Source organism: Ovis aries, chromosome 17, assembly GCF_016772045.2.
Source record: "Ovis aries strain OAR_USU_Benz2616 breed Rambouillet chromosome 17, ARS-UI_Ramb_v3.0, whole genome shotgun sequence".
NCBI classification, from domain to species: domain Eukaryota; kingdom Metazoa; phylum Chordata; class Mammalia; order Artiodactyla; family Bovidae; genus Ovis; species Ovis aries.
The window spans coordinates 47,193,062-48,346,494 of record NC_056070.1 but is presented as its reverse complement, the minus strand read 5'-3'; the positions used below and the strand labels follow the sequence as shown (position 1 = coordinate 48,346,494).

The following is a 1,153,433-nucleotide window of genomic DNA, read 5'->3' as shown; positions in this document are numbered from 1 at the left end:
GGAGAAAACTCCTACGAGATGCCAAGTTCTACCTCCTCTCCACCTCATAATTATTTCTATATCATTCAATAATAACACAGTTGTCTTTGTACCCTTTTATATTACCTACCTGGGAAAATCATAAAAGACTTCATCAAAATGAATGCATTAACTATGATTCTGTTTATAGCTTTTCTCATTTTACAAATGGGTAAATGAAAGCCATGAAAGGATAAAGTAATGGTTCCCCAAAGATGTGTCAGAATATCTTACCTCATGCAACAGGTGTATTCCAGGAAAACTGAATAAAAGTGAGTTTCAGCCTAGCAAAGCCTACTGTGGCAGCACTGACTTTAACTAAAAATATCAGAAATGCATTCTCAAGGAAATAAAATCTCACAACAGAGCAAATTCAGTGATTTTACTTAACTTAACAAGCATCTATTGATGTCTGTTTTCTGGTGCCGGACAAGCGAAGGTGAGCACTTCACCCTGATCACAAAACATAATGAGGTCAGTAGAGAAGAGACAGAGAGCATTAGGGGCGGGGAGGTATAGAACAATCCCAGATGAGTCATTGGGGACCTTCATACATGCAGCCATCTGTGAAAAGGAGCCTCTGAAATGGATTAAATGGCGGGCATGAAAAAGAATATTTTTGGTCACCCAAGGTCACTGTTTTATTCAGGGTGGCAATATACCCAGCTAACAGACTGCATTTCCTAGCTGTCTGGGATGGACGATGTGGTCATGCACACAGTAAGATAAAGTCATAAAGGCTGTGTGAAATTCCAGGAGGAGCCCTTAAAATGAAATACAGCATTATATCCTTCCTTCCTGCTGACCTGGAATGTGCATGAGATGGCTGGAGCTCCAGCAAGCATATTACACCTAGAAACTATCTTAAGAATAAAGGCCAGACATTATGATGCTGGAGTAGAAAGAAAAAAGTCTCTGTCCTTGGTGACTATGGAGCCAAGATATAAACTTCAACTTCTAACAACAGGAATACAGATTGAGCTCACAAAGAAATTGAAATGCACCTACAACCACTGTGGTAAACTGGGAAGCTCAGGTCCCATCTGTTAAACAAGGAGGCCCCTTAACTGAGGGCTTAAATGCCCCAGTGCTTCCTTAACCACACCAAAAGAGAAAAAGTGAAAGTGTTAGTGGCTTAGTTGTGTCCCACTCTTTGCAACTCCATGACTGTAGCCCACCAGGTTCTTCCGTCCATGGAATCCTCCAGGTAAGAATACTGGTAGCCAGCCATTCCCTTCTCCAGGAGATCTTCCCCACCCAGGGATGGAACCTGGGTATCCAGCACTGCAGGCAGATTCTTTCCATCTGAGCCAATCAAACCAAAACCTAAGCTGTAAATGCCTCAAGGTTACAGAACTGAAACCTAAGGATAACCAATCACAGAGAGCCAACTAAGCGTTCAGCAACAAGATAAAACTCTACCCGGATGGTCAATACTGAAATCATATTGATTATATTCTTTGCAGCCAAAGGTGGAGAAGCTCTATACAGTCAGCAGAAACAAGACTGGGAGACTTAAACTGAAGAAAGTAGGGAAAACCACTAGACCATTCAGGTATGACCTAAATCAAATCCCTTACAATTATACAGTGGAAGTGACAAATAGACTCAAGTGATTAGATCTGATAGAGTGTCTGAAGAACTACAGACAGAGGTTTGTGACATTGTACAGGAGGCAGTGATCAAGACTGTCCCCACGAAAAAGAAATGCAAAAAGGCAAAATGGTTGTCTGAGGAGGTCTTACAAATAGCTGAGAAAGAAGACACAAAAGGCAAAGAGGAAAAGGAAAGATATACCCATTTGATTTCAGAGTTCCAAAGAATAACAGAGAGAGATAAGAAAGCCTTCCTCAGTGATCAGTGCAAATAGAGGAAAACAACAGAATGGGAAAGACTAGAGATCTCTTCAAGAAAATTAGACATACCAAGATAACTTTTCATGCAAAGATGGGCACAATAAAGGACAGAAATGGTATGGACCTAACAGAAGCAGAAGATATGGCAAGAGAAGAAGAAGAGGTGGCAAGAATACACAGAACTAAACAAAAAAGATCTTTATGACCCAGATAATCATGATGGTGTGATCACTCACCTAGAGCCAGACATCCTGGAATGCGAAGTCAAGTGGGCCTTAGGAAGCATCACTATGAACAAAGCTAGTGGAGGTGAAATAATTCCAGCTGAGCTATTTCAAATCCTAGAAGATGATGCTATGAAAGTGTTGCACTCAATATGCCAGCAAGTTTGGAAAATTCAGCAGTGGCCACAGGACTGGAAAAGGTCAGTTTTCATTCCAATCCCAAAGAAGGGCAATGCCAAAGAATGCTCAAACTACCACATAATTGCACTCATCTCACATGCTAGTAAAGTAATGCTCAAAATTCTCCAAGCCAGGCTTCAACAGTATGTGCGCTGTGAACTTCCAGATGTTCAAGCTAGTTTTAGAAAAGGCAGAGGAACCAGAGATCAAATTGCCAACATCCTCTGGATCATCTGAAAAAGCGAGAGTTCCAGAAAAACATCTCTTTCTGCTTTATTGACTATGCCAAAGCCTTTGACTGTGTGGATCACAATAAACTGTGGAAAATTCTGAAAGAGATGGGAATACCAGACCACCTGACCTGCCTCTTGAGAAATCTGTATGCAGGTCAGGAAGCAACAGTCAGAACTGGACATGAAACAACAGACTGGCTCCAAATCGGGAAAGGAGTACGTCAAGGTTTCATATTGTCATCCTGCTTATTTAACTTCTATGCAGAGTACATCATGAGAAACGCTGGACTGGAAGAAGCACAAGCTGGAATCAAGATTGCCAGGAGAAATATCAATAACCTTGGATATGCAGATGACACTACCCTTTGGCAGAAAGCAAAGAAGAACTAAAGATCCTCTTGATGAAAGTGAAAGAGGAGAGTGAAAAAGTTGGCTTCAAACTCAACATTCAGAAAATCAAGATCATGGCATCTGATCCCATCACTTCATAACAAATAGATGGGGAAACAATGGAAACAGAGACTTTTTTTGAGGGGGCTCCAAAATCACTGCAGATGGTGACTACAGCCATGAAATTAAAAGATGCTTGCTCCTTGGAAAAAAAGTCATGACCAACCTAGACAGCATATTAAAAAGCAGAGACATTATTTTGCCAACAAAGGTCCATCTAGTCAAAGCTATGGTTTTTCCAGTAGTTATGTATGGATGTGAGTGTTGGACTATAAAGAAAGTTGAGTGTTGAAGAATTGATGTTTTTGAACTGTTGTGTTGGAGAAGACTCAGCAGTCTCTTGGACAGTAAGGAGATCCAACCAGTCCATCCTAAAGGCAATCAGTCCTGAATATTCTTTGGAAGAACTCATGCTGAAGCTGAAACTCCAGTACTTTGGCCACCTGATTCGAAGAACTGACTCATTTGAAAAGACCCTGATGCTGGGAAAGATTGAAGGCAGGAGGAGAAAGGGATGACAGAGAATGAGATGGTTATGGCATCACTGACTCAATGGACATGATTTTGAGTAAACTCCAGGAGTTGGTGATGGACAAGGAGGCCTGGTGTGCTGCAGTCCATGGGGTTGCAAATAGTCGGACACAACTAAAGTGAACTGAACTGAACTGAAGTTCCTTACTTTGCTTCTGTCTTTTAGTTATAATAGCCTCTCCCCTGCTCCTGTCTGTGGAGAGCTCCTGGCCACTTCTGGTTCAGTACTGCCTAATGGGAATGAATTTTTGCTTAAACTTAAAATTATGCCTTCAATCAGTTCAGTTCAGTCACTCAGTCGTCTGACTCTGAGACCCCATGAATGACAGCACGCCAGGCCTCCCTGTCCATCACCAACTCCTGGAGTTCACTCAGACTCACATCCATCGAGTCAGTATGCCATCCAGCCATCTCATCCTCTGTCGTCCCCTTCTCCTCCTGCCCCCAATCCCTCCCACCATCAGAGTCTTTTCCAATGAGTCAAATCTTCACATGAGGTGACTAAAGTACTGGAGTTTCAGCTTTAGCATCATTCCTTCCAAAGAACACCCAGGGCTGATCTCCTTCAGAATGGACTGGTTGGATCTCCTTGCAGTCCAAGGGACTCTCAAGAGTCTTCTCCAGCACCACAGTTCAAAATCAATTCTTCGGTGCTCAGCTTTCTTCACAGTCCAACTCTCACATCCTTACATGACCACCGGAAAAACCATGGCCTTGACTAGACAGACCTTTGTTGGCAAAGTAATGTCTCTGCTCTTCAACGTGTTATCTAGGTTGGTCATAACTTTTCTTCCAAGGAATAAGAATCTTTTAATTTCATGGCTGCAGTCACCATCTGCAGTGATTTTGGAGCCCCCCAAAATAAAGTCTGATACTGTTTCCACTGTTTCCCCATCTATTTCCCATGAAGTGATGGGACCAGATGCCATGATCTTCATTTTCTGAATTGAGCCTTAAGCCAACTTTTTCACTCTCCTCTTTCACTTTCGTCAAGAGGCTTTTTAGTTCCTCTTCACTTTCTTCCATAAGGGTGGTGTCATCTGCATATCTGAGGTTATTGATATTTCTCCCGGCAATCTTGATTCCAGCTTGTGTTTCTTCCAGTCCAGTGTTTCTCATGATGTACTCTGCATAGAAGTTAAATAATCAGGGTGACGATATACAGCCTTGATGTACTCCTTTTCCTATTTGGAACCAGTCTGTTGTTCCATGTCCAGTTCTAACTGTTGCTTCTTGACCTGCATACAAATTTCTCAAGAGGCAGGTCAGGTGGTCTGGTATTCCCATCTCTTTCAGAATTTTCCACAGTTTATTGTGATCCACACAGTCAAAGGCCTTGGCATAGTCAAGAAAGCAGAAATAGATGTTTTTCTGGAACTCTCTTGCTTTTTCCATGATCCAGCGGATGTTGGCAATTTGATCTCTGGTTCCTCTGCCTTTTCTAAAACCAGCTTGAACATCTGGAAGTTCATAGTGCACATATTGCTGAAGCCTGGCTTGGAGAATTTTGAGCATTACTTTACTAGCGTGTGAGATGAGTGCAATTGTGCTGCAGTTTGAGCATTCTTTGGCATTGCCTTTCTTTGGGATTGGAATGAAAACTGACCTTTTCCAGTCCTGTGGCCACTGCTGAGTTTTCCAAATTTCCTGGCATATTGAGTGCAGCACTTTCACAGCATCATCTGCCCCAACCAGCAACGCTAAAGAAGCTGAAGTTAAACAGTTCTATGAAGACCTACAAGACATTTTAGAACTAAGACTCCCAAAAGATGTCTTTTTCATTATAGGGGACTGGAATACAAAAGTAGGAAGTCAAGAAACACCTAGAGTAACAGGCAAATTTGGCCTTGGAATGCAGAATGAAGCAGAGCAAAGACTAATAGAGTTTTGCCAAGAAAATGCACTGGTCATAGCAAATACCCTCTTCCAGCAACAAAAGAGAAGACTCCACACATGGCCATCACCAGATGGTCAACACCAAAATCAGATTGATTATATTCTTTGCAGCCAAAAATGGAGAAGCTCTATACGGTCAACAAAAACAAGACCAGGAGCTGTCTGCGGCTCAGATCATGAACTCCTTATTGCCAAATTCAGACTTAAATTATGCCTTAATCTATTTCAATACCTCCAAAGGGGCAACGCTTCTTAGCTCAGGCAACTGTGGGAATGGTGGCTGAATATTGCAAGATGTCCCATTTTCAAAAGATATCAGAAATCCCTTGTGGTGGTACCCATGGGAGTGGACATCAGGTCAACCTGATCCCCTTGGGAGTCCACTTGTGGCCTCCTCTGGTTCCTGTAGGAGGGACTTGGTCATCACTCCTTGTGACAGCCGCTGTGGAAAGGGACTTGCAACCCTTGGTCCCCAGGGGAGCAATGGGCAGCCACCTGGTTCGTGTGTGTGTGTGTGTGTGTGTGTGTGTGTGTGTGTGTGTGTGTGGTGGGGAACCTGCGGCTAACCCTGGTCCCTGTGGGAGGGGACTGTGGCCACCCAGCCCTCCTTGTCTAAGCGGGAAGGGACCTGTCATCATCTCAGGTTACAGGCCACAGGGATGCAGACCTATGGTCACTCTGGGACCACCAGAGGAGCCTCTTTTGGTTCCCATGGAGGGGACCCGCGGACGCCCCGGTGCTGGTCCCATGGGAGGGACCTCCGGACCACCCCCACCCCTCACCTTCCCGGGCACGCGCCCCACTCGCTGCCCCGCTCGCCCCAGACCCCCGGCGCCGGAACCGGCGAGCGCGGGCGCGGCCTGGGGAGCGGCGGGCGGACTGACTCAGCCCTGCCGCCCGCCGCCGGGGTCCGCGTCCCCGCCCCCGCCCCGGGCCGGGCCTCAGCGGGCGGTGGATGGCCGGGCGGCGGCGGCGGCATGCGGCTCCTATTCCTGGCGGTGCTCCGGCGGCACACGGGCAACGCAGTCACCGCCCAGCGCGTCCGGTAGGTGCGGCGGCGCCCGGGGCCTCGGCGAGGGCACCGGGAGGGGACGGGGAGGGGGTCGGCCTGGCTTCCCCGACCGAACCGCTCGCCCAAACGGACCAGCCGGCGGGCGCGGGGCCCGGGGAGAGCGGGAATGCGAGGCGCGCGCTGGCTCTGCTCAGGCGCGGGGGCTCGGGCCCTAGCCTGGCGCTCCGATTCTAATGAGCCCCCGGGGCCGCTCGGCGGGGGATCCCAGTGATACCCGGCATCAGGGTGGCCCCGCGAGGCAGCGCGGCGGAGGCTTCTCGGCGCTCTCCGCGCGCTTCTCGCCGGGGCCGCCTTCAGGGATGCCCTCTATTGATTGTGAGTGCCTTAGATTTGGGGAGACAGCAACGAAACCCCAAGTCGGGGCTTCCAGACGCCACATTTCAGTGGGGACGCTGGAGAAAGAATAAAAGCCTATGGGTCGGTGTATACAGTGATACCTATAGACCCGTATAGGCACAGGCCGGGGGCCGCGTGTGCGCGTGTGCTGTTTCAGGCAGGATGCTCAAGGAGGCCTCCCTGTTGGAGTGACATCTGCGCAGAATCCTGGGTGCCTGGAGCGTTCCTTGAAGCCGGGCGGCCTGGCAGGGTATGGGGGGAGGGCGTGTGGCTAACCAGGATTTCCAGGCAGAAGGCGCAGCAAAAGTACAAACCAGTGTTCCTGCATCCTGCCATCCTGAGTACTTTCCTTTGGACTTCCCTGGTGGTCTAGTGGTTAAGAATCCACCCTGCAATGCTGAGGATGGAGGTTCGATCCCTGGTGGGGAAGCTAAGATTCCACAAGCGCTGTCACATGGTCAACATACCCACCTCTCCCACCCACACACTAAGAAACAAACTAGTCTTCTCTCTTCCTTACCTACCCCTCTCCCTGTATGGTTATCTTCTTAACATTTATCTTTTAATGCAGTTGCAGTTTTCTTGTTTTCTAGATTTACCCCTCTACTTTTTTCTCTTCTCCCTGCTGGAAGGTAAAAGTCCTCAGGGCAAGGAGGGAACTGATTAGTGCCTGAAGCTCAGTTCAGTTCAGTTCAGTCATTCAGTCATGTCTGACTCTTTGCAACCCCATGGACAGCAACACACAAGGCTTCCCTGTCCATCACCAACTCCCAGTTGGTGATGCCATCCAACCATCTCATCCTCTGTCGTCCCCTTCTCCTCCTTCCTTCAATCTTTCCCAGCATCAAGGTCTTTTCCAACGAGTTGGCTCTTCACATCAGGTGGCCAAAGTATTGGAGCTTCAGCATCAGTCCTTCCAATGAATATTCAGGACTGATATACTTTAGAATGGACTGGTTTGATCTCCTTGCTGAAGTTTCATAGCAGCTTTTTTTTTTTTTTTTTTAAGGCAGAGTGACTTGCTTCATATAATTTCTTAATTGACTTCCCCTCTGTGAACCTGCTTCCTCATCATGAGAGTGAGTGATGGGGCCTCACTTACCGCTTCCTGTCCCTGCTTTCTCCTTCGAATATGTTAGTTCTCCTGAAGTGCATCAGTGAGAATGGCCCACCAGATACATCAGTGTTCTGAAGTTTACGGGTTTTCCAACTAGAATTTTCACCATACAGGTTTAAGATAGTGACACTGCCATCACGCGTTTGGAAGGCAGCTGTGCTTCCCGCTATGTGTGTGTGTGTATATATATATATATATATATATATATATATATATATATTTTTTTTTCCCGTGCTGTGCCACATATGGGATCTTACTTCCCCGACTAGGGATAGAACCTGTGCCCCCTGCAGTGAAAGTTTGGAGTCTTAACCCCTAGACCACTGCAGAAGTCCCAGTCATCACTCATTTGGGCACAAGTAGCCAGGAGGCACACAGTGGTCTTCACCTTCATGGAGCACAGTCTGTGAAGGGAAGAGAGATTTGGGGATATTAACCAGAAATAAAGGAGGTGATTGAGGCTGTGGGTTTAGAGAAGAGCTCTCTCAGGAGGTGACATTCAAATAAAGACCTCAGTGACAGAAGGAGGCAGTCTCTTGGGGATCTGGAATGGTGGATGGTCCTAAGATAAGGTAATAGCTCAACACAGGTCCTGGGAACAGAATAGGCTCTTGAGGAACAGAAAGAAAGCCATACTCCCTGGACTGGGAGTGGTGAGGAAAGGAGGTCAGAGAGAGTGGCCAGCCCAGCAGAGCCTGCCCCCATAGTTTATGCTTTGGAAACCAGAGAAAGCATCCATTATTTAACACTCCACTCCTTAACGCTAGCCACATGTGTGTGCAGGCTAAGTCGCTTCAGTCACGACCAATTCTTTGCAGCCCCATGGAGTGTAGCCCACCAGGCTCCTCTGTCCATGGGATTTTCCAGGCAAGGATACTGAAGTGTGTAGCCATGCCCTCCTCCAGGGGATATTCCCGACCTAGGGATCAACCCGCGTCTCTTATGTCTCCTGCATTGGCAGGCGGGTTATTTACCACTAGCAGCACCTGGGAAGCCCCTCAAGGGGCACATATCAAGCCAAATTGCTCAAAGGCCCTCTCCCATCAAAGGGCTTCCAGGGGCACCAGACAGACACTGCCACAGACATTTATCAAGGGTGCAGGGCCCTTCAGTTACTGTGTTCTTTTTTTTTCTTTGTTGTACAGGATGCAAAATATTGTTCTCTGCTTTGGTCTGTCTCTCTCATCAGATCCAGGCTTTGGCCTCCCCTTCACTCACTCAGAAAGATTGCTGGGGATGGGAGTAGAAAAGGGGAAAAGCAGAAGTTGCTGGAAGATATCTTTTGTCTTGTGAAAGCCTGGGTTCCTTGAGGAAATGATGCTGTGTATCCTGAAGGGGAGGGGAAGGTTTCCTTGGCAACAAACTTCCCTGGGAGCCAATTATCAGAAAGCAGTGAGAGCCAGAGGTTCAGATATTCTCTGAGGGAGACTCCTGTGATCCTCCAATGACCCTGGGCCATGGGGAAGGGAGCCCCCCAAATGAATAAGATTGGGGTTCCGAACCATAAGTCTACCCAGGCAGGCTGAGTTAGACAAGACTGGGCTTACAAAAAGGAGAAATGGGTCCGTTCTTGCACACTCAAGCTTGTAGTTGCAAATGAACACCCAATATATAAACAGCGATGCTGACTTGCTGTGGGCACACCCACGTGGGACAGGACAATATACAGGGCACTCTGGGAAGCTATCCTGGGCTAGACTTAGGCTGGTTCAGATCTCCTGCCCTCACTTGCCAGCTTCCCTGCTTAAGATCTCTAAGATCTAGGTCAAGTTACATAATCACATGTCAAACCTGCCACATAGACTTGTTATTAGGGTCAAATGTGAGTGTTTTGAAACAGGGCTTGGTACTTAGTACGCACTCAGTAAACGTGGGCTGGTCATGAGAGTATGTACCTAAGTTGACAAAGCAGGGAAGGGTCAGTATGAAGGGGCTGGTGTCTTGGGATGAGGGGCAAGCAGGTAGGATGTTGGTAAAAGCGTATCCCTTCTGAACCAAATTGTGCAAACCAAGCAGTATAGAATATTCTAGGTCAGTGATTTTTTTTTTTTTTTTTTTGCTGCATCTGGAGTGATGCAGGATCTTAGTTCCCTGACCAGGTATTGAACTGGTGATCCCTGCAGTGGTTAAGCTTGAAGTCTTAACCATTGGACTGCCAGGGCAGTCCCATAGGTCAGTGCTTCTTGATGGGAGCAGAGGCATGAAGGAGGAGGGAGTGATTTTGCCCCCAGAGAACATGGAACAGTACCTAGAGGCATCTTCGGTTGTCACAGCTCCTGGCATCCTGTGAGTAGAGGCCAGGGATGCAGGCTTCAGTTATTCATTTATTTTTGGCTGTGCTGTGTCTTCATTCCTTCGAGGGCTTCTACTCTTTGGTTACAGTGTACCGGCTTCTCATTGCCGAGTTTTCTGATGTTGTGGAGCAGGGGCTTTAGGGTATGTGGGCTTCAGTAGTTGCAGCTCATGGGCTCTAGAGCATAGGCTAGTAGTTGTTCAAGGGTTAGATGCCCCACGGCATGTGGAATCTTCCCAGACCAGGGCTTGAACCCATGTCCCCTGCATTGGCAGGCGGATTCTTATACACTGGACCACCAGGGAAGTCCTGTTTGCAGAATTTTAAATACCCTAATCAAGGCCTACTCTCTGGGATTGTCTCCTAAGCCCTATGAATGTTAGAAACCTGCATCAGAGGTTTGTTCACCAGCATGCAGCGTGTCATAAAGAAGAGAACTGTTTAGGGTACGTGGTTTGCTGCATGGATATGGGGGCCTTTGTGTGGAGGAGAATCAGGGAGCCCTGCCCACCCAGCAGCCCTGCTGTCTGCATCTCCCTTTGGTCAGTGTCCCCACTGTGTCACCTGGCTCAGATAGAAGCCAGGTCCAGCAAGGGGATCCATGTTTCCCTCCTCTCACTTCTAATCCCCTGAGGCTGTCAACAATTTCCAAAAGAACCCCAAAATCCTGAGGATCCTCTGAGCCAGGCGAATGGGTTCAGGTCAGTTCCTCACAGTAAAGGTGGAAATTTAAATTGCACAAATGAAAAAAAAAAGTCATACCATTCTCTTTGGGACAAAGTAACGGGAGATCAGTGTCAAAGGACACCTCCTGTTAGGATAAAATCAATAGCAGGGTCAAGTAGTAGGTCAGAGATCCTCCACCTCTAAACTCAAAGCTATTTACTCTCTGGCCATTTCCAGGGAAGGGTGCTGACCCCTGGTCTAAATCACACCATCAGAGACTTGATAGATTACTACGTCCCATACCTAGAGTTTTGTCTGCAGTGTTGTAGCCACGTGTTCTGGGGAACAAACTCACTCAGAAGGACAACGTAGATAGTGAAGTGCAGTTTATTACACCGGCGGGCCCAAGGCAGTTTACTACTCCTCTTAGCCAAAGACCCTGACCAGTTTTTGTGAAAACTTTATATACCCTAAGTGTACTTGCTCAAACCCACCTCCCCAAATTCCTTGAAACTAGTCTGGACAAGGTAAAAGAGAGATATGATCAAAGTTAACCCATGATTCATGTGTCACAAGACTAGGTAAATAGTGGACATTTATCAATAGGCCTGTGGTCACATCCCGATAAACATAATGGAATTGATCACTTTGTTCTGTTACAGAGATAATGAGCATATTCTTTTAGGCAACGGAGAGTCCAAGTATAAGTCCTGAGGCTCTTTTATCCGTGGTGGGGTCTGGTTTTCCATCGGTATGCCATTTCTACAGACATCGGGCACAAAGTTCAGAGTCCATTGGGAGGGTGACGATGCGTGTAGCGTAATGTTGGCAGCCTGGCCTAAGATGGAGTCCAGCTCTGTCTGTTTCCTCCGTCAGTGTGGCTAAAGGTTTAAGGATGTCAACGACAAATTGGCATTTGCCAAGGGCGCTGCCAGCGACTGAACAAGGGCATTTGCCATCTGCCTCTGTGGAGACTGAACCCTGTGCTGCTTTAGCTGTTGACCTTCAACAACCCCTGAGGGAGTTCAGGGGGGAGTGAGGACTCTGCTCCAGGGAATCTGGTGGAACAGGTCTTTAGATAGTTGGATATTTTCAGGAACAGATTTTATGATCCCAATCCTTTTTGTTTGTTTTGTTTTGTTTCCCAGTTGTATCTGACTCTTTGCAACCCCATGGACTGCAGCACGCCAGGTCTCTCTGTCCCTCACCATCTCCCTAAGTTTGCCCAAGTTCATGCCCATTGCATTGGTAATACCAGCCAGCCATCTCATCCTCTGATGCCCTCTTCTCTTTTGCCCTCAATCTTTTCAAGCATCAGGGACTTGTAATGAGTCATCTGTTCCCATCAGCTGACCAAAACACTGGAGTTTCAGCTTCAGCATCAGTCCCTCCAATGAGTATTTGGGGTTGATTTTCTTTAGGATTGACTGGTTTGATCTCCTTGCTGTCCAAGGGACTCTCAGGAGTCTTCTCCAGCACCACAGTTTGAAGGCATCAATTCTTTGGCACTCTGCCTTTTTTACGGTTCCGCTGTCACAACCGTAAGTGACCACTGGGAAGAGTATAGCCTTGACTATACGGACGTTTGTCAGCAAAGTAATGTCTCTGCTTTTCAGCACACTGCCTAGGTTTGTCATAGCTTTCCTGCCAGGAAGCAAATGTCTTCTGACTTCATGGCTGCAGTCACCATCTGCAGTGATTTTAGAGCCCAAGAAGAGGAAATATGTCACTACTTCCACCTTTTCCACCTTTTCCCCTTCTATTTGTCATGAAGTAATGGGGCTGGATGCCGTGATCTTAGTTTTCTTAATATTTAGTTTTAAGCCGGCCCTTTACTCTCGTCCTTCACTCTCATCAAGAGGCTCTTTAGTTCCTCTTCTCTTTCTGCCATTAAAGTGGTATCATCTGCATATCTGAGGTTGTTGATGTTTCTCACGCTTCTCTCGATTTCAGCTTGTAACTCGCCCAGCCTGGCATTTCTCATGATGTACTCAGCACATAGGTTAAACAAACAGGGTGACAGCCCTATCATACTTCTTTCTCAATCATGCACCAATCAGTAGTCACATACTGAGTTCTGACTGTTGCTTCTTGATCCTCATGTAGGTTTCTCAGGAGACAGGTAAGATGGTTTGGTATTCCCATCTCTTTAAGAGCTTTCTACAGTTTATTATGATTCACACAGTCAAAGGCTTTGGTGTATTCAATGAAACAGAGGTAGATATCTTTCTGGAATTCCTTTGCTTTCTCTGATGATCCAGCAAATGTTGGCAATTTGATCTCTGGTTCCTCTTCAGATCCTCATATGACTAGCAGAAAACCTCCTGTAAAATGAATGCTTAATGGTATTGAGCTCCGCCTTCACCAAAACCTTATATGTTAATCTTTCCCCTCTGCCTCTTTGGAGTAGTCTCTCAGAGCTATCTGAGGTGTTGCCTCTCGGGCTGCAGTCCTCATTTTGCCCCAAATAAAACTTAGCTCGCAACTCTCAAACTGTGCATCTTTTTAGTAGAAAAAAAAAATGCAAGAAAAGAGATGGAAAAGAAGGAACTTCCCTGGCGATCCAGTGGTCAGGGCTCAGCACTTTCACTGCTGAGGGCCCTGGTTCAGTTCCTGGTTGGGGAATTAAGATCCCACAAGCTACTTATTTTGGCAAAAAAAAAAAAAAAAAAGAAGAAGAAGAAGAAGAAGAGACGGAAAACAAGAAAAGGTGGTAAAAGATTGAGGCTTGCTGGGTCCACAGTTCTGGGACTTCCCTGGGGGTTCAGTTAGTTTAGACTCTACACTTCTAATGCAGAGGGCATAGGTTCAATTTAATTTTTAATTTTTTGATGGGGCCAAAAAATTGAAAACAAAAAACCAGAATCACACGGCAGAGTAGGGAGTTCTAAAAGTTAGTGCTTGGACTGACTTTTGGAGTTAGGGCTCTGACACCAGAGTGAGTGCAGTGTCCCTGTGTTGAGAGAGCCAGACTTTGTGCAGGAGTGTGTGGCTGTGTGCTCTCTTTTTCCTCCATCTGAAACACAGTGTGAAGTGATTTTATTTGATGGGAAGTAGTTTAGATAACAGAAGCAAATAGAAGACTTTGTGGAAATGCACTGGAGGGGAAAAAAAAAGGAGGAAAGCAAATATCATCACATCTAGTACAGCCCTGACCCTACTGCCCAGGGACCCTCTGCTGGTATAGGTCTGAATTCTGCTGTAACCACCTGCTGGGGGGTTGGCTCTGCAGAAGAGCTCAGAGATATTGTTCTATGTACCCCTTGACATGGAACCAGGACCCTGTCCCAAGGCTGCAGTATTGTTTCTTGACTGCTCTTCCCTTTTCTCCGCAACCCCTCCCTTCCCTGATGAACAACTGTTTGAACCTGCTCTTTGGAACTCAGGGCAGGTCACCGAGGCTGTATGAAGCCTATTTCTTGTAAAGGTTTCCACACCCAGCAGCCCCACAGGGTCCTGCCCAGTTTCAGAAACTGCAGGTGTACATTAAGTCAGTGGGAAGAGGCTCTTTCATCTTTTCCCCTGATAAAATCATTGTTGCTTATTGTTTTCATTCAGCAAATATTTATTATTGAGCATCTCCAGGGCCACAGTGCTGGGAAGGCTCTGGAACAGAGGAAAACAGGTGAGCCCTGCAGAAGCCAGCAGCTGCTCAGCCAAAGAATTTTTAGCACATCAGCTCAATGCTATGCCCTGTCATTTGAAAGAAGGTTTCAGCATTCTAGCACAAAAGTACAATCACACAGATTCTTTAATTACAATATGATCAATGCTAGGAAGACCTGCCAGGTGGTAAAACTGTGTTCCACCTGCCAATGCAGGAGACACAAGAGATGTGGGTTTGATCCCTGGGTTGATCCCCTGGAATAGGAAGTGGCAACCTGATCCATTATTCTTGCCTGGAAAATTCCACGGGCAGAGGAGCCTGGCAGGCTACAGTCCGTGGGGTTACAAAGAGTTGGACATGACTGAGTGCGCTCACACACACACACACACACACACACACACAAGAGTGTGTTCAAAGGACAGACCTATTTCTAGAGGGTCTGGGAGGCTCCCCAGAGAAATAGCTTTTCCTTTCTCATGCAGTTTTTTTAATTGAGATATAATTCACATGCCATAAAATTCACCCTTTTAAAGCATCCAATTCAGTGGTTTTTAGTATATTCATAAAGTCACACAACCATCACCACTATCTCATTTCAGAACATTTTTAGCCATTTCAAAAGGCACCCCAGACCCATCAGCTGTCATTCCCCCCTCCACCCCCAAGTGCACCTCCCCAAGCTCCAGGCAGCCAATAATCTTTCTGTCCCCGTGGATTTGCCTCTTCTGGACATCTCATATAAATGAAATCATACTCTATATGGTCCTTTCTGAAGACTCTGCAGAATGCATCAGTACTTAATTCTTTTATAGCAGAATAATATATTCCATTTATGGACGTATCACATTTTGCTTGTCCATCCATCAGCTGAAGGACATTTGAGTTGTTTGTACTTACTGGCTACTGTGAATAGGGCTGCTGTGAATGTTTGCATATGAGAAAAAACTTTTATTTATTTATTTTTTATTATTTATTTACTTTGGCCACACTGCACAGCATGTGGAATCTTAGTTCCTCAACCAGGGATGGAACCCACGCCCCATGCATTGGAAGTATGGAACCTTAACCATTGGGTCACCAGAAAAATCCCAAGAGAAATAACTTTTTAAGCTAGAGCTTAAAACCTGTGGGTTAACTGGGTGAAGAGGGAAAAAGGTTGGGAACAGCATTTCTGGCCAAGGGACCCTCCTGTGGGGATGCCCTGAGACAGGAAGCAGCTTGTGGAGTTGAGAAGTGGAGGCATCTGAAGAGTTAGCAAGAGAGGGCAGCTGCCAGGTGAAGGTTCTGGATTGAATGCTAGTAAGACTTCAGAGTGAGGGGCTGCAGTGGTTGACATAGGAACAAAGGGAGAGTAGTTTTGAAAACGACTTGGAAGGACCTGGGATGATGTAGCAGAGGAGAGAGATGATGTAAGGGATGTGAAAATTTGAATATTTCCTGCCATATCAGTAGACAAGGACGTCACAGTCATTGGCGATTGCAGCCGCCACTGATGGTGAGCTGGTGAGCCCTGAGGGAACTCAGGAAGGAAAGAATACCTGCCATCTATTAATAGCAGACATCAGACTGCAGCCTGAGGAATCTCAGGATGTGAAAACCCAGGATACTGGCTCCAGATAGCTGAGGTGCATACCAAAGGAATGCTGTCAGCAAGCCCAGACTCTTGCATCTTCCCAATACATAGAAAAGTCCTCAATTCCTTAACTTGAGATGTCTGGTTTTCTTTTTGTTGTTGTTGCTGTAATTTTCCTTTTCTAAAGCTTTTTATCTTGTATTGGGGTATAGCTGATTAACAAGCAACGCTGTGATAGTTTCAGGTGAACAGTGAAGGGACTCAGCCATACGTACCCATGTATCCATTCTCCCCTAAACTCCCTTCTCATCCAGGCTGCCACATAACATTGAGCAGGTTCCCTGTGCTAGACAATAGGTCCTTGTTGGCTATTCATTTACAATATAACAGTGTGTATAAGTCAATCTCAAACTTTGAAACTATCCTTTCCCTTCATCCATCCTCTTGGCAACCTGTAAGTCTGTTCTCCATGTCTGTGAGCAGGACTCTTGCTTGATCACTAAATTATCCTTTCTTATTTTATTTTCTATTTTTGGGAGTTTGTTTTTCTTTTTAATATTTTTCTTTATTACTTTTTTTGTTTTGAGCAATTGATGGTTGCTTCTATTGTTTCCATGCTCCCTCCCTTCCCTAATTAGTAACTGCTTGAGTCTGTTCTTTGGAACTCAGGGAAGGTCTAGGAAACTAAAGCCTTTTTCTACAAATAAGAAATAGGGGACAGGGAGGGGCTTTGTGACCCTCTGAGGTCAGAGAGTACTGTTGCTGTGGAAAGGATGAAGGACCTTGGGGAAAGATCACCTCTGTGATTAGAGACCCTGATGGTTTATGAGAAGCTAGACAGGATTTTAGATCAAGAATAAGAAAGGCTCTAATCCGATGGTCTATAATAGTAGCAGAGATTTGCAGCCTCATGTCACTGAAAACCCAACCCTAATCGCCTGGACAAGGAAAGGGATTTAGTTGCTAATCCTATAAAAAGTCTGAAGGTAGGGCAGACTGCAGGCATGATATTGCTTTTAAGATGGTGTGGATGGGAGTCAGTTGCTCTCTGCGTCTAGGATCCACTTCTCATTCTTGTCAGGATTTCTTTGCTGGCACCTCCCAACTCTATATCTATTCAGTTCAAGCCCAGCAAGAAACAGAACTCTCCCTGGTGGCTCAGACGGTAAGGCGTCTGTCTGCAGTGCAGGAGACCAGGGTTTGATCCCTGGGTTGGGAAGATCCCCTGGAGAAGGAAATGGCAGCACACTCCAGTATTCTTGCCTGGAAAATCCCATGGACGGTGGAGCCTGGTAGGCTACCATCCATGGGATCTGCAAAGAGTTGGACACAACTGAGCGACTTCACTTTCAGTTTCAGCAAGAAACACAAGTCTGAGTCCCTGAAAGTGCAATCCCAAGTCTCAAAGTGCCTGCCCCAGGCTGGTTGTATACATAGGTGGTGTGCTCTGATTGGATCCTGGAGTTGAGTGCTGCACACTGAAATGAGGGATGCGGATGTTCAAGGAAGAGGGGAAGTGGAAATGGATGTTATCGAAGTGTCGACAAAAAAGATGTGCAACGTGAGAGTTGCGAGCTAAGTTTTATTTGGGGTAAAATGAGGGCTGCAGCCTGGGAGATAGTACCTCTGATAGCTCTGAGAGACTGCTCCAAAGAGGCAAGGGGAAGAAGGAAGGTCAATAGGGGAGTTCAATGCAACTGAGCGCTTACTTTACACAAGGTTTTCTGCTAGTCACGAGAAGCTGATGTCACCATGAAGGGATTTAGTGCTTTCCTAGATATGAAGAGATACAAAGTTTGGGATCATGAAATCAGTTCCTGGAAATATCTAACTATCTAAAGACCTGCCCCCCCAGATTCCCTGGAACACAGAGTGTCTCATTCCACCCTGGATTCCCTCAGCCGGTATTGAAGATCAGTAGCTGCAGCAGCACAGGGTTCAATCTTGCAGAAGCAGATGGCAAACGCCCTTGTTCTTGTTTGGTGGTGGTGGTGGTGGTTTAGTTGCTAAGTCGTGTCCGACTCTTCTGATCCCATAGACTGTAGCCTGTCAGGCTCCTCTGTCCATGGGATTCTCCAGGCAAGAATACTGGAGTGGGTTGCCATTTCCTTCTCCAGGGGAACTTAACTGACCCAGGAATCGAACCTGGGTCTCCTGCATTGCAGGCAGATGATTTACCAACTGAGCTATGTAGAAACTGGCAAATGCTCTTGGCAAGTGCCAATTTGTAGTTGACAGAGGTGACACATTTCAGAGTGAAAGCTTTACTGATACTTATCAGTAAAGGAAAGAGGAAAAGCAGACCTCTGAACTTTTGAAGTTTTAGTTCAGTTCAGTTGAGTCACTCAGTTGTGTCTGACTCTTTCTGACCCCATGGACTGCAGCAAGCTAGGCTTCTCTGCCCATCACCACCCCCCAGAGCTTGCTCCAACTCATGTCCATCGAGTCAGTGATGCCATCCAACCATCTCATCTTCTGTCTTCTCTTATCTTCCTGCCTTCAATCTTTTCCAGCATCAGGGTCTTTTCCAGTGAGTCAGTTCTTCACATCAGATAGCCAAAGTATTAGAGTTTCAGCTTCCAATGAATATTCAGGACTGATTTCCTTTAGGATTGACTGGTTTGATCTCCTTGTAGTCCAAGGGACTCTCAAGAGTCTTCTCCAACACCACAGTTCAAAAGCATCAATTTTTGAAGGTTTAAGGGAAAAATAAATGTTTTAGGTATCTCTTGACTTCCTACTTTTGCATTCTAATCCCCTATGATGCAAAGGACATCTTTTTTTTGGTGTTAATTCTAGAAGGTCTTGTAGGTCTTCATGGAACCGATTAACTTCAGCTTTTTCAGCATTCGTGGTTGGGGCATTGACTTGGATTACTGTATTGTTGAATGGTTTGTTTCGAAACGAACAGAGATTGTTCTGTTATTTTTGACAGTGCACCCAAGTACTGCATTTTGGACTCTTGTTGACTGAAGGCTGCTCCATTTCTTCTAAGGGATTCTTGCCCACAATAGTAGACATAATGGTCATCTGAATTAAATTTGCCCATTTCTATCCATTTTAGTTCACTGATCCTTAAAACGTCGATGTTCACTCTTGCATCTCCTGCTTGATCATGCCCACTTTACCTTGATTTGTGGACCTGACATTCCAGGTTCCTATGCAGTATTGCTCTTTATAGCATCAGACTTTACTTTCATCACCAGACACATCCACAACTGAGTGTCATTCCCACTTTGGCCCAACCACTTCACTCTTTTTAGAGCTGTTCATGATTGCCCTCCACTCTTCCCCAGTAGCATATTGGACACCTTCCAAACTGGGGGGCTCATCTTCTGATGTCATATCCTTTTGCCTTTTCATACTGTCCATGGGGTTCTCTTGGTAAGAATACTGGAGCGATTTGCCATTCCCTCATCCAGTGGACCACATTTTGTCAGAACTCTTCACTGTGACCCATCCACCTTGGGTGGCCCTGCATGGCATGGCTCACAGCTTCATTGTTATGCAACCCCTTTCTCCATGCCAAAGCAGTGATCCATGAAGGGGGTCTAGAGCTGAAGAGGATGTAATCCCATGTGTTTAGACATAAAGTGAGCCACGTGTGTAATTTAAAATATTCTAGTAGTCACTTTAAACAAAGCAGAAACAGATCAAATTAATTTTAATAATACAGGCTTATGAACTCAGTATATCCAAATATCATTTCAACATGTCGTCAATACAAAAAGTATGATTGAGCTGTATTTATTTATCTGGTTGCACCAGGTCTTCATTGTGGCATGCAAGATCCTTAGCTGTGGCATGAGAACTCTTAGTTGTTGCATGCGGGATCTAGTTCTGTGGCCAGGGATCGAACCCAGGCTCCCTGCAGTGGGAGTGCAGTCTTAGCCACTGGACCACCAGGGAAGTCCCTGTATGTATATTTTATACTCAGCACATCTTTTTTCAACTTGCCACATTTCCAGTGCTCAGTTGGCTTAATTATTAGACAAGGTAGGACTCACCCTGCAGATGGGACCTGTCTCTTCCATTTGGTGTAGGACTCCTCACTTCTTGTTGTCTCCCCTTCCCCTCAAGTTCATTTACTTCATCAGTCTGAGCTCAGCAGTCTTTTGGGTTCAGGAGACCTGATCTAGATGCTTTACCTGTTTTGTGACTGTATGTTTGCATTCTTTTTAAAAAAAAAGTGACTTCCTAACAGGAATCTCTTGAGTACAAGAATCACATTAAAAAGTAGATTCACTTTACAGTTTGCAGAACTCACCAAAGGAGATAATATGCAAGGTAACACCATGTCCCACAAATGTGCTGTTATTATCTCACTGCATTTATGGAGAGGCAAGAGGGGCAGTGTTCTCTCCAGTTTATCTTCCTGAGCTAGGGCTCACGGGTTCATGTGGGCATTGCCTTGACAGGTCTTCATCTTGCTGAGCTTCATCATGGTTTCAAGATGAGCATGGTTTCCCTTAACTTATCTGAACTTCCTTTCTTAAAAAAGTTTTTATTTACTTAATTACTTTTGGCTGCATTGGGTCTTTGTTGCTGCACATGGGCTTTCTCTAGTTGCAGTGAGCAGGGGCTACTCTTCATGGCGGTGCACGGGCTTCTCATTGTGGTGGCCTCTCTTGTTGCAGAGCTAGGGGTCTAGGGTGCAGGCTCAGTATTTGTGGCTTGTGGTCTCAGTAGTTGTGGCACACAGGTTTAGTTGTGCCGAGGCATGTGGGATCTTCCTGGACCAGGGATTGAACCCATGTCCCCTGCATTGGCAGGTAGACTGTCAACCACTGGATCACCTGGGAAGTCCCACGTCTCAAAACTTCTTGAAATATTATCAGAGTGTGACATCTTATACGTCAACACAGATGACTTCACTCCACCAGTGATGTGACATTCTTTCCCCTCAGGTGAACCATAGTTGAGCCAGGTTGACATCACGAGACATTAATGTCAACACCAGGTTGACATTAGGTGCAATGTTCTATGAGAATCAATGGGCCCAGCTAGCTGCTCACACTTAAAGGCCCACAAGGTGAGATGGCCTTAAGGAATATTAGATTCCTGTTTCCTATCTTAGGATCATGCAGGGGCTCGTGGCTATGGAATGGGATGCAGTTTGTGTTGTCTGCCCTGTATCAGTTTTTCTTGCCTTTTTTTTTTTTTTAATGGAGACATCATAGTTCATCAAAATCCACATAGGATAAACACACAAATGATTAAGCTCTGTTTGTGCATTCAGTTAAATAGGATGGCTTTCAGCCAGGTAGAAGCAGGTAGAGTCCTACTGAATCTTTGAATCTTGAGTCAGGGATGTGCAAGGAGGTTCAGTCAATTTCTAGAACATGCTAAAGGCTCTTAATTTGTTGGAGATGCTTTTGGTCTCAAAAAAAGCCTTCGTTAAGCCAAAAAAGCCAGAGTTCCTCGGACATAACAGGTGCTCGGGGAATTTATTAGTTGAATCAAGTTATCACTCATGACAAGTGAAAAGTGAAAGTCGCTCAGTCATGTCTGACTCTTTGCGACCCCATGGACTATACAGTCTATGGAATTCTCCAGGCCAGAATACTGGAGTGGGTAGCTGTTTCCTTCTCCAGGGGATCTTCCCAACCCAGGGATCGAACCCAGGTCTTCCACATTACAGGCGGATTCTTTACCAGCTGAGCCACCAGGGAAGCATAAGAATAATGGAGTGGGTAGCCTATCCCTTCTCCAGTGGATCTTCCTGACCCAGGAATTGAACCAGGGTCTCCTGCATTGCAGGCAGATTCTTTACCTGCTGGGCTACTGGGGAAGCCCAGTGATGCTGAAAGGTCAGCCTCTGTGCACAGGTGCCAAATCTGTTGCAGGAAGGGGGATCCCTTCCAGGGCCTGAGAGTGGGCTCTTGTCTAACACGTGACAATGAATTGTTGGAGGAAATACACGTGCTGACAAAGCAAGAGACTTTATTGGGAAGGGGACTTGGATGGAGAGCAGTAGGGTAAGAGAACCCAGGAGAACTGCTCTGCCATGTGATTCACAGTCTGAGTTTTATGGTAATGAGGCTAGTTTCCAGGTTGTCTCTGGCCAATAATTCTGACTCAGCGTCCTTCCTGGTGGCAGTTGCATGGCTCAGCCAAGATAGATTCCAGTGAGAAGGATTCTGGGAGGTTGGTAGGACCTAAGTACTGGTGTCTCCTCTTTCCTTTTGACTTTTCCTGAATTCTTCTGGTTGATGCTAACTTGTTAGTTCTACATTCCTTTCGAGGACCTCCTGTGTAACACAACTCATGCACGTGGTTACTATGGTGCCTGGCCAGGGCAGATGGTTTCAGTCAGCGGTTCCCCTAACAAATCAAATCTCGGAGATAGAGTTTTGAGTGAAGTAGAAAAGAATAGCTTTATTGCTTTCCCAGGTAAAGGGGAGCCCTTGAAACTGTGTGTCCCAACCCTGAACAATTTGGTGAGGATTTTTATAGCAGTGGTCCAAGGGTAGTGTTGCCGATAGGATTAGGGTGTGTGCATGGCCTGTACTCAGCTAATCTCAAACTTTGACCAGAAGCAAACAGTTGCTTCTTGGCTGTTCCTCTCTTGCCTCTTAACCCCTTCCTTCTCTGATTAGCAACTGTTTGTATCTGCCTTTTGGAACTCAGTGGAGATCATGGAGATTGAACAGAAAGGCCCCTGTACCCTGGAGCCCCACAGGGTCTTGCTTGGTTTCAGAAGGAACCAGGGCAAAGCAATTTGAAAGTGTTATTTCCTTAAGATCTTATGGAAAAGCCAGAAAGAACTTTTTGGCCAGCCTGATACAAATCAGCAGGAAACAAGGCTCAAGTCTTGGTCCATAGAGAATTAAGATTAAAAAAAAAAAGACTATTTTTAAATATTTATGAGATCATAAAGCTAGTGTTGAAATGCCATTTGAAAATGTGTTTAATAGACAAAGAACAAGGCATTGTCTATACCCCATCACCCAATCTAGTGTGCCCTGCCCTATAGATTCTGCATCAGCCAGAAATTTCTCAGGTATAAATTTCTTAAGTAGAATTCAAACTGTTTCCCATCCATTTCCCAACACCTTTGTTTTTGGCTTCTCATTTTAGAGTTTTAAAGATGGAATAACAGTCATTTCGCAGTTATGCTCTGAAGCTCGTTGTGTCCTTGTTTTTGCATGATGTGTATTAGGCTGAAGTGAGCAGATAACTAGACAGCCTGCAGACTTCTTTCCTGGTTCTGCTTAATAGTTGCCATCATCATTTCCAAAGGAGTTGAGGGGGTTAGGTGGTGGTGGTCGGGGGTGGGGTTGAGGGGCAGTGACCATGGTCAATCAGCATTAACAACAGAAATGGTAAGGTAAAGATACTCAATACGTTGTAAGAGCAGAAGCCAACTCAAGTCTCCAGGCCTTAGTTTTTCTTTCTTGGCAAGGTGATAGCTGCAGCCTTATGCATTTAATTTACAACATAAACGAGAAAACAGAGAGAGAAAAAATTTATACTTCACGTAGTAGTATCGGTGATGATTCTCACCATATTTCCCAGAGCGGAGGTAGGCTTGAAGATTTGAATCTAACGTATCTTCTGAAGACCCGAGTTCTCCTGAGGCTCCCACTGTGTAAGGAAGTTGGTCATTTTATGATCATTTGGATTGAATGTTCTAGATCCTTGTTCTTCTATGTTTACTCTTATTATTTCATACAATATTGCCCCAAGTGCCACCCAGCTAACTCCTCTGATGTTCAGCTGAAGAATAACCATCTTTATTATCTCTGGAAATAGGGGGGAAATAGCTGTGTTAGGTTTGGGCTTTGTACTCCAGTACCTTCTGGATGATTTAAGAACTTTTCAAGAGTAATTTTAAGTGTCCTTGATTGCCACCAATGTGCTGATTTTGTGTTTTTCTGTTTGTTCTTTTTTGATTTTGTTTTTGGAGTATAGTTGATTTACAGTGTTGTGTTCATTTCAGGTGTACAGCAAAGTGATTCAGCCATAGCTATATATTCTTTTTTCAGATTCTTTTCCCTTACAGATTATTACAAGGTATTGAGTATAGAGTCCCCTGTGCTATAGTAGGTCCTTGTTGGTTTTCATTTCTGTAATAGGAGTTCTAAGTATGATGTGACTCGCTCATATGACTGCAGCCCAGAGGGATGGTGGTAGCGATAGGCTTGGAGCACAATGGAAATAGTGAGGGGACAGCTGCTTTAGGAGCAGAGGCTGTCAAATTTTACTGACGGGAGCTGGTGTTGGGGAATGTTGGGGCCATGTCAGGGGGCTCAGAAGGCATGATGCATTGGACATCCTCCAGATGGAAGGGCAGGACTGGAGCTAAGGATGGCAAGAGTGGGATGCGCTTGGCCTTGCAGGGGAAGTGGGATATGAAGGGTGCTCTGTGCTAGGCTAGGGCGCTTGGACTTGATCCCAGAGACACATCCAGCCATCACTGCTTGCTTTATCCAGTAAGCAAGACAGGTGTATGCCCCATTCTCACAGAGGTGACAATTGAGCTGGCTAGTCTTATAGCCATTTGAGGGTTTTAATCAAGGGAGAAGCCAAGTTGGATTGGCTGTACATTCACATGCTCATACACACACACCTCAAGCAATTACAATAAGTTCCACTTACAAACATTGCAGATTTTTAAAAATGCAGAATGTGCTTTCACATGTCTAACCATATAAGTCAGTCCTGTGTCCTTGCCACATGCCATACGTTGTCACACGTGTGCATTGTCTACAAGTTGGTTATGCTTCTGTGTACTTTACTGTGCACTACTGTATAGAGGCTGGGGAAGGAAATGGCAATCCACTCCAGTATTCCTGCCTGGAGAATCCCATGGATGGTGGGCTACAGTCTGCGGGGTCACAAAGAGTCGGACATGACTGAGCGACTTCACTTCACTTCACTTCTTCACGGTATAGAGGACAGTGTGCAGTATCTTTATATCAAGCCCAGGATATCTGGAAGCGAGCACAAAAGCAGCAGGCATATAACTGTTACTGCTGTACTTTTCAAGATTCTGTACTGTAGGGTTAAAAATGTTTTCTTTATTTTTTTGCGTTTGTTTCCTTTTTATGTATTATTTGTGTGAAAATTATAAACCTATTACAGTACAGTAATATATAGCTGATAGTATTAGCTGGGTACTCAGGCTAACTTTGTTGGACTTCCCAATAAACTGGACTTAGGAACATGCTCTCAGAATGGAACTCATATGTGTGTTAGGGACTTACTATATTAAAAATCATATATGCACCTGGTCAAAGTATCTAGCCATGCAAAAAGGTCTAGCCATGCAAAAAAGCTCTGGTCCCTGGTTCTCTTTAGACAGAATCATTGTTACCTATTTCTTCTAAAGCTTTCTTCAGATAGTCTATGCACACATGCTATATATACACAGGGTTCTTCACTTTGCTGTCTTTTCATTAACAGTGTGTATTGAGTTCATTCTAAATAACGTCACAGTGATCTGCATTTTCGTCATAGAATCAGGGCTTGATGGCCTCATATGCACTGTAGTATAACTGCCCCTCCTGTTGCACACTGAGGACGGCTTAAGTTTTTTTGCTACCTCAGTGCTCACTCTTGGGTGCACGTGTTGCACTCATACCCTAGTGTGCTTTTAGAATCAATTCTGAGAAGGAAAGTTATTTGATCACAGAGTTTGTGCATTGTAAATCTACTAGTGGTTGCTACTTTGCCCACAGAAGAGCTTCTTCCTGTTTCCCCAGTATGAGTTCAGTTCAGTTCAGTCTGTCAGTCATGTCCGACTCTTTGGGACCCCATGAATCGCAGCACGCCAGGCCTCCCTGTCCATCACCAACTCCTGGAGTTTACTCAGACTCACGTCCATCAAGTCAGTGATGCCATCCAGCCATCTCATCCTCTGTCGTCCCCTTCTCCTCCTGCCCCCAATCCCTCCCAGCATCAGAATCTTTTCCAATGAGTCAACTCTTCACATGAGGTAGCCAAAGTACTGGAGTTTAAGCTTTAGCATCATTTCCTCCCAAGAAATCCCAGGGCTGATCTCCTTCAGAATGGACTGGTTGGATCTCCTTGCAGTCCAAGGGACTCCCAAGAGTCTTCTCCAACACCACAGTTCAAAAGCATCAATTCTTCAGCGCTCAGCTTTCTTTACAGTCCAACTCTCACATCCTTACATGACCACTGGAAAAACCATAGCCTTGACTAGACGGACCTTAGTCGGCAAAGTAATGTCTCTGCTTTTGAATATGCTATCTAGGTTGGTCATAACTTTTCTTCCAAGGAGTAAGCGTCTTTTAATTTCATGGCTGCAATCACCATCTGCAGTGATTTTGGAGCCCAGAAAAATAAAGTCTGACACTGTTTCCACTGTTTCCCCATCTATTTCCCATGGAGTGATGGGACCAGATGCCATGATCTTCGTTTTCTGAATGTTGAGCTTTAAGCCAACTTTTTCGCTCTCCTCTTTCACTTTCATCAAGAGGCCTTTTAGTTACTCTTCACTTTCTGCCATAAGGGTGGTGTCATCTGCATATCTGAGGTTATTGATATTTCTCCCAGCAATCTTGATTCCAGCTTGTGCTTCATCCAGCCCAGCATTTCTCATGGTGTACTCTGCATATAAGTTAAATAAGCAGGGTGACAATATACAGCCTTGACGTACTCCTTTTCCTATTTGGAACCAGTCTGTTGTTCCATGTCCAGTTCTAACTGTTGCTTCCTGACCTGCATATAGGTTTCTCAAGAGGCAGGTCAGGTGCTCTGGTATTTCCATCTCTTTCAGAGTTTTCCACAGTTTATTGTGATCCACACAGTCAAAGGCTTTGGCATAGTCAATAAAGCAGAAATAGATGTTTTCCCCCAGTATAGTAGTGTTTATTTCTTGAAGCCTATGGCAGACTTTCCAAATAGTGTACATTGGAAAGATGATCACATTAAAAAGTTGATCACCATTTCGTGTATGGAAAAGCCCAATTGTATTATGAGGGGTATGGACTGTAATTTTATACTGATCTCTATTTGGGTTTACTGAACTTCCCTGGTGGCACAGATGATAAAGAATCTGCCTGCAATGCAGGGGACCCAGGTTTGATCCCTGGGTCGGGAAGATCCCCTGGAGAATGGAATGGCAACCCACTCTAGTATTCTTGCCTGGAGAATCCATGGACAGAGGAGCCTGGTGGGCTACAGTCCATGGGGTCACAAAGAGTCAGACACGACTGAAGCGACTAACATTTACTCTTTCTTTCCTGCTACCCTTGGTCCCAGCCCTGGTCCCAGTCCCAGTTCTGGTATTTGAGGCTGATGGATGCATGTCTTTTAGGTGGATTGCTTCTAGAGGACAATTCAGAAGATATGTATTATTAACTTTTGGTTTAGTGAATCTTTTGATTGATTTAAAGTTTTGACAACAGCAGCAGCCTGTTCCATTTTAATTTTTTGTTTTCCTATCTTTTCTCTCTGTTATTTTTTTGATAAAGGGACCATCTAGAAGCTGCAGGTCATGTGTGTATTCTGAAAGATGCCTTTGACTTTGAAAGTCCATCTGAAATCTCAAGCTTCATCAAGGCAGAGAACTTGGAGGCAGCTGTGGCTCTGCATTTGTATAGAGGAGGCAGACTTTTGCAAGGTAAGCCCTTCTCTTCAGGGTGAAACGCTAGGGGCCACAAAAACCACCAGTGCCTATAACGTCAACTTGAAACATAGATGAAACAGTTTATCCCATTTATCCGGCTCCGAAATGGAAGGAACACAATTATCTTTTCGGTTTGTTCTTAACAGAGTGATTTTCTAAAATGATGTAACTACGCCAGTTGAGATTGGATGTATATTGAAGCTGTTTTTACTACATTAAGAGTCTTATCGTGAATGTTTTTGATGTGTTTTTCTTCACTCAAAATCTAATGTTCAAAAGTTAAAAATGGGACTCCTTCACAAAATGTAGAAGTGAGCACATAGAGAGTTTATTCAATTGATATATTAATGAGGGAACTACTAAGGTGCTAAAGCCAGTTTAAAGAGCATTTGGGGAACTGAGACTTGAGTAGGTAATTTAGTAAAGAATATTAGGATAAGGACTTCTCTGGTGGTCCAGTTGTTAACGCAGGGGACATAGGTTCAATCCCTGGTATGGGAAGTTCCCACATACCTCGGGGCAACTAAGCCTGTATTTCACAACTACTGTGCTCGCATGCTGCAATTACTGAAGCCCTGAAGCACCCTGGAGCCCATGCCTCACGGCAGGAGAGCGACTGCTGTGAGAAGTCTGTGCACCCCAACAAAGAGTAGGCCCCCACTTGCGGCAGCTAGAGAAAAGGCTGCACTTAGCAAGGAAGACCCAGTGAAGCCAAAAATAAATAAATAATAAAATTCTTAAAAAAGGATATTAGGATGGGGTTGGCTGTAGAACTGGTTAATGTCTAGCAGGGCAATCAACTGTAAGCTCGCTGTCTGTACAGCAGCTTCCCACTAGCTGTGTGTTCTATAAGTGTGTGTATATCATTGCTACTCTCCCAGTTAGTCCAACACCCGCCCCCTACCCCGACGTTACCCACCCCATGTCTGCATGTCTGGTCTCTATGTCTGCATCTCTATTCCTGCCGTGAAAATAGGTTCATCTGTACCATTTTTCCAGATTCCACATATGTAAATTGATACAGCCACTGTGGAGAATACTATGGAGGCTCCTAAAAAACTAAAAATAGGGCTATTATATGACACAGCAATCCCATTACTGGGCATATACTCTGAGGAAACCATAATTGAAAAGGCCACATTCACCAGTGTTCACGGAAGCTCTGTTTACAATAGCCCCGACAGGGGAACGACCTAACGGCCGGCAACAGATGAAGGATGAAGACGTGGCACGATGTACAGTGGAGTGTTACTCAGTCGTAAAAAGGGATGAAACTGAGTCATTTGTAGTGATGAGGATGGACCTAGAGTCTGTCATACAAAGTGAAGTAAGTCAGAAAGAGAAAAACAAATATTGCGTATTAACACATACATGTGGAATCTAGAAAAAAAAATCCTGATATTTTTCTTGAGTGCTTGTTAACTTACAGTGGTCTCCCAAAGTTCCGCTGGTGTCCCTCTCTATCTATAATTCCCTACTGGGGAACTCTACAACTACCTATATAACTATCTTAGTCTATTCCTAATTACAACTTCACAGAGTAAGAACTTTTAATTAATAGTAAATACTGAAGTCACACAACAGTCTTAGAAAACTAATCCACAGGGCACCTTTAAACACTGCTTTCTTGAACCTTGAAAGGATGTGCATGCAATCATTCTCTTGGCTTTATCTACAATTTTTGGATAGTTCTTCTTTTCCCTTCCAAGGTTGGCTTGACTTCACCGAGAGCCCAGTGGCTACCGAGGGGAGGCAAGACAGATAATTTTGTTGTTGAGCCACAAGTGGCTTTTTCCAAACATGAATTAAATGACATGGCAGCGGCAGCTTTTCAGGAGATAGTATGTCACTTGAGGCCCCACATTATCTGTAGTAATCATCATACGGGGGTAACACTTCACTCAGCAAAATGTATCAACCTCTGAAATTTTCAGACATTTCATTGCTAAAGGTGAATTCCTGTTTCCCTGCACTAACAGTTCAGTTCAGTTCAGTCGCTCAGTTGTGTCTGACTCTTTGTGACCCCATGAACTGCAGCACTCCAGGCCTCCCTGTCCATCACCAACTCCCAGAGTTCACTCAAACTCATGTCCATCGTGTTGGTGATGCCATCCAGCCATCTCATTCTCTGTCATCCCCTTCTCCTCCTGTCCCAATCCCTCCCAGCATCAGCCTTATTAGTCTTCTAGCTCTGTCTCCTGCTCCTGCACCATAGGAAGTAGGACCGTCTTTTCCCATATAGGTATCACTCAATGGTGCAGCGGTAAAGAATTTGCTTGCCAAAGCGGGAGATGCAGGAGACAAAGGTTCAGTCCCTGATCTGGGAAGATCCCCTGGAGAAGGAAATGGCAACCCACTCCAATATTCTTGCCTGGGAAATCCCATGAACAGCGGAGCCTGGCAGGCTACAGTCTGTGGGGTTGCAAAGAGTCAAAACATGACCGAGCATGCACACATACATGTGGTATATTTAAACACATAACTTAGTGATCTTTCCAAATCAGTGCTTATGCTGACCATTTGTCACTCCCAATCGTCTGCTGAGAAAAAAAAAAAATCCCATGGTTTCCTGAACCTGGCTTCTTAAAGCCACCTGATGTCTGTTCCTTGCTAGATTCAAGCCTAAAGTCTATTCTCAACAAGAAACAAAGGGAAAGATTTGTCAAAACCATGATTTCTCCTTCCTGTGTAATGTATTCACAGATTCTGGGAATTATGGACATCTTTCACACCCATTATTTTAACTGCCACAGACCTTTCTCTGGTCCCCCAACTGTTCATGTCCATCCCATGTGCTAAAGTCTGAACATCCCCCAAAGTCTAAGCCCCTGGCAGAGGGTAAACCATCTCTACATGGGGTGCTTTTCCACGTCTGGCTGTATATATTTTTGGAAAAGGTCACAGCTGTCAATAGTAAGAAAGGCAAGCAATATAAAATGTTATAGAGAGAAAAAGTAAGTTTCTCTACCATCCCAGATTTGTGATCTTCTGGGTTCCTTTTTTTTTTGCCTGCCACACCAAGCAGTTTGTGGGATATTAGTTCCCTGACCAGGGATCGAACCCGTGCCCCTGGCAGTGAAAGCATGAGTCCTAATCACTGGACCATCAGGGAAGTACCCTGGGTTCTTTCCATAGAGGCAATGGCAGCTAGGTTTTTAGGCTTATATTTTCACAGATATTCTTTATACAGAGAAATGTATGTTGATCATTTTACTATACACATTGTGTTCATCAAAATGCTCTTGATTTTTTTTTTTTACTTAAATTCCTTTTTAAAGTTTTCATTTGAATTTTTTACTTACCGCCTTTCTGTACCTCCTGTGTGTTGTCAGAGTGCTTAGTATCTAAAGGCTGTGAAGTGAGAGGCACTTCACCAGAAAGAAAAAAGATAAAATCTGCTCCTTTTCATGACAAAAGACTTCTAAGGTAAATACTAGGAAAGATCACTACCTTTTCGCTGCAATGTTGAATCTCTGTAGCGATGGTTTGTTTGAGAAACCCCAGTATGAACTCAAATTAGATCTGGTCTGTTTAGTGGTTTGCTTTTGCTCTTTTGAAATTTTTATTGACCTTTGGAAGTCCTTCTGGGAAGCCCTATTTGATGAACACATTGTTTAACTTGATCTGTGCATGCTCCATCAGAGAAGGCGATGGCACCCCACTCCAGTACTCTTGCCTGGAAAGACCCATGAACAGAGGAGCCTGGTGGGCTGCAGTCCTTGGGGTTGCGAAGAGTTGGACATGACTGAGCGACTTCACTTTCACTTTTCACTTTCATGCATTGGAGAAGGAAATGGCAACCCACTCCAGTGTTCTTGCCTGGAGAATCCCAGGGACGGGGGAGCCTGGTGGGCTGCCGTCTCTGGGGTCGCACAGAGTCGGACACGACTGAAGCGACTTAACAGCAGCAGTGCCTTTTGAGATTACCAAGGTAGGAAATGTGCCATCAGGTTAGGGATCATCTTTCAGAATAAATATGCTCCTGGTGGGGAGGGAGTGGAATATTTTTGCACTTGACATTCGCAGCATCTCAGATATTTTTGGTTCCCATACATTTGTGCCCTCCGTGATTTATCATACTGCATGTTCCTGGAAGATATAGTCTATGTCTCTTTCCTTTCCTTCCTGGTTCCTCGCCATCATGGTGACTGATATCATGAACAGCAGGCCTACATTTGAAGCCATCTTTTTCCATCATAAACACCAGCAGTTCCAGATGAACCCATTTTCCAGGGACGATACACTTGGCTTTGTTTATTTTAATTTAAATTTTTAATTGGAGGATAATTGGTTTACAGTGTGTGTTAATTTCTGCGGTACAACGTGAATCAGCTGTTTAATATGTGTATAGAGATTCCCTTTCCGCGTTGAGCCTCACTCCCACCTCCCCCATCCCACCCCTCTAGGTCATCACAGAGCAGTAAGCTGAGCTCCCTGCGATCTGCAGCAGGCTCCCACTAGCTGTCTGTTTCACCCCTGGTAGTGTACATATGTCAGTGCTACTCTCTCAGTTCACCCCACCCTCCCCTTCCTGGCTATGTCCACATGTTCATTCTCTACGTCTGTGTCTCAGTTCTTATCTTGCAAATAGAGTCAACAGTCATCACCATATTTCTAGCTTCCAAATATTTGAGTTAATATTGCTGTTGTTTAGTCACTAAGTCATGTCTGACTCTTTCGTGACCCTCATGGATTGTAGCCCATCAAACTGCTCTGTCCATGGGATTTCCCAGGCAATAATACTGGAATAGATTATTATTTCCTCCTCCAGGGATTCTTTCCAAAACAGGGATCAAACCTGCATCTCCTGCATTAGCAGGCAGATACTTTACTACTGAGGCACCAGGGAAACCTCATGCATTGACAGACAATATTTGTTTTTCTTTTGCTGACTGACTTTACTCTGTATGACAGACTCTGAGTTCATCCGCATCACTACAACTGACTCAATTTCATTACTTTTTGTGCCTGAAAATATTCCATTATATATATGTGTGTATCAGTTCAGTTCAGTTCAGTTGCTCAGTCATGTCCGACTCTTTGTGACCCATGAATCGCAGCATGCCAGGCCTCCCTGTCCATCACCAGCTCCTGGAGTTCACTCAGACTCACATCCATCGAGTCAGTGATGCCATCCAGCCATCTCGTCCTCGGTTGTCCCCTTCTCCTCCTGCCCCCAATCCCTCCCAGCATCAGAGACTTTTCCAATGAGTCAACTCTTTGCATGAGGTAGCCAAAGTACTGGAGTTTCAGCTTTAGTATCATTGCTTCCAAAGAAATCCCAGGGTTGATCTCCTTCAGAATGGACTGGTTGGATCTCCTTGCAGTCCAAGGGACTCTCAAGAGTCTTCTCCAACACCACAGTTCAAAAGCATCAATTCTTCAGGCGCTCAGCCTTCTTCACAGTCCAACTCTCACATCCATACATGACTACTGGAAAAACCATAGCCTTGACTAGATGGACCTTAGTTGGCAAAGTAATGTCTCTGCTTTTGAATATGCTATCTAGGTTGGTCATAACTTTTCTTCCAAGGAGTAAGTGTCTTTTAATTTCATGGCTGCAATCACCATCTACAGTGATTTTGGAGCCCCCAAAAATAAAGTCTGACACTGTTTCCACTGTTTCTCCATCTATTTCCCATGGAGTGATGGGACCGGATGCCATGATCTTTGTTTTCTGAATGTTGAGCTTTAAGTCAACTTTTTCACTCTCCTCTTTCACTTTCATCAAGAGGCCTTTTAATTCCTCTTCACTTTCTGCCATAAGGGTGGTGTCATCTGCATATCTGAGGTTATTGATATTTCTCCCAGCAATCTTGATTCCAGCTTGTGCTTCATCCAGCCCAGCATTTCTCATGATGTACTCTGCATATAAGTGAAATAAGCAGGGTGACAATATACAGCCTTGATGTACTCCTTTTCCTATTTGGAACCAGTCTGTTGTTCCATGCCCAGTTCTAACTGTTGCTTCCTGACCTGCATACAGATTTCTCAAGAGGCAGGTTAGATGGTCTGGTATTCCCATCTCAGAATTTTCCACAGTTTATTGTGATCCACACAGTCAAAGGCTTTGGCATAGTCAATAAAGCAGAAATAGATGTTTTTCTGGAACTCTTGCTTTTCCATGATCCAGCGGATGTTGGCAATTTGATCTCTGGTTCCTCTGCCTTTTCTAAAACCAGCTTGAACATCAGGAAGTTCATGGTTCACATATTGCTGAAGCCTGGCTTGGAGAATTTTGAGCATTACTTTACTAGCGTGTGAGATGAGTGCAATTGTGCTGTAGTTTGAGCATTCTTTGGCATTGCCTTTCTTTGGGATTGGAATGAAACTGACCTTTCCAGTCCTGTGGCCACTGCTGAGTTTTCCAAATTTGCTGGCATATTGAGTGCAGCACTTTCACAGCATCAGCTTTCAGGATTTGAAATAGCTCTATTGGAATTCCATCACCTCCACTAGCTTTGTTCATAGTGATGCTTTCTAAGGCCCACTTGTCTTCACATTCCAGGATGTCTGGCTCTAGATGAGTGATCACACCATCGTGATTATCCGGGTCATGAAGATCCTTTTGTACAGTTCTGTGTATTCTTGCCACCTCTTCTTAATATCTTCTGCTTCTGTTAGGTCCATACCATTTCTGTCCTTTATCAAGCCCATCTTGCATGAAATGTTCCCTTGGTATCTCTAATTTTCTTGAAGAGATCTCTAGTCTTTCCCATTCTGTTGTTTCCTCTATTTCTTTGCATTGATCGCTGAAGAAGGCTTTCTTATCTCTTCTTGCTATTCTCTGGAACTCTGCATTCAGATGCTTATATCTTTCCTTTTCTCCTTTGCTTTTCACTTCTCTTCTTTTCACAGCTATTTGTAAGGCTTCCCCAGACAACCATTTTGCTTTTATACATATATATATCACAACTCGGGGCTTCCCTGGTGGCTCAGAGGTTAAAGCATCTGCCTCCAATGCAGGAGACCCGGGTTCGATCCCTGGGTTGGGAAGATCCCCTGGAGAAGGAAATGGCAATCCACTTCAGTATTCTTGCTTGGTGAATCCCATGGACGGAGAAGCCTAGTAGGTTACAGTCCACAGGGTCGCAAAGAGTCGGACATGACTGAGCGACTTCACCTGTATCACAACTTAAAAAAATCAATCAATTTATTGTAATTGGAGGCTAATTACTTTACATTATTGTGGTGGGTTTTGCCATACACTGACATGAATCAGCCACGGGTGTACATGTGTCCCCCCATCCTGAACCTCCCTCTCACCTCCCTCCCCATCCCATCCCTCTGGGTTGTCCCAGTGTACCAGCTTTGAGTGTCCTGTGTCAAACACTGAACTTGGACTGGCCATCTGTTTCACATACGGTAATATACATGTTTCAATGCTATTCTCTGTAATCATCACACCCTCGCCTTCTCCCACAGAGTCCTAAAGTCTGTTCTGTACATCTGTCTCTTTTGTTGTCTTGCACATAAGGACATCATTACCATCTTTCTAAATTCCATATATATGTGTTAATGTACTATATTGGTGTTTTTCTTTCTCACTTACTTCACTTTGTATAATAGGCTCCAGTTTCATCTACCTCAATAGAACTGACTCAACTGCATTCTTTTTAACAGCTGAGTAATATTCCACTGTGTCTATGTGCCACAGCTTTCTATCTGCCGATGCACGTCTAGGTTGCTTCCATGTCCTAGCTATTGTAATCAGTGCAGGGATGAACATTGGGGTACATGGGTCTGTTTCAATTCTGGTTTCCTCAGTGATATCACAACTTCTTTATACGTAGGTTCCTTTCATGTCCTAAGTATTGTAAATAGTGCTGCAGTGAACATTGGGGTACATGTGTCTTTTTGAATTATGATTATACTTGACTTTGATAGATGGAGGCTAACAATATTTTTCACATGTTAAAATTTAAAGTGTATTGACTTAAAATGGCCTTGCCTCACATGAGTAACCCCATGTCATGTTCACAATGGTGATACCTCTTCTATTCAGGGGAGTTAGATGTAATTGAACAAACAGCATGACATAGTCCATATGTTTTGGGAACTTTGGTTTTTTATGTCAATGCTTGGGGGTAATTAGTGAGAGGGTGTTTTAAAGGTAAACTGTGCTTTGTTAAGTATCCTAATTTTGCAGGTAATGGAATTCCTTTTGGAATCATCTTTGGTGGAACTGATTTAAATGAAGATGTTAACCAGGGAGATAAAAACAAAGTGATGGGAAAAGTCCTTGAAGAAGCCAGGTAATAGAATTTCACAGGAGTTAAGCGTTTAACCCTTTTGGATAAAATTCATTAACACAAAATGATGGAGTAAACCAGTAGTTTGGGAGTTTTTATGTCTTACCCTAAAAAACAATTTCTTTCTTTCTTTCATTTTTTCATGCAGCCGGCACATGTTTATTTTACCAGGAATAGTCATTGTAAACAAGTTACTGGTCTTGAGCAATTCTTTGACTACAGTTAATATTGGATGAATGTTCTTAAAATGTTTGTTGTGGTGGAAGAGATAGAATTATTGCTAAGAGTAAGTAAGGGTAAACTCAAGCTTTATTAGCACACAGTTTAGGGTCAACTTTGCATCGGGTTTGCCCAAGTAGAATGTTTTCATTTTTCCAGTTTTATTGAGATATTATTGACATGCAGAACTGTATCGGTTTAAGGTGGTGGTTTCTTGCTGAGTCCTGTCTGACTCTTGTGACCCCATGGACCTTAACCTGCCAGGCTCTTCTGTCCATGGGATTTCCCAAGCAAGAATACTAGAGTGGGTTGTCATTTTCTTCTCCCAAGGATCTTCCCAACCCAGGAACTGAACCCAGCTTTCCTGCATTGCAGGCAACTTCTTTACTGACTGAGCCATCAGGGGTGAATGGCATAATGACTTGATTTGAAATGATTATCACAGCAAATTTAGTGAACACCCATCATCTCCTATAGCTACAAATTTAATTAAGTAGAAAAGAGATTTTTTTTTCCCCCTTGTGGTGAGATTTACTTAAATGCTTAAGATTTACTCTCTTAGTTCCCCAACCAGGGATAGAACCGTTGCCCCTTGCAGTGGGGAGCATGGCGTCCTAACCACTGGACAACCAAGGAAGTTCCTGAAACTTTGTGCCCTTTGACTAATACCTTTCTGGTTCTCCCTCCCCTACCTTCTTTCATCTTACTCATGCTTCCATGAGTTTGCCTGCTTTAGATTCCACATATTGGTGGAGTCACCCAGCCCCCCGCCCTGCCCTGCCCCCCGCCGCCATTTGTCCTTCAATGTCTGGCTTGTTTCTCTGAGCATAAGTATGCCCCAGGTTCATCCATGTTGTTGCAGACGACCGGTTGTCCTCCTTTTTAGAGGCTGAATAGTATTCTAGTGTATGTGCATGCCACATTTTCTTTTATTTTTTAAAAAATTTTATTTATTTAATTTTGGCTGCTCTGGGTCTTCAGAGCACACAGCCTCTCTTGCACACAGCCTTTCTCTAGCTGGGGCAAGTGGAAGCTACTTTCTGTTGCAGTGTGTGGACTCAGTGGTTGGAGTGCATGGGCTTCATTGCTTTGTGGCATGTGGGGTCCTGCCCCACCAGGGATCCAACCCCTGTCCCCTGCATTGGCAGGTGGATTCTTAACTGCAAGACCACCAGGGAAGTCCCATGCCACATTTTATGTAGCCATTTGTCTGTTGATGTGTATTGCTTGCATGTCCCCAGTATGTAGGCAGCCTTGGTGTTTTTGTGGCTCATCTGTCACCCTTCCATGACTGAGGAACTATGGTCAGGGAATCCTGGCCTCTTCATGTCTGTATAATTGTCCCATTTCTGATCCATACCAAGGACAGAACTCCAGGTTCTGTTGTACAGCCTAGTTCAGTTCAATTCACTCGCTCAGTTGTGTCAGACTCTTTGCAACCCCATGGACTGCAACATATCAGGCTTCCCTGTCCATCACCAACTCCCAGAGTTTACTCAAACTCATGTCCATTGAGTCGGTGATGCCATCCAACCAACTCATCCTCTGTTGTCCCCTTCTCCTCCCACCTTCAATCTTTCCCAGCATCAGTGTCTTTTCCAGTGTGTCAGTTCTTCGCATCAGGTGGGCAAAGTCTTGGAGTTTCAGTTTGAGCATCAGTCCTTCCAATGAATATTCAGGACTGATCTTCTTTAGGATGGACTGGTTGGATCTCCTTGCTGTCCAAGGGACTCTCAAGGGTCTTTTCCAACACCGCAGTTCAAAAGCAACAATTCCTTGGTGCTCAGCTTTCTTTATAGTCCAACTCCAACTCTCATATCCATACACGACTACTGGAAAAACCATAGCCTTGACTAGACGGACCTTTGTTGGCAAAGTAATGTCTCTGCTTTTTAACATGCTGTCTAGGTTGGTCATAACTTTTCTTCCAAGGAGTAAGCGTCTTTTAATTTCATGGCTGCAATCACCATCTGCAGTTATTTTGGAGCCCCCAAAAATAAAGTCTGACACTTTCCACTGTTTCCCCATCTATTTGCCATGAAGTAATGGGACCAGATGCCATGATCTTCGTTTTCTGAATGTTGAGTTTTAAGCCAACTTTTTCACTTTCCTCTTTCACTTTCATCAAGAGGCTTTTGAATTCCTCTTCACTTTCTGCCATAAGGATAGTGTCGTCTGCATATCTGAGGTTATTGATATTTCTCCCGGCAATCTTGATTCCAGCTTGTGCTTCATCCAGCCCAGGATTTCTCTTGATGTACTTTGCATAGAAGTTCAATATAGCAGGGTAACAATATACAGCCTTGACGCACTCCTTTCCTGATTTGGAACCAGTTTGTTGTTCCATGTCCAGTTCTAACTGTTGCTTCTTGACCTGCACACAGATTTCTCAGGAGGCAGGTCAGGCTGTCTGATATTCCCCTCTCTTTAAGAGTTTTCCACAGTTTCATGTGATCCACACAGTCAAAGCCTTTGGCATAGTCAACAAAGCAGAAATAGATGTTTTACTGGAACTCTCTTGCTTTTTTCGATGATCCAACGGATGTTGGCAGTTTGATCTCTGGTTCCTCTGCCTTTTCTAAAATGAGCTTGAACATCTGGAAGTTCACGGTTCATGCACTGTTGAAACCTGGCACCAGTGTGTTTTGGTTAAGATAGGTGTCAGTCTTGCTTCTTAAAACTAGGTCACAGTTGGATGTAGTTGCATTGCAGGACCTTGCTTCTTCCTGAAGACTTCCTGGAAACAAATGTGGCAATACAACCTTTTTAACATAAGGAGTACCTTCTGTGTATGTGTTTGTGTTTTACAATAAATATAGGCATGAAAACAGTGCCAGCTCACCTTGAAAGGCGATGTATCATTGTAGGTTTTCTTCTTGTTGTTGTTCTTACACCCTAAAAATTTAATGTCTTTAGATTCCTTCAGTCTGTAATGCATTGCCTTTTAGAAGGAAAATCATTCTTCTTAGGATAAACAGTATGGAATGAATCATCTTATGATATTGTCATTAGCATTATTCATTGTGTTATTATTAAAACACACATTGATTTTTGTTTGGGGGCTATTGATTGAAGTTAGTGGGCAGGGAAGTTGCATGAATCATAGGTTTTTTTGGTCTGACACGATACAGCGCAGTTTTCTGTAAACAAAGTATTGAACTTGTCTTACTTTATGACAGGTGTTTCATTTGAACACTTATATTTTTCCTGTAAGGTATACTTTTCAACTGTAAAATTTTATTTATTGATTGGCCCCACCATGCAACAAGCAAGATCTTAATTGCTAGACCAGTGATCAAACCTGTACCCTCTGCCGTGGAAGCTCAGAGTCCTAAGCACAGGACCACCAGGAAATTCCCTCAACTTTTTTTTAATATTTAAAACTTCTTTTTCCCTGTATGGTATAGTATGTGAACTTATTTTAGCACTCATTTTTTGGCTTCTGAACACTGTGATAAGTATTTGGTAGTTATAAATACCAAAATTAAATAAGGAGTAATTGAAATTTGTGAAAATTGCTTAGTGAAGGCTCATCCAGTTGCCTATTAGAAAAACTTAACCTTGCCAAGCAAGTGACCAGTAGTTTGTATGGAATAAATTGCCTCATAAATATTTCCACGATTATGAAATCTATAGCATATTAGTAGGTTAAACCACACGAAATTACTGTTTTGTAGCTCAAAAATGGTTGAATGGCAGTAATTTCACATGGCTTTTGAGCTACGTAGTGTTACTGAAGATGTTTTTGACAAACAGAATTCTTTGTCAATTTTGAAATGGCAGTATTCAAGCTAAAGTACAAAAGTGGTAGTTTTTATATTTTTCCTTTGTGTTTCTGTTTATGGTTTCCTCAGATAGTATTTCTTTTATTTTTATTTTTTATAGTTGATTTCCAATGTTGTGCTAATTTCTGCTGTAAAGCAAAGTGATTCAGTTATACACATATATATTCTTTTTAAATATTCTTTTCTGTTATAGATTATCACAGCATACTGAATATAGTTCCCTGTACCATACAGCAGGACCTTAGTGTTTATCCATTTTATATATGATGGTTTGTATCTGCTGACCCCAACCTCCAATCCATCCCTCCCCCTGGCAACCATAAGTCTCTTCTCTATGTCCCTGAGTCTGTTTCGGTTTCATAGATAGGTTCATTTCTGTCAAATTTTAGATTCCACATAAAAGTGATAATACATATTTGTCTTTCTCTGTCTGACTGACTTCACTTAGTATGATAATCTCCAGGCCTATCCATGTTGTTGCAAATGACATTATTTCATTCTTTTTTGTGGCCAAGTAATATTCCAATGTATATATGTACCACGTTTTCATTATCCATTCATCTGTTGATGGACATGTAGGTTGTTTCCATGTCTTGCCTATTATAAATAGTTGAAATGAGGAAATGGCAACCCACTCCAGTATTCTTGCCTGGAGAATCCTACGACTAGGGGAGCCTTGCAGGCTATAGTTCATAGAGTTGCACAGAGTCAGACACGACTGAAGTGACTTAGCACATGTTATTTTAAATGTTTTTTTCTTCTGGGGATCTTTGGGCTAAGAACTCTTTTAAAAGGTTATTTGTTAGGTGAGTGTAAAGCCAGGGCTACTGTTTGTATATAAAGGGCCACAATAAAGACTGTGTTATCTGCAGCTCTGAAATAAATGACATGTCCGACAAGTTAATTCCAGTTGACCCTCCTGACTCCTGGACCATTATCCTGTGCACCTTTGATGAAAACCCTCCCAAGAATCTCATCCTTCCCTGTTGTCTTAAATATGCTGTAGCTCCTACTGATGCCTCATCCTGGGTGTCAAATGAGCAGGATGTGATGGTGGGGACCATTACGTAGGTAGGAACAGTCACTGTCAGCCTCCAGGCTATGATACACACACAGTCTGCTCTGCACACCTGGGACATTTTTCATTTATTTTCTCCCTCTCTCCATTCTTTTTTCACCCTCACCTGTTTGGATTTTAGGGCAAATTCCTGTTGGAATTTAGGGCAAAACTGTTCCTTCTCTTGCTTAGTCACTCATTCAGCCAGCAGGTATTTTTGCCTCCTGGGTGCCAGACACTCCAAGGGGCTGGGGCGGTGGATGTGAGCAGAGCAGTGTTCCAGCATATGTGGAGCTGACATTCTCACAGGAAGCGAGAGCGTCAGGCTTGCCGAGTGAGTGGATTTCCCTTCTCACAAAAGCCTGAGGACTGCACTTGTGCATGTATTCATCAATGCTGCTATGAGGTACAATGCACAGTCCTAGTGTCACTGAGCTCGTTCTCTGTTCAATGGCTCTTCTTGGTTCTTGGGATCTTTTCTTTTTGGACAGTGTGAGGCTGTCACTGGCCATGGGGGGTGCCCCATCGTCTTGCAGATGTTCTGGTAGTTGTGTGAGTACTAGTGGAAAATAATAATAGCAGATGTGAAATGAACGAGGGACCAGGAACTGTGGCAGTCAATTTACAGGCAAGATGCTCTTTGTTTGGTTCTTAAGTTTCTCAGCTTCCCTGGCTTGGGAAGATCCCCTGGAGAAGGAAATGGCAACCCACTCCAGTACTCTTGCCTGGAAAATCCCATGGACTGAGGAGCCTGGTAGGGTACAGTCCATGGGGTTGCAAAGAGTCGGACATGACGGAGCGACTTCATTTCACTTCTAAGTTTCTCATTTTTGCAGTTTTCCACCAATGAAAGTTTCTACACTCCTTGTAACTGCTGTTTAGCTCCTTGTCTCTCCTTTTTATCCCCATTTTTTGGAAAAAAGCTGATGGCCTTAGAATACAGTTGATGTTATCATTTCGCTAGTGTTTGGGGAGGGGGGCATAGAGAACATCTCACTGGATTCTCCAATCCCTACTGGACTCAGATGCAAGGTTTAATGTGGTCTGGTCCTCGTTGCTCATGTTTAACATACACAAAGGGAAGGATTCTGTATTTCTCCCTTAAGTAAGGGGCATACGATTGGCTGTGTCTGGGATTGGTTGCTGGTTGTAAAAGTGGGAGGGGAGAAGGGAAGGCTTGGAGAAGACACAGGGGAATACAAGCTCCCCTTTCTGGGTCATGCCACAGGGGAAAAATCACATAATAATGCCTTTCTTTTGTTGACTCTGCTGTGTGTGCAGCTTGCAGGACTTTAGTTTTGCAACCAGGGATCATATCCGGGTCCTGACCACAGAAGCACCAAGTCCTAACCACTCAACTGCCAGGGAATTCCCTATGAATGGTTCTTTGCTCCAACATTCTTTACTGAGCTATTTGTCTAATGATGATTTTCTATTTCTACCACTCCTACATTGGTTAATTGGAATTCTACTACAATAAGAGTTGTCTGTTTGACCCTAGTTACTTCTTCAATTATTTATATGGTTACATCAACATGGACTCATGGCTATTTATTTTATTTTATTGGGTTGGCCAAAAAGTTCGTTTGGGTTTCTTCATGCTATCTTACAGAATAAATTTTTTAAAAATAAATTTATTTATTTTAATTGGAGGCTAATTACTTTAAAATATTGTAGTGGTTTTGCCATACATTGACATGAATCCGCCATGGGTGTACATATGTTCCCCATCCTGAAACGCCCTCCCACCTCCCTCCTCATCCCATCCCTCAGGGTCATCCAAGTGCACCAGCCGCGAGCACCCTGTCTCATGCATCGAACCTGGACTGGCGATCTGTTACATGTTTCAATGCCATTCTCCCAAATCATCCCACCCTCACCCTCTCCCACAGAGTCTAAAAGACTGTTCTATACATCTGTGTCTCTTGCTGTCTCTCATATAGGGTTATCATTACCATCTTTCTAAATTCCATATATATGCATTAGTATACTGTATTGGTGTTTTCCTTTCTGGCTTACTTCACTCTTACAGAATGAATTTTCGGCCAACTCAATATTTGACTCTGTAGCTCATATTACCTTTTTTGCTGCCCAAATCACCCCAGCCACAGCTATCGGAGATATTTTGAGTTGACTTCTGCATCCTTTCAACAAGCTCTCTCTGTATTTTGAACTCTCTTACTTTCTGGCACCATACCTACTTCATTCTGTGGGTACCCAGTCCTGCTTCTGGAAACACGCAATTCTTAATGAGTAGGGGCATTCACATTCTTTGTCCACGAACATTCAATAAATCTTGAGCACATCAGCCTAGTCTTCCTTTAGCGAAGCTAGTGAACCACATATCCTGCCCCTGAATATCAAGAAGTTCCTTGCTTCTCTCATCCATCTTGCTTTCTGTCGTTATCTCTGCTTCTCTGTCCTTCCATAAAGGAACAAGAAAAATAGGAAGCTTTGAGCTTCATTTGTTTATTTCCTGCCTACACAACTTCTTTTTTTGGATGTGAGTGGAGATGAGACCTCATAGCCAACGACCGCGGCTAATAAAGATTGATTGCGCTGTAAATTCTGCTTCTCACCTGTCTGTCACCATTTGTTCCAGAGCGCTGTTTTTCAGTTATGTTGATTAGATTCTGCCCTAATTGTTACCATTCTTTCTGTTCGCTTTCCTAGATTTGCTGTCGCTTTCACGGAGTCAATGAAGGAAACGGCCCAAAGACAGTGGGTAGGTGTTCCTTTCGTGTTTTGATTGGGCAGGACTGGTGAAGTTGCAGGATTGGAGAACAGGAAGGCAGTTTTATTAAAGAGCTAACAAACTTCCTATTGGCACTGCCCGTCCTTGGTGGCCATCATGGTGTATTATATTTCTCATATATTGACTTTTTCTTTTTTTTTTTTTAAATTTGTGTAGGTACTCTTAAACCTTCACTGATTTTTTTTTCTGATGTTCTTCTTGAATAGCAAAAATAGCCCAATACCCAGATCTTTTCATGCTTTGTCAGTTCTCCTTTTGTGGGCTGCTGCTAAGTCGCTTCAGTCGTGTCCGACTCTGTGCGACCCCATAGACGGCAGCCCACCAAGTTCCGCCGTCCCTGGGATTCTCCAGGCAAGAACACTGAAGTGGGTTGCCATTTCCTTCTCCAGTGCATGAAAGTAAAAAGTGAAAGTGAAGTCGCTCAGTCGTGTCCAACTCTTAGAGACCCCATGGACTGCAGCCTACCAAGCTCCTCCGTCCACGGGATTTTCCAGGCAAGAGTACTGGAGTGGGGTGCCATTGCCTTATGGTTTACAAATCACACTGTAAATGTGGCAGCATCCTCGTACACATTGAGAAAATCTGATTGCACGAGTAGTCCCTTAGGTGGCACCTGGAGTTTCCTAGGCTGGACTCTTATTAGAAGAGCAGTAACAAGCAGAGGGCTTTGTCGCTCTGTGAGTTAATGCCCTTATTGACTTTCTAAATTCATTACAACTTAGGGGATGGGTGAGAGGAGCTGGCCGGAGTCTAAATCCTCTGTAGAGCCCTGGTGGAGCCAGTGTATGCAAAACTAGAGAAAAAAGCCAGCTGAAATGCCACTTGCCTTGGGTGGTCCGTAGGCGCGAGGCTATTTTTCTCAGGTGGTGGCCCCCTGCAGTGTGCCTGGGCCACCAGGATTGCTGGCCCCTGGGCTTTGCCAGCCAGTCATTGTGCTGGCACACTTACACCACAGCACTTACACCCTTGTCATCTGGAAGCATTATTCCTGTTGGTGGCATTTGGCTGGCTATGTGCATTCTTTATCTATAGGATTTCAACTCATAAAACCTTATGCTTGGACACGGCTACAGTGCAACAAGGGCAGACACAGTCTTTTGTGGGAATGGTGGTCCTTTACCAAAGCCCAGAGCACCGTGTGTACTTGAAGATACCCTGCAGCCAGAGTGGGGAGTCTTTTTTTTTTTTCTTTTCACCTCAAACTCCCCAGGTGGAGAATCCGAGGGGGCATTTTTCAGGGCAATGTAATGAGTGAAAAACAGCAAGCTTCCTGGCTGCCCGTTTCATGTCTGTATCAGTCTGACTGTTCATCAGCCTTATGGCGGTGATGTACCAGTGGTTCTCAAAGGGGTTTCCCCGGGACTCTCTCAGGATCTCTACAGAGTCAAACCAATTTCCTTCATAGTGCTCAGACTTTATCAGAGGCATGATGAAAGGCAAAAACCTTTTTCACCATGTGGAGAGCACTGCTGAGGAAAACATCATCATGAAGGCAGGGGTACCCATGGATTATTCACCACCACCCACATGTAGTTAAAAAACAAGAGCTAGTTTCGCTTACGGAGAAGGCAATAGCACCCCACTCCAGTACTCTTGCCTGGAAAATCCTATGGACGGAGGGGCCTGGTAGGCTGCAGTCTGTGGCGTCTCGAAGAGTTGGACATGACTGAGAGAATTCCCTTTCACTTTTCACTTTCATGCATTGGAGAAGGAAATGGCAACCCACTCCAGTATTCTTGCCTGGAGAATCCCAGGGATGAGGGAGCCTGGTGGGCTGCCATCTATGGGGTTGCACAGAGTTGGACACGACTGAAGTGACTTAGCAGTTTTGCTTAAGAATGTCCTTGATGAAGCACAAAAATTATTGATTTTCTCAAACATTAACCTTTGAATACATTTTAAAAAATGTTTTGTGTGATGACATGGGAAGTATACATCAGCTGTTTCTGCTGGGTCTCAGTGAAGGATGGGGTTATCTTGAGCAAAAACCCTGGTGGGATGTTGAGGGTATAGACTGAACCAGTTTCTTCTTCATAGGATTTTTTTTTTTTTAATCTGAAAGACTGGTAGACAAATTATGTTTCCTCCGACTTGGGCATCTGGCAGTCATTTAGTCATTTCCTTAAAAATGAGATAATTGAGTGAATTGCTTCCAGAAAAACAACGAGTAGTATTTACTGCCAATGATACCATTTGAATTTTCAAGCAAAAATTAGAATTTGGTAGAAAATCCCAAGGACAGAAGAGCCTGGCGGGCTATAGACCATGGGATGGCAAAGAGTTGAAGGTGACTGAGAGATGGAGCACACACACAGGCTGCCAAGAGGCAGACTGCTTTCCTGTACAGCTTTTCCTGATGACATCAGCGGTCATGTTAACAAATGTGATTTTTTTTTTTTTTCAAATGCTGTTTAATGAAATAGTTCCATGTTAGGAAGACCTGTGTCACCCAGTGAACCAATATTTTTCAAAAGACTAATCGGTGGCACTGCAGAACGATGCATAGATAACGGAACCATCAAAGTGCATGGTAGACCTATGGATTTTAATATATCAGAATGTGATGTCATTTCAGGTTCCGTCTTGCAACTCACATATAAGAAATAACCATTTGTTGAGTTTCGGTGTCATCAGTTCAGTCGCTCAGTCATGTGTGACTCTTTGTGACCCCATGGACTGCAGCACACCAGGCTTCCCTGTCCTTCACCAACTCCCAGAGCTTGCTCAAACTCATGTCCATCGAGTCAGTGATGCCATCCAACCATCTCATCCTCTGTTGTCCCCTTCTCTTCCCGCCTTCAATCTTTCCCAGCATCAGGGTCTTTTCTAATGAGTCAGTCCTTTGCATCAGGTGGCCAGAGTATTGGAGTTTCAGCTTCAGCATCAGTCCTTCCAATGAATATTCAGGACTGATTTCCTTTAGGATTGACTGGTTGGATCTCCTTGTAGTCCAACGGACTCTCAAGAGTCTTCTCCAGTACCACAGTTTAAAAACATCAATTCAGCTTTCTTTATAGTCCAACTCTCACATCCATACATGGCTACTGGAAAAACCACAGCTTTGACTAAACAGACCTTTGTCTGCAAAGTATGTCTCTGCTTTTTAATATGCTGTCTAGGTTGATCATAGCTTTTCCTCCAACAAGCAAGCGTTTGGTGTCATATCCAAGAATAAAACCCATAATGATCTGAAAAGGCTCAGGAAAGGCTCAGATTAAAATACTCCTCTCCAGTTCAACTACCTATCAGCAAGAAGCAGAATTTTCTTTCTATACTTCAGCCTAAACAACATATGGAAACAGATTGAATAGAGTAGTAAATATGAGACTCCAGCTGTCTTCTGCTAAGCCAGACATAAAAGAGAGGTTTTCCTTGTTGAAGCATTTTTCTCCCCCATGAGTTCCCCACCCCCTTCTCTAATTTCTCAATTAAAATTTATTTTTTAATCAGAGAATAATTGCTTTACAATGTTGTATTGGTTCCTGCCATACAACATTGGTTCCTGCTAGTCATAACTGTATGTGTATATACATATATCCCTTCCCTCTTGAGTCTCCCTTCCACCCTACCCTCCCAGCCCTGTAGGTCATCACAGAGTGCCAGGCTGGGCTCCCTTAACTTCTCAATTTAAACGTCACCTTTGTCCGTAAAATCTATGTGTCTCCCAAATTGGTAGAGATCTGTTCACTGCTGTATCAGTTATTTTTTGCTACATAACAAAGCTCATCAAACATAGTGCTTTAAGACAAACATTTATCGTGTTCTTTGTCTTGTCTGGGCATTTCTGGCTGAGGTCAGCTCAGCAAGGCTGGGTGCTCCAGCGTGGCTTAGCTCACATTCTGGAGCCCCTCAACTGGGCTGGCTGGGACACTTGCTGTCTCTCTCTACGTGGTCTATTGCCCTGTATTAAGCTCAGTGGCAGGAGAGTGCAGGCACCAGTGCCTGAGCTGGCTGCACGCTTCTGCCTGTGTGATGTTTGCTCCTGTCCTGCTGGCCAGAGCAAGTCAAGAATGGAGACGTTATCTCCTCCTCATTATAGGATGATCTTCAAGATAGCCTTGAAAAAGCTTGGATTCAAGGAGGTGGTAATCTGTGGTCCATTTTAATAATCCGCCACACTTAGCATTTGTCCCTCACGATTATAACACTTCTTTCCTTTACTTTTCTCTCCGTGTGGCTGTGAGCTCTTTGAGGTCAGGAACCAGATATGATTCACCCTGTTATCCCCAGAGATAGCATAACACCTCCCATTCAATACGTTTTTGTCCAGTTGACTTTGTCAGGAATGGATCTTTCTTTAAAACTTTTTAATACAGAAATGCCCAAGCATGCACAAAAGTAGCATGAATAGTCAGGTAAAAATCTATACACGTACTGTCTACTTACCATTCTCCAATCCTTATTTAATCGACTCTTATTCTCTACTCACAACTCCTACACATACACACATACACACATACACACACACACACTTCTTTTTTCTGGAATATTTTAAAAAATCACAACCACCATGCCATTTTATTGTTTTAACGTTCTAACCCAGCTTTTTTTCCTGAACAACTAATTGCCGTAGTTAGCTTCCAGTTTTTGAGTCTATAAACCCCTTTGGCTGGCCCCGATAAAAGTCCCCTAAGTAGCATTACAATTTGATGAATGTTTTATGTTTCATTATGTTTTTTAAAAAACTTTTTATTTTATATTGGAGTATTGATGATGAACAATGCTGTGATGATTTCAGGTGCACAGCAGAGTGACCATTCCATTTTATCTGTGCGTATATGCCATTTACCTGCAAATATTCCTTGAGTAAAAGCTTTTTTTTTTTTTTTTTTTTAACATAAGCTCCATGTTATAGATCCATTTGTGGGCAGGAAGATCACAGTGTGTAAGGAAGAATAAAAAAGGGCTCAGGGATGTTAACATTTTATGAATAAGTTGGAAGAACTTGAGTCAAGGAGTTTAGATGAGGAAAGGGAGGAGTATGGAGCCTTTGAGTTGCAGACACATTGAATTAGAGACAAAGATGGAACCTGAGGGGTAACTATCTAGCTGTGGTCAGAAAGGAGTGCAACTGGAGATAACAGATATAGGAGTCAGCAGTGTCAAGGTGATACTTGAAGCGTGGAAATGATTATTCTTAGATGGGATTAACTTTTAGACGTGATGATGAGAAAGCAGTGTTAAACGCATAGTTCAGTTACATTTGGGGCCGACTTTGCAGTCCTGGTGATAATAGCCAGCAGTATCCTATATGAAGAGTCATTTCTTGTTTTTTTGGCTGGGCCGAGAGGCTTGCTGGATCTTAGTTCCCCTTCCACTGCAGTGAGCCCTGAGCCACCGCAGTGCAATGAGAGCAGAGTCGTAACCACTGGACAACCAGGGAATTCCTGGAAGGATCATCTTACATTTCAAGATTAAGTTGGCCATTTGCCTGTCACCCAGGAGGTCAGTCACACTCTAAGCCTGGGTTAGCAGTCTTTGTTTTCAGAAAGATACTTTCCCGAATATAATAACAAGGCATTTGAAGAAAAATGAGAGAAGTCAGCAAAACTTGTTTGGTTTTGGATGATGATATCAGAGGCAGTATCATAAAAGCTCATAGCAGAAAGGATGAATTTATTTTTATAGTTTAAAGTGGTGGGGTTAGTTATTAAATTCGAATGTGAACCTGTTTTTTTTTTTTAATACAGCTTTATGGAATTTTTTTTTTTGGTGGATGATTTTTCAATAAAGTTAGCTCAATATCTTTATTTGATTAGTTTTTAAAAATAAAAACTATATAGAAATAATATAAAGGTTAACTGTTCAGCCATATCTTCGGAATTCTTTGAGATGGATTTTTGTGGAAAGACTGTTTGTAGTTATGTGTTCTGAACAGTGATGTAGTTTTTGAATAATTAAGGTTTGTTCTTCATTATTGAACTGCCAGCTCTTGTTTTTAATTCTTTCTTCTTTATTTTGGTGAGCAGGCTTGACTCAGGTATAAATATAGTTAATCCTTTCTAATTATTATCAGACCAGAATCAAGTTCCAATAATCCCGGATTAGAAAGAAAGACTTACAGCCCTTGCTTCTTACTGGTTTTGTGATTTCATTAAAGTCTGTGTAGATAAATACAGTTTTGAGCATAAAAGCTGGCCTAAAACTTATATTTTCTTAAGCTTCATTTGTATAAAAACACATGCACGCTCTTATAAAATTTTAATTTTATTAAAAAAAATCTAATTTTATTAAAAAATTTTTTTTTGCCTCTGCCATGTGGCATGTGGGATCTTAGTTCCCTGGTCAGGAATTGAACCCGTGCGCCCTGCATTGGAAGTGTCCTCGCACCACTTAACCACTGCATCACCAGGGAAGTCCCCATAGGCACTCTCTTGATACCAGCACTATACTAGAAGTTCAATGCAACCGACAAAGGTGAGCCATGGATCTAATTTAAAATTTTCTGGTAGCCACATTTTAAAAAGTAAGTGGAAACAAGAAAAATCAGTTGTAATGGTCTGTTTGACTTAATCCACCTCCTGGAGTTAGCCAACCTGTGAAAGATCAGCCAGCCTGCAAAGACTGCCCTCACTTTTGACATCAAGTTCAGGGGGTCCCCAGAACCAGCCTCAAGTTTGAGAATTTCCTTGCAAGATTCAGAACTCACTGAGTGTTATTATACTCACAGTTGTGGTTTACTGCTGGGAAAGGATACAGACTAAAATCAGCCAAAGGAAGAGACACAGGGGCTGATCCTCCATGGCCTTCTCCCTGGTGGAGCCGAGACTGTGTGCCCTCTGGTTATCCACCAGTGGTCATTTTAACCTCCAGTTATTTTAAAACAGATTTTATTGGTGTATAGTTGCTTTACGATTTTATGTCAGTTTCTGCTGTACAACAAAGTGAATCAGCTGTATGTATACGTATATCCCCTTTTTTTGGATTTCCTTCCCATTTAGGTCACTACAGAGGACAGAGTAGAATTCCCTGAACTATACAGTAGGTTCTGATTAGTTACCTATTTTATACATAGTAGTATATATACAGGACTTCCCTGGTGGCTCAGATGGTAAAGCGTCTGTCTACAATGCAGTAGACCCAGGTTCGATCCCTGGGTTGGGAAGATCCCCTAGAGAAGGAAATGGCAATCCACTCCAGTACTGTTGCCTGGAAAATCCCACGGACAGAGGAGCCTGGTAGGCTACAGTCCATGGGGTCGCAAAGAGTCTGACACAACTGAGCGACTTCATGGTTCATGGTTGGTAACTGAAACCTTTTCTCTCTGCAGAACCAGTGAGTGTGGTTTAATTTGTCTCCATTGAGTTCAAAACCCCACAGGCCTGTGTAAAGTTTAACTGCACTGTTTATGTGCTTTTTTTCTAGTAAGTACTCAGCTAAGAGGACTTTTTCTAAATTCAAATATTTATTTGTTAACTATTTTTACAAAATCGTGAGCTTGAGTCAATATTGCTTGATGCAATTATCATATTCAGAACAACATGTCACATGGGTACTCTTTGCTGAGTTTAGTGCTGAGCTAAGTTTCCTGGCATTGTTACTTTTCAGTGTTTTTTTTTTTTTTTTTTTTAATTTGGAAACTGAGTCACTGCCTCCAGAGCCCTCGTGTATCTACCCTGCCTTGGCACTCCTTAAAGAAAAATAACTTTGTGGAAGCAGTTAGGCGATGCTTAAAGAGTAATTTTCCTTTCATTGTGTACCTATACTCATCAAAGTTCTTTTGGAAGTTAAAATACAGAAAGCCAGACAGATCTCATTGACTGTCATATGCCCGGTTCATGGCACAGGTGAGCTCAAAAGGCCAATGTCCGTGTTAGTCCTGTTCTAATCTGAATGGGCTGCCTCTTGCCTAATCGTTGAAGTTTGTTGTCCTGAGAATTGCTTATTTCTTCTTCTTCCTGCATGGCCTACTGCTTTATATCTGATCATCTTTGAAAAATCACATTGACAGAATCTATACAGACCACATCTTTTATTATGGCTTATACTATAGTGGAAACTTAGGAAACATTTGCTTCCTTTGTTTCATCTTTGGAAACCCTAGTTTGTAATGCTGGCCCTCGCTGCAAATAGGCTGCAAAGGAAGCTCCAGGGACTGGTCATATCCTAGGGAGCTAATCATTTCTAATAACTTCTATTATGATTGGCTTCCCTCAGAGATTTCTTGATAGAACTGCAAGTGTTCTTTGCATTTTTCCCCCCATGTGAGATCCTTGAGAATTGAAAAATTTTAAAGTTTTTCCAAAGAATAGAAAAACTCATCATTTTCAGAGTATAGATTCTGAGTTAACCTTTCCCATAACCTGGGGCACAAACTTTTGGAATGATCTGAAGCATTGCTTCTAACTCAAAAGTTTACTAAGGCACAGAACAGTAGGGGAAACTTGTGAATAAAATCAGCAATGCGTGCATGAATAAATCATCTATGCATACGTGCTAAGTCGCTTCAGGCGTGTCTGACTCTTTGTGACCCTGTGGACTGTAATCCACCAGGCTCCTCTGTCCATGGGATTCTCCAGGCAAGAATACTGGAGTGGGTTGCCATGCCCTCCTCCAGGGGATCTTCCCTACCCAGGGATGGAACCCCATGTCTCTAATGTCCCCTGCATTGACACGCAGATTCTTTACCACTAGCACCACCTGGGAAGTCCCAGATCACCAATGATTCCACTTTATTTGCTCCATAGATTTAACTGTATTTTTTTTAATCTTCCTGGGGATTTTCCTGTTGGCATTCCTATTTCTTGAATCGCTGGACTAGATTACCTATTACACATTCATGCCTTGATTTTTGCCCAGGGATGTTTTAGTTTCATTTTTATTGCCTGTTCCAGATTGGATCCCTGAAATGGGACCCCAATTTAGTTTTCAGATTTCTCCCCCATCTCATTCATGGATTTTTTTCCTTTTCTTGAAAAGTCTTGGCTTGGTTTAGTTGTAAGAATTCTCTGAAAAGGTCATGCCCCCTCCTTTTTTATTTTTAACTCTTTTTTATTTTTTAGCCTTGCCTCTCAGCTTACAGGATCTTAGTTCCCCAACCAGGGATTGAATCCAGGGCCCCATCAGTGAAAAAGCTGAATCCTAACCACTGGACCATCAAGGAATTCCCTGGACATTATTTGCTTTTCTTGCTTAAAAACAATTTTTAAGGGGAAAAAGAAAAAGGAGAAAAGAAGAGACCTTTGTCACCTGAAAAGTGCCCAATTTCTGTGTTTTGTGATATATTTCGAGTTTTACACTTATTAGTCATGATTTCTTTGAACTCACTTATAACTACTTTAAGAGGACTTTTAACAAATCCATCATCAGAAATTGAAAATAATTAATGATTTTTGCCACCTGTAGAGGATGAAACTATGCACAGATTTTTAAAAATAATATTTATTGTGCTTTCCACTTAGCATAAACTTTAATTTCAGGTCATATTAATCAAAGAGTGGGAAATCTTTCTGTCGTTTCCATCTGTCTGGTATTCCATTATAAAAAGGCATAGATGAGTATTTAAGTTTGTTACAAAGTCCCATATACTTATAAGTATTTATCCAAAAGGGCCTTGGCTTTTTATATCTAGTAGTGGGTCAAATTAAGTAATGGTTTCACATAGACATTAAAAATGGAGAAAAAAAATGGAGAATCTTCCTTCTCCATCCTTCCTACACACACACATATACACAGTCTTCTTTTTCATTTTATGCATCGGTGAGCTCATCTTGCAAAGGAAATGATATATATGTAAGGACTTCAACTCATGTTATTTCAAGGCAAGTGAAACAACAATAAATATTGAGCAAAGAACCCTGATTTGTATTTAGAATATTTTAATATAGAGAATGATTTTCAAAATCAATATAAGCCAGTTGGCTTTTGCCAGATAGCTTTTTAGTGATTGAAAATAACTCAGATGCAGATTTCTTTTATATTGTGCCTCTATTTTCTTGATTTGCCTGGGTAAGATCTTCAGATATCATTTATGACATGTTTTAAAAGCTTATGTCAGACTTGAGGGGGTTCAGTAGATTCTGGGGAAATAATCCTCAGAGACATAGGTAAAGATTAGCAGATAGACCCAGATGTTTCTACATAGAGTCAATTTATTCTGTTTATTGAGTTGAAATACCCATTTAATTAATTAATCTTTGTTTGTGCCCAAAAGAGCTTTCTTGAGAGGAGCTTTTGGGGTTTACTTATTTATTTTTAAAAATCCTGCATATCTTTTAAAAAATAAATATTTATTTATTTATTTGGCTGTGTTGGGTCTTACCTGTGGTGTGCAGGCTGAGTTGCCCCACAGCACGTGGTATCTTAGTTCCGTGATCCCTCAGCAGGAATCGAACCCACGTCCCCTGCGTAGGAAGGTGGTCTCTACCCACTGGAACACCAAGGAAGTCCCCAAAGGGGTTTTATGTGTTTCTAATTGCACAGCACAGTTCTAACGAAAACAGTAGCAAGGCTATAAACTCCATGTTGCCGGACTTTCATGAATCGAATTTATATAGAATTATATTGAAGCTGTTTTTGTCAAAAGCATTGTATTACCTTTAAAGTTAAAATGCCATCTGGGTGTATTTTTTTTTTTACCATGCTTCAATATCTTTTCTATAGGCATTTTCTAACCCAATGTTGTAGCCTTTAGGGCTGGTTAAAGAAGAGATGCTCTTAAGCCTGTACTGCATTCCAATACAATTTTCTTCAGTTTTCTAATGAAATTATAATTAAACAAAAAGGAATGTTTTAGGGCTCTGAGCTAAATTCTGACATCAAATGGTTACTATTATCCATTTTTTTTTTCCCATTTAGGTTAACATCTTTTTTAACTAGTAGAGGTTTTTGAAACGTGTGTGTGTGTGTCTGTTGGAGGCTTGCTATTTTAAGGGTTTTTTTTGTTTTAAGGATGCCTCTCTGCTCTATGGTGAATTGAGGAGGATACGCAAGACTTTTAGAGGTCTCAGATGCCTCTGATGGTTAAATGTAACATGTCATGCTAAGGTGAAAAGCGAAACAAGACTGGTCTCCCTGTACCAAGTTCCGATCAGCCGTCATCCTAGCATGGCTGGAAGGTGCCTCTCCCAGAAACTTCCCGTCCAGCAGGGAGAGGGCAGGGTAACTTCTACTTCTCCTCATCAGTTATCTCTCCCTTCTTGGGACTGCCTCACCTTGAATTTGTTTCCTAAAACATAAAACTGATTTGAGGATGAAGGTCAAAGTGGACCAGCAGATCACATGCAGTACATGGGCTCCAGGTCACCTTAAGGAACACTCGGAACACTGCCCCCACCACACACACACATTCAGAGCTCAGCGTGGGGGATGACCTCTGGCATGGCCACTCTTTACCTAGTTTAGTCATTTCATGCATGGAGCTAAGATTTAGGCCTCTTGGCCCAAAAGTGCACCTTTTAAGACTTTTTCACCCAGGTGACCATATCTTTGGCTACTTATGAGAAACACCCATCGGAACCTACTTGACCCTGCCGCCCTTTACAAGCGGATGTCTCACTTGGCTCTTGCAACCTCTGTCTTGGAGGTCTAACCCTGATTTTAAAAATATTTATGTCACTGTTTCAATATGAACTCGAGAAATGGATTCTTTTTCTTTCTAGCAGTTTTGTGAAGTTCCACCAGAAAACATCACCAGGAGTAGTGAGTTTATCTCTGGGGACCCATATCTAGGTTATCATGCAAGTATCGCCTTGTCCCTTGATGTCAAAGAGGCTCTTGGGGAGATGCTTTACAGGGTCCTTGAGACTAGTCCATTCACCTCCTGGAAGAATCTGCCCCCTGATGCCTGTCCTCCCGTTTCTCAACATATTTGGTTCCCTTCCTCCATCTCCATCTTCTCCTCCATCTTTGTCTTCATCTCCTTCTCACTTCCCCCTCCTCCTTCTCACTTCCTCCTCCTCCTTCTCCTCTGCCCCTTCCTCCTTTCTTCTCTAGAGGTGGGGAATGTACTCTCTCTTATTCAAGGACTTGTATCCTCAAACCACATTTCCCCCAAAAAACTTCGACCTTCAGCCTCAGCTCCTGATGGGCACTTGATGGGCTTTGTCCCTGCCATGTTTTCTGTCTGAGCTTCATAACTTTTCGACTAACATGGCAACTATATTACAGATATCTGTAATGTTGCATAATGCTTGATTTAAGGGAGATCTTTGTGCTTCTTAGCGTAGAAATGCTGCATTTTTAAATGGGCTAACACCCATTAAAAATAGAGGTAACTCTTTGCTCTTAAAAAGTAACTAGTCTATGAGCAGCTGTATAGATGATTCTTTCCGATGTTTCCAAGAAGATATTTTTATGACCTTCATTTTATTTCTAAAAAACAATGGAAATGGATTATCAAATTTACTTTTTTTTTTCTTTCTCCCCTTTTCAAAAGCCACATGCTAAGGATAAGATCTATGTCCAGAGTCAAGGTAAGAAATTTAAAATATATATATTTGAAAAAAAAAGTCTTTTATCTTTTAGAGACATGTACTGAAATGGAATAATATGATGTCTGGGATTTACTTGAAAATAGTAAAATGGGTACATTTTTATTATTTTTATCATTAAGATAAAAAGGAGAACCTTATAAAAGAATAATTTAAACTGCAGATCGCAGATCACTTAACAGAGTACAAATACTCTATCAGTGATATGTTTACCAAAGGAAAAGGATGAGATTCTCCATTTATGTTGAGTTGAAATGGGGGCCCTGGAACCCTCTGCCTCCATTCCAACTTTTCCTGCCCTCCTCAGGGTCCTGCCCTGGTTGTGATTCATGACATCCTTTCCTGAGACCCTCAGTTCAGTTCAGTTCAGTTCAGTCGCTCAGTCGTGTCCGACTCTTTGTGACCCATGAATCACAGCATGCCAGGCCTCCCTGTCCATGACCAGCTCCCGGAGTTCACTCAAACTCATGTCCATCGAGTCGGAGATGCCATCCAGCCATCTCATCCTCTGTCATCCCCTTCTCATCCTTTCCCCAATCCCTCCCAGCATCAGTCTTTTCCAATGAGTCAATTCTTCACATGAGGTGGCCAAAGTACTGGAGTTTCAGCTTTAGCATCATTCCTTCCAAAGAACGCCCAGGACTGATCTCTTTTAGAACGGACTGGTTGGATCTCCTTGCAGTCCAAGGGACTCTCAAGAGTCTTCTCCAACACCACAGTTCAAAAGCATCAATTCTTTGGCGCTCAGCCTTCTTCACAGTCCAACTCTCACATCCATACATGACTACTGGAAAAACCATAGCCTTGACTAGATGGACCTTTGTTGGCAAAGTAACATCTCTGCTTTTCAATATGCTATCTATGTTGGTCATAACTTTCCTTCCAAGGAGTAAGCATCTTTTAATTTCATGGCTGCAATCACCATCTGCAGTGATCTTGGAGCCCAAAAAAATAAAGTCTGACACTGTTTCCACTGTTTCCCCATCTATTTCCCATGAAATGATGGGATCAGATGATCTTCGTTTTCTGAATGTTGAGCTTTAAGCCAACTTTTTCACTCTCCACTTTCACTTTCATCAAGAGGCTTTTTTAGTTCCTCTTCACTTTCTGCCATAAGGGTGGTGTCATCTGCATATCTGAGGTTATTGATATTTCTCTTGGCAATCTTGATTCCAGCTTGTGCTTCATCCAGCCCAGTGTTTCTCATGATGTACTCTGCATATAAGTTAAATAAGCAGGGTGACAATATACAGCCTTGATGTCCTCCTTTTCCTATTTGGAACCAGTCTGTTGTTCCATGTCCAGTTCTAACTGTTGCTTCCTGACCTGCATATAAGTTTCTCAACAGGCAGGTCAGGTGGTCTGATATTCCCATCTCTTTCAGAATTTTCCACAGACCTCTCCTAAACACACCTAGTAAAACACTGACCCACACAACAGAAATCAGGGAATCAATAGTTCCAGGAAGAACACAGCTTAATCCAAGCTGAGACTATAACCAATGCTGAGCCCAGGGTCACAAGTTCAGTTCCACATTATACACATCACATTATTGTTATTGTTGTCGTAGTTCGTTCGCTAAGTCCTGGCCGACTCTTTGTGACCCCATGGGCTGCAGCATGCCAGGATTCCCTGTCCTTCATCATCTTCCAGAGTTACACATTTCATTGTCACGGTATAAATGCAGTAGTGGTGTCAGGGATGATTTCAGCAGCAGAATCACTCATCAGATACACTTTTTGTCGGAGCTCCCGTTTAAAAATGATGCGCTGACTCAGTGTGTATAAAAGGAGTGTGTCTGTGTCAGGGCAGGCCTGGAGTTGAAGCTCCCATTCCTCCTCCATGGCCCCTGGTTTATAGCCACAGAAGATGGTGGTGCAGCAGGAAACACACGGGCTTTGATGTACCACGTGGGTTTGGACCCAGCCTCTAACACCTACACACTGAGTCATTTTGGATCCGATTAACCTCAGTGAACCTCGGTTTCCAGCCGGATAAACTGGAGGAATCAACCTGCTTAATGGAGCTTAAGGGTTTCCAGGAGGGCATGGAATATACCCACCCAGACTCTGTGCCAGGGCCAGCATGGGGTGGGCACCCCTTAACTAGCTACTCTTTGTTTAGGCAGTGTGAATGGCCAACTTAGAGGTGTCTTGGAGAGGTGGTTCAACAACATCATTTATACTCCATAAATTTTTAAATCTTTTCTACTCTCAAGATAAATTGTTAAATGTTGCCTCTGGACTTTCAGACATTTTAGTGTTCATTTTTACAGAGCATTTTAAATGAAAATCTGTCTGAAGAAGTGACACAGCTAGCAGGCAGTCATGTATGATTTAGACGGATGAGATGAGGAATTTTAAGTACAGATATAATTTCTGCGTAATTTTTAAAAATATAATTTTATTCATTTATTTTTGGCTGTGCTGGGTCTTCTTTGCCGCGAGGTCTTTTCTCTAGTTGTAGCAAGTGGGGGCTACTCTCTAGTTGCATTGCACGGGGTTCCCATTGTGGTAGCTGCTCTTGTTGCGGAGCACAGGCTCTAGGGCGAGAGGGCTCCGGTAGTTGCAGCCCCCGGGCTCTAGAGCACAGGCTGAGGCTCAACAGTTGTGGCACACGGGCTTAGTTGCTCCACGGTGCATGGGATCTTACTGGACCAGAGATCAAACTCATGTCTCCTGCACTGGCAGACGGATTGTTCAACACTGAACCACCAGGGAAGCCCTGATAATTTCTTTTAGAGTTTAGTTGGTAGTGGTTTGGATACTTGTTACCTAAGTGAATTTTTTTTAGGAACTCAAGCTTTCTGTGATCTGGAGACAGTTTGACCCAGGAATGGGTGGTGGGGTTGAAAGAATGTACCTTTTCTCCTTGGGAGCTGTGGGATCATTTTATTTTATTTTTAATTTATTTTTAATTGTTTTTTTGCCACACCATGCAGCATGCAGGATCTTAGTTCCCCTACCAGGGATCAAACCTGTGCCCCCTGCAGTGGAAGCATGGTGTTCTAACCACTGGACCACCAGGGAAATCCCTCATAGGCTCATTTTAAACCTAAGGGGCTTGGAGAGATTAGTGGGAATTCAATGAAGCCCTCAGAACTTTAATTCTGTGTGAGAGCCGAGTGTGACAGTTTTTAAAATGTCAACACAAGATAACCGTCTATGTTTCAACAACATGAACTTTCCTCTGTCCTCTTTCTTTTGACCCAGGAATTGCAACAGTGCCGAACACCGCCTTTAACTGGAATACTTTTCTTCAGTGTTCAGGTAAGAGATGAGATCTTCCAGTACGACTTTTACACGTGCATCTTGTCAATGCATCAGTTTCTTGCTAGGTTCACGTGGTTTTGAAGAAGGAGCTGTCAGGGTCAAAGAAACTGCGTGAAACAGCGGGAAGGGGCAAGGCACAGTTAGAACAAGCTTTGTTTCTCTCCATCAGTGGTCTCATCCCCATGAACCTGGGGATGCAGGTGGAATGCAAGAGGAAGAATAACACCAGCCTTTCTGATGCTGCTCTTGGGACAACCCCTCAGATGTTTAGCATCATGTGACAGCTGTTCTTATTAAGGATGCTGACCTCCTGTGTTCATTTGATGTATCTTTATTAGCTACACACATAGTAAGTCACCATGATAAAAAATTTTTGAAAAGGATATCATATTGAGAAACAAAATTTTAAACCACTTGAAATCTCAGCACCCAAAAGGAACTGCTATTAGTGTTTTGATTTATCTTTTTAAAAAATTTTATTTAGTTTTCAATTGAAGGATAATTGCTTTACAGAATTTTAGTTTCTGCCAAATATTGATGTATCTTTCTCAACAGTTTTATATATGTATTAATGCTTTTCATAAATTTATGTATAATGCCAATATTGTGCTCTGTGTGCTGTGTACTAAATTGCTTCAATCATGTCTGTCTCTTTGCAACCCTATGAACTGTAGCCCTCCAGGCTTCTTAATCCATGGGATTCTCCAGGCAAGAATACTGGAGTGGGTTGCCATGCCCTCCTCAATATCAATGTTATAGCTGTATTAATGTATTATATATTTAATGCATTAATATATATTAATGTATTAATATCATTATTATATATTATGATGATATTATCATCATATATTAGATATATAAAGATGTGATATTTATTATACATGCATAATTATGTGTGATATCTATATTATTTATATTGATAATATATGACTTATATACAATGTAGATATGGTTTTATATTTTAATGTTTAAATAATACATGTGTACAAATAACCCTATATATAATGATTTTTAAAGACAAAAGTACAGTCAAGCTATGTTTACTGCTCTAACATGCTGTATTCATTGTGTTAATAATAATACGCTCTAACTTACTCTTTCTTAAAAACTTCTGAACTAAAGTAATATTTACATGGAATGAGATATAGACTTCTCATGTAGAATTAGATGATGTCTGACAAATGTATACATACCCTAATCCAGACAGATCATCATTCCACGACTCAAGAAAGTTCCCTCTTGTGCTTTTCCATATTTAATTCCCATCCTTCTATAAAGGATTATTCCAGTTTCAATCACTCTCAGTTAGTTTTGCCTAGTCTTAAACTTCTTCTCAGTGGAATCATACAGTAAATACTGTTCATGTCTGGCATCTTTTTTGCTCAACATAATGTTTTTGAGATTCATCCATCTTGTAGGATGATGTATCTGTAGTTCTTCCTTTTTTATTGTTGAGTCGTATTCCACTGTCCATTGTATGGATCTGTCACAATTTGTTTCTCCATTCTCCTATTGATGGACTTTTGGGCGGGCTTCCCTGATAGCTCAGTTGGTAAAGAATCCGCCTGCAATGCAGGGGACCCTGGTTTGATTCCTAGGTCAGGAAGATCCCCTGGAGAAGGGACAGGCTACCCACTCCAGTATTCTTGGGCTTCCCTTGTGGCTCAGCTGGTAAAGAATCCACCTGCAATGTGGGAAACCTGGGTTTGATCACTGGGTTGGGAAGATCCCTTGGAGAAGGGAAAGTCTACCCACTCCAGTATTCTGGCCTGGAGAATTAAATTAAATTAAATACTAAATTAAATTCTAGTCCATGGGGTTGCAAAGAGTCGGACATAACTGAGTGACTTTCACTTTCTTTCACTTTGGCTTGTTGGTGACCTTTGTTGGGATTTCTCTTGGATAAAGCCTGCAAGTTCAATAGCTTGAGTATAGGGTGGATACATGCTTAACTTTATAAAAGAACAGTCAAACACTTTTTGAAAGTGTTTTATACTTTACACTCTCAAAACTATTTTACACTTCCACAGACACTGGTGAGAGATCTAGTTATGGCACATCCTTGCCAACAATTGGGGTTTTCAGACTATTCAATTGTAGTTATCCTAGGTGATCATGAATTGGTATCTGACTACGGTGTTCGCCATTCATGTGTCTTCTTTGGTGAGATGTCTAGCCAAGACTTTTGCCCAAATTTTTTAGCGTGTTGTCTTTTAATTCTCAATCTGCAGATAGTTTCTTAATTTATTTATTGTTGTTGTTTTGGATGAAAGCTCTCTCTCTATATATATACATATATTTTAAATGTTGACAGATTTGTCTTTTTTTTTTTCAGTTGTGCTGGGTCTTGGTTGCTGTAAGGGGGCTTTCTCTAGTTACGGCAAGCGGAGGCTACTCTAGTTGCAGTGAGCAGGCTTCTCATTGTGGTGGCTCCTCTTGTTGTGGAGCACAGGCTCTAGGTGTGCAGGCTTAGTAGTTGTGGCACACGGCCTTAGTTGCTCTGCAGCTTGTATAATCTTCCCGGACTAGGGGTTGAACCCACGCCCCCTGCATTGACAGGTGATTTCTTAACCATTGGACCACGAGGGAAGCACATGGGTACAAGCTTTCTGTCAGAAAAGATTGTGATACATAGATTGTGAATATTTTCTTTCATTCTCTGGTTTACCTTTTTGTGTTCTTAACCATGTCTTTTGAAGAGCAGAGGTTTTAAATTTTGTTGAAGTCTAGCTCATCAATTTTTTCTTTAATGGTTAGTCTTTTGGAGTCCTATCCAAGAAATCTGCTTACCCTAAGGTCAAAAAAATATTTTCCTTATTTTCTTCTCCAGAAGTCTTAGCTTTTCCATTAGGATTGTAATCCTTCTGAAATTAATTTTTGTGTTATGGTAGGAGGCAGGGATTAAAATTCATTTTTTTCCTATAAATTCCAATATCACTGAAAATGCTTTTCAGTGAATTGCTCTAGTCCCTTCGCTGAGAATCAGATTACTGTATGTGTTCCTTTTATGTACCTGTATGTTGTTGTTAGTCGCTCAGTTGTGTCCAACTCTTTGTGAGCCCATGGACTACAGCCCACCAGGCTCCTCTGTCATTGGAATTCTCCATGCAAAATACTGGAGTGGGTTGCCTTTCTCTTCTCCAGTGTATCTGTATATACCCACTCTGACGTCAGCATCGTGCTGTCTTGTTGCTGTAGATTTATGGCACGTCTAGAAATCAGGCAGTGTTAGGCTATGACTTGTTTCAGAATTGTTTTAGCTCTTCTAGGTTTTTTGCATACCCATATAAAAATTTTAAAATCATCTTGTCAGTTTCTATAAAATCTTGTTGCACTGAATCTACAGATCATTTTAGAAAGATTTGATATCTTAGCAATTCAGTTCAGTCCCTCAGTCGTGTCTGACTCTTTGCGAACCCATGAACCACAGCACGCCAGGCCTCCCTGTCCATCACCAACTCCCGGAGTCCACCCAAACCCATGTCCATTGAGTTGGTGATACCATCCAGCCATCTCATCCTCTGTCGTCCCCTTCTCCTCCGGCCCTCAATTTTTCCCAGCACCAGGGTCTTTTCCAATGAGTCAGCTCTTCGCATCAGGTGGCCAAAGTGTTGGAGTTTCAGCCACAACATCAGTCCTTCCAATGAACACCCAGGACTGATCTCCTTAAGGATGGACTGGTTGGATCTCCTTGCAGTCCAAGGAACTCTCAAGAGTCTTCTCCAACACCACAGTTCAAAAGCATCAATTCTTTGGCACTCAGCTTTCTTTATAGTCCAACTCTCACATCCATACATGACCACTGGAAAAACCATAGCCTTGACTAGATGGACCTTTGTTGGCAAAGTAATGTCTCTGCTTTTTAATATGCTGTCTAGGTTGGTCATAACTTTCCTTCCAAGGAGTAAGTGTCTTTTAGTTTCATGGCTACATTTGCCATCTGCGGTGAATTTGGAGCTCAGAAAAACAAAATCAGCCACTGTTTCCACTGTTTCCCCATCTATCTGCTATGAAGTGGTGGGACTGGATGCCATGATCTTTGTTTTCTGAACGATGAGCTTTAAGCCAACTTTTTCACTCTCCTCTTTCACTTTCATCAGGAGGCTCTTTAGTTCTTCAGTTTCTGCCGTAAGGATGGTGTCATCTGCATATCTGAGGTTATTGATATTTCCCCCGGCAATCTTGATTCCAGCTTGTGCTTCATCCAGCCCAGTGTTTCTCATGATGTACTCTGCATAGAAGTTAAATAAGCAGGGTGACAATATACAGCCTTGACGTACTCCGTTTTCTATTTGGAGTCTGTTGTTCCATGTTCGGTTCTAACTGTTGCTTCCTGACCTGCTTACAGGTTTCTCAAAAGGCAGGTCAGGTGGTCTGGTATGCCCATCTCTTACAGAATTTCCCACAGTTTGTTGTGATCCACACGGTCAAAGGCTTTGGCATAGTCAACAAAGCAGAAATAGATGTTTTTCTGGAACTCTCTTGCTTTTTCCATGATGCAGTGGATGTTGGCAATTTGATCTCTGGTTCCTCTGCCTTTTCTAAAACCAGCTTGAACATCTGGAAGTTCACGGTTCATGTATTGCTGAAGCCTGGCTTGGAGAATTTGTCTTAAAACCTCTGAACATGATATATCTTTCCATTTGCTTGGGTCTTATTTATCTTCATAATGGTTTGTAAAGAAACATAATGGTTTCTTTCATGTCTTTTAAAAATATTTGTAAGGATTTTATTATTTTTGATGTATTATGAAGATTTTTTATTTCAGTTTTGAATTTTAGTTGTTGCTAGTATATAGAGGTACATTTGATTTTTGTACATTGACATTATATCTTGAAATCTTATTATTTATCGATTCTAATTACATCATGTTCTTAATTCCTTTTTTGTATTTAAAATACTATAAATGTATCCTAACAATCCTTTTTGTTGGACATTTAGATTTTTATTATTTATTTATTTATTAAGTAATTTTATTTATTATTTTTATTTTTGGTTGCCCTGGGTCTTTGTTGCTGCACGAGGGCTTTCTCTAGTTGCAGTGAATGGAGGCTACTCTTCATTGTGGTACACGAGCCTCCCATTGCGGCGGTTTCTCTTGCTGCGGAACACAGGCTCTAGGCACACAGCCTTCAGTAGTGTCAGCACTTAGGCCCTAGAGTGTGGGCTCAACAGTTGTGGAGCACGAGCTTTAGCTGTTCCATAGCATATGGAATCTTCTCAGACCAGAGATAGAACCCATGACGCCTGCGTTGGCAGGCAGATTCTTAACTACTGTACCACCAGGGAAGTCCAGGGCATTTAGATTTTTTAAAACCTTTTTGATATGCAGTGATTGCCCGGGTCCAGCCCGGGTGGATCCAGGGAATTCGAAGGTGGGGACGGCTTGGTGTCTTTGGAAATAACTTGTTTAATTACAGATAGAGAGGGATTAGAAGATTAGCAGAGAAAAAGAGGCTGAATAACTTGGTTCACGTGGAATAGCATCCATGCTCCAGATGGGAATTCAGCCAGAAAAACAGGGAGCAAGAAAGAAACGACATGGGGGAATCAGTCTTTCTGGAAACTGATCCGATTTCTTTATTTTTGGGTTTGCTTATATACCTTTTGTTACATATAGGGATGAATACAGAGTCACGCAGGGGTCAGCAGTCCTGACCTTTATCAAAATCAGGTGCTTCACATAAAAAGGTCTTAGGGATTTTATGATCCTTTCTTTCTGATAACCAAAAACTTATTTTTTCCAAGGGTGTTTTTTTCTTAAACCAGGCACCACCCTCCAAATAAAGTTACATTCCTATAGGGTGAGGGTGTAGTGAATTACAATCAAGAAAGGAATTTATTTAACCCAAGGTTAACATGATTAATCTTAAAGGTTAATACTTATTTTTCCTATATGCTTAAAGGTTAATACTTATTTCTCCTATATGATAGTTATATTCATTATAAGGGCAGGGAACATGGAGATTTAGCAGCAAACATCAGCCCAACAAATGAAAATCCTTTCACCAATGTTCCCCTTAAGATCTGTTTAGTCTTAAGATAGTGATAAAGTTACATTTTTAGATAGCAAGGACACAGTGATTTATAACAAAGTACGGTGATCTATTACAAAAGAGAAAATTCATTAACTCAAAAAGTCTAGTATTGCTAACCTTAAAAACTACTATATTTCCTTTTCTATATTCCAAATACATTGATTAATATATTCCCAGGTGCCTAAGGATATGGAGGCCTGGCGGCAATCATTGACTCAAGAAGAAGAAAAATCCCTATACTAATTAAGACTCTCAAAATACTCCAAAACTCTCTGTGATGTTTATGGTTAAGAGATAGTAAACAGTCATGTGCATGTATGGATAATCTTGTCACACAAGCTAGTCTGTCAGCAGAGAGGTTTGACCTGAGACATCTTTGTCCCACCCAGGGGAGGGAATTAGCAGCAATTATTGACACAACAAATGAAAAAACCCTTCACCAATATAATTCCTAACCAACCCACTATACTAATAATTTCCAACTCCCCCGAAGAATTTGCCTTTAGTAAGTCTAAAACATCTCATGCCTCTCAGGTTGGGAGGCTGTAAACAATCACATGTGGCCGGACACACCTATACAGGCAGGCTAAAACACTCTTGTCACACCCAGGAATTTTTATTGCCTTGGAGCTGCAGGTTTACTCCTTCTCCGAGAGAAACGGTTATGGGGGAGAGCCCCCGTAAAGTCAGAGGTGTAGGTGAGAGCATAAAACAGACTCTGGTTTTGGGGTTAGATGCTTGCGAACAGGGGGTTTCTTGAGGCTTGATCACGCCTTTGCGTATGCCAAGCCTCGCTCCTCATGACCTTTGCCATGGGCGGAGTTCCTCACGCTGGCCCCCTGGCAAGTGATGAAAGTGCTAGGATTTTAATCTTCATATGTCTGCCCAAATGTTTTCTTAGGAGCAATTCCTAGAGAAAGAATTGCTGGATTAGATTATGCATTTAACCGGAGCTTTCATACATTTTGTGTGATGGTCCCTTGGAGAGATGCCATCAGGATGCGTGTCCATGAGTGAAGCTCTGAGAGTTCCATTTTCCCTACGTATGGTGCTATTGTGTTTTTTGTGCTTGGTATGATCAAAGGATAATCATGGTATTTAAGCAAAATCTTATGGTACAGGATCTCTAAGTGTAGAACGTTAAGTTGTCCACAGATGAAGCCCATAAGCGTAAGCTGCTTGGGATTATAACTGCCTTACAGGCTTATCAGCCCAGTAATTCTGATCAAGGTGCTAGAATAGCTATCTAACAGTCTGTCTAGAATCTCAGCAAGGACTTCCCTGGTGGTCTAATGGTCAAGAATCCACCCTCCAATGCAGGGGACATGGGTTCAATCCCTGGTCAGGGAACTAAGATCCCACATGACGCAGGGAAACCAAGCCCACTACGCCCATGTGCCACAACTAGAGAAGCCGGTGCATTGCAACCAAGACCCAAGGCAGCCACGAAATTAAAAAAGAAAATATAGAATTATCTCAGGAAATGCAATTTGAAGCCTAGGGATTCATCTCTTTTAACCTGAAATGCTTCTCCTTAAAGACAACAATGCAAGGGTATCTTTAGAGGGAGCTGAAGTTGCAGGTCCTGCTATCAATGTCAGAGAAGAGCATGAAAATGCAAAATCAGTGCCCTACTCGCCGCAAACAGGAAGACACCCCAGGCCTGTTTTTGCTCCAGAAACTTCAAACAGAACCTCCATCACGTACTCCAATCCCTCCCCTTGCATTCCATTCCCTTGAAAAGAAGAAATTTTTAAGCATTTGATGAGAAATAATTTTCCAAGTGTTTTACATCAATCTCGGCTACAATGGCAGAGCTGCTGTCAGCATTACAAATGAACCCATGCAGTCCAATTGCTTTATCATGTCAGGAAGTGTAAGCCGTTATTCAGAACCTGGGGGCCTGTTTTAAATCGCCTGCTGTAAGGTTATTCCATCATCTGTATATCACAGGTCACTGTTGCAGGGTAACTAAGATTCATAATTTCCAAAAGAGGGTGATTTGTCATCCAGTTCTGTAGCCTGATGTTTGCTTGTTTCATCAGTCTTACTGTTGAGTGATTAACGAAACAGCCAGGAGATTTTAAATACTCCTTAGACAACATTCCCTCTGGAGACCTGCTCGGCTGCAGTCCATTCTTAATGTGTGCAATTAGAAGGTGTAAATGTATTCAGAATAGATGGGCTTAGGGGAGCTGTGGTTGTGGCTGCGGGAGCTGACTGTTGGATAATAGCTTAAGGATAAGATGGAGAACTCAGCAGCAACTCTGGGTTTTATGATCAGATGTCTGTTCTCATTTGTATGGTCGTTCATCTTTGTCAGTTCTGCAGTTCAGACTCCAGAGATGGACCATCTTTCTCACCCATCTTCTGTCTTAACGCTGTCCTCTGGAGAATTCGAAATCTGTGATGGTGTTTTGTCACTTCCACCCTGAGACAGTGAAAACAGAAGTTGCAGTGAGCGACTTCTCTGGTGGTCCAATGATAAGGGCACTACACTTCCACTGCAGGGGCCATGGGTTCGATTCCTGGTCGGGGATCTAAGATCCCGTGTGTGCTGCAGTGCTGCCATTAAAAAAAGGTTGTAATGAAGTGATGAAGACTGTTAGTGATCAGTTACTCACCTTCTGGATTCCTATGAATTGTTAACCTTAAAATCAAAGTTTTTTTTTTTTTTTTTTTTTAACTCTTTATTCTATATGGGAGTGTAGCCAATTAACAATGTTGTGATAGTTTCAGATGGACACCTAAAGGACTCAGCCATACATATACATGTATCCATTCTCCCCCAAACTCCCCTCTCATCCAGGCTGACATATAACATTGAGCAGAGTTTCCTGTGCTATATAATAGGTCCTTGTTAGTTATCCATTTTAAATATAGCAGTGTGTACATATCCATCCTAAACTTTCCATCTCTTCCTCCCATTCTTCCCTACTGGCCACCACAGGTTTCTTCACTAAGTCCGTGAATCTGTTTCTGTTTTGTAAATAAGTTCATTTGTGCCATTTCTTTTCAGATTCCTCACATATAGGATACCGAATTTCTCCTTCTCTGACTTACTTCACTCAGTATGGATGGGTTGGGAAGGATCTTAATGAATACTTGGTTTAAATAGGTAGATAGCTAATTAATCCCCAGGGTTTATAGTCACCTTCTTAAACATCTGATGTCAATTTTAGGATACATTCTCCTTTAAGGTACACCTTAGGTTTGCTGAGAATGTTCAGTTATATTTCTAAATCTCCTTTGTTTAAAACATTAAATCAGTTTTATGCCAACCAGATTTCATGTTCAAACAGGTCAACTAGGAACAAATAAAGAATAAAACAGATTAAAGGCACTAAAGGAAGTAAAATGTTAGTTGCTTAGTCGTGTCCAACTCTGCTACCCCCATGGACTGTAGCCTGCCAGGCTCCTCTGTCCATGGGATTCTCCAGGCAAGAATACTGGTGTGGGTTGCCATTCCCTTCTCCAGTGATCTTTCCAACCCAGGGCTTGAAACCAGGTCTCCTGAATTACAGTCGGATTATTTACTGTCTGAGCCACCAGGAAAGCCCCAGAAGGCACCAAGTGGCATTGTTACAATTTTTTCACGTGATAGTCACCATAGCACTTCTGATCCAGAGGTATGTGTTTAGACATCAAGTTAGTGACCTGGTCTTTGAGTTTTCAGGTATGTCTTAAATGTTGTTATGGTTCTATCATCCATGATTTTTGCTTTTATTTTTGTGTATTTGTTTGGCTGCATCTGGTCTTAGATGCAGCATATGGGATCTTTGATCTTAGTTGCACCATGCGGCTTAGTTGTAGCATGTGGGATCTAGTTCTTTGACTAGGGATTGAACCCAGGCCCCTCTGCACTGGGTGTGCAGTCTTAACCACTGGACCACTGGGGAAGTTCTAATTTTTGTTTTTAAATACCAGTAACTAATGCATGTAGAGTAATGGTGCCTTGAAGGTCATCAATCCTGAAACTGTAAAACTTAAACTTGACCTGGCCACACCTTCTTGGGTTTTATTCTCACTCTATTTTTATTTTCGTTGTTTATTTGATTTTCTCTCTCCTTTAAAACTCGGTATTCCTATATGGATACTCTAACATGCCAACTCAGATGGTCATATTTTCCTTCCTCAGCCTCCTCTGAGGAAAACTCACTTGTTTTTCAGATGGAAAATTCCTGTTATTAGATCTCTTTTTGCATTCACAGCCCCCCAAAACAGATTTTTCAACTTAACATTCACTAAGTCTGATCACTCAGCAGAAGTTCTTGAATTTTTTTCTCCCTATAATAACAAGAAAAAAAAAAACAAAACACCCCAACAAAACCAGAGCTGCTGGGATAGAAAGCAGCAAAGAAAGTGACTTTAAGAAGGATTGGGTTTCTGTTCTGGAACAAACTTAGAAGACTTGGAGTGCGGTGTTTAGTCTGTCGCGACCGATATGGTGTCAGACCGTGAAAATGACACATTTTGTTTACAAGATAAAAATACCATTCTCTAGGAAATGGTAATGTCAGAAAGACACGTAAATGGGTGTTTAAAGGATGAGTTCAAACCTTGGTTCATGTGAATCCTGGATCTTAGAGGAAAAGTCAAGAGAAGAAAAATAAGTTTCGTGTTAAAATGAGGAGATGAAATCCACTGAAAAGTTTAGGTGGGTCTGTGCCTGACCTCCAAACCTCTACAGGCCAGTCTGTTTTGTTCTTTTTTAAAATCTGAGAATGGGCATAGTGCATTTCCCCAGGAGAGGCTGAAATGGAATTACTCCAGATTGATGCGCTCCCGAGGTGGGCCTGAGACCTTGGTCGTTTGATCAGGATTTTTGAACTGCATTTCCTGAAAATGATATTGGTATATCTGAAAAATGCACATAAGCTCTCAAACCCAGGTGCTGTCTCTGCATTTAATTTAAAATTTGTTTCTAAAAAATTCCTAAAATAAGACAAAGCATTTGGTTCTTTGTTTGATCCTGTTCTAATGTCCTTTTCTAAATTCCTGTGACATTTAATCTCCAGCCCATGAAGACGTGGGGGGAGAGAAGCAAGGGGATACGGGATTAACTCTGTCTCCTTCTGGAGTCTAGTAGGTCGGGGAGGCAAAGGGCAAGGAGGATCTCAAACTCAGTTTAGTGAGTTGGGTACCAGCACTTTTAAAAAATGAAGTGAAATGGAATAGAAAATATCAGAGTGCCTGGTATGTAATATGTCTAAATTATTCTTTGAGACCATACTGTGTATGTGTATATCTGTGTGTCTGTGTGTGTAAACAGTTATATCTCATGTGTGCAGGGTGGCAGTATAAGTCACAAAACATTCTAAAGATCAATGTTACTGATTATGGATTATTTTCTTACAAGGTTGACTTCCCTAGGGACCCTGGGGTACAGATACATCGAAGATCACTTTTTTTCAGGGGTCTTCCGAACCTGCTTTTCTTAAGAGGTTTAAGGGTTTTCTAAGAGAACATCTGAATCTCAACATTTCAGTTAAGATTTTCTCCAGAGCTAGTTATGCATTATTATTATTAGCTTTTATGATTGTGTCAGAGTGCTCTCAATGTATCTTATTATATTTATTCTAATTATGTTACTAAAAAAAGCACAGAGGAGGGATTTCCCTGGCAGTCCAGTGGTTAAGACTCTATACTTCCAATGAAGGGAAAGCGAGTTCAATCTCTAGTTGGCTAACTAACACCCCACATGCTTTAAGGCATGACCAAAAGATTTAAAAAAAGAGAGAAAAGTCACAGAGGAGATGAACTTGTTTCCATTGAGAATTCGATGAATGAGGGGACTTCTCTGGCAATCTAGTGGTTAGGACTCGGTGCTTCCATGGCAGGGGACACAAATTTAGTCCTGGTTGGAGAGACCCCAGCCATATCCACATACCCATACGATACCCGACCATACCCACATACCCACATACCATGCAGTGTGGTCAACAAAACAAAACAAAACCAGAAGAGTACAACAAAAAGAGAACTGGATGAATGAAATGAAATGTATGAATGAACACGTTCTCCTTGCATGGTTTTATGTCCAGATACATGCATTTGCAAATGATGAAGTTTTAGGTTCACTTGGGTTAATGATATTAATACAGTCTGTTGACCCTGTGATATGGCTGTGTAACAAACCACCTCAGATATGATGACTTAAAATAACCACAATGTATTTTGTTATGATTTTGTGGGTCGGTGGTTTAGACTTGGGGCTTTCCTGGTGGCTAAGATGGTAAAGAATCTGCCTGCAGTGCAAGAGACCTGGGTTTGATCCCTGGGTTGGGAAGATCCCCTGGAGGAGGGCATGGCAACCCACTCCAGTATACTTGTCTGGAAAATCCCATGAATGGAGGAGCCTGGTGGGCTACAATCCAAGGAGTCGCAAAGAGTTGGACACACGACTGAGCATCTTCACTTTCACTTTCTTTTCACTTTCCAATATTCTTGCCTGGAGAATTCTATGGACAGAGGAACCTGGAGGGCCACAGTCCATAGGGTCTCAAAGAGTCAGACATGACTGAAACGACTTAGCACACACGCACAGTTTGGACTTGGCTCATCTCTGCTTCCTTCCTCTGTGTGTATTGGGCTCACTTGTGAGTTAGACTGAGGCCTGAAAGGTCCTGCATGAGTGTCTGAGTCTCTCTCCTCCAAGTATACTCGTAAGGAGGCAGCCCAGCCTGACTACGAGGCAGTGGTGTCCCAGTGGGTGGGGGCTTCCCAGGTGGCTCGGTGGGTAAAACATCTGCCTGCAACACAGGAAATGCAGGTTCAGTTCTTGGGTCGGGAAGATCCCCTGGAGGAGGGCCTGGCAACCTGCTCTAGGATTCTCGCCTGGAGAATACCATGGACAAGAGGAGCCTAGAGGGCTACAGTCTCTAAGGTCACAAATTTGACACAACTGAAGCGACTTAACATGCAGGCTCACGTGTCCCAACGGGTGAGGGCACTGGACACCAGCCTTCAAGACCAAGACTTGGGAATCACTTCCACTTGCTCTGTTATTTTTAAAATGTTATTTCATTTGGCTGCACTGAGTCTTAGTTGCAAAATGTGGGATCTAGTTCCCTGACCAGGGATCAAATCCCGACCTCCTGTGCTGGGAGCTCAGTCTTAGCCACTGGACCACTAGGGAAGTCCCCTCTTGCTGTGTAATTAATGCAAGTCACCAGGTGAGCCCAGTATCTAGGGGTGGGAAAATGGGTTCCACCTTTTGTTGAAAGGGACCACAAAGAATGTGTTTTACTTGTGTGTGTGTGTGTGTGTGTGTGTGCTCAGTTGTGTTCGACTCTGTGGCCCCATGGACTGTTGCCCTAGGAGTCTGGCGGGCTACAGTTCATGGCATTTTCCAGGCAAGAATACTGGAGTGGGTAGCCATTCCCTTCTCCAGAGAATCTTCCTAACCCAGGGATCAAACCCATGTCTCTTAAGTCTTCTGCACTGGCAGGCTGGTTCTTTACCACTAGCACCACCTGGGAAGCCCCAGTCTTACATGATAGCTTTCAAATGGCAAACCAAAACATTTCTCTATCCAGGGGTGTGTATATGTACTAATATATGAACTTAAGAGGACATTCCTATATAAACTATTTTTCTAGTTTCATAAAGAAGACATTCTTCTTCACTGGGATTTCACTGAAATATTTTCTATGACTGATGGCTGACATTTCAGTAATAACTGAGTAAGTTCTCTTTTGCCCCCTCCCCCTGCATTGCAGTGGGAAGTACTTGTATGTTTATTAGGCCAGGCTCAGCTCAGGTTGAGCCATCAGAACTGTTAGTTCATGCAGTGAAATGAAAATTAAGGTTTGGTATGGGCACAGCTGGCAGAAAGTTCAGAACCGAACAGTCTTTGGACCTTTCATTGTCATCAGGTCATGGAGCTGCGTTCTCTCCTTTGAATATACCCTGAACTCTTCTGTTGCAGAGATTAACCAAAGTGCTGACAATCTACACGTGTTTCTCCTGATCTGTGGACTCAGACAAGTGAAAGACCCTCTCTATTTGGTGGATGCATTCTCCGGTATGTGTTCTTGGGTGACCCTTCGCCTGCGGGATTCCACTGGGGTTCCCATCTTCGAAAATCTCTCCTTGGGACTTTGAGATTTCTCTTTTTTTTTTTTTTTGCCCACCAGCAGAACTGTTTCTAGACTGTTGCTTTGGAAACAACCAGAAAAATAATCACACCGTGTAGTCGTTTCAGTTGTTTTTTGCTTTCCTGTAACCTCGGCTTGTTTTGCTGTTGTTGTTTAGTCGCCCAGTCATGTCTGACTTTTTTGCAATCACATGGATTCCTATAGCCCACCAGGCTCCTCTGTCCATGGGATTTCCCAGTCAAGAATACTGGAGTGGGTTCCCATTTCTTTTCTCCAAAGGATCTTCTCAGCTTCTGAGAAAATCATAAAAAATAGCCAATAATTATAAGCCTAAAATAATTTTACCTGGAAATAATTTACACAGGCCAATTTGTTTCATACATTTGGCATTTTGTTGCCCTGCTTGAGTTCGTTTATAGACTCCAGTGGATACTAAAGTCCATATTGAGTTACGATGGCATATGCATCCTCACTACCTAATAAATTAGATATCTGAATAATATGTGATGGTCTAGAAAAAAAATTTTTCCTTTAAACCATAAAATGTCCAGTACTTACATTTCAAATAATTGTAAGTTGACTAATATGGAAGCAAAAATGATATAAAAGAATTTATATTGTAGCACAGTTAATACTGAACTGACTTATGTTTTCAGCTGTGACTTAAAACCATTCTAAAAGTCTTTTTTTTTTCCTTTTTTCTCCCCAAGAATGGCATCAAGAAGAGGCCAACGTTTACATGGTTATTGTTGGTCCTGAAGTAAGTTGATTTGCTGTGAGCCTTGATCTCATTTCTATTTTCCTCCATTCTTTTTAGACATGTTGTAAAATTAGTTGCTTTTCTTACCCATATTTGATTTCTTTCTTAAGCAAATAAAGCCTGTTTGCCTTCTAAAAAATGAACACCAGATCAAGGTTAGAGATGATGGTGCTTTATAAGTCTTTACAATTAAGTTAATGCTACAAAGGGTAAGTAATGGATTCTCTCAGGACTAGAGGCATATAAAGAAAGTTTGTCTAAGTCGGCATATAAGATAGATGTTACATGTGGTCCAGATCATCTTTGAAACTCATTGAAAGTGCTCAACAGACTTGGAGCTGTTTACCCTAGCACTGGGTTAGGTAATTGACATGCAGTTAGAAGCCAAGTAGGGTGGAGAATAAGAATCTATAAGCACGAGAAATAAAGTCTTCACTGGGGGATGTCCTTGGCTGACCGTGGCCATCATCTGGGGAACAGAGGTCAGTGGAAGGGCTTGGGGGTGCTGCCTCTCATCTCCTGGGACTCTGGACACCCCCGCTCCCCTTTGGCAGATCTGGAGGAAGCAGGTGATCTGTTATGGAGTCGATTCTTTTTTTTTCAGTTGTTATCAAGGCTGTGCTTTTTTTGTTGTTTTATTTTACCTTTGGTTAAGCTGATCTTTGTTGAGCTCTTCTTTTCTGCAGGGACTTTCTCTAGTTACTGTGAACAGGGGCTACTCTCTAGTTGTGGTGCGAGGGCTTCTCACTGCGGTGGCTTCCTTTGTGGCAGAGCACAGGCTTAGTTGCCTCGTGAAATGTGGGATCTTAGTTCTCGGACCAGGGATTGAACTCACGTCCCCTGTGTTGGCAGGCGCACTCCCAACCACTGGACCACCAGAGAGGTCCCCGCCTCCGCAGAGTCAATTCCAAGCGCTCAGGACTCAGAGAGTCTGGGTGGCAACATTGGTCATCTCGTGAAAACAAACGTTGATTGGCTGTGTCCAAGCAGTTTAGGAAACAGAACTCTCATCCCGCCAGTTGGGATGTAACCCTGTAGTAAGGATGTCTCGTTTTCTCTTCATGGGGTGTCTGTATCAGGGCTGCGTCTTCTGTTCCCACGAATGGCATCTCCCACTGCCTTTCCCTTCTGCCTAGCAGGCTGAGTCTGGGCATGTTAAGTGCATTCGTGACATCCTTTTTCTATCCTGTCATTTCTCATCTTGTCAGTTTACTAGTTCCCTAGGGACCCATGAGGTATGCAGTGGAAATGGCAGGCTTTTCTCAGTATTCTAAAGACCTCTGGAATACTACATTTACCTGGAGAAAGACCCCCTAGCCTAAAACATACACCAAGAGCTAGAATTTGTGGGGCCGCACTGGTTGCCACATGGAAGATGAATCACCCCACCTTCCATGTTGTTTCTTTGTATAAGAGGCACTCACATATACACACCTGCACACACATACACACATCACACACAGGCTCAGGGCCAGCCTTTAGACGGTTAGCAAGATAATTTCCAATGCACTAATGAATGTTAAGTCACATAGTGGCAAAGCTATTACTATTATTATTATTTTAATTCTCTTATGTCCTTCTGTTTGAGCAGCATGAATGAAAAAGTTTTAATTTGATACTGAGATTCTTGCTAACCAAGAGAGAAGGCTGCAAGCTTAGAGCCGTGGCAGCAGCAGCTATCTTGAAAGAATTTAGTAATGTGGCTTTCCTTTTCACTGCTTTTGTTTTTCTGGTTTGGTTCCATTTATGATGCATGATACTGGTTTTCCAACTCTGAAAATTTCCTTTAAAAATCAGTTGATTAAAAAAATGAATTGATTTCACAAAAGTATTAAATAAACAATAGTAGAGAGGGGGCACAGATGTGATGAATTGCAAAAGTACGCAAATAGCCAGTTTGGGAAACAGTTTTTATGAAGACTCAGTGTGCCTGGGAGATGCAGGTTTGAACCCTGGATCAGGAAGATCCTCTGGAGGAGGAAACGGCAGCCCATTCTGGTATTCTTGCCTGAAAAAAGTCTCCTGGATAGACGAGCCTGGTGGGCTACAGTCCTTGGGGTTGCAAAGAGGTGGACGTGATTGAGCACATGTGTACACGCACGCGCGCACACACAGTGTATCTGGAGGACAATACTCGGTGGAGAAAAATGTTCACAAACAACTCTGGCCTAATGACAACCTGATTTCTCTGTTTGACTTTTTCTGTCACGCTTCCTTTTAAGGAAGCCTGGAGAGAGGTGGCAAACTTCATAGTATAGCACTAAACATGTGCCAGAAACGCTTTTCCAGGAACATAGAGACCGAGGCAGCATTGTAGCTCGTACTAGAGTCAGAGAAGAGGGAGCGGCTAGGGCACATGTTGTTCCCTGCATCTGTTAGCACCTTCCTGTTCAACTCACCTGCCTATGAGACAGGGACGCCATTGGTTTCATAGAGACTTTCTAAGTCATGGTCTCTTAGAAGAGGCACTTCTTTTGTTTTTGCTTTCTTGTGGTCATGTCAGGTTTGACACGGGGCTTTGTTATGGCGCTGGGGCTCTCAAGTTGTAGTACAGGGCCAAGTAGTTGTAATGAGAGGGCTTAGTTGCTCCGAGGCACGTGGGATCTCAACCGGTATCAAACCCACATCCTCTGTATTGGAAGGCAGATTCTTAACCGCTGGACCACCAGGGAAGCCCCAGTTGTTTTTATTTTCTAAACAATTAGGAAGGCTTTTCTATCCCCAGGGGAAAGAACCATATTTTCCCATTTGTTTTTGAAGCATTCAAGCTTCCCTCTAACTTTAGTTGGCCTACTTTTGAAAGAACAGTGATTGTAAAAAATGTGTTTCCTTCCTCCTAATTTCACTGCAAAGAAATTACACTCTCAGGCTCTGGGTTGGGAGGCAGTAGGGGAGGGTGGAGACTGTGGCAAACTGTGGCATGACTGACTGGGAGCATGATTCAGCCACAGCAGGATTTGCATCCAGAGATGCAGGCTCCCTTGTCAACCTTCCAAGAGAAGTCACAGCCCAGAGGCCTTTTTATTCCTTTTGAAAAAAATGTATGTATGCGTGTGTGAAATTTTTAAGTGCTCGCAACTAGCTAGACAAACATTCATATGCGTCCACACTCTTTCTCTCTCTCTTTGCCTTGTCGGTCCTACAAAATGCATCTCTGTATTTTCATTCTTTTTTTAGAAGTTGTATTTATTTATTTATTTAGATCACATGAGTCTTCTTTGCTTCACATGGGCTTTCTCTAGTTGCAGCAAGCAGAGGCTACTCTCTTGTTGCAGAGCGTGGGCCCTAGGCCTGAGGGCTCAGTAGTTGTGACTTGGGGGCTCAGTTGCCTTGCGTCATGTGGAATCCTTCTGAACCAGGGATGGACTCCGTGTCCCCTGCATTGGCCTGTGGATGCTTAACCACTGGACCACCAGGGAAGTCCCTGTATTTCCTTTTTTTGTAACTTCCAGAGGGAGGCAGTGACTTTGACTCATGACTTTGCCTGATGAGAATCAGGAAACAGATGGTGACTTGAGCTGGCCGAGACAAAGAAGGTTTACGGGGACCCTGGGAAAGTCGTGTCTTGGGAAGCTTTAGTGCTGCCACAATTTCTAGTGGAATTTCTCCTTTCCCCTTTTCTCCTCCCCTTTTCCAAGCTCGTCTAATACATCTCTGACATACCTGAGGATGTATTTCTTCCTGAGCCAATGCAGGTCCAGAACAAGTCTCGTAGAATGCCCCAGCCCTGAGGCCCCTGGAGCTCCCTTCTGAAGCTGCATCTTCAGCCACTGACTTAGTTTGTGTGGGTGGAGCCAGGAAAGCAAAGCAGCAAGGGAATAAAAGAGAAAGAGGAGCCTGGAAAGGGAGCTCTTGAGTGAAGGGCTGTGAAGGGTTATGAGCTGAGAGTTACTGGTCCTTAAGTTCATTGCCATGAATTAGTAATAATTCTCAAGCACTTATTCCACAAGGCGCTCCACTATCTGTAATTAAAAACCCTCTAGGAAACGGAGGAAGGCATCTTGGGTTGCAAATTTGCCACTTGGAAAAACCAGTTGTAAGCATCTGGCACTGTGCCAGGGCCCTACTCAGTCTGGAGATTTCCTGGGATCTGCTCACTTCTCCTCCACTGACCAGAGAAACTGGATCTTCCAAATCTAACTCTGCCTCTGGGGATGTGGCTGCCTTCTCAGGCTTGCACAGACCTGAATGCAGAAGTGAGCATTTGGGACCTGATTCCTGTTTCTTTGTCTTGGTCCATATGGGTGGCTATAACCATGTACCGCAGACGAGGTGGCTAAGAAACAACAAATTTATTTCTGATGTTCTGGAGGCTTTGAGTCCAAGGTGAAAGCGCCAGCTGGGTCATTTTCTTCTGAGGGTACTCTTCATCTATTTTTTTCCTTCAGTTTTCGGCTAGACTGGATCTTCATTGCTGCATACAGACTTTCTCTAGTTTCAGCAGGCAGAGGCTACTCTCTAGTTGCAGTGCCCAGGTTTCTCACTGTGGTGGCTTTGCTTGTCGCAGAGTGTTCTCAAGGGAGGGCTCAGTAGTTGTGGTGCATAGGCTTAGCTGTTGAGGCATGTGGAATCTTCCCAGACCAGGGATCGAACCCACGTCCCCTGCCATTGGCAGGCGAATTCTTTACCACTGGACCATCTAGGAAGTCCAGAATGCTCTTCCTTGCTTGCTGAGTCCTCGGAGCTCTCCAGGATCTTTTATCAGAACGCCAGTCCCATTCATGAGGGTTCCTGCATCACTTCCCAAAGATCTACGCTCCCAAATATCATCACCTTGGGGATTAAGATTTCAGTGTGTGAATTTTAAGGGGGACACAAACATTCAGCCCATAGCAATATCCCCACCTTCTAATGGGTCTTTATCAAATCTAAAGAGAGTCAGTAGCCACCATCACAAACACCTTAGTGTTGTCTTAGTAGACAGAATAATTTGAGTTTCTGAAATACTAAGGCAGCACTGAATATGATTAGTCACAAATTCAAACCGCTTGTTTCCTTCTTGGCTCCCTCTTCCCTACAAAAGTTTTCTTTTCTTTTTTTTTGGTTACACTGCCCGATTTGTGAGATCTCAGTTCCTCAACCAGGGATTGAACCTGAACCCCTAACAATGAAAATGCAGACCACCAGTGAGTTCCTCAGAAGATATAAAACCAATATATTGATATGTAGACATACATTTCATATCCTCCAATAATTCAGATAAACTAGTATCTCTTAAGTGTTATATGTTTCTTTGCTTTCTCTCCATAACCAGTGGTATGCTGGTCAGTGTTGAACAACTGGTTCTGTTGGGATGGGCAAGGTGGTAAACCCTATTTTTTTAAAAAATCTTTTTGATGTGGACCATTTTTAAAGTCTTTATTAAACCTGTTGCAGTATTACTTCTGTTTTATGTTCTTTGGGTTTTTTTTTTAAGCTCCCTGACCAGGATTGAACCTACACCCTCTGTATTGGAAAGCGAAGTCTTAACCATTGGACCAACAGGGAAATCCCAAGCCCTATTTTATAAAAGCCCTATTTGCCTATTTCTGTAGAAAGGTTTTCCCATGGCCAGTTTCAAATTACCAGTCAGCAAGGAAAGCCAACTCCAGCACATTTTACATGGTGACCCACCACACACACCAGAAACAAGCTTAATTAAATAATCCTCTTACTTCATGTATTTCACACACTGATATTTCTTTAAAAACCTGTTCCATGCCTCTGCTTTGATATTTCATGTCATTAAAACAGTGCCTATTTTTATTCCAAGATTGATTTCATGATGTGCTCCATGATTCAAAGTTTGGAAAACACTGACTTGGGCCACACTGGATGGTTGTGTGTTTGTGTATGTGTGTGTGTGGCCCCTAGACATACTCCCTCTTGAAAGCCAATGCGTTGGCTGCTTCCTTAACGAGATTCCCTCCCCAGATTGTGGCCTGGCTTCGACATGCTTCTCTTGACCACTCAACTTAAACAAGCTCTTCCCTATTATCCTTACAAGATTTCTAGGCATCTATCAGTTTTCAGTGTCAAGAATTCAATTTAACACCACTTTTGAATACAGAAGTAGGAGGAGACTAAAAGCTTTTTACACTTGACATTGAATCTTTGCTACAATGTTATGGGTTAATACACTGATCTTTTGGAAATGAATTTGAGAAGTGGGTCAGAGGTCAAATCTTGGGACACATTGCAATTCATCTTTTAACCATTATCTCTTAGAGCGGATTAAACACCCAAGTACTACAATTATTTTTGACATCTGATGTGAATACACTCTTCTTCCATTCATTTTTTTTTTTCTTTGTTAACTGCTAAGCTCAATGACTGAATAAACACTTTAAGTCTAAATTGCACCCTTTAGGAGGACTGTAGCCTTTCTGGGTCATGTGCAGGGCTTCTTAGAACAAAATTGCATTGACTCGGTTAGTGAATATGTCTTGAGAAAGAGCTCAGTCTGTTTTTAGCGTGTGCTCACAGTGCATACAGCAGTGATTCCTGCTCTCTTTGTCCGTGTCTCTGCATGCAGCCTGGTCAGGTAGGAGATCCCAGTGAAGAAGCTACACAGCTCAGCCTGTGCCCCTGAGCTGCAGCCTCAGACCAACTTCAGTGCAAGGACATGTATTAGGAGATGATAAGAGCTTCTAAGAGAATTGTTGGGGAGGCTGAAGACCAGGTTTGACTGCATCCATTTCTTAGTCTCTGGGTCTTTCCCTTCAAGGTCCATGGTCTGCTGTGGGTTACCTCTGCCATTTTGTAAGGAGAGGACCAGGCACCTAATTCCACTTCCATCAGACCACACCCAGGGGGCAGAAGTGAGAAGATGCACAGGGGAAGCAGAAGAGGTAAAATGGAAGCCAAATATTCAAAGCAGAAAAGTGATGATCATGGCATATGCAAATTACCAATTTTTTTGTATGAACGATCAGACAAGAACCAAATACTTTTGTAGGTCACTTAATGGATATCAATGTGGCCCTTATGTTTAGTCCCAGAGAATAGAATAGACTTGGCCCCTGCCTGAGTGGACATGAAGTCTGGTTAGGAAGAGAGACGAGGGCAGGTAACTCTAGACTGGATGTATATCTGCCAGGACAGGGGAGCCCATGGGCTGGGCTGCATATAACATTCACGTTTGTTCCTACCATGTTCCATGGTCCAGCTCAGAAGGCAGTTATCACCCTCCTCTTTGGAATATTATTGCTCTCCTTTTTAATCGACACTCATCTCTGTACCAATCATTTATAAAATACTAGAGTGTATGTTCAGAGAAGGCAATGGCACCCCACTCCAGTACTCTTGCCTGGAGAATCCTATGGATGGAGGAGCCTGGTGTGCTGCCATCTATGGGGTTGCACAGAGTTGGACACGATTGAAGTGACGCAGCAGCAGCAGCAGCAGCAGCAGCAGCAGCAGCAGCAGCAGCAGCAGCAGAATGTTGTTCTTCCCAGGTGGCACTAGTGGTAAAGAACCCACCTGCCAATGTAGAAGATGTAAGAGACGCAATTTCGATCCCTGGGTTGGGAAGATACCCCAGAGGAGGGCATGGTAACCCACTCCAGTATTCTCGTCCGGAGAATCCCATGAACAGAGAAGCCTGGAAGGCTACAGCCCACAGGGCCGCAAAGAGTCGGACATGACTGAAGTGATTTAGCACGCACACAGAGAGAGTGTTCTTAGATTGCTTTTTAAAAAATGGTGGTGCTGTGTATGTTACACATCTAAAAAATAAAGTGATCATTCTTAGCAAGAACATTTCAAAAAGTAAGATCCCAGTCCCCTGTTAAATCTACTTAATCCTTCATTACTTCTTACTGCTGGCAAGTTTGTTAACATCTTTAGAACAAGATCAAATCATCCCTGTCAGGCAAAGGGTAGTTCTGCATGGCTGGGTAATAGAGTGATTGCATGCTAGCTGGGTACCCTTCACTGCTCTGGGCCTCAGTTTCTCCATCTGTAAAGTGGGCATGACTCAGAAAACACTACCTGCCTCATAGTTTCCTATGAGGCCAAAATAAGTGAATACTTGGCATAGCACCTGGTTCATTGGCAGCATCATAGGGGCGTTTAATTAAAGAATGAAAGAACTTTCTGTGCTGATGTTTCCTTTGTGTGTTGACAGGCTAAGATTCTGTTTTAGCTGCAGGATGGTTTGAGTTAGACGCTGATTTTCTATTAAAGCTTCTTTGATCTCTCTATCCAACCATTTTGGCAAAGGATTTGGTTTCTGCTTGCAGGGGCGTATGGAGTGGGTGCATTTTATGGTTCTCTTTGATAAGCAATGTGGTAGGAACATTCAGCTTGTGTGTGACAGCTTAATGACTTCCCACGATAATTTCTTATATCTAAGATGATTTTCCTTCAGCCTGGGAGTTGAGACAATGTATTTTGCTAGAAAGTAAATAAGCTTAGAAGGAGGAAATGAGAATTTTCTTTGCTGCTTGCCACGCTCTCGCTTTTTAAAATTTCATAACATGCACTTTCATTAAATAAAAATATCTAGCCTTCTTTTTTTTTTTTCTTTATCTTGTGTTTTGTTCCCCTTGGCTTCACTAAGAGATTTGGAAATGAACTGATGTGGAAGGCAAGCCGAGAAAAGTTTAATGCAGTTTGTACTTTCAACTTGAAAGTTGCTGTTACACCTTTGGCTAAATTTTAGTTAAAGGGTTGTGTTAGTTGCTCAGTCACGTCCAACTCTTTGTGACCCCATGGACCATAGTCTGCCAGGCTCCTCTGTCCATGGAATTCTCTAGGCAAGAATACTGGAATGGGTAGCCATTCTTTTCCCCAGTTAGGTATTTCAGCTGTCTTATTCAATTTTTTTTCCTTGATGAAATCATTTACCCTAATCATGAAAGAAGACACATGTTTAAAAATTAAAAACAAAAGGAATTTATGTTTTTTTCCAATAAATAAGAAAAAAAATTTTGGCCACACCATGGAGCATGTGGGATCTTAGTTTCCTGACTAAGGATTGAACTGGTTGCCCTTGTATTTGAAGTACAGAGTGTTAACCACTGGACCACCAGGGAAGTTCTGAGGAATTTGTAACTAAAAATTATCATAAGTAAAACATATATGTCAGAATTCATGGTGGTAGTTGTTTAGTTGCTAAGTCATGTCTGATTCTTATGATCCCATGGACTGTAGCCTGCCAGGCTCCTCTGTCCATGAGATTCCTCAGACAAGAATACTGGAGTGGATTGCCATTTCCTTCTCCAAGGAATTGAACCTGGGTCTCCTGCATTGCAGTGGGATTCTTTCCGCTGAGCCACCAGGGAAGCCTCATCAAAATTCATAAGCAAGTGTTAGTTTGTTAGTTGCTCAATCGTGCCTGACTCTTTGCGACCCCATGGACTGCAGCCCACCAGGCTCCCCTGTCCATGAGATTTTCCAGGCAAGGATACTGGAGTGTGTTGCCATTTCTTTCTCCAGGGGATCTTCCCAACCCAGGGATTGAACCTGGTCTCCTGCACTGCAGGCAGATTCTTTACTGACTGAGCTAGTCAAAATTCATATGTAATGCCAAAAGAAGGCTTTCATGAAATTGTTTACCTTTTCATGATGAGATATTAGGGTTATAATGTAATTGAATGGCTTAGGATAATTTAAGTGAAAAAAAATCAAAAGTGGGAAACAGAAAGATAGAACCAGTTGGAAATCATTCATTTAGCAAATATTATCCAGCATAGAACTAGCATGACCTTGGGAGGAAAATGAAGAATAAGGAGAAGAATTGGACAAATACCCAACAAGTACCAAAAAAAGTAGGTCCATGTTTTATAGGAGGTGGTAGAAAAGTTTGAGAGGAGACTTTACTTCCTGTTTGGATGATCAGGCAAAGTTTCTCAGAGAGGGAACATTTGCCTGTGCAGTGGGGGATGAATGGATTTTAAGGATTGAGGTTGGCCTTCCTGGTGGAGAAAAAGACATGTAATTAGGAGAGAGGTGAGAGTGGAGAGTAAATGTTACTGAGTCCGAGTTCATACTGCCTGCTGCACGATAGGCCAGTAAATCAAGAAACTAGCTGTTGGGGCAAGAAATAGCAACTTTATTTTGGAAGGCCAGCAGACTGAAAAGATGGTGAACTAGTGTCCTAAAGACCCATCTTCCATACAGATCTGCATCTACAGAGCGCAGCTCTCCATGCTTGGCAAGAGACAAGTGAGGCATCTGGTTGTCTTTTTAGAAGACACCAGTCTGTGGGCGATTCATGCCAAATGTGTCACAGTTATGCCGAAGGACATTGACGCAGCATGTTGCATACACCGAGAATATCCCTAAGACCCTACTAGGACAGAAAGCATTCTTAAAAAAAAAAATCTTCTTGTTTGATAGTTCTAAATGTTACATTTTTCCCCCATGGGGCCAAAAGCTACCTGTGTGATTTTGAGTGGAAAAATAGGGGCCAGAAATCAGGGGTCGCAATTTTTCCATTTCCATTTGTTTGAGAATAGTATTAAAAGCAGAGACATTAACACAGGTCAGAATATTTCAGGAAGCAAGTTTCAGAAGTTGAATTTTATAACAATAAACCTGTTAAAATATTGCCAGCATTTGGATTTTCTTAAAACAAATGTCTTAAAAATTTTTTTTTATTGATATGGGTGTACCCATGGCTCGTAAAAAGCCTCTTGATGAAAGTGAAAGAGGAGAGTGAAAAAGTTGGCTTAAAGCTCAACATTCAGAAAACGAAGATCATGGCATCTGATCCCATCACTTTATGGGAAATAGATGGGGAAGCAGTGGAAACAGTGGCTGATTTTGTTTTTCTGAGCTCCAAAATCACTGAAGATGGTGATTGCAGCTATGAAATTAAAAGACACTTACTCCTTGAAAGGAAAGTTATGACCAACCTAGACAGCATATTCAAAAGCAGAGACATTACTTTAGCAACAAAGGTCCATCTAGTCAAGGCTATGGTTTTTCCAGTGGTCATGTATGGATGTGAGAGTTGGACTGCGAAGAAAGCTGAGCGCCGAAGAATTGATGCTTTTGAACTGTGGTGTTGGAGAAGACTCTTGAGAGTCCCTTGGACAGCAAGGAGATCTAACCATCCATTCTAAAGGAGATCAGTCCTGGGTGTTCTTTGGAAGGAATGATGCTAAAGCTGAAACTCCAGTGCTTTGGACACCTCATGGGGAGAGTTGACTCATTGGAAAAGACTCTGATGCTGGGAGGGATTGAGGGCAGGAGGAGAAGGGGAAGACAGAGGTTGAGATGGCTGGATGGCATCACCGACTCGATGGACGTGAGTTTGAGTGAACTCCGGGAGTTGGTGATGGACAGGGAGGCCTGGAGTGCTGCAGTTCATGGGATTGCAAAGAGTTGGACATGACTGAGCGACTGAACTGAACTAAACTGATGACTGATTCTTGCTGATATAAGACAGAAAACCACAAAATTCTGTAAAGCAATTATCCTCCAATTAAAAAAATAAAGTGGCAAAAAAAATTTTATTGAAATATAGTTGATTTACAAAGTTGTATTTCAGGTGTACAGAACAGTGATTCAGTTTTATATATATATATATATATATATATATATATATATATATATATTCTTTTTTAGGTCCTTTTCCATAATAGATTAAGTGATTCAGGTACACACACACACACACACACACACACACATTTCCCTGGTGGCTCAGACGCTGCACTGCTTGTAGTACAGGGTTTAATCCCTGGATCAGGAAGATGCCATGGAGAATGGAATGGCAACCCACTCCACTATTCTTGCCTGGAGAATTTCATGGACAGAGGAGCCTGGTAGGCTACAATCCATGGGGTTGCAAAGAATTGGACACAATTGAGCAACTAACACACTCACACAAACACACATTAAATATATTCTTTTAAAGGTTCTTTTCCATTATAGATTAAGTATTGTTCCATGTGCTATACAGTAAGACCTATTGTTTATCAGTTTTATATACAGTAGTGTTTGTGTGTTGGGCTTCCCTGATAGCTCAGTTGGTAAAGAATCCGCCTGCAATGCAGGAGACCCCAGTTTGATCCCTGAGTTGGGAAGATCTGCTGGATAAGGGAAAGGCTACCCATTTCAGTATTCTGGCCTAGAGAATTCCAGGGACTATAGAGTCCATGGGGTCGCAAAGACTCAGACATGACTACTCTTAATATATCCCTTTCTCCACGCCTTTCCCCTTTGGTAACCATAAGTTTGTTTTTTGTCAGTGAGTCTATTTCTGTTTTGTGAATAATTTCATTTACATCATTTAAAAAATTCCAAATATAAACAGTATCATATGATATTTAAAACAAGTACGTTTCTTGTTGATGGCAGCTAAATGGTCTTTGCAGTATTTTAATCATATGGTAGGTTCCATCTGTTCAGTACACTTTTGAGTTGCTTTACATACATGTGTCTAGTGGTGTGTGTCTTCTGTACTGTTCCTGCAAGTTTGCTGTTAAAGTATATTAAGCTTTTAAAAAATCTAGGAATAATTTTCATTTGTTATACCCCCAGATTTGCTGTGTCCACCATCAAAGTGATGTCATGACCTCAGGGAAATGAGTGAACTTTGCATTACTGGTTCTTTGGGATACATCTTCGGCATATGAATAGTTTAAAGGATCTGGGCTCTACCACACATACACACACACACAGCATTTCCTTGCCAGAGGAAACCAAAATGAAGTTTTTGGAAAACACAAAATTATTTCAGTATGACAGACTCTAGGGATATCATCATATTCATTAAGTCGACTTGGTTTGTGATTCCTGATACCTACTGGTGAGGTGTGAATGAGAATAGAAATTGAATCTGCCTTCACTTCTAAACTCATCTGCAGTAACAGAAGAGCTGGCAGACACTGTATTTGTAAAATGTGCTTACACCCTCATCTACCTCTATCTCTGAAGACATGTTTAGAACTTTGTCTTACACTTGCCTAAGTTTAAGAATATTTTCTCAGTTATTTTAAAATTGTATTCATTGTTAATAAAACCTGGGGAGAGATGCAGGGGAAAAGCTATCTACTGATTGTTTCATTTTAATAGTTTGCAGTCGGATGAAACAGATGCGATAAACATGCACTGCAGCTTCATCCTAATAGGCTTGTAGGGACCCTATGACAGGTGGAAAGTTACCTGTAAAGATCCTCTTGGTACTTCAGGAAGTAAATTTACCTGAGAAGAGGTCATTGTGCATAAAGAGTACATTAGTTTGGCTTCTGATGGTCAGGAAAAAGGTGTGTTTTCTGTGGATTCTGTGATGACCGTCAAGTGTGCAGGTGTCTTGCTGAGAAGTGTGGCAGTGTCACTGGGAAAGTACGCATCGAGATGAAGTGTATAGATATTTTTGTATTAGTGCTGCCATCTGCAACAGTTACTGTGTTTCAGAAAAAGTTGTAACTACTGAATGTGTTTTAACTGTTTGATCCTCCCAACAGTCCCATGCTGCTATTATCATTCTCTTCTTACGGATGAGGAGCCTGAAGCCCAGAGAGATCCATTAATGTGCACATGGCCATGTGGCTAGAAATTAGTTTGGGAAGGATTTGACCCAGGTGGTCTGTCTCCAGAGCCCTACTCAGTCTGGACATCTACATATGAGTTTTCTTAAAAGCATGTGGAATCCAAAAATGTTGGTATAAGAGACCAGTTTAAGAAACATTGCTATTAATGTTTGCATTAATTTAGCAAACATATTGACTACCAGGGATACAATGGGATGAAACAGGGTGCCTGGGAGCTCCACTAGTAGTCCAGTGGTTGAGAATCTGACTTGCAATGCAAGAGATACTGGTTCAATCCCTGGTCTGGGAACATCTCACATGTCACAGAGCAACTAGTCCCGTGAGCCACAACTACTGAAGCTTGTATGCCTGGAGGCTGTACTCCTCAACAAGAGAAGCCACTTCAATGAGAAGCCCATGCCCCACAACTAGAGAGTAGCCCACATACAGCAAAGGAGACCCACCATAGCCAATAAATAAATCTTAAAAAAAAAAAACATGGCACCCGTCTCATAGGATGTATTTCCTCTAGATATGAAAGAGGAGTGAAGTGCAGACTCAAGAGTATCACATTGTAACTAATTAAAAGGTTGGACTTGGCTTTTAAAAAATGGAAATACAATTTGTATGTCACACTATGCACCGTTTTAAAGTATTTAATACAAAGTTTTGCAGTCATCACCCCTATCTAGTTTGGGGGCATTTTTATCATCTCCCCAAAATCCCAGACCCGTTAGCAGTCACTCCCATTCTCCTCACCTCCCAGTGCCTAGCAACTAACCTACTCTCTTTCTTTATAGATTTGTCTGTTCTGGACGTTTCGTATAAAAAGAGTCACAATTTAGGGCCTTTTGCGTCTGACTTCTTTCACTTAGCATCATGTTTTCAAGGTTCCCCCCTGCTATAGCATAAATCAATACTTCATTCCTTTTTGTTGGCTGAATAATATTTCATTGCATGGACAAGACCCCATTTGTTTTTCCATGTATCAGCCCATGGGCGTGCCTTTGCTTTAACATTGTGTGTCTGGAAAGGCTCCCTGTTAAAAATAAAATGTTAATTCAGTTAGATCTTTTATTTTAGATCTACCAATGGTTCCAACTCCTTCTACCTCAAAGGTTTTATGACAAAATCCACCACTGTAATCAACTAGGCAAGACTTTCATTGAAGTATTATGTTTTTGTCAGATTTTCCCTTGACTGTAAATGACTTCTGTTTTAGGACCTTGAGTTGGGTGGATAATTCTTGACATCCCATACCTGGAGCTTCACCAGGCTCTTAGCTTATAGGCCAAACAGGAAATAGGAATGCAGTTGGCCCTGTGTGTCATCAGGTTCTGTATTCTCAGATTCAGCCAACCATGGACTGAAAGTATTCAGGAAAAAAGATTCCAGAAAGTTCCAAAAAGCAAAACTTCAATTTGCTGTGCATTGGCACCTATTTACATTGCATTTATATCAGTACTGTAAGTAATCCAGAAATGATTTAAAGTATACAGGAGGATGTGTTTCAGTTAGATGTAAATACTATACCATTTTATATAAAGAACTTGAGCATCCACAGCATTTGATATCTGAGGGGCTCCTGGAGCGGTGGATACTGAAGGACAACTGTATGTGTTTGTGTCTTTATATTTTCTCTCAAGTGCTTCTTTTCCTTATTACTTTGCAGTAGCTGGACTCTGGGGTATTCTTTTGTATTGGATTTACTTTTTCCTTTTCTGAGTTGTTACGTCTGGCTCTGTTGCCATGATCTGCAATTCTCTTGAGACTTAGATTCATTTCTGGCTTTTCCTAAAATTCATCTGTGTCAATTTTCAGGTCGATCCAGTCTTCACAAGGGAAGTGAAAGCCAAAGTAAAGAGGTAAGTATTGGAGTTCCCTGGTGGCCCAGCGGTTAAAACTCCAAGCTTCCAATGCAGAGGATTCGGGCTTGATCCCTGGTCAGGGAATGGTAAAGAACGTGCCTGCCAATGCAGGTTCGATTCCTGGGTCGGGAAGATGCCCTGGAGGAGGGCATGGCAACCCACTCCAATGTCCTTGCCTGGAGAATCCCATAGACAGAGGAGCCTGGTGGGCTACAGTCCATGGGGTCACAAAGAGTCGGACATGACTGAAGCAACAGGGAACTGAGGTCCCACATGCTGAGTGACATGATGAAATACATTTTTTAAAAAGAGAGAGAGAGAAGCATAGGGAGTGAACAGGTGTTTTGCAGGAGAGGAAGCCTAGTGACTGATAAATAATCCCTGTTCCCAGCATTCACCGTGTCCCAGGCTCTGTTCCCAGCACTTCATTAATAATTCCTCCTTTAATCTCATGATCCTGAGAGAATCTGGGTGCTATTCCTTTCCCCATTGACAACCCTGGAAGCTGACATGCTGGGAGCATCAGCAGTTCCCTAGGGAGCAGTCGCATGGATGCACGTGTGAAGACATACAACCTCGCCAGGTCAGGAAATGCCCAGGAAACCCACTTTGAGGTTATAATTGTCCCTTACCTCGTGGGTCAAAACCGAAAAAAACCCAAAAAACCAACAACTAAAAATCTGCTGGTGAGGGTGAAAATCACAGCCATTCCTCTGGAAAGCAATTTGCCAGGGTCTTTGCTATCAATTGCGTTTGTCTGCCCGTAACAGAGACCAGGGCTTCCCTGGTGGCTCAGTGGTAAAGAATCCTCCTGCCAGTGCAGGAGATGCGGGTTTGATCCCTGGGCCAGGAAGATCCCCTGGAGGAGGAAATGGCAACCCATTCCAGCATTCTTACCTGGAAAATCCCATGGACAGAGGAGCCTGGTTGGCTACAGTCCACGAGGTCCCAGAACAGTCAGACACGACTTAGCGACTAAACAGCAACCACAGAGACCCAACAATGCTGGCTTACACACCCAGGGGTTTTAACTGCTCACATCAAAAAAATCGGATGTCATTGGTCCAGGACCAAGTAAGACTTCAGAGATGTTGTCTCCTGTCTCTCTTTCCTGTGCTCCCTACCTGTGACTTCCATTTCTAGGATGACTGTAGCTGTAGAACTCACACATCACTTTCCATGTTCTAAGTGGGGAGATGGGGCAGGACAAGAGCCAGAAGGATCCTCTCCTGTGCGGGTCAGCCCCCCTTTATGTGTATATCCTCACCCTCCCAGGATCCCAGCTCCTCCTCCTGGCCACTCCACCACCCTGGAGGACTGGGAAACACTGATTTCACCCCCATATGCAATCAGGTGTCTTTATATTGCTCACAGATACAGAATGCATGTATGTAAAAGTATAACCAGTTATGTGAAATGATAACCTCAACACCGTGAGACTGGAGAGGGTTGGGGGAATGGGGAAGAATGTCCGTACTATCAAGTTAGAAAAATAAAACAAGGCAAAACCTCTGTGACAAAGGTGGTATCACACTCTTGGTTTTACTATTTCTATTTCTCTCTGTTTATGATACATCTATGATTATCTCTTTGAGTATCTTTTCTAATATTTATCTTTATTTATTTATTTGATTGAACTGGGTCTTAGTTGTGGCATGTGGGCTTTAGTTCCCTGACCAGGGATTGAACCCAGACTCCCTGCATTGGGAGCATGGAATCTTAGCCACTGGACCACCAGGGGTACTCACCCTCTTTGAGTATCTTTTAAAAAGCACTGGGACTGTTTATAATAGCCAGGACATGGAAGCAACCTAGATGTCCAACAGCAGATGAATGGATAAGAAAGCTGTGGTACATATACACAATGGAGTATTACTCAGCCATTAAAAAGAATAATACATTTGAATCAGTTCTAATGAGGTGGATGCAACTGGAGCTGATTATACAGAGTGACGTAAGCCAGAAAGAAAAACACCAATACAGTATACTAACACATATATATGGAATTTAGAAAGATGGTAACGATAACCCTGTATGTGAGACAGCAAAAGAGACACAGATGTATAGAACAGACTTTTGGACTCTGTGGGAGAGGGAGAGGGTGGGATGATTTGGGAGAATGGCATTGAAACATGTATAATAATCATGTAAGAAACGAATCGCCAGTCTAGGTTTGATGTAGCATACAGGATGCTTGGGGCTGGTGCACTGGGATGGCCCAGAGAGATAGTATAGGGAGGGAGGTGGGAGGGGGGTTCAGGATTGGGAATTCATGTACACCCGTGGCGGATTCATGTTGATGTATGGCAAAACCAATACAGTATTGTAAAGTAAAATAAAAAATTAAAAAAAAATAAAAATTATAAGTCATATTAAAAAAAAAAAAGCATTGGGAAAAAGTCTGCATTATTAGGAAAGGTTTGTTTTCTAAATCATTCAGAGAAAAATGTCAAGAGCCACATCTCTGACGTCCAGTATCTGAGAATCATGTGTCTTGTTGGTCAGAAGGATTCAGGATGGAAGCAGCTGTGTTCAAAGGCTTCCTCCCTCCCTTATCAGGGACGGAAATAGAATGGATTCTCACTCCAGTATGGTTTTCTGTACTGAACCCTTTATCAATCATGCTTCCCTGGTGATCTAAGCTATTTCTCCAAAATTGTCATCTTTCCTCCCAGCCTCTCCCTGTAAGATTCCCGGCCGTAGATGCTCTCTGCTCCCTGTTGTTTCAGGAGCCCTGGGGTACGACTGATCAGGGAGATGGCTCAGGAAGACCTCCATGCTGTCATGAAGAATTGCTTCGCGCTGGTGAATAGCTCTGTCTCTGAAGGCATGTCAGCCGCAATTCTGGAGGTAATGATCTAACGAGCCCCGAGAGTGGAAATATGAAATTGTCGATCACCCCTTTTCTTAGTTATGGAGGTGATGCATTTGTCAATAAAGCTGTGTGCTTCTTAAAGCTAACAAGCACAGCGGCGTCTCTTTGGGAGTTCTAAAGTAGTTTTGAAGTTCTAGCTGGGATTTAAAAATACTGTTTTCTTTCTCCTTGCCATTTTTCCTTGCCAGTGACAAAATGAAATAAAACTAGGATAGCGTCGCCTCTCTGACTCACCAAGTAGCTTCAGTGGGAAGGTGACGGAGACTATGAAGGGCTGGGACAGGATGTGGATAAAGGTGTGTTTTGTAGGAAGCCTTCTTTTGTCTTGATTTCTTCTCCCTCTTTTCAGTGTGTGCAATGATCCCAGAAGTTAGGGGATAAGAAAGGGATGGGCTTGTGCACAGGGGGTGGGTGTGGTAACAGAGAGGAGTGGTTACAGATGCACAGGAGGGTGGGAATGAGGGTGGACCGAATCTCTCCATCTAGTGCTCAGCTCTGAAAAAATCTCTTCCTGGACTTTCCTGGTTGCCCAGTGGTTAAGACTATACCTTCCACTGCAGGGGACGAGGGTTCGACCCCTGGTTGGGGAACTAAGATTGCACACACCACCGTGCTGCGCAGCCAAAAAGAAAAGAAAAGGAAAATTGCATACTACTGTACTTGGGCTAAATATGCACATCCCAGCACAACCTTGCAGTCCATTGCTGGAGTTTTCTGCATTGAAATAAGCCCCTGCTCTTGAAAACCTGGCAGACTCTAGTTTGACTGTCTCAACTCTTGGGTAGAGGACTTAATCCAACCTTGAAGCCCTTTGCAGTCTCTTCTTAGTGAGCGTTTTCCATAATTGGAAAAAGGATATCTTTTTTTTTTCCTTTTTTTTTTTTTGGTATCTTAAAAAATATTTGTTTGGCTGTGCAGCATGCCATGTGAGATCTTAGTTCTCTGACCAGGGATTGAAACTGTGTTCCCTGCATTGATAAAATGGAGTCTTAACCACTGGACTGCCAGGAAAGTCCCAACCTGGATATCTTTTAAAACTTTTTCTGCTTTTTTTGGCCGTGCCCTGGAACTTCAGGGATCTTAGTTCCCTGACCAGGGATTAAACCCTGGGCCCACAGTAGTGAAAGTGCAGAGTGCCAACCACTGGGCCATCAGGGAATTCCCTTACCCAGGTATCTTAACAGCTTTGTGCTAGTGACTTGAGGTCATCACCAGTGTGCACTTAATACGGAAGGGTTTTTGCTTTCTTTTATTTTGCTGTTGGTTCATGGCATGCTGGGTTCCTTTAAGAGTGATATTAGTAAAGAGGAGATGCCATCTGTCCTGTCATAACCAGCTTTCAGTGCTGAGTTGTCTTCATATCCCTAAATCACAAGCCATTGAAAGTATGGAATTTCCTATAGTTCTTTACACATGCCTTACAGACAATGGATGCCACAGAAGTCCTATGGATTAGCACTTGATAAAACCCCCTGTTCAGTTCAGTTCAGTCATTCAGTAGTGTCCAACTCTTTGAGACCCCTTGCAGTACAGCAAGCCAGGCCTCCCTGTCCATCACCAACTCCCGGAGTTTACTCAAACTCATGTCCATGAGTCAGTGATGCCATCCAACCATCTCACCTTCTGTCACTCCCTTCTCCCCCTGCCTTCAATCATTCCCAGCAGCAGGGCCTTTTCCCTGATATGAGTGAGTCAGTTCGTCCCATCTGGCGGCCAAAGTATTGGAGTTTCAGCTTCAGCATCAGTCCTTCCAATGAATATTCAGGACTGATTTCATTTAGGATTGACTGGTTGGATCTCCTTGCAGTCCAAGGGACTCTCAAGAGTCTGTCTCCTCCAACACCACAGTTCAAAAGCATCAATTCTTCAGTACACAGCTTTCTTTATAGTCCAACTCTCACATCCATACACGACCACTGGAAAAATCAGTTTTGACCAGATGGGCCTTTGTTGGCAAAGTAATGCCTCTGCTTTTTCATATGTTGTCTAGGTTGGGCATGACTTTTCTTCCAAGCAGCAAATGTCTTTTAATTTCATGGCTACACTCACCGTCTGCAGTAATTTTGGAGCCCAAAAAAATAGTCTCTCACTGTTTCCTTATCTGTTTGCCATGAAGTGATGGGACCAGATGCCATGATCTTCGTTTTCTGAATGTTGAGTTTGAAGCCAACTTTTTCACTCCCCTCTTTCACTTTCATCAAGAGGCTCTTTAGTTCTTCACTTTCTGCCATAAGAGTGGTATTATTTGCATATCTGAGGTTATTGATATTTCTCCTGGCAATCTTGATTCCAGCTTGTGCTTCATCCAGTCCAGCATTTTGAATGATGTACTCTGCATATAAGTTAAATAAACAGGGTGACAATATATAACCTTGATGTACTCCTTTCCTGGTTTGGAACCAGTCTGTTGTTCCATGTGCAGTTCTAACTATTGCTTCTTGACCTGCATACAGATTTCTCAGGAGGCAGGTCAGGTGGTCTGGTATTCCCATCTCTTGAAGAGTTTTCCAGTTTATTGTGATCCACACAGTCAAAGGCTTTGGCATAGTCAATAAAGCAGAAGTAGATGTTTTTCTGGCACTCTTTCCCTTTTTTGGATGATCCAATGGATGTTGGTAATTTGGTCTCTGGTTCCTCTGCCTTTTCTAAATCCAGCTTGAACAGCTGGAAGTTCACGATTCATGTACTGTTGAAGCCTGGCTTGGAGAATTTTGAACGTCACTTTGCTGGCATGTGAGATGAATACACTTGCGTGGTAGTTTAAGCATTCTTGCCTTTCTTTGAGATTGGAATGAAAACTCATGTTTTCCAGTCCTGTGGCCGCTGCTGAGCTTTCCAAATTTGCTGGCATATTGAGTGCAGCACTTTCACAGCATCATCTTTTAAGATTTGAAATACCTCAACTGGAATTCCATCACTTCCATTAGCTTTGTTGGTAGTGATGCTTCCTAAGGCCCACTTGACTTCACATTGCAGGATGTCTGGCTCTAGCTGACTGATCACACCATCGTGATTATCTGGGTCACAAAGATCTTTTTTGTATAGTTCTTTTGTGTATTCTTGCCACCTCTTCTTAATATCTTCTGCTTCTGTTAGGTCCATACCATTTCTGTCCTTTATTGAGCCCATCTTTGCATGAAATGTTCCCTTGGTATCTCTAATTTTCTTGAAGAGATCTCTAGTCTTTCCCGTTCTGTTGTTTTCCTCTGTTTCTTTGCACTGATCACTGAGGAAGGCTTTCTTATCTCTCCTTGCTATTCTTTGGAACTCTGCATTCAGAGAGGTATATCTTTCCTTTTCTCCTTTGCCTTTTGCTTCTCTTCTTTTCACAGCTATTTGTAAGACCTCCTCAGACAGCCATTTTGCCTTTTTGCATTTCTTTTTCTTGGGGATGGCCTTGATCACTGCCTCCTGTACAATGTCACGAACCTCCGTCATAGTTCTTTAGGCACTCTGTCAGATCTAATGCCTTGAATCTATTCCCTTCGAATCTAATCCCTTGAATCCCTTAAATCTATTTCTACCCCCTGCAGAAAAGGAAATGTTTGGCCATTGGTCCTCCGAGTCTTTGAATCACGTTTCACGTCTGCATTCTCATAACCCTAGTTTTTTACTTCAGGGTCTACTTAATTAGAGTGATGCTATTATTGTATCATAAGTGTTTGTAACATCCATTTATTCATTTGAACACTAGTTGAATTTACTGACCAAAGGTACAATTTGTCAATTTTGATGTTTCAGAGGTCATGGTAAATAATTAAAGCAGGAAAAAAAAATCATGCTCCATAAACTTAAGAAATGACTGATGTTGTATGCCTAATATTTTCTGCAAATGTGGCATCATTTAAAAAAGCAAACATAAAAAAATAAAATACTGTGGGCTGGGGTAGAAGCTATATACTGACGCCTATAATTCTTGTGTTCGGAAGCTTTTAGAGCACAGAGCCTGGATTTGTGACATGTTCTTCTTTAGCCAGATGTTGAATGCCTCAATATCTCAATCTGAGCTTAATGATTAGCATTAATCTCCATTGTGGTTTAAAATCAGCTTTCAAGTAGTGTTACTGGAGCAGTACATTGTACTCTTCATATTAGCTTTTAAAATGTACGTTCTTAGAGTACCAGTCCTCAAGCCTTGCTGAATCACTCCTTTGTATGTAAATACGCATTTCCTCTCCCCCACCTTCTTAAGAAAGGGTAAAGTGGATTTGGGGAATGATTTTGTAGCCAGCACATACAGCATTTCATTGCAGATGAATTGCTGTCAGATCTCATTTACTTCAAAGGAAAGGCAGCTCTGAGTAATTCTGTCTGCTTTCAGATGCCGACCCTGTGTTCCTTTTGAAAACTCCAAAATAACCTTTGGGATGAGGGTTTTGAATGAAACTGATTTTAGAGAAGCCGTGGAGGGTGGATTTCATTTGAATCAATTCAAAGACCCAAAGTGGTTAATCACAGAATAAGTGCATCTCACTTTGGAGGGAGGGGATCTTTTGACCTTTCAGAATTAGCATTGTTTTGTCATGCATGGGTTCTTGCTAAATCGCTTCAGTTGTGTTCCACTCTTTTCGACCTTGTGGACTGTAACCCACCAGCCTCCCCTGTCAATGGGATTCTTCAGGCAAGAATTCTGGAGTAGGTTGCCATAACCTCCTCCAGAAATTCTTCCCAATCCGAGGATCAGCCCAGTTCTCTTCCGTATTCTCCGTTGGCTGGTGGGTTCTTAACCACTAGTGCCACCTGGGAAGCCCTTGTTTTGTTTCAGAGGCATGTAAAAATCCCATTTGTTAAGACATTTCTTTTAAACGTGAACTGTCACCCACCAGGCTCTTCTGTCCATGGGATTTCCCAGGCAAGAATACTGGTGAGGGTTGTATTTCCTCCTCCAGAGGATCTTCTCGACCCAGGAATAGAACCCATATCTCCTGCATTGGCAGGCTGATTCTTTACCACTGAGCGACTTGGGAAGCCCAATATAGACACCTATATAAGGCACCTTCAAAAGCTCACGTACTGTGTTGATACAGAGCCCGGGTGGCTGTGTTTCCAAAGACTGTGCTGCAGTGCTGAGGATGGTGCTGAGGATCAGCCCTGCTGAGGATGGTGCACCAGAGACAAAGCTTTTAAATTTATTTTTATTTGTTCATTTTTTTGGCCACAACACCCGGCACGTAGAATCTTAGTTCCCCAACTGGGGATCAAACCCACACCCCCTGCAGTGGGAGGTGGAGTCTTAACCGCTGGACCACCAGGAGAAGCCCCAACAAAACTTTTAAAAGTTCAAATGTGAAGCTTCTACCCACTTGCTGGGTGCTCGAAGAGCTCATGGTGGGCAGGAGAAATCCAGTGACTGCAAACTTGACCAAGTGTTTGGCACCTCTTGAGCTCTGATGTTTCCTCTTCTTAGTCCCCAGATGGGGCCCCAGGTACCAGATTTGGGATGATTTCTGCTCCAAGTGCCCCTCCTCAACACTGCCCCTTTCCCAGTATGACCTGCAGGGATTCAGAGGGTAAGCTCGCTCATCTCCAAACACCATCTCCCCAAGACATTCCCAGGCACTGTGTTCATCAGGACCAGCATCACAGCACAGTCATATTCTGAGACTTTGCCTTTTTGAAGAGGTAACTTTACACCTAAAGAAAGTGATTTGAGAATCAACCATCCTTAATGTCACATCTTGGCTGAATGAAAATAGCATTTCCATATGCTTTTTAAATGACATGTTTTTTTTTTCTTTCTCTTTTATTGAAGTATAGTTGATTTACAATATAATATTAGTTTCAAGTGTACAGCAAAGTGATCCTGTTATAGGTATGCATCTATATTCTTTTTATCCAATTCTTTTCTATTACAGGTTACTATAAGATATTGAATATACAGTTGCTTGTGCTATACAGTAAATCCTTGCTGTTTAAGATGAACTTTGTCTCCCCAAAATGATGGTGATGAGTAATGGATTTGAGACCCCTTGTCAGTCGAGAGCAAAGCTTCCACCAGGGCAAGACCACAGTTTTGTGATTCCTGGCCTGTGATCTTTTCCAGAATGCCAGATGGTGCTCACTGGAGGTCAGAACCCAAGGCCCAAACAGTGGGCTCATAAGGTGGCTGTGACCCTAATGTTGAGATGCGGAGTTACTTTCTGCCCGTGCTGCTGAGTGTTCTTATTCCCAAGTGTAATGACAGTTGTTGTTATTGTTCAGTCACTAAGTCATGCCCAACTCTTTGTGACCCCATGTCCTGCAGCATGCCAGGTTTCCCTGTCCTTCACTATCCCCTGGAGTTTGCTCAAACTCATGTGTTGAGTCAGTGATGCCATCCAACCATCTCATCCTCTGCTGCTCTCTTTTCCTCCTGCCCTCAATCTTTCCCAGCATCAGGATCTTTTCCAATGAGTTGGCTCTTCGCATGAGGTAGCCAGAGTATTGGAGCTTCAGCATCAGTCCTTCCAAGGAATATTCTGGGTTGCTTTCCTTTAGGATTGACTGGTTTGATCCCCTTGCAGTCCAAGGGACTTTCAAAAGTCTTCTCCAACACCACAGGTTCAAAAGCATCAATTCTTTGGCGCTCAGCCTTCTTTATGGTCCAGCTCACATCCATACATGACTACTGGAAAAACCATAGCTTTGATTCTAATGACAGTGGAGGGTCCCAATCTTTACCCTACAAGATGAGAAGGGAAATTTATGATGTGGAAACTTTTATCATGATGAGGAACCCCATGCTGGCCTTTGAGACTGGAAAGGTTGTTTAGTGGGTAATCAGGTGATAAATCTTGTTCCTCCTTACGTCTATATCCATGCCAAAGGGATATGTACAGACCTGGTGGCATTTGTATGGCTGGTGCTGAAAGAAAATTACCCATCAAGGAAAGTGAGAATGATGGTAATTAAAAAATGTACACTCCAAGGACTTCCCTGCTGGTCCAGTGGCAAAGTCTCCATGCTCCCAATACAGGGTGCTGAGGTTTGATCCATGTCAGGGAACTAGATTCCACATGCCACAGCTAAGTTCACATGCCACCATGGAGATCCTGTGTGCAGCAACTAAAACCCAGTGCAGCCAAATAGATAGGTAAATATTCTCAAAAAGTGTACTCCAGGCTGCCACTGAAGAAGTGTGAACTGAACATTGGAGAGAGAGAAGGTTTCTTTGTGACATTGCAATAAGACAGGCCATTGCAGTATATAATTTCCCAACATTTGCAAATACAGTCAGTCATTAAGATTCAGTGTGTAGTTGGAAACTCCGGGGTTTGTGTTGGAAAACCACTTTGGGCAAAGTTTTGGGGTGATTTTTGTGTGATGCCAGAGCTCCAGTGAAACCAAGGAGTCCTTCTGTCACAAATTGGCTCATCTCACCACACAGACTCTGACAGTGATCACCCACCTGTCTCCTTTGCTGTTTACATCCTTTCAGGCAATGGATTTGGAAGTCCCGGTGTTGGCGAGGAACATCCCTGGAAACGCCGCAGTGGTGAAGCATGAAGTTACAGGATTGCTGTTTTCAGACCCTCAGGTAAAGGAGAGCGATTTCCCTGCGTTCACCTGTGTGGTCTGAGTCGTTTTCATCTGCCTGTAGTTCAGAGAGTCTGTAATTTGCATCTATGTGATTATCTCTCAGTGTTCCCTTCATACAGTAAGTCCCCTACATACAAACAAGCCCAATTCTGAGAGCACATTCATGAGTCCAGTTTGTTTGTAAATCCAGCAAAATTAGCTTAGGTACCCAACTAACACAATTGGCTATATAGTACTGTACTATGATAGGGTTATAATACTTTTCATACAAATACTACATAAAAAGAAAACAATTAAGAAAACATTTTTAATCTTACAGTACAGGACCTTGAAAAATACAGTAAGACAATTGACATACAGGGGCTGGCAGTGAGTGAACAAGCGAGAAGAGTCACTGACTAGAGGAGAGAGAGGAGGTGGGAGAAGGCAGAGCTGGATTGTCAGCAACAGGAGATGGAGGGCAAGCTGCAACTTCACTCACGCCTGACGCTGATGGCTCAGGTTCCGGTTCCTTGCTGGATTTAATTCTATCGACCCTCTTAAAAAAACAATCCAGTGATGTCTGGGTGGTAGCTCCTTTTTTCTCGTCATAGATGACACAGTAGCACTGGATTGCTTTCTGAACGGCTGCTGCAACCTTCATGTACCATTCTACACTAGGATCCTGTGCCTCAAAACCTGCCAGTGCCTCCTCAAGTAAAGAAAATCCGCGGGCCATTTCCTGCATCATGAATCTCTTCAGTTCTTCAGTTTCTCCTTCTTCCTCTTGTCTCTCTTCATCCTTTCTCTGCCGCTGCTTTCAGGCTTGTTTCTGGGCATCCTGGACTTGAAATAAAGATGCTGGACTCATGTACGCTATACACTGCTTTACTGCTGTGCAGTAAAGTTCACAAAAGTACCGCCGCTTGTAGAGGACACACTCACGTGACAGTGTGTGCCAGTGGTGGTGGTTTAGTCGCCAAGTCTTATCTCGCTCTTGCGACCCCTGTAGCCCACCAGGCTCCCCTGTCCTTGTGGTTTTCCAGGCAAGAATACTGGAGCGGGTTGCCACTCCCTACATGATTGGACTCGTGAATGCGAATTAGCATCTTTGAAAGCTAGCAACTTGAAGGTTTACATGTAGGGGACTTACTGTGAGTATATGAAACACAGGGTCACTTTGTCACTTGGGCAGCCTCCTGGACATGTGACTAAAAGAAACCTAGGGACTTTCCAGAAACATGAGACCTGGGTTCTCTTTCTGATGCTGCTGGTGTTGATTACCATGACCTTGAGCAGGTCACTTCCCCTCTTAGATGCTTGAATTTCTAGTTTCTTCTTTTAAAGTTGATTTTATTGAAGTATAGCTGATTTACAATGTGTTAGTTTCTGCTGTATAGCACAGTGATTCAGGGATATATGTATATACATGTATGCATTCTCTTTCATATTCTTTTCCATCTTGGTTTATCACAGGATATTTAATATAGTTCCCTGTGTTCTACAGTAGGATCTTGTTGTTTATCCATGCTATATATAGTAGTTTGTATCTACTAACCCCAAATTCCCAAATAGATTTCTGGTTTCTGAAGCAGGTGTTCTTCAGGTATAATCCTATGCTTCTGGAATATCCCCTGGTGTTCAGAAGATGCCATATATCTGATCCCTTGCAGTTCTTCAGAACAATGTACCGAAGAGGCAGCATGGTTGTCTTCATACATGTATGGGTCTGATACATGTGTGCATCTGAAATTAAAATAAAGGCCAGTGCAGTTGACAGTGGGCACAGATGATGGGCGCAGTGTCATCCGGGGCACACATGTATGCCAGGACCTTCCAGGATGTGTGATGGGGTTCCAGTCCCAAGGTCTGAAGTTCCAAGGATGTGTCTCCCTTTAAACCCCTGGGACCCTGTGCAGGGCGTGTAGCCTTAACCTGAGTCTCCAAGCTCCGTCCTCTCCTCGGTACAAGTGGAACTAATTATAACAGCACATAGAGGTGTGTCATGGGCTAAAACTCCTGACATACAGGGCTGAGCCGTGGGTACGGCACGCAGCCCAAGGCTCTGGGTACCATTATCAGCAGAAGGAGAGCCCTTGATGCCCTGTAGCTCGTGTCGTTGTTGTTTAGTCAGTAAGTTGTGTCTGACGCTTTATGACCCCTTGGACTGTAGTCCTCCAGAATCTTCTGTCCATGGAATTCTCTAGGCCACAATACTGGAGTGGGTTGCCATTTCCTCCTCCAGCAGACTTCCAGATCCAAGGATCAAACCCACATTTCCTGCATTGCAGGCGGGTTCTTTATCACTGAGCCACCAGGGAAGCCCTTTCCTTTGATTGTAGTTGTTGTTTGAGGAGGGCATGGCAACCCACTTTAGTATTCTTGCCTGGAAAATCCCATGGACAGAGGACGAGGGAGGGGGGTTCAGTATGGGGAACATGTGTATACTTGTGGCAGATTCATGTTGATGTATGGCAAAACCAATACAATAGTGTAAAGTAATTAACCTCCAATTAAAAATAAATAAATTCATATTAAAAAATAAAGAGTCGGACACGACTGAAGCGACTTACCACGCATGCAGTGCACGTTATTTTTTAGTTGCTAAGTCATGTCTGACTCTTTTGCGACCCCATGGACTGTAGCCTGCCAGGCTCCTCTGTCCATGGGATTCTCCAGGCAAGAATACGGGTGCAGGTTGCAATTTCCTTCTCCAGCGGATCTTCCCGACCCAGATACCGAACCTGTGTCTCCTGCATTGCAGTCAGATTCTTTACCACTGAACCACCAGGGAAGCTGAGCCATCGGGGAAGCCCTTTCCTTTGAACAGTAACCCCTAAAAGCCAAAACAATACCAGGAAATGAAGAGTGTTAGTGGTTTCCTGCTGATTCTCTAGACAAAAGCATTTTGCTTTTTACCACGTTCTGCATCTCTCCACATCAGCACCAGCCATGCCGGAGGTCATAGGATATTGTCTCCCCGTGGGCAAAGAGATTTTATTTTTATCTTCCCAAACACACTGTCTATTTATTTTATAGCTCAATTTCAAAAAACTGCAGTTTTATCAGCAAGTGTCTGAATAGCCATCACTTATAAATGGGTGTATCAAGTCCAATGTTAGAACAAGTGCAGTTTGGCTCTCCTGACTTCATTTCATGTTCCTTGTAAGACATTCCTTTTAATATTTGCAAATAACGATCCTGTCGCTGACACATCCAAGTTGTTTCTGCTGGTTACCGGCTTCCTGTGAGTTATCAGACATAGCCCCAAAGCACTGACAAAGTTAAGGCTTGGGCTTGAGTCCAACCCTTTAATGTTACTTTTACAAAGGATGTTAAAAAAAAAAAAAAACTGCTCTATGTTTCATACAGGGGGAGGCTGTGTTTTTTTTTTCCCCCTTTTTAATATCACATTTTGAAACATGTGCGAGACACAGATATCACATGTAGCTTTGTTTCATAGTCGTGATCAGACTTGACCTAGCATGGAGTGGGAGGTGTTGCTTTAAAAACAAATGTGCATTTTCCACAAGTCAGTGGCTGTGGTTGCTGTCATCTCGGTTCAGGAGCTCAGATGAAAGTAACCACTGATTGGTTGTCAGTGTTTGTGAGATTTATTTCGAATGTGTATTCAAATATGTCCTCAAATCTCCATTTCATTTATTAAGAAGGGACTTCCATGCAAGGATGTCAGTCTCATAAAGTTAATATAGATAGATACATACATAGAAACGTAGATCGATACATAGTTACGTAGATACATAGATACACACACACATACATACACACATGTACATTTGCTCTGTCCTGTCCAACTCTTTGCAACCCCATGAACTGTAGCCTGCCAGGCTCCTCTGTCCATGAGATTTTCCAGGCAAAAATACTAAAGTGGGCTGCTATTTCCTGCTCTAGGAGATCTTCCCGACCCAGGGATCAAACTCTTGTCTCTTATGTCTCCTGCATTGGCAGGCGAGTGGATTCTTTACCACTGAGCCACCTGGAAAACCCGCATACATACATATAAAATGCAAAAAGTCATATTTTGAATTTTCAACAAAATGATGATTAAAAATATTCAGCTGTGGTAGGAACAAAATAACCTCTGTTTTTATACACCTCAGCCATGGAAAACCTTAATTTATGTGAAGCTTTCCAAACCTACTAAACATTGATTTTTGTTGTTGTTACCAGGACAATCTCATTCTTTTTCTTTTTAGGAAGAAAAGAGCTGAGCTATTTTATGGAACCATTTTATAGCTTCAGAATTAAAATCCATTTGACATTTAGTGGAAACTGTGAATCCATATTCTTTCTCAAGGACAGACTTTTGAAGTGTGGTCCAAACTAATTTTGCTGGGAGGTTCTGTTTGGTTTTTAGGCAACTGTAAAGAAAATCATAACTTTTGGAATAATGATGATGACAGCAAACATTTATCGTGTGTGTATTTTGTTCCGGCCTCTCTTCTTTTGTGTTCACCATATACTTTTACTAAGAATGTTTAATTTTCAAACTTTGATAGTCAATCAAAAGTTTCAGGTTTGGAAGAAGTGAGGCGTGTCGGAGACATAGCAGCCTCCTTCAGGCTGTGTTTGGACCTTGAGTTTTCTGCTCGAAATATGAGTGATCCTGGACACATTTCTTCTTCCTGGGCTCAGTCCTTGATCTGTAAGATGGAGATAATGATGCTGGCCTTTGGGGAACAGCAGAAAGCACGTGGGGTTGAGTTCTATCCTTGATCTCAGAGGAGAGCTGTGTGGATACAGAGTTAATCATATTCACGGTGCTAACCGCTGGGTGACATCATTGGCTGCCCCCTGGGAGCTATATAGTCTGCAGAGCTCTTAGACTTAAGCATTGGAATTAGGCTCAATACAGCGAGACGTTCTCCTTGTGAGATCTGGCCAGCGTCATGCAAAATATCATTTCTCTTTTTATTCAAAACAAGTTTTTAACTTTTTAATTCGATTTATTTTGATTGATGATTGCTTTACAATATTGATTTGATATCTGTCATACATCAGCATGAATTAGCTATAGGTGTACATATGTCCCGTCCCTCTTGAACCTCCCTCCCACCTCCCACTATTTCCCACCCCTCTCGGTTGTTACAGAGCCCCGGTTTGAGTTCCCTGAGTCATAAAGCAAATTCCACTGGCTAGCTATTTCTCATGTGTCCATGTATATGCTTCTGTGCTATTCTCTCCATTCATCTCACCCTCTCCTTCCTCTCCCCCACCTTGTCCACAAGCCTGTTCTCTATGTCTGCATCTCCATTGCTGCCCTGTGAACAGGTTCAACAGGTTCATCAGTACCATCTTTCTAGATTCCATATATATGCATCAATATATGATATTTGTAAAGCAAATTTTTAACTTTTTAGTCAAACATTTAGGATTCTTGGATATTAAATAAGTGGCGCTGGTGGTAAAGAACCCGCCTGCCAATGGAGGGGACATGAGATGTGGGTTCAGTCCCTGGGTCGGGAAGTTCCCCTGGAGGAGGGCATGGCAACCCACTCCAGTGTTCTCGCCTGGAAAAATCCCATGGACAGAGGAGCCTGGAGGGCTAGAGCCCACGGGGTCGAAAAGAGTCAGACACAACTGAGTGAACTTAGCATGAACACATGATGTATAAGCCCCCAACCAGTCCCTTCAGATGTAAAAGCACAGATGAATGTTCAGTGTTGATCGGATTTCCACTGAAGCCCAAAGGAAACTCAGGGCAAACTCAGTTCAGTTCAGTTCAGTCGCTCAGTCGTGTCTGACTCTTTGAGACTCCACGGACTGCATCAAGCCAGGCCACTGTGTCCACCACCAGCTCCAGGAGTTTACTCAAACTCATGTCCACTGAGTCTGTGATGCTATCCAACCATCTCATCCTTTGTTGTCCACTTCTCCTCCTGCCTTCAGTCTTTCATCAAGGTCTTTTCAAATGAGTCAGTTCTTCACATCAGGTGGCCAAAGTATTAGAGTTTCAGCTTCAACATCAGTCCTTCCAATGAATATTCAGGACTGATTTCCTTTAGGATGGACTGGTTTGATCTCCTTGCAGTCCAAGGGACTCTCAAGAGTCTTCTCCAGTACCACAGTTCAAAAGCATCAATTCTTCAGTGCTCAGGTTTCTTTATAGTCCAACTCTCACATCCATACATGGCTACTGAAAAAACCATAGCTTTGATAAGATGAACATTTGTTGGCAGAATAATGTCTCTGCTTTTCAGTATCCTGTCTAGGTTGGTCATAGCTTTTCTTCCAAGGAGCAAGCATCTTTTAATTTCATGGCTGCAATCACCATCTGCAGTGACTTTGGAGCCCCCCAAAATAAAGTCTGACACTATTTCCACTGTTTCCCCATCTATTTCCCATGAAGTGATGGGACCGGATGCCATGATCTTTGTTTTCTGAATGTTGAGCTTAAAGCCAACTTTTTCACTCTCCTCTTTCACTTTCATCAAGAGGCTCTTTAGTTCCTCTTCACTTTCTGCCATAACGGTGGTGTCATCTGCATATCTGAGGTTATTGATATTTCTCCTGGCAATCTTGATTCCAGCTTGTGCTTCATCCAGCCCAGAGTTTCTCATGATGTACTCTGCATATAAGTTAAATAAGCAGGGTGACAATATACAGCCTTGATGTACTCTTTTCCTTATTTCGAATTAGTCTGTTCCATGTCCAGTTCTGTTGCTTCCTGACCTGCATACAGATTTCTCAAGAGGCAGGTCAGGTGGTCTGGTATTCCCATCTCTTTAAAAATTTTCCAGAGTTTGTTGTGGTCCATACAGTCAAAGGCCAGGGCAAACTATGGGTGAACTAAATTGCAAGTCAATACAACATTTATCTACTTGGATTTGCCCTTTTGGGTGACCATATTGTTCATTGTGCAAAACCAGGATAACTTTGAGAGTGAAGGTGGTGTTATTGTGGTGTTATTATTATTGTGTTTAATCTTTTGGCCGCACTTTGTGGCATGTAGGATCTTATTTCCCTGACCAGGGATTAAACCCATGTCCTCTGCATTGGAAGTGCAGAGCCTTAATCACTGGACTGCCAGTGAAGTCTCAAAGGGGGTGCTATTGATAATTATGTTGAGATGACAGCTTTGAACCTGAACCAAATGACTGTCTGCTTGAAAATCTGGGATCAGGTGCATGGCTGGTATTTGTCCCAGGACCAGGGTGAGTCCAACCACATGTGGGAGTTACAATTTCCTAATAGCCACGTTCAAAGAAAATAAAAAGAAACAGATGAAATTCATATCAATAATACAGTATGTTTTATTTAGCTCCATCTAGCCAAACTTGCATCCTCTCAACGTGTAATCGATAGAAATATTTTTTTAAAGATTTATTTGTGGTCGGTCTGCTTCTTCGTTGTTGCATCTGGCCTTTCTCTAGTTTCAGTGAACAGGGGCTTCTCTTGTTGCAGAGTGCCGGCTCCAGGCATGCGGGCTTCAGCAGTTGTGGTGCACAGGCTTAGTTGCTCTGCACCATGTGGGATCTTCCTGGACCAGGGGTCAAACCCATGTCCCTGCACTGACCAGTGGACTCCCAACCACTCGACCACTAGGGAAGCCCGATATGAATACTGTTTAATGAGTTCTTCACATTTTTTTTTAAGTCTCTGAAATCTTGTGTGTATTTTACACACCAGCTCATCTCCATTTGGAGATTAAATTTGTATTGAACTACTTGGTTTGCATTGAGACTCCATGCCGTTTGCAGTTGGGAAAGTAGATGCACGTATGCGGGCTGTTCCAAATATACTTGAAAAGCTTTGCAATACCTGACTCAAGCACCAGTTTTCAAATTTAAATTTAAGTCCACTCAAGTGAATAATTAAAAATGCAGTTCCTCGGCCGCACTGGCCACACTTCCAGAGCGCAGAGTGGGTGGTGGGGCTGCGTGCCTGGTGGAACTGCTCTCAGGAGAGGGCGTGAGTGATGGGGCAGGTGGTCCCCGCCTGACCTCCTCTGGGTGCTGGGTGCCCTTGGATGGACTTTGCACATTTCTCTTATTATTTCTCACAAGAACCCCACACAGGCGTTACCATGATGCGCCCAGAGGGGGTAAGTGATTTGCCTTAGGAGTTCAGCTGGAGGTGGTGGGGCGGGGACTCAAGCCCGCAGCCTGATGGCAGAGTCTGCTCAGCCGTTCCTGAGAGCCTTTGCGCAGGGCTCCTCCTGTGGCCGCCTCTCCCTCTGCCTGTCTCCTTCTCTGTGTCCATGTCTCTCTTTGTCTTTCACTCGCTCTGTCTCTCCTTTCTCTGTCTGTCTCTCCTTCTGTCTCTGTATGTCCTTGTCTCTCCCTCTGCCTCTGGCTCTCACTCTCTGACTCTCCCGCTTCCGTCTGTGTGTCTCTCTCTTTTTCACTGTCTGTGGGTCTGTGTCTCTGGAGCCCCCTCCACTCTGTGTCTATGTGGGTCTCTCCTCCTCTCTGGGTCCTTGTCTCTCCTTTATCACTGTCTGTTTTTGACTTTGCCTCTGTTTCCGTCTCCCTCTATCTGTGTCTCAGTCTCCCTGCCACACATCTGTATCTCTCTTTCGATCTCTGTCTCCCTCTCCATCTCTCTCTCCCTCCCTCCCTCCCCTTCTCTCGTTTGGGGAGAGAAGGGACACCTTCTCACAGGACCATGCTCTAAAAGGATTCTGCTCATGATTTTGTCCAAGTCCCTGGGGAGAGTGGACGTCTTTCTAAGTTCCAGTCCTCCTTGGCTTCTCCACCTGTGGCTGGTCTGTGGGATCAGAAAGACACAGATGGCAAGGGATGGCCCAGGTGGGCACAGCGCTGAGTGATGCTGCACGGAGCCAGACTTGGCCAGGTGAAGACGAGCGGAGAGCCACCAGGTGGGGCTCAATGCTCAGGAATGGCCAGGCCAGGCGGCGTATCAGGGATGGAGCGCAGGGCTCTTCCTGGCTCTGGTCTAGGCTCTTGCTTCAGGCCATCGGCAAAGTCTGACATTCCCCTAAAACAGGAGGAAGACGGGACAGGTGTTTTTTTTTTTTTTTTTCCCCTCAACTGTAGAGTCTTCATTTGCCTTTCCAGGGCAGGAGAAAGTATCTCGGACTTGACCTTCTGGCCTGACCTCTGCCAATGGCCTGCTTCTGGGCTTCTGGGACCCACCTGCTGTGCAAGTCCACTCTGCTTGTGAACAAGCACATTATAGTTTGGGGGCATTTTTGTTTTTTGAAAATGAGAGGTTTTCGTTACTTCATTAAATACGAATATATTCAATTTCAAGGCTTTGACCATCCCTAGTCACCATGATGTGGAATATGTGTCCCTGTGTAAAAAATACCCATTCAACATGCTTAAGAGGAATAACTGTTCTGCAGTCTATGCAACGTGCAATAGAATTTGATTTAAAAGAGAAAAAACAAGGAACTGGGGACTTCTCTGGTGGTCCAGTGGCTAAGACTCCATGCTCTCAGTGTAGGGGTTTGATCCCCCGTCAGGGAACTAGATCCCACATGCTGCAACTAAGAGTTTGCATGTCAGAACTAAAGATCCAGTGTGCCGCAACTAAGACCTAGCTCAGCCAAAGAAATAAGTATTTTTAAAAAATTGCATTGTAGTTAGGGGGCTTGCAATTAGGAGAGTGGCCTTTGTGACCTGGCCTGACCACACCGAAGGGACCCTCTGTCCCCAGTGAGTGAAGTAAGTCGCTCAGTCTTGTCCAACTCTTTGTGACCCCATGGACTATACAGTCCATGCAATTCTCCAGGCCATAATACTGGAGTGTGTAGCCTTTCCCTTCTCCAGGAGATCTTCCCAACCCAGGGATCGAACCCAAGTCTTCCGCTTTGCAGGCAGCTGAGCCACCAGGGAAGCCCAAGGATACTGGAGTGGGTAGCCTATCCTTTCTTCAGTGGATCTTCCCCACCCAGGAATCGAACTGGGGTCTCCTACATTGCAGGTAGATTCTTTACCAACTGAGCTGTTAGGGAAGCCCATCTGTCCCCAGAGCTGCCAGCCAATGCCCTGTCTGTCACTCTGTGAGTTCCTCTTCCCAGGGGCCTGGTGGACTCTTCTAGTGACTAGATGTTCGGACAGCAAATGCGGTACACAGCTTGCTCTAGCAATCAGCCCTGTAGGTGCCTTTGAAGTTGATCCTGGAGTTCAGATCAAAGAGATGCCGGTGACTTCTTAGCACTTGCAAAATTCAGCCAGGTGGCCTGTTTAGGATCTTTGGGGACTGCAGCCATGAGGGGTGATGCTATAGGAGAAGGAAGGGGGACCCTGGCAGCCGACTCAAGCCCCCTTCCCAGGGGCTTCCGCCTTTGTCTGCGGCAAGTGAGGCAGTGAGTGCACACTAGGAGCCCCGCACCTCTGTTTTGGGCTCTGTATCTGCTTCTGTCTGTCCCTCCGGGGCTCTGTCCCCAGAATACTGCTCAACCGGGACTCTTCGGAGGCATGACTGGGTCTTGTCTGGATGGTTATAACAGCCTCCACCATTCCACCTATGCACTCTCCTCCTGGCCGCCAAAGGGACCTTTATACAGTGCAGATCTTGGGACTTTCAAGGTGGTCCAGTGGTTAAGAATCTGCCTTCCAATGCAGGGGACACAGGTTCCATCCCTGGTCTGGGAATATTCTACATGCCACAGAGCAACTAAGCCCGTGGGCCACAACTACTGAAGCCAGCATGCCTGGAGTCTGTCCTCCGCAACAAGAGAAGCCACCGCAATGAGAAGCCTGCATACCACAGCTAAAGAGTAGCCCCCACTCCCTGCAACTAGAGAAAGACAGTGTGCAGCAATGAAAACCCACAATAGCCAAAACATACAAATAAATCTTAAAAAAAAAACACCTCAGATCCTGTCCGTCCATTCCAGTAGAAAAACCCTGGGTGACTTCCCGTGGTTGCAGAGAACATGCAGCTCCTGTCTCAGTTCCCCAGGCCCCTGTCAGCCCCCTCACTCCCCTGCTCTGATCTCCCTGCCCCTTCCTCCTGCCCGGTTCCACTCATATCCAGGCTCCCAGGAGCATCCTTCCCCCTCAACTTCACTGTCTCTTTCTTGAGAGGCTTTCGGTGGCCCCCGATCTATCACCCCATTCCCCACCCATATACTCTATCCTCGCATCCTGTATTTTTCCTCCATAACCCTCTGCACAGTTCAGACGTGCGCACTTGTCCACAGCCTCACTCCCCCACCCCTACCCCAGACTGGATGCCCCCCAGGGTGTCAGTCATGCTTGTTTTTTCATGCAGCCCCCTCGTGATGGTCCTGGCACAGATGGGTGCCCAGTAACTAGTGGGAGACGTACTTAGCCCAGGGCATTAAAGGGATCATCTTTCTGGTAAACATCTTCGGTTATTTGAGTATGATGGGACTCGATACCGCGTGCTGTCCAGGTGTGATTGAGCTACTGTCTTTCCCTATTTTCTATGCAAAGTAGCCGATGACAGCCTTGGCCCCTGAGCTCTGCCTGGACTTAGAGGTGTCCCTGCTTAGGTGGTCCTTTCCACGTCCTCGCTGAAGTCAGCGATCCTTGAGTGACGTTGTCAATGTCGTGGTCACGGCATCCCCCCAAAGCATGACCAGGATGACTTAATTGCAGATGAACTCGCACATTTCTTCTGGGTTTTGCTCTTTCCCTCTGACATTTGACTGCTGGTAACGTATCCACCAGAACCATCTCCCGAGTCCACCTCTTCTCTCCAGAATCACTGCAGATGGTGACTGCAGCCATGAAATTAAAAGACGCTTACTCCTTGGAAGAAAAGTTATGACCAACCTAGATAGCATATTCAAAAGCAGAGACATTACTTTGCCAACAAAGGTCCATCTAGTCAAGGCTATGGTTTTTCCTGTGGTCATGTATGGATGTGAAAGTTGGACTGTGAAGAAAGCTGAGCACCAAAGAATTGATGCTTTTGAAATGTGGTGTTGGAGAAGACTCTTGAGAGTCCCTTGGACTGCAAGGAGATCCAACCAGTCCATTCTAAAGGAGATCAGCCCTGGGTGTTCTTTTGGAAGGAATGATGCTGAAGCTGAAACTCCAGTACTTTGGCCACCTCACGCGAAGAGTTGACTCATTGGAAAAGACTCTGATGCTGGGAGGGATTGGGGGCAGGAGGAGAAGGGGACGACAGAGGATGAGATGGCTGGATGGCATCACCAGCTCGATGGATGTGAGTTTGAGTGAACTCCGGGAGATGGTGATGGACAGGGAGGGCCTGGCGTGCCATGATTCATGGGGTCGCAAAGAGTTGGACATGACTGAGCGACTGAACTGAATGTGTCTACCAGAACCATCTCCCAAGTCCACCTCTCCTCTCCAAAGCCATTCCTCATTTTCTTCCCTTTCCTTCCTGCCACCCTCCTCTTCCCTGCCTCCAGAGCTGCCAGCATAGCAAGGGCAATGTTCTGCCAGCTCGTATATTTGAGCTGATGCTCTGAGAAGAATCTGGGAAGCAAGAGAGAGAGAGAATGTCCACCATCCTTGCCTTTAGCTTCATCAGTAGGTCCCGAGTCCCGTGGATGCATGTGATAGCTTTATGGACTTACTCCATCCTGCTGTGAAGCAACCTTGGCTCTGAGGCTGCACGGTCCGAGTTTACTTCCCATTTCTGATACTTCCTGCTGTGTTACCTCAGGCAGGTTCCTGGACCTCTCTGTGCCCCCGTGTTTCTGTGAAAGGAGTCGTAGTCATAGCACAGAGTTCGTGCCCTTTTCCTGCAATTCCAAAATCCCAAAAGACACTTGAAAAAACAATTTTATTTTTAGTAAATTGGGTGCCAAAACTCCCTTGGAAGCAAACTCCTATCTGAGCTGATGTGAAGTTATTCATGGCTTTGTTTGTCCTGCTGGGTGGGACTATTCATAGTTTGAGTCAGAAGTTTCATTGTGTTGTTTACGGGGCTCTGTCTTAGACCTGCTGGAGGGTATATGTTAATAAAAGGGTACTTAAGCATCTTATTGGGCTTCACCGATGGCTCAGTAGGTAAAGAAAGTGCCTTCAATGCATTAGGCGCAGAAGACAAGGGTTCAGTCCCTGGGCCAGGAAGATCCCTGGGAGGAGGGCACGGAAACCCACTCCAGTATTCTTGCCTGGAGAATCCCTGTGGGCAGAGGAGCCTGATAGGCTATGATCCATAGGGTCTCAAAGAGTTGGATACGACTGAAGCAACTGGGCACACACACACGTAACCCCAAATCCTGTACGCTGATACATGATCAATGTCGGCTGTTGTCATTGTCAAATTCTGCCTGATTCTGGCCACCATGGAAGCCTTTTGGCCACAGACATCAGGAGTCATCGTTGAGAAGTTAGGGAACAGGCTGGCACCTCACTGAGGTCTTCTGCCTGACTCAACCAGGCACAGACGAGAATTGAAAGGCGGTTCACTTTCTCACCAAGTGGCCCAGGGCACTCATGCATTTGAAAAGATAACGTGCACCCCAGCGTTCATAGCAGCACTATTCACAATGGCCAGGACATAAAAGCAACATGTGTCCATCAACAGATGAATGGATGAAGAAGATATAGGGACATTTATACAATGGAATACTACTCAGCCATAAAAAAGAATGAAACAATGCCATTTGTAGCAACATGGATGGACCTAGAGATCATCAGAATAAGTGAAAAGTAAGTCAGACAAAGACAAATATCATGTGATATTGCTTATATATGGAATCTAAAATATGGCACAAATGAACTTATTTATGAAACAGAAATAGACTCACAGACATAGGAAACAAATTTATGATTATCATAAATTAGTGGTAAAGAACCTGCCTGCCAATGCAGGAGAAATAAGAGATGCGAGTTTGATCCCTGGGTTGGGAAGATCCGCTGGAGGAGGGCATGGCAACCCACTCCTCTATTCTTGCCTGGAGAATCCCATGGACAGAGGAGCTTGGTGGGCTACAGTCTATGGAGTCAAAAAGAGTCGGACACGACTGAAGCTACTTAGAACGCACACAGGCTGGAGGTTTATGCTGAGTAATTCCAATACTATTTGTACGTTCTTATGAGTGGCCTCCACTTTACTTAATGGCAGGAGTCAAGAGAATAGCTAATATATGCAGACAGTTGGGAGTATTATGTAGTTATGTTTACATACCCATCGTTGCGAAATGTGGCATTTAACTAGAGCTTAACACTAGACCAATGAATGGTGTTGCACATAAGAAAAATAGACTTTTATAGATGGATCTTGAAGTGGGATTCTCACAACTGGCAGTTTCCAATAAGATCAATCTATTCTGTGGCCTAATAACTTGTGTAAAATAAGGTAGGCACAGTGGTCCATCTTAGGCCAGAATCACCTGGGGAGGGGCGGAGAACTACTAGAAAACACACATGTATCATGGACCAAATGTTTGTGCCTCCACACACTCACCCTGAAATCCACATGTTGAAATTCTAACCTCTCCTGTGATGGTGTTAGGAGGCAGGGCCTCCAATAGTCCATTAGGACGTGAAGGTGGGGTCCTCATGAATGGAGTTAGAGCCCTAATAAAAAGGACCGTACATGGACTTCCCTGGTGGTCCAGTGGTTAAGAATCTGCCTGCCAATGCACGGGACACAGGTTCAGTCCCTGCTCTGGAAAGATTCCACATGCTGAGCGGCAGCTGAGCCCATGCAATGCAACCACTGAGCCCTTGCTCTCTAGAGCCCACGAGCTGCCACTCCTGAAGCCCTTGTGCCTAGAGCCTGTGCTCAGCAACAAGGGAAGCCACCACAAGGAGAAGCTCTCACACTGCAGCAAAGGATAGCCCTGCTCAGTGCAACTAGAGAAAGCCTGTGTGCAGCAACAAAGACCCGTCGCAGTGGAAAATTAACCGATTTTTTTAAAAGGACCCCACAGAGATCTCTGATTCCTTCTGCCACATGAGATTATAATGAGAAAATGGCCATCTATGAATTAAGAAACAGATCCTTTCAGCCTCCAGAACTGTGTGAAGTAAATGTTTGCTGTTTGTGAGCTGCGCCTGCCCCCCGCCCCCCGCCCTGCCCAGCCTCTGGTATTCTATTGTTGTTGTTGAGTCATGTCCCACTCTTTGAGACCCCATGACTGCAGCATGCCAGGCTTCCCTGTCCTTCACTGTGTCCCAGAGTTTGCTCAAACTCATGTTCATTGAGTCAATGATGCCATCCAATCATCTCATCCTCTGTTGCCCTCTTCTCCTGCCCTCAGTCTTTCCCAGCATCAGCTTCTCTTCCAGTGAGTCAACTCTTTGCATCAGGTGGCCAAAGTATTGGAGCTTCAACTTCAGCATCAGTCCCTCCAACGAATATTCAGGGTTCATTTCTTCTAGTATGGACTGGTTTGATCTCTTTGCTGTCCAAGGGACTCTCAAGAGTCTTCTCAAACACCACAGTTCAAAAGCATCAATTCTTTGGCGCTCAGCCTTCTTTATGGTCTAACTCTCATATCCATACATGACTACTAGAAAAACCATAGCTTTGACTAGATGGACCTAAGTGATGTCTCTGTTCAAACAGACTAAGACAACACTCCTGGACCCCATCCCCAGCCTGTCCAATCAGAATCTTATGGCAAAGTTTGAGAACCAGACGTACAGACAGAACCTTAATTAACTGCAGGATTCCATGCAAGAAAGCCCCGGGGAAAACCACAGTCTTAATGACAGCACATCCATCAGTCTTCAGAAAGCTCCTTGTCAATTTCTCCCATCAGTGAGCTGTATTCAGAGCAGCTGCAGAAGCAGCTTTGCTGCTGCTGCCAAGTCGCTTCAGTCGTGTCCGACTCTGTGCAGCCCCATAGACGGCAGCCCACCAGGCTCCACCGCCCCTGGGATTCTCCAGGCAAGAACACTTGAGTGAGTTGCCATTTCCTTCTCCAATGCATGAAAGTGAAAAGTGAAAGTGAAGTCGCTCAGTCGTGTCTGACTCACAGAAGCAGCTTTGGGGTTGTTTAGTTGAACATACACCCCGAGCCTGAAATGTAGAGTTTTTATGTGATTGACGTTTGCTCTTCCAGTAAGAATAAGTATGTATCACTCACATAAGGTTTTCGGAATACAGTATTCTTTAAAACCAGCCCATGTTCTGTCTGCTAGCTCTCATGTTCTCTCTATGTGGTCATTTGTTTCCTGTTGAGGGGTTTCCCTCTGCCCAAGGCTTTCAGCTGACATGGTTACGTGAAGGCTCCCAACAGAGGTCTAACTATCCATCCTGTGAAATGGACAGCTTCTCATGCCCTGGATCTGGTTGTTGCCTCAGGGCAACAAGGCAGGTTGGAAAGAGTCAGTGATAAAAAAAAATTAATTGAAATATAGTTGATATACAATATTAAATTAGTCTCAAGTATACAATGTGGTGATTCATTATTTTTACACATTATATTCTATTTAAAGTTGCTATAAAATATTGGCTGTATTTCCCGTGCTGTACAATGTACCCTTATAGCTTGTTTATTTTGTAACAGCTTGTACCTGTTAATCCCATACCCCTGTCTCACCTCTCCCCACTTACCTTTCCTCTCTGGTAACCACTGGTTTGGTCTCTGTATTTGTGAGGCTGTTTTGTTATATCCATTCCCTCATTTTATTTTTTTAGATTCTACTCGTAACTTACATATAGTATTTATTGTCCTCTCTCTGACTTATTTCTCAGTGAGAAGTTTTTCCACCAGTTTTTCCACCACTCAGAAAGGAAGAAAACTCTGAAAATGGTCAACAACTAATTGAATAATTATGAAAGCAAAACTCTACTTATTTGCATGATTAAAAAAAATTTTTTTTTGAAACCTATAACCTATGCCAGGGTTTGCACACCACTGGTCCTGGGCTAGATCTAGTCTGCAAACATGCTGTATACTTAAGATTTTAAATTAGCTGTTGATATTTAACCTGGAGTGCCTTTACATAAATATTCAGAATTTCAATTTCTCTTGAAGATAATAGGAAATGTAGAGACAAGCAGAGGCCTCTATTCACCAAGGCAGCTGGGGTTTGACTCTTCCCTGCCAGGGCCTAGGAGGCAGGCACCTGAGTTTCCAACTCTGATTTTAAGAGGTGGGATCCTAATATTTGGTTTCTATTTTCTTTTACTTGTTTTAGTGTTACAGTTACAGTTCAGTGGCTCAATCATGTCCAACTCTTTGGGACCCCAAGGACTGCAGCACGCCAGGCTTCCCTGTCCATCACCAACTCCTGGAGCTTGCCCAAACTCATGTCCACTGAGTCGGTGATGCCATCCAACCATCTCATCCTCTGTCGTCCCCTTCTCCTCCTGCTCTCAATCTTTCCCAGTATCAGGAAACTGATACTGACTCTTTTCTAATGAGTCAGCTCTTTGCATAAGGTGGCCAAAGTATTGGAGTTTCAGCTTCAACATCAGTCCTTCCAATGAATATTTAGGACTGATTTCCTTTAGGATGGACTGGTTTGGTCTCCTTGCAGTCCAAGGGACTCTCAAGAGTCTTCTCCAACACCACAGTTCAAAAGCATCAGTTCTTCGGCACATAGCTTTCTTTATAGTTCAACTCTCACATCCATACATGACTACTGGAAAAAACCACAGCTTTGACAAGATAAACCTTTGTTGGCAAAGTAATTTCTCTGCTTTTTAATATACTGTTTAGGTCAGTCATAGCTTTTCTTCCAAGGAGCAAGTGTCTTTTAATTTCATGGCTGCAGTCACCATCTGCAGTGATTTTGGAGCCCAGGAAAATAAAGTCTGACACTTTCCACTGTTTCCCCATCTATTTCCCATGAAGTGATGGGACCAGATGCCATGATCTTAGTTTTTTAAATGTTGAGTTTTAAGCCAATGTTTTCACTCTTCTCTTTCACTTTCATCAAAAGGCTGATTAGTTCTTCTTCACTATGCACCCTTTAATGCCTCATAACTTATTATCATGAGTAATTTTCAAGAATAGATCATTACATGAGTGATGAACACTCCCCTTCCCAACCAGGATTTGGCAGTCAGATGGTGAGTGTTCTGGCGAGTTCTGCAGGTATGTAGACGCCGTGGGGCTTTGGTTGGGATGATGATGAATTGGCATTTGTACCTGTTTCCTAGACTTTTTTGAAAATTTTTTATTTATTTACTCTTGGCTGCACTGAGTCTTGTTGCTACACTTGGGCTTTCTCTAGCTGTGGCCAACAAGGACTACTCTCTAGCTGTGGTGCACGGGCTTCTCATTTGTCGTGGCTTCTCTTGTTGCGGAGCACAGGCTCTAGCCATGAGGGCTCAGTAGTTGTGGCACACAGACTTAGTTGCTCCACTGCATGTGGGATCCTCCCACACCGGGGATCGAACCTGTGTCCCCTGCATTGGCAGGCAGACTCCTAACCCCTGGACCACCAGGAAAGACCCTGGAAGTTTTGCTACAGCTCTTATAGCATGGTTCTTTGGTCCACTGGATGAGTGTCTGGTTGTGATGCAGGTGGTAGCCAGGATTCTCTGTCAAAGTGGCCTTCTGTCTTCAGGAGGCTATCTCAGGCTTTTTTGTGGGGTGACCTCGGGGTCCCATGATGGCAAGGGTGGGAGCTGTAAGGCCTTTTGAAGCTTTGTTTGGAAGTCAGACAACATTACTTCTGACCTAGTCTGTTAGTAAAAGCAAATTCCAGGACCAGCCTAGATTCAGGAGATGGGGAAATAGATCTCCTCCCCACTTAATGGGAGGAGTGGGCAGGTCCTGCTGCAAAGAGACGTTCATGAAAGGGGTGGAAGGGCTGTGGCCACCATCTTGCACAGAGTGAATGGCAGAGTGTGTCAACATACTTTTCTCATTGTCCGCATGAGTGTGTTCAGAATATTGCCTTACTTGAAATGGGGAGCTGTTTCAGCTCAGAAGAAAAAATTTCAGAGCCTCAGAGAGTGACTCTCAACATTCCAGAGTGCGATTGTCTTTCTTTTCTTTCAGTCCGTGTCCAGGGTTCTATGCCAGCGGCAAAACATTTCTCTCTCCTCACCCGACTCTCTCGTGCTTTATTTCAGTCTGTGCTTTTTTTGTTGTTGTTCAGTCTCACATGCAGAGAGGAATAAACAGTGTGCTTGATCACATCCTGTTCCTAGAAACTCTATCAGTCAGGACTCTGTTGTAAAACGGTCATAGATTCTACAGAAATCATAAGCTGGGCGGGGGGTGAGTTTTAGCCAAAGTCTCTGTATCGGTAAATCAAAGATATGACCAGCATCTTAAAATAATGTACCAAAGCTATAAGCCTCTAGAATAACTTTAATAAGGATGTTGTTATCCTATGAGATGAGAATAAATATGTTATATTTTTATTATAAAAAGAATACCAGTTTACCATAAAGTATATGCATACTGCTTAAAAATAAAATTCTACTCTATTGTAAATATTGCTATTTATATTGCTAGCTATAAAAATCATCCAACATTTAATTAACAATAATTTTGAGGCTATGTGGATGTTCCTTGCAAACAGCAAATCATTATGTATTAATCTCTGTTGTTTTATTGGAATTTACACAAGTTGGTGAATCATAATAATAATGATAGCTAAGTCTGTGCTAGGCTCTGCCCGGAATTCTTTGTATTAGCTCATTAAATCCTCTCAGCATGCTACAAAGCAGGTACTTTTCTTTTTAGTTGTTTAGTTGCTAAGTCGTGTCCAACTTTTTACCATCCCATGGATTGTAGCCCCACCAGGCTCCTCTGTCCATGGAATTCTCCAGGCAAGAATACTGGAGTGAGTAGTCATTCCATTCTCCAGGGGATCTTCCGAACCCAGGGATTGAACCTCCATCTCCTGCACTGGCAGGCGGATTCTTTACCACTGAACCCCCTGGGAAGCCCTAGGTACTGTTATTATTCCCATTTTAAAGATGAAAAAACTGAGGCTCAGGTTACACAATGCATCCAGCATCACTTCTGTGATTGTTTTTCATTAATTTTTATTGGAGTACAGTTGCTTTGCAATGTGTGTTAGTTTCTACTATATAGCAAAGGGAATCAGCTATATGTATACATATATCCCCTCTTTTTTGGATTTCCTTCCCGTTTCGGTCACCACAGGGCATTAAGCAGAGTTCCCTATGCTATACAGTAGGTTCGCATTAGTTACCTGTTTTAACCACAGTATGGTATATATGTCAATCCCAGTCTCCCAGTTCATCCCACCCTCTCCCCCCACTTGGTATCCACACATTTGTCCTCAACATCTGTGACTCTATTCCTGCTTTGCAGATACGTTCATCTGTATAATTTTTCTAGATTCCACATATTCATTATATTATATGATATTTGTTTTTCTCTTTCTGACTTACTTCACTCTGTACGATAGCCTCTGGGTCCATCCACATCTCTGCAAATGGCACAGTTTTGTTCCTTTTTAGGGCTGAGTAATATTCCATTGTATATATGTACCATATCTTCTTTATCCATCTCCTCTTGGACATAAATCACAGCAATAACTTTTTTTGACCTACCTCCTAGAGTAACAACAACAAAAAATTAAACAAATGGGACCAAATTAAACTTAAAGACTTTTGCACAGCAAAGGAAACTATGAGATGAAAAGACAACTCTGAATGGGAGAAAATATTTGCAAACAAGTTAACTGATGGCTCAGATGATAAAGTGTCTGCCTGCAATGCGGGAGACCCGGGTTCAATCCCTGGGTCAGGAAGATCTCCTGGAGAAGGAAATGGCAACCCACTCCAGTGTTCTTGCCTGGAAAATCTCATGAATGGAGGAACCTGGTAGGTTACAGTCCATGGGGTCGCAAAGAGTCGGACATGACTGAGCGACTTCACTTTCACTTTCTTTAACTGACAAGGGATTATTCTCCAAAATATACAAATAGCTCATGTATCTCAGTATCAAAAAAAACAACCAACCCAACCAGAAAATGGTAGGGTGTGAATTTAAATGCAGGCCTCCTGGCTTATGAGCACTGCTTTGACTTATGTGCAAGCATAATAAATAATGCATGTTCCCTTCCTCTCTCTGAATACTCTTTTGCAATCAAAGCAATTCTAATTCTTTCCAATTATGAAGGGTTTTGATTAAACCCTTAACCCTTAAACTCTTTAAACTCTTATTAAAAAGTGGCCACTTTGGGATTTCTCTGGCAGTCTTACTTTATTTTGGGCTTCCTTGGTCGCTCAGGTGGTAGAGAATCTGCCTGCAGTGTGGTCCAGTCACGCAAGGCTGAAAGATAAGCCTCTTTTTATTTTGTTGCTGCTGCTGCTGCTACTGCTGCTAAGTCACTTCAGTTGTGTCTGACTCTGTGCGACCCCATAGACGGCAGCCCACCAGACTCCACCGTCCCTGGGATTCTCCAGGCAAGAATGCTGGAGTGGGTTGCCATTTCCTTCTCCAATGCATGAAAGTGAAAAGTGAAAGTGAAGTCGCTCAGTCCTGTCTGAGTCGTAGTGACCCCATGAACTGCAGCCCACCAGGCTCCTCTGTCCATGGGATTTTCCAGGTAAGAGTACTGGAGTGGGGTGCCGTTGTCGTCTCTGTATTTTGTCACTATACCGCTCTAAGTATGTGGTAACCTTATTGTCATGTAATTTTAAGTGACCCTCAGGCTTCACTTCTCCTATCCCATGCTGGGTCCATATCACCAGAAATGGAATTGATGTATAAAGGAAAAAATATTGCAATATCACGAATCAACCACTTATTAGCTGAATACATTGGGTTTCCCAGGTGGTTAAGTGGTAAAGAATCCACCTGCTAATACAGGAGGTGCAAGAGTCATGGGTTCAATTCCTGGGTCAGGAAGGTCCCCTGGAGTAGAAAATGGCAACCTACTCTAATATTCCTGCTGGGAGAATTCCGTGGACAGAGGAACCTGGTGGGCTATAGTCTATGAGATCTCAAAGAGTCAGACATGGCTGAGCAGCTGAGCACACACAGACACAGAATGCCATACCTCAGTTTTTTTCCTTTTCTTTTAAAATATGCTTAGTGACATTTAATATATACCACAAGATAGAAAATACAGTAAAAAGAAAATTATGTACTTATTCCCCAGTGTGTGCATGCTAAGTCACTTCAAATAAAACATTACTAATGTAAAAAAAAAGAAAAGAAAAGAATCTGCCTGCAACACAGAAGACCTGGGTTCAATCCCTGGGTTGGGAAGATCCCCTGGAGAAGGGCATGGCAACCCACTTCAGTATTCTTGCCTAGAGAATCCCATGGGCAGAGGAGCCTGATGGGCTACAGTCCATGGGGTTGCAAAGAGTCAGACACAACTGAGCAACTAAGTGTGCACTTGGGGACTTCTCTGGCAGTCCACTGGTTAAGACTCTGTGCTTCAAATCCAGGGAGTGCAGATTTGATCCCTAGTCAAGGAGCTAAGATCCCACCTGCTCACATTGAATCCAAAACAAAAAAAAAAAATTTTTAATTATTAAAAGAGGTGGCCACTTTTTATTGCATCAGTGTCTACAAAAAAGTATGGATAAACATAGAGCAATGTAGACTTCCTCACTCTGAAGCTGAGCACCAGAAGCAAAGTCTAGAAACTTGAGGCTGGTTAAATCCCCTCTCCCCTATGGAGTCAGGGGCAGGCAGGGCTTATCTGTCAAGTGCTCACTGCCCCTTGAGAGATGATCAGTGTGGGATTCAGAGAGGTTAACTAGTTTGCCCAAAGCTGCACAGCTAAGTTAATGTGTTTCAAAGAGGATTTGCACCCAGATCTGGGCCAGTAGAAGCCTGACCTTTTCCACTCCATCAGATGATGTCCATGATTTGAAGACATGCTCTGTGCCCAGAAAAGATGAAGGAATATAATGAAAAGCAAAACAAAAACAGAAACAAAATTGGGAAGGGGTTCTATTGTCTATAATATAGGAGCTCAGATCCTGGAGTAAGACCTGACTCCATCTCCCAGGTGAGTACAAAGGAGGGAAGAAATAAATTATGGATCTAAGAGTCACTGTTACTGAACTCGGTTACTGTAAGAAACAGCAAATTTGGGCAATCTAGAAAAGAAAGATGGAGGAAGCATAATTGATGGCTCCAGTATTTTTCCACGATGTTCACTCTTGCGCGTGCGCGCGCGTGTGTGTGTGTGGTTTGTGTATGTAATTTCTTATTCAGTCCCAATGTTTGCACTAACTTGCATGCCTCTGAAGGGCTATTTTTTTTTTTTTTCCCAGAATAAGGGAGGTGGACAAAAGAGGGACCAGGAGCAAAGGCCAACCCGGGCTTTCAGATGTGTTTGCATCCCCCATTTCACCAATTACTTACCTCTCTTTCTCCTCCACCTCCTTCTTTGCAGGAGTTTGTTCAGCTGGCAAAGAGACTGGTGAGCGATCCGGCATTAGAAAAAAAAATCGTGGCCAACGGAAAGGAGTATGTGAGGAAGTATCATTCGTGGCAGGAGGAGAGACAGACCTACAGGCAGCTGGTCAGGACGCTGGAGAGAAGCACTGAGGACTAAGTACTTGCCTGGTGCTGTGAGATGCTCAGCCGTGGGCGGATACCCTCGGACAGAGCTCTGGGCAAGGGGCCTGGCCAGTACAAACCAAGCCCAGTTCATTGGAATCGTAGACCTATCAGTCACAAGACGATTCATCCAAAAACCTCTCTGTGCTTCCAAGTAACATCCCAGATGTGCTTCCGGATCATACCTCCTGGAGATGCAGTCCTCACTGGGGTGGCGGCGTGGTCACTGGTTTTAAGGGGAGTCAGGGAGAGAGCTGGATTAGCTGCTTTAGGACGTTCCTAGGGCCAACAAGGACTTATTTTGTAAGCCCTCACAGGGTAGACACCTCTCTCCTGTCTTCTGATGACCTGTAACCCATCACTGCCTTCTCAAGGAGCAAAAGCAAACATCAGACACATCAGCTGAGAGGGGTCCTGGCAGTGATTTTTAACATGATATAGACCCTGCAGCAAATCTGGGGCTGACAGATGTCTGGCTGCACCCCCAGGCTCTGCAGGTTTGCATCTCTGAACACCGGAAGCAGGGCTGTGTGTAATCAGTCATGTAACTGTAAGATAGCCCGGACCTCTTTAGATAAGCAGCCAGCACCACCCCCACTCCCCCACCCTGTAGGCTCCACCTACCTCCGGTTGAATTGGGGTTGAAAATCAGTTGGCACTAAGGCCTCATCACCCATGTCCTGGAAGACACTGGAACTGACTCTGGGTTCAGTATCAGGGACTCAGCCTTAGAGACCCAGCAGTGAGTGGAGATCAGGTCACCAGCCTCCAGCCCATCTCAGGACCGGCACGTGGTGACCTTATCCAACATGGGGCGAGTTTAACCAAGTGTTCCCATCACTGTAAGGACATTCTGACCACACCAGTGGGGCATCCCCCAAACCCTGGGCTTGTTTTCTTTGGTGGCAGCATTTGCCTCTGTTGGATCCTGAAACCCCCACTTTCCAGTGGACATTCCGTGGTGACTGGGCACGACATGCTCTTTCTTGGGTAAAGTTGGAAGCCACAGGATCCAAAGGAGGAGATGAAGCCAGCTCTGAGTCCATCCGAGGAAATGTTTCCTTAGGGTTTGTTCTGATGCCCGCAGACCCTGGAGGGGGCAGAAAGACCCACGCTATCTTTGCTTCAGACTTCACAACATCTTGGGCTTTTTTCTTTCCAATCATCCTGTTTTTATAAACAGTCAAACCTAAAAGAGGAAGGCTCTGACTGAACACCTTAAACTCTAGTGCTAATGATGTGGAGATGAAAACAGCGTATTAGATTCTGTCCCGTGTCATTTCCAGTTTAATACTACTCTGACAACAGAGTACCTTCCCAAAGGCAGTTTTCTAGTAAACCTACTCCTCATGCTCAGGATTCTCTAACAATACCCATCACCATCCTCCTCCTTTTTTTTTTTTTTGGTGGCATCTGAGGGTCACGAGAGTTGGGGCTCCCCTATGGTCATAGATAAGAGAGGAAGGGAGAAACAGAGTCCTAATTCCTAGTGGACAGATCCATCTGAGTCTGGAATCAGTGATGCCAACCTAAGACAAGGCCAAGTGTTGTCCTGGGTACTGACCAGTGATGCTGCTGCTGATAAAATACTGGTCCTGGTCCACTGGGAGTCTCTGCTCTCATCCTGGTTGAATGATATTGTATGTGCTTGGCTCCACTGAACCTCAGCGTAGTTCTTCCATATCTTTATAGAAACACACACACATGCTTCATGCCCTTTGGGGAAGGGCATGTTTTTAAATGAATAAAGTGTCACCATCTGCTGTACAGCAAGATTCCCTGTGTGTTCCTTTTGTGAGCCTGATTCAACAAGAACCAGACCCACCCCACCCTCCAGTTCCTGCACTTTAAAAGCAGATATTAGTACACTGATGCAACTCATTAAGAAGGGTTTAAAATACAATTGCTATTTTAATACCAAAGTATAGACGTAAAAAGAATGCTTTTCTGTAAATGTTCTAGATGCTCTCAGTTTCATACTCCGTTAACTTTATGTTTAAACATTTTGCGTATAGTTTCCAATTTGCTGATGTACAGGTTTGGATGACTCAACGAGTCAATTTCCAGATAGAACTAAGACACTATAACCTTCACATGTGGAGGGAAATTGCATTTAACGCAGCATGGTGTTCTCTAGCAAAGAGACACTGCTTGTACCTGACTTGCAATTGGTGTGATGGGCTGGCTGGCGCTCACTGCTTCTGCCAGAAGAGCCCTCCGCACCCCTTCAACCACACTTTTGCAATGAAGTTAATAGCTTTGTTTTGATCTGAAAGTTTCACCAGGTATCTTCAGGTTTCCAAAGGCAGACTGTGCAGGCTCTCCACGCCGATGGGAATGGGTGGTCCACACGGTGCCTTGGGCGCCCCGCAGACTGGAATGCGCCGCTAGCTAGTTTCCGTTCTGATGGCTTCCCTCACTGTGGCTCAGATGCTAAAGAGTCCGCCTACAATGCAGGAGACCCGGGTTTGATTCCTGGGTCGGGAAGATCCCCTGAGAAGGCAGTGGCTACTCACTCCTGTATTCTTGCCTGGAGAATACCGTGGACAGAGGAGCACAACAGAGCGACTAACACACTCACACACACTATCAGTTCGGGATGGGATTTGGAAATCCTTTGTACTCTCAACCGGCACGTGGCTTCAAGTGTTCATTGCATTTCTGTGTCATCTTCAGTAACAATACTTGGCAGAGCTGCATAAACTCTTCCCTAGAAGCTTCCTGGTGCTTGACCTTGCACTTCGTTAATTGCAGCCCATTAGGCAACTGAGCAACTTCACTTTCACTTTTCACTTTCATGCATTGGAGAAGGAAATGGCAACCCACTCCAGTGTTCTTGCCTGGAGAACCCCAGGCATGGGAGAACCTGGTGGGCTGCCATCTATGGGGTCACACAGAGTTGGACACGACTGAAGCAACTTAGCAGCAGCAGGAGATGGAGAGAGCCAGCTCTTGTTTTCTTCCTCCTCCACCTCTCCTCTCCCTTTCACGTACATCTCCCCATACCCCACCTTCCCACCTCCCTTCCCCTTTCTGACCCAGTCTCCTCTTGGAAAGTTAGGAGTCTGATGTGGGAATGACACACAGGAAGTCCTCCCCAGCCAAAGCCTGCCCTCACCAGGGAGGCCAGGTAGTAAAAGCAGCAGTTCCCCAGCCTCAGCTTTTATTTTGAATTTTATTTAATTTTTAAAAATAATTTCATTTATCTATTGTTGGCTGTTGCTGCCTGGGCTCTTCTCTAGTTGCAGAGTATGGGCTACTCTAATTGCCGTGTGTGGGCTTCTCACTGTGATGGCTTCTCTTATTGTGGAGTAGAGACTCTAGGGCGTGTGGGCTTCAGCAGCTGTGGCTCCCGGGCTCTAGAGCACAGACTCAATGGTTGCAGTGCATGGGTTTAGTTGCCCCGCAGCATGTGAAATCTTTCCGGAGCAGGGATCGAACCTGTGTCCCCTGCATTGGCAGGCAAATTCTTAACCACTGGACCACCAGAGAAGTCCCCTCTCTCACTTTGAAAACTCCTGATGCTTGGGCTGCCTCTCAGACTGATTACATCAGAGTCTTGGAGGTGGAGGCACCCAGGCCCAAAGTTTTCCTGAACCATCCAATGTGCAGCCACAAGGGACAAGGACTGACTGGAAACATTCACTTGAATATGGACCAGAATTTCAGGAAAAACAAGGACCATTGAAGTAAAGGTTGGTTGTGACTTTGTATTCAAAACTGAATCCCAACATTAAGAACATAGAGTACATTCATCTAATGTTTACTAAGATTTATTTCTGCAGATAGAATTGAAACTCTCAGCACAGTGCCAAGAAATATTTCGCACAAACAAGTAAGCAAAACCCATCCACTGGGACTTCATCAATATTCCTCAGAGCTTCTTTTCTTCATTTGATGTTGTTTTCTTTTGCAGTGTCTGCCCTGTCATCATCCTTAAGTCACTCATTACCTGGTTCCATCCTGCCACAGCCTCCTTTGCCTGGGTTTTAGGTAACTTGCCAGCATCCGTTTCATCCATTTCAGGAAATTCCTGCATCTTCTGCAAGGTTTGCTATTTCACTTTCTAGCTGACTTACATTATGTTGACATTTAAACATGTTGAATGTGGAACCATCATTAAGAGGGACCAACTCTATCCTGGGTAAGGGGAGTGGAAGGGTATCATTTAGAATTAACATTTGGATATGACTGACAGAAAATCCAAAATAATAGTGACTTAAGCAGAAGAGAAATATATTTTTATCTATCAAGTAAAGAGAGTAATTCAGCTCAGATTGTGCTTCCCAGGGTCAGGGACCCTCTATCCTCAGCAGGTGTTCCTTTCTACCCCCATGGTATAAGGTGGCTGCCCAAGCACTGCCATCATACCTGAATTCCAGGCTGCAGGAAGATGGAAAGTGGGAGCAAAGATTTATCTCTTCCCTTTCAGGAAAATTCCTGTTTCTAGTTACATACTGTGCCCACATCCCATTGTAAGGGAAGCTTAGGATGGCAGGCTTTTCTCCCAGCAGCCATGTGCCCAGTTAAAAACCAAGGGTCTATTATTGAGACTTCCCTGGTGGTCCAATGACTAAGACTCTGTGCTCCCAATGTAGGGGGTTCAGGTTTGATCCCTGGTTTGGGAACTAGATCCCACATGCCGCAATTAAGAGTTCACATGCATGCAAACTAGTACAGCCACTATGGAGAACAGTGTGGAGATTCCTTAAAAAATTGCAAATAGAACTACCTTATGACCCAGCAATCCCACTTCTGGGCATACACACCGAGGAAACCAGAATTGAAAGAGACACATGTACCCCAATGTTCATCGCAGCACTGTTTATAATAGCCAGGACATGGAAACAACCTAGATGTCCATCAGCAGATGAATGGATAAGAAAGCTGTGGTACATATACACAATGGAGTATTACTCAGCCGTTAAAAAGAATTCGTTTGAATCAGTTCTGATGAGATGGATGAAACTGGAGCCGATTATACAGAGTGAAGTAAGCCAGAAAGAAAAACACCAATACAGTATACTAACACATATATATGGAATTTAGGAAGATGGCAATGACGACCCTGTATGCAAGACAGGGAAAGAGACACAGATGTGTATAACGGACTTTTGGACTCAGAGGGAGAGGGAGAGGGTGGGATGATTTGGGAGAATGACATTCTAACATGTATACTATCATGTAAGAATTGAATCGCCAGTCTATGTCTGACACAGGATACAGCATGCTTGGGGCTGGTGCATGGGGATGACCCAGAGAGATGTTATGGGGAGGGAGATGGGAGGGGGGTTCATGTTTGGGAACGCATGTAAGAATTAAAGATATTAAAATTAAAAAAATTTAAAAAAAAAAAGAGTTCACATGCTGCAACTAAGACCCAGGGCAGCCAAATAAATAAATAAAGTTTTAAAAAACAAAACAAAACAATGATCTACAATCAAAAGAGAAGGGGTGAACAACCAGAGCAGACTATCCTAGAGCTGTGGGACAGTTTCAAAAAGTATAACATGCATAATGAGAATGCCAGAAGGAAAAGAGAGAAAGAAACAAGAAATATTTGAAACAATAACTTCGCTGGTTCTCCAAGATCAAGGTCAGACACCAAACCACAGATTCAGCAAACTCAGAAATCATCAAGAAAGGTAAATGCCAGAAAAATATACACGTAAGCTTAACACATTCAAACTACAGAAAATCAAAAATAAAGAAAAGAAATACCTTGAAAGAAGTCACAGGGGGAAAAAAACCCCACTTACGTAGAGAGGAAAAATTTGTAAGAATTATATCCGACTTCTATGGAACCATGCAAACAAGATGAGAGTGGAGTGAAATATTTGAAGTTTTTTTAAAAAGAAAGAGGGACTTCCCTGGTGGTCCAGTGGTTAAGAATCCACCTTCCATCTAGAAAGATGGTACTGATTAGCCTATTTGAAAGACAGCAAATGGGCATCCCAAGTGACGCAAGTGGTAAAGAACCCACCTGCCAATGAAGGAGACGTAAAAGACGCAGGTTTGATCCCTGGCTCGGGAAGATCCCCTGGAGGAGGGCATGGCAACCCACGACAGTATTCTTGCCTAGAGAATCCATTGGACAGAGGAGCCTGGCAGGCTGCAGTCCATGGGGTCGCACAAAGTTGGACACAACTCAATCGACTTAGCACAACGGAGATGCAGATATAGAGAACAGACCTATGGACTGGAGTTTGGGGGAGGAAGAAGAGGGTGGGACAGAAGGAGAGACTAACATGGGAACATATACATTACCATATTTTAAATAGATAGCCAGTGGGAATTTGCTGTATGACTCAGGGAGCTCAAAGTAGTGCTCTGTGACAACTTAGAGGGATGGGATAGGGTGGGAACTGGGAGGGAAGTTTACGAGTGAGGGGTCATATGTGTACCTATGGCTGACTCATGCTGATGTATGGGAGAAACCAGTGCAATATTGTAAAGCAATTATCCTTCAATTAAAAATAAATTTTAAAAAATCCATCTTCCAGCGCAGGGGCACACGTTCAATCCCTGGTGGAGGAACAAAGATCCCACATGCCAGGGGGCTAAAGCTCCTGTGCTGCGACTACTGAGCCTGTGCACCGTACTTACAGAGAAACCCACAGGCTGCAATGAAAGATACTGCACTTTGCAGTGAAGATCCTGAGTGCCGTAACTAAGACTCGACACAACCAAATAAATAACTATTAAGCAATAGATAAATAGAGAGAAGGGGAAATGCCTATTTGGAACAGCTTGCAGTACAGTAGCCACTGTGAAAAACTGGTTTTAAATTCTGTAGTGGTTACAGCTGTATGACCTCTTACTAATCACTGAAGACCTTTTAATGCCAAGAAAAGTGTTTTACATAAGGTTTTGATTAAGTTTTGAAGGCCATCCCAACACAGTTCACCTTTTCTTCCCAAGATCTCATTTGTATACAAACCCTCAGCTGGGACCATGTATCGATTATTGCCCTGAGTACAAGGGTTTCCAGCTGAATCTCCTACAATGTTTCTTTGTGTGAGGTGAGACACAGTCCTGGAAGACATAATAAAATAAAATGTATTGACTTTATATGTAATCCCAGTCTTTCCACTTGTTGTTCTCCTGGTTCCCCTAAGTAAGTAAGCATGGCAATGCTCATGTCGGAAGGTCTTGGCAAATAGAAAGTTTCTGAAATGATCCATGAGTCAGTTTGACTGAGACGAAACAAAAATTTGGACTAAAAATAAGATCATGCAGTATTTGTCTTTCTCTGACTTATTTTGCTTAGCCTAATGCCCTCCAAGTCTGTCCATGTTGTTGCCAATGGCGACATTTCACTCTTTGGAGAGTAGTAGCCCGTTGCATATATGTATCACACCTTTATCCATTTGTCTGTAGATGGGCGCTCAGGTGGTTTCCATATCTTTGGTCAGTATTTCTTTCTTTTTTAAAATAAAATAAAAATTTATTTTTTGGCCATGTCACTTGGGGCATGTGGGATCTTAGTTACAGAACCAGGAATCAAAACCATATCCTCTGCACTGGAAGCATGGAGTCTTAACCACTGGACTGCCAGGGAAATCCCCTAAGCCAGTATTTCTTATCGCAGTTGAGAAAGGCACTGCTCTCTGGTATGGATACCATAATGAACACTCCTTATCCTTATCAGAGGGGTCACTTCCTAGTGGACTCAACCATTCACACAGACATGGATGGATTAGTACAAGCAGTCAGCGAGCATGCAGCCAACACTCAGGAAGGGATCAGATCAAAAGTCTGTGAGAATATGATCCATAAGGCAGTTATGCCTCCAAAGTTAGAATGAAAACCCCAGCCAAGGCTCTACAGGTCATTTCCAAGAGAATTGTTTTAGACTGTAAAGGAACTTCTGGTAAAAATGATTACCAAAAAAAATCTGTCAGGGGGAGGGTGTCAATTTAAAAAAATTAAAATGACTTCATCTTTATCTGTGGCCACAATCTATTTTAAAGAGATTATTTTACAATCTACTTCTTTCTTCAAACTCATTAATAGTCCTTAAAAATTCAGGCTGAAAGAAATATCTTCCCTCCAAATTACACAATTCTGCTAAATTACAAAATCTTTTTTCTTAGGAAAAAAAAAATAACTTCATAATGCCATTCTCAGTAGAAGCCTTCAAAGTCTTTCTACAGTCTTTAGAAAGCCCCAGCTATCAGGAGAGTCGTGGTTCATTTAAAGTGGATTTTCTTCTTTAGCATCTAATATAAAAATATGCTAAGTATTTCCTCCAAATCAGAAAGTTAATAACCAGGCATTTGCAAGAAGTCAGAGAATGAGGAACCAAGTAATACTAGGAGACTAGCTTTCTGACTTGGTATTTGGTGCAAATTCCCCCATTTTAGAAACAGCTGGAAAAACAACTCGCAGAGTCTAAAGATCTTTTAGATTTCTTCTTGCTAAGAAGGGTTTCCTGTCTGTGTTACAGAGTCTAGGCTCATATTGCTCACTGTACAAAAGGTCAGTATATCGAGAGAGATGTTGGGGCAAAGGATAGCGACTTCATTTAAAAAAACAGCAGATTGAGAAGATGGTGGACAAGTATCCCAAAGAACCATCTTCTCAGAGTTAGAATTCAGACTTCTTTGATACTAGAAGGGGAGAAGGTGTGGCTGGCTGTTGCAAACTTCTTGGTGTAGGAATCCTTTGTTCTTGCAGCTGTCCTAGTAGGTCAGGTCACCATGTTCTTATAAGAGTCTAACAAGGCAAATATTATTCTCTGTTCTGAAACATTTTATCTCTGTATGGATGGAAGTTTTATACCTTTAAAGGTCAGAGCCTTGAGAAGGGCTCTCCTGTATATTTCAGGCTCTAGGGAACATTCTTTTACAAGAGGTGCAGGGCCAGCATGACTCAGCCCAGGCAAACGAGCCCAAGAGTTGGAGCTAAAGGAATAGATCCAACATGGAGTCAGATTTGCCCTTCTCTGTCGCGTTGTTCCTTTCCTGTCCTATCTCTCCCAGTGTCTAATTCAGACACTATCCAGTGTCTAAATGAGTTTAGAGGCTCAGTGGGCATATAAAAAATGATAATACACAAGGTGATTGAAAAAACATCTGTGTTTATGACTTAAAATGGTGTCATTACTCCAATTTTGTCAGTAATCACAAACATTAATTGGACACTGTGTGCTGGGCGGGGTGCTCAATGCTGATGACCTTGAACTTTCCCGGAGCTCTGTGTTCCTGGAAAGCAGCAATGGTTAAGAAATGCACTCCCCACATTTATGTTCAGGGAAATGGTTTACTGCAAAGGACTTCCCTTTCCCACATGGCTTGCATGAACTCACAGATTGCCTACTCCCCCAGCTTCTCATGCACTTCTCCTTCCTCAGGTCCTGGTCCAGCCTTAGTCAGAGGCAGCAGAGAGCTCATCCATCACAGCCCCCCAACTCCGCCCCCAACAGCCTAGTCTCAGGACACAGACATCTCCCGCACATCCCACTTCCCCATACCGGGCTCTTTCTAAGCCTTGTTTCCTCTTCCTAGATTTAATTTAAAAAATCCACTTTGCAAAATGCAGGAGATGCTTGCAAATCTTATTGTCAGAGAGTCCTCTCTATTGTAAGAAATCCTCACAAATCCACTCCAATAAAATCTCTCTTTGCTAACTCAGGATTTGCTTCTTTTTGACAGTGCCTTAGTTGCGGTGTCTCAATCCTCACACCAACCCCATGACTTAACAGATGAGAAAACCGAAGTTCTGAAACTGGTCCTGAGTCACAGGCATGGAAAGAGATAGAGCCAGAAAGCAGACTCGGGGCTGCTTAGACTGTTTTCTTGCCTCTCTCATTCCCTGCCCCCACCCCTTCTCTCTCTGTCTCACATTCTCTCTCTCATTCTCTCCTTGTCTCTCTCCAACCCTACGTGTGATTGTCTCCTTATCCCATGCACTTAATTGTCAGCTAGACTCTAAGGAATTTAGTTTGCACATGAACTAGATAACTGTTCAACTCAAGTCAAAGGGAATTGGAAAGGATCAGAATATGTGACACCCAAATGTGCCTCTTGGTCATATAGATAATTTTGAACTGAAGTTGGTGCCAAGATGAGTGACTGAAAGTGGCACAGTTGTGTCCGACTCTGTAACCCCATCAGCTACAGCCTGCCAGGCTACTTGGTCCATGGGATTTTTCCAGGCAAGAATACTGGAGTGGGTTGTCATTTCCTTCTCCAGGAGATCTTCCCAACCCAGGAATCAAAACCAGGTCTCCTATTTCGCATGCAGTTTCTTTACCATCTGAGCCATCAGACAAACTTTACCAAATAACATTCATCTTCCATTAGTTTCCCTATCTATTTATTTTCCCACAACTGATTGCCCCTAGAATCTCAAATCCCTTTTCCATTTGAGGCAGGAGGTAGATGCCCGCCTGCCATTCCAGGGTAAAGCAATTGGAGATTCAATCCTTGTGGACTGAAACTCCAAGACAAGAATACCAGAACAATTAAGAGAAGGCTGCCCAGATCACATGTTTCTCATTCTTGAAGTCAGGAGACCTCCCTGACCAACGTGAGCAGAAAGTCTCCTTGGAGGTCAAAGGGGAGTGACGCTAGCTAATGCCAGGCTACCTATAGGCTTTTGCAGTAGAATCCATCTTGGCTAAGAGATGCGTGCACACATATGGGAGGATCTGGAGAGACACCAAAAATGGACTGTGAATCAGGCAAATCAAAATGATCGGTCAAAGGAAGCTAGGAGAAATGCCCTGTATAAGTGATTTAAACATGACTCAGGGACTCTCCCTCTGAGTCTAACACATCCTATACTCTTTTCCTCTTAATGAATACTTTGCTTGCTTCTCTACTTTCCGTCCTTGAGGAAATTCTCTGCAGAGCTGAAAGGCCAGGGCCTTGTCACTTACCACTGGTCTAGTGGCTAGGATCTGGTGCTCTCGCCGTGTGACCCGGCCTCAGTCTCTGGCTGGGAACCTGAGCCCTACTTCAAGCCACTGCAGGCTGAGGCCACCAGAGGTCACTTTGTCTTTTCACGGCTCCAGATATATCTTGCCCATTGTAGAAACTGTATGTGAGTCTCTGCCTCTGTAGGATTTTCACTTCCATGAGCCTTCATATGCATGTGAATAACCTTGTTCCTCCTATTCATCCATCTTTTGTCAGATACGCAGGATTCCGGCCCACGGATCCAGCAGGGTAGAGGGAAGAGCTGTTTTCCCTCATGTAAGTTTTAATATCAATATGTTTATTTTGAATGAATTACATAGTTAGGAGTATTGTTATTTGTTGATCAGTAGAACCGAGATAGAATTTTGATCAATAGGTCTTAAATATGTGTGAAAGCATGCTAAGTTCCTTCAGTCGTGTCTGACTCTTTGCAGCCCTATGGGCTGTTGTCCGTCAGGCTCCTCTGTCTTTGGGATTCTCTAGGCAAGAATACTGGAGTAGGTTGCTGTGCCCTCCTCCAGGGCATCTTCCCAACCCAGGGATTAAACCCACGTCTTTTATGTCTCCTGCATTGGCAGGCACCACTAATGCCATCTGGGAAGCCCAGGTCTTAAATATAATAAGACTTTATTGTTTTTAGAATGTTTTTAGCAGCCTGAAAACAACTGTTCTTGAGATAACCTCATAAACTGTGATATTGCCTTTATTCAAAATTTTTCCTATTTTGTGGTGGCAGAATACTACACCAATATATAAACTAAGCATATATTTTTTGCACGCACCCATACAGGTACACACTTACATTAATTCTTTGTGAAAATTGGACCATTTTGAGCTTATTGCATATGGGACTGGCGGTAGGCATTGTCAGACCAGATTCAGATACAAGAGTCAAATTCTTGGCGTGAGTTGCTAAGAAGACTTTGGAATTTCCAGAGAGAGAAAACAAACCGTCTTGAAAACCAAGGCTTTTGAATTGCAAAGCAGATGTTTTTGAGAGAGACAGAAAGGTTCTGTTGGTTCAAAACAGAAGGTCTAGACAGTTATCAGAAGCAAAGTCCTGAAGGACTCAAGGCATAATGTCTGTGCTTTAATGATCAGATTGGAAAGAAAACAGATGAGGACTCGGGTCACCTGGGCCTTGAAAATTTGAGGTGTAGTAAGGCAACAAATCAGCTGCCATTCAAAAACACTGACTCACTGTTGCCAGGTGGAGGGGGCTCATTGTGCCTTGAGGACCCAAAAGGAAGCACCAGGGTACATCAGGAGGCAGAGGGAGCTGGTGAAGGGGATATGTGCATTAAGCCCACATTTTGGCCAGTCATGAGGAGCAGAAGCCTCCAGTAATGATTGTTTTTTAATTGGACAATAAATTTTTTTAAATATTTATTTTAATTATTTATTTGGCTGCTGCGGGTCTTAGTTGCGGCACACAGTATCTTTAGTTTCGACATGTGGGATGTCTCAACCACTGGACCATCAGGGAGGCCCTGGAACACAGTTGATTTACAATGTTGGGTTAGTTTCAGATGTACAGCAAGGTGATTCAGTGATACATGTATGTATTCTTTTTCAGATTCATTTCCCTTACAGGTTTTTACAAAATACTGAGCGCAGTTCCCTGGGCTATACAGTGCGTCCTTGTTGGATATCTATTTTATATTCAGTAGTGTGTTTATGTTCATCCCAAGCTCCCAATTTATCCCTCCCTACTCTCTATTAATGATTTTAGTGCTTTTCTAGGTATGAGAAGATGTAAAAAAACTGGGCTTATAAAATCTTCTCCTGGACAGGTCTTATTATCTGAAGGCATGTTCTGCCAGTATCTTCTAGAGCACAGAGGGCCCCCTTCTTGACTTCTGCTCTGAATTCCTTTCAGGGTGTGTTGAAGATCAGTGGCTGAGTGGCCAGTCACTTTGTCTTTGTAGAATCAGAGGGTGAGTGACAGCTTTCAGCCATCAGACCTAGGACTTGGAACTCAGGAATACCTCCAATTCAGTGTCTATTCTCCAAGCTAAGTCAGTTCTATGCCCCATTTTTATAGGAAGTTATCACAGTTATAGTTGCCTTGTTGTTGTGTTGTGAAGTCGCTCAGTCATGTCTGACTCTTTGCGACCTCATGGACTCTAGCCTACCAGGCTCCTCCCTCCATGGGATTCTCCAGGCAAGAGTACTGGAGTGGGTTGCCATTTCCTTCTCCAGGGGATCTTCCCAACCCAGGGATCGAACCCAGGTCTCCCGCATTGCAGGCAGATGCTTTAACCTCTGAGCCACCAATAGTTGCCTAGTTCCTTAAATTAAAACTGAGCAGGTCTCTGTGGGGCTCCGGAGTACAGATCTGTGTTCTGCATTTCTCATCTGCATGATATAGGCTTCATTCAGCCTCTTTGACCTTCCCTGAGTTCCAAAGGGTGGATTCAAACAATTGCTAATCAGGGAAGGGAGGGGATAGAGAATCAGAGGAGAAACAATCAAATGGTGGTCCAGCCTTGAGACAGCATCCTGGTTCCTATTCAAAAAATTTGCATAACAATATCTTTTAGTTCTTTTACAGAACTGGGGCTCCCACCTCGGTGGAGGACGGTAACTTCAGGCTGAGCACAAGATTCCTGGAGCACAGCTCTGTTGCCTCACCACCAACCAATCAAAGTCACAAACTCTGCAGCCCTCACCCCAAATGTTGCCTTCTGTTTCTGGGGACCAGTGATGACCATCCTGTTAGGTCTCCTGTTTGGCCCCTGTCTATTTCATCCCTGAGAGACGCCAACAGTTTCAAACTAAATTGCTCTTATTACAAGGGTGAATGCTGGTTTCAGACAAAAAATACCTTGGCTTAGATCTGGTAGAGAGAGACTTCTGCTCTGCTAGGCAGGCCTACACCCATGCACAGCAGGAAGAAGTTACAGAAAAAAAAGAGGCCTCCGCCTCAATTCCCAAGAAGTATCTTGAGTATGAAGTCTCTTAGGGGGAGGTTGTTAGGGGAAGCACACTGACTGAAACCGCCCACCCTGGCCAGGCACCATAGTAACCATTTGCATGAGTTGTTTTACAACAGGAGGTCCTGGTAAGGAACAGGGAACTAATAAGCCACCACCAACTGAAAGAGTGTGGGAAAGGTCAAAAGGAGATACCACATGTCCAACCACCTCTCAGAATCCTTCTCTCTGGCATCCATCTTGGCTGAACAAGGCGTGCACCACCATGGACTCTGAGTCAGAATGATTGGCTAAAGACAACCTGGAAGCTAATCCCATCACCATAAAACCAGAGACTGCAAGCCACAGAGCTGCACTCCTGGGTTCCCTTACCTACTGCTCTCCACCCGGGTGCCCTTTTCCAATAAAATCTCTTGCTTTGTCAGCACATGTGTCTCCTCAGACAATTCATTTCCAAGTGTTAGACAAGAGCCCAGTTTCAGGCCCTGGAAGGGGTCCCCCTTCCTGCAACATTTCATATTTAGTATTGTATATATGTTCATCCCAAGCTCTCAATTTGTCTCTCCCTACTCCCTATTAATGATTTTGGTGCTTTTCTAAGTATGAGAAGATGTAAAAAACTGGGCTTATAAAATCTTCTGAAAAGGTCTAATTTTCTGAAGGCATGTTCTGCTAGTATCTTCCAGAACACAGAGGGCCTCCTTCCTGACTTCCGCTCTGAATCGTTCAGGCTGTGTTGAAGGTCAGTGGCCAGTGACTTTGTCTTTGCAGAATCAGAGGGTGAATGACAGCTTTCAGCCATCAGAGTAAAGTCAGGTCCCTGATACTGGGCCTGCCTGTGCAGGTAATGAGAAAGAATTCCCCAGGTGTCACCTCGGTTTTTTTTGCGACTTTTAAAAAAATTATTCATTTCTTTTTGGATGTGTTGGGTCTCCACTGTTGCGAGTGGCCTTTCTCTAGTTGAGGCAAGTGGGGCTACTCCCTACTTGCAGTGCTTTGGTTTCTCACTACGATGGCTTCTCCTGTTGCGAAGCACGGGCTCTAGGGTGCAAGGGCTCAGGAGCTGTGGCGCACGGGCTTAGTTGCTCTGCAGCATGTGGGATCTTCCCTAATGAGGGGTCGAACCCATGTTCCCTGCATTGGCAGGCAAACTCTTAACACTGGGACACCAGGGAAGTCCCACCCCAACTCTTTAACTCTCTCTGTTGAGCTTTCCTTTCTTACATTTATTTATGATGACCCAGCACATGCAGGTGAATCTGTACTGAGATGGGTGTTTTGCAGTTACCCGCTCTCCATCTTCACAACTCTCTAATAATTGTCCTACTCTTGTGACCTCCAATCCATGGGCATGGGTAATATCACAAATAGAATTTTCAAAGTGTTAAACACATAATTCTATGAATGAGACTATGTCAGGTTTCATTTAACACATTAGTGAGGGAACCAGTGGGAAATCAAAACCAGTTTAAAGGACATGAGGAATTGATGTCTGTGCATCAATAAAATTCTAAAAATTATAAAATAGGATCATGTCAAATGGTAGGTTTAGTGGATCGCTTCTCTAAATAGTTTGCGTTGCACCTTGACAAAAATTATTTTTAATATCTAAATTTGAAACTTGTAGCATATCTGACTCCTAATCTATTATACACCCCCTCCCCCCCTCCCCACACACACACACGAGTCTCTTCCTCAAAACTCTTAACGCTGGCTACGATTAGCTGGTCCAGGAATGAACATTCGATCCAAGATAGGCAATCAATCTTTATCTGAGAATTTTGAGCTGGGAAGAGAGAAAACTGCAACAAATGTTACAGAAAAGAGCAGAATGTGAAATGAGAGAGAGAAAGAGAGTTTTAAAGAATTCAATTACCAGAATTTGGTTTTTCAGGCTGTATTTTTTGTCTTTTGTTTTAAAAGGACACCTCTTGAAAATAAATTCTCTGTTTTGCTTACATTAGTTTGGGTTGAATGGAAATGGCATTCTTGTAACCACCTGAGTGCTGTTGCTGAATGAAGCTGCTTGGATGGCTGCGGAGTCATTAGTACAGGGCACCAAAAGGTCAAACTGAAAAGATCTAAGCTGGGTCCGGCCTTTGCGGCTCCTGGCATTCCTTGGCTTTTAATGCCTCTTTCTTCACAGGACACCCTCTGTTTGTCTGGATGTTATGAGCTGAAGTGTATCAAATTCATATGTTGAAGCCCCAACTCTGAATGTGATTGTATTCAAAGATAAGGCTTTTCTGTGTGTGCTCAGTTGCTTCAATTGTATCCAACTCTCTGCAACCCCATGGACTGCAGCCCACCAAGCTCCTCTCTCCATGGGATTCTCCAGACAAGAATACTGGAGTGGGTTGCCATTTCCTCCTCCAGGGCATCTTCCTGACCGAGGGATTGAACCTGAGTCTCTTGCGCCTCCTGCATCGGCAGGTGGGTTCTTCACCGCTGAGCCACAGGGGAAGTCCTTTCATAGATAAGGCCTCTAGGGAGGGAGTTAAGGATAAATAGAATCATTAGAATGGGTCCGTACTCCAGTAGGACCGGTGTGGAAGATGGAGGGGAGGGGACACAGTAGGGGAGGAGGAGCAGAAGCCAGAGGAAATATCAGAGACATTTTTCTCTCACACGCTCAGAGGAAAGGCCACCTGAGGACACAGCAAGGAAACTGTGTGTAAGCCAGAAGATGGGTCTCCTTAGAGACCAACCCTGGTGGCTGCTTTATCTTAGACTCCCAGGCTGTAGAACCTTGAAAATAAAGGTCCATCGTGTAAGCCACCCCATCTTGTATTTTACCATGGCACTTGAACTGATACACTATGTCTTCTTTTCTCTCTTCTAAAAGGACACTCATTCTTGGATTTCCCCCTCACCTTTATCCATGGTGGTCTCATCTTGAGATCCTCATCTTATTTACATTTGCAGAGATGCTTGGTCCAACAGAATCATGTTCCTAGGTTCTAGGTGAACATACCTCCTGGGAGCCTGATTCAACCTGCTTCACCAGCACATATCATTTTTTAGCCAGTTTAAGACCACTTATATATAATCCAAGGCAGGGCCTCAGTGTTCAGAGAATGTAATGTGCCTGGCAGACTTCTGCATTTATGCAGGGCAGCAGCCTCCTTCACAGACGCATGCAGCCATTATGAATGTGGGTTATTTAGGCAGCAGGCCACAGTGTGGTAGGAGGGCAGCTCTGGCAAGGGTGGAGAGTGGGGCTATTTGACATCAAATCCCATGAGATCAATCAGAGCGCTTGTTAACTGCCTCATGGAATTAGGAGGTGGGTGCGCAGAAGAAAGGAGAACATCAAAGCTCTGGCTAAAGATGTGAGCACTTTAAAAATCATCAAATTCTTGGGTGCTTGCTTATCCTGGAAGTATAATGGGTGCAAACTTTCTTTAGGACTATTTGGTTTTATACATGTGTATAAAAATACTGGAGTGGGTTGCCGTGGCCTCCTCTAGGGGATCTTTCTGACCCAGGGATCAAACCCACATCTCATGTGTCTCCTGAATTGGTAGGCAGATTCTTTATCACTGTGCCACCTGGGAAGCTCCATATATAAACTCAGTTCAGTTCAGTTCAGTCGCTCAGTTGTGTCCGACTCTTTGCGACCCCATGAATCACAGCACGCCAAGCCTCCCTGTCCATCACCAACTCCCAGAGTTCACTCAGATTCTCAAGTCCATTGAGTCGGTGATGCCATCCAGCCATCTCATCCTCTGTTGTCCCCTTCTCCTCCTGCCCCCCATCCCTCCCAGCTTTAGAGTCTTTTCCAGTGAGTCAACTCTTCGCATCAGGTGGCCAAAGTACTGGAGTTTCAGCTTTAGCATCATTCCTTCCAAAGAAATCCCAGGGCTGATCTCCTTCAGAATGGATTGGTTGGATCTCCCTGCAGTCCAAGGGACTCTCAAGAGTCTTCCCCAACACCACAGTTCAAAAGCATCAATTCTTCGGTGCTCAGCTTTCTTCACAGTCCAACTCTCACATCTATACATGACCACTGGAAAAACCATAGCCTTGACTAGACGGACCTTTGTTGGCAAAGTAATGTCTCTGCTTTTCAATAAGCTATCTAGATTTGTCATAACTTTTCTTCCAAGGAGTAAGCGTCTTTTAATTTCATGGCTGCAGTCACCATCTGCAGTGATTTTGGAGCCCAAAAAAATAAAGTCTGACACTGTTTCCACTGTTTCCCCATCTATTTGCCATAAAGTGGTAGGACCAGATGCCATGATCTTCATTTTCTGAATGTTGAGCTTTAAGCCAACTTTTTCACTCTCCACTTTCACTTTCATCAAGAGACTCTTTAGTTCTTCTTTGCTTTCTGCCATAAGGGTGGTGTCATCTGCATATCTGAGGTTATTGATATTTCTCCCGGCAATCTTGATTCCAGCTTGTGCTTCTTCCAGCCCAGCATTTCTCATGATGTATTCTGCATATAAGTTAAAGAAGCAGGGTGACAATATACAGCCTTGACATACTCTTTTTCGTATTTGGAACCAGTCTGTTGTTTCATATCCAGTTTTAACTGACCTGCATATAGGTTTCTCAAGAGGCAGGTCAGGTGGTCTGGTATTCCCATCTCTTTCAGAATTTTCCACAGTTTATTGTGATCCACACAGTCAAAGGCTTTGGCATAGTCAATAAAGCAGAAATAGATATTTTTTTTCCAGAACTCTCTTCCTTTTTCCATGTTCCAGCGGATGTTGGCAAGTTGACCTCTGGTTCCTCTGCCTTTCCTAAAACCAGCTTGAACATCTGGAAGTTCACAGTTCACGTATTGCTGAAGCCTGGCTTGGAGAATTTTGAGCATTACTTTACTAGCATGTGAGATGAGTGCAATTGTGCAGTAGTTTGAGCATTCTTTGGCATTGCGTTTCTTTGGGATTGGAATGAAAACTGACCTTTTCCAGTCCTGTGGCCATTGCTAAGCTTTCCAAATTTGCTGGCATATTGAGTGCAGCACTTTCACAGCATCATCTTTCAGGATTTGAAATAGCTCAACTGGAATTCCATCACCTCCACTAGCTTTGTTCGTAGTGATGCTTTCTAAGGCCCACTTGACTTCACATTCCAGGATGTCTGGCTCTAGGACAGTGATCACACCATCGTAATTATTTTGGTCATGAAGATCTTTTTTGTACAGTTCTTCTGTGTATTCTTGCCACCTCTTCTTAATATCTTCTGCTTCTGTTAGGTCCATACGTTTCTGTCCTTTATCGAGCCTATCTTTGCATGAAATGTTCCCTTGGTATCTCTAATTTTCTTGAAGAGATCTCTAGTCTTTCCCATTCTGTTGTTTTCCTCTATTTCTTTGCCTTGATCACTGAGGAAGGCTTTCTTATCTCCCCTTGCTATTCTTTGGAACTCTGAATTCAGATGCTTATATCTTTCCTTTTCTCCTTTGCTTTTTGCTTCTCTTCTTTTCACAGCTATTTGTAAGGCCTCCTCAGACAGCCATTTTGTGTTAATTACTGCTGCTGCTGCTGCTAAGTCGCTTCAGTTGTGTCCAACTCTGTGTGATCCCATAGACAGCAGCCCACCAGGCTCCCCTGTCCCTGGGATTCTCCAGGCAAGAATACTGGAGTGGGTTGCCATTTCCTTCTCCAGTGCATGAAGGTGAAAAGAGAAAGTGAAGTTGCTCAGTTGAGTCTGACTCTTAGCGACCCCATGGACTGCAGCCTACCAGGCTCCTCCACCCATGGGATTTTCCAGGCAAGAGTACTGGAGTGGGGTGCCATCAATGACCAACAATTCCAACAATGCAAATATCCAGAAATAGCAAATTGGTTGTTGCTGTATAGTTTTAACATGGAATAATGTGCAGCTTTTAGAATTTAAAATATAAATGATATGACTGGACAGGGAAACATAGACTGCCTGGTATGTAAAGTTTGATCTCAGTCTTCTTATAAATCAGAACTTGTAATGGTTCACAGGTGTGTATCTGGGTGATGAAGTTATGGGTAGCATTTATTTTCTTGTGTGTTTTTCTGTGGTCTTTCAGCTTCCCAAAGTGAACATATTTTACTTTCGTAGGTTAAAAATGATTTTTAAAAAATTATTATGAAACAGTAATAATGATTATAAAATAATAAATGAAGAAGGAAAAATAATCACAAAGCCCCCAAATCTCCATCTGTCAATGACTAGTCTCGAGTTCCATTAAATCAAAATACTGATATGAAATGCTACACAGGTTTCTGGAACAAACTAGCTGAGGCCACTACATAAAATGAGAGACATCATTCTCTCTTATTCCTAAATGTCCCACTGGAGCTATCTCTTCGAAAAAGAGTCTTAAATATCTTCATCGAGAACAAAAACCATGCTTTGTTTAAGCATTTTATTGGCTTCTGGCTTAAGACTGTATTTCCGTTTTCTTGGAAGTGGGTAATAAAACTGTAGTGAAGCAGAAGTTGGACATAGACACAGGGCACATTTCAGATACACTGCCATAGGCTTGAAAGTAGAATTGCTTATTTCATCCACAGACTAGCACCTGACTTTTATCTGAGAGGGTTTACGGAGAGATTTGGAGTCTCTTTCTAGTAAACTATGGCATGATGGGTAAAGGATCAATATGACCAGTGTTGAAATTAACCTAATTGAAAGTAATGGTTCTGTGACTGTTGCTGTCAGGCGTGTCAAGTCCACATAGAGCCTACCCGGTGAAATCCTGGCATTTGTACCAAGTGTGCTCCGTGGATTCATCACAGGCATTTGGGATGTTAGCTTCAATTCAAACACAACTTTGAGTACCCGCAAAGGAAAATTCTACCAGTTGCTAAGCCTGCTCCATTTTAGGAGCCACTATATACTTTTCTCATGTGTTAATAATCAAGATAAATTAGAATGTGACCATTTTGTTAAACTTAAGAGACTTGCAGTTCTGAATTTTTGGTTAAAGGTTTTGGCTGATATAGAAATGGCATTTCAAATATATTTTGAATTATAAGAACAGAAACTTTTTTATTTTCCCCCATTTAATTGGAATGATTTCCAAATTTCTATAAATAAGGTAATTGTAAATTTAAAGAATTAAGCATTTATTGGTGAATAATGTATATCTTCTCATTCTGAGAAATATAAGTGGGTCAAGTCAAAATAAATCCTTTAAAGCTTACTATGCTGCCAGTAGTTTCACAGCCATTCTCTTGTATTTATTTTTCAGTTAAGTCAAATAAAAATGATTAAGACTGAAAAAAAAAGTGGTGGCCAGAGTCACCTAAGATTTAAGGGCCAGTCCAGGAGTACTAAATTAACCAAATGTGGGTGATTTCTGAGCTCTCAGAACTCATCTCTCATTACCTCATAACCTCAGTTATTTGAATTTGAAAATCTCCAAAGAAGATGCTTTATTTTTCCTGGTGGAAGTCAGGGGAGGTAAACTACCCTGGAAAAGAAAAAACAAGCCCTCTTTCTATATGAGCAATTTGTAACGCAAGTCCCCTCACACACACGCACACACAAACAGCAACAACAGCAACAAAAAACAACACAGGATTAATACTTCATTATCGCTGGATAAGAAAGTGTCATCTATCTTTGGACCTTCTGGTCCTGCCTCTGGCTGTGTCTTGACTGGTGAGCAGTGAAGCTCAGACAACAAGGCTGCAGTCGGGGAAAGCCTTTTTGGTTAATCTTTCTCCTCCATAACATTTCCATGAAAAAATAAAGAAACAGTTTGTCAAGAGCTTGTCACAAGCCATGGAGGCTTCCATGTGGAAACCAACCATTTAATGCCTCAGTGGCAGCCGCGAATTTTTCATTAAGTTGTCTAGTATAATTTCATCATTCTGGGAAGCATTCCGCTTTCTTCCATTCGTTTGGGTTGGAGAGAAGCCAGTCATTGGAAAGTTGACAGCTCTATCTAGGTGCACGGTCAGGGTGAAATTCTTGAAGCATTCTCTTAAAATTCACTATTTACCACTTTGTTTTTAATTGATATGTGAGTATATCTTTTCATAATTTGTTCTTTCATGATGGACGCTAGGTTATTATCTCCGTGTCTCCAACGACAATCCATTCTGATCTCTTCCAGCTTTGTCTTGAATGGGGTTCACCCATTTACCCATTATCTGTTCACTCCACAAGTAATCTTTGATCATTTGTCATGGATCAGACACTGGTGTAGACTTCGGGGAAGGTGGCCGTGAACCAAGGAGGGAAAGACTCCTGCCGTCACAGTGAGGTATATTCTAGAGCAGGGGTCCCCAACTTCCAAAATCTAATGACTGATGATTGATAGTGAGGTTATGAGGTATGAGATGATCAACTCTGAGGTGGAGTTGATACAATAATAATAGAAATAAAGTGCACAATAAATATAACACACTTTAATCATCCAGGCTTCAGCAATACGTGAACAGTGAAGTTCCAGATGTTCAAGCTGGTTTTAGAAAAGGCAGAGGAACCAGAGATCAAATTGCCAATATCTGCTGGATCATCAAAAAAGCAAGAGAGTTCCAGAAAAACATCTACTTCTGCTTTACTGACTACGCCAAAGCCTTTGACTGTGTGGATCACAAGAAACTGTGGAAGATTCTTTAAGAGATGGGAATACCAGACCACCTGACCTGCCTCTTGAGAAACCTGTATGCAGGTCAAAAAGCAACAGTTAGAACTGGACATGGAACAACCGACTGGTTCCAAATGGGAAAAGAAGTACATCAAGGCTGTATATTGTCACCCTGCTTATTTAACTTATATGCAGAGTACATCATGAGAAACGCTGGGCTGGAGGAAGCACAAGCTGGAATCAAGATTGCTGAGAGAAATATCAATAACCTCAGATATGCAGATGACACCACCCTTAGGGCAGAAAGTGAAGAAGAACTAAAGAGCCTCCAGATGAAAGTGAAAGTGGAGAGTGAAAAAGTTGGCTTAAAGCTCAACATTCAGAAAACTAAGATCATGGCATCTGGTCCCATCACTTCATGGCAAATAGATGGGGAAACAGTGAGAGACTTTATTTTTCTGGGCTCCAATGTCACTGCAGATGGTGATTACAGCCATGAAATTAAGACGCTTACTCCTTGGAAGGAAAGTTATGACCAACCTAGACAGCATATTAAAAAGCAGAGACATTACTTTGCCAACAAATGTCCATCTAGTCAAGGCTATGGTTTTCCCAACGGTCATGTATGGATGTGAGAGTTGGACTATAAAGAAAGCTGAGCGCAGAAGAATTAATGCTTTTTGAACTGCAAGGAAATCCAACCAGTCCATCCTAAAGGAGATCAGTCCTGGGTGTTCATTGGAAGGACTGATGTTGAAGCTGAAGCTCCAATACTTTGGCCACCTGATGCGAAGAGCTGACTCATTGGAAAAGACCCTGATTCTGGGGAAAGATTGAGGGCAGGAGGAGAAGGGGATGACAGAGGATGAGATGGCTGGATGGCATCACTGACTCGAAGGACATGGTTTGGGTGGACTCCAGGAGCTGGTGATGGACAGGGAAGCCTGGTGTGCTGGGGTTCATGGGGTCACAAAGAGTTGGGACACGACTGAGTGACTGAACTGAACTGAACTGAATCGTCCTGAAATCATCTCCCCCAAGTCCGTGGAAAAATTATCTCCCTTGAAGCTGGTCCCTGGTGGCAAAAATGGTTGGGGAGCACTCTAGAGGTCCATGCTCCTCCCATTCCTGGGCATGAATTTCTAGACGTATCGTGGCTTTAGGGAGATGGAAACCAATGTCACATCTATCTCTTTACATGACACATCTTTGATTTGTGTAATCGCCCTTCTACATAAAGGTTATTTATAGTTTGAGCTTAATTGAATCAAGCATTAGCAGATATCTGATGGGATCTGAACAATTTTCAGAGATTACTTGTACTGCAGAATGGCTCAGGTTATTACTGGGGCCCTGGGGAAATAAAATGAGAAGCGGTAACTTTAACATAAGTGTTCCATCAACATTACATGTGCAAATGGGCCCATACACGTGCACACACGCATGTATATCTCTAAGAATCTCCTAGAGAAACATTGCAAATAGCTTCTTCTATAAAGAAGCTATCATTTCTTCACCTGTCTTTGGATTCATTATGAAATGGAAATATATTACATGGACACCAGCTCTTTTGGCTTTTACTTTTTAATATATTTTAAAAATACATTTTTTATTTATTTGTCTACATTGGGTCTTAGTGGCAGCATTCAGGATCTTTAGTTGTGGCGTGTGGAGTCTAGTTCCCTGACCAGGGATCAAATCCAGGCCCCCTGCATTGTGAGCTTAGAGTCTCAGCCAATGGACCATCAGGGAGGTCCCTACTATGTCTTTCAAATGTATGTCTTTAAAACATATGTTTAAAAGTTCCTAGGAATGAAGGCTTTGTGTTTAAATTTTTAACACTTTTTGAGGTAACATTGTTTAAAACACTATTTGTTCACCATGTACTGACTTCGGTATACACTGCAGAGTGCTCACCACCTAAAGCTTAGGTTCCCGGAGTTTCCTGGTGGTCCAGTGTTTAGGACTCTGCACGTTCACTGCAGCCGGCCGGAGTTCAATCCCTGGTAGGGGACCTAACATCCCACAAGAGAGAAACTAAGGAGTTATCCAACAGACCAACAGTTTTTAGTTTTCATCTGTCACAATACAGTTGAGCCCCTGTACCCATTTCACTGCCCCCAACCCCTTACCCTCTGATAACTACTGCTCTCTTCGCTGTATCTGTGTTTGCTTTTGTTTGGTTTGTTCTTTTTCTTTCCTATTTATGTCCCCATATAAGTGAAATCCTAAGGTATTTGTCTTCCTCCATCTGACTTATTTCACTTAGCATAATACGCTCAAGGTCCAGGCTGTTCCAAGAGGTAAGATTTCATCTTTTACTATTCTATTGTGTGTGTGTGTGTGTGTGTGTGTGTGTGTGTATCTCACATCTTCTCTATCTATTCATCTATTAATAGACACGTAGGTTTCTTGCATGGGATTTCCTGGTAGCTCAGCTGGTAAAGAATCCGCCAGCAATGCAGGAGACCTGGGTTTGATCCCTGGGTTGGAAAGAACCCCTGGAGAAGGCAATGGCAACCCACTCCAGTATTCTTGCCTATAAAATCACAGGGACAGGGGAGCCTGGCAGGCTACAGTTCATGGGGTCACAAAGAGTCAGACATGATTGAGCGATTAAGCACAGCACAGCACAGGTTGCTTGCATATCTTCGCAGTTGTAAATATTGTTGTAATAAACATGGGGGCTGTGCTTCCTTGCTCCATCCTCAAGCTCAGTTCAGTTCAGTTCAGTCACTCAGTCGTGTCTGACTCTGCGACCCCATGGACTGCAGCACGCCAGGCCTCCCTGTCCACCACCAACTCTCAGAGTTTACCCAAACTCATGTCCATTGAGCTGCTGATGGCATTGAACCATCTTATCCTCTGTCAACCCCCTTCTCCTCCCGCTATCAATCTTTCCCAGCATCAGGGTCTGTTCAAATGAGTCAGCTCTTTGCATCAGGTGACCAAAGTACTGGAGTTTCAGCTTCAACATCAGTCCTTCCAATGAACACCCAGAAATTATTTCCTTTAGGATAGACTGGTTGGATCTCCATGCAGTACAAGGGACTCTCAAGAGTCTTCTCCAACACCACAGTTCAAAACCATCAATTCTTCAGTGCTCAGCTTTCTTTATAGTCCAACTCTCGCATACATACATGACCACTGGAAAAACCATAGCTTTGACTAGATGGACCTTTGTTGGCAAAGTAATGTCTCTGTTTTTTAATATGCTATCTAGGTTGGTCATACTTTTCTTTTAAGGAGTAAGCATCTTTTAATTTCATGGCTGCAGTCACCATCTGCAGTGATTTTGGAGCCCCCCAAAATAAAGTCTCTCACTGTTTCCATTGTTTCCCCATCTATTTGCCATGAAGTGATGGGACCGGATGCCGTGATCTTTGTCTTCTGAATGTTGAGCTTTAAACCAACTTTTTTACTCTCCACTTTCACTTTCATCTGGAGGCTCTTTAGTTCTTCACTTTCTGCCATAAGGGTTGTGTCATCTGCATATCTGAGGTTATTGATATTTCTCTCGGCAGTCTTGGTTACAGCTTGCGCTTCCTCCAGCCCAGCATTTCTCATGATGTACTCTGCATATAAGTTAAATAAGCAGGGTGACAATATACAGACTTGATGTACTCCTTTCCCAGTTTGGAACCAGTCTGTTGTTCCATATCCAGTTCTAACTGTTGCTTCCTGACCTGCATATAGGTTTCTCAAGAGGCAGGTCAGGTGGTGTGGTATTCCCATCTCTTAAAGAATCTTCCACAGTTTCTTGTGATCCACACAGTCAAAGGCTTTGGCATAGTCAATAAAGCAGAAATAGATATTTTTCTGAAACTCTGTTGCTTTTTCGATGATCCAGCGGATGTTGGGAATTTGATCTCTGGTTCCTCTGCCTTTTCTAAAACCAGCTTGAACATCTGGAAGTTCAGGTTCACATATTGTTGAAGCCCGGCTTGGAGAATTTTGAGCATTACTTTACTAGCATGTGAGATGAGTGCAATTGTGTGGTAGTTTGAGCATTCTTTGGCATTGCCTTTCTTTGGGATTGGAATGAAAACTGACCTTTTCCAGTCCTGTGGCCACTGCTGAGTTTTCCATATTTGCTGGCATATTGAGTGCAGCACTTTCACAGTATCATCTTTTAGGATATGAAATAGCTCAACTGGACTTCATCACCTCCACTAGCTTTGTTCATGGGGATGCATTCTAAGGCCCACTTGACTTCACATTCCAGGATGTCTGGCTCTAGAACAGTGATCACACCATCGTGATTATCTGGGTCTTGGGGTATCTTTTTTGTACAGTTCTTCTATGTATTCCTGCCACCTCTTCTTAATATCTTCTGCTTCTGTTAGGTCCATACCATTTCTGTCCTTTATCGAGCCGATCTTTGCATGAAATGTTCCCTTGGTATCTCTAATTTTCTTGACGAGATCTCTAGTCTTTCCCATTCTATTATTTTACTCTATTTCTTTGCCTTGATCACTGAGGAAGGCTTTCTTATCTCTCCTTGCTATTCTTTGGAACTCTGCATTCAAATGGGTATATCTTTTCTTTTCTCCTTTGCTTTTCACTTCTCTTCTTTTCACAGTTATTTGTAAGGCCTCCTCAGACAGCCATTTTGCTTTTTTGCATTTCTTTTTTTGGGGATGAACTTGCTCCCTGTCTCCTGTACAGTGTCACAAACCTCCATCCATAGTTCATCAGGCACTCTGTCTATCAGATCTAATCCCTTGAATCTATTTGTCACTTCCAATGTATAATCATAAGGAATTTGATAAATAAAATCATACATGAATGGTCTAGTGGTTTTCCCTACTTTCTTCAATGTCAATCTGAATTTGGCAATAAGGAGTTCATGATCTGAGCCACAGTCAGTTCCCAGTCTTGTTTTTGCTGACTGTATAGAGCTTCTCCATCTTTGGCTGCAAAGAATATAATCAATCTGATTTTGGTGTTGAGCATCTAGTGATGTCCATGTGTAGTCTTCTCTTGTGTTGCTGGAAGAGGGTGTTTGCTATGATTAGCGTGTTCTCTTGGCAAAACTCTGTTAGCCTTTGCCCTGCTTCATTCCATACTCCAACACCAAATTTGCCTGTTACTCCAGGTGTTTCTTGACTTCCTGCTTTTGCATTCCAGTTCCCTATAATGAAAAGGACATCATTTTTTGGGTGTTAGTTCTAAAACGTCTTGTAGGTCTTCATAGAACCCTTTGACTTCAGCTTCTTCGGCATTATTGGTCTGGGCATAGACTTGGATTACCGTGATATTGAATGGTTTGCCTTGGAAATGAACAGAGATCATTCTGTCGTTTTTGAGATTGTATCTAAGTACTGCATTTTGGACTCTTTTGCTGACTATGATGGCTACTCCATTTCTTCTAAGGGATTCTTGCCCACAGTAGTAGATATAATGGTCATCTGAGTTAAATTCACCCATTCCAGTCCATTTTAGTTCTCTGATTCCTAAAATGTTGACGTTCACTCTGCCATCTCCTGTTTGATCACTTCCAATTTGCCTTGATTCATGGACCTGACATTCCAGGTTCCTATGCAATATTGCTCTTTACAGCATTGGACCTTGCTTCCATCACCAGTCACATCCACACCTGGGTGTTGTTTTTGCTTTGGCTCCATCTCTTCATTCTTTTTGTCCATCCTCAAATCTCTCGGCATGTCTTCAAATCTTGCTCTGGGCCCTCTGCTCTGTCTTCACATCTCTTGCTATGACCCTCTGTTTCCCTCTGATAAGGATTTCTGATGACACTGAGACTACCTGAATGTCCAGGAGCATCTCCCCATATTAGGATCTTTCACTGAATCACATCTTCAAAGTGTCCTTTGCTCTAAAAGGTAACAAATCTACAAGGTCCATGGGTTAAGATATAGGCATCCTTTTGCTGCTGCTGCTGCTAAGTCGCTTCAGTCATGTCCGACTCTGTGCAGCTCCATAGACGGCAGCCTACCAGGATCCTCCGTCCATGGGATTCTCCAGGTAAGAGTACTGGAGTGGGTTACCATTGCCTTCTCAGGGGCATCCTTTTAGGGGAGGTCTTATTCTGTTAACCGCACTGTCTAAATCAAGAGTTGGGAGGCAGAAACACAGGACTAATTTGGTTAACCCACATTCTTGGCTTCTGGAAATCCATTTATTCTAGGTCCACCCTAAGAATGTGTCATTTTGAAAACTGAATGGCAACGTGATTGGCTAATTTCTACTCAAAGTCATTGTTCAGTCACTAAGTCTGACTCTTTGTAACCCCATGGACTGCAGCACTCCAGGCTTCCCTGTCCTTCACCATCTCCTGCAGTTTGCTCAAACTCATGTCCAATGAATATTTATTAAATCTTACTGATACCTACCAGGGTTCTTGACCTTCTCCAATCAATAGAAACTGATACAAAGCCAGACAAGAAATTCGGGCAAAGTTTCATTGGGGCTCCTGCTATAGCAGAGAGGCATGAGAACAAGTAACAGGTTCCTTTGTTCATTCGCTCCCTGAATGGGTGGCAAGCTTGTTCCTTATATGGGGTGTGTCCAGAAGTCGGATTGGAGCGGTGGCTTAGGTGGTTTGCCCACTTCTCTGGTGGTGTTGAGGGTAGGGGTTACGTTTTTGTTCCCTTCTCTTCAGAAGTGGCAGTTACATTTTTGGTCGTTTTTTATCTTTTGTCCAGAATTTGTCCCAACTATGGGTACATGCAGTTATTTTTAGTCCCTTGGGGTTTCTATTTTGTTGCTCAAGGGGACATTTGTTCAGGTTCAGGCACCGCAGCAAAGGATCCCAGGCCCCAGCCTGCCCCACTACAAGGCACACTTGTGACATCTTGCACTAAGTAGGTTCTTAGTAAGATTTTTGTGGAATTTATGAGTGATAATAGTGGTAGCTTGCACTCACAGTGTTCTTCCTTTGTTTCAGGCCCTGTTCTATTCCATTAATACGTACCTGGACATTCTAGGCAGAAGGTAGTAAAAACTCTCTCTGGAGGGTTACAGTGTTAATATATTACTGACCTTTTATTTTAGTTAAGCCTATTCACTTTTTCCATTATTTTTGCAGAGTGCAATCTATAGAATTAACTCCCAATGGTGTTGGGCTTCTAATTGCAAATTCCTTAGGTGACTATTTCCCTGGGAAGGGGAGCAAAGATTAAAATTGGGCCAGGACAGTGGGAATTTATCAGATGGCAATGAACCATTTTACTTAATAGTTTTTCTGGAAGCCTACTTGTTGTTTTTCCATACTTTGTCTTTTGTTAAATAAAACAATCAGCAATGATTTGAGAGAGGAGCTCAGGAAGAGGAGGTAGGAAGGCTACAAAAATGACCCTAGTGTCTTGTCAGTACACTCATATAGAGTCTTATTTTCTGGACTTCTATGATGGTCCAGTGGTTAAGAATCTGCCTGCCAGTGCAGGGGAAACAGGTTTGATCCCTGGTCTGGGAAGATCCCACATGCCATGGGGCAACAAAGCCTGTGAGCCACAACTACTGAGCCTGAGCACCCTAGAGCCTGTGCTCTGAAACAAGAGAAGCCACCTGAATGAGAAGCCCAATTTTTTAGGCAACTAAAGAAAGCCTGCACACAGCAACAGAGACCCAGCACAGCCAAAAGAAACAAAAGTCTATTTTTGTACTTCTGGGTGGGAAACAGACTGGCCTTTTGACCTGCCTTGGAGAGAAGAATGCAACAGAACCGATGTCTTATGAGTCCTGAGTCTGGACCCAAGAAGTGTTCCGTGCTCTTGATGAAACTTTTCTTAGAAACCTGCAGAACCACTACATAAATAAGCCCAGGCTAGCTGGCTGGAAAATGAGTCTTGGTGGAGCATAGAGAAGTCATTCCAGCTGAGGCCTCCTTAAACCATCCAGACCACAGCTGACCAGACACCCAACCTCAGAAACATGGGCGATTCCAGCCACAGTCAGCCAGCGTGGCTTAGATCAGTGGGACCACAGATTCCTGAGCAATAGTCATAATAATTAACAAATCATTACATGCTTAGTTGCTCAGTCGTGTCTGACTCTTTGCAACCCCATGGACTGTAGCCCACCTGGCTTCTCTGTCCATGGCAATTCTCCAGGCAAGAATACTGGAGTGAGTTGCCATGCTCTTCTCCAGGGGATCTTCCCAATCCAGGGATCGAACCCAGGTAAATCATTATAATACATTATAATTCGTAAGCCATGTCATATTACAGTTAATATTAACAAAACGTGATAATGGAAAATAAGCCATCCATTTTCATTCTAGGTCACTGACATTTGGGGTGTGTGTGTGTGTGTGTGTGTGTGTGTGTGTGTGTTTTATGCAATAATAAACAGCACAGAGTTAACTTCAGTGGCACTTCAAGCTGGATATAAAAGAATCACAGAGACGTCCCTGACAGTCCAGTGGTTAGGATGCCACACTTCCACTGAGGGGGCCCAGGTTCAGTCCCTGGTTGGGGAACTGACATCCTGCATGCCGCACAGCCAAAATAATAAGAATAAAAAAATATACAAGAATCACAACTATGCTGGTCATGTTTGGGTTAACCTTTTCAAGCATCATATTATCGTAGCAAGTTCTAACTCAGAAGTTGTAATGTGATCTATACAGTTATTAAAAACCAAACTGAGTCAATACATTAGCACTGAAACATTTTATAAAGAAATCCTAATTTTGGTCTCTTTCCAGAAAACAAAACATCTATCGATGCTGAGTGTGCCTTCCCCAAATGCAACAACTGATTCTCGACTATTGCTTCTGGGGGATGAAAGCTCGCATCCTCACCACCTGGTTCTGACTCCTCTTGTCAGTTGTAGTGTTTGAAAACCAAACTAGATTGTGTTCAGATGTCAGGATTTCAGCTCCTGACTGATTTCATGCATGTAAGGTCATGCCTTCTGCAGCTAGACTGCTCTGTACTGAACCCTAGACCTGCTGTTTTCTAGCTGTGATAGCAGGTACACTGCTCAAGCCCTTTCTGCCTCAGTTTCCGCATCTGTAAAATGGGGCTATAAAGGTAACCTACTTTCTGGGTTTGTTGTGAGAATCCAATAACTTATGACATGCAAAGTGATTGTCCAGTCCCTGGCACCTTGACAGCACTACGCAAGTGTTTACTATTCTTACCATTACGATCTTTATTAATTCCTATTCCCTGCTATGCTCTATAGCTAGGTGAGGGTTTTTGAAAGTATTTAATTAATTAATTTATTTGGCTGCACTGGGTCTTAGCTGTGGCCCTTAAGATCTCTGATCTTCGTTGCAGTATGCAGGATCTTTAGCTGCATCATGGGGGATCTAGCTCCTGACTAGGAACTGAACTCAGTCCCCATGCATTGGAAGCATGGAGTCTAAATCACTGGACCACCAGGGAAGTCCCACTATGTGAGTTCTAAAACTTCTGCTCGAATTCCCTCTTGCTGATTTATTTCCTATCCTATTCTTCAGGACAGCAGTCTAGAATATAGATTTGGGATACTATAAGATTCCTAAGATACAGATTTTCAATTCTGTGTGAAGTTTTTCCATCAACTCCATGGTAGGAAACCTCCTTAAGGCTACATTGCTTTTAAGAACACTGCATGAGTGTAGCCACTCTGAAGGGCAGTCTGGCAGAAAATATTAAAAGTGAAGATGTGATGCCTTGTGACTAGGAAATTCCTCTTCTTAAAGGCCACTCCAGCTCCCCTCCCGTGCATGGGTAGGCAGGATAGCAATTGTGCAAGAGGAATAAAGTTTCAAATCAACTTAATTAAAAATTAGCAAACAATAAAATGGGCTTTCTTTGTGTATAGAGTTTCATGAATTTCAGATGTATGGATTCATGGAATTAACACCAGGATCAGGATACAGAAAATTCTTTGTGCCTTCCTTTATTTTTACAAGTCAAATAAGTAGTTTTTATTTCAAAATTGAATTTCTTTTCTAGATCTTTGCCTCCTTTATTTTTAATAATTTTTTTAATTGGAGTGTAGTTGATTTACAATGTTTTGTTAGTTTCAGGTGTATAGTAAAGTGAGTCAGTTCTGTATATACATATATCCACTCTTTTTTAGATTCTATTCCCATATGGGTCATTACAGAGTATTGGGTAGAGTTTCCTGTGCTCCACAGTAGGTTCTCATTAGTTATCTATCCTATATATAATAGTATGTATGTGTCAATCCCAATCTTTCAATTTATTTATCCCCCATTTCCCCCCTGGCACCTCCCTTTATAATTACACCCTCCCTCCCCCACCCCTTATCTCTGATGACCACAATATCTTCTCCATAGGCACAGCTTTTTTGAGGCTATCACAGAAATGGAATCATACATACATCATGTAAGCTTCTGAGATTTGGCTATCAATATTTATAATAGTGCCAAACTGAAAACTAACCTAAAAGTATAACAATAGGGGAATGATTTAATAAACAGGACATATATCCTATGAAATACCATACAGCAGTTAAAAAAATTAGGTAGTGCTATATATGCTAACAAGGATAGAATTCCATGACATATCCTATTGGGTAAAAAAATTGCCAATGGATATATTTGACGTATTATCCATTTATGCTAATTTCTTCCCTCATATATAGGTTCAACATAAATGCACAGAGAGGGGCTTCCCTGGTGGTCTAGTGGTTCAGACTCCATGCTCTCAAAGCAGGGCCAAGGATTTAATCCCTGGTTGGGGAACTAAAATCCTGCATGCCTCATAGCTTGATGTTAAAAAAATTGCATAGACAAAGGACTAAAAGGAAGAGCACCAAGTAGATAACAGTGGGATCTTTTCTTTTTTAACCTCCCCAGATGATATTGACGTCCATCCAGTCATTGCACTAGTTCAGTAGTTTGTCTTCTTGACTGTATATTAGCATCATCTGGGGGCTTTTATTTCTTTATTATCATTTTTGGGGGGCATGCTGCAGGGTCTTAGTTCTCTGACCAGAGAGCCAACTTGCACCCCTGCGTTGGAAGCATGGAGTCTCAACCAATGAACCACCCGGGAAGTCGCAATAGTGGGTGTCTCATAAGGCACCCACCTTGTTCTCCACCTTGTTTCCCATCCTTGTCTGTCTCCCTCGCCCCTCACTGCCCTTCTCGCCATCCCCTAGCCCTGGGGCTGGGCTGAATATTTCCAGTTCTGTTACAAGTATTGTGAAAACAGAGTTTCCAACATGGCGTCCAGTGATCCCTGCCATTTCCATCGCTATATAATTCCCCTCCCATGTAGACTAAGCCTGACCTGTGCAACCTCTCAAGGCTCCAGCTGGGGATGAGGGAGATGCTTCTAAGCCCACCCACGTGGCTGCTGATCATCCTCACTGCTTTGCCACATGGACTTCCCATCAGGCTGCCACCAGAGCCGGCAACCCACGAGAGAGTCCTTTTTCCTCTTTCTCTTTAAAGAGAGTCTCTTTGAAGACTGTAGCTTTCCATTCTTCTGACACGGCAGCTACAGCCTTTTTATAACCTTTTTATAATTCATCTCTTCTGCCACATTGTATTAGTTAGAATTGGGTTGATAAGTCCAGATCACATGTAATGGGAGGGGATGGCCCAGGGTGTGAACATCAGAAGCCTAGGGTCACAGATTGGGGCAGGGGAAGCTTTAGAGACTGTGGCTACAACATCTGCAGACACCAACATAAATGACACAAAGCAACTTTCTGAATACATTTCACTTCGATCTTTTAGAAACATTCAAATTATACTGGGATTTAGAAAACAGTACTTTTGTTTTGTTTTTAAAAATCTAACCCCTTCGGGACTTCCACGGCAGTCCAATGGTTAAGACTGTGCTTCCACCTCAGGGGGACACAGATATGATCTCTGGTCAAGGAACTAAGATCCCACATGCTGTGTGGCGTGTCCCCCTCCCCAAATCTAACCCCTTAAATAAGCAACACATTTAAATGGTTCAAAAATAATATCCCCGTTGCCCTTCCTCCTCTTACCCCCAACAGGTCATTATTTTAATTATTTGTGTTTTATTACAGAGCATCTTCATGCAAGCAGAAGCAAATACAAAATACATTCATATTTCCCCCATTTTTTCATATAACTAGTTGTAGTGCTATGCATACTATTATGTAACCTAATTTTTTCCCTCGCTGAAATGTGTCTCCGTCTACATCAGTACACATTTTCCTCTTTCCTTTTCTTTTTCAGATGCACTCTTTTTGATTATATATTCTGTTGCATATAATGCAATTTATCCAACCAGTTCCTTGATGATGGACATGTGGGTTGTTCTCAATTTTTTGCTCTCACCACAAAAATGCAGCAGTGAACAGTCTTATGGACATGTATTCCTGCATTTCATATATATGGGTGGGATATATTCACAGCAGAAGAGTAGATGGGTCAAAGGTATGTGTATTTCTAATTTGATGAACACTGCCAAATTAATCCATATGGAGCTTGTATCAGCTTACGTTTCCACCATCTACGTAGGAGCGTCTGCTCTCCCTCAGCTTTACCAGCACAGCGTGTTGCCAGGCTTTGGGATCTGTGCCAAGCTGCTAGGTTAAAAACATAATATTTCAATCTGCTTCTAGTCTATACTTGTGATGCTATGGAGTCAAGTTGAACCTTTTCCCATATGTTTGAGAGTAATTTTTTTTTCCATGTCTGTTCACAAATGGCATTTTCAAGTCTCTGTATTTTCCCATACCAAAATTTTCAATTAGAATACCTTTGCCTCCCTATAGCTGGGGAGTTCCTTAATCCCACCCTTGAGTTCATGACTCATTAGAACTCCCAGAACTCAGCAAAACTATTATACTCATGTTGTCGTTGTTCAGTTGCTAAATTGTGTCCGACTCTTTGCAGCCCCATGGACTGCAGCACACCAGACTCCTCTATCCTTCACTATCTCGAGTTTGCTTGAACTCATGTCCATCCTGTTGGTGATGCTATCTAACTGTCTCATCCTCTGCTGCCCCCTTCTACTCCTGCCCTCAGTCTTTCCCAACAACAGGGTCTTTTCCAATGGGTCAGCTCTTCGCCTCAGGTAGCCAAAGTATTGGAGCTTCAGCTTTAGCATCACTCCTTCCAGTGTATATTCAGGGTTGATTTCCTTTAGGATTGACTGGTTTGATCTCCTTGCTGTCCAAGGGATATACTCATGATTATGTTTTATTATAGCAAAAGGATACAGAATAGAATTAGCAGGTGGAAGACATATATAGGATGATAATGAGTGAAGAAGTACATTGCGGGTAGCAATGGCACCCCACTCCAGTACTCTTGCCTGGAAAATCCCATGGATGGAGGAGCCTGGTGGGCTGTAGTCCATGGGGTCAAAGAGTTGGACATGACTGACCGACTTCCCTTTCACTTTTCACTTTCATGCATTGGAGAAGGAAATGGCAACCCATTCCAGTGTTCTTGCCTGGAGAATCCCAGGGATGGGGGAGCCTGATGGGCTGCCATCTATGGGGTCACACAGAGTTGGACACAACTGAAGCAACTTAGCAGCAGCAGCAGCAGCAGCAGCAGCTCAGCTTAGAGTGTAGTATTCCAACATGGGCTCTTCCGAGGATTCCTGGAAGACCCAGTTGAATCTGGGAATAGAGTCGGACATGACTTAGCAACTGAACAATAGAATTTGAGTACGAGGAACACTGGGTCAGGAATTTTGTATTAGTCAGGATGGGTTATCTGACATAAACAGTGGCTAACACAGTTTGTTCCTAGTTCATTTAACAGTTTGGAGTATGTGTATAGTAGGCATCTTCCACATGGTGACTCATGAACCCAGATTCTTTCCATCTTGTTGCTCCGCCCTCCACTAAGGCTTCACCATTTAGCTGGCGGATGAGGGAAAGACAGAGATCATACCCACAGGCTTTCTTTGCTCCATGCTTTAATTGGAAGATATCATTTTCTCCCATATTTCTATTGACCACACCTCAGGCATTTGCTTTCTTCCACCACAAGGAGCCCTGAGAAATTTAGTTTAGCTGTGTTCCCAAGTGGAAAGGAAATTAGGGTTTGGTGACCCCTTAGCAGCCTCTGCCAGAGCCCCTGAACTACACAGCTTTATCTCCTTGCTTTCCCCTCACTGTTGGGTAGGATGGCGTTCACCTAGGCTCGCTAGTGTCAGAAGCAGGAGTGTGAGGTCAAGGGGAGGATGATGCAGGAGGCATGAAAGCACTTCAGATGGGGAGGCGGACAGGCAGCCTGGGGGTTCCCTGATGAATTCGCAAACACCAGCTCCAGAGTCTTCCCTGGATCACCTGTAAGTGCCTTCCTTGCCATGCAAACCGTTGGTAAGTATTTTTAGAAGGCCAAAAGTTCCTTTAAGAACCGTAATTATCTCCATTGGAGATGTCAGGAGAGTTTACTGTTAAAGCAGGTGTTGGCTTTCCGCCAGCATGATAAGAAAGTACGCTCTATGCTGTGTTATATCTTTGGGACAGAGTGCTCCTGCAGAGATATTATAAATGGACTGGGGACTCACTTGTCCTTTGGGGGAACCAAAGAGGCATCATTTGTCTTCCGTAGAGTAGGGTAGGGTACGTTATTCTGACCCGCATCGCTCCCACCTCAGGAGGGAAGAAAATCAGTCGACATTCTGTGCAAAGGCTTCCCTCGTTACACCCAGCTCTGATGAGAACCCCTGGGGGTCTTGCTGGTCTGAAGGCAGCACCCAGGCTGGATTCCACAGGAAAAAGAAAAAAAAAACCAAACCTGAGGTTATGCAAGAGAGCTGTCTCAGAAACTGGGGACTCTGTAAAGAGAAATAGAACGTGAGTGTTTGGATCCACCAGGAGAGAAGTCATCTGTTGAAATAAATGGGCTGAGAGAGAGGAGGTTGATTGTGAGGATCAAGAGAGTATGTCTGGGGGAGTCAACCCCCCAGATCTGAGGTCAGGCTCTGCCAATGACAAGCTCTGTGGCAGTGGGCAGGTCCACTGTTACCTCATATATATAAATGGGAACCTGTAAGGTAAGTCCGTGACTGGCCAGCTGAGGCTGATTTTTTTCCAGTAGCAAACAACCCCCAGATCCAGAGACCTACAACCCCTGAGATTCATTTCAGGCTCACATCATATGTCTACCATGACAGAATGTCTCCCATTCACGATGCTTCCAATCTTGTGGCGGAAGAGAAAGAAGAGTGGGGATCAGTCAGTGATGCTTTGTCTGGGAAATCGTGAAAGGCATGTCTATTCACGTCTTATTGCCTAAAGGAGTCAGTGGTGATGCCTGACCGCATAGTTCTCCCATAGAAACTGGACCTTAGGGGAGGAGCAGGAGTGACTGTTTTAAACAACAACCCATGGCACACTGGCTTAGTTGCCCAGCAGCATCTGGAATCTTAGTTCCCAGACCAGGGATTGAACTCATGTTCCCTGCATTGGCAGGTGGATTCTTAACCACTGGACCACCAGGCAAGTCCCCCTCTAGTAAACCTTTTTCTTTAATTTATTTTTGATTGGAGGATAATTGTTTTACAATATTGTGTTGGCTTCTGCCACGCAGCAACGTGAATCATACGTATACATATGCCCCCTCCTTCTTAAACCTTCCCCTCCACCCCTTACCCCATCCCACCCCTCTACATGGTCACAGAGTGCTCCTTATGCTACACATATGTTGGTTTTATTTCTAGTTTTTAAGGAACCTCTGCAGTGGCTGTATTGATGTATTCTGCTTTGTGTCTCTGTGAATTTGAATTCCAGGTACCTTGTATAAGTGGAATGATGCAGTGTTTGCCCTTCATATCATGTATTCTACCAAGCACAGTGTTTTCAAGGTCCACTTATGTTATAGCATTATGTCAAATGTTCATTCCTTTTAAAGGCCAAGTAGCATTCCATTGTAGATAGACACCACATTTTGCTTAACCACCACTCATCTCTAGATGGACACTTGGACTGTCTCTACCTTTTAAATATTGTGAATAATGCTTCCAGGAATGTGGTATACAAATAACCTTGAGTGTCCACTTTTAAGTCTTCAAAATTATTCTTTTTTTTAAAAAAATATTTATTTGGCTGTGTTGCCTCTTAGTTGCAAGCTGAGGGATCTTCAATCTTTGTTGTGTGTATGGGTTCTTTAGTTGCATCATGCAAATAGTTGATGGGATCAAATAGTGGGATCTGGTTTCCTGATCAGGGATTGAACCTTGGTCCCCGGCATTGGAAGCACAGAGTCTTAGCCACTGGACCATCAGGGACGTCCTCTTCAAAATTATTCTTGCTGATTCATTACCATGCTGGAAAACTTCATAGCACACTCTCTTTCTCAGAAAACCAACACACATCTTCATATTTCTCTTACTGAACAAGTGTTGATGAATCTGCTCAATTTAATTGTCTCTACTTTCCTTTGGGGTGCTTCTGAATCATGAGTTTTCAGCAAATCTCTGTCATTATTTCCAGAAATTTATATGTTCATCTGTAACTGTAAGCCATTCTCTTCCTGCTATTTCCCCCTATCTTCAGTAAAAACTTTCCAGGCCCGTGTGCCACCTCTCCAAGTCTTGCTAAATAATGACAGTCAATTTTACTGAATCATGTCAAAAATAATGGATTAAAATCACTCCTCCCTGGGAACACATTTGCATCTGCCAAGGATCTAAATAATCTTAACTTAGGGCAGTGACGAATGTAGGGAGTTTTGGCATCCAGCTACCATGATGGAGGGAAGGGTAATTGGAGTTTGCGGACTTTTCTAGGTTAGGAAGCCCCCTCATCACAACGATTGACCATCAGTCAGGCTGTCAGCTTTGCACCAAGAAAGATGTGCAGTCAGCCTCAAAGTCTGCCCCTGCCCCTAGCCCTGGCTTGCTACTTACATCTGCTTTGCCAGGGAACCCTGTGGATCCTGAGAGAGAAGCTGTTTTTCATGGCCCCTCTCTCCCACCAACAGCCAGGAAATCCATTCAAAGGTCAGTTCTGTTTTTGAGAGATGTGACATTTTTTCAGCCAGCTAATGACAAACTGGGGAATTGAAGTGTGTTGGTCCGTGATGCTCAGATCAGGGGAAGACAGATGGCTTATATTTGAACTTCAGACTTTAGGTGAAAGAGTAGGAATCTGCTTCTGCATGCACACACACACACACACACACACACACACACACACACAGTCTCCCCAACTGGCCTCCATGAATCACAGCTGGTGACACACAAGTGCCGGCTGGTCCTCTCAGGTGAGTGCTTTGCCTTCTTCTAGAGGTTCAAGTTCTCTTTGTACCTTTCATGGAAACCAGCGTATTCCAGAAGCACTGCTTACATTCCTCATCTGTAAGGGGGTGGAGAGGTGAAATGGTAAATACCTCTTACATCTTAGTGAGTCCATCCTGACTCACCCCTCTCCAGCCCATGCTGCACACAGCACTCAGAGGCATGTTGTATTAATACAAGTTGCAAACAGGATGATGGCCCAGCTAAGAGCTTCTCATTGTATTGAGAAGAAAAATCTTACCTCCCGACACAGCCACAGAAAGTAAAAAAGTGTCAATTGCTCAGTCGTGTCCAACTCTTTTTGGCCCCAAGGAGTGTGGCCCACCAGGCTGCCCTGCCCATGGGATTCTTCAGGCAAAAATACTGAAATGGGCAGTCATTCCCTTCTCCAGGAGATCTTCCTTACTCAGGGATCGAACTCAGGTCTCCTGCACTATGCGCAGCTTCTTTATTGGCTGAGCCACCAGGGAAGCCTCTAGGATGGCCCTGCCCCTCCTGTCCTGACACTGCACCTTGACCCCTGCCACCCTCTCTCCTGTGGTAACTCCTCCCCCCATGCTCAGACGGCTGACTCTTACATCACATCCTGTACAGAGACTTCGTTGTTCACCTTCTCCAAAAAGCTGTCTACTTAGGACTTCACTGTATCACCCAGTTTTATTTTTTGCTTTTAAATTTTATTTATCTATTGTTTTTGTCTGTGCCGAGTCATTGTTGCTGTGCGGGCTCTTTTCTGGTTGTATCGAGGGCCACTCTTTTTTGCATGGATCACCCAGTTTTATCTTCTGTATGGCACCTGTCAGTGTCTGAAATGACCTTGTCCATTGATGGCTTTCTTTGCTAACCGTTTGGCCCACCTCCGCCCACTGTGCCGGACCCCACGCTGGTAACGCTACGCCCCAGCAGGGGCGCTCCAGAGAGGCGTGAAAAATGAATGAATCCTTCAGTTGAGTTCAGTTGCTCAGTCGTGTCCAACTCTTTGTGACCCCATGGACTGCAGAATGCCAGGCCTCCTTGTGCATCACCAACACCCGGTGTTTACCAAAACTCATGTCCACTGAGTCCATTGATGGCCATCCAGCCATCTTATCCTCTGTGATTCCCTTCTCCTCATACCTTCAATCTTTCCCAGCATCAGAGTCTTTTCAAATGAGTCACTTCTTCGAATCAGGTGGCCAAAGTATTGGAGCATCAGTCCTTCCAATGAATATTCGGGACTGATTTCCTTTAGGATGGACTGGTTGGATCTCCTTGCAGTCCAAGGGACTCTCAAGAGTCTTTTCCAACACCACAGTTCAAAAGCATCAGTTCTTCAGTGCTCAGCTTTCTTTAATAGTCCAGGTCTCACATCCACACATGACTACTGGAAAAAACACAGCTTTGACTAGACAGACCTTTCTTGGCAAAGTAATGTCTCTGCTTTTTAATATGCTGTCTAGATCAGTCACAACTTTTCTTCCGAGCAGCAAACGTCTTTTAATTTCATGGCTGCAGTCACCAACTGCAGTGATTCTGGAACCCAAAAAAATAAAGTCTGTCACTGTTTCCATTGTTTCCTCATCTATTTGCCATGAAGTGATGGGACCGTTTTCTGTGGAAAATTCTGAAAGTAATGGGAATACCGGACCACCTGACCTGCCTCTTGAGAAATCTGTATGCAGGTCAGGAAGCAACAGTTAGAACTAGACATGGAACAACAGAATGGTTCCAAATAAGAAAAGGAGTATGTCAAGGCTGTATATTGTCACCCTGCTTATTTAACTTCTATGCAGAGTACATCATGAGAAACGCTGGGCTGAAAGAAACACAAGCTGGAATCAACATTGCTGGGAGAAATATCAATAACCTCAGATATGCAGATGACACCACCCTTAGGGCAGAAAGTGAAGAAGAACTAAAGAGCCTCCAGATGAAAGTGAAAGTGGAGAGTGAAAAAGTTGGCTTAAAGCTCAACATTCAGAAAACAAAGATCATGGCATCCGGTCCCATCACTTCATGGGAAATAGATGGAGAAACAGTGGAAACAGTGTCAGACTTTATATTTTGGGGCTTCAAAATCACTGCAAATGGTGACTGCAGCCATGAAATTAAAAGACGCTTACTCCTTGGAAGAAAAGTTATGACCAACCTAGATAGCATATTCAAAAGCAGAGACATTACTTTGCCGACTAAGGTTTGTCTAGTCAAGGCTATGGTTTTTCCAGTAGTCATGTATGGATGTGAGAGTTGGACTGTGAAGAAAGCTGAGTGCTGAAGAATTGATGCTTTTGAACTGTGGTGTTGGAGAAGACTCTTGAGAGTCCCTTGGACTGCAAAGAGATCCAACCAGTCCATTCTGAAGGAGATCAGCCCTGGGATTTCTTTGGAGGGAATGATGCTGAAGCTGAAACTCCAGTACTTTGGCCACCTCATGAGAAGAGTTGGCTCCTTGGAAAAGACTGTGATGCTGGGAGGGATTGGGGGCAGGAGGAGAAGGGGACGACAGGGGATGAGATGGCTGGATGGCATCACTGACTCGATGGATGTGAGTCTGAGTGAACTCCAGGAGTTGGTGATGGACAGGGAGGCCTGGCGTGCTGTGATTCATGGGGTTGCAAAGAGTTGGACACGACTGTGTGACTGAAATGAACTGAACTGAACTGAACTGATGGGACCAGATGCCATGATCTTAGTTTTCTGAATGTTGAGCTTTAAGCCAACTTTTTCACTCTCCACTTTCACTTTCATCAAAAGGCTCTTTAGTTCTTCTTCACTTTCTGCCATAAGGGTGGTGTCATCTGCATATCTGAGGTTATTGATATTTCTCCTGGCAATCTTGATTCCAGCTTATGCTTCACCCAGCCCAGAGTTTCTTATGATGAACTCTGCATATAAGTTAAAGAAGCAGGGTGACAATATACAGCCTTGACATACTTCTTTCCCAATTTGGAACCAGTCTGTTGTTCCATGTCTAATTCTAACTGTTGCTTCCTGACCTGCATACAGATTTCTCAAGAGGCAGGTCAGGTGGTCTGGTATTCCCATCTCTTGAAGAATTTTCCACAGTTTATTGTGGTCCACACAGTCAAAGGCTTTGGCATAGTCAATAAAGCAGAAATAGATGTTTTTCTGAAACTCTGTTGCTTTTTCGATGATCCAGCGGATGTTGGGAACTTGATCTCTGGTTCCTCTGCCTTTTCTAAAACCAGCTTGAACATCTGGAAGTTCACGGTTGACGTACTGTTGAAGCCTGGCTTGGAGAATTTTGAGCATTACTTTACTAGTATGTGAGATGATTGCAACTGTGCAGTAGTTTGAGCGTTCTTTGCCATTGCCTTTCTTTAGGAATCCTTGTAGACCTGTAATCATATTATATATTATCGTACGTCAATTTTAAGTAGTTTATCGGTTTAAATCTCAACATTTAATCAAAAAAAGATTAATGATAAATAAGAGCATGGATATGAATACAAAAAAATGAATAAATGAATGAATGGCTAAGCAGCAATTTCCGATGTTGCCAGAAAACTAAGCGACACAAGGTATGTGAAGCTCTCAGCACCAGGACTGGTTTTGCAGTTGGTGTCGCATTAATGTTATTTATCATTATTACCATCGTGCATGTAAGAATTAAAGATTTTAAAATTTAAAAAATAAAAAACTAAAAAAAAATTTTAAAAAAATAAAAATTATAAATGACAAAAAAAAAAAAAAAAAAAAGAAAAGTTTCACTGGAAGGTAGCACTCACAGCCTGGACTACAGGCTGACTTGTTGTAATCTGGGGGATTTTTTAAAAAAAAATATGTTTATATATTTATTTATTTGGCTGCACTTGTCTTAGCTGCACCGTGCAGGATCTTCAATCTTCATTGCACATGCAGGATCTTTAGTTGTGCCAACTTTTATTTGCTACGTGTGGGAACTAGTTCCCAGACCAGGCATTGAACCCAGGTCCCCTGCATTAGACCACCAGGAAAGTCCCATTGGAATGCTTTTTTAAAATTGAGCCACTCACAAAATGTTGGAGGGTTTACATTAAATCCTGATTTCTACATTCTTTTCCACTCTCTATCATCACCCTCCAAAAATCAGAAAATCCGGTGACACCAGACTTACATCTCTCATGGCAATAATGGCTGGCTGGTGCTGGACGGCACAGGCTGCTTTCCCTGGGGGTGTCTGGCCAGGTTGCCATTGTCTCCACTGTCATTGGGACTGTTCACCTGGCCCCTGGGTGCATCTGAATTTGCAGGATGAATAGGGATCTGATGATCACAGTAGAAACCTGATGATCACAGTAGAAACCTTGATTCCTATGGATCTACTGCTTGGAACCAAGGCCTGGGTTGAGGTGGGGAACCGTAGTAAGCCTAAGCTCCCTCTCCTGACCCTCCAGGGTCACAGATGTCTCCTCGGGCCCCTCATGGCTGTGTGGTGTGGTCCGCAAAGCTGTGATGTTTGGGTTTCCCTCTGCTGGAAGCAAGTCCCCCAGGGTCTCAGATCTGGCTGACTCAGCCCTGGGTGATCCCCCTCTAGCCCTCAGCTCTCTGCATTCATCTTATCAGGGAGAGTGCTTCCTCAATTCCCATAAACTGCAGCCTCCTTCCAGATCTCAGATGTTGGGGAGGTTCACTGCTGATAAGGGGGTAGCATCCCACCATCTAGCTCAGCCTGCAGCAGAAGGGAAGAGACACATGTGGGTCTGCCTGCTGGACAGAATTAACAATCAGATGCTCTGGGAGAGGCCCTGTTGCTCCCAATTATCATCTCTGGGCAGGACCCACCACACATTCAAATGGTTCAAATCAGCAAATAATAAAGAACCCCATCCCTAATGTCTAGCCCCCACCCTCCCTCCCCTCAAGGCTCTGCACACAGCTTGGACAAACTAGCCTCTAACAACCAATAACCAAGTGGCCTTTCTGAATATAGGGGACTTACCAGCCCTGCCATAACTCAGGTAGGGTCTCTTCTGACACAGGAGTGGTCCACGGAGCAAGTAGGATGAAAAAGTGGTCTGGCTGCTGGTGGTTAGGAAGCTTTCCACACTGTCACCCTGGAAATGTATGTTGCTGTAGAACGTTATGCTAGGGTTGCTGGTGCCAGGGGCTGTTTGAAAGTGCCAGAGTTGAACACAGTTCTCCCCATTCCATGAAAAGGGGACGGGGAGAATGGCCTCACACATGCTTGTTCTTTTATTAAGAGCTACTGGCTATAGTTTGTTGGCATAACTAGGATATGTTATGTCTTTCCAGGTATCTCAGGATAAAGCATTGATTGGTAAGATGCTTTCTCTGGAGCAGATAAAACTCTTTCCTGGAACTTCCCAGGTGGTCCAGTGACGAAGAATCTGCCTCGCAATGCAGGAAACACAGGTTCCACCTCTGGTCACGGAATTGTGATCCCATATGCCCCAGAGCAACTAAGCCTGTGCATGGCAACTACTGAGCTTGTCTGCTCTGGAGCCCCTGCATTGCAACTAGAGAATCCTTGCATGGCAGTGAAAGATCCTGCAGGATGCAGCAAAGATCTTCTCTTGAAGTTCACATTGGTCACAGTAAATATTTTATTTTCAACAGACTTTTTATAACATCTTAAGAGTCTCACAGTTACAGAATTTCTCCCTAGTTGATGCTTCCTGATGACAAATCAAGAGGCATTTTAATCTCATCCATAACTTGTCTCCAAGCTGTATTTTCACGAAGATTTGCTTCAGGGAGCCATCCCTACAGAGAACTAATTCCATCTGTGGAGTATGACTCCTTGTTACAACCTCATGGATTGATTTATATCATCGCTAGTAGATTAGGGGACTCATCATTTGGGGTTCATTTGTTACTGAGTTCAAGCTCACTCTGCTTGCCCCATGAGAGACCAGTGAATCTGAGAGACCAGGTGTTGAGGCAAGAACTATGACTTTATTTGGAGAGACAGCTGACCAAGGATACAGCAGACTAATGTCTCAAAATAACCCTCTTGTGGGGGTCTGGATGCCAGGTTCCTTTATGTATCAGAGATAGAGGGAGGTGAGGAAGCAAAGTAAAAAGATCATTAGTCTTGCAAGTACCTCCTAGAATGGCAAGCTTCAGGCAGGGGGATGTATTAATTTCTTCCTTTTTGCCATCTACAGGTGGACAGGATTCTGAAAAAAAGGCTTTAGCTTAAGTGGCTCAGACAGTAAGGAACCTACCTGCAATGCAGGAGACCTGGGTTCAATCCCTGGGTCAGGAAGATCCCCTGGAGGAGGGCGTGGCAGCCCACTCCAGTACTCTTGACTGGAGAATCCCCAAGGACAGAGAAGCCTGGCAGGCTACATTCCATAGGATCGCAAAGAGTTGGACATGACTGCGTGACTAGGCACAGCAAGCACTCAGGCAGAGGGGCAGGATTCTCTGAGACAGGCCATAATGTCTGATTATAATAAATGTGGCCAAAAACACAGGTCTAGCATGAAGAGTCAAAATTGACTCTTTCCTGTTAGAATCCAACATTCTTTTGCTGTAACAGAAAATGATTTTGACTAATTTTTCCCAGGTCAGTTTTTTTTTTTTTTTTTTTTGCTATTGGAGTATGTGTGTGTGCTCAGTTGCTCAGTCATGTTTGACTCTTGTGACCCCAAGGGCTGTAGCCCATGAGGCTTCTCTGTCCATGGGATTTTCCAGGCAAGAATATCAGAGTGGGTTGCCATTTCCTCCTCCAGGGGGTCTTCCCCACCCAGAGATTGCACCTGTGTCTCCTGCATCTCCTGCATTGGGAGGCAGATTCTTTACCACTGAGCCACCGGTGAATAGTTGATTTACAATGTTATGTTAGTTTTAGGTGTACAGCAAAGTGGTTCAGTTATACATACAAGTATACCTATCTTATATGATTTTGACTGATTTAAAGAGAAATAGCCTTCCTTTATTAGAAGGTAATGAGGTATCTTACAAAATAGAAAATTGGGGGGAGGGATAAATTAGGAGTTTAGGATTAACAGGTACACACTACTATAAATAAAATAATCAACAGGGACCTAGTCTGGAGCACAGAGTACTCTACTCAATAGTCTGTGTCGACTGAAAAATCAGTCACAACCTGAAGCAGAGAGCTATTTTATTCAGTGGGAATGTTTAGTACCCAAAGCCCTGGAGACAGCATCTCAGTAGCTCTGAGAAAACTGCTCAGGAGGCAGGAGGGGGAGTCATGCTCTATACTTGCTTGCAACAAAGGGGGGCAGGCAGTCTGAACATCAAAGATTATTGTTAAGTAGTTTTCTTACTACTAGATACCTAGATACCAAGTAAGGAGTTTAACGCTCTTCTGCGTATGGGAAGATGCAAGTGTCTGGGCTCACTGAATTCATTCCTTTCATTTGCACCTCAGCTATCTGGGGCCAAATCCTGTTTTTTTCCCCCTCACATCCCCCAGGGCTCTTCAGCAATCACTGTAGTGGGGTGACAGCATCTGCTGGCTCTCAGGCATTGTGTTTCCTTTTGGGAGCCTCAGCCACATTTGGAGGCTTAAAGTCACTGATGGCTGTTCCATCCTTGTTTATTGATATGATATTCCCTTTCACATCTGTAATAACCTATATGGGAATACAATCTGAAAAAGAATGGACACATGTATATGTATAACTAAATGGCTTTGTTGTATACTTTAAACTAACACAACATTGTAAATCAGCTATACCGCAATCAGTTCAGTTCAGTTCAGTTCAGTTCAGTTGCTTAGTCGTGTCCAACTCTTTGCGACCCAATGGACTGCAGCACACCAGGCTTCCCTGTCCATCGCCAACTACCAGACCCTACTCAAGCTCATTGTCCATTGAGTCGCTGATGCCATCCAACTATCTCATCCTCTGTCGTCCCCTTCTCCTCCCGCCTTCAATCCTTCCCAGCATCAGGGTCTTTTCAAATGAGTTGGTTCTTCACATCAGGTGGCCATCAGGTTCTTCAGCTTCAGCATCTGTTCTTCCAATGAACACCCAGGACTGATTTCCTTTAGGATGGGCTGCTTGGATCTCCTTGCTGTCCAAGGGACTCTCAAGAGTCTTCTTCAATACCACAGTTCAAAAGCATCATTCTTCAGTGCTCAGCTTTCTTTATAGTCCAACTCTCACATCCATACATGACCACTGGAAAAACCATAGCCCTGGCTAGATGGACCTTTGTTGGCAAAGTAATGTCTCTGCTTTTGAATATGCTATCTAGGTTGGTCATAACTTTTCTTCCAAGGAGTAAGCATCTTTTAATTTCATGGCTGCAGTCACCATCTGCAGTGATTTTGGAATCCCCCCAAAATAAAGTCTGTCACTGTTTCCATTGTTTCCCCATCTATTTGCCATGTAATGATAGGACCAGATGTCATGATCTTAGTTGTCTGAATGTTGAGTTTTAAGCCAACTTTTTCACTGTCCTCTTTCACTTTCATCAAGAGGCTTTTTAGTTTTTTTGCTTTCTGCAACAATATTACATAAAAATTAAATTAATAAAAATTTAAGAAGATAATAATAGATTTCTTTGAAATGGAAAATCAGCCTGAAACCTAGACTTAAAATGGACAGGAAAGGACCAAGGGATCAGAACATCAGTATAATGCAGAAACTGGGGGCACCTGGGTGGACATCCTCTGAATAGAGGAGGCCCAGGCAACTTGACTGAGAGCTTCACCAGACTGCATCCAACTGGGCTCAGCCAGTAAAGAATCTGCATGCAATGCAGGAGACCCAGTATCCATCCCTGTGTTGGAAGAGTCCTTGAAGAAGGGAATGACTACCCGCTCCAGTATTTTTGCCTGGAGAATTACATGAAAAGAGGAGGCTGGTGGGTCACAGTCCATGAGGTTGCAAGGAACCAGACACGACTGAGCGACTAACACTTTCTCTTTCCTCTTCCTCAAAGCAAATTTGAGATGCTGTCACCAGAGAAAGAGTGATGCTAAAACTGCAAAGTAACATGTGACCATGATGTCCTGTTGTATCATTGTTTTCACTTTGTAATTTTTTAGATGTAATGCAATGCCTTTCAAAAGGCAATTTTTAAAAATAAAAAATATTGATAATGCCAAGTTTTGCTATCTAAAACTTACTGTTGCAAGTTGATCCACTTCATGCAGGCATTCCCTATTTAGAAAAATGTGTTTTGCAAGCTTCATAGAAACACATTTGAACACATTAAATATCACTGCAGCAATGAACAGGATCTCATATTCCTTCGATCTCCTCCTCTTCTGATTTCTGCATTTTTGTTTATCTATTTATTTGGCTGTGTTGAGGTGCAGTTGTTGCATGCAGCATCTTTTGTTGCAAGCACATGGACTCTCTAGCTGTGGCATGTGGGCTTGGTGGTTGCGAGGGCTTCCCTGGTGGGTCAGAGGTTAAAGTGTCTGCCTCCAATGCAGGAGACCCGGGCTTGATCCCTGGGTTGGGAAGATCCCCTGGAGAAGGAAATGGTAACCCACTCCAGTATTCTCACCTGGAGAATCCCATGGATGGAGAAGCCTGGTAGGCTACAGTCCACGGGATCACAAAGAGTCGGACACGACTGAGCGACTTCACCTTCTTTCACTTGGTTGTTCCGAGGCAAGTGGGGTCTTAGTTCCCCAATCAGAAATCAAATCCACATCCGCTGCATTGCAAGGCAGATTTTTAACCACGGGACCACCAGGGAAGTCCCTCTATATCTATTATATTATGAGCAGACATTGCCAAAGAAAAGGCAATAAATTACTATAAACGACAACATTGATTCTTAGGGAGAAAGGATAGCAAGAATCAGCTCTTTTATGTGACCAAAGAATCTCTTTATTTAATGTTCTTATTAATGTGAACTGAACCTAAAAATGTGAACATCTAGATATATATAAATATTGCTTAATTCGAGTTTTACCTGCATTATATAAACTGCCTATAACTTCTTTTCTTAAGGAATAATTGTGTATGTTTCTTTTCCTCAATTTCTCACTAAACGTCAAATCATTTTGGAATAAATAGTACAGTAAGGTATTATATAAATAGGAAAAAGTTAAACACTACATAGGACATTGTAAGATGCCTTCTTTTACATTTATTTTTTATTGAAGTATAGTTGATGTACAATGTTGTGTTAATTTCCGCTGTAGAGCAAAGTGACTCGGTTACACACCTACATTATACATTCTTTTTAAATAATATCCTCTCCCATTATGGTTTATCCCAGGAGATTGAATATAGTTCCCTGTGCTATACAGAAGGATCTTGCTGTTTATCCATTCTATATATCATAGTTTGCATCTACCCTCAAACTCCCAGTCCATCCTTCTCCCTCCCTGCCCGCTTGGCAACTACAAGTCTGTTCTCTATGTCCATGATTCTATTTCAGGGATAAGTTCATTTGTGCCATATTTTAGATTCCACATATAAGTGAAATACGGTATTTGTCTTTCTCTGACTTATTTCACTTAGCATGATGATCTCTGCTGCTGCTGCTGCTAAGTCGCTTCAGTTGTGTCCGACTCTGTGCGACCCCATAGATGGCAGCCCAACAGGCTCCCCTTTCCCTGGGATTCTCCAGGCAAGAACACTGGAGTGGGTTGCCATTTCCTTCTCCAATGCATGAAAGTGAAAAGTGAAAGTGAAGTCGCTCAGTCTAGTTGCATCCGTATTGCTGCAAATGGCATTATTTCATTCATTTTTAGTACTCCAGTATTTATGTGTAAGACGTCTTTATTCATTCATCTGTCGATGGACATTTAGGTTGTTTCCATGTCTTGACTATTGTGAATAGTGCTGCTGTAAACATTGAGAGTGCATGCATCTTTTTGAATTATGGTCATGTCTGGGTATATGCCCAAGAGTGGGATTGTTGGATTCTACGGTGATTTTATTTTTAGTTTTTTAAGGAGCCTCCATACTGTTCTCCATGGTGGCTGTACCAACTTACATTCCCACCAACAGTGTAGGAGGGTTCCCTTTTTTCTACACCCTCCCCAGCATTGGTCATTTGTAGCCATTTTGATGATGACCATCCTGACCACTGTGAGATGATACCTCACTGGAGTTTTGATTGGCATTGCTCTAGTAATTGGTGATATTGAGCATCTTTTCACTATGCCTTCCTTTTAAAACTGGTCCTGTCGATAGATGCAGTGGCTGTATTCAAAATACTTAATGAGTAGTGCGAATCCTGACCAATCAGAGTGGACGTGGGACAGCCCTGCAGGGGCACAGCAGTGAACACCAGCCCCACTGCAGGCACACAAGTATACTCTTATAGAAGTTTTTCCCTCTCCTGAAAGCTGGAGAAGTCAAAATAAACACACACTGGTTTCTTGTCTGTATCGTCTTCCTTTTCTGTATATTCATCTCTGGGTAATTTTGGAGCCAGTGTGCCTAAAGAGATGAGCATTGGGTTAGGAATTCTGACATTCTGTCATTTCGACTCATCTTCTTAAATCAGTCTTGTTGTTTTACCAGGGGTCTCAGGGTTCCCACTGTGAACCTGGGCCAAGGGACTTTTAAATCCAATTGACCTCAACAAATTTCTTAGAATCCTGTTCACCTAACATCTCTTAGCAACAGTTGATAGTCATTAATTGTAGAAAAGCAACACTTTCTGAATGAGCTGGCCACTCGGATTCTTGATCAGCAAGATAGCCTAGAACTGAAAGATTTCTGTCTCTCACGTGGATAAAAGTTAAAACTGCACACACAGTACTGCCTGTTTAGCATCTCTGCTGTCACAGTTAGCTTCACCTGGAGAAACCTTTCCCTCCAAAAGAGAAAAAAAAGAAAAAGACTAAACAATGCCAAAACAGGGTCTCTCTTCATCTTGAAGAACAACAGCTTAATTGGCTCAGCCATTTAGAAGCCAAATCATTGATATGTTCACTAATGAAATGTTTCATGCTCTTTGGAGCCTTTGAGGGGAAAAAAGAAAAACGTTCACGCTGATCTATAAATCACGTTAAATAATTTCTCTTCCCTTCCAAGGAAACTTTTTTCACTCTCTGTGTGTTATATTATCTGCGTGAAACAGACACTGGCAGAGGGGAAAATGACAGGACACTCTGAGCAAATTTAATGAAGTGGCTCCAAATATTGTATCAAAATAAATGAAGTGAATAATGCAAGAGCTCATTCCTGGGTCTCTTTTCACAACAATAACCATTGTATGAAACACACACCAGAGGGGATTCAGATGGATGGCTGAGTCTGAAGGCGTCACTGTGATGTATTACATACCAGGACACAATAGGCAGCTTCAATTGCTATATTTAATTTCAGTAATTCTTTGAGCCTGGTGATTGGGAAGAGGTAGGAAGGGAGGGGAGAAGGAGAATGACAGCCCTTTCGAGCTGTCTACAAACAGTGTTTGCTTTGGCTTCCATCAAAAAACCTAGATGGGTTCTTGAGTTTTATTATTATTATTATTATTTTTAATTCTATTGAAGTCTAGTTGATTATAATGATGTACAACAAAGTGACTCCATTATACATTTGTTGTTAGTGGTGCTGTTTCATCGCTAGTCGTGTCTGACTCTTTTGCAGCACCATGGACTGTAGCCCACCAGGCTCCTCTGTCCATGGGATTTGATTCCCATCTGATTCCTTCTCCAGGGGATCTTCCCAATCCAGGAATCAGACCTGCACCTCCTGCCTGGCAGGTGGATTCTTTACCACTGAGCCACCGGGAAGCCCCCGGTACATATATATATGTCCTTTTTCATATTCTTTTCAATTCTGACTTATTACAAGATGTTAAATATAGTTCCCTGTGCTGTGCAGCAGAACCTCATTGTTTATCCATCCTATACATGCTAGGTTGCATCTGCTAACCCCTAAACTCCCAGTCCTTCCTTTTCCTCCCAACTTTTGGCAGCTGTAAGTCTATCCTCTCTGTCCGTGACTCTGTTTCTGTTTTGTAGATAAGTTCATTTGTATTGTATTTTAGATTCCACATATAAATGGTATGAATGGTGTTTGTCTTTCTCTGACTTACTTGGCTTAGTATGATAATCTCTAAGTCTATCCATGTTGCTGCATGGGGTCTTCAGTTTTTTTTAAAAAAAACTAAATTTACTTAAATTTATTTTTATTTATCTGTTTTTTGACTGCACCACCCAGCATGTGGGATCTTATTTCCCCAACCAGGGATCAAATCCGTGTCCCTGCAATGTAAGTGTATATTCTTAACCACTAGACTGCCAGGGTTTGGACTCTCTGGATCTCTTGGTGGGACTCCCTCCATTGTCTGAGGGAGCATTGCTTAGAAATTAGTGGCTCCCGCGTCATCTTTTGGTTGTCCAACACTGGTGATTCCCTCAGGGATGCCCTCACTGTGAAAGAATGAGATTCCATCTCTGACAGTGAGGGGGTCCGCACGTGTCCTGGACTTGGCCAACCTCATTCTTTCTCAAGAATTCTGATTCTTGAGTAACGGGTGTAGGGAGTCAGGGAATATGGGCAGCCACACAATATTGTGACACAGAAAGGTCACATATAGAGGTGATCACTATATGTCCTGTAGCTGGGACATAAGCGGCTTTTGTCATCTTTTCTGTGGTCCCCAATAGCTGGTTCTCTTGGTTCCTGCTCATTTCTCAGGTTTTTAATCTCTGCCTCTGGTATCCTTCTAATCATGGGTCACTTTCTGTTGCTTGCAATCAAGAAAACCAACTCTCTCCAACAAGCTTCTTAAAAGAACATGCCGCCCCCCCCTTTTTTTTGTCTCAGGGAGAAAAGAGGTGTGAGATATTTTGAAAACATCCTGAGGCAGAAGATAAGAAGATAATATGCCACAAATTCATTAAACTTGTGCTATGTGTCAGAAGTGGTTCTAAGCAGTTTGTATCTATGAGCTCAATTCTCACTATTATATTTTAAAGAAATTTATTATTCCTCCCATTGTAAAGATTAGAAAATGAAAGCAGAGAGATGATAAATAAATCACTTATGTGAGTCAAAGTAAAAAGTGGAAGGGCCAGAAATTGAAACCAGGGAGTCTGGGTCTAGCTCTTGTTTTTTAAGGATATTCTGTTGCTTCTCTCAAATGATAAAACTGTCCAACTTTTTCAAGATGGATTCCAGCCCAGAGGCCTCTGGGATCACATATTAGCATCACATATTATGGGTTGGTGCCCTTCCCTTTTGATGCCCACAGAGCCTTCCTGCACATGTGCAGTGTCTCCCTTGCCCCAGGGATGGGAAATATGTGAGCTTCTGATCCTTTGCTCAGACAAGGTTTAGCCCATCTCTGTTCCTGCCATGACCATTATTGTACAGTGTCCACAGGAGGCAAAGCTTGGCTGTTTTCCCTGTTTCAGTTGTTACTTCCATTCTGGAGAGCAAACAGCAAGCTGGTTATAAATGCCTGAACTGGAGCCTGTCTATCTCTTATCTCACTATCATAGCACAGTAGGCTAGAAATATTATAGTTTGGATATGATGGAGGTGGTCTTTGCTGCTTCTAGCGATTATCTGGCAGCTGTGTGCCCTCTGTTTATGTCTTGGCTGAATTTGCTGTACCTGGTCCTTCTCAAACCTTTTAGAATTAAGATTCCTCTATTTAAGGGCATCATTATGCAGTTCCATCACAATCTCGCACATGTGTTACTTGTGGTTTTTATACTGTTAGTGGGCAGCATAGCACAAGGCCTAAAATTTTACTCAAAACAGCATGTGAGGTTTAGGAGCTGTGGCTCGCTCAAAGTTGTCTTTGAGGGGACTTTCCTGGCAGTCCAGTCGTTAAGACTCCACACTCCCACTGCAGAGGGTATGGGTTCAATCCTCAGGGAACTATGATCCCACGAGTGCATGCTGCAGACAAATAAAGTATCAGGCAGGTTTTGTATGTGTGTGACTTTGAAATCAGGAAAGATGGTTTTGGGGTAGTTTCAGAGGAGCACAGCTGGGGATATAAGAGGCTTGAAAACCTTTCCTTGGGGCTTTCTGCAGTGCTGGACAGACAGAATGCCACTGCCACTATTTCCCTTGGGGAAAGAGAAGGCTTTATTGATTATCACCCCTCCCAGGCCTCGAGAATCCATTAATAAAGATTTATCTTTTGCATTGACTGCAGAAGTTGTAGCTTGTGTAGGATTTATGCATCAGATTACTCCTTCCCCCTTGTACCCCATGCTTCTGCTTCTGCTCTTCATGGGATTACTTAAGCTTTACCTGGGGACTTCCCAGGTGGTACTAGTGGTAAAGAGTCCACTTGCCATACAGGAAAGCTGGGTTTGATCTCTGGGTCGGAAGATCCCCTGGAGGAGGAAATGGCAACCCAATCCAGCATGATTGCCTGAAAAATCCCATGAACAGAGGAACCTGATGGGCTACAGTCCATAGGGCTGCACAGAGTTGGACATGACTGAAGAGACTTAGCAAGCGTGCAAACTTTACCTAGCTACTTTTTCTCCAGGTACAGCTTTTCTGGCTTGGCCAACCTCCCTCTAATCTTGCAGATTTGGAAATATAATCCAATTACTCTCAATTTCTCCCAATTACGGTCCAAGTCCTGCCTCTGGATAAGCACATATTTTTATTCTTTTTTGTTTTCCATTAAGTTGACAAGCACCGTGCACAGGCCTACTCATCTGCTTCTATTATACCCTGTGGTAATGACCGAGCTGAATGAGTTTTGGGCTTAGCCTTGGTATCTGAAGTGCATTATCACCAACCTAACCCTGTTAACAGATTGAGAAGCTGTAATTAATATGATAACTTTTCACAAGGACATTTCATCTACAGACATAAACCACAAGAAACATGCATCGCTTTCAGTTAAGGTGAACTCAACTGAATTACTGAGAAGTTATGGCCTCACTGGGAGAGCTGAATGCCTTGAAAACAAAAGTAGAAAATGAATTAAAGTGAGTCTTAAGCAGACATACACAGATGTAAGTTGGGATTGTCACCTTGAGTTGCTCTGTGTGTGTGTGTGTATCTACATGCCACATGTATCTATAGAACAGGGATTAAGAATACAGGCTTTGGAGGCAGCCTGTCTAGTTTCATATTGTGGGTCTGCTAATTATGAACTCTATGATCTGGGGTGTGCACCAGTGAACTCAGAATTTGAGCCCAAGCATTCTGGCTCCAAGCCCATACCTTAAGCCACCAGCTCTACTGCTTCTCCAGCAGGGTAATAAATAATAAGTCAAGAAGACAAACCAAGTGTCCTTCCCACATCGCCCTTGGTCTTCTGAGTCTTCTCAAACAAACTTACTAGTTTCTTTTTTTTTTTTTTATTTATTATTGCTTTTAAGTTTTTAATTGAATGTTTCAGGTGTGCTGTGCATGATTTGATATTTGCATAATTATGAAATGATCACTGTGATAAGTCTAGTAACCATCTGTCCTCATACAAAGTTATTACAGTATTGTTGACCATATTCCTTATGCTGTATATCCCCATGACTTATTTAATATATGAATGGAGGTTTGTACTCTTCATCCCCTTCACCTATTTTGTTTCCTACTCTCTCTTCTCTGGCAATCCTCTGTTTGTCCTCTGGTTCTGTGCATCTGATTTTTGTTTGATTTGATTTTAAGAGTCTACATATAAGGGAGACTGTGGTATTTGTCTTTCTCTGACTTATTTTGTTCAGCACAGTACCCTCTAGATTCACCCACATTGCCACAAATGGAAGGATTTTATTCTTTTTTTATGGCTGAGTAGCATTTCATTGCGGAGAAGGTGATGGCACCCCACTCCAGTACTCTTCCCTGGAAAATCCCATGGATGGAGGAGCCTGGTAGGCTGCAGTTCATGGGGTCGCTAAGTCGGACATGACTAAGCAACTTCACTTTCACTTTTCACTTTCACGCATTGGAGAAGGAAATGGCAACCCACTCCAGTGTTCTTGCCTGGAGAATCCCAGGGACGGGGGAGCCTGGTGGGCTGCTGTCTATGAGGTCGCACAGAGTTGGACACGACTGAAGTGACTTAGCAGCAGCAGCAGCAGCAGCAGCAGCAGCAGCATTTCATTGTGTGTGTGTGTGTGTGTGTGTGTGTGTGCGCACGTGTGCATGTATGTGCTGTGCTGTGCTCAGACACTCAGTTGTGTCCAACTCTTTACAACCCCATGGACTTTAGCCTGCCAGGCTCCTCTATCCATGGAGATTCTCCAGACAAGAATACTGGAATGGGTTGCCATGCCATCCTCCAGGGAATTTTTCCAACCCAAGGACTGAACCCAGGTCTCCCACACTGCAGGTGGATTATATCCCACCTAGACCATCAGAGAAGCCCATATATAAGTGTGTGTGTGTGTGTGTGTATATATATATATATATATATATATAAAATCTAAGTCAAAACGTTTTGTGTTTGTTTTTGCATATTGTGTGAGGAATTAGTCTAATTTTATTCTTTTGCATATAGCTGTCCATTTTTCCCAGCACCATTTGTTAAAGAAGTTGTCCTTTTTCCATCGTATATTCTTTCTCCTTTTGACATAGGTTAATTGACCATGTAAGTATGGGTTGAGTTACTGGTTTCTTACGTACTGCTCCAGGAATATAGATTTTAATTAAGGGTGACCTAGTCCTCATAGCTACATGTTTGGCTTAACAACAGAACATAGAGCGTTCATGTCATGTAAAGACACCCTTCATTCCTTTTAGTATGCTTTATTTAAACTCCACTGAATAGAGCTAGCCCTGATGTGAGACAGGGTGTCACTCCTGCTAGAGTGACATCATGCTTGTGAACAGAGGGTGAGCAGCTCAGCCAACACCCAGGTTGGCTTCTCCAAAACCACTCACAATGACAAGACCCCCTGTATGGCTGTGGTGGCCCTGTGGCCAGCATCTTCCTCAGAGACATCTATTTCAGTGATGATGGAAAGGAGTTCCTGGGAGCCTGTGGTGTCTTCATATGTCCAGGGAGATCTTATGGACTCTCTATTACCATGAAACCTATAGGTTCTATGTGGCAAGAGGAAGCCACACTGACTCCACCAATTAAGGAATCATCATGGTCTTACCAAGCTGTATCAGTCAGCTATTGCTGTGTAACATACAAGCACAAAAAAATCCTATTGCTTAAAGTAACAAACATTCTTTAGCTCCTGAGTCTGTGCATTGGCTGAACATTTCTTCTGGCCTTGGCTGGGCTTATTGATATTCCTATGTCAGTTGGTGAGTCAACAGTTAGATTGATTTTGCTGATTTTGGCTGGGCTCTCGGGTGTTTGGAGGTTTGACAAGACAGCTGCATTTCCTCTCCTGCTATATATGATTCATTCCTCAGCAGGCTACCCCCGGCTCATTGATGTGGAGGCAGAAAGTTCCAAGGAGTGAGCAGGAGCAGGGCTCTTGAGACCTAGGTGTGGAAAGGGCACAAGGTCACTTCCACTATACTTTGTGGGCTAAGACAAGTAACAAGACTAGCTCAAATTTTAAGGGTGAAGAAATATACTGGAAATATATTCTACCTCTTTTTTATCTTTTTAAAATCCTAATTGTTTACCTTAATTTTCCCACAAGCTCTGTTTTTTTTTAAAAATTAATTAATTAATTTATTTTTGGCTGTGCTGGGTCTTGATTGCTGCAGTCTTTCTCTAGTTGAGTTAAGCAGAGGTTACTCTCTAGCTGGGTGTGGAGGCTTCTTGTTTCAGTGGCTTCTCTTGCTGTGGAGCGGGGGCTCTAGGATGTGCATGGGCTTCGGCACTTGTGGCACAAAGGCTCAGTAGTTGCAGTGCCCAATAGTCGTGGCACATGAGCCCAATTGCTCTGCAGCATGTAGGATCCACCTGATCAGGGGACCCATTTCCCCTGCATTGGCAGGCAGACTATCCACCACTGAGCCACCAAGAAGGCCCTCTACCTCTTAATAGAGGAAGCTTCAAAGTTACATTGAAAGTGGTGTGCACCTGGGGAAAAGAATTGGAGCCCCTTTTTACAATCAATGCATCACACGACTAGAATATACTGTCCCAGAAGCTTGGAGACACTCACAGGTTGAAAAAAGACCTTGGAAGCCTCTACTGACTGTTAGCAAAAGTTCATGTTCTTGACACACAATGAGGCCAAGCAAACTGAAATGACAGAGTTTGGAACAGAGAAAGGTTTACTGTAGGACCATGCAAGGAGACGGGTGGCTCATGCTGTAAAAAATCCCTAGTTTCCGAAGGGTTTTGACAAAGCGCTTTAAAAATCCAAGTTAGGGGGGTGGGGGTGGGGGGCATGGGATATATAATCAGCTTGTCAACAATTCTATGACTGGTGAAGCAGCAGGGTGGTGTCACAGGGGTTGACATGATCAGTCCTTAGGCTCCAGGAGAGCTGAGGCTATGAGCTCATGAATGTCAACTAGTTAACATCTTCCATTTGGTGAGAGGTTTTCACATCTGCAAAACAATTCAGGAAATGTGCATCAAATACTATTATCTAGGTACTTTGGAGAGGAGCTAAAGCAGAGGATATGGAGGAGGGCCTGTCCCCCCACCTTCAGGAAGGCCGCAAGGGGTCCTGCTTGGTTGCATGACCACTTGGGGCCTGAGAAGGTAGTTATAACCCAGAGAGCCAGAGGTGCCCTTTAGACTCTGCAGCCAGTTCCCTTTTGATTGTTCCCAAGTATTTTGTCACTCCAAAGAGCTGAGCGAGAAATATCCTGGCTCCATCCGTCTTTGTGCAAAAGTTCAGATCCAGCTGTAGGATAACTCCCATGGACAGAGGAGCTTGGTGGGCTATAGCCCATGGGGCTGCAAAAGAGTCGAATATGACTTAGCGACCGAACAAGAAAAGGGGGCCCTTGAAGAGAGAATCCTTCTTTTGCGGGGAGGAGTGTTTGGTAAGGTATCTAAATAACTCCATGCAGTCAGGGGCTTCCCAGATGGCTCAAGAATCCACTCGCCAATGCAGGAGACACAGGTTCAGTCTCTGGGGTTAGGAAGATCCCTTGGTGGAGGAAATGGCAACCGGTTCCAGCATTCTTGCCTGAAAAATCCCATGGACAAAGGAGCCTGGTGGGTTCCTCTGCCCATGGTGGTCACAAAGAGTCGGACACAACTGAACGACTGAGCATGCACACACACTGGCTCCATGCAAAACAGTTCTCCTTGAAACCTGTTCCTAGAGGCTGATTCGTCATCAGAGGCATCAGTGTCTAGCAGCAGTGGTCATTCTTTGCGTCCAACCTCTGCTATCCATCCCCGCCAGCATTCAGCATCAGTCTTCCAGACAACGTTCCATGGAGGGCCTCTCCCCTCAGCCGGGCACACAGAACCAAGGACTGCATTAAACCAGATCTCAGTTGAATGGCTCAGTATTGCAGGGTATTCTGATTCCAGCCCTGCAGGCCAGTGCTATTGTTGAAAGAGAGGATTCTTTGCCCATCTCTGACCTTGGGAACTCACCCAAGGCTTGCTGGTGAATGCCAAATGCTAAGAGGAATGCTATTGATCAGGACTGGAAGGAGGAAGGAAAGCTGAGTCATAAATGCTTATTAATGGCTACAAAAGGGACTGACGCTGGGATTTTTGGCATGATGATAAAAGGGCAGAGAGCAAAGTTAAAGAACTGGAATTAAAAATCTCTGCCTTGGGGGAGCCAGGACTCAGACGAGGTTTACATCAGAATCAACTGGGGAAGCTTTTAAAAATACAAATTCCCGGCCCAGACCCAGCCTTATCAACTCAAAACTTCTTGGGGGAGAGGGCGTAGATTTTTCAAGTCATATTTTGTAAAAGCTCTCCAAGTGGATTTTAGGAACTGCTGACGTGGTCCAATGCTGTGATCCACTCCTCATCACCCTTGAAGGATGAACCCAGTGATATTTACAACCATAGTAAGTCCTGTTTATGAGGCTGACTGTGGCCAGGCAAAGTGCATTATTTCATCACGTTTCCTATCTATCTGTATGTTGTTTAGTCACTAAGTTATGTCCAGCTCTTTGCAACCACATGGACTGTAGCCCATCAGGCTCCTCTGTCCATGGAATCTCTGTCAGGAATTCTTTAGGCAAGAATACTGGAGTGGGTTATCATTTCCTTCTCCAGGGGATCTTTCTGACACAGGGATCAAACCCACATCTCTTGCACTGGCAGGCAGATTATTTACCACTGAGCCACTAGGGAAGCCCCAATCCTATCTATAGGTACAATATAATCATTATCCCCATTTTCCACATAAAATAATTGAGGATTAGAAGAGATGGAGTAAACAAAGGTACACAGAAGGGGAGTGGCAGAAAGTGAAAGTGCTAGTATCTCAGTCATATCCCACTCTCTGCGACCCCATAGACTGTAGCCCACCAAAGAGAATATATATATTGGGCTACCCAAAAAGTTCATTAGGGTTTTCTGCAATACACCTTTTTTTTTTTTTCAGTTGTATATTCATTTATGGCTGCGCTGGTCTCTGTTGCTTCGTGCGGGCTTTCTCTAGATGCGGCTAGTGGGAACCACTCTTCATTGCAATGTGTGGGCTTCTCGTTGCAGTGGCGTCTCTTGTGAATCATGGGCTCTAGGTATGCTGGCTTCAGTAGCTGTAGTTGCAGTAGCCAGGCTTAGTTGCCCCTAGGCATGTGGGAACCTTCCAGACCAGGGATTGAAACCGTGTCCTATGTGTTGGCAGGTGGACTTTTAACCACTGGACCACCAGGGAAGTCCTTTTCCATAAGATCTTACAAGAAAAAAAAAGAGCTTTATGGCTAACCCTACATTTAATATTTATATGTATTTATGCTTATATATATTGGAGAAGGCAATGGGAACCCGCTCCAGTACTCTTGCCTGGAGAATCCAAGGGATGGGAGAGCCTGGTGGGCTGCCGTCTATGGGGTCACACAGAGTCGGACACGACTGAACAACAAAATGCATATATATAAAGTGTGTGTATATGTATACACCCAGATGTGTATACGAATGAGTGTATATATGTATGTATGTGCATAAACATTTCTGTATCTGTATGTGGATATATATGCATGTATAAATGTATGCATCAATGTACATAAAAGTATATGTGTTTATATTGTGTAAATGTACATATATGTGTATATGTCTATATATCATCTTCACACATAGCTAGCTAAGGAAACTGCAATCTGTGTGCCTTCTTCGTATCATGTCTAGGAAATCCCGTGGGATGGTCTTTCAGAGCCTGGGGCAGAGCTTATCCATTGTCCTTAGAATCCATTCTTCCTATATCCCCTTTAGAAAAAGGATCCCCCGCCTCTGAGCCAGGCATAAGGCAGCTCAGGTGGTGACATTTCCCAGCATCCCTTGCAGCCCTGGGTGGACCTGAGACAAGTCCAGGCCAGGGGGATGTGAGTGGAAGGGAGGTGAGCAAAGTTGGGGTCATGTCCTTCTGAAAGGAGATTACTCACTCTCTACTGCGTTTCGTTTCTCCCTTTCCTCCCTGAAGGCTGGAATGAGGACCCTGTGGTGGTCACACAGCACCGGGTGGTTCTTGTCCAGAAGCAGTTTTGCCCACCCCCACCATTGGCACCTGGGAATACCTGGAGACACATTCTCCTATCACACGGCAGAGGGGGTTGCTGCTGACATCTCATGGGTAGGGATGCTGTAAATATCCTGTGATACACAGGAACCCCCCTCTCCCAAATAAAGAATTGTTGTTGTTTAGTCGCTCAGTCACAATGGACTCTGCGACCACATGGATGTAGCCTGCCAGGCTCCTCTGTCCATGGAATTCTCCAGGCAAGAATACTGGAGTGGATTGCCATGCCCACCTCCAGGGGATCTTCCTGACCCAGGGATTGAACTTGCATCTCCTGCATTGGCAGGAAGATTCTTTACCACTGAACCACCAGTCTAAATAAAGAATCATCCAGCATTAAAACATCAACTGTGTGGAAGTTGAGAAAGGTTGTAGTGAATGTCTCTACATAAATATTTTCTTTTTCCTACAAGCTTAGCTTGTACCACGATATGGGACTTTATTGAAGCATAGGGCATCAGAGATCCCCAAATGATTGTGGACCAGATGCCATTCTGGGAGAACAGAGAAGCCCTTTTTATTATGAGGAAGCATAGCAGAAAGACCAGTTTTTAAAGATAAGATGTCTGATGGAAGGCAGGAAACTGACATGCTCATTAATACAAGCAAAATATAATTTCCTGGAAGGCCACTGAGAACTGTCAGAATCACTGGGGAGGCTGGAAACAGGCAGGGAGCAGGAAAGCTTTGGAGACCAGGAGGTAGAAACTACAAAAATGGTCCCTAGCAGGAACAAACTGGATGACTGGGTCCAGATTGGGTAGATGCAATTTCATCTGCTTCTTCTGTCCTTTGGTCGCTTGTTGGAGAGTTAATGGCTCTAGTTAGCATCTACCTGGTTCAGTTCAGTTCAGTTCAGTCGCTCAGTCATGTTAGACTCTTTGCAACCCCAGGAACCTCAGCATACCAGGCCTCCCTGTCCATCACCACCTCCCAGAGCTTACCCAAACTCATGTCCATTGATTCAGTGATGCCATCCAACCATCTCATCCTCTGTACTCCCCTTCTTCTCCTGCCTTTAATCTTTCCCAGCATCAGTGTCTTTTCCAATGAGTCAGCTCTTCGCATCAGGTGGCCAAAGTATTGGAGTTTCAGCTTCAACATCAGTCCTTCCAATAAACACCCAGGATTGATCTCCTTTAGGATGGACTGGTTGGATCTCCTTGCAGTTCAAGGGACTCTCAAGAGTTTTCTCCAACACCACAGTTCAAAAGCATCAATTCTTCGGTGCTCAGCTTTCTTCACAGTCCAACTCTCACATCCATACATGACTACTGGAAAAACCATAGCCTTGACTAGATGGACCATTGTTGGCAAAGTAATGTCTCTGCTTTTTAATATGCTCTCTAGGTTGGTCATAACTTTCTTTCCAAGGAGTAAGCATCTTTTAATTTTATGGCTGCAGTCACCATCTGCAGTGATTTTGGAGCCCCAAATAATAAAGTCTGTCACTGTTTCCACTGTTTCCCCATCTATTTGCCATGAAGTGATGGGACCAGATGCCATGATCTTAGTTTTCTGAATGTTGAGCTTTAAGCCAACTTTTTCACTCTCCTCTTTCACTTTCATCTAGAGGCTCTTTAGTTCTTCTTCATTTTCTGCCATAAGGGTGGTGTCATCTGTATATCTGAAGTTATTGACATTTCTCCTGGCAATCTTGATTCCAGCTTGTGCTTCCTCCAGCCCAGCGTTTCTCATGATGTACTCTGCATATAAGTTAAATAAGCAGGGTGACAATATACAGCCTTGACATACTTCTTTTCCAGTTTGGAAACAGTCTGTTGTTCCATGTCCAGTTCTAACTGTTGCTTCCTGAACTTCATACAGATTTCTCAAGAGGCATGTCAGGAGGTCTGGTATTTCCATCTCTGGAAGAATTTTCCACAGTTTATTGTGATCCACACAGTCAAAAGCTTTGGCATATTTAATAAAGCAGAAATAGATGTTTTTCTGGAATTCTCTTGCTTTTTCGACGATCCAGCAGATGCTGGCAATTTGATCTCTGGTTCCTCTGCTTTTTCTACCTGGTTAGCCAAGCTTAGACTTTGAGCCCATCTGCTGGCTGGGTGCCCAGTAGAGATAGGAGGGCAGTCACTCAAGAACTCTCCAGGTGACCTCTGACCTCTGTGGCAGAAGATCCGCCACCTCCCTATACTGTCTGACCAAGAATGCACACAATGGGACCTCCATGGTGGTTCAAGGGTTACGAATCTGGCTTACAATGCAGGGGACATGGGTTTGATTCCTGGTCAGGGACCTAAGATCATGCATGCTGCTGGGCGGCTAAGCCCTCACACCACAGCTGGAGAGTCTATGTGTTGCAATGAAAGATCCACACGATGCAGTGCAGAGTCTGTATGCCACAACTGAGGCCTGATGCAGCCAAATAAGTAAACTAAAAAAAGATAGTAAGAAAATAACACTAAAAAGAGTCTTAAAGAAAGAATGCCCACAATGGAATAAGGTAATTGCAAAGGAATTTGGAGTCACAGTGAGAAATGGGGTTGAATGCTATTGTAGTCCTAACCAATGATTCATGTTAGGAAGTCAGGAGAGGAGATTCAACCACTGGCTTGGCCACTTCCTAGCCATGTGACTCCAAGAAAATTCCTTTGATTTTTGGGGGGCCTGATCATCAAGGCTAGAATCTCAAACGATCCACATCTTCCAACTTGAAGTATCTCAGATCCACTCAAGCAAGTGCAAAAGATGATTAATAGCTGCTGGTAATAGATGACCCTGCTTGCCAAGATCTATATATTGACACCTACAGCTCAGGCTATTTGTCTGTCCAATTACACATCCAAAAAAAAAGGGAACATTTTAATTGCACATATTGATTTTGTCTCAGAGATTTGAGGGGCATGGAGACGGACTGGGAATTTTCTTCAAAGCCTTCATGTACTTGAAAGCATCTCAGAAGTTGGGAAGAAGCAGAGCAAGGTGTCCTGTGCTGTGAATAAGCCATCTAGCCATAGAGAGGCAGTGAGGGAGTCTCATCATCCCATTCTTGTGCTTAGGGACTTCCCTCACAGCTCAGTTGGTAAAGAATCTGCCTGCAATGCAGGAGACCTGGGTTCAATACTTGGGTCAGGAAGATCCCCTGGAGAAGGAAATGGCAACCCACTCCAGTAGTCTTGCCTGGGGAATCCCATGGACAGAGGAGCCTGGTGGTTTACTGTCCATGGGGTCGCAAAGAGTCGGACACATTTATCCTGCTCTAAATCTCCTGAGTTTGAACCACAGATGCTCATTATTACCTTGGGCTGTGTCTAATTACACAGCCCCGGGAAATGTGGACTTTCTAATGCTTCTAATGACACAGATCTTCCAAATGAGATTGTCTAAGATGAATCTTGGCCCATCCAGTTCTCATTAAAACCCTTTCTTCTTGGCATGGTGATTTGGTTTCTGTTTGCATGGGGGAGGCAATCAAGCCGTAGACTCATTATTTAACTCATGCTTTCTCTTGCTCTCTCCTCTCTCTGTCTCTCTCCCAGCCACAGTTATTTTCAAACACCTTTTTTGAGAACACTGAGTTTTGCATATTCCTTGAGGCTTTTTTAAACTGGGAGGATTGAAATTTTGTTTACTTATCCATGGAGAAAAGTACAATTTGGGAACTTTTCTCATTTGTCGGTACTTGAGTTCTGCCCCAGGGGCCCCTCCAGGCTAGGTGTCGAGCTCTCCTTTGTGGTAAATCGTAGGTGACAGTCATGTCTGGGAGAACAGAGATTCACACCGAGAGCAGCAAGAACTGCCTGGTATAGTGTCAGAGGCAGCCACGGATGCCAGAGCAAGCGATGGCAGGGGACCAGCCAAGGATGACCAGGAAGTTACCCTCTTCAGAACAGAGGGGGCCCAGAATCATCCCAAATAGTGGAAATGGATGTTTCCATTCAGAGCAATGAAGATTTTGAAAAATTTGAAATATCAATGCAATATTAAGCTTAACTTGGTGACTTGATAGATATTCTTGGGTCTATGTTTTCCTAAAGTGGTGGGGAGGGGGGAAAGATAGGGCTAAAAGAAAAGCAAGGATCCCATCTTCTAGGACTTCCATCAATCTACTGGGAAGTTACAAAACTCCCCTTCCACCAGGGCCCAGGTTTCCTGGGCTGCAGCACTCTCCCACTGTTCTAAGGCTGAAAAAACCCTTATCTGTTTTGGTAGATGGATACAAGATTCAAATAGGTGGTTGGCTGCAGACCATCACCTTCTATAACTTCATCTCCTGAAATATCTGGGGCTAAAGTGGTCAAAGGGAGAAAGAATTGGTGCCAGGCTCATGGTCAGGCAAAGAGGATGCTACCTTGCAGGGTCCCCAAGGATACTCATGCCCAGTTTAAGACACTCACCTTCATCAAGGGCTATTGATGTCCTTGTTTTAACAGCTCTTTCTGCATCCACATCAAGAAGAGCTTGCTACTTGGCAAAGATGTCATGGATAGCCTTACAAGGTCACCCCAATCATCGTAATGGGGCAGATGTGGTCTTCTCATGACAGTCTTGCCTGTTACGTCAAACCTTTGCATCATGGAACAGGAAGCACAGGAGGGGGAGTGGAGAGAAAGAAGCCTCCCACACTGTCAGTGGGAATGGAAATTGGTGCAGCTACTATGGAGAACAGTATGGAGTTTCTTTAAAAAACTAAAAATAGAGTTACTTATGATCCAGCACTCCCACTCCAAGGCATGTAACTGGAGAAAATACTAATTTGAAGAGATATGCCCACCCCTATGTGCCCAGCAGCACAATCTACAATAGCCAAGATATGGGGAAAACCTAAATGTCCATGGATAAAGAAGATGGGGTACAATGGTACAATGGAATATTGCTCAGCCATAAAAAAGAATGAAATGATACCATTTGTAGCTACATGGATGAACCTAGAGACGATCATACTAAATGACACCAGATAGAGGAAGCCAAGTATCGTATGATATTGCTTATATGTGGAATCTAAGAAAATGATTACAAATGAACGTATTTATAAAACAGAAATGGCTTCCCTGGTGGCTCAGTGGTAAAGAAACCACCTGCAATGCGGGAGACACGAGTTCAGTTTCTGGGTTGGGAAGATTCCCTGGAGAAGGAAATGGCAACCCACTCCAGTATTTTTGCCTGGGAAATCCCATGGACAGAGGAGCCTGGTGGGCTTACAGTCCATGGGGTCACTAGAGTTGAACACAACTTAGAGACTAAACCACCAACCACCATAAAACAGATATAGACTCACAGACGTAGAAAACAAACATGGTTATCAAAGGGCAAAGTGGGGAGAGAGGGATAAATAAGGAGTTTGGGATTAACGGATACATGCTGTATACATGCGTGTGCCCAGTTTCTCAGTCATGTCCAGCTCTTTGCGACCCTATGGAATAAATTAGATAACCAACAAGGATACACTGTATAGCACAAGATACTCAGTATCTTGTAATAACATAATGAAAAGGAATCTAAAAAGGAACATATATGTATAATATTCACATACACATTGTGTGTTGTGCTTAGTTGCTCAGTCATGTCTGACTCTTTGTAACATCATGGACTATAGCCCACTGGGCTCCTCTGTCCATGAGGATTCTCCAGGCAAGGATGCTGGAGTGGGTTGCCATGCCCTCCTCCAGGGGATCTTCCCAACCCAGGGATGGAACCCAGGTCTCCTGCATAGGAAGGCAGATTCTTTACCACCTGAGCCACCTGGGAAACCCATATATACATACACATATATGTAAAAACCAAATCCTAATTTTAAGAGATACAATTAAAATTTTTTTAACTGAATCACTTTTACTGTCCACATGAAACTATTAAATCAACTATATTTCAATAAAAAATTTTTTTAAATAAAAAAAAACTAAAAATAAGCAGAAAGCATAGATTCCAATCAACTAAATGGGGTCAGCTGAGGTCGGTAGGCAGGAAGTGAGAGTTTCTCTGGCTCCCTTATAAAAAGGGTGGTCCCTCAGACAGCAGCAGTGGCCACTAAGGAAAGCACAGGAATGGGTTCCACAGAGACTCTTCCAGGCAGGACCACTGCTACATTGTCAAAGATTCAGTGGTGCAGGCAAAGAAGTGGCACTCAGCAGGCGACATTCTCTCCATGTTGCAGGTGATACGCTGAGGCTGGCTTGTGTCGGTTCCTGGATACCTTACAGAATCTGATCTTAGCAGCACGAAACGCTTCAAACAGCAGCAAGAGGGAGCTTCCCTGGTGGTTCGGGGAAGACTTTGCACTCCCAGTGTAGGGGGCCTGGGTTCCATCCCTGGTCAGGGGACTAGATCCCACATGCTGCAAATAAGTTCACATACCATACCTAAAGATCTTGCGTTCTGCAACTAAGACCCGGCACAGACAAATACATTTAAACAGACAAACAAACAAACATCCACACAGGAACACAGGAGATTTCAGGCAACCTCAGCTTTCCTCCCAGCAACTGAGGCCACGTGGAGGTCCAAGCCTGGACATCTGCCCACATCCTCCGCTCATAGGAGTGGAAGTTGGACCCAAGCTGCCTCCTTCTGTTTCTTGACCTTAAGCTGCTTGGTGGGTCTGAGAAGCTGGGACAGGAGCTTGGAGGGACGGCTGAGTGGAACTTGCCTTCTCAGAACTGTAGTACCCACGTCCCCATGTATCACTGATACATGTGCGTCAAATATTAGCTTGGGATCAGGGCCACCAGTGGAGCTGGGACAATCAACCAGTACAGAGGCCTTTGGGGAAGGTCGGGCTGCTGAACAACGTTGTCACAGACAGAGCAAAGCAGAGATGCTCCTTTCTCAGCCGCCTAATTAGTTCACACCATCTACAAGACACCGGCAAGAAAGTCCCTGGTCGTTTCCCTCAAGTTGGTAATAAGAAGCCCAATTAGGCCTCGAGAGACCTCGTCCCTCTCAAGATACTATGCTTGTTCTGCTCCTTCAGGCCAAGCCGGCATGAGCATCCAAGTCACGTGGACCCTCAAAGGGGAAAAAGAACCTGGTTTGGCATGAATCCGGTCCCCCTCCCTCTGCACTCCCATCTTTACAGGAAGGTCAGCTCCCCGGAATCCAGCCACTCAATAAGCCAAGAAGCTTCTACCGTACGGCTAATGCATTAATCAGGCGGGAGTAGGTACTGCTGTAAACAAACCAGAACAGCCATCAGTGAAACAGAATAAAGGGCTGTTTCTTGTCCAGAAGGGTCTGGGAGGGTCCGATCCTCTCTAAGGCCATGAACCTCCCAGGTGTCCCTGGGTCCTTGGGGACCTGGGCTCCCTCCGACTGGTGGCACTACATATTAGCGTGTGTCTTCCAAACACCATAGGATGCACTTATATGTGGAATCTAAAAGATGACAGATGAACCTACCTAGGAAACAGAAATAGAATCGTGGCCGCAGACAACAGACTGGTGGTTGCCAAGGGGTGAGGGTGTAGAGGGAAGTATTGGGAGTTCGGGGTGAGCAGATGCCAACTACTATATACAGGATGGATAAACAATAAGGTCCTACTGTAGAGCACAGGGAACTGTATTCAATATCCTGTGATAAACCACCATGGAAAAGAATATACATACAAATGTATATCTGGATTGCTTTGCTGTATAGCAGAAATTAACATTAGAAGTCAACTATATTTTAATAAAGAAAAAGTCCCCAAGTGTCTTCCCAGTCACTGAGGCAGGATAGGGGAATGCACAGTCACTCACCCTGGCTCCTGACTGCCCCTGCTGGGAGTGACCTGTCATCACTGTTCACAGTCGTTGCCAGAACTACTAGTCATGCAAACCCAACTGAACTGCAAGGCTGGTTGGGACATGTATTGAGCAGGTGTCCAAGCATGCCCCAAGGATGTGGGGGGTCTACACAAAGAAGGTAATCCCCTTCCTTTCCTGGGGGATGTGAAAAGGCCAGAGAGAGGTCTATTTGTTTTTTCACTAGACTCTGGAAATTCTGATTGAATGGAGCATGACTGGCAAGATTTTGACTCAAGTGAAGACCTCCACACAGTGAGGCTGATCTGGGAAAGTGGGGGGATATTTTAATGCTTACCATGCTTCACTCGCAGAAGGCTAGGCCTGGATGGCAAGCCAGCAAGGTCTGAATAGAAACAGAGGACAAGAAGTACTGTCTTCTGTTCTCCTCTTGAGAGCAAGAGTTGCATCTAACTATTTTTATTGCCCCCAGAGTGACCAAATCTACAGACTCAGCAGAAGATGCTGGTGTTATATCCAAGTGGAAACACACCTACACTGTATTAAAAAAGCCTCTGGCAGCAGTTTAGTTCCTGGTTCCCACTAGGCGCCTAGCTTAATTTATCAGACTGTGTTTCTGTCATTCATGCTCTGCAAACCATTCATTGTCTCTTGCCCATCCATCCATCCATTTGAACATCCATCCATACATCCAAACATTTGTCTATCCCTTCAAGCACCTAATCATCCATCTAGTCATGTGTTTATTCATCCAAACATCCACTCACTCAACCAACCATCCATCCATCCATCCATTCATTCACCCATCCAAATATCCACTCATCCATCCAAACACCCACCCATCTCTTTTCATCTATCCATCCAAGCATTCATCCATCCACCCAAACATTCATCAGTCCATCCAAGAATCTAATCATCCATCTGTTAATCCATCCATCCATTCAAACATTTGTCCATCTAGTCAAACCTATAGTCGTCCATCTTCCAAGTGCCCATCCATTCAAACAACCACTCGCTCAACCATCCATCAATCCATTCATCCATTCACTCATCATACAAACATCTATCCATCCAAACATCCATCCATTCTTCCAAACATCCATCCATCCAAGTATTCATCCATCTATCCAAACATTTATCTATCCATTCAAGCATCTAATCATCCACCCGTCCATCCATCTGTCCAAGTAAATGTTTACTGATTGCTAACTCTTGCTAGGCATGGCTCTAGTCATGGGTATATAGCAGAAGACAGGTAGGACTAGATCCTTATTCTTCTGGAACGTATCTTCTACGAGGAAACACATATAGCAAACAAAAAAGCAAATACTTGGAAAGGACAAAGCCAGAGTTGTCTAGGAGATACAAGACTGTAAGATGGGATGATAACTTGGGGGGGGGGGACTTAAGCAGAGGGGATGTGAAGCTACTCTCAGGTGGCTGGAGAAAGCCTCACTGAAGAAGCAACCTATGAGCTAAGACCTGAATGGTGATGAGGAGTCCAGCCTGTGACAATCTGGGAGAATAGAGTTCTGGAAAGAAGAGGGAAAGGGGGCATAAGCTCCAAGGTGGGGGTGGGCATGTTTTGCCAGAAAAATAGACAAAAGCGAACCAGTGGGACTAGAGTTAGTGACCAAGTGTGGCTGTGCTGGGAATTGAAGGTGGGGTGATGGCAGCGCTGGTAACAAAGTCCAGATTTCATTCCAGGATTTATGAGCATCTATTGGAGGGTTTTAAGCCGGGGAGTGACCTGATGTGAATTATGTTTTTAAAAGGTCACTCTGTTAATTTTCATTTAGCAAACATTGATCGTCTGCTTAGTAGATTCATTTAAGAGGCATGAAATGGTCTGGAGGTAGGGGAAGCAGAGAAGAGCAAGACAGAAGCTTTTAAAGTTATAAAACAAACATTGGCCATTGTGCTTGAGTCCATTAGCATCATTGGCGGGCTTGATTGAACATCAGGGGAAAATGGTCATGAGACGTTCGAAGTCTGAAAGTCCTGGACAGAGGAGGTGACCCAGAGCCTGATGCCCCCAGGACTCTCTATTGGGTACCCAGCCAAGAGTGACAGATGGGTTTCCACGGTGGATCCACACAGTTTGCTTGTTGCTTGTGAAGGGTGTTTCCTGTCTCCTTCAGCCTGGACCTCAATCTTCTGAGGTTCTGTACATGCGGTTCCAGAGTCTTCCTCAAGGTCCAGAAAGCAAAGCTCATGGGAGTGGATTGAGGGTAGGGAAGCCAGGAAAAGGCAGTGAAAGGAGAAAGGAGGTCCATTGCCTTGCAGGGCAAACATCCATTTTTATCGCAAAAATATCTTGATTTTCCCTTGAAAGTTAGTCCTTTCTCACTTTACTTTTTTTAAACCAAGATTTAATGTACATTTATTCTGTTTATTTAAAGCTAAATTTTATTTATTTATTTTTAAATTTTGGCTGTGCTGGGTCTTTGTTGTAGCATGAGGGTTCTCTAGTTGCAACACTCGGGCTTAGTTGCCCCGAGACATGCAGGATCTCAGTTCCTTGACCAAGGATGGAACCTGCTATGCCTGCATTGGAGGGAAGATTCTTAACTCCTGGACCACCAGGGAAGTTCCTTGTACATTTATTCTCAATGTGTGGAACATATAGTATAAAGGTTTCATACTGAATAAAAGATATTCTTTAAGCCAAAAAGGGAGGAATTCACATCAAGTTTTAATTACCTTGTTTGCAATACAAATATGCAGATTTTATCACTGAAAGAAATCTCACTTGTGTTTCTTCATCAGAAACTTCAACTGAACCTAGAACTTTTCACACTTCAATCAGAAACAAAATAAAACAAAAATACAGGAAATAAAAAAATGTAAGTTGATTGTTGAGACAGCAAGGCACTAATCTCTCCCCCTGGCACTAATCAGGCTCCAGGGTTGGAGGAAGATGCCTGTGATGGAGGCCTGGACATTGCATCTTGCAGGTGACAGATTTGACTTGTGTTCAGCTTGTGACTCCAGCCGGCCAATAGGGATCAATTGAAGGATTTCATCTGAAAGTGTCAGGACACTTACTGTCTTTAACTCAGAATTTCTTTCATGGGAAATTGCCAAGGCTAGAGTTTCCGGAGGCCACCAAATGCAAGAGCTTTTCCTGAGCCTGAAGTCAAATAAGCAAAGACTGGGCCAAGATTAGGCGAGGGGAAGAGATAAAAGCCTGGGTCCAACCGTTCCTGAAGCCAGCTTCACCTCCGCTTGTCCAGTCCTATGCTGCGTGTGCTTAGTCACACACAATTCTTTGAGGCTTCATGGACTGTATGTCGCCTTCGAGGCTTCTCTGCCCAAGGAACTTTTCAGGCAAGAACACTGGAATGGGGTGACATTTCCTTCTCCAGGAGATCTTCCTGACCCAGGAATCAAACCTGCGTCTCCTGCACTGGCAGGCAGAGTCATTACCAGTAGCGCCACCCGGGAAGCCCGTTGTCCAGTCCTAGGGAGCAATAAATTCTGTCCACTGCCCCTATTATTCTTCCTGAAGTTTGGTTAAAAAATAATGTTTAAAATCACTTGCTGCATAGATTTTGTCCAAAGCAAACATCAAAAAAGGACTTCTTCCCTTCTAAGGGGACTACTTCCTCCCTGGAGTGGGTAGAATTGCCTTCCTGAAAAGATATGTTGAAATCCTAACCCTCAGAACTGGGGACTGCAGCCTTATCTGGAAAGACCATCTTTGAAAAGAGCTAAAGGATTACAAAGATTGCTAGTGACCAGCAAAACCCAGAAGCATGAGACAGATTCTTTCACAGCCAAGAACCAATTCGATTAACACCTTGGTTCTGGGCTCCAGAATGGAGAGTAAATACATTCCTGTTGTCTTAAACTCCTAGTTTGTGCTACTTAATGATGGTCACTCCAGGAAAAAAAGTACACCTCTAACAGGACATGTAGCCTTAGTCCTTTCAATTCTCTTATTTACAGGAGGCTAGATACACAGCTCAGCACTTCCCCCCATGTCTTGTGATAGACGCAGCAACTGGAGCCAGATGCAGGCAAAGTGCACCACAGAGAACGTACGAGGCAGGCCTTTGGGGGCCGTGTAGGGGTCGAACTTGCATCTGGACCTCTGGCCATAGCATGCTCTTCGCTCCAAATCCCCTGTCCATCACCCCTCAGGTCATCAATGATGGCTGGGTTTGAGGAGCTGACAGAACATCCTTGTTTCACCCACATTTCTGCCAGAATCTCCATGGCTGCAGCCACAGCAAACAGGGGGAGTGGTCCCCAGTGAGGAGCCGCTGCTGCTGCTAAGTCGCTTTAGTCGTGTCCGACTCTGTGCGACCCCAGAGACGGCAGCCCATCAGGCTCCCCCGTCCCTGGGATTCTCCAGGCAAGAACACTGGAGTGGGTTGCCATTTCCTTCTCCAATGCATGAAAGTGAAAAGTGAAAGTGAAGTTGCTCAGTCATGTCCGACTCTTAGCGACCCCATGGACCGCAGCCTACCAGGCTCCTCTGTCCATGGGATTTTCCAGGTAAGAGTACTGGAGTGGGGTGCCATTGCCTTCTCCGAGTGAGGAGCTAATGACTGCTAATGACTGTGTCTTGGGAAGTGACACATGGGGTAATTAATTCACAGTTCTGAGCTTCCCCAGAGGGAAACAGATAAACTGTTCCCTTGCTCTCCCAGGGTGTCCTTGCACAGCCTCATTTGTAAAGTGAGTGTGAAATTGAGGATGAGGTGAGGCTTTTCAAAATAAGACAGTTTCCTGGAAGCCCAGTGCCCTGGTTGGTCCATGGAGCAGTCAATTGCTCTCAGTCTGCTCATGAGTTTAGCTGCCTTAGACCTCTGGCCAGAGGCCAGTGTTATGACTTTATTTGTGCCCCTCATATTAATGGATTGAAGTCCTAACTGCCCAGTAACTAGACGTGACCTTGTTTGGAAATAGGGTCTTTGTGGATGTAGTTAGTTAAGATGAGTGTCCCTGGAGCAGGGCGGGCTCAACCCCAACTTGCCTGGTGTTCATTTATAAAGGGGAAATTTGGGGACCTCCCTGGCAGTTTAGTGGTTAAGACTCTGCACTTCCAGGTTTGAATCCTGGTCAGGTAACTAAAGGGGATTCCCTGGTGGCTCAGATGGTAAAGAATCTGCTTGCGATGCAGGAGACGGGTTTGATCCCTGGTTGGGAAGATCCCCAGGAGGAGGGCCTGCAACCCACTCCAGTATTCTTGCCTAGAGAATTCCGTGGACAGAGAAACATGGCAGACTACAGCCCACAGTGTGGCAAAAAGTAGGACAGGACTGAGTGACTAGCACTTTCACTTTCAGGGAACTAAGATCCCATGTGCCTCTTGGCCAAAACAAAAAACCCTGATGCCCAAAGAACCCGCAAAGCAGCCCCGAATGCAGACCTTCAGTCCTCTTCCCTATAAGAGAGAAATAAAATACAAATGAAAAATAAAATGAGGAAATTTGGACACGCACACACGCCCATCATATGGAAAACGCTGTGTGAGCATGGAGGGAGAGATGGGGTGAAGCCTCTGCAGGACAAGAGCCACCACCAGGAGGCAGAGAGGGGCTGGATCAGAGCCCCGTAGAGCCTCAGAAAGAACCGACCCTGTGGACACCTGATCTCGGACTTCCGGCCTCAAGACTGTGAGCACATTTCTGTTGTTCAGGTCACCGAGTGTGTGGAACTCTGTTCAGGGAATGGATTGCTCAACTCTGGGGCACTAAACGCTGTAGGAAGCTACGGTGTCCACCAGGGGGCGCGGATGATCCTGGTTTTTGTGGGCTTGGTGTCTAAGTCTACTGGGTCGGAACTCACCACTTGGTGGGATGGGGGGCCCATGGGGGGTGGAAATGAGCAAACAGGTCAGGCTAGGAGAAACTGCGCAGCATCCCTTATTTTATTCGCGCCCCAAGAAACTGTTGAAAAGTCAATTCGGTAAGGTGTTCATATCATTTCTTCCTCCGACTCTGGGCACACAGATCACATTATGAGCTGTGTGAGCTGTGTTTTTTAAACCAGCGGTACCCAGCCTTTTTGGCACTAGGGACCGGTTTCGAGGAAGACATTTCCCATGGAAGGGGTGGGGATGGTTTTGGAATGTGTCAAGCGCATTAACATTTACTGACTTTTCTATTATTATTATGTCAGCTCCATTTAGATAATCAGGCATTAGACCTCTGCGACTGGAAATCCCTTTAGACATCAATCTCTATTGCCCTAGGAGACACCGAGGGTACTCTCTTTAACATAACAATATACTTCTCCTAATTTTGTCTAGAGAACACACAGCTCCCTCTATTTATTTTTGTTTTCAGCACTTCTGGGTAGAGACAGCTGGGGAGAAATATTTCCTTATTAGAAGAAAAATAGTGAAATAGATGGCAAATGAAATTTGCCCTCTGGGTCAGGGAGACAATCTGGGTGTGGAGGGGCCTGCAGGGGTATGGGGGTGTCCTGCCTGGAGGCCACAACAGTAAATTCAGGATGTCCAATTAGGGCCAAGGTGGATTCTAAGACCCATCTCGCCAGAGTCTGAATTTTTGAGAGAAGACAGAAATTCAGATTTTTTTTAAGGTGCAATGGCCAAAGTCTTAAGCATTGACCCAGTCTTTTTCTATACCATAACCTATTTTATTATCCTTCATACAATGTATGATGATCTGAAAATTACATTGTTTGTTGTTAATCTCCTCCACCCCACACTAGAGGTCTTTGAGAGTAGGCATGGGTCTATTTACCACTCATCCTTGGCCTGCAAGGAGATCAAACCAGTCAGTCCTAAAGGAAATCCACCTTGACTATTCATTGGAAGGGCTGATGCTGAAGTTGAAGCTCCAAAACTTTGGCGACCTAATGCGAAGAGCCAACTCATTGGAAAAGACCCTGATGCTGGGAAAGATTGAAGGCAGGAGGAGAAGCGGGGTGACAGAGAATGAGATGGCTGGATGGCATCACCAACTCAATGGACATGAGTTTGAGAAAGCTCTGGGAGATGGTGAAGGACAGGGAAGCCTGGTGTTTGCAGTCCATGGGGTTGCTAAGAGCTGGACATGACTGAGCAACTGAACAACAACTAGCATACAGTAGGTGCTCAATAAACACCAGTTGAATAAGAGAATGATACATCACTTGATATTGCTTGCATGAAGACAAAGATTTCATGCAACTTCTTTTTCTGTGGAATCATCTTGGGACTGCAACTGATTATCAGAGGAATCTGAAAATCAACCTTTAAAAAATTATTTATTTGGCTACATGAGGTCTTAGTTGCAGCACTTGGGATCTTCGCTCTGGCAGGCACACTTCTCTCTAGTTGAGGTGCAAGAGTTCAGTCGTTGTGGCATACAGGCTTAGTGGCCCTGCGACACGTGGGATCTTAGTTTCCCGAGCAGGTACCGACCCCAAATCCCTTGCACTGGAAAGCGGATTCCTAACCATGGGGCCACCAGGAAATTCCCTGAAAAATCAACCTTAAAAAACAAACAACGCAGCCCACAGTCACCGTGGGCATATATATCCTTCAGGAAATTGACCTCTGAACGTACATGAGTGATCCAAAGGGATGACAGAGCCCGTTCGTCCCCTCACTCCAGCCCAAAGGGAAGCTGGGATACACGCTTGCCTGCCGTGGTTCTCACTTACCGCCATCAGTCAGCAGGCTTTTAGCAGAGAATTGCATGTGTGATTGATTTGCAAATCCCTTCAGGTCCTGAAGGAGAGATGCTTAGTACACAACCTACTTTGTCATCGTGTGTCAACATCGCCTCAATGCGGAGAGCAGCATTACACGATGTAAGCGTGTAATTGGATTGTTGCTGGGATCTTTCCATCTGCATTTTCATTTACCCAAAGCCGCAGCTTTGGAGGGTCATTTGCTGAGGATGCCAGCCACCGGGGCGGGGGAGGGGGTGGTGTGAGTGTGTAGAAAGACAAGGGACAGCCATAAGCCGCAGAAGGCAAACTTTATATTTACAGTCGGTAAGTTTATAAATATATATTACATTCTTATAATCTACAATACATTCTGCACGCAGACGGATTGGAGAGGGGGCATTGACAGCGGTATGAAAACAAGGGAAAGGCTGAAAAGAACAGGAGTGGGTTACTGAAAGCAAAGGATTATCATTGAAAAAGGGGTGACCGTTTAGGCACCCAGCCAGACAATGTAAGTCAACTTGGGGACAGGAGCAGGTGGCTGATGGCTCCTGGACTCTCAGTGTTAGGGCAAATGGACAGCACCTTAGTTTTAGGGAGAGTGCTGAGGTTGAGAGGATGAACTGATGGAATTATTCACTTGATCTCAGGAGAATTCAATTATATGCACAGAGAGAGACCGAGACAGAGAGAGAGAGGAAGCAGAGAGATAGGTTCAGAGAGACACAGAGACAGAGAGACAGAGAAAGAGAAATTGACCTTAGAACCCAATGCTCAAATAACCCAGCTCTCTGCTCCATAGGCAGGTACCACGGGTCCCTCTATCCCTCCAAGGTGAAGAAGCAGCAGCCTCGTGTTCCCCCCACATGTGAGTGGGGCCAGATTTCCTGCCTGACCCTCGTCACACACACTGAATCTCAACTCTCCTCACCCTGTACCCACCTATGGGCATGCCCAGATTTATCTCAGCAGCCTTGGGCAGCAGACCAGATGGGACTGTCGAAAGACCCATCACAGACCATCCCTCCCTTCTTTCCAGAAAAGCCAGGAGAATGAGCATCCTTGGGTGCTGAATTCCTTTTGAGCACTGCTGACCCCCAAAGACTAGCCTTTTCAAAGCAAGACACGTGTGAATTTGGCCCCATGGGGCTTCAGTGTAGACTATTACCTGGTGTTTGACACAGAGGCCGCAGTGGAAGAGCCTCAGCAAACAGTGACACGGCTCCCCACTGTCCACGAGTGATCAATGACTTTTGCAAAGGTGGTGATGCAAGGAAGGGTACAAATGTGAACAGAGTAAATTTGCTTAAAAAAAAAAAAAAAACAACCCCGATCCTTTGAACCTGATTGAAACTCTATGCCCAGGATCCCTAGTTTACCGAGAAAGGGATGCTCCGAATGGCTCAGAGGGTTTAGTTTCCTGGGTGTTTGTTCTTGACATCTAGTTACAAAGGTATTGGTCACCTGTTTGCCCTCTTGTTCCCTTTCAACCCCGTGTCAACGATTGCCTTGGTTTGTCAATAACCCTGGGGTTTACCCTGACCCTTTGAGAGATAACTGGAGATCATACTTCCCAAGAGCTGACACTAGGCGGCGCTAGACTCCGCTTCTGCTCAGGCTCACAGCCAGGTGAGTTTCCATGACGCACTTCCTCCCGTCCATCCCGCCCAACCTGAGTCTCCTTTTTCTCCTGTGGTCCGCAACATTGAATATTGCAGCCATGTGGCTTTGGCTGTATCCAAATTGCTTCGATGAAAGAAAGAGAGATAGCAAGAGAGGGACAGTTCTTTCCTGGAGGCTGTTGGAAGCTCAGTGACTCAGAACTCATTTTTCTTCCAAGTTGAAAAAAAATCTCGCCATGCGTGATAAACCTCTTTTCATTGACTGAGACATCGGACCCTGGAATGTGGACATCGATTCCAACTCGGGGCCTCCCTGGGGGGAGCCAGGGTCATTTTCTGGGGCTCTGTGGATAGTGTCAGCCTGATCGTGTCCTTTTTTTTTTTTTGCCACGCCTGGAGGCATGGGGGACCTTAGTTCCCTGACCAGGGATCAAACCCACACCCCCTACAGTGGAAGCGTTGAGTCCTAACCACTGGACCGCCAGGGAAGTCCCCCCTGTCTTTTCATTCCCCGCAATTCGGGTCCCCATTGCCCCAAATCCCCAAGTTAAAGGCCGAAAGGTGAGTGAGAACCAATGTCTGCGAATGCCCAGTTTACACATCTTCACGTAATCCTTCTCTGTAGCCGTGTGACTCTTGGCTTCCCCCAGGGTCCAGATCCTGGCCGACCCAGTTCACGGTATCCTCGCTGCTGGCCGCTAGGGAGTTCACGGCAGGGCATCCATCCTCTGGAGAGAGGGTGGCGAAAGTGGTGAATTTGACTCTTTTCCTTTTTGAGGTAGGGGACGTTGGGGGCTCGCTTTTCTGATCTTTCCCATCCACGAGGGTGGGTCCTGAAGATCTGAACAGCTGTCCGTTGATGCTCTTTTGGGAGTCTGTGCAGAGCAGATACTTACTCTCTTCGAAATCCATGCCTCTGTCGATGGCGGTGATCTGCTCCTCTTGGGAGGAGGCAAAGTGGAGCTGGTTCTCCAGCAGTTCCGTCCGATGGCTCAGGCCGACCCAGTCGTGGGAGTGAGTCATCCCTTCCTGTTCTTCGAAGGGGACCTGTTTGTGCCTGTACTTTAATGCAAAGGTCACACAATTGATGAGGAAGACCAAAATGGCCAAGCAGAAGACTCCCAGCAGGGCATACATTCCAATCTCCAGGTCACTCAGCCCTTTGGAGGACTGGGGGTCATTCTCCTCTGTCTCCCCGTGGCTTCTGGGCAGGTCTACCTGGGCTGGGAAGCTGGTGAGGTCGATGGAGATGGTCTGCAAGTGGCTGCCATCATCCAGAAGGCTTTCCTGGCCCCTGTTCTTCTGGAAGGTGGATCTCTCCGTTGTGGAGCCCCTGCCTTCCATGAGGCCCATGGAGGAGCTGCTGTAGTACTCTCCCTCCTGACTCCCCCATGCCTGCAAGGGCTTTTTGGGTCTTCTGTCACTGATGTTATTATCCAGGGGCCCTCCTGCCCCTGTGTGTCTGCTGTCACTGGTGTTGGGGGTGGCGTCGTTTTGGCCAAACTTGACTTTGATGTTGGCTGTCCCCACAGCCAGCACGCTCTTCCGCTTGGATTTCTGGCACGATTCGCAAATGACCATTTCGACTTTCACCAGGGCCCCCTGTCCTTCAGCTTCAGCGGCGATTATAGGCCACTTGAATTTGGGGTCTTGGTGGATGGAGACCACCTTCTCATCCAGGGATGTGGCCATCAGGGAGAAGTCTTTTGCATCATAAATATCCAAGGGGGTGACGGAGCCATCACTGAATTGGACCCAGCAACTGATGGCTGCTTCCTGTTGAAAAGAATAAGTAAGCTCATCAAAGATGGACACAGAGGGGGCAGGGGAGGATGGAACAAACTGAAAGAGTAGCGTTCACATACACACACTACCATGGGTAACACAGACAGCTGGCGGGAAGCTGAAGCGCAGGGAGCTCAGCTCGGGGCTCTGTGATGACCTAGAGGGACGGGATGCAGTGGAGGGTGGTCCCAGGGGGAGGGAATGTGTGTATACTTATAGCCGATTCATGTAGTTGTACAGCAGAAACTAACACAACATTAGCATTGTAAAGCAATTATACTCCAATTAAAAAATAAGCTTAAAAAAATGGGTCCCAAAGCTCATTGCACACACAGACACTCTGTAGCAAAGAGAATGCTACAAGAACAAAGGGAAACCTGTTACACAGTATAGAAGCAAGAACCTAAAGAAAAACCACAACAGTAAAATGACCACCACGAAATACGACCAGGAATAAACACCTCCTAATAAGATTTGCTTTCTTTCCCGAGGTGTTGAAAGAAAGGCTTTTTTTTTTCCCCCCCTTTGCTGCAAGATCTACTTCTGCGCAATAATAGATTGCACGTCAAAGAAGATTTACTGGCCAGTGGGTCATTCACAAGTGTTACACAATTAAATGAAACATATTTATGACATGACTTTTAAGTTGCTTTAATACCCAGTCTCTGAACATTACTCACAACACAGATGAAAGCCCCTGATCTACACAAGGGCGCCTCAGAGGTGCTGCTGGCTTTAGGCTTTAGTTGTTTTGGGTCCTGCCACATACACATCTAAGGATAGGCTTGTATTGGCTTGCGGATACAGTCCTGGCTTGGAGGTGAGGGGTAATGCCATCCAGGCAGAGAGAGGGGTTAGGGTGAAGATTAAGGTTAGGAAGCTCTCTATTGGGAGAATCTTTGTATTCCCATCCATCCTCCAACCCACCCATTGGGGGAAACTGGGAGACCAAAGAGTAGCCAGGGCCAAGGTTTGTGTATATCTGAATTTCTTTTCTTTTTACTTTGTTGCTTTAGATCTGATTTCCTTGGGACTAGTCTGACCAGGGAGATCATAAGAGGTGAGATAATCTCCATGCCTTCCAGTTCAGTGAAGATGTCATTGGCCTTGACAGCGAACTGGCAGGCCCGTTGCTCCCTCCTTCTTCCTGTCTCCTGGAGAAGCTGCTGCAGCCCAAGCCCAGAGGGGTGCTCAGCCCCAAGAGGCTTAGGCCCCTGCCCACCTGGCCTGGAGAATGGCTGATCAGAGCCATTCATCTCGGCAGCTCTGAGCCCGCCGGCATCTCCCTCTCCAGTTTGAAATAAGAAAGACAGGACTGAAACACTTCGTTGTGGGCAGATGAGTGGGAGCTTGTATGAAACTGGAATGAAGCCTCACTTTGGAGCAACTACAATGGATCGAGTACAAGCAAATGTCTGGGCTCAGCATTTATCTAATGAGATAATGGATGTGAGAGAGACTGCTGAACCCGTTTCGCCAAGTTCTTATAGCTGGGCATCCCTGGTGGCTCAGACCTTGGGGGATATGTCTGCAATGAGGGAGACCTGGGTTTGATCCCTGGGTTGGGAAGATCCCCTGGAGAAGGGAATGGCTACCCACTCCAGTGTTCTTGCCTGAAGAATTCCATGGACAGAGGAGCCTGGCAGGTTATACAGTCCATGGAGTTGCAAAGAATCAGACATGACTGAGCGACTAACACTTTCACAAAAGCCTTGCTAACCTTGTAATAAATCCAGTGTTATTTCAACTTGCTTGAGTGGATTTCTCTTTCTTGAAACCAAGGCATCCCAACCACAATACAGTAAGTGTTCCTGGTGGTATCTGGTCTTTGGAAGTGAGAAGGAAGCCTCTCACATGAGGCTGGTGGCTTCTGCTCCTTCTTCCGCTCAGTCGGTAAATCCTGACCTTGTTAGATATTGGCTTGGACTGGCTGCTAGGTGGAAAACACCACCAGGAGACAGTGCAAAAGCCGCTGGGAATAACCCTGGTTTACAGGGTCAGTTTTTTTTTCAAGCTGTGCTGGGTCTCAGTTGGGGCATGTAACTTCTTAGTTGCAGCATGTGGGATCTAGTTCCCTGATCAGAGGTCAAACCCTGGCCCCCTGCATTGGAAGCACAAAATCTTAGCCACTGGATCACTAGGGAAGTCCTCTACTAGGGTCTTCCGATTGCATGAAATCACAGCAGGAAAGTCAAATGCACACTGGGTTTCTCGACACTGAAATGTCAGAGCCAAGTTGCAGGCAGAGGCCAACCTCCATCCCAACCAAGCACGGAGCAAACCTCAGGGTCACAGGGCTTGCTCTGCATGCGGGGAATGGGTCAGCTCTGTGGCCTTATTCTAACTGTGTCTTATCACTTCCGTAACTCCTCACTGGCCATCATCTGATTAGATCGCCCCAGGAAGACAGAAAGAAGCCTCAGGTTATTTCTCCTTTGCTACCTGGATTTGCATCCTGGCTGGCATTGTGCCATCAGAAGAGGGAGGTTTGCCTTTGGCAAGAATTCGTATCTGTTACTGAGCTCCCCCACTTTCAAGTGCTAGTCCAAAGCCTTGCACACAGAGACCACAGTGAAAGGGCAAGCAATTAGCTAACACCTGATGGAGGAGCGGTCAGTGATGGATACGGGCTGGGGAAACTGCAAGACTCTGTGCTTCCAGGGGAAGGTCTGGCTTAGCCCACCTTCCTGCGCGAACATAGTCACAGGTTCAGTGGGTGCACAAGGGGGCCCACGTCGTAACATACCTGCTGAGCATAGAGCTGCTGGGAAAAGGGCTCTTGATTGACAAGGGAAATTGCCCGAAAACTTCCTACAAGGACTGGAGGCCTTCCAGCATCCCCTTGGGAGGACAGTCTGTCTCATGGGGCACAGAGAATCAGCAGCCTGAGACCACTGTCCTTGAGTGTTTGGTAAACAAGGCTCCCGAGAGTCACAATCCAGGTTCTCTCTAAGAAATAATGTTTCTCCACCTCTGATGAGGGGGAAGATCAGATAACATTTTCAAGTGCCCTGTTTGTTTGGAAACCGTGGCATCAACACACAAACATGCGCTGCACGATACACACAAAATGTGCACAACACACGGGAGACACAACACACACAGTACAGGCATACACATACAGGAAACACACACACACACACATTCTATTAGCACATGCTGTTTTCCAATAAAGAGAAAGAACACCACGTACAACGTAACCAGCAGTTTGTTACTTCTGTTCCGAGCTAAACAATAAATGTGGAAGCAACTCCTCCAATCTCCTTCTGACCCCCCAGATGTGGCCCCATCATAGAGGGGCAGGGACTTCACAGGAGTTTGGACACTTCCTTAGGGTCTGTTCCTGCCCTCGCCTTCACCCCACTGCTCGGGGAGCTCAGCGTGGTGAAGAGCCAGGACCATCGTGATGTGGAGAAACGGCACATGTGATGTCCAGTGGGATGTGGAGCCTACGTCGAGCTCCTCTGGCTCCTGGTGCCTAGAATCCATCACGCATGGCAATCTTGTTGTTCAGCGTCTCCATTTAGGGGGGTAGGAACCCTGAGGCTGAGCAGTCACTCCTTCACAAACCCTTTTCAAGACTAACAAGGACCTACTGTATAGCACAAGGAGCCCTCAGCACTCTGTAGTGACCTGTATGGGGAAAGAATCTAAACTAAAGAAAAGAGTAGATATGTGTATATGGACAGCCGATTGACGCTTCTGTACACCTGAAACTAACACAACATTGCAAATCAACTATAGTCCAATAAAATTAAAAAAATAACAACTGAGGAACACCCAATGTGCAAACCTCACTTGTTGCTTCTGTGGGACACCACCCCCCCCGCAACTGGTGACTCCACCAGATGGGCAACCTCACTTGCTATGTGACCTCAGCTGGTGTGTGACCTTACTTGATGCATGTGTGACCTGCTCAGGGCAGGACCCCACTCAATGAATAAACCCACCAGTGTGTGACCCAACCCCACCATGTGGCTCCAAGACACACAGGATTTCCCCCTGGTGTGTGACCCTCCCAGTCGTGTGGCCTCCCCGATAGGTGACCCCCTCCCCACAGCATGCCATTCCCACTCCCACACCTGTTTGGGCCTTTGCAGAAGTTCTTGAGCCACTGCGGTGGCGAAGATGGCTCTGTTGCTCCCTGGGCTGAGTTGCAGGGAGAGGGACAGTCCCGTCACCAGCTGGACCCCAAGGTCTGTGATTGTCACCTTCTCGTCCAGCACGGTGACCGTCTTCTCGGCCAAGATAGCGTCCGACAGAGGTGACAGGATCTGAAAGGCAGAAATGACATAGCTCTCTGTGGTTTCAGAAAGCCCCCCTTTGGTGTAAAGGATGCTCCATGCGGGGGAGGGAAAGATACAGACTGCAGGAATTTAGATCTTTTTAAAAATTTTTATTTATTTATTTTAATTGGAGGCTAATTACTTTACAATATTGTAGTGGGTTTTGCCATACATAGACATGAATCAGCCATGGGTGGACATGTGTTCCCCATCCTGAACCCCCCTTCCACCTCCCTCCCCATCCTATCCCTCAGGGTTATCCCAGTGCACCAGCCCTGAGCACCCTGCCTCATACATCGAACCTGGACTGGCGATCTATTTCACATATGGCAATATACATGTTTCAATGCCATTCTCTCAAATCATCCCACCCTCGCCCTCTCCCACAGAGTCCAAAAATCTGTTCCTTACATCTGTGTCTCTTTTGCTGTCTCGCATACAGGGTTATCATTACCCTCTTTCTAAATTCCGTATATATGCATTAGTATACTGTATTGGTGTTTTTCTTTCTGACTTACTTCACTCTGTATAATAGGCTCCAGTTTCATCCACTTCATTAGAACTGATTCAAATGCATTCTTTTTAATAGCTGAATAATAAGGAATTTAGATCTTTTGAGCAAAAGTCAGCTGTGAAGATTGCAAGTCCTTGTCTTTGGGGCAGGTATGTTTTGTTTGATGTAGTACTTTAAAATGGGATGAATGGCCATCGTTGAAAAATAGAGGATTTCATATTAATGATAGCTTTCTAGCTTTTCTGGAAAATTGGCAGTATCTCTCGATGCTGGGCTCCCGTTTCCCCTGTGGGAGCCTTTGGAAAGGAACAGCAGCCTCTTCATCACACTCCTCACCACTCCCTATTGCGCGCCTCACATTTAGGTTCCAAATCAGTCATCGTCTTTCATCTGACACCCATCCTGCTTTTCTCGCTGATGGCTCCTTCTCAGCTTTATAGAGAGCATTAGAACATGTGACTCCTAGGTCCCAGTTCAAAGCAATCTATTTTCCTCCTCGATAAAATGATCTCTTTTACTTTCACTTTTTTTTCCAGTGGCAAAAGTACTTTATTAAATTATATCATTTGCAAGTGGTTTCATAAAAATATCTAAGAGGAAAGTTATACAACATTCTCAAAAAAGTATAGGGTTAACAGCAAAATTACATTTTCTTGATCATATAAATAAAAACATTTTGTTTCAATAGGCTGTCTGAATATTTTATAATGTATGCCCAAACTGACAGCTGCAATAAATCTATTTTAATGCAAAGTCCCATGGTTAATTAAGTCATTTGTTAATAACGGGTTCAAAAATGATCTCTTTTAAATTCGAGCCCGTTTCCCAGAGTGATTTAAATTTTCCACAGTCCAATATAGTTTCACTTATAAATCCTTGCTGTGTACAAATATTTTAGAAAACTCACTTTTTGCTTAAGAGAATGATTGCCTCTCCTACAAATGGGGCAGCCACTGAGGAATAATATTTGGTCTCAGGAGGAAAATGACTAGACCCTAGTGGCCCTCCTAGAACCATGTCTTGTGAAAGTGTTTGCTTCAAAACTCCCATTCCACACACTGGTCTATCCCACCCATTCCCAGCAGGAGATGCTCACAAGACCTGTGGAGTCACAATAACTTTGTTCCTTCCTTCCGCACATTTCTGGAATGTGTGGGAGGGTGTGACCTGCTGAATGCAGCTGAGCATCAAGGCAGGATGCAAGGCTTTCAGGTGACAAGGGTCAGTGAGGTAGACTGACAGAGCGAGAAGCTGCTGGCCACGCCCTGAATTCTCATGAGGTTAGTTCATCTCGAGAGCTTTTTAATTTAAAAATTTAATTTTATATTGGGGTAGAATTGATTTACAATGTTGTGTTAGTTTCAGGTGTGCAACAAAGTGATTCAGTTACACACACATATATTTATTCTTTTTCAGATTCTTTTCCCACATAGGTTCTTACAGAGTATTGAGCAGAGGTCCCTGCGCTGTACAGTAGGTCTATACAGTAGGTCTTGCTGATTGTCTATTTTATATATGCCATGTGCATATTTTAACCTCAGGTTCCTAACTTATTCCTCCATCTACCTTTCCCCTTTAATAACCACAAGTTTGTTTTCTATGTCTGTGAGGCTGTTTCTGTTTTATAAATAAGTTCATTTGTATCATTTTTTTTGATGGTACAAATGAACTTAGTATCATATGATATCTGTCTTTCTCTGACTAGCTTACTCCATTTAGTATGCTAACCTTTAGGCCCATCTATGTTATTGCAACTGGCCTGATTTTGTTCTTTTTAATGTCTGAGTAACATTCCAGTATATATATATGTGTGTGTAAGTGTATATATATGTACATCTTCTTTATTCATTCATCTGTTGATGGACACTTAGGTTGCTCCCATATCTTGGCTATTGTAAATAGTGCTGCTATGAACACTGGGGTGCATATATCTTTTCGAATTAGAGTTTTTGTCTTTTCCAGATATATGCCCAGAAGTACAATTGCTGGATTATATATATAGTGGCTCTATTTCTAGAGCTTTTGTCCCAAGGTGGTAATGTCCACTGTGTCTTACAGGCAAGTAATGTCTTGAAGTTTCAGACATGATTCAACTCAAGAAGTCAGGCCAGTGTAGCTCAAATGAAAGGAATATGTGAGGAATTTAAAAACTCTTGTCACGTTATTATACCGTTTATTTTATTTACTTGACAGTTCCTTTCAACTTACTCATTCTGAAAATGGGCATTGTCAAATAGAGTTACCACATGACCCAGGGATAGCATTCTTGGGCAAACATCTAGAGGAAACTCTAATTTGAAAAAATAAATATACCTCTGTGTTCCTTGCTGCACTATTTGCAGTAGCCAGGACATGGAAACAACCTGTCAACTGAGAAATGAGTGGATAAAGGAGACGTGGTACATGTATGCCACGGAATGCTACTTAGTCATAAAAAATAATGGAATAATGCCATTTGCAGCAACACGGACAATCTAGACATTATCAAACTAAGTGAAGTAAGCCAGATATAGAAAGATGAACAACATGATATTCATATGTGGAATCTAAAATATGACACACACATATATACTTACTACTACACACTACTACATATGAAATTGATAAACAGCAGGGACCTACTGTGCAGCACAGGGAACTCTATTCAACATCATAGAATAATCTATAAGGGAAAAGAATCTCAAAAAGAATAGAAACATATGTACGTGTAACTGAATCACTTTGTTGCACACCTGAAACTAACACAATATTGTAAATCAACCGTACTTCAATTGAAAGACTGGATATTAGTCTAAGAGACAAACAACAGAGTTCTCACCTGAGCTGTCTTACCTGAATGGTGGTCATCCCCAGTTCCTGGCCAATCAGGACTTGTCCCCCTTGCAGCTTGGCAACCCGGGGCTCCTCCACCTGCATGAAGTCATTTACCAGCTCCGTGATGTCCACCTGCCAATCAGGGCCCAGCAGGTGGGCCAGCTGCCCCCCGGGCTCAGCAGCTTCCGCCACAAACTGAGTCAAGACCCGCACCATGGCATGCTGGTATTGGAGCGTGCAGCCCCTGTTCCTCTTCTCGTCTTCATCCTCCTCCTCGCTGTCCTGAGCTGGCCTGTCAAAGGGGCGGTTCGGTTTAACAGATGCTGATTTGTTGGGTCAGCGGGGGGCTGGGTGTGAAACATGGCAGGGGCTGCAATGGTGAGTGGGTGTAAGTCCTGCTGGTATGGAGTTCATGGCCTGGGGTGGGCTTTGACAGACATGCAGGGGTGATACTCAGAATATTTGACCACGGCTGGAGCCTGAGGACGGGCTTCCCCAGTGGCTCAGCAGTAAAGAATTCGCCTGCAGTGCAGGAGATGCAGGAGACTCGGTTTTGATCTCTGGGTCGGTAAGATCCCCTGGGGGAGGGCATGGCAACCTGTTCCAGTATTCTTGCCTGGAGAATCCCATGGACAGAAGAGGCTCATGGGCTACAGTCCATGGGGTCACAAAGAGATGCGATGGAGCGCCCACCCACACTTATGGCCTGAGTACAGGCCTCCCTAGTGGCTCGGCTGTAAAGAACCCACCTGCCCATGCAGGAGACACAGATTGGATCCTTGGGTGGGGAAGATCCCCTGGAGAAGGAAATGGCAACACACTCCGGTCTTCTTGCCTGGGAAATCCCATGGACAGAAGAGCCTCACATGGCTACAGTCCGTGGGTCACTAAGAGTTGGACGCGACTTAGCAACTAAACAACAACATGGCCCCAGCACTGACCAGTCAGAATGGACTGGTGTGGTCAACAGAGGTCTAAGTTGTCCCTAAACCCCCCCCTCACCTCCTAGTGTTTATTTTGTGAAATTCCCTTCTCTTTGAGTGTGGGCTGGACCTAATAAATTTCTCCCAAAGTAAGATAAGAGCAGAAGTTACAGGATGTCACTTGCAAAATCAGATTTTAAGATACTCTGTTGTTCGGCTCTCTTTCCTTGGTTCTTCTCTCTTGCTTGCCCTGATGAAGCCAGCTGCCATGCTGTGGGGAGCCCTATGAGGACATCCCACAGCTAGAAACTGAGCAGCCTCTGGCCAACAGCCAGTGTGGAACTGTGGCCCTCAGCTCAATAGCCTGCGAGGAGCTAAGACTGGCCAGCAACCGCATGAGCTCAGTTGCAGGTCCATCCCCACTGAGCCTCATGATGAGGCCACAGCGCTGGCTGACAACTGGATGGCACCCTGAGAGAGACCCAAGCCTTGCCTGGGTTCCTGATGCAGAAGAGCTGTGAGATGACAGGCTGTTCCTTTAAGCCACTTGGTTTTGGGATAAGCCATTATATCATGTCATGGTAGTCAATACAATAAGGCTCTGGATGACCAGTGTAGCCCTATAAACCAGTATACAAGGAAAGTGAGCATTTCACTCAAGGTATTTGCTGACAATAAATGTTGAAAGAACAAGGATGGTGGCCAGGAAGCAGATGTTAGTTGTTCCCTCAACATCTGATGCCTTATGCACTCTCAGCCCTTCCCAGCACCATCACGATCGCCATCAAGCCAGCTGTTGATTCCTTGAAATAGTTCTGTAGCTATATCTGAGCTGAAAAGTTGTGACAGCATCTGGACTGTCCATAATGAGACTTGGTCAGTTCTTTCTTTTTCTTTTTTTTTTTTTTCAGCCAAATGGCATGCGGGATCTTAGTTCCCCAGCCAGGGATTGAACCTGCACCCCCTGCATTGGAAACATGACATCTTAATCACTGGATCATGAGGGAAGTCCCCAATTCCTTGGTGAGTCTCTCCCTGCAACTGCCTGCCCTCAGGAGCATCAGTAACCATGCCGAATTCCATTCTCCCAACTCAACATTAGAAACCCCTGTGGTTAAGAAAAAGACCATGGCTGAAACCATCTTCCAATTGCACATGGAACCCAAACCTCCATTCCTGAAGCCACACCCTCTCCCAGGGGCCACAAGAACTCAAAGGGGTGGACTTTCAAGGGTAAGAATGTGAAAGCTATCCCTCCCAGAAGTACAAATTCTCTCCTCTCTGTTGAGTACCCAGACTCCAGGAATATTTCCTTGTCTAATTCTGCACATGCTTACTTTTGCCTTTCTACAAATCACTTGTATATGATTCTTTGAGCATGGGTCTCTCTGAGATGACAAAATTCTGAGATGAACAAAATTCTCTTTTTATCTGATATCTGCTTATTTGCCTCATGTGGATAGTGCAGACTTGACATTCCATCAAACACCATCAGAGTGATGCACCAGGCACACAGGCAACAAGCTTTGGACTTCATCTCCCCAAGGGAAAGTAATCTCAGAGTTTCTGGGCTGGGGCACAAAGAGACTGCCCAGGTCAGGCAGCATCTGTTCAGACAGGTCTCTAGTGAACCTCTATGGCTTGGGTCCTCCCAGATCAATTTTCCCTTCTCCTGATATTGATCCCTTGGTTTAGGCAGGGTTGACCTTCTTTCTTTAGCTCCTCTGGCTCCAGCCAGAGGAACGTGGCTGGAGCCTAGCTGGCCAGTGTATTCTATCTGCCCCCCTTCTCCTCCTCCATGTCTATAATGATTAGATCAGGCATGGACACACAACCCAAGTAAGAAAGTAGGAAGTATTGGGGAAGAGAGGATGTACTTTTTGCAGAGTTGCAAAGAAGGTAGACTAGAAGTCTGGGACCTCAGGAGCAAAACTTGATAGGGAATGAAGCTGATATAAAGCAAACTGTAGCTGAGAAGGGGATAGACACACACCCTTAGGCTACCCCTGAACCCCTGGAAGGAGACATGCCTGAAGTTAGCTATCCTGTAAATTTCCACCTTTAGCCTAAGTGTACTTGACCTGGGTTTCTGCTCTGGAGCCTGATCAACATACCCACCTCTTGTTGGAGACAATGGGGACTCTCCAGCCCTTGATCTGGTTGAGCTCAGTGTCCGAGATCTCGATCTGCAGGGGCAGCCGGGGCACCCATACCGTCATGTCCAAAGGAGTGCTCAGGTGCTGGAAGGTGAAGTTCACCAACACGCCCACCTTACCCTTCATTTCCTTCCCATTGACAAAGACGTAGTCACATCTGTCAGAAACCTGGAAGAAGAGAGAGAGTGGTGGGGGCCCATGAGTGAGTTTTTATCACATCCCAAAGTGGTAGTGGAGAAGACTCTTGAGAGTCCCTTGGATGGCAAGGAGATCAAACCAGTCAGTCCTCAGGGAAATCAACCCTGAATACTCATTGGAAGGACAGATGCTGAAGCTGAAGCTCCAATACTTTGGCCACCTGATTTGAAAAGCTGACTAACTGGAAAAGACTCTGATGTTCGGAAAGATTGAGGGCAAGAGAAGCGGGCAGCAGAGGATGAGATGGTTGGATGGCATCACTGACTTAATGAACATGAGTTTGAGCAAACTCAGGGAGATAGTGAAGGACAGGGAAGCCTAGTGTGCTGCAGTCAATAGAGTCACAAAGAATCAGACACGACTTAGTGACTGAACAACAGCAACATAGTAACAGCAAGAGAAAGCAGAGGAGAAAACTGAAGTGCCGTAGCTCTTTCGGGGTCCCGATCATGAGAAGTAAGTGGACACTGCTTTTTTTTTTTTTTTTGGCCACACCACATGGCTTGTGGGATCTTAATTCCGGATCAGGGATCGAATCACGCCCTTGGCAGTGGAAGTGCAGAGTCCCAACCATTGGGCTGCCATGGAATTCCCTGGATACTGGTTTTTGCTTACTGATACAGCAGAGGCTATATGACAGATACCATGGGCCCCACCCACCTCTCCTTTGAGCTTTTTGACTAGTTGAGGTCACTCATCCCCACCAGCTGCAGGTGTTCTGCTGATAATTTATGCTGCACCTCCTCTGGGAGACTGCCCTTAGCTGATGGAGCCGTACCTGCAGAGTTACTTGTGTGTCACATACCATCCCATCCCATCGCATCTCTTTGCCCAGTGATGACTTCCTGGTTTGTCTGAAGTTCGTGTTAACACATCCAGGCACATGTTAGCTCATTCCATCCTCAGAACAACCCTGAGATGGGTGTTAGTCCCATATTCCAGATGAGGAAACTGAGAGTAGAGGAGTCTGACCACAGTTCCCTGCTGGGCAGGAGTCAGCCCTGGGGTCTGGTTTTGGAACCCACATTCTCCCCTTGTGCTCGTGTATGGGACGGCTCCTCTCTGCCAACGTTTGAGAGAAGAGCCAAGTTCAAAGCACCTTGTCCCCTCATCTTTGTGTCCCAGCTCTGCAGGGGAGCCCATGCTCGTCCTAAACAAGACTTGGGGCAAAGCTTTGGAGTCGTGCAGTAGGATGAATGATGGCCCTCAAAGATACCAAATCCTAACTTCCAGAACTGGTACATTAGTTTATCTGGCAAAAATGACTTGGCAGGTTTGATGAAGTTAAGGGTCTTGAGATGAGCAGGTAGTCCGAGATTGTCCAGGTGGTCCCTAAATGTAATCTGAGTGTCCTTACAGGAAAGAAGCAGAGAGAGGTTTGAGAACCTCGGGCGGAGGAAGGCTGTGTGTCACCAAAGCAAGATGCTACGTGGCCAGCTTTGTGGATGGAGGAAAGGGTCAAGGAGCCCAAAGAAACCATCTGTAGGAACTTGGGGGGGGTCAGGGAAGTGTTCTCTCCTTTAGAGTCTCGGGGCTCGGGGGGAGTGCAGCCCTGCTGACACCTTGTGAAGCTGATGAAGGGCTTCTTCTCTCAGAACGTGTGGGAGAATACACATGTGTGGTTTTCAGGAAACTTATTTATTTTTGATGTGTGGGATCTTAGTCCCCCAACCAGGGATTGAACCCACGGCCCTTGCAGTGGAAGTGCAGGATCTTAACCACTGAACCACCAGAGAAGTTCCTCTACATGGCTTTTCTTCCCCAAGATTTTTTGATGTGGGCCAGTTAAAAAATCTTTACTGAATTTGCTGCAACATTGCTTCCTTTTTTACCCTTCTGGCCACCAGGCATATGGCATCCCAACTCCCCGACCAGGGGTCGAACCTGTATACCCTGCATGGAAAGCTGACGTCTTAACCCCTGGACCACAGGGAAGTCTCACATGTATAGTTTTAAGTCATCAGATTTGTGGTCATTTGTTCCAGAAGCCACAAGAGATGGACACTGAGAGGGAAAAGAGGACAGAACCAGAGACCATGAGGGTGTCTTCCCTCCTCAGGGCTTGGCTGGTTGAGCTTGGAGCAGGATATGAACTGGAGTGAAGCCCTTGGTTTACTGAGCACCTAATATGTGCCCAGCCCAGCAGGTGACCACCTCCCACGTGTGGTCCCAGTTACTAGTCAGTCACAAGAACCCAGGAAGTGGGGCCATTACTGTCATTTCACAGGCCCAAGAATTAAGTACCCTTTCCTAAGGACACTTCCCAGGTGGTGCTAGCTGTAAAGAATTTGTCTGCTAATGAAGGAGATGCAAGAAACGCAGGTTCGATCCCTGGGTTGATAAGATCCCCTGGAGTAGGAAATGTCAATCCACTCCAGTATCCTTGCGTGGGAAATTCCATGGACAGAGGAGCCTAGTGGGCTCCTCCATGGGGTCACAAAGAGTCAGACATGATGGAGCACACACATAGACACACACACACACACACAAAGGACACATGGCTGGAAAGTGGAAAAGACCAGATTCAACCCAAGTCACCTCCCAGCTGCCTCCTGCTTTGGTACAGGCATCACTCTTGCCTGAATGCTCTGTTGTGGTCTGTCTGTTTTTAAGGATGCAAACCTCCTTCCAGCACTTGAAGGGGCATGAAGAAAGCAAATGCAGAAATGACTAGGTTGTTCAAACATCTTAGAGACATCTTAGAAAGGATTGCTGATGATGGCTCCTTGATCTTCCTGGTGAGGCAACAAGGGGGCCAGGGAGGCCCACGGGGGGGCTCGGCATCCAGGAGATGGTCAGTGACTTGGAGGGAAACGTGGGCCTGGGTCCATTTCTGAGTGGAGCTGGTGGTCCTCCTAAAGGTCTGCCAATAGTGCGAGTACTGAAATCTGATTGGAAAGTGGAATGGAACCAGCCCAGGTAATTTTATTGTAATTTGTCCTCATCACTGACATTTCATCTTCAGGGCTGCCGAGTCTTGAATCTTAGGTATTTTCTTTCTTTAAATATTTTATTCTTTTTGATGCTTTTGTAAGTGGAAATATTTTCTTTGTAAATTTAATTTTGGCTGCACTGGATCTTTGTCATGGTGCTTGGGCTTAGTTGCCCTGAGGCAGGTGGAATCTTCACAGATCCAGGATCAAACTTGTGCGCCTTGCAATGGAAGGTGGATTCTTAACTATGGACCATCTTAGAAGTCTTAGCTTTTCGCTTTTAAGCCTTTCAATTCTGAATGAGGCTGAACTGCCAAGGGAGGCTGAGAAACAGAGAGAATGAGAGACAGAGGGAGCAAGAAAATACTTAGAAGACTTGCTTTCAGAAAAAGAAGCTGGGACTTCCCTGGTGGTCCTCCTGCCAATGCAGGAGACACAGGATCGATCCTGGATCCAGGAAGATCTTGTATGCACTAGAGCAACTAAGCCTGTGTACCACAACTGTTGAGCCGGTGCTCTAAAGTCCGGGCACTGCAACCATTGAGCCTACATGCCACAACTAGAGAAAAGGCCGTGCAGCAACAAAGACCAAGCACAGCCAAAAATAAATGAATGAATAAAAATTTAAACAGGCATTAAAAATAAAACAAGAAAAAGAAGCTGTTTTATGACTTTAATTTTATGGGCCCTTTTGTCAAATCAGGGGTTCTAAGAAAAGGTGCGTGAAGCTCATTGTGGTCAAAAAGCCCTATATCCTCCTGTGGATGAGAGATGCTTGGTGTGTTAGCCAAAGCTGTGAGCACAAAAAATGAAGTCTATGTGTTTTGTTCTTTAAAAAAAACAAAACAAAACAAAACTCAGTGTTTCCCCCCGAAGCAATGAGGAAAGTGGGATTTAGACTGTGATACAAAGGACAAGGAAGGTGAGCAGAGGGAGAGCAGGGTTTGACACTTAGAAGGTCACTCTTAGTAGAGATGAGTGGAGGCAACTGATGCTCGGGACTTGGAACAGGAGTGCTAGGTAAGCTGGGCTGAGCACTGAGATAGAGACGGTGTGTGTGTATGTTTATATCAACTAATAAGGACAGCATCTGCATTTGATAAGAGGTTTGTAAGTTTGATTTAAGAGTAAACTCTAGTTATTAAGTACTTTAAAAAAGAAATCCAGAAGCACTTTTTTTCTCCCCCTGCACAATCAAGTTACAAAGTTCAAAAGTGTTTCTTATGCTTTACCACTCAGTTTTTAGATGACATGTACCCCAATGTGTGAGCTTCCCTGGTGGTTCAGACAGTAAAAAACCTTCCTGCAATGCAGGAGACCCAGGTTCGATCCCTAGGTTGGGAGGATCCCTTGGAGAAGGGAATGGCTACCCACTCCAGTATTCTTGCCTGGGAAATTACATGGACAGAGGAGCCTGGCAGGCTACGGGGTCTATGGGGTCACAAAGAGTTGGACATGACTGAGCGATTAACACACACCTGGGTGTGCACTGCAGCACTGTTTACAACAGCCAGGACATGGAAGCAACCTAGATGTCCATCAACAGGTGAACGGATCAAGGGGATGTGGTGCGTACATGCAATGGTATATCACTCAGCCATGAAAAAGAATGAATTTGAGGCAGTTACAGTGAGGTGGATGAACCTAGAGCCTGTTATATAGAGTGAAGTAAGTCAGAAAGAGAAAAACAGATATAGTATAGTAATACCTTTATATGGAATTTAGAAAAATGATATTGATGAACCTGTGCAGGGAAGAAGTGGAGACAGAGATATAGAAAACGGGCTTGTGGACACAGGACGGGAAGGAGAGAGTGGGATGAACAGAGAAAGTAGCATCGACACATATACACGGTCATGTGTAAAGCAGATAGCTGGTGAGAAGTTGCTGTACAACACAGGGAGCCCAGCCTGGTGCTCTGTGATGACCTAGAGGGGTCGGGGGTGGGGAGGAAGGCTCCAGAGGGAGGAGATATATGTATACTTACGGCTGATTAGCATTGTTGTACAGCAGAAACCAACACAACATTGGAAAGCAATTTTCCTCCAATTAAAAAATAAAAAAGATAGTAACTAGGAAAAAACCTCAGTTTTTAACTTTGTAAACCACATCTGAGAGACTTGGCACTTCTGCATTATCATGTTTAATTTCTTTTTTTTTTTTTTTTTTCTGTGTTGGTTGAGGACAGTAGAAGAAGATTTTCTGGCATTCTTGTTCAGTTGGTTACATTTGTCTAAACTGAATGATTGCCAGTTGCTCAGATAGCAAGTGACCAGGCAGAATTCTTTAAAGTGTTCGAGTTCCTTGAACCTGAGGCTTATTGAATTCTTTAATATTCTGATGGCTAGCATTGACAGATGCACGTTCGGCATGCTTTGGTATTCAGTTCTTTTGGACTTTATTTTTCATTGCAGGTTTATGTGGTAATGTACAGTAAATTTTTTAAACTTGCATCAAGTTTATGAATAAAGAATCAGTAAAAAAGCAAACGGCCCTTCTGGTTTTCCATACCCAGCCCCCGTCCTTGCTCTGGGTGTGGAGGCATCACTAAAGTATTTGCCAACCACACCTGGTTCTTTGGTGACACATTAGGGGAAGGAGCGGGGAAAGGAGCGGGGAGGAAGGAAGCCGGGGAGAGTGAACTTTGGAGCATTCCTCTGGCTGGTGGGGGATGCCTGGTGGTGGTGGGGTCTTCCCACCCATGCTTATCCCCTGGGCAACCTGCGGCCAACCACTGGCGGTACGAACACACCTCAGGACAACGTCTCTAGTACATTTCAAACTCCAGAGCTGGTGTGGGGCAGCAGGGTCTCCCGAACCCTATGCGTGGAAGGCTGAATAATGGTTCCCAAAGATGTCAGATCCTGATCCTTAGAAACTGTAAATGTCACCTTCTATGGAAAAAGGGTGTAATTAAGTCCAGGATTTGGGGAAGAGAGCATCCTGGATTATGGGCCCTGAATGCAATCCCAGAGTCCTTATCTGGGAGAGGGAGAGGAGGCTGGACATGGATGGAACAGCAGCCCGTGTGGAGAGGAGTGGCGGTGTGGCCACAAGCCAAGGAAAGCCGGCTGCGCTGCCATAAGCAGTTGGAGCAACTTCTCCCCCTGGGGCTCCCAGAGAGAGCATGGCTTCAGTCTTTCGGCCTCCAAGACCAAGAGCAAAGGCTGTGTTTTTTAGAGTCCTTTTTTTTTTTTTTAAGAGTTTTATTTATTTGTTTGTTTACTTATTTATTGGCTCCACCGTGAGGCATTTGAGATCTTAGTTCCCTTCAGTTCAGTTCAGTTCAGTCGCTCAGTCATGTCCAATTCTTTGCAATCCCATGGACTGCAGCACGCCAGGCTTCCCTGTCCATCACCAACTCTCAGAGCTTGCTCAAACTCATGTCCATCGAGTCAGTGATGCCATCCAACCATCTCATCCTCTGTCATCCCCTTCGCCTCCTGCCTTCAATCTTTCCCAGCATCAGGGTCTTTTCCAGTGAGTCAGTTCTTTGCATCAGGTGGCCAAAGTATCGCAGTTTCAGCTTCAGCATCAGTCTTTCCAATAATCAAACCCATGCCTCCCACATTGGAAGGCAGAGTCTTAACCACTGGACCACCAGGCAAGTCCCAAGGCGGGGGGAGGGGGTTTAAGACTCCAAGCCTGTGGTCATTTGTGATAGTGGCCACAGGAATCTAATATGCCATCCTGGCCCATCTCTTCCCTTGCCCTGTTCTGCCCTGTCACCCTTCACTCCCTTATTTCTTGCGGGGGGGAAGTTCATCAATGGGTCTCATACACACAGTGCCTCAGCTACAGGGAATCTGATCTAAGACTTGGTGACTGTCAGTGGGGAAGACACCAGTCTGGTTTCCCAAGGGCAGACCTGGCCCCTGACCATTTCTTTGGCGTCTGCTCGGGACAGACGAGCTGAACTGTGTTCTCATAGAAGCCGATGGGGCAGAACTGGTCCTTTTAGCTCGACATCCATCTTTCCCTCCATCTCCTTGGCCACTGAATTCTAGCATTAATTCCTCCTCCCCGAGGAGCTGAACCAGAGAAATAGGATAGTCTAGGTGAGCTGACAAGACCTATTAATTCCCTCTTGTTTAAATACAAATGACTGTACATGTCCAATAATTCATTAACTACCACTTTACAATGCTGCAGGTTTGAAGGAAGGATCCATTAAAACTCTTCAATCCCTCTCATAATACATTTCTAGCCAGCTGCACTGTTCCATGACGGGAAAATGGTTAATATTTCTGACTCTGGGTATGTACAATCTGGCACTTTCATGAATTTAATGCCATTTGCTTCTTTTCTGTTTAAATGCTGTACAAATTTAAATCTTATTTAAATATCACCAACATTTGTGGTGAAACTTATGTTCTTCTGATGTTTTTCTTTTTTTTTTTTTAAGAGTGAGAGCTAACGATATTAAAATTCCATCCCCCCTTCCCTTTAAATTTGGCAAAAAGACACAGTCTGCAGGAGTATTTGTATCCAATTCTCAAGTTAGGCATTACCTTCCTGAAATTAATGTTTATCTTGGACTAAAATGGTACCATTAATAATAGCAGTAACAAGAAAAGCAGTGACTGATATTTACTGAATGTTTTCTGTATGCCAGGCACTGGGTTAAGCATCATTCCATTTAATCCTCATGATAAATCTATTAGGTAAATGCTATTATTCCATGTTTCAGAGGAGAAACAGGTGCTGTGTCCTATGGGCTTCCGGGACATGTAGTGAAGTGACAGTCACTCAGTCATGTCCGACTCTTTGTGACCCCATGGAGTGTAGCCCACCAGGCTCCTCTGTCTATGGGATTCTCCAGGCAAGAATACTGGAGTGGGTGGCCATTTCCTTCTCCAAGGGACGTGTAACACTGGGCTAATTAATGGGAAGAGAATTTCCCAAGCTTGTGACACTGGTTAATTTATTGAGAGATAACTTTACCTCAGCGGTGTCTATAAATGCATAATAGACACTTTTCGGCCAAGAGAAAAGTTCTACATGAACACACTGGAGGAGGAAGAGCCAAGGCAGGGAGTATATGCAGGTCCTGAGGCTGACGCTCAGGTGGATGGAGGTGCCTGGTGTTGTTACTGTTTATTCAATAAGTAGAGTCCGACCCTTTGCAACTGCATGGACTGCAGCATGCCAGGCTTTCCTGTCTTGCACTACCTCCTGGAGTTTGCTCAGATTCATGTCCTTTGAGTCGGTGATGCTATCTAACCATCTCATCCTCTGTCTCCACCCGCCTTCAATCTTTCCCAGCATCAGGGTCTTTTCCAATGAGTCAGTTCTTCACATCAGGTGGCCAAAGTATTGGAGCTTCAGCTTGAGTATCAGTCCTTCCAACGAATATTCAGGGTTGATTTCCTTTAGGATGGACTGGTTTGATCATCTTGATAGCTTGTAGGAAAAGGTTTTCAAAACAACATGAGGGGTGAAGGTTACATGGGTGAACATCGCTTGGGTCATTAGGCAACAGGGTGATGTTTTAGGAATTTCATTCATCAATTTTATGGCTCTAACAGGTCTGGGGTCTATGTGCTGGTGGTTAGCATACAGGCAACTTTTTCCACCTGGTGGGAATTTTAGTAAGGATATGGTTCAAGAAAATGGCTCAAGATAATATCTGTAGCCCTTGAGAAGGAACTAAAGGTCATTGGCTCGCTTTATGGATAAATCATTATTATTCTGTCTTGCTTGACTGCTTTCCTTGGTTTCTACATTTTTCTCACTTCTCTGATTAAATTTGCTCTTTGGAGACTGGGGAAAGACTAGGAGACTAAAGCTTTTCTACAAAGAGGCCAGGGATGTGGTGGAGTCTGCGCCCAGGAAGGTCCTGTAGGGTCCTATTTGGTTCCAAGAGCCCTATTTGGATGGAGCATCTGAGGTTCCTTCCATGTCACCACAATGAACCTCTTCTTGAACAGGGATATTTTCACATTTTTGGAATCATTTACATTAGATCCTATTTTTCTTCCATTAGTAAAACCCTAAATTTAAGTTCCCAAGAAGCTCTGTTATTTTTAACTCAAAACAGAACATTTTTACACAAGGCTACTTTCTCACTTTCCCTCTTTCCTGGGTCAGAAGGAATAACACATTCAGTGAACGTTCTCTTTTCTTTGTTCTTGAAATTGCCCCATGTGGTCTGGGTCACCACTGTTTTCTCACAGTTGCCAATAAGCGCTCTGATAGAAAAGAATTTTCATACCAACCCCCCCAAGCAGCTCTTGGCCTGTGCCAGTCTCGGCACTGTCATCAGCTGGGGATGGATACTTCTTTGTTACAAAGGGCTGTTTTGGGCATGCTAGTATGTTTAGCCGGAGAAGGCGATGGCGCCCCACTCCAGCCTTCTTGCCTGGAGAATCCCAGGGACAGGGGAGCCTGGTGGGCTGCAGTCCATGGGGTCGCTAAGAGTCGGACACAACTGAGTAACTTCACTTTCACCTTTCACTGTCATGCACTGGAGAAGGAAATGGCACCCCACTCCAGTGTTCTTGCCTGGAGAATCCCAGGGATGGGGGAGCCTGGTGGGCTGCCGTCTGTGGGGTTGCACAGAGTCGGACACGACTGAGGCGACTTAGCAGCAGCAGCAGCAACATCATGTTTAGCAGCATCCCTGATCTCCAATAACCACATGCCAGTTATGACAATAATGTCTCCAGTCATTGTCAAATGCCCCCTGGGCTGAAAAGTCACCCTCAGAGAAGACCTGTCATTTTGAGCACTTCTAAATGATTCCTTTGAGCATCACAAGACCCTATGTCACAGATTGTACAATTGTGTACAGAGGGAGGCACTCTTTCAATTAAAAAACATTTACACGTTTCTACACTTTGCTTTTTTAAAACCATGTGATAGCGAATGTCCTTGTGCACACTCCCTGTGCCCCAGTGCATGCTTGGCGTCAGTGCAAACTGAGAAGCTTGCCCTAGGGAACTCCACTAGGTGCTTCTGCTTTTCCCAGCAGTCCTGGGAGGTTGATGTGATGACACTGATTTTTTTCCTGGATAGAGAACTTTGAGACTCAGGGATGCAAGGGAATGTGGTAGATTGTATTTCCAAAGGTGGCCACAATTTCTTGCAGCTCACATGCCCTTCCGCATGGGGCCTCACTGTACCCCACAGAAGAGGTGGAACGCAATTCCTCTCCTTGTGTTTGGACTGGTCTTGGTGACTCTCTGGACTTATAGCATGTGACACAAGTGGTAACCTGTGACTTCTGATGCCAGGTCATGAGAAGCCCTCCACCTGTGGTTCCTGAAACACTTGCCCTTCAGATGCCCCCCCCTCAGAACTCATGTGTCAATATCCCAGGAAGCCTAGGCCAGGTGGAAGGCCACCTGCGGACTCTCCCATCTACAGCTCACACTGGGCTCCCAGCTAACCACCAGTGCCAGTTGCTATCTGCAAGGGAGCTCCACCTTGGATGTTGGCCTGGTTCAACCTTGAGGTGGCTCCATCCAGGAGCCACTGATAGCAGCCACATGAGGTCATGAAAACCGCTCAGCTGTGCCCAGTCAACGCACAGAACTGTGGTCTGTTGTGCAGATAACCAGAACGAGAAAGTATGTGTGGAAACCAAGAAACTGGCCTTGAACCAAGACGTGCCTTCCAATTCTTTGTTCTCAGACCCCAGGACAGCCATCAGCATGGCTCCTGTCCTGGTTGTATCACATGCCTAAGAGAGCCTGCTCTCCTGGCTCTCATGGATAATGTCTCAGGAGCACAGAATCTTTGTTCTGGCTTTCCATCCCCAATGTGCTCAGCACGTTGCTTCACCACATCCCACTGTGTCAGAAATTTCAGATTTCCCCTTATATGAATGCCGTCCGGCGTCTTGGGTTCTTGTCAGCTCTGCCCCACTGCCCCGTCTGCCTCAGAGCTTGGTTCCTCAGCCTGGCCTCACTGCTTACAACTCTTCATTGAGACTTCTGAAGCCAGAAGATCTAACATTGATATGTTCCAGTGTCACGGACTTTGTAGACCAGGACCTGGGGACTAGAGTCGACGAGAAGGATGCAGGGGACCCAGGTCTCGAGTGAAACAAGAGCACTTTATTTGCAGAAACGCATGTTTATATATCGTCATGCACGGCAGCTTTCGGCAGTAAAAAAAAATGAGCAAAAACAAAGCCAAGCAAATAACAGTCTTCAAAGGGCCAGAAAGCATTCCATATCCTGAGTAAGAGGGGTATAACTGAATAGATTACCTTTAAGTAAAAAGGTCACTGAAGGGGGTCACTGAAGGGGGTCACTGAAGGGAGTCGCTGAAGGGTCACTGAAGGGGGTCGCTGAAGGGGGTCAGGGAAGGGAGGTGCTGAAGAGGGTCACTGAAGGGGGTCACTGAAAGGAATCCAAGCAGGTGCCCTTCTCATGATCTCAGTCCTGAGAACTGCCTGCAGCTCTGCTCATTCCTGCTTTCCAGGAACTGATAAGGAATAGAAAGTCCATGGGAAACCGCACACAAAAGAAGAAAATAACATATTGGATCTCTTAAAGCTGAACGTCCCTGGACAGTCCAGGCTCTGCATTAACCACCTTACATACATTCACTTACGTCTTATGATAACCTTCTACATAAACAGAGGAGCAGGAAGGGAGGCCTCATTGCTGAAGAGTTGCAAATTAAGAATACAAAATCTCTGTATACTTATGATTACCAAAGGGAAAAGGGAAGGGAACAGAAAAATTAGGAGCTTGAGGTTAACATATACACACTGGGCCTCCCTGGTGGCTCAGATGGTAAAGAATCCACCTGCAATGCAGGAGACCCGGGTTTGATCCCTTGGTTGGGAAGATCCCCTGGAGAAGGGAATGGTTACCCACTCCAGTATTCTGGCCTGGAGAATCCCAAGGACAGAGGAGCCTGGTATGCTTCAGTCCACAGGATCACTCAGTCGGACATGACTGAGTGACTAACACCATTGAACTTTCGATATACACAGTACTATATATAAAATAGATAACCAACAAGGACTTATTGTATAGCACAGGGAACTATACTCAATATCTTATAATAACCTACTATGGAAAAGAATCTGAAAAGAGTATACACACACATACAAATACACACACATATAAACAAAACTGGATTGCTTTGTTGTATTCCTGAAACTAATATAAGATCGTAAATCAACTATACTTCCATAAAAATTAAAACAAAAAGAATAAAAAATTTCTTTAAAAAAAATTTTATTGAAGTATAGTTTATTTACAATGATTCAGGATTACGGCAAAGTGATTCTGTTTTCTATAATATATATGTATGTGTGTGTGTGTGTGTATATATATATATATATATATATATATATACATATATATATATATTCCTTTTCAGATTCTTTTCCATTATAGGTTAATACAAGATATTGAATATAGTTTCCCATGCTTACAGACTTGTTTATCTGTCTTATATGCAATAGTGTGTATCTGTTAATCCCAAATTCCTACGTGCATACATGCCAAGTCACTTCAGTTGTGTCTGACTTTTTGCGACCCCATGAACTGTGGCCCGCCAGTCCCCTCTGTCCTTGGAATCCTCCAGGCAAGAATACTAGAGTAGGTTGCCATACCCTGCTGCAGGGGATCTTCCCAACCCAGGGATCAAACCCGTGCCTTCTGTGACTCCTGCATTGCAGGTGGATTCTTTACCGCTGAGCCATTGATCCCAAATTCCTAGTTTATTCCTAATTTATCCCTGTCCCTACTTTCACCTTTGGTAACTATAAACTTGTTTTCTGTGTCTGTGGGTCTACTTCTTTTTTTAATAAATAAGTTAATTTGTGTCATTTAATCTGTGCTGGGTCTTGGAAGAGAGCCTGGGTAAGGGAGGGGCCGTCAAGCTTAAGCTGCAGTAGCTTCATGGTAGATCTGCCTCTGGGTAAGAATGATTAAAGTTATGACCAACCTAGAGAACATATTCAAAAGCAGAGACATTACTTTGCCAACAAAGGTCCATCTAGTCAAGGCTATGGTTTTTCCTGTGGTCATGTATGGATGTGAAAGTTGGACTGTGAAGAAATCTGAGCACTGAAGAATTGATGCTTCTGAACTGTGGTGTTGGAGAAGACTCTTGAGAGTCCCTTGGACTGCAAGGAGATCCAACTAGCCCATTCTAAATGAGATCAGTCCTGGGATTTCTTTGGAAGGACTGATGCTAAAGCTGAAACTCTAATACTTTGGCCTCCTCATGCGAAGAGCTGACTCATTGGGAAAGACTCCGATGCTGGGAGGGATGGGGGCAGGAGGAGAAGGGGACAACAGAGGATGAGATGGCTGGATGGTATCACCAACTCGATGGACGTGAGTTGGTGATGGACAGGGAGGCCTGGTGTGCTGCAATTCGTGGGGTCGCAAAGAGTCGGACACGACTGAGTGACTGAACTGAACTGAACTGAAGAATGATTATTATCTCCAGTTTACAGATGAGGAAACTGAGGCATGGATTGTTTATTTGCCTTGAAAATATTTCTGTAAGCTAGAAAATGACAGAGTCAGAACTCTGTCCCTAGAAGACTAACAAGCTGTAGACACTGAGTCACACCCCCTCTAGGCAGTGATCTTCTAAACAGTGTGTAAGTGTGACAACCAGCTTTCTGTGAAATAAAGACAAGCCTTATTTATAGCATGTGATTTCCATGGTATAAGTGCTCCTGCTGCTATGCTATCAACCTAAAGTCACTGGATGCAGACTTGAGAAGAGATGAGCAAGGATGAGTCATGCTAGATTAGCAAGCCGACTCCCATGCACCTCCATCCCCAGCACTCTCAGTTCATGGGGTCCCACCACCCGCTATTGTCTTGCCACCAGCATTGGACTGGCGATCCCTAAAAGAGAGGGCATCACAAGAGGGAGAGAATCAGCGATGCTACCAGACTTCACACTCAGTTTTCCAGATGAGAGAACTGTCCGAAAGAGGAAGCCTTCAGGGCCATGAAGAATCACATACATTTCCCAGTGTTACTCAGCCATTAAATTGTAGATATGAGATCTGACCCAAAGGTTTCCCTGGCCCTGGTGTCCTTGCTCATTTCTTCATCTCATGCTGTTTTTCCCCATTAGTCCCATCAGTGCAGTTCTTCCACCCATTTATCAGGAAAGAGCTGTTCCAGAGAGAACAGCATTTGTACTGACAGTGAGAAATCGGAGGAGAAATGCTGATGGCAACCTAGATCCTTTGGCAACTTTCTGGTTATAAATGAGAACCAGTAAACACAAACAATGCTTACAAAAACACAGAGCAAGAGCTGGTCTTCCGGGCATGTCATTCGTAAACCTCACGCAACCTCACCATGTGCAAGTGATGAAGCCTGTGGATCAATGTCGCTGCCTCATTCCCCATAGAATGGAATGGACATGGGAACAAGCCAGCTTCAGGGCATGGGAGGCCTTGGACGTGAGACGGAGAAGGTGGCAGAAGAAGCTCTTGTCCGACTGATGGAGCTCTTGACTCCATCCTCATCACCAAGGAACACAGAAGAGTAAACCGATGATGTATTTGTGAGTCAAACCAGTGAACTCTCAAGAGCCATGTGTGTGGAAAGACTCTGACCTATCTCCTTCTGGGGTTCGTACAGAAACACATTCATCATTAGTCACACACACACACAGATGAAAATATTAAGAGGGGAAATTGGAAACCTGAAATCTCTAAAGGGACGAATGCTTCTTTTGCTACCAGCTGTTGAGTTTTGTCTCCCTCCCTTGCTAAACCTTTCCTTAAATACCTTTATAAAAACCTTATTCATGTATTCGACTTTGATGGATATTAGCTGTGGCACTCGGGCTCTGGAGCACATGGGCTCAGTAGTTCCAGTGTGGGCTTAGTTGCTCTGCAGCATGTGGGATTGAACTAAGGATTGAACCCATGTCCCCTGCCCTGCAAGGCAGATTCTTAGCCTCTGGAGCCCCAGGGAAGTTCCTAAATACCTTTTAATAGCCCTTGAATGCAAACACTGCAGCCCACTTCTGGAAACCACCGCTCCTTTCTTTTCTTTTGGATCACACAACATCCTCAACATTGAAGGAGCAGCTGTTTGGTCCAAGGGTCCATTTTCTATTTATGGTCTCTGGAACTCTTATGGAACCAAAGCCAGGTCTTGGGAGGACAGAGCCTGTGTCTCATAGCACATTTAGTAATCATAAGACAGAACACACAGCATAGGAGAGACTAGCAGGTGCTGAGTTTTGTTTTGTGAAAACGAGATACAGGACATTGTGAGGATCAGTGCATTAAGAAATGTAATGTTTTGGAAGGTGGTTATTGTCACTGAGCTCAAGCTTGCCCTGCCATGCCCTGTTCCGGGACTCTGTAAAGTCAGCTGTGCTCTCTCATAGGTTTAGTCAATAAGATGATGAGAAGGCAACTTCCAGGCTGGTGGAGGAAGAGCTGGCTCCTTCCTATTTTCTTCCCAGGAGCCTGTCCTATCACCTGTTGGACCTGTGGGCATCACTGTAGCAATGCCTCAGGCCGTAGCAGCTGTGCCTCCCGTGGGGCATCCAGCCCACAGCTCCTTTGACATTTCCAGAATCAGCCTCATCACATCTCTTCAAAGACAAGAGCATTAGCCAGCCAGCATGCCCTCCTCCAAGCTCTGGCTTTAGAAATGAACTTATCTGCAAAACAGAAATAGACAGACAGACATACAGAACATGCCTATGGTTACCAAAGGGGAAAGAGAGGCAGGCATAAATTTGGAGTATGGGTTTAACAGATACACACTACTGTACAGACTGTGGCCTGCCAGGCTCCTCTGTCCATGGAATTTGTAAGAATATTGGAATGGGTTGCCATGCCCTCCTCCAGGGGATCTTCCAGACCCAGGGATCAAACTTGCATCTCTTATGTCTCCTACATTGGCAGGCAGATTCTTTACCACTAGCGGGAAAGTGGGAAGGCCACTGTATATAAAACAGATAGAAGTGGGAGGCTATTTTACATATAAAATTGATAATTAATAAGGACCTATTGTATAGCATAGGTAAGTCTACTCACTACTCTGTAATGACCTATATGGGGAAAGAACCTAAAAGAGACTGACTATTTGCATATGTATAACCTGGGTTTCCCTTGTGGCTCAGCTGGTAAAGAATCCACCTACAATGTGGGACACCTGGGTTCGATCCCTGGGTTGGGCAGATCCCTTGGAGAAGGGAAAGGCTACCTACTCCACTATTCCGGCCTGGAGAATTCCATGGACTATATAGTCCATGGGGTCGCAAACAGTCAGACACAACTGAGCGACTTTGACTTCACTTCATAACTGATGCACATTGCTGCACAGCTGAAACTAAGACAATAGTGTAAAGCAACTATACCCCAATTAGAAAAAAGAAACCACAGCATCTAAAAAGAGTCATAAGGAGTAGGCAAGTCTGCACACAGTCAGGGATGGCTACCTCTCTGACCTCCTATCTGGGTATTAACTAAAAGCTTTCACGGTTGACTAAAATTTTCGAAGGTGTTTTTTGGGGACACTGAGTCCACTATCTCCCCCAGATTGCCGGCTTTCTGATTAAAAGCATCTTTCTTTCTACCAAAATTTGTTTCCCTCAAGTGTTGATTTTTGAGCAGCAAGCAGCCAGACCCGAGTCTGGTAACACACGTAGAGACCTTGTTTCTAGTTCTCATCTTTCTTTTCATTCTTGACACTCCCCGCCTCCTTGACTTAAGCATGGCTGTGAGATTTACTGTGGCCAATAAGGCAGGAATGTGTTTCACTTCTGATCAGAAGCATTTAGGAACCAGTGTACGTTCTCTGAGTCCTTTTCCCTGCCGGGAGTCCCAAGATGCAAGTGCCCCCAGTGGAAGTGGCCTGGGAGGCTGTGCTGTTGCTCCATGAAGGATACCTCCCCTGGGGAGCTGCCAGCTGCTGTCTCTGTGAGCGAGAGGAAAAGTCAACAGTGGAAAGCTGCCGAGGTTCTGGTGCCATTTGTTATCTCAGCATCTTCTAACCTATTCTGACTAATTGCCTATTCATCCTTTGTACCCACCGTGCCCAGAATTGGACCTGGCATATAATAGGTACACAAGACAGAATTGTTGAATGGATAAATAAAAAGAACCACTTTGCAAGAAAGTCTTAACTGCAGCTAAGATAAAGCACACACTTCCTAACACCACAGTTTTCAACCTTATTAGACATAATACCTCCACTGTGCAATGAATATTTTATAACGCCTTCAAAATTCCAAAGTGGAATTCACAGATAATGTAACCCATCCGCAAGATCTTGCTATTAAGATAAATATAATGCCCTAACTGGATATCAAGTAAAATAAAAATTAATTTATAATAGAATGATACATATTTCAACAAGTACCTTCTTAAGTATAACTCACTAGGAAACGTGGTGAAGGCAGATTCTCCCTCTTCTCCCCCTCTCAACTGAGGAATCATAAATGCTACAGCTATGAGGGTGCTGGTACAGAAGGTGGAATGGTGGATGGGGAAATTCTCCCTGGTGGGCACACTCTTGGTAAAGTTACAAGCAAACACAAAATATTCTTTTTTTAAAAAAATTCATTCATTTATTTTTGGCACTGCTGGGTCTTTACTACCGCATGTAGGGCTTCTGCTAGTTGCAGGGAGCAAAGGTTACTCTCTAGCTGTGGTGCTTCTCTTCGCAGTGGCTTCTCTTGTTGCAAAGCATGGGCTGTAGCCAGTATGCGGGCTCCAGTATTTGTGGCACACGAACTCAGCTGCCCCTTGGCGTGTGGGATCCTCCCAGACCAGGGACTGAACCTGTGTCCCCTTATTGGCAGGTGGCTCCTTCACCACTCGACCACTAGGGAAGTCCGAGTATTCTTTTGATTTACCCTGAGTTCGCATTACCGAGAAATTCCCAGTTGTGTGTACTAAGCTACTGTATAGATAATAACAGTTCCTCCCCTCCCCCAATTTGGAGGGACATCTAAAAGTCAAGAAGGTATGGAATAAATTTCTATAGTGTGGAGCTGTCCTGGACATTACGGGACATTAGTACCTCTGATGTTTGCCAACTAACTATTGGTAATCCCTAATCCTTATGAACAATAACAAACTACTTTCACAAACATGCCAAACACCCCTGGAGCTCTATCACAGTCCAGGGCCTCAGACTGAATATTTTAGCCTTGGACCATGCCCAGTCACTGCCCCCTGCTCGGTCCATGTCCGGCACTCCATGACCATGATGGATGTGGCTAGTTCTACTGTCCTGGGCCCAGTGACCAAAAGGAAGATGTAAGTGGATGTAAGGGGAAGAGGACCATCTCTTTGGGGTGCGTTGGCACAGGAGTTAACCACAGTGCATTTTCATTCACCAGGTTCTGGGGGTGTGGGCCAGGTGGAACACTCTGTGTGCCTTATGTTTGGGTGGCAGGAAAAGAAAGAAAAAGAAGCTTCTGGGAACTGCAGAGAAAAAAACACATCTCTCTTCCATGCAAACAGGAACAGGGCAAAGCTTTCCTATTAATAGCCATCCTCTCTCCATCACTCTCATCCTGACCTCCTCCTTTGCGATGTGATTGGCACAAAGCAACCACGAAATAGTCTCTTTACATTCAAGAAGCCAGCTCGGTCCCCTTCTCTGGATATCAGGAAGCGGCTGCTTCTGGCCCCTCTATTGGCAGAGGGTGGCCAGGTGTGACTCAGGTCACTGCTCTGAGTTTTTCTTTGGGAAGGAGAGGAGGGGGTGCTCTTCAAATCAAGGCATCCATGTGAATGACACCCTCCCACCAGAGTTGTGCAGTGCACAACCTATTCAAACATACACTGCAATTCCAGAAGGCAGTTCTTGACTTTATAACACTGGAAAACAATATTAAGTCATCCCATCACTGGTCCTTTTGCCAAATGCATCATGGACTCTTCTCGGTCAATTTCTTTCCCGGTGATGAGTCCTCCCACGCTAAATGTGCTGGGCATCCCCTGCAGTCATTCTGGCAGTTGCAAAGCACAGGGTTTCTGGGGCTTCTGTGTAGGATATGTTTTGGTTAATATTTACAAGCAATTAGAACTGCCCACTCTTGTCCCTGAAACCATACAGACTTTTAATCAGTCAACCTTTATGAAATAATGCCATTTGCAGCAACATGGATGGACCTAGAGATTGTCACACTGAGTGAAATAAGTCAGACAGAGAAGGAGAAATAGCATAAGATAGCCACACATGTGAAATCTAAAAAGAAATGATACAAGTCAACTTATTTACAAAACAGTAATAGACTCACTTTAGAGAACAAACTTATGGTTGGCAGTAGGGGTACAAATGGTGGGAGGGGATAGTTAGGGAGTTTGGGATGGACATGTACACACTGCTGTATTTAAAATGGATAACCAACAAGGACCTACTGTACAGGACAGGGAACTCTGCTCACTGTTATGTGGCAGCCTGGATGGGAGGGGAGTTTGGGGGGAGAATGGATACGTGTATATGTATGGCTGAACCTCTTTGCTGTCCTCCTGAAACTATTACTACATTGTTAACTGGCTATACTCCAATATAAAATAACAGTTTCCTTTTTAAAAGGAAAAAAAAATCGTCCTTTGATGTTTAAAAGAGGTGTGGATGCAGAGCATAACAGACGTTGAGGGGCACGGCTCCAGAAGTAAGGGAATAATCAACAGAAAGTTTATACCCTTGAACCAAGGGACTCTCTACCAGTCACCGAACAGGAAGACTTTCTTAGTTTTACGGATGACTTTTCAGACTTTTAGGGGGAGAAATCCCACTAACATCCCAAAGAGGGCAGCAGTACAGAGAGGCAGAATGGGGGCTCTGCACCCGCTCACAGATCTGGCATCACAAGCAAGTGGCCTCCCCTCTCTGCTCCTCATCTGAGCTGGTATTCACTTCACAGGGATGGAGAGTCCCGTGGTGCCCTCACGGCACTTACAGCAGGTCCAGAACACAGTGAAGAGCATACATTTATGAATACTTAAAACTATGAAAACGCAGGCTGATTCCCAACAAATCCAGAAGCCTCTGGCATCCCCTATGTCTTTACCCCAGGTAAGGCAGCTTTTCCTGAAGTTGAAAATCTAGCTGGAACCCGTGTTGCTGCAGAGTGTATTGATACCTGCCTCGCATGCTTGGCCCTCATGTACCATCTGTGTTGTGCTTAGTCATTCAGTCGTGTCTGACTCTTTACGATCCCATGGTCTGTAGCCACCAGGCTCCTCTGTCCATGGAGATTCTCCAGGCAAGAATACTGGAGCGGGTTGTCATGCCCTCCTCCAGGCGATCTTCCCAACGCAGGGATCACACCTGGATCTCCTGCATTGCAGGCGGATTCTCTACCGTCTAAGCCACCAGGGAAGCCCCACGTACCGTCTCCCATGCAAAAATGCCACAAACTCTCCAGGGGTCCTTCCTGCGACCCTAGGTTTGCCTTAGACTGGGTGGCTTTGAGGATACTTTTTGCGAGTTCATTTTGGCTCTGATTTTGGCAGGTGGGCGTGACTCCGGCTGCTTGTCTCACATCCTGATCTGGTTCTTGGCAGCATTACTGGGTTTGGGAAGATGGCTCAGATCTCAAAGCCTTGGACGGCCTGTTTGAGTGACAGCTGTGATGTCTGCAGGAAGAGGGGAGACCACACTGGTCAGATTAATGGTCCCCCTTCCCCCTGAAGCTGAAGCTCCCCTGCTCCCAGTCAGGTCCAGGGAAAGCCTGAGCTGCTTGCTTCATGCAGACTCTTCCGTCTCCTCTACCATTTGGGGGTAGACCTCTCTAGCCGTCACTCACAACTGTACTATTTCCCAAACTCCAGCAATGCTCAGTCCACCCACAGAATGACTACTAATCACACATCACCTACAGTTTACGGTTTTGATTAAACTGTTGACCTGCTGTTTTCAACCATTTGTTATGACAAATTTTAAACAAAAAAGAATGAAATAATACAGCAAACACTCATACACCCACCACCAAGCTTCTATCATCAACACAATCTGGATGGGCTTTATCACAGATCTATCCACTTGTCAGCCTGTAGTCCATTTCCTTTTATGATTAATTTCAAAAGAAGTTGCAAGCAATCAGTTTTCCCTAAATGCTTCAACCTGCCTGTTAATAACTTGAGTTCAAGAATCATTTTTTTTTTCACTTAAACTTTGTACTATTGTCAGAAATAGAAAACTATCATCAGAGTGCATAAATAGAATTAATTTCTCTTAAATAAGGATAATGGAAATACTGCAGGGCTAGAAGAAACAAGAATTTGTTCAGAACTCTTACATGATGGAAAGGTCTGTGCGAGTTTTTCCTTCTGGGTAAATCCCAAGGCAGTCGAGTATCACTAGGTTCTGGGTCCAGATATTCCAGGCATTTTACATTATACCAGCTCCTTCATTCACTGGCTGTGTGACCTCGGACAAATTACTTAACCTCTCTATGCCTTGGTTTCCTCACCTGTGAAATGGGAGTGGTGAAGGGTTCCAGCTTCATGCACAGTTTGAAGAGTAAATGAGTTAATATACATGCAGTTCTGAGGCTTCTGCATGCAAGACGGCAGACCACGAAACTATTGACCACTGTTTGCCTTAGGGTCTACTCTGATGAGGGTGGCAGAATAGATGCTCAGCAGTGGTGAGGAGTGCCGTTCAGATTTCCCTTCAGTGGGAGTCCACCATCAGGAGTGTCATTTGCTGACTCCATCTGCCTACAGGGCCCTCAACATCTGCTAGCCAGTGTTCAAACACCATAATGGAACAAGGATGACCATTTTGACCCAGTGTCAGTTTTCCAAGTCATCTGCTTAATGGCCTGAGAATTTTGAGATTTGCTGCAGGCAGGCTCCTTTTCCTCTTTCTGTTCCTACCCCTCTCCTTTTATAGGGATCAAACCCTCACTGCATTCTGAAGCTCACTCTGCTAACTTCCACTCCTTCCCCACTTTATCCTTCCCTCTGATTAATCTCTTGCACATCTAGCTCTGCCTGTTTCTAAAGAGGTACACTGATCTTGAGGGTGACCCACATGTTGGGATCTGAAACCTAGAGTCAAGAGAGGAAAAAGGACTCATTGGAAAAGACTTTGATGCTGGGAGGGATTGGGGGCAGGAGAAGAAGGGGATGACCGAGGATGAGATGGGGATGAGATGGCTGGATGGCATCACTGACTCGATGAATGCGAGTCTGAGTGAACTCTGGGACTTGGTGCTGGACAGGGAGGCCTGGCATGCTGCGGTTCATGGGGTTGCAAAGAGTCAGACACGACTGAGCAACTGAACTGAACCGAACTGAACTGATCTTGAGGGTGACGCACATGTTGGGATCTGAAACCTAGTCAAGAGAGGAAAGAGGAACCTCTTCCACCCTTCCAACCTCATTTAGAAAATTCACTATTAGTGATTCATTGCTTTGGCTATAGGGCTTATGTACCCTATTAACCACAGAGAGAGTCACATTTATGTCTTTAGAATTTTTTTCACATCACTTTCTGTGTAGTTGTAAATATAACATATACAAGTGAATATTAAACACACAAATAGGGCTGAATGAATAATTATGATGCAAATTAGTATACTGCCAAGACAAGAAGTAAGTATTTGTATATAAGCACGCTCATAATTTTCTCAGGTGGTGCAGTGGTAAAGAACCCAGCCACCAATGCAGTAGATACAAGAGATGCATTTTAATCCCTGGGTTGGAAAGATCCCCTGGAGAAGTTAATGGCAACCCACTCCAGTATTCTTGCTTGGGAAGTTCCATGGACAGAGAAGCCTGGCGGGCTACAGTCCATGGGGCCACAAAGAGTCAGATATAACGGTGCTTGGACGCACGCATCCTCGATGTTGTAATAACAATGCTCTTCCTTTTAGTCTTATCAGAGGTGTCTGTGTAAGAGGAGAAGAGGGAGGGAAACGCTGACAGAGGAATAGGAGGACCAAGGATGTGCTCCGCCTGCTTCCTGACTCTGCTCAGTATCTCCCTGTTGGCACAGGAAATGTGAGGGCCACGCTGCTCAAGTGGACCTGTGACCTTCTATGTGAATCACACAGGTTCTAGCTGGACTTACACCTTGTGGGCTATGGACACAACACTGGTAGAGCAAGGGGCAGGCTGGTCCTCTGCCCATTGCAATGAAGGGATCCAGGATACACGAAATGAGAAAAGCCAGTGCCCACCCAGAGGCCATCCTGGCTGATAGATCATCAAAAATCTGAACTGGATTCTAGATCATCACTGTCCTCAGTCTCCAGACCACCCCTGCCACCCCTGGGAATCCTGGAGCCTCTCCATGGCAGAGCAAGGAAGGAGTTTCTCTGTCTTGAAACGAGTCTTGGGAGTGAGATAAACTGGGAGATTAGTACTGATACATATACACTATTGATACTATGTATAAAATTCATAACCAATGAGAACCCCCTGTGTAGCACAGGGAACTCTATTCAATGTTCTGTGGTGACCTGAATGGGAAGGAAATCCAAAAAAGAAAGGCTATGTGTATGTGTATATATATATATATATATATATATATATATATATATAGGCAAGCCCTCCCAGTTAAGCCCTCCCATATATATAGCTGATTCACTTTGCTGTATAGCAGGAACTGATACAACATTGTAAAGCAACTATATTTCAACAAAAAAAATTTTAAATGACCAACTGGGTGGTTTATAAACAGCAGACATTTATTTCTGACAGCTCTGGAGATGGAAGTCCAAGATCATGGCCCCATCAGATTTGGTGCCCACTACCTGCTGCATAGGTGATGTCTTCTCTGTGTCTTCATGTGGTGGAATAGGCCAGGGCACTCCCTGGGTCTCTTTCATAAGGGCACTAATCCCAAAGTAAGGGCCCCATCCACCTGACCTAATCACCCCCCCAAAGGCCCCATCTCCTGCCACCATCACATTGGGCACCAGGTTTCAATGTATGAATTCTGGGGAGGACACAGACCCTCAGTCTAGAGTACCACCTATGATAAGAGCCTATTTTTTTTAAAGTATTATTTATTGATTGGTTTATTTTTGGCTGCCCTGGATCTTCATTGCTGGGTGTAGGCCTTCTCTAGTTTCAGAGAGCAGGGGCTTTTCTCTAGTTGTGGTGCATGGGCTTTTCACAGCAGGGGCTTCTCTTGTTGTGAAGCACAGGTTCTAGGTTCATGGGGTTCAGTAGCTGCAGCATGCAGGCTCAGTAGTTGCAACGTGCAGGTTCTACAAATGCAGGCTTTAGCAGTTGCAGAACGTGGGCTCAGTAGTTGTGGTGCCTGCATTTAGTTGCTCCATGGTATGTGAAATCTTCCCGGACCAGGGATTGAACCTGTGTCCCCTGCATTGGCGGGCAGATTCTTATCCACTGCACCACCAGGCAAGTCCCGATAAGGGTTTCTTAGTGTGTCTTTTCCTCCAGACAACCTTTGGTTTGTCTTGCTTTAGTGGAGAAGAGTTCATATCGGCAGGTTCCTCACCTCAAATGGTCATGGACCAAGGTCATGGTTCTGATGGCTGAATTTCCACTAACAGGGTGCTACATAAGATGAGGACTGCCTGAACTTCACTGTTATTTGAAGTCATGTGGACATATACCCAGATAAGGAAAAAATATATAACAAATACAAATCCCTAGGATCTTTTGCAGATCTATGGTAGTGGATTGAATCCTCCCAAATTCCTGTCTACCCAGCAGCTCAGATTGTGACCTTATTTAGAAACAGGGTCCTTGCAGATGGAATTAGTTAAAATGCAGTCAGACTGGATTAGGGTGGATTCTAAAGCCAAGGAGAGTGTCCCTGTAGGAGACAAAAAAGGAGACACAGGAAGGCAGGCCACACGAGGGTGGAGGCAGAGACTGGAGGGATGTGGCTGTGGGTCAGAGAATGCCTGGAGATGCCAGGAGCCGGAAGAGGCAGGAAGCATCCTTCATTGTACACTCTGGAAGGAGCACAGCCCTGCCCACACCTTGAGTTTGGAATTCAGACCTCCAGAATTGTGAGAGAGGGAATGAACTGATCCAGTTAGTGGCGGTTTATTACAGTAGCCTCAGAAAATGAGCAGACTTCCTAGGCAAGCCCTCCCAGTTAAGTCAGTGAATCTGCATTTTGACAGATGCTGTGGCTGATTCTCATTTAGTTGACAGTTGAGAGCTACTGATGGGAGGGTGTTCTGTGCCCAGAGAAGGGATAGTGATATTACCCTCTCGCTCCACAAAGAATGGGCTAATACTAGTAACTTCTTTCACAGATGAAATCCACCCATCTGTTCTGAAAGGCTTGGGCTTTGATTACAACTTCTATGGTGAATAAGAACTGATGATGAATATCTCCCTTCCTCTCAGTCCCTCAACAAAAGCTCAGTTTCCCTGGCTGCTTTGAGCTGGAAGAGTCTTTGCCTAATATCCAGTGATGTTGGACAATAATCCTTACTGGGCTAACATGAATGCCATCTAAAACATGCAATGAAAATGCAGCCTGACGATGCCTCTGTCAGCTCAGTGTTACCTACTTAATGTGTTTACTCACTGCCTCTGTAAGTGATGTTACTGGTGGTACAGGGGCCCTGGACCAGCAGTTCGGGGGTGGAGATGGTGAGGTGGCAGTGCTATGACTAGACATGTCTGCTACCTCTCTGACATCCATCCATTCTTCCCTTGATCCATTTGTCCGCCCCTCCATCTCTCCTTCTATCCATTCATCCCTCCCTCCCTCCATCCATCTCTCCTTCCATTTAATCATCTCTCCATCCCTCCCTTGCTCCATCCCTCCCTCCATCCATTCATCCTTTCCTCCATCCATTTATCTCTCATTCCATCTATTAATCTCTCCAACCTCTTCCCTCTCTCCCTCCCTTAATCCCTCCATCTCTCCCTCTATCCATTCATCATCCCTCCATCCATCCATCTCTCCTTCCATCTAATCATCTCCCATCCCTCCTTCCAACTCCCTCCCTCAGCCTATCCATTCATCCATCCTTCTTTCCTTCTTTACCCTCCTCCCTTCTTCCTTCCTCCCTTTATTATTTAAAAAATCTTGGGACATCCCTGGTGGTCCAGTGGTTAAGGCTCACACTCCCAATGCAGGGGGCCTGGGTCTGATCCTTGGTCAGCAAACTAGATTCCACATGCTGTGACTAAGAGCCTGCACACCACAATTAAGACCCAACACAGTCAAAGAAATCAATTTTAAAAAATCTTTTTAGGAGCTCATTTTCTGTTGAACTTTATTATCTTCAGATAAGCGTACATTCCACGACTGTCTGCTCAGTGACATTTCACAGTGAACAAACTCATAACCTGAACCCGGCTCAAGAACCAGAGCACTATGGTTCACACTGGAAGCCCCTCGCACCTTTCCAGTCCTGCTCCACCCCCACCACTGAAGTAAGGCGAACCCCTTTACTGATATCATAGCTTGGTCTTCCTTGTTTTGAGTCAGGAATAACGAGTCAGCACTGGGTGGACGCCAGGAGCCTGGAGGCACACTGACCTGGCAGGAAGGGTGAGCACTGTCCGCAGGCTTGTGGAAGCCAGAGCCCAGGACAGTCAACGTCACAAGCACCAAGGAGGCACATGAGCACTACCTGGAAGACCTCGTGTCACTTCCTGGCAGGACTGACTGCAGGCTTTGGTGCAGGGGGCCCTGCACACGGCAGGTGAGGCCAGCCACACCTCCCTTTGGTTGGACACACTCTTTTTTATTCCCCTACTTTTTAGTTTCTATTGGAGTATAGCCGATTAACGGGCTTTCCATATGGCGCCAGTGGTAAAGAGCCTGCCTGCCGATGCAGGAGGCTTTAGCGACCCAGATTTGATCCAGTATTCTTACCTGGAGGATCCCTATGGACAGAGAAGCCTGGAGGGCTACAGTCCACAGGGTCCCAAAGAGTCAGACATGACTAAATAGACTTAGCATAGCACAGCACAGGACATAGCCGGTTAACAGTGTGTGACAGTTTCAGATGAACAGCAAAAGGACTCAGCCATACATATCCCTGTATCCATTCTCCCCCAAATTTCCCTCCCATCCAGGCTGCCACATAACATGGGGCAGATGTCCCTGTGCTATACAGTAGGTCCCTGTTGGTTATCCATTTTAAAAATGGCAGTATGGACATGCCGGTCCTGAACTCTCTAACAGCAAAAACCAACCCTTGTCATTTATTACTGAGAAAGGCATTCAGTTCAGTTCAGTTCAGTTCATTTCAGTTCAGTCGCTCAGTCATGTCCGACTCTTTGCAACCTCATGAATTGCAGCACGCCAGGCCTCCCTGTTCATCACCAACTCCCGGAGTTCACTCAGACTCATATCCATCGAGTCAGTGATGTCATCCAGCCATCTCATCCTCTGTCGTCCCCTTCTCCTCCTGCCCCCAATCCCTCCCAGCATCAGAGTCTTTTCCAATGAGTCAACTCTTTGCATGAGGTGGCCAGCATCAGAACACTGCTAATCTAAATTTGCGTGACTGATAGAGAATAATAGTAATAACAGCTAATGTTTAGACAAATGACAGGCTGGGAGAAAATTTTTGCACGCATCTGATAAAGACTGGCATCCAAAATATACAAAGGATTCTTAAAACTTAACAATAAAAAAAAAAATTTTAAATCAGTGAAAGATCTGAACAGATACCTCACCCAAGAAGGTATCCAGATGGCAAATAAGAATATGCAAAGATGCTCCATATGTCATCAGGGAATTGAGAATTAAAACAACAATGAGATGCCGCCACACGCCCATTAGAATGGCTAAAATCCAAAACATTAACAACACCAAATGCTGGCGAGGATGCGGAGCAAAGGAGACTTTCCTTCACTGCTGGTGGGAATGCAAAACGGTACTCAGCCACTTGGAAGGCCATTTGGCAGTGTCTTACAAAAGCTGAGCACATTCTTACAATATGATCCAGCAGTTGTGCTCCTTGGTATTTACCCAAGCGAGCTGAACGACATATGTCCACATGAAAACCTGCGCACAAATGTTTGTAGCAGTTTTATTCATCACTGCCAAAATCTGGAAGAAACTAAGATGTCCTTCACAGCAGGTGAATGGATGAGTACACGATGGTCCATCCAGACAAAGGAGTAATTAGTGCTCAAAAGAAATGAGCTCCCAAGTCATGCAAAGACATGGAGGACACTTAAATGCATGTTGCTAAGTGAAAGAAGCCAAACTGAAAAGGCTGGGTACTGTATGATTCCAACTCTGTGATGCTCTGGGAAAAGCCAAACTGCAGACCATAAAAGGATGAAGCGTGAGGAGGAAGGGAGGAATAAGCAGGCAGAGGACTTTTAGGGCAGTGAAATTATTCTGTATGAGACTGTGAAGGCAGATATGTGTCATCTTGTTATTGTTCAGTTGCTAAGTCATGTTCAACTGTTGGTGAACACATGGAATGTAGCCCACCAGGCTCCTCTGTCCATGAGACCTCACAGGCAAGAATACTAAAGTGGGTTACCATTTCCTTTTCCCAAGGGATCTTCTCAAACCCAGGGATCAAACTAGAGTCTCCTGCATTGGCAGGTGGATTCTTTACCGCTGAGCCATCAGGGAAGCCCACACACGTCACATACATTGGTCAAAATCCACAGAAGCTACAATGTAGACTTCACCAAAAATGAAGTAAAGAAAATGAAATAATGTGATATGCAGCTACATGGACGGACCTGGAGACTATCACCCTAGGTGAAGTAAATCAGATAGAGAAAGACAAATATCACATGAGATCACTTACAGGTGGAATCTAAAATATGATACAAAGGAACTATTTATGAAACACAGACTCACAGGCAGAGAAAACAAACTTATGTTTACTAAAGCGGATGGAGGAGAGATTAATTAGGAGTTCAGGATTAGCAGATACACACTACTGTATAGAAAATAAATCAACAACAAGGTCCTACTGTACAGAACAGGAAGCTATTCACATATTCAATATCCTGTAATAAACTATAGTGGAAAAGAATCTGAAAAAAATGTGTATAAGTATATATAACTTTGCTGTACGCCAGAAACTAACACAATGCTGTAAATCAACTATATTTCAATAAAAAAAGAGTGGAAACTATGGACTTCAGTTATTAATAAAGTATCAAGATTGGTTCAAAAAGTCCCCTAATGTTTATTATAGTATTTTCTATATTGCAGGCACTGTTTTATTGAATCTTCATAACAACTCAGTGAGGTAAGTATTTTTATCATGATTTTTTTTTCATGATTATTTTTTTGAGAGAGGAAACTAAAGCTCTGCATGGCCCATGTCACAGCTGGCAAGAACCTAAGCACTCTTGTTTCCTGGGATCGCACCGTTAGGCTCTCTCCTCTAACAGCCTCGGAACACACCCGAGTTCCCAAAGGACAGTCTGAGCTCGGACTCCACAGCCATGCAAAGAAACACATCTATCCATGAGTACAGGTTTCCCTTCAATGATTTTTTTTTTAATTCATAAAACTTTGTCATGTATTCTAAACATTTCAGATTGGCTTGTCAAGTCTGAATACCTCATCGGAGATTTTCAACTGTTACTTATTTTTCAGTATAAAAATGGAAAGTTGGTACAGGTTCATGGTTTAAAGTCAAATAGAACAGGAAGAAGCATTTGCAGTGAAATAAGCATAAATCCCTCCCCCTCCCAGCTGGAGCTCCCCCTGCTTCCCACCCTGAAAGGAACCATCAGCAGCAGTCTCTTGAGCCTCCTTCCGGAAGAGTCTATGCATGGACAAGCATTTAAGTATATATACTTTTCTCATTTTTCAAAAATATGATGGCCAACATTCTACGTTCTGAGCTTTTCCCTTAAAAATACAGCGTGTGGGTAGTTCTAAGTCCTTCTCAGTCCATTTCAGATTTCTAACATTCAGGAATCTAAGAATCAAAACCATACTTTTGAGTTACCATATATCCCACTCCTGGGCATACATCCAGACAAAACTATAATTCAGAAAGATACATGCAGCCTTATGTTCATAGAAGCACTATTCTCAATAGCTTAAGTTATGGAAATGATCTAAATGTCCATCTACAGATGAATAGATAAAGTTGATACGGTATATAGACACAATACAATACAACTCAGCCATAAAAAAGAATGAAATAGTACCATTTGCAGTAACATGGATAGATCTAGAAATTATCATCCTAAGTGAAGTAAGTCAGGGAAAGACAAAGGTCATATGACATCACTTATATGTGCAAACTAAAATACAATGCAACATGAACTGATCTACAAAACAGAAGCAGAGTCATGGACAAAGAGAATGCACTCGCGGCGGTCGAGGAGGAGCTGGGTAGGGAAGGGATGGACTGGGAGTTTGAGGTTAGCAGATGCAAACTATACATACAGAATGCATAAACAACAAGGTCCTACTGTATAGCACTGAGAACTACATTCAGTATCCTGATAAACCACAATGGAAAAGAACATTCAAAAAAAGAATGTAGATATTAATACATGTATAACTGAGCCACTTGGCTGCACAGCAGAAATTAAACACATCGAAGACGAGTTATACTTCCATCAAAGACTTCATCAAAATCATACTTTTGAAGATGATGGTTAAATGGAAAATGAACACCAACTTTCTTTTAAACATAGGGGAGGGACACTGAAAAGTTGTCATGGTGCAGTTGGAGTACAAGGCAGCCGCAGAGTGGCTTCCCTAGAAACTCTGGGATGTGTGTTCTCAGTCAGCCATGAATACCCATGGTGAACCCCCAGCCATCTCACTCCCCTGGGGGAGGGCCCTGCACCCCTTTCATCACCTGCCCCTTCTATAGCACTGGGTCCCAGTACCCCGACTGCTTTGGTTTCCAGGGATGCAGAGATGCAGGAATGTCAGGCTGCCCAATGGCCCCCTGGAATGGTGTGTGTTCTCTAACACCTTCTATCTTTTTTATTTTTAACTGGAGTATAATCACTTTACTATGCTGTGTTAGTTTCTGCTGTATAACAACGTGAATCAGCTATAAGCATACATATATCCCCTCCTTCTTGAGCCTTCCCCCAACCCATCCCAGCCCTCCAGGTCATCACAGAACACTGAGCTGAGTTCCCTGTGTTATACAGCAGCTTCTCTGATAACTTCTGCATACAATGACCAACCTCAGGGCCTTTGAGAGGACCTGAAATTAAACAGTGCTGCTTGCAATGAATGTCAAAGCAGAGTGGACTTGGGTGCTGCTGTTTGGAGATCAAAAAAGATCTTTGTGAGATGCTCTGGGATCAGACAGGCCATGGAGTATACTCAATGATGTCCTGGCAACTCCAGGCAAGGGTCCATGTCTCACCAGCATCTCTCCTCTGTGGTGAGAGCTCTGATGTGTCATACACCACAGCTCACACACAAGGGTGACGCAGAGAAAGGGACTCAGGGAGAGCACAGGACCTACGTCTCTGCTGCTCAGATGCTCATAAAAGATCCACTTGTCTTTTCTTCTGTCTGCAGAGGCAGCCTCGCTGCTCTTACAAATGAGCTGTCCTAAAAGCAGGCTTCCTGAACTAACACTGTCCCCAGAGAAAAAGAATGCAAGCCATGTCATCCTTGCCATTTTTTTAAACTTTTAATTAATTTTTATTGGAGCATGGTTGATTGACAGTGTTGTGTTAGTTTTGGGTGTACAGCAAAGTGAATCAGTTATACATATATTCCCACTTTCTTAGATTCTTTTCCCATATCGGTCATTATTTCCTGGTGGCTCAGAAGGTAAAGAATCTATCTGCAATGTGGAAGACCCAGGTTTGATCCCTGGGTCAGGGAGATCCCCCGGAGAAGGAAATGGCAACCCACTCCAGTATTCTTGCCTGGAGAATTCCATGGACAGGGGAGTCTGGCAGGCTATGGTCCATGAAGTCACAAAGTCACGACTGAGCAGCTAGCACACACACACACACACACACATACACGCAGGTCATTACAGAATACTGAGTAAATTTCCCTGCTGTACAGTAGGTGCTTATTAGTTATGTATTTTATATATAGCGGAGTGTGTATGTCCATCCCAGATTCCCAATTTATCCCTCCCTCCTTTCCCCCTTGATAACTGTAAGCTTGTTTTCTACTAATGTGACTCTATGTTTTGTAAATAGGTTCATTTTTTTTAGATTCCACATATATTTTTTAAATAACAGCTTTATTGAGACCTTATACTATACAATTCAGTTATTTGAAATGTACAGTTCAGTGGTTTTTAGTCTATTCAGAGTGGCACAATCACTGTTTTAGGCTCTTTTTGTCTTCTTGTTGCCAGAGTGTTTTTGTTTTTTTTTTTTAACTTTACATATTTTTAAATGTATGTATTGAAGTCTAGTTGATGTACGACATTATATGTTACAGGTATACAAGAGAGTGAGTCACCATTTTAAGTTATACTTCATTTATAGTTATTGTAAAACATTGGCTATATTCCCCATGCTGGACAATATACCCTTGTAGCTTATTTTCTGCCTAATAGATTGCACCTCTTCATCTCCTCCACCCATCTCACTCCTCCCCCTTCACTGTTCCCACTGGTAATTACTAGTCTGTCCTCTGTATCTGCAAGTCTGTTCTTTGTTGTTATATTCACTAGTCAGTTGTATTTTTCAGATTCCACATGTAAGAGATTTGATATGGTATTTATCTTTCTCTGTCTGATTTATTTCACTCAGCATAACGCCCTCCATGTCCATCCATGTGGCTGCAAATATGTTGCCCTTGTTTTTAAGCATCTTCCATAAGTTGTTCCATGACAGGAGACTGACCACAGTAATTGAGGGGATGCTGACGGGGGCTATAGGAGAGGCTGAACTTTAAGCAATTGGTAGAATTCCAGTGTGGGAAGACAAGGCTTAAAAAGGGTATCTCTTGACCAGCTTTTATAAGAAGGCATTATGTTACCAACTCTGGAGGTGCCAGAATTAGGGGTCCCTTGGAGTCTGAAAAAGGTTGTTCGAATCAATGAAGTGACGTACTCCTTGATCTGATGTTGGCTACAGCTATGAACAGGGTACAAGGGATTAAAGGAATTCATTTATTCAACCAATGTTTTATGAGCACCTTTTGGAGGCCAGGTACAGTCCTCAACACCAGAGATAAAGTGGTGAATGGTAAGTCAAACTGAAAAAGACAAATATCATATGATATCACTTATACACTAAAAAAAAAAAGCAAAAGGATTTATTGGCAAAACAGAAATAGACTCACAGAGAAAACAAATTTTATGGTGCATATATATATATATGTGTGTATATATATATATATATATATATATATATATATATATATACACACACACACACACACACACACACATATACATATAAAACACTGAATTCACTTTGCCATAAACTGGAAACTAACACAACATTGTATGTTAACTATACTTCAAAAAAAGCAGTGGATGGTAGAGATTAAGTGTTTGATTTGAAGAAGCTTATAGTGGACTTCCCTGGTGGTCCAGTTGTTAAGAATCCACCAGCCAATGCAGGGGACACGGGTTCGATCCCTTGTCTGGGAAGATGTCACGTGTTGCAGGGCTGCTAAGCCCATGCACCATAATTACTGAGCCCACACTCTAGAGCCTGGGAGCCCCAGTTACTGAAGCTTTCGTGCCTTTGAGCCTGTGCTCCACAGTAAGAGAAGCCCCTGCAATGAGAGTAGCCACAGCTTGCTGCTACTTGAGAAAGTCCACACGCAACAGAGAAGACCCAGCACAGTAAAACTTACATAAATACATAAATAATAAAAAGAAGAAACTTGTGGTATCATCGGGGGCAAAGACATGCATTCAGATAATGGTGGGATTTGAGAAAATGAAATAGAACCCCGCTCTTGGCCACAGAAGAATGAGAAAGGTAATAGAGACAGGGAAGGAGGCAATATTTTAACTGAGATCTGAATCCTAAGCCATGGGTCAACCATGAGAGGACCTGAGCAGAGGGTGTTTAGGAAGAGGGAAAAGCAAGTGTAAAAGTCAAACAGAAATGAGCATGAAATCTTGAAGAAATAAACCAAATGCAGAATAGGATGACCGAAGCGGAAGGAAGAGAGGCAATGTGGGTGAGAGGAATTTGGCAGGGCCAGATCATACAAGGCCTGAAAGGTTAAAGTGAGGAAGTTAGATTTTAGTAAAACCACTGCAAAAGGCCCTTAGGATGCTTTCTGCACAGGAGCGATACAGCTGACTTACATGTTTAAAAGCCACTTTGACTACTTGGTGAGGTGTGGATTGTGAGGAGGAAGGGCTGAAGGGAACATCCCTGGGTGATGTTAACATCAGCGGGTGAACGTCTAAGGAGAAATGGGATATTTGCACGGTATCAGGATATTACCCAGAGATTAACTGCAAAGGGAAAGAAGTAACTTCACAGTGGAGAAACCTGGCTGACACTACCTTAGCCACATAATCAAAGTGAACATCGCCGGGAAGAAAGCAGATTGATATCACATCACCTCATTTCTGCGCTGTGTCTGCCAGAAAACAATAACCTCTAATCAGGAGAAAATATCAGACAGACCCATATCGGGAAACACTCTTCAATGTTTCTGACCGGGACTTTTCAAAAATGTCAAGATCATGAAAAATAAGGAAGGATGGACAGATTGTCCAAAGTGCCCACCTGGCCCCAGGAGGATCAGTTTCACCCACATCTTGGACCTCCAAGTCTGACCTGCACACACAGGTAGTTCAAATAAAAGTTGAGTCGTAACTTACTACCTGAATGAGCACGCATCTTACCTGTACAACTTGGTGGACGCCTGCATGTGTACAGACATGCACAGCCTCCCAGCTCCAGATCACCCGCAGCCCTCTCAAAGTCTCCCTCCTCCTCCTCTTCATCACTCCCCGAACAGTTCACAATTAGTTTGGCTTTTCTTCCCAGGGATAAGTTTTGCGTGTTCTAGAACTCCCCAGAGAAGAAACGATGCCGCGTCTCCTCTCTTCTTTCCAGCTTCATTAGCTCACCTTTAAGCTTGTGGGCTGTGTCCATGCTCACTGTTCTCTTTGAGCAGCATGTTGTTATATGAACCCACAGCCGTGTGTTTATCTATCCTCCTAAAGATGGGCGTTTGGCTCATTTCCAGCTTTGGGCAATCACACGCGATGCTACTGCGAACGTTCTCGCACACAACTTTTTTTCTTCTCCTTTTTAATTAAAAAAATTTTTTTTTTATTGAAGTGTAGGTCTACAATGCTGTGTTAGTTTCAGGTATACCGCAAAGTGATTCAGATTCTTTCCCTACATGGGTTACCACAAAATATTACACCATATAGTAGGGCCTTGTCATTTATCTATTTATATATAGTAGTGTGTATGATGCTTTTGGACTGGGGTTCTGAAGAAGACCCTTAAATCCCTTGGATAGCAAGGAGATCAAACCAGTCAATCCTAAAGGAAATCAACCCTGAGTATTTATTGGAAGGACTGATGCTGAAGCTCCAATGCTTTGGCTACCTGATGCGAACAGCCAAGTCACTGGAAAAGATCCTGATGCTGGGAAAGACTGATGGCAGGAGCAGAAGCAGGTGACAGAGGACGAGATGATTGGATGGCACCATCGACTCACTGGACACGAGTTTGAGCAAACTCTGAGAGACAGTAAAGGACAGGGAAGCCTGGTGTGCTGCAGTCCATGGGGTTGCAAACAGCTGGACACGACTTGGTGGCTGAACAACAACAGTGTGTATCTGTTAACCCAAGCTCCTGTTTATCCCTCCCCACAGTCCTTCCCCTTCGGCAACCATAAGTTTGGTTTCTCTTATTGTTTAAATTATTTTTTTAATGGCTGTGCCAGGTCTTCCCTGCAGTGCATGGGCTCCTCGTTGCAGCGACTGCTCTTGCTGTTGAGCACAGGCTCAGTAGTTGTGGCACATGGGCCTAGTTGCCCTGTGGCATATGGAATCTTCCCAGACCAGGGGTCAAACCCGTGTCTCCTGCATTGGCAGGCAGATTCTTAACCACTTTTGGGACATCAGGGAAGTCCTATACGTTTGTTTTCTATGTCTGTGAGTCTGCTTCTGTTCTGTAAAGTTCCTTTGTACCACTTTCTTTTCAATTCCACATTTAAGTGATATCATATTGTATTTGTCCTTTGTGGTCTGACTTATTCAGCCATAAAAATGAAGGAAATAATGCCATTTGCAGCAAGATGGATGGACCTCGAGATGATCACACTAAGTGAAATAAGTGGTATACAACTTTTGATGACACATTCATGCCCTCATTTTTCTTGGGTGGATTTGCTCAGTTCTGGACAGACCTATGTTTCATTCCGCAAACACTTCCCCTTGGCCAATAAACTCAGTTTCTGCTCTGAGAGGAAGTCTGGTGCCCACTATTAATGTAATTACATTTCCCCATCTTGTTACAATGAAGTGGCTGCCGCTGTAACTAATCCCAGGAGGAAGACGAGAGGAGAATGGACTGCTTGCCTTCAGAATGAAGCACATCCGGACAAGCCTGGGAGAGATGGGGAGATGCCTGATGTTTATTAACGATGTTTCATGCTCTTCTGTTGGTTCCCAAAGAGCGATAATACGACCCAGCTCAGAAATAATGGGACATGTTCCTGGAAGTATGCTCATTTCTAGAGGGATTACGTATGTTGATATTAGAAAAATCTAGACCCGCCATTAAGCACTCTTCTGGGACATGATCTCCCAATAGAAATTCTACCAGAGATGTTGAGAGCCGCATCCCATAAACTCATCCCCAAAGTTTAGTAAGAAACTAGCTTAGTGGGTCTGAGTTGTGTCAACTCAGTTCTTTCAGCTCGGGGCTCCTTCATCTCTGTGTGATAAAGAAAGTTGATTTTTTTTTCTTTGATTTCCAATCTAGCACAGACTAACATTTTTGTAAAACACAATGAAAATGTATTTGGAATCTAAGAAGAAATGATATAAATGATCTTACAAAACAGAAACAGACTCACAGACTTAGAGAAGGAATTTATGATTGCTGTGCAGAAGGCTGGGGGGAAGGGATGGACCTGTACACACTGCTGTATTTAAAACGAACAACCAAGAAGGACTGACTGTATGGCACAGGGAACTCTGCTCACTGTTATGTAGCACCCTGTATGGGAGGGGAGTTTGGGGGAGGATGGATACATGTATATGTATGGCTGATACTCTCTGCTGTGCACCTGAAACTCTCCCAACACTGTTAACCAGCTATACTCCAACATAAACAAGAAGTTTTAAAGAATGTGTTTGGAGCATGTGATGATGCTGAGTTGCTATAGCCTTACTGAGGCAAGAGATGTGATGATGTCTTCTTGGCCAGAGAGTTCCTATCAAAACATCATTGTCATGGTGTTCCTTGCCCTTCCCAATCTTCTGCTAATTTACACAGTGTTCAGGGCAGGTGACCTCCTGGAGGACATGCCCTGCCTGCCCAGCTATGCCCGACCCAAGCATACCCCTCTGTGAGGTGACAGGAGCTTGGAGCATTGAGTGCACCATAATTTTCCTTTTCTTTTGTTCAATGCGAAGCAAGAAGTACATGGGCTTTAAAGTTATCCCAGGCCAGACATACAGACAGAATATTGAAATGCACTGATATTAATATCTATAATCGCTCTCTCTATATTTATAGCTATATACTCTTATTCATGGACTTCCCAGGTGGCACTGGTGGTACAGAACCTGCCTGCCGATGCAGGAGACTAAGAGACTAAGGTCAGTCCCTGGGTAGGGAAGATCCCCTGGAGGAGAGCACGGCAACCCACTCCAGTATTCTTGCTTGGAGAATCCCATGGACAGAGGAGCCTGGTGGGCTACAAAGGGTTGCAAAGAGTCGGACACAACTGAAGTGACTTAGCATGCACATTCATATTCATATAAATATCTGTGGTATCTATTTCAGAGGTATTCCAGAGCCTATTAAAAATCTTTGTATTCAGTCATAAAAAAGAAAGAGATAATGCCACTTGCAGCAACATGGGTGGACCTATGGATGGTCATACTAAGTGAAGTTAAGTCAGACAGAGAAAGAAAAGTATTATATGATATCACTCACATGTGGAACCCTAAAAATGATACAAACGAACTTATATACAAAACAGAAACAGAATCACAGACAGAGAAAACTAACTTAAGGTTATCAAAGTGGAGAGGTTGAGAGGGGGACGGAATAAATTAAAGAGTTTGAGATTAACAGATACAAGCCACTATATATAAAATAGATAAACAACAAATAGGGTCCTGCTATATAGCACAGAGACACATAATAACCTATAATGGAAAAGAACATGAAAAAGAAGACATATACATACATATATATATATCTGAATCACTTCACTGTACACCTGAAATTAACACAACAATGTAAATCAACTATGTGCTAAGTCGCTTCAGTCGTGTCTGACTCTTTGTGACCCTCTGGACTGTAGCTCGCCAGGCTCCTCTGTCCATGGGGTTCTCCCTCCCCCATTGATAAGGATACTGGAGTGGGGGGCCATGCTCTCTTCCAGGATCTTCCCCACCCTGGAGTCAAACCCATGTCTGTTGGGTCTCCTACATTGGCAGGCAAGTTCTTTATCATTAATGCCACCTGGGAAGCCCCAACTATACTCCAATAATAATAATAATAATAAATCTTTGGGTGGTTCTGAGACCTTGGGGCCTTGGTTTTTCTCTCCGTTGTTTCCACTTTTCCATTTTCCAGCAAGATCTTGTTTGCAGTTTCTGGCCCCCAGGCCTCTCCTCCAGCAGAAGCATTTGAATAAGGAAGGGACAGACCTCAGAAGCAGCAAGAAACTCTCTGGTGGGTTTTTTCTATCTTAGTTTAATTAGCGTAGATAACATCTCGCGTACAGGAACCCACTCAACGCTGTAAGCCTCTCCTCTGTATCTAAGGGATCTGGCTAATTGAAGAACAAAAATATGCCAGCGCTATCGGGCTGGTGGGTGAATGGTATGGGAATAACTACATCACAATATGTACGCATGTGGCAGGAATTTATATTAGGGAGTGAATTAGCATTCCTTGAATTAACTCAGGGTTCTAGTTTAATACATTTTCAAGACTCTGATAAAATGAGCTAGAACAGAGAGTTTTTCCTCTTAACAGCACTACATTTTTAAACTTAAGAGAGAGCTATTCTCTTTCTTATTAGCATCAGGCAGTTACAAGAGAGGACCGAGTTCTACATGAAAAGATGTGTTATTAGGGCTAACAGATCTGTCCCTGGGATGTGAGATGCCAGGAGTCCTGAGAAAGACGTCGCATCTGATTCTGGGGTGTGGGATGCCCTGTAGTTGTGGATGACGTTGGAGGGAGGCAGTCTGAACTAAGCCGGTGGCCTCAGAGAAACATTCAGAGGAAAAACATTTGGCACCAAGGAATGACAGGCCTGTCCATCCATCATGGAGCCAAGAGGGAGAGGGACTCACAAAACGAATGACATTTGCATTGTATCCTATCATACTCCCTAAAGGTACCGGAGTGGATGCGTACCAGAGCGTGTGTCCTTGATGAAGATTTTCCATATTTCCAATCACTTGCACGCCAAGAGCACTTGTTCTCCACAATTTAGGATTTTTTTTAAAAGAAAGACTAGCTCATGGTGTGAAACAGTGCACAAACGTCTCCTGCCTTCTCATGCCAAATGCCTCACTAATCCCAAATCCAAACAGCCCCAGAGCATCTGAGGCTAATTTCATTATAGCAGCTGAGATTCAACAACTGTCAGATGTGGGGAGACTTGGCCCATGCCGGTGGCTTCCAGCAGGTATGGAAGGTTTCCCAGGAGCCAAATTTTGGTCCTTATGCATACACAGATAACAGCAAATAAGCCAAATGCCCAGGAAAATTGGCCGTTCAAGGGTATGTAAACAGCCCACGCTCCAGGCATCTGCTAAATACTGGGGCTTTTGAAAATGCTTCTATTTTACCCTAGGTGTTTGGCCAGATTGAAAGCAGAAAGCCGCAGAAATGGTCCTTGAGCCAAGGAAGAAGCAGTTAATTCAAACACAGCAAAATAGATTTTTGCCTAATTGGTGCATCTAAGTTTAAAGGTTCATATAGTCAAAGCTATGTTTTTTTTTTTCCAGTCATGTACGGATACGAGATCTGGACCATAAAGAAAGCTGAGTGCCAAAGAATTGATGCTTTCAAACTGTGGTGCTAGAGAAGACTCTTGAGAGTCCCTTGGACAGCAAGGAGATCAAACCAGTCCATCCTAAAGAAAATCAACCCTGAATATTCATTTGAAGGACTGATACTGAAGCTGACATTTCAATACTTTGGACTCCTGAAGGGAAGAGCTGAATCACTGGAAAAGACCCTGCTGCTGGGAAAGATAGAAGGCAGGAGAAGAAGGGGATGACAGAAGATGAGATGGTTGAATGGCATCACCGACTTAAGGGACATGAGTTTGAGCAAGCTCCGGGAGACGATGACAGACAGGGAAACCTGGTGTGCTGCAGTCCATGGGGTTGCAAAGATTCAGACACGACTTAGGGACTGAACAAAAACAACACATTTCTAAATGAAGATGTCTGGCTGATCAAGAAGGGTAAGAATAGCTGGTGTTTTGTACTGGACACCTCCTGTGCTCAGTCTCATATGCTCTTGCCTGCATTTTAACCTCAGTGGTTGCTGCTAGGATCAGCATCCTGCAGGACTAGCCCAAAGGCTTCTCTCTGGTTGCCACCTGGTGCCTGGAGGAATCCATCCAAGGGGTGACCAACCGTTCTGGGTTGCCCATGATGGAAGAGTTTCCTGGGATGTGGGACCTTCAGTGCTCAAGCTGGGGCAGTCCTGGGCAAACCAGCTGGTCACCTCCTTTGGCCTTAGGAAGGCATGTGCATTCTTGAAGTGCAAGGGAGCTAACATCCCTGGTGGGCCCTGGACCAGTGGGGGAAGGAAGCTGGTAGGGAATTACTCCCCTTCCTGGAGTCATGAACACTTGATTCCCAGATGTCTTTTGCATGCCTCCTCTGAGGGCTCTGAGCAGGACGGAGCCTGTGGCCCATAGCTTGTTGTGTTGTTTTAGTTATTAAGTTGTGTCTGACTCGTTGCAACCCTATGGACTGTAGCCCGTCAGGCTCCTATGTCCATGGAATTTCCCAGGCAAGAATACTGGAGTGGGCTGTCATTTCCTCCTCCAGGGGATCTTACTGACCCAGGGACTGAACCCACATCTGCTGCTGATATGAATAAATACATCCTTCACTCTCCCCCAGTCCTCCAAACCTGTTCCTTGGGTTAACTCTCCAAGATGAAGTTCGTAAGCCTGAAGATCAATGGTCTGTTTTGGGGTATGGGGAAACAGTTACTTTCTGAAGTAGTTTTGAGTACTGTGATGCTTGCCATGATGCGCCCCCCACCTCAGACCCCCAACTCCAGGAAGGAAGGAAGGGTGAGTTTACTCAGCTGTCAGTGGTGTGGCTAGAAGATGGTCCTTCACTGTCAGCCCTCAGGGGATGGCTGCAGCTGAAGAAAACCACCCCCCCCCCCCCCGCCCTGCCAAGGTGGCTCTCCTTCCAGGGATGCCTGTACCTAGTGACTGATCAGTGTGGGGGTGTAGAGGTCCAGCCATCTTGCTCTAACTTAGCCCCAGGTCCTCCTGAGGGCCCCTCACTGAGCCCTTCTGGGGGCTGCAATGCACCCAGCTTCTCCCTCCTCCCCACTGTGCTTCTGTCCCCTCTCTTTCACAGGTGTGGATCCCTAAGGAATATCCTGCAGGCTGACCTCCATCTTGGCGTCTTCTCAGGGGAACCCAACCTGCTAAAGCACTTTCTAGAATGTTCTAGACACTTGAGACATAACAGCGAAAAGGTCCTGTCTTCATGGAACTTTATTCTAGGAAGGGATGTGGGCAATAATCAGAGACAGACAGATTTAGGGGCTTTCCTGGTGGTCCAGTGGCTAAGACTTCACACACCCAATGCAGGGGGCCTGGGTTTGATCCCTGGTCAGGGAACTATCCTGTGTGCCATAACTAAGACCTGGTGCTGCCAAGTAGAGAAATAATTTTTTTTTTTTTCAAAGAAAGAAATAGATTCAGAGCACAGTGTCAGAGAGTGAGAGGCTCTACGAAGATCAGTAAAGTCTGATAGGGTGTGGAGAGTGAGGGCTGTTCTAGGCAAGGTGATTAGAAGGATGTTCTGGGGGAGGGGCTATGCTTTAAAGAATCAGTGAGGCAACACTGGCTACAGAAATTAGCAAGAACCTCACACCTGCCGGTTATCCTGGATGCGCACTTGGATGCTGACTAAGACTAAAATGTTCGGGCTGAGCCAGTGTGTTTTTCCACCCATTAGAATCATGTGGATAACTTTAAGAAGGCAAATTCCTGGGTTTCCCGGTGGTTCAGTCATTAAGACTCTGCTTCTACTGCAGGGAATTCAGGTTTGATCCCTACTGGAGAACTAAGATCACACATGCTGTACAGAGCAGCCAGGAAAAAAAAAAAAAAGCCAATTCCCAGGGCCCATACCAAGAGGTTCTGATTCAACTGGACAAGAGCAGGGCCCGGGTATGAGCATCGTAAGGCCCCCGAGTGTTTTTTGTGCATTTGGGCCGATACCAGTCACCTAAACACTCGTTCAGTTGATCTACCTGGAAGAGTGTGACATACAGATAACAAAAATTACTAATGAGAAACTGAAACACAAATTGTGTCTTTCCATGCAATTATATTATGTTTATAGTCATATTCATCACATATGTGCGTGCTCAAGTCGCTTCGGTCATGTCTGACTCTTTGTGACCCCATGGACTGCAGCCCATCAGGCTCCTCTGTCCATGGATTCTCCAGGCAAGAATACTGGAGTGGGTTGCCATTCCCTTCTCCAGGGGATCTTCCTGACCCGGGGATCAAACCCATGTCTCCCACATTGCAGGCGGATTCTTTACCGTCTGAGCCACCAGGGAAATCCATGTATCACATACACGGCCACATAAGTGTGTATGAACTCAGAACACAGCAGAGCGGTATTCCAGATTCCAGTGCATTTTCCAGCTTTTGGGGTCCAAAGATGCCTGCTTTGAAAAGAATCTGGCACCCTAATGTTAGAGATTCTCCTAAAAATTGCAGGAGGTGAGCAGGTGTCAGAATCCAGCACACTCAAAATACGTTTAATGAAAAAGTCATGAAAAGAAATCACCAAGCAACGCTGACAACTTTATGCTTAAATAACAACCAGCTCTATTTTCCTGAATTTTCATGGAGTCCATTAGACCCCAATAACTTGCTCTAATAATTAAATTCCTACTAAGAGCTCTTGGACACTTTCAATGAACTAACTAAAATTAAACGCAAATATTTTCTTAATATTTTCAAACTTTTACAGGAGGACAAACATTGAATTTTTAGCTAGGCTTCACTTGAATGCTTTCTCATTTAGCCACCCCAAATTGTTGAAATCAAGACTGCAAAGATTCATGGGTGTAAAGCAATTATGCTCTGTGTACAAAAGAGTTGAATTCTAAGTTTTATCCTACCCTCACTCTCGTTTTTACTTGCAATGAGTAATTTAAAAATGATTTTTAAGGGAAAGAAAAGCTAGTATAATTCTATTGCTCTTATAGAAATGCTTTCCTTTAAATATGTTTGCTAGGAATCTGTTTGCAAAGTAGTAAGAAAAATACACACACACACATTACTAATATATATATGTATATATATATACATATTTAACTATGTTTGGGTTAGTTGCTCAGTCGTTTCCGACTCTTCGCTACCGCATGGACTGTAGCGCACCAGGCTTCTCTGTCCATGGATTCTCCAGGCAAGAATACTGGAGTGGGTTGCCATTTCCTTCTCCAGAGGATCTTCCCGACTCAGGGATCGAATTCTAGTTTACTGCATCATAGGCAGATTCTTTACTGTTTGAGCTACAGGGAGATCTCTTTATATAATACTATATACACGTACATATAAATTGTATAACATCATATACACATAATATACATATAATAAAATATAAATTATATACTGTGTATATAATTGCATAATGTAATACTAATATTATAATATATTTATATTATCTATATCTTAAGTTCCTAAATTTCTAGCAGTCAGTCTGAAGGGAATAGGAATGTAGTTCTCATACTTACAATTTTAAAATAGTTAAATTATGAGCAATTGTTTCTCTTGTCAATTAAAAGCAACACTTTTCATTTTCATTGATATTTAATAAACAGACAAAAAGAGATTTTTCCCAAGCAAATGTTGAAAGACAGAGTGACCTGGCGTGCTGCAGTCTGTGGGGTCACAAAGAGTCAGCCACGGCTTAGCGACTGAAAAACAGGCCTTGACTCCAAGTCTCAGTAACTTCATGTCCCATATTCCATTCACCCCTCCTCAAGCCTGGTGCTCACCCCTTTCTGCCCCTACAGTGTTCGGTGCCGCTGTGTGTCTTTCTGCCTTCCTAATCTTCCTTGAAGATGCCAGCGGCTATGTGATACCTTTTGGACAACAAGACGCAGGCTGTTAAGTTCTGGAAATGTTTTGCTTCCCTCATATAGCCTGTGCCCCTTTCTGCTTCATTCTTTTTCCTACTTAGAATGTAGACTTGTGGCTGGAGGTGTGGCAACCATCTTGTGACCACGAGGAAACAGACCTGAGCAATAAAACCATCATGCTAAAGACAGTGCTGCAAAAAAAAAGGAGAAAGAGACGGCTCCTTGTTACAATTGCTAAACAGCAGCAACAACTCTGGACTCGAACCTCTGGACTCCTTTTCAGAAGTCCAACCCTAAAAATAGAACTTTGGTTCTTCTGCATGATGCTATTGTCAGATCCTTGTTATTTTAAGCCACATGTGACCCTAATCTGATCCCCAAATACAAATACAGCTTCCTTCTGTTTCAGGAATGCTGGTTTCTAATTTTTTCCCTAAAATTTTTAATTGAATTTGGGGGTCACCAAAGTCCAATAACTACAGAGGGTTTATATACATAATATAGACGAGTTAAGTGTAAACTAAAAAGCTCTCTCCCAGGCAGAAGAATAGCTGTTAAGATTATCCGACTGTTGCCCTGTTAAAAAAAGGGGTCACTGCTGCCAGCTATTTTATTTTCTAAAAAAAGCTATAAATCCCATTTTAAATGCAACTTTTAATCTAACAATCCCAGATTTCAAAATTTCGGCCAATATTAAAAAACTTTAAGGCCAAACACAACGTGTGTATTGGCTGCATGTAACCCAAGGACCTCGAGCCGGCAACCTCTGACTTAGAATATAAAGCTGGCATCGTGACATTTAGTTTAGGATACTGGAGAAGCAAAGAGCCATAAGAAAGCAGGCTGGGACCCTGTGATCTTTGAACCAGTCGTAAAAACCAGCAGCAAAAACATGTTGACAAATAGAATCTTTTCACATTGCCATTGTTCATCACCATCAACACAGAGACTGGATACCATGAAATATTGTGACGGGAAGCCCCTTTTTCAGCTTCTGCTGTGTCTCTAATCGTAGTACCCACACCAATGACCCCCATCTTCATTCTGAAGACAAATGACTGCCCCCAGACTTAAACTTGGATGCTGATTTCTAATGCTGTAAACAGCAGCCCTGACTATTTTAGTAAGAGCACATTAAATCCTCCCCTTGCACAAACACTTTTTTTTTTTTTTTTTTTGGCATTATCAGCTGAAGCTTGCAGGAAGCAGGAAAGATGAGTCCCAGTTCAGTTAGGAAAAGAGAAAGGGGGAAAAAATATCAATTTTCCAAGGTCCTGCAGGAGAGAGTCTGATGCTGCCTGGACTTGCTTGCATGACTTTAATATATATATACATATATATTTTTTTTTAATGGTAATTAATTTTTGTTGGAGTATAGTTGATTTACAATGTTGCGTTAGTTTCTGCTGCAGAGCAAAGTGAATCACTTATGCATACACATGTATCCACTCTTCTTTAGATTTTATCCCCATCTAGATCATTACAGAATATTGAACAGAGTTCCCTCTGCTATAGAGTAGGTCTTTATTAGTTATCTATTTTATATACTTTAGTGTGCATATGTCAATCGCAATCTCCTAATTTATCCCCTCCCTCTTCCTTAGTAAGAGAGTCCCTTGGACAGAAAAGAGATCAAACCAGTCAATCCTAAAGGAACTCAACCCTGAATACTCATTGGAAATATGATGCATGCTGAAGCTGAAGCTCCAGTACTTTGGCCACCTGATGCGAAGAACCCACTCATCGGAAAAGACCCTGAAACTGGGAAGGATTGACGGAAGGAGGAGAAGGGAGCGGCAGAGGATGAGATGGTTAGATAGCATCACCGACTCAATGGACATGAGTTTTAGCAAACTCCTGGAGAGAGTGAAAGGCAGGGAATCTTGGCAGGCTGCTGTTCATGGGGTCGAAAAGAGTTGGACATGATGACAACTTATCAACAACCATAAGTTTGTTTCTACTTCTATGACTCTTTGTGTTTTGTAGATGGGTTCATTTGTACCATTATTTTTTTAGATTCCACATGTAAATGATATCATGATATTTGTCTTTCTCTGTCTGACTTACTTCATTTAGTATGATAATTATGACCTCGCCCACTTTTTTGCTCCCAGAGGAAATTCCCTGGACATTTAATTTGGAACTGTCTTGTGACAGCTGAGTGGCACTCTATTCATTATTTAGCTTTTCTGTTGTTGGACCCTTATCTACTCAAAGAGCTGATCAGTGGCCTGAGGGCTAAGATGGTATCTTCTCACCTTGCTTGGTACCCTCTCCCACACCTAGCATCAAGGTTTCCTCTCAGAATTTCAATTAATGAAGAAGAGAAGTGGGGAGAAAGGAAAACAGGGATGCACCAGGGTGAAGGACAAGCCTTAAAGCTCCAGAACAAGCAGAGCATGGAAAGACACCCCAGGAGTTACATACTAGTCACTCTACAGTAGAGGCTGTGCTAATGGCTGCTAATCACTCGCGCCCCTCCAGTGGCCAGATCCTTGGGGTTAGGGTCCCTTTCCATATTGACTCTGGGCTTCATGTCAAAATGATGATTTTCCAACTTGTTCTGGCCAAAATAGCTTTGGCGAGCACAACACAGAGGCTTGCTAGGTGCCTGGAGAGGAAGCCCTAGTTGGCCAAGCGGAGAAGCCTGGTGCAGGAGAACCAAGGCCACCAGCTGACAGTCTGGCTGATGCTCAGACCTGTGAGGGGGCATCTGGGACCACCCAGCCCTGATTGGGCTGCTGGATGACTCTAGCTACCCATGTGTCCACAGCAGAGGTAAGTCCAATTTGCAGTTATACCTATGTTTATGCAACTTAAGAGACTGAACAACAACAATATATGTAAATATATTTACATGTAAATGATTTGTTGTTTGAAACCACTCTGGCTTTTCCGCAGTAATAGATAATTGATGCACACTCCATTTGCAATGATCTAAAATGGCAACCCACTCCAGTATTCTTGCCTGGAGAATCCCATGGATGGAGGAGCCTGGTGGGCTACAGTCCACGAGAGTGACTTCACTTTCACTTTCTTTCAAGGCAGTGTATGTGTGTGTGTCTGTGTTTATATATCTGTATATATAAATACAGGGCTTTGATGGTGGTTCAAAGGGTAAAGAATCTATCCACAATGCAGGAGACCTGGCTTCAATCTCCCCATGTCGGGAAGATCCCCTGGAAAAGGAAATGGCAACTCACTCCAGTATTCTTGCCTGGAGAATTCCATGGATAGAGGGGCCTGGTAGGTAACAGTCTTAGGGTTGCAGAGTTGGACACGACTGAGCAACTAACATACACACATATAAACACATATAAGAATTTATACGCATGCATTATTTTATATGCATATAGACTGAAACACAAGTGTTCATATGTAAGCACATATAACCAAAATGAAAGTTGTAAAAATAAGACTTGCTTCTGTTACATGCATGACAGTATTTTCTAGGCCTTTCCTTTCCTTTACTCCATTCTTTCATTCCTTCTCTCTTTTTCTCTAATTCTGATCAAAAACCCACTGAATCAATTTTATAACCCACTAATGGCTCATTACTCACACTTGGAATCCCTGACCTGGAGAAGAGCTTTTTAACTTGGACAAGGAGGGAGGGACTTCCGGGATGACCTTGCAGGGTCATTCCTTAAATTTACATGAATATTTTTTAGTGCAAGTGGGCTTCCAGGAGAGAATCCCAGATTTCATCAGATTAAAAGAACCCACCACTGATCTTTAGAGTCACCCTACCTGGTGATGTCATATACAACAGCATTGTCATTAAGGTGATGGTGGTAACTCTGAGTCTCTGTCTCTGACACTGAGCTCTGGGCTCACAGCCAACAGCCCACTGGACATTTCCATCTGATGTCCTTCAGTTCAGGTCAGTCGCTCAGTCGTGTCAGACTCTTTTCAACCCCATGAACTGCAGCATGCCAGGCCTCCCTGTCCATCACCAACTCCTGGAGTTCACTCAGACTCATGTCCATCGAGTCAGTGATGTCATCCAGCCATCTCATCCTCTGTCGTCCCCTTCTCCTCCTGCCCCCAATCCCTCCCAGCATCAGGGTCTTTTACAATGAGTCAACTCTTCACATGAGGTGGCCAAAGTACTGGTTTCAGCTTCAGCATCAGTCCTTCCAATGAACACCCAGGGCTGATCTCCTTTAGGATGGACTGGTTGGATCTCCCTGCAGTCCAAGGGACTCTCAAGAGTCTTCTCCAACACCACAGTTCAAAAGAATCAATTCTTCGGCATTCAGCCTTCTTCACAGTCCAACTCTCACATCCATACATGACCACTGGAAAAACCATAGCCTTGACTAGACAGACCTTTGTTGGCAAAGTAATGTCTCTGCTTTTCAATATGCTATTTGGGTTGGTCATAAATTTCCTACCAAGGAGTAAACGTCTTTTAATTTCATGGCTGCAATCACCATCTGCAGTGATTTTGGAGCCCCCCAGAATAAAGTCTGACACTGTTTCCACTGTTTCCCCATCTATTTGCCATGAAGTGATGGGACCAGATGCCATGATCTTCGTTTTCTGAATGTTGAGCTTTAAGCCAACTTTTCACTCTCTTCTTTCACTTTCATCAAGAGGCTTGATGTCCTTAGGGCACCCCAAATGCATTAAGTTTCCAACATTTTTCAATTTTTTATTGTGCAATTTTTGAAAAGAATGTAATACATTCAATGCTTTTTCTTCTGTTTACGCTATCATCCAGTATAAAATAGTGTCCACTTCACAACATAAAACCATTTCCAGATAATTGTTGACTATATCAAAAGGTAGGTAAGCTAAAACCAACAAATCTGTACAGTTGGGAGACATGATAATAGCCAGGACCCAGCAGAAGCATTTTGAACCCTTCTGCCTCCACACTGTGGGCTGATGGAGTTCATTAGCACAAGCATTTTGAACCCTTCTGCCTCCACACTGTGGGCCGATGGAGTCCATCTACAGCCTTTAGGACTTTTCAGGATGACAGCTGCACATCCTTCACCCCAAACCAGCTCCTCCTGCCATTTTCCAAGCCAGAAGCCTGGAAAGACATTCATTAAAAAAAAAATCACTGAAGTATAGTTGATTTCTCACATCATGAGAAATGCCAGGCTGGATGAGTCACAAGCTGGAATCAAGATAGGCAGGGGAAATATAAAAAACCTCACATATGTGGATGATACCACTCTAATGGCAGAAAGTGAAGAGGAACTAAAGAACCTCTTGATGAGGGTGAAGGAGGAGACTGTAAGAGCTGGCTTAAAACTAAATATTAAAAACACGAAGATGCATTACTTCCAACCCCATTACTTCATGGCAAATAGAAGGGAAAAAGGTGGAAGTAGTGACAGATTTTATCTTCTTGGGCTCTAAAATAACTGTGGATGGTGACTGCAGCCATGAAATCAGGAAATAATTGCTTCTTGGCAGGAAAGTTGTGATAAACCTAGACAGTGTGTTGAAAAGCAGAGACATTACTCTGCTGACAAAGGTCCGTACAGTCAAGGCTATGGTCTTCCCAGCGGTCACATATAGTTGTGAGACCTGAACCATAAAGAAGGCAGAATGCCAAAGAATTGATGTCTTCGAACTGTGGTGCTGCAGAAGACTCCTGAAAGTCTCTTGGACAGCAAGGAAATCAAATCAGTTTATCTTAAGGGAGATCAACCCTGAATATTCATTGGAAGGACTGATGCTGAGGCTGAAGCTCCAGTATTTTGGTCATTTGATACGAACAGCTGACTCATTGGAAAAGTCCCTGATGCTGAAAAGATTGAGGGCTGAAGGAGAAGAGGGCATCAGAGGAGGATGGCTGGCATCACCAATGGAATGAACATGAACTTGGGCAAACTTCAACAGATGGTGAGGGACAGGGAGGTCTGGGATGCTGCAGTCCATGGGGTTGCAGAGAGGGACATGATTTGGCAACTAAACAGCAACAATAGCTGATTAAAATGTTGTGTTCATTTTAGGTGTTCAGTTATGTATACATTCTTTTTCATATTCTTCTCCATTCTCATTTATCACAGAATATTAAATATAGTTCCCTGCGCTACACAGTAGGATCTTGTTTACCCATCCTATATATATATATATATATATATATGAGTTTACATCTGCTAATCCTAAATTCTCAATCCTTCCTTACCACTTAACAACCACAATCTGTTTTCTATGTCTGTGAGTCTCTCAGTTTCATAGATAAGTTCATTTGTGTTGCATTTCAGATTCCACTTATAAGTGATTTTCTATGATATTTGTCTTTCTCTTTCTGACTGACTTCACTTATGACTGATGATAGTCTCTAAGTCCATCTGTTTTGCTGCAAATGGCATTATTTGGCCCTTTTTCTGGCTGAGTAATATTCCACTGTATGTATGCACCAGATTTTCTTTCTCCACTCATCTGTTGATGGCCATTTAGGTGGTTTCTATCCCTTGGCCGTTGTGAAGAGTGCTGCTATGAACATAAACTTGTATATATCTTTCTGAGTTACAGTTTGGTCTGGATATATATGCCCTGGAGTAGGATGGCTGGATCATATGGTAACTCTATTTTTAGGTTTTTTAGGAACCTCTGTCGGAGAAGGCAATGGCAACTCACTCCAGTACTCTTGCCTGGAGAATCCCAGGGACGGCAGAGCCTGGTGGGCTGCCGTCTATGGGGTTGCAGAGTCAGACACGACTGATGCGACGCAGCAGCAGCAGCAGCAGCAGCAGCAGCAGCAGCAGCAGCAGCAGGAACCTCTGTCTGTTTTCTTCAGTGGCTGTACAAATCAACATTTCCACGAACAGCATAAGAGGGTTGGGCAGGTATTCTTGATGTTTCCTCATCACCCACCAAATCACGTAACTCAAACTGTGCAGATTCTACTGACTGTATCTACTAGACATCTCCAAATCCTTTCCTCCCATTTGGCCTTCCTGCAGTTTCACTGGTTCCAATTCTCATTATCTGTTCCCTGGATGGTCACCATCCCTAATGACTTGCTGGCCTATTATTTTGATTGGTTAGATCCATTTTCTACGATGCCCACCAGGGTGGTCTTTGAGAATTACAAATTTTATGCCACCACTCACGTGTATGAAGTGAAGTGAAGCTGCTCAGTTGTGTCTGACTCTTTGCAATCCATGGACTATAGCCTACCAGAGTCCTCCGTCCATGGAATTTTCCAGGCAAGAGTACTGGAGTGGGTTGCCATTTCCTTCTCCAACTCACCTGTGTGGACCTACATTAATCACACTACAGAACAACTAATAACCTTCTTTTGTGTGGGCGAGAGGCACTTCATAGTCTGGCCGCTCCTCACCTGTCCATCTTGTACCACATCCCACCTCTCACTGCAGTTTTCAGCAACATTTCTTGCAAATCGGCAATGCTCTTATCCTATGTAGCCAGCAGGCAAACTTTGACACATCCTCCAGATCTCAGTTAAATGTTACCTTTCCTGGGCATAATAACACAGGCAGTTCTGCTGAGCACAGAATCCTCTTCCAGGGGATTCACATGAATTAGTTCATCTGAGCTACACACAGTCCAACCAGGGAGGTGCTGTTGGAATCCTTATTTTACAGATGGGTAAACTGAGGCTCAGGGGAATCACAAAATGGGCTGAAGTTAACAGAGAGAATGAGAGGGTACAGCTGAGACTCAATCCCAGGCAAGTCTGGCATCTGAGTTCACACTGTGTTCATTAAAAATTGCTTTTCAGTTGGAAATAATGTCAAGCTTATAGGAAAGCTGCAAAAGTAATACAAAGAGGGCTTCCCTGGTGGCTCAGTGGTGAAGAATTCACCTGCCAATGCAGGAGACACCAGTTTGACCCCTGGTCCAGCAAGATCTGACTTGCCGCAGAGCACCTAAGCCCCTGCACCACATCTACTGACCCTGTGCTCTGAGCCTACGGCTTTAGCCATACTTTGGCAACAAAAGAAGCCACCACAATGAGAAGCCCGTGCACCCCACTCTCTGCAACTAAAGAAAAGCCTGAGGAGCAACGAAGACCCAGCACAGCCAAAAATAAATAACTAAAATTAAACAACAAACGATAATACAAAGAGTTTTCTTGACCTACATTCATCTACTGTCAATATTTCACCCATTTGCCATAATGTGTTCTAACCATGAATCCACTATCTATCATCAGGTTATTAATCATCTTCTATTCATCTCTCTATCTATAATCTAACATCTATCCACAATTTCTTTTTGAACAATATGAGAGTGAGTTACATACATCATGGCCTACTGCTCTTAGATACTCAAGTATGAATTTGTCAAGAGCAAGGATATTCCTGAGAAATTCATATTTGAGTATTTAAGAGCAAGGGGCCGTGATAACTACAGTATAGTTATCAAATTCAAGAAACAACCTTTCAGTTAAGTTCATCTGATCTTCCATTCATATCCCAAGAATGTTTTCATAATTATTTTTTCTTCCCAGGACAAGAGCCTGGAGTCTTAGATTGGCATTGCATTAGGTGTCATAGCTTTTCTTTAATTTGGAACATTTCATCATATGATATCACTTAAGTGTGTGTGTGTGTGTGTGTGTGTGTGTGTGTGTGCATGCACACGCTCAGTTGTACTTGACTCTTTGAGATCGCATGGACTGTAGCCTGCCAGGCTCCCCTGTCCCTGGGACTTTCCCAGGGAAAGAATGCCTGGGAGCGATTGCCATTCAGAATTTTAAAAATGATACAAATGAACTTATTTAGAAAACAGACTCAGCAAATGAATTTATGGTTACAGGGAGGGAGGGATAGTGCTCAGGAGGGAGTATGGGATGAACAATGTATACACTGCTATGTTTAAAATAGATAACCAACAAGAATCCACAGGATAGCACAGGGAACTCTGCTCAATATTCTGTAATAACCTAAATGAGAAATGAATTTGAAGAATAGGTTGAAGAACTTGGAACATTTCCTTGACCTTTTGTTCTCTTTCACCAATATTGACATTTTTAAGGAATCTGCCAATTTTTAAAAATAGGATGTTCCCCATCTGGGGCCAGTCTAACAGTTTCCTCATGATTAGATAACTCTATGCCTTTCCATCTGGGATGCTGCCCAGGGGATGCTGTATCCTTCTTGGGAGAATTCCATCCACAGGCATGGGATGTCCATCTGCCCCTCAATAGTGATGTTAATTTTAATCACCTCTGGTCAAGGTGTGGTTTGATTTCTTCACCCCAGAATTCCTACTTTTTTTTCTTCTTGTAACTTATAAGCGTTGTGAGACACCTAAGACTGTGAGAGTGTCCCACTCCATCCAACACCCTCCTACCACCCTAGATATAGCGTGACTGACAATTGTTGTCAGAACTAACTTGAGTGTGATCATTTTGAAATCAAGACTTTCCATTTCTAGCACTGTCTCCACAATTCCTGGCCAGCACCTGCACAGATGCCACGATTCCTTTCATTCTTCCAGATTTAGGCAGCCCAAATTTACATCCCCATGCTACTATGACCGCAATTTACTGCTTTGTGATTGCTTTGTTGACCTAGCCTTTTCTCTATTAAGCCTCTGAGCTGACTGAAGGCAAACACCCCACCTTTTCCTCTTTGCATCTACAGAGCTTTTAAAGAGCTTGTCCTAAAGTAAGCACTCAGAATTTGTTTTTTAAAAAACTATTTTTATTTATTTAGCTGTGCTGAGTCTTAGTTGTGGCGCGTGGGATCTAGTTCACTGTCCAGGGATTGAACCTGGAGCCCCTGCATGGGGAGAGTGTAGTCTTAGCCACTGGACCACCAGGGAAGTTCCAGCATTTGCTTTTGAATGAGATAAAATCTGTAGCCTAGTAGGGTGGACAGACGAATGTCTCCCCTGCACCCCACAAGATGTCCACATCCTAAGCCCTGGAACCAGAGAATATATTGCTTGCACAGGAATGGGAATGTTACAGATGTGATTCAACTAAGGATCTTGAGATGCACAGATTATCTGTTTGGCTACCCCAGACCCCTTCCTGGGACCCTCCCTCTAGACATGCCCAATTTACAGCAACTAAAGGTCCATCCTAAAGGAAATCAATCCTGAATATTCATAGGAAGGACTGATGGTGAAGCTGAAACTCCAACACTTTGGCCACCTGATGCAAAGAACTGACTCATTGGAAAAGACCCTGATGCTGGGAAAGATTGAAGGCAGGAGGAGAATGGGAAGACAGAGGATGAGATGGCTGGAGGGCATCACTGACTCTAAGGATGAGTCTGAGCAAGCTCCAGGAGTTGGTGATGGACAAGGAAGGCTGGCGTGCTGCAGTCCATGGGGTCACAAAGAGTCGGACACGACTGAGCGACTGAATTGAACTGAACTGAAAGGGAAGGCCAGGCTTCTGGCATTGAATCTGCTGTCGCCTGTGCTTGGTTAACAAAGGCACCTTTGTAACATATCTGTATATCATCAATCCACATCCGTATGCCTTTAATTTCATTATTTAGTTACGCTGTGCCTTTTATAATTTCCAGCTTTATCGAGGTATAATATTATAAGATATTAGAAGTGCATATGGTGGTGATTTGATATACATACAAAGGATTCTGCATTCTAGTTAATTAACACATCCGTCACCTCACATATTTATCTTTATTTATTTTTTGTTGTGACCATTTAAGTTTCTACTCTCTTAGCAAATTGCACTGATACAATACCGTGTTCTCACCTGTAGTCACACTGTACATTCAATCCTCACATCTCATTCATCCTATGTACCTTTGAATCAAATTACTTTCGAAGTCAATTTGCTTTATGAATTATATGAAATATTTAAATTGCTACATAGTTAAAAAAATTTTTTTAATATCTTTTTTTTAGCTTTGCCCCTGGCTTGTGAGATCTTATTTCCCTGACCAGGGATCTAACCTGTGCCCCCTGCAGTGGAAGCACAGAGTCTTAATCACTGGACCCCCCAGGGAATTTCCTTAATCAATTCACTTTAAAGCAAACAAGCAGTGCACTCTGGGCTTCTGTAGATGGGCTGGGACTTTTCCTGTGAGATGCTCCAGTCTCTCTGTTACTGGGTGACAGGGTGTTGAAATAGAGCGTTTTCTCATATTCCTGCCAACTTGAAAATACCATCAGCTGAGGTGGTAATGCAGAGCCTCCAACCCATCTCATGTCAATCTGCCTTTTGATCAGTGTCAGGGGAGGGGAAGCAGGGGCAGTTGGGTTGTTAACTCTGCAGTCCTCTTAACCTTCTGTCCAGTAAGGCAGGAGCACCGAGAATGTGCTCGAAAATCCCCCAGGTGGGGCCTGAGATAGGTCTGGGCTCCAGTGGGAAGGCACTGCTGTCGCCAGCACGTTGTCTTGGAATGGCTGCCCTTGTGAGACTCTCCAACCATTGCTGCAAGGGCATTTTTTAAGCAGGAGGTGAAAGAGGTCTCCCAGCCAGAGGGGTTCTGGAGCACCCAAGCGGGGAATCAGGATTCTGGGAGGAAGGCTCTCTCTCTCTTGTGTAACATAGAAGTTATATCCTGGGTGCCTGGAATTTCCTCCTATGACTTTCACTCCCCTTCTACCCCCACCAGCACTGCTCTGAATGACAGGTCTTTTCAAACCATTCCCAGCCTTCTTGGTCAGCTGGTTTCCAAGTAGGTTCAGCCAAGTGGAGACACTGGTGGGTGTGGAGAGGGGTGGGGATACTGGGGGAGATCCAACAATATGATACAGGATTATCACCTATAGTTACATTGTACCTCAAATCCTCACACCTCACTCTGTGTTCAGGACAGCGTCTCTGGTAGGGGCTGGGTGAGTCCATGGTTCTGGAGATATCACCTCATCCATTCATCCTTCCAGACCTACTACTCATGGTGCTTGCTGCCCGCTACTGCTAATGTCTCAATTCTTTCGCGATCTCTGCTTGGACCTTTCATCTATTTGACACCAAGCCCACACCTTAAATTCCCTCTGCAGAGGCTTTTGCCTTGGTTTCTGGTGTCCTGATTGCATGTGGCTTAATGTACCAACTTTGTATCCAGCCTGGTGCCCAGCACGGGGAAAGAAAAAGGATTCAGACACAATGATGTATAGACCAGAGAGATGGCTGTACAACATCCTTGGGAGAGTTGATGATCACCGCAATGGCACCCCACTCCAGTACTCTTGCCTGGAAAATCCCATGGACGGAGGAGCTTGGTAGGTTGCAGTCTGTGGGGTTGCTAGGAATCAGACACGACTGAGTGACTTCCCTTTCACTCTTCACTTTCATGCGTTGGAGAAGGAAATGGCAACCCACTCCAGTGTTCTTGCCTGGAGAATCCCAGGGACAGGGGACCCTGGTGGGCTGCTGTCTCTGGGGTCGCACAGAGTTGGACATGACTGAAGCGACTTAGCAGCAGCAGCAGCAGATCATAGACTTTAAATGTGATGCTGCCCGTAGTATACAGAGTCTGAATATGATGGAATCAGGGATTTCTGCCTACACACATGGAAACAGATGTTCTGAAGCTTTCCTGTTTCCCCCTCTGAAGCTGGAGCTCAGCGTTCAGGTCCCAGTGAAATGCCACAACCTCCTAGGTTCTGAAGGCAAGGTTGGAAGGACAGCTGTGTATACTAATTATTTATTTCTACCTTTGACTTTTCTGTGCTTTCCTTAATGATTCTCAGAAGCTGACTTGGTGAGGAATTTTCACACTTGTAAACAGATATAATAAAGATTGCATCTGAAAAACTAACAGATGCTTTTCAAAACTGCCAAATCAGAAGGAAGGAAGGTGACTTTTCAAAGAACCCCAGGCTTGGCTGGTGATGACCACCACTGCCAGCCAAGATCAGGAGTTTCTGGGAACCTGATCATTTTAGCTGAGAATCAGTGATAGAGATAGAGGTATCAGGTGGAGTTTATTGGGATGACTCTGGGGGTGGGGATGGTGGTCCTGCATCTTCTCCTGTGTGCCCAGGATGATGTTGGCTCTTATTTCAGCTGGGAGTCATTTCACAGACTGGAAAGTGACATAGGAAATGTATTTTGCAGGAGTGGAGCCCATTAAAAGTCAGAAGATGATATATCACAGCTGCCCATTCTAGGCAAGACTTATTCAGAACATTTACTAAGTTTCTGGTTATTCTCTCAGTGTCACAATTTTCTCTGAAAATCATAATTCATCTTATATTTAAAATGCATGACATCTGGGCTTCCTTGGTGGTTCAGTGGTTAAGAATCCATCTTGCAATGCAAGGGACACTGTTTTGACCCCTGGTCCTGGAAGATCCCACATGTTGCAGAGCAACGGAGCCTGAGCGCCACAACTACTAACCCAGTGCTCTAGAGCTCTTGAGCCACAATGACAGCCCACGTGCTGCAGCTACTGAAGCCTGAGAGCCTAGAGCCTGTGCTCCACCATAAGAGAAGCCTCCGTAATGAGAAGCCCACACACTGCAATGAAAAGTAGCCCCTGCTTGTTTCAACTAGAGAAAGTCTGTGCACAGCAACAAAAACCCAGTATGAGCAAAAATAAATGCATCTAAAAAATGCATAATATAGTCACGACAAACAGGGACAGTGTGATAGATTCCTGGGTGGTCCACAGACTGCAGTTTGAGACATTCTGGGGATGCGGTGAGAGACAGTGAGCGAGAGACAGTTCTCCAGTGGGATTACAGTGTAATAGGATAGTAGAGAGACAGGCTGGAACAGCATCCAGAGGACCACATGTATCATTCCCATCTGAGTACTGCTTTCCTTCCCATTTTTAGAAATCGTGGAAAACATGCTTAAGTTTCCCCAATTTTGCAATGTACATTACAGAGCTAGGATGAGATGATATAGAGTGATTCATTAATTCCACAAATATTGACTCTTTAGCATTGATGATAATTCAAAATGTACAGAGTTGCATAAAGGGTGGATTTTGTTTTGGGGTACTGTGTCTTCAACATTTGGCATCCTCAGATCATTTAATCAGTGTTTTGATGCGGAGCACAAATTTATAAATAAGATATAATCTTTTGAGATTTAATAATAATGATACTAATATTACTAAGAATGATCATATTTCTGATGATTACACCTCTGAGTCAATGACAGATAGCTTACACCCTAAGCTTGCTTGCTTTCTTTTGCTCTTTATTTCTTCCCCTTTTTCTTTCCTTCCTTCTTTCTTTCCTCCCTCCTTTCCTTCCATTCTTTCTTTCTCCTGGCTCATCAGAGACAGCAGGTAGAATGAATTAGTTCTAATACTTCTGGATGTCTGAAGTGACCACAGACTCAGAGCATTTGCTGTGGCTTTTAATTGCCAACTGCTTCCTGAGAGTTATGTAATTCCTGCCCCTTTTGCTGCACACCCCTTGAATGGACACATTCCCATTCTATCTTTGATCATGTTTACACTTCTCCAGCATTAGACTTAAGATCAGGTAGCATATTGTCAACCACAAAATAATGAACAGAATATGAAGTCATTTAATATTTCTTTCTCATACACACGAGAAACAGCACACACACTGAGAGATGTTTTGTATGAAACATGCATTTGTAAAATAAAATATTTGCAAGAACACACTGATACAAGTAATTGCTTTTCTGCAGAGAAAGTTGTCTGATAGAGGAACTTACCAACACTGTACTGCACTCTCTCTCCAAGTATATCTGGTATTCAATTTGCACCTGACTTTGAAGCTTTCTTAGAACTAGTGTGCAAGGTACTCGTTTTACTCTACAAGGAAGACATACATCTTTGATGGTGATTATGTAATTTTGATTTCTTTACCTTTAACCATGATGCTAATTTGGTACAAAACACATTATGTTGCTTTTGATATAAAATGATTATTAGAGAAATACTTCTTTTGTGAAATGTCACAAACATTTCCATGGCTTCCTGTTAGTTAAATAAAATCCAATTTTCAGGGAGTCATTATTATTCTTACTGGTTACTCTTTTCTTCTTCATGAAAGCGCATCATATTTTCAGATTCACTGGCCTCAGTACATTCAGATCTACGTTTGGGATTTGCCCACTCTTTATGTTCATATCATAATTCTAGATAAAATATTAATATTACTATTTTAATCACTAAGTTTGATACTTAGTTAACCTGTGTGGAGTCACTGACCTGTTTTTATGATTTGGAGTATAATGACAACACGATAGAAACGATCCACCTTGCAAACTTAACAAATGTCAGTGAAAGCCACAAATTATATAAAAATACATTAGCTGATATTAATTCCAGCCTGATCACTGAACATTCAGTGCAAACAAAACCCCAGACCATCTGGTCTTCGCAATGCCTATACAACTTTAAAGTTGTAACGGTTATTAAGAACATAATGTAGTTTCTTTGATAATCACATTTCATCTTACATTTAAAATTTATGACATCTCTAACTCCATTGCCTTTTCCTCTGCAGCTGTCAATGCACTAGCTAGATGGCTGGATATAATCTACTAGGAGAAGAGGAGTGAAATTTATAGCACAGCGTGCTGGTGGAAGTGTAGTTCAGTTTGGCTGGAAAAATACATTTTGACAGGTGAATGGGGACAAGGTGGGAGAAGGGAGGGAAGCAGAGGCCAGATCGTGACATACTTTGATACCAGAGAGTGATAGGTCAGGTTTATATTTTAGTGGCTTGGCGAGGGTAAAATTGGGGACCCAAGAATGATGTAGGAGGTTGTTGTAGGTATGCAGGTGAGAGGTGATGGTGGCCTGGTTGAGGAGAGTTGTGACAAAGAGGAGAGAAGTACTTCCCTCATGGTCCAGTGGTAAAGAATCTGCCTTGCAATGCAGGGGATGCAGGTTCTATCCCTGGTCAGGGAACTAAAATCCCACATGCCACAGAGCAACTAAGCCTGCACATTGCAACTACTGAGCCTGTGCACTCTGGAGTCCGCTTCACAACTGTAGAGTCTGTGTGTCATAAGCAGAGAGTCCATGCGCCACAAGGAAAGATCCCATGTGCTGCAACTAAGACCCAATGCAGCCAAATAAATAAATAAATAAAAGGAGAGAAGAAGATAGCTTGAAGATATATTAAGGAAGATAAGCCTCAAATCAGTGGTTGACTCCCAGTGATAAAGCACGTGTATGTTTTGCAGGTAGGAGGAGAAAACTGAAGAAGAAGGAGGAATCAGGAATGACTCTCCTGAAACAGAAAATGCAGTTGGATGAGGAGGTTGGGAGTGTGTGTGTGGTTTTGATTCTGGACATTTTGCATTCAAGCAGTCCACGTGACAAGTGAGCAGGTATATGGCCCAGACACTGGAGTTCAAGACAAGCAACTGGGTTGGAATTCATACTTGAGGATCACCAGTTGATGTATGACATTGGAAGTGGGTGGGGACTCTCAGAGTGAGTGACACCATGAGAAATGAAGAGGCAGAGGATGGGACATCAGTCTTTAAGTTGCCAACTGAAGAATGTTGCCTGGCCACCGGCTCTATAGGGTTGAGTCACTTGCCACTGTGGTCACTGACTATCAACACACACTGAAAGGAATTCAGGGTGGAGATCAGAATTAGGGTCCTCTGTGCTCTGGGAAAACTGGCAAAACAGACCTTCTGATAGATATTTTCAGGAGAAATTTTTTGTAAACATGGATTCTTGCATCTTCCCATACATTGAAAAGCACCAAAACCATTAACTAAGACATCTGTTCCTTATGACTAGAAGAAAACTTCTATCGAGATGTATGACTGCTTGTAAGTATCCCCTTCAGTAAAATCACATATATATTGACCTCCTGCCTTATCTCTTCAGACCAGTTTCTCACAGGTATCTGAGAGGCTGTCTCCCTGGCTATAGTCCTCAGTATGATGCTGAATAAACTTGACTCACAGCTTTTACATCACGTATTTTTTTTTTTTTTAAGTTGACAAAGTCTTGGTCAGGAGGATAAGAGCCAAGTGAAGAAACAGGAGAAAAACTGGAAGAATGTGTCATGTAATTTCAGGGAAGATGGTTTTTCAAGGAAGAGAGAGTGGTCAGTTTCACTAAATGTTGTTGGGAGTTCAAGCAGGATGTGGATGGAAAGTGTGTCTTTTTTTAACAGCAACTATTTGGTTCTGTGACCCAGGCAGGAACATTTTTAACCCAGTGACATAATAGATGACAGTGGGTTAGGGGCTGAGATTCAGTAGGGTATATGAGAGGACCTCATGGGTGCAGACAATGCCTACAAGATTCTAAGCTGTGAAAAAGCCCCAAACTGGCCACTAGCTGGAGGATACCCTACCTAGAAGGTCACTCTTTTCCCCCCTTTTAACATGGAAGGAACTTAAACATGTTGATGCCTGGGGAAGAGAGAGAGATGAGAAAGACAAATATCACATGAAACTGCCTATATGTGAAATCTAAAAAAACAGATACAAATGAACTTATGACTCTAATCAGAAATCTTCCAGTAAACAAAAGCCCAGGTTCAGACGGCTTCACAGCTGAATTCTACCAAAAATTTAGAGAAGAGCTAACACCTATCCTACTCAAACTCTTCCAGAAAATTGCAGAGGAAGGTAAACTTCCAAACTCATTCTATAAGGCCACCATCACCCTAGTACCAAAACCTGACAAAGATGCCACAAAAAAAGAAAACTACAATGTCACTGATGAACATAGATGCAAAAATCCTTAACAAAATTCTAGCAATCAGAATCCAACAACATATTAAAAAGATCATACACCATGACCAAGTGGGCTTTATCCCAGGGATGCAAGGATTCTTCAATATCCACAAATCAATCAATGTAATTCACCACATTAACAAATTGAAAAATAAAAGCCATATGATTATCTCAATAGATGGAGAGAAAGCCTTTGACAAAATTCAACATCCATTTATGATAAAAACTCCAGAAAGCAGAAATAGAGGGAACATACCTCAACATAATAAAAGCTATATATGACAAACCCACAGCAAACATTATCCTCAATGGTGAAAAATTGAAAGCATTTCCCCTAAGGTCAGGAACAAGACAAGGGTGCCCACTTTCACCGCTACTATTCAACATAGTTCTGGAAGTTTTGGCCACAGCAATCAGAGCAGAAAAAGAAATAAAAGGAATCCAAATTGGAAAAGAAGAAGTAAAACTCTCACTGTTTGCAGATGACATGATCCTCTACACAGAAAACCCTAAAGACTCCACCAGAAAATTACTAGAGCTAATCAATGAATATAGTAAAGTTGCAGGATATGAAATCAACACACAGAAATCCCTTGCATTCCTATACACTAATACTGAGAAAGTAGAAAAAGAAATTAAGGAAACAATTCCATTCACCATTGCAATGAAAAGAATAAAATACTTAGGAATATATCTACCTAAAGAAACTAAAGACCTATATCTAGAAAACTATAAAACACTGATGAAAGAAATCAAAGAGGACACTAATAGATGGAGAAATATACCATGTTCATGGATCGGAAGAATCAATATAGTGAAAATGAGTATACTACCCAAAGCAATCTACAGATTCAATGCAATACCTATCAAGCTACCAGTGGTATTTTTCATAGAGCTAGAACAAATAATTTCACAATTTGTATGGAAATACAAAAAACCTCAAATAGCCAAAGCAATCTTGAGAAAGAAGAATGGAACTGGAGGAATCAACCTGCCTGACTTCAGACTATACTACAAAGCCACAGTCATCAAGACAGTATGGTACTGGCACAAAGACAGAAATATAGGTCAATGGAACAAAATGGAAAGCCCAGAGATAAACCCACACACCTATGGACACCTTATCTTCGACAAAGGAGGCAAGAATATACAATGGAGTAAAGACAATCTCGTTAACAAGTGGTGCTGGGAAAACTGGTCAACCACTTGAGAAAGAATGAAACTAGAACACTTTCTAACACCATACACAAAAATAAACTCAAAATGGATTAAAGATCTAAACGTAAGACCAGAAACTATAAAACTCCTAGAAGAGAACATAGGCAAAACACTCTCCGATATAAATCACAGCAGGATCCTCTATGACCCACCTCCCAGAATACTGGAAATAAAAGCAAAAATAAACAAATGGGATCTAATTAAAATTAAAAGCTTCTGCACAACAAAGGAAAATATAAGCAAGGTGAAAAGACAGCCTTCTGAATGGGAGAAAATAATAGCAAATGAAGCAACTGACAAACAACTAATCTCAAAAATATACAAGCAACTTATGCAGCTCAATTCCAGAAAAATAAACGACCCAATCAAAAAATGGGCCAAAGAACTAAATAGACATTTCTCCAAAGAAGACATACAGGTGGCTAACAAACACATGAAAAGATGCTCAACATCACTCATTATCAGAGAAATGCAAATCAAAACCACAATGAGGTACCATTTCACACCAGTCAGAATGGCTGCGATCCAAAAGTCTACAAGCAATAAATGCTGGAGAGGGTGTGGAGAAAACGGAACCCTCTTACACTGTCGGTGGGAACACAAACTAGTACAGCCACTATGGAGAACAGTGTGGAGATTCCTTAAAAAACTGGAAATAGAACTGCCTTATGACCCAGCAATCCCACTGCTGGGCATACACACCGAGGAAACCAGAATTGAAAGAGACACGTGTACCCCAATGTTCATCACAGCACTGTTTATAATAGCCAGGACATGGAAGCAACCTAGATGTCCATCAGCAGATGAAAGGATAAGAAAGCTGCGGTACATATACACAATGGAGTATTACTCAGCCATTAAAAAGAATACATTTGAATCAGTTCTAATGAGGTGGATAAAACTGGAGCCAATTACACAGAGTGAAGTGAGCCAGAAAGAAAAACGCCAATACAGTATACTGATGCATATATATGGAATTTAGAAAGATGGTAATGATAACTCTGTATGCAAGACAGCAAAAGAGACCCAGATGCATAGAACAGTCTTTTGGACTCTGTGGGAGAAGGAGAGGGTGGGATGATTTGGGAGAATGGCATTGAAACATGTATACTATCATGTAAGAGGCGAATTGCCAGTCTAGGTTCAATGCAGGACACAGGATGCTTGGGACTGGTGCACTGGGATGACCCAGAGAGATGGTATGGGGAGGGAGGTGGGAGGAGGGCTTCAAGATTGGGAACACGTGTACACCCGTGGTGGATTCATGTTGATGTATGGCAAAACCAATACAGTATTGTAAAGTAAAATGAAGTAAAAATAAAAATTTAAATTAAAAAAAAAAAAGAACCACAAACATAGAAGACAAACTGACGGTTACCAAAGGGAAAAAGGGGAAAGGATAAACTAGGAGTTTGAGATGAACAAATACACACTATCATCATAAAGTAGATAAACAATAAGGTATTACTGTATAGCACAGGGAACTAAATTAAATAATTTGTAAGAACCTGTAAGGGAAAGGGCTTCCCAGGTGGTGCTAGTGGTAAAGAACCCACTTGCCAATGCAGGAGATATAAGAGAATCCAGTTTCATCTCTGGGTCAGGACGATCCCATGGAGAAGGGCAAAAGAACCTATTCTGGTATTCTTGCCTGGAGAATCCCATGGTCAGAGGAGCTTGGTGGGCTATAGTCCATGGGGTTGGACATTACTGAAGTGACTTAGCACACATGCATAAGGGAAAAGAATCTGAAGATTTCATACATATATATGTGCTGTACACTTGAAACTAACACAACATTGCAAATCAGCTATACTTCAGTGAAAGATGCAAGGGGGTGGAATGACTATAGATGCAGGTGGGTGTTTTGATCTGACTCTTTCTGGTTTCTCTGTGGACTAAGTACTGAGTTGTTGCCTGAGAGGGGTGAAGTGGCAGAGCCAGAATAGAAAAGTGTACTGCTGCTGCTGCTGCTAAGTCACTTCAGTCGTGTCCGACTCTGTGTGACCCCATAGACGGCAGCCCACCAGGCTCCCCCATCCCTTGGATTCTCCAGGCAAGAAAAGTGTGGGTCACATGTAAAATATCCACAGTTGTACATGAGGTGATCGTCATCAATTAAAGAGTACATCACAGTTGACTGTGTTTCTGAAGGAATCTACACCTTGCTAGAGCATCAGTTCCTAGTGGGTATTTGCTGGGCATCTGTTGTTTCATTCTGTACCAGCCCCACTGCATCCTCTCTTAGATACAGAACTCCTGTTTCCCTTGGGGAATCACCTTTCTCCCACTCTCAGGCCAGGTGGTTCAAATGGCTCACTTCAAAAGAAGCATGCACCCATGTCTTGCCAGTCAATCAATCCCATTCTGTCTGGTCACATGGATTGGCTCAGAGATGGGCAAATAGCTCAGAATACACAGATCAGACTCAGTTCCAGGGTACTAGTTTGAATTACTGGCGAAAAGAATGTCTCTTTCAATTGTACTGCTGACTGTGTGGATCATGTAACTGAAACTGCTGACATCCATTTTATTTGAGAATGAGGTCAACCTGTGGGCAGCCAGAGTCATGAGATGGGTAGAGACTCATATTGATGAGATTGTTTGAAGTCCTAGTTCAAGCCATACCTGAAAGAAACACCCCTATATTTTCAGTTACACAGGTTAACAATTTCATTGGAAATAAGTTTTCTGATCTTCCAAAAAAAAGGGTCCTGGATACTACAGAAGGATACAGCCTGATAGATTTGGGCATGGAATGGAAAGTTATCCGTGGTAACTAAAGAGAAGAAAGAAACACGACTTGATGACTGACTGAATATGAGAGATGGCAAAATGGGAGTTTTCCAGTATGAATGCCTGAAAGAACAGAGATGCTATTTACAGCAATGCAGATCATGAGTTGAGGGAGATAACAGATTCGGCTTTAGATGAGCTGGTCTGAGATGTGGTTGGATCACTGTAGGCAGACAAGTCCACACTAACACAACTTGGAGAATTCAGGGGATGCAGTGTTTAATGGAAAAATTTGGTTCCTTTCTCTTAGAAATGAGAAGTGAAGCTGCAGGAATGGATCAGTAACCTGAGGGAGAGAAAGAGAGAAGGAATAAGGCTGAAGACAGGACTTTGCGAGGTGTCCAAGTTGCAGGATGAATGGATAGATGCAGTTATAGAGGCAGCTGAGAAATCAGGGGTCCTGGCAAGTGGTAGGATGTGAATGTTGGCAGATATTATGAGAAAAATAAACAATTTACCAACAACACCCAGAAAGATGGAAGATAGATGATGGGGATGGTCTGGGGTGGGGGTATGGCAAAGAAAAGATGTCATTCAATGGTCAAGACAGCAACTGGCTGAAGGAAAAGAATAGGCTGAACTGCTGAGCAGAGGGTGTGTTCTGGGATCAGAGAGGCATGTGTAAAGTTAAGGAGCTGAAAAGTGGCACAGACTAAACAATAAATTCAATATGTATAGAGGTCCTCTGCTGTTTTTTTTTTTTTTAATTCCTCCAGCTTCATTGAGATTTAACTGACTTGCAACATGGTAGAACTTTAAAGTGTAGACTGTGATGATCCAAAAGGGGTTTATGTTGCAGAATGATGACCACAATAAAATGAGTTAACATTTCCATTACCTCATACAGTTGTCATTTCTTTTTGTAGTGAGGACTTTCAAGAACTATGCTCTTGGCAACTTACAAGTATATGATACATTATTGCAACTATAGACCCTTTGCCATACATTAGCTCCCAGGACTTAATCTGCTTATAATTAGAAGCTTGTACCCTTGGTCCCACATCTTCCCATCCATCCTTTGCCCCATAACTCCTGGCAAACACCATTCTACTCTCTGTTTGTATGAGCTCTCTCTCTTTCTCTCTCTCTCTCTTTTTTTTTTTTTTGTAAAGAAAGAGTTTCTATGTAAGTGATTTCATGCAGAACTTGCCTTTATCTGATTTCAAGATTAATTGATGTTGTCTCAAACAGTGGACCTTTTATGACTGAATAATATTCCCTTGGATATATATACTACATTTCTTTATCTGTGCATCCATACATGGGCACTTAGGTTATTTCCACACCTTGGCTGTTGTGAATAGTGAACATGTGGATGCAGCTGCGTCTTCAAGAGAGTGCTTTCCTTTCCTGAACATACGATGGAATGTACATTTATTACTTATGCTTACTACACTGAAAAAAAATCAGAGTGGAAGCATTTAACCGAGTACCTTAGACTTTTGGAAGAGGCTTCCAAATATAAAAATCCAGACCTTTCTGGTGAGCAAAACTTTCTGTGGACATTTAGCATGATAACTGATTTATCTCAAGGCTCTATTTCAGAGGGCTGAGAAAAATTATAATAGATTCTTTTTTTGTTAACAAAATGAAGCACATAATATCTCACTTCTAAACCAATCCTTTATGCATTTCCAGTAATTTTGCAATCTCTTATGTAACTGCTCATGTGTAAGAAGTTAGATCATAATCCTACTCTTCTCTTTCAGCTTCTAGTAAAGCATTACTTCCTAAGAACTTGCTGGTTTTCTGTCGAACTGCTAAGTTCTTCCTATATTTACCTTATTGTTTGGACAATTTCACTTTTTCCCTGACTTTTTATTTTTCACAGCACCAGCAACGCCAAGATTTTTGTTAGGATTTTGTTTAAAAGCTAAAACGTTGAGCAGATTCTGAGAAGAAACATTCTTCTTCCTTCATGTGCCCACAACTAGTTCCTTTTTTTGGGGGGGGGGAATGAGTTTAATGTGTTACCTTTACCTTTAAAAAAATTATTTATTTTTAATTGAAAGATAATTGCTCTACAACATTGCATTGGTTTCTGCCATACATCAACATGAATCAGTCATACAACTAGTTCTGTCTTGTTACATCCTAAAGCCCCATGTCATAAATTTCTCTTTGCTTCTCTCTACAACCTGGATTGATTCTGACATGGTGGGTACATTAACATGCTGGCTGGCTTCTGTTCCAGTTATTTGGCTTGTTGTTGCTTAGTTGATGAGTTGTGTTTGACTCTTTGTGATCTCATGGACTGTCTCTGCCAGGCTCCTCTGTCTATCGGATTTTCCAGGCAAGAATACTGGAGTGGGATACCATTTCCTTTTCCAGGAGATCTTCCTGATCCAGGGATTGAACCCATGTCTCCTGCCTGGCAGGCAAATTCTTTACTGCTGAGCCATCTCGGTACCTTGGCCATTGGGAGTCAGACATGCTACCTTTGCATGGTGAGGTTGTGGTACACCTGGCCATTCTGGACAACGAACTGCTTTAAATACCAGCTCTTCTACATAGGAATCAGCTAATCAATCCCTTGAATCCTCTGTCCTCTTCTTTCTCCTCAGGTCCTGGAATGAAAAACTTATTATCTCCTTTTGAAAATAGTTGTAATAGACAGGAAACATCAAAACACCCTTCATTAAGAAACTGATTAAATAAATCATGATGCATCCATGCCACAGAATGCTACAGACCAATTACAGCAGAATGAGGCAACTCTATGCATGTTGGTATTGTGATTTATAAGAAATCACATTAGAAATATACATTTGGTCTTCTCCATGGTTCCTGGCTCATAGCCCCCCAGACCTTTGAGATTTCCTCAGCTACTAAAACAATGGGAGCATCTTTTGCTATAACATTTGGCCTCTTGTCCTCAGTTCCTGAAAAACTGCTTCAGAACCATGAAGATTAAATGAGTATCTTATTATTCATAACAAGCCCCTGTCAACCTCAACAGGGTTCATGCTAATAAGGCAACTTTTGGAAATCCTTTAAAGATGGGGAAGCTGGTTGCCAGGGGAACCAACCTTGAATAGAAGGTTAGAACTTTCAGTCCCATCCTCTGATTTTCTGGAGAAAATGGGAGAGGGGCTGGAGGCTGAATCAATCATCAACAACCATTGATTTCGTCAATATTGCCTGTGAAATGAGGCTTCCATAAAACCCCAAAAGGATGAGGTTCAGAGACCTTTCAGGCTGAAGTATCACAACATGATTTTATGCCTTCTGCTGGAGCTCAGAATCCCCTAGGTCAGAAGCTCCTTTGTTTGGGACTCCACCATAAATATCTCTTCCTCTGCCTGTTGATTTGTATCCTTTAATACCCTTTGTAATAAACCAGTAATCCAGGGAATAAACTGATTCCCTGAGTTATGTGAGCCATTCTAGCAGAAGAGTTGAACCCAAGGAGTAGGTGCAGGAAACTCTGACTTACAGACAGTTGATCAAAAGCACAGGTAATGACTATGGACTTGCAATTGGTGTCAGAAGTGGGATGGGGGTGTCTTGTATGATTGAGCCTTTAACCTGTGGGATCTTATGTCCCCAGGTAGAGTGTGTCAGAATTGAGTTGAAATGTCGGACACCCAACTTGTGTTGGAGAATTGCTTGCTGGTGGGGAATTCCACCCAACTCCCCCAACACATACACACATTTGAATTGATTCCAGAACTTTTAGTATGCTAATCTGATGTGATCACTGAATTTTAGGGTCGAGTAGAGAAAGTAAGATGCAGGACCCTAGAAATAGTGTGATACACTTTTGTATCAAAAAGGAGGGGGCTAGACATACAGAGGTCTCGCAGCTCACCGAGCATTGGAACTGGATGCTAAGTAGAATGGGTGTCTCAGGTGGATGAGCTGGGCACCTGGGTTCAGGTGTGTCTTTACATCATTTCACTCATGAGATGGCATTAAAGTCCTATACATGAGTTGATGCTAACACATGAGTCCTATAAACAGATAGCCTGGGTACCAATCCCAGCCTCTCCACTTACCACGAGTCACCACACACAAGTTATTTAACTTCACTGAGGCTCAGTTTTTCTATCTCCATAGTAGAGATAATAATACTACTTACTTTATATGGTTGTCACAAAGATTATATGAATTAAGGCATGCTTTTTTAATTGGCTCATATTAAGTGCTATATGAGTGTTAATTATTATATGATCCCTTGCTGGAATGCTTTATCATAGACATGTAAAGCCTCTGTTAAATTATGTGTGAAAATGTGTGAAAATAGATGAAGGCAAAAAAGTAAAACATTTCACACATAGACTTTGACTGGACTCAAAAAGGACCTCTTGTCAAGCCCAAGAAATGAGCGATCTTTTCTCTTCACTGCCTGCCACCTCAGCTCCCAGCTTCACCAAAGATGAAAGCAGAGAGAAGCAAGGCTGCCCAGAGAAAAAGACAGCACTTTTGAAAAGGACTCAATAACTGTGTCCAGATGCAGTCAATGCCAAAGGAGATGGAACCCAGAGGTTCTCAAGTCAGGGCGTTCCAGTTGAAAGGTGACTTGAAAATTCAAATAAACTGGTTGGAGCCTCCATCCCACCTTCTACGGGGAGACCTTCCTGGCCTGAGAAACAAAAAAATATCACACTCTTCCAGTCAGTTCCGTTTTGAGCCCACTTCCTCTTTACCTTTTGGCCATGGTCCTGTGGTTCTTTTGTACATCCTGTCACCCCTGTGGAACAATGCCAGATTCCCTTCCTCCTCCTCCAGAATACCTCCATGAGGTAGCAAACACACCAGACTTTTACTGATCTTTTGGACTAAAAGCGAGGTCTGCTGGGCAGAGGGCAGACTTTTACCCTTTCATCCTGGACATTGGGCCAGCACGTGTAGTTCCAAGTCCAGCCACTGGGGGGTGTTGACTGGCCACCGAGCTCTATTGTTTCTTCCTAGTCCTTTTTCTCGGAGAAGGCAAAGGCACCCCACTCCAGTACTCTTGCCTGGAAAATCCCATGGACAGAGGAGCCTGGAAGGCTGCAGTCCATGGGGTCGCTGAGGGTCGGGCACGACTGAGCGAATTCCCTTTCCCTTTTCACTTTTCTGCATTGGAGAAGGAAATGGCAACCCACTCCAGTGTTCTTGCCTGGAGAATCCCAGGGACGGGCGAGCCTGGTGGGCTGCCGTCTATGGGGTCACACAGAGTCGGACAGGACTGAAGTGACTTAGCAGCAGCAGTCCTTTTTTTCCTCCTCCTTCCAAATGCCAGTCTCCAACCTCCACTTGGTGGCTTCTATGCTTACAGCACTCACTTCATATTCGTCCCCTACTTCTAGACCATACCTTGTCCTTAGGGTTAAAGATGGTGGCAGGGAAAACAGTGCAGGGTGGAGGGGGGCACTGGCTTATTTTCTGCCCTCTAACAGCCTGGAAAATCCCATGGATGGAGGAGCCTGGTGGGTTCCAGTCCATGGGGTCGCTAAGAGTCGGACACGACTGATCGACTTCCCTTTCACTTTTCACTTTCGTGCATTGGAGAAGGAAATGGCAACCCACTCCAGTGTTCTTGCCTGGAGAATCCCAGGGACGGGGGAGCCTGGTGGGCTGCTGTCCATGGGCTCGCACAGAGTCGGACACGACTGAAGCAACTTAGCAGCAGCAGCAGCAACAGCTATTAAAGTGGTTTTTTAAATCTATCAACACTTTCCTGAACACATCTTCTCTGATATAGCTTTGCCTCTTTCTCCATCCCTCTAACAGGCAGAGATGTAGTTGGAGGACCATTGAAATGGTCACGGTCCAAATGAGGCCAGCCTGTCCTATGCAATGAGTAGTAGCCACAGGCCCCCTTGAGGATGACCTACTTTGCTATCAGAATCTCATCATTCTGAAAATGGAGCACTATGAAGCATCTATTGTCCTGGAGAAAGCAGATAGTAAAAATTCTTGTGGGCTTCTGAAGCCGAGCCCTCCTAACACTGTGTTAGGAAGTGCTAGGAAGGAGGCAGATTTTTAAAATCAAGTGAGGGTATTGAATGATCCAAAGAAGGATGTTAACCAGTAAGGATAGCCTGACTTGGTGACTCAGGATTAGGACAAAACCTAGTGGTTTGGGGACTTCCTTGGTGGTCCAGTGGTTAAGAATCTTCCTTGCAATGCAGGGGACCCGGATTTGATCTCTGGTTGGGGAACTAAGATCCTACATGTCACAGGGTAACTGAGCCTGTGTGACTCAACTAGAGAGAAGCCTGACACAGCCAAATAAATAAAGTTTTTAAAAAAGCCTAATGAATGATTTTGTTGCAGAGTATGTAGTCTCACCCTCTGAAGTGTCATGCTTTGAGGATTAACAATTTTACCTTTAGACCAAATTGTGTCTTTCCCCCACCTTAAGTTCCTATGTTGAAGCCCCAACTCCCAATATACTTGGAGATGGGTCCTTTAAGGAGGTGATTAATTTCATGAGGGTGGGATTCTAATTCAATAGGACTGAGGTCCTTAAAAGAGAAGGGGGAGACATCAAGTCCTCCCACCCCACCCCTTTCCTGAATGCACAGAGGGAAAGCCATGTGAAGATAGGGCAAGAAGGTAGCCCTTTGCAATGTAGGAAGAGAGAGGCAGGAAACCAGCAATGATAGCCCCTTCACCTTGGATGTTCTGCCTTCAGAACAATGAGAAAATAAACTCCCGCTGCCTAGTCTCGGATATTTTGTAACAGCAGCTCAAGGAGGGTAAGGCAGGGAACATGTGAAGTGAGTATTGATCTTGGAGTCTGTGCAGCCTTGTCTCAGTCCTGGTTTAACAAGGTCTCCACCCCAACATCAATCACCAGGCGGCTGACTCTGCGGACGCACTACTCGGCAGTGCCGCCAAGTGGCCGCAGGATGCAATGGCAGACGTGAACCCGTCGCGGGGAAACCTCCCCCGTGCTCCCCCTCGCCCATCCTCCTTGTTCTCTGCAAGCCCCTGTAGTTCTTGGACAATGCATGAGTGGGTGGCCATTGAAAGGAAGATTCTAGACATCCTGATAATGAGGCAGGTGTGTGCTTAAGAAGTTAGTTTGTAACCATACAAGAGGTAAATTAATTGTATTTGTGTCCAAATTGGTGAAGCGTTTCATGAGATAACAATGCTAAAGCAGCTGCAGCAGTTATTGTTTTAAATAGCATTTTAATTTCTTCTTCCTACGTCGAAGTAACAGCTTCTATGATTTCAATGAGCTTCGGGATTGTACTTTCGTTTTACTCTCTACCCTTCCTGATACATTCTCTACCCTTCCCATCCCTTGTCTTCCCCCAGGAAGTCAACTTCCATGAATCAGATCAACAGATTTCCTTTTAAAAAATATATATAATTTTATTTATATATTTATTTTTGGCTTTGCTGGGTCTTTGTTGCTGAGTGGGTTTTTCTCTAGTTGCAGTGAGTGGGGGCCACCCTCTAGTCCTGGTACATGGGCTTCTCATTGAGGTGGCTTCTCTTGTTGTGGCGGCTTCACTTGTCGTGGAGCATGGGTTCTCGGCCATGCGGGCTTCAGTAGTTGCAGCTCCTGGGCTCTAGAGCACAGATTGAGTAGCTATGGTGCACAGGCTTAGTTTCTCCACGACATGTGGGATCTCCCCAGATCAGAGACTGAACCCCTGTCTCCTGCATTGGCAGGTGGATTCTTTATCACTGAACCACCAGGGAAGTCCCACCAGATTTCCCTTTTCCACTAGATCCTGGGCTGGGTTTGACCAAAGGAAGACACTGACCGGAAGTCTGACCAGCAGCGGAGAAAGGCTGGATATTTATTCTCCCAGCTCCTCCCTGCTGGCTGCTGATTTGTCCCTGATGCCTTACTTCCTGTATCCATGTGCACAGCTGCTCCTGAGCAGCGTCTCTCCTGCTCTGACTTTGTCTGGGGTTCAGCACCAGCAACCTTTCCCTGGCCCTTTCCCCCAGGAGTTAACAGCTTCTCATTGTTACTATTTCCCGGGTTCTGCATCATGTTTGCCCACGCCTGTGAAAATGCCCTTCATTCAATTCTGTTCAGTTACCTCTGCAAGTCTCCTGCTAACCCTGAATGTTGTTGTTCAAGTCGCTCAGTCTTGTCTGACCCACCGTGACCCCATGGACTATAGCACACCAGGCTTCCCTGTCCTGCACCATCTCCCGGAGCTTGCTCAAAGTCATGTCCACTGAGTCAGTGATGCCATCCAACCATCTCGTCCTCTGTCGTCCCCTTCTCCTCCTGCCTTCAGTCTTTCCCAGCATCAGGACCTTTTCTAATGAGTCAGCTCTTTGCATCACATAGCCAAAGTACTGGAGCTTCATCTTCAGCATCAGTCCTTCCAATGAATATTTAGGACTGATTGCCTTTAGCAATGACGGATTTGATCTCCTTGCAGTCCAAGGGACCCTCAGGAGTCTTCTCCAGCACCACAGTTCAAAAGCATCAATTCTTCAGGGCTCAGCCTTCTTTATGATCCAACTCTCACATCCATACATGACTATAGGAAAAACCATAGCTTTGACTATATGGACCTTTGTAGGCAAAGTAATGTCTCTGCTTTTTAATAAGCTGTCTAAGTTCTTCCAAGGAGCACGCATCTTTTAATTTCATGGCTACAGTCACCATCTGAAGTGATTTTGGAGCCTGAGAAAATAATAAACCCTGAATTGTACAGGATAATTGACTCCTTATTCTACTCTAGTTCAACCATCTTTACTCCTTAATCTTCTTCACCCAAAATCTACTCTGCAGGAAAAAGAAACGTTTAGGTAAATTAACTGGATGGAAAATGACACCACATGGATGGTCTGTTCTTTGTCCAAGCATGCGGTTTCTGTGACACTGCATGGCCTCCTGTGTGACCGAGGACCCTCAATACTGCAACCTTCTCTAGCAAGTTTCCCCATGGCAGCTGGATTGATACGCAAAGTCAATCACTTGTGGGGAAAACCCACGATGCATGCCTCGGTCTGGAAGCTGATGGGGCATCGTTTTAGCTTCCAGCTTTGTGTCCCCAAGAAACACGTTCCCCAGGCAGCTGGTGGTAAGAACTGGATATGATGCTTTCGTTCTGAACCAAGTCGAGCATTGTCCCTGATACCCACAGCTCTGCCCTGTTCTGGTGGCTCCTCCCCCCCCAGATCTGACAGTGCACCCGCTGCAGTGGCTGCAATTAAAAGAGCTGAGAGCATCATTTAAATATTGCTTGGATGTTGGCAAGAACATGGAGCAACTTGAACTCAGACTTGGTGGGTGGGGAGTTTGGCTCTTCCTAATTGTAGGGCTTATGACCCAGATGTTTTACTCATATTTACATGAGAGCAATGAAAACCATGTCCACATAAAGATTTCCATATGGGGCTTCCCTGATGACTTGGTGGTAAACAATCCACCTGCCAGTGCAGGAGACACAGGTTCCATCCCTGGTTCGGGAATCCCATGTGCCTCCGAGCAACTAAGCCCGTGCATCACAACTACTGAGTGCTTTCTCTAGAGTCCAGGAACCACAATCACTGAAGCCCGAACTCCCTAGAGACCATACTCCACAATAAGAGAAGCCACAGCAATGAGAAGCCCAGGCCCCACAGCTAGAGGGTAGCTCCTGCTTGCTGCAACTAGAGAAATGTCCATGTAGCATTTAAGACCCAGCACAGTCAAAAATAAACAAATAAAATTATTCTTAAAAGGATTTACATATGAATGTCCCTCTGTCCATGGGGATTTTCCAGGCAAGAGTACTGGAGTGCATTGCCATGCCCTTCTCCAGGGCATCTTCTCAACCCAGAGATTGAACCCAAGTCTCCCACTTTACTGTCTGAGCCACCAGGGAAGCCCCAAAATTATTTTTAAAAGGATTTACATATGAATGTCCATACCAGTACTCATATGAGCTAAAAACTGGAATCATCAACAGGAAAGACACAAACAGTGGGATATTCAGAGAAGAGAATGGAAAACTATCCAGTCTTTAGAAGGAAAGAATTATTGATTCACATGATAACATGAATAAGCCTCAAAAATATTGCACTAAGTGAAAGAAGTGTTCCATACATGATTCCATATGTGAAATCTATTGAGAAAAATCTCAGAATAGTGGTTGCGTCTGAAGAAGGCAAGGGTTGACTGGAAAGAGGGATAAAGGAATTTTCTTTTTTTCCTAATTGTACTTTCATTGGAGTTTAGTTGATTTATAATGGTGTGTTAGTTTCAAGTGTTCAGCAAAGTGACTCAGTTGTACAAATACAAATATTCACTCTCTTTTGGATTCTTTCTTCACATAGGTTATTCCAGAATATTGAGTAGAGTTCTCGGTGCTATGCAGTAGTTGAAGGAACTTTCTTAAATGGTGGGAATGTTCTGTCTTGACAAGTGTTTTGGGTACAAAGGTATATGCTTTTGTCAAAACCCATCACTTAAGGGAACTTTCCTGGTGTTCCAGTGGTTAAAAATATGCCTACCAATGCAGGGCACATTGGGTTCAATCGCTGGTCCGGGAAGATCCCACATGCCATGGGACAGCTAAGCCCATGAGCCACAACCACTGAGCCTGCATGCTGCAACTACGGAAGCCTGTGGGCCTAAAGCTTTGCAACAAGAGAAGCCACCACAATTAGAGGTCCAAGCACTGTGGTGAAGAGCAGTCCCCACTTCCTGCAACTAGAGAAAGCCCACGTGCAGCAATAAAGCCCCAGTGCAGCCAAAAAAAGTAAAAATAAAATAAAATGACTGTTTCCTTTAAAAAAATCACTTAGTACTGTTAAGATCACTGCATTTCATGCCATAAATTTCATGGAAATAAATTGAAACAAATACTGAACTCCAGTTAATGATAGACATACTTAAGTGTTCAGAGGTGAAATGGACTGATATCTGCAACTAACCTTGAAACATACAAATAAATAGGTCAGTGGTAGTCGGTATGAATAGATAATTAAAAGTATAATAAAGTAAGTATAGCAAAATATTAATTGCAAAAATTCAGTTCAGTTCAGTTCAGTTCAGTCGCTCAGTCATGTCCGACTCTTGGCGACCCCATGAATCGCAGCACGCCAGGCCTCCCTGTCCATCACCGACTCCTGGAGTTCACTCAGACTTGCGTCCATTGAGTCAGTGATGCCATCCAGCCATCTCATCCTCTGTTGTCCCCTTCTCCTCCTGCCCCCAATCCCTCCCAGCATCAAATTCTTTTCCAGTGAGTCAACTCTTTGCATGAGGTGGCCAAAGTACTGGAGTTTCAGCTTCAGAAAATTAGACCTTTCCTAACATGGTTTCTCCAACATTATTCTCTAAATGTACTCCTGTGCTGTATGCTAAGTCGTTTGAGTCATGTTCAACTCTGGGTGACCCCATGGACTATAGCCCTCCAGGCTCTTCTGTCCATGGGATTCTCCAGGCAAGAATACTGGAGTAGGTTGCCATTTCCTAAGAACCCAGGTCTTACAAATTGCAAGCAGATTCTTTACCATCTGAGTCAAAATTACGAACCAATGAAACGTACTCCTACCACCCGCCAAGTGGAAACAGACTGGCATCACAAATGTAGATTTGGCCATGGGCAGAGCAGTGTCACAGCTTTCTACCCCCGCTCTTTATTTTTTTTCTTGGCCTGCAGAATACATGCACGTTAGAAACAAAGCAGTAGAGAAAGTTAAATAATGACACCAAGAACGCCATCCCAGAGAGCCTTAATTCTTCTGGCTAGATGTTCCCTATATTGTTTCTGTTGGTGTGTAAGCACAGGAAAAAAATCATTAAACTGATGCCTGTATGATCATTGGCAGAGGCAGGCACTGCCATGGGATGCATAATTTATGACTTTTTCCTTTAGAAGAATCATCCTACAGGGTCCTGGTAACTTGACAACAGCTAACGTTGCAGAGAGAAGTCAATTCTGATTCCATGTCAAACCTGTTTCTTTGACTTTCTTTCTGTTGCTTTTGTTATAATCACACACAAAGGCCCACCTCAGAGAATCCTGCCCCTCTGCCTGATACTGTTAAGCTAAAGTGCCTTTGTCATAACCCTGTCTACCTGTAGATGGTGGGAAGGAGGAAATCAACACATCCCCCTGCCTGAGGCTTGCCGTTCTAGGAGATATTTGCAAGATTAATGGGCTTTTTAGTTTGTTTTCTCCCCTCCCATCCCCCACCTCTGATCCATAAAAGAACGTGGAATCCAGACCCTGACAAGATGGTTATTTTGAGACTTTAGTCTGCCATCTTCCCGGTCAGTCAACTCTCCGACTAAAGCTGTATCCCTCGCCCGACACCTCGTCTCTCAGACTCGTCAGCCCATTGGGCGGCGAGCAGACCTTGCACTCAGTAACACTGAGACCAATATCTGAAGCCAAATGATGATGTTCTTGACTAAGGACTGAATATTTACTTCCTCCCCAAATTCATATGTTGGAGCCTTATCCCTTAACATGTTGATGTTAGGAGGTAGAGGCTTTAAAAGGTTTAGGTGAGGTCATGAGAGTAGGGCCTCCGTGATGGGACTGGTGGCCTTACAAGTAGAGGAGAGTGAGCAGAGCTTGCCGTCTCTCTCCCCCAAGTGGGGACACAGTATGAAGATCATCTGCTAGCCAGGCAGAGGGCTCTCCACAGGAACTGAACCTCCCAGGCTTTGATCTTGGACTTGCCAGCTTGGAGAGCCTTGAGAAATAAATGTCTGTGGTTTATGCCGCCAGTGTATACTATTTTGTCACAGTAGACAGAACCAACTAAGACGTTCATGACATTATTAATAGCGACCATTCATTTTACAGCTTACTTTGGGCTGGGCACTGATTTATCTTATTCACATGTATTCTTTTTAATTCTTACAGCCACCGTTTGAAAGTACAGTTAGTATGAACATCATTTTAGGAGTGATCAAAATGAGGTTCAGTGAGGTTATGTAAGTAGCTACGTCACACAGTGAATCATTAGGGGACTGGGACTTTACAACTAGTCTTTAGGATTTGAAACCCGGTGTCAGAAACTCAAATGCCTGCAGGGCTGAGGCAGGAAAAGAGAAGAAGTGGGCTTTGTGCAAAGGGGAATGCCAGTTCACTCTTACTTGATTCAGTGTTGGGGTTGAACTGGGGTTGGTGGGGATTGCAGCAAACCAGACCCCCTTGCTCTGCTGCTGTTTGAAGGGCCAGATTGATTTCAGCTCCAGCTGACGTCTGACGGGCGTGTATGTGGACTGGGTGTTGCAGGCTTTTTGGTATCTCAACTGATGCCAAATCTATATTCTGACCCAAAATACCTAAATACTTAAATATCAGAAATGAATTCAGTACTAAAGTGCTGTAAATTATCCAGCGTTACATTAACCTTAAAATACAGTATTAAAATATAGAAGTGTACACGCATGCACGCTAAGTAGCTTCAGTTGTGTCTGATTCTTTGTGACCCTGTGGACTGTAGCCCACCACACTCCTCTGTCCATGGGATTCTCCAGGCAAGAATACTGGAGTGGGTAGCCATTTCCTCCCCCAGGGGATCTTCCTGACCCAGGAATCGAACTCCCATCTCTTACATCTCCTGCATTGGCTGGTGGGTTCTTTACCACTAGTGCTACCTGGGAAGCCCAAAATATAAAAGCAAACAATAACAAAACACTAAAACTTGTTTCTGAGCAGAACAGGGAACTTCTGTTGTAAGACTCTGGCTGTAACTGCTACAAAAATTGCCAGGCATTTCTGGCCCTATGCAGAGGCCCACTTGTGGTGGGTAATGGTGGTCAGTGGCAGAGACACAAGAGACACCGTGCTGTTGCCTGGGATTGCTGGGCAACCACGCTGATGCTGAGATGGATAGCAAGTAGAATATTTCTTAAGCGACCTCAGGAACTCCATATGTTCCTTGGCTAGCAGACTCACTGGGGCCAGTGGTTCTGGCCATTGCACAGTGGGAGGCATGCAGTAAACTCAACATCTTATAAGATCAAGGGCTTGTGCCCCCTGCCAGGAGGGGTGGCAGAGTCACTACCTACTAGGCAGCTCGCTTCCCTGACAAGTCCTATAAATAACTGACATCTAAAACCAGACTGCTGCTGTCTAGGCTGTCTGCTGCTCTACCAGCTGACAAGGTTGCCTCACACCTGCCAGGTAAAAAGCAACTGCGGCAGCAGGAATCGGGGCCCCTCTGCAGGTTCCCCGCAGCCCTTGGTCTCAGCACATCTCTCCATGGAATGAGGGAAGATCGGGAAACTTGCCCTCTCTAGCTGCTGCTTCTTTTTTTTATCTTTTCATTTTATTTATTTATTTTGGCTGTGCTGGGTCTTCCTTGCTGTGTGCGGGCTCTCTCTAGTTGTGGGGAGAGGGGGCTACTCTCCAGCTGCGGTGCGTGTGCTTTTCACTGTGGTGGCTTCTCTTGTTACGGAGCACGGGCTCCAGAGGGTGTAGGCTTCAGCAGCTGTGGCACACGGGCTTAATGGCCCAGCAGCATGTGGGACCTTCCCGGACCAGTGATCGAACCCTCATCCCCCCGCACTGACAGCCAGATTCTTATCCACTGCGCCCCCAGGGAAGTCCCTGTCTTGCTGCTCCTTGATTCATGACTTTCCCCATGAAAGCCCACCTCTGAAATACACAATGTGGAATTTCCACATTGACACTGCGGAATTTGCCTTAACCCATTTTGCACGAGAGTAGCCATAACATAGGTCTACAGGATAATGTGAGCATTTATCCAACATTTAAATAATCGAATTTTGAATTCAGACAGCAGCTGGTCAAACTGGGAGAGCCAGCCCACGTACTGCATTTGGAGTTACTAAGATATGCAAGCTTGGGGAAGAATTACCTTGACCCCAAATACTACAGAGGCTGCAGTGAGCACAAAGGGCTCCTGCACTTCTAGCTGCTTAAGGAAAGCGTGAGGATGGGTGGAAGAAGAACGCTGTCGAAAATAGTCTTTTTCATAGCGATTACCAAAACAATCAAGCTTTTTGCAAAAAGTAAAAATAATAGCCATATTCACGGAGATAAGATGACATATTCAGAGCTAATAGAAGGAAAAGTACCCAGTCATGATGATTCTTGGAAAAACATATTCTCTTTTGAAAAAAGCTAGGGCATTAACAGCGGGAAAATTGCAGCTTTTTCTATGAGATAGCACCATGGTTTCTCAACAGAAAGAAAAGTCTTCAGCACGGGAAACAGTTTTACTAAAGAGTTTTCGGTTTAGGCTTTTCAATTTATCCCCCCTTTTCCTTCCCCCCAGTAACAGCTTTATTAAGGTATTGTTTCCATACCATGAATATAATCCTCTTAAGTGCACAGTTAAGTAATTTCAACTATATTCACAGAATTCTGTAACCATCAGCACTTCCAGTTTTCATCACCCCAAACAGGAAACCCCCAGACCCATTAGCAGTCAATATTCGTGCCAACCCTGGGCAACCAGTAACCTACTTTCTTAAGGATTTGCCTCTTCTAGACCTTTCATACAAATGGAATCCTACAACACGTGGCCTTTTGTGTCTGGCGCCCTTCACTTAACAGAATGCTTTCAAGGTTCAGCTGTGTCGTGACATCCCCAGAGCATCCCAGGGTTCCCCAGCCTTGGCACTATTGACATTTGGGGCTGGATAACTCTTTCTTTTGTGGCGCTGTCCTTTGTACTGTAGGCTGTTGAGTGTCATTCCTGTCTTTCATCCCCCCTAGATCTCAGTAGTGTCTCTTCTCATGGCAACCAAAAACATCCCCAGATACTGCCAAAGGTCCCGCGGTGAGAAGAATTGCTCCTGGTTGAAAACCACTGATCTGATCAAACCTCTTCTCAAAACTTCCCCCGCCCTTGCACTCCCATCACTGTTTAAATAAATGAAATCTGGGAAGTTAACTTAATTCCTGTAATCACACAGTTAGCTAGTGGCCAAGAAAGGGACCAGAATCCTAGCACTTGATAACCTGCTCTATGTCTTTTTAGCATCTACCTTTCAAATTTAACTTGACTAAAATCAGGCTGCTTTCTACCCAAACAGCATTTTTCTAAAGCAGTGGTTTTTAAACTTAATAATGCAACCAAGGGTTTGTTAAAATACAGATTACTGGTCACCACCCTCAGAGTTCTTGATTTGGATGGTCTGGGGTAGGATCTGAGAATTTGCATCTGTGCAATTTCCAGGTAATGTTGACACTGTGAGTCTGGGGATCCTACTCTGAGAATCAGTGGCGGAGAGTAAACTCATCCTACCCTTTATTATGGACAATCACAAACACCACACACAAATATCAATCACAAATATCTTCTCTGGTCAGGCAGGAAACAGAACTATGGGACATGGTGGTGTGAGGATGTTGTGGTTGGAGCTGTAGCAGCCATTATGTGACAATGAATAAAAAACCAAGAGAATCACTGGAAGCCAGGTTGAAGCCCTGATATCAGGGGCTGCTGGCACAGCTGCATCTGGAACTGGCAACCTCTGAACACGTTGTCTTGTAGAATGGATTACCAGTTTGGTTCAGATGCTCAGTCATCTCCGATTCTTTGACACCTCATGGACTGCAGCACGCCAGGCCTCCCTGTCCATCACCAACTCCCAGAGTTCACCCAAACGCACATCCATCGAGTCGCTAATGCCATCCAGCCATCTCATCCTCTGTCGTCCCCTTTTCCTCCTGCCCCCAATCCCTCCCAGCATCAGAGTCTTTTCCAGGGAGTCAACTCTTTGCATGAGGTGGCCACAGTACTGGAGTTTCAGCTTTAGCATCATTCCTTCCAAAGAAATCCCAGGGTTGATCTCCTTTAGAATGGACTGGTTGGATCTCCTTGCAGTCCAAGGGACTCTCAAGTCTTCTCCAACACCACAGTTCAAAAGCATCAATTCTTCGGCACTCAGCTTTCTTCACAGTCCAACTCTCACATCCATACATGACCACTGGAAAAACCATAGCCTTGACTAGACGGACCTATGTTGGCAAAGTAATGTCTCTGCTTTTGAATATGCTATCTAGGTTGGTCATAACTTTCCTCCCAAGGAGTAAGCATCTTTTAATTCGATGGCTGCAATCACCATCTGCAGATTTTTTATTATTTCTGTATTTCCACTATCTAGAAGAAGGTCTGACATTCAGAGGGTATTGAAGATGTACTTGCTTACTGAATGAATGAATTTACTGCTTACCCTCGTCAAGCTTCAGTCATCCATGTAGACCATTTTTCCTTTTGTCATGTATCTAAGCACCATTTCTATTATTACCATTTTGTTTCTATTTTTTGGTTGTACCCTAGGGCTTGTGGGATCTTAATTCCCTGACCAGGGATCAATCCAGACCCCCCTGCAGTGAAAGCATGGTGTCTTACCACTAGAGCACTGGGGAAGTCCCCATTACTATTTTTTTTTTTTACCCTAACCTTCTTCCAAGTAAAATATTTGCGATCCCAGTTTTGACATGTTACTTACAGTTTCTAAGAGATTAAATGAAACACATAAATATTGTGTTTCAAAAGCATCCATCTATGATCTATGTACCACCTAGAATTCTTATACTGGCTATGAGTTGAATCATGTCCACACTTAGGGATACCCTGCTGGACTGCAGCCAGTCCTTAATTGGGTCCAGGGCAGTCTGACTTTTTCATGAATAATCAGGAAGTCTCCAAATCCCTTTCTCACTTAGAGCTGTTCTTGCTAGGTTAGGGGTGTAGCAAAGAGGGGAGATTGTTTCTCGAATGCTCTTAGCGTATGCACTATGAATAAATAAAAGATGATGACATCTGAGGCTGGCAGAGAAGATCCTCGAGGCAGTAACTAATCACCAACAGATGTGAGGTACGAATTACAGTGAAGAGAGCAAGCAAATATGCCCAGGATTTATTGCTATAAAGATGAATAAACCTTGCCTCCTCCAAAAGTCTCTAAAATGGACTGTATTTTAAGAAAAACCACTTGTGAGATGAAGGGCATGATACTTTGTGTCCCTGGACATTTCGCCTACATTGTACCTAAAAAATTGTAAAAAACATCTCATTAGGATGTTCTCTAATGAGACATTATTTCTCAGGCCAGCTCAATAGCCTGTTTCTAGCTGCCTCCTTTCGGTTCAAACCCTGCTTATTTCTCATCAAAGATTCCCAGCCTGGGGGACTCTTCATCCCATGAGTATATGATCTTTTCAACATCAGCAGGGCAGTTTCTGACTCTCACATTGCATTAATGCAATCTTCTTTTGTGATTTATATTTATGCCAGTGTTCAATTCTTCCACTTTCTCCTTCCCACAGCCTCAATTTCCTCTCCAATTCTTTTCATCCTGATAATATCATTTTTGTAGCTAAGTCATAGGCTGTCACTTTGCATTTGTGAATGGAGACAGAGATGTGTGTGATTATTTTTATGCATGTCCGTAATGACTAATGCATTGAGTGAATTCTGGGGGAGGGGCTTTAACTTCCACCTAATGGATTGTCTCCTCCCCACCCACGAAATGCTCAGCTTTTTAACAATCTGCCTGTGTGGAACAGGTGATGAAAATCTGTCATTCTTTTTCAGGGTTTTCAGAGATTGTGAAAAAAGCCAAGCCTATCTTCCAATTGCTTGAATTTCAGAATCATTTTAAGTTGTGGTTCAAAAAAAGAAGGAAATGCACTTCTATTTTAATAAGAATTGGACCAGAATGAGCTTAGCCTGGCTATATAAATACTCCTTCGAAGTCATAATCAGGCCGTCTGAAAAAATGATGATCTGTTTTTCAAGGGAAAGCATCATGGTGGGCTGAGACAACCCCAGCATGTGATATCCAGAGCTAGGTTTCTATGTCACTTCTGACTTGGCCATCAGATACCAAGAATGTCATTTAACATTATGTGTTTCTGCTTCCTCATCTGTCTTACATGTTTCTGTAAATGAGGAGAATAAAGAAAGTATTTGGAAACTTATAAAGTGCTATATAAATGAAATCATGCTAATTAAGCAAGGCTGCTTAACAAAATTGATTATTGTTGCAAATACAATGATGCTTTGTCTACCTAACATTCTGGAATTAGGATCCTTTGCCTTCCAAGTTTGTTCTTTTAAAGATAAATAATTTTATTTATTTTTGACTGTGGTGGGTCTTTGCTGCTGCTGGGGCTTTCTTCTAATTGCAGAGAGTGGGGGCCACTCTCTAGTTGTGGTTCGAGGGCTCCTCATTGAGATGGGTTTTGTTGTTGTGGAGCACGGGGTCTAGGGCGAGAGGGCTTCAGTAGGTGCGTCTCCTGGGCTTAAGAGCACAGTCTCAGTAGTTGTGGTGCATGGGCTGGGTGATCCACCACATTTGGGATCTTCCTGGACCAGGAATTGAACCAATGTCTCCTGTGTCGGCAGGCAGATAAGGCCCCAAGTTTGTTTTTGTCATGCCCAAGAACCTTCTAGGTTTAGCAGAATGAAATCTCCTATAGGGGTGAGGATGTAAGGCAAAATATTTTGCAGAACGTACACCTCCCCTCCCTCCTCATTGCAAACTCCTTTGAGAAGCATTGCATTGGACCCAGAGACTGTCTCAGTAATTTCAACATGGTCCCGCACCCTCCCAGCTCTAGAATTGGTCATCATTTTTCAGTTGAGCGCTGGATCCAATGAGGGGGCTTGGGTCAGGGACCATGCTGTGTGAAACTAGGCATTTTCAGAAGCTACTGCAGGGAGATGCTCATATCCTGAGAACTGTTTGCAGAGGGAGATCATCGGGGAAGAGTAGATTCTGGCTTCCTTCTCCCCACTGCCCCCAGGAAGTTCCTCTGCACCTAGAAGGTGTGAAATCTCCTTATTATTTGATTAAGACTTTTCTTTTGAGGGACTTCCCTGGTGGTCCATGATTAAGACACCAATGCAGGGGGCACAGGTTTGATCCCTGGTCCTAGAACTAACATCCCACAGGCCTCATGGCATGGCAAAAAAAAAAAAAAGAAAATTTTTTTTCTCTCTCTAAGCTCATGTGTGTACTTGAATTTCCATGACAAATTCACACACGATATGGTTCTACTGGGGTCAGATGCAGCTGCCATTTATAACTCCTGAATATTCGTTGGAAGGACTGATGCTAAAGCTGAAGCTCCCTACTCTGGCCACCTGATGTGAAGAACTGACTCATTAGAAAAGACCCTGAGGCTGGGAAAGATTGAGGGCAGGAGGAAAAGGTGGTGGCAGAGATGAGATGGTTAGATAACATCACTGACTCAATGGACATGAGTTTGAGTAAACTCTGGGAGATAGTGAAGGACAGGGAAGCCTGGTATGCTACAGTTCATGGTGTCAGAGAGTCAAACACGACTTAGCAGTTGAACAACAACCTGAACTTCAGAAGATCTTCCCACCACGTGGCAAAAGCCATAGAAGAAATCAGGTCTCCAAGAGAAGTCTAAATATTAATTTAATTTTTAAAAGAAACATTATTTTTTTGGCCACACCAAAAGGCATGCACGATCTTCACTCCCCAACCAGGGACTGCACTTGTGCCCAATGCAGTGGAATCATGGAGTCTTAACCACTGGACTGCCAGGGAAGTCCCGAGACATCTAAATATTAGAAACATCACTTTTTCGTTCTCTGTGCTAGAACCAGGTGAATCCTGGTCTTCTGGAACTCTCCATCCCCTATTCACTTTGCTTGGATGACTTTCTACAACCCTACAGAGAATACATTTCTTGTCATTCAGTTCAGTTCAGTCGCTCAGTCATGTCCGACTCTCTGCGACCCCATGAATCGCAGCACGCCAGGCCTCCCTGTTCATCACCATCTCCCGGCGTTCACTCAGACTCATGTCCATCGAATCCGTGATGCCATCCAGCCATCTCATCCTTGGTCGTCCCTTTCTCCTACTGCCCCCAATCCCTCCCAGCATCAAAGTCTTTTCCAATGAGTCAACTCTTCGCATGAGGTGGCCAAAGTACTGGAGTTTCAGCTTCAGCATCATTCCCTCCAAAGAAATCCCAGGGCTGATCTCCTTAAGAATGGACTGGTTGGATCTTCTTGCAGTCCAAGGGACTCTCAAGAGTCTTCTCCAACACCACAGTTCAAAAGCATCAATTCTTCGGTGCTCAGCTTTCTTCACAGTCCAACTCTCACATCCATACATGACCACAGGAAAAACCATAGCCTTGAATAGATGGACCTTAGTCGGCAAAGTAATGTCCCTGCTTTTGAATATGCTATCTAGGTTGGTCATAACTTTTCTTCCAAGGAGTAAGTGTCTTTTAATTTCATGGCTGCAGTCACCATCTGCGGTGATTTTGGAGCCCAAAAAAATAAAGTCTGACACTGTTTCTACTGCTTCCCCGTCTATTTCCCATGAAGTGATGGGACCAGATGCCATGATCTTCATTTTCTGAATGTTGAGCTTTAAGCCAACTTTTTCACTCTCCTCTTTCACTTTCATCAAGAGGCTTTTTAGCTCCTCTTTACAGGCATTAAAATCCATTTTGAGGCTTTTGCTGGGGCCTCTGAGAAAATGTGAAGATCTCACTGTCAGTAATTAGCTTTGCTGAAGGGCAGACAGTGATGGCAGCCTGGCCCTGCCCGTCACAGGTGTGAGAACCAAATTGAGCAATTAGTGTCTGAGAAATACAGCTACTTTCCTCGACATGTGTCTCGGGCATTGCCCAGTCCCAGCTGTGACCAAGCAAAGTGCTAGGCATGGAGGTGTATTCAGGCTGAGGATAAAAGCTGCCATTTGGGAAACAGTCTGTCAAACACATTGGAAGGGAAATATGCCAATAAAGCCAAGGGTTGCCTTCAATGGCTTTGTCCAAATACCATAGCTTTCTCTCTCTCTTTTAATATGTATTTATTTATTTGGCTGCATTAGGTCTTAGCTGTGGCATGCAGGATCTTTCCTTGTGGTTTGTGTGCTCAGCAGTTACAGCGCATGGGCTTACGTGGCCCACGGCATGTGAGATCTTAGTTCCTGGACCAGGGATCAAACCCATGTCTCTTGCATTGGAAGGTGGATTCTTAAGTGCCAGACCACTAAGGAAGTCCCACTAGAGCCTTCTCTTTAACATGGCACACGGTTTGGAGATTCCTAAGTCCTGAAAATTATCTTTTGGCAAAACCACAACAGGTGATATTTAATTCTCATGAAATGGGGAATTAATAGGATGAAAGAAAAAAAATATCATTAAATACTTACAAGTGGAATCACAAGGAAGGTTTACCCTCCCTTGTACGTTGTCAATGAATTCATTCATCAAAACAAATATTTTATTGAGGCCCGAATGAGTGCTCAATGAGAAATATTCCTACATGGGCTCCATCAGTCAATAAGACAAAAATTCCTGTTCTTGTGGGGCATGTATTCTAATGTGGGTAGAGACAATAAACAATCAATATGATAAATAAGTACACTATGTAGTAGGTTGGAAAATGATGAATGATATGAAAAAATCAACCAGAAGATGGAGAGCCCACATGGTTTTAAATGAGTAGGCATTCTCTGGTGGTCCAGGGGTTAAGAATCCTCCTTCCAATATAAGGGACATGGGTTTGATCCCCGATCAGGGAACTAAGATCTCACGTGCCTTGGGGCAACTAAACCCACACACAACTGCTGAGACTGAGCGCCACAGCTTAGAGAGCCCTCGCACTGCGGCTGTGTCAGCACTGACATACTGAGCTCCTACTGCGTGCTCTGCACTGTTCTAGGCATCCAGAAGATGCTGGAGCCAAGGAAGTCAGGTCTTTGCTTTCATGGATATCACAGGGAAGCTTTTGGCTAGCATAGCACATAGATGGGAAAACAATGGAAACAGTGAGAGACCTTGGGGCTCCAAAATCACTGCAGATGGTGACTGCAGCCATGAAATTAAAAGACGCTTGCTCCTTGGAAGAAAAGCTACAACCAACCTAGACAGCATTTTAAAAAGCAGAGACATTACTTTACCACAAAGATCCATCTAGTCAAAGCTATGGTTTCTCCAGTAGTCATGTATGGATGTGAGAGTTGGACTATAAAGAAAGCTGAGCACTGAAGAATTGATGCTTTTGAAGACTCTTGAGAGTCCCTTGGACTGAAAGGAGATCCAACCAGTCAATCTTAAAGGAAATCAGTCCTGAATATTCATTGGAAGGACAGATCCTGAAGCTGAAACTCCAGTACCTGATGGGAAGAACTGACTCACTAGAAGAGACCCTGATGCTGGGGAAAGATTGAAGGCGGGAGGAGAAGGGGACGACAGAGGATGAGATGGTTGGATGGCATCACTGACACGATGGACATGAGTTTCAGTAGGTTCTGGGAATTGGTGGTGGACAGGGAAGCGTGGTATGCTGTAATCCATAGGGTTGCAAAGAGTTGGACACCACTGAGTGACTGAACTGAAAATGAACTGAAGGTTTGTGAAGGAAATGATGGGAAAGATTAAGTAGAGCAGTGAGACTGCTTAAGATGGGGGTGGTCAGGAAAGGTCTTTGAGAAAGTGGCATTTGAGAGTCAAGTGAAGGGAAGGAGGTAGCCAACCCCAGATGCGGGGTAAGAGCGCCGCAGACAGGAAGCAGAAAGCGCAGAGAGCAGAAGCCCCTTCTGTTGTCTCCTGGCCCATCAAGCACTGCCCTCCAAAAGAAAAGGAAAGCAGACCAGGGTAGTCATAATCTGATAAGGGGAGCATGGTAAGAGTTAGGGTCAGATGACATTGAGCCTTATAAACCATGGAAAGCAGTTTAGATTTTTTTTCCCCCTGGGGGGTATGACAAGATACTGGAGGGCTTCAGCAGAGAGAGGACATGATTTGATGGACTGTATGGGATCATGGAAGGAAATATGGAGACCCATAAGAAGGATGTTGCAATTATCCAGGTAAAGGATGATGGTGCTGGACTCAGGTTGTAGCAGTGCGGATGGGATTTGTGAGCAGACACAGGAAATGCTGCAGGCAGCACATACTCATTATAAACAAACTAAGTTCATTTCTCTTCAAATTTGTTTCTTCTCTTGCTTAGAGGTCAGGTGCTACTCTCCATCCAGAATTGTGGAAGCTGACTGAAATTCTTCCTCCTCCTTCATTTCTGATACCTGATCCATCATCTAAGCTGGCAGACTCCATCTAGATAGAGCCTCTAAAATACGTCCTCTTCTCTGTATCCCTGCTTTATCATGTCTCACCCAGACTATTACAATGACCTCCAGATTGATCTCTCTGCCTCTGATTCCTCACTCTGCTTTGACTGATTCTGCAACATGAGGGAGAGTTTTCTGAAGTGGAAATCTGAAGATGCCATTGCGTTTCTGAAATCTACACAATGGCTCCCATCCCTGCAGGATAAAGACCAAACTTTAGCAGGGTACATGTTTTGCTCTCTAGATGATCCCTTCCCACCTCTCCTGCCTGATTTCTCAGTGAGGTCCTAGCTCTAACTCTAGGTTAACCTGCCGGATGTAGGATCCAGGCTGTTTTCCCCGCTGCTTTGTGAAAAGCCATTTCCTTTGCCCAGGATGCATCTCTTCTAAAGCACACACTGGATGAGACCCTGTTTAATCTCAGCTGATCCAGCTTCAGACTCATTCTTTGATCACCCTCTTCCTCTGGGCAGCTGTGACTGCTCCTCCTGTGCAGACCTGTTACGCTCCATTCATTTTTCTATCATCTCCCATGTAATACTTTAGTGTACTGATTTGAAAAGCTGTTTTTCTTTTAGTGCAGACAGATTCCTCTGTTTCTTACTGCCACCATGTGTTTTATTCATCTCAGTGTCCCTAGTACCTAGCAAAGCTTCTGACACACATCAGCCACGGAACATAGGTGGGGGTAGGCATGAGCGAAGGTATGAAGGATTTCTCTGCCGCCATATGAATGAAATGTGGAGCAAAAGCAACTGACCTTCCTGTTGAATGGTGGGTGCATCCTGCAACCACAAAATAAGCAGGACCAAAACCACCCCCACTTGCCTTGGTGGGATGGTGTATCAATCGGGGTTCTCTAGAGAAACAATGTGTGTCTCCGTGTGTATGTACACATACATTCATATCTACTTCTATGGATATCAGCAGATATCTATATCAGCTCTCTATACCTTGTGTGAATGCTCAGTCCTGTCTGACTCTTTGCGACCCAATGGACTAGCCTTCCAGGCTCCTCTGTCCATGGAATTCTCTAGGCAGGAACACTGGAGTGGGTTGCCGCTTCCTTCTCCTGGGGATCTTCCCGACCAGGGATCAAACCCACGTCTCCTGCTTGGCAGGTGGATTCTTTAGCACTGAGCAGGGAGAAAAGCCCACCAATAAAGCTGTTACCCACCAAAAGAGAGAGAGATATTCTACCCAAGAACCTGGATTTCTAGTTTCTCTTGAAGAGTTACTAGCTCTGGCAGCACTGGGCCAGTGTCTGGTCACAGGGATGATTATTTGGGGGCGGGTGGTGAGAGAGTCAATTCCTAGGCAGGTTGATAAAAAGTCTGGGGGTCCCTGAGGAGAGAGGGGTCTGGGGTTCTCGAGGGGGAGATAGGGGTCTGGAATTCTCCAGGAGGAAAGGACAAAAATTTATTTTTTTTCTTTACATTCCTTAGTCTTGTCACATTAAAACATTTTTTTTTCTTTAAGCCCAGAACTGATGATTAACAACAAACAACTCTGTTGTTTAAACTCTGTACTGAGGATTATATAATGACAATGTATCCTGCTTGAGGACAGTTTCTCCTTCCTGAAAACCTTCTGACTAATCCTGATTTCTTAGAACGTATATTATGGGAGCGGGTCTGGTAGGATCTTTCTATTGTTGAGTTCTAATCCTGTTATCCTAAAATGTAAATTGTGGGAGTGGGTCTGGTAAAATTTTTACAATCTTGAGACATTCTTTTGATTTATTGTAATAACTAAATAAAAAAGTATGTAATTCCCTTCCTTGCTAACTCTAGCAAGGGGAGCGTTCTCCATCCCCCTGCTGATGTCTATGTCAGAAACTTTCTTTGTCCCTTTTCATTGTAATAAAACTTCTGCCACACAAGAGCCTTGAGTGGTCAAGCCTGGTCTCTGGTCCTGAAACTAAATCTTCTTCAGAGATCATGAGTCAGACATCATTCATTGTAAGCTATCAGTGGTGGCTTCCCCCCTTTAGTGGGGACCTTCTGCCCAGTTTTATAGAAAGCCCTCCATGTTTTCCCTCTTAAAAGAAGTTACCTGCTGGTTGCCCTTTATTGTTGAGCTAATGTTGATGTTTTTCTTTTCATAGAGGTAAATTTCCCTGCGGACATGGTTTTATTACAAGAGAGACAACAAAAGCTGCCTTGGGAGAACTGTGCGCACGTGTGCCCTCCACATCCCCGCTCCCCAACCGCTCATGTCACCGTGCTCCCTGCCACCACTGAGTCTGCGGTCCTCGGCAAGGCAGACTCTAACGGAGCCAGGCAACCATGCATCACACCAGCAACAGGGCAAGGAAGATAGAAGGATCTGGACGGGCTCCAAGAAGACTAGGGATGCTCTCCTATCTCATGCCTCTCGCTGTCAGAATTCCTCACGTCCCACAAATAACCAGGACTGAACGCAGAAGCTGGTCTTGTTTCAGGAGTGCCCATCTGCTGTTGCATTTCAGTAGAGGACTGAGCTCTTCCGAGCTCCTCTCCTCTGCGGGCAGTCCTCTGTGTGGGCTGTTCCAAAGCAAAAGAGAAGAGTACCAGCTGATGGGGTTTTGCAGGGCCAAAATGCTTACAGGAATGGGGGGTTCAGGGGCTATGTCAGCCCTGGGCATATTCATGGCATCCCCGTAACATACAGAAGAGATGGATGTTAACATATTGGATGTTAGTCTCTTCACGGCTTTATATGTGAAGTTCAAGACCATCCATCCTCAGGCACAATCCACTTTAAGAATATAACATGTGATCATATCTTTGGGACTTTTTTTTTTTTTTCCTTCTTTTCCCAGTGACTTGTTCTCTTCGGCCCTGTAGTATCTGGTGATCAAGAGAAGGTGCTGAGTTTGACTCAGAGGGGGCTTCATGCCCTGCCCCCCCTTAGCCTACTTCCTCTTTCCTATAAAAATCTCCTTTGGTTGTTTCCTCAGAAATGTTTCATGCATTAAATTTGGTTGAAAAACAGGACAAGCGTTTGGGCAAAGCCAGGAGGTGGGAGTGTGCACTTCTGCTTCAGGTGACCTGAGCTGACCCAAGGCTGAGCCCCACAGGAGAAGAGAGGGGACTAATTTGCTAAACAAAGCGAACAGAACCTGGATGGAAATTATTTCACAGAACCTCAAGTCTAACACCAATGAACGCGAGCTGGGTTGAATCTGGGCTGAACTTGTTTATTTTCTAAAACTACAGAATCATCTTGGAAGTGAACTTGAAGCTGATCAGGTTAAAATTCCCACTTCTACCTCCAGAGAGAGAAGATGCAGGAGCTTGTTGACAATGCCGCAAGGAAAGGACCAGAGGATACACAGAGCATGGAGGAGGGTAGAGGATCACCTACAGAGGAAAAAGCGTTTCTAAGGTTTCAAGGAAAGATGGTTTCTATTAACTGTCAGCACTAGGACAAAGGGTATAGCAGGACAGAAAAAAGAATCGCATTTTCAATCAAAAGAGCATTTAAAACAAACAAAGGAGGACTTCCCTGTTGGTCCAATGGTTAAGAATCCGCCTGCCAATGCAGGGGACATGGGTTTGATCCCTGATCCAGGAAGATCTCACATGCCATGGGACAAGTAGCCCCCTGAGCCAAAGAACTGAGCCCACGTGCTGCAACTACTGAATCCCATGTACCTAGAGCCTGTCCTCTGCAGCAAGGGAAGCCATTGCCACCTATGCCCTGCAACTCGAGAGTAGCCCCTGCTTGCTACAGCCAGGGAAAGCCTGCTCAGCCGCGAAGACCCAGCAAAGCCAAACCTAAATAAATACGTAAACAAAAACAAAGGAACTGATGAAGACAAGTCATCACATTGCAAATTCTCGATGAATTTCTCCACCTAGAAACTCAAGCTTTTCCCCCTAGCCATTTCCAAATATATCAACAACTGGGAATTGAGTATGTACAACATTCTAAGTTTGTTTCTCAAAATCGGTTGGTTTAAGATTTCCCAAAGGAATGCTTATAGTTTCTTTCTATCATTCTATTTATCTAAAAGACAGTGAAAGTTGCTCAGTTGTTTTTGCCACCCCATGGACTATACAGTCCATGGAATTCTCCAGGCCAGAATAATGGAGTGGGTAGCCTTTCCCTTCTCCAGGGGATCTTCCCAAACCAGGGGTCAAACCCAGGTCTCCTGCATTGCAGGCGGATTTTTGACCAGCTGAGCCATCAGAGAAACCCAAGAGTACTGGAGTGGGTTGCCATACCCTCCTCCAGGGGATCTTCCTGACCCAGGAATCTAACCAGGGTATCTTGCACTGCAGGTGGATTCTTTACCAACTGAGCTATTAGGGAAGCCCATCTATCTATCTATCTATCTATCCATCTAATCACATCCACATTGCTGAATTTAAGCAACTTCACTCTGAAGTAGACTACATAGGGGGTTTCCCAGGTGGCTTTAGTGGTAAAGAACCTGCCTGCCAATGCAGGAAACATGAGACACAGATTCGATTACTGGGTCAGGAAGATCCCCTGGAGGAGGGCATGGCAACCTCCTCCAGTATTCTTGCTTGGAGAATCCCAGGGACAGAGGAGCCTGGCAGGCTACAGTTCATGGTTGCAAAGAGTTAGACATGACTGAAGCGACTTAGTAGGCAGCCATGCATAGACTGAAACAATCCAGAGGCCCTGGAAATGTGTTCTGTTTTAATAAAGAGATTTTCCTCTGACAACACCATGAAAAACCTCTCAATGGAGTTGCCACTAGAAATGCTCAGACCTGTGGAGGGTTGCACTAAAAAGTAAAGATTAAGCGTTGAGCCTGACTCCCATCAACAGCAGGGTTCAGAGAGGCTTGAAGTCTGCAAAAGGCCAGACCCTTCTGTAGGGTCTTGAGGAGCTGCTGGGAGCCCCTTGGAGGGGCAGGGAGTAAGTCCAAGGGGTTTCTGCTTGTTCCTCTATTCAGAGTGCAGAAACATCTGCATACCTGAAGTCCAGGTGAGCCAAAGGCCCCTGTCTGGTGTGCCTCTGGTTTAAGTCCTGCTTGTCAAGCCTGATTTGGGCAGTTGTGTTTTGTAGCCACATTCAGGAACCCTCTGGGTGCACCTGCCTGTGGCTCAGCTTCACTTGCTCTACTGGGGCCAGACTCCAACCTTCATTGCTCCTAGGCCTCTGCATATGGTCGTGCTCCACTGGAAGGGGTCCAGGAATCTCCTGTGCAGCAAAGGGGTCTGCTTCCTCCCTGCCCCATCCTTTGTGTGATCACCCACCCCATCCCTCGGCCGGCTGCACTGTTACTGCCTCCCCGCCTCCTGAAAAAGGCCTCTCCCTTCTGTCTCCTCCTTCGTCACAAATTGTCTTCATCTGTGATGAGCATCCTGGTGAAGCCTGGAGTCAGACAGCCTGAGTCCAAGCTTGGGCACATGCCCCTGGTTCCTCATCTATAACACAGGACCTTCCTAACAGGGACAATAGGAAGGCAAAGTGAGTGATGGGTCTAAGTGCTCAGGACAGTGCTGGGACCAGCAAGACCATGAGGGGTTAGTGTGTACTCATCATTACTTGCTAAACTGCAACAGCAATTGCAAATTCATGGTAAAAGGGCAACTTCATTTCTTTACAATTGATTTTGCATGATATTAGTATCCTTTTTTTTTTTTTTTTTGGCTGCACCGTGCAGCATGTGGGAATCTATGTTCTTAGACCAGGGATCAAACCTACCCTCCTTGCACTGGAAGTGTGGAATCTTAACCACTGGATGGCCACGGAAGTCTTAGTATAATATTAGTATCTTATGAACGTTCAGAATTTATTAAAACAATGTTTATCCACAAAAGCACTATTTACATTGGCCAAGACATGGAAGCAGCCTAAATGTCCATCAACAGATGAATGGATAAAGAAGATGTGGTGCATATACACAATGGAATATTGGTGGGTTAGTCACCAAGCAATGTCTGACCCTGTGCGACCCCATGGACTATAGCCCACCAGGCTCCTCTGTCCATAGGATTTTCCAGAGAAGAATACTGGAGTGGTTTGCCATTTCCTTCTCCATAACGGAGTACTGAAGTGAAGTGAAGCCTGGAGAAGGAAATGGCAACCCACTCCAGTACTCTTGTCTAGAAAATCCCATGGACGGAGGAGCCTGGTGCAGGCTACTGGCCATGGGGTCCATAGGATTTTCTGGAGAAGAATACTGGAGGGGGTTGCCATTTCTTTCTCCATAATGGAGTATTAATTAGCCATAAAAAGGAATAAAATAATGCCATTTGAAGCCACATGGGGGGACCTAACGATTATTATACTAAGTGAAGTAAGCCAGACAGAGAAAGACAAATATATGATATCACTTATATGTGAAGTCTAAGATATTATACAAGTGAACTTATTTGCAAAACGGAAATAGACTCACACACATTGAAAACAAACATGGCCACCAAAGTGAGGGTGGGGGATAAATTAGGAGTACAGGATTAACATATACACACTACTGTATAGAAAATAGATAATCAACAAGGCCTCTCTGTATAGCACAGGGAACTATATTCACTATCTTGTAATAAACTAAAATGGAAAAGAATCTGAAAAAAAAATACAAACACACACATGTATATCATGAAAAAAAGAATCACTTAACTGTACCCCTGAAACACTTTAAATCAACTATACTTAAATTTAAATTTTTTAAAAGTGAATAATAAAATTTAGATATATTTTTATGAGTTATAAAAATCTGTGGTAAATCATACCTTTCTAACATGACACGTGTCAATTTTATATAAATAATTAGCTGCCTACAGGCTCTCCTACTTCTTTAGACCTGAGTCGCCTCCACCCAGAGAACTTCTTTGTCAGTACATACCTAGCCTCCCTTGCACTTAGGTAAGACCACGTGACGGTGTTCCAGCCAATGACAGGAGAGCAGAGGCACACCGTGCTTAGGCCTAGCCATCAACCTTTGTGCGTGATTCGCCACGCTCTCCGCAGCTCCACCAGATGGCGCCAGAGGAGCCTCAAGGGGATGGAGAAGCCACAAGATGGAAGGCGCTCTGATCCCTGAATCACCACGTGGAGGATGACAACCAATGCCAAGACTGTAGAAAGGAAAGCAAACTCTGATTGTGTTAGGCTTCTTAAATATGGAGCTTTATTTGCTACAGCAGCAAGCCTTACTGTAACAGATAGAGTTGGAGAAGGGGAGATGGGAGAATACTATTAATAAGTGAGTATTGCGAGCTGGCACACTAAGCGTGGCCGAGAGGAGCTACCCCATGTCCGAGGTCAGGGGCAGCGGCCTAGAGTGCCAGGCTGCAACGGCGCACGAACAGCGGAGAGGAGCTACCCTGCGTCCGAGGTCGGGGTGCCCTGGAGAAGCCACCTTGCGCCTGAGGCCATGGGCAGTGACCCTGAGGAGCCACCCACGCCCGAGGCCAGGGCTGGCGGCCGGGAGGAGCAACCGGAGGAGCAGTGGCTGTGCAGGCACAGGAGGGCCTAGAGGAGCTATCCCACGTTGAAGGTCAGGAAGGGCAGCGATGAGGAGATACCCTTCATCCAAGGTAAGGAGCAGCGGCTGCGATTTGCTGGAGCAGCGGTGAAGAGATACCCCACGCCCAAGGTAAGAGAAACCCAAGTAAGATGGTAGGTGTTGCAAGGGGGCATCAGAGGGCAGACACACTGAAACCATACTCACAGAAAACTAGTCAATCTAATCACACTAAGACCACAGCCTTTTCTAACTGAATGAAATCAAGCCATGCCTGTGGGGCAACCCAAGGGTCATGGTGGCGAGGTCTGACAGAATGTGGTCCACTGGAGAAGGGAATGGCAAGCCACTTCAGTATTCTTGCCTTGAGAACCCCATGAACAGTATGAAAAGGCAAAATGATAGGATACCAAAGAGGAACTCCCCAGGTCATTAGGTGCCCAATATGCTACTGGAGATCAGTGGAGAAACAACTCCAGAAAGAATGAAGGGATGGAGTCAAAGCAAAAACAATATCCAGCTGTGGATGTGACCGGTGATAGAAGCAAGATCCAATGCTGTAAAGAGCAATATTGCATAGGAAGCTGGAATGTCAGGTCCATGAATCAAGGCAAATTGGAAGTGGTCAAACAAGAGATGGCAAGGGTGAACATCAACATTCTAGGAATCAGCGAACTAAAATGGACTGGAATGGGTGAATTTAACTCAGATGACCATTATATTTACTACTGTGGGCATGAATCCCTCAGAAGAAATGGAGTAGCCTTCATGGTCAAGAAAAGAGTCTGAAATGCAGTACTTGGATGCAATCTCAAAAACGACAGAATGATCTCTGTTTGTCTCCAAGGCAAACCATTCAATATCACAGTTATCCAAGTCTATGCCCCAACCAGTAACGCTGAAGAAACTGAAGGTGAATGGTTTTCTGAAGACCTACAAGACGTTTTAGAACTGACACCCCAAAAAGATGTCCTTTTCATTACAGGGGACTGGAATGCAAAAGTAGGAAGTCAAGAAACACCTGGAGTAACAGGAAAATTTGGCCTTGGAGTGCGGAATGAAGCAGGGCAAAGAGAGTTTTGCCAAGAAAATGCATTGGTCATAGCAAACACCCTCTTCCAACAACACAAGAGAAGACTCTACACATGGACATCACCAGATGGTCAACACTGAAATCAGATTGATTATATCATTTGCAGCCAAAGATGGAGAAGCTCTATACAATCAACAAAAACAAGACCAGGAGCTGATTGTGGCTCAGATCATGAACTCCTCATTACCAAATTCCGACTCAAATGGAAGAAAGTAGGGAAATCTGCTAGACCATTCAGGTATGACCTAAATCAAATCCCTTATGATTATACAGTGGAAGTGAGAAATAGATTTAAGGGACTAGATCTGATAGATAGAGTGCCTGATGAACTATGGAATGAGGTTCATGACACTGTACAGGAGACAGGAATCAAGACCATCCCCATGGGAAAGAAATGCAAAAAAGCAAAATGGCTGTCTGGGGAGGCCTTACAAATAGCTGTGAAAAGAAGAGAGGTGAAAAGCAAAGGAGAAAAGGAAAGATATAAGCATCTGAATGCAGAGTTCCAAAGAATAGCAAGAAGAGATAAGAAAGCCTTCCTCAGTGATCAATGCAAAGAAATAGAGGAAAACAATAGAATGGGAAAGACTAGATCTCTTCAAGAAAATTAGAGATACCAACGGAACATTTCATGTACAGACGGGCTCGATAAAGGACAGAAATGGTATGGACCTAACAGAAGCAGAAGATATTAAGAAGAGGTGTCAAGAATACATGGAAGAACTGTACAAAAAAGATCTTCACAACCCAGATAATCATGATGATGTGATCACTAATCTAGAGCCAGACATCTAGGAATGTGAAGTCAAGTGGGCCTCAGAAAGTATCACTACAAACAAAGCTAGTGGAGGTGATGAAATTCCAATGGAGCTGTTTCAAATCCTGAAAGATGATGCTGTTAAAGTGCTGCACTCAATATGCCAGCAAATTTGGAAAACTCAGCACTGGCCACAGGACTGGAAAAGGTCAGTTTTAATTTCAATCCCAAAGAAAGGCAATGCCAAAGAATGCTCAAACTACTGTACAATTGCATTCATCTCACACGCTAGTAAAGTAATGCTCAAAATTCTCCAAGCCAGGCTTCAGCAATACGTGAACTGTGAACTCCCTGATGTTCAAGCTGGTTTTAGAAAAGGCAGAGGAACCGGAGATCAAATTGCCAACATCCACTGGATCATGGAAAAAGCAAGAGAGTTCCAGAAAACATCTATTTCTGCTTGATTGACTATGCCAAAGCCTTTGACTGTGTGGATCACAATAAACTGTGGAAAATTCTGAAAGAGATGGGAATACCAGGCCACCTGACATGCCTCTTGAGAAATCTGTATGCAAGTCAGGAAGCAACAGTTAGAACTAGACATGGAACAACAGACTGGTTCCAAATAGGAAAAGGAGTACATCAAGGCTGTATATTGTCACCCTGCTTATTTAACTTCTATGCAGAGTACATAATGAGAAACGCTGGGCTGGAAGAAACACAAGCTGGAATCAAGATTGCTGGGAGAAATATCAGTCACCTCAGATATGCAGATGACACCACCCTTATGGCAGAAAGCAAAGAAGAACTAAAGAGTCTCCTGATGAAAATGAAAGTGGAGAGCGAAAAAGTTGGCTTAAAGCTCAACATTCAGAAAATGAAGATCATGGCATCTGGTCCCATCACTTCATGGGAAATAGACGGGGAAACAGTAGAAACAGTTTCAGACTTTATTTTTGGGGCTCCAAAATCATTGCAGATGGTGATTGCAGCCATGAAATTAAAAGACGCTTACTCCTTGGAAGAAAAGTTATGACCAACCTAGATAGTATATTCAAAAGCAGAGACATTACTTTGCCGACTAAGGTCCGTCTAGTCAAGGCTATGGTTTTTCCTGTGGTCATGTATGGATGTGAGAGTTGGACTGTGAAGAAGGCTGAGCGCCGAAGAACTGATGCTTTTGAACTGTGGTGTCGGAGAAGACTCTTGGGAGTCCCTTGGACTGCAAGGAGATCCAACCAGTCCATTCTGAAGGAGATCAACCCTGGGATTTCTTTGGAAAGAATGATGCTAAAGCTGAAGCTCCAGTACTTTGGCCACCTCATGCGAAGAGTTGACTCATTAGAAAAGACTCTGATGCTGGGAGGGATTAAGGGCAGGAGGAGAAGGGGACGACCAAGGATGAGATGGCTGGATGGCTTCACGGACTCGATGGATGTGAGTCTGAGTGAACTCCAGGGGATGGTGATGGACAGGGAGGCCTGGTGTGCTGCGATTCATGGGGTCACAAAGAGTCGGGACACGACTGAGCGACTAAACTGAACTGAAGTGTGTAGAGTCAAGGTTCAAGCTTCAAGCTGCAAGAAGATTCAACCAGTCCATCCTAAAGGAAATCAGTCTTGAATATTCATTGGAAGGACTGATGCTGAAGCTGAAACTCCAATACTTTGGCTACCTGATGCGAAGAACTGACTCACCGGAAAAGACCCCGATGCTGGGAAAGATTGAAGGTGGGAAGAGAAGGGGACGACAAATGATGAGATGGTTGGATGGCATCACCAGCTCTGGACATGAATTTGAGCAAGCTCCAGGAGTCGGTGATGGACAGGGTAGCCTGGCGTGCTGCAGTTCATGGGGTCACAAAGACTTGGACACCATGGAGTGACTAAACTGAGCTTCAAGGTCTTAGAAAATGGGGCTGGAGGGATTTAGGCAAGGGTGTCGGGGATGTGGTGGTGGTGATGGAAGGGTGAGCCGGGAGAGACTGGAGTGAAAGTCTCAGATTGTATTACTTAAAAGGTATTTTAAATTTAGCTTAGGTTATAAACCTCCATCATAATCATGAAACTGGAACTTTTAATTTTAAAAATATATATATTTATTTGGCTGCCTTGTGTCTTAGTTGTGGCACATAGGATCTTCAATTTTTGAGGCAGCAAACAGGATCTTTAGTTGTGGCATGTGGGATCTAGTTCCCTGACCAGGAATTGAACCTGGGCTCCCTGCGTTTGGGACTGTGGTCTTAGCCACTGGACCATCAGGGAAATCCCCAGAACCTTTACTTTTTAAAAATACTAATAATGTCAGCTATACAAAGTGGAGGTTTCTTTTTTGTACCACTGAATCCTCACAATTAGAATGATAACCTATAGTTCTGGCATTCTAGGAAGTGACGATGAATCATTGTATGACACCGGGGCCTTACTGGTGTCTTTTCCTATAGAATCATACTTTTAATGAGTACACAACAGAGCCATCTCCCATCTCCATGAAGAGGGTAACCCACGCTTACTGAAGAAGGTAACAGTTTCTCCACTCTAATGCAATCGTATGTCAAAGAGGCATTGTCTGATCCCTTGTGTACCACCTTCACTGTTTGTTATTCTTCCCACGTACCACCTGTATTATCATTTACCAATATATTTCTTTACATCTTCTTTATACTAACAACTTTTTAAATTTAGTCTGGTCCCAAGGAAGAATATCCGTAAAATCACAGTTGGATGTCCCAGACATATGTTAGCCTAGTAAACATTAAAATAAATAGAAACTGCTAATATAGAAAGTGTTCTTCTCACCCTCTAGAAAAATGTTATATATTCTACCTTAGAAAACACTGCATGAAAGGATCCAGGACGTGGATTTTCCTTAAACTGAACAGCTCAGTGTGTGCACCCCAGAGGCCTTCCAGAATCACTATCGTGTCTCTTCCAAGTCTAACCTCAGGGGTGACTTTTCTTTTGGAAATGGCATTCAATTATAGATTGCTATTCAGTGAGAGACTGCTTTCCGGCTCTGAGCCACAGAAAACACATCAGTGCTCACGGTTCAGTTTCTCTGAGCTCAGAATTCTAGCCCTAAATATCAGATGTACCCCACCCAGTGAAGCAAGCACAGCCCCTTGGCTCCTATTTGGGGTCATTGCACACCCTGGTTTGCCCAGGACAAGTCAGCTTTACATCTTTCATCATGAATACCATCTCCCTCCATTCTCAAAAGTGGCCCAATGTAAGAAATATACTAAATTACATTCTACCTATTAGCTGTCCTGATTATACTATTCCTTCAGCATCTGAAATAGCAAACATGGTGTGGCTATACTGTTTGAACTTCACATCTCCTCCTGTCCCCACGAACCTGCTTTTCAGTATTTTGGTGAATGGAAACACTGTTCTCCAATACGCTCAAGTCAGCCAGGGCTGGTCAATGAGGGGATTGGGATTGCAGAATAAAGGGTTGTTTTATTGTGGGAGGATAGTGTTTCTGAGAGGAAAATCTCTCTGGTCCTCAGGCCCCCAGGAGAGAGGAGAGGAAAGTCCTTGAGAGGTTACTGTCCATCAAACCATCATAAGGAAGCCCCCCAAATACCTACAGCATTTGGAAGCATCCAAACTATCCCCCTTGACAATGTCAGAGGCTGGTGACCCATATTCTGAAAGTGTGGGAGCCCCTGAACCAATAAAGTGTCTGATACTGCTTGGAGATAATGAAAGTGAGCCTGAAAGGGTGGTTTGAGGTGAAAATTCTCAGGTCTCCAACTGCTGAGAAGTAAGGGAGAGGGTTCCTGCTCAGGCTTTGGAATTAAAGCCAAGGGATTAGGTGATTGTGGGGGTGAGCTTGCAAGAGGCAAGAGGGACATGCAAAGGATTATGGCACATGGCCACCACCCACTCCTGCAAAGTGTAGCTGGATACGAAGGGCTGGGCTGGGCTGACCCAGTCCCCACTACTGATGGATAAAACGTGTGATGTTCAATCTGGAGGAAGGTGCGTGTGGCCATCGCAAGCCACAGGAGACCATGTTTGGTTTTTCTCTCCCCTGTTGTGTCACCTTTAGGTCAGAGATGTTCATTAGGAGAAAAGGGTGTATGTGACACTTCGTTGTCTAAGTATCAAGAGAAGCACCTCAGGCTGGCTGAGATGTTGGCAAGGTTGGGCCTGGGTTGGGCAGGACAACGTGCCCCCAAGGATGTCAACATCCTCCTTCCTAGAAACTGTGCACAGATTGGGTTGCATGACGGAGGTTGTAGATGGAACCTCTACAAGTCTGTGATCAGCCGACTGTGAGACACAAAGACCATCCTGGGTGATTCAGGAGGGCCCAGCGTAGCCAGGGGGCCCTTGGAAGTGGAGGACAGAGGCAGAAAAAGGGAATCAGAGCGGGCACAGATATGCAACTCTGCTGACTCCACCGATGGAGGGAGGAAGGGGCCATAGACAAGGAGATGAGGGTGGTCTTTAGCTACTTTCTTAAAGGCAGATTTTCAATTTTAAGTGGGAACATCTTTGAAGTATTAGCCAATATGCCTCCTGCTTTGAGCAATTAGACACACCTTCCCTAAGGATACTGAAAAGTAAAACAAGCAGAAAGAACTCTTTTAAAAATCTAGCATTTGCCTAAAGCAGACTTTACAAGCCTAGTAGGATTCTGTCCCTAAGAAAAGGACTGAGATTCATCTGTCCTTAGACTGTTCTTCTCGCCTTCTCTCTGTAACATCACCGAAACCAGGAGGTGCTTCACAATCAACAGTGTCAGCCTTGGGTCACGTTTTACCTCCAGTATTTTTCTTTCTTAGCGGTATTTGAAATCAGTGTGAAAATCAATGATGGATTAAGTCGGATGAAATATGAAAATTGATTTATTCTTTCATTTTTATAAGCATCATGAAGCCTTATTTAAGTTTATTGTACTTTATTACTTTGTTATTACAGCTATCGAAATCCTTCCTGTTTTTATGCATTTTGTTTTCACAGAGACAAAAAACCAGAATCACCCCTGGTTTCAATATTAGACCTGATTTTTGCTGGCTTTCCCCTCCTTGCTTTAAGGAGATGTACTCAACATGTAACATTGTGTAAGTTTAAGGCATACAACCATGATGATTTGATACATGATCCCACATGCCACAACTAAGACCCTGACTTAGCCAAAACTTAAAATTAATTGATTAAAAAAGATGAAACTTTATATAGGATATAAATAGATTATATATAGATAGATTATATGTATAGAATATATATCTAAATATGCAATATGCAACTGTAAATAAACAATGTGCAAACAGGATATTTACATATATATCCTATTTTTCACCTCCATGGAGAAAACTATATATGTGAAACTTCATATATATGAAACTATGTATATAGGATATATATCTGCCTACGCATGGGTGAGTGCTAAGTTGCTTCAGCCGTGTGACTTTTGTGACCCTATGAATTTTAGCCCATCAGGCTCCTGTTAATGGAATTCTCCAGGCAAGAATCCTGGAGTGGGTTGCCATGGCCTCCTTCAGGGGATCTTCCCGACTCAGGGCTCGAACCCACGTCTCTTATGTGTCCTGCATTGGCACGTGGGCTCTTTACTGCTAGTGCCCCCTGGGAAGCCCATATCTGCTTATATATGAAACTATATATTATAGGTTGTATCAGCTATAAAAATTATAAGAAAATATCTCCTACTTTACTCCTCTGTAAAGTATATGAAATTATATTTGTGAAGAAATATGTATAAGATATAGGGGATATAGTATATATACGTGAAAATCGGATTTTCTTTTTTCCTCTTGTAATCATGAGGGCAGGACTTTGTTTTGCTCACTCCTGAATCTACAGCTCCTGAAAACCATGCCTTCTGTGCATCAAAAACTCAGTAATTATTTGCTGAATGATTTATGTTTATAATTAAGCTCTTCATTAGACTAGTTATAAGCCTTTCAGTGCAGTTTTAATTTTGAATACCATATGGTAGCCTCCACAATATTTTCTGAACTTTGGGCCTCTAGAGTCTTAATCTGACTCTGCGGGAAAAAAAAAAAAAAAAGATATTGCCATGGAGAGTGGTAGCCTGAAACCATGCTCACCTCTGGTTTTCATCAATATCTGAGCATTACCTGGGCTGGCCTCTGCTATTTCTTATGGCCTGAGTTGTGCCCAGACTGGAGAGGCCTGGGACCTGCGATGGATCTCTGAACACTCCAGCCAGTTCAGTGTTGCTCAGAGACTTGAGGGTCCAAAGAAGGTCTGCGTGTGGGATCTGAAACCACACTGATTCTACTCCTTGACTGCGCCCACTGCCTCCAAACTGAGAAATCTGACTCACTAGTTCTACTTGCAAGGGCCCCAAGCTGGGTTTTTGTCTCAGTCACAAGCACTCATTATGCTCCTGGCATTTTCTCTCCTCTTCTTGGATCAAAGATCATTCCCTCGGGGAAAAGCCAGCAGAAGCTTCTGTAACTCACCCTAAAATTAAAGTCAAGGCTCTGTGTCAAGTTCTTATAAGGCAGAAACCCTCAGTGTCAGGCCTGGAAAGACAAATAATGGAAAAAAAACAAAACAAAAAACAAACTCTACAACTTTTGGCTAAGTATAATATCAAATGTCAGATTTTGTATGTACACTTTTGCCATCATTTCCCCCTCTATTAATTTTAACTCTATAGAAGCAGAAGGTAAAGATGTATTGATGGGTTGGTACTAATTATCTCCTGCTATCTTCATTGATGAGAATTTCTGATGTGAGTTGGGGTTTGAATCACAGCAGTATGTTCACTCACATCCATTTTAGATGTGATGTGCGAGCTGCCAGCTGCATGCCTCATTTTACTACCAATGGAGGTTTGACTCCTCAATCAGCATGCAAAACACCATCGTTCTTATGTTGGGTTTCAAAAGAAAAGTGCAATGGCTCTGTGCCAACAACATGTACCCTGTGCAGGACAGCATTTAAACGTCTGAGCATTGACTCAGAGGATTTAAAAGGGCTTAGGACCTCTAACTCATGCCTTAATGCACCTGTTGTCAATATGTTTTCCTTCATATAACAATGTACTTGTAATCACAAAATTGTAAGTCAAAGTAATAATTTCTATCACAGAAGTGGAGGGAGGTTGAGCCAAGATGGCAGAGAGGGAAGACCCAGGGTCAGTGTCTCCCCACACCTAGGATGCTCACCAGATGCTGGTGGGGGGCCTCTGACAACCAGGTGGGCAGGAGGAGCCCCTGAGTGACCCGCACTATTTACAATAGCCAGGGCATGGAAACAGCCTAGATGTCCACCGACAGATGAGTGAGTGAAGAAGATGGAGTACATGTATACCCTGGAATATTACTCGGTCATAAAAAGGAGTGAAATTGAGTCCGTTGGAGTGATGTGGATGAATCTAGAGCCTGCCATACAGAGTTAAATAAGTCGAAAAGAGGAAAATAAACATCATATATGTATTATTGCATACCTATGGAATCTAGAAAAATGGTACTAATGAACCTATTTGCAGGGCAGCAATAGAGACACAGACAGAGACAATGGACTTGTGGTCATGGTGAGGGGGAAGAAAAAGGGTGAATTGAGAGAGCAGCACTCACATATACACACTACCATGGGTAAAACAGAGAGCAGGTGGCGAGCTGCTGCAGAGCACAGGGAGCTCAGCTCAGAGCTGTGTGATGACCCGGGGGGGAGGGACGGGAGGATGGAAGGGAGGCTCAAGAGCGGGGATACGGGTATACATATGGCTGATTCACTGTGCTCTCTGGCACAAGCTGACACAATGTTGTAAAGCAATTATAGTCTAACTATAAATAGAAAAATGGAGGGGAATTAGTTACTCTCACCCTTATAGGCATTTTAGAATCCTGGAAGGTACTATGCTTGCAATTTGGGCTTCTGCCTGACCAGGCAGTGCTCATCAAGAGACCTTTAGCTGATAATGAACATCTGGCTCCAGGTGTAGACAGATGATGTCTCTTGGCATCCAGCAAACGATACATCCAAAATCCAAATTTCATCAAGTATGTGTGTTCACAAAAAGACAATGTAACAGAAAATGCTATGGCAAGGGAATGGAGAGGATCTGATACTTTGTGCCTCACTGGATGTTTATCAATGCTCAGTACAAATATGGGTTTATTCTACCATGGATTCATTCCACAGACATTTATTTATTAAGAAACTGTTACACACCAGACTCTCAGGTAAGTCCAGGAAGACAGAAATAAGTCAGAAAAGTCCCCGACCTAGAATGTCTCCAAACCTAACATGCAAATAACTGAGGATAACCACATTCCTCACAGAGTCACATCTTACCTAAGAGTTAAAGTCTAAAGAAGGGTGCATCCACCTAAAGTGAAAATTACCCTTGAAAATCTTTTAAATTGGGATTTTTTGGGACCATAGATGTATTGCTTGACTTCTAACATCTGACTTCTGTCATTTTGATCTTTAGCATCTTGGAAGTAACAGTGTACAATTCTCTTGCACAATCTAATTGCCTACCCAGTATCTAAGAAAGAACGCTCAGCCTCTGGCTTCTTGTTACCATTTAAGCTGCCGAAGAATCCTAATTAGCTGTCACAGTTCCTTCTTCATGTAGAAAACAGAAAATATGGGAGTAGCAATGGAGCTGGATCCCTTTCTTTCTGACCTTGCCTTTATAGCCAAGGTAGTATCTCTCTATAGCCACTCTCATCATATCTTTACTGTTTTCTGAGTCAGACTAACAGAGCCACTTAAATACAATTCTGAAAGTTGTCCATCAACTCATTATCCATCATCAGTTGGAACTCCTGCATGTTTTCTCTTGGTCCTGGAGAAAATTCCCACCCGCCATCCTTTAAATGACCTTGCTTTTTCATATAAAAGTTTGGAGAAATTCTGCTGCACAAATGAACATATAGGTGGCTCCTCACTTCAAAGAGGAGAATGCTGAGCTGGGTTACTTGCTGATTTTTCCTACTGTAGGGACGTTTCTCTTGGATATCTGAATTTTCCATGTCACAATCAAGATAGATGGAGCTCTTCTCCTTTATCCACTTTGTGACTCCGTAGATTAGACCTTTCCTTTCAAAAGTTATTGACAAAGCAGCAGGCATTGTTCTAGGCATTGGAAAATCATCAATGATCAAACCAAGAAGGTCTTGGCCTCATAAAGGTGGACAGCAAATAGATGAACCAGGTTATGGTGATTAAGTTCCAGGAAGAAAAATAAACCAGCGAAGGGGGGTGGAGAGTTGGGGAGTGATGGAGCTGGCTTATTACCCTGTGAACTGGGGTCTTTGGAGCTAAGACCTGAAGGAAGTGAAGGGGTGAGCCGTGTGTGGATCTGGTAGAAGAGACAGATGTTTGAAGGTCTTAGGCGGGAGCATGCCTGCAAGGTCTCTGCAATCTTCAGAAGGCGGTCTGGCTGAAGGGAGAGACAGGAAATGAGGTCAGGTGGTGAAGATCCTGAGGACGGGGAGATTGGATGATCTTAGTGGCAATTGTAAGGCATTTTAGCTTTTATTTTGAGAAAATGGAGAAGCCACAGGACAATTTTGAGTGGAGGAGTGATGTGATGTGTCTCACGTTTCTAAAGGAATACTTTCACTGATAAGTTGAGAGTAGTTTTGGGGGTAGTTTTGGAGAGTAGTTTTAGGACAAAATCAAGAGCAGTAACATGCTTGAGGAAGTTGTAGAAAGTTCATTTTACCTTCTAATCTTGACCCCACTTACTAAGTTCTAAATGAAACTTGAAAAGATTTTGTGCAGATACTCCTGAAGTTAAGACTGTAGCTCAGAGGCGAATTCCTACTTATAAAGCAAATATACAAGTGATCGAAGTGGCTCTGATAGATTGCTTTCCCAGCACAGTGCAGAATCAAACTTGTTATAAGAATGTTATATCCATCTTACAACAAACTGAGGAAAGGTAAGTTTACATATCCAGACTCGATCTCATTTATAAAGAGCTAGGATTTAAATCCAGACAATCTGACATGAGAGCCCAAACTCTTAAGCACCATGTGCCCACCATGCAATAATCACACAGGATGTGGCACTGGCTGCACCTTTAGACAGGATATAAGCTGCTCAGTTTGCTGCAGTCTCTGCTACTTCCTATCTCCTTTACACGTTTAAGTTATTGTGTGGATCCTGTTTTCTGGGGTGATGATCCTTGGTCTAAATGTTTTCTGAGATCCTTTGTGTAAATTCTAGGTCAAAGATGATGAAGAGGTTTCATCTCTTAAATCCATGATTGATGGTGTTGAGAAGAGTTCCCAAGAATGTCTGAACATAATAGAAAGATGTGCTGTATTTGACTGGTGATGCTGAGTATTTTGTATGAGCTATGTTTGCTGATGCTGCTCTTGGCTAACCCAGGATGGAAGGCAAGGTTGGTTTGCCCTCTCTGACCCAATCTATCCCATTTTCCCAAAAGGCAGAATCTCTCCTTGTCCTGATTTTGACTACCAAATAGTAAAGTTGATCTAAGCAAGTTCATTCTGACAAAATTTTCAGGAAGGGATAAATATACAGTCTCTGCCAGAAGTATGTTCAGTTTGACAAAGGAGTGTAGGGAGAGTGAACGGTTAGTGCAATAGTATGATGTCTTGTTGGAGGGATTGCAGGCATCCATGTGTGAAGGAGTTATTTTTGGCTGGGAGTGTGGGTTTTCCATGTGCCCTGGTAAATGATCACTCACAGAAGGAAAGCCTGATCAGAGTCCTTGAACAGAGGTGGGCAAATATTTTCTGTAAAGAAATGGATGGTAAGCATTTTTGGCTTTGTGGACTGTGCAATTGCTCTCACAGCTACTTAAGTCTGCCACAGCAGTGCTAAAGCAGCACTGATGAATGGATGGTATGCTCCCAACCTGTTACTATGGCAGCCATAGTTTGCCAACCCATATCCTGAATGATGAGTGATAGAAGCAAAAGCAAAACAGGCCTTGGAAATGGGTATCATGGATCTTGGTTTCTGATGATGTGTTAAAATTCTTTGCATTCATTTTCCAAGAGAACTTTGCAGGCAGAAATCTTGCCCTAGCCCACTCCCAACAAAATCCATTTAGAAATACAAAAATCCAACCAGATTTAATCCAGTCTCATAAAATCCTGAGCATGTGCAATTTTAAACATGTGGTTTCTTTAGAGAATATCTTAGGGTGGCACGAAGTACCTTCAGTTTCCTAGATACCTTTAATCTCTCAGCAAAGGGAAGCCAATATTCAATAATTAATGCTTTAATCTTATTTCATTTGGAAATGACCTACCCATTTAAAAAACTCCCCCTCCAAATCCCCCCCCAAAACAAACCAAAAAACTGTGTGTTCACAGCAGCCAAGTGACAAAAGGCTGAAGCAACCCAAGTTCTCACTGATGGATGAATGGATAAATGGTCTGTCCATACGATGGAATATGACTCAACCTTGAAAAGGAAGGAAATTCTGACCCATGCAAAAACATGCATGAACCTTGAGGATGTTACAGTCAGTGAAATAAGCCAGATACAAAGGACAAATACTGTATGAGTCCACTAATATGCGGCACCTAGAGTGGCCAAATTCACAAAGACAGAAAGTAGAATAGAGGCTACCAGGGGCAGAGGGAATTAGTGCTTAATTGGGACTTAGTGTTTAAATGGGTACCAAATTTCAGCTCTGCAAGAAGAAAAGAGTTTTGGAGATGGACGGTGGTGACAGCTGCTCAACAATGTGAATATACTTGACAATACTGCCCTGTATACTTTGGAATCGTTAAGATGGTAATCATATATGTATTTTGTCACAGTTTAAACAAAAAACCTCTGGGTGCCTCAATATTCTTATCTGAAACATAAGATTAAAAAAACACTATTTCTTGGGGTCATTGTGAGGATCAAAGAAATGCTACCTGCTGTGTAATGAACACCCAGGATACATGAAAACATTGCTATTTCTATTATTATTATAATACTTCTCATGTTTAACCTGGATCAGGAGTCAGGACCTACTGACAACTCTGAAATGATGCTTTGTAAATTAGAAACTGGCAAGTGGGTAGAAAGGAAGAGAATCAGGGTCTAAACACTGGGTCCAGGTTTGAGGATGAGAAATACTGTTTTCTCTAAACTGAAACATTTACTCTCAATCAAGCAATAAAAATGTTCTGACACTAGTAAGTCAACTTCAGGGAAGGAACACCGTTATTTGGTGTCCAAATAGGATGCTACCACATGAAGAGAGACGGCAGTAGATGTGCAGGCATAGATGATGCTGTGCAGCCTATCGGCCCTCTTTCTGCCTCTGCTGTTTCATTTGCATCCAAGAGTGTCTCTACTGATGGCGGGGGGACAAATATGAGTCCCGACTCTGCATCCAGCAGGTGGCTTCACCCCACTCTGTAGCTACAGATTCTATTCCTATATGTGAGGTTTATTTATTTTTTAATATAAATTTATTTATTTTAATTGGAGGCTAATTACTTTACAATATTGTACTGGTTTTGCCATACATTGACATGAATCTGCCACAGGTGTACATGTGTTCCCCATCCTGATCCCCTCTCCCTCCTCGCTCCGCATCCCATCCCTCTGGGTCATCCCAGTGCAGTGCACCAGCCCCGAGCATCCTGTATCATGCATCGAACCTGGACTGGTGATTCGTTTCACATATGATAATATACATGTTTCAATGCAATTCTCCCAAACCATCCCACCCTCGTGAGGCTCTCCCACAGAGTCCAAAAGACTGTTTCATACATCTGTGTCTCTTTTGCTGTCTCGCATACAGGGTTATCATTACCATCTTTCTAAATAACCACTGATACAATCTAAGTGTTCATTGACAGATAAATGGATAAAGGTGTGGGATATTTATACAATGGAATATTACTCAGCCATAAAATGAATGAAATAATGCCATTTGCAGCAACATACATGGACCTAGGGATTATCCTACTAAGTGAAGCAAGCCATGCAGAGAAAGACAAGTATCATATGATATCACTTATAGGTGGAAGCTTCAGAAAACAGAGACAAATGAATTTATACACAAAATAGACCCACAGACATAGAAAATGAACTTATGGTTATCTAAGGGAGAAGGAAGAGGGGAGGAGGGATGAATTCAGGATTTGGGATTAACAGATGCGTGCGCTCAGTCACTCAGCCATGTCCAACTCTTCAGGACCGCATGGACTTTAGCCCGCCAGGCTCCTCTGTCCATGGGATTTTACAGGCAGGAATACTGGAGTGGGTTGCCATTTCCTTCTCCAGGGGATCTTCCTGATCCAGGGACCGAACCCATGTCTCGTATGTCTTCTGCACTGACAGGTGGATTTTTAACCTCTGAGACACCTGGGAAGCCCAATTAACAGATACATGCTACTACATATAAACTAGATAACCAACAAGGACCTACTGTATAGCACAGGGAACTATACTCAATATTTTGTAAAACTCTGCAAGGGAAAAGAATCTCACACACACACACACACACACACACACACACACGTATACATATAACTGAATCAGTTTGCTGTACACCTGAAACTAACACAAGATAGTAAATCAATTATAGTTCAATAAAGATAAAATTAAAAAACAACAAATGCTAAAAAAGGATATTGAGGAAACAACAGCAACAAATAACTACCCATTGCATGCAAGATGGATTGAAGAAGGGGAATATTTGAGAGGTTATTCTAATCTAACAGCCTTGCTCAATGAAGGAACTCAAGGGATATGTGTTCACCAAATGAAAAGTGTGTCGCCTCTATCAGTGCCTGAAAAGCATCATGCTCCTTCTTGGAGGATGCCATGTCCTACAGCCGAACCGCTTCCCAGGAGCTCTTCCCCTGCAAGTAACACAGGAGAGTCTGAAGAGGAGGCAGCAGGGCTGATTGAATAGGCATAATCCACATGATTTCCTGATTCCTTGGCTGGTATTTAAGAAACCACTTAGGGGACTTTCCTGGTGGTCCAGTGGTTAAGAATCCACCTTGCAATGCAGGGGACGTGAGTTTGATCCCTGGTTGGAGAGATAAAATCACATGTGCCATGGAGCAACTAAACCCACACACAACTAGAGAGAATCGTTGTACCAATGAAATATCCTGCATAATGCAACAAAGATCCCACGTGCTGCAACTAAGACCCGAAAGAGCCAAGTAAGTAAATAAATAAAACAACAAAAAAGGGGCCACTTCTCTCTGGGAGAGGACAAAAATGATGAGCCCCAGTAAAAGATCAGCAGACTGAGAAAAAAAAAGGGACTCAAGAGGATGCCCTCTCCTCATGGCTCTCTCTGTGGCTGATCAGATGATGGGAAGTTCAGCAGGGGTCCCCAAAGCAGGCTGCATGGCGGGCAGGGCCCCCACTACCCTCCTCTCCTCCTCTGGAGCAAGGCCACCGCCAAGACAAGCCATAGCCTGCAGCCCACAGCACAGCACCCCACTGGGGAGGCAATCTCTGCTACTCCTTTCCTCTCTTGGGGTTGTTAAGTGTCTCATTCCAGTCCTGAAATCACACTCCTTCCCCTGGCAGCGGCGGTCTGCTCCTGTGGCAGGAACACTTCTGCCTGGATCAGCCTTGGGAGAACACGTCAGGCTTGATTAAGCCCAGTTTCCCACCCTTGTGAGTTTCTGCTGGAAAGCAGGGTAGGTCCTGATGCTGTCACAGTATTAGAAGATGCTGAAGCAGGCTCACTGAATCCAGCTGCGATGTGCAGGGGCTGACCTCCCTTCACTGGTAACAGAGGACTTTTCTGCCATCTGGGGAAGATACTTGTCTGTTTAGGAGCAGTTAATGAGCGCTTTAAAAACAACTCAGCAAAAAAAGGAAACCTCCTACACTATTGGTTGGAATGTAAATTGGTGCAGCCACTATGGAGAACAGTATGGCGGTTCCTTAAAAAACTAAACATAGAGCTACCATATGATCCAGCAATCCCACTCTTGGGCATATATCCAGAGAAAAATCTAATCTGAAAAATACATGCACCCAAATGTTCACAGCAACATTACTTACAATAGCCAAGACGTGGAAGCAACTCAGTGTCCACCAACAGATGAATGGATAAAGATGTGGAATATATACACTGAAGTGAAGTGTTAGTTGCTCAGTCCTGTCTGACTCTGTGACCCCATGGACTGTAGCCCACCATGTTCCTCTATCCATGGAATTCTCCAGGCAAGAATACTGGAGTGGGTTTCCATTTCCCTCTCCAGGGGATCTTTCCAACCCAGGGACTGAACCTGGGTCTTCTGCATTGCAGACAGATTGTTTACCTTCTGAGCTACCGGGAAGTCCATATATACACTGGAATATATTAAAAAAAGAATAAAATAATGCCATCCATAGCAACATGGATGGACCAAGAGATTATCACACTAAGTAAAGAAAAAGAAAGGCAAATATCACATGACATCACTTATATGTGGAATCTAACTTTTGAACTTATTTGCAAAACAGAAACAGACTCACAGATAGAGAAAATAAATTTATGATTACCAAAGGGAACATGTGGGGTAGGGGAGGGACGAGTTAGGAGTTTGGGATTAGAGATACACACTACTATATATATAACAGATAAACAATGAAATCCTACTGTATAGCACAGAGAACTATATTTAATATCTTGTAATAACCTATAATGGAATAAATGAAAAAGAATCTCTCTATATATATCTATAAAATATGTATCTCTCTATATTCTATTACCATATATCTGAATACCTTTGCTGTGCAACAGAAATGAACTCAACATTGTAAATCAACTGCTGTTCAGTCATTAACTCATGTTCAACAAGTCGTGTCCGACTCTCTGAGACCCTATGGACTATAGCACACAGGCTTCCCTATTCTTCACTATCTCCTGGAGTTTGCTCAAACTCATGTCCATTGAGTTGGTGATGCTATCCAACAATCTCATCCTCTGTTGTCCCCTTCTCCTCCTGCCTTCAGTCTTTCCCAGCATTAGGGCCTCTTCCAATGAGTCAGCTCTTTGTGCATGAGGGGGTGTCAAACTACTGGAGCTTCAGCTTCAGCCTCAGTTCTTCCAATGAATATTCAGGGTTGAATTCCTTTAGGATTGACTAGTTGGATCTCCTTGCTGTCCAAGGGACTCTCAAGGGTCTTCTCTAGCACCACAATTCAAAAGCATCAATTCTTCAGTGTTCAGCCTTATTTATGGTCCAACTTTCATGTCCGTGTTTCAAGTAAAAAAAAAAAAAAACAAACAAAAAAACTCAGCAAGCATTTCAGGAGTGACTCTTGAGTCCAAATCAGTCTTCTTTGCTATGTGTAAAAGTAGTTTGGCTTTGCAGTACAGCCACTTCCCACAGGGCAACTGTGGGGCTCTTAAAGCTCCCTGACCTCCATAGCTCTGCCACTCCTAAGTGGCTGCATGCAGTATGTGCTGTTTCTGTCTCTTGGAGGCCCCCACCGTATTCTGTGGTGAGAGCACAGAGTTCCTGGGGCTGGGGAGGGCCTGCCCCTCTCCCCCAAACCCCTCCATTTTTAGTTCGTGTCCTTTGGAGTGATGTAGGCAAAGAGTCGGACACGATTGAGCGACTGAACTGAACTGAACTGAGGCTTTGGACAGTCGGTATTTTAGGCTGTCTGAACTTCAAGGATAAGGAGGTGACCTAAACAGGTCCCATGAGAGCATATCCCAGGTCTTACACTGGACTGGCCCAGCAGCCATAGATTCTTTCCTGTTGGATTTGAAGCAGTTCTGAGGCATCCATTTTGCTCCCACAAGGGCAGCCTCTGTCAGAATGAAACTCACCCACAAGAAAGTGTGGCTATATGTGAGGGGGTGGGAAAGAGAGAGAGAATGTTCGTGTGGTTCTGAACAAATCCCTCAGAAATTAGTCCTGACTGAACTCTCCAATGACGTCAGCCACACTTTTTTCCTATTTAAACTGAAGTCAGTGTGGGTGGAATTTCCTGTTATTTCCAACTCCTAAGAATCACAATAGATATTCTCATCAATATCTGAAATGCATCCGTGAGGGACCTGCTGCCTTCTTAAAAACCCAGCAGCCTTGGGAAACACAAGGTAACATGCCTTCATGTAATTTATGATTCAGACCAAATGAGTTTTCCAGTGGATCTCCTGAGAGATGGTTTGGTATGGAGGGAGGAGAATGCAAGAGGTTATTGGGTCTCTGGCTAGAGAAAGAAGAGAAAGCAAATGAAAATAAAAAGATGTTGAGGGTGGGGATAGATGGGCTTTAAAGACAGACCTACTGCTTAGAGATTTCCCAGGAGCCTCTGAGCAGGTGTTGAGATGCTTCTCCAAGGATTTCTTGGCTTTCTTTCTCAAGGGCTTCCGAATGGCACCAAAACATTATCTACAAAACATTATCTCTCTCAACACCTGTGATTCGTAGAGCAGCACGGTGACAGCTGTGCAGGCTGTGGGGTTTGATTTTCAAGTTATTCACCAGGTGGTGAGGCCTGTGGATGGACGTGAAACTGAACACAGGAAGGTTTTCCACTTTCCTTGAGTCTCTGCATTTCTGACAATGATTTCATGGACTCCCGAGACGACCCAAGTCATTCTGTACTCTTTAGGGCACAAATATAAACACAGACTTCTTTGGTGACTGGTATCGTAAGATAAACAGAATTGCTTTACACAGAAAAGGATTCCATTGGTTTCTGTTTAGGCAGTAGTGTGGTGGGATTCGAGGTCTTGAGCAGTATCGTAAGTTCTTGATTTTTCTGCACAGTGGTTCTGACTTCCTCTATTGTTTCTAATTCCCTAGCAGGTTCCTTTCTCAAGATGGAATCTGGACATCCTTGGTGGTACAGTGGATTAGAATCTGCCTGCCAATGCAGGGGACATGGGTTTGATCCCAGGTCCAGGAAGATTCCACATGCTGTGGAGCAACAAAGCCTGTGCACCACAGCTTCTAAGCCCACAAGCTGCAACTGCTGAACCCATGTGCTGCAACTGTTGAAGCCTGTGTGCCTAGAGCCCGTGCTCCACAGTAAGAAAAGCCACTGCAATGAGAAGGCTATGCTCTGCAGTGAAGAGTAGTTTCCACTTGCAGCAACTAGAGAAAGCCTGCACACAGCAACAGAGACCCAGGGCAACCAAAAATTAAAAAAAAAAAAAAAGATGGAACTTAATAACTCTGGCATATCCTCTCAAGGATAAGCAGTAAGAACGAAAGGAGAGAAAATGTTCTTTTACAGGAGTTTCAGCCAAAGCCAAACCCACTGATTGGGATTGAATACCGTGTCTCCCCCTGAGCCAATGAAAGTCTCTGGAGGGATGCAGTGCTGTGATTGGGCACTGTGGGTCACATGGCCACTGGAAGCTGGGTTGGACACCATACCATTTAAATTGCATAGATTTAAAATAAATGAGGCATGGTTATGAAATACACAGCATGGGAATACAGTCAATAATTCTGTAATATCTTTATGTGATGACACAGTGACTACACTTAGTGTGGTGATCATTTTGAAATATATAGAAATCTCGAATTACTCAGCTGCATAACACAAACTAACATGGTGTTGCAGGTCAACTATACTTCAAAAACAAACAAACAGACATAAAAGAGATCAGATTTGTGGTTATCAGAGGTGAGGGGTGAGGTGAGAGGGAATTGGATGGAGGCAACCAAAGATAGACTCCTAGCTATAAGATAAATAGGTGCTAGAGATGTAATGTACAACATGATAAATAGAAGTAACACTGCTGTATGTTACATATGAAAGTTGTTATGAGAGAAAATCCTAAGAGTGAGCATCACAAGAAAAAAAAATTTTTTTTCTATTTCTTTCTTTATGTATCCCCCTGGAGTGAGAAGCAACTCGCTCCAATATTGCCTGAAGAATCCCATGGACAGGGGAACCTGGCGGGCTCAGAGCAGCTGAGCACACAATTACATATCCATGTGAAGTGATGGACATTCACTAAACTTATCATGGTCATCATTTCGTAACGTATGTAGGTTAAATCATTATGCTGGACACCTTAAACCTATACAGTGCTGTATATCAATGATATCCCAATCAAACTGGAAGAAAAAATTTAAATAAATTTTAAAAAGTAAAAAATTCAAGACTCTCATACAGTGAAGTTAAGTCACAAAGAGGAAAGCAAATACCGTAGATCACGTATAAGTGGAATCTAGAAAAATGGTACAGATGAAATTGCAAAGCAGAGATAGAAACACAGATGTAGAAAACAGATGTAGAGAACACACGTATGGATACCAAAAGGGTGGGTAGGATAAACTGGGAGACTGAGATTGGCATATACACACTACTGTGTATAAAAGAGATAACTAATGAGAACCTATTATATCGCATAGGGAACTCTATACTCAGTGCTCTGTGGTGACCTAAATGGGATGGAAATCTGAAAAAGAGCAGATGTAGGTATACATATGACAGATTCACTTTGCTGTACAGCAGAAACTAACATAACATTGTAAAGCAACTATACTCCAATAAAAATTTAAAAAAAATAAAGAATTAGGGGGGAAGAAAGGAAAAAAAACTTGCATGAATTCAGTGGAGAGATTTTTAGAGAATATCCGCTTATTGTTATCAGAAAAAAAGCAAATGGAAGCTGCAGGACAAACCTCCCTGTCCTCTGTAGGAATCAGTAGGACTTTCTAAAAGCGGCACAAACAGGAAGAAACTCACAGTGAATGATTTACCTAATTCATAATAAATAACCAACAAAGACTGTCTGGAATATAAAATGCCACCCCCAACATTGCAAACTGAAAGCTGGTGCAAGTTTTAGCAACAGACCTCCCCAGGGGTATTTATGGTTTCCGTGACCTTCCTCTTCTGTAGGTTCATCTTCAGAGTTTCCTTAGTGTTTTCCTGGAGCTATGATGGAGAGGATCCTTAGTAAATAATAAGCTAGATCAAATGGAATATGATTTTCACAAATTTTACAACACTTACTCAGAGGGCTTCCCTGGTGGCTCAGTGGTAAAGAATCTGCTTGCCAATGCAGGAGACACAGGTTTGATCCCTGGCTCGGGAAGATCCCACGTGCTGCAGAACAACAAAGCCCCTGCCCCACACATCCTGAGCCTGTGCTCTAGAGCCTGGGAATGGCAGATACTGAGCATACGTGCTGCAGCCACTGAAGCCTGCAGGCCCTAGTGCCCACACTCCGCAACAAGAGACGTCATCACACTGAGAGGCCTATGCACCACAACTCAAGAGTAGCTCCTGCTTGCTGCAACTGGAGAAAGCCAGGGCACACCAACAGAGACCTAGCATGGCCAAGAATAAAATAAATAACATCATATATATATATCTTGCTCAGGAAAGACTTAAGCAAGAAGATAAAGTCTGGCAACCATCGAGGGGAAGAGAGTTAGGAGCAGAAGGGTGTCTGACCTGTTAGAGGAAAAGCGAAGTCCACAGGGTGCTGGGAACAGAGGTGGCGAGAGGGAGCATGACCAGAGTGAGGTTAGAGTTGAGGCAGGCATAGCCAGCTGGGCTGTACTTCCCCTATCCTGGTAAACCCTTTAGCTTTACCTTTGAGGTGGGAGGAGGCCAGTGGATGGTTCTGAGCTAAGGAATGACATCACTAGGCTTCCATATGAATCAGCCTAGCTGCCGTAGGCGGCCACTGGGATGCCAACAAGAAGGTCACTGCTTTGATCCGGGAGAGTTATGCTGGCTTGGGCTGGGGTGGTGGCTGTGAGGACTGCTTGGCTCCTGGGTGTGTTTAGAAAGCACTGCCAGTGGGGTTTGCTAAAGGACTGGATGTGGGGAGAGAGAGAGAACAAGGAATATGGGATGTGCTAAGACGCTGGCTTAAAGAATGTGCCAAGATTCTGGTCTGAGCCACTGGGGAGATGAATGTGCCATGTACTGAGGTGAAGGGAATTCTGGGTGGGATGTGTTGTATACTGTCACACGGCTTGGTCATCTTCTCACAGCACTGCCTTCTCTCAGAGACACTAAGGACAGGGCCGTGCCTCTAACCTGTGGCCCCCAACACCTGAAACTGGACCCAGCGCTCAGCGACGACTCAATCTGCGTTTGTCCACTGCTTTCTCGTGAGTGGAAACGCTCCCTGGGGTTCATGTGGGGTCAGAGAGGCCCTTCAGTCCCTGAGCAGAACAGGCAGGAAGGCTGGTGGGCTCTGACAAGTCCTGGGACCACAAGGATGGGAGGCCCCCACCCTCCCCACTGCATCCCTTCCGGGATGGGGGCGTTTGCTGGGAGGCTGGCTCAGAGGAGGTGCCAGGAAGCTCTGTCTGCACAGTGGGTGGTGACAGCGTGACAAACCCCTCTCCCCTGCAGACTGGCATCACAGTACAAGCTGCTTGGCAGAGCAAACTAGGCGCCCCCTCCCTCCCCAGGCATCGCATCCCCCAAAAGGCCTTTGTTTTAGATCACTTTTGCATTCAATTTAAAAGGTGAAAGAAGCAGCCAGAGAGGAGGGGGTCTTCAGCATTTAAACCAGGGATGGGGAGAGCTGATCTCCCCGTCCCTAACTCATGGAGAATCCTACTGGTTAGCTAGGGGAGTGGAGCCACTTGTGAATCCTCACCGATCCTCCAAAAACGCTTTGTGCTATGAAATCATCCTAGAGCGTGGCTGTATACACATCAACCTAGTTTCTGATGCTGCCCTCTCTCCCCTTCCTAGCCTGTGCGGTCAGCGGGGGTCAGTAAGCTCTATTTGGATGGTGGTCCCTCATCCCTCGGCCATCCTCCATACGCGTGTGGAAGAGGTCACAGCATTTGGAAACACAGACGGTCAGGACCATCACCAACCAGGACTAACATTCCCCACCAACCCCCGACCACCTCCTGAAGCACCATGTCCTTCTCATCCTGATCTAATCTCGGGCAGGGAATGGAAGCAGCAGGATAATCAGAGTGGGATAGGGGATGGGGGATCTCGGGGGACCCTATGGTCCCAGCCGGCTGAGGAGCAGTGACGCTGACCCGACAGTGGATTTCTGCAGGGAGCCGGGGCGTCAACTTGCCTTAATGACGTCTTCATCAGACGATCGACACTCCACAGACTTGAGGTCTGTCACCGCGCCATCCTCCTCCACAGAGACCACCTTCACGGGCACGGCCACCGTCTTCCCAGTGAGGATGGCTGTGTTCAGGATTTCCGCCTCCTGGAAGAGCAAACGTATTCCACCATTACATCCTGACACTCATGCAGACTGCCTTCCCTCAGGCTCCCTGTGAAGAACCTGCCCCCACTCAGGCTCAGGAAGCCTGGCATTCTGCACCAGCCGAGGGGTCCTGGTGGCCCAGGTAATGTTCCTCCATCACCCAGACTTTTGAGGAGATGAACATGATGGAGAGGGGGTATGGGATGCGGGGCGGGGGGGGGAATTCATCATGAATATTGTATTTGCCCAACTTCACCATGCACCAAGAACTGTCCTAGCACGTGTAAGTAAGGACATATGAAGTCTCACAGAATCATTTCACGTGCACTCAGATCTGCTCTACTCTGTGGGTGGCACAGAGAGGTTCTGTTACTTGACACAGCTAAGAAACGGCAAAGGTGGGATTAGAACCCAGGATGTTCAACCCCTGAGTCCACGTGTTCATGTTCCAGTTGGTCTAAACTCACACAAAAGGATTCTGATGCAAGCAGTCAACTGCTGGCCAGGGAACAGGATGCCTAATGCGCGGGACATAAGGAGACTGAGAGGCTGTCACTCTGTACGCTGTGGCTCTTGCTTCCTTTCACTTCCTGTCACTCCTCCAAGGTTATCCCAGCCTCTGTATGTGTCTGGAATGCTATGACAACCCCAGTGACACCCGCAGAGCCCCATCGATGTGACACACGCACGCACAACACTCACACACACACACACTCACCCCAACATGCATTCTCCCTGCTAAACACTTCCTCCACAGCTCAGCTCAACATGTGTCCTTTGGGACCTCCCTGTTTGCCTCTGTTATTTGCTTTCAGAGCCAAGAACATGACAGTCCCTGAGAGCCCAGGAAAGAAAGGCATGGGCTGTCCTTTGGGGCATCTGACACCACTGCAGTTTTGCTATTCCTTATAGCAAAACTTAGAGTTGTTTAATCCTTTCATCCTTCTTCGACATGGTAAGCTCTGTGGGGCTGCCTCTGCTTCCTGCTCAGTAGAACCTCACCCAGAGCCTGTGGAAAGCATGGAGAAGAACCCAGCAAGGAAGGAACTGGAATCCACACTAGCATCTTCATCTCCTTGTTCTGTATGTTAGCCTTCTGTGCGTAAGTCCCTTCCTTTTAATTTTTTATTTTTTACTGACATATAGATGCTTTGCAATGTTGTGTTATTTGTGGTACATGGCAAGGTGATTCATATATGTATATATGTATATTTTCAGATTCTTTTCCATTATTGGTTATTCCAAGGTACTGAATATAGTTCCCTGTGCTATACAATGGGTCCTTGTCGTTTATCTCTTTTATATATAGTAGAGTGGAAAAGGAAATGGCAACCCACTCCAGTATTCTTGCCTGGAGAATCCCATTGACAGAAGAGGCTGGAGGGCTACAGTCCACGGGGTTGCAAAGAGTCGGACACGATGAGCGACTCATACATGCACACACACATATAGTGGTGTGTACCTGTCAGTCCTAAACTCCTAGTTTATCCTTCCCCTGCCTTCCTTTTTGGTAACCACAGTTTGTTTTCTATGCCTGTGAGTCTATTTCTCTTTTTGTAGGTAAGTTCATTTGAATCGTTTTTTTTAGATTCCACATGTAAGTGATATCATGTGACATTTGTCTGTCTGAGTTCTCTCTTCTTGGCAATGGGTACCTTTTCTCTGTGTTGGGAAGCTCCCCTGGAGAAGGAAAGAGCAATCCACTCCAGTATTCTTGCCTGGGAAATCCCATGGACAGAGGAGCCTGGTGGGTTACAGTCCATGGGGTTACAATGGATTGGATACGACTCAGCAACTGAGCACGCACGCGCCTTTTCCTGGACACCGAGCAAGCATCCTCACTCTGCACTTCTGTCTCCAGCAAGCCCATGCCTTCTAGGGTTTCTGTCACACTCTTGCTGTTTGTACGCAGTTCCATGGGATCCTGTGAGCCTGTTTCTCAGGTGGAGAACACTGAGCCCCAAGCAATAAGAATCTCATTCCTCTCATTTGCCTCCTCTAACCACATGAAGATCAAAATTCCCATATAAGCCTCAGTCTTTGTGCAACAAGACATTCGAGTTCTAGCCCTCCACATTCTTGGTTCAATCCCCATTCATCACATGTCAGTTGTGTTCCTAAGAGATCTTTTGTGAGTGTGCATGCTGAGTTTCTTCTATTCATCTGAACTTGACCAGCTGAGCCTTTTACGTCTTTTAGAGACAGGCTTGCAGAGATTCTTGTTAATTTGGTTTTCATGTGAAATCAAAAACGCCCATTTAGCTGTATGCCAGAAGAAGGCGTAGAAGTTTATCAGCTTAAAATTATATAACCGTTTCCCTTATGTTAACTTTCTATTTCTTATGTAAGATTTTACTTTTCCTTTATAGGACTCAGTTCGTTTTATAATTAGTTCATTTGGCTTAGCCTTTGGATATGATAATATATATATATATATATATATATATATATATACACACACATACATGGATATATATGTGTGTGTATATATATACATACATATATATATGTATATATATATAGTTTCTTTAATTCTAAAAGACAAGACTACAGTTTGTAATGTTCCTGAATTTCAAAGACTATGCCTCAAACTGTCTGAATACGCATAGGCCTTCAAATGCTCCATTGCTTATGCACCTTTTTTCCCTTCCCTGTGGGTTTCCAGCAGATTTTTATTTTATTTTGGGTACAAACATAGTAAAAGAATGAAGGAACCCAATCAGCATGGTGTTGCTACTTCCCGCCGCCTCTGGGGAGGAAAAAGGCCAGGCATATTTTTCCACTCTAAAGGGTAGAGATCAAAAGGAACTGTTCACACTTCGAGAAGAAGTGGAAAAATGCAATTTAACTCTTGGGCCCAAACTGGCTCATCTCTAAGGGAAAAAGCAGACTAGAGAAACAGCATTAGAACATCAGCTTCAGGGAAAACAATTTTGCACACCAGTGGTAGAAACGTAAAGAGCATCTCTGCCCCAACAATAAAACTCAAAAGGCCTGTAAACGCATTTGCAGTCAGGTCAGCATTGTGAGAAATGACCCTGGGATAACCACTGAGCAGCTGTGAGCCCACAGGTCTGGGATGTTTTCTTATCCTCTAAACAGAATGCATCTGGAGAAGGAAATGGCAACCCACTCCAGTGTTCTTGCCTGGAGAATCCCAGGGACGGGGGAGCCTGGTGGGCTGCCGTCTGTGGGGTCGCACAGAGTCGGACACGACTGAAGCGACTTAGCAGTAGCAAACAGAATGCATCGGTCCGTCTGCAAGATCTCAGTGGGGATTGGGGACCAAGCTTTCAAGCCTGGCATTTTCCTGCCTCCTCTGTGTGATTCTTTGATATCAAGAAACTTCTCTTCACTCTGCTTAATATTCAGCAACAATCTAAATGGGAAAAGGAATTGAAGAAGACTAGACACACACATATGTGTCACCGAATCACTTTGCTGAACACCTGAAGCCAACACAGCACCGTGAACCAGCTGTGTGTGTGTGCTCAGCTGCTCAGTCACGGCCGATTCTTTGTGACCCCATGGACTGTAGCCCACCAAACTCCTCTGTCCATGGGAGTTTTCCAGGCAAGAATACTGTAGTGGGTTTCCATTTCCTATTCCAGGTTATCTTCCTGACCCAGGGATCGAACCTGTGTCTCCTGCATCAGTAGGCAGATTCTTTACTGCTGAGCTACCTGGGAAGCCGACTTCAATATAAAATAGAAATTAAAAAAGAAACCTAGATCTAATCCATGCAATAATTCATGGACTTCATGGTTATACAAAGCAATATATTTCCTAGTGCTTCAAAAAACAAAAAACGTTCTTGCTGTGTTTTTTGGAATTAGTTACGTTTGGTTCTTTTGCTTGTATTAGTAAGGTTCTGAGGGATAAAAGTGAAAGAGGAGAGTGAAGAAGTTGGCTTAAAGCTCAACATTCAGAAAACGAAGATCATGGCATCTGGTCCCATCACTTCATGGGAAGTAGATTGGGAAACAGTGTCAGACTATTTTGGGGGGCTCCAAAATCACTGCAGATGGTGATTGCAGCCATGAAATTAAAAGACGCTTACTCCTTGGAAGAAAAGTTATGACCAACCTAGATAGTATATTCAAAAGCAGAGATGTTATTTTGCCAACAAAGGCCCATCTAATGAAGGCTGTGGTTTTTCCATTGGTCATGTATGGATGTGAGAGTTGGACTGTGAAGAAGGCTGAGCACCAAAGAATTGATGCTTTTGAACTGTGGTGTTGGAGAAGACTCTTGAGAGTCCCTTGGACTGCAGGGAGATCCAACCAGTCCATTCTGAAGGAGATCAACCCTGGGATTTCTTTGGAAGGAATGATGCTAAAGCTGAAACTCCAGTACTTTGGCCACCTCATGCGAAGAGTTGACTCATTGGAAAAGACTCTGATGCTGGGAGGGATTGGGGGCAGGAGAAGAAGGGGACGACAGAGGATGAGATGGCTGGATGGCACCACTGACTCAATGGACATGAGTCTGAGTGAACTCTGGGAGTTGGTGATGGACAGGGAGGCCTGGCGTGCTGCGATTCATGGGGTCGCAGAGAGTCGGACACGACTGAGCGACTGAACTGAACTGAACTGAACTGAAGGACTTCCCTGGTGGTCCAGTAGTTGAGGACCTGCTTTCCAGTGCAGGGGACAAGGGTTCGATCTCTGGTCCAGGAAGATCCCATATGCTGTGGGGGCAATGAAGCCTGTGTGCCACAACTTCTGGGCCCCTGCTCGAGAGCCCATGCTCCGCAGCAAGAGAAGCCTGAGTCCCACAGCAAAGACCCAGCATAGACAAGAAAGAAAGAAGGAAACATAAAGAAAGTTCTGAGTAGTGCAAAAAATTAAGAAAAGATGAAAAAAGAAGAGAGCCTTCTCTTGTGCATTGGTGCATTGCTGACTTTCTCCAGGAGGTGACTGTTGTGTGGACAAGAAGATGGTGGTGAATGTGCCTGCAGAGGCCTGGCGTGGGTTGAGATGTGATCCCATAAAACCCTTGAAGGCTCAGTTGCCTTATTGCTGTGAGTTCGCCTTATCACAGCCCCTGGGCCTTGGAAACAAAGGCAGGCATGTCTTGAGAAAGCCCTGTCTCAGTTCTTACTGGTAGCTCCATGCTTGTCTTCCGCCATTTGGACACCATGTTCTTGCCAGTGAGTCCTTTCTGGGAATTGGACCACATGGCTGCAGAACTTGAGGGCCAGCAGAGGCTAGGAGAGGGCAAGAGCGGGGAAGAGACGCTGACTGTGGCACCAGGAAAAGGGACGACCTCGTGAGTAAGGGTACAGATCCTTTCTTGAAATGTAACTCATTATCCTCTATTGTCAGGCAACAATGACTGTCCTCGTTTTACTTGAGAGACGATGACCCACATCTTAGTTTGGAAAGGCCCCAGAAACAGATGCTGGAAAGAGGATTCAAGAGCCATTTGTTTCAGAGACTCAGGAAACTTCAAGAAGGGAGTAGGGAAGTGATACAAGGAAAAGTAGGCAGCCAACAAGGATGCATGTCCTGCCGGAGACCAGAGTTGGGGGCTGGAGCCTAATTGTGCCGGGCTTGAGCCCTATGATGAAACATATTGGGTATGTTACATAGTTTAATGTGTTGAAATGTTTTATCATATATTTTCCTGCAGGGGAAGCTATCTAAAAGACACAGCTGAGGGGCTCCCCTGGTGGTCCAGGGATTAAGATTCCATGCTCCCCATGGAAAGGGGCCCAGGTTCAATTGCTGGTCAGGGAACTAGATCCCATATACCCCAAACTAAGAACCCTAGTGGCCCAGCCAAATAAATTAAAAAAAAAAAACACCAAAATAAACAGCTAAAAATACTTACAGGGAAGGGAGAGGGAGCTGGAGTTTTATCCATCAGCTCCTGCAAGCTGACCATTCCCTGGCTCGTCCAGCCTGCTGTGTGTGCAGACAGACAGTCTCAGCAAAAGATCCTGGCAGACGGTGACGCTAGGAATTGGTCTGGAGCACTCTGGCAGGATGTAAGGGAAATGCACATAGCCCTGACAGTCTGCTGTGACTTAAGTGTGAAATACTTTGTCATATGGAGATCTGACGGGTTGGAATCAACGTTAGAGTGTTTGTTGGTTTTTTTTTAAATTTCCTCGTTTCTAGGGTTCTGATTTTGTGTATGAACACAGTCATTTCTTCCTGTGCACTCTTGAAAATTATTTTTAAAACAGAGGAGAGGAAGATAATGGATACAGGAAAACACTACTTTTGAAAGGGGACCCTCTAAAACATGTCAAAAACAGAAATAGACTCACAGGCATAGAAAACAAACTTATGGTTACCAAAGGGGAAAGGAGGAGAGGAATAAATTAGGAGTTTGGGATTAACAGATATGCACCACTATATGTAAAATAGATAGTCAACGAGGTCCTACTGTGTAGCACAGGGAACTATATTCAATATTTTGTAATAACCTATAATGAAAAAAGATTCTAAAAGAATATATATGCATGATTTAATCACTTTGCTGTATGCCTGAAACTAACAACATTGTAAACTAATTCTATTTCAATAAAAATTTAAAAAGAAAAACACATCAAGAGATGGATCTGTGTGTTATAGGCGGTTTGTAACTCATCCAGTGCATATCCTGCCTTCCTGCTTACCTAACAAAATGCCAATTTCCTTTAAGGCTGTAAAATGCCCAGCTAAAATTATTACATCTTTTTGGCTGCCCTTAATCTGTGATATGGTTTTGGTCCATAAGATATAAATGGCAGTCTCTGGGTGAAGTTGCCAGGGAAGTCTGTTTTAAAAAAGCAGATTCTGAAGGTTTGTTTTGCATTTTCGTTTTCTTCCAGCCCACCATGCACAGTTGGGGCTGTCTCTTGCACCCCCAAAGGTGGAGCTTGCTGTTAAGACCCACATGGTTCAGGGTAGTACAAAGGTTAAGAGCAGGGAGTCTCTTGTAGGACCACAGGGTTCAAATCTCACTTTTGACACGACCCACTGGGTGACCTCAGGCAACCTACATAACTTTTTCTTTTTTAAATCTCTTATTAAGTATGCTATTTTTTCTTTCTTTCTTTCTTTTTTCTTTTTTTTTTTTTAACATTTTGGCTATGCTTCACAGCATATGGGATCTTAGTTCCCTGAACCCACACCTCCTAAATTGGAAGCTAACAGTCTTAACCAATGGACCGCCAGGGAAGTCTAACTAACTTAACTCTTGGTGCCTAAATTTTCTCAACTATAAAATGAGGATAACAGTGCCCACCTCTTGCTTTTGACCTGGGTTTCAGTGGGGTAAGAATTGCCCAGTGCCTAAGAAGTTCAAGTTGGAAACTTTCAAAGATGCTAATGTGCATTCCATCAATGTCAGGTGAGAGTGAAACTGCAGTTTGCCCTCCATCTCCTGTTGCTGACAGTCGTCTGCTCTGCTGTCTCCCACCTTCTCTCCCTCCTCCAGCCAGTAGCTCTTCTTGCCCGTTCACTCGATGCCAGCGCTTTGATGCCAGCTGTTGTACTATACTACTGTACTTTTCAAGGTCCAGTCCTATAAGATTAAAATTTTTTTTTGTATTTTTAATGTATTATTTGTGTGAAAAGTATTATAAACCCATTATGGTATAGTACTATATAGCCGATGCTGTTAGTTGGGCACCTAGCTGATTTTGCAGGACTTAGGAACAAATTGGACTTTGTGCTCTGAGAGCAATGTACTCTCAGAACAGAAGTCATTCATACGTAGAGAACTGACTATACCCAAAGGTGCATGATGACTGTGATGGGGTGAACAGTGTTCCCCAGAGTTCCTTTCTACCCGGAACCTCAGGACCTGATTTTATTTGAACAGACAGTTTTTGCAGATATAATTAGTTAAAATGAGGCCATGTTGGGTTTGAGTGGGCCCTAATCCAACAACCAGCGTCCTCATAGGAAGAGAAAACATGGTCAAGAGGCACGGGGAGAATGGTCCTGTGAAGACAAAATCAGAGACGACAGGGATGCAGCTACCACCTAAGGAGAATCAAAGATGCTGGCAGCATATGGGATCTTAGCTCCCCAAACCCACATCTCCCAAATTGGAAGCTCAGAGTCTTAACCACTCGACCGCCAGGGAAGTCTAACTAACTTAACTCTTGGTGCCTAAATTTTCTCAAGGATAAAATGCGAGAAAGTGGAGTAAGCAGGAAACGTCCTCTTCAAGAACAATCAGAGGGAGTGTGGCCCTTGTTGACACCTGAATTTTAGGATTACTGAACTGTGAGAGAATAATTTTTTTTTTAATTGAAGTATAGTTGACTTACAACATTGTGTTAATTTCTACTGTATGGCACAGTGATTCAATTATACATATACATACATCCTTTTTCATATCCTTTTCCATAATGGTTTATCACAGAATACTGAATATAGCTCCCTGTGCTATAAAGTAGGACCTTGCTGTTTATCCATTCTCTATATAGTAGTTTGCATCTGCTAATTCAAAACTCTCAATTCTTCTTTTTCCTCTGCCCTTGGCAACCACCAGTCTGTTCTTTACATCTGTGAGTCTGTTTCTGTTTCATAGATAATTCCATTTGTGCCATCGTCTAGATTCCACCTGTAAGTGATATGATATTCATCTTTCTCTTTCTGACTTACTTCACTCAGTATGATCATCTCTAGTTGCCTCCTGTTGCTGCAAGTGGCAAGATTTCATCCTTTTATATGGCTGAATAATAGTCCATTGTATATATGTACCACATCTTTATCCATTCATCTGTCGATAGACATTTAGGTTGCTTCCATGTAAATTTCTGTTGTTTGAAGCCACCACGTTGGAGGTACTTTGTTACAGCAGCCCCAAGAAACGAGGGCCATGGCTGAGTCTCAAAGATAAGCAGCCTGATGGCAGATGCCTCACAGCATGAAACTTGGACTGCTTCCTCTGAACACATCTGGAGAGGAGACTGAGGTCCAGCCTCTTTCATCCTTTGTGTGTGTGGGTCCCTGTCACTCAGATAATCACAGTCTTATCTGACACACTTTGGAAGGAAGAACTATTCCTCAGTTTTCATAGGTCTTGGGCTGAAAGAAGTAAGTTAAATTGCCTGTTGTTCCTAATGAGAAGAAAATGATTTGGTAACTTCAACATTACTGTGGCTTTGGGAAATCATTTTCATATGTGGTTTTGAAGTGATCCCACAAATGTTAAACTCAATGAATGAGGTTGGAATAGAATAAATGTGGTGTTAGCTGGGTTCATTCCTTCTTCTCTAAATAGAAGCATCATAGACAGAGCTTCAGGTGCCCCACTGGAGCAGGGCAGAGGAGGGCAAACATCCTATAAAACAAACAGGATGAAGCACAAGCGGAAGCCCGGCTCTCAGCTGTGATGTGGGAAGCCTGGCTTAGGGTCAGCATTTGCAAAATCAGAGGCTTATCTGATCAGGGTGCACACGATCCCATCCCCTTACCTCCAAGCAGGGCATTTCACATCTTTCTAACTCAGAGAGAAATTTGAAAGATGGGCGTTATGAGGAGGTGGCAATAAGAGTGAACTGGCACACTCAGCTTGATTTTACTTAGATTTGCACAAAGATAGCATTTCCTCTGGGGGCTCATGAGGACAGAAGAAGAGCGTGCAAGCTCTCCAACAAATGGGGTCTGAGTGAAATATCAAACTCAATTTCCTTATATTGACAAAAAAATTCGTTCGGATTTCTCTGTAGCATCTTTTGGAAAAAGCCAAATGAACATTTTAGCCAATGCAGGAATATTTTTAAAGAAATATAATGAGTTTCTTGGATGGACAGCCTTGATTTTCACCTGCCCCAAGTCCTTCTGCATAACAGGACCTCAGTTTTCTTTTGGAAATACAATCCCTTCCTTTTTTTAAAAAAAATATAAATTTATTTATTTTAATTGGAGGTTAATTACTTTATAATATTGTATTGGCTTTGCCATACATCAACATGTATCTGCCACAGGTATACACGTGTTCCCCATCCTGAACATGATTTATTCTGGAGCTTCATACTATGGATTAGCACTGACATAGGGACTGACAAGTACATCTGTGTAACACACTAGAGAGCCTACAAACAGATTTCTATTATAAACAGCAATGTATAGTATCAATATAAATAAATTTCTATTTACTAGAAATTGGTACATGACATGGGTCGATTTAGAAATATCCAGGGGATGGCTAGACTGGCTGAAACCATCCCTTTTTTTAGGACTGAAAATCAGCATAACCCTCTGCCCCCGGTGATCTCTGAAGCTCTGAGAAGCTCTCAAACCCTGGGATTTGAATTTCATTCAAGGAGACCGAGGCAAGAGTCAAGAATGTTTGGATTCTATTTGTTGCATTGGGGGCACCTGGAAAAGTCTGTCATTTGTCCTGTCATCTGTATTTCCACTAAATCCTGGTTCCTGGCTTCTAAACTGTGTTATACATGCTCCAATAGAGCCTGTATACATTGGTAATCACCTTTTCAGAGGGTAGTGAAAGTGAAAGCAAAAGTGTTAGTTGCCCAGTTCTTTGCAACGCCATGGACTATAGCCCACCAGGCTCCTCTGTTCATGGAATTCTCCAGGCAAGAATACTGGAGCGGATTGCCATGTCCTTCTCCAGGGGATCTTCCTGACCCAGGGATCAAATCTCTTGCATTGCAGGCAGATTCTTTACCATCTGAACCACCAGAGGGTACAGCGTGTGTTAAATGTCCTCACCACATACATGAGTAAAAATAATGACAATGATGATAATAAAGGGGGAGGGAGGAAACACTGAGCGGTGTCGGCTCTGTCCATGATCTTAGTGGTGTCAATGGCATCACAGGTATACGTGTGCATTCTAAGCTTCTTCAGTCCTGTCTGACCCTTTGCAACCCTATGGATTGTAGCCTGCCAGGCTCCTCTGTCCGTGGAGTTTTCCAGGCAAGCATACTGGGGTGGGTTGCCACACCCTCCTCCAAGGGATCTTCCTGATCCAGGGATTGAACCCACGTCTCTTGTGTCTCCTGTGTTGGAAGGCTGGTTCGTTACCATTAGTGCCACCTGGGAAGCCCTCACAGGTATATGTGCTGTGCTTTGCTTAGTCGCTCAGTCATGTCCAACTCTTTGTGACCCTATGGACTGTAGCCCGCCAGGTTCCTCTGTCTTTGGGGATTCTCCAGGCAAGAATACTGCAGTGGGTTGCCATGCCCTCCTCCAGAGGATCTTCCCAGGGATCATACCCAGGGATCATACCCAGGTCTCCCACATTGCAGGCAGATTCTTTACTGTCTAAGTCACCAGGGAAGACCAAGAATACTGGAGTGGGTAGTCTATCCCTTCTCCAGGGGAACTTCCTGACCCAGGAATCAAACTGGGGTCTCCTGCATTGCAGGTGGATTCTTTACTCACTGAGCTACCAGGGAAACCCAAAAGTACTGGAGTAGAATGCCTATACCTTCTGCAGGGTATCTTCCTGGCCCAGGAATCCAACCAGGGTCTCCTGCATTGCAGGACCATCAAAGGCATATCAGCTCAGTTCAGTTCAGTCGCTCAGTCGTGTCTGACTCTTTGTGACCGCATGGACTGCAGCATGCCAGACCTCCCTGTCTGTCACTAACTCCTGGAGTTTACTCAAACTCATGTCTATTGAGTCGGTGATGGTTGAATCCAATCATCTCATCCTCTGTCATCCCCTTCTCCTCCTGCCTTCAATCTTTCCCAGCATCAGGATCTTCCAGTGAGTCAGTTCTTCATGTCAGGTGGCCAAAGTATTGGAGTTTCAGCTTCAACAACAGTCCTTCCAATGAACATTCATGACTGATTTCCTTTAGGATGGACTAATTGGATCTATTTGCAGTCCAAGGGACTCTCAAGAGTCTTCTCCAACACCACAATTCAAAAGCATAAATTCTTCAGTGCTTAGCTTTCTTTATAGTCCAACTCTCACATCCATACATGACTACTGGAAAACCATAGCCTTGACTAGACGGACCTTTGTTGGCAAAGTAATGTCTCTGCCTTTTTTGTTGTTGTTGTTTTGTTTTTAAATTTTTATTTTTACTTTATTTTGTTTTACAATACTGTATTGGTTTTGCCATACATTGACATGAATCAGCCACAGGTGTACATGAGCTCCCAATCCTGAACCCCCCTCCCACCTCCCACCCCATATCATCTCTCTGGATCATCCCCATGCACCAGTCCCAAGCATCCTGTATCCTGTATCGAACATAGACTGGCGATTCATTTCTTATATGATAGTACACATGTTTCAATGCCATTCTCCCAAATCATCCCACCCTCTCCCTCTCCCACAGAGTCTAAAAGTCCATTCTATATATCCGTGTCTCTTTTGCTGTCTCGCATACAGGGTTATCATTACCATCTTTCTAAATTCCATATATATGTGTTAGTATACTGTATTGGTGTTTTTCTTTCTGGCTTCCTTCACTCTGTATAATCGGCTCCAGTTTCATCCACCTCATTAGAACTGATTCAAATGTATTCTTTTTAATGTCTCTGCCTTTTAACATGCTGTCTAGGTATATACTTATCCCCAAACTCATTGAGTTATATTCATTAAATATGTACAGCTTTTTACATGTCAATCATACCTCAAGTGTGGTTAAAAAAGAAAAATTAACCAGCATCATTTTCTTTTGGTTACAAAGAATCCTAATCAATAAAGTTGACCAGGCAGGTAGTTAGATGAAAGCACCTTGGTTTACAAAGTTTCCTTCTACTTCACATTGAGATGCAGACTTGGTGTTTCTTTAACCATTATCAAGCTCATTTTCCCAATGTGCAAATTGGATATTGCATTAGTCTGAGTTTTCCCCAAAGCAGAGCCTGAGCCAAGGCTCTGGATGAAGTTGATTTATTGGCAGGGGGCAGGAGTGAGGGGCGAGGCATGGGAGGTAGAAAGAAGGGAAAGCTGACTGTAGGGTGTGTGGGGCAGCCTGCAGCTGTGGGTGGGGGGAGCAAGATTCTGCAGAGGCCTGGCCTCCCATAATTGGCTACTGGAATAGAAGCTCACATCACCCAGGGCTATAAACTGCACACCTGGGCAGAGGCTCCTGGGATGTAAGAAATGCCCTGGACCAACCTGTGGGAAGTTGTCTGAATGACTCAAGGTGGGACCAGTCAGGGAAGTGTCCAGAGCAGGGCTGAGGGCATGTACCAGGCCAGCAGAGGCAGCAGATTCAAAATGGACCCAGCTGTTAGAAAGTTACTCCCAGGTTGGGTGAGAAATTTCCCAGGATCAACTCTGGGGCAAGCATTTCACTTAATATTTTAAAAAAGAAACACACCTGGACATTCTCGTTTACATGGAGATATGTGTCCAGAAATTATGCTAATAAAGCTGAGCACCGAAGAATTGATGCTTTTGAACTGTGGTGTTGGAGAAGACTCTTGAGAGCCCCTTGGACTGCAAGGAGATCCAACCAGTCCATCCTCAAGGAGATCAGTCCTGGGTCTTCATTGGATGGACTGATGTTGAAGCTGAAACTCCAATACTTTGGCCACCTGATGCGAAGAACTGACTCATTGGAAAAGACTTTGATGATGGGAGGGATTGGGAGCAGAAGGAGAAGGGGACGACCGAGGATGAGATGGCTGGATGGCATCACCAGCTCCATGGACATGAGTTTGAGTGAACTCTGGGAGTTAGTGATGGACAGTGAGGCCTGGCGTGCTGTAGTCCATGGGGTCACAAAGAGTCGGACACGACTGAGTGGCTGAACTGTACTGAACTGAAACAGCAGGTTTCAGAAGTAAAACTTCTTCACTTGTCTGTTTATCACCCTTGGAGAGACTAAAATACTCAGAAAGACTGTATCCAATGCTCCACTGAAGGAAAGACACAAACAAAAAGGCGCCCTTATGGGTCATCAGGAGGTGAAGAATTCACACAGCCTGAACTAAGGATCCACACCAGAAGCCTTGGCCCCATCTGAGGAGTTGACATGGCTCCTTTTGGAGCACAGTTTAGATCTACCTACAATTTGCCACCTTCTTACTCTCCTCCTGATACTGCTGCAACTTCCTATATTGCTCATAGATTTTTTAAAACAGTTACTTGATGTCTTACAATATCTGCCCATTCCTCAAAGTATCTTGGAAATGATGTTCAGTTTTGAGAAACACTATGTGAGTCAGGGATCTTAGTTGCACACAACAGAATCCGATATAGCTCAATTCAGCTGAAAGGGGTTTGTTGAGTGTGGACAGAGCCCTGCTCTGTTGACAGGATTGAAGGAACAGGCGCCAGCCCCACCTGCGAAGCTCAACGTCTGGAAACACAGAGTTGGCCCACTTGCTGCTTCTGCCTTGATTAGGAAGCTGACAAATCAGGAAGATTGTTCTAGAATCTCACTGTCTCTTCCAAAATCTCAGGCACACATGCTTTCTCATCGCAGCATTGGAAACAAAGCATCACAGGTACATCTAACTGCTGCTGCTGCTGCTGCTAAGTCGCTTCAGTCGTGTCCAACTCTGTGCGACCCCATAGACGGCAGCCCACCAGGCTCCCCCATCCCTTGGATTCTCCAGGCAAGGACACTGGAGTGAGTTGCCATTTCCTTCTCCAATGCATGAAAGTGAAAAGTGAAAGTGAAGTCGCTCAGTCCGACTCTTCGCGATCCCATGGACTACAGCCTACCAGGCTCCTCCATCCATGGGATTTTCCAGGCAAGAGTACTGGAGTGGGCTGCCATCACCTTCCCCGTACATCCAACTGGCAGAGACTAAATCATGATCCTAAATCCCCATGGACACTTTGAGCACATGTGCTCTCTTCTCTCCATCTTTCAAGGGAGGCTGCATGAAGCAGGTTTTAGGAATTTACCTAGAGAAGATGAGATTTACACTGTGGGGTACAAAGAAGGTACCTTTGGGGCAACTACAAATGATAGTTTTCCACACTACATGCACTGGTATTTTCCTGATGTTAAAATACAAAGGGTATTCTATTAAGTCTGTTAACACTCTTAAATGAATATTCTATAAAGGCATGATTCACTCTCTGCTCTTGGTGACACCTTGAATGACACAAACACTATCTTATGATTCTTTGTCCAGAGCAGACTGAATTCTAGGACCTCCAATGTCAAGGGGATATAAGGAGTGAGGATTTAGGTTACACACTAAAATAAGCACACTGTTGAGTTAAAGATGGATGTCCAAATCAGGTATCGAAATGATTTTCCCCTTCTGCCAAAACATACCGTATTCAAAAGTGACAATTAAAATTTGGACTGGGGCAGGGGTTCCCAACATCTGGGATCTAATGCCTGATGATCTGAGGTGAACCTGATGTAATAATAATAGAAATGAAGCGCACAGTAAATATAATGAACTTGAATCATCCTGAAACCACCCCCTCCAACCCCAGTCCATGGAAAATTTGTCTTCCATGAAACCAGTCCCTGGTGCCAAACAGATTGGGAGTCACTGGGTGGAGGGACCCTAAAACACTGTTATGGCATGGGTACCAACTGATCAGAAGGGATGCCTGGCCAGTTAGACTGGATGTTGGTAAGTACGCCACGCAAGTGAATTCCAGTTTATGCCAGAAAAACAATGCTCAGCCAATACGTCATCTGCTCTTTTATATTTTCCGTACTTTCTACCCTTGCAGATAGAGCCAGGCAAACACTTACAGCCACTAAAATGCGAGAGTCAATGTTATTTGCTACTTCTGGGTTGAGACACTAAAGCTTCCATAAACGATTATCTGTTCTTTCTCATCACCTGCCCTGATGACTGAAAAGGCTACACTTCCCAGTTGGTTCAGCTCCAAGATGGCAGAGCATGTTAAATCTAAGTCAGCATACGGAGAAGAGCTTCCTAGTGCCCCGTGTAAGACACGAAGCAGGAGTAATAAAAATGCAGTCCTTGTCTTAAGGCAACAAGATGGTGGAGCAACTCATTACTGCAATATAACACAATCCACTCTGACTAATACACAACACTTCTCAACTTCATTTCAAAAAATATATATTCATTGAGTTCTGGACTGTGCCCCAGGCCGAAGTGTTTTAATAGACAGCTCAGGTATGAAAAGTCAACACTGCTGGGGGGCTGGCTCTTCATCTCCTGGTTGACTGTCCTGATTTTTGTTGAAATGAGCTGGGGCAGACATAGAACAGGAAACTAACATCACCGATGCCATGCTTCTCCTCAATGTGATTCTTTCACTGTAGTTAATTTCTTAAATCTTTTCAATTCACTTCCCAACAAAGATCAACAACCTAATAAATAGAATAGTGACTCATCATCTTGTTGATCTCTTGCTTGTTTGGACAAGGTCTGCTATTCCAGCTCCCCCACCTGCACCCTTAATGAATACCAAACAGGCCAATTCATATCACATTAAACAGAAGAGCCATTAGATGACCACGGAAATACTCTATCTCATTAGTGATAATGCTGCATCATGATAAATAACCTCTGTGCTTCTTTTAACAAGTGGGAGCATCAGTCAATTTGGCACCTGCTTTGCAAGCAAATTTATAAACCACTCTGTTTTTGGAGGTACATCAGCCCTCAGGCTTAATGGTATAGCGTGGTATGGAGAATTATTTTAGCAGCCATACAGGCTGCTAAGAAAATAAAAATTTTCTCCCTCCCATGGGGAAGCAGAGAAATGTCATACCACAGAGCCCACAGGAGACTGGCGGTCTTGTTCGTTAGGCTGTCTTTTGGATGACATTAAGATGCAAACCTAGTGCATGGTGTGTTTACTTTTTTATGTGAATTAAAAAATCTTAGCAAGGTTACATAACCTCATTGTTAAAATTTTGCATTTGTGAAAAGGTTTATCATAAAATACCATAAGAAGTCATCTCATCCATCCCACTTTCAACTCTTCCACTATGTTAGGAAGGCTTTTCCCCTGTATATCTAAATAACACGCTCTATTGCAATTTCTTGACATAGTATGCTCAAATATTATCCACTGATTTTCTGGGATGACATGGATGAACTCTCTCTCCCTCTGCAATTTCTCCTGTCCCAGTCCACATAGTTAAGTTCCTGGTTTGATTCTTCTATTACCTGTCTTTTTTCTTTTTAAAAACAGAACCTTGCTGTATGGCAACATTAACTTCTTTTTTTAAAAATATTTATTTATTTGACTATGCCAGGTCTTAGCTGCAGCATGCGGGGTCTTTGATTTGGCAAGTGGGATCTAACTCCCTGACCAGGGATTGAACTCAGGCCTCTGGCATTGAGAATGCAAAGTCTTAGCCATTGGACTACCAGGGAAGTCCCTCGATAAGTTTTTATTTTTATTTATTTTTATTTTCATTTTAAGCGAAACATACCTCTCACCAAGAGACAAAGTGTTGATTCCCAAGTGGTTTAAAAGTCTGCCTGAAAGTAAAAATAAAAACTGAAAAAAAAAAAAAGTCTGCCTGTTCAGTTTTGACTCTGCCTATGCAGAAGTGGAGTCTAGGGAGCTTCCCCTGAAGTACAGCCTGGACTTAGTGACTCACGTTCTGAAGTTGAGAATGCAAAGGAAGTGATATGTTTTTTTCTGAGAGTCAGTCATCTAGAGCAATATAACTTCTAGTTTTCTCCCTGGGGATCCTTGTTCTTGGAACTCAACCGCCATGCTGTGAAAGAGCCCAGGCCACATGGAGAGGCCACTGGCATGGAAGCAGCTGAGTCAGCAGCAAAAATCCAGCAGTGACCCACCAGCTACATCAGTGAGGAATCCTTTGAGGGCACTCCCCAAGCTGAGTAGGAGCCAGGTAGTGAGTCTTGCCAACTCCCAGAACCAGGACAGAAACAATATGAATGACAATCACCATGTTATGTCACAACATAATGCTGTTCTTCCTAATGCAGAGAGAGGTAACTGAGACCCCACACACTTTATAAGATGAGAATATTGCATGGCTTAAAGCCCCTTCAGCTCGTGATACCACATTGACCTCTCAAGTTTTCTCATTTCTAACTGTTCCTTTTAGCCTCTTCAGGTTGATAATATCTTCGTTGTTTCCTGAAATATAATAAAGCCTCCTTTGCTTGGCACAAAGGTTGAATCTACAAGTTGAAAACTGGTAATGGATCTATTACACTCATACAAATATTGTTCATTGGGGAGCAGAAATTCTCCGTCTAGACTGTTGATGTTTGGGGCTAGAAAAGTCTCTGTGCTCAGGCTATTCTGTGCACTTGATATATTTAGCCACATCCCTGGGCTCAGCACAGAGTGTCATTCTCCTGTCGTGACAACCAAAATTGTCTCCAGACTTCTGATGTCACGTCAGTTGAGAACCGTGGTACGGCAAAATACTGCACTACGTTTCATTGCTTTCCATGCTACTGATAATACTGGGTTGGCCAAAAAGTTAGTTTGGGTTTTACATAAGATGGGATGGAAAACTCGAATGAACTTTTGGGCCAAGCCAGTATTCACAGATGCGGGTGTCTCTGAGCGCCTATTTCTTCTCTTGCCTTTCACAATTCTCTTTATCACAGCCTTAATTGTTGTCAAGCTCTTCACTGACTTCTCCATTCTCCTGGGAGTGTTCCCAGCAAAACTTTCAAATGCTTCTGTTCCTGCTAAAACATCCTCCAAGCCTACTGCATAGATTTAATTTGGGGACTTTCCTTTCCTAGATTCAGGCTTTAATAAATACATGCACCAAAGGATAGAAAAAAGTTTATTGTTAGAGCAGGAGGGAGGCAAATCCTTGATTTTTTTCATGTCAGCAACCATTACGATAGCACTGGTTATCTGTAGGAGATGTGCCTTTGAAAACTGAATATAAACAAAGTTGAAAAAATCATACTTTTTGTGCCAGTGGAGCTCACTGTTAAGAATGACCCTAAAATGCTAAGATCAAGGTCCAGCTCAAATGGGACATCTTTCTTAATCTCTCTGGGTAGAAACAATCAGTGTGCTATTGTGTAAAGTTTATTACAGATATAGAAAATAAATTATATATGGAGACAGTAAATCAAAAAGTAAAGAATACCAGCTCTGAAGCCAGACAGGCTACTCTGAACTCCACTTGCTGTCCCTACTAGCTCTGTGGCTCTAGACAAACCAGTGCCTGCACTGTGCCTCAGTTTCTCATCTGTACAATGGGAGTGGCAAATATTTCCATATTATTGAGTTGCTGTGAGGACTGTATGCATGAAAAGTACTTAGATCTGTGACTGGCTTGTGGCCAGCAAAAATGCATGCTAGCTATGTTTAAACACAACTCTAATTCAAAAAGATACATGCCCCCCTATATTCATAAGCAGCACTACTTAAAATAGCCAAGACATGAAAGCAACCTAAATATTCATTGAGAGATGAATGGATAAAGGAGACGTGGTGCCTAATGGAATATTACTCAGCCATGAAAAGAACAAAACAATGCCATCTGCAGCAATGTGGACAGAGAGGTAATCATATTAATTAAAGTCAGTCAGTCAGAGAAAGACAAATATCATATGATATCATGCGGAATCTAAGATATGACATAAAGGAACTAATTTACAAGACAGAAATAGACTCACAAACATAAAGAACAGACTTTTGGTTGCTCGGGTAGAAGTGGTGGGGGAAGGATGGATTGGAAATTTGGGATTAGTGGATACAAATTATTATATGGAGAATGGATAAACAATAAGGTCTTATTGTATAGCACAGGGAACGATAGTCAATATTATGTAATAAAACATAATGGAAAAGAATATGAGAAAGAATATGTGTGTGCTTAGTTGCTCATTTGTGTCCAACTCTGTGCAACCCCATGGACTGTAACCCACCAGGCTCCTCAGACCGTGGAATTTTCCAGGCAAGAATATCGGAGCGGGGTGCCATTTCCAGCTCCAGGGGATCTTCTCGACCCAGGGATTGAGCCTGCATCTCTGGCATCTCCTGCATTGGCAGGTGGGTTCTTTACCATTGTGACACCTGGGAAGCCTATGTCTGTCTGTCTATCTATATCTGAATTGCTCTGCTGTACAGCAGAAGTCAACACAACACTGTAAATCAACTACACTCCAATACAATTTAAAAAATAAAACCAAATCATGAATTTATGGCCATGTTTATTCTTCTTGCAAATCCACATCAGATTTATCTCTGGAGAAAACATCTCAGCAGGACTGCAGGACCGTGTGCTCAGACCTGGAGCATTTTTACTCATGTCCATTTTTCCTATTGAGATTTTCAGAGCCTCCAAGTGAGAGCTCACATATCTCAAGGGACAGGGCAATTCTCATACAGCTTGCTTTTACCTTGAGTGGCACTGTCTCTTGATCCAGACAAATGTCCCTGGACTTGGTAACTCAGGTGTGTGTGTGTGTGTGTGTGTGTGTGTGTGCACACACTTAGTGATGTCCAACTCCTCTTGACCCCACGGACTGTAGCCCTCCAGGCTCCTCTGTCTGTTGAGATTTTACCGGCAAGAATACTAAAGAATATTAAACCTGTGTCTCTGGCATCTCCTGAGTTGGCAGGTGGGTTCTTTACCACAGCACTACCTGGGAAGCCCTAGTGTCTTGGGACGTGGTATCAAAGCTCTGGTTTCAACCAGCCTGGGAGATGATGATGGTAACATGAGGACTCTGGTTTTCAAATCTGATCAAAAATGGGCAGTTTTAGCTCCAGCTAAGGGCTACCATGTAAAAATGTGGATCTGGGGTTTGCATGTTTTCTGATTTTCCAAGAGACACCAGGAATCAATATTTTTATGTGTTGTTGTTCAAGCTCTAAGTTACTTCCGTATCTTTGCAATGTCATAGACTGCAGCATGCCAGGCTCCCTTGTCTTCCACCATCTCCTGGAGTTTGCCTAAATTCATGTCCATTGAGTTGGTGATGCTATTTAACCATTCTATTCTCCGCCACCCCCTTCTCCTTTTGCCTTCCATCTTTCGCAGCATCAGGGTCTTACCCAGTGTGCTGGTACTTCGCATCAGGTGGCTAAAGTACTGGAGCTTCAGCTTCTGTTCTTCCAGTGAATATTCAGGGTTGAGTTCCTTTGGGACTGACTGGTTTTTATGTGAGATCTGATTTTTTACCTTTGGTGAAAACCACCGGGAAGCCCAAACAAAACACATTTACCAGTGATGTTGACCTATGGGCTCCAATTTGTGACTTCTGTCCTAGTAGATAATAATCATCCCTAACAGAGAAGTCCCTTTGGGATAAAAAGGGGAAAGTTCAGACTCGACTTGTCCACACTCCCCAGCGGGGTAAGCATTTTCCCAGGACCCCAATTCATCTCTCTGGGTCACCCCATGACCCCTACTGGCTGGGAATAAGGTCCCCTTTATTCTGGGCTATGAGAAGAAATCCCCTGGTATCACAAAAGCACCGCTTATTTTTGCATCACTACTTTCAAATCTCATTTAGCATCAAGTTTCAGAATTAAGAAACTAAGTGACAGCTGTTTAATTAACTCCTTAAGCTGATTAGACAGCATTACTGAAATCCCCTCAAGGAGGAATGCATAACTGTATGGAGAACCCAGGACCATGCTGCCGCCGCTGTTTAAATTGTGAAATATGCTAAAATTGGCCAAGCGTTCTTGACATCCCCAAGGATGTGGTCAAACAGAGATTTTTATTTATTACATTAAGTGCTACAGAACACTGCAAATGATAACAATAACATGAACTTATTTATATCTGTTAAGCAAACGTTTCTTGCATGTGAAAAAGAAAAGGAAAAGGAATGAATTGGGGGTTTTCAAAAGGCACTTTAAGATGCATAGAAATCCCAAGTGTTTAGTTGTGTTGTTTAGAAGGATTTGGATTAACCCTTGTTCCTCACATAATGGGTTGTATATCCTCCTCCTGATTTATAAGATAAAAGCATATTAAAAAATTTAAGACTTTAAGCCAATTTGTCCTTAAGATTTCTGTTTCTAAAGTAAAATTTCTAAGGAAGAGAAGAAATCGTCATTTTTGCCTGATTTTACATGTGAGTCTGAGGTTGGTTGGACATCCTAGCCTTGGAGAAAGGGTACAAAATGATGGATTCAGCCCCCTCCCATTTTCTAATCCCTATTTGGGCAACATTGAGCAGATGACAATAAAACATGGAGTGAAGAGAATGTCGAAGATCTTGCAGACAGAGAGGCTAGCAGAGTAAATTCTCAATTGCCTAAACTTTTCAGAAATAGAAGATAAGTTTAACTTCAATTTTTAAATTTTTTCTAAATTGAAGTATAGTTGATTGACAACGTTGTGTCAGTTTCTGCTGTACAGCGATTCAGTCATACATGTATACATGCAGGCTCAGTCGCTTCACTGACTCTTTGTGATCCTCTGGACTGAAGCCTGCCAGGCTCCTCTGTCCATGGGATTCTCCAGGCAAGAATACTGACATGGGTTGCCATGCCTTCCTCCAGGGGATCTTCCCGACCCAGGGATTGAACCCACATCCTCTGTGGCTCCTACATTGCAGGCACATGTTTTACCACTGAGCCACCAGGGAAGCTTTCTACATGTTTTCTTTTAAAAATTCTTTTCCATTATGGTTTATCACAGGATATTGTATATACTTCCATGTGCTCTACAATAGGACCTTGTTGTCTTCTTTATCCATTCCATATATAATGGCTTTTATCTGTTGTAAGTTTAACTTTTTTTTTAAATTTAAATTTATTAATTTATTTTTTAATTTAAATTTATTTATTTTAATTGGAGGCTGATTACTTTACAATATTATATTGGTTTTGCCATACATCAACATGAATCCACCATGGGTGTACACGTGTTCCCCATCCTGAACCCCCCTCCCCCCTCCCTCCCCGTACCATCCCTCTGGGTCATCCCAGTGCACCAGCCCCAAGCATCCTGTATCCTGCATTGAACCTGGACTGGTGATTCATTTTTTATATGATATTATACATGTATCAGTGCCATTCTCCCAAATCATCCCACCCTCTCCCTCTCCCACAGAGTCCAAAACACTGTTCTATACATCTATGTCTCTTTTGTTCACTTGCATATGGGTTGGGTTATCATTACCATCTTTCTAAATTCCATTTATATGCGTTAGTATACTGTATTGGTGTTTTTCTTTCTGGCTTACTTCACTCTGTATAATAGGCTCCAGTTTCATCCACCTCATTAGAACTGATTCAAACGTATTCTTTTTAATGGCTGAGTAATACTCCATTGTGTATATGTACCACAGCTTTCTTATCCGTTCATCTGCTGATGGACATCTAGGTGGCTTCCATGTCCTGGCTATTTTAAATAGTGCTGCGATGAACATTGGGGTTTGAATTGAGTTTTAGAAGGATGTTTCTACGAGGTTGAGGACACGTGGCATGATGCGGATATGGTGGGCTGGTTTTGTATGCTGAAGATTTCAGTTCCTTGCTCAAGGCAAAGAGGTCTGTGTTGTTATTTATTTTCTAAATGGGCTTCCCTGGTGGCTCAGTGGTAAAGAATCCACCTGCCAATGCAGGAGATGTGGATTTGATCCCTGGGTCGGGAAGATCCCCTGGAGGAAGGCATAGCAATGCACTCCAGTATTCTTGCCTGGGCAATCCCATGGACAGAGCAGCCTGGTGAGCTACAGGGTTGCAAATAGTCAGACAGGACTAGCGACTAAAGAACAGCAATTTTTCAGACAGCTTCATGGAGATGTAATTCACACATTATACAATTCACCCATTTAAAGCGTACTATTCTTTAGTTTTTAATATATTCACAGGCATGTGCAACCATTACCATTTCAGTCAATTTCAGAACATTTCTGTCACCTCAAAAAGAAACCCTGTATCCTGTAGCTTTTCCCCCCACCTCCTCCAATCACTACCCTTACTCTAACCTTAAGCAATTACTAACCTGCCTCCTGTCCCTATGGATTTTCCTGTTCTGAATATTTCATAGGAATTGAATTATGCAATGTGTGATCTTTTGTTTCTGCTTTTTTTTACTTGACTTTTATCCTCTTTAATTTTTAAGAATTGATGTACAATATTACATAAGTTACAGGTGTACAATATGGTAATTCATAATTTTTAAAGGTTATACTTCATTTTAGTTATTATAAAATATTGGCTATATTCCTTGTACTGACTCACTGAAGAACTGACTCATTGGAAAAGATCCTGATGCTGGGAAAGACTGAAGGCAGGAGGAGAAGGGGACGACAGAGAATGAGATGGTTGGATGGCATCACTGACTTGATGGACATGAGTTTGAGCAAGCTTCAGGAGTTGGGGATGGACAGGGAAGCCTGGTGTACTGTAGTCCATGGGGTCGCAAAGAATCAGACATGACTGAGCGACTGAACTGAACTGAATATTCCTCGTAGTATACAATATATCCTGGTAGCTTATTTTATACCTAGTAGTTTTTATTTCTTAATCCCCCACCCCTGTCCTACCCCTTCCTCCTTCCCTCACCCCACTGGTAACCACTAGTTTGTTGTTTATATCTGTGAGCCTGCTTCTTTTCTGTTACATTCACTGGCTTGCTGTATTTTTCAGATTCTATATATAAGTGACACCATATGGTATTTGTCTTTATCTGCCTGACTTATTTCATTAAGCATAATATCCCCTAGATCCATCCCCATTGCTGCAAATGGTAGAATTTCATTGTTTTTTTAATGGCTGGGCAGTATTTCATTGTGTATATGTATCGCGTCTTCTTTTTCTATTCATTTGTCCGTGGACACTAAGGTTGCTTCCATACCTTGGCTATTGTGAATAATGGGGCTATGGACACTAGGGTGCACATATCTTTTTGAATTAGTGCTTTTCTTCCTGCTTTTGTTTGGATAAGTACCTAGGAGTGAGTGGAGCTGCTGAATCATACAGAAACTCTATTTTCAGTTTTCTGAGGACCCTTCATACTCTTTCTCACAGTGGTTGCACCATTTTACATCCCTGGTGGCTCAGAGGTTAAAGTGTCTGCCTGGAATGCAGGAGATCAGGGTTCGATCCCTGGGTCGGGAAGATCCCCTGGAGAAGGAAATGGCAACCCACTCCAGTACTCTTTCCTGGAGAATCCCATGGAGGGAGGAGCCTGGTAGGCTACAGTCCATGGGATTGCAAAGAGTCGGACCCTACTGAGCGACTTCACTGACAATGTATGAGGGTTCCCTTTTCTCCACATTCTGCCAACATTTGTTATTTGTGTTCCTTTTGATGACAGTCCTTTTGACTGGCTTCTTTTACCAAACATAATGCCATCAAATTTCATCTGTGGTGCAGCGTGTATCAGCAATTTATTCCTTTCATGGCTGAATAATATTCCTCAAGGCATGGAGTTTTATTCTCTTCCATTTTGTAAAGGCCAATTCTAATGCTGTTCAAATTAGAGTTCGTAAATTTGGGCTCTGTGGACTGATTCCAGCCCACAGATATACTTTGCTTGGATTGTACAGATTTAATTCTTTTTAATAGATCACAACATCTAAAAGTTGGGAGATATGCAAAAATCTGGATTTCTGATTTGTCTTGAAAAATGAGAAGTGCAGGCAATTCTGGGACATCTTTCAGTGGGCATGAAGTAGCAACTCTCCATTTCACCAAGGTCCACTTCTCCTTTGTACAACATAGCTGGCTTTTTGGAGGCTTTGAAGCTGGGGTCACTTGTTTAGATGTTTGGAGACTGGCAACGTGTATAATTCAGCAATGCCAGGATACAAATATTGCCCAAGCCCAACAACTAAAGCTAAAATGTATAGGAAAGTATGAAAGGCACAAGAGTTAAGCACTCAACTTCCTTTATAACACTTTTTTTGCAAAACAAATTATAAATCCAGTGATTCATTGCCCTCTCTGGTAAGAAAGGTCTGACATATGACAAAAATACTACTGAGTGCACTCAACACTTATCAAAGATTGACAACTCTGGATGTTAGTGAGGGTTCTTCTAAGAAACTTAAACTTCATTTACTTCATTTATAGCCTCCAAACAGCAATTCCATGAAACTTGGCATGAATATTTAATTTATGTCTGTTGATAGAATCCTCTTGATATCATAAAGTATTTGCTTTTTGAAACTAGGAGAGTTTTGCCTGTAGCCCCGAATGAAACCAGCTGTTGGACCATTTTCCCTATCGCTATAGAAAAATGCATGTCAAATTGTCAAAGGCAACAGAATTTTCTGTAGGCTGGAAGAAGCCTACTGGTTTTCTGAAACTAAGGAATTAATTCAGTTAGTGCGGAATGGACATACAAAATTAAGAAACATGAAAGGATTTAATTTCACTGAGTGGGTGTACCTAAAAGTGGGTCTAGAATCTCAGCCCTCCAGAGGGACTGTAAGTGGTTCTGAGTGCATTTCTGACCTGCAAGCTACAGGGATCTCAACAAGACTTATTGGTGGGGCTTGGAGCCCAGCCTTGACGATCTATGCTAATGAGGATTCTGCAGTACGCCTAATTTGAGATGGTGTAAAGTCCAAAAGTCATTTGCAGTTTGGCCCCAGAATACATTATGTGCTTTTTCTTTTCCTTTTTTTTTTTTTTTTTTCCAGCAGACAACTTCTTAATTATGTTTTTCTTGGGCTAATATAAAAATGAATTTGCATGTCTTGAGCCCAAACTAATTAGGAAGAGAGGGGATGCAATTAACATTATTTGGGGAGGCAGGGGACACTCCATTTGAGATTTTAAATTGGCTACAATCACCCATGCATTGACTTCAGTCCCATAATGTCTTGGCCATGAACATGCTTTTCAGGCATTGGTGGCGGTGGTCGGTGCTACCTTTGAGAGGAACAAAATCAGTACTTTCTCATTTTGTCTGTGTATCTTTCAGTCTTTTCTCAGTATGTAAGCCTTGGATTCTATGATTCCTGGGTGTGGCTGTCCTCAGATCAGAAAGACAGATGAGGATCACAGGAGCTAGATGCGAATAAAGATGCTTACAGACCCTATTTCAAAAGGAAGCTCTATGATCAAGCTCATGGACACTGATCTTACTCTTAGTCTGTTTGAAAATGCAGAGAAGTGTGTGATCCTTTGTGGGCCACATTGCCATGGAAGACAGCATGGAAGGCGAATCATCCAGTCCCAGGATATTGAAACCAAACAGAACCTTGTGGGTCTCCTGATCGCAAAAGCCCTTCCCTGTTCCCATCCTTAAGTTCCAAAGGGCAGGTTCAAACAGTTGCCAACCAGGAAAGGAAGGGCATATAAAGATATGGGAAGAGCAGTCAAGAAACAGCAGTGCAGCCTTGTGGCAGGGTCCTGGTTACACCTTAGAGGATACACAGAATGATATCGTTGAGCTCTTCTGCAGAAATAAAACCTTCCCCAAGTGGGGTTAAGATGTTAATTTCTTGATGAAGCATTCTTCAAGCCAGAAAAGGTCACAGTTTGAACATCACCACCTGATACCCAATGATCTCTAGATTAATTAGCAATCTTGCCCCTGGACTATAAAACTCCTGACAACCACCTCTCTACCTCAGGTGCGAACACAGTTTTGAGGGCATTAACCCACTGTGACTGCCTTTGTTTGGCAAAGCAATAAAGCTATTCTTTTGTATTTCACTGAAACTCTATCTCTGAGATTCAGTTTGGTACTAGTGTACAAAGGCTGAATTTTTGGCTACAATATTCACATTCTGTTCATTTCCAGATTATGTATCCAGCTCTGACCTCTCCCAGGAGCTCTAGACTCAGTTGTTCCCTGGCTATTTGACCTCTCTCCCAGGGTGTCTCAAACTCCCTGTGTTGTAGGAGACAGATCCCTTCCTGAGCCCAAGAGTGAGCTGTTGTCTAGCATTTGGAAATGAATTGTCTGAGGAGACATATGTGCTGACAAAGCAAGAGACTTCATTGGGAAGGGTAGCCCAGACAGAGAGCAGGAGGGTAAGGGAACCCAGGAGGACTTCTCTGCCACATGGCTCACAGTCTCAGGTTTTATGGTAATTCAGTTAGTTTTTGGGTTTTCTCTGGCCAATCACTCTGACTCAGGGTCCTTCCTGCTGGCACGTGCATTGCTCAGCCAGGAGGATTCTGGGAGGTTAGTAGGACATTGAACTGGCATCTCCTTTCTTCTTTTAATATTTCCTGAATTCTCTTGGTTGGTATTAACTTTTTAGCTCTGCATTTCTTACCAGGACCTCCTATTGTAAGATAACTCATGCAAATGGTTACTATGGTACCTGGCCAGGGTAGGCAGTTTTGGTTGGTGTTTCTCCTAACATCTGGGTCCAAGATAGAACTCGTGATAGCCTCCCTCAAACCTGCTCCTCTTTCAGTATTCTTAACAGCAAACTGTGCCACTGGGCACATGGGTGCTCCAGCCAGAAACCTCAGGAGTCATCCTTCACTTTCTTCTTTAGCTCATTCCCATACCTCATCAATCCATGAGGTCCTGTGAGCACTGTCCCAACACATTCTGTGAGCCCAGCCACTTCCTTCCACCTCCACTGCCATCAACTTAAATTAAGCACCATGATGTGAATCCAAGGTTATGAGAAAGTCTTTGAAACCACTCATCTTGTTTATTTCACTCCATTTACGACAGTATTTGCCCCTCTCAGAAATTATTTTTTCCCCTATGAATTTATTGCCTGTTTGACCAGATCAGCATAAAAGCTCCAGAAGGGCAAGGCTTTTGTGTGACTCCACACGCAATCCAGAGCTGGCCCCAGGAGGCAAGTGGGATTCACATGTCAAACTTCGAAGTGTCACATGCTTAATGCAGGACTCATCAGTATGCCTGGAGTCAGCATCTGAAGTCCTTCCCTCAATCCATCTTCAGCAGACACTCTGTTTTACAATCAGGTTTTCTGCTCCCCCTCTCTTTTGTTTTTTAAATGATCGGTATTTTAAAATTTATTTACTCATTTATTTTTGGCTGCCCTGGATCATCATGGCTGCATGCCAGCTTTTTCAAGTTGCAGTGCATGGACTTGTCCTTGCAGTGGCTTCTCTTGTTGTGGAGCACAGGCTGAGGATACACAGGCTTCAGCAGTTGTGGCACATGGACTCGAGGGTGTGCACGGTATGGTGCACAGGCTTAGTTGCTCTATGACATATGGAATCTTCCTGGATCAGGGATCAAATGCATGTCCCCTGCATTGGCAGGGAGATTTTACCACTGGACCACCAGGGAAGTCCAGCCAGATTCTCTTGGATATTTTGTTCCACAGTGAAAGGTAAATACATCCTTAGTGGACCCTTGTAGAAACATCTCTAGCTCTCCACATTTCCTGGCTGGAGTTGGGAAATCTTGTCACATCCATACACCTCAAAGTGAAAAATGAGTCACACATTTAAAGTGACCAGACTTCATCCAATTCAGAGCAAGAACTTAAGGCACGGTTACCTCATTTGCTGGAATCACCACGTTATCACCAGTGTGTGTCATCATTATCATTATTTTTTATTTAATTGAGCTGGACTTTGGCAGAAGTCTTCCAGTTGATGGGCAGCCAAGGAAGCATCTGCATTTGATGAGTTCAGCTGGTCAGAGCACGGTGTTAATGAGTCCAAAGCCACGGGTCCATCCCCACCTGGCTATAGGTTTGCTCAAAATCAGCCAGCTGAGATGATAACAGTAACTCTGGCCAACAGCTTAATGCATAGAAGAGGAAGCATGGACACATGAGAACCAAACCGTCTTGTCTTTCTTAAGGCTCTGGGGCACCTGAAGTTGGGTCTAGAGCACTGCTTCTCAACCAAGGCCATGGAAGATAATCCTGCAGGGAGGTGTGAAAAATACCAAAGCCAGGAACCCATCTCAAACCAATTATATCACCATCTCTAGGAAGAGAGGAGCTTCCCAGGTGAGTGGTAAAGAAACTGCCTGTCAATGGAGGAGATGCGAGTTCAATCCCTGGGTCGGGAGGACTCCCGGAAGAAGGGCATGGTAACCCAGTATTTTCCAATATTCTTTCCTGGAGAATCCCATGGACAGAGGAGCCTGGTGGGCTGTAGACCATGGGGTCACAAAGAGTCAAATATGATTGAGCACAAGCACGAGGGACAGAGACTCAGACACCAATCATCTTCTTATATCTTCATGGGGGATTCTAACCTAATGGTCCTCAAACTTTGCTGCATGTTAGAATCACCCGGGGAGCCTAAATATACTGATGCTGGATCCTGTACTTAGGGATTCTGATTTAATTGTTATGGGTTTCAGTCTCAATTCTGAGAGGTTTCAACTCTCCCCAGAGTTCTCATGAGACCCGCTGAGAATCACCTCTGTCCATAAAGGGTGGTCACTTCACCAGCCCACCCAGTCCAATGTATAAAACACGTGCACACACCAACATGGCCCACGACAAATGACTTGACAGAGAGGGCAATCGGCAAAGCAGTGTGAGGCAGAAGGTTTACTGCTCAATGTGCAAGGAATATTAAAAGAGAGTGATGGTGCCATAAAGGAAACACAGGGGCAAGGAAAGTTGGCTGAGCAGAGAGCTAAATTCAGGAAGAATCATGTGGGCTCGGGCTTGCCAGTACCACCCAATCTGGTCCAGAGATTCCAAGATGCATCCTTGGGAGGCAAGATGTCAGGGGCGAGGCATTGCTTCCTTCCCTCAGTCCTTTATTCACGTTTTCATTCAAATATCATTGCCTCAGAGGGGCTTCTCAAACTGATCTACTGTTAGTTGCCCTCTGCCTCTGGCTCACAACCACCGCCCCTCCATGAGGATGCCTCCTTTTTCGTTTTACCTTGAAAATGATCTTACTTTTACATATATTTAGTTTTAAAATGTAATTCATTAAATTAAATATTATTAAAGGTCCATCTAGTTAAGGCTATGGTTTTTCCAGTAGTCATGCATGGATGTGAGAGTTGGACTATAAAGAAAGCTGAGCACTGAAGAATTGATGCTTTTGAACTGTGGTGCTGGAGAAGACTCCTGAGAGTCCCTTGGACTGCAAGGAGATCCAACCAGTCCATCCTAAAGGAGATTAGTCGTGAATGTTCATTGGAAGGACTGATGCTGAAGCTGAAACTCCAATACTTTGGCCACCTGATGTGAAAAGCTGACTCATTTGAAAAGATCCTGATGCTAGGAAAGATTGAAGGCGGGAGGAGAAGGGGATGACAGAGGATGAGATGGTTGGATGCTATCACCGACTCAATCGACATGAGTTTGGGTAGGCTCCAGGAGTTGGTGATGGACAGGGAGGCCTGGCATGCTGTGGTTCATGGGGTCGCAAAGAGTCAGACATGACTGAGTGACTGAACTGAACTGAACTGAAGTGACTGAAACACAAAAGTAATTAAAATAGTCTGCCTTCTATGCTAGACTTTAAAATGTGTGAGTACAAGGATGGTGTGTGTTTTGCTCACTGCTCTGATCCCTTACCCATTGCTGGCTTTCAATCATCCTTGTATGAATGGATGGATGAGTGTTCCCACAGTTTTTAGAAAAAAAGATTCTTTTCCTCCCTAGGCTTATGCTTCTTTTTCATACTCAGATCCCCCAAACAGTAATTTATCTTTTAAAATTTTAAAATGATGTCCTGTTTTAGTGGTTTTGAAAGCTCTTTATGTCTGGTGTCATTACAGGATATATTTTTTTGGTGAGAGCAGGATTTATTCTATGAAATATGCTTCCTAGTAGACTTCCCTGGTGGCTCAGATGGTAAAGCATCTGTCTACAATGTGGGAGACCTGGGTTCGATCCCTGGGTTGGGAAGATCCCTTGGAGAAAGAAATGGCAATCCACTCCAAGACTATTGCCTGGAAAATCCCATGGACAGAGGAGCCTGGTAGGCTACAGTCCATGGGGTCACAAAGAGTTGGACACGACTGAGTGACTTCACTATATCACTATATACTGGAGAAACTGAAGCAAACAAGGTGATAGATATCAATGTACCTTGGGAGGACAGACTGAAATCACGAAGTGATAGTACTAATTTTATTTCATTGTGATGGAGTCTCTAGGTTTCCAAGGGTCAATGGATTAAAATAAAAAGAGCAAAGTACATATTTGAAAAATCACAACCTGGCTAATTGTTACAATAAGTAGTCTAAGCAAAACAGAAAGAAAGAAGATGACACTGGATATAAATGTGTCCCATGACTTTCAAGCCAAATCTTTAATGAGGGTTGTGAAGGGTTCTTTGTTTTCCAGACCCCTAAGTCAGATATGTGCATAAATACAGGTTTTGAAATGTAAACTCTGTTCAGCCTGTGGCAAAACTCGACTTTAGGAGTTTGAGGGTTGAGACGAATTTCTAAAAGTGATTGTAGAAGAAAATTAAACCCACTCCTTATCATCTCTATTGCCATGCAGGAAGGTTGCTCAGAAATTAAAGAACAGAAATTAAAATAAGGGAAAATTATAGAGATCATGCTGCTGGTTATTTGCAAATCTAGGGAGGTTGGGAAATGGGGAACTGGAGAAGCCATTATGAAGAGACAGAATCTGTCTTGCAATAACATTCTTAGAAAAGTCCTGCAAGTAAAGGCTTGCAAGCCTTTCTCACTGTAGGGTCTGCAGCAACAGTTAACTAACTCATCTTTTCCGACTGCTTCCAAGAGAATTTACGTTAATGCTCACTATGTGCTCAAGAAAATAAATCTGAGCTTGACTTTGGCTTTTAAGCCCAGGCCTTGAAAAATCTACATTTCTCCAAAATCTGATTTATAATGACCTGTAATCTTGTTCTCACCTGCCCTGAACACAAAACCAGTATTTCTTTTCTGCTCCTTTACCAGAAGGAAGTACATTTTGTGAAATATCCTACTTTATCTAAATCTCTTTAAAATACCATAGGCACACTGAATCACAAATCCATAAAGAGAGCCAATAGTAATGACTTCTTGTTTTAATTGGATAGGTTTTTAATAACTGATAGCAATAGAAGAACTATTATTATGGATGAATATAATGATTTTTATTCACAAAGGCAATCTATGTGAGTGAAATCCATTATCTTAGAAGTATTTTGATAAGGATAAATCTATGGAGAAAGGGCTATGTATCTTGCCTGCAATTGTTAAACTCCATTAAACATGCTTAATAATTAGTTGGCCAAAGAATCTCATTAGATGTACATTAAATGTGTATTTAAGTCATATTTGAGACACTTCATTAAGAGTGACATGGTAAACTTTACTGCAAGACTTTAATAAAAATTCTAGTCAAATTAAAACTTGAATTTATGGTCAGTCTTACTATAGCTTTGAGAACAGAATACTGCCTTGAATACTGTTTGTTTTTTTTCTCCACAAGGACCAGTCCTGGCCATGATACATATTTCATAACTTCTATATTTAGATATAATTTACATATGATAAGGGCTTCCCTGATGGCTCAGATGGTCAAGAATCTGCCTGTAATGCAGGAGACCCAGGTTCAGTCTCTGGGTTGCGAAGATCCCCTGGAGAAGGAAATGGCAACCCACTCCAGTAGTCTTGCCTGGAGAATTCCATGGACAGAGGAGCCTGACGAGCTATAGTCCTTGGGGTTGCAAAGAGTCAGACACAACTGAGCGACCAATACTTTCACTACATACAATTAAGTCAGTGACTTTAAAGAATTTGATGTTTTAGTAAAAGTATACAATTTTGCAACAATCCCTATAATCAATTTCAGAACATTTCCCCAACCCTAAGAAGTTCCTTCAGCTCCCTTAGTAGTCAATCTTGACTCCCAACCCACAACTCTGATTTTTTTCACTAGCTTTGCATTTTCTGGAAATTTCTTATATGTGTCTTCATACAATATATTGCCCTTTGTGACTAGTTTTATCTTAGTGTAATATCTTCATGTGATCTGCATAATGTAACTTTTGTTGCTGTGTATGTCTGAAGGTCATTTTCTTTTTCACTGCAGAGTAATATTTCATTATGAGGCTATGTCACAACTGGTTCATACATTTGTCAGTTAATAAATATTCTGGCTGCCTCCTTTGGCTATGATAACTTTTTTGTTGGGGGGAGGAGGCCTGCACCATGCAGCATGTGGGCTCATAGCTCCTGACCAGGGATGGAACCCATACCCTCTTCAGTGGAAGTTTGGAGTCTTGACTACTGGATTGCCATTTGGCTATGATGAATAATACCTATTTGAATATTCACATACAAGTCTCTGTGTGGACATATGCTTTCATTTTTTTTTTTTTTTTGGTTCGGTTGGGTGGAAATTCTGGATCTTATGGAAGTTTATGTAACTTTAAAATTCTGCTAACTCTTTTCCAACAAGACTGTACCATTTACATTCTCACCAGAAAAGATATAGGTTCTAGTTTCTTCACGGCCTTTCCAACGCTTGATATTGTCTATCTTTCAAATTTTACCCATTTTAGCAACTGTGTAGTTGCATCTCATTGCGGGTTTACTGTGCATTTACCTAAAAAAATGATGTTGAATATGTTTTTACATACTTATTGGTCACTTATACATCTACTCTCATGAAGTGTTATTCAAAAAGTTTGGCTATTTCTATAGGATTGTTTGTCCTGTATTCTGATTTATAGGATTGACGATGGATACAAGTTCTCAAAAAGATGTCATTTTCTGAGTCCCTTTGGTGTCTTTGTGTGGCTACAGTATTAGTAAAATCCTGGCCTTGTAAAATAAAATGGAAAATTATTTGTAATCTTTGTAAAGATCACAGATTGGTATTAGTTTTTTTTAAATTAAACACCTTTCTTGGGGTGTATATGTCATGTTCCTGCATGCTAAGTTACTTCAGTTGTATATGACTCTTTGCAACCCCATGCAACCGCATGTAGCTCACTAGGCTCCTCTATCCACAGGACTCTTCAGACAAGAATACTGGAGAGGGTTGCCATGCCATCCACTAGGGCATCTTCCCAACCCAGGGATCGGATTTGCTTCTCTTGTGTCTCCTGTGTTGGCAGGTGGGTTCTTTACTGCTAGCACCACCTGGGGAGCCCATATATGTCATGAAACCAACCACATATATTTAAAGTCCACTGTTAAGTGTTGTATGTATACATCAGTGATATACACCATCACTGTATACACTGTCTCTACAAGCAATCAATACAATGGACATATCCATTAGCCTCAGAATTTCCTCATAACTGTTGGTCATTTTTAACTTACACCTCTTTGCTAACATCTCTGTTCCCCACCCCATCTCCTGGCAAGTATATCTGTCCCTATAGATTAGTGTGAATTTTCTAGAGTTTTATATAAGTGGAATCATTTGGTATTATTGTACCATGCAACTGAGTTTGAGAACACCCCCCCCAAAAAAAAAAGATATGTTCCAATCCTAATCCTCAGTTATCTATGAAGCTTATTTGGAAATGAGGTAATTTTTATGGAATTAAGGTGAGCTCCAACTGAATGAGAAAAAGTGAGAAGTGTTAGTCGCACAATTGTGTCCAACTCTTTGCAATCCCATGGGCTGCAGCCCGCCAGGATCCTCTGTCCATGGGATTCTCCAGGCAAGAATTCTGGAGTGGGTTGCCATCCCCTTCTCCAGGGAATCTTCCCAATCCAGGGATTGAACCTGGGTCTCCCCAATTGCAGGCAGATTCTTTACTGTCTGAGCTACAAGGGAAGCCCTGACTGAATAAGGGTGGACCCTAATCCAATGACTGGTGTCCTTGTGATGAAAGGGAAATTTGAGCACTGACACAGAAAAGGGGGAATGCCACATGACAGCTTGGGCAGAGACTGGACTAATGCATCTACAAGCTGCTGCTGCTGCTGCTGCTGCTAAGTCACTTCAGTCGTGTCCGACTCTGTGTGACCCCATAGACGGCAGCCCACCAGGCTCCGCCATCCCTGGGATTCTCCAGGCAAGAACACTGGAGTGGGTTGCCATTTCCTTCTCCAATGCATGAGAGTGAAAAGTAAAAGTGAAGTCGCTCAGTAAGTGTCTGACTCTTCATGACCCCATGGACTGCAGTCTACCAGGCTCCTCCATCCATGGGAGTTTCCAGGCAAGAGTACTGGAGTGGGGTGCCATTGCCTTCTCCGATCTACAAGCTAAGGAATGCCAAAGATTGCAACCACCAGGGTTAGAGTCAGGGTTAGAGAGGAAAGGAAAGATTCTTCCCTAGAACCTTCAGGGAGAAAGCATGGCTCCACTGAATTCAGACTTCTATCTCTAGAACCTTCTTTTGCTTTAAGCCACCCAAATATGCAGGAATTTGCTAAGGCAGCCTTGTGTGTGTGCGTGTGCATGTTCAGTCATGTGCAACTCTTTGCAACTCCAGGGACTGTAGCCCTCCAGATTCCTCTGTCCATGGAACTTTCCAGGCAAAAATACTGGAGTAGGCTGCCATTTCCTACTCCAGGAGGTCTTCCTGACCTCAGGATCAAACCCACGTCTCCTGCATTGGCAGGCACATTCTTTACCACTGAGCCACCTGGGAAGCCCAAGGCAGCTTCAGGACACTAACATTCTTCATTTTGAACAACTGTCATTTCATTTCCCTGGGTCTGGACCCAGATTTCCTGGACCTATTTCCTCTCAATAGCTTACCAAAATTGGTCTTGTTTCAGCCAGAAGGGAGAAATGACCATTAGGTCAGTGATCAATGATGCCTGCCTCCCTGTCCAAAAAGATGGACATCCTGTCTATTGCATTAGTGATAAGTGTTGACTCAGGATGAAAACTGTAGAACATTTGGAAGCTACATGGAAGCATAAAGAAGAAAACAGACATAAGCAGAAATCCATCCAGACAGGACCTCTGTTAATTGTCATTGCATATCCTCCAGGACTTCCCATATGTAAGAATATTTGTTGGTTTCATGTATAAAATGACCCCTTAGCCTAGTTGTGTCATGCGGATGCCTCTCATTTCCTATTCTATTGCTAACGTACATTTCTTCAATCCTGGTCCAGTAAATTGGTTTGAATTTCCCCCAGGGCAGCAATGATTATGACATTCAAGTAGAGGTTATATCGCAGAGAGACTGAGCTAGCTGGGACCTCGTCAATTCTCAGACAATTTGTATTGAATGAACAAGAAATTTAGAATTGTTCCAAATGACTTCCCTGGTAGTTCAGTGGTTAAGACTACGCATTTTCAATGCAGGGGGCATGGATTTGATCCATGGTTGGGGAATTAATATCCCATATGCCGAGCAATCAAAAAAAAATTAAAAATAAAGAATTGTCCCAAATGAAAATGTATGCACTTAGACAATGTAATGTGTCTAAACTATAATATCAAGAAACAGAAGAATGAAGGGAGTTATCAGAATCAGCATGCAGAATAACCTCTTGATCCACGATTTTTTAAAAAAGGCTTTGTGATCTGTGAGTATTGAATCCACCTGTGTCTTCATTATATTTTTATGGATATTTTCTCCCCTAGACTGAACTCTTCAAGGTCAAGGCAGTGAGCCTTGTTTATAAAATTTACATGGATGCCCAATCTCTAAGGTACCTACATCAAATTCAATATATGCATACCTATGAACTGCCCCCATAAACTTAGTACACTTGAATTTTTCTCATCTTTGAGAAGGACATTGCCTTCTCTCCAGGTGTTCAGGCTATCAGCCTAGGAAGCTCAAAGTCATCCCTTCACCTCCCTGTCCATCCATCACTGTGTCCTGTCTCCATTCAACCTTCTGAATCTCCCCCTATCCCATCCCCTTCTCTCCATACCCATCCTATCCATTCCAACCCACAAACACCATCATCCAACCAGCATGTTTTCCTGCCTGGATTTGGGCAATAGAGTGGACTCAGTCGTTGGCCCACCCACCTCTAAACATACTCTAGCCTCAAAACTTCTTTTCATCTCCTAGTTCCCCGTTCCCCTGCCCTTCTGCACCTCCAGCCTCAAACCAACTTCAGTACATTCAATTGCTCCTGGAACAGAAAATTTTCCTTGATCTGACCCACAAGGCTCTGTTTATGACACTCCCTGCTCTCCGTTCTCCAGTCTTAGTCCTGCTTCCAGCAACCCTGTAAGATGCTCCCTCCTGCCTCAGGTTCTCTGCATGTGGTATTTCCTCACTCTGGAACATGGCACCCTCCCCTGGGACCCTGGTTCCTTCACATCCACCCTTCAGATCTCTAAGCATCACTTCTTTGGAGAAAGCTCCTCCGACTTCTCTTAACAGGTCAACCTCAGTACTGTACCTCTTCTAGCACATTCTATCTCCTTCATAGCACTTGTCAGAGATAAATTTTTATATTTCTTTGTGTAATTATTTGATTAGGATCTATCTAGATCATCGAATTCTGTGGTCCCCGGGGGCAGAGACCGAGCACGTTCTGTTTTCCATTCTATCTTTGGCGTGTAACAATGTGCTTGGAAAAGGGCAGATAACCAAAAATATTTCCTGATTAGATGATGCGTGTCCTCAGTTGTGTCTGAGGACACAACCCTGTGGACTATAGCCCGCTAGGCTCCTCAGTCCATGGGATTGCCAAGCAAGAATACTGGAGTCGGTTGCCATTCCTTCTCCAGGGGATCTTCCTGATCCAGGGACTGAAACTGCATTCTCTTGTATCTCCTGCATTGGCAGGCAGATTCTTTAGCATTGTGCCACCTGGGAAGCCCCCATACAGATGATGCATAGAAGGTGCCAATAAAAGTAAGGAAGAATGCATGAAGAGCGAAAACCAAACTTACTCAAGGAAAGAAAAAAGGCATTATCCCCTTCGACCTCACTATTCTGAGTGTGTGTGTGAGAGAGAGAGACAGACAGAATAAGGGAGAGACGCCTTGAAGATTGATCCATTGATCCTGAGCTGTGCTCTGTGACAATCATTCCTAGTGTTCAAATGGGTCTCAATTGGGACACTAGGGTCTTTCAATCAGAATGTCATTGAAAAATGGCTGCCAGCTCAATTCTTTTCTCTTTTTTTATTAATTTTTATTGCAGAATAGTTGATTACAATTTGTGGTAGTTTCAGGTGTACAGCAAAGTGAGTCAATTTTATATATATATATATATATACACACACACACACACACACACACACACACACACACACACACACACACACACACACACACACATATACACTTATTCACTCTTTTTTAGATTCTTTCCCCATATAGGCCATTACAGAGTACTGAGTACAGTTCCCTGTGCTATTCAGTAGGTCCTTATTACTTATTTTATATATAGTAGTGTGTGTATGTGGGAGGAGGGAATGGCAACCCACTCCATTACTCTTGCCTGGAGAATCCCATGGACAGAGGAGCCTGGTAGGGTCACAAAGAGCTGAACACAACTCAAGTGATTTAGCAGGCAGGCAGGCATGCAGTGTGTATATATCAAGCCCACTCTTCCAGTTTATCATTCAGCTGGTAAAGAATTTGCCTGTAATGAGGGAGACCTGGGCTTGATCCCTGGGTTGGAAAGATCCCCTGAAGAAGGGAATGGCTTCCAACTCCAGTATTCTGGCCTGGAGAATTTCGTGGACTGTACAGTTCATGGGGTCATAAATAGTTGGACATGACTGAGCGACTTTCACTTTTCACTTTCACTTTTCCCTTTGGTAACCAGAAGTTTGTTCTCTACATCTGTGATTCTATTTCTATTTTGTAAATAAGTTCATTTGTACCATTTTTTTTTAAAGATTCCACATTTAAGCGATATAAGCCCATCTCTGGAGAGTGGGGTTTTATAGCCTCTCCCATTGACTTATTCTAGAGTTTAATCTTCCTCCACTTCAGGAAGGTTTCCTAATGTCTAATAAATTTGCTTCTCATCCCAGGAGAGGAATAAGGTTTCAGAAGCCTGTTATTTTTGATGAAATATATATGAATGCAGAAAGGGTATAGAATGCATATATGTGGGTACATAGATGGATAGATAGATATGTCTACTTACACTTTTGCTTCAAAATCTATTCACTAGATAGTTATATACCAACACTAATTTTTTTTAACTAGGATTTGCTTTATATATAATTTCCCAACCATCTACTTTCAATCTTTCTTTGTGTGTACATGTTGAATGTGTGTGTTCAGTAAAAACATATAACTGGAGTATTATATTTAAGTAGTCTTGTAATCATGGTCTTTAGTTGCAGAGTTTAATTCATTTTTATTGGTTATCATTATCTATATATTTTAATTCATTTATTTCATGCTTTGGGCTTCCCAGGTGGTGCTAGTGGTAAAGAATCCACCTGCCAGTGCAGGAGATACAAGAGATGTGGCTTTGATCCTTGGGTTGGGGAGATTCCCTGGAATAGGAAATGGTAACATGTTTCAGTATTCTTGCTTGGAAAATTGCATGGGCAGAGGAGGCTGACGGGCCACAGTGCCTGGGGCCGCAAAAGCTGGCCACAGCTGAGCATAGCACTTTTGTGCTTTATATATTGTATGTTTTCTATTTGCCTAGGCTTTTAAAATGTATTTGAGTTCTTATTTTTCCTCTTCTTGCTCTTTGTTTGGCTCTTTTTTTTCGTTGTTATTTTCTCCCTTCTTTCAATTTTTTCCCCTCTATTTTCTATACCCTTATCTCCCCTCATTCCAATTTTCAGTAATTACTCCAGAGATTTTATTTTTAATGGTCCACTGATTTGTTCTTTAATCATTTAATTGTTACTGAACTGTGATAAAATGCCAGACCCTGGAAATGTGAAAATAAATAAAGCATCCTTGAGGACACAGTCATTTAGTGAGAGGGGCAATAGTTTTAAATCAGGGTCTATAAGGACGGCATGGAGGCTGGCTTTCCCAAAGCTTGTGCATGGAAACACTATTCTTAACTTTTTATTTATTTATTTTTAGGCCCCACCATCAGGCGTGCAAAATCTTAGTTCTCATATGAGGAATGGAACCAATGCCCCCTACAGTGGAAGTGCATATTTTAATCACTGGACAACCAGGGAAAGTCCTTGGAAAACCCTGTTAATGGGATGCAAAATCTAGACTTCCTTTCATGATTCTCTTAAAAGCCAGTGGTTGGATTTAGCCCTTCAGCATAGTCTGGAGAAGCTAAGCAAGCACATGGATGCACCTATTCACACATTTACACGCATACGTTTGCCACCTCTGGTCAGAATGGATAAACCATAGTACAAATCACTAGACACTTTTTCAAATATGATATAAGCATATGGAGCCTTATAGTTGTAGTTAAAAGCACTTTTACTTGCTCACAGCTTTTCCCCAAGGTTGATAATTCTTTTCATTTTCTATCTTTCTTCTTTAACTTTATTTTTGGCTGTGTGGGGTCTTCTCTGCTGCCCATCGGCTTTTCTCTAGCTGTGGTGACTGGGGGCCACTCAGTTGCAGCGTGTAGACTTCCATTGGCGGTGGCTTCTTTTATTGTGGAGCACAGGTTCTAGCCACGCAGGCTCAGTAGTTGCGATGTGCAGGCTTAGTTGCCCTACGGCATATGGGATCTTAGTTCCCCAACCAGGCATTGAACCTGGCTCCCCTGCCTTGGAAGGCAGATTCTGTTTCACAGTGGTTTCTGAGTCCATTTTACAGATGAGGACTTGCGAGTTTAGTAGTCAAGAGAGATGAACCCAAGATTTATGAACAACATGGCCCTCTTTCTATTCTACTGCAGTTGTTGGATAAGCATAATTTGCATAAAGACATATTTAGATGATATTTGCCTTGTGTGTAGGCTGTAAAACCATATATGGGTTTGAAGCCCCTAGGGTGGGGGCACTGCAAATCCAGCTCAGTGGAGTCCTACTCTTTGCATACATATGCAACTGCTGAAATAATATGATTTTGATTTTGCACCCTAGATTAGAATAGCTGGAAACAGTATGACCTTTGGCTGATTTCTTTGTCAACACAGGGCTTTATCTCCAGGTATTTTGTGAGTCTCATTCTTGTCATCAGGTGAGATTTGGTTTTCATTCTTGTAAAGGTGAGTTTAATGCAAAGTAAATTAGATTCTGTAATGGGATTTTCTTTAGCATGAATGAGAAATAGAAAAATGTCAATATCAAATAGCAAATTATTCTTGATTAATTTTTTAATGGGTTTAGCTAACAACCGATTGAATACATCTTAGATAATTACTTCTATGACTCCTGCATCTAGGAATTTTAATTAACTGTTGAAATGCTCTCATTTTGATGGATTTCAGTTTTTTTTTCCCCGCCTTGGGTAAATGAAGCAGGTACCTGGCTTAGTTTTACATCGGGAATCTTCACACCCCTCAGGGAAGGAGTACTAGGGACTCCTATATTCACAGTCACTGTTCCCCCAAGGACAAGGACAGTGGTGAATAGTGAGGGGGGTGGTCACAGAAAGTGACCACTACTGACCACAAAACCAAGGACAAATATTTCACTGTCTGTATGCATTTTTGAATCTACCATGGAGAAATTAGAAAAGCGCAAGAAATGAATTAGCAACTAGGAGAAATGAAGAGGGTAAGCTTAGAAATATTGGCTTATTGTGCCAGAAAATAAAAATCTTAGGAGCAACTTAACATTATAACTCTCTTAAAGCCCTGAATAGTATTCCATTGTCTGGATGTGCCTCGGTTTGACTTATTCACCTGCTGAAGACTATCTCGATTGCTTTCAATTAGGGGTCAATTATGAATAAAACTACTATAAACATTTGTATGCAGCTCACTTCTTATATTAGAACATATTTCTGGATAAAGAGAGTTTTTCCTCTCAGTCAATTTCTGATGTCAGCTGATATATTAATAACTTACACTCCCCATATTTTGGGGGGGGTCACAGTTTGTTTATAAAGGACAATGACAGTGAGTGAAGTGGGAGACTGGTATTGCTATGGCTACAAAGCCAGGAGAAGGCAAAGTGGCAGAGAGAGAAGAAAGTCGACACAGCATGAAACAATGTGAGAACTGGCGTCCCAGAAGGCAGACCTGGCCTACAGATGGGTTCTGTTTAGCCTGCCTGGTTTTTTTTTTTTGTTTTTTTTTGTTTTTTTTTTAAAACAAGAGAGTTACTTGCCAACTTATAAAAATCAGGAAGTTTCACAGAAAAATAGAAAATTGGGACTTTTATTGAAAAAAAATTGGAGAATATGTCAGCTTGAGGTACTCTTCCGGCAGGACATTAGCTGACTGATTTGAGAGGCAGCTGTCTCCTCTTAGCTAGAATATGTATTGGTGGACTTGTCATCTTTCCTGTGTGACCCTTTTCATAGCATCCCCTGACTTCTACAGTCATTTAAGGTTTTCATTTCACAAAGCAGGTTACCATGTTCATAGACAACTTCAAGCAACTCTAAGTCCTTTTAGAGGGAAGATCACTAGAAGAGAAAGAATGGTGTAACCACAGCAAGACAGCACCAAGCAGAATCACTGAGGCTGCTTTTTCTTTTCAACACACAAACCTGAGCTGGTAGAAAAAGAGACATGGAAACCTATGGAAAGAGATCAGGTCACAGCTCAGCAAGGTCACAGCTGAGGAACTTCCTGGTCACCCCATGGCTGAGTCTCTATGCTTCCAGTGTGAGGGGTGCAAGGTTTCATCCCTGGTGGGGGAACTAAGATCCCACATGCTGCATGGCCAAGAAAGGGGAAAAGTGAAGAAATGGGATAAAAACATGCTCTACATCCAAAGACAAAGAAGCTGTCTTCATCAGGACTTACTTCTTTTTTGTCTTTGAATGTAACGTATCTTAAAAAAAAAAAAAGGTCACAGATGAGATGGTACATAATAAGATCAAAAGTTCTCATGTCCAAGACATGCCAAATATATTATTACTGATAGGCCAGTTCTGTTTATTTACTGGAATTGAAGGGTCTTTTATGGTCTAGAATAAATTGTATATTTATGCAACCATTTTTTTCATTAAGTTGGTATCGAAGGTGTGAAAACTGTAACCGCTATAATATGGATTTCCTTTGTTTACATCCCTTGTTCCTTAATCAAAAAGATGCTTCAAAAACTTTCTAAGTAGCTCATTTTACTTTCTTGTAAAATGTTTATTAGCAAATCGCTAAAGCTAAAAATCTTGAGGTCAAGGTAGATTTTCTTCGGGAAGTGGACACATTGTTATCAAGTTATATTTCTCTAATTCTTCAGATTTGGGCTTAGTCATAGAGGTTTTTCTGCATTTCAGGCCAGACATAAACGAACAGACCTCACATGTGCAGAAGGCAAGGATTGAGATCAACATGTAAAATAATGACATTTACAAGAGATATACAGACCAGATTGCCAGTTTCTCCCTCTCTGGTTTTCAGAATCACAACATATATTAAGCTATCAGCCTCTTAAAGTATTACTGAAATAGGTCATGCTCTGGATTTGGCAACTAAATGACGTTTTCTGGTATTTAGATGACCACAAAAATCAAATCCTGAGCTGCTTTCTCTCCTGTAATATTTTTCTGTGCTTCTCATTCTTTTTCACAGACAGGGAACAAAATTTCAATGTAAATTTTCCTGATAAGATTCATACGAATGTGGAACAAAGATAGACACGATACTACTGAATATAACTACACACAGTTCTATCTAGAATAATGGTAGATAATATTGTCTAGAATAATGAGGCAGAATATTATCTAGAATCACTGAAATAGTCATTAGCTCTCAGGAAAGTTTCCTCATTGTGGATGAGATGTTTCAAGACAAGGTATGGGGTTGGCTAATGTGGAACCCGAAATGGTTTTGCCTGGTTAGAAAGCTGTCACTGAAATTGGAGGCTTTCAGCCTCAAGGAGCAGTTTTTCATGATAAAACCTGAAGAACAGGAAACTTGTGCTTTGAAGCAACAAAGTTCCAAGATAGCAATGACATCTTAATAGATAAATAAGATTGCATTGATTATTTACATACCTATAGCATAAAACTCACTTCAAATCTTTAGTTATTCTCTGTCTCAATATCATGGACCACTTCTGCAAGTCTCTTTGCAAAGAAGGGCAAAATGTCTTCATGTCAAATTCAAATACTTAATAATTTGAATCACTTTTGACTTATGATTTTGAGACAAAGGATGATCTCTGAGGAATCTACCTGTGTTGAAATGTTTGCTGAAAGAAATAGCATTTCTTCACTTAATACTGAAACTGTGTCACAGGTGGTTGATTTCCCCATCAACTTTGTGCCAGAACTCAATATAATCCTTTGATCTCACACTAATTAACTCAGCTATCATGAAAGGCTGCTGCAGATACTCTTAATATTATAAAATAATGAAGACGTTCTGCCTTGCAAAATCCATTCTACAAGTGAAATGAAGACAACTCTAATGGATTCATTTAAAAATCGAATTCAGAATCCTCATTGTGGTATAGCATAGAAATCACTGAAAGTGCTAAACAAGAACCAAATAAATGGCTATTTACTGCCACACAAAGGACTTAGAAACTAATGAGAAGAGAGGGTTTTTTTTTTTATTAAAATGTCTGTTTTAAATTTCTTTTCAGACAAGATCAGTATTACAGAAGCTATCTCATCTCTAAAATCCCACGACAATATAAGACAGCTCATTAAGCATAATAAAATCACCTTACAATCATGGAGGTACTTTGTCATGTTTTAGAATACTGAATTAAGTTGAAAAATCATGTTTACAATCAGCGCTTCCTGGGGAAGCCCTAAAATGCTTTACAAATCTCTGATTATCTAAAGTACCCTGTCACATCCAGACGTCATACAGTTGCTTAAAGAAGGTCTTCTTAGCATTGAGAACTACTCGCAATTAATATGTTCATTTATAAGTTTACTCACTGTCCTGCCCCCCGATGGAGGCACCAACAAAAAGGGGCTGGAGAGTACACTAGTTTGTGAAGGGTGAATGCATGAGGTCACTGTGGGACAGAGGTGTTGCTGTGGTCCTGGCTGCCAAGCCTCCTTCTGGCTGCCTCCACCGGCCTTCTCCCACGCCCCCTTCCAGATGGAATCTCCCTTCTTCTGTCCTTGCTCGGTGACCTGGGTGGTGACTTGTATGGAGTCCTTTTGCCTTACCGGCTTCTGGTTTGGTTCCTGGGTGGGTTCGGCCCATGGGAAGCACCAGAGAAGAACTGATGGAGGGAAGTTAGCACCTGGTCATCTTCCTTGCAAGGTGTCCCTGTTGGCGCCATCCTTTTTACTCAGTAGTTCTAAGTCAGCTTTGACCACACAACCCTCTCTGTCTTCCAGTCCTGGTAGTTATTTTCTCTTCTCATCCAGTCAAGTCTCAGGGGTCGGTGAACATCTTTGCTAAATTCTTTGTTAAACTTGCCTCAGATCCTCCTAATGTGAGTGAGCCATCTGTTTTCTACTGGGTCTGTGAACCTACTGTCCAATTTCTAAATGTGGTTCTAAGTTTTCCCTCTGTGATTCTTTGAGCCATTCAGTATCTTTTAACTTAAACTCCTTTTCTGTCTCTATCAGCCAGGGGGAATATCTGTTACTGCAACTGAGAGCCCCAATGGACATAGAGATTGGTCACTCGGCATGGGCAAGACCCTGGCCCATATTACCTGCACCTCTTATGGGGACTGCCAAATAGAAGGAACTCAGTATGTATTTGCTGAATGACTGAATGAGTGTGGCCTGTGAAAGAAGACTGATGGTTCAACATATGTCACAATGATATGCAATGCATTCTGGGACCTTCAAAGTTGTTCCTGTGGAAAGTCGTCTATTTATTTCATTGCTCAAAGTATTCTTGGAATATGATGTGACTGACAAAGAAGTTAATTCCCAAAGTATACAAACAGCTCATTCAGCTCAATAATGAAAAACCAAACAAGCCAATCAAACAATGGGAAGAAGATCTAAACAGAAATTTCTACAAAGAAAACAGATAGATGGCCAGTTAGCACATGAAATGCAAACCAAAACTACATTGAGATATTAGCTTATGCTAGTCAGAATGGCCATCATTAAAAATCCTACAAATAACAAATGCTGGAGAGGGTGGTGAGAAAAGGGAACCCTCAGACACTGTTGGTGAGAAGGTAAATTGGTGCAGCCACTATGGAAAACAGTATGCAGGGTCCTCAGAAAACTAAAAATAGAATTTCCATGTGGTTCAGCAATCCCACTCTCAGGCATAGATCTTTTCTTGGGAAAAGATTAAAACTCTAATTTGAAAAGACACATGCACCTCAATGTTCATAACAGTGCTAGTCACAATACCCAAGACATGGAAGCCACCTAAATGTCCACTGACAGATGAATGGATAAATAGGATATGACGCATATATACAATGGAATATTACTCAGCCAAGAAAAATGAAATAATGCCATGTACAGCAACATGGATGGATCTAGAGATTATCATACTAAGTGAAATAAGTCAGAAAGAGAAAGACAAAGATCATTGTCTTAATATTATTTATATGTGGAGTCTAGAAAAATAGTACGAATGAACTTACTTACAAAATAGAAACAAACTCACAGAAATAGAAAATAAACTTTTAACAAAGGGGAAGGAGGTAGTTCAGTTCAGTCACTCAGTCGTGTCCGACTCTTTGCCACCCCATGAATTGTAGCACGCCAGGCCTCCCTGTCCATCACCAACTCCCGGAGTTCACCCAAACTCATGTCCATCGAGTCAGTGATGCCATCCAGCCATCTCATCCTCTGTCATCCCCTTCCAGTAATGCTGAAGAAGCTGAAGTTGAACGGTTCCATGAAGACCTACAAGACCTTTTAGAACTAACACCCAAAAAAGATGTCCTTTTCATTATAGGGGACTGGAATGCAAAAGTAGGAAGTCAAGAAATACCTGGAGTAACAGGAAAATTTGGCCTTGGAATACGGAATGAAGCAGGGCAAAGGCTAATAGAGTTTTGCCAAGGGAATGCACTGGTCATAGCAAACACCCTCTTCCAACAACACAAGAGAAGACTCTACACATGAACATCACCAGATGGTCAACACCGAAATCAGACTGATTATATTCTTTGCAGCCAAAGATGGAGAAGCTCTATACAGTTAGCAAAAACAAGACCGGGAGCTGACTGTGGCTCAGATCATGAACTCCTTATTGCCAAATTCAGACTTAAAATGAAGAAAGTAGGGAAAACCACTAGACCATTCAGGTATGACCTAAATCAAATCCCTTATGATTATACAGTGGAAGTGAGAAATAGATTTAAGGGGCTAGATCTGATAGAGTGTCTGATGAACTATGGAATGAGGTTCGTGACATTGTACAGGAGACAGGGATCAAGACCATCCCCATGGAAAAGAAATGCAAAAAAGCAAAATGGGTCTGGGGAGGCCTTACAAATAGCTGTGAAAAGAAGAGAAGCGAAAAGCAAAGGAGAAAGGAAAGAGATAGAGGGAGGGATAAATTAGGAGTTTGGGATTAATAGATACAAACTACTATGTATAAAATAGATAAACAACAAAGTCTTACTACATACCACAGGGAATTGTATTCAGTACCTTTCAGTAAACTATAATGGGAAAAATATATATGTGAGCATATATTCATATATATATATGTGTCTTTGTGTGTGTGTGTGTGTGTGTGTGTGTGTGAATCAGTTTGCTGTGCAACAGAAACTAACACAACATTGTAAATCAACTATACTTAAACTTAAAAATTCTTGGAAACTCTTCCTTTTGGAATTACCTTTAGAAGAAAACAGTTCATCATTTGTGTAAGTTGCATGGAGGCAAATGCTTACTTCAGTTTGTTCAACAGCACAAATCCTTCTCTATTCCAGTCTTCCTGGATCTCTGATAAGGGTCCAGAGCAGACAGAGTACTTCTGCACAGATTAAATAAAAAGAGGACGTTCAGTTCAGTTCAGTTGCTCAGTCATGTCCGACTCTTTGCAACCCCATGAATTGCAGCACGCCAGGCCTCCCTGTCCATCACCAACTCCCGGAGTTCACTCAGATTCATGTCCATCGAGTCAGTGATGCCATCCAGCCATCTCATCCTCGGTCATCCCCTTCTCCTCCTGCCCCCAATCCCTCCCAGCATCAGGGTCTTTTCCTAGGAGTCAACTCTTCGTATGAGGTGGCCAAAGTATTGGAGTTTCAGCTTTAGCATCACTCCTTCCAAAGAAATCCCAGGGTTGATCTCCTTCAGAATGGACTGGTTGGATCTCCTAGCAGTCCAAGGGACTCTCAAGAGTCTTCTCCAACACCACAGCTCAAAAGCATGAATTCTTTGGCACTCAGGCCTCTTCACAGTCCAACTCTCACATCCATACATGACCACTGGAAAAACCATAGCCTTGACTAGATGGACCTTTGTTGGAAAAGTAATATCTCTGCTTTTCAATATGCTGTCTAGGTTGGTCATAACTTTCCTTCCAGGGAGTAAGGCGTCTTTTAATTTCATGGCTGCAGTCACCATCTGCAGTGATTTTGTAGCCCCCCAAAATTAAGTCTCTCACTGTTTCCACTGTTTCCTCATCTATTTCCCATGAAGTGATGGGACCAGATGCCATGATCTTCGTTTTCTGAATGTTAGGCTTTAAGCCAACTTTTTCACTCTCCTTTTTCACTTTCATCAGGAGGCTTTTAGTTCCTCTTCACTTTCTGCCATAAGGGTAGTGTCATCTGCATATCTGAGGTTATTGATATTTCTTCTGGCAATCTTGATTCCAGCTTGTGTTTCTTCCAGCCCAGTGTTTCTCATGATGTACTCTGCGTATAAGTTAAATAAGCAGGGCGACAATATATAGCCTTGATGTACACCTTTTTCCTATTTGGAACCAGTCTGTTGTTCCATGTCCAGTTCTAACTGTCGCTTCCTGACCTGCATATAGGTTTCTCAAGAGGCAGGTCAGATGGTCTGGTATTCCCATCTCTTTCAGAATTTTCCACAATTTATTGTGATCCACACAGTCAAAGGCTTTGGCATAGTCAATAAATCAGAAATCGATGTTTTTCTGGAACTCTCTTGCTTTTTCAATGATCCAGAGGATGTTGGCAATTTGATCTCTGGTTCCTCTCCCTTTCCTAAAACCAGCTTGAATATCTGGAAATTCACGGTTCACGTATTGCTGAAGCCTGGCTTGGAGAATTTTGAGCATTACTTTACTAGCGTGTGAGATGAGTGCAATTGTGCGGTAGTTTGAGCATTCTTTGGCATTGCCTTTCTTTGGGATTGGAATGAAAACTGACCTTTTCCAGTCCTGTGGCCATTGCTGTGTTTTCCAAATTTTCTGGCATATTGAGTGCAGCAGTTTCACAGCATCATCTTTCAGGATTTGAAATAACTCCACTGGAATTCCATCACCTCCATTAGCTTTGTTTGTAGTGATGCCTTCTAAGGCCCACTTGACTTCACATTCCAGGATGTCTGGAGGGCCCCAAATGCTCTTAGACCAATGGTCCCTCTTAGACCAAATGTCTACTTATGTAGAAAATGAGTGATTCATTCATTCTCTCTTTGGGGTTGTTGAAAACAATTTAATGAGAGAGCTGCCCAAGTGTTCCAGGAGTATTCCCCGATACATATGGGCTGCTGGTGGTGGCTGGCCCTTGGAAGAATGACCAGATTCACCAAAGATAAGAATTCAAGCCTAAGTGGAGTCAGGCTCCGGTCCATTGGGGAAAGGTTATGCACCCCATGTTCATGAAGGGGAAGAGAGTGTAGGAAGCTAACTCATAGATTTCCATACACAGATTTCCTCATGCAGAGGAGTTATATTTTACATAAGAGGTAGTTTATGTCAGCAAGTGCATATGATAAAGCTGTGTGTAATTAAAAGAAGTTTAGAAAATCAGCTTAGTTGCTCATAAATTTCAACTTCCAAGGTTTAATGTGTGCAACCCTGCACAAAAAATTCTCATGCATGCTGAAGTTTGGAAGCACTGAACAAGACAAAAGGAAGGAGTGGAAAGGTAGCTCCAATGTGGTCACTGAAATTCCTCTGCCCTGAAGTTAACTAACAAATCCCTTGCATGGATGAAGGATATACAAATATTTCTTAAGTGTTCTGCTTGTCAGCAGGAAGTCCCTCATTTTACCTTATTATAAGCCTCTAACTTTTACCTATTTACATTTATCTTGAAGACGCACTGAGATAGAGGAACTGAATATGGTGTGAAAGTGTTGAGGTCAGTGTTTTTAGCACAGATTCTAATCACCTACCTTGATTCTCCTCTTTTTTTTCCAGGACACAAGGCTGGACTACATTTCCAAGCCTCCCTTGCTGCTGGGTATGGTCATGTGACTTAGATCACCAATGAATGAGTTGAGAGAATAATGAACGCTCTTTGGAACATCTCCTTTAAGAGAGCAAGGGTGCCTGTTCCATGTTCCTTATTGGCTGTTGGGCCTGAACCCTGGATGTGATGACTCCAGGGACATGGGCAGAGACACAAGAGAGAAGGAACCAGGCCCCTAAATCACTACTTGGATGAGAGCTCCTTGGTAACTGGAAGTGTCCACCTGTCCACCCTCTACGTTTATGCAAGTGAGAAATACTTCTATCATGGTTGTGTCATTGCATTTGGGGGCTTATTTGTTACAGCAACTTAGTTTCCCTCACTAATACAAAGTAGTCAAATCATCCACCTGTTTAATAAATATCTATGTATCTCCATACGATTTGTAGCACAGAGCTTCCCTGACTCCTATATTTCAAATTTACAAAATCTTAGAAAATGAGAGGATTGTTTAGAAAATAAAAGGAGAGACATAGGCCTAAGATCTCGGGTAAATAAAGAAAGAGAAGAACCAGAATATGGATAGAGTGCTTTGTCCAGAAGTAGAGGACTGGGTGTGGGATCTGCTTGTGCTCCCGAGATGGAGGGCTGTTTTCCCGGGTGTGTATCCTTGGCTGTATCTTTGGATAAGGAGGAAGGGGGCAAGAGGATGGGGCACCAGGGGAAAAGGTGATTTCTGACTTCAGGCTTCTTGCTGACACTGCTGCAGAAGCAGCAGGAATCCATAGACGCAACTGATGGCGAAGCCAGGCAGAGGACCATGGGTTGCCCCCTAGAAGGATTCCAGGTTCCCAAGCAAGGCCTGGAATCCTCAGAGAACCCCCAGTTCACGCTGGCAAGATGACCGAGGCAATGGTCTCCCAGCAGCGCCCTCACAGGGCAGTTGATCTGAGGATCTTATGGGCCCACACCACCCAAAGTCCCAGTACTCTCTGAGTTCATTCACCACACGTTTCAATGACCTCAGAAACAAACCAAAAGACACCAGGGTTAATTTTCCTGCCAAACCATAAATAATGGGGTCTGGGAAAAGTAATTAAGTTGAGTTACAGAAAAACAAAGAAATAAATATTTCTTGATGACTTGAGCCTGTCCACTGAGATTTATATTCACTGGAGTCGGGCTTCGGCTGTTGAGCAAAAGGAAGACCTCAGACCTACCAGCCAGGAGCGAGTTTCCTGTTGTGCATCTCAACTGAACTCAGCATTTTGCAAAGGGCAGGTGTCACAAAGCAGGGATGCATTGAAAGGAAGTGCAGATTTAGCTGACTCCTTTCTGGAGCCTTCTGAGGACTACCTGCTCTGTTTTCACTTCTCTTTGTGGGAGGGTGGGGGGACTGACTTTCCTGCAAACTCAAAGACTCCTAGCTGAGCATCCGTGCTTCTAGGTGAGATGGGATCTGGTGATTCTTCCCACAGTAATAATTAGGAAGAGAAATAAAGGCGCAGTTGTGAAAAATTAATTTCCTAGTGAAGCAATTTGAATCAAAAAGGCTCTTTGAAAAGAGGTGGGAGTCAGTGGGCAATATAAAAGCTGCAAACAAAACCCATAGACTCTCTTAGAGTCATAGACTCTCTTAGAAGTGATCAGACTTAGGGACGTTGGCGTTCTTGTCAGAAATGGAGGAACCGATGTCGCAATGAGGCCAATTATTATTGTACCGTGGGAGGTCTGGTGCCTAAAAGACCTGCAGGCACAAATCCTTCAGCCAGGACATCCTCATCCTGTGGGAAGTTGTAGAAAACTCCCCAAATGAGAAAGTTGCATAACGAAGCTATACTCAAAACTGAGGAGGGTTTTTTTTTAATGTTTTCATTATTTTGGTAAAAGTCATATAATATTAAAAATACTATTTTAACCGTATTTAACTGTACATTTCAGTGGCACTAAGTACATTCAAATTGTTGTGCAACTGCTACCATCATCTATCTCTTGAATTTTTCACCCTTCTAAACTGAAACTCTGTCCCTATTAAAGACTAACTCCCCATCTCTGTCACCCCATCTCACCCCAACCCCTGATATCTACCAATGTACTTTCTGATTCTATGAATTTGCTTATTCTAGAAAAATTTTAAAAATTCTAAAAAAATTTTTTTACAATGTTATGTTGGTTTCTGCCATACAACAATGCAAATCAGCCATAATTATATATATATTCCCTTTCTCCAGAGCCTCTCTCCCCTCCCCCTTCCTATGCCTCCAGATCATCACAGGGTGCCAGACTGGGTTCCCTGTGCTACATGGGAGGATTTTTTAAATGGTGCTAATGCTTCATAGCATCCCTTAGAAGAACAGAGAATTTAAGGAGGAGCATGGATTTAGGTGGTCTGGTTCAATCCCACTCTGCCACTTCCTGTATCTGGGACTTAGCAAATTAATCTTCTCTGATTAATCTATCAGATCCCTCAGTTATCAAATGAAAATAAATAAGAGTATCTAAATCGTAGAGCTGCAGGGAGGATTCAATGAGGTCACGTCTGTAAGGAGCTTATTTGCAGTGCTTGGAGCATTCAAAGGCTCAGTGAATATTATGGAGCTTTGTTTTTCCTCAGAGGGCATGCCTGTCAAGGACAAGACTCTCTGACCACTTCTCGGATGGGTCCTACTCAGGGACACTTCCATGAATCTCTTTACTCATTCTCCCCCACCACCTGCCTCCCCTTCCTGTTTATACATATCTTTATGTTGTTGTGTGTGTTTAGTCACTATACAATATTTGAACATACTTTTCCTAAAAAAATAATTTTTTTAATCTGAAATTCAGTAAATTTTACTTGCTAACTCTTGCCACCTTATAAAGCTGATACTTGGAGATGGAGAGGAATCAAGTCCCTACACGGGGACAGTTTAAGCTTCTAGATCAAGTCTTGCCTGAACACATCCATTACAAAAACAAAAAATCCCCTTTCAGGTTAAGCTTGAGTTGGGTTTTCTGTGGCTTGCAACCAGAGTCCTGACTATTTTCCACAGATGGTGTAAAGGGAAAGGTGAGACTTGTAGGCTAGAATGACTGGATTGCAACCTGGTTAAGCTCAGTGGTGAAGAACCCATCTGCCAATGCAGGAGACATGGGTATGATCTCTGGGTCAGGAAGATCCCCTGGAAGAGGAAATGGCAACCTACTCCAGTATTCTTGTCTGGGAAATTCCATGGACAGAAGAGCTTGGTGGGCTACAGTCCATGGGGTCTTAAAGAGTCTGACATGACTGAGTCAACACACATGCATGTGTATAGGTAATATGCAAACACTACACTAATATTACACAGGCAATACTACAGATGGATATATGACCCAGACAGAGATATCAAAGTGTAACAATTTTGATTTTCTAAGAGATGATTTTCTGGAGTTTCTAAGAGAGGCCACTGGAATTGAATCTAGGAGGACTCAACTTGAACTACTGTAGGCATCCTGACACTACATAGCTATGTATAGAGCTATCTGAGAATGGAGCTGGCTCAAGGGATAGAGAGAAAGCAGATCCTAGTGGCCTTGTTTGAGCTCCTGGATCAAACCATATCTGAAGTCAGTGTCCCCAACTGTCCTATTACATGCTATTTACATGAGCTGTACAGTTATGTGAGCCTTTTCTAAGCCATTTTGGGTTAGGTTATCAATCTCTTGCAGTGAACAAAGTCCTAACTGATACAACAATTAAGACAGGGTGCACAGCCTTTTCACACCCCACTGTTTAAATAGAACACTTTTTTTTTCATAAAACTAGACACATGTGTTTGAATTCTATTCCAGTCCCTTCTGGATGGCTCATCCTGGCCAAGTCATTTAAACTCTCTGAGCTTCAGTAGTCTCACTTACAAAGCTGGGCTAGATCCCACTTAATTTACAGGGTTGTTTTGAAGATTAAATGAAGCCACCTATGTAAATCAGATAGTACATACATGAGCCACTGTCAGAGCACTCTATCAAGGGTAATTATTATTATCAATGTCATTATTAACAGTAATTGGAATATCCTACATACATGTAGGTAGGGTGACTATTCTGGATCTTTTCTGCAAAAATGGCACATTCCATGCCTAAAAGATGCTTATTCCCAAATTAAGGAATAGATCATTCCTAATATATATTGGCTTATAGATAGCCATTGGGAGAAATCATTTCTGAATGGGAAGTTATGTGATGGTCCTAAATGAATTCTGACTGACATCTGCAAGGGGAAGGATAATGACCCCAGCCATGTGTTCACTTTTTGCCTTGGTGCCAGAAGCCAATCAATTTACTAGTCAGTCACGCAAGACAGGCTGTCTGCTTTGCATGGACTCATTTGTTCAATTTTTCATTTTCTCATGTAATATTTCTGGGCACCCATTATCCACCAAGCACTGCTCTGGGCTTGAATGGCATTGGACATGGATCTCCTCTTTTCACAGAACTTACAGTGAGAGAAAAGGACAGGAAATAAGCAAACAAATAAATCAACTAGATAAATTCAGAAAATGATCGGTGATTCCCAGTGGCTCTGCTGATAAAGAATCTGCCTGTCAATGCAGGAGATACAAGAGACTCGGGTTTGATTCCTGAGTCGGGAAGATCCCCAGGAGAAGGAAATGGCAACTTCCTCTAGTATTCTTGTCTGGAAAATTCCATGGACAGAGGAGCCTGGTGAGCTATAGTCAATGGGGTCGCAAAGAGTCAGACACAACGGAGTGTGCATGCTTGCACACCCGCATAAAGTAAATAAATAGGATAATGGGACAATGTGTGTCTTGGGCTCAGTTTCCAGGAGCAGAGGCAGAGATAAGGTATGTGACTTTTCAAGGGTGTGGTTTTCTGGAAATTCCAAAAAGTAATGAGGGAAACAGGTGAGCAAGAATGTGTTTCATGTAGAGAATGGACTTACGGACCCAGAGAGAGAAGGAGAGGGTGGGACGAATTGAGAGAGAAGCATGGACATATATACACTACCACGTGTGAAACAGACAGCTAGTGGGAAGCCGCTGCATAGCGCAGGGAGCTCCGCTCGGGGCTCGGTGGCGACCTAGAGGGGTGGGAGGGAGGTCCAAGAGGGAGATGATGTATGCATCCTTATAGCTGATTCATGTTGTACAGCAGAAACTTACACAATACTGTAAAGCAATTATCCTCCAGTTATTTTAATAAAGAATGTGTCTCAGGTGGAGTCTAGGATTGGTAGAGCCTCATGGGCTCCTGGGGCATCAGTCATACAGCATGAGTGTCCACAACTTAGATCCAGACATCAGCCATCCATTGGCTCTGAGCCATTCTTGGGAGGACCACTGCCTCCCAGGTTAGGTGAGACCAGATTGCGAGAGGTGGGATCAAGAGTCTCATCTGACCACACTGAGTCTGAAATGCATCTGACATCCTCGAGGAACTATCGAGTAGCTCAGTCAGTCAGTTCAGTCGCTCAGTCATGTCTGACTCTTTGCGACCCCATGAATCGCAGCACGCCAGGCCTCCCTGTCCATCACCAACTCCCGGAGTTCACCCAGACTCACGTCCATCGAGTCAGTGATGCCATCCAGCCATCTCATCCTCTGTCGTCCCCTTCTCCTCCTGCCCCATATCCCTCCCAGCATCAAAGTCTTTTCCAATGAGTCAACTCTTCGCATGAGGTGGCCAAAGTATTGGAGTTTCAGCTTTAGCATCATTCCTTCCAAAGAAATCCCAGGGTTGATCTCCTTCAGAATGGACTGGTTGGATCTCCTTGCAGTCCAAGGGACTCTTAAGAGTCTTCTCCAACACCACAGTTCAAAAGCATCAATTCTTTGGTGCTCAGCCCTCTTCACAGTCCAACTCTCACATCCATACATGACCACAGGAAAAACCATAGCCTTGACTAGATGGACCTTAGTCGGCAAAGTAATGTCTCTGCTTTTGAAAATACTATCTAGGTTGCTCATAACTTTTCTTCCAAGGAGCAAGCGTCTTTTAATTTCATGGCTGCAGTCACCATCTGCAGCATAGTTGGAGGCAAAGGTATGAATGACCGTGGAGAAGTCAGGCTTAGATTTGGAATTTCAAGCTTAACAATGAAAGGAGAGAGCTGTGGATGGATGCCTGAGACACTCTTAATTGGGGAGCTGAGCAAAGCTATCCAAGGAGACTGAGAAGGAGTGGTCCTGAAGGTGGGAGGAGAAAAAGCAGGAAAGCCTGAGGATAAAGATGCTGAGACAACAGCAAGTGTCTGGAGGCTGACGGAGGCACCCACCATCGTAATTTCACTGAGAGGCGGGGTGAGATGAGAATAGAGGGGCCATCACTCGACCAGGCACACTGGAGTTCCTTGGCGGCTGTGAGAAGAGTGGTTTCAGTAAATTGGTTGGGGTCATAGCTGACTCAGACCACATAGAAGAACGTAAGAAATGAACAAGGGATGGGACTTCTCTGGTGATCCAGTGGTTAAGACTTTGCCTTCCAATGCAGGGCATGCATGGTTGATCCCTAGTTGGGGAAGTAAGACCCCACATGCCTTGGGGCCAAAAAACCCCAAAGTTAAAACAGAAGCAATATTGTAACAAAGTTAATAAAGAGTTTAAAAATGGCCCACCTCCAAACTCCTTGAAAAAAAAAAACAAAAAGAAAAGAAGTGAGCAAAGCATTTAGATATTCATTTAAAAATGTTTCCAGGAAGGCGGCTATAGCTTGAGGAAGAAGGGAGGTCTAAGGGAGGGTGTTTTTAAATTGAAGTCTAGTTGTGGTACTATATTATACAAGTTTCAGGTGTACTACATATTGTACTATTTATTGAGTACGCCAAAGCCTTTGACTGTGTGGATCACAACAAACTGTGGAAAATTCTTTAAGAGATGGCAATACCAGACCACCTGATCTGCCTTCCGAGAAATCTGTATGCAGGTCAAGAAGCAACAGTTAGAACTGGACATGGAACAGCAGACTAGTCCCAAATAGGATAAGGAGTACATCAAGGCTGAATATTGTCACCCTGCTCATTTAATTTCTGTGCAGAGTATACCATGTGAAATGCTGGGCTGGAAGAAGCACAAGCTGGAATCGAGATTGCCGGGAGAAATATCATTAACCTCAGATATGCAGATGACACCACCCTTATGGCAGAAAGTGAAGAAGAACCAAAGAGCCTCTTGATGAAAGTGAAAGAGGAGAGTGAAAAAGTTGGCTTCAAACTCAACATTCAGAAAACTGAGATCATGGCATCTGGTCCCATCACTTCATGGCAAATAGATGGGGAAACAATGGAAACAGTGAAAGACTTTATTTTGGGGGGCTCTAAAATCACTTCAGATGGTGACTGCAGCCATGAAATTAAAAGACACTTGCTCCTTGGAAGAAAAGCTGTAATCAACCTAGACAGCACATTAAAAAGCAGAGACATTACTTTGCCTACAAATGTCCATCTAGTCAAAGCTATGGTTTTTCCAATAGTCATGTATGGGTGTGAGAGTTGGACTGTAAAGAAAGCTGAGTGCCGAAGAATTGATGCTTTCAAACTGTGGTGTTGGAGAAGACACTTGAGAGTCCCTTGGACTGCTAGGAGATCAAACCAGTCCATCCTAAAGGAAATCAGTGCTGAATCATTGGAAGGACTGATGCTGAAACTGAAACTCCAATGCTTTGCCTACCTGATGTGAAGAACTGGTGCATTTAAAAAGACCCTGATGCTGGGAAAGATTGAAGGCAGAAGAAGGGGACTACAGAGGATGAGATGGTTGGATGGCAGCACTGACTCGATAGACATGAGTTTGAGCAAGATCCAGGAGTTGGTGATGGACAGGGAAGCCTGGTATACTGCAGTCCATGGGGTCGCAAAGAGTTGGACACAACTGAGAGACTGAACTGATACAGTGATTTACAGTTTTTAAAGGGTACACTTCATTTATAGTTATAAAATACTGGCTATATTCCCCATGTTGTACACTATATCCTTGTAGCTTACTTGATATAAAACTGTTTATATCTCTTCCTCCCCGAGCCCTGTCTTGCCCCTCTCCCAGCCTATCCCCTCTGGTAACTAGCGGTTTGTTCTCTATGAGTCCTCTTCTTGCTGTTACGTTCACCACTGTGCTGTACTTGTTTAGATTCCACATATAAGTGACCTCATCCAGTATTTGTCCTCCTCTGTCTGACGCACTTCACTTAGTATAATGCCCTCTAAGTCTGTCCATGTTGCTACAAATGGCAAAATTTCATTCTTTTTTATGACTGAGGAGTATTCAACTGTATATGCATCACATCTTCTTTATCATTCATCTGTGGATGGACACTTAGGTCACTTCCATATCTCGGTTATTATAAATAATGCTGCTGTGAACAATGGGGTGCATGGATCTTTTGGAATTAGCGTTCTCCTTTTTTCAGATACATATCCAGGTTTGGAATTGCTAGGTCCTATAGTAGCTCTAGTTTTAGTTTCTAGAGGACCCTTCATTCTGTTTCCCATAGTGGCTGCACCATTTTATACTGTGTATAAAATGTACAGTGTGTGACAATGGCTCAAAGGGAGGGGTTTGTAATAGTCTGTGTCAGTGAAGCTCGGCTTCAACAACAGAAATATGTGTTCTCACAATTCTGGAGGCTAGAAGTCTATGATCAGGGTGTCAGCAGGGCTGGTTTCTCCTGAGGCCTCTCTCTTTGGTGTGTAGACGGCCGTCTTCTCCCTGTGTCTTCAGTTGCTCACCCCTCTGTGTGCGCCTGTGTCCTCATCTCTTCTCATAGGGATATAGTCATCAGGGCGGGTCATCAACTTAATCACCTCTTTAAAGACTCTATCTCTAGTTACATCACCTTCTGTAGTGCTGGAGTTGGGATTTCAATATATATGATGAAATATAAGTTTGAGAAGATACTCTTCATTTCATTACGAGATACTAGAGCATATTCTCTTGATGATATAAATGGGAGAAATGGATGATGCAACAGAGGGGAAAATATCTCAGGTGGCCATGTCCTTAGGTGGGTCAGAGGGGATATGTCCAGGGGCACTGGTACAAGGGCTGCTCTTTTCCCAGAATCCACTTCCTCCAAAGCCTATGCTTGTATATCACTGCCTGTCATGGCTGTTCATATACTATTTGTTAAAAGGATTCACCAATAATGCAGAGTTTCAGCTAATTTCTTATGGTACTATCCGTGATCAAGGCAAATGACCTTAATTGAATAAGCAATTAGCTTTGAAAATATTAGTGTGCACAAAGGCATAACAAATGAGTTTTCTAATTATTCTTTCCTGCCAGAAGCATCAGCTATTTTGGTCTTTGACAGGAAGCTTCTAACTCTTGTAAGTAAGATATTAGCTTCTAGGTAGCTACTGAGTTCTTGGCATGATAAAGCTTTAAGGCAGATGTCCCAAACTCATGTGTCTGCTGGGTTGCGAAGGTAGTGATGGGGTGAATGACCACAGAGAGTAAGAGCTATGAGATTCGAGAAAGTACACACTGCAACTAAAGAAGTAATTGTGGCAGAACGTGGGCTCAGGGCCACCTGTTGAGTCTTTCACAAAAAAGGCAGCAGGACCCAGGTAAACCGTGAATGTATTCTCATTGATATGACCCTAGAGGCTCCGGTGTGCCACTCTGATTTGGGGTACCACCACCCCTTTCAGAGGTTTATGATCCAGGTGGGGAAGGTTGGGGTGGTTAGCAAAGTCCATGCACAAGGTGTTCTGAGCACAGGTTAGGACAGGACCAAAGAGTAACAATAACTCCTACTCATGTTCTAGGTATCTCATTTCCAGATTAGTAATATCCTTCCCCACCATGCTCAGTGACCTGGAGGCTGACCAGTATGGGCTATCCATGGCTCCTTGACCTTGGGGTTCCAGTTGGTTAGTCAGTGGCAACCCACTCCAGTACTCTTGCCTGGAAAATCTCATGGACGGAGGAGCCTGAAAGGCTGCAGTCCGCTCCAGTGTTCTTGCCTGGAGAATCCCAGGGACAGGGTAGCCTGGTGGGCTGCCATCTATGGGGTCACACAGAGTCGGACATGACTGAAATGACTTAGCAGCAGCAGCAGTCCAATGGGGAGCTCCAGCAGCAGACCAGAGACAAGGGACAAAGGAAATCTGAAGATTCATTCCCCATTCCCCTGAGCACCTATTCTCTGCAAGGTTACTGTGGGCTGAATCTGTCCTTTTTCTGAGGCCACTGCTCCTGCCCAGTGACCCTCTCCACATAGTGTCTTTCTGGGTTTGAGCATCCTCTACTCATTTCTTGAGATCTATGTATGGAAATGGTTCCTTGTAGTCACAAATCCTGATACATTACGGTGCTTTGTTGTTTCTCTACATCCCTTTATTATACTCTTCTCAAATGCCCCGATTTTGTTATTCTTTCTTTTTTTTTTTCTGATGGTGTCTTAGAAAACACTTGCAATATGGTTGACAGCATTCTAACTGGTTGGAACTCACTTCATCAAACACTGTGTCATTCCTATTTTGCAGATGTTGAGATTGAGGTGAAGATTTGCCCAAGGTCAGACAAATGGTAAGTGATGGAGCTGGAGTTTGAACCCAGGCAGTCTATCTCTAGATTCTGTGCTCTTGACTGATATACAGAAGGGAGTCATTTACATTAAGATAGCAGGAGGTCACAATGATCAAGAAAATCTTAAAGATCAACTATTTTGACAGTGTCTAGAAGGATGGACATATAGGCAGAGAGGGAGTGAGGGAGAAGGAAGGAAGGACACACCAGACATATGACTGCTGTGAGCAGAAAAGGGGATTCTGTAGATGCGTCAAGGTGCTGATGAAGCAACTCTTTTCACCCAAGAGTAAAATACTAATCCTTGAAGAGAGCAAAAAGAAGCAGAAGGACAGGACAGGGCAGGTAGGGTTCTTCAGAACAAAAAAGAAGGGTCTGAATCTAAGACAGGGAGTGTATATAGTCACCATTCAAGTGACAAGGAGTCAGTTGACCATACATTAAGAAAAAGGAACTTGTGGGCTCATGTGACTGAAAGTCCAAGAAGAGGCTCAGCTTTGGGGTATGGGAGTCAGGATCTGTTTGAAAACTACGCTTTTGCTCTGCATGTGATGTATAGAGCTCTACACATGACTGATAATCTACAATGTTGCCTAAAACATTGGTATGCCCTTCCTCACCTTACATGCTCCCCATCTCCCTTGGAGAAGGCGATGGCACCCCACTCCAGTACTCTTGCCTGGAAAAATCCCATGGATGGAAAAGCCTGGTAGGCTACAGTCCATGGGGTCACGAAGAGTTGGACACGACTGAGCGACCTCACTTTCACTTTTCATTTTCATGCACTGGAGAAGGAAATGGCACGTATTCTTGCCTGGAGAATCCCAGGGATGGCGGAGCCTGGTGGGCTGTCGTCTATAGGGTCGCAAAGAGTCGGACACGACTGAAGCGACTTAGTAGCAGCAGCAGCAGCATCTCCCTTGGGGTCATAGCCAGTGATGTTCCTATGACCTGCACAGCTAAACATGATGGGTCATGCTCCTCTTGCATCTTCACTGCTTCCACGACTCCATCTCTACTCTCCTCCCCTTGGTACCTCCACTCCAGCCACCAGGGCCTCCTCTGTGGGTCTGCATCACTCTTCTGCAGCAGGGTTTTGCACTCGACACCCTCTCTGCTTGCAGAGCTCTTCCCAAGAAACCCAGATGCCCAATTCCCATCTTCTATCAAATGTCACATTCTTAGTGAGGTCTCCTCAGATCACTCTAACCAAAAATTTTAACCCCTGCCCTAGCTCCTTGAAAGAAAGGCTATGACAAACCTAGATGGCATATTAAAAAGCAAAGATATCACTTTGCCAACAAAGCTCCATACAGTCAAAGCTATGGCTTTTCCAGTAGTCATGTGTGGATGTGAGAGTTGGACCATAAAGAAGGCTGAACACTGAAGAATTGATGCTTTCGAACTGTGGTGCTGGAGAAGACTCTTGAGAGTCCCTTGGACAGCAAGGAGATTAAACCAGTCAATATTAAAGGAAATCAACTTTGAATATTCATTGGAGGGACTGATGCTGAAGCTGAAGCTCTAGTACTTTGGCCACATGATATGAAGAACCAGCTCATTGAAAAATACCCTGATGCTGGGAAAGATTGAAGGCAGGAGGAGAAGGGGGTGACAGAGGATGAGATGGTTGAGTGGCATTATCGGCTCAAACGACATGAGTTTGAGCAAACTCAGGGAGATAGTGAAGGACAGGGAAGCCTGGCATGCTGAAGTCCATGGGGTGACTCAACAACAACAACAACCCCTCCCAGACACTGCTGTCCCACTTACATGCTTTATATTATTATTCTCTTTAACATCCATCACTAATAGAGCATACATCTTACTTATTTATCATAGTTATTATGTCTTTCCAATGATGATGTAAAACAAAGACGTTTTGTTTGTTTTGGCCATTGCCTAACTTGGCATGCTCAGTTGTGTCTGACTCTTTGCAACCCTACAGACTGTGGCCCACCAGGCTCCTCTGTCCATTGAATTTCCCAGGCAGGAATACTGGAGTGGGTCCATTTCCTTCTCCAGGGGATCTTCCCAACCCAGGGTCAAGCCTGCATCTCCCGCATTGACAGGCAGGTTCTTTACCACTGAGCCTCTAGGGAAGCCCCTCATCAATTCTTTCAGTTCAGTTCAGTTCAGTTGCTCTCTTGTGTCCCAACTCTTTGCAACCCCATGAATCGCAGCATGCCAGGCCTCCCTGTCCATCACCAACTCCCGGAGTTCACTCAGACTCGGGTCTATTGAGTCATTGATGCCATCCAGCCATCTCATCCTCGGTCGTCCCCTTCTCATAATGAACTTTAAATAGCTACCCCTCCCTCGTTTAAAAACCTCCAGCAGTTTCTGATCACACTGTATAATCAAATGCAACTTCTCACAAGTCCTGAGATAGGGAACCTCTGAACCCTCTGGGATGTCCTGTTTCATTCTCTGGATCATCACACTCCAGTCACAAGGACCTTCCTTCTCTCTTCAAACAGGCCTGATTCCTGTTTGGGTTTTTCCATTAGCTATGTCCCCTTCTAATTACACCTTTTTCCTTATCTTTGCATAACTGGCTCTTTCGTCTTACTCAGATCTCAGACTACGTCAAAGGGAAATTTCCCAATGCTCCAGTCAAAGGGCATCTTTTGTCTTTCCTTAGTTTATGTCCTTTCCCTAGTTTATGTCCTTTCCCAAACAGTACTTATTCTAACATTCTCTACCCACTCCTTTTTTCCCTCGCTCCCCTCCTTCCTTCCTGACGTCTGTTCCACTGGATTGTCAGTTACACGAAAGCAGTGATTTTTACATGAAAGCAGGGACTTTGCCAATCTTGGACTCTGTTCCATTTTCCCAACCCTAAAAAGGTACTTCATATGTCAGACACATCAATAAGCATTTGTTGAAAGAATGGATGAGTGTATGAATTAGGTGTTCATGGACAACTTGGCAGACAGAACGGGGAGGTGGGTTATCAGCATAGGATGATGGCAAAAGGAGAGGAGATAAGTCTGGCAACTCCGTACTTGACAGAATCCTCAGGGATCCATGTTCTCGGCTTTACTTCAGCTCCTTCCCCCTCCGTCCCACTGGCAGTCTGGTCCTTTGTGTCTCATTATTGGGTCAGAGTTAGAGCAGACTTCCTCTGAGCAGTGACTTGGTCTAGTTTTCATGCTGTATGTAGAACCCAGCATCTTTTTAGTGAAAGTGCCAGAGCAACAGGGCTTCAGCCAGTGCCACTTAGTGAGGGATGGGATGTGACCAAGCTCCTCCAAAAGGGAAGGTGGAGGCATGAACTCAGGCGGTACCATCTGGTGAATGAATGACACTGACATCTGGGTCAGATTGGGACAATCCAGCGAGCCAGTCAGGAAAAACTAAGGAAGAGAGGAAAGGCTCTCATAGGAATCTGATACGCTCTGGCTTTTCAGAATCGCCATTTGTTAAGTCTTGATTTCTGTTCTCGGTGCTGGTGTCCTGTATGCAGACAAGGTCATGCTAGTTCTACGTCTGCTCTGTTTTCTTTTTCTTCTAGCAATGATTTATCATCTGTGTCTCTGCCAGAAGGGTAAGTGTTGTCAAGAGCAGGTCCTGTAACCAAAGCTGAATAGCAGCATCAGGACTAGAAACCCGGCCCTCGCCTCTCTGGCCTCGTTACCATAGAAACCGCCTAGAACATAGGGTACCACCTGAGTTTAAATTCTCAGACTTGAAGAGACACAGATGACTTCTGGAAAATGAAAGTATATAGACAAGCTATTCAAGAACTGTCTGCATCATTAAGCAAGGTGGCACCAGCCGACGCATATCTTACATTTCCTGAAAAAAGCTTTGCGACATATCCTACTTAAAGGCCATTAGAATCCAGTCTAGACAAATCTCCATCAAGTGACAGAATATGAAATGCAATTGCATATTTAGAGGGTTTCCCTCTGATCTTTGGAAATGCCTCACATCCTTCACGGTCAAAATCCCATGTGGTTGGTGTGAATGTGAGAGTGTGTGTCGAAGGAATAGGTGTGTACAGCCAACGGCTCAAGTTGCAAAAACACATACTTTCTGTTTTGCTAGGCAAGTGAGAGTCTAAAGTGTTCAGCTAACAAAAGGCTGCGATGTTTTCAAATTAGCCCTCATCCTCCAAGTTGGTCACATGTCAAAATATTAGCATCCCTTTAGAATTCATCACAGATAATTATGGGTATGACAAGGTTTAATGTGCATTTTAAAACTGGTTGTTGTTGAGTATCTTACTGGAGCATTTGTGGGCCTGGCTTTCTCATAGACAGGGATATTTTTTACCTACATGGTGGTTCCCCATGACAGCTGCCTCTAAGGCTTCATTGTTGAGAGCAAATAAAGGACTAATGATCTTATTTTATAATGTCACAGAGGTGCACAAAGGTCTTTTTTGTTGTTGTTGTTGCTTTGTTTTTGGAGTGTATTTTCCTTAAAGCAGTAGCTTTTGACTTGTGTTTGTAACGCTGATTTAAAAAGAAAAAAAAAGACCAAGCCATGTTTTGCTGATACTGAGTGATGCTGTCTGGGAAAATAAAACAAAAAAATACAGACAGCATACTCTCCGAGGTTGGGAGCTCCTTTAAGTGGGTATTCAAGAGGACTGTGATTCTTAGCTTTGTAACATCACAGCTAAAAGCAGGGTTAGAGAGCTTTCTTGCAATAATCTGACTCAAAACATTATACCTCTTCTGTGCAAAGACAGATCTCAGGAAGATTTTCCTTCTCCAAAGTTGGGACAGTTGAATGCCAGATACGAAAATATCTCAGGGGTGATAGGACCAGAAAGCAAAGGACACCTCAAGTCATGTAGCAGTTGGCTCTTCCAAGGAAAGTCCTTAGGGCACCAGAGGTAAACACCGTCTGGGAGTCTGCCAGCAATGCAGAGTTCTAGGTTCACTCAAGACCAATGCCATCAGTCTTCAGTGTGACCAGATGGGCAGAGAATCGGTCTGCGCATCAGATCTGGGAAGCATTACTCTAGTGAGTCAGGGGATTGAGTCATCAGTAACCCTTGGTTGTAATGCCAGAGGATCAACTGCCAGCTTCATTAGAAGAATTCATTGGCAAGCTGATCCGTGACTAAATCTGTAATAAAAATCCCACAAATCTTAACACTGGGGTCCCACGAGCCTCTTCACAAACTGGATATTTCTTTTCTATTGAGACACAGTCTTGTCCTTAAGCATGTTTGCATCTGACTTCTAATACAGGACTGACCATGTCTTTATCTTGCCAGGTACGGAGATGTGAGAAGTACACCTAATTTAGACACATCCTGTATTTGCCACATTTAAGAAGATACATTCTCCGCTGTGCATCCCATCACTGTGGAATAAAGGATGGACTTCAAATGCCCAGTTTTCTCCATAAAATTGGGAGCTGGGTATGAATATTAGAAGGAATGTGGCCTTGCCTGTCCATCCCATGGGAATAATTTTACTCAAAACAGTAGACTCATCAAGCTTATAGAAAATAGGATAGAAAACTACCATGAGATATTGCCTCACACCAGTCAGAATGGCCATCATCAAAAAGGCTACAAACAATAAATGCTGAAGAGGATGTAGAGAACAGGAACCCTCTCACACTGTTGGCAGAAATGTAAATTAATTGGTGGAGCCACGATGGAGAACAGTAGAGATTCTTTAGAAAACCAAAATTAGAGCTACCGTATAATCCAGCAATACGGGCATATATCCTGAGAAAATCTTGGTTTGAAAGGATACTTGCATCCCAGTGTTCATTGCAGCAATATCTGCAATGAACCAATGTACCCAGCTCCCAATTTTTATGATAGCCAAGACACGGAATCAACCTAAATACCCATCAACCGATGAATGGATAAAGATGTAGTACATATATACAACGGAATATTACTCGGCCATTAAAAAGAATGAAGTCACTCCATTTGCAGCAACATGGATGGACCTATAGATCTTCACACTAAGTGATGTAAGTCAGACAAAAATAAATATAACTTGATATATGATTTGTTCAGAACCTAAAACAAATGAAACAAATGAACTTATTTACAAAACAGAAATAGACTCACAGACTTAGAAAACAAACTTATGGTTACCAATGGGAAGACGAGGTAGGCGGGATAAATTGGGAGTTTGGGAGTCACATATATACTAAACTATGCGTAAATAAACAAAAAGGACCTACTGTTTAGCACAGGGAACTTTGCTCAATATTCTGTAATGACCTAAAAGGGAAAATAATTTGAAAAAGAATAGATAACGTAGTGTATGTATAACTGAATCACTTTGTTGTATACCTGAAACCAACACAACATCATTAAACAATTCTAGGCCAATATAAAATAAATGTTGGGAAAAAAAAAAAGGACAGAGTCTGCTTCTGCAACAGATGTTCCTGCAGCAGAATTCTTGGGTCTAGAGTTTCTCAGATGATGGCACTAGGCCCAGTTTCAGCATGCACGGATGGCAGGAAAAAAACACAAAGAGATGTTGTAGGGTCCCCTCTTCAACCACCACCCCCAGTGGTTCTGGGGACATTGCAGAGTTTGATGCTGATGTGACCATCCTTCAAACACTGCCAATTCCTTCCCCGCCTTTTTTTTTTTTTTCTTTTAACAAAAAGCAAGATGCCTTTTCCTGGCAAGGAGATGCACTGGGATTGTTTGCTTTATAATAGCATTATTTTTACAGTTACCTTACTGCAAGCAATCAGAGCAATAAAAGCAATACAAAGTATCTTTAAAAACATTTATTAAATGAAGAGTTGAGTCTGTGTGAAGAAGAGCACAAAGCTGTTAGCAGAAGTAGGAATACAGAACCACCCGAAATCATGCAGGCTGAACTTGCATAGCTGAAATTGGGGCGAGGCGGCTGTGATTTAAGCAATAACGGGTTTATTCATTATTTAGTATCGGTTTACTTCAGTGCCACTTGCCAGATTTGAAAAGAAGCTAAAAACGCAAACCACATGCTCAGAAAACTCAAACCCCACATAGAGTGGAGTTTCCAAAATTATCGTTCAAGAGGGACTCAGAGCAGCTGAAACACTGCACCCCAGGGGATGGGAAGACACAGTGGTGAAGGGCAGAGGGATTTGTGTTCCATCATTGGTCACTCTACAGCTGCTACCAGACCCCTCCTAAGCCCTAGCGAAATGGAGCAGGGGTCTAGGGTTCTTTTCCCGCTATGTCCTCCACCTGTCTTCTGTCTTCAAAAAACGTTACGCAAAGAATAAATTTAATCAGAGAAGTGAGAACATGCCGAAACTAAGGAAAATAGTCCAACAAGACTAAATAATAATTTATTACATAAGCAAAGTCAAGGACCTCTAGTTACTTCTCAAGGGCTAAAGATATATTCTGAGCCATCTCCTGGTGAGCTGTCTTATAGATACTGAAACCCCCACCAGGTGGGAGAAGTTAACTACACGATGGCCAGACTGTAGCCATGACGTAAGCTGCCACAATTCCAAGAAATGGCCTCAAGAAAATGAAAGCAAACTGAAGATGAATCGTACTTCCACAAGATGATGCTGGTCGGATCACAGATGACCAATTTCGAGAGGACTGTCAGAGCTGACTGTGCTGCTTCTGCACGTGGCCCCCTCCCTCTGTCTATACAAGCTCTTGTTCACTGACTGTTTGGGGGTGGGGGTGGCTTTTGGATAGGTGTCTGCCCTCCCCACAGGTTACCAGCATAAAAAATAAAACAAACATTTCTTTCTACCAAAATTCCCCCTTTAATTGCTTTTGAGGGGCGAGCAGGTGGACCCGACTTTTGGTTATATCAGGTCCCTTGTAAGTCACTAAAACCATTCTTGAGATCAGGGACCTTTCTTGACCCAGAGGAGTAGCATCTACAAGGGTATGAGCCTAACCACTGAATGGCTTTTTTAGACTCTGTCCATTTAGGAATATAATCCCTAATCACTCTTTCAGGCAAACTTTCTCTTTGAATTGTTGCTCAAAGATAAAATGTTTGCTACCCAAGGCACCATTTCATTGAATAGCACCTTTTATCGGGAACTAAGTTATTGGCAGCTCTGAAAACTATACTGTTAATCTGTGGGGAGCATGCAAAATTCTTTTTTTAGAGATAGCGTTCAAGGACACTGATGATAAATCTATGAAAAGAGCTCTTACAAGCCAGGGATTTATGGAATTTGCCAGTTATTTGTGTCTTTGCTTTTGTCAATAACACTACGATCTGCAGTTGGTGTGGAATTATCCACTGACCCAAATCCTAGCAAGCTATCAAAATCTGTTTCTCAGCTAAAGTCGTGCAGGGGGGAGATACATTTATCAGTGCCAGGCAGGCGGCCACTCCACAGAGGGGGCTATTTGTGACTCCTTTCAGTGCCAGTCAAAATGGAGAATTAGGGATAAATCACAACCCACTTACACAAATAGTTTTCAACCATTACTAAGCACTCATTGTTTCAAAAGTACCATCACAGAAAGGCTGTCTCCTGGTTTCCTGTGAACTTTTAAAGGATAATGATCCCCAATTTGTTTATCTAATGCACAACCCTGAGAATTACTGACATGGCCAACGTGATTTATTGTTCTCACATTATGCAAAGTGCTCTGGGGAGATCATGGCTCATTATGCAAAATCAAAACCATTGCTGTTCACTTCAATGAGTCTCAATGTGTCACTGCCTGGTGCCCTCCTTGACTGACGACCATGTTTGTCAGCGACCCGGTGCCTAAGAGTTCAAGGCAAGACCGAAATGCCAAGTATAGAGTCTTATGTGGGGAGATGCCAAGTTGGACCAAAATCTGGTCCAAATAATGAAAGGCGGCACATGGGTGCTCAATAATGAAAAGGTGAACCTCAGGGTCTTAGAACACAAATTGGAGAGAAAACAGTGGCTGCATTTAACACAAAAACTTGAGAAAAAAGGCTGGCTTTCTCCCTTTATTTTTTCTGGCTAGAGAGAAGGGCACTGTGTGCTTCTGAGTCTCTCATTTTTTTTTAATTATTTATTTTTAGTTGCACTGGGTCTTCATTGTGGTGTGAGGGCTTCTCATTATGATGGTTTCTCTTATTTCAGAGCTTAGGCTCTAGGCACGTGGGCTGCAGAAGTTGTGGCCCATTGCTAGTTGCTCCACGGCATGTGGGATCTTTCTTCCTCAACCAAGGATTGAACCCATGTCCCCTGCATTGGCAGATGGATTCCTAACTACTGTACCACCAGGGAAGTCCCCAGGAGTCTCTTTAAAAATAGAAATTTATTCCTCTCAACTACCAGACCCAAGTCTTAGTGGTATCTATGTCAGATTAGAGCTTCATTGTTACTTTGAAATAGTTATTATAAAATAGTTCTATTAGTTTAGAGATCTACTCAGATTATCACAAGAGATTTCAGCATTTAATTTGTCAAGAGAAAGAGACATAGTTTCAACTGATGCAAATTTTTGAATGCTTGTAAAAAGATTAAATGTATTTTATTACCTATTTATCAATGCTGACTATCAAGAATTTGAAAGGCTCATTAAAAAGGGATTTGATGTGACCATTTCAAGAACGAAACCAGATAGTTAAAAGTTATGCACAGGCATGCCAGCTAAAGTTTCTCATTAACAAATTTAAAAGGTTGTTATCTGGAAGTTATAGCATCTAACTTTAGCATCTAACTTTTTAAATTGCTCGTATTGTGGTTTTTTTAATCATAATCAGATCATTGTAAGAAACACACCACTTTTTCAGGGGCCCCGATATATTCTCTGAAGACCCTCTCAATCCCCCAGAGCTGCTCAAATTTATGTGGATGATAAAGTTTGGGATGTGCTGATCCCAAGAATGATTCCATAGGGTTAAGAACACTTCTCTCCTTGTATCATCTTTGAAAACTCCCATCTCTATGTAGAGAGAAATGTCCAGACCTTAGCTGAATATCAGCTTTCTGATCAATCCTCTGCCATTTGCAATGAAAGAATCCAAGCCGGAGTGAGAGATAAGAGAACTCAGGAATAAGTGGGCCCAACAGGTAAGAACTCAGATACAAGGTGGGGTCAACAACTGGTCCTCCTCAAGACAGATCTGGACTTAGACCAACTTGAATCTTCTTTTAGTTACAGTTGATTTACAATGCTGTGTTAGTTTAAGGTGTACAGCAAAGTGATTCAATTATATATCCATTCTTTCTCATGTGTGCATATATCCATACATATATCCATTCTTTTTTCAGAGTCTTTTCTCCTATGGGTTATCACAGAATATTGAGTGGAGTTACATGTGCTACACAGTAGGTCCTTATTGGTTATATACAATAAGTTATATTGGTTATATAACCTTATTGGTTATATACAGTAGTGTGTCTATTTCATCCCAAGCTTCTGATTTATCAGTTCAGTTCAGTCACTCAGCCGTGTCTGACTCTTTGTGACCCCATGAATCGTAGCACGCCGGGCCTCCCTGTCCATCACCAACTCCCAGAGTTCACTCAAACTCATGTCCATCAAGTCGGTGATGCTATCCAGCCATCTCATCCTCTGTTGTCCCCTTCTCCTCCTGCCCCCAATCCCTCCCAGCATCAGGGTCTTTTCCAATGAGTCAACTCTTCAAGTGAGGTGGCCAAAATATTGGAGTTTCAGCTTTAGCATCAGTTCTTCCAATGAACTAACCCCTCCCAAATTTCCCCTTTGATAACTGTAAGTTCATTTTTGATATCTGTAAGTTTTGTCAATAAGTTCATTTGTATCACTTTTTAAAAACTTAAACCCCAGATATGAGTGATACAATATGATATCTGTCTTTGTCTGATGTGAATGTAAATTAGTAAAACCATATGGAAAACAGTATGGAGGTTCCATGAAAAGCTAAAGATAGAACTATCTTACGACCCAGCAATCCCACCACTTGGCATATATCCAGAGAAAACCACAACTAGATAGGACATATGCATCCCAATGTTCATTGCAGGACTATTTACAGTAGCCTAGACATGAAAGCAACTGAAACGTCCATGGACAGAAGAATGGATAAAGAGGGTGTAGTACATATTAATAGATAGAATGGGATATTACTCGGCCATAAATATGACCAAAATAATGCCATTTGCAGCAACGTGTATGAGCCTAGAGATTATCATACTAAGTGGTGTAAGCCAGCTTGAGTCTTAACTGTGCTCTCCTTTACATCCCACCCCCACTCCTCCCAAGCCCTCAACTGTAATGCAAGCCAGCAGCACATTTCCTTGAGATCCCTGTTGCCTCTGTGAGTTCAAGACAGCAGCAAACTTCGTATCACAGAGATGGATGTCAAATGAGTAATGAACTCAGATCTTGGGGAGGGGGATTCAGGGACTGTCACTCCTGGGAATGACCCAGTGACAGCAGCTGGACACACACAGCCCCTGGGTCATGCTGCTGCATTACTGCTGGCAGAAAGTCAATGAAAAATTTGGAGAGGAATTTTTCAAAGAAGGGAAGGGATTAGTTCAGAAGGGAGCAGTAATGATTTCATTCCAAACCAGGCACTCCAAGGCTCCACTTTAACCCCAGTCTTTCATCTGGGTCCCAGCCACGCTTGGCTTCTAGAGGAGAGAGCAACTCTGCCAACTTTCCAGGGTCAAGTGGCCATTTGATTGCGTTTGGATTCCTCTTCAGGAAACTAGATAACCACTGCTGTTTGAAAAAGGCACCTGTGGCACAAAGGCTTCTATGGATTTTGGCTCTGGGAAGAATAAAGAGAATTTGGTTTTAGAAAGAATCATGCTTTCCTTCCTTCAAAGAAATCTATTATGTGGTCATAATGGCCAGCCCTGAATGGTACATAAATAAACAGAAGAGTCAATGAATGTTTTGTACATGAACAACTTGCTCAATCTGGGACAATATTTATTTAGACATCATTTTGCTATTGTTGCTGTTTAGATCAGAGGTCTCCCACAAATGGGGCCAAAATGGAGTGGATTGGGTGGGTCCTGAGGTCATCTGGAAAATGCAGTTCTGAATTGGAGAAGCTTCAGCAGGCTGTGACCAAGCAGGGTTCTCACCTGCCTGTCAGTTTCTAGTTTTACAAGAGAACTCAGAAACCCAGAATTGACATAAGGTTTGCTGATGTTAAACCTAGCAATAAAATTTATATATTTTTCTTTTAGAAAAAAAATCTCTGTGAGTAATCAAGATTCCCTTCAGTAGGTGAATGAATCAATAAGCTGTGGTCATTGTAGATTTTTTGATGATGGCTGTTCTGACTGGTGTGAGGTAATATCTAATGGTAATTTTGATTTGCATTTCTCTAATAATTAGCAATGTTCGCATCTTTTCATGTGCTTTTTGGCCATGTGTATGTCTTCTTTGGAGAAATGTCTATTTAGATCTACTGCCCATTTTTTGGATTGGGTTGTGGTTAATAATGAAATATTGCTTGCGTGTGCTAAGTCACCTCAGTCATGTCTGATTCTTTGAGACCCTGTGGACTGTAGCCAGCCAGCCTCCTCTGTCCAGGGGATTCTCCAGGCAAGAATAATGGAGTGGGTTGCCATGTCCTCCTCCAGGGGATCTTCCCAACCCAGGGATTGAATCCATGTCTCCTGCATTGCAAGGAGATTCTTTACCGTTGAACCACCAGGGAAGCCCATGAAATATTATTCAGGAATTTTCCAAAAAAAGGGCTATCAAGCCATGACAAGACATGGAGTAACCTTAAATGTACATTACTAGGTGAAAGACTCAACTTTAAAAGGCTACATACAGCACGATTCCAATTATATGATATGAAAAAGGCAAAATGGTGGAGGAAATAGAAAGATCAGTGGTTTCCCAGGGTGGGATGGCGGGGAGGATGGACAGGGAGCACAGGGGATGTTTAGGCCATACTAAAATACTCCAAATGAGACTGTAATAATGGATATATTTCATTATACATTTATTCAAGCCCATAAAATGTACAACATACAAGTGAACCCTAATGTAAATTACAGACTTCAGGTAATAACGGATGTCAGTGTAGACTCATCAGTTCTAACAAGTGTCCACTTTGGCAGGGAATGTTGACAATGGAGGTGTGCTTATGTGGGAGCTGGGGGTGAATGGGAAATTTCTCCTCAAGTCTGCTTTGAACCTAAAATTGCTCAAAAAAGTAAAGTCAAAAAAAGGTCCTGTGTAGCCCAAGCACCCACATATCTGATTGAGAGGACACCAATTTGCAACTTTTGATTAAAAGGGAGCAGTTACTACCATCTCTTTGGGGGCTTCTAAGGTGGTGCTGGGGCTTCCCTCATAGCTCAGTCGGTAAGAATCTACCTGCAATGCAGGAGACCCAGGCTTGATTCCTGGCTCAGGAAGATCCCCTGGAGAAGGGAATGGCAACCCACTCCAGTATTCTTGCCTGGAGAATCTCATGGGCAGAGGAGCCTGGCAGGCTAGTCTAAGGGGTCACGAGTCGGAAACGACTGAGTGACTAAGCATGCTCGCAAGGCTGTGGTAGTGGTAAAGAAACCACCAGAGCAGGCAGCCATAGAAAACACAGATTTGATCCTTAGGTTGGGAAGACACCCTGGAGGAGGGCATGGCAACACACTCCAGTATTCTTGCATGGAGAATCCTATGAATGGAGGAGCCTGGTGGGCTGCAGTCCATAGGTTCGCACAGCTGGACAAGACTGAAGCGACTTACCACGCATGCATGCAAGTCCTACCATCTAATTAGTCCGTAATTAAGACACTTAAGGAAGTAGGATTTTCTCTTGCTAATAGTGGTCACTACCTAAAACTCGGTAAACCAAGAGCATATTAAGGAAGTATAACTCTAGTGGACCTTGGTAAAATAATAAATGTTGTGGCAAAGTGGCAGATGTTTTTACCACCTCCTCTGCTTCCTAAAGAAATTTTTAGGAATGAGAACTTTGTACTCATTTAGGAGAGAATTACCAGACAGCTCTGGCAATTTGTGAAACATCATCTTAAAACTGCAAACCTGGAATAAAAATCCTAACCACGCTTTGCACTGTTTGAAAAAAAGGTGTGAAAATTCCCTAATGGCTGAAGTCTTTAATATTTTTTTTAACCTTGAATTTTTGTTGGTAGTAAAGCCCAGACCCAGGAAACCTTTTACCAAGAGGTTTAATAATGAATTAGAGCCAATCCTTTAAGGGCGCTAAGTCACCAGGAATCCCACCATCTCTTAGAAAGTGGAACTCCTGGTCTCATGAGTGAAAACTGAGAAACAGTGAAAAAACAAATGTTTGGTCCACCCTTCCTCATGGCTCTGTCACATGACTAGGAAAATCAATAACAGTACAAGCATCCAATGATGATCTCATTTTTTTTTTTTTTTTTTTTTTTTTACGGAGCATCAATTCACGGCTAAATGATGGCACTTCATAAAGGACACAGTTAGATAATTCCATTGTATCTGAAGTCGAGTACGTTAATGTAGCCTGAATTAATTTCCCTGGTGTTAAAGTGCAAACTGGGCTAATAAAAGTGACACATTGACTTTTCCAGAGAATAATGTGCAGCTTATGAGGAATGGCAGCGTAAATGAAAATTAGCCTCAAGACAATGTTAATTATCCTCTACCCATTAGCAGAAGGGGAATTGAATGACTCATTTTACAGCAAAGAAAACCCTGCTGGCTTCGTAAAGGGAAACTGTAGTATTTAATGTTCTACTTCAGGCTAACAATGTGGCTGTATAGAGAGAAGAAAGAGTGAGACACACACCACATGCGAGGTACAAACTACGAGTGCCATCTTGTTGAGTTCTTTTAACACGCCCATCCTCCCTCTGATGTCCAAGAAACTGCTTCATAAAAAGCATTCAAGACAGGTACTGCGGACTTCCCTGGCGGTTCAGTGGTTAGGAATCCACCTGCCGATGTTGGGGACACAGGTTCTATCTCTGGTCTGGGAAGATCCCACATGCTATGTGGCAACTAAGCCCGTGCACCACAACTGCTGAGCCTGAGCTCTAGAGTCTGGGAGCGGCCAGTACAGAAGGCCTCACACCTAGAGCTTGCGCTCCACAATAAGAGAAGCCACCAGAATGGCAAGACCACGCACAGCTAGAGAGCAGACCCCGCAGAGCAATGATGGCCTGACACAGCTGAAAAGAAATAAATAATTTTTAAAACATTTTTTAAAAGAGAGGTACTGTGATGGCAGTCATTTCCATGACACACAGTGACCCTGGGAACACACAAAGCCAGTATATTATTGCAGATACAATTGAAATCAATAGAATTGCATTTACAGTGTATACATAATACAGTACTTGTTTTGTTTTCCAGAAAAAGAATGTAAAATGATTGATTTTTATAAAAAACAGACAGACATCTCCTTAGTTTTTTTTTATATAAGCAAGAGGTTCACTTTTAATTGTGAATTGTTGTCCAACATTTTAGAAAATAGAATACAAACAGACAAAATTTCAGAAAGTACGCCATAGCTCTAATGGGTCAAATAAGAAGCAAATAGTTAAAAATTTGGAGATCTTACTGTAAGTATTATCATTTTAAACTTTTTTTTGTAAAACTCAATTACTGCATGCATGCCAGTGAAGTTTAAAAAGAAAGAGAAAAGTTTAAGCAGTAAATGCTGTGAACATTTAAATAAATATAACATGTATGTACATATACAGCTTTCTAGTAGGTATATATCATTTCTGCCTGGTAATTTTCTCCCTCCCCTCTGTGTCTTCCACTTCAGCACAATACGATATGACAAAACAACAACAATGGGAAAAGGAAAAAAAAAAAAAAAAAACACTAAAAATAGCACTACCATATGACCCAGCAGTCCCACTGAGTTTTCCTTAGGTCTTTTACCAGAAAGTGAAAGTGAAAGTCACTTAGTCGTGTTAGACTCTCTGAGACCCCATGGACTATACAGTCAATGGAATTCTCCAGGCCAGAGTACTGGGGTGGGTAGCTGCTTCTCCACGGGATTGTCCCAGCCCAGGTCTCCCACATTTCAGGCAGATTCTTTACCAGCTAAACCACCATGTCTTCTATCAACTTCCTGCTTTGCTGTAGAACTTCAGGAACTGGCTTAGATGGGTTCATGCCAAAGCTGCTGATGGATACATACAGACTTCCCACTGGCTTAAGCCTGAATTTTGTGGATGGAGAGGCATTTGTTTTACAAAATTTGAAATCGTGTGGCTAAACAAGGTTTTGTTAACTCACCGAGTATGGAAAGAAATTTCTTTTATTTCCCTGTTTCTATTTTATTCTGGAGTATTGCCAGAAACTTTCGATAGTTTCAGGTGGACAGCAAAGGGACTGAGCCTTATAAATACATGTATCCATTTTCCTCCAAACGCCCCCTCCCATCCAGGCTGCCCCATAACATTGAACAGAGTTTCCTGTGCTAAGAGGTAGGTCCTGGCGGGTTACCCATTTAAAATATAGCAGTGTGTACACCTCCATCCCAAACTCCCTAATTAGCCCATCCTCTGCTTCTGACAATGAAAGAATCTTCCTGATGCCTCAGTGGTAGAGCACAGTGCTCAGATGTATCCAGTTATCTTCTATCTTCTTTGTCTAAATAAACAGGACCATTATTGACGCCCCCATCCCAACTCTGAATCTGCTGCTGGGGTTGATGCTAATAGCTTATAGTTCAAGAATCCTGAGAACTACCTCTGGACAACGGGAGCTGCTTCCCCTGGTATTATCTGCAAGATTCTGCTTTTCCTGAAAACCACCCCAAACCATGGCCCATGCCAGACTGATGGGGAAGAAAAAAGACCGTCTTCCTTGTCCCCTGGGGCCTCCATTTAGTGACTCATTCGCTAGGATAGCAGTCCCCAATCTTTTTGGCATCAGGAACTGGTTTCATGGAAGACAGTTTTTCCGTGGACTGGAAGTGGGGAGGTTTGAGGATGAGTCGAGCACATATGTTTATTGTGTACTTTATTTCTAATCTAATGCTGCCAATATTCTGACAGGAGGTACCCGTACGCCACCTGGAGGTTGGGGACCCCTAACCTAGAGCTTCCCGTGGGCTCAGGCTGAGGATCGGCTTCCACAAAGCCGATATCAGATAACAGCCTGGCTACCTGGTCCCCTCCCACTTTCCTTATAGTTGTCTCCTGAGACCACCTCCTCAGTTAATCACTTAGATGGGAAACTTCATCCCACTTCTAGAAAACCCAAACTAAAACAGAGTCATAGCTGTGATATCCATAACTCAGAAATAAAGGAGCAGAAAACCGAGGGTTCCTGCAACCTGACTCCATGCTGGGCTGAACTGCAGAAGAAATAATAACACCTTCAGGTGAAGTGATGGCTCAGATGGTAAAGAATCCGCCTGCAACGCAGGAAACTCAAGTTCAATCCTTGGCTCAAGAAGATCCCTTGGAGAACCAAATGGCTACCCACTCCAGTATTCTTGCCTGGAGAATCCCATGAACAGAGGAGCCTGGTGGGCTACAGTCCACAGAGTTGCCAAGAGTTGGACAAGACTGAAAGACTAGTATATTACTATATTCAGGTAAAGTTGGAAAGAGGAGAGCAGAGGGAACAGAGCCATCCGCCGAGTTTTGCCCCACAGCATATACTGGGAACTGACATGGTTACCTTCTGAAGACAGCAGCTGAAGTATTAAGCAAAATCTGCACGAACAGACTTACAGACTTAGGAAACAAACTTATGGTTACCAAAGGGAAAAGGTGGGGGAAGGAATAAATTTAGAGTTTGGGATTGAAACACACTTCTAATATTTAAGAGATAACCGACAAGGACCTACTGTATGACACAGGGTACTCTGCTCAATATTCTGTAAGTAATCTAAATGGGAAAATAATTTGAATAAGAAAGGGGACTTCCCTGGTGGTCCAGGGGTGGAGATGCAGAGGATGTGATCTGGATCCCTGGTCGGTTGGGGAACTAAGAACCCACATGCTGTGGGGAAATAAGCCCAGGTGCTCCAACTGCTCAGCCGGAACGCCAAAACTAGAGAGTCCGTGCGCCATAACTAGAGAGTCCGTGAACTGCAATGAAAGATCCCACGTGCTGCAACCAAGACCTGATGCAGCCAAATAAATGAATAATTTTTTAAAAAAAAGAAAGAAAAGGAACAGATACATGTATAACTGAATCACTTTGCTGTATATCTGAAAGTAACACAACATTGTTAAACTATACTTTAATATGAAATAAAAATTAAAAAAAATAATCTGAATGTAATTAAGGTTTGAGACCGCTTGGGAGCATGCTACATCTCCCGGTGGTAAGGCACATGGGCATGGGTATCTCTATAGACAGCAGTGGTCCAGATGAAGACCAGTAACATCTGGGTTGATTCACAAGCCCAGGAGGAAAGAAGGACTGACACAGAGGTTTGAGGACCTCCCCTTGAACCCAAGGCATGACATGGCAAATAAGAAACTCCGTAGAATTTCTGTTGGATCCTGGAGAAAGAGAGAGTTGAAACTTTGGGGTCACCTGAGATATAGGAGGGATGCAGGAGAAGTGAAAATCAAGTGGAGAATTATAGAATAATAGATACATTTACATTTCTTGCATGGGTAAGGTACTGAGATGATGGTAACACCTGAAAAAAAAAAGTGAAAAGTGAAAGTGTTGGTTGCTCAGTCATGTCTGACTCTTTCCAACCCTTATGGACTATAGCCCACCAGGCTCCTCTGTCCATAGACTTCTCCAGGCAAGAATACTGGAAGCCTTTCCATTCTCGAGGGGATCTTCCTGACCCAGGGATTGAACCTGCATTGCAGGCAGATTTTTTTATCATCTGAGCCACCAGGGAAGTCCCATGATGGTGGCCTCTAACAGGCTTCAAAACCATTTCAGATCCTGACCATCTGTTGGATGCTACAGTCCCAAAGCACAAGCTGTGAAAGCAAAAGCGCCTAAACTCGGAAGCACGGGGCTGGGCATGCTTTCGTCACTGGTGCCGCCTGATAAAGGCACCTGGGTCAGTCTTGTGGGTACAATATTAGCATTTCTGGGCACCTGTATCTGAATGGGTAAGTTTCCTGGGCACAAGAAGAGAAAAAACCCCTTGATTCTCAGGTCTGCTCTGAAGCTCTATTAACACTGAGTCACAGATGGGACTTGTCAGGACAGAGCTGACAGTCACAGATCGGTCATTCCGTCATCCGTTCATTCAGGCATTCACGAATCAAGTAAGTGTTTATCAAGCGCCTACTATAAATCAGACATTCTTTGGTTTTGGGCATTTAGGAGCTATGGCAACAGAAAAAGACTCATTCTCATAGATAGTACATTCTAGAGGCAAAGAAAGACGATTCATAAATAAGACCAATATCATTTTAGATAGTGGTGAGTGCTCACAAGATGCATGAAATTGTTGTTCTAGCCACTCCGGGATTCTTGACTGGATGATTCCATGGACAGAGGAGCCTGGCACTGTACAGTCCAGGAGGTCACCAAGAGTCAGACATGACTTGAGCACGCACGCAGGCACATCCGCAGTTTGATAGAAGTATAAATGGAGGGACAGAGGAATAAGAGATACGCTTAAGGTCAAGGCTAGGAATGTAGTTTGCAGACTAGATGGTTCCATTTCAGTGTCCATATGACTGTGGTTGGCTGTTGCCAGCCTGGCATTATATTACAGCCACAATATAATGTGAGTCTATAGACGCCCCCTCACAGCATTGTGACTGCAACTGAAAGATCCACTTAAATGGTTACTTTTACATTATTTGACTCCACCTCAATAAATTATATTTAAAGGCAATTATATTACCTTCATGTCTAAAATAATGTCTTTACACAGTGACATGGTCTTCTGTACGGTAGAAACCGATAACAATCTCAGACTGGGACCATGATTCAGGAACAGATCAACAGTAAACCAGATGAAACGCACCATTCTGATTTCAAGAACTGGGAAACCATCCCCAGGTTACGACTGTTGATCTATGATATAACCAGAGAAAGCTATGTCATCGTAAAACTGAAATGCCTGAAAATTTACTTTCACTTTTATTTTCTCAAATAAGTGCTGGCTATTTTCATGTGTTGTAGCCAATTATATTTAAAATGAGTTGCCTAGAATATAGGTGTGAAAGGCACCTTTTTTTCCTCCTTCCATCATTATAATTCAGTCTACCTCACTCTTCCCTTCCTACACCAGCAGTATTCTCCCTCTGCGTGCATCTCCAGTTTGCCCCTCAAATTCTTCTCCTCTAATCTAGATTTTTCTTTAGCCATAGTGTATTGTAGAAACAATGTAACTTTACTAGCCACATCTCACAGTTTCATGTTTCTATTTATTCAGATCAGACGCTTAAAAAAAAAAAAACCATGTTATGAAAGCCTCTTATTTTCTTATTGCTAACAAGAGAGTTTTGTTTTAAATGAACAGTTTATAGAAGGCTGTGGCCACCAACCCCTGAGTCCAATTATGGAGAGAAGGTTTCTGGAGTTTGGGGTTCATTAGGAAAAAAGTCAAACTAAAAATAAAATAACTAGAACCTGAGTTTCAGACATGCCAGTTTGCCATAATCCACTTTAGACTGTTTTACAGCGAAAACAGCTGATGACAAACCCGAAGGGAGTGCAGAACCCAAAATACATGTGGGCCATGGTGTTTCACTTTTGGTGGTGAATAAAATTCCGAAAACATCACCATGGCCAGATTTGAAGCAGTCCTGATCTCCTTATAGATCAGCTGAGATATTTTTTAGTGACAAGGAATATGGATAATCTACTGGGACTGTGACCAAGGAGACAGGCTTGAAGGATTACATTGCAGGGTTATTTTTAAGAGTGAAAAGTTGGAAGCCTGGGACATGGGTAAATAAAGAGGGCTCAGCATACTCTGTGCTACTGTAATGGCAACAGCACCACGTGCTCATCACATTGCATCCTTTCCTGGGTATTAAAAAACACAAGATTTCTCGGTCTCCCTGATCTTAGGTTGGGAGTGTGTGCCTGAGAGCCAGCAACTGGGAATGAGAGCAGGGGATGAAGCACTGTGTCTGTTCCAAGACAGCGCATGCCCCTAGAACCCAGATCTTGGAGCCAAAATAACGACTTCAATAAAAGGAACTGGGGATCCTTGAAGAAATGGCAGATGCCAGTCTGCAACACGACAAGTACATGATGAGCCTGGGACCTCTTCTGAAAGTGAAAGTGTTAGTAGCTCAATCATGTCTGACTCTGTGACCCCATGCACGGTAACCTGCCAGGTTTCTCTGTCCATGGAATTCTTCTGGGTTACCATTCCCTTCTGCAGGGGATCTTTCCAACGTAGGAATCAAACCTGGGTTTCCAGCATTGCAGGCAGATTCTTTACCATCTGAGCCACAAAGGAAGCCCAGGACTCTCAAGGTGGCAGGCAATTTAAAAAGTGCTCAAAAAAAAAAAAAAGGATAATGGCATGCTGAAAGGGCACAAGGACCAACTGAAGGAGTTTTATATGGGCAAATCTGGGATAATTTGAGCAAGAAACTAAATCATGAGAAGGATGGATTGTATTCCACAGAATAAAACAAATATCCATGGGTCCATAGCTGATATAAACACATAGTGGAATACATAAATGAACTACAAGTAATAAACATAGAAACAAGGATAGAAATAGAAAATCAGCAGAGGTGAACACTGTTCATAGCGATGACTGTTTTGGAGTTGAATTAAGGGATGCCACAATTTGTAGGCAAAGTATGACAATCAATAGGATATTTACATAGTCTCCAAGTATCTCTACAGTTATTTAATACACTGGGGAAAACAGAAAGGCCACAGTGTAGAGGTCTGGAAGATGCTATCTTAACCAAACACTCCAAGCTAGCCTCCCCTGTAACAGGATATAATGACGCCATCCACCAGCCAATACAACTCACCAAGAAGGGCAGAGCATAATTTCCATGGTATTCATGCCAAAAAAGGACATCCTGAATTTAATCACAAGGAAACATTAGCCAAATCCAAACTGAAGCACATTCTACAAGATAACTGACCAGTACTCATTGAAGGCAAAAGGAGAAGGGGGTGGCAGAGGATGACATGGTTAGGCAGCATCAAAAACTCAATGGACGTGAATTTGAGCAAACTTTGGGAGATAGTGGAGGACAGAGGTGTCTGGCATGCTGTAGTTCATGGGGTCACAAAGAGTCAGACACAACTTAGTGACTGAACAACAACAACTCATAAAAAATGGCAAGGTCATGAAAAACTAAGTATAAGGAATTATCTCAGAGTAAGAGTGAGCGACTCATGCCAGAAAAGGGCATTAATGGGACAATGGCAGAATCCAAATAGGTCTGTATTGATTCACATTCCCATATCAATATTTATTTCCTGGTTTTGATCAATTACACTGTGGTTATGTAACATGTTGACATTTAGGGAATTTCAGTAAAGAGCCTATGGGAATTCTTTCTATTATTTTTGCAACATATTTTTAAGCCTAAATTTATTTCAAAATGAAAATGGAACAAGTAAGGCCCATGTGTTTCCTCCACCCCTCTCTTTCCTTTCCATGTTATTCTTGGAAACGATGCATTGAGGTGGGAGCATCACAAAATGGAAAAAGCCTGGATCCCCGAGTTAGCTGATAGAAAAGCTCCTTGCCAACCTGATGGTAACTCTACATGATTGAGAAATATATTTTTGTTGTGCTAAGACCCTGAGATTTCCAAGAACATTGGTTACTGTACTATAACCTACATTATTTTGGTTAACATAACTATGCAACAGGTAATGGGAATAACTGGTTCTATGTGCAGAGACATGGGCCGATCATTAGAAATGTTGCTGCTGCTGCTGCTAAGTCACTTCAGTCATGTCCGACTCTGTGCGACCCCAGAGACAGCAGCCCACCAGACTCCCCCGTCCCTGGGATTCTCCAGGCAAGTATACTGGAGTGGGTTGCCATTTCCTTCTCCAGTACAGGAAAGTGAAAAGTGAAATGAAGTCGCTCAGTCATGTCCGACTCTTAGCGACCCCATGGACTGCAGCCTACCAGGCTCCTCCGTCCATGGGATTTTCCAGGCAAGAGTATCGGAGTGGGGTGCCACTGCCTTTTCTGAGAAATGTTACTGGTGAAGAAACAAGGAAGTTGAAAGGCAGTAACTTCAGAATGACAGCTTTGATGTGGAAATAAAATCTCCAGTGTTCACTACAGATTTCACATGTGCATGAATGTGTATGTGTATGAGATGTGGACTAATGTGTATGGTGTGTGTATCTTCTACACGTGTATGAATGGGCGTGTAAAAGCCTAGAATGAGCTTGAAAAGAACACACGGTTAAAACAGTGGTCATTCCTGACTGGAGGGAGGGGTAGAAGACAGTAAGATGGGAAACTTCTATGCAATACTTTAAAGATAATAATGTATTCAGTGATCATTCTTACAATTAAAGTTCACAATAAAAGCAGGCCATTCAGTTGTTGACCTCAACCGAGTGATGTGTCAACCCATGGCAGAGATGTATTTTCATAGCAGACATCATTAGTCCGGTAGGGCCAGACTCTCTATTTATTGTGTAATGAAGCTTTGTTTCCCTAGAGGATTAAGCCTCAGAGTCAGAGCAAGACAGAAACGGCATAAAGTTCATTACTTTAAAAAATTTCCTTAATTGTCCATAAAGTATGGTGTAGGTGGTTTCATGTGTCCAATCAACACAGTGATCTTCACAGACTTGAATGCTGAAGAATCACTGGGCTGGGACTTCCCTGGTGGTCCGGTAGGTAAGAATCTGCCTGCCAATGCAGAGGACATGGGTTTGATCCCTGGTCCGAGAAGATTCTACATGCCTTGGGGTAACTAAGCCCATATCCACAACTATCAAGCCTGCGCGCTCCACAACAAGAGAAGCCACCACAATGAGAAGCCTGTTGCACCACAGCTACAGAGTAACTCGAGCACAGCAACAAAGACCCAGTGCAGCCAAAAAGAAATAAACCAATAAATAAAAGTTTTAGAAAAATCATCAAGCTAAAGAGAGAAACCAGACCAAACTCCAGGTGCAGACATCTAGGATAACGCCCTCCAATGTTAAGTACACAATTCCTATGAGCCAATGGCTGGAGAAACATCCGTACATGATTTCTTCTGCTCTAATATTTTGTGTCTCAAGTTCAAAGCATGCTAAAAGATATGTCCAATGTTGCAGAATTAAGTAAAACAATGAAGTTTCATCTTCCTGGGGTTCATTTCCAAAGATAGTTCTTCAATTAATTACAGTCCAATTTCATTTTACAAGTCTTTCTGTCATTTTTTAACAAAAAATTTTTATTGGCGCAGAGTTGATTTATAATGCTGTGTTAGTTTCAGGTGTATAGCAAAGTGACTCAGTTATACATACATGATACATGTATATACATGTTATACATGTATGACATGTTATATATATACATATATCCACACTTCTTTTAGATTCTTTCCTCATATGGGTCATTACAGAGTTTTGAACAGAGTTCCCTGTGTTATACAGTAGGTCCTTATATTAGTTATCTATTTTTTATATAGTAGTGTGTATATATCAATTCAAACCTCCCAATTTATCCCTTAGTAACCAGGAGGCTTTCTCAACAGAGACTACATCTTGTCTGTCATCTTTCCATTTGGCTCTTCCTCACAATGATCTGGAATAATTACAATTCTCTTGTTTTCTTCTTTTTCTTCTAGACTTTTTGTCTTAATCTGAACTACTGAATCCAGTCTGCCGTCTCTCCCTGCCTCCCCTACCTGGAGGGACCTATTTTTAAGAAACATATTTGTTACTTTTATACCAGCAGGTAGGCAATAGAAGATGCTTAGTAAAACTTGGGGACATAGGCTATGAAGTTGGAACTCAAGATGTTTGCAAGGTTGGTTTTGACTTGACTATTAAGATAATCTGGGCTTCCCAAGTGGCTCAGTTGTAAAGGAATCTGCCTGCTGATTCAGGAGAAGAAAGGGATGCAGATTTGATTCCTGGATCAGGAAGATCTTCTGGAGGAGGAAATGGCAACCTACTCCAGTATTCTTGCCTGGGGAATCCCATGGGCAGAAGAGTCTGGTGGGCTACAGTCCACAGGGTCACAAAAAGTCAGACACAACTGAGCATGCAAGCATGATTAAGATAGCCCATGGGCTGCAGAGTCCCTTCCAGTGGCTCTAGGACTCTCTCTGGGGTCTTGTATCACTGGGAAGGGCTATGAGGTTCAGTTCAGTTCAGTTCAGTCGCTCAGTTGTGTCCGACTCTTTGTGACCCCATGAATCGCAGCATGCCAGGCCTCCCTGTCCATCACCAACTCCTGGAGTTCACTCAGATTCACGTCCATCGAGTCCGTGATGCCATCTAGCCATCTCATCCTCTGTCGTCCCCTTCTCCTCCTGCCCCCAATCCCTCCCAGCATCAGAGTCTTTTCCAATGAATCAACTCTTCGCATGAGGTGGCCAAAGTACTGGAGTTTCAGCTTTAGCATCATTCCTTCCAAAGAAATCCCAGGACTGGTCTCCTTCAGAATGGACTGGTTGGATCTCCTTGCAGTCCAAGGGACTCTCAAGAGTCTTCTCCAACACCACAGTTCAAAAGCACCAATTCTTCGGTGCTCAGCCTTCTTCACAGTCCAACTCTCACATCCATACATGACCACAGGAAAAACCATAGCCTTGACTAGATGGATCTTAGTCAGCAAAGTAATGTCTCTGCTTTTGAATATGCTATCTAGGTTGATTATAGCTTTTCTTCCAAGGAATAAGCGTCTTTTAATTTCATGGCTGCAGTCACCATCTGCAGTGATTTTGGAGCCCCCCAAAATAAAGTCTGACACTGTTTCCACTGTTTCCCCATCTATTTCCCATGAAGTGATGGGACCAGATGCCATGATCTTCATTTTCTGAATGTTGAGCTTTAAGCCAACTTTTTCACTCTCCTCTTTCACTTTCATCAAGAGGCTTTTTAGTTCCTCTTCACTTTCTGCCATAAGGGTGGTGTCATCTGCATATCTGAGGTTATTGATATTTCTCCCGGCAATCTTGATTCCAGCTTGTGTTTCTTCCAGTCCAGCGTTTCTCATGATGTACTCTGCATAGAAGTTAAATAAGCAGGGTGACAATATTCAGCCTTGATGTACTCCTTTTCGTATTTGGAACCAGTCTGTTGTTCCATGTCCAGTTCTAACTGTTGCTTCCTGACCTGCATACAGATTTCTCAAGAGGCAGGTCAGGTGGTCTGTATTCCCATCTCTCTCAGAATTTTCCACAGTTTATTGTGATCCACACAGTCAAAGGCTTTGGCATGGTAGAGCAATGATTCGTGGCCTGAGAAGTGGCTGGGAGGCTGGGGAAGGTCAAAGTAAGCATCACATCTGAGGAAGAAGGTGGAAGAATTTGCTGCAGGGAATCAGAAAGACAGACTGAATGGGTTTGGAGAAGCCCAGGAGAGAAAACCAGAATGTTAGGGGAAATGGGAGAAGAACTCTTTAGTATGATTTCACAGTGCAGCCTGTGGTGGGGAGGAAGAAATGCAACTGAGACGATTAGAGCATGCCTGTCACACAGGATGGGGTTTATAATTAGGATTGACTTTTATACACTACCATGCATAAAATAGCTATTGAGGATGTCTATCACAGGGAGCTCAGCTCGGTGCCCACTGGGAACCCAGTGGGGTGGGATGGTGGGGGTGGTGGGAGAGAGGTCCAAGAGGGAGGAGATAAATGAATACGTACAGCTGATTCACTTCATTGTACAGCAGAAACTAATACAAATTATAAAGCAGTTACATGTCAAAAAAGGGATGCAGGAGCCACAACATTATGAATCAACTATGTGCATGCTCGGTCGCTCAGTCATGTCCGACTCTGCGATCCCAAGGACTGTAGCCTGCCAGGCTCCTCTGTCCATGAGCTTTCCCAGGCAAGATTACTAGAGTGCGTTGGCCACTTCCTCCTCCAGGGGATCTTCCCGACCCAGGGATCAAACCCGTGTCTCCTGCATCTCCTGCATTAGTAGGTGGATTCTTTACCACTCCATCACCTTGGGAGCCCCCAAATCAACTATACTTCAATAAAATTTTATAAAGAGACATGGGAGAACATTAATAAAGGGCAAACTTATTTCTGCTGGTGCTATTCACATTCTTTGTATGACTCAGCAAACCAACTCATTCTCATCAGTGAGAGGAGAAATGATGCTTCCTCTCCCACTTCCCAAACGTAGCTCTAATGCGGTCAGCAGAGCAAACAACGGAAGAAATCCATCATCATCTTCCCCCTAGGCCGCCTGAGCAAAGCAGATAATGATGCCTGGGCAGACAAAGCTTCTCATAAAAAGAGGGAGCTACCCACATACGCCTCCTATTGCCAGTCAAATCACACCCATGAGAGTGAATGAGGGAGATCCATCCTTTAAAGAGATTCTTTAACTAGAGAAAGGCAGGGTTAATTACCAAAGGAAAAGGACCAGCAAGCACACTTCAACCTTATTGTTGAGCATCTCAGTTCCAGACTCAGATTTATAAACTTTACTTCTGGTTCCTTATATCCTGTACCACTTGTCCTTAGTATAGACGAATGCAGAAAAATGTAAGTAGAAACGCTCAGAGAGTTCAGTTGGTATTAATGAGGATTATAAAGATATTATTTTTTAAAATGTATAATTATGAAAAATAGAGAGACATATTAATGTATACATTACATATTAATATATACATTACATATTAATGTATACATATACATATTAATGTATAATTATGAATAATAGGAAGTCCATGTGGCGCTAGTGGTACAGAACCCACTCGCCAATACAAAAGATATAAGAGATGTGGGTTTGATCTCTGGGTCAGGAAGATCCACTGGAGGAGGCCATGGTGGCCCACTCCAGTATTCTTGCCCAGAGAGCCCACGGACAGAGGAGCCTGGCAGGCTACAGAGTCTGGCATAACTGCAGCAACTTAGCACTTACACAGGCATGCACAGACATACACATGATTAACTATGGCATTGTGCGGAAGAGGTGTGCAAATAAAACATAGAGAAGAAAGCAAAATAAAGAGAGAAAATTTTTTCCTGGCTTCTGATTTCCAAAAGTCTACACTGGAATAGAAAAAAAAAAATACAGCCAATGTTAAGGTTTGAAGGAATACTCAGTGAGTAATGGCAAGTGTCCTTTAATTTCCTGAATTTGCTTCCTCTAGCCAAGAAGAGGGGAAGACAGTCAGTGACGAAGCGGGGTGGGTTTCACACAGAGTCTTAGACTTCAGGCTAAGGAGAGATGAGCGTGAGAGCAGTGAAGTGGCTCCATTTCTTGCTTCCTGAGGCAGTTCCCAGGGATGTGAAGAGTCTCCAAAGATAAGATTTTCTTGAGATTTCACTAGGCTGACAGAGTGCCCTGGATATGTGCCAGGCCCTGGGTTGTAGAGAAGCAGCAGAAATATTCTTGTGTGCCCAGGAGTGGCTTGAAAGTAGCCAAGGGAGCTTCTGGACCTGAAAAGATGCTTCACTATACAGATGAGGGCAAAAAGCTTTTCCTAGTGGATTGGTTGCATGGAGACTTTCATGGACCAACGTGTAAAAGCCAGATGGGAGAGTTGGCATCTCAGAAGCTGCTTGCAAGAACACGTTCTATGCATTCAGATGTCCCCATCTTTCAACACTTCGGAATATATATTCTGGGACTGGAATATATATATTCTGGGACTTCCTGGTATGTAAACAACCCAAGAGGAAAAGGGGAGGTGGATGAGACTAGATTTCTGATAACTAGCCTAGCAGAAACTTGGAAACTTGAAAAAAAAATCGACTTATTGTAATGCAATAAAAAAATATTGATCTTGCATCTTGACATTTATGGCTCAGGACACTATTTCCATGGATGGATCATGAACATTTATGTAATCAGAATACAGTGAGTGATACAGACCCAAACTCAATGCTTCTACCATGATTTAGAACACACTGTAAGATTTTCAACACCTCGAATACAAATTATATATATGGAGAAATCAACAGCTGGCAGATCTTTATGTCGGTTTCCTAATCTGTAAAACAAAAGTCATTAGAGGAAATATTTTATGAAGTGAAACAATGCAATCAAGCTTATCATAAAATTCATTAATTGCCTGCCATGTGTTAGGGACTTGGGGCTCAAACAATGAAGCCATCATGGGGAGGCATAGGGCCAGAGTTTTTCTCACTAACCCTGTCCAGACAGCCAACCTTCATTCTTACCATGGGGGCTTGGTGGACAGTTGACGTGAGCAAGGACTACGGGAGGGACTCTGGGAGAGCTGAGCATTTCTCACACAGAAAACACAGAGTTTCAATGTGTTTTCCTGTTCTCAACACCACCTTACACTGATTTCTGAGATGCCTGGAACATCCAAGTTCTAAAACAATTTTATTCACTCTCTCCCTTCACCCTGCATCTCTGTCTTATCAATATGTCCCCCACCCTTCTGCAGGTGGTTGGCTATCTCTGGTCTGCTAATTCAGTTACCACCGGACAGTCATCTTTCCACTTTTCAACATTTTGTTGCAATCTCTCATATGACTGTTTACCTTTTTCTTCAGTTTGATGGACTTTTTGAAAAAACAAAACAAAACAAGCTTCACTGTTGTGATGGTTAATTTTATGAATCAGCTTGACTGGGCCTTGGGGCCCCCGGATAGTTGGTTAAACATTATCCTGAGTGTTTCTGTGAGAATATTTTTAGATGAGATTGACAATGGAAGCAGACTGCTCTCCATAACATGGTGGGCCTTACCCAATCAGTCGAAGGCCTGAATGGAACAAAAAGAACGGCCTCCACTGAGCAACAGAGAATTCTCTTGCACACTGCCTTCAGACTTCATTTGCAACAACAGCTCTTCCTGGCTCAGCAGAAGACAGCCTCTAGACTCAAACTGGAACACTGGCAGCTTGTATCCAACGTCTGCTAGTCTACCCTGCAGATTTCAGACTTTCCAGATTCCATAATTATTCTTTATAGTAAGCCTCTTTGTATATATGTGTATATATACATATATAATTCTGTATATATATACATATATATACACACACACATACATATATGTATAAAAGTAAAAAGTATACACAAGCACACCTCATTTCATTCTGCTTTGCTTTATTGTGTTTTCAGATACTGTGTTATTTTTTGTTTTGTTTGTGTGTGTGTGTTTAACAAATTCAAGGTTTGTGGCAACCTTGTATTGAGAGAGTCTGTCAATGCCCCCTTTTTCCAATAGCATTTGGTCATTTTGTGTCACTGGGTCCCCTTTTGGTTAATCTCTCAATATTTCAAACTTTTGCAGTATTATTATATTTGTTACGTTTATGTGTGGTCAGTGATCTTTGATGTTATAACTATGACTTGCTGAAGACGCAGATGGCCATTAACATTCTTAGAATTGTATCTAATTTTGGCCGTGCTGGGTCTTCACTGCCGCGCTGGCTTTTCTCTAACGCAGGGAGCGTGGGCTACTTTCTAGTCTCAGTGCCCGATATTCTTCTCACTGCTGTGGTTTTTCTTGCTGCAGAGCGCTGGGCTCTAGGGTCTGTGGGCTTCAGGGGCTGCGGGTCCCGGGCTTTCGAGCACAGGCGCAATAGGTGTGGCGCATGCGCTCAGCTGCTCTGCGGCATTTGGGATCTTCCCAGACTGGGGACTGAACCCATGTCTCCTGCATTGGCATGTGGGTTCTTTACCAGTGAGCCAACCAGGGAAGCCCCAGAATTTTTACTAACAAAGTACTTTTGAATGTATGTTCAGTATTATTTTAGACATAATGCTGTTGCATACAGTAGACTACCGTATGGGATAAATATAACTTCTGTAAGCACTGGGAAACTAAAGAATTCACGTGACTCACTTTATTGTGATATCTGCCTTATTGCAGTGGTCTGGAACCAAGCCCACAATATCTCTGAGGTGTGCCTGTATATATACTATTGGTTCTGTTTTGCTGGATCACCTTGATTAATAGTAAATGCAAGTAAACAATCTGCTGTAAAAGTCTAGATTCGGTAACAAGAAAGCCTTTGGATGCATTGTATGTGTTGGGAGAATCTGAATGCATTATCCCACTTAAACCTCCCAGTGGTGTTGTAGAGAGATGCTTAGATTGGATAACCGGTTTGCCAAAGGGAAAATGGCAGTACAGGTATTTTTTTATATTAAAAATGTTTTCAGCTGTATTGAAGTATATTGAATATAACTACAATTGTAGTTATATTTAAAGTGCAGAATATGATGACTTAAGGTATATATAATTGTGAAATGATTACCACAGTCAAGCTAACACATCTATCATCTCACACAGTTACCTTTGCTAAAAAAGGATACTTTAGATCTATTCTTAGTATATTTCAAGTGCACAACACATAATTATTAACTATAGTCACCCACTGTCCCCAGAACTTGTTCACTTAATAACTAGAAGTTTGGACCCTTGGGCTAACATCTTCCCATCCCCTACCCACAGACACTGGTAACCACCACTCTACTCTCCATTTCTATGAGTTCAACTTTTCTTTATTTCAGATTCCACATATAAGTGATAGCAAAGAGTGTTTGTGTTTCTCTGTCCAGCTTATTTCACGGTCTCATACCCTTGGAAGGAATGCAAGTTGGTACAGCTTTTATGAAAAACAGAATGGAGATTCCCCCTACTCCCCAACTTAAAATAGACCTACCACTTCTCTCCAGTGATCCCACTTCTGGGTATACATCCAAAGGCAAATATCTGGAAGAGATATCTGCACCCCTGTGTTTACTGTGGCTTTATTCACAATAGCCAAGGTAGGAAGCAACCTAAATGTCCACTGATGGATGAATGGATAAAGAAAATGCACTATATGTCTTCAGCCATTAAAAAAGTAGGAAATTCTGCCATTTGCCACAACAGAACAGATATCTTAAGCTAAGTACACCACACCAGAGTTACCTCTCTGATCATCTCTAAATCACCTTTACGTTCTGTTCTAGGAGCAACAAGATGTCATTTGGGCAGAATCAAAGAATCTCCTGTGTTATGTACTTTGACTTCATGCTTTTCACAGCCATGCAGCCTCATTAGTGGACAAGTATTAGAAGCTTCCAAATCATCCTACTGTTTCTATGGCTGAGGTGACTCTGGATAAAACCTATAATTTTGTCTTACTGAAGTTCTGTACACCTTCCCCAACAAGTTCCATAGTCTCCTAGGTGTGTAAGGGACTTTAAGGTGTCTGAGAAAGAAAAGGCATCCACTTCTTCCAAATGAATCATAGTCACTCAACCTGTATTCTACAGAAAACCTGAAGCAGAGGTTATGTGCTGTGAAACAAGAGAGTATGCTAGCCCCTGGGCAGGAGTGCAGAAAAAGGGGAAAGAAATAGGAATGAAGAAAACTGGCATGAACATGCATGATGGAGCTGGTCAGTGTTTGATGTCAAGCATGACAAATTGCTCAAAGTTGCCAGACTCTCTTCTGGGACCAGACACATGATGCTTCTCAGATCCATCCATTTGGGGAGGGATTTATCCACTGGGTTTCATCTTTGGTTGGTCAAAGATGTGTCCTGAAGGATGCTAACTCCTCTTTGCTTCTGGGTACCATGTGTATACTTGACCACAAAATCTTTTACATTTCAGAATGAACAAGTCAGTTCTAGGGCAGGACAGCACAGGTCTAAAGTCAGAGGCTTGTTTTTGTGTGTGTGTGACTCTCCGAAGTCACTAGGGAGTTTGTTACTACTGTATCTAGAAAGAATGGCCCAATGCCCCTGCATCAGGTAGAGCTGAGAAGATCTGAAATGGCACAAAGATATACAACTGATACAAATTCTTTAGTCCAGCTCTCGTTCCCTGTTCTCCAAAGGCCATGCTGGGTGATTCTGGCCCAGCCAAATCTCCTGGTGGGTACAGAACAAGCATCCTGGTGATACTGCTTAAGCTCCTGGATCAAGCCATACCTGAAATCTATGTGCAGACTGCTTCTTATGAAAGTCAACCAATATCTCTCTTTGGTTTCACCCAGTTGACTGGATTTCTGCCACACGCAACAAAGAGTTTTGACAGCTTAACACTGGACTGATGTTTCTCCAAAGCACATTTTGGTCCAAAGCTATATAAAGAAAAACTTAGAGAAAAGCCAGGGCAGCTCAGAAAATGTATTATACATGACAACTCCTCTCAATCGCCCCCACCCCACCTCTAGTCAAACTGGAATTACTGAACCACTGACATTTTTTTAAACTCTTGGAACACGCAGACACTATAATTAAGAGATCATGTTCACATCTTCATCGACACTAGATTTAATTCACTGCTGAGACAAAATGGAAGTATTCGCTACGTCTTTCTCAGATGTCCTTCAGGATGGTCTCACAGTGGTGCTAAAGAAGAGGAAGCCATCATCTCTATGAACCTTTTGGTGCTATAAAGTTAAGCAGGTTTCTCCAATGAACCATCCCCAGTCTGACAGCTCTCCAATCGTGCTCCATCATTTTCATAGGCAAGCTTCAGACCTCAAGCACTTTGCTTATCCTTTCAAAATCTGAAATTAGTCAAACACACAAAGATAACTTGAGCTCTTTAAAGGCTGACAAAAAAAAAAAAAGCGTGCAAAAATGAAGAAAAAAAATAAAACCTCACACCTTTTCTTTTTTTCAAGTCTGTGCACATTTGGAGTTTGGGCACAAAGAAGATTCATAGAATAATGACTGCTTTCATGGGCCTTTCAAGACATACGGCGGAGCCAGCTAATCTCAGAGGCGATGGTGAATCCTTGAGCAGCTACTTAATAAAGATGCAGGCGTGGGTGGTATGAGTCCAATACTCTCAAGGCCAATCAATGCTCAGAGAAACTATTAACCCACGGAGCAAGGCACTTTGCCACACAGTTATCCTGTAAAAGGAGAGAATTCTGAAAGTCATAAAAATGGGAATGTGGGACTTCCGTGATAGTCCAGTGGTTAAGAATCTGCCTTGCAATGCAAGGGACCCCAGTTTGGTCCCTGGTCCAAGAAGATGCCACATGCTGAACAGAGCAGCTAAGCCTGTGCACCACGACCGCTGAAGCCCATATGCCCTAGAGCCCGTGCTCGGCAACAAGACAAGCCACTGCTTTAAGAAGCCCACGCAGAACTAGAGAGTAGTCCCCCTCACCGCAACTAGACGAAGCTCACGTGCAGCAAAAATGACCCACCACAGCCAAAATAAATAAATAAGTAAATTTTAAGAAAGGGAAAAAAAAAAGGGAATGTCATTGATTCATTCAGATAAAAAAGACATTCAGTATTGTTGGTAGCCAGGGCTGTGAATGGAAGAAGAGCGCTACACGTAACCCCAGGGCACCTGCCCAACTTAAGACCTCGCTCAGTTGAGTCTGACTCTTTGCGGCCCCATGGACTGCAGCCCGCCAGGCTCCTCTCTCCATGGAACTTTTCAGGCAAGAATACTAGAGAGGGTTGCCATTTCCTCCTCCAGGGGATCCTCCTGACCCGGGAATTGAACGTGCATCTCCTGCATTGGCAGGTGGATTCTTAACCACTGTACCACCTGGGAAGCACCACTTAAGAGCTTACACACGTACAAGCACCTGTTAAGGTCCTTGTATTACTTTCTGTTGCTGCTGTAACACATGGCCACAAGCCTCATGGCTCAGAACAATGCAAATAGATTCTCTTTCACTTTCATAGGTCAGAAGTATAAAAGCAAGGTGTCCACAGGGCGTGTTCCTTCTGGAGGCTCCGGGGGAGAATTTGTCTGCTTGCCATCTCAAACATTAGAGGCAGCCACCATGCCATAGTTCATGGCCCCACTCCAACCTGTCGCTTCCCTCCAGCCTCCTTTTGAAAAATCCCCACATCAGAGTACTCCTGTAGCCGAATTCTGCTGCTCTCTTCTATCAGGACATTTGTGATCACATCCATACTGATGATCAGGGCAAACCCCCTCACGTCACTTTCTTAACACCTGTAGAGCCCTTTTGTCACAGAAGTGTATGTTCCCAGGTTCCAGATCCAAGGACATGGATATCTTGGGGCCATTATTAAGTCCACACAGTCTTTTATTTTTTTAAGTATTTGTTTATTTATTATTTGTTTATTTTATTAAGTATTTATTTATTTTATTTATTAAGTATTTATTTATTAAGTATTTATTAAGTATTTGTTTATTTATTAAGTATTTGTTTATTTTAAGTATTTGTTTATTTATTCAGCTGTGCCGGATTTTAGTTGCAGCACACGGATCTGGTTCCCTGACCAGGGATTGAACCTAGGCCCCCTGTACTGGGAGCAGATAGCCTTAGCCACAAGTCCCTTCTATACAATCTTGAAAGTAGATGATGGAAATCAATGCACAAACTCCCATTTCAGAACGGACTGTCCCATTGGAACAAGCCCTGGGTTTTGCTGTGTCATTTATTCAAGCTTCTTGCTAATGCTCGATGTTTTCCGGAGTTTGGTTTCTTAGGTCCCTGTATTAAAAATATTTATATCTGTATCCTCTTTCATTTGTATACTGCATGTCCCTGTATAGAGCTTGGCGGGTGGAGGGGGGGGTGGTGGCTCATGGCATTGTTCCAGCTCTTTTCTATCTCAACATTTATTCAGTAATGTTGAACAAAGACCTCTTATGAGATGCTGAAAGAAAAGACTCATACAGGAGGCTAAAGTGTCTGTGGTAATTTACTTCCTCATCAAACTTGTTTCCAAAGCACAGACATTCCTGGGACTTTCCTGATGGTTCAGTGGCTAAGACTGTGTGCGCCCGATGCAGGGGGCCTGGGTTCAATCCCTCGTCAGGGAACTGGATCCCACATGCTGCAACTAAGAGTTCGCCTGCTGCAGCGAAGACAGAAGATCCTGTGTGCGGCAGCTAAGACCTGGTGCAGCCAAGTAAATAAATATTCTTTTAAAAGCACAGATGTTCTTCTTATTCTCCAGACTGAGAACCAGAGTGCCCCTGCTGTCTGAGGCATGGTTTTGGGGGCTTTTTTGCATTGTTTTGCTGTCATTTAAAAAAATTCTTATTTTATATTGAGTACTGGGCTTCTCTGGTGGCTCAGACAAAAAAAGGTTCTGCCTGTAAAAGCAGGAAACCCAGGTTCGATCCCTGGGCTGGGAAGATCTGCTGGAGAAGGAAATGGACACCCACTCCAGTATTCTTGCCCAGAGAATCCCATGGACAGAGGAGACTGGTGAGCTACAGTCCATGGGGTTGCAAAGAGTCAGATACGACTAAGCGACTAATAAACACACACACACACACACACATACACACACACATCATTGATGAACTATTTTGTGCTTGTTTCAGGCGTACAGCAAAATGATTCAGTCATACATATTCAACTACCTATTCTTTTTCAAATTCTTGTCCCACTTAGGTTATTACATAATATTGAGCAGAGTTCCCTGTGCTATGCAGTAGGTCCTTGTTGGTTATATATTTTAAATATAGTAGTGTGTATATGGCTATCCCAAACTCTCACTCTACCACTCCCTCCCACCCTTCCCCTCTGGTAACCATAAATTCACAGGTGCACTGTTTGAGACCTTCGCAGCACCAAAAGACCTGGAGAGCTACCAACTCTTCCCCCCCCCTTTTTATCTTGCATTCACAGCATTTATCTAAAGGACATAAACTGAAGCTATTGTCAATCTTAGCAGATTCTCAGGCTTCAAAGACTTCAAATAAGAAGAGTCAGAACAAGACTTATCCATATTCATAAGGCGTGTCTGCCGCATTTCCTACGGCTGGGACTGGTGTTTCTGAAGGGCTCTGACTCAGTTAGCCAGTGATGTACAACACGAAGCATTTATTCTCAGCATCCCTGATCATTGGGTCAGCTGATGATGCTCTGCTTCAGGCTGTGCGTCAGCTGGGCTCATAAAGTCCACAGAACTTGACTCCAGGCTCCAGATGGCGTTCAGTTCTTCTCCACACATCTCTCAGTCACCTGGGACCGCCAGACTACACAACATATTTTTCTCATAATGATGCCAGAAGCACAAGAGGACAAGTCTGGTCATGTAAGCACGTTTCCAGCACCTGCTCTGCTCACATCTGCCACCATCGCCTTGGCCAAAGCAAGATGCATGGCAAAGCTCAAAGCCAATGGGAGAGGAAGTGAACTCCACCTTCTAGGAAGCAGGGAGACAATTACAAAATTCAGGATGGAGCTCTAGGGTCCCAATGTGACCTACCACAGCCTGTTCATTTCTGGTTTGTTTTCCTGACAGTGATTCTCTCACTTCTACATCTTCTTTGATGGAGGAAAAGCCAAAAAAAAAAAAAAAAACCCCACAATATATTCAACCCCACTAGCAATTTCTTGCTCTCAGCTCCATCCCCACCCCTTAAATTCATCCCCAAGGACTAGGCGTCAATGTTTCCACTTCAATGCCACCTGATTCGTTGTTTGTGCTGTCTCGCTGCATCCCATCCCCATCATCACAAGATGTTCAGAGCTCCAAGCAGTGCCCTTGACTCTGTACAGCCCCCCTGTTTTCACACACTGGCCAGGGTGGTCCTTTGAAGCAGGGGTCCCCAACTTCCAGGGATCTAATGCCTGATGATCTGAGGTGGAGCTGATGTAGTAATATTATAAATAAGGTGCACAATAAGTGTAATGTTGTTGAATCATCCTGAAACCATCCTCCCACCCTCGGTCCATGGAAAAACTGTCTTCCATAAGAACAATCCCGGGTGCCATAGAGGTTACGTGTAAACTCCCTATTTGACAACTGTGTAGTTACAGTAAAATTCAAATTCAAGATCATGCTCCAAAAGACCTTGTCTTCCCCAAGACCTTGCCAACCTCTCTCATGTCATCTTGTCACCATCCCCCAACCTGACTTTGTGTCCCAAGCATACCTGGGTCTTGTCTTTTTTTCCAGCTCATGACTAAGTTATTTATTTAAGCCCCATCTCCTGCTCTAAGCAAAGGGAAGATCAGTATAAAGGTCATCAAGTATGTGTCTACGTGCATGTGTGCTAAGTTGCTTCAGTTGAGTGTGACTCTTTGTGACCCTACGGACCGCAGCCCACCAGGTAATGATCATCAAATATAATGGTCATCACTGGATATAAGAAGCTGAGCTGTCGACCAGATAATCAAACATTTCCAGTAAATATCTTATACAACAACAACAAAAAAGGTAGGCTCAAAGTCCCATACACTCTTCTGGATCATGGGTGCAGAGCAGTGGTCCAGGTTAGTGCTGTGGTCCCCACTGGGTGGTGGTCCAGGTTCCCTTTGTTCATCTTCATAGCTTGGATCTAATGTACCCATGAAGCTCGGTGACAGACTCAGGTCTCTCCTCCTCTCCACAGTGAGACTTCAGGAAGAGTTCAGCTTGCCCACTCTCACCCCTGGGAGTGCAATGGAGTAGGTGAGGGCCTTCCACACGCAAGCTGAGCCTGCCTTAACATGGGCATCATTCAAAATAGGCTGACTCAACTGCAGCCCAGAATGATGTAGCAGCTCAGAAACCAGCTGACACTGCCATCTTCCACCTCCATCACCACCCACCTGGGTCTTCTAATCTGTTGTTAGAACTTGCTGTTCTCTTTATTTGGGGTCATTGTGACCCTGGGTCTTCACACTGCTAACCCCTCTTGATATCCACATCTCTTAAAGGCTAACTATGGTGGCTCAGTGGTAAAGAATCCGCCTGCCAATGCAGGAGATGGAGGTGGCGATCCTTGGGTCAGGAAGATCCCCTGGGGAAGGAAATGGCAACTCACTCCAGTATTCTTGCCTGGGAAATCCCATGGATAGAAGACCCTGGTGGGCTATAGTCCATAGGGTCACCAAGAGTTGGACACAATGGAGTGACTAAAGAACAACAACAATGGTACCTGCAAAATCACACACCACCCCCCACAACCACCACGTTCTTATGTTGGTATCACTTGGTGGTGCCCATTTCTTCCTTAGGAACTTAACAGAGCAGGGACCTTATCAGCCCAATTTACACCGTGCCCCCAACAGCAAGCACAGTGCCAGCTTATAATAACAGCTCCCTAAATACTGTGCTGAATTAGAAAAATGATCAAACAGAGACATCCGAACAAGACACTCACACACGGAAAGTTGGAGAAAGCAATGCTTCGTAGAAATCACTGGACACTAAAGGAACATTGCTCCAAGTCTGAGCTGCTCATTAATGTCAGCGCATGCTTACACGCACAGCTGATATTTGGGAAATGGAAATTTGATTGAGTTTGACAGAGTTCAAGGGCCACTGTGTTTTATGAGGCTTGGTCAAGGGTCTTACATAACCCCCAAAGAGTAGAACATCAAGATCTGTGTTAGTTACAAAGTCAAGGTAAAGTAACAATGCATTCCGATAGAAAGTAGGTACAAATACTGTTCAATTCCCCTTAAACAAGATGCCCAGAGTAGTCAAATTCATAGAGTCAGAAAGTATGATGACAGATGTCAGGGGCCAGGGGTGGGGTGGGTGGTGGGGAGCGGGAGTTAGTGTTTAATGGGGACAGAGTTTCCGTTTAGGAAGGTGAAACTTTAGGGAAATGGATGGTGGTGAGAGTTGCAAGGCAATGTGAATATAGTCAGTGCCACTGAACTGTATAGTTAAGTATGGTTAAAGGAGTATGTTTCATATTATATGACTTTTACCACAATAAAAAAATTAAAAAAAAACAAAGTCAAGGTCATGTATGTCTGAGGACAGACAGTTACGTGATGTACTGCCAAGCTGATGAAAGAGGGCCTGATAGGGGTCTGAGTTTTGGAGCTGACCATCTGTGTCAGAATTCGGTTAGTTTCTTCCCTCTCTTAACCTCAGTCTCAGCATCATTAAAATGAGGATAATAATAGCCCCTACCTCCTAGGCTATCATGAAGATAAAATGGGTTAGTTCATGCAAAGCCCTTGTGAACACTGCTTGGTACATAGTAAGCAATCCATCTGGGTTGGCTATTAATAGTATAAATAAATATTAATTTGGATCAAATTGTAGATACAAAGTGGGGAGAGAGAGGGGAAAAATCATAATTAGAGCTGTTAAATAACACTTGTTATAATTTGCCTGTGGTGCCTTCTCAAAATAAGGTCTTCTGTAAATGCCACTTCAAATCTCAGAACTCAGCAACTCACCCACCAGCCAGCTGTCAGAAAATGGGTTTAACTCGTAAAAGTGGTTCTGTTCAGCCATTTCTTTTTCTCTGACAATGTGATCTCAGGGTTACCCAGCAGAAAAGTTATACTGCTTATTATAACCACAGTACAAACAAGGCCTGGGATTTATGTAACACCTCGGATACCAAAAGCTAAAAAGCCCATCTAAGTGAGCCAGTCATGTCTCTTTTCACAACATCCATGCAAAATCGAGAGAGTTTGATAATATAGTTCCCTAAGCAGATAAAGAGATCAAAAAGAAATCAAAGAACTCCTACCAGGTGACCCAGGAGAGAAGTTACATAGCTGAAAAGAGGTCTGAAAACCAAGGTTAGCATGCCAAACCTTCTGTAAATTACCCGACTTTACATTTTTGATCTGTTTACTTATATTTCATCTCTTTCCAAAAAAGGAATGGGGACTTCCCTGGTGGTTCAGTGGATGATAATCTGCCTTCCAATGCAGGGAACACAGGTTCCATCTCTGGTCAGGAAGATTCCACATGCCGCAGGGCATTTAAGCCTGTGTACCACAATTACCGAGCCTGCACTAGAGAGCCTCTGCTCTGCAACAAGAGAAGCCACCACCACGAGAAGCCTGCACACCACAACTAGAGAGTGGCCCTGCTCGCTGCAACTAGAGAAAGACTGCAAGCAGCAATGAAGTGCCCAGATGCCACAGCAAACACCCGATGCAGCCAAATAAATAAGTAAATATATGAAAAAATAAGAAAGGAATTGGAAATATATTTAATATGTCAAGTAAGGTACGCCAAATTGCATCCTATAGAACAATTACAGATGGTGGTGATGGTGACTTGGGAAAAATCCACTGGCAAATAGGATTCCATGGTGAAGAACATCTTAACCCCCTTCATACAAAAAAGGGTCATTATTTACAGTTCTGAGTGGCCCGACTGCAGAGAAGCCTGCTAACTTTGGTTAACCCAGCATTTTACATCCCTGGCAAAGCATTTTTTAAAATACAAAATCAATACTCTGCAGAGTGCCAGTGTTCCATGGATCATCTGTTTGGAAAATGCTGACTTGAGGAAATCATGGTACAGAGAAAAATAAGGATGATAACAAGAAATCCAGGGTTAGGCAAGTGTGTGAGTCCAAACCACCACTGCCTTGGCATCCAGTGGTGATAAGCAGGCTGCAAATGTGTCCATTAGCACCCTACAGGCCAAGGAAAAGGTAAGAATATCAGCGATTCTAAGCATCAGGTTAGGAACAAAAGGTAAATCTTGAAACAGCTCATTTTGGGGTGTTTGGTGAGCCTTTAACCCCAGCTTCTTCTTCAAATATTTTAAGATTTGAAATAAAGAAGCAACACAGGACAGTGAGCAAAGACTACCCTGGCTTTCTTTTTCCTAAATAAATTTAGCAATTCCAAGTGCAACACGTGACATTCATAGAGGTACCATTTAAATTTGTTTTAAAATTAGTGCTACTAGTTTGAAAATGATAGTGTATGTTAATGCAGAAAATTTTCAGAGTTCCTAGGAGAATGAGAGAGAAACTTGGGAACACTATGGAAAGGATAATAATTTATACAAACGACAGGAACTATAAGGCATCTATAATGCACCTAACAGAGACTGGGCATTCAATAAATGACCCCCTGACATTATTATTATTGCTATTTGAAAAAAAAAAAAACTAGTGGAAATGTTGTAACTTAAGCTTCAATGTTGTGCTTAGTTGGTAATTCAAGCCTAGAGATCCTTTTTGGCAATGAACGCATGATTTATCTGAAAGTTGTAGCCTTAGCTTATCTTCCTATTGAAATGGAGCAATGAAATGGTCCTTGTCCACCATGGCCTTACCTGCCTTCTGTCTGTGAAAAAACTTTAGCCAAAGAATAACTTTAATCATAGAAGTGAGAAAATGTAGAAACGAAGTAAAACAGTCCAACAAGACTAAATAGCAGTAGGTTAGTCATGAAGCATAGTCAAGGACCTCTAGTTCCTTCTCAAGGGTTAGAGATAATCTAAGCCATATCCTGTCCACTGTCTTATAGATGCTGACACCCCCACCGGGTAGAAGAAATTAACTACACGATGACCGACTATAGGCATGACATAAGCAGCCACAATTTTGAGAACTGGCCTCAAGAAATGGGAAACAAACTGGTGCTGGAACTGAAGATTAACTGCAGTTAAAACAATCAGTATGACACTGGTTAGGCCACTTCATCTTGACCAATTTCAAGATGACTCTCAGAGCTGACTGTGCTGTTTCTGCATGTAGCCCCCTCCCTCCATCTATAAAAGCTCTTGCCCGATGATTGTCAGGGGGAGGAGTTGGCCTCCGGACAGGAGTCTGCCCTCTTCCCTGATTGCCAGCATCCAAAATAAAGCAAACTTTCCTTTCTGTCTTTTTAACAGCTTTTGAGTGGTGAGCAGCTGGACCATATTTTTGGTTATATATTTTCCCAGCATTCCCAAATTTACATATCAATAACTAAATTTTTGATTTCTCCTTGAAGCCATGTCATCTGCTTCTTCACCTCTCCAGTGTGCAGCAACACCTCCTTATTTCTATTTATTTGAAATCAGACACGGACCTCTCAGGATCCTCTTTTTTTCTCTAAATACCCACATGATCATCTACCAGCAAGGCTCAACAGCTTTTCCTCTTATGATAACCTTAGGTATCTTGACTCTGCCGCCTTCTCTCTGCCCCACCCTCTTCCATCATTTCTCTGCAGGACGCTGTAAAGTAGTCCACAGGTGGTCTTGCTGTCTCCATCTCTACTCTGCTCTGCTCCAAAACAATCCCTGCTCAGAAAGTATTTAAAATGCATAATATATATATATATATTTAAAAATTCTCTGACACTTCCCAAATTCTAACCACTGCACTTGAGATAAAATCCAGATAGTCATTTCAAGATCATTGAGATACTTTTCTCTGATTTCTTGCCTTCTGGCCTCACAGGTCACCTCGAGTGCTTTTTCACCTTAGACTCCACCTGCAGAAGTTTCCTTCTGTCTGCAGTCACATTCCTTGCATTATGCAGGAGTAACATACCTTTATCCTGTAAGCCTCAGTTTATTAATTTTTACTGGAGTATATTTGCCTCCCACTGGGCTTCCCTTATGGCTCAGCAGTAAAGAATCTGCCTGCAGTGCAGGAGCTAAGGGTATCAAGGGTTCAATCTTGGAGTCGGGAAGATTCCCTGGAGGAAGGCATGGCAACCCACTCTAGTATTTACACCTGGAGAATCCCACAGATAGAGGAGCCCTGTGGGCTACAGTCCATAGGGTTTCAAAGACTGAAGTGACTGAAGCCCATAGGGTCGGACATGACTGAAGTGACTTAGCAGACATGAAGTATGATTGCTTTACAGTGTTGTGTGTATTTCTGCTGTACAGCAAAGTGAGTCAGCTATACGTACACGTATATCCATTTCGTTTCCTTTTAAGTCACCACAAAACACTGACTAGCGTTCCTGAGCTACACAGGAGGTTCTCATTAGCTATCTATTTTATACATCGTATGAATAGCGTCTATATATCAATCCCGATCTTCCAATTCATCCCACTCCCACTTCCCCCTGTGGTACCCCATATGTTTCCATAAGTCTCAGTTTAAACACCACCTCCTTAAGGCGGATTTTCCCTAATATTGCAAACTAACTGCCCTCCCTTCCACAATCCTGGATTCTCTATCATGATATTCTGTTTGATATTTATACTATGTTGTCTGATACTCACAATGTTTACTTACCTGTTCTTTATCTGTTGCCTATGTCTTTACTGCTAAATTCATGGGACTGGGATCTATGTCTGTTTATTTACCAAACCTTACACTTTACCTAGTATATTCAAGGCATGTAAACACACACACACACATACAATTTGTAGAAAATATGCACAATTGAATGAATGAGGAAAACACCACAAAGGATTCTTTATGAAAAAGGAATATAATTTGAATTCATGGTACATTATATTGATGATTTGCAAAACATCCATGAAAGGCCGATTCATTCATTAATTCCATTTTTCTCTGCCACAAAACTTTGGCCAGCGTATCAAAACACAAGCAGGCCTTGCTCACTATCATTTTCCTTGAAAATAATCAATGACCCCTTGCCTTGTTTAGAAATCATAAATTGATTGCAGCAGCAACATAAAATAATTCTCCAGAAAGAGGAGAATACTGCTTAGTTAACTTTTGTGAAAATAATAAAGCATGATAAACAGCCTATGCCAGTTAGATGGATTTATTAACTAGGGTTTACGGAAAGAAAGAGCACTTGTAATTCAGCCATTCTTTCTGGACCAATCCCAGCTACACATGGGCAGATAATATTTGATGGAATGAAAATGTCCTAGGTAAGTGGTCTCTATCTGCCAGGACGGGACCAACAGTGGACTCTAGGTGGATACTGATTAATTTGCCATTTTAGATGTTAATCTAAATGACATTCTTAAAGGTACTATCAATATAATGGAAGTAGGTAGTTGCTAGGAAGGGAGTATCTGTAGCTTTTGGCCAAAATTTGCAAGGAAAATTACATAAGGGTAAGTAGCTAATGTTAACTTACTCTTTAGAATACACATGGTCTTCACAACCTCAGTTTACCCATCCACCGGAGGAAGATCAGCCCTCCCTCTCTCTATGTAATTTGTGTAACCTCCTGAACAAACACATTCAGAAGCCAGTTATATAGTCTAGCCATCAACAGCAAAATCTATCATCAATATCGTCTCTAAAGATTAAGAAAGATGATACAGATGATCCTATTTGCAAAGCAGAAATAGAGAAACAGACATAACAAGCATATGGATATCAAGGGGGAAGTTCATCTGACCAGAGTGGGATGAACTGGGAGACTGGGATTGATACAAACACCCTACTGATACTATGCATAAAACAGGTAAGTAATGAGAACCTCTTGTATAGCATAGGGAACTCTACTTAATGCATTGTGGTGACTTGAAGGGTGAGGAGGCCCAAAAGGAAGGGGATACATGTTTGTACATAGCTAGTTCATTTTGCTGTAAAAACTTTTGCAGTAGAAACTAATACAACATTATAAGGCAACTATACTCCAATAAATTTTAGAAAGTAAACACACACACAAAAATCAAACTTTTCCTGGATTCCTCATCATACATTCCCTCTGGTTCTTTCTGAAAGTTGAGTTGATTTTTTTAATGTTCTTTTTGTGGTTGCTGGTGACATTTTGTTGTTGTTAAATGCAGAGGAGCTAAACTGTCCAATTACCTATTTAATTACTGGTTCAGTAATTACTTTATCACTACTTAGGTACCAAATTATCTCAATAGCTTGTGTTCCAAGATTTGTCTTGGAACAAATCTTCTGGGATTTGTCTCTTTAATACATTGGGTTGGCCAAAAAGTTCATTTGAGGTTTTTTTTTTTTTTTTCTTCTGTAACATCTTATGCAAAAAGCTGAATATTTTTGGACAACTCAATACTTGTGGCATTCTCTCTTTCCACATGTTAATGTGGGTAGAGTCGTTATGGAGGAAAGTAGGACTGGGATTGCGGTATTCTGTGACTGAAGATGCTTCATAGGTGACGGTCCAACCTGCTGTCCAGTTTCAGAAGCACTCGCAGCCTGACCACCTAGGGGAGACCTGGACGTCAGGCAGGACCCATGAAGTCTGACCCTCCTCTTCGTCCATATTTGTTAATTAGTCCACATACATTAGGAGGACAAGGAATCCTAAGCCTGAACAATTAAGATGTGCTCAAGGGCTTCCCTGGAGGGCTCAGGGATAAAGAATCCGCTTGCCAATGCAGGAGACATTGGTTCAATCCCTGGTCTGGGAAGATCCCACATGCCTCGTAGCAATTGAGCCATGTGCCACAACTACTGAGCTGCATGCTGCAGCTCCCAAAGCCCACACATCCTAGAGCTCATGATCTGCAATGAGACACCACTGCAATGAGAAGCCCGTGCCCTGCAACTAGAGTAGCCCCTCTAGCTTGTCACAACTAGAGGAAGAGGGGGAAAACGGAAATTCTGCATTCAAAAGGCAAATGACTCTTAGAGGAAGAAAAGGCACAAACATCTGGAGGTCTAAGTTTGACCAGGGAAGGGACAGGTGGGAGTCTTGTGGTGAGAAGTGGGTCTTTTTAAACTCTTTTGTTTTTTTTTTTTTCCCAAGGTGAGCATTTAAAAAATTATTTATTTATTTACGGCTGTTCTGAGTCTTCTTTGCTACAGAGACTTTTCTCTAGTTTTGGTGAGCAGGGGCTGCTCTCTAGTTGCGGATCACAGGCTTCTCACTGCCGTGGCTTCTCTTGCAGAGCACAGGCTGTAGGGTGCAAGGGCTTCAGGAGTTGCGGCCCTCAGGCTCTGGAGCACAGGCTCAATAGTTGTGGCCCATGGGCTTAGCTGCTCTGGGACATGTGGGATTTTCCCGAACCAGGGATCAAACCCATGTCTCCTGTATTGGCAGGTGGATTCTTTACCACTGAGCCACCAGGGAGGTCCAGATCTTTTTTAAAAATTAAATTTCTATTGGAGTATAGTTGTTTCACAATATTGCGTTAGTTTCTGCTGTACAGGAAGGTGAATCAGCTGTAGGTATACATAAATCCACTCTTTTCCTAATTTCCTTCCCATTTAAGTCATCACAGAGCACTGAGTAGAGGTCCCTGTGCTGTAAAGCAGGTTCTCGTTAGTTAGTTTATACATTGTTGTATACAGGTCAGTCCCAGTCTCCTTGCAGGAGGATTCCCTGGGCATCAATCAGGGTTCCAATAGAAACCAGGGCAGGTCGAGAAGGGTTCATTTAGGAAGGTGGCGACATGGAGGGACCATAGAAACCCATCAGTGATCTGGAGCCAGCACCAGGCTGCAGCTGCCAGCCCTCGGCTGGAGGGGAGGAGGGATGCTGTTGGGAGGACCAGAGATGTTTGGTAGATGGACCCCTCCTCCAGGGCCTCCCCCAGCATCCTGGGAAACTTGCAGAGAGGCAGTCAGGAGGGAAAATATTGATACTACTCTGCCTCCCTTCACTCCTGCCATCTGGACTCCTGCTGGGGCCTCCAGAGACTTCTCTCTGGCCAAGCCTGGAAACAGACCAGAGGGTCTTGAAGTCCTTTAATGTAGAAAAGAGATGACAAAGCCAAATGGGTCTGCAGAAGCAAAAAGATTCCAGGCACACACACATCCAGGAAAAGGAAGGCTTTCAGAAAACGGTATCAGCTACCAAAATGCCTCATTCCCATTTGTGCTTCCATTCTGTTGCCAGAGAATCATCAGAGCAGAAGTGAGAGTGGTTAAGAAGGAACTGGACACGCAACTGGATAAACAATTTGCAAGCCATCACTGAATCTTTTTTTTTTTTTTTGGCCCCCACAGTGAGCCTCGCAGGAACTTAGTTCCCTGACCAGGAATCAAACCCACACCCCACTGTAGTGGAAGCATGGAATCTTAACCATTGGACAGAGAGGGAAGTCCCTCACTGAGCCTTTTTAAATGAGATCAAGCCTTCATAACTGAATGTATCACTCTGGGGGACAGATAGACTTTGTAGTGTTTTTACTGAACCTTTGAAGAACCATAAAAAGGCAGAAAACCCCCTGAATAATTTCCAGTGGACAAAAATGGACAGGACAGAAGGTCGATTATGAAAACCGCAGATCAGTAAGCCTGAAGTCAACAGAGACATGGGTGTAGAACAGGTGATCATGGATAAAGACAGCGTGGTATGTATAAACAATGGAATATTACTCAGTCATAAAAAGGAACGAATTTGAGTCAGTTGTGATGTAGATGGACCTAGAGCCTGTCATACAGAGTAAAGTAAGTTAGAAAGAGAAAAACAAATATCATATATTTAATGCATATAAATGGAGTCTACAAAATGGTACTGATAAACCTATTTGCAGGGAGGGAATGGAGACACAGACATAGAGAATGAACTTGTGGACATAGTGGGGGAAGAAGAGTGTGGGACGAATTAAGAAAGTAGCACTGACATATACACACTACCATGTGTAAAACAGATGGCTAATGGGAAGCTGCTGTATCACACAGGGAGCGTGGCCATCGGTGATGACCTGGAGGGGTGGGATACAGGCTCAAGAGGGAGGGGATACATGCATATATATGTAGTTATGACTGATTTGCATTGTTGTACAGCAGAAACCAACACAACACTTAAAGCAATTTTTGCTCAATTTAAAAAAAAAAAACCTGACAATCACTAGAAGTTGCTATGGCTTCATAAGGACATGCCATGTCTGAATAACCTCAGGTATTAATTGGTTGGATGTTATATGTATCAACATTTAATCATCCAACAAATATTTTGAGCCCCTACTGTGCGCCAGTTAATATTCAAGGTGTGTGGATACCACATCAATCAACATGGACAAGCACCCTGAGCTTAAGAAGTTTAAAACTTCTGTGTGTGTGTGTGTGTGTGTGTGTGCGTGCATGCGTGTGCTAAATTGCTTCAGTCATGTCTGACTCTTTGCAATCCTATGGACTGTACCCTACCAGGCTCCTCTGTCCATGGGATTCCTGGGCAAGAATACTGGAGTGGGTTGCTATGCCCTTCACCAGGCCATCTTCCCAACCCAGGGATCTAACCCACATGTCTTGCATTTTCTGCATTAGCAGATGAGTTCACCAGTAACACACCTGGGAAGCCCTTAAAACCTAGGAGGGGAGAAACAAACTCATAAATTGATATAAAAATAGGGAGGATAATTTCAGACAACTAAAGATAAAACAAAGCAGATAAACCATGGAATGGAATGTCTTGACGGTGGTGGAGGCAACACTGATTTCTTCACTGATTGAACAAAGCTTATAAAGAGAGGACAGGTTGAGTGATAAGTCACCTGTGAGATACGCTTGTGATAGAGACTTCCAGGCAGAAGAACAGCTAATGCAAACCCACTGAGGTCAGAGTAAGTTTCAGGAAGACCAGAGAATGGGATTGTGAAGCTTACCAGCAACCGAGCTGGTTTTAGAGACAGGAAGGGATCAGACAATGAAGGAGTCTTTGAGTCTTAGTAAGGACTTCATGACCCAGATAATCATGATGGTGTGATCACTCACCTAGAGCGAGACATCCTGGGATATGAAGTCAAGTGGGCCTTAGAAAGCATCACCATGAATAAAGCTAATGGAGATGATGGAATTCCAGTTGAGCTATTTAAAATCCTGAAAGATGATGCTGTGAAAGTGCTCTACTCAATATGCCAGAAAATTTGGAAAACTCAGCAGTGGCCACAGGACTGGAAAAGGTCAGTTTTAATTCCAATCCCAAAGAAAGGCAATGCCAAAGAATGCTCAAACTACCTCAAAATTGCGCACTCATCTCACATGCTAGTAAAGTATACCATGTTGATGTATGGCAAAACCAATACAATATTATAAAGTAATTAGCCTCCAATTAAAATAAATAAATTTAAATTTTTTAAAAAAGTAATGCTCAAGATTCTCCAAGCCAGGCTTCAGCAATATGTGAACTGTGAACTTCCAGATGTTCAAGCTGGTTTTAAAAAAGGCAGAGGAACCAGAGATCAAATTGCCAACATCTGCTGGATCATCGAGAAGGAAGAGAGTTCCAGAAAATCATCTATTTCTGTGTTATTGACTATGCCAAAGCCTTTGACTGTGTGGATCACAAGAAACTGGAAAATTCTTCAAGAGATGGGAATACCAGACCACCTGACCTGCCTCTTGAGAAACCTATATGCAGGTCAGGAAGCAACAGTTAGAACTGGACATGGAACAGCAGACTAGTTCCAAATAGGAAAAGGAGTACATCAAGGCTGTATACTGTCACCCTGCTTATTTAACTTATATGCAGAGTGCATCATGAGAAACGCTGGACTGGAAGAAGCACAAGCTGGAATCAAGATTGCCGGGAGAAATATCAATAACCTCAGATATGCAGATGACACCACCCTTATGGCAGAAAGTGAAGAGGATCTAAAAAGCCTCTTGATGAAAGTGAAAGTGGAGAGTGAAAAAGTTGGCTTAAAGCTCAACATTCAGAAAACAAAGATCATGGCATCTGGTCCCATCACTTCATGGGAAATAGATGGGGAAACAGTAGAAACAGTGTCAGACTTTTATTTTGGGGGCTCCAAAATCACTGCAGATGGTGACTGCAGCCATGAAATTAAAAGACGCTTACTCCTTGGAAGAAAAGTTATGACCAACCTAGATAGTATATTCAAAAGCAGAGACATTACTTTGCCATCAAGGGTCCGTCTAGTCAAGGCTATGGTTTTCCAGTGGTCATGTATGGATGTGAGAGTTGGACTGTGAAGAAAGCTGAGTGCCGAAGAATTGATGCTTTTGAACTATGGTGTTGGAGAAGACTCTTGAGAGTCCCTTGGACTGCAAGGAGATCCAACCAGTCCATCCTAAAGGAGATCAGTCTTCGGTGTTCATTGGAAGTTCTGACGCTAAAGCTGAAACTCCAGCACTTTGGCCACCTCATGCGAAGAGTTGACTCATTGGAAAAGACCCTGATACTGGGAGGGATTGGGGCCAGGAGGAGAAGGGGAGGAAAGAGGATGAGATGGCTGGATGGCATCACTGATTCGATGGACATGGGTTTGGGTGGGCTCTGGGAGTTGGTGATGAAAAAGGTCGCAAAGGTCGGACACAACTGAGCACCTGAACTGAACTGAACTGAACTGAACTGAAGAACTCTGAATTTTATTTCAAGTGTGGATGGAAGTGCATGCATGATCTCAAGCAGAAAAGATAGGTAGATGTCTTGTATTTTATAAAGATCTTCCAGCTGACATGGGGAAAATGAATCAAGTGGGAGTAGGGGTGGAAAGAAGTGGAAGAAAGGAGATCATGTAATTAGGGCAAGACATTGAAATGTCTTGAACTTAGGGAACAGCAGAAGAGATCAAACTCAAGGATATACTTTGCAGACAAAACAAAAAACTGGGACTTGTCTCGTTTGCTCTCCGGTTGGGGAGCTAAGATCCTACATGCCTTGTGATCAAAAACCAAAACATTAAACAGAGACAACATTGTAACATATTCAATAAAGTTTTAAAATATGGTCCATGTTAAAAAAAAAATCTTAAGAGGAAAAAAATCCTAAAAACTAATGTGGTTATTGGTTGGCTTGTCAGAGAAGAAAAATCAGTACCACAAAGAACTCTCAGGTTTATTGTGTTGAGAACAAGGTAGACTGAAGTACAATTTATTGAGATGCTGAACCCAGGAGAAGAAAAGGTTTAGGGAAATTTTTATTAATTTTTAGAATATGCTAGGCATGTTGTATCTGGGATATTGGTCAGACTGTGATAGAATATCTCACTGTGTCATTTTGGATAATAAGAAGTCATAAGAATCTGAATGCGGGGGCATCTGTCATTTATTTATCCATCAATTTATTCATCTGAAACATTTCTGAACACTTACAATGCATTCCAGATTGTTTTCGATACTAAAAATAAACATGTAAAAAAGACACACAAAAATTCCTGCCCCTTAGACTTATAGTTTGAGGAACTAGACAACAAATTGATGATCAAGTGAAATAGATGGCGTATCAGCTGATGTCTTGTACCAGAGTGTTAGCCTGATATGAAATCGGGTTCTGGATTTATTGTGAAGGTAGGACTATCAGGATCAACCAATGTGAGGTCTGAGGGCAAAAGAATCCATAGTTTGGGTCTGAGCAACTGGCACAAGGGAGTTGACTGAAATGGGGATGTTTACAGAAGGAACACGTTTGCAGAGTGAAGATCAAGGGTTTGGTTTAGGGCATGCTGGTGGGAAACACCTACCAAAAAGTCAGGAGTGGTTGTGGAAACTAGAATTCAGGGAAGAATTTCAGGCTTTCGACACATATTGTGGAATTACCAGTGACTAGATGATGTTTAACATCACAAGAAAGGATGCAGTCATCAAAGGAGTCAAAGCAGCCAGAAAGGAATGCTGAAGACTTCTCGGAGCAGAGCAGGTGGGTAGATGAGAAGGAATGGTGAAGGGGGGCGGTCAGGAAAGCAGCGCACAAGCCAGGAGGAAAAGCTGGCATGTGCGCTATCGCAGAAGCTGTGGAATTCCACAGAGGGTGCCTTCCTCATCCCTTTTCTGTTCAGAATTCCAGTTAATGAACTGAATGAGGATACTGACAGAAAGCTAATTACAGTCATACATGACATCAAGCTGAAACGTATCTTCAAAATGCTCCAACACAGATTCAGAACCCTAAAATATTTCAAGGAGCTGGAATGATGATGAACTGTATCCAACAAGGTTAGATTTGAGAAAGAAATGCCACTTCTAGCTTCCTGGATCCAAACCCTCACTGATTCAGAACAATCATAGATAAGACGTGCTAAGGACCCATGTGTGAAAAGGACAGAGATCTGCGTAACTGGGAGTTGGCAATGCCATGAAGCTTCCCAAGAAAGGTCATGGCAAGTTGGCCACGATTCATGAGGATATGGTGACCCCAAATGAGATATTAGAGCCAAGCTCCACTCTCTTGCCAGCTCACGCCCTGAATGCTATTTTCAGTTCCAGGACTACAAATTAGTTCAGAATCAAAACTAAGACTCAAGCATAATTGAATGCTGAAAAGAAGTGGAGCAGTCATCTCCAAGGACACTAATAACCCAAGGGTATTTAGAGAAGAATGCCTGACATAGTTGGAGAGTAATAACAGTTGAAAGAACTGAGAGATATTTAAACCAGAGAAAGACTGGAAACTGTGCTGTGGATTCGCCAGCTCCTTCTTAGGCAGAGAAAACTACAATTTCCAATTCTCTTGCAGAAGAAAACGATGTCAGAAGAGAGTGGAAAGGTTGGTAAGATGTAGGTCAGAGACAGCAGGCTTCGTGTGCCATATTAAGCATTCTGGTGTCTCTTCCCAGAGCAATAAAAAGTCATTCAAATGTTTCAAGCAGGAAGTAGTGACATCATCGAAGTTGAGTTTCTAAAAGATTATTATCTGCAGTGTGGAGAGCAAACTGGAGAGGGATTAAAAGTGATGAAATATGAGACTTCTCTGGTGGTCCAGTGGTTAAAAAAATCGCCTTCCAATGAAGGGGATGCGGGTTAGATCCTTGGTCAGGGAACTCAGATCCCACATGCCTTGGGATACCACAATTAGAGAAGTCTGCACAAAGAGCCCATGAACTGCAACAAACATGCAGCACAGCCAAAGAAAAGAAAAAAGAAATAAAATATAACAAAAAAAGTGATGATTTACTGTATAGTATAGGGAACTATAGTCAATATCTTGTAATAACCTATTATGGAAAAAAATTTCAAAAATAATATATGTATATTTTTATAACTGAATCACCTTTGCTATGCACCAGAAACCCTGTAAGTCAATGATACTTCAGTAAAATATTTATATGAAAAGAAGAGTGATGAAACACAGGTAATAACTAGAAATGGAGATAATTTGATACAACAATGGTGGTACATATGGGAAGAAATGGATGGTTTTGAGAATTAGGAGGTAAACTAAAAAGTTCTTGATATTGGGTTGAACATGAGGATATGGGACAGAGGGGGATCGAAGATGACTTGAGTGGGCAGCAAAATGGCAAAGAAGCCATCTACTAGGTGTTGAGCATTACAAACCTCTCTCTGTGCGTCTTCATTTGTGTATCACTTACAGCTAAATTATCTCTATCATCCATATTCATATTCATATTTTACCCATGTCTTTACCTTCACCAATTATGTCTGTAGCATGTGTTATCCCAAGACGTAGTACATTATTCTCTGTACCCAGAGAGGATCAATAAAAGCCTATACAAGTCCCTGGTGAGGAGTGCTGTAAGGGAAATTCTATCTTAATATGAAAAACTCACAGGTTGCTGTGAAACATACCACCACGGATCTAACAAAATGTCAAGAATTCTATTCAGTGGATGGGCTCAGTGTGGCATTATTTCATAGATAAGGAAAGGGAGACACAAAGACAGAGACTTGCCAAAGTTACTGTGAGAAGAGGTGACAGTGATGTGAGTTTTCTTTCATGGGAGTCCCATTTATTTTCTCCTGTCATTCAGAAAGCTCCCAACATCATCCATCTGCCATTTAGCCATACCATAGCTTTGCTTTCTCATCTTCTGTTTTGAAGAGAAACATATCTGGGTCCATTGCATGAAGTACACCTTTACCACCCATCCAGGAATGGGATCGATGTTTTACATCTGCTTGTCTTAAGGCACATAGGTGCATCTTATGTCCCATGTCCCCGTTCAGAGGACAAGGGATGTTTCTGCATATTCTTAGTGGCATAATTCCACATTTAAACCCTGCTGGTTAACAAGCACCAGACTCTTTCTAACTGTGTGACTTTTGGTAACTTATTTTCTTTCCATGATCCTCAGTTTTCCCATTTGAAAAATGGCCACGATGCTTCTCATGGTATTGTGGCGCATAAATAGGATCTAGAAAAATGGTACCGATGAACGTAGTTCCAAGGCAGGAACAGAGATGCAGATGCAGAGAGTGGACATGGGGTTGGGGAGAGGAGAGGGTGGAACAAATTGGGAGATTAGGACTGATGTATATTCACTGCCATGTGTAAAACAGAAAGCTAGCAGGAAGCTGCCATATAACACGGGGAGCTCAGCTCTCTACTCTCTGATGCCCTAGAGAGGTGGGGTGGGGGTGAGAGGGAGGTCCAAGAGGGAGGGGACAAATGTATGGCTGATCTACTCTGTTGTGCAGCAGAAACTAACACAACATTGTAAAACAATTCTATTCCAGTTTTAAAAAACGTTTTGTAAGGAGTCTACATGGTGCCTCAGGTAACAGAACACAATATAGATACTCAATAAATCAGAGTCTGCTTCTTCTTGCATGATTGAGCCTGTTCCTTAGTAATTGAATTGCATGCTTATTATGATTCCGCAACTTCATTAGCACAAAGGGAATTTAAAATCAAGGACAGATTTTTCTAGAAAGACATGGGAACTAGGTTCCATCACTCTACCTGGATTCATAGACTGGAAGGCTAAATTTGCCTCCTGTCTTGTATCTCAGAAATGAGTTCAACCTTTTTCCTTTTTTTAAAAAGATGAGTCTGGTATACACCATAAGAGGTAGATAATACCTAATGCTCTGAGAGTCGTTGAAAGAATTAACTGGCTAGTTACATACACACATTTTCAAAATGGAGAAAGACAAGATTTATGGATAGAACTCGCAGGTCTCTGGTAACATGCCTAGCAGAATCCTTTTCTTAATTATTCCATTGCTTTTCCATATGTTAACTTATTATACTTGCATATAACTACAAATTCAAAAGGACTGATGGCCTCCGTTTCCATTTCACATTGTCAGGCAAGCAGCTCTGCCTGGAACGCAGAGAGCAGTTTAAATACTTCCTGTCCCCCAGTTTGCTGCTGACAGGTCTAGGAAAAATAAGTTCTGTTAAAAAAATGTCACTTTCAACTATAAGTACCACATCCCTCAGATAGTAATTTTGAAGAATTTTGCTGCAGGGCAATCATTGTGATGTTTTATGGTGTAGCTCCCTTTTTAGACAAGGCGTGCAAAAGTCCCTTCTTCCTATTACTGTTAATATTTCTCATGTTTTTACAATTAAAAAAGCTTAAAGGCTAACTTCTTCTATCTTTTCTGATCTAGTCATGATTGTTTCTGATACATATGATCATTCTATTAGTAGAAAAATGAATACACACCCACTTGCTATGGCCCTGGAGATGAACACCAAGTTTTGCGAACATGTTCCAAACAGAGAAATAAACAGACAAACACAATCTAGTATCAGATGAATTAAGAAACCAAAGACTCACCGCCAGTAAGCCATACAGAATTAAACTGATTCTGAAGAAGAGTGCTGATTTATTAGGAAAGTATGCTTAGAGGCAGTTTGGACTGGAGCTTAAGATGGTCAACTTACTCTGCTACGTTTTGCTAAAATCCCTTTTGATGGGAAGTTCACAGATCATAGATAAATATGTTGCAAAGCTTTAAACCTTGGCTGAAGCGCAATCTTCAACTATTTTACTTTTTTAATCGAAATATAGTTGATTTACAAAGTTGTGTTAGTTTCTGGTGTATAGCAAAGGGATTCATATATATGTACATATTCTTTTCTCTATGGTATGTAGTAAATCCTTTTCATTTATCTATTTTATATATAATAGTTCATATGTATCTGACAGCCCTGAACTCTTAATTTATGTCCTTCCCCACTTTCCCCTTTGGTAACCATAAGTTTGTTTTCTATGTCTGTGAGTCTAGTTCTGTTTTGTGAAAGTGAAATTCACTCAGTTGTATCTGACTATTTGCAACCCCAAGGACTATACAGTCCATGGAATTCTTCAGGCCAGAATACTGGAGTGGGTAGCCTTTCCCTTCTCCAGGGGATCTTCCCAACCCAGGGATTGAACTGGGGTCCCCAGTATTGCAGGTGGATCCTTTATCAGCTGAACCAGCTGGGAACCCAAGAATAATGGAGTGTGTATCCTATCCCTTCTCCAGCGGATCTTCCCCACCCAGAAATCAAACTGGGGTCTTCTGCATTGCAGATGGATTCTTTATCAGCTGACCTACCAGTTCTGTTTTGTAAACACATTTATTTTTATTCTTCATATCACACATACAAACAATATCATATATCTTTCTCTTCCTGACTTACTTCACTTAATATGATCATCGCTAGGCCCACCTGTGTTGCTGCAAATGGCATTATTTCATTCATTTACTATGGCTGAGTAATTCAGGCCTCAACTTTTAATATTACTAACCAAGCATTTTAAATCAGCTATTGTGATGAACTATAGCAAGACCCGTATGGTTGCTTCATTAAGGACCACAGTACCGTTGGTGGTATCCCAAAGGTGGGGACTAATTTGTTTCATACTGTACACAGGTGTGTTTCACTAATGAAGGATGGTGTGTGGGTTCTTTCTTCACAAGTCTATTATTTTGATTTTTCAAGCACCTTCTCTATTGCAAAGTTTTCACTGTTGTTGGTTCAAAGACGTGTTTTGTGCATGATATGGAAAGGTAATTTATCTCCTTTCACCCAGAACTCTATGTGATAATATTTGTCCTGTGTTTTTCTGCTGGAGATTTTCCAGGACACCTCCATGTCATTTGTTCCCATTCTTTCTTCCCTCCTTCCTATCAAAAACCTGGTTTTAGTTGAATACCCATCCTACTTACAGCTAGTGGATTCAGAGAATGCTGACATCATCTTCCAACATAGCCAAGCATCGCGGTACTATCCCCTGGGCTGGAATGAGTTTAGAAAGTCAGCCTCAAACTTTTCATAGTATCTGGTATTGTTTCAGGGGCAAGTGATCAAAGATTAAATCTGGCATGAGCTGATCCAGAGGAAGGACTTCCATTGGATAGCTGCAGGAGAGCTGCGCTTCTTTCTCTGGCTGAATGTGAGCAAAGAATCCCTTTGCCCAGGGGTTTGATGATAACCATGAGGGCTACATGGAGGACAAGCAGCAGCAGAGCAGGACTGAGAGAAGTACAGTGAAACAGGGTGGGCACCCTGCACTGGCCACCACCCCAGAGACTGCTGCCCCAGACTCCCTAGGAGGTGGCATGAGACATTTCTAGTGCTGTTTGCATGTGGGAACTAGGTCCCCTGATTCTTGCATTCTGAAATCATCTCAACTGATGACACACTGATACCTCGTAAAGGCAGTAATAAGATCCTTAGGTGGCACACCATCTGTTGCCCGTAAGCTGAAGACCTGGGAGAGCTGGTGGTATAGTCCAGGCAGGGTCCATAGGTCTGAGAAGTAGGGGAGCTGGTGGTATTAATCCCAGTCCAAAAGCAGGACAAGATGAGATGTCCCAACTCCAGCAGTGAGGCAAGGGACAGGGGCTAAATTTCCTCCTTTTCTTAGTGTATAATGCAATATTGATATAAAGAAAAGGAGAATAATAATATATTATATATATACACATATGGAGATAGATATATATCTATGTATCTCTTTCTCTATCATCTGTCTACTATCTATTTATCTATTTACCTATCATCCCCCTATTGTCTATCATGTATCTATCTATCTGAGCGTCCTGGGTAGTTCAGTGGTAAAGAATCCACCTGCCAGTGCAGAAGATGCAAGAGACACGGGTTCGATCCCTAGGCTTGAAAGATCCCCTAGAGAAGGAAATGGCAACAGACTCCAGTACTCTTGCCTGGAAAATTCTATGCACAGAGGAGCCTGATGGGCTACAGTCTACAGGGTCATAAAGAATTGAACACGACTGAGCAACTGAGCACATTTATCTATCATCTATCATCCATCTATTATCTACCTACCTACCTACCTATCTATTTATCAGGTTTTCTCTGGAAAACCTTGACAACTACAGGAGGAGAGAAAGGATTAGGGGAGAGAGAACAGGAGGAGATAAAAAGAGAAAAGATAGCCTCTTTCACCAAAGTAACAGTCGAGAAGGCATGTCTTCTGCATTTGTATTCATAATCTCTTTGAAGCAAAAGAGAAACTGCATTTAAGGATAAATCAATCCCTTTTGCTTAGGCTAAATTTAAGGAATAATTTAACCACACAACTGAAAAGACTGGTTTATACCAACTGAAAAGACAGATTTTTTTCCCTCTAATTTCCCCATATTGCAAAGCTCTAACTCTGCATTTACCACCCATCACACAAAGATTAATAGAGCAAAGAGCTTGTGGAAATGTTACTTAAAAAGGAGTTCTCTTTAATTCTATACCAACTCAAATTTTCAGCATCTATTGAAATTTCCAGTTTTCTTAGCATCTGTCATGAAAATAATGCTTTTTGTTGATGACTTCTGAGTTAAGGAACACTGGGAAAATAGTTAAGCCCCACATGAGAAAACCACTACTTTTTGAAAAAATATATTTTAATGTGCTCTTTGGAAAAAATGTTCAAAAATTTTAATAATATTCTTTTCTCATAACTGACATGTAATTACCAGCATGTTTATATTTAGACTCTTCATGTTTTGTATGAGAGTTCTCTGCCTTCCCTTATGCTTTACAGCCAACACTGTGAATGCAGAATGACTTCTTATTTAAGATAAACATTATCTAAAAGAAAGAAACTAAGGTATCCTAGACTGTCTTTGGAGAAGGCAATGGCACCCCACTCCAGTACTCTTGGCTGGAAAATCCCATGGACTGAGGAGCCTGGTGGGCTGCAGTCCATGGGGTTGCGGAGAGTTGGACACAACTGAGTGACTTCACTTACACTTTTCACTTTCATGCATTGGAGAAGGAAATGGCAACCCACTCCAGTGTTCTTGTCTGGAGAACCTCAGAGATTGTGGAGCCTGGTGGGCTGCCGTCTATGGGGTTGCACAAAGTTGGGCACAACTGAAGCGACTTAGCAGCAGCAGCAGCAGCAGCATATGGTACATGCAGATGAATACAGTTTGATTCCCCTTACATAAGGTATTGAGAATGTCAAATCCATAGAGTCAGAAAATACATTGGTAAATGCCAGGGGCCAGGGGGTGGGGTGGATGGGGAGTTAGTGTTTAGTGGGGACAGAGTTTCAGTTTAGGAAGGTGAAAAGTCGGGAGATGGATGATGGTGAGAGTGGTACAGCAATGTGACTATCCTTAGTGCCACTGAACTGTACTGTTAAATATGGTTAAATTAATATGTTTCATGAGCTTCCCTGGTGGCTCAGATGGTAAAGTGTCTGCCTACAATGTGGGAGACCCAGGTTCGATCCCTGGGTTGGGAAGATCCTCTGGAGAAAGAAATGGCAACCCACTCCAGTACTCTTGCTTGGAAAATCCCATGGACGGAGGAGCCTGATAGGCTACAATCTATGGGGTCACAAAGAGTCGGATACGACTGAGCAACTTCACCTCTAAAGTATGTTTTATATTATGTGACTTATACCACAATAAAAAAAAATTTTTAAAGACAACAAATGCCATTTGTCATTCATGTCAAATGTCATTCACATCTTGCAATATTTTTGGATAGTGGCATCACCAGGTTTCGTAGAAGCTATGCAGTCAGACGTGTGAATACTCAGTCTTGTCTGATGGATTTTCATGCTTCTTTGAAGAGTAAGTTTTCAAAATCTATGTGAGTTCGCTTAGCCTGAGCAACATAAAAAGGCACAGTGGAATCCCTGTGTGCCCCTTACAGCATCTGTGTCTTTCTTTTTGCTTTAATAGTCAGAGACACTTCCTCGAGGAACCATTTCTCATCCTTGGGAAATGGACTTGGGAAAATCAGGGTTTGAGACCTGCATAGTTCTCAACATTGTGCTATCAAGAGGGGATCAGCCTGAGGGTGAAGCTGGTTCCTGGAGAACAGTACAAGAGAATTTCAGGGAAGCAGACTCAGATCCTGGGTGATATCGCATAATTTTTGGAGTAAAATTAGTCAGAAGTCAGCCTTTGGTCTTTGAGATTATATGTTTACAGATGACTTGGCTCATTGCTAGGGACATCTGGTCTACCCATTTCCTCAGTACTGGAGCCTCAGTTTTATTTAGGTACAGACTTGCCATATATTGCACACCCCTAGAATTGTACTATAATGCAGCCCTCTTTCAGAGCCCCTGGACTCAGCCCAAAGACTTCATTTCCCAAATATGACCATATGATTATGTTCTGACTGAGGAGTTATTAGCAGAAGTGTAGGGGGAGGCCCCCAGGGAGGCTCCTTACAGGAAGCAAATTCTGATATTAGGTGAATTTTCGGTTCCTTTCCTTCTTTCTGTTTAAATCTGTAACTCAGACTTGATGGCTGGAGCTCATTAGCTGTTTTGGATCATGAGGTGATTTGAGAATAGATTCCCATGGTAGAGAGACACGGATACAGGTGGCTCCTGGAGCCCTGATAACCAGGAAGTCACTATATGTGTCTCAAAATGCCTACCTCTGGACTTCTTTCCAATGCAAAAGAGAGAAACTTCCATTGTTATAGGCGTTGTGTTTTTGGGGTCTCTTGAACACAGCCAAATGAATCTAATTTTACACAGTGAGTCAATCAATTCTGATTTCTGCATAAACCAATTTGGACTGAATTTGAATAGGTCCTAACAGATTCATCATTGTCATCCTGTGCCCACATAACAGTTTACTTAAGTCTCCATGTACAGAGCATAACTATTATTACTTACTATTTTTTCTTATTTTTTTAAAATTAAGTGTAGTTGATTTACAATGTTGTATTATTTTCAGGTATACAGAAAGTGATTCAATTATACATATATATTTACTTATTGTTTAAAATGTTAAAGTCATTTCATTTAAAATTGAGCCATTTCATCTTTATAGGACATTCAAAGCTTATTTTCCCATAATTTCTTGGAAAACTTATAGAAGAATAATATTGAGAAAATAATAAATACTTCAATATTTTATACTAATATCCACAAACATACTTTCTTTCTTTGTTATTATTCTTAATAGTAGCAAGAGTATTTATTGTACAGTCACTAAGTGCCAGATCCTGTGCCAAATATTTTGCTTTGACTCATTAAATTTTACATCACCCTATAAGGTACCTTCATTGATGAAACCATCATTATCCCTACTTTCTAGATAAGAAAAGTGAGGTGCAGAGAGGTAATTAAATTTGCAAAGGGTCCACACAGTTATAAACTCTCATGCCTGGGATAACTGATTCAGCTCCATCGGATTTATTTTATATCACAAACATGTTTATAGAGACTCTACTGCGGGCAAGACACTGGTCTAAGTGCTACAGACCCAGCATGAGCCCCACAGGCCATGCTTCTATTTCCTTGGTGTTTGTAGGCTGAGCAAAATCAATCTATGATACATTGCTGCTGCTGCTAAGTCACTTCAGTCGTGTCCGACGCTGTGAGACCCCATAGACGGCCGCCCACCAGGCTCTCCCGTCCCCAGGATTCTCCAGGCAAGAACACTGGAGTGGGTTGCCATTTCCTTCTCCAACGCATGAAAGTGAAAAGTGAAAGAGAAGTCGCTCAGTCATGTCAGACCCTCAGCGACCCTATGGACTGCAGCCTTCCAGGCTCCTCTGTCCACGGGATTTTCCAGGCAAGAGTACTAGGTGTCAAGAAATAACACAGAGAGAAAGAAAATAAAGAGAAGGAGGTCAGAGTGAGAGAGCATGCTCTTTAGATAGGGTGGTGGTGGTTGCTGTTCTTCAGTTGCTAAGTCTTGCTTGACTCTTTGTGACTCATGGATTGTAGCACACCAGCCTCCTCTGTCCTTCAGCATCTTCCAGAGCTTGCTAAAATTCACATCCATTGAGTTAGTGATGCTGTCTAATCACTTCATCCTCTGCCTCCCCTTCTCCTTTTGCCTTCAATCCTTCCCAGCATCCGGGTCTTTTCCAATGAGTTGGCGCTTTGCATCAGGTGGCCAAAGTATTGGGGCTTCAGCTTCAGCATCAGTCCTTCCAATGAATATTCAGGGTTGATTCCCTTTGGGACTGACTGGTTTGATATCCTTGCTGTCCAAAGGACTCTTAAGATACAGTGGTGGAGGAAGTTTCCTGATGAAGTTGGATTTTATGGACCACATGGTATATAATGCTAAATTCTGACCCTAACATATAAGCAGGTAGCCAGTATCTCAAAAATACATGAATCCTGATATCTTCTAAAAGTCTGAGTTGGGTTTAGGTCATCTCTTTTGTGAGAAAAATATCAAGTTCCACAGATAGACAACAGTGGTTTGGCTGTTGGCCTAAATGTCTGAAAAGCCCATGGATCATCTATGCAATCCTGTTTTCTGAGAGGTGTTTTCACCTTCTGGTAATTGCTGCCAAGATTCTGGAGGTCCTGGAGTAAGCCTGCTGCTGCTGCTAAGTTGCTTCAGTCGTGTCCGACTCTTCGCGACCCCATGGACTGCAGCCCACCAGGCTCCTCAGTCCCTGGGATTCTCCAGGCAAGAGTACTGGAGTGGGTTGCTATTGCCTTCTCCGTGGACTGAGCCAGCCCTTAGCAAATAATTCAAGAGACAAGGAAATGTTGACACTGAGATTTAGTGGCAAGCATGCCCTTAGAGCAGTTACCAGCTCTCTTTTTCCTGTACCACCTTCAACTCTTGGATAATGAGGTTAATTGGAAGGTTAACGGAAGCAGTACAGCCAACAAATTTTGATATCATCCAGTGGAAATCACCAATGAGGAAGACCATGAAGTTAACCAAAGAATGTGAGGAACACTGAGGCAGATTTAAGAATAAACATCATGAGTGTGTGTGTGTGTGTGTGTGTGTGTGTGTGTGTGTGAGTGTGTGTGTCGGGGGGGGAGGTCTCCCAGGACTCTGCAAAGATGGAAGGCATTCATTTGATTCTAAGTGTCAGGAAGGTTTGTTTTGCTCAAGAGGGGAATTAACAACTACAAGGCCAAGTAGTCAAAAATGAGATGATGAGAGTGTGATCACGGCTCAGACTACCTGCTCTGGCTACCCTAAATCTTTTGGAAACTCTTTATGGAATGGCATATGGTGGGAAATGTATCCATATTTACTGCATAAAATACACTTTTCTCATGCTAATGTTACTATTTAAATTTGTTTTATTTTTAGGGAAGCTTTCATGCAAAGTGGTTTAGTCACTAAGTCCTATCTGACTCTTGTGACCCCATCAACTATAGCCCTCCAGGGGATTTTCCAGGCCGGAATATTGGAGTTGCCATTTTCTTCTCCAGGGGATCTTCCCAACCCAGGGGTCAAACCCTGGTCTACTGCATTGCAGGTGGCAAAAAGGTCAAGCTGGACTCCAAGGGAGGGGATGTTCTCAACTTGCAGAAGAAGAAACTGAGACAAAGATAAGAAGAGGGTATGTCTACATTAGATCAACAATGGGCAAATTATGGCCAGCAAGCTATAGTTTTTGTACAGCCTGCAGCTAAGAATAGGTTTTATATTTGGGAGAAAAAGACAGTTTTTACATTTGGAAAAAAATCAAGAGAAGAATACTTTTTTTTTGGTGACACATGTACATTACATAAAATTCAAATTTCAGTCCCCAGAAATAGTTCCACTGGAACTCAGCCACGCCCATGTGCTTACGTGTTATGGCTGCCTCTGAGCTACAAGAATACTGCTGAATTGTTGCAAAAAGACTGTATGGCCTGCAAACCTGAAAATATTTACTATCTGTGCCCTCAAAGAAAACATTTGTCAACGCCATTGTTTTGGGCCCTTTTGAGCTATTGCTCCTTTTACATAATAAATATAGTAGTGCTGACTTTATTATCCAAAATAAGAAACATAATGAATATAATCTTCCAACACACATGCTTAAAAAATACAATATAATGTTGTAACTGAATTATAAAATCTGAAATAAAAGCAAATTGCTTATAATAAAATAATATGTACTTCAATGCATGCATTTGGGGGCAGGAACTATACAAAAAGACATAATGGTGCATTCAGGTTAATCTCACCTAATTGTTGAAGGAGTGTGAAGAAGACAACTATTAGTGCAGATGGACACTGAGGCCTGTATTTGCAACACAAACTCCACAGCTGGCACTGATGCAGTTTCTTAACCACACTTTTGATTGACAGGAGCTGGTGCTATTGATAGAGCAACACAGTCATTGAGAAATGGTGGCTCATCAGGGAAGGAAGTAAGGGAAAACAACCTTTCTTTTCACCCAATGATCTTCTTCCATTTACTGGACTCAACCAGTGGACAAGACAGCCCACTGGGGGTGATCCATACAAGAAACCCTCCAAGAGCATAGCTCAGGGTGCAGAAGAGTGGAGTGCGGGTCCACAGACCATGTGGAGAATGTACAGACAACCATCTCAAAAACCAGCATGATGGCCCTCTCAGTTTCCCAAACCAAACGTTTAGCACTGTACTGTCTAATCTGATAGACACTAGCTCATATGAGTGTTTAAATTTAAATTAATTCAATTACATGAAATAGTCAGTTCCTCCATGGTACAAGCCACCTTTCCAGAGTGCAATAATCCCATGTGGCAATGGCTACCATATTAAATGCCTTATATTTTAGAACATCTCAGGGCTTCCCAAGTGGCACAGTGGTAAAGAATCTACCTGCCAATGCAAGAGACGCAAGAGAAGTAGGTTTGATCCCTGGGCTGGGAAGATCCCCTGGAGGAGGAAATACCAACCCCCTCCAGTAATCTTGCCTGGAAAATCTCATGAACAGAGGAAACTGGTGGGCTACAGTCCACGAGTCACAAAGAGCTGGACACGACCGAGTGATTGAGCAACAAGAGAATCCTATTGGACTATAAGAAAGCTGTGACTGATCTAGGCTATTTCATCTCCCCATCCAAACACATCTTTTTATTGGGTGTTAGTTCTAAAAGGTCTTGTAGGTCTTCATAAAACTGTTCAACTTCAGTTTCTTCAGCGTTACTGGTTGGGGCATAGACTTGGATAACTGTGATATTAAATGGTTTGCCTTGGAGACGAACAGAGATCATTCTGTCGTTTTTGAGATTGCATCCAAGTACTGCATTTCGGACTCTTTTGTTGACCATGATGGCTACTCCATTTCTTCTGAGGGATTCCTGCCCGCAGTAGTAGATATAATGGTCATCTGGGTTAAATTCACCCATTCCAGTCCATTTTAGTTTGCTGATTCCTAGGATGTTGACGTTCACCCTTGCCATCTCTTGTTTGACCACTTCCAATTTGCCTTGATTCATGGACCTGACATTCCAGGTTCCTATGCAATATTGCTCTTTACAGCATCAGAGTAACAGGCAAATTTGGCCTTGGAATGCGGAATGAAGCAGGGCAAAGGCTAATAGAGTTTTGCCAAGAAAATGCACTGGCCATAGCAAACACCCTCTTCCAACAACACAAAAGAAGACTCTATACATGGACATCACCAGATGGCCAACACCAAAATCAGATTGATTATATTCTTTGCAGCCAAAGATGGAGAAGCTCTATACAGTCAACAAAAACAAGACCAGGAGCTGACTGTGGCTCAGATCATGAAATCCTTACTACCAAATTCAGACTCAAATTGAAGAAAGTAGGGAAAACCGCTAGACCATTCAGGTATGACCTAAATCAAATCCCTTATGATTATACAGTGGAAGTGAGAAATAGATTTAAGGGCCTAGATCTGATAATAGAGTGCCTGATGAACTATGGAATGAGGTTCGTAACATTGTATAGGAGACAGGAATCAAGACCATCCCCATGGAAAAGAAATGCAAAAAAGCAAAATGGCTGTCTGGGGAGGCCTTACAAATGGCTGTGACAAGAAGAGAAGTGAAAAGCAAAGGAGAAAAGGAAAGATATAAGCATCTGAATGCAGAGTTCCAAAGAATCGCAAGAACAGATAAGACAGCCTTCTTCAGCGATCAATGCAAAGAAATAGAGGAAAACAACAGAATGGGAAAGACTAGAGATCTCTTCAAGAAAATTAGAGATACCAAGGGAACATTTCATGCAAAGATGGGCTCGATAAAGGACAGAAATGGTATGGACCTAACAGAAGCAGAAGATATTAAGAAGACGTGGCAAGAATACACAGAAGAACTGTACAAAAAAGATCTTCACGACTCAGATAATCATGATGATGTGATCACTAATCTAGAGCCAGACATCTTGGAATGTGAAGTCAAGTGGGCCTTAGAAAGCATCACTACAAACAAAGCTAGTGGAGGTGATAGAATTCCAGTGGAGCTGTTTCAAATCCTGAAAGATGATGCTGTGAAAGTGCTGCACTCAATATGCCAGCAAATTTGGAAAACTCAGCAGTGGCCACAGGACTGGAAAAGGTCAGTTTTCATTCCAATCCCAAAGAAAGGCAATGCCAAAGACTGCTCAAACTACCACACAATTGCACTCATCTCACATGCTAGTAAAGTAATGCTCAAAATTCTCCAAGCCAGGCTTCAGCAATACGTGAACCATGAACTTCCTGACGTTCAAGCTGGTTTTAAAATAGGCAGAGGAACCAGAGATCAAATTGCTAACATCTGCTGGAGCGAGTTCTAGAGAAACATCTATTTCTGCTTTATTGATTATGCCAAAGCCTTTGACTGCGTGGATCCCAATAAAGTGTGGAAAATCCTGAAAGAGATGGGAATACCAGACCATCTGACCTGCCTCTTGAGAAACCAATATGCAGGTCAGGAAGCAACAGTTAGAACTGGACATGGAACAACAGAGTGGTTCCAAATAGGAAAAGGAGTACATCAAGGCTGTATATTGTCACCCTCCTTATTTAACTTATACGCAGAGTACATCATGAGAAAAGCTGGGCTGGAAGAAACACAAGCTGGAATCAAGATTGCCGGGAGAAATATCAATAACCTCAGATATGCAGATGACACCACCCTTATGGCAGAGAGTGAAGAGGAGCTAAAAGCCTCTTGATGAAAGTGAAAGTGGAGAGCAAAAAAGTTGGCTTAAAGCTCAACATTCAGAAAATGAAGATCATGGCATCTAGTCCCATCACTTCATGGGAAATAGATGGGGGAAACAGTGGAAACAGTGTCAGACTTTATTTTGGGGGGGCTCCAAAATCACTGCAGATGGTGACTGCAGCCATGAAATTAAAAGACGCTTACTCCTTGGAAGAAAAGCTATGACCAACCTAGATAGTATATTCAAAAGCAGAGACATTACTTTGCCGACTAAGGTCCGTCTAGTCAAGGCTATGGTTTTTCCTGTGGTCATGTATGGATGTGAGAGTTGGACTGTGAAGAAGGCTAAGCGCCAAAGAATTGCTGCTTTTGAACTGTGGTGTTGGAGAAGACTCTTGAGAGTCCCTTGGACTGCAAGGACATCCAACCAGTCCATTCTGAAGGAGATCAACTCTGGGATTTCTTTGGAAGGAATGATGCTAAAGCTGAAACTCCAGCACTTTGGCCACCTCATGTGAAGAGTTGACTCATTGGAAAAGACTCTGATGCTGGGAGGGATTGGGGGCAGGAGGAGAAGTGGACGACCAAGGATGGGATGGCTGGATAGCATCACGGACTCAATGGACGTGAGTCTGAGTGAACTCCAGGAGATGGTGATGGACAGGGAGTCCTGGCGTGCTGCGATTCATGGGGTCACAGAGTCAGACACGACTGAGTGACTGAACTGAACTGAACTGAACTGATCCAAACACACTCCTTATCTATAAGCAGTTTCTGATGGCTATACTGAGAAAGGACAGCCCAAGAACATCCACCTTCTTCAATATCACCATCATCCTAGCCCAAGTCCTCATCGTTTTCCACCTGCACCATTAAAATTGGCTCCAGTGTGATATTTCCATTTTCATTGTTGCCCCCCTTCCAAATTTGTTCTCCCCTTGGTGTTCAGAGTGATATTTTAAACACAGATCATGAATCAGATGAGATTTAAACACAGAGAAATCAGAAGTCCTACTGCACACATCATGCTGATAAGGCACCTACTCCAGTGTCTGCCTGCCCTGACCTCATCTCCCCATCCCACTGTTCTCCAGCTTCACTGGATGCTCTCTATTCTAAGGCTCATCAAGCTGGCCTTGCTTTGGGCTTTGGCATCCATTTCTCCTTCTGTCTGGAAAGCCAGCTCTTCTCAGATCTCTCCATTTGGGTCCTTTGTGGCAGCTCAAATATCACCCCTGCAGAGATGACCCTATCTCAAAGAGCTTGCCCAGCAAGTCCTTCTCCTTCACACCTTCTGTTCTGTTTTCTCCTAAACATAGATGTTCTGAATTCAGCTTGTTCAATTACTTTTTACTTATTTTTTAAATTGAACTATGCCTGGTTTGGGCTTCTCAGGTGGTACAAGTGGTAAAGAACCCTCCTGCCAGTGCAAGAGACATAAGAAACACGAGTGTGACCCCTGCATTGGGAAGATCCCCTGGAGGAGGGCATGGCAACCCATTCCAGTATTCTTGCCTGGAGAATCTCATGGACAGAGGAGCCTGGCGTGCTACAGTCCAAAGGATCTCAAATGTCGGATATGACTGAAGCAACTGAGCATGCATGCTTGGTTTACAAAGTTGTCTTAGTTTCAGGTATACAGCAAAGTAATTCAGTAGTTCCGATATTGACATATAAATATAAAGAAAATACATAAATATGTATATATTTATATATATTCTTTTTCATTATATGCAATTACAAGATATTGAATATTGTTCCCTGTGCTATACAGAAGGTCCTTGTTGTTTATCTGTTTGATATATAGCCCTGTGTGTATGTTAATCCCAAACTCCAAGTTTATCCCCCCTTCCCCTTTGGTAGTCATAAGTGTGTATTCTGTGTCTGTGGGTCTATTTCAGTTTTATAAATATGTTCATCTGGATCATTTTTTTTTTTTAGATTCCACACATTAAGTGATATCATATGATATTTGTCCTTTTCTGCCTGACTTACTTCACTTAATATGATGTCTAGGTCAATCCATGTTGTTGCAAGAGCATTATTTCATTCTTTTTATGGCTGAGTGGTAGTCCACTTATTAATACAATACGTACCACACTTCCTTTATCCACTCATCTCTTTATGGACATTTAGGTTGCTCCCATGTGTTGGCTATTGTGAATAGTGCTGCTATGAACATTGGGGTGCATGTGTCTTTTCAAATGATAGTTTTGTCTGGATGGATGCCCAGAACTGCTGGATCATATGGTACATTTTTTACCAGCCACCTCCCATGAGTGTGATGCATGCTCTGTTATCCCCTTCTCACAAAGGCCAGTGCCTGGCACATAGAGGGAAACTCAGGAAATGCTTCTTCAATGGACTGCGTTTCTGGGGTACCTGCAAAATGAGTCACATCATGAGCATTTGTTCACTGAGAACAACCACTTGTACAGTCTCTGGGGCTGTAATAACCACACGACTAAACAACAACAGCAGTAAGTCTCTCGATTTGTTTTGCGCCATGTACCTTTAAAAGCACCAAGGTGCAGCCGCCACTGTCTCATTATAAATCACCTCTGGAGAGGACAGCTCATTAGCGAGCATCAAAGGTAGCACAGTGGGCTGAAAAGAAAAGGCAGTGGCTTTGTGCGTAATAAATAATTCATTTTCAGATGACTTTTCCTATTTCAGTTAAGACTTCTCAATTTCATATTTTTACGAGTGCACATTCTTGCATTTGCATTTTCCAAAGATCTTTCCACATACTGAACTGATCAACAGCCTTAAAACTCTGTTTTCAGGTTGCAAGCACAGACTCTGCAGTCCATCTATCTAGAATCTAATTCCAGCTCAGTATCTCAACTGAATCGCTTGGCGCCATTCTTCAGACACTGCATACTTTCATCCATCTGTGAAATGGGCATAACAGTAGTCCAGGGACATCCCTGGTGATTCCAGTGGTTAAGAATCTGCCTGCCATTGCAGGCGAGGACATGGGCTCAATCCCTGGTCCGGGAAGATCCCAAACCTGTGGGTCTTAGACTAAGCCCATGCACCCCAATTAATGATCCCACATGCTTAACGCCTATGATTTGCAACAAGAGAAGCCAGTGGCAACAAGAAGCCCGCACATCACAACTAGAGGGCAGCAATGAAGACCCAGCAGAGCCAAAAATAAATAATAAAATAAAAGTAAATAAAAATTTAAAAAGAGCAGTACCAACATCAGTGGGTCTCTTAGAACTGAATGAGTTAATCCCTGCAAGGAGGAACCTAGAGGCATACTTGGTACACAATAAACAGTAAGGACCTAGTATCATTATGACTGACGGTGTTTGGGGGCGTCATAGTGACTCAACAGACACACAAAGAAAAGAGTGCATCTTGGAGCAGAGATTTTTCTCAAGGCCTGTTGCAGCATCTTAATTTGCACTTGGTTGAGAAAGTATAAAAAGGAAAGCAGTGCTATGCCATCCAATGTGATTGAATTTTCAAAAAGTCTGAGGAAAACAACAGAGGGTATCTGGCATATTAATTAGCAGGCTGACACAGGAAAAGGATATCATGAAAAGTCAAATGAAAAAAGAGCCAAGAAATCTGCTTTGATGACAAAAATAAAAAGAAACTTCATTACTGGAGCCAGGAGAGAGAGCTTTTCTTCCATAATTTGGGAGCCTCATCTCAAGTTCAGATCTCAGAAGGTGACTGTCAGGGCACATGACCTGTGCTGAGTCTATAGTCGACGGGGGATAAACAAGCTGGTGTGACCCTACAAGACCCGCAGGGCTCTAGTGAGTAGTAAAACTGTTCTCTAGGCTTCTACTATGGGTGGTACCATGCCTTTAGCCAGGAATACAAATGTGAACAGGACACGGTTTAATAACAACCACAGTGTTCACAGGAGATCATCCAGGCAAGGTGGTGTGCAAGAAGATTAACTCCTGAAGATCCTAAAACCAGGGGAAGGTATGGGAGATGAAAGGGTAGTTCATTTGCTTTAAGGAGACAAATGTATTCAATTCAGGAAAGCTGACTTAAAATGCATTTATTTCATCAGGAGCTTTACAATAGCAAATTATATGGTAATGTGCATGGGGGTAAGTTTCGTCTGTAAGGTTTACAGAAATGGAATTTCTGCTGAGTCCTGGATTTAGGAGGACATGCCTTGATTGGTAAGATTTAAGAAGATGCAAATAAGATCAGGAGAGAAGAGATTATTTAATTACTTTCTTGAAATCCCCAAAATTGTAGAAGAAAGAACTCAGGCCTTAGTCAAATAAGAGAAGGATCTGGCTATGTCTAAACCGCATGGTTCCCTGGGACTTCCCTGGTGGTCCAGCGGCTCCCAATGCAGGGGACCCAGATTCGGTCCCTGGTCAAGGAACTCGATCCCACATGCTCCAAATAAGAGTGTGTGTGTAGCAACTAAAGATCCTGCGTGCTGCAACTGAAACCCAGCACAACCAATATATAAATAATACAGTTTTTTAAATGGCTGCTACCTGCTCTTGTCTGGCTGATAAGGCCCTTAACTAAGGTAAACTCGAGAGAAGAAGGCATTTGGTTTGGACGTAAATGGTAAGTCAGGAGTGGCACCCTGGAGTCTCGCTCCTTCTACTTTGGAAGAGGGACCTGGAGATCAGAAGGATTTAGGTGGAGTTCAAACAATAAGATGACATAAGGGCGGACTCTGAAGGTACCTAAAAGGACATCCTGAGTTTACGTCTTTCCAAGCATCTTGGGTACAGCTCTTGCTCCCAGTGGTGTGATCTCAACCAGCAAAAAGAACTGAAGAGTGTTTGAATTCCCCAACTTGATTGTTACCCTCACTGTGAGCAAGGAAAGTGTGCAGTAGTCACAGCAGAAGGTCCAATAAGAATCATGTCGGGCTGTGAAGAGCCAGGAGGACTCCCTGGGGGAGGTGGCAGGAGAAATGGGCTTATACAGAGAATTCTGAGTGATATCTGTTCTCCCATGAGTGTCATGTTTGAAGAAAGGTTTGCGATATATCAAATTGCACTTCATAAAGAGCACATGGCACATCTGACTCTGTTTTTGCTTAAAAACTCTGTTGGCCTTCCCCAAGCATCTTCAGGGGTGGGTCTGGCAGACACATCTGTACTCTTATGTCATCTTATGTAAATGCCATGGAACATCACCATCACCAAGTCACTTTTGATTATTTTCAAGGATAACTGCCTGTCCAGACAGTATCTCGTGATTAATTTTTATCTAAAGTTCCAACTCAATTCTAATAACTAAAATTCAGGGACTTCCCTGGTGGTCCAGTGGCTAATACTCCACGCTCCCAATGCAGGGGGCACGGGTTCAATCCCTGGTCAGGGAACTAGATCCCACATGCTGCAATTAAGAGTTTGCAAGCTGCAACTAAAGATTTCACATGCCTCAATGGAGATCGAAGATCTCATGTGCCAAAACTAAGACACAGTGTAGTCAAATAAATAAATAAATATTAAAAAAATAAAATTCAGTGGTCAAGGCTGAGACACAGCAAAATCAGAAACATCAGAAGCTCAGCATTAAGAGGAGGGTGTGCCCTTAAAATCCAGAGGAGATCTGAGTCACCCACATCCATCCTACATTCAGAACAGCCATCACAGTTATGGTACCCAAATAGCTACCACCCAGCATGAATGAAAACATTGTTTTATATTAAAGTAAAGAACACATGTTAATAGGTTTGAAAGGATATTCAACTAACTGATACGGCATTCACATTGATGAATATCAGTCTCATCATCTTTGAATCCCCACAGAAGCTCAAAACACTTGTTTTAGCCAAAACACAGGAGGCAGATAGGAGAGAATGATAAAGAACCTTGAGAAACTGGGTTCCCACCCCCCACCCCTGGAAGAATATTTTCTGATAAGAAATGCAAGAAATGGAAGAAATGCAAACATGCTCCCTAGAACCCGACGATGACATGCAGTTACAGACAAGCACTAATTGGATTAACGGCAATGCTCATTTAATGACCTTTTCTTCAGAATTTTCTCCCAAAGGACAAAAAAAAAAAAAAAAAAAAAGATTTACCCATGAGATAGTAATGGATCATTTACTGAACAGAAAAAAGAATACTGTAATAACAGAGAGATACACGAATGGATTTAGGAAAAAGAAATACACAGGTTTTAAGGCCATAGACATCAGGAAAAAATACGCAAAATATTGAGAAAGAAATAAGCGTCTTTTGGAAAATGAACTTTGAATGGAAGGGCTTAACTGGGCATCATCTCAAAGCTTTCCTGGAGATGAAGTTACACATCTCGAAAAGAACAGAGGGGCCGTGTGCTCACCCCCTGTGTACAGGGAGTCACAGCTGCATTTACTTTTAGCATTGTTTTCTGAAGATTATAGTCCTACCTATTCAAATATGCTGTGGGGGGACATTTTAATATTTGGAGGTTTTACAAGAACACAAAAAACAGACACGATTTTTCCTCTTGGTTACAGGAGAAAAAGATTTCCACTATGGAAAAGATCAGCAGATTTGACTGCATAAAAATTAAACATATACCCACAAACTTCTGCATGCTATAATATATACAGTAAGTGACACCAGAAGACAAATGGTAAACTGGGAGGAATATTTACAGTGCTACGATCAAAAGGCATAAAAACAGAAAGTAGAAGGAGCTTCTAACAGCTGGGAGGAGGGGGGGGCGGGGCTAGTGTTCAGTGAGTTGCCAGATGAAAATATTCTGAAGATCTGTTGCACAACAGTGAAAATATTTAACACTAATAAACTGGACAGTTAAAAGAGACTGGGGTTTCCAGGTGGCGCTAGTGGTACAGAACCTGTCTGCTAATGGTGGGGACATAAGAGATGCAGTCTGTGGGTCCCCTGGAGGAGCGCAGTTTGGTGGCTTTTATAAAAAAAATATTATAGTACTGCAAATTTTTTGGTTCCCATCCTTTGATTCAAATGTATTTCTAAAAGTTTATCAGAGATGTGCGCAAAGAATTGAGGGTGAAAATGTAGACCACAGGAAATTTTATAATAGAAAATCTTTTTAAAAAAACATTTTAGGTTTTTGTGGTACTATCATATAATCACTGCAGATGGTGATTGCAACCATGAAATTAAAAGACGCTCCTTAGAAGTAAAGTGATGACAAACATAGATAGTGTATTAAAAAAGCAGAGATTTCACTTGGCCAACAAAGGTCTATATTGTCAAAGCTATGGTTTTTCCAGTAGTCATGTATGGATGTGAGAGCTGGACATGAAGGCTGAGTGCCGAAGAATTGATGCTTTCATACTGTGGTGCTGGAAAAGATTCTTGAGAGTCCCTTGGACAGCAGGGAGATCAAACCAGTCAATCATAAAGGAAATCAACCCTGAATCTTCATTGGGAGGACTGATGCTGAAGCTTGAATACTTTGGCTACCAGATGCAAAGACCTGTCTCACTAGAAAAGACCCTGATGCTGGGAAAGACTGAAGGCAGAAGCAGAAGGGGACAGCAGGGTATGAGATGGTTAGACAGCATCACTGACTCAATGGACATGAACTGGAGCAAACTCTTGGAGATAGTGGAGGACAGAGGAGCCTGGAATGCCACAGTCCATGGGATTGCAAAGAGTCTGACATGACTTAGACACTGAACAACAACAATCATATATAGGGAACTTTGGGGTTGGGTCTAAAATCAGACTCATCTTTCCCCCCAGATCCTTCCTTCACACCTATAACCAATGTATTGAAAAGTCCCATCATTTACCTGCTAAGATGTATCCTAAAATGGTCTGCCTCTGCATCTCTCCATGGAGATCACCACAGTCCACTGGAGTGGTCCAGAATAACCTCAGTGTCTCCCCATTATACATCTATATATATATACATTCCCCATATTCATTTTCACCAAATATATCTATAGCTGGACACAGGGGCTCCCGTCATAAAACTCACTCTCCCAGCCTCCCTTGCTCTGGATGTGATCACTCAGCTGAGTTCATGGGCTGAAGGGATGGGAGCGGAGGTGGTGGATTCAGAGAAGGGTCGTGTCCTTGGTGGAGAGGGGCACACCTCCCCTTGCACCTTGTCCTAGTCCTGTTGGCTGCCACATGGACATGTCTGTTATTAATCTGGGGCCATGTGGATAAGGTCAGTGTCTTTGGAGTCACTTGGCAAGAGGATAGAAGGATGCTATGTTCTACCCCTTGGGGCCACCTGGCCACTTGGCTGCTCACATTCAGATGGGAGAGGTGGGCACAAGCAAACGCCACGTTTCTAAGTCACGGTTATTTCACAGCAGCCAGAGTAGTCTGCTCTGATGTCCCCTTGCTCTCCGAGATCCATTCTTTACACACAGCCAAAGTGTTCTCCAAAAACATTCATTAGCACAGCGGCTGCTGAGCTGAAAGCCTTTCAGTGACTCCCTATCACATTGAAATATCCACCTCTGTACTCTAGCTTACAAGCCTCCATGTGACCTTGAGCTCAACTCAAAGGGTTCTCTCCTCATGGACTCATTACGGTCCAGGTGAGCTGGCCTTCCTTCTGTCTCTAACATCTCAAAAAAAAGGTAAGTGATATGATACCGTACGTGTCTTTCCCTTTCTGGCTTACTTGACTTAGCATGATAGTCTCTGTGTGCATCTATGTTGGTGCAAATGGCATCATTACACTATTTTTTATGGCCGAGTAGCATTCCATTGTATGTACGGATCGCTTCTTCTTTATGCGCTCAATTGTGGACGGACATTTAGGCTGTTTCCATGCCTTGGCTGTTGTGAATAGTGTTGCTGTGAACATAGCAGGGGGCGGGGGGCATGTATCTTTTTGAAATATAGTTTTTTCTGGTTTTATTTCCAGGAGTGAGACTGTTGGGTCTGGCACAAATGAACCTATCTATAAAACAGAAACAGACTCACAGACACACAGAACAGACTTGTGGTTGCTAAGGGGGATGTAGGGGAGGAGAAGGGGTTGACTGGGCCTTTGGGATTGGTAGATGCAAAGTACTGCATTTAGAATGGATAAACAATAAGGTTCTCCTGTACAGCACAGGGAACTATATTCAACATCCTGTCACAAGCTATAACAGAAAAGAATATAAAAAGAACGCCTGTATGTATGTAACTGAGTCACTTTGCTGTGCAGCAGAGATTGGCACAACACTGCCAATCAAACAAACCTCAATAAAAAAATACGTGGCACAAATGAGGAGATGACAGAATGATATCCGATTTAAATACCTCTCAACAAACACATCATGAACAAAAATAAAGTAAAAACGAAAATATACAGCAAAAGGTCCATTTAATGACAACTCCCCTAAAAACAAGTAAAGTTTTTTCCAGTCAAGTCAAAGGTGAAATGATGCAACTTTCTCTAGAAAAGGGACTCAAAAAGCTCCAAATACAAAAGACTGAGGAGTCAGGACCGCGAAGACTTTAAGTTCCAGAGGAAGATGCTCACAAGGTACTAGCAAAAAACTTTGAATGCAATTTTAATACAATTCATTGACTTCCATTCAAGAATTAGAGAGCATCCCCCAATATTCAGAGCAGCACTATTCACAATAGCCAAGACATGGAAACAACCTAACTGTCCAGCCACAGATGAGTAGATAAAGAAGATTGATGTATATAAACAAAAGAATATGCCTCAGCCACAAAAAGGAACCGAATTTTGCCATTTGAAGCAACACGGAAGAACTTGGAAGGCATTACGCTAAGTGAAATAAGTCAGACAGAGAAAGACGTATTTTGTATGATGTCACTTATATGTGGAATCTAAAACAATATGACAGACTAGTGAATATAACAAAAAAGAAGACTCACAGATCTAGAGAACAAACTAGGGTAGTTGGGAGAGGTGGTGAACAGGCGATATAGGGGTAAGAGAGAGGGAGGTTATGAAGTATTGGCTGTAAGGTAGGCTCAAAGACTTACTGTTACAACATGGGGAATATAGCTGATACTTTGCAATAACTGTAAATGGAGTGTAACTGTTTAAAATTGTTTAAAAAAGAAAAGAATCATGAGCATCTACACACTGCCTAGCACTCTTCTCATCTTGGGACACATGGGGACTGGGAACATTCACTTTCCTGAAAGATTTTACAACATAATTGCTAGGGAATTATTTATCTTTTGCATTTAGTAACTAAGTGATTGTATTAAGAGCAAACATTTATTGTATGCTTGACTTCACTGGGCACTCTTCCAGGGCCTCCTGAATTATCACCGTCTCTTACATCAACCTTATGAGTATTATCTCTTTCACTCTGTAGATGAGGAAACTGAGCCAGAGTGAAATTAAGCAAGGATGCATAGCTAATAATGGCAACTCACTCCAGTGTTCTTGCCTGGAGCATCCCAGGGACAGAGAAGCCTGACGGGCTAGAGTCCATGGGGTTGCAGACAGTCAGACACGACTGAGCAACTAAAGAACAACAAGAGCTGGTAAGAGGAGACTAAGATATACATATATTTTATTTTGCTTCCCAGGAGGCTCATAAAGATGAACACAGGATGGAAAACAGGTGCCCGGATGAGGAACCTCTCTGAGCCTCAGTTTTCTCATCTGGAAATGGAGAAGGATTGTTTCAAATCCTGCTCATTGCCTTGCAATATTTAATCTCTTGTTGTTTCCTTGTAACAGAACCTGAGCAAATGTGCCATGCTAAAAAGTAGACTTCCAACTAAGTATGCCCATATAACCAAGTTCTTGTTTATTGGATACACATAGAAATATTACACTGGCTTCTTATGACGACTTCTTGAAAGGGAAAAGGAACGGATCCTATTCTATATCTCTTCCTTTTTCTGGCTGGCAGAATATGGATATGCTGGCTGGCATCCCAGCAGCCATTTTGGACCATAAGGGAACCATAAGGATAGAACGTATGCCTTCGACTGCTGAAGCAGAAATAAAGATGAAGACTGAGTCTCAGATAGCATGGGGCAAAGTACCAGCCCTGCACTACAAACCTTAAGAGTTCTTTTACATGAAGGAAAAACACACTTGTATTAAAGTGACTACTGGCCAGGGTAAAGTGGAGTGAGTGGGGAGGGCAGGTTAGGGCTTGTTTTCAGCCAAACGCAATTCCTACCTGATAAAAACTGAGATTCTTCTAGCTCTGCCATTACATACACTTCTACAATTACACGTACCGTAGCCAGAAAGGGTGATGCAAGGTGAGAACAGTTTGAGAGAGCAGGAGAGGACAGAAAGTGGATTCATGTGAGCAGGGATTCATGCAGGTTATGAAGAACAGTGGGGTCTGAAACAGACTGACAGTCTCGGCAGAAGAAATGCTGAACTCGGGAAACCAAGCAGACTGTCTGATGCTGAGCCAAGCAACAGGAGCCGTGCAGTGTATGGCTAACAGCTCATCAGACTAAAGGTGCTGAAAAGGGGAACAAATTCAAATAATTACTTATTCGAGACAAACAGTTTTGCCATTGCCAGTAACAGAACCACTAACAGCCTAAACGAAGGAGCGCTGCTGTCACATATGAAATAATGTACCAGGGGAGATTTGGCGCCTTTAAAGTATAATAAAAGAAATAGTTAATAAGAGCCCTTATCAACTGAAGGACCCCAACACCTTTACAGCACCTAGTGAACAGTATAATAACCAACTTAGTGTCACTAGGCAACTGTCCATGTTACCTTGAAAGATTGATTCTTGACATCCTTTCATGGCCCCATAGTAACACTTGTCAATAATTCCTAATAGATGGTGAGAGGGAGACATGAGGCTGTCAATCCTTCACTTCCAACAGTAAAAGTACTTTTGTAACATGAGGAAGCTCAAAGTACTCTCAGCAGACTCTCAATCCCAAGCATTTGCACTGTGATAACTCACATTAGGAAAATGTATTATTCTTTTGTAGAGAGACCCTGGGAAAAGGTGAGGCTAGACAAGGCATCGGTGTGTTTGTTGAGGTCAACCTGGGTGTTCAGTCTTCCCACACGCAATGTGGCCCATTGCATAGCAACCAGGGGGCAGGTCCTACCTAAGGATGAAAACCCATCTGTGTTCCATAAATCCGAGGAAACACATGGACTGACTTAGAGGCCTAAATCTTTTACAAGTTACAAATAGAAGGCCTGTGAATGGATTATAGCTAACCCTTTCCCAGACAAGCTTGATTTAAAATAAAATTAGCTCTAACAAGGAGTTGATGGTTCACACTAAAACTATATGTGTGTTTTCTGTTGAAAAGTCAGTAGGTCTTAAGAATTCAGAGTTTTCCTTGGCTTTCCTGCATGGCTTTTCTTGAATTTCCTGCGTGGCTTTCCTGTTAGCTAGGCCTTTTCACTGGGTAGGTATTTGTCAAGTCACTTGTTACCTTTTACTCAGATGCTGGATCTGTTTGGTCTCTGCAAGTATACATGTTTAAGATCCTTGACTAATCTCCAGTGTATCATACACACATCTTGATAAAATCATCAGTACTTTTCTTATAGTGGAAGACCCAAATCTAATGCCTGGATTTTGATTATTTTCTAAATAATATTTTAGAGATATATATGAGTATGTGTTTAGAATCAGCAATTTGCAGTAACTTTGTCAGCTTTCCCTGACCCTGGCTCTGGGCTCACTGACATTTTCCCAGTGTGTTTAGGTCATGTGTGTGATGCTTTGCCTTTCCCTGAGGTCTGTATTAACAGCCCAGGGCAGGGACTTTCTTACCATGGCCAATGGGATGACTCCGATCAAGTCTTTCTGACTCACGTAGATCTTGGAGACACCCAAGTCAGATGTGATGTCTCCTGGATATTCAACCTGCCATGTGACAAGCTGCGTGGCCGGCGGGTCACTGGGTTCTTCGATTTCTACGTCGATCTGCATGACTTCATAGGAGGCACCATTTGCACTGGACAGAAGGAGAGAGAAGGAGAGAACAACACTGAGGGCTGGGTGGGCGTGCCTGGCAGGCAATAGACAACTTCCACGCGCACTTATACTATCGTTCAAAGAGTCTGTCGGAAAAGCAATCTTCAATGACCATGGACAGATGAATGGACAAAGAAGATGTGATATATGCACATATATAATCTACATGATATATACACATATTTACATATAATAGAAAATTACTCAGTCATAAAAAATGAAATAAATGCTATTTGCAGCAATGTGGATGGACCTAAAGATTATTATACTAAGTGAAATATGTCAAAGACAAATATTATATGATATCATTTATATGTGAAATCTAAAAAAAGATATAAATGAACTTGTTTACAAAACAGAAATAGACTCACCGACATAAAAAACAAACTTATAGTTACCAAAGGGAAAGGGGTAGGGGAGGGAGGAGAGATAAATTAGGCGATTTGAGATTAACAAGTACACACTACTATATATATGATAGATAACTAACATGGATTTACTGTATAGCACAGGGAACTATATTCAATATCATGTAATAATCTATAATGGGAAATAATCTGAAAAGAATAGATACATATATAACTTAATCACTTTGTTGTACACCTGAAACTAATACAACATTGTAAATCAACTATATATCAATGAAAAAACAAAGGAAAAAAAAGATATTCAATATCCAAAAGAACAGCCTTTAAGAAGATTCACAGCCTTGGCCTGGCCTTAAACACCATTACTCAAGCTTCCCAGCCCTTGTTTCTTGTGAGCTGCTCAGAGTCCCCAGAACAGGTGTTTGTGGATGACTACATGAAGTGTTGATTGAATTTCCTAAATCTTTCTTCCCTGAGCTCCATCTCGGAGGACGGGATTCTTTTTCCCACTCCCAGAAATCTCTTTGCTGCCTATATTGGATTTTCCAAAGCCACAGTCCCTTCAAGTTGGATGCACAGAATTTTAAAGGTGTTTGAGGGTGATGTGGCTTTTTATTTCTGGTGGGAATGAGAAAGAAGTGCAGAGAATCAGAGATGAGCCGCGAACAGAAGACTGGGGCTGTGGGACCCACATGGATGAGCAAGGAGAAGTAGCCAGATGTTACCTGGAAACAGGAGTGATTATGACAATGATTAGTTTTCGGACGTCTTGGGTTTTCTGTAAACACGTATCTGAAAATGAATTCAAGTCGGAATATCAGGATGATTTTTTTCAGCTATTTTGGTTAGTTTAATTCACTGGCTACCTCTTCTTCTTTTTTATAGTCAGCTTTTATAAAACATCTGCTTTTCTAAGTGACAGGTGAAAAAGATGCAGATGTGGTGCCAACCACTCCCCGAGGGAAGATGTGAAGAAATACAGGTGAGGGTTCACCAAGGAGGCAGCAAGGAGAATGCTTTTTAACCCTATGTGGCCAAAGCCACTTCCACCTATCAGATCTGTCTCTAGAGACTGGAATTTCATGTAATTGCAAAAATGATCACTGACCTTGACATTTAAGACGACAAAAATTGGCCTTTAAGATATGAAAAATCTATTGAAATATTTATCATACCATCAGACCTATGCAAATGTATCAATAAGAAGCTCGGAGATAAATGGTGGGGAATTTGGAACATGGGGAGGAGGAGGGCAAGAAAGAGAAGGATGATCAGAAGATCTTCCCAAAGAGAGAGCACCAGTCAGAGAGTTTACCACTCCCTGCATGAGCAGCGGCCTCTCACATGGAACAGGAGTAGCTACAGTGAACCGTGGGCAATGGTGAGAACAAAATGGCACTGGCTTTTATTTTATGTAATTAGTTAATTTATTCTTCATTTAAATTTTCTAGTTTTCATTGGAGTATCATTGATGAACAACGTTGTGTTAGTTTCAGGTGTACAGCAAAGTGAATCAGTTATAAATCCATAATTTGAAAAGATACAAGCACTCCAGTGTTCATAGCAGCACTCTGCACAAGAGACAAAACACGGAAACAACATAAATGCCCGTTCATCACTGACAGATGAATGGATACGTGTGCATATATACAGTGGACTATTACTCAGTCGTAAAAAAAGAACAAAACAATGCCCTGGCAGCAGTATGGATAGACCTAGAGAAGGCGATGGCACCCCACTCCAGTGCTCTTGCCTAGGAAATCTCATGGACGGAGGAGCCTGCTAGGCTGCAGTCCATGGGGTCGCGAAGAGTCAGACACGACTGAGCGACTTCCCTTTCACTTTTCACTTTCATGCATTGGAGAAGGAAATGGCATCCCACTCCAGTGCTCTTGCCTGGGAAATCCCATGGACGGAGGAGCCTGCTAGGCTGCAGTCCATGGGGTCGCTAAGAGTTGGACACGACTGAGCGACTTCCTTTTCACTTTTCACTTTCATGCATTGGAGAAGGAAATGGCAACCCACTCCAGTGTTCTTGCCTGGAGAATCCCAGGGACGGGGGAGCCTGGTGGGCTGCCGTCTATGGGGTCGCACAGTCAGACAGGACTGAAGCGACTTAGCAGCAGCAGCAGCAGAGATGATCATACTAAGCGAAGTAAGTCAGAGAAAGACAAACATGTATTAGTTATACGAGGAATCAAAAAAATGTTACCAATGAACTTATTTACAAAAGAGAATAGCACCTGATTTTTAAATCCTACAAGAATCACTCTCTCTAGGCTTCTGAAAGAAAGACGTTGAACTCTTTAAAGAAACAAGTGGCAGTGATAAGAATTAGAAACAAATTGTGTCAGCCACTGTGGATTGATACCCTGTGTAGATTTCTTTTCCTAAGACACATGCCATTGCCTTTTTGGAACTCTGAACGACAGTCTCCACAAGCACAGGAAACTTGGGAAAGCGATACTAGAATGAATCTTGGTTTTTATATTTGGAATTTGCAAGCATTCCAGTATTCCTCTCCCATTCATGAAATGGGATAATCCTTCTTTCGGCTGTTCTGAGCTTTGCCTTCTATGTTTAGTCCCAAGGAAAGGGAAATTCACAGAGCAGAATTGGTCAAAGTTGAATTCAGAAACTCAACTCCACAATGGAGGCACGTGGGAATTCCTTCAGAGTAGTAATTCCTCGTATGCAGTATCGTGACCCTGCTCCATACTTTTTACACTGTTCTCTTTTTTCCCCCACTTCCAGGTGCCCTAACCTCAACAAAACTGAAAAATTTCAGATTCCACTGGAATATGGGACTTTTCTTACCACCACATCCTCACATTTTACTCAGAGTTCACTTTATCAGAAATACCTTTATAAATCTCTCCATTTGGTCAAATTCTTCCCATTCTGCAAGACCCATCTAAAATAACATCAGCAATATATATGTATTTTTTCACTTATTGGGATACAGTTGTTTTACAATGCTGTGTTAGTTTCTGCTGTTCAATGAACTGAATCAGCTATAAGTATACATACACTCCTTCCTTCTTGGATTTCCCTCCCACCACCCCCTCATCTTACCCATCTAAGTCACCACAGAGCACCAAGCTGAGCTCCCTATACTATATGGCAGCATATACTTAGTCATCTGTTTTATGCATGGTGGTGCATACATGTCAATCTCAGTCTCCCAACTCATCCCACCCCCTTTCCCCCAGCCCCATGTTCATCCATCCATTCTCTAGGTCTGCATCTCTATCCCTGCTCTGAAAATGAGTTCATCTGTGCCATTTTTGAATGAAATGACCCAATTTCATCCTTTTTCATGACTGAGCAATATTCCACTGTATATATGTACCACGTCTTTATCCATTCTCCAAAGAAGACATGTGGATGGCCAAGCAGCACAGGCAAAGATGTTCGATATCACTAATTATTAGAGAAATGCAGACCAAAACTACAATGAGGTACCATTCCACACTGGTCAGAATAACAATAATGTTGAAAGTGCTCTATTTGCGTCTTCTAATTTTACTCCTTCAGTAATCTTGCACGGTTTTCCTATCAAGTCTGATTTTCTCTTTGCCCTTAGATCCCTTGCCTGGCCAAAGGATAAAGCAAACAGTTTCTTTTGAACTAACTTCCCTCTCTTTGATTTGCTGATGAAAACAACCTAGGTTGGAAACTCTTAACCTGGCAGCCAGAGCAAACTCTAGGAAGGTCACCTATTCTGAAATTGTGTGTTTTTCTTGAATGATTCCTTCGCATGCAGGAGCGTCTCAGTATTTCTGAGGCACTAGGGTGTGTACCAGGTCCTTGACAGTTTTCTCTGTAAATTCTGCATATGGTGATCTAGCTTTGGAAGAACTCATCTTGTATGTCTTAGCAAATCACTGGAAATTTGAGTTTTAATAACTTTTTGGAAATATTTAGCACTTGAGAGTTTCCAGAACTCTTCCATACTTGGCAATATTGATCACTTCTTTATGTTTAACTGGAAAGCTAAGGACTGTACCTTTGCTATGGGAGTGTTTGGGTTTTAGCCTGAAATACTTTGAAAAGAGTAGTCATCCTTAGCCTGTTTCCAGAGTGCCTAGCGCAGAGGACAACACCTGGTATCTACTGTGTTATAGGAGACAGACAAAGTATTGTGAAGTAGAAGCTTATGAAATATGTCTGCATATATCATATGCATTGTTTCTCCACTTTACGCAGGGATTAGAAATACCTGGGGAGAACTTCACAAATAAACTAATGACCAGGCAACACTCCGAGTTCTGATTGTTTCTGAGTGGGGCGAGGCACAGATTTTTTCTTTTCTCTTCTCCTTTTTTCCTTTGTCATTTCCCTTTCTTTCTCTTTCTTTCCTGCCTTCTGTCTTCTCCTCCTTCACCCCTTTCCCTCCCCTTTCTCCTTCTTCTCTCTCTCCCCTCCCCTTCCTTCCTTCCATCCTGGCTTCCATCTTTCTCTCTTTTCTTTTATCCAGGTCATGCTATTATGCCACCAGATCATGAGCAACTATGTTAGAAGTTTTACAATTTAATCATATGGATACCCACAATCTTGGAAGTACTTTGTATATAATGGTATTTGAAATGGAATGTCCTAACTGAGCACATTTGGGAAATATGGTCAGTAAAATCTGTGAAGACACAGATGAACCAAGAAGAAGAAACATTCAGGGTTTCCGATGTCCATCAGTGAGAGAATGAGGAAGGAAGAGAACAGAGCTCCAGACAAGGGTGCCTGGGGGTCTGGAGCAGTGTAAAGTGTTCAGATGCTACTTTCAGTGGCCCTAGACCCAGCCCAACCCATTGTGCCTCCTTCTCCTTCCCTCAATGTTAGCCGCTCAGTTGTGTCTGACATTCTGTGAAACCATACACTGTAACTTGCCAGGTTCCTCTGTCCATGCAATTCTCCAGGCAAGAAAACTGGAATGGATAGCCACTCCCTTCTGCAGGGGATCTTCCTGATTCAGGGATCAAACCCAGGGCTCCTGCATTGTAGACAGATTCTTTACCGCCACCAGGGAAGCTCCCTCCCTGCAGAGACCAAGTTTAATAATTAGCAACAGTGATGGGCAAAGCTTTATGTGTGAACTCCATCTGGAAGGCAGTATCGCTGTCAAGTTTGAGCAGAGTTTGCATGGAAGACAGTGCAGTCACCCGTGGAGAGGCTCAGTTCTGGATCACGGACCTCAGAGCACTGTGGGCATGGAGCTGCCTACAGGTTTAGATTCTTTCACTGGTGTGGCTCCTACCAGCCCAGGAAGCCAAGAGCCGCCTTCCTGCCCTGTCTTGCTTGCAGCTGTTCTTTGCACACAAGACAGAAATGGAAGCAGCAGTGTGGTAATGCATCCTCTCAGGGACTCCTCAGATCCCTACTGACTGGTTCCACCTCAGTTGGCTTGGAGGCATCTCTTAATAGTTCTCTTCCACAGAGAAGTTGAATAATATATCCTTGATTTGAGGAACTCTTCTTATTTGCCCATAGCTTGCCCCTACGTGGGCCACTTGGTACATTGGGTTCAAAATCTCAGCCTTTAATTTCTTAATTTTTAAAAAGTTTTATTTATTTATTTTTGGCTGTGTTTGGTCTTCACTGTTACACTTGGGCTTTCTCTAGTTGCGGCGAGTGGGGGCTACTCTTTGTTGCAACGCACAGACTTCTCATTGCAGAGGCTTCTCTGGTTGCAGAGGCTTCTCTGGTTGCAGAGCTTGGGTTCTAGTGCATGGGCCCAGTAGTTCTGGTGCATGGTTTAGTTTCCCCTCGGCATATGGGATCTTCATAGACCAGGGATCAAATCCTTGGCAGATGGATTCTTCACCATTGGATCACCAGGCAAGTCCCCAAATCTAAGCCTAGCTAAGCAATAAGGACCCACTGTGTAGCACAGGGACTGATATCTACTATCTTGTAATAACCTCTAATGGAATCTAATTTGAAAAACATTGAATCACTATGCCGTACACCTGATACCAACATATTATAAATCAACCATACTTTAATAAAAATCTAAGTGTTTTTCACCTTTAAATAAAGACACATGGTTGTTGACATAGCCTGTTGTTGTTCATTTGCTAAGTTGTGTCTGACTCTTTGCAACCTCATAGACTGTAGTCCGCCAGGCACCTTTGTCCCTGGGATTTCCCAGGCAAGAATACAAGAGTAGGTTGCCATTTCCTTCTCCAGGTTATCTTCCTTACCCAGGGATCGAACCCATGTATCCTGCATGCGAAGGTGATTTCTTTACCTCTGAGCCACCAAAGAAGCTCCGCCATAGCCGGAGGCTTCCCCAGATTTAAGGAAAAGAAAACACCCTTTCAGAAAACAAGGATCTGGGTCAGCTCAGACAGTCAATGACCACATCCTCCAGGATCAAATGGAACCACCCCAGTGCATTCCAAGGTCAAGGAAGGGCATCACTTTCAAGCAAAAAGAAAATCTTCTTTTGGATGGACATGCTTCTTTACCCAAAGTGATGGAATAATTACCACTCACTGAGTATTTTGAATGTGAGCTGTTTAAGGGCATTTTATGTCTTACCTCTTGCTATCCTCACAGTATTCCAATAAATAGCTGTTATTTACTCCCAGTTGGTGGATGAGGAATTTGGGATCAAGGAGAGTAAACCATCTTTCCAAGGTCACCGAGCTACTGAGAAAAAGATCCAAGAGATCTGGGTACAGGATGCCCAATTTGCACCCCTGGATTATAAACCCCTATCTCTTTTTCCACTGCCAGGACAGGTATGCTTATTAGCAACAAAGATCAGTAAAACAACTTTTCAAACCCTGAGAGAAACACAAGTCAAGGCATTACACAGGGCTTCCTCAAGACCCCAAATTGGATGCTTCAAGTGAATTCTGTATAACCAAAGCTGGAACATTTTTTGTAACAAGATGCTTTGAGATGAGCTTGCCTTTAGGGTCTTCAGTCAACTATTTTAAGTTCCACAATGTGTCCATAAATCAGAACAGAGATGTGGAAACGAGAGCATTAGATACGGAGGCCTACCATCATCATGGGCTTCCCTGGTGGCTCAGAGGTTAAAGCGTCTGCCTGCAATGTGGGAGACCTGGGTTTGATCCCTGGGTCAGGAAGATCCCATGGAGAAGGAAATGGCAACCCACTCCAGTACTCTTGCCTGGAGAATCCCATGGAGGGAGGAGCCTGGTAGGCTACCGTCCACAGGGTCGCAAAGAGTCGGACTCGACTGAGCGACAAACTACTACTACTAAAATCATCATTTGGAGAGATGAGAAACCATGCCGACACAGACCTCCCAGCATTAGAACAGTTAGGAGCTACATATTTGAGATACAAGTCAATGCGTGTTGAAGTTACCTGTATTTTTTTTTTCCAGTTTAGAAAATCAACATATTATGGTAAAAAAAGAAAAAAAAAGTGTGCCAATGATCAGAGTGTATTCTGTAACCAACCACGTGGACAACTGGTTTTCACCACAAGCGTGAGTGTCCTGGGTGATATGGTGGGGTGGATGGGGGGAAACAGAGAGTGAAATTTCATTTGCAACTTACGTTTCTTTTTCCCAGATGGCACTCTATAAGATAAATGGGTAAAACTGCTAGAAACAGAGGAAAGCTGGAGAGAGGGTGCATTTAGTAGCTGAATGACTGCCCTTAGGAAACTGTTCAAGATGAGTTCTAAAAGCTTCAGGACACTTTCTAGAAGTCATGTGAATGAGAGCCACTTATGACCAGAGAGCAAATGGTGATGGACAGTGTCAGGGTTCCAACCAAGTCTCCTCATATCTCTGCATCATTTCCACATGCTTTTTTTTTTTTAATTTTACTTTTTTAAAAATATTATTTACACAATTTTTAAAGGTTACTTTCTATTTATAGTTATTACAAAATTATCAACCATATTCCTTGTGTCATACAGTGAATCCCTGAGCCCATCTTACACCCGATAGTTTATACTACCCACCCTCTCCTTCTGTTTTGCCCCACCCCCTTCCCTCTCCCCACTGGTAACCACTAGTTACCAGTGGTAACTAGTGACTGCTTCTTTTAAAAATTATATTCACTAGTTTGCTGTAAATCTTTTTAGATTTCAGATATAGGTGATATTATATATTATTAGGAGAAGGAAATGGTGACCCCCTCCAGTATTCTTGCCTGGGGAATCCCATGGACAGAGGAGCTTGGCAGGCTCCACGGGGTTGCAAATGAGCCAGACACGACTTAGCGACTAAACAACAACAACATACAGTATTTGCCTTTCTTTGACTTATTTCACTTAGCATAATACCCTCTAGGTCGACCCATGTTGCTGCAAATGGAAAAATATCATTCACTGTTATGACTGAGTACTATTCCATTAGGATTTCCAGGTGGCACACTGGTAAAGAATCCGTCTGCCAGTGCAGGAGATGCAACAGACATGGGTTCCATCCCTGGGTCAGGAGGATCCCCTGGAGGAGGGCATGGCAACCCACTCCAGTACTCTTGCCTGGAGAATCCCATGGACAGAGGAGCCTGGCGGGCTATAGTCCATGGGGTCTCAAAGAGTCAGACACCACTGAGCATGCACACTTACACTGAACCATTCCATCGCATGTATGGACCACATCTTCCTTATTCATTCATCAGTTGGAGGCCACTTAGGTTGTTTCCATGTCTTGGCTATTGTAAATAATGTTCCCATGAACACTGGAGTGCATGTATCTCTTCAAAATTACTGTTTTTGTTTCTTTCAGATATATACCCAGGAGTAGAATTGCTGGGTCATATGGTAGTTCTATTATCATTTTTTGAGAGCCTTCTATACTCTTTTCCACTATTGCTGCACCAGTTTACATCCCCACTCACAGCGTAGGAGAGTTCCCTTTTCTCCGCATCTAAGTGCTTTCATTTGTAATGATATCTACCTGTGACTTTCCCTGGATGGCTTTTCTTGAGTTTCTGGAGCCATCTTGCCCACAAGTACAAAGGGATGCACGTGCTGTAGAGATCACTACCCTTGGTGGTTGGCTTTGGGCGGAGCCTGACGGCGCAGAAGGTGAGCCCTCACCTCCAGCCGAATCAGTTGGAGGCACTGAGCATGCTCCATGGGCTCCCTGTGGGGTTAGGCTAAAACCACCCTGCACGTGACTTCAAAAACAGCACAAGTGCCTGGGCTCTTTTCTTCTTCTACTCTCTCTGACCTCTTATTGATTTATGGGGGACATTTCCTTTATAAATCACACACAGTCTTGTCTCAGGATCTGCTTGTTGGGAAACTGAAGGAATTTTCCAAGTAAAGAAGACACCACAGGCAAATGACAAATGATATGTAGATGGTTCTATCAATGAAAGAGACATGAGGAATAAGTGAAGGGGTGGAGGAGCCATTAGTCCAGGCACCGACCGTTTCCAGCTCCACCTGCAAGTATCCTTCTGACCAAGCCAGTATTTGTCTGCAGTGGCATTTTGGAACTTTGCGTCAAATCCAGACACGGGCAACCGGATGTCTCCTAAATGCAAGTGCCATGGACTTCTTTCTCCTTCCCTTCACATCTCATGTTCAAGATTACAATAAGGCTGTTATTTTTAAAAAATTGTTTTTCTCAGACATTATCACAGGATGAAAGTTTTCTATTACTAACATCTTTTTTCTAACTTTTTCATTAATATTTCAGAATAAAAACTTCTCATTAGGAGGAAAAACAGACACGATCCCTTTAATTTATGTACTTTATAAATAGGGTTTCCCTGGTGGCTCAGTGGTAAACAATCCACCTGCCAATGTAGGAGATGTAGGTTTGATTCCTGGGTCGGGAAGATCCTCTGAAAAAGGAAATGGCTACCCACTCCAGTATTCTTGCCTGGAGAATTCCATGGACAGAGGAGCCTCGCAGGCTACAGTCCATGGGGTCACAAAGAGTCAGACAGACTGAGCGATTGAGCTTGCACTCACTTTATAATGAAGTTTTTGTCCCCATAAATCTGTCATCTCACGTTCTCTGTTTGTACCTTATAATACTCTGAGGTTGGGTAACCGGAGTACTTCTAGAGTAGCAAAATGGGAAGCTTGCAGCTTGAACCAAATTATGCTGCATTTCCTCCTTTTACCTATGCTTTCTTGCTTTCCCTGCCAATATTTACTTTATTCATTCATTCACTCAAGTGATATGTCAGGAATTCTTATTTATTGGACACTGCTGGGTGATAGAGATGCAGATACAACAGTTAGCTTATAAAGATGGAGATCCACTGGTTGCCCAGGCCAAGCTGATTCTAACTAAACATCTCCTTCGACCTCCACATGCACTGATATCATTTTAGTAGCTTGACTTTGACTGGAGTGGAAATATTTTCTTTTCTAAAATTTTTTATTGGGGTATAGTTGATTTATAATTTTGTGTGACTTTCTGCTGTACAACAAGGTGTATCAGTTATGTATGTATATATACCACCCCCTCTTTTAGATTCTTTCCCTGTATAGGCCATTGCAGACTGTTGAGTAGAGTTCCCGGTGCTGTACAGTAGGTGCTTATTAGTTATCTGTTTTATATATAGTAGTGTGTATATGTCAATACCAATCTCCCAATTTAACCCTCCTCTGCTTACCCTCTGGTAACCATAGGTTTGTTTTCCTCATCTGTAACTCTATTTCTGTTTTGTAAATAAGTTCATTTGTACCCTTTATTTAGATTCCACATGTACATGGTGTCGTATGATTATTCCTCTATATCTGTTTATTTCTTTCTGCGTGACAGTCTCTAGGTCCATTCATCTCGCTGCAAATGGCATTATTTTGTTCCTTTTTATGGCTGAGTAATATTCCATTGTATATATGTACCACACCTTCCCTATCCATTCCTCTGTCAGTGGACATTTAGGTTACTTCCATGTACTGGCGATTATGCATACTGCTGCAATGAACATAGGGGTGCGTAGGCCTTTGGGTATCTTTTCAAATTATAGTTTTCTCCAGATCTACTGCAGAAGCAAATGACGACCCACTCCAGTATTCTGGCCTGGAAAATTCCATGGACAGAGGAGCTTGGCAGGCTAGAGTCCACGGGGCCACAAAGAGTTGGGCACAACTGAGCACACATATACTGGATATATGCCTAGGACTGGGACTGAGAGATCATACGGTAACTCTCTTCTGCTTTTCAAGGAACCTCCCTACTGTTCTCCATAGTAGCTGCACCAATTTACATTCCCACCAACAGTGTAGGAGGGTTCTGAGGTTGGGGGGAATAGTTGCACCATGGAAACTGGCAAATGTCATAATCCAGGGTTCCCTCTTAGCCTCCAAAGAGCAGATGGATGAAGATTCTTGCTCTTTCAGAGCACACATTCTAGTGAGGAAGATGGATATGAAATAAATGATCCAGTCAACAAATGTAAATTAGCCACTGTAAGAAGAGGTGAGAAACAGAAGCAGCTGGTGAGATGAGAGCTATGTTAGAGGACCCTGCTGTACTCAGGGAGATAAGGATGTTTTTCCTGGTGTAACAAGCCTTGGCCTGCGATCTCCAGGCCAAGTTCCAGGCCGGTTTCCAGGCAGAAAGAACTGCACATACAAATGCCCTGAGCTTGGAGGGAGCAGGGTGGGTTGAAGAAAAGAAAAGAAACCAGTGTGACTGGAACTGAGGCATGAGAGATACAGCTGAAGGGTGGGTAGAGGGAGAGAGTCCTTGTAGCCACATTCAGAGTTGTTTATTTTTTTTTTTTTCAGAGTCAGCAAACTATGGTCGGTGGTCAAATCCAGCCAAAGCTTGTCTGTGCATAGATCCTGGGCTAAAAGCAGCTTTGCCATTTTAAAATATTGTTTAAAAAGAAACAAGATTATATAGGCTAGAAAGCATATGGCCCACAAAGCCAAAAATATTTACTATCTTACCTCTTATGGGAAAAGTTTGCAAATCTCTTTATCGTAAGAGAAATGGGAAATTATTAAAACTTTAAAAAACAATAAGCTAACTATAAAACTCCTAGAGGAGAACATAGGCAAAACACTCTCAGACATAAATCACAGCAGGATCCTCTATGATCCACCTCCCAGAATGCTGGAAATAAAAGCAAAAATAAACAAATGGGATCTAATTAAAATTAAAAGCTTCTGCACAACAAAGGAAAATATAAGCAAGGTGAAAAGACAGCCTTCTGAATGGGAGAAAATAGCAAATGAAGCAACTGACAAACAACTAATCTCAAAATATACAAGCAACTTCTGCAGCTCAACTCCAGAAAAATAAACGACCCAATTAAAAAATGGGCCAAAGAACTAAATCGACATTTCTCCAAAGAAGACATACGGATGGCTAACAAACACATGAAAAGATGCTCAACATCACTCATTATTAGAGAAATGCAAATCAAAACCACAATGAGGTACCACTTCACACCAGTCAGAATGGCTGCGATCCAAAAATCTGCAAGCAATAAACGCTGGAGGGTGTGGAGAAAAGGAACCCTCCTACACTGTTGGTGGGAATGCAAACTAGTACAGCCACTATGGAGAACAGTGTGATTCCTTAAAAATTGCAAATAGAACTACCTTATGACCCAGCAATCCCACTTCTGGGCATACACCGAGAAACCAGAATTGAAAGAGACACATGTACCCCAATGTTCATCGCAGCACTGTTTATAATAGCCAGGACATGGAAACAACCTAGATGTCCATCAGCAGATGAATGGATAAGAAAGCTGTGGTACATATACACAATGGAGTATTACTCAGCAGTTAAAAGAATTCATTCGAATCAGTTCTGATGAGATGGATGAAACTGGAGCCGATTATACAGAGTGAAGTAAGCCAGAAAAACACCAATACAGTATACTAACACATATATGGAATTTAGGAAGATACCCTGTATGCAAGATAGGGAAAGAGACACAGACGTGTATAACGGACTTTTGGACTCAGAGGGAGAGGAGAGGTGGGATGATTTGGGAGAATGACATTCTAACATGTATACTATCATGTGAATTGAATCGCCAGTCTATGTCTGACGCAGGATGCAGCATGCTTGGGGCTGGTGCATGGGGATGACCCAGAAAGATGTTAGCGTAAGAATTAAAGATTTTAAAATTTAAAAAAAAAAAGAAAAAAATAAAAAAAAAACAATAAGCTAATATTGATTTCAATATGTAAATGCTTGGAAATAATCATCACTGGAAGATATTAGGAGGTGGGGAAATATTTATTCCCAAGGATGAAAAATAAATTTGGATATAAGAGTTGATCTGAGGCTGTTCTGAATGAGAAAAACAGGAAACGAAAAAACACAAGTGTATGTACAAGCCCTGGAATAAAAACTGTATACCTAGGATAAGAATTCACAGACTAGACTTTTTGTTATAAGATAGCTTAAAAAGTACAGAATCACACAGAGAATTATATTCAATACCCTATGATAAAACATAATGGAAAGAATACGAAAAAAAAGAGAATGCATATGTATGTATACCGGAGTCACTTTGCTGTATAGCAGAAATTAACACACTCCTGTGAGTCAACAACACTTCAATATTAGAAAAAGTACAGAATGATCTTAATTGAACTAGGAACAATAAGTCAAGCTAAATTATAGATCTCTGAAGTAGGGAAAAGTGAAAAAAAGTCACACTCTTTCAGATGAGTTATGAGTCCTACAAAAATGTCTGCAGAACATTAGAATTTCAAACTGCATAAGGGACATTCTTCATTGTGTGGTACCACCCGTCATTCTGGGCCCCACCTACAGGTGCCGAAAGCAAACCCCAGTCATCGTAATGACTATTACTGTGCTAAACCACACTCAACACCCTCTAAAGAGAAGTACAGGCCTGCTGTGTGTCTACGATACTTCTGTATTTTTTCTGTCTTTCGGAAGTCCTTCTGTAAACCAGGTGGGGTTCAGAAATGGTTATTTCCTTTCTTTTCTTCCAGCTGCACATCCTATTTTTAGCACTGAAAGCCTTCATGCAAAAGTAAGAGTGTAGGGTCAATGGGGAAGAAGTTGGGGAATGGATGAAACAAGAGGAGGCCTTTGGATGGGGGAGGCAGTGATTACTTGCTTGTAATCACCATGTGGCGGGGGGCAGGTTCCCCTGAAACTCATGACCACAACTATCCTCTATCTGAGCACCCAAGGAAGGTTCCTGACCAGAGTATGCTGGGTGGGTTTGCAGTGCGAATGCAGATGGAGGGTGCTCCAGATCAGTCCATGATGGTTGGGGGTCAGGAAAGCCTGACATAAGGAAGTCAATCCATGAAGTGAGGACTCCCATGGAAAAGTGGCCATCACCTTCTTGATCAAGCCATTTCTGACCCCTCACCTGGATGCCTCCCACTGTAGAGTTTAGCTTTTGTCTTCGTTGTTCTGATGACAAAGGTGACTTGTAGAGTCTGCATGTCAGCATATAGCTCCTTCTTGGATAGGCCCATTGCTGGGGTCTGATGGAAGGGACTATAGGGGTCAAGCATTCAAACCATGAATGGGTTTGTCTTTGTCTAGAAACACAAGTTTCCATGGTGGCTCAGATGGTAAAGAATCCACCTGCAATGCAAGAAATCTGGGTTCAGTCCCTGGGTTGGGAAGATCTCCTGGAGGAGGGCATGGCAACTCACCCTAGTATTCTTGTCTGGAGAGTCCCATGGACAGAGCAGCCCGGCGGGCTACAGTTCATGGGGTCACAAAGAGTCGGACACAACTGAGTGACTAAGCACACACAGAGAAACACAAATGAACGTTTGCAGTCAGAGCATCCGGGGGCACACCAGGACATGACACCTGCCAAAGCAGCCCTAGAGTCCCAAGTCTAAATAGGATTCCATCATAAGGGGGGTGGTTTGAAAACACCACGATGGCTACAGTGCTGAGAATGGATCCCAGGTGAATCAGAGAATACCAGGTAGACATTTGAAGAAATAAGGCTGTGGGAGAAAGAGACACACTGAAGCTTGGGTGGGCAGTGGGAATTTGCAGGACTGAGGCTCATGGTGTATATATATGAATTTCTGTTGAGTTTTTTTAGGTTTTTTTTTTTCCATTTTATTAAACTTTTTTAAACTAAAATTTTTTTTATTTTGTACTGGAGTATACCCGATTAACGGCGTTGTGATAGTTTCAGGTGGACAGCAAAGGGACTCAAGCCATACAACATACATGTACCCATTCTCCCCCAAGCTCCCTCCCACCCAAGTTGCCACGTAACATTGAGCAGAGTCCCTGCATTATGTTGCCCCCTGGTGGCTCAGACATAAAGAATTCACCTGCAATGCCGGAGACCCGGGTTCTATCCTTGGGTCGGAAAGATTTCCCTGGAGAAGGAAATGGCAACCCACTCCAGTATTCTTGCCTGATGAATCCCATGGATAGAAGAGCCTGGGAGGTTAGAGTCCATGAGGATGCAAGAGTTGGACGCAATTTAGCAACTAAACCACCACCACGACCACCACCCTGCACTGTACAGCAAGTTCCTGTTGGTTATTTATTTTAAATATAGCGCTGTGTACCTGTTCATCCCAAATCTGTGTTGATTTCTTAAACTCCTGTTGAGAGAGTCACCATCTTCCTGCCCAATGACTGTGAAGACACTAGTTTCCACCTACTATTGCCGGTTTGCCCGAAAAAAGATACGCCACAAACACATTCACCGCTCCTTATAACCACAAATACATGAAGGCATACAGACCAGGTTTCCCTACAGCAAGGAAGGGAAAATGAGGAAACAGAAGGCAGGGAAGATAGCAGAAGAAAGACAAGGGCTCTGTGATGCCGTTGATGGAACTGTAGACCTCATTCGGTGATCTCTCCACACTCAGCATCTGCATCCTAAATGTCCATCATAAACGTCACTGTTGTGTGAACTCTTATACAGAGAATGGATAAACAACAAGGTCCTACTATATAACACAGGGGACTCTATTCAATATCCTGTGATAAACCATCATGGAAAGGAATATGACAAAGAATGTATATATGTGTGTAACTGAATCACTTTGGTATACACTAAAAATTAAATCAAATATGGAAGTAAAAAATTAAATGTCATCACTCATTGCTATTTGTATATAGAACACAATCACAAACACCATGCAAATCTACTGCAAAGGGATATTTTTAATTTTTAAAAAACTGTCATATTTAATAAAATCCGCCAATGGAGTTTTGAAGGCAATTGCTTGCATTACTTGATTCACACATGAAATGATCGACAAACAAGGGCTTGGCAGAGTTAAACATGTTAAGAGAAAATATACAAGGATGATGACAATTTAGGAATGTCGAAAACATATGATGTAACAAAGGCACAAAATAAGTCTTTGAGAAAAGTTAATGAAAACCTAGATCACTTTTAGAAATTGATCAAAAGTGAAAGAAGTTCCCCCTCCCCCAAAGATTACTTCTCCATTCAATGAACACTGGTTTCAGTCTTTATCTGAGAATAAGACCATAATTCTAACTTTTGCATATTTAAGGTGAAATCACCTGATCTTCTCTGTCTTAAGCTTCATTTATAAATTGTAAGATCCTAATCAAACACATTTTAAACTACTTTTACTATGACATTTCAACCTCTATTTGACATAGATGGACTTTCCTGGAAGTACAGTTGATTTACAAGGTTGTGTTAGCTTCAGGTATACAGCAAAGTGAATCAGTTATACATATATCTTTTCCAGGTTCTTTTCTTATGTAGATTATTACAGAATATTGAGCAGTGTTCCCTGTGCTACACAATAGATACTTATCAGTTATCTATTTTATATATAGTATTGTGTATATGACCTAGATGGACTTAAAATTATTTTTTAAAGAGTACATATTGTCCTCAGCAAAAGAGGTTCCAATACTCATAGTAAAAGAGACTCGAGACTGAAGTGGGAGGAATAGAGGGTCAGAATCCATGAAGAGGCCCTTCCTCGTTGTCCAGCAGCTAAGACTTCATGCTCCCAATGCAGGGGGCCCAGGGTTCGATCCTTGGTCAGGGAATCAGATCCCCCATGTGGCAGTGAAAACCTGGCATAGCCAAACTAAATTAAAAAATAAATACTAAAAAAAAAAAAGAAAAAAAAAGAAATGGAGCCATTAAAAGTGTCTGCTCAGAATTAGGAAAGAAAGGCAAAATTCTCTCTGAAATTGAAATGTTCTTGGAGTGATCCTAGAAGCGCCTCCTCCACCCCTCCTCCCATCAGAAAGTATTTTCCATACGTGAGTTGGAAGTGCTGCTGCAGATAAATACAGAAAGGAAAATACAGTAAGCTCTTTCCTCTCCATAGCTTGACATTTTCTTAAACATATTCACTTGCAGAGGGAGAGATAATTTATTTTATGTATATATTTTTGTTGGGAGTATTATTTTTTACTTAAAAAATCTGATTTCTAGGGCACAGACACATTAGCATCCTCGCCAGGACTGCAGACGGGTAGAGATCACAACTCGTCTGCATAAACAGGTAATGAGAATGCCATCAACTCGGTCTGCTCAGCGTCTCTGATGAAACCCTAGACGCGCTTTGGGCAGAACACACAGAACCAGAACACGGCAGAATTGGCAGGGAAGGGAAGCAACCCAGTTATGTGCAATTAACTCTAAATGTCTCAGTCTCTCCTCTTCGGGGGCTGGGAAGAGGGTCCATCTGAAACACCAGCTCTGTGCGCAGGTTCCTTCACCCTTCTAAGTCAGACTGACGACGGTCCACGGCACAGCTTTTCTCCCTTGTCTTTGCCCTCAATCATTTTTTAAAATATCTTTATATGTGGACCATTTTAAAAGTCTTTACTGAATGTATTACAATATTTCTGTTTTATGTTTCTTTGGAATTTTGGCCACGAGGCACGTGGGATCTTGGTTCCTGGACCATGGATTAAACCTGAACCCCTCTGCATCGAATGGCGACGTCTTAACCACTGACCCACCAGGAAAATCCTTGCTTTCAATAATTTTCAGTGAAGAATATTTCCTCTGCAATCTACTGAATAGTACAGGAAACTAGACTCACTATCTTGTAATAATTTATAATTGAAAAGAATCTGAAAAAGAAGACATATATAATTTATATATATAACTGAATCACTGAACTACTGCGCTATACATCTGAAAGTAACCAATACTGTAAATCAACTACAGTTCAATATAACAAATTTTCAAATTAGTATTTCAAAAATCAAAAAAAAATTTTTTTTCTCCACTTTAATGCATTTATTTGTTAAGAGAGCACACTAAGAATCTCTGCAGGCTATGTCACCAGACGGGTCAAAGGAAGACATTTTGGGATGAAATTCTTTGTGTCTTGACAGGGCGTTTAGTAACTCGTCTTAGGGGTAGCGCTACAGCTCACAGGTGATGGCGAAAGAACTGTCTTCATCAGAAAAGCAAGGTTGGACTCCCTTAAACAAGCACCTCTGACAGGTACATTGCCTGCAAAATCTTAGCATAAAAATCTAACAACATCAGCTTGATCCTGGAAGTCATGATAAGCAGAGACAAATTTTCTTTAGCCATGATCTCTTTAAGCATGCAGCTGAATTTGTGGAGTAGAGTCTCCATTCATGTGAAAATGCAAACAGGACTATTAATTGATAGAGACTGGCTCTCCCAGTGGTTTTCTCAACCCCCATCTGACATGACAAATGAAAGCTGAGAGGCTCAGATGTTTTATTCTTTCACAATAAAAAATAATTCAAATTCGTAACTAGTGAATTTCTCCTCTGCAAGCGAGGCTTCTGTTTCTTTAGGCTTAGCCAGTCGATTCCCACATGACCAAGCCACACCACATCCCATGATCAATTTGTAACTGTGCTCCAGCCCCTCACATGCTCTAGGTCTGAGGTTGAAGAATTAATTTGCTGATCGAGGTTAATAGAATGTCAATGAATTTCTCAGTATAAATGTCAATACATTCAGTTAAGCTTCATTATTTAAATATAATTAAAGACAAACTTTAAGTCAGTGTTGCCTTTCTGGTTTGGGGCATGATGGGGGATTTGCTAAAATCTCACAAAGCTGCTGTGAAGGAGAATTTCATCAGGAAGTTTGTTTTTCTCACAGAAGCACTTAGATGTGTTTGTTATCAGTTTCATTTGAGGAAAGACAAACCACTTACATTATTTTATCAAAGGCTTCAAACATCCACCTATTAACCTTCACAGTTGAGGCCACTCCCAGAGGGATTTTACAGCAAGAAAGTTTATTTCGTCATCGTGAACATTCTCTAGACAAGATAGTAGGCAGGCAAATATAGTAGTTGACAGAATGGACTTTGGAGTGAATTACACTCTGAATAGAATCCTGAGTGCTACTAGTTATGAGATCTAATGTTTAATCTCCTTAAGCCTCAGGTTTCTCAACTCTTAAATAGTCAATAATCACAACTCCCTCTGCACACATGATCCCATTAACCACCATCACCAGTGCTAGGATTGCCGCATACATCCGTGCAGGTTGCGCACTGCCCAACTCAAAGATACACCACATTGACTGTGAATGATGTCCCTAGAATAGTTCAGCGCACATCTGCACACTGCACTCCGAGGGCTGATCACCACACCAAGGGATAGATATGAGGTTGATTAATTACTCATTTACATATCCATTTCTCATAGCAGAGAGTGAATGTTTTGAGAACAGAAAGTATTCTTTCCTCTTCTCGTTTCCTTCCATCTTTCATTCCGTTCTTTCTTTTCTTCCTTATCTCTTTCCTCTGTCAGTCTCTCCTTTTTTTGGTTCCTTTCATTTTCACTGTTGCTGTTACTCAAACCTTATAGATCCCCATAGGTTCTAGGTACATGAGTATTCAATAATGGAATGATTCAATAACTGTGCAGCCAATGTTGGATCTACAGTAAGTTCCCTACTTACAAATGAGTTATGTTCTAAGAGAGCATTCGTTAAGTTCAATTTGTTCCTAAGTCCAACAAGGCAAGGTTAGCCTAGCAAGGATGGTAAAGAATCTGTCTGCCATGCAGGAGACCCAGATTCAATCCCTGGGTCGGGAAGATCCCCTGGAGAAGGGAATGGCAACCCACTCTAGTATTCCTGCCTAAAGAATCCCACGGCCAAGAGGAGCGTGGTGGACTACAGTCCACAGGGTTGCAAAGATTTGGACATGGCTGAGTGACTAACACACACAAATACCCAACAAAAGCAACCAGCTATATAATACTGTTGGAGAAGGCAATGGCACCCCACTCCAGTACTCTTGCCTGGAAAATCCCATGGATGGAGGAGCCTGGAAGGCTGCAGTCCATAGGGTCACTGAGGGTCAGACACGACTGAGCGACTTCACTTTCACTTTTCACTTTCATGCATTGGAGAAGGAAATGGCAACCCACTCCAGTGTTCTTACCTGGAAAATCCCAGGGACGGGGGAGCCTGGTGGGCTGCTGTCTATGGGGTCTCATATAGTTGGACACAACTGAAGTGACTTAGCAGCAGCATATAATACTGTAGTATAATAGGTTTATAATCATTTTCACACTAATAATATACATACAAAAACAAACATGAAAAATAAAGAAAATATTTTTCATCTCACAGTACCTTGAAATGTACAGGAGTACAGTACAACAGCTGGCATACAGGGGCTGGCACTGAGTGAACAGGCAAGAAGAACTACTGACCAGAGGAAGGAGAGGAGGTGGGAGATGGTAGAGCTGAAGGACTGTCATGTATGTATTTCTGGAAATCTATTTTGTAGCTTCCAGGAAACAAGATTTTTCCTGATAGAGAGCTGGGATGTCAGAGGGCATACACTTTTCACCCTCCCCTCTTTCTCTTTCTTGCCTGGAATGCACATGTGATGCCTGGAGGTGCAGCTGCCATCTTGTGATAGTGAGACGGCCCAGCAGGAAGGTACAAGGAGGAGACCTCAGTGGGTCATGTAGCCATCATATCAGGCACAGAGTACTTACCGATATCTTTTTGTTATTTGAAATACACAACCCCAATGTTTACCAGTAACTATCTCTTCAATCAAAGACCCAGTTTAAAAAAAAATCTAACTTGATAAAAATTATCTGTTCTTCAGGTTTTTTTTTTTAATTCAGATATCAGTCTTGCTCTATTGCTGCTGCTAAGTCACTTCAGTTGTGTCCGACTGTGCGACCCCATAGACGGCATCCCACTAGGCTCCCCCGTCCCTGGGATTCTCCAGGCAAGAACACTGGAGTGGGTTGTCATTTCCTTCTCCAATGCATGAAAGTGAAAAGTGAAAATTGAAAGTGAAGTTGTTCAGTCGTATCTGACTCCTAGCGACCCCATGGACTGCAGCCCACCAGGCTCCTCCATCCATGGGATTTCTATATCTGAGCATTGTCAGGTGAGTTAGATAGGAAATTCAGCGAATGGCACACTATACTAATCTTTGCTAGAATTCTGGAGAATACAATCACAAGATTAGCCCATCATGTTTAAATGCTCACAGGTGGCCGCATCGGATCCACAGGAGCCAGGGCCCCTCTGTCATTTATTCTTTAAATGTCCCGCCTCACTGTTGAGAGGCAACTTGGGGCAGATCTAAATAGTTGGGTCTCTATCTGCCAGAAGGCTAATTTGCAAAGATCGCTGCAAGATGAAAGTGATATGGAACATGACAACTGAATTTTCCAGCAGCAAAGAGAATAGCCAAAGGCATGAACAGCCATCTTAAGCTACAAACCGGGAAAGGGAGGGGAGAACTTCTCTTAGGAAAAGATTAAAGCCAGGTGAGATCAAGTAATTTTAGCGTGCTTGTAAGCTCTCTTTGTATTTGACACATATAAGGATATTGTATTGGGAAAAAGAACTCCAGTTTCAAACACTACAAAGACCAAACAGGTCACACAGTGAGGGGGCACAGTGAGCTAAAGGAAAACAGTAGTGGTAGAGACTGTTGACAACTGGAGGAGGTTCTGGAAAAAAATGCAGTATTGGTAGATCTTCTAATCCTTTTAAAAGAAAAATCCATTAAAAAAATTTGAAAGCTCCTTATTATTAAACATGGATAACTGATTAAACATATATAATTTTTTTAAAATTTCTTAAAACCGACATGCAGGCCAAACAAATATGTCTTCAGACCAGGTTTGGCACAAATGGCTTGCAATGTCTTCGAGGAAACTTAGAGACTGGATGTTTCACTCAATATTGCCATGAAGCTGGGAAAGTGATAAAGGTTTCTGGAGACTCCTCCTGACCTTTGACATCTTGGGCTCTGAGAAGGGCTGGTCTGTATGGCGCTTGTGTGAATTAGTGCACTGTCCCCTCTCTCTGAAGTGACAGCCCACGTCAGCCACGGCACTGGCAATAGAATGAAGTTGGGGTTCAAAGCCCCTTCCTGTAGAACAACTTAAATAATCAGCCTTGTCCATGAAGGGCCTCCATTAGGTCTTTAAAAAAAAAAAAACTGGAGTGTAATTACAATGTGTGTTAGTTTCTGTGCAACACTGTGAATCAGCTGTACATATACATATATCCCCTATCTCTTGAGCCTCCCTCCCACCCCAGGACTTAATCTTAGTAGACAAAGTATATGCTCTTCCTTCCAGATTTTGTCAGTTCCCTTTTCTACATAAAAGTTTTATAAAAAAAAAGTAACACTAACCATTTGATCTTTAAAAAAAGATGATTTTGATCATGCCAATGATGATGACAAAGGTGGTGGTGATGGTAACGATAATGATGGTGGTGATAGTGATGCTGGTGGTGGTGATAACTGATAATCGTGACTATGATGATGGTGGCGGTGATGGTGGTGGTGCTGATAACTGATAATCGTGACTATTATGATGGTGGCGGTGATGGTGGTGGTGGTAACTGATAATCGTGACTATGATGATTGTGGCGGTGATCGTGGTAGGGCACTGATTAGAAACAGAAAAATACCGGAGTCTGTACGTCTCTATATTTATCTGCTAAATGTGGCTCAATGTTGTGGGGCTATCAAGAGACACTGAACAACTTATCTGCCCCCACATTATCTTGCCAAGTCATGATCATGAGCAGTAAGGCACTTCCTGTTGGGCCAACATACATTCTGCACCCCAGACCCTGACTCTACCACATTTGTTTCAGTGGTAGTTAATATATGGGCCAGTGTGAACGTGTGATACAATGTATCTCTCAGTGGCTGAAAAGAAAGAATGAGCTGTTGCTGTCAGCCCCTGGCCAGGCTTCGGGAGCAGGGAAGGTCTGCTGCTGGCTGGGGCCATGGACGGATGGATGGACGTCACAGGCAGAAATGAAAATCGTGGGGCATGTAGAAAAGAATGCATCACTGCTTTTCACTTTCTTCTCTATCATATCCCCAATATTTCTTTCAGCTAAGAACCAGTGTGGTCAAGCTGAATAACAACCCCCAAAGATATCTACATCCTAATCCACAGAACCTGCAAATGCTTCCTTATACGGCTAAGAAAGACTTTGCAGCTGTGATTAAGTTAAGGCTCTTGAGATGAAGAGATTATCCTGGATTATCTAGCCAGGTCCTAAATGTCATTACAAGTGTTCTCATAAGAGAGAATTCCCCACAGATAGAGAAGGCCATGTGACAATGATAGAAACTGGAGGGGTGAACTTTGAGGATGGAAGGAGAGGTTATAAGCCAAGGAACACAGGGGACTCTACAAGCTCAAAAAGACGAGGTAACAGTTTCTCCATCAGACTCGCCAGAAGGGACTAGCCCTGCGGACACCAGTGAGACTCACTGTAACCCCTGACTTCTAGATCTGGGAAAGACTAAATGTCTATTGCTTTAAGTTTCACTTTAGTGGTAACTGGTTTCAGAGGCCATAGGGAACAAATACAAACAGGGACCCTTTCATTGTTAGAAAAACCAACCTATTAAGGCACCATTCCATTGCAAATATTTAGAAAGTCAAATGCCAAGTGCATTTGAATGTCTGGGGCCGTTCAAAATTCATCTGTTAAGCCCTAACCCTTAATGTGATGGTTTTAGGAGATGGGAACTTTGGAGGTGATTAGATCATGAGGGGAGCCCCCCATGAATGGGATTAGTGTCCTTTTAAAAGAGACCCCAGAGAGCTCCCTGGCCCCTACCACTGGTGAGGACACAGCCAGGAGAAGCCATCTACAAACCAGGAAGAGCATCCTCACCAGACACTGAAAATATTGGCACCTTGATCTTAGTCATTCCCATCTCCCAAAGTGTGAGAAACAGATGTTTATTGTTTAACCCCATCTATGGTATTTAGTTGGAGCAGCGTGAGAAGACTAGCACACCAAGTTTTCTTTAGGTTGATACACGTATCTGAACGTGGAAAATGACTTCATGTCATCACTTACGTGAACACATCCTTCCAGCCTTCCACCAGCTTCCCTGGTGGCTCAGATGGTAAAGAATCCACCTGCAATGCAGGAGACCAGGTTTGATCCCAGGGTCAGGATGATCCTCTTGAGAAGGACATGACAACCCACTCCAGTATTCTCGTCTGGAGAATTCCATGGACAGAGGAGCCTGATGGGCTACAGTCCATGGGTTCCCAAAGAGTTGGACAAAATGGAGTGACTAACTCTTTCCTTTTCCTTCCAGCCTAAATTATTACCCGTCCATTACCCCATCTGTCAAGCCCCCTTCCAATCATAACTGTATTTAAGTGATAAACATTTGGGCCTCATAAAAATAGAGAAATTTTACAATGAGCATCATAAATTTGTTATAAAAAATTAGGTAGAAACTTCTTGGCATGTAATAAACACTTCCTTTTTCTTATTGGTGTCATCCAGGTCACATTTCTATTAACTCTAGAAAGCAAAGATCTGGTTCATCCATTTTTTTTTTCCCTTTAAATAGGCTTTAGTTTTTAGAATAGTTTTAGATTTACAGAAAAATGGAAACCACATTTCAGAGAATGTCCATATATTCAACACTGAGATTCCCCAACAATTAACACCTTAGATTACTAAGGTATATTTGTTACAATATACCATACTGGGAAAGATCAAAGACAAAAGGAGAAGAGGGCAGCAGAGGATGAGATGGTTGGATGGCATCACAGACTCAATAGACATGAGTTTGAGCAAACTCCCAAACTCCGGGAGATAGTGAGGGACAGGGAGGCCTGGCAGGCTGCAGTCCATGCGGTCACAAAGAGTCAGACCTGACTTAGCGACTGAACAGCAACAAATATTTGTTACAATTAATAAACCAATATTGATACATTATTATTAACTGAAGTCCATAATTTCTCCATATTTGCTTAGTTTTAATCTAATGTTCTTTTTCTGTTCAGGATCCCAGCCAGGTTTCTAGAAAATATTGAGCTTTTGCATCTCCTTAGCTCTTCTTGGCTGTAAAAGTTTTTCAGACTTTCCTTGCATCTGATGACCTTACCAGTTTTGGGGCATACTGGTAAAATATTCTGTAGTATATCTCCACTATTGAAATATGTTTGATGTTTCTTCTCATGATAAGACTAGAGTTTTTGGTTATGGGGAGGAAGACAGATTGTTTTATATATTTGTAATATAGTTAAATTGTCTTATCACAGTCTGCATTCCTTCCTAAGATGCTCTGACTTCCTACATGATTATAAGGCTCACTGTGCAGTAAGGCTCTACAGGTTCTGACAAATGCGTGTCATGGATCCACTCCGACAGTATCATACAGGATACTTAAGGACTACAAGGTACAAAATGAAGCCAAGCCACCTGAGGATTATGGTAGGGTAACATTTTTTTTTTTTAACAAGTTAACTGCTTATTTTCTTGATTTTTCTCTTTCCTTCCTTTCACTCTATCAGGCAGAGAGACTAGTGGGTGCTCCGTGCTTCTGAGAAACAAGAAAGAATGGAGTTTCCTTCCTGGCTGCTAAATTTCAAAAGTCTAGAGTCTTAGGGAAATATTTAAAAAATAAATGAGTAAAAGAAAGAAATGAAAATCTTAAAGAATAAAACAGAATGTGCAAGAATGCGTTTCCCCCAGTCCCCGAAGAATTGTCCAAAGACAACTAATCCTATCAGATGAGGGCTCTACTCTTATGACCTTACTTAACTTTAATTACCTCCTAAAGGGCTGTCTTCAAATACAGTCACAGTGGGGCTGAGGACCTCATCATGAATTTGGGAGAGGGAGGGACATCATTCTGTCTGGAGTAGATGCTTTGAGCTGAGAGTAGAAGGGGATTCAGAGATGGTAGGAACAAGAGGTCTCTAGGTGAGAAGTGGGAACCAGTGCTGGGGAGAAGAGAGCCATGGAACAGATTCACAGCTTTGTTTTGAGAAAGTCAAATCATCACTGGGACCCAAGAGCTGTGCTGGGCATTTTCAGGTTGCCTGGGGTTATTTCCCTTGGGTGACTGCATCGTAAAGCCTGATGAGTGACAGCAAGAAGGACACTCATTTTGCCCCAAGCCTGCTTAACATAGTTTGGCTTACTAGGTGTAAGCAACCCACTGACTCAATATTTCAGGAAGCGTTAGAGAAGGAGGATAGAAGCTGGTAGGGTAGCAGTGAAGTGGAGTATAACGCTTCAAAAACTCTCCTTGGGCGGGGCTTCAGGTCACTCCTGGGGAACCGCTAAAATGTACCCCAGCTCCAGGAAACATCATAACAACTCTTACCTGGCACTCTCTCTACCTGGGCAGACCAACAGTACTCCAGCCACTTAGAATAGCTATGCTGGAACTTCCCCAGTGGTACGGTGGTTAAGAATCAATCCCTGGTCAGGGGACTAAGATCCCACGTGTTGTGGGGCAACTAAGTCCGTACACTCTGGAGCCCATGCACCGCAACTAGAGAGAAGCCTGCATGCTGCAACTAGGGAATCCTGTGTGCTGCAATGAAGATCCTCAGTGCCTCAATCAAGACCCAACACTGCCAAGTAAATAAATAAACTGCTGCTGCTGAGTCACTTCAGTCGTGTCTGACTCTGTGCGACCCCGTAGATGTCAGCCCACTAGGCTCCCCCGTCCCTGGGATTCTCCAGGCAAGAACACTGGAGTGGGCTGCCATTTCCCTCTCCAATGCATGAAAGTGAAAAGTGAAAGTGAAGTTGTTCAGTTCTCTCCGACTCTTAGCGACCCCATGGACTGCAGCCTACCAGGCTCCTCCATCCATGGGAGTTTCCAGGCAAGAGTACTGGAGTGGAGTGCCATTGCCTTCTCCAAATAAATAAACAAATAAATATAACAAAAAGAACAGCTTTGTCTTTGCAAGGCCAACCAGAGGAATTCTCAAAGTGACATAAATGTCAGCCACAGCGCAATGCACAGGGAATGTGGGTACCCTTCAGCTTCCTTTATCTCTCATCATTTCTGCCACAACAGATCCAACGGTCGTTTGCCACTTCATGTAAAGGAGATGATAAATCAACACCAAATGTACTATGCTCAGCCTTATAATAATTCAATAAATTATTCAGTACAGCAATCAGTAAACACAGAGTACTTTACAAATAGCCCAATCATGAGAGATTGTGATTCAGGCCAAACATCTGCAGTTGTGTTTACACTGCAGACTCGAGATGGGTGTTGTTTCAGAACAGAGGTTTATGACGTGGGCTGCATGTTGGGGATCACCTGCATTGCTAGGTAATACTGATGCCTCCCATAGTTTGATTTAATCTTTCTGGAGTGTGCACTGGGCATGTCTCTGGATTTTAAAAAATTGCCTTGCATCACTCAAATATAAAGTCATGATTAAGAACCATCATTTTTGAGTACAAGGAAACTAAACTGCTTGGACCACTTAATCCAATCAGATTTGGGAAGAAAGGGTGGCAAAGGGACCACTTAAATCAATGTCCTCTCTTGGAGAGCATATTAGAATCACCTGGATCAGTTGAAGCCTCACCTGAATTGGAGGTCAGTGTCCTCTTCTCCCTAATAAGTGTATTTCCCCACAGCCTCACCAGTAAAACTTCTGCAGTTAACTCTTTTCCTTAAAGTCCATTTCCAAGGAAACCTATCTAAGAGAGAAGCTCTGAAAAATACGTAACAAAGGGAGGGGATAGAGGCCCCACTTTTCATATGGTAGGCATAGATGTTATCACGATCACAGAAAACTAATCAAAATGATCACATGGATCACAGTCGTGTAACTCAAGGAAACTAGGAGCCATACCATGTAGGGCCACCCAAGATGGACAGGTCATGGTGGATAGTTCTGAAAACACGTGGTCAACTGGAGAAGGGAATGGTAAGCCAAGCTGAAGCTGAAGGTCCAATACTTTGGCCACCTGATGTGAAGAGCCAACTCTTTGGAAAAGACCCTGATGCTGGGAAAGACTGAAGGCAGGAGAAGTGGATGACAGAGGATGAGATGGTTGGATGGCATCACCGACTCAGCGGACATGAGTTTGAGCAGGCTCCAGGAGATGGTGAAGGACAGGGAAGCCTGGCATGCTGCAGTCCATGGGGTTTCCAAGAGTTGGATACAACTTAGAGACTGAACATCAAAAGATGTTATGAGCTGAATGATGTCCCCTCAATTTTTGTATATTCAAGTCCTATCCTTCCCACCGCCTAGTACTTCAAAATGTGACTCTTTGGGGAGACATGGTCTTTAAAGAAGACATTAAGCTTAAACAAGGTCTTTAGGGTGTTCTAATCACTGCACGTGGTGATTGCAGCCATGAAATTAAAAGATCGTTACTCCTTGGAAGGAAAGTTATGACAAACCTAGACAGCATATTAAAAAGCAGAGACATTACTTTGCCAACAAAGGTCCATCTAGTCAAGGCTATGGTTTATCCAGTAGTCATGTATGGATGTGAGAGTTGTACTATAAAGAAAGCTGAGTGCAAAAGAATTGATGCTTTTGAACTGTGGTGTTGGAGAAGACTCTTGAGAGTCCCTTGGACTGCAAGGAGATCCAACTAGTCCATCCTAAAGGAGATCAGTCCTCGGGGTTCATTGGATGGACTAATGTTAAAGCTGAAACTCCAATACTTTGGCCACCTGACGGGAAGAACTGACTCATTGGAAAAGACCCTGACGCTGGGAAGGATTGGGGGCAGGAGGAGAAGGGGACAACCAAGGATGAGATGGCTGGATGGCATCACTGACTCAATGGACATGGGTTTGGGTAGACTCCAGGAGTTGGTGATGGACAGGGAGGCCTGGCATGTTGCAGTTCATGGGGTCACAAAGAGTCGGACATGACTGAGTGTCTGAACTGAACTGAACTGAATCCAAAACAACCTGTGTCATTATAAAAAGAGAAGACTGGGAAATAGACACACTCATTTAGAGGAATGACAATTGAAGACAGAAAGAGAATATGGCCAGGTACAAATCAAGGAACAAGGCCTCAGAAGAAATCAATCACTGAGTTCATATTTCTAGCCTCTATAACTATGAGAAAATAAACTCATGTGGTTTAAGCCACCCAGTCTGTGGTCCTTTGTTATGGTTGTTCCAGGAAACTAACACACAAGCCTTCTCTGGACATCAGGCATTTCAAACAAATCATAATTCAAGAGATATATGAACTATGGGACATCTGAGAGAATAATATTCCGGAAAAGAGAAGAGCAAATGCATTATGTTCTCAACCTACATTAAGAAATGTTAAATGAAATAGTAGAATTAAAAATGCAATATATCTTCCAATATTTGAGATGTTGCCAAGGGCATGGTCCACCATATTCCATAGTGTCCCTTCTCTGAGGATCAACATAAAACCTCCATCCAGATCCTGTTACCAGGAGAAGTTGTACAACCTTGAGTTATTGGTTTGGATTCATTTTGTGGTCACTTTGAATCTTTCACCTGATTGCCTTCTTTGATCTGTTGACCATTAGGATTTTTAGAAAGAATCTCTGATTTACCACCTGCAACTGTGAAGAAGCACGTGGTGTTTATTTCCGTTATGAATCTTTACTTAACTTTTCTGTTTCCATCTGTGTTTCCTTTCAATCCCTAATTCTTTATATTTTATCTTTTCTATGATTAACTATGGTCATCAAACCACTTTAAGTCATCTTAAAGTGGAGTGAAGTAGGTATAAATACATGAACAGTGAAGTGTTCACATCATAAGAATGTCTGAACTACAGTCACCATCTTCAAAGTCAACATTATTTTGCAAACTTATCAGTTTCTGCTCCTGCTGCACAATATCCTGAAATATCTGCACCCGTCTCTCTTCATGACATTTAATGATCACTACAATCTCTTTTCTTTTTCAAGGTCACATCAAAATAATCATTTTCTCAAAGTGAAACTTTAAAATATAGTGGAGAACAATCAGGTGCCCCAAACCTCAAAGGGTATTTTAATTAAAATTGGTGACGGTATTTCAAGGGCAAGACCATGCACGCCATATATTCAGTTCTGCAGAGGCAGGCAAGTCCAGCCTTTGAGGCCATATTCTAGGTCTAACATGGATATTCCAAAGTTGATCAAAGCAACACTACTTTCAGTTATCCAGCACTTTAAGGGCAGTTCTGCCACCCAGCACTCTTCAAGCTAATTGAAAGCTGTGGTCAGGCTGTGTCCTGATACATACACACTTTCAAAGTTCTCCATAGCTAAGAGTCTATTTCTCAGGAGCTAATCAAAAGTTTTGGGCGGAACCTGAGACAAATAATGTCAAAGGCAGCTGAAAGCTAAAGAGCTTCGTCTGAAACAGAAAATGAAATAATAGGGTCTCTCCATGCTCTGCTAGCTACCTCTGAGGGCTCTCTGCCCTGAAGCAGAACAGGCCAGCTCTAATGGAAGAATGCTGCCCCCGTTCCCCATTCAGCTATGTGCAGGATCCCATTTCCCTCGCTATAGAGGCTCGTTGAACTGTGGCAGAGTGGAGCTATTTTCAAAGGTAGCCATCAGCACCATTATTGCTGGCTGAATATTTTCAGTGAGGACTCGCATGCCTTTGGAAAAGTTCAGTCGACACAAACGGCAGAGGTGGATGGAGTAAATTTTGAAATAAATGTCTTAAGCAGCTTCAGAGACAGAAACAAAGCAATGAGTGTTAGTTTCAATCACGACATGCCTTTGGATGTTGCAGGGAGCCAATTGCCTGGGAACACTGGCCTGCTCAATCAGATAGGTCTCCTCAGAATATGCCTTTAATTCAATCAATGGATTACATTTAATAAACTTGATTATGGGTAATAAATGATGAAAATGTGTTATCCTGGAGATGGTTTTCATTACAACATGTGATTTAATGTTGTGGAAACATTCTTTCAGTCCTGTTTAGCCCATATCTGAGTTTGTTCACAGCCCTGCACACAATTATACGCAGACACACACACAAACACATGTGGATAAGTGTAGGCGGTTAAATTACAGGCTTAATAGTTTGCATTCAATAAGAATAAAAAGAAGGTAAGCCATTCTGTACAGTTTTCAAATCTGCACCCCCTGCATCAAAAGGTGGAGTCTCAATCACTGGAAGCAACTTTGATATAAATCACCTGGCCATTTAATCACCCCTGTAAGGTGATGAGAGCTGGAAGATACAATGGAAACTCATGGTTAATTCCAGAAGCTTAATGTGTTGGAAAGAATCCAAAGAAGACCCAAGAGATGCAGGTTCAATCCTTGGGTCAAGAAGAACCCCTGAAAGAGGAAAAGGCAACCCACTTCAGTATTCTTGCCTGGAAAATTCCATGGACAGAGGAACCTGGATGGTTACAGACCAGGGGGTTGCAAAGAGTTGGACACAACTGAGTGACTGAGCACACACACACACACACACACACACACACACACACACATTGTGTTTGAAATCATCCTTTGAACACTTGTATTTTCTTTTTATAACACAGTTATCTCTAAGCGCAACTATGCCTTTTGGTATTTGACTCCTTGTTATTTTCCTCTTAGAAACTCATAGACAAACCAATAAACAGTGATAAAGTTACCCAGAAAACCTAGCAAATGAGGGCGATTTGGCTCTGAATGACTCACAAAAGGATTATCCGTCTCTGAGAACATTGGAAATCACTTCTATCCTTCCAAACAATCACCTGACTTGGAACTACAGCTTTTCATTACAATTAGGTTGGTGACATTCTTTCTGTTTTTTTTTTTTTCATTGTTCTTATTTTTTCTTTTAAAAATAATTTATTTAACAAATGCTTCTAGAGTGCTTGCTGCCATCTCTGAGGTAGATTTTTCTTACGACTCCCATTTTGCATGTAAGGAAATGTAAACCCAGCACGGATACAAGAGTTTCCTCAGGTTCTGTGGCTCTGAAGTGAAAACCCAGTAACTGATTCCAGGCAGTCTGGCTCTGGTGTTGGTGTGATTCTCTTATAATTGTTTAAACTTTGTCATGAAGAATATTATACCTTCACAAAAGTCCACATGGCATAGAGGCAGAGCCTGACAAATTTTCATAACAAGTAACAGAAAATTAACAACATTCCAGAAGTTCCTCTCCAGAAACTGCCCTTTTGCCCAACAGTAATCACGTACCTGGTCTTTCAAGGGATGCGTGTGTGCCTGCTACATCACTTCAGTTGTGTCCAACTCTTTGCAACATTATGGACTGTAGCCAGCCAGGCTGCTCTGTCCATGGGATACTCCAGGCAAGAATGTTGGAATGGGTTGCCATGCTCTCCTGCTTCAAAGCATAGATTCGTTTCCCCTGTTTTGGTACTTCATGTAAATGAAATGACAGAGTGTGGACTCTCCTGTTTCACTCCTTTCATTTAACATGAACTTATCCCTATTGTTGAGTACAATCTTGGATCATTAATTCTCATAGCGGTTTTGTGTTGCATTGTGTGACTACAATGGAATTGATTCATCCTACTCTTGAAGGGTATTTCAGCAGTCTGCCAGTTTGGGCCATGTTCTATGTACATTCTAGTCCATATCTTCTGTTAACATACATGCACCCATTTTTTCTGGAGTATAATTCACTCAGGAGTGTAATTGATGGGTCAGAATCCATCATCTTAAACACAGCACCATGTTCTTGGAAAAACTTGTTGGTGGTTGAAGTACTATAAAAGCCTATGAGATTTTAATAATAATTGAAATTTCTGTTCTGCTACTGAAAAAGAACTCCTATGCTAAAATATTTAAGAGTCAGTTTAAATATCAAACCCTTCTAGCTGATAATCAAATGCCAATTCAGAAGCCGGTTTATAAGACTCTTTCTTTGAAATTTACCACTTTTCAAGCCACTATCATCTAAGCCAAGATTAGAACATCAGATCACAGTTTTTTGAGCACTTAAATTCTTTCCAGCCCATTAAACTGAAAAGGGGTATTCAATTACCAAGTATTACTGTAATCATCCCTGAAAAATCATTTCTAGGCAATACTTACAGTATAGAGACTTGCTCCAGCAAAAATAATAATTGTCACTTGTCCATCATATTGACCGGTAGTGCTGGACTCAAGATCCCTTTAGCAGGGCAGTTACAGGTAAGGTGATCTGTGAAGTGGAAAAGTACAGGCTACCCACTGTTGCGCTGTACTGCGTGATAGTAGGAAACATAAAGTCCTAAACCTCAAGCATTAAAGAAAATATTGATTCAATTGAACCAGGAAGAAGAGGAGACCCTAATTATTAACCCTAGGAAGCGCTATTAACTAGAAATCATTACTTTTCCATGATTGTATGTATCACGTTCATTGTAGGTAAAAACGCTAGGCTAGGTCAATTTTCACACCATGGCATCTTGAGTTTGTCAACCTTGTATGTGACTTGGAAAACTGGCCACTTTTCACGATATGGAGTTTTTTGAAAGAGTGAAATATGAAAGTTCAGGTGAAGACATGTTTAGATCGTACATTCTCCCAAAAGCCAGGTGTCCAGGGACAGAAGAAATTCTAGTTTTCAGACTTCCCTGGTGATCCAGTGGTTAAGAATCTCCCTGCCAACGCAGGGCACATGGGTTTGGGCCCTGTCCAGTGAAGATTCCACATGCCGTGTGTCGTGGTTTGGGTGCGGGTTGGAAAAGAATTTCCAGACATGAGACAGAATGAGAGGGAATAAAGTTTATCAGTGTGGGAGACACTGTTACAACAGCAGGCCAGCTCAAGGGAGAACTGACTTTGGACACAGGTCCTTAGTCCACTTTTATATCCAGGATACAAGGAGTGGGATAGGGGTCTTGTGGGTCGTTTGCTGATTGCATGAGGCACATATACTGGGTTGGGGAAGAGTAAGGCAAATACCTTCTCCCTATGAGATAGGAAGGGAGACAGGTTATACTGATCAGGAGGACATGAAATCTGTTAATAGTTACAGCATGGGGGAGGGAAAGAAGATAAGGGTCTGGTTTTTTTCCTGCATTCCAAGACCCTCCTTGGTGTTACCTGCTCTTTCATCCTTGGGTCACTACACCATGGAACAACTAAGCCTGTGTGCTTTAACTTCTGAAGCCCGTGCTCTAGAGCCCGTGCTCAAGAGGCCACCACAACGAGAAGCCTGAGCACCACAACTAGAGAGTAGCCTGCATGCTGCGACGAAGATCCAGCGCAACAGCAGCAAAACCAACAAAAGGATAGAATTTCATAGGATCAAACTCAAAGACCGAACGGCAAACAGAGATGACACATCAATACAGAGAGTCAACAACGTGCTCCCAACACTCCTACAGCACATCCTCATCACAAGAAACGAGGAGGTGCAGACAAAGAGTTGCACTGAAAGAATCTGGGGGATAGCTTGATTAGCAAAACCTCATGTATGAAAATGCAACATTCAGGTGCCAAGTCAACTACTGAAAATTTAAAAGAACTTACTGAAACTTTAAGAGTGACTTAAAACCAAAAGGAGCAAAACAAACAATGTAAAACAGACAAAAGACAGCTGGCAACAAATTGCATCACAATGGGAAGGGCTCCACAAAGCTGTCTGGGTGTAAATCTCCAAGAAATTAACATTCAGTAGAACTCATGGGCATTTAGACCATGCTTTTGTCTTTTCTGCAGGTCAAAATGTCTCAAAAGTCAAGGTGATCGGCGAGTTCCTAGAAAGCAGATGACATGGCAACACTTTGCTTTCCTGGCTCTGTTTACGGATAGAAGGTACACATCAGGCCATCATTCCACTTCTTCCTCAAGGACGAATCTTGGCTACTCCGTGTGTGGTCCACAGATCAGCATCTCTTAGAACTGGTTGAAAAGAACATTCTCAAGCTTGCTCCAGACCTCCTGGATCAGAGTCAGCATTTGAACACAATCTCTAGGTGATTTTGTACATATAAAACAGTCTTAAAACACTGGGAAAAAAGTTCCTATACTTCCTCCCATGTTAGAATGCAAGTGTTTATGCTTCCATTTTAAGGTGTCATATTCTATCTTAAATTCTTGGAAAATACAAAAAAGAAGCCAATTATTGCTCTTTCCCAAGACAGCATGTGTTGATGGACTCTTTTAGTCAGAAACCATTCCACTCATCTCAAATTGTCTGTAATATACATACATCATCTGAAACTACAGCTTTGTCCCTCTCTGCATCCCAATGAGCATTTTAAATGGTTAAAGTGCTTCTTAAACTTACTGGATTATAGATTTAGTGGGACATTTGGGGAAAAACAGTTTTGTATCTTTGTTATTCCCAGCGACCTGAAAATAAACAGATTATTCATTCATCTCCCACCCACCAGACTGTCTGGTTGGTTTTTAAGAGAACAAGCCTGCAATCTCCCTCTTCTTTAAATATGCAGCAAGAATTAGTCGAAAACACAAATCAAATTTCCCAGGCACTGACGGGAGAGTTAGGAGACAAGATTAACTGCTAAAAATGTCTCTCTTTCTTATTTTCAGGTTTAATAATTTAGAGCTTGAATTGTTTGCTCAGAAGGCAAACAATATCTTCTGTTGCATATTTTATGACTGTGTATTACAGACAGCAGTGGACCAGCAGCCAAACCATTGGTGCATACTTAACGGACTCCCCGGAGAGAGACTCTCTATTAGGAAAAGGAGAGGGAGAGGCTGGGATCAACCCTGACATGCTGGCTCAGAGGCTCAGAGAGGATCAGTGATGCATCCGGGTGAGTTTTAGAAGCTCTTAATTAATTTCCGCCGGAGACAGGCCACTGCGCGGTGTACACAGTTCCCACGCTGTTCCTGCGGGTCTCTGTGTCTGATGGTCTCTTTACACAATGGCCAGTTAGGACAACACTTCCTGATAGCTCACTGTGGCTCAGTCCTGTGTAATGAACTGATTTATGAGACGCACACAGGCCTAATCCCCTGTGACCTCAGGGTTTCCGATGCTTGCAATGGAACGTGCTCCTGACCAATCAGGGAAACAGGAACCAGAGTGTAGAGTGATTGTTTCTCAGGACTGGTGCCACAATACTAATATCAATACCAACATTAATACTGACCCTGACCCCAAACCCAACACTGATACTAATACTGACCCTGGCGCCAAATCCAACACTAATATTAATACTAACTCAGACCCCAAACCCAACACTAATACCGTCACTAACCTTGACCCTAAACCTAAAAGTAACACTAATGCAAATACTAACCCTAATACTAATAGCAACACTAACCCCCAACCCTAATCCTAACCCTAATGTAATATTAACACTGATTCTGTTACCAAAAGAGTGTGCGGGGGTCCAGCTGCTCACCGCTCAAAAGCCAATAAACAGAACAGCCTGGTGGAAAGGAAAGTTTGCTTTATTTCAGATGCCAGTGATGGGGCAGGGAGAGGGCAGATGTCTGTCCAAAGGCCCACTCGCACCTTGTCAACCAGTGGGCAAGAGCTTTTATAGACAGTAAGAGGGGGCTACATGCAGAAACAGCACAGTCAGCTCTGAGAGTCATCTTGAAATTGGTCACTGGTGCTCGGATCAGCATCATCTTGGTTATTTTCAGGTACAGTACCCACTCGACTATCCTTGCCTGGAGAATCCCATGGACAGAGAAGCCTGGTAGGCTACAGTCCGTAGGGTCACAAAAGAGTCAGACCCAACTGAAGCGGCTTAGCACGCACACAATCTTCAGTTCCAGGGTCCATTTGTCCCCATTTCTTTAAGGTCAGTTCTTAGAATTGTGGCAGCTTCTGTGGTGGGTACAATCTGGTCATCATGCAGTTAACTTCTTAAACTTCTTCCACCTGCGGTTTCAGTATCTATAAGACAGCTCACAGGATATGGCTCAGAATGTTGTCTATAGTCCTTAAGAAGAACTAAAGGTCCTTGACTATGCTTAATTACTACATTATTATTACTTGGTCTCCTTTGACTTGCTTTCCTTTGCTTTTGTACGTTCCCATTTCTCTGATTAAACTTATGCTTTGACTAAAGTTTTCCACAGACAAAAGGTAGGCAGAGGACATGGCCAGGAGAAGGAGTGGCAAACACCCACAGGGTCCTGCTCTGTTTAAATTCCAGCAGGAACACAAATTCTAATACTAACCCTAATACTGATACTAACCCTAACACTAGTATCAACTAACACTAACACTATATACCAACACTATCCCTTATCCTAGTCTCAATACTAATACTAATGCTAGTGTTCAATACTATATTTATACCAACACATTCATTCATACCAGGCTTCCCTGGTAGCTCAGCTGGTAAAGAATCCACCAGCAATGCAGGAGACCCTGGTTCGATTCCTGGATTGGAAAGATCCTCTGGAGAAGGGATAGGCTACCAGACTCCAGTATTCTTGGGCTTTCCTGATAACTCAGATGGTAAAGAATCCGCCTGCAATGTGGGAGACCTGGGGTTCCATCTCTGGATTGGGAAGAGCCCCTGGAGGAGTGCATGGCAACCACTGTAGTACTCTTGCCTAGAGAATCCCATGGACAGAGGAGCCTGGCAGGCTACAGTCCGTGGGGTTGCAAAGAGCTGGACATGACTGAACGACAGCACAGTGCATTCATTAATACCATGCTAATACTGGAGCTAATGATATTCTATAAATAAACTTATAAGAGCTAACAAAGTTTGAGCATTTACTTTCTGCTCTATGCTATACAAAGTATTTGATCATTTAATTCCTAAAAACCTCGTAGAAGTAGTGATATTACCATTTCCAGGAAATGCTGAAGAAACTGAAGCAGAGAGTGGCTAGGTTACTTGTCCAAGGTCAAACGTGTGAAGAGAAAGGATGTGAAGTTACACAGCCTGATGACATAATTGAGGATTGTAATTCCTCTTCTACTACAGGAAATTTCAAGTGTAAACCCCACCAACAAGTTTCCAAGAAACGTTATATTCAGTCTGAATGGGAGGGGAGTTCGGGGGGAGAATGGATGCATGTTTTCCTATGGATGAATCCATTTGCTGTTCACCTGAAACCATCACAACATGGTTGATGGGCTACACCCCGATATAAAATAAGATGTTTGAAAATAAAATAAAAACTAAGAAATGCCATATAGGGACCATTGCCATCAGCAACTATGAAGACCTCCTCCTAGAGTACACTTCCCACATCTGGATCTCACCAACCAGCTGTGATGCTGGAGGACCAGCTGAGGAGGAAAATGACTGTATGACAGGGATTATCATGCTGTGGGATCACGGATGCTCCTGTACTTTTTAACACCAACAAACTCCTCTAGAATACAGTCTACACCAGAGGCTGACAAACTAGAGGCAAGAGCAAATCAGGCTTCTCTCTGTTTTTGTACATAAAGCTCTACTGGAACACAGCACATGCACCTGTTTACCAAGTATGTGTGGATCTTTAGGGTCACAACGACTGAGATGAGCATCTGTGCATTTCTTTTTCTTGTGATGGTTCTGGTCACTGCCTCCTGTACAATGTTAAGAACCTCTGTCCATAGTCCTTCCGATATCCTGTCTGCAGGGTCTAATCTCTTGAATCTATTCATCACTTCCACTGTATAATTATGAAGAATTTGATTTAGGTCATACCTGAATGGCCTAATAGATTTTGCAATAAGGAGCTCATGATCTGAGTCACAGTCAGCTTTCAGTCTTGTTTTTGCTGATGGTACAGAGCTTCTACATCTTCGGCTGCACAGAACATAATCTGATTTCAGTACTGACCATCTGGTGAGGTCCATGTGTAGAGTCGTCTCTTGGGCTGTTGGAAAAGGGTATTTGCTATGACTATTATGTTCTCTTGACAAAATTCCGTTAGCCTTTGCCCTGTTTCATTTTGTATTCCAAGGCCAAACTTGCCTGTTACTTTGGGTATCTCTTGACTTCCATCTTTTGCGTTTCAATCCCCTATGATGCAAGGGACATCTTTTTTTGGGGGGGGGGTGTTAGTTCTAGAAAGTCTTGTAGGTCTTCACAGAACTGTTCAGCTTCTTTGGTATCAGGGACTGGGGCATAGACTTGAATTACTGTGATGATGAATGGTTTGCTTTGGAAACAGATTATTCTGTCGTCTTTGATGCTGCATTGAAGTACTGCATTTCAGACTCTTTTTTTGACTGTGAGGGCTATTCCAGTTCTTCTAAGGGATTCCTGCCCACAGTAATAAATACAATGGTCTTCTGAATTAAATTCACCCATTTCTATCCATTTTAGTTCACTGATTCTTAAGATGTCAATGTTCAATCTTGCCATCTCCTGCTTGACCACATCCAATTTTCCTTGACTCATGGACCTAACATTCCAGGTTCCCATACAACACTGTTCTTTGTAGCATCAGACTTTACTTTTACCACCATACACATCCACAACTGGGTGTCATTTCTGCTTCAGCCCAGCTGCTTACTTCTTTCTGGAGTTATTAGTAATTGCCCTCTGCTCTTCCCCAGTAGCATACTGGACACCATCTGACCTGGGGAGCTCATCTTCCATTGCCACATCTTTTTGCCTTTCCATACTGTCCACGGGGTTCTCCAGGCAATAATACTGGAGTGGGTTGCCATTCCCTCCTCCCATGGACCACAGTTTTTCAGAACTCTTCACTATGACCCATCTGTCTTAGATGGCCCTGCACGGCATGGCTCATAGCTTCACTGAGTTATACAAGCCACTTCACCACGACAAGGCTGTGATCCATGAAGATGAAATCAGCTATATGTATACATAGATCACTTTAAAAAATTTCTTTTCCTTTTCATTTAGGTCATTGGAGAGCATTGAGTTGAGTTCCCTGTGCTATACGGTAGGTTCTTATTAGTTATCTATTTTACATGGAAACAACATAAATGTCCATCAACAGATGAATGGATAAAGATGATATGGTACATACATACAATGGAATATTACCCAGCCCTTAAAAGGAATGAATTTGGGTCATTTGCAGAGATGTGGACCTAGAGACTGTCATACAGTGAAGTACGTCAGAAAGACAAAAACAAGTATTCTGTATGAATACGTACATGTGGAATCTAGAAAAGACAGTATCAATGACCTTATTTGATGCTGATATTACGTGTGGAAAGAGTCAGAGATTCCCGATGTCCTCTCTTCTCTCCATGGTTGAGCCATGAGTCAGGGCAAACCTCCAGAGCAGAACTCAGGTGTACTGACTGGCAGGGCAGGTACAGACGCTGGGAGGAAATCCAAATGACTGTCCATTATCACCTCCTATTTGCGGATTTCGAAGGACTATCCTTGGTCCTCATGCTTCTTCCCGGTGACTCTGTGATCACCAGTCCCTAACCCCTATGCCACTTGATCTTATCTGGGTCAACCTTTTCTATCTAGAGTATAGTATAAGAGCAGAGGGGGGACTTCCCTGGTGACTCAGTGGTAAAGAATCTACCTGATAATGCAGGCGATGTGAGTTCGATTCCTGGGTCGGGAAGATCCCCTGGAGAAATAAAGAGTAACCCACTTCAGTATTCTTGCCTGGAAAATCCCATGGGCAGAGGAGCCTGGCGGGCTGCAGTCCATGAGGTCACAAAAGAGTCAGACATGACTTATGTCTAAACAACAACATCAGAGCAGAGTATATCTGTTGAAGATAGGGATCAAGGAGCCAGGCCGTGTTCTTAACCTCAGCTCCACACTAGTGTTGGGTGTTGAGAAATTCTTCTTATCTTAGCTTGCTTACTTGTAAAATGTGGGTCTTAATATCACAGTATGGCGAGATTTCTGTGAAACAATTATTTAACATGTCCTAAAACTCATACACACATATGTACCATATATATGTGTGTATATATATTCTAGCACATTGTAAGTTCTGTATACTGTTGATTATTATATCTGTGGATAATAAGACCAGTATTCTTTCCACGGTTACTTTTTTCTCTTTATCCTACAAAAAGTGAATCTCAAGGTTCTGCATTAGCATGCTTCTTGTAATTTCACTATTTTCCTTCAATGAATTTATTTCTACTTGAACACTGACACAATAATGACATAATAATATTATTATTAGCAGATGATATGGTGTGCTTGCCATGTGTATATGTGCTCAGTCACTCAGTCATTACCGATTGTTTTGATTTCTCAAGATGCTGGAAGCCTAGATTTTCACATCAAAGCCCTTGATCTTCCAAACAAGGTGTGTAGTGAATTTTCATGAACCACATCCTGGTAACAATCTAAATCTACATTGACAGATGAATGGATATAGGCATGGTACATGTATACGATGGAATACTACTCCTCTATAAAAAGAGAATGAAATAATGCCATTCGCAACAACATGGATGGATCTAGAGACTATCACACTAAGTGAAGTAAGTTAGAAAGAGCAAGACAAACACCATAGGCTATCACTTCTATGTGGAATCTAAAACATGATATAAATGAACTCATTTACAAAACAGAAGCAGACTCACAGACATAGAAAACAAACTTATGGCTACCAAACGGGAAAGAGGGTGGCGGAGGGATCACTTGGGAGTATAGGATTAACAAATACAAACTACTATCAACATAGATAAAATAGATAAACAACAAGGTCCAATGGAATAGCATAGAGAACTATATTCAGTATCCTGTAAAAAACTGTAATGGAAATGGATATGTATATATACAGATATTCATGTATATCTATTATCTATATCTATATATACATTGTTAGTTACTCAGCTGTGTCCAACTCTTTATGTATGTATATAAACTTACTTGGCTGCACACCAGAAACTAACACAACATTTTAAATCAACTATACTTCAAAAGAAAAAAATCTCATTGGACCGCAGAAGCACTATCTGTGGGACACACTCAGCCACTGGATGTGAGTTTCTGATTTCTGATCTAGACTGTCAGAGTTCCTGGAAGGAAGGGCTATGTCATACGGACCATCTTTGCCCAGGGTGTGTGACTGCAGAGGTACAAAAGTGTACCCAATGAGTGAATGAATCAGTGAAGGTGAGTGCATACACCAACCAGCTCTGTGTTGAAAATGTCCATCAGCCCTGATGTGTCAATTTGTTTCACTGGTCAGCATTTAGATGTAGTGATTTCCGGGGATTTTTCCTGTCTTTTTCCAGGAGAGTGGTGATTGTGTCTGAGGAGTGGCTGAGAGTATGTTACAGAGTTTGCTGAGGGTATACTTAACCTTCTTCTATTGGGATGGCACAGGGCCAGACCGCAGCCTTCGTGTTCTCTTTTTGAGGGGAGCAAAGTTCACATACTTGCCGTAGGCTGCTTCTCAGAAACTTGGCTAAATTGAAAACTATTTTCTTTTACCTAACCCTGAAAAACTTTTCAAAAGCCCCTCTGGAAGAGTCTTGAGTGGCTGTACTTTCATGAAGATAAATAAGACTCCAGCTGGCTCAAACACCTCAGCCAGCAATTCATGGCAAACTGAGTACAGTACCATCCATCACTCAAAAATGCCCATCACAACCCACAGTGACCCATGTACACAGGAGCAAAGCAGCGCTCTCTAAGTGCCAACCACGGTCATGCTCCTCCCTGGGAAACATAAACTGTCATTATTGTTCAGTTTCTAAGTTATGTCTGACTCTTTTGCGACCCCGTAGATTGTAGCCTGCCAGGGTCCTCTATCCATGGGATTTCCCAGGTAAGAATACTGGAATAGGTTGCCATTTCCTTCTCCAGGGTATCTTCCCAACCCAGGGATCAAACCCGCGGCTCCTGCAAAGCAGGCAGATTCTTTGCCACCAAGCCACCAGGGAAACCCTGGAAACATAAATATCATCCCAGAATTCAATCACTTCTCTATCAGGCTTCTCCAAAGAGATATCCACCTCACAACCAAATAGAAATACTTTTCTTGACAGGACCATCATTTAAAATTAATATTGAAATAAGCAGCAAGGCTTTTCATCATCACCTCGTTAACAAGGCAGAATTACAAATTGAATTAAACGGCTTCCATCTCAAAGCAGTTTTGTGGCACAGCACATTTTTCAGTAACAAGCTGAGAACGCTAAACCATTGATCAAACTCTGCCATCTCAGAATGCTGGGCGGGGAAAGAAATAACACTGGCCTCTGAGCTGGGAGTTGTAGCTATTACTGTCAATTACGGGTTCTGCTGAGAAACATGAAGAGATTTTATCCCTGATGGCTGCTGCTTCCTTCAATACATTTTTGCAAGAACTGGGGATACAAACCTAGAACATGAAAAGAGGTTATTACGACTGCCTGCTAGGCTGAAATACTACTCAGAAACTCAAGGACTGGACCCGGTTGGTCGATAAAATTATTGAGATCAGTTGGCTCAGAAATGACAGTAAGTGTTTTTCTCCCTGATCACTAACTAAAGAAACAGATAAATCTCTGAGATTCTGCATTATTTCTTGGAAACTTCCACGGAAGGTTCTAGGGGTGATAAAGAACTCCCAAAGCTGGGTCACCCCAGAGTTGGGAGAAGTCAGGAGTTTCCCAGGGGAGGGAGTTTAGAAGCAGGGAACAGCATTTGATGATGTTTTGAGCCTGGTGCCTCTGTTGTGCTAAACTGTGCACATAAGACACCCTAAAGGAACTTCCCTGCTTCCAACGGTTAAGAATATGCCTGCCAGTGCAGGGGACCTCAGTTCGATCCATGCTCAAGGAACTAAGATCCCACATGCCTCTGGGCAACTAGAGAAGCCCAGGCATTGCAGCAAAGAGCCTGTGCAGCCAAAAAAATTTTCTTTTAAATAACAAAGAATTTTAAAATGATGCCCTAAACACACTCAGTGACCTGTCACATCACACCAGCTAGAAACATAACAACATTGAAAAGACCACATTATTATATGATTCCATTTATATGAAATGTCCAGAAAAGGCAAATCGCTAGACAGAAATTAAATGTGTAGTTGCCTGGGGCTGGTGGAGAAGAGGGAGATTGGCTTTAAAGGCTCCCCATGATGTTTTGGGGGTGATGGAAGTGTTTTAAAATTGGACTGTGCTGATGGTTACATAATTCAGTACATAAGCCAAAATGCACACTGAACTGTACACAAAAACAGGGAGCTTGACAAAATGTAAATTACACATCTGTAGAGTGTTTAAAAAACGTGACATTGAGGACTCATCTATTCACTGTCCTCTATGTAAGCACCCCATCGAGGGTATGAGTACACCAAATCATCTAAGAATTTCTACCACCAAGTCGAACAGGAGATTCAAAATAGAAATTAACTTTTATTATGAAATATTTGAGGTATTTTTTAAATCCATTTGCATAGCATGCATGCTCAGTCATGTCTGACTAGCTGCAACCCTATGGACTGTAGCCCTTCAGGCTCCTCTGTCCACCAGATTCTCCATGCAAGAATACTGAAGTGGTTGCCATGCCCTCATCATATATGAATATGGGTACGGATTAATCTCAGAAAACAAATTCAGTGAAAGGAAAAACTGCAAAACACTATGTCCAGTATCTTTATTTATGTAAAATGAAAATTAATTCACATTCACAAAAAATAGAGATGCACACCAAACAAAGGACAGAGGTGAGTCATGGGACGGTGGGGAAAAGGATGAGATTGGAGGAGGTAGTTGTGGAAGAAACTGCTAATTGTCTCCTCCAATTCATTTCCCTTCTTCCTGCTAATAATAGGACCCTGATTCATAAGCTGAGTTTATGATCTGCTATATTCATAACATCAGTTCAGTTCAGTCACTCAGTCATGTCCAACTCTTTGCGACCCCATGGACTGCAGCATGCCAGGCCTCCCTGTCCATCACCAGCTCCCGGAGTTTGCTCAAACTCATGTCCATCGAGTCAGTGATGCTATCCAACCATCTCATCCTCTGTCATCCCCTTCTCCTCCTGCCTTCAATCTTTCGCAGTATCAGGGTCTTTTCCAATAAGTCAGTTCTTTGCATCAGGTGGCCAAAGTACTGGAGCTTCAGCTTCAGCATCAGTCCTTCCAGTGAATATTCAGGACTGATTTCCTTTAAGATTGACTGGTTTGATCTCCTCACAGTCCAAGGGACTCTCAAGAGTCTTCTCCAACACTACGGTTCAAAAGCCTCAATTCTTCAGTGCTCATTGGCTGTGAATTGGCCAAACCTGAGCAAACTTTCTGACCAACCCAATACCACTTAGCTGTAGAAATGTGACTAAGTTGTATCCACTGGAAGATGAGAAAAAAATCAATCACCTGTGTAGCCCCAAGATCACATCTATAAGTGGAATTTCCTTAACAGCCACCTGTTCTTTCCTTTCCTTCTAACTGAAAGAAGGACTTGATGGTGCTGGGCCATTTGTTTCCATGTGGACAAGGGCACTGTCCTAGAAAATAAGACACTAGAAAGAGTCTAGGTCTCGAACAACCATGGAGTGTGGATCTGCCTTCCTAGCCTGGGTAGCTAGGCAGCTTGGATTTCTGTAGAAGAAAAGAATAAAATCTTTATCTTTTTCACATTACCAATGATTCTTTCTTAAAGCACCTCAATTCAACACCCTAAATAAGGTCCTGTTTAAAGATGATATTATATCTGAACATTTTTATTTCTTAACAAATCCAAGAGCAAATATGATAAAACCATACTGCTGTTCATTTTGATGGGAATAAGCTATGTCTACAGAGTTATTTCTGCAAATGTGTTAGTTTTTACGCTTTCCTGAAACTTATCTTTGTCCAAGAAAATATAAAGACAGTCACACTGCTTGTACACTCAAAATTGTAATTTAAGATCTGTTTCCAGGGACCTTCCTGGTGGTCCAGTGGTTAAGAATCCAAGCTTCCACTGCAGGAGCCTGAATTCAATCCCTGGTTGGGGAACTAAGATCCCACATGCTCTGTGGTACAGCCAAAGAAAAAAATCTGTTTTCACAAGGTATCTATGGTATCTACCCCATAAACACACTTATTTGACTATTTTGTTTGTGGGTTGTTGTTGTTCAGTCGCTAAGTCGTGTCCAACTTTTTGTGACCCCATGGACTGCAGCACACCAGCTTACCTGTCCTTCACTATCTCCCAGAGTTTGCTCAAACTCATGTCCATTGAGTCAGTGATGCCATCCAACCATCTTATCCTCTGTCATCCCTTTCTCCTCCTGCTGTCAATCTTTCCCAGCATCATGGTCTTTTCCAGTGAGTGGGCTCTTTGCATCAAGTGTCCAAAGTATTGGAGCTTCAGCTTATGGGTAAGTTTATTTAATAACTCATATCTTCTCCCAAGCCCTGATCAGAGGAATAAACCGATTCAAAATCTTATAGGAATATTGCCAATATACTCTTAGGATTTTTTAGTATTCTGGGGTGTAAGGGCCTATAGTCCACTTTGAGCATCTCACCTCACACAGTGCATCTCAGTATAGAAAACGCCAATGAATGTTTATTGACCTCTCCAAGTGGCTTTTAATAAATCCGTCTTTGCCCTGTGAGCTTTCTAAGGAGTCTTGCTTGTCTGGGAGATGGAGTTTTCCATGCCCATCACTCACCAAGTGTGTGGTTGTGTCGTTTGGGTCACAAACTAGATTAATTGTGTTCTTGATGAACAGTGTTCTTTACGACAACACCAATGTTTAACTGTGTTATGCATTTAAACTTTCCAAGAAACACCGTAACATTTAATGAAAAATAGCCCTAGAAGGCAATCAGAGTATCTATCAAACACTTGGTTGAACACTTTCTCATTTCTTAATTCTATTATGCCTATCCTGGGACTGAGGATCAACAGACAAAAGAATCTGGGAGCTGAGAATTCAGGAAAACTGCAGCGTCAGTATTTTCATTCATCTTTCTCGATGTCTGGGAATGTATCTGATGCAATCAGTGATCATTCTGGGGTGGTTGAGTGATTTTCCCCTCAACAAAGAATTCTACTCTTCTGTCAACCAACATTCTTTTCCCTAAAATGGCCTTGAATGGAAAGCATAGCTTAATAGTGGCATCCAGTCTGGACAATCCACGTCTGCTTTTGCTTCACTGAGCTCTACTTTGATTCATCTCAGGTTGTGGAACCAGAAGTCTTGCAAGAAGGCAAAAGTCAACCCACAGACGTGGAGGTGACAGACCCCTGCAATCAGGGCCTTTTATTTGGGGCCAAAGCTTTGGTTCCTGCCTGGGAACATCTTAGGGAAATAGTATATGTAATACCTGAAAGTCACAGAGGATGAGAGGAGAAGGGACTGGGGAAACTTGTACCTCAGGAGTTATGAGGGAAAACCCAGAATGCAGACTAGGTGAAAAGACCAAGTTCAGGGTTAGTGAGAATAAACATATAAGGCCAAATCTCCAAAATTATTTACCAGTTGAGACAGGCTGGGACTGGGATGCTTTGTTGCAGTGCTTGTACCTGGACAAACAACTCCTCGAATAACAAAATACAAAGAAATTGTAAGGGACTAGAAATAACTCTGTGCATGTGCAGTTAGGGAAAATTATGGACAAGATACAAAATGATCAAAAAACCCAACTGCTGCTTCTGAAGAGGTGGGAGCTAAAACAAGGGTTCAGGAGCTAAAGCAGGGTACCGCACAAGCCCCCTGCACACAACACCAGCAAAAGTAGGCAAAATACCTAAGCCACCTCTCCAGCTGAACCTCAGGACACATCCCTTCCCTCACCCCATATAAGGAACCAGCTCACCCCCGACTTGGGGAGCGAGAGCGCAAGGGAGCCTGTTATTTGCTCTCTCCCCACTGCTGCAGGAGGGGCCCCAATAAAGCCCTGCCTGAATTTCTTTTCTGGTCTCTGATAAATTTCTATTGATTATGGAAGGCCAAGAACCCTGGTTGGTATCACAGATGCGGGCACATTAGTTAACAGAGAATCCTTTTAGTTTGAATCTGTAACCTATGCTGAGTGGAACCATCGTCCTGCCAATGGGTTAACATGGCCCACATCTCTTTATATGCAGGGCCACCTGGGCTACTTCAGCAGTGAAATTGATTCATTTTGCATTTCCAAGTTCCAATCAACGAACCACAGGGTCCAATCCTCAACACTGATGTTTTCAAATCAGTATGATGGGAAGGGAGTTGTATAATTTGCACTTTCTGGAAGAAAAATTCTTGGGGAAATATATAATCCGGATGCCAAGTTACATATGTAATATTTTTCGTATTAACTCTCAGTTGTTCCATTTGAGTGGGAAAACTACCAAGATCTTTGTGGGAAAAACGTGAGTCACAGCAGGTTGGTCATTTAGAAATTATTCAATGAAGGAAAAAAGACAGCATAATTTCTTCCAGTCTGACTTCCCAAACATGAGCAAAGTTCTGAGCATGCGTGCAGTCCTCTTAGGCTATTTCTCCATCGATAGATCTAGGGTGATGCTTCTCTTCCATTACACCCCCCAAGTTTTCACTGAAATCCACTGTTGATTTAATTTTTCTGCACTGAGTTTGGCTGTGAGGAGCTGTGTGATTTGGGGCTGCAGAATGAACACATAACATTCTGATCTGCCACAGTCTCTTTATGGGAAATCGGTGGAAGGGCTCAGGATTATGCAGAGCCCTCTGAGGGAGTGTCCACATAAAAGTGATAGTTACAGGACCACCCAAGGTGCCAGTATCAAAAACTGTACTTTACACACACTAACCCATATAACCCTCATCCTGACCCTTTGAAGAAAGAAGGCTGTTCTCTACTTCACAGAGGAGCAAGTAGAGGCACAGAGAGGTCAAGTAACCACTCCTAGGTCACACAGCAAATGAGCTGGGATTGGAGCCCTGGCTCTGGATTGAAGCCTCAGCTTCTGGCTTCAGTCTGGGTGCCCTTCCCTCTACTCTTCCACCTCCTCTGTTCTCTTCAATCTCAGTGACCAGAACAATCTGGCTCTCTATAGACACCCGCACGTGTGTAAGGATGTGAACGAACCCTGTGAGGTCAGCCTGCGGACTCAGTCCCTCTTCCCTTGATGGGTCTGCTAGCTCTGTGATGGTGGATGCCCCAGTCTCAGTACCACCAGGGGAAGCGAGTGGAGGGAGATGAGTTCACTGAGGAGTCCAACCACGGAGGCTCCAATTCCATCCACTTCTACAACCCAGCATCTCCAAGGGCAGAAAGCATCTACCCTAGACTCCACGTGAGATGGGAGAGGGTGGATGAGTTTCTTGACTAGCCAGTTTTCCCATATGCGCATTTATCATCTACTTTTGGAATTTGTTGTTGCTGTTGTTTGTGTGGAGGATGACCAAAGAGAGAGAGATTGGAAACTCTTCAGGGAGTCTTGACAACCAGCTTTGAACAGATTTCCTAGAAGTCTGTCTGCCACTAAGGCTTCATAAAAGAAACCAAACTCACGATGGTAGCTAGAATCCAACATTCACATGAGCCTGTATAGCTCCAGTTCAATGACATTTTCACTGGGGACTGAAAGGAAGATGGGCTATAAGAGTTCCTCCGAGTCCCTCTGAGAAGATGTCTGGGAGGCAGAGCTCATTGCCTGTCACACGGGTCTATGAGCTTTCTTACTGGGGTTCTCAACCAGAAATGTTAAATCTCAGCTAATCAACATGCCTCAGCCCTTCAGTTCAAGGACAAGATGTGATTCATCCATTTCATTCTATAATTGATAGGGTAGAGGTAGTGTTTATTTTCCACTGGCCGTGAGGCTGAGAGGATGGCTGGGGAGTCTGGTGGGACAGCTGGTGAAGAGCAGAGAGACTGAGGATCTAGTCCTGGGGGTATATTTCTCTCAGAATCCGGAGGCAATCTTATTTCTGAATGTCCACATACTTACATTGGTGAATTCTCCTTTGTTTACTAGTTTGAATTGTGTTTTTCAGCCATGGGTTATCAAAGAAGACCTATCCCATGGAATCATTTACCAGGATTGTGGTCGGCTCCTTGAAAGTCCCAACTGAGTGCTAAATACAAATTATTAAAGGACTTTGTCATAAATAAACAATAGTCTTCACTTAGCAGCTCCCTCCAAGTCACCTCAATTACCCAAAGGATAAAGTTCCCATGGCTTGAGTAATTTTACTGCTTGTTATCAAAGACTTGTCAGGCAAGGTGACTGCTACAGTGAGTCTCCGTGTGATTAGAAGATTCATCTGGAATGCTGAAAAGCAGCAAGTGGCTTTAGAAAATGCTCCCAGGCATGTCTCTCTTAGGAGAATGTAGACACATCCTTTAGAATACACACATATCTCCTTAAAAAGAGTGTCGTAAGGAGGGAATTCACAAAACAGATGTTAGGAAGTGATGGCAGAGCATTCACGTGAAGTGAATGATCTCAAATAGAAAACTGCACTAATGGATTTTAAATAGATTTTCACCTGCAAAAATTCAGCTCATATGTAACTGCTGAAGAACACATCTGCTGTGGAAAGTGCAGTGCACTTGTAATGAGGAAAAAAAATCAGACAAAAGCAAAGACCTCTCCTGAACAATTTGTCACTGTTCATTTATGTGTTCAGTTGCTATCTCTGGAGCATCTGCTACTTGTCAGGCAAGGTTGTAGCAACTGTGGATACAGAGGAACGTGAGAGGGAAAAGGGCCCTGCTATTGGCATTCTGCTGAGTGAGTGACATTGTGTTAGTCTTTACTTTTAATTAAAATTTCTAAAATTCAAACTTTAATTTAAAAAGAATTGAAATATAATTGATTTACAATGTTGGTCTAGTTTCAGGTGTATAGCAAAGTGATTCTGATATATACACATGTATTGTTTGGTCGCCAAGTCATGTCTGACTCTTTCTAATCCCGTGGACTGTAGCCCGCCAGGCTCCTCTGTCCATGGGATGTCCTAGGCAAGAATACTGGAGTGGGTTGCCATTTCCTACTCCAGGGGATCTTCCCAACCCAGGGATCCAACGGGCATCTCTTATGTCTCCTGCATTTGCAGACAGGTTCTTTACCACTAGCGCCACCAAAAGATACAAAGAGACCAAAAAAAAAAAAAAAAAAACAAACCCAAAACAAAAAACACCTAACTGAAGAGCCTGGAGCAAAAACGGTGTTGGGAGCAAAAATAGAATACTGCCCATGCCCTCTGCACACAAAACCACCAGAGGGGTGGGCAAACTACCTAAGCCACGCCTCCTGCCTGACCCTTGCACACACCCCTACCCTCACTCCATTTAAGAGACCAGCTCACGCCCTCTCTGCAGTGAGCAGGAAATCTGTTGTTTATTCTTCCTCCCTGCTGCCGCAGCAGAGGCCCCAATAAAACCTTGGCTAAAAAATTTTTTTAATTGAAATATGACTGATGTACCATATTGTTTTCATTTCAAGTGTATAGCTGAGTGATTCATTGATATCTATATCTATATATTCTTTTTATAGATTCTCTGAAACTCATAGATTCATGATGATACGTAAAGTAGATGGAGAATAAAGAGAATACTAGTTAGAAAGATTGGTCAGCAAAGGCTCTTTGCAGAGGTCACATTCAAGAAAGGAGCTGGGGGAAGTGTGAGAGCCAGCCACGGGAGAGCAAAGAGAAGTGTGTTCCAGGTGGGGGGCAGAGCACAAGCAAAGGCCCTGAGGTTGGTGTGTGCTGGGCATGTGTGAGGGATGGTAAGGAAAGAGAAAGTGGGCCAGAAACTGTAAGAGCTTTCTCTCCGACAAAGATTTTGGATTTTATTCTGAGTGACACAGGAAGTCACTTTAGTTCTTTAGCACAGAGGCTCTCTGATTTGAATGGTAAAAACAGCACTCATCTTTTGAAACGTGAAAATGGATGGAATATAAAAATGAAGGTTTAACATTCTAACTGTGGGACCATGGTGTGGATATGAATGAAATGGGGACAAGACATCTCAGTGTATATATTTCCATGTCATTTTGTTATTGGAGTCTCATTGCTCTACAATGTTGTGTCAGTTTCTACTTTATAACTCATGGAATCAGCCACATGTTTACAAACAGCCCCTTTCTCTTGGGCCTCCTTCCCACCCTCCCCACGTCTCACCCATCTAGGTCCTCACAGAGCACTGAGCTGAGCCCCCTGCGCTATACAGCAGGTTCCCACTAGCTGTCTGTTTTCCACATGGTAGTGTACATATGTCATGACCCAGAAATCCCACTCCTGGGCATATATCGGGACAAAACTCTAATTTGAAAAGATACATATACCCTAATGTTAGTTGCAGTACTATTTACAATAGCCAAGACATGGACGAAACCTAAACGCCCACCGACAGAGCAATGGGTAAAGAAGATATATAATGCTACATATATCCATCATTTTGATTTTTGAAACACTTAAATGTTAGTTATTCTCCCAAATCATCCCACCCTATGAAACGAATCGCCAGTCCAGGTTCGATGCATGATACTGGACGCTTGGGGCTGGTGCACTGAGATGACCCAGAGGGATGGTACGGGGAGGGAGGAGGGCGGGAGGTTCAGGATGGGGAATACGTGTATACCCGTGGTGGATTCATGTTGATGTACCGCAAAACCAATACAATATTGTAAAGTAATTAACCTCCAGTTGAAATAAATAAATTTATATTAAAAAAATTAGTTATTGAGTAGGACCATACAGATGAGATTTACAAGAATCTCACTGGATGTCAGGTGAAGAGGAGGCTGTGGGGACAAGGGGAGAAGCAAGGAGTGATGTTGGGGGAGGTGAGCTGACAAGTGGCCAGATTCACGGTTTCTTTTGGAGAGTAGACCCAGTGGCATTTGCTGATGGATTCAGAGTGGGCCTTGGGTGAAATAAGAAAGTTAAGGATGCCTCCTTCAAAGACTGCCATATTTCTTTATGAAGACGAATCCCTCTTCCCCACCTCCTATCCTCCCACAGTTCATCACCTGTAGGGACATAGAGTAAGTAGATGACATCCTTTGACTCTTACAAAAGAGGAAAAATGAGAGTTCGTGAAAGTGGGACTTCCCTGGCAATCCAGTGGTTAAGACTGTGCTTTCACATCAGGGGGCATGGGTTCAATCCTTTGTCAGGGAACTAAGATCCCATGTAGCCAAAAAAGAAAGAAAAGAAAAAGAAAATTTCTTGAATTGAATAAAAATGAAAATACAACATATTGACTTAAAAATCATTTTAAAAAAGAATTTATGAAAGATACCAGATATTTTTGTTTAGAATTTCTTTTTTCTTCTAGAAGGGAAATTTAATCAAGTTCTCATTTTTTTAGATAATGGTTTATTAGATTAAATTGTCTAAAAATTTGTCTAATTAAGTTATTAAAATGCCCAAATTTCCATAGAATCCAATTAGTTTGATTCACTCAGTTCAGTTCAGTCACTCAGTCGTGTCTGACTCTTTGCAACCCCATGGAGCGCAGCACACCAGGCTTCCCTGTCCATCACCAACCCCCAGAGCTTGATCAAATTCATGTCCATCAAGTCAGTGATGCCATCCAACTATCTCATCCTTTGTCGTCCCCTTCTCCTCCTGCCTTGAATCTTTCCCAACCAGGATCTTTTCCAATGAGTCAGTTCTTTGTATCAGGTGGCCAAAGTATTGGAGCTTCAGCTTCTGCTTCATCATCAGTCTTTCTAATGAATATTCAGGACTGATTGCCTTTAGGATGGACTAGTTGAATCTCCTTGCAGTCCAAGGGACTCTCAAGAGTCTTCTCCAATACCACAGTTCAAAAGCATCAATTCTTCAGTGTTCAGCTTTCTTTATGGCCCAAATCTCACATCCACACATGACTACCGGAAAAATCATAACTTTGACTAGATGGACCTTTGTAGGCAAAATAACATCTCTGCTTTTTAATATGCTGTCTAGGTTGGCCATAGCTTTTCTTCCATGAAGCAAGCATCTTTTTATTTCATGGCTATAATCACCATCTGCAGTGATTTTGGAGCCCAAGAAAATAAAGTCTGACACTGTTTCTAAAGTCTGACACTGTTAATAAAGTATGACACTGTCTCCCCATCTATTCACCATGAAGTGATAGGACCAGATGACATGATCTTCTTTTTTTTTAAATTTTACTTTATTTTACTTTACAATACTGTATTGGTTTTGCCATACGTCAACATGAATCTGCCACAGGTGTACACGTGTTCCCAATCCTGATCTTCTTTTTTTGAATGTTGAGTTTTAAGCCAGCTTTTTCACTCTCCTCATTCACTTTCATCAGGAGGCTCTTCAGTCCCTCTTTGCTCTCTGCCATGAGGGTGGTGTTATCTGCATATCTAAGGTTATTGATATTTCTCCTGGCAATCTTGATTCCAGCTTGTGCTTCATCCAGCCCAGTGTTTCTCCTGATGTACTCTGCATATAAGTTAAATAAGCAGGGTGACAATATATAGCCTTGACGGACTCCTTTCCCAATTTGGAACCAGTCCATTGTTCTATGTCTGGTTCTAACTGTGGCTTCTTGACCTGCATACAGATTGCTCAGGAGGCAGATAAGCCTCCTGAGGAATACCAGGTATGGGATTCCCATCTCTTTAAGAATTTTCCATAGTTTGTTGTGATCCACACAGCCCAGGAAGGCTTTGGCATAGTCAATAAAGCAGAAGTAGATGTTTTTCTGGACTCTCGCTTTTTCTATCATCCAACAGATGTTAGCAATTTGATCTCTGGTTCCTCTACCTTTTTTAAGCTTTTTCCAGCTTGAACATCTGGAAGTCCTTGGTTCATGTACTGTTGAAGCCTAGTTGGAGAATTTTGAGCATTACTTTGCTAGTGTGTAAGATGAATGCAATTGTGTGGTAGTTTGAACATTCTTTGGCACTGACTTTCTTTGGGATTGGAATGAAAACTGACCTTTTCCAGTCCTGTGGACACTGCTGAGTTTTCCAAATTTGCTTGCATATTGAGTGCAGCACTTCCACAGCATCATCTCTTAGGACTTGAAACAGCTCAACTGGAATTCCATTATCTCCACTAGAATCACTCAGAAACCTCATTAAAAAGAGAAGTATCCTTCTTCATAAATACATTCATTAATATATTATAAATACATTTTTCATGATGGTTATATAAAAATAAAATTTCAAACTTGTCAAGAATCTAGTCAAGTATTTGTGTTTTAGAGTAATTCAACTGTAGTCTTATAAACTATATTTTTGGAAAACAGTGCTTGTTTATATACTTTAACTGAAAGTGAATTAGGAGCAAAGAAAATTTTTAAAGCAGACTTCAATGTATATTTTTACAAAATATGTACACATATACATATTTATACACAAATATTTATACATACAGGCTTCCCAGGTGGCTCAGTGGTAAAGCATCCACCTGTCAAGACAGGAGATTTGGGCTCAATCCCTGGGTTGGGAAGATCCCCTAGAGTAGGAAATGGCAACCCACTGCAGTATTCTTGTTTGGGAAATCCCATAGACAGAGGAGCCTGGAAGGCTACAGTCCATAGGGTCCAAAAGAGTTGCACAAGACTTCAGAGACTAAGCAGCAGCATTTATACAGACACATACAAACATGTAATTACACATGCATGCGCCTATATGCATACATATGTTTTGTATGTATTAATGCATACATGGGTATTTATGATAAGTAAACACACACGGCCATACACCATATACACACTGCACATTAGGTATGCACCTGCAGTTTCAGCGGTGAGACAAATGAGACCAGGTTTCTTCCTATGGCTCACAGGTGGTGGGTCGTATATTTAGACTCTTGTGTGAAAGCATCCTACTCACCTCAAACTGTGCAAAATACCAACTATGGTCCCAGGAGTAGCGTTCTCAGATACAGACACAGAATACAGAGTTCTGTTCAGGCCTATTAATTTTTCTCCTTGCCTCTATTCCTCCAACACACACTGCATGTTAACAACAGATTAATTTTCTTCTAACAATGTCCTTATTAGATAAAGCAAAGGTCCCCTTGATATAAGAAAAATGCTACCAGAAAAGGCAACTTGAAATGACTTTTCCTAAACCAGGGTCCATCTTTTCAAAATCAACAATGAAAGAAAAAATTAAGGCTTGATCAAGACCTAATTTAGGAAGCTAAAATTATTAAAATGTTTGCTATATATCACTTTCACAACATTTCGGTTTTCATTGCAATTACAGAGTGATCTGCAGGAAAAACAGAATGCAAGCCAAGTCATTCTCTAATTAACACAATTTTTACAGAGGTTAAAAATGTTAATTTGCTAAGTATAAACCTTTAAAATACAACATGACACTTGTAACTGTCTTTGCCATTTCATCTTCAGTTAGAATTGTGGAATTCTTACAAATGGGAAGTGACCCTGATACTCTTTGTCTCTGAGTGAGAAGCTCAGAGCAAAAGTCGTAAGACTGAACTTTAAATTCATGTATTTAGGTATAAATGATCTTATCTGCAAAGCATAAATAGAGACCCAGACACAGAGAACAAATATATGGATACAAAGGGAGAAAGTGAGTGTGTGTGGCATGAATTAGGAGACTGGAATCGACATATATGCACTATTGATACTATGTGTAAAATATTAATAGATAACTAATGAGAACCTACTGCATAGCACAAGGAACTTTAGTTAATGCACTGTGGTAAGCTGAATGGGAACCAAGTCCGAAAGGGTGGCATACATATGTACAGAGAGCTGATTCACTCTGCTGTACAGTAGAAACTAACACAACATTCTAAAGCAACTGTAAGTAAGTAAGTCAACTCACTCAGTCGTGCCCGACTCTTTGTGACCCCGTGGACTGCAGCCCACCAGGCTCTTCAGTCCATGGGATTCTCCAGGCAAGAATACTGGAGTGGGTTGCCATTTCCTTCTCCAGGGGATCTTCCTGACCCAGGGATCAAACCCGGGTCTCGCACATTGGAGGCAGACACTTTAACCTCTGAGCCACCAAGGAAGCTCCAATAAAAATTAAGGAAAAAAAGTCCCCAGGGAAGCCAAAGGTAAAAATAATGCCCCACTTAACCATATAATGTGCCTGGACCTTACTTAGGGCAAGACTGATTAACCCCAAAGGCAATGAGTGTATGTATAGCAATTCTAACTTTTTAATAATAATCAATAATACCTAATACTTATTGAGATTTTGTAATAAGATTTGTTCTAAATGCTTTGTACTTTTCTGAGTTTTTAGTGAATAAAAATTAAATTTTCTTTACAAAAAAATCATGTATTTATTTTATCAGAAACAAATACAGAAACATCTAGACAACCATGGTGGGATGATTTAAAATGTCACCATGAATAGATGCTAAATTACTAAAATAAACTAGTTCATTTCTGGATTTGAAAGATCTGTGCCACTGACCTATTGTTCTCAGAGAAACCTTTCCTGGCAATCCATCCGATTTTAGCATTGTATTCATCCTGAAGCACTCCCCTTTACACTGTTTTATTTTTACCATCACTCTGTCTATAAGATAGCGTTTTCTCCTCCATTTCCACACACTAGAACATAAAGGATCTTGCCTTTCTTGCTTTATTTCAGCACTTGGACAGTGCCTGGCATCATGTATACTGAGTATGAATTTTTCCATTCTATTTTTTTCATGATGTAGTTATTAGCATGTAGATTTATAATTTATTTGCAGAATGTATCTTCTTTTTTTGAAATATTTTGGTTATTTCATTACTTCTCTTTTTTGAAATATTTTGGTTCTTTTAAGCATTCTTTTTTCTAGATGAATTTGAGAATTATTTGGTTATTTTTCTGACCACCCTGTTAGGATTTAAATGAGCATAATACTGCATTTATAAATTAATTTGCTATGAATATGCCACTTCTTGGTATCAACTTTTTTTTTTTTTATCATCCAGGAACATGAATAAGACTTCAGTGACAGAAGTCTTATTTCTTATCCCTTAGTTGAGTTTGGGGATTTTTTCCATATTGTTCCCAAACAACTGTTCTTCAGTTTTTTCTTGGGTGCCTTATATTTTTACACACGGTCATTTAATACCATTGAGAGATGGTCAGAGGAAAAGTAATAAAGCATGCTCTGGTCAGTGGCTCTAAAGTTTTTGGGTCACCAATTTCTTTGAGAATATGAAGTTCATGACATTTATGAGCTCTCTGTACATATAAATGTGTGTATATGTGTGTGTCTGAGTTTCATGGGTTCCATGAACACAGATTGACCATAAGCAGGTAGACCTTCTGCAATGACTTTAAAACGAATTTTTATGTATTTTGCTATACTTGGTCCTCATTGCTGCACGTGGGCTTTTTCTAGCTGCGGCGAGCAAGGGCTACTCATCACTGCAGCGCACGGTCTTCTCGTTGTGGAGCACAGGCTCTCGGCTCATGGGCTTCAGAAGCTGTGGCTCTCAGGCTTAGTTACTCTGCAACACGTGGGACCTTCCCAGACTAGGGATTGAACCCGTGTTCCCTGCATTGGCAGGCGAATTCTTAGCCACTGGCCCACCAGGGAAGTCTTGTAATGACTTTTTAAGTACAGAGACTGATAGACATTCAGAGAGAAATCCTTTTTTATTTAAAGGAAGCATTATGTCTGTATGTCTCTACTCCAACTTACTTGCGTCTTTCTTGGGAAAAAAGAATGTGTAAGAAATAGAGGTGAATTAAGATAGAAAGTCTGTCTGTCTGATACACACACATACATAGACACGTTGTGTGAACACAGGTTCAGAAGAGGACAAGCAAAGCAATATGAATATTTTACTGGATTCTCTTGGAGAAAACATAAACATTTTCTGTGTCTTTATCATTTCTGTTCCAGTGACAAAAACACCACGGGAGAAAATTTTTCATCCTGTGGATGCGGAGAACCTAGGGGGTGAACCACATATAGGAAATGTGAATGACAGTGTTCAGCAATTCAGGAGATTATTTTGCCAGCAATGTTTGGATTCCCTATATTGTTCCAACTTCTGTAAGATAAACAGAAGCATCTCTTTACATATAGAGTGTGAAAGCACTGGGTACCTATCGATAGTAAATACACATATTTGAACACTACGTTATTTCATATTTATATGACACAGAACTCCAACGGTAGAGCTTAATAATGTGCATAAAATAGTAAACATCATTCACTCACTTTGATACAAGCACAGAAACACAACCAAAATGCCTGAATGGCCCAGAGATTCAAGCATGTTTATAAATGGATAGAAAAGACAAAAACTAGAGGAATGTGAAATCTGCCAACCTCGGTAATACTCTGGGAAGCTGAAATAATTTTAGAATAAATCTTTAGTTTTCAAAAATATGTAATTTATTTATTTTTGGTTGTGCTAGGTCTTTGTTGCTGCCCATGAACTTTCTCTAGTTGCAGTGAGTGGAAGCTACTCTCTAGTTGTGGTGTGTGGGCTTCTCATTGCGGTGGCTTCTTTTGTTGCAAAGCACGGGCTCTCAAGCTTGGTAGTTGCACCATGTTGCTTGGCTGTTCAGAGGCATGTAGGATCTTCCCAGACCAGGGATCATATCCACATCCCCTGCATTGGCAGATAGATTCTTCACCACTGGACCACAAGGGAAGTCCCAAATCTTTGAGTTTTTTTAAATACATTTTTATTTTAAAAATTTTTATAATGAACATACATATAAGAAAAATCATAATCATCACAAGCAATACAGCTATTTCCACTTGGAGAAAAAATATAAAAGTTTCTAGCACTAAAAATGTGGCCAGTGTGACTGAAATCGCTTAACATTTTAATTTAAATAGCCACAGGTGTTCAGTGGTGTCCATAATGGACAGTGTGAGTTCACTTCCATGGAACAATTGTGAGAAGCGAGAAAACAAAGACCATATGGATTTAAAATATCTGGTTTATTTATATTTATTATATATTCTCCTGAGAGAATCCCATGGACAGAGGAGCTTGGTGGGCTACAGTCTGTAGCATCACAGATGCTACATGACTAAGCGTCTGAGCACACACACACAAGACTGGTCCTAAGGATGACTGTGGGATGAACAGTGCTGATGCCTGAGGCACCCTCAAGCAAGCAGGCAGGCTCCTATATTCTTTCATTTACCTCCCAAGTCTTACTTGACGGGTTCTTACAGTTTCTTTCTGCAAGTTTTCCCAATGCATCTCCCAATTCCTCTTTGCAGGTGGAGCTCACAAAACAGGTGTTACTATGGCAAACTACTGTTGATATCATTAGCAGGAGCAGGGACTATTGAATGAGGGCATTGCAGTGGTACCCGAGTGGTTCAAAGGCAGGCAGAGATCACCTTTCAGGGGTTAATTCCACACATATTTCCCTATGACAAACAACCTTGCAAGATGCATATCCATCTTTTCGTGTATTAATATTTGACAGTGTCCATTGAAGAGAGTTCTCTTGGCCTGGAACTGCTGGTCAAACAGCACATGCCTGTCTAATCATTGGGATATCATCAAATTCCCTCCCTTAGGAGTTGTGGCATTTTTAATTCATCTGCTCACTTCCTCACGTCTATGCCAAAAGAGGATGCTATGAAACATTTGGGTTTATTTTTTATTAATTTGGGGGTGGGGTTGAGATGTGGTATCTCAAAACACTTTTAATATACATCTCTCTTTATATGAACAAGAGTGAGCACATTTAATATATTGAATGACCATGTGCTTTTACTTTCTGCAAACTGTTTATACCTCTGAACATTTCCCTTTAGGGCCAGTGATCTTTTTTCTCTCTGGTTTTAAAAATTCCTCATAGGTATATGGTTAGGTCTGTCCTACAATTTGTAGTATTTTCTAAAGTTTGTTATGTTTTCCTTCTTGTGAATTTTTCCCCATTCATAGTTTTGTTTATGCCATCCTATTTGTCTATCTTTTTCTCTCTGAATTTTGGGTCCTAGAAGGGTTTTTCTTTTTTCTCAGATTATGGAGGAATGCATCCATATTATCTACTAGTATTTGCATTTATTGCTTCAGTGTGTTTTGTTTTTACATTTAAATCTCTGATTCACGTGTTATTTACCCTGGTATGATATGTGCAGAGCAGCTCCAATCATGTCATTTTCACAAGGTGTATTCAGCTATTCCTATATCTCTTATTAAAAAGTTCATCTTTTCTCCACTTATTTGTAATGCTTTCTCATAATAAATTTCAGTATGATAAATTTTTTTCCACTATGACTTATGGATTTATCTTACTACCCATGTAACAATACTACAAAGACTAACACTCTGATCCTGTTTTAATTATACAAGATTTCTGATATGGTTTTTAATTTTTTTAATATTTACTTATCTATTTGGTTGTGGCAGGTCTTAGTTGCAGCATGCAAACTCTTAGTTCCCTGACTAGGGACCGAACTCAGGTCCCCTGAGCTGGAAGCATGGAGTCAGCCACTGGACCACCAGGGAAGTCCCATCTCATATGTTTTAAGATTAGGTGGGCTTCCCTGGTGGCTCAGATGGGAAAGAACCCACCTTCAATGCAGGAGACTTGGGTTTGACCTCCGAGTTGGGAAGATCCCCTGGAGGAGGGCATGGCAACCCACTCCACTATTCTAGCCTGGAGAATCCCCATGGACAGAGGAGCCTGCTGGGCTACAGTCCATAGGGTCGCAAAGAGTGGGACATGATTGAGTGACTAAGCACAGCATGGCACAGGTATAATGCACCTTGTTTTTCTTGTTCAATATATTCATGAAGCTTCTTGTTCAATTAATTTTCTCAACGAACTTTTACAGCAACCTGTATAGCTCCCGAAAAACAAATACGATAGTAATTTTATTGAAAATGCACTGAGTTTATCACTTTCGGGAAAACTACCTTCATGATGTAAAGACTTCCTATTCAAGGACATGGTATATCTTTCCATGTTGAAATAGGGTTTTCATCTTTCTTTTGAACTTTAAAGAAGGTTTTATAATTTCCTACATTTTGGTTTTGAATTTTTTTCTAGGTTTGTGCTTCAGCACTTTATGTATTTTTTGCTATTACAAGAGCAGTCTTGTTAATGCGTTTTGCTGTTGTATGCATATAGAATGCCTATGAGTTTTGTGCTGATTTTTATAAATCCATTATTTCATTAGTTTGTCTCACTATTTTTCTCAGTTTCCCATTGATGCCTTGGAATTTTCTGGATATATAATTATATCATCTGCAAAGAGAGATGCTTTCATGTCTCCGTTTCCAATTCTTATGCCTCTAATTGCTTTCATTTGTCTAGTTAAGGAAGTAATATCACCAACACAATGTTAAAAGTTTGGGAAGAGAAAGGACATCTTTATTTCGTTCCTGATTTTAGAGAATGCCTCTGCTTTGGTTAACTGGCTGTAACACTAGCTTTCTGCTACACTTGATATTTTTGAGTCCTAAGCTCTCTGAGGTTCTGTGGGGACACACAGCCCTTCAGCTGTTCATCCCTATACCTGGGGCCACACTGCCCCCAGCCCCCTCCATCCACACAGATCCCCACATTCCCTCTTCCCAATCCCCCATATCTCATCTTTCTCTGTTCTGTGTTCATAGCTTTTTCTTTTCTTTTCTTTTATATATTTTATATGGTACCTTGGCAGGGAAGGATATAATATGTGTATATAAAAGTGAAAGTTGTGCAGTTGTGTCCAACTCTTTGCGACCCCATGGACTGTATAGTCCATGGAATTCTCTAGGCCAGAATACTGGAGTGGGTAGTTGTTCCCTTCTCCAGGGGATCTTCCCAACCCAGGGACTGAACTCAGGTCTCACGCATTGCAGGCAGATTCTTTACCAGCTGAGCCACAAGGGAAGCCCAAGAATACTGGAGTGGGTAGCCTATCCCTTCTCCAGCAGATCTTCCCGACCCAGGAATCAAACTGAGGTCTTCTTCATTGCAGGTGGATTCTTCACCAGCTGAGCTACTGTGGAAGCCCATGTATGTTTAAGCCTCACCTTAAAGTAGATTTACCAAATGAGAAGGTGACTGAAACGTAGCACTCCCGTCAACCTCCTTTTCTGTTGTTGCTGTTCATTTGCTTTGAAAATTAGTTTCTTATCAACAGTCTGCATTGGAACAATTAGCGAAAATGTCAGAAAATGTCATTTGAAAAACAGTCTATATATATAATATCAATATTTATTTTTCAATGTATTTATATTTAAAATATAAGTCTATTCAATAAACATATATTATATATCATATATAATCAGTTCAGTTCAGTTCAGTCACTCAGTCGTGTCCAGCTGTTTGCGACCCCGTGAATCGCAGCACGCCAGGCCTCCCTGTCCATCACCAACTCACGGAGTTTACTCAGGCTCACGTCCATCGAGTCGGTGATGCCACCCAGCCATCTCATCCTCTGTCGTCCCCTTCTCCTCCTGCCCTCAATCCCTCCCAGCATCAGAGTCTTTTCCAATGAGTCAGCTCTTCGCATGAGGTGGCCAGAGTACTGGAGTTTCAGCTTCAGCATCATTCCCTTCGAAGGAATCCCAGGGTTGATCTCCCTCAGAATGGACTGGTTGGATCTCCTTGCTGTCCAAGGGACTCTCAAGAGTCTCTCCAACACCACAGTTCAAACGCATCAATTCTTCGGTGCTCAGCCTTCTTCACAGACCAACTCTCATATCCATACATGACCACCGGAAAAACCATAGCCTTGACTAGACGGAGCTTAGTTGGCAAAGTAATGTCTCTGCTTTTGAATATGCTATCTAGGTTGGTCATAACTTTTCTTCCAAGGAGTAAGTGTCTTTTCTCTCCACTGTCCTGTCCCCAAAGTATGGCTTTCTCCCTGTTGGTTTTCAGATAGCTCTTCCCCCTCCTTCCTTCTCTGAAGGAAGAACGTGGCAGGAGTGACACGTAGAGCAGGAAAGCTAAGTGTTTTCAGAATCCCCAGCAGACTTTTGCTTCCTAAATGCCTGGCAGAACTGTGCCCTGGCCACCCTGAAGGCAAGGGAAGTCATTGTTTGTGTTTATCAAAGCTAGGATCACTGCCAACTCAAGCAAAATCGAGGCTCTTAAAATAAGAGAAAAAGAGAAATGGATTTTGGATAGACGACTAGCAATGTCATCCACACAGGGTTCCTGAGTAAACAAGTCAGTTTATTCAAACTGCTCCTGCTTCAGAGAGAGAGCTCAGTCATATTTTATTTTCTAAAAAAAATAGACTTCAGACTCTTCAAAAGCAATGAGTATTTTTGTAAGTTTTAGCTCACCGTCTAAAACCTCTATTGTAGCATTTACCATAGAATTTGTGTGCCATATATATATATTATATGTATGTCATATGTTATATATATGATATACAATATATATTATATAATAATACATATTATTATATTATATAATAGTATATACACTGCTGGGGGCCAGCGTGAAGAACTCCGCCCATGGCAAGGTCATGAGGAAGGAGGCTTGGCATACGCAAAGGCGTGATCAAGCCTCAGGAAACCCCCTGTTCCCGAGCATCTAACCCCCAAACCAGAGTCTGTTTTATGCTCTCACCTACACCTCTGACTTTACGGGGGGCTCTCCCCCATAACCATTTCTCTCGGAGAAGGAGTAAACATGCAGCTCCAAGGCAATAAAAATTCTTAGGCATGACAAGAGTGTTTCAGCTTATGGACTCCTCTGAAGGTTATCTAGCCCACCTGTATAGGTTCGTCCGGCCACATGTGATTGTTTACAGCCTCCCAATCTGAGAGGCATGAGATGTTTTAGACTTACTAAAGGCAAATTCTTTTGGGGAGTTGGAAATTGTTAGTATAGTGGATTGGTTAGGAATTATATTGGTGAAGGGTTTTTCATTTGTTGTCAATAATTGCTGCTAATTCCCTGCTCTGGGTGGGACAAGGATGTCTCAGGTCAAACCTCTCTGCTGACAGACTAGCTTGTGTGACAGGATTATCCATACTCCTGCCACATGATTGTTTACTACCTCTCAACCATAAACAGCACAGAGAGTTCTGGAGTATTTTGAGAGTCTTAATTAGCACAGGGCTTTTTCTTCTTGTTGAGTCAATGATTGCTGCCAGGCCTCCATATCCTTAGGCACCTGGGAATATATTAATCAATGTATTTGGAATACGGTAAAGGAAATATAGTAGTTTTGGATGTTAGCAATACTAGACTTTTTGAGTTAATGGATTTCCTCTTTTGTAATAGATCACTGTGCTTTGTTATAAATCACTGTGTCCTTGTTATGTAAAACTGTAACTTTATCACTATTTTAAGACTAAATAGATCTTAAGGGGAGCATTGGTGAAAGGAATTTCATTTGTTGGGCTGATGTTTGCTGCTAAATCTCCATGTTCCCTACCCTTATAATGAATACAACTAGCATATAGGAAGAAGTAAGTATTAACCTTTAAGCATATAGGAGAAATAAGCATTAACCTTTAAGATTAATCAGTTAACCTTGGGTTAAATAAATTCCTTTCTTGATTGTAACTCACTACACCCTCACCCTATAGGAATGTAACTTTATTTGGAGGGTGGTGCCTGGTTTAAGAAAAAACACCCTTAGAAAAAAAAAGTTTTCGGCTATCAGAAAGAAAGGATCATAAAATCCCTAAGACCTTTTTATGTGAAGCACCTGATTTTGATAAAGGTCAGGACTGCTGACCCCCGCATGACTCTGTATTCATCCCTATGTGTAACTAAAGGTATATAAGCAAACCTAAAAATAAAGAAAATGGATCAGTTTCCAGAAAGACTGATTCCCCCATGTCGCTTCTTTCTTGCTCCCATTTCTCTGGCTGAATTCCCACCTGGATTCAGCCTCCTTTTCTCCACTACACTATCCGTTTCTAATCTCTCTCTATATCTGTAATTAAATATGTATTTTTCCAAAGACGCCGACACCGTCCCCACCTTCGAATTCCCTGGATCCACCAGGGCTGGACCCTGGCAATACACTATATATATTATATATATATACACTATATATATATATATATATACACTATATATATTATATATGTTTTATATATATGGAGAAGGCAATGGCACCCGACTCCAGTACTCTTGCCTGGAAAATCCCATGTATGGAGGAGCCTGGTAGGCTGCAGTCCATGGGGTCACATAGTATATAACATATACTATATATATATATATAACTATATATATAATATATATACAGTATATATTATATCTATAGAATATATTATATAGTATATACTATATATAGTATATATTATATAATAATACATATTATATATTAAATATCATATATACAACATATGATATATATATTATATATATATGTGGCAGACAAATTCTATGGTAAATGCTACAATAGAGGTTTTAGACGGTGAGCTAAAATTTACAAAAATACTCATTGCTTTTGAAGAGTCTGAAGTCTATTTTTTTAGAAAATAAAATATGACTGAGCTCTCTCTCTGAAGCAGGAGCAGTTTGAATAAACTGACTTGTTTACTCAGGAACCCTGTGTGGATGACATTGCTAGTCGTCTATCCAAAATCCATTTCTCTTTTTCTCTTATTTTAAGAGCCTCGATTTTGCTTGAGTTGGCAGTGATCCTAGCTTTGATAAACACAAACAATGACTTCCCTTGCCTTCAGGGTGGCCAGGGCACAGTTCTGCCAGGCATTTAGGAAGCAAAAGTCTGCTGGGGATTCTGAAAACACTTAGCTTTCCTGCTCTACGTGTCACTCCTGCCACGTTCTTCCTTCAGAGAAGGAAGGAGGGGGAAGAGCTATCTGAAAACCAACAGGGAGAAAGCCATACTTTGGGGACAGGACAGTGGAAAGATAATGCCAACCTGGGACATCAAATGCATCAGTCCTGGACAATCTTCCTCTGGGCTAATTTTCTTTTTGAGAAAACCATAATCCTCTATTGGGTTAAAGAGGTTAAACTACAGTAGTCCAGTTTCAGCCACACAGATTCAAACATCTAGTGAAGGCAGATTTCTGTACATTTAATATCATTAGTTTGAGATAGAAAATTCCTCTAGAAAGTAAGCTATGCTATTTCCTACAGTTTGGGCATAAAACCCATATGGGAGGATGGGGTGATTTTTGTACCCTAAGAAATACAGGCGATATTAGAAAACATTAGATAAATCCCCTTCCAGCAAGCACCATTCTAGAATCTTTAGTCTTTGGAAGATGGTAATACATCCTCAAGGTTTCAAGTTCCACAAATATTTATTGCACACCAAGTACTTTGCTGAGTGCAACATGAATAGGAAACTCTTATTTTGACCTTGGAGAGATTACACTTTATCCATTCTAGGAGACAAACAATCAAACAATACAGTAAATATGTAATAGAGGTTTTAGACAGTGATCTATTGAAATACAAACAAAGGAGTAATTATTCTTTCCATGAAGTCATATGAATTAAGTATTAAAAACATCTTAGCTGGCCATGAATCAACAATGTCTTACACCCAATAAGCCCTTACAAAATATTTTCTAAGTAGAATTAAAGCATTTCACTATGACACCAGTGAAAACACAATCCACACATACCTTTGAGTGTCCTAGCCCTGTGATGTTGTATTATAAAGAATCAAAATCAAGTCACTGAACTTCCCCGGTGGGAAGAATCCCTGGGTAAAGAATCTGCCTGCAATGCAGGAGACCCCGGATAAATCCCTGGGTTAGGAAGATCCCTGGAGGAGGGCATGGCAATCCACGTCAGTATTCTTGCTTGGAGAATCCCACGGACAGAGGAGCCTGGTGGGCTACGGTCCACAGGGTTGCACAGACTTGGATACGACAGATGCAACTTAGCACAACATGGTGTTAAATACTGGCCCTCAAATAGTCGTGTCTACAGACTTTATGATGATGTCAAAGTGATATGCATTTAATAGAAACTGTACTTGGAGTTTTGAATTGTGACCTTATCCCAGCCTGGTGATACGTAATACAATCCTCTCTCGAGATTCTGGATAGTGGCAGCTACATCTCACATCAGCCACACCACGACCAGGGTAAACAACTGATCCACTTACAACCATCCTTGACCAGACAACCATTCTGTTTTTCACTTTCACTACAGTATCTAATAAATTACATGAGACATTCAACACTTTATGATAAAATAGGTTTTGTGACAGGTGATTTTGCCTGACTGCAGGCTAACGTATGTGCTCTGAGCAGGGCAAGGCTAAGTTATGATGTTCAGGAGTTTAGATGTATTAAATGCATTTTTGACTTATAATATTTTCAACTTAAGATGGGTTATATTAAGACATATTGAGACATAATCTTATTGTAAATCAGGGAAGATCTGTACTTGGAACCTGAGAATGTGACCTTAAGTAGGGTCTTTGCAGATGTAATTAGTTAAGATGATGTCATAATGTATTAGGGCCCTAAACTCAACAGCTGGTGTCCCTAAATCCAATGGCTGGTCGCAGAAGCAGATAAAAAAGCCATGTAAAGGTTCAGTGGTGAAGAAACTGTCTGCCAATGAAAATGACACAGGTTCAATTACTGGTCTGGGAAGATCTCACATGCCGCAGAGGAACAAAGCCCACATGCCGAGAGCTCTGGAGCCACAGCAAGAGAAGCCACCACAATGAGCAGCCCACACACTGCAACACAGAGTCGCCCCTGCTCACTACAACTAGAGAAAAACCTACAGCAGCAAAGACCCATCACAGCCATAAATAAATATGCATAAATAATATAATTTTTAAATAGCCATGTAAAGACACAGGGGCAGATACACCCTCAGGGAGAAGGTCATGTGATGATGGAGGAGGAAATTAGAGGGATGCACTACAACGGAGGAACACCAGGGATTCCTGACAATACCAGAAGCTTGAAGGAAATAAGGAAGAGTCCTACCCTGGAGGTTTCAGAGGGAGCAGAGAACACCTTGACTCCAGAATTCTAGTCCATGGAACTGTGAAAGGATGAATTTCCATTACCTGAAGCCACCTAGTTTGTGGTACCCTATTTCTGCAAATTAGGTGCAGGAAACGAATCCACCATCTTTCTTGTATTTTCCTTGGGTAGTCACCATTTTCCCAGCTTCACCCCCAGGTTCAGGAGGTGCTAATGTCACATCCTCATGTTTCCATGGTGTAGGATGTAGACCTGGCCAATCAGTCTTGGCTGTGATGGGGTCACATGGAGGAGGGATGTGACCCAGTTTTGGCCAAAGAGAGAGCAATGAATTCCAGAAATTCCATGGAAACTCCTGAAATATTTCTATTTCCCTTGGATACTCTGGGATAAAGATGTAAGTTCAGGTGCAGCAGCAAGTATTTTGCCACCATGAGGGAGACAGGTATTGACAGAAGACATGTGTGGAGCTTAAAGACAAAGGCTTCCACAGAAGTAACATGGCAAAGAAGATAGAAACCCTGATCCTGGTAATGTCATTCAGGGAAATTAATGAAGCTTTGCCTCAAACCAGAACCACCACTCTACTTTGCAGTGATGCGAGCTAATGTTATAACCAAGAAAATCCTAAATAAGTAAATAAATAGTATACACACACACACACACAGTATACATATACACAATATACATATATACACACACATACTATATATATATATTAAAAAGCTATACTACACTATGTTTTCTTCACTGCATCCACAGTTAAACCCTATCACATATGAATATAAAATGCCAAGTCCACACTCTTTCACTTCGCAGGTAGCAAGCAACCATTAGAGATATTTAGTTATATATATTTTTAAAATGTAAATGTATATTGTATGATAACATTTATATGCAAAATCTAAAGAGAAATTATACACATGGACTTATCTACAAAACAGAAAGAGACTCAGACTTAGGGAACAAATTTATGGTTACCAGGGGGCAAGGGTGGTTGGTAGGGGAGGGATAATTAGGGAGTTGGGAGGGACATGTACAAACTGCTATATTTAAAATGAATAACCAACCAGGACCTACTGTACAGCACAGGGAATTCTGCTCAATATTCTGTAACAACCTAAAGGGGAAAATAATTTGAAAAACAATCTATACATGTATATGCATAGCTGAATCACTTTGCTGTACACCTGAAATTATTACAATGTTACTTATCAATTACACTCCAATATAAAATAAGATGACCTGAATGGGAAGGAAGTCCAGAAAAGAGGGGAATATATGTATACATACGGCTGATTCACTTTGTGGTACAGTAGAAATTAACACAACATTGTAAAGCAGCTATACTCAAATAAAAATTAATTTTAAAAAACTGTCAATCATCTCCACACACATCCTGTCGCTGACAGTTCCGAATCATGCCTAAGAAAGCAGAGTGTAGTTTCCTGTGCACAGCATCATGGCAGAACTGTCCAATAAATGAAGAAAACAGCAGGGGGAAAATGTGAGCCAACAGGACAGCCAGAAAAACCGAAAGCAAATCTATTTCTCTTGCTAGATTGTTTATGTACTTTCCCACTAAGCTCATGTCCTGCAGGAAGTCACAAAGGCAGATAATCATCTCTGCTGCCAAGAAGCTGTCAGTACAACCAACAAAACGGTGAAGGATAAAGACCTCCATCACCCCAGTAGACGCCCTCGTTTCTGCATCCCTCCAAAATCTATCTCCAGCTAAACCAACAAAGAGTAGGTGTAGCCTCTAATATTTTTTGAGTACTGGCATAGGATACCCAGTATAAACCTACTAATTGGTGAAAGATTCTAGGAACATTTTTATATTTCCGTATTTAAGCATTACATATGGTGTCTGATGTGGAGTTTTGGTATCTAGTCTTCATGTAGTTAAAAAAAATTCTCATCCATTCCTACAATTTGAGCTTATTGTGTAGTATGGAAATACAAAAAACCTCAAATAGCCAAAGCAATCTTGAGAAAGAAGAATGGAACTGGAGGAATCAACTTGCCTGACTTCAGGCTCTACTACAAAGCCACAGTCATCAAGACAGTATGGTACTGGCACAAAGACAGACATATAGATCAATGGAACAAAATAGAAAGCCCAGAGATAAATCCACACACATATGGACACCTTATCTTTGACAAAGGAGGCAAGAATATAATGGAGTAAAGACAATCTCTTTAACAAGTGGTGCTGGGAAAACTGGTCAACCACTTGTAAAAGAATGAAACTAGATCACTTTCTAACACCGCACACAAAAATAAACTCAAAATGGATTAAAGATCTAAATGTAAGATCAGAAACTATAAAACTCCTAGAGGAGAACATAGGCAAAACACTCTCAGACATAAATCACAGCAGGATCCTCTATGATCCACCTCCCAGAATGCTGGAAATAAAAGCAAAAATAAACAAATGGGATCTAATTAAAATTAAAAGCTTCTGCACAACAAAGGAAAATATAAGCAAGGTGAAAAGACAGCCTTCTGAATGGGAGAAAATAATAGCAAATGAAGCAACTGACAAACAACTAATCTCAAAAATATACAAGCAACTTATGCAGCTCAATTCCAGAAAAATAAATGACCCAATCAAAAAATGGGCCAAAGAACTAAATAGACATTTCTCCAAAGAAGACATACGGATGGCTAACAAACACATGAAAAGATGCTCAACATCACTCATTATTAGAGAAATGCAAATCAAAACCACAATGAGGTACCACTTCACACCAGTCAGAATGGCTGCGATCCAAAAATCTGCAAGCAATAAATGCTGGAGAGGGTGTGGAGAAAAGGGAACCCTCCTACACTGTTGGTGGGAATGCAAACTAGTACAGCCACTATGGAGAACAGTGTGGAGATTCCTTTAAAAATTGCAAATAGAACTACCTTATGACCCAGCAATCCCACTGCTGGGCATACACACTGAGGAAACCAGAATTGAAAGAGACACATGTACCCCAATGTTCATCGCAGCACTGTTTATAATAGCCAGGACATGGAAACAACCTAGATGTCCATCAGCAGATGAATGGATAAGAAAGCTGTGGTACATATACACAATGGAGTATTACTCAGCCGTAAAAAAGAATTCATTTGAATCAGTTCTGATGAGATGGATGAAACTGGAGCCGATTATACAGAGTGAAGTAAGCCAGAAAGAAAAACACCAATACAGTATACTAACACATATATATGGAATTTAGGAAGATGGCAATGACGACCCTGTATGCAAGACAGGAAAAGAGACACAGATGTGTATAACGGACTTTTGGACTCAGAGGGAGAGGGAGACGGTGGGATGATTTGGGAGAATGGCATTCTAGCATGTATACTATCATGTAAGAATTGAATTGCCAGTCTATGTCTGACGCAGGATACAGCATGCTTGGGGCTGGTGCATGGGGATGACCCAGAGAGATGTTATGGGGAGGGAGGTGGGAGGGGGGTTCATGTTTGGGAACGGATGTAAGAATTAAAGATTTTAAAATTTAAAAAATAAAAAACTAAAAAAATAAACAAATTAAAAATTAAAAAAAATCAAGAAATGGCATTAAACTTTGAGACATTTTCTTCAGATGTTTATAAGACATTAAGATGATCACGTTTCTTTATTTATTCTACTGATCAATGATTTTAACCAGTGTTTCTCATGTAGGGGAGATTTTGCCACCCAAGGAATATCTGGCAATTTCTGGAGATATTTTTGGTTGTCATATATGATGGAGGAGGTTATGATATCTAGGTGGTAAAGACCAGTGAAAAAGTGACAGTGTCAGTCATTCAGTCATGTCTGACTCTTTGCGACCCCATGGACTATATATAGCCCAGCTCCTCTGTCCATGGGATTCTCCAGGCAAGAACACTGGAGTGGGTTGCCATGCCCTTCTCCAGGGGATCTTCCCAACCCAGGGATCAAACCCATGTCTCCTGAATTGCAGGCAGATTCTTTACCATCTGAGCCACCTGGAAAGCCCAGCGGAGGCCAGAGATGCTGCTAAACACCCCTCAGTGTCCAGGATAACACCCCCTGGACCCCTGAACAAAGAATCCTCTGCTCCAAAATGCAATAGTGCAGAGACACTGGAGAAACTCCTAAAGCTGATCCCCTGATGTCCTAATGCTGAATATCTATTGAACTATATTCCAACACAATCTCCACTTGGTCATACTTTTAATAAACTGTTGGATTTGATTTACTAATATTTTAGGTGAGATTTTGGCCCCTCTGCTCCCAAGTGAGCTGATCCTTATTTTTGTTTTTCAACTATTGTCAAATTTTGTCATCAGGGTAAAGCTAGATTCATAAAATAGTTGGGAATCTTTTCTCTCATCAAACTGATGATGTTCAATTAACATACAGTACAATTTCTTCGTACTGTGCACAGTTTTCTGAGTTTTGACAAGAGTGTAGTTTTGTGACCATCACAACAGTAACGATACAGAAGAGTTCCATCGGCGTCACCCCCTCCCCAAAATGATATCCTTGTCCTGCTTCTTCATGGTCAAATCCTCCCTTAACTAACTGTCCTTTTCCTGTTTTGTTTTTTTTTCTCTTTCTTCCCTCTCTTCCTCTCTCCCTCCCTCCCTTCTTCATATTTTTAATTTTCAAATTAATTCATGCTTGTTCAATTAATCAAATCATATAGCAATTTAAATAATGTGTTTCTACTTTTCTCTCATTCTCACCCCTTACTGGCATTAATGCTAGTGTTTAAGAGAATATTTACATATTTGGGGATCATGAACTGTCATATAAAATAGACAACAATTCACATCCATATCACTATTTAACTTTTGTTGGTGAGAGGCACCATCAACAAAAGCAAAAGAGAGATACACGGTAGCTGTATCACTGAACGGAAATGTCACCATCTTGTCATAGGACAGGGGCACCTAAGGATAATAAGGTGCCCTTGTTATAAGACAAACAACAAAAAACAAAAACCTTAGCATATACGTACCACAATTTCTTTATCCATTCATCTGTTGATGGACATCTAGGTTGCTTCCATGTTCTAGCTATTGTAAATAGTGCTGCAGTGAACAATGGGATACATGTGTCTTTTTCTATTTTGGTTTACTCAGGGTATATGCCTAGGAGTGGGACTGCTGGGTCACATGGTGTCTTTATTCCTAGTTTTTTGGGAATTTGCTGTATGGCTCAGAAAATTCAAATAGGAGCTCTGTACCAACCTAGAGGGATGAGATTGGGAGGAAGATGGGAGGCAGGCTCAAAAGGGAGGGGATATATGTATTCCTATGGCTGATTCATGTTGAGGTTTGACAGAAAACAACAAATTTTGTGAAGCAATTATCCTTCAATAAAAAATAAATCAAAACCTTAGCATAGGGCATCAACAGGCACATCCCCAAAGAGAAGGAGGCCAGAGGCCAGGAAACATCTGGAAAACACTCTTCCTTAGGAGCAGCCAAGGCAAGGCAAAATAGAACCACAAAGATTACACAGTTTCTTATCAGATTAGAAAAAATGAGCTAACATCTAAGTCCAGGGAGCTTGTTGCTAAATAAGAACTTTCACAAAATGTTGTCAGACAAATGAATTGCTTCGACGTTCTGAAAATTAATTTGGCCTTGCTTATTATCCTAAAGAATTAAAAATTCTTTGACCCATAAATCTCAATTGGGATTTTATCTTCAGTAATAAAATCACCAGTACGTACAAATGTGTGCAGAATTAGTCACACTGACAAAATATTGGGAAGAGACTTACCTGTCAGTAGGTGAATGGCTGAATCAATTATAGTAAAACCATCCTTTTGATTATCATGCAGATTTTTTTTTTAAAAGAAAGAAGTAATTTGGTATATACTGATGCTGTGATTCATGGGGTCGCAAAGAGTCAGACACGACTGAGCAACTGAACTGAACTGAACTAATGTGTAAGAAGAAGAATACACAGAATATATCTTTAAGCCAAAATATGTTCATCTTTTATGAAAAATTATGCACATATACAGACATTCATTTAGATAGTATAGCTGACATTGCAGGCTTCCCTGGTGGCTCAGTGGTAAAGAATCCACCTGCCAATGCAGGAGACGTGGGTTTGATCCCTGGGTCAGGAAGATCCCCTGGAGAAGGAAATGGCAACCCGTTCCAGTATTCTTGCCTGGAAAATCCCATGGACAGAAGAGTCTGGTCAGCTATAGTCCATGGGGTCACAAAGAGTCAGACATGACTAAAGTGACTTAGCAGAGCTGACATTTTAACTGAAATCATATCATTTGACAATTTCCTTTCATTTTTCCTCTCCTGCACGGAAACATGAAAAAGCGTTCTGCAGATTACAGTCAAACTAAGGATATGCGACAGAGGATGAGATGGCTGGATGATATCATCAACTCAATGGACATGAGTATGAGCAAACTCCAGGAGATAGTGAAGGACAGGGAAGCCTGGCCTGCTGTAGTCCATGGGGTCACAAAGGGTCGAACACAACTGAGCAACTGAACAACCACAAGAAGAGGATGGCAATAAGCCACAGTGCACTTATTTACATGACTGAGTGCATTGCAAGTCTTTGCTCTGGTAAAATCGCTGTACCTGTCCTGTCTTGTCACAGAAAGCACACTCTCTTTCATGACATTTTGGTGACATTCTCATTAGGGGGCCTGATTCTTCCAGAGTTGGGCTAGCAAACAGATTGCATCTCAAGAGCAAACTTGGGTGATTGGTAGTGGCAGTCTGAAGCTAGGTCAGGGCTTAATGGAAAAACATCATGATTAATTACCAAAGCCTTCCTTTCACCAGCGGAGGTGGGGACTGTTGAAGGAGAGTCTGAATGTTGACAATCTAGTTATAGATGATGTTTAAGACAGATGTTCTGGGGATTTTCAGTGGTTCAGTGGTCAAGACTCTGTGCTTTTACTGCAGGGGCACGGGTTTGATCCCTGGTCAGGGAACTAAGATCCCCACATGCTGTGGTATGGTCAGAAAAAATAAAGATACAAAAGAAAAAAAAAAAAAAGACAGGTGTTCTGTGATGGAAAACAGAAATCACTGTGTCCATTAGTAGAAAAAACTACTACCAGATACCTTCAGAATGTCTCTGCACATAAATATTAACTTGTAATCTGTTGACTTGAAATAGAAAGATGTCACAAATTTTGATAAGGAAAGCCTACCACGTCCTAATTTTTAAAACACCTTTTTACAGTCATAGCCATTTAGGGCACGAAATCCAATTCATTAAAGCTAAACAGATCATAAGTGTGAAATTCCTTCGATTTATAATAGCCTCATGGGTAAGTCTCCTGGGCAGCTTTGGCTGATAAAATACTTGACATTTTTAGAAAATTACATAAAAAGTTTACAACCTTTTAAAAAAACTTTACAAAGATGTATTATTTTCTATGAGCATTTTATCTATTTGATACTAATGACACTTGGATGATGATAATCAAGAAATTTAGAAGCATTTCTGTACACGGATGACTTACTTCCCAAAAAGTTACCTGTAAGTCCTTTCATTTGCATTCAAGGTTAGTCTATGACAAAACTTTCTTAATAGGATTTCCACTCTTTTTACCATGAAGTTTCCCAATAATGTTGTAGTTTTCTGTCAACATCATACCAACAATATAGGTGTTCAACATTGGGGCTAACTCTCTAATACCATTCACAGTTTCTTCCACCCCATCACCCTTCCCTTTACTCACCCTAATTTTGACTTAGCCAAGGTATTTCTACCTCTTATTTGATAATACTCTAGCCTTCAGAATTCTTCCTATTTTCCATTGACTCTTAAAATACACAAAGAATTCTTCACCATGAAACAGCTTTGGGGTTTTAAAACATATGTATTGAAGTACATTTTAAATAGTATTTAATACAACCATTGCTGGTGTATATTTCAATCACTGTAATTACATTTACCAAATTGTGCAATCATCTAGATCATTTTGAGGGTATTTCCACCGTCGTAGCAAGATCCCTCATGCTTATTTACAGTTAATCTCCATTTCTATCCTAAGCCCCTAGCAACCACTAATCTACCTTCTGTCTCTGTAACAATTTGTCTTCTCTGGACATTTCATATAAATGGAATCATGCAATATGTGGTCTTGTGTCTGCTTCTTTCACTTAGAATAATGGTTTTGAGGTTCAGCCCATGTTGCCATCTTTATCAACAGACCATTTCTTTTTATTGCTTAGTGTTTCTTTGCATGAATATCACACATTGGGCTTACCCATTCATAAGCTGATGGACATTTGTGCTGCTTCCAATTTTTTATCATTGTTAATAATGATGCTGAAATCACTCATGTGCAAGTCTTTGTGTGGACATAAAATTTCATTTCTTTTGCATACATATCTAGTATTGAAATTGCCAGGTCACGTGGTAAAGCTATATTCAGCATTGTAAGACAAAGTTTTCCAAAGTTGCTGCACTTTCTTCCATTTCTACCAGCAAGGTAGGAGGGTTCCTGTTTGCCATATGCTTCTATTGTAGGTTTGTTTTTTAATCCCTACGTTTGTTTCATTATAATGGAAGTTTTTATATTGCAGTTGGTTTTATCCTAACTGACATTACAAGATTAACATACATATGTCCCAACCTTCATAGCAGCTCTATTTACAATAGCCAAGCAATCCAAGTGCCCCAAAACAGACAACTGGATTAAGAAGACATGATATATACATGATAGAATATTACTCAGTCATAAAAAGAATGAAGTAACACCATTTGCACAACATGGATGAACCTAGAGAATATTATGCTTAGTGAAATAAGTCATACAAAGACAAATACCATATATCATTTGTATGTGGACTCTAAAAACAATACAAAAAATATATATACAAAACAGAAACAGACTTACAGATATAGAAGACAAATTTCTGGATACCAAAGGGGAGAAGAAAGTGGGGAGGGACAAATTAGGGGTCTGGAATTAACAGATAAAAACTACCATGTATAAAATAGATAAGCAACAAAAGGATAGTGTAGAGCACAAGGAATTATATCAAATATCTTACGAAAACTTACAATGTTATCTAATCTGCAAAAAAAAAAAAAAAACCTAGATCACCATGCTGTACACATGAAACTCACACAATATTTTAAATCAACTACACTGCAATAAAAACATAAATGTCTTTTGAAAAACACTCTGGAAACACAACAACATGCAGATGACTAGGTGAACATGGTGGTCAAGGAAAAGTGACCACAAGACTTCCCTGGTGGTCCAGTGGCTAGGACTCCATGCTATCAATGCAGGGGGCCCAGGTTCGATCCCTGGTCAGGGAGCTAGATCCTACATGCCACAGGTAAAAGTTTGCAAGCTGCAACGAAGACAGCAGATTCTGAGTGCTGCAACTATTAATAAGATCTGTGTAGTTTGATAAAGGGCAGAAATGGTATGGACCTAACGGAAGCAGAAGATATTAAGAAGAGGTGGCAAGAATACATGGAAGAACTGTACAAAAGGATCTTCACGACCCAGATAATCATGATGGTGTGATTACTCATCTAGAGCCAAACATCTTGGAATGTGAAGTAAGTGGGCCTTAGAAAGCATCACTACAAACAAAGCTAGTGAAGGTGATGGAATTCCAGTAGAGCTATTTCAAATCCTGAAAGATGATGCTGTCAAAGTGCTGCACTCGATATGCCAGCAAATTTGGAAAACTCAGCAGTGGCCACAGGACTGGAAAAGGTCAGTTTTCATTTCAATTCCAAAGAAAGGCAATGCCAAAGGATGCTCAAACTACCACACAATTGCACTCATCTCATACGCTAGTAAAGTAATGCTCAAAATTCTCCAAGCTAGGCTTCAGCAGTATGTGAACTGTGAGCTTCCTGATGTTCAAGCTGGTTTTAGAAAAGGCAGAGGAACAAGAGATCCAATTGCCAACATCTGCTGGATCATGGAAAAAGCAAGAGAGTTCCAGAAAACATCGATTTCTGCTTTATTGACTATGTCAGAGCCTTTGACTGTGTGGATCAGAATAAACTGTGGAAAGTTCTTCAAGAGATGGGAATACCAGACCACCTAACCTGCCTCTTGAGAAATCTATATGCAGGCCAGGAAGCAACAGTTAGAACTGGACATGGAACAACAGACTGGTTCCAAATAGGAAAAGGAGTACGTCAAGGCTGTATATTGTCACCCTGCTATTTAACTTCTATGCAGAGTACATCATGAGAAACGCTGGGCTGGATGAAGCACAAGCTGGAATCAAGATTGCCGGGAGAAATATCAATCACCTCAGATATGCAGATGACACAACCCTTATGGCAGAAAGTGAAGAGGAGCTAAAAAGCCTCTTGATGAAAGTGAAAGAGGAGAGTGAAAAAGTTGGCTTAAAGCTCAACATTCAGAAAATGAAGATCATGGCATCTGGTCCCATCACTCCATGGGAAATAGATGGAGAAACAGAGGAAACAGTGTCAGACTTTATTTTTGTGGGCTCCAAAATCACTGCAGATGGTGACTGCAGCCGTGAAATTAAAAGACGCTTACTCCTTGGAAGAAAAGTTATGACCAACCTAGATAGTATATTCAAAAGCAGAGACATTACTTTGCCGACTAAGGTCCGTCTAGTCAAAGCTATGTTTTTTCCTGTGGTCATGTATGGATGTGAGAGTTGGACTATGAAGAAAGCTGAGTGCCGAAGAATTGCTGCTTTTGAACTGTGGTGTTGGAGAAGACTCTTGAGAGTCCCTTGGACTGCAAGGAGATCCAACCAATCCATTCTGAAGGAGATCAGTCCTGGGATTTCTTTGGAAGGACTGATGCTAAAGCTGAAACTCCAGTACTTTGGCCACCTCATGTGAAGAGTTGACTCATTGGGAAAGACTCTGATGCTGGGAGGGATTGGGGGCAGGAAGAGAAGGGGACGACCGAGGATGAGATGGCTGGATGGCATCATGGATTCGATGGACGCGACTCTGAGTGAACTCCGGGAGTTGGTGATGGACAGGGAGGCCTGGCGTGCTGTGATTCATGGGGCCGCAAAGAGTCGGACACGACTGAGCGACTGAACTGAACTGAACTGAGTCAAATAAACAAATACTTATGAAAAGTAAAATTGACCACACACCCATATCCTGACATAGCTTAATCACACCCTTCTTTTTGAAGTAGAACTCGGTTCCTGTTTATATAGTCAAATAGAAGTGAGTTTCTGATACTGATGTGAGGTGGACAGGATATGGTATTCATAGTTGCCATTCACCGAACATGTTTCAAGAACAGGAACCAACTGTGATCATTTCCAGCTTTATTGTGCGTGGTTTAGAACCATCCAGTGAAGCACCTTTGATTGTCTCCATCTACACGCTCAGAGACTAGTATTTGGAAAAGTTTAGCACATTCCCCAGGCCTGCACAGGCAATGCAGGACTGAGATGACATGTGAAGGCTTGCCGTAACATGTGATGATCTCGTGTTCCAGCATGAGATCTTTGGGAGGAGAGTATGACAATTGGTGTACATTTGAAGAAGAATGGGACGTGGCTGTGTTTGGTGCACACATTGTCAGGGGCCCAGAAAACTGGCCGCTGAGAGACACCCATCTATCTAGGTCCACTGAAGGCCGCTGTTAGTATTGGCTAGAAATTGTGCTCAGGAGCTTGAAAGTGAAACCAGAGATGTGATTCCTTTTTCTCAAACAGTCACGAGTCCAGAAGTAGGCGCTTCAGGTTTACATAACGTCTTGTGTCTTCATGACCTAGTGCATAGCCTTCCTCTTGTAACTGCCTCATGGTCACAAGATGGCTGCACCACATCCTTCCTTCAGTCAGCAGTTCAGGAAGGGAGATAGCGAAGGAGAACACAACAAGGAGAAAGAAAGCTCCTCGAGCTGAAAAGGAAAACCTTTCCTGAAATTGTTTGGAATCCCTTTCATAAGACCCCACCTAAGACCAGAGGAGGCTCAGAAATGTAGTCTTAGAGCTGAGACAGTTGTTCCTCTGCCAAGTCAGGATTCTGTAATACGAAAGAAGGCAGAAGGAGGATGAGGAAGGCAGTGAGTAGCAGTTGCCACATTAATGTTTAAATGTCTTTCATCTTAAGCGAAGCTCAACACACTCCCTCTCCAATCCTGTCTCAAATTGTTAAAATATTGGAAGAACCACTTGCAGAGCATGAAATTTCTAAATAATAATAATGATAATAGCAGCAGCTAACACATAGTGCTTACTGTGAACCAAGAGCTCTTCTAAGCTGTTTACATATATTAATTAAATTTAATTTTTATTGGAGTATAGTTGTTGTTTTTTTTTGCCACACTCTGCAAGCATGTGGGATCTCAGTTTCCCCACCAGGGATTGAACCTGCAACCCCTGCAGTGGAAGCTCAGAGTCCCAACCACTGGACCACTAGGGAAGTCTCAATACATTACCTAAATTTAAATCCAACAATCATGTGAGGGAAGCAGTATGTGAGTATCATCACCATTATTCAAATGGGCACACTGAGGCACAGAGAGGTTGGGTAATTTGCCTCAAGCCACACAGTCTAGAAGTAGCAGAAGTGGGAGGAGCCAGGGGTGCAGTGTGGCTGCAATGCACATGTTTCATTCATCTGACGCTCTCTCACACGCAGAATGTGTGTTATAGGTCTCTCGTTAGAGACCTATAACCTCTTAAGAGATACATGACCTTGGCAAAGTCACTTTCCTCTTGCTGCAGTTTTACTGCTCACGTACCACAAGGGTGATGTCAAAAACCTCAAAGGATGTTTGTAAGGAATAAATAAGACCTCATATGTGAAGCACACATACCAAGCAATCTTTGCATCTTCAATGTTTTTGCTGAAATGTTTATCATCTCTGCGATTTGAATCTCATTTAGGGTAAGAACAATGATGTGTGGATGGTAGGAGATGGGGAGGCGCATGACCTAGGGGGTAAACTTGCCAGGTTTGGCAGAGAGATAACACTCCATCATTTCTTCTCTTGGTCAGAATATAAAGCCTAGGGCTTCCCTGGTTGGCTCAGTGGTAAAGACTCTGCCTGCCAATGCAGGAGACATGGGTTCAATCCCTGATATGGTAAGATTCCACGTGCCAAGAAGCAGCTAAGCCCAAGCACCACAACTTACTGAGCTCGAGAGCCACAACTACTAAAACCCACATGCCTAGAGGCCATGCTCCGCAACAAGGAGAAGCTGGAGCCCTGCAGCTAGACAGCAGTAGTTCTTGCTTGCCGCAACTAGAGAAAGAGCCTGTGCAGCAACGAAGACACAGCACAGCCAGCAGATAAATAAACAGAGGATTATACAGCCTACCATTAAGGAAGCCTCCTCTGCTTCTCATTTGATCCCGGTCATTTTGACTCCCTATGCACCCCAGTTTATTTATTTTTTTTTTAAAGAATACTGATAAAATTAAAAAGCACTTCAAAAAAATAGCATTTCTGGGAGAAAGTGAACCTTGTGAATTTCCTACAGGAGGAAAAGAAAATAGTGGATCTGAGGATGCCGCAGTGCAAGAGGTATTAAGACTTCGAGTTTACTTCAAGGGGGGATTTTCACTTTAATTGCTGTATTAACAGATTTTTCCAGGTATTAAGGCCCACTGAGCTGATCTCAATCATCTTTTCACATCCTGTCTCTGCTCTTATTGCTGTGTTTTCAATCCTCTCTACGATTAATGGAAATTTGTAGATGGGTCATTGAAGCTTCTATAAAAATTTATATACAATAGTAAATGTTTTTAATTAACTGAAAAACAAAAACACAAAATCCACGAAGGGACGAGTGAATAGAGGGACGAAAACCAGACACAGGAACACAAAGAGGAGAAAACCAAGAATACAGCAGGTCAGATGTGACACAACTGGGGACAAGAGATTGGTTTCTTTTAAGGGAATTTAAAAATCAATTTTAAATTGGATAGTTCAGCGTCGAGGTGTACTTTACAACTATGTCACAACACAACAACATCTTGTTATCGAACATCAAAACACTTTTCCTTTAAAACAAAAAGGAAAAAAAACAAAAACCCTTCAGGGCCCAAGTGTGAAATTTGAATGATGAAGTCTTTGAATTTGCATTTTTCTATTTTGCAACTTTGTGATTAATGTGATCCATGTTCAAGAATTCTGAACATGTGTTATTACTGGGATGAGGGATTCCATTGCTTATATAAGATAGAGAGGGTTCAAATAGAAACTTTGATTTTTATTTCTTTTTTGGCCCTAGGACAAAATCTAGTTTTCCTTGGTAGAGAAATGGATTAGCCATGGCCAGTTCTCAATTTTCCATATTCATGAAGGCTGACATCAAACAGCCAAAGACAACCCAAAACAAAACAGAAAACAATATTTGGCTTCAGGAGGCATTATACTTTTTAATGGAAATGCATGTCTTAGACATTTTCTCAAGGGAAAAGCTATTACCTTTCATCACCTGGTCCTCAGTCCTTAGGAAGGTACTTGAGAACAATGAATTCCTTTCACTGCTGAGGGGGAGGGGATGGAGAAAATGCCATTAGCCTTGGCTAGAGGTTCTCCTTGGGAAATAAGCCTCCTTGAGAGCAGCTGAAGAAATGTGAATTTTGCCACTTAATTGCATTCAACAGCTCATCATCACTCATCGGAAATCTCTTAGGTTGGTCTGGCCAAGTGTTTGGGAATTGCGCCCTAAACTCTACTGGATGCCGAATTGGATGAGCTAGGTCTGTCAGTAGGGGTTCAGCTGCCATTCACAGAAAGCCCCCTCATCGTGATCCACAGAAAGGGGGGTTACTAGATGGAATGACTTTACAAAGTCATTGTCAAATTAATGTGATTAATTAATCAAGAGCTGGAGAAACCAGCTCCAGAGTGGGATTAGAAACCCACAGAGAAGGACCACCAAGGAGCGGCTGCAGCCTCTGCTGATTAGGAATTCAGAAATTCAGGAAACACTGTCCCGCCAGTGTCTCCTACAACACACTTTAGCTCTTGTTGGGGAAGTTTGGCCAGAACTGCTGGATCCAGAGCAATGACACTGGTCCTTGTTAGATCCACACCAGGTAAAGGCTGCTTCGAGACTGCTGCTTATCACCTTCTAAGGTAGTTCTGAGGTTTGACTGTGTTTGAGAGCATCTGATGGACAAATCCTTAATCTGCACGATCTTGGCTTCCAGGGAGTCTGGAAAGTACAGGTTTTAGATTTTCCATCTTTAAAGTCTCAAAGGATGTTGACTGGGTCAGCTAACCATTCCTGCCTCATCTAGGTTTAAACCCAGCTCTGCATTTTGCCTGTGGAACATCCCTTAGATGCCACTCTACCTTATTTTTCTGATCTGTAAATAGCGATAAACTATCTCAGGGGGTTGATTGTGAGAATTAAATCACTATAAAGCCCATGACAAAGTGCAAGCTCACAGTAAATGCTGATTAGCCCTGACTCCCCTGACTTGTTCCCATGGGTACTAACTTCCAGCTGGCAACAAGAGATGGAGACATACAGGAAGGAAAATGTTCTTGCTCCTTAAACTTGGGAAGGTAAGGACGGATATTGCTAAGGAGAGTGGAGGAGACAGGCATATGTCTCAGCCAAATTAGACTGAATACCCAGGGCATACTCTGGCTAGGCCTTAGGGTGCATACCTGGTGGTGGGAACCTGGCTTGAGATGAAGGATCAGTGATGGTTAGCTTAGACTCACTGGGTACAATCCCAGGACTCAGTCATGTCCAGCTCTTTGTGACCTCATGGATCATCACCCACCAGGCTCCTCTGTCTGTGGAATTTTTCAGGCAAGAATCCTGGAGCAGGTTGCCAATGCCCTCCTCTAGGGGATCTTCCCGACCCAGGATATCAAACTCGCGTCTCTTGCATCTCCTGCATTGACAGGTGGATTCTTTACTACTGTGTCTCTGGGGAAGCCCCCAGGTTCATGTTCTTCTGGCTTTATTCTAGGGACCTTCCAAGAATGGAAACTGGTCCTGCACTTCCTTATCACAGCAAGTAGGATGGATGCCTCCCACCTCTATCTGATCAGGTACTCACAACTTCCCCCTGTGCGGGCCATTGTCCTTGTCCCATATTAGCAAGAAAGGACACCGAGTTTCAGAGTGATTCAGTGACTTACTCGATGACCCCAGCAGCTGAGTCTAGGGCTCGCATGTTTCCGCTTCAACGTGCTGCTTATCTGGATTTCCCAAAGGATTATTCTTCTGGGCCTCAGATGTTCCAGAAAGTCAATTTTCTTTCAGTTTATCTCTCATGGGAGATGAAGGGCAAAGACCCATCTGTCACGTCTGGGCTGAGAGCCTAAGAACCCAGCTGCCTGGAGTGTCTCATCTTCTCCAAAGTGATACACATGGGATTCCTTTTGGGTATTGGATCCGATCAGCGGGTCTTACTTTACAGACGAGATCTGGGTTCCAACCACGTGTTCCCACCTCTGTCACTCTTGCTCTGTTGGAAGCCATCATCACCTCTTCCCAAAGAATTATCAGGTTGGTCAAAAAGTTGGTTCAGGTTTTCCCTGAGGTCTTACAGAAAAAGCCAAATGAACTTTTTGGCCAGCCTGATACAGTAGCCTAAGTGGGCATCCTGCTCCACTGTGACCCCTGTAATTTTATTGTTCATGTAGCAGCCAGGAAGAACTCAGAACAGGCCTCTCATCTCCGCTGGTTTCCCATCTCACTGTGGACAAAACCTGAATGCTCATCACCTGCCCAAGTCCTCACATGGTCTAGTCCTAGGATCCTTGGTTGACTCACGTCTCATTCCCTGCTACTCCTCTGCTCCATCCCATTGGCATCTGCACTTTCCTAAAGCACAGCAATTGCACGCCTGCCCCAGAGCCTTTGCACCTGCTATTCTCTCTGTCTTTTCTCGTCCCATGTACCTACAGAACAGTCAGGTCTCTCTCTGATGTGACTTCTCCCACCATCCAACACAAAATTCCACTGAAACTTACTTCATCATCTTGCTTTATTCATATCCAACCCATTTATCCATACTCACAGGTTAAGTAGCTAGGTATGTTTGGATTTTAATTCCTCCTACTAGCTTTTGAATTGTGCTGGAGAATACTCTTTAGAGTCCTTGGACAGCAAGGAGATCAAACCAGTCAATCCTAAAGAAAATTAACCCTGAATATTCATTGGAAGGACTAATGTTGAAGGTGAAGCTCCAATACTTTGGCCACCTGATTCGAAGAGCTGACTCATTGGAAAAGACCCTGATGCTGCGGAAAATTGAGGGCAGGAGGAGCAGGGGGCGACAGAGGAAAAGATAGAGGGCATCACTGACTTGACATGAGTTTGAGCAAACTCTGGGAGATGATAGTGAAGAACAGGGAAGCCTGGTGTGCTGCAGTCCATGGGGTTGCAAAGAGTCCGATGTGACTTAGCAATTGAACAGCGAGGATGTAAGCTTCTTTTAATGACATGCATAGGTCAGAATTCCTTTCTACTTTTTAAAAATGTATTTTACGGAAGGGGAGTTGATTCACAATGTTGTGTTCATTTCTAGTGTATAGCAAAGGGACTCAGTTAACTATATATACAGTCTTTTTCATGTTCTTTTCCATAATGGCTTATCATAGGATATTGAATATAGTTGCCTATGCTACACAGTAGGACCTTGTTGTTTATCCATTCTCTGTATACTATTGCATCTGCTAATCATAAACCCACAATCATTTTATATCTATCTATCTATCAATATATATATATCACATACATCTTGTTTCTCCATTCATCTGTTGATGGACATGTAGGTTGTTTCCATGTCTTGGCTATAGTAAACAGTGCTGCTATGAACATAAGGGTGCATGTATCTGTTTGAATTACAGTTTGCTCTGAATATATGTCCAGCAGTAGGATTGCTGGACCCTATCGCAACTCTTTAGTTTTTCTGAGAAACCTGTATACTGTTCTCCATAGTGGCTGCATCAGTTTACATTCCCACCAACAGTATAAGAGGGTTTCCTTTTCTCTACACCCTCCCTAGCATTTGTTAAATTTGTAGATTTTTTTAAAATGATGGCCATTTTGACTGGTATGAGGTGGTACCTCACTGTAGTTTTGATTTAAAACACATGCATGTTTCTGACAAGCAGAAAGTTCTGAGCTCACCTGAGTAAAAGCTTAGTACTTGCCAAGGGAGGTTGCTGCTCGGGGAGCCAACACGCCTCACAGCCATCCCCACCTGGCCCGCTTTCACACCTTTACGCTACACTCCTGGCTACTTCAGCAAATGAAGGTGGTGTTCAAATCAGTCCTAAAGGTTGGTTTCTTACCTCCATGCTTTTCCCATACCACCTCTCTACCTCAAAGGTTCTCCACTTCGTTTTCCCTGATCAACTCTCGATTCTTCTTAGGGTTTACCTCCCCAGGGACCTCCGGGGACCCCTTGGTTTGCACACTCTTACTCAATGCTCAAAGAAGGCACCTGTGCAGACCTGTGTTCTTGCCCTCTCCCCATCACTCAAGCCTCCTGTTAGGACCTCAGGTCCATTGACTGGCATTGCTCTACAAATACTACATGTAATTTACTCTTTCCAACAATCCCACAAGGAAGTGTGGTTCATATCATTACCAAAAGCATCTGTACAAAGACTGACTCCCTCCAGCTAACAATCAGTGGGCAAAAGATTTTACAGACAGAGGGAGGGGGCTATATGCAGAAACAGCACCGTCAGCTCTGACAGTCATCTTCACATTGGTCATCAGTGGTCTGACCCATGTCATTCTTATTTTTTAGGTACAGTTAATCTTCAGTTCCAGGATCAGATTCTTTCCATTTCTTTGAGGCCAATTCTCAGAACTGTGGCATCTTATGTCATGGCGACAAGCTGGTCATCATGTAATTAACTTCTCTCCCTGGTGGGGGTTTCAGTATCTATAAGAGAGCTTCACAGGATGGCTCAGAATATTATCTACAGCCCCTGAGGAGCAACTAAAGGTATTTGACTGTGCTTAATGAGTACAGTATTATTATTCTTTGATCTTCTTTGACTGTTTTCCTGTTTCTGCATTTTCTCACTTCTGTGATTAAACTTATTCTTTGGTTTAAGTTTTTCCACAGACAAAAGGCAGGCAGAGGACATGGAGGTCAGGGACCATAGGGTTCTGCTCCGTTTCAGTATCATCTTCATTTACAGAAAAGGAAACAGGACGGAACAAGCCTAGCCAAGAACATTCACCCAGCACATGGCCAAGTCAAGAGTTAGTATCAGGTTGCCTGGCTTCCGACTCCAGGATTCTGTTTACTATAGGAGACTATCTCTCCTGTACACTGGAGTTTATTTAATGATCTGTCTCCTTCGTTAGTGAGAGAAATTCTAAAAGGGAGATGATCCGTCTCTTCCATCCTCTCCTGGTTGCTTTATCTCCTCGTCTGACCTGAGAAGAACGTTTTCACTCTACAGCAACTCATGTCTACCATATGTGAGACCGTAGAATGTCGTTCAGGTGTGTGCAACCCTGGAACAAATATCAGGGATGGTATTCCAGTTGGGTTTTTCCCCAAAATGTTGCCTATTGACACTTTTCTTGTTCCTTGGTTACTGGGTACAAATTTAGGATCATAAAATGAATTGTGTAAGAAATATCAATATATCTGTTTGTGTGTGTGCTAAGTCGCTTTAGTCATGTCCGACTCTTTGCAACCCTTTGGACTGTAGCCCTCTAGACTCCTCTGTCCATGGGATTCTCCAGGCAAGAATACTGGAGTGGCTTGCCATGCCCTCCTCCAGGGGATCTTCCCAATCCAGGGATTGAATCCTCATCTCTTTTGTCTCTTGCATTGGCAGATAGGTTCTTTACCGCTGCCCCACCTTGGAAGCCCACGTCTCTTTACTGCAACTCAAATCACTTTTTAATTCCAGAACCCATCAGTCTCTCTGGTGGACATTTAAACTCTACTAAGCTCAGGAATTTCCCCCCAATCTTTTTGTTAAAGTGTTTTAAAAGAATGAAAACATGGTCATACTTGTGTTTAGAAAAGATTAAAAAAAAAATCAACTAAAAAAAAAAAGACCTTTTGATGACGTCAAGTGTTGGTGAGGATATGGAATAACTGTAGTGCTCCTACGCTGCTGGGGAGATGCGTGGAACTTGGCATAATCACCCTGAGAAAGCGTTTGCCAGCGTTCATGCTAAACATACCTACTCTATACAACAAATGTATGGATACCAATGGGGAAGCAGGGTGGGATGAACTGGGAGAATGGGATTGTCATATATACACTGCTATTATAAAACAGATAACTAATGAGAACCTACTGTGTAGCACAGGGAATGCTACTCATTGCCCTGTGGAAACTTAAATGGGAGGGAAATCCAAAACAGAGGGGATATATGTATACGTATAGCTGACTCACGTCGCTGTACAGTGGAAACCAACACAACATTGTAGAGCAATTATACGCCAATAAAAATAAATTTAAAATGAAAAAAAGAAAACACATCTCCTTACAATATCATAGTTAAATCTTACTGATACAATTTTGAGCAAAAGAAGACAGACACGAAAGAGTGTATACTGTATGACTTCATTTCTGTGAAGCTCAGTAACAAGGAAGACAAGTTTATGATGAGAGAGGTCCAAATAACTCTTCTCCTCCAGTGGAGGCGGGTCCTGGCATGCAAGAGCGAGAGCATCTGTTGGGATGATGGAGAAGTTCTGTATTTAGATCTGGGAGGTGGGGACCTGACTTCACATGTGACATTTCATCACGATTGGCACTTAAGACTTTTGCACACTTACTGTATATGTTAGAATTTGCTAATTTTAAAAATTATATTCTTCTATCACCAATAAAGTGCTGAACAGGAATAAACTGTAATAAAAGGGTAGCTCAGACATAATATAACAGAGCAGTAAGTGTTTTCAGAATCAGTTTACTTGTCAGTTCCATGTATAGTATGCCATATGGAAGTGGCTTTGAACATTTTTTTTTAATTGCAATTCTCAATGGAATTGCTTACGCAATAGCTTCTGGCCACTGTTTTCTCATTCCAAATCCCCAGGTTTTATGCCTGGTACAGGATTAAAAATAGACCAATAGCTACAGGATTCATAACTCCCTTTCAGGATTTTCCTCCTATAAACATTGCTGCAGGAAATTAGGGGGAAAGCACACTACAGCAGGAACTGGGAGTTTGGGAACTACTCTTAACAAAGACATTAACACATTAATATTAAATACTCCAAACTGGAAATGTACAAAGTTAATCAGGTTTACTTTGGGGATCAGATTCCTTTCTTTAGGGGCTCTGAAACACAGTACAAGAGGTTCTGTTTGGGTCAAATATTCCCACCTGGTAACAGACAAATCCTGGCAAGAACAAGATCAGTCCAAACACTTGATGGTCAATACTCTGCTTGCATATATGGCAAGATCATATTTAAAAAATTTTTTTAATTGAAGTATAGTTGATTTACAACATTGTGTTAGTTTCTGCTATACAACAAACTGACACTGTGATACACACATATATATACACACATTCTTTTTCACTGTGGTTTATCACAGGATATTGAATAGAGTTCTATATGCTCTACAGAAGGACCTTGTTGCTTATCCATCCTCTATAAGACAGTTTGCATCTGCTAACCCCAATGTCCCAATTCACCCCTCTTCCACCCCCTGCCCTCCTTCTTGGCAACCACAATTCTGTTCTCTATGAGACTATTTTTTAAACATCAGCTTAGGTCTGCCCTACTCCCTGCTTTTGTCTCTTAACCCACTCTCTCTTCACCATTCACCCATAATCTAGTCGCTTCTGTTCTTAATGTTCAGCATAAGGGCAGACACAGACTGTTTCCCAGGCAGTGAAATTTTCAAAAGTGTGGCAGATTATTCAATTGTTTCCAAATACATGCTGGCCCTCCCTTTGGTAGGCTTCTGTTTTTCTGCCTATTGATATCAAGCTTAGCCATGTGACTTGCGTTAACCCACGAAGAGTTAACAGAAGTGACATATGGCACTTTTGAGACAGATGCTTAAAGAATTATGATGTGTTTCCAAGATATTTCTTTATCCCAAAACAAAGCTGTCCTTGACAGCAATGGAACATAGATAGAATGGAAAAAAGGTGCCCCATAGCTACTTGTCACAAAGCATGGACTGGCAGAGAGAGCAAAAGCAAGCTTTGGTTGGCATGAGCCCCTGAGACTTCAGGGTCATCCATTACCTAAGCTAACTTGCATAAAACATAGTTCTCCTAGGAAACAAGAAGGATACAGGTGCACAAAAGTAGAAGTGGATTTTGAAGTATCCATGATAATGTTTAAGAGCGAAGCATCAAGTTCTCAAAACAAAACATTGTTTATATTTTTTTTTCAAATGAATTTATAAGATAGATATTTGAAAGGAAAGCAAGGAATGAGTAGAAACTGTGGGCATCTGAAAAAAATGGTCAGGTCTGTCTTCCTAAGTCTCAGAGAGAGAAGGCTGTAGACAGTGAAGAGATTTAGGGAATGACGAGGCATGGAGACCATGACTCTCTCTTAAACAGAAGCAAGGACTCAGAGAGGAAATGATTGTGTGGTGTGATGAGGCAAAGGATTCAAACAACAAAGAGGTATTTTTCCAGATTCCGTGATACAAGGACATGATGATAAACATCTCACATGTCCTAGAGAAGCAGCAGAGTCTTTGAGGCATCTCTGTGCATTGGAATCATTCTCCATGACTTGTAGCATGAAAGATTCATGATGTAGAAAAAGCCTAGACAGCCCACACCTGAAGCCCAGGTAGACCTCAGACATCTCAGATGTTAACTGGCTAAGTGATGACCAGATACAATTTCCCTTCGCTGTCCTCTTGAACCCTTGGCAACTGCAGATCATTCAAGACTTAGATACAGTTGTGCAAAGCAACCTGTAGCCTGGATCAGCAGGGTGAGTATGTAAAAGAACCTGGCATGACTGAGAGTGAAGCGCCTTCATCCAAAAGAATGGAAGTTTGAAGTAGATACGAAGACCAACTATAGAAAAATGATATTAAGTCTTGCCCATAGGAGTTTTTAGATTGGGATTTGTATTTACCCCTATTCTATTTACCAATTATTTTGAGATTTTCTTTTACCTAGCTTTGATTAGTGATCTTATGGGTTTAGAATCCAGTCAGGAAAACAGTCTTTGTCTGGAGTTAACAGAGTGAATTTAATCCAGGGGATTAGTTTAGAAGATGTTGGATGTTCATGAAGATGTACAAAATTATGTGCACTTAACTGTATACATAATACATTTGAGCAAAAACTTCAAAAGGTATTGGAAGAACCAAAAACCATAAAACGAAGTAGTGAGGCAACTCAGGAAAGCAACTAACATCTCCAGGGATGGAGGCGACCAGCAGGAGGTGGTCTTACTAGAGTCAGAAATGGGAGCTGCCTGTTAGGAGCTGGAGTCAGGGTGGAGGATGTTTGGTATGAGGTGGAGCCATAGGAGAGGGAAGGCCACTGAGTGAGATGTTGCTCACAGCAGAGACAGAGAGACGGAAAGAGAGAAAGAGACAGAAATCCTGGGTTCTCCATTCTTCCTGCTCTCAAATCTCCTAACCTTTCTTCCACTGACTAAACCTTATGAGCACCCAGTGGGCAAGAGAGCTTAAAATATGGGATTTGGAGCAATCGACCCTTTGTGATTGGAAGCAGAGCAAGGAAAGTGTGAAGAAGGGGTCTGTGAACAACTTGCCAGAAATACCTGGTTCTACATGTGTATCCCTAGTGGCTCAGAAGGTAAAGCATCTGCATGCAATGTGGGAGACCTGGGTTCAATCCCTGGGTTGGGAAGACCCCCCCCGAGGAGGCATGGCAAGCCACTCCAGCATTCCTGCCTGGAGAATCCCCATGGACAGAGGAGCCTGACTGGCTACAGTCCATGGGGTCTCAAAGACTTGAGCATGACAGTGACTAAGCACATTCTTAGCTCTCTCTTAGGGAGAGCTCCAGGCCTCCTTGGTAAAGTAGAAATGATCCTGGACTTAGATGTCTCAAGACTCTTCCCTTTCCCCCTGCTGTGTAATTCTGGGCAGGTCACTGAACAGTCCCCATGTACTGAGGGATAAAAGTCAGGACTCAACAAGCTGCAGGCAGTAGAGGAGTCTTCAAACTATCCACCCAATGCCCCTTCCATTTTCCCCTGGTGCCTCTTGAGTGGTACAGACAGGTTTGGAACAGGGTGCTGGAATTGACTGTAGTCTCAAAGCACAGCAAAACCCTGAACACACATCTGTGTTTGATGATGCCAGAATGCACACCCAAGGCAGTGCAATTGCATCTGGATTAGATGTGGGAATTTCCTTCTATGAACACAGTCAAAATAAGGAAAAGGGAAAAGCCACCTGCATTTCATTCACGACCCAAAGTCCTTCCAATTCCTTACCTTTATTGAGTAAATAAAGTATATAATGGGTTTCCCCAATGGCTCAGTGGTAAAGAATTTGCCTACCACGCAAGAGACGTAGGAGACATGGGTTTGATCCCTGGGTCAGGAAGATCCTCTGGAGGAGGAAATGGCAACCCACTCAAGTATTCTTGACTAGAAAATCCCATGGACAGAGGAGCCTGGTGGGCTACAGTCAACATGGTTACAGAGTTGGACACAACTGAAGCGACACAGCATGGATGTCGTGGGGTGCTTTATCTGCCCTGCCTCCAGATGAAAGCAGGGATTCCCCGGCTGATTAGTGCATTGGGAATGGATAACTTCTAGGAACTACCCTCAGACGAACAGACCCACCAACCCACTGCCTCCCACCCCATGCCAGATCATGCTTCCTTCCAGACAGAAGCTGCTATTGAAAGACTGGTCGAGGCTGATACAGAGATCTGGTACCCTGGCTTCACCCCAACCTCAGAGCTCCCCTAGGGATGGACTGAGACCTTTGCTGAAATTGCACTGAATATGCTCAGTCCTGCTTCCTCCATAAGCTTTTCCCAAGGACACACCCTTAAACATCTCCTGCACAAATCTCTGAGATGGGGCTTGCTTCCTAGGGAACCCTGGCCAAGATAAAGCTGACCTTCAATAATGGGATTGTCAAGGTATCTACCTCCTCCACTGTCTCCCATACCTCAAGTGAAAGTGAAGTGAAGTCGCTCAGTTGTGTCCAACTCTTTGCGACCCCATGGACTAGTAGCCTACCAAGCTCCTCCCTCCATGGGATTCTCCAGGCAAGAGTACTGGAGTGGGTTGCCATTTCCTTCTCCAGGGGATCTTCCCAACCCAGGGATCGAACCCGGGTCTCCCGCATTCCAGGCAGACGCTTTAACCTCTGAGCCACCGGGGAAGCCTAAGGTCTCTATAAATCCATGCGCCCTGCAGAACTCTAGGATTTCCAATGTTACATCCCATTCTGATATCATCAAAAGCTGCTTTACATGATCTCTGATTTGATGATAAAAATAAAAGCAAGGCTTGGTGAGCAATGACTCATCCCACAGATGCGACACCCAGGTGTCCTTGAACACCATCTCCTGTGGTCTCCCTCCCTTCTGCCTCCTTCTCACCCTGATTCTGCCGCTCCCTTTTTCCCTTCTCTCTTCACCTTCTCTGTTTCCTCTTTCTTCCCCCTCTCCTCTTCCCAACTACAGTTAACATACTTAAATTCCATTCTCTTGCTCAAAATTTCTCTCTCCTCTAGAAAGCTTCTGTTCTCCACTACTGGTCTATGTGGTCCAGGAGCTGTGTATGCTTTCCTCCTCAGATTCAGAAAGCAGCATCTAAATCAGGCTTGATTAATAAACATATTTCATATTCTTTGTCCATAGAGAGTGCTTTCAGTATGACCATTTGATCCAAATGACTACAATGATCTAAATCCAGAATATATAAATTTTTTTCTGAACTGACAAGGGAAAGAAATTTTCTTTCTTTCAGAATCCAAAGTGCTAGGATCTAAGCTTCCAGTTTCTGGAGGCCATCTCCTCACTGCTCAAAGTATCTGCCTAAGACTGAAACCAACCCAGAGAAAAGAGGAGATAAAGACGGAAACTGATTAAATGATGATGCCATCATAGGAACCCCTGGATCCAGCCATACCTGAAGCTTCCTCCACTGTGATTTTATCAGCATATGAGTCAGTCAATTACTATATAGGCTTAAGTCATTGGGGGTTGAGTGTCTATCTCCTGCAGCTTAAAATCCTGGCCTTCATCCAAATAAATCAATCCCAGCAGAACTCACTGAATAGCCCACGTGGAACATTTTTATTATTAAGCATTGCAGGTCATGTTTCCCAAGAAGTTGACTCTGAGATAGATTCACATGCAGAAATTGTACTGAGGAGTGTTACTGGGGTAAACATCTCTAGGGGAGGGAAGGAAGCAGAATGGGACAGAGGGAAAAAATCAAACTGTGATGCAGTCTGCTGCTGCTGGTGCTAAGTCGCTTCAGTCGTGTCCGACTCTGTGCGACCCCAGAGACGGCAGCCCACCAGGCTCCCCCGTCCCTGGGATTCTCCAGGCAAGAACACTGGAGTGGGTTGCCATTTCCTTCTCCAATGCATGAAAGTGAAAAGTGAAAGTGAAGTCGCTCAGTTGTGTCCAACTCTTATCGACCCCATGCAGCCTACTAGGGTCCTCCGCCCATGGGATTTGCCAGGCAAGAGTACTGGAGTGGGGTGCCATTGCCTTCTCCAGTCACAGGGAGCCTACTCTCAGGGAGGTACGGAGCTGGGATGGTCCTTAAAGCATTGCTCCAAAATGAAACCAGGCCCTGAACCTTTATACAGCTGTGTCCTCCAGTCAGTGGACATATGCTGTGCCAGTAAAGGAGCCAGATACCCTGACTGCTGCTCAGAGCAAATTCAGAAGAGGGTATAAGCTGATAGGTATTGGCTGACCCACTCTAGCAGGTGGTGGGGGAAGAACCTCAGGGCTGGAGCAGAAAATGTGGGTGGTGCACCCAGACACCCACCACTGGTGCAGTGAGTCCTTCAGGGAAGAGAGAATGGGAGACCTTGGAGAGAATATGGTGTGACTTGATCAGTGCTTCCATCCCTATGACCCAGGGATGCAGGATTGCCGCTTACACTAGACACAGCTTGACTTTCAGGGCTGTGCACCTTAGCTGCCCTGCTGGTTCTCATGCAGAAATGACTTGTCTATTCATTCAAAGCTATGTGCTGAGAATACAATGTCCCAGATGTGGGAGGTCCAGCAGCGCATGAGGGAGACAAGATTCCTGCCCTCACAGTAGAATAAGACATTGAATCAGCACATGAATATACCGATGGATGTATTTATGAATTGATGCTTAATGTCTCCTGTAGACATGAACATTTCTCAGATCTCTGCCCTTAAAGAGCCCAGTCCTCCTTTGCCTTCTGAGCCACGGTGAGCAGTAAACACATCCACTCTTCCACATTTGGCCGAGTGAGGTGTGTGAAACTGATTAAAAGAAGGCAATTGAAAGCTGGTGTCAATGATATTTTTCAGGCTTTGGTTTTTCTCTTTCTGTCACTTTAAGAAGAAAAGATGCTGTAGGGAGTAAGTTCTTCATTGTGCTTGTATGTGGTTGTGCTTAGTCATTTGGTCATGTCCGACTCTTTATGACCTCATGGACTGTAGCCTGCAAGGCTCCTCTGTCCATGAGAATTCTCCAGGCAAGAATACTGGAATGGGTTGCCATGCCTTCCTCCAAGGGATCTTCCCAACCCAGGGATCGAACCCAGGTCTCCCGCATTGCAGGCAGATTCTTCACCATCTGAGCCACCAGGGAAGCCCAAGAATACTGGAGTGTGTAGCCTATCCCTTCTCCAGGGGGAACTTCCTGACCTAGGAATCAAACCAGGGTCTCCTGCATTACAGGTGAATTCTTTACCAGCTGAGCTACCCGGGTCTTCATTAGAAACAGTAATTGCACCTGTCAAGCTTTAATCAATTTGCCTGGCCATGAGACCAGGCTGGCATTAGCTGTCTTTCCCAGGAATGAAATGCCTCTGATTCTGACCACACAGCAAAGTCTCCAAGTGAACCAAACATGCCATTATTTAACGATTATTTGAAATCTAAAATAGGCTAATCTGCAATGATAAAAGCCTGGAATCCCAGGTGCTGAGTTTGTCCTTCTCAGACATAAACTGACAGCTTCTCTGTTTCTCTCTCATCTTTCCTGACACAAGGAAAGTGACTTTTGGCACAGAAGCCAGAGAACACATGCACAATTCGCTTTTCCAACTACTATTCAAAATGCAGCACTTTCTCCAATTTTATCTTTTCTTGAAAGAGTTATTTTTAGCTCAGTAAATAGTCTGGCTCAGGGATTTTCTGCTTCAGTCATTCTGGAATCCGATCTTTGCTCCATATGCATGCAAGTGACACTCTTAGGCAAACTTAATATTTTTATTAAATTGACTTGCTTTCTTGACTTAAATACATTCATTTGGAAAGGAAGTTTTATTGCACGGCTGTTAAGTTAAAATGGTGCTATTTGCTATAAATAGAAGGCAGTCATAAACATAACCGAGGAGAAAATAAACACCATGATTAATTCTAACTGTATACTATTGCCTGCCAAAGGCTCTGCCTCTGACTTGTACTTCACTGTGAAAAATGAGAGAAGCAAATACAGGGATTTAAAGACAGCCGAGTATGAATGGATAAAGAAGATGTGGTATATATACAAAGGAATATTACTCAGCCATAAAAAGAATGAAATAATATCATTGCAGCAACAGGGATAGACTCAGACGTTATCATACCGAGTGAAGTAAGCCAGATAAAGAAAGGCAAATATCATGTGATATTGCTTGTATGTGGAATCTAAAAAATGATGGAAATAAACACATTTACCAAATTGTGTGTGTGTGTGTGTGTGTGTGTGTGGAACCTCACAGACATGGAAAACAAATGTATTGGTTTCCAAAGGAGATGGGGGGAATAAATTAGGAATTTGGGATTAAGGACTTCCCTGGTGGCTCAGACGGTAAAGCATCTGCCTACGATGCAGGAGACCTGGGTTCGATCCCTGCATCAGGAAGATCCTCTGGAGAAGGAAAGGGCAACCCACTCCATAACACACTACTACATTACTAAATATAAGATAGATAAACAACTAGGACCAAATATATAGCACAGGGAACTATATCCAATATGCTATCAATTCAGTTCAGTCACTCAGTCGTGTCCGACTCTTTGCGACCTCGTGAATCGCAGCACACAAGGCCTCCCTGTCCATCACAAACTCAGCTTTAGCATCATTCCTTCCAAAGAAATCCCAGGGCTGATCTCCTTCAGAATGGACTGGTTGGATGTCCTTGCAGTCCAAGGGACTCTCAAGACTCTTCTCCAACACCACAGTTCAAAAGCATCAATTCTTTGGCGCTCAGCTTTCTTCACAGTTCAACTCTCACATCCATACATGACCACTGGAAAAACCATAGCCTTGACTAGATGAACCTTTTTTGGCAAAATAATGTCTCTGCTTTTGAATACGCTATCTAGGTTGCTCATAACTTTCCTTCCAAGGAGTAAGCGTCTTTTAATTTCATGGCTGTAGTCACCACCTGCAGCGATTTTGGAGCCCAAAAAGATAAAGTCTGAGACTGTTTCTACTGTTTCCCCATCTATTTCCCATGAAGTGATGGGACCAGATACCATGATCTTCGTTTTCTGAATGTTGAGCTTTAAGCCAACTTTTTCACACTCCACTTTCACTTTCATCAAGAGGCTTTTAGTTCCTCTTCACTTTCTGCCATAAGGGTTGTGTCATCTGCATATCTGAGATTATTGATATTTCTCCCGGAGGTGTTGATTCCAGTTTGTGCTTCTTCCAGTCCAGCGTTTCTCATGATGCACTCTGCATATAAGTTAAATAAACAGGGTGACAGTATACAGCCTTGTCATACTCCTTTTCCTATTTGGAACAAGTCTGTTGTTCCATGTCCAGTTCTAACTGTTGCTTCCTGACCTGCATATTGGTTTCTCAAGAGGCAGGTCAGGTGGTCTGTATTCCCATCTCTTTCAGAATTGTCCACTATTTGTTATGATCCACACAGTCAAAGGCTTTGCTATAATAACGTATAAAGGAAAAGAATCTTTAAAATATACATATATGCACATTACATATACATATATATGTATATATATACATAAATCAGAGCTGTACACCTGAAGCTAGTAAAACATTGTAAATCAACTATCTTCAGTAAGAAAAATAAACAAAAAAAGATATCCTGGTATGAAATAGAGCCTTTCTACCTGGGGGGACCTGTATGGTTGGAAAAGAAAGGAAAAGAGACTCACATTCTTACCCTGTGAATTATTGTTATCTAGTGCTATGTCCATGTTTCTGCACTGTAGCACCTTCAGCTTTCCTAGATATACAATAATGCAAATACATGGTCATTCATCTGGTGAGGTGAAGCAACATCAGAATCAGGAGCCCTCAGTTCCTGGTCTCTGCCACTAACCAGCTGTGTGAAGCTACCTAATCACTTCACCTGTCTGGGTACCACTCATCCGAGTTGTAATAATCTTTAAGCCTGACCACCAGTGAACTGTGAGCTCCTGGAAGTTGAAAATTACACCCTGTGCATTGCGATCTTCAGGGCAGGCAGAAGAAGAGAGGGGCACTTTCAGCATGATGCTCAGTGGGTGCTCAGTGAATTTATGTATGCTGAATGTCTGGGCACCAGGCACTTTACAGATTGATGACTTTATTCTTGACAATTACACAACCGAGTATCCATTCTCTGTGTTTCACAGATGAGGAAACTGAGACTTACTTTGGTTAAACAACTTTTTCAAAGGATGTACCAATATGTGCTGAAGTACATAGTTTTTAAAACTTCTTTTTTTCATTCTGAAACACTTGAAGTTCACAGGAAAAATAGAGGGAACGACATAATGAAAGCTTGCATATCCTGCACCTGGAGGTAAACAGCTGCCTGTGCTCTGTCATAATTGCTCTGTCTCATATTAAAATGCAAAAGTACTTGAAAGTAATGTACAATAAATCCCCTACATACAAACCTTCAAGTTGAGAACTTTCAATGATGCAAACATACATGCCAGCCCCTGTATGACAGCTGTTGTACTATATTACTGTAGTATTCAAGGTACTGTACTGTAAGATTAAACATGCTTTCTTTATTTTTATATTTGTTTGTCTTTTATGTATTATTTGTGTGAAAAGCACTATAAACTTATTACAGTACTATAGAGCTGATTGTGTTATTTCGGTACCTGAGCTAACCGTGAAATTAAAAGATGCTTGCTCCTTGGAAGAAAAGCTATGACAAACCTAGACAGCATATTAAAAAGCAGAGACATCAATTTGCTGACTCTATCTAGTCAAAGATATGGGTTTTCCAGTAGTCATGTACAGATTGAGAGTTGGACCACAAAGAAGGCTGAGCACCAAAGAATTGATGCTTTTGAACTATGGTGCTGGACAAGACTCTTGAGAGTTCCTTTGACAATAAGGAGGTCAAACCAGTCAATCCTAAAGGAAATCAACTCTGAATATTCATTAAAAGGACTGATGCTGAAGCTGAAGCTCCAATAGTTTGGCCACCTGAGGTGAAGTGCCAACTCACTGGAAAAGACCCTGTTGCTGAGAAAGATTGAGGGCATGAGGAGAAGGGGGTGACAGAGGATGAGATGGTTGCATGGTATCACCAATTCAATGGACATGAGTTTGAGCGAACTGTGTGAAATAGTGAAGGATAGGGAAACCTGGTGTGCTGAAGTCCATGGGGTCACAAAGAGTTGGACATGATTGACGGACTGAACAATAACAGGCTAACTTTGTTTGACTTAGGAACAAACTGGACTTACGAGTGTGCTCTCAGGACAGAACTCATTTATACGGAGAGGACTTACTATAGTAGTTTCTTATTCATTCCTACACTATACTGACTGCTATAGATTGAATATTTGTCACTTCTTCTTCCACGAAAAAATTCATATGCTGAAACCTGATGCCCAGCGTGATGGTGTCAGGAGATGGGGCCTTTAGGAGGTGATCAGGTCGTGAGGATGGAGCCCCCATGAATGGGGTTAGTGTCCCTATTAAAGAGGCCCAAGAGCTCCCTCCCTCCTCATACCATGTGAGGATGCAGCAAGAAGTTGGCCCTCTGCAACCCTGAGAAGCACTGCCACCAGAATTCACCCTCACTGCCCCCTGATCTCAGACTTCCAAGATCTAGAATGGTGAAAACTAAGTTTCTGTCATTTGCAAGCCACCCAGTCTGTGGTATTTTGCTATATCAGCCCAAACAGACTAAGTTCCTATTTGATGTTATGCCAGTAACATATCACCACTCAAATATTTTCAAAAGACCAAATGTATCAATATTCTGTGCTCCAAATCTGCTAAAAGAACAATAAGGGACCCCAGTATTCCATTTAGCCATTAGTCACCAGTCAAATAATGATGAAGATTTTGAAGCTCTCTCTCACCCCCATATGGCTTGCCTGTTTTTTATCTTCTGATAAGTGAGATTTTATTGTTCACAGTGGGTATGGAGTTTGGTTGCTGGGTTAGAAAGGGTGTAGGAAACAGCAGAGCTATTGGCCTTGGGAGGCCCAAGGTTCAAATCCCAGGTCAGTCACTTCATCAGTCTTGGGCATTTATCCATTAAATGGTAAGAATTTAAAAAATCAGCTTCATAAAAAAATGCTTTGAGAATAAGTTACTTGATGACAATGTTTAACCCTGCCCAGCATTCAATCAAGGAGCTCACTGGTCCAACGGCAAATAAACGCACAGTGCAAAAAAACTTGCAGGGAATGGTAAGATTGCAGAGTAAGTTTCCACCACACCCACTGGGGCTCCAGAGGCTCAGGAGAAGTCTCTGAGGTGTAACACATCTTTACACCTCCAGATTTTGTTGGAAGAGCAACCATTATATGACCTCGCCCTCCCAGTCAGCACCCTAAGTGTGGAACAGTCCTTAGGTGGAGGCCAGATGGAAAGCTTCATTCGGTCCATATTCTTCCAGGCTGGAAGAAACATTTCTGCTGTTCCAGGCACACAGTGAACTTTATAATATTGACCAAGAATGTGCTCATGTGGCATCTGACATCAATCCCATCAGTGTATCTGCCCACCTTGGGGAGGAAGTGGGTCTTTGTCTGCAGAATGAGTGGGGTTCCTGCAGCCCATCAGTTGGTGGGAGCCACTAAGAGGGACCCACTTCTTCCTGCCAACTGGTGCCTTGTGTGTTAAGCCTTCCTTGGCATCTCCAAGTCTGGAGAGGCTGCAATGGCTCATGTCTGTGGGTGTCTACTTCTTGTGCTTGGCATCATCGGGATCTTTGTCCTTCACTTGGTGGGAGGGCTCCTTTGGGGTTGATAGGTGAATCTTTCAGGCTCCCCTGGTCATGCTAGATGCTAACACAAGTCCTGTAGAATCTCAGGATATGCGTGGTTACTCATACAAATGCAGCTTCAAATGACATTGACAACCAGGCTGGTTGTCCATCCAACTGATCAGCACCTTGGACAGTGATTCGATGGGCGGCATGAATACGTCTTCTAGAATCTCACAGTATGACAAACACCACATATGAGTCCAGGGTGTGAAAATGTATATTTTCTTGCAGCGTGATCCTAGGTGTCAGCCAACCAGTGACTTCTTTGGGTACCTCAGAAAAACAAAAACAAACGTCCCAAGCCAGAAAATGTAATCTTCTCAGTGCTGGGGGATAAACAGATATGTTTGATTAGTTGAAAGTGAGTATACTTGTCTTGTGATAAGGATTTTCAAAAGTGATTTTGATTCTAAGTGATTTTCAATGATGCTTTGATTTCAGTCTCATCCTTATGTAAGTTAAGATTCCAGGTTTGATTTTTAAGTAGCAGTGAAACGTACTCCCATTAGAAAAGAAAAAAGCAAACAGTGCTATGCTTTGCAAAATTATTAACTATAATGTCCTGAGAGTAGCATCAGCCATGAAACTTGCAAATTACTCTGCTTCTTTGCAAATAGCAGGTATTAGGGCTCATTAAAGAAATCACTTGGCATCCAGACAGGCATTTCTGCCCTGGGAAGTTTCCATAACTTCTTATCAAGGTTTCCTGGGCTTTCTGGCAAGTGTGTCTGACTTTTGCTTCCCAATGCAGTGAAATTCAAATCATGGTCCACAGATACTCTGTCTTCTGTGAATGTTCACTTCATGGGTTTCCCACGAAGTGACTGAAGCTCCTCACTGTTGTCAAGGAAAACAAAATACACAGATGCTGGCAAGAAGGTCATCATAAATTTACCTCCCCCCAAATATGCTGGAATTTACCCAGCTGGCAACACAGAGCTCTGATAAACAGGCATTAATCATGGTAGAAGCATTGTTAAAACTCAGATCTGTATTGCTGCATAGCTGCCCACCCCCGCCCCTTTATGTATCTTGTTTCCCTGTGTAAACATTTTGCTGCATATCTGGTGCCTGCAGACTGCACATTAGTTATAGCTTCTACGGAATTCACACAGAAGTTTGAGTGGCAATTACAGGGCAATAAATCATGTAAACTAACTAAATGTTAGTTTAGAAAGAAGGGACCCAGCATATTGATAACCAAGCAGAAACATTTTGCAAAGTACATAAACCCAAAGAAAGAACTTTAAGAACAAAGCAGAGACAAAGTAAATTCATTAAAGATGTCAAAAATCAGAAACCTGACTATAGAGGTTTGTCAGTTTAATGTGACCTGCCCAAATCAAGGTTCTTCTCCTGTAACAAGTAATCCAGATAAAGGACAGCCAGGGGCTTTCCTGGTGGTTCAGTGGTAAAGAATCCACCTGCCAATGCAGGAGACACACGTTCAATCCCTGGTCTGGGAAGATCCCACATGCTGTCGGGCAGTTAAGCCCACGTGCCACAACTGTTGAGCCTGTGCTCTAAAGCCCAGGATCCCCAACTACTGTAGTCCACATACCTAAAGCCTGTGTTCCACAGCAAGAGAAGCCACCGCGAGGAGAAGCTCACACACAGCAACTCGAGAGTAGCCCCCATTTGCCACAACTAGAGAAAAGCCTGTGCAAAACTGAAGACCCATCACAGCCATAAACAAACAAATATATATATGTAAGGACAGCCAGGTCTGGGCAGCAGCTTAATGATAAGAGGAACCCAGGCAGGAGGGCAAGTATATCCTCCTAGGAGCTATGCCTGGAAAATTCCACCTGTACTTATTACAAGAATTGTGTCACATGACTTCTTAGTGGCAAAGATGTCTAGGAAGGCAGTTTCATCTAGAACACTGTTCTGTCCCACGGTGAGTGCAGAGGAAGGGCAGAATTGACATTAAGCAAACAAACAGCCATCTGCCACAGTGACATAAAAGGTTGGAACAAATAGTTCATCTTGAATCTGGGTTCCTTGAGGTCAGTAGAAAGAGATGAAATGCTGTCTCCCAGCCCTGGTGAATGTTCTTCTTTTTCCTCATTTCCTCAAAGACACCACTCAGGAATCATGATGGATGATACCTCCACCTACTCCATTCCACATGGCCCACTTTTCAGAGCAGCGAGGAGAATTGTGGGATTTTGCTTGAAAAGAGGGCAGTGTGGAATAGTGCCTGCTTGGGGAAAAAAAATAGTGTGTGGACCCTGGAAAGAAATTCTCTGTTTATTGCAAGGATAACTATAAATGGACATGAGCTGATGGAGAATCAAAAGTCTTCACACTTGCTTTCTTGTCCATCAATAAAACTTGGAAGTCATCTCCAAAAGGAAGGATGCTGTTTTCATCAATCATATGCAAGATGAGATGCTGATTGCATTCTTTCTTCCTGCTCTCTCTGTACGTTGACTTAACTCTTGTCACGGTTATTATCTTCATCACAACCCAAGTCTCTGCTTATGTTTCCCAGCCAGAGTCTGCAGAAATGAAAGGGCATTCATATCGGTGGTGACACTATCCTAACAGAAACATCCTGAGAACTCATGAGTTGATCATTTTTACTTTTAAACCTTTGTTAAACCATGGTTTCTGAGTACTTTTTTAGAATGAAGGATGGATGGGAGGGAGGAAGGGAGGAAGGAAAGAAGGGGGGTGTGAAGGGCAGAAACCTGTTATCTATCCCTTGTTTTCTCAGATTCACTCATACCCCCACCCCCCACCCTCTGCAACGGTTTAACCAGGATGCCGTGTATAGATTCTTTTACCATATTTTAGGATTACCTTTGCATTCTAGCTCTTAGCACAAATCCAGGCATACTGTAGATGATCTGAAAATCTTTGCAGACTAAAATGTGAGTGTCCATATCTGTTTGTTTCTGCCTCCTGGCTTCTGTGTGTGGCAGTCCTTGGCCTGGAATTTCCTACCACAATATTCAATCCTTTCTAAACCCAAGTTGTATTCGAAGAAGGGGTTAAAGCTGCTTCCTCCGACTGAACAAGACTCTTTCCAATAATCATCTCGGTTGGTTGCAAATATTAGAAACCTTAAACTAACTAAAGCTAACAATAACCATTTTAAAAAGGATGTATTCGCAGGCAGTGAAACAGTCTAGCACTGGCTGGACCCAGGGGTTCAAACCAGGTGCAGGCAAGGCACAGGTACTTCCTCTACCTGTTTCTGTTTGTTTTCTAGTTTTACTGAGGTATAATTGTCATATGTTTCAAGTATACAACGTGTTGATCCTTCCAGCTCTTGACTGTGTTATCTGTCTCCTCTGTGACTCCATTCCCTGGACAGGCCCTGGCAGGGACAGGCCCTGGGAGCTACAGGCTTCCACGCTCAGTGCCATTAAACCCAGGGGATCAGAACCATCTCACCTTTAAGGTCTACCCAACAGCCCTAGAATGAAATCGCATCATGTCCTGTTGACTTGGTGTGGGTCCTGCACTCACACTGGAGCTAATCACTGTTACTACTGTCTCTGTGGGTGTCTCGTTGCGTGTATGCACGTGTGTCTATGTGTGTCTCTGTATGTGCGTCTGCCTTTGTGCGTGTGTGTCTGTGTGTGAATCTGTGTGTTGGTCTATATTTGTGTGTCTGTGCATATGTGTGTGTATCCATCATGTCTCTATATGTGTATCTCTGTGTGTTTTTATACACGTGTGTGTGTCTGTGTATATCTCAGTGCCTGTGTCTGCGTACATCTCTCTGTGTTTGTATCTGTGAGTGTGCCTTTGTGTGTCTCTGTGTGCACATGGGTGTATACCCGTGTGTGTCTGTGGCTGTCTGTGTATATGTGTGTGTACCCACGTGTGTCTGTGGGTGCATCTGAGTATGTGTTCATTTGTGCATGTGTCTAAGTGTCTGCGCATGTGTGTGATGCCCTGTTTGGTTTTCCTTTGTTCTCACATCCCCGCCCCCACTCCCACCCCCAAGCCAGTGTCCTGTCAATTACTCCTTAACCACATAACAGGAGAGGTAGTTGGAGTTCTGTTTCTAAAACGGCTACTAAGTAGCAACCATAATGCGTCCTCTCTATCACCTCTCATGATATACCTTGGTGAATAAATCTCTGTAGAGTTCGATTAGCCCTCAGGCAAGAACATAACTCCTCCAGGTCACATTCTGCGTCTTTGAGCTTGTTTCGTGCCAGCGCTAAACGGAGTGCACAACTATTATGCATCTCACTGACTGACAGTTTTGAGCATTATTATTAGTATTGAAGAAGAACATTCAATTCTTCTTAAACTAATACATTGGAGACATTAAATTACTCTTAATATTGAAAATACACTATAGGGGCTTCCCTGGTAGCTCAGTGGTAAAGAATCTGCTTGCCAATGCAGGAGACATGGGTTTGATCCCTGATCTAGGAGATCCCACATGCCGTGGGGCAACAAAGGCTGTGTACCACAACTCTGTGCTCTAGAGCCCAGGAGCCACAACTACTGAGCCCACACACTGTAACCACTGAAGCCCACTGCCTAGAGCCTGTGCTCTGCAACAAGAGACCCACACGCTGCAACTAGTGAGTAACTAACCCCTGCTGCTGCAACTAGAGAAAAGTCTGCATAGCAACAAAGACCCAGCACAGCCAAAAAATAAATAAATAAATAAATAATTTTTTTCTTTTTTTTTAAAAAAAGAAAATACACGGTGAAATTTTAGAAAAGATGAGACTTCGGATGTAGGGCTTCCAGTGTAAGGTCCTCCCCTGAGCGGTGATGGAGCAGTGGGTGTGGTGCAAAGTGACTGACTCGAGGAGCAAAGTCAACAGGGGCAGTAAGATCTGGGAGGCACCAAGACACACTCCTGTGAAAGACTCTCCCTGTGAGGACATCATGCAGGCACTGCCACTGACTTTAAGAGGTCTCCCTTTTTGCTTCTAGCTGGGGGATGAAAGAGTTCTGTGATGGTTAATTTAAGGCTCTCTAGGCACAATGATACTTCACTAGCAAGTGCAAAATGTCTTTACCAATGTGCTAAACCAAATAATCCTTCAGTTGGATAGGAGCATCACATTTGCCCTCCAAAATAGGAGCTTTCTCCCTGGAAATCACCTCTTCAGTCCTTGCATTAGCCAAGGATTGTACCATCTAAGAAGGAGTTGATTCTCCTGCAAGAAGGTGTACTTCCTGTCTCTCTCTGCCCCTCCTCTCCAGCTCACAGACACTGCATTCTGAGCCACTGTCTGTGACTACCATTACAATTCAAGATAGCAAGCAATCTGTCTGCCTGTTTGTTTTTCTCCAAGAACTCCACGGCTGCAAACACTGGATGTGACCTCCCATCTCTCATGCATGACAACCAAAGTTAAGTGCAAGAAATTCTGCTAATTAACAGCTGACCTTTAGAGAGTTTGAAAAGAGTCCAAAAGGTAAAGGGGACTCATGATCCAGCATGCTTGCTTGGAACCACAGGCAACATGGCTAAAGTAGACAGGTGTAGGTAATGGGAACCCGAAAGCTCACAGGGTTCATCAATTAACAGCCAAGTGTCTGGGCTCTGGCTGCTGATTCCAGGAGCTCTTATCCAATAAACATGCATTTGGTTTTTATCACGGTCTAGAACTGTAAAAGTGTAGGGCTTCCTGGGGGGCCTCAGTGGAAAAGAACCCACCTGACAATGCAAGAGGTGTGTGTTTGATCCCTGGGTGGGGAAGATCTCCTGAAGAAGGAAATGGCAACCCACTCCAGTATTCTTCCCTGGGAAATCCCATGGACAGAGGAGCTTGGTGTGCTAAGGTCACAAAGAGATAGGACTTAGTGACTAAACAACAACAACAAGAAGGGTAGTCAGAGATGATCATACAAAGCCATGGGATATGACGCACACACTGTAGAGACACGAGTGATGCTATAGAGCAGTAAGAATGAGCAAAGCTAGGGGCTGGGGTTGACATCCTGGCTCTAACCCAACTTCAGCACTTAAATGCTGTGCATCTGTGGACAGAATACTTGACCTTTCTAAGTCTCCACTTCCCCAACTTGAATTAAGGATAATCATACACTTGTCTCACCAGGCTTTTCTTTTTCAGTATTACCGGAGGTAATACGAACAATTGTGTTACTCTTAAAGATCACAGATTTGAGATGGAAGCTGACTTCAGCAATGTGATTACAACACATTGTGATAACAAGCATAATGAGGAGAAAGGGCAGAAGAGGAGGACAAATAACTAAGAAGGAGGGAGCTGGGGAAGGCTTGTAAGGAGAGCATCATTTTCCTGGGTGTTGAATTGTTACTAAGAATTCTCCACGTGGGGAGGGAAGGAAGAGGGGAACTATAAGCAGAAATCACAGCAGGTGCAAAACCATCGAGTGTTCCAGTAGGGGTCTGAAACATGGCTGCAGCTTAAACGGCAGAAAGCAGTGCCTAAGGAGAAGCTTCTGGTGAGAATGGTTTGGATCATCTTGTGATGATGACCTTGCCTTGGGGCGAAATGGAGGTTGTCCTTGTCCTCTGGGGAGCCAGAGGTTTTCAGTTCAGGGGACAATGGCTGTGTTTTTTCCCAGAAGGACAACTCTACTCTTTGCGTGTAGGAGGGGCTTCTCACAAGGAGAGACAGGACAAGCAGGGAAATGATTTAAGGGCTCAGTGCAATCACCCAGGAAAGACAGGATGGCGGGAGGTGAAGAGTTCAAAAGATGCTTAGTAGACAGAACAGACAGAACCACATTATTGATTGGACGTGAAGACGAAAGGATATTGCAGAAGTTAAGAGGAAAACAAGGATATATAAGGATATATATATATATATATATATATATATATATATATATATAGGCTTTCCAGGTGGTGCTAGTGGTAAAGAACCCACTTGCCAATGCAGGAGACATAAGACATGTGGGTTCGATCTCTGGGTCAGAAAGATCCCCTGGAGGAGGGCATGACAAGCCACTCTAGTATTCTTGCTTGGAGAATCGCAGGGACAGAGGAGCCTTGTGGGCTATAGTCCAAAGCATGGCAAACAGTCGAACATGACTGAAGCGACTTAGTGTATATACCACAGGGAACTCTGTTCCAATATTATGCTGCTGCTAAATCACTTCAGTTGTGTTCGACTCTGTGTGACCCCAGAGATGGCAGCCCACCATCTGTCCCTGGGATTCTCCAGGCAAGAACACTGGAGTGGGTTGCCATTTCCTTCTCCAATGCATGAAAGTGAAAGGTGAAAGTGAAGTCGCTCAGTCGTGTCCGACTCTTAGCAACCCCATGGACTGCAGCCTCCTAGGCTCCTCCGTCCATAGGGTTTTCCAGGCAAGAGTACTGGAGTGGGGTGCCACTGCCTTCTCCTCCAATATTATGGAACAACCTAAATGGGAGGAGAGCTTGAAAAACAATAGGCACATGTATATGAATAACTGAATCTCTTTGCTGTAAGCCAGAAACTAACGCAACATAGTGAATCAACTTCAACATAAAATACAAATTAAAAAAAAGTTAAGAGAAAACCCTCCAGACTCAAATAGCACCAACCTCAGATCCTGAGTTTGCCACCTAATCACTCTGTGTGGATATATTATTACGCTTGTGTACACCGTTTCCTCATTTCTCAACTGGAGATGATTTTAGTGGCTCTTTTATTTTTTAGGACCATCAAGAGGATTAAATGAAAGAACATTAAAAGTTGTTAGCATAGAGCCAGATTCATGGAAAGCGTCCAGGAAATGTTAGTGGCTATTATCACTGATTTTATTATCATTGTCATTATAATGATTGTGGTGACACTGTGGGGGTGGAGTAGAGGCAAGGCAAGAGGGGCGGGGGCTGGGATGGGGAGGAAGAGGAAATACACTGAGTTCTCCCCACTTCTGGTGAGCCTCTCTCAGGGTCCCCTGGCTTAGAAGCTGACCCCAACATCTTCCCTTCTTTCCAGTCACCAACTCCCTAGTATCTTCAGATTCCTCCTGGAACAAATGGAGCTGGCCTTCCAGATGGCCCCCTCTCTGCAGATATAAAACAAACAGTCCCTGTGTACAACACCAAGAGCTTGTGTTTGTCCCTGAAAAACAAAGTGGTGGGGCCACCACCCATTTTCTTTTAGGCTGAAGGTGACGGAGGCCTCTTCATCTGCTCCCTTTATCAATAAATGATTAATAGAGCTGGGTTTTCTCTATTTATATCCCTCCCCCACCTACCCATCTGCCACCCCAGTTCCACTCCCCCCTTCCTTCTGCTCTGTTCCAGAATCCCTAAGGGCTACACCTCTAAGATCCTTCACTTTCTGGCTTCTGGTTGGTTTTGGACAAAAGACAGAGGAACAGAGGGGAAGGGATGTTTATCCCCCAACTCTCCCCTGATCAGTTGCCCCATTTCTGATAGCATTGAACCTCTCTGGGCTAACAGCTCTTATCCTGGGGTCCTTCTCCAGGAGTCCAGCTCCACCTTCACTCTGGATGTTGCCCTCAGACCCAGGGAGGTAAGAACTTCCTGCTGCTTTAGTCACTTATTGGGTCTTTCTCCCTGCCCACACCTCTATGGATAATCTCTCTGTAACTCTTTTTTTCCACTCTCACTGTATCTCTTCTGCTTCCTGCTGTGACTTCAGCTGTAACAACAACAAATGGGGCAAAAACTCAGCCAGGCTGACTCATCTTTTGGTATAAGTCCTCTCTACTGCAGAGGATATTAAAGGGGGGGAAAAAAAGCATAACAATAACATAATAGCATTGCTATTTCACAAGCTACTATTTGCCTTACATCTGAGTAGAAAGAGGTTTGTGTTTTATTTTTTTTTTTCTCAAGATGGGATTTGAGTCCACTGATAATGATACCATAAGACACAAGCTAAATTCATTACAATTTTCTTCCTTTTCTACTGAAAGACCTTCTGATGTGGTTTAATCAGATGCCTCAGAGAAAGATAATTACACAGACAGCTTTGGGCATCACACAGAGAAATAGATTTGAAAGACCTGCTGATGAAACTCAGTCCCGAAGGGGACTTGAACTCACAGTCTTCCAACCAGGAGTTAAGATGTTCCAGGAAAGAGGCAACAAGCTAAACAGCAAAGTTCAGAAGGAACACCGTGGACTTCCTAGATGGTCCAGTGGTTAAGAGTCCACCTGTCAATGCAGGGGACACAGATTCCATCCCTGGTCCAGGAACGATTCCACATTGTTGTTTTTCAGTAGCTAAGTCTTGTCTAACTCTTTGCGATCCCATGGACTGAAGCACACCAGGCTTCCCTGTCCTTTACTATCTCCCGGAGTTTGCTCAGACTCATGTCCTTTGAGTCAGTGATGCCTTCCAACCATCTCATCCTCTGTTCTTCCCCTGCTCCTCCTATCCTCAATCTTTCCCAGCAACAGAGTCTTTTCCAATGAATCAGTTCTTTGCATCAAGTGGCCAAAGTACTGGAACTTCAGCTTCAGCATCAATCCTTCCAATGAATATTCAGGGTGGATTACCTTTAGGACGTACTGGTTTGGTCTCCTTGCTGCTAAATTATTACCCCAAAGAGGCTCACGGTAGTTCTGAAATTCATCAGATACAACCTTCAGTAAGACTAGAACTGAACACACACACACATAAGTCAGCTTTCTACTCTGACAGTTTCACCCAGGGAAGTTGAGAGAAGTGACATCCAGCTCAGGGTCGGTAGGTAAGACTCACTGAATCATGAACCTGGGAGCTAGAAAGCAGCTCAGAAATCATGGTCTCCACTCTCTCCTGTTTGACAGAAAAGGGAAAGGCATTTTTCTCAATTATCAAGAAAAAGCCCAGGGCTAGTGTTTCCTGTCTGAGGTTTGGAACATCACAAGTTTCCTGAATGAGCCCACTGGGGCTCTTTGCTCAGCAGGTTGTAATGACACCAGAAACATCTCCCCGTGTGTTCTCTGAATATCTCCAATGACGTTCCTGTCACCTTGACACCTGGTGACACTCTGCTAGATGGATATCCTGGGGAAGCGCAGAGAATCACCCGGAAATGAGGACGAGCTGCAGGCTGGCAGACTTGCTGATGTCCATAAAAGGATTCTTTCTGCAGTCAAAATCAAGAAAGCATCCATTATCTTCAGTGACTAGGATCAGAACACTCTTTCCTCATTTGCAATGCTTTGTTTTTGCACAGAGTGAACGACTGGACATGCTAATTCAGTCACAGATCCATCAAATATCTACTGAGCCCCTGAAACTCGGCAGGAGCTGTTCTTGGTGCTGAAGTTACGTGGTGGACAAGGCGGACAAGATTCCATGATGGCGGGCAACATAAACTGTAGGCAACATGATTTCCATTTGTAATGGTAATATGGGTATTTTATAAAATGTGAATTGTATGGCTAGACATATTCTAGAACACTGGCTAAAAGCAAGATTTCACTCAGGTTGGTGTTCTGAATTCTTATAAAATATGAATATTTGGAACTTGCAAAAGAGAAACTGAAAGTCTCAGGAATTCTCAGAAGATTTTTAAAATCATAGGTTATTCCTAAAATACTACCAATGCTTCACACCCTCTACTTGTTATTATGGGTAAATAAAGTATGTCTAATAAGTCTTACAATTAGTTGACTTTATAGATAATGATACTCCACGGTGAATACTGCAACTTTAGAAAACACTAGTGAACATTTTGGGGTAGTCTATGAATAATCTTACATTTATATTTCATATTAAGGTGGATGTCAATCACAGAAATGGCCAATTTAAGGCCTTAATTTGCTTTGAATATGTGTTATTTCTTGATATGTTATTCCAAGGGTTGATATAAAGTGTGCTGTGTGTACAAACATATTGTTATTTCTTTTATTAGCAATAGTGACTTACTGTTAACAGAAGTCAGGGCCACCAGCAAATATCAAAGGGGACACAGTTACAAGAAAGACCCATTAGATCACAAAGGATTTACCCCTACATACTGCAACCTCAGTGTTCCCAAATGTTCACCTTACCCTTCAATGCCATTGACTTTGGTGAATTTTCCTGAAGTGGGACATCTCTGTGTGGTTTGTTAAGCTTGAATACTTGTGTAAGAATTGTCATACTTTTTCTCAATTTCCTCACTCTTTTTTCTCAGGATTCAAGATTTGAAACATCTCAAGATGTTTCTCAAGACAGGGTGGGAAGAAATTCCTGCCTGGGAACACTAACTCATGCTGTCTGTGTTCAAGGAGCAGCTGTGTTATTCACTGACACAGATCAACTCTTCAAGTTTGGATGTTTCACTAACCTTCTATGGGACTCCATCTCCTCGTCTGAAAAGGGCATAATAATTAGCACCTAAGTCATAGAACTGAAGTGAGATTAGATTCTTGAATGGGTAGAAAGCAGTGAAAACAGCATTTGGCATGTAATTAGCACTGAATAAATGTTAGCTGTTGTTAAAAAGGTTACAGTTGGGATTGCTGACGACTGTCTGCAGAAAACGAGGGATGAATCAGTGAAGACTTATGTGTTTGCATATGTGTGTGATGAGTCGCTATAGAATTCAGTGAGCTGATTAGGAGAGCCATACAGAAATGCCTAAGGTGATTATAAAGACCTTCCTTCTCACTGGGTGCTGAGGACACCCCCATTTTCAGATACCCATGCCTATAAAGCAAACCCAGACTGCTAGAGGACCCCCCAAAAAATGAAAGTGAAATTGAAGCAAGTGTGTGAAGCATGTTACTGGATACCTAACATACATTAAATGACAAAAGGTAACTCGGGCTGGCTGGATGTGAATGGAGGTGGTCCTTGAATGAAGGTGGTCCTTGAAGAGGTTACAGGCTTTCTGGTTACCAAGCTCACCAGTGTGAGTTTGATGGCAGAGCTGGAAGTTTTACAGTGACTCTGCTGATCAAGGTTGAAGGCAATGGGAAGTCCAGTCAATATAACTATGAACAGTAAAGGCTTAGAAGGAATCAGTTGGATGGAGGAAATAGAGACAAGAAAGCACAGAGGCTGGCAATTCAGGAAGGTTATTTACTTTGCTGGAAGGTTCCATTCAGGAATATGAAGCCTGAGCCAAGAGAAAGACCAAGAACCAGAATGGGGACTCCAGGAATAAAGTCATGTGTGACTGCTGACCTCAGCTTTTCAGTGGATTCAGGGAAAGAGATTCAAATGGAAGCTCTTAAAGGGCAGAAGTAGACGTGTGGATTGAGAAACAAGACCAAAAGGTCCTGTTAGCCCAGCAGTCTGAAGGTAAAAGGGGTGTTTTATTTGTAGACAGACATAGATGGACTCAGACAAAAAAGTAAAAGCAGAACAAATAGCAAAAACAAACCCAGGGACTTCTCTCATGGTCCAGCAGTTAGGACTTTGCCTTTCAATGCAGGGGTTATGGGTTCAATCCCTGGTCAGGGAGCTAAGATCCTACATGCCTTGTGGCCAAAAAACATAAAACAGAAACAGTATTTTAAAAAATTCAATAAAGACTTTAAAAATGGTACACATAAAAACAATTTCAAGGGTAAAAAATGAAAAAAACTCAAAGAAAATCCCGGTAGGTGAGATAAAATTTCTCTCTTTGCATTTCATGAAAGGATCAGTCTAAAATTCCACCTTCCTTCTGACTCATTCGTCTTTTTGAGGGTCTTTACATGAAACTGGAAAGGCTAGAGGGGCTGAGCAGATGTGTAAGTTCTTTTGCAGGGACCAAGAATGAAGAGAAGACAGCCAATTGATGGATGATTGATAGATTCATATAGGTAGACGTGTCCATACGGACATGTTCCTCTCAAAGATGGAACGCTCAGTTCAAGAAGATTGAGTAAGGAGGCATCAGAGGCTAGACATTCCAGGAAACTTTATCTCATTCGATTCTCCAAAATTCTAGAAGGGAGGCATTGCTAGCTTGGGTTACAGATAGAATGTTTGAGGGGTGGGGGGGGGGCTTCCCTGGTGGTCCAGTGGTTAAGAATCTGCTTTTCAATGCAGGAGAAGAGGGGTTTGATCCCTGGTTGGGGAATCAAGATCCCACATGCCTACAACTACTGAGCCTGTGTGCTCTAAAGCCTGTGCTCCACAATTAGAGAAGCCCCCATGTGTCACAACTCGAAAAAAGCCCACACACCACAACGAAGAGCCTGCACGCTGCAATGAAGACCCAGGGCAGCCAAATAATAATACTTTGAGAAAGGATAAAGAAGCTGTGGTGCATATATACAATGGAATATTACTCAGCCATTAAAAGGAACACATTAGAGTCAGTGCTAGTGAGTGAAGACCCTAGAACCCATTATACAGAGTGAAGTGAGCCAGAAGAAGAAAAACAAATATTGTATATTAATATATATATATATATATATATATATATATATATATATATATATGGAATCTAGAAAGACGGTACTGATGAACCTATTTGCAGGGCAGCAGTGGAGACCCAGACATAGAGAACAGACTTGTGGATGTGGTGGTCAGGGGGAGGGGAGTAGGAAGGAGAGAGTGGGACAAATGCAGAGAGTAGCATGGAAACATATTCACTAACGTACATAAATTAGATAACCAATGAGAATTTGTTGCATGACTCAGGGAATTCAAACTGAGTCTCTGTACCAACCTAGAGGGGCGGGATGGGAAGGGAGGTGAGAGGGAGGTTCAAGAGGGAGGGGACATACTTCTGTCTGATCTATGTTGATGTGTGGCAGAAACCAACACAATATGGTAATTGTCCTTCAATAAAAAAGTAAGAACAACAAACAAAAAATAATTCGAGCAGGAATAGAGAGTTAAGTGACTCACTCTGAGTTTCAGAGCTGGGATCTGAACAAGATCTGAATGACATTAACACCCAGGGCCTTTCTTCTGAAGGTGTAGGAGAGAAGAGAAATTCACAAACTGAGGAGAAATGAATCTTTGCAGTGAGATCACTGTAGAAGCACTTTTTTCCAAAGTTTAAAGAGAGGGATGAATGGGAGACACTGATTAAGGATATGCTTAGGAGGGCATTCCATAGACAGAGAGAAACAGAGACACAGAGACAGAGAGACCAATGGAAGGAGGTAGAGATAGAAAAAAAAATAGAGAAAGGGGGGCACATGGAGAAAGCCTGAAAGAAAGGATGGGGACTTGACTTTCTTCTTAAAATGGACAAGGGGTTTGAGGAATTGAAATGGTATCGCAGACCAGAATAAGAAAAAGTGTTACACTTTTGAGTTACAAATCTGAGTTGTAATTTTCACATTTGTATGACAAAACTAAAATGGTGCTTAGGACAGGGTTTTATGGCTGACTTTGCAAAGGAAATTATTATGAAATCTATGCGGTTAATAAACACTATTCACATTACCAGTCTCTCAGCCCTCTGACTATTGTGGGGGTCGAAGCATAACACACCCAATTAATTTTACAACAGCATTAAATATCCCTCTTTGTTAGACAGAAATTGCCTACACAAACAAGGCTGCAGCAATTAAATTTTGGCTACCCTTGGGATATGGTAATAAAGAATTCTTTTGTCCAATTAACAACCTCAAATTGATTATAAACGGGACTTTGCGAATGGGAGGTCAAGGCAATAGAGAATTAACCCGTTGAATTTTAAGCCTTCAATGGGATGAGATGTGTAGTCCACACCATGCTCATCTTATGGCTTTCACCAATTTTATCAGAAGCAGATCCTGGCAAATAGCGAAGCTCCATTGACTTTGATTCAGGGAACCCATCCAGGAATCTCAGAGCTCACGTTCGTGCATACTCAGTTGCTTCAATCATGTCCAACTCTTTGTGACCCTATGGACTGTAGCCTGCCAGACTCCTCTATCCATGGGATTCTCCAGCAAGAGTACTGGAGTGGGTTGCCATGCCCTCCTCCAGGGCAGAGCCCACAGCAAACCACAAAATCTCAAGCTGATAGACATGTGAAATTCTTCTTTTAAGAAGTCTGATCCAAAGGGCACACAAAAGCATATTGGATCCAGCCAACATCACTTATTCCTCAGATACAGTTGATCAGATTGTTTTGAACAAGAGCTCAGAATAGAGACAGTCCTTCCTGGTTTTCCCTCCTACCAGCCTTTGAGTACGCATATTCACTTAACTGGAGGATAAACTGGAACCTTGTTTGTACAGGCAATTTTTATCTATCTGGATGAACTTGGTCTCTTAGCCTCATTTCTCTTATTTTAAAGATGGGGACAGTTTCCTGGTGGTTCAGTGGCTCAGGGGCTTCCCTGGTGGCTCAGTGGTAAAGAATCTGCCTGCAATTCAGGAGACATAGGAGATGTAGGTTCGATCCCTGGGTTGGGAAGATCCCCTGGAGAAGGAAATGGCAACCCACTACAGTATTCTTGCTGGGGAAATCCCATGGATAGAGGAGCCTCATGGGCTACAGTCCATGGGGTTGCAAAGAGTCAGACACGACTGATTGCCTAAGCACCCACTCACTCACTCAGTGTCGAAGACACCAAGGTCCCAATGCAGAGGGCATGGTTTGATCCCTGGTCAGGGAACTATATCCCACATGTTACCACTAAAGATCCCTCATGTCACAACTAAGACTAGGTAGAGCTAAATAAATAAATAACAATAAAATATGAAAATAAAAATGAGAATATTCATAATTTCTGTTTCTCTGGATTACTATCAACAATGATTGACACAATACAAGTAAATTGCTTAACACAATTCCTTGCACCGAGAAAAGCCTTCACAAATAACAAATCATTGCTGTTAAGAATATTTTTGTTATCACTTGCTACATGCCCAATCCAATTAAATGACAAAGGCTGTCATGTCTGGTCTCTCATTCACAGTTGGTTTGACAGGAAAGACTAGTAGAACAGTGGTTGGTTGAGCAGACTTTTAATTTTCACATAACAACTTATTTATCTGAACCTCAATGAATCATTCCTTCTCACAGTAGCTGTTATGAATTTTCTATGACCTGTAACAGTACTTGACAGTGATGTTCACTCATTAACTCACTCACTCACAAACATTCCTTCAGGAAAGCACTGTTCCTTAGGTACTTCAGAAATCAGCTGGGGGAATTCCCTGGCGGTCCAGTGGTGAAGATTCAACGCTTCCACAAACACCATATATTCACGCATTTATATGGAGTTTAGAAAGATGGTACTGATGACCCTATGTGCAGGGTAGCAAAGGAGATGCAGGGGGCTTCCCTGGTGGCTCAGACAGTAAAGAATCTGCCTGCAATGCAGGAGACCTGGGTTCAATCCCTGGGTTGGGAAGATCCCCTGGATAAGGGAATGGCAACCCACTCCAGTATTCTTGCCTGGAGAATCCCATGGACAGAGGAGCCTGGCGGGCTACAGTCCACGGGGCTGCAGAGTTGGACAGGACTGAGAAACTGACGCTAAAGGAGACGCAGACATAAAGGACAGACTTTTGGACATAATGGGGGAAGAAGCAGGAAGGGCGAATGGAGAGAGTAGCATGAGAACATAAAATAGATAGCCAGTGGGAATACGCTGTATAATGCAGGGAACCCAAAGCTGGTGCTCTGTGAAAACTAAGAGGGGTGGGATGGGGAGGGAGGTCCCAAAGGCAGGGGACGTAAGCACACCTATGACTGATTCATACTGATGTATGGCAGAAACCATCACAATATTGTCAAGTAATTATCCTCCAATTAAAAATAAAATAAAAAAATTTTTAAAAGACTCTACACTTTTGATGCAAGGAGCATGGTTTAGATTCCTGGTCAGAGAGCTAAGATCTCACATACTGTGTGGTGCAGCCAAAAAAAAAAAAAAAAAAAGTGGGTACCAGTCAAGCTGGAATCAAGATTGCCGGGAGAAATATCAATAACCTCAGATATGCAGATGACACAACCCTTATGGCAGAAAGTGAAGAGGAGCTAAAAAGCCTCTTGAGGAAAGTGAAAGAGGAGAGTGAAAAAGTTGGCTTAAAGCTCAACATTCAGAAAACGAAGATCATGGCATCTGGTCCATCACTTCATGGGAAATAGATGGGGAAACAGTAGAAACAGTGTCAGACTTTATTTTTGGGGCTCCAAAATCACTGCAGATGGTGACTGAAGCCATGAAATTAAAAGACGCTTACTCCTTGGAAGAAAAGTTACGACCAACCTAGATAGCATATTCAAAAGCAGAGACATTACTTTGCTGACTAAGGTCCGTCTAGTCAAGGCTATGTTTTTTCCTGTGGTCATATATGGATGTGAGAGTTGGACTGTGAAGAAGGCTAAGCGCTGAAGAACTGATGCTTTTGAACTGTGGTGTTGGAGAAGACTGTTGAGAGTCCCTTGGACTGCAAGGAGTCCAACCAGTCCATTCTGAAGGAGATCAGCCCTGGGATTTCTTTGGAAGGAATGATGCTAAAGCTGAAGTTTCAGTACTTTGGCCACCTCATGCGAAGAGTTGACTAATTGGAAAAGACTCTGATGCTGGGAGGGATTGAGGGCAGGAGGAGAAGGGGACGACTGAGGATGAGATGGCTGGATGGCATCACCAACTCGATGGACGTGAGTCTGAGTGAACTCCGGGAGATGGTGATGGACAGGGAGGCCTGGCGGGCTGCGATTCATGGGGTCGCAGAGTCGGACACGACTGAGCGACTGACCTGAACTGAAATAGAAAGGTCAGTAACACAACTCTGGCTTAGGTCAAAAAGAAAATAATTTATTGGGTTATAGTGTTGGGAGATTCAAATGCTGGGTCTTAATCCAGACCCAGCTGAATGCACAGTTTTAATTCTGTCACCAGAATGTGCTTTGAGCCTTGCTTTTCTCCATCTTAATTTTATTCCCAAGCAGTCTCTCAGACACGCTGGAGAGCAGTTCCAGGCTTATGTGATACCAGCTCTGTTCTCTCCCTAGAAAGAGACAGATTTGCCTAGTAACTCCAGCCAAAGTCCAGGGATGGAATCTCATTGGTTATACTTAAATCATATGACCATCCCCAGCCAATCACTGTGGCCCAGGGGTGTGGGCTGTTCTGATTGATGAGGCCTCAGTTACCTGCCCACATCTCTCAAAGGGAGCAGATTCTCCTTACATACTCAGGATGCAAATAATGGGAAGAGGCAAGGATGCTGGGCAGCCAGAGGAGCAAACCTCCACCTTACGAGCCTTATAAAGAAAGTGAGATATCTCCTAGGAATTCGGAAATGATGGCAGGGCAGGCATGGAGGGGTCAAGGCATGTGTACATGGCCTTCAAACCAGGAAGAATTTAGACAAGTAGATGGCCTCCTATCAGAAGGCATCAAAGGGTGATGGGTCCAGCTCTGTGCTTGAACAACTTTGTTGTTCAGTTGCTCAGTTGTGTCTGACTCTTTCTGACCCCTTGGATTGCAGCATACCATGCTTTCCTGTCCTTCACCATCTCCCAGAGTTTGTTCAAACTCATGTCCGTTGAATTGGTGATGCCATCCAACCATCTCATCCTCTGTCAGCCCCTTCTCCTCCTGCCTTCAGTCTTTCCCAACATCAGAGTCTTTTCCAGTGAGTCACTTCTTTGCATCAGGTGGCCAAAGTATTGGAGCTTCAGCTTCAGCATCAGTCTTTCTAATGAATGTTCAGGGTTGACTTCCTTTAGGATTGACTGGTTTAATATCCTTGCAGTCCAAGGGACTCTCAAGAGTCTTCTTCAGCACCACAGTTCAAAAGCATCAATTCTTCAGTGTTCAGCCTTCTTTATGGCCCAACTCTCACATCCATACCTGACTACTGGAAACACCATAGCTTTAACTAGATGGACTTCTGTAGGCAAAGTAATGGCTCTGCTCTTTTATATGCTGTTTAAGTTTGCATAGCTTTTCTTCCAAGGAGCAAGCGTCTTTTAATTTCATAGTTGCAGTCACCTTCCACAGTGATTTTGGAGCCCAAGAAAATAAAATCTGTCACTCTTTCCATTGTTTCCCCATCTATTTGCCCTGAAGTGATGGGTCGGATGCCATGATCTTAGTTTTCTGAATGTTGAGTTTTAAGCCAGCTTTTTCACTCTCTTCTTTCACCTTCATCAAAAGGCTCTAGTTTCTCTTCACTTTCTGCCATAAGGATAGTGTCATCTGCATATCTGAAGTTATTGATATTTCTCCTGGCAATCTTGACTCCAGCTTGTGCTTCATCCAGCCCAGGATTTCACATGCATATAAGTTAAATAAGCAGGTGACAATATATAGCCTTGACGTACTCCTTTCCCAGTTTTGAACAATTATAATGGGCTAGGCATTTGGAAATACAATTTAGAACAAGTACCCCAAAGACCTTGCATGCTGGGCTGCAGGAGCTGAATTTTATTGAGAAGCCAGTGGAAGACCACTGTAGCTTTTCACTTGCAAGGAGGATGGAACCAATTGCTGCTTTAGAAAGCTGGAGCAGGCAGCTGCATGTGCTATGCCTGGGGAGCATGAAGAGAGAGGTTCAGTCATCCAGGTAACAGATAAGGAGGGCCAGGCATTCTAAGAAAAGCACATGGGACAGTGGGATTCAGGAGCGACTGGGAAAGCAAGGGCTGCTTCTGAAGTAGTTTTTTCCACACAGAAAGCTCCTCACTTCAGCCACTTGGCATCTGGGGATGGCATTTAGGAGAGAAAGCAAAGGTATTTTCAAGGCTAGCATATTAGGCATTACACACAAGTACTTCCCTCCCCGCCCCCCCCCCCCCACCACCACCACCGGGCTTCTGCCTCCCAGGAATTGCTATTTCTTTCTCTTGCAGAGAGAAGAGGGAGATGAGCCAAGAAGGCGATTTCCATTGCTCTTTGTGGTGCTCTGACCCTGAGTAAGGCAACTCGTGGCTGATTCCTCTGGACCATGATGAACTGGAGACAGAAGGTGGGAAGCCTGCATTCCTGGTTCCCTTCCTGGACACATGCACATCAGCATCCATTATCGCAAAGGCGATGTGGAAGGTGCTGGTTCACATGCGGCACACCCATCATTCCTACATCCACAGCAGGACAGTGAAGCAAAGAGAACTTGTCACCAGCCCCAGCCTCAAAGAGGCTCTAAGCATCCACCCAGACTCTTCAGAAACCTTCCATCGATAGCTTTTGGTTTTCATTTTTTACCTTTTTGGCTTTCCAAAATGCAGTCATGAGGCCTTCATCAAGAATGCAACTTGGGCTTCCCTGGTGGCTCAGTGGTAAAGAATCTCCTGCCAATGCAGGGGACATGGGTTCGAGCCCTGATCTGGGAAAATCCCTCCTGCCAAGGGGCAACGAAGCCTGTGTGCCACAACTACCGAAGCCCAGGTGCCGGGAGCCCATGCTAAGCAACAAGAGAAAGCACTGTAATTAGAAACCTGTGCCCTGCAACTAGAGAGTAGCCCCCGCGCGCTGCAAATGGAGAAGGCCCATGCACAGCAACCAAGACCCAGGGCAGCCATAAATAAATCAATCCGTAAAAAAAGGCCACCTAAATCCAGAAATATTTCCCCAATTGTATCTCCGTGATTACACTTCTTTGAAACTCGCCTCAGCAGCCTCTCCTGTTCTGTCTTCACACTTCATGAAACAGTATTTTCCATGCAATACTTTGCAAACTGCTTTTTACCCTGACAGCCGTATATTTCTAATTACTCCAAGCCGAGGGTGTGTGCTGCATTTTATTTTGCTTTATCTTTATGACTGGATAAATCAATTTTAATGTCACGCCTTTAAAAATCTGGCTTCTTCCAGCTGGAAACAGATGTTTTGTTTTCTTGATGATACTTTAACGGGTCGTTCTTTGAAAGAGGCGCCAGTGGTAAGACAGGGTCCGTAAACTCTCCTATCTTACATGGTGCTCCAAACCTGTACATCACCTAACACATTAAAACAGCAAAAAACAAAACATCTCCCTGACTTAATGAAGAAAAATAGCCCACAGACAAGGGACCATAAGATCAAAAGAAAGAGCTTGATTACATGCTCTAAAGATACAAGAGACTGTATCTTTTACATAAAAATTTTATTTTGTACTGGAATATAGCCAATTAACCATGTTGTGACAGTTTCAGCGGCACAGCAGAGTGACTCAGCCATATATACACATGTACACATCCTCCCTCTGGTGGCTCAGACCATAAAGAATCTGCAGGAGACCCGGGTTCAGTTCCTGGGTCAGGAAGATCTCCTGGAAAAGGGAATGAAAACCCACTCCAGTATTCTTCCCTGGAGAGACCCATGGGCAGAGGGGCCTGGTGGGCTACAATCAATGAGGCTGCAAAGAGTTGGACAAGACAGAGGGACTAACACATTCTCCCCCAAATTCTCCTCCCATCCAGGCTGCCACATAACATTGAGCAGAGTTCCCTGTGCTATACAGTAGGTCCTTGTTGGTTATCCATTTAGAATATAGCAGTGTGTTCATGTCTATCTGAAACTCCCTAACTATCCTTTCCCCCACGCCTTTACCCCTGGTAACCATGAATTCCTTTTCTAAGTCTACGAGTCTGTTTTCAGTTTTGTAAATGAGTTCAATTGTATCATTTCCTGTTAGATTCTGCATATAGAGGAGAGCATACCATATTTCCCTTTCTCTGTTTGACTTACTTCATTCAGTATGACAATCTCTAGATCCATCCATGTTACTTCAAATGGAGATTGTACCTTTTTAAAAGATTTCAAAGTAATACATGCTAATTGTAGCAAATTAGGAAAATGAAAATAAGTAAAAAGATGATCAGTATTCTTGCCTGGAAAAAAATCTCATTACCAGAGGAGCCTGATGGGCTACACTGCATAGAGTTCCAAAGAGTCAGACATGACTGAGTACGTGCACCCACAAAAAAAGATGATTAAGCATCAGCTACAAATATTCCACTCATATGTAAGTTTTTTTTTTAATATAAAATAATTTTGGTGTTTTCTTGTTTCACTTTACATTGTGTACCTGTGGAATCTATCTACCTACCTATCTATCTATCATCTGTCCCTTTGTCAATGTCAGACTATATTGTAAATAGTTTCCTTTATTTTTCATCTGACAATACATTATAGATCGCTTTAACAGGATAACTTTCAGGTGATCCTTTTCTTTTCTCCCATTCTCTTCCATAGAATGGCCTGATAGCTCTTTAATACAGTGCATTCATTTACTTTGAATTATTAGATATGTTTTTTATAAGTGTTTTGTGAACCACCTTGTTCTAAGTGCAACTGGTTGATGAGGGATTTTAATTGAGAAAACTTCAAGGCAGAAAGAGAAAGCATAAGCAAAATGACCAGAACTAGAGAAGTAGAAACAAGCTAATAGGTTTTGAAATTTTTTTCCTGATTTTTAAATAAAAACAAAACCCAACCACTCTAATTCCCAACTTGTCTCTGAGCTCTTGTGATTTATATTTCAATTCAACTTCAACTATTCATAAAATTGCTATTGTATATGTACTCCTGTGGGTGACACATGGACCTGAATTAAGAGTAAAAATGTCTGTCTTGAAAGGATAAAGAAGATGTGATACAGAATGTACAATGGAATATCACTCAACCCTAAATAAAGAATGAAATAATGCCATTTGTAGCAACATGGATGGACCTAGAGATCATTATACCAAGTGAATTCAGGCAAGAAAGACAAATATCATGCGATATCACTTATATGTCAACCTAAAAAAAGATACACAAATAAACTTATATACAAAAACAGAGATAGGCTAACAGACATAGAAAACCAATCATTGGTTACCAAAAGGGAAACAAGGGAGGGAAGGGATAAATCAAAAAGTTGGGGCTAACAGATACACACTGCTGCTGCTGCTACTGCTGCTAAGTCGCTTCAGTCATGTCTGACTCTGTGCGACCCCACAGACAGCAGCCCACCAGGCTCCCCCATCCCCGGGATTTTCCAGGCAAGAGCACTGGAGTGGGTTGCCATTTCCTTCTCCAATGCGTGAAAGTGAAAAGTGAAAGTGAAGTCACTCAGTTGTGTCCAACTCTTAGCGACCCCATGGACTGAAGCCCATCAGGCTCCTCCGTCCATGGGATTTTCCAGGCAAGAGCACTGGAGTGGGGTGCCATTGCCTTCTCCAGATACACACTACTACATATAAAATAGATAACAACAAGAACCTACTGTACAGCCCAAGGAACTATGCTGCATATTTTATAATAATCTACAAGGAGAAAGATTCTGAAATTGATTATATATATATGTATGTATGTGTGTGTGTGTGTGTGTGTGTGTGTATATCTGAGTCACACTGCTATAAACCTGAAACTAATACAACATTATAAATTAACTACACTTTAATTTAAAAATGTCTGTCTTTTCTAGCTTCTATGCATGTAAGACATTTTTGTTTTTGAGTCTACAGATGTTTAAAACAATTAAGGGGTTGAAACATGATAGGAGTATTCCAAGTGTGTCCCCCCACCTGGGAGCTTGTTAGAAACACAAACTCTCCAGACTGATTAAATCTAAAATTCCGAGAGTGGGCCTAGCAATCTGTGTTTTAACAAGCCCTCCAGGGTGATTCTGGTAAGTGTTAAAATTTAAGAACCACTCCTGTAGGGCAACTGAGAAATTAAAAATTAAAACAGTCTAATGATAGAACAGAATGTTCATTCCATCCATCATCACTAACAAAATCACTGACCATGTATTCAGTTCAAGATACAGGACACTGAGCACTCCACCGGGCACAGAGACTAATATTCATCATCATTCCTGTTGTATACAGTTGGTTTTTTATTAATGGAGAGAATGTAGGATCTATGAGCTTATTAATAATTGCATTTCTTTTTTAAATATTTATTTATTTAGTTTTGGCTGAGGCAGGCTTACTTGATCCATAGCATGTGGGATCTTAGTTCCCTGATCAGGGATTGAAATCACCTCCCTCGCACTGGAAGGCAGATTCTTGACCACTGAACCACCAGGGAAGTCTCTGTAATATAGCTCTTGTTTTCTTACAAAGTCAGACAGAATTACCTCTCTGTGTTTCCAAAATTTACTTCAGGGACTTCAGATTACAAAGGTCCAAACATTGTGGACTTTCCACTGGGGTAACCTGTGCAAAGGGAAATAAAAATTTCCCCCTACAAAGCTGAAAGGACAGACTTCAGCCTATGTCTTCACATCACTTTGAGTTGTTGCCTCTGTCAAAACCCCAGAAGCACCTCTAAAGTGAAATCACAGGAAACATTTGACACGGTGATGTTTGGAAACTTAAAACTGACCACCTCCCCCAACCCCAGCCCCTGTTGGATGCAAAATTAACCTTTATGAACTGCCACTCCAAAAGAGGTGAACATTTGGGGCTTCCCTAGTGACTCAAACAGTAAAGAATCTGTCTGCAATGCAGGAGATCTGGGTTTGATCCCTGGATCAGGAAGATCCCCTGGAGAAGGGAATGGCAACCCACTCCAGTATTCTGGCCTGGAGAATTCCATGGACAGAGGAGCCTGGTGAACTATAGCCCATAGAGTCACAAGGAGTCAGACACGACTGAGCAACTAATGCTTCTCACTGGGGTCATAGTCCCTTCAAGCCTTCATAAAAACATGCTGAGCGGAAAAGGCATCGACTATGTAATTCTGAAGAGGGATGGAATGTGGCTGCCTGGCCTGAAAAGAGTATGTGAATCAACCTGGAATCTATAGATGGGAAGAAACTGGGCTGATCAATCTTTATTCCCAGGCAATCAAGCAAGGTAGCATCTTTAGTTCTCTCCACTGACGACTCATAAAATAGAGGTATTGATCAAGGGGTCTAAATTTGTCATTTTGACTATAAAAGCAATTTGTTTTTGTGGAATGGTCATAAAAGATGAATGCATTTGGGTTCTGAACTTCAAAAACTATTCCTCTGGATAACTTTGCAAGGTTTTGCCGCAGATTTCTTTGGGAAGTTACCAAGCTGTTTTCAAGTATTTTTATGGGTATGTGTGTGTAAAGTACTTTAGGTGATTTAAGTACCTACCAACACATCTGGAAGCGTATTTCATACAGAAGATCATACTTTTCAATCCTCTGAAAGACATAAGCAAGCATTTATCAAGGGCTCCCTACTTTGTGTCAGGCATATTATGAGGATTTTGCTTATAATTCCTGATTTAATGTATCCTCCTGATAACTCTATGCGTGGGATATTTGGGTTTTTGTCTTTATTTTTTGGGTGAGGAAAACATTTGCTACAACAGTGATGTAATGTGCCTAAGGACACATAGCAAGGAAGCCAATAATGGACTCAGGGCTGTTCCTTTCGAAATCCTGTATTCCTTAACAAGGTTAAAAGTATTGTGGAAAATGTACATGCGGGTTCCAGGCCACATAGACCACAGGCAAAGATGTATACAATTTTAGAAACAGCTTCTTTCCTCTAAAACGGACATTTATGAAACAAGTTGCTCCTTCACTGAGCTAAAACCTGGCCGATACGTTGTCTTCATTAGCACATTTTGTCCCTAGAAAAGTAGAGGAAGATTGTAATTTGTAGTGAGAGTTTGGAGGTAAACAGCAGTATATGTAAACGTACATCCGTAAATGATCCTGGTGGCTCAGATGGTAAAGAATCTGCCTGCAGTGCAAGACACCCGAGTTCAAAGCCTGAGTCAGGAAGATCCTCTAGAGAAGGGCATGGTAACCCACTCCAGTATTCTTGCCTGGAGAATCCTATGGACAGAGGAGCCTGGTGGGCTATAGTCCATGGAGTCCCAAAGAGTCAAGACACAACTGAGCAACCAACACTTTCAGCCATACATGTAAAGGTACATCAGTAAATGAACAGAGAACTAGTCTGCAGTGTAAGAAGGAAAAAGTAGAATGAAATAGAGATGATAAGTCATGAGGACCCAGAGAGTCAGAGATGAGAAAGCAGGTAATCGAGAATTTTCAGGACCTGTGAAAGCTGAGCATGTGTCTTCCACTAATTTGTAACAATCTGGATCTTCACCATAAATCCTCCATGACATAAACAAGCATTTGTAAATTTCCCTTGTGATCAAATAGACACTTAACCAGGATATAAGCTACTGTCTATGAGCAACAAGGAAGCAGATATTAAATCTTTCTTTTTCACCATTGTTTACACATGCCTAGTATAACACCTGGCACATCACAGGTACTCCAACAAAAACAGACCAATGAGTGAATTAACTCCTTAAATATATGTTGTTAGAAACTACATTCCTGTGCAAACAACACACAAGCCAACTCTATCCCCAAGCTGTGCCTTTTGGGTGAAACTCTGGAGACTTAACACAAGGCTTTTCAAAATGGAAGGACTAGCAAAGTGAATCACTTAATCCTTTTTTTTTTTTCTTTTTTCCCTTTCAAAGATCTCTCTTCTGGGGAGTTTCCTGGTGGACTAGTGGTTAGGACTCCAGGATTTCACTGCCATGGTCTGGGTATAATCCTTGACTAGAGAACTGAGATCCCACAAGCCCTGTGGTGTGGCCAAATATTTATCTATATCTATCTATCTATACACAGATATAGGTATATATATGATAGATATAGATATATATCTATATATGTAGATGGGCTTCCCTGGTGGCTCAGATGATAGAGAATCTGCCTGTAATATAGGAAATGGGGGTCCTATCTCTGGGTTGGGAAGATCCTCTGGAGAAGGAAATGGCAACCACTCTAGTATTACTGCCTGGAGAATTCCATGGACAGAGGAGCCTGACAGGCTACAATACACAGGGTCACAAAGAGTTGGACACGACTGAGTAACTAACACACACACACACACACACACACACACACACACACACACACACACATCTGGTAGCTCAGTTGTAAAGAATCCACCTGCCAATTCAGGAGACACAAGAGACGCAGGTTCAATCCCCAGGTCAAGAAGGAGTCAGACACGATTGAATGACTGAGCATGCATACTTCCCTTCTAACAGTTCTGATTCCTGTGTTAATTCAGGTCAATGGATGACAGAGTTGTTTCTCAATGCTAATCCTTCAAAGACATCTGCAGTATAGTAGAGGATTCTGGGATACAGTAGTTCTCAAAATTGTAGAAATACTATAGGGACATGTATGCATATAATAACATGTATGCATAGATACTTTCTCTTCTAACATGTTACCTACTACTTTGCTGAGTGCTCGCTCTGGTCCAGGCCTAGTGGTGCTTTAAGTAATTTATTATGTTTGATTCTCACATCAATCCATCACGCCAGTGAGGCAGGTGTGATTATTCTCTAGTTCAGTTCAGTTCAATCGCTCAAAGAGTCGTGTCTGACTCTATGACCCCGTGAACTGCAGCATGCCAGGCCTTCCTGTCCATCACCAACTCCTGGAGTCTACCCAAATCCATGTCCATCAAGTTGGTGATGCCATCCAACCATCTCATCCTCTGTCGTCCCCTTCTCCTCCTGCCCTCAATCTTTCCTAGCATCATAGTTTTTTCAAATGAGTCAGCTCTTTGCATCAGATGGCCCAAAATATTGGAGTTTCTGCTTCAACATCAGTCCTTCCAATGAACACCCAGGACTGATCTCCTTTAGGATGGACTGGTTGGATCTCTTTGCAGTCCAAGGGACTCTCAAGAATCTTCTCCAACACCACAGTTCAGAAACATCAATTCTTCAGCGGGCTGTACAAACTAAAGCTCAAAGGTAAAATATTTTGCATATTAAGTTCATGGATAATAAGTAGAATCACTGGTGCCAAGTGATGTCCCTGGCACCAAAGTGTGTAGGGCTGACATCTGGCTCACTTTCCTTTTGTGCAGACTAAACTGGTGTCTCTACTGACCCACTGTTCAAAGTAGAAATGATTTGGTGACAGCCACACCAAACATTGGGTCACACCAGCAGGTGAAAATTCCACCAACGTGCACAGCTCACGTTGACCATATTTAACCTACTGGCCACAACAGGGCGAAGACTAAATCATACAATATCTCTACTGGCTCAGTCTGCTGGGCCATCTTGTCCAGCTCAGGTATCAGACTATCAGACTGAGATATTTTCTGGAATGTGTGACATTGGCCTCATGAGGTTAGCACCACAGTCTAGCTTTTAAATATCTGAGAGAGGACAGAAAAAGAGAGAAAGGACTTTCTTGGTGGTCCAATGGTTAAGAATCTGCCTTCCAATGCAGAGACAAAGGCTCAATCTGTGGCTTGGGAACTAAGATCCCACACATTATGAGGCAACTAGGTCCATGCATCACAACTATGCAGTTTGTGCTCTAAAGCCCAGGTTCCACAACCAGAAAAGCCACCTTAATGAGAAGCCCAAACACCGCAACTGGAGAGTAGCCCCTATTCACCACAGCTAGAGAAAGCCTGTGAACAGCAACAAAGACCCAGAGCAGCCAAAAATAAAATAAAGCAAATAGTTTTCATCTTTTTTGAAGGGTTATACAGTTCTATTCAAGAATTTTTTCTTTTCTTTTTTTTAAAATTTTTATTTCTACTTTATTTTGCTTTACAATACTGTATTGGTTTTGCCATACATTGACATGAATCAGCCATGGGTGTACATGAGTTCCCAATCCTGAACCCCCCTCCCACCTCCCACCCCATATCATCTCTCTGGATCATCCCAGTGCATCAGCCCCTGTATACAGCATCCTGTATCCTGTATCGAACATAGACTGGCGATTCATTTCTTACCTGATAGTATACATGTTTCAATGCCATTCTCCCAAATCATCCCACCCTCTCCCTCTCCCACAGAATCTAAAAGTCCGTTCTATACATGTGTCTCTTTTGCTGTCTCGCATAGAGGGTTATCATTACCATCTTTCTAAATTCCATATATATGTGTTAGTATACTGTATTGGTGTTTTTCTTTCTGGCTTACTTCACTCTGTATAATAGGCTCCAGTTTCATCCACCTCATTAGAACTGATTCAAATGTATTCTTTTTAATGGCTGAGTAATACTCCATTGTGTATATGTACCACAGCTTTCTTATCCATTCTTCTGCTGATGGACATCTAGGTTGTTTCCACGTCCTGGCTATTATAAACAGCGCTGTGATGAACACTGGGGTACACATGTCTCTTTCAATTCTGGTTTCCTCAGTGTATATGCCCAGCAGTGGGATTGTAGGGTCATAAGGCAGTTCTATTTGCAATTTTTAAAGGAATCTCCACACTGTTCTCCATAGTGGCTGTACTAGTCTCCATTCCCACCAACAGTGTAAGAGGGTTCCCTTTTCTCCACATCCTCTCCAGCATTTATTGCTTGTAGACTTTTGGATTGCTGCCATTCTGATTGGTGTGAAATGGTACCTCACTGTGGTTTTGATTTACATTTCTCTGATAATGAGTGATGTTGAGCATCTTTTCATGTGTTTGTTAGCCATCCATATGTCTTCTTTGGAGAAATGTCTATTTGGTTCTTTCGCCCATTTTTTGATTGGGTCACTTATTTTTCTAGACTTGAGCTGCATAAGTTGCTTGTGTATTTTTGAGATTAGTTGTTTGTCACTTGCTTCATTTGCCATTATTTTCTCCCATTCAGAAGGCTGTCTTTTCACCTTGCTTATATTTTCCTTTGTTGTGCAGAAGCTTTTAACTTTAATTAGATCCCATTTGTTTATTTTTGCTTTTATTTCCAATATTCTGGGAGGTGGATCATAGAGGATCCTGCTGTGATTTATGTCGGAGAGTGTTTTGCCTATGTTCTCTTCTAGGAGTTTTATAATTTCTGGTCTTATGTTTATATATTTAATCCATTTTGAGTTTATTTTTGTGTATGGTGTTAGAAAGTGTTCTAGTTTCATTCTTTTACAAGTGGTTGACCAGTTTTCCCAGCACCACTTGTTAAAGAGATTGTCTTTAATCCATTGTATATTCTTGCCTCCTTTGTCGATGATAAGGTATCCATAGGTGTGTGGATTTATCTCTGGGCTTTCTATTTTGTTCCATTGATCTATCTTTCTGTCTTTGTGCCAGTACCATACTGTCTTGATGACAGTGATTTTGTAGTACAGTCTGAAGTCAGGCAGGTTGATTCCTCCAGTTCCATTCTTCTTTCTCAAGATTGCTTTGGCTATTTGACGTTTTTTGTATTTCCATACAAATTGTGAAATTATTTGTTCTAGCTCTGTGAAAAATACCACTGGTAGCTTGATAGGGATTGCACTGAATCTGTAGATTGCTTTGGATAGTATACTCATTTTCACTATATTGATTCTTCTGATCCATGAACATGGTATATTTCTCCATCTATTAGTGTCCTCTTTGATTTCTTTCATCAGTGTTTTATAATTTTCTATATATAGGTCTTTAGTTTCTTTAGGTAGGTATATTCCTATTTTATTCTTTTCGTTGCAATGGTGAATGGAATTGTTTCCTTAATTTCTTTTTCTACTTTCTCATTATTAGTGTATAGGAATGCAAGGGATTTCTGTGTGTTGATTTCATATCCTGCAACTTTACTATATTCATTGATTAGCTCTAGTAATTTTCTGGTGGAGTCTTTAGGGTTTTCTGTGTAGAGGATCATGTCATCTGCAAACAGTGAGAGTTTTACTTCTTCTTTCCAATTTGGATTCCTTTTATTTCTTTTTCTGCTATGGCCAAAACTTCCAGAACTATGTTGAATAGTAGTGGTGAAAGTGGGCACCCTTGTCTTGTTCCTGACTTTAGGGGAAATGCTTTCAATTTTTCACCATTGACGATAACTGTGGATTTGTCATATATAGCTTTTATTATGTTGAGGTATGTTCCTTCTATTCCTGCTTTCTGGAGAGTTTTTATCATAAATGGATGTTGAATTTTGTCATAGGCCTTCTCTGCATCTATTGAGATAATCATATGGTTTTATTTTTCAATTTGTTAGTGTGGTGAATTACACTGATTGATCTATGGATATTGAAGAATCCTTGCATCCCTGGGATAAAGCCCACTTGGTCATGGTGTATGATCTTTTTAAAGTGTTGTTGGATTCTGATTACTAGAATTTTGTTAAGGATTTTTGCATCTATGTTCATCAGTGATATTGGCCTGTAGTTTTCTTTTTTTGTGGCATCTTTGTCAGGTTTTGGTATTAGGGTGATGGTGGCCTCATAGAATGAGTTTGGAAGTTTACCTTCCTCTGCAATTTTCTGGAACAGTTTGAATAGGATAGGTGTTAGCTCTTCTCTAAATTTTTGGTAGGATTCAGCTGTGAAACCGTCTGGACCTGGGCTTTTGTTTGCTGGAAGATTTCTGATTACAGTTTCAATTTCTGTGCTTGTGATGGGTCTGTTAAGATTTTCTATTTCTTCCTGGTTCAGTTTTGGAAAGTTGTATTTTTCTAAGAATTTGTCCATTTCTTCCACGTTGTCCATTTTATTGGCATATAATTGCTGATAGTAGTCTCTTATGATCCTTTGTATTTCTGTGTTGTCTGTTGTGATCTCTCCATTTTTATTTCTAATTTTATTTATTTTATTTTTCTCTCTTTGTTTCTTGATGATTCTGGCTAATGGTTTGTCAATTGTATTTATCCTTTCAAAGACCGAGCTTTTGGCTTTGTTGATGTTTGCTATGGTCTCTTTTGTTTCTTTTTCATTTATTTCTGCCCTAATTTTAAGATTTCTTTCCTTCTACTAACTCTGGGGTTCTCCAATTCTTCCTTTTCTAGTTGCTTTAGGTGTAGAGTTAGGTTATTTATTTGACTTTTTTCTTGTTTCTTGAGGTATGCCTGTAGTGCTATGAACTTTCCTCTTAGCACTGCTTTTATAGTGTCCCACAGGTTTTGGGTTGTTGTGTTTTCATTTTCATTCGTTTCTATGCATATTTTTATTTCTTTTTGATTTCTTCTGTGATTTGTTGGTTATTCAGAAGCGTGTCGTTCAGCCTCCATATGTTGGAATTTTTAATAGTTTTTCTCCTGTAATTGAGATCTAATCTTATTGCATTATGGTCAGAAAAGAGGCTTGGAATGATTTCAATTTTTTGAATTTATCAAGGTTAGATTTATGGCCCAGGATGTGATCTATCCTGGAGAAGGTTCCGTGAGCAAAGGTGAAATTCATTGTTTTGGGGTGAAATGTCCTATAGATATCAATTAGGTCTAACTGGTCTATTGTATCATTTAAAGTTTGCGTTTCTTTGTTAATTTTCTGTTTAGTTGATCTGTCCATAGGTGTCAGTGGGGTATTAAAGTCTCCCACTATTATTGTGTTATTGTTAATTTCCCCTTTCATACTTGTTAGCATTTGTCTTACATATTGCGGTGCTCCTATGTTGGGTGCATATATATTTATAATTGTTATGTCTTCTTCTTGGATTGATCCTTTAATCATTATGTAGTGGCCTTCTTTGTCTCTTTTCACAGCCTTTGTTTTAAAGTCTATTTTATCGGATATGAGTATTGCCACTCCTGCTTTCTTTTGGTCTCTATTTGCGTGTAATATCTTTTTCCAGCCCTTCATTTTCAGTCTGTATGTGTCCCTTGTTTGGAGGTGGGTCTCTTGTAGGCAGCATATATAGGGGTCTTGTTTTGTATCCATTCAGCCAGTCTTTGCCTTTTGGCTGGGGTATTCAACCCATTTATGTTTAAGGTAATTATTGATAAGTATGATCCCATTGCCATTTACTTTATTGTTTCGGGTTCAGGTTTATATGCCCTTTTTGTGTTTCCTGTCTAGAGAATATCCTTTAGCATTTGTTGGAGAGCTGGTTTGGTGGTGCTGAATTCTCTCAGCTTTTGCTTGTCTGTAAAGCTTTTGATTTCTCCTTCATATTTGAATGAGATCCTTGCTGGGTACAGTAATCTGGGCTGTAGGTTATTTTCTTTCATCACTTTAAGTATGTCTTGCTATTCCCTCCTGGCCTGAAGCATTTCTATTGAAAGATCTGCAGTTACCCTTATCAGAGTCCCCTTGTGTGTTATTTGTTGTTTTTCCCTTGCTGCTTTTAATATTTGTTCTTTGTGTTTGATCTTTATTAATTTGATTAACATGTGTCTTAGGGTGTTTCACCTTGGGTTTATCCTGTTTGGACCTCTCTGGGTTTCTTGGACTTGAGTGATTATTTCCTTCCCCATTTTAGGGAAGTTTTCAACTATTATCTCCTCAAGTATTTTCTCATGGTCTTTCTTTTTGTCTTCTTCTTCTGGTACTCCTATAATTCGAATGTTGGAGCATTTCATATTGTCCTGGAGGTCTCTGAGATTGTCCTCATTTCTTCTAATTCGTTTTTCTTTTTTCCTCTCTGATTCATTTATTTCTACCATTCTATCTTCTATTTCACTTATCCTATCTTCTGCCTCTGATATTCTACTATTTGTTGCCTCCAGAGTGTTTCTGATCTCATTTATTGCATTATTCATTATATATTGACTCTTTTTTATTTCTTCTAGGTCCTTGTTAAACCTTTCTTGCATCTTCTCAATCCTTGTCTCCAGGCTATTTATCTGTGATTCCATTTTGACTTCAAGATTTTAGATCATTTTCACTATCATTATTTGGAATTCTTTCTCAGGTAGATTCCCTATCTCTTTGTCTTTTGTTTGGTTTGGTGGGCATTTCTCCTATTCCTTTACCTGCTGAGTATTCCTCTGTCTCTTCATCTTGGTTATATTGCTGCATTTGGGGTGGCCTTTCTGTATTCTGGGAATTTATGGAGTTCTCTTTATTATGGAGTTTCCTATCAGTGGCTTGTCAAGATTTCTTGGTTAGGGAAGCTTGTGTTGGAGTTCTGTTGCGTAGAGCTGGATTTCTTCTCTCTGGAGTGCAATGAAGTGTCCAGTAATGAGTTATGAGACATCTATGGTTTTGGAGTAACTTGAGCTGCCTGTATATTGAAGCTCAGGGGTGTGTTCCTGTGTTGCTGGAGAATTTGCGTGGTATGTCTTGCTCTGGAACTTCTTGGCCCTTGGGTGGTGCTCGGTTTCAGTGTAGGTATGGAGGCATTTGATGAGCTCCTATCGATTAATGTTCCCTGGATTCAGGAGTTCTCTGATATTCTCAGGATTTGGACTTAAGCCTCCTGCTTCTGGTTTGCAGGGTTTTTTTTTTGTTTTTTTGTTGTTTTTTTTTTACAGTAGCCTCAAGACTTCTCCATCTATACAGTACCGATGATAAAACACCTAGGTTAAAGATGAAAAGTTTCTCCAGATTGAGGGACACTCAGAGAGGTTCACTGTTTTTGAAGACAATGATCTGCTTTTCTGGGTGCCTGATGTCCTCTGCCAGCATTCAGAAGTTGTTTTGTAGAATTTACTCAGCGTTGAAATGTTCTTTTGATGAATTTGTGGGGAAGAAAGTGGTCTCCCCGTCCTATTCCTCCACCATCTTAGGACCTTCCAACAAATAGTTTTTAAAAGAAAAGTGACATTAACTGAGACGTAAAGAATAAGCTGGATGCTGCTTGATAAATAGCAAGGGGCCAGCAAAGATGAAGGCCCTGGTATAGAAATTGCTTGGTGTTCCAGGAACCTCAAAAAAGGTCACTGTGACTGGACGTTCCTGGGTGATGAGAAAGTGGGATGCTGGATTTAAGTAGGCATCTCCCATCGCCCATCCTTGTGTTAACTCACTTTGTGTATATGACCCTTCATGAGGCAGGGCCTACTGGAACAAGCTTGCCTTTGCAAACTGCTTCCTCAATTCAGGGCATATAGGAAAGAACACACACAAAACACAGAGAGGGAAAATAAAGGGGTTGTAACAACCGAGGATGAGATGGCTAGATGGCATCATGGGCTCTATGGACGTGAGTCTGAGTGAACTCCGGGAGATAGTGATGGACAGGGAGGCCTGGTGTGCTGCGATTCATGGGGTCGCAAAGAGTCGGACACGATTGAGCAACTGAACTGAACCGAACTGAACTGATCTTCTCAAAAAAAGTGGATTTTGCTTGGACTCTGTCCAGGACAGTGTTTTCAATGCCCCTTCTTTATAACAAATGCTGTTTTTTGTCCTCTTTCCTCTCTAAAATGAAATTCATACATAACAAGATTATCTACATGCATAATTCAAAAGAAATATAATGACTTATCCATAAGGTAATGAACCCATGAAAGGAAAGTGATTTTGAATGAAACAATATGCATTTTCAATGTGAAGATGCGCCAACATGACTACTCTGAAAGGCACAATGAAATCATCAAAGGCTTTAGCCATTGGAAGAGATATCATAAATGTGGTACCATACAAAGTGATAGACTTCTCTAGAAAGCTTAATAACTTTTGAAACTGCTCTGAACTCAACAGAATGCAATCTTATCTTCATTTGTCCAGTGATTGCATTCCCCAAATTTGGTGTATATTGAAATGATGCAAAATATTGTATTTATATATCAATGGTATCAAGCAGCAAGACCCACTATTTATATATAAGCTTCTCTATCTATCATCAGACTTCCCTGATGGCTCATCAGTAAAGAATTTGCCTGCAATGCAGGAGCTGCAGGAGACGTGGGTTCGATTCCTGGGTCGGAAAGATCCCATGGAGGAGAGCATGGCAACCCACTCCAGTATTCTTACCTGGAGAATTTCATGGCCAGAGGAACCTGGCGGGCTTCAGTCCATCGGACTGCAAAGAGTCAGACACGGCTGAAGTGACTTGAGCACGCATCTATCATTACCACTGTCCTGTACAGTATTTAAAAACTGACTCGATTCTCTGTTGGATGGACAGCCCCATCCCATCACTACAGGAGATTAAACATCCCTGGTCTTTGTCCACTAAACATGAATGGCATCTCCCAGCAAGTATGTTGACCAAAAATAATGCCTCCCACACGTTATGTGGTGTGTGCATGTGTATCCGTGTTTGCATGCAGTGGTGGTGGGGGGACTGTTAGAAAAATCTGCGGGGCTGTGGGTTTTGGTTGGGGACTCACCATGCTGAGAAGCGACACTCCTTGTGACCAGAATGATGAAGATATCAGCATGACTTCCTAAATTGTACATGACCAGGTGACCCACAGCCATATTTACATATATTTGTGTATTAATAAAGGAGAATGAAAACAGCATGATAAATGAAATGCTATATTCCTGAAAGGAAAAACTCATGATCTTAAAGATGTCTGTCCTCCAACCAATTAATCTATAAATTAATCACCAATCCAATCCACATATCAGTGGTATTTATTAGGGGATTTTCCAGACAATTTTTAAATCCACACGAAGGAAGAGGGATCTGTAAGAATAACCACCACAATTTTGTAAATGGTGAACCATTAGGGAGGACCTGTGGTGCCCACTATCAAAGACAGAAGTATGACATTCACATGATTAAAAGAGGGTGATATTTGCTTAATGGAGTGGGGACCAGGAATGAAACAAAATAGTGAGTCTAGAAATAGATGGACTGGATTCACATGCAGTGATCAGTACACACCAAAATCGGACATTTCACACCAGCAGGAAAATGAGATTAGTTATTCCATAAATGGTCTTAGAATATTTTGGATATCCAGGGCAGAACTGGTGGGGGGCGGTTCTTTAAGGTGTCTGTGAGGTTAACAAGAAAAATGAGAAAATTTACATGAAAGTGTTATGGTAGAATAGGGACTTCCTGGTGGTGCAGTGAATGGCTAAGATTCAATGCTCCCAATGTGGGGGGCCTGGGTTCCATGCTGGTCAGGGAGCTAGATCCCACTTATCACAAATGAAGATCCCACGTGTGGCAACTAAGACTCGGCACAGACAATTTAATTATAAAATGAATTTGTTAAAAAAAATTACTAATACTGTTGGAATATAACATTAGATTCAATGTGAAGAATGACTGTCATCTCCAAATGAGCCAGTGTTGAAGTTCAGGATGAAAGGTTGCATGATAATTAAAGGTTTTAGTGCCCTGAGCATTCATTTTTCAAAAGATATTTTAGCTTCCTCTAAAAATGAAATAAAACATAATAAACTAATTAATAAAATATGATATGTATATTACAGAAATAAAATTATTATAAATAATTTATAGTTATATTATTATAGGAATATAAAAATAAATTATAATTCTCTAATTAAATTAGTGGATCCACTGCACAAACACTAAATTAACTCCTGAAGTGTTGTCTCTCTGACTGTGAGTGATCCACACTTTGCTTCGGTAACAGTGTTGTTCCGATGTGGAGAATCTGGCCCAGGTTACTCGGACCTTGATCTTCCCATCACTCTCCGGGGCCAGTGGATGCCACTTGTTGCTCAGTTTTATGCTAAAGCTCACATTCTCTAAATTAATTAAGAGCACATCTCTGAGCTTGCCATGCTGAAATACCATCAGGCATAGTTTCTCAACCTGGACATCTTGGGCCAAATAATTCTGTTTTGGGAATCCCTTCTGTGCACTGTAGGGTATTTAGCAGCTTACTGGGGTGGCATCTAACCACTGGATACCAGTAGCAAATCTGTCTCCTACAAAAAAATGCCCCTAAAATCTGCCAATCTATCCAAGCTGAGAACCACTGGAGTAAAATGCAATATTTGATTTCTTTTGGTGTTACCAAAAATGGGATCCAGCTGCTTGCCATTCAACAGTCAATAAAAGAGGCCAAGTTGGTGCAAAGGAAAGTTTGCTTTATTCTGAATGCCAGCAACTGAGGGTCGCCAGCAACTGTCCAAAGGTTGACTCCCCTCACTGATAATCAGGGGTCAAGAGCTTTTACGTTACAGATAGAGGGAGGGGGGTCTATGCAGAAATAGTAGTCAGCTCTGACAGCCATCTTGAAATTGGTCATCAGTGGTCTGACCAGCATCATCTTGATTGTTTTAAGTACAGTTAATCTTCAGTTCCAGGGTCAGTCTGTTTCTATTTTCTTGAGGCCAATTCTTAGCATTGTGACAGCTATGTCATGCCTACAGTCTGGTCCTCATGTGGTTAACTTCTTCCACCTGGGGGGATTTCAGTATCTATAAGACAGCTCCCAAGATATGGCTCAGAATATTATCTTTAGCCCTTAAGAAGGAACTGAAGGTCCCTGACTATGGTTACTGACTAAACTACTACTATTTGGTTCCTTTGTTTTTGCATTTTCTCACTTCTCTGTTAACTTATTCTTTGGCTAAAGTTTTTACACAGACAAAAGGCAGACTGAGGACATGCGGGGCGGGGGCTGTAGGGTCCCGCTCCCCTTCACTGATGCCATATGAAAAGACTCTTCAGCTGTCTTAAGATTCCCCTTGTGCTTTACAAGCTTGACATGCTGAGATATTCTATGCTAACTCTCATAACTGCCCCTGGCTCAAATAGAGATGCCAAGGGAGAGATAAAAAATATATATATAATTTTTTAAAGTCTTGCCCTTTCTTCACTAGATCATCATCTTCTGTTCCAAAAGTATCTCCTCCTCTTAAACCTGGCCTCTGCCTCAAGGTCTAAGTTTGGAGAGCATCAGGTTAATATATATATATATACTGGACCAGACTGACAAGGCTGGGGTTTGTAGTGGCCTTTTATCTGTGGGGCGGTTCAGAATATGCAGGCAAGTATTGCATCTGAAACTAGACAGAGGTACCCACAGTATCTTTCCATCCCACTTCCCAAAGCTTCTTGGCTGTGCTGAGAGAATTTCCCTCTTGGCCTCAAAACACATTTGGCTGTAAGGGATGCAGGATGCTGACTTCAAATTTTAGAATCTGAGCTTCATAAAGAAGTTTCCTTTGAACAAGACTGAAGGTACAATAAAATGTGACTACCTGCCCCTTCTTCATTTTTCAGTTTTTTAGAATTTGGTATTCTTCCCTGATAGCTTAGCAGGTAAAGAATCTGCCTGCAGCACAGGAGACACAGGAGCCATAGGTTCAATCTCTGGGTTGGGAAGATCCCCCAAAGAAGGAAAATGGCAACCCAGTCCAGTATTCTTGCCTGGGAAATCCCATGGACAGAGGAGCTTGGTGAGCTATAGCCCAAAGTGTAGCAAAGAGTTGGATACAACTGAGCAACTCTGCACACATGATTCTGCCCTCCAACATCACAATGACTTAAAATGTTAGAAATACATACAAACAGAAACCAACACATGTGAATGAGGACATATTTGCTGGCCACTGCTGGAGCAGAATTCATCATTTAATCCTCTCTGTTCTCTGCCCTCTGAGGGGTTTCCAGTGATTGCGTCTTCAATTTACATCCAGTTGGTTGGGGCCATCTCAAGAACTCAGTGTTGAGAACAACCTTTTCAGACAAGGATGTTCTGTCAGTAGCCTTTGAATCCTCAGCACCCAAAAAAGTACATGAAATGAATTTGATTTTATTTCGTTAAAAAGTCTGCTGAAAACCAGCCCTTATTATTAAGGGAAGCAGGAATAGATTCCACCATATGGATAAGCCCAGGCAAAGAAAAACAAAACAAAACCTCTATTTTGCTGCAAATTTAAGGACTCTATGTCTAAATTGGGAATAAAGAGAATGATCTCCTTTACTGGTTAAGTGTCTAGCCTGGAGATCAGAATCCAGGGTTTCTGGGAGGTTGGAATTCCAAAGATCACTACTGGCCTTCCTGTTGTTGTTTAGTTGCTTCAGTTGTGTCCGGCTGTTTGCAACCCCATAGACTGTAGCCCGCCAGGCTCCTCTGTCCATGGGAGTTCCCAGGCAAGAATAACTGGAGTGGGTTGTCATTTCCTTCTCCAGGGGATTTTCCTGACCCAGGGATTGAGCCAGGGTCTCCTGCATTGGTAGGCAGCTTCTTTACCACTGACCCACCAAGGAAGCACCTCTTAAATATTTACTGAACTTCCAAGATGTCCCAGGTACTGGGGTACAGGAATAAAACAATAAAAAGTAAAATAATATCAAATAAATGATCTAGGGTGTAGCTGAAGTCTAGAGATCTAATAGAACAGTTCCTATTGAACTAGAACTTAAGGAAGAGGTTAATACACAAAAAGATTTCCCCCAAACTATACAACAACCACCTATATAAAAACGTAAACCAGTTTGCAGAAGAGGTGAGGGATTCGGCCGAACAGCAAATACATGAAAAGATTTTCAATCTTAGTTTGGTAAAGGAAATGGAAACTAAGCAGATACCAGTTTTCACCTATAATATTGTTAAATTTAAAAATTAACATTTACTAGGTGCATCGATTTTGGAAATGAGCAATCATAGGTTCCTTGTGATAATGTTAATAGCCGCACCTTTTTGTAAGGTGATTTGCAGGGTTTACTAAGATTAAAACTGTATACACCCTTGACCAAGTAAAATTGCTCTTGGGACTTTGCTGGCAGTCTGGTGGTTAGGAATCCACGTTTCCATTGCAGGGAGTATGTCTTTGATTCCTGGTTGGGAACTAACATCACACATGCTGTGAAACAGGGTAAAAAAAATAAGACTGCTCTTAGGTGGCTCCAGGGAGCCATTTCCCCCGATAGTCATACCATTCTGTACCCATCCCCTGCACACACACATACAAACATTGGACTTGACCATGACACTTGCTTTGGCCAATGGAACGTGAGGATGTATGAGGCAATGACAAGGCTTGCATCATTCCCTCTTGGAGACCTAAAAACTGCCAGGTTGTTATACTCCAGCCATACTGAGAGACCTCTGAGAGCGAACAAAGTGGTCCAGCTGATCAGCCAGAAGGAGGCCCCAGACCTACAGCCTTAGAACAACTGGGTCAGTTATATCCTAGCCATTCAGGCAATCCTAGCTGAGACCTCAGATGTCATGCCCCAGAGTTGAACCATCTCCACCATGGTTGTATCATTACTGCAGTGAGTGGAGTGGTGAAAAACAGATGCAGCCAGAATGTCTACCAATAGGGGAGGGATGAAGGGACCATGCTACATCCATTCTACAGACTCAAGTGTGAGGACCACGGTAGAAAAAATCTTACACCTGCCCATCTGAATACATACCATCCTTAGAGACTTCCCTGGTGGCTCAGAGGTTAAAGCGTCTGCCTCCAATGTGGGAGACCCGGGTTCAATCCCTGGGTTGGGAAGATCCCCTGGAGAAGGAAATGGCAACCCACTCCAGTATTCTTGCCTGGAGAATCCCATGGACGGAGAAGCCTGGTAGGCTACAGTCACTGGGGTCACAAAGAGTCGGACACGACTGAGCGACTTCACTTTATGATAAATGGAAAACGGCAGCATTGTAGACAATCCTGGTGTTGTAAAAGTACATTCAAATCCTAAATAAATGCAAAGTAAATCTGTGTATGAGGAAAAATGTGGAAGACTGCATTGGGCTGTTGATACGAGCTATTTCAGGAGGGTGGGAGGGGGGACATAGTGAGGTGAAGATTATTGCCTTTTTAAATCTGGTTTTTAAAGTAATGCAGTCATTACATGCACAAGTCTGGTAATTAAAGAAAATCTAATGAAAAAATGGGAGCTCAAACAGCATTTAAAAAAGATCAGCCTCTGAAAAAAATCAACATCAAAAAAAAAAAACACAACAAATTGGGAGAGTAAAACTAAGGGTGCCTGCAAGAAGGTTCTTTCACAAATTTTAAATGAGCATTATTTTTTTTTTTTTTGGCCAGCCTTAAATTCAGATTAATTCTGTGAAAAGTTTCAGTAGCCTTTTTCCACCTGGCTTTTCAAGATTCATTTAATATGATTATTTGGCATTTTTCCTAGCAAGTTCCACTGGAAAGGGCAAACATCTGGTTTTATCTCTGTGAACATATTTACTGTGTATGTGTCTGTGTGTTGCAGGCAGTGCACTAAATGATCAATTTAAATCCCTGTGCTCTGGAATTCAAATGACCTGGAAGCTTAAGAAAATATTTTGTCTTCTAAATATCATATACATGGAACAAATGATCCCAAAATGTTGCTGTCTGATACTTGTCATTGTGTTTCTTTTTTTGTAGGAAACTTCTGCATGTACAATAGAATCTAGACAAATTCATACCAATATGCTTGACTTTTTCCTTCCTTTGTCTAATACCATGGTTCTCCACTTTTCCTTCCTATTGAAAACTTCTAGAAGGCTTTGAAAATATACAAGTGCCTGGATCTCACCCAGAGATTTTGATTTAATGTGGATGAAGCCTCGGCATAAGCATTTGGGAAAGAAACCTCAGGTGATTTCAATCTGCACTCAACATTGAGAACCACTGATGCTACAAAGAGCATGAGTAATAATTATTCTCAATGAACACTTAACATATTTTTATCTTTTCTTTTGAATCCATGACAAATTGAATACTATTTCACAAGGTTTTAACATGAATTGTACTTTATGGGAGTTGGGTTGTTTGAAAATTGGTAAAAGAAATGATAATTTAATTAAAAAAACTCTGCTAACCAGGAATATCATTTAATGTGAACACAAGTCCTGTGTGAATTACAAGAGGTTTTCAGAGGCTGGCATGTGTGTTTCCATACCAAAATATCAAAGCCTCACTTCATAGTAACACAAAACAGTGTTCAAGACTTGGTGCTATAATTAGGTTGGCATTTCATAGCTGTGTTGTAATGTTTAATCAAGTTGTAGCATTTCATTCACAAAATTCCTTCCACGAGGTAACCTCTGATTTAAAAATTTAAAAAAAAAAATCTGTGTTTCACAACGATTTTTCTCTAATTTAGTTTGAACTTAACAAAACATATGTGGACAAGCTCACTTTAAAATCGTGAACTTAGAAAAGCACTGACATATATACAGCAGGTTTTGTAAAATAGATAGCTAGCAGGGACCTGCTGTACAGCACAGAGAACTCAGCTTGGTACTCTGTAATGACCTAGGGAAATGGGTTGGGGAGATGCGAGAGACGCTCAAGAGGGAGTGGGTACACGAATACATACAGCTGATTCACACTGTTGTACAGCAGAAGCCAACATGACTCTGTAAAGCAATTATACTCCAATTAAAAAGATACACAAAGACTCATGAACTTGCCCTGAACTGATCTTCACTCACTTCTTTACTCTTATAGGCATCTTTGAGCAGTTGATTTTCTGCCTCAAATGCTTCTAAACTCTTCCCCTGGACTGTACATTTCTCTGGGGGGACAGAAAGTTTGTGTTCACAGTGCTAGGCACATTATAGGGTGATTAAATGCCTGCTCCCCTGGTTAATCATTCTTGCTCGGCAATTTTGTTTGCTATAAAATATCATCCCGTGCACTAGAAAGGTCGCCAAGATTCTGGCATATTTGAGGAAAAGTCATCAGCTCCCTGGGGTTTTGACAAGTAGTATATTTACTCTATGAGTGGTGAGGCAGACTTCATCTTGTTGCTTTTCTCAAAAGGTCTAATGTATTCTCTTGTGACTCTTGGGTCTTCATTAGCCCAGTATCAGCCCACCATAACAAAGAACCCCAGACTGGGTGACTTATAAAAACCAGACACTGATTTTTCACAGTTCTGGAAGCTGGAACTCCAAGATATCAGTGCCAGTAAGGTCAGGATCTGGTGAGAGACCTCTGCTAGATCGCAGCCTTCTTATTGTGTCCTCACATGGCTGAAAGAGAGATTCCTGGCCTTCTCTTGTGTATGCATGCATGCTAAGTCGCTTCTGCTGTGTCCAACTCTTTGCCAACCTACAGACTATAGCCCGCCAGGCTCCTCTGTCCATGGGATTCTCCAGGCAAGAATACTGGAGTGGGTTGCCATGCTGTCCTCCAGGGGGTCTTCCCAACCCAGGGACTGAACCTGTGTCTCTTATATCTCCTGTATTGGCAGGCAGGTTCTTTACCACTTGCACCACCTGCGAAGCTCTTAGAAAGAAAGTCAAGTTGCTCAGTCATGCCTGATTCTTTGCAACCCCATGGACAGTAGCCTGCACCAAGCTCCTCCCGTCCATGGGATTTTCAAGGCAAGGGTACTGGAGTGGGTTGCCATTTCCTTCTTCAGGAAGCTCTTATAAGGGCACTAATCCCAGCTGTGTGAGCTCCACCCTCATGATCTATTCTCCCTCCAAAGGCCCCACCTCCTAATACCATCACACTAGGGATTACGACAATGACTTCTGGGGGTCATTTGGCCTCTGTGAAGTCAGCTTTCATGGATACAGTAAGGACGGAGGCACTAGCAGTCAGGCACTATCAGTGTTCGTCATCTGGGGACCCTGAAAGCTGTTGTCCCAGTGGACCAAACCCACTTCTGCATCTGCACATCCTCTTCCCTGGATGCATCCTCAGTGAACCCACGTGGGTCCACTGCCCATGGTTTACAGCCAGACCCAAGGGGTGGCGAGGGGCAGTTCCTCGCAGAGGGCACTGAAGATGCTCTCCAAATGCCTATGTATGCCCCTCGTGGTTGGCCAGGTGGGAGGCTTGGAAGTGGGCCCAGGCTGATTGTGCCATGGGACACAGATTCCAAGGCAGAATCTGAGGACTTGCATCCAAAAATTCTAGATCCTAACGTGGCAGCCCAGGTAGTTACAAAGGTAGATTAGTCATGGTGGGAGGACAGAGCATCTTTCATTTATCAGTTTGTTTACTTGATTTATAACTCTTGAGTATGGAGATTTATGTTGTGTGCAGCAGATGCTGAGGGTGCCCCCCACTCCTCGCGTTCCCAGGCTTCCCCACTCAGGTGCACTCAGCCTGATTTCCAGTTGTCAAGACTGCATCTCTCTGCCTCGGGGCTTCAGGTTCCTGCTGGAGTCTGCTCTGCTGCCAGAACAGCAGGCGGAACATGAGAGGGATGGGTCTCCCAGGAGCAACTTCCAACAAAAGACCGATGGGCACTGGGACAGAAGTACTCCAGGTTCTCCACCCAGGGGTGTTTGCCCTCAGCTACCCCATCAGGGGAAATCTGCCATCATCCACATGACTGACACGCTTGATGACACCTTTTATTGGCTCTATGCCCTTCCTTGTCTTACTTCCCCTCCCCTTTTTGTCCACAAAATATACCTGCATTTCAATGCTTGTTTCAACTGCTGCTTTTGGGAGAATCCAAACCAAGATGGTGCACAAGCTCCATTTACGTACTTGTCCCAAGTCTACAAATGTAAGGGGGTGGGCCTGGTGCGACCACTTTGTCTCCCTCATCTTGACTCCTCACTTCAGCTAAATGAACGAGGTTGTGATTATCCCCATTTGAAAAGACTTTGAGCATGAAAGTCATTTGTCCAAAGCCCCAAACTAAGACATAGGTAATAATTAAAAGTGTATATAATCTCATCTGTCCCTTACTTGCTGTGTATCCTTGTTCAAGTGGCATCTGATGCACAAGATGGAGATGATGGGGAAGTCATATCCATCTGAACTATTTACTAGGCTGTTGCCAAGGTCCAGGAAATGATGGCAGTGAGAGATCAGATACTCTATGAAGCGCTTTACTTCTCAGGATTATTAGATCCACACTGCCCTAACCTCAGGACAATGGAATTGGGTTCCCACCTCTTCTCTACCTCTTTATCAAATTCTTATTTCTTCTTCCCTTTCCTCTCTTCCCTTCTGAGACCTGAATGATAAGAATTAAGATTTCTTATTTTATGACAATAATAATTATCTAGACTCAAGTAAAAAATATAAGACAAAATTTTCTCCTTGAATGTCCCTCTTTTCAGTATAATTTCAGTTGAACAAAAACTAAGGTCTTTACTGTGGACTCACTGCTCTGCTAGAACCATGGAAACATCAGACATTAGTGTCCCTAGTCAAAGAATCCAGGGGCTTCCAGGTTGCTCAGTGGTAAAGAATCCACCTGACAATACAGGAGACTCGAGTTCAATCTCTGGGTCAGGAAAATGCCCTGGAGAAGGAAATGGAAACCTCCTCCAGTATTCTTGCCTGGGAAATCCCATGGACAGAGGAGCCCGGCAAGCTATAGTCCAAAGGGTAGCAAAGAGTCAGACATGACTGAGAGACTCAACAAAGCCAAAGACTCCACTAGCTCTTGGGAATACATGTCATCTTTAATCAGTGTTTATTGGTTCTCAAACAGTATTTGAGCATCGAAAAACAAAAAAACACTATTATGTAAGATTCTGTCTTGTGTGCTTGCTAAGTTGCCTCAGCAGTGCCCAACTCTTTGTGACCCTGTGGATTGTAGTCCACCCGGCTTCTCTGTCCATGGAATTCTCCAGGCAAGAATACTGGAGTAGGTTACCATGCCCTCCTCCAGGGGATCATCCCAATCCAGGGATCAAACACATGTCTCTTAAATCTCCTGCATTGGCAGGTGGGTTCTTTACCACTAGCACTACCTGGGCCACCTAAGATATTATCTTATTTATTTAAAATAAAATGATCAGGGATACTTGTGAATGTATATGTGTCACGTGTATATGTTAAGTGACACACATTCCTTGGCCCTACAGTTTTGATAACTGCAGCTGTAAATGTTATTTGGCCTTTACCTTTTAAAGAACACCATTTTTATGTGCTATATTCCTGTGAGATCATTTGAGGGAAATTGGAATCATTAGGGTAGAATATAATTATCTCTTTAAAAACTTTTATTATTTTCTAAAATATGCAAATAGTATTCCTAAACAGTAGACGAGTTCATTATTACAGATATGCAAGTGGATTCTTAAAATCATCATTATAAAATCCCACCATCCAAAGAGAATCAAAATTTTGATACATATTATTTTAAAGTCTTTTGTATATAATACCACAGTTGTCCACATGACAAGCTGACCCATTCTTTCAGGACAGAGACTAACCCTCCTTCCCACTGCCTATCTGCTGAGAGAGAGAAAGCATATCTAGGCAACCAGAGGCCCATGGGGACAGAGGCTAAATCCATATGCCTCTTGAAATTATAGTAAGCAGATTCTTTCTTTAAATGCTTTGGACTTAAACGTATACCAAGGAAAGCTTTCCAACTATTTCATCATATCTAATGACCACACGATATTCTGTTTAATATAGCTACTATAATCCATTTGGTAAATTCGAATGACTGGGTATTTGAGCTTCTCTAGTATCAATCTACTATATACAATACTCATAAATAAATAAGTTTCTGCACTTGACATAATTTGCCAATCTGTTTGCTTCAGGTCTCTGGATACCCACTTGGCTTTGTAAGACCCATCAAAACATCAGTTCCTTCAACCTTCAGCTAGAATTTGCAGACTGATGACCCACAGATGTATTCTGTTTGTTCTAGATGATATTGTCACTATTTGAAAACTCCATCTGAATATATGAATGTCTTCTTTCTCAGAAAGAACTCTGGCCACTGTAGATCAGTAACCCCATATGGCAATAAGCAGCAGGGTCTGAGTTTCAGGGCCTCATTAGTCTGTACCCCAGTTTCCACAATATCCTCCTTCCCATACCCCGACTCACAATTTGTTTGCTCATTCATATCTCCTGCCTGCCCTCACTCCTCAGGCATTTCCATGTGACCATGGTGACCATCTGTTGGTCACCATGGATTTCTTAGTCATTGAATGGCACCTACCTGTGTTACCCTATAAGCACTGGAATCTGGGCTAAAATGCAACATCCCAACTCTAAATTTAAGAGATGTGTGACTTTAGACAACTGAGCTTCTTGAAGACTAAATTTGCCCTCTGATGATATAACCTCATTAACTCATGATCTTTACAAATATCAAATTAGATAACTCATGTTGAAAGCCCCTGAATACAGCACAGTCCCCAACAAATGTGCACCATGATTCTCAGCCCATGGGAGAAAGCTTCCTGTGTCATTAATACGTCCACTCTGAGTGCAAGATAAAAATGAGGGTAAGGATAGGGCAAGAAGGCCAATTAGACTATTAACCCACAGTAAAGAATTGGACATGGAACAACAGACTGGTTCCAAATAGGAAAAGGAGTATGTCAAGGCTGTATATTGTCACCCTGCTTATTTAACTTATATGCAGAGTACATCATGAGAAACGCTGGACTGGAAGAAACACAAGCTGGAATCATGATTGCCAGGAGAAATATCAATAACCTCAGATATGCAGATGACACAACCCTTATGGCAGAAAGTGAAAAGGAACTTAAAAGCCTCTTGATGAAAGTGAAAAGAAGAGTGAAAAGGTGGCTTAAAGCTCAACATTCAGAAAACAAAGATCGTGGCATCCAGTCCCATCACTTCATGGGAAATAGATGTGGAAACAGTGGAAACAGTGTCAGACTTTATTTTTCTGGGCTCCAAAATCACTGCAGATGGTGATTGCAGCCATGAGATTAAAAGACGCTTGCTCCTTGGAAGAAAAGTTATGACCAACCTAGATAGCACATTCAAAAGCAGAGACATTACTTTGTCGACTAAGGTCCATCTAGTCAAGGCTATGGTTTTTCCTATGGTCACGTATGGATGTGAGAGTTGGACTGTGAAGAAAGCTGAGCACCGAAGAATTGATGCTTTTGAAGTGTGGTGTTGGAGAAGACTCTTGAGAGTTCCTTGGACTGCAAGGAGATCCAACCAGCCCATTCTGAAGGAAATCAGCCCTGGGATTCCTTTGGAAGGAATGATGCTAAAGCTGAAGTTCCAGTACTTTGGCCACCTTGTGCGAAGAGTTGACTCATTGGAAAAGACTCTGATGCTGGAAGGGATTGGGGGCAGGAGGAGAAGGGGACGACTGAGGATGAGATGGCTGGATGGCATCACGGACTCGTTGGACGTGAGTCTGAGTGAACTCTGGGAGATGGTGATGGACAGGGAGGCCTGGCGTGTTGCAATTCATGGGGTCGTGAAGAGTCGGACACGACTGAGCGACTGAACTCTACTGAACTGAACTGAAAGAATAACAAAACACCAAATTTACATTATTGGTGTCACCAACACTCATTGCCTGTTCACCAAAACCATTTCTTCTTATCTGTGGCACAGAGATAGACTACATTTCCCAAGCTGTCTTGCTGCATAGATGGTCATGTGACTGAGGTCAAGAGAATGCGAACATAACTGATGTATGCCACTGAGGTCCATCCCAACAGCCTCTCCCATGATCCTCACTGCTTTCTTCCTCCCTTCACTTCACCCTGATAACTCTGGTAACCTTGGAACCTATGTGCCAAAGGCAATGGGATGAAATTAGATTTGTCAATCTTTGCTTAGTGAGAGCTATCTATTAGCAATATCTGTTTGTATTTTACATGCAATAGAAATGAATGTCACGTGTATAAGCCATTATCAATTTGGGTGTGTTTGTTAACAATGTTTTTTTTTAAGGGAGTTTTTCCAGTGGTCCAGTGGTTAGCACTCCACACTCTCATTGCTGAGGGCCCAGGTTCAATTCCTGGGCAGGGAACTAAGATCCCACAAGCCAAACAGTTCCTCAAAAAAAAAAAATGTTCCTAATAAAGAGTGTTAATGGAAATAACCAATAAACCTACTTGTAGTAGGAAGCGAAAAGGATTTTATTCACTCCAAACTGAGGACTTTAGCCTGGGAGACACAGATTCAAGAAGCACTTGAATTCTATTTTGTTGAACTACAACATGAAGGAGGCTTAGAGAAAGCAAAAACTGCAAAATACATAAGCTGTTTGTCAAGAATTAGGATTGGAGCTGGAAAGAAGTAAGGTGCTTGTTAACCAAGGGTTGGTTGGGGTCTGAAATGGTTGCTTAGTTACGAGAGGAGGCCTTGAGATGCAGCTGGCAGCTGCTCACAGATACTGTTTTGAGAATGGCTGCTGGTGTCCTTGAGTCTAATAGAGTTCAGGAAATTTAGGTTCTCAGTATTATAGGAACATGCCTACAACTATGTCCACAATGGCCACCCAGCTCCATTTTTGATGCATGAATGCATTCTTTTATTTAATGGTGAAAGTCTAAGCACAATGCATGTTTAATAGCCTACAAACAGGCTATTTTGTTTACCCTAAAGTCCACATGGGACTTTTCTGGTGGTTCAGTAGTAAAGAATCTGCCTGCAATGCAGGAGATGTGGGTTTGATCCTGGGTCAGGAAGATCCCCTAGAGAAGGAAATGGCAACCCACTCCAATATACTTGACTGGGAAATCCCAAGGACCGGCAGGCTACAGTCCATGGGGTCACAAAAGAATGGATGTGACTTAGCAACTAAACAACAACAACAACAAAAGCTGAGGTGAAATCATGTAGAAGTCAGAATGACTTCCCCAGGGGTCAATGTGTGAAAATTCTTTCCATCAATAGTTTGCAATGTCTGAAATATTATAGGTAGAAAAACTTCCTGAATCTAGTTATGAATTTCTTATCTTTTTCTGTCTCCTATTTTTTGAGTTAAAATCAGTATGAAAAAAAATAGCAAACGTCAGTTTCAAGCCAATTAAGGATACTTTTGGTTACAAATGCAGTACTTGGAAACTGATTATGAAATACTTCCTGGGAGACACATCTTCTTGCTCACAGAGTTAGCTGAAAAGCAATTAATTTTTATTTTAAGAAAACATGAGAGAGCTTTTCAGTACAAGGCAGAGAAATCAAGAAAGAAATGTGTCTATAAAGTGATAGAACATAAGTGCACTTAGATGGATAGCAGAGAACATCTAATTATATATCATATCATTAAGTACACTGTCACAGAGTCACAATTCATGCACAAAATATAACTATATACAGCCCCCATTTTTCTACATTGCACACTCCACTCATTACCTAAGCACGACTTATCATTTTCTTTTTGTCACTTTACTCATCAGAAGGTCTTTTTCCTCGGCTGCCAAAGGAAGTGCAGTATCCATGCAAGACAAAGTTGGCTTTGTCTTTCGTGTGATGATAGAACATTTTTGTTTTTTGGGGTCAATGACACCTTACATTTTGTGGGAGGGTTTTATCTATTACCCATTCTTTAGGTTCCTGAGAGGTTGCCCTACCCTCAAGTACATAAGGCTGCCATGAACCAAGCCTGGACAGTAGGGCCTGTCTTTATAAGGCTTAATACTTAACTAAAAGCTTAATACTCCTTAAGGCTCAGAGGGCACATGGCCCCAGGCAGATCAGAGAGCTAGACCTGAAACTTTTGCTGTGACTCTTGTGAATTAGTAATCCTCATTCTTCCTGAGATTATACTCTAAATGGTGGGCCCAAGCCACTACATGGAGTCTCCTGAGAATTAGATGATGTGAAGAATGCTGAGTCCAGTGGTGGGAAAACCATCCCTTCATAACACCATTTGTGTTCTCACATCCAGCTGAAGCTATGTATGCTGTGCACCTGTAGGTCCTTGAGCCAATAAATGCACTCTCTCTCTCTGCCATTTTGTTTTTGTTTAATTTTGAGTTTGGATTCCATCACTTGCAATTGAAGAGTCCAGATTAATCCAACAGTGAATGGGAAAATATTTTCTTATAGTTACCATGATTAACTATCTATTCTATGAAAGGCATCAGATTTGGTAAGGCACAGACCCACTCGAATCTCCTAAACAATATAGAGGGTGATGTCAGTTAGCATTTATTAGGTACTTGTTTCATACTGAGCAGAACTCTGTGTAATTTTCATTGTTGGAATAGTAATTGATATATATGGTTCAAAAATCCAAACAGTACAAAATGGTGTAAAATTAAAATAAAATCTCTTCACTCCCCCAGACCTCATTCCCCAGTTCTCTGGCTCAGATACAGTACTACAGCCAGCTACTCTCTAATCTCTTGGAATATTCGACATAAATAAATGTGCATAAGAATAAAATGGATGTGAGGGTGTGTTCATTTTTAACACAAATAGCACCATTTAATAATAACAGACTGGCTATCATAGACTAGGTACACTTTTAAACACATGACACTTATTTAATTAAATTTTATTTTAAATGTAATTTATTATTAAATTTAATAATTTAAATTTAATAAATTAAATTTTATTTAATTATCATGAGACTCAGGATGTGAGTCATCCTATGAGGAAAAGGAAACATGGATAAATCAGGGAAACCAAGCAGGCCTTCTGAGCATGAACTCTGTGGATGTGTTAAGGGATCGGTTTATAACATCCCAGTTTCCCACCTGAGTCTGCAAGAAATTGAGAAGTGAAACTCAACTCATGCCATCTTGGAATCAGGGTTAGGTTGCAGGAAGCAGCTTGGGAATCGCCATGTTGGCAGTGGCGGGGTGGAGTTCTAAAACCTTTCCCTTCCACATGGGGAAAAGGGAACCCATATGTACTGCCAGTGGTATTGTAAACTGTACAACCACTACGGAAAACAGTACAGAAAAAAGCTAATAATAGAGTTTCTATATGATCCAGCAATCCCACTCCTGGGCATATACCCAGAAAAAAACTAATTTAAGAAGATGCAAGCATTCCAGAGCTCAAAGAAGCCTTATTTACAATAGCCAAGACATGAAGACAACCTCAGTGTCCATCAACAGATGACTGGATTAAGATGTGGTACACAGTAAGAAAGAATGAATTCTTCCATTTGTGGCAACATGGATAGACCTAGAGATTATCATACTAAGTAAAGTAAGTCAGAAAGAGAAAGACAAATATCATGATACCACTTATTATGTTGAATCTAAAAAATAATACAGATGGATGTATATACAAAATAGAAACAGATAGATATAGAAAACAAACTTGTGGTTTCCCAAGGGGAGAGGGAAGGAGGAGCTGGACAAATTAGGGGTTTGGGGTTAACAGATACAAACTACTCTGTATAAAATAAACAACAAAGATTTACTGTAGAGCACAGGGAACTATACCCAGTATCTCGTAATGACCTATGAAAGTGAAAGTGTTAGTCACTCAGTTGTGTCCAACTCTTTGTGACCCCATGGGCTGGGCCTGCCAGGCTCCTCTGTTCATGGAATTCTTCAAGCAAGAATATTGGAGTGGGCTGCGCTTTCCTTCTAAAGGGGATTTTCCTGAGCCAGTAATAGAACCTGGATCTTTTGCTTTGCAGGCAGATTCTTTACTGTCTGAGCCATATAATCTGCAAAAATACTGAATCACTATGCTCAACACCTGAAACTGACATGAAGTCGAATGAAATGTAAACCAACTGCATTTCATAAAACCTTTTCCTCTCTTTCCTACTCCTACTATCCAGCCTAGAAATTGGGGCAGACTCCCTCTTGGAAAGTTAAAATCAACTGAGGCAAGCTCATCCAATATTCCTGTCTCACCCTGTTGGGGATGGAGAGGAAAATTAAGAGAAAATCTTCACGGATCAGACATTTAATAGAAACTTGGATTTGGGTGGGAAATTAGGTGGATGTCACCTACCTAGTAAGTAAGAGGACAGAAGTGCTTCTCTAGTGCCTGCATATGGACTTGTGCCTGGACACTCAGTTGTGTCTGACTCTTTGTAACCCTATGGACTGTAGCCTGCAAGGCTCTTCTGCCCATGGGCTTTTCCAGGCAAGAATATTGGAGTGGGTTGCCATTTCCTCCTCCAGGGGATCTTCCCAACAAAGGGATCAAATGCCCTGTCTCTCATGTCTCCTGCATTGGCAGGCAGGTTCTTTACCACAAACGCCACCTGGGAAGCCAACACGGATGCATGAGGGGGTGAGTTTTTCAAGTTTTCTTTAGCATCCTTAGTCAGTTTATGAGGAACTGAGGGTCAGAGGAGCTAAGGAATATGGCTAAGTCATACAGCTAAGTGTCAGGGCTAGAAAATCTCTGGCTCCAAAGTGTGTATAAATTCACTACCATGAGCTGCCTCCCAGAGACAAGCTGCATTGAAAGACAGGAGCCGCCTACCTGCAGGCACACCTTTTCTTTTTGACATGACTCATGAATCTAATTTTCTTAACATTGCAAGCATATGCCTGCCGGGTGGACAGAATATGTAAATGACTTGTTTATATTTGCATATTAAGAAATGTACAAAGAAGTATAAATTGGCTTATATGTAATGGATTTTTCAGCTTCAATCACTGGCATTGCCTCGAATTCTGTCCCTGTGCCTCTGCTGGTCTTTGATAATATTTTATTGTAGAATGATGATCTCTTCCCTTTAAAAAAAAAAAAAAAGGACAAAGCATGACATAACCTCCTTCAATCTCTTGAATATCCTCATCACTGAATCAAACCAGATGTTGTATCTTGGCCTTGTGTCTGTCTGTCTTCCACATCTCTCAGCTCGAAGCATCCTGGCCTCTTGCTGATCCCCAAACTCTTTGGTAGTCAGCCCTATGTTCAACAGTGGGCGTTCAGTGTCTAGAACAGTGTTTGGCATGTGCCAGCTGAATAAATGGGCAAGCATTTCTAAGCAAGGCAATGAGCACACACTGAGTCCCAGGGTTTGAGGCCAGCGTTTTAGGCCAGCAGGGTGGAATGCAAGTGGGCAGAAGTGGACTTGGGCATTTTTTAAAATTATTCTTTTTGTTTGACTCCATCTCTTGGCATGCAAGATCTTAGTTCCCCAACCAGGGATTGAACTCATGCCTCCCGCAGTGGAACTGTGGAGTCTTAACCTCTGGACTGTCACGGAAGTCCTTGGTCGTATTTTGAAAAACCTAATTTTCTCAACAAAGGGGTAAGGAACTTAGCAGTAAGATAATATATATGTGTTTTGATGATCAAAACAGATTCACACACACAAAAGAAGATGAAAGCCATCATCAAGCTTTACCAATAATTTCAAAGCACACAAATGACTGATAGATACAGGCAGAACAGAAACAGCTTTGGAACAGGAAGGCCAGGCACCCAGATCTTTCCCCCCACTTTGTTTTTATTTATTTTTACTTTCATTTTCCAATTCTTATGTTCTTGGCCAGGCCGGGTCTTCACTGCAGCATTCAGGCTTTCTCCAGTTGTGTCCCATGGGCTTCTCTTGTTTCAGAACATGGGCTCTAGAGCACACGGGTTCAGTTATTTGCAGCACGTGGGCTCTCTAGTTGTAGTTCACAGGTTTAGCTGACCCTGGCATGTGGGATCATTAGTTCCCCGACCTAGGATTGAAACTGCTCCCCCTGCATTGGAAGGCAGATCCTTAACTGCTAGATCACCAGAAAAATCCCTTTCTCCCCACTTTCCACAAAGCAGCCCCACATGAACATCTGAAATCTCCAAGTGGTGCATGTACACAGTGAATGTCACTTCAAAGAAAGTTGGCAGTCACCAAGCATCTCCGTTTTATTAATATAAGCAGATGGTCACCAGCTTATGTGATTGTCCTATGAGCCATGACTCATAACTCCATTGATTCCAGCTTTGTTTGTGTGGAAACTGTTTTGACAGCCACCCCTGAAGATGTATGCACTCTGGGGGAATTCAGATGGAGACAAGCAAGATACTGGCCCCAGATAGATGAGGCGCATATCAAAGGAAAGATTTCAGTGAGCCCAGATTATTGCATCTTCCCATACATAGAAAAACACTAAAATCATAAACCTGAGATGTCTGGTTTTGTGACTAGCTGTCATCTTTTGAAGTTTCTTTTTTTTTTTTTTATTTTATTTTTTTAAATTTTAGTTTTTTATTTTTTAAATTTTAAAATCTTTAATTCTTACATGCATTCCCAAACATGAACCCCCCTCCCACCTCCCTCCCCATAACATCTTTCTGGGTCATCCCCATGCACCAGCCCCAAGCATGCTGCATCCTGCGTCAGACATAGACTGGCGATTCAATTCACATGATAGTATACATGTTAGAATGGCATTCTCCCAAATCATCCCACCCTCTCCCTCTCCCTCTGAGTCCAAAAGTCCGTTATACACATCTGTGTCTCTTTCCCTGTCTTGCATACAGGGTCGTCATTGCCATCTTCCTAAATTCCATATATATGTGTTAGTATACTGTATTGGTGTTTTTCTTTCTGGCTTACTTCACTCTGTATAATCGGCTCCAGTTTCATCCATGTTTTGTTTGTTTGCTCGCTTCCCTCCCCCGACCACCCCCGAGCAAAACCTTCTATATATCCTGGCTCCCTCTTTGCAGCAGCCCCTCAGATTGATCTGAGAGGCTGCCATTCTGTACTATTGCCCTCAGTAGGGTAATGGACTGAAACATAGTTCTCAGTTTTTAGGTTGTGTTTTTTTTTTCTTTTTTCCAGTCAATGCTTACCTTTAGCAATATGAGACTTAAAGCATTGTCAAGATAAGGGTATTCCTGACTGCAAACACTAGGGAGTCTGTTATTAAGTTACTGAACTGGTTGACTTGGACACACCCCCCAGGGTCCTAACCCCAGTTGAGACCCCCTGTGTTGGCCAGAGATTCTTTTTCCACTAGGATTTGCCCAATCAATAATGAAACCAATGTAGAAACTGGAACAGTAGTAGCTCTATTCAATGGTCAAAACATGAAGAAAGGAGAATTTAATTCACAAATCAAATTCTCAACCTGATTTGAGAGGGAAATTACATATACAGGACGGTCGAGGTAAAAGGGAGGGGAATCTAAAGAATGGAAGGAATATTCATTACTTATCCAAAAACAGTGGTTTGGACCCAAAACTGATACAACTCTCCTTTTCAGTTCTTGCCTGGGCTTTTCTGGTGGTTGCTATGGTAAAGTCAACTGTCATGACATCCATGGGTGTGTCACTTAGCTAACACATTACAATGAGCAGGTGAGGTTCAAGGTTTACTGGAAGTCAAGTCTTCCACCATCTTGGACCTTGGACATTCTAACCAGTTTTGCTTTTCTCTTCGTAGCTTTCTACTGAAACTGGTTTCCATTTGAGGGAGGGGCAGGGGTATGGTCCTACGGTGATGGCCTTGGTAACAATTTTTGTGAACAGAAGGTGAGACGCGATCACCTTCCTTCTTTCTGGTGGGGTCCCCACCGCTTCCTCCTTAACCTAGGGAGAGAATTGTGAACCTGCTGGTTAAGCCTTTCCTTTCAAACCAAAATGTGATAGACAGCTTTGAAGGGTTTTATAAAGAGAGTGACTCGTGACACAATTAAACTGTCTTTCCATTATGAAGTTGCTTCTGATCACCTTCTAAAGAGAGGGACAATGGTTTTAACATCCTCAGGGTGGGGACTCACAGCTTAGTTCTTTTTGAATCTCATTTCACTCTGGGGTAAAAATGCCAATCTCTCAACAAATGGTTTTTGAAGCGATTACAAAATAATGAGGAGTTTCATTTTGACTTTTACAAATGTATTGCAAAAGAAGATATGATAAATAGAAAACACAGTAGGAAGGGGGTCTAGAAATTAACAATGAACACAAAGAGAACAATATTTGCGCTTTTTTTTTTGGCAAGAGATTTATTTGGAAGCTCTGTGAGTTGAGAGATTAAATTGTTTCATTCATCATCATACCCCTCACATTTAGTACAGTACATCCATACAATTAATATTTTCTTGAATGACTTTATTGAATGAATACCTACAAAATATTGGAAGTTATTGAGAAGGATAATGGTTATATTTAGAAGCACACATGGGGGGGTGGCAGCAATATAATTTAAGATACATATGCACTGGGAGAAAATTACTAAGCCCTTTAGGAGAGAATCAGAAAATTCAGGAGAGTAATTCTGAACTAGTTTTGGCAACAATGGGGAAAAAAAAATCACTAATGATGACAAGGCTAGCTTGTGGAAGAAAGAACACTGCTTGGCTGACTCAGTCTGGACCCCCTGATGTTGAAAGAGTAAGGCCTTAAGCAGATCACAAAGGAGGAAATTACACTCATCAACGTGGGAAAAGATGTTGGCATGAATAATGATCAGGGTAAGGATACATTTTGGAAATGTTCCAAAGATGGTAAAAGGCAACTCACCAGCCAGAAATATTCATGTGGGGAGAAAAGAAAATATGGATCTCTGTACTACTAATAATATTATATTTCCCAATTGCAACTTATAGTGGAGGGAGAGGGAGTCATGAACCCCCAGTATAAGGAAAGGAAGAAGAAAATCCTAAAGGTTTCCATGGCTTTCTTGAAAGTAAACACTACACACTGACTGAACCTGAAATGTAGAAGTCTATTGAAAGTCATGGTGCCCTGATTATTTTCTGTTTATCTCTTCTTATGTCCAAGATTCATTCTCCACCTCCTGTGAACCCAGGGGCTGACTCAGAGGGACTACATCACCCAGGGGCTCAGATCAAGGTCCCCACTAGCCTTCAGCTTCCAACTGGGTTTGCCAATGGGATTTCCTGGCATGAGAATAGAAGACAGAGGATAGGTATCGGTCTTCTTTCCCACTTCTCTGCTATATTCCAGACTGCATACAGCTGCTGTATTCCTTCAAAACTCTAGCTTGTGACAAGTGGTCCCTTATCTCTGAGTCTACCTCTTCCTGGGCCCTCCTCCCCTCGTCAAGCAAGAGTCATGGCTTGTGACCACCCTTGGGAGTCTTTGAGGGAACTAACACCGCAATTTCCCTTACTCCTGCTCACACCTCTTCACTGAAGTTTCTTCCATTCCAACCATCTGGAGTTTCCTGCTGGAACCCTGGCTCATATGAAATAATTCAGTTTGTTTACTAAGGTATTTGAATTCCAAAATAATTTGAATTCCAAAATAATCTGGGAGTGTCAACTGGCTAGAGCTACAAGTCAGAAACCAACTATCCATTGGTTTTCAGAAAGTTTTTTAAAAGTCCTATTATTTGAGACTTTTCTTTCTTACTTAGCCACACAATTTCCCAGGATTGGTTGTTGGGGTTCCTCTTTGAGCAGCAGAAATTAAATAGATAAAAAGAAGTCACACCAACACCATTCCCCCCGTGGCTCATGAACCTTCCCACATGAACTCAGACAGGAAACAGGATATAGGATGCCCAATAATAAAATGTTCCAGTGGCTTCTTGGTAAGAAGAAGGCACTCTCAGAATGAATAAATGCAGAGGTATGCTGTAAGCTTCAAGATGAGACATGACATACCAAGATCTCGATGATTAGGAACAGTGCTAATTGCAATTTCCCAAATCCTTCTCAGAAATATACTAGTTGGCTTGGGTCAGAATGCAGAGTTTTGAGTACATAACAATACAAATACACATTTAGGCAAATAAAAGTAAGTCTACTCAATCTTCAGCAGTGTCTCTATTCAGCATCTTCTATTTGCCTTTATCAAAGAAGCTTCTTTAGCAGCAAGAAAAAGAGTTTGACTCAATATTGTTTAAGAAGAAGGAAATCTCGGGACTTCCTTGGTGGTCCAGAGGTTAAGACTCTGGGCTTCCACTGCAGGGGGCTCGGGTTCCCAACCTTGGTCTGGAAACTAAGATCCCGAGGGCCTCGCAGTGAAGCCCCCCCCCCAAAAAAAAAAAACCCACAAGTCTCACATGAGAATATAGGACCACTCGATGGAATCAAAGACTGGGGATATATGGAGATTCAGACAAGAACTGAAGTTAGGAGTCCATATGCTTAAGAGCTTTCTCTCTCTCCCCTCACCTAGGCTGCTCCCCAAAGTATCATGTCCACTCTTTCTCTATTTCTCTAGCATCGTCTTCTGTTTCTCTGCCTTCAAAGAATACGTCTGCCAGATTCAGGAAAATGCCAGCTTGCCTGTATCCATTCACTCATTTAAAAGACTTATAGATTCCTTATCACATACACTGTATTATTCTAGGAGCTGGAGAAACCATCAGGAGAAAAATAGGAAGGTGACAAAGTTACTGCTCTCATAACGACTGCTTTTCAGTGGGAGAAACAGGGCACACTTAAGTATATGTATACAGTGTGTGTGATACTGAAGTGTGTGTGTGTGTGTGCACGCGCCATGTGATTTATTTTATATTTTAGCTAATTTAGTATCATATCATATAAATACACAACATGGGATTCCCTGGTGGCTCAGATGGTAAGGAATCTGCCTGTAATGTGGAAGACCTGGGTTCAATCCCTGGGTCAGGAAGATCCCCTAGAGAAGGAAATGGCAACCTATTCTCGCATTCTTGCCTGGAGGAACCTGGCAGGCAATAGTCCATAGGGTCACAAAGAGTCACACAAGACGGACTAACACTTTCACAAGTATAAAACATGATAAAATTACATCCTAGAATATGTAAGGTTGACCCTGGGAAGATGGGTTTATATCGTAAATTAAAAACCCTGGAAAGAGGTCCTGGGTGACACTTAATCAGAACAGAAATACACTGCACTGGAGAAGTGAATAGAATAGGACCAGAAATTAGTGTGTTACGTGAAAAGGTATGAATACAAGGTTAAGCATGCTTCAAGTATTCTCTATGTTTCTAGAGGAGAAGACCAGTGTTCATCCAGTTGACCTTGGTCTGTGAGATCAATAGCCAGGACAGAGGTATCATGAAGAAGATGTAGAGTTTTGACCTTCCTGAACCCACAAGAGCACATAAACTGAGTATACCAGTGGAATCGGTCCCAGTCTAACAATCATTCTTAATGTTCCGATAAGAGGCCTCTTCTCCACGCTGGTGACATCATGAAGAAAATGAAGCAAAATGGATAGGAGTGAGGGATTATGTGCTACTAGAAATGCTACTAGAAGGGACCATTTCTGGGGGGACCTTCACTGTAGGGGAATTACTGGGTAAGTTTGAAAAGAAATCTGAGTATGACCTCACCAACAGCGAGATCATACATAGGAGGTCATGGCAGTATTCCGTGATGATTCCCCCACCATGAGATCCATGGGACTAGCAGGGCTTAGACAAGCTCCCCCACCTGGAGGAGAGACCACCCCCGTCTCCCTACGGCTGCTGTGAGTTGCCTGCATCACCAGCAGTTGAGTCTGCATTTCCACCTTGGCTGCTGTTAGAAGATGTCACACGAGGTGTACCCAGAGGACACGAGGTGAGGTCTTCCCAGGCGGTTCAGTTCAGTTCAATCTCTCAGTCCTGTCCAATTCTTTGCAAGCCCATGGACTGCAGCACACCAGGCTTCCCTGTCCATCACCAGCTCCTGGAGCTTGCTCAAATTCAAGTCCATTGAGTTGGTTATGCAATCTAACCATCTCATCCTCTGTCGTCCCCTTCTCCTCCAACCCTCAATCTTTCCCAGCATCAAGGTCTTTTCAAATGAGTCGGTTCTTTGCATCAAGTGGCCAAAGTATTGGAGTTTCAGCTTCAGCATCAGTCCTTCCAATGAATATTCCCAGGCAGAGTGAGGCATTTAAGTGCTCAGTCCAACCCTTGATAAACAAAGTATGCTATTGCATGTACAAACACCACCTGAGTGCCCCACTTCCCTTTTCTCCCTGCTCCTGATGGACAAAGAGAAATTCTATCGCAGATCACAGGAACATGTCTAATGAAAGCAGCTCTTTTGCCCTTCCCAACCCACTCTGACCTTAAAAGAACCTAATTATACAAATTAGCTCAGTAGGCAATTTAACCGGAACTCCTGACCACGCTCTCCTGAATGCACACCATGCTGTGCCTAACCTGTTGATTCTTTTCCGGGATTCAAAGAAGTCAGAATGAAGAATGAAGTAGTTACAGCATGACTAGTTCTCTACACCCAGCTTAGCAATCCTGCAGGCAGATCACATGGGTATGATAACATCTGAAAAGAGTCAGCCAGTTTGCAGGCAATGGAGAAGAATGCAGAACCCACCCTCCCGGGAATTCCCTGGCTGTCCTGTGGTTAGTACTCTGCTTTCATTGGTATGGGTGGGACAGGCTGAGACATGTCTGGGACCCTTTGCTGCTGGGCATGCACTTCAATACACCTGGCCTTGAGCAAAAATTACAAAGAAATTATATGAGACTAAAAATAATCACATGCATGTGCAGTTGGGACAAATTCTGGACTAAAGATACAAAAAGACCAAAATACTCAACAGCAACTTCTGAACAGCCAGAGCAAAAACAGGATGTTAGTAGTAGTAATAGGGCTTGGAGCATACCCCTGTACACAGTGCCATCAGAGAGGTGGGCAAATCATCTGCGCCACCCCTCTGGCCAGAAACTTGGACACAGCCCTACCCTCACCCATGTAAGGCAGCAGCTTGCCCGTCCTTCCCCACCCTCCACTCCCCTCACCCTGGCCAGAGAGCAAGCAAGAGAACCTGTTACTTGTTTTCACTGCTCCTGTTGCAGCTGGAGCCTCAGTAAAGCCTTGCCTGTATTTCTTGTCTGGGCTCTGTGCCAGAGTGACCTATGGTCACTTCAGTCAAGTCAGACTCTCTGCAACCCCATGGACTGTGCCCACCAGGCTCCTCTGTCCATGGGATTCTCCAGGCAACAATACTGGAGTGGGTTGACATGCACTCCTCCAGGGGATCTTCCCGACCCAGGGATCGAACCCACGTCTCTTATGTCTCCAACATGGGCAGGCAGGTGCTTGACCACAGCACCACCTGGTGGCTATCGGGCCTCTAATCAATTTCTATTGGTTGGAGAACACCAAGAACCCCTGTCAGTAACAAGAGTATAGGTTCAATCCCAGGTTGGGTGCAGCCAAAAAGAAAAAAAGAACCCAGCTTCCTTAATGATTCACTGAGATTCTGCACAGTCTTCGGAGATGGCCTCTGGACATGAGGTCACCTTCTCCCCTGATTACCAGCTTTTCTGACTAAAGCAACTTTCCTTTCTCCTGACACTTGCCTCTAGAATTACCAGCTTTTGAGTGATGAGCAGCTGAACCTGAGTTCGGTAACACTGCTTGCTCCTGAGTTGGATTCATCTCTGGCAGGAAAATGGACACTCTGCTCCTGAATGGCCACCACGACCCAAGTACCTAATTGTGTTTATGCTATTATGCATCTCATTTCCAACACCAATGACCCTGGTCCTTTATGGGCATCTGATAACACATCACATGGGAATGATAATAAGCATTTTATGGTGATTCCAATGGTCCACAAGAAAACGGGGCTGGTAAAATGAGTTTAACTTCAAAACATTGTAATTTCAATGATGATAGCATTTGTTTCTTTTCTGTTTTCTCCCTACAGACGCCCCCAGTAAATGAGGGTACAGTTTGAGCACCTTTTGTCTACCCCAAAGCACAATGCCCTACATAGAGAACAGAAGCTTGAAATTACAGTATCAAAGTAGAATTAAATTTCAGGCTATAGATAGAGGAGCAAAATGAAATAAAGCTTTCAGGATTAAGGGGAAATTCATACTTAAAATGACAACCAAAGTGAAAATCATTTCACAGAGATTGAAAGACTCAAGATCTATCTCCTTAGATTAGAAAAATGAGGCAGGGGAGGAGAGACGGAGGTTTACTTAGACAATCCTAAAATACAATCTTACGTCTCATGATTTCTGAGGCTGCTAAGAAAAGTAGCTTGGGGAACCACCCTGCAATTTCTCTTCTGAAAAAAAAAAAATCTGATTATATCCGAGAGACGTGCTTATTTCTCATTTAAAAACTTTCTAAAATCTCCAGACTTTCAGAATATCTTCAAAGCAATACATGCAAAGAACTATCAAAAGTTTGCAGCAGATCCTAAATTCAACTAAGGCTAACTCCCAGATGGGAACTGGTGATAACTGCCTTGAATATCCTGAGACCTGGATTCTAATGATCCAGGCTCAGAACAATTTCTCCATCTGTGAAATATATGTCTTGGACCAAACACTCCTTACTCACAATTTCTGTGATTTTCTTAAGTGATGTTGGCGACCACGGGAGAGGTTAAATACCAAGTATTAGATAATGGCTTTGCAATTTGGCCAAAGATGCAAAATCACAGAAAAACAGATGTTAATATATTCCCTACTTGAAGCCACAGATCAAATGAAGAGACACTCAGAGGACACCCTCCCAAAGATTTAAAATTTTTTACATAAGAAGTACTCATATTTAGAAACCTAGTAATCTCAAGCTCTATATCTTTAGTCATTTTAAATAAATGCTTTTGCACAGTGGCTGGAACCAGAAGTTCTTTTTGTGCTATTGTTGCAATTCCATGACATGTATTCTAAAATAAAATTTGACATTTTTATACTAATTTGTGGTATATAAGCAGAAGGGGAACCTGGTGTATAAGACAGGTCTGCAAAGAGCAGAAACCCAGCTTCAACTGGTTTTCGCCAATAGACATTATTGGCGAGTGTATGTGACAAGCCCAAGGAAAGTACTAACTTCAGGTAAATCTTGATTTAGGTGTAAAACATGGCTACCTAGATGACACATCTAATTTGATGTCTTTCTCTGTGCATACTATTCTCAGGAAGAGTCATGCCACATTATGACAAATTAATTACCAGCAGCTCTGAGTCTGCATCCTACCATCCAGGTAGAAGGAGCAGAAGAAAACCGAAAAGCTTATTTCCTGTAAAAGTTGTGGACATGGAGACTTCACTGGTGGTCCAGGGGCTGGGACTTTTCCTCCTAGTGCGGGGGGTGGGGGGTGGAGGTTCATTCCCTGGTCAGGGAACGAGATTGCACATGCTGCATAGATTCCACATGCCACAGCTAAAAGATCCTGCACGCTGCAACTGGGACCCAGCACAGTTAAATTAATAAATATTATTTTTAAAGTCATGGAAAATGGTATTCAAACATATCTCATTCATCTAGACCAGGGGAATTATGTAGATTTGGACCATGTGCCTCTCTCCTCTAGAGTCAGAGGGTGGGGTTGGTTCTACTCCAAGCAAGTGAACTGAGAAGTGGGGAGGACTAATCCCAGTTTTATCTAGTTGTGCATTAGTCTGTCTTTGGCCCCTAGAATATAAGCTCCATGAGGGCAGGAAACTTGTCAGTCTTCTTTACTACTGTATCCCTAGTACCTATAATATGAATATCACATAATAGGTGCACAACAAGTATTTAACGAATGAATGAAAAGAATAGATGACAGTCAGCCAAAAGCAACAGAAGTCCAGTACCCTAGGATATTTGGTTTGTAAATTCATAAAAAGTATGGAGTATTTGGTTGTAGTCAACAAATCGGTAAATCAACAGAAACAGACTCACAGATATCAAAGCAAACTTCTAGTTACCAAAGGGGAAACCTAAGGTGTGTGTGGTGGGGGAAGAGGGGATAAATCGAGAGCTTGGGATGAACAAACACACACTACATAATATAGATAACCAACAAGGACCTACTCTTTGGCGCAGGGGACTTTACTCAATATTCTGTGATAACCTATATGAGAAAAGAATCTGAAAAAGAATGGATACATGTACATGTATAACTGAAACACTTTGCTGTACATCTGAAATGAACACAAGCCAATACATTATAAACCAACCATAATCCAATAAAAATTAAAAAAAAACACACCCAAATCTGTAAATCACCAAGAGTGATTTTCCAGTTGCTTTAATATTTACGTGTGACATGCAGAGTCTACAGAGGAAGTCTAAAGACTCTCCAAGTCTGGAAAGAGAGACAAAAGTCCCAAACAGCAGCACATACACACTGTCATTGTCGTTCAGTCACTCAGTTGTGTCTGACTCTTTGTGACCCCATAGACTGCAGCACATCAGGCTTCCCAAAAATAGGTATAAAACAAAAAGGACCTAATGCATAACACAGGGATCTATATTCAACGTCTTGTAATAACCTATGATGGAAAAGAATCTGAAAAAATTAAACACATGCACATATAAATTACATATATACACACATAAATATAAGAAGAAAAGCTATGACAAACCTAGACAGCATAGTAAAAAGCAGAGACATTACTTTGTCGACAAAGGTCCATAGAGTCAAAGCTATAGTTTTTCCAGCAGTCAGTATGGATGTGAGAGTTGGACCATAAAGAAAGCTGAATGCTGAAGAACTGATGCTTTTGAACTGCGGTGTAGGAGAAGACTCTTGAGAGTCCCTTGGACAGCAAGGAGATAAAACCAGTCAATGCTAAAGGAAATCAATATTCACTGGAAAGACTGAATATTCATTGGAAAGACTGATACTGAAACTCCAATACTTTGGCCACTTGATCCGAAGAACTGACTCACTGGAAAAGACCCTGATGCTGGGAAAGATTAAAGACAGGAGAAGGGGATGACAGGATCAGATGGTTGGATGGCATCACCAACTCACTGGACATGAGTTTGAGCAAGCTCCAGGAGTTAGTGATGGACAGGGAAGCCTGGCGTGCTGCAGTCCATGGGGTCGCAAAGAGTTGGACACGACTGAGTGACTGAACTGAATGATATATGTAAAACTGAATCACTTTGTTGTACTCCTGAAGCTAACACAACATCGTAAATGGACTATACTTCAATCTAAAAACACAATAAAAATAAATAAAATTTACAGTGGTTAAAAAAGAAATCTAAAACAGTAAATGAACAATGGTCAGTGTGTTATGGGAGCAGAGAAGAGAAACAGTTCCATTTATCTTTGTTCAGGAGGCTAGGGTTGAAGACACCCAGAAATGAGGACATTTAAACTGAACAATAAAGGATGTATATATTTGGATAGGAACCCAGGTTCGATCCTTGGGTCAGGAAGATGTCTTGGAGGAGGGAATGGCAACCCACTCCAGTATTCTTGCCTGGAGAATGCCATGGACAGAGGAGCCTGGTGGGCTACAGTCCAGGGGGTTACAAAGAGTTGGACATGACTGAGCGACTAATACTTTCACTTCACATATCTGGATAAGCAGAGAGGGGAGGGAAGGATGCTGCAGGCAAAGGAAACAGCATATGCAAATGTAAAGAGAATGTCTTAAAAACCTATCTTATATATTGTATACACACATTTTTAATCTAGAAATTGACATTGTTTTATAAATGGAATTTCTCAGCATCATAACCTACCCCCTGAGTGATAACCACCATCAGCTGTACAGTCACCTTTTTTTTAAACCTACATAAGAATACCACAGGAGAAGGCAATGGCAACCCACTCCAGTACTCTCGCTTGGAAAATCCTATGGCCGGCGGAGCCTGGTAGGCTGCAGTCCATGGGGTCGCTAAGAGTTAGACACGACTGAGCGACTTCACTTTAATGGCAACCCACTCCAGTGTTCTTGCCTGCAGAATCCCAGGGACAGGGGAGCCTGGTGGCCTGCCGTCTATGGGGTCGCACAGAGTCGGACACGACTGAAGGACTTAGCAGCAGCAGCAACAGCAAGAGTACCACAGAGCGGGGTTGAGATGTAGGTAAAGAAAGATGGGAAACAAGCCAAAAGATGGACCCAAGTTTCTGGAATGTTTCTTCTGTCTGAAGTTGCAGCTGAGAGTTCCTTTTTTACCTTCTCTTTTGAAACATAATGGTCCAGGTTCCCGTCCTCCCCTTCTCCCTCTGTTCTTCCTCCCCCTCCTCCTTCTTATTCTTGTTTCCCTTCCCTTCCTCCTAATCTGAGCCCTCATCGGATGATTCTCTTATCTCTCTGGAACGCCAAAGCTTCCACATCCCCCATTGCAACTTCATCTAAAAGCCTGTTAATCCCACTTCTCACACTTCATCACTGAGGACCTATTCTTCTCTAGCTCTTCAATTCTATTTGGTCCACCGCCAATTAGCATCGTGGTCTTTCCACTGTCCCTCTTCTGTGTACTCTTGGGTACACAATTCAGCCCACCAGCTTTGTGAATGACTGCTTATCCTCTCCTTTGAGAGGATGGGCTCAGCTCTGATCATTTTGAGGATGGCAAGTGGTGCTGGTGCATCTGTGAACCAAACATGCTGAAAGGACAGAGAGATTCTAGCATCTGAAGGGTTCTCAAGAGCATGATAACAGAGTCTTGTTTCTGTTACACAATATTCTTTTCAGTTTTTAAAATGGTGTATAATACATGAAAAGCAATGCTTTGGAACGCTTTTTTTCAAGAATTGAATAGAGGGAATATTTGATTAAAAAAAAAAATGAAACAGGGAAAGGAGGTGACTTCCCTGGTGGTCCAGTGGCTAAGACTCCAAGCTCTCAATGCAAGGGGCCCAGGTTCAATCCCTGGTCTAGGAAGTAGACTGCACATGCTGCAACTAAGACTCAGTGCAGCCAAATAAATAAATAAAAATGAGTGAAGGGGCCTGGGTCTCAGGGCTGTGTACTGATGCAAAGTGGTCTGTAAATTCTCCTACAGAGGGTAACCCCTCCACTTGCACTGACTGTAGTCACAGCCCAACAGACCGAGATCATACCAATTTGCAGGAGATGCAAAAGTCTACATTTTGAAGTAAAATCTTCCAAATTCTAAAAGAACAGTGTGAGGGAAATAAAAAACATGTACGGAGCCCTGATCTGACGGGTGGTTCACCCTATTGCAACCCTTGATTATACAGATTGTTTATTGAAGCTACCACTTTGCACAATCAAAACAATTGAAACGATTCAGAACCTCCCTGCCTGCTGTACAGAAATGTCTAAAGCTCAAATTCTCCAAGGCCATTTGAGAGGACTTCACTTCTACTCAACACCAGAAGACCGTTTAAATCCTTGAAAGGTCAGAGGAGGCCATAGTGAAACGTTAACTTACTTTTCAATGAAATTTATTGAAGTACAATTTGCATATAATAAAAAGCCACCACTTGAGGCATAAAGTTAGACGAATTCTGACAAATGTACACAGTCATGTAACACAATCAAGTTATAGAACGGACCCATCAATGCAATAAGTCCCTTATGAATCCATGGAGTCAATTCCCAGCCTTTCCACTGCCCTAGGTAAGACCTAACATGCTTTCTGTCACTATCATTTAGCTTTTCCATTTATCAAGTTTCATATAAATAAAACAGTACACTATGCACTTATTCGTTTCTGGCTTCTTTTACTCAGCAAAATGTTTTTGAGATTCATCCATGTTATGTGCATCAGTACCCCATTTGGTTTAATTTTTGAGTCTTATTCCATTTATAGATATATAGAAATGTATTCACCAATTAGCCTGATGACGGGCATTGGGTTATTGTGAATAAAGCTGCTATAAATAAATATAAGTATAAGCTATCCATCTTTTAAAACTCCATTCTAGTGGATATGTGGGGTAACTCATTGCAGTTTAAATTTAGGTTTCTTTGATAGCTAGTAGTGAATATTTTTTTCATGTGTTCATTTATCATATGTATATATTTTTTGGGAAAACTCTGTTCAAATGTTTTGTCCATTTTTCAAATTGGTCATCTGTCTTCTCTTCTGGATACTGGTACTTTGTCAGCAGTATGATTTGCAAGTATTTTCTCCCAGTCTGTGAACTTGGTTTCAATATTGAAAACAATATCTGTACTTCATATATTATTTCCACATGCATCACCTCATCTCATCCTTAGGGTGGGCGGGGGGAACTTGCCAATAGAGAGAAGAAGGTTGTATCTTAAATTTTCACAGGAAAAAATAAGAGAAGAATATGACTTATTCTGGGTCACACAGCTGTTAACTTGATAAATATTGCACCATTAGTTAGATTTGCAGTATTTTTAACCACCTCAGAATTCATCTGCTGAAATGTAAGCAATACAAATGGAAATTTTTGTTCTTTTTTCTAAGCCCTGATGTATCTTCAGGGCTTAGAATTGTGCCTGCACATAGCAGCCATTGAAATAATTGTTGACTAAATTCCTCTCTCTTTTCATAATAAGACCATGTTCTGACTGGATAATTGTCTCGCATCCCACCTCTTTCTGTGCTTCACTGACTAACTATTCCCTCTCTCCAACATGGAACCTAGGTCCTAGCTCCACTCATTGGTCCAGAGAGAGGCACATGACCAAGACTGGTCCAATCAAAGTAAGTCTCAGGATTTCTGGAGGAATTAACTGGAGAGACACTTTATCATGTCTTTCCTACTGTAAAATGAGATGATTTGATGTTGGAGCAGTTGTAATCAACCTGCCATGAAGAGAGGTAACCTTTCTGAGAATGTAGCCAGCCCAGAGAAGAGTCAGGGATTAGACAGAAATTCAGGACTGATGCCATCTTCTAAACTACAAATCCAGATTGGTGTAGCAAAACAAGAGTAAATGTTTATCATTCTCATATTCTTTGAGGTCACAGATTTTGGAGTGGCTCAGTTGTGTTGTTTTAGCTCAGAGTCTCTCCAAAGACTACAGTTAAGATGTAGCTAGGGCTGCAGTTATCTGAAGGCTTGACTGGGGTGGAAGACGGACTTCCGAGGAGCATGATGCATAAGACTGGCAAATTGGGTTGGCTGTAGCTAGGGTGCTATGTTCATCCCCACATGACTTCTCCATTGGCTACTTGAGTGTCTACATATCACGGCAGCTGGTTAGCTTGTACCAGAGTGAAGGCTTCAACAAAGATCAAAGTAGAAGTGGTGATGTCTTATGATCTAGCTTCAACAGTCACACATCATTAATCTGCCATGCTCTATTCATTAGAGTCTGACCCACACTTAGAGGGAGGGTTATTAGACTGTGCCTTTTGAAGGGAAGAATGTTAAAGAATTTCTACAAGCTTAAAATTTTTATTTTATTGAAGTATAGTTGATTTACAATGTTGTGTTACTTTCTGCTGTACATAAAAGTGATTCAGTTATGCATACATATGTATCCTTTTTCACATTCTTTTCCATTATGGTTTATCACAGGATATTGAAAATAGTTCCCTGTGCTGTACAGTAGGACCTTGTTGTTTATCCATCCTATATATAATAGTTTACATCTGATAACCTCCAAATCTCAGTCCTTCCTTCCCTTGCCACCCCACCCCGGGAAACAGAAGTCTGTTTCTAGACATATTTTAAAACCATTACACCAGCCATACTTGAAGCTCCACATTAAGACCTGTTTCATGAGCCGATAATTCCACCACCATCATCTCCACCAAATCTCCTAGCTTATTTTTCCTTTGTACCTTGAGTAAACTAGCTGGACTTGGGTTTTCTGACACTTTCAATAGAAAGAGAGACTCCTAGCTGATATAGAAATCAGAAAGACATTTTCTCCCTCTAAATGTAGTGTTCCTTCTGATACACCACAGTAGTCAAATTATGGTCTGATTTTTGACACTGATGGGCTAGGTTTTTATGTTTTGTAGAGAATACTGGGACTTCTTTAAAAAAAAAAAATCGATAGTTCAGTGCTCACATCACTCATTTTGCTCACCTCAATGAAATGACCTGATTTATCTGTGCCTGTGAGCTTCATGAACATGCAAGGCTCTATTTTATTATCTTTGCATCTCCAGTGCCTAGCAAAGTGTCTGTTGTAAATTAGACGCTTAATATATATTTGCTGAATAGGGCAAAACTGATTGCATTTCACTGCGTGAAATGAGTGCCAGTATTTAAAATGGTTAGAATTCTGCTTTTATGATACATTCTTTTCATAGCCATGATTTGTTGGAAACTGGAGCCCTCCATCAGGAATGAGACCCTCCAATTGCAGTGCTGTTCTTACGGGAAAATATGGTCCAGTGTGAGACAATATGCTATATGATTAGCGATGTTCCAGAATGCCCAGTGATGGAAAACAAGGACTGCCTATAATAGAATTGCTCTTTACTCATTTGGAGAGACTCATTTAATCAAAGCCTTCCAGCACCAACTGCTGCTCTGTACCATGAGAGGCAGTTTCCAAAGAACATTAACCCTTGCATCTCCCCAGAACCCCAATTCAGCATGTTTGGAAATCAGCGAAAAGAAAGTCAAAGTGTTGGTTGTTCAGTCATGTTGGACTCTTTGTGACCACATGGACTGTAGCATCTGTCCATGAAATTCTCCAGGCAAGAATACTGGAGTGGGTACCCATTCCCTTTTCCAGGGGATCTCTTCAACCCAGGGATTGAACCCAGGTCTCCTGCATTGCAGGCAGATTCTTTACCATCTGAGCCAGTAGGGAAGCCCCAGGGAAATCAGTTTATATATATCCCATAATAACCATAGACACAATACTACCCACTTAATTTCACTTATCTCTTAATCTACTTGCTTATCAATTTTCCCAGTTTGAAACCAGGTGTCCATATACATAACTCTCCCTAAAAGTCAAAACTCTGTCTCATGACTATCAGTAACTTGGCTTTCAGCCTTTCACTGTCTTAAAATTCATTCCAGGAAGGACTTTTTGGACACACACCTCCCTTCACATACTAGTTACAAATAAAATAAATACACACTGCTCTATTTAAAATGGATAACCCACAAGGACCTTTTGTATAGCCCAGGGAACTCTGATCAATTTTATGTGGCAGCCTGGATGGGAGGGAAGTTTGGAATAGAATGGATACATGTATATAGATGGCTGAGTCCTTTTGCTGTCCACCTGAAACTATGACAGGTTGTTAATCCGCTACATTCCAGTGCAAGATAAAGAATTTAATAAAAAATAATAAAATGACTGTGAATGAATGAAGAGTCCAAGAAATGTTATTGAAGCTTCACACTTGAAAACTTAATTGGCCTTTCAAAGTCTTCATGTGCCTTCTGTTACTAAATGTGATCGTGACATAGACAATGAGATGAGAATCTTATAAAGTGCTTTCCAGACATCAATTCCTCCATCCTTAGGATCCATAAATGCATGCGTGACTATCATGTCCATTTCTCATGTGGATAGTGAGATTAGGAAGCCATATATCTTGGCCAATGCCACACAGCTGCCAAGTGCCAGGACAGGGACTCTGTTCATTTAACCACTAAGCATTCATAACTTTAGGGGACCTAACTTGAGGCCAATGATCTTTAAGTGCAGCACTGTGGCCAAAAGCTCCAGCCTAGGGACTATCTCCCTGGGGTTTGAGACCTCATTATACCATTACTGCAGGAGTGAAAGAAGGAAGTGTTCTAGATTCCTGCTGCTGCTGTAACAAGCTACCACAAACAGTGGCCTAAACCATACACATCTACTTTCACAGTTCTGGAGGTCAGAAGTCTGAAATCAAGGGTCAGCTGGACTAGTCCTGAGGTTTGGAGACATCACTGGAGAATCCACGGCCTGCCTTTTTCAACTTTTAGAGGCTGCTCGCATTCCTTGTCTCCCTGTCTCTTTTTGAATTCATCAAACATCTAATTCCATTGGCACCTCTCTACTTCTGTAGTCAAGCCTCCCTCTATCTCCCTCATATAAGAATAGTTGTCAACACATTAAGTCTACCAGGATGTTGCTGTTGTTAATACAAGAGTTGTTGTTGTGTCCGACTCTTTGTGACCCCATGGACTGCAGCATGCCAGGCTCCTCTGTCCTCTACTATCTCCCAAAGGACAGAATTTGCTCAAATTCACATCCATTGAGTCAATGATGTGATCCAACCATCTCATCTTCTGCTGCCCCTTTCTCCTCTTGCCCTCAATCTTTCCCAGCATCAGGGTCTTTTCCAATGAGTCAGCTCTTCTCATCAGGTGGCCAAAGTACTGAACCTTCAGCTTCAGCATCAGTACTTCCATTGAATACTCAGGGTTGATATCTTTTATGATTGACTGATTTGATTTCCTTGCAGTCCAAAGGACTCTCCAGAATCTTCTCCAGAACCATAATTTGAAAACATCAATTCTTTGGCACTCAGCCTTCTCTGTGATCCAACTCTCACATCTGTACATGACTACGGTAAAAACCATGGCTTTGACTATGCGGACTTTGTCGACAGAGTGATATCTCTGCTTTTAAATACACTGTGTAGGTTTGTCATAGCTTTCCTTCCAAGGAGCAGACATCTTTTAATTTCATGGCTACGGTCAGTGTCCGCAGTGATTTTGGATACTAGGATAACTGGATAACTACCAGGATAACTCGCTGTAATCTGCCCATCTCAAGATGCCTAATGTAAACACATCTGCAAAGTCTTTTTAACCTGTAAGGTAACAAGCTCACAGACTCCAGAATTTAGGAGATAGACACATTCTGCAGAGAGGGAAGGAGGAAGGCATTATTCAGCCTACTCCAGGGAGTCATTTAGATTACCAAAATTTAGCTGGGTCTCCACTTCATGATGCATAAAATGAGGATGATATTTTTACCTGTAGTGTTAGGAAGATGAATCAAATGAACTAACTGTGCAGTAGTATAGGTGAAACACTGGAAGATACTGGATCATTACTCATCTCCTAATAAGTGGAAGACATTAGCAGTCAAATGACTGTTTGGAGGGGTCCAAAAATAGACAGTAGATTGTAATGAAAAGGGCTCATCTGAGATCCTGGGAGTATCTAAAAATGGAAGAGATGAGGGAGAGGGATAAAGACAGACAGCAAAGCCATTAGAGTTTGAGGGACCACAACTGCCCACCCAGGGTGGGGTGAAGCTGGGGATCATCTTCAAGGGTGTCAGGCCATCTCACTGCCCTATGTTAAAACAGCGCTTGACAACAAAAACTAAATGAAAGTTCCCTTCCCCATGCAAAATTCAATTCACCTCTGCTCATAAATCCTGCCTAAGGCTCCTGCTACAATTTCTTAGACTATAACCCCATCACAAGGTCACTCTGAAATTAGTTTGGAGGAGATTTTCTCTGTGGCAAGCATGGGTGAATAAAGAATAGGGGGAAATTATGCTTTTTTTAAAAAAAATATTTTCTGTTTTAAAAAGAAAATTGAACTTTCGATGCTATCCATTGAATCACAAGTTATTGATTTCTTTTATTTTATATTATTTTGATATATGTCCTAAGAATATTATATAATAGATCAATTCCAATATATCTTACTAAAAGATAAGCGAGGTACACTGAATTGCATGAGTATTGCAAATATTTTCATTAATCCAATCCAAAGTGAATTTAGCTTTGTGTTCTTAAATGTAGACAGACACAAAAATGCACAATCTATGTAATTACCAAGATAATCAAAAGGCAATCATTTTCAAAGACAGTTCTTTTCCCAAGGAGAAGAAACAATTTCACAAATACCTTGACAGCTCCCTTCAAGCCAACCCTGATATCCTGAAGAAAATGTGTGTATTTCTCTATAGCAAGTTTGGAATAACAAAACTCTAAAATTTCTGGAGAGGGCCTTCCTGGGCAGTTCAGTGGTTAAGGTTACCTGTCCATACAGGGTACACAGGTTTCATCTCTGGTCTGGGAATATCCCACGTGCCCCAGAGAAACTAATCTCACAAGAGCCCAAGCTCTGCAGCAAGAAAAGCTACCATAAGGAGAAGCCCACGTATCCCAACTAGAGAGCAGACCCTGCTCCCCACAACCAGAGAAGGCCACACACAGCAACCAAGACCCAGTGCAGGAAAACAAAACAAAACAAAACAAAACAAAACAAAACAAAAAACAAAAAAACACCTCTGGGCATTTTATGTAATTATCAAAACTAATCTATGTTCATTGTAAAGACTGGCAAATGTCAACAAATTAAAGACAGACTTTAAGACTTGAGAGAACAGATGCTCCGTTTTGTTACCATTGAACTCATGTACAATCCAGTACCACACACATACTAGGTTCTCAAAAGATAGTGTATAGACTGGATTGAGGACAAAATAAATACAACCTATAATCTCACTGTTATTAAAATTTAAAATTAAAATTATTAAAACAGAATTTTGACAATGCTGTATGTGTGTGTGTGCGTGTGTGCGTGTGTGCTCAGTCCTGTCACTCTTGTGACACCATGGACTACAGCCTGCCAGGCTCCTATGTCCATGGGATTTCCCAGGTAAGAATACTGGAGAGGGTGCCATTTCCTCCTCCAGGGGATCTTCCTGATCCAGGGATCAAACTCATGTCTCCGGTGGTTCATGCATTGGCATGCAGATTCTCTACCACTGAGCCACATGGAAAGCTCCTTATATTTGTACACATACCAGTCAAGTAAAAGCATTTTCTTGTACCAATAAATCTTTAAAATAGCATTCTATTGATCCTGTCTTATTTTGCTATGTGAATATCCTCAAGTTTTTTTTAATCACCCCTATCCTTAATATTTAGTGAGTTGCAAAATTTTTATTAATGCTATTAATTAAAGTGTGAAGAGCATGCTTGTGCACAATATTTGTGATTAATTATTTAGAACAAGTTTCCAGAATATAGGATCAAAGGGTGAGTAACCATTTTAACAAATTCTGGCACATGCAGATATATTATATTTCTGTATAAGAACTTTTGTGAAGACTTTTTTGTTGTGTACAAATACATCCAAGTGAAGCTGTACTAAAATATACTTTTCGATATTTAATGCAGCATAGAGAGGTTTGGGTTTGTTCAGGTTACAAATATTTTGTCCTTGAATGTATGTGTTACCCCATTTTAAAGAAACCTAAACTCCTTTTTTTCAAATAGAAACTATTCATTTATTTATTTTGGAATTAATTTACCTGCATCAGGTCTTAGGTGTGGCCCTCGTCATCTTTGTTGTGTCATGCACAATATTTCGTTACGACACACGAACTTTCTAGTTGCGGTTCTCAGATACAGTAGTTGCCATAAACAGGTTTAGTTTCTCTGAGGCATGTGGGATCTTTGTTTCCCAACCAGGAATCAAACCCAAGTCCCCTGCACTGCAAGGCAGATTCTCAGCCACTGGATCACCAGGGATTTCCCTAAACTCCTTTTAAGGAAGGGTCGTTCATTAATTGAGTACTCAAGGAGATGAAATTCAGGGGTGCTGGAGTAGAAAAATGTACCTTTAAATTAATTAATTAATTCAGTCTTGAACTGAAATTTAGCATATCCTTCAAAAATGAATGTAGGCAACAAGCAAAATAGTAATGATGGTAACTTCAAGCACCCGAAGTCATGGTGATCTTCATATCACACTGTATTTGTAAAAAGAGATTTCAAAACATATTCTGCCCTTCACACTTACTTAAAAGCATAATACTTATCAGACATGCTGCGAGTCTTTCTTTTCAGAGCTATTTAAAAATACTTATTTATTTATTTGGCCGCTCCTGATCTTGGTTGTGGCATGTGAAATCTTCAGTTGTGGCATGTAGGATCTAGTTCCCTGACCAGGGATCGAACCCAGGCCCCCTGCATCAGGAGTGCAGAATCTTAGCCATTGGACCAGCAGGGAAGTTCCTTTCCAGGGTTTTATTAAGGAAACACATACAATAAAAAATATTTTGAAAGATGTAAAATAAAAGTCTACACACATAACCATGAAACTGTGCATGTTGACAAACATCTTCATTCCTCCAACTTCTCATGGTATTTAATACTGACATTCATTCTCTCCACGTAGCCCCTTCAGGAGCCTGTGCTGTCTCATTTCTTCCCTAGGACTTCACACAGGTTTTCTCTGAGAGGATTTGTTATAAGAAGCACCTGCACACCACGCAAAGTGCTTCTCTCATCCACATTCCATTTGGCTCCAGGAGTGTGTAATCAAAACCACATTTAGCAAGGATCTCAGACTTCAAGAGTTCCACAAGCAAAACGCTGAGTGGCTATAGACAAACACAACATCCATAACAAAAACTGATGTTGACTGAATTGAAAGAAAACCTTGGTATGTTTAGGCAGTTCCCATGTGACTTTTGCACATTGTGAAATTGGTCCTAATACAATTACATTCTCTATAGGTATTCTGTCTACAACTGAAAAAAACCGACATTTTTTTCTTCCAAGATATTTCAGACTTCAGATTATATAGGAAAGGGGTCACTGACTTTGCAGTGTGAGTTAAAGTCATCCTTCGCATCTCATTTCTATGATATAAAGACTTGGATCTACCTTTATGACAAAGATGAACGATCTAGAGTTCCCTGCATTTATTGATTGGCATCTTTTGCTTAAAGAAACAAACCTCTTCAAAATAGTGAGATGAAAGCTTTTCATATTGCCTGTAATTAGAATGGCTGGTCAGTGGGTCATTTCTTCTCCTGATGATTGGGTGTGTACTCAGCTCTTCAGTCATGTCTGACACTTTGCAATGCCATGAACTGAAGCCCCCAAGTCCCATGGCTCCTCTGTCCATGGGATTTCCCAGGCAAGAAAAATCAAGTGGATTGCTATTTCCTTCTCCAGGGGTTGTTCCTGTGGACTTCCCTGCTGCTCAGTGGTAAAGAATCCACCTGCCAATGCAGGAACACAAGAGATGCAGGTTCGATCCCTAGGTCGGGAAGATGTCCTGAAGAAGGAAAGGGCAAAACCCACTCCAGTATTCTTGCCTGGGAAATCCCATGGACAAAGAAGCCTGGTGGGCTACAGTCCATTGAGTCACAGAGGGAACACAACTGAGCACACACACACAAACTCACATACACACACACACAAATATATATGAAAAAGTGAAGTGAAAGTATTAGTTGCTCAGTTGTGTCTGCCTCTTTGCGATCCCATGGACTGTAGCCCATCAGGCTCCTCTGTCCATGGGATTTCCCAGGCAAGAATGCTGAAGTGGGTAGCCATTCACTTCTCCAGGGGATCTTCCTGCACCAGGGATTGAACTTGGGTCTCCTGCAATGCAGGAGGATTCTTTACTGAGCTACCAGGGAAGCCTGTGTATACACATACATATAGTCATCCCTCAGTATCTATAGGGATTAGTTCCCACCACCATCCCTGAGGCTACCAAACTCTGAGATGCTCATATCCCTTTACATACACGGTGTGGCATTTGCATATAATCTACACATCCTCTTATATACTTTAAATCATTTCTAGTTACTCACAATACTTAATACAGAGCAAATGTTTCATAAAGAGTTGTAGATACAATATAGATGCTATGTACATAGTTGCTAGTGCGAGCAAATTAAAATTTTGCTTTTTTGGAACTTTCTTGAATTTATAAAGGATATTTTTGATCTACAGTTGGTTGAATTTGTGGATGTGGAACGTGCAGATATGGAGAATTTATTGTAAATGGACTCATAGAATAGGTCTTCTCATGTGACTGGCTCCTTCCAATCAGCATAATACTTCAGAGTTTTATCCAGGTTTTTTGTTTGATTTTTTTATCTTTTTTTTTTTTTTTTGCCACACTTCATAGCTTGCAGAATCTTAGTTGCCCGACCTGGGATTGAACCCTGAGCCCTTGGCGGTAAGAGCACAGAGTCCTAACACTGGACCATCAGGGGATTCCCTAACCATATTTTTTCATGCATCAGTGGCCACTTCCTTTTCATTGCTGTGTAGTATTCCATTGCTTGGAGAAGGAAATGGCACCCCACTCCAGTGCTCTTGCCTGGAGAATCCCAGGGACGAGGGAGCCTGGTGGGCTGCCGTCTATGGGGTCACACAGAGTCGGACACGACTGAAGTGACTTAGCATTCCATTGCTAAAGTGTAGCACAGCTTTTAATCCACTTACCTGTTGATACATATTTGGATTGTTTCTGACTTGAGCTATTACGGAAAAAGCAAAATTATGGATTCAGAAAAGAGACAAGTGGTTGCTTGAAATTGGGGAAGAAGTGGGGTTTCATGGCAAATTGGTAAAAAGGGACTTTTTCCACAGATGGAAGTCTTCTTAAACAAGATGACTGGGTAAAAGAAAATTTTTTTCTAAAATTCATTTAACTGCACACTTAAAATGGGTGAATTTTATGTTACATAATTTATAACAAAAACTGTTTGTTTTTTTTTAAGAGCTCGAGGTAGGAATATAAAGTCCCATGCCTCATCACTAATTTTTCCAACTATGTCTCAGCTCAAGCACCATTACAAAGATGACAAGGCCCACTAGACTAACTGCCGACCAAATCAATCACCAGAGTTAAAAGATTAATAAGTTACCAAAGAAACTTTTTGAACTGGCACCCAGCATGGAAGATGAGAGCTGTCAGAAAAAGATGAGTTTAGAAATGATAGCAAATCCAAAACATGTGCTCTTAAAAATAAAATAAGACATCCTAGCTAAAAAAACAATAATCAGAGTGAAATTTTTAGAACATAAGAAACAAGATGATACTTTTCACAGTTGGACTGTAAATAAAGCTTCTTTGGATGGATCCCATAATTTTTCTTTTGTTTCTTTTTTAATGTTCCATGAAATACTATTATCTTTCTAAACGGCTCCCCAGGCCCTCAAGAAAACAGATAATCCAAATACAGCATTTGCTTCTTCCAGCTAAGCACACAGGGAAAACCTGGGGATTCTGAGAGGCTTGGTAGGGTGCTGACAGCAAAGGCTTGTCACCGAGGATGAATGCACAGATCAGGGACTGTGGAGGCTCATACAGGTAAATGATCAAAAAAAATAAAAAAGACTTTCCCAAAGAACTTGGCCCCTAGAAAACATCTAAGTTATGCAGAAATCTGTGCACCATTTTTGCAATGGATACTTAGCAAAACAAATTTGATTACAAAAGCTCATGACCCTTTCAAAGTAAAAATAATTTTATTTTTTGCATGATGCATATTTATTATGCATACATGTGTAATTATAAACTTAGACATGTATAGATAAGTTATCAGTATGGATATATATGAAAATACAGACACCGAGATAAAGATATACAGATATATACATTTCAGTATAGATACAGACTTGGTTTTTTTTTTTCCTTTAAGACTTCTACTGATAATGTTCTCCATGTTTGGAAGGAAGGACTATGAATTTGTGTATGTAGACACATGCACACACACGTGTACACACACATATCCAATGAAGTTTCAAGTTCAAAAATTTACTATTTAATACTGTATTTAATTTACTATTTAAATTTAATATTGAAGACAAATATTAGCCCATGGTTTTCTTGATGGGATGTTACATGTCACACCAGATACTTCTGCTACTGCAGACATTTTTCATCATTTCAGTGAAGGAAGAGGCAATATATAGCGGCCTGGTAGGACTTTGTGAAATCACTAACCCAGAGCAACCCAACATTAGCCATGATCTACAACCCTGGAGTATGCTTATGAAATATTCTGATGAACACCAGCCAGTGGCATCATATAATTATTGCTGCTATTAGGTATTATTTATGGTGCATTCGTGTAGCTCTAGTAGAGAAAAGAGTTGGCATTTTTTTATTACAACACCCTGGATATCCTACCCAAAACAAAGGCAGATTCTCCAGTAAAGATGTACAGCAGTAACTCACATTGTTCTCTGCCGAAAGTGGGTGTTTAATAATTTAATTCTAAGCTTGGTACTCTACTTGGAAATGGGAGATGTTAAATATCAAATATATGGATGTAATAAAAGTAAAGCCACACAAGGGTACATTAAGGCAAATCTCACACTTTCCCCTGCAACCACCTAATAAGATGGTGTATGTGTCAGGAAGTGGTAAATGAGTCAGCCCCAGGTATAAATTCATAGGGAACTGGGCTCATCATTTTCCTTCACTGTAACGCCATGGGCGTGAAGGATTGCTGCCTCCTCTCTCAGTCCATGTGTTTCTAGAGGAAGTGATACAAATAAGCTTAGCTTTCCAGGGACACAACTCGGATGCTATTTTAGGAAAATCTTAAAGCTCTTCCCTCCATGAGGCCTGCCTGACACCCTCACACACTTTCCTCTGGGTTATCTTTCAATGGTTGGTCTTTTAAGAAGCAGCCATGGCTCATCCCATTTATATCTGTATTAATCCAGATTAATGCAGATAGAATGACTTGAGTGGAATCATACTACGTTATTTATTTTATTTTTAGTTGGAAGAAAATTACTTTACAATATTGTGATGGCTTCTACGATACATCAGCATGAATCAGCCATCAGTTCAGTCTCTCAGTACTGTTCGACTCTTTGTGACTCCATGGACTGCAGCATGCCAGGCTTCCTTGTCCATCACTGACTCCCGGAGCTTGCTCAGACTCATGTTCATTGAGTCTGTGATGCCATCCAACCATCTCATCCTCTGCCGTCAATCTTTCCCAGTATCAGGTTCTTTTCCAATGAGTCAGTTTTTCACATCAGGTGGCCAAAGTATTGGAGCTTCAGCTTCACAGTCCTTCCAATGAATATTCAAGACTGATTTCCTTTGGGACTGACTGGTTTGATCTCCTTGCAGTCCAAGGGACTCTCAAGAGTCTTTTCCAACAGCACAGTTCAAAAGCATCAATTCTAGCCATAGATATACATATGTCCCCGCCCTCATAAAGCCCCTTCCCACACCCTCCCCATCCCACCCCTCTAGGTTGTCACAGAGCCCCGGGTTGTGGTTTCCTGCTTCATACAGCAGATTCCCACTGGCTGTCTATGTTGTATATGGTAATGTATATGTTTCAATACTACTCTCCCAAGTCATCCCACCCTCTCCCTCCCCACTGTGACTGTAACTCTGTGTTTTTCATCTGTGTGACCTCTGCTGCCCTGCAAATAGGATCATCAGTACCATATTTCTAAACTCCATATATATGTGTTAATATACGATATCTTTCTCTTTCTGACTTAACTTCACTCTGTAATAGGCTCTAGGTTCATATACCTCATTAGAATGGATTCAAATGCATTCTTTTATATAGTCGAGTAATGTTTTATTGTGTATATGTATCACAATTTCTTTATCTATTCATCTGTTGAGGCACCTCAGCAATCTCTCCAGCTGGACCCCTGGATACACCCCTATCCTCACCTCTTATAAGGAAACAGCTCTCACACCCTCCAGGAGTGAACATGGGAGCCTCTTACTTGTTCTCACTCCCTCCTGCTACAGCAGGGGCCTCACTGAAGCCTTGCTTGAATTTTTTGTTTGGCCTCTTATCCATTTTTATTGATTAAGGAAGCCAAGAACCCTGGCCTATCAAAATGAATGTTAATAAACATTATTAATAATTACACGTAGGTAATTCTTCATAATTGTTGTCTTATTGCTGCATAGATTTCAATTAGATAAATGTACAATTTTAAAATCAATTTATCTATTGATGGATATTCAGGCTGCTTTTAACAGTTAGCTATTTTTTAAAAATGCAATAATGAACACTCCCGTACCCATCTCTCCATATCCATGACTAAGTTTTTATCTGGAGAAGTATCTAGACTTGTCCTTTCAGGGTCACATGGATGCATATTTTAAACATGCATCAACAGCCAGTAGGTCCCTGTTGATTATCTATTTTATGTATGGTAGAGTGTTTCTTTTTATCTCAACCTCCTAATTTATCACTCCCCCCACCTTTCCCCTTTAGTAACCATAAATTTGTTGTCTATGTCTGTGACTAAAAACCTACTGTATAGCACAGGAAACTATATTCAATATCTTGTAATAACTTAGAATAGAATATGAAAAAAGAATATCTATATGTATAACTTTGCTGTACATGTGAAAGTTGCTATTGTTGTTTAATCGCTGAGTACTGTCTGACTCTTTGCAACACCACGGACTGCAGCACACCAGGCTTCCCTGTCCTTCACTATCTTCCTGTGTTTGCTCAAACTCATGTCTATTGAGTTGGTGATCCTATCTAACCATCTCATCCTCTGTTGCTCATTTCTCCTCCTGCCCTCAGTCTTTCCCAGCATCAAGCTCTTCTCCAATGAGTCAGCTCTTCACATCAGGTGGCCAGAGTATTGGAGCTTCAGCTTCAGGATCAGCTTTTCCAGTGAATAGTTAGGGTTGATTTCCTTTAGGATTGACTGACTTGATTTCATTGCTATCCAAGGGACTCTAAAAAGACTTCTCTAGCACCATAGTGAAAGTAACACATTGTAAATCAACTATATTTCAGTAAAAAAAAAAAATTAAAGTCAATAGCTGGATACTGACAAGTATTTCTCCAAGGAGGACGAACTATTTTATAATTCCTCCAATGGGGTATGAGGATTCTGTGTTCTTCCTCATTCTCAGAAAAATATTTCATTATTTGTATCTTAGTTTTGCCAATATAATTAGGACAAAGATCCATATAGTCAAAGCTCTGATTTTTCCAGTAGTTATGTATAGATATGAGAGTTAGACCATAAAGAAGGCTGAGCACTGAAGAAATGATGCTTTCAAACTGCGGTGCTGGAGAAGACTCTTGAGAGTTCCTTGGACAGCAAGGAGATCAAGCCAGTCAATCCTAAAGGAAATCAATCTGGAATACTCTTCGGAAGGACTGATGCTGAAGCTGAAGCTCCAATACTTTGGCCAGGTGAAGCGAAGAGCCGGCTCATTAGAAAAGACCCTGATGCTGGGAAAGACTGAGGACAAGAGGAGAAGAGGCCAACAGAGGATGAGATGGTTGGAGTGGCTTCACTGACTCAATGGGCATGAGTTTGAGCAAACTCCGGTAGATAGTGAAGGACAGGAAAGACTTGCTGCTGCAGTTCATGGGGTCGCAAAGAGTCAGACATGACTGAGCAACTACACAACCACCACAAATAACAACTAAATCACTATGGTCCACACCTGAAACTAACACTACACTGTAAATAAACTATAGTCCAACATAAAATACAAAAAATAATAAAGACAGGGGGAAAACTTTCTTCATACTCAAGTATGAAGCTCCATATGCAACTTAAGCTCCATGTACAACTAACATAATTCATCTGGTATATTGAGGAATTTTCAGTTAGGCTATGGAAATAAAGCAAAATCTTTCATGATCAAGGAGAACTTGGGTATGTGTTCTTTTTAAAATACATACATACATATATTTATTTATTTATTTATTTTGCTGCCCTGGGTCTTCATTGATGCACACAGGCTTTCTCGAGTTGTGGTGAATGGGGGCTATTCTCTAGCTGCAGTAAGAGGGCTTCTCATTGCGGTGGCTTCTCTTGTTGCAGGGCACAGGTTTTAGGGTATGCAGGTATCCATAGTTGTGGTGTATGGGCTTAGTTGCCCCATGGCCTGTGGGATCTTCTTAGACTAAGGATTGAATCCATGTCCCCTGCCTTGCAAAGTTGATTCTTAACCACTGGACCACCAGGGAAATCCAGGTATGTACTCTTGATTATTTCAAAGTGTGTCTGTTCATGTTTAGGATTACATGAGATTCTTACAACTGTCCAGTGAAGGCTGACATTTTTAGGGTTGCTCTTACAAAACAAGATGTTTAACCTTTTATTGCCTCTTTGGTGAACTGCAAGATGGCTGGGATAAAAATGAGCAATGAATATTAGATTTCATGTATCTTACCTCTGTATCGTTTCTACTCTTTGTGAAAGAATTATCATTCAGGTGGTAATATGTATTACTATTATAATCCATAACAGCCAACAATAAGGATACTGAAAGCATTTAAGGCATCAAAAAAAAAATCACACTTTCCACAAGAAAGACATAAAATTTTGATAACTTTATACCATTGTCTCAGGTCTTGTTGTTAAACTCAAGTTCTGGATGTCAGAAGACCTGAATTGCCTTGCCGGAGAGAAATTGCTAGAAAATAACTCTAATCAAATCATTACATTAATAAAAAAAAAGATCTTTTTATTTCTATCACTTGATCTGTCATCCTGACATTGTCAAGTAGCAGTAAATTGCAATCATTAAAACTTCGCTTTCTAAAGCAAAACTGAACATTTTTAACCGATCTATAACATCTCTATTACAAGAATTTTGCCTGGAGCAAAAAAGAAGGGCCAGCTTCTTCCAGCTTCAAATTTGGACAAGTCAGCAGAAGAATAAGGTATTGCTAAACTGTCAATATTCCACTGCACAATGACAAGAGAGATGTACAGACTCTATTAAACTATTTTCTTAGCCACAGTGCATTACAACTTTATTTTTTATTGTTAGTTTTCCATATCTGATATTTTCCTAATTTAAAAAATTTTATGTTCACCACAGGAATTTTCAGGAATACATACTGAGTCAATGAAGGGGACATTATGAATCACAGTTAATGTTGCCATCTGGCAACATCCTGATTGAATATCTGCTAAATTTTCCCTCTCCTATATTTATTGATAAAATTGGTCTTATCTCATTAGCGTTTTTGTAATCAACTGACTTTATAGCAGATTTACCAAGATATAATTCATATACTATAAAAGTCACTGTTTTAACATTTACCATCCAGAGGTTTTTAGTTGAACAACCAGCCTGTGTGCGTGTGTGCTAAAGCTGCTTCAGTCCTGTCCAACTCTTTCAGACCCCATGGACTATAGCCTATCAGGCTCCTCTGTTCATGGGGATTCTCCAGGCAACAATACTGAAGTGAGTTGCCATGCCTTCCTCCAGGAGAATCTTTCTGATTCAGGGATCGAACCTGCATCTCTTACGGTTTTCACATTGGCGGGCGGGTTCTTTACCACTAGCACCAGCTGGGAAGCCCTGAACAAACCTCAGCACTTTCTAATTTTAGAGTATTTTTTATTACCTCCAAAAGAAGCCCCATATTCATGACCAAAATCTCTCCATTCTCCCCTTTCCAGGCAACCACTAATCCACCTTCTTCCTTTAAAAACAATTTTATTGGAGTATTGTTGGTTTACAATGTTGTATCAGTTTCTGCTGTATAGGAAAGTGAGAGGTATACATATATTCCCCCTCCCCACCTTTTTAAAATTTCCTTCCCATTTCAGTTACCACAGAGCAGAGTAGACGTCCTTGCATCCCTTTGCCCGGATAGATCATGTGTTTATCTGCTCATCTATTAGCTGTGATAAAAATGCTGCTGTGAACATGTTTGTGCATAGTTTTTGCATGGACATTTGTTTTCAGTTCTCTTGGGTGTAGAACCGGTAGTGCCAGACCTTATGGTAACAGGTTATCTTCAGCTCTACCTGTGGTCATTCTTTCTATATAGTCTTGTTTGATTGGTTTTTAGGGATTTCTTTCTTATTTTCAGTTCTTTTATTCTGTCTTCTGAAAATTCTTTCTGCCAAAGTTTTCTCTCAAGTTCACTGACTTCATTTTTTTATTTTAAGAATTTTTTAAAATGTACCCCATTTTTAAAGTTTTTATTGAATCTTCTACAATACTGCTTCTTTTTTATGCTTCAGTTTTTTTGGCGTGAGACGTGGACTCTTAGCTCCACGACTAGCGATCGAACCTGTACCCCTTGCATTAGAAGGCAGAGTCTCAACCGCTGGACCACCAGGGAAGTCCCTGATTGCATTTTCTCCAGTAGCAAGTCCAAAAGTCACTGAGTTTCTCATTCCATCTTTCTTACCTCACAGACTTTTTCTCCTTGCTGGCTTCATCTGTCTTTGATGATACCATGCTTATTTAGAATCTGAGACCACCGGTCAGTGTTTAAAATTACCCCTATTTCATGCATGAAGTTCTGTTTCTGCCTCTGATTTTTAAGAATGTTTCCCAAATTTCTTGAGGTGATATTTTTAAATGTCTATGGGTTTTCTACAGCTTTCCAAGTGGTGCAGTGGTAATGAATCCACCTGCCAATGCAAAAGACACAGAGACTTGAGATCAAGTCGGGAACATCCCCTGCAGCAGAAAATGATAACCCACTCCAGTACTCCTGCTTGTAAAATTCCATGGACTGAGGAGCCTGGCAGGCTACAGTCCATGGGATCACAAAGAGTCAGACATGACTGAGGGATTGAGCACACACACTCATGGGTTTTCCGCCTGCTTGAGTACCTGCTCCAAAAGTGTGCTCCTCGTCCAGTAACTGCCTTTTATTGTTACCAGTCCAAAGAGGAAATCTTACTGGCTTTGACATGTCCATGCCCACCTGTACCAGGACCTGCTGTCAATATTAGGAGATAGTCTTGATTTGTGTGTGTGTGCGCCTGGATCTCCTCTACTCACATTCCTGGTTCTTTTCTTTTTTTAAATTAATTTATTTTTTATCAAAGGATAATTGCTTTACAGAATTTTGCTGTTTTCTTTGAAACCTCAACATGAATCAGCCATAGGTATACATATATACCCTAATGCATAATTGAGATTGGCAATCTTGGTGTCTTCCTTCAATCCAGTCTTGTACTTTTCACGAATATGTCTGTACATTTCTAACATATGCATGATAACTTTTTCCTATATGTATGTACTTATTTATTTAATTGGAGTATAGCTGATTAATAATGGTAGGTTAGTTTCTGGTGTACAGCAAAGTGATTCATATACATATATAGACATATATGTGTGTACATGTATATATTCTTTTTCATATTATTTTCCATTATAGTTTATTACATGGTATTTAACCTTGTTCCCTGTGCTATACAGTAAGACCTTGTTACTTATCTATTTAAAATATAATAGCTGAAAATTTCCATGGGAACCTGGCAGAATGAAAGGAATGGTTAGGTATCATGTCCTTTCCATCGTCCTATTGGAAATCCCACAAGATTTACTCTTTTATAAATTGCTGAGATCAAGGTTTCTGGTCCCTTAACCCATCCAGTCCACTTTTCTCTTTGGAGCAGAAAACTGATTCTAACTTAAGTATACTAATGCCTGTAACACATGATGTTTCTTACTTCCCTTTGAAGTCTGGTTAGGCCATGTGATTAAGTCCTGACCAATGAGAAGCAAGAGAGTACTGGAGGCTGGCATAAGTTTCTAGAAAAGTTGTTCAAATGGAACTGATCCAGTGGAGAAGGCTCTTTTCTGTCAGTTTATTTATTTATTTATTTTTAGCCTGCAATGCAGGTATGATGACTGGCACTCCAGCAGCCATCTTAATCTATGAGGATAAGAATCATGCATAAACATGATGTTAAAGAAAAATAGGTGCCTGGGACCCTGATGGTACTGAGGAGTTGCCAGGCCATCTACGGCCTTCCTGTATCACGGTTTCTCCTATGAGACAGAGAAGTAAATTTTTACTTTACTTAAGTCATTTTATTTTTAGTAAGTCATTCATTACATTATTATTATTCTTTTTTGCCTCAGTTACATGCTTTAATTAAAGAACTGAATATAATATATTCTCAACAGTTCAGTTTCTCAGTTCTGAGACTTTGTTTCCATGAACTAAATAGTGACTTAACATATGGTTGCCAACCTTTTATTTTGCCAAGAATATTTTTTTAATTTAATTTAATTTAATTTTTTAATTTTAATTTTTACTTTATTTTACTTTATAATACTGTATTGGTTTTGCCATACATTGACATGAATCTGCCACATTCATTAAATTATCAAACTTAATCCAATAAAAGTGTTATGAGATGGATTTATCATGCCAGCATATGTTTTTTGAACATACATTCATGATCATAATAATATCTGTATATCCTTTAAATATTACTTTCTATTTATGGTACGTCATGCTATTACTTGAGCTATATTTGTTTTAAAACGAAACATATTGTAACAGGGAAGAACAAATCTGACTCCATATTGGATCTCTTTATTTTTACTTTAACTTCTGTGCACTATTGCTTTTGCTACAAGTTAAGAATTTGCCTATAGCCTGAAATACACAGCATAGCCCATTCTCAAGGCTCTGATCTTTAAAGCTGTAATACTTTCTAGAGATTAAAAGGTTGCAGAATGGACTGTAAGGTTGTGACCTGATTTACATGGATAGTTCTAAGAACAAAGGATTCCTGCACCAAGGAGTATGTAACAGTCAACACTCCCCCCCTCCCCTTTTAGTATAAAAGAAGCCTGAATTTTAACACAGGTAAGATGATTCTTTGCAACACTAGTCCACCATCTTCTCAGTCTGCTGGCTTTCTGAATAAAGTCACTATCTCTTTCCCCAACAACTCATTCATCAATTTACTGTCCTGTCATGTGGCAAGCAGTATGAGCATGAAGTCATAACAAAATTACCTATAATGAATGGAAAAGCAGTATCTTATGAAGTAAATGGATAATCATGAGAAAGGATTAAGCCTAACTATGTACTCTTGCTTGTCTACAATCTATTAACAAAGGACAGAGACTTTTAAGACATATTAGCCCCTAAAAGAGATGAATTTCTCTTCAATTAGAAGTCTTGCTGGATAACTGGAAAACACACACATTTCTGTCATTTCAGTTTATTTGATCCTGTTTCTTTACACACCTAAAATCATTTAAATAGAAACTATGGCAAACTTTGGAAAACACTCATCTATGCAAAGAAGAGCAAAGATATAAAAAAATACATGACTTTTGTTATACATTTATCTAAGTTTACAAAGTGCTAGAGTGAGCAAGATTTAGAAAATGCCAAATGGAATTTGATGGATGGAGCGTAATTAGTTATTCTCCTTCTGTTCCATAATATTTTCTGGCAATGCTTAGTCAAAATAGATCTGATAGCTGTGGGTAATATTCATATGTTAATACTGTGATGATAAGGCTTTGAACAACCACAGTTCTTTAAAAAAAATGAAGGATGTATTTCAACTTAGATAAGAGATCTTCACTTACTCCTGTTGAGTTCATCACTAGACAAGCATCTCCTTAATCCATAAAATTACACCTGTCACAGGAACTTAACTTCATTAATGCATCTTCACAGTCCATGGTAAATTATTAGCAATTCACAACCCATGACTCTCAAGTTCATTAAGACTGACTCTTTTGCATCTTTATGATCTGACTCTGACTCTAAGAATAACTGATGCATTTTCCTGATGGTCCAGTGGTTAAGAATCCACCTTGAAATGTAGGGGACATGGGTTCGATTCCTGGTCAGGGAACTAAGATCCTACATGCCATGGGGCAGCAAAGCCCATGAGCTGCAACTAGAGAATCCCTGCCCCACAATGAAAGATCCCACATGACACAAACAGAGATCCCTCATGCTGCAACTAAGACTCAGCGTAGCCAAAATAAGTAAATAAATAAAGTTTTTTTTTCTTTTTTTCAAAAGAAAAAAAAAAGAATAACTGAAAAACATTCAAAGAGAGTAGGGAGAATGTATAAAGCAAAATTGCTCCTGAACCAAAACCTATTAACATGAAAGCATCCAATCCATCATATGCTCTCCAATTATCCTTCAAGAAAAGGAAACGGATCTTCTGGTGTGCTCACTACCCCCAAGAGTGGAGCATGATTCTTCTGCATTTGACTTCATAAAGACAGAAGCAAAATAAAAAGAATTTAAAGGGAGGATAAAAGTTGAACATAGAAATGAATATATCCTATTCAGAAAAGTCTGTTTTAACTATATACATAATATTAAATGGTAATACATGCACATATTAAAAGAAAATCATAGTCCAAATGGCTCACAGTAAAAAGTAATTTACATTCAGCTTTCTCCCCCAACTTCCCAGCTCATTCCAAAAGAAATAACAGTTGCCAGTCCCTCTGCTGAAAAAGTGTCCTTTTCTGGGTTTTCCCCCGATAGGTCATCAATGCAGATACTGTTGTACACGTTACTTGATATGAACAGGTATGTCAGAGACTATTCAGTATGTGTACTGACAGATTTGCATCGTAATACATAAAGTAATGGAGATATAGGCTAATTCTAGGATGTCACTAAAGGAATATTCATGGCGACTCTCACATGTAACACATGTTGCTGTAGGGTCTGGAAGCAGCTACCAACCAGACCGGTGTGGTTTTGCATCTAAAAGAGCGTGCATTCTACAGCTTCCTCATTAAGCAAAGCCTTCCTGGCTGTAGTGTAACAAGTAGAGTGAAAAACAATGAATAAAACTCTGCATCATAACATGCTTTTCTGTTTCCTACTGTGGGTCCAGATGATGAAAGAAAGCATATGCACTCATGCAGACATACACAAATACACATAAGTATGTCATGTATACATGTAGATACTGAAACACCTATATCCCTTATATGTCCTATATACATATACTATATATATGACATATTATAAAGACACGTAATATACTGCATGTGCACATACATATATTAGTCTATATATGTACACAAATATAACATATTAAAGATATAGAGTTATGTGTGTTTCTGTATGTCTATCAGAGAAGGCAATGGCACCCCACTCCAGTACTCTTGCCTGGAAAATCCCATGGGCGGAGGAGCCTGGTGGGCTGCAGTCCATGGGGTTGCTAAGAGTCGAACATGACTGAGAGACTTCACTTTCACTTTTCATTTTCATGCATTGGAGAGGAAATGGCAAAACACTCCAGTGTTCTTTCCTGGAGAATCCCAGGGACGGGGGAGCCTGGTGGGCTGCCATCTATGGGGTTGCACAGAGTCGGACACGACTGAAGCGACTTAGCAGCAGCAGCAGCTGTATGTCTGTATTAGTCCATATGCTTTCTTTCATCATCTAGACCCATAGTAGGAAATAGAAAACTGATATCAGAATCTACAAATGGATAAGGAATAGTCTCCATAGTGAGTGGCATGTGATATCAGAACTGTGAAGGAGTAGCTTGGCAGTCCATTCAGTGAATTTGTTTCTTAAAGAAGATACTGATACAGATGAAAGGGGGGAAAATGGCAAGCACCATACATTTGTAAGTTTCGATATGTCCTAGAGCTGTTGATTTTCTGTTTCATCTGAGGAAGTGTTAAAGCCCCTTGGGAATGCCTTAGTTGATGCATAAAAAGGCAGCTTACACCTTACATCTTAATGGGAATGAGCTTCTCTTGGAAAGTTGCCTTAATTTCTCCATGCCCAAGACAGACTGAATGAATGTTTAGCCAGAAAGTCAATAATACGTTTCAAATGACTCAAATCTCTGCATTTCATACATAACACTACAATCACCGCTACTCCCACTAACCCATACAGTAAATGGCAAGAAGAAACAAGAAGGAAAAAAAGCACCTTGGTTGGGTTTCTCCCAAGTCTCCCCCAGACTCCTGCAACTTTCTGGTAAAGAAAAAAATTTATGCCTGTCTATATATCTATCTGTATATGTATCATTTATCTATCTACCCATCCATCCATCGCATTATCTATTATTTATCTAACTATCATCTATTTATTGTTTATCTATCATTATTCATCTACCGACCTATCTATCCTCCTAATTTTTGCTAACATTACAACACAAAGGAAACCCTTAAGGGAGCTGGCACCTTACTTCCCAAACCACGTCACTGGCACAGACACTTTTGGACGTGACCTTATTTATAAGTTCTTAAAGGTACTCCATCCAGGTGGCAGACCATTACTACGTAAAGACTTAGGGCAGAACTCAGATACAGATCTCTTCTTCTCTGCTCTCATGTGCTCTACAAGCAAATCTTCAAGAAAAAAATTCTTGAAACACTGGTCACAAGAGGAAAGTCTTGACAGAGCTTGACAGCTGATAATCCAAATCTCAGAGCACCCATGTGAAACAGAACCATGGACGGAAATCCATATCATGTCACCCCCAAATTCACATCAAATGCTCTTTGGAAATAAATTCCCAAAGGCAAAGTACACATCAGCTGAGATTCATGATCTCTATATTAGAATAAACAATGGAAAATAAACTTTCTCTAAACATGGAGCTAGGAAGTTTAAAAAACTGACTCCAGAAATAATGCTGTATAGGTATGGATGGTCCATTTATTATTATTTCAATTGCCGGTAATACAATGAACAAAAAAAACCCAACCAACCCCAAAGCGGCACAACTAGGTGACCAGACCAGAAATATTTTGGAATCATAATGCTGCTGCTGCTGCTAAGTTGCTTCAGTCATGTCAGACTCTGTGTGACCCCATAGACGGCAGCCCACCAGGCTCCCCCCGACCCTGGGATTCTCCAGGCGAGAACACTGGAGTGGGCTGCCATTTCCTTCTCCAATGCATGAAAGGAAAAATGAAAGGAAGTCACTCAGTTGTGTTCAACTATTAGCGACCGCATGGGCTGCAGCCTACGAGGCTCCTGAGTCCATGGGATTTTCCAGGCGAGAGTACTGGAGTGGGCTGCCACTGCCTTCTCCGGAATCACAAATGAGGTTTCAGGAAACAGAAATAAATCAAGAACCACTGAGTTTCCAAGTCTCTCTGCCCAGCTGTGAATCGACTGTTTCTCCTTTGGTGAGTATCAGAGACAGAGTCACAATTACCTATAATTCCACAGCAGATTGTTCACATGCCCATCAGAAAATGCCCACACAAAATGCAATCCTTGCATTATATTTAAATGACATGGCAAATGCGGAAGGCACCTTTTCAGGCCAGGAAATCTACCAGCTTTACTTGTTTGTTTGTTTGCTTTCTCGAGAAACTCTTGTTTGGAACACTTGCAAAATGGGCCATTTTATCAGAGCTGCCCAGACTTTCCATTTTCCCTAATCGTACAGATTAGAAAGAGGTTGCGTTGCCGTGTAACATCATTTGGAGATAAACTCCATCTGCATGGAGTAGTCCCTGCAGGTGACCCAGAGCTGCACTGGGACTGTGAGCAGGTCCACCGTGAATAATAGCTCACCTTTTTCCAAATGAAGGATTTCATCCATCTTACCTAGAAGCACTAATAATACAGATGCACAGCAAATGCAAACCACAGTGAAAGTGGCTGTTAACGATTTGGGGAAAAAGGAGGCCGCGTCACTGATAATCTGAATATACGGCAGGCCGTGGGGACTCACCTTTTTTCTGAGCCAGCCGATTTCTTCTGACAAACAATGACAGCAGGTGTGTACTTCCCAGCGTAATCTGTGCTCTCCTTGACTTCCCACACGGAAGGGCTGCTGGCTCTCACCCCAATGATGTTCATGCCTTTCATCACCTTTACCCTGTTGGAGACAGCAAGTGCACAGCTGAGACGCCGGTGGGGCATCCCTGGGTTACCTCTGCTTCTGGGGACACCCAGCACTTAATGGCACATGGTCGCCTGGCAGGTGTAACCCCATGTTTAATAGAATTTAATCACACATTGGCAATTCCATTCCAATCCATCCATCCTCAGTTTTTCTCCTGGTCATTCTTCCTTTAACAGAAGAGCTAGAAACAGAACAGTGACACAGGCAAGGACTGGTCATATAAAGAAATAATATTCTGATAGTGGATGGCTTTAATTTAAAAAAATTACCTGAATACCTGTAGACTATTAAAATTAAATAGAAAAAAGAAATTCATTCAGACTGCAAAAGTGAATTAATAATATCAATGCACAGTTTTGGAATGTCTTTTTCATGCCAGGTACTGATGGGCCCTTCCTCTGTATTATCTAATTTCCCAAACATCGTTCCAAGTTCAAGGGTGGAGGACAGGCCCTGCCACTCAGACTGTTTTGAGAAGCATGCTAGTTCATAGGAAAACAGATGCTGACAGGGTACAGAGAGAAGCATGCCTTAATTCCTTTATTTTTTAAAGATCTTTTTTATGTGGACTATTTTTTAAGTCTTTATTGAATTTGCTGCAATATTGCTTCTGTTTTATGTTTTGTTTTTTTGGCTGCAAAAAAAACCGTGGGATCTTAGCTTCCCAACCAGGGATTGAACCTGTAACTCCTGCATTGGAAGGCAAAGCCTTAAGCACTAGACCACCAGGGAAGTCCCTGCCTGACTTCTACTCTTGTGTTCCTCCCAAAATATCCTCATCATCAGCATTGTCATCACCACGACCATCATCCCATCATCATCACTATCACTTATCGATTCCTTTCCACAAACTGGGCACTCTTCTGAGTTCATGACAGTTTTATTCCATTTCACTCCCACGTATGCCCTGTGAGGTCAGGACCATTTTAATTTTCACTGAGAAGCTGAGCAACCAGGGGATCTGGCTGCAGGTGATGCAGGATTTGAAATGGTTCCTGAATCACAGTGTGGGTCCAATGAGTCTCAGGGCTTTCCTTGGCATCACATAAAACTTCCTTGTGCTGAAGCCACTTATTTGAGCCGGTTGATTTCTTTGATAGCCAACACTGGCCAGTACCTGTCCTGAGATCTAACATCTTCTCAGACTTAATGACAAATTTGCGAAAGTAGGTGAGGCCTCCATACCAGACTGCTTATTATTTCTCTCCTTCCCTGGTGTCTCAGGCAGTAAAGAATCTGCCTGCAATGAAGAAAACCTGGGTTTGATCCCTAGATCAGGAAGATCCCCTTTGAGAAGGGAATGGTACCCACTCCAGTACTCTTGCCTGGAGAAGGAAATGGCAACCCACTTCAGTATTCTTGCCTGGAGAATTCCATGGACAGAGGAGCCTGGTGGGCTACAGTCCATGGGGTCGCAAAGAGTCAGACAGGACTGAGAGACTAACACTTTCACTTTCCATTTACACTTTTCTTCTTTCACTCAATCATGGAAAGGGACAGACGACCCGCTTCCAAAATTTCCCCCAGATATCAGAGGAGCAGGATGCGAGAGGCAGAGGATGCGTGGTGGAACTGGTTTCCTCATACACCCTTATTTTTCTCTAAGAGATTTCAAGTGAATAAATATATAGGAAATGGAAAGGATATAGTCAAAGGACAGTGCAATAAATCGCAAACAGTTGGATGCACAAACTGCTGGGAAGAGTCATGCTTCCTGTTGTGTCTTCTTTTCTTAGTCCCTTGAGGAAAACATAAATGGATCTGAAGCAAGAAGGCCAGGGGACAAATGGGGCAGACTGATGGGTGACCAGGTGGAAGATGCTGCCAAGAGGGGAGCCCCAGACGTATGCTCCCCAGATTTATAGCTGTGGTACCTGTAATGACCAGAGGCAAAGAGGAGGGTTCTGAGTCTCCATCTCTAAAATCCTCACTCTTATCACCAGATGAAACAAGCCAGGTCACCCCTAATATTAGGAGCAAAGCGGGAAGAAAAGATGCCACTTTTAGGGATGGGGCTTGGTGAGAAAAGACTTGCCTGCAAGCACTAAGAATGCAATTTCCCACAGAAACAACTTGAAGACAGATTGTGCAAAGAAAGTGAACACAGCAGGCCTGAGACTGCCCTCCTAGAAAGGCATGCTGGCAAGGTTGCCCTCTGGTATCCGGATTTTGAAAGGGGTTTCCTCAACTCTTTAATAAGAGGGGCTCACTAAGTCTAAATTTTTTGTACAAGCAATATAGTTGATCTTTCTTTCTGGTGGTCTGAAGTTACCATGCCTGCCAGGCAGGTGGTGTCTAGGAGACCTGCCCCCAGTAAAAAATTCTTGGCTCCCAGGGTTGGATGAGCTTTCCAGAGAGACAACTGTTAATCTGTTTTGTCATAACTCGTTGCTGGAGGGATGAAGGGCATCCTGTACAACTCCCTGAAAGGGCACTTTCCCAAGCTTGTGCCTAGTACCCCGAGACTCCACCCCGTGTCTCTTTTCCTTTTGCTGAACTCGCTTTGTGTCCTTTAGCTGTAATAAATCTTAATCCAATTATGACTGTGCTGTGCGCTGAGTCCTTAGAGTTTTCCCAGAAAGTCATCAAACTCAGGGGTGGTCGTGGGGACCCCAAAACACAAACTACTTTGCCTCATCTAACAAAGACAAGAGGAATCACTTCTTACATTTGAACCCCAGGGCTGAAGTTAGTATTTTTGGGTGAGCGCCATGCATAGCATTGCTTCTAGAGCATTGTTTTGTGTCATAAATAATCCAAGTAGAAACCAACATTTTGAATGCCGTCATTTATAAATTGGGGATTGTATGCACAGACCAGGAAGCCATCTGACCTGGTGACACGAGCTAGGATTCCTGCCTTGCAGGAACTTATTTAAATTGTAAGCAACCAAGATGGGCGATGAAAAGAAGTTCAATTCACTATGGACAGCTGCTATTCTATGAAGATGAATTCTAAGGGCTGTTCCAATTACTGTGCACTGGAATTTTATTGAGTCAAATTTACTTTAAATAAATAGGTCATCATCAACTTGGATTTTGCAATCTTTTCATGATACAGGAGTTATTAGTACCGAAGCTTTTTCTGATTATAGAATAGGCTCTTATTTTTCTTAAATTTTATTCATAAGTAGGTTATTTGGAATTCAGATACTGTGTCTCCAATGAATCATTTTTAAGTTCTTAGGAAAGAACATGGTTGCTTATTTAACCCACGAAGTACCCAATTATCTGTTGCCAATAATTCCAGTGCAGCTACCCGAAGCTATAATTTATAGCATTATTTCTAAAGGGGGATTATGAAATTGAGCACTGGGCTCTAAGAAATGGTGCTTTGTGGACATAGAATGTTTTCATAAGAGGAGACACATTTCTATAGTGTATTTCAGATGTTCTGAACTGGGCAAGAGGTCCCTGCTCAAGAAACGGCAGTGAATAGAGTACAAACATCAAGAACGAATGTGTGAAAGAAACGAGACTGGTTGTTTCTCAGAGACACATCTGTGGTACACGCTGAATATGGTTTGTGTTGGGTGCATCATTTTGAAACATTCATCTCAGCACTGTAAGTAGCAGCGTTTTGGAACTATTAAGATAATCCTCAGAACACATGAAATTTGGCTCCGCTGGGTCTGAACCAAATGCTACTTCCTTCTTTTGTTGATGACAACTGGGTTACTTACATTCATTAGTGGAAGTTTTATAATCTACTTGTGGTTCAATAAATAGAGGTTTCACTGACAGCTTCACTACATAGAGATAAACACAGCACTTGATTTCCAAAGACATTTACTATATATTTACATTTAATAGTATGTGTACTGTTGCGGCTGGGGAAAAAGCCATAATTTCCCCCCACAGAATGCACAGGGACTGTGGACTGGAATAAATAAACTCTGCTTGGCTTAAGGGTATATTTTATTTCAAAAACATAACAGAGTTATTGTATTTATATAGGTATACACACAAATATATCCATAGATAGATATAAATACACATAAAAACATAAATACACATACACAAATATACACACAAATATAAACGCATAGATATACACATCTTATATACACACATGGACACGTACACACACACAGATCTGTATACACATTTAATATATACAGATGCATGTACACACACATATACATACACAAGCAACATACATACACATGTGTGCACACAAATATACATGTATATACACATAGATATATACATGAAAATATATGCACACACATTTACACACAGATATATACACACATATGGACATGCACAGACATATATACATGCACAGAAACACTCATATGTACACACAGTGACATACACAAGCACAAATATAAACACATATATATACACACATGCATGGATGCACACATAGATACACACACAGACATATGGAAACATGATGCACATATATCCACATATACGTATGTATATACACATATATCTCCTGCATTGCAGGCAGATTCTTTACCATCTAAGTCACCAAGGAAGTCCATCTATATATACACACACAGATATATATGGACACACATAAACAAATCTTATGCATGCATATATTTATATATATAGACACACACCCATATACACACATGGCTGCACATGTGTGCGTGTGTGTGTTTCAAACATAGTATCCAGTAACAGTTGAAACAGCCAGCAGCCTGGGATCAGAGCTGTGGTATGCACCTGCTATTTCTGCTTTTCCACATCCCATCCCTCATACCCTGGGTAACAGAAGGATGCTACACGCTTCCAAGTGCTGTGGATTTGGTTAGTGGAATCCTTTCCAATTAACTGATGGCAAACCTGTCACTTCTCATTGGTTCATAGCCCAAAAAACCCCTTTGGTTCAAAATAAAGCTGTTTTGAATTCCTCCCTGTCTCCTTACTTACCTTCCCTCATTAATGATGGAACAGAATTAAATATACTATGTTTTCTCATACTCAGTAAATTTATTGTAAAATTAATAGTCCACAATCATTCATTATTCTAATTTCTAATTGATGAGGATCAATTTATGACCATATTATGCCCCACCAAGACCACATGTTTTATAGCCTATAACATTTCATTTAAGAACCATTTTCAGACAAATACCATATGAAATCATGTAGATGTGTTTATCTAAAATATGACACAAATGAACTTATTTATGAAATAAAAACAGACTCTCAGTCATAGAAAACAAAGTTATGGTTACCAAAGGTGAAAGGTGGGGGAGAAGGGATAAATTAGAAGTTTGGTATTAGCAGATACAAATTACTATATGTAAAATATCTCAAAAAGGTCCTACTATACAGCACAGGGAACCCTACTCAATATCCTGTAATAAACCATAATGGAAAAGATTAAAACAGAATAACTTTCAGCCCCATCCCTATATCTTGGCCCTGGCCCAGCCAAAAATTATTTTAATGTGATCATTTATGATGTAATTAACAATTCTTTGTTAATGTTGTTCCATTTTCCCTTCCTGTGACACTGGGCCCCTCTTCCCATCACTGGAATGTACATTGCTAAATTTCTCTGCCACGACTTTGGGACTAACCAAATATATGCAGTTCAATGCCAACAATGCTACACATAAGCAAACCCTAGTTAAAGCCATACTGTGAATTAGCAGGTTCTAAATCATTTCTTTTGAAACCAGGAACTCATACCAGTAAATTATTTTTTAGCATTTCACTTTAATATAGATATATTTATTTATCAAATTTATACTTGAACTGCTGACATAATAACATGCATGCTAGAAAATACACAGAAAAATATAAATAAAAATGATGAGATTACAAAACAACATGGTGAGAGGTCCTATTTTTGCATCATTGCAATTTTTTAATCACTTTGCATATCTCTTGGGGTGCACACACCCCACTTACAGGGAATTGCTCAAATCTTCTGGAACCTTTAATTCCCAAGCGTGACATGAATAAACATAATGAGCAGAAGTCCTGTTATATGGAAGCAGGTAAATAAATGCACATTAATAAGGAGATAAAACTCTACTGCTGATTCCATGTGTTTCTACAAGTATGAAGAATCTGTTTCCACACTGCCATTTTGGTAAGGGTAAATTCAGAATGAAGGCCAGTCACTTCAAGGCAAGTCATTTTTGATGTATTGCTCTCTTGAGGCATTGAAAGTCCTAGGCTGACACAAGGTGTGTGTACCATCATCCCAGCTGTCAAAGGACCACACTCTGAGGGGGATTAAAGAGCAGAAGATCAAACACGGAGTGGATCTGGGTCACACAGGTAGGGACATTCCCCAAAACCCACAGTGGGAGGAGCCAACAGTGGAGGAAGAGGGGGACTTGGCCTCCAGGACCCCCTGCCAGCCAAATGGGAGGGAGGTGGACACTTTTTAGCCATTGGCTGATCAACTGAATTTTCAAAGGCCCTGGAAGTGGAGATGATGTCATTCCTTATAAAGTGAAAACTAAAGGAGGGTTGGACAACTCAGACTGTGAGCTCAGGCCTGGTGTGGCCAAGTCTTTAAAACATTGAAGGGAGGGCAGAAATTCTCAGTTGCATGTGAAATTCCAAAAATGTAAAAACACCATCCTCGCTAAGCAAAGTCATTCAGGGATTGGAAGCTGCCCAGCATTTGTGACCTCTGTTGGCTGGAACGCAGTAAGATCAATCCATCATGAATGAGAGAATGAGGGACTAAATCAATGAGGTGTGTGATGTCATGCTACCTCAGAAGTATCACTGAGGTCTCCAAGCGCAGAAAAGCATACCAACATCCTGCCCCTCCCCCTACACACACTGGACATGATTAATAGCTTTGTCATTTTTGTCCTGATTAAGGGGTTGGGATAGGCTTACTGCAGAAAAACACTGAGTAATACACACAGGTATAAGGAAGAAAGTAAAATCTGTCTGAACTTCCATCTCACTGAACTTAGATCATCAAAATTTCAGTCATCATCCTGCTTCGTTCACACCTGTGGATAAAGAATGTCACCTGCCATTTCAGTAAACAAAGGGCGCTAGACATCCAGCCCTCAGCTACTGCAGCCACCCTGCCTGTTCACCCTGAGGGGACTCAGCATGGAGAAAAACAGGATACGGGCCCTGGACAGCTTAGTGAACACCAAAGGAATGATTTCAATGAGCTCAGACTCTTGGATCTTCCCATACAAAGAAAAGCACCAAAATTATTCACTTGAAATGTCTGTTTTTGTGACTACCAGTAATCTTTCAAAGTTCAACTACTTTTTTTTTTTTTTTCAGGAAAAACTCGTATATATCTAGTTCCTCCCTGACCTCTTTGGAGCAGACCCTCAGAGCAATCTGAGAGGATGTCTTCAAGTCCACCGAATAAGACGTTAATTCTTGACTTTGAAGCTGTATTTTTTTTTAACAGTTGACACACCCAGGTTATAATTCTATAATTTTCAATAAATAAGATCATGCCCAGGATTGCCATACGGCCATATAACTTGTGCCCTGACCAACTCCAGGAACTACCATGCCTAGAAATTATGACGTGAATCGGGCCTCGTAGAGTTGAGCAGTGTGCAGTCTGTACAACTGTTCACAACAATCCCAATCACACAAAAGATGCCGCTTTATTCACAGATCACCCTGGCCACTCTTCTCAACCGACTCCGAGGACAAATTAATAGCTGAAAGCAGGAAGCAGGCTGGCCCTCAACCAACTCAGGAGAGCCCAGTGAGGAGAAGAGCCAGAGCAACAGAACTAGGCATCTTGGCCCAAAGGGTGAGCGACATGTGATGCCAGTCTCTGGCCAGGCTGGCTGCCGGTGCAGAGGCTGAGGACTGGCTGTTTCTCCTGGAACTTCCATGAGTCACCACTTTTCATCCCAGTAAACTCAACCTGTGGGCTACCTTTGCCAGCACAGAGCTCACTAACTCTTTAAGAGCCATCGTAGAGCTAAATGCATCCTATGCATAGTCCTTAGTCTCTCCAAGTACCTGGTTTTCCTCTGACTCTCAGTTCATTCACAAAAGGTTCCAGAGACCCATCTTTCTTAGGGGCATATGTCCAAATCAGCTGTGGTGAGTAGAAACGGGACAGGAAGGACTGCACACCACATGGAAAGCACACCAACAGGACGAGCGTGGGTGCTAACTGTTAGAAGCTTTGGAGGGAGACTTCCCTGGTGGTCCAGTGGCTATGACTTTGTACTTCCAATGCAGGGGGCCTGGGTTCAATCCCTGATCTGAGAACTTGACCCCACAGGCCAAAACTAAGAGTTTGCATGCTGCAACTAAAGATTCCACAGTCAAATAATAAAATAAAAAATAATATTAAATATTTATTTAAAAAGCTTTAGAGGAAGTGATGATCCCCCCTAGTACCTCCCTTCCACCAAAATGTTCAGATATAAATGCCTAAAGCAGGTCATGAATGTAATGAGTAACACTAGGTGAGTAAACCAAACCTGTCTCTTTGTCTGCTTCTTCAGTCACTGATTCATTCAACAAACACTGAGTCCCACCTGTTCTCCAGGCATCATTCACAGTCCAGGAAGTTTGTTAGGCACAAAACTTCCTATTGACAGGGAACTAACATTCTTGCGGGGAGAGACAGAACACACACACACAAACCCACACACATTTCTTACGTTGATAAATTCTACAAAGAAAAAAGAAAGCAAGACAAAGAGATGGAGATCCCAGGGGGAGGATGACTATCTTACACAAAGATGGAGATCCCAGGATGTGAGTGACCATCTTAAAAAGACTTGGTTACACACATAATACAAAATGGTAAAGCCAGGAACCAAAGTAGAAGGGAAATGTATATATCTGGGGGGAAAATCTGCCAGCCCAAAATGTCTCAGGCACGCAGATTATTTTCAGATGAAGACAATCACAGACCCAAAAACTCAGGAAGAAACGTTGACCCTTCCCTAACTGCCTGAAGAATTTCAATAGTGGTCCTGTTGCAGGAACAGAGCTATCACCAGGTATATCACTCAGGTCCTCACCTGAGAAGAACAGAGACTAGGTGTGGTGGGGGGAATTCTTAGAGATCAGAGATGTCTCTGTGTCCCATGGTCTCTGCCTGGCCCAGCAAACATTTGTTCACCAAACACTTGCTTTTCCATCTCCATGTCAGCTGCTTTCCTCCCCACCAAAGTACCAAACCTCCAATATCTTCTTCAGCCATTAGCTGAAGCTGGTGTCTAAGGTGAAGATCTTGGTCTCTTTTCGAGTAGTCAGTCTTCCTGGTTTCTCCAATGCATACATGTGATTACACTTTTGTTTGACTTTCTCCTGTTCATCTGTTTCATCTCAATTTAATTCTTGAACCAGCCAGAAGGACCTAGAAGGGGTGAGGAAACTTTCCTCCTCCCTCCAAAATACACATATGAATGTCTTCTAGAAGTGATCTGATCTTTGCCTGGCATGTGAGCATGAAGTACACTTCTTGTTCCTACTGAAAAATGTCAGACCACCATCCAACCATCAAGGATGCAATTTAAGTATTTCATAGCTTATTATGTGAAACTAGTATCTAACAGACAGGACTTCCCTGTGGCGCAAACTGTAAAGAACCTCCCTGTGATGCAGGAGACCAGGGTTTGATCCCTGAGTGGGGAACTTCCTCTGGAGAAGGAAATGGCAATCCATTCCAGTATGCTTGCCTGGAGAATCCCATGGACAGAGAAGCCTGGTGGGCCACAGTCCATGGGGTTGCAAAGAGTCGGAGACAGCTGAGCAATTAACAAACAGTATATGAAGTAAATATGTTATATATATGTTGAAAGAACTTGATAGAACTCTGTATGTGTTCGGTTCAGTTCAGTTCAGTCACTCAGTCATGTCTGACTCTTTGCGACCCCATGATTTATAACACGCCAGGCCTCCCTGTCCATCACCAACTCCCGGAGTACACTCAGACCCACATCCATCGAGCTGGTGATGCCATCCAGCCATCTCATCCTCTGTCATCCCCTTCTCCTCCTGCCCCCAATCCCTCCCAGCATCAGAGTCTTTTCCAATGAGTCAACTCTTCGCATGAGGTAGCCAAAGTACTGGAGTTTCAGCCTCAGCATCAGTCCTTCCAAAGAAATCCCAGGGCTGATCTCCTTCAGAATGGACTGGTTGGATCTCCTTGCAGTCCAAGGGACTCTCAAGAGTCTTCTCCAACACCACAGTTCAAAAGTATCAATTCTTCGGCGCTCAGCCTTCTTCACAGTCCAACTCTCACATCCATACATGACCACATAGCCTTGACTAGATGGACCTTAGTCGGCAAAGTAATGTCTCTGCCTTTGAATATGCTATCTAGGTTGATCACAGATTTCCTTCCTAGGAGCAAGTGTCTTTTAATTTCATGGCTGCAGTCACCATCTGCAGTGATTTTGGAGCCCAAAAAATAAAGTCTGACACTGTTTCCACTGTTTCCCCATCTATTCGCCATGAAGTGATGGGACCATATGCCATGATCTTCGTTTTCTGAATGTTGAGCTTTAAGCCAACTTTTTCACTCTCCTCTTTCACTTTCATCAAGAGGCTTTTGAGTTCCTCTTCACTTTCTGCCATAAGGGTGGTGTCATCTGCATGTCTGAGGTTATTGATATTTCTCCCGGCAATCTTGATTCCAGCTTGTGTTTCTTCCAGTCAATTGGGGCTTCCTTGGTGGTCCAGTGGTTATGAATCTGCCTGCTAATGCAGGAGATGTAAGAGATGCAAGTTTGAGCTCTGGATCAGGAAGATCCCCTGGAGGAGGAAATGGCAAACCACTATAGTATTCTTAATTGGAAAATTCCATAGACAGAGGGGCCTAGAGGGCTACAGTCCATAGGGTCACAAAGAGTCAGACACTGAACACACACGCGCATGCACAGCATTTATTAATTCCTTTGAAAAACCAAAGCCTTAGTATAGACAAGGTCCCTCAATACAGCTTCCCAGTAAATGATGGCTGAGTGCAGAAGATGCCACATGAGAACATCATGTTTCTGGAAAAGCAGGAGAAATTATTTGCCTCATTGTTACCAAAGCAATAAGTGACTACATTCTCTGAACTGACCATATGTCCATGACCAGAAGTAGGCCACCTCATTCTTTACATGCTATTGAGTCTCTCATCAGAGTCACAAATACACCAGCAAATACGTCAGTCAAATACATCAGCATTCATGCAAGAAAAAAAGTCCTATTCTTTGTTGAACATAATGAACTCTATAAGAGAACAGTGTGCACCACTATACTTACAATGGATAAAAAATAAAATAACCAACAGGAACCTACTGTATATCACTGGGAACCCTGCTCATTGTTAGGTGGCAGTCTGGATGGGAGGGGAGTTTGGGGGGAGAATGGTTACATTTGTTGCTATGCTACCCACCTGAAACTATCACAGTGTAGTTAATGAACTATATTGTAATATAAAATTGAAAGTTTTTTTAAACAGATACAGTGTGCCAAGTCCATAATGTCCACTAAAAATAGTCTATTATTATTATTACTATTATTATTGCCCTTGTTACACAAAAGTTTACTAGGTGAGTAAATCAAACTGGTCTCTTTGCTTCTTTGGTCATTGATTCATTCAACAAACACTTCCTGAGTCTCATCTCTTTTCCAGGCACCATTTTGAAAGCTGGACAGCTATTTTAAATCAAGTTTCACTCTCTTTCCATCTCATCCATACAACAGTCACTACCCAATGGCCTGGTTTTCCTAAAAAAACAAAACGAAATGAAATAAATCTGCATCCACACTGTCCTGTGGGAGGTGGAAGATGCGGAGTCAAAGTTCACGTTGGACTCAGGAGTTCCAAATTCCCAAGGGTAGAATCAGAGCAGAGCAAGCACGATGAGTATCTGGAGAACAGCAAGCCTGGTGGTCTTCCTCGGTGACTTATGTTTGAACATTAGACTCCCAACTCTGTTCCCAGGGCACCGAGATGCATTGGGAGGGGTCTGGCTCCTGGGGTTTGGAATAAGACCTAATTTTCTTATCTGTAATGAGCCCCAACCCTCTAATTTCACTACAGCACATAATAGAACTGGATGGCTATTTCCTTCAGCTTTCAAGGTTACCAGGGTTTTAGAGGGATTGTTTAAATATATTTCTTTAATTAAGGAAAACATTCTAAATCAAAACCAGAGTTATGGTTAACAAACTCATATTTTCAGGGGCCCTTTTTAGAGGGATTCATTGTTAATTAACTTTTTTATTTCATTCAAAAGAATCATACAAGAATGTTGATAAATATTTCAACATAACAAAGGCAGAAACACAAAAAGTTTCACTGCAGACTTCTTTCCCCAGACTTCTCCCCAGTTTAGTGACCATTTTCTAGGAGATTAACACATTTAGAAAAGCAGATCTTTGGAGACTTCCTTGTGGTCCAGTGCTCAAGATTTCACTTTCCAATGCAGGGCATGCAAATTCAGTCCCTGGTTGGGGAGCTAGGATCCCACATGCCTTGTGGCCAAAAAAACAAAAAGATGCAACAGAAGCAATACTGCAACAAACTCAATAAAGACTGTATTTTAAAAAATTAAGAAGTATAGATCTTTTAAAACCAATGGCAACACACTGTACACACTTTTATGCATCTTATCTATCAGTTCAGTTCAGTCACTCAGTTGTGTCCGACTCTTTGCAATACTGTATCTTTTCACACATCTATATCAGTGCTTATACTCCCACTTCCTTCGATGTACTACTTCAATGTGTAGATTTATTTGAATAAAATTTAACTGCCTGTTGGCCATCTAATGGTCTTATAGGAGGTGTCCAATCTTTGCTACTATAACCAGCACTTCAGAGAACTTCCATACACTCGCAGCTTTGTAGACACAAGCTTTGTAGACACAAGCAGGTCTACAGTAACAGTTCTTAAGAAAGAAATTGCCAAGTCAAAAAAGATGTCCATGTTCAATTTTGATAGAACGTGCTAAATTACCACTCAAAGAGATTCTACCAATTTGCACATTCGCTGAGAATGTCTTAATGTGCCTTTTGATCACTACAGATCTAATACAAACAGTACTTCATTAAGTTTGAGTCACTGAATATTTCTCATATACCTATAACTTTTTTCTGTTTTGCTAAATATCTGTTCAAATCCTTTGTCTACTATATTGTTTTCTTGGTCTCAGAAGACTCTTGAGAGTCCCTTTCACAGCAAAGAGATCAAATCAGTCAATCCTAAAGGAAATCAACTCTGAATATTCATAAGAACTGATGCTAAAGCTGAAGCTCCAATACCTGGGGCATCTGATGCAAAGAGCCAGCTCACTAGAAAAGACTCTGATGCTGGGAAAGATTGAGGGCAGGCAGGGAAGGGGGCAACAGAAGATGAGATGGTTGGATGGCATCACTGACTCAATGGACATGAGTTTGAGCAAACTCTTGGAGATAGTGAAGGACAGGGAAGCCTGGTGTGCTGCAGTCCATGGAGTCGCAGAGTTAGACATGACTTAGTGACTGAACAACCACAATAAAAACATGTATTAGTAAGGAAGTTAGTCCCTTGATCCATCAGGAACTCATTTTAGTGCGAGAAGTTAATGAAAGAGGGATCTTCCTTTATCTTTTCTCTGTATGGGTTTTACCAGCACGTGGTTTATTAAATGATTCCCTCAGTACTTGATTTAAAATGCCATCTTCAATATGCACTAAATTCACCTTTTTATGCTTATTTTTGGCCTCTCTACTTTCATCGATCTGTCTGATCTGTCTTCACATGAGCCAGTACCCAAGCATTTCACACACAATAGCTTATGACGTTTTAATATCTGATAGAGCTATTTCATTCTTATTCTCCCCATTTCTTCAGGAGTATTTTGATGTCTATTTCAACAAGAATTATTTCTGTCAGCACATCTTCAAAGATGGCCTTTCAGTTTCCAAGAAAAAAGGAAAATGTGCCTTTGTAATATCCATCTCTGAAACTGAAGCATATACATGTCAATCAATTAAGACAGGTGATGGCCACAGCTGAAGTTATCTCTTGCAAAGATAACAGGTATGTGTGTTAGCATTAGGGTGACAGCTGGATTCGAACACGACACTGGCCACTTCACACACCAGGTTTTCGAGGACAGTGATAACCTTCCAGGGATTTGTGGTTTGCCTTGAAAGTATTCCAATTCTTTGGGAACAACCTTGGGTCCATGTGTCCAATGGATCACAGTGGTGTGGTCCAATCAGACTGATGGACTCAGGAATTTTCCCAGAGCAGCAAGAAAAGACTATCCCTCCACCTCAACAGATCCTCACTAGCATGTGCGTTGTCATATAGACCCTTTGTGACCCTTTTTTGGGACCCTTTAGACCATAGCCCTCTGGGCTCCTCTGTCCATGGTTTTTTTTTCAGGGAAGAATACTGGAGTGGGCTGCCATTTTCCTCCTCCAGGGGATCTTCCCCATCCAAGGTTCCAACCCAGGCTTCCTGCATTGGCAGGAGGATTCTTTACCCACTGAGCAATCAGGGACACCTGACCTAACCAGAGCCTTTTTCTCTTTTCATTTTTAACTTTACTCTTTTAAAAAAGCAGTAAGAACACTCACTGCAGACGGTGACTGCAGCCATGGAATTAAAAGAGGCTTACTCCTTGGAAGAAAAGTTATGACCAACCTAGATAGTATATTCAAAATCAGAGACATTACTTTGCCAACAAAGGTCCGTCTAGTCAAGGCTATGGTTTTTCCTGTGGTCATGTATGGATGTGAGAGTTGGACTGTGAAGAAAGCTGAGCGCCAAAGAATTGATGGTTTTGAACTGTGGTGTTGGAGAAGACTCTTGAAAGTCCCTTGGACTGCAAGGAGATCCAACCAATGCATTCTGAAGGAGATCAGCCCTGGGATTTCCTTGGAAGGACTGATGCTAAGGCTGAAACTCCAGTACTTTGGCCACCTTATGAGAAGAGTTGACTCATTGGAAAACACTCTGATGCTGGGAGGGATTGGGGCAGGAGGAGAAGGGGACGACCGAGGATGAGATGGCTGGATGGCATCACTGACTCGATGGACGTGAGTCTGAGTGAATTCTGGGAGTTGATGATGGACAGGGAGGCCTGGTGTACTGCAATTCATGGGGTCGCAGAGAGTTGGACACAACTGAGCGACTGAACTGAACTGAAGAACACTTAACCTGATATCTACTCCATTAACATATTTTTAAGTGCACAAAACTGTATTGGATTTATTATATTTAAAAAGACTCTATTTCCAAATAAAGTCACATCCACAGGTACTGTGAGGTAGGAATTGAGGGGGACACAATTCAACTCACAGCAAGGTCAGTTCGGTTGGTTCTCTGCAAACTCTAGTGGGCAGCTCTTATTAATGCAATCTCACCCAAACATGATGGACTATTAAAATCTGTTCTATTTATTTGTTATAGAAAGATATTCCCCAACTAGAAAGCATCCAGTGAGTAAGTTAGTGCATGGGTCTTTGCTTAAAATTTTAATGTTGAACTAGCACTTTTTAACAAATTAATAAACTTTATTTTTTAGAGCAGTTTTACATCAACAGCAAAACTGAGCAGAAAGTAGAGATTGTTCAGGTACTCCTTGCAAGCTCACCACACACACACACACACACACACACACACACACACACACACACACACACACAAAACCTCTCCAACACTGACATCCCAGAGTACAGTGGATAGACTACAAAAACACCTCATCATCACATCTCATATTGTGTTTCTAGAGAGAAAAATCAATACACCACATAAAAGAATCTTGTCCAACATAGAGAGTAGATGTACAGTTGCCAAGAAGGAGGGAGAAGGGAGTGAGGGATGGGTCTGAGTTTAGGGTCAACAGATGCAAACTATTATATATATAATGGATAAACAACAAGATCCTACTGCGAGCACAGGGAGCTCTATTCAATATCCTGTGGTAAAACATAATGAAAAAGAATAAAAAAATAATAAACATATATGTATAAGTGAATCACTTTGCTGTACAGCAGAAACTAACACAACATTGTAAATCAAATATACTTTCATTAAAAAAAAAAGAGAATCTTTTTTCCAAGTCTTCTGTAAATGTCTTATCATACTTCCATAATTTAAAAAGCAACAAAGAAAAAAAAATCCTATCTGAAAATGGTATAATTTTTCAAGGGTGCTTATGGAGACAAGATATAACCTCCTTTTATAGATGAAGACTGAGGTACAGGGAAATTAAGCAAGTTGCTTAAAGCCACAGCTAACAATGGTTCCAGGAGCCCTATTCTTACCCACCATGTCCTATTGCTCCTTCTTTTCTCCCTGTAGGATATCCCCTGGCTAAGTTGACAGTCCATACCCTCAGCTACCTCCCCTGCCCCTCCAAGGACACATGGGGACTTTGTCCATGGATATGCTATCCCACACTATTACAATCGGGCTGACCTAAATTTAGACCTGGGCTTACCAAACACTGACGATTGAGTCATTGTGTAATCAACCATTGAGGCAACTTCCTTCCAGAGCCTAAATGCTACTTGCTAGCAGGCAATCCACTCCAGTACTATTGCCTGGAAAATCCTATGGGCAGAGGAGTTTGGTAGGCTACAGTCCATGGAGTCGCAAAGAGTCGGACACGACTGAGCGACTTCAGTTCACTAGCAGAGGTCCTTCCGCCCTTGGAGTTCCTAATGACTTTTCTAGCAAAGTCCTGTCACTCAGGTCAGATTTTCTGCCCCACTGGTAGCAACACAGACATGCAGCTCACCCTGTTTCCACAATTTCTAGCCCTTTTCTTCTTTCCACAGTCCCTCAGGACCACGTTTACATCCACAGAGGTGGGAGTTGGTCTTTCTACATCCTCTTCTCCCCATGCTGGCCCCTGCAGTATAGCAGAATCTATTATGTGCTGGGCCCCCAGCTTAGTGGGTTGCAAAGTGGGGGATAAAGAAGGTTTTCAAGAGATTTTTCTCTTACTCCATAAATCTGCCTTCCCAGTGAATCATCTAAGGACAACAGAATCCCACTTTGGAAATTAGAATCTGAACAATAACCCTTTCTATTTCTCTCTTTAACTTCCAGCTGTACCACTCTCCCTCATGACATCACGGGGTGGCTTCAATTCCTCAAACTACCCCCTGAATTCCACACCTGTCACTTCCCCTCACATTTTATTGGCTGAAGCAAGTCACGTGACTATACCTACCTTCAAAGCAGGGTTGGGAGAAGTTGATTCTACCTTCTGCCACCATTAGACAAGGGATTGCCTTAAACAAAGAAGAAAGCTATTCCCCCCCCCCACCCGCCACAAAAGTATTTCCAAAAGTTTTTCAACTTTCTCATTGCACAATGAGAAAACCAAGATTTAAAAGAGATTAGAGGGACTTCCCTGATGGTCCAGTGGTTAAGAATCAGCCTTTCAATGAAGAGGACATGGGTTCAGTCCCGGGTCTGGGAAGATTCCACATGCCTCAGAGCAACTAATCCTGTGCATCACAACTACTGAGTCCATGTGCCTAGGGCCCATGCTCTACAACAAGAGAAGCCTGAGCAATGAGAAGCCATGCACACCACAACTAGAGTAGCCCCTAATCAGTGGGACTAGAGGAAGCCCAAGCACAGCAACAAAGACCCAATGCAGCCAAAAACAGACAAACGAAGTTTAAAAAATTTTTAGGGTTTAAAAAATATATTTTTAAGAAGAGATTAGAAAGACTGGCTGTTTCCTTCGAACACCTGATGAATTGTTAGACACACAAAGCAAGGGGAAACTTAGGACATGCACTATCACTTGCGGAGAGGGGCAGTTGTATGACTTTCCTTGGTTTTTTCTTCCAGGTGTGTGGTATGATTTATTTCTCTACCTCTCCTCAAAGTGAGATCTGGGTTTGTGGCTCTGGCCAATAAAATGCAGGCTGGAGAGACAACACATCACATTTGGTGAGGCTGGAAGAGTTAGAGCATGCTCAATGTGATGTCTTCCCCTTCCTCCCAGAGACACTGAATGTTCCAGGTGGTGACTTTCCCATCATCCCAGATCCCAACTGAGGACACACCAAAGCAGGGGCCCCAGCACATATGTAGTGTGACAGAGAAACAAAACCAGCTGGCTTCAAAACACTGCAATCTAGAGGCTGTTTGTTATAGCAGCGTAACCCGGACTATACTCTCTTTTAGAGAAAGTCTCTCCTGTGAAGGAGGGAGGCTTGCATGTAGGGTGAAAGAGAGGGTACAAGACTTGTGAATTAGGTCAGAGAAGATCCATCGGCTTCCATGGTTTTCCCACAATGCTGAGCCTCTCCTGAGCAATCTGAAGCTGCCATGCTGTGATGCAGCCCCATGCTAAGGATGCCATGTGCCAGGGCTACTCTGAGTCCTTTTCCTAGGAACATGTAAACTGAAAGCTTGAGTAAGAATCTGTGACTGTTTCTTTAGTTCTGATTAGATAGGAAATAAACTGATCAGGCAGTCATTGGAAAGATCTGTTCTTTGGGTGAAACAGAGAATTTTCCAGGTTCAGTGGCACTCACTGGGTGAAAAAAGGATAATTCCAGTCTTAAAAAAATTTGTTTCATTGATGTACAGTTGATTTACAATGTTTTGTTTGTTAATTTCTGATATACTGTAAAGTGGCTCAGTTATACTTCAATATACATTCTCTTTTCTTTGAATAGTCTTTTCCAGTACGGTTTATCACAGGATACCAAATAGAGTTCTCCATACTCTAGAGCAGCACTTTGTTGTTTATCCATTCTCTATTCACTAGTTTGCAACTGCTAACCCCCAAATCCCAACTGATCCCTCTCCCATCTCTTCTCCCTTGGCACCCACAAGTCTGTTCTCTGTATCTGTGAGTCTGCTTCTGTTTCAGAGATAACTTCATTTGTGTCATATTTTAGATTCCAGATATAAGGGATACATTCCATTTTCAAAACTAATTATTATTTCATTCTGATGTGGTTTTTCTCATATTTTTATATTTAAAAAATCCTGACAGGGACTTGTCCAGTGGTCCAGTGGTTAAGACTCTGCCTTCCACTCCAGGGGTTGCGGGTTTGACCCCTTAGTCTGGGAACTAAGTTCCCACATGCCGTAGGGTGTGGTCAAAAAATTAAAAAAGAAAATCCTGATAGAGAAACTTGATGTTGAAGCCTTGGGAGCCAAAGGTAAGGATTTAATTCTTCTGCTTTCCCTACTGAAAAGTGGGATTTATTCAACAAAGGGAAGGCTTGGTATTCGTCCTCCCTGATTGCACCTCGGAGATTGTTTTTTCCTGTTGTGATTCATGAGGCTCTTGAGTGACAGCAAAGAGGGATCCTCAGCTCACATGTGAACCAGCATCTCTGTTGACACTGCGTGGCGGCCCCTTCCAGCCCACATGCTGCAGGGCTGGTATTTGTCAGCAGCCAGCTGTTTCACTTTCTACAACACTTAGGTAACAATTTCACAGCCATTACCAGCCTGCAATCAGGACACTGGCTGAAAGCTAAGTGCTAAGCCGGTTGTAAACTGCAAAGCCAACCAGGGGAGGTGAACACAGAGGCGCTGATAAACAGGAAGAGACAGCCTGTACATTTCAATGGCTTGATTTAAATCTCCATTCAGCTTTGCTTTCATCACCTCAGTCCACTGGTTTTTAGCAGATAGGGAAGGTTGTCTTGTCCAAAAATGATGCTGAGAGCATCTATCTCTTCCTACAGTGTGAGCTTGTCTCTCCTGTGAAGGAGGGAGGCTTGCAGGTAGGGTGAAAGAGAGGGTATGAGACTTGTGAATTAGGTCAGAGAAGATCCATCAGCTTCCATGGATTTCCCACAATGCTGAGCCTCTCCTGCGCAGTCTGAAGCTGCCATGCTGTGATGTAGCCCCATGCTAAGGATGCCATGTGCCAGGGCTTTGGAGGACACACCCAGCTGAGGTCCAGGAATGAACCAGCATCCATCATCAGGCATGTTTGCAGTGAGACTTAACAGGATTCCCAGCATCATGGTGGGAACTGTCATCTGGTCTGGGAATTGTCATGATGGTCTTGTCATCTCTTTCAAGCTATCCTGGTTGAAGCCCCAACTTTCATGGTGTAAGCAGCACCTTGGCCTGACAACTTAGTTGTACTTTATACTCAAAGCCTTTACATAAGATAAAATATACTAGTTTAGTCCCTAAGCAAGGCCAAGGATCTTTATTTTCTCCTCAAGGGTCATAGGTAATATTCTGAGCCATCTCCTGGGAGGTGTTTTACAGATACTGAAGGTCCCACCAGGTGGAAGAAGATGACTTCATGACGACCTATTTGAAGCCACGGTGTCAGCTGCTCTGCCTCACACAGTTCTAAGAACTAGTCTCAAAAAACTGGGAATAGACCATGGAACTAAAAATTAACTGTACTTACAACAACCAAAGGTGTTTTAACCACCTCCTGGTGGCTCAGTGGTAAAGAGTCTGCCTGCCAATGCAGGAGACATGGGTTTGATCTCCATGATGTGGTTTGATCTCCATGGGTTTGATCATGGGTTTGATCTCCATGATGCGGGAAGATCCCATATGCCGAGGAGCAACTAAGCCCAAGCGCCACAACTACTGAGCCTGTGCTCTCGAGCCCAGGAGCCATGACTACTGAAGCCTGCACACTTTAGAGCCTGTGCTCAAAATCAAGAGAAGCCACTGCAATGAGAAGCCTGAGCACCGCAACTCGAAAGTAGCCTCTGCTTGCCACAACTAGAGAAAAGCCCGCACAGAGATGAAGACACAGCACAGCCAAAAACAAAATAAATAAATAAAACAACCAAGGTGACATTGGTCAGATCACTGCATTACTGGTGTTGAGATGACTATGCTGCTCTCTTCCCTCCCTCTGCCTATACAACCCTTAAACTCCCCTTTAAAAGCTCCTGTTCCTTGAGCAGCGACTGGGGGCTAGTTCTCAGACGGGAGTCCACCTTCTCCTGTGGCCAGCCTCCACAATAAAGCAACCTTTCCCTCCCTACCAACACTGGTCTCTGGAGAGTCGGCTTTAGAGCAGCGGGTGGCTGGACCTGGGTTCCATAATAATGGAGCAGAGATATTTACTCTAGATACACTGCTTCTCAATGTCTGACACACAGACTCCATGAATGAAGAAAATGGTTGTTGTTTGGAGCACAAGATGTATTATGTAGCAAGAAAAACTTGTGCTTGTATCTGCTCATTTGTATCTGTCTCTTTTGCAACCCCATGGGCTGTAGCCCTCCAGACACCTCTGTCCATTGGATTTTCCAGGCAAGAATACTGGAGTGGGTTGCCATTTCCTACTCCAGAGGATCTTTCTAACCCAGGAATAGAACCCATGTCTATTGTGTCTCTTGCATTGACAGGCAGATTCTTTACCACTGAACCACCTGGGAAGCCCACGTAGCAAGAGAAAATGCAACAACAATGTTCCGATGCAAAACTGGAAAACCATTGCCTGCCTGTCCTTAGTCTACATTGGAGGCTGGGCTCTACCTGGGAAGGTGGGTTTCTCCCTCGGATGTCATAAATGGCGGCCCATGGACTGAATTGAGCCTACACATCTCTTGTCTGATATTGTTCTATTCCATTGTGATAATTTGAACCAGTTATTTTCAAATTAAAGCATTTCCTTTAAGAATCCACTTCACTGACTCGTCAACATAGTGTATAATAGTACTTGATCTGCTGCCTTAAACACCAATCAACTGAGGCTACCACCTGAAAGGGTACACAAGTTGTCCAGTTTTTCCTGGTGTCTACCATCCCCTAGTGCATCTTCAATTTTCTTAGGCCCAACCTGAACTAATTCACTCAATTTTGTTGTCATTTAGTAGCTAAGTCGTGTCTGACTCCCTTTCCACTCCATGGACTGCAGCCTGCCAGGCTCCTCTGTCCATGGGATTTCCCAGGCAAGAATATTTGAGTGCATTGCCATTTCCTTCTCTAGAGCCACCAGAGAAGCCCAATTCACTCAATTTTATTACTTGCCTGCCCCTTGAAGGCAACCAAGTTTGGGACCCCTGCTTTTGTCCTTGCAATTAACAGAGTCCAACGTTGCCTTTGCATCAGTGACCACAGAGTCTAACAGTTTAATTACAGTCCTGTGACATTAAACAACAAAGAGAACTCAATGTTCTCTGATGTTTTGGTTAAGGTGATGAATACATAACTGGAAAGAAGTAACACACACGGCCAGAAACAACAGTAAGTCCTCCACTGATTGAGAAGTCCTTGTTACAGGGATTAGTGAGGTTTCTCTCCTGCTCTAAATTCCTTCCCATCAGACTGGAAAAGACTATGTCTGTTGGGGCCTGAGAGTAAGTGAACAAACTGTGTTCGGAAAGAAACATCACAAAGAAATGAGGAAGGTAAACCTGTGTGTTACATGGCAAACTTCCAACAAAGCCATTTAACTGTACGAAGATTGACATTTAAAAGATTAAATTTGCAATGGGAAAGTAACATTGAAATGGTATTATCTCCCATATTAAAGCCTATCTACCTATTTAACCATATGTCTGTCTTTCTACAGACAGAGATGTCTGTCCTACAGACAGAGGATGAGATGGTTGGATGGCATCACTGACTCAATGGACATGAGTTTGGGTAAACTCTGGGAGTTGGTGATGGACAGGGGAGCCTGGTGTGCTGCAGTCCATGGGGTTGCAAAGAGTGGGACACGACTGACCAACTGAACTGAACTGAACTGTCTTTCTATTTTCTTTCTATGCACGTGTCTAGCTATGAATCATCTAAATACATATCTATCAATTGTCTATCTGCCTACCTACTTATCTTTTATTTATCTACTTACCTATCAATCATGTATCAATTATGTATCTATCATCTAACTATTGATTATCTATTTATCTATCACCTCTTGTCATTAACTGTTTCCCTTCTAGTTTCATGCATGCTCCTTTAATTGTGTTCTCTTTTCTCAGTCAAAAATCTTGATCCCTGCCCCATCTATTACCACCTTCTCTTCACTATCATCCCTTACACCAGTTCAGTTCAGTTGCTCAGTCATGTCTGATTCCTTGTGACCCAATGAATCACAGCACGCCAGCCCTCCCTGTCCATCACCAACTCCTGAAGTTCACTCAAACTCATGTCCATTGAGTTGCTGATGTCATCTAGCCATCTCATCCTCTGTCGTCCCCTTCTCCTCCTGCCCCCAATCCCTCCCAGCATCAGGGTCTTTTCCAATGAGTCAACTCTTTGCATGAGGTGGCCAAAGTACTGGAGTTTCAGCTTTAGCATCAGTCCTTCCAATGAACACTGATCAGGATTAGGGTTAGGGTTAGGGGTTAGGGTTAGGGTTAGGGTTAGGGTTGGGGTTGGGCACTGATCTCCTTTAGGATAGACTGGTTGGATCTCCTTGCAGTCCAAGGGACTCTCAAGAGTCTTCTCCAACACCACAGTTCAAAAGCATCAGTTTTTTGGCGCTCAGCTTTCTTCACAGTCCAACTCTCACATCCATACATGACCACTGGAAACACCATAGCCCTAACTAGATGGACCTTTGGTGGCAAAGTAATGTCTCTGCTTTTGAATATGCTGTCTAGGTTGGTCATAACTTTCCTTCCAAGGAGTAAGCATCTTTTAATTTCATGGCTGCAATTACCATCTGCAGTGATTTTGGAGCCCCCAAAAATAAAGTCTGACACTGTTTCCACTGTTTCTCCATCTATTTGCCATGAAGTGATGGGACCAGATGTCATGATCTTCGTTTTCTGGATGTTGAGCTTTAAGCCAATTCTTTCACTCTCCTCTTTCACTTTCATCAAGAGGCTTTTTAGCTCCTCTTCATTTTCTGCCATAAGGGTGGTGTCATCTGCATATCTGAGGTGATTGATATTTCTCCTAGCAATCTTAATTCCAGCTTGTGCTTCTTCCAGCCCAGCATTTCTCATGATGTACTCTGCATATAAGTTAAATAAGCAGGGTGACAGTATACAGCCTTGACGTACTCCTTTCCCGATTTGGAACCAGTCTGTTGTTCCATGTCCAGTTCTAACTGTTGCTGCCTGACCTGCATATAGGTTTCTCAAGAGGCAGGTCAGGTGGTCTGGTATTCCCATCTCTTTCAGAATTTTTCACAGTTGATTGTGATCCACACAGTCAAAGGCTTTGGCATAGTCAAGAAAGCAGAAATAGATGTTTTTCTGGAACTCTCTTGCTTTTTCCATGATCCAGCAGATGTTGGCAATTTGATCCCTTACATAGAGACCTATAAATTGTGACCATGCACTGAATTTGATATTCCCCAGCAAGTAACTCTCATTTTATGAGGAAGAGAAATCTGGAAACCTGCATCCAGGGGGAATCCAACCAGCTTCCCTGTAGGAGGCAGACTGTAAGGCTTATGATGCATAAGATAAGTAGCACCTGAGTTCAACCTCCTAAAATTTTTCAATGATATGGACTCAAGCTAGATCAGACCCTCAAGTCACCAAGCCTGTGATTCTGAGATATTGATGGTCTGATCTCTGGGGCTTTCTCCCTATTCCTGATGAAGTTCCAGTCACTTGAATAACCTTTCCTCTAGCCCTACTGTGACTTACAGCATCCAGTTTTCCAAACAGTGTATCCTCCCCAGCTATTTTGCTGTCTCTCTCTGTCCTTCCAAGACACCAAATATCCTGCCAGTTCTTAGGCTGCCAGTGAAAACATGCCAACAGGAAGTGCATCACATCACTAAACCCATCACAATGTCTTCTTGTCCAACTTGGAAAGAGAAGCTGATCATACAGAACTTAAACTCATCGTTTACTGGAGTTTGACAGCCCCATGGCATTGATAGAGAGCTGGCAGGGTATCAGCCAGATTGGATGCATAAGAAAATATTTAACCTATAGTAGAGCACATTTGAATTTGAGGATGCCTTAATGAAAAGTTGGATCTATTCTAGGCAGTATCTTTCAAAGAACAAGCTGCCAGGTGGCATGACCTGGGTCTGCAGCCACAGAATTAAGCCTGGGTTGACCCCTTAGCAATTGATAACTTGAGAAGAGTTCATTGTTTACTGTGCAGAATATGTGTGAAATATATACACAAAAAAGCTAGAGAAACAAAAGACATTTATTTTAAAGTCACTGATCTAAAAAGGATATTAGATCATAATCGGAAGATTTTTTGGGCCTTTGAAAATGTATTTTGCCTTTCATATTTTATTTCTACTGGAAAATAATTAGCAGAAGAAAGTGGTTCTCATAATCTGACAGTGCCTAGGACTTTTAAGGATCTTAATGTGATTCTGCTAATCTATGTCATATTTCCCCTAGAATCTGAATACAGTGAAAACAAAAGAAGAATAAAGAAAATAAACTTATGATATAGATTCAAGTGAGCAGACTTTTCTGACATTACAGTTTAACTTGATATGTTCCTCCCTGTAGATACTATAGATGAATGTATAGATACATATCAGAAGGCTGGGCAAATATGTCAAAATTGAGTAATGACATCTTGGGCAATTGGGTTACAAGTGATTTACATATTGTGCTTTGTACTTCCTCCATAAAGACACTGGTTTTCTCTCATGAATATTCATGAATTATGAATGAAGGCAAAGTTCAGAGGATGTCGCAGGGAGTTTTACATTTCCTTTCTGCCTTCATTGCTTGCATATATAACTGGCCTTAATACAGCCTTGAGGAATGTGCAGGGCAATGGGAAAAACATTCACTTGTTTTCTGAGCTGTTCATCCATGAATTTAAACACCTGCAGCAGTCCACACCCCCACCAAACCCATCACTTGCCCATGTATCAGAGTGAGAAGAGGAAGTGGTATCTCTATCTAGACCACCACTTCTGCCAACACCAAACCACTTGGCACCCGGATCTGCACTGGGTTGAAAGAAGTCTCTGAAACTCCACCCCATCAGTCCAAGTTGAGCCAAATCCAAACATATGCTTCATTACAATGTGGATGCCTCTCACTAGACTTCCTCTGGCAATGGAAAGGAGCTTTATCTTCTACAGGTGCTCAAGTGAGAAGGACAGGGTTGTTGTCTCTGTAGAGGTTAAAAATTGCTGAACATACCTCAAGTGCTTACCCTTCTTTTACAGCAGTGAAAGTAAATAATTTCACAATTTTTCTTGGCCCTTTTTTGCTAGCTTTTAAAGGTTTTTTTTTAATGTTTATTGAAGTATAGTTGATTTACAGTGTTGTTAGTTTCTTCTGTACAGCAAAGTGAATCAATTAAACATGTACACACATGTATGGCTCTTTTTTCTATCTGATAGCCCATAACCTATTCACCTCGCTTGCACAGACCCTGAAAATGCACTATTCAAAAAGTTAGCTCTTGGTCATGGGAATCTATTTAAATTTAAAATTGTAGACACTGGGACTTCCCCAGAGGTACATTGGTTAGCACTCTGAGCTTTCTCTGCCGGCAGAGCCCAGGTTCAATCTCTGATCGGGGAAACTAAGATTCCTGCAAGCTGCGTGGAGTGGCCAAAAAAAAAAAAAAAAGTAAAGATAAAAAAAAGAGTTCCTTAGGGGCATAAGCATAATTTGAGACTATAACACAGGCAGATAGGTTTTACTCTGTAAGCTAGGACAGGTAGAGAACACACCCATGTCATAGAAAATATCATGGGATAGTAATGCTCCAGAATGATTTTTACAAAACAAGGTCTCTGCAGGCACATTTGAAAGTTGGCATTTAAAACTTTCCTTCTCAGCGGCAAAGGTTGAAATTTTCAGTATATTGTAGCCATTGGCATTTTAAAATTAAACTGCTATATCAAAGTATTCACTGGAATCTAAATATCATAGTGATTTGATACCTACCATTATTTGTTTTAAAAAAGTACACAGACCACCCCACCTCTTTTTTAACCAGGCTTCAATTTTATATTTCTTTTTTCTCTTTTAGTTTGCATATCCATTTTATTTCTTTCACAGAAGTTTACTCTAATGTGTTCTGTTTTTGTGCTTGAAAGTTTTTTATTGATTACTGTCACACTTCTTTGCAACAAATATATGTATATAAATTCAAATTTGTTTTTCCCTGTGTCCATGTCTCTAAATGTGGTTCTTAAAATTCTAGACTGAGATGCATTACAATTATGTTTAGTACACATTTAAGAATATATATATGTATATATGTATTTGAAAGAATAATTATTCAACACAAGACAGTGAAGGATTATCGGGAATGAACTGATTAATAACAGGAAGGGGGTTCTATAGTCAGGAGAGTCCTTCTTACGCTGACGCAGCAAACAACCCTGATGCTTACTGGCTTAGAGTAACAGATTTATTTTTTGCTCAGATCTGACATTGTACGTGCTAATGGTAAAGAACGTGCCTGCCAGTGCAGCAGACATAAGAGATAGGGGTTCGATCCCTGGCTCCGGAAGATCCCCATGGAGTGGGCCTGGCAACCCACTACCATATTCTTGCCTGGAAAATTCCATGGGCAGAGGGACCTGGTGGGCTATAGTCCATAGCATCACAAAGAGTTGAACACAACTGAAGTGACTTAGCATGCGTGCATACAGACAGGGAAAAATTCAGACTGATGGTGCTTCAGAATTTCTCAGCCAAAGGAAGATAGAACATGAAACATCACCCCAGGTTTCATACTTTCTTCTACATGGAAGCGACATACATCAGATTGGCCAAAGCAAGTCACATGACTGCAGCATACTCCATGGGAGCAGAGAAATGCAAGGTTCCTGTGGGTCCCATCAGGGTAGAGGAACTGAAGCAAGTCCAAGTGGAGAGTATGTAATACAAGGAAGCAGAAATTATTGGCAACCTGGAAATGAGGGCTGGAAAGCCCCTTGCAACTATCTCTACCATCTGCTGCAGGAAAATGGATGATTCCCAGTACTAGCTCCCCAGCTTCTGGGAATATCCGGAATCTTCAGAAGCCACACAGGAGAACAATGCCTATTCTCTTCTACTTTCCAAAGCCTCATGCCTCTGCTTGGCAGACTCTAACCCAGCAATACATGGGGAAAGGGCATCTGGAAAGCATAGGTGCAGGTTTCTGCTCTCGGATGAAGAGAAGAATACAGGAGGGGTAGCAATTACAGCGAACTGATAAAAATGTTCTAGTTCAGGAAACTTCTTCCTGAGTTAGTACATGTCAGCGGATGTGTTTCACATCATAGGATGTGTTTCATGAACTGCAAGAATGAGATGGCCAGCTTCCATTCCAATCCTGCAACTCGACATCATAGGTGTGGTCCAGGGCACTTTGTGACAGAGATGTCACTCATGGCTCTCAACTCTTTAGAAGAGAAACACCACATCGTGATTCATCCTCCAAGGGGATGTTTAAAGATCTGACAGTGTGATCAGGGCCCCTTCTGCTTTGTTGAAAGCAAAGGATTAGAAATTCTGTGGCTTACAAAGGGATTTGTTATCTGGTCATTAGAGTAATCTGCTTTCTCAAAGGCACTAATATCACTAAACTGTCTACAGCTCCTAAGCTTTTAGCCAGTGCAATCCATCCAAGTGAGATCCTAGATGGATGCATAGAACAAATAAGAAGCCGATGGGTACTTTCATAGTAGGTCAACTTCAGGAAAGACAATGTATGGAAGTAGAGAACTCAGAAAACAGATTCCATTTTTAAGAGAATGTCTTAAATATTCTCTTTAAGAGAATGACTTATTTCTACATACTCTTTGAATGGCTTGGCATAACATCAGGCATACATGTGCCCCAGGCTAAAGACCTTTATAATTTAAAACCGTCTTCAAAATTCCAAAAGAGCAATAGAGCTCTGGTAGATAAATAATCACAGACAACCCACCAACACCTAACTGAACACACCAGCTATTTTTTGCAGCAACTACAAAGACTCTGAGTTTTCTGCACATGTAATATTTTATACATGTTGTGAGGTTAGATGAGGTAATACCTGAGAGAATAGACAGGAAATCTATTTTAACTTTCATTCCTTTTCACCTAACATGCAGAGGTTATGATTTAACCTAGAATATTTCTTCCTCCCTAAGTCAGAAGTGTTTATTAATAGTCTTTCTACTTTGGGTTCAATGTTGGAAGACACCTAGAAAAATGTCAACTAGACAGATTCTTTGATATGAAGCCCACCTAAAAAGACTTCAATTTCTCTATAATATTTTTTGATGTAGAAAGAACAAGTATAACCTTGCTTCCTGTCATGTGAATCTAATCTAAAAGATATAAGGAACGTTTCCATATTGAAAATCTACTGGTAAAATAAGAAAAGGCATGAGCATGGCTTCAAGTAAAATGAGAAGTGTGAAGTGAAGTGGGGTGTAGGTGGGATGTGAACACCTGAGAGGCCAGAGAAACGTAGAAACACCAAAAGAAGGTGCATTTTGGTTCAATATGAAGAGCATCTGAGCACTCGAAGCTAACTGAAGCTTAAAGAGGAAAACTCCTAAGCGCAGCCATATGTAAATTTCTAAGAGCCCAGTTCTCCATTGATGAGATCCCAAGGGTTTTATCTGTAAATTAAAAACATTTACTATGCATCATCTGGGTACCTGGCCTTGTTCATTGCTAGGGGTACAGTGGAACACAAAATAGTTCCAGTTCCTGCTCTCATGGAGCTTATCAAGTTAATGGGAATGAACAGTCAGGTTAGGGCATGTGATGCTGAAATAACAACTCATGCCTACAAAACAAATGACACGAGGTTATTTCTCATCTGTGCACCTGCTCACCCAGGGTCAGTGACATGTCAGTGGATCACAGGACACATCATCCCCCTCAGGGAGAGCCAAGAGAGGCTGTACCATCTGGAATGTTGCCAGACCCCCACTAGAGAAGAAAAGATGGAAACTTCACATGTCAGTTTGCCCTTGCATCCATGGTGGAGTGACACGTCACTGTCACTCATTTGTCTTTAGTCTACTTCCCTGGTGGCTCGGGCAGTAAAAGCATCTGCCTACAATGTGGGAGAGCCGGGTTTGATCCCTGGGTTGGGAAGATCCCCTGGAGAAGGAAATGGCAGCCTACTCCAGTGTTCTTGCCTGAAAAATCCCATGGACAGAGGAGCCTGGCAGGCTACAGTCCATGGGGTCGCAAAGAGTCGGACATGACTGAGCGACTTCAGTTCTTCACCTTCACAGTTATGGGGAAACATAACCCAGTTCTCGTCCTAGAGTAGATATTAGTCTACGACTATTGTTGTTTTAGTTGATAAGTCATATCTGACTCTTTGTGATACCATGGACTGCAGCCCACCAGGCTCCTCTGTCTATGGGATTGCCCAGGAAAGAATACAGGAGTGGGTTGCCATGGCCTTCTCCAGGGGATTTCCCTGACCCAAGGATGGAACCTGTGTCTCCTCATTGGCAGGCGGATTCTTTACCACTGAGCCACCTGGGAAGTCCCATTAGTGGTTGGTAACAATGGCCAATAAAGGAAGACAGATGATAATGATTACATGACAACGGATCATGGTGAGTGGACTGAAGAAGTCTCAGGTGTCATGAGAAAGTAAATAGGGGATCTAATTGATGTTGAAGGATTCATATAATGCTTCTCTGAGGGATTAAAAAGGGGCAAGTTAAGAATCTAAAAATTCTGTCCCACTTTGAGAGTCAATTCTGATTCTAACTAGGCAATGAAAAGTGAAAGTCACTCAGTCATGTCTGACTCTTTGTGACCCCATGGACTATACAGTCCAGGGAATTCTCCAGGGCAGAATACTGGAATGGGTAGTCTTTCCCTTCTCCAGGGGATCATCCCAACCCAGTGATCGAACCCAGGTCTTCCACCTTGCAGGCAGATTCTTTACTGGCTGAGCCACAAGGGAAGCCAAAGAATATTGGAGTGGGTAGCCTTTCCCTTCTCCAGCGGATCTTCCCGACCCAGGAATTAAACTGGAGTCTTCTGCATTGCAGGTGGATTCGTTACCACCTGAGCTAATCAGGGAAGCCCCAACTAGGCAATACCTATGCCTAATTCAAAATAAACACTTTGAATCATTCATCTAACCAATGTCTGAGCGCCTACTATGTGAAATTCATTCCCGATGACCATGTGTGAAAGCCTGTGTGTCTCCTCTCTACCTGTGCTGCTATTCACCAGGGACAGTGAGCACGGCTAGTTTTTCCAGAACTAATCTCATTTATGGAACACTAGGCATGCAATCAGTGCTGTTCTTCATAGAAGTAGGCTCAGAGTTGCTTCATGTCACACTAATAGTCTCACTGATTGAAAATCCGCAGCAGACAAGAACTAGGAGTCCCCGAGATACTGCTGGAGTTAGAATAATTTATGGAGAGCAGTCTAGCACAACATAAGCTATTTAGAGCTGCATAATATACCCGCAAACTCTTATTAAGGACTGTGGTTTTCAACCCTAGGAGACAAAAACCAGTTATCATTATGCATCACCATGAAAGCAGATTAAAATTAAATCAATTTGTTTATCTCTGGGTTCTCTGCACAATTAACAGTTCAGAAAGAAAAGCATTCTGTCCAGATACCAGGACAACCCTCATTCAAATCGAAATATTAAAAATATAAATCTCGGGAGGTTTCAGAGCTAAATTCAGTTATGAAAAGGGCAGAAAACTAGTTTATGAATGATTTGTACTATGAGATAAAGCTGGAATGCTTGGACACCATCCACTTGGATTAATGGTAAGTAAAAGTTTTCTATGTATAATGATTACAATAATATATAATAATTCATAATATAAGTGGATTTCTCTCTAAAAATAGAAAAACCTCTTTATTTTGATGGCTTTATACAAATACATATACACACATATTTCTTGAAAAATGTTTTACAGTGAAATATTGAAACTTTGGTAGAATAATCTATGTACTTATTAATAAATTCATAAAGTTTATGGAGGACTTTGGCTTCAACAGGTGGCTCAGATAGTAAAGAATCTGCCTGCAATGCAGGAGACCTGGGTTCAATCCCTGGTTGGGAAGATCCCCTGGAGAAAGGAATGGGTACCCACTCCAGTATTCTTGCATGGATAATTCCATGGACAGAGGAGCCTGGCGGGCTACAGTCCATGGGATCACAAAGAGTCAGACATGACTGAGTGACTAACACTTTGGCTTCAACTACCAAGGATTTCCTCCCTCTGAGTGTGGATAATCTCTTATAGCTTGATTTCAATTGGACAGTCCAAGTCCAGGTAATTCTTGGATTCCCAAGTCCAGGTAAATCATGTGTTTCAAAGGTGACATGGAATTTAGCAATTTTTCCATGGTAGAATGTAATAGGTTGAGAGCATAATATACTCTCAGTCAGAAAGCTAATGCTACTTCAGACCAATTAACCCAGTTCAAAGAGCCCTTCCTACTAGCCAGAAACCCTACTTTTCATCAAATGAGTTAAGAAATCTTTCATAGACAGGTAACCAGACATCAAAGAACAGATTAGACCAGAGAGGCTGTGAGCAGGCCTTGAGTCCCCCAGACCTCTCAGAATCTCATGGAATAGTAGATATATCCCCATCCTCATAGAAGGAAGACCCAGATTCCAGCTCAAGAACAGGCACTCACCAGCCCTGTTTTCTTGGACAGTGAATGTGACAGTCTTCCTGGCCCTGAACTTCCTCTTTTGAGATAACCCAACTGGGTTATCTCAAATTAGTCTCAAGAATCAGCAAAGCCTATGTGTGTATAAGATCTCAACCCCTGCATCTTCTGCCATTCCCCAAGTTGCCCCATGCTCCCATCTGGGTGTTTAAGCGCCCATGCTCTTCCCTGGTATAGAACCGGGGTCCCTAATTCCCAGGCCACAGACTAGTTACCCGTCTGTGGCTTGTTTTAAACCAGGGCACACAGCAGGAGGTGGGCTCCAGGCAAGCAGGAGAAGCTTCGCCTGTATTTACAGCTGCTCCCCATTGCTTGCATCACCACCTGAGCCCTGACTTCCATTCAGTCAGTGGCAGCATTAGGATTGGGAACACTACCATGAACTAAAAATGCAAGGTATCTAGGTTGTAAGCTCTTTTTGAGAATCATCCCCAAACCATCCCCCATCACACAACATCTGTGGAAAAACTGTCTTCCACGAAACCGGTCTCTGGTGCCAAAAAGGTTGGAGACCTTGTCTACAATGTACTTCAACCATTTTCCTCATCTGGATAAATCTCATGCTTCCTTTGAGACCTCCTTTATAGCAAGTCCTCTAGCGAAGTCATCCCTGATTTATCCTTCTTTGACCAAGTGGTATAAACTTCCCTGTTCTCCACAAGTACTTGTATTAGGCATCTACTGCCTTGCATGTAGTTGACATGCAATCAATGTGTAATTTATCATACTAAGTAGCAAACTTCTTTATCTGTGTACTTCTCATCAAGATTGCCCTAGACTCTAACAGAACCTTAGGCATAAGGGGTGCTCAGGTAACAGGGTGACTTATCATATGGATTAATTATTTCAGGGGGTGCTTTCATTTACCGAAGACATAAAACTAAGATGCTAAAATTACACAATAGAGAATAACCACAAGCTATAATGTCCCAAAATAACATTTAAACAGACAGTATTTCTCTGTCTTCTCCAATCCTCTGTTCATCTTCATAAAAATTCAAAGACCTTGTTCAAGGGCCATGGTGACATAAATGTCCAGCTTCCTTAAGGTGGTAACATAAAGGTCCACTTTTTCAGAATGCACACTGCTTTGATTTGCTCTTTTATATATTTTCGATCCTGAGTGCTTTGGTTCTGGGTAAAGGTGTATCTGTGCATAGTTGAAGATATTTATGGATATTTCCCCCATCCTTCTTTTACCCCTCCCTGCTTAACTCTTCTTAAGGGTAGAAGGATAACAACCCAATTCCGCTACAGCAACCCAGAACTGGTCAGCAGAACAGAACAGTTAAATTATGAGGAATGTTACAAAAGAGATGCTCATTTTTCTGGTAGGTTCTCATTCTGTAAAATCCGAAGGACCTAGAGCCTCCTCCTGGACTGAACGTCACAGATCAACTAAGGTTGTCCTTTGAGAATGAACTCCTGGAGACCCTGGGGGAAGAACAGTCTGACTGGGAAAAGATATAAGACTGTCCAGGAGGAAAGAGAGAAGGTTAACAGAAAGTTAACCTTATCTGAATGCCCATCTGAGATGATGTCTTGTATCCGGGGAGTAGTAATCAAAGTTGTTTTTTGTTTTTTGTTTTTTAAACAATTGGTATATTATTAAACCAGTCAGGACAGCCATGAATTCTCTTAGTTGCCCTGACTTGGGATGGTGTGGAGCATAAAAGGAAATGACTAAAGAATCAAACCCTTGGCTGGTCTGACATGAGGTAAGTGGCGTCTATTTCTGAAGACAGACGATAGGTACTTTTACACGCTGGTAGTATTTCAGGTAGACTGACAATACAACAGCCTAAGGCATTTCCCAGGATTTTCACTTATTTCTCCCAGAGAATCTGGTCTATGCAACAATTTAGTGATGATCTACTCAACCTGCCTTGCTTTTTAGACAAGAAGACAGAAACAAGAAGTTGAACAACAACCCAAAGTCAAAACTGCGGATCAGTGGCAGTGCTGGCCTTAGAATTCTGTTCTCATTGACTTGCTGAATTTATTGAAATAGAAGCAGGCATTCTTCTGATGGGTCATGTGACGCAGCTGCAGTGTGGTTATAGGATCCGACAAAGTTAACAGACTAAAAGGAACATGAGCCAACAGCCTGGTGCCTTCTGGCAGGACAGGGCTTGAATCATCGGGGCCAAGGTCATCTTCTTGATCTTTAAGAACTTTGTGGACAAAGGGTCCCATGACCGCCTTGGACAGCTGTCTGAAGCATCTGCTATTCTACTTAACATTTATTTATGTGGCTATGACAGCTCTTAGCTGCAGCGCTCAGGATGACGAATCTTTAGTTGCGACGTGCAAACTCAGTTGCTGCACGTGGGGTCTTGGCTTCCTGACCAACAATTGAACCCGTGTCCCCTGCATTGGGAGCAAGGAGTCAGCCCCTGGGCCACTAAGGAAGTCCTGCATCTGCTATTTTTGTCTCTCTGCTTTCTTTTACTCTGAATCAGATGGTAAAGAATCTGCCTGCAGTGCAGGAGACTCGGGTTCAAACCCTGGGTCAGGAAGATCCCCTGGAGAAGGGAATGGCAACCCATGCCAGTATTCTTGCCTGGAGAACTCCATAGACAGAGGAGCCTGGTAGGCTACAGTCCATGAGATCGCAAAGAATCGGACACCACTAAGCAACTAACATTTTTGTTGAAACAGTACATTTTTGTCTCTCCAGACAGTATTTCCCTATGACTTAGCGGAAATGACCCATCTCTCAGTTGTAACCAGGGGTCTTGATGGCTTCCCTCTGTGATTCTCAAAGTATAGCCTGGGAACCCCCGGAGAATCCTTCAAATGTTTTCAGGCACTCTGAAAAGCCAGAACTATATCCATAATGAAACCAAGATGCGACCCACTCTTTTTCTAAGTTGTCATTTGTAATAATGGTGCAAAAGCAATGGTGGATAAAACTGCTGTCACCTCAGCATAAACCAAGGCAATGAAATCGACCTGTACTCTTAATAATGCTATTATTCACAGCAACACACTCAAAGCAAAACGCCAATTTTACCAGAGGATGTCCTTGATGGAACAGTAAAAATGACTGTTTTTATTAAATGTGTCTTTGAATACATGTCTTTTAAAAATATTCTGTGTGGCAAATATATACAAACTTATATCTCTCTTTTTTAAAAATTTTGGCCCTACCAGGCACAAGTGGGATCTTAGTTCCCTGACCAGGGATCAGACCTGTGCCCCATGCATTGGAAACATGGAGTCTTAATCACTAGATCACCAGGGATGTTTTATAGATACATATAAACTTCTATTACATTCTGAGTTCTTATGGTCTTCTTGAGGAAACATGCATACTATTCTCTGAGCTGTGAGTTAAGCTGGCTACTTTTTTTTTTTTATGGAATACCATTAAAAAAAAAAAAAGCTAACAAGCTATGGGTATTCAGTTTGGTTATTTCACAAACGAATATGACAAATTGAGCTTGCAACTTCAAGAAAAACATCTAACAGTACTTGTTACCAGTGAGCCAATGACAGTTTTCTAGCAAAAAGCGGATTTTGAAAAACTGGTATCTGCCACTGTGATTTTGAAAGTGTCACAGTGGCTATAGGCTTTTTCTGATGTTTAAAAGAAGATGTGAATTTTTAACACTGCAATAAATCGGTCAGCATTTGAAAGTTGTATATAACCAGTGAATCAGTATTTTCTAAATAGCCAATGCATGATTTTATAATTCATGAATGGTTTTTGAACCATTCAAAAGTTTTAGTATCCACATTGCAACTAAGAAATTATACGACAAGTTTTGATGTAGTATTAAAAACACACACACATATACACACACAATGATCTGAAAGATTATTAAAAATTCCTCTTTTCCAAATACATCCACACGTGAGGCCAAACTCTAGCTATATGTCAATAAAAACAATGTTATCACCACAGCTTGAATTCAGAAGCATATACAAGAAGTCAATTCTTATTTGTTAAGTCAGATGTTTAAAAAAATTGACAAAAATGGAAGAGTGCTGCCTTTCTCATGGATTTTATTTGAGCATGGAAAATTGAGTTGCATTTCATAAAAATGTACTGTTATGCTCATGTGCATTGGCTTTACAACTCTTTTTTTAAATAAATTAATAAATATACATTTTTTGCATTTCTCAGTTTTAATTTCTAGTGGGGTAAGTATTGATAGTTACAACCTAAATAAACAAACATTTTTTAGAGTCCTCAATAATTTTAAAGAGTGTAGCCAGAGACCATAAAGTCTGAGAACTTTAAGCCAGTTAATGCATCCAAATGTCCGATCATTGTAGGTGGTTTTAGGGATGAACATGTGACCCGAATAGAACAAAAGTTAAGAAGATGTTCTAAGACCTTTGAAAGAGCGAAAAACTAACTTTATCACCCACAAGGGCTTCCAAGAGGTGGGTGTCTGCTATGGGCCCTTCAAGGGAAGAGCAGACAGGAGCTTGGGTGCTCCACACAGCCAAGTTCAAAAGCAAAGTGCTTGGGGATATTGTTTGAAATGCTAAATCGAACCTCCCTATAGCCACCTGGTGGGCTTCTCTGGTGGCTCAGACAGTAAACAGTCTGCCCGCAATGCCAGAGACCTGGGTTCGATCCCTGGGTCAGGAAGATCCCCTGGAGAAGGAAATGGCTACCCATTCCACTATTCTTGCCTGGAGAACTCCATGGACAGAGGAGGCTGGTGGGCTACAGTCCATAGGGGTTGCAAAGTGTCAGATCTGACCGAATGACTAACATTTCCACTTAACAAAGCCACCTTGCACTTGGAAGTTTTTGTTTCACAAGTCATATATTCCCTCTGCTGTTAAGTCAGTTTGAGTGCTTTCTGTCACTTGCCACCAGAAACCTAATTTATACAATTGGCTCAAATGATAACCTATTACCTGATAGTCAATAATTCACCACACTGACACATCAAACTCCCTTATGCTAGAAGCTAAGGAGAGTCTTATTTCTTGGGAAACCAACATCACCCCAGAGTACTCATGAATCATTATTTTATGACATAATTTTCCCTACTATTGTGTCTTAGACATTAACTTTGGTTGCCTCGACGTTATATTTAAATGTATCTCTTGTATTTTAAAATCTCAAATCAAATTGTTCTCTTCCCTATGAAGTCTCACTGCACATCTGTGGAAAGGCAGGTCATTTATTAAGAAAATTTGTTTCCAAAAAAATCTTTCAAACATATTAAGCAATGCATTAAGCAATAAAAACTTCTTATGTTTGTTTCATTATTTTATTGTATTTTATATCGGTCATATTAATACATTATTATTACTAATATTATATTAGTATAGCATGATATTGTTATTTTATTTTTAATCCATCATATGTTTGAAGGGAATCTGATTAATTTTTTTATTGTTCAGTTGATTCAACAGAAAAGAAAACAAAGCAGGTAAAAGTATATCTGTGGACTTCTTTTTAAAAATATTATTGAAGTAGAGCTGATTTACAATGTTCTGTTAATTTCTAATGGATAGCAAAATGATTCAGTTATACACATATATATATATATATATATTCTATTTCATATTCTTTTCCATGATGTTTATCACAGGACACTGAACACAGTTTCATGTGCTATACAGTAGGACAGTGTTGTGTATCCATCCTACATATGTGCTGTGTTCAGTCACTTCAGTTGTGTCCAACTCTGTGACCCTATAGACTGTAGCCTGTCAGGCTCCTCTGGCGATGAGATTCTCCAGGCAAGAATACTGGGGTGGGTTGCCATGCCCTCCTCTAGAGGATCTTTCTGACCCAGGGATTGAACCCTTGTCTCCTGTATTGTAGGCGGATTCTTTACCTGCTGAGCCATTGGGGAAGCCCCCATCCTATACAGACTAGTTTGCATCTGCTCAACCCAAACTCCCAATCCTGCCCTTCCCCACCCACCCCCTTGCCAAACCTGTGGGCTTCTACAGTAACTATTCTACAGGTCAGGAAGTTCAATATAGTATAAACAGGGATACACTGTCCGCTGCTAAAGCAGCGGTTCCCAAATCCTGGCACACATCAGAATCACACTGAAGGCATCAAATTACAGAACACAGTCTCTGCCTCAGCAAGGCTGGAGAGTTTGCAAGTCTCCACTGCCAAGTGACCCTAGAGTGACGTAGGACCATCTCACATGACACAGGTAGTTGTGAGATATTAAAGGTCTACCAGTTAGATTTAGAAACACTAGAGCAGTTAGAAGAGTCGAGGTAGGAGAGCATCTTCATTCACAAACAAATCAGTAAGATTTCACGCGGATGGTCCTCTGATTACAACATAACAGAGATTATCTGACTTTGATCAATGTACCTATCATGACAGCAGCATTAAAAGCGCAAAAATGGAGGAGTTCCCTGGTGACCTAGTGGTGCGGATTCTGAGCTTTCACAACCATGGCTCAAGTTCAGTTCCTGGAAGAAGAACTGAGCTCATGTAAGCCACATAGTATGGCCAAAAGTAAATAAATAAATAAAAATCAAATGTAAATAAATAAAAGTGCAAAGAATGACCTATTGTATAACATAGGCAACTATACTCAGTATCTTGTAATAATTTATAATGGAAAAGAATCTGAGAAAGAAAATACATATATTATATATAATACATATATAGCATATATGAGACTATATATTACATTAGTGTATATGATATAGATATATTATATACATAACTGAATCACATTGTTGTACACATGAAACTAACACAACATTGTAAATTAACTATATCAATTTTAAAAAATCAACATATCAATTTGAAAAAAAACCCCCAGATTAAACGAATTAAAAAAGTGATCAAAAATATGTGACTACCACATTGTAACAAGGGTACTGAAATTTTCACCAGTTGTATGATTGCACTTTTCTCTATCAAAACACTCTTTAGTCTTCCTTTTAAAATTTTCATCCGAATTTTTCAGAACTTTATTAAACTTTATATTGAACAAAGAAAAAAGTCCAATAAAATCAGAGGTTAAAGGTAAACTTGGACATCTGGGGGCATTTTCAGTACTTAGGCACAAGAAAGAGATAATGGTTTTCAGATTGGCATTACCGTATGATGCTTGCCACTGGCCGCAGCACTTAAACAAATGTCACCATCTTCTGGATTTGATCAGTGATTTCAATGGCCACTAATACTCTCCTGCATGCTCGATACTATAGGAAGGGCAGGATGGCAGAGAGATAAATATGTATAAAAGAGCTTCTCCTCTGTATGACACTGTAGAATGAAAAGACTGCAGTATGTAAAATTTTAAATACAGATTTATCTGACTTTCCAAAACTACATTTGTAAAAGGTGTAAGCACAGAATGAAAGTATCGCTCCAGGTTATACAACCTGCCAATTTCCAGAACACGCATCAAAGCTGAACCTGCAGGCTTTGCAAAGGAAGTCAATGAAGCAACAGCTTCATCTCAGCAAGTGGCACTGGGAGATGACTGCCTGCTGGAAACGGAGACCTGGGACCAACACTCAAGGTCAATTACCACGCAGTTGCTGCTATCATATAGGGAAGAGGAAGCTTTTTATTCTCATGGTTGCATTTTTGTGGGAGGTAGATGAAACCGTACACTGAGCGTTTTTAATTAAAGTGGACATAGCTAACGACAGCTTGTCATCCCCGTAAGGCAGTTGTGTGTGTTTTTCACTAGATGGCAAATAAAGCCAGATGTTTCTTCAACTCTAAAGGAAACAGCTCTTAGATAAAAAGGATGAAATGATGGCTTTTGCAGCAACATGGATGGAACTGGAGATTATTGTACTAATGAAGAAAGTCAGACAGACAAACATCATATGACATTACTCATATGCGGAATCTTAAAAAATAAAACAAACTTCTTTACAAAACAGAAACAGACTCACAGACTTAGAGAACAAACTCTTGATTACCAGGGCTGGGAGCAGGGGAGAGTGGGACTTTGGGATTGACATGTACACACTACTGTATTTAAGACAGATAACCACAAGGACCTACCGTATAGCACAGGGAACACTGCTCCACACTCTGCAATAACTTAAATGGGAAAAGACTTTGAAAACAGAACAGATACATCTATGTGTATAATTGAATCACTGCGCTATACACCTGAGACTAACATAGCAGTGTGAATCAACAGAACTAAAACATAAAAGACAAAGTTTAAAACTTAAAAATATAAAAATTATTAAAATGAAAATAGAAAAATTTAAAGGAAGGAACCCTTGGAAGAGGAGTAGGATGATGGAATAAATCTTTACTATTTTTCAGTTGGCTAAATAAAGCCACCCAGAAATGACTTATTAGAGACAACGGTGGATCAAAGACAAAAGAAACATTGAGAGAACAGTTAGGAAAGCTTTGGCTTTAAGTAACAAAAAACCACCTACAAGGTGCTTAAATAAATAAGGAACTTATCATCTCACAAACCATTAAATCTAGAGGCACAGCAGCATCAGGGTTGGTTAATTTTGCAGCCCAGTAAAGATTCCGTTTTGACGCCATCTAAGTCCAAGGTGTTCCTCTCCTCACAGTTCCAAGATGACTATGGAACTTCCAAGCATCTCAGCGGAAAGATATCTATCTTAATTTAGTTTTATCTAGAATTATACTCTGAAATGCAGGAGACTCCGGTTCGATTCCTGGGTCAGGGAGATCCCTTGGAGAAGGGATAGGCTACCCACTCCAGCATCCTTGGGCTTCGCTTGGGGCTCAGCTGGTAAAGAATCCACCTGCAATGTGGGAGACCTGGGTTCTATCCCAGGATTGGGAAGCTTCCCTGGAGAAGGGAAAGGCTACCTACTTCACTACTCTGCACTGGAAAATTCCATGGACTGCATAGTCCATAGGATCGCAAAGAGTTGGACACGACTTAGCAGCTAGACACGCTGCAGTCACCAAGGGAGTAAGAACAGAGGAGCTAATGGAGGAAATCAATCATGGTTGCTATAATTAGACCAAGTTAGAGAGAATTCCATTGCATTTAAATGTAACCAGAAGAGAGGACCTCTTCTGTGTCCTCAGAAGGATACTGCTGAATAAAAATTTAATTTTTTTTAAGTTGCCAAGCTTTATTTAGGTTGCAGTGGTGATGCCTTCTTGATGAGCATGAAGCAATTTTTTTTTTTGGCCATGCTGTGTGGCATGTGGGATCCTACCTCCTTGATCAGGGATTGAACCCATGTCCCTTGCACTGGAAGCATGAAGTCTTAACCACTCAACCACCAGGGAAGTCCTCAGAAATTTCTTACTGTAGGGTGGCTAAAAGTCCCTATGAGTGCTAGAAATTATTGCATATTACTCTTCATTCTTCATTCAAGTATTAATTCAAAATTTAAATGTGTGTGGGGAATGGAGGGATTAACAGACTCCAACTACTGTACACAGGATGGATAAATAAGGACCTGCTGTATAGCACAGGGAACTATTTTCAACATCTTGTGACAAGTCATAATGGCAAAGAATATATGCTGAATATATATAAAAGAATCACTGTGCTGCACACCAGAAATTATCACATTGTAAACCAACTATATTTCCATAAAATACAATTTTAAAAATAAACACATAATAAAGTCTCGCTATATGTGCACTATTTGAAATAGCATTGAACTGACTTGATATCACATGTTAAATGATGTGGAGTTGGCAGGTATAAGGTTGTTCAGGTGTTTTCCCTGAACAAATAGGTGGGGTGTTGCAGACTAGACTAGAGTGAGAAGGTGCGAGAATAGGGGGAGACAGGTGTGGACTGAGGGCAGCAGGGTCTCTATGAACTGGAGGTATACCCACTGCAAGACTTCCATTTCAAAACAATCACTCCTTGAATACTGCTACTTGGATTCTGGGGAAAGCTAGTTTAGTGCTCTTAATGTCTTTTCTCTCTCTCTTTTTTAATTGAAGTAGAGCTGATTTACAATGTGTGTTAATTTCTGCTGTACAGAAAAATGAATCAGTTATACATACACATATATGTCTTTTTTATTCTTTTATAGTTTATCATAGGTTACTGAATATAGTCCCTTGCAATATACAGTAAGACCTGTTGTTTATCCATTTTATATATAATAGCTTACAACTGCCAACTCTAACTTTTCTATTTTAAATTAATCTGATGGCCACAAAAGAGCAAAGCAGCTTTGTGTGGAGGCCTTGGGATGACTGAATACACAGGGTAGCAGCCTTGAGGACCCTATACCTATGTGGAGTGGCCAGTTCTTATCAGAGGATGTTGCTTCAGCCAGTGGGCCAGATTTTCTTTTGGGATACTGATTTTGAAATGTATCAAAAATAAGATGGATCAATAAATGCAAAGAAACATACATTGATGGCTGTATGATAAAGGAGACATTATTAAAAGGTCATTTGTAGGGACTACCCTGGTGGTCCAGTGGATAAGGCTCCATGCTCCCAGCGCAGAGGGTCTGGGTTCAATCCCTGATCAGGGAACTAGATCCCACATGCCGCAACTAAGAGTTCACCTGTGGCAACTAAAAAAACTTCATGCCTCAAATAAGACCCGATGCAGCCAAATAAATACGTATATTTAAAATATTATTTGAAGAATTTCAATGAAGGATATAGGTGTTAAATCTAACGTTTGATTAATATAACTGCATGTTTAAAATTTTTTATCAATATAATAAAATGTTGGGGGGAACATATATGCCTGAACTCTATCCAGTTTGAATCACAATCTTTAGGGATATTAAAACTCCAAAGTGTTAAAAAAAAAAATTAACAAAAGGCCAAGACACACTGTTTTTCTTGGGAGGGAATAATGCTACATGAACAGAAGTGGCAGCTGTGTGCAGAACAAATCCCATTACAAAAGATGCTGACACCCATTCACTTGTCTGACAGTGGAGGTGGTGGTTAGCCGCTAAGTCATATCCTACTCTTGTGACCCAGTGGAGTATAGCCTGCCAGGCTCCTCTGTCCATGGGATTCCCCAGGCAAGAATACTGCAGTGGATTGCCATTTCCTTCTCCAGGGAATTTTCCCAACTCAGGGATCAAACTTGGGTCTCCTGCAGTGCAGGCAGATTCTTTACCAACTGAGCCACCAGGGAACCGGACAGTACAGGGGTGGGACTTCATGGATGCCCTTCTGAGCAGAAAGGAAGCTGAAGCTCAGATAAGGAAAGTGATGTGTCCAAGCGCCCTCAGCAAGTCAGCAACTGAGTTCAAATGAAAATCTAGGAATCGAGTTCATAGCCCTTTCCAATACTTGGGAACCTGAGGACTGCAGTATCCCTCAGTGTTTTCTGATGTCAAATGGCAGATGATAAGATATGAAATGAAGTAAATAAGAAAGACTTCCAACTAAGGAAGCAGCAAAGTCAAAATGAAACAAGCTAAGAAGAAGCTTGATGTCAGAGAAGATGAGACGTAGATGCCAAATATTCCCCCAGGTTCGGCTGCCTCTGTGCAGAGATGGAATCAGAGAAACTATAAAGCCAAAATTCTACAGGAGGGCAGCTCACATCCTCATCACATCTGCAAGGAGCTACATTTGAAGTCTAAGCAGATCCCTCAGCCACCCAGAGTATGTAATGAAGTTTCTCAGAAGAACAGGTCATTGAAATGGAAGCTCTCAGTTTCCCAGAAAACTTTCCCCACATGAGCCTGGTTACTGGTCCCTGCATTATTATGGCTTCCCAATTGCTGCTCATTGAAATTATTCAGTGCTTTCTGCTTCCATGAAGTGGTTAGAAATCTCTCCCTAAATTAGTGAGCTGCTGCTGCTGCTGCTGCTAAGCCACTTCAGTCGTGTCCGACTCTATGCAACCCCATAGACGGCAGCCCACCAGGCTCCCCCTTCCCTGGGATTCTCCAGGCAAGAACACTGGAGTGGGTTGCCATTTCCTTCTCCAATGCATGAAAGTGAAAAGTGAAAGTGAAGTCTCTCAGTCGTGTCCGACTCTTTGTGACCCCATGGACTACAGCCTGCCAGGCTCCTCCATCCATGGGATTTTCCAGGCAAGAGTACTGGAGTGCGTTGCCATTTCCCTCTCCCAAATTAGTGAGCAAATAACTCTTTATGGACAAAACCGAAATGATTACAGAAGCTGGGCTGGGTGTCAAATAGGAAATAAGAAGTGATGGCACTGATTAGAATGGCTATCATCAAAAAGTCTACAAGTAGTAAATGACAGAGAGGGTCGCACTGTTTGTGGGAATGAACACTCCCACAATGTTGGTGCTGCCATTGAAAGAACAGTATGGAGGTTCCTTAAAAAACTAAAAATAAAGTTACCATATGATCCTTCAATCCTATTCCTGGACATAAATATGGAGAAAACCACAATTTGAAAAGATACATGCACCCCAATATTCATTGCAGCACTGTTATCTACAATAATCAGCACATAGAAGTACAATGGAATATTACTCAGCCAGAAAAGAGAACAAAATAATGTCATCTGCAGCAACACAGAAGGAACCCAAAGATTATCAAACCAAATGAAGTCAGACAAATGTCATATGATATCTTTTATATGTAGAATCTGAAAAAAAAGATACAAATGAACTTAGACACAAAACAGAAACAGATCCACAGACGTAGAAAACAAACATGGTTACCAAAGGGGAAACAGGGAGGGGAGAGATAAGTTAGGAGTTTGGCATTAACATATACACACTACTGTCTGTCTACTGTTTACATGAATGTTTGGTCACTTCACTTGCATCTAACTCTGCGATGGTGCCTGCCAGGCTCCTCTGTCCATGGGATTCTCCAGGCCAGAATACTGGAGTGGGTTGCCGTGCCCTCTTCCAGTGGATCTTCCTGACCCAGGGACTGAACTCACATCTCCTGCATTGCAGGCAGACTCTTTATCCACTGAGTCAGCAGGGAAGCCCATCTATCCACAAAATAGACAACCAACAGGACTATATCACAGGGAAATATATTCAATATTTTGTAACAAACTATAATGGAAAAGAATTTTAAAAAGAATCACTTTGCTATATAGCCCTGAAGCTAACATAACATCGTAAATCAACTATACTTCAATGAAAGTGTTTTTTAAAAAACATATTTAATCCCTGAAAATAGCTGTTATGCAAACAAGCAATAAAAGTAATTTGTAGTACAAAAATGTAAAAGAAAATAAAGCCCTTAAAAGAGGAAATGGGAAGTGATAGGAATGTGTGCCCAGTTGGATTGCTAAATCTAGTATTGGCTAGAAAGGTCCAACCAATTTTTGCTCAGTATAAATATGGACAGGGTGTTGTTAGATCTAAGTTTTTGATGAAATAAAAAAACCCAGTTTTATCTGAAATCTGTACATATGTCGGAGATTAATTCAGTTACACATACTTATAAATAAACAAAGTTTTCAGGCCAGTTTTCCCATTTGTGAGTCAGTTTCAACCTACGGACCTCTGTGTACAAACTTGACCATTTTTTCTCAAGAAAGAATTAGCTGTCTTCACAATAACACTGCCTAAAAAACCAACACAAAATGTAGCAGCTCAAACGACAATAATTTTTCCTGAATGTCACCTGAGGGTATTTCACTATGATTTTTATCCATTTTTTCTGAATTTCTAATTGAAATAGACCCGTACAATGAGCTCCCTGAAAATAGCAATTTTGTCTTATCACCACCATAGTCCCATTACCTAGAATAGCACTTAGGTGTGGAATATCTGTTGAAAAACAAAATAAATACATGCCTCTCTGATTTTAAATACAGTTTTCCTGGGGGGTGGGAAATCCATTTTAGATCATCAATGCAAATCCCATTCCACTTTTCACCCCTTTTAAAGACAGAAACATCAGATTTATTGACAATATTACCAGAAGAGGAAATTGGAATGATTTCAACTAAATTTACCTTCCTTCACATGTTCTGAACATTTACAGAGAGATTTTCCTGTTAGAGGCATCTTAGCTTGAATTGCTCCAGAAAGAAAGTCAAAGATAAAGTCTGATCACACATACGGCAGTATGATCTCAGGGTGTGGAGTCAGGGATAAAGGCATGAGGAAGAGGAGAGAGTAAACAGAGATGTGTTATCGAATCGGCAATCAAAGAGGCAGTGGTTTCCTGACCAGGGACCTCTCTGAAAGCCATCATGGAGGCAATGCAGAGCCAATGCCGGAGAAAGAAAGAAAAGGTGATGTGCCTGCTTCAGTCCCCTAGTTATTCAAGAGTTGCCCCAAGAGGCATACGCTTTTCCCAAGTTTTGGGGAAGCACACACGTGAATGTCAAGTGGTTCCTTCAAGGTGAGAGAAACCCTGGGGTAGAATCACAGACAACATGCGTGAACTGGGAGCCTGTCAGGCAGTGCCTGGACCAATCGAACTGAGGCCCATGCAGAACAAGTCTCAGCTTCCGTGCCTGGAATTAAGAGCTGAATTTGAGAGACATTCCTGGTGGCCCCATGGATAAGAATCTGCCTTCCAATGCAGGGGATGCAGGTTCGATCCCTGGTGGGGAGACAAAGATCCCACATGCCATGAGGCAATTGAGCCCACAGGCCACCACCAGAAAAGCCTGTGTGCCATAACGAAAACCCAGCACAGCCAAAATGAAAAAGGTTGCACTTGACAGAACTTGAAGGAGTGCCCCAGAGGTGCCTCATACAGAAACGTCTTGTGTTAAAAAAGAACACCCCTCACATAAGATGTTGTGGGGAGGCATCAGTTCAGTTCAGCTCAGTTCAGTCGCTCAGTAATGTCCGACTCTTTACGACCCCATGAATCGCAGCACGCCAGGCCTCCCTGTCCATCACCATCTCCCAGAGTTCACTCAGACTCACGTCCATCGAGTCCGTGATGCCATCCAGTCATCTCATCCTCAGTCGTCCCCTTCTCCTCCTGCCCCCAATCCCTCCCAGCATCAGAGTCTTTTCCAATGAGTCAACTCTTCGCATGAGGTGGCCAAAGTACTGGAGTTTCAGCTTTAGCATCAGTCCTTGCAAAGAAATCCCAGGGCTGATCTCCTTCAGAATGGACTGGTTGGATCTCCCTGCAGTCCAAGGGACTCTCAAGAGTCTTCTCCAATACCACAGTTCAAAAGCATCAATTCTTCGGCGCTCAGCCTTCTTCACAGTCCAACTCTCACGGGTGGCTAGACACATTTTTTGTTTACTAACAGAAGTCTACGTTCTTCTAAGCATTGCCCTAAAAATTTCCAGATACGAACACTAAGATTCTAGAAGCAGTTTGTCTTGACCTCTTTTTTGTTCATGTAAATTAGATTGGCAGAGTCTGTTATTGAGTTTTAGAAATTTCAAATGACGGGCAGGATCTTGGTGTGAAAATGTCTACCTCTAAAACTGGTACCAGAAAAAAAAATAAATAAAAAAATAAAACATACACAAATTGCAAAAAAATAAAATAAAAATAAAAAAATAAAACTGGTACCAGGTAGACCATGGCTGATTGACAGTGATAGCAACTGATGGTTCCAGATTTTTGGATTTAGGTCATTCTCCAGTGCACTCTGACAAAGTTTGTGGTTAAAAATAAACTCTGCTTTAACATTATTTGCCCAGAATACCATCCCTGATGGGGTGTTTTTTTGTTTTTTGTTTTTTAACATGGATAAAGGTATATATGCTGATAGGGGAGAGTATCAGCGAGACAGAGCTGGAACAAACCAAGTGTTCATATTGGATGAGTTAATGCCAAAGGGCTCACAGGTCCTCTCTGATTTTATTTCCCATCTCACTGAAAAAATGTTGGGTTTTGACCTCGTGGCAGAACAAGTGTAGTTCACACTTCCCAATTTCCATGGCCAATCTCATGTACTATTGACATTTCCCCCCTCCCTTTAGTCAGTATTTTTTAATTGTTCTTAATTGACGTAGTGTTGATTTACAATGACTCAGGTGTACAGCAAAGTGATTCAGTTATAAATACATACATACACACACATTTTATATATATACACACACACACGTGTATTCTTTTTCAGATTCTTTTCCATTACAGATTATTACAATCTACTGAATGTAATTCCCTCTGCTATAAGTAGGCCTTGTTGTACACCTAGTTTATACGCAGCAGTGTGCATCTGCTAATCCCATACTCCTAATTTATCTGTTCTCCCACTTTCCCTTTTGGCAATCATAAATTGGTTATCTATGTCTGTGAGTCTGTTTCTGTTTTGCAAAGAAGTTCACTTGCATCCTTTTTTAAGGTTCCACATAAAAATGATAGCATATATTTGTCTTTGTCTGACTTACTTCACTCAGTGTGATAATCTCTAGGTCCAACCACGTTGCTGCAAGTGGCAGAATTTTATCATTTTTAAGGCTGAGTAATATTCCATTGTATATATAAGCACTACATCTTCTTTATCCATTCATCATCTATTAATGGGCACTTAGGTTGCTTCTGTGTCTCAGTTATTGTAAACAGTGATGCTATGAACACTGGGGTACATGTATCTTTTCGAATTCGTATTTTTATTTTTTTCCAGATATATACCCAGGAGTGGAATTGCTGGATTATATGACAACTCTATTTTTAGTTTTTTAAGGAATCTCTATACTATTTTCCACAGTGGCTGCACTGACTTACATTCCTGCCAACAATCCAAAAGGCTACCCTTTTCTCCAGAGCCTCACCCACAAATTTGATATTTGCAGACTTTTGTATGATAGCCCTTCTGACAGGTGTCTCATCCTTGTTTTAAAAACTAAATTTGAAATATGTTATTTTTACTGCTGTTAGTAGTCCTCATTCTAAGCATGGTAGACACAGGTGAAGTACTTGCTTTTGCAGAAGTTACATTCTGAAGGGAAAAGAGCCCTAAACAAGGAAGTAGGGTAACTGGTGATAAAAATAAAATGCGATAATATAGTAGGAAATGACCAGTCTGGGCACATGCCTGTTTTAGAGAGTAGTGAGACAGCTGCCTCTGAAACGGAATCAAGGCCAGACTGGAAGACTAGAAAGAATCAATCAAGTGCAAAATTGGGGAAAAACTATGTCAGCTTTATGACACTTATAACAACATTCTAGGTGTTTTCATTTAATGTCTCCTGATTCAAGAGCCCAAAGGAGAAAAAAAAAAAAAAAGGCAGCTGTCTTTGTTTTATCTTTTTCTCACTATTAGTTCAACAGACCACTCTTACACATTTTCTATTTTATAAATAAACATTTCATTTTTGAAACTCAATCGCTTTTGTTCAATGTGAAAAACAATTTTCTCATTATAGCTTCAGTTAGACATGGTTTAAAGGTTAGAAGTGTTAAATCACACTCTGTTGTAACTGGAAGGGAGACAAATAATTTGCTGATAACAATTTATCCCTGTTTTTTTCAAGTTGTGACTGAAGGAGCACATAGCAAGAAATTCAGATTGTTATAAAGCTACAAAGGGGAAAAATAAAACCCCTTTCTCTTTTGCCAGTCTTCAGATGCAGCTTCTATTTCTAGCTCATTATTAACATAAATGATAGCTTTCTCTCATTCCCTCTGCTATTATTTTTTCACTTAATAATATACCTGGGAGATTGATTCAGACTGGTCGATTTATACACTGATGCTTTCCCCTTTTAGCACACACTACTCTATTTTAAAGTAGACCATCATTTATGGAAACAGATATTTTTTGATAAGCATTCACCTACTCCCAGCCTTTGAAAGCGTAAATGATGCTACATAAGTGTCCTTTATAGAATCTTCAGAGGCCAAGGCTATAGGTTATGTCCCTAAGAATGGAATTTCTGGGTAAACAAGGATGCTTCTTTGACAAATACTGAGGGAGGTCAATAATTGCCTTTCAATCTGATTGTACCAATTTCAACTCCCAAGAAAAACGTGGAGAGAGTTTTCTTTTCACTTCCCTGCCAATACTTTTCTTTAAAAATCTTAATCCTGGGCATCCCTGATGGTTCAGTAGTAAAGAATCCACCTGCCAACGCAGGAGTCACGAGATCAAAGCCTGGCCTGGGAAGATCCCACATGCCACACAGCAACTAAGCCTGTGAACCACAGCTACTGAGCCTGTGCCCTAGAGGCTGGGGGTTGCGACTCTTGAGCCCGCAGGCCGCAAATACTGAAGCGCGAGCACCCTAGAGCCCATGTTCTGCAACAAGGTAAGTCAATGCAGTGAGAAGCCCAAGCGCCGCAATGAAGAGGTGATCCTGCCTGCAGCAACTAGAGAAAGCCCTCACAGCAAAGAAGGCCAGTACAGCCAAAAATGAATAAATAAAAATTTCCAAAAAGAATTTTGATCCTTACAAATCTGTTGGATGAAAATTTACACTCCTTTTCTGAGTAAGGCAGGGTGCCTATTTAATGCTTGAAGCCACTTGTAGAACCTCATGGTAAATTTTCTGTTCCAGACATCTGATTTTTCTTTTATATTGAACTGTTAGCAGTTTTCGTATTGATTTCTTAGAGTTCTTAATATAATGAAGAAATTAGCTCTTTCATGCCATATTTACACATGATAGTTACTCTGTATGTTCAGTAAAAGGACGTTACTGCTTGACTCAAGTCCAGTTGGTTCCCCTTCCAATTTATAACCTTTATATCAGGGGTTGTCAGTTGTAAGTGGATGGGTCAAATCCACTGACCATTTGGTGTTTTTTTAACTTTTTAGTATAGCCGATTGACAATGTTGTGATAGTTTCAGGTGGACAGCAAAGTAACTGCCATACATATACATGTATCTATTTTCCCCCCAAACTCTTCTCCCATCCAGGCTGCCATATAACATTAAGCAGAGTTCCCTGTGCTATACAGTAGGTCCTTATTGGTTATCCACTTTAAATACAGCAGTGTGTACATGCCAATATCAATCTCAGTTTTTTTATCAAAGTGTAGTTGCTTTACCATGGTGTGTTAATTTCAGGTGTACAGCACAATGACTCTGTTATACACACACACACAGAGATATGCTCTTTTTCAGATTCTTCTTCCATTATAGATTATTACAAAATATTTGGTATAGTTCCCTGTGCTACACAGCATGTCCTTGTCAATCACCCATTTTTTAACAGCTTATAAACTCAAAAAAAAATTACACTTTAATTGTTGAAAACAATCAAAAGAAAAGCAATATTTCATGACATATGAGACTTACATATCATTCAAATTCAAATGTCTAAAAATAAAATTTTATGGGAAAGATGGCCATGTTGAATTCATGATTCCTACTTTGACCCCAGTTGCTTTCCCACTAGAATTCAGGGGCTGAACAGCTGCCAGGAGTACCATATGGCTCGCAAAGCCTCAAATTTTAGTATCTGGCCCTTTACAGGAGATGTTAATGTAGACTGGAGTTTATAGCTGATATTGGTACTTTTTCTAGTTGAGCAGGAATTCTATAACAGACTCAATTTCAAAATGTTGCTAGACAGACATTAACCAATCGGTCAAGTTCAGCACAAGTGATAAAATTCATCACCACCCGGGTCTAGGTTCAACTATTTCTATCCTTTCTTAACTTTCTTTCACTTAGAAATTTTCATAGAAGGAAAGTTCAAAAATAGTCTCTTTAGAGACAAACCCAAATGCTCATAGAAAACATTATAGTCATCTTGCTAGAAGTCTCTTACTGACTTATGTGCAAAGTCTTTAAACTCACTTTCCCACTTTAAAAAAATGCATTTATTTATGGGCTGGGTCTTCACTGCTGCTCGGGCTTTGTTCCCTAGTTGTGGTGAGCGGGGGCTACTCCTCACTGCAGCGTGCAGGCTTCCCGTTGCAGTGGCTTTTCTTGTTGTGGAGCGCGGGCTCTAGAGCGTGGGCTCAGCAGGTGCAGGTCTGGGGCTCTAGAGCAGAGGCTCAATAGTCGTGGCACACAACGCTAGTTGCTCCACGGCGTATGGGATCTTCTGGGACCAGAGATCAAACCCATGTCCCCTGCACTGGCAGGCAGACTCTTAACCACTAGACCACCAGGGAATCCCCCACCTTCCCACTTTTAGATACCTTTCTTCCTCAGTTAGAATTTTCCATCCCAAGAACTGCCAACTTACCAAGATGAGTATCTTCCTGGACAAGAGAAGTATTTATGAGGAAGTAATCTGTCTTACTCACCACAATTTTCAGACTTTTTTTTAAAATTCAGGTTTGTTTATTAAAAAAAAAAAACAACTTTGCTTCCTTTATGTGCATGCAAGTAAGGGTCATTTTCAATGGAATGTTTTCCAAAATAATATTTTTACTTTGATATGAGAAAACTAACCATCCACACTAACAAAAGATAACATCTACCATCCCTGAATTTCTGCCATTGACCTATATACAATGGATTCAATGTTTTAAACCAATGTTTGAGAAGAAGGTAATAAAATGCCCCAGACTTGCTATATAATATTTTCTGAGGTTTTCTTCCTGTGGAATCCCAGTAAGATCATAAACCTTGGTAAGAATTTAGTAAACTTCTGCTGCTGCTGCTAAGTCATTTCAGTCGTGTCCGACTCTGTGCGACCCCAAACACGGCAGCCCACCAGGCTCCGCCGTCCCTGGGATTCTCCAGGCAAGAACACTGGAGTGGGTAGCCATTTCCTTCTCCAATGCCTGAAAGTGAAAAGTGAAAGTGAAGTCGCTCAATAAGTGTCCGACTCTTCGTGACCCCATGGACTGCAGCCTACCAGGCTCCTCTGTCCATGGGATTTTCCAGGCAAGAGTACTAGTGGATTCCAATTAGTACTCTCAGATGAGAATTTTCACCTGGTTCCTCTGATAGTGTCACCTAGACATTATTTCATATCCATTTACTTTCTGTGAAGAGGAAAAGCAAAACACATCATTTATGCACTTTCTCAAACCTATCACCTTGCAAACTCACAGGAAAGGTTTTTTCTGGAGAAACAGTTTTATGTAGCTTTCAAAAATTCTATTAGTGTTTTCCCTTACTCTCTGAGAAAGACATTTTCTGCTCCTTATGTATTTAGAAGTACTATCTTGACAACAGAATAATGGAAGGCTGTCACTGATGTTTATCCCCTCTCTTTAAGAGAATCATGAACAATTTAATATTTTTAAGTTTGAAATTATTGTTACTGTTTTAAGAAAGCTTCTAGAATAATGTTTCCTAAAGGAAAGTAAAGAAAGTATGTTCTTACGAGCTCCTATCAAAAAAAATTTCTGAAAAACAACTTCTACAAAGAGTTGGCAGAGACGATCCTTATTAGAAACAACAAAAATACTTTTATTTCATGTTATGTAGTTCTACATTTTTTTCCGTCTGTGTGAACCATTATACTGAACTGTGAAAACTGGCATCTTGTTGGATTTTGTTTTTGGTAATTCAGGAACTAGCTTGAGCTTTGTGTTTGTGCTCATATTTATTTTGTCTTAGCAATACTCCAAAATTTTTGGCTTAGGGAAATTTGTCTGTGTTTTTTAAATTCCAAGGATAGTATTGGCATTGTTCCTGTGTGGGTTGCCATTGCCTTCTCCAATGCATGAAAGTGAAAGTGAAGTCACTCAGTTGTGTCCAACTCTTAGCGACTCCATGGTCTGCAGGCCACCAGGCTCCCCCGTCCATGGGATTTCCCAGGCAAGCGTACTGGAGTGGGGTGCCACTGCCTTATCTGAAATGAATATATGGTAGGTGAAATTATCATTTATAAATAATATTGCACTCTTTCCAGAGAAGAAGCATATTTTGCACCTTACTGATCTTTGAATATGGCTACATGAATTCCTTTAGGAGCTCCCCAAGAGGCTCAGTGTTGAAGAATCTGCCTGAAATGAAGGAGATGCAGGAGACGCAGGTTTGATCCCTGGGTTGGGAAAATTCTCTGGAAGATGAAAAGGAAACCCACTCCAGTATTTTTGCCAGGAAAATCCCATGGACAGAGAAGCCTGGTGGGCTGCAAAGAGTCAGGCATGACTGAGCACGCACGCATGCACATGAATGCGTTTAGCCTCATGAGGATGGTGGTCACTTCCTCATCGCTTGCCTTGGGCTCTGCCATGTGACTTGCTTTGGCCAAGGGGATGTGAGCAGGTTTAACATATGCAAGCCTGAAGTAGGGTGTTATGACTGGACTTGGTCTATTTCACTTTGACCATCACAGAGAAGGACCTTCCTTGGCTACCCTCCATGGTCCAAGTAGCCTAAGAGAAACAGCCTAAGCTGGGCACCACAAGGCTTGGCTAAAAGCTGTAAGTTGGGTTCCCTGCATTGATTCAAATGACTTTCTGTGTTTATCAAAGATGGGAATGTTCCAGGAGATTGTGGAAAAGATCAAGGCTTTCTCCAATCACTAAACATTTATAATGAGATAGTTAATAGTAAGAAGAAAGAATAACTGAATTTCTGTGTAAGCTACCCAAAGAGAACTGAAAGGGAATGTCATTCCATGATTGGAAGGAGCGTGGGAACAGAGCCTGAGGACTGGAAACTGAATGTCGGCTCTGGGCTTGCAGTATGAGAGATCTTCAAAATTACTCTCTCTGTCCCAGTTTCCACGCCTGAAAAATGACAAAAATAATAGTGCCTACTTCACACGTGGATCTGAGGATGAAATACATTGATGCAAACAAAACAATGAGAATGGTGTTGACACATAACACACACTTAATCAACAGTAGCTTTGTTGTTATCATTATTAATTAGACAGAAGCTTAATTAGTCATTGAAGAAGACTTCATCTGTATTAAAGAAGTATGTGTGATCATTGGAGTGGCAGAGAAATTTAAAAATGATTTCAGTAAGATGCATGAAAAGGCTTAGTTGCTATGAATATCAGTGGAATATTTGAACAACTGTAGTTTCCTTTCAAAATTGTCAAGGGCAAACTAGATACATTGCCATGCTCCGGTCTTGCATATAGTGGGGATGAAGTTTTGAGAGAATGAAAGCATATCCTCACACTCTCAGATCTATCAGTTTGTCCTGGATTGCAATTTAGGAATCTGAAAACAAGATGAGCAATTTTTCAAAACATTTAAAAATGGACCAAACCCATGGCAGGCAGCAAGCTCTGCCATATGTTGGACAGCCACTGAACCAAGGGTCCCTGGGCATGATTTACCATGAAGGAGAGACCCTTGCAGGATTGATTGACAAGTCATAATCTGTCCCTAATGATTCTTCAAATGCACAAGGGCCTGGTGAACTGTGTGATTTGTTCACACGGATTTCCACGTTTGATTTCTTTCTACTCCATTAAATAAGGTTATCACAGGATAACTGTCCCACAAATTCTTTCAAAGGGGCTTTGGGTTAAAATTGCAGGTATTTTTGTTTTGTCTTCAAAATATCAGCAACTGAAGGAAAGAATGAATAATATCTAGATATTGATGTTTCTCCTCAAAATGAAAATATGAATGTACCACATTTCCAATCAAAATGCCGAGATTGTGTGTATGTTTGTATTGAGAATATCTTCATCATTTTATTAAATAAATGTATTTGCATAAGAAAAGCTAAGAATATTTAGGGGGAAAAAGACACTAGAGAAAAAGATTTTTTCCTACTCTATGTTAAAATGTACTGCAAAAATGTAATAACAGTCATTAAAAGAGAACTGTGCTAAAATAAGAATAGATAAATAGTTCTTTGGAACAAAATGGAGCATCTAAGATCAGAACCATGCATGTGTTGGTCTAGGGTTGAGATGCTGCTATATGCTCACCAAAGCTTCTTTTCTCCATATACATACAGGATGAATAAATCTCTTAACATTTTCCAACATGTTAGATTCGAAACATGCAACTGAGTTTTGCCTATGACGGGTGGTGGAAGTCACATAAGACACATCTAGATTTAGCACTTAAACTCATGTCTGATTCTGCAGCCCATTTCTGATCTATAGTATCCACCTTGAGGGCCATCTCTTCATCTCTTCCAGATGGCATAACTTTAAGATAGAGGAGGATCCCATGACCAACCTCAGTGAGCTGGGTGTGGCAAACACATGTTTATAATGCTATGCTAATGATTTCCTAAAGTTTACAGTGCTACGATAAGATAGCCTGGCCTATCTTGACTAATACAGGTATATAACATGTAATAAAGGTCACAACAGCATTTACAAGGAATAAGAAAAGATGACTCAATAGATAGTGTTCAAATAATTAGTCACTTTGAAAATGAAAAAAAAAAAGAGAGAGATAGATACCAAGAACCAAATGCAAAAATTAGTTTTGTTGGTTTCCCACAACAAAAGGGCAACATTAAGGGCTTCCCTGGCGGTCCAGTGGTCAAGAATCTGCCTGCCAGTGGAGGGGGCATGGGTTCAATCTCTAGTCCAGGAAGATCTCACATGCCAGGGAGCAACTAAGCCCATCGACCAGAGCTACTGAAACCTGCACTCCTAGGGTCCGTGCTCTGCAACAAGAGAAGCAACCATGATGAGAAGTCTGAACACCACAATTAGAGAAAGACCCACCATAGCCATAAGTGAATAAATAAAATTTTTTAAAGTGTATTAATTCCTCCCAAGGTAGTCAGAGATGGATCTAAAGACCATGAAATAAGTTGGAAAATACTCATTAAGTACCAAATTAAAAACACAGATTTTAAATAATATTTATGTAGTAATATCAAACAGGCTTCCCAGGTAGCTCAGTGGTTAAGAATCCGCCTGCCAAAGTAGGAAACATAGGAGACTGGGGTTCGATCCCTGGGTCAGGAAGATCCCCTGCAGGAGGAAATGGCAACCCATTCCAGTATTTTCCCCTGGGAAGTTCAAGGCACAGAGGAGCCTGGCGAGCTATAGTTCATGGGGTCACAAAGAGTCAGACAGGCAGACCATGCACATCCAGCAACACAGTAATACCAACTAGAGTAACAGTTATCACTGAAAAGAGAATCAATCCAGAGATCTCAGAAATTACATTTGCAAACCTGCAAATAGGGAAGGATTTGTATTTGGACAGATGCCCAGTTTTGTCCAGAATCACATTTCCATTAAGACTGCACACCCGCTTTGGTGTACACTGCCAGGCTGGACAGCTCTCACTGTTTCCTCTACTCAACAGGTGGTTTGCACAAAGAAAAATTATTTTAATCAATGCAAAGGGTTATGACAAAAAGCAACTAGAAGGAAAAAGTCATACCTTCAAGGTGAAAGAAATGCTGATCAGTATTAGTTTCCTGCTGCTGCTGTAATACATTACCACATCCTCAGTGGCTTAAGAAAAAATAACATGAACCAGCCATCTCACAGCGCTGAAAGTCAGAAGTCCAAAATCAGTCTCCATGAGTTAAAATCGAAGTGGCAACAGGCTGCATTTTGGGGGGAAGGATCATCAGGGCATCCGAGGTGGCGCTAGTGGTAAAGAACCTCCCTGCCAATGCAGGAGACAAAAGTGATGAGGGTTCAATCCCTGAGAGCGGAAGGTCCCCTGGAGGAGGGCATGGCCACCCACTCCAGTATTCTTGCCTGGAGAATCCCATGGACAGAGGAGCCTGGTGGGCTAGAGTCCATGGGGTCACAAAACGGACATGACTTAGTGACTAAACAACAATGACAAGATTCTGGGGTAAACGTAATTGCTTTAAGACAAATAAAAGGAATGGAAGAAAATACATCTGAGGTAACATACACAGAGTTGCAAGAGTGGTTGAATGAGTGATGAACTGTGTCTTCTGAACCCTATTTTCATTTTTTAATGATCAGCTACACTCTTATAAAGACAAATATATCTTACTTTAAATATATTAATAATGATGGCTCTAGAATTACACATAAAAGGGAAAATACCTACAAAAATCACAGCAAAGGAAACTATAAGCAAGGTGAAAAGACAACCCTCAGAATGGGAGAAAATAATACAAATGAAACAACTGACAAAGGATTAACTTCAAAATATACGAGCAGCTCATACAACTCCATACCAGAAAACAAACAATCCATTCAAAAAGCGGGAAAAATGACCTAAACAGACATTTCTTCAAAGAAGACATACAGATGGCTAACAAACACACAAAAAGATGCTTAACATTGCTCATTATTAGAGAAATGCAAATCAAAACTATAATGAGATATCACTTTACACGGGTCAGAATAGCCATCATCAAACAATAAATGCTGGAAAGGGTGTGGAGAAAAGGAAACACTCTTGCAACGTTGGTGGGAATGTAAATGGATACAGCCACTACGAAAGACCTTATGGAGATTCCTTAAAATACTAGGAATAAAACTGCCATATGACCCAGCAATCCCACTTCTAGGCATATACCCTGAGGAAACCAAAATTGAAAAGACACATGTATCCCAATGTTCACTGCACCACTATTCACAATAGTTAGAACATGGAAGCAACCTAGATATCCATGGACAGATGGATGGATAAAAAAGTTGTGGTACATATACATAATAGAATATGACTCAGCCATAAAAAGGAATACATTTGAGTCAGTTCTAATGAGGTAGATGAACCTAGAACCTGTTATGCAGAGTGAAGTAAGCCAGAAAGAGAATGATAAATTTCGTATTCTAATACATATATACAGAATCTAGAAAAATGGTACTGAAGTATTTACAGGCAACAGTGGAGAAACAGACACAGAAATTTAGGAAGATGGCAATGACGACCCTGTATGCAAGACAGGAAAAAAGACACAGATGTGTATAACGGACTTTTGGACTCAGAGGGAGAGGGAGAGGGTGGGATGATTTGGGAGAATGGCATTCTAACATGTATACTATCATGTAAGAATTGAATTGCCAAACTATGTCTGACGCAGGATACAGCATGCTTGGGGCTGGTGCATGGGGATGACCCAGAGAAATGTTATGGGGAGGGAGGTAGGAGGGGGGTTCATGTTTGGGAACGCATGTAAGAATTAAAGATTTTAAAATTTAAAAAAAAAGAAAGAAAATAGACTTATGGACATGGGAAGTGGAGAGGAGAGGGTGAGATGTATGGAAAGAGTAACATGGAAACTTACATTACCATATGTAAAACAGCCAACGGGAATTTGCTGTATGGCTCAGGAAATTCAAACAAGGTCTCTGTATCAACCTAGAGGGGTGGGATGGGGAGGGAGATGGGAGGCAGGTTCAAAAGGGAGGGGACATATGTATACCTATGGCTGATTCATGTTGAGGTTTGACAGAAAACAAGAAAATTCTGTAAAGCAATTATCCTTCAATAAAAATAAATTAATTAAAAAAATCACTTATCGTTAGTGTTCATGTAAATATTACCAGAATGACCTTCTAAGTGTGGCTCTATAATGTAATATCAATTTTTAAAATAGGAAACTGCCCTGCAGCAGTTCAAATGATTCAAAGTACTCAATCTTTCAAATGTTTTAGACAAAGGAGAGATCCTTGCCAGAAATTCTTTATTTTTTGATGAATTTATTTATTTTTATTGAAGTATAGTTGATTTACATTGTGTCAGTTTCTGGTATACAGCAAGATGACTCAGTTATTTATATAATATATATAATTACCATTATTCTATGTAATAATAACATTATTGTATGTATTCTATATATAATATTTCTAATAATTAATATATATTATATACAACTGAATATATATATATATATCTCCTGCTTAAGATTCATTTCCATTACAGATTACAAGATATTGAACATGGCTCTCTGTGCTATACAAGAGGACCTTGTTCTTTATCTATTTTATACATAGTAGTGTGATTCTGGAATAAACACAAGCTGGAATCAAGATTGCCGGGAGAAATATCAATAACCTCAGATATGCAGATGACAGCACCCTTATGGCAGAAAGTGAAGAGGAGATAAAAAGCCTCTTGATGAAAGTGAAAGAGGAGAGTGGAAAAGTTGGCTTAAAGCTCAACATTCAGAAAACAAAGATCATGGCATCTGGTCCCATCACTTCATGGGAAATAGATGGGGAAACAGTGGAAACAGTGTCAGACTTTACTTTTTTGGGCTCCAAAATCACTGCAGATGGTGACTGCAGCCATGAAATTAAAAGACGCTTACTCCTTGGAAGAGGAGTTATGACCAACCTAGATAGTATATTCAAAAGCAGAGACATTACTTTGCCGACTAAGGTCCATCTAGTCAAGGCTATGGTTTTCCAGCAGTCATGTATGGATGTGAGAGCTGGACTGTGAAGAAGGCTGAGCGCTGAAGAATTGATGCTTTTGAACTGTGGTGTTGGAGAAGACTCTTGAGGGTCCCTTGGACTGCAAGGAGATCCAACCAGTCCACTCTGAAGGAGATCAGCCCTGGGATTTCTTTGGAAGGAAAGATGCTAAAGCTGAAGCTCCAGTACTTTGGCCACCTCATGTGAAGAGTTGACTCATTGGAAAAGACTTTGATACTGGGAGCGATTGGGGGCAGGAGAAGGGGACGACCGAGGATGGGATGGCTGGACGGCATCACGGACTCGATGGACGTAAGTCTGAGTGAACTCCGGGAGATGGTGATGGGCAGGGAGGCCTGGCGTGCTGCAATTCATGGGGTCACAGAGTTGGACACGACTGAGCAACTGAACTGAACTGAACTGAACTTAGTGTGATTCTGTTAATGCCAAACTCCTAATTTATCCCTTCCTTCCCTTCTCTCTTTGGTAACCATAAATTTGTTTACTGTATCTGTTAGTCTGTTTATGTTTCCTATTCATTTGTATCATTTTTTAAGAGCCCACATTTAAGTGATATCATATGATATTTGTCTTTCTCTGATTTCACTTTATATGATCATCTCTAGATCCATATATGTCACTGCAAATGGCACTCTTTTTCATTCTTTTCATGGCTGAGTAATATTTCATTGTATATATGTACCATGTCATTCTTTATCTATTCATCACCCCATGAATACTTCGGTGGCTTCCATATCTTGATTATTGTAAATAATGCTTCTATGACCATTGAGGCACGTGTATTTTTTTGAATGAGAGTTTTCTTCATAACTTTTCTCCTTGGGAAGTGTGGGGGTGGAACTGATGTCTAGCTACAGATTTGAAAACTAATGTTCCAGATATACAAATAAAATATCTTTGTCCACCATGTCCTTTTTGCTATTTCCTACTCCAAGTCTAGATCCCTACACAGATATCCACAATCAACCAGCACAGCAGGGAAAGAAGATTCAAACAGGTAATACATATTCTTGAGGACAGCCACCTGGTTGCCATGTGGTTCTTCTGGGCTAAGGAACAGACTGATCTTCACGGCTGGTTTAGTAAATTTACTGGCACAGTCCCGCAGTGAGCAGAGAACAACCGCATCTCAGCATAAAAGCATTTATCCCATTCTCACCAATAGGATTAAGTCCATTAGGCGCTGAATCTTCCGCGGCAAGACTGGTGTGATCAGATGGAGTTCATTGCCTGGATTGCTCCCTGAACACTTGGAGTACATTTCTCTTTTCTGAATTTCACTGTTTTTCTTCCTCTCCTCCTGGGTCAATGACATTAAATGATTCCTTCCTGTCTTTGTTACTTCAAGATTGTATAGTTACCATGAAAGATACATATTTAGTTGGTTTTATCTTCCTTCATGAATCAGTTTCTTCAGTATCCTGGTTCATGTGTTGTTCTTTTTGCTTTTTATTTTTCTTCTACAAACCCCCTCTGTTTGCATGTGTCTTGATACTGGGGGGAAAAGATCCCCTGGAGAAGAAAATGCAACCCACTCCAGTGTTCTTGCATGGGAAATTCCATGGACAGGGAAGCCTGGGAGGCTACAGTCCATGGGGTCACAAAAGAGTCAGACATGCCCAAGGATGTACGCACATTCTGAGAAAAGGGTATGCATTTTTCCAGTTTCCATCTGATTTGTGAGACTGAGATATTTGTCACAGCTCCCGAGTCACCAAGAAATGCCAGATCAGGACAGTCCCTTACCTCAAACACTCACCACTGAAACAGATCTCTTTTAGCACACGGCCACCCCTAAGTCAATTTGAAAGCATGTGAGGCCCCTGTACCCACCAATCACCCATTTTTCATATCGCAAGTTCACTTTCAGCTACAAATTCTTTCAAATACCATTTCATTTTTTGCCCCTCTTTCTCACAATTCTTGCAAGAATCTGGCCCACATGCCCAAAGAAGAGGAGAAATTTTTACTCCCGTTCTTGGCTGGCTGTGTGAGGAAAGATGAGAATTGTATCATTTATGGTAAAGTTTCAGCAGCTGAAGTGGAGATCAAAAGTAATGGTAGTGTCAGTAAAATAAAACAGCAGTTTTTCTTAATTTTTAATATTTTTTGCTGAAGTAAAGTGGCACTAGTATTAAAGAACCCACCTGCCACTGCAGACTCAGGTTTGACCCCTGGGTTGGGAAGATCCCCTGGAGGAGGGCATGGCAACCCACTCCAGTATTCTTGCCTGGAAAATCCCCATGGATAGAGGATCCTGGTGGGCTACAGTCTACAGGGTCACAAAGAGTTGGACACTACTGAAGGGACATAGCACACACACATAGTTGATTTACAATGTTGTGCTAATTCTAAGTGTACAGCAAAGAAATTCAGTTACATATTTATACACATACACAAATACATGAGTCAGTGAAAGTTTCTCAGTCGCGTCCAACTCTTTGTGACCGCATGGAATTTACAGTCTTGGAATTTTCTCGGCCAGAATACTGGAGCAGATAGCCTTTGCCTTCTCCAGGGGATCTTCCCAACCCAGGGACTGAACCCAGTTCTCCTGCATTGCAGGCAGATTCTTTACCAGCTTAGCCACAAGGGACACACACACACACACACACACACACATATTCTTTCTCAGATTCTTTTCCCATATTGGTTATTACAAAGCACTGAGTAGAGTTCCCTGTGTCACACAATAGTATCATGTTGTTTATCTAATTTATTATAGCAGTGTATATGTGTTAATCCCAAACTTCTAATTTATCTCCCCCTACACGTTTCCCCTTTGTTAACCATAGTTTGTTTTCTATGTCTGTGAATCTGCTTCTCTTTTTTTGTAAAGAAGTTTATTTGCATCATTTTTATAGATTCCATATTCAAGTGACACCATATAATAGTGTCACTGTCTGATTACTTCACTTAGTATCATAAACTCTAGTTGCATCCATGTTGCTGCAAATGACATTATTTCATCCTTTTCATGGCTGAGTACTATTCCATTGTATATATGAAACACATCTTCTTTATCCTCTCATCTGTTGATAGATATTTAGGTTGCTTCCATCTCTTGACTAATAGCAGCTTATTTATTCCACCATGTAAGTAAGTCCATTCTTTGACATTGCCTTTCTTTGGGATTGGAATAAAAATTAACCTTTTCCAGGTCTGTGGCCACTGCTGAATTTTCCAAATTTGCTGGCATATTGAGTGCAGCACTTTCACAGCATCATCTTTCAGGATTTGAACTAGCTCAATTGGAATTCCATCACCTCCACTAGCTTTGTTCATAGTGATGCTTCCTCAGGCCCACTTGACTTCACATTCCAGAATGTCTGGCTCTAACTACTGCAAAACTGCACTCATCTCACACGTTAGTAAAGTGATGCTTAAAATTCTCCAAGCCAGGTTTCAGCGATACATGAACTGTGAACTTCCAGATGTTCAAGCTAGTTTTAGGAAAGGCAGAGGAACCAGAGATCAAATTGCCAACATCTACTGGATCATGGAAAAAACAAGAGAGTTCCAGAAAAACATCTATTTCTGCTTTATTGACTATGCCAAAGCCTTTGAATGTGTGGATCACAATCAACTGTGGAAAATTCTGAAAGAGATGGGAATACCAGACCATCTGACCTGCCTCTTGAGAAACCTATATGCAGGTCAGGGAGTAACAGTTAGAAGTGGACATGGAACAACAGACTGGTTCCAAATAGGCAATAGAAGTACATCAAGGCTGTATATTGTCACCCTGCTTATTTAACGTATATGCAGAGTACATCATGAGAAACGCTGGGCTGGAGGAAGCACAAGCTGGAATCAAGATTGCCAGGAGAAATATCAATAACTTCAGATATGCAGATGACACCACCCTTATGGCAGAAACTGAAGAAGAACTAAGGAGCCTCTTGATGAAAGTGAAAGAAGAGAGTGAAAAAGTTGGCTTAAAGCTCAACATTCAGAAAACAAAGATCATGGCATCCTGTCCCATCACTTCATGGCAAATAGATGGGGAAACAGTGGAAACAGTGGCTGACTGTTTTTCTGGGCTCCAAAATCCCTGCAGATGGTGATTACAGCCATGAAATTAAAAGACACTTACTCCTTGGAAGGAAAGTTATGACCAACCTAGACAGCATGTTAAAAGCAGAGACATTATTTTGTCAACAAAGGTCCATGTAGTCAAGGCTATGGTTTTTCCAGTGGCCATGTATGGATGTGAGAGTTGGACTAGAAAGAAAGCTGAATGCCGAAGAATTGATGCTTTTGAACTGTGGTGTTGGAGAAGACTCGAGAGTCCCTTGGACTGCAAGGAGATTCAACCAGTTCATCCTAAAGGAGATCAGTCCTGGGTGTTCATTGGAAGGACTGATGTTGAAGCTGAAACTCCAATTCTTTGGCCACCTGATGCAAAGAGCTGACTCATTTGAAAAGACCCTGATGCTGGGAAAGATTGAGGGCAGGAAGAGAAGGGGATGACAGAGGATGAGATGGTTGGATGGCATCACCGACTCAATGGATATGGGTTTGGGTGGACTCTGGGAGTTAGTGATGGACAGGGAGGCCTGGCATGCTGCAGTTCATGGGGTTGCAAAGAATTGGACATGACTGAGTGACTGAACTGAACTGAAGCGAGTCCAACACTCATATGGTGGTTCAGAGATGATGGGTTTGAGGTCCTAATAGCTTCACTCTCCTTACTATCCTGTCCAAGACACCTTCCTTCCACATCCTTCTTCCAATCACCAAGAAGGAGGGAGGGAGTCTCGAAAGCCTGCCTCCTTTCTATGGCACAAGCTGAAAACCACACATGTGGTCTTCATCATATAGCATATAGCATCACGCAGTGAAAGGGATGTTTAAATGTCCTGTCTTTATCATCAGGTGACCAAAAGAAGTTGAGATCGTGTTAGGATGAGAAGGAACAAGGGGGGAAAAAGAACATTAAGGACAACTAATAATCTCAAACATCCATAAAAAGGATGAAGGTAGAATATCTTAAGATCAATGGGAAGGGAGGAAGGAGTAAATAAACTCTGAATAGCAGGAAAAACCCTGGAATGAAGTTAAGGAAAAGAGATATTGTAAAGGTCCTGGCAAAGGAGATTCTCCCCTTTGGTTTTCTAGAACTTCTTGATTCACCTGTAAATGACAACATAATTTGTCTACTAGAGGTATATTCCATCTGAGGATGGTCATGGGGGGAAAGACCTACACTATGTTCCTTCCAGGTATTAAAATGTGGTCATGTTTCAGGATCAACTAGAACATCATTATGTTCCAGTATTAACTAGAATATCAGGCTCTGGAAGAGGCTTAAAGAGAAATGAGCACCTCAGGTGCCTTGCAGTGTTGTAACACATTCTGTTATATTGAAAATAGCATTCAGGCGGCACAGAGATAAAGAACCCACCGGCCACTGCAGGAGATGCAACTTTGATCCCTGAGTTGAGAAGATCCCTTGGAGAAGGAAAAGGCAACCCATTCCAGTATTCTTGCCTGGAAAATCTCATGGACAGAGGAGGCTGGCGGGCTATAGGTTCATGGGGTCCTGAAGAGTCAGACACAACTGGGTGACTGAGCACACACATATTGAATCAACATTTGGAATGAGACTGTTTTTTGGTTTTAGTTTTGTGTTTTCAGACAATGATGGGTCAATAAAGATATTTATCAAGTGTGTATTATACAGTCACTGAGAGTAGAGTGCTAGATGATATTTTTTTTTTAAAGTCCTGCCCTCAAAGAACCTTTTTTTCTCAACAGGGTGGTGATTGTTAGCCAAATAATTATATGAAGAATTCATTCTTACAGGAATAGGAAACCATGAAATACAGAAGGTTTGAGTTTGAGAGTGAATGATCTGATGCATATTTTGAATGGATTACTTTGATTGCTTAAGAGTTTACTGAAAAGATGAATAAAAAACTCATGTCAGTTTCCATAAGAAATTTGAGATGGATCCCGCATAACAGTGATCTCAGTGAAATTCAGCACCCAGGACCTCCCTGGCGTTCTGGTGGTTATCACTTCATGTTTTCAATGTAGGGCACTGTTTTGCCTAAAGTTTTCATCTTCATCTCAGTTCAAAGGATTTTTTGACAAAACAAGCCACTCATTATATAAAAATAAATAATAAAAAAGAGATGGGAATACCAGACCACCTGACCTGCCTCTTGAGAAACCTGTATGCAGGTTGGGAAGCAACAGTTAGAATTGGACATGGAACAATAGACTGGTTCCAAATAGGAAACAGGAGTACGTCAAGGCTGTATATTGTCACCCTGCTTATTTAACTTATATGCAGAGTATAGTTCTGAAATGCAGATCTTGGGTGCAATCTTAAAAATGGCAGAATGATCCCTGTTTGTTTCAAAGGCAAACCATTCAATATCACAGTAATCCAAGTCTATGCCCCAACCACTAATGCTGAAGAAGTTGAACAGTTCTAAGAAGATCTAAAAGACCTTCTAGAATAAACACCAAAAAAAGATGTCATTTTCATTATAGGAGACTGGAATGGAAAAGTAGGAAGTCAGGAGATATCTGGAGTAACAAGCAAATTTGGCCTTGGAATACAAAATGAAACAGGGCAGAGGCTAACAGAGTTTTGCCAAAAGAACGCACTGGTCATAGCAAACACCCTCTTCAACAACACAAGAGAAGACTCTACACATGGACATCACCAGATGGTCAATACTGAAATCAGACTGGTTATATTCTTGGCAGCCAAAGATGGAGAAGCTCTATACAGTCAACAAAAACAAGATCAGGAGCTGACTGTGGCTCAGATCATGAACTCCTTATTGCCAAATTCAGACTTAAATTGAAGAAAGTAGGAAAATCCACTAGACCATTCAGGCATGACCTAAATCAAATGATTATACACTGAAAGTGACAAATAGATTCAAGGGATTAGATCTGACAGAGTGCTTGAAGAACTATGGATGGCACTTCATGACACTGCACAGGAGGCAGTGATCAAGATCATCCCCAAGAAATGGAAATGCAAAAAGGCAAAATGGTTGTCTGAGGAAGCCTTACAAATAGCTGAGAAAAGAAAAGAAGCTAAAGGCAAAGGAGAAAATAAAAGATATACCCATTTGAATGCAGAGTTTCAAAGAATAGTGAGGAAAGATAAGAAAGCCTTCTTCAGCGATCAATGCAAAGAAACAGAGGAAAACAATAGAGTGGAAAAGATTAGAGATCTTTCAAGAAAATTAAGAGATATCAAGGGAAGATTTCATGCAAAGATGGGCACAATAAAGAACAGAATAGTATGGACCTAACAAAAGCAGAAGATGTTAAGAAGTGGTGGCAAGAATACAGAGAAAAAGATCATGACTGAGATATCCATGATGGTGTGATCACCCACCTAGAGCCAGACAGACATCCTGGAATGTGAATTCAAGTCAACCACTACAAACAAAGCTAGTGGAGGTGATGAAATTCCAGTTGAGCGAATTCAAATACTGAAAGATGATGCTGTGAAACTGCTGCACTCAATATGCCAGCAAATTTGGAAAACTCAGCAGTGACCACAGGACTGGAAAAGGTCAATTTTCTTTCCAATCCCAAAGAAAGGCAATGCCAAAGAATGCTCAAACTACCGCACAATTGCACTCACCTCACACGCTAGCAAAGTAATGCTCAAAATTCTCCAAGCCAGGCTTCAACAGTATGTTAACCATGAACTTCCAGATGTTCAAGATGGATTTAGAAAAGGCAGAGGAACCAGAGATCAAATTGCCAACATCTGTTGGATCATCGAGAAAGCAAAACAGTTTCAGAAAAACATCTACTTTTGCTTTATTGAGTAGGTTAAAACCTTTGACTGTGTGGATCAAAATAAACTATGGAAAATTCTTCAAGAGATGGGAATACCAGATCACCTTACCTGCCTTCTGAGAAATCTGTATGCAGGTCAAGAAGAAACAGTTAGAACTGGACATGGAACAACAGACTGGTTCCAAATCGGGAAAGGAATAGATCAAGGCTGAATATTGTCACCCTGCTTATTTAACTTATATGCTGCTAAGTCACTTCAGTCATGTCTGACTCTGTGTGACCCCAGAGATGGCAGCCCATCAGGCTCCCCTGTCCCTGGGATTCTCCAGGCAAGAACACTGGAGTGGGTTGCCATTTCCTTCTCCAGTGCATGAAAGTGAAAAGTGAAAGTGAAGTCACTTAGTTGTGTCCGACTCTCAGTGACCCCATGGACTGCAGCCCACCAGGCTTCTCCGTCCATGGGATTTGCCAGGCAAGAGCACTGGAGTGGGGTGCCATTGCCTTCTCCAACTTATTTGCAGAGTACACCAAGAGAAATGCCAGACTGGATGAAGCACAAGCTAAAACCAAGACTGTCCGGAGAAATATGAATAACCTCAGATATGCAGATGACACTACCCTTATGGTAGAAAGCAAAGAAGAAATAAAGAGCCTCTTGATGAAAGTGAAAGAGGAGAGTGAAAAAGTTGGCTTAAAACTCAACATTCAGAAAACTAAGATCATGGCATCCAGTCCCATTACTTCATGGCAAATATATGGGGAAACAATGGAAATAGTGAGAGAATTTTTTTTTTTTGGGGGGGTGGTGCTCCAAAATCACTGCAGATGGTGACTACAGCCATGAAATTAAAAGATGCTCGCTCCCTGGAAGAAAAGCTTATGACCAATCTAGACAGCATATTAAAAAGCAGAGACATTACTCTGCCAAAAAATGTCCATCTAGTCAAAGCTATGGTTTCTCTAGTAATCATGTATGGATGTGAGTATTGGACTATAAAGAAAGCTGAGCACTGAAGAATTGATGCTTTTGAACTGTGATGTTGGAGAAGACTCTGAGAGTCCCTCTGAGAGTGCAAGGAGATCCACCCAGTCAATCCTAAAGGAAATCAGTCCTGAATATTCATTGGAAGGACTGATGCTGAAGCTGAAACTCCAATTCTTTGGCCACCCGATGCGAAGAACTGACTCATTGGAAAAGACCCTGATGCTGGGAAAGACTGAAGGCAGGAGAAAATGTAACAGAGGATGAGATAGTTGGATGGCATCACCGACTCAATGGACATGAGTTTGAGCAAGCTCTGGGAGTTGGTGATGGACAGGGAGGCCTGGCATGATGCAGTCCATCATGTCACAGAATTGGACATGACTGAGCGACTGAGCTGAACTGAATACAAATACTTATTAGGGAACGATCTAGTTTACTTTCAATATACTTTCATTAAAAGAAAAGAGAAACAGAACAAAGAATACATCACCAAATCGGATTCTGACCAACATCCAGACTTAGGCATGGTAAGTCCCTCGTCACAGCACATTGGGAGTCCCTACTGGGAAAGGGTCCCAGGCAGTGCACCCCCTCCACGGGTGAGACTTCAAAGATTGCAGTTCATTCCCACTTATAATCCCAGGAGGGTCACAAACTGAGATCCTCATCAATCTGTGACAAATTGCAGCTCTGGTTTCCTGTTAATGCTGTTTGTTTTGTTGTGTAAAACTTAGAATGTAGTTAAGCCTGGGGCTTGGTTGGCCTGGCCCCCTCCAGGGTCTCAACAATCTCAAATTCCTCCCCCATCTTATCTGTGGTGCTGTAAGCCTTGCACTCACAGCAGGCCTTCACTCCCAGTGTCCAGGCTGGTTAGAAGCAAGGTCAGAGGCCTGCTCTGCTTTGGCTCCAAAGCCTAAACCGAACTATTCATTTAATTTCCCTAACAGGGGCACAGGTTCAATCCCTGGTCTATGAACTAAGATCCCATATGTCGTGTGGTATGGCAAAAGATTTAAAAAAAAAAATGATCAAGTTAAATATTGATCTAATGTTTGTAAAGAACTAAAAATGGTTTGCTTTGTTCTAAATCACATTATTTGTTCTATTTCCCATTATAAAAAGTAGAGGATTTCATTGAATCTATGACCTGGGTTCGACCCCTGGGTTGGGAAGATCCCCTGGAGGAGGGAACGGCTACCCACTCCAGTATTTTGACCTGAAGAATCCCACAGACACTGCTGATTTGCAAGACATGCCATGGTTCATGTATGATTCAGTTCAGTTCAGTTCATTTCAGTTGCTCAGTCGTGTCCAGCTCATTGTGACCCCATGGACTGCGGCACTACAGGCCTCCCTGTCCATCACCAACTCCCAGAGTTTATGCAAACTCATGTCCATTGAGTCGGTGATGCCATCCAACTATCTCATCCTCTGTCATCCCCTTCTCCTCCTGCCTTCAATCTTTCCCAGCATCAGGGTCTTTCCCAATGAGTCATTTCTTCGCATCAGGTAGCCAAAGTATTGGAGTTTCAGCTTCAGCATCAGTCCTTCCAGTGAGTATTCAGGACCAGTTTCCTTTAGGATGGACTGGTTGGATCTCCTTGCTGTCCAAGGGACTCTTAAGAGTCTTCTCCAACACATATGATTAAGAAAACAAAAACACCGCTGAATCTAATTGTAAGCCATCACGAGTATAACATCCATCTGATTTCAGGGAGTGAGAAGAGAAAGTGACTTGGAACTGGTTTTAAAAAAAATGGTGAAATATCTTACTTTCCTGTTTTAGATGGTTCTCTGTCCCCCAGGTCTACTGATCAGCTTTCTAGATGTAACAAGAGGTCATAAGAAAAACTTATAAGGCATCCACAAATTACAGGCTGTTTAAAGATAACTCTTACCTATCCTAAGCACTATGAAATTAGCTTTGCTTTAAAGTCTCACATTTCATAGGATAATCCAATAGTCCTATAGAATTTGGCAATATTGTTCCTTTGAGCCAACTTCTTTTTAAAAAGTTTTTTAAATTAAAAAAATTGAAATATAGCTCAATTACAATATTGTGTTAACTTACGTTGTGCAGAAAAAAATGATTTATTTATTTATACATTATTAAAGGACAGTGACCGCGGCCATGAAATTAAAAGATGCTTGCTCCTTGGAAGAAAGGCTATGACAAAACTGACAGCGTATTAATAAGCAGAGACATCACTTTGCCGACAAAGGTCCGTATAGTCAAAGCTATAGTTTTCCAGTGGTCATGTACAGATGTGACAGCTAGACCATAAAGGCTGAGCAACCAAGAATTGATTCTTTCAACCTGTGGTGCTAGAGAAGACTCTCGAGAGTCCCTTGGACAGCAAGGGGATCAAACCAGTCAATTCTAAGAGAAATCAACCCTGAATATTCATTGGAAGAACCGGTGCTTAAGTTGAAGCTCCAATACTTTGGCCACCTGATGCAAAGAGCTCACTCAGTGGAAAAGACCTTGATGCTGGGAAAGATTGAAAGCAAGAGAGAAGGGGATGACAGAGGATAAGATGGTAGGATGGCATCACTGACTCGGTGGACATGAATCCTGAGCAAACTCCAGGAGATAGTGAAGGACAGGGAAGCCTGGCGTGCTGAGTTCATGGGGTTGCAAATATCAGGACATGACTTAGAAACTGAAGAACAACAAGGGCGCTAGGCAGGTAAAACCATGTGTCTGAAAGGAGAGACCCAGGGAAAAGGATGCAGCTCAGACACTGGATTATATTGGGAGATGTTAGAAAGAAGATTATTTTAATAGCACACACCTTTGTACTATATAATTTTTTGATCTGTCTATATATATGTGCTATATGTATATGTGTATATATGTGCTATATGTATATGTATGTGTGTGTGTGTGTGTGTGTATATATATATATATATATATATATATATACATATATATGCTGTTCTGTGCTTAGTCCCTTAGTTGTGTCCAACGCTTTGTGACCCTATGGACTGTAGCCCCCAGGCTCCTCTGTCCATGGAGATTCTCCAGGCCAGAATTCTGCAGTGGGTAGCCTTTTCCTTCTCCAGCACATCTTCCCAACCCAGGGATCAAACTCAGGTCTCCTACATTCCAGGCGGATTTTTTCCCAGCTGCGCCACCAGGGAAACTCACATATATGTGTTGCCAACTCAATACTGATGATGAGGAGGTGGAGCAAGGGGACACGGAAAAGGGGATGAAACCAGAATACTTTCCCCAACTGCTGTGACATCAGTTGTGAAGAAGTAAAGGGTATATATTAGTCAGGGAAATTAAATACTTGGAAGGTCTCTTGTTCTGACTTACAGTGCAAAGTGGACAAGGCCCCAGGCAGCACAATGATGGTAAAGGAACCATTCTTTAATGGCACATTGGTAAAACTATACCAACTCAAGACAAGAGAAGAAGAAAATGCCACATGACCCAGATATTTTATAGCCATAAAAATTCCATTACCAGTATGGGAGAAAAGCAAGTAAAACTGGCCACATACGTTGGCTGGATTCAAGGGTGTTTTAATGTATCAATGAAATAAATCAGGTCTCAGACACTTGAATCCCAGGAACAGATTTCAAATGTACTACAAAGTGAATGGTAGCAGGAAGCAGAGAAGGTTTAAAAGCTGAGTTAAGAGAAAATATACTGAGGTCAAACACTAACAAATTTATGGTTTTGGCTTTGGGAGGAAGACCAGCAATTCTCACCAAAAAATGAAGACCAATTTCTGAGTGGAAGAGGTTTTTCCTTTACTTGCTCAGTATTCACTATTTTGTGTTGTGCTGTGCTTAGTTGCTCAGTTATGTCTGACTCTTTGTGACCCCATGGACAGTAACCCACCCAGCTTGTCTGTCCACGGAGATTTTCCAGGCAAGAATATTGGAGTGGGCCTCCATGCCCTCCTCCAGGTAATCTTCCCAACCCAGATATTGAACCCAGGTCTCCTGCACTGCAGGCAGATTCTTTACCAACTGAGTCCCCAGGGAAGCCCATTCACTATTTTAGGCCAATATAGATTAGCATGGTGCCAACCGAAAGACTACAATTTGTACCTTCAATTCTCGGGAGGTATAATAAAAGCAAGTGAAGCTGTGATGAAATGTCACAGGGAACTCCTTCGCTTGATCTAGATTTTTCTAAAATAATAAATTCCCTGAAGGTCCCAGAGTTTTATCAATGGAGAAGCCCTGACTTAAACTTGCAAACCATCATGTGCTCGTTTCCTGGGCTTTGCATGATAACCGGGTATAACTGGCTTCCCAAGTTCCCCAAGGGCTTTCTTCTGTTTTTAGCAGAAGATGACGTATTTAAGGTGATGGCTTTGGTCATCTCAGGGAGTGACTCAGTCTTCCTTCAAATCAACCCTGTATGAAGGAGGTATACATGTTATTAAACTTCTGGTTTTGTCCTGGTTTAAAAAGAAAAAAGCTTGCAGGATTTTTAAAGCTTGCATGATTTCAACTACTGTTCACCAGTGCTTTTCCTTTCCCCCGCCTTTTATCACCCTGATCTTAAGCCACCTCCTATGATGTATCATTTGATGTCAGACTAAGAGAAATCCTTAGAGATTCCATTTTGACAGATTTCCAAGGCATGGTATAAAAACAAGGGGCTTGCTGCTGGGCTTTCATGGTTCGCGTTTAAGCGATGAGTACATGTCACTTTGACCTGTGGATACACCAAAGAAAGAGGAATGGCTTAATGCCAGAAACACAAAGCACTTCCTAGGGCTTCCCCCTCCATATCGAGAAGTGGTTTTAAAAGCTTTTCTAAGCTGACTCAGCTTAGTAACTCCATAAGCCACATGACCTTGTTTGAGACCATAATTTGCTTCTATGTGATTTTTATATTTAAGGTTCATCAAGAGATTTTATTGACGTTTATCAGATAGATTGCCAGCTAAATGAACGTTAATGGTCATGTCCAGAGGAAATTAATACATTTGTTTACCCCACTGTCAAGAGGAATGACAATCAAGAGAGGTTCTCAGTGACACACAGCAAGTTGCCTTCAGTTTTCACTGGAAGACATGTAAAAAGGGATATATCACATATTCTATCTTTAGCCAAACTATGGAGAATATTTGAGCTTCCTTGGTGGTTCAGACAATAAAAAGTCTGCCTGCAATGCAGGAGACCCGGATTCGATCCCTGGTCTGGGAAGATCCCACATGCCCTGCAGCAACTAAGCCCATGCACCATAAGAGCTGAAACCTGCCCACCTGCAGCCTGTACTCTGCAATAAGAAAACCACTGCCGTGAGAAGCCCGCACACCACAAGGAAGAGTCGCCCTTGTTTCGCCACAACTAGAGAAAGCCCACTTCAGCCATGAAGACCCAGAGCAGCCAAAAATAAATAAATAAAAAATTTTCTAAGGTGGCTACAATAACTTCCCACTGAGATTAGAGATGTGAGGCCAAAAACAGTTGCAGCAATCATATTCAGCCTTGCACTAATGTCTCCACAGCTTTCCTAAATCCTCTATAAGTTATTCCTCAGCAGCGCACATTCTACCTCTTCATACCAGTGTTTCCCATTTGCTATTCTCGTAACTTTCTTGGAGCAGATGCCTTGGCATGCTAGTATATCCGGTCCTCCATCTCAAATACACTATGTGCATTTAGTATGAACATGACTGACACTTGCTGAAAAGCTTTCCATATCTGGGGCTGCTGCTCCGATTGTGGACAGATCATTTCCTATGGCTCTAAGAATGAAAGCAATGTAAATTTACCTTATTCAACAGACTCAGGGTCTATCATCAGAGATGGGGAGAATTGAAAGCAAAGTAACAAGCCATATGAGTTAATAGTTTCCTTTTACAGACTGAAGAAAAGAAAGCTGGAGAGAATTAACTTGCTTCTAGACACAGATTGTGTTCAAGGCGGACCCTGGATAGGAAATCTGATCTCCTAGTTAATTTCAGAGAGATCAGATGCTATGCACACATAAATGTGAATAGAAGCGGACATTTAAACCTGCCACTGTCGCAGCGACACTATATAAAGTGCCCGCCTTGTACTTATGCTGGGTCTTATATTCCAGGGAGGTGGGAGGAAGTAATATGGAAACAAGATATCTTTAGGAAGAGAGGAAGTGATATGGAACCAAAATAACTTTAGGAAGCAAAATGCAGTCTGGTAATAGGGAAAGCTTGAAGATAGAGATCACTTCTGTGGGGCATCTCAATGAACTAGAGAGAAGCTGTCAGCTAGGATGGTAATGTGAGTTATTGGACCCAATTCTTCATCCAGTTCTTAACCTTTGCTATACAACTTCACAGCTCCTCCCATAAGAGAGGCAGGGACATTTCTCCACCATTGACTTTGAATTCAGTTCATGGGACACACTTGTGAATGAGGTAAGCATGCCTTTGAGCCAGTTCTCAAGAAGTCTTGTGCATTTCTACCTGCCCTCCTGCACTTTGGCTCTTGCCATGAGAACATCCCTGGGCTGGCCTGCTGATCCTGGGAACTGGAAGAGAGGATGCGGAAAGCAGCCAGCCTCAGAAGAGCCAGATGGTTGCAGATGTGTGAGTGAGAACAGTTGATACTAGCCCAGCCGCTGAACTGAGCCCAGCCTGGATCAGCCAATCTCCAGCTGACCCTCAGCTATCCCATAACATAGGACCGATAGGACAGACTCTTTCATGCTGCCCATCTTTGGGCGCTGTCTGTTCTGCAGACAGTTGCCCATCTTTGGGGGCCGTCAAAGCTGCAATATATTTGCACACAGCTGCACTCGTACACTTTGGAAACAGATGATTCCAAAAATGGAACAACTTCAAATATTCCAAGAAAAGTACAAGTCAGGCTTTGAGAAACAGAAAGGGGTCCAGTGTGACTGAGCCACTCATTAAATGCTTGAAAACTTGCAGAATGTGGTTCCAAACAAATAGAAAAGGGCTAGGTTGAGTGTGGTCCTATGGGACAAGGTGGAGATTTTATCACAACTACAATGGAAAGACTTGGAAAGTTATAAAACTAGTAACTGACAGAATCTCTTTATCTTGTTGATACATAACTGGATACTCTGCAAGCATCAGATACAGGCTGGTGAACAGAGAAGCAGGTAAATGAAAGGGGGCTCTTTCAATAGTTGCCATGAGACAATATACTTCTTGATGTCTCTGAACAAGTATATTATATATGTGTGTATACATGTTGAGTGCACATATATATAGGTATAATACATTTATACATTTAATTATACTACATTACATATATAATCATACTTACAAATGCATATATTATCTATATACTATATTACATATTTTACATATTATGTATTAAATACACTATATATAATCACTTATCATATATGATGTGTATCATACATACATACTATATATATAGTTATATCTGTATTTAATAGTGGGTAATATTATCAAGCTAATGGACCACAGTTGTGCTGATATCAACTGGGAGGACATTAAAAAGAATAGTGATATAATCCTCTCCAATTTATTTGCACAAATTGGTGACCAAAATGTCATAAGATATTTTTCAGGTCCTGAAACAGGTACATTTAGAAATAAAATATAACCCAATCTTCTATAATGAACACCCAGTATTTACATAAAACAGAGCTGTAGAACTTCCCAGGATGATAACTAAAATGATGTTATAAAGAGAAATGTTCCATCAGAATTCCCCAGAAGCAAATAACACATCCATGCGGTCCAAGTAGGAGTGTCCCCTGAGAAAGCAGTACTACCTCTCAATTCATCCTTTACACAGGTTCCCTGAGGCAGTCCAAGGACAAAAGTCATTCCCCTTAGAGGAACATGGAAAAATTCTTTAAAAAATAAAAATGAATAGCCAGGAAATCCAAATATCATGTTAAAGAGTCTTACCTGTGTTTCAACCACAATGTAGCATTTGAACTTGTAGCTGTATTGGCTGAACCACTGTCTGCAAATCACAAAATGCCCCAAAGGTGGGCCTGCAATTATTCACAGATAACCGTTTCCCATCTGGCTTGGACCATGGGTAAAGTTCAGACAATCTTAGAATTTCCCAGAGTTCAAGCTGGTCCTACATTAGATGTGCTTTATTTGGGGGGTGATGAGTCCCTTCAAACATGTTTTTTAAAATGCCATTTGAATAAGGTCAGAGACATATCAGAATTTAATGAAAGTAGTAGGGAATATAAGAATTTCAAAGGTGGAAACCCGGTCATGACATTTCTAGGAAAAAAAAAAAAAATATATATATATATATATATACACACACACAATAAAATTCTGTCACAGGGATTTCCCTAGCATCCAGGGATTAAATTTCAACTTTCACTGAAGGGGTGCAAGCTTGATGCCTAGTTGGGGAGCTAAGATCCAATATGCCTTGAGGCCAAATAAAATGAAACATAAAACAGAAATAATACTGTAACAAGTTTTAAAAAAAAAAGACTTAAAAATGACCCACATCAAACAATTTAACAAAAAACTTGATTACAAATATAAATTACACGTATCTTTGAGAGGTAGAATCCTGGCACATGGTAAGCCAGATTTCTAGGATGGATTCTTAGGAAACACAGGAGTGTTTTCACACATTTCAATCTTCCATGAGAAAAATGCATCCTACAAAATGCACTTGGGCTGTTGAGCACAGTGTAGCCTGGAATGATTCTCAGAAGTGGCTGAAAAAGGCCTGTAAAAACAGACTTACTTAGGTCAACCCTCAGACCACCTAACCACATCAAACCAGACTGACATCGGAGCAAGGCATCCGGATCTGGATTTGCTATGATTTCTCTTCACCCCAAATAGAATCATCACTCTCTCTCTCTAGGCCAAAGGTTCCTACTGCTGTTGCAAAATTAAGACAGACTTTGTGTGTGTTTGTATTCTCTATTGTCGCTATAGTTCTAGGTGTTTATTGGCACTTAATGGCAGAAAATAAGCAAGAAATGGTACAGTCAAGACACATGTAAGCCAAAGGAATACCACCAACAGAGGAGCAATAAAAATATAAAACAACAAAAATGGATGGGAAAGTCACAGCTTACAGAAACACTGCTTTGATTTCTAGATAATGGGGGTCATGGGTACTAGATACCAGTTTCCCTGTTTTCCAAGACTTTGGTCTCTCTTTATCTCATGCTGGGGACTTCACTGATGGCCCATTGGTAAAGAATCTGCCTGCCAATGCAGAGAACATGGGGTCGACCCTGGTCCGGGAAGATTCCACATGCTGCAGGGCCACTAAGCCCGTAGACACAACTACTGAAGCCTGCGTGCCTAGAGCCTGAGCTCAGCAACAGAAGAAGCCAGCACACTGAGAAGTTCATGCTCTGCAATGAAGAGCAGCCCCCACTTGCTGCAACAAGAGAAAGCCCAAGTGCAGCAACGAAGACCTAGCACAGCTAAAAATATAAAAGATAAATAAATACATTTTAAAAAATCTGATGCCCCTAGCATCAGTTTCCACTTCTTCATCCAAAGTCCATGTGGTTTGGTGGGGTGATCCCAAGCTAGGCTGGGCATTTGATCAAGGCAGGACCATCATACCTTTTCATAGCATTGCATCGTATTTGACTCGAATACTCATTTTGTATCATGTGTTTGGATACCTGAAGTGATTAAACCAGCCACAGGAAATCCCTAGGCTTCTGAGAGATGCTGGAGACTACTGACTTTCCCCTGCAACTGTTCAGGGACAGAATGAAGGCTTGGGGTTTCTGGAATCCATATTTTATCAAGAAGGGGAAGCAATGAAGAAAAGAGAGCAGGGCGGAGAAGCAGAGAAAGATTTATTGCCCTTGGCTCCTAATCCTAGAACTAGCTATGCATGAAAGCAGGGCCACCCTTGGAATTCCCAGTTTTATGAACCAATAAATCCCTCATTCTGCTTAATCTGGTTTCAGGAGGGTTTCTGTCCCTTGCAATTAACACATTCACAACTGATATATTTTGGTGCATATGACTGTCATTCTTTGTGTATAATCCAAGGTGAAAGTAATAATAAACATGTAACTTGGAGTTACAGAAGCTTTTAAATATCAGTGACTATACAATATTCATACAAAAAATTCCCTTCCAGTCAAATAAGAAAGAATTTAAAAACAACACATGACTGCTGCTATCATATAATTTGTTTCATCAGTTGGAATGAATAATTGCCCCAAAGAGGTCACATTTTAGTTTTATTTTTTAATTCTTCATTTATTTGACTGTGTCAGGTCTTAGCTGTGGCACACAGGACCTTCACTGTATTCTGCAGGGTTTTTCGTTGCAGTGCACGGACTCTCTAGTTGTGGCGCACGGCCTCTCTAGTTGTGGAGCATGGGCTACAGAGCATGTGGGTGCAATGGCTGTAGTTTGTGGCTTAGTTGCTCCTCAGAATGTAGGATTTTAGTTCCCTGAACAGGGATTGAACCCACATCCCCTGTGTTGCAAGGATTCCTAACTACTGCACCAACAGGGAAGTCCCAAGGTGTTGCATTTGAAACCACAGTTCAGAACCACCAAACAACTCTCCATCATGAATCAGTGGAATTTCTCATGTATTTTATACTTCGTGCATTTTAAACGTTCCATCTGTATCTTGTGAATGTTGTCATGATCGCTTGTACTGAATGGATTATAATTATTTATTTCTGCCTCCCCAGTTGGAGTCTATTCAAACTTGTAAATTCAGTACCTAGGATAGCACCTGGCAAAGCCTGTGCTCTGTCAGAACACCTTTAAGGGCCAACTGACAACATTAAAAAGCATCAGGGAGAGAGGTTAAAGGCGAAACCTGAGCAGCTTATCTCTGTTTATTACAACCACACTGTATAAGTTAAGAATGTGCAAACATCTACCCATATTTTCAAAAACAGTGTATCAAAAAACAAATACTGATGCCAGAACAGATTAATGAAGCTATCAACAGTCAGTTCAACTTTTGTTTTTAAAAGCAGACAGCAGTTATGCCTGGATGCTACTGGCTTATTTAAATGTAGGCAGGAGACGATGATAAAATGAAAAGTACGAGAAAAAAGTAAGAAAAAATAAGTGAAGAATAAGAAATAATAAGAACATGAGAGGGAACAGAGAAGTTGAGGTAATACCAGAGGTTTATACAGGTCACCTCCAGCTCTTATGACATCAACTTTGTGGCTCACTGGCTGCATTTCTTTGGGCCTTGTATTGATTTTAGTCACATGGGCAAATGCCATTTTTGATTCAGAACATCACAGATGTCATCATTTCCAGACCTGACCCAACTGTCTAGCCTCTGGTAATTGTTTTCAGTTGAATGAGGAAAGAACGGATGCATTCAAATCACTATAATGCAACTAACCAATTGGAAAATGACACAGACAGGAAAAAACTCCCTCCCTCATGCCTGAAGCACTATCATACTAAGATGCTGAAGCATGAGATTCCATTATCATTATCGTTATCTAAGCTTGACTAGCTGTAAATGAATTTCAAGTTCCGGGTACCCAGCCAAGGCACAAAATGAAGACACTGTTAGCAGACAATATTAAGCAATACAAATGCCTACCTTCCTAAGAAAATAGTTTTAATTAAAACAGCCTTGCCCTTGAGGGAGTCAGGGTAGGGGATGAACATATTGAGATGTGAGATAACCATTTCAGAGTAAAGTTCCCCCCACCCAGCTTGAGTGACCTATGCGCATACAAATTTCAGAATTTTCCTCTGCATACTCTAGATATTTATACAAATGAATCATTTGCCATTAAAATATACTGGAGGTATAAATCCAAGATGACCTTGATGGGGCTCACTCTTAAAGGTTCTCATCATTGGTCCTCTTCCAGATTTTCTTCTCATGTACTTTGTGGTTTCTGCTCTGCGGTGTCACACACAAACACACATCACTGTGTCACTGAAGACTTAAACATGACGAGTGTGATTATTAAAATGATATGCATTTGTGGGGACATGACTTTTTATCATGGCATTGTGGATTTCCTGTCCTACCGAGTCATCCCTAAATGGGCACATACCAAATACAAAGTAACAGGCAACTGCAAAGGAATACAGATGCTCTCACTTTAACTCCTCAACAGTCATGAGGGTTCCAGCCTCTCTTTCACCTCTACGAAAAAAAGACCTTGTCTCATCTTATATTCTCCTGAACAGTTCTTGAGTGACACTGGATCTAAGGGCTAGAAAATTCTCTAGTTTCTCTTGTAATATCTTCATGCCTCCTACATAGCCTTTTGATGATTATGGGCAATTAGGGTTCCATGTAGAGAAGTTGTATTTAGGGAGAAAATGTGCTGATTGGCAAACACTCATTTGGAAAACTTGAAGATCACATTGTCCATTGTAAATTAACAACTAGGCAATGCAGTTTTTCATATATCCTTATTTTTATGGGTTGGTGTTCTTGGTTGCCATCAACAGCTGCCATATTGAATCTGTGAAGGCCAGATAAACAGGCTTAGTTGCTTGGAAGCCAGACACAAGGCAGCCAGGAAAAACGCTGAACTCTGCCCCAGCACTGCTGTCACAATATCACAGCAGATGCTCCTACCTGTGTGCAGCTGTCCACGTTAGGGACTGGACGACACACAAACCAACAAAGCTGGGTAGGAAGGACCAGACCCTCAGCCACCCAGCTTGATAATCTCCCTGCACACGGTAACCTGAGCTTGTATAGTTACCCACGCACCTCTCCCCCTTGGTCTTGTGAGTGGTGTCTCCTTGGGAGAACAGGTTATAGATGGACCCCAATTATACAGGCCTTTAGGAAATATCATTTTAGCCTATTTTTCACCCTTCACAGTATAAAAGGAAAGCTGAAAGTGAGTCACAGTGGGTATGAATGAAGACAAACTACAGAAGCCTCTACAGACTTTCTTGAATAAAACCTGGGAAGATGGAGGAAACTGACAACAAAGATATAGAAGGATGAGACAAGTCGTCATACCTAGGTGCAGAGACTCTAAGATAGGCCCAGAGTTTGCCAGGGTCGCCTAGCCATGTGGGAAAGCTGCTAAAATTCAGCTGTATCCAAGAGGCAGTGTAGACTGGCTCAGTTACCAGCCCAGCTAGAGAGAAGCCTGCAGAGAAACTCAGTAAGGTCACAGCTTTGGTGGGAGTGGATGAACACGCAGGGACCCGAGACCACACCAACCTCACTCTCCATCACTCTCACCCAAAGGCAGGTACTACCAAACTGCCTACTGAATCTTAGAAGCAACTACCCAGAAAAGGCAGAGAACTCAGAATTGACCATAAGAACCATATTGAATTACCTATGACTGATTGAGATAAATTTTCTGCTGTTTGGGTAAAAAGTAGGGAGAAGAAAAAGAAATTACCTTAAATTTGGAGGAATACAATTGCATTTTTTATACACCTGAGTATATAACTTGATGTAAGCACCCTCTACAAAATACTTAGTGTAAAGTATAACTCAGAATGCAGCCTTATCCCAAACAACACATGTGGAACAGAAAGGGCAGTAAGTGTACCTGTTCCCTTGTATACAAACAGCCTTTATTATGCTCTTCCACCATTGCTGGTTTCCTTTTCTCTCTTGGAAATGAAGAAAGAGACTTTGTTCTCATCTCTGTGTCTCCAGGTCTAATATAGTCCCTGACTTTTTGAGCAGACACTGAAATACAGGAGGTCCCCAGGTTTATCATGAGTAAGAATTAACTAGAACTAAGCTAACTCAGTAAAGCTATAATACTCCCAGTTATGGTTTATTACAACGAGAGAATACAGATTAAAATAGGCAATGGGAAAAAATGCATAATGGCAGAGTCCAGGAAAGACCAGGTGTAGGGCTTTCTGTGGTCCTCTTCCAGCACAGCCATGCAGACAATGCATTATTCTCCCATCAATGATGTGTGATAATATACACAGAGTATTGTCAACCAGGGCAGCCCAGGGAAGCTTGGTGTCCAGAGATTTTATTAGAGTTTGGTCTTATAGGCATGGCTGATCACCTGCATGGTTGACCTTAGTCTGTAGCTGCTCCAAAGATGGAGCTGGTATCTTTTGGATGAATCAAGGGCTCCACCATAAATCATATTGCTGCCATTGACTATCTGGCATGACCCAAGGTCCTCAGGTAAACAAAGATACTTATCAGGCAGCACATTCCAAAGGCGTAAAGGTTAAACCCCAGGAGCTGGGGACCAAGGACCTGTCTTCTGGAGAGGTTAATCTTTTAGTGCATCTTTCAGTATTTGTTTAATAAACAGAATGGCTGATGAATAAATGAATGACAATTCCACTGTTGCTGTCCAGTCACTAAGCTGTGTCTTGTGACCCCATAGTCTGCAGCAGGCCAGGCTTCCCTGTCCTTCACTACCCACCAAGATTCACTCAAATTTATGTCCAATGAGTCAGTGATGCCATCCAACCATCTCATCGTCTGCCGTCCTCTTCTCCTCCTGCTCTCAATCTTTCTCAGCATCAGGGTCTTTTCCAATGAGCCGGCTCTTCGCATCAGGTGGGCAAAGTATTGGAGCTTCAACTTCAGCATCAGTCCTTCCAGTGAATATTGAGGGTTGATTTCCTTTAGCATTGACCCATATGATCAGTATGAAAAGATAATTCTATAATAAATATGTATTTTAAAAGCCCCTTTCTGTATTTGTGGGCACTCAGGTGTCACACAAACTTTCTCCCACAACTCTCAAAAGATACAGAGGTTCCTTGTTGAGTTGTTCAAGCCATGAATTCATCTTTTAATTCTACCAACCAGCTTATAACATGCTTTACCAGGCCAGAATCACTATTGTCCAAGTGTACTGTATCAGATAATGATTTCCAGACACCAGTGGGTGTACTGGATGGGGCTGGGGAGGCTGACAGACAAAGAGTTGTTTCTACTAGATTCTATGAGATATCGATTGCTATGGGGAAACCAGATAACACACTGCAAGAAGAACAGAATAATCACCCACGAATCCCTGGCTTTTAAATGAAAATCACTTTGAAGAAAGAGTGAAGTGTGGTTTAAGGAGTTTTAATTCAGCACTCTTGACCCTGCAGTGGCAGAAACAAGAACGCTGATGTTTATTCACTTGAGACGCACTGGCTTGCCACTTAACAGAGTAGACGAGGCCTGTAAAAGCTAACAAAATGCCAACATTTCTGCAAGGAGTGGGCTGAGATGCCCAGCTGGGGAGACTAAAAGCTCTCTTTTGAAACCCATCTTCATTCTATCCAGATCCAGAGTTGTTTTTCATCTGCAAAGATGGAGCCTAACTATGTTGATGATGGATGAAGGTTCAAATGTCACCAGAAAAGATAAGAAAACCACGAGGCAGGAGAGCTCTTAGATAAGCACAGTTTACATTTGACAAATGACAGATGCTGTTAATGAGAGACCAGTTCACTGGATGGACATGCAATTGATTTTTTTTTAAAGATTTTTTTTAATGTGGACTGTTTAAAAAATCTTTATTGAATTTGTTACAATATTCCTTCTGTTTTATGTTTTGATTTTTTGGCATGCGAGATCACAGCTCCCTAACCAGGGATCAAACCCACCCCTTCAGCATTGGAAGGTGAAGTCTTAACCACTGGACCACCGTCAGGGAAGTCCCTGATTTTCTTTCTGAAACCTGTACAGAGAGTCTCCTTTTAACACTCTGTTTCTGGGAGGAAAATACAGAATTTGGAGTTAGAGAACCAAAACTGTATGCCCTGTAGAAAGCCAGGTGACTTCTGTTAACAGATAAATCCAAAAATATCAGTTTATTGACCCATCAGCTCCTGTCTTTCTCCCTCTCTCTGCACCATCCTCATTCCTTCCCATCCTACAATTTCCAACCAACTCCCCTCCTATTTTGTCCACAAAGAAACCCATCAGAGAAGTGGCTCTCAAAATTCAAGTGTACCCCAACCACCCGGTGGCTTTTTAAAACACAAACGGCTGGATCCCACCCCCAAATTTTCCAGTTGAGTTGGTCTGGGTTGGGGTCGCCAAATGTTCATTTCTAGTTTAAGTTCCCAGGTGTTGCTGATGCTCTTGGCTGGGAAACTATCCTTGAGAAACACTCACGGGTAGTTTTAGAGTCTCATCAGTATATCACTCAAAAGAAAATTAGGTGTCTTCAGTTAGGACATGGAGATAAGGCAGAAGGGCATCATGAAAAGGAGCAGCACAATTGAACTTGTCTGACCTCTAAGAGTCTTGTCGAAGATCCATGCCTCCTTCCTCCTCTGGGTGTGAGTGGTTCCCAAGAAAGATGGTGACCTCTTGCAAGGTTAGAGGAAAACTGACAGTGGTTCAGTAATTGATCACAGTCATGACAAGCCTAAATTCTGTCCTCTTGAGACCGGCTGGGACCTGGGATGCTTTTCTGCCATGCTTGCACTTGGACACACATTTTCTCCAACAACAAAATACAAAGAAACTATCTGGAACTAAACATAACTGCATGCATGTGCAGTTGGGGCAAATTCTGGACAAAAGACAGAAAGAGACCAAAAAAAAAAAAACCCCACTTCTGAAAAGTCAGGAGCAAAAGTTAAGGGCATGCCCCCTGCACTCAACACCACCCAATAGCTCAGTGAACCACCTAAGCCACTCCTCCAGCCCGACCCCTGGACACACCCTTGCCCTCACACCATATAAGGAGCAACCTTACTACCCGCCTATCCTGGGGAGCAAGCAAGCAAGGGAACCTATTGTTTGTTCTTAGTGCCCCCTGTGCAGCAGGGGTTGCAATAAAGCCTTGACTAAATTTCTTCTCTGGCCTCTCAGTTCAGCTCAGTTCAGTTCAGTCACTCAGTCGTGTCCGACTCTTTGTGACCACATGGACTGCAGCACACCAGGTTTCCCGGTCCATCACCAACTCCCGGAGCTTGCTCAAACTTATGTCTATCGAGTTGGTGATGCCATCCGACCATCTTATCTTCTGTCATCCCCTTCTCCTCCTGCCTTCAATCTTTCACAGCATCAGGGTCTTTTCAAATGAGTCAGTTCTTCACGTCAGGTGGCCAAAATATTGGAGTTTCAGCTTCAACATCAGTCCTTCCAATGAATATTCAGGACTGACTTCCTTTAGGATGGACTGCGTGGATCTCCTTGCAGTCCAAGGGACTCTCAAGAGTCTTCTCCAACACCACAGTCCAAAAGCATCAATTCTTTGGCACTCAGCTTTCTTTATAGTTCAACTCTCACGTCCATACACGACCACTGGAAAAACCATAGTTTGACTAGACGGACCTTTGTCGGCAAAGTAATATCTCTGCTTTTTAATATGCTGTCTAGGTTGGTCATAGCTTTTCTTCCAAGGAGCAAGCATCTTTTAATTTCATGGCTACAGTCACCATCTGCAGTGATTTTGGAGCCCCAAAAATAAAGTCTCTCACTGTTTCCATTGTTATCCCGTCTATTTGCCATGAAGTAATGGGACTGAATGCCACAATCTTAGTTTTCTGAACGTTGAGTTTTAAGCCAACTGTTTTCACTCTCCTCTTTCTCTTTCATCAGGACGCTCTTTAATTCTTTTCTTTCTGCCATAAGGGTGGTGTCTTCTCTGTATCTGAGGTTATTGATATTTCTCCCAGCAATTCTGATTCCAGCTTGTGCTTCATCCACAATCTGGAATCATCTCTGGCCTCTAGTCAAGTTCTATTAATTGGAAAAGGCCAAGAACCCAGGTCAGTATCACTCTGATCACACCAGGAAGGGTCTGATCCTCCCCCCAAACCAAATGCTGGGCTGGCAGGTTGGGCACAAGATTCTGCCATCACTCCTGTCACTTATGCTCTGGCCCCAGATTATGCTGGAGGCAGAGCCAGTGTTTAATCTTTGAAGCTGAAGAGTTGGGAGCCCTCCCTTTTAACCCTGTAACCATGCTAGGTCTCCACACGCTGCTAAGTGAAAGTGAAAGTGTTAGTCACTCAGTCCTGTCCTACTCTTTGTGACCCCACTGACTGTAGCCTGCCAGGCTCCTCTGTCCATGGGATTTTCCAGGCAAGAATACTATAGTGGCTTACCAGTAACAGTTCTGCTAACACAAAGCTAACAAAGACCCACACACTTGCCACTTCTCCTATTTCTGTGATTCCCCTCCCTCCTCTGACAAGCTGTGTTCTACAGTTTGGTGTATGAGCCTCTTGACCATTTGCCATTGTTTTAAAGACAACTAGAAAAAACAATGGTCCTTTACTGGGGAACACAAAAGTATGATGCAAAGCATTTGTCAGAGGCAACAGCAAAGTTAACAGGTTTTTCTCCCTGGTTATTTTGTTCCTACGCCTATTAGTGCAATTATATGCATCTCTTCAAACACAGTGATTTTTTTTTAAGAGTAAAGATTATGTGCTCACTCAACAGTTCTCAATGTTGTGGTTAAAATGGACATTTGGATTCAGTAGGTCTGGGGTGGGGTCAGAAATTTTTTTCTAACCAACTCCCAAGTGATGTGGTCCAAACATACATAGCATGGTCTTAGCTCACATTTTTCTCTTTTAATCTCATGACTGTAGAAGAATACTTAGTACACAGTGGGCCCCAAATTCAATTAACACTTCTTTAATAGGAATATATAAGCATTCTACTTCTGAATCAGTCAAAATCCTTAGTTGCAAGCAACAGAAACCAATGCTGATTAACTGCAACAAGAAATAACCGACTGCAAGGACACGAAGGGTCTACAGAACTGATGAGAGCTTTGAGATTGTGCTTCCCTGGTAGCTCAGTTGGTAAAGAATCTGCCTGCAATGCAGGAAATCGGAGATCCCCGTTTAATTCCTGGGCTGGGAAGATCCACTGGAGAAGGGATAGGCTACCCATTCTAGTATTCCTGGGCTTCCCTGTTGGCTCAGCTAGTAAAGAATCTGCCTGCAATGAGTGAGACCTGGGTTCTATGCCTGGGTTGGGAAGATCCCCTGGAGAAGGGAAAGGCTACCCACTCCAGTGTTCTGGCCTGGAGAATAATCCCATGGACAGTAAAGTCCATGGGGTTGCAAAGAGTTAGATTCAACTGAGCGACTTTCATACTTGAGGATGTGCAGGAAGTTAAAAGAAGGAGTAATAGGGAGGGATTAGAGGCAGAAAGGTCTGCTTAGAATCTTGTCACTCAGAGGGCATCCTAACGGTCATCTCTTCCTGCCTTTGTTTCATATTCCTAGTTCATGGAAGGATGTCTGGCTGACTTGGTTTGAGTCACATGCCTGCTCCACATAGGAAGATGAGCAGGCCTTGATCTATCTCCCTAGACTATATCCAGTTGGTGAAAGTAATTCCACTGAGGTATCAGGACTGCTCTGAAAAAAAAGAAAATGACTGATCGATGTGGCAGAGGGCATTCATCCTCTTAATTCAAGAGAAATTAAAGGGACCTCATTGGAAATCATTAGTTCATGTCCTGAGTCATTGCTTTTAAATAAATCTGTGTTGACCAGCTTTGAAATGTTATGTCATAAAAAGAGTTTATCACAAGAAGTTTTATAGATAGAAATCAGCCCTGTTAAGTCAGACTATAGAAATCAATAGGTTTCTGACCTTAAGCAAGTTATTTCACCTCTGAATTTGAATAATAATGATAATAATACAGGATTTAAATCTTACTGATCAAGTGCAAGAGAGTTCCAGAAAACATCTATTTCTGCTTTACTGACTATGCCAAAGCCTTTGACTGTGTGGATCACAATAAACTGTGGAAAATTCTGAAAGAGATGGGAATACTAGACCACCTGACCTGCCTCCTGAGAAATCTGTATGCAGGTCAGGAAGCAACAGTTAGAACTGGGCATGGAACAACAGACTGATTCCAAATCGGGAAAGGAGTACCTCAAGGTTGTGTATTGTCACCCTGCTTATATATGCAGAGTATATCATGAGAAACACTGGGCTGCAGGAAGCACAAGTTGGAATCAAGATTGCTGGGAGAAATATCAATCACCTCAGATATGCAGATGATAACACCCTTATGGCAGAAAATGAAGAACTAAAGAGCCTCTTGATGAAAGTGAAAGAAGAGAGTGAAAAAGTTAGCTTAAAGCTCAACATTCAGAAAACGAAGATCATGGCATCCAGTCCCATCACTTCATGGGAAATAAATGGGGAAACAGTGGAAACAGTGGCTGACTTTGTTTTTCTGGGCTCCAAAATCACTGCAGATGGTGACTGAAGCCATGAAATTAAAAGACGCTTACTCCTTGGAAGGGAAGTTATAAACAACCCAGACAGCATATTAAAAAGCAGAGACATTACTTTGTTAACAAAGGTCCGTCTGGTCAAGGCTATGGTTTTTCCTGTGGTCATGTATGGATGTGAGAGTTGGACTATGAAGAAAGCTGAACACGGAAGAATTGATGCTTTTGAATTGTGGTGTTGGAGAAGACTCTTGAGAGTCCCTTGAACTGTGAGGATATCCACCCAGTCCATCCTAAAGGAGATCAGTCCTGGGTGTTTATTGGAAGGACTGATGTTGAAGCTTAAACTCCCATTACTTTGGCCACCTGATGCAAAGAGCTGACTCATTGGAAAAGACCCTGATGCTGGGAAAGATTGAGGGCAGGTGGAAAAGGGGACGACAGAGGATAAGATGGTTGGATGGCATCACCAACTCAATGGACATGGGTTTGCGTGGACTCTGGGAGTTGGTGATGGACAGGGAGGCCTGCGGTCCATGGGGTCACAAGGAGTCGGACACGACTGAGCGACTGAACTGAAGTGAAATGATCAAGTGCCCACCAATGGATCAATGGATGAATGGATAAACAGGATGTAGGGTTTATAGACAATGGCATATTATTCAGCCTTAAAAAGGAAGGAAATTCTGACACACATTATAACATGGATGAACTATAAAAAGAGAATACCAATGAAAGAAATGAAACACTGAAGACAATCATACAGGAGTTTCACTTAAGTGAGTTCCCCAGAGCAGTCACATTCATGGGGCCAGAAAACAGAATGGTAGTTGCCAGTGGAAAAGGACAAATGAGGAATTATTGTTTAATGGACACACAGTTTAACTTTTGGATGATGAAACTGTTCTGGAAATGGATAGTTAACACAACACTGTAAATCAACTATATTTCAATGAAGTTTAATGGATAGTGCGGACTGTCCAAAAATGTCAAAGTACTTAATGCCACTGAACTGTATATTTAAAAATTGTTAAAATGGTGAGCTTTATGTTGTATATATTTTATCACAATAGAAAAACTTATTGTACATGGGAAAGTGCACATGATCAGAAAGCAAAATGTCATGGGTAGCATTTAATTTTTATGTTCACTCAGGTACCATATGATATCACTTATAGGTGGAGTCCCAAATATAACACAAATGAACTTATCTGTGAAACAGAAGGGACTTCCCAGGGTAGCTCAGTGGGTAAAGGATACCTCTGCAAAGCAGGAGACACAGGAGATGCAGGTTCAATCCCTGGGTTGAGAAGATCCCATAGACAAGGAAATGGCTACCCACTCCTGCATTCTTGGCTAGAAAATCCCATGGACAGAGGAGCCTGGCAGGCTACGGTCCACAGGGTTGCAAAGAGTTGGACATCACTGAAGTGACTAAGCACACACACGCATAAAACAAAAACAGACTCACAGACATAGAGAACAGAGGTGTGTTTGCCTGGGGTGAGGGGCGGGAGGTGAAGGAGGGATGGATTTGGAGTGTGGAATTGGGGCAAAGTAGTATATATAGGATGGATAAACAACATAAACAACAGGGTCCTACTGTATAGCACAGGGAACTATTAATATATTCAATGTCTTGTTATAAATGATAATGGAAAAGAATACTATATATATATATGGCTTCCCTGGTGGTGCAGAGGATAAAGCGTCTGCCTGCAATGTGGGAGACCTGGGTTCAATCCCTGGGTTGGGAAGATCCCCTGGAGAAGGAAATGGCAACACACTCCAGTATTCTTGCCTGGAGAATCCCATGGATGGAGGAGCTTGGTGGGCTACAGTCCACGGGTCGCAAAGAGTCGGACATGACTGAGCGACTTCACTTTCATATATATATACACACACACACACACATATCTGAGTCACTTTGCTATACAGCATCAATCAACACTACATTGCAAATCAGCTATACGTCAACAAAGTTTAAAAAATACATAAATAATTCTTACGTCCTCTTAACCAATAGAGAGTTTTCTGTGGTCTGTGTATCCTATGAGCTGATCAGCATTAATTTGCCCATTCATTCTATGTCTGCCTTGGGTCAAACCAGGTAGCAAAAAGACAAGTGGATAAGACACGGTCATGAGACCAAGGAAGTGCTCTCCAGTGGGAACTGATCTCTCAGTTTCTGCCGGAGACAGGAGCTTCTGCTAGAGCTCATGAACACAAAGGCACATTCCGCTGCTTTAAAAACCAGATAAAGAGAAAGAGGGATGGAATGCAGTAAGCTGTCATGTTGAATGGACACCTGTGTTGTCCTTTTTGCATCTTAAAACTTATAACCCAATACCTGTAAATAGCTTCAGCAACAGCACTCCCTTACACATTAATGAATCCACTGCTTGTTCCATTACAAAACTTTCACTTCTTTTTCTTCTTTGTCACCCAGTTCAATAAGACAACTCAAAACACTTGAGATTGTTTTTCTAGCATTCAGGCAGTCAGTTTCCTGAAGGCTTGGGGATTCTGTTAAAGATGCTCTGAAAAGCTATTGTCCAGCCAAGCAGAAGAGAGTAAAGACTTCTGACCACTTCATTCCACAGTGCATGTCCAGCATCGCTTAAAATTTCAAATATATGGATTTGGGGGCTGTATTCCTCAGGTTACAAGCAGGCAAGCGATGGATGATGTTAATAGAAAGAAAAAAAATTAGAAGGTGGCTCTGTTCATCCATAAGTGAATTACAAATGTGTTCACAGGACGTGTTAGCAAGTAAACAGCACATAATCGGAGGGATTTACAGGACGATTAGCTTAAGTACTGACAGAAGTGCATTCGTCTGACACGGCACTAATGTTCCGATAACAGACCTGTGAGGCACTGGTCCAAATTGCCACCCGAGGGGAAGCTCGTGTTCACCTAGGTCCAGGAAGAACAGCAGTGCTCATTAATCCCCAATGTTGGGATCTCAGCTGCACCCCAGCTGACAACGCAGGAGTCAAAACTTCTGCAGTAGAATTCAAAGCAGGATGGCTTACAAAGTATCAGAAGATCGCTCTCTCTGTGTGTCTCTCTTCCCCTCTCCTCTCTCTCCCTACATTTTCCATGTATGAGATGCTGTCCAAAGCTCTTCATGTATGCATTACATAACTCTTGCAGCCCCTCTGAGTTAGATACTATTTTTTGTTCAGTCTCTAAGTATCCAATTCTTTGGGACCCTATGGACTGCAGCATGCCAGGCTTCCCTGTCCTTCACTATCTCCCAGAGCTTGCCCAAACTCATGTCTATTGAGTCCATGAAGCTATCCAACCATCTCATCCTCTGTCTAGATTGACATCTAATACATCTAATCCTCTGTATTAAAGTCTAGACTTCATTTATAAGGAAACTGAGGCAAGGAGAGGTAGAATGGCCTGCTCAAGCATGACATAATGCTGGTGTCTTTCTAAGGGAACTAATGTCAGCTGCCATCAACCTTTCTGCCCTGATCATGCTACTTTCTCTTCTCTTATCTGCAGCTGACGTTTGCTTCTGGATTTGCATCTTGGCAGGTTTTCCTCCCAGATATCTCCCAATTACATCTGAAATGAAGGTGGAGGAGCTGAAGAGCTGCACAAGTTTCATAGCTGTTCCTTTTTCCTCGAACCTGGGGCACCCAAGGTTTACTTTAAGCCTAACACAACAAAACTTTCCTTCTCACTCATACCAGCTCCAGTGTGTGTTGACTGGCACTGTCCTTCATCCAGTGACTCAAGGCTCCCTTCATCCTGTGATGCTGTCCTATCAACTCTCGGCTTCCAAGCCCATCCCACTGTGAGAAGAGAGGGATGGGGGAGGCACACAGATGCTGCTGCTTCCTGGACCTATATGCCTGGGATCCAAGGTGATGTACTGTCTTTTTACATCCCTACTTGCCAGAACTCAGTCCCACTGACCCACCTCATACCACAAAGGAGGCCAGGGATGTAGACAGGCAGATGGATAGCAGATATGCACGGTCATCTCAGCAACAACTAGAATGCAGAAAAGCCAGTGTTGATACCCAGGCAATGTGGCTCCAGAGACAATGCTGTTGGACATTCATCAGTTAGCAGTATACTTAGGTACAAATAACAGGAATACAAGCAGAGTGGCTTAACCAAAGAGGTATTTCTTTTTCCCACAAGACAGAAGTCCAGAAGCAAGCTATTTCTATGATAGTTTCAATAGCTTTTGATGTCAAAGCCAGACTGAGTCATCCCAGTTGTAAAGAGGCTGGGAAGGTGGGTGGAAACTTTGTCATGAGTGACCTGGGTCAACCAGAGTTTGGATGCAGAGGAAGAAGATACGGCAACAGTTGGCAGTCAGTAGGGGCATATCCAATCATTCTGTTCTACTCCCTCTTGCAGCACCCCTGAGCTAGATACTGTTACTATCTAGAGTTCATTTGTAAGGAAACTGAGGCATGGAGAGAGAGAATGATCTCTTGGTTGAATACTGCTACCCCTGGAGCTAGAATTCCAATCACATGCATCCAAAATATGTTGGCTACTGTGAACTATGATACCAGATGATGCTAAAAGAGAGCTGAACTTGAGGAGTTACAAACTCAAGGGCCCACAGGGGCCAGGTGGATAGAAGGCATGAGCGAAACAGAGTTGGTGGGAAAAACTGAAACATGGCGGGTGGCAGCTCCCAAGTGTTAGCAAGTCACGGGCAGGCAAACCACATCAGGCCACATCTTCTGGGGCTGCAAATGACAGCAGAAATGGGGACTTTGGTGTGACATATCCTGATTCTAAACGGTTGGCACTTCCTAATTAATTTGTGATATACATTTTAGTCCCCAAACCTAGAAAGGTTCTGTGTTCCTAACCACAGCTGAGATGCTAACAGAATAGATCTGATCAAGCAGGACCGCTGGGATTCAGAGAAGGACAAAAGTCCTGATGGACAGGAATCCCCACCCCCAGTCCTAAGATCACAATCCTGTTAAGGGACTACTGGAGCCAGGCAGATCTTGCTTAATGACAGGGAACAAGGTTAGAATTGGGGCTTGAAACTACGACCCAGACCAAAGGACCTCCAGGATATCTGCTGATGTTGAAAGAGTCACTTGCAGAAAACCCATGATATCACCTCGCCCAAAGTCTAAGGAGTGACTGAGTCCTAAATTCCACGCTTGTGAGACTTGGACCTCAGATAAGCACTCATGCAGCAAAGCAAGACCAGGGTGCCAGCTGCTCTGACGTTCTAGAAACACAGTTTCAAGGCTAATGCAGAAAATGAATGATAGAAAGACTAAAAGAATCTATGAAAAGAGATTCTAGACCCAAGACTCAGGCAAGAGAGGGTTCCTCTACCTTCCAACCAATCATCGGCATCAGGTCTTAGATTTCCCCTTCACCCTCTTACACCTCGTTCTCCATCTATGGGATGAGGATGTGGCTTGGGAAGAAGCCCGGCTTCATTCAGCATCTCAAGTCTGATCCATCCTGACACCTTCTAGCTGTATGGCCCTGGCCAAGTCACTTTACCTCCCTGTGCAACTTCCCAGCTTGTAACAAAGCAGAAAGGAAACCTACTTTGTACTGTTGTTATGAGGACCACAGAGAAAGCAGGAAAACTGTCCAAAACAAGGCCTGCAGATGGTGATTTCTAAATTAGAGAAAACAATGCAGAAGGACACAGGTAGGAAATATGGATGCAAAGAAGGCTGAGCACCGAAGAACTGATGCTTTTGAATTGAGAGTCTCTTGGAAACCAAGATCAAACCAGTCAATCCTAATGGAAATCAACCTTGAATATTCACTGGAAGGACTGATACAGAAGCTGAAGCTCAATACTTTGGCCACCTGATGCGAAGAGCTAACTCATTGGAAAAGACCCTGATGCTGGGAAAGATGGAAGGCAGGAGGAGAAGGGGATGACAAAGGACGAGGCGGTTGGATGGCATCACTGACTCGATGGATATGAGTTTGAGCAAGCTCTGGGAGATGGTGAAGGACAGGGAAGCCTGGCGTGCTGCAGTTCATGGGGTCGCAAACAGTCAGGATGCAATTGAGTGAGTGAACAACAACAACAGTGGCCGTGTCATTTGTTTAAAGGTTGTGCCCTGACCGCTTTCCTCCTGTTTCATAGTTTCTGTTGTAACTGCTGTACTCAAGTTAAACTCAGTAACTGAGACAGAAAAATATCTAAACAGTAATATTCAAACCCTTAAAATTTGTGCAGTTTCAATAATAATTTAAGACAACATAGGTTTTTTTCTGTATTCAGTAAATTTGCTATTATTATTTTTTTTTATTTTTATTGAAATATAGGTGATACATATATATATATATATTCTTTTTCAGCTTCTTTACTACAGGTTACTACAAGCTATTGAGTATAATTACCTCTGCTATACAGTAGCTTTGGAGAAGGAAATGGCAACCCACTCCAGTACTCTTGCCTGGAAAATCCCATGGATGGAGGAGCCTGGTAGGCTACAGTCCATGTGGTCACAAAGAGTTGGACATGACTGAGCGACTTCACTTCACTTCACTTCATACAGTAGCTTGTTCATCTATTTTATATATGGTAGTGTGTATCTGTTAATCCCATACTCCCAATTTACACTCCCTGCACCTTCCCCTTTGGTAGCCATAAATTTGTTTTCTATGTCTGTGAGTCTATTTCTGGTTTGTTTATTTACTACTTCATTTGTATCATTTTTTTAAGGCAATATGGATTTAAGATTTTGAAATACACACACACACAAGAACAGATATACCTATGTCCCCAAAGAAATTCATTATGAACACAGCACCCTATAAGGGACAAGTTTCATTTCTCTGTGACTCCCACATCACCTCTAGCGGGGGACTCCACCGAGACACAGTGTATGTGCAGGAATGTTTCTACCAATGAAGGACTTATTACTTAATTAAATATGAAAACACTTAGCCCATTTCCTCACATTTAGCTAATGTCCCAAAGTGTTTCCATTCATAGGCATTCATCTGTCCTGGGTTATCACAACCTCTCTACCACTGCTTGATTTTTTTTTAACTTCAGCCAAATTGCCTTAATTTAAACTCAATTAACTTTTGCAAGGAAAGGTATCACTGTAATCCCATTTGCTGAACTAAATTCTCTTAACGTTCCCATTACCAATTCCTGTTTTCAGTGTTTTAAATATGAGGATCATCTGACATTTGGTGTAAAGGTCTCCATCAGTAGTGTTAATGAAAATCATTAAATGACTTGCTTTGATTCAAACTGAGTTACAGTCATCATTTTCTTCTTAATTTAAACACTATCAAGATTTTTTTTTAAAGGACATTTCATTTTACAATTGAGTGCTTTCCCCTAACAGGAGAGGGACATTTAGGACATAAAAACCAAACTCCCCTCTAGAAAGACATCCAGAATTAGTTGTATTTCATTACAGAACCCTAAAATAGCCCCAAGTTACCCAATCCAAGTCATCAGTGTGTCTCTAGTCTATGCATATTCATTTCTACTTTTGTCCCCAAGCCACCTACAAGAACTGTCTGCCAAATCTTTGGGGTCATCTTAGACTACACTCCCTCTTTCTAGCTCACAATCAACCCACAGGCAAATTCTGGCAACCTACCCTTTGAGGTTGACCCAACATCCAGCCACCTGTTTCCCCCTTCCCTAAACACCCCTGGGGAGAGCCACCCTTGCCTCATTGCAATGAGGCAGGAGATTTATGGTGCCCCAGCGCAAACAGTTGGGGTTTGTCCTCTGTGGATTGATGGTCCAAGATGAAAACAGCAGGACAATTGAGGGGAGGAGGGCCCTGCCCAGATAGAAGATAAGAGACCACATATTTCTCATACATGAAGTCAGGAGACCTCCCTGACTATGCATGTCCAGAAAGGCTTCTTAGAGGTCAAAGAGGAGTGATGCTAAGTGATGCTAAATACCCATATGCCTCTGGGGTAGAATCCAGCTTGGCTGAGAGATGCAGGCGCACACACGGGAGGATTCCGAGGTTTACCAAATACAGACAGAGAACCAGGCAAATCAAACCGGAAGAAATGCTCCACAAAAGTGATGTAAACTTCCACAAGGGTGTGACTCAAAGACTCTCTGAGCCCACCTGTGTGTCTGTCCACATGTACTGTACAGTTTTCCTCCTAATAAACACTTTACTTGTTTCACTACTGCATGTCTTTGTGGGAATTCTTTTCTGCAAACTTGAAGGGCCAAGGCCTGGTCACTGACCACTGGTCTAGTTCCTCGGATTTGGTGCTCTCACTGCCATGACCTGGCCTCAGTCTCTGGCTGGGAACCAAAGACCTGCTTTAAGGAGCTGCAGGCTGAGGCCACCTGAGATCAGTAACAGCCTCTTCCATTTGTTACCAAACACAAGATCATGTGCCCGATGCACAGCGAGGCCAAACAAGCCCAAACATCAGAGTCTGGAGCACAGAAAGGTTCACTGCAGGGTATTGCAAAGAGAATGAGTGGCTCCTGCTTAAAACTCCTGAACTCCCCATGAATTTTCAGGGAGTTTTCACAGGCAAAATTTGGGGTGAAGGCTGCAGGGAGTGGCTTTCTTCTGATTGGTTGGTGTTGAGGTAACAAAGCTCTATTCCAGCAGCTTTGTGCTCAGCCTGAAGCTACCATCCTCCATCTGAGTAGGGGCCTGAATTCCTGCAGAAGAACTCAAAAGTATCATTAGGTGTATACCATACATAGCTGGGAGAGACCCAGGAAAACTGAGTAAGTTGCTGAGATGGCTGAAGGCCTCACCTAAAATACCATCTTCAGCTAAAGACAGAAGAGGATGCTGGGGCTGGTGGTTTAGGATCTCAGAAGGAAGGAAGGCAATTCACATGGAGATGGAAAGTAAATGTTTGGTGAACAACTGTTCTCTGGTTCAGAGACCATGGGGCACAGAGTGGACCCCAACTCTCCCTCCTCATGCCAAGACCTTATTCTTCACAAAGATCTCTGGTGATCACTCTATTCCAGAAACAGCCCTTCTATCTAAATTCTTTTAGGCAGTTAAGTGGGGATGGAGTGGAAGTTTCTTCCTGTGTCTTTTCAGTCTTGATTATTTTCAGCCTGAAATATCCACGTGCCAAAGAGGCATTTGGGGCTGCCAAGTTTTGTTCCCCTACAAATGTCTTCACAAGTTTATTTTCTCTCTTGACTAGAATGCACATTTCACGAGACAAGGACCTTGCCTATCATTTCAGTATTGGATCCCCACCAGCCATAACTGCATGCTTGGCACCGTGTCTGTACCCAACAAACACATGCGCATGAACGAGGCCCCTGGTCTCTGGCTTTAGCGTCCTAATAAAGTAAGATGATGCTGAGGGCCTGCTAGCAGGTGCCAGGCATGCTCCCAAGTCTTTGAAAGATGTGCATGTTACATCTTCCAACGATGGGAGATAGGTTCATTATCCCATTTACCAACAAAGAGTCTGAAGCCCAGATGGGCTAACTTGCCTAAGGACACAGCTGCTTGGCAGAGGCAAGCTGTGAACACCGGTGGTCTGGGTCCAGGGTGCTTGTGCGTAACTGCCCACGGCCACTCCTGCTGAGTGCTGTTATTTTATTTATCTATTCACTGTATTTGTCTATGCTACGTTCCATCCTCTACCCAACACCCTCCTGACTTTTGGGGAAAGTGAAGAAGGTTGTACTTTCTGTGACTTAAAACCCTGAAAGGTTGTCTGTTCTCAGAAAGAGATGCTCTGAGCCATAGAGAGGGATCTTGTTTTAGCTACGCTCACTGAGTCCAATGAAGGTGGAAATGTTGAGAACAAGAGTCTGCTAGATGCTAAAGGTGTAATGCCACCAAGGGAGGCAGGCTGTGCTCTCAGATCTTCATTCCCAACAGGGAGGCCAGGACCAGAAACCTACAAATACATTAAAAATAGCTATGACCTGAAAGTCTATCGATGTGCCAGCACACAGGAGATGCTCTACATGCAAATGCAAAGGAGCCCTTCAAAATCTTAACATATCATATGGGCAACTGACCGAGAAAGAATTTGGGAGAAAGTATACCTAGGAAAAGGTTCAAAGGTCAGACACTGAAAAGGTGTTCTGACCACCTATATCCTATGCCAGATTCATCTTCTCAAAATATGAAAAAGAAAAAACAACCCCTTAATCTCCCAGTGCCCTGAGGTGGGAGAGGATCCATGTATCAGTTAATAGGGCTTTCCCTCTTCTCTGCACTCCTCTACTAAATGTTCTTGTAAATATCATGAGTCGTTGTCTACTTTTGTAGGGGAGATGTGCCTGCTTTATCTCAACACCACCCTGACTTATCCATGTGGCACTGGCAGGGCTGTCAATCATGGAACCCTGCCTGCTAGTTATGGGAGTGATCACGTGACATGGGATGGCCAATCAGAATAATCCATTCTCACTGTCTTGGTGCTTGGCTAGGCTATGGACAAATGACCTAACCTAGCCTATGGACAAAAGAGCCTTCCTTTGGACACTGCTACAGTTAGTAGGGGTAAGCCTGGCTTTGGCTAGTTGGGGAATAAAAGTTAAGGCTGGCATAGGCATTTTTCCAGGATATATGATGCAAAGGAAGTTCATCAGTAATAGAGGAAAATGAAAATAACACACAGACAAGTCAGAGCTGAGAGGAAGGTAAGAAGATGGGGAGAGCGATAGCACTTAACTAACTGGATCCAGCTGTCCCTAGAGCCGGAAGCATGCTTTCTTGCTTAAACCAGTTGGATTTGGGTTTTCTTTCTTATTTAACAGCAACCAAAACAAAGGTCTGTAAAGTCAAAGCTATGGTTTTTCCAGTCGACATATATGGATGTGAGAGTTGGACTACAAAGAATGCTGAGTGCCAATGAATTGATGCTTTTGAACTGTGGTGTTGGAGAAGACTCTTGAGAGTCCGTTGGATGGCAAGGAGAACAAGCCAGTCTATCCTAAAGGAAACCAATCCTAAATATTCATTGGAAGGACTGATGCTGAAGCTGAAACTCCAATACTTAGGCCACCTGATGCAAAGAGCTGACTCATTAGAAAAGACCCTGACGCTGGGAAAGACTGAAGGCTGGAGAAGGAGATGACAGAGGATGAGATGTTTGAGTGGTATCACAGACTCGATGGACATGAGTTTGAGAAAGCTCTGGGAGACGGTGAAGGATAGGGAAGCCTGGAGTGTTGCAGTCCATGGGGCTGCAAAGAGTCGGACACAACTAAGGGATTGAACAACAAATAAGCTCACTGTAACACATCAATAGGTGGTGCTAGTAATAAGAACCCGCCTGCCAACCCAGAAGACATAAGAGATGCCGGTTAGATCCCTGGGTCAGGAAGATCCCCTGGAGAAAGAAACGGCAACCCACTGCAGTATTCATGCTTGGAGAATCCCATGGACAGAGGAGCCTGGCAGGCTACAGTCCATGGGGTCCCAAAGAGTCAAACAAGACTGAGTGACTAACACACAAACAACACATCAACAAGCTAAATGACACACCCGTGGGCGCCACGACAACTCCAAGGTCAACCACCAAAGACCAAATAGTGGGCGGTGACCCAATTCCTGGCAAGCTCTGTCCCTTTTCCCCAGATAGTTGGAATAATCTTTCCACTCATTAGCCTATGAAATTATCCAGCCCATAACAGCTAATTACATCAGATTTCCAGGCTACTCTTGCCTTCAAATGGTCCACACTCTGCATGTGGACTATGTTTCTCTAAATAAATCTACTTCTTACCTATCACTGTCACTGAATTCTGTGAAAAGACATCAAGAACCTGAGCTGCACTAAATGCTGAAACCAGGTGGGGGAATCTCAGTTGGAAGAAGGTGGGTTCAAGTCCCAATCCGAGGTGCACAGTTTCATCACGAACTACTCCAATATCCTTTTTGGGATTGCCCATTTATCTTTTGGGTATCCATCAATTTTCCATGACTTGTGAGGAGGTCTTTATATTTTCTAGATTTTACTGAGCCATGTTTTTCAAGATCATCCAGTTCTGGCACCGGTACCCAGTGTTATTTAAAGTTTCAAGAGAAAGATACAGAAACATAATTTTCCCCAATCAAGTGACATTATTCTTTGAACCGGTTTTCACTTTTTAGAAATTACTGTTCTCCTCCACCCTAGGAACCCACACTCCAAAGGTTTGCTTTTGTCGTGTCAGTACTCAGAGGAGCTATTGAAGGGTAAAAACAAAATCGGAGAAGCCAATTCTATCTCCAGGATCAGAATGCTTGCATGAGTCTGGTCTCCCCAACAATAAGCACCTCCTCTGTTTCATACTGCTGTTATCTTACAGTTTTTGCAACTGCTTCAGCCCACAGACCTGCAAAACAATTACCATGTCTCCAACAGTTAGAGTTCGGATAGGCTCCGCCACACTTTAGAAACACTAGTCAAACATGAGCTATTTCAAAGAAAGCTCTGCACAGTAGGTGCATTATTTAAAGACAGGATTTATTACTTACAACATAATTAGTTACTGTACACCCACAAGAACTTCTTACCCCCTCCACTTGTGAGGTTGCGATTAAACAACACCTACTCAGAGGGGGTATGTGAAGTCTCAGTTTGGGATGTTTAAAGAAGATTGCTGTTATTGCAAATTACATAAATAACTGTCTAACTTTAAACGATTTAACTTGGAGCACTGTTCTTCGTGTTGAAAAGGATATAATTCACTGTAGCTGTAAGTGGTCCGTGGCTATTATAAACTTATCAACTTACAGTTGTTTCCCAATTGTCTTTCCTTGGAACACTAGCTTCTAATGGAATTTTAATCAGTATTCGGCTGAAAACAAAAAAGCTCCATAGTCGATTAATTTCAAGAAACACGGAGTTAAATGAAGCTACACAGGTTTCTCCTGTGTGCCTTCTCAGAGGCTCTGCTGGTCCAGGGCTTTGAGACGCTCTGGGACAGAGATGTAGGATGCAGTGTTCTCCAAACCTATTTTCTGATAGCCTGTGTAATGGACTGCCTGTGTTCCTCCAAATAAGTTTAGAATATCAACTTCCAGAAGTTTCAGAAAAACTCTGATCAGGAAAGAATTGGCTGCTGCTATTTATATGATGCTTCACATTTCACTGAATATTTGAAGGACAGGTCCAGAAAAAGGGCAAAGTGATACTGCAGGAGGCAGGAAGGGTGGATGGATAGTGTCTGTTGAGTAGGGACCCCTGGATGTCACTGGATATCTTACCAGTAGGTGGAGTTGACTGTATCACAGACAAAGTGGTTGTTAGGCTGACAGCCTTGGCCAGTCACTCATACGCTTTCCCTACATTCAAGAAATATATATTAAGCACCTACTCTGTGCCTGGAACTGTGCCCGGCACTGGAGATTCAGCAGTTTACAAGAAGGACCTGGTCCCAGCTTTGTGGAACTTACTGTCTAATTGGAAACATACAATGGGCAAGTAGATAAGTAAATGAACAACGTAATTGCAGAAAGGGATTTGTGTCACTTAAGGAGCATGCAAAATGAGCACATTGGGTGTGATCACATCTCACCTCCCATCTTTCATCTTCTAGTGAACTTTCTTCGCTTACTTCCTATCGCCTTAAGAAAAAAGTCAGAATTCCTTACCAAGGATAGACGACCACAAGGGGTCTTGCTCTTACTACATTTCGGTTCTTATCAACTTCTCTTTCTCTCTCTCTCTCTCTCACAGACACATGTTCTCTGTCTTTCCCTCCAACCCTCCTTCTGCTCTAGTCAAGCTGAAGCCCACCTACAATCCTCTGCTCCACCCCAGTGGCTTTGCACATTCCGAGTCCATCATCTGGCATATTCTTTCCTCCTCTCTCCCCTAGATATGCTTCTTATTTTTCAGATATTGCCTAGATCATCTCTGGCCCTGGGGAGGTTCTCTTTACACTCCCTCAAATCTTCTCAGAGTATCAGGTAAGGCTCTTTGGTGGCAGGTACCAGAATTATAATGGTGATTTAGAATGATTTAGAATTAGAATGCTGTCCACGTCTGCTCACCATTGTAGCCCTCCCACCTAGAGCAGCGCATGATACAAAGTTATTCTGGGCAAGCTCCTGATGAATGAATCCATCAAAACTCAGTTCATGTGTCTTGTCCCACCCCCTCCTCCTACCTGGAAGACATCCTTAATTCCCTTAATTTATCTCTGCCTCTTCCATGATACCTGTCTGCCACCTTCTTCCCTAGAGTTACTAAAGCTCATGTCTTATGTTTCCTATGACTTTATTTGTGCTGTTGTATTTTACTTAGGAATTAGATCCTCCAACGAATTCATAAGAAAGAAAAAAACTGTACAATCAAAGTCATCCTTGAAAATCTCCCCAACAAGGTCAGTATTTACGACTCTGAACACAAACATGTGACCATATATTGTCCCTCAGTGTGACCAGAGAGAAGAGGCAGACTGCTGGGTTTCAGGAGAGCAACCAGATGGTATAGTATGGCTTGTGTTTAGCATACACTTTGTATAAAAATATGGGCACATATAGTTGGATGTATGAAGTTAACCATTTATTTGGTAAAAGTGCAATGTATTCAAAGGGAAGAGGCACATTGCGGTATGGGTTTAAGAGGTACAAACTGCTAGGTCTAAAATAGATAAGCAAGAAGAATATATTGCACACCACAGGGAATTAAACCATTGTTTTGTAATAACTTTTACTGGAGTATCATCTATAAAAACACTGAATCACTACGCTCTTCACCTGAAACTAATATTGTAAGTCAACTGTAATTCAAGTTTTTAAAAGTGCAATGTATTCTTTTTTTTTGCAATGTATTCTTGAAAAACAAAATTTGTTTCTGATTTATCTTTGGGTCTAGATAGACAGCAATGAAAAAGAGTTTTGTATGTAGCAGGAAGTTAATGCATGTCTCCTGGGTAGCTGGTTAAATAGTTTGTTGAAAGTGGCATATTCTGGATACACACCAAATACACAAAACATATTTGCGTGTGAAGTCGACATGTGATTTTCCAGATGTCCCAGTTGGCCTGGGAGCTTGGGTTTACTCCTGTTGTCTTGATACAATAATGGGTGCTGTCTGTTTCCAATTGAAAAGTGCTCTAGTTTGGAACATAATTTATATGTGGCATGTGTGTGTTGGAGAAAAACAGACGGATGGAAACTGTGCAACTCAATGGTTTATGTTTGGAGTTCAGGGCAGTCACCACGGAGGAAAGAAAAGAGGAAACTACACTGCAAAAGTCCAAAAGATATCCGAGAATCAGACGGGGAAACCAGGAAAACGAGAGCTGATAGGGCTGTTCATTCTTTCACAGGGATCATCTTGGCAGAAACAAAAGCAATCTGAATGTCTCCCATGCCATAGAGAAATGAGGTCTCCCGGAACATTTCTAAGAAGCAGAGTTTGGAACACTGAAGGAAAGCAAATAGAGACAAGGCAGTTAGCCTGATCCAATAACTGCCACCTAATTTCCTGCTTCTTTAACTTCTAGGCAGAGTACATCATGAGAAATGCTGGGCTGGAAGAAGCGCAAGCTGGAATCAAGATTGCTGGGAGAAATATCAATCACCTCAGATATGCAGATGACACCACCCTTATGGCAGAAAGTGAAGAGGAACTAAAAAGGCTCTTGATGAAAGGGAAAGAGGAGAGTGAAAAACTTGACTTCAAGCTCAACATTCAGAAAACTAAGATGATGGCATCTGGTCCCATCACTTCATGGGAAATAGATAAGGAAACTGTGGAAACAGTGTCAGACTTTATTTTTGGGGGCTCCAAAATCACTGCAGATGGTGACTGCAGCCATGAAATTAAAAGACGCTTACTCCTTGGAAGAAAAGTTATGACCAACCTAGATAGCATATTCAAAAGCAGAGACATTACTTTGCCAACAAAGCTCCATCTAGTCAAGTCTATGTTTTTTCCTGTGGTCATGTATGGATGTGAGAGTTGGACTGTGAAGAAAGCTGAGCGCTGAAGAATTGATGCTTTTGAACTGTGGTGTTGGAGAAGACTCTTGAGAGTCCCTTGGACTGCAAGGAGATTCAACCAGTCCATTCTGAAGGAGATCAGCCCTGGGATTTCTTTGGAAAGAATGATGCTGAAGCTGAAACTCCAGTACTTTGGCCACCTCGTGCGAAGAGTTGACTCATTGGAAAAGACTCTGATGCTGGGAGGGATTGGGGGCAGGAGAAGGGGACGACAGAGGATGAGATGGCTGGATGGCATCACTGACAAGATGGACGCGAGTCTGAGTGAACTCTGGGAGTTGGTGATGGACAGGGAGGCCTGGCGTGCTGTGATTCATGGGGTGGCAAAGAGTCAGACACAACTGAGCGACTGAACTGAACTGAATCTACTGTTCTAGTTATCAGAGTAGTTCCCGATAAGAGCTGATATTTACCTGATATTTACCAAAAGCACGTGACATGTGGATCAGCTGGTAAAGAATCTGCCTGCAATGTGGGAGACCTGGGTTCAATCCTTGGGTTGGGAAAATCCCCTGGAGAAGGGAAAGGCTACCCACTCCAGTATTGTGGCCTGGAGAATTCCATGGACTGTACAGTCCACGGGGTCACAAAGAGTTGGACACGACTGATGACTTTTCCTTTCTTTTCCATGACATATCAAGCCACTAGTGAGTCCAGCCCAGGCTTATTCTTTTCCAATGACTTTATGAGGTATAGCACTATACTTATGATCATGACACCCATTTTACAGATTAAAATACTGGGGCTCAGAGATGTTCATCAACTTGCCCAAAGCCACCAGAGGAGGCGTTGGAAAAGCCAAACTCAACCAAGGGATGTGATGTAAGAAGCAGCTCTTCCTTCAGGGCTCCTGTATGCTTGCTCCTAGAGAGAGGTGAAAGGTTAAAGTGAAAGTGAAGTTGCTCAGTCGTGCCCGACTCCATGTGACCCCATGGATAGTAGCCTGCACCAAGCTCCTGTGCCCATGGGATTTTCAAGGCAAGAGTACTGGAGTGGGTTGCCATTTCCTTCTCCAAGGAATCTTCCCAACCCAGGGATCGAACCCAGGTCTCTCACATTGTAGACAGACACTTTACCATCTGAGCCACCAGGGAAGTGGCTAAGAAAGGTTAAAAGATCTGCACAAAAGTCCTGTACCATCCAGACATCTCACCCAGGACCATCTCATGAGAAACAGCGGAAAGCAGCAAAGTCCAACCTTAACAGTAAAGGCTTCATCAGACCATCAAAAGAAGCAGAAAGGATTTCAAGATACTCATCTCACAAACCTCCAAACCAATAGACGCAGCCAGACATGGCTTTAGAAACATGCTACCTATGAACAAACTCATGTCCTAATTCTGAACATCCAAACTGAAAGTTTAGAAACACACACTTAGAAAAGCAAAGAGGTTTTCTTCAAGACTGAAGTAAAGGGAGTGGGAAGGAAATCTCAAGATTGATGATCCTTGGTAACATATTTGACAAACTCTTAGCTGGGAAAGAGCATTTGAAATGATCAAAAAGAGATGTCAGGGTTCCACAAAGTCTCACCTCTCAGACAAATGAAACTTCACCAAAGAGCAGCGAAACTGTTCACAACTTTTTGACTGACCGTCATGCTCAGTTGCTAAGTCGTGCCCAACTCTTTGTGACCCCAGATAGCCCGTCAAGCTCCTTTGTCCAAGGGACTTTCCAGGCAAGAATATAGGAGTGGGTTGCCATGGCCTTCTCCAGGGGGTCTTCCTGACTCATGGATTGACCCCGTATCTCTGCATTAGCAGGAGATCTTTTACTATTGTGCCACCAGGAAAGCCAGTTTGGAAGGATGCAAATTTGGCAAGCAATGTCATTCTGAGTAAGAATCCTCTGTTAATAGTAGTGAATGTGACTTGTGGACAATCACAGCTGCCATTTCAGTAAACAAAGGATGCTGCGGCCATAAGGCCATCAGGGTCAACAACAACCCCACCCCACCCTCACCATGGTACACTCTGAGAGGGATTCAAGGTGAAGAAAAACAGGACACTGTCCCTACATAATTAAGGAGGATATCAAAGGAATAATTTCAACAAGCCCAGACTCTTGTATCTTCCCATTGTTTCTGAGAAATTAAACAGATGATCTAAGAAAAAAATGGAAAATTTTACCTGAGCCAAATCTGAGGATTATAAGCTGGCAAGAGCATCTTGGAAAGCTCCCAGAACTGCTCTGCCCAGTAGAAGTCAAGGCACAGTCATGTAAATTTTCTTGAGACAGAGGGCTGTACATTAAATGACATATCACTAACAGTTTACACAATCCATATCTAAGCATCATCGTGGCCCCTTACAAGATCAAGAAGGAATGTTATCAGTTAAGGAACTGTGAATTTGATGCTAAGAGAACGTTGCTCTCTGTGGTTGAGCAGGTATTCCTGCCAACGGGAGAGGCTTGGTGGATGTCTAATGCAAATACACAGTGCACTATGGAGCGGCGGGGGAAGTGAAGTGAAGTGAAGCGAAGTCGCTCAGTCGTGTCCAGCTCTTTGCAACCTCATGGACTGTAGCCTACCGGACTCATCCGTCCATGGGATTTTCCAGGCAAGAATACTGGAGTGGGTTTCCATTTCCTTCTCCAGGGGAACTTCCCAACCCAGGGATCGAACCCAGGTCTCACACATTGTAGGCAGATGCTTTACCATCTGAGCCACAAGGGAATGTGGGGGGAGAGGAGGCCAAAGAGCAGATAAATTTTTACTTTTCAAGTTTTCTTGTCTTGCCAAGAATATTAATTTGATTTCACAATTTCCCCCTTTTATTTATTAATCTTTTGTTAGAAAGCATTAAATGTTCAAATATAGTTCCTCGAAGCCTGGGTGGCTCCTATTCCAAACATACCACACAAGAACCTTAGAATTTAAGACTAAATTCACATACAAGGAAAAAAAAAAAAAAGAAAAACAGGAACTATTTCTAGGAATAAAAAAAAAAAAAAACATGCCAACGAAAATGACATGAAGATGTTCACTACAGCATTACTTACAGCCAGGGAACCAGACAAGCAACATCAATCCACTGTGACTAGGAAGAGTCCTTTCTCTGTCTCCTGTTTCTTGTTTGCAGGTCAAGGCATATACATAAAACAACATCTTTGAGCTCTTCTGCAAAACTAAACCCTCCAACAAATGGAAGATGCTAACTACTTGATGAAGCCTTCTTCAGAGAAGTTCAGGAGACCACTTGAGGCCAGATTAAAGGAACCACAGAAGTTCAACAGGAGACCACCTGGGGCCACATTAAAGGAACACAGGCCCTGCACACACCCCAATCCTTATCATCAACCCTACCCTGGATCCATCGCTGTAAAGCTCCTCACCAGACCCTCCCAGGTTGGGACACACTGTTTTCCACGGCACAAGCCCACCATGTCCCCCTTTGCCTGGCAAAGCAATAAAGCTATTCATTTCTACTTCACCCAAAACTCTGTCTCTGAGATTTGAGTCCTAGTGCACAGAAACTGAGCATTCAGCACCAAATTTTTGAGCATTTTGCTGCTTACTTACAAAAGATTATTAAGGGCATCGAAAATTATAATTAGAAAGTTTAGCACATTGGGAAACAGTTACATATAAATGGGAAAAGCTAGACCTGAATTGTATCTGTATACAATTATGATGAGATAAAACTCTTGCCCATTATAGCCAAGGACTGGCTGAGAAAAAGAACACAGAACCAATGCAAAGTTTGCTCAGAACAACCTCAAGGTTGAAGGTTTTATTTGATTTTCTTAATGCTTTTTAGGAAAAGAGAAGAGAGAGAGACGATAAGGATGAAAAAGAAAGGAAAACAGAAGAAAGGGAGGGAGGAAAAAGTAGAAATACTGTTCTCAGCTCTGATGACGTTAACCCTCAACTCAAAATTCATTTATGATCCTCTGTTTCTCTCTCTCCTTTATATAGAGTTGGATCCAATCTTTGACACTCAATCTTAGAGCCATTATGTGTGTGTGTTAGACCTTCAGCCCTGTCTGACTCTTTGCAACCCCATGGACTGCAGCCCACCAGGCTCCTCTGTCCATGGAATTCTCCAGGCAAGAATACTGGAGTGGGTAGCCATGCCCGCCTCCAGGGGATCTTCCCAACCCAGGGATCAAATCCGGGTCTCCTGCGTTTCAGGCAGAGTCTATTATAATTAGGAGCTAATCTCTCTTTCGTTTTATACAGTTTTCATCCTGGCTGTGTTTTACTTCTCCTGGATCAGCCTCCAGGCCTGACGGTGAGCCGTGAGGGAACTCAGGTTAGAAACAGGATGCCCACCATCCAGCGCTCAGCCACTGTAGCCACCCCAGATGATGAAAGGGACCCAAGATGAGAAAACATAGGATACTGGCCCCATATAGCTGAGATGCTTATCAAAGGAATGATCTCAGTAAGCCCAGATTCATATCTCCCCATAAATAGGAAAGTGCTAAATTCCTTGAGATGCTGGGTTTTATTTTGCTACTGGAGAAGAGTCTTGAAAGTCCCTTGGACTGCAAGGAGATCCAACCAATCTACCCTAAAGGAGATCAGTCCTGGGTGTTTACTGGAAGGACTGATGTTGAAACTGAAACTCCCATACTTTGGCCATCTGATGCAAAGACCTGACTCACTGGGAAAGTCCCTGATGCTGGGAAAGATTGAGGGCAGAAGAAGGGGATGACAGAGGATGGGATGGTTGGATGGCATCATGAACTCAATGGACATGGGTTTGGGTGGACTCTGGGAGTTGGTGATGAACAGGGAGGCCTGGCATGCCGTGATTCATGGGGTTGAAAAAAGTCAGACATGACTGAGAGACTGAACTGAACCAAACTGCACTGAATCTCTAGATGTTCTAACTACCTGGTCTTTGTTGAAGAAACTCCCCTCTTGCTTCTTCAGCGCAGTCCCTCAGAGCTAAGATGCTGTGTCTTGTGCTTAAGTCCTCAGTTTTATTCACTGAATAAAACATAACTCTCAACGTTTAGGTTGAGCTTTTTAAATTTTTTTTGGTCAATACCCATGTTGGGACAGGTATGGAGCTCAGCTTATAACAGAAGGTAATTCACGTGAAGATGGAAAAGTAAATGTTTGGAAAACAAAGTTTGCTGGGCCTGGCAGAGACCTTGGGACACAGAGAGGACTCTGATCTCTAGGCTTGTTCCCCTCACCACATTCAGCCCATTTTCTTTGCTAATATCTCTGGTGATAGCTTTCTGGGAACAAACCCTCCAAGTTTTTATAGTAGGGTAGTTCAGTTCAGTTCAGTCACTCCGTCGTGTCCGACTCTTTGTGACCCCATGAATCGCAGCACGCCAGGCCTCCCTGTCCATCACCAACTCCCGGAGTTCACTCAGACTCACGTCCATCGAGTCAGTGATGCCATCCAGCCATCTCATCCTCTGTCGTCCCCTTCTCCTCCTGCCCCCAATCCCTCCCAGCATCAGAGTCCTTTCCAATGAGTCAACTCTTCACATGAGGTGGCCAAAGTACTGGAGTTTCAGGTTTAGCATCATTCCTTCCAAAGAAATCCCAGGGCTGATCTCCTTCAGAATGGATCTCCTTGCAGTCCAAGGGACTCTCAAGAGTCTTCTCCAACACCACACTTCAAAAGCATCAATTCTTCAGTGCTCAGCTGTCTTCACAGTCCAACTCTCACATCCATGCGTGACCACTGGAAAAACCATAGCCTTGACTAGATGGACCTTAGTCGGCAAAGTAATGTCTCTGCTTTTGAATATGCTATCTAGGTTGGTCATAACTTTTCTTCCAAGGAGTAAGCATCTTTTAATTGATTGTTGTCATCTTCAAATAATCTGCTTGTTAAAGAGACATTTGGGGATGACATATTTTGTTCCCTTACTGCCCCTCACCCACACACTTTATAAATTAAACAAAACCTTGGACCAAGAGATAAGCTGCTTCCCCACGGGCTTTGGCTGATCTGTCTCTAGTATTCTTTTCACCAATGTCTCACAACACTAAATGCATCAGGAAGTCAACCATCTACAGGTATTCTGAAACTAGGCAAATTCAAGGTTTCAAAAGTCACATACTTTCCGATTCTTTTTTCTTTTAACTTATTTTTATTGGAAGGATAATTGCTTTACAATGCTGTGTTAGTTCCTGCTAACACAGGAACTAACGTTGTTGTACAACAACGTGAATCAACTCCATGTAAACATACATCAGCTCCCTCTTGAGCCTCCCTCCCACTCCCCATCCCACCCTTCTAGGTCATCACGGAGCACCCAGCTGAGATCCCTGTGTTATACAGCAGCTTCCCAATAGCTCTTTCACACATGGTAGTGTGTATATGTCAGTGATACTGGAGCAAATTGAGAGAGCTTCCAGTTCTTATAAACAGTCTTATCTGTTTAAACTCAAGAAACAATATAAGGCCAGTGATCTGATGTTGGTCTAAATTACAGAGATGCTGGAGACTGGTGAGGAAATCTGATCTGTGGGAGAAACTTCTGGGTAATACCTAGGCAGCAAGAAAACTCACAACGTGTTTTATATTTATAACCTGAGAACAAACAGAAGTACTAACATCTGAATTCCACAGAAAATGGCGCCTGCGTGCTGTGATTCATGGGGTTGCAAAGAGTCAGACACGACGGAGCAACTGAACTGAACTGAACTTGGGTTCACTGTGAAGAAAGCTGAGCACCGAAGAATTGATGTGGTGTTGGAGAAGACTTTTGAGAGTCCCTTGGACTGCAAGGAGGTCCAACCAGTCCATCCTAAAGGACATCAGTGCTGGGTGTTCATTGGAAGGACTGAGGCTGAGGCTGAAGCTCCAATACTTTGGCCACCTGATGTGAAGACTTGCCTCATTAGAAAAGACTCTGATGCTGGGAGGGACTGGGGGCAGGAGGAGAAGGGGACAACAGAGAGTGAGATGGCTGGATGGCATCATCGACTCGATGGGCATGAGTCTGAGTGAACTCCTGGAGTTGGTGATGGACAGGGAGGCCTGGCGTGCTGTGATCCATGGGGTCGCAAAGAGTCGGACTCGACTGAGCGACTGAACTGACTGACTGACTGAAGGGTTCAGTGAATACAGTGGCTTCTATTTCTCCATGAGGTTAATCCAGTTTGAAGCCCAGGGGACCAGGATTAACGCATGACCTAAGCCTTTTTTAACTGGATTCATTTTATCAGCTTTTTGGGAATTTAACTACATCCAAATGGCATCTCCTGCTCCTGGTAGAAGTGTGATGGATGAGGGCAGAGTGACAGCAAGGAAGCCTGCTCACACGCTGTCAGGACCCATCGCATCCACCATCCATCTCTTGTTTACCCCCGGGCCTGACAGCTTTCTTTCAAATTGGTTCAGTTTCTTATTGCTGAATAACCACTAATGTGTTCTTCCTGGAAGCTAGGAAGCTAGAGAAACATAACCATGGTCACTTTGGAGGTGTTTGTCCCTGAAACTTAAAAATACTCAATCAAGAGCAGGTAAGCCAATAAACTTCCGAGCCTTAGGTTCTCATCTAAGTTAATAGAACAATATTTAAAAAAAAATTTTTTTTAACCCTTTCTCCCCTAAGATCTGTCTCTGTTACAGAAGAGGCAATGAACTTGTGCTAAAACTAGTATGATTCTCAGAGTATTATCTACTCTGCCTATCTCCCTTCCCACTGCCCACCTCTCCCTCCCCTGAGGTTGTCCAGTCCTGTGGGAGGGGTGACGGGGGCCCTCCTGGAGGTGCATCCTTTCTGCTTTCTGTTCAGTTCAGTACCTTGAATTGAACTGTCCACCATGGACACTTTTTTTTTTAAGTTTTAGGTTTATTCATTCTCCTGTAGAACCTCAATTCTATCAGAATCTTGGATGCAAACCTGATGCTTTTCATGTCTCTTTCTTGGACTTTACTGAACAGTTCATGGGATTGATCATTACGTATTTAAATGAAAACGTGCAAAGAAAACAAACTCTGGACATGTCAGTATCAGAATATGTTATTTTTGAAAATCTGTTTAAAGTATTTGCTTTATAAAAAAAAAAAAAAGCTGCATCAATTGTATTTTCTTAGCATCTTCTGGGCTTGTACCTTAAAGTGAAAACAAGAGGTTTTGCCTGTTAAAGAAATTTACATTAGAGTTCCATTAACACCTAAGAGATTATGAAAAAAAGCAAAAGAAAGAGATGGGAATACCAGACCACCTGACCTGCCTCTTGAGAAACCTATATGCAGGTCAGGAAGCAACAGTTAGAACTGCACATGGAACAACAGACTGGTTCCAAATAGGAAAAGGAGTACGTCAAGGGTGTATACTGTCACCCTGCTTATTTAACTTATATGCAGAGTACATCATGAGAAATGCTGGGCTGGAAGAAGCACAAGTTGGAATCAAGATTGCTGGGAGAAATATCAATCACCTCACATATGCAGATGATACCACCCTTATGGCAGAAAGTGAAGAGGAACTAAAAAGCCTCTTGATGAAAGTGAAAGAGGAGAGTGAAAAAGTTGACTTCAAGCTCAACATTCAGAAAACAAAGATCATGGCATCCGGTCCCATCACTTCATGGGAAATAGATGGAGAAACAGTGGAAACAGTGTCAGACTTTATTTTTTGGGGCTCCAAAATCACTGCAGATGATGACTGTAGCCATGAAATTAAAAGACGCTTACTCCTTGGAAGAAAAGTTATGACCAACCTAGATAGCATAATCAAAAACAGAGATATTACTTTGCCAACAAAGGTCTGTCTAGTCAAGGATATGGTTTTTCCAGTGGTCATATATGGATGTGAGAGTTGGACTGTGAAGAAAGCTGAGCGCTGAAGAATTGATGCTTTTGAACTGTGGTGTTGGAGAAGACTCTTGAGAGTCCCTTGGACTGCAAGGAGATCCAACCAGTCCATCCTATAGGAGATCAGTCCTGGGTGTTCTTTGGAAGGACTGATGCTGAAGCTGAAGCTCCAATACTTTGGCCACCTTATGTGAAGAGTTGACTCATTGGAAAAGACTTTGATGCTGGGAGGGATTGGGGGCAGGAGGAGAAGGGGACGACAGAGGATGAGATGGCTGGATGGCATCACCGACTAGATGGACATGAGTTTGAGTGAACTCTGGGAGTTGGTGATGGACAGGGAGGCCTGGCGTGCTGTGATTCATGGGGTCGCAAAGAGTCGGACACGACTGAGTGACTGAGCTGAACTGAAGTGATTCCTTTTCAAATTCTTTTTCCATTTAGGGTGTTACACAATATGCAATCTCCCTGTGCCATACAGTAGTTCCTTGCTGGGTATCCATTGTAAATAGAGCAGTGTGTACGTGTCCATTCCTAACTATCCCTCCCCTCCCTCTTCCCCTGCGAACCTGAGCATGTTCATATCTGATGGTGACCCTCAGCTTCCCCCACGGTCCCAGCAACTGTGTATTTAGATGTGGCATCTACACTATTTGCTTTAAAAAAATGTTGGTGGCTTAGAATTCTTGTCATTTCATCTTTGCACATATCTCTACAATAGTAAGTCCTCAAATTACTGAAACAAACAAAACAAACAGAAAACAGAATGCTCCACATATCGATGGAAGCAAAGAGGGACAAAGAAGCCTCAAAGAAAAGGAAAAGAAAACCAGTTAGTCACCCATCCGTCCCCACAATCTCCATTCCCCACAAGCACCACCTCAGTAAATACCCTCCCTCCTCTAAGTATCTTCACTCCAAGCAACAGCTAAAATAGAAACCATCACTCAGAAAACAAGTGCTTAGTTTTCATTTGATGGCAAAGGGCTCTCATCATGCAGAATCAAAGCAAGTTTTAACTGATTGCGTTAGGCAGAGATGACAAATAAATATTTGGAGAAGTAGTCTGTCAATGCAAAGCGTTGTCCAAATCCCCAATCTGGCTGTCCCTGGCATTTTCCCATGGGGTGAGCAAGTAAGTATCTTTGTACAGATGCAGAGTGAGTGTGTGAGAGAGAGACACAGAGAGGAAGAGAGGAAGAGGAAAGGGCAGGGGAGGAGATGGCTTGAATTCAAAAGTCAAAACTGTTAAAAAGAACACCACAAGCCTAGACTTCTCTGATGGTACAGTGGATAGGAATCCACCTGCCAATACAGAGAATAAGGCTACGATCCCTGGTCCAGGAAGATCCCACATGCCTCGGGGCAACTAAACCCGTGCACCACAACTGAACCCAAGGGCTGCAAATATTGAAGCCCCTGTGCTCCAGAGTCCACGCTCCACAACAAGAGGAACCACCACAAGGACACACCCGTGCATTGCAACAAAGAGTAGCCCCCACTGGCCACAACTAGAGAAAGCTCACGCGCAGTGACGAAGACCCAGCACAGCCATAAACAAATAAATAAATTTGCAAAAAAGAAAGAAAACCACAAGCCCAAGATGGAGTCACATAAGTGAGGCCACCAAACTGGGGCTTAATATATAACTTATCTAACTGAAGCCTCAGCTTCCAAAAATGGAGTCTTAGCCTGTCACTCAGGAACAATGAAGTCACCTGTCACAAAGGCTCTTTCCACCCCCCAAAGGTAAATGGAGTATCCGCCACATAGACCCCTTCCTTCCCTGTGGGTTACCTAAGCCTGACACACTCTGTTTTGCTTATTACCTCCTTGTCTTGCCTTTAGAAACCTTTCCCTTTCCTTAACCCTCTGGAGATGCCCTCTCCATGCTAGATAGGAGGGTCTCCTATTCATGAATCGTTCAATAAAGACAAGTAGATCTTCAAAATATACTTTTGTTTTGTTTTGTTTTGTATTTTAAAAAAGTAACAGCTGAACCTCCCTTTCATTTTCCTCCATTTTTTGGACAATTGAAGAGCATATCAGGATTTAGGACAATTGTGGACCAGTTATAACACAGCTTTGCATTTATAAAGTACCCATCATGAGAAAGGACTTCAAAGATGTCACATACATAAAATGGCTGGGGACCAAATCCTGCAACCCTGACCTACACCCAGTGCTGCCACACGAATTTCTCAGCACTAAATGGAGTCACACACACACAGGTCAGATTTCCAAAGCAAAGATGATTCAGGTATGCATAACCACGCTAACTGCTTTGGATAAAAATCCCCATGCCATCCTACCATAGCTTTTTTTCTCAAAAAGCTTTTATTTAACTAAAATAGACTTTTTTGTAAAGCTTACTCCTTCTCTATGCAAATGACTCAGAAATTTTTTCAGTTAGTTACATTGTATTCAAATCTATAATTTTTCTCTAAAACTTACCCTGAAAAATGAGTTTGCAGTCCTGCTATTCTGTCGGATAGTCATAAAAAGAATTATTTGAATACCTTGGGAAGATCATTATTAGGAGGTTTTCTCAGGTGGTTTTTTTTTTTTTTTTTCAATAAAAACCATGGATTAAATTGATCATTGCTCTTCAAGTTACTTTCGAAAAAGATCTAAAAATTCTAGGATGAGGTTTGCATTGTGGAAGGTGTGGTTTTGAGCATTGTGTCCATGACCCAGAGGGCTTCATACTTGCCTCAGCTTAGCTACACCTTAGCCAGGCCTCCCCTGCCCTCAGCCCTTACTGAATCCAGACAGCCTATCCAATGAACCCCTCTCCTCCTTTTTTTAGAGCACGCACTTTAGAAAACTTGTCACCAGTAAGTTCTTTCTCCACCCCTTTGAGATGTTTTAAAATCTTTTTGAAAGCCTCTTACCAGGGACTTCCCTGATGGTCCAATGGCTAAGACTTCAAGCTCCCAATGCAGGGGGCCTGGGTTTGATCCCTAATCAGAGAACTAGATCCCACATTCTGCATCTAAAAGATCCTGCATGTGCAATGAAGATCAAAGATTCCTGGGAACCACACCTAAGACCTGGAGCAGCCAAGCAAATTTAAAAAAAGAAATTAAAATAAGAAAACAAAGTCTTCTGACAGTTTTGCAACCCAGCAATGTCTTTTCTCAAGGACCTGGGGCCAGCCTTTTGAAAACTTCAGGGGAGACAGTGCCACCTGCCTCCTGGTTTTCTAAGAAGGGAGGAGCCTAAACTGGGTGGGAACTTTGCTCTGAGTTGTCAACCTCCCTCCTGTGGGGAAGAGCTAAGAAAGTTAACTTTCCTTTAGATTAAGCTGATTAGCACACATAGTATCAGTATCAGTTCAGTCGCTCAGTTGTGTCCGACTCTTTGCGAACCCATGGACGGCAGCATGACAGGCTTCCCTGTCCATCACCGACTCTCAGAGTTTGCTCAAACTCATGTCCATCGAGTCAGTGATGCCATCCAACCATTTCATCCTCTGTCATCCCTTTCTCCTCCTGCCTTCAATCTTTCCCAGCATCAAGGTCTTTTCAAATGAGTCAGTTCTCCGCATCAGATGGCCAAAGTATTGGGAGTTTCAGCTTCAACATCATTCCTTCCAATGAATATTCAATACTTATTTCCTTTAGGATGAACTGGTTGGATCTCCTTACAGTTCAAGGGACTCTCAAGAGTCTTCTCCAACACCACAGTTCAAAAGCATCAATTCTTCGGCGCTCAGCTTTCTTTATAATCCAACTCTCACATCCACATGACTACTGGAAAAACCATAGCTTTGACTAGATGGAACTTTGTCAACACAGTAATGTCTCTGCTTTTTAACATGCTGTCTAGGTTGGTCATAGCTTTTCTTCCAAGGAGCAAGCATCTTTTAATGTCATGGCTACAGTTACCATGGCTGCAGTGATTTTGGAGCCCCCCCAAAATAAAGTCTGTCACTGTTTTTCTATTGTTTCCCCACTTATCTGCCATAAAGTGATGGGACCAGATGCTATGATCTTTGTTTTTCGAATGTTGAGTTTTAAGCTAGCTTTTTCACCCTCCTCTTTCACTTTCATCAAGAAGCTCTTTAGTTCTTCTTCACTTTCTGCAATAAGGGTGGTGTCACCTGTGTATCTGAGGTTATTCATACTTCTCCCAGCAATCTTGATTCCAGCTTGTGCTTCATCCAGTCTGGCATTTCACATGATGTACTCTGCATATAAGTTAAATAAGCAGGGTGACAATATACAGCCTTGATGGACTCCTTTCCTAATTTGGAGCCAGTCTATTGTTCTATGTCAGGTTCTAACTGTTTCTTATTGACCTGCATACAGATTTCTCAGGAGGCAGATCAGGTGGTCTCGTATTCCCATCTCTTTCAGAATTTTCCACAGCTTGTTGTCATATACACAAAGGCTTTGGCATAATCAACAAAGCAGAAGATGTTTTTCTGGAACTCTCTTGCTTTTTCAATGATCCAACAGTTGTTGACAATTTGATCTCTGGTTCCTCTGCCTTTTCTAAATCCAGCTTGAACATCTGGAAGTTCACAGTTCATGTACTGTTGAAGCCTGGCTTGGAGAATTTTGAGCATTACTTTGCTAGCGTGTGAGATGAGTGCAATTGTGAGGTAGTTTGAACACATTTTGGGATTGCTTTTCTTTGGGATTGGAATGAAAACTGACCTTTTCCAGTCCTGCGGCCACTGCTGAGTTTTCCAAATCTACTGGCATATTTAGTGCAGCACTATCACAGCATCATCTTTCAGGATTTGAAAGAGCTCAACTGGAATTCCATCACCTCCACTAGCTTTGTTCGTAGTGATGCTTCCTAAGGCCCACTTGACTTCACATTCCAGGATGTCTGGCTCTGGGTGAGTGATTAGCACACACAGCTGGCCTCAAATCTCCCCACTCCAACTCATACAAACCCTTCCGCCCTTCTTCAGTGGAGCTGAGCTCAGACTGTGTCCTGGTCTCTCTCTTCTCTGTTACAATAGTTTTGAATAAAATCCTGTTGCTTGTTTTAACTCCATCCAGTGCAATGTTTCTGCTTAGATACCTGTTTTAATTCATTACTTCCTACAACAAAATTGTGATCTAAGTATTACTGCTTCTCTGTTCTACAGGTAAGGGGTCATGACCTACCCCAGATCCCATCAAGTGTAACACTTGCGATTCAAATCCAGGTTGAGATTCAAATTCTACAGCACACTTCTTTCCCTACACAGATTAAGGAGATATGCTCCCATGGAAATATTTCACAGGTTAAATTTCTTAAATCTCACACTCAAGCCAACTCCTTCACTGTACTGATGGCCACTCCTCTTCATTTGCAAAATTCAAGGTGAATGAAATCAATATTAGCTATAAATCTTTGATGCTTCCATTAAAAAGACTCCAAAACAGTCCTGTGGTGGGTTTGGTTTGCTTTTGTTTTTGTATTTGGTTTTGTTTGGTAGACTTTGAGAAAAGAGCAGCGTATTAACATAATGCCTCTTCTCAGAGAACTTCTCTGTACCCGAAATGACACAGGGGTTAGCCTGCCAGCCAGGAGCTTGGAGATATTCTCTATCCACCCATAGATTTTTCAAAGCAACACAATACAGCATAAAGAAGATGACAGAATAGCTGGAAGCCTGTGTCATTATTTGTTTTATTAGTTTGATTTTATACTACTATCTTATTTCTGGAGCAGTGGAGAGCCCTGCATGAAACAGCTGCAATAAGTGAAATTCAATCAGATTGCAAGTTATCTGAAATTCTCAGTCCTCCTGTATCCCGGTTTTGTAATTCCAGGAAGACACACGTTTTCCTAGAGGAAAATGAATCATCTAATTTTGAGGATAATTTCTCCCACGATAGCAAGGCATAAGAGCAAACCCCACACTGCATGGGAAGCCCTGATTAGCTACCTAGTGGCTGATAAATGACCCTCCAATCTTCGTCCACAAATACTGAGGCACATCTAAGGTAAGAGAGGGAACATTGTTCAGTCCAACTACTTGGATGAGTCTGAGAGTAGAGGTGATATAATGACCATACCTGGAATTTTAAAATTACATTTCTTCGCTACCAAAAGTTTAACCAAAAATATTATTTCTGAATCACTGAAGGCACATGGAAGGTGGAACTATCAAATCTCTTAACAATTGTGGATAATGTGGGTCCCTCTTTATAGAATGTCTTCTCGTCTTTAGACGGGGAATTTATCAACCACACAGGTGTGATGCTTGTGAACATCATTCCTGGGTAAGCCTAATGTGATAAGCGCTCTCTGCAATTATGTCTCTAAAACCTAATTAACGCTGAAGGTGTCCACATTGCTTCCTCACTTAGAATGGCAAAGGTGCAGGCACATTAGATGAAGTGGAGATTCCTGGAGCCCTGGGTAAGTCAGGAGTTCCCAACAGCAAAAACAAAACACAGGGGTGATGTGTCCAAAAACAGGATGCATTTCTAATGATCATTCTAGCCCTCAGGTAGCAAGAAGTGCATCACAAATGGATTTCAAATGAGCTGGCAGTTTCTAATTCTGTATGAAAAGTAATAATTTTGGGAGATACTGCTCAGTCACTCAGTCGTGTCCAACTCTTTGTGACTCCATGGACTGTAGCCCGCCAGGGTCCTCTATCCATGGGATTCTCCAGGCAAGAATATTGGAGTGGGTTGCCATTTCCTTCTCCTAAGAGATACTATGCATAAGGAAATACTTACAGTAAGTCCCCAATCATATGAACCTTCAAGTTGTGAACTGTCAGAAATGCAAACGAGCGTTCACATGTCCAACCACATAAGTTAGTCTGATGTCTGGCACACACTGTCATATGCACACATCCTCCACGTGCGGTTGTGCTTTTGTGTACTTATTGTATAGCACTGTATAAAGTACTGTAGGACAGTATCTTTATTTCAAGCCCAGGATGTCCAGGAATAAACACAAAAGCAGCAGTGATGTAGATGGTACTACTGTACTTTTCAAGGTCCTGTAATGTATGATTGAAAGTGTTTTATCTATTTTTGTTTGTTTTATGTATTATTTTTGTGAAAAGTATTATAAATCTATTACAGTATAGTGCCATTTGGCTGATTGTGTTAGTCGGGCAGCTAGGCTAACTTTGTTGAACTTACAAACTGGACTTACAAACATGTTCTCAGAACAGAACTCATTTGTATGTAGGGGACTTATTATGTTCCTATTGTTTCATACATACCTGCACAAAACGTCCTTGTTTGAGCTCTTGCCCATTTTTATGCTTGATAGCCCTCTGCTCGGCTCACGGCTCTGGTGGCTTAGGCTGCTCTTAGAATATCCTACCTGAGGTTCACACCAGCTGCCATGTATGGATGTAAGAGTTGGACTATAAAGAAAGCTGAGCACCGAAGAATTGGTGCTTTTGAACTGCAGTGTTGGAGAAGACTCTTGAGAGTCCCTTGGACTGCAAGGAGATCCAATCAGTCCATCCTAAAGGAAATCAGTCCTGAATACTCATTGGAAGGACTGATGTTGAAGCTGAAACTCCAAATACTTTAGCCACCTGATGCAAAGAGCTGACTCATTTGAAAAGACCCTGATGCTGGGAAAGATTGAAGGTGGGAGGAGAAGGGGATGACAGAGGATGAGGTGGTTGGATGGCACCACCACCAACTCAATGGACATGAATTTGAGTAAACTCCAGGAGTTGGTGATGGACAGGGAGGCCTGGCATGCTGTAATCCATGGGGTCACAAAGAGTCGGACACAAACTGAACTGCCCTTAATACCGTATTCTACAAGGCTACCAGCCAGCAACATCTTTAAAAATGTAAATCCCCCCCACACACAAAAATAGAATTGCCATGTGATCCAGCAACCCCACTATTGGGTATATAGCCAGACAAAACTATAATTCAAAAGGATACATGCACCTCAATGTTCATAGCAGCACTATTCCAAACAGCCAAGACTCGTATGAAAGCAAGCTAAATGTCCAACAGCTGAATGGATAAAGAAGAAGTGGTTCATATATACAATGGAATATTACCTGGTCATAAAAATGAATGAAATTATGCCATTTCAGCAATGAGGATGCAATTAGAGATTAGCATACCAAGTGAAGTAAGTCAGACAAATATCATATGATACCACTGATACGTGGAATTGAAAATGGGCTTCCCTGGTGGCTCAGATGGTAAAGAATCCGCCTGCAATGCAAAAGACCCAGGTTCGCCTATGTATGAAACAGAAACAGAATCAGGGACATGGAGAACAGACTTGTGATTGCCAAGGGGGATGGGCATGCAGGGATAGAGCAGGAGGTTGGGACTGGCAGATGTAAGCTTTTATGCACAGAATGGATAAACAACAAGGTCCTACTGTATAGCAGAGGGAACTCTATTCAATATCATGTGATAAACTATAGTGAAAGTGAAAGTCACTCTGTCATGTCCGACTCTTTGTGACCACATGGACAATACAGTCCCTGGAATTCTCCAGGCCAGAAAACTGCAGTGGATAGCCATTCCCTTCTCCAGAAGATCTTCCCAACCGAGGGACTGAACCCAGGTCTCTTGCATTGCAGGCAGATTCTTTACCAGCTGAGCTACCAGGGAACCCCCAGTAAACCATAATGGAAAAGCACATAAAAAATTATGTATGCATATGTATAACTGAGTCATTTTGCTGAACAGCAGAAATTAACAAAAACATTATAAATCAACTATACTTCAATTAAAAAGAAATTAAAAAAACTAATCTGATGGCCTCCTGCATTTCACATGATTTCCAATAAAGCTGTCAAGACCATCAGGAAACTCTGCACCCCATTGTGTCCTGACTCAAGTGAGTTTCTACTGGAGGAGGCTGATTATAGCCACAGACCCCAAGACCCTTTCCCCTCCTGCACCTGCTCTGTCTGGACTCCAGTGATACAGAGCCCTACACACCCACCTGAGGAGCTACTGTCAGAACATCTGGAGCAGAATCGGGGGCGGAGGTGGGCAGCAAGACAGCCTGATTCATTACACTGCCCTTATCTTTCAGATAAGTTCGAGCAGCTCAGAATATGCTTTTCCTTGTACAATGGCAAGTCCTGCAACAGTGCCTTTTAAGAGCCCATTATTCTATTTTCAGATTTTTACTGTGCAAATGTCTCATTGCAGCTCATTTTGTAGCTTACTGAGCTGTGTTATATCATGAAAATTCTCCAAGTACAAACTGAACGTGTCTCAGCGAACATGATTATAGCTACATCCCATCTTAAACCAAGCAGAAAATCCAGTGGTTCAGAGGTGTGGGGATGGCAGTGTTGCAACAGACAGAGGAGATGGTGGCGAGAGGGCTATCGGCTCTATGGGTAAAGAGTAATTGGGTAGCTCTGAATTGAAGTGGTTTCTGCTGTGAGAAAGAGAGAGAGAGAGACAGGTGAAATTTCATCACACTCTTTGAACAGTTACAACAGCAAACACATTAGTTCACCTTTTTTAACTACAGAAAATACTCCCAAGTTTCACTTTCTATGATTGTAAAAACAAACTCATCAGATCCCATGTAAGAGAGGGCAAAAAGCCCTCTTAACAACACAGCAAGTGTTGTTACAGATGCTGGCCCTAGACACAGGGGCTGGTTCATGTCCAGTGAGAAAGAATAGCCCCAGGACAAAGTACAGTAAACCACTGACTATAGCCAGAGTCGCTGCTTTACAGACGCCTGGACCAACCAGGTCAACCTTCTCACTCCATCCTCTCACTGTTTGCACTCTGACCCCTGTGTCCAGCTCATCCTGTGTTCTTTAACCATCCAAACTCAAGCCAAGCTTCCAGCCCCCAGCTCACAATCCAGGTTCTCTCTAAGATGGATTTGTACCCAACTGGTTCCATGGTTTGTGATCAGTTACCTTGCTGAGCTTCATTTTCTTCAACAACCGGAAAATGTGGAATTTGGACAAGAACTGTGTCTTTCACACCTCAGATATTCAGGCAGGCCCATTGTGATTTTTTTTCCAGAATGTATATACCACCAATATTGTAATAAGAGTAAATATTACCCTTTAAATCAACTCACTTTAGAAAAAAAAATCAATTTATTTTGAAGTGAAAGTGAAGTTGCTCAGTCGTGTCCGACTCTGCGACCCATGGACTCTAGCCCACCAAGCTCCTCCGTCCATGGGATTCTCCAGGCAAGAATACTGGAGTGGGGTGCCATTTCCTTCTCTCTCATATTATTACTGCATATGGAACCCCACTGGCACTCTAGAAGAAGTCTTAGCTTGGTGGAAGCTTATCATTGATGTCTATTCTTGCTGCAATCAGAAATTTTCAAGAGTTAGAGACATGCTAAACGCCTTCTGATCACAATTGAGCAATTCTCCTTGACATCACCAAAAGGACTCACAAATAGTTTGAAAAGGGATGACTCACTCAACTTGGGCTCAAATATTATATGTGCTGAATCACTGAACCACCTCAGATCTTTTCACACACCCTGATGAAGGGGTTGGCAAACTGCAACCCCTGCATTCAATCGTGCCCACACTGTCTGCTCATGTAAAGAGTTTTATTGGAAGACAGCGCAGTAGAGTCATTTATGTATTTTCTGTGGCTGCTTCTGCTACACAATGGCAGACTTGAGTAGTCACAATAGAAACTGTATGACCCACAAAGCCAAAAATATTGACTATTTGGCTTTTTACCAAATGTTTGTTCACACCTGCACTGATGGATAGATGCAATCTGTAGAACATTGCTGTATATACGAAGCTCCTTGCCTGTGTATATTAAGCTCCTTCCCTTTGCTCCTCGAACCCATTTCTGATGCAACCTCTTTACTGCCTTAATTGTTTGTTTGTGCATCTTCTGGCTTTAACAGACTGTCAGGTCCCCAAGGGCAAGAAGGGCACAAAAAGAGCATTGCCACGGGAATCAAGAGAGGGCGAAAGTGTGAACAAGGGCAAGTGATCACCCTCAGGAGCGAAGGTCTGATTCCTATTACGAAAGGAAGAACTAGAATAACTACTTTGACAATTAAAAATAATTTAGGCCCAGGAAAAACATCTAATTCAAAAAGATACATGCACCCCAATGTTCATTGCACCACTATTCACAATAGCCAAGACTTGGAAGCCGCATGTCACATGAATGGATAAAGAAGACACGGTAAAAGAATGAAATAATGTCATCCAGCAACCTGGTTGGACCTAGAGATTATCATACTAAGTGAAGGAAAGTCAGAAGAGAAAGCCAAATACCATATGATATCACTTATAGGCGGAATCTTTAAAAATGATATAAACGAACTTATTTATCAAACAGAAATAGACTCATAGACACAGAAAACAAACTTATGGTTTACGAAGGGGAAAGGAGGAGAAGGATAAGTTAGGAGTCTGGGATTAACATATACACACTACGGTTTATGAACTAGATAACCAACAAGGACCTACTGTGTAGTACAGGAAACTATATTCAATATCTTATAATAGTCTATAATAGAAAAGAATCTGAAAGAGAAAATTAAATATATGTAAATACATATCTGAATTACTTTACCGTACACCTGAAATTAACACAACATTGTAAGTTAACTATAATTTGAAGATGGTTAAAAAATAATAATATAGGTAAGCCACCAAGCACATCCTATCACACTCAATGAGTATTTTAAACTAAATGAACAAACCTATAAATCAATGTATTTGTAACACACTGATTTTTTCTTCATTCCAAGTTTAAAGCCCTTAGATCTGGTTTGTAATTAGAACTGTTTGCAATTCTATCCAATCAGTGTTAGCATAGTCCTCCAGGGCTGCAATGTCCAATAAGGTAGACACTAGTCAAAGAGAAGCAGGGCTCTTCTGAATTGAGCTGTGCTGTGAGTGTAAAAGCCACACTGGATTTCAAAACCAAGTACAAAAAAGAAGAATGTGTCATGAATATTTGTATATTGATTATATGCTGAAATGAATATGATTTGAGTTTCTTGGATTCAATAATCTGTCTCACTAAAATTCATTTATTCTGTTTGTTTTTGTTTTCAGCGTGGCTACTAGAATTTTTTCTATTATTTATTTTGTTGCAGTATATCTGATTTACAATGTTCTGTTAGTTTCAGGTGCCCAGCAAAGTGATTCAGTTATACATATACATGTATCAGTTCTTTTTCAGATTCTTCTCTCGTATGCTATTACAGAACACTGAGTAGAGTTCTCTCTGCTGCACAGGAGGAAATTTTAAATTCTGCACATGACACACACTTGTGGCTCACACTGTGTTTCTCACAGGCAACACTGCTGCAGAGCTGACAAAGTTCATCTCTCCATCATTGTCCACAACTACCATTGGGAAGGAATGACCTGGCCTATTTTGCAGAATCAGATGCTGAGCATCCAAGAAGGTAAGTATTCTATCTGAGGAGGCCTTGCTCATAATTGTTGGTGCCTGGACTCCCACTTGTGACCTTTCCACCACATAGCTGAGCCTCTCTCAGTCATTTAGGTCAGCACTTCGTAGCACTTTTTTGCAGCATCTCTTCATATCCACATAAGGGAGGGACAAGGGCTTTCATATCAGGGAATATTTCAGGAAGACAACAGATGTCACTGTCCTAGAGTCAACATCCATGCTGCCACCACCCAGTTTGAGAGAAACACTCTTTTCAGATCCCACTGGACTCTCCTTCCCTCAAGGCAACTACTATCATAAACTTGCATTTAAGACAGCAAAAAAGACACAGATGTGTATAGCGGACTTTTGGACTCAGAGGGAGAGGGAGAGGGTGGGATGATTTGGGAGAATGGCATTGAAACCTGTATACTATCATGTAAGAATCGAATCACCAGTCTATGTCCGATGCAGGATACAGCATGCTTGGGGCTGGTGCATGGGGATGACCCAGAGGGATGTTGTGGGGAGGGAGGTGGGAGGGGGGTTCATGTTTGGGATTGTATGTACACCCGTGGTGGATTCATGCCAATGTATGGCAAAACCAATACAGTATTTTAAAGTAAAATAAAAATAAAAATTAAAAAAAAATTTTTTTAATAAAATAAAATAAACTTGCATTTACCACCACAACTTGTGTTTGTCATTCCTAGATGTGATTTTATATGTATGCTTGTAAATAAATTTATATAAATATGCATATACATGCGTACATATGTATACATGCATATAAGCACACAGATACACACACACACACGACACGTAAGGACAGGGAAGCCTGGCGTGCTGAAGTCCATGGGGTCGTAAAGAGTAGGACATGACTGAGCAACTGAACAACAACATGTGATATAAAATGTATGCATATGTTTTTAATATATATACACACACAAGCCAGAGTACTGCTTTGCATGTCTTTTAAATTGCTACAGGGTCATATCATAACTTTTCTACAACTTACTTTATTTCCTGTTTGCTTGTATTTTGAGAGGAATTAGTCCATTTTGATGCGTAAGCTCTATTTTATTTTAACTCACATACATTGCATGACTGTACGCATAAGTCGCAAGGTTTGTATTTAATTCTTTCCTGGGTGGAAGTTTAGAGAGTTTCTAATCTTTCTCTAGGGTTTCCCAGATGTCTCAGAGGTAAAGAATCCACCTGCCAATGCAGGAGATGCAGGAGACACAGATCCCTGGGTTAGGAAGATCCCTTTGAGGAAATGGCAACCCACTCCAGTATTCTTGCAGGGAAAATCCCACGGACAAAGGAGCCTGGCAGGCTACAACCCATGGGGTCACAAAGAATCAGACGTGACTGAGCATGCACACACACAATCTTTATTGCAGTGAGTGGACATCTTTGTAGCTGCCTCTGGATCCAGATGCCAAGAATTTCACAAGTGGCTGTCTAGCAGAACTGCTGGCCGCAGAGGAAGACCTTCTGCTCGGCTTTATTGCCAAATTGCTCCCTTGAGGAGACACACCAATTTACACACCTGTCCCCAGTGAACCCCAGTGAACCAGCATGCCCATTATCCCACTTCTTGTCAGAATTCTCTCTCCGCCAATATGATAAATGTGAAACGACACTGTGCATTTTGTGTTTCCCTGATTCCTGAAGACAGAGCATCTTGGGGGCTGGTGACATTTTTTTTCCTCTGAGAATTGCTTACTCATGTCGTTTGCTAGATTCTTCTATCATGTTGTTTAGTTTTTCCTTGATGATTTGCATAAGATCTTTAATTATTTGAATCTTTAGTTATTTTTACTGTTTCAGACTGAGTCTGCTTTATGATTCTCCTGTCATAGACTTTGCACACAGTGTACCAAGCACATGGCCTATGCTTTTAAAAATGAGAATTAACGATGAATTGGTTTCTCCCTTAAGGGTGCATCTATTTATGTTCAATTATGATACAAGTCAATTTTATTTGCAACAAATCCTCAACGCCCTGTCTAAACAACTGCATTTTATTAACAGATAATTTGATTTCAATGAATAATGCATCACATAAATGGGAAATTCCATTCTAAAATTTTCATATGATACACATTTTCACTCCAACAAGATTTATTAGAAGAGGGTTTTACCTTTATAAATTCATATGTATAATCGGTAAATGAAAACCCCAGGATGAATGAACAACAGAATGCAAAGCAAAATGGACAAGTCTCCCAAATCTAATGGGAAACACATTTCATATGGACTCACTGAGGATGACAGGAAGGAAGCTATAAATACCTACTGTGGGCGAGCATAACTCTGTGTGTCTCTTAAATGAAATGAACATGAGTCCATCTTTCATTTAATCCCCACAAGAATTCCGGAAGGTAGTGTGGGATAATTTGGGGTTGGCTGCCCCCGAATGTGCTTCCACGGCACATTTTGAATGAAAATTACTTAAGAAATGGCCAAGGCAAGAGAGACACTCTAACCCTCCATTGTCATCTCCCTGAAGCAAGAAGTGAGTGAAGTGAAGCCGCTCAGTCGTGTCTGACTCTTTGGAGCCTACCAGGCTCCTCCCTCCACGGGATTCTCCAGGTAAGAGTCTTGGAGTGGGTTGCCATTTTCCTTCTCCAGGGGATCTTCCCAACCCAGGGATCGAACCCAGGTCTCCCACATTCCAGGCAGACGCTTTAACCTCTGAGCCACCAGGGAAGCAAGAAGTAAATTGCCCCAAATGAGGAGGAGATTTGTGTCTGTATGTAGAAGGACACCTTATCACCAGAGATGGAGAATTCAAGTCAAGAAATCTACATAGAGAAACCTTGTTCCTGCTTTCATTGACAACTCCAGCACCAGCTCTGTTTGGATTCTTCATTAATTGAGCACCAAAACCTAAGTTTGTTTGTCCTGTCAACTCTTTACCAACTTAATGGTTTCTTTGCCTAAAACCTGTGAAAGCTGCCTGCTTTGGCCAATTCTAAAGTCCCATCTCTATAAGACTGAAACTGAGCAGGCTCCTGGGCACAAAAGCCTTTCTGTGTTCCCCACTTCTCGATTACAAGAAATAGGCTTTATTCAGCCTCCATAACCATCCTTGAGTTCCAAAGGACTGGTTCAAACAGATGCTAATCAGGGGAGGGAGGTGATGCGGAGACAAGAGAGGAGAACCCAATAAACAATAGTGCAGTCTCAGGGCAGAGTCCTGGTCCCCCCTCAAAGGATGCACACAACATCTTTGAGCTGTTTTGTACATACTGAAACCCTCACCAGGTGGGAGAAGTTACCTATCTGCTGCCCATAAGCATGTAGACCTCAGACCAGATGGACCAGAAGGTTGATGATGCTGACGCCCACTTAGCTTATCAACAACCAAGTGGAAGAATGTCCATGAGTTGAACACACCTTCTTTGAACCATGATGGTAAAACTCCTCACTACCCTCTTCTGGTGGGGACACACAGTTTTGAGGGCATTATCCCCCTATGGCCCCCTTTGCCTGACAAAAAGGCTATCCTTTTCTACTTCACCCAAAACTCTGTCTCCAAGGTTTAATTTGGTGTCAGGGTACAGAGGCCACACTTGGCTTCAAGACCTCCATGTGCATGATTCAAATATGTTTATTTTTCTCCCATTCATGTGTCTTGCATCAATTTTATTATCAGTCCAGCCACAAGCACTCAAGAGGAGTAGAGGCGGAAATTTCCCCCTCCCTCAAGATAAATATTGTTTTTCCATGTTTTCAAATGAAGAAACTAAATACTCAGAGAAGAAACTTTCCTAAAGTCACATCCTAAGTGAAACAGTTAGGACCCATAGCTTTTATTTCTTATTCAATAAGATCTTTCTTCCAGAAACTGAGTTCTGACAAGTCAGATAAATGGGGAATCATCACTAACCTGGCCGCCAAATGCTTTCTCTTGTGATCCATCCCCAGATGTTGAAGGTGGTAGTGGGTAAGCTTGGAGTTGCACTGTCAGCTATTTAGGCTATGGAATACCCTATGTCCCTCCGCCCCTGCTTCCCTGCAAAGTCATCAATTAGCTAAATACAACCTAAGCATAAAAAAGCACTTGAAAACGTAAGACAGGGCATAGGATGAGACAGAAACCTTTTTTATCATTTCATAGTGAATTTGTTACCACCCATCACTCTACAGTCTTTGTGAAAGAATTATGATGAATAGAACTGTCTTTCTCTAATCTCCAGAGAAAGCTTACCTCTAGAAAATGTCGTTTCAGATATACAGTAAGACATAGGTACCTGGCACTCAGCTGAAGAAATAAATGTTACAAATGCAAGTGAAGTCTCCAGGGAACTCTTCCTCCTACTGCTCTACTGTTTCTTTACCCTCACCCCCCACTTCCCCCTGCCCACAGCCAGGTGCCATCTCTCACCCTGTACTTGGGATTGCCACTCATATGTATATAATTATGCTTTCAATACACACGTGAATCTTCAGGTAGGTTTATATATAACTATTTTACAAGTTAACAGAAAGTACACCATATTGTCCATGCCTACCTAGAATTTTACCTTTTCCCCTCACTATTGTGTGTGATAGTGTATTAATAACAGGGAAGAAGAAAATCTTACTCTACATTGGATCGTTTCTTTTATTTTAACCTTTACTTTCCACTGCTTCTGTTACTATGGTCACGAAAAGGATGCTGTCTATAGCTATAAGCATACATAATGGCCTGTCTCCTGGAAAACTGCCCCTTGTCTGAATGTTAAAGTGCCTTTATTCAGCTCATAGGGAGACACTGCGACCGCATCCACCTGTAAATGGCTGCAGAACAAAAAGAAATGAACAGATTCCCTCCCCAATGTTGGCCAAACCAGGAGATATTTTACAAGACTTACGGCCCTTTTACTTTACTTCCTCACTTCCTCCCCCATCTGTTTAATAAAAGAAACTAGCATCCAGACCCCCACAGGGTGGTATTCTGGGACTCTAGTCCACTATCTTCTCAGATGCCCAGCTTCTGAAACAAGTCACTGTTCCTTGCCTCAACACCTCATTTCCAGATTATTGGTCTGTCGTGTGGACAGCAGACTGAGCTTGGACTCAGTAACAATGTTGACTCCACTGTGTGCACTTATTTTCTCTGCTGTGGAATGCATATTGAATAAGCATTTGAAATGTATGCGTTACTTTTTTATGCATTACTTTTTGACAAATGTACATTTGCTTCTCATGTTTTTCTATTAAAAGCAATGCTGTTTCAAACAGTCTTGTATTTATCCTAGTTTAGATGACCAAGAGCTTCCTCTGGAACAGATCATTAAAGAACAGAAAAGAACTACCGGGTCATTTAGATCGTGTATCTTCAAATTAACTCTATGAGGCCAAATCACTTTTCAAAATAGTTCTAATATTTGACCCTCTCATTGGCAGGACCTTGGAATTCTCACTGTTTCATTTTATTTCCAACAGTTGGTCTTGTCACACTTTTTCATTTTGTCAATCTGACAGGTGTGAAACTGTACTCTGATGTGGTTTTAATTTTCCATTTCCATGATTTTATTTCACTTTATTTCTTTGTGAAATTGAGCATCTTTCCTATGGTCATTGATGGGACGATGCAGGTTTCCTCTCTTAGTGTTGTAGCCATGTGTTCCAGGAAACACACTCACTCAGAAGGACAATGCAGATAGCGGAGTGCAGTTTATTACACCGGCGGGCCCAAGGCAGAGTCTCCTCTTAGCCAAGGACCCCGACCAGCATTTGTGAAAATCTTTTATACCCCATGTGTACGTGTCTGAACCCACCACTCCAAATTCCTTGAGACTTACATAAACCAAGGAAAACACAATCCCAGTAACCCCATCATTCACGTGCTGTGCTCATGTGCTCAAACAGTCAAACAATTAGCCAATAATCAATAAACCCAAGGTTACACTCCGATAGATACAGAAAAATTTATGGCCTGTCTGGAGGAAGGGGTGATAGTGTATGTTTTCTCTTAGGCGATGAGTAACCTAGATACGATCTTCAAGGTTCCCCTGTCTGGAGGGGGTCTTATCCTTCTGTTGTTGTTTTCATAGGCACTAAACACAGAGTTCAGAGTCCGTTGGAAAGGTGGCCAAGCATGATCAGCATGAACAGGCCTAACATGGAGTCCAGGCCCTATGAATTCCTTCTTCATTAGGAATCACATGTTCACGTGTTATGGTTTAGTCACTAAGTCGTGCCCAACTCTTAAGACCCTATTCTTAAGGAATATAGGAATACAGAAATATAGCCTGCCAGGCTCCTCTGTCCATGGAATTCTCCAGGCAGGAATGCTGGAGTGGGTTGCCATTTCTTCTCCAGGCGATCTTTCCAACTCAGGGATAGAACCCAGGTCTCCTGCGTCGCAGGCAGATTCTTTACCAACTGAGCTACAATGGAAGTCCCTCTCGTTCATATACTTTTTCCATTTTATTTTGAGTATTCTCCATAATAGAGCAGCTGCTAATGACTTTTACACCTTGAACGCTTAATAAGTTACTACTATGTTTGAGCTTGAATATTGGCTGACTCATAGGTAAACAGGGAAATCAGAAGTAAGTATATATAAAGCCCCAGGGCACCCAAAATTCACTTTGTTTGCTTCACTATCTTCAACCCAGCATCCCTACATATGTATCAGCCTCTGCTCATGGTGTTCCTTATCTATCCCTTAACCTCAGGCAATGAAAGAGTTTTTGCCTGGTCAACCTATTCCTTTCTAGATATGCTGGTATACTTCTGATCATTTTGGGTTTTGTGGGGATTTTAAGATTTTTTTTTTTAAAGGAAGCTTTACACTGCTAAAGATAACAGAAAACCAGTATCAGTGGCCGCCAACAGAAGGTGTCTTCAGAAATAAACACGATGGAAAGAAAAAGCTGTTATGAGAAACCAGCCTTGATGGCATTCCTTGGCTGTTCTTATGTTTGTTTTGCTTTTTGTCTTTTAATTTTTATGTTATACTGGAATATAGCTCATTGACAATGTTGTGTTAGTTTCAGGTGTACAGCAAAGTGATTCAGTTACACACGTATCTACCCGCCTTCTTGCCTGGAGAATCCCATGGATAGAGGAGCTGGCGGGCTATATATAGTCCATGGGGTTGCACAGAGTTGGACATGACTGAAGTGACTTAGCACATTTTGTTTCAAATTCCTTTCCCACTTGGGTTATTACATACAGACTACTGAGCAAGTTCCCTGTGCTATACGGTAGGTTCTTCCTTGTTATCTCTTTTAAATACAGTAGTGTGGACATGTCAATCCCAACCTCCCATTCTATCCCTCCCCCACCCCCAACCCTGTAACCATAAATTCATTCTTTAAGTTTGTGAGTCTGGCCCTGCTCCACAAACAAGTTCATCTGGATTGTTTTTTTTAGATTCCACATATAAGGGACATCATAGGATATTTGTCTCTCTCTGTCCAACCCACCCCATCCAGCACGGTAATCTCCAGTCACTGTATTCCTTTCTGGGTGTGCTGATATGCTTGTGATCATTTTGAATACTTAACCCTCTCTCCCAGCTAGGAGAGTCATTGTGATGTGGAAACCAAGGACTTAATCACTTTGATTCAAAGATAATTCCCTGAGTTATCGGAATTTATTCTCTTCCTTCATGACTGAGCCTCATTAATGCTATAAGGGAGGAGGACAGTGCATACCCGTGGTTCTCAATTTGTTTTCAATCCTGGTTCATTTAGACAAAACAAAAGATCCATTTCTTAGTCTGTTTCCTCACCATTTTCTATTCCCCAATGGGAGAAGGAGGTGCATTTAACCAGTACAAATAACCACAATTTTGGGAAACACACATACTTTATGTATTTAATGTAATAATATTACCTATATAACACATAAATATATTTAATATAATATATACTGTGTGCTTAAGATAACATAATATACATTTCCCAAAATTGGACTTCTTTATTCATATATATTGCACTTAAATTTATATACATACTTTAAGCAAACAGTTATATTTAAACCACAGCATGTCTTTAAGTGTAGCTAATGGAAAGTTCCAAGTTGTTACAGAAATAGTTTCTCCAGCATCACAATGACTCTGAAGCTAGACAAACAACCTGTAATAAATTAAGTAGATAATGCTGAGGGTAAACTGAACAGTCATTCATAATTGAGAAGCAAGAGCAGCAATGACTGAGAACTGCAAACAAGCTAGGACATCCTCTCCCAGCTCTCCTCGGGCCACTCAAGCCCCCGGTGGGGACTCTGCAATATTACAGAGGTTGCGGGGCTGCAGTCTTCATAGGAGAATAACAAGGTCTTCAGCAAACTGCAGTAGAATATTGATTTTAGTTTCTGAATTCCAAACTTCTGTAATTTTGATAACTCACTTAGTCGATTCCTCGGAGTAAGCTTTAGTCCCATGTAAAAGTGGAAAGTATGGCCTCACAAATCATTTAAAGAATCAAAGCAAGGATGTGTACCTTTAGATCAATCAGCTTGTAGGGGGGCTCTGATAATCTCTACCAAGTGCTTTGAAATCCAGTTTAGACATCACCAGGGTAACACATTCTTTGAATCAAGGTAGCTTATGGGAATCCTTTCTTGGTTCTCTCAGTGGAGAAGAGGATCATTTATTTTCAAATAAAGTTCAGTAGGAGATTATAGGGCCACCTTTACTTAAGAACTTTGGTTGTAGAACACTCATTCATTCATTCACTTATCAATTCATTCAATAACAGATTGTTGTCAATTTGAGCACTGCTGGTAAGCATTAAAATAGCCCCCAAAGATATTGATGTCCTACTCCCAGGATTCTGAGACAACGTTATACTAGTAGGCAAGGGGGATTAAGGTTGGACTTCTCTGGTGGTCCAGTGGTTAAGGATCTGCCTGCCAATGTAGGAAACACAGATTTGATCCCTGGTCCAGGGAGATTCCACATGCTTTGGGGCAACTAAGCCCAGGTACCATAACTACTAAAGCCCGTGTGCTCAAGGGCCTATGGTCCACAACAAGAGAAGTCACCACAATGAGAAGCTACACACTGCAACTAGTGAGTAGCCCCCACTCCCAACTAGAGAAAGCCCATGCACAGCAAAGGAGATCAGCACAGCCAATATATAAATAAAAAGGGATTAAAGTTGCAAATGAAATTAGTTGTCAACCAGTTGATTTCATGTTGAGATGACCCTGGATTATCTGGGCAGCCTGATATAATTATAAGGGCCCTTTTTATGTAGAAGAGGGAGGCAGAAGGTCAGACAGAGATACAAAAATGCTATGATGCTGGGTTTCAAGATGAAAAAAGGGGTTAAAAGTCAAGGAGCACTGACGGCCTTTTAGGAGCAAAAAAACAAATTCTTCCCTAAAATCTCTCAAGAAAACATAATACATCCCTGCTCATACCTTGAAGTTAGGCCAATGAGATCCATCCACTTCTGACGTACAGAACTTAAAATATTATATTAGTTGTTTCAAGTCATCACATTCATAATCATTTGTTACAGCAGCTACATGAAACGAATACAAGCATCACTGTTTGCCAGGCATGAACTAGGAGCTGGGTGCAGAGTGATGAGCCGAATGGGTCTGTTCACCTGTCTCTGTCCACCATCCCACTATCAGTCGACAGTCCAAGGCAGTCATTAAGAAAATAAATCATAATATATATTTTAAATTGCCTTAAATCTTTGAAAGAAGTCAACCTGATGTTAAAGAATAAAGTAAGTTGACACATTATAAGTCAGAAGGTCAAGGAAGCTTCCCTGGACATGGTGAAGGCAACCATGTGAAGCCTGAAGGTCATGATGTTTGGGGACACAAAAGGAGAAATGGCCAGAATGGAGTTGGAGAGGGAGGCAGGGCCCAGAACATGCTAGGCCTGCTTGGTTTGGTTTCAGTCTAAATGCAATGAAGCCACTAGAGAACTTAGCCTGATCGCCAGCTTGCAACTGAATGTGGGATCCAGCTGCTTACCACTCAAAAGCCATGAAAGAGTCAGGTTGGTGGAAAGGAAAGTTTGCTTTATTTTGGAGTCTGGTGATGGGGGTGGGGTGGGACTCCTGTCCAAAGGCCAACTCCCTCCCTCTACCCCTACTGGACAATCAGTGGGCAAAGAGCTTTTATGGATGGAGGGAGGGGGCTCCATATAGAAATGGCAGTAACTGATAGTCATCTTAAAATTGGTCACACAGTGGGCTGACCAGCATCTTGACTGTTTTTAGGTACAGTTAATCTTCACTTTCAGGGTCGGTTTGTTTCCATTTCTTGAGACCAATTCTTAGATTTGTGGCAGCTTACTTACGTCATGGCTACAGTCTGGTCATCATGGAGTTAAATTCTCTCACCTGCTGGGACTTTCAGTATCTACAAGACAGTTCCCAGGATATCACTCAGAATACTGTCTATTGCCCTTGAGAAGGAACTAAAGGTCCTTGACTTTGTTTACTGGCTAAATTACTATTATTTAGTTTTATTGGGCTAGTTTCCTTTGTTTCCGCATTTTCTCACTTTTCTGATTAAGCTTATTCTTTGGTTAAAGTTTTCCCACAGACAAAAGGCAGGTGGAAGACATGGACTGGGGAACAGGGGGGAAAGAATAGAAGGTCCGGCTCCGTTTCAAGCTTCTGGTGCAAAACAGGCAAACAAGTGTATCGTGAAAGATAGTTCTCCTTGGAAGAAGCCTCAAGTTATCTTGCAGTTTGTTCTATTTTGCTACTTTTACTTTAAAACTAACTGATCAAGGGAGAAAACTGAGAGTAGGTAATCTTGGATAAGACTAATCCATATCAGAAAAAGCCAGCAGTCACTTCGGGACTGGAACTGAGCCACCCACTAGGATAAACGTTGCCTCCAACTGCAACCAGCTGTGTTTCTCCATATTTGTCTCCAGATCAGGGTTTCTCAGCTCTTATTTTTTCATTATTGCTCCCTAGGGAGACCTTTTTAAAATAAGCTTTGCAAAATTTTAGAACCATTTTAGAAAAATGGCTAAGAGAGTACAGAATGTTCTCATCTACCCCAAATCCGGTTTCTCCTATTTTATAGCATCTTCTATTCCTACAGTACATTTGTTACAAATAATGAACCAATACTGATACATGAGTAACTAAATTCAAGAAGGTATTCAATTTTCCTTAGTTTTTAAACTAATGTTTCCACCACCACCCCCCCCCCCATTTCAGGATTCCATCTGGCATTATCACATGATATTTACTCATCAAATCTCCTTGGGCTTTTCTTGGCTGTGACTGGTATTCAGATTTTCTCAATTTCTGATGACCTTGACAATTTTCAGAAGTACTCACCAAGTATTTCGTAGAACGCTTCTTAAACGAAACTTAATGTTTTTCCCTCCTGATCAGACTGGGGTGAAGTATCTTTCGAGAAAGGCCGTACATGTAAACCGGCATTTCTCTTACATCACATCAAAGGTACGTGCCCCGCTGTGGCCTTTGGGGCCTTTTTCCAGGAGCCTCCTGTGTCTCTGGCATGTTTCCATCTGTGTGTGTGTCTGTCAGTGCTTCTTTCCTTTCTGCCACCACAAGGTGCTCCAGGTCTGACGCTATGTATAAAATAGAGAACTAATGAGAATATACTGTATAGACAAGAACCTCTACTCAGTGCTCTGTGCTGACCTGAATAGGAAGGAAGACCGAAAGGGAGGGGATAGAACAATATGCGTATGTACAGCTGATTCATTTTGCTATACAAAAACTAACCCAACATGGTAAAGCAACTATACTCCAATAAAAATTATTTTTAAAAATAATAATAAAAAAAAGCAAATGCTCCAGGTCTAAGAAGCTCTGTCACACTTACATTTCCTAATCACTTTTTCCCACAAAACTTTAAGCCCACAGATGTCTTGTACATCTGTTAAGTACTATGAATGTATCTGTATTTTCTACATAATAAGGGTAAGATTCTTTTTGTCCCCACCCTCCCACCAAAGTAACAACTATATGCCTTTGGAGGTCAATCCAACTGCACTGAAAATGCATGATCTATACCTATATTTACACTTTTAAAAAAGTTATCACAATAGTGGTGCCGGGTCACTATATATAGTTTCCAGCCTGCTCCTTGCAGAGGAGACAATTGGATAAACCCTTGACTCTTATCTAATTTAGAATTACTCCCTTTTTTTTAAGGGCTGCTCCAAGACTCAGGGTATTTGACATCTGACAGAGAGGGAAACATATGTATTTTCGAGAAATAAAAAGGGTAACACTGAAATGGAGGGAGAGATTCTAAAAACCAAAGAAAGAAACAAACCAAAGCCCCTCTGATCTCAAACACTTTGCTTCCATTTCCGTCTCCTCTAATTTCCTGTATTCTGCTCCTACTCTTCCTTCAGTGTTGGATGACTCTGAGTTTGCAAACTTCACAGAAGGACACCGAGAGCTAACTTCACAAACCGTGAGCAGCAGTATTCATCACCCCAGCGTGGTCGCAAAGCCCTTCATTTGTTCCGTAATCTGGCTAAAGCGGCAAATGAGCTGCTGACAGCTGAACCGGAAAACAGTATCATCTTAAAACAGCCATTTCTGGGATGGGGCTGCATTTTGTCTCTCTTTGGAAAATGCAGTATTATGAAAAGAATGAGAACACATAGAAGCAAGTGTGATGACTTTCTGCATGCTGAACTGTCTGGATACAGGCAAAAATGTAGCCACGGAGACACAATTTTAAGTCAACAAACTTCTCATTCGATTTCTCTAGCCTTCAGATGGGCTCCCATGAACCCAGGCTGTTCCAGTGCCAAGAGAGACCAGCTCCCCCTCCCCCAAGAGCTGGCTCTGATTGCTTAGGTAACAACAGGACAGAGCTGACCCCACCTTTCCATCATCAGTAGGGAAGTAAAGTCTCTAAGCAGCCCTTTAACCACCCCTTAAATATATTTTTGCAATTAAAATAAATTCTGAAGGTCATCATTTCAGAAGGCAGCCTCCCCTTGGAACAGCAAGGCCTTGAGGTCTATAAAACTGCACGTGTAAGTTAACGGCAATGAATGCAGTGGGCCATTTGCCTTTCTCTCATTTTCAAAGCACTTGGCATCTGGTCATGGGTGGTGGGGGTCTGCAAGAAAACAGCTGTGGTTAAAGGAAGGAAAACTTGAAACTGAGACGCTGAGGGTGAACATGAGTCAGTGCTAAGAGACAATTTCCTGAGCTTGCGGCTGAAAACGAGGCTTGGTACCTAGCATCTTCCTCAGCATGTTCAACTATTCATTTATTTTTGGTTGTGCCGTGGGATTCTCTGGCCAGAGTTTAAAGCCACGCTCCCTACACTGGACGTGCAGCATCCTAACTATTGGACCGCCAGGGAAGTTCCCTGTGTTTGACTATTAATTCAGAACATCAAGAGGGCATCACCAGCTGGACTGGGCCCAGAGCTGGGTTGTAGGTGTGAACCAACCAACCAATTCAACCTGCCTTTCAGCAACTTGGGACAAAGGACCAACAAACTCAAGTGACACACATAAATAATGCAATTTCAGATAATGATACGTGCTCGAGAGAACTGCCATGGAAAGCATATTTCAGGAGGTGATATTTGAAATGAGACTTGTTTCTGGGAAAAGCACAAACTATGCAAAGATGATAGGGAAGGAACAAGCTTTCTAGGCTAAGGGACTCACCAGAACCCAATAACGCCTGGTGATGACAATAACCACTAGTTTGAGCAATTTAGACAAACAGTTGCAAATAACTTAGATATTAACTCAGAAGGGTCTTAGAGGGTCTTCTTTCATCTCTCCCACAAACCTTCAACAAACCTCCTTCATCTAATGGGATTACTCAGCTATTCATGGTTTTCTCTCTTCCCTTAAATTTATTCTATGGTTTCAAGGTTCTCATCCTAGAAATGTCAGCTCCAAAAATCTGCATTTCAGACTATCAGGGAAAATAGCAGCAAACATCACATGGTTGAACAAAAAATGGCTCCAAATTCTTTGCTACACCTTCCATTGGAAGGTGATGTCTGATTCCCTTGATCTGAAACCTGGACTGGCTTCTGTGAATTGCTTGATGGACAGGATGGCTTCTGAAGCTAGGTCCTAAAAAAGACTGAGGGACCTCCCTAGTAATCTATGACTAAGACTCTGAGTTCCCAAGGCAGGGGGCCTGGATATGATCCCTGGTCAGGGAAATAGATCCCATATCATGCAACTAAGGGTTCGAATGCCACACCTAAAGATCCCACATGCTGCAACAATGATCGAAGACCCTGTGTGCCACAACGAAGACCTTGTGGCTCAGATGGTAAAGAATCTGCCTGCAATGCAGGAGACATGGGTTCAATCCTTGGATCGGGAAGATCCCCTGGAGAATGGAATGGCTACCCACTCCTGCATTCTTGTCTGGGAAATCACATGGACAGAGGAGCCTGGTGAGCTACAGTCCATGGGGTTACAAAGAGTCGGATATGACAGAGAGACTAACACAAGACCCAGGTGCAGCCAAAGTAATTAATTAATTTTTTTTAAAGACTGAAACTTTGGCTTAGTTCCTTGAAACACACAACTTTGGAAGGCATCCTCTAGGTAAGCTGTGTGACTATTCTAAGCCCACCAAGCTGTGTGATGACTGGGGATGGAGGATGCAAGTTCATAGGTAAAGAGGTCAAAGGCACCACAGTTCAGGTATATGGGTTTAGGAGCTACCTTGACAGTGGGTGCTGCCCTATCAGCTATCCCACTGATACCATCTGGAGCTGAGCTGAGCCCTTCCTGAGCTTCTGACACAAAGACTGTCAACAAATGCCAACAAATTTAGTGCTGGTTTAAGTCACTAAGTCAGGGGTGGTTCCTTACAAAGTAATAGAGATTCAAAATACATGTGCTTTTTTCTTTTTTGGTCAAGAATTCAAACATTATCAGATTGATTGCTATACTGGGAAAGTGTTAGTCACTCAGTTGTGTCCAACTCTTTGCAACCCCATGGACTGTAGCACACCAGGCTCCCCCGTCCATGGGATTTCCCAGGCAAGAATACTGGAGGGGGTTGCCATTCCCTTCTCCAGGGGATCTTCCCAACCCAGGGATCAAATCTGGGTCTCCTGCATTGCAGGTGGATTCTTTACCATCTGAGCCACCAGGGAAGATTCCCTCACAAAAGGAAACTTCCTAAAATGTTGGCTATGGGGACAGAAAAAAGGTCATTTTCTTATATTCCAGCTACTTAGAAATTTCCAAAAACTAATGTGTTTACACATGCCCCTTGCTCTAATAAACTAAAAGGAGCAGTCAGCTTGAAAAGTTATTTTGTGAAGTGAGAAAACTTGATTTTCTCCTACTAATGGGTAAAATAACAGGTGAGTAAAAAAACAAACAAACAAACAAACAAACAAACAAAAAAACCCTGTTGTTCTTCTCTGTTTTGTACAATTTACCTTAAGAACAAAGAATGCCTTTTTTGCAGATTATTATAAATAGCTTTAGCAATATTATATGACAGGGTGGAGTAGATTTTAAATATGACTATTTTCTTATGAAATGCAGTAGAGCTCTTTAAATGGACACCTTATCTTTGACAAAGGAGGCAAGACTATACAATGGAGTAAAGACAATCTCTTTAACAAGTGGTGCTGGGAAAACTGGTCAACCACTTGTAAAAGAATGAAACTAGATCACTTTCTAACACCGCACACAAAAATAAACTCAAAATAGATAAAAGATCTAAACATAAGACCAGAAACTATAAAACTCCTAGAGGAGAACATAGGCAAAACACTCTTAGACATAAATCACAGCAGGATCCTCTAAGATCCACCTCCCAGAATACTGAAAATAAAAGCAAAAATAAACAAATGGGATCTAATTAAAATTAAAAGCTTCTGCACAACAAAGGAAACTATAAGCAAGGTGAAAAAAACAGCCTTCTGAATGGAAGAAAATAATAGCAAATGAAGCAACTGACAAACAACTAATCTCAAAAATATACAAGCAACTTATGCAGCTCAATTCCAGAAAAATAAATGACCCAATCAAAAAATGGGCCAAAGAACTAAACTGACATTTCTCCAAAGAAGACATATGGATGGCTAACAAACACATGAAAAGATGCTCAACATCACTCATTATTAGAGAAATGCAAATCAAAACCACAATGAGGTACCACTTCACACCAGTCAGAATGGCTGCAATCCAAAAATCTGCAAGCAATAAATGCTGGAGAGGGTGTGGAGAAAAGGGGACCCTCCTACACTGTTGGTGGGAATGCAAACTAGTACAACCACTATGGAGAACGGTGTGGCGATTCCTTAAAAAACTGCAAATAGAACTACCTTATGACCCAGCAATCCCACTGCTGGGCATACACACCGAGGAAACCAGAATTGAAAGAGACACATGTACCCCAATGTTCATCGCAGCACTGTTTATAATAGCCAGGACATGGAAACAACCTAGATGTCCATCAGCAGATGAATGGATAAGAAAGCTGTGGTACGTATACACAATGGAGTATCACTCAGCCATTAAAAAGAATACATTTGAATCAGTTCTAATGAGATAGATGAAACTGGAGCCAATTATACAGAGTGACATAAGCCAGAAAGAAAAACACCAACACAGTATACTAACACATATATATGGAATTTAGAAAGATGGTAATGATGACCCTGTATGCAAGACAGCAAAAGAGACACAGATGTGTAGAATGGACTTCTGGACTCTGAGGGAGAGGGACAGGGTGGGATGATTTGGGAGAATGGCATTGAAACATGTATACTATCATGTAAGAAACGAATCGCCAGTCTATGTTCGATGCAGGATACAGGATGCTTGGGGCTGGTGCATGGGGATGATCCAGACAGATGATATGGAGTGGGAGGTGGGAGGGGGGTTCATGTTTGGGAACTCATGTACACCTGTGGTGGATTCATGTCAATGTGTGGCAAAACCAATACAGTATTGTAAAGTAAAATAAAGTAAAAATAAAAATTAAAAAAAAATAATAGCTATTTCAAAGAATGGTTCAGTTGGATTTATTGAATGGTATTCTCTAAATCTTCAAAGTAGGTCTAATTTCCAGCTAATCAACAAAACGGTTCCTGTACTTTTAAGTGAAGACCAAGGAATTTTCTTTGGAAGGGCCTGTGAATTAAGAACAAAGTGGATGGGATTACCAGGAGCATTAAGCAGATGACCCAGAAAGAATGTTATCTGAGTTGTCAGGAGAATTATCACTGGGACATGATTCAGAGTCTCCATCTCCATTCCCAGAAAAAGAGGAGTTATGCTTTACAGGAAGGATGAGAGTAATGGGTCGTGGAGGTGGATGGAGGCTAGTGGATGGGAAAAAATACATACCGTAAAAACAAAGAGATATGCCCCCAATTCCTGGAGGTGATACAGTAACATTATATGGATATATGAAGAAGTGACAAACAGATAAGAAAGGTGATTCATTCTGTCCCCAGATGCTCTGAGACCTCCTGGAGGTCTTGTGTCTAAGTTGTAAATACAGCTCCAGGGAAAGTTATATTCATGTTGCTTTCTTCTCACCTCTGAAATGGCCTCTCCTGCTTCTTCTGCTTGCATCTCCTATTCATAATTATCCAGACAGTGGTCTGGTTGAATTGGCTTGTGGCCATCCAATATGGAGAACCACGTTGGGTGGATGGTTATGACCAGTGCTGTATTGAATGCAATTTTGACATGACCTTGCTTAATGTTGGCTTCTGTGTTAATCCCAGCCTTTGATCCAATCAAGGGGGTGAGAATGAAAGACTCACGTGGCATAAAGTGCAGCCTGATGCTTTCATTAAAAAGAGAGCTGTCCAGGACTTCCCCAGTGGCACAGTGGATAAGAATCCACCGGCCAAGGCAAGGGACATGGGTGTGATCCCTGGTCCGGGAAGATCCTACATGACACGGAGCCACTAAGCCCATGCGCCGCAACTGCCGAAGCCCACGTGCTCTAGAGGCTATGCTCTGCAACAAGAGAAGCCACCGCAATGAGAAGCCAGAGCACCTCAGGGAAGGGCAGCCCCTGCTCACCGCAACTAGAGAACGCACACACGAAGTAACGGATAGCCAGCACAGCCCCAACCCCCCAAAAATAGATTAATTCATTTTAACAAATAAAAGGAGAGAAATCATAGAAAATATGTTTTAAAAAATGAGGGCTGTTCAGTACAGAGCAAGGAGCTCAAGCCTGGGGGGTACAAGACCTACTCACACGCTTTGTACCAAAATGTAGCACCGTGATACCCCTTGCATGTGGTGCTAAGGATGTGCCATGTACTGGCAGGAGATACACCAATGGATTTGTCAAATGAGTCTCCAAAACAGATAGTTCTACCTTAATTTCTCAGGTCGACACCCTCTTGACACAATTTGGCTAGAACATCACTATTGCCACCATTATGACTGAGGAAGCAGGGGTCTGGGGGACCAGAACCCACTGCCAACATCTCTCTGGACTAAGAATGACACCTGCCCCCATCAGTAAACAAGCCGCCAGCCACTGCAGCTGCCCCGCCCTCAAATGCACACCCTGTGCGGATTCAGGATGGAGAAAAACAGGATTTCGTCCCTAGACTTTTCTGGTGCATAATGAAATCGAAGGAATGATTTCAATGAGCCCTGACTCCTGCATCTTCCTATCCATAGAAAAGTGCTAAATTCTTTAACTCGCATTGTCTGGTTTTCCTTAATTAACTACTCTCTTGATATTCTGACTACCTGGATTTTGTTGCAAAAACCCTTATATATCCAGGCTCCTCCGTTACCACTTTGGAACAACCCCTCAGAGCTCTCTGAGAGGCTGTCTCCTGGGAATGAATCCTGAGAAAGTCCACCTAATTTAGTTCTAAACTTCTAGGCTGTGCTTTTCTTTTTCCAGTTGACATCCCCTCCAGTGTTGATATTTTCCACAGCTCTATTTATTTCCTGAATTTCACTGGACTGTTCAAGCACCACTGCTGAAATACAAGCCATAGTGTAGCAAGTTGAGAAAGCAGTACCTAAAAGAGAAAAGAAGGGACTTCCCTGGCAGTCTAGTGGTTAAGACTTCTCATTCCAATGTAGGGGGTGTGGGTCCAATCCCTGGTTAGGGAGCTGAGATCTCATATGCCTTAGAGCCAAAAAAACCCAAAACATTAAACAGATGGAACGCTGCAACAAATTCAGGAAAGACTTTAAAGAAATGGCTCACATCAAAAAATCCTGAAGGAAAGACAGAAAAGGTTGTGGGAGAAGTGGTTTGCATGTCTGGATTAAAGAAAATCTCCCACCAATGGCCAAGTGTATACAATGTCTCTTAACTTGCAGCTGATGTTTGAAAGCCAGAGACACAGGCACAACTGAGTGGCTATCCCAAGGCCACTTATATTTTCAAGGAAATGAAGCTTTACTTCTGCTTTTCAGGGGCTTCTGGGGTTGACAAATAAAAACAATTGCACTGAAAAGCTAACTTTCACAGACTGAAAAACATTTCAAAAACAGAGGAGAAGGTGGAAAGGTTATTTGGTGCTCTGGAAATACAGTGTTCTGATGATGAGCTAAGCAACTAGTCCCTGCAGCCCCATTAGCCAGTAAAGTTGTTCTCAAGTCTGTACCTCCATAAAGGCCAAACTGTAGTCCACCAACATCCCTATGACTGAAGGGTGATTCCATGAATCTGATAATTCATCTCAGATTGTAGGTGAGAGCAGAGTTGCATTTGCCTTTAAAACATTCTCTCCAGCTGGGTCTTTCTGCTCTCACATTTTTACCTCTGAACGCTGCAGTATTGCTAAATGAGCAAAGAATGAAAGCACACGATTACTTGCATATCTATGGGTATACACACATGTGGTTAGTTGACAAGTGAACAAAACATGTCACTATATTTTGGCCAAAATATATGCTCCCCTATGAATCACACCCTTCTTGTCATCCAGGTTAAGAAGAAAGAGAAATACAACATCATTGCAGCTAAGATAGAGCTGGCATCGTCTCTTCTCTGCTTCGTGAGTATGTCCCCATTGGACTGCTCAGATAACACATTTAATTAGTGAACTTATTTATTTTACTTTTGGCTGCACTGGGTTCTTCCTTGCTGCGCACAGGGCTTCTCAAGTTGCAGCTAGTGGGGGCTACTCTCTAGTTGCGGAGCACAGTCTTCTCAATCCAGTGGCTTCTCTTCTGGTGGAGCATGAGCTCTAAAGTGCAGGCTCAGTAGTTGTGGCACATGGCTGTAGTTGCCTGATGGCATGTGGAATCTTCCTGGACTAGGGATCAAATCCATGTCCCCTTCATTGGCAGAAAGATTGTTAACCACTGGAACACCTGGGAAGTCCCAGATAACACAATCTGACTGGGTCCACAAATCAGTATCAGGCTAGGTATGTCCTGTGGAATATTCAAGTTATATAAAAAGTCTATGATATCTTCATAGACAATAAACTGGAAAAGTAAATACAGTAAATATTTGAGCAACAGGAGGAAACAAGCTCTAGCATGTGTTGAACATCAGAAATGTAACGAAAGTGCAGGTGAGGGAACATTCTCAGGTGAGAGCCAGTGGATTACCTATTCTGATAGAACGCAGGCTAAGAGCCTTGAGATCAAACACCATCCATGAGCTGGATATAAGTTGGAGCTTTCTCTTTGTGCTACCCGGGACACACATCTTACAAAGAAGATAAGGAGAGGTCTAAATTTTGCGTTAAACTCAGAGATCTTGTTAGAATGAAAAGTGAGTGTGAAGTCGCTCAGTCGTGTCTGACTCTTTGTGACCCCGTGAACTGAAGCCCACCAGGCTCCTCTGTTCTTGGGATTCTCCAGGCAAGAGTACTGGAATGGGTTGCCATTTCCTTCTCCAGGGGAACTTCCCGACCCAGGGATCGAACCCACGTCTCCCGCATTGCAGGCAGACGCTTTAACCTCTGAGCCACCAGGGAAGAAGTACCAATGAAGAATGAAGAGTACCAAGTAGTGCCAATGCATCTTCAACTTGTATGTGAGCGGTTTCCACTCTGTGGAATTGGCTGGCTCACCCATTTGCAGATGGTCTTTTACCTGGTCTGTCTCTGCTCCCTGAATTACTCACAAGGGGCAGCCACGTTCAAGCATATCTGTCTTGTAATTCAACAAAGCTAAAAATTTATGCAAATAGAACACACCGTCTCGGCTCTTTCTGCCCAAGACTCAAATCAATTGACCTTGTAAGATGGGTAAAAATGCGAGTCATTAGGGACTTCCTTGGTGGTCTAGTGATTAAGAATATGCCTGTCAATGGAGGGGACATGGGTTCCACCCATCCCTGATCTGGGAACTAAGATCCCACATGCCACTGGGCAACTAAGCCTGTGAGCGGTAACAAAGATCCAGGACAGCCAAAAATAATTAGGTAAAGTGACTAAAATATATGAATCATGAACAGTTAGGGCTGCACTGGGCCACATACAGGTCACAGATTTAATCACAGGGGTTTTTAAAAAAGAGGGGGAGATCATTTTCCCACGTAAATGAAATGCAGATGAGAAGCAAGGCTCAAGCTGCGAACGGAAGTGGTTATCAAGGACCCAGGCTCCTTCTAGCTTCCTGCTACATGTCTAGGTCATAACACTCAGACTCGTAGTCTCAAATTTTATTCTCGACACCCATTCTTATGACGCTGTGCCACGAAGGAAGAAGGGTGAAAGGCAGACGGTGTGTCCTCTGCCATCTTGGACTAATCAGGAAGTAAAGACTTTAGCAGGACCCTCTGCTCCCCTTAATTAAATCAAAATTTTATTAGCAAGGAATAAGGGGCAACTAGCAGCTCTGCATGGCAGACTGACCATGAATTAATTCTAAATAATTGATAGCAAATCAACATACAGTCCATCTGTGACTATCCAAGCAAAGGAACAAAATCTCTGGCAATGGATACAGTCCCCTCCCCCAAATATTTATATTTGGATTATGAGATTCCCTTGGGGGGAACTCTCCTCCACGCAATTATGTTGTGCCCTTTATTTTCTGTTCTCATAGGCACAGATCATACAGAACACTTGACAATTATTCTCAAATGAAAGAAAATCACTCTTTGGGGGCCTTTTTCAAAAGTTAGCCTATAGTATTTGTCTTTCTCTATCTGACTTTTTTCACTCAGCATAATGCCCTCCAAGTCCATCCATGTTGCCGCAAATGGCAAAATTTCATTCTTTTTTTATGGCTGAGTAGGAACCATAAAAATACAAATACTCTATGATATCACTTCTGTATGGAATCTGAAAAAAATACAACAAACCAGTGAATATAACCAAAGAGAAACAGACTCACAGATACAGAGAATAAACTAGTGGTTACTAGTGAGGAGAGGGCAGTGGGGAGGAGCAAGACTGAGGTAGGGGATTAAGAGGTACAAACTACTAGGTAAAAAATAAATAAGCTACATGCATACATTGTACAGCACATGGAACAGGGCCAAAAAAATTTTTAATTGGTCTACATATTCAAGAGGAAGGATGACAAATGTAATGTTTACACATCTCCTTCATGAAGACTTTTATGATTAGAAATTAACTATTGCTTGCTTTTGAAAATTTCTACTAATGAAAAAAAGAATTATAGTGAGAAATTCGCCCTGAGACTTTAAATGGAAGTAAGAAAACTGGGATTAGATGCCACTGAGGACTCATTAGAGGAATCTAGAAAAAATCAATACAAGATCTGGGACCATAGCCCTCCTGGAAGGGTGACGGACCTCTCTCCACATCCATGGCTCAGGCCAACAGTCCAGAGACCTTAGGACAATAAAAGGATTCTGCCTCTAAATGCTGCACGAATAGCAACTAGCTCTAGCTCGGAGCCAGATTTGTGAGGCAATAAGACAATGTCTGTATGCAGGTCAGGAAGCAACAGTTAGAACTGGACATGGAACAATAGACTGATTCCAAACAGGAAAAGGAGTACGTCAAGGCTGTATATTGTCACCCTGCTTATTTAACTTATATGCAGAGTACATCATGAGAAATGCTAGGCTGGATGAAGTACAGGCTGGAATCAAGATTGCTGGGAGAAATATCAATAACCTCAGATATGAAGATGACACCACCCTTATGGCAGAAAGTGAAGAAGAACTAAAGAGCCTCTTGATGAAAGTGAAAGAGGAGAGTGAAAAAGTTGGCTTAAAGCTCAACATTCAGAAAACTAAGATCATGGTATCCGGTCCCATCACTTCATGGAAACAGTGGCGGACTCTTTTATTTTTGGCTCCAAAATCACTGCTGAGGGTGACTGCAGCCATGAAATTAAAAGATGCTCACTCCTTGGAAGAAAAGTTATGACCAACCTGCTGCTGCTGCTGCTAAGTCGCTTCAGTCATGTCCGACTCTGTGCGACCCCATAAACGGCAGTCCACCAGGCTCCCTGGTCCCTAGGATTCTCCAGGCAAGAACACTGGAGTGGGATGCCATTTCCTTCTCCAATGCATGAAGTGAGAGTGAAGTTGCTCAGTCATGTCCGACTCCTAGCCACCCCACAGACGGCAGCCCACCAGGCTCCTCCGTCCATGGGATTCTCCAGGCAAGAGTACTAAAATGGTGTGCCATTGCTTCTCCATGACCAACCTAGACAGCATATTACAAAGCAGAGACATTACTTTGTCAACAAATGTCCATCTAGTCAAGGCTATGGCTTTTCCAGTGGTCATGTACGGATGTGAGAGTTGAACTATAAAGAAAGCTGAGCACTGAAGAATTGATGCTTTGGAACTGTGGCGTTGGAGAAGACTCTTGAGAGTCCCTTGGGCTGCAAGGAGATCCAACCAGTCCATCCTAAAGGAAATCAGTCCTGAATATTCATTGGAAGGACTGATGTTGAAGCTGAAACTCCAACACTTTAGCCACCTGATACAAAGAGTTGACTCATTTGAAAAGACTCTGATGCTGGGAAAGATTGAAGGTGGGAGGAGAAGGGGACAACAGAGGATGAGATGGTTGGATGGCACCACCTCCGACTCAGGGAGGCCTGGCATGCTGCAGTCCATTGGGTTGCAAAGAGTTGGACATGACTGAGCGACTAAACTGAACTGAAGATAATGTCCTAATCAAACAACTAGAGGACCTCCCTGGGGAATGCAGGGGAAGTGAGTTCGATCCCTGGTCAGGGAACTAAGATCTCACACGCCGTGCAGAGCAACAAACTGCCACTGCTGAGCCGACATGCCTCAAGTACAGAGAAGCCTGTGCCACAGCTATAGAAACCTACATGGTGCAACAAGATCCTGTATCCACAATGAAGATCTGACACAGCCAAATTAGTCAATTTAAAAAGGCATACTTTAATGGTTGGATTAAAAAAAAAGGAACTAAAACTCCATGAACAGCTTTCTGTCTCTTGGTGTTACACAACTAAAAAAAAAAAAAAAAAAAAAAATCTCAAAAAATGAGGCTTGTACAGAGAAGCTGGGAATCCTCAATTTTGGTCTGCCCTGAAACACTCTGGCATAAAACTATGGACATAAAATCATTCAGCCCACGAACATGACAAAAACAACGTCAACAGCATTAACAAGAACAACTAACGTGTACAGAGTACTTATATGTACACGGCACCATTCTAAGCAACTCGGATGCATTCATCACTATGAGGGGTGGATGCTACCTCTATTTTGTGGTTGAGGAATCACACGTTTAGAGGACACAGGCAGCCTGGACTCCTAACTATGGCACCACAGTCGCTTCTTTACACGCAGTTAACACAGTCAGTTTTCTCTGGATATAGGTACAGGAGTGGGATTGCTGGATCCTATGGCAGCTCTATGGAGTTGGATCCTATGACCCAAAAATAACCCAAGGATAAAACTAAGAACCAGAGGGATGTTTAGATCCATCAGCCTTGGGACATGTTTGTGTCACCCATGGGAGATGCAGCCCTGAGAGTGATGCAGGCCTCAGTTTCGACCTCATCAATACGAGAGAAAGTCAGGAAACCAGGGCACAAGCAAGTTCAAACAGGACAAAAGGCAGCAAAACACAGTACTCATAGAAAATTAGAAGCAGAAAGCAGAGGAACTCAGAAAGGCACTTGGGTTATGTTTCTTTGTTTGCTCTGTTTTGATTTTTATTTTATATTGAAGTAGAGTTGATGAAAAACATTGTGTTAACTTCAGGTGTACAACAAAGTGATTCAGTTATACATATACATGTAAATGTTCTTTTTCAAGTTCTTTTCCCATTTAGGTTATTACAGAATATTGAGCAGAGTTCCTTGTGCTATGCAGTAGGTCCTTGATGGTTGTCTATTTTAAATGTAGCAGTATATATACGTAAATTCCAAACCCTTTTAATATGCTATTTAAAATATCGACCTCTTTCAGACCCAGAATAATTGAACACTTCATCATTTCTCAGGCATTTACAAATAGTTTCATAAGGGTTTTTAGACTTTCTAACTAAGATATGGAACTTCCCTGGTGGCTCAGATGGTAAAGTGTCTGCCTGCAGGGCAAGAGACCTGCGTTTGATCCCTGGGTTGGGAAGATCCCCTAGAGAAGGAAATGGCAACCCACTCTAGTATCCTTGCCTGGAAAATTTCATGGACTAACGAGCTTGGTGGGATATAGTCCATGGGGTCACAAAGAGTTGGACATGACTGAGCGACTTGACTTTCTTTCTTTCTTTCTTTCTTTCTTTCTTTCTTTCAACTAAGATGTGGGCTCTCTATGGGTAGAGATGTTTATATTACCATTTTTTCTACAAATCATATATGTAGGACCACATATAGGACCACCATTTCTGTACATATATCTACAACAGAAGTATTTTTTTGCACAGAGATAGGCAGACAGTACATAGTCAAATACATTTTGATTTATTACCCAGTAGTTCAGAACCTCAAGGCATTAATCTGTTTTGAAAAAAATCTGCAAAATTCATGTTCGAAGCCTTTCTTCTGCATTTGATAACTACCCTGGTTGAACCTGAGAAGTCTTGAGGAACCTTCAATCACTCTCTCTTCTAATATGAAGTGCATTCTCTTTTAATTCTCTTGAATCAACTTTACAAAGAAACAGAACTCATCTCTCTCTTAAGCACACTATTGAAACCATGGCTCAGAAGTCCTCCCCAACATGCCACTAGAAATCTGAACTAAGGTTTGAGCCAGAGGGAGCCAAGAGCTGGGGGAATATTGGGAAGACACACATGTTTACATTTGGCAGGAATCTGTGCAATATTTCTTCCCTATTTGGCAAAGCAAAAGAAAAAAAGTGGAATTTGGAAGCTTTTGTTTTAAAATCTTGGAACTCTTTCTGATGTTTCCTTCTCACTGGAGTGATGAGGTACTAAACATTTGTTTGGCAAAAAGGAGAGGAAGCAAAGACAAGGTAAACACTGAGATAATGCATAAAACTATTGTTTCAGAATACTCTTTGCAAAGACAATAGAAGAGCAAACGTTGACACCCAGAGGAAGCCACACATGGAACACTTTTCATATTCAGGAATTTGTAAAACTTTGGAGGGAAGACAGTAACTTAAAAGATCACTGGTGGATCACACTTTGTGGAGAGAAGAGTTCCAGTCCCTGTCAGATAAAAAATGAGTTTCCACTATGTTCAATATCCTGCAATAAACCGTAATGGAAAAGAATATACACATATATATAGATATATGTATATATATGTAAGTGAATCACTTTGCTATACATCAGAAACTAAAATAACATTGTAAAGCAATTATACTCCAATTAAAACCTAAATACATTTAAAAAAAAATCACTGCTGGATATCGATTTGTGGAATAAATGTGCTCCAATCCCTGGTAAAATGGTTGTTTCCAATTGGTTTCCAATATAAAATAAAAAATGAGTTACTGCTACATTCAATATACCATAATAAATCATAATAAAAAGCAATATTATATATCCATATTAATACATTATGTAGAATATATATGAAACTGAATCACCTTGCTATCCACCAGAAACCAACAGAACATTGTACATCAACTACACTTCAATTTTTTAAAAGTTTCCATAAAAATGTACCCCAATAAATTAAGGTGGTGCATTTTTAGATAAGAAGTAAATATGGCTGCTTTCAAATTGTGGTGCTAGAGAAGACTCTTGAGAGTCCCTTGGACTGCAAGGAGATCAAACCAGTCAATCCTAAAGTAAATCAACCGTGAATATTCATTGGATGGCTTGGTGTTGAAGGTGAAGCTCCAATACTTTGGTTACCTGATGTGAAGAGTGTACTCATTGGAAAAGACCTTGATGCTGGGAAAGACTGAGGGCAGGAGAAGAGGGTGACGGAGGATGAGACGGTTGGACGGCATCACTGAGTCAATGGACATGAGTTTGAGCAAACTCTGGCAGATAGAAAAGGACAAGGAAGCCTGGCATGCTGCAATTCCTAGGGTCACAAAGAGTCAGACAAGATTTAGCAACTGAAAAACAACAACAACAAAAATATGGCTAGGACTCTGGCCAGGGAAGGCTTTATCACCACTGTTAGAAATCAGAAGATCAGCTATTTAAGTTAGTTAAAGAATGTACAATAATGGTTTAGTACCAATGGGAATGCAAGAAAGTGAGAAAACAGAGCTGGCTTAAGGAATAAGGGAAGACTATACAGGATAGATAAGATCATAAGGCTGAAGCATTTAAACAATTTGGAGCAGGGCTGGGGAACCAGGCATGATGCCAGGAGTGGCCAAGTAAGATCACAAGGGAGAGGAGATTCCCAAGGAATCACAGACACAATCCTGAGTGGAGGTACTGCCTTCAGCACAGCAGAAGGAACAAGACCCTCTTAGATACTGAAACAAAGAGTTCATTTATAAATTTAGGAGACACTGTACCTCATCTGACCTGGAAGAAATGAGACGAAAAAGCAAGGTAGCACTGAGTTTAATATCAGCTGTGGGTTTCTCAAAACTACCCTGTATCATACTGAGCACTTTCTTTGCTGTTCCTAGCATCTTGAGAACTTTTATCAGGGGAGAAATTGGATTCCATCAACTTCCTTTTATGTGTAAGTTGAAATGATCATTTGTTTTATTTTTTCCTTTTATTATACTCATGTCATGTATTATACTGGTTGATTTACTTTTGGTTAACCCCCCAAGTATAATTAGAATAAATACTATTTTATGATGGCAGAAAAAAAAAAGCAAAGTAGCAAAACAGCAGTGGTGTATGGCTAATATTCCTTTAAATCACAAGACTAAGAGTAGACAACAGAATAGTGGGGAATCAGACCACCGAAGACAAAGAGTTAAATGTCAAAAGAAAGGTTAAGAAGTGCTTAATGTCACGATGTACTTCCCAACTCCAGGTTGCTGTAGTGACAGAATTTCCCCTTATACGGTGATGTTGGATGTTAAAAAATATTCCCACCTCATAGTAATGACATGATAATGGGAGAAAAATTCAAAAGAGGTAGACCGTGATTAAGGGTAAAGTGCCATGTTATCTACCTTTGGGCACCAATAATACAATTATAAGGGATGTAAGCGAGACAACCACGGAACCATCATTATCAGAGTGCACAGCCGGGTCTTGTGTTTTCATGGCCTCTGAGTGATGTGTAACCACCTGACCAGTGGAATCCGACCAACAGCATCACAGAGAAAGTGATGTGCGTTTCCAGGAGTGTCAAAACTCCCTACATGACCCTCCACACTTAATTTCTGCCCACTGGCTAGAAGTGAAGGATTTAATGTCCTATATGACAGCAGAGGCTCAGAGAAGCATGGGTCCCCACCTCCCCTGTGGATGCCTCCTAGTGAACACTGGACTCTGTATGAGCAAGAACCACACATGTATTGTGAGAGGCATCTGAGATGTAGTTGTTGGCTTGTTCCAGCATCTGGAGATACCTACTCTAATTAACACAAAGAGGAAGACTAGGATTTAGGTAAGCAAAGCTAACCAGAGACTGTATACTTGAGAAGAGATAAAAAGAAACCATCAATGGGACTTCTCTGGTGGCCCAGTGGCTAAGACTCCGAGCTCCCAATGCAAGAGGCCCAGGTTCAATCCTTGGTCATGGATCTAGTTTTGGAATGCCCCAACTAAGACTTGGCACAGCCAAACAATAAAAAGAAATCTTAAAAAGCAAAATCAATTATTTTAAAAAACAGAGAGTGATCATATGGGTAAGACTGACAACAGCAAGCTATTAGATTTTTTTAGATATATGGGTTAAAAATAGATAGTATTTCGTACAATTAAATTCATCCATTTGACATGCTTATTGAGTTCTGACAATTTTACAGTCCCATGTGATCAGGCAATGTACATACATGTGTTTCTGTATGTCTGTGCATGTGTATAAATATTTTGCAGTCCACTGCTATGAGTTTTCAGACCTGTATTGATTCAGGCAACCACCCACACAATCAAGGTATGGATGTTTCATCAGCCCCCAAACCTCCCGAATGTTTCCCTTTGCAATGAAAAGACCTCTCCTCCCAATCTCTAGCAACAATTGACCAATTTTCCATCCCCATACGGTGCCTTTTCCGGAATATCACAGAAAATCGGGAGCATACACACCTGGCCTTCTGTAGCTGACTTCTCCCACTCGGCATATTGCCTTTAAAGTCGATTTCTAAGAAATGTTGGTGAGAGGGGAAAATGACACAAAAGTGGTGAAAACGGCAACCAATGGGTCCAGGAAACTGGTAACTGGAGGCTCATTAATTCATTCTCGCTACTTGCACATGTGTTTGGAAATTTCTATAATAAAAGAACGTTTCAAATTTTGAAAGAAAAAAAAAACACATTTTCTCTGGTCATATATAACCATTTGCTGCTTCAAAGGAATCTAAAGATGGGACTTCCCTGGTGGCCCAGTGGTCAGGACTCCACGCCTCCATGGCAGGAGCCATGGGTTTAATCCCTGGTTGGGGAACTAAGATCCCACAAGCCACACAGCCAAAAAATTAATAAGTAAAAACAAACAAATAAACAAACTAGTCTCTCTTTAAAAAAAATCTAAAGAAACAAAAGACCCTGGACTGAGAAAAAGCCTGGACTCGTTCAGTTCAGGCCACCAGATATTGGAATTATGCTGGTACCCTTGCAAGAGGCAGGCAGTAAATAAAACAGTTCCTCAGTCTGCGTGTTCAGGATTCTACTGTTTCCAGCATCTGACAAAGCCAAGAGGCAATGTCCTATTTCTCCAGCAAAACACCAGTATCAAACCTTTGCTTTTCACCATTCTGAGAATCCCTTAAGTTTCCGATTCAAAAGCTCCATAAAGCAGAAATAGGGCAGCTCCTTCTCTAGGATGAAACTTACCAAAATGAGGGAACCTACTGCAAAAATGGAATTTGCCCCTTTTTCCCAGATGACACAGATCTGCAAGGAGAAAAGACCTAATTTTAGGCATGACGACTGTCACCCCATCAGCCCAGCACAGAGAAAACTCCTGCCTCCTGTCTGCAGATGAACAGGGGAAGCCTTAAATCTGTACCTCCCAGATCCGCTCCATTTATACTTGTCTGAAATATAAGCCCTCCTGAGTTTTCTTTGCTGTTAATATAGTCAAGAGCTTGAAAAGTAGAATTAAAATAAATCTTCCTCAAATCAATGGAAAAGGGCATCAGGTGCCAATTCTGGAGGCAACAAGGAACTGAAATAAGCTTTGAAAAGGGCACATTTTCTGAGCAGCAGGTTGGAAATCCAAGCAGCCCTGCCATAGGTGTCCCTTCTGGCAAAGAAAATGGATAAATCCAGAGCTTTTCAAGCACTTTGATTTTTACCTAGGTAGAGAATGTCAGATATTTTATTTTCTTCTGAGAATGTGTACTTAGTTTCACCAAAGTAAACTGTGTTTTCAGACATCTTTTCCCAACAAATCATGTCTACAGTAGCACAGTGATTCCATTGTTTGATCAATTCTTGGTTTAAAAGGTACTTCAATACTGAATTCTTAACTCTACATTTATTTTACGTTTTAACCCTAAACCACATCAATTCTGGGGAATTTTCCACATAAAAGATGATGCTGAATTTTATGATACAGGATCAAAATTACTCTCTACCATTCTGGTTGCTTTATTTTTCTAAATATTTATTTATTTGGCTGCACCAGGTCTTAGCAGTGGCTTGCAGGATCTTCCATCTTTGTTGACATGCAAGATCTTTAGTTGCAGCATGTGGGATCCAAGCTGGGGCATGTACAATCTAGTTCCCTGATCAGGGATTGAACCCAGGCCCTCTGCATTGGGACTGCAGAGTCTTAGCCACTGGAGAAGGCAATGGCACCCCACTCCAGTACTCTTGCCTGGAAAATCCCATGGATGGAGGACTCTGGTAGGCTGCAGTCCATGGGGTCGCTAAGAGTTGGACATGACTGAGTGACTTCACTTTCACTTTTCACTTTCATGCACTGGAGAAGGAAATGGCAACCCACTCCAGTGTTCTTGCCTGGAGAATCCCAGGGACGGGGGTGCCTCTTGGGCTGCCGTCTACGGGGTTGCATTGAGTCGGACACGACTGAAGTGACTGAGCAGCAGCAGCCACTGGACCAGCAGGGAAGTCCCTCTGGTTGCTTTTAGCATGTAAGTTTTGATCCCTCAACAAAGTTTCCTTCTGTTTTCTTTCAACAGTATCTAGAGAGTGCTAATATATGTGTCTTCAGAGCCAAATGAGATTGTTCACCATGACGAATGAGGAAATGCCTAGAAAACACCAGAAGATTATGGTAGAAGTTAAGTCATGACAAATCAAGGTATCAGTGAGAAGATGGCAATAGATTTCACTGAAAATAACTGTGTAAGTTAGAAAGGGAGTCTGGAATTCAACTAATATTTCATTCCATGATAAGAAAATGTTTCCTTAGGATAACGGTCTCAGCTGAGGGTGATCTGGACTTCTGGAGATATCTGTCAAGCACAACTAAGGGAGGAGGAAGGCTACTAGTGGCGAGAGGCCAGGGATGCTGCCCCAAATCCTACAATTCTTAGAACACCCTCTCCTGCCCCGCAACTCCTTAGCTACAACAAGAAGTATGTGCTAGGGTTCAGAAACCCTGCCTCAGGGTAAGATCTGGGAAAAACCTAAGTACAGAATCTGAGATGTAGGACCATAATTGGTGGTACTAGTGGTAAAGAACTCGCCTGCCAATGCAAGAGACAGAGACAGCAGGGAGTTGGTGACAGACAGGGAAGCCTGGCGTGAAGCAGTTCATGGGGTCACAAAAAGCCAAACTGAGCGACTGAACTGAACTGAAGAGACACCAGTTCAGTCCCCGGATTGGGAAGATCCCCTGGAGGAGGTCACGGCAACCCATTTCAGTATTCTTGCCTGGGAAATCTCATGGACAGAGGAGCCTGGCCAGCTGCAGTCCATATGGTCGCAAAGAGTCAGACACAACTGAAGCGACTTAGAACACACACACAGGTAAAAATTCATCCAGATTTCCACACCAGCAAACCTGGGCTCTGTCAACACGCAGAGAATCTTTCAGGGCCTTTAAATTTGCCGTAGTTCCTGGCTTTACATGAATCAAAGCACTCGATCCCCAGAGATAAACTGCGATCGACTGTGCGTCAGAAGCTGCACTTGAGTTTTGAGGATGCACAAGAAAGGAAAGAGGTCTGCTCATGTGGAGCTCACAGGAAGAAGAGCAAAACGGTCAAAGCACAGAGACCTAAACAGCTGAATACCAGGCAGTGGTAAAGTCTGCTGCTGCTGCTGCTGCTGCTAAGTCACTTCAATAGTGTCCGACTCTGTGCGACCCCATAGACAGCAGCCCACCAGGCTCCCCTGTCCCTGAGATTCACCAGGCAAGAACACTGGAGTGGGTTGCCATTTCCTTCTCCAATGCATGAAAGTGAAAAGTGAAAGTGAAGTCGCTCAGTCGTGTCCGACTCTTAGCGACCCCATGGACTGCGGCCTACCAGGCTCCTCCATCCATGGGATTTTCCAGGCAAGAGTACTGGAGTAGGGTGCCATTGCCTTCTCCATCTACTGAAGAACAAATTAAAGAAAGATGATGAAGGGAAGAAAAGGACCCAACTTGAGTTGCAGTAGTTACAAAAGACCTCTCAATGTCTATTATTTATAGATGATGCAATAAAGTACACCTGCAAGTATCTGTGTACCTACTCAGCCAGCCAATCAGCCATCATTCACCCACCCATCCACCCATACATGTAACCACCGATATATGCACCTTAGTATCTGTATATCTAGCTACCTACTTACCTCCCTATCTACTTATCCATCCATCACCTATTTATCTATCTATCCATCATCTATCTATACATCTGCCTTTCCATCCATCCATCCATTCATCCTCTATGTAGCTAGCTATCACAATCATCATCAGCAATCTATGACCTCTCTGCCTTTCCATCTGTCTGTCTTATGCCATCTTCTGCCCTTCATGTTTCCCACCTAATGATCTGGAAAACTTTCATATCACAAAAGCTAGATAGTCTTTTGTGAACAGTATAATGCAAATTTAAAATAACTGATATCCCTTTAATGAGCACTTTAGTCACCTGCAGATATTGCTCTATTATCTTCTGCACTGATGCCACGAAATGTGTCTGCGGAAAAGTCTAAAAACAGCCTGAAATTCTCCCCCTGGTAAGTGACAAGTGACTCATGTTCTTTACAAAGCATTTTGAAATCTGGAATGTATTACTCACATACATACACCAATGTACATAAGTCTATATAAAGCTTTCATTGAAATTACATATATGTAGATTAAAGAAAATGGTATATACCATACAGAGACATTTTAAAAGACAAAAGTAAACACTACTGTACTAGACCCCAGGTTAAGAACTAGAATATACCCATATCTTCGAAGCTTCCAGCATGTTTCTCCTTATTAATATATTCATCCTTCATTCTGAGACCAATTACTCTAAGTTTTATGTGCTTCTCCTTGTCATTTTTTAATAATTTTACCTAAGTGAATGTCTATATCCATCATCCATCAACACTTTGCTAATTTATGTTCAGTTTTTAATCTTTACATAAATGCATTTTTCTGAAACTTTCCATTAAATTTAATACTCCAGATCAGAGGTTACCCACAGGGGTGTAACTGAATCATTTTCATGAATGTATAGGATTCCACTGTAGGAATATGTCAACATTTATTTATCCATCCTCTCAGTGGTCATTTGGGACACTTCCAGTTTTTTCCTATTAGAACGGCACTGCTATGAATATTTATGAATGTCTTCTGGTGAACAAATATAAGACTTCTATACCTTAGAAGTGGAAATTTGGGGTCATAGTGTATACATATCTTTGATATAGCTGGGGATTCCATATTATTTTCTAAAGAGCTTGCATCAATTTTGCTCACCAGCAATAAAAGAAAGTTTCCTTTGTTCCACATCCTTTACAATTCATATTATCAGACTTTTGGAAATCTGGTGCACATAAAAATGAAATTTATAATAGTATTCATTCATTCTTCTCTGATTTCTAACGAGATGCAGTATCTTTGCTATTCATTGACTACTTTGTTTTTTCTTATGTGAAATGCCTGCTCATATTTTTTGCCCATTTTTCTTTTCAGGTATTTTTTTACTGAATTATAGGCATTCTTTATATATTCTTCATCCTAATTCTCCATGAGTCTTTACATGTTACAAATACCTTCCCTCAAATTATGGTCAATTTTTTATTGTAAAAAAAGTACTTATTTTAAAACATAGCCAATTGTATCATTTTTTCCTTTGTGGCCAGGGTTTTGGTGTCTTGTTTAAAGAAATTCTTTTGTCTCAGAACTTGTAAAGATATCCTTCAGTATATTCTTCTATATTGATTTCTTTTTTCCTTTGAAAAAAGAATCCTAACTGATCTGGAATTGATGTCTTAGACATCTGATTCCATTTGTCTCGTTTGGATAATCCATGTGCTAGTGCCATTTTTGAAAAATGCATCTCTTCTCACTGATCTGTAATTTTAGTTCCATTACACAAACTCTCCCTTATTTATCTGGCTGTGCTGAGTCTTAGCTGCAGCACTCAGGATCTTTAGTTGCAGCATATGAACTCTTAGTATGGGGGATCTATTTTCCTGACCAGTGATTGAACCTGGGCCCCCTGCCCTGGACATGGAGTCTTAGCCACTGGACTACCAGGGAAATCCTCACAAAACCTCCTTCTTCTGTTCATTATTCTATACACCTATTGTGTTCCACTATCACACCATTTGAATATTTATGACTTTTAAAGAACCGATCAATGTTTTTCTTTGCTTTAGTTAACCACCAATTCTTGACATTTTGGTCTTCATATATATTTAAAAATTAACATATCAAGTTCCTTGAAAGGTATTCCAGCTGATATTTTATTGGAATAGCATTGACTGTAACGATTAATGTGGGGAGAACAGCATGTTTTTCAAACTGGATATGGCATATTCATTTCTTCCGGGTTTTGATTGAATATTTGTTCTACCTGAATAGTTTATTATTTCACTAAGATTGAAATTTAATAATTAGGATATGTCTCAGTATTCACTTTTGCATTATTTTCTTTTTCTGTAACATGAGAATGTCCTTTGGATCTATAGATTTAACTATTTATTAATTTTAGAAACAAATGTATTTGTGAATTTTGGCGGGGGGGGGGTGTTCATTCTGTGGGATTCTCAGCTCTAGGACAGGAATCATCCTTATATTGGATTAACTTTCTTCTTCATGTCTATTATTTTCTTCTTAGTCCTTTTTTCCTTTTTATTTTTTGAGTTACAATCTACATACAACTTACTTTCTTTACTTGCACAATTCAGTGATTTTTGGTATACTTACAGAGTTGTGTAACTGTCACCACAGGCACAGGTTTTGTTTTGTTTTCGGTGGTGCAGTATGTGGGATCTTTGCTCCCCAACCAGGGATCAAACCCATCCCCCTACATTGGAAGCATGGCGTCTTAACTGCTAGGCCACCAAGGAAATCCCTCTTCCTAATTCTTTACTTTTTCATATTTCCCTAGCACTCACCAAGATTGCCAGCCTGCTTATTTAACTTATATGCAGAGTACATCATGAGAAACGCTGGGCTGAAAGAAGCACAAGGTGGAATCAAGATTGCCAGGGGAAATATCAGTAACCTCAGATATGCAGATGACACCACCCTTATGGCAGAAAGTGAAGAGGAACTAAAAAGCCTTTTGATGCAAGAGAGAGAGCGAAAAAGTTGGCTTAAAGCTCAACATTCGGAAAACAAAGATCATGGCATCCGGTCCCATCACTTCATGGCAAATAGATGGGGAAACAGGGGAAACAGTGTCAGACTTTATTTTGGGGGGCTCCAAAATCACTGCAGACGGTGATCGCAGCCATGAAATTAAAAGACGCTTACCCCTTGGAAGGAAAGTTATGACCAAACTTGATAGCATATGGAAAAGCAGAGACATTACTCTGCCAACAAAGCTCCGTCTAGTCAAGGCTATGGTTTTCCAGTGGTCATGTATGGATATGAGAGTTGGACTGTGAAGAAGGCTGAGTGCCGAAGAATTGATGCTTTTGAACTACAGTGTTAGAGAAGACTCTTGAGAGTCCCTTGGACTGCAAGGAGATCCAACCAGTCCATTCTAAAGGAGATCAGTCCTGGGTGTTCATTGAAAGGACTGATGTTGAAGCTGAAACTTCAATAGTTTGGCCACCTCATGCAAAGAGTTGACTCACTGGAAAAGACCCTGATGCTGGGAGGGATTGGGGGCAGGAGGAGAAGGGGACAACAGAGGATGAGATGGCTGGATGGCATCACCGACTAGATGGACATGAGTTTGGGTAAACTCTGGGAGTTGGTGATGGACAGGGAGGCCTGGCGTGCTGCGATTCATGGGGTCACAAAGAGTCAGACATGACTGAGCGACTGAACTGAACACCAAGATTGCCTCCATCTTTTCTATATATGTCAATAATTCCCCTTTAAAGTATGCCTATTCTATTTCTTGTTTAATTTCTATTTTTCACTTTGGGATCCTCAATTCATGTGTTAGCTCTCTGGTCTACCTTATTCTCTTTATTTTCTTTTTATATTATAACTCTTAATTTATTTAGTTTGTGTCCTTTAAAAAATTTATTCTACCCATTTAAACACTCACAGGAAAACAAAATTACCTTAAATTTATGTTTCTTCCCCAATAAATTCCTTCTCTCTCATACTGGTGTATTTCCTTCTATATTCCTTTCTTGCTTCTTTCCCTTCTGCGATATATTTACAGAGATGGATGGCCATGTCTCTTGCAATCTGATTCATGTCCGACTTGGACAACTCTGAGCCACACCCAGGCCTTCTATTCGTGTGGAATGTGGATGAATTTTACTTAACAAGCTTTATCTTGCAAAATATATACCGACACCTGAGTTTTCAATGGCCCGGGGTTTACGTAGAGAGGGTAGAGAGGAGGGGAGTTGGGTCAGGGCCTTGATTGTGCAGGTTTTCAAATGCTCTGTGCCTGAGTCCACTCAATGCTTTGTGTGTGCATTTGTGTTGAGATGGGGAAATGAAAGGGAGAGGGTTAGTACTGTATTGGGTTGGACAAAAAGTTTGTTCAGGTTTTTTCTTGTGTCTGTGTGTGTTTTCATACAATGTAACAGAAAAACCCAAATGACCTTTTTGGCCAGCTGCAATATTTCTCCCATCTACTTGGGCTTCAGATTATCCTTCCAATTCACCTCTGGGTCCAGGATCCTTGCTTTTCATAAAGACAAACATCCCTAGATAGTCTTTTATCATCATCAATCCTTCCACCAGCCAAAATGAGAATGGGGAAAGAAACAGAAATGTTGATTTTTCACTTTTGCATAAGGAGTTCACAGACTGGAGAGAAAAGTATTATCTCACATCTCCGTGTTCTCTTCCTTCTGCCTCTGGGTCTTCCCAAAGCTGTTATCTTGTTTATGATGTTTTCTGTTAGAGTAAATTCATCTCTGCATTGCTTACGACCCTTCTGCCTTTGCTCCCAGCTGGGGTCGACACAAATGACAGACCTCCATGGCTATCTCTGCTCTTGGTGCAGTGTAGAGTTGATCGGAAAAGACGGTCGGCTTTCACAAAAATTATCTTTTCCGACTACTGCTACACCCACAGGGTCAAGTCAGGGGGCAGAAACCACAGCAGGTAAGTGACCAGAAGCACTTGTGAGAGAGGGGCTGAAACTACTGGCAAAACAAGTAGATGGTGGTGGTGCAGCCGTGATGTTATTAACTGCAGGAAGTCTCTTCTCCTCGGGTCAGAAGGACAAAGCAAGGAGGGGGATTCTAAGGGGTCATCAGCGAGGCCTCACTGAAGGGTTTGTCTCTGTGGCACCAGTTGCCTGGCAGGAGCTCGAACCTTGGAGGAGCTTTCTGGCCTGAGTAGGGACCGGAAAGCAAGGGAGAAAACCATCCTAGCTTTTCCCACCTTCCAGGCCATAAGATTCTTGACATGGAGTCACACTGGTCGAACCCAGTTAAAAGCCAGATCTGGGTAGTGTCGGGCATCTGGAAGACGCAGGTTACAGAGCTGGACTGAATCACGGCAGAGCAGGGGAAGGGTGAGGAGTAAACTTTCGAGCAAGCAGCTCCAGGGCATCACCTCTGCGCTTTTGCAAGTAGAGTTCATTGGCAAAATTTTTCTTGATTACTATTGGGTTGGCTAAAAAGTTTGTTTGGGTTTTCCAGGTTAGGAAAAAACTCAAAATTTCTGGCCAACCCAACAGTTACTGAAAACTCCAGCTAACAACCTATCCCAAAACTTAGTGGCTTTGAACACCACAGTTTTCATATACATCACGATTTTATGTACCAGGAGTCTAAGCAGGGCTCAGCTGTGAGATGTCTCTGCTCCACCTGGAGATGGTAAGGTCCCCTGGTGGTTCTGAGCTGTCATCTGGCTACTCTACCACACCCAAGACAGCTTCACACACGTGTCTGGGATCTGGACAGGAATAGCTAGAAGATGGGGCTCACCAGGTCTCCCCTCTCTCCATGGGGCTGCAGAGCCTCCCATGGGATCTCCCAGAAGATGAGCTGGACTTTTTACAGGTGGCTCTGGGCTCCCAGAACAAGTGTTCCTGGAGACTGAGGTGGAAAGTCACAGCTTATGTCTCATCTCAGATGTTCCAGGTCCTCACTTCTGCTGTCTTCCACCAGGAAAGCCCAAATTCAAGTGGATGGGGAAGAGCATACAAGTATGCAAGCCGCAGTCAGGTGCTATCACCCCTTCAAGAGCCATTGAAGGAAAAGAAACTACACTTGTGATCTATGATCAGATCAGATGCACTGAGCTGATTTTTGCACTTCACTTCCATCACTCAGCTGATTTCCGTCTCATTCTTGAGCTGATGCCTGCCCAAGTCCTTTGTTTGTACATTGATGTTAGTATTATTTTTGCTGGATTTTTGAAAAAGAATCAACTTACTTCCATTCCTTAAGATTTTGGAGAGAGGATTCTGACATCTGGGTCCATTCTCCCATCTCATACTGGAAGATGCTGAGTTAGCTGCTTTCCAAAGTTACCCAAGAAAATGTCCCCTCAGCAGCTTTGAACATGCGCCTTCTTTTGTTTCTCCTTCATAGTTTAAGTCAGAGGTGACCTGCTCCTTGTGTTAAGGTGGCCCCCTTTCAGAAAGAATTGACACTGCTCAGGGTGAAGTGACCCAAAGTCCTCTGTTTGCATTTCAGAGGACACCTAATACACCCCTTGACTGATTGGTTATTTCCTAAATGCCTGATCTGGAGCCTCACAAACTGCTCAAGGCTTATCTGCCATCTTTTATTTACAACAACACCTGGAAGGGTAAGAGCCCAGAGACTGAGGCTCAGTGACTTTCGATGACCTTCCCAAGAGTGCACCGGCAGTGAGAATGCCAAGAGAGGTGCCCGTGGTCTTGGCCCCATGACCTGTCTTCTTCCTCATAAACCCATGTGGTCTTCAAGAGGTCAGTCCTGCCCCCAGATCTGATCCGTTATCCCACGTGATAATTATCAGTGTCTGAAGTCCCTGGAAAGACCCATGAAAATCCATCTAGCGTCCTTCAGAGCTCTTTACTCTGCAATGACTGGTAAGCCTGACAGATGTTCATGATGGTAGACATACCTTAGTCTGTCTACGCTCCAAAGCACTGTCTGAAGTTGGCATCCCATCCCCGGAAAAGACACCCCAGGTTCACATTCACAGCACCGGCCACTCGTTACAGGGCTGTATCCATGTTTTATTCTCTGTTAACATCCCCAGCACCAAGCATCACGCTCAAGAAACATCTGCTCAATAAGGGAAATGTTTCAGGTAATTCATTTCCTTAAGCGCTTTTATAAAAATGAGATTTCGGAGTATATGTGTCTGCCTCCCTGCCTGGAACTGATGAAGATGGATTTTCCAAAACATGTGCTCCCCAGTGTAAGTCAGCGAGGGTGAGTTCTCAGGACCTTAAAGTAAATGTGGTATGAGCCCAAGGGCATCTGCCAGGCTTTTCACCTCTTGTGTTTCTGTTTCCACTTCTAGAAAATTGAGGTGATAATAGTACCTACTTTGTGGGGTTGTTCTGAGGATTAAACACGTGAAAAATATTTTAAGCAACTAGAAGAGTACCAGGCACAAATGCACAAATAGATACTTAATAAATGCTTGTTATGATATTATCATTCTTATTATCACTATCATTATCATCAAAATTATTGTATTCAGCAATCTCCCTCAAACCTCTTAGCCCCTACATGTTATTCTTGTGTTCCCAAGAGTGACCCAGAAGAGGTACACAGAAAAACCACATCTGAAGGTGACTGGCAAAGGATATGAAGATATTTGGTTAATAGCCTCTGCGGCCTCCTGACCCAAGACCACCTGGGAAATGGAATCTCCATGGATACCAAATGCACAGATGACATCAAGGACAAAACCCGTCCCTGACTCCTCCCCATTAAGGTCACATAATCCTTCACCCAGTCCTTTCCCTCTAGCTGCTTGCAGTCTGGCTGAAAAGGAGACTGTCAGGTGGGTCTAGCATGCAGGGGATGTGATGAGGCCCTCACACGGAGACGAAGGTCAGTTCAAGGTTACAGAGGGCAAACATCAGTGACCAGAAGCTGGCACAGTCAAAGAAGATCACAGGGAGCTTTGGTTGCAAGACAACTTTTCTGTGTGTACATCTCTAATATAACAATATTTTTTTTAATACACAAAGGCTAAACATACTGAAAAAATTACTTTCATAAAAATCACTGCACCCACCCCACAGTCAAAAGATATAATGGCAGCCACCCAGCTCATATCCTTTTATTCTTTGAAAACCAAACCGCACACAATCACTTCTCAGAGAAACTTCTAGAACTGTATGCAGAGAGGAACAGCCATGTCCATTCATATCTTTTCCTCTTCCACATTTCTTGGACGCTGCCTCAACAGACAGGGACTTGAGAAAGAATGTCATGACCCTCCTTCCTAGGGCCCCCATTACCTGCCCTACTCCAACTCCCAGAAAAATATAACAATTGTGAGCAAAACACTTCCCTGTGGTTTTCTGTTTTCTCCTTCTGGCTCTTTTCCAAGTCCAATGAATATAGGAATTTCACGTTGACAGCCACCTTTTGGCTCCCTTGAGGTTTTATGTTTTGAAGCAGGGAGGAGAAAATTACTCCTTTCAAGAGGGGTGGAGATAAATTAGGAGTTTGGGATTAACAGAAACACACTACTATTTATAAAATAGGTAACAATGAGGTCCTATACTGTATAGCACAGGAGACTACATTTAAGAGCAGATAATAACCTATAATGGAAAAGAATCTGAAACTGTACACCTGACACTAACACAAGATTGTAAATCAACTATAAGCTAATAAATAAAAAAAGAAATTGAAGGCATTAGATGACATGTTGCAAATTTATTCTGTCAGTGTTTTGTGTAGCCTGGCCACCATGGTGAGCAAAATGACATTCAGAATAAGAAGAATTTGTCTGCAGATGCATCTCATAAGGAATTTTGTTTTTTCCTGAACAAAGATGAAAGTGTCATGTGATGTAATGGGTAATGAACAGCCTCAACTATAATGAAAAAGAGTTCAAAAGAGAACATGTGTGTGTGTGAATAACTGAATCACTTTGTTGTGCACTTGAAACTAACACACCCCTGCAAATCATCTATAGCTCCACTAAAACATTGCTCCTTTCAAACATGCTTCTCACCAACCCTTGAAGGCAGTGTCCTGAACACCACATGATCATTCCTAGAGTCCCAGGGGCCTAGAAGACACACAACAGTTTCCTGTAGCACCTGCATTTTCTGGACCTGTCAGAAGCGTAAACAACACACACACACAGTGGATTCTAGGGGATTTCAGGCAACACTGCACAAAATGTGAAGAGGAGTGTGGAGGTATATTCACCCTGCTCTTTTTGTGTGTGCAAATTAATTTCATTTCTTCATCTCATCCATGGGGATGATAACCTTTCCCTCAAGGATTGTGCAGCAATCACGTGTCCTATTCTGGCTACCAGCCTCTCTCCCCTCTTTCTGGAAACCCCCTGAGTTCTGAGTCGGGGGATCAGTGGTCTCTCATTGGGACTGATCAAGGAGGGATGGTAAATGCAGGACCTACTTCTCTCCCAGAAGTTACTGAGGGGGTCAGATATTTTCTCTCACTGTTCTGGCATGGCTAAGGGGTGGACACAGGACTCAAGCTTGAGAGAATGACCTCCTCCCTAGGTTGGTGAAGTCTAGGCTAGAGATAAAAGAATGGAAGAAATGTATGAAGAGCACTGATTTCTGCAGGAGCTCTTCCTGTTACAAAATAGCTGCTTCTTGTTTCAAATCCAACCCCCCAGAATGGCATGGAACCTACTTCATTCAGCATCTTTTCTCTAGTCCTTTCATTGATTTCTTTTGTTTTCTGGCCTTCTTGAGATGTAACTGACATATAACACTGTGTAAGCTTAGGGTGTACAGTATGATAATTTAAAGTGTAATGTGTAATATATATGATATACATACATAGTGTAAAATTATTTTACAGCAATAAGGTTAGTTTATAACTCCATCATCTCATTTAGTTATCTCTTTTTTCATGATGAGAACTTTTAATATTTACTCTCTTAGCAACTTTCAAGTATGCAATACAGTATGATTAACTGCAGTCACCATGCCATACATTAAATCCCCAGAACTTGTTTATCTCAGAACCAGTAGTTGGTACCTTCAGACCAGCATCCCTTTTCCCCCTTCCTCAAGCCTCTGGCAACCATCCATCTATTCCCTAGAAACTTTCATGAGATTCCACCTATAAGTGATATTATTCAGAATCTGAATTTCTTGGACTTATGTCACTGAACATAATGCCTTCAAGGTTTATTATCCCTGTTGTTGCAGGAAAAAACGAAATCACTGTCTCAAGGAGATATCTGCTCCCCGCTGTTCACTGCAGCATTATTCGCAAGAGTCAAGACATGGAAACAACCTGAGTGTCCAGTAATGGATGAATGGATAAAGAAAATGTGATGTATATACACACAAAAAAATATTCAGTTCAGTTCAGTTCAGTTCAGTAGCTCAGTCATGTCCGACTCTTTGCATCCCCATGAATCGCAGCATGCCAGGCCTCCCTGTTCATCACCAACTCCCAGAGTTCACTCAAACTCACATCCATCGAGTTGGTGATGTCATCCAGCCATCTCATCCTCTATTGTCCCCTTCTCCTCCTGCCTCCAATCCCTCCCAGCATCAGAGTCTTTTCCAACGAGTCAACTCTTCGCATGAAGTGGCCAAAGTACTAGAGTTTCAGCTTCAGCATCATTCCCTCCAAAGAAATCCCAGGGCTGATATCCTTCAGAAAAAATAGTACCCAGCCATAAAAAAAAGAAAGAAACCCTTCCATTATCTTCAGAACTTCCAACTCTGCCAAGCTGGCCAAGGTCAATTTCTCTTGCTCATGAGATGAGCCTCCTGCTAGAACATGGCAAAGAGATTCAAGGAAATCTCAAGCAACAGTCCCAATATCAATATCAGAGCACAGCTCGTACCACAGTTGGCATCCTCCTTCTTTCCTCTCTTCCCCTAAAGAATCAGAGCCATCAGTTTGTTTAACACAAAAATGGATATAGAGCCATCAGTGTGGGTCAAAAGGTAGTGCTAGTGGTAAAGAACTCCCCTGCCAATGCAACAGACACAAGAGATACAGATTGGATTTCTGGGTCAGGAAGATCCCCTGGAGGAGGGCACAGCAACCCATTCCAGTATTCTTGCCTGGAGAATCCCATGGACAGAGGAGCCTGGCAGACGATGATCCATAGTGTCACAAAGAGTCGGAAACAATTGTAGCGACTTAGCATGAACACTTGGTTAAAACACAGTATAGCTGGAAAGGAAAAGGAGCTATCAGTGGATGGAGGGATTCCTGAGTTGGAGATCACCGTGGATTGACATCTTGAAATGTGTGAAGCTTGTGAAGCTATATGCAGAGAGGCATATGATTCAATTATACAGTGGGAGAGAGAAGAGTGAGCAGTTTAATTAACTTAAATTTCTAACTTCACCATTTGACTCAACAAGCATTGACCAGAATAGCAAGAAGGGTGACATGAACCCAATGGCTCCCAACTCCAACTGCAAGTCTGTATCTCTTGGAGAGGTTTTTGAAAACGCCAGTACCAGGGACTTCCCTGGTAGTCAAGTAGTTAAGAATCCACCTGCCAATGCAGGGGACATGGGTTCAATCCCTGGTCCAGGAATGTCTCACATGCCGAGGAGCAACTAAGCCCGCTTGCCACAATGACTGAAGCCTGCATGCTCTAGGGCCTTGAGCCACAGGTACTGAGCCCATGTGCTGCAATCACTGAAGCCCACTGGAGCCTCTGCTCTGCAACAAGAGAAGCGATCGCAATAAGAAGTCCACGCACCACAATGAGAGAGCAGCCCTGAGTACCCACAACCAGAGAAAGCCCGCTCATAGGAATGAAGACTCAGCACAACCAAAAATAAATAAATAAACAGAAAAAATATAATATAATACATGATATCATAAATCAACTATATTTCAATAAAATAATAATATTAATAAAAGAGATAATGAAAAACATAGAAGAACAATTTTTAAAAATCTATTCACAGTATAGTTTTGGATTTCCGTTACCTTAGGGTCCATGAATTATAAAAGACGGATAAATTACTTAAAGAAATGTGCATTCTTTCATGTTCATGGATGTGTGTGCTCAGTAACTCAGTCATGTCCAATTCTTTATGACTCCATGAACTGTATCCCACCAGGTTCCTCTGTCTATGGGATTCTCCAAACAAGAATACTGGAGTGGGTTGCCATTTCCTCCTCCTTGGTATCTTCCCAACCCAGGGATTGAACACACATCTCCTGTGTCTCCTGTATTGGCAAGTGGATTCTTTACCACTGAGCCATCATGGGTATTTTTGTTACCAAAAAAAAAGAAATTACTAACACCAAGGCTTCACCCCAGACTGGTATGGAGGCCAGAGGATCCTAGAAGCTGTCATTGTTGGAAACAATAGCCTCAGATCATCTCAGATTGGGGTTCTCCTTACAGTGCAAGTATCTCAATAGGACTATACCTGACTCTGTTATTTTATATTGTTGCTATTGTTCTTTAGTTGCTAAGTTCTGTCCAACTCTTTGCAACACCATGGACTAGCTCACCAGGCTCTTCTGTCCATAGGATTTCTCAGGCAAGCATACTGGAGTGGGTTGCCCTTTCCTTCTCCAGGGGGTCTTCCTGATCCAGGGATCAAACCGAGGCCTCCTGCTTGGCAGACAAGACTCGTTACCACTTGAGCCACCTGGAAAGCCCATTATTTTGTATACATGGCCTTGAAATACACACCAGCCACTACATCTCAAGTCTAAATGAAGAACTTCTCTCTGGTCCCTTACTAAACGGAAGATACATGGAGTAAACTCACGGAGACTGTAACTACTACTCAATCCTCCAACAGTTAATGAGTGCCCTTTTAGGCCAGATATTGTATGAGAAATGAAGAAACAACGGCGAGCAGATGGAAGATTCTGCTCATCTCATGATTCAAGATTCTCATGGAATACACGCTCAAGTGGAAGTAAAAACCATATGTTGGGTACAACATAAGGGATTTTCAAGAAAAATTTGACCACACAGTATGTATTTATTCTAAACCTGGTACCTCCCTCCCTGTAAGAGCTGAGCTTTTTAATTTTATTTATTATTTTTTTCCCACTGTGTTGAAAGTCTTTGTTGCTGCAAGCGAGCTTTCTCTGGTTGTGGTGAGCAGGGGTTACCCTCTAGTTGCTGTGCCCAGACTTCTCATTGTGGCGACTTCTGGTATTGGGGAGCACAGACTCGAGTGCTCAGGTTCAGTAGTTGTGGTATACAGGCTTAGTTACCTCAAGTTATGTGGGATTTTCCTGGAGCAGGGATTGAACCCATGTCCCCTGCATTGGCAGGTGGATTCTAATCCACTAAACCACCAGGGAAGTCGAAGAGTAGAGTTGTTTCCCAACAACCACAGTCATAATTTTCAATTGTAAGGGTGATTCCATCCCCATCCAGGAGATATTAGGAAATATCTGGACCATCTTGGGATATCACAATTCAGGGTTGTGTATTAGTGGGTCAAGCCAGAAATGCAGTTAATCAAACTACAATGTATAGACCAGACGGCACCTCACAACAAAACATCATAAGATCCAAATGTCAACAGCCAAAGACTGAGAAATATCTATTCTGTGGGATTATAACCCAAACTGCAAAGTATTAACAAATATCCAGATGTCCTTACTGAAATCAATGATTGAATAAATATATGCATGAGGGAAAATAACCAAATTTCCCCCACAGAATTCCAAATGATTTACATAGATATACCACTGGCAAGAAGGCACAGTATAATTCCATAACTGTGAGCTGTGGATAATTACTTCCTTTTAGAAAATACTGTATAGGATGTGTTGAAAAATCAACTTTACAGTGGAAAAATCCAAGAAATATCACCCCAGCCAGTGACCAAAGTTCACATCAATAATGACTAAGTCAGATTGGGAGTAAATGTCCTCGATATGATGAAATGAAAATGGCACTTTATTTTTGTGTTTATTTTTTGTTTTTAAAAATCCCATTTGGTTTTTATTTCAAAATGATTGGGGATAAAAGAGCACAGAGATACATCTGATGCCTTTGTGTTTTTATCCGTACTGTTCCCTTTGCCTGAATTTCCTTTCTTGGAAAATAGAAGTACTACACAAACAACAAGGATCTATTGTGCAGCATAGGGAACTCCACTCAATATCCCACAATGATAATATGGGAAAAATTTAAAAAAAAAAACAGATATATGCATATGCACAACTGAACCACCCCATTGTACATCCGAAACCAACACAATAAATCTGCAAACCAACTACACCTCAATACAAAACAAAAATCAAATTAAAGTGAACCACTACCTATTCTCCACTCTCCCCGGGCAGGGCTCAACCTCTCATGCTCCTGTCCCTCAAATGGGAGTCATTTTTCCTTTTTATTCATCTGTGTACTTCCTGACATCCTCAATCAATGTTTATTCAATGAAAAGGTGAAAGAGAGTGGTTTGCAGACAAATACAAAACATTATCTCTGTGGGTTTTTTTGTTTTGTTTTGTTTTGTTTTGTTTTATCCCCAAGCCCACTCTTTGGTCTTATCACAAGAAAAACATCAGATAAATCCCAATTGAGGGACATTCTTCAGAAAGTCTGAACAGGACATCTCATAGCTGTCAAGGTCAACAGAAAGCAAATCTAAGAAACAGTCACAGACAACAGAAATTAAAAAGACATGATGATTAAATGTGATATCCTGAGCAGGAGCCTGGAACAGAAGAGGGGGCATCAGGCAAACACTAAGGGAGTATGAATGAGTGTGGACTTCAGTTAATAATAATATTGGAGCATTGATCATGACAAATGAATGAAGCTAATGTCAGGTGTTAATTACAGGGGGAAACTAACCACAAGGCACCTGGCACTGTCCTGTACTGACCTCATAACTTTTTCTGTAAATCTGAATCTATTCTCAAACAGAAGGTTTATTGAAAATAGATGGATCGCCCTCCTTTCTCTGTCTGCCTCGCACTCCAGTCTGCTCCAGAAGCAACTCCCTGAATCCCCATCAGATGACAAAGGAGACGCAGTGCCAGGCATGGATGTCATGGACCTTCGTGGGGTTTGGAGATACCCAGTATCATCCTCTTCCTTAAAAGCACCCCACTTTTCTCGAGGGAAATACCACCTCCCCTGGGATGCGCTCTTAGTGACAGGTAACTCCAGAAGCCCACCTCTCATTCTGGAAGCATACCAGGTAACTCTGCTACCCTGGACTCAGACAGCAACTAGGTCTGTGAGCCACTGGGAGCTTCCCAAGAGTCTTTTATAAAAATCTGAGTGAGTATTTTATCTTGTTTTATTTTGTACCACCTATTTTATTCTATATTTATGTGACCCAAGATTAAGTAACTTGCATGACTGTCTTAATCTCACAGAATCTAATTCACTATTCTCCTGCAGGCACTGCCTATATTTTCCAGATATATTTTTCCAAAGCAAATAACACATAAAATGAAAGCTGTTTTCATTCTAAAAGTATACAGGAGATCTCATCTCTTCTTGCTTTCTTTACAATCTAAATCAGTTAAACTTCATTCAGGTCTTAAAGCAGTAATTTTTCCACAACGTGAGTTTTCTTGCTTGGCAATACTTTCTCCATGTCCACTTCGCCTTGTTGTTGTTCTTAAGTTGCTCAGTTGTGTCTGACTCTTTGTGACCCCACGGACTGCAACATGCCAGGCTTCTCTGCCTTTCGCTATCTCCCAGAGTTTTCTCAAACTCATGCCCATTGAGTCAATGATGCCATCCAACCATGTCATCCTCAGTCATCCCCTTCTCCTCCTGCCTTCAATCTTTCCCAGCATCAGGGTCTTTTCCAAACAGTTTGCTTTTTGCATCAGGTGGCCAAAGTATTAGAACTTCAGCATCAGCAACAGTCTTTCCAAAGAATATTCAAGGTTGATTTCCTTTAGGATTGACCTGGTTTGATCTCTTTGTAGTCCAAGGGACTCTCAAGAGTCTTGTCCAGCACCACAATTCAAAAGCATCATTTCTTCAGCGCTCAGCCTCCTTCATGGTCCAATTCTCACATTTGTATATGACTACTGGAAAACCATAGCTTTGACTAGAAGGATCTTTGTCAGCCAACTGCTCCCTGGTGGTCTAGTGGTTAGGATTCTGCACGCTCATGGCCGCAGCCCCCGTGGGGTTCTATTCATGGTCAGGGAAGCCTTTTGTCTCCCTCTCTGCCTCCCACTTTTCCTTATTTTGCACTAATCCGTGAAATTTTGGACTCTATTCCATACATTTCTTTGTTGTCAATGCAGTTTATTTTAATGTTCAACTTCATCAATGGGATTAACTTTTGTAAACATCCTGCCATAAAGTAGGACACATTTAACATTTAGCACATGAGAACCCTGAGCCTTGAGATGGTTGTGAAATTTCTACAGCCACATTGGCAACAAAACATATTACAGAGTCAAGCTAGACTACAGCTCCTGACTTTTAAAAAACTTTTTATTTTATATTGGAGCATAGCCAATTAACGAGGCAAAGCTACAGTCATCAAAACAGTATGGTACTGGCACAAAACAGAAACTCAGATCAACGGAACAGGATATAAAGCCTAGAAATAAACTCATGCACCTGTGGTTAATTAATCTACAACCAAGGAGACAAGAATACAATGTTGGAAAGACAGTCTCTTCAACAAATGGTGCTGGGAAAACTGGATAGCTACAAGGAAAAAAAATAAAATTAGATCATTCTTTAAACATCCAAGAGTATTTGCAACTTTGATTATAATAAGAACAGAGGGCACTATTGGAGGAATTCATTATGCCAGGTGGGGAGGAGGTGCTGGGCAAGCAGACTGTTGCATCTAAACCAAGGGCATCCTCCTCCCACGCTGCATCGTCAAGGCCAGCGGTCCCATACCTTATTAATGCTTAAGACCAACAACATACATGCAACTAATCCTTGCATTTATGTTCTTAAATTATGTAGGCTGGGAGTTATGGCATGCAACTAAGAATATTATTCGGTACACTAGGGCATACTTTACTTGAAATAGAATAAGGAGAGACATTTTCTGCTTCAAGGCAGCTTCAAAGGCTACATCATTCAAGTGACTTGAGTTCAGGGCCAAAGCACCAAAAAACACCACATATTATTTCTAACAAGCTCAAAACCTTCTGCAAAGCAAGCTTCCCAAACCACCAAAAAGTACATTTGAGCCTTATCAACCCCAGGCCCACTTTGTCCTCTTGTCAATTATTCTTGGTTTTTTCCCCCTCTTTTATATCTCTCATTTTTGCAAGAATAGTGAATATCTATTTCTTAATAATGCCTTATTCAGAAACCTGCTCTGAGATCTGACCACCTTCTGAGCACAAGATTCTTAACAAATTCTTGAGTATTTAGCATATAAAACTGCAAAGACTTCAGCAAAGTATATGCATTTGTTAATAATTAACAAAATGTCTAAATTTTCCAGGTGGCTCGGTTGGTAAAGAATCCACCTGCAATGCAGGAGATGTGGGTTCAATCCCTGGCAAGATCCCCTGGAGAAGGAAATGGCAAACCATTTCAGTATTCTTGCCTGGAGAATCTCATGGACTGAGGAGCCTGGCGGGCTATAGTCCATGGGGTCACAAAAGAGTTGGACATGATTTCGTGACTAAACCACCACCACCAAGACAGCTCTTCATAAATTCATTCATTTAACCAATCTAAACATATCTCTGACTTTGAGAAAGGCACCCAGACAGTTCTGAGTGCTGTATCTCTGTTTTGGACTTTTCCACCTCCCTTTCTTGGACTGTCAGAGAGCCAAGCTAATACTATGCAAATATTTGGCTCCAGGCTTACATTCAGATCAGACAACCAGAAGCCTTTGAAACTGACTTCTTGTGGGAAGAAGCAACCGAAGAATAGGTGGGGGAGATGAGCAAGAAAGAGTTCTTTGATTCTCCAGACACAGAATCAGGTGACAAGGGGCGTCGGATGCTTCTGAAATTGACTCTCTGTGGGAGAAGGAAAAGGGATGGAGTGGTGAGAATGTGCAAAAAAGGTCCATGTGCTGGGTGATGCTTTTGTTGTCCACTGGAAGGAAAACACTTTCTGAAATTAAAAGGGATCCTTAGATGTTTAAAGAATGAAAGTGCTTTGCTTTTCTTCCTTTGTGGAGGTCTGCTTTGGAAGATTTGGGCTCCAGGAGAGAAGAGAACTTCTAAGATGACAAACAGCCCCATTCTGGTTTTCCTCTTTGGAATGGCTAATGCACACAGGTGCACACACCCAGCTATTTTTGTAAATGCCCTTGGAGATAATTTGCACCACAAAACTTGATTCTCAGGATAGAAGACGAGCCTCTGTGTGTCAGCTAGAAATGACAGGCACAGAAGTGACAGGGAAGCGGCAGTTTTTAGGTGGTCAATCACTGCAGCAGGAGTCCTCTGCTGCAGGATCCGGATGGGTTCCCTTCTGTTGCTGGCTGTTAATCTGGTCCCCTCTCCACCCTGGCCATCCTTAAGTGGCGAGCTATGTCCTACTGGCACCTGATCTACAAAACATGAGCCCACCTGTGGACTTCATTAGCACTGCCACCCCTGAGTCTAGAAACGAGTCACTATTGCAGAGGACAGCAACCAAGGATACACGGTTGTATCCTTCAGGGTTCTATATACAGCAGATGGCTAGATAGAGCTGGGGCTTCCTGGTGGCTCCATGGTAAAGAACCCACCTGCCAAGGCAGGAGATGTGGGTTTGATCCCTAAGTCGGGAAGATTCCCTGGAGAAGGAAATGGCAACGCACTACAGTATTCTTGTCTGGGAAATCCCATAGACAGAAGAAGTCTGACAGGCTACAGCCCATGGGGTTACAAAGAACTGGACACGATTAAGTAACTAAGCAACAGCACACAGCAAAGACATCAGTTCATGCTGGGTATTACAGAAATGCCTCTAGTCATTTAACAGATACCCATAGTATTTTATGGATATATTAATACATGTATGTATATCTAATCACTCCATGGGAAATAGATGGAGAAACAGTGGAAACAGTGTCAGACTTTATTTTTTGGGACTCCAAAATCACTGCAGATGGTGATTGAAGCCATGAAATTAAAAGATGCTTACTCCTTGGAAGGAAAGTTATGACCAACCTCGATAGCATATTCAAAAGCAGAGACATTACTTTGCTGACTAGGGTCCGTCTAGTCAAGGCTATGGTTTTCCAGTAGTCATGTATGGATGTGAGAGTTGGACTGTGAAGAAAGCTGAGCGCCGAAGAATTGATGCTTTGGAACTGTGGTGTCGGAGAAGACTCTTGAGAGTCCCTTGGACTGCAAGGAGATCCAACCAGTCCATTTTGAAGGAGATCAGCCCTGGGATTTCTTTGGAGAGAATGACGCTGAAGCTGAAACTCCAGTACTTTGGCCACCTCATGCGAAGAGTTGACTCACTGAAAAAGACTTTGATGCTGGGAGGGATTGGGGCAGGAGAAGAAGGGGACAACCAGGATGAGATGGCTGGATGGCATCACTGACTTGATGGACGTGAGTCTGAGTGAACTCCGGGAGTTGGTGATGGACAGGGAGGTCTGGCGCGCTGCGATTCATGGGGTCGCAAAGAGTCGGACACGACTGAGCAACTGAAATGAACTGAACTGAACTGAAGTATGTCTACACACACACACACACACACACACACACACACACATATGGGCTTCCCAGGTGGCTCAGTGGTAAAGAACCTGCCTGCCAATGCAGGAGATGCAGGTTTGATCTTTGATCCCTGGGTGGAGAAGAACCCCTGGAGAAGGAAATGTCACCCTACGTCAGTATTCTTGCCTGGAAAATCCCATGGACAGAGGACCCTGGCAGGCTACAGTCCATGAGGTCACAAAAGAGTCAGACACAACTTAGCATCTAAACAACAACAGAGCAGACCCAGGCTAATTCTAAATACTTGGAAGCTGTGCTAAATGAGTGTCAAATTGACTTCATTAAAAAAGATACACAGCTTCATTATTTTCTAATTATGAGAATTCCAACTAAAGGCTAATGACATTACCAGATCCAGGTTTCCCACCAGCTGTTTTCATAAACAGATAAGACTCATTCATAATTAGTGTGTGTTAAGTATTCAGCAGGCATATTATTAATGCAACTTTTAAAGAGATGGAAAGCGTGCTACTTTACCAACTTAAATACAGATTTGTAAAGTATTTACTGATTTATTTTACTATTGTCTTAAATGGAAAGCACCTTTCTCATTGATGGACTCTGAACAAACACACTTTGTTCTACATCCAAAATTTTCCAATCTTTTGACTTCTAAGTGGCGAGATGCTTATTTCTGAATCTGCAAAGATGTGGATCCCTCAGAATACATAGCCCAGAAATGAACCTCTCTTGGCCATGACACAGCTTGCCAGTGGCAGGGCTGCCCTCAGAACTCATGTGAAGACACTAGTAGGCAATGGATTGTGGTCAGAAGCACAGTTGTTTTGTGAAATTTAATTCTACACTGATAGCTGCTTCCCAATAAAGACTGATGTGAATATCATCTACTGGAGAGTTGAAGTTTTAGGAGATTCTAGTTATAAACCGTGGGTTCAGGAATTCAACAAGCAGTAGCTGGCAAATGGAAAAAAATGGCAGAATATGAAATTATTTGACTTCTTCTTCTTCAAGACCTTGAGTTTCCACTGGCAAAATATTTCTCTATATAGGCAGTCATCTCTACAAAGAATATTATGTAAATGTGTTGAGCCTGGGAAAACCAAGCACAAAGCTACACATCAGGCAGAGGGAGGGCCCGTGACCAGCTGAATCTAGGTCTGATTTCCAAAGGACAGAAGGGAGCGATCACGAGGTCTCAGTCCCACAGATGTGTTGTTCATTCTAAATCCCTGTGTCTAATCCCCAGATGCACCCCCAACCCCAGCTGAAGGTTTTTCCTGCCATCAATCAGCCAGGTTCAGTCATGAGGTTAATGCTGTCCATTGGTTTCTGTGTCTTCGGTTGAGATTAAAAGGAAATTCCCAGCACTAGGTCACAATCAACAAAACTGAAATGTGCAAAGTATAAGCAAGAGAATGATTTCTTTCTTAAACTCACCCACCCCCTTAACAAACACAGGATTTTTTTTTAAAGAAAGAACAGTGGGGGACTTCAACATCCCACTTACACAATGTAAGTGGGATCATCCAGATAGAAAATTCATAAGAAAACACAAGCTTTAAATGACACATCAGAACAGATAGACTTAATTGATATTCATAGGACATTCCAACTGAAAGCAGCAGAATACACTTCTTTCTTAAGAGCACATGGAACATTCTCCAGGATAGATCATACCTGGGGTCACAAATCAAGGCATGGTAAATTTAATAAAATTGAAATCACACCAAGCATCTTTTCTTGATATGAGATGCTATGCTTATAGTGCTATGAGATTAAAAATCAATTATAGGAAAAAAGCTGTAAAAAAAAAATATGGAGGCTAAACAATTTGTTACTAAATAATCAATGGATCACTGGAGAAACCACAGACGAAATCAGAAAGTACCTAGAGACAAATGACAACAAAAACACGACGATCCAAAACCCATGGGATGCAGCAAAAGCCGTTCTAAGAGTGAAGTTTATAACAAGACAATCTCGACTCAAGAAAAAAGAAAAATCTCAAATAAACAACCTAACCTTACAGCTAAGCAACTAGAGAAAGAACAAATGAAACTCAAAGTTAGTAGAGCAAAAGGAATCAGAAAGATCAGAGCAGAAATAAATGAAATATAGACAAAGTAAAAAAGAAAAGAAAAGAAAGAAAGAAAAACAGCTGTTGAGCCCCAGGGGAGAGGGACAAGAGGGCTTATCATTGTTGGATAAGCTTTAAAAACCCACATATAAATGTGGTCCCATGTCCAGTAACACTCAGGGGTCATACCAAACTTGATTAGATGGCACTTCAGGTCAAGTTTCTAGATTATGTAGCAATGTGAGGACACATTTAGTGATCTAATAACATACCAAATAGCTATTATAATCAGACTCATGCGTGTTTAAAACAACAACAACAAACTGTTATGAAAATCCAATCAAGCCAAGGCTTCCCTCACATGCTGCTGTATGTTCCAAAGAGCAAACTCACCCCTTCTTTTTTCTTAAAGCCCACGGGACTCATTTTAAATGCCACCTCTTGGTATAATTTTTATATAAGACACTCCACAAACTCTACTGGATATCCTTCACACTTTCTACTCTTTTATATTTTGAACACTAAGTTCTATTTCCAGAGAGAAACAAAAGGGTAGCTTTGAGGTTGGTACCACAGAGTGTACTTAGAACTCACATGCCCAGAAGAGATTGTAAGTTGGCAAAACTGTATCCTCTATCCTCCCTGACAATTTTTGCCAGCCTATTTGCAGATTCATGTCAACTCTGAGCCATTTAACTCTCCTAAGACTTGCTGAGAACCAACTAAGCCAGGTCCAAGATAGAATATCAGCCTGCTCCTGACTTTTCTGGGCCAGCCCAGAAAACCTATTAACAACATCTTCACCAAATCAATTGCCAATTCAGAGAGCTCTAACTGGTCTTTCTACTTGACAGTGAACAAGGAGTCTGCAAAAAGCGGAGGAACGTTTCTACTCTGGCCAGCACTAACACAGATCTAGGCATCACATACAGGGGAAGGGTCTCAGAAGTGCCCTTGACCTTGGAGATGCTACCGGAAGATAATGAACTCACCTTAACGTGAAGCGGTCCTCAGTGGAGTTTTTGGAGATGGAGACAGGAAACGTCAGCACATCTCCCTGCCTGACTGTCTTTGGCACGTACTGCACGGCCACGTGGTTATCCAAGCGCAGCTCTCTCAGCGGTGGCCGGCTGGGGGTCTGGTAAAGAAAAACACTCCCGATCCTGTGCAAGGGAGGCCCCGACTCATCGATGTCATTACGGCCCGTCCGCATCCCGCCGGCTCTCCGGGCATCCTCCTTGGTGCAGTCTCCACGCTCGTCCCCGGGCTGCACGGCATAGTAGAGCTCCACCGGGCTCCCTTCAGGGGGCTCCGGCGCCTTCTTCCTCCCGGCCACTACCGTCGGGGGGCCGAACCAGCTGGCCGGGAGCTCCAGCTGCGCCACGCACAGCCCCAGGGCCCCTCGAAGCCGGCAGCTGCCCCGTACCTCCCGGGTCTCCCGGAAGGCGAACACCCGCAGGCAGGGCAGGCTCTGCACCGGGCCAGGGTCATCCCAGTCCCTGCCGACCACGTGGAACAGCACCTGCACACGGGGCCGACTCAGGTAGATCTTGTCCCGCAGGATGTGCGCCTTCAGCTTCCAGTTCAGAGAAAACGTGCTGGTGAATCCAAAGGGGCTGGAGGGGAGCATCAAGTCCTGGGGTACCACCTGCTCAATGGCGAAAGGGCCATAGCTGGCATTCAGGACTGGAAGCCTCTTGGATTTGTAAATCAGAAAGGACTCCACCCGCGACTGTAGACTGGAGTTTCTCATGATGTCCTGGTTGGCTTCCTTGAGGAAGAAGGACACGTCTGCGTGGTGGATGTGGTAGGTCACCGGGAGGTAGGTGGGCAGCAAAGAGAACCTCTGGATACTCTCCAGTATGCCTCGGCTTTCAGCCACTGTTGGGAGGAATCGGGGTTCAGGGGTTAGAAACTTGAGGGCAGTGGTACCAATATTTCAGACCTCTTTGCACCCCCTTTATAGTGGATTGCCCTGCCTTAGCATTAATTAAGTGATTCTTTATCCAAAATGTCTCAAATCAATTCATTTTATATTAAATGTATTTCTTTAAAGAAAAGTTGATGCCGCTGGAGTAAGTAGAGAACCGGCCACCAGTCTCACTGGCCATGCACAGAAGCTGAGCGAGCAAATACAATAGAATATTACTCGGCTGTAAAAAAGAACAATTTTGAGTCAGTTGAGTGAGACGGATGAATCTAGAGCCTGTTATACAAAGAGAAGTCAGCAAGAGAGAAACAAATACCATATATTGATGCATATATATGGAATCTAGAAAAACAGTACCGATGAACCTACTTACAGAGAGGAAGCAGAGATGCAAATGTAGAGAATGGACTTGTAGACACAGCAGGGTAAGGAGAGAGAAAGGAGAAACAAAATACAAATTGACAAAGTAGCACTGACATTTATACACTATGCTAAAGCATTTCAGTCGTGTCTGACTCTTTCCGACCCCATGGACTTTAGCCCACCAGGCTCCTCTGTCCATGGGATTCTGCAGGCAAGAATACTGGAGTGGGTTGCCATGCACTCCCCCGGGGGATCTTCCCTATCATGTGTGAAGTAGATAACTAGAAGGAAGTTGCTATAGAACACAAGGAGCCCAGCCTGGTGCTCTGTGACGACGGAGAGGGGTAGCACGAGGAGGGGAGGGTATAAATGGAAGTTTATATTTATATATATTAATTATATATTTATATACATAAATAATTATGTATATATGGGAAAGGGAGGCTCAAGAGGGAGGGGTATATATATATGCATACATATATACACATATATAAGTATGTATATACGGGAAGAGGAGGTTCAAGAGGGAGGGTGTGTATGTGTATATATATGTATGAGGGAGGGGTGTGTGTGTGTGTGTATAGATAGATGTATGATAGATGTATGGCAGAGACCACCACAACAATGTAAAACAATTATCCTCCAATAAAAAAGAAAGAACATTCAAAGTAACTCCTTTAATTTTCAACTAGCAGTCCTCATGCCTTTTAGGGGGTGACAGCTTATGCCTAAGACTTGCTCTCTTTCAGTTAGAGGGAAAGATCCTCATGAGAAAGGTCTTAAGAGACTGCTGGCATCCCACAGAGAAGAGTGCTCCCATTAGCTCCACCAGATGGACTGAGATTGGAAACAAGAATGACTTTCTCAGCATGTGGCTTGATGCTGTGTCCATATTTTACCCAATACTACGTCCTGTTCCACCAGATATACTCTACCCTTGCCACATTTACCACAGGAACATGATAAAAGACTTTAAAGATGGGCAATCATAAATCACTTGCACATCATGTCCTTTCCTCAGGGCTAAGCTGAGAGATGGACAGAAAAGACCTTGAAAAGATACTGCTGGAAGGAAACCTTCTGAAATAGATGGGATGAGCCAACCCCATCATGTCGAGTCCATGTGACCCTAAAAACCCAAGAACCAAGGGAAGTCCATCACTTTTGTGGCCTCCACATCCGTCGTGAAAGCTGTGTTGACACCAGTGCACAGAAAGTCTTCTTCCCCCCAACCCCCTTCCTGAACATATCCCGCCCTCAGGGAGAAAAAGAATCCAAAACTGTTATTTTTACAATGTGCCTTATATTCTATAAGAAAAACACAGAAACAGAGATTACATAATTCAAGAACCAATTTAAGGGGCTTTAGAAATGGAAATTACTGGCTCTGGAAACACTGACTTTCTAGGCAAAGCTCCACAAATTATCCAGACCCCTTCTCATTAGCCCTGTCACTCTCTCTGGTTATTTTGCAATAAAAGCAACTCAGGCCCTGACATTCATCAGGCTGACCTGTTTCAGAGGCCCACGTGAGCACATTTTCTGATACATGATACCTACAGGAGTCTGGACCCCTCCTGGCAGTCGTCTGTGAACAGAGGAGAAAGCAAAGAACTCAGAGAAAGGAGTCTTCACTGTGACTTTGCTGCTCAGATCTCACGAGAGAACAGGCAAGTCCCTCAGCCTCTTTGCCTCTCGGGGGCTGCTCTGTAGGAGGCGCCTGACCAGAGGGCAGAAGCCCGCAACCAGTGCTAGCAGCACAGGGCACTCAGCTGAAGTCCATCCTACCCTGGACAAGGAGCCAGCTTGTCATAAACTCATCCTGACTTGATGGACAACCCCTGAGGGAAGGGCTCCCTCCATTCCATGGCATCACCCAGCTCAGGCCAGGCTGAGCTCCACTTCAGCAATGAAGACTTCCATGGGCCTGAACCATCTGAAACCTCCAATATCTTGAGGAGTTCTGATTCACCCAAGCACTGATTTCATATGACTCAACCTAATACCTAGGAATTCCTTTTTCAAACATCAAAATATCATGGACTTCACAAGAGACCTCATTCCTTAGGAGAATCACATTTTTCTTAACATTCTGGAAATCTCTCAGGATTTATATTTTCAATAAGCGGGCACTGTCACTTGTGAATTTTCATACAAGTGAAGCACAGGGAGTGAATTTTGTGCTCATGTTCAGGGTTGAAGCTTCCTCCTTCGTCCCTTCTCTGGGTACCACCTCCCCTCCCTGTCTCTGCTGGGACATCGCAGGCTGTGTCGTAAAAGTCACTTCTCTTGACTGAACGATTCTGCATTATATGCCCCACTGATGTCCTCCTGTAGATCTTATACTTTACTATCACAGGACTTTATTCTCTGCTGTAATTCCCTCCATGCCCCAGTAGCTTATATGCAAGTGAGCAGAGATGACATGGTGGCCTTTTTTCTATTTTATTCACAGTCTTTAGACGAGCACCTGGCAAATATTAGGTTCTCAGTAAATATTTGAGAAATGAATGAGTCAACGAATGAATGGTGCTTTCAGTATTACAAAAAGCTGATTATATTTTTACATCAGGGCTTTATATGCTGTCTCCTCTGTTGCATCCCTCTATAATTAGAATCCTCCATTCTTTTACCCCATGAGGAGCTTCAAGTAATCATGATGATAGGGGACTAACAAAGGGAGGTACCTCTCTGTGGAATAAGGTCCCTGATTCTCTTTTATAAATTTTATTGGATTATAGTTGATTTATAATGTTTTGTTGGTTTCAGGTGCACAGCAGAGTTATACATATTTACATAAATATTCATTTTATTTCAGATTCTTTTCTCATATAAGTGATCACAGGATACTGAGTAGCATTCCCCATGCAATATAATAGGTCATTGTTGGTTATCTGCCATATATATAGTAGTGCATATATCTTTATCCCAATCTCCTGATTTATGCCTACCCCCACCACATTTCCCTTTTGGTAACCATAGGATTATTTTAAATATCTGTTAAGTCTGTTTCTGTTTTGTAAATAAATTTTTAAAAAATAACCACTGATTAAGAATCCTCCTGCCAATGCAGGGGGCATGCGTTCGATCTCTGGTCTGGGAAGATCCCACGTGATGCAGACCAGCTATACCCAGGAGCTGCATCAAGAGAAAGCCCCCATGCAGCAAGGTCAAAAATAAACAAATAAATAACTTTTTAAAAACTGATACAGATTAACTTATTTACAAAATGTAAACAGACTCACAGATGCCCTGATTCTTAAAAATACATCTTGGCACCACCTGGAGCAGTTATGCTGGTTGTCATCACATCAGCCTGTCATTCATTGTAGACACTGCTGAAACCAAATAAATGGTCAGGTTATAAAAAAGGAATAATATCTGACACCGAGGCTCCCTGAACTTTCCTGTTGAACATCTGATCCCTACTACTTGAGAATACCTAACTTTATCGTGCAACTAATTACATATCCCAAGGACAATGGCTGTGGGTCCCCTGACTCTATTTGGGAAAGCAACCAGGGGTTACCACAGGCATCATTCAAAGGGAAGTAATCTCTAAGCTGCATTCCACAAATGGCCTATTTGTCTTTTCACCTGGTTATCTGACCTCGATGTTTATTGCTTAAAAATGCTCCAAGTTGATCCAAAGCTAGTTGTTATTTCCTTTTCCAGTCATTCCTTTAAAAAAAAAAAAAAACTAAACTAAAAGAAAAAAAACAAAACAAAACAAAAAAACAGTGTTCCACAATGCAGAAAATGGACTAAGAAGTAAAACTGAGTATCCTGGAATCCCCACGGGGATGACTATTATAAACAAAGAACACCATTTCCATGTAAAAAAAGAGCAAGGTGTCAAATAATAAAGAAGTTGCATGTGGTAAATCTCAGTTAATTATCTATTAAGGAAAAAAAATTACATTTTATTTTGGTGCAGTGACTTACATGCTTATTTGAAAGGAAGTGACATGTTCCCATCTTTAAGCAACTCAAGCAGCCTCACAGAGATTTTCTATTAATTTTAACATTTTGAAAAAAAATAATTTTCCCTAAATAATACCTTTAAGAAACTGGAGGAAGATGGCAATTTGAGCACAGGCATTTAAAATTTCCCCTGAGTGGACTCAAAAGCAGTAGCTAAGAGAATATGGTAATAAGTAAAAATCGGCATCTGTGCTGAACATTCAGTGCAAACTGCAAGCCCTGGCCTGGGAGAATTCCTGAGAAATTGCATTCATGCAGAAAAAACAGCATGGTGAAGGCTGCCAGATGAAATGCAGGAAAATCAACTATGTTTCCTTTTCTAATTAACAGTAAGGTTGCATGGGGGTATGCTTATAATTAAGGACAAAACCAAAATTTGTCAGGTATCCGAAATCCAAATGTAACCAGGGACCCTGTATGGTTATTAGCTAACTCTAGTGGCCCTAAGCATGACATCATTAAAGAAGGTAAGAGCCTGGTAGATTAGAAATAACCTGATATTTCTAAAAGCAAAGGGCATGCATCCTAGGGATGCTCTGTACTTGGTAATGCTTCCTGATGCTGACTGCCGACAATATTTGTAATCAGCCAAATTGAAAGACTCAAGAGTGAGTGTGACCACACAGTGCAGAAAACCCCAGAATCTGGGCTTCTTGCTGACTTGGAGTGGGAGGTGTGACACAGCCTTACTGTGGACTGAGTCCAAGCCACACCAAAACGATTTACAGGAAACTGGCCCCCAGTACAGCAGCTGTACCAAACTGAGAGGACTGTTAGAGCGACGATCTGGGAATATCAGCAGACCCAATGCATCCCCCACCCTGCTCCAGCTGCAGCATCAGATACAGGAATGTAGGACCAGTGGCCCTTCCAGGTGAACATTTCCTGTACAGCTCTAACAAGAGCAGGTGAAAACCGAACGGAGAAAAGAGGAACCCACTCCACTGTGCCAGGGAAATGCCAAGGCACAATGAGATGAGCCGCATTCAAGGACCAAGAGAGAGAAGGCAAATACAGACGGAAAACAGAAGGAGAATAAAATGTTGGGTTTTTATTTTCTTCATAATAAAAACTACAAAATGAAAGAAAGACGTTTGAAAAGGCGATGAAGAGGTAGTTTCAAGAGTAGTTACCGCAGAAGACTAAAGTATATTTCACACAGAATAACTTTTACACTCTCACTAATCAAGGAAATGCAGGCCCTTTGTTACTTTATAATGAAATAAGACCAAGATGGAAGAAGATATGGCAGTATTAAAAGTAAGTGATTTAAAATGGTTTCAGAAGCAATAAAAGATATGAAAAAGCAGAAAATTGAATTTATCCTAAAAAAAGGAGAATTTATGAAGCTTTCCCTAAAGCTAAATGGCAAAGACAAGAAATGAAAATGATCAGCGGCAGACTGCAAACAAATATGAGACACATTAGATATATATAAAGATAATAGAACTTCTAAGAAAAATAGCAGGAAAATGCAAAAGAAGAATTATTAAAACACAACAGAGAAAGGAAAACAGTCCTGGGATAAAAATAAATATTCCACTAAATTCCAACAAAAACTGTAAACATCAACTTCTAGATATTTCCTAAAGACATTTCTTAATGTCAAAGATAATGAATAATTCTATAAGTGCTTATTTAAAAATAAAACTTTTAAAAGGAAAAAACTAATGAAATTGGCCTCAGTCATGCCCACTGTACAAAATTAAGTATTATAAAATAACAAGTATTTCCCCAAATCTTATGGGGAGTGTTCTAATTGAACAATTAATTCTCTAAACTAGAGATTGTCCTGATAATATGCGAAGACAACACAAAGATGCAAGGTTACTTCCTATCTACCTTTCCTTACAAACATCACTGAACCAAACTATTCAGGCAACCAGGAAGTGAATCAAAGTATAATATTCAGTAACAAGAAAATCATAGCATAACTACAAAAACATTAACGCATAGAATAAATTCAAATAAAGTTTAAAATATAGGCAAAACAAAGAAGTTCAAAATAGTTATTGATCAAAAAAGATTCATAACCCAAATATTGTAGCTTTTAAAAATCATAAACTTGGTAAAAATCCCAAAAGAAGCATGAAAATAAAAAAAAGTAAAAGTTTACTAATTTTGCAATAGAAATGGCTTTATTTTTATCAAGAGTAACCAAATAAATATATATTTAACTGTATTTTTTATTAGTTTAAAATCAAGCTGTTTGGCTTACAAACTGGGACAGGAGAGAGAGAAAGAAAACAGAAACAGCTCATCAAGTGATACATTGAAAATAAAGAACATTGATCATCAAGAAAGAAAATTGATAAAAAGCATGAAATATGATGAAAGGAATAAGAACAAATTTGTTAATTATGACACTAAATATAAATGAGTTAAACTCTCCTGTGAAAAGAAAGACTGACAAATGACTCAAAAATTGTAAGAAAGCAAGTTTAAATTTTCTGCAAGAGAACTCCTAAATAAAGCGACTGAGACATAAAAAAAAAAAAAAAACAACCTAAAAAAAAAAACAAACCTAACCATAGATATTTCATAGGGGATGAAAAAAATAGCACAACTTTAACATCAGAAGAAAAAGTAAATTCCAGAGGGAAAAATAACTACCTGGGTTAAAGGTCTTAATTTTTGTGGAAGGACACAATTCATAGTGCCTATGTAGTAATAAGTATTCTAAACAAAAATATATCTCCAAAATTAATATAGCAAATCTCTTAAAGTTACAATTGGAAATTGATAGCCACTAATTTTTTGAAAACTTTATATACCTTCTTTTCCAACCTCTGACTTAAGAAGGATGAAAACGTAAGGCTATGAAGATATAAATAATATGAATTATGAAGTTGTAATCTCTACCAAGGATACTCTTATATATACTATTCATGACCCTTGCCAAACATCATATATAAAGTTATGAGAAAAATTTCACAAAAAGAATTTAAATTGTAGTCCATGAGCATATGTATTTAATCAATAACAAGAGAAAAATAGAAACATTGTTAATCCCTTGGGAAAAAAAACTACTAAACTGTTTCTGAAAACAAAATTAAAAGAAAGCTTTTAATTGCACTATATTTACAAATCCAAATAACAAGGATAGTACACATCAAAATATGTGAATCAGCCAAAGTGTTAGTTGCTTGGTCATGTCTGATTCTTTGCGATCCCGTGGACTGTGGCCCTCTAGGCTTCTCTATCCATGGAATTCTCCAGACAAGAATACTGGAGTGGGTAGCGGAGATCTCCCTGACCCAGTAATTGAACCCAAGTCTTCTGCATTGCATGCAGATTCTTTACTATCTTATGCACTAGGGAAGCCTGTGAAGCAGACAAAGACGTAATCAGAAGGAAAGTCATACAATCTTCAATACTATCAGTATTAAACCGAACAGAAGGAAGTTGGTAAACTAAGCATTCTACTCAAGAAAAGAGAAATCCCAAACAAAACAAAAAAATTATAAGGAAAAAATGATAAAACCAAAGGTAAGAAATAGTAATATAAAAGACAACAAAATTGAAAACTAAGCCAAAGAAATGCTAAATTTAAAAAATAAACATAAAATGGATTGTTACAGATGGCAGATCAAGATTATTCATTTACATATGAATTACAGAAAATCCTCATGAAACAGCCTAAAAGAAAAACTAGGAAAAGCTGATATAGTTCAGTTCAGTCACTCAGTCGTGTCCGACTCTTTGCGACCCCATGAATCGCAGCACGCCAGGCCTCCCTGTCCATCACCAACTCCTGGAGTTCATTCAGACTCACGTCCATCGAGTCCGTGATGCCATCCAGCCATCTCATCCTCAGTCGTCCCCTTCTACTCCTGCCCCCAATCCCTCCCAGCATCAGAGTCCTTTCCAATGAGTCAACTCTTTGCATGAGGTGGCCAAAGTACGGGAGTTTCAGCTTTAGCATCATTCCTTCCAAAGAAATCCCAGGGTTATCTCCTTCAGAATGGACTGGTTGGATCTCCTTGCAGTCCAAGGGACTCTCAAGAGTCTTCTCCAACACCACAGTTGAAAAGCATCAATTCTTCGGTGCTCAGCCTTCTTCACAGTCCAACTCTCGCATCCATACATGACCACTGGAAAAACCATGGCCTTGACTAGACAGACCTTAGTCAGCTAAGTAATGTCTCTGCTTTTGAATATGCTATCTAGGTTGGTCATAACTTTCCTTCCAAAGAGTAAGCATCTTTTAATTTCACGGCTGCAGTCACCATCTGCAGTGATTTTGGAGCCCCAGAAAATAAAGTCTGACACTGTTTCCACTGTTTCCCCATCTATTTCCCATGAAGTGATGGGACTGGATGCCATGATCTTCGTTTTCTGAATGTTGAGCTTTAAGCCAACTTTTTCGCTCTCCTCTTTCACTTTCATCAAGAGGCTTTTTAGCTCCTCTTCACTTTCTGCCATAAGGGTGGTGTCATCTGCATATCTGAGGTTATTGATATTTCTCCTGGCAATCTTGATTCCAGCTTGTGTTTCTTCCAGTCCAGCGTTTCTCATGATGTACTCTGCATAGAAGTTAAATAAGCAGAGTGACAATATACAGCCTTGATGGACTCCTTTTCCTATTTGGAACCAGTCTGTTGTTCCATGTCCAGTTCTAACTGTTACTCCCTGACCTGCATACAGATTTCTCAAGAGGCAGGTTAGGTGGTCTGGTATTCCCATCTTTTTCAGAATTTTCCACAGTTTATTGTGATCCACACAGTCAAAGGCTTTGGCATAGTCAATCAAGCAGAAATAGATGTTTTTCTGGAACTCTGTTGCTTTTTCCATGATCCAGTGGATGTTGGCAATTTGATCTCTGGTTCCTCTGCCGTTTCTAAAACCAGCTTGAACATCAGGGAGTTCATGGTTCACGTATTGCTGAAGCCTGGCTTGGAGAATTTTGAGCATTACCTTACTAGCATGAATCTGGAAAGCAAATATACAATATCAATGGGCCAGAGATACTGATAAGTTCTAAAAGATACCAGATGGGATGAATTGGTCCCATATTGTGGTCTTTTGGTAACTGTACTCTCAATTTTACTACAGAATCTCTTAGTTTTGTCTGCTATATTTGTCAGTGTCTGAGAAAGGTTTGTTAAATTATTTCTCAAGGATTCTGAAATGGTTAGGTTCTTATATTTCAAAAACACAAGATCATACCTATCCTCAATATGTTAGACACTATCTAAGGAATCAGGATCAGATAAATTCTTGTGTATTATGTCTCCTGTTGCCAATAATAAAAACTTTTCTTTGGTCCTTCTTAGTGTTTTTGGCTTTGAACATATTTTTTTTCCTGAAATTAATACAGCCATCCATCTCAGATTTCTCTGATTCTTGTAAACATTTTCTTAATGCAACGTTTTGCCTACTTTTATTTTCAGTGATCTGTGTATTTTTCTTTAGTGTTGATGTCTAAATAGATTTTGATTGTAAGCCTTTACTTGATTGATTTGTTTGGATTTATTGCTGCTATCTTATTTTATGTTTAAATATCCCACAATACTGTGTGGGTTGTTTTCTCCATTTCTTCTCCTTCACTGGATTTATTCTTATATGCCTTTATTTTTTTCTGTCTAGTGATTGGAAAATGCTTAAGAAGTTCTTTATTGCCAAGGAAAAAATATGCATTCAACCTAATGATCAAGGAGAAAATATACAAATTTGAAGAGATTCATAACCTTATTACTATGGGAAAATATTTTGGAATTTCAGTTTAATAAATCAAATGGAAGGAATATTAGCTCCACTCCGGTCCTGTCTCTTAAAAGTCAGTGAATTATAACAACAAAATCTTACATGAAGGATAGAAAATTTTCCTTCTCCAATATAAGAAAAATAAGAATGCATTCCAAAACCCCTAAATCACAAACAATGTCCAACTTAATCTGAATTGGATAGCATTCCCCAAGAGTGAAAGAAGGTCTCTTCCTGGACCAGAAGGGTCTCAGCGTGCTTAGAATGACAAGATCTAATTACATAGCAGACCCCACAATCACTGTGGTTTTGGGCAAACCTTGGGCACTTCCTGTTTCCTGTGCCCCTATACTGGGTCACAGATGAATATGTCAGAGAGCAGACAGAAAGCAGATAGATGGCTTTACTGAGAGCTGGGACACACTAGACACCCTGAATTTCACTAAGTTCCTAAAGGCCCCAGACTGAGATGAGATGTGTGCCCTCTGAGAACTTGGATTAGAGAGTATTTAACACAAAAACCCAAATCTAACTTCCAGATTGGCTCAGCTCACCCACTTGGTTCCTTCCCACTCCTGAGTACCAGGGCTGCCCTACACGGAGATGAATAATCAACAGTCAAAATCATATCATCCCACTGAACCCCAACACATGTTCAGCTGATGACTTACACTTCAGAATCCAGCAGAAGGGAACTCTGTCCTCTTCCCTCCAGAGAATCTGCCAGCAGCTTAGAATTTGTTACCCGTCTTTGTCTGTGATTATCAGCATCTCCTTCTCCTTCAAAAACCAGACTTTACAGTCCACTTCTCCCTCTCAAGCTTTCACATCATCTATTTCTGCCTCTCAACTGGATAGCTTGCCTCAGTTTAAAAGCATGGTACACTCAAACTTCAAAAATAAACAAGCAAAACTGGTCTTTGACTCTAAAGCCTCTTCTATTTTATCTCTCTGCTCCTTTGTCTATACGTGAAACTGAAAGTCGCTCAGTCAAGTCATGGACTGTAGCCCTCCAAGCTTCTCTGTAAATGGCATTCTCCAGGCAAGAATACTGGAGTGAGTTGCCATTCCCTTCTCCAGGGGGTCTTCCCAACCCAGGAATCAAAACCGGATCTCCTGCATTACAGGCAGATTCTTTACCATCTGAGTCACCAGGGAAGCCCTTGTCTATACATATTAATGTACAATATATAGACACTATTATACATATGCTCATAGACATGTTTGTATTTATGGCAATGATTGTAAACAGCTCCTCAAACACCTACGTGCGTGCACACACAGTTGTCTCTGGTTACTGTCACGGGCTAAAAAATACCTCCCTCCAAACATATCCACGACCTGACCCCAAGAATCTGAGAATATGGGACCTTCATAGGAAAAGGGACTTTGCGGTTGTGATCCAGTTAAACATTATGAGATGGGGAGATGATTTTGGTTCGTCCAGTGGAACCAATATTATCACAGGGGTGTTAATAAGAGAATGTCAGGAGGTCAGAGAAGAAGGAGATGTTTCTTGCTGGCTTTGAGGATGAAGGAAGGGCTGTGAGTTCAGGCATGGAGGCAGGGAGCTTTAAAGGCAGGGAGACGATTGTCCTCTGGGACAATTGCTGGGACAACACTACCCTGGGGAAAAATTTTATACTTCTGACCTCACTGCCTTTCTCTTCTTATAACTGCAAATGTCATTATGTTGTTTTATATTATTTTCCTCCTTTTGTAGATAAGGAAACTGAGAGTCAAAGGGATTGACCCCCTGACCAGGGTCACACAGCTAGTCGGTGCCTGGGGGACTGGAGGAGGTAGGTCTAGTCAATGGTGTGCTGGATCTGGCAGGTGCAGACTCACAAGAGCTGATTCTATGCCTCGCCTTCCAGCTCCATGTCCAGGAACTTAAGGAGCCAATCGCCCATGCTCAGAGTGTTTACACCATGGACATTGGAAACCCTCCCAACAGGTGTCTCCTTCCCTTGCACCACAGACCAACATGTACCCTGCTGGTCTGCTGCCCGGGTTTGAATTCCTCACAGTCTACCATGGCCCTGTCATGCTTTCTGTTATCATTGAAAAAGATGTCCTTAACTCTTCAACGACTTCCATGTGAAATTTAGTAGCTCATTCAAAATCTCTGGGTTTCGATTCTCGCTTCCCAGCCTCGGGATCTTGCTGTCTGCCACATCAAACCTATGCCCCAACCAGGCTGAACTGCTGGTCATTCATCAAATGCAATCCTAGGTTCCCTCCTCTGCTGCTCCCACCCTCCAGGTTGCGATGCCCTTTCCCCCAAAGCAAATCTTTAGCAGATAAATGCTCATCTGCTCTAGAATTCCGCATAATAGGGCCTCCAGGTCTAAGAAACCCTCCCTAGGAACCCCGGTCAAATGGTATCTCCACATCTATGCAATACTTTGATTCTGTGCTTCTCCTTGGGTAGGTAGCAAACTGCTTTGTATCACAGTTAAGTTATGAAATTATTTATTTAATGATTACACTTACTTCATTCTGGACACTGTTTTCCACGCTCTAGAATGGCCAATGAACGTAATACTCCCAACAACCCCATGCATTAGGTGCGTTTTATCATCCTCACATCACAGTGAGGAAACAGGCTCAGAGAGGTTAAGGGACTTGCCTTAAGTCACACAGGTGGTAAGTGACAGAGACAGAATTCTAATACAGCAGTCTTGACTCCTTTACCACAAAGCAATGCAGCCCTCGAGGATTCATTCAGGGGCCCAGATCTGCTGGGTTCATCTTTCCAGATTCAATCAGGCTTTTCCCAGAATATGGCTTGAGTATCAGTGACATCATGATTAGTTAATTCACAGTGGTACCCAGAAAAACATTTTTAAAATTTGTAACTGGCCATGCATCTCTCTTTTAAAAAAAAAAAAAATATTTATTTTGGCTGTACAGGATTTTCATAATTGGGTGAGGTTTTTCTCTAGTTGTGGTGTGTGGGGGCTACTCTAGTTACAGTCCATAGGCTTCTCATTGAAGTGGCTTCTCTTGGTGCGGACCACAGGCTCTAGGTGCACATGCTTCAGTAGTTGCTGCGCGTGGGCTCAGCAGCTGAGGTTCCCAGGTTCTACAGCAGAGGCTTGATAGTTGTGGCACTCAAGCTTAGTTGCTCCACAGCATGTGGGATCTTGCCCAATCAGGGATAGAACCTGTGTCTTCTGCACAGGCAGGTGGATTCTTCCCCACTGAACCACTGGGGAAACCCCATGCATATCTTAATGAATATTGGAAAAATATAACTCACACATTAAGTCCAAGAGTCATAATTGTTAATGCTGAGATTGACGTGAAAGTAGGTACTTCTTGGTGACTGGTCTACAGAGGCTGCTTGACTTTCAGGCCCAGGCCTCACAGGACGTGCTGCTGTAGCACAAATTGGAACATGACAACTGCCATGCCCCCAGGACCCAGCACAGAGCTGGACACATTTGGGGGACTTGTCATGTCATCTTTAATTGAGAAAATGTTAGCTCCAGGAAAAAGACACAGGTTGTCCTTTGGGATTTGTGTCAATAGAAGGACATTTTTTGAAGACCTTGAAAAAGCATGATATCCCTCCCCCCACTCCAAGGACACCATACGTGAAGTATAGGAGAAAGGACCAGCTATGCAGATGAACAAACACATTTACTTTATTTTTTAATGATATCAAATATATTTAAATATAAAACATGGAACTGCATTGCCAAAACAGCTTTTTTTTTCCATTTTTCAAATTTATAATTGTTGAAATTTTGACACAAAACATTAACTCTGATATCAGTTAATTACTCTCTAAAAACTTTCATGATGCCCCAGATCTTTAGAATAACACGGAGGAGAATTTTATAAATCTGGAACTAACATACTTCTCTAGATTAAATTATCCTCACTAAAAATTAACCAAAATGGACAATTAACCATTTTTCTAACTTCATATGGGAAAACAGACTTCATTGAAGGAAAATTTCAATCTCTGGGAATTATGCCCAGAGATATTTATGTATATTTTGTTTTTACAATAAAAGATCTTGCTTCTTCATCTTGTCTTATTCCAGTCCCTTCATACTTGTCCCTTCTAGATCCAGTCCCCTCTAGACTCATCTTCTCTTTTCTCCTTGGGATGAGCACATTTACTTTATACACATGGCTCTTAATTTGTTTCTAAAACATTGAGTTTGTCGCTTCTGATATTTCAGAAGGGAACTTGTCTTCATTTCTCAAGCACATTTTTTTTCATACTTTGAATGATTCAGGAAGCTGGTATCTGACTGCAGCTTCCCCAAGGAATGTAATAACTAAAGAATGTAGCCAGTGGCAAATGCAACTGATTTAAGTGTAGATTTAAGTGTGAGAAGCACTCTAGCTTAAAGAATAATTTGTTATGAGAAATGTGTTTGGCATCTGTAGAGTTCTTTTAAAAGCAAGATACCTCTCTGCCTTTATTCATATTGTCATTCATGGCACGAATAGATGTGTCAGGCGCTGTCCAAGGTGCTGGAGAAATGGAATTGAATAGAAAGAGTAATATCCCTATCCTCACGAGGCTCACATCTTAGTGAGGAGGGCAGATTAAAACACAAGTAAAGAAATAAACCCACGTAATGTAATTTCATGCAGCAGTAAGTGCCATGAAGAAAAATAAACCAGGGTACACAGATGGAAGCATGGCCAGTCAAGTAGGTCTGTAACCTGAGACAGGACGGCTGTAAGGAGAGTTATACATTCCCACATACATTAATCATATTTAGTCCCTGTCAGCCTTTACATTTCACTAGCTAACTGCAAAAGCCAGGAAATTAAACAGAAATTCAGACAGTCTTAACCAAAGTCTTTCCACCCCAGCACTACTGAGGATAAGTCTTTCTGCAGATGGTACATTGTTGAATATTTATCAGCATCCTTGACCTCAACTAGATGCCAGAACCCCCCTGTCCAGCTATGACAACCACAAATGTCTCCAGACGGTCACAAATGCACCTCAGGGTAAAGCTGCCTGATAAATACAAGTGAAGTGAACTCGCTCAGTCGTATCCGACTCTTTGTGACCCCGTGGACTGTAGCCCGCCAAGCTCCTCTGTCCATGGGATTATCCAGGCAAGAATTCTGGAGTGGGTTGCCATTTCCTTCTCCAGGGGATCTTCCCAACCCAGGGATCAAACCCAGGTCTCCCGCATGGCAGGCACATACTTTATCCTCTGAGCCACCAGGGAACTCAACAAATACAAGACACCCATTTAAATTTGAATTTCAGAATAATAATGAGTACTCTTCTTAGTGTAAGTCACTCCCAAACATTTCATGGACTATTCAATGTTTATTTGAAAATCAAATTTAGCTGGACACCCTGTATTCTTATTTGCTATGTCTGGCAACCCTAATTGGGAAGAAAAATCATTCCCATTAGAGAACCACCACTCCAGTTTTACAATTTAGGAAACTGTACATATGTATGCCAGGTACATATATATGCATGCCAGTGACACACACACACACACACACACACACACACATATATATATATATGTATGTATGTATATTAGGCCACAACAAACTCGCTGACCATCCACAGGAACGAAGACACAATTGCAATGACCTTCCAAACAAAGTGAGTGTAGAAGACCCACTTAGATGGATGAAGGAGACCAGGATCTGTTATTGCCAGATTGTGAAAGTAGAGATAAAATTCATGTCCTGCTCAATACAATGTATCTTTCCTTACAGACTTGATGAAGAGTTTTTAAAATCACAAAGAACAATGCTTCCTGGAATTTAGTCATCGCTATGCTCTCATAAAAAATTTGAGTGGAAACATAACAAGTGTCATATTTCCGGAAGAGAACTAGACAATATCTAAGAGAAGCTTGGAGTTCCCTTTCTCTCTGCCCCATTCAGTGCACACCTTGGAATCTATTCCTAGACATGAAAAAATACAGAAATGCTCAGAAATTTTTATATTGAAAGAAAATTCAGTGCACATCAGGTTTAAAGTTTTTTTTTGAAAGAGGAGCAAACTAAATATCCAACAAAACATCTATATAACCACTACACACCTCATAAAATAGCCAGAATCCAAAACACTGATGACATCAAATGCTGGCGAGGATGTGGAGCAACAGGAACCCTCATTGAGTGTTGGTGGGAATGCAAAATGGTACAGCCACTTTCAAAGGCAAGTTTGTCAATTCTTGTAAAACTAAACATGCTTTTTCTATACCATCCAGTGATCATGCTCCTTGATATTTACTGAAAGGAGTGGAAAATTTATGTCCACACAAAAGCCTATATGGGAATATTAACAGCAGCTTTACTCATAACTACCAAACTTGGAAGTAACCGAGATGTCCTTCAATAGGTTAATGGATAAACAAATAGTGGTGCGTGCAATACTGAGGAGGAATAGCATGTTAGAAGAGAAGGCAATGGCACCCCACTCCAGTACAAATCCCATGGACGGAGGAGCCTGGCAGGCTGCAGTCCATGGGGTTGTTAAGAGTTGGGCAAGACTGAGCGACTTCACTTTCACTTTTCACTTTCATGCATTGGAGAAGGAAATGCATCCCACCCCAGTGTTCTTGCCTGGAGAATCTTAGGGACAGGGGAGCCTGGTGAGCTGCCATCTATGGGGTCGCACAGAATCAGACATGACTGAAGCGACTTAGCAGCAGCAGCAGTAGCAGCATGTTAGAAAGACAAGACAGCGAAGGTACAGTTTCCAGATGACCCGAGAACCACCACATTAGCTGGGACGTTTATGCAACTAAGAATAAATTTCTAGTTTGTTTCAGCCACTGTTACATTGCAGCTTGTTATTCGCAGCTGAATCCAATCCTGTCTTTAAGACAGAATCACAGCTGTTTGAACTCTGTGTTCCAGCAACAGAACTCCGCGTGTAGTCCTGGAGGTACTGGCAGCATCAGCATCACCTAAGAATTTGTTGGAGATGCAAATTCTCGATTCTGCTGCAGCCCCACTGATCCAGACTCTAGCTGGGACTCAGTAATCTTTGCTTTCACCATCTCCCAAGGGATTCTGTGAAATGCTACAGTTTGAGAAGAACTATTCTAGCCAATTTCGGTAAAACGGTTCTCCTATATAACGTGTAAACATGCATGGATGACTGCAAACATGTAAAAATCCATCTGCAGAAGAATTTTTTAAAATAGGCATAACTGGGTCCCCTTTAAAGCACCCTGCTTTTTAAAACCTTCAATAAATTTATCTTTGGCTGTGCTGTGGTTGCTGCATGCAGGCTTTTCTCTAGTTGTGGCACATGGGGGTTGCTCTCTGGTTGTGGCATGTGGGTTTCTCATTGCAGTGGCTTCTCTTGTTGCAGAGCACAGGCTCTAGGGCAAGGGCTCAGTAGTTGTGGCGCATGGACTTAGTTGCCCCATGGCAGGTAGAATCTTCCCAGACCAGGGCTTGAACCCATGTCACCTTCATGGACAGGTGAATGCTTAACCACTGGACCACCAGGGACGTTCTCTGCAAAAGAATTTTTTCTGTTTGTTCAGATGGAGGTCACTCTTATCTCAGAGAATTTTTTTCTAATTAAGAAATTGCAAGACTACTTTAAATAATGTGTGTAAAAGCTCTTTTAGGAAGAAGGGGGAATGATAAATCCAATGTAATTTTGAAAAATGTAACTAGCCAGGCATCCTAGACAATCAGATGAGAAGGTTTGGTCCCATCCTCACCAGTCAGGTTTCACTTGAACTTTTGCATACAAATTCCTTAGCTACGGTAAGCCATGAAATTAAAAGACAGTTCCTTCTTGGAATAAGAGATATGACAAACCTAGACAGCATATTGAAAAGCAGAGTCATCACTTTGTCAACAAAAGTCCATATAGTCAAGGATACAGTTTTTCCAGCAGTTGTATATGGATGTGAGAGTTCGACCATGAAGGAGACCGAGAGATGAAGAATTGATGCTTTTGAACTGTGGTGCTGGAGAAGACTCTTGAGAGTCCCTTGGACAGCAAGGAGATCAAACCAGTCGATGCTGAAAGAAATCAAGCCTGAATATTCATTGGAAGGACTGACACTGATGCTGAAGCTCCAATATTTTGACCACGTGATGCGAGGAGCCAACTCACTGGAAAAGATCCTGATGCTGGGAAAGATTGAGGGCAAGAGGAGAAGAGGCGACAGAGGATGAGATGGTTGGATGACATCACTGACTCAATGGCCATGAGTTTAAACAAATTCTGGGAGACAGTGAAGGACAGGGAAGCCTGCTGTGCTACAGTCCATGGGGTTGCAAAGAGTCAGACACAACTGACTGAAAACAATAAAAGCTATGATGACTATATGGGGCAAATATGGCTGAAAGGGGAGGTGTGTGAGTTCTGACCATAGTTTTTAAGACTGCAAAGAATCAAGCAGAGAAACAAAACCCTCTTGCTGCCGTTGCATACAAGGGTTCTCACCCTCTGATCAGCACTGGGAATTACTTGAACGGCTTGCTGTGGTGGGGCTTCACCACAGAGCTTCTGATTCAGAAGGAGTAGATCTGGGATGGAACCAAGAGTATTTATTTTAACAAGTGAGGCTGATTCACCTGATCCAGGGGCCACACTTTGAGAACCATATACTCACTGCATCCTTGACTTGGGAACTCATCTGAGAACTATTCAGAAGGAGAATAAGGCTGAACAAAGCAGATACCTTGAGATACCATATGCAAGGCCATGTACAAAGTCTTGCATGACATAGCTGTGACCTCTGTCTTCCACTGTAACCTTCCCCCACTGCCCAGCCCACATCCATCCACGCACACTGCCCTTCATGCCCTTTTTCAAATGCACTAACTCCTGCCTCAGGGCCTTTGCAGTGGTCCCTTCTTCCTAAAATGCTATCTGTTCTGCATGGCTAGCTCTTTCTCCTTGTACAGGTCTCAGCACAAGAAGGACCTTGAAATGGCCTATCTGGTCCCTGCCTCCTGCCCTGCTTAGTTTCTTCCCATCTTAAATTGCCTTTTCTATTTATTTTCTTGATTAAACCTGAAGTCCTCGCCTTCTTTGCTGGGACCTTGGAGGCAGATATCTGACACGACTTGTTCATAGCTACCGATTCAGGACCCAGAACAATACCAGGGCACAGAAGGATGTTAAGTAAATGCATGAATGAAAAAAATAAACAAATGGATAAATGAAAGGATAATGGACAAATAGCTCAAAGCCAATCTCTTGGTCTCAGCGTCAGCAACTCATTAACCCCAGACTTTCCCCTGAGATGGTCATCACTGTTGAACTCCCCTGAAAGCCCACTGAGATACACTTTAATGAGGAAGACGAGGCCTGAATACAGAGCACTGACTTCATCTCTAACCTCTGACCTGACAGTGTGTAAGCATCCCCAGCAGCCTGGATGCACACACTCAGTATGCAGAGAGTGCGCTTCATTAAGTTGCTTATATTAAAATTGGTAGAGTGTCACATCTCGTAATTTAAAAAAAACTTGTTTATATTAATATTTAATTAGTTCAGGGATTAAAAACCCCATAAACAATTTTTTCCTCCTTCTCTTGTTTTCTGAGGGCCAAGTAGATTTGAGATTTTTAATCAGTATACCAAATTCTCTGAAAAGAGGGTAAAAGGTAGCAAGGGAACAAGAAGGCAAGAGGAAAGAGAAGGAGGAGATAAGAGGAGATGGAGAAGGAGGAGGGGGAGGGAAGAGGGCAAGGAGGAGGGGACAACCGGGCAAGAAAAATAAATGCCGACAGAAAATAGCAACCACTGTCATTCACTCCTGCCTGAGCGTCACAGGCGAGCAAACGCAGACGTGCAATCAGAGAAAAGTCAAGAGTGCCAACAGCGGTACAGGCTGCTCAGAGGAGAGTTCATCGAGTAGAAATAGGGGCAGAGACAGAACTCTGTGCTTTCGTGGAAACTTTTCACGCCATTCTAGATTTTCAGAGTGTGATGCTATGGGAACTATTTTATAAGGCCCTAGATAACAGACAGTAATTCAAAATAAATTTTGTCTATAGGAATGCACATCAGCTCTCTCTGGCAGAGGGACCACCCCTCCCCCACTACTGGAAAAGTCAGCTTTGCGTCTGCGGGTGTGAATTTTGACACTCCTCCTATGCTTCTCTGCCTTCTCCTTGGGATCAGCCTATCATATCTGCTGGGTGTCCCCATTTCATTAATGAGCTACATAAAAATTTTAACGTCTTCGTTTTATATCCATAAGACAGTCATGACTTTATCTCTTCCTGAAAATTATCTTTTACCAGGGAAGAAGAAAAGAGGCTGGCGGTGTCTTCCAGGTCCCACGCCTGTGATGATATGAAATTCTCAGTCTCACTCGGCCCACTCCTGCCAGCCACCTCTGCACTCTACCGCAACGGCTTGCATTGGTACCACTGGGATGTTCCACAAAGACCCAGCACAGCACCAAACAAAGAAACAGAATCACAGAGCATAGCATATGCAGGAAGTCATCATGACCATCCCAGAAAAAAAAAAAAAAAGAAAACCTCAACTGAAGAACAGAACAGATATATTTCCAAGCAGAAGATGATCATTCACTTATCACATTGCAATATCCAAGTTACCAGAGGCGAGACTTCCTAATTCTTAAAAGGCAGATACAGCAAGGTAACCAGAAAGATGCCAGCCCCGGAAAGATTCAGGAATTACTTCCCTAGCCTAAGCAGCTTCAGGTTGGCAGTCTCAAGTGTGATTTGAATGCAACTGTAAAAACGTGAAATCTGTATGGACTGAAAACAATGCATCTGGGGAAAGGGCCAGGCCCTGAATCAAAAGGACACAGCAGGAAGAATGAGATCCCCCAGGGCAATGTTCTCACTCAGTTACCTGGAAAGTGAGATGAGTTCTGATTGCCCAGCTGCATAGAAAAAGGGTTCCGGAAGTCAAGTAAGCAACAGGGGCTGCTGGTGAGGCTAACAGTGACTCTCCCTCAACAGTTAACTAACTAGTTAGCTACAGGAGAGCATGTGCCTGTTTGGAAACAAGGTCCATTGAATTTAGCCCAGAAATTAAAAATCTTAAAACAAGTCTGGGAATAATTCACCAAATTTCCTAAAAACTGTAGTAGGTGGAAGAATATTCCTCCCAAGAGTCTCACCTGACTCCAGTGCTTGTGAAAATGTAACTGACATAGCAACAGGAGCTCTGTGGATGCAAGATGATAAGGACCAGGAGAGGAGAGGGTCAGTCTGGAGCATCTGTGTGGGCGCAATGCCATTACAGGGGGTCCTTCAAAGAGGAAGATTGATGTAAAAGGGGTGTGAAAGTCCCTTCTAGTATTTATTATTGTACTCCTGTCGATTTCTTTCACATCTGTTAATACTTGCTTATATATTTAGGTGACTGCCAAGATATGGAGGCAACCTAAGTATCACAGATGGATGGATTAAAAAGATGGTATATACGTACAATGGAATACTGTGCTGTGCTGTGCTCACTCAGTCGTGTCTGACTCTCTGCAATCCCATGGGCTGTAGCCCGCCAGGCTCCGCTGTCCATGGGGATTCTCCAGGTAAGAATATTAGAGTGGGTTCCCATGCTCTCCTGCAGGGGATCGTCCCAACCGAGGGATCAAACCCAGGTCTCCTGCACTGCAGGCAGATTCTTTACCATCTGAACCACCAGGGAAGCCCAAGAATACTGGAGTGGGTAGCCTATCCCTTCTCCAGGGGAATCTTCCCAACCCAGGAATCGAACCAGGGTCTCCTGCATTGCAGGCAGATTCTCTACCAGCTGAGCTACCAGGAAGCCCATCAAAATACTACTCAGTCATAAAAAGAATAAAATTCTGCCATTTGCAGCAACATGGATAGACTTGGAGGCTATTATGCTAAGGGATTGCCGGGGGAAATATCAATAACCTCAGATATGCAGATGACACCACCCTTATGGCAGAAAGTGAAGGGGAACTAAAAAGCCTCTTGATGAAAGTTAAAGTGGAGAGTGAAAAAGTTGGCTTAAAGCTCAGCATTCAGAAAACGAAGATCATGGCATCTGGTCCCATCACTTCATGGCAAATAGATGGGGAAACAGTAGAAACAGTGTCAGACTTTATTTTTTGGGCTCAAAATCACTGCAGATAGTGATTGCAGCCAGCAAATTAAAGACGCTTACTCCTTGGAAGAAAAGATATGACCAACCTAGATAGCATATTCAAAAGCAGAGACATTACTTTGCTGACTAAGGTCCGTTTAGTCAAGGCTATGGTTTTTCCAGTGGTCATGTATGGATGCGAGAGTTGGACTGTGAAGAAAGCTGAGTGCCAAAGAATTGATGCTTTTGAACTGTGGTGTTGGAGAGACTCTTGAGAGTCCCTTGGACTGCAAGGAGATCCAACCAGTCCATTCTGAAGGAGATCAGCCCTGGGTGTTCTTTGGAAGGAATGATGCTAAAGCTGAAACTCCAGTACTTTGGCCACCTCATGCGAAGAGTTGACTCATTAGAAAAGACTCTGATGCTGGGAGGGACTGGGGGAAGGAGGAGAAGGGGACGACAGAGGATGAGATGGCTGGATGGCATCACCGACTCAATGGACATGAGTTTGAGTGAACTCCGGGAGATGGTGATGGACAGGGAGGCCTGGCGTGCTGCGATTCATGGGGTTGCAAAGAGTCGGACATGACTGAGTGACTGAACTGAACTGAACCGAACTGATGCTAAGGGAAATAAGTCAGAGAGAAAGACAAATACTGTTTGTAAGCACTAATATGTGTAATCTAAAAAACTACAACCAACTAGTGAATATAACCAAAAGAAGCAGACTTACAGATACAGAAAACAAACTAGAGGTTTCCTGTGGGGAGGGGGAAGCAAGAGCGACAATAAAGGGGGGGGAGGAGTAAGAGCTATAAAATAAGCTACAAGGATATACTGTACAACACAGGCCAATATTTTATAACCATAAATGGCATATAAACTTTAAAAATTGTGAATGACTGTATTATACACCTGTAACATATAATACTGTACATCAACTATACTTCAAATTGTAAAAAGTGGAAGAGGGAGGCAGAAATGGAAGCTGGAGTGATGGGATATGAAAGACTCAACATACTGTCTTGGATGTTGAAGCAGGTAGTGAGCCAGGAGCCAAGGAATGAAGGCAACTTCTAGAAGCTGGAAAAATCAAGGAAACATTCTCCTTAAAACTTCCAGAAAGGAATGCTGCTGCAATGACACCTTGTTTTTAGCTCAGAGAGACCTGTGTCGGACATCAAACCTACAGAACTGAAAGATGGCAAATTTGTGTCATCTCAAGTCACTAAAAGCAATAGAAAACTAACACAGCTGTCAATGAATTAACACGGGGACCAATCCGCATGATCATAGCATCTAGTTTTTGGGGACATTCGGCATCTGGGTGTAGTAATGGAGCAGGTTAACACTAAGGTGGAATTCTGCCAGGCCTGAAACTAACTAACATAGAAAACATTTGTGTTAATTAGAAGTAAGTGTCCCTCTTCCCAGGCCAGCACAGGCTCATGTTAGCCAGCACAGTTCACTGAGCACATCACAGACTGGCCTTTAGCTCCACGACTCCTCTAGCATCAGAGCATTTGCACAGTGCACAACCTAAACCACCATACATGGCAGCCCATAAAAGGGATCATGAGCCATTTCATCATGGAAGGCTTTTGCTCTCCATGCAGATGAAGGAACTTAATCTGCATTCTAGAGAAGAGGGCACACTCAGTTTCTTCTGTGCCATGAAACCTGTCATTTTGCACTTCGTGACAGAGTCCTTTGTAGCTCTCATCTGATGTTGTCCCTGCATGCTTTATGTCTCAGATCAAAAATCTGCACATAAATGGGGACAGGACCCACATTCTCAGGTGTTTGCTAAGTGCTGCTTGCTTGCTTATCTGCATTTTTGTAAAAGCTGTTAAAAAATCCAAATCTATCAACTTAGGCAAGTAAGCAATTTCTTTAACCCAAAATCTAAAATGTCCAGAAGCATGAAAAGTCAAGGTTCAGGCACACTAGCAGCAGCATCCTTGTAAGTGCTTCCTACAAAAAGAATGGATCTATGTTCAGGGTGATTCACTCAGGCCAGTGGCCCCTAGCAGCTCCTGGCTTATCGCCTCCCAAGGAAAAATCCACTGAAAGTAGTAGTTTCTCTTCTTTAAACACTTTAAAATCCCAGACCTGATGATCACTGGCCCAGAGCAGGTCATGTGCTCAAAACTCAACCAATCACATAGGCCAAGGAAATGGAGTATGCTAATTGGCCAGGCCTGAGTCACATTTGCACCCTGACACTGTGGTGGATTCAATCCCACATGTGTCTTGCACTGAGGGGTTATGGCAGGGGATATAGGAGGTTCCCCAGAGGAGGTCATGGAGCTATTAAAAACAGTAGTGTCTGCTCCCTCAGGTTTGCTGTGAACATTTTATTCCTAGTTAAAGTACAAAAAGTGGCTTCCCAGGTGGTACAGTGGTAAAGAATCTGCCTGTCAATGCAGGAGACGCAAGGGATGTGGGTTTGATCCCTGGGTCAGGAAGATCCCCTGGAAGAGAAAACAGCAACCCCACTCCAGTATGTTTGCCTGGAAAAGTCCATGGACAGAGGAGCCTGGGGGCAACAGTCCATGTGATCACAGAGTCATACACAACTGAGCATGCACACACACAAAGTAAATAAAACCTGAACAGCCCTGTTGTCCTTATTTTATTCTTTCTGGTATTTACACTTTTGCATTCTGGTTTCTTTGGAGGAAAAGTGAGGGAGAGAAAGTAACATCTGTTGTGTTTTTGCCACGTGTCAGACACTTTATTTATTCATGATATTGTTCAGTGTTCGTGTGATACTGTTCAGGGTTTCCCTGGTGGCTCAGCTGGTAAAGAATCCGCCTGCAATGAGGGAGACCTGGATTCGATCCCTGGGTTGGGAAGATACCCTGGAGAAGGGAAAGATTACCTATGCCAGTATTCTGGCCTGGAGAATTATAGGGACAGAGGAGCCTGGCAGGTTACAGTCAGTCCATGGGATTGAAAAGAGTCGGACACAGCTGAGCACCTTTCACGTTTACTTTCTTTCAGTGTTCGTGTAGCACCAAGGTAAGGAGTGTATTGTCCCCATTTAGCAGTTAGGAAAATTAAGGCCAAGACAATTGAAGATGCTTGGCTCACTGAGCTCGAAAGTACCTGTGCCTGGATTTGGAGGAGCCTGCCAGATTCCAGAATGTGTGATCTTAACCTCTAAAATGCCTGGCTTCACAGCAAAATGGGAACTGATTTACTGTCAAAGCACTAATTAGGCATTAGAAAGAAGAAGTAATTTCCTTTCTATGCATCTCTGAGCATAAATATGAGTTAGAGAAACTGCCGCACCCCAATACACACAAATACTTAATTTATTTTCCTCTCAATTTATGTCCTGTTAATATTAATGAAACAAGGAATAAACAGCCAATAATTAACTCATTTTCTACCACCATTTTAAGAAAAAAATTGAACATGAAAATCAGGCAGTGAAGGGAAGGTTAAGAAACAGGTTCTAAGGAACTTCCCTTATAGTTTAGTGGTTAAGAATCTGCGTTGCAATGCAGGGGACATGGGTTCGATCCTTTGTCAGAGAACTAAGATCCCACATAGCACAGGGCAACTAAGCCCGCGTGCCGCAACTACTATGTCCACTCCACTAAACAAGACAGCCTGTGCGCCCCAAGGAAGATTCCGCATGCCTCAACTAAGGCCCAACACAGCTAAATAAATAAGAGGGTTTTTTGTTTTTTTTTGTTTTTTTGTTTTTTTGTTTTTAAGAAAACAGGCTCTGAGTCAGGTGGCCTGGGTTTCTGACCAGGTTATATTGAAATATAACCCTTCAATAGTTTTCTGTCTCCTTGGCTCGGTAACATTAGGAAATCATTTAAATTCTCTTAAATTGTTCTTTAATCTATAAAATGGGGATAATAACAGCATGCACCTCATACAATTGTTGACAAAATTCCATGAGCTATTTTGTAGAAATGTTCAATACACATGTGTGTATATATTAATCATACTGCTTTCAGAAATGATAATCTGGCCATTCTATTGAAAAAGCCACCAAAAGCTACCAACATACTCAAGATGTAGCCTTAAAAAAAAAAAAAAGAGGTCAACTATATGCCAGTACAAAAGAAAATTAAAAAGAAAAGAAAACCTAGCTATGCAAAATGGACCAGAAGCACTTGAGGGACCTAGGAACTTATTAAAAATGCAGTGGTCTAGGTCCCACTCCACGCTTACTAAATCAAAATTTGGATGCTAGTACGATCCCCAGGTGATTTATACATTAAAGATTGCAAAATACTTTCTTAGATATCAATTTTGCCCCCAATTTTTAGAATTCTTTAGCAACAATCAGATACAACACAATCAGCTGTTTGCAAGATGCTCCCTTCTGCCGGGAGCCAGCGTGAGGAACTCCGCCCATGGCAAAGCTCATGAGGAAGGAGGCTTGGCATACGCAAAGGCGTGATCAAGCCTCAGGAAACCCCCTGTTCCCGAGCATCTACCCCAAAACCAGAGTCTGTTTTACGCTCTCACCTACACCTCTGACTTTACGAGGGGCTCTCCCCCATAACCATTTCTCTCGGAGAAGGAGTTAACTTGCAGCTCCAAGTCAAAAAAAATTCCTGGGCGTGACAAGAGTGTTTCAGCTTACGGACTCCTCTGAAGGTTATCTAGCCTGCCTGTATAGGTTCGTCCGGCCACATGTGATTGTTTACAGCCTCCCAATCTGAGAGGCACGAGATGTTTTAGACTTACTAAAGGCAAATTCTTTTGGGGAATTAGAAATTATTAGTATAGTGGGTTGGTTAGGAATTATATTGGTGAAGGGTTTTTCATTTGTTGTCAATAATTGCTGCTAATTCCCTGCTCTGGGCGGGATAAGGGTGTCTCAGGTCAAACCTCTTTGCTGACAGACTAGCTTGTGTGACAGGATTATCCATACTCCTGCCACATGATTGTTTACTACCTCTCAACCATAAACAGCACAGAGAGTTTTGGAGTATTTTGAGAGTCTTAATTAGCATAGGGCTTTTTCTTCTTGTTGAGTCAATGATTGCCACCAGGCCTCCATATCCTTAGGCACCTGGGAATATATTAATCAATGTATTTGGAATATAGAAAAGGAAATACAGTAGTTTTTGATGTTAGCAATACTAGACTTTTTGAGTTAATGGATTTTCTCTTTTGTAATAGATCACTGTACTTTGTTATAAATCACTGTGTCCTTGTTATGTAAAAATGTAACTTTATCATATCTTAAGACTAAATAGATCTTAAGGGGAGCATTGGTAAAAGGATTTTCATTTGTTGGGCTGATGTTTGCTGCTAAATCTCCATGTTCCCTACCCTTATAATGAATATAACTAGCATATAGGAAGAAATAAGCATTAACCTTTAAGCATATAGGAGAAATAAGTATTAACCTTTAAGACTAATCATGTTAACCTTGGGTTAAATAAATTCCTTTCTTGATTGTAACTCACTACACCCTCACCCTATAGGAATGTAACTTTATTTGGAGGGTGGTACCTGGTTTAAGAAAAAACACCCTTGGAAGAAATAAGTTTTTAGGTTATCAGAAAGAAAGGATCATAAAATGTCAGCAGGTCTCACTCATGGCCAGAAGATGATGTACCTTTTTTATACATTTATGTGAAGCACCTGATTTTGATAAAGGTCAGGACTGCTGACCACCCCCCCCCCGCATGACTCTGTATTCATCCCTATGTGTAACAAAAGGTATATAAGCAAACCCAAAAATAAAGAAAATGGATCAGTTTCCGGAAAGACTGACTCCCCCATGTCGCTTCTTTCTTGCTCCCGTTTTTCTGGCTGAGTTCCCATCTGGAGCATGGATGCTATTCCACGTAATCCAAGTTATTCAGCCTCTTTTTTTCCACTAATCTTCCTACTACACTATCCATTTCTAATATCTCTATATCTGTGATTAAATATGTATTTTTCCAAAGACGCCGACTCCGTCCCCACCTTCGAATTCCCCTGGATCCACCGGCGCTGGACCCCGGCATCCTTCTTTCCTTTTGGAATGCTGACACTTACGGTGTCATGTTTACAATGCTCCAAGCTGTGCTGTGCTTAGTCGCTCAGTCAGTATCTGACTCTTTGCGACCCCATGGATTGTAGCCCGCCAGGCTCCTCTGTCCATGCGGATTCTCCAGGCAAGAATACTGGAGTGGGTTGCCATGCCCTCCTCCAGGGGATCTTCCCAACCCAGGGATCAAACCAGGGTCTCCTGCATTGCAGGTGGATTCTTTACCAGCTGAGCTCCCAGAAAAGTCCTTACAATGCAATACTCCCTTGTTAATTAATTCCTTTTTAAAATTTTAAAAAGCCAACAAGGGAAAAAAATTAAGAGGTGAAAATTTGTTCGAACCAGCTCAGTTCTATAGTAGAAAATGTATTTCCTAGAATGGAAAAAAATGCTCGAGTCTAAAAACAAAACTAGAGGGATACCATGGTTCACAACAATATTACAAAATTTTTTCAGTAGTTCTCTCTAGAAAGGTCTAAATCCACATTGAATGACAGATGCAGGGAAAACCTTAATGATTTATTTTTACCAACAGACATTTCTTCAGATAGTACATGTTTCTGGAAGCCTCAAGAAACATACAGTGTTTCCCATCAGGGAAAAAGCACTCTTTAAAGTAGTGAGTTGTGCAAACATTGGGTAGCTGAGATGCTTTTAATATGATTCTGTTAAGTTATTTATTCAATCAGAAAGTGCTTATTTGAGAGCCCTGGGTTCTTCTGTGGAGTTTGCCTAAAGCAGTACTCTCCACTATTTTACACTTTTGATTAAATGTTATGCCTCTCGGTGACAAGTTGATTTCACCCTGACAGAGGAAATACATGGTTCTATATGTGAGTCTTTTTAAATAGAGCTTCTGGGATGGAGTGGCTTGTTTGTGGACTGCCTTCTTCCAAGCTAGTCAGTGGCTGGAATTTGCCAATCAAATTTTATAACCAGTAGTCATGATCCCACCAAAAGAAAGAGAGTCAACTGTGCATAGGACTAGATTTTGGAGTCTTCTTCAGTGTGGAATGGATCCCCGCTAGACGTGTGACACATCATTATGTTTTTTAAAAATAATTTTATTTACTTTCATTTTCGGCTGTGCTGGGTCTTCACTGCTGCGTGCAGGCTTTCTTTAGTTGCAGCACCCACAGGCTGCTTTCGAGTTGCAGTGCATGGGCCTCTCTCGCCGCAGAGCACAGGCTCCATGGCGTGGGCTCAGGAGTTGTGGCGCGAGGTTTAGTTGCCCAAGGCAAGGGGGATCATCCAGGATCGGGGATTGAACCTTTGCTGCATAGGCAGGCAGATTCGTAACAACTGGAACCACCAGGGAAGTCCTGTAAAGGCAGATTCCCAACCACTGGACCACTATGGAAGTCCACACCATTAGTTAAAGACTAATTAGTTACAGGTATTTGTATGTTGCACACGTGAATGACGCCAGGCTAATCTCAACAGTGTTCTAAAAGAAAGTGTTGACATGACTGCAATGATAACTCAGATGTGTGAAGAACACATCCATACCCAGGACAGTCCTATTCATCGAAGCATCCAATCACAAGAGGGTTATATCCACGTAGTGCCTTGCATGAAATCTGATAGGAAATGAAATTGGGGCAGGGAGGATGCCCTGTTCAAGTCAAGGGATAGGGAAGAACAAATCTCACTCATACTGAATCTGTTTTAATTTTTTTAACTTTAACTTTTGTATCTTATTGCTTTTGTTACAAGTTAGAAATGTTGTCTATAGCTTGAAATACACCAGAGAACCCTTCTCAAGGCTTTGACCTTTAAACGTATAACACTTTTCCATTCATAGAGAGTTAAAAAGTTGCAGAACAGAGAATGCATTTGTCTTGCTGGAGATTTACTGGAACATCATGAGGTGACCTAAGTGGATAGTTGTAAGAACAAAGGATTCCAACACCAAGATTCCTGCAACAACCAACCCCCACCCCCACCCCGCCCACTTTGCCTTTAAAATGCTTTGCTGAAACACTTTGTGGAGTTTGAGGTTTGGGGGCACGAGTCACCTGTCTCTTTGTGTGGCCCTGCAATAAACCTTTCTCTGCCCCAAATCCCAAACTTGTGGTGTGGCCTCACTGTACATCGGGCACACCACTTGCATCTGGTAACAGTCATGCCCCTTCATTAGAAAAGACCCTGACGTTGGGAAAGACTGAGGGCAGGAGGAGAAGGAGGCGACAGACAATGAGCTGGTTGGATGGCATCATCAATGCAATGGACATGAGTTTGAGCAAACTCTGGGAGATGGTGAAGGACAGGGAAGCCTGGTGTGCTGCAGTCCACGGGGTCGCAAAGAGTCGGACACAACTGAGTCTCTGAACGACAGTGCCTCTCCATGCCCAGGAATAAGCCATACCTTTGTGTTTCTTCCCTCGTAGCTCAGTGGGTAAAGAATCTGCCTGCAACGCAGAAGACCCAGGTTTGATCACTGGGTCAGGAAGATCCCCTGGAGGAGGCAACCACTCCAGTATTCTTGCCTGGAGAACCCATGGACAGAGAAGCCTGGCGGGCTACAGTCTATGGGGTCACAAGAGTGGGACATGACTTAGCGACTAAACCACCACCACCACCACCATCGTGTTTCCAAAGCAAGACCCTAATTACAGGCTTGCCCAGAGAAGAGACGGCCATTCTAGTACGTCCTTGACGCTTGCTATTGGAATCTAACTACAGGCACTCTATGGCCATGGGGAGCTCGCTGACACACATAGATGAATCACAGCCCTTCCCCAGTTGATCACCAAGAATGGGATCCCAGATGTGCCAGCTGGGACCCTTCAGTGACAAATGACTGTGGGGATGGGAGTGAGACACCAGAACTTAGGACTCATCGTGTATCCTCAGAATGCACTCCACGGGGTGCATTAGGGAGAAACTCCCATCAGAGGGTTTTCCCACTGGGCTTTCCTGCCTGTTGCCCACCAGTGTATGCAGAAGATATGTGACAAGGAAGAAAAGAATCTCACTTCATGCTGGATCTGTTTCTCTTACTTTAACCTTTGGTCTCTGTTGCTTTTATTACTGTCATAACTAAAACGATGCCATCTACAGCTATAAGCTTACATACCGGCTTGCCTCAGGGAACCTGCCCCTCTGCCTGGATGTCAAGAGCCTTTGTTCATTTCATAGATAGACATTCTGACCCTGCCCACCTGGGAATGGCTGCGAAAAAGAAATAACACATCCCTCCCCCGATGCTGGCCAAGCAGGATTTACTTTGAAAGACTTTCAGTGTTTTTACTTTATTTCATCTCCTCCCCTTCTCTGTTCTCTAAACAAAAAACTGGCATCCAGACTCCAAAAAGATAGTACTCTAGGATACTATGGTGCTAGCCTGCCATCTTCTAGGATGCCTGACTTTCCGAATAAAGTCACTATTAACTACCTCAACACTTTGTGCTTAGTCATTCAGTCATCTCCAACTCTTTGCAACCCCATGGACTGTAGCCCGCCAGGCTCCTCTGTCCATGGAATTTTCCAGGCGAGAATTATTGGAGTGGGTTGCCACTTCCTGTTCCAGGGGATTTTCCCGACCCAGGGATTGAACCTGAGTCTTCTGCATTGTAGGTGGATTATTTTACCACTAGCACCAGCTGGGAAGTCTACCTCAACACTTTATTTCCCAATTATTGGCCTGTCACGTGGCAAGCAGACCAAGATTAAATTCAGTAACAGGTATAAACTTACATCACAAACCTGAGGCCCTGTAAATCTAATTTTCTTAATTTGTCTACAATACAATTTCATTGCCTCTGTGTGTCTTCATTCTGTTATGTGGTGTATGCTGAGTTTTAGACCACCTGGAGTTTCTCAAGGTTGTGTCCAGTTTCCCTTCTGTGTGTTCAGGTGATAAAATCCCCAAGAACCCAAGTGACTAATCATCTATTTCAAACCCAGGCTGTTTTTCCTATGTTGACAAAGTAAAAAGGGAAAGTGAAAGTCACTCAGTCATGTCCAACTCTGCGACCCCATGGACTATACAGTCCATGGAATTCTCCAGGCCAGAATACTGGGTAGCCATTCCCTTCTCCAGGGGATCTTCTGAACCCAGGGATCGAAACCAGGTCTCCCGCATTGCAGGAGGACTCTTTACCAGCTGAGTCACCAGGGAAGCCCTCATTGACAAATATGATTGATTTATTTGTCTCCCTTATCAATAAGCCATTAGTTCCTAATTCCTCTCATCCAGTGAGAAACGATGGGGTCCCTGAAGGGCAAACTGCAGCTGAAAACACAGACTGGCTTGAGAATCCATCCAGACAAGGCAGGGAGCACCAGTGGTTCACAGCTGTAGCAGCTGGTGAAAACTGAAATGACAAATCCTCGTCCCTCTTTCCCCAGCTGGTGCCACACACACCTGAGACCCCCCACGCCCTTTAAGCATGTGTCCCACAGTGAGAAATGCCACGTATGTAAAAGGCTCTTCCATATCTCCCTCACCACCAGACTATCAGACTGTGAGAAGTTAGCATCGCGAATATCTCAGGGGCAGTTTTAAGAAATGCATGGTCCATCATTTCTGAATCTAGACGTGCGCCCCCCGCCCCCGCATCCTGCACTCCTGACACAGCCTCCCTGGGTAGGGAACATTTAAACAGAGATCAAAATGAAGACAGGAAATGGCCAAGCAAATGGTGCTGGAGATGCTTTCCAGGCTGGAGAAACGGCAAGTGCAAAGGCCCTGAGGCAAGAGCAACCCCGCCAAGCTCATCAAAGGCACTGAAAAGTTAGGGTGTCTGGATAGAGATACAGGAGGCACCGAGAAGAGAAGATGAGGTCAGACGCAGGCATGGGCCAGACCACGCAAAGTCTTTGGGGCCATCATGAAGACACTGTACTTTATTCTGTGATTGATTAAAGCCCATGAAGCACCTGGAGCCATACTGAAGGGATTACATTGATGACCAAAAGGTGCTCTCACCGCACAGGCAGCCAGGTTAAGAGGCAACAGCAGGAACAAACCCCAGTGGTTTAGTGTGCACGGCAGAGGTGCTAAAGATGTCCTTGAATATGGCAAGTTCGGCAAATTCAGAGAGGAGATCTGGGAACTCTTGCTTCAGTTCAGTTCAGTTCAGTTGCTCAGTCGTGTCCAAATCTTTGTGACCCTACGGACTGCAGCACGCCAGGCCTCCCTGTCCATCACCAACTCCTGGAGTTTACTCAAACTCAAACTCATGTCCATCGAGTCTGTGATGCCATCCGACCATCTCATCCTCTGTCGTCCCCTTCTCCTCTCGCCTTCAACCTTTCCCAGCATCAGGGTCTTTTCAAATAAGTCAGTTCTTTGCATCGGGTGTCCAAAGTATTGGAATCTCAGCTTCAACATCAGTCCTTTCAATGAACACTCAGGACTGATCTCCTTTAGGATGGACTGGTTGGATCTCCTTGCAGTCCAAGGGACTCTCAAAAGTCTTCGCCAACACCACAGTTCAAAAACATCAATTCTTTGGCACTAAGCTTTCTTTATAGTCCAACTCTCACATCCATACATAACTACTGTAAAAACCATAGTTTGACTAGATGGACCTTTGTTGGCAAAGCTAACCCTTCCTTAGCTGAATGCAGCTCCATCTCCAGCTTTGACACTCAGGTATCAGCATCCCTGACTCCAAATGACAGGACTAAGGCATACCAAGAGTCTCAATCCTGGCAGCAGGTTGGGCCATTAAAAAATATATATTAATACCCCACCACATATCCATGCTGATTTCTTTGCATACATGTGACCCAAACATATAATTTTTTTTTAAAGAAATATTTTTCCTGGTGGGGCTTCCATGCTGACTCAATGGTAAAGAATCTGCTAGCCAATGCAGGAGACACAGGTTTGGAAAGATCCTGGTCTGGGAAGATCCCACGTGCCACAGAGCAACTAAGTCCTTGTGCCACAACTGTTGAGCCTGAGCTCTAGAGCCACGGAAATGCCACAAGAGAGGCCACCACAATGAGAAGCCCCTGCATCACCGTAGCCCCCACTTGCCGCAACTAGAGAAAAGGCCACAGAGCAATGAAGACTCAGCATAGCCAAAAATAAACAGGTGAACAAAATTATTTTAAAAATTTCCAAGTGATCCTAAAGCGCAGCTGAGACGAGCAGCCCCCAACCAAACGGTCTCCAAGGTTCCTTTTTCAATCTCATATGACAACAATGTGACTGTCCTCATCTGAGTGACTCAAAGACCAAGACTGAAAACTAAACAAAGCAGAACACGATATCGGGGAGTTATACGTCCTGGTCCAAGAGAAAATAAGAGGGCTGGCTGGAACCATGGAACTCTCCATTAGCTGCCCCAAAACCACTCAGCGGTTTGTATCACTAAGATCTCGTTACTCAGCACAAGCTATTTTTTCCCTAAAGTGACTTATAATCAAATGAAATTAACAGCTCAAATGTGGAACGTTAAGTGTGGGAGAATTCATAGGAATCACTGGAAGAAATTTTGAAACCACAACCTTAAAAGCCTGAATGTTTTTTGAACTGATGTGGGGAAAAGGACAATGAGATGCCTATTAGCACTGCAGACAGCTAACCCTGCCTGGTTTATGCAAGCTCCTTACCCTCCCTCACCCATCCTTTTCAATCAGGAAATTATATTCTTCGTGAATCACAAGGCTGTATCCAGCTTGTCAGCATTTCTCTTCCAAGGCCATTATGCTGCCTCTATTTCTGCATTTCTTTTGTATAGCATTAAAAAAATATTTTTTGAAAGATAAAGTAAGAAACCAGAAGAATGGCAGCCCATTGAGGGTATTGTCGGGGGGGGGAAGAGGGGTCTCCCAAGAGTCTCCCACTTAATTGCATCATAAAAGAAGAATGTAGACACAGAAAGTAAAGGACGCAATATGACACGGTGGCAGAGGAAATTCATTCATTCAGAAGCTTCACTGAAACCAGAACAGAATTCAAATATGCCCTGTTTTCTTTAAAGTGTTATCAAAGACATTCACATATAACAACAAGTTTCTCAATTCATTTGCCAACAAGTTTTGTTTCTGAGTGAGCACACCTCACAGTTTTATTGTTGGTGGCACCAGTGGTAAAGAACCCGCCTACCAAAGCAGGAGACACAAGAGACATGGGTTCGATCCCTGGGTGGGGAAGATCCCCTGGAGAAGGAAACATCAACCCACTCCAGTATTCTTGCCTGGAAAATCCCATGGACAGAGGAGCCTGGAGGGCTACAGCCCATGGGGTCGCAAAGAGTCAGACACAACTGAGTACACACAGACTAAGAGTAATTATAATTCGTGTGCAGATCATTTAATTTTGCCTGGAAATTCTGCTCCAGCTGCTTTGTCTCGTGAGAACTCCAGGAGAGGGACAGCATGGAGTAAGGAGCAGTCAGGACCTGGGAAAGTGGAGCAGAAGCAGCAGTCTGTGAGACGTGGCCACGGAAGCAGGTCAGAAGCCTGAAACGCAACGGGGCTTTCACTTTTGGGAGTAAATCGTGTTTCCCTGAGTTCAGGTTCTGGCCACTTGGAAAGGAAAAGAGTCAGTTTCAAGTCTCTTTTTAAAAATTCTACTCACTAGAAGTGAGGATCTAAACAGACAGTTCTTTAAAGTAGACACACAGATGACCAACAGGCACAAGAAAAGATGCTCAACATCACTAATTATTAGGGAAATGCAAATCAAAACTACAATGAGGTACCACCTCATACCAGTCAGAATGGACATCATTAAAAAGCTGACAAATAATAAAGGCTGGAGAGGGTACAGAGAAAAGGGCATCCTCCCACACTGTTGACTGGAATGTAAATTGGTACAGCTTCTATGGAGAGAACACTTGGAGGTTCCTAAAAAAGTAAAAATACAGTTACATATGATCCAGCAATCCCACTCCTAGGCATAAACCAGAAAAGACAAAACCCTTAATTTGAAAAGGTACATACACCCCAGTGTCCATAACAACGTTACTTGTAACAGCCAAGACATGGAAGGAACCTAAATGTCTATCAACAGAGGAAGGGATAAAGAAGACGTTACATATATTTTCCAATGTAATATCACTCAGCCATAAAAAGGAATGAAATAATGCCATTTGCAGCAACATGGACGGACATTGAGATGATCATACCAAGAGAAATAAGCCAGAGAAAGATAAATAACATGACAACTCTTATACATGAAATCTGAAAAATGATACTAATGAACTCATTTACAAAACAGAAAGAGACTCGCAGACATAGAAAACAAACTTCTGGTTACCAAAGAAGAGGAAGTGAAGTGAAGTGAAGTCGGTCAGTCGTGTCTGACTCTTTGCAACCCCATGGACAGTAGCCTACCAGGCTCCGCCGTCCATGGGATTTTCCAAGCAAGAGTACTGGAGTGGGCTGCCATTTCCTTCTCAGGGGATCTTCCCAACCCAGGGATTGAACCTGTGTCTCCTGCATTGCGGACAGACACTTTACCATCTGAGCCACCAGGGAAACCCAAAGAAGAGGAGGCAGGGAATAAACCAAGAGTTGGGATTAACAGACACACACTAAATAAACAAGATACACACTAAAATAAGCAAGAACCTACTGCACAGCATAGGACTAACTCTACTCAGTATCTTGCAACAATCCGTAATGGAAAAGAATCTGAGAAAGACCACCACATAACTGACTCACTCTGCTTTATACCTAAAACCAACACAGCACTGTTAATCAACTACGCTTCAACAAGAAGTTCTATTGTTTTGAAAAAAATTCTACTTATTAAATTCCAGGGTAGCTTTCATCTGGGCAAAGGGCATCTGCAGTCATAAAGAGGGATATCGGTGGCACTTGTTCTACAATAATCTAAGAAGAAATTGTCATTTCCCCAAACTCGTGCTGCAGAGGGAAGCCCAGGTAGATGATGGCAGAAGGTCATCCTCCCAGGTCTTCTTGTTTTAAAACTCTCCCCAATGCCCACAGCAGATTTTGTTACCTGGGTGAAATCTGGCTCCAAAGAATTTTAATTGATTCTTCATGGCATTACTGAAATTCACAATTAGCTCTTAATACCCAATACTGATAAAACAGATGATTTCACATAAAAATCTGTTTCACATGTTTCTTTAAAACACTGCAACACGTGAGAAATCAGGGAATCCATTGCCATCCAGCCACAAACCACAGGGCTATGCCCTGGGGCAAGAATTTACCAGTTGGCCACAGTCCCCACCCAGCCCTTATGCCTCATTTATGTCACGTATTTATCCCAACAGGCATTTGATTTTTTTAATCTTTAGGCTGCAGGATCAGTCACAAATCCCAGCTGTTTACTTTCTATGTATTTTTTTCAGTTTTACTGAAAAATAATTGACACACATCACTGTGTAACTTTAAGATACACAGCATGATGGTTTGATTTACATATATTGTGAAATGATTACCACAGCAAGTTTAGTTAACATCCATTTAGTTAACATCCAGTAAAAAGAAAAAAAAACTTATCATGATAAAAAAAATCTTAAGACCTCCTCTATTAAGAGTTTTCCTACGTAGCATAAAATTGGAATAACTATAGTCAACGTGTTGGACATTATATTGGTAGTACTAATCCTAGATGTTTAAAATGACCTGGCTACAATAGGGAGATTAGATGGGGTTGGGGGGAGGACAGATGAAGAAGAAGGACTAGATCGGGAGTGCAGCAGCAATCCAGACTAGAGAGGATGGTGGTCCGGGCCAGGATGGCAGCGGTGCTGGTCATAAGTGTCCATGCTGTGGACATGGTTTAAGATAGATACCCTGTGGATGGGTTCGATGGGGTGTGCAGGGCACATTGTGTACTTGGCCAAGTCAGTCTTGCCTATTTTACCTCCCATCCCATCCTCCCCAGCTCTCTTCCTCCCTCACAAAGCATAGCGGAAGAGTCAGGAGATAAAAAGCAAAGCAGCTGGCCTTCCAATGTCAGAGACGATGACGCAGACAGTTTGGCACTAAGAACATCGGTCATCCATGAGTGAAGAAGGACAACAGTGGCCAGCAATAGCAGACCCGATGCCAGCTCCCCTGATGAATAAAAAAATCACAATACTTAATTACCCATAATTAGGTATCACGGTTGTCTACTGATGCTGCCCTTGCGTTCGGACCTCATGAAAATGTAAGATGTTATAGATAAAGAGAATATATTTACAAAAGCCACAAGTGATGTCCAAAAAAACTCTCCACCTATTGTTTTAAGGTGTTTCAGCAATCTGAAATGAGCTTTTGCCTCTATCATCAAAATTCCGTTTGGAATATAAAGAATCAGGTCAAATTCCACCTCTTCAGTGAAGCTTTCTTTCTGATCACCCTATGTGATCCTATTTTTCCCTGAACGTCTACAGCAATTATTATTTGTTCCATTCACTATGCAATTAGCAGCTAAGTTCCATGCAACAGCCCTTCTATTATTGTGGAACTGCTATTTAGATTGTTAATTGTTATGAACAACAGAATACTTTACAAATCCATAACCTTATAAACCCAATCAAAATCAAGTTTACCACAAATGAGATCTTATATTCTTTGGTATATAAGATTTTGGTTTATACATTGATAAATTGGAGATTATTTTGTTTCATTTAGAACTTCATTCCCAGAAAAGTCTCCACTTCCATCTTAGGGCTTGGGAAAAAAAAAAAAGAGGATGAAGCTCTACAATGATGAAGAATCTGGTTTCTTTACTCACAGAAAGGTAGACTCATATGGAAGACATCATAGCTTAAATTTCTGAATCTAAACCAACATCTAGTTTCTCAGTGGTAAGATAGTTCCGAAACCAGGAGATAATCAAACAACAAAGAAAGTGCATGTACTCTAATCCTTACAAATAAAAAGTATCAAGAGTCAATGCTACTTCCATAGTTGCTAAGGTATTAGATGCCAGAATAAATGAGTCACCCTGTAACAGGATGACAACAAAAAAATTAAAAGTTACAAGGATCTGAAAGTGACACACTCCAAATATTACAATTTAGGAAAAAATACTAAAGGTTCACAGTAACTGTTTGGCCGCCACCTAATTACACGGCAATAGGAACTGTTAAATGAAATTGTGTTAACATTCCCTATGTCAATTTTTATCATATTTTGCATTCTTGCTTTTTTAATTATCTGTGAAAGGCAAGGACTTTATTCTGCTCATATTTATCCCCAGATTTTTGCCCACTGTCTGACCCTTAGAGAGCCTTTATCCAGCATGCAATTGTGGCTGCTGCTGCTGCTGCTGCTGCTGCTGCTGCTGCTAAATCGCTTCAGTCGTGTCCGACTCTGTGCGACCCCATAGACGGCAGCCCACCAGACTCCCCTGTCTCTGGGATTCTCCAGGCAAGAACACTGGAGTGGGTTGCCATTTCCTTCTCCAATGCATGAAAGTGAAAAGCGAAAGTAAAGTCGCTCAATTGTGTCCAACTCTTGGCTACCCCATGGACTGCAGCCTACCAGGGTCCTCCATCCGTGGGATTTTCCAGGCAAGAGTACTGGAGTAGGGTGCCATCGCCTTCTCCAATGCAATTGTGGGGTAAAGCAAAACTGCTATATAAATTAGGCAGCTGCTCGAAGGACACATTAGAATAAAAACATTTAATGGTCTGGAGATATTTTCATCATACATAGATGTAAAAATATACACTGGTATTACATTTTTGGAAACAAAAATGCAGAGCCCTGTATATTTATGCATATCATGGTGGTGTTGCTGTTCTTTAGTTGCTAAGTCATGTCCAACTCTTGCAGTACACTCTGGACAGAGTACACTCTGTCCATGGGCTTTTCCAGGCAATAACACTGGAGGGGGTTGCCATTTCCTTTGCAGGGGATCTTCCTGACCCAGGGATCAAACCCACATCTCCTGCACTGGCAAGAGAGTTCTTTACCACTGAGCCACCAGGGAAGCTCACTTAATACATATAAACAGGGCTAAACAAACAGAAGAGTAACAAATCAGAAAATCCAGTAATAAGTTAGGCAAAACACTGGAACAGACATAACAACCAACAGAATATCATGAACATCATGGAGCTGTAAGAAGCCATACACAAACAGCTACAGAGGATAGGATGCTACTTGCATAAAACTCAAGAACAGGAAAAAGCAAAGTATGTTCAGGTAATGGCTACCTTTGAGAAAATAAAGACAGTAAATGGAGGAGAGTGACAGTGAGTTCAAGGATGCCAAGAATGTTCTCTTTTTTTTCCTTTTTCAGCTTGATGAAGGTATAATCCACATATAACATTGCAATATATTAATATATGAGCACTGAAGGACGACCCTCTTAGCAAATTTCAATTACATAATACAATATTATCATCCATACGACCACTGCATTAGAGGCTCAGATTACTGTTTCACATTAGATCCCTGGAACTTATTCATCTAATAGACGACAGTTTGTACCCTTTTCCCCAGCCTCTCCCTACTTCCCCATTCCCTAGCTCCCGGCAAGCACATTTCTACCCCTTGATCATGGAAATGTTACATATAACGATACATTTGTTTCATTTTCTTCATAGACATTATACTTTCAAAAATAACATTTACTTTAAAATACTGGTATGGGTTCTCACTGGATATCAAGTTTACAACTGATTTGCTAATTTTCTTTTTTACAATATTTATTTGCATTTTATTTATCTGGTTGCACCAAGTCTTAGTTGCACTATGCAGGATCTTTAGTTTTGGCATATGGGATCTAGTTCCCCGACCAAAGATAAAACCTCAGCCCTCTGCATTGGGAGCATGGAGTCTAAGCCATTGGACCACCAGGGAAACCTCTGTTTTCCTGATTCTCTTATTTTTGCCCATCATTTTTGTTTTCTATTTTCTACAGTGATCAAATATTACTTTTTTTTAATCTACTTGTTATTTATGACAGTTTTCCATACCAGTATATATCAACCACATTTTGTATGATAATGTTCTAGTACATTTAACCCACCAGTCCTCTACTGGTAGACTTTTGGACTATTTCCAGATTTTTTATTTTTTTAAATAACATTGTTGTGATGAATAGTCCTATGTAGTTATCTTCATATAATTGCGCTGTTTTCTATAGAATGACCAAGGATCGCTTTCATATTAATACTTCCATAATATTAAAAAAAGTATTTTATTGTAACTATAGTATTTTTTACTACTATTAAGCCCCACAGATCAGCATGCCAGAGTAGGGTCACTGTGGAGCTTTTAATGCAGCAAAATCCACCAGGGGAGCTGCAGTACTGCAGATCTTCACTAGAGGGAGCCACTATTGCCTTGAGAGGAAGCCCACTGTGAGGCCCAGAGAAACAAACCTGGCCCTTTCTCCTCCCTCCTGCAATCCATAAGGATCAACCTCCTGGGGTGCCAGGCAGACAGAGAAGGCAGGAGAGTGAAAATGATGACTCAGCAAACAGAAAGTGATCCTTCCCATTACGTGGAATCCCTGCCCCAGTCCGTAATCTCATCTTCTCTTTGTTCTCTGAACTCATGAAAGGCTGGGTCCATCTCTCTCTCTTTCCTTGAAATGTTAACTCACCCGCCTCTGGATTCCCACTTTTACAATCACATTGTTCTTTGGCATCCACTATTTTCTTCCATTTAGGTAACAGACCACCGTAAAGACAAACTTAATTTATTGCTGTTTCTTTAAAGAAGTATGTGCCCAACAGAAATCACCCTCTTTATAGACTGTTCATTTATAACAGTGCGATCCTTCTTTTTTATGGTACAGCTAGTTTCCCTTGATGTTGGTTTCACAGAAGCAGGAATAAATATTCTTTTACTCATGGTAGCCACACAATTCACATGAAGAAAAATATATTTCATATCTGAAATCTCTCTCTCTCCAAGTATTTTCATAAGCACTTTACACATAATATAAAACACTGGATAATTCTGAAACAAATATACTGTATCTCAGGGGTAGTGAAGAGACCAGTAGGAAAAGGAATCAGGTCATTGATTAGAGAGGAAGAAAGTAGGCAGTGGGTAATGGAGTGACAGGCTTCCTGAGGAATTAGTGTTTCAACAAAGAGCAACAGTAAGTTTTTCTATTGAAGAAAACTTATTTACCACATATAATCCCTTAGATAAAAAATGCTCTAAGACAGATGACAATAGCCTTTTGTTGTTGTTTTTAGTCGTTAAGTCATATCCAACTCTTTGTGAACCCATGGACTGTAGCCTACCAGGCTCCTCCGTCCAGGGGATTCTCCAGGCAAGAATACTGGAGGGGGTTGCCATTTCCTTCTGCAGGGGATCTTCCTGACCAAGGAATCGAACCTGTGTCTCCTGCTTGGCAGGCAGAGTCTTTACCACTGAGCCACCTGGGAAACCCCAACTATGGCCTTCCTTTATATAAAAATGAACTTTTACTTCTTAAAAGTTAAAGAAAATCTTCAAGACAGCTATTTAGAGAAACATTAATACACTAGGTGGCCCATGCTCAAAATCAACCTAAGTTACTGTTGTCTTAAAAACAATTTACATTGTGAAAGTTACGCAGTAAGTTTTACTTGGGGCAAAATGAGGACTACAGCCCAGGAGTCTGTGTTTCAGATAGCTCTGAGAAATGCCCCAAAGAAGCGAAAGGGGAGCCAAGATACATCAGAGTTTTTTGCAACAAAGCGCAGGTAGTTGGAACATCAAAAGATTACCATTAATTAAAGAAAACCAGATATCCCAAGTTAAGGAACTTGGGGCTTTTCTATATATGTGAAGACGCAAAGTCTGTGCTCACTGAAATCATTCCTTGTGTACGCACCTCAGCTTTCTGGGGCCAGTATCCTGTACTTCACACCCTGAGTTTCCTCGGGGCTCACCATCAGGAGTGGCTACAGTCCGGTGGCTGCTAGATGGCAGGTATTCTTTACTTTCCTGAGTTCCCTCAGGGTTCACCAGTTCATACTGGAGGGCTGCCATTGCTGATGACTATGATATCCTTGCTGACTGATAAGGCAGGAAATATTCCGCTTCTCAGTATGGTTTCTCAACGGACACTGAAGGCTGGATAATGCTCTTTGTTGTGGGGGCTGTTCCGTGTGATGAAGAATGTTTAATAGCATCTCTGGCCTCTACCCAGGGGCCAGCAGCATCTCCTGCAGGTGTGACAATGAAAAATGTCTCTACACATCACCAAATGTCCTTTAAATATTTTTAATTGGTTGCCAACAATGAACGCTTGAGATATTTCACAAGGAAATTTCAACTTCTTACACCTCTTGAGTTATCAGAAGACAAGGAATCTCTGAACTTTTGGGCTGACTGGTTTGACACAACTAGCAGCTCCCTTTAGAGGGTACCCAACCTCTCATTTATCGACAGTCCACACCACTCCCTATAGTTCTTCAACGATAGTGTTCATTGCCATGCACCAAGCCTTTTACACTATTTTTTCCACTTCACACTTGTTAGTTCCACTCAGATTTCACCTTGGCCACTATAAAATCTGAATCTGCAGCATCTCCTCCAATCACAAAGGACCTAGAAACTTCTGCTATGACCAAGAAAGTAACTGATTTTTACTGCAAATAAAATATAAACAGCAATAAAGAAAATTACCTAAAGTGCAAGGTTGAAAACAGTCATCATGGTCTCACTGAGACCCAGGGCGATGGCCTGTTACCTGATCTGTTGGGGAAAGCTAGCCCCACCCTTTGTTCTTCTTCAGTTTGTAGCCTTTGTGACAACATCACCACGAATCATTTGCAACCAAAACTGGTATTTAAAAAAAAAAAGGTCACTCACCCCTCCCCCCCCGCCAGTAATCTACATGGCCATCCATCATGTGACAGAGTCTGAAGCATCTCTATACCCAATAATGCACTGTATGGATCGATCATCACTGAACAAGCAGATTAAATGACTCCTGCGTTCATTTATCAAAATCTTATTTAAATCGCCTCAGCTATAATATCTGACCAAATACCAAGAAAAATCAATGAGATTAGAGATCTTGCTGCGAAACCTAAATGGCCACGTAATCTTGCTGCGTAATGGATGGAATTAATGTAATCACTGTCTGCAGCCACAGTCCCACCAGACACGGGGACAGAAGAGACGCTTTTTGCAGGAGAAAAGAAGAAAGAATAAAAAGGAAGGTAGATGGGTGAGAAGGGGAGGGAGGGCGGGAGGGAGTCTGTGTAAACGCAACAGGCACCAAACATTTGATATACAGCCTTTTACTAAAGACTCCAGAGATGCAAAAACAAGGGGAAAAAAATCCTGACACATTATAGCAAGACATGGGGACACCCATGTGGCAGGGTAAGCTATTCACCCGCTACTACGACAAGAGCTCTTCTCAGAGATGGCGCCTCTGCCCTAAATGACTCAGTCAGACCCAGCTCCTTGACTCTCTGTCTTTTCTCACCCAGCTCAAAAGCAAATTCTCCTGAGCACAGTCAAACCAGGGATTTTAATTTCCAAAAGAATAAGGCCATTTGAAGAGTAGAGCACAATTTCCCTCAGCAAGAAAATTCCATTAGAAGACAATTCCCCTGTCCCAGTGGGCTCTGTTCACCCTACATGATCTAGGAGGAGGAAAAGGGAGTCAGAGCTGGTAGGGGCACTAGCTGGTTCGAGTCCTACCCGCCCTCTGCCCCTACCCAGGTGATGGGGCCAGAGGCGGCTCCATCCCTCTGCAGGAGGGGACAAAGGCAGGGTTTCACACCTCCCTCTCACCCCGCCCAGTCCCAGGAGGTGCAAGTGGGTGGATGGGTCATCCACAGACGCACAGAAGTCCCAGCCCTGCACCTGCCCTGTTCTGCTTTGGAGGTTTACCTGGCCTTTCAGAAAAAGAACTGCTTCAACTTCATCTGAGTTCACACTAAGGGGGACAAGTGATGGGGAGTACTCAGTGGGGAGGAATTTCTGCCTCCCAAAGAACTGATGAGCTCTCATCTGAGGTAAGGGGTGTGTAGGTGGGGGACCCAAAGAACAGCAAAGCCCGTCCAGGACACATGGGCCTCCCCGGAAAAAGGAGAAGAAATGCTGATAAATCCAGTTCCCTTGGAGTTCTCTCTAATATAAGAGAGGAAGAATAACTCTCTATTGGGGACAGAGATGGGATTTCCTGGGCCATAATCATCATGGTCCATTGAATTCACACACAGTGACCTCTACTTTGGGTGCAGCATTAGGAAACTACATTTTGTTAACCATCTCAACTAACAAGTTGGATGCTCTGCTTGCCCCTTCATATTTGTGCGGCATGAGTCTGCTCCGTGTGGACTGGACAACATCTGCTGATCATCACAGCTGCTTCCGCTGCGTGCAGACAGTGGAAGGTACCAGAAGGAGATGTGGGAGGGGAAGCAAAGGAAGTGGGGAATTTCCTCTGTCTTCACTTCCCTTTGAGACCCAGCTTCAGTGGAATGACCTCGCTCCTGCAGGAACCCCTCTCTTAGTCCCAGGATCAAATTTTCCCTCCCGCACCCCACCGCGGGCCAAGCGGCAGTGACTCCACCCAACTTGTGCTGCCCCCAAGGTTTCACCCCTTAACTCTGACCACACTTCTATCCTTAACTCCACTAACACATTCCCTGCAAGCACCCATCTGGAGTATGTTACCTATTCCCTTCCAGGATTTCGACTCATGTGCTGATGCAGAACTCCATGACTTTGACAGTTGAAGCTTTTAAGGTATTCATATCTTTTCTAAAATAATTGTATTTATTTATTTACTTGGCTATGCTGGGCCTTCTGTGCTGTACAGGCTTTTCTCTTACCGCCTTGATCACGGCTCCTTGCTAGTTGTGGTGCATGGGCTGCTCACTGCGGTAGCTTCTCCTCTTGCCGAGCACAAGCTCTAGGGCATACAGGCTGCAGTAGCTGTGGCACGTGGGTTCACGGACTCTAGAGTGCAGGCGCAGTAGCTGTGGGGCATGGGATTGGTTGTTGCCCGGCATGCGGGATCTTCCTGGACCAGGGATCAAAACCACATCTCCTGCATTGGCAAGCAGATTCATTTCCACTGGGCCACCAGATCAGCCAATATTCATATTATCAATACTTCTATAATTCGTGTGGCAAATATCCACACCTTTAGTGATTACTATATACCAGGGCATCATTGCTGGACCAGGGAAATTCAAATAAATAAGACATGGTATATACCCAGAGTCATTTTCAATGCCGGCAATCTCTCTCGTTTCTGATATGTCCATTTCTACCCCAGAAGCTGCAAGAGTTTTCATCACTCCAGGTATCAGCACCCTTGTTCCGCATATACAGACATATCCTCCTGATTGACACCTAATTATTGATGACTGAAAAAATATTCTACAACTTTTGAAGATCTCAACCTGACAGAGCGTACATAAAAGCATGAGAGAAAAACACATTATATTCTGGCTTGTGCTACAAAGTCTTTTTTGTAGCCATCACAGAATCATTTTAAAACCATTCAATTCCTTTAAAAAATAGTAAGGTGATTCTATTATAAGATAAATAGAGGGTTCACACTGGAAAAGTCAGCTGATGGGATGGGAATGGATTCGTACATTTCTGCTGCTTTCTGTTATCTCAAGGATTCATTCTGTATGCCATTCAGTTACCCTCAGTCGTTCCAATGTAATTATGACATTAAAAATGGATGGTGTCATTTTCATATTTGGGAGTTCTGAAATGAAGTCCAGTGTACAGCTTTTGTTGAAGAACTTTGGAAAAATCGTGGTTTTTAACATGTTGACTCCAGGGTGACCTCCCAAAGAATTTTTACTCTGGCTTAGTTTAAGGCTTTTCTGATGTGAACATTTTAAAAGTCTTTATTGAATGTGTTTCGGACAGCTTCTGCTTTTTGTTTTTTTTTTGGGGGGGGGGCGGGCACCAAGGCAAGTGGGATCCTAGCTCCACGACCAATGATAGAACCCACACACCCTGGCATTAGAACCAGGTTCTAACACGAGGTTCTAACGACTGGACCAACAGGGAACTCCCTCTATCCTGGCTTTCATGTCAAGTGTCTCCCAGGTGGAAAAGCACAGATTCTTGAAATACCAATGGATATGACTTCATGTCTCATAAACACAAATATACAGGGCAGATGTAGCAGGCTAATATTTGAAGCGTGAAGTTGATCTCCCCTCTGGAAGCCTGAAAACTCGATACCCTAGCCCCTGTTTTCTGGCAGGAGATACACCATTTCCAGCTATTTTCTCAGTTGAAGGCTGCTGCTGCTGCTAAGTTGCTTCAGTTGTGTCCGATTCTGTGCGACCCCACAGACAGCAGCCCACCACCTCCCCCGTCCCTGGGATTCTCCAGGCAAGAACACTGGAGTGGGTTGCCATTTCCTTCTCCAATGCATGAAAGTGAAAAGTGAAAGTGAAGTCACTCAGTCATGTCTGACTCTTAGCGACCCCATGGACTGCAGCCTACCAGGCTCCTCCATTCATGGGATTTTCCAGGCAAGAGTACTGGAGTAGGGTGCCATTGCCTTCTCTGCAGATGAAGGCAGAGCCCAAGAATTTCTTCCTTGTTTTTCACTGTTAAAATGCATGTGTGCTAAGTTGCTTCAGTCACGTCCAACTCTTTGCGACCTTATGGACTGTAACCCACCAGGCTCCTCTGTCCATGGGATTCTCCAGGCAAGAATACTGGAGAGTGTTGCCATGCCCTCCTCCAGGGGATCTTCCCGACCCAGAGACTAAACCCACATCTCTTACATCTCCTGCACTTGCAGGCAGGTTCTTTACCACTGGTGTGACCTGGGAAGCCCCTTGTTAAAATGAACTCCTTTCAAAGACAGGAAAGGATTCATCGTGTACACCACAGATGATGAGTGCCAGTGAGGCATCCAGAGACAGAGATGGAAAGAAACAATGCATAGAAATGGAAAAAACATTGGAAAACAATGGAAAAAGAACAAGACATTGACAGGGCCTCCCTGGAAGGGATCTGGCCCCTGTCCCCTGGAGTAAGCCAGGCCTGAGCTTTTTTTTCAAGTTCTGAGAGATCTTTCTTTTTTTTTTAATTTTACTTACATTGACGTATAGTTGATTTACATCATTGAGTTAGTTTCTGTTGCACAGCAAAGTGATTCAAGTGTACATATGTGTATATATATATATATATATATTCTTTTTCATATTCTTTTCCATGATGGTTTATCGCAAAATATTGAATATAGTTCTACGTACTCCACAGTAGGGCTTTTGCTATTTATCCAGTCTATCCATTCTGAAGGAGATCAGCCATGAGATTTCTTTGGAAGGACTGATGCTAAAGCTGAAACTCCAGTACTTTGGCCACCTCATGCGAAGAGTTGACTCATTGGAAAAGACTCTGATGCTGGGAGGGATTGGGGGCAGGAGCAGAAGGGGACGACAGAGGATAAGATGGCTGGATGGCATCACTGACTCGATGGACATGAGTCTGAGTGAACTCTGGGAGTTGGTGATGGACAGGGAGGCCTGACGTGCTGCGATTCATAGGGTCGCAAAGAGTCGGACACGACTGAGTGAGTGAACTGAACTGAACTGATACATAATAGTTGGCACCTGCTAATCCTGAAATCCTAATCCACCCCTCCCTGAACACCTCCCAATCTGCTCTCTTCTGTTTCTGTTTCACTGATAAGTTCAGTTGTGCCATATATGGTATCATACGGTATCTCTCTTCCTCCTTCCGACTTACTCCATTTAGTATGGTCATTGCTAGCTGCATTCATGTTGCTGCAAATGTCACTGTTTCATTCCTTTTTATGGCTGAGGAGTATTTCACTGTTTATTTGTACCACGTCTTCTTTACTCATTCATCTGTCTCTGGATATTTAGGTTGCTTCCCTGTCTTGGCTATTGGGAACCGTGCTGCTATGAACATAGGGGTGCACGTATCTTTTCTGTCTGGCCAGGCCTGTGCTTTGAATGAGAGTAGGCCCTATGGAGAGTGGAAACTGAAGACTCAGAAAGGCAACAGCAGCCTAGTGCTTGGAAAACCTCCTAGACTCCCCTGCGCCTTAAGCCAGGACCCAGCTGAGACAGGAACTAGATCTCCTCATGCAAGTGTGGGGAAACCTCAGCAGGAACCTATGTGGATGGATATGCAAGCATTAGGGAGGATAATGAACATTTCGGAAGACTCAAGTACAGGCAGATGACACGAGGAACCCAGACGGCCACCCCAGATACTCCAGGGTACAATGCATGTTCCCCGATTTGGGACAGAGCCTTGGCACCAGACCAGCTGGGGGCTGGCTCCTGCCACCCTCCTGAAGTAGGGTTCAGAACACAAGGTGACTGAAGTGATAAGGAAGGACTCTCTGGGGCAGTCAGATGCAGACCTCAGATCTTCAAATCTCGTTTCCATCTTCTGCTCATTCTGTGACTTTAGTGGTCTGTCTCACCTTTTCTAACTGGTTTTCTCCTCTGTCATCTATGGGGATTAGCAGCAATCATATCCTATAGTTGATGGATTTGATGTGTTGATCCATGAAAATAGTGCCCAGCACTTTGCTGGTTCACAATAAATAGAAGCCAGTGTTACAATACAATAATGGAAGACACATTCATTTACCAGCTGTTCCTCATATGAGAAAGAATAACCAAGTCTCAAAGGACTCTTAAATCACCAATAAGACATTGACAAAGGTCAACAAGTCAATGCAAGAGGGCAGCAAGTTTGGAGAAAAAGGCCATCATCTCTCAGGATGGCAGGAAAACCAGGAGGAAGCACTTCAGCTGTGACCCAAATAAGAACCACGTGGGGGGACCACTGGGGCCATCAAGGTCAAGTCTTTTCGCAAACTCCTCTGAATCAAAAATTAGGAAATACAATTTTAAGTCCCATGTCTGTTGCTTTGGATGAGGCATGCAAGATCCCAGAGACTTCCAAAGCTTATCTACAAAATGAGAACTGTCTTCAAGGTGCTTTTTTACCTTTAAATGTCTGAGATATTGACACAATAGGCAGAGAGTCTTGATGTTTTCATCCTTGAGAAAAAGTGACAAATAACCACAGCTGACCTTGGACACTTTTAAAGAAAACAGATTCCAAGACCATGACTGGGATCGTTACTTTTCCTAAACTAACAACATCTGTATCTTTAGCAGATCACAAAGTATACACAATGATGACTTGAGGGTATTAGTCAGGGTTCTCCAGAGAAAGAGGACCAATAGGAGATGGATAGACAGACAGATAATTGATAGACAGTATGACGGCTGGGCTTCGCTGGTGGCTCAGATGGGAAAGAATCTGCCGGTCAATGCGGGAGGCCCGGGTTCGATCTCTGGATTGGGAAGATTCCCTGGAGAAGGGAATGGCTACCCACTCCAGTTTTCTTGCCTGGAGAATTCCAAGGTCAGGGGAGCCCAGCAGGCTACGGTCTATGCGGTCGCAAGGAGTCAGACACAACTGAGTGACTAGCACCATGCCACCAGATGATGGATGGATGGATGGATAGATGACAGATATGATTAGTCACTCAGTCGTGTCTGACTCTCTGTGAGCCCACAGCTGTAGCCCCCCCCAGGCTCCTCTGTCCATGGGATTCTCCAGGCAAGAATACTGGAGTGGGTTGTCATTTCCTGCTCCAAGATGATAGATATATAAATGATAAATAGATGAATAGATAGATAATAGATGGTTGATGGATGGATGGATAGAAAGATAAGTAACAGATAATACATGATGGATGGATGGATGGATAGAAAGATGAGTAACATAATACATGATGGATGGATGGATGGATGAATAGATAGACAGAGATGAGAGAGAGAGACTGATTACAGACACTGGCTCATGCAGTTAGAAGACCCATGAGACCTCTGCAAGATGGAGTCCTGAGAAAGCAGGGGATGTAATTCATTCCAAGTCAGAACAACTGAGAGTCAGGAGCACTGACGTCTGAGGGCAAGAGAAGGTAGACAGATCAACCCAAGAGAGGCAGAGACGGCTTCTCCTTCCTCCAGCTTTTCGTGACTGAATTGATAAGGAAGGACTCTCTGGGGCAGTCAGATGCAGACCTCAGATCTTCAAATCTCATTTCCATCTTCTGCTCATTCTGTGACTTTAGTGGTCTGTCTCACCCTTTCTAACTGGTTTTCTCCTCTGTCAACTATGGGGATTAGCAGCAACCATATCCTATAGTTGATGGATTTGATGTGTTGATCCATGAAATGGATCAGACCCTCAAATTGGTAAGATGCCCTTCCACATGGGTAAGGGTGATCTTCAGTTCACCAATTCAAATGCTAACCTCTTCCAGAAACACCCTTGCAGACACACCCAGAAATCTTGTTTTACCAGTTCTCTGGGTGTCCCTAAGCCCAGGCAAGTTGGCACCTGACGTGGACCATCACATGGGGTAAGAGAACGTTAAAGGCTTTTGTGGGGGACTCTCCTGACAAACAGAGGTCCTCTGCGGCAAGTACATTAGAATGACTTCCGACAAAAAGTTTTTAGTCAAATACTGAAAAGTTTCATCAACAGCCTTCTGAGAAAAGGCGGCCACACAGAGAGTTGCTCCTTGTAAAGTTAAAAGAAAATGCATTCTACTCGAACAAAACCTGCAGTGCGCTCCACGAGGAGTCGATTTCCCTGGGATGCCTGTGATCTTCTGTCCCTCAGAACCCTTTAAAACAAATCGTCACAGGCCGGCACGCTTGGTGCAGCCCTCAGTCTTCTGGCTCTGTGACTCTGCTGATATCCTCCAACCGTGAGACCAAAATTGATGAAAGCCCCATTCTTTGAAGCACTGGAATGACTGCAAGAATCTCATCAATTTCAATTGCCCTCTGGCTTCCAGAAGAGGAACCCACTGGGAATTTAGACCGAGGACTCTGACCCAGCAATATTGAGAAAATGAACACATCACCTTTGTTCAAAGTGACTGAGGATCCACCAGGGGCGTCACACTGTGAAAGCATCCTGAGAGGGCTTCTAGGAAGCTCCGTGCAACCCCAGAGCAAAAACCCAACTTCTTGTCCTATGTCTTTTATCACAACCACCTCGGTGCATCTTGATTCGGGTACCTGCTTTCCATGTCTCTGCTTGAGACAGGCTTGGACCTGGGACCCTTTGCTGCAATGTATGCGCCTGGACACACCTCTCCTCCAGCAACAAAATACAAAGAAACTATATGGGATTAAAAATAACTGGGGCAAATTCTGGACAAAGGATACAAGAAGATCAATAAAGACCTACTGCCGCTTCTGAAGAGTCTGGAGCAAATGCTGGCTACTGCGCATGTATGTCCCTGCACACAACATCACCAAAGGCAAAACACCTGAGCTGCCCTTTCAGCCTGACCCCTGGACACACCCCTACCCTCACTCCATATAAGGAACCAGCTCATCCCCACCTCAGGGAGCAAGGCCTGTGCAGCAGAGACCCCAGTAATGCCTTGCCTGAATTTCTTGTCTGGTGTCTAGCCAATTTCTATTGATTGATTGAGGAACTCTGGTCAGTATCGTGAACATGACAAGAAAACCTGCCCACCATGTAGCCTCTCTGCTGTGTCGGAAATTTCCTCATTTGTTCTTAGCAATTATAGTAGACAAAAGAACGACTTCCCTCCTCTGCACCAACAAATTCATATTCAGACCCTTGGAGCTTGTGAATATGCTACCTTACAGGGCAAAGGAGCTCTACAGATAAGATGGGGTCAAGACTCTTGAGATGGGAGATGCTCCTGGATTATTAAAGTGGGCTCTACGCTTCCCTGGTGGCTCAGAGGTTAAAGCATCTGCCTGGAATGCGGGAGGCAAGGGTTTGATCCCTGGGTTCAGGAAGATCCCCTGGAAAAGGAAAATGGCAACCCACTCCAGCACTCTTGCCTGGAGAATCCCATGGAGGGAGGAGCCTGGTAGGCTACAGTCCATGGGGTCACAAAGAGTCGGACACGACTGAGCAACTTCACTTTCACTTTCTACATGATCCCAAGGGTCCTTATCAGAGGGAGGCAAAAGGTGCTACAGTGATCAGTGCATGTTAGACCAGGAAGACCAAGAAGAGCCAGGACCCAGAGGGCAGCTTCTAGAAGCTGAACAAGGAAGGAAGCAAACACTCCCCTTGGAGCCTGCAGAAGCAATAGAGCCTTGCTGACACCGTGATTTTAGCTCACTGAACCCATTTCAGACGTCTGACCTCTGGCAATGCAAGAGGGAAAAAACATGTGTTTAAAGCTACGAAATCTGTGGAAATTTGTGAAGCCACATCAGGTAATTAATCCAGATTGTTATCATGTTGTAAATTTCCTGAGGGCTATGAAGTCAGACTATGTGCTTTGTGAGTAAATAATTTCATCTCCAGTATATAAACACTGAGAATATACAAAGTGGAATATTACTCAGCCCTAAAAAAGAATGAAATAATGTCACTTGCCGCAACAAGGATGGACCTAGAGATTATCATACTAAATGAAGTCAGACAGAAAAGGAAAGACAAATATCATACACTATCACTTATATTCGGAATCCAAAAATGTGATACAAATGAACTTATTTGCAAAACAGAAACAGATGCACAGACATAGAAAACAAACTTATGGGTGAACAAAGGGGAGAGGCAGTAGGGTGAATAAATGAGGAGTTGGGGATTGAGAGGTATAAGCACAGGGAACTCTACTCAACATGTTTCAATAACCCTGGCGAAAAACAGAATCTGAAAAAGAATACACACACACACACACACACACACACACACACACACACACACACACACACATACATACAAACTCAATATATATATTGAGCAAACTCCGGGAGATAGTGGAGGACAGGGAAGCCTGGCATGCTGCAATCCACTGGGTCGCAAAGAGCTGGACATGACTTAGTGCCTGAATTATAACAACATATACATGTATAAGACTGAATCACATGCTCTACACCTACAACTAACACAACATTGTACATCAACTATACCTCAACTAAAGAAAATCATCTTCCACATCTGTGCAATGGGGGTAATAGCAGTTGCTAGCCAATGAGTTATTTTAAAGATTACTGGTGGCGTTCGTGGTGAAGAATCCACCTGCCAATGCAGGAGATATAAAAGACATCAGTTTGATCCCTGGGTCAGGAAGATCCCCTGGAGAAAGGCATGGCAACCCATTCCAGTAATCTTTCCTGGAGAATCCCATGGATAGAGGAGCCTGGCAGGCTTTGGTCCACAGTGTCACAAAGAGTCAGGCATGACTAAGCAACTTAGCACATGGCACATTCTTCAAACAATGCCCAGCACATATCAAGCACAAAATAAATGTCAACTATTACTATTCTACTGAATGTCAATTTTCACTGTTTAATATTGCAAATTCTACAAAGTTAGGATAGCTCGGGGATGTACTTTCCTCAGCTCTGTGCTGAAACTATTATTGTTACATTTCAAGATTCTACTCCAGGATCTCATGTGCCTGGATGATTCCTATTTAATGATTAAAAGTGGGTGGGGAGAGAGATTTTATATAGCCCACAGCAAGAGAAGACAGGCTGAAACGAAGCCTGTGACAAATATGTATGTCTGTGGGTAATTGGAAACTGCAGTGCTAAATGTAGAGATTACGTATTTGCAGCCTTGCATATATCCCAATGTCTAAAAGTTCTCCAGGCATTAAGAGCTAGGGTGAGACAAGTAGAGGGTACAGGTTCAAAACACAAGGAGGCCTCCACTGTTCAGCATAATCCCTGGACTTCAAGAGCTGGACTGAGTGCCAGGGCACCATATTGGGCTCACCCTGGTCCCACCCTGAGCAGACCCCAGTGAAGAGGAAATCCCCAAATTGGAGACTCATAAAGACTTAGGGGGAAACACACAATGGCATCCAGACAGGGAAGTTGGGTTCATCTACATTAACATCACCTTCAAAACCAACCAGGAGAACTGGCTGGAAGTGTTGGGTAAGCAAAGCTCTATCACAGCATTTGCTATCTTTAGACAACTTCCTTGCAACAGTGATGCTTACAAATGGTTGATAGATAGATAGACAGACAGACAGATACGTTGTTGTTATTTAGTCCCCGCGTCATACTCTTTGGCAAACCCATGGACTGTAGCCCACCAGGTTCCTTTGCCCATGGGATTTCCCAGGCAAGAATACTGGAGTGGATTACAATTTCCTTTTGCAGGGGATCTTCCTGACTCAGGAATTGAACCCATGTCTCCTGCCACTGCAGGTGGATTCTTTACCACTGAGCCACCAAGGAAGTCAGACAGATACATATATACACACATAGATGATGGATGGATGGATGCGAAGGCAGAGATATAGATGACAGTCAGATGCATAGATGGCTGGATAGATAGGGACAGGTAGGTAGGCAGATAGACAGACAGATAAGATAGACCGATAGATACACTTCGCTGGTGGTACACTGGTTAAGACTTAGTGCTTCCACTACATGGGGCATGCATTCAACCCCTGGTTGAGAAACTGAGATCCTGCATGCTGCAAGGTGCGGCCAAAAAAAATATATGGATAATAGATGGACAGATGGATGGACATATGTATAGACAGATAGACAGATAAGGAGATAGACAGACAAGTGGATGTCTATCTATAGACTCTTTGCGACCCAGTAGATTGCAGCATGCCAGGCTTCCTTGTCCTCCACTATCTCCTGGAGTTTGCTCAATATATATATTGAGTTTGTATGTATATATATGTGTGTGTGTGTGTATGTGTGTGTGTGTGTGTGTGTATTCTTTTTCAGATTCTGTTTTTCCCCAAGGTTACTGAAACATGTTGAGTATAGTTTCCTGTGCTATACAGTAGAGCCTTGTTGTTCATCTGTTTTTATGCCTCTCTATCTATCTATAGACATCCACAAACACGGATCTGGTCATTTTTCCAAGACCCCAGATGGTCCTGCCCAGGGATCTGGGGATGTCTTCCAGGCCATGTGGTAGTCATCACCTTCTCACAACCAGCCCACCTGGATGGTCCTCTCGCTCCACCCATTCCCCAGCATCTTCTGGTCCTGATGCTCTAAGTTAGGAGGCAGAGCCCAGACTGCATGGGTCCAGCTCTCTGGAGCTCTCTCAGTAATCTAATTGCTTGCAGCGGCAAGATGAAACCACATGAGTTAAGGTCTGTCTGTGTCCGGGGCTTACAGTTGGTTCTGGCGTGTGAATGACAGCTGGCCAATGCCAGCTATTAGTATCATCATAAAGAACAGCAGCTGGGCTGCTCCTGCCCACAGGTCCCTCAGGACACAGAACACACTGAACACACTCAATATGACATATGCTAACAAAAAAAAAAAAAAAACAAGCAGCAAATTAATGAGCTTGAGGGGTGACTTTCAAAGGTAAGGATGATGGCAACTGTTCACGTGTGTAGAGTGAAGGTCTCTGATTCTCTCTTTTAGCCCATAAACCATTCTTCCCCACCTCCAAACAGACCTACCCAGGCCCACTGAGTAGGAATGCTGAGGACACTCTCAGGAGGGCCAGGGGTGGGCAGAGCTCATAGAGGGCATGCCCAGTCAGGGACCTGACCCAGAGAAGTGAGTGAGGCCAAGGAGTGAGCTTTCCAAGACTGAGAACAACATCTACAGATGAATGAAAAGAAGTCAACTAATCACCTTTTTCAGGTAGAAGAGAGACACTTACAAGGGCTTTGGGGAAACAAGAGGTTTGAACAATCCAATCAGGGAAGCCAGGATGACCAGAGCACAGGGAGGAGGGCTGATACCAGCTCGTGCACAACCTTGCAGGTCAAGAACCTGCATCTTCTCTTGACCACAATGAAGTCATCACAGGATTTCACACTGGAGAGGGAGTCTTCCCTGGTGGTCCAGGGGTTAAGAATCCACCTTGCAATACAGGGGATATGGATTTGATCTCTGGTCAGGGAACTAAGATCCCACATGCTGCATAGCAACTAAACCGCATGTTTCAGCTCCTGAGCTCGCACAAGCTGAAGCCTGTGAGTCACAATGAAGATCCTGCATGTCACAACTGAAACCCAATGCACCTAAATAAATAAATGGGAGAGAGATTTGATCTCATGTGCCCTGAAAATCACTCCTGCTGCTGGGAGGGGAATGGCTTGCAAGGAGCCAGGAGCAGAATTGGGGTGGATCCATGTGGACTCTTGGAGAAGGAAATGGCAACCCACTCCAGTATTCTTGCCTGGAGAATCCTATGGACAGAGGAACCTTGTGGGCTGCAGTCCATGGGGTCGCAAGAGTTGAACACAACTGAGCGACTTTGACTTGACTACATGTGGACACTAACAAGGAAGAAAGATGCCATCAACCTGTACCAATGTAGTGAAACTGGATATAGGAAGATGTCATTGGGCTCACAGCTGACTCGTTGGAAAAGACCCTGATGCTGGGAAAGACTGAAGGCAAAAGGAGAAGGGGGCGGCAGAGGATGAGATGGTTGGATGGCATCACTGACTCAATGGACATGAACTTAGGCAAACTTCAGGAGATAGTGAGGGACAGGGAGGCCTGATGTGCTGCAGTCCGTGGGGTCACAAAGAGTCGGATATGAGTGCGTGACTGAACAGTGACAACAACTTTGGGCTCAATTACATTAAGGAGAACTCAGGACTTGAAAAGAAGCCTAAAGCATGGGGGCGGGCAGTGGGCTGGAGTGCTTTGTAATATTGAACAAATAATATTCTATTTTCTTCTCTCTCAATCAAGAAACACTATTTCTCACATATACACACAAGCCATTTTTGCCGGGAGGAAAGAGGTTTCATCATTTATGTAATCCTTCATTGAAGGCCTCCCAAGGCTGATGATGAGGTAATGAGGGAAAAATGCTTTATACTCTAAAGACCCCCTGTATAGTGTGGGAGAGAAACATGGTCTGGGGAACTTCAGGAAACCACCTGGTCACCCCATGCCTGAACTTGCTTCTCTGCAGCCTCCCCAGCTTTGTGGACAGAGCCCCATCCTTCCCATGGTCAGGGCCCTCAAACACTCTTGGTCTCAGTCAGTCAGTTTAGTCGCTCAGTCATGTCCGACTCTTTGCGACTCCATGGACTGCAGCACGCCAGCCTTCCCCATCCATCACCAACTCCCGGAGCCTGCTCAAGCTCACGTCCATCAAGTCGGTTATGTCACCCTCTTCTCCTCCCGCCTTCAATCTTTCTCAGCATCAGGGTCTTTTCCAAGGAGTCAGTTCTTTGCATCAGGTGGCCAAAGTACTGGAGCTTCAGCTTCAGCATCAGTCCTTCCAGTGAATATTCAGGACTGATTTCCTTTAGGATCGATTGGTTGCATCTCTTTGCAGTCCAAGGGACTCTCAAGAGTCTTCTCGAACACCACAGTTCAAAAGCATCAACTCTTCGGTGCTCAGCTTTTCTTAATGGTCCAACTCTCACATCCATACATAACTACTGGAAAAAACCATAGCTTTGACTAGATGGACCTTTGTTAGCAAAGTAATGTCTCTGCTTTTTAATATGCGGTCTAGGTTGGTCATAGCTTTCTTCCAAGGAGCAAGCATCTTTTAATTTCATGGCTGCAGTCACCATCTGCAGTGATTTTGGAGCCCCCAAAAATAAAGTCTATCATTGTTTCCATTGTTTCCCAATCTATTTCCCATGAAGTGATGGGACCAGATGCCATGATCTTCATTTTTTGAATGTTGAGCTTACTTCAGCAACAAAATCAATCAATCAATCAATTCAGTCACTCAGTCATGTCCAACTCTTTGCAACCCCATGAATCACAGTACGCCAGGCCTCCTTATCCATCACCATCTCCAGGAGTTCACTCAAACTCACGTACATCGAGTCAGTGATGCCATCCAATAATCTCATCCTCTGTCGTCCCCTTCTCCTCCTGCCCCCAATCCCTCCCAGCATAAGAGTCTTTTCCAGTGAGTCAACTCTTCACATGAGGTGGCCAAAGTACCAAAGTTTCAGCTTTAGCATCATTCCCTCCAAAGAACACCCAGGGCTGATCTCCTTTAGAATGGGCTGGTTGGATCTCCTTACAGTCCAAGGGGCTCTCAAGAGTCTTCTCCAACACCACAGTTCAAAAGCATCAATTCTTTGGCACTCAGCTTTCTTGACAGTCCAACTCTCACATCCATACATGACCACTGGAAAAACCATAGCCTTGACTAGATGGACCTAGAGGCTTGTAAATCAAAAGAGGCAGGGAGCAACAGTGGCTCTCTCTGCCTGTTAAAATGAAATGATGTTTCAAAATACAATTGAGTCCAAAGCATCTCCCTATGGTTCTGATTTACATTTCTCTTAGGATGAATGATGCTGAGCATCTTTTCATGTACCCATTGGCCGTTGGATATTTCCTGGTTAACTTTCCAAAATCAAGAGTTTCAAGTTTAGAAATCGTGTCAGGGCCCCCTCCCCACTCAGCCAGGACTGAACACCCGCTACTCTCATGGGCATATCCCCCCATCCTTCACATGTCCTATCACTTCCTGCCTTTCCCAGGCACCCTGCACTCATCAACTTCCTTGTAGGCATGGATTCAGGGGCCTGCCTTTTAAATGCTGGTTGGAAGTCATTTGCCAAGGCTGTTATCACTTACACACACAGAACTGCTTGTTTGTTTTTGCATTACATGTAGACTGTCTAATAAGACTGTGTCTGCATCTATCGAACAGGATTTGCAACTTCAGTAAAAACATCGTAATGATTTTGTTAGCGGAAACACTGGCTGAAACCACTCTCCCTACACAGGCACCACAGTAACCGTTTGCATGAGTTATTTTACAAAAGGAGGTCCTGGTAAGGAATATGGAACTAACAAGCTACCACCAACCGGAAGAATTTGGGAAAGGTCAAAAGGAGATGCCACATGTCCTACCAACCTCCCAGAATCCTCCTCACTGGAGTCACCTTGGCTGAGTGATGTACACATCACTAGGAAGGACCCTGAGTCAGATTGATTGGCCAGAGACAACCTAGAAACTAACTCTATCACCATAAAACCCAAGGCTGAGAGCCACATGACAGAGCAGTCCTCCTGGGTTCCCTTACCCTGCTGCTCTCAGCCCAGGTGCGCCTTCCCAATAAAGTCTCTTGCTTTGTGAGCACAAGTGTCTCCTCAGACAATTCATTTCCAAGTGTTAGACAACAGCCCACTCTTGGGCCCTGGAAGGGGGGAGTCTCCCCACTTCCTGCAACAATTTTGTATTGTGTTAAAGCGTTTTCCTAAGAAACCTTAAGGGCACTTCCAAATAGATTTGCTGGACAGAAAATTTGTCTTAGTATAATTTCACTCTTTCACTTTGCTGTCCTCACTCAGCCTTGTGATCTTAATTAAAACCAATCTCATCAAAGACTAATTCATACATTAATCTTGCATGATGCGTCGCCAAACTTCAGTTATTATTTGCTTGATAGAATCCTAATTCTTTCAAATGATGAGGAGAGAAATATCAATTTGCAACTGCTCTGTCCCTGTGCCAACCCCCTATGACATTCCTGCTAAGATTTTTTAAAGTGGATTATAGTCCACCTTCTCAGATATGGGGGAAAAAAAAAAAAACTGATGACTTCAGTATTTTTTAAATATTTAAAGGGGGGTTAAAAGTGTACTATATTTTAAATGCTTATGTTTACAATTTTACATTCCTACACATACACACAATGTGTGTGTTCCATCACTGGAAGATAACTCAAAATATATCAAATGTAACAAATACCAAGGACACGAGGCTTAGGTCCAGCGGCACCTCATATATTGTCCTCTTACATCCTAAGAAAAGGTGGTCAATATCTTGACAGCAGGAATTTCTGAAGGAAGAGCTGCAAATCAAACTTTCATGCCTCAGAACATTGGGAAAAATAAACTTTAAACTCTCTGTGGCCAGATAAGCTCTATCAAATTACCCTTTGACACTATTTGGAAACTTCAAGACTCTCTAATATTGCATCCAGAGGTTTTGGCTGACTTAAACACAACTCGGGACACTCCGGCTATAAGCAGGAGCAGCAGAGTCCCTAACGTGCAAATGAGAGAGGTTTGAAAGGCTTCTGGGGTTGGTCACTGTTATACTGTTATTTATAAAAATAAATATACAATTGGCCTCTTTCTCCATTTCTGGCACAAAGCTTCTAAAACGCCTGGAATTTACTGCTAGAAGAGGTGTAAAGGTATCTTTTGTTATTGATATATTAATGAGATGACTTTGGGACCACATCTAAGGGTGGAGGCTGGTTGCCAGTGGCCAACCATCTGACTGGCGGATTGCGGCTTTCCATCTCCCTAGCATCCCCTGCCTAACCCTGACTGCAGGGAAGGGAGAGAGGTTGGAAGTTCAATCAGTCATCAGTGGTCAATAATTTAATCAATTGTGCCTATGTAACGGAGCTTCCCTGGTGGCTTAGTGGTAAAGAATCTGATTGCAATGCAGGAGATCCAGGAGACAGGGGTTTGATCCTCAGGGTTTGGAAGATCCCCTGGAGGAAGGCATGGTAATCCATTCCAGTATTCTTGCCTGGAAAATGCCATGGACAGAGGCGCCTGGTGGGCTGCAGTCCATGGTATCACGAAGAATCAGATATGACTGAAGCGTCATATCTGCATGCCCATGTAATGTCTGCTGTACGCTGTGCTTAGCCACTCAGTTGTGTCCGACTCTTTGTGACCCCATTGACTGTAGCCCACCAGGCTCCTCTGTCCATTGGGAATGAAGCCTCCATAAAAACCCAAGAGATACGTATATGTATGTCTGAGTCCCTTCACTGTTCACCTGAAACTATCACAACACCGTTAATCAGCTATACTTCAATGCAAAATTAAAAAATAAAAATAAAATAAAATAAATGCAAGAGGACTAGATTGGGAGAACTTTGCGGCTGATGGACACTTGGAAGTCCGGGCATCGTGGTGCCTGCAGAACTCTGTACCCTTCCCCCACTCTTGCTCTGGGCTCTTCAGTCTGTCTGTTCCCGAGTTATAGCCTTTTATAGTAAACCAGTAATCTATGATTAAAATGTCTCTCTGGATTCCATGGGTGGCTCCAGCAAGTTAATTAAGCCCACGGAGGAGGGGTGTCATTGGAACCTACAACCTATAGCCAGTCGGTCACAGGCACAGATGACCTAGGGTGGGGCCGTCTTGTGGGACTGAGCCTTTAACCTCTGAGGTCTGATGCTGTCCCCTCGGTAGATAGGATCAGGACTGAGGTGAATTGCAGGACATCCAGCTGGTGTGGGAACAACTGCCACCCCAATACACTCTTCCTTGGAACTGGTCTCAGAACAGCAGGCACGGGAACAAAACTCCACCTGGAAAGGACAGAACCCTGAGCAGCTTTGGCGATTCAGGCGTGAGAGTCAAAGAAATCATGCCCAAGATGCCCCAGTTTTGATCAAATAAACCCCTACCACTTCTGGGTGTTTTTTGTCACTCCACTGGGAAATAATGTCTTACTGGCCCAGTGGTGGCAAGACTAGCTGCCCTGGCCAGGAGAGATGAGGTGTCTTAATAATTCCACCAAGCCTGTATCTGAAAGAGACAGTATGGTACCCAAAGCAACTTAGTCAGAGGTTGTTGGATGAACGGAGCGTGGATGTTGGACAGGCAACAGCCACAGATCTCCATCAATCTGTCCGTTAACATTCAACTTTCAGGACCCAAGGGTATGGCTACTTGTTCTTTTTTCATAAAGGAATCTTTTATTTCACATATAGTTGTTGTGGGTGCATGTTCAGTTGTGTCTGACTCTTTGCCACCAGCCCGCCAGGCTCCTCTCCATGAAATTTTCCAGGCAAGAATACTGGCGTGGGTCACCATTTCCTACTCCAAGAGATCCTCCTGATCCTGGGTCTCTTGCATTGGCAGGCAGATTCTTTTACCACTGAGTCACCTAGGAAGCCCATATATATATGCATATATGTATAAGCTGTAATGCACAGCATGTGGGATCCTAGTTTCCTGATCAGGGATTGAACCCATGACCCCTGAGGTGGAAGTACAGAGTCTCAACCACTGGACTGCCAGGGAAATCCCACGATTTCTTGTTCTTGATGAGGGTTTGCTCAAGGCAAGCAGTAGTGAAACGTCTCTCTGAAAAAACCTAGAGATGGTTATTTAAACAGAGGCTTCTCTGTAAACCCAGATTTACTGGAAACATTTCTATCAGGGCAGCCATCCTCAGAACTTAGGATACGGTGCTTCCAAATGTCCTTTGATTTGCACCTCGCACTAACAACAGGGCCCGCTCCCCGCCACAGACTGAACACCCCACAGGCATCCTTTCTCATCATCATTGCTCTTGTCTGAAAAGTGCCAAAAGCACTGCAATATCGAAAAATTCACAAAACACAATGCAATATATAAAGTCCTTTAAAGCCAATAGCTTGCATTATTCAGATCTGAAAGAAATCAGAAAGAATCTTTTCCCCTAAACTTCATCCAATTGATTTAAAGACAGAATTATTTTTTTTTATAGGCCTTCCAAATGTCCTCCAAATTGCAAAGACATTCCGGTAAAAATACGGCAGATCAAATCCTGGGTTTTCACAAATCAGTAAGCACATTTATTTAAACAATTTAGAATAATTTGAAATACTTTCTTTCCCTGAAAAATAAGGGTAGACTGACAAGTTAATTGAAAAAAGACATACACACTCATACACAATCACACGATGTTCAGCAAGTACTGGAAATGACACACTTAGAATTCATCAATTTCAACAGAAGGAAATTAAAGAAGCCCATTTCCTGTGTGTTTTCTGTTATATAAGGCACATTTATTCACTCGATGACTATATATATAATTCTACTGGTGTAAGGCACTCTGGTAAGTGTAGTGGAAAAATATTTTTGATCGTTGCTTGATACATCCCTCCCTATAATTCTTTTCTCATCTTTGTCATAACATTTTATTTTCTTCTTTCCCTTGGTGCCTCCCTCCCCACGACACTCTCTCTTATCAGATCCTGATACTACCAGGCCACAAATTCCCGATTCACTTGGAGCATAAATACAATGAATAAAAGCAAAACCTTAGCTTCTGAGTGTGAGAAACTAAAGTCAACCCAGCCTTATATAATAGATTTTGAAGAATCAGTCCTTTGTTTAAACACTTAAGAGGATAATTTTCTGATTCAAGGAAGAGGAAGGATACAAAACAAAGAAGAAAATATACATTGGGAAGAGATTCAGTGAAATGGTATTTGACTCTGCCTGCTCTTCAGAATTGGCCTCAAAGGGCAGGCGGAGTGAGGTGAGATAGAATCTCACTCCGCTTCAAATAAATTGGAAGATCTCTCAGCAGAAGCCATCTGTGCCTTAAATTTCCATGGAAAATCTTGGACATCCAAACCTATCAGAATCCCCTACTCTTCCATGGGAAGAAAACCAAAGAACTAATACAAACAGCTGTTAAGGAAGGATGTTTGGGAAACTGAAGCAACACCACTAACAGTCTGTTTGACCCCAAAGAAGAACAGGAGAGCTAGTGCCCAAGGGGTTCATGCTCTGCTGGAGTAACGAGTCTAGATGAAGGGACACTATGGCAGAACGACGTCTGGACGAGTCAGCCAGAGAGCAAACACAGAGATGATGCTCTCAGAAGATGCGAGTATGGACACAGAAGTGCAAAGGGCTGAAATCCAGCTGAGAAAACGTGCATCTAGCTGAAGCCCCATGACCTGGAACTCAGATCCCACCCAAAGGGAAAAAAGGGGAGGCCAGAAGATCTTCCAGGATTACATATACTGCAGCACTTCTACATTTGGTGAAGTAGCCTGAAAAATCACCTCCATTAAACAAAGTGGGATGAACATAAAGACTAAAGAGACAGCAATTCTGCCTCTGGTAGCCTATCATCTAGAAAAAGACCAAGCACTTAAAATCAAGAAACATTCCAACTTAACACTTACACAGGGACTGGAGGCATCTTGTGATATCTTAAGTAAACAGAGCAGAAATGGGTTTAGGCAATCTGCCACATTTTTCAGCAGGACAATACAGAGGCATATGGGCATTTTCTGATAACAATGACACTTCTGTTAAGAAATACTGTCCAGGGACTTCCCTGGTGGCCCAGTGGCTAAGACTCTGTGCTCCCAAAGCAGGGGACCTGGGTTCAATCCTTCATCAGGGAACAAGATCCCACATACTGTAAATAAGTCCTAGTATAGTCAAATAAATAAATTGTTTTCTTTAAAAAGAAAAATTGTCCAAAACCTGGAAACAAGACAAGAGCGTGACTTTTGTCCTTCCATTATTATTGGTTAACAGGCTCACCTGAGGGCTGTTTAATTTTCTAGAAGGAGGCACCTATGTTTGGCTTGGCTATTTACTACTGGTTTGGTGTCTGTATACAGTGAAGCTATATATTACTTGCGGTTACAGCTTATTTGCCCTGTAGGGCATAAACCCTCCTTGTAGCTAACTCAGTAGCTCGATATAACATCCCTTTATCAAGTTATCTATAAACATCCAGCTTTTCAAAGTTGACCTTCAAAGTTCCTGAAAGACAACCTTGCCACCTATCCGGTTCCCTCATTAATGAAGGAAAGGTATCATGCTCATGTTATAGTTGACACGTGTTCTGTGCACCTTTCATTTTTTGGGCCATGGTGCACAACTGGTAGGACCTTGTGTGTGTGTGCTCAGCTCTGCAACCCCATGGGCTGTAGCCCACCAGGCTCCTCTGTCCATGGGACTTCCCAGGCAAGAACACTAGAGCAGGTTGCCATTTCCTTCTCCAGGGGATCTTTCCAACCCAGGGATCAAACCCAAGTCTTTCAAATCTCCTGCTTTGGCAGGTGGGTTCTTTACCTCTAGGCCACCTAGGATCTTAGCCCCACTCTAGTATTCTTGCCTGGAAAATCTCATGGACAGAAGAGCTTGGTGGTTCACAGTCCATGGGGTCACAAAGAGTTGGATGCAACTGGGCACACACACAACAGAGAGATGTGTCTGTCACGCACAGTGAAGTCAGTCAGAAAGGAAAAAACAAGTATCGTATATTAACACATGTATGTGGAATCTAGAAAAACAGTACAGATGAACCTATTTGCAGGGCAGGAATAGAAAAAAAGACTTGTGGACACAGGGGAAAGGGGTGGGTGAGATGCACTGGGAGAGATTAGGACTGGCATATATACACTTGCGTGCATTAAACAGATATCCAGTGGGAAGCTGCTGGATAGCACAGGGAGTTCAGCTCGGTGCTCTGCGGTGACCTAGAGGGCTGGGGTGGAGTGCGGAGGTGAGAGGGAAGTCCCAGAGGGAGGAGATATATGTGTACACATAGCTGATTCACTTCACTGTACAGCAGAAACCAATACCACTTTGTAAAGCAACTATACCCCAATTTTTTTTTAAGGCCTGAAATGGTAAATTTTATGCAATGCATATTTTACCACCATTAAAAATAAAAATTCAAAAAGAAAACAGAAAAAGAACAAGTGTTCTACGGAATGATGTTACACAATGCTAGAATAATTCAAATCGAGTTTATCACCCACCCAGCTGTCCAGCACGAGGTTCACAGAGCTCCACCATCAATAGTCAGCATGTCACCCTCTGCCTCCTTCTGGGTATGGCTCTGACATTCCCTTCCTTAGTGCACACCACTGTCCCTCACCCTCTCCAAGCATCTCTTTCTCCTCCTCTCATCTTCCCCTCATCTCTTTCCCAATTGATGGCTATTACTTAAAAGACACTAGGTCTTTATTGTAACGGACATGTGGATTCAACACACACAAGGATTATTTCTAGGGGGCAGATTCTTTTTATTCTTTTAATTTAATTTTTATTTCCTATTTATTTCATATATCATATTTAATTTTTATTTCATAGTTGAGTTACAATGCTGTGTTAGTTTCAAGTGTACACCTAAGTGATTCATTTATACATATAAATACATCCGTTCTTTTTCAGGTTCTTTTCCCATGCCCGTTATTACACAGTATTGAGTACGGTTTCCCATTGCGATACAGTAGGTCCTAGCTATTAATCTATTTTATATAGAGCAGTGTGTATCTGTTCATCTCAAATTCCCAATTTATCCCTCCTCCCCATCTTTCCCCTTTGGTAAGCTTACCTTTGTTTTGAAGTCTGTGAGTGTGTTTCTATTGTATAAATTAGTTCATTTGTATCATTTTTTTAGGTTCTACATATAAGTGATATCATATGATATCTGTCCTTCTCTTTCTGACTTATTTTGCTTAGTATGATAATGTCTAGGTCCATCCGTGTTGCTGCAAACGGCATTACTGTGTTCTTTTTTATGGCTGAGCAGTATTCCATTGTATACATGCATCACATCTTCTTTATCCATTCCTCCATCAATGGACCTCTACATTGCTGCCATGCCTTGGCTATTGTGAATAGGGCTGCTATGAATATTGGGGTACAGGCATCTGTACCACACACCACACCACACACAAAAATTTGGTTGCCATAATCATGAAAATGAATGCAATCCAGAGTCAAGGGAAAAGTAGACCACTATCCAGATGTGCTATTTAACCTATCACTTATCAGATGCTCTCTACGGTTTTCACATTAAAAATGAGCTTTACATGCAGCCCCCATTTTCCAGGAGGGAGATTCTGCCATTATCTCAAAAATTAACAGCACTTATGGGAAAACACGATCTTGGTATTAAGAATAATCCAGTATGAGATATCTTCGTTTTTTTCCCTTCATCTCATGCTTTGGCAGAGGGGTCATTGCTGAAAGGTTCCCAGTTTAGTTTGTTCTGACTATATGTCTGTGGATTCAAATACCATCTATATGCCAATGACTCAAAAATTCAAAATCTCAGCTAAAATCTTGCCTGTGAGCTTCAGACCCTTGTATCTAGCTGCCTACTCACCAGCTTCTTCTGGATGTCTTGCGGGCATCCCAAATGCAACTTGTCCAAAGCCAGCCTCAAGACTGCTCCCACCCCCATCTGCTTCTTGGCCAAAGTTTGTTGTCTAAGCAGAGAATGGGAATCTTGGGGACCTCCTTGTCACTTTCTTTTCTTTCAACCTCAGCGTCATTCATTTGCCAAGTTCTCTTAAATCCATCCATGCCTCTCCACTGTCATCACCCCAATCCAAATTGCCTTCCAATACAATGAAAGCAAACTATTGTTTCTCTCTCCCCCCACTTGTTTTTTGGCCACACATTACAGCTTGTAGGATTTAGCTCCCTAGTTCAGTTCAGTTCAGTTCAGTCGCTCAGTTGTGTCTGACTCTTTGCGATCCATGAATTGCAACACGCCAGGCCTCCCTGTCCATCACCAACTCCCAGAGTTCACTCTAACCCATGTCCATTGAGTCGGTGATGCCATCCAGCCATCTCATCCTCTGTCGTCCCCTTCTCCTCCTGCCCCCAATCCCTCCCAGCATCAGAGTCTTTTCCAATAAGTCAACTCTTTGCATGAGGTGGCCAAAGTATTGGAGTTTCAGCTCCCCAACCAAGGATCACATTTGCACCCACTGCAATGGAAGCACAGAGTCTTAACTATTGCACTGCCAGGGAAGTCCCTGTTTGTTTCTTCTTAAGGGAAACATGATCATGCCTCACCTTTGCTGAAAAGTTTGCAACAGTATCCACAGCTTAGGAGAAAGCCAAGAAGTGTCCACCCTGTACTTTCTATGCCTCCAATTAACCGCCCTTCTCATCACCTGCTCCCCTGCCCTCTCTGTGTTACCCACATGGGCTTCTCTTAAACTATTTCTTTATTTCTGAGCTCAAATAGCTGAATTTATATAAATTTTTATTCCTTTTTTTCACTTTATTATTTTTATTGAAGTATAATTGATTTACAATGTGTTAATTTCTGCTATACAGCAAAGTGATTCATATATACATATACATATATATATATATATATATACATATATATATAGAGAGAGACAGACAGACAGACAGAGAGCCACAGAAGCAACCTAAATGCCCGTTGACAGACGAATAGGTAAAGGAGATGTGTTACATGTACACAATGGAATGTGATGGAATATTACTCAATCATAAAGAAGAACAAAATGATGTCATTTGCTGCAACATGGATGGACCTAGAGATTATTATACTCAGTGAACTAAATCAGCCAGAGAAAGACAAATAGCATATGATATCACTTGTATGTGGAATCTAAAAAAAAAAAAAAAAAAGATACAACTGAACTAATTTACAAAATAGAAACAGACTCACAGACTTTAAAAACAAACTTATGGTTACCCAAGGGGAAAAGTGGTGGGGAAGGGAAAATTAGGAGTTTGGGATTAACAGATATGCACTACTATATATAAAGCAGGTCACCAACAAGACCTACCATATAGCACAGAGAACGTGACTCAGTATTGTGTAATAACCTAAACGGGAAAAGAATCTGAAAAAGAAGAGATGTGTGTGTGTGTGTGTGTGTGTGTGTGTGTGTGTGTGTGTGTGTGTATAAAACTAAAAAGAATTAATTAGGAATGCCACTTGGTTTCTGCTTCCTACACTAGAATAAATGCCCCATGAGGGGGTTACTCTTTTTTAAATCACCTCTGTAATTCCAGAACATCTAAATGCCTGGCAAGAGACAGCCATCACATACACATTTGTTGTATAAATGAGTGAAGAAATGATGATAATAACATATATTAAAGTGGTGCCAATTCCCCTAATAAGAGTTATGAAATTTAATTCATTTGGCAGCTTTTATACTTATTTAAAAATCCTTCCAACCTAAATATTTTCTGGAAGCCTAGATAACTAGAAATATTGGAATCTCAATGCCTTGGAACTTTCTGGAAGGGTCCAGAATTAGAACTATTGAAATATTCACGCCTTGGAACTTTCTAAACTGTTATTTTTGGAAGACTTTTTTTGGAATTTCTGTGCATTCCAGGCCTCAAATCTTTCAAGGTGATCTACTAATTTTATAGAAGTATGAACCGAATCTCTAGAAGGACAGTGAATCTTCAGTAAACCTCAACCTTGCGGCGCTCCTTTCATTTCTTGGCCACTGAGCCATGTTCCCACACTGAGACTATTTCTATGGACAAAATTTAAGAAAAACATTTGCTGGAGTTGGGCCTTTGGTTGTTTTTATATGCCGTGAAAAAGTGTAAATTAATATAATCTTTCTGAAGAGAAACTGGCTCTGAAGTCCAAAGACCCTTTGAACCAGCAGAGAGAGAGGAAGCTTTGCCCTCAGGAGACAAGAACTCAAAGGCTGGACCAACTAATCTGCAAAACGGAGATTATTACAATGTCCTGCTCATTAAATGAGAGAGCATCTAAGTATTACAGAGCCAGACACACATAGGAATTAAATTTCTGTTATTATTTCTATCACTCCTACATGCAGGGATTTATCCAGAAGGAAAAAGCAAAGATAAGCAAAAGTTGATGTGTATCACCATGGTTACCAACACACCATTGACAACAGTGAAACACCAGACACAAAGTCACTTTTAGGCAAGTATACCAGTGAGAGAAGACCAGATAAACCACTAAACTCAGATTCGACAGAGACCATTAAATGTGGTTGTGGACAATGACATTTCCTCTCTCTGGATGCACAGGAAGTCCACCCTGAGATGCAGAGAGGGGTCACATGTCTGAGATTTAGTCCAGAGAATGGACAGAGGCAATTAAGCCAATTCTAAACCTGGACCTTAAAATGGTGCCTTTTTGTTCCTGGGGGGGGAAAAAAAAAACTAAACTAAAAACAGAGTTGTCGTGTGACCCAGCAATCCCATCCCTAGGCATGTACCTGAACACAACTCTAATTTTAAACGACGCGTGCACTCTAACACTCACAGCAGCACTATTTCCAACAGCCAAGGCACAGAAGCAGCCTCATGTCCGTCAACAGAGGAATGGATAAAGAAGACGTGGTCCATATTACAATGGATTACTGCTCAGCCATCAAAAAAGAATAAAATGCATCTGCAGCAACACGATTGGGCCTAGAGATTACCGCAGAAATATGCTAGAAAGAGAAAGACAAATATATGAGATTGCTTATATGTGGAATCTAAAATAGGATGCAAATCAGTACATCTAGGAAACAAAAACAGACTCACACACATAGAGAACAGACATGTGTTTGCCAAGGGGGCAGTGGGTTTGGGAGAGGGGAGAATTGGGAGTGTGGGATTAGCAGATGTAAACTATTGCACATAGGATGGATAAACAACAAGGGCCTACTGTATAGCACAGGGAACTGCATTCAGTATCCTGTAATAAACCATCATGGAGAAGAATACGAAAAAGAATGTGTGTGTGTGTGTGTGTGTGTGTGTGTGTGTGTGTATGAGTGTATAACTGACTCACTTTGCTGTCAGCAGAAGCTAACAGAACATGTAAGTCAACTGCTCTTCCATGAAATATCAACTAGAAAAAAACAATCACTCCCTTTTAGACGTGCAACTCTCTCTTCTCTTTTTACATGGATCCTGGAAACCATATGTTCCAGAAGGATCAAATAACCCAAATATTTGTTCAATGCTTGAAAGAGTTTCTCAAGAGAGATGCTTCAACCAGAAACTTTAAAGGAGACTTTGCATAAGGATGAAATATACATTTGCTGTAGAAAACTACTAATAGTCACAATTTATGAGTTATTGCAACCAAACCTCTCCTATCTTGATGAATAGCTACGCCAAAATGCATACATAAAATGGAAAATAAATCTGTTCATGATCCCAGATAAATAACAATTCAAAATCATGCATAGAAAAATGGAAAGATATTTACCAAAACATCAACAGTTGCTGTATCTGAATATAATATTGTGAATTTTATGTCCATGTTTTCCTATAATACTGGTCCTATGAACAGCACTCATAAGCCAAATTTAATTTAAAAATAAAATTTTAAATAGTAAAAACATATAATCAAGCAGCCAAATTCACTCTGGGCATTAAGCTTTTGTCATTGACTTTATCTTGATCATCATGATATCAAGACACATTGAGAGAAATTATGTATGTGGCTATGATTATGGAGTGGGGAGGAAGACAAGCTTTAAATATAGGGATTTAGCAAAATAAGCGCACTCATCCTAAGCCCATTTGTATAAGTGTATTTAATAGCATCTGGCATAGTGCACGGCACATTGAAGGCATTTAGAAAACACTAATTTTCCTATGGTTTGTGTATCTTCACTCTTTCAGTCCATTAGGAGATAAGTGCCTTATAAATGGTAAGAATAACTCAGTAAACATGGGCTGATGGATCCAATTGTAACATCTAAATATTGTTTTGCTCCTGGTATGTGTCTGCTGTAATGTTAGAAGGAGGAGAGAGCTTTATTCTGGAGCAGACACTCCCACTGTCCAGCATGGGGCTGGCTGCCCCCCAACACAGGCCTGGTACATGTACCCTCCTTCTGAATATCAGATGACATCCCTTACATGTGGAATCTAAAAAGAAATAATACAAATGAACATACTTTACAAAACAGAAACAGACTCCCAAGCTTAGAGAACAAATTTATGGTTGGCAGGGGGAGGATGGGGAGAAGGGGTATTTAGAGTTTGGGATTGCCACGTACATATGGCGATATTTAAAATGAATACCAAACAGGACCTACAGTATGGCACAAGGAGCTCTGCTCAATGTTATGTGGCAGCCTGGATGGGAGGGGAGCTTGGGAGAGAAAGGATACGTGTATATGTATGGAGGGGTTCCCACATGGCTCAGTGGTAACAAATCTACCTGCCAAAGCAGGAGACCTGGGTTCAACCTCTGGGTCAGGAAGATCCCCTGGAGAAGGAACTGGCAACCCACCCCAGTACTCTTGCCTGGGAAATCCCATGGACAGAGGAGCCTGGCGGGCTACAGTCTATGAGGTCAGAAGACTTGGACATGACTTAGAGGCTGGACAACAACAGCAACATATGTATGGCTAAGTCTCTTTGCCGTTCACCTGAAACTATCACAACATTGTGAACTGGCTATATCCCAATATAATATGAACAGTTAAAAACACGTACCCCCTCCTCTGATCCTCAGATTGAATCCACAAGCCTGAACTCTGTGCTCAGAGCCTAGATCCCAAGATAAGCCCCAGGGCTGGACCACCCAACATGAACCTGGAGAATATGGCTTCCCCCACCACCTGTGAAGTTACCTAGAGCACTACCATGGATTTGCCCTCCCAAGTATCCTCCCGGGAAGAGTTGATAACATCTGGAATTGCAGGGGCATTTCATCCACTAATATTTGGGAGTCAATAAAGAATTGGCAGATAGATCCACTTCCATCCTCCCTGTTGGACTGCCCAGCCCCACCCAAACACACAGAAAAGTGACAGCGTGCAAGCTTTGTCTCAGGGTCTGCTTTGGGGGGCTTTTTAGGGAAGGTGGGCTGACAATCCTGAGCACCCATGTCTCTCCATGTCCTGTTTTAACTTCCAACAACTTCTGTTTGCAGCTATGACACGTTCCTAGAAGCTGAGTCAATATCCCTTCCCAAGAAAAGAACCTGCCGTACTGGGCTAGGTCATAAGACTATTGCATTTCCTGTCGAACATGATGGGTACACAAGTGAGTCCATGGCCAACATGGATCCCAACAGGGTGACCATCAAGATACACTACTCAAAGGCTGGACTAATGTGCTCACTGCCCTTCAGGACTGGGGTCAATGCAGTGATCTTTTTCTGCCGTGAGACACCCTAGCCTGAGGAGGAAGCAAGCCAAGAACAGAACTGGGACAATCCAAAAGAAGTGAAGCCAGAGCTTCCAATGTACAGTTATACCACTGGGTCAATCTATACCCAAATCTGACAATCCCTAAGTGTTTCAATGACATGTGCCTATAAATTCTTCTCATTATTTATGTCAGTTTGTCTTTCCAGTCATTTGCAAACAAAACATGCTCAATGAAGGTAGGGATGGATATGTGACTGCAAAAAATGGTTCAAATCTAAATCTCCTAATGAGAGGGACAGAGTAAAGAGACAAAGTGGGTGATTAAATAGCTAATCCCACCAGGGGACTGTAAGTAGAAAAATATGGGAGACTCCCATAAATTAACGATTACTCAAGAGACGTTTGCCTAAAGGCAAAAACCAAGCAGGCTTGCTTAGCAACAAAACCCTGTGGCAGAAGCATGAGACAGGCCCCCAAGCAGTAAAACAATGAGACCTACATTCTGCCAGTGAACTCAGTATGTTACTGGTTCCTAGGACGTGCTCTCTGCACACATGAAAGACAGTCATCTGTGTACCCAGCTTGACCATGCAGAGAAGAAACCTCCATGCTCAACCTGGAGAAAGAACTGATGATGGAAGCATGACACGTACTCCGAGAAAGACAAAGATGGTCTTGTCCCCATCCCCACTTTTCCTTTGATTATAAAACTGTAGCCTAGTAAGTTCTCGGGGCGTGACCTTTCTCACCCGCCCACTGGTAAGTCTCAGAAGCATCCTAGTCTAATAAATTGCTTTTTATCTATCACTTTGTCTCTCACTGAATTCTTTTCTGCACTGAGACATGAAGGACTGAGGTACCAGAGCTCTCTGGAGCTCTCAAAATGACACCCAAAAGGTTTCACTAATCCCGATGATAACAAGAGCTGACAACTTGTGCCTGCTTAAGATGAGCAGACCGAGTTCTTCTAAAAATCAGCAGTGCTTCTCCAAAAGGGCTGGGTTTTCTAAAATCCTAGAATCAAGCTATACTGCATGGACTATTCCACCAGAATACAGAGAATTATCCCAACGCTCCTCACAGTCCCTATTCTGTGCAAGTATTTTGCCTCTGTCTCCTTCTCACCCTCCTGAAGTCTCTGGCAGTTGTGCTCATTTTAAGGGCAGCATTAGCATTCTGCCTTCATAAGCAAGTAGGTGAGACAGACAGTACTAATGGCTGAAGATGCCTCATCAAAGCTGCAAACTCCAGGGGCCTCCTGTCATGCATACCTTCTCCTGACTTAAGAGCCTGGCCCAGTTCACCAGAGTCAGGCAGACTGTTTCTGGAGTTTTTAGCCATTGACTGTGCAAATCAACTGGTTTATCCCAGTTTGAGGAGATGGATCGAAAAGCAATCGTTTTCACTCTCACAGCCCCGTGCATCAAGCCACTGAAAAAGCTATCCAATGTGTTTTGTGTCATCCAGGCAAACACACTAGGGTGGGTGGAAATACATCTATTGAATTCTTACAGTTGTTTTTCCTGCACCTTGCTTGAAAAGTACAAAAGGATCCTTTCTGTGCAGATAAAATTAACAGGCTGCTAACTCACAGGGTACAGTTTTTAGCAATCACATTTTAGTTACCAAAGTAAAGGCTGCAAACAGGCTTAAAGGTGATCTATATTAAAATGTTTAAAATGATTTTTTAAACTGTACTAGAACTCAAATTTTAAAAATAATTTCCACATGGACATCTAGACTTTGGGCTTTTTTTCTGAAGTAGTAAAATATCAGCCACCCTGGGTGTGGCACCAGAATGCCAATCATGAGTTGGCAAGGAGTTATACAGGCTCTCTTGTTTAGTCACTAAGTCGTGTCCAGTTGCTTTGTCACCCCACAGACTGTAGCCCGCCAGGCTCTTCTGTCCATGGGATTTCCCAGACAAGAATACTGGAGTAAGTTGGCATACCCTCCTCCAGGGGATCCTCCTGACCCAGGAACGGAACCCACATCTCCTGCAGTGATTGGCAGGTGGATTCTTTACCAATGAGCCACGAGGGAAGCCCCACAGTCTCTTACTCCCACTGTTTTATACCAGCCTGCTTTACACATATGGGTCACCTAACAGCAACCCACCTAGACAGCATATTGAAAAGCAGAGACATTACTTTGCTGACTAAGGTCCATCTAGTCAAGGGTATGGTTTTTCCTGTGGTCATGTATGGATGTGAGAGTTGGACTGTGAAGAAGGCTGAGCGCCGAAGAATTGATGCTTTTGAACTGTGGTGTTGGAGAAGACTCTTGAGAGTCCTTTGGACTGCAAGGAGATCCAACCAGTCCATTCTGAAGGAGATCAGCCCTGGGATTTCTTTGGAGGCAATGATGCTGAAGCTGAAACTCCAGTACTTTGGCCACCTTATGCGAAGAGTTGACTCATTGGAAAAGACTCCGATGCTGGGATGGATTGGGAGCAGGAGGAGAAGGGGACGACAGAGGATGAGATGGCTGGATGACATCACCGACTCGCTGGATGACATCACCGACTCGATGGACGTGAGTTTGAGTGAAATCCGGGAGTTGGTGATGGACAGGGAGGCCTGGTGTGCTGTGATTCATGGGGTCGCAAAGAGTTGGACACGACTGAGCGACTGAACTGAACTGAACTGAACAGAACAGCAACCCACTGTTCTGAGAGTTTATAAAACTTTCTTTTAAAGCATGTCCTTAGATAACAGACTTGTCGATGCCAAGGAGGAGGTGGGTGGGATAGGGATGGATTGGGAGTTTGGGGTTAATAGATGCAAACTATTACAGTTAGAATGGATAAAATAAGGTCCCGCTGTGTAGAACAGGGAACTATATTCAATATCCTGTGATAAACCATCATAGAAAAGAATATAAAAAAGAAAGTACACATATGTATAACTGAATCACTGCTCTACAGCAGAAATTAACACATTATAAATCAACTATACTTAAATTTTTAAAAAATTTAAAATAACTAAAGGATGCCTTGTTTTTGTTATGGTTTCTAGATTTTGAGAAACTGACTATTCATGAAAATCTTCCCAATAAGACACGACAGTGTTGAGAAAAGCTTAGAATAAATGAAACTCTTTGTGTTTACAATGCAAACTGTGATCATCTCATCATATTTGTTTTTCTTTTTTCCTTTCTTTAGCCTCCTAAGAATTAGAAGCTTGTAACATATACTAACACAATGAACATGGATAATCAGGACAGGAAAATAGGAAACTATACAGTCCTTTCTATCCTCCTGGATTTCCACTCCAAATTGAAACTCTAATAAAACAGTGGGGTCAATAAAGGTGAAAAAGCAAAATTACTTCCACATAACAGAAAAATAACTTGAAAAAGAACTTCACAAATTATAGATTTTTCTCACCAGGGATCTTTTCAATGGATATAAACAGGTTACAAATATTCTAGCAACAGTCAGATTCTGAGAAATCAATATTGTATTCATTGTGGAGAAAATACTAACAAACACACACACACATATTCACACGTGAACGTCTCTGTGTCATAAGGCAACACGGCAGACTATTCATTGTCTGCTAATAATTGACCTCTATCACTTCCTTGAAAATAAACACTCTACCTGTTCAGGTAGTAAAGACATATGGGTTCCTCTCAGGCAGTAGCCAACCCTATACCCACCTACCCTGGTCTAATTTAACCAGGGAGAACCGACTCTTGGCCTGGGATTGGCCTAAAAGCAGGCATGGGGTCTGGTTCTGGCTACAAGACAATTCATGTATTTCTGTGGTGAAGTGTGTATTGTCTAGATTCTAGAGGGAAGCCCTGGGGTCATTTGATTCTATGGAAACTATTTTGCAACTCTAGGTGTTAGATAACTTATCCTGAGTAGTGCCTACTCCCATTTCCCAATAAAATGGCAAAGTCATTTTAGAATGCCCTGTGTGTGTTTCTTTATTTCTGTGTTTTATTTTTCTTATTTTTAATTTCTCAACTTTTTATTTTATATTGGCGTATGAGCAGTTAACAGGCTTCCCAGGTGGTGCTCCTCGTCAAGAACCTGCCTGCCAATGCAGGGGCTATAAAGACGTGGTTCGATCCCTGGGTCGGGAAGATCCCCTGGAGGAGGGCATAGCAACCCACTCCAGGATTCTTGCCTAGAGAATCCCATGGACAGAGGAGCATGGAAGACTATGGCCCATAGGGTTTTATAGAGTCAGACAGAACTGAAGCAACTTAATACACACACACACAGCCAATTAACAATGATATGATAGTTTCAGGTAGATAGCAAAGGGACTCAGACATACATATGCATGCAGCCACACTCCCCTAAACTCCCTTCCCATCCAGGCTGCCAGAGAACATTGACCAGAGATCCCTGTGCTATACAGTAGGTCCTTGTTGGTTATCCATTTTGAATATAGAAGCGTGTACATGCTGACTCAAATTCCCTAACTACCTTTTTATCCCATTCTTCTTCTCCAGGAAGTTCATTCTCTAAGTCTGTGAGTCTGTTTCTGTTTTGAAAATAAGTTCATTTGTATCATTTATTTTTAGATTCTGCATATAAAAGACATCATACAGTATTTCTCTTTCTCTGTCTGACTTCACTATATATGACAATCTCTAGATCCATCCATGTTGCTGCAAATGGCATTATTTCATTCTTTTTAATGTCTGAGTAATATTCCACTGTATATATGTACCACATCTTCTTTAGCCATTCTTCTCTCAATGGGCATTTAGCTTGTATCCATGTCTTGGCTCTTCTGAATAAGGCTGTTATGAACATTGAGGCCCAGGCATCTTTTTGCAATACACACAAAAATTCAGTTGTCACCCATAAATAGGGCTTTCTAGTTTTTTAGCCAAAAGCATTCATCAGGTAATAAGAGAGATACAAAGGATTTTCAGTAAACTTTTAGGATATGTTGGGGTCACTTCCTATGCTGGCAATTTAGTTCTGAAGTCGCCAGGCAAGGAGGAAATCACATTTGTTTTCAACTATCTTTGAAAATCTCCTCCAACACACATAAAATGCAGTCAACAATATGGTGGACATAAGTAAGGCTCTACAGTTTTGGCTGGTACAGAGGAAAAGATGACTAACTTGGGGTTGGAAAAAAAGACATTTTCATTTTATGAGAACCATGCTGATGAGCTAGAAGAGGGGATGCTTGTCAGCCAGAAGCTGGGGCCCCCTCCCCTGAGTTCCTAACACAGCCCAATTTCAGGCTGTTTTATTACTTAAGGACACACGACTCCCCCTCAAGAACTGCTTTGATTGCAGAGAGAAGACAGACCTCTTCATACTTGGCAAGAGAAGATTACGAAAGATGTGTCTTGGGAAGGACTCCTCTGGAAGCTAACCTAAGATGACCATTAGAAAGGGGTGTTGCCCACATGCATCTGAATGAAGGCCCAGTACTCATCTAGGAAGAGCTGGGGGATCAATATTAGAGGATGTAAAGAAATCATACAGCTGGGGACTTCCCTGGTGGTCCAGTGGCTAAGACTCCACATTCCCAATGCAGGGGCTGTGGGTTTGATTCCTGGTCAGGGAACTAGATCTCATATGTTGCAATTAAAGAACCCGAGTGCCACAACTAAAACCACATGCAGTCAAATAATTTTTTTTTAAAGAAAGAGAATAATTCACACAGTCGTCCAGGGATGCAAACCACTAAGGATACAAATCGGGAAGATCACCTGGAGTAGGAAATGGCAACCTGCTCCAGTATTCTTCCCCAGAAAATTCCATGGACAGAGAAGCCTGGCAGGCTACAGCCAAGAAGTCACAAAGAGTCAGCATGACTGGGCGACTGAGCATGCAAACACATAGGTGAGTTAGGATGCACAGAGTGGAATTCTGCTGATGATGGATGGGCTGATTTCCTTATTTCAGTCACATCCGTGTACCATGTTGGAGACAGAAATTCTCTCAGTGACATTATAATATGACATGAAAACATGCCACTGGGAACCAGCTGCAGTAGTTGTCTTATGTTTAATTAAAGAATTACATCTCACTGAGATCTGAGAGATACACAGCACCAAAGGCCTCTGAGAACACAGCTCATTCTTCCCTCCCAGCTCAACCTCCTTCCAGGCTCCATGTGCAGAAAGAAAGGAGGGTGACTCTCTTCCAAAGGTATACATCACTAACTTTATCCAAGGTAAGCATCTTACAGTAGGACCCCTCTTCTGGGCATTCCAGGTCCCAAGGCAGGTGACAGTACTACCTGATTTTGTATAGACCCACACCTGAGAGGCAGGGCTTCCCCAGTGGCTCAGCTGGTAAAGAATCTACCTACAATGCAGGAGAGCTGGGTTGGGAAGATCCCCTGAAGGAGCTAATGGCAATCCACTTCAGTATTCTTGCCTGGAGAATCCCATGGACAGAGGAGCCTGATGGGCTACAGTCCATGGGGTCACAAGAGTCAGACATGACTGAGTGACTAGGCACACCTGAGAGGCAGCATAGGCTAGAATTTCAACCCCCAGCTCTTCTCAGCTGTGTGGTTCTGAATCAGTTTAACCCCTCTGTGCTTCAGTTTCCCCATCTGTAAAATAAAATGTAATATGAGGCACCTGCTTCAGTGGGTTTCTGTAATGATAAAGGGAAGTAAAATAGATGGAGTTTAGTAATTGTCATATCAGTGTTTGCTATTGCTATCAACATGGTGAATCATAGCAGCACATCATAGAAACTACTGGAACCAATGCAGCTACTCATCTCACCTCAGTTGGGCAAACCTGTGGGTATTAGTTGCTCAGTCATGTCTAACTCTTTGCAACCCCATGGACTGTAGCCCACGAGGCTCCTCTGTCCAGGGATTCTCCAGGCAAGAATACCGGAGTAGGTAGCCACTCCCTTCTCCAGGGGAAATTCCCAACCCAGGGATCAAACTCTGGGTCTCCTGCACTGCAGGTGGATTCTTTACTGTCTGTGCCACCAGGCAAGCCCAACAGACTTGCACAAGAAGACCACATATGAGCTTCAGAATAATCCTAAGTGTTTCTGTCAAAGCCACCAAGTTCCTCAACAACAGAAGTCTCAAGAGAAAGAAACGTATCAAATTCACACTGTGATCTCTGGAATCTAGTTCCAGATACTGAGCCCACTTCCATAATCCCCTTAACCACTACATGTTTCTACTAGTTCCATGTTGTACACAGTGTAGAATCTCTGACAGCTGGGATTAGGGTAAATCTATCACTCACACTCACATGAAAAAGTTTAGCAAAACATTTAGTACTTTACAAATACTAGCACATCAATTTGCACAACCCTATGAGGTCAGTACTACTATCCCATCTTCCTCGAGTGACTGCCAAAGTCACATACACAATGGACGATGCTGATACTAACCTGGGGGGCAGGGGGTCTGCATTTCCATCAGTACCAACAGGAGGAGATAAATGGACTGAGGTGTACCTTTTGTGATTCACAAATGGGATCCCACAGGGACAAGAAATGTGTCTTTATTTCACTTAATGAGTCCTAAGACTATTTCTGTTTGAGAAACTATAAAACTGCCTCATTCTTTTTAACAGGTGCACAGTGTCCCAAAGTATGACTATAATAAGATTTTTTGAGTAATTTTATAAATATATAAATGAAATATAATAGGATATACACCAAAAATTTACTTTTTATACATTTTTATTACGAAAGAACAATTTTTCTAAGAACACAAACTCTGAAGGTTTGTTTTTTTTTTTTTTAATTTGGATTCCAGACACTTGGAATGATTTGAATTTAAAATTCCAGATGATTTAATGATTTGGATTCCACATACCTCAAATGATTTAGATTTGGAATTCCAAATGATTTAATGCTTTGGATTCCACATACTTGAAGTCACTTGGGCCATTTAATTTGAAAAAAAAAAATCAGAAGATAAAAGACACAAGTGCAATATTTCAAAGAAAATAAATGTAAACACTCAGTCTATTTCTCAAATATTTAAATCTGCCCACAATTTGCAGAAAGGACTTCACACCAAAATAACGGTTGCATTCAATCTCTGTTTCTAAAAGGCAAAGGAAGTCCTATCAGAGCCTGAAAGGAGACAACTTAAGGTAGCGGAAGCACAGGACCATGTAACTGTGCTGCTGACAATTCCAAGGTCTGGGTGAGCTCAGGTTCCTGGACCTGTAAGAACAGAAGCACCATGTACTTAAGCCAGTCAAAGCTGGGACTTCTCCCCCATCATTTATCTTCCTTAACATCTTAGAGGAATGGAGGAGACACAGATGCTGACAGGGTACACAAGATTCATGGCTGTGCCACTGAGAAAGGGAAGCAAGAGGACACAGAACTCTTTTCATCTCCGGGGCTGAGCAGCAGTAGGCAGGAAGAGGCAGGGGATTGTTCGAGGGAGCCTGAAGGGAACACAGGCTGCTTTTTTGTGCATTGGCCATGTCGGGTGCCTGGGGATCTTGGGCACAAATGCCCTCTGGGCAGAATAATCCCATTCCTGGGGGATTCATTCAGATGAAACACTCGTATAAAAATCCAAAAAGGTATAGTCAAGCAATCACACGTTCAACATGGGAAGTCTACTGAGTGGTATGTGCTGTACCAGGGCTGCAAGGGTGAATAGGCAGACGTGCTGCAGTGGAGGAAGGGAGGCAGACAAGACAAAGAAAGCAGCAGAGGATGGTAAGTGCTATAAAGACAACACAGCATGAGAAATGAGCAGTAGCAGGTAAGGGCATCCAGTTTCGATGGACTCAGGAAAGCCTTGACCAAAGAGGTGGAATTCGAGCACAGGGCTGGCTATCAAGAAACAGTTGGGTGGGTGAAGCTATGGAAGTAGCAGAATGTTACAGGCAAGGGAACAGCTAGTGCAAAGGCCCTGGGGTAGGGTTAAGTTTGTCTTCTCTCAAGAACAGAAAGGTTTAAGTGGTTGAAGTGTGTAGGTTAAGAGCATCTTTGGAGACTTCCCTGGTGGCACAGAGGACAGGAATCCACCTGCCAAGGCAGGAGACACAGGTTGGATCCTTAGTCCAGGAAGATTCCACACGAGCGGAGCAACCAAGCCTGTGCACCACAACTTCAGAGCCCTCTACTCAAACTCCACCTCTCGGGTCAAGGCTTTCCTGAGCCCATCGAAACTGGATGCCCTTACCCGCTACTGCTCACTTCTCACTTCATGTTGTCTTTATAGCACTTACCATCCTCTGCTACTTTCTCCGTCTTGTCTGCCTCCCTCCCTCCACTGCAGCACATCTGTCTATTTACCTCTGCAGCCCTCAAACAGTACATACACTCAGCAGGCTTTCCATGTTGAACGTGTGATTGGTTGACTATACCTTTTTGGATTTTTATGCAAGTATTTCATGCTCTAGGGCCCCTGACCCGCAACTACTGAGCCTACATGCTATAACTACTGAAGCTCTCACGCCTAGAGTCTGAGCTCCTCAACAAGAGAAACCATTGCAATGAGAAACCTCTGCACCACAACAAAAAGCAGGCCCTGCTCGCTGCAACTAGAAAAAGACAGCACAGCAAAGAAGACCCAGTGCAACCCAAATGAAATAAATTAATTAATTAAAAACCTTGTTTTAGAAAGAGTATGGACTGAAGCGACTTAGCAGCAGTAGCAGCAGCATCTTTGTATACCCCCAAAGATGTTCAGACTGTGAGCATCCAGACTAAGGAAGAATGGAACCAATCTAAATGTCCATGAATGCAAGAAAGTTTAAACAAACAGGAGCACCAAGGATACAATGTTTGTATTATATCACTGGATACAATGTTTCTGTATTAACCTGGGACACCAGTCAGATGAATGGGATGTAAATTCCAGCCCCACCATTTACAATCCACCAGGACTTAGGCAAATTTCTTGATGCCTCCATTTTCTCAGAAGTTCAATGGGAACAATAATGTAACTCTGTGGGTTATTTTGAGTTTTAAGTGCTTATAAAAACTGCGCATGGTGCTGGGAATATAGTACACCCTCAGTAAATGCTGGCAGTCATTATGAGGTGGGGGTTGGTGATCCTATAGCGAATGAAAAGGAGAAGAGTATTGATCAAGTAACCACACAATCAATGGAAAATTGCATCTGTCCTAATATCTGTGGTTGAGAACTGCGGGGCACTGTGACAACATTAAGAAGAACACTAACCCAGTCGGGAGATGTGAAAGGCAGGTATGCCCAAGGAAGTGACAATTTCCCATGCTCACATGGGAACGCATTACATTACACGTGTTCATGGGCTCCATTCCTGTCTTTCATCTCCACTGCTTTGGAGCTCAGATTCCTTTCTTCTTTTCTCCATTTATAGACCCAAGTCCCTTTACTTCATGGGCCCATCCTATAGCTCTTAACAAATTACTGACCAGGGGATTTTCTGCAGACCTAACACCTGTGGCTAGTGATTTGTTATGTAAAAGAATACTGAAGCACTCTGGTCAGTAATGTTTGGGGAGCAAAAGATGCATTCACATGTCTCTGGTCAATAAGCTGTTAAGAAAATCCACCTTGGGTCCCGAATAATGACTGCCCACGGGTCTTGGTGCCAAGCCTGTGTTTGCCAGGAAAAGACTTTCATGGATGCTACCTAAGTCAGGCATTATCCCAAGGTGAGATGGAGTGTCACTGTATTTGCTGTGCTGTGGTTGAAACTACTGTTGCATGGCGTGGAGAATAAACAGGGATGGAAAAGCAAAAACTGATGGTAAAAATTAGGGACTGAAGCGTAACCTGGGCTGACATCTAAACATATGACTACTGTTGTTACACAGATTATAATAAGAACAGAAATGTAGCGTTTCTAACAAAATGAGAAGTGAACAAAAGCAAAAACCAAACTCACGCAAGTGTTGTACCCACAATAAAACATACACAGATGCAGGCAAAAACTAGGAAGGAATAGAGGAAAACAGCAGATAAAGTATTGCACTGAATCTGTTACTGGCTCAGTCTCTAGAGTCGACCGGAATCCAACCAGTCCCTGCCGCGCTCTGTGGATGGCCTGGGCAAGCTGAGTGATCCCTGTGCCTCAGTTTCCCCATCTGCAAAAGTGGGGTAATGACAGCATGTTCCTCACTGACCAAGAGCATCAACTGATGACTAGGATAAATAAGGGGCAGAGAACAATGCCTGCATTCATTTGGAAAGCATGAGTCAGTGCTAGCTGTGAAGGCTAGAGCCCTGGAATTAATTGGACTGCAGCTTCCTTTCCTTTCCCCAAGTTTTTCTATTTTTTGGCTTGAAAAACAGAAAGAATACTCTCCATACGTGCTTAACTTTAATTCCCACCAAAGTTCAATAATCCAAAGAAAAAAGACCTGTATTCTGCAGCTGGTGAGAGGTTAGAGAGGAGTTAGAGAGGTGTTGCTATTAACATAATTCTGATGTACAGCCTGACTTTATTCAAGGCATCCCTTCTTTTCTCCTGCACTCTTTGCTACCCCGCACCCCTATCCTTCTGCAACCAGGGCTCTGTATAAGCAGCACCCTCAGAAAATCAGGCATCGATCTTGCAAAGTATCTGGCTGAAGGGAACATCCTAATTCCCCAAAGAATCGGGCTTCTGAAGCCCATCCCGGCTGCACAGAGGGATCGCTCTGAGGCTGCTGGAGAGAAGTACAAACGGCCTCTGTTCCAAGCTCAGAGTCGCTAAGGGATTCTCTGGGCTGCCACATTTCTGCTGCCATTAGCATTTCTGTGACAGACACCGAGACCAATTAACAAAGCAACCCGGGTCTATAGAAGAGATGGGGGCAGACAAATACAAAAAGGAAAAGCGCAGGAGAAAATCAAGGGAGTGAGGATAAAACCACATAGACAACATCCAGTGGCACTCTGTTAAATGTGATTTCATTCTCACCCCCAGGGGCATCCCTCCCTTTGCACTCTTGCCATATAGCAGCTACCGAAGGCATTAAATCCATCACATACACAAACACACACACACTAGTTGCAATTATGGTAAAAAAAATACATGCACACACACAAATACATATACACATATATAAACACACACACACACATATATATATACAAATGTATGTGTATATGTGTCCATGTATCTGTATATATGTATGTGTGTCTATGTGTATATACACACACATATGTATATTTTTTGACACTGAGTACTCTATGCTATGCTACTTCAACAATAAGGAAACAAAATTCTCTCCTGTCTTGGTGAGAAACCAAGATCCAGCAACTAATGAGCCTTGAAACTGAGGTGTAATGAATTTTGTATTTGTGCAGTGATTTGAAAAAAAAAAAAATCATTCCAGGAAGGCTGAAAAAAGGCATATATCTTTAAACTCTTTGCTCTGTAAAAGTAAGACCTCAGGAAAGGAAAAAGGAAAAGATGATATTCTGGTGTGGGGATGCTGTGAATCTCCTTGAAGATGCCGAAGAGTCCATAATCCCTTGACTTCAATCCCAGGAACCATGAAACACCTACTTGGGTGAAAACTCTACCCTCAGGGGACCTGGTTTAACAGAGCTGATGCTTGAGTTCAAAGGGTTAGTATGGAGGAGATTTTAGGATTGCTGTTTGCAAAGTCTTTTCAGAAGCTGAGATGGAAAAGCTCCACTCTTTTCAACAATTTTGTTCTTTCATTATTTTCAAATACTAGTGACCACCCCGCCCACTGTCCTCATTCTGCCCCCAATTTCCCAGTCTTTCTCGGTTCTTTCTCAGTTCTTTTGGTTCTTGCTCACATTGACAGTGGAGTGAACCAAGATGAGCTCTGAATACTTCCTGGCTGTGAGTCCATGGGGTGGCAAACAGTGTGTGCACGCGCACACACTCACTACTAGTTAAGAAAGCAAGGCATTAACCTGCCATTCCTGAGACATCACAGAAAAATGTCAGCCTTACCTTGCTGCTTCTATTTTGCTAGCTGTTTTGTAAAAAATGCTCAATTCATTTTTTCAAGCAGACTTGGTGATAAACATACTTAAATTGGATACTTAAGAAGGAAAAGACTGCATTTCTTCATCATTTATGCAAGTTCTTGCTTCTTAACTAGGAAAAAAAGTAACAAGAACAACTTGTCAGGTCTGCAGCTACATTTTTAGATAATAGCCTTCAAAAAAATTTCATCTTTCCAAGGAGGGAAAAAAACCAACATCCTCTTTAATCATCAAGTCCATTGCTCCATTAGCTGCTCTTAATCAACCTTTACACAAATGAGTAAGAAAATAAATCTATACCTTTGAACAGTGGCATTTCTAACAACAAAGTCAGACACCAGGATGTCTTTTTTATTAACAGAGGTGTTTTTAAATATCTGCCATATATATATGTTCAATTCAGACATTTTAGAAAACCCTGGAGAATAGCCAAGGTGGCTCTATACACTGTAAGGCTGCCCCAGGGCGAAGTGTCATTTGTGATGTTTGTTACCATTATTACCTGTGGCTTTTAGCTAAGCAGGAATAAGAAACCCAAACTCCTATGGGTTCGGGGTGAGTCTAATATTGTGCAGGTGAAAACTGAGTCAGGTAGGAGCTGCAGGGTATTGGAGCTCATGCCCCATTTCAAGAAGTTAGGGCTCTGCTGATCATTATACAGAGGCCAAACACCCTTTCCCCCCTATGGGACATTGATAGATTTTTTAATGGCAAGTAATCTCTTGAGAGTTCCTTGGACTGCAAGGAGATCCAACCAGTCCATTCTGAAGGAGATCAGCCCTGGGATTTCTTTGGAAGGAATGATGCTAAAGCGGAAACTCCAGTAAATCTGAGTGAGCTCCGGGAGTTGGTGATGGACAGGGAGGCCTGGCGTGCTGCAATTCATGAGGTCGCAAAGAGTCAGACATGACTGAGTGACTGAACTGAATTGAACTGAATCCAAACTTTAAAAAAAACAAAACAAAACAACTCTGAGCAGGACAAACAAAATACATCTATGAGACTTCTGGTTAACAGGCAGGAAGAAAAGGGGAAAGAGACAGGAAGTTTGGGATGGACATGTACACACTGTTATGTTTAAAATGGACAACCAACAAGGTCTTACTGTATAGCAGATGGAACTCTGCTCAATGTTGTGTGACAGCCTGGATGGGAGGGGAGTTTGAGGGAGAGTGGATACACATACATGTATGACTGAGTTTCTTGGTTGTTCTCTTGAAATGATCATAACACTGTTAATCGACTATACCCCAATATAAAATAAAAAATTTAAAAATACTCTGAGTTAGATTCAGCCTGTACATTCTCAATTTCAACCTCTAATCAACAGGTTCTCCACTGGACCAGAACCGTCACCTAGCGTGCCCCAACCCATCTCTGACTTATCATCATAGGCACCAAAGAATGACCATTTCACATCCTGTGAATACGGGACCATTGGGGAGATTTCATAAAGCACCTCTCAAGAGCTTTCTTTGTTTCTTATAACACACCAAGTTCTTACCACTCTTTCAGAAAACACAAGGGCATCATCAACTATCACCAAGAGCACCCCAACTAGCAAACAAAAACTCTCAAATGCAAAGAAATTTAAATGTGATTAAATTCAAAGGGCAAAATGAAAAATGACATGTTAAAATCACTCTACAAAGCATATATCATTTTTAACAACCTAAGACAAAAAGGAATCTATGCAAAAGGACAAATCAACAGAAATCCTTTCTCCTCGCCCCAGCAGAAAAGAAAACTTGTCTCATCAATTGCCCTCTTTAAAAGACTAATGCCATTTGCAGCAACATGGCTGGACCTAGATAGAGCTGACCATACTAAACGAAGTCAGTCAGAAAGAGACAGACAGATACCATACAAAATCACTTACATGCAAAATCTAAAATATGGCACAAATGAACTTATCTACGAAACAGAAACAGACTTACAGAAACAGAGAACAGACTTGTATATGCCAAGGGGTAGGAAGGTGCGGGAGGGGTAGATTGAGAGTTCCGGGTTAGCAGATGCAAACTATTGCGTATAGATTAAACAAAAAAGTCCTGCTGTATAGCACAGGGAACTACATTCAACATCCTGTGATAAACTATAGTCGAAAAGAATGTGAAAAAGAATAGGTATATTTAACTGAATCACTCTGCTGTATATTAAAAATTAACACAGCACAAATCAACTCTACTTCAATAAAATAAATTTTAACATAAACTCTTCTCTTTCAATTTTAAAAACTTTTCCTAATTTATGGTGCAAGCCTAACCACCCAGACTACACCGTTCCCAAGTACGATGCTCAAACAACCCGGGGTAGACTCTGATGTGTGAATTCTCAGTCGCTCAGTCATCTCTGACTCTTTGTGACCCCCATGGACGGCAGCCTGCCAGGCTCCTCTGTTCATGAGATTTTTCCAGCAAGAATCCTGGAATGGGTTGCCACTTCCCATTCCAGAGCATCTTCGCAACCGAGCAATGGAAGCCGCGTCTCCTGCTTCTGCTGTATTGGCAGGCGGCTTCTTTACCACTGAGAAACTAACTTCTCAAGACTTTTATAGGATTGTAGACTCTGGGCTCAATCCCATAAAAGTCTTGAGAATATGCACTGATCTCAAATGAACTCAGCTGCCAGCATACTGTTAAAAGGCATCTGGAGAATTTGTCGGTAGTTATTCCCAGCTGTTTATCATTCCTGGAAGGCTCCTGTGCACACCATCAAGTTAGCATTAATATGACTCACTCACCCCACTGGGTACAGTAAATCCCGGGCATCAAAGATGCTTTAGAAAATTGTTTGCAAGTCTCTTGTTGCACTGGGATGATTTTTGACAATCTGAGACTTTTACACTAAATAAATGTTTGGAACAGGTGACTATAAAAAATAGTAGCTTGAATCCTGACCCAGATATAGTTTTATTTTTACTTATTTGGGGATGCAGTGCTGTGTGGAGGAAGGTGCTGTCTATAATCCTAACATTGAGAAGCTTAAGTTTTTGTACATTTTGAGGGCTTTAACTTTTTTTTTTTTAATTTGGGGATGGAAGTTCTAACACTTTCAACCACCCCTGGACTGGTCCATCATCATCAGACAACTCTTTCAACCACACATGACAATGGACTCCAAGTATGAATAAAAGGACAATAACAGAGGCTAAATGAACAAAAAAGGAACAGTGGTTTCAACAAGTGTATCTGTCATGTAAATGCCATCTAGTGCTAAGCAAGGGGCTGGAATTGTGCCTTCATGATCCAAAAGGAGCCTGGCTCCTTTCATCTTTTCCCACATATGTCTTTAAAATTCTTATGAAACACAGTGGTTGCAACAGCTCCAGCCAGCACATCCAAAATCCAGACAGCAGAAAGGATAGAAGATTAAAGAGAGGCACTTGCATTTTAAGGACACTAAAAAGCCTTCTGATGAAAGTGAAAGAGGAGAGTGAAAAAGCTGGCTTAAAGCTCAATATTCAGAAAACGAAGATCATGGCATCCAGTCCCATCACTTCATGGGAAATAGATGGAGAAACAGTACAAACAGTGTCAGACTTTATCTTTTTGGGGCTCCAAAATCACTGCAAATGGTGACTGCAGCCATGAAATTAAAAGACGGTTATTCCTTGGAAGAAAAGTTAAGACCAACCTAGATAGTATATTCAAAAGCAGAGACATTACTTTGCCGACTAAGGTCCATCTAGTCAAGGCTATGGTTTTCCAGTAGTCAGGTATGGATGTGAGAGTTGGACTGTGAAGAAGGCTGAGTGCCGAAGAACTGATGCTTTTGAACTGTGGTGCTGGAGAAGACTCTTGAGAGTCCCTTGGACTGCAAGGAGATCCAACCAGTCCATTCTGAAGGAGATCAGCCCTGGGATTTCTTTGGAAGGAATGATGCTAAAGCTGAAAACTCCAGTACTTTGGCCACCTCATGCGAAGAGTTGACTCATTGGAAAAGACTCTGATGCTGGGAGGGATTGGGGGCGGGAGGAGAAGGGGACGACCGAGGATGAGATGGCTGGATGGCATCACGGACTTGATGGACGTGAGTCTGAGTGAACTCCGGGCATTGGTGATGGACAGGGAGGCCTGGCGTGCTGCGATTCATGGGGTCGCAAAGAGTCGGACATGACTGAGAGACTGAACTGAACTGAACTGATTGGACATTTCCATTTGACACTTCTGCTTACAATCAAATGGCTCTACCTAGCTACAAGGAAATGTGACATTTACAGCAGGTGGCATGTGCTTGTTGTAAATTAGGGTCCTGTTTTTAAGGAAGGAGAACATATCCTGGGATAGACAATGAGAAGGCTCTCATAATAAGGGTTCTAGCTATTTTCCATTGCAGCCCCTGTGCTGGCAAGTCTCATATACTTATGGTTTATTATTATTGTTCTTGTTGCTGTTATTGTTCAGTCAGTCGTATCTGACTCTTTGTGACACCACAGACCGTAGCACACTAGGGTTTCCTGTCCTTCATCATCTCCTAGAGCTGGCTCAAACTTATGACCATTGAGTTGGTGATGCCATCCAACCATCTCATCCTCTGTCGCCCCCTTCTCCCCGTGCCATCAATCTTTCCCAGCATCAGGGTCTTTTCCAACGAGTCGGCTCTTCTCATCAGGTAGCCAAAGTTTTGTAACTGCAGCTTCAGCATCAGTCCTTCCAGTGAATATTCAAGGTTGATTTTCTTTAGGATGGAGTGGTTGGATCTCCTTGCTATCCAAGGGACTCTCAAGAGTCTTCTCCATCACCAAGGTTCAAAAGCATCAATTCTTCGGCACTCAGCCTTCTTTATGATCCAACTCTAACATTCATACATGACTACTAGAAAAACCATAGCTTTGATTATATGGGCCTTTGTTGGCACTGTGATGTTTCTGCTTTTTAATATGCTGTATAGGTTGGTCATAGCTTTTCTTCCAAAGAGCAAGCATCTTTTAATTTCATGGCTGCAGTCACCATCCAAAGTGATTAATAATAATAATAGTTATTATTATTAATCACCAAATATTGTGGGACCACATGTATTTACATGTAATTCTTAGAACTATCCTCCAGCGTAGCACATTCAGCATCATCAGGTTGGAATCGGGGGCCAGAAGGCCCAGGGTGACACAGCAGGATGTCTGAAGAGCTGAGTGTCCCCTCCAAGGTGAGGAACATCCTGCAGTCTCAGAGATGCCCTACAGTGTACCACTTCCCGCCGATTCTGGTCCTCACACACCTGGCCTCAAGTCAACTTAGATGATTCTTGCCAAGCCTGAGCAAGCCTGGGGACTCACTGCTTTTCTGACGTTTAGGTATCACATACCCAGTCTCACTTGAATGACGTGATTCAACTCGTCAAGTAATTATTCAGCCTGACTATGTGCAGGGCACTGTGATGAGCTATGATCTTTTTATCCATTAGGCATCTGCAGGCCAGCCAGTCATAAATAGGCCGCCAGGGTTTTAATTTAGCTCCTAGTTTATTGGGGGGTGGGCAAAATGTTTTAAAAACCTTTTGTGAAAATTAGTTATTCACCTTTAAAAGTCAGGTTTTTCATCAAAATCTGCATGCCTGTCTTCTCTTAAGAAAGAGGACGGTCCAGTAACCCTGGGTCTACACCCCAATCAGGATGGAGAACTGGCTGCCTCCTAAGCCAGGATGCATCTCCATGGAGACCAAGTTTCCACCTGGCCTGCTTCACTTAAATTTACTCTTCCTGCCTGGCTCTGTGGGCATTTGAGTTTATGACCCATGGGAAGGGGGGAAATTACACAGGGAGCTAAGCTCCAGGCAAAAGGCTGTAATAACTAAATTTCAAGCTTCCACAAACCCCAGTACCTGCTACATAGATAAATAACTAAAAAGCACCTCAGGGCTATTAATCCAGGACCTTTTCATCATCATTAAATTGAAGAGAAAATTGAAACAGTGGCTGAAATCTCTCTTTGATCTAGAGCAAAGGGATGTTAATAACCACGTTTCTGGGGAGAGAGCTTATTAACATGGAACTTAGTGGTATTCCTGTAGCAGCCATTATCAGGAATGTTCCCAATAAATGAATTTCAGACTAGCTCGTGAATATATGAATGAGGGGATTCTCTGGGTTGCTATGGCCATTCACTCCCAGCAAGTGAAAGCATTTTGAGTTTTGTGAGCTCAAAGGCATATTTGAGAGTTGCAATGTGAATACAAAGGGCTATTTAGACAAAGGCTCTGTTGCAAAATACATTTTTTAAAATATATAAAATTTATATAAATATATTAAAGATTTACAAAATTCTAAGATCAGGGTTTGGTTTTAAGTTTCTTAAGGATCCTAGTAGAAACTAACAATACAGAAATTACCACATTTGTTTTTCTTAGCCTTTTATCTATAAATATTGAAGTGATTCATCTGTCTTAATTCATGCACACCTCACACAATTTCTAACTTGTGTGTGACAGAAACAGTTCCAAGCATGAAATGAGAGAGACTGTGCAAAGCGGTCTGGGAAAAATTCTACAGATGGCCAACCACTTGGGGTACAATACAAAAGTGACCCTCCAATACAGCAGCTTATACAAGACACAAGTTTACATTTTTTCTCATGTATGGAGTCCTGGGCTAGTAAGACAGTTCCAAACTCTTACCATGTGGCTTCTAACTCTGGGTCCAAAGTGGCTGCTTCAGTTCCCACCATCACATCTATAGTGAGACAGTGGGAAGCAAAGATCCAGGAAGCACTTTAAACTACTTCCCATATCTCTCTGATAAAAGTTTAATCCCTGGAGTTCAATGAACTGTAACAAAGGTCAGGAAATGTAAACTTGAGCTACATCCAAGTGCCTCGCTAAAACTTGGGAGCTACATTATTGAAGAGAGTGAGAAAAGATCCTGGTCATATTCATACTAGAGAAAGGAGCTCTTTTTAAATTTAAAACACAAAAAGTCCAAAACATTCATAGCCTTTCTGAATACAACCTTATATGCAATGCAATAATAACTCTAGAAAAAGAAGACAGATGGACATTCAAGAAGAGATTAATGCATCATGTGATCCCCTAGATAAAATACAGGGAACCATGTGTAACAAAGCACTTCAGACCACGCACTCTGCAGTTAGACCCTTTGTATTGAGGTTAGCAGATATTTGGTTCTGTCAAAATGTACATAAGGTATTTGATCAACTCCAAAATGTCGTTGATATTTAGTCCTGTCCAAAACCATTTGCCATAAGCCAAATATGCTCACGGACATTTTGGACAGGACCAAATTTCAAGGGCATTTTGTGTGCTTAGTCGTTCAGTCATGTCCAACTCTTTGCAACCTCATGGATTGTAGCCCACCATGCTTCTCTGTCCATGAGGATTCTCCAGGCAAAAATACTAGAGTGGGTTGCCATGCCCTTCTCCAGGGGATCTCCCCAACTCAGGGATCAAACCCAGGTCTCCCACACTGCAGGTAGATTCTTTACTGTCTGAGTCACCAGGGTGGGAACCAAATGTCTTAGGAACATTTTCAGTCAGTTCAGCTCAGTTGCTCAGTCGTGTCTGACTCTTTGCGACCTCATGGACTGCAGCATGCCAGGCCTCCCTGTCCATCACCAACTCCTGGAGTTTACTCAAACTCTTGTTCATTGAGTCAGTGATGCCATCCAACCATCTCATCTTCTGTCATCCCCTTCTCCTCCGGCCTTCAATCTTTCCCAGCATCAGGGTCTTCTCAAATGAGTCAATTCTTCACATTAGGTGGCCAAAGTATTGGAGTTTCAGCTTCAGCACCAGTCCTTTCAATGAATATTCAGGACTGATTTCCTTTAGAATGGACTGGTTGGATCTCCTTGCAGTCCAAGAGACTCTCAAGAGTCTTCTCCAACACCACAGTTCAAAAGCATCAATTCTTTGGCGCTCAGCTTTCTTTATAGACCAACTCTCACATCCATACCTGACTACTGGAAAAACCATAGCTTTGACTAGACGGACCTTTATGGGCAAAGTAATATCTCTGCTTTTTAGTATGCTGTCTAGGTTGGTCATAACTTTTCTTTTCTTCCAAGGAGTAAGGGTCTTTTAGACAGGACCAGATGTCCTACAAGATGTATATGAGTATGAGTTCTGCTTCCACTCCTTTTCCTGATGTTTGACCTTGAGGAAGTGATTCAACCTCTCTGTGCCTTTATTGGCAACAGCATAATGATTGCCAAGCTATAAAATCATGCCTCACTTCAATCTGAGGCATCCTGCCTATCTCCCAGACAGTGGGAAAGAAGGGAGAAAGGAACCCATACTTACTTCTTACAAATCAATGTTCATGGTGAGGTATCTGTTACTCTCACACACATCTTTGTGACCACAAATGAATCACAGTTTCACCTAGGTTAGGAAATAAAGTCTTGACCTATTTTGTGCTCTGAAAATTCCAACAGAGTCAAGCACTCCACAAAGCAGCTCAATTCCTGCTCGCGAGAATCCCCAATTCTATTTCCAGGGCTGTGCACTTTTTATTTGTTGTTATCTTGGTCGTTGTGGTCAGTAAGAGACGTCTTTGCTAGCAAGTGTCACCCTAAACTTGGAAACTGAGTACCTTTATGCTTCTCTGAAATGGTCATTCATGTTTCTGAAAGTTTTGCAGTTTGAAGATTTATGTGAGAGCTTTCTAGAAAGAGCCATCCTGTCAGATTCACAGGTTTTCTTTCCAGAGCCCTCCAAACAGACAACTCTGAGAGCCTGGGGATAAACCTGATCCAACCTTTGGTTCACAGTTAAGTAAAAACTAGGGAGCTTTGGTCTTGTCTCCTTTTTTGGAATATAATTGCTTTACAATCTTGTGTTAGCTTCTGCTGTACAACAAATTGAATCAGCTACATATATAAATATATCCTGTCCTTCTTGAGCCTCCCTTCCACCCTCCTACATCCCACCCATCTAGGACCTCATGGAGCACTGGGCTGAACTCCCTGCGCTATAAGCAGCCTCTCACTGGCTGTCTATCCTATATACAATGGCGTATATATGTTCATTGCTACTCTCCCAATTCATCACACCTTCCCCGTCCCCAGCCCCACCATCTCCACGTCTATTCTCTACCTCTGCATCTCTATTCCTGCCCCGCAAAACAGGTTCATCTGCACTGTTTTTCAAGATCCCATATACATATGTTAATATACAATATTTGAAGACCATAATTCAAAACCACACATGCACCCCAGTGTTCATTTAATACCATTTACAATAGCCAGGACATGAAAACAACCTAAATGTCCATCAACACATGGAAGTATAAAGATGTAGTTCATATACACAATGGAACACAACTCAGCCACAGAAACCAATGAAACTGAGTCATTTGTAGTGACGTGGATGGACTTAAGAGTGTGTCATACATAGTGAAGTAACTCCAAAAGAGCTGTGGTCTCACCTTAGAGGATCAGCAGGTTAAAAAAAAACAAAACAAAACAGTAAACATGTCCTATGTTCAAAGATGCAAATTGTCGAAAATAGGATCAAAAATACGATCTCATTCTGCAAAGGATGTTGCTGGTAATAAATTGCTTTCCTCCCCATCATCCATGTTCTATTCTCAGGACAATCCCACAGACATGATACAGTCTTGGAATCACCTTTTTCTCATGGAAAGTCACAGGGCCCCTGTGTAGTCAAACCAGAATTCTACTCCAGGTTCAAGTACTTTCCCTGTAGGGTGTCCAGGGCAACTGTTGCAGACAAATGCAACTGGGAAAACAGCTCTTTGGTCTTCAGTTCTGAGAGTTGTTTGCATTTGAACTCCATGTTTGGAATAATTTTAATTTTGAATATTTTGGTTGGAGTCAAAAGCTCAGTACTTGATGAAAAGTAAAGTCAGTGGATAGCACTAAAACCAGTGTGAAAATAGTACAAATAATCCAACTATTTAACAACTGATTGAATGGTGCTTGCTGGTATCCTGTGCCAAGCCAAACAGCAAAGATCATTTCTGTCTGTGAGATAAGAAAGTATCACAGATTATCTTTGAAGTCTCTCAGCAAGGCTCATTATAAATGATCAGGATGATGTCTTTCCATAATTCCAACAGAGTAAGAATCTTCATGTTTGCTTTTATCCACCTTTTTCCTCTTCCAAGATCAGAGGAGATGACTATTTCTTTAGCACATCTTCAGGTAAAGCCACTGGCTGGCATTTACTGCCTGTTTTCTAGGAAAAACTCATCTTGAAATCTGAAAATTACTGAGTAGCAGGAAGCTCATTCCAGGAATGTTGAGTGGGAACTTAATATCAAAATAAAGAAAAGTGAAGCAGCTTCCATTCACTTGAAAAGGGTGTAATTGCCCTCATTGGTGGTTTTTACTTTTTTCATCTTCCTTGTTCAGTTCTTAACTCCTTAAAATCCATTTCATATATCCTTCATGTTTTTCAAAAATATTTATTCTCATGGTATTCTATGGCATGACTCTTTATTTTCCATGGAGCTAAGGTAATAAACCCACACCCAGCCAATGTGCCGACCACGCAATTTTTGTTTCTCTTTCTCTTATCTTTGTTGTGTCCAAAAGCACATATTTAAACTCGAAGTCAATGAACTTGAAAAGTGTCTGATTTAATTCTCTCCTATTAGTGAACAATCTCTGGGTGAGCTGAAGATCGATCCTTTTACCTCCCATCATTAGGAGGCTTATCCTGCAGCGAACACTCCTCAGGGTCCGGAGCAGGGGGCTTGCATTTCCAGCCCATAAACCACTGACAGTCAGGAAGTCGCCTTGTGCTAAATGTCACACCATGTGTGCACACAAGTAACCTTCTGAAGGATGAGCCACAGCCTTCTAGCAATTCCTCAAAAGCCATCTCTGGCACCAGCCACGTGACAGAGAGCTGAAACACTGGCGGGTAAATTTCATGAGACCCACCACTGGATCTACTTGAATAATGTAGTATAATGTAGAATAATGTAATCTGGAACTGTGAACTTCCAGATGTTCAAGCTGGTTTTAGAAAAGATAGAGGAACCAGAGATCAAATTGCCAACATCTGCTGTATCATCGAAAATGCAAGAGAGTTCCAGAAAAACATCTACTTCTGTTTTATTGACTACACCAAAGCCTTTGACTGTATGGATCACAATAAACTGGAAAATTCTGAAAGAGATAGTAATACCAGACCACCTGATCTGCCTTTTGAGAAACCTATATGCAGGTCAGGAAGCAACAGTTAGAAGTGGACATGGAACAACAGACTGGTTCCAAACAGGAAAAGGAGTACGTCAAGGCTCTATATTGTCACCCTGCTTATTTAACTTCTATGCAGAGTATACCATGAGAAATGCTGGGCTGGAGAAAGCACAGGCTGGAATCAAGATTGCGAGGAGAAATATCAATAAACTCAGATATGCAAATGACACCACCATTATGGCAGAAAGTGAAGAAGAACTGAAGAGACTCTTGATGAAAGTGAAAGAGGAGAGTGAAAAAGTTGGCTTAAAGCTCAACATTCAGAAAACTAAGATCATGGCATCCAGTCCCATCACTTCACGGCAAATAGATGGAGAAACAGTGGCAACAGTGACTGACTTTATTTTCCTTGGCTTCAAAATCACTGCAGATGGTGACTGCAGCCATGAAATTAAAAGACGCTTACTCCTTGGAAGGGAAGTTATGACCAACCTAGACAGCATGTTAAAAGCAGAGACATTACTTTGTCAACAAAAGTCCGTATAGTCAAGGCTATGGTTTTTCCAGTGGTCATGTATGGACATGAGAGTTGGACTACAAAGAAAGTTGAGTGCCAAAAAATTGACGCTTTTGAACTGTGGTGTTGGATAAGACTCTTGAGAGTCCCTTGGACTGGAAGGAGATCCAACCAGTCCAGCCTAAAGGAGATCAGTCCTGGGTATTCATTGGAAGGACTGATGCTGAAGCTGAAACTCCAATACTTTAGCCACCTGATGCGAAGAGCTGACTCATTTGAAAAGACCCTGATGCTGGGAAAGATTGAGGGCAGGAGGGGAAGGGGACGACAGAGAATGAAATGGTTGGATGGCATCACCGACTCAATGGACATGGATTTGGGTGGACTCCGGGAGTTGGTGATGGACAAGGAGACCTGGCATGCTACAGTTCATGAGGTTGCAAAGACTCAGACACGACTGAGCGACTGAACTGAACTGAACTGAATATCACTGTTTCTACTTGAATGTACTTTCAGCCCACCTACTGGCAAGTTTATCTTTGTTGCTGCCCATTTGCTGAGAGCTTTTAGAATCAACAAGCTTTCACACAAAATTTCCTTGCACCACTGGCCTCAGAGGCCCTTTTCAGCTATGATGTATCACTGAGTGCCAGGCACTGTCCAAGGTGCTAGCTTGAGCTGAGCTGAGGGCATCCAGGCTTCCTGGAGCCCCCAGTCTAGCCGCTGCATTCCAGAGCCAGTCCGATCCACTCATTGACATCATCTTCCTTGTTCTGTAGGCTCTCAGGTCAGCCCTGCCCCTTGCTGAGTGTGATGTCTGAGCACATACAACCTTTAGGGGATCAGGTGTTTTCAAGAGTAAAATGGAACTAACAGGACTTCCCTGGTGCTCCAGTGGTAAAGAATCCGCCTGCCAATGCAAGAGACACGGGTTTAATCCCTGATCTGGGAGGATTCCACACACTGCGAAGCACCTAAGCCCATGTGTCACAACTTCTGAGCCCACACGCCCTAGAGCCACAAAGAATCCACCGCAATGAGAAGCTCTCCTACCTCAGGGGAGCAGTCTCCACTTGCCACAACTAGAGAAAGCCCAAGTGCAGCAACAAAAACCCAGCGCAACTAAAAAAATTAAGTGAATAAACAAGTTATTAAAATGGAAATAATAGTATCTACCTCCATAGACTCCATCAGAATTAAGGTAACACACAGGACTGCCTGGTATAGGGATGGTGCTAAATAAATGGTGTTTCCTGACTTCAATCACACTCTTATCTGCTCAGTTGCTAAATATGCCAAGGAACATTGCATACATGAGACAGAGTGGCCTTAAGAACCCCACACTCTGTTCAGATTCATAGCTCTTCTCATGCAGTGTGGGAAGGCCTTTATAAAAGGTGGCTTCGTCCTTCATGGCTGCCATGGACTGAACTGGGTCCCCTCAGATGCATCCACTGAAGCCTTAACGCCATCCCCATGATGTGTTTGTTAGGGGGCCTTTGGGAAAGAACTAGCATAGATGAGGTCACAAGGGTGGGGCCCCACGAAGGGATTAATGTTCTTTGTGGGGGTGCGGGGGGCATGTCCTGAGGCCTGTGAGATCTTAGTTCCCTGACCAAGGATTGAACCTGCAGTGGAAGCACAAAGTCTTAACCACTGGACCACCAGCAAAGTCCCAAGGGACTGTGTGTGCTGGGTGCTCAGTTGCTCAGTCATGTCTGACTCTTTGTGACCCCATAGGGTATAGCCCATGAGGCTCCTCTGTCCATGAGGATTTCCCGGCAAGGATACTGGAGTGGGTTGCCATTTCCTTACCCCAGGGGGTCTTTTCAACCCAGGGACGGAACCTGCATCTCCTGCATTGGCAGGCGGCTTCTCTACCACTGCACCACCTGGGAAGCCCTTTATATTAATAAGAAGAGACAGCAAAGCGCTCTCTCTACCCTGTGAGGACATGGTGAGAAGGTGGCCGTCTGCAGCCAGGAAGGGAATGCTCACCAGAACCCACCAGCCTGGCACCCAGACTTCAGACTCCCAGTCTCCAGAACTGAGAGGAAACAAATCTTTCTTGCTTCAGTCCCCCGGTCTATGGTACTTTGTTACAGCAGCCCACCTGGATGATCCAGTATCTCATATGGGATAGATATTGGCTGAGGGATGCACTATGCTCTTTCTTATTGTAAACATTTAAGTTGCCTCTTTAAAATAAGTGTGACTGTCAAATAAAGTGATCTATGGAACGGAAACAGACTCTGACATAGAGAACAGACTTGTGGTGGCCACAGGTGAAGGGAAAGGTTTGATTGGGACTTTGGGACTAGCAGAGGCAACCTTATATATAGGATGGAAAAAAAAAAAAAAAACAATGTTCTACTGTATAGCACTGAGAACTACCTTCAGTATCCTATGATAAACCATAATGGAAAAGAATATTAAAAAGAGCATACACGCACACACACACACACACACGCATGCATATGCATAGCAGAATCACTTTGCTGTACAACCAAAGTTAACATGTAAATCAACTATACTTCAATAAAATAAATTTTAAAAAAGAACTACTCAGGAATGTGTTTTTTATCCTCATCTACTTCTGACACTACAGGAAGCCCCAAGCTCCCTGGCCATCCTACATCCTCCAGGCTCTAATCCACATGCATTAAAACAGATACAAGTGTGAGTATCTCCCAACCCACCCCACTTCCTGTGCCCTCTCCCACATCCTTTATATCTTACTTGTTCTTCTGTCTGCCTTCACCTGGCTATATGGTCCACAGGGGCAAGGATGTGTATCTCTTTTGTTCAGCTGGTGCATATCCAGGGCCTAGAACAGTGCTGGCCTGTAGTGAGTACCAAAGACTATGCAGTGAATGGACGCATCAATGAATGACTGCAGGGATAAGTGACCAGTCAGTCAGTCAGTTCAGCTGCTCAGTCGTGTCCAACTCTTCATGACCCTATGGACATCAGCATGCCAGGCCTCCCTGTCCATCACCAACTCCCGGAGCTTGCTCAAACTCATGTCCGTCAAGTCAGTGATGCCATCCAACCATCTCATCCTCTGTCATCTCCTTCTCCTCCTGCCTTCAATCTTTCCCAGCATTAGGGTCTTTCCCCATGAGTCAGTTCTTCGCATCAGGTGGCCAAAATAAGTGGCTGTGTAAATCAGTTATCTTGTGAACAATGCATGCATGAATGCTGAAATAAATAAACAGGTGCATGGGTTCACGAAAGAACCAGGAATGAACAGTGAAAATGAAAGTAGCTCAGTCGTGTCCAACTCTTTGCGACCCCATGAACTATACAGCCCACCAGTTTCATCTGCTCACGGAATTCTCCAGGCAAGAATACTGGAGTGTATTTCCAATCCCTTCTCCAGGGGATCTTCCCAACCCAAGGACTGAACCTGGGTCTCCTGCATTGCAGGCAGATTCTTCACCATCTGAGCCACTAGGAATAAACAGATGGACGCATAAATCAATGCACTGGATGATGCCATGAATTTAAACCTGGGGTTTAAAGCCCACACTTCTTCAGTGGTCCAGTATTGGGCTTTTGTGGATAAAAGGTATCAGGATGAGTGGATAAACATGGCTCCCATCACGTGCACCAGAGCACGCCCATTTATCTTTCTATTAGAGACTGGTGTTTTGCATTAAGATTTTAAATGAAAACTTAAAAACTGGTACTCATATTTTAAAAGTGTGAACCATCGCTGTCCGAGTTGAGTAAAACTGGAAAGAGAAAAAAATGTTATGAAACACAGGCATGAACACACAACCCAAGTTGGTGAGAACGGTATAAATTACACAACTCCTTCATGAACAATAAAATACAATATGATGGGGATGAGCTATTCACAAAGCTATGCTCTTTCACCAGTTCCTAAGAGACAACAGGGGTATTAAAAATACAGATTTTTGACCTGAAGGTGTTTTGCATAACAGCAACCCCTGAAACCCCAGCCCATCTTTCTCTCTTACAGAACTTGCTCAAGAGGGCAAGCCTATGAAAGTACACAAGATTAAAAGATTCCATTTCACTTGGTCTGAACAAAGCATAAAGTCTCAAGGGTAAAGGAAAGCATGCCCTTCTCCGCAAACTTTTCAACACGTCCCTGACTTCCCTGGTAATCAGAAATGAAGTTAATTCTTATTGAATTTCCTGACAGCTAGCCTCATCGAGTTTTTACTGACTCTACTTATTACATTCACGTATCAGAATCTATTTTATCTGTTCTATCAGAAATATGTGGGTTGTAAGTTTCACGGCTGATGCTTGTCAATCAGAGCCACCAAGGAGTGGAAAGGACCCCATGTGCCAGAAAGAAATCTACAGAAAAGGACGTGCAATCAATCAGTTCCCTGACAGGAGAAAAGACAAACTTTCACGCGCACTATGTCCTCATGTCATGTTTCTTCCTTCACTCCAGGGCGATGATTTCATCCAACTGGAGTGGTTCCTGTTATTATATAAAATAAAAGAGGGTAAGGAAAATAGTGAAGATGGGAGCTCTGAGTACATCTGCATGGGCAAATTTGAGAATGATAAGATGCTGGCCAGGCCAATGGGGTCTCTACTCACACCAAGAAAAGAAGGGACCAGGCAGGACACACAGCAAGTGGAAAAAAAAAAAAAAGTGAAAGCATTAGTCACGCAGTCATGTCCATCTCTTTGCAATTCCATGGACTGCAGCCCACAAGGCTCCTCTGTCCATGGAATTCTCCAGACAAGAATACTGGAGTGGGTAGCCATTCCCTTCTCCAGGGGATCTTCCCAACCAAGGGATCAAACCTGAGTCTCCTGCATTGCAGGCAGATTCTTTACCATCTGAGCCACCAGGGAAGGCCACACAATAGGCAGGGGAAGAGGCTTTGGAAAGCTCTGCCTCCCCTAGGTGATGGGAGGTCAATCCAAGAAACACTACTTCCCTTCCTTGCTGCAATCTCTACCAAAATAAATAAATAAAAATGTGAACCATGTTACTCAAAAATGCTTTCATCTTATTAAAGAATGACCCTAAATTTACTGACTTTAAGATTTTGGCTACTGATGACTTGATGGAAGGAAGAAGGGAAAGATGGAGGGAGGTAACAGTGAGGCAGAAAGCAGATGGGCCCCAGGTTGAGCCGCTGGAATCTTGTCCGCTGTGGCCAGATACTTCAAAACTAAGATAAGAGCAGGAGCAGAGAGGAGCTGAGTGCTGCCCAGATAAAAGACACCCAACTACACATGCACAGAGAGGCTCCCCGTGGGTCCAAGAAAGGAGGAGAGCCACCCCATTGTAGGTGGTGTCAACCTACCCATAGGCTTCTTCACTAGAATCCATCTTGGCTAAAAGATGTGTGTGCACACAGGGGAGGACTCTGAGAGATACCAAAGATGGGCTCAGAGTCAGACAAAGCAAAATGATTGCCAGAGGAAACCCAGAAGAAATGCCCCATATAAGTGATTCAGACTACAGTAAGTCCCCTACATATGAATCAGACCCCTTGTGAGAGTGCACTGGTAAGTCCAACAAAGCCAGTCTAGGTACCTAACTAACATAATCAGGTATATACCACTGCTTTTACACTTGCTCCTGGACATTCTGGACTTGAAATAAAGATGCTTCCCAGGTGGAGCCAGCGGTAAAGAACCTGCCTGCCAATGCAGGATACACAGAGATGTGGGTTCAGTCCCTGGGTTGAGATGATCCCATGGAGGAGGGCATGGCAACGATTCCAGTATTCTTGCCTGGAGAATCCCATGGACAGAGGAGCCTGGCGGGCCACAGTCCACAGGGTTGCAAAGAGTCGGACACAACTGAAGTCGCGACTTAGCACGCATGCACACAGTACTGTACAGTGAAGTGCACAAAAGCACAACCACTTGTACAGGAGGCATGCACGGGACAATATACACCAGTACGTGAACTAACCTAGGTGACTGGACATGTGAACACACGCTAGCATCTTTGAAATTTCACAACTTGAAGGTTTGTATGTCCGACTCTTTGCGACCCGTGGACTGTAGCCCACCAAGCTCCTCCGTCCATGGGATTCTCCAGGCAAGAATACTGGAGTGGATCGCCATTTCCTTCTCCAATGTAGGGGGCTTACTGTACCACAGAGGCACAATTCTCTCCCTGGGTCTGCTCATGTGTCTATCCACACATACTCTTTTTCCTTCTAATAAACACTTTACTTGTTTCACTTCTTTCTATCTCATGGTGGAGTTTCATTTCTACACAGCCAGCAGCCCAGGGCCTTGTCACAGGCCACAGGCCCTCATGGTCTAGTGGTTAGGATTCAGTACTGTCACTGCCATGGCCTGACTTCAATCTCCGGCTGGGAACAAAAACACTGCTTCAAGACACTGCTGGCCAAGGCCACCCAGATCAATGAGATGTGAGAGAGACAGAGGGCAGAGGTCACGGAGGCAGATGAGAGAGAGGAAAGAATGAAGTAAGTAAAAAGAATATCTTCCATTGACAAGGCCTTCCCCCCTTTAAAGATGGTGTTAGGATTCTCTCTAAACTCTAACTCCACCAAAGACTGGTTTTGTGACCTCGGGGATATCTTTTCTCTTTGCTGGGCCTCTTTCCTCCCAGTATAAGGAAGCATTGCACTAGATGTTCTCAAAAAAATTCTGTAGCTCAATCTTATTACAGAGAAAGGGGAAGTTTTACTTGTCCAAATTGATCTGAAAGTAGAAACAACATTTAACTGGTTTTTTCCTAAAACCTCAGTCCTGGGACCTCCCTGGTGGTCCAGTGGCTAAGACTCTGTGCTTCCAATGCAGGGGACCTGGGTACCATCCTTGGTCAGGGATCTAGATCTCACATGTCAAAACTAAAAGTTCACATGCCACAACTAAGTTCCATTCAAATAAATCAATAAATATTAAAAAAAAAAAAATTCAGTCCGACTCACTTCAGGAAGGGTCCCTTTTCTCCAAAGAGCAAAAGGCATTTCCAGATGCTCCTGGTTAAGTGTGTAGTGGGTTTATCTCTGCTCTCTGCTCACCCAAAATCCTATGAACGTGAGCGAACGCAGTTTGAGAAGGAAAAGCAAGAAGGCCACCAGGACAAAGAGAATGCAGGAGAGATGGCATCAGACGGATGATAACTGCCTGGGGAAGACAAACACTGATGAAGCACTAGGACAACTGGGTTTCTGGAGCAGAGGAGTCAGCAGCCAAGATGCCCACCGAGAGGGGCGGTGCTGGAGGAGCGAGAGGATGGGCCGGCTCATCCCAGAAAGCCCCAGAGGCAGAAACAAGGGAGGTGTGGGGTCAGGCAGGGGCCTGAGAACAGGAAAAATGATTCAAGATGTGTGCCCTAATCCAGACCTCCCCCACCCCCTACCCACTCCCCTCTCCCTGCCCCAGGGACCCAGGCGACTGCCCTCCCCCACCCAGACACTCAGGAAGCAAGGAATTCACACAAGCTTGAGCATAGCTATTCGCTTCTCGAGGGAGTCTTCCCGACCCAGGGCTTGAACCCAGGTCTCCTGCACTGCAGGCGGCTTCTTTACCGTTCAAGCCATCAGGGAAGAATGAAGGGAAAAGCCTTCATTCTTTACTGATGAAGGAAACCAAGGCATTCACACAGTGCCTCCTCTCAGCTCACTGATAGATGGTGAGACAAAACCATGAGAAAGGTCAGCACGTTGTCAGATAGGGGTACTCCCAGAGATGCTGACGTAGAGAAAAGACACGTGGACAGGGGGGTGGGGTGGGGGCTGGGATGAACTGAGAGATTAGGGCTGACAGATATACAATACCATGTGTCAAACACATAGCTTTAGCGGGAAGCTGCTGTATAGGACAGGGAGCTCAGCTCAGTGCTCCGTGATGACCTAGAGGGGTGGAACGGGAGGGAGGGAGGGAGGTTCAAGAGGGACGGAAATTACATACACATAGAGCTAATTCACTTTGTTTAAGAGTAGAAAGTGACACAACATTGTAAAACAATTATAATCCAATTTAAACAATGGGTATCCCTTTTCTCTCTTTAACACCCAAAGCCATTCAGGGAATTCGATTTTCTTGAAGAGTGGCTTAGAGTAGACGCCGCTCTAGAATTTTCGGTTCAAACTACTATTTCCTGTGTTCTAATGCTTTTGAACCATGGTGTTGGAGAAGACTCTTGAGAGTCCCTTGGACTGCAAGGAGATCCAACCAGTCCATTCTGAAGGAGATCAGCCCTGGGTGTTCATTGGAAGGAACGATGCTAAAGCTGAAACTCCAGTACTTTGGCCACCTCATGTGAAGAGTTGACTCATTGGAAAAGACTCTGGTGCTGGGAGGGATTGGGGGCAGGAGGAGAAGGGGACGACCGAGGATGAGATGGCTGGATGGCATCACCGACTCAATGGACGTGAGTCTGAGTGAACTCTGGGAGTTGGTGATGAACAGGGAGGCCTGGCATGCTGCAATTCATGGGGTCGCGAATAGTCGGACACGACTGAGCGACTGAACTGAACTGAACTGAATGAATATCCTTGGGATCAATTCCAAACACCAGATTAGAAGCTATGTGAGAGTGGGAATTTGGTCTTTTGAGTACTAACATCCTCAAAAGCACATAGCATAATTGCCTGCATGTAGTTGTATAAAAACAGGAAGAATGAATCAAAGATTGGAGGGTCAAAGTCCAGGATGGGAGATTATGGCTCATTCTATTTTTTGAAAGAAAAAACCATTATTTTTCAGCAAGATGGACAGATACATATGTACACATACACACACCAAGATCTCCAGACTCAACTTAGAAGACTGCTCATACACCGAACTCAACTCTTCAAGAAGACTTTTGCACACAAAATATTTAACCAAATTATGATTAAACTCAGGAGGATCAAATATGACCTAGGGTATGAATGGGTCTATCCATCCACAGAACAACATTTACGGAGCATGTACTTTGCACTAGACATTGTGCTGGTTTTTGGGGATTTGTCAGTCACCAGCAAGGGAGCCAACATTTTCTCTGAGGAGTTGGTATTTAAAGGACAAGCAGTCCAGCTATGGAAGGAGCTGGGGAAAGAGTTTTCCAATTGGATGGAAGACCAAAATAGACAGAGAGGAGCTTGGTATTCATAAGGAACAGAGAGAAGACTAGTGAGCCTTGACCACTGTGAGGAATGAACAAATGATTGAAGAAGTCTGGGAGATAAAAAGAGATCAGCTCCTGTAGTGAGTCACAGTAAGAAGTTCTAAATATGATTGCAAACCATGATTGCAATCTTCTTATGTTTATACATTGACAGCTCATTTCAATGAATGATTAGAGATGAGTGTGGAGGACAAGGGTTGCAGCAAGGAGTCCCAGTAGGAGGCTGGGGCACTAGCCAGGTAAGGAGATAATGGCTTGGGGATGGATGGGGTCAAGGAGACAGGAGAGGTCAATGGACTGAGGATCTATGGATGTCTACTGGGTGTCTTCTACATTTTTGTACTATAACCACAACATGTATGTGCTACGTGTTCAGTCGTGTCTGACTCTCTGTAACTCCATAGACAGCAGCCCGCCAGGCTCTGCTGTCCATGGGATTTTTCAGGCAAGAATACTGGAGTGGGGTACCATTTCCTTCTCCAAGACCACAATACAAGGAGTATCAAAATCTTTTTAATTTTTTTAAAAATTTCAGATTCTTTTCCATTATAGGTTATAGCTAATATTGAGCAGAGGTCCCTGTGCTATACAGTAGGTCCTTGTTGGTTATCATATATATAGTGTATATGTTAATCCAAAACTTCTAATTTATCCATCTCTCAAGATCTTATAACCATGGAAATCTCTCAATAACCCTTAGAAAGCAATGAAGAAACAGAAAGTGTCATTCACTCTGGGTGATCCATTCAGATAGCATGTATCTACGTTCCATAAGTGAGTACACTGATGACTTTTTGCACTGGCTGTGCCATCATTACAATTCTATTTTCCCTACAAATAAAACATCTTAGATCTCCCCCACCCAGCAAGCTCAGTGTCTGAAACACAAAGAATGCTTCATAGATAGTAGTTGAACTGCATCTTAATAACTCTCCAGAGAGCCAGATTATCTTGCTTTAGGAGTTTCTGAATTTGTTTTCAACAGGAAAAAAACAAAATTGCAAACCGGCAACCTTCCAAGAGTCAAAGATACGAAGACCTTTAATCCAGTATTTCCTTTCTGTCATCCACACTCTGCTGACACTTTCCCATTTCCATCTCCACTGGACGTGTCGTAAGTTTAATGTCTATTGCATACATTTCTTTCATTTCTATAGTTTGTGTAAACTGCCTCGAAAGACACAATCAAATTTGCAGTGTCTGGTAAAGGCAACAGGAGAGACAGTAAAAATCAGTGGTCCTGTCTCATTAGACGCACAAAGGCTTACATTTTTCTGAGCTGCTCCACGCAACAGGTTGTAAATATATTGATCAAAAGCAAAATGGAAATAAAACTTATGAAAGTATACCTGTACACTGACGACAAAAGAGAAATTGACCTTAACAATTAATTATATGGAGTATTTGAATAGTACAGAAAATTATATAACCAGCTTCATCTTTTTTTTTTTTTTCAAATAAAATGCTGCTTCTAAAGCAAAGGAATGGAGAGAAATAAAGCTATTCATTTTGAATGTCAAGCAAGAAAGGTAGGGAAAAATGGTTCAAATGGCTTAAGAAACTATCATTGCCTTGAACTCTGACCGCTTTAGAATACAAAGGAAAATATTTTAATTTAGATATTTTTTCTGGTCCAATCACAAACATCCCCTTTTCCTTGGGAGGAACGACTGAATTAATTTCCACAGTATCCAATCTATGCTTCCCCACACATTTCAAGAGCCAAGGTCATGATTTCTCAAAATCTAATTACCAAATGAATCTCTCCATTTCAGGCCAGCTTTGTTTTCTTAGCCACTGATGCCTGGAATCTTGGCTGAAAAAAAAATCAATTTGAAAAGCAAATATTCTAACAGCCATCGGCAGAGTAAGAAAATCCACAGATCATTGCAATAAAGCACCTATTTTGCTACATATTAGGGCAAAGACCAAAAGAAGCTATAGGACCTCCTTTTCTGATACCCCCCCTTGAAGAGAAGAGATACCCCATTTTTTCTCCAGGGTGCTAGAAAAGTGTTTATTATTTGTTACGGTGCTAAGTTACAGGGATAAGAGAATTGACTGACCTCAGAAGGTGCCATTCAGACTCCAAAGTAAATGTCTGAATCACTCTGGGAGAAAAGTCCCACATCAGTGATTTCCAGACAGACTAAACATCTCAGCATAAGACATGATTTCCCCATGGCAGCCTACCTCACTTTATCTGCACGGCAATTAAGTTTCCTTTCCATTCTGTCGGATATTGGAGGGCAAAGAAGTCAAAAGCCCCAGTGTCAGAGTTCATTCTAAATTACCCTTCTCACCATCTTTAATCTTCAATAGGGTCTTTCATCTCAATGAGCCTCAGTTTCCTCACCTGTAAAATGGGAGCCATTTATACACGGGTGTTATGGGAATGAATGAAACAAGACATGTTAAATGAGTAACAGATGAGAAGTATTCCATAGATTCCATAGGTGTTAGCCATTTTAATGAGCACTCATTTGTTCATTCATTCTTCATCCAGTAAATCTTTACCGAGAACCCGTTAGCTGCCAGGTGCTAAGTACAATGTATGGGAAATGACCAGAGTCCCCAGGAACACGGGCCTCACAGTCTAGTGGAGAGGGATAGGCACTGAACAAATCAGTACACAAATAAATACAGAAATAACATCTGTCATAATTGCTAGAAAAGAAAAATGGTTCTGTACGAAACTTACTGAATGAATCTCACTCAGATTAGGGCTTTCAGGGGTGGGGGAAAGCTCTTTAAAAAAATGACTTCAGAAGATTATCCTAGTGTTTCAGTGGCTAAGACTGTGTTCCCAAGGCAGGGGGCCTGGGTTCAATCCCTGGTCAGGAAATTAGATCCCACAAGCCGCAAGGAAGACCCAGTGCATTTTAAAATCTTTAATTCTTACATGCATTCCCAAACATGAACCCCCCTCCCACCTCCCTCCCCATAACATCTTTCTGGGTCATAAAAAACTAAAATTAAAAAAAATAAAAATAAAAATAAAATGTCAACACCTTAAAAAAAAAAAAAAGACCCAGTGCAGCCAAATAAATAAATAAAAACATTTTTTAAAAAGAGTGACTTCTTTTTGGAGTATAGTTGCTTTACAATGCTGTGTTCATTTCTGCTGTGTCACAGGATGAATCAGCTGATATATACACAAGTATCTCCTTCCTCTTGGACCTCCCACCCACTCCCCATCCCACCCCTCTAGGTTGCCACAGAGCACTGAGCTGAGCTCTCTGTGCTGTATAGCAGCTTTCCCCTGGCCATCTATTTCACATGTGGTAGTGTGAATATGTCAACGCTATGCTCTCAATTTGTCCCAAGAAAGTGACTTTAAGATGAAGCCTGAAGGATGAACATACATTATCAGAGGGAAGAGTCACGAAAGCTCACTTATAGCACTTTTTTTCTGAATATAATTTATTACATTTTTACTAATACAAGAGAATATAGAAAAGTATAAAGAAAATTAATATCACTCATGATCCATCACCAGAAGGCAAATGGGTATGCATTCTACCAAATGTTTTCTCTAGAAAATATATATGACATGATATATACCCACGCACATGAATTCCTAGCCCTGTATATGAATGTGTGAATTAGAACTATCATTTTTACTTACTAATACCCCATGCCTTCAAGAATTCTCTAATGAATAAATATGCAAAAAATATATTTGCAAATCATCCAATTTTATTTCCATAGGAAAAATGCTCCAGCTGGGTTGTGGTATGAAACAGCAGGAATGTTGTAATGTCTCTCCTAAGAACTGCTAAACTGTCTTTGAAACTTTTGTTTGATTTTCCAAGCTCCACTCTCACCAACAGTGTGGGAGCATCTTTTTGCTCTACTTCATGGTAGGTCCCTAAACCTCTGTCAGTACCTTAGGGAAAAGCAGTCCCACATCATTCTTATTCCTTCCGTTTAAATAAAGACGACAGTATTTTTCAGGTTTTATTTTAAATTATTTTGTAAATTGTCTATTAATAGCCAATCTTACTTCTGTCAGTGTTACTGTGTGTCAATGTTAGTCTACTTTTTAAAAGCACAATGTATGTTGTCAGGTATTTTGAAAATATTGTTACAGGTCAGCAAGTCAGCAAAGACGCTTGCTCTTTGGAAGAAAAACTATGACAAACCTAAACAGTGTATTAAACAGCAGAGACGTTACTTTGCCAACAAAACTCTGTATAGTCAAAAAAGCTATGGTTTTTCCAGTAGTTACGTATGGATGTGAGAGCTGGACCATAAAGAAGGCTAAGTACCGAAGAATTGATGCTTTCAAACTATAGTGCTGGAGAAGACTCTTGAGAGTCCCTTGGACCGCAAGGAGATCAAACCAGTCAATCCTTAAGAAAATTAACCCTGAATATTCATTGGAAGGACTGATGCTGAAGCTGAAACTCCAATACTTTGGCCACCTGATGTGAAGAGCTGACTCACTGGAAAAGACCTTGATGCTGGCAAAGATTGAAGGTACGAGGAGAAGAGGGCAACAGATGGCTGAGATGGCTGGATGGCATCACAACTCAATGGACATGAGTTTGAGTAAGCTCTGGGAGATAGTGAGGGACAGGGAAGCCTGGTGTGCTGCAGTCCATGGCGTCACAAAGAGTCGGACATGACTGAGCAACTGAACAACAACAAATTCACTTCTAAAATCTTGAATACAGTGTTTCAAATATATGTAATTTTTGCCTGTAAGTAATCAGAGCAATAAATGTTTTCAAAGTTGTTCTTTTATATTAAATACATACACATAACACACACACACTATGACTGGCTTTCTCTTTTAGTCTATTAAACTTCTCCTTCTTAAGCTTCTACTGCAGTATTTTATTTATTTTTATAGGGTGTTTTAATATCTTACAGTTCAGTGTCTTCAAAATTATTCTTCCTTCAAATATCTGCCTCATTACATATAGTCATATGTTTTACTAAATAAAATTCAAAATTACTTTGCCAAGTTATCCTTAAATAAAACACTGCTAGTTTGATTGGAAAAGTAAGATCACAGATTAATTTCAGAAAATTACACTGAATAATAATACTGTGCTCAGTTGCTCAGTCATGACCTACTCTTTACAACCTTTTGGACTGTTGCTCACCAGGCTCCTCTATCCATGAGATTTTTCAGGCAAGAATGCTGGAGTGGATTGCCATTTCCTCCTCCAGGGGATATTCCCAACCCCGCGTCTCCTGCATTGCCAGTGGATTCTTTACCACTGAGCCATCGGGGAAGCCCCTATATCGATCCTTCCATAATTTCACATAAGTGGTCTTTTTTGTCTTCATTTACACTTTGTAGATTTTAGTTTTGTGAACCAGTTAGTTCAATTTTGTACATTTTTATTAAGTTCTTCCTAGATCGTTTATATTTTTGTTATTTTCAAGTGGGATCTTTTTTCCATGTTATTTGCAAAGTAATTGTTGCTATTTGGGGGCAAAATGACAGATGTCTGAGTTTCTCTAATCCCCGAAAATGATATCACATTATATCTTCTCTTAATAATGATTTTCCTCTTGGGTAAATAAAAAAGAATACACACATATACATGTACATGCATTTCTGGAAGAAACTTAAAGAATAGTACTAAACTATTTCATGTGAACAGGCAGGCTGAAGGAAAGTATCTTTGGTTTCCTATTTGTCACCAGCACATATATATATTAATTTGAGTAATATAATCTTGTACATGTGTTACTATTATTATTTTTAACATGAGGGAAGTTTACCAAAGGAAAGTGTATTATTGAATTGTATTCTTTATACCTCTTCCTATTAAAGACATTAATAACAGCTTACAATCCTTTTCATCCTTTCCAGTGGTTAGTCTGACCCTTTCTTGACTCATTGCATTAACTATGATATGATTGTTTTGAATATTTATCTCTTTGGCTGCACTGGGTCTCATTTGCAGCATCTTTATTTATGGCATAAGAACTCTTAGTTGTGGCATGTGGGATCTAGTTCCCCGACCAGAGATGGAACCCAGGAACCCAGGGCTCCTGCATCAGGAGCGTGGAGTCTTAGCCACTGGACCACCAGGGAAGCCCCAGTATAATATGATTCTTGATTGTTTTCAGCCTCTGCCCTCATAGAGGATGCTCACAGGCCCAGAACATCCCCAGGCATGCGCAGTGCACCTGCTGAAATGCAGACACTCAGGCAGAAGCCACAACTCTCAACCAGACAATGGCTGGGTAGGAAGGACCCAGTTGTTCAGGTACTACACCCTCTACAGTAAATCACTTATAAACATCGATAAACACACAGTAATCTAAAACATTATTTTAACCAACCTCACAAGTGATGCTCCCAAAACAGTATTTTATAGCACCAAAGCTTACAACAGCACTGCTACATTATTGGGTCCACAACCTGGCATCCTACATTTTGTTTTCCTTACATTTTGCCCTTCCATATAACATAGTTACTGGACTCAGATAGATACAGTGTATAACTCTGAGAAAGGATCACCCTTTCTATTTCTTTAAATCAGATACACCTACTGGATTTAATCAAGGTTATTGATATAAATCAAGAAGTCAGCTTTACCCTTAGAAAACTAAAAATCGAGTTATCATATAATCCAGCAATCCTACTTTGGGGCATCTATCTGGAAAAGAGAAATACTCCAATTCAAAAAGATACATAAATCTCATAGCAGCACTGTTTACAAATAGCCAAGACATGGAAGCAATCTAAATGTCCATTGACAGATGAATGGATAAAGAAAATTATATATGAAATACTACTCAGTCATAAAAAAAGAACAAAGTAATTCCATTTGCAACAACGTGGGTGAACCTAGAGATCATCATACTAAGTGAACTAAGTCAGACAAAGGACAAATATCACCTATATCTGGAGTCCAAAAAAATGACACGAAAGAACTTACTTACAAAACAGAAACAGATTTACACACACACATAGAAAGCAAACTTATGGGGGAGGGAGGGAAATATTAAGAGTTTGGGATTAACCGATACACACCATTATATGTAAAATAGATAAGCAACAAGGACCCACAGTATAGCACAGGAAACTTTTTCAATATCTTGTAATATCCTATAGTGGAAAAAGTCTGAAAAAGAATGAATCATTTTGCTGTACACCTGAAACTAACACAGCATTATAAATCAATTCTACCTCAATTGAAATTAGTCACTTTTACTAACACATTTCTTAATATTATACCATTCTTGCAGATTTTTACAAAGTTTTTGGCTTTATTGATGTATTATATTACTCTACTTGACATGTCAGTATTTTATTGAGGACTTTTACAGCTCTTTTTATGAGTGAGATTTTTCTTTAAAATTTCTTTTACTATTTTTTCGATTTTCATTTGAGGATTATGTGGCCTCATAAGATTCACTGAAAGAGTTTTATTTTTGCCTATGACTTATTTATATTTCCTTTGCACTTATTTCTGTTAACGTACAATGGAAATGAACATTTCTTTTACATTTACAGGAAAACATAATATTAAACACCTAGGCCCAACCTGTTTTTTTCAGAGTAGGAAGATTAATAATACTTTGGGTTTTTGGTTACAAACTCATTTATTACAATTTGTGTTTTTGTTTTAAAAAATAGTTTACCTACAATAGCATTTACCATCTCTGTAGTTTTCATTTCTGTAAACACTTTCCCTATCATATCTAGCTGTTTTAATTCTTGCTTTCCCCAATTTCATCCAATTCTGTTACCTTATCTCAACTTCCAGTTCTTACTTTATAAGTCTGCCTTTCTCAAATGCTAATGTGATGTCTTCTAACATTTACTTGTCCTGTGCATCAACATTTTCTTTCAAAACCATAAACACCCTGTGCATCCTTAACACCACACTCTTCATCTATTATGTAACCAAATCATTCTATTCTGTTACTGTTTCTCTTTCTTCAACTTTGATTAAAATTCCTATCCAGCCCAGGTACTATTTGGGTGATGGAAGATCTTTTCCGAAGATATTTTACTGTGTTCCTCTTTGCTTTTCGGATCCCCTCCTTACATCTTTTTCTTTTCATTTTCAATAAGAATATTATTTTTAACTTTTTAAAAATTTTGTATTGGAGTATAGCCAATCAACAATTTTGTGATAGTTTTAGGTGGACAGCAAAGAGACTCAGCCATACATATACATGCATCCATGCGTGCGTTAGTTGCTCAGTCTGGTCCAACTCTGTGACTGCATGGACTGGAGCTTGCCAGGCTCTTCTGTCCATGAAATTCTCCAGGCAATAACACTGGAGTAGGTTGCAGTACTGCACTCCCTTCTCCCTGGGATCTTCCAGATCCAGGGGTCAAAGCCAGGTCTGCATTGCAGGCAGACTCTTTACTATCTGAGCCACCAGGGAAGCCCACACATGTATCCATTCTCCCCTAAAATCTTCTCCCATCCAGGTTGCCACATAACATTGAGCAGAACTCCCTGCACTATACTGCTATACGGTAGGTCCTTGCTATAAATAGCAGTATGTACATGTCAATCCCAAACTCCCTAAGTACCTCTACACTCATTCTTCACCCCCTAGCATTTTTTATGTCCATGAGAATGTTTCTGTTTTGTTAAGTTCATGTCTATCATGTTTTTTTTAGATTCTGCATTTAAGGGATGCAACATGATATTTCTCCTTTCTCTGTCTGACTTGCTTCACTCAACTTGACAACCTCTAGCTCCATCCATGTAGCTACAAATGGCATTATTTCATTCTTTTCCATGAGTAACATTCCACTGTAGATATGCACCATGTCTTTATCCATTCCTCTGTTGATGGACATTTAGGCAGCTTCCTCATCTTGGCCATTGTAAATAGTGCTGCAATGTAGCCTTTGGTCTAACCCACTTCAAATGTTTTCAGTTCCGTGTTTTGGGGGCATCTGTTGTCCTTTGGAATAATTCCCTAATCCTGTAGTACTTTTTTAAATAGTACTTTTTTGAGAAATGTTAATTTCCCAGCCATACGGCATACCATTGTCAGCTACTCCCTTCTCAAGAGCATCCAGGGCATCCTGTTCCCATAGACCTTCTGGGTTCAGCTTTCACCATGGCTGCTGGTACCTTTGTCCACCAGCAAAGATGCTTCATTACTTCATTGATTACAATCTCAGGTTAATAGGAATGGAGGATTCCGGAGTTGAGGAGACTAGGTAGGAGAAGCCTCCAAAAGTATCTGCTGTGCATTTATCATTAAAGATCACAAATGGTTCCAGGCCATTTGTTAGAAATTATAAATGAGTTATGAAAATTCACAGTCTCCTCCCATAGCATCCTGTACCCAGGAAGAAGCCAAGACGGCTGAGAGCTTCACCAAAGCTCTGTCCAGGAACACTTTCCTTGACAGCCCGGAAGGCTACAGATATTCTAAATTCTGGTTCCCATGCCTACTTTGGTAAGAATACCCTATTTGCTGGAAGTATTTTTTTTTAATGTTCAATTTCTGCATTATCATTGGATTCATTCATCCTGTATGACAAAAACAAAGTAACACATTTTTTCAAAAATCTCTGCAGTTTGGCAACAAGACAGGAACATGATTAAATTGACATGCTATATTTATTAATCTAAACATTCTGCAGAGCCAAATAGGTTAAGCGTTTTTAAGTTCTGTAAAGGAATGAAAAGAGCTACAATAACTAGTAGTAACATATCTAAGCTCATTGAATTAGTATTAAGTTAACTGCATGGAATTAGCCCAGTTAAAGGAAAAAGAAAAGTTAGCTAGAGCAGCACAATTCTCGATCAGAACCCTATCTAATTTGTGCTTGCCCTGGAAGAAGCAGGGAATGGGAGCCAGGCTTCCAGTGTGAACTCAGGGGATCTTGCCACCCAAGGTCGCTCTAACCTGGGGGAGCATCTTTGAGAGGGAATGGGTGAGTGGGGTGGGGGTAGGGAAGAGAGATTAAGTGTGACTTTCCAAGGACTGTTTCCAGGGTTCTTGCCTTCTGGCTTGAACAAAAGTTGCAAACTGATGACCCACAGTTTGCATACCCAATAGTTTTGGTTGGTCTGTACAACATTTTTTCAATAAAAAAGTTTTTAAGTTTTTAAGACTTGGAAGATTTCAGGGACTTCCCTGGCGATCCAATGGTTAAGACTCTCCGCTTCCACTGTAGGGGGCACATGTTCGATGCCTGGTTGGGGAACTAAGATCCTATATGCCACACAGCACAGCCAAAAAAAAAAAAAAAAAAAAAAAAAAACAAGAATTGGAAGGTTTCACATAAAAACAGAGATTTCAAGGACTTCCCTCGTGGGTCCAGTGGTTAGGAATCTGCCTGCCAGTGAAGAGGACACAGGTTCGATCCCTGGTTGGGGAAGATCCCACATGCCGCAGAACAACTAAGCCCAGGAGTCACAACTACTGAAGCCCGCACACCCTTGAGCCCATGCTCTGCAACAAAAGAAGCCACCACAATGAGCAACCTGCACACCACAATGAAGAGAAGGCCCCTGCTGGCCACAACTAGAGAAAAGCCCATGCGGCCCAACGAAGACTCAGTACAGCCATAATAAACAAACAGAAGATGTCAGGCCTCCTTCGGATATGGGAAGTTCTGGCAATGCGGGGCCTGCATTCCAGATCAGCTGTCACCTGGGGAAGGTGGATCCAGACTCTGCTGGGACACAGCGCCCTCCTCCACCTGGCTCCTCCCCATCAGTTTTGAGTCACTGGATCTCATGCCTGCCCGCATCACTCACTCTCAGGACCTGCCTGGTCCCTGAGTGTGTGTGTTTTTAACTCCTGCTGCAGGGAAAGCAAGAGACCGTGATGATGTGGATTATCAGGATAACAGCCACGGGTCTGTCAAGAAAAGGGTGAGCCTCCTCCCCCAGCCTCTGTCAGGCTGACCCAGGGTGGGGTGGTACTTGTCCTCTGAAGGTCCTCTGTGCTCAGCTCTGCAGCCTGGGACCTTGGACTCTGCCCCTCATAGAAGGCTTTTTGTATGAGCCCTCATCCTACTTCTGTCAAAACTCATTTCACCCTAAGATGCCGGCACAAAAACACTCTGGTCACAGGACACACCGCCTCAGGCTTACGTGTTGATTTGTTATACCAGCTGCAGAATGGAAAGCATCCTTGGTGATCATCAAAGTCCAAGAGAGCTTTCTCAATGACATGACACCCCACCCCCAATCGCCCTACCGATGCCCGCATGTTCCCAACAAGAAAGTCCATCATTAAGGAAGTGAATATGAGGCTTAAGAGCAATCTCTCCAGAAATGCTAATAAGATACAGATTTCACGAGAGGTGACATCTTGTTAGTGATAAAAGAAATGTTCCCATGTTGAGGGACAGAGAAGTCATGAGTTCACTTGAATTGGACACTAATTAGCCTGTCAAACATGCATTGTCTATCTGCTTTAAATATTGAAGAAGAGGGCACACTGACCAGAAGTAAAGAATGACCATGTTAAAAATAAAGACTAAGAGGGTGGAATGAATAGGGAGATTCCAGGAAGATGGTGAAGGACAGGAAGCCTGGCATGCTGCAGTCCATGGGGTTGCAAAGAGTCAGACACGACTTAGCGATGGAACAGAATAGCTAATTCACTTTGCTGTACAGCAGAAACTGACACAGTAGTGTAAACCAACTATACTCCAATGAAAAAACAGTACATTAATTAATTTGAAAATAAATAAAGACTAAATGCCTCCCTTCCTGGGACACCTGTGCTGGTCCTCCTTCAATGATGACTGCCTTCCCAGGTGTCAAGGCCAGGCTGACTTACTGTATACACGCTAATCGGTTTGTTTTTTTAAACTTGAAGGGATGTATCTCTGACTTGTTTGATGGTCTTTGTTCTGAGAAGACATAACACTGCTGAAAACCCTGATTTGGGGGAGGGAGCACAGAGCTATCTGAGGGGCTGTTTTCCAGGCTAGAGTCCTCAGTTTGTCTCAAAAAAACCTATTTTATACATCTACTATGGACTGTTTATTGATTACTTTCATCAATATTTTAATCTTTCCAAGATTTTAAATGCAGGATGGAGGAATGTGTAAAGGAAGAGGGTATATTTAGAACCCAAGCCTATATATAGACTGTGCCTGTGTGCTTAGTCACTTGTCTTGTCCAGCTCTGCAACCCCATAGACTGTAGCCCACCAGGCTCCTCTGTCCATGAGACTTCCCAAGCAAGTATACTGGAGTGGGTTGCCATTTCCTCCTCCAGGGGAATCTTCCCAACCCAGGGATCAAACCCACATCTCCTGTGTCTCCTGCACAGCAGGCAGATTCTTTACCCACTGCGCCAGAGGGCAAGCCCCAAGCTTTTAGTCTAAACTCCTAAATTAAGAGGAGGGGAGTTCAGAAATGAGGCCCAGTGTGGAGGCAAAGGAAAATTAAAGTCACAAAGGAAAAAACGTTCATCTTCCAACGAGTCTATTATGAGATCATTGCATGTCAGGCCCTGAGCCATACTCTGAGGTCCCCCGAGCTCTTGGATCTCTCTCTTCCTGGAGTTGTCTGGCTAGGACTCCAGATATGGAACCAGCAACTCTGTGTCGTTCACGGTAGACATGGAGCAGAAGTGGTGTGCAGGAGCCTGCAATCAGGCAACCACGTTTAGAGCTTCAAGGCAGGAGTGACAGGTACACACCGCCCCCTGAGCAACTTGACTGCGGCCAGAAAACGCTTTGGCCTTTAATCAACGTAGCCTGTGAGGCCTACAGACATGTCCGAACACGCAGAACTTGGTAAACAGTGGATTTGGGTGTAAATTAACTGTCAGGTGAAAAGGGAGAGTTTTACATGAAGATGCAGAGTTCCTGAGTTCTCTCGGCAACCAAGACTGAAAGACCTAAGCAGGACGTGGCTGGCGGTCCAAGTGGTTAAGAATCTGCCTGCCAACACAGGGGACAGGGGTTCGATTCCTGGTCTGGGAAGATTCCACATCCACTAAGCCCGAGTGCCGCCAACTACTGAGCCCATACGCCACGACAGGAGAGGCCACCACAGTGAGAAGCCTGCACACCACGAGAGAGTCGCCCCTGCTCACTGCAGCTAGATAAAGCCCATGCAGCAACAAGGGCCCAGCACAGCCAAGAATTAATTAATTATTTTTTAAAAAAGACCTAAACACAACCCAAACACAATCCACTTGCTGTGACCATCATGACCTGCGACCTGTAGCCGGGCCAGCCTGCTCCTAGACATGAAGACCCCACCCACTCCCAGCACATCACCCTGGGCTCTGTTCTGCGTTGCTACCACCTGATCAGGAAGTCTCGTGGCCATAAATGCCCACTCCCCTCCAAGGTGGCATTCACACAGCAGCCACAAGACTCTCATCCTTCCACTGAGGTTAACAGATGGACAGACATACTTCTCCACCCCCAACCCCTGCTACACACCCAGTCCCTACAACACTACTTCATGGAAAAGTAAAAACGGAATATTATTTCTCAATGGGTCATACCATACCAATCCTTTTTCTCTCACAGTCCTCGTGTAGAAACTGCTTCTATTTGGCACTGCTGCTGTTAGCTTTTACAGCTTATTTTTGTAAAGTTAAGAGCAGATATCCTGTTGGTTGTTCAAATCCACCTTTGGTTTCTCCTTGTGTTCTACCTGAAAACAATTCACACTGAACTGATTCTGATTCTGATTAGGTTGTACCACTGGGGATGAAAACAGCTCCGTGAGACTGAGGTCCAAGAGTAGCTGGAAAACAACCAAATAGTCATTTGCTTACAGCTGCTCAACATTATTTCATTATCACTCTTTTTCCAGCAATCTGTGCTATCTTAGATAGCACTCTGGCTTAATATTCAGCATCATCTGTGGAGGTTGACTTAAGGGTGCTGACTTAGACAGAACAATGAACTCCAGAGCAGCAGGAAGTCTCTGGAATTAGCATGAGAAAAACCTTGAAAATGTAATTATTTTGGCTAACAAAACTCATACTGTCAGTCTTGGCTTCTGACTGAATACCATGTCATTATAAAATATAGGACTCTATTGAGGAAACAATGATTTCAATTTTCAGCTGAAAGGAATGAGATGCATGTGGAATATTACTGTTAATGATGAAAGAAATTTAAATCACACAAATATTGTACAACACAGCTTAATCAGATACATCTACAGACAACTACACTCTCCTACCCTTTCTGCCTAGTGAACGCTATTCTTTATCCAAGTCAAGGGAATGGCAGAATTAGGTCTGGAATTGAGACGTAGCATTAAAACAAGAGATCTCAAATTGCCATAATTCACCTATTACTAGCAAAAGAAAAATACTGTCAAATTGGGTCAGAAAACAAAATATATCTCTGTGAAAACTCCAAAGGGTAAAAAAAAAAAAAAAAAATTTGAGCACAGGTCAGTCAATCGAGAAAGCAGGCGTTGCAATAGGAATATGAGATAAAGTTAAATTCAAGATCAAAAGAACGAAATGAGGCAAAGACAAGTTATGAATACAAAGCGTGAAATGTACAATGTCCACACAGTGATTACAAATGCTTAAGGGCTTACTCGCATAGCACTGGAATATTGAAAACAGAATTATATACTGGAATATATAAAGGAAAAGTGGATAAACATAGAAATAAGGAGAAATTGGGCAGAACTCAGTAGAAACAAGAAATACTTAACATACTACATTTACTTCTGGCAGATTATGTGCATGAAAAAAATGTAAGGAAGAAAAGAGCCACAGAGAATGTGGAAAATATAAGTAGCAAAGTTTAGTTAAAGCTATCTCTACACATGAAGCTAAGTATTACAAGGACTATACTTTTTCTTTGTAAAAAGCTGATTTTTAATTGGAAGATAACTGCTGTACAATGTTGTATGGTATACTTTTTCAAATGTGCCAAACCATTTAGGAAAAATGTTCACAAGAAATGTCGATAAATCCCTGAAGAAGAAATAAGAGACTAAACTTTTAGACCACAATCTAGTGATTCTGAAAGCAGCTCTTTTTGCCCTTTTCTTGTCTGCCGATTTATGGTCCCCTCTGACCTTAAAAGAACCTAATAATTTGAAAGAGTTCACTAGGTAATTGACTTGTGATCTCCTGAATGAAAATCAAGCTGTGCCTAACCTGCTGATTCTTTCCTAGATTAAAAGAAATCAGAATGAAGTATGAAGTAGTTAAAGAATGACCAGAGATCTAACCCCAGCAGCCACCTTATTAAACCTGCAAGAGATCACGTGGGCAAGATAACATCTAAAGAGAGAGCAAGCCAGTCTGCACCCAGTGGAGAAGCAAGTCAAACCCACCTTCCTGCCTCCAAGATTTCCTGAGATTTTCCCCACTATTTTTCCCCTTTTTAAAACTATCATACCAAAGCAGATAAGTTTGCAGTTGGTTTTAGCTGCTTTCATATGAAAGCAATGTTCCTTTCTGCCAATATTTGCCTCTCAAGGACTGGCTTTTGAGCAGTGAGCTGCTGAACTTGAGTTGGGTAACCATATTCTGCTATTATAAAATAGGAAGAAAATAAAACCAACAAGCCAACTACTTAGAACTCTGCAAGCAAATCTTGGGTCATAGTGTAATCAAAGGCACTTGTAGACTGGCTAATAAATCATTTGGATGAGAACAGGATGTATGGAAGCCTACAGCAGACACCCCCGTGGACCTCACTCCAGAAGTCACTGAAGGAGGGACCATTGGGTTGGCTGGAAGACAGTCTCCTGCAGAGAAGTAGGGTAGAGTTTTTCTCTAACACTTCCTATGTAATAAATACATCATCAATATTACCAAGCCCTTTGTTTTTGAAAACCTACTGAGCCTCAATGTAACTCAGTTATAAAGTAGATCTGAATCTCTGGGGAAAATGGTAGCTGATATGTATTTTCTTAAAAAAAAGAATCCTGTAGAAAGACCAGTAATAAAAAATGCTAAGCCTCCAGTTAACCTAATCTAGAAAACGTGAGCAGAAAAAATAAATGATGAAAATTAAAAATGAGAGAGAGTAAATAAACACAGATGCTCAGGAAATTTAAAGGCTTATCATACTGTGTAAATTAACCCAAAGTTAATAAATTTGAAAAGCTGGAGCAAAGGGATGTTTCTAGGAAGCTGGACAAATACAAAAATGGACTTGGGAAAAAAGATAAGATTAAAATGTAAAAATAAGTGTCTATTAAGTTATAAAACTTATTGAGGAATTGTTCCTAAGAAAAAGCATTTGTAATTAGAAGCAGAAGAGGAAGCGGAGCACCAGTAATAGGAGGCAACTCCTAACCTGCAGTCTACAGAAACCTACAATGAAACACAAAACTCATCTTCACGGTGAAACGAGACCAGCATTTTTATCAGGAAGAAGGGCAGAATATTTCTATCACCAGCATTGATCACTAAAGATCTAGTGAAGCAAGGAAACAAAAATAAATAAGTAAGAGACATACTGGATTTGAAAAAAACCAAACATTATCCTCTGCAAAGTATTCATGTATTTTTAAAAGTCTAAGCTACTCCACAAATCTGAAATACTGTTTTTACATATTTTAAAAATCTAAAGAAAAAAAAACACAAAATGTTAACATTTCTTCTATGATAGTCGATAAAAAAAAGTGATTGTTAGGCTGCTTCTGATTGTGTGTGTGGTACGTGTCTTTGTCTGTGTCAGTACCTATCTATGTGTGTATATATATACACGTACATATGTGTGTGCGCTCAACATGTAGCAAAGAAAGGGTAGCAGGGGATGGAAATCAGACTCTTGGTGGTTTCAAATGTAAACTGTTTTACATGTTCAAGGAACACCATCACTGTTTAATCTGCTCCCCAGCACACAGAAAGAACATTCTAGAAAAATACAATACAGAAATGTAGCAAAGATGGGACTTAAAAAATCAAATTAATTTTGTCAGGATTATATCTAAATGGAACCATTCGAGGACATGAATAGAGTAAAGAAGAAACACACAGACCCATTTAACAAAAATCAAAACATCCCTAACTAAAAATTATATCCTAACTAAGCAAGATAAGGGCTTTCCTGGTGGCTCAGAGGTTAAAGTGTCTGCCTACAATGCAAGAGACCAGGGTTCGATCCCTGGGTCTTGAAGATCCCCTGGAGAAGGAAATGGTAACCCACCCCAGTATTCTTGCCTGAAGAATCCCATGGATGGAGAAGCTTCGTAGGCTATAGTCCACAGGGTCGCAAAGAGTCAGACATGACTGAGTGACTTCACTTTCACTTTCAAGCAAGATAAAATGAATAGGTAATCCTAAAGAAAACGAAGTGTTGATATTTACCACTGATGACATTGCATGCATGGAAGATCGAATCAAAGCTAATGAAAACACTGCTCCTTATCTTTTAATGTCTTTTAATAAACTATAATACAAATAATCTGGAAAAAAAAAATATATATATATACACACACACAAACACACACAATATAACCCGAGAAGGCAATGGCACCCCACTCCAGTACTCTTGCCTGGAAAATCCCATGGACAGAGGAGCCTGGTAGGCTACAGTCCATGGGGTCGCTAAGGGTCGGACACAACTAAGCGACTTCACTTTCACTTTTCACTTTTATGCATTGGAGAAGGAAATGGCAACCCACTCCAGTGTTCTTGCCTGGAAAATCCCAGGGACAGAGGAGCCTGGTAGGCTACAGTCCATGGGGTCGCTAAGAGTCGGACATGACTGAGCGACTTCACTTTCACTTTTCACTTTTATGCATTGAAGAAGGAAATGGCAACCCACTCCAGTGTTCTTGCCTGGAGAATCCCAGGGACGGGGGAACCTGGTGGGCTGCCGTCTATGGGGTCGCACAGAGTCGGACACGACTGAAGTGACTTAGTAGCAGCATACAATATAACCAAATCATTTTATTGTACACCCAAAACTAACACAATATTATAAAGAAACTATAGGCCAATAAGAAAACAAAACTACAGGAAAGGGATGATAAAGGCATTCAAGGAAGAAAATATCAACATAACTAAAACACAAAATCAGGGAAATTCTCTGGTGGTTCGGTGGTTAACAATCCGCCTGCCAATGCAGGGAGCATGGGTTCAATCCCTGGTCCAGAAAGATCCCATATGCCACAGGGCAACTAAGCCTGTGCAGCACAACTACTGAAGCCCCGTAGAGCCTGTGGTCGGTAACAAAAGAAGCCACCACAGTGAGAAGCCCACGCACCCGAGCTAGAGAGGAGCCCCCACTCACCACAACTAGAGAAAGCCTGCATATAGCCATGAAGTCTTAGCACAGCCAAAAATTAATTAATTAATTTGTTGTTCAGTCGTGTCCGACTCTTCACAACACCATGGACTGCAGCACACCAGGCCCCTCTATCCCTCGCCATCTCCCAAAGTTTGCCCCCCAAGTTCACATCCATTGCATCAGTGATGTAATCCAGCCATCTCATCCTCTGATGACCTCTTCCCCTTCTGCTCTTCTAATTTAATTTAAATTAACTAATTTAAAAACCCCAAAAATCAAGGACTTTTTAATAAGAATACATAAGTGGTTATAAATGCAGTGACAGAAAGATTCCATTCATTATTTCCAGAAAAAACTACAACTTCAAAGACTAGATTAATGAAAAATTTGTCAGACCTCTATAAGAAAATGTTTACATTCTACTGAGGAATATAAATTGTCTGGTCAAAAAATGACAGATGTCAGTTCCTTTCTAAAGTAATCTGTTTGCTCCTACATTCAGTATTCCTCAGGGCAGGGACTGGGGTCAGCTTGACCTGCGGCCCCATCCCCTTCCTCTGAGGTGCACAACAGTTGATGATACCTCACATCCCGTTGGGGGTCCCTCCCCCAATCCTTGCTTCACCTGGATCCTCAGTGCCTGTCACATCCACAGTGACCTCAACAGTCACAAAGGTGAGCCTCCCACCTCTGGGCTCCCAGTTCCTTCACTCCATCTTCACCTCCTGGGCTGGGCAGAATTACGGACTCCCCAGAAGATTCTTGCTAATCCCAGGGACCATGAGGATACTGAGATACCATCTGTGAACACATTGCCTTACATGGCAAAAGGGACTCTGCAGATGTGATTAAGATTACTGACTCACTGACTGTCTTTATAATAGGGTGGTCACTTTGGATCATTCCAGCAGACACCCTGTAATCCAGGGAACCCTTAAAAGTAGATGCAGGAGAGGAAGCCAGGCTGAAAAGTGAGAAGGCAGCACCGTGCCAAGGCTGACTTTGAGGATGGAGACAGGAAAGTGGGAGATCTCAAGAAGCAATGGGGACACCTCAGTACTACCCCTCCCAGGAACTGGACTTTTCCAACAGCCTGATTGAGTCTGGAATCAGATGGTTCCCCAAAGCCTGCAGTCGAAAGCTCAGCCAGGCAGATACCTAGCCTTGTGAGACCCTGGGCAGAAAACCTAGCTGGTTTCTCACCAGGACTTCTGATGCAGAGAAACTGGGGGTAACACACCGAAGAAATCCACTCTGCCATTCATTCCCACTCAGTCTTTATAAGAAAGACCTCAAATGCCCACACTCTCACCATCAAGTCCTGTCCAAAGTTCTCCCCCTCCTCTTCTGCCCTAATGGAGGTAATTCTCTCCATCTTGGTGGTGTTTCCATAAAAAGCACCTCTGTGCTATCAATGAGCATAATTTCTGGCTGTAGAGTTTCAACAACCCTCTCAGAGTCTCTGTGTATTGCAAAGGTTCTTTTAAAAAACCAGTCTTCTGCTTAAAGTTACCAGGGTGGCTTTGATCATCGGTATCAAACAGCCCAACTCACACAATCATGTCCTACTATTCTGCATCTTCAAAAAAATCCCTTTTCCATTTTAAACACCTCATTCAACTCTCTTCATCAAACCTCTCTAAGGATCGTCTCTGGAAGTTGGCTCTGTTTCCTTCAGCTCAGTCCTCCAGATTTTCCAGTTTGGTTTCTTTTTGAATAGTTTCTTTATTGATTTGACTGTGCCAGGTCTTAGCTGTGGCACGCGGGATCTTCCATCTTCACTGTGGCACGCAGCATCTTTAGTTGCAGCGTGCAGGATCTATAGTTGCCACATACAGGATCTAGTTCTCTGACCAGGGATCGATCCTGGGCCCCCTGCATTAGGAGAGTGGCTCTCAGCCACTGGACCACTTGGGAAGTCCCTCCAGTATGGCTTCTGTCTCCACCTCATCTGCCAAGATCACCTGTTATCTCGTCTCTGAATCATTGGAACAGGATCTATCTTGTCTGGATTTTAAACCGCATTTGGTAGTATCAGCCCTTCTCCCAGCATGGAAGCATCCTTCTTTCTGGGGTACCACCAATTCCAGATACTCCTTTTACCTCTCTCTCTGGCCACTTCTCAACCTCTTTGCCTGGATAATGCTTTGCCAAACAAATATTAAATGCTGGCATCGCTCAAGCCATCGCCCTTCAAGTTTCTCTCTACTGTCTCCCAAGAAAAGCACATCCATCTCCTGAATCTAAGCACCATCCACAAGTTGTCCCTTCCTGAACATATACGCCCAAGTCTAACAATTCCACGAAACCCTGGAAGTCCTGTGCCTATTTGACAGAGTCACTCAGAGGTCATCCAAGTTTATCAAAAGTTCAAAAATCGAGCTCATGTATTGATCCTTAACTCTCCACTTTTCCCATCTCCATCAGTGGCACCTTCTCAGTGATAGTTGCTCAAACCAGAAACAGTTGAGTCATTTTTCATGACTTCTACTCCCTCACCAGTCAATCCTTCGAAAACTTGACAATCGGAGATACTCACTTGCTAAGTATCTCCCAAACCTGTCCACTTCTCTCTAGATCCAGTCACCACCCTGGTCAGACTCACTCTCTTCGGTTTTGTGGACCATGGCAAAGAGGTACCATTGGTTTTGTTCCTTCCTCCCCTCCAATTCATGCTTATCAGTTGTCAGTGTGAACTGAGAAACGTAAGACAATCTCACTTCCTGTTTATTAAAACCCTTCACTGGCTTCCTAGCATACTGTGAATATAATCTAAAGTCCTTAGTCCAGTGGCCCTATGGGCACTGAACGCTAGGTTAGCTTCCCAGTGGCTTTTCCAAGGTCAAAGCCTTTCCCAGTTATCACCCACTTTACCAGCAAAGCACTGATCAGGCCAGTCAGTGTTCAGTCCCTCTCATGATCCTCTTCCTTTACCCAAGATCAGAGCTCTACTTTCTGTCTACAATGCCTTTCTCCTGCTATTCATTTAACTGACACCTTCACATCTTCCATGATTCAGCTTAAACTTAACAGGAGCCTGCTCCAGAAAAGTCTACCTCAAGCTCCTCCACCACCTGTTATTCTCCACCAGACTGCCTTTTCATTTCCTTTCGTTTGTAATCCCGGGCGCCCCTGTTTTCCCTCAGACTCCTCTACTACTCTAAGAGTTCCAAGAAACTGAAGATTTTTCCCAGAACACTCAAGATGCATAATGGCTGTTTATTGTCAAACTATCCAAGATGTAAACAAGGGTGTTAATGGTGCTGGAATGATTCACCTAAGGGCATTTGTTATATAAAGCTTAGCACATACATACAGAAGATGAGCATGCAGCCATTAAGAGAGTGATTTAGTTCCTGGTTCTATAAGAACATGGCAGAATCCAGAATATACTGCTGAGTGAAAACAGCAGGTTGCAAAACAGCAAATATGACATGATCCTTCCAGGCACCACTTGGGAGAATCGTTAAGCAACATGATAAGTAAATAAGTCCCTGCCACCTCTCCAGGTTGTTTGCACACGGATACAGCAAGCAGGACGAATCCACCCCTGCAGCTATTTGGACGGGTGAATGTTCTAGGTCTGCTCCCACCCTCCGGAGCTCTAGTTGCATCACTAGAAGACCGTTTAATCAATACTCTATCAGATGACTTCAAGCATTTCTGTTCAAACAGGTGCATTTGCAATAGCTGTCAAGGACTTAATTTTTGTTTCTAAGCACAGGCATGTGCGTGCTCGGGTGTCTGTCTGTCTGTCCATATGACTGTTGGAAAGGACCCCCAAGCATGAGCAGTATTTTCTTCAGCTGGTGGGATTTCAGATACTATTTGTCTTTTTCGCTTTAGGCCTCTCTGCACTGTCTGAATTCCTTACAATGACTCTGTATTCCTTTTCTGATTAGAAATCAGAGTCCCTTTTCTTCGGAAACAAAGACACTGCCGAGAGACGGTTTGAATTCAGTGTCAGTTCAGGAAAGCTACTGACCACTGAGAAGCATCAGTTGGTCACAACAAACCAGATGACTCAGAACGATTTGCTTGGTCTAACTTTCTCCTCTACACCAGACCACTGGCAAAGGATAGGATGGTAAAGGAAAGTCAGGACAGGAATCCGCACTGACCATGATTGCCTCTTGCCTACCTACCTCGTACAAGAAAACCTGCCATGCAGGAACCCAAGGCCAGACTCTTTTTCAAGAAAACTGCCTTATCTCTACCTCGACACTTCAGAATATATTTTCTAGAGCCCTTGCCCTCTTTTTTGGTTTTGCAGTTTACTCACTAAGCCGTGTCTGACTGTTGTGACCCCATGGAATGTAACCCACCAGGCTCTTCTGTCCATGGGATTTCCCAAGCAGGAATACTGGAGTAGATTGCCATTGCCTCCTCCTGAGGATCTTCCTGACCCAGGGCTTGAACCCTGGTCTCCAGGGATGTAGGTGGTCTCCTGCACTGCAGGAGGCTTCTTTAGCCACTGAGTCACCAGAATGCAAAAAAGTATCAGCCAGAATATAAATATCTGTACACATGAGACTACAAATATAAACGTCACCCTTTTACAAATAGGATTTGAATTTCTCACCATATGTTGGAATATCTGTCATTTATAAACCACACAAAGAAGCAAGAACACAGGGAGGTACCAGCTCCATTTTCCAGATAGAAAACCTGAGTCCCTTACTATGTCAGGGAGCTAACCAACGCTCCCCTCTTAGACACTGTGGGACTAAGTGATTGCAAAAGGCATTCACGGTCTTCCAACCTGCTTGCATCAGAGAAAAACTAAATATTAATTACAGGAAAACAGGCGCAAAATAAAACACACACAAACAGGAGAAGTCCACATAAAAGACAAGCAAATTCTATCTCTGAGCCATAAAAGGATGATAAAAATGATGAATACCACAATTAAGATGAAAGGGGAGAAAGATCTATTTTGTAATCATCAGTCTTCCCAAGTCTAGGAGAAAGGTTTACTTCTAAGACACGTCATGGGCTCCTTGTGAAAACATCCTAAGATGATTTATTCTGTAGCCTCTGTCTCTTCGCTGATATGAGGCCTTTGATTACAGCATTTGCCAAAACACATGCATGCGATGCTCTCATGCGAGAATGAAGACCTCTAAAATACTGAGACCATTTAATCAGAGACAAAAAAATCTGAAAAATAATCACAAACAGGAATGTAAATAGGTACCATAATTTCCTATTCAAATAATGAGTCAGCTTTTATTACAGTCATCCAATTTGATCTAAGAATAGCACTTGGCTAATTAGACAGGAGTCAATTTAATAACTAGCTGACATTAATAAGAAGAGAAATGGATTACATGAAAAAGTGTTTACAACTGGAAAAGAATGGTTAAAAACTGGTACAACATTGTATGAAATTGGAGGGATCACATGTTCATTTCTTATCAATATGCAAGGGCTACACTGAAAATTCCTGGCAGTAAAAACTTCATGGCACCTTAATATATGCATGCATTCATTCACCAAATGTGTATTTATTAAAGACCTACTAAGTGCCAGACATTGTTAGATTTTTCTAATGTTTTCTTTCTACAGGAGACAAGGAACTGAATGCTTTAGCAGTCAGTGACCATAAGTGAAAGTCACTCTGTCGTGTCCAACTCTCTGCGACCCCATGGACTATACAGTTCATAGAATTCTCCTGGCCAGAATACTGGAATGGGTTGCCATTCCCTTTTCCAAGGGATCTTCCCAACCCAGGGATTGAACCCAGGTCTCCCACACTGCAGGCAGATTCTTTACCAGCTGAGCCACCAGGGAAGCTCAAAGACCATAAACTTCTTGGTAATCAGTCTTCACTGGGAAAACCAGAAGCAAAAGAAGTAACAAATTCACAGAGAAAGAAATTAACAAATTCAGGCACTGTGTTGGAGAGCTTGAGAAAATCAAGCTGGGTTTTGACCAACCAAGCGTCTTCTATCTGGGAAGCCTCAGAATGTTCTGGCTCCATTTTCAGTTTAAGAAGTGAAGGAAGTGAGAGAGTCAATTCCTAGGCAGGTTGATAAGAAGTCTGGGATCCCCAAGGAAGAGAGAGGGGTCTAGGCCTTCTGAGGAGGAGAAAGGGGTCTGGAATTCTCAAGGAGAAAGAAAGAACAAATATCTTTTTTAATCTCTACATTCCTTAGTCTTGGTCACATAAAACCTTTTTTTCTTTAAGCCCAGAACTGATGGATACACAACTCAGTTTAAACTCTGTACTAGGGATTACATAACAATAATGTATCCTGCTTGAGGACAGTTTCTCCTTTGTGAAAACCTTGTGACTAATCCTGATATCTTAGAATGTATATTATGGGAGTGGGTCTGGTAAGATATTTCTGTTGTTAAATTCTAATCTTGTTATCCTAAAATGTAAATTGTAGGAGTGGGTCTGGTAAAATTTTCACAAACTTGGGACATTCTTTTGATTTACTGTATCTTGGGCTCCAAAATCACTACAGATGGTGACTGCAGCCATGAAATTAAAAGACGCTTACTCCTTGGAAGAAAAGTTATGACCAACCTAGATAGTATATTCAAAAGCAGAGACATTACTTTGCCGACTAAGGTCCATCTAGTCAAGGCTATGGTTTTTCCTGTGGTCATGTATGGATGTGAGAGTTGGACTGTGAAGAAGGCTGAGCGCTGAAGAATTGATGCTTTTGAACTGTGGTGTTGGAGAAGACTCTTGAGAGTCCCTTGGACTGCAAGGAGATCCAACCAGTCCATTCTGAAGGAGATCAGCCCTGGGATTTCTTTGGAAGGAATGATGCTAAAGCTGAAACTCCAGTACTTTGGCCACCTCATGCAAAGAGTTGACTCATTGGAAAAGGCTCTGATGCTGGTAGGGATCGGGGGCAGGAGAAGGGGACGACAGAAGATGAGATGGCTGGATGGCATCACCAACTCGATGGACGTGAGTCTGAGTGAACTCCATGAGTTGGTGATGGACAGGGAGGTCTGGCATGCTGCAATTCATGGGGTCGCAAAGAGTGGGACACGACTGAACTGAACTGAATAACTAATTTAAAAGTATATATCTCCTTTGCTAACACTAGTGGGGGGGCACTCTCCATCCCCCTTCTGATGTCTAGTTCATAAGCTTTCTCTGTGCCTTTTCATACTTTAATAAAACTCTGCTACACAAAAGCTCTTGAGTGATCAAGCCTAGTCCCTCTTCCCAAAGCTAATTCTTCTTCGGAGATCAAGAATCTGACACCATTCATCATAAGCTATCAGAGGCTACATTTCACCCAACAGGAAGAACAGAATAAATCAAGACAAAAAAGTGAAGATAAGAAGACATGTATGTTTACGGATTTTTCCAAGATGGCATATTGGCTTGAACCCGCCATGTTGGAAATATGGTCTTTAATACTTGAAGGCTATATTGATAAATGTACGTATTTATGTACAGATTCTGCACCTGGGTTCATGGGACATAGGGTAGAATGTGTGGCTTTCATTCCTTAGGAGCCTCTGGAATTTATTTAACAACCTGTCCTCACCCTTCCTCTGTCCACTGCATACAGTTCCTACCTTGCTGAGGAAAGCCTTCACATGGAATGAAAACACAGGTTCATGTCATCAAATACAAGAGTGCTTTCTTGTAATATGAATTGTTTAACGACAAGGAAATTTGTCTTATTCTTCTTCAAATCACCCCATCCCATCCCAGAGTGCCAAATAGCACACTTCACTTATAGAGGCTGACTTATCAAGAACAAGAGCTAGAAAGGAGAGCCAACCTCCAGGTTCAACTTTCAATAAAAACTAATTGGGTAAATAAAATATGTTGAGTCTTCCGTTTCAAGACAGTGCAGTAGGACATGCATACATCTCCTCCTGCAAGAGCACCAAAATGGAAACTAGCTGTTGGACCATCATCGACAGGAGGACACTGCAACCCACCAAAAAAGGATACCCCTCATCCAAAGACAAAGAGGAAGCTGCAGTGAGATGATAGGAGGGGCACAATCATGATAAAATCAAATCCCATACCCACCAGCTGGGTGACCCACAAACTGGAGAACAATAATACCAAAGAAGTTCTCCCACTGTTGTGAAGGTTCTGAACCCCACGTCAGGCTTCCCAGTCTCAGGATCCAACAAAGGACTGGGAATCCGTTGGTCCAGGGAATCTGGTCTTGAAGGCCAGTGGGATTTGATCACAAGACTTCCACAGGACTCAGGGAAACAGAGACTCCAGTCTTGGAGGGCACAAGCAAAGTCTTGAGTGCACCAAGACCCAGAGGAAAGGAGCGGTGACCCCACAGGAAACAGAACCAAAACTACCTTCTAGTGTTGGAGGGTCTCCTGTGGAGGCAGTTGGCAAGGGCTCACCACAGGAATGGGGTAACTGACAGCAGCTGTTTGGGAAGGTCCCCTTTGGCATAAACTGCTCTTGGAGTTTGCCATTAACCCTACCATAGAGTCCATAGACCCCAGGCCCCAGTGGCCTCAGGCCAAAATACTACCAGGGAAGGTACCCCACACATCAGCAAATAACTGGGTTAAAGCTTTACTGAGCAAGGTCCTGCCCACCAGAGCAAGACCCAGTTTTTCCCACCACCTGGCCCTCCCATCAGGAAGCTTACATAAAACTCTTAGCCTCCTCCATCAGAGGGCAGACAGAAGAAGTAAGAACAACAAATCCCACAACTAAAACAAAAACCATGTTACAGAAAGCTAATCAGCATGAAAAAGCAGAAAGTCATGTCCCAGATGAAGGGACAAGATAAAACCCCAGAAAAACAACTAAATGAGGTGGAGATAGGCAATCTTCCAGAAAAAGAATTCAGAATAATGATAGTGAAGATGATTCCGGATCTCAGAAAAAGAATGGAGGCAAAGACTGAGAAGATGCAAGAAATGTCTGCCACAGACCTAGAAGAACTAAAGGACAAACAGAGATAAATGATACACTAGAAGGAATCTACAGCAGAACAATTGAGGCAGAAGCACGGATAAATGACCTGGAGGACAGAATGGTGGAAATCACGACCTCAGAATAGAATATAGGGGGAGAAAAAAAGAATGAAAAGAAATGAAGACAGCCTAAGAGACCTCTGGGACAACATTCAATGCACTAACATTTGTAATATAGCAGTCTCCAAAGAAGAGAGAAAGAAAGGATCTGAGAAAAAGATAATAGCTGAAAAGTTCCTGAACATGAGAAAGGAAATTAAATCAATCAAGTCCAGGAAGTGCAGAGAGTCCCAGGAAGGATAAACCCAAGTAGGAAAACACTGAGACACACAGGAATCAAACCAACAAAAATTAAAGACAGATAAAATGTTAAATGCAACAAGGGGAAAACAACAAATAACATACAAGGGAATTCCCATCAGCCTATCAGCTGATTTCTCAACAGAAACTCTACAAGCCAGAAGCAAATGGCATGACATACTTAAAGTGATGAAAGGGATGAAACTACAACCAAGAATTCTCTACCTAGCAAGACTTTCCTTCAGATCTGATGGAGAAATAAATGCTAAAGGAACGCCTTTTAGGCAGAAAACAAGAGAAGGAAAGCCCTACCTACAGAAAATAAACCCCAAACAATTAAGAAAAGGGTAATAAGATCATCTATATCAATAATTACATTAAATGTAAATGGATTAAATGCACAAACCAAAAGACAGACTTGCGGAGCAGGAAGAAACATGCACTTTCACTTCCCACATCACTCTGCTTGACCTTCCAGACTATATGCAATTATTTTACATTGTTAGGTTAATCACATTCCCATGATGACTCGTGATTGTAATTATCAAGTACAGTAGAAAAGTTTTTGTATACAGATATATAAAGAATATGTATAATATATATATTTTAGAAAACTATCAAATTTTTGCCTAAAAAATTTATGACATTTCAATTCTATTTGTTTTACTTAGTATGCATAGAATGCTATATTTCTAATTCAAAAAAAATAAATATGCAACAAGCAAAAGTTTACTGTATAGCATAGCAAACTATAGTCAGAATCTTGTAATAACCTGTAATGGAAAATAATTTCAAAAATAATATATGTGTATATGTATAAGTGAATCACACACATGAAAAAAATTCTACTTTTTGAAATTTAGTAATTTTTTATCTTTTTGCCAGTTTTTCTAAATGTCCTATGGATATCTAATAAAAATGTAGGAGATACAGAATTTTAAATATATTTTATATAGGATTAATATAAATTAAATATAAATCTATTATATTAAATTATTAATGATATCATTAAAGATGCCCCATTCTTTTTTCTGCACTTGATAAAATATTCTCAGATCAGTTCAGTTCAGTCGCTCAGTCGTGTCCAACTCTTTGCGACCCCATGAATCGCAGCACACCAGGCCTCCCTGTCCATCACCAACTCCCGGAGTTCACTCAAACTCATGTCCATCGAGTCGGTGATGCCATCCAGCCATCTTATCATCTGTAGTCCCCTTCTCCTCCTGCCCCGAATCCCTCCCAGCATCGGGGTCTTTTCCAATGAGTCAACTCTTCGCATAAGGTGGCCAAAGTACTGGAGTTTCAGCTTTAGCATCATTCCTTCCAAAGAAATCCCAGGGCTGATCTCCTTCAGAATGGACTGGTTGGATCTCCTTGCAGTCCAAGGGACTCTCAAGAGTCTTCTCCAACACCACAGTTCAAAACCATCAATTGTTTGGCGCTCAGCCTTCTTCACAGTCCAACTCTCACATCCATACATGACCAGAGGAAAAACCATAGCCTTGACTAGACGGACCTTAGTCGGCAAAGTAATGTCCATACATGAAATAGATAGCCAATGGGAATTTGCTGTATGCCTCAGGAAACTCAAACAGGGGCTCTATATCAACCTAGAAGGGTGGGATGGGAGGGAGTTTCAAAAGGGAGGGGATATATGTATACCTATGCTGATTCATGCTGAGGTTTGACAGAAAATAGCAAAATTCTGTAAAGCAATTATCCTTCAATTAAAAAAAAAAAAAAAACTAGAGCAAAAGACAAAATTCAATTAAGTAACTCTAAATTTTTAAATAAATCTGGAAAGAGTCAAGACAAGCTCTGAACTGTCTTACACATAGCCAGGTGATTGCAGCCTCTCTGGTCTGTCCTCTACTCTTCTCTCTTCCCTCTCCTCCCCTCTTCCCTTCCTCTGTCTCTCCAGCCCTCATCCCGCCTAAACCCTTCTAACCCTGCTCCAAGAAGGGACTGAAATTAACCACACCTAAGATGGCCTAAGGAGGAGTGTGTGACCCTCCATGCCCCACAGCACCCCTCAAGGTCGACCTTTGTCATTCCCACGCCTCCTCCGATGTTTCTAAATGGTGGAAGGCACCCAGAACTCAGCCTGATAGGAGAACACAGAGCCTTTTATCAAGAGTAATGAGGTCTTCTCCTTTGAACTTGACGCTGGAGAATGTAGCCACTTTGGATTGAAGGAAGTGCTGGGACTCCTATACCATGTGGCCACCACTCACGGTCAGGAAAGGCCACCCAGGTGTCCCACGTGGTCACATCACACAGGAATTTCAAAAGCCAGAGTACAGGGGTGGGACTTGACCTCACAGGGTGAAGAATACTCAGCCTGATCACAAGGCACTGTAAGGATCTGAGACAGGGAGCTCCCAGAATACTGTCATGAAGTAGGGAAGTGTTAGGGTCCTTCTTTAAATAAAAATCATATATATTTAAGGTGTGCAACGTGAAGTTTTCCTCTATGCGTACAAGGGAAACGATCACTATCATCAAACTGATTAATCTGCCTTCTCTTCACACAGGTTCCATCTTGGGGTGGTTATGAGCACTGAAATCTCCTCTCTTGGTTAGCTTCCAATATTCAATACAGTATGACTGGGATTTGCCCAGTGGTCCAATGGCTAAGACTTTGAGCCCCCAATGCAGGAGGCCCATGTTCGATCCCAGGTTCAGGGAACTAGATCCCATATGCTGCAACTAAGAGTTTGCCTGCCTCAACTAAGATCCAACCAAATAAATTTTAATTTAAACAAATTTCAAAAATACAGTATGATGGCTGTAGCTGCCAATGCTGTCCCTTCCTCTCTAGACTCTTGCACTTTACACAACAGCAAGTCAGAACTGTGACCAGCACCTCCCCATCGCTCACCTCCAGGGTTGGTTTCAAGGGGTACCAACCATGAAAAGGAGGAAAGAGATAAAATAAAACAAAGCTATGGTGTTTCCAGTAGTCATGTATGGTTGTGAGAACTGGACTATAAAAAAGGCTGAGTGCTGAAAAATTGAAGTTTTTGAATTGTGATGCTGGAGAAGGCTCTTGAGAGTCGCTTGGACAGCAAGGAGATCAAACCAGTCAATCCTAAAGGAAACCAACCCTTAATATTCGTTGGGAGGACTGATGCTGAAGCTGAAGCTCCAATACTTTGGTGACCTGATGCGAAGAACTGACTCACTGGAAAAGACCTTGATGCTGGGGAAAAAATAAAGACAAAAGGAGAACGGGGCAAGAGAGGATGAGATGGTTAAATAGCATCACCAATTAAATGGAACTGAATTTAAGCAAACTCCAGGAGACAGAGGACAGATGAGCCTGGTGTGCTGCAGTCCATGGGGTTGCAAAGAGTCAGACACAACTGAGCAAGTGAACAACGAGAAGAAGCAACTGAATATCACACCACAATAAATATTAATGCTCTGTTCAGTTCAGTTGCTCAGTTGTGTCCGACTCTTTGCGACCCCATGAATCGCAGCATGCCAGGCCTGTCTATCACCAACTCCTGGAGTTCATTCAAACTCACATCCATTGAGTCGGTGATGCCATCCAGCCATCTCATCCTCTGTTGTCCCCTCTTCCCCCTGCCCCCAATCCCTCCCAGCACAGAGTCTTTTCCAATGAGTCAACTCTTTGCATGAGGTAGCCAAAGTCCTGGTGTTTCAGCTTTAGCATCACTCCTTCCAAAGAACACCCAGGGTTGGTCTCCTTTAGAATGTACTGGTTGGATCTCCTTGCAGCCCAAGGGACTCTCAAGAGTCTTCTCCAACACCACATACTAGAAGGTAAAAATTGAGCACTTCTCTCCTTTTCCTCTTAAAAACAAATATATTTATTGATTTGGCTGGGCCGGGTCTTAATTTCAGCATGCAGAATCTTTAGTTGTGACAAGCAAACTCTTAGTTGTGGCTTGTGGGATCTAGTTCCCAGACCAGGGATCAAACTCATGCCCCCTGCATTAGGAGCTCAGAGTCTTAGCCACAGGACCATTAGGGAAGTCCCTTTCTCTTTGCTCTTATGCTAAGCTCTATGCATGCCTGACATCCTTAAATCTTTCCTGTGACCCTATGAAATAAATACTATTACTAGCATCCCCATTTTCAGATGAAGATATTGAAGTTTGACGAAATCCTGTAACTTGCCCAATTGGTACCCAGTTAACAAACAGTAAAATCTATTCTTTCTTGGCCCAAAATTCATGCTTTCATCCTTAAATGGTCAGAGAACTGAGACCTCTAGAACACTGGATAAAAAATACAAAGAGCTGTACCAATACTTCCTTACTCCTTTCTTACTTTGTTCTCATATAAGCAAGGAATAAAATTTGCAAAATATCATTTAGTGTAATTGAAGCTTTATGATTTATTAAAGAGAGTCCATAGTAATTTGTCCATCCTAATTAGTCATATTAGTTGTTAGAACCCATCTTCTGAACAAGGAACCTCCAAGGAAACCTAGCATTTCTTATTTCCTATTCTGACATTTCATGAAGTTAAATTTTAAAACGTTGCGCGCTGTAGATGGAGACATCCTTAACCAACAAATTAGAGCAACTCTCAAGTGTAAAAAGGTGTCTGAGGAAGTTGTTTGTCACTGAAAGAGAAAAGTTCATTTTTAACCCCCCTCACCTCAATTAAGTGCATTCTGAGCTAACTGATGCAAAGTGCCTGGAATTATGTTTTTAATGTGAATATGGAAACTGAGAAAGCACAGCCATTAAAAAATAAAATATGTAGACACTGCCTGCTACATTCACTAAGTGATTAAAAACGCAATCTTCCCAAAGAAATGCGCCACATATTTGTTTATATTAATGTTAATAACTTGCTAACTAATGATAAATGTATGATAATTTATTCTAAGTGAAATGAAGTGTGCCCTAAAGACAGACTCTGTAAATGAAAGCTTATGCTCACCCTAGTTTTGAGCGGGCATATGAATAACTGTATTCTTTCACTGCAGTGAAAATGACTGTATGCAAATTATATGCAAAGGTACCCACAGTCTCCAAATAATGACAAAGCAGGGTGTTGGGAGGGGTCTCCAAAGCAGAAACTACTGCAAAGACTTTGTGAAATGATCTTCGCCTCTTTGCAATGGCTCAGAAATTCCTCTCATAAGGCAAGAGAATTTTCTAGAGTCTGTTCTATGGGCATATTAAAGATTCAGGATTCTCAGTCTTGGTTTCTCCCTACATGAACAGCATTAATAAAAGCCTCCTAATGTGATACTGTGTGCATTTAGAAATCATTAAGCCAAATTATTTCTGTGAATTTAGAAATTATATAATTATCCATATAAATAATGTTAACAATTCTAATTTATCCACGCGGCCACATCTCAAAATGTCTATTAGCATTTACAATGGTCTTTCTTCCCCTCTCAACATCACAGCCATCATCTATGATGCTGGTACCATATGATGCACAAATTAAACCCATGGTATTTTTTGTGGCAAACGTGGGTGGTGAGTAACCCCAAGATCCTTAGCCTCCCTCTTTGCTGGAAGGGAGGAAAGAAGGAAGGGAGAGAGGGAGAGGGGGAGGGTAGCAATCACCCATGTCAGTGCTCAGAATGTTACAGCAAACGCCACTCAAACCTCCGGCTATAATGCCAGCTCTAAGTGCGTCTCCTTTCGGGTTATATTTCATTTCTTACTTGTGAAACACGATTCAGTGTGCAGTCTCACTAAGCTTTGTGTCTTTCTGGAACAGAGTGGTCCAGTGATCAGGCTACATTGCCTGCCAGCACTTCCAACCATAAACTTAGGGTAATAATCTTATCCTGGTAATAATCTCATGCTACTCCATGCAGTTGTTGGATGGATTGAAAGAGGAGACAGAGAAGGGCAGAGGACAGAGAAAGAGGGAGACAATGGCTGGGTAGATGGATGAGGCATGCACATGTCTTCTAGAACAGCACATGGAACACAGAAATTATTTTATCAGGCTTAGGCTTACTTATTATTATTACAACCTCAGTGTTTTAGCCAGAATTTTCAGTAACTGGCGATAGAAAAGTCAACGTATTTGGACATAGCCGAGGAGTGATTTTCACTGCATATATGTTACTTAAATTTCTAAGTGGCAATGGGTTCAAGTGTCCAAGCGGTTTCAGTATTTTCTTTCTTTTCCTCTATCCACCTCCCTCGTTTTCTCCTCCCTCCCAGTCTCAGATTATGAGTCAGCTCCACCCACAAGCAGCCCCTCTGTTACCTTGACTTTGGAGGGATCAAAGTGAATGGAGATGTAAGGGACCATTTGTGATTTGCAAAAAAAAAAAAGAAAACTATTGAGCCCTTAATAAGAAAAGTCTGCCGACCTCTATCCTAAACCAACAGAAGCTTCTTTACTCATGACACGGAGATGACATCTGTCTGATTTCTGGCACAGAGCAGCAGGAGAACTCAGCCAGATGATGTTTTGGAAGTGCCTTGTGGCTTACCCATCAGGAGAAAACACCAGCATTGTCTCTCTGCCTTCCGAGTCTCTGTCACCTGCAGGAAGGAGGGCTGAGTAGGTAAGTTCAGATGCAGCTGAGTCTGATGCCAGAATGTATTCAGCTCTGCCTGCAACCGTTGTCCCAAACCTGACCATAATCCCCCAGGAAACTTCCTTTATTGAGTCATCACATCTCTGAGTCCCAGGAAGTGCATCATAAATGATGACGCAAAAGATCCCACTTTTGCCTCTCAGGAAGCTTTTGCCCGTGTGGTCCAGACCTTCCACTGCACATCTTTCTCACAAAGAACTAGAAAATTCCTCTGAAGCTTTCTATTGTTCAGCATCTACCCCAACTCGAGCTGGTCACCAGCAGAGAATTGCTCTTGATACACAGGATTCTTCACAGGGAGGTCACTTGTAAATTATCAACAGCTCTTGCAGATTTCCATGCCTTGTTCTGAAAAATCTTCCTGCCTCAGTTTAGGTTGCCCTTTGGTTTCTATGTACTTTGACCCCTGAGACATTTCTCTAATTAAAGCTATCCTCGGGTATATTTGTGAAATTTGCAATGGAATTATTTTTAATATAGACCATACTCAATCACACACATACCCAAATGCAAACCTATTTCCCTTAACACACCATGAAAGAATGCTTCCTGTTTGATTCACTTATCTATTTTCATATTTTTCATTGTTCTTGTTTAGTTGCTAAGTTGTGACTGATTTGTTTGCAAGCCCATGGGCTATAGCCCAACAGGCTCCTCTGTCCATGGGATTTCCCAGGCAAGAATACTAGAGTGGGTTGCCATTTCTTTCTCCAGAGGATCTTCCTGATCCAGGAATGGAACACTCATCTCCTGCATTAGCAGGTAGATTCTTTACCACCAAGCCACCGGGGAAGCCTGTTTTTGTATTTTAATTTTTTAATTAAAATATAAATTTAATTTTAATTTTTTAATTAGTGCTTTTTATGACTAATAAAATTACACCAATGGGATGTCCGCTCCCCTGCCCCACAGAAACCTTCCAAACACAGCATGAATTTCCATCCTCTCCCCTAAAGCAACACATCAAATCACTTAGTGTGTGTCTTCAACAAATACAGACTTCCCAGCCAATACAAACATCAGGTCTGTGGATCTCCACCATTGTGTCCAAATGCCCACAGCTCTAAAACTAATGAGATTTTTTTTTTAAATTTCTTCATGCAGCATAGCAGGGATTAGGAGTGTGTATGCCCAGAATTCTTTACTTTGGAACCAAACTCTCCAGAAGATCCTGCAGCTCAGGCTGGTTTTAGAATCGCTGGTGAGGGTGTCAGCCCACTTGCCCTCTGCCCAGTGGGACTTTGGGAAGCTGGTCAGAGTCCGTAGCTTGTCTGGAACTTTTCCTGCATCAAAGGCAATATATCTACAGATGGGACCCAGCCCACAGAGGGACTGTGGACCAGCACAACATTTTAAATAATTTGAATCCAACCATCATAAGATGGTTGGATGGCATCACTGATACGATGGACATGAGTTTGAGCAAATTCTGAGAGACAGTGAAGGACAAGGAAGCCTGGCATGCTGCCATCCTCGGGGTCCCAAAGAGTTGGATATGACTTAACGACTGAACAGAAATCATAAGTGGAAATCGAGTGCTCTGTGAGGAGTTCCATACCTAAGTCACAGGTGCAAGGCCCTTCATGAAGGCCACAGAAATGGAGTCCAGAACCAAGGTCACCTCTGTAATTGACTGAGCCCCACTTTAACCACTGCCAAAATCCCCCCAATCCTTACTGGCCAGCTTCCTGACACCATATTAGGCAAAAATGTATGGTACTCACCCTACAGCACCCTAACTAATCACCTAATGCCACCCTTCCAGTATGAATTTTGTCTTGAGGCTACAAAAATTGGCTACTAACCCATGAGAAGAGATGACTCATTGGAAAACATCCTGACGCTGGGAAAGACTTAGGGCAGGAGAAGTGAGCAATAGATAGATAATGAGATGGTTGGATGGCATCATCAACTCAATGGATATGAGTTTGAGCAAACTCTGGGAGATAGTGAAGAACAGGGAAGCCTGGTGTGCTGCAGTCCACGAAGTCACAAAGAGTCAAACATGACTGAGTGACTGAATAACAACTACCCACAAAAAGCCTCAGCTCTCCCTTGAGCCCACCCACAGTTCTAAGAACATCTCCCATTCTAGTAAACTCTATTCTCCCTTCAGTTGGCTCTCCCTGGCCAGTCAGGAGGTCAGCCCACTGTGCTCACAGCACCCACATTCTCTCTGCTCTTTGTTCTTAATAAACTCACTCTCTTCTTCAATACTCTGTGTCTAGAAATTATTTTCCAACCCCCACTCTGACTGCCACAACACTCTAGTTTTCCACAAGCTGCACACTGGACCATTTTATTCTCAAGACCTAGAAGTTGAGCTTCCCAGGTGGTATTCATGGTAAAGAATTCACCCACCAATGCAAGAGATGCAGGTTCGATCCCTGGGTCCAGAAGATAACCTGGATGAGGGCATGGCAATCCACTCCAGTATTCCTGCCTGGAGAATCCCATGGACAGAGGAGCCTGGTGGGTTACAGTCCATAGGATTGCAAAGAGTCGCACACGACTGACGCGACATAGCACACACATACAGAGGTTTTCCACATTCTACCAGAAGATGCTAAACATGGCAAATGAATGCTATGGACAGCCAAGCAAGTTTAGATAAACAACACGCCTAGATCTTAAAATATACCAAGTGAAACAAGAAGAAACAGAAGCAAGGATGTAAGATAATACCCATCAAATGCCTTAATACATACCTACACACCATGATTACATATTTTACAAAGATACATAATATCGGCAGCTCCGCATCAAATGCATTAGGACAGGAACCCATGGGGAAGAGAAATGGACTAGGGTTGGAAGGTAAGGGAAAAGCAGAAAATAAAGCAAGAAGGGGTCTTGCTAGGGGTTAATGACAGTCTGACCTTAAACTGTTAGGTTAACTCAATTTTCTGTACTTGAGGTTTTTGGTTTGTTTTTATAAAGACTGTTGTTTAGAGCAGTTTTAAGTTCAGAGCAAAAGAGAGGGGCGGGTACAAACTTTCCCCTGCCCCCTGCCTCCACAGGTTCACAGTCCCCCTTATCCACAATCAACATCCCCCACCAGATGGTACATTTGTTACAACTGGTGAACCTACACTGACTCATACATCAGTGTCACCCATGGTTCACATCCGAGTTTACTCTAGGTACCACATCTTCTATGAGTTTGGACAAATGGACAATGACATGCAATCCACCGTTAAGGCTCCAAACCTCTCTGGGCTTTGCCAAATTCATCCTTTCGTCCCCACCCCTGGCCACCACTGATCTGTTCCCTGTCTCCACAGTTTTCCCTTTTCCAGGATATCATAAATCTGGAACCATATAGCATTAGCCTTCTCAGATTGGCTTCTTTCATTTATTAATATGTATTTGATATAAAGGGCTTCCTAGGTGGCGTTAATAGTAAAGAACCTGCCTACCACTGTAAGAGACATAAGAAACCCTGGGTTGAGAAGATCCCCTGGAGGAGAGTACGGCAACCAACTCCAAGATTCTTGCCCGGAGAATCCTATGGACAGAGAAGCCTGGTGGGCTACGGTTCATAGGATCACAAAGAGTCGGACATGACTGAAGCAACTTAGCATGCATGCATGGCAAAGAATCCACCTGCAATGCAGCAGACCCTGGTTCGATTCCTGGGTCAGGAAGATCCCCTGGAGAAGGGACAGGTTAACCACTCCAGTATTCTTGCCTGGAGAATTCCATGGACATAGGAGCCTGCAGGCTACAGTCCATAGGGTCACAAAGAGTTGGACACAACTGAGTGACTTTCACAAGACAAGATGCATGCATTTGATATAAAGTCATAAAAGCAAATCACACAAAAGACTATTCTATGATAAAATGGCATTGATTAGAAAAGTGAAAAATCCTTGAAATGTATAGCTGTTAAACTGCATGGCAGGACATTTGCTGAAGGACAAATAATCATATGCTTTCCCCATTTCTCCAGCACCTCTGTGGTTAGATGCAAGTCCATGACCAGCTGTGACCAAGGGTTTCCACAGACCATGGACATGATCTTACAACTGATTTTTCAACTGAGCATGATCTTACAACTGAGTCTTATATCTCAGCATTGTGGAGCTGGTGTGTGACCAGGCACACTCTTCCCTGCCACAGGGAGCTTCTGAGCCAGAGGGTATACCAACCAGCTGTCCGAGCTTCCATGAGCCTGGACCCTGCACAAGGGGACTCTACCAACCTGCAGGAAATGTGTGATGAGGGTTAGAAATAAACCATGTTAAGTCATGAGCTGTACTCAGTAGGTCTCAAGAGTCCCAACTGATCTAACTGCAGGGACACATCATTTGTGATACAACCATTATATTTTTATCTATTCATCATATTTAATGAGGAGCAACAAGACAGAGGTGAAGCCTCTAAGGGTATGGATGCTGCCAAGTCCTTAGAAGTCTCTGGTACTAATATTTCACACCTGTGTGTGTCTGTCTGTGTGTGAATACCAACTCAGTTCAGTCGCTCAGTCATGTCCAGCTTTTTGCGACCCCATGGACTGCAGCACGCCAGGCCTCCCAGTCCATCACCAACTCCTGGAGCCTACTCAAACTCATGTCCATTGCATCGGTGATGCCATCCACCCATCTCATTCTCTGTCATCCCCTTCTCCTCCCGCCTTCAATCTTTCCCAGCACTAGGGTCTTTTCCAATGAGTCAGCTCTTTGAATCAGGTGGCTAAAGTATTGGAGCTTCAGCTTCAGCATCAGTCCTTCCAACGAATATTCAGGATTGATTTCCTTTAGGATAGACTGATTGGATCTCCTTGTAGTGCAAGCGACTCTCAAGAGTCTTCTCCAACACCACAGTTCAAAAGCACCCATTCTTAGGTGCTCAACTTTCTTTATAGTCCAGCTCTCACATCCATACATGACTACTGGAAAAACCATAGCTTTGACTAGAAGAACCTTTGTTGGTAAAGAAATGTCTCTGCTTTTTAATATGCTGTCTAGGTTGATCATAGCTTTTCTTCCAAGGAGCAAGCATCTTTCAATTTCATGGCTGCAGTCACCATCTGCAGTGATTTTGGAACCCCCAAAAATAGTCTCTCACTGTTTCCAAAATCTCCCCATCTATTTGCCATGAAGTGATGGGACCAGATGCCATGATCTTCGTTTTCTGTATGTTGAGTTTTAAGCTAGCTTTTTCACTCTCCTCTTTCCCTTTCATCAAGAGGCTCTTTAGTTCTTCTTCACTTTCTGCCATAAGGGTGGTGTCATCTGAATATCTGAGGTTATTGGTAGTTCTCTTGGCAATCTTAATTCCAGCTTCTGCTTCATTCAGCCAGGCATTTTACATGATGTACTTTGCATAGAAGTTAAATAAGCAGGGTGACAGTATACAGCCTTGACCTACTCCTTTCCCAATTTGGAACCCGTCTGTTGTTCCATGTCCAGTTCTAACTGTTGTTTCTTGACCTGCCTACAGATTTCTCAGGAGGCAGGTCAGGTAGTCTGGTATTGCCATCTCTTTAAGAATTTTGCTGTGATCCACACAGTCAAAGGCTTTGGCACAGTCAATAAAGCAAAAGTAAGTGTTTTTCTGGACTACCGACCGGGAGCTGGTAAATTACACAAGTAGATTCTGTATTTCATAAATGTAAAGACATATACATTAGCTCTTTATCAAGCAAGAGTAGAGCTTACCTACCAAAATAATGGCATTATTTTCCTTCTACACACATAAAAACACTCCCCATGAATCACTAAAATCAGAAAAAGGGTCCTCTCCCCAACACTATAAAAAGAGATGAATTACCGCAGTAAAACCACTCCCTGGTTGTCTATTGATGTTTACATACATTGTTAGCAAAATACAGCACTCTGAAGCAATGATTATTATACTTATATCTCTACATACCTAAAGATTCAGGCAGCTTGGAAAAAATTACTTTACGATTGTAGCTATTAGCAAACTAATTAAGGCAACCGTTAACAAATCTATCCCCCTAATTGATTCCAAATTTTGCAAAGCAATGAAGAAAAAGCAAATGAAAAGGGGAAAAAAATCTATTCTTCAGCCAGAGGGAAAAGAATTTGATTCAAAGACACTTGCTAGGAAATGAAAAACATGACTTTGGTGTTTCATGTTTGTGACCACTGCCACTTAAAGTAATGTCTCCGAGGGGAAATTATGTAATTTATACAGCAACAGATGTGCCAACCAAATCGGAAATTTTTTTTTTTAAAGGCACCACTCGATTCAGTTGAAATGTGTACATTTGTGGCAAATACCGTCTGATAATTTTCTCATCTGACATCTCTCCCAAAAGACTTTATTCTCAATATTACTTTTTAATGGGAAATAAATCTGGAAATAACCAAACTAAATTCAAGCCCTGAGTGTTAAGTTCCAAGGTGGGGAGTTGAGTGGTGAAGATTTGAGTATAAAATTCCCACATGCAAATGAGTTTAATTACTAGGTTTACAAACAAAATGCCTTCTAAAATTTTCTGTAGTAGAATCAGGTTCCAAAACAGCACCTTGATTTTGTCTTCCTCCATGAGGCAAGTTCTCTAAACAGAGGCATCTATGCTTTTGATGGAAAAACAAAGAGGAACCGTATTCCTACTCCAAACTTGCTCAGACCTTACTAATACTGGTTTCTCCACCAAACAAAAAGTTTTGGGGCTTGCTGTTAATATTTTTTACCCAAAACATAAACGCAGACAATATTCCCCTATCACATGCCCGCTTCTGCTTCAGAATGGTATCTGCTTCAGAATGAATGGGCTGAGACCTCACATTACTGCGCAGACTTTTCTGGCTCTTCGGAGCCCATGAAATATACATGAAATGGTTTCATGCCACCTGCAAATGAAAAAGTCAAATAAAATTTACAGTGTAGAGGCAGAACTCCAAAAGCCTTGTTAAGGCTAATTTAATATATCTGTCATACAGAATTACACACAAAATGTAATCCAAAACACCTATTTTTTTCCCCTCTCTCTTCAGACAAAAAATAAAGCAACTTCCCAGATTTCAAATTAAACAGCTGTCCCACCAAACAAAGATACTCACCTCTGACGTTTTTATGAACTAATAACCTCTGAACATTCAGGCTGCTTTTCGGGGCAGTGGTTCGCTCCATTACATAAATTGCTGCACTGGATTTCTGCTCTTAAACCATAGCCATAAATCAGGATTAAAAGCCATGGGTGAGCGGCTATTAACTCAAAGATGTCAATACCATCTTCCCTAAATCACTCATCAGCCCAGATAAAAATAAGTAAATAAGACTGCCCTGAGGTATCCTGTACAATAGGAACGCCCTTTCTAATCTTCCTAAAAATTGGCAGTGAAAGACTGCCTATCCCGTCTGGACTCAAATTTAGTGAATTCAGCAACCTCTCCATCGGCAGAGCTGGAAGCCACATCACAGAACTCCACCTGCAGGAATGAGTAATGCACCCCTTGCCATCTTTCTTAGGTCTGATTCCCCATCAGCCTCTCAAATTTTCAATCAGTCCCTCCTTACTGAATTATAAGAGAAGGTAGTTAAAAAAAAAAAAAAGGCCAGTTTAACATAGATGCAGTTCTGAAATTATTGCTAACCTCTCTCTCTGTGTATATATATCACACATATATATGTGATATACTTGAGCAAAGTTGTTCTCAACACAGAAGAACCTCTAATTTCTTAAAAAAGATGGACACCCCAACAAAAATCAACCTAGGATATGAAGATGCAAAGTTGATTCCCAAAAGAAATAAAGGGAGAAAACCAACAAGAAGATGATTTAACCTACTAACAATCAAAGACATACAAATGAAAAGAATTCCAGGTAGGCTTCCCAGAGGGCACAGTGGTAAAGAATCCACCTGCCAAGGCCGGAGACACCGGAGACACTTGTTTGATCCCTGGGTCTGGAAGATCCCCTGGAGTAGGAAATGGCAACCCGCTCCAGTATTCTTGTCTAGAAAACTCCATGGACAGAGGAGCCAGGTGGGCTGCAGTTCATGGGGTCATAAAGAGTCGGACACGAGCTCGCACGCACATGCACTGGTAGTCCAGTGCATAAGACCCTGCCCTCGGATGCAGGGGGTGCAGGTTCGATCCCTGGTTGGGGAACCATGATACCACATGCCACAGGGCACTACTAAAAAACCAATAAACAAAGGTTTTTAAAAAAAGAATAAGATATCCTTTTTCTTCTCATCATGATACCAATATAGATAAGGGGACAGGGAACTGAGATATATACACAAATAAAAGCAGTGGAGATGTCTACAACATTTTAGAGGCAAATGCAGAATAGAATTTTCCAAAATGAAAGACTTTTAAAGATACTCTTGGCCCCCAGAAATTCTACTTTTTGGGAAAATGCCTGTTTAAAAGATTGGACAAATGTTATGGAATATGGATATGAAGAGAGTTATCATAGCACAACTCACTGCTGCAGCAAAAACAGAAATGAGTGAACAGCTTTTGGCATATACCAGCCAAACAGGCCTGCAAGAGTTAAGCAATCTGGATTACTTCTTAGCTGTTACTACTAACAAACACTTGTAGCTGGACTTGTCTTTAACAAAGCTAATTACTCTCTGACTCCATATAGATGATACACTGCATCTGGCATTCTTCTCCCCCTACACTCTCTTGCAGCATTCTGCGTCTCAGAAAGAAGGTCAGAGGCTGATAACTTCAGGGACGCCAGACCTGATTGCTGAGTTGCAGAGCTGTGGCCATTTTGAAATTCTGCAGAGGAAAAAAAAAGTAAGACCTTCACTGGGATATAAAACCTCTTCCTATTCACCCAGAGGGGCAGCACAATTCTATGTATTCCCCCTTGCAAGCAAAGATAAAGCCATTTTTCTCATTCCTCTGAAACTCTCTGTATTTCTTTTGGTCCTCGGTGCACAGAGGGTGAAGAATTTTGGCAACATGCAGAAAGATGAGAAAGCCTGCATCAAACTACAGGAGGTCACCTGGGAAGTCTGAAGACAGAAAGAAAGCTTGCTTCCAATGCGTGCTCTACAGACACATAAGGGGCGCTCAAAAGAGTGTTTAAGCCCAGGGTGAATCTGATTTTAGCAATAAAACATGTGAGGGCACCCCAGGACAAACTTCCCCGAATTCTAGACTCACACATCAGGCCAGCAAGGGTTCAACCCACCAGCTTTTGAATTTTTCATTGTAAAATCAAAGGCACCCTGGGCAGTAAACAGTATTTTAAATACCCACTGTGGGTATGTATGTGTGTGTGTGTCTGTGTTTGTCTATAAACTTAGTCACACATTATTCTATATAAATATACTCTCTACATAAGCATATATACGCTATACAACACATATAGAGTGCAAGAGCATATTAGCACAGCAGTATATCACATAATTCACGCAGAAGCAATATTTATGTATCTTTATATATAAGTGGGCCTCCCAGGTAGTGCTAGTGGTAAAGAATCCACCTGCCTATGCAGGAGACCCAAGAGAAGCTGTTTTGATCCCTGGATTAGGAAGATCTCCTGAAATAGGAAGTGGCACCCCACTCCAGTATTCTTTCCTGCAACATCCTATGGACAGAGGAGTCTGGCAAGCTACAGGCCAAGAGACCTCAAAAAGTCGGACGTGACTGAGCAAGCGAGTGAGCAAGGGAGCCATATATATGTGTATACCAAACAGTCTGTGCTATATAGGTATACATGTATATAATAAAATATTATATACTTATATTTTCCCTTACATGTGAATTAGGTACACAAAGTACTGTAATAAGATGTCATGTTCATTACAAAATGGAATCGCAAAATTTTTCTATCCTGCAATAAACTGTAATGGAAAAGAAAATGAAAAAGAATGCAGGGACTTCCCTGGTGGTCCAGTGGTTAAGAATCCACCAGTCAGTGCAGGGGGTGTGGGTTCGGTGCCTGCTCAGGAAACTAAGATCCCACAGGCTGTAGGACAACCAAGCCCCACAACACAACTGCTGAGCTGGCATGCTGCAACTAGAGAGAGAAACCCAAGTGCAACTAAGACCACATGCATCCAAATAAAAAAAAAGAATGTATACATATGTATAAATGAATCACTTTGCTGTAGAGCAAAATACATTGCAAATTAGCCATACTTCAATAAAGTAGATTAAAAATCCCTTTTTCTAAACATTGTTTGTTGCGGTTCAGTTGCTCAGTCGTGTCAAACTCTTTGTGACCCCATGGACTGCAGCACACCAGGCTTCCCTGTCCTTCAGTATCTCCAAGTGCTTGTTCAAACTCAAGTCCATTGAGTCGGTGACGCCACCCCACCATCTAATCCTCTGGCAGCCCCTTCTCCGCCCACCTTCAACCTTTCCCAGCATTAAGAGTCTTTTCCAATGAAAAGTTCTTTGTATCAGGTGGTCAAAGTATTGAAGCTTCCGCTTCAGCATCAGTCCTTCCAATGAATATTCAGGATTGATTTCCTTTAGGATTGACTGTTCGGCTCTCCTTGCAGTCCAAGGGACTCTCAAGAGTCTTTTCCATACCACAGTTCAAAAGCATCCATTCTTCGGCCCTCAGCCTTCTTTATAGTCCAGCACTCACATCCATACATGACTACTGGAAAAACCATAGCTTTGACTAGATGGACCTTTGTTGGTAAAGTAATGTCTCTGCTTTTTAATATGTTGTCTAGGTTTGTTATAGCTTTTCTTCCAAGGAGTAAACGTCTTTTAATTTCATGCCTGCAGTCACCATCTGCAGTGATTTTGGAGTCCAAAAAAATGAAGTCTGTCACTGTTTCCATTGTTTCCCCACTGATTTTCCATGAAGCGATGGGACAGTACGAAAATATTGTTTAGGATAATATAAAAATTATATGTAAAGAGAAGCTCCATTATTTTCCTTCCACAGCCCCCGCCCCTGTCCATCACTCTCTTTGGAGACCACTCCTCCTTTCAAATGTAGCTGGTGTCCTGGAAAAGCAGTGAGATTGGTAAGGGAAGATTCCTGGCCAGCACGTGGCCTTGGGCAGTGACACCCCTGCCGCCGCCCCCCGCAGGCTTCAGACCTCTTATCCATCAGGGTCCAAACAGCACTCATCTCACAGGCCGGGAGTGACGATCAGTGATGATTAGTGATACGAATGTATCAAGTTTCTGGTACCCAGGGAGTCCTTTATTTGAATACTTTAAGTTCTCAGTACATAACAAGTGGAAATAAAAAAGAAAAACATTCCATGTTCAACCCAGGAAGCAAATAATCCTTAGACAAAGGTAAAAACAGAAGGATGATGCAGACTTTCTAAAATGCACAAAGTGAAAATAAAATGTCCCGCTCCCTTTTTGTACAAATAGTTCCAAGGCCTTCCTGAGGCCCCAGTGGGGGCTTGAAAAACAATTCCTCCTCCACCAACTGCAGAGGTGGGTCCAGCTGACCCCTCGCCACCCAGGGAGTAGGCAAGCCACTGATGCTCTTAAGTCTCTCTCCCTAATCTGTCCACACAGATGACAGAGACCAGCCCCCCACAAAGGACTGTTATGACAGTTAAATAAGCCAACACCCAAAAGACCCACTGCATAGCACAGGAAGTATGCGTGTGTTAATTGCTTAGTGGTGTCCGACTCTTTGCAACCCCATAGACTGCAGCCCACCAGGCCCCTCCATCCACGGGACTCTCCAGGCAAGAACACTGGAGTGGGTTGCCATTTCCCTCTCCGAAAGGAACTATAGAAAGAAAGAAAGTGAAATCGCTCAGTTGTGTCCGACTCTTTGCGACTCCATGGACCATAGCCCACCAGGCTCCTCCATCCATGGAATTTTCCAGGCAAGAGTACTGGAGTGGATTGCCATTTCCTTCTCCAACAGGAAGTATAGTTATATTCAATATTTTGTGGCAACCTAAATAACCTACAGTGGAAAAGAATATCAATGTATTGATACTTAATAGCTTGTCATAACCTACAACGGAAAAGTATCTGAAAAACAACACATATATACTCACAACTGAATCATTTTAATGTACGTGATACTGTAAATCAACTATGTTGTTGCTGTTATTTAATTGCTAAGTCATATCTTACTCTTTCACAACACTATGGACCGTAGCCTGCAAGGCTCCGCTGTCCATGGGATTTTCCAGGCAAGAACACTGGAATGGGTTGCCATTGCCTTTTACAGGGGATCTGCTCAACTATATTTCAATAGAGAAAATAAATTACTAGAAAAAATAAATTACTGGAAAAAAAGACAACACCCACTACAAAGGCTAACATGCAATACATGTTTAAATACTTGAAAGGATTACTGTTACTGTAATCACTAAATTTAAAAATAATCATTCATTGAGCTTGTTTGCTCACGAAACTGTGGAAGTCTTTAGGAATAGTATAACTTAGGCTTTATCACAATGCAGGGGTACAAATTTGGAAACAATGGTACGCACCTAACAAAAGCAGAAGAAATTAAGCAGAGGTGGCAAGAATACATGGAACTATACAGAAAAGATCTTAATGACCCAGATAACCATGACGGTGTGATCACTCACCTAAAGCCAGACATCCTGGAGTGTGAAGTCAGGTAGGCCTTAGGAAGCATCACTACAAACAAAGCTAGTGGAAGTGATGGAATTCCAGTGGAGCTATGTCAAATCCTAAAAGATAAAGCTGTGAAAGTGCTGCACTCAATATGCCAGCAAATTTGGAAAACTCAGCAGTAGTCACAGGATTGGAAAAGTTCAGTTTTCATTCCAATCCCAAAGAAAGGCAGTGCCAAAGAATGTTCAATCTACCGCACAACTGCACTAAAATCTCACATGCTAGCAAAGTAATGCTCAAAATTCTCCAAGCCAGGCTTCAACAATAAGTGAACTGTGAACTTTCAGATATTCAAGCTGGTTTTAGAAAAGGCAGAGGAACCAGAGATCAAACTGCCAACATCCGTTGGATCATCGATAAAACAAGAAAGTTTCAGAAAAACATCTACTTCTGCTTTATTGACTACACCAGAGCCTTTGACTGTGTGGATCACAACAAAATGTGGAAAGTTCTTCAAGAGATGGGAATACCAGACCACCTGACCTGCCTCATGAGAAATCTGTATGCAGGTCAAGAAGTAACAGTTAGAACTGGATGTGGAACAATGGACTGGTTCCAAGTCAGGAAAGGAATATGTCAAGGCTGTATATTGTCACCCTGCTTATTTAACTTCTATGCAGAATATATCATGTGAAATGCTAGGCTGGATGAAGTACAAGCTGGAATCAAGATTGCCAGGAGAAATATAAATAACCTCAGTTATGCAGATGACACCACCCTTATGGCAGAAAGTGAAGAAGAACTAAAGAGCCTCTTGATGAAAGTGAAAGAGGAGAGTGAAAGAGCTGGCTTAAAACTCAACATTCAGAAAACTAAGATCATGGTATCTGACCCCATCTAAATTAAAGTGAAGTTGCTCAGTTGTGTCCGACTCTTTGCTCCCCCATGGAATGTAGCCTACCAGGCTCCTCTGTCGATGGGATTTTCCAGGCAAGAGTAAAAGAGCGGGTTGCCATTTCATTCTCCAGGGGATCCTCTCAAACCAGGGATTGAACCCAGGTCTTCCGCATTGCAAGCAGATGCTTTACCATCTGAGACACCAGGGAAGCCTGGCAAATAGATGGGGAAACAATGGAAACAGTGATGACTTCATTTTCTTGGGCTCCAAAATCACCGCAGATGGTGACTGCAGCCATGAAATTAAAAGACGCTTGCTCTTTGGAAGAAAAGTTATGACAAACCTAGACAGCATATTATAAAGCAGAGACATTACTTTGCCAACAAAGGTCCATCTAGTCAAAGCTATGGTTTTTCCAGTAGTCATGTATGGATGTGAGAGATGGACTATAAAGGAAGCTGAGCGCCAAGGAATTGATGCTTTTGAACTGTGGTGTTGGAGAAGACTCTTGAAAGTCCTTTGGACTTCAAGGAGATCAAACCAATCAATCCAAAAGGAAAGCAACCCTGAATATTCATTGGAAGGACTAATGCTGAAGCTGAAACTCCAATAATTTGGCCACCTGATGCAAAGAAATGACTCACTGGAAATGACCCTGATGCTGGGAAAGACTGAGGGCAGGAGGAGAAAGGAACGACAGGGAATGAGATGGTTGGATGGCATAACCGACTCGATGGACAGGGGTTTGAGCAAGCTCCAGGAACTGGTGATGGACAGGGAAGCCTGCCATGCTGCAGTCCATGGGGTCGCAAAGAATTGGACATGACCGAACTGAACATACATATATATACACATAGAATATATATACACATATATGTATATATACAGAAACATATACATATAAACCACATTGTTTAAGATCACATAATACATATGCTGTATACACACGCATACACACGTGTGCATGTATGTGTACACATATACATTATATACAAATTTTATGTCTACTATATTTTGCAATGCAAAGATGAAAAAGCAAAAGAAAGGGGGAAAGCACCTATTGTTCACCCAGAGGCGAAAAGAATTTGATTCAAAGACACTTGCTAGGAAATGAAAGACATGACTTTTGAGTGTTTCATGTGTGTGATCACTGCTACTTAAAGTAATGTCTCCACCATGGGGCTTCCCTGGTGGCTCAGATGGTAAAGAATCTGCCTGCAACATGAGAAACGGAGGTCAGTCTCTGTGTGGGTAAGGTCCCCTGGAGAAGGGAATGGCTAGCCACTCCAGTATTTTTGCCTGGAGAATCCCATGGACAGAGGAGCTTGGCAGGCTCCAGTCCATGGGGTCACAATGATTCTGACAGGACTGAGCAACTAACATTTTCACTATATTTTGATACTATATGTTTTAAAAGTGTCAATAATGTAGCCACAAAAATTTTTCAAGGTGTGAAGAATCATGTGTTTCCTCCATGGAGAGTACCAAATCACAACTGAAGGAAAAAAGACTCTGAAAATCCACTTCTAAGATTAAAAGAAGAAAAAAATCAGCATAGGTAGGTGTTTGGAAGCCCCCATAAGACTGTCTAATTAGACTGAATGACTTTTCGTCTCCCTCATCAGAGCTGAGAGATGCTGGAAATCCCAGTTTAATCAACCCTAAGCCCCCTGCTCCTCAGAGGGAACTTTTTTTTTCAAAGTCATGAACTTGAGCCAAGAATGTGTTAATTTTACCTTTTGTATTTCCTGCCCTCCTCTATGGTAATAATGAAGTGCGCTGAAATGTTAATGCTGTTTGAATTTTCATTTAAAGTCTTTCTTAAACTTTTGCCCTAAGTTCCCTCCTTTTAATAGACAAAGTTAGGATTCACAGGGAGTGGCAAAGAGAGAAAGCAGGAACAATGAGAAGCTGAGAGATGAATCCATCAACACTGAAATATTAATTGTATTTAAAGGAGAATCCCCCAAAGTACAAAATCAATAATTTCAAGACTATTCTGTTGGATAATAGGTCTCTAGTCCCTTTAATAAAAATTAAAGTAAGATAGAAGTAATAATATTAATGATTATATATTTATATGTGCATACATGCTAAGGCGCTTCAGTTGTGTCTGACTCTGAGACCCTATGGACTAATCCTGCTAGGCTCCTCTGTCCATGGGATTTCCCAGGCAACTCCTTCAGGAGACCTTCCTGACCAGGGATCAAACCCATGTCTCTTGTATTGGCAGATGGATTCTTTACCATTGAACCCACCCGGGAAGCCCTAAATAGGTCTCTAGTCCCTTTAATAAAAACTAAAGTAAGATGTAAGACAAGAAGCAATATTAATGATTATATATTTACATGTTCAGTTCAGTTCAGTTGAGTCACTCAGTCGTGTCCAACTCTTTGCGACCCCATGAATCGCAGCACGCCAGGCCTCCCTGTTCACCAACTCCTGGAGTTTACTCAGACTCATGTCCATCGGGTCAGTGATGCCATCCAGTCATCTCATCCTCGGTCACCCCCTTCTCCTCCTGCCCCCAATCTCTCCCAGCATCAGGGTCTTTTCCAATGAGTCAACTCTTCGCATGAGGTGGCCAAAGTATTAGACATAACTATATATAATTAATATAAGTGTATATTGTGTATTGATTACAATTAATAAAATAGTAACAATAATCATAATGCTAATATTCATTAAGTGCCTACTCAGAGCCAGATCCTGCACCCTTGTGTTTTAACTTTATGTAACTTAATATGACAAGATCGCATTTTTCCACTGAGTCGGATGGGCACCCCTGAAGGTCCACTCCGGGGATTTCAGGTGGGTCACACACTGGCATCAAACAGGACAAAGCCCCACCAGGAGGAAGTTATCCTCTTCTCCACGGCTCTCCCTCCCTCCTGTGCTACATCAGAGCAGTTTCTTTCTGCTGCTGTGTCTCTGGTCTCTCTCTGGTTGCTCAGCTGCCCTTTGAATGGAGCTAGAACAGATCATAGTATCTAATGAGAGAATCTTCACCCTGTGTCCTTTCATTATGTTTAACTTTATTTCCGTTTTTCATAAATAATTCAGGTTTCCCATTTATAATACAAATTTTACCATAAAATTAATTTTAATTTTAAAAGTATCTCTCTACCAAAAAAATAATATTAAGCTAACAATAGTAGTTTTGGTTTCAGACAGGATAAAAATTGTAAAGATGAGACACAAATAACTCAACTTTGGAAATCTTTGGCCAGGCTCATGAACATGTGTAGTGTCTGAAAAGTACCGTCTTCAACAGACTGTTCACCATGACAGTATTTCTTCAAAATACATGATGGCAGGACCCACTTTCTAAAGAGGAATCTTCAAAGACTGATCTACAGAGTGTCCCTAAGTCAGTCCTTGTAAGACTTTCACTTCAAAATTTTTTTAAAGAAGCTGGATTTATTTATTTTTATTTACTTATTTCATTATTCCTCGTGGATTGTGGAATCTTCGTTCCCTGACCAGGGACTGAACCCAGCCCTGGCAGAGAAAGCTCTGAGTCCTAACCACTGGACCTCCAGGGAGCGCCCGTCATTTCAGAATGTTTTCAAACACGAAAAATAACATGCTTTAAATAAAACAGGAATATGACTCAACGATAGATGAAGATTTTAAGAAACACACCTATGAAAAATATTCGAGTCTACAAACAGGCATTTTTCAAACAGGTATCATATTCATACCATCATGAAATATTTAAAACCCATGAGTCCAGCTCATAAGTCATTATAATTTCCCTGGAAACCTAAGACATAGTTCAAATATGGGGAATGGAGAACACCACAATAAATGACCCAATGAAAACCGTCAAACACGGAAATGAATGATATTGACAAAGTACTACAGTCAAAAGGGGAAAGGATCGAAATTACCCGAAGAAACAAACAAAAAAACAGCTCTGGGGTCTGCGGGCAAGATGCTTGGAAGAGAAAAGGTGAAACTCAGACTTGAGGAGTTTGCTGCAGTTTCTGGACTTTAAAACCTCTCCATTTTTCATTCTAATGAAATACTTGGTCAAATTGATGCTGTTTTCTGGATAATGTGAAGGGGTGCGGTCCCTTTTCTAAGCAGGAACAAAGACCACCTACAGGATAGGTCCAAGTGACAATTTGCATATTTAAAACTATTTTTTTACTGCAAATAGATTGTGTTTGTAGTAAGAAAACACCATTGCTACACAAAAAAATGACTACCAATAAACTAATAAACTAGAAACTGACAGATACTTTCATGACCATCTGACTAATAAGTAACCTAGAATCTATCAGAACTTATCCATTCCACAGAACGGGTATCTTTTTCTATCTTGTCAATATGAAGATGCACATTTTCATATATCTGAAAACAGCATAAATCTTACAGGATGACATCTTATTTTCAGTGAAATACAGCAACTTAAACCAATTTCATTTTATGTGCTTGTAAAATTGAGAGGGAGAGAAAGGCAGAATAATTTCCAAGATGCAGGTGAGTGCCTGTGTGCTCAGCCATCTCCAACTCTGTGTGATCCCATGGACTGTAGCCCACCAGGCTCCTCCTCTTGCCTGGGATTCTCCAGGCAAGAATACTGGAGCGGGTTGCCATGCCCTCCTCCAGGGGATCTTCCAGACCTAGGGATCAAACCTGTGTCTCTCGTGTCTTTTGCATTGGCAGGTGGATTCTTTACCACTGGCACCGCCTGGGAAGTCCAAAAGATGCAGGTAAGGCTGCTAATTATTCTGCTAAAAAAAAAGAGCCTCTATCCTGGCAGGAGTGTAAGATGAAGACTCATACACTTACCCTTTCTTCAGACTGCTGAGTCCCCCATACCTCTTAGACAGCAAGTATCTTACTGAAACAAGTGTGACCCCAACATTTAGGGACAACGTTATTGTTGCTATTAATTCTTTTTTAAAAAAACAATTATTTATTTGGCTGTGCCGGGTCTTGGTTGCAGCATGTGGGATCTTTAGGTGTGACACACGAACTCTTAGTTGCGGCATGTGGGAACTAGTTCCCTGACCAGGGATTGAACCTGGGGCCCCTGCACTACGTACGAGGAGTCTTAGCCACAGGAGTACCAGGGAAATCCCTAGAGTAAAGAACCTGCCTACGAATCAGGAGACATAAGAGACGTGGATTCAGTCCCTGGGTCTGGAAGATCCCCTGGAGGAGAGTTTGGCAACCCACTCCATTTATTCTTGCCTGAAAAAACGTAGGGACAGAAGAGTTTGGCAGGCTATGGTCCATAGGGTCACACAGAGTCGGACACGACTGAAGGGACTTAGCATATATGCACAGTCTAAGCAGGGGCCTAAAGCCCACAGCAGTGAAATCACGTTCTTCATTCCCAAAGAGCCATGCCCTCTCCCTCTTACAGTTCCAGAATGCATCCATCTCTTAGCCAAAGGACTGATCACAGCCCTTCACTGACTAACAATAGCATGTCGGTTAGAATGCACCCTGCATTTTAGCTTTAAGTGGTGTAAGCCACACAAAGTACTCTCCATTTTAAAAAGGATGGAGTCACCTAATTCATGAGACAGGAGGGACAGTCAGGACCCTGGGTCATTGTTATGCTCCATCGTCAGCTAGCACTGACCTCCCTCACCACTGATGTCAGGTCAGTGAGAAAGCTTGGGACTTCCTGACAAAAACTCTCATGGAGGAAACGGGTGAAATAATCTAAATAGTCCTTCTCAAACAAGAAGTTTACCTGTTGGTAGAGAGAGAACTGATTAGGTCAGCCACTTTCCCTATTCATTATTTTTCAATAGCTAGAACAAAATATTCAAACTACCCAGAGGGAAATAAACATGAAATTGAATATATCTATTTTGTTTATCTACAGGATGAGATGGTTAGATAGCATCAATGACCCAATGGACATGAATTTGAGCCAACTCTGGGAGACAGTGGAGGACAGGGAAGCCTGGTGTGCTGCGGTCCATGGGGTCAAAAACTATAGGACATGACTTAGTTAATGAACAACAGAATAATATATTTTAAACATGCATCCAAAATAAATCTGTTTTGTGGCTAATATTTCAGCAATGGCTAATCGTCAAAACTCTTATAAGAATGTTGAGATGCAGAATAAATTGCTAAAAAAAAGCCAAGTCTAAGAGTAGCTTCTAAAACAAAAGTAAGCTTTCTTATCAGAAAGTAAGCTTGAATGTTTTTCCCTCCTCTTCTAGAGATACTAAGACTAGCATGTCTCAGTCAGAAATCAATAAAAGAAAACCATTTATAACCATTTGGGGGAGAGCAAAAGACAAGAAGATCATACAGATCATCACCACAAATCGCCCTCTATCTTACTTACAAAATCCTGGATACTCTATATTCAAATATATCCCCACAAAAACCAATCAGCTGCCCCACACAGGCAAAGCATGCCTCCAAAGCTAGTTACAAATGCATATTACATTTATGCCAAAACAAGATGATTCTCAAGAGCAAAATCGCAGTGACATAAACAGATTTTATGTGTGTGCTCAGTGGTGTCCGACTCTTTGCAACCCCAGGAACTTTATCTCGCCAAGCTCTTCTGTCCATGGGATTTTCCAGGCAAGAATACCGGAGCGGGTTGCCATTCCCTTCTCCAGGGGATCTTCCCGACCCAGGGATGGAAACCCTCCTTTCCAGCCTCTCCTGCACTGGCAGGTAGAGCTTTACCACTGAGCCACCTGGGAAGCCATCAACAACTTCTAGTCAAATTCAAATGATATAAAAAAGGTTTCTCATTACTACTTTGTGTGGTCTATTGCCATTTCGATTACCCACATATCTACCATCACTCCATCACGTTCTGCCTTTGTATGCTTGCCACTATGAATCTTGCTCCTTCTATTAGAAAAAATACGTTTTAGTATCCCTTTCACAGCAGGTCTACAGTGTCAAATTCTCTTTGTGTCTGTTTGTCAGAAAATATCATTATTTAGTCTTCATTTTTGAGTCATATATTTTTATATATCAAATCCTAGGTTTTAACAGTTAATTTTCTTCTTTCATGGCTCCACTGTCTTCTGAATTCTATTTCTATTGAAAGTCAACCGTAAGTCTTACTATGGTTTCTTTCCATTTAAATGTCATCTTTCTCGGTTTCATCTGTTTTTAGCAGTTTGATGATGATATACTTAGATGTGATTTCCTTTGCATCTATGCTGGGGGGTGTCATAGCACTTCTTGAATCTATATCTATGGCTTCATGTTTTTCACCAATTTTATAAATTCCTCTCTCCCTCTCCTCTTGGCTTTTCACAATATTCTGTGACCTGTATTTCAGTTCTGAGTTCTCAGTCGCTCAAACATATCCGACTCTTTGTGAACCCACGCCCTGTAGCCCACCAGGCTCCTGTGCCCATGGAATTTTCCAGGGAAGAATGCTGGAGTGAGCTGCCATTTCCTACTACAGGGAATCTTCCCGACCCAGGGATCAACCCACATCTCTTGCAGCTCCTGCACTGGCAGGCAGACTTTTTACCACTGGGTCATTTGCTGATTGGATGAGGCATGTATACTGGGATGGGGAAGAGTAAGGCAAATATCTTCTCCCTATGGCATAGGATGGAGAAGGCAATGGCACCCCACTCTAGTACTCTTGCCTGGAAAATCCCATGGATGGAGGAGCCTGGTGGGCTGCAGTCCATGGGGTCGCTAAGAGTCGGACACGACTGAGCGACTTCCCTTTCACTTTTCACTTTCATGTATTTGAGAAGGAAATGGCAACCCACACCAGTGTTCTTGCCTGGAGAATCCCAGGGACGGGGGAGCCTGGTGGGCTGCCGTCTATGGGGTCGCACAGAGTCAGACACGACTGAAGCGACTTAGCAGCAGCAGCATGCCATAGGAGGGGAAACAGGTTATACTGCTCAGGAGGACCTGCAATCTGTTAATAGTTACAACATGGGGGAGGGAAGGACGATAAGGGTCTGGTGTTTCCTTTCCTGCATTCCAAGACCCTCCTTGGTTTTATCTGTTCTTTCGTTCTTGGGTCACCACATGGATCAGCCTGGGTCTCTTTCTGCCCCCTCTGCGAGTGGCCCTGGCCTCTGGTGTCCCCAGCAATTTTTTGATTGAATTTCAGACAATGTATATGAAAATCTGTAAATACTCTGTGGAGTATGTTAACGTCCCCAGAGAGGACTTATTTTGCTTCATGAAGGCACTTAGAGTAAGGGAAGACGATCTTAATCCAGCCTGCCTCTGAACTATTTCAAGGCTGATGCTGAGTTTTTGTGAGGGTTAACCTGTCTCTGGTTCACTCTTATTCTCGGCCTCTGGTCCACTGGGAATCCAAATTAAAAGCATGTTTCTGGTCCCAGGTTCCTTGGCAGGTCCTGAACTGCATCTCTGTCTCTCCCGAGCAAATGCATAATGAGACTGCTGAGAGACCTTGCCTATCAGCTTCATCAGCCTCTGAGTCGCCACTTTCTCTTCAATTCCTCAGCCTTTCAACTGCTGCTGTTAGTTGGCAAATACTTCAAGAGAAACAGGAGAAGCAGTGATGCAGAATGTTGGGCTCACTTCTAAGCTTTTCCCTCCTGCTTGGGTTCTTAATCTCAGTCCCTGCTGCCTTTATAACCTTGAACCTCAGTTTTGATCCATCCAGGTCCAGAAGACTTCCAACAGCTGTGATCTACTTTGTTCCTTCTCAGCTGGGGCTCAAAGTCAGGACGTGCCTTGAGTCAAAAAGTGGTTCTGAATATCAGGGATGCTCAGTGCACAAGTGCATGTAGTTTTCGCCGTGGGTCATAGATACCTGCACATCCATGGAAAGGTGAGGCCTGCCCGTGAAGCTGGGCAGGTTCTGTGATTGCTTTGACCTATAGACTATGGCTGAAGTGATGCTCTGACACACTCCAGGCTCAGGCCTGAAGAGCCTGTTACCTTCCCCTGCCTGTCTCTTGGGAGTAATTGATCTGGAAGAAAAGAAGTGCCTTCTTAAAGAGATCTGACTACCCTAAGACCACCAAGCTTGAGGAAACCCAAGTTTGCCACATGAACAGATAAAACATAAGGTTGGAGAAGACTCAGTAACTCCAGGCTTGGCGACCATCTGCCTGTAATGGTAGTGGGGACCCCAAACAAGAATGACCCAGCTCAATCCACCAACTCCAAGAGCCATGAAGGATAATGATAAATTTTTAAAAAACTTTTTATTGGAGTAAAACTGATTTGCAATGTTGTGTTAATTTCAGGTGTACAGCAAAGTGAACCAGTTATACATAAATGCACTCTTTTTTTTTTTTTTTTAGATTCTTTTCCCATTGGAGCCATTTATCACAGAGTATTGATAAATTATTGCTTTAACAGTTTAACTCTGGGGTGGGTTGCTTCTCTATAACAGATAACCATACATCTTCTTCAAGTTTTAGCCTTCTGGTAGTCTCTCCAGCAAGAGAGTGTGTGCACACGTGTATGTGTGCGTGGGGGGAGAGTGGGTGCGTGAGTGGGTGCACAAAATGTTATTCCATGTCATTGCTTGACCTCAGTAATTAGACCTCAGTCTAATTCGAGACATCCCATCACACAGCTGGAAATAGAAGTCGTGTCCATGACAACCATAAAATCATTCATTAAGCCTTCAATGCCAGCAACTTTCACGGTGTCAAAGTAACAGCGACAGAACCTTGTGGCTGGTCTTCTCATTCCATTCAGGCCTCTCACCAAGTTAGCTCCTCAGAGATGCACTTTCCAGCTTTCCTCTGTTGCACAATATCCTCTGTTGTTTTTCACTCCTTTCACCATCTTTAACTGTCTTCATTGTGTTCATCCCCACATGATACATCTGTACTTCTCTCCACAAAGTCATTTCCATAAATGACATGCAATGACAATCGTGAAGCCTCTTCACAATGTCTGGTTCCCATTTTCCTTCCTGGCATATGCTAGTAATTCACTTCCCTCCCCTGGCCATGTGGTTGGTCGTGGCCAATGAAAGGTGAGAAAATGACGTATGTCCCTTCAGCGTGAAGACCCAGGGCACACTTTGCTACCCTCTCTTTCCCTCCACTATGTGATCAGCCTGGGTCCCAGGGTGAGAATAGTGCCAGAATCCACAGCTGAAACTCAAAGAATGCATAGCGTAAAAAGACATAAATCTTTGGTTGTTTTATTTTTTTACAGTTCAATATATGTGTATTCTTTTAATCCATTTATTTTTTATTGAGGTAGACAGTATCTTAACCTAACAATATCATATTAGTGAGTACAGCACAATTCAGATATATAGAGATATAAATATAGATATAGATATTTGTAGATTCTTTTCTACAAAAGACTGGTCCCTTATAAGTTATGACAAAATATTGAGTATAGTTCCCTGTGCTGTACAAGTTGTTGTTTGGAACACCAGAAATTCAAGGGGCTATTTGTTAGTGTAGCATATCACAGCTCATACTGATGGCATCAAGCAGAACTTCCTATGTTATGATCACTGCCGGAGACCAGTCCCCTTAGTAACTAGGGTTTTACATGAAAGTAGCCAAAGATGGTGAACAAGTTTAAGAAACTCACATCCTGATGTATTGAACATGTAGCTAAGTTTTATAGACGACAATTCTCTGATGATACACTTCAAGACTAAGAGTAGAATTCCATTGAAAATCCTCATTCCCCAAGTTCTCCTCATTTTACTAGATTTTATTCATAAGTCAATCATCATCCAAACATGACATTTTCTCCAAAGCAAGTCATTCACCTTTAATCACCCAAAGTATCATGTTTTTAAAGAAGGAAAAACAGAATATTATCTGCAACGAGTGTCCTGGCTCTAAATCAGTTAGCATTACGTGTAATTTGTGGCTCAGCCATGACTTTGCATCATCTGCACATTATTAATCTATTCAGTGAACTTGCCCTCTGGATGGACCACGAGCATCATAACTCATTCCAGGAGGATTTCACCTCTGAGCTACAGGTATTTTCTTTTTATTTGATATCTGACATACTCAAAGGTAATTTCCTCATGGTTCCTTTGAACATTATCACAGCAGTTTTGTAAAGACTTCAGGTGAAAATGGTCCCTTAAGGATCTGCCCTTAAATGAAACTGAGGAGGAATCAGGACACAGAAGTGACAATTTTTGTTCCTTGATATAAAAAAAGAACTGTCACTTGAACTGTCACTGAAGTGTTTATGTAAACACTTCAGCTTAGTCTTAAGATAAAAATGGCTTGTTTTGATGAGTTGGTCCTAGCAGCAAGGAGATTTGAAAATTTTTTAAAAAGTTTTTTCCAATGAGGAAAAACAAGGAAAAATACCCTATGAAGGTAAAACCAGGCCACATGACTCTCAGCCAGGACAACTGGCTTGGGCAGAAGCATGGATGAGGCACCTGCAAATGAAAAGCTTTATTTTAGGAAAATTTGTACACTTTGGTTTTAGTTTAGTTTGACTGGTTACTTCCATTATTTTAAATCATGAAGATTAAAAGTAATTGTGAGTGGCCATTTGAGTCATCACTCTTAAAAGATTCAATTGACTCCCTGAGCATTTTGAGATGAAGTCAACCAGTTTTAAGGTCCCTTCCCTGATGGCTCAGCAGGTGAAGAATCCGCCTGCCAATGTAGGAGATGGTAGGAGGTGCTGATTCAATCCCTGGGTCAGGAAGACCCCTCGGAGGAGGAAAATGGCAACCCACTCCAGTAGGCTTGCCTGAAAACTCCCAGGGACAGAGGAGCCTGGTGGATGACAGTCCAAAGGGTTAAGAAGAATCAGACACGACTGAGCAACTAAGCAGTGGCAGCACCCCATGTAGATCAGCACACCCCAGAAGCAAGAACCCACAGGGAAGAAATAAGACCCCCATGTTCCCACACATCTTCCTTTTTTTTGGGGGGGGGGGTGCTGCACCATATGGCATGTGGGATCTTAGTCCCCCTACCAGGGATCAAACCCATATGCCTGCAATGGAAGTGCAGGGTCTTAACCAGTGGACCACCAGGGAAGACCTCACCTCTTCCTTTTATGCTTTGCTCAATTCCATCCCATTGTCCTTTTCTATACCCCTTTTCTTGTTATACTCTAGCCATTTTTACTCCTGCCTCTTATAATTGGAAAATCATCATTTTCAGGTTGCAAATCATTCTTGCCCCAGACTGGAGTATGGACTCAGTAATTAAAAGGCAGATGCTCCAAAGGGGAAAAAAAAAAGTTATCTGTGCAATCATGGGTAGGAGTTTGTAATGTAACAAATCAGACTATAAGCATCTTTGGTTTTCCAACTTTCATCTTTACAAAGGGACATCTCAAAGCCCGTTGGTAGTATGGCCACATCTGATCCATTTTCATGTTCTAAACTCCAAATTATTTCATTTTTGTCCTTTTTCTGTATAAACATGTAGTTTTTTTCCATATAGCTTTTTAAAATACTACTTTTAAGGATACAAATGAGCTCTTCTACAATGTATAACTAAATACCCAGCACATACAAGCATAAAACCATATTTCTGTTTGTCAGAGGAAAAAGCAAATCCCTCCTTTTGTTTAAGTCATGAATCTAAACCAAAGTGAGGCCAAAAATCTTGGAATGGAGCACGCTTTGACTTTACGAAAAGCTAACTGTTTTATTTATATGATTAGATTTGGGTTCACTACAGTTGTGTGGATATAGCACCCATGATGCATACATACACAATGTAATGACTAAATTACAACAGCACTGACTCTCCCCCAAGTATCAGTTTTACCACTTAGAAAACCTGTTCGGTGCAGTTGGTCACTGTGTGAATGTTACTGATCAGAGAGGCAGCAGACAAAATAGCAGGAAGGAACTGATTTTTATGGAGGTTAACTCCTTGCCAGGTACCAGGCTCAGTACTTCCTCCATGGTGACTCATCTGGATCTTGCAACATTCCCATGACTGCTGCTGCTGCCCATGACTAACATATCCGAATACTCATTAAGCAGGTAAGAGAACCGAGTCAGAGGATGTTCACACTGGACAGTTAATACATAAGCATAGCTGAACTATTCACAATCGCCAAGACATGAAAGTAACCTAAATGTTCATCGACGAATGGACAAAGAAGATGTGGTACATAAATATAATGAAATATTACTCAACCATAAGAACAAATGAAGCAACGCCAACTGCAATAATGGATGGACCCAGAGATCAAGTCAGAGAAAGACCGATGCCATATGATGTCACTTGCACGTGGGATCTAAAAGATGACAAGAAGTTATCTACGAAACAGAAACAGACTCTAGAGAAGAGGCGTATAGTTGCCACTGAGGGTGAGGGAGGGGTAGATTGGGAGTTTAGGATTAGAAGACGCAAACTAGTATACATAGAATGGATAAACAATAAGGACCTACTGTATAGCACAGAGAACTATATGCAATATTCTGTGATAAATCATAATGGAAAAGAATATGAAAAAGAGTATATACGTATAACATATATATAACTGAATTGCTTTGTTGTATACCAGAAACTAATACAATCTTGTAAATCAACTATACTTTAATAAAGTAGTTTTTAAAAGAAATATGCAGGAGTTCCCTGGTGGTCCGGTGGTTAGGAGTCTGCCTGTCAATGCAAGGGACACAGGTTCAATCCCTGGCCTGGGAAGATTCCACATGCCTTGGGGCAACTAAACCCACGTACCATGACTATTGAGCCTGCATGCCTTAGAGCCAAGTTCCACAACAAGAAAAACCACAACAAATGAGAAGCCTGTGTACCATAACTAGAGAGTAGCCCCAGTTTGCCACAACTAGAGAAAGCCTGCGTGCAGCAACAAAGACCCAGTGCGACCAATAATGAATACAATTTAAGATAAAAATGGTAAAAATAAATAAATAAATAAATAACGAGGGCTGAAATTTTCCCTTCCCGCTGAATGACCGCCTGAATGCACCCACAGGCTCTCCACAACGCCACACTGCACACCACTTCGAGCTTGTCAAATAGGGATACATGGGAATATCTGTAACAGCCAAGAGAAAACTGCTCACAGACACAACCACAGCCTTCTGTCTGTGAAGAGCTTTCACCACAATGGAAGCGTCCATGTATTAGTAGACGTGAGCTTTGAAAACTCAGACCTCTGACTTAATTTTTGGAGTCCTTGAATGTGAGAACTGAGGGCTGTAGATGCCCAGGTCTGAAAGCAGGGGTGGCTCTCTCCCCAGGGCTAACATTGACATTGTTGGGGTCATGATGTGGAGCATGACTTGAAGACAGAGGAGAATCCAAACCAACAGACAACTTTCATGTAAATATGAGATGTGCACCGTGTCGGATTTGGGGAGCTGTTCTTGTTCAGTCGCTCAGTTGTGTCTGACTCTGCAGCCCCATGGACTGCAGCATGCCTGGTTTCCCTGTCCTTTACCAGCTCCCGGATTTTGTTCAAACTCATGTCCATTGAGTTGGTGATGCTGTCCAACCATCTCATCCTCTGTCGTTTAGGGAGTGTTGAGCTATTAAACATTGTTTTGATTTCTCTTTGTTTATAGACGTCCAGGTGCGAAGAGCACATCTTACAAACATGTTCTCTGTAGAAACCAGATGTTTTCTAAAATACTTCCCTGAGTAAGGAGCCTGAGGTGTCATTCCATCAGGGGAAATTTCTGCAGACAGATTAGGACTTTTTAGGAAGGTTAGCAAGTCAACAGGCTGAGCTACATATTTGGTATTGCTTTTGGTATGTTTTAATAGAATGGGAAAGACTAGAGATCCCTTCAAGACAATTAGAGATACCAAGGGAATATTTCATGCAAAGATGGGCTCGATAAAGGACGGAAATGGTATGGACCTAACACAAGGAAAAAGATATTAAGAAGAGGTAGCAAGAATACAAAGAAGAACTGTACAAAAAAGATCTTCATGACCCAGATAATCACGATGGTGTGATCACTCACCTAGAGCCAGACATCCTGGAATCTGAAGTCAAGCGAGCCTTAGGAAGCATCGCTACGAACAAAGCTAGCGGAGGTGTTGAAATTCCAGTTGAGCTATTTCAAATCCTAAAAGATGATGCTGTGAAAGTGCTGCACTCAATATGCCAGAAAATTTGGAAAACTCAGCAGTGGCCACAGGACTGGAAAAGGTTGGTTTTCATTACAATCCCAAAGAAAGACAATGCCAAAAAATGTTCAAACTACCGCACAATTGCACTCATTTCACACGCTAGCAAAATAATGCTCAAAATACTCCAAGTCGGGCTTCAGCAATATGTGAACTGTGAACTTCCAGATGTTCAAGCTGGTTTTAGAAAAGGCAGAGGAACCAGAGATCAAATTGCCAACATCCGCTGGATCATGGAAAAAGCAAGAGAGTTCCAGAAAAACATCTATTTCTGCTTTATTGACTATGCCAAAGCTTTGATTGTGTGGATCACCATAAACTGCAGGAAATTCTGAAAGAGATGGGAATACCAGACCACCTGACCTGCCTCCTGAGAAATCTGTATGCAGGCCAGGAAGCAACAGTTAGAACTGGACATGGAACAACAGACTGGTTGCAAACAGGAAAAGGAGTACATGAAGGCTGTATATTGTCACCATATTTATTTAACTTATATGCAGAGCACATCATGATAAATGCTGGGCTGGAGGAAGCACCAGCTGGAATCAAGATTGCTGGGAGAAATATCAATAACCTTAGATATGCAGATGATACCACCCTTATGGCAGAAAGTGAAGAAGAACTAAAGAGCCTCTTGATGAAAGTAAAAGAGGAGAGTGAAAAAGCTGGCTTAAAACTCAACATTCAGAAATGAAGATCATGGCATCTGGTCCCATCACTTCATGGGAAATAGATGGGGAAACAGTGGAAACAGTGTCAGACTTTATTTTTGGGGGCTCCAAAATCACTGCAGATGGTGACTGTAGCCATGAAATTAAAAGACGCATGATCCTTGGAAGGAAAGTTATGACCAACCAAGACAGCATATTAAAAAGCAGAGACATTACTTTGCCAACAAAGGGCCATCTAGTCAAAGCTGTGGCTTTTCCAGTGGTCATATATGGATGTGAGAGTTGGACTACAAAGAAAGCTGAGTGCCGAAGAATTGATGCTTTTGAACTGTAGTGTTGGAGAAGAGTCTTCAGAGTCCCTTGGACAGCAAGGAGATCCAACCAGTCCATCCTAAAGGAGATCAGTCCTGGGTGTTCATTGGAAGGACTAATGTTGAAGCTGAAACTCCAGTACTTTGGCCACCTGATGCAAAGAGCTGACTCATTTGAAAAGACCCTGATGCTGGGAAAGATTGAGGGCAAGAGGAGAAGGGGACGACAGAAGATGAGATGGTTGGATGGCATCACTGACTCAATGGACATGAGTTTGGGTGGACTCCAAGAGCTGGTGATGGACAGGGAGACCTGGCGTGCTGCAGTCCATGGGGTCGCAAAGAGTTGGACATGACTGAGCAACTAAATGAACTGCATTACTATGAACCATGAGTTACTAAGAGAGAAGGCAATGGCACCTCACTCCAGTACTCTTGCCTCGAAAATACCATGGATGGAGGAGCCTGGAAGGCTGCTGTCCATGGGGTTGCTGAGTGTCGGACACAACTGAATGACTTTCCTTTCACTTTTCACTTTCATTCATTGGAGAAGGAAATGGCAACCCACTCCAGTGTTCTTGCCTGGAGAATCCCAGGGACGGGGGAGCCTGGTGGGCTGCCATTTATGGGGTCGCACAGAGTTGGACATGACTGAAGCGACTTAGCATCAGCAGCATGAGTTATTAATAGGTAAGCAAGGACACAAACTGAGGACCTTTCCATGGCAAAAACAAAACAAATACTTTTCTTTACAGTTGTTGTTCTTCAGTCACTAAGTCATGTCCAACTCTTTGTAACCCCATGCGCTATGGCACGCCAGGCTTCCATGTCCAGTATCTCCAGGAGTTTGCTCCAGATCATGTCCATTGACTCAGTGATGTCATCCAACCATCTCATCTTCTGTCGCCCCCTTCTCCTCCTGCCCTCAATCTTCCCCAGCATCAGGGTCTTTTGCAATGAGTCGGCTCTTCACATCAGGTGGCCAAAACTGAGCTTCAGCTTCAGCATCAGTCCTTCCAATGAATATTCAGGGTTGATTTGCTTTAGGGAAATCCCTTTAAAAGAAAAGGGCCATCAAGAAACAGCAGCAGCCACTTTGATTGCTTCTAGCAGATTCCATCATGATAAAAACCCATTTCATGAGCAGTTACTGGTGCATATTGATTTCAGCACTGAAATAAGGGTGAAACTCAGGTCGATTATTTACCTTGGAGATAACAACATCTTGATATTTATGCAAATATTAGCACCGTTCAGAAGATACAGTCTCTATTCTGGATCCTTTTGTCCAAACATCCAGCTTAGATGTAGACAAAGGCAGATGTTGCTACCCACAGGGAAAACCGACTTCTACATAGGGAATCAGGACCCAATTTGCATATGGAGCTAATCCAGGCACGTGCAACAAGATATTTTCTTCATGCTGAACAGTTTCCCCATTATTTGGAAATGAGTTGACTCGCTTTTCACATTTACAATTTGAAAACCTCCCAACTCATTATGGACTTTTTTTTTCTTTTTTCGCCACTCAGAAGAGATTTTCGTCTCTCAGGCTGCCATCATAAATAGTAAATTGAAAAACTGTTCGTTTATCACAAGTTGCCACGTTGCGGATGGCATGGTACACATGCAGGTATTTATACTGCTCTTGGCTGGAGATCATGGTAACTTGAGAAGCATGCAGAAGCTGGGCTAAAAGAACAGGGATGTTGACTGGAGCATTATTTGCCACTGTGAAAAATTAGAGGCCAGCAAGCAGTGCTGTGCAGTGCAAGTCGCTCAGTCGTGTCCGACTCTTTGCGATGCCATGGACTATACAGGCCAGAACACTGGAGTGGGTAGCCTTTCCCTTCTCCAGGGGATCTTCCCAACCCAGGGATCGAACCCAGGTCTCCCACATTGCAGGCAGATTCTTTACCAGCTGAGCCACAAAGGAAGCCCAGAGACAAGCAAAGTGTCTGCTTTTATAAAATAAATTACAGGATGACAGCATTGTTTGATTTTGTAAAAATACAGCTGTGCATGTCGGGCACTGCACAATTTCAGCAGGCATCCACATCACAGTCTATATCATGGTCAGGAACTCTTTCAGAAAAGGACCAGATAAATCAAGGTTCTGGGCTTTTCAAGCCATAATGTCAATTCCACAATTACTCAACTCTGCGTGTGTGTGTGCTCAGTTGCTAAGCTGTGTCCGACTCTCTGCGACCCCATGGACTGTAGCCCACCAGGATCCTCAGCCCATGCGATTTTCCAAGCAAGAGTACTGAAGTGGGTTGCCATTTCCTCTTCCAGGGGACCTTCTCAACCCAGGGATTGAACCCATGTCGCCTGCATCTCCTGCATTGTCACGCAGATTCTTCACCACTGAGCCACCTGGGAAGCCTAGGTGGCTGAAGGAAAAGTAGCCAAAAATACAACTGGATGAGCATGGCCAGATTCCAATAAAACTTTTTATCCGGACACTAACATGGGAATCTCATCTAATTTTCACCTGGCATGAAATATCATTCTTTTGATTTTTAAACCATTTTCAAATGTGAAAACTGCTTTTAGTTCAAGGGCCTCCAAAAAACAGGTTTCAGACGGGCAATGACCATTGACTGAAGACCCACAGATGTCTCACCCTGATCTGTGTGAAAGTCGAAAGTTGCCAAATGAACTTGTGTTCAATGCACTGCCTGACATGAAAATCTTGTTTTGCTGAAACAAAGTTGGAGGATTTTCACACTTAAGTGTGAACACCTGTTATCTCTAAAACCTTTTGGGGTGGGGGTACCGATAACAATTTGTAAGTTTTACCATATTTGCTGAGTGTATCTATTTTTCTCAGTAGAAATACACAACCAATTCTTTCCAAAGGCTATAAAAGGAGAAGCTAAAGCTGATTGCTTGGGGTCCACACTCAAGTAAAAGTGACTCCCCTGTGTGTCCAAGTAGTGGCATCCACCTGGAGATGGACAGGAAAGGCTGTGTTGAAGAAGCAGCACACTGGGATTACAAGATTTCCTATGTTGTCCTGTAAGGTGGTTACACAAAGCAGTGCTTTATCACAATCCACAAAACCGTCATTGATGTTTTACGAACTTTTCAGTGTGTCTATTACAGCGGATGATGGAAAGATGAAAAGATTCCTGGAGAGACTAATCTTTCTGCCTTTCAATACTCTCCAAACGTCCCTAAAACAATCAAGAGGCTGAGTCTGGTCATTACAAATTAAAAGAAATTGTGCAGTAATTAAATAACCACATCTAAAGTACCACCCTTAAGTCCACATCACTGCCGCAAAGCCTCCTTTTACTATGATGGAAAACCGATGGATGGATATTTTTTCCGAACTGGGTAGAAAGATCTGAGATCCCAATCCCATCACAGTTTAACAAATGCCCATTGAAAAATGACTCCACAAGATTTCTTTGTCTTGTATCTCACCTCTATCATGCTTGCTGGAACTGGCAGTTACAAGAGAAAAGTTACAGAAAACTGCTCTGCATAATCCACTCTAATCCACTCTGGTGTACATCTAACTGGAAGTCAACACTTTTTTTTTTTTTAACTTTTTGACTGTACCTCACCAGCATGGAAGATCTTAGTTCCTCAATCAGGGATCAAATCCATGCCCTCTGCAGTGAAAACACAGAGCCTGGACTGCCAGGGAAGTGAACATTGTTTTAAAATGAAAGTCAACATTGTTTTTAAATAAGAGACAAGGGCTTCCTAGACACTGACAAGGACTCTACAGTGTCCTAAACCTCGAAAGAGAAGCACAGAAAACACAGACCAGGGATAAGGGGGAGAGTCAGTTGGCAGGAAGGACAGAGCTATGGCATATCACATACAAAGGCCCCCAAGATCAACTCCTCACCCAGCCACGAGCCTAAAGAGGAGAGATCTCATGGAAAGTAACGACTTCTTCAAGCTTTAGTGGGCCTGGTGTCAGAAGCCCGGACACTCCTCCCCGTTCACTGTAGACTGAGCCTCATTCTTGAAGAGCCTGCTGTGGGATTGATCGGGAATCTGGAAATAGAAGAGGCTCTGGGGTTCTTTGATTGAATCCCTTCAAAAGGGCCATCACCCTCTGTCTAGGAGGGCAGATGCCCACTGCCAGCCCTCCGCATCCATTCCCCTGCTCTGCCCTCAGCTCCTTTAGGATCCAACTATGCATATCATCTTCCGTGCAGTTTTTAAAATCACTCGAGATGCATTGGTACTTCTGTCTTTGTCTAACATTTATTTATGTGACAGACTTGTCTCTTTCTGAAAATCACTTGAAGCATCCTGCCACTGGCGGCCGCTTGGTTATCACATGCTGGGCATCTCACAGGTAGGGTCAGGACCAGCACGGCCACAAATCATTCTTTCTATCTGTGTGTGTCTACTTCTTCACATGTTAGGTTGCTCTCTCCGCTCCTCTCTTTCCTCTTTCTAATTCTGATGCCTGTTTCTGTGTTCTATGAACGGCTGTTTCTCCACCCCTGGTTTTAGAGTTCTTTCTGGAAGAACCAATTTCTCAACCTCTCTCACCCCTTCTCTTCCTCCCTCCCTCTTCCTCTTCCCTCTGCCTCCTCTTGCCTTCTCTTCCTCTTTCTGGATCTCCCACATCCCACTCAGGATGGCAAACATTTACAGGAACGAGTAATAAACCTGCTGAATTTCCCAGGGCAGGTGTTTTCTTCTGAGTCTTCAGAACGAATGTGATTTAAAATATACACATATATATTTATGAACTTTCGGCTGTGCTGGGTCTTTGCTGCTGCACAGGCTTGCGGTGAGTGGGGGCTACTCTCTAGCTGTGGTGCATTGGATTCTCACTGCGACGGCTTCTCTTGTTGCAGAGCACGGGCATTCAAACCTACGCACTCAGGTCTCAGTTGCTGTGGGACGTGGGCTCAGGAGTTGTGGCTGCCCGGGTTCTATGGCACAGGCTCAGGAGTTGTGGCCCACAGACTCAGCTGCTCCACAGCATGTTGGATCTTCCTGGATCAGGGATCGAACTTGGGTCTCCTGCATTGGCAGGTGGATTCTTTACCGCTGAGCTGCCATGGAAGGCTCAAGTGTGATGTTTTAACTCAAATAAACAGCCCATGGAATAGAAGTAAGGAGGTCTGGAAGACACAGAAGAAACTTATGCACAGCCGTATCAGTTCAGTTGCTCAGTCATGTCCAACTCTTTGTGACCCCATGAATCGCAGCACACCAGGCCTCCCTGTCCACCATCAACTGCCGGAGTTCACTCAGACTCACGTCCATCGAGTCAGTGATGCCATCCAGCCATCTCATCCTCTGTCGTCCCCTTTTTCTCCTGCCCCCAATCACTCCCAGCATCAGAGTCTTTTCCAATGAGTCAAATCTTTGTATCAGGTGGCCAAAGTATTGGAGTTTCAGCTTTAGCATCACTCTTTCCAAAGAAAACCCAGGACCTATCTCCTTTAGAATGGACTGGTTGGATCTCCTTGCAGTCCAAGGGACATGCAAGAGTCGTCTCCAACACCACAGTTCAAAAGCATCAATTCTTCAGTGCTCAGCTTTCTTTATAGTCCAACTCTCACATCCATACATGACCACTGGAAAAACCATAGCCTTGACTAGATGGACCTTTGTCGGCAAAGTAATATCTCTGTTTCTGATTATGCTATCTAGGTTGGTCATAACTTTCCTTCCAAGGAGAAAGTGTCTTTTAATTTCATGCCTACAATCACCATCTGCAGTGATTTTGCTAAGTCATTTCAGCCGTGTCCGACTCTGTGTGACCCCATAGACGGCAGCCCACCAGGCTCCCCCGTCCCTGGGATTCTCCAGGCAAGAACACTGGAGTGGGTTGCCATTTCCTTCTCCAATGCATGAAAGTGAAAAGTGAAAGGGAAGTCGCTCAGTCATGTCCGACTCTTCGAGACCCCATGGACTGCAGCCCACCAGGCTCCTCCATCCATGAGATTCTCCAGGCAAGAGTACTGGAGTGGGGTGCCACTGCCTTCTCTGAAGCCCCCCAAAATAAAGTCTGACACTGTTTCCACTGTTTCCCATCTATTTCCCAAGAAGTGATGGGACCGGATGCCATGATCTTCGTTTTCTGAATGTTGAGCTTTAAGCCAACTTTTTCACTCTCCTCTTTCACTTTCATCAACAGGCTTTTTAGTTCCTCTTCACTTTCTGCCATAAGGGTGGTGTCATCTGCATATCTGAGGTTATTGATATTTCACCCAACAATCTCGTTTCCAGCTTGTGTTTCTTCCAGTCCAGCGTTTCTCATGATATACTCTGCATATAAGTTAAATAAGCAAGGTGACAATATACAGCCTTTATGTACTCCTTTTCCTATTTGGAACCAGTCTGTTGTTCCATGTCCAGTTCTAATTGTTGCTTCCTGACCTGCATACAGATTTCTCAGGAGGCAGATAAGGTGGTATGATATTCCCATCTCTTTCAGAATTTTCCACAGTTTGTTGTGATCCACACAATCAAAGGCTTTGGCATAGTCAATAAAGCAGAAGTAGATGTTTTTCTGGAACTCTCTTGTTTTTTCAATGATCCAGCGGATGTTGACAAATTGATCTCCAGTTCCTCTGCCTTTTCTAAAACCAGCTTGAACATCTGGAAGTTCACAGTTCACGTATTGCTGAAGCCTGGCTTGGAGAATTTTGAGCATTACTTTACTAGCATGTGAGATGAGTGCAATTGTGCAGTAGTTTGAGCATTCTTTGGCATGGCCTTTCTTTGGGATTGGAATGAAAACTGACCTTTTCCAGTCCTGTGGCCACTGCTGAGTTTTCCAAATTTGCTGGCATATTGAGTGCAGCACTTCCACAGCATCATCTTCCAGGATTTGAAAGAGCTCAACTGGAATTCCATCACCTCCATTAGCTTTGTTCACAGTGATGCTTTCTAAGGCCCACTTGACTTCAGATTCCAGGATGTCTGGCTCTAGGTGAGTGATCACATCATCGTGATTATCTGGGTCATGAAGATCTTTTTTGTATAGTTCTTCTGTGTATTCTTGCCACCTCTTCTTAATATCTTCTGCTTCTGTTAGGTCCATACCATTTCCGTCCTTTATCAAGCCCATCTTTGCAAGAAATGTTCCCTTGGTATCTCTAATTTTCTTGAAGAGATCTCTAGTCTTTCCCATTCTGTTGTTTTCCTCTATCTTTGCATTGATCGCTGAAGAAAGCTTTCTTATCTCTCCTTGCTATTCTTTGGAACTCTGCATTCAGATGCTTATATCTTTCCTTTTCTCCTTTGCTTTTCGCTTCTCTTCTTTTCACAGCTATTTGTAAGTCCTCCCCAGACAGCCATTTTGCTTTTTTGCATTTGTGTTCCATGGGGATGGTCTTGATCCCTGTCTCCTCTACAATGTCACGAACCTCATTCCATAGTTCATCAGGCACTCTGTCTATCAGATCTAGTCCCTTAAATCTATTTCTCACTTTCACTGTATAATCATAAGGGGTTTGATTTAGGTCATATTTGAATGGTCTAGTGGTTTTCCCGACTTTCTTCAATTTCAGTCTGAATTTGGCAATAAGGAGTTCATGATCTGAGCCACAGTCAGCTCCCGGTCTTGTTTTTGCTGACTGTATAGAGCTTCTCCATCTTTGGCTGCAAAGAATATAATCAATCTGATTTCAGTGTTGACCATCTGGTGATGTCCACGTGTAAATTCTTCTCTTGTGTGTTGGAAGACAGTGTTTGCTATGACCAGTGTGTTCTCTTGGCAAAACTCTATTAGCCTTTGCCCCTACTTCATTCCATATTCCAAGGCCAAATGCACAGCCATAGAGAAGGACACAAATGGAGATTCCAGAATACAGGTGGATCACCTTCTGATTTGTAACTTTTGTCTTTTAAGGATGTCCCCTGATTTTCTGATATGGAGAGATCCTAGACTCTGATATTCCTAAAAACATTTCCACTGGATAAAAGAGAATAATTTTCATTTATTTAATAGGACATCTGTGTGTCTCAGGCCCCCAACGTTTACCATGTGAAGTGGAGGAGAGAGAAGAGGTGAGAACCTCATTTACTCTGTATGACAGAGTGAAATAAAACAGAAAGAAAAAACAAATATCGTATATTAACATATACAGAATGGTATAACATAGTCCACAATTAACATATGTGGAATCTGCATGCGTGTGTGCTAAGTCGCTTCAGTCGTGTCTGACTCTTTGTGACCCCATAAACTGTAGCCTGCCAGGCTCCTCCATCCATGGGATTCTCCAGGCAAGAATACTGGAGTGGGTTGCCATGCCCTCCTCCAGGGGATCTTCCCACCCAGGGATCAAATCCAGGTCTCCTGCATTGCAGGCAGACTCTTTACCATCTGAGCCACCAGGGAAGCCCTATGTGGAATCTAGAACATGGTATAATGATCTTATTTGCAAAGCGGAAACAGAGACACAGATGGAGAGAACAAACATGTGGACATCAAGGGGGTAGAGGATGTGGGATGAACTGGGAGACTAAGGCTGACATACGTACACCTTTGGTGCTACGTATAAAAGAGATAACCAACAAGAACCTACGACAGCACATCACACTCTGCTCAGTCCTCTGTAGTGACCTAAATAGTAAGGAAACCTAAGAAAGAGGGGACATGTGTATATGCACAGCTGATTCACTCTGCTGAACAGCAGAAACTAACGCAACACAGTAAAGCAACTGTACTCCAGTAAAAATAGAAAAGAGGTGAGGACGTAAGGTAAAAACTGCACACACTCCAGATCATCCTGAAAAATCCCTTAAGTGTCCAATAACACACAGTACCTATTCTAGTGCAGAATTCTCATGCCTTCTGATGTGTCAGAACCACACGACGGGACAAAAGAAAGGTTATACACAGATACCTTGCAACCACCCTTCTGCCCTAGGCTGGCTGTCACTACCTGGGGGCCATTGCTGGTGACCAGCACTCAAGTTGGCCTGCCTGTCCAGAAGTTTCACATGTTCTGCATTAGCCAAAGCTTCTATACTATCCAAAGTCAATTTCCTTTTTTCAAATGTTATTAAGGTGCAGCTGATTGACAATGTCATGTTAATTTCTACTATCCAGCAAAGTGACTCAGTTATATAAACACACACATTCTTTTTCATATTCTTTCCAATTATGGTTTATCACAGGATATTGAATAGAGTTTCCTGTGCTATACAGTAGGATCTTGTTTATCCACTCTATAACAGATCTGTTTTCTTCTTTTTTTAAGATTTGTGCGCGTGTGGACCATTTTAAAAGTATTTCTTACAATATTGCTTCCGTGTTATGTTTCGGTTTTTGGCCTCAAGGCACGTGGGATCTTAGTTCCTGGAGCAGCAATCAAACCCATACCACCTGCATTGGAAGGCCAAGTCAATACTGGACTGCCAGGGAAGTCCCACAGATCTGTTCTCCTAATACAAGTCTTAACAGAAAACCTAGGCTTGGAAGCACCTGTCAGATGTTTTGCACACGGGCACTGGGTTGACACAGCCAGGTGTGAATTCTGCAGAGGTCCACATGCTACCTGCTCTGTTCTCTGCAGAGTTACAGGAACAAAGCCTTTCGCCCTTGGTCTTAGGTCCCTGCCAGATGTGTCGTCTACCTGAGATCTGCATCCCCTTACTGGGGATGGAAGCATGTTCTGGGTAAGGAAAGGTTTTGCTTGGCACCCAAAAGTAAGAAGAGCACACTCGCATCTCCACTGACTCCTCACAAGGAATCGAGAAAAACCCAGAGCAACTTCCAAGTAAGAGCGTTCCATCATGTTGCACAGGCATGACACCAGGTGACCATCGCGACCAAGAAGGAAAGGAAGTCAATGATGCAAATGAAGAGAGTCACCAGGGGAGGGTGGGCTGGCCTCAGTTTTCTCATCTGTAAAATGAGCTAGTGCTCAATCAAGTCCTCATTCCCCTCCCCTCCCAGAACCAACTTGCATCACACTCTTTGTCCAAGTGTGAAGTATGCACAGCAAGCTGACGAGGCTTCAAGGTGGTCCTGGGGGGCTCTCATACACCGCCTAATGTATATAATCTCTCATACATCACCTATCATACATCATCTCAGCCATCAGATGCAGTAAGCGCTATAGTCACCCCACTTTACAGAGGAAGAAAGAGATGGAGCCCCAGGCAATAGGACCAGTGATGGGCAGGAGGAGGATTCCACCTGCGTCAAAAACAGCCGACATTTCCTGGATCTGTAAGCATCTCTCCACACTCTAGAGCCCTTCTGGAAAGGCACTCCAATGTGATGAAGCAAAGTACATGAGAAACCAACTCATGGAGCAAACCAAAACCATAATGCATGCTGTCCACTGGGAGAGAGTCTTGAAATCCTTTGCCCCCCACGGCACACAAGGTAGCATCTACTGGATGCCAGGCACGCCCCTATTCATGGATGCCAGCCTCACCTTGTAACTGAGCAAGACCCTATGAGGTCTTCCCAGAATAAATTCCCTCCCATGTTCTCCACCTGCCTATTGTCTGCAGAAAAACTTTAGTCAAAGAATAAATTCAGTCAGATTAATGAGAAAATGCAGAAAGGAAAACAATCAAGCAAGACAAAAGAATAACAGTTTAGCCATTAAACAAAGCCAAGGACCTTTAGTTCCTCCTCAAGGGCTACAGATAATACTCTGAGCCAAGTCCTTCCGGTTGTTTTGCAGATACAGAAACCCCCACTAGGTAAGAGAAGTTAACTGTCTGCTCCCCACCAGCATGTAGACCCCAGACTTGTTGGAATCAGAAGGTTGATGATGCTGGGTCCCATTTACCTCCTCACCAACCAATGAGAAGAATGCTCAGAAGCTGATCACATTCTCCTCTTTGAACCATTTCTATAAAACTCTTCCCTAAGAAAGTAGGGAAAACCACTAGACCATTCAGGTATGACCTAAATCTAATCGCTTACAATTATATAGCGGAAGTGTGAAATAGATTCAAGGCATAAGATCTGATAGACAGAGTGCCTGAAGAACTATGGACAGAGGCTCATGACACTGTATAGGAGGCAATGACCATCCTCAAGAAAAAGAAATGCAAAAAAGGCAAAATGGTTATCTGATGAGGCCTTTCAAATAGCTGAGAAAAGAGAAGCAAAAGGCAAGGAGAAAAGGAAAGACACACCCATTTGAATGCAGAGTTCCAAGGAATAGCAAGGAGTGATAAGAAAGCCTTCCTCAGTGGTTAATGCAAAGAAGTAGAGGAAAACAACAGAATGGGAAAGACTAGAGATCTTTTCAAGAAATACCAAGGGAACATTTCAAGCAGAGATGGGCACAATAAAAGACAGATACGCTACAGACCTAACAGAAGCAGAAGACATTAAGAAGAGGTGGCAAGAATATACAGAAGAACTATACAAAAAAGATCATCATGACCCAGATAACCACGATGGTGCGATCACTCACCTAGGGCCAGACATCCTGGAATACAAAGTCAAGTGGGCCTTAGGAAGCAACACTACAACCAAAGCTAGTGGAGGTAATGGAATTCCAGTTGAGCTATTTCAAATCCTAAAAGATGATGCTGTGAAAGTGCTGCTCTCAATATGCCAGAAAATTTGGAAAACTCAGCAGTTGGCCATAGGACTGGAAAAGGTCGGTTTCATTCCGATCCCAAAGAAAGACAATGCCAAAGAATGTTCAAACTACCACACAATTGCACTCATCTCACACACTAGCAAAGTAATGCTCAAAATTCTCCAAGCCAGGCTTCAACAGTATGTGAACCGTGAACTTCTAGATGTTCAAGCTGGATTTAGAAAAGTTAGAGGAACCAGAGATCAAATTGCCAACATCCACTGGATCATAGAAAAAGCAAGAGAATTCCAGGAAAACATCTACTTCTGCTTTATTGACTATGCCAAAGCCTTTGACTGTGTAGATCACAACAAACTGTGGAAAATTTTTCAAGAGATGGGAATACCAGACCACCTTATCTGCCTCCTGAGAAATCTGTATGCAGGTCAAGAAGCAACAGTTAGAACCAAACATGGAACAACAGACTGGTTCCAAATTGGGAAAGGAATGCGTCAAGGCTGTACTGTAACTCTGTTTATTTAACTTCTATGCAGACTATATCATGTGAAATGCTGGGCTGCATGAAGCACAAGCTGGAATCAAGATTCCTGGGAGAAATATCAATAACTTCAGATACGCAGATGACACCACCCTTATGGCAAAAAGCGAAGAGGAACTGAAGAGCCTCTTGATGCAAGTGAAAGACGAGAGTGAGAAAACTGGCTTAAAGCTCAACATTCAAAAAACTAAAATCATGGCATCTGGTTCCATCACTTCATGGCAAATAGATGGGGAAACAATGGAAACAGTGATGACTTCATTTTCTTGGGCTCCCAAATCACTGCAGATGGTGACTGCAGCCATGAAATTAAAAGATACTTGCTCCTTGGAAGAAAATCTATGACCAACCTAGACACCATATTAAAAAGCAGAGACATTACTTTGCCAGCAAAGGTTTGTCTAGTCAAAGCTATGGTTTTTCCAGTAGTCATGTATGGATGTGAGAGTTGGACTGTAAGGAAAGCTTAGTGCCAAAGAATTGATGATTTTGAATTGTGGTGTTGGAGAAGACTCTTTCAAGTCCCTTGGACTGAAAGGAGATCAAACCAGTCTATCCTAAAGGAAATTAGTCCTGAATATTCACTGGAAGGACTGATGCTGAAGCTGAAGCTCCAATACTTTGGCCACGTGATGTGAAGAGCTGACTCACTGGAAAAGACCCTGTTGCTGGGAAAGACTGAAGGCAGGACGAGAAGGGGATGACAGAGGATGAGACTGTTGGATGGCATCACCGCCTCGATGGCCATGAGTTTGAGCAAGCTAAGGAGTTGGGTGATGGACAGGGAGGCCTGGTGTGCTGCAGTCCATGGGGTCTCAAAGAGTTGGACACAACTGAGTGACTGAACTCACTGAACTAACAGACCACCTCCAGGGCAGGGCACAGTTTTGAGGGCTTAGCCCTCTGAGACATGAGATGCTGTGCCTGACAAGGTACAAGCTATTCTCTTCTACTTCACCCAAACTCTTGTCTCCAAAATTCAATTCAGCATCAGTGCACAGAGGCCAGCGTCGGTAACAGCCTCACCAGGGAATGACAAGGTAGCCAATTACCACCCATTAGAGCATCTTCACATAGTAAGCAAAACCCAGGGTTGGATGTGAATGGACCATTCTACTCCCCAGCCCCTGATTCCCACCATTCTCCCGACTGAGCCAGAGCAGGGTCTAGTCAATCACTTTTCAGAGGCATCATATGGCCCTCTTGGGACCCAGGGCAGGCTAGCCCAAAATGTGTCTCAACAGCATACTGACTATTTTGAATTTAAATCATTTAAGAAACATGTGGTTGCCAACGAGGAGGATGGGGAAGGGAGGGAGTGGGAGTTTGGGGTTGTCAGATGCAACTATTTGTATATAAAATGGATAAACAACAAGCTCCTACTATATAGCACAGGGAACTATATTCAATATCCTGTGAGAAACCATCGTGGAGAAGAATATGAACAAGAATATATATTGCATAACTGAGTCAATTTGCTGTATAGTAGAAATTAATACAATATTGTAAATCAATTACATTTTAATAAAATTTTAAAAAGAAACAGCCAATGTAAGAGGAACACTCTGACCCTCCTCTCTGTCTCCCTGAAGCAGAACATAAAGGTCCCAAGAGAAAGGTACCCAACCCTTATTTACATGTAGAAGGACACCACTGTCACCAGAGATGGGGGATTCAGGTCAAGAAGCTTGCATACAAAACCGTGTCAGCTCTACACTTGATGACCCCAGGCCCCACCTCTGTTTAGATTCTCAGCTCACTGAGCAGCACCCACACCTAAGTTTCTTTTTCCTGCCAACCTCAAAATGTATTGTTTCTGGGGGATATATGTAAAGACATAACTGATTCACTTTGCAGTACAGGAGAAAGTAACGCAACACTGCACAGCAACTATACTCCAATAAAAAAAAATAAATAAAATTTCAAGAAAGGTATTGTTTCTTTGTCTAAAAAGTAAAAAAGCTGCCTGCTTTGGTCACTTCTTAGGTCCCATTTCTATGAGACCTCCACACACATGAATTAAAATGCATTTCTTCACCCCCACCACCGGCCGCTCATTTGTCTTGTGCCCATTTTATTATTAGTTCAGCCACTGCTGCTACTGCTGCTAAGTCGCTTCAGTCATGTCCGACTCTGTGCGACCCCATAGATGGCAGCCCACCACGCTCCCCAGTCCCTGGGACTAGCTCTCAAGAAAGGTGGGGGTGGGAAGAATCTCCCCCTCCCTGACACTCACATACATTATCCACTTTTGGTAATGAACTAGTTGCCCAAATTTTTAAAATTGGGACTTTTCCCATAAAGACCTGGATTGACATTTTCTTGTAGGCGCTTGGAAGTTCTAGCTGCCCTGCACCTGGGAACGAGTCCTGGGCCATGAGTCAGGGCCTCCACACCCCCGGTCACCACTGTCACTCTGCCTCCTTTCCTTCAATCTCTCCATCACCCCATCTGCCTTTAAAGAATGCAACCTGCTAAGATAAACTGGGCACGGTTTGGAAGGAAGGCAACAAGCTCACCGCGTGCCCTTTCAAGATCAGGTGAGGACATTCAAGAGCCACATGAAAATGTCACGGGACCCTCCTGGGAAAGAGGACTCCACCACACTCACCGTTTACTATTGATCAGGGCCCAGACTCTGTAAATAGAGATGTTCAGTTGCAGAAGACTGACAAGCTGAAAACGACTTTTGTTCAGGAGAGATGCAAATCGTTTCTGCCACATGGAAAAGAAAACCTCAGAAGTGATTTTTTTTTTTCAATGCCCAGGGGGGCGTCAAACTTTATAATTCTATTCCAGCATCCTTTTACTTTTTCCACTGAATGTGTGTGTGTGTGTGTGTGTGTGTGTGTGTGTGACTTTCTCACAATCCCCTTTTCTTTAGCTCTACCACATCACCGACTCCAAATTTGGCTTATTTTGCTCCACTATGTTTTGAACTTTTTAAAATGTGATACTTTTGATCTGTGGTGCTGGAGAAGACTCTTGAGAGTCCCTTGGGCAGCAAGGACATCAAACCAGTCGACCCTAAAGAAAATCAACCCTGAATATTCATTGGAAGGATGGATGCTAAAGCTGAAAGTCCAATACTTTGGCCATCTGATGCTAAGAGCCAACTCATTGGAAAAGACCTTGATGCGGACAAAGATTGAGGGCAGAAGAAGGGAATGACAGAGGATCAAATAGCTGGATGGCATCATCAGCTCACTGGACATGAGTTTGAGCAAACTCCGGGAGACAGTGAAGGGCAGGGAAGCCTGGTGTGCTGCAGTCCATGGGGTCGCAGAGTTGGACATGACTGAGTGACTGAGCAACAATATTTTCAAAACTCACACTTTTACAATGTTCTACTCTGACCAACCTTTGACTCTTCCAATGGAATAAAGCTAGAGACGCTCTGCTCACAAAATTGCCTTGATAAGACTGACGTGGATCCAGACCTTTCCCAGAACATAGAAGAGGAGGAAACACTTTCAGACTCATTTGAGAAGGTCAGTCTTCCCCTCATAACAAAACCAGCAAGGCCACCACAAAAGAGTAAATGACAGGCTAATATCCCTGATGAACACAGATGAAAAATCCTCAGAAAAATATTAGCAAAATGAAATTAACAACATAAAAGAATCATAGACCATGATCAAGTGGGATTTATTCCAGGGAAGCGAGGACAGTAAAAATAAACAAATAAATAAATTAAATAAGGGACTTCCCTGGTGGTCCAGTGGTTAAGACTCTGCACTTCCAATGTAGGGCGTGAGGGTTTGATCCCTGGTCAGGGAACTAGACCCCACATGCCGCAACTAAGAGTTCACAAGCGGCAACTAAAGACTCTGTGTACTTCAACTAAGACCTGGTATAGCCAAATAAATAAAAATAGAAAATGTATATATATATAGATTTTAAATAAGTAAATAAAAGACTGACTTGGAAAGCCACAAAAAGTAGACACTCTCACCCCTACATTTCAGGCCCCTAAATCAGGCAGGAATTTCAAGTTCAATAACCAACCAGGGACAGGTGAGATCCTAGTTCCCAGACCAGGAATTGAACCTGCATGCTCCTGCAGCAGAAGTAGGGAGTATCACCCACTGCAGAAGGAAATGGCAACCCACTCCATTATTCCTGCCTGGAGAATCCCATGTAGGCAGCCTGGCAGGTTACAGTCCATGGAGTCACAAAGAGTCGGACACGACTGAAGCGACTTAGCACGCTAGCATGCACAGGCTGCCAGGAAGTCCTGATGCTGCAGATTTATGATATGCTCCATGCACGTGCATCTCTCCACTGATAAAGCACAAAATACACCTGTCCTTTCCATTTACTCCGAGCCACTAGTTCAATCTATTCCTTCTGTGCTGTCTGAACTTTTCATTTCCAATAGATTCAGACTAATTCACCACAGCTACCGAAGTTGATCACTTGTGCCTTCTCCTCACATCCCGGGGTGCTACCTGCTGACATCCTTAAGAGAATTTAGAAATAAATCTAATAGAGGGCCTTTCACGCCAGAGAACTGTCTATTTGAATTCCATCAAGAGGGGACACAAGTAGAATCCAAGAATGGGTCTGGGATTCAAAAGCACTTAGCTAAGACATTTACCTATGCGCTGCCTAGAACCATTCCAGGGTAATAAAATAAAAACATCATTGAAAGTTGACACCGCCTAGGCTAAATGCTTGCTGTTTGAAGATGAAGCAAGATGAGCTTAGTTTAAAAAGAAAAAAAAAAAAAGCCACAGCAGGCAAGCTACAAGATTGAAACACCTGATCACACGCCTGCATCTCAACGAAAAAAGAGGATACTGGTGGATGCAGACCAGCAATGGAGGAATTCCAGGGCAGACTGAAATGCGGATCCGAGGCCACTCAGCAGCACACTCCAAGAACCGAGGCATGGAAAAGGAGCTTGGTTCATCAGCACCGTCTTTCTGGATTCCATATATATGCGTTAATGTACGATATTTGTTTTTCTCTTTCTGACTTACTTCACTCTGTAACACAGACTCTAGGTTCATCCACTTCAGTTCAACTGACTCACATTCATTCCTTTTTATGGCTGAATCTATCTGCCGGGCAAGAATAGAGAGACAGATGTAGAGAAGAGACTTGCGGTTACAGTGGGGGGAGGAGAAGGTGGGATGAATCGAGAGTAGCACTGAAACATATACATTGCCATATGTAAAATAAGTTGCTAATGGAAAGCTGCCGTATAACACGGGAGCTCAACCCAGTGCTCTGGGACAATCCAGAGGGGTGGCATGGGGAGGTGGGAGGGAGGTTCAAGAGGGAGGGGAGATATATATATATATATATTTATTTATGGCTGATTCACGTTGTTGTATGGGCAGAAACCAATACTACCTGGTAAAGCACTTATCCTCCAATTTAAAACAAATTTTTAAAAAAGAAAGTAAAGGAACTGACTTGGAGCGGGCAACAGGGTGGTTGTTAGACAAATACGAGCTGTGTCACATGAAAGTCGCTATAATTTTTAGATTGGGCAAGAGTCTTAATTACAGACTTTTTGTCTGTCTTAGAAGCTGGGTTTAAAAGGAGATAGCTAGGGGGAAGCTGCTGTATAGCACAGGGAACTCAGCTCGGTGCTCTGTGATGACTAGAAGGGTGGAATGGGGGGTAGTGGGAAGAAGATCCAAGAGGGAGGGCATATATCTACGCCTGCATGCATGCTTTCGCTCCAGTCATGTCCAACTCTTTATGACCCTATGGACTTTAGCCCAACAGGACCTGTCCATGGGAGTCTCCAAGCAAGAATACTGGAGTGGGTTGTCATGCCCTCCTCCAGGGGATCTCCCAACCCAGGCACTGAACCTGTGTCTCTTATGTCTCCTGCATTGGCTGGTGAGTTTTTTACCACTAGCACCACCTGGGAAACCATCCAACTCTTTGCGACCCCATGGACTGTAGCCTATCAGGCTCCTCCATCCGTGGGATTTTCCAGGCAAGAGTGCTGGAGTGAATTGCCATTTCCTTCTCCAGGGGATCTTCCCGACCCAGGAATCGAACCTGGGTCTCCCGCATTGCAGGCAGTTGCTTTACCATCTGAGCCACCAGGGAAGCCCCCAGATATATGTATAGATATAGCCAACTCACTTTGCTGTACAGCAGAAACTAACAAAATATTGTAAAGTTACTATGTCCCAATAAAAAAGGAGATGCTTCTTCTATGGGAATGCTGGTGGGGAACACTGGGAATCCTTCCAAAACAGAAAAGGATGGATCCTGTACCACTGCTAAGGGACCAGCCCAGAGTCACAGAAATCAGCAGATGCCCAGAGGCAAAACTGCATCCTTCCCAAGAAACTCCCAGGTGCTCCCCTTCCTTCCTACGGGGTTACCCTTGCAGAGACTGAGGTGCACAGTGCCTGACATTTCACATTAAAATGGGGAGTCTGCTATTTTAAGTAACCTGCTGGTCAGCTCTTTTGTAAAATGAAGAGCCTAATGCTCCCGCTTCACATGGATGGAATTTTATCTTTGTTTTTTGTGTATATCAAGTTTGCTACAGCAGCCCTTACACATTCGCACCCAAGCGAGACATCCATGAGCCTGGCTAAGTCCTGCTTCAGGATAACGCATGTGTCCTAACAGTTATTAGAAAGCCAGAGCACAGGGAACTATGTCTAGGATCTTACAATAATCTATAAGGGAAAAGAATGTACACACACACACACACACACACATAAACTGAATTCCTTGCTGTACACCCGACACTAACACAACACTGCAAATCAACTAGACTAATAGTGAGCACAAGTAAATAAACAGGGCTTTGCTAGTGGCTCAGTGCTAAAGAGATCACCGGCCATGGCAGGAGACATGGGTTCGATCTCTGATCCAGGAAGATCCCACATGCTGTGGAACAGGTAAAGCCGGTGCGCCACAGCTACTGAGCCTGTGCTCTCGAGCCAAGAGCCATAACTACTGTAGTCCATGCGCTGCGACTACTGAAGCCTGCAGACACCCTAGAGCTCGAGTTCTACAACGAGAAGCCCCTGCACCGCAAATGGAGAGTAGCCTCCCGCTCATGCAGCTAGAGAAAATCCTACGCAGAAATGAAAACCCAGCACAGCCAAAAATAAATGAATAAATTAAATTAAAAAACAAATAAACAAATGGAAAACATATACATATATTGGGGGGGTTGGTGGAAAATCAGTGGCTTTCCCCAGAGAAGAAAGTCTATAGCCCTAGCATATTTTAGTATATAAAATACCCAGCATGGTGACATCATGGTTTGGGGGTTTTTTTCCAGGAGGGGGTATAACAGAATTTTTCCTTTTGTCCTTTGCTGGTTTCAGCACTCCCGTGCACTGCTGCAGCATCAATCACCAGAGTCCAGCAACTGTGTTTAATCTAGGGCTGCGGTGGTTTGGAAATATGCCTGTAAATTCTTTTACCACTCATCCTCTGAAAGTCGCAGCCTGACTATACCACTGGCAGCCCCAGTGAGGCTGGAACTGCTATTACATTCCAAAGAGTAGCACACGGTGACTCCAGCAGAGGTCACAAGGGACATCGCTGCTCCCAGCCTGCCCTCTCCGGGGCAACCAGTGCCACCTTGGAAGAAAACTAACAGCCTTGACAACTGGCCCAGTTGGGAAGGAACCAATGCCACCTTGCCAGGAGAGATAAATGATTCTCCAGCTCAGCCAAGTCTTCAAACGATTGCAGAGTTCAGGCTTCAAGTCTCCCAGCTGAGGACCCAGACATCATAAAGCAAACACAAGCCACCGCCGCAAGACCCTGCCTGAATTTCTGTCCTACCTGAAATGATAAATGCTTATCTTGCTTTACCTTACTGTCACCATCTGGAGGTGGTTTGTTCCTTTCCATCATTGTTATCATCCAGAGGCTGTATGTTAGTGAGCAACTGATAAGCAACACAAGGGCTGAGCACATGCCCACAGGCAAGCCAACAGGAGGAGGAACTTTCGGTTGTAAACAGGGGAAAAGAAGTGTTTCTCCTGCTGAACATGAGGCTTGGGGGTATATAATTCAGGACCTACCAGAGGACACCATGTGAGCAGACTGCCTGAGGAAAAGTCAATCCTGAGAACAAAAACAGACATGGGGAGAGACTGAATGCTGATGATGTCATTTGAGCTCCTGGATCAAGCTATACCTGAAGGCCACTCTGGAATTTTTAGTTGCTTAAGCCAATATCCAGACATGACTCACTCTAAGCTCTTTACAGTATCAATATCATCGGACACGACTGAGTGACCTCACTTTCACTGTTCACTTTCACGCATTGGAGAAGAAAATGGCAACCCACTCCAGTGTTCTTACCTGGAGAATCCCAGGGACGGCGGAGCCTGGTGGGCTGCAGTCTATGGGGTCGCACAGAGTCAGACACGACTGAAGCGACTTAGCAGTAGCAGTAAGCCAATATATCTTCTCACCACCTGTGCTTTTACCTTAAGTTAGTTTGGGGTGGATTCCTCTCATTAGGTGTTCAAAAACCCCTGACTCTACACACTCAGTGTTTCCTGGGCTGCCCCTAGCATAGCAGACTAGATAGTATACTTGATCAGCTATGTCCTTCTGAGGTAAATGGGTAGGTCCAAATGTTTGGAGCCAAAACAACTCTGCCACATTAGCCACAACCAATTAGACTAAGGATTAGGGAAAGACAGTCCAGAAGAGGAGAGGTGTATCCAGACTCCACGTGAGATCCTTATAGAACCCGCTGCCATGAACTTCCGCTCCTAACAGGGTCTCCAATGACAGAACCTGTTTCCCAGTGGGAGGAGACAGAAATCCAGAAAATAAGCAGACGCACAAAGAAATAGACAAGATAATTCCAGGTGTAGCTGCGTGCCGTGGAACAGAAAAGTGTGAGGCCCTGGGGAGCTACGTGCACAGACTGAGCAGGGAAGACCCCCTCACTGCATGAGAATCAGGCTGGCACTGAATGCAAAGGGGTGAACCCTGGGCAAAGATTTCCAGGCAGAGGAAACAGCAGGTTTCATTCCCCATGGGAATGAAATGAACCTGAAGCTGGGCTTACACAAACAGAAAAATGTGTCCAGGGTAGCTAGACCATACAGAAGGATATGGGATGCCAGGAGTTGAGTCCAAGAAGACAGAACCAGCACATCTGCAGTGAACAGTAGGAATCTGGGCTTCCTGTATGTGTAATGATTTCTTTTGCATTTCCTTTTAAGCATCCTGGCTGTCATGTGAAGAATGAACTGTCAGGAGTATGAGCCATCAGGTTAATACACAGGCTGTGCTGACATTACACCTGATGGGGGGGGCTTCCTCTGAGCCCACTCCCTGGCGGGCTTCTATGGTGCCTCAGACAATAAAGAATCTGCCTGCAATGCAGGAGACCAGGGTTCGATCCCTGGGTCAGGAAGATCCCCTGGAGGTAGAGCATGGCAACCCACTCCAGCATTCTTGCCTGGAGAATTTCATGGACAGAGGAGCCTGACGGGCTACAGTCCATGGAGTCACAAAGAGTTGTACACAACTGAGTGACTAGCACTTTCTGAGCCCACTCTAAGCTCTTTATGGTATCATTTCACTCAATTCTCAACAATCTCACAAAGGAGGTATTTTCTGATTTGCATTTTGCAGTCAGAGGAATGGAGGAACACCCTTGCCTGTGGTCAGATGGCTAGTGGGTTGAAGAGCCTGGATTTGAACCTGGGCAGTCTGGCTCCAGATCCCGATTCCTGAGAGGCACTTCCCTTACTGTGTTTTGGGACAGGGGTTGTCTCGCTGTTTCCGATCGCGTCCACCAACAATCCAGAGGCCATTGTTAGGGGATGAGCTGAGCTTTCCTATCACACTTCTGTGGCTCCATTCAACACACTTGGGGTTAAAAACCTTATGTTCCAGACAAAACCAAATCTATGGCAATAAACAGTTGGCAGCGTGAGGCCTGGGATGCGGTAGGGTTGACATCAAGGGGGTAGAATGTACTTCTTGGGATGACAGAAATCATCTATGTCTTGACTGCGACAATGCTGACATGGTGCATATATGTGTCAAAAAATCACTGACTATACACTTGAAATGGGTGTGTTTGACTGTATGCAAATTACACCTCAATAAACAGATTTAGAATTTGTTCAGTCCATGTTCACTTCTAGTAAATAACTACTTCTTTGGATTTCAGTGGGCATATACTATATACACAATGAAAAGCCATCTGATAACCTCCAGGAGGGACTCCTGGAAGATGTCTGCATGAGACAATGCTGTTTCAATCAGTTCCTGAGGTCCTGGCAAACTCCATCCATGCAGGATTTCATGTAGCGAAAGTATCTGGGCTGATCCACCCCATCCCACCACTATGCCCTGCAGGTGCCAGCTGTATGCACAGCTGATTCCAGCAAAATCTGGCCAGATGTTTCAGAACCCCAAGACTGCAGGACTGGCCTTTTAAGGCTACAACAAGCTGATATTCTGGAAACTCATTTCTCAGGCAGCTCAGGATGTAACAGACTGCCCCTCCCATGCCAACCCACGCTGCCCCCAGCACTCTGTCTGTCCTCCAACAGAAGGAGTGAGTTCAAAGATGCTTTTCTGGCAGAGACAAATCAAGGAACAAGGCAGGAGCCCCTAGCGACAAAGCGACAGCAGCTTGACATTGAAGATCCAAACTTCCAGGGACCTGGACCCTGCTTCACCTCTCTGTGGGTTGCAAACCAGTCCTGACTATACCCAGCCCTTAGAACTATTCTCAGCATCACAGTGTTTCTCTTTTGCTTTCTTATTTATTTTTGGATGTAAATGTCTTAAGGCAGGACAAGACTCTCCAGCACCATGTACCCCATTATACTTTGCCCTATGCCCAGTCAATCCTCAGAATAAAACACCTCCTGGTGCCTAAAGATATGTGTCCATCAACTCCTTTATACAAACCACAGCAAGCAAACACCTGCTCAAAGTCAGCACCAAGGCATGGAATGGCCTGTCTTTTTCAGCTTCATATTATGCACCAAATGAAATATAGTAAACAAGAAAACGTATTTCTTTTTCAAAGTAGGCACAAAAATCCTTTTTCATCTGAATTAGGAGCAATTACCTTGCTATGCTTCTTGAGCTCTGCATTTCCCAGTAGAGAATTATGGAAGAAAGGGTTTAATGATGAATTCTTCCACCAATGGGTTTGCAGCACAAGACAAATGTACACACACATCTATATCTATACCCGTATATGCCATACCCATATTTAAATCCCTATCTAATATAATAAAGACTCTACCTGATCTTGGTCTGAGTCCTCATCAGGAGCTTCAAAAACCCTTGGAATTTGCCTCAGTGATAACAGGCTTCATTATTCACAAGCACAGACATCACTTTGCCAACAAGGTCTGTACAGTCAAGGTTATGGTTTTTCCAGTAGTCATGTATGGATGTGAGAGTTGGACTATAAAGAAGGCTGAGCACCAAAGAATTGATGCTTTTGAATTATGGTGCTGGAGAAGACTCTTCAGAGTCCCTTGGACTGAAAGGAGATCAAACCAGTCAACCCTAAAGGAAATCAGTCCTGAATATTCATTGGAAGGACTGATGCTGAAGCTGAAGCTCCAATACTTTGGCCACCTGAGTGAAGAGCTGACTCACTGGAAAAGACCCTGATGCTGGGAAAGATTGAGGGCAAGAGGAGAAGGAGGTAGCAGAGGATGAGTTAGTCGGATGGCATCACTGACACAATGGACAGGACCTTGAGCAAGCTGTGGGAGATAGTGAAGGACAGGCAAGCCTGGCGTGCTGAGATAATGAAAGACGGCGTGCAGCAATCCATGCGGCCGCAGAGTCAGACATGGCTGAGTGGCTGAACAGCAGCAACAACAATTCACAAGCTTATGCTAATGAGGCGATTCATGGGTGGATCCTTAGAAAACATCAGTGGAGGAGCTGCCCAAACCAGAAACAGCAGGCAGGACGGACCTTTCAGCTCACACCCCAATCTCTGGGAGATAAGCAGACCAATGAGTGAATCAGCCAAGCCTACGTAATGGATTCCATATAATAACCCTGGACCTTGGGACTTCCCTGCCAGTTCAGCGGCTAAGATTAAGACTCCATGCTTAAACTGCAGGGGGCATAGGTTCAATCCCTGGTTGGGGAACAAAGATCCCACATGCTGCATGGTATGGCAAAAAAAATAAAAATTATATATATAAAAAAAAAATCCCAGACCTCTACACTCAGTGGAACTGCCCAAGGAGGAACCCATCAATAGCTGAGATCATCAGCCCAGATTCGACAAAGAAAGTTCATCCCAGCTCTGCATCCACGCCCTAGACCTTATCCTGTGCCTCTCGTCCATTTGCCTGTTCTCGAGTCGTGGCCTTTATAATAAGGCAATCATTGGATTCATAAGGACAGTTTTCTGGATGAGTTCTGTGAGTCATTCTGAAACCGTGCAGGACCCTGTAGGGCTACCGGGCAAGAAGACTTAAATGTCCCCTGCTTCTTATAGATAAGACTCCAGCCTTCATGACCTTCCCTGAGTTCCAAAGGGCAGGGTTACTGATCAAGGGAGGAGCTGTCACAAAACTACCGTAGGTAAGATTAAAGGGACCAGAGAAGCTAGCCAAGAATAAGATACTGACCGCCTGACACCCTGCACACAGCCTAATCTTGTCAGCAAACCCACGCTGGAACCATTCCTATAAAAGGCCTCATCAAGTCCTCCCAGGTTGGGACACACAGTTTTCCAGGGCAGGAGCTCCCTTGTGTCTTCCCTTCGCCTGGCAAAGCAATAAAGCTATTATTTTCTATTTCACTCTAAACTCTGTCTCTAAGATTCGATTTGGCACCGGTTTACAGAGGCCATGCTTTAGGCATCAGTTCTAGCAAGTTATGAAACCCAAGCAAACATCATGGGAACCCCCAAATTTGTAGTCAGTTGGAAAAAAGTGCAGGTAGCCTGGGGAGCCTCTCTCACCTTGCAGCTGGTGTCTGAAATGAGGGGAGGGTCTGGCTGGAACTAAGCCCTTAACCTGAGGGTGTTCACTGACTCTGGGGAGTTATTCAGGACTGAATTGAATTGCAGGACATTCAGTCAGAAACATGATCAATAACCACATCTCCTGCCAATGCAGGAGACACAGACTCGAGCCCCTGGGTCAGGAAGATCCCCTGGAGTACTGGCAACTCACTCTAGTATTCTTGACTGGATAATCCCACAGACAGAGGAGCCTGGCGTGCTGCAAACCACGGGGTCACAAAGAGTTGGGCACGACTTAGCAACTGAACAACAACAATCCCATTTCCAACCTCCATAGGTCAGGTCCCAAGAACTAGAGGGGAAATGGATGGTTAAAAAATGCAGCATCATAGCCACATCTGTTGGGTCTACAATCACCACTCAGCTGCCTCCCTTTTTCACTGTCTTGACTCAGACAAAGATAAGGGCTCCCAAAGGCTCAGATTCTTCAGAGCTGCCTAGACACATACACTGCCAAGCTCCTCCCAGCAATTTCCACCAAACACCAACACAAGACCACGTTCTAACTGAGAGAGTACTCACCATGGACAGCAGGCTATTACACACAGGATGAAATCTTGCTCTGCTGATATTGTTAAAGAAACAGACAGCAGAACCTGTTTTAATGCCTGTTCTCTTTTTTCCTGATCGGAGGAACTCTCTCCAAGAAAAAAAAAGGGGGGGGGGGGGACTTGAAAGGCACAAAATCCCTAATCCAGTTTGTACAGGGAGTGGAAAAATGGAAGACATTTACAGCCCAGGGAACGTGAACTTTGTGAACAAGCAGCCTTCTTGATCTCCAAATTGAACAACGCAATCCACCATGCTACAGCCTCCGCTCAGGGCCCCTAGCTGCGGTATTATCTCCCCAGCATTAGCTGTTCAAAAAGCCTTTATGTCTGTCTGCAGGGTAACTTAAGAACTTATCTTCCTCCCAGTCTGAAAGCTTTAAAGGTCAAATCTGCTCCCCTCAAGGAAGAAAACAAATACAAAGAAGTTGTTTAGAGGCACTTTGTTCGCGTTATGTGTCCATCTATTAGTTAAAACTGTGAAAATTCCACAGCAAATGCCAACGAACAAGGAACAGTTCTAAAGCCAAGCAGGACCCTGTTAGGCTCCTGGGCACAAATCTTTCTGTGTCCCCCTTCTCTCCCTGCTGCCCCTGGCCCAGCCCTGCTATTTTCTTGTTTGGAGAAAATAAGCTTCATTCAGCCTCCAGGAACTTCCTTTCCCAAGTTCCAACAGGCAAGTTCAAACAGTTGAGAATCGAGGGTGGGAGGGGATGCAGAGGCAAGGGAGAAGCAGTCAAGAAACAATACTGCAGCCTTGGGGCAGGGTCCTGGTTCCTCCTTAAGGGATCAGTTCTGTTCAATTCCCTTGCTCAGTCCTGTCCAACTCTTTGCGACCTCATGGACTGCAGCATGCCAGGCCTCTCTGTCCATCACCAACTCCTGGAGCTTACTTAAACTCATGTCCATTGAGTCAGTGATGCCATCCAATCATCTCATCCTCTGTCGTCCCCTTCTCCTCCTGCCTTCAATCTTTCCCAGCAACAGGGTCTTTCCGAATGAGTCAGCTCCTCGCATCAGGTGGTCAAAGTATTGGGAGTTTCAGCTTCAGCATCAGTCCTTCCAATGAATAGTCAGGACTGATTTCCTTTAGGATTGACTGGTTGGATCTCCTTGCAGTCCAAGGAACATGCAAGAGTCTTCTCCAACACCACAGTTCAAAAGCATCAATTCTTCGGCACTCAGCCTTCTTTATAGTCCAACTCTCACATCCATAAATGACTACTGGAAAAACCATAGCTTTGACTAGATGGACCTTTGTTGGCAAAGTAATGTCTCTGCTTTTTAATATGGTGTCTAGGTTAATCATAGCTTTTCTTCCAAGAAGCAAGTGTCTTTTAATTTCCTGGCTGCAGTCACCATCTGCAGTGGTTTTGGAGTCCAAAAAAACAAAGTCTGTCACTGTTTCCCCATATATTCGCCACAAAGTGATAGGACCAGATGCCATGATCTTCGTTTTCTGAATGTTGAGCTTTAAGCTAACTTTTTCACTCTCCTCTTTCACTTTCATCAAGAGGCTCTTCAGTTCTTCTTCACTTTCTGCCATCTGCATATCTGAGGTTATTGATGTATCTCCCAGCAATCTTGATTCCAGCTTGTGCTTCATCCAGCACAGCATTTCTCATAATGTACTCTGCATACAAGTTAAATAAGCAGGGTGACAATATACAACCTTGACGTACTCCTTTCCTGATTTGGAACCAGTCTGCTGTTCCATGTCCAGTTCTAACTGTTGCTTCTTGACCTGCATACAGATTTCTCATGGTGGTCTGATATCTCTTGAAGAATTTTCCACAGTTTGTTGTGATCCACACAGTCAAAGACTTCGGTGTAGTAAATAAAGCAGAAGTAGATGTTTTTCTGGAACTCTCTTGCTTTTTTGATGATCCAATGGATGTTGGCAATTTGATCTCTGGTTCTTCTGCCTTTTCTAAATCTAGCTTGAACATCTAGAAACTCATGGTTCACATACTGTTGAAGCCTGGCTTGGAGAATTTTGAGCATTACTTTGCTAGCATGTGAGATGAGTGCAATTGTGCAGTAGTTTGAAAACTCTTTGGCATTGCCTTTCCTTGGGATTGGAATGGAAACTGACCTTTCCAGTCCTTAAGGGATACACAGTACAGTATCTTTGAGCTATTCTGCAGATACTGAAACCCCTACCAGGTGGAAGTAGTTAATTGTAAGCTGCTCACCAGCATGTAGACCCCAGACCTGTTGGAACCAGAAGGTTGATGAGGCTGACTCCCGATTACCTCACCACTAACCAATCAGAAGAGTGTCCATGAGCTGATCATGTCTCCCTCTTTGAACCATTTCTATAAAACCCCTCAATGCCTCATCCAGGGCAGGACACACAGTTTTGAGGGCATCAGCCCACACTGACCCCCTTTGCCTGGCACAGTATTAAGGCTATTCTTTTCTACTTTACTGAAACTCTGTCTCCCAGATTTAACTGGGTACCAGGGTACAGAGGCTGAATTTCAGCTACAGTTCTTCGTGCACCATTCTCAGATACCTCTATGTCTATAGGTGTAACTTTAAACACAAGTTTCTGGGTTAAATGCTGAATGGGATGGTGACTGTCCATGCTTGCATAGTGCCTTTCAATAAACATCAGAAAGCACACTCCACAGAGGCAAAGGTTTCTTCTTTCAGAACAGAGTAGGCAAGCTCTACTGGGAATACTTAAATCTTCCTCTTGTCTTGTGGGAAGACCCTAAGCCAGTCAGAGCCATATCTGGCCTCTGATCACTCTATTACAAAAAGAAAGTTGGAGAAACTCTTAAAAATTCTTGTACTACAATTGTTGTAAAGGAGGCAATATTTTGATTGAATAGTTCAGACAGTTATTTTTCCTTTAATTCACTGCATCAGACATGCAACAAAGACTATTTATCTTCACATCTCTTTGTCTCTCCTTCTAAGATCTGATAGGAGAGGGGCCCTCTGAGCAGATGCACTATTCTCATTGTGATTAACAAAATGGAAAGGAGCCCTGCATGCCAAGAGGGAAAAAAGCTGTTGTGATTGTCATTATCACACCATTTCACTGATTTACTGCAACTCCAATAAGGGCAGAAATGAAGACAATTAAAAGAGAACCAGACTGCTGTCGCCTACTTGATTATAAAAACAAACAATAGGAATTTAAGCTGATTTGTTAAAAGCAGCAGCAAGTTTCAACAAAAGAATTTTTAAAAGCCCGGCTCTTTGCTGAACTATTGCGATGGTGAGACTCTAAACCAATGTGAACCCCTTGCACAAAGGAAGATGTAGCTAGCTCCTTAAGATGCTCTGAAAGGGAAATTGTTAGTTGTTTAGTCGTGTCCCACTATTTGTGACCCCACAGACTGTAGCACCCCAGGCTTCTCTGTCCATGGGGTTTTCCAGGCAGGAATACTGGAGTGGGTTGCCATTCCCTTCTCCAGGGTATCTTCCTGAGCCAGGCATCGAACCCAGGTCTCCTGAACTGCAGGCAGATTCCTTACATCTGAGCCACTAGGCAAGTACTGTGTTTCAAATCAGCTCCTTTACAGAGACTCAAGGAGCAGATAAATTACAGAGAATCAATTCCACCAACACTTAAACTCACAAAGATCTGATTTCACAAAAGCAGAAACGTACCCTTGCTTTCATCTTTATGGGTAGAAAAAAAATAAAAGGTTCTTTTTGAGGATAAATTTCATATAATTTGAGAGAGAGAAGTATTCCAGGAAGAACTTAGGAGTTAAGGAGATGGTAAACTTTTTGAAAAACATAAATTGGATCATGTCTTTCTATTTATTGAAAACTTCCCAAAAAGGAGCTTGAGGGATAATGGATACAGGTATAGAACACCTGAGTACCTTTGCTGTCCAAGTGAAACCACTACAACATGGTTAATCAGATATACCCAATATAAAATAAAAAGTTTAAAAACTCCCATCGACTTCCCATTGATCTACCCTCTGTGAACTGTTTCCTACCTGCATCTCAGACTGCACTTCCTGCTGTTCTCTGTGTTGGCTACATACCACCCCCAGCAACCTGGTTACAACAGGGGTCAGAAAATCAGGGCTCTTGGATCAAATCCAGACTGCTGTTTCCATACAGCAAAGTGAAAATGGCCTTCTTGTTTTTAAATGGTTCAAAAAAAGGGGGGAGGGGGGGTTGGTGGGGAGAATATTAGCTGGTATGTGAAAAGCATATGAAATTCCAACGCTAGAGATTATAAATAAAGTTTTATTGGAACAGAGGCAGGGACATTTTGTTTACATAATGTCTGGCTGTTTTTGCACTGCAACAGAGAAGCCTAGTTATGACAGAGATCGTAGGGCCCACAAAGTCTCAAAAACATGCTAGTTTGCTGAACCTGGCTTAGAACATCAAGTTTACTCACACTTTGGGGCCTGCCTTCACTAGGACTCTAGGAAGTTCTGGCTCAGTTGGTAAAGAATTCGCCTGCAATGCAGGAGACCCATGTTCAATTTCTGGGTCGGGAAAATCTGCTGGAGAAGGGATAGATGACCCACCCAGTATTCTTGGGCTTCCCCTGTGACTCAGCTGGTAAAGAATCCACCTGCAATGTGGGAGACCTGGATTTGATCCCTGAGTTGGGAAGATCCCCTGGAGAAAGGAAAGGCTACCCACTCCAGTACTCTGGCCTGGAGAATTCCATGGACTGTATAGTCTATGGGGTCTGAAAGAGTCAGACACGATGAAGTGAGTTTCACTTTCTTTCACTTCCAGATATCCTCACAAGGGCCTCAGGTCTTGGCTTAACCAGTTCAGGTTGCCATGACAAAGTGCCATAGATGGGATGGCTTAGAAAGAACATAAACGTATTCCTTATAGTTCTGGAGGTCAAAGTCCAAGTGAGACAGGAAGGGGACTGGGCAGGAACTTTAACTTTTGCCCAAGGACAGTACAAAACCTGATTAGAACCAAATAGATCCAAGATGGTGACTAGCTGACTTCCACTGCAACATCTGAGCAAGATAAACGACACAACCACAGAATCCATGACAGCTCTCAGGGGAACTAAGGGAAAGAGGGCAGTGGCCCAATTCCTGGAAATTCCCACTCCTTCCCCATGACAGCTGGAACATTCCTCCCCCTCGTCAGCCTATGAGATTGTGAAAGTAAAACTCACTCAGTTGTATCCGACTCTTTGCAACCCCATGGACTATACAGTGCATGGAATTCTCCAGGCCAGAATACTGGAGTGGGTAGCCTTTCCCTTCTCCAGGGAATCTTCCCAACCCAGGGATCGAACCCAGGTCTCCCACACTGCAGGCGGATTCTTTACCAGCTGAGCCACCAGGGAAGCCCCCAGCCCATAAAAACTGACAACCCTATACCCTGAGGCCTCTCTTGCCTTCCCAGATGGGCCACACTTCCACCTAGGAGTATGTTACCTCCTTGAAAAATCTTCTTTCACATTACCATGGCTCACTCTTGAATTCTGTCCTGCATGGAGCCAAGAACCTACATTTGATGGCCATTCCAGGGACTCAGCCATGACCTGGGATGTGATCATCCCCTAGCACCCCCTACTCTCTTTCCTGCAACCCAAGATCAGGACACCAGCATTCCATTTGGGGGAAGACACTCTTCCTTCCAAGTTGCAGGGGACCATTCTCTCACTGTATCCTCCATGGTGGAGTGCAAAGACAGGACGCCAGCCCTCTGTCACTGGTAAAAGCTCTGATCCTATCTGCAAGGGCCCAAGCTTCACAGCCTCACCTAATCCAATCACCTCCCAAAGGCTCCATTTCTTAAGACCATCACATTGAGGGGTAAGGTTTCAAGACAGGAATCTGGGGGAGACACAAACAGAACAGGTCTCTACTTAAATATCACCTCTATGGGGACGTACCTGACCACCTCATCCACAGACTGTCCCTCCTCACTCTTGAGTCACTCTGTATTATTTGCTTCCTAGCATATAGCATTTCTGAAATTACTCAACATACCACTTTTTTTATTGTCAGCCTCCCCATCAGAACATAAGCTCCATGAGGGCAGACACTTCCGTCCTGTTCACCAGAGTGCCCCATACCGGTAGGCGCTCATCAAATATTGAATGAATGAACAAACTTATAGCAGAGAAAGCACCAAGATAGCTATTTGGCCTGAACTTCCATTCCCAAAGGACTTACAAGGAAAATAAACATTTAATATTGCTTACAAATGAGACCTGAAAGGTACAGTATGTGTGTGTGTGTGTGTGTGTTTTTTTTAATTCATTTAGTTGCACCAGGTCTTAGCTGCCACTCATGAGATCTTCAGTCTTCACTGTGGCATGTGGGGGTCTTTAGTCTCAGCATGTGTGATCTAGTTCCCTAACCAGAGATCAAACCTAGGCCCCCTGGACTGAAAGCATAGAGTCTTAGCCACTGGACCACCAGGGTAGTCCTCAAGGCACATTATGTTTATATGTGTATATGTGAGTGCACCAAGCAGGACCCTGTGGGGCTCCTGAGCATGGAAGCCTTTTAAACAGGTACTAATCAGGGAAGGAAGGGGATGCAGAGACGAGAGTTTTTGTTCAGTCTCTCAATCATGTCTGACTCTTTGCGGCCCCATGGACTGCAGCACATCAGGATTCCTGTCCTTCACTATCTCCCAGAGTTTGCTCAAACTGATGTCCACTGAGTGAGTGATGTCATCCAACCATCTCATCCTCGTCACCCCCTTCTCCTCCTGTCTTCAATCTTTCCCATCATCAGGGTCTTTTCCAGTGAGCTGGCTCTTTGCATCAGGTGGCCGAAGTATTGGAGCTTCAGCATCAGTCCTTCTGATGAGACAAGGGAGGAACAGTCAAGAGAGAATAGTGCAGCCTTGGGGCAGGGTCCCGATTCCACATCAAGGGACGTATGTAACAACATCTTTGAGTTCTTTTACAGAGCTAACTCCCCCAACAAATGGAAGATATTAACATTCTTCATTCCAGAGAGAAGGTCATAATTTGATAGCCTTGGGAATCAGAAAATTTATCAGGAGACCACCTGAGGTCAGAATAAAGGGGTGCAGGCCCTGCCCACACACACCCTGATCCTTGTCAGCAACCCCACCCTTGAACCATTGCTGGAAAACTCCTCAACAAATCTTCCCAGGATGGGATACAGTTTTGAAAGGCAGGAGCCCGCTGTGTCCTCATTTGCCTGACAAAGCAATAAAGCTTTTCTTTTCTACTTTACCCATAACTCTCTCTGAGATTCAATTAGGCACCAGTGCACAGAAGCTGAGTTTTCAGCATCAAGAGAACCATTAATTATTAGATGTAAATGTAAATGCATAATAGAATTTGGGCACGTCTTTCATTTCTGGTCCTCTTCCATATTCTTCTTAAATGTAATAACAGACTCAAAAACTCATGAAATGATGCTGTCCTGACTCACACTTAGAAAGGCCTTGTAGGTTCAAATTAAGACAGTGTTAAGGGACTTCCCTGGTCATCCAGTGGTCAAGACTTTGCCTTCCAATGCAGGGGAAACCAGAAAATAAAGCAGAAGCAGTATTATAACAAATTCAATAAAGATTTTAACATATATGTAACATATATATTTTTTAACATACGTATATGTATAAAGACAGAGGAACTTAAAGGGAAGTCTTAAAGGGAAGACAGAGGGACTTGGAGCAGGCACCACTCAGAAGAGAGATACTGCCATCCTGACAACTCAAAGGCCTGGCGTGCAGTTCAGGGGTGAAACAGATAACAAAATGAGTGAGACTGGCTTCGTGGGGTGTATGAGAAAAACAGAGGTGTGCCTGCACCATCAAAAGGAGGAACCAGCCTTTCAGCCTCCACTGAGAGGGGACCATGGCAATACCAGCTCCACCTAGACTTACGACTTTCAAAGTCACCAGAAACCCAACGGCACGTGAATTCTCCTGATTTGAAAATGTTGACAATTTAATTAAGAAAACAACACCTATTGATCCAACACATGTCCATAGGCAATGGCTGACGTATCAGCTGCCATTCTGTCAACTCTGGCCTGGAGATTTCCAAATTAATCAACATTCCTATATGCACTCATTCATTATTTACCAAGAGCTTTGCAAGTCCTTCCGCAGCTATGCTCTCGGCATTGGGAAGTGGTGTCCCTCATGCTGTACATGAATTTTCAGAACTAAAAGGGCAAGCTAAGAGCCCAGAAGTGTTCATTCTATTCCAAATACAAGTGTTTGGTGATTTAAACTAAGCCCTAAGCCTCCTCATCAAATCATTATTTCCAACTCAGCAAGAACTCTCACTTAGAAGTTTGTGTTGAGATTCAGTAGGAAAAATGGCTGGGGATGATGTGATGACTGGCATTTCTCCCAGCTGTCTCCATGACTATGGCTGTACTCCCTCCATGAGTCTATCTGTCGGGACTCTTTTAGCAACAAATGATACAAACTTAGATTAGCTTAAAGGAAAAAAAGAGATTTTATTAACTTATGTAACTGCACAGTTCTGGAGTCAACATGGGGGATTCAGGCACGGCTGGATCAAGCCTCAAGAAACACCATCATGGTTGCCTTCTCTGTGTGTTTCTGTGTGGGCTTCATTCTTGGGCTCTGCGAAGTGGCCCCCAACAGCCCCAGCTGGCATCATCCTTCCTGCCAGTGCATCCCCACATAATGTGAAATGGGGTAGGACACAACATTTAAAAGAATGACAAAGCCCAAGGAAGCAACATGGACTGATTAGAACCAAGCTTGAGTCTCAGTGTACTCTCACTGTAGCACATCAGGAAGCCAAATGACACACCCACAGGCATCATGACAGTTCGAAGGCCAATCATAAAGACTAGAGAGGAGGCTGGATTTAGAAAAGGGAGAGGAACCAGAGAACAAATTGCCAATATCTGATGGATCATCGAAAAGGCAAGAGAATCACAGAAAAATATCTACTTCTGCTTCACTGAATAGGCTAAAGCCTTTGACTGTGTGCATCACAACAAACTGTGGAAAATTCTTTAAGATATGGGAATACCAGACCACCTTACCTGCCTCCTGAGAAATCTGTATGCAGGTCAAGAAGCAACAGTTAGAACCGGACATGGAACAATGGACTGGTTCAAAACTGGGAAAGGAGTACGTCAAGGCTGTATATTGTCACCCTGTTTATATGACTTATATGCAGAGTACATCATGTGAAATGCCAGGCTGGATGAAGTACAAGCTGGAATCAAGATGACAGGGAGAAATATCAATAACCTCAAATATGCAGGTGGCACCATCCTTATGGCAGAAAGCAAAGAGAAAGTAAGGAGCCTCTTAATGAAAGTGAAAGAGGAGACTGAAAAAGCTGGCCTAAAGCTCAAACATTAAGAAAACAAAGATCATAGGATCCAGTCCCATCACTTCATGGCAAATAGATGGGGAAACAATGGAAACAGTGACAGACTTTATTTTCTTGGGCTCCAAAATCACTACAGATTGTGACTGCAGCCATGAAATTAAAAGATGCTTGCTCCTTGGAAGAAAAGCTATGAAAAACCTAGACAGCATATTAAAAAGCAGAGACATCACTTTGCAGACAAAAGTCCATATGGTCAGAGCTATGGTTTTTCCAGTAGTCACATATAGATGTGAGATTTGGACCATAAAGAAGGTTGAGTGCCAAAGAATTGATGCTTATGAACTATAGTGTTGGAGAAGACTCTTGAGAGTCCCTTGGACTGCAAGAAGATCCAACCAGGCAATCCTAAAGGAAACCAACCCTGAATATGCACTGGAAGAACCGATGCTGAGGCTGAAGCTCCAATACTTTGGCCATATGATGCAAAAAGTTGACTGCTTGGAAAAGACCCTGATGCTGGGGAAGATAGAAGGCAGGAGGAGAAAGGTTTGACAGAGGACGAGATGATTGGATTGCATCACCGACTCAATGGACATGAGTCTGAGCAAGCTCCAGGAGATGGTGAAGGACAGAGAAGCCTGGTGTGCTGCAGTCCATGGGGTCGCAAAGATTCAGACATGACTGAGCAAATCAACAATAACAACAAAAAGAGTAGGCAGTGGCCCAGTTCCTGAAAATTCTCACCTCCTCTGCCAAATAGTTGGAATAACCCTCCCACTCAAGAGTGTATGAAATTACCCAGTCCATAAAAACTAACCATGCCATAGTTCAAAGCTGTCCCTCTCTTCTCAGATGGCCCACACTCTGTCTGTGTCTCTCTCTAAATAAATCCATTTCTTACCTATCACTTTGTCTCTCACTGAATTCTTCCTCTGATGAGACATTGATAGCCTTAGCTTCATTAGGTCCTGAAACCGGGTGTGTTATCTCAGTTAAAAGACCAAGGGCTGGGGCTTCCTGGTGACTCAGAAGTAAAGAATCCACCTGCCAGTGCAAGAGACACAGGTTTGATCCTTGATCTGGAGAGATCCCACATGCTTGGGAGCATCTAGGCCCGTGAGTCACAGCTATTGAGTCTGTACTCTAGATCCAGGGAGCCCCAACTTCTGAGCCCACATGCAGCAGCTACTGAAGCCCACGTACCCTTTAGCCCGTGCTCTGCAACAAAAGAAGCTACCACGATGAGAAGCCTGCGCGCTGCAACTAGAGAGTAGTCCCCACTTCCTGCAACTAGGGAAAAGCTCGCGCAGGAATAAAGACACAGCACAGCCAAAAATAAACAAATATGTTTCTAAATAGCCAAACTATTAAAAAAAAAAAAAAAAAGACCATGGGTTTTGGCTGGGTTTGAGTCCCAAGCACATGGGTTTAATTTCCAATCTGAGATGCACAGTTTCAAATGTGACCTTATCTTTTTCTGATGTTTCCACCAAAAGCTATGAAATGAACCTGTCTCTCCTTTACTGAAATTGAATCAGGTACTAAGCCCCTGCTCCATCACCGGGGTCGGATGGATGGAATGTGGTGACTGCCTCATTCCGGTCCATGTACCCACCTCTGGAAAGAGGCTCACTCTACGAACTGGTACTGGGGATGGAGTTTTGTTGTTCAGTCGCTCAGTAGTGTGACTCTTTGAGACCCCATGGACTGCAGCATGCCAGGCTTCCCTGTCCTTCTCTATCTCCCGAAGCTTGCCCAAACTTATGTCCACTGAGTCAGTGATGCCATCCAACCATCTCATCCTCTGTCATCCCCTTCTTCTCCGCCTTCAATCTTTTCCAGCATCAAGGTCTTTTCTAACGAATTGGCTCTATGCATCAGGTGGCCAAAGTAGTGGAGCTTCCGTTTCAGCTTCAGGGGATGGGCTGATTTCCCCCGAAAGGAAACCAGATGATACTGTAAAACGTGGAATGAAGACTGGGTGTGCGAGCACACTTTCTGTCCACATCGATAGATATGAACCTCCTCCCCACTCCAGAAAGCGGAGTATCTTTATGAAGAAACAACCTCCTTCTGCCCTTGAACAGGAAGAACAACAGGAAACTACCACTACTGTCCAGAGCTGAGACCAAGTGAAGAAGAATGTTCGCTACGGTGCACACACATTTGGACAAGCACACACGAGTGAGACAAATTACAGAGCAATGCTGTGACCTTTCCTCAGCCCCAGCCACTTCCTCCACACGTGTCAGATCCAGGATCCCAGCTGATCCGTAGCTGATTCTACAAGGCACTTAAGAGCAGAGCGGGGGCATATGCCCCACTGGCTCAGCTAAGAAGCATCCTGAAACGCTCAGGACAAAGTCAGAGAGTGTCATTCATCTGCCTCCCACGGTTAACCTGCAAATAAACAGTAGCTAAACAGGAGGCACCTCTACTGAAGAACAGCAGCCTAATTCTACCTGTTAACCACACAGACACAGACACAGACACATACACACACACACACACACACACACACACACAAACAGAGCAATAACCTAAAGCTTCATCCTGGAGTCTCCCCACAGAGCTGTTAGCACTGATGACAACCCATTTAGGAAAGCGGACTCCTGGGTATCTGTGATTTGGCTCAGAAGTAGCTGTTTCTCCTCCAAGCACACCAGAAGTTATTCTAATGTCTTCATATCAACCACTCACTAGAACACACAGGCATGAGGCTGCACCGATTTAGCTTCAACCCCAGAGATGACTGAAGCCTAAATCTATCTTACAGATGGGGAGTGGAGTTTCTGTCCCTTTTGTCCTAAGAACTGAGACCCTCTGGATCCCCAAAGCTTAAGCAACACGACGAATAAGAGATCATCTATATCAAAATGGCTTTACCATCCGTTTCAGGAAATTCCCATCCAGGAAGATAAGACTACGAAATAATATGTAACCTCCTTGTTTGGCTAGGAGATTCCTGGAAACTGATTTATGAACACCATCTATTGCTAATCTGGGCAAAGAGGCCCCTTTTCAGAGCAACAGATGGCTCACTTGGCCTCAAAACTCACTTATAAGATAACTGGGGAATCCCGATTCCCCAGAAGCCCCTCACTTTGCTATCCACCTGATCCCCAAAGGGAAAGAATAGCCTTAAGCTACTGGGCCTTGGGCCGTAAAATTCTAAACATCCATCCCTGACCTCCCTTTTCTGGGATACGACTAACAGTCTGAAGAGATGCTTTGGGGTACGGGAGCCGCCCCACGTGGCTTTCGGGATCTTAGCTCCCCAACCAGGAGCTGAACCCAGGATCCAGCAGTGAAAGCACCCAGTTCCAACCACTGGACCGCCTGGAAATTCCCAAGAAGTGCTTTTTTAAAACTTTATCATAGTAAGTAATAAAGTTTTCTCTGCCTAACTAGGCAGTTATCCAAGAGGTCTTTGGGTGATGAACAGCTGCCACCTCGGGGCATCTCCTTAACTATTGCTGTTCTGTTCTGCCTTCTAGGTGGACTGACCCCTGCAGCTTGCATTCCCAGGCTCCCACGTCAGCTGGCTGTAGGCAGGGCTGGACCAACGGAGGCCACTGGCAGGAGACAGAAGGGTGAAAGAGCGAGAGGCCAGGGCGTCTGTCCCCCTCACACTGGGGTGGCTTCAGAGGAGTCAGCTGCATCTTTTTACTGGCAGTCCCAGAAGGTAATACTTGCCCTGGAAACAGGACTGTGGGGACGCATCTCCTCCCCTTGTCCCTTCTGCCTGGAGATGGCAGGAGTCCCTGCCATAAGAAATCTCTGAATTCCCTGAGCTTCCCCCAAAATGAAACAAGATGGTGCTGTGAGAGGTGGGACGGAGGCTGGGTGTGCAAACACACTTTCTGTCCATAACGATGGGAGTGAATCACCTCCCCACTAAGAATGCAGTACATTTGTATGAAGAAACAACTCCCTTCACCGTCGGAAAGAAAGACCAACAGGAAACTATCACTGCTGTCCAGAGCTGAGACTGAATTGCTTTTTGTCCTAAACTGATGTCTTCTGCTAAATTCCCCGTGTGGACAATATTTTGACGTGTTTTCTGTTCTCCTGGTTAAACCAAAAGGGATACCTAAAATAATTGCACTAGGGAAATGTCAGGATATAAATGCCAAACATCAGACTTTGCACCTCAACCCACATCACAGCCCCACAGCATTTGAGTCTCAGAATCAAAATTACTGGGAGGCTTTTAGAACTAGACCTTTGTCTGGGCCCAACCACAAATCAAATAAATCAGAATCTCTGCATCTGTTATTTATTTATTTATTTATTTAAATTTTTGCCTAAGAAGCAGAGAACGGGAAAAAGGACTGAGACCATCCTAACAATAACAACCACAGCGACAGAAAGCACTGGATAAACTACCGCCTAATAGAGTTTCTGGGACACATCAAAGAGCTGACGTTGCAGAGAAACCAACTAGCCCGAAATCCAAGAAAAAAAAAGAGGTTCCTTCAAGAAGACAACAGACATCAGTTCGCTTGGGCCAAAGATTGGGTAGAAGACACTCCGGGTGCTAGGCAAGTAGATTCTGGTGAAAAAGGGGGACAACTGCATGCCCACAAGGGCAATCTGGGCAAAGAGAAGGAGTAAGAAAACATCCAGAGGGAAACATTAGAAGCAACCTAACAATGAAAACCCCACCCAGCCAGACATGGAGAATGCCTTCAATGGGTTTATTCGTAAACTAAAAATGGCTAAGAGAAGAGTCAGTGATAGAAAAACAGGTCGAAAGTAGTTACCGAAGCTGAAACACTAAGTGAAAAAAGAGAAGAGTGAGAGAACAGAACATCCAGGAGCTCAGGGACAACATGAGAAAGTCTACCACCTGTGCAATTGGAACTGAAAGAGAAGAGAGAAAGGGAGGGATGACCGAAAACAGAGCACGTGCTATTTTCCCAAAATGAGGAACGTTATTAAGCCACAGACCAAGAAGCTCAGAGAATCCCAAGGAGGATAAATAAATTCAAAACAGCACATCCTGGGATTTCCCTGGTGGTCTGGTGGCTAAGATTGTACATTCCCAACACAGGAGGCCCAAGTTCAACCTCTGGCCTGGATCCCACATGCCACAGCTCAGAGTCTGCATGCCAACTAAAAGATTCCGCACGTTATAATGAAGATCCAAGATTCCACATACCACAACTGAGGCCTGGCACAGCCAAATAGGAAATAAACATAAACAGAGACGGATAGAAAACATCTTGACACATCATATCCAAACTGCTGAAAGAGAAACATAAAGAGAAAGCTTAAAGGGCAACCCAAGAGAAAAAAAAAAGATACATTACATACATAAGAACAAAGATAAAGATTTCTTTCAGTAGACTTCTTGTCAGAAGCTATATAAGCCAGGAGACAGTGAAGTGACATCGTGAAGTAAATATTTTTGGAAATAAAAATAAAGATATTTTCAGAAAAGTAAAAGCCAGGAATGCCTTACCATCAGATCTCTGACAAAAAGATATGTTACAGGATGTTCTTCAGAAAGAAAGAATATGTTACCAGGCAGAAACTTGGATCTACACAAAGAAATGAAGACTTCCAGAAATTGTTACAATGTAGGTAGATATAAAATCCATATTTTAATTTATAATTGCTCTAAAAGATGAGTGAGTATATGAAACAAAATAATAACAACAAGAAAAAGCATAAAAATGCCTGATATCATGACCCATGATAGATACTAAATTCATTTCTTTCCTCATTTCATTTTTTCTATTAAAGAAAATATAAATAATAACAACAATATACTGTGGGTTTATAGCATGACTAAAAATTAAAAATGACATTAATATAACCAAAAGTGAGAAAGAAAAAGTGTAAATATACTGTTTAGAGCTTCTTACACTCTATGTGGTACAACAGTATTTGGAAGTTACTTTTGTGATAAATTAAGAGTCTGTATTCAAAATTCTAGAGCAATCAATGCAATGAGTTTTTTTAAAGGTACAAGTAATAGCCGAATAGTAGAAATAAAACAGAATTATAAATAATGTTTCATTAACTAAAAAACAGTCAAGGGAGGGCACGACGATCAGAGAGTACATCATAGAACTTGGAAGATGGTAGATCTTAACCGTTAAATAAGAAATTACACAACATGAAAATTGTCTAAACACACCAATTAAAAAACAGATTGTTGGAACGGATATAAAGCAACACCCAGCTAGATGCTATCTATAAGATACATACTGTAAATATAAAGGTATTCACTGGTTAAAAAATTTAAAACAGGAGAAAGGTAACATGCAAACACTAACCGAAAAAACTGAAGGAGCTACATTAATATGAGAAAAAACAGACTTCCAAATAAGCACTAATACAAGTGGGACAAAGTATTATATGCTCATAAAGAAGTCAATTCACTTACAATATGTAACAATCCTAAATGTGTATGCACCTAACAGCAGAACTCTAAAATACATGAAACAGAAGCTCACAATACTAATAGGAGAAACAGAAAAATCCATAAACTTAGTCAGAGAGGTCAACACTCACTACTGGAAGGAGCAGGTAGGGAGAAAATCAGTAAGGATATAAAATATTAGACAACAATATAACATTCTCTTCAGGAACACACAGAGTAGGTGGCACATAGACCATATTCTGGAACATTAAAAAATACTCAAAAATATAAATGAATTAACATGCTACAAAGTATATTCTGAGTAAAATAGAATTAAATTGAAAATAACTAAGATCATAGCATTATTAGGGGAAGCACACTGATTGAAACTGTCCACCCTGGCCAGTCGCCATAGTAACCATCTGCATGCGTTGTTTTATGACAGGAGATCCTGATAAGGAATACAGAACTAATAAGCCACCACCAACCGGAAGAGTTCGGGAAAGGTCTAAAGGAGACACTGCGTGTCCGTCCACTTTCCAGAATCCCTCTCGCTAGCATCCATCTTGGCTGAGCGATGTGTGCGCCACCAGGAAAGACTCTGAATTAGAATGATTGGCCAAAGACCACCCAGAAACTAATCCCATCACCATAAAACCAAACATTGCGAGCCACGCGGCAGAGCAGTTCTCCTGGTTTCCCTTACCCTACTGCTCTCCACCCAGGTGCCCTTTCCCAATAAAATCTCTTGCTTTGTCAGCACATGTGTCTCCTTGGACAATTCATTTCCGAGTGCTAGACAAGAGCCCAGTTTCGGGCCCTGGAAGGGGTCCACCCTCCTGCAACAGCATCAGATCTATCACTTCATGGCAAATAGATGGGGAAAAATGAAAACAGGGATAGACTTTATTTTCTTGGGCTCCAAAATCACTGTGGACAGTGACTTCAGCCATCAAATTAAAAGACACATTCTTTGGAAGAAAAGCTATAACAAACCTAGAGAGTACACTAAAAAGCAGAGACGTCACTTTGCCAACAAAGGTCTATATAGTTAAAGCTATGGTTTTCCCAGTAATCACATAAAGCTGTGAGAGTTGGACCATAAAGAAGGGTGGGCCCCAAAGAACTGATGGTTTTGAACTGTAGTGCTGGAGAAGATTTTTGAAAGTCCCTGGACAACAAGGAGATCAAACCAGTCCATGAATATTCATCGCAAGGACTGATGCTGAAGCTGAAACTCCAATACTTTGGTCACCTGATGCAAAGAGCTGACTCACTGGAAAAGACCCTGATACTGGGAAAGATTAAAGGCAGGAGGAGAAAGCAGAAATAGAGAATGAGACGGCTGGATGGCCTCATCAACTCAATGGACGTGAGTTTGAGAAAACTCCAAGAAAGAGCCAAGAACAGGGTAACTGTAGTTACCTGTAGCGCTGTAGTCCATGGGGGTCACAAAGAGTCGGACACAACTTAGTGAGTGAATAAGTCAATAACAGAAAGGTATTCAGAAAATTCTCAAATATTTTAAAAGTAAACAACAAAAACCTAAACAAAATATGAGGCAAACAAGAGGTAACCAGAAAAATTAATTTAAAAAATATAAATTGTATGAAAACAAAAGTATAACATAAAAGTTTGAGAAAGTAAGTGAAAGTCACTCAGTCATGTCCAACTCTTTGCAACCCCATGGACTATACAGTCCATGGAATTCTCCAGGCCAGAATACTGGAGTGGGTAGCCTTTCCGTTCTCCAGGGGATCTTCCCAACCCAGGGACTGAACCCAAGTCTCCTGCATTGCAGGCAGATTCTTTACCATCTGAGCCAGGAGGGAAGACAGAGCTAAAACAGTGCCCAGAAGAAAATGGGTAGCATTAGATGCTTATGTTATTAAAAAAAAAAAAAAGTATCTGAGAAACTGATCTAAGCTTCCAGGAGAAGAGACTATATAAGGAGGAGAAAACTAATGTTGAAGTCACCAAAGGAAATAATAAAGATTACCACATAAATCAATAAACATACTATAGAAAACTTTCATGCATTGGAGAAGGAAATGGCAACCCACTCCAGTGTTCTTGCCTGGAGAATCCCAGGGATGGGAGAGCCTGGTGTCTATGGGGTCACACAGAGTCAGACATGACTGAACTGACTTAGCAGCAGCAGCAGCAGAAAACAACAGAAAAAAAAAAGAAAATTGAAATCTGTTTCTTTGAAAAGACAGATAAAAGTCTTAAACCTCTAGCCAGACTGACCAAGAAGAAAGAGAAAAGAACATACAACCAACTGCAGGAATGAAATAAATGGCATCACTACAAATCTCAAGGCATGAAAAAGGCTAGTAAAGCAGCACTGTAAACATTAGATAAACCAGACCCATTTGTAAAAAACACAACTACCAAAACTCACTCAATAAGATAATCTGAACAGTTTTAACACTATTATATTGAATCTGCAATTTAAAAGCTTCTAAAAAAGATTGCTAAACAGAAGCAGTTTCATCAGAAAATTTAAATCAAACATTTAAAGAAATAGTAGCGCTGAATTTATACAGTCTCCTCCAGAAAACAGAACAGGAGGGAATGCTCCACACTTCCTTTTATAAAACTGGTATTACCTCGATACAGAAACTAGGCAAAACAGTACTTAAGAGAAAAAGTACAGAAAATAACTCAGACGCAAGAGCCCCAAACAAAATATCAGCCAATGAAATACGGCAATGCATTAAAAACTATACCATGACTGAAGCTGAGTTGGTACAAGGAATACAGGGTGATTCGATATTTGAAAAAGCAATGTAATCCACATATCAGCAGACTAAAAAATAAAATCAGCTTGTCGCAAGTGATGCAATAAAAGGATTGGACAAAGTTCAACATCTATTTATGATAAAATCTCTCAACAAATTAGGAAGACAGCAGAAGTTCATCTCAATATTTTGTGAAATTACTTATTTCATAACATATATATGCATCTAAAAGAAACCTCCAACATCATCGATAGTGGTGTAAGACTGACTGTCTTTCTCCTAAGACTGGGAAAAGATAAGGACGAAAACTCTCACCACTTCTATTCAACGCGAGAAATGGAGTATTTCCTGCCATATCTGTAAACAAAGGATGTTATGGTCATCAGCAATTGCAGCCACTACGGATGGTGAGCTGGTGAGCCCCGAGGAAACTCAGGATGTGAAAACACAGGCTCCAGATAGCTGAGAAAAGATTTCAGTGAACCCAGACCCTTGCATCTTACCATACATAGAAACGCCCTAAATTCCTTAACTTGAGATATCTGGTTTTCTTTAAGTAACAACAACATTTAGACATTACTGACTACCTGCCCTCTGCTGCAAAACTCTTACATATGCTAGCCCCTCCCCTGACCTCCTCAGAGCAATTTCTCAAAGCTATTTGAAATGCTGTCTCCCACACTGCAGGACTCGTTTCGCCCCAAATAAAACTGAACCTGCAACTCTTACATTGTGGAGTTTTTTTTTTTCAACAAACATCATACTGGCGGTTCCAGCTGGTACAAAGGGAAGGGCAAGGGAAGGGAAGGTATATAGATGGAAAAGTGGGCAATAAAAACTATATTCACAAATGACATGACTGTCCATAAAATGTCCCCAAAAGTCTACCAAAAAAAGTTATTAAATGAAATAAGTAGCTTTAGGATATAAGGTCAGCATATGAAAATCAATTTTATTCTGTATGTTTGCAATAAAAGTCTTAAGTTTAAGTTTTAAAAAGAAGACTATTCTATTCACAAATAGTACCCCAAACCCTGGAACACTTTGGCATAAATCTATAACTTTTGTGTGGTATCTGTATGCTGGAAACTATAAAAGAGTGATGATAAAAAAATCAAAGAAAGCATAAATAAATTGTTAGATATACCATGTTCATGCATTAGAGAGTTCATTACTATTAAAATGAATGTCCTCATTATTATGAAGGTGTGTTTTCTGCACATTCAGTGCAATCCCAATCAAAATCTCACCAGGATCCTTTTTTCAGAAATCAAGAAACTAGTTCCAAAATTTATATTGCAAACTGCAAAGAAACTAGAATAGTCAAAGCGATTTTTTAAAAAGCACAAAGTTAGATGACCCCCATTACCTTATTTCAAGATTTATTATAAAAAATAGTAATCAAGACAGACTGGTACTGGTGAAAACACAGACACATAAATCAGAGGAACAAGACAGACTCCAGAATATGCCTACCATACATAATTAAACGATCTTAACAAAAATACATGAAGCCAATATGAGACAGCAATAAAGTCTTTAACAATAAAATATGCTGGATCAATTGGTACATTCACATGTAAAAAGAGAAAACACAACCCATATGTTGTACCATATACGAAAATTAACCCAAAAGAATCATAGCCCTCAGTGTAAAACCTAAAACTATTAAATTTATTAGAAAATTAAACAAGAGGAAAGCTTTGTGACCTTTCTTTGGGCAAAGATACCTAAGATATGATGACAAAAGCAATTCCATTTAAAAAAAGTAAATTAGTCTTCATCAAAATAAAAAGTCTGGGGACTTCGCTGGCAGTCTACTGTTTAAGACTCCATACTTCCAATACAGGGGATATGCGTTCTAGTCCTGGTCAGGTAACTAAGACCCCAAATGCCACGGGACTCAGTCAAAAATCTAAAAACACTTAAAAATATTTTTTAAAATGTTTTAAAGTCTACTCTGCCAAACATCTGTTAAAAGAAATGACATGTTACAGACTAAGAAAAAATATTTTCAAACCACATATATAAGAGATTTATATTCAAGATATACAGACAATTCTCAAGACTGAATAAGATAACCAAAATTAGTTGCCCATTTTAAAAGAGAAATGATTAGACCAGATACTTTACAAAGAAAAAAAACAGATATACAGATGGCAAATAAGCCACTAAAAACTGCTCAACATCATTAGCGATTAAGGAAATGAAAATTAAAATCACCAAGAGATACCATTGCATGTGTATTACAGTAGCTAAAATTAAATCACAAGGTGAAAACATCACAAGTTGGCAAGGATGAAGAACAGCTGGAACCTTACACAGCTCTGGTGTAAATGCCAAATGGTTCAACCATTCTGCAAAACAGCCTGGCACTATCTTAGAATGTCAAATACGCAGGTTCCACACTTACCCAGTAATCTCATCCCCAGATATTTACCCACAGAGAAATGAAAACATAAATTGACACCAGAACTTGTCCACAACCACTTAAGAGTGGCTTTATTCATAATAGCCAAAACTATTAGCCACTCTGGCATCTGTGGCCTGGAGAACAGATAAACAAACTCTGGTACACAGGCGCCATGGCATACTACTTAGCAGAAATGAACTCCTGACACATCTGTAACAGAGAGGAACAACCCTGACTCCATATTGGATCTATTCTCACTTTTGTGCTCGATTACTCTGGCTTAGTCATGCTGGTTCTGCACCCTCTGTCTTGTCAATCAGTGCCTGAAATATACATAATAACCCTTTCTCAAGTCTTTGCCTCCCAGGCTTGACCTTTAAAGGTATAACCTTTTATATGCATATAGAGAAAAGTTGCAGAACAGAAATAACAACTGCCAGTGTTGAAGGTTTAAAGGGATACTGTGAGCAGACCTACAAGGGCTGCTGCAAGAACAAAGGATTATCACTATTTCTTCGGGGTCTGGCCTCACCAAGAAGTTTGCAACAACCAGCCACACCTCCTCCGCTTTTAGAAAACAAATGTTGGAAAGGAAGTGGAGAAATGGGAACCCTAGTTCACTTTCACTTTTCACTTTCATGCACTGGAGAAGGAAATGGCAACCCACTCCAGTGTTCTTGCCTGGAGAATCTCAGGGACGGGGGAGCCTGGTGGGTTGCTGTCTATGGGGTCGCACTGAGTCGGACACAACTGAAGCCACCTAGCAGCAGCAGCAGCAGCAGCAGCAGTACACTATCTGTGGGAATTTAAATTCATGCAGCTACATCTGGCCCCATCACTTCATGGGAAATAGATGGGGGAACAGTGGAAATAGTGTCAGACTTTATTTTGGGGAGCTCCAAAATCACTGCAGATGGTGATTGCAGCCACGAAATTAAAAGACCCTTACTCCTTGGAAAGAAAGTTATGACCAGCCTAGACAGCATATTCAAAAGCAGAAACAATACTTTGCCAACAAAGGTCAGCCTCGTCAAGGCTATGTTTTTTCCAGTGGTCATGTATGGACGTGAGAGTTGGACTGTGAAGAAAGCTGAGCACCGAAGAATTGATGCTTTTGGACTGTGGTGTTGGAGAAGATTCTTGAGAGTCCCTTGGACTGCAAGGAGATCCAACCAGTCCATTCTGAAGGAGATCAGCCCTGGGATTTCTTTGGAAGGAATGAGGCTAAAACTGAAACTCCAGTACTTTGGCCACCTCATGTGAAGAGCTGACTCACTGGAAAAGACTCTGATGCTGGGAGGGATTGTGGGCAGGAGGAGAAGGGGATGACAGAGGATGAGATGGCTGGATGGCATCACTGACTCGATGGACATGGGTTTGGGTGAACTCCGGGAGTTGGTGATGGACAGGGAGGCCTGGCGTGCTGCGATTCATGGGATCGCGAAGAGCCGGACACGACTGAAAGACTGAACTGAACTGAACTGAACTGAACTGTGGTAAGAATATGGAGGTTTCTCAAAAAACTTAGAGTACTAAAAAGAGATCCAGCAATTCTACTCCCGGGCATGTATCTGAAAAAAAACCCAAAAACACTAACTTGAAAAGATACATTAATGTTCAAAGCAACATTATTTACAATTGCCAAGATAAGAAAGCAACCTAAGTGTCCATCAACAGCTTAATGAATAAAGATGATATAGTACATATACAATCATTGTTGTTTAGTCACTAAGTCATGTCTGACTCTCCATAGCCCGCCAGGTTCCTCAGTCCGTGGGATTTCCCAGGCAAGAATATTGGAGTGGGTCGCCAGTTCCTTCTCCAAGGGATATTCCCAACCCAGGGATCAAACCCACTATCTCCTGCCTTGGGAAGCTGATTCTTTACCACTGTGTCACCAGGGAAGCCCCAAATATATACAATACTCATCCAAAACAAAAAGAATGAAAGTTTGCCATTGGCAACAATGTAGATGGACTTCGTGGAGAAGGAAATGGCAGCAGCAGCTGATAGATTTGGAGGGCATTATGCTAAGTGAAGTAAGTCAGACAGAGTAAGACAAATACCATATGACAGCAGTTATACGTGGAATCTTAAAAATACAATAAACATGGAATCTTAAAAATACAATAAACCACAGAAAGAAGCAAACTCATAAATAAAGAGTACAAACTAGTGGTTACCAGTGGGGACAGGGAACAGGGCGGGGGGCAACACAGAGGCGGAGGAGTGGAAGGTACAAACTATTAGGTATAAAATAAGCTAAAGGGAAAAAAATAAAATCAAATAAGCTAAAGGATATATTGTACTACACAGGGAATATAGCCAACATTTTGTAATAACTATAAATGGAGTATAACCTTAAAAAATTTTGAGCCATAATACTATATACCTATAACATCTAATATAGTATAGCAATTATACTTTAATAAAATATAGTTTATCAAGATTTATTTTATGAAAAAACTTTTAAACTTTTTTTTGTTTGTTTGTTTGTTTTCAATTTTTGTTTTTACTTTATTTTACTTTACAATACTGTATTGGTTTTGCCATACATTGACATGAATCCACCACGGGTGTACATGCATTAAATTTAAATTTTTAAAAAATTATTTAAAAAGAAGTCTGAGGGCTTCCCTGGTGGTCCAGTGGCTAAGCCTCCACACTGCCAAAGCAGGGGGCCCAGGTTCAATTCCTGGTCAGGTAACTAGATCCTACATGCCACAACTAAGACCTGACATAGCCAAATAAATAACTTAATTAAATATTTTTAATTAAATAAAATGCTAATTCAAGTACCCCCGTACTTTGGCCACCTCATGCGAAGAGTTGAAAAGACTCTGATGCTAGGAGGGATTGGGGGCAGGAGGAGAAAGGGATAACCGAGGATGAGATGGCTGGATGGCATCACTGACTCGATGGACGTGAGTCTGAGTGAACTCCGGGAGTTGGTGATGGACAGGGAGGCCTCGCGTGCTGCGATTCATGGGGTCGCAAAGAGTCGGACACAACTGAGCGGCTGCACTGGAACTGAACTGAACTGAACTGAAGCACATCACTCAAAAAAAAAAAAAAGAAGTGGTCTGAATTCTGTCTGGGTAAGCTGGCTCTTTGGAACACAATGTTTTGGATTTCCTGACTTTCTGAATAAAGTTGCTGTACCTTGCTCCCTCTCAATTTATCATCTCATCCTGTGGTGAGCAATAGGAGCTTGGACTTGGGAACATACCCAACAACCTGGAAGAATACAAAATGCACTGAACTAAGTAAAGTAAGTGTAACTCAGAAAGTTACCTAAGGTACGGTACCATGTATATAACATTCTGGAAAAAGCGAAATGTTATGGACAGGAAACATCTTGGTTGCTAGGGGATGAAGGTGGAGAGAGGGACAAGCTAAAGGAGTAGGAGAAAACTTGGGGTGGGTGGGTGATGGGAATGTTCTGCATCTTCACTATCTTAACTTTGGCAATGGCTACAAGACTATACGCATTTGTCAAAATTTACAAAACTATACAAAGAGGCAAATTGGATGCCATGCAATCTGACCTCATATAACATGACACCCACTCCACATATCTTCTCAGGAGATTTCAGTGCAGCCAGAGTTCAGAATCTGTTTACCTGTTCTCTGCATGGACAGATGACTTTCTCTTGATGGTTTTGTTTCATGGTTCTCAGCCTTGATTTCTCAAAACCCCCAACGCTTGAATGGGACCCAAAGATATTCATTCTGACTTCCTTAGCCAACAGTGTTGAAAAGGTCGAGAGGCAACTGTAATGTGTAACCCAGGCTGAGAACTACTATTCGAAAGGCAATGGTCTCCCAAGAGGATTGTTCCTCTCTCTCCTGGGAGAAAACTTCTAAAACTATGTAGGTCACTGGATTTTAGAGAAGGGAATGGCAACTCACTCCAGCATTCTTGCCTGGAGAATCCCCATCGATAGAGGAGCCTGGTGTGCTACAGTCCATGGGGTTGCAAAGAGTCGGACACGACTGAGCAACTAAGATCACACTGGTATATTTAAAAACTGATTTCTAATAGTTTTCATCAGAGTTTCAATAGTCGCTAAGGGTAAAGTTCACAGTGTATTGTAAATCTTGACATTTAAAATGAAACTGTAACATTACTCTTTTAAATGCATCTATTGGAATATAAATAACAGAATGACTCCACACCCATCATCCATTTATAAAATCTTTTAAAAATCTTCATTAACAATCAAAATGTTACACTGTTCCTTTTCCCCCTAAACTCACATTTCCATTCTGATTCCTTTACAGAATTTTATCCTAATGCAATATACCTTTTTTAATTCAATTACAGTGGATTTACAATTTCCAGGTGCACAGGAAAGTGACTCATATATATATATATATATAATATTAATAAATATAATATTTTTCAGAATTTTTTCCATTATAGGTTTTTACAAAATATTGAGTATAGTTCCCTGTGCTATACCGTAGGTCCTCCTTGATCACCTATTTTATACACAGTAGTGTGTATCTGTTAATCTGAAATTCCTAATTTATTCCCCACCCCCTCATTTCCCCTTTGGTAACCATAAGTTTGTTTCTATATCTGTGGACTTTATTCCTGTTTTGTATATAAGTTCTTTAAATGACCTACCAACAAGGTATTAGTGTTCAAAATACAATGTTCAAACAGCTTATACAGCTCAATATTTTTAAAAAATCCAACCAACCTAATAAAAAAGTGGGTAGAAGATCCAAATAACATTTCTGCAAAGAAGACATACAGATGGCCAAAAGGTACGTGAAAATATGCTCAACATCGCTAATAATTAGAGAAATGCAAATCAAAACTACAGTGAGGTACCACCTCACACCAGTCAGAATGGCCATCATCAAAAAGTCTACAAATAACAATGCTGGAGAAGGTGTGGAGAAAAAGGAATCCCCCTGCAGTGCTGGTAGGAATGTAAACTGGCGCAGCCACTATGGAGAACAGTATGGAGGTACTTTTAAAAACTAAAAACAGAGCTACCATAGGATCCTGCAATACTGCTTCTCGGCATATATCCAGAGAAAACTATAATTTGAAAAGATACATGCACCCCAGTATTCACTGCAGCACTATTTACAATAGCCAAAACATGGAAATATTCTAATGTAATATACTTTTAATCTTGAAAGTGATGTATACCCATCACCTTTAATGCATTCCTACAATAAAAATATAGATGTGGATACTGAACTTGAGTTTTTTCATTTCTTCTTGCTGCTGCTGCTAAGTCTCTTCAGTCGTGTCCGACTCTGTGCGACCCCACGGACGGTAGCCCACCAGGCTCCCCCATCCCTGGGATTCTCCAGGCAAGAACACTGGAGTGGGTTGCCATTTCCTTCTCCAATGCATGAAAGTGAAAAGTGAAAGTGAAGTCGCTCAGTTGTGTCCAACCCTCAGCAACCCCATGGACTGCAGCCCACTAGGCTCCTCTGTCCATGGGATTTTTCAGGCAAGAGTACCCGAGTGGGTTGCCATTCATTTCTTCTTAAGACTGTAAAATTCTCAGTATTCACAAACTTCATCAAGTTTATTACAATCATGATTATGATACAACATTAATATATTACATAATTTTTTAAAATAAAAAGTAATTTTCTCTTCTTGTAAATGTACCTCTCAATCAGCTATGTGGGGGGATATAGTATTATGCTGCACTGGTTAAACTAATTACTAATTTTGCTGGGGGCACTGAGGAGGTTTTAACACCTGGGAGAAATGCATCATAGTAAGACATTAGATGGCTGAGAGGTTAACTTTTTATTGTAAAATCAAAGAAGTTCTGTGTGCCCATGTGTGAGTGTGTGTGAGTGTGAGTGTGTGTGAGTGTGCAGGAGAGAAAGACAGAGGAAGGGAGAGAGAAGGTGAACAGTGCAAATTAACTTACGGATGTCAAGTTTAAGAGTGAATACATACAGAAGTTGAGGATTTGCAAATACATCTCCTTTAAAATATCTCCACTTACATACCCCTCGGAAGGTCTTTGCATGACCCTTCCGTGCATATATTAGAATATATGTCAAGGGCACTGCTCCAAATAAATAAACAATGCAAAAACAAGACAGAACACAAAATCAAACAATTCCTGGAAATTAAGGTAAATATGATCCAGCAGGGACTATCAATTCACACATCTCCAGAGCCCAGCAAAATAATATAAATGAGAGAAGCTCTGCGGAGTCAAACAACAGAGCGATTCCCATCCAGAGTTCATTTCCCCACTTTTGACAGACACCCAAACCCAAGGTACCAGTTCTCTAGTAGTTCAAGTCCAGGGATAAGGTAACTAGGAAAACAAAAAGAAGAGATGTGTACTAAGATGCACCCAGCGCAGAGCAACTGGTAGGAATAGCAGATGCTCAGCTTGGAACCACTGTTGACATGCAGAAATATCAGGGCTGCTCACCACTGAAAAGAAACCGGAAAATCCACACTTTATGAAAATATCCTATCTCAAAATATTGACAGGACATTCACCGCAAAAGCCTCATATAATGTATTTGCAGGCCGCATGTACCACCATGCTTATCTGTCAATCAAAAGGCACACCTCTACCTAGAGATTATCACAATGAGTGAAGTAAGTCAGATAAAGGAGAAATATTGTATGAGATCAATCACATGTGCAGTCTAAAAAAAACAAATGATGCAAACGAACTTATTTACAAAACAGAAACTGACTCACAGATTTAGAGAAGGAACTTAAGGTGGCCAGGATCGGGGGAAGGGACAGTTAGGGAGTTTGGGATGGACACTTACAAACACTGCTATATTTAAAATGGATAACCAGCAGGGACCTACTGTATAGCAACAAGGAACTCTGCTCAGTGTAATGGAGCAGTCTGGCTGGGAGGGGAGTTTGGGGGAGAGAGGATACATGTACATGTATGGCTGAGTTCCTTTGTTCTCCACCTAAAACCATCACAACATTGTTCACTGGCTTTCAGTTCAGTTCAGTTCAGTTCAGGTCAGTCGCTCAGTCGTGTCTGACTCTTTGCGACCCCATGAACTGCAGCACGCCAGGCCTCCCTGTCCATCACCAACTCCTGGAGTTCACTCAGACTCACATCCATTTAGTCAGTGATGCCATCCAGCCATCTCATCCTCTGTCACCCCCTTCTCCTCCTGCCCCCAATCCCTCCCAGCATCAGGGTCTTTTCCAATGAGTCCACTCTTCTACTCCAACACAAAAAAACAAGTTTAGGGAAAAAAAAAAACAGCCACACCTCTGACATACAAGTACAGGAGGAAATCTGAAGGCCTTCTAAAAAGACACTCAATAGCTTATAATAACTTATAATGGAAGTGAATGTGAAAAAGGAATATGTATATACATATGTATGTATAACTGAAGCATGTTCCTGTATACCTGAAACTAATACAACATTACAAATCAACTACATTTCGTAAGCATTTTTTTAAAGAAAAGCATTTTTCCTTCCCTACCAGTTAAAGGCTTAAGGCACCCTATTGCTTTGTTTTGCGTCCTTTAGATTCATGAGGCCTGCTTTTAAATTTCAATCATAAAAGAATAGTAATAATGTCCTTTCCCTATTAAACATCTCTTTACCACATCAGAAACAATTCCAGGAAAATAACTTTAGGATAGTAAAAAGGTGACATTTGGCCCAAATATGCACTGCAAGCTTTGGTCTGTTCCAAAATGTAAATATTAGGTTATCTGTAATACCAGAATGCCCTGGAAACTGTTTTTCCCCTTTGTTTTAAGGTTACATTTATCTGAAGTACAGGCAAAAACCCAACTCCCTAATGTGTATTACCTAATTAAGGAAATCAAGCAGAACACTAGCTTTATGGGAACCAGATACGCAGAACTTAAAGGGCTAAGGCAGAGCTCAGTGGAGAGCCGCTTTTACATTTCTGTACATCAAAATTTCTGTTTTCCCTCCTTTTGTTGGCACCGCTCCCTTGAAAATGTAAATAATATGATTTTAAGCTGCTCTCTCTCCCTCTCAATAGAATTCTCAGTCATTCCACTGATCTCACATTTCAAAACATTGAATGCTTGTAAAACAAGCAATTGTGTGTTTTGATGCTTGCTTTTAACAGCCCATAATGCAAATATTTATTCACAATGGTAATTTCCATTGTGCATAGTTTTTACATCTCATTAAGGACTCTGAAAAATTACAATCATTGGAAACGAAAGCATACATTACATTTAAACAAACATTCAAAGGACAAAGTAACTTATCAGAGAGGGGACAGTTCTGTACTGGGAGTTGTCATCTGTGTGAGAATGGATGCCTTCGAACTATGGTGCTGGAGAAGACTCTAGAGAGTCCCCTGAACTCTAAGGAGGAGATCAAACCAAGTCAATCCTAAAGGAACTCAACCATGAATGTTCACTGGAAGGATTAATGCTGAAGCTGAAGCTCTAATACTTTGGCCACCTGATGCAAAGAGCCAACTCATTAGATGCTGGGAAAGATTGAAGGCAGGAGAAGGAGGTGGCAGAGGATGAGATGGTTGGATAGCATCACCGACTCAGTGGACATGAGTTTGAGCAAACTCCAGGGAGATGGTGAAGGACAAGGAAGACTGGCGGGCTGCAGTCCCTGGAGCTACAAAGAGTCAAACATGACTTAATGACTGAACAGCAACAAAGGAGAGAACATGTGAATATTTTCGTATTAGGTTGGAAAGTGAAAATGGTGCTAACAGTGGAATACTGCTATCTATCAACCATCCAGCATCCATCTCCCCAATTTGGCAAAATAATTATTTTGCATAACCTGCCTTTCATTTTCATGGCAGGTGGTCTCGGTGGGTTCCTCCTCCAGGCTCTAAAGGGGGAGCTTATTGGCTAAACGTAAGCCAATCAAGCTGCTCTATCCCATCCTTCTGTGCTCAGCGACTGATGCAGGAAGGCTCATGGAGTAATGTGGGCCTTTAACAGTCAGGACCAGAACTTTGATGGAACTGTTAAGAGAAACACTCTAATTACTAAATTTAGGGTTTAAAAAGGTGTAATTCTGAGCTGGTGGAGCATCTTGCTTAAATGAAGGGCAGTGTGTCTTAGACTAGAATGAATATCGTTAAAGGAGAGCAAAGAGACTCCAGACATCATGTGAGCACCTGGATCAAGCCTTGCCTGATGCCCGGGATTTCAGCTGTGCGAATCAGTTCATTTCTCTTTTCCTTAGGCAGAGACTGTTACTGTTGAACAACTATATACATTCTTCTCAACATGTCCCAGTCCTCCCTGCGGTCAAATGGAGGCTCTGTTTCTAATGCTGATCAACAGGATATGGGTGCTATGAAGCCATTTCCAAATCTGGACCTTAAATGCATCCCACAAAATCCCCTAGCTCTCTCATCCGCTGTGGCCATGTGTCCAAAATGGCATAACCACAAAGTCAAAGAGGACTGCCTGGACTCTAGGCGAACAAGAAATAAATTTTTGTCAAATTATGCCACAGAGACATGGACATTTATTCATATATTAATATGAGTATGTATATGTATAATGTATGTATGTAATATATTGACATATATGCAATATATCTCTTTCATTATAGCCTACCCATCATTCTAGCCCATCCTCACTAATGTATTCCTCAGGCAATTTTAGATTTTTGTTTTGTACCTGCAACCAAAATATGTCTAGTTATTCATCACAGTATTTCCTTAAATAAATCACACTCAAGCAGAATTCTCCCATCTAACCCATGGCTTCTTGGGGATTCTCTTACACTTTGCTTCCTATTTCAAAAAAAAGGATCCTCACCGCTGAAGACCCACTTTGATTTTTCCCTTCACAGCATCTGTTAAAGCCTGACTGAAGACAGTAATCTAGAGGCCTTTGGGAGGATAAAACAGTATCTCCTCTTGAGAGCCTCCAGTTCAAAGAAACCCAAGGAATACTTTCAAACCCTAGAAGGCTGTTTAGAAAAATCAAAATCGAATCAGCCCATTCACTGAGCACCTGTTCACCAACATCATGACCGTGAACATGAGGAACACACTTTAAGGTCTGTGTTTCCTTCCCACAGTCTTCTTGGGAAGAGAAAAGGAACACGATTGAGATACTTCAACATGACTTTCTGCAATGTCATGAAAATCAATTTTTAAAAGATGAGAATTTCTGCAGATACTGAAGACTGGCACATTTCACACCCATTGCAGATCCCTTCTGCTGTGCCTTTCTGAACCGAAGAGACTGGAGTCCTGACAGCAAGGTTGGCAGGAATCTCTGGGTTCCTGAGAACCAGCAAGCCCCATAGAAAAGATCTCTAGGAACCTGCCCTGTGGTCCAGTGGTTAAGACTCTGCGTTGCCCCTACAGGAGGCCTGGGTTTGATCCCTGGTCAGGGAACTAAGATCCCACGTGCCATTATGGCACAGCCAAAAAAAAACAACAACAACAACAACTCTAAAGGTCTTTAAGGGGAAACCAAGGCTGCTTTCCTTCCTTTCTCCACCTTATCAATGACTTTTCCTTATCTGCATTCAGCTGCTTACTAGAGACAGGTAGGGGTTCACATCTCAGTCTCCCCCACTTCAAGGGCAGAGTTGATTTCATATTCATTGCTATATATTCGGAGCCTGTCTCACTGCGTTTATAATTTGGTCTCAAAAAATAATTGTTGGATAAATAAATCAAAGCCCTTGGTGCTCAGTACGAGTGACAGTCCCAGTTGGAGACAAAATATGAGAACTAGGTCAATCTTGGGGCTGAACTTGAATATTTTTTGCTGTATTTAGGCAGCAGGGGGTCTTTCAAACTCTATCAGCATCACAGAATCAAGGAATTCTGAGTTTAAATGTCCACCTGCTGTTTCGCTTCTGTTCTATAATGGTGATTCACAAACAGCTCGTCCTGGAGGGGCTCCATCTTCCCAGGTAACTACATCAAATCCTTCTTACTCCATTTCTAAATGCATTTTCATTTTCCCTCATCACCTTGAAGCCACAGTCTGTTTGCCTCCATGATACCTATTGACTGAGGTCCTCTGAGCAAAGCATCCCAGGAAGAACCCTCTGTACGCAACTCTGTGTCTTCCCCATCGGCCACAGACTGTGACTTCATCCACTGCAACCCTGCAGCCCTTAGACACGAAGCATCTCAGGGGGCTCGACCACACTTCAAGGAAAACATCGTCAGGCCCACAGCAGCCACATTCTTGATGTGACTCCCTCCATGTCGTTTCTTTTTTAAAACAACAACAACAAAAATATTTTTATGTTACATTGGGGTACAGCTGATTCATGTTGTGATAGTTTCAGGTGGACATCGAAAGGACTCAGCCATACATACCCATGTACCCATTCTCCCCCAAACTCCCCTCCTGTCCAGGCCGCCACACAGCATTGAGCAGAGTTCCCTCTGCTAAACAGTAGGTCCCTGTTGGTTATCCATTTTAAATAAAGCAGTGTGTACGTGTCCATCCCAAACTCCCTAACTATCCCTTCTCTCATCTTTCCCCCTGGCATCCATAAGTTCTGTCTATGTTTTGAATACTTTTCAGGGCCACCAAGGCACTCTACAAAGATTGTGGGGGTACAGCAGACACCCACAGTGCCATCACTAAGGGCAACAAGGTTCAACATGATGGTCGCTTTCGGGTATCATTAACACCTGTACAAAAAGGTGAGCCCTTCGGGAAAAGAATTTGACAGCAAATCTCTATCTATATTCTTTGGCTAACTAACTGTGATTAACTAACTGTGATTCTAAGAAACTAACTCAAAGGAAAAATTATGCGCAAAGATAATGATTTCCTCACAATAGCAAAAAAAAAAAAACACATAAATTATATAATTGTGTAGCAAGAGTTGAAAATTTTAAGCTATGGCAAAAACATTAAAAATATATTCGTGATACATTTTTAAAACATGAGAAATATGCTTACATAAACATATGAACTCAAAAAAGTAAAAAACCAATTATGTGTCCCAGAGACCATGTGAACACAACTTGTTTCAAAAATTCATAGAGAAACAACTAAAACGAAAGACATCAAACTGTTGCAGCAGTCATCTTCAGGGAGTGAGATTATTTATTTTTACTTCTCCCTTGTGTCAGGATTACTTTGAAGTAGCTTACAAAAAATAAATGCACTGGGATAGAAAAAGTAGGCAAGGAGGCAGACAAGAGAGACAGAATAAGGAAAATAAAATAAAGCCAAGGCTGGAGCTGAGTCACAAGATGTGTCTCTTAAGTTCCTAGACTTATAAATAGCGGAGTTGGCTCCGAGACTCCTAGGAGTTCAAGCAAAGACAGACAATTGGAAATTCACTTAGAAAATTCATGGTGTTCTTAGGATGAAGTGTAAACTATCTCTCAGGATAAACATACCTTTTTTTTTTTCCTTTTTTTCCCTGGTTCTAAGGCCTAAGAGGAGAAGGCAATGGCACCCCACTCCAGTACTCTTGCCTGGAAAATCCCATGGACGGAGGAGCCTGGTAGGCTGCAGTCCATGGGGGTTGCTGAGAGTTGGACATGACTCAGTGATTTCACTTTCACTTTTCACTTTCATGCATTGGAGAAGGAAATGGCAACCCACTCCAGTGTTCTTGCCTGGAGAATCCCAGGGACGGGGGAGCCTGGTGGGCTGCCGTCTATGGGGTTGCACAGAGTCGGACACGACTGAAGCGACTTAGCAACAGCAGCAGCAGCAAGGCCTAAGAAGAATTTCTTAGAAAAGCAACTTGGAAAGGAGACAGATTTTTTTTAATATATATTTATTTTATTTATTTGACTGAATCAGGTCTTAATTGTGGCACCTGGGACTGTTGCAGCGCAAGGACTCTCTAGTTGGCGCTCACAGGCTTAGTCACTCCATGGCATGTGGGATCTTAGGTCCCCAACTAGGGATCAAACCTAGGCCCCTGCATTAGGAGCAGGGCATCTCAGCCACTGGACCACCAGGGAAGTCCCTGTGTTCAAAATCTGAGAACCTCAGCAAGTTGTATTATAATTTAAGCATCCCCCACAACCTACCAACACTGTTTTCCTGACCAAACACAGAAACAAAAACAACAAAAATGAAATCTAATTGCCACCTTCTTTACTTAGTGAGTCTGCTCAGTAACTCTCCCTAAAACATAAGAATTTCTGTTTCTCACATAGAAAATAACTAATGTCGCTAATGGCTAAAAATTCTTTGCACATTCCTGTCTTTTCAAATGTATATCTCAGTCTCATTTCTAGGCTTTCGTTAACAAAAAGAGAGGGAGAAAAGTTTTATTCCCTTTCAACTCTTTCAAATGTATTTTTCACCTTGGTTACTGCTGTCCTGTCATGACAATATGTGCTTAATCTCTTTTTGAATGTATTTCACAAATCTGTTTAAGTTCAAGGGCCTTCCTTCTCCATAGATTCTTAATTTCTGAGAGTTAACAGGACAGACATATTGTACGATACATTTGTATAAAAGGGACCCTTGAAACTCTCCTACACTGTTGGTATGAATGAAAGTTGGTGCAGCCACTATGGAAAAAAGTGTGCAGGTTCCTCAGGAAACTAAAAATAGAATTACCATAGGATCCAGCAGTCCCACTCCTGGGCATATATCCAGATAAATTATAATTCAAAAAGATACATGTACCCCTGTGTTCACAACAGCACTATTCATAATAGCCAAGACATGGAAACAATGTAAATGTCCATCAACAGATGAATGGAGAAAGATGTGGTGCATATATACAGTGGAATACTACTCAGCCATAAAAAAGAATGAAATAATGCCATTGGCAGCAACATGGATGCACCTAGAGATAAATGAAGTCAGAAAGAGAGAGACAAATATCATATGATACCACTTATATGTGGAATCTAAGACATGACACAAATGATCTGATCTATGAAACAGAAACAGACTTACGGACATTGAGAAGAGGCTTGTGGTTGGCAAGGGGAGGAGGGGGAGTTAAAGACTGGGAGTTTGAGAATAGCAAATGCAAAATATTATATGTGGGATGGATAAAAAATAAGGTTCTATTGTATAGCCCACTGAACTATATTCAATATCCTGTGATAAACCATAATGGAAAAAAATATAAAAAAAGGTTTTCTATACGGATATAACGGAATCACTTTGCTGTACAGCAGAGATCGGCACAACACTGTAAATCAACTATACTTCAATAAAAAAATAATAAAGATTTTAAGAATATATCAGTACTCTGACATTTAAATTTTTTAAATAAACAAGATTTTCAAAGTTGCCAAATCTTGAAAAACAGTAAAATTAAAAAGACCCCCAAAAAAATTTTTTTAATAAATAAAAGGGACCCTTAAAACTGACGTTTAAGTGAATACAACCCTGGCTTCAAGCTGTTGGGTGCTCCTCTTAATTCTTCCTAAAGATTTTTTTAAAGCAGATTTTTAAATGAATGATTAAAGTGTTATCAAAATATCTTGAGTCTCTGGTCTCATGTCATGACAAATCCATGCTGGTTTCCCATGATCACCACTCACGTCTGCCAGAACCCACACAATATTCTCCCCATAACTCATTCAAGCTTGTGGTCTGGCATCATAAGTTAAACTCGCCGATCCATATGTTCACAGAACCTAACATTCTCCTTTTGGAAACAGGAAAAATATTTGTCTGCCTTCACGCTGCATGCTTCTTTCTCTTTTTTTACAATAGTATTAAAGAGCCACCTGAGTCACCCAGAGTTTTAGTCTTGTTAGAACAAAGGTCACGTCAGTCTCCCCTCCACCAGGACCCGTGCGTGTTAGCTGAGGTGATGAATGAATGATGGGATCCTGGGATTCAGGGAGCACAACCGATGATGCATCAGCATCCTGGCCACGGAGACAACCACACCATGACACATCATCAGATCACCTCCTCCACCCCTGTGACAGCCTTGGGAGTAAAATCTGTGTTTTAGGGGCTTCCCGGTAGCTCAGCAGAGAGGAATCCGAGTTTGCCAGTGCAGGAGACGTGGGTTCAACCACTGATCTGGGAAGATCCCACAAGCCACGGAGCAACTAAGCCCATGAGCTGCAATTATTGAGCCTGTGCTCTAGAGGCCACAACCACGGAAGCCCCTGTGCCCGGGGCCCTCGCTCCACTGCAAGAGAAGCTGCCACAGCGAGAGGCCCACGCACTGCAGCTAGAGAGCAGCCTGCAGCAGCAATGAAGACCTCGCACGGCCAAGGGAATAAATGAAATCATACTTAAAAACCTATGTTTTAATCCTTTTTTGCTATCTTTCCCAATTGCTGTTGGAAAAAGGAAGAATGAGAAAATTTTTAAAAAAAAAAACAGGATATTCATTTATTCATTTCCAACAACAAATAACGAGCGCCAACCACATCCAAGGCTCGGAGCTGAAATTCCAGGGAAACCACTCTGTACACAAAGTTTATCATGTCCAGCACCAGACGTAATTTTTGCCTGACAAAGGGATTCACTTTAAGTAATACACATAAACATGAGAAGGATATAAAACAGCTAACAGTGAGGTGCTTTAGCATCAGAATTCAGACTGTGCTGCTTTAGTTGTAAGGTACTGGACACTACTTCTCCAAGTTTCCATTTCTGCATCTACAAAATGGGGCGAATAAAATCTACCCTACTGGGTTTATCTGCGAATTCACAAAAATCATTTTCATCAATCACACAACTCAGTGTCTGGCATGCAATAATTACTTTAAAATTCGCTGTTATTATTATCGACCAAAGTATGTCCTGAGGCACTTTGAATTACTGGAGAAAAAAACAAAACCAGCATCAAACCATTTTATGGTCGCATAAAGTTTCTTTTAACAATAATTTACAGCTCTAAGGATATTTAAAAACTTATTGTGCCCCTGCAGGGTCCAAAGTACTGGATACTAAGTACTGGAGAGAAAGCAGATAGAAAAATACACAGCTGTTGCTTCTATAGGTACTGAAAACTTTAGAGGAGACAGAAAATAGTTTTAACATGTTACCTCTGTAAAAAGTGCCCTCCAAAAGATATCTATATGCAAATCCCTTGAACCTGTGAATGTTCCCTTATTTTTAGGGGGAAGGGGGAAGGGAGGGGGTCTTCGCAGATTTGATTATAGTAGAATGGGATACAATCCAGATTATTCCCAGGGGTCCCTAAATCCAATCATGTATCTTTATGTAAGGGGGAAGCATAGGAGGTTTGACAAAGAGAAGGTTTGAGGATGGAACAGAGAGAGATGAGAAGACGGCAACCTTGAAAATTGCAGTGATGCTGCCCTAAAGTAAGGACTACAGGCAGTCACCGGGACCCAAAAGATTCTCCCCTAAAGCCTCTAGCCGACACCTTGATTTTGGCCCAGGCACACTGATTTTGGACTACTGGCTCTAGAACAATGCTAGAATGAAGTTCTGTTGTTTTAAGTCACCTTGTTTGTGGTAAGACGTTAAGGAAGCTACAAGAAATTTACAGAGCCTTGATTAAAGTCCGTCTGTACCCGACATCTGGGCTTTCCCTGGCGACTCATGAGCGCGTGCTAAGTCGCTTCAGTCATATCTGACTCTTCCAAACCCCATGGACTGTAGCCCGCCAGGTTCCTCTGTCCATGGGATTCTCCAGGCAAGAATACTGGAGAGTGTTGCCCTCCTCCAGGGGATCTTCCCAACCCAGGGACAGAACCCACGCCTCTTCTGTCTCCTGCATTGGTGGGTGGATTCTTTACCACTAGCGTCACCTGGGTGGTTCAGAAGTCAAGAATTCAGCTGCCAGTGCAGAAGACTAGGGGTGGATGCCTCGGATACCTCCACACCCCATCTGACCGCTCCCTGTGCCCGGGTCAGTGTGACCTGATGCTGCCCCTGCATGCAGTACCACAAGCTCCACTGCTCTCTCTGCCCAGCCACACTGCCCTCTGGAGTCCACCTACGTGTCTGCACCCTCCCTCTCATACCCGCACTCTGTTAACACTACGCCACTCCCCCAGGTACGCTAAGTTCAAGGCCAACGTACCTGGACTCAGAGATGATTGCTCTGTGCCTCCGGCAAACCACAGTTGAAAGCTGGCATTCCTTTATATAACATTTTTATGTAATGTATAATTACTTTTTTTTTTTGACTGTGCCAGCTGGCAAGCGGGATCTTAGGTCCCAGACCAGGGATCAAACCTGTGCCCCCAGGATTGGGAGTGTGGAGTGTTAACCACTAGAACACCAGAGAAGCCTTACAATTTTATACAGTTAAGCACTTTTCTCTGTCTCCTCTATGAACTGCCAGTTCTGGGAGGATAGTAACCTTATCTATGTGGGTTCTTCTCACTGCTGTAATCCTACGGCCAGCATAAAGTGTGTAATAATACAATTGGTGCTCCAAAAGCAGCTACTGTGATAAAATAAGGAAGCAGAGGGAACCAAGAAAAGCAGAAGAGGAAAGGAAGAGGGAACTGAACACAGAACGGGAGGGGTTTGAGCTCACAACTTAAAATCGTGGATGATTTGTGCAGTTTACAAGCTAGAGAAATGGCCAGCAATGACTTTACACCTTCCTAATCCTGTGTCCTCAAAACACTGGCAAATAGTTCCTGCATGGCTCTGTGCTCTTTGAAATTTTTTTGAATTATCAAATTTTCTAGACTTAAGGATGGATAGATCACTATATAGATGAAAGAACGGAAGCATGGATGGACACACGGATGAAAGGATGGATAAATGGAGGGATATATGGATGAAGACATAGATGGGTGATGACTGGTTGAATGAACTGGTGAATGGATAAATGGATAGATGAATTTAAAAATGTAAAAGTCCAGGGTAAAGTGCAGAAGGGTAAAAATGTAAAAGTAAAAAGTCCATATAGCCAAAGGTATGGTTTTTTCAGTAATCACGTATGGGTGTGAGAGTTGGACCATAAAGAAGGTTGAGCACCACAGAATTGATGCTTTTGAACGGTGGTGTTGGAGAAGGTTCTTGAGGGTCCCTTGGACAGCAAGGATATCAAACCAGTCAATCCTAAAGGAAATCAACCTTGAATATTCATTGGAAGGACTGATGCTGAAGCTGAAGCTCCGATACTTTGGCCACCTGATGCAAAGACTGAAGGCAGGATGAGAAGGGGGCGACAGAGGATGAGATGATTGGATGGCATCTCTGACTCGATGGACATGAGTTTGAGCAAACTCTGGGAGATACCGAAGGACTGGGAAGCCTAGGCATGCCACAGTCCATGGGGTCTCAAAGAGTCAGACATGACTTAGCAGCTGAACAACAAGCAAGCTTCTGCAATAGGGTATTTCTGGAGTTTTTGTTTTTCACTTTCCCTTGGCTTTCAGAATTGAACTAAATTAAGCAGATCTGAATAGTTAAAATTCTAACTTTCTATGCATTTAAGTATTTTTTATAAAATCATATTTAGCATTTAACTTTTTAATTCAGGAAAAATGAAATTTCATGGTCTCCCCATTTCTTAACCTTTTAATGTTATCACTGTTTAAATGTAAACAGTGAAGCCTAGTCTGTCTCTGTCTCTCTCTCAAACACACACACACACACTCCAAAATGCTCCCTCCTGGAATATGCCTTCCTCCCCAAGAGCCCAGACAAAGTGTTACTGTAAACCGAAGCTCCTTCCCAGCCAGAAGGATGGGATGTGGGAGGATATTCTTAAATAAGAGGTGATGCTCGGCCACCTGGACACTTCAGTTCTGACCTAAACAGAAAGCTCAGTCCTGGATGTTCACTGGAAGGACTGATGTTGAAGCTGAAACTTCAATACTTTGGCCACCAGAGCTGACTCATTTGAAAAGACCCTGATGCTGGGAAAGATTGAAGGCAGGAGGAGAAGGGGACAACAGAGGATGAGATGGTTGGATGGCATCACTGACTCAATGGACATGGGTTTCTGTAAACTCTGGCAGTTGGTGATGGACAGGGAGGCCTGGCGTGCTGCAGTTCAGTCAGACATGACTGAGCGACTGAACTGAACTGAACTGATCAAGGTGGAAACATTCTGCAGAAGATGACCTCACAATGCCACTGCCCAGCAGGCTGGCTATACTGCTCCAGATGCAGGTGGAGCACATGACGGGCGCAGCCTGAAGACAGTGCCCCATCACCCCAGCAGCTCCTCTCCCGAGATCCCAGGCCTCTGAGTGTCTGCTTCTCATTGGCATTTGCAAGAAAACACAACTCTGGGGGATGCAGGTCAGGGTCATGACAAGCAGCCTACATGTGGCAACCTTCCTGATTCTGTATTGAAAGCCTGCCCAGCTCTTTGCCCCTCACCTACTCCAGTGTTCTTGCCTGGAGAATCCCAGGGACGGCAGAGCCTGGTGGGCTGCCATCTATGAGGTCGCACAGAGTCGGACACAACTGAAGCGACTTAGCAGCAGCAGCAGCAGTCTTGTAAGTCTGGTAGCTCAGATGGCAAAGAATCTGCCTGTAACGCAGGAGATCAGGGTTCGATCCTTGGGTCGGGAAGATCCTCTAGAGAAGGAAGTGGTAACCCACTCCAGTATTCTTGCCTGGAGAATTCCATAGACAGAGGAGCCCGGTGGGCTACAGTCTATGGGGTCACCAAGAGTCAGACACGACTGAGCGACTAACACACACAGTCTTGTAAGAGAAGGAACCCCTGGGACCTTCCTGGGACAAGCCTTTCCCCATATCCTCTGCTTTAGCTAGCTCCTCTCTTAAGTACCTAAATAACAGTATTTGATGCACATTTCCTGAGTTGTTTTGCAAACAAGAAACCCCACCACCAAATGGAAGATGTTAACTACTTGAGAGCACATAGCCCCACAAACCCTGGAGCCTAAGGATAGATAAAGTTAACCCGTGTGACCCTGCCCTGTTCCCTCATCATCAGCCAGAGAATTGTGCACCATTTGATCAGGTACCCTGTGATCCCTACCACCACCTCCCTTACTGGGCTTTTAAAAACGCTTTGCCAAAACTCTTCAGGGAGCTTGAGGCTTTTTAGGGCATAAGCCACCTGTCTCCTTGCATGGTCCTGCAATAAACCTTTCTCTGTTCCAAATTCTGACGTTTCAGTTTGTCTGGCCAGTATGTGCCCGACAGGTGAACTTGCCATAACAATCTCGTTAATTTGTCTTTGGGCCCCTTTCCTTTCCATGCCCTGCCCCCTTCCATGAAGCCAATAGCATCATAGTAAACCACATTCGCAAGCTGGCACAGCTGTAATCGGCATGAAGTTTTCAATAAGATCATATCTGAAACTTAAGACACAAGCCCTCTGATGACTTGACATAAAGACCATTCTCCAGTGAAGGCTGGGACCTCCCGACAACAGTGCTGATCAAACTTTTTGTCATAGCAGAGGTCCCAGTTCCCAAGGGATAGAAGTGCAAGCAATGAAATTTTATTTTTATTTGATTTTCCAAAGATCTATGAGGTTGCTCTATCTCCAATCACTTCCTGTGCATAAAATTTAAACAAATGTGAGGTTCAAAGGCCTTAGCCTCTTGTTAAAATGTGCACATCTGTTCCTTTAAGGCGTCATCTTTAGAAAGAACTAGAGCAATGCAGTAAAAACAATAATACACTGAAGCAATATTTAGTATTTGGTAATAATCTCCATCTTTCCACTGGACCCAGATAAACTGGGCACTGTGGATGGTCCTGTGTCTATGCATATGTTTTCTTCCGATCACAATCCTCTGAAATACAGTCCATCTTGGATTTCAAGCTGGTTCACAACTTTCAGGCAGTCAGAGGATCTGAGAGCACAGAGTGACTTGAACATAATGGAAAAAGAACTGCACGGTCCCTGCATTTAAAAGACCATTATTATCTGCACCAGGACATTTTATAGGACAGAATGGTTTTAGGGGTGTTCAATTCAAAATATGCCATAGGCTGGGCTTATAGCATCTTTCCACATCAGAGTTTCTCATTTTAAGGACATTTTCAGTGTTTCCACTTGAAAAAGTTCAAGAGATTATCAGGGGAAATACATTTCTTTTCAACCCGACTCAATCTAATAAGGAGATCAGTAAGAGAACTATGTACCTAACCAAGGAAACAATAGTTAGGTCATATTTACAAAGCTATTCTGCACCTTTCTTAGTAAAACCTTGTTACTGCAGCATAAAACACAGGAGTCCATTCCTACTATCAAATCAAGCGACAACCAATAAAAAACATGCCTCGTAGCAAAAGGCAAATCTGCTGGGCTGTTGCTGTGGATTCAGGTTTTCTTAACCTCACATCTGCCTGGGTTGGCTTCACCAAATTCATCAACCAAACCCCCGAGGCTCTGGCCCTCAGAATCGCTCTAACTCATAATTAGGAGACAGGAGCCCTTGAGACCACACTTGAAAAGGCAGCCAAGCAGAGTGGGCACGGGTCACCCTCTTCCTAAATCACACCAGCACAAAAGCGGGCTATTGTCAGTTCTAAAGCAGTGTAACCTCAGCGATGCTGGAAGGGCTCTGAGAACAGAAAATTCCTGTAATTAAAAGGCTCTGTGCATGATAATTGGCTTTGAAGTTTCTGAGAGCGATCTCATCTCGGAAATCTTCTCCGGAGAACAAAAATCTGTTTACAGGGATTTGGGGACACACATGGGAGACTGCTAAAAAGCTCCACGTTTCTTCTAATCTCTCTCTCTCTCTCAGTAGGAACAAGGCTCTTGAGAGAAGGAACCACACACAAATAGAGTCCTGATCAGTAAGCAGGAAGAACTGCTGATCCTTTCTACAAACTCACGTGTGAATCAAATAATTTCCCTTCAAGGCATTCCTGTCCTGAGCATTCCAACTTGCTCTACCAATGACAGAGAGGGATGCTGACAGAAGGGAAGCAGATGGGGAATCCCGGCCTTTCTGGCAGCTGCAAATAAGGGGCTCTGCTGGGGGAACGCAGGTGATAAGCACGGTTTAAACTCTACGCCCAACCCTCACGGATGCTGCCCCCGGACAAACGGCCACAGAAGGCAAAGGAAGAGAAGCCTGTCCCCAAAACCTCTCTTAGAGAAACTCAGGGCCACCTCTCCAGAGCTGGCCCCATCTCATAGGCGTCGTAGCCGACGAATGCACTTAACTGCATTCCCATACAGAGGCACGCTCTGGAATTATACCCTCACGGGTGCCTGCCAGCAGAAAAAGTCAAGTCCAAATTCCAGAACCTTTTCAGGAGGTCATTTCAATCCCTTCCTCGGACATCTTCCTCAGCCCTCCCAAGGCCCACGTCTCCTTTCAAGGTTCTCCACGCGACCTCCTCCCCGAGGCTGCCAGGTGGACCGGGCTATTTTTCCGCCCTCGGCACTCTCACTCAGGGCCTCCCGCCCAAGTCTTCTCGGGAGGCACCTGCTGCAAAGGGGCCGCTGAGGACCTTGGCTGCCGCACGCGCGCACGTGCACACGCACGAACGCTCACCCACACCCACTCTCCCGGTTACCCCCATCCACGCACACCCTCCCACACACTCACTCCCAGCAAAGTTCGTCCCGGGCCCCCAGATGGCGGCGGCGGCGTCTCCTCACCTTTGGAGAAGAGGGCGGCCAGGCTGATGAGCACGGGGGACCAATGGTGCCACAGCGTCCCCATCTCAGACGCGCACATCCCGGAGACCCGGCGCGCAGATCCTCGGCTCCCAGGTGCCGTCTGGGCGATGAAGACACGGTCGCCAAGCTCCCCGAGGGTCGGAGTGGGGCGGGAAGGCGACGGAGCGCCGGGCTAGGGGCTCGAGCGGCCGCGGCGCCCTGCCTCTTCCTCCCGCCAGTCCATGGCCGGCCGGGAGGCGACACCGCACGCCGCTCCGGAGTTGCTCTCCCGAGTCCAACGCGCGCGCAGGCAAACCCCACCTCCCTTTCACCCCCACCAGAATATTTTTATTTTCATCCACGCGAATTTGTTCCTTTCCGTTTACCCAGCGACGACTGGCCCCCAGGTGGCCCCCAAAGGGCGCCTCCGGGAGCGCAGGGACGCGGATAGGCTAACGGGCGGCGGGGCGGCCGGGGTGCGGCGCCCAGGGCGCGGGCGGAGGCGGCGCGAGGACCCCCGGCCGGGTGGCCCGGCGCCCGGAACGGCGCGGGGCGCCCGGGCGCACGGTCCCCATCCCGCCCGGCCGCGCCCCGGGGCGCGCACCGGCGCCAAAGTTTGGCTGGGAGCAGTCACTCCCCGCGCCGCCCGCTCCGGCCGGGCTCCCGCCCGGGCTCAGGCTCGGGGGCACCTAAGCGCGCGGCGCGCACCGCCGGCTCCGAGGACGCAGGGCTGCCCCCGCCGCCTGGGGGAGGCGCGGTGGCCGCGCGCGGAGGAGGACCCGCGGGCCCGGGGACCTGGCCACCCGCGCACCGGCCGCGCTCCGCCGAGACTGCATCCGGCACGGACGCGAGCGCCACGGTGTCGGGTGCGGACTCGGGGTCTGCCTTAAAAATTTGTCTTTTTTAAAAAAGCCCCACCCTTTTGGAGTGACAGCCGCAAGCCCCAATCCGCACAGTCAATCCCACCTCTCCGGGTCTGCCCCTCACCCACCCTCCCGGCCACCCCCTCGCTGCGCGCTGGAGCGGGAGTGGAGCGGCTGGGAGGCGGGCTAGTACCCGGCCGGCTCGGCCTGCGCGGAGGAGGCTGCAGGGAGCTGCCCACTCTCCCAACAGGTGTCAAGAAGACCATTTACCTTCTCCTGCGAGTCAGACCTCAAGCTAAGGGCAGGTCCTCTGTCCTGGGAGTTTCTAATGCTCTCCGCCTGACAGTAAATGAGAAGATGGCTGTAAAGGGCCCCACACCCCCGCGCTGGATCTTCCCCAACAATATCTAGGGAGGAAGACTTCGACTTGCCAGCCGTCCCGAGGGTCATGCCGGCCTCACCCCGCCTCTATCCTGGAATGACTACCAAGTCACTGATCCTAAAAGAATTCCGTCCTGACTTCCCTCTGGCCCATTTGGAACTAGGAATGGATCGTTAGGGGCCAGCTTGGCCTTGAGAAGATAAAAGACAAGTTCATTTATCCTTCCTGAATGCCTAATTAAGACATGCTGGAAACCGAGGCTACAGAGCATCAGCCTCTGATTTTAGCCCAAGGACTTCTCCATGGGAGCCTTTGAATTACCCGAATCAGAAATGAGAGCGAGAGAAAGCAGTCTGAATATTTAAAGAATATTGTAAACCGACAACAACCAAATCAAATGAGGTGACTTTACCTCAGTAGGTAAAAATGGGTCATTATCATTCAGCCAAGGGAGCCACAGAAGTTTTATTTTATATGCCCGTCACTGGAAAAATATATCAACACTTTGGGTGCTTAGCTTGCAAATTTTCAAGAGTGTCTGTCTGGATTTCCTTCTCTGTGAGATGTGGCTTCTATTTATCCTATATTTACTTTTTTGAATGTCTGTCTGTCTTTCTGGATGGTTTTGTTGTTTGGGTTTGTTTTTTTTTTTCATTTGCTTTTTAAACTTTCTGCCTTTTCACTTTGCATCTCTCTCCTATAAAACTCTAAAGAGTTAATACAACAAAGAACCTAAGCGATTATGTGTTTCAGTGCTTGCAAAATTTGAGTAAGTATCAACATCACCTGGGATAGTGAGTCCTCCATCCCCACCCCTAGAGCCTCTTGTTTATCAAGTCTATTAGCAGCAGCAGCAGCAGCAGCAGGTGACACTCAAGAATCTGTGTTTCTAACAATTGCCAGGTGATACTGATGCTGCCCACCCAAGGACCACTAGTCGAGTCCCCTATCCCCTCCACCTCAATGATGGGGAAGCTGAGGTTTAGTCCCTGGCACATCTCCATCTGTCTTCTTAATGGCGGAGCCAGTAGCTTGAACAGAATGCCAACTTCAGGTTGTCAGAGCCCGTTTCAATGTGAAATGGAGTCTATTTCTAAAACATTTTTCAAATGTATTGACTAGGATGTAATGATCCTATGCTTTATTAAAAACAATCTTTTTATGTATTCTAATTCAAATTGTTTTTTGGTGTTTGTTTGTTTGTTTTTCAGAACTGCAATCACCAAGTACATTTGGGGGGAAGGATGGGAGGTATTTCATGGCAAAAAATTTTCTCTATCTGTATCCTCAGGGCAAAAAGTAGCTAACAGATTCCAGGGTAAACCATTTCCCCGTTATACACAGTTGACTCACAAAAATTTTTCCTACTCTTTGGTGTTCAAGTTTTGGGAAGCTGCAACTCCAGGGACTGGATCAGTGGCTGAAATACGATGTAAGCATAGCTATTCAGTCTCCAAGACGCTGTTCTAGCTAATATATCTCATCTTCTTTGGGTAATTAGCACAACTAATCCTGGGAGAGGCAACGCCTTAGGAAGACTTTAGAGAAGTAGGCTGAGGCCTACCAGCTCTTCAGTAGCATCCCAGGCCTCTGGGAGCACTTCCCAACCGTAGAGCCTGCCTCAAATTAATTGTGAGAAATCTGCTTTCTTCCAAGAATATCTGTTTCCTCTGTAAGGCCATAAATCAATCTGTAAGCCTAATTCTGTCAGTAATTAAACAGTACTAATTCTTCCCACTTTGTGAATTAAGCTGGGACACCAGGCAGTTTGGGTTGGGTCAACTTTCCATAAAAGCAAAACATTTTTCTGCAGCAGTTTTCAGAAAGACCAGGAAATGATGAAGATGGAATTCCAGGATGGAAGGGAACTGTCCCACAGGTGGTTATAGGAGGCTTCTGGATACCACAAGGATGGAGCCTCCTCTAAAATGGAATCAGTTCCTCTTCCAGCCTTTCAAATCACATCAAGGAGAAAGGCTGAGACCTAAGCAACTCGTAGGACAACTTTTCACGATTATAAATGCCCTTGGTTTCAAAATAGAAGGCATATTTTCCTGTGCAGAGTGATGGTGTCTAGCTAGAATTTTTGAATGCTGGTTTTATTTTTATTTTGGCTATTAATGTGTTTGATGTCTCAGTTTCCCTTTAGTGATGTAAGTTGCATTTTCAATTAAGTTCCTAAGTTTCTGAAGCATTGGGCTTATTTCAAGGAGAGCATTGGATCGCTAGTAACACAGCGACATTTGTCATCATTGGCCCCTGACAAAACTCATGAGGATGCTGAGACATGCCTGAAGTTTGAGAATCATGGGGATGACATGCAAGCTACCAGATCAGTCCTTCCTGAGGGTGCAGAGGAGCCTCTCCAAACCTTCTATTAATTTTTTTAAATGTTTATTTTTCTTTGTTTATGTTTGGCTGTGCTGGTTTTCGCTGCGGCAAGCAGGGGTTGCAGTGTGCAGGCTTCTCACTGCAGTGGCGTCTCCTGGTGCGAAGCACGGGCTCTAGGGTGCACGGGCTTCGTTAACTGTGGCTCCCAGGCCCTAGAAAGAGGGCTCAGTCATTGTGACGCACAGGCTTCCTTGCTCCATGGCATGTGGACTCTTCCTGGATCAGGGATTGAACCTGTGTCTCCAGCATTGGCAGGCAGATTCTTTACCACTGAGCCACCAGGGAAGCCCCCTGAAACTTCTTTTCTTCTCAGTTTCCCAAAATTCGAGGGCTGGCCTGGAAATAGAACTGCCAGATCCAAGGACTTGTCTCTTTTGAGAATGGAGACAGCATTCCGATGTGGAGGGCGCTGTGCGTAGCAGCGATGCCTCTCACCCTTCCTGCTGAGGCTGGGAAAGGTCATCCCTCCAAACAGAGCATCCTGGAGAACCCCCAGGAAGTGCTTTTGAGTATGGTGCAGAGATTGCTGTTGTCTGCTGTTCTCAGCCCCCTGTCAGGGGACCAGTTAAACACTAGTGGAAATAATGAGGGCCCTTCTGAGATGAGGCGGTGGCAAACCACCTGTGACTGTCCACTCTGCACCTCCTCACGTCCCTGCCAAGGAGGATGGATAGACTACATGCTTGAGATGGTACAGCTGCTCCAAGACAGGGACCCCCTCATCAGCCAGCCCAGCAGCAGGCTTAGGGAGGCAAAGCCCCCTCCAGGTCACATGAGACATCCAGCAGGCGAAAGGAATCGCCGTTCTGTAGTTCTGGGGTCTTCTGGGTCACCAGAGCAAAATGTAGACTCTTCTTCTACTCTTCTCCTTCTGATTCATGTCCTCCCAGGGGTCTGCAAGCAGATGTTAAAAAACCAGGTGACTCCTGGTCTCGCCAGGTAACCCCAAGGTGAACCTAAAGGAGTAGACTCTTTAGCAAAGATGAATAGTAGGGTGCTCTTTTTGCCTTATTTTACTGATTCACGGATCAATACAGAAAGCTCAGCAGGGCCTTAAATAGTCTTCTTTGAAGTTATACGCAGTGCTGCCTGGAAGAAATCCTGCATTTCTACCTGTAGCCTCACCAGCCCCTGGGAACCCTTCCATCAAGGATGAGGCTTCTTCTATCAGAGGGCAAGGAGAGCCTGCAAGGCTGTCTCTGCCATAAACGCACCATTGAAAGACTCCTGGACATTTCTCTCACTTGTTCGCTCACGGGAGTGTGATGGATGCTCTCTATTCACTAAAACCCTCTTCATCCACCTGTACCCAAATCAGGTGCCCTGGCCTTCCTAAGGGCTTCCCTTGTGGCTTAGCTGGTAAAGAATCCACCTGCAATGCAGGAGACCTGGATTTGATCTCTGGGTTTGGAAGATCCCCTGGAGAAGGGAAAGGCTACCCACTCCAGTATTCTGGCCTGGAGAATTCCCTGGACTGCAGTCCATGGGGTCGCATTAAAGGTGGCTATAGATTTGAGTTGTGGCCAAAGGAATGTGGGCGGAAGTGATGCCCATTCCTTCCAGGAAGAGCCTACAGTACTTCCACCCAGTGTGACTCTTTTCCTCTATCTTCCAGGTGGAGACGAAAGAGCAATAGGGAACTGAGAACAAAGGCCAAGTGATGAGAAGGAAGGAGGCTGGCCCCCTAAGTGCGAAAGGCCTGGATTTAGCACATTCCAACACTGAATTTCAGAGAAGGCAATGGCACCCCACTCCAGTATTCTTGCCTGGAAAATCCCATGGACGGAGGAGCCTGGTAGGCTGCAGTCCATGGGGTCACGAAGAGTCAGACATGACTGAGCGACTTCACTTTCACTTTTCACTTTCATGCATTGGAGAAGGAAATGGCAACCCACTCCAGTGTTCTTGCCTGGAGAATCCCAGGGACGGGGGAGCCTGGTGGGCTGCCATCTCTGGGGTCGCACAGAGTCGGACACGACTGAAGTGACTTAGCAGCAGCAGCAGCAGCAACACTGAATTTAGGGCCAGCAAGAAATAAGATTGTATCATGTTGGGACTTCCCTGGTGATCCAGTGGTTGGAAATCTGCCTTCCAATGCAGAGGACACGTGTTTAATCCCTGGTTGGGAAACTAAGAACCCATGTGCTGCAGGGCAACTAAGCCCAACTACTGAGCCTGTGAGCTTTAGAGCCTGTGCTCCCAACCCACCGAAGCATGAGTGCCACAACTAGAGAAGCCCCCCACACACAAACTGGAGAAAGCCCACATGCCACAGAGACCTGATGCAGCCAAAACAAAAAATTAACTAAATAAAAATAAATTTTTAAAAGGTTGTATCATGTTAAGTCACCAGAGTCCGAGGGCTTGTTTGTTACAACAGCTGATGTGAAAAATCCTAACCAATACACCTCCATTGATCTCAGCCTGTCTCCACAGAAGCAGGAGTGGGGTGTAAGCAAAGCATAAAATAAAACCCACAGCCCTCCAACTCTACTCACCAAGAAATGGCTTATAGTCCAGGGGAGGGAACCATAATTAACCTTTGGATCACTTACGATACATATCAGGAGAGCTCAGAGGAGGAAGGTATGGTTTTGCATTGAAGTGAAGGCTGCACCCACCACACTAATTAGTGAACATGTAAGGTGCTCTGGGTCCCACACCAGGATGCAGTGTGGAGCACCATGCCGCCCTTATACTTGAGTCTATATTAATTTCTTGGAATCTTTAGAGTGTATCACAGAGAAGAAGTGCTGGAAATTCCAAGAGAGGGTCCTCATGGCTGGGGTACTCTGAGGAAAGGAATTTATATGGATCCCATTCTCCACTGGGGAGAAGGAAATGGCACCCTACTCCGGTACTCTTGCCTGGAAAATCCCATGGATGGTGGAGCCTGGTGGGCTGCAGTCCATGGGGTCACTAAGAGTCAGACATGACTGAGCTACTTCACTTTCACTTTTCACTTTCATACATTGGAGAAGGAAATGGCAACCCACTCCAGTGTTCTTGCCTGGAGAATCCCAGGTATGGTGGAGCCTAGTGGGCTGCCATCTATGGGGCCGCACAGAGTCGGACACGACTGAAGCGACTTAGCAGCAGCAGCAGCAGCAGCATTCTCCATTGAATATGTATTTACTATATGCCTATTATTGGCCAGGCACTGGAGGTTTAGCAAGTGTAAAAGCCACCACTGAGCTTATGTTCTCCTGAGGATGGACAGACAGAAGACAACAAATAGTGAACAACATACTTTCAAAAACAGCCTAAGAAGACACTCAAACAGGATAGTATTTACTACTTCAGAGGGGTCAGGCGAGGCTTCTCTAGGAAGATGACCTTAGAAAGGGGACCCCACTAGTGAGAAGGACCCTCCGTGTGCAGATCTGAGTCCTAAGCATGTCTGATGGAGGGAACAGCAAGTGCAAAGGCCCTGAGGTGTGAAAAAACCTGCGAGAATCAGATAGAAGATAGTGGGGCTGGGGCTGAGTGAGCCTTGGAGAGCAAGGAAGGAGATGAAGTCAGGGGGCGGATGGGAGACAGATGCACAGCCTAGATTTGGGTTGGTGTAAGGGGATAGGGAGGCCTGTGTGAAATGTCAAGTCATATGAGCCAATTCACATTCCTGGAAGGCCTCTGGATGTTCCAATAGCACCTAAGGGGCAGGGGCCAAGCATGAGCTCACCAGCCTCTCATCTTCTTCTGGAGCCCACACCTTTCTGCTTTCACAACATGGGGTGTCTGTGTGGTCATGTGGGTTGCAGGGAGGCTGGAAAGTTAAGAATCACATACACAGAACCAGATCCGCTTTGCTGTGCGCAGGGTGGCTGAGACCTTTCCCACTTTCCTGTCAGATTCAGGTCCCTGTGTTATGGCTTGAAAACACCTGTGTTCATCCCTCAGCTAACAAGTATCAATCATGAGGCTCATATACGTGCCCTGCACTGGGTGTATTATCCTCCAGGGTGGAGAAAACGGCCTGATGAGGCTGATCAGTATAGAAGTCCAGGCCGGAGTTGGAGATCCATCTGACCGCGCCTCGCTGGGCAGCTGGTAGCCACCACCATAAGGAGCTCCTGCCTCTGTGATCTTTAGGAGCAGCCACTTCTTAGCCTGGTTCCACAAGGCTTCTCTGTTGAGAGTGGGCTGAGCACACCATCAAAAAGAAAATGAGGGTGTCAGACTGAAGGTCTTATTCCAGAGAGCATCCTTCCCATAGAAAGAGCCAGTCCCCACCTACTCTTCAAGAGCACTTGAAAAGTAAAAGTGTCAGTCGCTCAGTCATATCCAACTCTTTGTGGTCCCATGGACTGAAGCCCACCAGGCTCCTCCGTCCATGGAATTCTCTAGGCAAGAACACTGAAGTGGGGTGCTATTGCCTTCTCCAGGGAATCTTCTGGACCTAGGGATTAAATCTGGGTATCCCACATTGCGGGCAGATTCTTTACTGTCTTAGCCACCAGGGAAGGACTTGATCACAGACGAAAGAGAACACTGGTGTCTATATGGCCTGAACCAGCATCCCATGGTGAAGCTGAGTCTGACACGTCGAAAGGACCCATTTTCTCCTCTGAGCTCAGCATCAAAAGGTCTGATTTCTTTAACCCCTTTGAAATCAATGTTTTCAGTGGGTTTGAAAGGCTGGGTCTTGGGTTCCATACACCTTTGTCAGGGAGCAAATGAGCCCCTTTGCAGACCTTTGAATAAGATGTTATACACCCCAGGTTGTGATGGAAGGAGATGGCTTCCTGGCCCCCCTGCCCTCTGCCAAATGCTTATGAAAATGGCACAGAGGGAGTTGATCTTGCCCCGGAGGAACTCAGAGCAGCCACGGAGGGAACGGTTTATTTGGCAATTTGTACAGTTTGCCAACATCAAAGAGAAGTTGAGCGCTGAGAGTTGTTACAAGCGAATATTCCACAGCTTCAAAGCTGAAATCAGAGGATGTTTTCAACGGACTAATTTGGAAGTTATTTAAGGATGCTTTGGGGAATAAACAAATGGAAAGAATAGGGCTGGGAAGACTTCTGGCTTAAAAAAAAAAAAACAACAACAACTACCTGTACTCTTAATAAAAGTCCTCTAAGATCGCTGAGTAAATCAGGTGTACGCTCCAGTTTCTTCCCAACAGCTAACTTGTCTCAACAGTACAGAGTTCTCTTCTGGGGATTTCAATAACTTGCTTTTGTCTCATCTCCCAAAAATTTGTTGGTCCAAGTCAGGACATAGAGTCCCCTCCTCCAAACAGCCACAGAAAGTCTTTCAAAACATTATTTCTAACAGTTCTCAAATAGCAGTTTCCCATTTTGTCAGAAGATCTCCGTCTGGTGTTTAAACTGATCGGCATAGGAGTCATCCAATGAGATTAAATATGATCAGTTGTTTTAGACTGATCTTTGTCTTATCAGATGAGACAGGTCCATCTCGAAAAAATAACCAGTGACATCAGGGAGCTCTTTGGATCTTAAATGCAAGTGGCTGATGCTATAGCATCATTGAAGGAATGATTTAGAAAACCATTTTCAACTATTACCCCCAAATAGTAAAATATATGTGACACTGGATAAATGTTGTTTTTGTTGCCATTTTAATACATCAGACAGGCTGCAAAGCAGTACCTGGAAACAGGACTCTCTCAAGGTTTCCTTTTGCACAGACAGCAAAAACAGCGGTGCAGCGCTCCGGCGCTGGGACCCCCTGGGCGGCCGGCTGCACCACCGCGCGGACTCACAGCATCGGTGGGCCTGCAGCGACCCCTAGTGCTGACATGGTGGCATCTCATCTTGCTTTCCCATCCAAGAACAAATGAGTTATCTCCCGCTGCAATCAGCAGTTACAGGCGGTCATGTTTTTAATTATACCCAAATTATATTTTCTAAAACTGGAAATTTAATTTATTACATCATTTTAAAAGAAGAGGGTGGCCAAGCACATGACTGTGGTGAAGGAAATTCTGAATCTGGTCTTGTGAAATGAAAGTCACCGCCTTGAGCCTTATATGCTCCTAAAAGTGAAATAAAAACATTGCGGAATTAACTTAAAAATGAAAATGTAAGTGTCTATACAGCATGCGCCCACTGTCATACTTGAGTTGGACTTAGGTTGTTCTTTAAAATCCACCAGTGTCAGTTAGTCGTGTCCAATTCTTTGCACCCCATCAGCTGTGGCCCATCGGGCCCCTCTGTCCATGGGATCCTCCAGGCAAGAATACTGCAGCGGGTAGCCATTCCCTTCTCCAGGGGATCTTCCTGACCCAGAGATCGAACTCGAGTCTGCTGCACTGCAGGCAGATTCTTTATTGTCTGAACTACCAGGGAAGCCCCCAAATCTGCCAAGTAACACATAATTTTAAATAGGTATAGGCAACCATGTTGATTATTCAAATGAATGTTTCCAAACAAGAGAGCCTCCTCCACTTTCTTAGGATCAAATGCGTCTCTTAAGAAAAGGCAAAATCCCCAGTACCTCTAGGGGGAGTTTAACACACATAAGGTGTGTTCATAGCAGCACTGTTCGCAATATCCAAGACATGGAGCAGATGAATGGATAAAGGACATGTGGTACATATACAATGGAATACTACTCAGTCATGAAAAGAAAGAAATAATGCCATTGCCAACAACTGGATGGACCTAGAGATGATCAAACTAAGAGAGTAAATCAGAAAGAGAGAAAAAATGCCATATGATATCACTTACACGAGGAATCTAAAATGCGATGTAAATCCACATAACTATGAAACAAAAACAGACTCGCAGACAAAGAGGCCGGACTTGTTGCCAAAGGGGACGGGAGGGATGGATTGGCTTTTGGGATTAGCAGATGCAGACTAGTATATAGAGAACAGATAAACAAGATCTCACTGCAGAGCAGGGGGAACTGTATTCAATATCCTAAGACAAACCATAATGAAAAAGAATATGAAAAAGAATGTGTGTGTGCGTGTGTGTAAAAAGAGTTGCTTAAGAAGAGATCTCAAATAGGGAGCACCTTTGGTCTGACTCCTGGAGAAGAGAACTTTATATGTGATGGTTTAGAGCCTTGTGGGTTTGCGAGACGTCCAGAGTCACACCAGTGTCATTGACAATGGCAATGACCAATTAAAATAGAAAACCTTAGAGTTGGGGCAACCCAGCATCTCCTGCTTCAAGCCTCCCGTGTTGAATTTGAGCAAATAAAGACAAGACAGAGAATTCCTTAATTTAGTTACTGCTGCCTTTTAAAACCTCTGCTATGAGGATAAAATAATTTAGGAAGTAGAAATCTGAGCATAAACCACTTCTGATCATCCAAATTGGCCCCACCTAGTCATCATTTTCAGTTAGATCTGAAAAGGAGTATCTGCAGGTGTTATATGTTTCAAGTAAATTAAAATACTTTAATTTTCTTTTCTTTTCTTTGTCTTTGATTCTGTTGTTTTTGTACTGGGACCACTATGGAAATGACTTCTAGAAAATCCATTATGGGACCTGTGTGATTAAAACATATTTACTTAGGAAACATTTCAAAATTCTCTCCAAACTTAGCCTTCAAGCAGTTACCGTTTTTTGGACTTCCCTAGTGGTACAGTGGATAAGAATCCACCTGACAGTGCGGGGGACCTGGGTTCAATCCCTGGTCCAGGAAGATTCCATACACTGTGGAGCAACTAAAGCCCACGTGCCACAACCACCGAAGCCCACTTGCCCTGGAGCCTGAGCTCTGTGATCAGAGACGCCCCTGCAGTGAGAAGCCTGCATCCTGCATCTAGAGAAAGCCCCAGCGCAGCAAGGAAGACCCAGCACAACCAACAAATAAATATTAAAAAAAAAAAAGAGGTTACACTTTGGCTAAAATTTCCATGCTAGCAAAACTACAGTTAGTCACATATATACCCACCCTGAATGGATGCTTTTTAATAACTGGCAGGTTCTCAAACTGTGTATCTTGTTGGCGTATCTGGCACTGCTATGTTTCAACAACATGATGCCTGTCTGGAAGTGGCATCTCATCACAGCCCTGCCCCAGGACATTTGCATGGGATGTGAGGTATGGGGGAAGCCGTCTCCCTACATGATGCAAGACGGAGAAGCCACTGGCCACGCTGCCCTCCGAACAATCTGGAGGAAAACAACATGAGGAGAGCAGATTTAAGAGACAAAGTCTGGCTGCCATTCCAGTCCCTTATTCTGATCATTTCTAACCTTCTGTGAAATGTCTTGCTGCTGCTGCTGCTGCTAACTAGCTTCAGTCATGTCCAACTCTGTGCGACCCCATAGATGGCAGCCCACCAGGCTCCCCCATCCCTGGGATTCTCCAGGCAAGAACACTGGAGTGGGTTGCCATTTCCTTCTTCAATGCATGAAAGTGAAAAGTGAAAGTGAAGTCGCTCAGTCGTGCCCGACTCCTAGCGACGCCATGGATTTCAGCCTACAAGGCTCCTCCGTCCATAGGATTTTCCAGGCAAGAGTACTGGAGTGGGGTGCCATTGCCTTCTCCGTGAAATGTCTTAGTTTCACATAAACTCAAATATATATATATATATATATATATATATATATATATATATTTACTTTTTTGACTGTGTCAGGTCTTAGCTGTGGCACACAGCACTTTCATTGTGACACACAGGCTCTCAAGTTGTGGGGCACAGGCTTGGTTGCCCCACAGCATGTTGGATCTTAGTTCCCAGACCAGGGATCAAACCCACATTCCCTGCATTGCAAGGCAGATTCTTAACCTCTGGTCCACCAGAGAAGTTCCCAAACTCCACCTTTTAAAGTTGGTCTAGGTTGAGTTGGCTCCTCATTACTGGAAGATCATCTCTCATCTCTCCTCTAACCTGACCCACTGGTTGAGCTCTGGCTTCTCCCCTGGTCGAGGACAGATGGAATCAACCCTCCCCACTCTTCAATCAGACCCTCCCGTGGCTCCCATCCCAGTGAAAGCTCAAGTTCCCACAGTCCCTTCAAGCTGTTGGTGGGGTGTCCCATTCCCCTCCTCCATGCTCAGTGGTATCCCCTTCTCCTCTCCTGCTTCAGCCAGCCCTGCCCCTGCCTCCACCACGCAAGATTTGTCCCAATGCATGGCCTCTCCAGACTGCTTTCTCTGACTGGAACACGTGTTCGTCAGATATCCATACAGTTCCTCCCTCACCTCACTTCAGTCTCTGCTAAGCATCCCTTCGCCTTCCTTACACGCAATGTTTAAGTAGCAGCCTCCCTGGATTTCACTCCTCTTATCCTGTGCTGTTTCCCGTCATTGGTTAACACCTGTCTCTCTCCGCCACCTGGAGTGCAAGCTCCCTGAGAACAATAGCTGTGTTTGCTCACTTCTCTATTCCCACCACTCAGAACACTACAGAAAAACCCAGTCCTTCAGTAACATGTTTAAAAGCAAGTAAATCAAAGAGAGAGATATAATATGATATCACTTATACAAGGAAAGTAAACCAAAGAAAGAGCAATATCATGTGATATCACTTACATGCAGAATCTTTAAAAAATTATACAGATGAACTTATTTACAAAACAGAAAGAGATCACACAGACTTAGACACATAGTTACAAAAGGGGAAAAAGGGGGAAGGAATAAATTGGGAGTTTGGGATCAATATATACACACTGCTAGGTATAAAGTAGAGAAACAACAAGGACCTACAGTATAGCGCAGGGAACTCTATTCAAAATTCTGTAATAACCTAAATGGAAAAAGAATGTGAAAAAGGATAGATATACATATACCTGAATCACTGCTGTACCCCTGAAACTAACACAACCATACTCCAATTGTTGTCAACTGTAAATTGTAAATCAACCACACGCCAGTATAAAACTTTAAAAATCAAGAAATGAATCAGTTACTCCTTCCCCACCTCCCCCAGCCTGAGGGAATGTGCATTCTCCTTCCTATTTGAAGAGGACACTGCTTAGGGACTGTTTACCTGCTATCTTTGGGCCATATAACTGGTCAACTTAATGAATTTAACATTGAACCTGCTTGGAGCTCAGTTAATTAGACCAGTCCTTTCACTGGTAGGGAAACGGATACTGAAAGAAGCAATGTGACTTGTCTTGTCTATATTTCCTTTTCCCAAGGGAGCGAGAGGGGTGGGTTTTAATATGAAACTCACCACATGGCTATCTCCTAGGTCTCCTGTCTACCCAGTACCATTCTGAGGCAGGGCAGTGGGGTGGTTAAAGCAAAGTCTGTGCTTGGATCTGAATTAATAGCTGTGTGACCTTGGTCAAGTTACTTAACCCCTTTGAGCCTCCGTTTCCTTAACCTAAGCAATCTAGGCTATTGTATCACTTGATATGTCTGGCTGTTACAGAATTGAGAAAACCTGTATATAGTGTCTACATGATACTCAGCATCCTAGAATATAGTCAGCATTTTAATAGATAGCTATTGCTAGTCACTGTCTCCTGCAGGAATAGAAGTGTATTTTTTTAATCTTTTTGCCACACTGCATGGCATATAGGATCTTAGTTCCCCAACCAGGGATTAAACCCATGCTTTCTGCATTGGCAGTGCAAATTTTTAACCATCGGACCGCTAGGGAAGCCCCAGAAATATATTTTTCTTTCAAAATGTTATATTTATCCTCATCCAATTACCTGTATAACTATCCACATAATTTATTGGGTTTCTGCAGGGTCCAAGCCAGGAACAGATTTTCTTAGCATGATGTTAAATCAGTATGTCTGATCCCTGAGGATCAGACTTATAAACATAAGTCTTGTTTGTTTCATCCCCACATGAGATCTCTTAAAAAACACCAATCCAAAAAAAAAAAAAAAAAAAAACCACACCAATCATTAAGCCAGAGAAACAATGCATATAAATCAACTTTACTCATCTTGGAGTTTAAGAATCTTGCTCTTTCTCAGTTAAAGTTTTTCTTTTCTCTACACACACAAAAAAATTTCCAAATCTTGGAAAATGAAAACAAAATAAGACACCTTATGTACTTGTAAATTTTCCAGGATGAAGCATCTGCAGGTGTAAGTTCTGTTTGTTGATTTTTCATTTTGGTGCACACAGTTAGGAAAAAGTGCTGACTGGGATGCAAACTGTTCTGTCACGTAGCATTTCCAGGTTTCATTCCTGAGTTGTTGCACCTCCACGTTGAAGTTGAGTGTCAGACTTGCCATTTTAAAATGGTGTTGCTGGGGTCTGTATATAACTGTTTCGCAGTGTAGCAAGAAAAGAGAGTTGCTCACCTGAGCTGGGAGATGGCTCTCTTTCGTAAGCTCAATGCCAGCCCCGCCCCCACAGTTAAATGACTCATTGGAGACAGGAAAACTTGCTCTTCATCTTCTTCCAAGGTCAGTACAGGTGCCTGCTTCCGCCTTCCTCCTCCAAAATACACTTGTCCTTACGTTATACCTTCAAGCTGGTTGGGAAAAGCAAGATCACTTGAACTAATGCTAAAAAATAATGGTGGTGGTGGTTTAGTTGCTAAGTCATGTCCGACTCTTGCAACCCGATGGGCTGTAGCCTGCCAGGCTCGTCTGTTCATGGGATTCTCTAGGCAAGAATACTGGAGTCGTTGTCATTTCCTTCTCCAGGAGATCTTCCTGACCCAGGAATCTAACCCGGGTCTCTGTATTGCAGGCAGATTCTTTACCAACTGAGCTACAATCATTGCTAATTCCAATCATTTACTTCGTCCAATATGGCCAGTCTCTCCCCACCACCCTCCAAATAAACACCTTATCCCAAAGTATGGCATTGTATTTTCCAAAGACAGCTACAACCATGTCCCCAATCATCTGATCTTTTCAATGTAATCTTGTCTCCCTCCCCCATCAGGAGGTGGGGTCTCTACCCCTTTCCCTGGAATCTACATGGGCTTGTGCCTCCAGGTAACCAAGAGAAAAGTGATGCGGTATGACTTCCCAGGTAAATCAGAGAAAGTAGGTTACCTTGCTTGCTGGAGCCCTTTTTCCTGGAAACTTGAGGTGCTAACTGCCTGTGGCCTGGGACAGCTGGGTCACATGGAGAAGTTATACATCATCATTCCAGGGAGCAGTCCTAATCTTCAGGGTCTCTAGCTGAGACCCCAAACAGACAAGTGTAAGAGCCTTCAGATAATGCCAGTCCCCAGTTAACCCCCGCTCAACATGTCCAAATGAGTCCCTGGTCAGTGTGGAATAGAGACCCAACCCTATAGTGTGAATTCCTGAGCCACAAAATCTGTGACCATAACAAGAGATTGTTATTTTATGCCATTGAGTTTGGGTGGTTTGGTAAGCAGTATGGGTAACCAGAACCCTTGCTAACAGCAAAGTAGTCCTTTGTTCATTTCAGCACAACTCAATAAACACTAATTGAACACCTACATTCTGCCAAACATTAGGGGTACAGAAATCGTAAGTGGTCCCTGTCCTACATCAGTGAAAGGGACCCACGAATTGAAAGTTTGAGGGAGAATCCTTCAGGAATGGCTGGATCCAGATGGTCACCCAGCCTTAGTCTCTCTCCACCTCCAGGCTTGACTTTCTTTGGTATTGACATCTCTCTCTGGCAGCCCCTCCCCACCCAGTGGCCCCTGCAGCTACTCTTTTACAAATCTACAGGCCCAAATCTAGGTGAGAGGGAACTCTTTTTTCTGATGATTCCAACAATATTTCTCAGCCTGACTGTCGGCATCTCAAATAGGACCACAGGCCCATTGCTTAGGGATAGCCTGGCTGAACTGGATTTGAGGTTGTAAAGCTACCCAAACCACATGTACTGAGAATAGGAAGGACTGTTTCACCAAGGATAATCCTGCTGTGGTTATCAAAAGGAAGGATTTGTGGCCATCCACTAACAACATGGTGGAGAAGGAAATGGCAACCCACTCCAGTATTCTTGCCTGGAGAACCCCATGGACGGAGGAGCTTGGTGGGCTACAGTCCAACGGTGGCAAAGAGTCGGACACGACTGATCAACTTCACTTTCACATTCACTAACAACATGGACATCCAACAACAACAGAGGCCTGTACATCATTCTCCAGTGGAGGGGAAAATGGTTATCTATGTGCTCAAGAATATCCAAGAATATGAACACAAAAATTCTGGGGACTTCCTCCTCTTTTTGCAGATAAAGTCAAGACACAAACACTGCAATGCAAGTCCAGTTTGCACATGTAATCGGCAGCAAAGTCGACTAGATACAGGTTTCCCGGTACCCAGTGCCTGGCTCGTTCTGCCGCCCTGCCCCAGACCATCAGTTCCATATACTTCAGACACACCCTTGCTTTCTGATCTCCAAATGGAAGGGATTTAAGCTCACTATTTTTTAAATTAAAGTATAATTGATTAACAATAGTCTGTTAATTTCAAGTATACAGCAAAGTGATTCAGTTATAGAAATATATTTTTTCAGATTATTTTTCCTTTATAGGTTATTATGAGATATCAAATATAGTTCCCTGTGACATACAGTAAGTACCTGTTTTTTAAAAAACTATTTTATGTATAGTATTAGAGTTTGCATCCATGAATCCCATACTCCTAAATTATCCCTCCCCCTCTCTACATCTTTGGTAAACTTAAGTTTGTTTTCTAGGTCTGTGAGTCTTTTTCTATCTTGTGAATAAATTCATTTGTATTATTTTTTAGATTCCAGCAATATATGTCTTTCTTTGTCTGATTTGTTTCACTTAATATGATAATCTCTAGGTCTACCCATGTTGCTACAAATGGCAATATTTAATCCTTTTCTTTTTTATGGCTGAGTTATATATATATATATATATATATATATATATATATATCACAACTGCTTTATCCATTCCTCTGTTGCTGGACACTTGTGTTGCTTTCGTTTCTTGGCTATTGTAAATAGTCCTGCTATGAACACTGAGGTGCATGTATCTTTTCAAATTAGAGTTTTTGTCTTTTCCTGATATATGCCCAGGAGTAAAATTACTAGGTCATACAGTAACTCTATTTTTAGTTTTTAAAGAAACATCCATATCATTTTCCATAGGGTAAGCTCATAATTTCAGTTCCAACCTCAGATAGGTGTTAGTTGCTCAGTTGTGTCTGATCCTGACCAAGGGATCAAACTCCAGTCTCCATTGCAGGCAGCTTTTTTTTTTTTACCATCTGAGCCACCAAGGAAGTAACCTCAGATAAATAGAAAAGCAAATCAGAAATGTTAGTTTTTCCTGATTTCTACCTTGTCAAACTCAAATACTTAAAGCCCCCAAATCTTGCAAACTGTGATATGTGAATGGCAGTGTTGTGTCCTTCAGACAGATGGCTCACAGCTCTGTTCCTCTTAGAGTAGATACGGCCATGGGCAAGGTATTGGCCCATAAACGTAAATGGGGGATTGGGGGTGAACATGAGTGTCTGAGCCTAAGCTGAGATTTGTTTTTGAGTTCATGGAATGGATGAGACACAGCATTTGTTTTGCATGGGTTGACTTGCAAGGTGCGGTGAGACCGGTCAGGAAGGTTTTCTGATCAAGCACATCATGGTAGAGGTGGGAATATGGTCGCAGTCATAGGCATCTTTTCCCAGAATCTCTGAAAATCCTATAACTGCTTGTCTCAGACATGAAGTTGGGCCTGTGGTCTATACTGGACCCAACATACCAGCTCTTCCCTCTTCCTTCAGGCAACATTGACTAGCCCATTGAAGGGATACATAACCCAGGAGGCAACAGTGACTGATAGAGAGAATGAATGGATGTGTAACCCAGGAGGGCCAGTTAAGAGTCCTTCCCTGAGAATTTTCAAATTGGATCTTAGAAGTGGAAGCTCTTTTTTCTTCTTACTGAAAGGCTGAAAAGCTGTGGGATCCTGGGACTTCCCTGGCAGTCCGGTGGTTAAGATTTCCCCTCCCACTGCAAGAGGTTCAGGATCATCGCTGGTCACTGGTTGGGGAGATAAGATCCCAGATGCCCTGCAGCCAAAAAACCAACACAAAACAGAAGCAAAAGCAATATTGTAATATAAAATTAAATAGAAGAAAGAAATGTCCCACTTAATGATTGTGCTGACGGTTACTCTATTACATACATTTGTCAAAACAAACAGACCTGTTCATTCAAAAGGAGTGAATTTTATCACATGTAAAATATACCTTAAACCTATTAAAAAAAAAAAAGAATGAAATAATGCCATTTGCAGCAACATGGTAAGTCAGACAAAGAAAAATATAATATGATAGCACTTACATGTGGACTCCGAAAGTGATGCAGATGAACTTGTTTATAGCACAGCAACAGACTCACAGACTTGAGAGGCGGGCTTGTGGTCGCCAGGGGGGAAGGATGTGGGAGGGTTGAATTGGGAGGTCTTGACTGGCGTGTGCACACCTCTATAATGTAAAACAGACAGTCAACAGGGACCTACTGTGCAGCACAGGGAATTCTATTCAATACTCTCTAATGACCTGTATGGGGAAAGAATCTGAAAAAGAATAGATATGCGAACATGTAAAACTAAATCACTTTACTGTATACCTGAAACTATCACAAATTGTGAATCAGCTATACTCCAATATAAAATGTTTTAAAAAGCAATATAGTAACAGACTTGATAAAGACTTTAAAATGGTCCACATCCAAAAAGAAAGCTGTAAGGCTGTAAGATTCAGAGCTACCAGTAACTGGGTCCTTCACATGGTAGAAAGCAGATAAGAGCATGAAGCCAATGGTTAGTGAGCAAAAGAAATCCCAAGGGAATCTGAGAGCCTGCCCCGAGTTTTCTTGACATCAAATCTGTGCCTCCACTTTAAATCATTTTATAACATGAACCGATGAATTACCATTTTGCTTGAGCTGTTTAGAGATGAATTTCACTGAGTGATGGCCAACACCATAGAGTCTTCTCCAACTCTACCCAAGAGCCAACTCCTAAAAGAAGGGGTGACAAGTAAGGGGAGAGCCCAAAAAAGTGAAACTAGGGCCTCAAAGCCCATGGCCTCATTTGTCCTCAGGGACAAGGACCCTGGAGTTATAAGGATGGAAGAAATAAAACAAGAGATGGAAAGTTTCTGGCTCATAAGAGTTACTCAATAAACATTAGCTCTCTTGATTGTACTTAGCACATATGTAAGCACCTGCAATTTGCATCAGAATATACAGTTCCCACTGCAACAAACGTTCAATTTTGATTATTAATTTTGCCGTTATTCTGCATGTGTGTCTAACATTAAATCTTCTGAAGAGTAGAAATCTCTTTCATTAATTGGTTGTAGAGTACAAATAACCATTTATCCTTCATTGATAGAATCCAGGGTTTCTGTCGAAAATCTCTTTTGTCTGCCAATACTAAATAGATTTTTCACTCTTAAGCCAACTGCAATTTATCTTTTCCCCATCAGTCTGTGGACATGATTTCCAATCATGTCACAGGTGACCTACTAATTAGGAATCTTAAGGATGTGTTTAATTTCTCATCTGTCTTATTTTTCCATAACACTTAACATGACCCACTTCTTTCCTCCTGAGGCTATGAGCTCATAGTTTTGTCATTTTTTCCTCCTTTTCTGATTTCCTCCTTAGTGTTAATCTGTGGGGTTATTTCCCTCTATACCTACCTCTTAACTATCCTCTGGGAATATATTTTTTCTTCAATTCTAAGTACACTTCTTGGCATCTTATGGACACCACAACCTCCACCAGCAACTATGAAAAGATGGCCCCATATTTGTCCAAGAAATTGCACCTGAGATCCAGACTGAATTCCCACGTGCCTATTGGACACTTTCCATAAGCAATTAGCATTTAATTTTTTATAATGTGACAAAATATATACCTTCTATTTCTTTTTTTTTTTTTGCCCCTTGTAGCTATAAAATGGTCCTAAAAATTCCCTAGTTGCTCGTTGCATTTGAAAATATTCTCAAAGTCTTACCTACTCCTTACTCCTTACCATCTACATAGAATTAATCATCAGTCTCTACTGACACTTCACCCTAAATACATAAGGATTTTCTCTTCCCTTTCTTCCACACTGCTGCCACCCTGGTTCAGATCTCATCTGTTTCTCACACAGAACATTGCAGGAAGCTCTCAGTTATTTTCTTTGCTTACCTCCTCAATGTGTGTTCCTGTGTGCTCCGTCATGTCCAAGTCTTTGTGACTCCATGGACTATAGCCTGCCAGGCTCCTCTGTCCTTGGGATTCTCTAGGAAAGAATACTGGAGTGGTTGCCATTTCCTACTCCAGGGGATCTTCCCCACCCAGGGATCAAACCTGCATTTCCAGCTTCTCCTGCATTGGCAGGCAGATTCTTTCCCACTGCACCACCTGGGAAGCCCATTTACTGATACAGAAGTGTCATTTTCCAACCACATCTCCTTCTGATAGCAATGTAAGTGAGGTATTTAAAAATGCATCCTCCAGCCACAGAGAAGACTTCAGATGATGCAACCTCAGCTGCCATCTTGATAGCAACCTTGTGAGAGACTCTGAGCGAGGCCCACCCAGCTGAACCGACTCACCTGGAATTCCTGACCCACAGAAACAAAGAGATAATGAGCTTTGCTTTAAGCCAATTAATTTGTGGCTTGTTTTATAGCAGTAGATAACTAATATAACCAAAACTTACCATCCAGCACCAGTTTGATAATTGTCCTGGCAGTCTTTTTCTGTCCACATTTATGCCCCACTCCTCTCCCTGCTTCCTAAGCTAAATATTGTTTCATAGGTAGACACTTTGTGTATATTGGTCACAGTTTTATTTATAGTTATAGAGATCCCAGATACAACGTTACTGTTCTATACCAAACCACTCAGTGCTTGCTGTTGGAGATTACATGATTTTTCATTGTTTGCAATTAAAAACAGGCTCTGAATATTATAACACATTCAAATGTTAGTGCTGCAGACTTCAAAAAAATGCAAAACATGAGTTGCGGGTTAAGTTTTATTTGTGGCAAAATGAGGACTGCAGCCCAGGAGAGAGCACTGATAGGACTATAGCCTGGGAGATAGCTCTGGGAAACTGTTCCGAAGAGGCAGGGGGTAAGGTCAGTATATATGTGATTTTGGTGAAGAAGGAATACATGCAATCAAGCACATATTCTTTTGCAGTTTCTGCTAGTCACGAGGAGCAGACATCACCGTGAAGGATTTTGGTGCTTTTTTAGATATAAGGAGATACAAAAATTGGGCACATAAAATCAGCTTCTGACAATATCTAACTATCCAAAGACCTGCTCTGCCAGGTTTTCCCAGACACAGAGAGCCTCATCTCTGCTTTCCACCCTGAACTTCTTTCTAGGGATTTTGAAAATCAGCAACTGCAGCAGCATATAATTTAATCCTTGTAGAAGTGGATGGCAAGTGCCGATGGCAAGTCAATTTGTAGTTGACTGCACAGATACTTACCTCGGGATAAATGCTATGAATATAATTGCTAGATAAGAGAGGATGTATGTTCCCAGGTCTTTTGATAAATATTTCCATATTGCCTTCCCAAAATCTCTCTGAGCCAGAAATGTACAAGACTGCAAATTTCCTTGTAGTCTAACCAAGTGGGCAATTTTGGGCCCAAGAGGATAAGGGATATTGTCTGGAGACCTTTCTCAGTAGAGACTCAGTGCAGGATGTTGTCCCCCAAACTCAGCCTCTGTTCACTGGTGCCAAATAAAAATGCAGAGACAGAACTTTGGAGGGGTAGAAAGGAGTAGCTTTGTTAATTTGCCAGGCAAAGAAGGCCACAGACTAATGCTCTCAAGACTATGCCCCACTTACTGGGAAGCTGGAAGAGGTCTTACAGTTTTAGAATGGAAAACAGAGCTGTAGATAAGGATTGGGGCTGATGTAGTTCTTGTGTTCTCCTTCTCCTGGGGGCATTGAAATCATTAGGGCTGGTGTCAGGGGATTCCAGAACATGTGGTCCTCAAGGTTTTCCTTCCCTGATCTTCTTTCTGAAATGAAGAATGCTCCCAGGGGAAAGGAGTGTTGGGGAGTATTATCTTGGAGGAGTAAACATCAGGTACATAGTGCAACCTTAGCTAGAGGGCAATCATTTTCAGAGTGTGATTAAGCACGAAAGGAAATATATAGTTTGCATGAGTAGAGAGAAAGCACTAACATAACGGGGTACCTCAATTAATTTCTGCTATGAGGATAACACTTCCCCACAAATAATTATCCAAAAATATAACATAACATAATAGTGCCAAAGTCGGGAAATGCTGTTTAATGGTGTTATTTCAAGAGTGGTTTGCCAGTTGATAGTTGAAAAGCAGTTATCTCAATGTTTTAGATTGTTTTTTTATTTTTTGTTTTTACTACTAATAAGCATTTTTTCCACAAATTTTCAGTTCTGTTTGATCACTTGCCTACTCACTCCTTTTTCCTCTTTCTTCAATAATGTGTGAGGCTGTTAAGGTGGTTGGTATGAGTCCTTAATGAGATGTCAGTGCTTTGTTGTACTTAGTAAGTATTTTCCCCCAGTGATTCATTAGCTCTTTAATTTTATTTATGGTCACTGGGGCATGTAGAAATTTGTTTTTATTTTATGTAGTTGAAACCATAAACTGAACATTCTTCCTTGGCTCTTGGGCTTGGGAAGGCTAACTTCACACTGAGAACTACTAATACACCAGCTCTGTTTTCTTGGTTTCATTTCCTTAGATTTAATTCTTTCTTTTATCTGAAATTCATCTCACTCTATGGTGTGAGGTGAGGCTGTAATTCTTTTCTACATCAATAACCAATTGTCTTGTTGCCAGCGATTAAACAATCTTTGTCTCCCCGATGAATAGATATAGAAACATAATAGAAATATATACAGTATGTTTGAACTTCTTAAGGTACTAAAAATAACGCTTGTGAGATCCTAGGTATCATGAGGCAATAAGTCACAATTTTCCTTATGCACTAATTTGTCTTAATCATGAGAAAATATAATATAGACATATGCTGAGTGTATTTTATCTGAAATGGTACTTCACATGAATGATTAGGAATTTAATATTTGGCAGCCAATCCAAAACCAACCCATTTTGCTTTTCTGGTATAAGGTTACTAATGAAAAGGAATTGCTTTGTTCCAAGTAATGCAATTGTTGGCTACTATACAGCATGAATACATACAACAGAATCTTTTTGTACTTCATGGAGTTTTAATCAAAGCTATTTCATGTGCTGTGGCAGAAATAAAGCTTTTTCTTCTCAATCTCCATTGCAGGATTTTAAGAGCCATATTTAATCTTAGTTGAGTAAGGAAGAAGGAACACTCCCCCCAGCCCCCAGCCAAATTTATAAGTGTCCTCAGAAAGCACTGTGGGATCTTGTTTCATTGTTAAGTTTTCTATCGACTGGACACAAGGCTGGTAAATGATGCAGTAAAAAGGACTTCATTAAAGTAAGAAGGTAACTTGCCAGGTAAACTGTGTCTTATTGCCATTTTTATTTTCTTTATTACACATTTATATTTCCAAGTACATTTATTTATTCCTTGCTCCCTGGCAACTAGGAATAAGGTGATGCTTGTTTCAGAGAATGTGGCCTTCTCCCAGGAACTCTTAATCCAGATGGAGAATGGCCTTGTGGAAGATGGGTTTATGAGAGCCCTGAGCATTTACAGCCTGGACCGAGGAGTTTCATGAATAATTTGGGCCACACTTGCATTCTCCCTCCCACTTCTCAGGCTCCCCTGGAACCCACCAAGTCCTCTGCACTGCTCCATCCTCAGAGGACACAGCTCCCCATGTAGTCCTCAGCCTCAAGCATGCGTGGTTTCCTTTACTCTCACGCTACCTCTCCTCTTCTTTCGCTCTGCCACTTCTCCTCAGCTTTGTCTCCTTTCACTTGTGAAGAAACATCCTTTGTGACATCAACCTAAGTCCAAAGGGTCCTTTAATTTATCATTGTGTGATGGGCTCCTGGCGACTATGTTTCCACAGTAGGAGACTTTTTCTGTTGGCTACTGTTGGTTAGGCCATTGGTAGGTCCCTGTCTTGCCTGGAAAATCCCATGGATGGAGGAGCCTGGTAGGCTACAGTCCATGGGGTTGCTAAGAATTGGACACGACTGAGTGACTTCACTTTCACTTTTCACTTTCATGCATTGGAGAAGGAAATGGCAACCCACTCCAGTGTTCTTGCCTGGAGAATCCCAGGGATGGGGGAGCCTGGTGGGCTGCCGCCTATGGGGTCTCACAGAGTCGGACATGACTGAAGCAACTTAACAGCAGCAGCAGGTCCCTGTCACAAGCCAGATCCTTCAGAGAGCTTCCCTACAGGAGCATCTTAGGACCTGCAGAAAGGTGTCTCCCATCTGCTGCAGGAGCTAAGCCTCACAGGAGGACACATCACAGACAAAGATGAGCAGAACTCGTACGCACAGAGCAGTGGGCACCATGCAGAGATCTTACAGCTGTATTCCATGGGAAACTCCTGGGCACCAATTTCAAATTTGTTCAAATTCTCACCAGGTTTCTGTGCTCAGTCCCTTCAATCATATCTGACTCTTTGTAACCCCATCTGACCATGGCCCACCAGGCTCAGCCATCCATGGGGTTTTCCTAGCAAGGATACTGGAATTAGGTTTCCATGCTTGCATCCAGGGGATCTTCCTGACCCAGGGATCAAACATGTGTCTCTTGTGTCCCCTGCATTGCAGGCAGATTCCTTACCACTGAGCCACCAGGGAAGCCTGGTTTCTGGTCTCTTGTTTCAAGGAAGCCATTATGCTTTCAGGGAAGCCAGCATGCAGAAACCTCTGATGGAGGTTTCTGTTACTTCCATCCAAACACACAAAATTCCCCCACAAAAATCTTCCCTCCATAAAAAGATGAATTTAGCTTGCTTATTTTTAGGGATGATATTAGGATTATTAGAATGATTAAGACTGTCACCAAATCTATATTTTGTATAGATTTTCTTGCTGTGTGAAGAGAATATTCCATTGTGGTCTAGATGAGGGTTTATGTATATGTTTATTTGAATTGGATAAATGGGACTCTAGAAACTTAGAAACAAGAAGCCAAATAATGCATAAAAATAAAATGTAAAGTCCAATAGGTAAACATAAAATTTTAAATTGTAAGAAATAATCTGTGAGTAAGGGAAAAAGACAAGGGAACCAGATCAAGTTGAGGAACCTTTGTATATTCATGGTAGAATTTTTAAATGATGCTTCAGCCATAAAAAGAAATGAAGCACTGACTGATGCAGGCAATGATATGGACAAACTTTGAAAACATGATACTAAGTGAAAGAAGCCAGATGCAAAAGGTTACGTATAGTATGATTCCATTTATATGAAATAGCCAGAGTAGATAAATCTATAGGCACAGAGGCAAATTAGTGGTTACCAGGAGCTGGGAATGGAGGGGCATTGAGGGGTGACTGCTAATGGGTATGGGGTTGCTTTGGGGGTGATGAAAATATTCTAGAATACATAGTAGTGATGATTGTACAATCCTTTCAGTTCAGTTCAGTTCAGTCACTCAGTCATGTCTGACTCTTTTTGACCCCATGAATCGCAGCACGCCAGGCCTCCCTGTCCATCACCAACTCCCAGAGTTCACTCAGACTCGCATCCATCGAGTCAGTGATGCCATCCAGCCATCTCATCCTCTGTCGTCCCCTTCTCCTCCTGCCCCCAATCCCTCCCAGCATCAGAGTCTTTTCCAATGAGTCAACTCTTCGCATGAGGTGGCCAAAGTACTGGAGTTTCAGCTTCAGCATCGTTCCTTCCAAAGAAATCCCAGGGTTGATCTCCTTCAGAATGGACTGGTTGGATCTCCTTGCAGTCCAAAGGACTCTCAAGAGTCTTCTCCAACACCACAGTTCAAAAGCATCAATTCCTTTGGCACTCAGCCCTCTTCACAGTCCAACTGTCACATCCATACATGACCAGTGGAAAAACCATAGCCTTGACTAGACGGGCCTTAGTCGGCAAAGTAATGTCTCTGCTTTTGAATATACTATCTAGGTTGATCATAACTTTTCTTCCAAGGAGTAAGCGTCTTTTAATTTCATGGCTGCAATCACCATCTGCAATGATTTTGGAGCCCAAAAAAACCAAAATCTGACACTGTTTCCACTGTTTTTCCATCTATTTCCCATGGAGTGATGGGACCAGATGCCATGATCTTCATTTTCTGAATGTTGAGCTTTAAGCCAACTTTTTCACTCTCCTCTTTCACTTTCATCAAGAGGCTTTTTAGTTCCTCTTCACTTTCTGCCATAAGGGTGTTATCTGCATATCTGAGGTTATTGATATTTCAATCCTTTAAGTATGCTAAAAAGCACCAAATTGTGCATTTTAACATGGTGAATTTTATTTTATATAAATTCCATGTCAATTCCAAAATAGAAAAAGAAAGCATCCAGGAAGGAAGAATAAGTGCTATTTGCCCATTAGACTGAGCCTAATGAGATCTCGCCTTTCTCTGGACCCTTCTGTTTACAGTTCTCCCCTGGAATGGTCTGTACAAGAGTCTGCTTTTCCTGATAGCAAGGGTGTGAACTCCTTGATGTTGGAGGGTGTGTCTTGGTATCTCTCTGTTGATTGGCTGACTGTTAAATGGCTGATTCCATGAGAGCTGTAAATACCCAGCCACTTTGAGTAGGACAGGAATGTTATTTAGGCAAAATTGAAAGACAAGGCAGCAGATTCAGGCAGGAGTGTGATTCCTTGGTAATCAGGGAGTGAATCTAAATAAAAAGACAAGTTTTGGGGGCTGGAAGTAGGAGAAATAGGAGACATTGAACAAGAAACAAATTTCTCACAGACCCAGACGGACACTGAGCTGGGAGGAAAAAACCACGCAGTTCTCAGTCCTCTCTTTCTTCCAAGATGAAAGAAACTCCATTAAAGAATTGTCAGCGTGCTTGGCACCAACAACTTCTTCTCTCCCCAGAGGGGCTCCTCAAGTCTTTAAGTGATAGTTGAAAAAATGAGAAGAGAAAAAAAAGATAGCTTAAGTCTAGGATTTTATCCTAGTTTGATTCAACCCTCTTAAGAACAACAGCAGCAGCAGTGAATCACACACAGAGCACACTAAACCCAAAAGAAATAAGACAATTCTCCTCCCACACCCCAGGCATCCTACGCGGATCTTGACACAAAGACAATGGAGGTTGCTAGAAGCCTCTGGAAAGGGACTCAAACACTGAGCACCGAAGATGTAATCAGAAGTGACAGGCGTCCTCAACAAATTTCTCAAAATTCAACAAGTGAACAACACACTTAGGTGTTTTGCCTCATCTGGATTTCTCTTTTAAGACAACCCACCTTCCCCAGTCAAGCCAAGCAGTCTGGATGGTGCTAGTTCACTAGGGTGCTCAACCCTAGTCCTGGCATAGGCGTTTGTGTTATGCCCAGAGTCCGAGTCCCCAAAACTGAGAGAATAAGACGTCCACAGCAATGCAAAAGCATGAAGGGGTTTATTGCTAGCTAGGGCTCAAGTCTCATCCAGCACAGTGGAGTCTCGAGGAGAGCCCTGAGCTCTGAATCACATCTACTTTTATATAGATGGTTCTTTGTTCCTGTAACAGCGTAGCTGATTGGTTAAACCGTAAGCGTGCGCGGGACTTTAACCTCGCATCCCTATCCGGATTGGCTCAGGTCTGGCCCGGGCGGGAGGCTACAGGGATTTTTTTTTGATTGGTCGAGCTACACTGCCTGCGGGAGTTCCCAGTGCCTCAGCTTTCCCAGAGACTAAACCTCAGGCCTGGCCTGCCCCTTAGAGCCTGTCCTGCCTTCAGTTTGGTCCTAACAGTGTGGACCAGGGATGGATAATCAGAGCACCATACTCCTCCACTGCAATGACTGGCTAAGGGATGAGCACATTATCTCATCTAAGCCCATCATACCTCTTCCTAGGTCTTTTGCTCAAGCCACCAAAGGGCACTAAAAAAACTGGGAGGTGGATCTGAGCTGCTCCATTTGCCATCTAAACACCAAAAGGGAATATGCCCCCTGGGAGCAAAAATAACCCAGAAGACTAGAAATCCTAGTAGTGAAAAGAGATCAGTCCATTGTTTGAGCATCTGAGTCCAGCCATACCTGAAGCTAACATTTCCTATCAACTTTATGGTTTCTTCAACCAAATTGTCTTTTAATTTTTGCTTTTGTCAGTTTGAATTGCACTCCTGTCACTTGCTACCCTGAGTCCTAACATTTCTAGTAAATGTCCACAGCGTTAAAAACAAAATGAATTGCAGGATCACTAGGTGATCCTACTATTTTTTCAGAAGTAGCAAGATACCTCTCCATTCACAAAATGGATATTCACAAAATAAAATATTACCTGGTATTTATGATTTTGGGGCTTCCCAGGGGGCTAAGTGTTAAAGAATCCATCTGCCAATGCAGGAGATGCAGTTTTGATCCCTGGGTTAGGAAGATCCCCTGGAGTAGGAAATGGCAACCCACTCCAGTCCTCTTGCCTGGAGATTCCCACGACAAGGAGCCTGGTGGGCTACAGTCTGTGGGGTCGCAAAGAATCGGACACGACTGAGTGACTAAGCACAAGCACATAATACATTCAGAGGAGATGATTAATGGTTAAAATAACAGGATCTTGAATGGCCAGAGCCAGCTATGAGCTTGGAGTGCTTTCTTAGCCCTGGATCACAATGTTATGGTGAGAATTTAATCAGATTGTATTTGTAATCCACACAGCATAGTATCTTACACATAGTTTACACCCTTAAAGGTTAGCCAGCATTCGTAAAAAGTTCAAAATGTGGCCCCTGCTCCCAATCAGCATACAATCTTGGAAACTTTTTTGCATGAAATAGTTGCAGTCAATTTGCTTGACTGAAAAAAAAAAATGTCACACGTGGATTTCAAAGCATCTGTGCAATCATTTATCTAAACAGAAACTATGACCACAAATGAAAAGAAATCTTTAAAAAATAAATATTAAGCCAACTGCTAATGAGATATCTGCTGTTGTTTCATTTAGGGATGGTTAATTGACTTCTGGCAGCCTCAATAAAGGAGGAAAAAATGACACACAGACTGGATATAATCAAAGTCCCTCAAAATTAAACAATTCCATGAATAATTCACTCTCCAATCTTTTAATAGGAATAAAAAATGGAAAACAATGGTCTGTTTCCCAAATGACATCAGACACAGACAGAAAACACCCTAGATATCAAATTAAATAAGCACCATTAATAAATAATTTGAACTGCATTGCCTAATGTGTTGAATAAACAGCATTTGCATCCAAAAGGCTCAAGGGCCCTCAGTGAAGTCAGAAAAGAAGGAAATTCAGATTCCACGGGGGCCTGGTTAATATTTTAATAATGTATGACCATAAACACTGCGTTTTCCTTTTCTATTTAATTATTATCTAATAACAAAACATTTGGGCACTAATGGGATTTTCAAAAGTAATTTTTCTTTAACTGAATCCCCTCCATCCATGCCTTTTATTCTCAGGCAGAGAACTGAGCTCAAGCTTTTCCAGGCACGGGATGAGGTTTCTCCCCACCCCCCACTCACCGTCCTCAATCCTGCGTCACTGAGTTTGCTTTCAGACCCAGTCCCAGATCCGGCCCTACTCTCTTCTGCACCTGTGAGGCTTGAGCCTTGAGGTGTACTCTTCCCAGGACCCCTGGTGACCTGGTTTCTCATGACGTTGGCTTACAGGGACTCAGGTGGCAGGAAAGATGTCCCCAAGGCACCAGTTCTCTCCAGGGGGCCTCAGGACTGTCACTTCCCTCTGTGTCCTCCAAGCACTAGGATTTCTGGTTTCCTCACCATCGTCTGTTGGGCTCTTCCTCCCTGTCCATGATTGGGGCCAGTGTCCCAGATCATGCTGTCCTGGCAAGTAGCTGGTGTGGACTCTATTCCTAGCCAGAATCTGACTAAGGCACCATCTCTCATTCCTCTTCCACTCACACTTATCCCCTTATACCTCCTGATGTCTCATGATCAGAAGATGCTATTTCTTCCTCCCTTGAGACCTTCCTCTCCCCCAGTAGCACCATTTTCAGAGCAGCCCGCTAGACTGGATGTCTATTCAGTGATCCTCAAAGAGTGTCTCCATCTTCCGGTTCATGGTGTTCAGACAGAAAACATCTGCTGAAGCTCACATCTGCACATTCTCCACATCCTGGCGTCTCTTCAATCTTGATCTTTAAGACAACACACCGGTTTTATGGTGGATTATGAGAGCTGGTCGGAGAAGGCAATGGCATCCCACTCCAGTACTCTTGCCTGGAAAAGCCCATGGACAGAGGAGCCTGGTAGGCTGCAGTCCATGGGGTCACTAGGAGTCGAACACGACTGAGCGACCTCACTTTTGCTGTTCACTTTCATGCATTGGAGAAGGAAATGGCAATCCACTCCAGTGTTCTTGCCTGGAGAATCCCAGGGACGGGGGGAGCCTGGTGGGCTGCTGTCTATGGGGTCGCACAGAGTCGGACATGACTGATGTGACTTAGCAGCAGCAGCAGCATGAGAGCTAGTCCAAGGCACTTTTTAGTGTTGCTTTGGGGCCACTTCCATGTGGGAGCGTCGTGTGATGCTCTACCCTCTTTTTCCCTTTACATACTCACATTCTAGAGGTTATGAAGAGGAAATGCATCCCAGCTCTATTGGTAGTGCAATCTCGAGCAAGTTACCTCACATCTCTCAGCCTGGTTTTCTTATTCTTACACTAAATTGTTCCTGAAGTCCTACAACATACAGGGAAGTAGTAGTAAACAAGATTACATCACAAACTATGTCTTAATGCAGCTTTATTCTAGCAGAAGAGAGAAGCAGTACAATTAATTTTCCTTCTGATGGTACTAATAATTTAGTATTGTGATAATACAAGGGAAAAATATAAGAGCATATCACAAGGGGGAAATTTTTTATATATTTATATATATGGGCTTCCCTGGTGGCTCAGATGGTAAAGAACCTGCCTGCAATGTGGGAGACCTGGGTTTGATTCCTGGGCTGGGGAGATCCCCTGGAGGAGGGTATGGCAACCCGTTCCAGTATTCTTGCCTGGAGAATCCCCATGGACAGAGGAGCCTGGAGGACTACAGTCCATGCTGCTGCTGCTGCTAAGTTGCTTCAGTCGTGTCCGACTCTGTGCGACCTCATAGACGGCAGCCCACCAGGCTCCCCCATCCCTGGGATTCTCCAGGCAAGAACACTGGAGTGGGTTGCCATTTCCTTCTCCAATGCATGAAAGTGAAAATTGAAAGGGAAGTCACTCAGTCATGTCCAACTCTCAGCTACCCCATGGACTGCAGCCCACCAGGCTGCTCCGACCATGGGATTGGCCAGGCAAATAGGGCCACAAAAAATTGAACACGACTGAGTGACTAAGAACAGCACCATATAAATATATATGTGTTTTTCCTGAAGCCACCATCTTCTCCCTTGGACCTTCCAACCACGATGCCTTGGGATTAGAAATCAACTACAAGGGACTAACCTGGTGGTCTAGTGGCTAAGTCTCTACATTGCCAACGCAGGGGGCCTGAGTTCAATCCCTAGTCAAGGAACTAGATCCCACATGCCACAAATAAGACCTAGCACAAGTAAACAAGTAAACAAATATTTTAAAAAAGAAATCAACTACAAGGAAAAATAAGCTATAAAAAACACAAACATGTAAAGGCTAAGTAGTATGTTACTAAACAACAAAAAATATCTGGAGACAAGTGAAAATAACACGACGATCCAAAACCTATGGGATATCGTTAAGCAGTTCTATGAAGGAAGTTTATGGCAATACAATCTAACCTCAGGAAACAAAAACAATCTCAAATAAACAACCTAACCATATACCTACAGCAACTAGAGAAAGAAGAACAAACAAAACCCAAAGTAGTAGAGAGAAATAAATCATAAAACTCAGAGCACAAATAAATGAAATAGAGATGAAGAAAACAATAGAAAATATCAATAAATTTAAAACCTGGTTCTTTGAAAAGATAAACAAAATAAACCTTTAGCCAGCTCATCAGGTCAAAAAGGGAGAGAGCTCACATCAATAAAACTAGAAATGAAAAAGGAGAAGTTACAACTGACACCACAAAAATACAAAAGATCATAAGAGACTACTATAAGCCAACTGTATGCCAATAAAAGGAACAACCTAGTAGAGATGAGCAAATTCTTAGAAAGGTACAGTCTCCCAAGCCCCAACCAGAAAGAAATAGAAAACACAAACAGACCAATCACAACTACTGAAATTGAAACTATGATTTTAAAAATTCCAACAAACAAGCTTTATTGTCGTTTACTAGTTAAGGTGAAAGCAAAGAGCATATTGTTGCCTTAGGACTCTGTCTTTTCGTGCTCTACACAAATCAATGTCTGCCCTCAAGCACAGGGACACCAACACTTAGATCTCTGGGTGAACTCAAAGGGCAAGACTGCAGGTGGTGAAAGTTCTCTCTTAATAATTAACACAAAGGCCATTTAACCAATAAATGGACCACCTGTTCTCCTTCATATCAAACAGTTCAAGCCATCCATCAATCTTTGCCCATGTGATGTCTCACTTAGAAATCAAACTTTTACAACCCAACCCAAGTTGGTAGAAGGAAAAAAACTTATTAGACCATGTAACTAGAAAGGCTCAGATCTGGCTTTACACATGGCTTAATTTGAGCTCAAAGGATGACATAGAAACCTTATTTCTCTCTCTCCCTTTCAGCTGTACTTTGATGCAAATACCACTCTCTGTCATGCCCTCTCCTCCTCGGGGCACAGTGGTTGCAGGAGTGTCAGCCCACATCCTCTCAAATTCAGGTTAGGGTGACCAACAGTCTTCTTTTCTGGTGGATCTTACAAAGCCCTGAGCTTCATTTTGATTGGACCTGCTTAGGTCACCTGCTTGTGCTTGAGCCAATCACTCATTTGGAGGATGCTGTGCTTGGCTGCTTGGACCACTCATGCTAAAACTGATAGAAGGGAAATTGGGGGTTGTGGTTGACTGACATTTTTAGGGGTCCAGAAAGCCAAATAAAAATGACTACCTGTACCTCAAAAGAGTATGAAAGTGGAAAATTTTACCATTGCTTCTGCAAAATTCTTAATCTCTAAAAAATAAGAAGTCAAAAATTAATTATATGTATTAATTATATTATAATATACAGTGGAAGTGAGAAATAGATTTAAGGGACTAGATTTGATAAGAGTGCCTGATGAACTATGGACGGAGGTTCGTGACATTTTATAGGAGACAGGGATCAAGATCATCCCCATGGAAAAGAAGTGCAAAAAAGCAAAATGGCTGAGTGGGGAGGCCTCACAAATAGCTGTGAAAAGAAGAGAAGTGAAAAGCAAAGGAGAAAATGAAAGATATAAGCAGCTGAATGCAGAGTTCCAAAGAACAGCAAGGAGAGATAAGAAAGCCTTCCTCAGTGATCAATGCAAAGAAATAGAGGAAAACAACAGAATGGGAAAGACTAGAGATCTCTTCAAGAAAATTAGAGATATCAAAGGAACATTTCATGCAAAGAGGGGCTCGATAAAGGACAGAAATGGTAGGGACCGAACAGAAGCAGAAGATATTAAGAAGAGGTGACAAGAATACACAGAAGAACTGTACAAAAAAGAGCTTCACGACCAAGATAATCACGATGGTGTGATCACTTACCCAGAGCCAGACATCATGGAATGTGAAGTCAAGTGGGCCTTAGAAAGCATCCCTACAAACAAAGCTAGTGGAGGTGATGGAATTCCAGTTGAGCTATTTCAAATCCTGAAAGATGGTGCTGTGAAAGTGCTGCACTCAATATGCCAGATCTTCCTGGTGGCTCAGATAGTAAAGTGCCTACAATGTGGGAGACCCAGGTTCGATTCCTGGGTCGGGAAGATTCCCTGGAGAAGGAAATGGCAATCCACTCCAGCACTCTCGCCAGGAAAATCCCATGGACGGAGGAGCCTGATAGGCTACAGTCCATGGGGTCACAAAGAGTCGGACACGACTGAGCAACTTTAATATGCCAGCAAATTTGGAGAACTCAGCAGTGGCCACAGGACTGGAAAAGGTCAGTTTTCATTCCAATCCCAAAGAAAGGCCATACTGAAGAATGCTCAAACTACCGCACAATTGCACTCATCTCACATGCTAGTAAAGCAATGCTCAAAATTCTCCAAGCCAGGCTTCAGCAGTACGTGAACTGTGAACTTCCAGATGTTAAAGCTGGATTTCGAAAAGGCAGAGGAACCAGAGATCAAATTGCCAACATCTGCTGGATCATGGAAAAAGCAAGAGAGTTCCAGAAAAACATCTATTTCTGCTTTATTGACTATGCCAAAGCCTTTGACTGTGTGGATCACAATAAACTGTGGAAAATTCTGAAAGAGATGGGAATACCAGACCACCTGACCTGCCTCTTGAGAAACCTATATGCAGATCAGCAAGCAACAGTTAGAACTGGACATGGAACAACAGACTGGTTCCATATAGGAAAAGGAGTATGTCAAGGCTGTACATTGTCACCCTGCTTATTTAACTTGTATGCAGAGTACATCATGAGAAATGCTGGGCTGGAAGAAGCACCAACTGGAATCAAAATTGCTGGGAGAAATATCAATAACCTCAGATATGCAGATAACACCACCCTTATGGCAGAAAGTGAAGAGGAACTCAAAAGCCTCTTGATGAAAGTGAAAGAGGAGAGTGAAAAAGTTGGCTTAAAGCTCAACATTCAGAAAACGAAGATCATAGCATCTGTCCCATCACTTCATGGGAAATAGATGGAGAAACAGTGGAAACAGTGTCAGACTTTATTTTTTGGGGTTCCAAAATCACTGTAGATGGTGACTGCAGCCATGAAATTAAAAGACGCTTATTCCTTGGAAGGGAAGTTATGACCAACCTAGATAGCATATCAAAAAGCAGAGACATCACTTTGCCAACAAAGGTCCATCTAGTCAAGGCTATGGTTTTCCAGTGGTCATGCATGGACGTGAGAGTTGGACTGTGGAGAAAGTTGAGAGCTGAAGAATTGATGCTTTTGAACTGTGGTGTTGGAGAAGACTCTTGAGAGTCCTTTGGACTGTGAGGAGATCCAACCAGTCCATTCTAAAGGAGATCAGTCCTGGGTGTTCATTGGAAGGACTGATGCTGAAGCTGAAATTCCAATATTTTGGCCACCTCATGCGAAGAGTTGACTCATTGGAAAAGACTCTGATGCTGGGCGAGATTGAGGGGCAGGAGGAGAAGGGGACGACAGAGGATGAGATGGCTGGATGGCATCACCAACTTGATGCACATGAGTTTGGGTGAACCCTGGGAGTTGGTGATGGACAGGGAGGCCTGGCGTGCTGCGATTCATGGGGTCGCAAAGAGTTGGACATGACTGAGCGACTGAACTGAACTGATTGTATATATTAATGTAATATACTATATAATTATTGGGGAACAAATTATTTATATTAAAAATTATTATAATATGCTATACTAGATAATAATAGGGTTGATATATATAATTATATATATTACTCATACATATAAATTAATTTATAATAGGTATCATTAATTCTGGCTCTTACATGGTAGCTTGTCAGTGTCTTGAACTTCTCTTTGCATTTCTGCAACTCCGAGCTCAGTGAAACACCAGAGCAGCCAATAAAACCTGCACAGCAAACCAGCTTTTAAAAAAAGTATCACCTGTTCCCTACTGACCTTTTAATGATGTAAGCAATTAATTCACGAAATTTTCTAGAAAATTAATCTTACAGACAGGTCAAAAAGCAAGTGGTCTGCCTGTTTGCTGGAGTGAAAAAAGAGAGAACTTCTGAAAAACAAACAAAAATAACCTTTAATACAGGTGAAAGTTCCCTGAACTTCTAAAATAGGACACACGGTCTGTTCTCAGACAGGAACTACAGAGCCTGTATTAGTTTGTCAGGGCTGCCATAACAAAGTAACAGAAGAAATTAATTTTCTCACGTTGCCAGAGGGTCTAAGTCCGAGATCGAGGTGTCAACAGAATTGATTTGAGACCACTCTCTTCAGCTGGCCGTCTTCTCTACGTGTTCTGATGGTGTTCCATCTGTGTGTCTGTGTCCAAATTTTCTCCTCTTCTCTACTCAGTGCCCTGTGGTGACCTAAATGGGAAGGAAATCCAAGGAAGAGGGGATGTATGTATACATGTGACTGATTCACCTTACTCTACAGCAGAAACTAACACAACATCTTAAAGCATCTATACTCTAACAACAACAAAAAAAAAAAAACAAATTTCTTCCTCTTACAGGACACCAGCTATACTGGATTGGACCACTCATATGACCTCATTTTACCCGGCATGTGTGCGTGCTAAGATGCTTCAGTTGTGTCCGACTCTTTGTGACCCTGTGGACTGTAGCCCCCCAGGCTCCTCTGTCCATGGGAGTCTCCAGGCAAGAATAGTGGAGTGGGTTGCCGTGCCCTCCTCCAGGGGATCTTGCCGACCCAGGGACCGAATCCGTGTCTCTTATGTCTCCTATACCTATATTGGCAGGCAGGTTCTTTACCACTAGCACCAACTGGGAAGGCCTCATTTTCTCTTAATTACCTTTATAAAGACCCTCTATCTCCAAATACAGTCACATTCTCAGGTACTGAGGGTTAGGACCACAACAGATGAATTTGGGGAGGAGTGCACAGTTCAGCCCATCCCAGCGGCTTTGCACTGTTGCTGATAAGGACAGTGCTCTTTCTGTATAAATGAGAATGAAACTCATGATACATAAAAATCCTATAATTGTATATTATTGCCTTCAACATGAAAATGTGAACATGTTTTAACCATCTCCTCCCCAAAGGAGATTGCAAGTGACATGAAGAGATTCAGATTCAAAAATCTAGAACCTTCAGTTCAGACCATGTGGAACCAGCATGAGAAGGACCTGAGTGGCCAGCTGTTGTGTGTCCATCTGGCCTTGTTCCACCTGCTCTGGGAGCTGCACCTGTTCTCCCTGGGAGAACCAAACCCCACCCCCAGGCCCTGGTTGCATGTGGCCTCTGTAGGCCTGTGACCCAGGTTAAATGCATCAGATCTTCTGTTTCCTGAATCCAAATCTTGAGCTCTGTGACAAAGACGGGAAATGGTGGGGGTGGCTCCATGCTCAGGTGTCTGAGATCTTGCTTACGGCCCTCCGTCCCCTGATTTGGAGCTGCTTGTAGGACATTATTTATACCCACGTGGATCCCAATGCTGGCAGCACACCCAACCACCCAAACCACCTTTGTGTACTTTACACTAGAAGACTCAAAGGCCAGGAAGAAAATGCAACCAAGCATAGGACCCCATGGGGTCTTTGAGGTGGGCGTTGGGGGCGGGGCAAGACTTCCGCCATATCCTCCACTTTATCTCCTCTCAGAATTAAGTAAACAATAGTTTCTGATGCACATTTCTGAATTGTTTTGCAGATGTGAAAATCCCCTGCTGCTGCTAAGTCGCTTCAGTCGTGTCCAACTCTGTGCGACCCTATAGACAGCAGCCCACCAGGCTCCCCCATCTCTGGGATTCTCCAGGCAAGAACACTGGAGTGGGCTGCCATTTCCTTCTCCAGTGAATGAAAGTGAAAAGTGAAAGTGAAGTCGCTCAGTAGTGTCTGACTCTTAGCGACCCCATGGACTGCAGCCTACCAGGCTCCTCCGTTCATGGGCTTTTCCAGGCAAGAGTACTGGAGTGGGTTGCCATGAAAATCCCCTACCACATGGATATTAACCACTTGATGATCTTGAGCACAGAGCCCCAGGCCCCCTGGAGCCTAAGGACTGATAACGTTAACCTCTGTGACACTGCGCTGTTACCCTACCATCAGCCAATCAGAGAATCATGCACAAGCCCATCACAGACCCTATGACCACCCCTCCCCCACACCTTGCCTGTAAAAATGCTTTGCTTCGGGGAGCTTGAGGCTTTTTAGGGCCTGGGCCACCCATCTCCGTGCATGGTCCTGTAATAAGCCTTTCTCTGCTCCAAACCCCATCATTTCAGTCTGTTTGGCATCACTGTGCTTCGGGCACATGAACTTGCCTAAACTGAACCATTTAAGAGAAAGGCCTGAAAGGACCTTTTTGTGGGAACGTACCTCTGCTGTTTATTCCTGAACAGCAGCTCTGAAGGACATACCCGGGCCTTCAGAGCCTGAGACCTGCAGGCCAGCTCCAGCCAAAACCCTATGTGTGATCTTTCAGGTCCATCACAAGTCACTGTAAGGCTTTGACAGACAGGACCACAGGGGATGCTGCCCTCCCCACACCAGACTTGGTGAACAGCTAAGAACAGCCTTTCTGAGTTTTCTGAAAGGACTTCCATCAAGGACTCAAGTCCCCTGGGCCGGCTATGCCCAGGTGACATCCAACTTCCTAACCTAGGCATTTGCATGTGAAGGCCTTTTAAGAAGGCCCTTGGTTGGGGCACTTTGTCTGCTCTGACCCTCTACTTTCCCACCCCCAGCCCTTCCTCTCCTGCCCCTCCTCATCCCCTGACTCCAGTCAAGAGCCTTTTGTGGGGGTTTTCTTAGCACTGAGCTCATCTAACTGACCCTCACCCCATTGCAGTTCAGCTCAGGCACTTCAGCTGTGCCTGACTCTGTGCGATCCTATGGAATGCAGGTTCCCAAGCTTCTCTGTCCATAGGATTCTCCAGGCAAGAATAGCAGAGTGGGTTGCAATTTCCTCCTCCAGGGGATCTTCCCGACCCAGGGATCAAACCCAGGTCTCCCGCATTGCAGGCAGATTTCTTACCGCTGAGCCACTGGAGAAGCCCTGCAGTTTCGTAGGGAAATAAAAAACATTGAGAGCTGGAACATTTCAGTGTTTATCTTTTCCTCTTGCCTGCACTGCTGCAGGGCTTCGCTGGTGGCTCAGCTGGTAAAGAATCTGCCTGCAATGTGGGAGACCTGGGTTTGATCCCTGGGTTGGGAAGATCCCCTGGAGAAGGGAACAGCTACCCACTCCAGTATTCTGACTTGGAGAATTCCATGGACTATTCCATGGGGTTGCAAAGAGCTGGACATGACTAATCTTGCTCATTACATTATCATTAGCCTTGCTGTCAGTTTGGCTCATGGTTCTCAGTGACCCCCTCAACACCTGGAAGCTTGACAAGACCCCCTCCTAGGGTGGTCTTCTTCTGATTCCTTCTCAGTTAGCCCACCTCCCCCGAATGGTGGTGACCAAGGCTCTGAAGACAGATACTGGGAGTTTCGTGATGCTCAGAATCAGCAGGAAACGTGGAGGGCACACCTTGCAGAGGTCACCAGTGGAGTTCCTGGTGGCAGGAAGTATTTGGATGGGACTTCCCTGGTGGTCCAGGGGCTAAGACTCTGCATTCTCAGTGCAGGGGGCCTGTGTCTGATCCCTGGTCAGGGAACTAGATCTCACATGCCACAAGCTAAGAGTTCACATGTTGCAACTAAGCATCCCACACCCGCAAATGGAGATCAACGATCTCGTGTGCTGCAACTAAGACCTGGAACAATAGGATGAATAAACGGATAAAAAGCCTTTTCCCTCTTATGCCTGGAATAAGAGGGGGATCTAGACCACGGAGACACTAAGATACACAGAAAGTGGGGAAAGAGCATATTAGGACTAAATCACGTCAAGCTGTGGGAGCCTGAGTGGTAGTCCTAATAAAAGTATTTGGTTATCACGCTCGCTTTGACAGCACGTATACTAAGCTGGAATGATACAGAGAAGGTTAGCATGGCTCTTGCACAAGGACGATAGGCAAATTCATGAAACATTCCATTAAAAAAAAATGTATTTGGTTATCGTCTCAAGGTCTTTCTGGAAGCATTCATTGGTTCCAGCCCCTCTCAGTATTCATGATCTGAATTCCAGGGAAGGAACTCAAGACATCCCCCAATGCACTTGGAAAGAGCAGGTCGTCTGGGTTAGCAACCCGCTGGACAGCATCCCATGTGACATTGATTATTTCCCAATGGGGAAATCAGGTGTTATTTCCCAAAGTGAATAAACGTTGAACCGCCGCGAATTAAAGATACAGTGCAGTAAGACACCTGCAAAGGAAAAATCCCAGGGCCTGAGAAGGAATGTTCTACAATGAGGTTCTCATCCACAGCCTTTTCCCTCTTATGCCTGGAATAAATTGATGGGGATCTAGACCACGGACACACTAAGATAGACAGGAAGTGGGGAAAGAGCATCTTAGGACTAAACCACGTCAAGCTGTGGGAGCCTGAGTTGTAGTCCTAATACCACTCATAATTATCTCATGTCTTCCTGGGAACCATAGGATGAAGTCTCATCTGGCCTCAGCCTGAAGCCAAATTCAACCCCAATACTGAATTAAAACTTAAACACAGAATTTTGGATAAAGTGGAGATGAATAGCTTTGTTGCTTTGCCAGACAAAGGAGGCCACAGGGGGCTAATGCCCTCACAACTGCCTGCCCCGAAGTGGAAGGGTAATGAGGAATTTTATAGTAATGGTTCAAAGAGGGTGTGGTCAGCTCATGAATATTCTTCTGATTGGTTGGTGATATACCCTGAAATCAGCCTCATCAACCTTCTGGTTCTAACAAGTCTGGGGTCTACCTGCTTGTGAACAGAAGACAGTTAGCTTCTTCTACCTGGGGTGGGTTTCAGTATCTGCAAAACAGTTCAAAGATATTGTTCTGTGTATCCCTTGAGGGGGAACCAGGACCCTGCCCCAAGGCTTTGCTGCTGTTTCTCCTGACTGTTCCTCCTTTGTCTCCACATCCCCTCTTTTCCCTGATTAGCAACTGTGTGAACCTGCCCCTTGGAATTCAGGGAAGGTCCTGGAGGTGGAATGAAGACTATTTTCTGTAATCAAGAAATGAGGGACACAGAAAGGCTTTGTGTCCAGGAGCCCCACAGGGTCCTGCTTGGTTTCAAGCCTTCATGCTGCCCCTCTTCAGAGACACTGGTTCACTGGCTGGTCCTCCTCCATCCCCATCCTCACCCATCACCTCAGCCCACTCCCATCATTGGAGACTCTCCCTTTGACCTCAGGGGAACCAAAGTTTCTCCTTTTAACTGCAGCCTCCTGGACAAGCTTCCTGCTTTATTCAGCACCCATGGCTCCAACTTCTGGAGTTCAAGTCACCCTTTAGGGAGTCATGGTGCATGCCTAAGACCTTAAGCTTGGTGGGAGCAGGAACCTGGGTCTGAGTCCTGACTCTACCACTTACTGACTGTGTGACCCAGAACAAGTTCTTTGACCTCTCTGAGCTCATTTTCCTCTTGTACGAAATGGAGATGATAACAGAACCTTCCTTAAAGGTCTGCATGAGGATTAAATGAGAAACTATAAATTAAATACTTAGCACATAGTGTTCACTAGGGAGCATTAATTGTTAATGATTTATTGTTACTAATATTATCCAGCTAGCCTATATCATACAGCAGTACAATAAAATAATCCACTCTTCTGGGTCATTTTCTTCCCTGGAGGGATTCTAAGATGACTCAGAAAGGACCTGAAGGACTTTGAAGGGAAGTAGGGAACATCCCAGTTGAACCACAAAAGGCTTACAGCTTTTCAAGTTAGCTGTAGACTTGCTACTATATATAAACTATAAATTACAAAAACACACAAAACCCAGTAATGCTTCAACAAAGAAACTAGGATCCTAGACCTGGGAATAAAGAGAAAACCCACGTTGCCCAAGTTGGCAATAGATTCACGTTGACACCAACAAAAATCTCTGAAAAACAAACAGGAACCCCCCACGCAGATTTCTGAACTGCACACAGCAGACTGCAACTGGGAAAGATAATTCATCGTCATAAAAACAAACATCCATTTTTACACTTGCATGGCAATGAGGATGCTCTTATTTGCATAATGATGGTGATTTGCATATGATAAAAATTTGCCTGAGTGAGTCTCAAGCTCGGAATACATTCAAATATGATACCACTGGTACAATTTTCTCAAGGATCCCAATTTAATACTATTTATCTAATGAAAGGAAAAAAATAAATATTGGCTGTAACATCCCATTATGCTCAAGAGTTGGTTTTAAATTACACTTAAGTAAGCAAAGTAAAGACTTATCTATAGGTGAGAACACCTCCGCTCAAAATGGAGACTTTCAGCCACACACATGCAAAATTATCTGTAATAAGCATTTGATGCATATTGACTTAAAAAAAAAAAGCACAACGTGAGAGTTGCAAGTTCAGTTCTATTTGGAGCAAAGTGAGAACTGCAGCCTGGGAGACAGCACCTCAGAGAGCTCGGAGAAGCTGCTCCAAAGAGGCAGGGGGTAAAGCTTAGTACATATATAATTTTGGTGAAGGGGGAATACATGCAGTCAAGCACATATTTTTCCAAAAGTCTTCTACTAGTCTGGTGAACTTTGCTAGTCACAAGGAACAATCATCACCATGAAGGATTTTGGTGCTTAATGACGAGATACAAGAATTGGACTCATAAAATTGGCTGAGAATATCTAACTATCTGAAGACCTGTCCCGCCAGTTTTTCCCTGAGCACCAAGTGCCTCATTTCTGCTCTCTATGCTGAACTCAGCAGCTGCAGCAGCACATGGTTTAATCCTTGTAGAGGCAGATGGCAAGTACCCGCGGCAAGTGCCAAGTTGTAGGTGACATGCATGAACGCAATGCTTGCACTGTAGGTTAGGTGCAAATCAAGAGCAGGAGACGTGTCTTGAAAAGATGGACATCCTCAAGGAAAGGGAAGAGAAGGGAAGGGAAGAAGAGAAAAGATATTCTTAAGGTGTGCAAAAGGTGGATAACTTTCAAACCTGCAGCACACACAAAAACTGAAGTACAGTGAAGTGGTTTCTAGGCTCCATGTCTCAAGAGCGAATGGTATGGGAAACTATCTTCCATCTGGCTCGGTAAAATAGAGAGATGCAGCATGAAACTTTGTGGGTCTGATTGCTCTTGGGAAGTTTCCCATGTGACTCTCTAAAAGATGCTGTTCCTCTCTGCTTCCACCTGCCTCTGAGGGTGCATGGACAGAGCCTTCCTTTAATTTCAGTCTCTAAGAGAGGATCTCTGGGGCAATCAAAACCAAAATAGTATTTGTCTAATGCCCACATGATTACAGCACAAGGCGGGTGACCACACTGTCCCCGCCACTGTCCTTCCCACTCAGATGGGATGTTGCTGATGGGATGTTCTCTGAGCACACCTGGGGAGGGCTGCGGTAGGGGCAAGGGTGAAGAATCCTTTCCATATAATATATGCCATTCACAGCGGTTTTCTTTTAGATTTTGACTGCAACCCAGAATAAGAAATAGATTTGACATTACCTGAAATATACAAATTTGTGCATCCCAGTGAATCACAACTGAAACATAAACTTCATAACTGACACACAATTTCAAAAAAATGATACTTTTCCTACTGTGCTGATGGTGCACAGTTGTGTCCGACTCTTTGCGACCCCATGGCCTCTAACCCACCCAGGTGCCCCTGAGCATGGGATTTCCCAGGCAAGAATACTGGAGAGGGTTGCCATTTTCTTCTCCAGAGGATCTTCCCAACCCAGGGATTGAACCTGCCTCTCCTGCGTCGCAGGCAGATTCTATACTGCTGAGCCATCAGAGAAGTCCACCTTTGTTTATGTGAAGCATCTCCTTATTTTCTATCCTATCCTGTCCCGTGTCAATTTACATTAAACCCTGGTATGGGATGGCCTCTCATTTCTTTTTAAATGATGACCGCATCTCTCTACATTAATTTCAACACTGACAAGTGAACTAAAACAACATTGATTGAGATTCTAAAAAATGGGGGGAGGCGAAAATCTTGGGATTTATATGTTACAGACAAACCCATACACCCTGTTCCAAGCGTTGCAAGTTCATTTCTGCTGTCTACTCATCTTCCCTCTTCTCTGCCTTTAACAGAGAGAAGTCAGGTCTTTGGACCTCTTATCTGTGAGTTATTAAATGACTCTGCAAAGTCTTACAGGAAAACTAAGCTTTACACTTAGAGAAATGAGATGGTGGCTAATAAAGTTTATTGAAAAATGAACAAAGAGCTTCTTAACCAGAACTGTGGTACAAGCATAAGAACTCGCCTGTGAATCTGGGAACTAATTTGAGCTTTTATCTTTAAAGGAAGGTGCATTTTGAGCTGATAAGTGAGAAATGTCATCAACTATACTTTAAATATCTATATGTAAAAAACAAACCTATCAATCTAACCATCTGAAACTGCTTACAGCCATTATTCCAGTGGGGTCAAATTTGTAAGAAGTGTGATGCTATTCCTTACCTCTCTACCCACGGCAGACATCAATAGTAGATCACGCTGGAACTTCCCTAGTGGTCCAGTGGTCAAGAATCCACCTTATGCAGGCTTGATCCCAAATGCCACAGAGCAAGTAAGCCCACACTCCAGAGCCCCTGTGCCACAACTAGAGTCTATGCATTGCAACAAAAGATCTGCATGAGGCACTGAAGATTCTGTGTGCTGCAACTAAGACCCGATGCAGTCAAATAAATATATAAATAAATAAAATATTTTTAAAATAGTGGATCAGACCACTGTTTGCCTGTGAACCCAGATTAGACTTCAGAATCCCTCTCTCTGGAAGCCCCTACCTGTCAATTTTAGTTGGCAAGGTTGATGAAATGTACATGAACCTCAAGTCGACACAAGACAGGTGTGAGGGCTTTCAAGTAAAGATCTAGATGGGTGACAGGTCCTTCTGTAAGCGAATATTTCACTTTTCATCCAGGACAGTCTGGTCTTGATTAATCATGGCTAATGTCTGAAGTGTCTTTTTTTATTCTTTATGAAGAAAAGAGAAAAAGGTTGGTTTACTGTAAAAGTTCTGGGTGGCAAGGAAAAGAACTTCCTCAAACATTACTGTCAGTTGTTCAAAGTTATCTTTAAAATTCCTTGCAGTTTTGGTCTTTAATAATTAAATAACAAATAATAAATCAAAAGCAGTTGATGATTTTAGTTTTACCAAGTCCTAGCACCAGAAAAAATACTGCTTAATAAAGAAAGAAGATGTTTATTTCTCTGTATGGCTTCAACAAGTATGTATTAAGCATCTACTAGGATAAGTAGATTAACTGGTTTATAGTCAGCTTCCTAATGATGGAATAAAGTAGCTAAAACTTCTATAAAATAATAGATTTATAGATTTTTATAAGAGTATTTGGAGAATGTATAACAAAATGCGCTCAAAGATGAGAAATCAAGACTTCCCTGGTGGTCCAGTGGCTAAGACTCTGCACTCCCAATACACTGGGCTCAGGTTAGCTCTCTCATCAGGAAACTAGATCCCACATGCTGCAACTAAATATTCTGCATGCTGCAACAAAGATAGACGATTCCACATGCTGCATCTAAGACCGGTGCAGGCAAACAAAGAAATATTTTAAAAAAGAGAGAGAGAGAAACCACCAAGGCAGAAAACGCAGCTGCACTCTGTGCAGTGTCTGTTGACATTTGTATCCCCTGGGGAAGGGAACTGAATTTGCCCTGAGATGTCCATTCACAGAGTCAACTAGACGCTGCTTTGATTTAATTTAAGTAAGACCTACGATACTGATCAGCCAAGTGAGCTGTTCAGAGTCTCCCCAGGGGGATTTTTCCCCTAGCGACATCCATTAAGATGTTCTATCCATCTTAACCATTGACACACCTAGAAATAATATTTAACTACATATCTGGTCATCCTGCACCCTGGTCGAGCTTTATATGTATCCATACATTTAATATATTTAAATATCATGTAGAAAATTGTCACATATACAGAATACATATCATATAGAATATATCATATGCATAAGACATATGATATATATGTAATTGGAAAATTGGGTCTGACATATATACACTGCCGTTTGTAAGAGAGATAGCTGGGGGAAGCTGCTGTACAGCACAAGGAGCTCAGCTCAGCACTCAGTGATGACCCGGGTGGAGGGACGGAGGGAAGAGAGGAAGGTTCAAAAGGAAGGGGATAGACGTATGCATATAGCTGACTCATTTCATTGTATCACAGAAACTAACACGGCATTGTAAAGCAATGATACTCTAATAAAAAAAATTTTTTTTAAATTAATGCAATGCGATATCTTGAATGGGATCTGGGAACAAAAATAGGACAATAGTGGGAAAATAGTGAGATTCAAATGAAACTGAAAGTATAGTTAAGGGCTGAACCAATGTTAATTTCTTAGTTTTGATAATTTTATTATATTTATCCAAGATATTAACATTAGCAGAAGCTGGGTAAAGGGTATATGAAAAAAATCCCTGTACTTCCCTTGCAACTTTCCTGTACATTTACTGTATTATCTCCAAATAAAAAGTTAACAACAAAATAAGAATATATGTATCATCTTTAAAATACATATATGTATAGAATATATCATACACAGAATATATAAGTAGAATACATGTATCCTATATAGAATATATGCATCATATATAGAATATATCTATCATATCTGGAATATATGTATCATGTAGACTATACCATAGAAAATGTATACAGAAAATATATATCATATATAGAATATATGAAGAAAATTTACCATGTATAAGGAATAAGGTGGCATTGTGGTAAAGAATCCACCTGCCAGTGCAGGAGACACAAGAGACATGGGTTCAATCCCTGGGTCAGGAAGATCCCCTGGAGTAAGAAATGGCAACCCACTCCAGTATTCTTGCCTGGAAAATTCATGGACAGAGGAGCCTGGCGGACTATAGTCCAAGGGGTCACAAAGAGTCAGACGTGACAGCAATATGCACCATGCATTGCATATCATATATAGAATACATGTCATATGTATGATACATATCATATACGAGCATATATATAGAGAGAGAGAGTATATATATGTGTGTGTATATATATACTCTTTGGAGAATCCTAACTATACACCTCCCCTGCCCAAAAGGTCTCAGTGGCTTTCATCTCATGCAGCATAAAATCCACATTCCTTGCAGTGGTTTACATGGCCCTGCATAATCCCACCCCATCATCTTGATGTCTTCACCTCCCCCAGTCTGCACTCTCTCTGAGGCATCCAAACTGGCCTCCCTGCATTCTGTCCCCCTCTTTGAAACTCTTTTTCCTCAAACTCTTTCTCACCTTCTCTAAATTTTTTTGGTCAAATAACACTCTCTGTAAAATATCCCCAGAACCTAAGCCCAGCACCCCACCATGACAGGGGTGTACAACAGTGCTGTACCCCTGAAACTAGCACAACATTGTGAGTCAATTATACTCCAGTAAAAATTTAAAAATGATTGTAGGTCTACCAGGCAGTTGCCACTCTTGTGTCTTTTGAAGCCATCCTGGCAGCCTTTGAGTCACACACCCGTTTCCTCCCAGTGTTTGCAAGTCCGTCATCTCCAAGTCCTCCTTCATATAAACAGCTGCCTCTTTCTTTAACCCTTTGCTACAATAAATGTACTTGGAGCTAACAAATTATTTATCATGCTATTTCCTTAACATCTCAGTAAGAAAGATTGTCATATAATTTTATTCTAGCCAGAGAAACAAAGTTTAAGAGGGGAGTATGAAAAACATCCTTGTCTCTCCCCCAAAGATTCACTGACCCTGTCTTGCAGGACCTTGCAAGTCCACTAACAGGACACCGCACCCTCCCGAGATGTACACATCCGGAGTTCAGTCGTCAGGCGGGATGACTTCCGTGTTTATTAGTATAAAAGAGAGCAATCAGCTGAAACCCTGGCACCATCTGGAGGAAAATCGATGTCTCTATATTTAGACCAGCTGGGAGCCCATTCAACCAAACCAAATGCACATGTCTATGCAAGTACGTGTCAACAGCACATTCGACAGACACCTCACATCTCACTTCTGCTGTTTATCAACCTGGGAAAACAAGGGCTCCACCCAGACTCAGGGCAGTCCCCTTGTTTATAAGGAATGAAGAGAGCAACCAATAAAAATAAGAAGAGATGTGGATGCAAACAGCATCCAGCAGACATCACTGGAAAACACAGCTTTCATATCCTACCCTGAGCTCTGTATAAAAGGAATCCAGCGGCCAGCTCCTGCTTCATAAACAAAGGACATTATGCTGTCCTTTGGACCTCATTGTCCTTATTCAGACTTGAGTCATTAGAGCTCCGTGTCAGTTCCATGGATGCTTAACTGAATCCCTGGTACTCAGGAGATGTTTATTAATTTCATCACTTATTTAGTGCAACCGACATTAATTGTCAGCTGTGAGCAAGGTGGCTGGATTAAGTGTCTGTAGTGGACAATTGTATTTTTTTAGCTTTATTGAGATATGAATGACAAATGAAAATTGTATACATTTAGGATATACAATATGATATTCTGGTCTACATCGTGACATGATTACCATAATCAAGCCACTTAACAACTTATGGACCAGAGACCTACTAATAAGAGTTTTGTTACCTGAATGTTATTGACTGGGGACGTTCCAATATTCAGTTACAGACCAAATTGCCAGCCACAGGTGTTAGTTTCTGCAAAAATCCCCTGGTCAATAACGTGTTAATGTATTGATAGGAATGGCAACCCATTCCAGAATTCTTGCCTGGAGAATCCCATGGACAGTGGAAGCTGGCATGCCACAGTCCATGGGGTCACAAAGAATCAGACCTGACTGAGTAACTGAGCATGGATGCATGCATCAGTAATTTCACAATTACCCTTTTATTGTGCTGAGAACACTTGAGATCTCTCAGGGGGATTTATTAGGCTTTGGAGTTGCAGTCAACAGGAAGTCTGGCTAACTGAAGCAGAAAAGAGACTGAGAAAATCCTGGATAATTCATAGGAGCTCTATGTGCTTCCCAGGTGGTGCTAGTGGTAAAGAACCCACCTGCCAATGCAAGAGACACTAGAGACATGGGTTCGATTCCTGGGTTGGAAAGATCCCCTGGAGGAGGGCATGGCAACCCATTCCAGTAATCTTGCCTGGAGAATCCCATGGACAGAGAAGCCTGGTGGGTTAGAGTTCATGGGGTCTCAAAGAGTCGGACATGACTGAGGTGACTTAGCAGCAGCTGTGTGTAAAAACCATACAGAGAGCAATGCCACCCCAGGTGGTGTTGAGGATGAGGTGGGAGAAGACACATGTGTCCCAACTGCTGTGAAGATGTTGTTCTGCCTGTGTGGCTGGTGTGGCATCTCTGATCCACAGAGAAATGGAAATATGCCCATTTTAAATCTCTCTTCCTGGAGCAACACAGTGTGTCTTTGAGAGTGCTAACCTCACGCTCTGGCATTCCTTCCAGCTATGGCACCAGCCAGCTCTTGGCTTACCTCTCTTTTCTGAAATGATGGGCACACATGCATTTCCTGACCTCCCCTGCCTCTAGCTATGGCCATGTGTCTGAATACCAGCTAAGGAAATATGGGGAAGTGGCACACCCAATCCCAGGCATGCCCCAGAAACACTGCTATGCCTGATCATCTTTCTCTGCCTCCATGCACTGGCTCATAAAGAAGATCTCGAGGAGGACAGAGCCAGAGGACGCAAAGGACTTGGGTCTTGTCTTCCAGAGAAAAGACTGTATACCAACTCCTACTGGATTGTGATGTGAAGGAAAAAGAGACTTAGTGTTAAGACACTAAGATTCTATGATGTAGTTTATCTGTTTGACCAGCCATATTATTTCTCTTAATTAATACAGGGACATTATGGGAAGTAACCCATTCCATATTCCAAAAAGGTTCATAAGTTTTTGTTCTTTTATTTTTCCACTCTACAGATTACCAATGACTTGTATGTATTTTCCTGAGTTTTTCTGTTTTCTGAATCTTTATAAAGGAAATGTTCTCAAATATGGGAAAAGTCTAATAAGTTTGGTTATGAAGAATTTACAAAAACATTCATTCAGCTACTACATTCCTGCTGTCATATTACTCTGTAATGGAAAACTAAATAATAACCTTTATTAAAACTTTAAAAAGGGACAAAAAGAGACCCTCTTCCTCCCACCAGAAGTAATAATATTGGGACACAAGTTACTTGAGACATTAGGAAATCCATCAAGATTTCAGCAAGAAAACATTAAACTAATGTGATGTTGAGATATGGATGAGATCAAAGATGCTATGATTTTTATTAAATATATATATATATATCCATAAAATATTATTGATATCTATTAAAATAACTGAGCCATTTCTGTAACATCCAATGTGAATTGATGGCTTTGCTAGACCAATATAAAAAGAGGATCCTCAATAATCATTGCACACCTGGGTATTCTGTATTTATTATTTATTTAATCTTCACAGTGCCACTTAGTTAACCCCAAATCCGTTTACAAATTCCCTTTCTTCTGCTGCTTTCAACAAGAATGGAAAGCCAAATATCCCAAGGGAGGCCTTATAATACTGTACTGGTCAATAACACATAAAGAGAAGTTTAGAGGATAGGATAGGGTAAGGTAGAGGCAAATCTGATAAACCTTGGTGTTTTTTTTTTTAAATTAAAAAGCAACATATCTGGAAGAAAGGGAAAGGAAAGGAACCCCAGAGCTACCACCATCCCCAAATAATTCTTGCCTTGACCCCTGATATGATGGCAGGAGCTCCAGCAGCCATACTATGATCATGAGGTAAAGATTAGGGGAATTGTAGACATACTCTTTGGACATGAGTAAGCCACCGAACTGATACATCAGGACTTCTTTTTGTGAGAAAAAGAACTCCCTACTTGTGAAAATTACTAACAATTCACGTGTTTCTAATTAATATATCTTATCTCCATATTGTAGATGAGGAATTTGAGACACAGGGAGATTGCGTGACTTTCCCAAGCTGCTGCTGCTGCTGCTAAGTTGCTTCAGTCGTGTCCAACTCTGTGAGACCCCATAGATGGCAGCCCACCAGGCTCCGCTGTCCCTGGGATTCTCCAGGCAAGAACACTGGAGTGGGTTGCCATTTCCTTCTCCAATGCATGAAAGTGAAGTCGCTCAGTCACTCAGTCGTGTTCCAAGCTAGTGAGCCACTAAGCCAACATCAGATCCTGGTCTGTCTGAATTCAGAGTCTGTATAATTAGTTGCAATCCTACAGAATAGAAAGAGCAGAACAGGCAGTCAAGAATATGAGTATTTGTTCAGTTTTATTTAGGAGCGAATTATGTTAACTTACCTGAAAAAAAATTGATCACTAAAAACACTTTCTATAATGAAGCAGGAGAAATTCATCAGGTGTTTTTTCATAGCTTTGATGAAATATCCTTCAGGATAATCTCTTCCCACTAGTCTCTGTATCCATGTATACCAGACCTCTTTGCTAATGAATTAACCTGGAAAGTGGCATTGTGTGGGCCTCAAGAAAGTTCTAGAATGTCACAGAGGAGCTTTCTGCTGTCTTTGGAGCTTGGGTGTGAGGGCTCATGCACGTGTCCATAGCCAGGTCCCCTCTGGATAGCTGATTTTTATCAAAGCTGAGAAGCAGAACTTGGTGAAGGACCTCTCTCCACTCAAAAGCAAAGCCATGAGTCCTCAGTGCTGCTGAGCATGGCTGAAATGAGGGCAAGAGACAATTACTAGAGCAGCGCCCTTCTAGAACATTCTGTCATGTGAAACTCAGGCTGTAGACACAGAGCCAGTCTTTTACACTCTCCTTGAGTGGAATACATGATCCAATATGTATTTCATAACGATGGAGTGATGTGGTGGTTTCAGGAGAGGCACAGTAACCTTGAAAATGTTAAAGCAGTTAGCTGGCTTCTCTTACATCCTTTCTTGCCAAAAAAGCTGAAATTCTTAAAGGCACCAGGGATTGCTTTGCTTCAGCCCAGATTTCAGAGACAAGGGTAAAAGCTGTTGTGTGTGGTTATTTAGTGACAAGAGAAGATCTCCTTGTAATTCCTGTATCTACACTCCTACGACAGGGCTCACTGGTGTCCTTAAATTACTCAGGACCATTTTCTGCAAGATGGGAAATATACAGGCTCGTGACTCTGATGAAGGAGTGGGTGAGTAACAGCAGGAAGGCCATGAACGTCAGGAAAATGAGAAATGGGATTTGAAAGACAGTTGGATCCTTTCTTCCACGTCTCATCCTTCTCTATGCAAATCAGTTTATTCTCTCTCTCCAGGGAGCTGAATTCTCTGTCCAGCGGGAAATGCGGCTGCCAACAATTCCCAGGTTTTATGGATAATGGTTCTACTGACCTCAGAGAGACAGCAGTGGGCAGTGACTTGAATCAAAATCTTAGTTTCCTGTCCAGGAATTGAACCTGGGTGGCCTGGGTGAAAAGCAGGAATCCTAGTCACTAGTCCACCAGAGGCTAGAGGCTAGAAGCAGAGTTCCACTGGCTCTAGGCCCCCTTGAAAAAAAATGCATTTCTCAAGGAGGCAAAAACTATACAAACAGGTACAAAGTTCATTATTAGAGACACAGCTCAAGGAGGAGAGCACACAAAGAAACAGCTTGTTCAGTTAAGATAGAAGCAAGGTCGGAGAAGGCAATGGCAACCCACTCCAGTACTCTTGCCTGCAAACTCCCAAGGACGGAGGAGCCTGTTGGGCTGCCACATATGGGGTCACACAGAGTCAGACACGACTGAAGCGACTTAGCAGCAGCAGCAGCAGAAGCAAGGTAGGGGGCTTCTCTGGTGGCTCAGTGGTAAAGAATACACCTGCCAAAGCAGGAGACATGAGTTCAATCCCTGGTCCTGGAGGATCCCACATGCTTCAGAGCAGTGAAGCTCATGCACCTCAACTAACTGAGCCTGTGCTCTAGAGCCCACAAACCGCAACTACTGTGTTTGTCCACCACAACTATCTGAAACCCGAGTGCCTAGAGCCTGTGCTCCTCAACAGAAATCGCCACAATGAGAAGCCAACACGCCACAACAAAGAATAGCCTTCTCTCGTCACAACTAGAGAAAGCCCTCATGCAGCAATGAAGAGCCAGCACTGCCATAAATAGATAAAATTATTATTTTTTAAAAAAAGGAGAAACAAGGCAGAGATGCCCACCTGGAGAGAAAGGATGTGGGTGGCACCTCTGACGAGGAGCAGCACATTAAAGAGGTGGTTAAATCACTTATGCAGGGCAGTTCTTCTGGGTCTTTGCTTACCTTTGGCCAATTATCTGGTTTCTTTTTCCATACCTGAACTGCCATAGGACCCCTCCCAACATGCGTGCTCAGTTTTTTCCAAGATGAAATTCCAGGGCAAGAGGGACTTGACATCACATGTTATGGGCTGGTGCCACCTCCTTTTGACCTCCCAAGAAGCCTTTCTGCCCACGAGCAGTGTCTCCCTTGCCCCAAAGATGAGAACTCTGCACCCTCCTGGAATTTTCCTCAAGGTTTAGCCCCTCTCTACCACTGCCATGGCTATTATCTTAAGGTGCCCACAGGAGACAAAGTCCTGCTATTTACCCTGTTCCTGTTGTTATTTTCATCTCCGCGTGCAGTGTGCAGACAGGAGGCTGGTTGTAAGTGTCTAGCCTAGAGCCCACCTACCTCCTTCCCCAGGAAATGTAAATAGGAGGCTAGTTGTAAATGCCCACCCTGGAGCTCATCTATCTCCTGCCTCACCATTACCATCAGGAATTCTTTCCCAGTTCCAGTTCTATGCATCCTCCTCTGATGGGTTTCAGTGGGGTTGGTTGGCCGCCATGGAGTCATCCAACGTGGCGGCATAGACGAACGGCAGGTGCAAACGTGGCCTCTTCTCTAGGATCTTATGGTTTAGCAGGACCCAGAAGGAACTTGTTTCTAGAATAAGGGGAGATGCTGACAGCAAAATAAAGTGTCTCTGCATCCCCTGAGGCATGCACGGGTCAAGTCAGGTGAGAGCCTTTTCCTCCTCCATCTCTGCTGTCTCAGAACTCTTCAGCTCCTATTTGTCTCCAGGCTACTGGCATAAGAAATGCTTCCTGAATTCAATCCAGAGTATAGAGTGCATGATCTACTATGACAAGCGTTAGCAGCCTGTGTTGAGAGAGCTGTTTCCAGAAAGCCTTTGGCCATCTCTTATGTTAGGAATGAGAAAGAGTCTTAGTCTCACAGAACAAGTCAGAATCCGAGTATGACATTGTTAGCTGGTGTTGCCATTTTTTTCCCCACCCCTACCACACACACAATTATGTTTGGTTTTCTGATTTATAACCATGCATGTGTGTGCTAAGTCTCTTTAGTCGTATCCGACTCTTTGTGATCCTATGGATTGTAGCTCGTGAGGCTCCTCTGTCCATGGGATTCTCCAGGAAAGAATACTGGAGTGGGTTGCCATGCCCTCCTCCAGGGGATCTTCCCGACGCAGGGATCAAACCCACATCTCTTACGTCTTCTGCTTTGGCAGCATGGGTTCTTTACCACTAGCACCACTTGGGAATCCTGATTAATAACCATAGTATTTTTATTTTTTTATTTATATGTTTTAAAGAGACACATTTTCAATACTATTTTATTTTATTTTTTTATTGTTTTTTTTTAATTTTTATTTTTACTTTATTTTACTTTACAATACTGTATTGGTTTTGCCATACATTGACATGAATCCACCACGGGTGTACATGCAAAAAAACTTTATTTGCTTACTTACTTTTGGCTGTGCTGAGTCTTCACTGCTGCTCGGGCTTTCCTCTAGCCGCATCAAGTGGGGGCTACACTATAGTTGCGGTACATGGGCTTCTCATCGTGATGGCTTCTCTTGTTGTGGAGAATGGGCTCTAGGGCGCTTGGGCTTCAGTAGTTGTAGTTCATGGACTCAGTGGTTGCAATTCCTGGGCTCTAGAGCACAGGATCGAGAGTTATGGTGCACGGGCTTAGTTGCTCCAAGGCATGTGGGATCCTCCACGACCAGGGATTGAACCTGTGTCTGCTGCACTGGCAGGCCGATTCTTTACTTCTGAGCCATCTGGGAAGCCCATAAATATTTCTTTTATTTATTTATTTGGCTGCACTGAGTCTTAGGTGCAGCACATGGCATCTTCGCTCTTCATCATGGCCTGTGGAATCTTTAGCTGCAGCATGCAAACTCTTAGTTGTGTCCTGTAAGACCTAGTTCCCTGACCAGGGATAGAACCCCTGCATTGAAAGTAAGGCGTCTTAGCCACTGGACCACCAGGGAAGTCCCAAACAGTAATTTTAAATTAAATTTTAATTGCTGGGAATGCGTATATTTATACTGCTTGTAAGAGGCTGAAATTCAAGGATAGCACTGAAGCGCTCATCTACTTCTCCCTCAAGTCCAGATTCTTTTCTTTCTTCCCTAGAATCATTCATTGCTGTTTGTTTTGTATCTTCTTGGACTTTTTTCTATGAATTTCTATGCATGTACCAGAGTAGACTTGAGAGGTATGTGTTTGTTGTATCAGCCCAGGTTTATCATTAAAAGTCAATAAATTTAGGTCTCGTTACATCATTTTTTTATTCAACAATATATCATGGAAATATATATGCATCATTATGTGTAGGCTTGCTGCATTCTTTCAAACTACATTTTTCTTTCTAATGGGTATTTTAGGTTGTTTCCAGTTTTCCCCCTGTTAACCTAGGACTCTTGAGAGTCCCTTGGACTGCAAGGATATCCAACCAGTCCATTCTGAAGGAGATCAACCCTGGGATTTCTTTGGAAGTAATGATGCTGAAGCTGAAACTCCAGTACTTTGGCCACCTCATGAGAAGAGTTGACTCATTGGAAAGGACTCTGATGCTGGGAGGGATTGGAGGCAGGAGAAGAAGGGGACGACCGAGGATGAGATGGCTGGGTGGCATCATGGACTCGATGGACATGAGTCTGAGTGAACTCCGGGAGATGGTGATGAACAGGGAGGCCTGGCGTGCTGCAATTCATGGGGTCGCAAAGAGTCGGACACGACTGAGCGACTGAACTGAACTGAACTGAACTGAACCTAGGATGAAATAAATTTCCTTGTTTGTGGAGGGGAAAATTACCCTAGCAGAAAGTTTTGAGATATGAAATTGGTATATACTTTAAAAATATCAGTTTATGCTATTATCAGTGGCATACCTGTTTCCAACATACTCACCAACACGATACTAATAATTTTTTAAACTTTTTATTATTTTCTTGAGTGGCAGTTTTAAAACCTGAAATGTGATCCATGAACATTGGGTTTGTATATTATAGCAGCTGATGGGCACTTCCAAGACACAGAGATGATTTGAGGAAAGCATAGCATTTCACTAACAAAAGATGACTTTTTAAAATCAAATGGCTTAATAGTTGCAGGATTTTAGCCATTCACTCGTCTTAACAGTTATTTGTAAAATTGACAGTCTTTGTAAGTGGTACACATTTAGATTCCAAACAAGGTGTCATTAAGAGGCTTCATTTTACATGGGTGATAGAACAGCAGCTGTTTCTTTGCCCACAAAAGAACAGTATTTTTTAAGGGCCTTAAATTAAAGTCAGAAAAACATTCGCGGATGTGATTCTGTAATCGATGGCACTTTGGATTCATGTGTTGGGTAGAAAATTGGGCTGGGAAAAGTTTAACATTCTTCTCAACTTTGAGAGTCTGTGTGTCTGTGATTCACCGGGTGATTCTCAATCATGAGGATGACTCATTCATTCAACGAATTTTGATTTCTTTTCCTGCCATCTGCCAGCCCTGCTCTGGATCTTGGGAAAGAAGGAGGGAACAAGATGGTCATGGCACCTGCGGTGAGGGCTGGGAGGAAACAGGCAGGTTGTCACAATGGAGGGGGAGAGAGAGTTTAGGGTACAGGACCAGGGGAGGGCGCTCAAGCTCAGCTGCTGAGAAGAGACTCATTTAGAAAGATTTAAAGGAACGAAATCCTGGGATGAGGTCCTGAGGGAAGGTCTAGAGCCTACCAGTCTGTCTTCCAGGACAGGGAGGACCATCAACTTTATCTAAAGGCAGGGGACTTGGGACTTCCCTGGTGGTCCAGGCTTCCCTTGTGGCTCAAATGGTAAAGCATCTGCCTACAATGTGGGAGACCTGGGTTTGATCCCTGGGTCGGGAAGCTCCCCTGGAGTAGGAAATGGCAACCCACTCCAGTATTCTTGCCTGGAAAATCCCATGGACGGAGGAGTCCGGTAGGCTACAGTCCATGAGGTCACAAAGAGTCGGACACGACTGAGCCACTTCACTTCACTGCACCAGTGCTTAAGAATCTGCCTTGCAATGCAGAGGATGAGGGTTGGATCCCTGGTTGGGGAACTAAGATTGCACATGCCAAAGGGCAATTTACACTGCAACTACTGAGCCCTCAAGTTGCAACTAGAGAGTGCATGCACCGCAACA

At 42.6% G+C, this 1,153,433-nt stretch overlaps 2 protein-coding genes and 2 non-coding genes across 4 annotated transcripts; 3 read left to right on the top strand and 1 right to left on the bottom strand.

The window, feature by feature from the left end:
• The first annotated feature begins 6,233 nt into the window (after nucleotides 1–6,233).
• GLT1D1 (glycosyltransferase 1 domain containing 1) lies at nucleotides 6,234–125,145 on the top strand. Its single transcript, XM_004017310.6, has 12 exons — nucleotides 6,234–6,433; nucleotides 27,494–27,642; nucleotides 35,798–35,903; nucleotides 43,635–43,686; nucleotides 56,093–56,129; nucleotides 59,360–59,416; nucleotides 73,388–73,483; nucleotides 74,267–74,316; nucleotides 89,601–89,644; nucleotides 92,377–92,497; nucleotides 99,940–100,038; nucleotides 123,212–125,145. Exons 1-12 carry the CDS (start codon nucleotides 6,366–6,368, stop codon nucleotides 123,371–123,373), a joined length of 1,041 nt encoding a protein of 346 aa, XP_004017359.1. The 5' UTR covers nucleotides 6,234–6,365; the 3' UTR covers nucleotides 123,374–125,145.
• On the top strand, nucleotides 34,573–34,644 carry TRNAW-CCA (transfer RNA tryptophan (anticodon CCA)). Its single transcript has one exon. It is a non-coding gene; the product is annotated as a tRNA-Trp (tRNA).
• A 70,580-nt stretch (nucleotides 125,146–195,725) lies between the features above and the next one.
• TMEM132D (transmembrane protein 132D) lies at nucleotides 195,726–1,096,020 on the bottom strand. The gene is made up of 9 exons (XM_027956399.3): nucleotides 1,095,721–1,096,020; nucleotides 855,434–856,322; nucleotides 673,350–673,496; nucleotides 477,421–477,604; nucleotides 336,029–336,169; nucleotides 214,750–214,955; nucleotides 211,727–212,000; nucleotides 208,177–208,368; nucleotides 195,726–204,085 (listed from the first exon to the last, which is right to left on the bottom strand). Exons 1-9 carry the CDS (start codon nucleotides 1,095,797–1,095,799, stop codon nucleotides 202,904–202,906), a joined length of 3,294 nt encoding a protein of 1,097 aa, XP_027812200.2. The 5' UTR covers nucleotides 1,095,800–1,096,020; the 3' UTR covers nucleotides 195,726–202,903.
• A 39,863-nt stretch (nucleotides 1,096,021–1,135,883) lies between these two features.
• Nucleotides 1,135,884–1,135,987, top strand: LOC114108936 (U6 spliceosomal RNA). Its single transcript, XR_003585660.1, has one exon. It is a non-coding gene; the product is annotated as a U6 spliceosomal RNA (small nuclear RNA).
• Nucleotides 1,135,988–1,153,433: the final 17,446 nt, after the last annotated feature.

Coding starts and splice junctions, on each gene's coding strand:
- GLT1D1 (XM_004017310.6), top strand. CDS start 6,366: ATGCGGCTCCTATTCCTGGCGGTGCTCCGGCGGCACACGGGCAACGCA. Junction 43,687..56,092: donor AAACGGCCCAAAGACAGTGG/GTAGGTGTTCCT, acceptor CCTTTTCAAAAG/CCACATGCTAAGGATAAGAT. Junction 89,645..92,376: donor GTGAAAGCCAAAGTAAAGAG/GTAAGTATTGGA, acceptor CTGTTGTTTCAG/GAGCCCTGGGGTACGACTGA.
- TMEM132D (XM_027956399.3), bottom strand. CDS start 1,095,799: ATGTGCGCGTCTGAGATGGGGACGCTGTGGCACCATTGGTCCCCCGTG. Junction 856,323..1,095,720: donor GGCCGCCCTCTTCTCCAAAG/GTGAGGAGACGC, acceptor TCCTCCCAACAG/TGGCTGAAAGCCGAGGCATA. Junction 336,170..477,420: donor GAGTCATCCCATTGGCCATG/GTAAGAAAGTCC, acceptor TTGCTCTTCCAG/GAGGCGGAAATCCTGAACAC.